We start from the raw sequence: 1,153,433 nt of genomic DNA, 5'->3' as shown, positions 1-1,153,433 counted from the left end.
ACAACAATTTTTTTGTAAAAAAAACTTTGTTAATTAATACGGCCCGAATTACGGATACGGACTATTTGTCAACTATAGTAGAAATTCTTAAAAGTATAGTACATTGTAGGAGAGGACGGAAAACCGCTAAAAGATGGACGAGTCGTTTGAGGGCCGACACGTTAGTGGAGGCCCTCAAATAATACGAGTCCATCTTTAGCGTTTCCGGCCGAGGCATTACATAGTGCTTTTCACGACTACTGCGAGGAAATAAGAAAACATTTGCATAGAGTCAGACCACGAATAGTCTGCAGCGGATTTGATAGCCCACGCAGTGAAAGTGTTATTTTAAACGTCAAACTTCTGTGAAATCATGACGTATAAATTTAATGACACTTGCACTGCGTGGGCTATCAAATCCGCTGCAGACTATTTTTGGTCCGACTCTAACTATAAGTACTAGCCCGCGATTTCTCTGGTAGCAAATTACTAGCCACTGCCTGTGCTGTCTCTAGAATTTCGGTAGGCGTCAGCGTAAGAATATCATTTTTATAGCGAGCGTAGATACGTGTTTCTTGTATTTTTTAGTCAAACACAATTACACTATCCAATTCAGTAAGTATTTTCAGATCCCGCCTTTTTTACTTTTTTTATCACTTTTAAGAGGCGTTTTTCTGTTATTTGCTTCAAACCAACTCTAAACTTAGAAGCGTTTTTGCTTAAAAAAAAACACAAACAGCTACAAAAGTAAAAAACGCCTTAACACATTCAATACCACTAAGTGCTACGGGTTACGCTCGTAGCGCGTAGCCACGGTTTCGTCGTATGTAGCGCGTAGTCGCTACGAACAGTGTACCCGACAGTCGGGTTCTTGGTGTTGAATGTGTTAAGCGTGAACTGAATGGATAATTGTTAAAAAAAATTAACTGAATGGTTTTGTCATTTCTTTTTTTTAAACAAGAAATTGGTCCTATAAATAACCTAACTTTATTTTTGAAGGAAAAAGTTGCGCCAAAAAAGACCTTTTATCATAAATAAAAGGTCATTTCCTTTTATTGATTTTTATATTTTATATGATACTCATTGCTGGCTGTAGCGAACCGTCACCAATGACAGATGATGATAACAATGAAACATTGTAGTAGTGGTGGTTCAGGTGCTACAGCTATTGCCTACTTTCCAGCTTGGTTTTAGACCATCTATTGTCACATTTCCGAACAGTGGCGTGAAAAAATAATTAATTTTGCGTGATAAATTGATAATCTGTGTATTTTTTGAGTTCATTGTTTTAATTGAACAATAAAAATAATACCTAAAATATAGTGTTTTTATCAGTTTTCATCAATTCTTAAACTTTATTTTTATGAATTAACTACTAAGAATTCATACTCGTACGTGGTTTGGAACGATGCGTTCTGTAGTTTTTCGGTGGTCTATTATAAACCGTCAATATACCGTTGAATGTCGTTTGAACTTTTTTTATGTGTTTCTCGGTGATCACGTGGTTCTTTCCATAGAAAACGAAGCGCCGGAAGCTCCGGCCCGGCCCCCGCCCGGTCTAGCGTGAATCATCCTTAATGCAACCGTATGCCTGTCCGGCTCATCTCCTCTAAAGAGTAGCCGCATAAGTCGGACTTCCCAATCGATTCTCGATTCTCGCGAAATTTGGTACTTAAAGCAAATTCCTGAATAACTTATCCGTCGATTTCGTTTTTCATATTTTTGCAATACCCTACTTAGTAGGTAGTCCTACTTACAACTCATAACCACTAGAGTTGGACCATGTTAACTTTGCATGGCATTTGTAATGACAAAGTGTGGTAATGTCATGTCAAATTTCTATGAAAACATGATGTTTGTAAATGACACTCCCTCAATTTGTTCCGTTCAAGTAGGTGCAAAGTTAGCTTAGATAGAAGTGAATGTACTAGGACAACATAGCAACACAGCGTCCTCATAAACAGCGCTTATCGCCGTCCCGCTTACACCTCAGCGTGAAGATAACAGTTTTTATCGCCGTCCCGCTTACATCCCGGCGTGCGGATAACTTTGTCGGCACGAGGTTACGCTCATTGCGCGTCGAGCGTACGCCGAGCGTGACGGAGCCGTGACGCGAACCACGATTAATGACATAAGGCTTTGGGGTCTTCCAGAAATCATGTGATCATATTTTGCCTATTTTTGACCCCCCCCCTCCTCCTTGGTGATTTTAACGCAACCCCCTCCCCGCCCCTGCCACAAGATCACGTGATAATTATGATGTTTTTATTGGGTAAATACGCATATAAATAAAATAGAGCGGATTACTTGATCTAATTAAATTTTTGAGTAATATTGTTGTTTTGTCTTTCTAGCTTTAAAAAAAAATACACGTAATCATCTCTGACCCCCCCTCCCCCATCGTGATCGTTCGTGATATTTTTCTTACCCCCACCCCCCCTCTAAACTTTCACACGATTTCTGGACGACCCCTTTGAGGTTTTAACACTGCACTGAGAATAATAATTAGCCTACTATACAAGTGCGAAAAGTTGGTACATAATAGATTGAGTGGCGATAAATTATAACACAACTAAAAGGAGTGTTATGTACATAACACTGTGGCTGCCACATGCAGTCCATTCCAGTGCATGAGCAGTGGTGCATCCATCCTACCTGCCAACAAATATTGCGCCGACTTGAATATACAACAAAGTGTGGTGTGTCATTATACAAGTACATTTTCATAGAAATTTGACTTTTATGTGACATTCCCACACTTGTTCATTACAAATGTCATGCAGAGTTGGCTTGGTCGACTCTAGGTACCTATGCTGGCAATTAAAACTCTTATATTTAATATACTTTAACTCATCCTTTTTAAAACAGAATGTTACCAAGTAATTTGAGCCTTATGTTAACGCCATAAAGTTCAGAATGAGTCGATTAGTGCTGCGGGATGATTTAAGCAGCTGATGGGAGATAGGTTCGAACCCGAGTGAGACGTCCGTGTGGTCCAGCTATCGCGATCCAACAGGGTTGCCTGTTTCTAAATACATTATTGAAAAATTCACGATTCCTTAAGCACCTATTACAGAAGTAACTAGGTACCTACTTAGACGAAGAGGAAACATTTTTAGGGCTCCGTACCCAAAGGGTAAAAACGAGACCCTATTACTAATACTCCACTGTCCGTCTGCCTACTCTGCCTTCTGTCCGTCCGTCTGTCTGTCACCAGGCTGTATCTCATGAACCGTGATAACCAAGACAGTTGAAATTTTCACAGATGATGTATTTCTGATGCCGCTATAACACTAAAAAATACGATACCCTCGGTGGGCGAGTTCGCACTTGTCCAATTTTTTAAATAAAAAGGCGGAGGGAAGAAGGGAAGGAAGGAGGAGGGTTGCTGACGTAGGTAGGCGAAAAAACCGCAAGGCTCAAATGGGACTGGGCTGGCCACGTCTACCGCATACCGCATGCACCCGGAGAGGTGGGCTAGCTTAGCCACCAAGTGGATGCCGGTAGAGGGACGTGGACGCGTCAGGCCCAAACGGCGATGGCGGGATGACCTGGACAGCTTCCTGGACAACTGACCGGAGGAAACACTAGCTCGGGAGTCGTGGAACTCAAGGGGAGAGGCCGTTGCCCAGCAGTGGTATACTCATAGGAAAATGGGGTAGAATCTTGACGTTAAGGGAAAAGTTTTACTAGTCTCTGTTTAATGCCATATATGAAGAAAAAGTGACCAAGGCCTCCAGTGGCCAGGGCTGGAATCGAACCAGGTATCGCGGTATCGTAGGTATCGCGGCAGGACAGGTACCGAAGCCCCGCGTCCACCCGGGTCACGGCGGCATGGCTCGAAGTTTTCCAACTATAAAGGTACTTGAAATAATCTTTAACAGAAAAAAAACCGACTTCTCAAAATAGTTTTATTGGATGGTATTGAACTGATCACCAGATATAGTAATCCACTTTCTGTAAGGGTCGCAGTTCTAACCTAACCTTACCCACCTTTCTAGTAGCATTTCGTTTCTCTAAGGGTCGCAGTTCTATCCTAACCTAACCCACAAAATGGAAATCGCCAAACTATGCGTCGTTGAAGAGTTCTGTTCTGATCATCATCAGCAGTTTCACTTCATCAAATGCGACAGTTTTTAATGAAGCTTGATTTTCTGATGAAAACACAAAAATCTCTATACGCATGCCTTTAATATGTGAGTCAATTACCGCACTAGGGAGGTAAAATAGCACCATATGTACTGTCCTGTCTAAGGTCCATCGTGCTGTTACAATTAGGCAGGCTTTCTCTTATAAACACAAAACTAAAACATATATTTTGCAAATACTCCACAGGGGCACTTTTACACGTAAAGTTTTTTTAGAATAGAAGTAGAAAAACATTTATATTAATTAATATAAATTACTAAAAGACATAAATAGGAATATAAAACTAAAACTAACTACAATTAAAATAACTAAAACTAAAAATTAAAAATACCTATTAAAATTTGGATATTAATATTAGAATTTGGAGGGTGTCCAACACGGAGGCATTGCAAACATTTATAGGTATTATAAAAAACCTTCTACATACAGCGCCATGTCAGTTACATAAAAGAGCTTAATCACTAAATACTTCTGGAAATTTTCTTGGAGTATATGAGCAATACAAATAAATCATGAACATCTATAAAAAACCGGCCAAGTGCGAGTCGGACTCGCACACGAAGGGTTCCGTACCATTATCTATAAAAACGGTCACCCATCCAAGTACTGACCCCGCCCGACGTTGCTTAACTTCGGTCAAAAATCACGTTTGTTGTATGGGAGCCCCACTTAAATCTTTATGTTATTCTGTTTTTAGTATTAGTTGTTGCGGACGGACGGACGGACGGACAGCGGAGTCTTAGTAATAGGGTCCCGTTTTACCCTTTGGGTACGGAACCCTAAAAATCATGTTTCGAAAATTTTCACGACTTAAATTCATTGCAACAACGACACACGAATTTCAACCCAACGTCACGATGAAAAAACAAATGACAAATTAAAAAGTAATTAATATACTGCCAGAGAGTTCCTTTTTCAAACCCCATAATTGTTTTTTTTTCGTTTTCTAAGTGGCCAGTTCCAGGAATTATCAGTATACATAAAGTTGGTCAAGCAGATCAGTAGAAAAAGGCGGCAAATTTGAAAAACCGGACAAGTGCAAGTCGGACTCGCCCACCGAGGGTTTTAATTATCCGTAATTTATGGACAGCCCCATAGCAAGTAGCATAAAAATTATATTCTACGAATACCTACACAAAAAATATAGCTCTAAGTTTTCTAAATTATATTCCACCAATACCTACACAAAAAATATAGCTCTAAATTTTCATAATTATATTCTACGAATACCTACACAAAAAATATAGCTCTAAGTTTTCAAAATTATATTCTACGAATACCTACACAAAAAATATAGCTCTAAGTTTTCATCGTACCATTATATTTTTTAGTGCGTACAAAAAGAAAGTGAATAGATATATTTATAGAGCTGTCAGCCCTGTTAACTAAGTAGTAGGTAATGTAAGAATTTGGTGAGTTTCCTATAAATGACAGTGTCGGAATGTGGGCTACCGGTTCCCGGGACCCCGCCGCCGCCGCCGCTCCGCTCCGCCAGATGCGTATCGTTATTAATTATCCGAACCTCATATTTGTACACAGGTGGGTATGCGAGTTATCGGAGTCAGATATACCTAATATTAGTGACGGCCTAAAAATTAAATGTAGGCAATGAAAAATGTTATTACAGGCAACAAGTTGATCATAGAAAAATACCTTAACTAGCATATTAGAAATAGGTACTTACGTATTATAAAAATATATTTCAAAACAAAAACTTCAAAACACAGGCTGCGATGATTTACGTAAGTTCTTCAGAGGGAGGGAGGGAGAAGGGATTTATGAAAAAAAATTTTGTTTTACGTCTAAGTATGCCCCCAAAATTTATTGTTTTTTTTTCTATTTTTGTGTGAAAATCTTAATGCGGTTCACAGAATACATCTACTTACCAAGCTTCAACAGTATGTAGTTCTTATAGTTTCGGAAAAAAGTGGTTGTTACTTACGGATGGACAGACAGACAGACATGACGAATCCAAAAAGGTTCCGTTTTTTTGCCATTTGGCTACGGAACCCTAAAAAACGCATTCAAATTATCATAAACCTTGTCTCAACGTTTCTCACACTTGCTAGTAATAAATATAATACAGAGTTGTAAAAACGCCCGAAAGATTTGAAATTTACTTTTTTAATGGCTGTCATTTGATTTCGGACTCTTTTTTATGGGTCTTACAGTTGTATTCAAACTTTATAGCTTTGAACTGGACGTGAATTTAGCGGATATTATGTGTCTATTAGCAATTTAGGTATGTAATATGGGGGTCAATGACATTGGAGGAGAACTGGTTTATTGTATAGTAAACACAACTTACACATTGGGCCAACATATACCGCTACCGGAACCAACACACGGTCTACCTAGCTAGGTGTCTCCTGTAACGCGAGAGAGAGCTAGAATTGACGCCGCTTGTCACACTTTAAACATAATAAAATACGCAATATATTGCGTCCGAATAAACTTTAAAGTGTATTAAAAATCTAAACACAAGTTATTTTTAAAAGTCGCTGAAATAAATGTTGGTTGAGTTTGAGGAGTAGGTACAGCCTACGGATTTAGTTTGTTGTTCCCAGTGTTGGGCGTCAAGAATAAAATCATTATTTGAATAAGAATTTGTCGGAATAAAATCATCTCGATTTTATTCCCGTCAAAAATATTCAAATAATTTTGGTCGGGAATAATTCGTATGAGAAAAAATTGAATGAGAATAACATATTCTTAATCAAATAAATATAATCATGATTTTTATTCGAAATAATATTCCACGAATAAAAATGTGGTCTGGGTACCGTATAGAGGTACTAATTACGTATAGTTAGGTAGATGTAATAGTAGTTACTTTCTTGTCTAATTCATACCCATTTTATGGAATAAAATCTTACAAATTGACTGTCGCATAGTTTCAGTAACCGTATTATTTTTAATTTACTAACCAAATCATTATGTTAAATTTAGCTGGTCTAGGGGCCTAGCCAAGATGCCAATCGCTTGCGCTCCGACAACGAAGCGCTTTCTGTCTCTATCACTCTTACATATTAGTGCGATAGAGAGCCAGAGATAGGGTTTTGTTGTCGTAGCGCAAACCATTGGCATGTTGGCTACGCACTCAAGGTGCCTAGCCAAGATGCCAATTTTTGTTTTTAATTTAATAACCAAATCATTAGGTAAATTTAGCTGTTCTGGGGGCCTAGCCAACATGCCAATCGCTTGCGCTCCGACAACGAAGCGCTCTCTGTCTCTATCACTCTTACATATTAGTGCGAGAGAGACAGAGATAGCGTTTTGTTGTCGTAGCGCAAACCATTGGCATGTTGGCTACGAACCCAAGGTGCCTAGCCAAGATGACAATTATTGTTTTTGATTTAATAACCAAATCATTAGGTAAATTTAGCAGTTCTGGAGGCCTAGCCAACATACCAATCGCTTGTGCTCCAACAACGAAGCGCTTTGTCTCTATCACTCTTACATATTAGTGGGATAGAGAGACAGAGATAGTGTTTCGTTGTCGTAGCGCAAACGTTTGGCATGTTGGCTACGCACCCAAGGTGGCTAGCCAAGATGCCAATTCTTGTTTTTAATTTAATAACCAAATCATTAGGTAAATTTAGCTGTTCTGGGGGCCTAGCTAACATGCCAATCGCTTGCGCTCCGACAACGAAGCGCTTTCCCTCTCTATCACTCTTACATATTAGTGCGATAGAGAGACAGAGATAGCGTTTCATTGTCGTAGCGCAAACGATTGGCATGTTGGCTACGCACCCAAGGTGCCTAGCAAGAATGACAATTTTTGTTTTTAATTTATCAACCAAATCTTTGGGTACAATTTAGCTGTTCTAGCCAATATGCCAATCGTTTGCGCTCCGACAACGAAGCGCTTTCTGCCTCTATTACTCTTAGATATTAGTGCGATAGAGAGACAGATACCGTTTCGTTGTAGTAGCGCAAACGATTGGCAGGTTGGCTAGGCCCCCAGAACAGCTACATTGTGCCTAATGATTTGGTTATGAAATTAAAAACAAAAAAATATCATCTTGGCTAGGCACCTTAGGTGCGTAGCCAACATGCCAATCGTTTGCGCTACGAGAACGAAACGCTATCTCTGTCTTTCTATCGCACTAATATGTAAGAGTGATAGAGACAGGAAGTGCTTCGTTGTCGGAGCACAAGCGATTGGCATCTTGGCTAGGCCCCCAGAACAGCTAAATTTTACCTAATGATTTGGTTATTAAATTAAAAAGAAAAATTGTCATCTTGGCTAGGCACCTTGAGTGCGTAGCCAACATGCCGATCGTTTGCGCTGCGATAACGAAACGCTATCTGTCTCTCTATCGCACTGATATGTAAGAGTGATATAGAGAGACTATACCTACGCAACTCCACGGAGCGTTAACGTTTGGCATATTGGCTAAGCATCCTGATCGGAGGATAGAACTAGATAGTGTATAGCGGAACTCTTCAATGTGTATTGTACCTAAAGTAAAGTAACAAATATCAATTCAATCCGACTTTTAAATAGAAGGGTGAAAATCAACTTACAAAAATAAATATAACCGATTGTACTACAAACATTAACTTAATTCTAAATAACATTTTAATTGAATAAAACCTTATTTAGAATAGTCCTACTTCTAGAATAATTATTCTGTTTTTTATTCCGCATTTAAAATAAAAGTCACATGATTTATTCACCTTAATTTTATTCTAAAATAACTAGTGCAAGAATTATTCTAATTCAACTCGATTTGAATAAGAATAAAATTTCTGTTTTTATTCTTATTCTTATTCAAGTTAATTTTTGCCCAACTCTGGACTTGTTCCCACCACTATACGAGTAACACCTGTATAACCGGTATAACACAGTTGATACTCGTACACAAACGCAAACGTATGTATGTTGAAGTTATCAATAATTTAAGCTACAGAAAATAAATAGTCAGTCAACGTTTTTTGACCCACCCTGTAAACTAGAGTCAGACGAAGATAACTGCAAGTAATTAATTTTTATTTTTTTATTTTTTTTATTTATCGCAAAAAAAACTTACAGGGTATTTACATATTTATATTCCGCCAAACTGAGGACAGTTTGTTGGCGGATAAAGCGCTCTCAATCCTTTTGTGTTCTACCTACTTAACTTACATACTTATACCTAATACATTACTTAACTAGAGTTATGCTATGCGTTAGTTATGCTATGCGTAGAGTTATGTTATGTTATGTTACCTAAACGTCATAATTTCATAGAAGTTTGACGCCTAAAATAACACTAGCACAGTCTGTGCTATGAAAACTATCAAAACAATAGTTGCACAGCGTGTGCTATCAAAACTATCAAAACAATAGTTGTACAGCGTGTGCTATCAAAATAACACTAGCACAGTCTGTGCTATTAGAATTATCAAAACAACAGTTGCACAGCGTGTGCTATTAAAATAACACTAGCACAGTCTGTGCTATCAAAACTATCAAAACAACAGTTGCACAGCGTGTGCAATCAAAATAACACTAGCACAGTCTGTGCTATCAAAACTATCAAAACAACAGTTGCACAGCGTGTGCAATGAAAATAACAGTTGCACAGTCTGTGCTATCAAAATCGCTACAAAGCTATCTTGGTTTGACTTATAATATATTATGTATAACTAGATAGTTAATTATATTTAATTATAATGAATTTTAAAAGAAAGACTCGTCATGTAAAATTCCCTCTATCCCCAGATTATACGGTTCTAAACGCTGCGCCCGCTGCAACACGCCCATCTCGGCGTCGGAGCTGGTCATGAGGGCCCGGGACCTGGTGTTCCACGTGCCCTGCTTCTCCTGCGCGCTCTGCAGTACACTCCTCACCAAAGGAGACACCTTCGGCATCAGGGACTCGGCGGTCTACTGCAGGTGAGCTCGGAGCTGGTCTTCCACTCGCCTGCTTCTGTCTGCAGTACACTCTTCACCCAGCCAAGGTTATTACAATAAAAGCTTGCCTTGATGGTTCGTGAGCGCCAATGACTCGCACAGCGCGTCTTTAAATCTTGTCAAAGAAATCTACATAGGTCCTCCTGTTCAGAGAGACATCCATACAAATCTTTTGACATAGCATACTCAATGAGCAAAATACTTACATATTAAGGCTTCAAAGACGGACAACATCTTGAGGAAACTTGCATTCTGCTTCGATAGCTCAAATTGTTGATGTGATGTAGGTAACCAACCAAAGAGAATATTTAATCTCTGTTTTGTAACCAACTTGTTCATGCGGTTGGGTAGTGTGTAGTGTATCCTGAGTACAATCAAGGTGGCGAATCTTTCCATCTTCCTATAACTTAAAATTGGATACTTGCTTACATCGAAGAAAATCACAAGTCCTTCAGTCCGCATGAGGACTAAAGCCAAACGCTTACACCACTATTTATTTCTGTTCTTTGTAAGACTCTCCGTCCTCAGGTTACACTACGAGACGATGCCGGAGTACGGACCCCACCTGGCGGTGCCCGGGCCCCCGCAGCTCTGCCCGGGGCCCTACGTGCCCCCCGCCCACTACCCCCCGTACCCCTCCCCCGAGTTCCGAGGAGGGGAGGATAAGGGGTTTTTCAACGGTGCCGCCGCGCCGCCGCCGAGACAGAAAGGACGGCCGCGGAAGAAAAAGCCAAAGGACCAGGAGATTATGACCGCGAATCTTGGTGAGTGGGGGAAGTTCGTTGATGCTGGCTCTACACGCTCGTCGAGAACCTCTCGCCGAGAGTCTCGGCACAACTCCGACCTAATCGGAGAAGGGATCAGTATGTAACACACTCGTTCTCGGCATGTCTCGGGTTCTCTCGACCAGTGTATATAGCCGGCATGATAGAATAGTCTTGGGAATTTCAGCGATTGGTGACAAGGTTTAAAATCCTCAAAGGTATACAATTCAATTCAATTCGTTTAATACAGTATACTACTATATAATACGTAGGTAATACGTAGGTACATGTCGAAAACATACGAGATTACAAAATACATACACACACCTAAAACTAATTAATTAATTAAACACGTCAATTAATTAAAAGAAATAAAAAAGATTACACAATATTAAGAATAACAAATTGAACTTTAAAAATAGTTAAATTAATTAATGTGAAAAAAATCATTAACACTATAAAAGGCTTTATCAATCAGGTATTTTTCAAGTTGACAAACAAATACGCGCACACGACGCGCGCTCGATGGTACACGTCGCGCGCTCGATGGTACACGTCGCGCGCTCGATGGTACACGTCGCGCGCTCGATGGTACACGTCGCGCGCTCGATAGGTACACGTCGCGCGCTCGATGGTACACGTCGCGCGCTCGATGGTACACGTCGCGCGCTCGATGGTACACGTCGCGCGCTCGATAGGTACAGGTCGCGCGCTCGATGGTACACGTCGCGCGCTCGATAGGTACACGTCGCGCGCTTGATTGGTAGAAACGGTGCAGTAGGTGCTCACAGTCGATGGTCCTCAAACACGGATCACAGCACGTCGAGCGTTTATTCGACGTTGTTTAAAATAATTTCATTATGTTCACAATCCTCTTAGAAAGCCTTCTTGGTCTTAAGTATTAGTGAACCAACCCATCCACAATTCCACACCCACCCATTTATAATTAATATTAATTTACCTAGCTAAGGTCTCTATTGTTGCCGAGTGTGCATGTGCACCTCGCGTCAAAATATTAGGTAGGTATGTATTTTAGATAATCTCAGCATTTTTTCAAGCGCTGTTTTTGAAATTGTTCCATAATCAATCAAAATTTACTTATATCGTTTGGGCCCCTCCCTTCCGACGTCTCGGAAGCCGGTGTTGCTCGAAGAAATTTTATAATAAACGAAGCAAAAACACGATAACTTTTTAAATATCGGTAGCACTTGGAACGTCCATAATATCGTTAAGATAAAATAATACTTTTCGAAGTTGTTCAGCGCGTTACAATAAGTACGCACCCATTTTTTGAGGTTAAAAAACTTGAACCCACCGAGGGTTCCGTACAAAATTTCCTTATTTATTTTAATACTTGTTAGGAAAACTTACAGCTAAAGTAACAAGTTAGGTAATAACATAGAAACAGTAAGCCAATTACATACAAGTTTCCACAGGTAGACAGGTAGGGTTATTTGTTATTTATATCTTTAACAAATTTATAGATTTCAGATTTTTGCCTGTACTTGCAGTGTAAGACGATTATTATTTGCATAATTTTATAGTTCTGGGTCAACTAGAAGTAGGTACCATATGATTCCTTTGAGTGTCCACATATAGGTACGTTTTAACAGCGATATACTCATACTCATACTCATTTAGGTATTTGTAAAATCATTTTACACGTCAGGGAAGAAAAACATAATAGTAACATTAAGAATAATCAGTAAATAATATTAGTATGGTTAAAACAAATTAGGTAATTATTACGGTTAAAAGTCAACATTACAGTGGGTAAATAGTAATTAATACTCATAATTTATTCAATAAGAATTTTTCGTGATTGTAGAACGGGCGCTCAGCTAGCCAGTTTTTAGGCGGTATTTAAAGCTGGACGACCCAGGCGCAACTATTATATTTAGGGGTAATTTATTATAGATCGCGGGGCCCATCTCGTGAGTTACTCGTAGTTTGTTGGATTTCACTAATTTACGATCGATTTTTTCACAGCTTCAAGGAACGGTAGATCTGATGAGTAAATGGTTATAATTTCAACGGGATACCTTCACGTATGTATTATATTTTCAACAACATATACAAATCGTCAGTTAACGCCGTGGACGGTACAAAAAGTAGTTAGCGTCCAATAAGTCCATTACGCGGGTAACTCATGCTTATCTCCTCCGATAAATCCGTCATGCGCACGTCAGAAAGAGACAGACGGTTTATCTGCGGCGAGGAAGGGCCCGTTACACTGCAGGTGCTTGAGATATAAAATCGTAGTAGGTGGCGTAGGTGCCTATACTTTCATGTACAAAAAAATGTTCATATCATAATTTTATCATCATCTACAAAATTAACGTTTAAATTTTTTTTGTCCACAAATAAAATTATTAAAAGCAACAATGTAAAACATAATCTACTTCATAACAAAAAGTAAACTATAAATAAATTCCTACTTAGACAACACTCTCAACGGGGTGAACGCCATATTGCCGAAATAATACAAACTATTAATGGTGTTTTTAGTCTTACATTAATTCTAATTCAAAGTAAAACTCGGTATGTATAGACAATAAAATAAAGCTACTATAATTTGTATATGTATAGTCACTTGGAATAGTAAATATAACACAGCAATTCAATCAATAATTGTTCGATAAATCAATCTCCCCACAGTAAGTAGTGTTTGTTGTATGAGACTAGACTAACTACAATATATACATATTTAATACTTAACTCAAGAGCACATATTTATGATGAACAAACAAATAATTACCCTTCCCAGGATTTGAACCCGGGACCTCCTGCATCGTAAGTAGGGTGGGCTTAGAGGTGCAAAGTTTATATACAGACGCTCACGCGCTTTTATGAATTTGCAATACTTGTCTTAAATTTTTGTGTTTATTATTGCTGCTAACTGTACCGACGTAGGCCCTCTGGTAGGTAGGTAGACTCAAACATCAATTTTTAAATATTTCGCCAACAAAACGCTTACAGTTTTATTAACACATTACACTTACAGACAAAACCGCGCAGACGCCCCGATAACACTCCGGCTTTTAGGGGCCAGTGGCAGTGGCGGGGCGCCAAACCCTCCTGTAGCTAGCACGAGTACGCAACATCTCGCGCGACATACTACCCAACTCTCTCTAACAAAGGCTAGTAACTATCGCGGAGCAATGTGCAATCCTTGCCGCTTCTTCCCGCCATCGCTCCACGCGACCACACTGCCATCTTCACCACTTAGATGGCTGGCAGTCAAGAAACTTCCTGCCTCTAAACTGCAGCTCCAGCCCGGTACGAGCTGCAAACTTTCAGTATGTTCAGTTTCAGTAAAACCGTTCTTACTAAAAGGCCGTAATAGGTGCGCAAATGTTCATGTCATATCATATTTATTTATTACAACCATGGTATTTCTATAGATATTACAATGTCTGGGTAGTTCCACATGGACCCTGTGAGGGCATAGCAATATTACATGCTTAGGATCTAATCTTAAATCTATGTGTATAATATGAAACTAAGTCAAGTTTTTATATGAAAGTCGAATTGAACCAGTTAATTGTCAGTGTTGGTATTCAATACAAATAGGCAACGAATTAATTATTAAGTGATGTCAAGTTAATGAGTATAAAAATAATGAGAATGTGGATTTAATGTTGTAAAAGTGGATTAATATTTAGATGCAATATGTCAACAAATTGATTCAATTTAACCTTACTTGCAGATAATGTCCGAATTTAAAATTAGTGGTATTGCAAAAGAGGCTGGTCAGTAAAAAAATCTTCTAAATTGTAAGCATTTGTCAATCAAATAAGTTTTAAGTCTAGTCAAAAAGGTTTTGTTACATTTTTCTGCTGTCATCTATTCTGTGTGTTTCCGTTAAGTAGGTAGGTATTTTCTTTTAAGAAGTTAGGGTACGGAATCCTCCACGCGTGGCCCGACACGCACCCGACCGATACAGAACCTGTCCGATATCGGTAGAATTCGCTCCTTTTTTCAAGTCGGAATTGGTAAGGCGCGTGTATAACTTATAAGATAACGGGGAAAAACGTTTCAATTCAATTCGACTTTTGGATAACGTTTATTGGATTGTTATTTTTAATTTCGGTTCCACAGACCAAATTACTTACAGTGCACCTTGCATGGGGTATCTTCGAAGGCGGGGAAATTTTGAAATTAGCACATACTTATCCATACAACCTCCGTTTTTGAAGTCGGTTAAAAACTAGAAGCACTTCATACTTCAGCAACACGCTACTGCTTGCAACTGCAGCGGTGAAAACCAGTTACGGGGCCGTGTAGGTAGATGGTGCAATATTACGCGGGCAATCAATCGTACTAAACAGGGTTTGCTGAACCAGGGAGCCTCACGGAGCCCCATGGCTAGGAGCATGAGAAAAAATAAATGTATGATTATTAATATGTAATAGTAGCGACTCGCCCCTGACCGATTTAGACGAAATTTGGTATGGGGGTAGTTTGAGGCCCGAGGAAGGACTTAGGGTAGTTTGAGGCCCGAGGAAGGATATAGGGTAGTTTTTATCAATCATCATCATCATCATCATTCGACGTCGACGACCTTGCGGGAAGAACTTATAAGTTACCGTAAAATGAGGTGAGTTGGGTGAAATTTGACTTTCAAACCTCGATAAAACAAAAATTTACATGTGAAAACTGAATGGTGTATATAATAAGTGGTTCGGACGTTTGTATTTTATTTTGGGTAGTTCCATTTCATAACTTTGACGATAAACCCACCTCACCCCGTAGTGCCTCGTATTTGGGGTGAGAGGGTTTTTCATTCAAAGGTGATTTTGGAAGATTGTTGGATCGATTTTTTTTTATTATGCGTATTGCTATAGCCCCATTTTAAATTAGAATACATTATTTTTGTAGCAGTAGCCTTAAAATTCCTTCTCACCCCCCTCTCAAACCTTCTCTCCCCATTCATAACCCAACTCTCCCCGCGAAACCTACTCACCCCGTTTTACGGTAATTAGACTAAAGTCTTCCAACATAATTTTCAAGTAGTGATAATGAGTTATATCTTATATCTGACCCCCCTTTAAAACAACCGGTAAGTAAGTGAGGTAAGTATAGTAGTATACCCTATAATGGACGTGGAACCAGTAATGGGACAAAAAACCACAATTCCTCTAAAATAAGTATCTAAAAGTAGTTTATAAACAATGGATATATTTTTATCATAAATAAGAGTCCTAGAGCTGTTTATGTTTGAATTTTTATTAAATTCGGTTATTTTTTAAGAAATGTGCGTCAACCCAAAAGTTGTCGTGCCACTGAAAAAAAATATCACTATGAATTCTTAACAACTTCGCTAAGAGAGGTGAGTTAATTTATTAAATTTTAATTAATTAATACTTGATGAAAACTAGAATGTGTTTTGTTAATTGCATTTACCATGAGATAAGGTATACAACACACTACGTTGTGACTCTACAGATGTAAAAAAAATAGTGGTATTTGGCCCAATCCCATTATAGGAGCTGTAAAACTGCATACCTCCTATGATGGGACAATTGACATAATAATGCTTGCCATGCCATAATTTCACGTTTAAACAATACAGAAGCAAAATGTAGTTACGAAATATGTCAACCAGGAGGTATTCTCGGACAACGGATAAATTAATATCGTTTTTTAAACTTTTATATAACTTGCCCTGTTAGTTAGTGTGGGTCAAATCTTGGTAGCTGAATTTGAGCCACTTTTCGATTTCCGATTCAGTTGAAATTTTGTGTAAGTACGTAATTAAGTATGCAAAGCGGATGATAATGCAGTATTATGATAACATTGACCTGATCTGATGATGGAGACAGGAGGTGGCCATGGGAACTTTATCGCAATAAACCCTAACTAATTGTGTTTGGGTATATAAGGATTGTCTCGATGGATCTAATACAATAATAATTGGCTGTGGAAAAAAAAATACATTCAGCGATAAAAGCTTATACCAAAAATTGATTTTTTTGCCATAACTTATACCCCATTTCAATATTTTATACTGATAGAGCAATGTCCATTATAGGGGGCCCATTACTGGATCCACGTCCATTACAGGGGGCCCATTACTGGAGCTTTGGTGTCCATGACTGGAGAAAAAAAACATAGTTTTAATTCGTTAAGTATGTGGAAACTCATTGCAGTATCTTTGATACAACACGCCTAAAACATGAAAGACGGATAGGACTTTCATCTTTTAACACGCTAAGCGGTAGACTATTTACATGTTTAATTGAAATATCATAAATACTCCAAATTTCCTCTTAAATGTCCCATGACTGGTGCTGTTACTATAACACTTTATTGTACGGAAGAGAGGAATACAGGTACATCAGATATAATAGAACATAAATATAGTACCTGTATAGTATCATAGAAAGTTAGGGGAGAGTTGGAACCGTTCGTACGGATCCCAGTGCCTAATGCTTCTTTGTCAGGTGCTCATATTTCGCGTTTTTGCGCTTTTTCCCGCTGTCGACACGACCATTGTTCCAGCCCGTGCAACTATGAATTAATAGACCGCGAGCCACGAACAGATTTCCATGACCAATCGCCTCCGATAACTCGTATAGTGATTAACGGCAATGTATGATGATCCCTCATGGACGTCAGCTGCCGCTCCGTCGGTGGGTTGTGGAACGGCAGCCACCAAAACATGTTTAAAATAAAGTAAATTTAGTCATCGCCTCCCGTTCGATATTTTATCAGATGATAATTAGTAGTAGTAATAGTAGTAAAATACTTTATTGTACAAAAAGAAACATAAAACATGAAAGAACACACATCATTAGTACAAAGGCGAACTTATCCGTTATATTTATCCTTAGTTTAAATGTTATTGTAAAATAATCTTTAATAGACAAAAACCCGTCTTCTCAACCGAACTGGGCCAAGGTCTGGGTCCGACTCCGGGTTTGAGTCTAGGTCCGGGTCCGAGTCCAAGTCCGGGTCCGAGTCAGGGCCCGAGTTTGGGTCCGGGTCCGGGTCCCAGCCCCAGTCCGAGTCCAAGTCGAAATCGAAATCGCCAAAACTATGCGTCGTTGAAGAGTTCCGTTCTGATCATCAGCAGCAGTTTCACTTCATCAAATGTCACTTTTTTTAATGTATTTATGCTTGATTTGTAAATATAAAGACAAACATCACTATATACCTAGTCGGCCCATAAGTCCTGTCACAAAGGTATTGGCTGATAAAATGTAATACGAAGGTTTTAATAAAATAATATACCCATGATTTGAAAGCTTGTTTATTATATTACTGATCAAAATGTATTATAATTAATGTAAAACATCGTGACTTTAATTTATTCCTGGTTACATTGTGCTTGTCGTTAGACGCGAACACGCGGCAGGATTGTGAAAAATTATACGTCACAAAAGAGAGTAGAAATTCATTAAATATTTTTAATTCTTTATTTGTATGAATCTACTTTATTAGAACTTTATTTTGTCACCAGCATTTAGTTATTTATTTTTTGTTGCCACCAGTCTGCAATTCTACTAAATACCCTTTCAACTTTCTAGGACACTTTCCAGTAACACGCTTATTTTTGATTGCCATACAACGAGTAGATTTGGTAAAACGTGTACAATAGTAATTTTAGCAGTCCAATACACTTGTATTATATATCTAAATAAATTTTAAAGACCTAACTTTTATTTTATGTAAGATTCAACCATTAAAAAAATATAAATGAATAAATATGGATCAAAATACCTTGAACAGAACGCGTATTTTTGGGGGTGTTTATGATTTTTTTCAAATGTTATATAAAATTATGCAAAACTGAGACAATAAATTACGTTGAATTATATAGTAAGTAATGTATCATAAAATAAGCTTTTAAACCATGTATATATGTATGTATATGTGAATAATAAGGGAAATGTATCTATAACATTTTTAGTAAAAACCTTTGTGACAGAATTTATGGACCGACTCGGTATATAAGATTTGAGGAGTTCCCTCGATTCCTCATGGATCAGAATTGGGTTTAAATACAATCAAAAAATAGTTTTCAAAATCGGTCCAGTAATGACGGAGATATGGAGTAACAAACATAAAAAAAATAAAAAGAAATTGATAACCTCCTCCTTTTGAGATTTGGAAGTCGGTTAATAAAAAAAATCATCAGCCGGTTGTAGCTCGGTGGGAAGACCATCAGGTCGCATATAAAGAAGTAAAAACTGAGCGCTTTACCTTTTTATTTTATAAGGTGCTAACAAATTAGTCACGGATATTTTAAGGGATAATACATTACATTAAAACAATTAACTTTTAACTGTAATTAAGGAACCTTTGTATATCAGTTTTTTGTTTTCATTTACCGAACAAAAAAAATATTATAATTGATTTTTAAAATAATCACCCCTATTATGTACCTGTCAAGATGTTTAACACTTTCTGACATGTCACGTCACGTCAAGTTTAAAAAGGTTCTAGAATGTCTGAAGAGGTCTCATTAAATTATCTTATTAACAGGGTGTTTTAACGTAGCTTTGTTTCCTAGTTTTCTCCATAAAAACATAACAAAACCAGTGATGTTTCATACTTAAATGTACTCCGAGAACCGAGTACTATCAGCTGTAAAAATATCCGTGACTAATTTGTTAGCACCTTATATAGGTATTTATCAAAATTTGCATGTAGCATTTCATCAGGCATTTCAATAAACGCCTTACGGATATGCGGATATCAATGGTAAGGTGCGTTTTTATTACATGTTTATGCAAGTAGCTGACGGTTTTTCCACCGCTATACAACCGACTGACGGTTTTTTTGTTTATAATACCTAACATCTAAATTATCATCTGACAAAGTATCAATCGGAACGCGATAACTTAAAAAAATGTTTTTGTTATACATGTTTATGTCATCAACTGACGGTCTTTCCACCGTGATATAACCGGCTGACAATTTTATTAATTCACGATAGCATCTAAACTATCATCTTACAATTAAAGCAGGGACCGTTACCGGTATTCTGACTACAGGTTATTATTGAGGTATAACCGGTGTAATTTGAATTTGGGTATTTATATCACTTAAGCTCCGAATAGAGGTATTCGAATACCGGTATTCAATAGTGTTATCGGTTTAGCCAATTGACAACAAATACCACTATTTGATAGTTTACTCCTAAAGCTATTACCGGTAATAAGTAAGTGCCAATACCGGTTGTAGTAGTACCACGATTCGTTCCTTCGCTACTCGTCAAGGACGTTGTCCGGCCCGCTTGTAAAGTTGTAAATACTTAAGATCCGGATCTTAGAATGCCCGTTTTCATGTTGGCTGGTAAAATTAGCTGTTAGGTGATGATTTTGAATGATAAATATTTAATAGCGTTCATTTGATTCATTAAATTGTTTTTTTTTGTTGATTTAATTGTATTTTATTACGTATGTAGTTTATAATCTATGAGCGCCGATTAGACGTGCGCGCCGCCGCCATAAGGAGTCCGCGCGCCGCCGCCGCCGCCGGTAGATTAAAATGCGCGCCGAATATTTTTTATAAGACAGTATTATGCAGCGTTAAAATATGTAATAGGTTATAGTCCGATAAGAAATAGTTGAAATAGGCGCCACTTCCTACGTAACTCTCACATTTTTGACGTAAAATACTTACTTAAACATGGCAATAATTACGTACTTACGGAAATTTTTTGGTCATATAATTTAATTTCTACTATTTTATGTCGCACCAACACAATACTAACTATTTATTATGTGGCAGTACGATTTACATAAAAATGTGTTGTATGTACCATGTACCTATGGGTAAAACACATTTACAAAGTATAATGTCCAGTGTTTTAACCGTTGTCGATTACAGGGCACTTGTGCCAAGTATGCGAAGAGTAAAATTATCACGTTTTCTGGTAGTTTTTATGAATATGAATATGAATTAAACAGAGGGATTTTAGGTGTTTCAAAACCTTTTAAAAAGTCATTACTTGTCGTATTGCAACGTAATGAACCAAATAGATAAAAAAATATTATTACGGTTTTTTTTTCCTGTGCGTTCATCAAGACATCAAGAGACAGACCCGATTTCATTAGAGAAATTTCTTACGAAAATATTGATAAAATTGCATGCATTGTTGTATATCATTGCTCAGATGTTGCTGCATCCTACGATACCCCGCTAAGTTTGATTTAATGTTAATAAAATGACGCCAATGACTGGTAAAATTTTACCACCTACGAGCTATAAAGCTTTTGGAAAAATATAAAAATAATAGGTTTTACTTTAGTTCATAACATAAGTTAACATTATCAGTAAGTGTATTTGTAATTAAAAATGCAATTATTCTATATTTATTAAAAAAAAACATGAATTTGACAAAAAAAACCTTATGCATATAAAGTACTGTATACTAACTAGGCAACGTCCAAAATACTAGACGTCTTTTCATTATGCGGCGTATCTTTTTATTTACACCGACTGGCAACATCCAACATATTTGACATACCTATGTTTTTTTCGAAACTATTATAAATATATTTTTTTCATGATTTTTCTACAATAAACAACCACATAATAAGATAATAACACCAAAAAAATGATACTAACACAGTTTTTTGAGATTTTTTCCCTTGTCGATTTAAGGGTTAAGCATGGCTTTTCATTATACGTCTTAATATTGAAAAGTTGAAAAATTCCACGCCGCCGCCGTGGATTTTTTTCTGGCGCGCCGCCACCCAATTTTTTTCGACCGGCGCGCACGTCTAGCGCCGCCCAATAGGCATTTAGCCGGCGGCGGTTCGCCGGTCAAAATTGGTTGGCGGTGGCGGCGAATCGGCGGCGTAGCCTTGAAAACTTGGTTTATGCGAAGAGAATTCAAACCTTAATTCATTTAATTTAATTTCATTTAATTTATTGAATTATGGTAGGAAAAAAGTTTTTCATGGCATTAACTGTAGATAAGCAGCATAATGAACATCTCTTTATATTGTGAGGTTACTGTTAATTGAATCTATCACTAATTCACTACACTTTATAAAACAAAGTCCCCCGCCGCGTCTGTCTGTAACTATATGAATGTATGTTCACGATGAACTCAAATCAAAACCTACTCAACTGATTTTCATGCGGATTTCAGCTATCAATAGAAAGATTTTTGAGGAAGCTTTAGTTTAGGTGTACAATTTGTTAAGGTTTTGTGTAATCCGTGCGAAGTCAGTGCGGGTAGCTATAGTCAAATATAATAGTTATTATATGTACGTATCGCCAGGAGAGGTGAATGATTACACACACTGCTCGCACAGACCGCCTACTAATCGCAAAAATAGTATGAATGAATCAATGAGTGAATGTGACTTAAATGTACGATATTAAAAGCCTATAAAAACCCCTTCAAGAAACTTTTTTGCAGTTGATATCAACTTGATATTGGTACGAAATACGGAACCCTAAAAAAAATATTAATTTCAAAAATGTCTCAAAAATTGTATTGAACAACTATTTACAACTAATATTGCTCAAAGGTTAACTGGAAGAGATCCCTTAAAGGCATAAGTTCGCCTTTGTACTAATGACGAATGTTATTTTTCCTGTTTTGTTTTGATTTTTGTACAATAAAGTGTTTTACTACTACTAATATATTAAAGCAGAAGGAGTTGACAATAAAGTTCCAGTTAATCCTTGTTTAATATTCGCTGAAAGTTGTTGAGCATTAGACTTTTCTGAGTGAGCACTCTATGAATTTTTTTCTTTATGTGGTTAAATGCACGTAATAATTATTTTTAGATATAATTGTAATTTATATTTTTGTTCGGTAAATAAAACAAAAATATGATATGAAAAGTTTTCTTGATTTCTATTTAAAGTTAATTGTTTTTATATAAAGTACCATCTCTTAAAATATCGGTACCTAATTTGTTAGCACGTTATATAAAAGCAATAAATTCCCGATCAAACTAATCTGCATAGCATTTGCAACGACAACGTGTGTAAATATCATCGTTAATGTCAAAGTTCTATGAAAATATGACGTTTATATTATAATAACACTCCCTCACTTTGTTCTGTTCAAATCGGTGCAAAGTTAGCTTAGACAGACTCTAGTATCTAACAAGGTCACGCCGATGCCACACCGATAGCGCAGAATTTTGGCGGCGGCGGCGGCGCGTAAATTTTGGCGGCGCGGCGCTCATATTTCATATGGAAATGTTTTCTGGGATTAATTATTTTCATTAATTCATTCATTAACCTCGTGCCTTGAAACGGTCGCAACGCTTAATTTTACAGATTTCGAACCACTTGCTACGCTCGTGGTTAAATCATGAAATCTTTCGCTTGTACAGCGATCAATATAAGCATGAGCAAAAAGAATAGATAGTAAGTTACATATGTCTTTGGCATGAGGACTTAACAACAACTTTAACCTCTTGTCGCAAAGTTTTTGGTTACTCTTTGATCAAGTGCAATGAATACCGGTATTAAATACGAAAACCATTACCGGTATACTGAATACCTGTTATTATTGAGGTATTAATGAATACCGGTATTTCATTACGTCAATTAGTGTACAAATAGCGATAAAGACAAAAACGGAATGACAGCAATACCTCTAATGCGAATATAGGTATAACATTTTAACCGGTATTCGTTTGACAGTTTTTATACAGGTATTTAATAAAACCGGTTATACGGTCCCTGAATTAAAGTATCAAGCGGGAGGCGATGACTGACGATATTTGCTCCTGGCCCGCGGTCTATAACCGCTAAAACTACAGCTGACTTATAGCTGCGTGTTAGCTAAGTTGACTTTAACAAGATAATGTGGTCATGAATGTCATGATGCTACAGCGCCATGGTTGATGGATTCCAACCGTAGGTACCTACTCTATCAGTGAAGGCTGAATTGTATTTTGTATATTAAAATTTTAAATGGTTTAATCAAGGGCACATACCACGAAAAAAAACACTGAAACTAGATTATATTTGCCAGAGCAGACTTTAACCACCAAAACCTTAAAAGGTTAGAGTAGGCTCGATAGAAAATAATATGGAACACAAACATGCTAGTTTTGCGCGGCGTGCCATATCATTTTTGTAGGCAATAAAGTTCTATTTTATTTTAAACGTGTAGTTAAGTTTGTCAGTTGATTCGAGCTCACCGTGTACCGTAAAATGGGGTGAGTAGGGATTTCTTTCTTCTTTCTCCTCCTCTTTATATCAAAAGAAAATTCGTAACTTGATACTCAGAAACCTAGCAGTCATTGCAAAAATATACTTTGTGTAAAGCTAAGTAGATAATTGAGTGTACCTATTGGTATAGCAACTTCCTACCTGACATTAAATTTTGCTCCCTAAAATCCGAAGTCTGTGATAAGTAGGTAAGTACTTAGCGTTCGGATAGACGCGCCATATTTGAAGATTGTATGGCGACCAAAAGTTTCAAGACCAATATCTTCAAGAAATTTAATTAACCTGTACATTTATATTCATGAAAATTCAACATGAATAGGTTGTCAATGTGATATTGAATGCGTATTTGTAAGCTGTACTCGTATCGTAATATAATTTGAAAAGGAGGAATAATGTCAAAGTAAATTATGTAGTCAGTACCAGTGATCGTACATTTTTCAGCATTTTTGGTGCAGCAGAGTGGTGTTAACGGAATTGGTATAGATAATTTCAACTGAAATGGTAAATTAAGGTTAATATTAACTTAATTAACGCTAATTAATCATTAGGGTTGAAATTATTTAACACCACTCCGCTGTACCAAAAATGCTGGAAAATGTACGATCATTGGTCAGTACATTTACTGCCATCTTTCGACACCATAGGCCAAGGATATTATGGTACCGTAAAATGGGGTGAGTAGGGTTCGCGGGGAGAGTTGGGTTATGAATGGGGAGAGAAGGGCTGAAAGGGTGGTGAGATGGATTTTTAAGGCTATAGGTACTACTACAAAAAAAATCTATTCCAATTTAAATTGGAGCTGTAGTAATACTCATAATAAAAAAAAAATCGATCCAACAATCTTCCAAAATCACCTTTGTATGAAAACTCAAATCACCCCAAATACGAGGGACTACGGGGTGAGGTGGGTTAAAAAACCCACTGTTTATCGTCAAAGTTATGAAATGGGACTACGCAAAATAAAATACAAACGTCCGGAACACTTATTATAGTTATTATATACACCATTCAGTTTTCATATGTAAAAATAAAATGTTACCGAGGTTTGAATGTCAGTTTTGCGCCTACTCACCCCATTTTACGGTACCGCAATGTAATGAAAGTCGCATGCGAGTTCTCGCACCGTGTAAATGAATTATGGACATCGTTAAGATAATGGTTTTACCTAGTAACAAGATATAATTATAAAATACACATACAATAAAAATAAATTAACTAGTAGTTCGCCCCGAACTGAGAACTCGCGGTTAACCAAAAATTATATAGCGATTGACTTTGTTGCACCTACTTAGGTACTCGTATAGTGCGACATAAAATAATAGAAAATAAATGAGGGCGCCACTTTCTACGTAACTGTCACAATTTGACGTAAAATGCTTACACATGGCAACAATTTAGTATGGACATTTTTGAGTTCCATTTTATTTAATTTGTACTATTTTATGTCGCTCTATAGGCGGCAATGAATCAAAGATCGTGTGGATTTATTGCAAGGTCTGTGGAGCCCTTAACTGATAGATTTAAGCAAAGAGTAGTATGTATAATATAGATGGCCAAGCCGATCTTGTCAGTAGAAAAAGGCGCGAAACTCAAATTTTCTATGAGACCATATCCCTTCGCGCCTACAGATTTGCTTTTTTGCATCAATTTTGAAGCGCCATTTACAAGTTTAGCGTTAAGTAATATAGATGTCGCTATTTTTTCGAATAAAGGGCTTCGTATACGGCTGTCCCTCCCCTGGATTTAAGTCACCACCATAGAGATTAAAATAAAGTGTATCTGTGCTAAGCCGAAATATTTCCTGTCAAATGTCAAATACAGATATTATGTTTATTCTATTTTATTTTTATCTTGCTAATTATTTCAAAATGGTAAATTTAAAAACGATATTATAAAAGTGTAAGTCGTGCACTTTCATTTGATACTAAACTCGACTATGTTTCTTGCAAAAAAATGACCAGAATAGCAAGACCTCTCGCAAACAGCTTTTTGGCCTTCTAAGCTCTTCTAGCTCAATAACCCCTCGATCGGGACTGCTCATAATTTAATGACTAAAATATAATGCCCTCGACTACACGTTTACCCAATATCATTTAAATTAGAACAAATTTACTTAAGTTATTGAGTATCAAACTATCTTCTGACAGTTCAGCTTAAAAACATCGAAATGCCGGGACGTGCCGCTAGCCAGCCGCGTGTTCAAAGTCGAATGTAAGAACTTCGCTTCAATTATTCTGTTTATTACTCACACAATTCAAGTAAATTTTCAGAACTAATGTTATTTGGTTTACTTAAATTACAGTTTGTGAGTAAATAAATAGAATTCTTATTTTAGCCATTTTAATATAATGTGTCCAGTTATTGGAAGGTTTGGAAGGTGGCCAGTAATAGACGATTTACCCTATCTACATAAAATATATCCTCTACTTATACCTCAATATTTAACAAAACTTGGTTATCATGGAATTGTGAATTTAACTTTAAATGAATAACCGTAATATTATCGTCATAAAAGCACCGACCAATGATCACACGTAGGTAGCTGCTACCCTCTACAACCCTAAGGCTCTACCACACAACTATCTATAGAGTCAAGAGCCTCATTAAAGGGCGAACCCTCGAAACGGACGAAATTCGACCCCCCCGTACCTACATTACCCCACAGTATAACCCGCGAAGACGATACGAAACGAAAGTAGGCGTAGTTACATCACGAAACTGAATCCACGTACGCTTTTTTAGAACGAAACTGAACAAGGGTGGCACAATGCTGAACAGGACGCATACTTTTTTAATTAGGACGTTTATAGTACAGTCGTGGTTTATATTTGAAGTTTTATATTTCTCTGCACTTCACCCTTTAAACGTTACGGTAAGCCTACTAATTAATCTGTATTAATCCCGTGGGTATGTACCCGCCAACATTAAAGAAAATGATGTGTAATACATACCTACTGGTATCTTGTAAGCAATACAATGTACTGTACGAAGGTTGAACATTGATCTACAGTGCTATTATCTGATTCTATAACTAAGTACCTACTTATTAAAGTCTAAATTTAAACAAGATACATTGAGTAAGACGCGTAAACGCTAAGACAATTTCGTGCTTCGAATTTGACAGCTAAACGAGATGGCGCTGTTCAGCTCCATACATTTTGCGGTAACTCTGATTGTCAAAATTTGACGTTTGAAAATTCAGTGAGCGCAAAACATATGGCGCAGTACAGCGCCATCTGTTTTGGAAGTCAAACTAAGGGGTACTCTTTTTCTTAGACTTTACCTCTCTATTAGTATAAATTCTCTTTGATTTAAATTAAGAAATTTGTTCAAAAAATTAAAGAGTGTGTACATGGGTATACATAAATTGTAGCAAATAAATTGGTACATTAATAATGCTGGTGCTCTATTGATATAAAGGAAAAGATTCTCAGCTTGTGTAAGGTATTCACGAGAAATCACTGAAATAGGTACCGACCTATTACACGACCAGACCTTTCCAAACAAGAGCCTACAATGTGCACCTCACCTTGTTTCAATAATAAACACATACATAAGCTGAAACTGCTATATTCCGCTACATGCGCTGGCGTTGTGTTGCGCGTACTGCATTTAGTCGTGAGACTAATCATTCATTTAAATTAAAGTGTCTAGACAAATATACATAATAGTACCAGCAATAACTATTTAATTTATCTTTCACTGTTCGCCGCATACCAGAATATTTAGTTCACTCCACAAAACGGTCACCGTAACCCTTAAAATAATAACTTTAAAGTATAATTTCGCTTAAACTACTAGCTACCTTAATATGTAACGTCTATAATCGATATGGTCCGCAAAAACTCGAAGGCGTCCGAGCAGCGGCGAAAATGACCGATCGCAAAAAGCCGAATGACCAAAAACAGTTCACCCTGTATAGAATACTTACTAACTATCGCTGTACAAGCAAAACTCTACTGTATGTAAAGACTTAAGGTTTAGTATTGAATGGAGGTAGGCGATTTTTTTTAATAACTTTAATCACTTAATAAAGTGCAGGTGGTCATTAGAATGACCAATAAAGGCCGGTTTACATTAAAAGAAATTAATGTCATTATTTCATACGTGTTACAATGTACTTATTGACCATCAATTACTGAAATTAGCAGTTAATTACTAATTGCAAGTATTTTACTACGTTAAGTTAATGTAACGGTATTTTGACGATAATTTTGTGCAGTTAAATATTGTCGGTGTTTAAACTTTATTAGCATTTTTAATCTGTAGCCAATTTTACGAAACGTCGCTTTGCTTTCATTTCGTTTGCGGCTCTCGCTATAAAACTATTAGGTACCTAATTCACCTAAGAGAGGGCCTATTCGAAAAGCCAAAGGGGCAGTTCGTGACTCGGTCAATACAATAAACAATGTAATGATAGGCAGGTAGATATAAGCAGCCTACAGATAATCACAGTATTCAAATTCTTCATTTCATAAGCCAAAGGAATTAGAAATTCGATATTTTTTCAATACAGACATATTTACAAGTGTACGCATAGTAACTTTGCCGGCTCGCAAGAAAACCCTCCTCTCAATAACTCACTTTATTGTCCAAGCCAAAAGATTCAAAATACACTGACATTTTCTCATATAAACGTCCTAGTTTTCAAGCGTCGCGTAGCTCGGAAGGCGTGGGGCCGGGCGGGCGTACGCCCACGGCATTCACTTACTTCAAAAACGTCCTAAGTGCTGCTATAATCCTTACTAGATTCGACCTCTTGAATTAGCTAGGTTAGAGTTTAGCTTGACAATGTATTGTCTGCTTCTATAGTTCTTTCGTGATACGACGTTTTGCTTATTAAGATGACGTTGGGCTTATTTGTTGACAACGCACCGCAGACGACGCACGCATAGAATCGCCAACGAGCGCGAGTTCACCACCATATTGGTTCTATTTTACGTGTGAGTTACAAACTAAACTATTTTATACTACTTATATCAATGATAGGTTACCTAGTTGGACGGGTGCAGTTTGATTTGTCGTTTCAAATTTGCGAGGCCAAGTGAAACTTATTGGCTGTTGCCTCCAGAAACTCGCGAATTAAATTGACAGGTCAATGTGCACAAATGATACCACAGTTTGGCCAGTGCTGTTCATATCGACATAATAATATTCAAAAAAGTTTGAATTAGAGAATATCGCAAGAATTCACCGCTAGGGGCGCTACTGTTGCGCGGTCGGTTAAAATGTATCTTTAAGTAATTTTGTAATTATGTCAGTTATTTTACAAATGTTACTTGGTATTTCGAAAATTGTGCAATTTTATAGTACTAGTAGGGACATGGATATTGGATAAACATAATATTATATTGTAATTAAATAATCATCAACCACTTTTTTCGTCACATTCATATAAATCTAAATCGTTTATGACCCGTAAACAATTATCACATGGGTAGTAAGTGCAATATCTTACTTATCGATATCATTTTATCGACATATACGCGTGACTATTTTTTCTTTGCTATTCCTATTTGTCAAACTCATGTCAATTTAGTTCGCGAGATTCTGGAGGCGACTCTTACTATTCGATGACGATAAAATTATGACGTATGATGTCAATAATGTCACTATGCCATTATTTTATTTTTAAATATTGGCGCGTGAGAGTGTCCAGCCGAAGGTTTAGTTTCGGCAGTTTTTGGCATAAAGATCAAGTTTCGGCCGAAGGTTCGGCAAAAATCCGTAAATACCTAAGTCTAGTTAAACCTGACTCAGTAGATTCAGTAGGTACAAATATGACGAGTTAATAGCTTTTTGTCTAACTGTTCTTAATCTATAAAACGCCAAAGAAAAAATGCCCGACGTCACTTCCCGTAGTGACGTCACGAGAATAAAAACGTTATTAATAGATTGAGACACAAAATCACAGATAAACTGCATACTCATAAATCCTTGGTCCATTCACGTTAAAAAAAAGAAAAAAAAAACGCGTCCGGTCTAAAGCGCGCCAATATACCTGCCAGTGCCAGGTAAGACTGGACATTAAAAAGTTAGTTAAGAGGGCATTCACATTCGATCAGCTGTGCGCTAAACGCATAATAAATTAAAGCGACTCGTCAAAACTAACTGATGGGTCAAAAACATTCAGAAAAACAGTAAAAGTTAACGACCGGGGTAGGTATACCGGGTGTGGCCTGTAACATGAGCAAAAAATTAAACTGTAGGCTGTACTCCTCATACTGACCAACATTTGTTCAGCGACTTTTAAAAATAACTTGTGGTTTGATTTTTAATACACTTTAAAGTTTATTCTAAGACACAATGTATTGCTAATTTTGTTATGTTTAAGGCGTGAAAAGCAACGTCAGTCACAATGATATGGCGTGGCGATGGCGTCCATTGAAGATAATATTTATTTTGTATGAAAAATAGGGAGTCTAAATACTTCATAATTTTTAAAAGTTGTTGAACAAAAGTGTCACGGTTTGAGGAGTACAATCTGTTTTAATTCTTTGCTCGTGTTACAGGCCACACCCGGTATATACCTACCTATCACGTTTTTCTTATTTGAGTCTCAGGTACTGGAAAAAGTATATCGCCCGGTAAAGGTGCAGCTAAAAAAATTCTACACAAAAGACGCGAACTATTAACACATTTTCTGTTTTATAAAGATAAGATAATTTGGCTTCGGAAACTATAAAAAATTCTGTCGGTGATAAAACTATACGTAGTACATTTTAACTTCAATAGCTCCCATGCCGTTTAATAGTCGTGATAAGCGATGCCGAATATCTGGAGATGGTTAGGATTGTCGAGTTGTCGACTCGCGTCCAGGGCTCCCATTCGACGGTTGGAAACGTCAACTGGATTTGTTGATGTGACACGACCGACGAGACGTGTAGTTTACTTACATTTGAAAAGCGGCGAAATTGTCATTGGTCAAGCGCGTATCAAGTGCCGAAAGGGGCAAAAGGTCAGTGATGCCACTTGAGACTAGACTTGTAACATTAGATCACATTTCCATCAATGCTCAACGCAACCTTCCTTTTCTGTTTCCTGACCGCTATGACCTTACATCACAGCCTCTGGTGTTGCAGACGTCCACGTGCGTCGGTAATTGCTTAACATCAGGCGATTCGTTTGCTCGTCGTTTGTCTGCTATATCTATCGTAAACAAATACTACTGCATCTCACTCGTGCCACCAGAGAAGCTATCCTGATGTCAAATCTAATTTTTAGAAGTTGGAACAGGGCTGGTTGCGACAAAAATTATAAATGTGAACGCGGATGTTGCGCCGCATGTCTGCCCGCAGCGCAGGGGGCGCCACCGGCCGCCAGCTAGGGGTGTTGCGCCGCATGTCTGCCCGCAGCGCAGGGGGCGCCACCGGCCGCCAGCTAGGGGTGTTGCGCCGCATGTCTGCCCGCAGCGCAGGGGGCGCCACCGGCCGCCAGCTAGGGGTGTTGCGCCGCATGTCTGCCCGCAGCGCAGGGGGCGCCACCGGCCGCCAGCTAGGGGTGTTGCGCCGCATGTCTGCCCGCAGCGCAGGGGGCGCCACCGGCCGTCAGCTAGGGGTGTTGCGCCGCATGTCTGCCCGCAGCGCAGGGGGCGCCACCGGCCGCCAGCTAGGGGTGTTGCGCCGCATGTCTGCCCGCAGCGCAGGGGGCGCCACCGGCCGCCAGCAACTGACTGTACTATGGATAGTACAAGCTTTGCTTAGTTTGGGACTAGATCTAAGCGTGTAGGTAAATGGTAAATGTGAGAATTACGTTCTACCAAAACCTGTCTTAAAAATAAACTTGTTGATACAAAACTTGTTGAAAAAAAATACGTACTTATTACAGTTATTAGGTTATTACTAATACAGTGAAACCTGGATAAGTGAGACTTCAAGGGACGAGCAGATTTGTCTCACTTAAAGAGGCCCACTTACCCAGGCTCTCAGTTAGCCAGGTACAAATAAAATTCTGTCTCATTTACAGAGGGTTCCATTAATAGAGGTGAGAATAGAGTATATTTCAGTTATAGAGGTGGTTAATAAGGTATTTTGTAATTATCTTTAAAAATAAATAAGGTAAAATAATCCTTGTCCCTAAATATTTTTTAAGTCTGTTTAAATATTTCTTTGAATTTATTTTGAATGATTCTCCAAAGGATAGATATATTAAAATAAAATTAAATTTGATACGGACTTCATTGCGTCTTAGAAATTTATTAAATGAAAATTTGTTTATTCGTGTTACTTATCAAGATTTCAGCTTTCGTTTCGATAGTCTTAACTACATAAAGTAACTAAATCAAACTTGAAGTCATTTACACACAATTAAGCAAATGCGGAATTTATGGATAGACTAAGAGTTAGTAAGAATACGGAAATTGATCAATAAAGTCCAAGTTAGAGAGGTCATAGATTGACCTTATTTCAGATATAGAGGTCAATTCCTATAAAATTCTTAAAAACAATTAGGAAAATGTAAATTTATAAATATAGTCTCAGTAAAAGAGGTAAAATACACTCTCTGTCTCAATTATAGAGGTAAACGTGACTATAAAATCACAACAACGAATCCCAGTTATAGAGGTTCGTTTTATCTCACTAACAGAGGTAATTCAGTGCTAAAGTGTCGGGACCGCACCATGAGTCCCAGCTATAGAGGTTTCTCACTTATCCAGGTCCCACTTAACCAGGTTTCACTGTACATACTAATAAAACAAAACAGTCCCCATTTTTTAAATTCTATAGATACAACTTATTTCTCCCAAAGGAAGTCAAATAAGTCGTCAGCTTTTTTACAGGGTTTTATCTAAATAGCGGTGACAGCCCTCGGGACGAGTGACCCAACATATTTCATTCACTCCCATTACTACTTAAAACGGTAGAGTTATTCCTTGATACTATCACACGACACACAAAAAAATGACCACCGAATAGAGGCTGGTGATAAATCGATAGCCACCGCACTACCATTAATCTATATTCTATACCTTGTTTATGAATCAGTCTCAATGCTCTCAATGAAATGTTTTTTTAATCGCCTCACCGCGCCGAACTTTATCGACTATGCATAATACCAATCATAATTACGCGTTATAAATGGTTAACATTTTCAAATAAACCTTCGTTCTTTTATTATTTTATTAATATCCGCTGTAAAACAGAAAAAACAACGATTTCTCATAGCTTGTAAATTTAGTTTTAAAACCTCGTGTGATTCGGAAATGGAAGGAGGTAAGTAATAAATAAAGAGTACCTATAGAGCGGTCCTTCTGCCACCGACCGGCCGGGCCGACCGACACAGATGTCTCGGCCGCGATAGCGGCGCTCACCAAACGGAATAACATGGATATCACATTAGCCCTGACGGCTCCCAGACCACTTATCTAACCACCGGGTAAAGTACTTCGATTAAACCACTCGCTCGCTCCTTACATTAAGCCTTCAAAACTTATATAAACATCGAAAGAATGCTACAGCGAAATCTGCACTCGAAAAACTAAATAAACGGGCACATAAGCCGTTGTCGTGACACTTATCTTATATCGACTAAAAGAACAAAGCGGGGCCTTTTTGTCTCTGCCCGAAAAGTGAAATTTCTCCTTTTTTTCATTACCAACTACCGTCGACGCCTATCTGCGATCGACTACTCGAACTGTTCGATAAAAAAAGGAATTGAAAAAATACGGGGCACATATTTTGGCGGGGGATAAATCACTGGACGGTAAACGAGGTTATACAAAATTTATGGAGGCGCGGCTACGAAACCGAACACTAAAAACTAAAGAAAAACTCGCGCTCCCAATTCGAACGCGTATGTACATAATACCCACCATGCTGCGACTATCTCATTTTGGTCTTTAAACTTTAGTCATAAAGTTAAATTTTCTTTGTATTTAAGTTTGATTTGTGCCATTTCGCGACAAAGCGTCGGTAAAAGGTGATACTACGCGAGGTTAGAAGCAGATGTGACAACTTCATTACGTATAAATTACTACTGTTGCTGGCTTTTTATAGTTAGGTTAGATTTACGGCCTTGCCTGACGAACGTATCAAATATAATTCCTTTAATTGTACCATTTACGGCGCCGGGTAATCTTCTAGAAACTTTTTATATTGTCAGCTGGTTTGGTTAATTTAGTTTTTTAATTGATATTTTATTATTGTTTTGAGGTAGCTTTTAATGCTCGCATACTCGCTTATTTATAAATATTTGTACAACTTCGACAGTATATATTACAGCCGGCCTCTATATTGCATAGCTATTGCTATTCATGCTACTTCAATAAAAAAACAAATACCTACATATCAAGTTTATAATCATATTTTGAACCAAAACTAAAAAGGTATCGTCAACTATCAATTTCAAAAGCATCTACTATCAATGGCATCATTTCCGAATGTAGTTTTGGAGTCCATTTTGATAAATTTTAGTATGATAAATATGGATTATTTCTTATAAAACCTTTTTCTGTTTGTAAAAATGTTGCTTACGTCATATATTATGTTACTTGTTGAACGTAACTGTACCTACCTTGTAAAATGTTACTTGTTACGTCATAATTACGTTACAGCTAACAAACGCTTTGACGGAATTGCCTAAAATCGTTTTGAAGCTACAGCGGTAAAATCAATTTTGGCTTTACTCGTAAGTACCTAAACCTCATTTTGACATTTCCGAACAACTGACAGGCCGATACCGTCCGGCGGACTGTTAATCAGTGGGCCCTTTAATACTGTAAAAAACCCAGTAAAGTATTAAAACAACAATTTGAAACACTACCTAACTAACCTACTGAACTAAAGGTTTTATTTCAATACCTAATTAATTCTGCAATGTCAAGTACGTACCTACAATATGAAAATAGCATTCTGGGCACACTCTTAAATGACCGTCGGTGGACCTTCCGTGTATGCATATAAGGTGTTGTGTTGGACGGCGAACAGTCTCGACGATGGTGTACGGAGCGACCGTATCTTGGCACGAACGCCCAGAGCGACGTCCACTACACCCTGACCCCTTCCCAAAAACACGTAACATAAAAACATAGACCGACGTATATTAGTTATGGATTCACTCCAAATCCATTATAATCTGATTCACCAACTCTGTAGAATCCGAGGCCAGAATAAATTAAGAAATCCAGGCTCAAGAGAACGTTGAAACTTCGGTCGTAATATTAAAGCAACGGTCAGCATATATTTGCTATTATATCACAATATACGAACTTGAAATGTAAGTATAAAGGTATAAAGTATGAAAGGCCAGTATTTCTTGACCTATTTTGTTACAAGCTTTTTATAGCAGCTACAGTTCATTTTATAATGGAAAATAAAAAGCGTAAACATTATTTTCTTTGCGCCAGCAATATTAGATCTCTTCGTTTAGACCTGCTGTATAAAGCTCTAGCTCTTTTTAGACTGGGTGAAAGTACCATTATAGGCTGAGCTATGGGTATATCTATAGGGTGTATGATTGAAGGATCATTTTCTGTTGGTTAATGTTATCGTTGAGTTAAAGTCTACTAAATCAAGGCAAACAAACACGAGACGAACCGTCAACGCGGATCGCGATCAGAAAAGCCTTTATTCTGGTACAACGTGGAAAAATGCCGTAAGGGACATAAGATTAAGTTGGACATACGACATTTGAATTTTCACTGAGCGGGGTAAGAAAAGTAAATGTAGAATAAATTGTGGCTATTCAACTATCCACTACTACTTAGTTCCAGAGCTAGGTTAAGGCGTAAGTTAAGCTAAAACATTCTGACGGCCGTATTCCGACTATGCTTAATATAAGATGTCACAGCGATACAATACCGATCTGTCAGTGTTAAAAGTTACATTTCTTCGACCAAAATCGTCACTTTTACGAGTAACACTGGCACATCGGTATCGTATCGGTGGGAGATCTTACGAGTATAAGCATTGTGCGAAGCATCGGCCGTATGTACTTACAGTCGCCATCGGATATTTAGAAGCGGCCAAGCTGCTCAAAAATATTAGAACACGCTCTTTAACGGCTTGGTATAAGAGGCTTTGTTCAGATATTTGTAAACTCATTGGCTGCTGTACCTTATATCATTTACTGACATTATTAAATTACATATATTATATGTAGTATTATAATTGCTACAAAAAACTATTTTTGAAGTGAAAACTTCTTTAGCTGCGCTGTGCACTTTTTGTGATGGGGAAAAAATGTTAAACTCGCGACAGGTAAGATTCGTAAGACGTGACGTCCCGTGTGACGGACACTGTTACAATATCATTGAGTTTTTCTTTATTGATTTAAATGACATCTAGTGAGTACTCTGACTGATACTAATATAACTCGAGTACCTACTAACAGTGATGTGCTTAGGGGTTTCAAGTAATGCGACGAAATAACGCCAGATGGCGTTAACCTCAATTATACATAGTGCTACAGACATTTTGCACTAGATGGTGCTGTTATTAATATTTTGAGTTACAATGTCACTGAGTTTTCATTTCTGACGGCACTCCCGGAGTGCAACCCGTTGTTTTTTTTAACACGTTTAAAGACGTAATAATTTAACATGAAATAGATTATAAGTTGTCATTTCATTTCATATCTGGTATAGGTACATTTATTCATACATTATTGCAGAATTAGGGAATTATCATAAATCTAATCCTAAATTAGCCTGGGGCATTGTTCCCATTTCATATCTTATTGACAAACTATTTCCAAAACTCCAAATTCCAAAAGCAAACAGATTCAATCTGTAATAAGTTCCAATAGGTACTTACGTCGGCTGCAATTAGCTCGCAATAATGCGTCCACCGGAGCGTTTTACGCCGATAATAACGCCGTATCGCAATGCCATATGCACCGTCACTAATTTGTCCGTTACGCCCTTTTCCATCGCCGTCGTGTAATGTGAAATGCATTTTTAGCGTACGCATTGTTTACAGTGCATTTATAACTTTGGCGGAATGGGTTTGTTTTGATTATTGCGCGAACGCGAGGCGTGGAGGCCTAGTATAACTTTAATATTTTAATTTATTTTGATATTCATTTGACATTGTTCGCGGTGGATGTACACTAGCATGCAAATGTATTTTTGATGATATAAGAGGCCATCATGCGATTCGTCTGATGATATCTATGATGAGATAATCAAGAGGGAGGGGGAAAAGCCAGAGGGGTTGCAAGTAAAGGCACAAGATAATGAAGAGTAGCACAAAATGAAGTAGGTACATATGATTATACATTTATATTTTCGCAAGTACTTACCTATACACTTTGAAATCAGTAGGATTCGTTGAGTCCTATCTGAAGCCGACCACTGACTAACAGTCCGCCAGACGATCCGGCCGGCCGACGGCCGGTCAGTTGTTCGGAACTGTCAAATTTCTGTTCTAACTGACAGGCCGATATCGTCTGGCGTCCGGCTTAAAGAGAATAGGATTTGAATTTCTAAATATAACCCAAATTTCTAACAAGTATTAAAATAACTCAGTCCAAACATAAGATTTCTAGCACTCGAGCGAGCCTTTTGTAACTCCTCGCTTGCGCTCGGTATGCAATCGCAATAAAAGCTCTGGTATTATAAAGCCTCGTGGTTAACATGATACGACGTATGCCACTGTTGAATTAATATGGAGATAGGGCGTTTTGACTTAGCACGGCAGTATAACACAGTTTACGATAGAATGCTTATACGACCTTACGATAAACTGCGCGTATAATCGTAGATGATTTTAGGTTGTAAATACTTTAATGATATACCTTTAGATTAGACAATTGGCGTAATGGATATAAACTTTCAGTGGTATTTCGATTGACTGTTCTAAATTTATTTATATTTTAATAAAACAATTTAAGTTGATTCTGGACTGGACACTAAATATTATGTAGATACCTAAATACCTTTAATCAATTATACTCCTGATCTTGGGAGAAAAATCGATATAAAAAACTGCAGAAAAGCCTAGTAAATAAGAAATAGTTTTATTAAAATGAGTAAGTAGATAATAAGTACTAAGTACTTATACTTTATGAGCCGTCTTTAACTGCTATAAATCATAGAAATCCAATAAATGTTAAATTCATTGATTCTATGAGCCAGTTCTTATTTTTATGTTACTTCAAGAAAATTTCATATTTTTAATAGAAAAAGCAACTTTAAATAACCACAGAGAAGAACCACAAAGGGCCGCCTTTTCTATTGTACTCAAAGCTTTTCCTTGAGAAATAATAATGCAATTTTCTTTGAACGTTCGTTCTCCAATGTTAGATTAATTTTTCTTCCGTCTTGCGCTATAATTTGTCCTTTGCGTCGTTTTGTAAGGTAGGTATAATATTTCCTTAAGAAAATTGACGAGTTGGGAACTCGATATTCTTTTACGTGGCTACTGGCTCTGATGCAGCGAGAACTTATTGATTTATTTATTAGCATCCACGTGTATCGGTTTCTTTTCAATTATTTTTATTTTCTTACTGAATAAAATTATGGTTTATATTCTAAAAGATTGCGAATAGAAACGGCTGCCATTTTCAAACTGATAACTCGCATCAAGTTTCAATATCTGGGAGACCGAGCATTGCTCGGAAAACAAAAAACTCAAAAATGCGCGTTTTCCCAGAGATAAGACCTAGCTAGATCGAATTTTCGCCCCCGAAAACCCTCATATAGTAAATTTCATCGAAACCGTTAGAGCCGTTACCGTGTTCGCCGAAATATATATATATATATATATATATATATATGTACATAGGAATTTCTCGTCTATAAGTCGTCGTCGTCTCGGTATAAGATAAGGTCGGATGTGCAAAAAGTCAACTTTTTAGAAGAGCCAAGACAAAATTGACACTTTTGTTTGTCAATGCAATATCATAAACTGTGTGAGCTAACTAGACCATTCTTTTTTTATTTAGACAAGGTATTTGTGCCTTTTATTCTGGATAAGTGAAAACGTTTTAGTTTTTTTTATACTATCTAAAAAGACGGTTTTCATGCAAATATAATCTGATCGGACTTTTTCATTTCTTCTAATTGAACAGTGTTTAGGTATACATACTTAATGTCTACTCTTCAAACATTTTATCCAATACGTAGTTATCTTACTAAAATTATTGACAAAAAGTCGTATATGCTTACCGATACACACCTCACAACATATAGGCATTTTAGATGCATAAGGTCTCAAGTCCCTTACCGCCAACGCCATCTACAAAAACGAAACATTTGAGAGGCAAACTATAGAAAAAGTCGAATGTGTAATTATTTAATGAATAAAAGGTTTTAAAAGTTTTATTAAATTTTTTATTGCCTGAAAATTATCTTATGACTGACTGACTTATTGACCTCATGTACTTTATGTATCTCGTAAACTTAAAATAACAGAAATACCAGTATCACTATAAAAGTTTTGTACGGTGCTCTAAAAATGAATGTGTTGAATATTATAAAGCATTTTGGTCCTGACATTCACATCCGACGTTATGGAATTCAAGGCGAGGTAAGAGATTATTAAACAATTTCCACATCTCTCCTGATTGTACGTTTGTTCTTTTTTTTTTTGTTGTAAGTGATCAAAAATAGTACTTCCGAGCTTCCGACCAAATGTTGTGGTCTAAGTACAAATGCTAGTGTGGTCGTTGATCAGGTTTTGTCAACACGTTCAAGTGGTGCCGTGGTGAGGTGTTGCGCCGGTTTACTAGTTTTTGTTGGCAACAGGGTTTATTGGTCGTTAAACCGCGGCGTTCTTTAGCCCGCAGGCGGGCGTGAGCCACGAGCGGAGGCGGGAGCGGACCCTTGAGTGGGCGCGGGTGGTACATTAATTAAATAGTTCCTCACAATTACAGTGCTTAAATATGTAATTAAAATATTTCGCTTTGGGGCTGTGATATTTACGTCAGATCAGTGTATGTGGCTTTCCAATATAGATTCCAGAAATGGGTCCTTATACTTCATGGGCATAAGGAACGTTTTCATTAGAAAAAAGTCCTTATGTACATGGAGTATTATATTAGTATAATATATATCAATTGACAGCCAACTCACAGTCAAAAATATATGGACGCCAGTTATTTCAAACTCCAGTAGTAATTGCGTTAGGATCATAATATTTTAAGGTAGCTTCAAAAATATGTTTATGAACAATGGCTCAAAAGTAATAATAGTATAACTTTTTTTAAGTAATGCCGGAAACGTCACATTTCGTTTTCGCTAATACCTTGCAACCCCCACCCCGAGTCGCCAGGCACAGTTGATAAAACGCAACTGAAAACAATGGCTAGTGCCCATACCCGTGTTACGATCACTTTACGACGCAGTTGTAAACTTCCCCGCGAGCCTTCCTGCCTCTCCTCTCCTCCCTCTCTCGCCGCCCCGCTGAGAACGGGACAAAAGGTAAAGCCGACTCACACGGGCCCTCGTGGTGAAGATTTCAAGCGCCACGGCAACCGTTTTATTAAGGAAACTGGCCAGCAATAAAAACGCGCGCCCGTTTTGTTAAAAAATGCGCTTTTCCAAATACGTGTAATTAAAACGACTTTTAAAGAACTTGTAAACTTTTGATTTTAACGTTTGAGAGATTAAATCTGTATTAAAATAAAATTATTGCCCACATAAAACGAGGGAGTTTGTTTCCATTTAAACTTACGATCTTTTTATACTCATCGCTAATACATTTTAACGTCATTCGATTCGAAATGTAATTTGCATTTAAATATGAAATCAAATGTTATGACACCGTCGGCTTTTTGGCGTCAACGGTATCGATTTTGTTTTTTCTTTAGCCGTCTGACTTGAGACGCGATAACCAGAATGCGACGAGGTGACAACGTTTGAAAACAAATACAAATTGAAATTAATTACGGTAGGTATAAGGTAGTCTTATAAAACCGCAAGGATGGACTTACACCGGGTCATTTTGGCGTAAGTGACTTAAAAACGTTATAAACCTAACGAAATTTTTTTTTAATGTGAGATTTATTGTAATTTTTGCTAGCGAATTGGCACAGCGACTGTTCTGGTATGCGTTGGTAATTCTTCGTACACTTTACTTAATTGTGTGAATTGGTGTATGATCCAATTAAAATTATTATAATGATAATGCATTTTGCGCTCGCTTTTACGGTTAATAAATTAAATTTTTAACGTATTGTTTTATGTGGTTATAAATTAATTGTATAAGAAGCTTTTTAGATACAATAATGATGAATTACAATACGGCATCTGGTATTCAGTACAATTACGACATGATAAAATTTCATTTAATGTTAAGGTCTACTACATTTTAATATTTAATTTTGTTTTATGAATGTAGCTGATTGGCGCTTACGTCTCTTTAAAGTTATAAACATATATTTTAGACAAATATAGAGATGCGTTCGGTTTATATTATGGAGTATCATCATCATTATCACCACGAGTTACAAATCAGTTGCTGGACACAGTTCTTCAATTATATATGATCGCCCATGCTCACGCGGTACCAAATTCAGATTAGTTCCAGTTATTAGATAATTCAAATTTATTTCATCCTTGTAACTAGATAAAGGTTATATACATATATGCAAGCTGTGAAAAGTTTCGAAAAAGCTGGAACACTCCTGGAAAATTCACACAGTTCACAGGAAACGTTTATTTTGGAAATTGAAAATTTCGATTGATATTTCCGAGAATTTTTTCTAAGTGGAAAATTTTCAATTTCGGGAACTTTCCCACGGCATATCAGTAATAAAGATGTTTCACTAAAATTCAAAGGTATATCTTTGACTCAACTTTGAATGATTTCGTCATGCTGCTGTGACGGCAGTTAAGTAAGTCTGGGACTCCTCATTTCAATGGCAGGAGATTTTTTCAGCTAAATTAATAACGATGATGATAATTCGCTACTTGTGACCCGAAAGACGTAATCGCCAACAGCGTACACAGGAATTTACCGATCGTTTTTGCATCGCCTAATGTTTTGCCCGACCCAGATCTGAACCCCGAATACTTGGAGATGGGCTTCCGCGGCGGCGGCAGCTTGGGCTCCACGTCGCGCACCAAGCGTATGCGCACCAGCTTCAAGCACCACCAGCTGCGCACCATGAAGTCCTACTTCGCGATCAACCACAACCCGGACGCGAAGGACCTCAAGCAGCTCAGCCAGAAGACGGGGCTGCCGAAGAGGGTGCTACAGGTAAATATCACACGCAAATAGCGTAACGAACACATTGGGTAATGTGTTCCTTACGCCATTTGTATTTATGTAGGTTTATTTAGGCTGAAGTGAAATGAACTGTCTGAATACAGTATAGAAAGAGACATTAGGAAAATATGAGGTGAATTTTTATTTGTTTCGTTTAGTATTACACGACTGACATGTAAGCCTCCATAATTAACCATTCAAATAATTAGCAGTTTAAGGATCTACTTTGGTACAAATAACACATTGTCTCTTGTTTTTTTGTACAGACTCCATATACATAATTGCGGGTTAATTTGCAACATTCAAAGAAGTATTTTACGCCAAGGGCTCAAATTATCCATTGATATTGGCCTAATTACACAAACAAAGTTAAAAATAAGCTACTTATGTAAATTAACGCATTTTTTGCTTTAATACCTGTTCTAATCGAAAAATTCCTGTTTTATAACGCGCTTATCACTTCCTTTATGTGTTGTATTCATTTTAAAGTAGGTATTCATGCGAAGTATACGGCCAGTTCATTTGATTTCAGTCTATAAATTAATCTTACAAAATGGAAGTAAATTCAAATAGAAACCTTTTATGTGAGTTTACTTCCTAATAAATAATATTTAAGCCTTTTTTTATAATTGCTCTGGAGTACCAAATAATTAATCAAAGAATGTTCATTGCCGTTTAATTTATGTACTTAAATTTCTACTCGATTGTAGTGGAATTCTCCTTACAAGATTATCGGGAGTATTAAATAGACAATTAAATAACATTTGCTTATTCCGGTATGCAATAGTTCAGAGAATTTAGTCTCTGATTTATAAATGTAATAACTAGAATTACGACGTATATTAATTTAATCCCTTGTTGCATAATCTAGTTTTTTATAATATAAAGGAACAAGTGATTAAAATGTAGGTACATCTACATCTGTCAGCACTTAAAACAGGGCGAGGAGATAAGGTGATTCGAAATTTACATTTTTAATTCAACTTCCATTTTATCATATATCGGTATTTAAACCGAAAGAGTTGTAAACAACCATCGGCATTTACAAGCATCATTTCAACTCCCAAAACTTATCACGACTCATAGAAAAAGGTTTTAACATCCACGGCGGTTCGTTTACGACTTTTTTCACACGCTAAATGTATGCAATGCTTTTACGTACTTATTTTTTTATCATAAACTGGTACAGGCTAATGCGAAATGAATGTACAGGCGATATCTTGCACGTATCAGAATCTTTACGCACCGCGAATTGCGTGTTACAAAGTATTTGTGTAATTCAACAAAGCGACTCATGTATTTACGGTTCAAAAGACAGGGTGTAAAATGGTGTAAGTGCAAAGGAAGGATTTCAAATGGATGTTCTTCGGAATTAGAAGCCTTCGGAGTAGCCTGCGGTGTGAACTAATGTCTTCGGGCATCTTGTGGGCTGCTCATATGTTATTCGTGGGTACAGACGTCGTGAAAAAGCAAGAATTTCTGCAGAACATTCAGACTTCATCATTTCACCATATAGTTGCGAAGTAGGTAAGCATCATTTCGGCCGTCGAGACTGAAAAAGCAACCGCATAAAATAAATAACATAATTATTGTCCGTTACGCCTTTTTGGCAGTTGGGATCATTAAACAAATTTAACGTAAAAGACAATTTGTGTCGACTAAATATACCGCTTTGTTTTTTGTCAATAAGGTCGATTTCTTACGGAATCTTAATACTAGTAGCACCTTATTAACAGCCGACAAAGTGGTATCACTCGACTGAAAATCTGTTTCATACTTGACGGTTCGCAGATTAAGATGTATTAATCTTTCAAATTGATAATCCTTATTATAGCTGGAAATTGAACTTTATCGTTGAAGAGCTAAGGTCGGTTTTGCAGTGTGCTTTAAAATATACGACCACTGTGTGGTATAAGGGCGTAAGAGCTGCTAGTTAAGTGTCCCTTACGCCCTTACGATTTCACACTAGCCGCGCTGTCATTATGTTTTCCCAGAACGCCGCAAGTAAATGATGTTCCTAAACATAAAAATACGTTAAAGTAAAAGAGGCTTTCTGCTTCTTGCGTTAGGGTTGTATATTAAATGCACTTGAGAATCTCAATTTGAGTTTAGCCTTAAAATGCGCGAAATCGCCCCTGTTTTTATAAAATAATCTTTAAATTATAAATATAGTACTCACTTACTGCCCGCGTCTTAGTTTGCGTGGAATGATGATGGTGATTGATAAATACCCGGGCACCGCCTCAAACATCTCCATACCAAATTTCATCTAAACCCGTTCAGCGGTTAAGCGTATAGAGGTAACAGACAGGCAGAGTTACATTCGCTTTTATAAGATTATATCTAAATATGATCAAATGCTTATTACTTAGGTACTATAGTTAACTAATATCGAATCTATATTTTTGAGTTTTGACCATGTAGGTAGAGTCAGACCATGATAAGTTGGCAGCGATTCTGATAGCCCAGACGGTGCACGTGTTTTATAAACGTCAAACTTATATGAAATTATGACGTTTACATAACACTTGCACCGTCTGGCCTATCAAAATGGCTGCCAACTTATCATGGTCTGACTCTATAGATATATCTAAGCCAGCCCGCTCCTCTAAAACACGTGTCATTAGGTACCAAAGACAAACACAACAGAAAACCGACTAAAACAAAAGACGCTCCAAATTCGAAAATTAAAAAACTCGATAATTGTTCACTCAAACTCTGTTTGAAGACGCGCGCATAGAACATTTTAAAGTGCCGAAAAACTTCCCAACCCTTTATATTTTATACTCTATTCTTACAGATATAAAGTTTCTTTTGGTTTGATATATTTTTGACACAATTTGTCGATAAAGTGTACACAGAAAATAAGTCCGGTACAGTTCTAAATCGTACAAGCGCCGCGGTGTATCCAATCCATTAGAGACAGACTATAATGGAGCACAGATGCGCAAGGTTTTTTTAGGGTTCCGTACCCAAAGGGTAAAACGGGACCCTATTACTAAGACTCCGCTGTCCGTCCGTCCGTCCGTCCGTCCGTCCGTCTGTCACCAGGCTGTATCTCAAAAACCGTGATAGTTAGACAGTTGAAATTTTCACAGATGATGTATTTCTATTGCCGCTATAACAACAAATATTAAAAATAGAATAAAATAAAGATTTAAGTGGGGCTCCCATACAACAAACGTGATTTTTGACCGAAATTAAGCAACGTCGGGCGGGGTCAGTACTTGGATGCATGGGTGACCGTTTTTTTTTTTACCGTTTTTTGACGGAACCCTTCGTGCGCGAGTCCGACTCGCACTTGCCCGGTTTTTTTTTCACAACACGCTGGTCATACATAGAGAGTAGTCTGTATGTCTTGTCTGGGAAATTAAGATTTGCGACGGAAATTGTACGGGCAAGCAATTTGATTTCTGTGACACTTCAGAGGAGGCTAACGGAATATTGTATTTATAACATTGAATGTATACACGTTTTAATACAATAGCAAAAATCAATACAATACAATAGCAGGACTATACTTGCAAGGATAGACTCCAACAAAAAACCTTTTATTAGAAATTAAAAGGTAAAAGTTGGCTCATATCACGAAAACATGTACCTACAGTCAAGTACAGTGGTTTTGCTGCCAGTTTTTTTAATAATATGATGCTTAAATTTTTAGGCTAATATAAATTTATTGGCGCTAAAATATTAATGCACAGCCAAATTATATTATTATATGCCCAGTGAAAGTTCCTGTTTAATATTTTAGTTACCCGGTTAATAATAAGCCATTAAGAGCTATGGGACATATTTTTGAGATGATTAGTGCACCCATATTTTTGAGATGATTAGTGCACCCATATTTTTACACTTGACTGTGCAATAATATTCGTTTATTTTCAGTTGTATGACGTCTGCAACCTGCATACTATAGCGGTTTAATTTTAGTATAAAATAACCAGTTATATAACCGAGGCTTCTGACAAGTACAATTTTAAACAGATGAATATTTTCAGAGTAATTGAGACATATAATCAGGTCGAAACTCGAGTTCTTTTCAACTTGTGAGAGACCCGAGACTTTTTTAGACTCGAGTCTTTTCAGATAACTCTCAATTACTCTCAAACAATGTCTTGTTATTACTTTTGCTTGTATGTAAATTCAATGTTTTGATATTTACTTACTAACGATTTGGAAACGCATTTTGTGTTTTACCCATATATTCATGGGTTACGTTAAGTACTGTCCCGCTCCGTAATTGTTGAGCCATTTAGGGTTCTAGCTAAATTGGACATTTCACAGTATAGGTACTTAAGTATTGAACAACCAATTTAGCTATGACCCTTAATGGCTTAACAATCACGGAGCGTGACTGTACATTAAATAACATCTAAAATCTATTTTCTTTACTGCTACTAGTATTTAGATAAAAAATACAAAATTGTTGACGGAGTTTTAATTGGGAGACTCGATTCTTATAGAGTTGCGCTTAGAATAGGCTCAATAAAGGACTTGATTATGAACTTAAAAGATTCCGGAGTTCGTTAAGCGCAGAGCCTAGTTCAAATATAACGAGTCTAGTTCAAATATAACGAGTCTAGTTCGAATATAAAGTCTCTAGTTCAAATATAACATGTCTTGGTTAAATATAACGAGTCTAGTTCAAATACAACGAGTATATAGTTCAAATACAATGAGTCTAGTTTAAATATATGTAGACTCAAATGAGTCGAGTTCCCACCAACACTAGTCGAATCCGCCATTTCACCTCGAACACAGAAATATCTCCACAATTTGATAAATCAAAGCGTAATTTATCCGCGCGCTTAAAATATGTGGCGCCCACTAATTGTTCTGCCGGGCGGTTCTGAACCTTATCACTGAGATAATAAAGTTGTGATTACAGAAGTTTTCGTAACGGTAAGTGTTGGGGCGGTGAACACGCGGCCACGTGTACCTACTAATTAGGAGAATAATAGTGATGTGTGGAAAGTCTAAAGAGTAGGTACCTATTTTAATAAGAAGGGATGCTTTATATGTAGAGTCTGTTCGGAAAGAGAAGAGTCGCGGAATGTAATTGGGCCCCATACATTCCACGACTCTTCTCTTTCCGCACAGACTCTAGCAATAATTTTCTATATTTTATAGCAAATTCGGTGATATCTTTGCGTATATATAGATAGTGCAAATTTCGTTTACATAAACTACCTATTTCTTTTTATAAAAATGTACAGAGTAATACCAACCTACATGCAACGGATAAATAAATAAATATTTTAGCACAATTTTACACAGATCGAGCTAGTCCCACAGGAGCTCAATAGGGCTTTTTTCTACTCGTCGACTGTAATTCTTGAATTAGGATTTCGTATACCAAACTGCATTCGGGTACTTTTAATGTATAGGCTCCCAACTCAACTATAATATTCATTTCGATACAGCTTAGTCAACTATAATGAAATTGACCAATCACAGCTCGCCGCGGTCAAGAGGACAAAACAAAACCATATATCAAATTAATTATTTATTTTAGGTTGTATTGTAGGAACAATTGCTTCATAAGTCAGAAACGCGCATGTGACACCCATAATATAGGAACATCCATAGACTACGAAAACCGCTTAGCGTTACTTGTTAGTCTCCATAGGCTACGGTGGCTAAATCGGGAAACAAACTGTATAAAAATATTTAAAAATTGAGTTTAGCGTGGAGCAAGTACCAGGGCCTCATGAGTTACGAGAAGGTGTCGTTGACCAACCCGCCGGGCCGCGGCTGGGGAGCTACGAGTATGAAGGTATCACGGCTGCTCGCGTATCTTAGCTGTATACTTTTGGTTTGTTTACCTATATGATTCTACTAGTTTAAAGTATTATTTTTGTTGACTCGTAGAAAAAGTATTGTATACAATAGTGATATAATCAAGCTTTTTAATCTCGTACCTTACTTAGGCAACTCAGCAAGCTTCATTGCCTAAACACGATACTCGACTGAAAAGCTCTCTATTATATCACGATTGTATAAAATACTATTTGTGTGTACTAGACAACGATGTAATATAATACCTACGAGTATATACCTACTTATGGTTATATACAAATACTCATAAATAGCATCCAGAACATATATATAAACACACAAATAAATGCCATTACCAGGATTCGAACCGAGGACCTCGTAATTCGAACTCTAAAATCTCTGTCGGTGAAATACCTGCAGGTCGTAAATCTAATATTTATAAGTTGCAAGCTAAAAATAAATGGAATAGTTGACAAATAGTTCGGGCGTAGAGCACAATTCATCTGGCCGTCACTGTCACACACGAGTAAGACTAATTATACCTAGCTCTACTAATGACTAATCCATCTATTAAATACCTACAGGTAACACGGTACTTCCAAAAAAGGACGGAGATCAGATTTATTTATTATTAGGCTATTACTTGTTTTATGACGTCACGTTTCGCGAGTTCTTCCTACGTTAAGGGGCCCACTGATTAACAGTCCGCCGGACGGAATCGGCCTGTCAGTTAGAACAAAAAGTTGACAGTTCCGAACAACTGACAGGCAGATACCATCCGGCGGACTGTTAATCAGTGGGCCCCTTAAGACGCAGCGTAATCCGAGTGTGCTCCATAGCAGGAGGTGTGCATATATTTTGTGAGCCTCGGGAGACAATATCACTACCACCAAGGTTTGGAGGATCAGACACTGGTAAAAAGGCGTTATCGGATTTTTAACATGATTGTACAAAAAAGAAGAAATTAAGAAATATTCTTATTTTTAAGCAAGAGATAAAACAAAAAGTTACTGCATAAAGGAGTGTAAAGTAAAGTTTAGGCTAGATTTTCAAATATACATAGTACAATGCTTGTTTCCTTGTGGCATTATTTATATAAGTAACAGTTATGTACATAGGTAAGGTAAGTACCTAACGCTGCGTCTTATGTAAGCGAAAAAATCGCGAACGCGACGCGGCGCGGCGCGGCGGGCCCAAGGCGTTCTCGTTCGCAACGAGATCGCGCACGTAGGACACTTCTATAGGTACCAAGGATTGATTGACCCCGCGCCGCATTGCATCGCTTCGCGTTCGCGTGTTGTTCGCCTACGTAGTACGCTGCGTACTCAATATACGCATTTTGTTATTTCTGACCAAGGTCCGAGGGGTGAATATGTAAGTAATACTAACAATTTTCTTCTAGGCAGTCCTTGATAGTTACATCCTTTTTATTATTTAAGAGGTCCAAGTACCAAGGTAATGAGAGTGCCTATGTTCTCATTATATCGCCATCGCTCACGACTACCGGGCTTTAATCGGACATTTTCAATCGTTAATCACTTCAATCGATTACTTTTAATCGGTTAATCAATTTGATCGCGGCAATTAAAATAAAGGTCAATATATTAAGTATATTAACGACCCCATTTAATTTACTAATTGTGTTATTTAACTTGAAATTTCTTTTAATTGAACGTTTAAAATAAATAGCAAGTGTTATTACTTTTAAAGACACTACGAGTATTTAAAGGAAAAATCAATTTTTAAAAATAAATCGACTTAGGTCATTCTATAAGTACATACTTACCTATAATTGTTTAATTCGAGTCCTATTGTTTGTTTTGTTTTATTTTTCTTTGTTGTACCAAGTAAGAAGTACCTACCTACATACAACTTATAATTTTATAAAATACATATTACAATTATAATTAATGTAATAATTTCAACACATTTTTAAGTTACTAAAAAAAAAACAATCAAATTGATGTATCAATTTGAATGTTTTTATTATTTTTTTCCACCAATTTCAACATCCACTTGGCAAATTTCAGAAAAACTTTGTAACAAACCTTACAGAAACAGATACAAGTCAAATAAATGTATATATATATATTATAAACACAAGAAATACTCTCAAACCTCTTCCCGCGCAATTTAAATGAAATAAAACCTAAAAAGGTGCCATTTTGATTCTATTTCGGGACCGTTTTCACGCACCGATCTCCACAAATATTCCCTACAATTAGTATCGGGCGGTCACACCTCGCTCCCGCTCTGATATCATTTTACTTTTAAGTACATTTCGTGACAATAATAACCTAAAACCTCCATTCCAAACCCTACTCTAACACCTTTAGGTAGCATTCAAATTACTTCAATCACAACTTGAAAGATTTGTTAAAACTTGTCAAACTAAAAGCGACTCTATATCTTAGTTTTAAAGTACAAATTAAGTTGTTAGTGAGCGTGATCACAATCAAATGTCTAGTAATTAGTCGCGAGCATGACGTTGTGCGCGGGATGATTTCCGTTGCAAGCGCTCAAAAGGTACCATTTGTCATTCCGTGGCGCGAACTTGCGCCATCACCGCAGAACCGGAACGACCTAACCACCAACAACTTTCATACAAAAGTTACTTTTTGGCGTTCAGGGGTTTCGCGAGAGCGGACGCGACCACCTAATTTATCCGCGTTATTTATTTTCAGTGTTATTTATTTAGGGAAAAGTCGTCATTAATCAGAAATGAGGAGGTTTTATTTACACATTCGGCTTTGATCGCGGAGCCGGAATGTTTTACATTTAATTAACGAGTAGAGGGGAGCTCGAGCTCGACATTGTACAACACATCATTTTACAATTTAACTATCTAATCATTATTTCAAGTGATTGGGAAAAGGGCGTTTTACAATATATAAAATACATGTGTTCTGTGTTCTTAGATTTCCAAGAAATTTTAGGATATTCCTTCTGAAAATAGCACTATTGTTTCTATTAGGAGAAAGTGTCTGAATTTGTTCCTGATACTTTCAGAATGGCCTTCCAACCTTGAGGAAGAGAGCCTACTCCCATGTTAAATTCCGGCAACTTGCTTACCATCAGGTTGCGTGTGCTCGTGCGCCTCCTATAACATAAAAAAGGGCACGTATTTAACCGGTCAACTAATTAATCGAATTTGAGTAGGTACTTTAAAGATATAGAAATGGGTAAAAATTAATAGATTGGCAACAAAAACAGAGCCTTAGAATATATCAACAATAGACAACATGTTAATGCCGTTACAGCTATTGTTTATTTTTAGGCAGGTACCAATTATTTATTTGGCAACTGAATTATTATATTGGAGATCATTTAAAAAACACATTTTAAAAAGAAAACGGCTATCTATTAATTCAAAAATGAAGATCTTTTCAAATATTTTGTTTGGTCATTACACGGTCAACCTAACACGCTCCTCCTCGCTTCGCTCGTCCTCGCACCTATCTTTTGACTCTTGCAGAACACCGTGATAACTATTGAAATTAGTACCTAATAAAAAATTTAGAGACCTAACGGTATCATGGCCATTAGGTGTTTCATGATTAGGAATTTCGCCTAAAAGTATAGGTGCACATCCAAATTATATTATTATATGCCCAGTGAAAGTTCTTGTTTAATATTTTAGTTGCCCGGTTAATAATAAGATTAATAAGCATAAAAAGGTGTCCAACTTATCCTTACTTTGTTAGTAATGGCATGATTATATGGACCCCATTTTACTCTATTTGGATAAATATCGCATTCTTGCTCAACTAGGGAGTAGGTTATAAGGAGCAACACCTAAAATGATTCTAGTAATATTGCGCTAACATGTCCACTAGCGCACTAGTTGCCCAGTCAGTCATTCAAGTTCACCGTCTGCTGGCTGGAGCTGGATTCGACCGCTGGAAGCCGGAAGGCCATGTCGCCGCTCCGGGCAATATGCCCTGACAATTACTTACTTACTTCACTGTCATATGTCAAGTTTGGGGCTTAGAGCATTTAATAACTGGAGTAGCCTTTAAGAGCTTACCCCTCTGCTGAAAAATTTGCAATTGTGCAGACTTTTGTATGGACTGACATGGCTATTTGTATAATTACGTAACGTACAAATCATGTAGAGATATCAATACATTTGACCCCCCCCCCCCCCCCCCCCGCAGAAATCGGCAGACTGTTACGTACAGAAAATGACAGCCATGACGTCTCCAGTTTACTAAATGTTCTAAGCCTTGGGGTAGTTAATGCGGCAAATTCTAAAGTTAGACCAAAAAAAGTCTGTAGAGATTTTGACAGCACACGCAGTGCAGGTGTTATTTTAAACGTCAAACTTTTATGAATTTATGACATATACATGGCACTGTCAAAATCTGTGCAGAGTTTTTTTGGTCTAACTCTATCACGCATAGTTATTGTCACAGTCGGCGATTATAGTTATGAAGTTTCTGTTAACCGTTAACAATATTATAGTTTCACACTTTTTGATCGAGCGTTAGCGAAGGTCTCCGTTTCAGCTAGCGTAAAAATGCTGTCGTATGTCCGGATGTTCTCTGCATGTCGCATTTCTCAACCGATACTCTGATTTTTGTGAGCAGTTCGATAGTCAAATAAGTTTTTTTTTGTCGTTTCGTTTTTTCAAATGGCGGAAATTTACATAAAATAATAAGGCACCAGTAGAGTCTAATGACAGAACAAAGTATTATTTGTTATGTTTAAGCTTATCGTTAGGTCTATAGCTCACAGTGTCACTAGCACTAGTTTCAATGCAGCTAATAGAGTGTTATGATTATTGCAGCTTGAGTATGCAGTGTTGTTACAGTGTTTCTCTTTAGGTTGTCATATTATTGCGCCTATTTTGCGTGATGGGTTGGCGGCACTATTCTTGCCAACCCAACTCTACCAAGAAGCCTAGCAGACCCTTGACGTTGCCGACGACTTCTGGAAGAGACCTCGGTGAGCCGAGGTGTTGTGCCCGGTACTCCGCCACCTCTGGGCATTCGAGAATGATGTGGGCGGCTGTCTCATCTGCCTCCATGCATGCTCTGCAGAGGGGGCTATCGGTAACACGTAGGGTTAATAGGTGCTTGTTTAATGAGGCGTGGCCATAGCGCCAGCTATAAGCCAGAGCTGTGGCCTCTTCAGCGTTCGCAGCCTCCGTGACAGATTGGGGTTGAGTGTCGGGAGGGCTTCCTTCGCCTGCCTGCAAGTGCCTAGGTTAGACCAGTATTGTTGGTGTTTTACCTGGGTGTTGTGTCGCAGCATGTTCCGCAGCCAGGCATATGGTAGAAAATATTTATTTGGCGTATAAACATACATTAGTAGAATTGGCTGAGGTCTTCTTTTCATTTAGCCAATCCACTTCACATCGTACTTTCGTCCACTAGACTCGCCGAGGCGAATCGAATCGAATCGCAATAATTCGCCTCCTATATTTTTACCCAAGAATCGGCGCTGCGGCTATTCGTCAATGGACGCAGTTGCATAGTAAATATAGGAGGCGAATTACTACGATTCGATTTGATTCGCCTCGGCGAGTCTAGTGAACGCCAGCCTTACAGAATACAAAGCAATCGTTAGATTTACCGCAAAACACGGCAATGACCACGTGGTTAAAAGTCGTCACCGTCTTGAAGGTCCAACGGATTATCGACTCTATATCTATGAACAATAGATTACTAAGTCAAATAACATTTTTCTCGTCACATCTCTCGTCTATATCAAACTATTTAGGCGGTATGCAGGGTAACGATAATAACTGAAAATTAGACATGTTTTGGTTTTTTTTTTTATGGAGCAAACATTGACCTGCTAAGATTTCGGTTAGAGTTTACCTTTTTAAATATAGTTTAGTTTATTTTTTTTTAAGGCATTAGCCCTTAATTAAAACGTGTAAATATTCAATAGGTAAGTATATAACTAAGTAGGTACCGATAAAAACTACAATTTTGCGTGAGCCCGTCTCAAGACTAGCACTATACGACTTTGCTTGTATGGCCTAGAGTTGAATATTAGTCACACAGATAACATCACCGTATCGGACATCGGACTTTGACGGATGAACCGACTTCGTCACGTGAAAATAGTTTCCTCGTATGATAAGGTCAAATTGTGTTTTTTAAAAAACAAATTTTAGCCAGCATTCAATGAATGTAGTATGATACCTTTGGGTATGGTGCTTTACGCACACTAGTGTCCCATCCCCTCCCCCTGACGCAACCCCCTTTTAGCATGAAATATGTCCCGGTTGACAGTGACAGGACCCGGGTCCGGGTCCAGAACCAGGTCCAGGTCTAGGTTCTGGTCCAAGTCCAGGTCCAGGACCAGGTCTGGGTTCAGGTCCAGATCCGACTCCGGGTTTGAGAGTTCAAGTCCGGGTCCGAGTCCGGGTCCGAGTCTGGGTCCGAGTCCGGGCCCGAGTCTGGGTCCGGGTCCGGGTCCGGGTCCCAGTCTCAGTCCCAGTCCAAGTCGAAATCGAAATCGCCAAACGTGTACTATGCGTCGTTGAAGAGTTATGTTCTGATCATCATCAGCAGTTCCACTTCATCAAATGCGACAGTTTTAATGAAAAGGCTTGATTTTCTAATGAAAATACAAAAATCTCTATACGCATGCCTTTAAGATTTGAGGAGTTCCCTCGATTCTGCATGCATCCCATCATCAGAACTCGAGCTTGACAAAAATGTGACTTAAAAACTTAACTTGCTTAACAAACATACCGAAGACGACAAATCGCCAAACGTGAACTATGCGTCGTTGAAGAGTTCCGTTCTGATCATCTGATCATCAACAACAGTTCTCAAGTGATTGGGAACTGATCCCTCGATTCCTCATTCCTCATGGATCCTATCATCAGAACTGAGTTTTGTCAAAAACGTTACCAATCTGTATGCATATACATACAATCAAAAAAATAATGTTAAAAGTCGGTCCAGTAATGACGGAGATATGGAGTAACAAACATTTAAAAAAAACATACAACCGAATTGATAACCTCCTCCTTTTGAGATTTGGTAGAATTTGGTAAAATTCGTATTAGGTAGTTACCGATTCAACTCATTAAACGTAAAATTTATATTTATATTTAATAAAACCCTCATGACAACAGGGTTCCAACACAAATACGTACTAGGTACATTAATATTTATATTTAAACATACATCAGCTGGTGACACGCGCAAAAACTGGGCACAACATCCGTTCTTAAATGAAAAAGCCTTAAAGCGCAAAATTGCAGTATGTTCCGTCCGAGGCCTTGACACATCACGCCATGACACGACAACACGCCATGCAGTCGCGTGCAATAATATCTGTACAACGGAGCGTGCACAAATATTTGACAGTCTTATTAGCGAGCGCGAAGTGACTCCGATTCACCTTGTGCAAAAGTGCTTTCGAATAAAACGAAAATTGCATTTATGTACAAAACTAAGTTACATTACAAGAATTCATGGTGTATGTAGGAAGAAGCAAAGATAATTTAGTATAGAGGCGGATTGTCAAAGTAATTTTTGTAGCCACAGTAAATTTACTACCATCTTTCGCCCGCCTGCCAAAACTTTTAGAACGCCATTTGACTTTGAGCCTTGTTCTTTCACTGATATATATGTGTTAAATTTGTTAAATGTCAAAATGTGTCGCCATCTACTCGAGTATAGGCCAAAGGTATGGCGCCATCGCTCGAAAAGATGGCCTCTACTCGTATATCAAATTCTCTTTGGAAGTAGAGACGAGAAATAGAGAGTACTCCCTACGCCGATATCACTGCTACATCTGCCTTTCTTTCATTACGAATACTTATATGAGTTATATGTCAAATGGACGCTGTCCAATACGTTGGTCTGACCAGATCCGCCCCGCTCTTGACTCCACAATGAATTAACATGGCTCTCCACACTGCCAGGGACAGGAACAGATGGAAAAGCTCGTGAGAGAGAGAAAGTGATTCAAAAAGGAGGTCACGGCCCTCAATATAGAGGATTACGACGCAAGGAGGAGCATATGTCAAATATATGTGTTTCTTTAGCTTTTCTTTCTTTCGAGCAGACAAATCGCGTGATGGTAAGGAGGTGTCGTCGCCCATGGACACCTGTAAGGTTTGCGAGTGCGGTGCCGGCCTTTAAACTGGCAGTAGGCTCTTTTCTTGAAGGTTTGAACTTTGAAGTTCGTTATCGGTTCGGAAACGCCGCGGGCGACAGTTCATTCCACAGTTTACCTGTGCGAGGTAAGAGGAGGTTTCTGGAGAAACGCAACAGTTGTGGAGTGCGAGCAGTGCCAGCCGTCAGGCGGTGTTGTGTCAAACGTATTGTCAACATTAACCACCCACAACTAAGCATGACAATAAAATCTGTTATTTTATCAGACAATTAGATGAAACCGAACTAAATTGTTGCGCACTATATTATCACTATGTTATTTGACTCGGCGAAATGATTCAAATAGTGATGGGCGCTGACGCCCGTTTCGTTTTCGGTTTTGGTATCGGTTCGGTTCGCTTTTGTTTCCCTACACGCGAACGTTGACATGTTTAACGTGTTAATTACTTATGGCATTCATAAACGCGTTACATGCCTGAATTAGCTATGAATCGTTTGTCTTTTCCTGTCATTTTGACATATGTGTTTACAAGAATTACAAGAAACGGATAAACATAATTTATCTAAATCAGGCCTGTAAAGTTTTATGAATAAGGGGGTCTTTTAACAAGCTATTATTTTATAATTAAAGGAAATATGGAAAAATTTACACCTCCGGCAGGACTCGAACCTGCGACTGAGCCGCGAGGCCTACCAGATGTGTGTGAACCTTTCCATTCCCCCATGCTTAAACGCCTTAGGGTGAGGTAAAATTTGTAGTAGTTATCACTATAACGTACCTATAAAAAACTAAGCTAGTATTTTTTTTGCATCCATTAGGTATTATATTTTAGAAAATAACAAGTGCCTAAAATTAATAGAATTTAAAAATGATGGTGTAAAATAGTTTTCACTCTGATACAATGTAATAAATGTAATGGAAATGGATTTTGTATTGATATTCTAAGGCACTAAAGAAGTTTCATCTTATTTTTGTTATGCTTAATATGAACTTACAGTTTTGTCTATGGTACCTACTAACGGACATGGATGCAAAATTTGAACCCATTCACACTTATAAAAGTACGAAATTTTGAAAGGATTAGACAAGATTAAAGGGGCCCACTGATTAACAGTCCGCCGGATGGTATCTGCCTGTCAGTTGTTCGGAACTGTCAACTTTTTGTTCTAACTGACAGTTTTGTTCGTCCGGCGGACTGTTAATCAGTGGGCCCCTTAAGAACCGGGCCTTTTTTATTTCCAAAAATATTCACCAAATCTAAAAACCAAAACATTTTCGGCCAAACGTCCCATCCCTAGGACAGCGCCGTCAAACGAAATTGATTCGTAACATATGAAGTCATAGGATCTATTTTAAGTCGTAATTTGTCGCGCCGCCGGGACTAATGGGGTGTCTCGTTTGGACGACTTTAGACACACGATCTTTAGTGAAGTCCTAAGTTTGTATGTTTGTTCGTTCTACGGTGATTAATATAAATTGTACAGTCAAGTGTAAAAATATGCACCCACACATCTTACTCAAAAATATATCCCATAAGTAGCTCTTATCTTATGTCGGCGTCGGCGAATTAATAAGAACTATGGGACATATTTTTGAGTACCTAACTTGTATGTTTTTACACCATATTTTTACACTTGACAAAGTTGTTTGACGTCTTGTGCTAATGATTCGACTGAGCAGGCGAAAGATTCCAAGATCCTTGAGCGTTGCTAGGGTTTCAAGGCATGAGGGTTAGAAACTTTGATACGGAGCGACACAAAATTTATACACAAACACAAATCTATACACCAACGCGAGGAAAACAGAAAATACTAACTGTAAATCGTTAAAAATCTAAATCCAGTTGAACACTAATAAATATTTATCATTTAAAAGTAAATTCTATTTTACAAGCCAAGATGAGGAATCAACTCTAAATTTGCATGAATTCTTGTGTATATAATTCAATTTTATCATTAAGGGGCCCACTGATTACCTGTCCGCCGGACGATATCGGCCTGTCAGTTAAATGCAAAATTGGACAGCTACGAACAACTGACAGGCTGATATCGTCCGGCGAACTGGCAATCTTTGGGCCCCTTTAGTATTTATTTGAAAGATAAAGTCACAATTTTTGAATCTTTCGCTTACTCGGATAGCAATAGTAGCACGAGGGGTAAAACAACAACTTTGCCCCATTGTAAACAGATAGCTATCTAACTATGAATTACTTACGAGTTGTACCCCAAGTAACAATTTGTGGTACTATAGTGGTCAATAGAACGTTTCCTAAATACCACCTAAGGTCCTATAAAAGACCTAAGAAGGTTGTATAAAGCCGAAATGGCGTATTTTTAGTGCCATTCAGTGATATAGTAGACCTGTAGCAGTGTCAGCCGTGACGTTTTAGGTCTATAAAAGTGATGTAATGCATGACTCTTGTGCTAATTTGTTGTCAGAAACGCCATTATAGTGTTAATTTATACTATAGTAGCATTTGAGATTCCATTATAGTGCTTGTTTTATACTATAGTAGTATTTGAAATTCTATTATAGTGCTTTTTTATACTATTGTAGAATTCATAGTTCCTTTACTACTTGTTGTGTGTTTACTTCACAAAAACGGTACTAAGTAAAATGGTGATAAATAAAGACGTTATATTAATATGCGCCATTTAGATGTCGAATAATTCGGTCTTTAGTGCAAAAAGTATATGGGACGGAAGTTTTACCGTTAGAATAGTATTAGGTTAATGAGGAATTTTAAATGCCCCCTCGATTTATTTATGTTTTTAATAAAATAATTTAATAAAATATTATGATATTCACCATAGTTACTACTATACAGCCAAGAAGTAAATCCGACGCTTTTATAGGCTAACTATAGAACTTAGGAGGAAATATTCACCGCCATCATGATTAAAATTAGGGTTCCAAAAGAATTTTGCTGTGACCCAGTTGCACCTACAAACTCTTTAGAAAGATATAGGATTTTTTTTTTAATTTAGATGTAGTCATTACTGTTGTTTCCTTTTTCAATGAGATTGGTAAAAAAAATGTGCTAATAATGGATGTCGATAAATATCTAAACCGTCACGATTTTATGCTTGTATTAAATCATTGATGATAAATCTCACCTACAATCACTAATATCACTGGGGTCTTTTTTATCAATTCATTAAAATATAAAAATATTTTGTACGGAACCACATTATGTGGCTTAGGCCTGAACTTATATAAGCAAGATATAAGTAGCCATTACAGATCAAATTGATCATTTACAAGTAGTCGTTTTCTACCTTTATGTATCTAACTCGGTTTATAAAAGACATAAAAACTCAGCTATAACGCTGTTGTCTTTTAAAAGAAAAAACAAAACCACTATACAACAGTTTTGTGATATAAAAGAGTCATTGTGACGTTTACAGCGATGAGATATAATAGGGATTTTAAAACTACTAAAGCGCTTTTTAACGCTATAAATATGTCCCAAAAACGCTACTATAGAGCAAAACAGTTCTATAATAGTGTTCATATGACTACTAAAGTATTATGTACTATAGCAGTGATCTCTAAAGCCACTATATCCTATAATCGTTGTATAGTTGGGTTTTTGTCACTGTTTAAACACAAAACTATAGCGGCTTGCAGGGAACCTTAATAGCGCAAACTACTAAAGTATTATGTACTATAGCAGTGATCTCTAAAGCCACTATATCCTAAAATCGTTGTATAGTTGGGTTTTTCTCACTGTTAAAACACAAAACTATAGCGGCTTGCAGGGAACCTTAATAGCGCAAACTACTAAAGTATTATGTACTATAGCAGTCATCTCTAAAGCCACTATATCCTAAAATCGTTGTATAGTTGGGTTTTTGTCACTATTAAAACACAAAACTATAGCGGCTTGGCAGGGAACCTTAATAGCGCAAATTAGTTGCATAAAAGTGATTCCAAATACTATTATACAGTAATATTGCTCTATAGTGATTATATTTGAACCTGTTATAGTACACGCCTGTAACGGCTCTATAAAATGATGATGTAAACCTTTACATCAATTGCTTATAGAATATATTAGCTGTATAAGCCTATAGAGCAAAAAGGTGTTGCCAAGCGCTTTTATACGACAGGTGGTCATCTCTGAAACCTTAATACGACGTCTATACAAGCTTTTAGCGATAAAAACTAAAATTATAGGACTAAAATGTTACTTGGGACCTATACCATTTCCTATCTATATACACGGTGTCCCTAGCCATTGGACAAAGCCGAAATGTACATATGCATTAGGGTATTTAGAACCAGTATACAAAGTATCATAACAATCGGTGTAGCGGTTACGAAGAAATTAACAAATTACGATTTTTTTACTTTGGAGCAACCTGTATGTGTTAGTAGCTCCTGAGGTAATAAATAGTATGAAACCTTCTTCGACCGTTTTGATTATCTTTTTTATTTATGACATTAATAAGATTCTGACTTTTGACAAATATCACCATTGCCGCACATTTTCAAAACAAATTGTCAAAAGCACTGCCAATGATAATACATTAATACAGTATGTTTCTTTTTTTTGTCGATTATTGGAAATAACTTTTGTTTGATAATTTATTTTTTTATCTTTTGTACTAATCAAAAAAATATTACCGTTAGAGAATTTGTAAGGAGTAACCCTACGTGGGATTTCAGGGTTTGTCCAATGGCTAAGGTCACCCTGTATATATAAAAATGAAAAACCAGAACGGGATAAAAAACGAGGTAAGAAGCGAGATGGCGCCTTACAAATTTCTAAAAAAGTTTATGACACGTTTCTCGAATACGACCTCGTTAATTACTCCGAGAATACGACACACGTATGATAAGAAAAAACTGTTCCAATCTATTATCTAAACATGAGAATAGACTAGAGCATAAAAACTATCGCTTTCGATGCCTATTCAATTTACAATAAGCAAAAGAAATTTTCATTACAATCTTCATTTTACGATGATCGGCAATTTTCGGCAACTCTCGGTTGATTTCGTTTCGGTGGTGCAACAGACCAAATTATTTAGGTAACTTAAATTATGTTGAAAAAAGTTTATTTAACGTAAATAATATAAACTTAATACTTAAGTACCTACCTTATAAAATGGAATTATGTTTGTTATGTTCGTATGCAGTTATTTCGGCGTTTTTTTACTCGTAGTAAAATAAAAAGTGCTGTCAATGTCAACCTTAGTCTATATAATATGTATTAACCATAATTATGACTTATATATTAGTATTAACATTACTAATTAGCATTTTGTTGTTTAAAATTTCTTTCGAGTTATATTATTCAGATTGACTTTTACGGCTTCGGCAACCATTGCCATTTGTTTGGGTATTGGAGAGACCAAAGTGGCTAAGCTTCAGTGGCTCGTACACTTAGAGAGACCCATTCTCTCTAAGTGCCGAGGATTGTGCCGTGAAGAGAGCGTACTTGGGACAACAAAATGGGACACGCCCGAGTGGACGTCCTAGGTACCACTGAAACGACGTAGTTGGTCAAGACCTGCTCAACCTCGGCGACCATGGCGACTGGCGAGAGCTATCGCAAGTCCGAGAAACGGCGTGATCTGGTGTCGGAGGCCAGGACTCTTTTTAGTTCGTTGCGTCAACAAATAAATACCTACGTGGATGAAAAATACAATCTTGCATTTTATCAAATCACATCATTTATTGAGAAATTTGCGAATTAAGTTATCCAAATAACGGTTTCAAATAAGAAGTCCCTATCACAGTTATGAACCCTGGCAGGGTTGAATACATAATAATGTCGGTATTTAACTAAACATAAGACAAACTCTTTATTTCATTTACACGAGCGGAACCGCGGGCCCGTCTAGTTATCAATTGAAACTGACACAACAGCTGTCGCCATTTATAATTATCTAGTGTTGAATTAAGACACAATGGACACATACAAATCGCCAGTGCCATAGATCAAAACTTCAAAATGTTATCTCGGTTTTGGCGGCCGCCATACCGCGTGGGAGGGGCCAGCGGCGCGTCCCGCGCCCTGATTGGTCCGCTGCCGTGAGAACGCGTTCTACGTTTAAATGTTTAAAATCCGCGCTCCGGGACCCTATTATTGAAACTGTGACAGCAGAATAGACTACGCTTTTTTACTTTTTTGTTTTTTAGTCCGAAGACCGCGGTTCGTTTTGATTTCGCGAAGGATACTCTGGCTGCTATATGTGGGTTTAGAAATTCAAATGGTTTTTGTATTCAGGACGAACTAAATGTCAATGACGAATGTTTGCAGAGCTGTAGGTTATACAGGATGGCGCAAAAATACGCTGATATTTTTTTACTGGGGCGTATTGTTGACAATTTCAAGAAACGTTTGCGTTTTTGGATTCAAGCTCAAGGAGAATAATATAAAGATGATTGTAGTTTTAATTTTATTGACATTTTGTAAAGGGGCCCACAGATTACCAATTTGCCGGAACGCCGGAAGATATCTGCCTTTCAGCTAAACTTAAAAGGTTGATATCGTCCGGCGAATTGGTAATCAGTGGGTCCCTTAATAAAGATATGCGTCAACTAAACGATTAATGGTCCTAAAAATTCTTTGCTAACGTATTTTTAGGCCGATCTGTATAGGTACCCATGGTTCTGCAAAAATTCATCGTACACTGATTTAGGTTATTTTTTGTCTACACCCAAAAGTTCGGACTATTGCTGAAAATGATAAAAAAATGTCTGCTTAAACTATATAAGTAACTAAGTACTTAGGTTCAATCATCTCACCTCCGCTCCGCACAAGACAGCGTAAAATCTAAAGCGGTTCGATCCAGTTTGCATTTTTTACTGAATAATGTTTTATGTGTTAGTTAGAGAGAACTGTAATGTGCATGTATCAACGCAATTATGTGTGTCAGTGTGCGTGCGCGCGCGGAATGCAGAACCGAAACCAAGGAAATACTCCGAGCAAATTAAAAAGTGAACAAGCTCCTTATAAATTCAAATGAGGTATTAATTACAAATTAAGATAATTACGTCTAAGTTAACATGTTTAATACGCGAGCCGTATTTTAAATGACGCTCCGATTGCGTTGCGCACGCGTCTCTAATTGGATCGAGATGATAGTCCGGTGTTAAGAGCGTTTTCACATCGTCCGATCCGACATCAGATGTAACTATGTATTAAGATCCTACATCCACAACGTCGGGCCGCGGCGTGTAGGCACTTGGGGCGCACCAGCCTACCGCGAACCACGTTCCACGTGTTGCCTCCCTGTCACACTTTCACGTACCAATTTACAAGTGCGACAGAGAGGCAGGCCCTCTGCTTCAGCGGCCACGCGCACTACAGCAAACATTATGAATACATATATCTACGTACACAAACAAAAGTCATCGGTCCCACATGCTTCTGACGGCCCCGACATGTCTGTAATTATCGGAAGCCAATCCGATATCGGATTTCGGATGGCATGAATTCCACCTTTTTTAGGTTAACATTTTATTGACCATGCTGATTATTTAATGATGAGGTAAATAAATGCGAAATAAACAAATGTAGGTAATATTTGCAAGGGCAGAATATATAATTTATAACCTATGTCAAATATATGATATTCTCGGTAGCATTCCCACACTATTCTCCTCATAATATGTTCTTGTTCTCCTGCAGAACAGGATGACATCCGACATCTTCAATTTCGTTCTTTTAAAACTTGACTACGTCTGGTCTTGACTACGTTTAAAACGTGACTTTTAAAACATTGACTTTTACCAATAAATATCTTGTTCTGATCTGTACTGAATGGAAAGGAAAAGTGTCCCCACTTTTTAATACAATCTTTGGGTGTCTGTTTTATATCCATACAAAATGTATGTGAATATGCGTCACAAAACTAAAAAATTTTGGGGATCAATTATTTTCCTTTTTAAATCGATAGTCCTCTTGATTCTGAATAGAAATAACCCAAAAGTTAATGGAATTTTGAAAAATAATCTCATCTGCAATTGTAATAGTTACGATATCGTAATAAAATCTTCATTAAATTATTCAATTAAGTACATACGTTAAAGCAGTAAATATTAGTAAAATGCAATCGTAACGTACCGAGTGTCGGTACTTGCGTTCAACTGTGATTTTATAACAAACGTACCGAGTGTCGGTACGTTCAACAGTGATTTTATAACAAACGTACCGAGTGTCGGTATGTTCAACTGTGATTTTATAACAAACGTACCTCGGTACGTTCAACAGTGATTTTATAACAAACGTACCTCGGTACGTTCAACAGTGATTTTATAACGAACGTACCGAGTGTCGGTACGTTCAACAGTGATTATATAACAAACGTACCGAGTGTCGGTACCTGCGTTCAACAGTGATTTTATAACAAACGTACCGAGTGTCGGTACTTTCAACAGTGATTTTTATAACAAACGTACCGAGTGTCGGTACGTTCAACAGAGATTTTTATAACAAACGTACCGAGTGTCGGTACCTGCGTTCAACAGTGATTTTATAACGGACGTACCGAGTGTCGGTACGTTCAACAGTGATTTTATAACAAACGTACCGAGTGTCGGTACCTGCGTTCAACAGTGATTTTATAACAAACGTACCGAGTGTCGGTACGTTCAATAGTGATTTTTATAACAAACGTACCGAGTGTCGGTACCTGCGTTCAACAGTGATTTTATAACAAACGTACCGAGTGTCGGTACGTTCAATAGTGATTTTTATAACAAACGTACCGAGTGTCGGTACGTTCAACAGTGATTTTTATAACAAACGTACCGAGTGTCGGTACCTGCGTTCAACGACAGTCATTTTATAACAAACGTACCGAGTGTCCGACCTGAGCTCAACAGTGATTTTATATTATTATAGCGGACTAGTTTATTTTTTATTTACATCCATAATAAAATTATTACACTTAATTGTTACGTCCACGGAGCAGATCATCACCAATAAATTACTTATTTAATAATAATTACAAGTATTACGACGCATTTATACCTACATGTAATTTATCAATGACGATTGGCGTATGTCCGTACATTCTTATCTGGACTTACGCCATTTGGAAAACGCAAGCGAATGGGGTTTACGTTACGGCTCGATTGAAAAAGTAATAAAACGCATATAACTTTCATATAATTTTCGATCGTAAATAATCTCTTCGGTAAAAAATACACAGAGCCGAGAAATTATGAGTTCAAGCGATTTCTAAATTTTTGGTCCTAAAGTTTTATTTTAAATCATCGTTCTTACTTTTTGGATCTGTAGGTATGTTTCCGTAGTCGCCATACAAGTCCGTCTGTCTGTACGTCTGTAACTTGGTTCAGATACTTTAAATAACAATGAAATTAAAAACTTACACAATCACTTACGCTATATGCCAAAAAAACATTTTATGCCAAAATGCCTCACAATCCTTACATCATTTTGGAAAAGAGCTGATACCTACTCTTCAAACTGCTGGATGGGTTTCTATCAAACATAGCTAAGAATCATCACACGGAAACTCGCTTTCACGTAAAACAAAATCACATCGATATCGGTTCATCCGTTTGAGAGCTACGATGCCACAGACAGACATTCACGTCAAACATTATAACACCGCTCTTTCTGTTAAAAACGGCGTGTACTAATCAGAAAATAGATATCCCACTTACCTATTGACTTTTTTAAGGTGCTCCAACATTGGCTGTTATATCATCATCATCATTATTCTTAAGAGCCTAGCTCTTGTCGGTGGAGTAATCGTCATTCCGTTCTTCTCTCTGCTACTGTTTTGAGCTCCTGATACGTCACTACGTTAACTTTCTCTTTGGCCTGGTCAATATATGCACGTCTCGGTCTTCCTCTGCCTCTCTGTTTTTCTATTCTGCCTTCACGTGCCTTAATGTGTTAGTAGCTCCTGAGGTAATAAATGGTATGAAACCTTCTTCGACCGTTTTGATTATCTTTTTTATTTATGACATTAATAAGGTTCTGACTTTTGATAAATGTCATCATTGCCGCACATTTTCAAACAAATTGTCAAAATTACTGCCAATGATTAATACAGTAAGTATGTTTCTTTTTGTTGTCGATTATTGGAAATAACTTTTGTTTGATAATTATTTTTTTTTATCTTTTGTTCTAATTAAAAAAATATTACCGTTAGAGCATTTCTGAGAAGTAACCGTACGTAGGATTTTAGGGTTTGTCCAATGGCTAAGGTCATCCTGTATATATGATAAAACACAATAAATACACATTATATGATTACAATGGTAGTTTTATTTCTTTTTAACCCTTTAGCTTATAAGGCCTCGCTACATAATTATAGTCTTTACCGTTCCTAATGTATAATTATTTTATAAGTAGGTACTGCACATCTGATAAAGCGATATTAATTCACTCGGTACTTCGCCAACCAGGCACTCATAAAACGAAAGCGATTACTGCCAAGCGAGTTCCCTTATAAGGCTGTTGACACGACTCAAGACGTTTTTGTCCGCAGGTCTGGTTCCAAAACGCGCGGGCGAAATGGCGGCGGATGGTCACCAAGCAGGAGAGCAAGATGGCCGACAAGTGCTCGCCGGACGCCTCGCTCGAGATGGACATGTACCACGGGCCCATGGGCTCCATCCAGTCCCTGCCGCCCCACAGCCCCCCCTACAGCGTCATGGGCGGCCCCCCCAGCCCAAACTCTATGGATTGTCCATAGCCACAGTTTTGCGCTTTGTGAGCGCACTAGTGAATGTGAGACACTGCCTGTGAGTGACCTAGGAACTTTTAACGAGAGAAACGCATTAGCAATTATTACGTTCTTTTTTTTTAAACTTATTATCAGGTTATTATTTCCCTTATTTTTTTGTTAAGTGTACTTACAATAAAAGTTTGGCGAAGATAACATGGTACATATACTCATAAAACTATAAAAACTAAATTGACGTAAAGGATATTTTTGATTTAATTAGCCATCTCACCCATCCCATGCCCATCTGTAGTCATCTAGGCAAAAAGTCATACAAGTATATAGTATGAAATTTATACAGAAATACGATCTTATGTTTCTGTACCGCAGTTTATATATCGTGTACTTTACATCTCATCGTATTTTTTGATCATAATGAAATAAGTATTACAGTATTATGATTTATGAAATAATTCTTGAGTTTTTTTAGAAAATCCAATGCTGATCCGAAAAAGCTGTAGTTTGTCAATTGCCGTAAGCACCAGGCGGCTTAGCACGGTCACGTTTTTATCCCTTGTCACCATGCCTGTCACGTTCTAACAAGTATGTAAGTGCGAAAGAGACGCGCATAGTGATAGTCAATAAAAATGGAACCGTGCTGAGCCCGCAGGGAACTACATATAATTAGTAACATTACAGGAATATTATTATTATTTTTTGTTATTCATTGTATTATGTTTTTTTTTTAAGTTGCTTATTTCCATATTCTCTGCACCATGCTGGCAATTTTTTTATACATCGCAACTGATAAAAACATACCTATGTTGTGAAAAAGTCAATAACGGTTTCCATTAAAATGCAGCATGATGCTTTTTCACGTGAATAAAAATAATACAGATCTCCCTAAGGTGCTAAGACTTTTATGAGATTATCAGCTGAATAATGCATAATAATGAATAAATATTCATAATTCCTAAATGCCACTTACGCCTTTTGGGTCATGTACATACAATACTTCAAATATTATTCTGACTCCATTTGTAGTAGCCTATTTATTTATTTATTTTACGATAATAATGATGTCTGGCGTACGAGTAGGTAGGTAGGTACCTGCTCCGGAAACTTTTGTTGGACTTAGAACTGATTGTTTTTCTTCACATTGTTATTTTGTATTTTGGCGCAGTACTTTTAGTAGACGACGGTTGGTACGAATCTCAAAAGGTTGTAAAATGTTAGATTTAAACAGAAATAACAACATGACGTATCATTGAATTGTCAATGTCATGTTTAGGTTAAGATCAAATATTGTCAAGTACTGATGATGTAAAGTACATAAAATAAAATTATAAATAGGCTAATTTGTTTTCTAAAAATATTGGGGTTTAAAATAACCCTAAGTATTGCTTATTATTAATGCTAATTATGTAATTGATTCGGTCAAGTTGTGTTCTAATGTACTTATGAAGAAGACAAACAAATTATAGCCAGCATTCAATGAATGAATTACGATACCTTTGGATATTGTGCTTTACCCATCCTAGTGTCCCATCCCCTCCCCCTGACGAACCCCCACGTTTAGCATGAAATATGTCCCGGTTGACGGTTTTTCATTATTTTTAAGAAAAGTATTACAGTTAGGAATAAAGTGTCAAGTTACGAAATAATCTTAAAAATGATAAGACTCACCATATTCATGTATTAACTTGTTGAAGTTCAATATAACATAGTACGTAATAGTACTGAAAGAAATCTTATACGGAGAATACGCTTGTAAGGATTAGATTTCTTTCAGTAGGTACTATCACGTACTATGTTATATTGAACTGCAACAAGTTTTTCAACGGTTAAATTTTGTTGAAGTTCATCTAGCCATAACATGAATGGTGTGTCATATCATAAAATGAATATAACCTTTTTATTAATAATTTGATTGGGATTATTTCTATCATTGACATTTTTTTCCTATATTGTATACTTACCCCAAAAAAAAATACTGTCAACCGGGACATATTTCATGCAAAAAGGGGGGGTTGGGATACTAGTGTGCGTAAAGCGCCATACCCAAAGGTATCATACTACATTCATTGAATGCTGGGTATAATTTGTTTTTCAAAAAACACAATTTGACCGAATCAAATGCTGAAAATACACAAAAGACTTATGTCATGTCCTATAAACTAAAACAAGCCAATAGTGATCAAAATGAAAAGCCATAATGTACAAAATGAACTAGTAGCTGGTTTCTTATTGCACACCGTTGTATGGGGAACTTGCACTTTGTGTCTATGCCCTAAAACTTGGCACAGTTGATTCTTAACTGGTCTTGAGCAGATACAGACAGGGAGCCGTAGAGAGCCACCTCTAATTTAGTGGAGGGGAGGGGTGGAAGTTCAACGCTGCCGCGCCTCACTTGGAGAAATATTTCTCTAGAACTATACCTATTTGGGCATGTGATATTTCATTTTCGGATAAATTAAGGATGAGGAATCTATTTTTAAGAACAAAAACAATGCACTTTCTATAAAAAAATGAAAGAATAAAGTAGAATAGACTAAAAACGTATTTATAATTTTATTATAATTACCGATTAAAAAAAAATGTAGCAGAATTCTGAATATAAATAAATATAGTCGTAAAGCTACACTTATAAGGTTTAAAAAAATATATAGTTTATTATACAAATGGGAGATAAAAAATAATATTAAGCGTGGGTCAGAGTGATCTCATATTAAGGTGGGAAAGTTACTTATAATTTGTTTTCCAATCGTTTTTTTTTTAGTTTTTCGTAAATAACTCGTAAACGGTAGCCCACAGCAATAAAATATCTATTACGTAAATAATCTGTTTCAGAATTATTATAAATTAAATGCTACTTTTTTTCGCTAGGATCATTATTAAAAAAGATATTGAAGGGAGAAAATAAATTCTAAGGTTCTAGGTTAGGTTTAGGATTCTTTTTTAGTCATTCGTAAATAACTCGTAGCAATAGCAAAAAATGTTTTATTACATGAATAATTTACATAAAATTTCCTACAAAAAAGCTTATTAAAACTTTTTCGCTAGGATCAATATTAAAAATGATATTAAAGAGAGAAAATAAATTCTAAGGTCCCCTTTTTAAATATTGATCCTAGCGAAAAAGTTTGAATAATCTTTTTTGTAGGAAATTTTGTGTAAATTATTCATGTAATAAAAATATTTTTTGCTATTGGCCATCGTTTACGAGTTATTTACGAATGACTACAAAGGGGACCTTAGAATTTATTTTCTCCCTTAAATATATTTTTTAATTTTGATCCTAGCGAAAAAAAGTAGCATTTATTTTATGACAAATCTGAAATAGATTATTTACGTAACAGATATTTTTTTGCTGTGGGCTACCGTTTACGAGTTAAGGCCCATTTACACGATACAAGATTCTTGAACATTCAATACAATAAAATTGAGGCAACAAAAAACTTGCACTATCTAAACATACATGACATTTTTGTATTCAAGTAGCAACTTGAATTCAATACTGGCATACGTGTAAACGAAGCCTAGTGCAATTAATTGAATTCAAGAATTGCCAATCCATATTTTATTGTCGACATGGATTCCGTACGCGAAGGTGTGTTCCTTGTCGCTGCTATAGTAGCTGTGATACGAGAAAAACTGTTAGAAAAACGTCACAAAAGTAGAAGAAAAAGATGTTGGACAAAAAATGGATAGACAGAAGAAGTTTGCTCGGAGCTTCGAACACTTTGTGCCGGAAGCTACGAGCAGAGGATGAAGCCGAGTTCAAGAACATGTTTCGTGTAAACAAAGCTCAGTTTTCTTACTTGCTCGATAAAATAAGTTCTACAATTCAAAGACAGAACACAGTGATGCGTAATGCAATTCCGGCTCACGTTAAGCTAGAAGTAACATACATACTTGGCAACTGGAGATTCATTCGGCACTTTGTCTTAGTTATTTAGAGTACCTAAGTGCACCATAAGTACGTTTTTGGTTGAAGTACTTAACGCGATTTATTTGGCATTAAATGATTTTATACAGGTAAGGTTCATTAAAAACAATCGAGTTTTGGCTTATAAACATCAGCACTGCTAGATCCAGTTCCCATTGAATCCTTCACTTTCTTCTTTTCAGCTTTATATTGCGTTCTTATGCTCTTAAGTTTCTTCATTATTTCTTTGGGACCAAAACCTTCTACCCCAAATTCTATAGAAAAAGCTGCAAGGGCAGCCTCGCGAGGCTCACGGTTTTTATAATTTTTATCCTCTGTGTCCCACACACATTGATGACTTCTATAAATTTCTATGAATTTAATTATCTCCGAACTAACTACATAATTTCAAATAATTTTTGCTCATTTTATCAGTTTTACTACCCACAAAAAACGTTCAATATTGAATGAAAATCTGCCAATGCAAATCGCTTCAATTCTTGCTTCAATATGGCTTCAATGCGTCATACTTGATTCAACTTGAAGTTTAGACCTGTCAAGACTTGCATGCAATTATTGCCGTTCAATAAATGTCTTTGGTGTAAACGAAATACGGTCAAGAATATTGCCTATCAAGAATTGAATGCAATAATTGTATTCAAGATTTTGGTTATTGCTCATGTATAAACACTTTGATTCAATTCTTGAATTCAATTATTGCACGGCAAAACTTGCATACAATTGTTGCCAATTCTTGTTCAAGAATCTTGTATCGTGTAAATGGGCCTTTATTTACGAAAAACTAAAAAGAAAACCTATTGTAGAACAAATTATAAGTAACTTTCTCACCTTAATATATTTTGAAATATTGATCCTAGCGAAAAAGTGTACTGAATCTTTTTTGTAGAACATTTTATGTAGATTACTTATGTAATAGAACCGTTTTTGCTACGGGCCACCGTTTAAGAGTTATTTACGACAAACTATAAAAAGGGACCTTAAACCACCCCGTTATCTACTTCACGCACGATCATGCATTGAGATCACTCTTACCCACGCTTAATATTATTTTTTATCTCCCATTTATCAACAGATTTGTATAATAAACTAAATATTTTTTTAAGCGTAATAAGTGTATCTCTACGACTATAATTATGTATTGTTTTCAAATTCCTGCTACACTTTAAAAAAAAAATTGTATGAAATTAAAAAAAAAAACGTTTTTTAGTCTTTTCTAGTTTATTCTTTTTTTTGTAAGAAAGTGCATTGTTTTTGTTCTAAAAATAGATTCCTCATCCTTAATTTATCCCTATATAAAATTATATATTACATGCCCTAATAGGTATAGTTTTAGAGAAATGTTGCTCCAAGTGAAGCGCCGCAGCGTCGAACTTCCCCCTCCCCACTAAATGAGAGGTGGCTCTCGACGGCTCCCGGTCTGTATCTGCTCATGACCAGCTAACAATCAACTGTGCCAAGTTTCAGCGCATAGTCACAATATGCAAGGTGTCGTGCACTAACAAACCAGCTATAGCCCACCCCCTTATTCATAAACGCGCTACAAGCATCAATGAGCTAATAATCGTTTGTCTGTCATTTTGACTTATTTACCTATACGTAAGAGAGGGATAAAACATAAATTAACTAATTGAGGCTTAGAAAGTTATATGAATAAAATAAAGGGGTAAGTACATACAATAACTTAGATGTATAACCTGTCGATGTGTTGTAGGACGTGAACGTAATGTTTGATCGATGAGTCTCGGAACATTTTGATATCCGTCCACATCGGGTCAGTTAAAATATAACATGTCTATGACCTAAATGAATCTGTTTTTTGTAAGGACAAGTAGGTGTCTGTTTACTTATCATACTTGTATCTTACTTTCTGTAAGAAAAATATGGCTACCTGAATTGGCTTAATCGAAATTATGATCTTTAAATGAACATCTACTTAGTAGTAGTACACAGTGGTTCGACATTGTATCCGTTTTGGGGTAGTTTTTGTTAAAATTGAATAAAATATCTACTAAAGTCTAGTTACTAGACAGATGCTCGGTGAATTCTGATGACAAGGAATTTTGGACTTTAATTATCTATGACCCTACATAAAGTAACTTAACACATGTGTTTCAAAAATGTCTACTTAGTTGTGTAACCGGCACTAATATAAGAAATTAAGTTGTATGTTCTAGTATTAGGCAATTTGAGTCCAAAATTATCCGTGCGAAGCAATATTTGAAACAACGTATTATACCTACTTTAAATAACTTTTTCAGTGAACTGAACGAAATGTTTTTTTATTAATATATACTATTTATTCATTGAAAATTAATATTTAACGTAAGATAGGCTAAGCGGTAGATAAATGTGAATTTCCATAGCGTAAAAATAAGTGGTAAAGCGTCGCTGCCTCGTGTTGCTTGATAAGTGAAAAATCATAAATACATATTTGGACGTTTTGTTGTATTTAAGTGGCTAAGTTGTGTGTCGACTTTTGACGGCTCAGGGGGCCTAGCTATAATGTCACTTGTTGATAGAAAACGCCAATCGAAACTTAAATAATCTATGGAAATAGTCAGGTGACTTTTCGTAGCATGACAATGTGTCATCCCGTTAATGTTTCCTATTCATTTGGCGTTTGCCATCTTGGCATGTACAAATTGTCATCTTGGCTAGGTTCCCAGTTTCAATATATTAGCAGGCATGTACGAGGTAGTCGGCTCTTATTTGTGTAAGCATTAGATCAGCGCTAGAATCCGGAACATCTGATATTCAGGAAATGTCTCATTCGATGGATCTTTTTGTAGGTTAGGTTAAGCCAAGTATGACCGGCGTGTACCTAACTACACGATATTAGTTCCTTTTTTGTATAGTTTGTATAGTTTTAAAATTAGTCTACATTACGACGAGCTTATCTAGAATGACGTAAAGGATAAATAATAAATATTTATGTTTACAAATGCAAACACATTGGACTTTAAAACACTTCATAAATCAATATCCGGATGAAACGCATTGAAGATCACCTTCTTGTTGTATAATGTAGGTAATTTGTCCCTTACGCCATTTTGCATGAGCCGTGTATTTAATAATACGCATCGATATTTATGGTAGGACTCGAAATAACCAGTAAACAGTAATTGATTAGTGAAATAAGTATCGGCATCACACACGACACAACCCGGTAAGCGATAAAGGAAATTTAAGAGTGTCCGTTATTTTTTAGATTTTGAAAACTCAGGGATATTAAGGGCCTATACACACCGAATGCACTTACCGCGTGTACGTAGACGTGCACATACCCGGTGTAATATACAGATCCTTATGAGGGACGGCACACCGCTCCCACGTGCCAGCATTGTTTGCACGTATACATGCGCACACGCAGACGGTGTGCACTTGGCTTCTAATCAGAATTTAGTCATGTATACTATTGACTTGTAATAAAAAACTGAAAATGTGACAGCTATATCCATAGCTATTGCGTACGTTTTGTTAATTTAAAATGCATATTATCATTATGTTACTTACATTGGGAACTGTATTTCATTGTATGTATGTCGTATTTTAGAGCTATAAGTACAAGTTTGAACAAATTGTCTTGTGACATAGATTGGATTCTAGAACATAGAGTAAACCAAATTTTTCAATCACCAAAAAAAAATAACGACATTCAAATTTCCTATATACATTTTCAAGAGCAGTAATTTATTCACTGTAAAGAATATAACGTCTGTTAATAAAAATATTCCAATTACAATATGGCATTTATTATTTTGGTAACGTTTTATTTTATAGACATCATCAAAAGTAATAAATATTCGTCAAACGTATCTGAATCCCCTAATAGCTTCACAAAACGAGATATGTCTCTATGTGTAGGTAGAGCAATTTCAGATGCATTTGAACGCAAAATTATCACAATTTGGAAAAGTAGGTATTATTCAAGAGTATCAAGATTCTTTTGCGCGTGGTTTCATCAGATAATTTTGATGCTATCTGTACACTACGTACTTTGTAAGTGTCGGTTAGGCTAATCTATATGAGGAACTTATTCTGTGCCCAAAATGATTAATATTCTAAAATTGTAAGCTGTATGTTTCCCAAAAAAAAGCTTACAACCAAATAAATATCCGTAAAACCACCCACCTATAGACCAGTACCTACTACAACTGTGGTATTGTCCACAAGTGCAATACGTAAATCAATGCTCTTTTTGGATTAGTCAGGATCACGTGTAAATAAACTAGAACGTTTAATGGGAAATCTAGATGTAGCACTACGATTTAACAGCGATACAATATCCGACTCTCCCCCAATGTCCACCGATGGCCAGCTAAATGTCGCTGTTAGTATGTAGGTATTCTATTTTTTAAATTCACGAATAAAAATAAAAAAGATTTTCCAAAATGGCGGCAATCGCGACAAATCTCGTTCGGAATCGCGTTCCGAGAACTGATAACGTTCGGTATTTCGGAAAAATCCCCGGACCACCCAGCGGAGTCACAGCGGCACCCAAGTCACCACCTTAAGACCTTATTATTTTTACAATAAGGTTGAATTATAGTCGGTGGATTGTGGTACATTTAATTTATTGTTTTAATTAATACAGCATAAGTCGGCGGCCGCGGGCCGCGTCGCGCTGACAGATCGTTATTTTGGAGTTTAGCTACTGGTTTCTTTGGGGTATTTGGGCGCTGCCTATGTTACGGTCACTTTTTGGATGAAATATTTGTTTACTGTAGCGTAGATGCCGTAGATAAAGCAATAACCAAGAGTCATTAATACTGGAAGAGATTTAACATCATAGAAACAATTTTACCTTCCACTGGCTTGAGCTGAGGTAGATGTCACTTGTATGGCCTCATCACATTATGCGGTAAATTTGGATGTTACAAGTTACAAAGCATGTTAAAAGCGTTATTTCAGAATTTCTACAATTATTATTTCTTCGGTAATATGTATTACAGAAATTAAGACGCATAAGTGCCCAATGCAGGCATTTGTTTCATGGTAACTGAAGTCGAAGAGCGACATCTACTTTAGCCGTCTTTGCAATATTTTGAGCTACTTCATGCGTATTGGTATTTAATTTTTGAGATTGCTGCTTCAATAAACAAGCTTCCCTATCTACTAGCACGCCTATTACTGCTAGTAGTTACCTATTACTATTCATATTATTTGTATCTCTTATAAAGTCACGGGTATATACATCCCGGTCATTTGATACGCGTGCGTGGGGATACAGATCCAAGACGTAGAGGCCCTTTGGAGAAGTTTGCTGTTATGTAATACACCTGCTAGAACACATTACTATTAGAAACATAATTGGCCTAAGTTCAGAAATTATTAATGCAATAGCTAGTCAACTATAGCAAATCTTAAAAACGTTGACAAATTGTCACTTTTAGGGCGTTAAATAGGTCTGTGCTTATTTAGTAAGTCCAGTACCTGTACCTACTACAGCTATGTACAGTCCAGTACCTGTACCTACTACAGCTATGTACAGTCCAGTACCTGTACCTACTACAGCTATGGTCCGAAGGTTAAATAAATAAATAAGTATTTTGGGACAATCTGAACACAGATCGTCCCAGCCCCAAACTAAGCAGAGCCTATACTATGGGCACTAGGCGACGATATACTTACTTAATTATACTCGGAAAACATATAAAACACAAAAATGCGCGTTTTCCCAGAGATAAGACCTAGCTAGATCGAATTTTCGGCCCCAAAAAACCCCATATACCAAACTTCATCGAAATCGTTAGGGCCGTTTGCGAGATCCCCGAAATATATATATATATATATATATATATATATATATATATAAATAAATAAATATACAAGAATTGCTCGTTTATGGGTATTAGATGAGATAGATAACATCCACAACTCGGAAACGAATACTCGTGCTTCGTAGACAGATCCCTATGACTAGGCTAGGAAGCCGTTAACCTGCCTATATATGAAGCAGGAGGTCCAGGGTTCGAATCCCGGCCAGGGCTTTTATTTGTGTGTTTATCACGAATATTTGTTCCTGAGTTATGGGTGTTTTGTATGTATCTAAGTATGCATTTATCTACATAAATATGTGTTTTGTCTCCTAATAGGGTATAGTAGGTACAAGCTTTGCTTAGTTTGGGGCTTGCCTAGGTCGATCTGTATAAGATTGTCCCCTAATATTTGTTTATTTATTTACTTTTTTTTTCTAAGTATTTCCGTCCAATTATGAAAGTATTTTGCCGTAGAACTGCGTCAATAAATAATAGTTCCACTAAAACAAAGATATTTGAATTAATTCTTGACATATGGCTATTTCGAACTATAGTTTTTTTATAGACTTTTAAAATAATGTCAATCAATATTCAAGCCGTCGTCGAGTTTGGAAGCACTGCAAAACATCCGATAATCAGCAGGAAGTATCAACAAACAAAGCTACTTTATTCGTGCAAACAAACCTTTTTGTCGTAAAGGACAAAACGGACGACGTAAGTGCCAGTCCCGTGTACTTACGCCCTTATTCGACGAAGGGTGGAATAAATCATAAGGGCTCGGCTTATAGAGTCAATCTGAAGTACAAATAGGGGTTGTTTGCTTAAAATCGTTATTTATTTGGTTGGGGTGCTGATGTTAGTGTTTGTTTTTTTTTATGCTAATATTAGGTAATAGGCCAATCAAATTAGATTTTTTTCGGAACCTTAATTCCCAGTAAGCTGGAAGTCGTTTTCATACCTTAATTTATCCTAAATGCGTGAAATCCGTTTTGCTCTGTCCCAGGAGGTGTGCAACTGTGCGTGTGCATGATAGTTGCTTGTGGAAAGAGAAGTACAGTCAGCGATAATAGCTTCCTTTCAACGGTTTTGACAAAAAAAATCGTTTCTGACAGTACCTAAGTAGATATTCGTAATATTCGTATGCTGTAGCTTTGAAAATATTTTTGATTAATATAGGTACATCAAATGTGAAAAAATATTATATAATGAAACCATCTACTATCCTTATGAATATTCTTTTTATCTCTTGTTATTGCTTGTGTCACAGGGCATGTAAGTTGTGGTTGATAAGAGATTTTATCTATCTATCTATTATCCTATTATTCTTTTTTTAGTTATCCAACTGTATCGCCGGCCCAATACACAACACATATCATATATTTATATAGGTACTTAATTATTATCGAATCGATTTCGAAATTCGCTGACAGACAAAAACCTACCAATCCGGTAGTCCCATTGAAGAGCAAGCGAGACGCCCGTACATGTCTTTAACCCATTAGAAAGAGACATCACAAGAAACGGGTCGGCTTTTGTCTTTTGTTTTGATATAAAGGTTGATTCTCGGAATTGCGCCGCTGCTGTTTTTCTCCAACTGAATTTCGAATTTCGTTTACTCCCCTTCCTTTAAAAACCAACCCTAAGACATACGAAATAAGATTCATTTTCGAGTGCGTGCGCGTGAGCAAGCAAGTGAAGTAAGAAGTAGGTATAGGAGAGATTGTCCGTTACGGAGCCCATAATTGGTGACATTCGTATTTCGAGCGGTCGCTGAACTTGGATGCGTATACTTGCATCATGCAATCCATATTTATATCTTTAAAAAAAAATCTTAACCCAATTTCACAAAGCTCATCACCAAAAATGGGTAGCAATTTAATCTCCTAAGGCCCACTTGCGGCACTTGCCCCATCCTACTAACTCGGGGTTAATCAGTTAAACCGTTAACCCAGTCAGAGAATAAATAATAGTACTAGGTACAGAAGCCTCACTCTCTCAAAACGCGTCTGTTACGAGGACAGATATGGCCGCTAGGTGGCGACAGCGCCACGCGTGACTTATGGCTAACCACCAAAATTGGTGTGGAACGGATGTACTTTTAGCTACCTGTAGCAAAGCGACGAAATCGCGGAGTGAGCCACGCCTGACCCAGTCTCAAATTGTACTGGTAACCATGGTAACTCCAGGCTTAACCGGTTAATCCCGGTTTGGTGAGTGGTGCAAGTGGCTCTAACCTCTACGTACCTACGTAGATACCTACAAATCCTACAATACATATTCTACAATATATTTTGATATTTTATTGTGTAACTAAGGATTTCAACCACTTGCTACATAACGGTAGTATGTTATGTAGCAAGCGGTGGTGGCCGAGTGGATATGACGTCAGACTTTCAATCTGGAGGTCGCAGGTTGAAATCCTGGCTCGTACCAATGAGCTTTTCGGACCTTATGTACGAAATATCATTTGATATTTACCACTAGCTTTTAGGTGAAGGAAAACATCGTGAGGGAACCTGCATACATTCTGCGAAGAAATTCAAAGGTGTATGTGAAGTCCCCAATCCGCATTGGGCTAGCGTGGGGACTATAGCCCAAGCCCTCTCGTGCATGAGAGGAGGCCTGTGCCCAGCAGTGGGGCGTATAAAACAAAATTGTTACTGATGGGTCTCAGGCGGTGAGTCGCACGAACGCGCTGCCAAACGCCGCGCCGCTCCCATACAATCGAGGTTACGCCCTCTTTTATAGCCACATGCTTACATTACATGAGTCTTAGGGTCGGTTGCACCAAACCGTCTGTCACCGTTAAAGCGTTCGCTAAATTTTATTGTATGGGAAGTTTCATACTAATACTAAATACACTGCTGACTGACGTTAGTCAGTCCTTAAATGTGGTTGGTGCAACTGGCCCTTAGCATGAACATTTACGTAACATATACATAATTATGTAAATACAAAATACAAATACAAAATTATTTATTTGTCCAACATAGGTTACAGGGTGTTACAGTTCAGTCAGTTTCACTATGTGGCGCCTTACGGCATACAAATGTTGAGAGCATGCATGTCAAAATATAATACATAGGTATGTAGGTACATATATGTATGTCTGGTCATAGAGAAATAAATAAGTACTTACCTAGAGATATATAGATAGATATGCGAAAAGTTATTTGTAATAAGATTTTAAGCGAGTTTCTAACTTAGTACCTAAACCTACGTTTTACCATAACTCCCGTACCACTTTATATTTAATTACTAAGGAAACTAATGTATTGAGTTAGCACTCTAAGCTTACTCGTACCTAATACTTGAGTATTTCTCTGTGGTTACTAGCTTTCAGGAAAAACATTAGAGTGAGATATTTTAAATTTTTATCTGGATAAAATAAAATCAAAATTCGAACACTATTCGAATAGGTACCTAGGTCTCGCTAGTCACAAATATCTGAACGAAGCGTCTATATTATCAAAACCTTGAAATGCATGTTTAGATATTTTTGAGCACTTCGGCCGGTCCGATACATCCGATCCCTAACCTCCCTAACCTCAAGCTCGATAAAACTCGTGACAAAAAATAAGTAGGCCAGGAATAGGTCGCTCCCCCCACTTCCGCGTGTAAATGGGGCGGAACGCGCTGCAAAAACTAGCTTCCTGGCCAACACCAGAAAGTAACAACTTTCTGGCCCAGTACGTGTATTTTGTCTTTTCTGGTAACAATGTGTTTTATGCAGATACTTATAGGGTGAGGTAGGAATGTGTTCTTGTGGTGCGGTGTGCGGTGGGTGGTTGGCCACTGAACCGTGGTGGGTTCTAGTCTATGACTTAATCGTGTACCTACGGGAAGTGTCAATGATATAATTATGGTGCACTCACACAAATGCATAAGGAACAAACCCTTGATGCGATTCATTGCAGTAAAATATAAAAACCGGCCAAGTGCGAGTCGGACTCGCGCACGAAGGGTTCCGTACCATTACGCAAAAAACAGTAAAAAAGTGACGTCTATTGTTTGGGAGCCCCGCTTAAATATTTATTTTATTTTGTTTTTAGTATATTTGTTATTAAGTAATAGAGGCAACAGACATACATCATCTGTGAAAATTTCAACTGTCGTTATCACGATTCATGAGATACAGCCTGGTGACAGACAGACGGACAGACGGACAGCGGAGTCTTAGTAATAGGGCCCGTTTTTAATACCCTTTGGGCACCGAACCCTAAAAATAATTATTGTACCAAGAATTGGATATCCAACGGATATAAAAATAAAAAGATCAAAACGACCTACCCTATCTCCACCACCCCCGTGCCCAACTAGAGCATGTGAGCAATGAGAAGAGTCGTCGAATATAAGAGAATTATGTACCTAATTTAATACATTCTTATGAAGTTTTTAGTATGAAAACTATACTAAAACTCATTGCAAATCCTACACAGTGGAATTACCTATACTCAGGGGCCGTGCGCGTTGGAGGAACTGCCATCATGTGGCCTGAATTGGAAACATATGTGCACATGTACATTGCCAAAGCAAATGCTACCATCTACCGTTCTCGTCAGCACGTTTCCTTGTGCATAGTAGGTTCTGCCATCTTGTGGGCTACACCATCGGGCTTGTGGAAAAAGTTTGAATAACCTTTTTTGTAGGAAATTTTATGTAAATTATTCATGTACCTAATAAAACATTTTTTGCTATTCGCCATCGTTTACGAGTTATTACGAATGAAAAAAAGTATTAGTATTACGTGTTTAATAAGAAATCTTGAATAGATTATTTACGTAAGTACTTAATAAATATTTTCTTGCTGTGGGGTACCGTTTACTAGTTATTTACGAAAAATAAAAAAAACTATCTTAGAAAAAATATAAGTGACTTTCGGGGACCTTAATATATTTTGAAATATTGAATCCTAGCGAAAAAGAGTACTGAATCTTTTTCGTAGATAACTTATGTAATAGAACATTTTTTGCTACGGGCCACCGTTTAAGAGTTATTTACGAAAAACTATAAAAAGGGACCTTAAACCTCCCCTACCCGTTATCTTCACCCCCACCCCCCGATACTTTTAGTGTCTTGTTTAATACACCATTCCCTACAACCATGCCAAAATTGGCTTATACACGAGTTATTTCCCCCGATTGGCAATGTTTGGTGTTTGTTAGGTGTACTATAATCTGACCATACGTGTTTGTCAGTTAAATAATCGTCTACTCTATATTAGGGTCAAACAGATCACTGTGTTATGTCTTTCCTGTAGATATACACAAGAGTTAAGGGCTATAAAGGTTAATTTTCTTATTTAACCCTTATCCACGTGAAAAGGTCCTCCTTTTATTTAGAGAACTATGATAAAATCATTACTTACATGCCCACAAGCTGTTAACTATTGCCCACAGGAGAGAAAACTAGTGTGTTATCGCGAACAGCACATTTTTCTCTCCTGTGGGCAATAGTTAACAGCTTGTGGGCATGTAGGTAATGATTTTATCAGAGTTCTCTAAATAAAAGGAGGACCTTTTCACGTGGATAAGGGTTAAATAAGAAAATTAACCTTTATAGCCCTTAACTCTTGTGTATGTCTACAGGAAAGACATAACACAGTGATCTGTTTGACCCATTAGCCTTTCTTCATTAAAGTATTTTTCTGTCATATTCACAGTAAGGCCGAGTACCTATCTTACTATTAGCAAATTAGTAACGCGTGCAGAGACACTTCTTAAGTAAATATATCTAATTACTACCTGTGAGTTCCTGTGATTGGCTTCCTCTAAGTATCTACTATAATTTCTATGTCAATGTCATAGCTGTTGGATCTCCAAATGAATAAAATAATGTATTAGAATTGTGTACATCACTATTTTTCTAAACAGTATTAAATTTAACCAGTCTTAAATATCTCGCCGATGCACGAAGACACTTCGTCAGTCACAAATGTGACGCCCCGCACATTAAGACGAAACGCTACATTTACTGCGACCGAGCGAGCGTCCCTTACCACGAGACTAGACTCGAGAGGTAATCCAGTAACTTTGTCGAATTTTGTAACCTGGCTCTTTTGCGTGAAATCCGGTAGTTCTCATTTTTTGCAGACTTATTTATGATTTTCTTTTAGATTTGGGCGAATAAAACCCTAAAAGACTCATTTTTGATAGTACCTTTTCAAGGCGTTTTAAAAGTGTACTAAACTGGCTATAGTACGACACTAGAATTGTCTCTGTACATCTAATAGTTTCCGAGATAAAGCCTTTCAAAGTTTATAATTTTTTTCGAATTGTCTCAGGCGATGCCGCTTGGCACAATTGTTTCTAAGGTCAAACAATGCTGATTTGACCGATTCATACTTTTAAAACGCCAAGTGAACTGTTTTTTTTTTACATTTTTAACCTTTGACTTTGGCCATAATTACATTTCTATGGAAATCGTCACTCAATCCGCTACATATTTTTCCAAAGAAATGTATGACAGCCTGCTTTGAAGTGAAACTTTATAGAATAAGGAAGCCCTAAATTACATGAAAATTATATATAACTTGCCCTAGTTGTTAAGAGCAGGAAGAAATATAGCATAGATTGGACCTGGTGATCCGACCCTTGCCCCTCCCTTTTTGAGGGGTAGGCACGGTACGATCTCGAGCTACCTGGCCAAATCAGCTTTGTTTGACCTTAGGAACAATCGTGCCAAGCTGCATCGCCTGAGACAAAAGTGCATAATCACCGCACTTACTTACCCTACGAATACAATTTCAAAAAATTATAAATATTGAAAGGTTTTATTTCGGAAACTACTAGATCTAAGACAGAGAAAATTCTAGTCTCGTATTGTAGCAAATTTAGTCCATTTTAAAAATGTCCTGATAAGGTACAATCAAAAACTAGTCCTTTAAACGCCCAAATCTTAAAAATCTCCGAAAATTTAGCGATTTTTTTGATTTTTGACAAAGTTGCGTTAGGAGCTCGAGGTCTCAAACTTGGATTATTCATTGGGCCAACATCACAAACAAGTCTGCAAAAAATCAGACTACCGGATTTAACGCAAACGCTAAATGTATAAAGTTACTGTATTAAGGTACCTACACTAATCTTTCTCTCGCGTCGAACTGTACAATTTTCTGGGTGCATCTTATAATATATACCAACATTTGATATAATCTAATTTTAATATCATTCACAACATATAACACACGTTAGCCACCAACAAAAAATACATGTTTATAACATATATGGTAGAGATTCTCGTATATAGGTACCTAAAGTTTGTATTGGATAATTATTTTTTATAAAACATTCATAACTTAATAATTACATGAGAGAAATACCTTCCAAAATATTGATCATACATGTAACAAAGTAATTAGTATCTTCTGCCGGTTGTTCTTTACTAAAGCAGGTCTCCGTTAGGTACGACGACGAGTGAAGCGAGGAGTGTTATTTAGGTTGAACTGCGAACAAACAGCCGGCGAAACGCCAGAACGAAATTGGTCCATGGTTTAATAACTCAACGGAATTCATTATTCATTTATGTTCTTAGGTCTAGTAACTGATATAGTTTTTAAGGTTCCGTAGCCAAATGGCAAAAAACGGAACCCTTATGGATTCGTCATGTCTGTCTGTCCGTCCGTATGTCACAGCCACTTTTTTCCGAAACTATAAGAACTATACTGTTGAAACTTGGTATATAGATGTATTCTGTGAACCGCATTAAGACTTTCACACGAAAATAGAAAAAAAATAATACATTTTGGGGGTTTCCCATACTTAGAACTGAAACTAAAAAATTTTTTTCATCAAACCCATACGTGTGGGGTATCTGGATAGGTCTTCAAAAATGATATTGAGGTTTCTAATATATTTTTTTTCTACACCGAATAGTTTGCGCGAGAGACACTTCCAAAGTGGTAAAATGTGTGCCCCCCCCCCACCCCTGTAACTTCTAAAATAAGAGAATGATAAAACTAAAAAAAATATATTATGATGTACATTACCATGCAAACTTCCACCGAAAATTGGTTTGAACGAGATCTAGTAAGTAGTTTTTTTTAATACGTCATAACCGCTTTTTTATCGTTCGAGGATATAATTTTTATGAAATTTAAGTTGAATACAACATGAAATTATCTACATTCAATGTTATTTAAAAACAAATTATCCATTTTTACATTATACAATGCAAATATTATATTATTCAAAATTATACAAAGTGAGCGTACATCTTGTGAATTTTATATTAATAATTGGTATATATTATATTATATTATTACTTACCCACAATAGTTAACAGCTTGTGGGCTTGTAGGTAATGATTGTATCATGTTTATCCAAATAAAAGGAGTATAGGTACTAGTGGTACTACCGCTTAGTACCGAATAGTTTGCGCGAGAGACACTTCCAAAGTGGTAAAATGTGTGCCCCCCCCCCCACCCCTGTAACTTCTAAAATAAGAGAATGATAAAACTAAAAAAAATATATTATGATGTACATTACCATGCAAACTTCCACCGAAAATTGGTTTGAACGAGATCTAGTAAGTAGTTTTTTTTAATACGTCATAACCGCTTTTTTATCGTTCGAGGATATAATTTTTATGAAATTTAAGTTGAATACAACATGAAATTATCTACATTCAATGTTATTTAAAAACAAATTATCCATTTTTACATTATACAATGCAAATATTATATTATTCAAAATTATACAAAGTGAGCGTACATCTTGTGAATTTTATATTAATAATTGGTATATATTATATTATATTATTACTTACCCACAATAGTTAACAGCTTGTGGGCTTGTAGGTAATGATTGTATCATGTTTATCCAAATAAAAGGAGTATAGGTACTAGTGGTACTACCGCTTCATGTGGATAAGGGTTAAATAAGAAAATTAACCTTTATAGCGCTTAACTTTTGGGTATTGGGTTGGGGTCTACAGGAAAGACGTGAACACAGTTTTGTGTTTGACCCATAAGCTTCTCAAAAATGCAGGGACAGGCAGTAGCCATTGCTAACTTTACCTGAAGGTATCTATTAAGGTACCATCACGCTCCTTGATTGTTGTGCAATTTAGGGTCCTAGCTAAATTGGTTGTTCAATACTTACGGTATAGAATTTCCAATTTAGCTAGAACCCTAAATGGCATCACAATCCCGTGTGGTGACTGTACTTATCTACCTATTGTCATGTTCTCATTGTTTACTAAATTGTGTACCAAAGAGAACTTTTACTAGGTCAATGTAGAGAAGATCATTCACATGTCAAGCTCGATTTGTTCTGTTTTGAAAAAAAAAATCATCAAGATTATAAAAACATTCTGTTATCAGAAAGGTTCTTAACTTAGAAAAAATTGTTGCTTGGTCTCTGTCCAATTGTAAATATGGACAGCCATGTGGTTGCATTTATTATAAATCGACAACTTCGGAACCTGCTCCTTGGTACGATGGTAAGCCCTCTAGAGACGAGGCGAGCAAACCGCGGCGATAACGATCGACAGCAACGGGACACAAACCCGTGTTTTTGCTAAAACTATTTCCTCCAAAAAAACATAAACTACTTCACCTCTATCGGAAATCAAGCATAACTTTCTGATCGATCAGTTTTTCGGCGCCGGTTGTATAGATATCTTATGGCCTGTCGGGTGGAAAAAAAGATTCATTGAGCATCGGCTGTCATTCCGTGAGGTCAGTGTTGTCGCTGTGGACGATAGCTCGGGACAGGGCAATTCGAACGCACCTACACTGACATCAGAATGATATTGGAGGTTCACTCGCTTTGGCCCCGCCGAAGGAGCAGCGTTAGCCGAGCCAGGCTAGCAACATGCCGTGGCGTGTCGGGACCCTTTCGTGGCTAATAATGAGTTTTGTTAATGTTATAATGGGTTTTTAGTTTGCTTTTCCTTTTTTGCCTGTTTCGTTATTCTTCTTCTTTTCGTGTCGAGGTTCCTTTCCTTATACGATGAATGCCCAGTAGGCAGCGGTGTTGACAGCCGTGTTTCGTTATTACGTAGGTACTACTGTTAAACGTTTTCTTTTCTATTATATTCTATTGAATCATGTCATTTAGTAAGGTATCGTACTTTTCCCTCGTAGGTACTTGTCCGTACCTACACGTATTGGCGATTTTGAGATTTTGGTTAGAAAAAAAAAACAAAAGCGTGTATTTACGTATTTACGTTATAAGTCGTAAAGGGCATCTTCTCCCGTACGTCATAAAAAGGCTAAAAAGCTTATAAAGAACCTATCGAGCTATCCTCAACTTTAAATCCATCGATAAAATCAGCATCAAAATATTTGGTGCCGACGCCGATCTCTTGTGTCAGGTGTAGTCAACGGATCAAAAATAATTGATCACGCCATAGTGGCCAACACCAACTTATCTGTGCCGCCATTTTACCTTTACTACATTCGAATAAAAGGTTCACTTTTGTAAGAGTAAGTGTACAATACATCTGCGGGTTGTAGTGACATCGGGTTTTTCACGTGTTTTATTTTCGTATAGTTTGTTAATGTGAACTTTGTTTCTAAGTGTTAAGAATATGTTTCAAGTGGTAGTTGAGTTGGATTTGAGTTGTTTTAGTTATATCAATGTCTGACTGCTCTGACGGATGTAATATATGAATGAAGATTTGTTTGTGTTTGACTCCCATACAAATTGATATATTTTTCAACTAGATACCAGATACCTACTAAGGGTAACATTCCATTTCTGACCGCAGCTGCACTACTAGTACAAACGCGTCGGTGTTATTGTCAATTTCCATAGTGCTGCTGTCGTTGGAAATGGACTGTCACCTTAATATTTTACGCAATCACTACCAGTGCGAGCCGTGCCACGCGTGTAGCCGTTTAAGGGTTTATCCGCTTTGTAGCGAAAAACGCAAGAAACTAGCAGGTCGCGGGCAGTTAATGCGGTTGTTTTAACTATGCGATAAACGCAGCGCTGAACGCATGCGAACCTCTTACCTTACTTACATTGGATTATTGTATTCCCGGGAATTCCCGGGAATTTTATAGTGTCAAAAGAACCGGTACTGAAGATCCGGTACCGGTACTTCCCGGTTCTCATCATATGACTATTTATTCCCATTTCAATAGTAGTAATGTTTTAATACTTTAGCTCGGGACATTAAATAACATTTAATAATGGTGCTATTTCATAATAGCACCCCACCGGGACCCAAATAACCCGACAAACTAACCTGGTAAAGTAGGCATTTCAATATTTCCAATCGATATTACGGATAATGGTAAATTGTAAAATTTCACCTAATTTATCTATTTCAATTTTATCTGAAACATTGCTCAGTACTTTTATGCCGGTTACATAGACGGACTATGTTATTAGCAATCTATCCGTTCTCCGGTCGAAATTTTAATTTCTGTATGCCGTGCCGTCATTGTGCTGAGTGCATCGACTACGCTACGGCCGTGTGGCTCGGCCCAGGCGGAGGCAGGTGGGAGGCAGTGTGCCGGTTAATTTAGTAAAATAGGTTGCAACGCCAATTAAAATGTTTTTTTTTTTAACAAAATAAGTCATTTATTAATAGTTATGCAATTATTTATATGAAAATAAGTCTATCATGAAGATTGTACGCTAACACAAACAATTTCTTAAAAATAATCATATGATGCCTTGAGAACCGGGAAGAACCGGGAATCCCGGTTTCGGCCATGCCCAGAACCGGGAAATGAAATTCTTGGTACCGGGACCGGTACTGCATGCTCTAGATTATTGTACATTATTAAAAAAACACCAACTTTCTACAGTACAATCTATAAGTAACAAATACATATACATAATATTAGGTACTCGTACCGTACATGGCTTAAAAATACAACAAATAAAAAAGTGTGTAAGTAATAAGGAATTTCGATTAACCACCGATATCGTAATTATATAACTAATAGTAATAATAACAACAAAAATCATATCAGCGGCAACCCTAATATTCAGACGCACAATGCAAAATCAACTTTAAACGTTATTTTAAAGTTCACATTCGAACAACAATAAATTAAAAAGGTGAGTCAATCGTGGTGGAATATCTAAAATAAAAATTCAATCTTATTTGAATAACTAGCGACCTGCACCAGCTTCGCACGGTTTACACAAAACCTTAACAACTTATACATCTAAACCTTCCTCAAGTATCACTCTATTGATAGGTGAAAACCGCATGAAAATCCATCCAGTAGTTTCTGAGTTTATCGCGAACATACAGACAGCCAGACGCGGCGGGGGACTTTGTTTTATAATATGTACCTAAATGAAGACAAGGTTCAGTTTAGAACGTACGGAGTCGCCACGTGGCGATTCCCAGTGGTCCTCCAAGCGGCTTTGTTAAAATACCCGAAATGCCCCGTGCAATGTTCGAAACAATAAGTGAAAGATTTGTATGGTATTATTAAAAAAATCCCTTTGTTAGGCGTCGTGGGTGCGTTAAGGGGCTGGGAAAAATTATGCGGTTTGTGTTTCTGTATTATTTTTCGTGTGACCTTTGACATATGAGAGGGAAAGGAATATTTTTTACTATTAGCCTAAAACTTCGATATATTTATGCATCTATGATCAAACATATACATTAGGTGCCGTAAACTCAGGTAACTTTAGTCCACAACTTACAACTCTACTTACTACGCTCAAGATTCTATTTTCGAATCTGTCGCTTATTATAGCGTCTTTCGATTGCACGGGACTCAAAATAAGCACTCAAAGAAATATCAAACTTTGCTCTCTTGTTGTACAAATAACTATTTAAATTTACCTCCGACGCTTCGAGGACGGCGTTGTCCCCGTGGTCTCGGAGAAGACTGGCCAAAGAAAATGAAAATTACACCTGTCTATATAGCTATCACGGCTCTTGAGATACAGCCTGGTGACAGACAGACAGAAAGATAGTGGAGTCTTAGTAACAGGATCCCGTTTTTTTTTACCCTTTGGATAAGGAGCCCTAACTAGGTACCTAGTTAGGGCTCCTACATACTTAATTACAGATGTCGGCATACATACTTAATTACAGATGTCGCTCTTGCAATACATTGTTTATCCGAATTTAACACTGAATTGTATGAACCCAACGTTTATATACCTACATACGGATGTATCATTTTTTAATGAAATTCCTTTTAATTAAAAATAATACAGTATGTAGGAGGTAAATAGAAAAATTCATGGTAAGTACCTAGGTATTAGTATTGGGCAAGACACGAAGATTTTTTTTTAATCGAAAGTTTGTAGTGTAGTTTGTAGGTACCTAGTAAGGACCCTAAGGTACCTACATACTTACTTACATGTATCTGATTGTTACTACTTAGTTTAGTTAATAGTTACTGTATCATATTTATGAAATAAATTATAAATAGGGAAATCTCTGATATTTCTATCACGTGTTGTAGGTACTTAATACCTTCCAAGTACTGAGAACTTAAAAAAAATGGTCTGTATTAGTGTATGATAACTGATAAGGATCCTGACCGAATTTTTGGTCAACTTTTTGCAATTATTACCAGAACGATTTTTCTGCTCTTTTCATCATCCGCCACCGCACCACACATATTACATATGACAGGATGCACTTTATACGTTTTAAAATTGTACCTTTGATTCAGTAGCCATCTAGATCGTTCACCATACCAATATAAGTACAGGAGCTACCCTTTTTATTCGCGAAGTCGTTAATCCCATCCACCTGCGAATTTATTCCAAATTAACCCCCGATTTAGAGTACCTAATCCGTTTTGGATGCGACGCTCGAGAGGACGCACTGTATATGAGGTCGCAGGTGGCTTGTTTCTAATATAAAGGTCCACTGAGCACGAATATATTATGAGCATAGTTTAGAAGGTTAATCAATTCATAAGTCTACTACTCTTCACTGCGCTCCTAAACTCGAATCTACCTAACGGACGTAGCCGGGACGTGGCCGCTTCTAATATCAAATGGGATTGGGCAGGACACGTGTGCCGTATGCCGGCCGGGTGACCTGTGGCTGTGGGCTGCCGTATCATGCAAAACTCCGTTAGCTCGAGTTACGGATAACCAGTCTAAAAAAAGAAAATTTTGAAAATCTTCATTATTTACTGAGAAAAGCATATGACTAACTCATGTAACTTAATTTTTTGCCGATGGCGTCAGACACAACTCAGTGAACTTGAGTTGCATTGCATAAGTTACCGGAGTTAGGCATGACTGGCCGAGCGCTTGGTTTATACGACAACAATATTATTTCACTTGATTATGAAAAAATTACACATTTTATTTAGTAAATACGGTATGGTTTATGCGCAAGCGGAATTATCCTTTCTGCTTAATGCAATCCTAATAAGAAGTAAGTGTTAGTAGGGGATAGATTTCTATAAATTTACATACCTATTTGCTATTTGTTAGCAATTTAAGTGATTCCGTTTTTTAACAAAACCCATAAATTGTGACGTTTTTGGTTAAAGGGACGACTTTGTCGGTTGTCGATAAGGCGCTAATGCCATAAAGATTCATTTGGAACCTTATCAACAATCGACAAAGTGGTACCTTTTACTAAACTCAAGCACAATTCATGACTTTTTATGCGTAACACAAAAGGATCAATTAAATTGTTGACAAATTTGAGTTCGACGAAGACTTGAATCAGGTTGGTAAAGTAATACGTGTCACGTCTGATCACGCGTATGTCATGTAACTTGACTCACTTACATGACTTCGTGTCACCTCTATAGAAGAGTCTGGAAGAGTTGATCATGCGGAACCATTTAATTCGAATAAAATGAAAACTATTCAAATATGCGAAAAAAAATTAAAGGGCCTATTCTGTGACCATATTTCCTACATGTAGATTATAAAAAAATAAAAAAAATTACGACGAACAGTGGGCCAGAACTCCCACCAAAGTGTTATACAAACAAAATAGAGCGAGTAGAAGTTATGCACTCGGTCTATTAGGGTTCCGTACCTAACAGTGGCGGCGCGTCCATAAAACCCGACTCCCACCGGCTTGCCTGTTTATGGAAGTTTGAGAGTTGTAAAGGAAATATGTGAGCCAATTTAGCCCCGGCTTGCCTAATATGGATATGTTGACGCGCCGCCACTGGTACCCAAAGGGTATCCTATCGGGACCCTATCACTAAGACTTCGCTGTTCGTCCGTCCGTCCTTCTGTCTATCTGTCTGTCACCATGCTGTATCTCATGAACCGTGATAGCTAGGCATAGCAGTTGAAATTTTCACATATAATGTATTCCTGTTGCCGCTATAACAGCAAATACTAAAAACAGAATATAATAAATATATTATTTAAGTGGAGCTCCCATAAAACGAACGTGATCTTTTTGCCGTTTTTGCGTAATGGTACGGAACCCTTCGTGCGCGAGTCCGACTCGCACTAGGCCGGTTTTTAGGGTTCCGTAGCCAAATGGCAAAAAACGGAACCCTTATGGATTCGTCATGTCTGTCTGTCTGTCTGTCCGTGTATGTCACAGCCACTTTTTTCCGAAACTATAAGAACTATATACTGTTCAAACTTGGTAAGTACCTAGATGTATTCTGTGAACCGCATTAAGATTTTCACTAGTGTTGTACCGACTATTGATTTGGCCGACTAGCCGACTAGCTTACTAATCGGCGCTCGAATGGCCGATTAGTCGGCCGACTAGTCGGCTAGTCGGCCAGATCATTAGTTTCGAATAAGTTTAGTCATTCAGTAATTTATTCAATATTGCATTGTCATGTACGTAATAAGGTGTTACAATTTAAAAGGCCAGTTCATGACACCCTGTAAGGGCACACAATAGTAGGTACATACTTATTTACAGTTTTATATGATTTAAACAAGTCTAATACGGTGATTCAGGTGAAAAACAATAGTTTTGCTCCTTTGGTTGCGCTATTCATCATATTAGCTTGGCTAAAAGGTGTTCTCTACAGGTTCAAAGACCTATCACAAGAATCCTCGTTCAATTTCTGTCTTTCTTTTATTTGTGATCCTGAGCAGACCGTCAGTACAGCTTGTAGGAGGTATTTCCAAGGCTCTATTTCCTGTACGTAGTCGCCAGTTAAGAACCTATCCCCTGTGGTCAGCGTCTTTAAGAACAACGTGCCCTGTCTAAGGGCCAGTTGCACCAACCACATTTGACAGACTGATCAGCGTCAGTCGGCGCGCCCCGGCGCTTTACTATGAAACTTTCCATACATAAAAATTTAGCGAACTCTTTAACGATACGAACAGTTTCGTGCAACCGACCCTTAGTCTCTAAATTTTGCAATAACTTTAATAGTTCCCCATGGCTCCACCATTAAAAAAAAAAACAAAAACGGAATAAGAACAAAATCATTTAACTATCGAACTTGGCCATGAAATTACACGAGAATCAGTTGAGGTCGACCTGTAGAGGAAAACACCAGCCCACCAACATACGATAACGATCAAACGGTCAATTATATGAACAAAAGTTTTTGTATGCACCCTGAATAGGTATTTTAGGAAAATAGTAATAAAACATATGGTAAATATTGACTGTCGATTTCTTTTTTTCTGTTTTTATTTCACTAATAAATTGCCGACTAATCGGCCATTTTTCCCGACTAGTCGCCGACTAATCGCCGACTACAAATGTGGCCGGATAGTCTGCTTTCCCGACTAGTCGGTACATCCCTAATTTTCACACAAAAATAGAAAAAAAAAACAATAAATTTTGGGAGTGCCTCATACTTAGTACTAAAACTCAATTTTTTTTTTCATCAAGCCCATACGTGAGGGATATCTATGGATAGGTCTTCAAAAATGATATTGACGTTTTTAATATCATTTTTTTCTAAACTGAATAGTTTGCGCGAGAGACACTTCCAAAGTGGTAAAATGTATCCCCCCCCGCCCCTGTAACTTCTAAAATAAGAGAATGATAAAACTAAAAAAAATATATTATGTACATTACCATGCAAACTTCCACCGAAAATTGGTTTGAACGAGATCTAGTATGTAGTTTTTTTTAATACGTCATAAATCGTAAACCGCAATTTTATTATGTATGCTGCTACGGAACCCTTCATGGGCGAGTCCGACTCGCACTTGACCGCTTTTTTTTATTTGTATGATCACAATTTTTAACAACTAAAATACCAACATAATTTTATTTAATTGTTAATTCCAAGTTTCATATTATTTCAGCTGATTGTTTTAAAATGAGAGGTATGCTATGTATGTATGGTATAACCTCCATTGTTTGTATGGGATGGGAGCAACATTTTCATGGAGGATTCGTGAGACTCAAGAATCATGAAGCAAGTTGAGTAATATCCTTACATTAATTTTACCATTATCATTCAATAGAAAATCATTCAATAAAGCCGAGGTTTTTTATCCTTACACTTTGCGCAGTGAGGCAGCGTTGGAATAACATTGTTTGTGGGACGATTAATTCCTTATTACTATAAAAAAAAGCTATCAAAGCACACATTTCGTGAGAAAACTAACATTAAAAGGGTCATCAGGCGAAATCCGCAATTTTCCGGAATCAAACGCTCCTCATACCAAACGAAGCGTTAAACGCGACACTAATACCACCATTACATCTCGAATAAACATGTTAAATTATAATAAAAACAAATAACCTAACATTTTTGACAACCCTAACTTCGAACAATTTCTTACTCAAATCTCCACCTAAAACTAAACGTTTTAAGTTTCATTTCTAAACCACGCAAACTCTAGGGTTGCGTCATTTTGATACAGATTTTATTCAATAGGAGTTGGCACGCGCGTGGCACGTGCCGTGCACGGTTGCTAATGAGCACGCGGCCCGTGTGCGCTGTTGCTAAGTGCCGTGCAAATAGGCCGGAGTCCATTGTTTATGAATCGGAAGCGAAGTTTTTTTTATTGAGTCCGATGTCAATGGTGTTTTGAAGTGGTCGAGTGGACGTCGCGTCGTGCGACTTTGACGAGATTTTAATTTAAATTTCATTTCATTTCATTTCATTTCATAAATAGGGAGTTTTCAGGAAAACATAAACTAATTTTAATTTTTAACAAGCAGAAACGTTTGCGAACGATGCTATTAAGCTTCTTAGAATAAATTTAAAAGTGGAAAAATTACTGTCTTGGGTGAGACTTGAACTCACGGCCTCTGGATTGAGATTCAGATTAAGATGGTGGAGTATCAATCCAGAGGCCGTGAGTTCAAGTCTCACCGAAGACAGTAATTTTTCCCCTTTAAATTTATTCTAAGCTTAAACATGAACTAATTAAGTAGTTACTTCTATGCCGAAAAGACTGCCGCTTTTGTCTTGCCGACCCGTACCACGAGTCACTGACAGTGCCAACACTGACATATAGGTGCGCTAACGTCTACGTCATTTGTTTTCTATACATCTCGCTCGCACTAATACGCGAGTACTAGCAAGATGCATAGGAAGTAAGTAACGTTCTCGACAGGGTTTACGTCAGTGTCACACGGGTGGTAGCCGCGTAGGATAAGGAATGCAATCAAAATCGTTCAGGTAGACCCTGCATGTTCGCTTGCTCTTGAAAAGGCGTGTATTAAGGAAAATAATAACAATTAAATTTAATCACTAGGCAATTTCTTTCCTTTAGGTATAAAATATACCAAACACCATTAAACAATAACTTTAAAATTATAGTTTAACTTTGACTAGGTAACTACTCTAGGAAGACCGCTCCCTGCCGTTCCCGTGCGAAGGTGCCCATGATACTTTACTTATACTCACTTATATATATACATATATAAAATAGTTTTTATTGAATGTTTTTTACTCTAGATTCCTAATTTATCCGATTTCTTCCTAAGCATCATTAGAGTCCCTATCGGGTGACCGGCCGCGTGCACGCAGCTCTAATGACGGGGGCGCGTGCGCGCCGCGTGCGGAGGTCGCGCAAAACGGATTTAATTACGTTACGCATTCATTTGTGGAGGGCTTTGTCGAGGCCCTCTCTGTTAAAGATAAAGGGCTTAAAACATGATGAACCTCTCGTGTGTTTTGCTAAAAAATCTTTATTATATTATCTTTAATTTGAAACCGCCCTGGAGAGAAAAATGGTCGGGTATATACTCGTAAGTCAAATATAAATAATATAAATCTAGACAATATAAGAAACGTTTTTGTCACTGCTGTTGGTTACTTGAATGACCCGTTTTAATTAGTTTAAATTTTTTGACATATATTTAAATCTCATGGCAGCTCTTTTGTTATCAATTATCATTAGATATACATATGTATAATAAGTACATTTTTATTTAAGAATGGCCTCATACAGTCCCATCTTTTAAAGGTTTGAAGGTCGTATGGGTCTGGAAGTTACCGCAGGCGACAGTTCGTTCCACAGTTCAGCCGTGAGAGGCTGGAAGTTTCTGGAGAAACGCACAGTCGAGGACTGCCAGCCTTCGAAGTGGTGACGATGGTAATGTTGTCGCGCAAGTAGAGTGGATGCTGCGGCAGGGATTCATCCGAATAATTTTTGGGAACACTCCCTGTTATAGGTACATGCGATACAAAATGCACAGCGTGGTGGTTACATAGGTACATCATGCAGACGCAGCGTTGTCAGCTAGGTAGGTAGGTACGTGGGTACATCATGCAGACGCAGCGTTGTCAGCTAGGTAGGTAGGTACGTGGGTACATCATGCAGACGCAGCGTTGTCAGCTAGGTAGGTAGGTACGTGGGTACATCATGCAGACGCAGCGTTGTCAGCTAGGTAGGTAGGTACGTGGGTACATCATGCAGACGCAGCGTTGTCAGCTAGGTAGGTAGGTACGTGGGTACATCATGCAGACGCAGCGTTGTCAGCTAGGTAGGTAGGTACGTGGGTACATCATGCAGACGCAGCGTTGTCAGCTAGGTACGTAGGTACGTGGGTACATCATGCAGACGCAGCGTTGTCAGCTAGGTAGGTAGGTACGTGGGTACATCATGCAGACGCAGCGTTGTCAGCTAGGTAGGTAGGTACGTGGGTACATCATGCAGACGCAGCGTTGTCAGCTAGGTAGGTAGGTACGTGGGTACATCATGCAGACGCAGCGTTGTCAGCTAGGTAGGTAGGTACGTGGGTACATCATGCAGACGCAGCGTTGTCAGCTAGGTAGGTAGGTACGTGGGTACATCATGCAGACGCAGCGTTGTCAGCTAGGTAGGTAGGTACGTGGGTACATCATGCAGACGCAGCGTTGTCAGCTAGGTAGGTAGGTACGTGGTAGCCTGGAGCATTCCAACGATACGTAACCGACATTTGCACTCATGTTTTTAGTTAGTTTACAAAGTCTGGTATAGTACCCAGTCTTTTAGCTTGTTTTTGTATCGTGTATTATTTAGTAAAATTAAAGTACTTAAAGCTTCTTAGAAATATTATAACCTAGTTTTACTATAAATATCTGGGAGACCGAGCTTTGCTCGAAAACATATAAAAACACATAAATGTGCGTTTTCCCAGAGATAATTAAGACCTACCTACATTGATTTTTCGGCCCCGAAAACCCCCATGTAGCACATCGAAATCGGTAGAGCCGTTTCCGAGTTCCCCAATATATATATATATGTATATATATATACATATAAAAATACATAGGTAGATATACAAGAATTGCTCATTTAAATATATAAGATATTATGTTAGTTAGCAAATAAATTCGGCATTAAAGCAAACGTTACGTAAGCGACTGCTAATACATAGTTTGAGCTACAATTAGGCATGCTTAATAACGGATTTTGTTAAATAAGACTAGATAAAAAAACCGGGCAAGTGCGAGTCGGACTCGCGCACGAAGGGTTCCGTACCATAATGCAAAAAAAAACGAAAAAAAGCAAAATAAAAACGGTCACCCATCCAAGTACTGACCACTCCCGACGTTGCTTAACTTTGGTCAAAAATCACGTTTGCTGTATGGGAGCCCCACTTAAATCTTTATTTTATTCTGTTTTTAGTATTTGTTGTTATAGCGGCAACAGAAATACATCATCTGTGAAAATTTCAACTGTCTAGCTATCACGGTTCGTGAGATACAGCCTGGTGACAGACGGACGGACGGACGGACAGCGAAGTCTTAGTAATAGGGTCCCGTTTTACCCTTTGGGTACGGAACCCTAAAAACTTACAGTTTTCAAGGAAATCATGGAATGCTCCTTTATATAATCGTTGTAATAGTTGTACAGTTTCGCATATAATAAATAAGCATGTTCTTATGTATATAAAGTATCTCTTAAAAACCAAATCGGATAAATCCAAACATTGACTTATCAATTATCAATAGAAACCAGTCTGTTAACCCTCACACCTCTAGATGTCGTGTACGAGGAGTTTCAATCGAACGCCCGATATCGGACTCCGCGTCATACATCAACTTCGGTCACTATACATTAACTCGGCCTGTCTATTGACGACAAGTCACCCCCACTAGATAATGCATATGATACCTGAAAGGCCTACCGCAGACAATGCCTACATATATGGAAATATCAAGAATCGTTATCTACCCGCCCTATCATTTGAATATGCTAGAGCGATAGAGAAGCAGATAATTTTCGATTTATCCATGTTGCCGGTAGGCCCTCTGTAGTTGCGTCTCGTAACTACCTACAGTGAAATTATTCTAACATCACATATTTGACAGTTGTGAATTCACCCTTATAGATATGATGCTAAGATCTACCATTTAACTGATAGCCTTAAAGTCATATATATAAGGGTAAATTTGTAACTGTCAAATATGTGATGTTAGAATAATTTCACTGTAACACACTAAGGAGCTCTTATGTACAGTCGCCATCTGATATATCGGAGCGGCCAAGGTGCTCACAAATATCGGAACACGCCTCTATTGTCAGGACGTTAGAGCGCGTGTTCAGATATTGTGAACACCTTGGCCGCTCCTATATATCTGATGGCGACTGTACTACTTAATTTATTACGAGGAGGTACAAATTCATCATACCATCCGACAATGTCCGACATGTCATTCTCTCCCTTAGTTACTATTATCTGACAGGTCTAACTAAACAAGGAAGTCTTGCAAAGGGTTACCGGTATCAAGAATCATCATCGTCAGTAAGATACATATTAAACATAAACATGATTTATTATAAGCACGTATTGTATGGTTACATTCATATAAAATCAATACTTAACAAATAGTGATAGTTTACAATGTGCCTGAACTTTCCTGTGTTTCAGGCGAGAAATACGGCAAACATTGTTCATTAAAATATTTTTTTACTAACCAAAAACCACAGCATAATTTAGCAACTTAATACTATAATACATTTATCGAATAATTATCCTAATATTTATCGTATTGTAAATCCAGTCATTTTACTTATTATCCGAAAGATGACTGCAACTGAAGAATGTACATATCCCAAACACCATTTCTGATTTCAACAACTTGACAATTTAATATCTAACACTGAAAATGGCTGGTTCATGTCTGGGTCGGTAAGTAACGAGGTACCAAGCGTCAGAGGGCCTACCGCGAACACCGAAGTTTCCAAATTTCGGGCATCTTTTTCTTTTACCCCAATTAAGGCCAATTAGAGCGCTACAGATAGTTCCTCGCTACCTTTGGTGTTACACTCGCCTGTAATTATAATATGTTGTTGACAAATAAAATGAGTTCAGTATGTAAACATATTTACAACTATTCCTTCTCTGTCTCCTCTCCCCTCCCCTCCTCCTCCTGGCCTCTGAGTATTTACTAATTAATTAAAAAGTATAAGATAAGTATGTAATTATGTGGTGATCAACGGAAAACCTTGTTTGGGATTGCCCTAGTTTTTGTCTTACACAAGAATAAATTACGTTTCCCTTACATCACTTGAGCTTACATGCCTCATATACGGCCTCTACTGATGGTAGTCTATGAGTGACAGTCGCCGTCAGATCTGACCTCTATGTCGCAGGGATAGGGTACATTATTGTAGTTTTTTTGGTTTCTCCGTTGTGATAAGTGGAGCCATGAGAAAAGCGGGAACTACGAGAAGTTATTATTGTATTATGGCCTTCGTTAGTTATAATTTTATTGTTATATAAAAGACGGTACAGTTAGCATCAAAAGTACCGTATCAGGGTATGAGTCAAAAGGGTACCATTCTCTGATAGCTTATTAACAAATAGACATATGCCTCTTTGTATACAACGATTAACTGTTGCAAATAGGTACCTACTTTTGAACTCGAACTGTTGAGATAGGTACCTATATCTCTCTTTGGAGAAGTACCTAAGTATTCAAGGATATAAACAGATAGGTACCTTCTGTTTCATATGCTAATTGATGATGACTGTACCAAAGATTCGAGTCTTTGGAGTCTAATTTTATTAGAGACACAAAAAAAAACATTTATTTCAGGCTTTTAGCCCATAATACACTGATACAAATTACACATATTAGGTATTTACAAGTTATACACTTAAACAGTGAGTGAGTGAGTGAGGTGTATGAGTTTCAATAGTGACAAGTATTTATTCAGAATAATGTTAGTCATTCTGAATAAACTTTTATTATAGGACTTGAATCTCTTTGAGTCGGGGATGAGCGTAGATGAGAGGACGCGTGCTGTCGCGGGTATCAACTAAGGTAATATGTAGTATTGGCTGTAATCCAGCGGAGCGGAGAAGAGTTGTGCTATTGGTTAATCACCGCACGCGGCGCACGTCTGCTTTCATCTCCGCCAGTGGAAAGGCAACCTAATGTGAGGTTTAGACTAGCAATTACTTGCATGCAATTTTCATTACATTGCGGTATCTGATTAAACTTTTAAATGCAGTTTACCTTAGTACCTAGTCGGCAGTGTAGCGAAAATTGCATGCAAGCTCTTGCTAGTAGGTAATGGGTATACGCCCCGCTTAAGTTCCTATGTTCAGTTAACTTCATCTGGGCGAACATGTTAAGAGGAAAGGGGACGGTGGCTTCTCCACACAAAACGTAGTCCCCATTTCCCTCTTTGGATATTGACATTATGGAAAATAGTTTTACATAATTTGATGAATATTAACCATAGCCAATATGACTCTACGTGTGACTTATTTAGATTTTTTGATTATTGTAAAAATTAGGAGCGAAATAACATTTTCATACAATTCTGTGGTTGATATACAACAAACTGTCAAAATATTTGCAATAATGTTTGTATGAAAGGGCGATTTCGCGCGGGTCCTGCCCTGCCTCCCGCTCGCCGCATGGCCACCTCCCGCCTCCCGCTCGCCGCGTGGCCACCCCCTGCCTCCCGCTCGCCGCGTGGCCACCCCGGTGACACCTTTAGTTTTTTCAATACTAACCGACAGTTTGTCGCGGCTATCGCGCGGGCCATCGGGCAACCCTTTTTTGCCGCCGAATATAAGTGATGATGACAGTCGGCCCGTTCACACGACCGATAGCGATAGCGGATAGGCCGTTATGTTCGATTCACTTCACTGCTTAAACAATACAAAAAAGACATATTTGAAACAAGCTTATGTCGAACTGTATTTGGACGTAGTTTAGCGAAAAGGATCCACACTGAAAAAAATAAATTAGCAGAACTCGTTGGGTAATTAAAAAAGTTACTGAACATAATTAAAGTAACAAATTCCTACAACCCATTCGGTAACAGGTACCACCTAATTAACACATAAATAGTTTGCAAGTCCCATTTTTAGGGTTCCGTACCCAAAGGGTAAAACGGGACCCTATTACTAAGACTTCGCTGTCCGTCCGTCCGTCCGTCCATCTGTCACCACAGGCTGTATCTCATGAACCGTGATAGCTAGACAGTTGAAATTTTCACAGATAATGTATTTCTGTTGCCACTATAACAACAAATACTAAAAACAGAATAAAATAAAGATTTAAATGGGGCTCCCATACAACAAACGTGATTTTTGACCAAAGTTAAGTAACGTCCGGAGTGGTCAGTACTTGGATGGGTGACCGTTCTTTTTTGCTTTTTTTTTTTGCATTATGGTACGGAACCCTTCGTGCGCGAGTCCGACTCGCACTTGCCCGGTTTTTTTTATGTATGTAGTACTTATCAAAAATGTTGCTACTGTTATGCACACATTTCTTTCAGTACATCCTCCAAAATTTGACATTTATATCTAAGTGACTTTTCAGCAAACTCGGCAGCGAAAATTTCACTTTATTTAAGAGTATTATCAATATAGCGCTTTACAGGGCACAATAAGAAAAAAATACCACCTGGAATTGATACCTACATAAGATTTTTTAGTTTATATAGTAGTGAAAAAAAATCCTTTTTAGGGTTCCGTACCCAAAGGGTAAAAACGGGACCCTATTACTAAGACTCCGCTGTCCGTCCGTCCGTCCGTCCGTCTGTCACCACAGGCTGTATCTCATGAACCGTGATAGCTAGGCAGTTGAAATTTTCACAGATAATGTATTTCTGTTGCCACTATAACAACAAATACTAAAAAGTACGGAACCCTCGGTTGGCGAGTCCGTCTCGCAATTGTCCGGCTTTTATATTACTTACTAACTTATTTATTTTGTCGTTGCTCTGTGTCGAGGTGAGAGCTTCTGTGGCTTGTGAATGAAAGCAGTTTCAGGGATGTAATGAATCTTTATTTTTTTTTTTTTTTTTTTTTTTTAACATAGAAATCTGAGTCGGCCGGAAAAATCCGGCCCTATTTCTCATTACCCTAAAGGCAAAAGTTTTTATAGCTAGTACAACCTAATACTAACTATTTATACAATACAATATTTACAATAACCTAACACTAAGCTAATACCTAACTTTTAGCTTTCAAATTATATTAACAATTCCCATGAGCTATATTTTACAAGACCATATTTACATACATTTATTTAATTATTTACAACATAAGAATCTTTATTTAGAAAATCGTCTTCCTTTTATACAAGTTTGCAGGCATGAGACGAACATAGTAGACACATAAGAAAGAAAGAGATAGAATGTTACTGCGCTGGAAAAGGGTAGTTTAAATTATCGCTATTTAGGTTTACCTTACGCTAAAAATAACAAACAGTTACATGAGAGAGACAGAGACAAAATATTGGTATAACTATAAAACAAGTGCGTCAAGCAAATCTTGTCAGTAGCAATGTAAAGCAAACTAAAGTAGGGCAACACTCAAAGAGCAGTATTGCGCTAAGAAAAGCAGCAATGTACGTCGAACCAAAACGAATATGATTTTTTTTCCGCTGAGCGCGCCCTACGTACGTCAATTCAAATTGTCACTTGCGGCTTATTGAAAATTTCAGAAATTGTTATTTTATATGGACGGACAATTTAAAAGCCATGTTAGTCAAAATGATTAACAAATTTGAAGATATCAAATTACAATTAGAAGCGGACTATGCCATTAAACCATTCTGAGAGAACTCTAAATCACCAAACGACTCTCAACAATCTGCCAGGAGAGGGCTCTTAGATTCTTTGGGCACATAATGCGGTCGCCACACCACAGCCTCGAACGTGACATCATACTGGGGCAAGTTGAAGGCAAGCGCGCTAGAGGAAGAGCCCCTGCAAGATGGTCGGATTCCATAAAACAAGCATGTGGTTCCATGCAGAGGGCAGCCCACATAGCCCTTGTTCGCGATAAATGGAGGGACATAGTTATTGGTCACGATCCTCAATCACAAAGAAGAGATGCCATTAAACTAGAATGTATGAATAAAATCATTGCTTCCGCAGGTAGATGTCCTACTGGATTTTAATATTTTATTAGATTTCTCAGTTGGAATTCAATTTTAATCATAGCAAAATGGAAATTGTGGAATATTTGATACTTACAATATAATATGCCACTTGTTAATGTAAATTAGTGTACTTTTCTGGATCAATATCACATACCTACCTGTGTAATATTTTGATTGGTATATATTGTACAATATACATAATAAAAATAAAACAAATGATATTTGGGTGCTTATTTAATTTAAATGTAAGAGAAGATAAGGGTCACTTTTAACTTACCCACACTTTAATTCAGGGCATTCATTGAAAAAATATGAAGTTACCAAGGTTACCTGGTCACTTCAACCAAGCATCATAATACTCTGTAGTCATCTATTGCATCTTAAGCATAAAACAGATTTGTTACAAAATGTGTAATTTAAGTTTCCAAACATAAGGAGTTAACTCCTTTTATCTTCCCTATATAACTTTAATTAACTTACAATAAACATTTCTTGGGTAAACTCAATATTTTTAGTTTAGTTTAACAATAATTTGTCTAATTTAACCCTTGGTACCTATTTTATTTCATGGTCTAAGAAATACTATTCTTCTATTCAATTTATAATTTGTAGGGTTCTGTGGCAGGCATAAAATAGCATCTTTATGTAGTTTGGCCCAGGACTGACTGTCTAAAGACAGAGGGAATCATACTCTTTGTCTTATGCTAAAGCTATGAGTATAATTTTCTTGGATCTGACTATTATTATTATTATTGTGGTGTTGTGGGCCTTTGAGTGTCGCATCGACCAGCATTGATCTATTGTGACGGCCCTTTAAAGTTCATTACTAATGCCCGTTGCATCCAGAAAGTTCCAGATTCTTTGGGCCGTAATGTTCTGTACCTCATAGGGTTGCACTACGTGTCGCCCTAGGTAGGTACTTCTTTTTGACATTAGTGGTCCACAAGAGCAGAGAATGTGCATTGCAGTCTCCTCTGACTCCTGACAGAACCTGCATGTCGCATCTTGTTTCTTCCCAATTTGAAACATATGTTTATTCAACTTACAGTGTCCAGTCAGTATTCTGGTCACCGCGCAGGTTTTGTGCCTTTTGAGTCCTAAAAGCTCCTTAGCAGTTCTGCTGTTGAACCCTTTGATTAGAGCTTTCGAGTGTTCTTGTCCTTTAACGAACTTCCACCACTCGGTTGCCCTCCGTTTTTCTAACTTGCTGAGCAGAGAATATGCATCCCGTTTTGTGATTCCACAGAACGGTTCTGGGCCGACCAGGGGTGTGTCTGCGCCCTTTCTAGCAAGTTCGTCCGCTTCTTCGTTTCCGTTAATGTCGGAGTGCCCTGGTACCCATCTAAGTGTGACCTTGTTGGAGTTAGCCAGTGCATTTAGGTTTGTTTTACAGTTCTGGACTAGTTTTGAGTTTGACTCAAGGGATTCTAGTGCCAGCAGAGCAGCCTGGCTGTCTGAGTTGATGTAGATATGCTGGTGTCTTAGGTTTCTATCCAGGTTGATCTCCGCGCATTTGTTGATGGCGAAGACTTCTGCCTGGAAGATTGAGGCCTGTGTGCCCATGCTGACGCTAGCTCTGAGCTTAGGTCTCTCACCATAGATCCCACATCCTACATCATTGCCTTTTTTGGAACCATCTGTATACCAAACGTGGCTTCCCTCTTCGACGTACATTTGGTTGTTGGTCCATTTGTCTCTAGGAGGTATTTCTACTGTGTACAGTTTGGTGAGATGACATTCGGTGTGCGTGTCATCAGTGGGCATGCTAAGGGTTCTATTTGCAAAGACCCAGGCCTTTAGATTGGCTAATGCCTGAGAGCGCCATTTTGGCCTGTTTAGCGTGCATATTCTGTAGACGCACTGCTTGGCCTCCTTTTGCACCTGCAGGTGGAGTGGTATGATGTCTAGCAGTGCATCTAGGGCCGCTCCCGGTGTCGAGGAGAAGGCGCCTGTTGCTGTTAAACAAGCCGTGCGTTGCAGGCTGTTTAGAGTGTCTATTGCTGTCTTTTGGTTGGTTTTGTTACACCAGACTGCGGAGGCGTAGGTGACAATTGGCCTCACTACCGCTGTGTATAACCACATAGCAATTTTGGGTCTTAAGCCCCATCTTGCTCCTGCCATTCGACAGCATGACCACATGGCCATTTTCGCTTTTTGCATAATGTTTCTCAGGTGAGGGTTCCAAGTTAACTTTTGGTCAAAAGTGACCCCTAGATACTTGACCTCTTCCGAGAACGGTATTATTTGTCCATTAAGTCTTGGTTTTATTAGTTTATCGAGCTTCCGTTTCCTTGTGAATGGTACTATTACAGTCTTGCTCGGATTAATGGACAAGTCATTTTCTCTACACCATTTGAATATTGTGTTTAGAGCTCCTTGCATTAGGTTGGATATGGTGCTGAGGCAAGGGCCTTTGACGATAACTACAAGGTCGTCGGCATATCCTTGTGTGTCAAAGTCTTGGCCTGACATGATTGCAAGAAGTTGGTCCACTGCTAGGGTCCATAATAGTGGGGATAGAACGCCTCCTTGTGGGCACCCTCTAGTGGTATAAAATGCATGCTCTATATTATTCATGGTCAAAGTGGCTACTCTGTTCGAGAGCATGCTATGTACCCATCTGGTGGTGATTTCGTCTACCCCCTTTGATGTCATACCATTGAGTATGGTCTCTGTGGGCGTGTTGTCGAAAGCACCTTCAACATCAAGGAACGCACATAGAGCGGTTTGCTTTTCCTCTAGGGTTTTTTGCACCTTGTCAACCAGGTCGAGTAGGGCAGTCTCCGTAGATTTTCCCTTTTGGTAAGCATGTTGGTTTACGCTTAGTGGTCTCTCCACCAGGTATTTCGCTCTAATGTGCTGATCAATGATTCTTTCCATCGTTTTGAGTAAGAACGATGTTAGACTAATGGGTCTGAAGGATTTAGGCTGTGAATAGTCCTTTTTCCCTGCTTTTGGTATAAATCGTACCTTGACCCTAGTCCATTGATCTGGTATAATTCCCCACGCAAAACTTGCTCGGAATATTCTGACCAGATGCGGGAGGAGGAGGTCCTGTCCTTGCTGTAAAAGCGCTGGAAACACTCCGTCTTCTCCCGCCGATTTAAATGGTTTAAATTTTCCCAAAGCCCATTTAATTTTGTTTGGTCTAAAGATGTTAGTTGCCAAATTCCAGTCTATATTGCGTGCCCTGTGGATTTGATTATTCCTTTGGGTGCATAACTGTGTGTTACTGGTTGTGTACGAACCGGGGAAGTGGGTGCCTCTGAGCAGGTCTAGAGTTTCCTCTTCTGTGTTCGTAAAAGTGCCATCTGGTCTTTTAAGAAGACCGAGGTAGTTGGTTGGTGTCTTGGAGAGTATTTTGTGAATTCGTGCTCCTTTGTGAGTTTGGGCAATCTCTTCACAAAACCTTCTCCAGGACTTCCTTTTTGCCTTCCTGATTTGTTTATTATATTCAGTCAGCGCTCTACCATACCTTTCCCACTCATTCGGTGTGGTAGAGTGATTGAATATGCGACGTGTGGACCTGCGGAGGTTTTCTAGCCTTTTGTTCCACCACGTCGTTGAGTTAGTAGTTTTTGACTCCTTCAAAGGACAATTTTGTTCGTAGGCCTTAAGTATGCCTTCGGATAATAAGTCGACTGTTAGGTTGAGAGAGTCTGGTGTTTTAACATATTTTGGTAAATCCTTTAGACGGTTTTCGAGGTCAGCCTTATAGGCTTCCCATGACGTTTCTTTTGGATTTCTACGCATTAGTGATTCCCTAGCTAGAGAGTCTTTAACACTGAACAAAATATGTCTGTGGTCCGACATTGAGTTTTCGCTACTGACTCGCCAGTCGACTAGGCAGCTTGCCGCCTTTTCAGTAGCAAAGGTTATATCTAATACTTCTTGCCTAGCTCTAGTTACGAAGGTGGGCGTGTTGCCCTTATTCAACAAGTGCAGACAATTGGTAAAGATAAATTGGGATAGTAACTCACCCCTTTTGTTGATTCCAGTGCTCCCCCAGATGGTGTGGTGGGCGTTGGCATCACACCCCACAATAAGTTCCGCCTTTTGTGCCTGAGCGTACTCTAGCACTTTAGTCAGTTCTTCTGTGGGGTCTTGCTTCTCTCCGGGCAGGTAGGCGGAGCAAACTATTACCTTCAGTGCTCCTCTCCCTTTGAGATTGACATAGGCAGCTACGGTGTCTTCACTGCATAGTTCTGCAACAGGCAAGAAGTTAATGTTTTTGTTAAATACGATGCAGGCTCTCGGTTTAGCACCTTTTTCGTCGATTAGTACCTTTCCTGCTCTGTTGAGTCCTGTTACCATGGATTTGTTGTTTATCCATGGTTCTTGTATGAGGGCGATGTCCAGGCCATTTTCGCCGAAGAGTTTCTCTACGACCGCAGTGGCCGCTATGGCGTGGTGTAGATTGGCCTGTAGGAACATCACCCCCCTACCCCTGGTTGCGTCGTTATTTACCACGGCGGTGGGCACTGTTGTGCCCTTGGTGGCCTCCTCCGTTCCCTCTACCCCTTGGACGGTTTTTGCCCCTGTGGCCTCCCCTGTTGGCGAGAAACCGCTGCATCCCCGAGGATCCTGGAGTAGGATTGGAGGTGGAAGGAGCCGCCCGCTTTGGGCCGGAAGGCACCTTTGGGGCGGGTGTTTGGGTTAGGGTGGTGGGTGGGACAGGGATTGCAGGCTGCGGTGTAGGGTTTTGGGTGGGTTGCGTTTCTGGCTGTTGGGTCTTAGGTTGGCCCTTTAGCCGAAACTGGACCTCCCGGAAACCTAGGTTTGCCTTTAGGCCCTTTTTTTGAAGGTTCTCCACCGACACGTCGTCTAGAGACAGGGTTACCATAACCCCGCCCTTTTCGACTTTGGTGTGGAGAATCTTCCATAACTCTGTGTGCAGCCCCTGGTTCTGCGCATAGAGTAGAGATAGCGACTGCTTGACCTTGGAGTCGTCTATCTCAGGAATGAACACCATCCCTATATTAGGCTTAGGAAGCTCATTTTCAGGGATGACCCCGAGGTTGGCTTCCGGCCATGGTTTTAGGGTTGGTGTTATTTCCTCAAGCCAGGCTTTAGATCTTTGGTCACTGCATGTAATGAGTAACGAGCCTGGCTTGTAAGCGTAACCCTTAAACTTTGGTCCCTTGTCCATTTCCAGGGTCGCAATCTTTTGCAGGATGGTATTGCATAGGGACCCCAATTGCGCGACATTCATCGGCTTGGAGTCCTTGATTCCGACCCGGACTTGGCTAAGGACCTCGTTATAGGGTTGTGGAGGTTGGGGTTGGGTTGTAGGGCTCTCACTCACCTTTGGGAACTTGCTAGCGTTACCCTGTGGCGATTTCTCCTCCGAGCGCGGCCGTTTGGTCGATTTCGGCTCGGGTTTGGAGTGTGAGGACCCGAACTTGTACCCCATCTTTTTAAGTTCCGCAAAGCTCTTTGCGGACAGTTGTAGCGCTTCCTCGTGCGCCACTCCTAGTCCTCTAAGAGCTTTGTAGCGGCCCTTCACAGAGCCCGTCAATTTCTTGACGGACTTGCGCATGTCAGGGTTGGGAGCCTCCGTTGGGTTGCTTGGGCAATGAGTATCGCTCCTTTCAACCGTGTCGGCGCTCTCCACTCCCTCCATGGCTTGCTCCGATGTTTGGGCAGAATCTTCCGCACCTACCATCAGGGGCATTAGTTCCTGGCATAGGTCTTCCAGGGTAGGTACCTTCAGTTTTTTTATTAGCTTCTTCCATACAAATCCCACGAGAAGCTAGGGAAAAATGTGGTCAGTTGCCAGCAGAGCCCCGCTTGCTGGAACAAGGCAAAATACACCTCGAGGTTGCCCGGTATCGAGGGTCATCGTTAGCGACTGAGCTCCCCCTCAGCCACGCATCTCTCGGCACGATTGGTCCACCTTAGATTGGGGTTTTTTAAAGAGGTTGTCTCCTCTTGGAGTGGAGTAGGAGTTGTGGAGTGAAAGGGAAGTCTAGGGTTTGCATTCCGGGTCCCAAATGTGCGGAAGGGTTATTCCGCACATTCAGGCTCCGGACTGCAAACCCTAGAAGAAGGAAAGTTGAGACGGGAATAAAGAAAGGAAGTGACATTTTGGATCATGGGATTGAAAGATGGAATTCTAGGGTAAGGAAAGGAACACCTGGCGGGTTGGAATGCCACAACATTTGGCGTGGCCCACACAAGGCGGGGCCCTCATACTTCGCTACTAGTGGTCCGGGGTAAGTTGGTAAATATAGCGACGCCCGATCCGACCACTAGCATTGCCCAGGAGGGACGACCCACCTACCAATGAGACCCTGGGTGGGTTCGGCCCTGATCCGCGGCGGCAGATACAGGGACGACGGGGACGTGTATGATGGACTTGAGGTGTTGGCCAATAGCCCAGCGTCGCATACCTGAGCGTACCTACTCCCTCCTCCCCCCCTGGATCTGACTAACTGGCTAGTTGTGTTTGCCAGGCTAAAGTTTAGGAAATATGTTTGAGAAATATAACACAATTATAATATTGTTATGTTGTGTATGGTATGTATAATTATAGTTCAGGGATACTCTTTACATGCTAGTTTGGTAGCATTTTGCTCATGCTGCTGTTTTGTGTATGGGCTAAAAATGTTACACATATTGGCTAAATTATATTTGGTATGCTGATAATTAAACAAGGCATTTATATATCAGGAGAATACTGTTAGGAAATTTGATTAACTTGCACATTAAGCTATTCAAGACTTGTCATTTTGGAAATGTGAAAATACCTTTCTAAAATTATACCTACACTGCGTCTAGTGCTCCATATGAATGCTGACTACATTATTTTCTTTTATTGAACAAACAGGTATGTAAAGCGACATAAAACTTCTTTTAAAAAGATACATAGGTACAGTCAGCAGCAAAAGTTGCTAAGCGGGGCAGGTATTCAAAATTACCTTGACACACTCTTATTCTCTTAATAATAAAGTCGCATCAAGATCATTTTGAACACCTGGCCCGCTTAGTAACTTTTGCTGCTGACTGTACCTGTTTCAGCAAGTATAAACTAGGATTTCCCATAGGTATATATGTGCAGTAGCCGAGAGCATGAAACAAATTAGCCTAAATAATATATTTTCTTGATGACTAACATGATGACAACTTATACAAGAATAAGTAATCTATTTCATCAATATTTAAGCTCTCAATATTTTTGTTACATTTTTAAATAATAAATTTATTTTTCGTCTTGGTGGCGCTGTACACGTATATAAACCGCCGTAGGTAAGTATTGTCTGACTGAACTTCTGAAGAGAAACTACCTACTACGAACGCCTCATATTGGGCGAGATTTAATCTTGCAACAAACATATGTAAGGATTAGGTAATGTTGCGAAAGAACGGCGATATAATCAAAGTTCTTAATACTGTTTTAAAAGTTTACCTTTGTAAATTATGTAGTCGAATCAGTCGCTGAAAATATTAAGATATGTGGGCCTATGGACGGTTTCCAGGACACAATGTGTGGTCTTATTGGATAGATTTAGGCATGCGTTTTAATTTTATTTATGCCTTTTAACCCTAAAACAAAAAAAACCGTACATAATCTTAAAAGTTCCCAAGTTCTTCCCATGTTCTTCCAGTACTTATCATAACCTAAAATTTTAGTAATGTTTACTATCAACGAGTATGATTATACATTGCAAGCTTAGCTTTGCTTAAGGTAATGCACAATCTTATTAAATATCAGAAAATATCACAGGTCACAGCAGAAATATCTCTTGAAATAAAAACGATTCAGAATGTCAACAAACAAGTTGGCCACAGATAAAACACAGATGACACGCGATTTTGGAATTATTCGAACACAGTGTTGCTAGCCCGCGATTTTTCAAATTTGCCGCCTTGTTCTACTGACAAGATTTGCTTGACGCAGTATAAATGGGTAGTTAGGAATTATGCAATTTAGGTTTACCCTATACTAAAATTATGATTATTGTAGAAAGAGACAAAACATAAATAAATGCAAAAATATATGAAAAGGGTATTTGGGAACGAGCAGATTTCGGTTTACCCAAAACTTAAAACGTCACTCGCGTGTAGATGTTTATGCGGCCACAGTGCTCCCCCTCAAGCGAAGCGTACCACGGGTTTCCTTATCCTTCTTGAGCGAGTAGTCTTCGGTTTACCCAAAACTTAAAACGTCACTCGCGTGTAGATGTTTATGCGGCCACACTCTGGCTATATTTATAAGTCTAAAGTTGCTATATTTATAAGTCTAAAAAGTCACTAATTTATAATATCATACTTAGTTATATATTTATTACTTGCATGAAATTAAGCTTGTTAATTCAAACTTTAAATGATTGCTACTTATTATGTTTTAAATTTGTACTTAAATTGCTCAATAATCAACAAAAAATGTCATACAATCTACAAAACATTCTAACTCATATACTCACTCTATTCATCTACACATTAACACACAAACAACCACACACAACGAATTACTTAATTAATAATAATGTATTACCTCGGTCTCTAAATTGCAAACATAAAAACTACCGAATAAATGAAATTAAAACCTTGCGACACTATGTTATGCTACTTCTCATTTATATCTGCGAATGCGTGTTACTAGCCTTGCCTATACCTAAATCTCAATTATTAAAACATACAGAAACATCTAGATTACACTTTGAAGTGATGCATTTAGATTATGGATAGTCAGCTCCAAACAATAAACGATATAGACTGTACTGTGATTGCTCAGTCTACTAGTTGTGACCCTGAAGATCTACCAAATTATATACCTTTTTCACACACGTACCTATCTCTTGCTACTCAAAATATCCGAAGTATATATAGTAATATGATTGACTTTCAAATAACCATGTCACAATTGCCATTTGATCTCGATATATTAATTCTGACAGAGTGCCGACTAAACCCAAATAAACCCATTCCTTACATAGATAAATATAGCTTTCTAGGCACCGAAAACAACCTAAACCAAAACGACGGAGTAGTGGTATATGTCAAAACCTGCCTTAGTGCTAGTATTACTGAAGTCAAGCTCATCCACGCGTCGTGCTTACAAATTAAAATAGGCAACACTATTATACTCGGCATTTATCGCTCTCCATCAAACAGCAATGCCCTTGAATTTATCAATTCGCTTAGCCTTTACTTAGAATCTATTAAGTCAAACAATAACATCATCTTAAGTGGAGATATAAACATTAACCTAATCTCTAGAGTACAAGAATCTAACTATGAATGCGAAAACAGACTGAACTATCTTAACATGCTATCCACTCATGGCATATTGCCTGGCCACTCATTACCAACTAGAGGAGGTAGTTGCCTTGACCATGTAATGCTAAAAATAAACAATAATAAATATAGTGCCTTTGTTGCTGTCTTGAATACCTCCGTTTCTGATCATAACACAGTTATCCTATTACTATCTAGCTTCAGAAAGGAGAAACTGACTGAAAAAAAAAAAACCGTAACTATTAATTATGAGCTGGCTGTCACTAAGCTTCTAGAGAAAAACATAAGTACCCTTTTAACTTGTGATGACCCTAACACTGTAATCAAACAAATGATTATAAAAGTTAAAGAATCCCTAAATGATAGCAAAACTGCAATAAAATTACCAAAAAGCCGACGTACAATCAAACCCTGGATAACACCTGGGATACTTCGCTGTATAAAAAACAGAAATAAAATGCAGCTTAGACTTCGCGCGGATTCCCAAAATCAGGTTTTGAAAATTACCTTTAAACGATATCGAAATTACTTAAATAAACTTATCAAAAAGCTTAAAAGAAGGTACGAAAGTCAAGAGCTTGCAAAAGTGGTAAAAAATCCCAAGGCACTATGGCAAACGATTAAATCCATAACGCACTATAAGACTAATAAAACACCAAACCAGGACTTGTTAAAATGTAAAGAAACCCCACTGTACTCTGTCAACCACGTAAATTTTTACTTTGCAAACGTTGGTAGGAACCTAGCAGAGGACATTATAAACACATATCCTATGATACCTGGCAATCACACTCAAGGTACGAGTAACATCATACACCCGTCTTCATTTGTACTACTAGATACAGACGTTCAAGAAGTAGAAAATGTCCTAATGTCACTTAAATCTAATAGTGCGCCTGGGTGTGATGAAATTCCTACGCAATTCCTCAAACTGGCTAAAGTAGCAGTAGTCCCAGTAATTTCCCACCTGGTCAACTTGTGTTTTCATAAAGGTATATTTCCCGAAGTGCTTAAACACTCGATCGTAACCCCGGTGCACAAGAGTGGGAAAAGAGAGGAACCAAATAACTACAGACCAATTTCTGTTCTAACTGCTTTGTCCAAGGTCGTAGAAAAACTAATTAACAAACGTATAATAAGTTACCTTAATAAATTTAACATACTTTCAGACTGCCAATACGGCTTTAGACAAGGCAAATCAACTGAGGACGCAGCGATAGCACTTACTTCTTTAATTACGGACATCGTGGATAAAGGTGAAAAATGCCTCGCAGTTTTTCTGGACCTCAAAAAGGCTTTTGACACGGTGTCCCACCCCATTCTTGTCAACAAGCTGGAAAGGATAGGTTTTAGAGATAAAAGTTTAAAATTGCTTGAGGATTATCTAAAGAATCGCTCGCAAAAAGTGAAAATTGGAGATCAAGTGAGCGATGACACACAAGTGCACTTTGGCGTCCCGCAAGGCAGTGTTCTTGGCCCCACTCTGTTCCTTATATACATCAACGATTTAACAACCCTCTCTGTAAGAAATGGTCGGATTTTCTCCTATGCTGACGATACCGTGGTTGTGTTTAGGGGCAAAGGCTGGGATAATGTTTATAGGGATGCGGAAATAGGACTAGGTAAAGTCTCCAAGTGGCTTGCGTCTAATCTCCTAACTCTTAACACGTCTAAAACTAATTTTATATGCTTTTCCAAGTACGATAGAAACCAGCCAGCTGATAATATTGACCTCAAAATACATCACTGCGGCCCCAACCCAGCACTCTGTGAATGTCCTATAATTAAAAAACAAAATTCTATCAAATACCTTGGAATTCACATAGACCAGAGATTGTCCTGGCACCATCATATCGAAAACATAAATAATAGAATACGTAAACTTATATGGGTATTTAAAATTTTGCGATATGTTACCTCAAAAAAATTATTAAACCAACTTTATATTTCATTGGCTCAATCAATCATGTCCTATTGCATAACAGTCTGGGGAGGCGCAACAAAAACTAAATTTCTAGAAGTTGAGAGAGGGCAGAGGTGTTTGTTAAAGGTAATGTACTTTAAACACTTCAGATACTCTACAAAGGAACTCTATGGTATCTGCGACTTACTAACCATGAGAAAACTTTATATTTTGCATATACTACTGAAGCTACACAAGACACTTAATTATATACCCCTTACCCAAAATCGTAGAAGGAATACTACTGTAGTGCCCTTACCTGGCTGCAAGTCCGTTTTTGCAAAAAGACAGTTCTCATACCAATCCGCTTATCTGTACAACAAAGTTAACACGAAAACAAACATATACCCGATGACAGTTTTTGAGTGTAGACAAAACCTTATGCAGTGGTTAAAAAATCTAAACTACGATGAAACAGAGGCTTTACTACAAGGACACGATATATGTTTTTTCAAAATAAAATAATAAATATCCAACAATATCACACATACACACACACACATACTCACACACGCACACATACACACACACACATACTCACACACACACGCACGCTCTGAATTAATGAATTTATGCATGTATTTAATGTTGAAATTGTAGTTTTATTCCATTTCGCTATGCAAAAAAAAGCATAAAAAAAAAAAAAAAAAAAAATGTAAATATAAAATTTGCAAATATGTAGTTAAGTTTATTTTGGAAACAGCTATTGTAAACCTCAAATGGAAGAGCGGGGTTTCCTGACACAGATGTATGTAATTCATCTACTAGGAAATTCCAACCATATTTTGTAATTGTAATTTGTTTGTTACCCAAATAAACATTTTCATTTTCATTTTCATTTCATTTCTGGCTCAATACGGTTTGGTGATTTGGCAATTTTGGCACTCACATTTCTATTTCACACGATGTCTTCCTTCACCAAAGTACATCTTGTGAATACGAGTATGTATCAAATATGTAGTTTCCAAGTGAGTTTACTCAAATGCCGGCTGTACACGCTCGGCGAGAGCCTCTCGCCGAGTCTCGGGCGAGAAGCTGTCGACGAGAGCACATCCTGTACACACTCGTTGAATCATTTAAACCGCGGATGCCCGTCACGATGGACATAGAAACTGTTGCTGCGATTTGCCTCATACTACAATGATTTAAGCGTAAATCATAAAAAAAATTACTAAGCCATGGAGAAGAAGGATGGTTACTATGCACCGCAAAAGAACCCAAATCAATTAGCTCACTTATTCGGACCCAAGCATCCTAGATATATTGCTTATCTTTATGTTTCACATCTTTGGGGACTGGTTCCATTTGGTAAAAATCTAAAAACTGCAATTCAGTCTCGTTGGGCCACATTTTAACGGCTGATCACCAAAACGCGTCTTTACAGAAACACACCGGGTAATTATTGATAATAATATTTAACATACGTGTGGTGGTAATTTGCATTTGTGATGTCTACCCCTAATTTGTTCATAGATTTTTGTCGGATAGTTACACAAATCTCTGTTTTAACAATGAGTGTGTACATGCTCTGCCTCGCTGCCCTCGCGAGAGCAGCGAGACCCTTTGACTCGGCCGCAAAAAACCGACCGCAATCGGGGAACGGCGAGACGAGACAAGGAAGACCGAGACAAGAGGATAGCAGTCTGTATACACTCGCTCTCGGCCTGTCTCGGTTTGTCTCGCCGAGAGTGTACAGCCGGCATAAGGTTTTAGTCGGATTTGAACCTTAGTTTGTAATGTTGAATTACGAGTAGGTATTACCATTTTGCTTTTTTACCAGTAATCCTTTGTATGTACCTCGTCACTCTGACACAAACAGTTGGTGCGTATCATAATTCCAAATTGCTATGAAATCATGAACAAACACATGATAATAAACTCATCACTAATATTTACGACCAACTGTTGACGACCGGCGCGAATCGCAACGCAAGGGTCGGCAACATTTCACCAAACATTACAAATAAAAATTATACGCCTATAAAATCAGGAGTCGACAATACGGCACCAGTGGCGTATAATTGGTAACAATTATAATATTGGCTGAGCACCCCTGCTTTTGCTGAATGTTTACTTTTTTCTGAACGGTATCTGGTATTTGCGATGGAGTTTGGTAGAAGTTAAAATATAAGAGCGAGTTTTGGCTTGATATTCTTATTTAGATATGCACTTTGCATTCTAGTTGGCCCCATGATAGTGCCATTGTCATCAAGTCAGGATCCCATATTGGAGAATTCGATGGAATCTCTTTATAGGAATGATATGACAAAATGGCCATGGCATTCTAAACTGTTTAGTAAAGTAGGTTATTTTGTTAAAGGTTATTTGTGATTTGAACCCAGCACGCTAGCTTTGAAGGTAAGATACGTATGACTACACGAATTGACTACGCCCCACAGGAAGCTCAATGACGATTGTGTTGTAGGTAAGTATTTAGACACCGATATATACAAATACTTAAATATATAGAAAATACCCATGACTCAGGAACTAATATCCGTGCTTATGCGTACACAAATAAATGCCCTTACTAGCATTTGAACCCGGGACCTTCGGCAGGTCCGTCGGTAGCCGCTTCCGCCCGTGCCTCGCGCCCTTGTTGACTCACGCACCCTTTGACGGTGAAATATGACAGAAAGCCCGTCATTGTAAGAGCCAACTTTGTTTGCTTTCAACTGTTCAACACATTTTTCAGATTAGCTATTGCGTAGCTGTTTAGCAAGGCTATGGAGTTTAGGTACCTACTAAACAAAACTGGCGGGGAGCATGTCAGCCATGCTCAGTGTAAAGTGTCACGGTTACCCGTCCGTCACACTCACAATCATACTCTGGTTTGACGGGAGCAATTTGGTTTGGAGTTAAAAAGTACAAGTGAAACTTAGGTACAAGTAGGTACTAGGTAGGTAATATATTTATTGTGACTATAGGTACTTATACATAAAAGGTGTTACATTTCATAGGTACTAAAACCATAGCCTACCATCTTAATGGTGTACAATATTTGTGAATATGTAAATGTGTAAAATTATTTTTTATTTTCTTTCTACATATTATAGATTTTGTTATAGAATTGAACACAAACATGTCATCATTGTTTTTTATTCAAATTTCCAATCCCCCTCAAAAATTTAATCCAAATCCTCGAACCGTCGGTGAAGAGCCCAGTAATTGGCGGAGGGTCCAACCCCCCCCCCCCACGCACTCATTATCGGCAATCAAGTGCTGCTCGTGCACTTTGGACAACTTCATGTTATTGTTTTAATGACGTTTTTCGATGACATGCTGATTCTTTCATGGGCATGTTAATAATAGTCGATGATATAAAAATCCGGCAAAAACGGCGTTTGTTGTATAAGCCGTATAAGCCCCACTTAAAAACTCCAGGATTTTCCAGTTTCGGAAAATCATGTGTATCATATTTGATACAATGCCAATCCCTCGACACACTAGTTAGTAGTTACCTACTTTTTAGAAGAAAAATGAGGATTTTAATAAAAATAAAACTAGCAAGACAGAGGAGTCCGGGCCGTGTCCGGGCCGGAGCTTCCGGCGCTTACTTTTCTATGACATGACAGGTGATCACGATCACAGGCCCGGACACGGCCCGGTCTAACGTGAGTCATCCTTTACCCTTCGGGTACGGAACTAAAAGAGGTTGTTTCATATACTACCTACCGTGAACCCGCCACCAAAAGGCCCTCTTATACAATCGAGCTTATACGCTCTCATTTTATAACGACATGCTTAAATTACATGAAACTTGGCATGGACATATATATTATGTTACATATATATTATGTTACATATATCTATGTCAGGTACTATGTTGTTTTCGTTCCTAAAAATTGTTACACAAAGAAAATAGAGCGAGTAGAAGTTTTGTGACTTGTATGTTATTTCAGAATGTCGTTTTAAAATGTGAGCGTTACTTCAATTGTATGGCGGCGGCTAGGATAACTGTTGATAACTCCTAATCCTAGAGCATGTAATAACTGGAGTCTCCTTTAATAGCCTACCCCTCTGCCGAAAAACTTGCACAATTGTGCAAACTTTTGTATGGACTGACATGACTATTTGTACGCTACGTACAAATTGTGTTCAACGTCCCCTCCCCCACAAATTCGGCAGTCTGTTTCGTACAGAAAATGACAGCAATGACGTCTCCAGATTACTAAATGCTCTTAGCTCCTAATGGCTTGTCACACACATACATACTGTACGTACCTACCTACCTACTGGTAATCACTTCCTCATATCCGCTCTCTGCTCTGTTGACTTTACAAATAACACGTTGCACAAATTGCCAGCCATAAAAAACCACAAATTATTTCACAACACCCCTTTACCATTTCAAACTCCATTATAAACCTTAACACCAATGAAATACGGAAGACGCGTTCGCAAATGTTACCATGGTTACACATAAAGAGGTACAAAGACATATTGACGATGGTCAATCTAAAGTGAACCTTAGTTTGATGTTATAAGGGTTAGGCGTCGGCACATGTTATAGTGGTATTAGAGATGATATGTCATAGGGGTGTCACCTCGCCTAATGAAGTCATCAGGAGGCAATTGTTCCGTTCAGTGGGTACAACCCTAGCTGATTGTATCGGATCCATGGTTTTTGCTTATTAAATTAATGCGTTTGTCAAAATAATATAAAAATTGTCGCGTCAAGCTTTGAGGGAGGTCGGAGAGTAGCCGAGGTGTTAATAATTATGAGAGTTTATTAAATATTTCTATGTAGTTATTAATAGAAAACTAAATTAACGCTGCAAATTAGTTAGGCACAGTCACCTGTAATTATATATTACACAACGAAGGCCGCAAAAATATCTGACACGATCTTATTCGTGAAGCCATAAGAGCCCGTCACATATTTTTGCGGCCTTCGAAGAGTTACATATTATTGCAGGTGACTGTACCACAATAGGTAAACAATATTTTTTTTGTTGCCAATAAATATTGTTGGTAAAACTTAAACACTATTTATTCAAAGTTATTTAATATTTATTTCGATACTTAATTTTATATGTATAATAATCAATAAAAAATATTAATGGTTTAGGTACTTTTTCCACATATTATAATCAAGGTTTAGATAAAAAATATATTTAAATATCGACAATTTTATTTTTATACTAGCAACCCGCCCTGGCTTCGCACGGGTTCACAAATTTTACACCTAAACCTTCCACAAGAATCACTCTAGTCATAGTATAGATAGGTGAAAACCGCATGAAAATCCGTTCAAAAAAAGCCCGACTGAAGAATGAATAACTGAGTTTTGTGTAACCGAGTCCTTCAGTTTTAGACTAAATTTTGTCCTCGAGTAACAAAGTTATAAAGTCAATATCATACATTTTCCTAAATCTGCAACTTTTCAAAAAGGTACCACCGGACACAAGTTATGGCCGGTCCCAGCCCTCTCGGGCCTGTGCCCAGCAGTGGGACGTATCGTATGTAGGCTCAATTATTATTACAACTTTTCGTTGTCATCATTACTGTCTCGTTAAGGAATGGTCTCATTTACCACAGGCCGTAAAGTAGTCGGTTTGCTCACCGTCTCGGTTAGTTAGAGTCAGGTTAAAGTCAGCTGGAGTAAAGCGGTCACGCTGCGGCGGGCTTCAGGTACCTACCTAATGTTATCATTTTATTGTTGATATATTTGAGTTAATTTAATGGGATTGTTTGATGACTTCAGTATTTCGACCGGAGGGAGGGTAAATACTTGTAGAGCATCTATGTATGTACATTTGTTTGCTCACAGGCTACAAGGCAGCAGATTGTGATGTTTTTAGGTCAAAAACGTTTGGTAAAACCGACGTCATTTCTGATGAGTATGCCAAAAAAAATCCTCTTATATGCCAAAAAAAAGCTTACGTTAAATTTAAATAATCACAATTATTTAGCAGTGGCGCTAGTGCTGTGCACGTTTTTGGGCTCTTAACTATTCCTTGGCTTTCTGTATTTTTTTAATTGTTCTTTTTCTCTTGATATATTCTAGGGTAAGCAAACCCCGTTATCAATGTTGGAAATGTTGGAATTTATTGAAAAATCAGGATTGGCAAAAAGGTGTAACCCTAACTACACCGTTAGTGTCCGACTTCGCCCAAGTAAAATATTTAAAAAATAATTTGGCCAAGAAATGGAATATCCGTTGTATTCACAATAAAAAGAGCTGCGTAAAAATAGTTTAAAAGTATAAAAAATAAGATTCTGAAATAACCCACCTATATTCGCCACACGCCTTCAACTTCGCCTTATAATGTTTTTATTACGAAATTTAAACTTATTCCAAATCCTATAATGTTCAATACGCCCTTGAATATGAATATTACAAGAAGTTATAGTGGAATTATGATTTGTGTCGTTTAACTTCAAACTAGGGTATATCCATCTGATGACCTTTTCTTAATACCAAATTCGCATAATCTGACACATGGATTTACCCGAGTTAGAAGTTAAGCGACTCACTTAATGCTATTTATGGAGAAGCTAAGTACTAGTATTATTGCCAACCCCGATTTTCAATGAACTGCAACATTGATAAGGGGGTTTGATAAGAATCCTCGCCCTGTCAATTAAAATGACCAGCATCACCGCAACCCTAAGTACCTACAGTCGAGCGCATATGTCACATCATCAGAACCCTCTATTACGCACTTGATTTACTAAATTTGTTAGCGTAAAATCGTTGGCATATGGTAACATGGTAACCCACCTAAAACACGGAGTTTATACGCCTATATGATAGGCGTTATAAGCCGTTTTCGAGTTGAGTACGCAACCCTCACCCCATAGCGTCGCCATGGGAGCAGAGATGTGAGATCATGAGATGTCGATGCAATGTAGATAAGTGTACGTGGAGATTAGTAGGTATATCGTGATAAGGATGTATTAACGATGTGGAAATTTAAATTATCGGTGCTAATGTTGAGATATTCCTGTACTTAACTGATTTATCTTTACAGGGTATCCCGAATATACCTTACGTAGCCAATATTTTATATCGGGCCATATTGATAATAATAATAATTAACATTTGTATTAAAGATAAAGCAAAAACATTTTGAACCTAATACGTTTTGTTTCAGTTAAATGATTGTATGTGGTTTCAAATTGTTAATGACATTCTGTAAGTATGAAAAATATTCCTAAATATTATTCGTTACAAGGACGTATAAAAACTGAATTTAACCATCCTAATTTAGCGTTTTGAAGAATTATTTTCTTGATTGAAAGTATACTTACAGATTGATCACATTTTTGGTAAAATCTACTTCTGACGAGAGATCCAGGAGGAATCGAGGAAACTCATCAAATCTTATAAGCATATTTAGGTAGGTAGGTTTAGTAATATTTTATTAAATCTAAAAACCAAACATTTGCAATTGAAAAACAAACAGTGCTATTTAGTGTAATGGTAATGGTACAAGCGTGCTCCGCGACAAGGACCTATTTTACCTCTTGCTAATTTTAATTGTTATGAGATGCACTATGCTCGTAAATAATTTTAATGACATTTTAAACTGCTTTGGAAAGTCTTTACCGAAGAACTCCTGGTATATAAGTCCCAGAAACTTAAGCGCTAAGCTTCCAACCCCAAAATGAGACAATCTGTTAAGCTCCCCAAAAAACATATCGCACCCCGGCGTATCAATTATTTGGTCATTTTGTATCAGGTGGCGGGGTAATCCTGCCTCGAGTGACGCTTGACTCGCATTAGCTTCGTCCATGCGGGGGATTTGGAGATCGGCTTTAAAAGGACGTATTTTAACACGGAGTGTACCGGTGATAGGACTTATTCGAATTAGTGTGGGACTTGCGACGTATGTTTGGGATTTAGGGAGGTTTTCGTGTGCTTATTCTTTGATGTTTGGTATTTTATGTAGGTATCCTTTTAATTAGCGAAACATGTAATTTGTGTTTGTAATATATTTTTAATGCAATAATTTTGTACATAATGAAGATAATTTTCAATATAATAGAGGGTTAGGGTCTGGTTCTGACTTGTAAAATAAACCGTACCCCGGTTAACCTAAGCCGGAACATGACGGATCCACGGTAGATACAAGCAGGTATTGAGCTCTAATCAAAAAATAATTAGGATACATACTGGTGCACGGATCCACGGTCCAGCATACGAAAAGTTAACAACGGACCGAGACTGATTAAAATGTCAACTTTGTGTTTAAGATATGTGCAGCTACCACCAGTTTGACACGGACATATTCGCTAACGTGTGCGTAACTTACATTCTATGCATCTAGCTCATACTCGAATATAAGTGCGAGCGAGATGTAAGTATAGAAAGTGACTTGTACGTAACTTGCAGACTTTAGTGTATACAGCAGATGGGAACTGTACCTATAGCTAACTCTACTCTTTCTGTCTTAGAGCATTTAGAAACTGGAGACGTCATGGCTGACATTTTCTGTACGAAACAGTCTGCCGATTTTTTGCCGAGTTATTAAATGCTCTAAGCTTTCTGTGAATGCAGAGCGCCTCTACCTACATTTCAACTAACTAATACTTACACTGAATTTCGTTACAAAACCTCAAACATAAAAACATTTTTTAACACAATGACATTTGATTTTCGAACCGCCAGAAGTCCTATTGAACTAGTGATTTCACACTGAAAGAAAACACATAATTATATTATTCGTGGGTTTTTTGTGGTGGAATTAGTGAGGAATTGGGAGCCATGATTGTAGGCTGCGAGGTGACGCGGCATTTCTGCGTAAGGCGGGTATTATGTACACGCGGCAGATATCGACGAGTATTTTATAGTATACGGCTGGTAGACTAAATATCGAACGTTCTTCGGTTTTTATCAATGTTCGGTGGTTTTTATGCCTATTGTATGTGTAAGTATCTTGCGACCGATTTACACTAAATTTGGTATGCAAATAGTTTTGAGGCTCGGGACAGGAAATATGATGGTTTTCTTCTTAGAAATCATCCCTCAAGGGGATGAAAAAGGGGGTGGAAGTGGTACCTACTTGCTAATTCTCCATGTATGCACATAATGTACAAATTATTAAACTTTTCAGTAGGTAAACATGGACATTTTAGTTAAAACTCACTTTTTAAATCATAATTGCGTTTTATATATTTAGGAATCGCAAACAAATATTTTGATCTTGTGGTTTACACAAAAGGAAAACTATTGAAACCGTTAACAATTATAAATAAATATAAATCTATTTACAATTGTCCTTATTTACTATTAATATGTTTATTAGTTGTATTTCCGCAAATTTCGACATGCCGCTAATGAATTGAACTAACCCTCGCGTTATCAATTAGGTACTTTACTTGACACATGCTTCACAATGTACATATTGCGGCCGTGGCTCAATCACACTTCCTTAAGGATAAGAGGATGTTAATATGTTATATTGACCAATATACACCTAACTGACATTTTTTGCTAACGTTTTATTATACGCGATACACTTATTTCATATATAGGTAATTTCATTATGACGCCTAGCCATTTTACCTAAAAACCTAAACTATTATTAAATTAGTACTTCTTTGAGTTTTCTCAGACATCGAGGACACTTTGCATTTCGAAATTTAATGTACCTATTTTAACCTTGGTATTGTATATTTTTCTATTATATTGTAGTACCTAATTATTTATTTTGAGATTATTATAATATAATGTTTACCCAGGTATTGGCATGTTTCATAAATGTTGCTGTGTATTTTTCATGTCACTATGGTCACTGTAAATGTTGTATTGACTGTAAAAGAGCCATTGAGGCCTACTTCCAGAATATGTACGGTATAGGTACATTTAGTAGGTACCTTGTCACATTGACAATATATAATGAGGCCCCTAATAGCGACTTTCATTGATTGTCACTGGAACAAGGTACGAAATGCCACGACATTAATAACTGTGACTGTACCCACATTATTTTAATTGTCCAAAGTTAGAAATGCGAGAATAGCCCCCCAGCGGTGCATGAAAGTCGTCGACGGACGGAAGACGTGAAACAAAACGTCCACATTCAATTATTTAGGGGCCTGCAGGTATTTCTCTAACGGTAGGCCTCTGTCAGTTCGGCCTCATAGATAATATTCTGACTTGACATGTACAGTCGCCATCAGATATATATATATATATGTTGGCGGCCGATCGTAAGATCAGGCATATCGTGAAATTCCTAGGCATATCGTGAAACGTGAAAATCTTTGACTCGTTCCCTGAGTCGACGGACCTTTCTGGGAAGTTTGTCCTTCGGGCATCTGAAGCAGCCTAACGAACCTATCCTACCTATATATTGGTTTGATGTGACTATCGTCAAAACATTACACAATAACATTACGATCTGCCTGATCTTACGATCGGCCTACGACATCTATATATATATAATATATATATCCCCATAGACACCTACCTACAACACCAGAGGGTTAGCAAGTGCGTTGCCAGCCTTACAGATGGGAGTACGCTCTTTTGATGAAGGGTCGAACCGGTCCGGATATACCGCAGGCAACAGTTCATGAAGGTTTGATGGTCGAACCGGTCCGGATATACCGCAGGCGACAGTTCATGAAGGTTTGATGGTCGAACCGGTCCGGATATACCGCGGGCGACAGTTCATGAAGGTTTGATGGTCCAACCGGTCCGGATATACCGCGGGCGACACTTCATGAAGGTTTGATGGTCGAACCGGTCCGGATATACCGCGGGCGACACTTCATGAAGGTTTGATGGTCGAACCGGTCCGGATATACCGCGGGCGACACTTCATGAAGGTTTGATGGTCGAACCGGTCCGGATATACCGCAGGCGACACTTCATGAAGGTATGATGGTCGAACCGGTCCGGATATACCGCTAGCGATAGATCATTCCACAGTTGAGCTGTGCGAGGCAGGAGTTACCGGAGAACCAAACAGTTGGGGACTGTCAACCATCTTAGAGCTGTTTCCCACTGACGTACAGTTTTTTGCGGGTACGGTTTTTTGCAGGATCCAGTTTTCTGTACATAGTATGCATGCAGGATCCCGCAAACGGAATCCTCGTGTGAAAGTTACTATATTAGCACCTATACTCTATACTACTAAAACGGGATCCTGGAAAAAACGGTACCCGCAAAAAACTGGACGTCAGCGGGAAACAGCTCTTAGTGGTGAAGATGGAGATGTTGGCGCATAGAGCGATGGCGGAAAGAGACTGCAGGGACTCACGCTAGACCGGCCCGTTCCCGGGCCGAGGAGTACGACATGTCATTTTCAATGACGGCCGATCGATGATCACGTGGTGATATCCATAGAAAACGAAGCGCCGGAAGCTCCGGCCCGGCCCTGCCCGGTCTAGCGTGAGTCATCCTTAAACCGAACAACCCCTCGTAGCACTACCCGTAATACCTACATGCGAATCATGCGATATAAAATGCAGAGCGAGGCTACATCTCTAAGCAGCACCAAGGGGTTTTTACATGTTGGAAACATAACTAAACTAGTAGGTACTGGAACTTATATAGGTATTAAGGTATGTGGCGACCGTGAGCTGTCTTATAATAATGCTCCGTCTGTAGTTTAAGGTGATCTATGTGACCCAGAGCTAACAGTGTTATTTTTTCAATGATATAGGAGCCAAACGAGCAAACAGGTCGCCTGATGGTAAACAAATACCGTCGTCCATGGACATCTGCAACACCAGTGCATGGGGTAGCAAGTGAGTTGCCGGCCTTTAACATGGGAATACGCTCTTTTCTTGAAGTTTTGAAAGTCGTGTTGTTTAAAACATGTCAAATATTTTTTGTGACCCGTTCGAGGAAATACGACATTATTAAATCTGTTCCCGGTAGCCGGTTCGAGTCCGGACAGGCACTAATTTTGACGTGATTATGTGCCAAAAATTATGTTCATTATGTCCCGCACGCGATACTGTCACGATATAGCAATTGATTTCACAATGTCAATTGGGTCAAACGCAAAATGCCCCAAAAAAGTGTTCATACGTTCTGTATAATGTTTTTGGTGTCATAATATGTAATAAAATAACATTTTTTTTTCTATTTAGACAAATAATGCCAAAAACTAAGTCCCTTTGTTAACAAGAAGAATATATTTATTACTGTTTCTTTAATAATGAATATAATTATAAACCTGTGAAAGTTCCCTTCTGTAGACTGTTCAGACCGAGGCCCTTTGACTTCCATCAAAGTAAGAAAATACTATTCTCAGAGTATGCACAAGTTTAGGAATACTATTTGTTAAATACCTAGTATGGTAAAGATTCATATCATCACAATATTCATCAAAATTAATAACTTGTGTTTTCGATTTAAGTCGAATATTTATAGATGTATACTGTCCGGACGGTATTTATAGCGTCCGGAACATCCGGAACACCAAACACCACGCTGCGCTCCAAAACTCGCATTGCTGACGTTGGCAATAAAACCGCAGGGCTCAAATAGGGCTGGACTGGCCACGTCTATCGCATGCATCCGGATAGGTGGGCTAACATAGCCACCAAGTGGATGCCGACGAAGAAGCGTGGGCGGGGCAGGCCCAGGCGGAGATGGCGGGACGACTTTGACGCCTTCCTTGACAACTGGCCGGAGGAAGCGCTAAATCGGGAGTTATGGAGAATCAGGGGAGAGGCCTTTGCCCAGCAGTGGGACACACAAATAGGCTAAGGAAAACCGTTATAAGTCTTTATGTCCCTTCTGTAGTCTTATAAAACAGGCACAAAAATCGACGTAACTTGTCGCATTTAAACTTGTCGTCGAATACTGATAGCAGAGCATTCTACCACTCCGCCATTTGTCGTGTATGTGAGAAGCGTAGGTATACGTGGGTTCCGATAATTGTGCATTTAAGGATGACTCACGTTACGTTAGACCGCGCCGTCTCCGGGCCGGAGATTCCGGCGCATCGTTTTCTATGGAAAGCATCACGTGATCGCCTGTCACGTCATAGATAAGTAAGCGCCGAAAGCTCCGGCCCGGACACGGCCCGGTCTAACGTGAGTCATCCTTTATCCAATTGTTTTGATTTTCGGTTCACGTCGGTTAGTCTTTCCTGTGTAAGGTGAACCTCGGTAGGTAAGTGGAATGTTAAAAATAATACCTTTGTGTAAAAAGTTTGAAAACCGTACGCAAATATTTTATTTTATTTTATTAAATTTTCAAATTGAAGTTTTTTTTTTGAACCAATTAGGTCATCGATAACATCAAAGTGACAAAAAAAATATTTACGTATAGGTATTTAATATATTACAAGTATAAATTTAATATATTTTTATGTAATAATTTAATATAATAAATTTATCTATCTATCTTTAGGCTGCCTTTCCACAGAGGCGGAGATGACCGGAGACGAAAGCATGTGCGGGAATCAACCAATAGCATTAGTTGTAATTCATTGGTTGGTTCCCACGCGTCTTCTTTCATCTCAGCTCATATCTGCCTCAGTGGAAAGGCAGCCTTATACATTTCACTATACATTTTTTTTGCCTTGACGAAGCCAAGCATTGCAAAATTTGATTTAATGGTTGTTCACTACAGTTAAATTTATCGCGTTATAATATCTAGTTTTACAATCTATTTGTTTAGACTCTTGTTTTTTAGGTTCACTTTGAACTTTAGGCAAGCTTCCGTTTGTTTGCTTTACGATTACCTACCTTATTTACATGTGGCTCCTACATCTAACTGTCTAGATTCACGGCCCATTTTTACTGGGTACCTACCTAGCAATTTCCACGTTGTAACCGGCTAGCTAGTTAGAGCGGTAAATGAAAACCAGGCGGCTTAGCACGGTCGCGTTTTTATCCCTTGTCACCATGCCTGTCACGTTCTAACAAGTATGTAAGTGCGAAAGGGACGCGCATAGTGATAGTCGATAAAAATGGAACCGTGCTGCGCCCGCAGGTCCTTTACAGTAAACAATATAATATGAAAATATGTACAATAAAATAAACTAATTTCTGTCAGTACCTGAACCTAAACCAAATAAATATCGTCACTGGCCTTAACGTTCTTGAATCCCATTCTTTGTCGAATCGTACGATCAACTTAGGCCGCGGGTGCGGAAATCAGCTTTGGCAACCCAGGCTCAGCGAGGTCCGTGGGTAAAGAAAAGCTTCAGCAGCAAACGTCCAAATAATAAGCAGCAACAGTAATAAGTAGCTCTTCAATTTAAAGGTAGAAGGAAGGGCTGGAACAATCGTACTTTCTTAGACTTGTAGTCGAAACCTAACCCAAGCCTTATTTCGTTACGAGAACCAGTGACGTACAGTCACCTGCAATAATATGTTACACAACGAAGGCAGCAAAAATATCTGACACGATCATATTCGTAGAGCCATAAGAGTGTGTCACATATTTTTGCGGCCATGGAAGAGTAACATATTATTGCAGGTGACTGTACATTACGTACAAATAAGACTTGGATTAGGTTTAATTTCAACATAAACCTAAACTTAATGCTATATATACAATTATACAAACTTTACCTGCATTAGTGGCAGCCCTAGTATTAAACTTTATCACTAATTATAACCATACAGTCGCATTAAAATAATAATTACAGAATTGTGCTATTCCGACAACATTTCCAAAGGAAAATTTTACGAAGAAAAAACAAAAGACGGCCGATTCCCTCATATTTTTGTTTACAACCGGCCAGTGCGCGCGGTGGCTGTACATGCAGGTTTGCCATGTTACAACCAGGGACAGGAACTGGTTACCTTAACCGGGGTTTTTCATAGGGTTATTTTAGAGGTGTTTATAAAAACCCCTACCATAACGGTAACCGCTTAATAAGGTAACACTTTGATTCGGTAACCGTATCAGATCGAGTTAACCTCTGTTACCGGTAACCGAAATAAAAACCCAGTCTATTCAGTTACCTCATTATGAGGTTTTTGACCAGATCAAACGATTGTAATCTTTACGCACACTTAAATTCAACTTATTATTGAATAACCGAGGTTGGCATGGGCGGTCTATGAAGCCTCCAGCACAAACAAGTTTTTTGCCTTTCCTTTGTTTATCTTTATACCTACTTGTGTGGTGTGTTCTTATTATAACTAAATAAATATTATTATATTATAACTAAAATAATTAAAATAAATAAATAAAATAAATAAAATAAATAAAATAAATAGAATAAATAGAATAAATAGAATAAATAGAATAAATAGAATAAATAGAATAAATAGAATAAATAGAATAAATAGAATAAATAGAATAAATAGAATAAATAGAATAAATAGAATAAATAGAATAAATAGAATAAATAGAATAAATAGAATAAATAGAATAAATAGAATAAATAGAATAAATAGAATAAATAGAATAAATAGAATAAATAGAATAAATAGAATAAATAGAATAAATAGAATAAATAGAATAAATAGAATAAATAGAATAAATAGAATAAATAGAATAAATAGAATAAATAGAATAAATAGAATAAATAGAATAAATAGAATAAATAGAATAAATAGAATAAATAGAATAAATAGAATAAATAGAATAAATAGAATAAATAGAATAAATAAAATAAATAAAATAAATAAAATAAATAAAATAAATAAAATAAATAAAATAAATAAAATAAATAAAATAAATAAAATAAATAAAATAAATAAAATAAATAAAATAAATAAAATAAATAAAATAAATAAAATAAATAAAATAAATAAAATAAATAAAATAAATAAAATAAATAAAATAAATAAAATAAATAAAATAAATAAAATAAATAAAATAAATAAAATAAATAAAATAAATAAAATAAATAAAATAAATAAAATAAATAAAATAAATAAAATAAATAAAATAAATAAAATAAATAAAATAAATAAAATAAATAAAATAAATAAAATAAATAAAATAAATAAAATAAATAAAATAAATAAAATAAATAAAATAAATAAAATAAATAAAATAAATAAAATAAATAAAATAAATAAAATAAATAAAATAAATAAAATAAATAAAATAAATAAAATAAATAAAATAAATAAAATAAATAAAATAAATAAAATAAATAAAATAAATAAAATAAATAAAATAAATAAAATAAATAAAATAAATAAAATAAATAAAATAAATAAAATAAATAAAATAAATAAAATAAATAAAATAAATAAAATAAATAAAATAAATAAAATAAATAAAATAAATAAAATAAATAAAATAAATAAAATAAATAAAATAAATAAAATAAATAAAATAAATAAAATAAATAAAATAAATAAAATAAATAAAATAAATAAAATAAATAAAATAAATAAAATAAATAAAATAAATAAAATAAAATAATTAAATTAAATTAATTAAATTTATAAGCAAATATAACAAATTAAACTAATTAAATAAATGAAATAAATTAAATAAATTAATTAAATTAAATAAATTAAATAAATTCAAAAAAATAAATAAATTCAACAAATTCAATAAATTAAATCAATTAAATAAATAAATTAAATTAGTTAAATTTAATAAGTAAAATCAATAAAATCAACAAAATATAAATAAAGTAAATAAAATAAACAATTTTTTTAGTATTTTTTTTAGTTCTGACGGCACATCACTAAAACTACTTTAATGTAGCAAACCAGTAAGCAACCGATAATAAAGGTTACCATAACTGAATGAAAACCTGTTAAAAACCCTTAACAAAAACCCTATCGCGATGGGGTTTTGAGATTAACTCGGTTAAAGGTTAGGGTTACCGTTTCAATAAGGTTACCATTACAATCAGGTAACAGTATGATAGGGTTACCGAATGATACGGTAACCGAATCGATTGGGTTACCGAATTGATAGGATTAAGCGTAAAGAGGGGTTTTCCGGTCCTTGGTTACAACGTTTTAGGGAAAACATCATGACATTAGCATTTCTTGGCCTAAAAACTTCGTTGCTTAACCCAAATAGGTTTAATGTATTTTAGCAGTGTCGTGTTTCACTACTTAAACTTAATACTTATAGTATTATTATACTTCAGACATACATCAGCTCTGTGGATTGCTTGAAGAATTGGTCCTGAGACTGTTCCTTGCTCTACTCCAGCTGTAATAGGGCACAGAAGAGACAGGTGTTTCCCAGGTTTCTACACGGAAGACACGTTCTGTTAGTTATAATTTTGAATGTGTAAAATGTATGCAGCAAGATGATAGATGTAGATTTCGATGTTATACCTCGTCAACAATACGTGCCAGATTTATCAAAGGCTTGTTCTAAATCTAGGAATATATAGCTAAACGACTTCCTTTCATTTCTGACGTTGTTATGTTATGTACTTGTTCGATAGTGAAATGTTGGGAATTTTATTTAATCGTATGGCGTAGTATACATAGACATTCTCAAACAATATGTAAGTAGCTAAATAAAATAATTATAAATCCACATTCAGGGTCCCGAGCCACGAGATTACGTCAGGTGTTAATCTATACAGATCTTCCGGGGGGCCTAGAAAAGAGTGCAGAGGGCAGCGCTGTATAATATCCTCAACAGTTTGAGCCTCTTCACCGCAGTCGCAGAGCGCAGAGTCCCGCCAGCCCCATGTTGGGAATTTAATCCAAAGTATTGGTGAGGTATCTTAATATCTCTATTTATATTTTAATGCAGGGATACAGTTTATTTCAACAGAAATATAATATAGTTAAAGATAATATCAAGCTAAAAGATCCCTCGCAAAGCTTAGTAACTATTCGAACCGAACTATCACCATAAATATGCTTTAATTCCACGACACGCCATATTGATAACAAGACGTAAGATGATCACAAAAAACAATACCTACCAAAAAATGATACGGCCCGAAATATAAAGAAATTAATCCGAACATGACTGACGTTCAGCTGCTTGCAACTCACTGTGACCTAACATTATAATAACAACAACTTTATCAACGCCATACAAACCAAATTAAACTTTAACTTCATTAACAATAAGTTTAATTCTAAGATCTGTACGACGTCATACGAGATTCTTTAAGTTCAAATTTTTATTCACCAAAAAACTTCAGTCATAACGTTTCATAACCAGGTGATTTATTTAAAACTGGACTTTTATATAAAGCAATAAAGCTCAATGTTCTAATTTTGTAGGGGTTGAAATACGAGGATCTCACAGTTACATACTAACTTTATATCACTCAAATGTATTTCAATAACGTTACATCTTGATGAAATCGCTAATAGAAGTGAACTCTAGTACTGGTGAATAAAACTCAAAATATCCCGACCAAATATATTTAGATGCCAGGTCTGAAAGGTAACTTTTTAATTTCTATTCGAATTTTAAACAATTAACGCTACAAATTTAAACTAACTGACGTACAATATCGGAACTAAAATTATTCAATAGAAATTTCGACGATTAACATAGACAGTGGCGCCACTGTGAGTGTTTTTTGTGAGTTGGTGAGGTACAACAGACATACAGTCATTGTAAGGTTGTTGCAAGTCGGGGGACTACTAGTATTACAGTGGGGTCGGTGATTGGTTATTGTCAGGTATTAAGATAGATTTCTATTGTGGGTTCGTGTGGGACCGATTGAGGCGAAAAGCGTTAAATTTGTAATATTCTGTATCCAGGCATTCTGTTTTTAATTTCAATTGGGAGGAAATTTTTGCCAATGGGAACTTGTGGTCCACCTAATCCATAGAATTAGCACAGAGTGGTAACTAAACCTTAATCGTGACTAGTCCAGTTTCCCCAATAATGTCTTCCTCCGCCGATATGCGATTAATAATATCAAAGATTCACAGTAAAGGACTGATGTATTTACCACTGGAAATTTCATATCGGCTTGACTCCTTGGCACCGCGTAGAGATGTAGATTCACTCCGTATTTTTTATACCATATGTATACCTACCTAACGGGGCGTTCTCCGAGGAATTGTGTCCCCCCCCCCCCCTTTAGTATATCCAGAAAACAGCTAAACTGTTGCAGCACGATTTCCGGACCGAACCGATCACCAAAGTCTTCACACCTTCAAGATATCTACCCCTATCTCAAAGGCCGACAACTCACTTATAACACTTCTGGTGTTGCAGGCGTCCATGGGAAATTGTAATCAGTCGATTCGTCTGCTCGTTTTCGACCTAAAAAAGACATGAGATCGCAATAACCCGTCGCTTGGCCACGGTCTAACATTTGAGATGTAAACGCGATTGAATAACACAAATGAAGACGCGGCGTAAGTAGCCGCCGAATCATTTATCAGACTGACAGCCCGTGGATATACGCGCAGTGGAGATGACATGCTGAATCATTTATTACTATATTATAAACGCGATAGTAACTCTGTCTGTCTGTTACATCTCGGCACAGAATCACACGAACCACCACCGCCGAATATGTATATGTCCAGTATGTAGTAGTTTTCCTAGCTAGAAGTTGTAATACAAAGATAAAAGAGGGGGTATAAATGTTGTGTGTAAAATAGAGCGGAAAAGTCGTTCGTGAAACAAAATGAAAAAGATGTCTTAAATTTCGGCCATGATCCTGTCATACACCGACATGAACTTTAAACTTGTCATTATTCGTTCCTTGATTTATTTTTCTTCAGTTATGTTAAGGTATTTTATAATATGAATATAAAAGTAAAATACAAAAGCACAAAAGAATAACAAAAATACATAAACACATAAAAAAACCTGACCTAGGGTGCCGCCAGCAGCGGGGCAAGGCCCGAGCTACCGGCGGTCAGGGCCGCAGAGAGAGGAACCGGCGGACGATCCGCGCCGTGTACAAGATCACCGTCTTCTGCATCTAGCCCTTGATCCAACCACCTAGCGAGAGTTGAGACTGAGCTATTAGTATTATTAAGTACATAAATTGACTAAGCCTCACAGTAAGCTCAATAAGGTTTGTACTGTGAATTTAAGTATGTACATATTCATAAATATGAACCTGATGCGCCATTGTAAAGACGGCCAGGCGCAACACCGGCGTGAGTGGTTCAGGGGTGTTGAGGGGTGTGCTGCGCTTTCTCCGAAGTTACTCGCGGCGTTATGCCCTTTAACACTTCCACCCCTGGAGCATATAGCTCTGACAAATCCCCTCTGGACGGCCAATTAAGGAAAGCCAGAGGTGAGAGTCCTGCGTGTCTCCTTGGGGTTCCACTCCGACTGACGAAGACACGCCGGAGACGAAGACGGAGATAATTTTCGGCAATGATAGAAACAGGATCAGTTCGTTTTTGCAAGTCGATTAAATGCACAGAGGCCGTATGACGTATACCTATACCTGCAACCTATAATTTGGAACAGTACCTAATAGCAATTACCACCACTAAAACTGTAAATAAGTCAAAACCGCTTAATTCTTATTTTTGAACTAGGATCGAAACGATCTCCAGCCTAACAGTTCAATAATAAAAAGGTGTATGAATACATACGTCATTTCTTAACTGACGATAACTGTCAGTAAGACATCACCTGTCCCGTATTGTGGATGGTGATGATTGAATCATCGCCAGTGCTGAATCATGCGCACGGACATAGCGAGCTGGAAGCGTTATATTTATTTTTATTCGACAGCGCCACGCAAAGGAGTTTATTTAAGACCATTTTTAGATCATCTTGATCCACACAGAAAAAAAATTGAAACACGATCCAAACATTATGTCCAAACTATTATAATATATCTTGATCCAACAACCTTTGACTAAGATATTCACTATAAACGGTTCAAGAATATTAAATTCTCAAAATTAAAGATTGAAAAGTCTTGTGGTGAGAATTTTATTACTTGGCTCAAGATCATATTGAATTTAAACTGGTATTTGCTAATTTGTTATTTTATACAAGAAAGTAGTTTTTGGCCCAAGGTCTATAAAACAAGAAATATTATTTATTTCCAGGATATTCTTATACCGAAATTCGAAAAAATCTTGAAAATAAATAGTATTCCTTAGTTCAAGACCTTTTTTTCTCTCTGTGATTTTACCAAAACTTGGCATACCTACAGAAGGTATGCCAAGTTTTGGTAAAATCTTGCTGTATTTGATTCATTTACAAAAACACTATCATGCCGACATCTCTTCCGCCACTTATACGTTTTCTACGGTAGGCTGTAGGTATTCCGCAAACCTATGATGGTTAATCCTAAATGATGCGACAGTTACCATTCCCAGCGCGCGCTTCGTAACCGCGGCGGTAGTGTCCAGTGAATTCCGGTCCGGTGCGGAATCGGAATACAAAATTAATAAATAAATATTTTATTTTTCTAAGAAGTCTTTGCACATCTCCAAATCTAAGGTATAATTTACCATAGAGACAGCATCTCTGTTATAATTATTGTAGTTATGTATTTTAATATTATTATAATGTAATAATTAGGTAGGTACCCAGGTACATATTGGCTGTTTTATTTACTAAATGTTGCCATCTATTTTTTTATGTCACCACACGATGTCACTGTAAATGTTGCATAGACTAATAAGAGCCTTTGAGGGGGAGGAGTAAGTATGCTTGCAGAATACATTTTTGACCTAGACCCAAAGTACTAGATTATGTATGTACATCAATAATTATATATCGCTGCTCCAATATTACAGGGTTCTATGTTACAATTTCGAGATAGTTGAAATTCGACTTATTGTCACTATGACAATGTTCAAATTTCAGTTCGATAAAAGTGAAACATAGAACACTGTAATATTGCGGCAGCGATATGTAGGTACATAGAAAATATCCATAACTCAGGAACAAATATTTGTAATGAAGACACAAATAAATGTCCTTACCAGGATTTGAACCCGGGACATCCTGCTTAGTAGATAGGTTGAATACCGACTAGCCAGGAGGCCGTAAAACTTACGAGACGGTTCGGGAGCGCACCGGCGCCCGCACAGCTCACGCACAACTCGACAAATCTTGGAACACTGAGCACAGCGACTGACTCTAATCAACCATCTACTGCCTATATGTGGGTGCTTATAAGAAGTCACCAAGTATCACTAGTCGCTCTGAGAACAGTAGACAACGAATCCCCTTGGCATCGCCCTTTAAAAAATCCATACTTAATCCGATAGATACTACCTGAAGAGGAGAACAGTAGAACATTTGGAAAGACACAAATAATATATGAAAGCATTTTTACCAAGCTGAAACTTAGATGCTTTGTGCTCGCTCGGTCAATAAATGTGTCACCAAATCTGTTTCAATACTTGCATAATTAGTGGCCCGGCCAACGAAAGAAAAGTCTTCTAGAAATCGATTTTCGCTCATGTCGTCTCGGATATGGATGAATATGGTATCGACGCATTCAGTGTAATGCCCTGAATACAAATACATGAGAAGACAAGCGCGAAAGTGGTGGGGGTAGTTGCTGTGACGTCATAAAGTCGGCAGTACAAACTTATCTTTAATTTTCTTTTAAACAAACCATGTGGGGTACCCAATGAAAGGGCTTTATGAGTAGATTACAAATATATAACATACTATAATATTAACAATACTTGGTTTAACTAATTATTAGAAAACGTTCAAAAATTTCACAATCCACAGTTGACTTCTAACTGCTCTAAATTGAAAATGGCTGAGTGGATTCGTCTAAAATACATACCAAGTGACTGTGAATATCTTCTATATAATGTTAAAAAATAATTAACCAGATATATCAAAAAATAAGAAAAGTACATCAAGTTGAAAAAAGTATAATTTTCTGTTACATTAAACTGCAACTATTATTAAAACAAACAAAAGACCCGACAGTTTGACATATATTTTTGAAATGGTATTTTTACTAGCTTTCATTTGGTACCCATATTGCTATAGTAAGGAAAAAAACAAGCCCCCCCTCCATTTTTATATTAGCGGGCGCCATTCTCAAAATGTATGTAGCCTGTGTCACTACCACAATTCTGACGAATTCAACCACACCTCATATGTCAAAAATGGCGCCGGCTAAATAAAAAAATGGAGGGGGGGTATTGTGTTATTTTTTTACTATAGCAATATGGGTACCAAATGAAAGCTAGTGAAAATACCATTTCAAAAATATATGTAAACAGTCGGGTTTTTTGTTTGTTTTAATAATAGTTGCAGTTTAATGTAACAGATAAATTATACTTTTTCAACTTGATGTACTTTTCTTATTTTTTGATATATCTGGTTAATTATTTTTTAACATTATATAGAGAATATTCACAGTCATTTGGTATATATTTTAGACTAATCCATTCAGCCATTTTCAATTTAGAGCACTTGAAAGTCAACAGTGGATTGTGAAATTTTTGAACGTTTTCTAATAATTTGTTAGACCAAGTATTGAAAATGTTACAGTACTTATGTTATATATTTGTGATCTACTCACAAAGCCCTTTCATTTGGTACCCGGTACCCCACATGGTATGTTTAAAAGAAACTAAAAAAAGTTTGTACTGCCGACTTTATGACGTCACAGCAACTACCCCCGCCACTTTCGCGCTTGTCATCTCATATATTTGTGTTCAGGGCATTACACTGAATGCATCGATACCATATTCACCCATATCCGAAACGACATGAACGAAACCTAACCTAAAACCTGAAATTACGGCCCGCTAAATAGGACTCGCCGGAGTAATAAGCCTACGACCTTAGAGCATTTAATAACCGGAGTCGCCTTTAAGAGCTTACCCCTCTGCCGAAAAACTTGCACAATTGTGCAAACTTTTGTATGGACTGACATGGCTATTTGTACGTAACGTACAAATCATGTAGAAATAGCAATACATTTGACGTCCCGGCCCTCCCCCGCAAAAATCGGCAGACTGTTTTGTACAGAAAATGACAGCCATGACGTCTCCAGTTACTAAATGCTCTAAGCCTACGACAGACAAAGAAACGGACATGTCCAAATTTTATAAAACTTTGCCATTTGGCCACAGAACCCTAAAAACAGGTACCTATTGACCTGTCAAAATTATCACATTAACTACCTGTCCGCCGAACGAGGGGTTACGAATACAAACAACTAACGAGTAGATTTTTTCAACCCTTCAAACGCGCGGCATATGTCGCCATTACATCGACTCGATTGACAGGACTCAGTGCACAGGTGTGGCGTAATCATTAGATCATTTGGAATTTTAGAGGGTTGGCGTACGAATGGACCTCATTGACAACTGTAGCGTAAGTGAAGAACACCTGCATACCAGGGGGCTTAGACAAAATTACAATCGTACTACACCTACATCGACGAACGCCGATCAAGTTAAATGTATCGGGATGACAGAGGCAATGAAAAGTGACGTGATTAAAGTCTGGCTACTGAAATATTACATAAATGTTTGGCGGGAAAATCAAAAAATCTTGGGCTGCGGGCGCAGCACGGTTCCATTTTTATCGCCTATCACTATGCGCGTCCCTTTCGTACTTACATACTTGTTAGAACGTGACAGGCATGGTGACAAGGGATAAAAACGCGACCGTGCTACGCCGCCTGGTCACACTTTGTGTGGTAGGAACTATAGTTTTGATACTAGAAAATATTTTTGATTTTCTGTACACACGTAAGGTACCTAAGGAAATAAGTTAAATATAGATACGTTGACGTGCACTCAAAGTCAGCTCACATAATTTCTACCACTATGTAAAGTACAGTCAACGACAAAACTTATTATGTTTACACTTTCTCACCATATACCTATGTTTTGATTTTATTGATATTTTCCAGCTGCTACTTTATTCGTTTCTTTAAACACTTGTCCTATTTATAAGATTCAGGTAATAAGAACTTTATCAAAATTATAGGCAAATGTTATACATATTATAACTAGTGCTTAAAGTATCAAAATATTAATAGAGCACCAACGTACTAAATTGTTTACGACTTGTAAACATTGCAGTTTTTCGTTATGACAACGCTTCACGTCGACTTCGCATACTTATAGTGGTAATTATGTATTTACGAGCTTAAATAATGGTTTGCGGACCTCACTCGGTATAGTCATTATTAATATTATTTAAAATAAACCCCTTACAACCCGCGAACAATTTGAATGAATGACATAACGTCGGGTGAGAATACGTTTGTGGCATACGCCACTTACATGGTTTGCAGGAGAGCGAAAAGAAGCAAAAATAGTTATTTGTACAACAAGAGATCAAAGTTTGATATTTCTTCGAGTGCTTATTTTGAGTCCCGTGCAAGCGAAAGATTCTATAATAGATTCACGAGCGTAGCGAGTGAATCTAATTTAGAATCTTGAGCGTAGTAAGGGATTCAAAAGCGCACGAGATGTAAATAAATTTGATCTCGTGTAGTACACAAAATTTTTCACCCTAAGCAGTGAGAACATACCTAGAGGGACAGAGATAATAGAACCCAAGTATATCGAACTTGTATTAGACCCCGCATGTTGAAATGACATTTGACTATAAAGGTCACTTGAATGTCATTTTGTCCCACTCAGTGAGCAAAATCGCATTTTGCTCACTGCGTGAGACACACTCAGTGAGCAAAATGCGATTTTGCTCACTGAGTGAGACAAAATGACTCAGTGAGCAAAATCGCATTTTGCTCACTGTTTTTAAGAAGCAAAGTACCCTTGTTCGAGCTGCTGAGGTGAAAAAATATTTTTCGGAAAGTTTTAAATTTAGGAAATATTGACCGTACCTATATATCATTTAGGCATATATGTTTACTATTTATATTACCAAACAAATATTGTGAATACAGTGGTAATCATGAAATAAAAGCATTTTTATTTTTGCCATATCCGTTTTTGCTGACTAAATGTTAAACGTATAATGTATGATATGACACAAAAGTTGTGGATATGTCACACTTTTGTGATAATTTTCTGTTGACAGAGTGTAAATTATCCTATAGTAAATTGCGGACAGGCACAAAGTTTTTCAAAAATGTTTTTTTTTCAAAAACCGATTAGCGTCAATTATAGCATATTTTTTGTTATTTTAGGGATCATTAAAAAACAATTTTCTCAAAAATGGATATGGCACAAACGTATTCTCAGCCGACGATAAATTGACAAGAGACTTTTAGCTTTTTTTTAATCATAGACAATTGGTGATACAACAAGGAAATATTTGTCAACAATATTTGGCTAGCCAGACTCTATTTCCATTAATTATTTCACTTATAGGCATTTTAGGTGTGAAGAGGACTGATCGTATCCGGAACACCACGCTGCGCGCAAAAACCCGTATTGCTGACGCCGGCGAGAAGACAGCTAGGCTCAAATGGGACTGGGCCGGTCACGTCTGCCGCATGCATCCAGACAGATGGGCTTGTGTATATAGGTACCAACCCTACCAAGTGGATGCCAGTATAAATATTAAGGACATTAAGGACAATAAATAAATATAATAGGCGCTATGTCGGGTGTCGTGGAAGACAAGGGGAGAGGCCTTTGCCCAGCAGTGGGACACCTTTAATAGGCTAGCAAAAAAACATCACTTTCGATTGGCGTGTTCTATCAACGATTGTCGCTAGGCTGAGTAGGCTAGGCCCCCTGTAGTAGTAGTATATGTACTTATTACAAAAAACAAAGTGTCATCATACAAGTTAAAGAGTATGATATTTTGCCATTTGGATGATATGTGGGTTAGTTATGAAGTTTTGATTCTATGGCATTACATTTTTCTTTAGATTTATTGTTTCTCAGTCGTGGTCGGCTTTAAAAACCTTTTTATTTAAAGAGTATTACGCGTAAAATACGGTACCTTTCTAAATGTTGATAGATACGCTAGCGAGTGCGTGCAGTGCGTTTGATTTGACGCAGTCGTTCGCGTTTAAGGCCGCGTAAAACTCATGGTGAGACTACAGTTATAAATAATTTGACGTTTCATATTAAAATAACTGTTCTGACTCGTCAGTAAAGTGAGCAATTATTCACTGTTTGTGTTAATGTAACGAATGTTTACCTTAATCAATAAATATGATCAATAAAGTAAGGTTGATAAAGGTCGTTTAGTGGAGCCCCGCAGAGAGGTTCAATCAATTCCCTTTTTACCACTACAGGTGAGACACCTTATTGTTTTCACCTGTTAACAGTTATTTTATTTATTTTTATATAACAGTGTAAACGCTTTAACTTTATATTTGCGCTTTGTATGGAGTAGCTGTCAAGTACAATGTTTACAGTTATGCATATCTTTGGCGCTACATTACCGCACTAGTGCGGAATAAGCACATTCCGTGCCTATGTCAAAAATTTAAAGGGCCATAATGTATTTACTGTAAAACGTTGTAGGATGCATGTGCGAATAGGTACTCCGCAACTCGTGTCCATTTAACATTTAACACTCCATTCGGTCGTAGGTACTCTACGAGTACATTTTTAATTATTGACCACTCGTTGCGAATTTCCTACTTTCGTTTGTATTAAAGATCGTGCCAATAGGCAACGGCACTACTCCTCATTCAGCCAATGATACCTACTGTTTATAGAGATATTAAATATTAAATAGAAAATTGAATGCGTAAATTAAGCAATTTTTATCTTGCAGTTTATTTCATTTACATGAATAATGCCAAATAACTTTAAAAAACCCATTTAATGTCGTAATAACGTTTTCCTGTGGCTGTCGTACGACCTTTTACTATGAAGGGGAGAATTATGGAGATAACTCAAAAACGGCTAAATTGATCATGTTCATGTCTTTCTTGTGCTCTACCACCACGGAGCCATAACAAAAGATGTTACTCCTGTTTCAAGTCGGTTCAAACTGTGTTACCGTAGTAAAACAACTCGAACCCATCTCCCTTCTGGAACCATTAGTAACCCAACCCAATATCACACTCGCGAGGGTGTCATACTTCATAATTTATTATCATACACGCTAAAAAAAGAACATTAGTAACCTAAACGGTAACCGAAGATTTAGCCTCTACGTTTACCAACATAAAAATACATGGTAAAAACTAAAACTCATTTAAAATTGTACCATATTTCGTATGCCATACGAGTCATTTATTGACTTGGACAGCGTTCTAGGTTGATTTGGTCGCAATTCATTAGGTGTTTTTTTTTTTGATGAATGGTAAAGGGAAGTTGTGGGTCATATTTGGTTTTATACAGATTTTGGTTTTTACTTACCGATGTAGTTCCGTTTAAAATGTATCTGAAAACGTATTATTGTACCGTTATTGTAATAATAATAAAATAGATAGGTACCTAATATGGCACCGTTTTCGTCCCTTAAAAAAGCGGCACTAATTTATTGTAGAATCCCTCTAAGGTAACTTTTCATCGATTTGAATAGAACAAAGTATTACTACTAGTAAGTGAGTGTCTTTCTTTAAACGACGTATATTCATAGAAACTTGGTAATTATTTTAACATCGTCACATTAGCATGGTCCTACTTTAGATATTTTTTTAATAGTTTTATAAGTTATTTATGAAAGTAAGTAGGTATGTATAGAACTTGAATTTGCAGTACCTAGTACATATTGATATCTTTATAGTGGTATGATTTAGGTAATTGGTTAGTAAATTTTTGAAAGAAAAAACAATAAAAGCTTTGAGCTATAAATCGTATCAGGCTTTACTTTACATATCTTATTAATACGTTTATTTTGTTTTAGTACTTACTTAACATTAAATTGTAATGCGGTAATCCTTCGTAAAGGACAAATCCAGTACGGACCCGCGCGATACATCACCCGAGTAAAAACGCCCATTCTAGCCCTCGGCCCCTTTGTAACGCGAGATGGCGCCGTCGCTGCGCGGACAAAAACTTACATCCTTGTCGTAATACCATTTTTTTCTTTTTTTTATGTGAACTATGAATGATGGTTAGCGGGGTTGACAGCGTTTTTTTGGTCTTGTTGTCGACGTTGAGTGTTGTGGTTAAGTATACATTTGTTTTGATTATGACACTGCAGATTAAAGCACGGTCAAGTAATTTCATTTCAGTACTATTTTCTACCTTGTCGCAGTGACCATAGTGTGAGGTCCCTGGCTACTTTCATATTGAATGTCACTGAGACAAGGTACTGAAATTAAATTCTTCGAATGTACGGAGTACAGTTTCTTCCAACATCGTAATAAGGGAGATTTGGCTAAAACGGTGAATGAGGATCAAGTATGGGAGAAAGTCAGAGATCTCTATACAAACGTACTGGACTCTTTCCTCCGCGGTTTTGACCCTAGAGCATTGATTTTTTTCAACACAGATTAATATTATCAATATCTGTGTCGGCCAGTTTTTCTTTTTAGATATTTGTTTTTTAAGCGTAGAGCACTTCAAACATCACAAAAACGGCCTAATTGACTATAAGCCGCACAAAAGATTGTATTTAGCCCAAAATGCAAAACCCCAAAATGCAAAACAGTCCGACACAGACAATTTCATTAACTTTATGATTTCAAAATTTCGTTAGGATTCGTTAAGTTTTGGAGGAGGAAATAGTCTAGTACGAAACCTCGATTTTTGAGACTTTTACGCAGGATGTTTCGCCTAATAGCAATAATCAATAAATTCGATCAATATCAAGTTATCGCACTAATTTAAGGAGCCACCTAGCTATGGATATATAGTCACCTAAAATTCTTAGTGGCTCAGCTTCCTTCAGTCTTAATATTCACGTAACTCTACTAGAATTACAAGCGCCCATAGGCTGCGGTGGCTACTTAATATCATGCGCCATCGTCGTGGTATAAAGAAACCTTATTTGCACTTGTTCTTTGGATTATAACAGGAAAAGGTGGCTTAAGTTGTTTTCATCGCGTTACATTTTTAAAACTAGTAAGTACAGTCAGCTGCAGTGAGAGGTGATTCCACCTGCATGTCTATGCAGGGGGGTCACCTAGCTAAGGAGAAATTCTGAAAACTTCGTGTTTAGGGTTCCGTCCGTACCCGAAGGGTAAAAACGGGACCCTATTACTAAGACCGCTGTCCGTCTGTCTAGGCTGTATCTCATGAACCGTGACAGCTAGGCTGTTGAAATTTTCACAGGTGATGTATTTCTGTTGCCGTTATAATAATAAATACTAAAAACTGAATATAATAAATATTTAAGTGGAGATCGCATACAATAAACTTCAATTTTTGCCGTTTTTTTTGCGTAATGGTACGGAACCCTTCGTGCACGAGTCCGACTCGCACTTGGCCGGTTTTTTTAGTTAAATTATTGTTATAAGGATACCGGAATGTAGGGTATGAATAAACACAAAGGTACACTTTTTCATAATACAACTGAAATTACTGAATACTTGTGATTCCATTCCATATCGAAATCACATAAAATTTAGTAAATTAAAAAATGTAGTGTTGGCAATTTTTCCTAAAATGGCCCAGTTTAGAATTACAAAACGCTATTTAACTCCGTCACCCTCCATAAAAACTAACCTAAACTACGCACAACAAGTAAAAAACCATGACTTTTAAGCGCACTTGAAACGTAGTAACCATAAAAATCGCCAGGAATTCTGAATCTCAAACGTACCGACCGTGCGTCCTGCTGTCAATCCTAAAAGTCCTTTACGAAGGACATTTGGTGGGACATACGGCTTTTTGTTGAGACGAGCGGCTGTTCTCCTGTTGCGAACACCATTCGTCAACGTTCGTTAATTTTGTGAAATCTGACTTTTTAACCGGGTTCGGGATAAAAACAGACGGACGCGGTGAAAGCTGGTGCAGTTTAATGCCTTTATTATATATGCCAATACTATACCTCTCGCTTCAAATGATGGTTGCTTTCACAGTTTCTTTAAGGTTATGCTTTGGTTGAGCGTAATTTTAAAATACATTGTTATTGTTCATTATTATTCACATGTACCTAGAGCATAATAGTAAGTAAAACTACACTACCTTGCATCCCCACATAAGTAATATGTGCATAGTGATAAAATCGTAAAAATATTAGGTTAATACAAAGTTTAAGAAAATTGGTGTATTACACCAAATTATTTTTTTTTTTTTCATGTACCTGCTCATACGTAAATACACTTATTCGGGCTATTAATTCGTGCAAATCATTAAAAAAAGTTAAAGGTATAACAAGCGTTTTTACGCAGTCATCGTACTGCCAACGGTATATTCGTTGTGACATCCCTGTTGCGTGAGTGTGCCAGTTTTGCCACCGAGTGCAGGCGACGTGCACGGTGCACTCTCATAACCAAACCCCGTTATCAATGTTGCATTGAAAATAAGGATTTTAGCAAAACTATCTGTCCTTCTTCTTTCTCGCATTATTCCGGCATTTTGCCACGGCTTATGGGTGCCTGGGGTCCGCTTGACAACTAATCCCAAGAATTGACGTAGGCACTAGTTTTTATGGAAGTGATTGCCATCTGACCTTCCAACCCAGTCCTCCCTGGAGAAAACTAAACTAGACCTTATTAGTCCGGTTTCCTCACGATGTTTTTCCTTCACCGAAAAGCTCCTGGTAAATATCAAATGATATTTCTTACATAAGTTCCGAAAAACTCATTGGTACGAGCCGGGGTTTGAACCCGCGACCTCCGGATTAAAAGTCGCACGCTCTTACCGCTAGGCCACCAGCGCTTATCTACAGCAAAACTATCTGCCCTGACGAAACCTAATTCCATTGAGGGTCTTCGGTGTCCAACTTCGCCCGAATAAAATACTGATACTGATACTGATAGTTGGGGTAACTCTAGCGTCAGCGTCAGCGTCAGCGTCAGCGTCAGCGTCAGCGTCAGCGTCAGCGTCACCTCACACCGGCTTAGCCTCAAACGTGAAATCAAACAAACGTTCCTTTATTATCTATTTGCAACCTCTTTGATTTAATCTTATTGCAACTCCTGACTAGTCACATAACTATTGTATTAGTCATTCTCACAAAGCGATTTATACGGTTTTAACACCCCCTGGCACTGACTAAAGTCATGGTATAATAATATACTCCGCCTGGTACTCCATTCCGAGATTCGCGTATGACCTAACTGACACGCGCCTACGTCATCATGCTGTTTACAGGTTCTCAAACTTTGAAATGTGGGAGAACTTTAACCAACGGTGAAAATTATTTTAACGGCATTAATTTTAAGTTATTCATGTAGAAACATAGTAAAATAAAACAAATCTAATGTATTAAATTAAACTTTATTTATTTATACAAGACAAACGTTTAAAAAACTAATTCACAGTTACACATTAATTACCAAGCTTACGACGTGAAAAGTTTGGAAAACACTGCGACTGCTGACACTGAGCGAGAAGGAAATAACAATTAACACGCGTTCGACAAGGATGACGGTCAGGGCATGAAGTTATCTAGATCCGAATTGTCAAATGTGCACAGCGCTATCCTGTGTTGCCAGTAGTATAAACAGAATTACCCGAAAGTCTGAAATTTCTTTCGTGAATCGGAAGATATAGCTAACGAGTAATTAAAAATGACGTGTTATTGTAAAATTTAAGCTAAAATACATATAAATGAAAATTATAAAATTATAAAGAAATATTTCAACTTATTAACCATAGGGTCATTCCACAGTTTCGGGTGTTACACTTGAACTCTTAAAATAAGGTTTTATTCGATATTGTAACAGGAACTAGGAGGTTATAACTATTGATTCATCTACTACTTTGATAATATTTTCTTTTCCTGTACACACATAATTAAAGTATAAGAGCAATAACGAGAGAATCACTAAAAAGTAGCTGTTTCGGGCGTTACAGGAATTGGCCTATACCTTCTGACCATCAGTACCAAAATGCATAATTTAGCGAATTTTGTCAAGTAACCTCCAGTTTTATTTATGTCAAGTAATAATAGTTAGTATAGCCTACTGAAACACTGAAGTAACACTTAGTATCACTTTTCAATTAATTTTAATAAAATAAATTACCTGTTTCGGGTGTTACTCATGGTTCGTTTCGGGTGTTACGAGTACGAAATTAAGACAGATTTATACGAAATTATGGCTCATTTTATTGAAATTATTGTCTTTTTAATAAATTCGATTAAAAACATAAGTAATAAATGCTGAATTATTATAAAATACATTAATCTTAACAATAAAAACTGTTTCTCGAAGATATCATAATTATTTTTCTTTCGATGCGAATATTACCGAAAATATTCACTTAATCAAAAAATGGTTGATGATGACACCTATTCATTTTGAAAGATCTATCCAACGACACCCCACATCACAGGATTAAAGTCGCAAAAAAATTAAAAATATTTTGTACAGGAGCAAACCTATAAAAAAAAATCTTTTTGTAGTTTTTGTGTTACTACTTTGTCGCCATGATTGATTTATGTATCCATGCCAAATTGCAGCTTTCTATCACTGACCATCACGGAGAAAAGCCGGGGAATGACAGGCGGACGATCAACACGTTTCGGGTGTTACACAACTTCAAACTTTAAAACATACGACTAAAGCAGACGCTAAAACAACAACTATTACACATTTGCATAGGTTCACATCATAGCCTTTCTTTGGCAAAACATGTTTGGCTATAGTTAATTACGGGAAAAGTTACACATACTTTTATCTCTTTTTCGTTTCGGGTGTTACTTTGAGACCACAGTCTAGAATACTCTTCTAAAAACCGATTAATCCATGCTTTTTAATATTTTTAAAGACAAATTATAAAATTACGATATTTTACCTGAAATAACTGCGGGAAATTTGTAACAGTTTACAGTTACTTTCTTTTTAATTAGTCTTGCCAATATCGCTGTATAAAATTAGTTTTACGCCTATCATTTAAACGTTGCGATCAAGTACATGAAAAACATGTAAAAATTGATTTTTTTCCGGTTTTTTTTTTCTGACATGAAGGTTTGGTATGTTTTCTATGGAAATAGGTTAGTGTTGACTTCTTAAACTATTTTTCATTTTTGAACCCTTGGTAGCGTTTATTATGGAATGACCCCATAGGTATAATGTACCCATGTAACATGTTATGTTGAAATAAAGTGGCAATGTTATTGTGACGTAGGCCCGTGTCACTCTGGGAATGGAAGACCATGTTTTATTAGACCATGACTAAAGTCACCGACTTGGTTTAACATCCCCTGGCACTGACTAAAGTCATCGATTTGGTTTAACATCCCCTGGCACTGACTAAAGTCACCGACTTGGTTTAACATCCCCTGGCACTGACTAAAGTCACCGACTTGGTTTAACATCCCCTGGCACTGACTAAAGTCACCGACTTGGTTTAACATCCCCTGGCACTGACTATAGTCACTGACTTGGTTTAACATCCCCTGGCACTGACTATAGTCACTGACTTGGTATAACATCGCCTGGCACTGACTAAAGTCACCGACTTGGTTTAACATCCCCTGGCACTGACTAAAGTCATCGATTTGGTTTAACATCCCCTGGCACTGACTAAAGTCACCGACTTGGTTTAACATCCCCTGGCACTGACTAAAGTCACCGACTTGGTTTAACATCCCCTGGCACTGACTAAAGTCACCGACTTGGTTTAACATCCCCTGGCACTGACTATAGTCACTGACTTGGTTTAACATCCCCTGGCACTGACTATAGTCACTGACTTGGTATAACATCCCCTGGCACTGACTAAAGTCACCGACTTGGTTTAACATCCCCTGGCACTGACTAAAGTCACCGACTTGGTTTAACATCCCCTGGCACTGACTATAGTCACTGACTTGGTTTAACATCCCCTGGCACTGACTAAAGTCACCGACTTGGTTTAACATCCCCTGGCACTGACTAAAGTCACCGACTTGGTTTAACATCCCCTGGCACTGACTATAGTCACTGACTTGGTTTAACATCCCCTGGCACTGACTATAGTCACTGACTTGGTTTAACATCCCCTGGCACTGACTATAGTCACTGACTTGGTTTAACATCCCCTGGCACTGACTATAGTCACTGACTTGGTTTAACATCCCCTGGCACTGACTATAGTCACTGACTTGGTATAACATCCCCTGGCACTGACTATAGTCACCGACTTGGTTTAACATCCCCTGGCACTGACTATAGTCACTGACTTGGTATAACATCCCCTGGCACTGACTATAGTCACCGACTTGGTTTAACATCCCCTGGCACTGACTATAGTCACTGACTTGGTTTAACATCCCCTGGCACTGACTATAGTCACTGACTTGGTTTAACATCCCCTGGCACTGACTATAGTCACTGACTTGGTTTAACATCCCCTGGCACTGACTATAGTCACTGACTTGGTTTAACATCCCCTGGCACTGACTATAGTCACTGACTTGGTTTAACATCCCCTGGCACTGACTATAGTCACTGACTTGGTTTAACATCCCCTGGCACTGACTATAGTCACTGACTTGGTTTAACATCCCCTGGCACTGACTATAGTCACTGACTTGGTATAACATCCCCTGGCACTGACTATAGTCACCGACTTGGTTTAACATCCCCTGGCACTGACTATAGTCACTGACTTGGTATAACATCCCCTGGCACTGACTATAGTCACCGACTTGGTTTAACATCCCCTGGCACTGACTATAGTCACTGACTTGGTTTAACATCCCCTGGCACTGACTATAGTCACTGACTTGGTTTAACATCCCCTGGCACTGACTATAGTCACTGACTTGGTTTAACATCCCCTGGCACTGACTATAGTCACTGACTTGGTTTAACATCCCCTGGCACTGACTATAGTCACTGACTTGGTTTAACATCCCCTGGCACTGACTATAGTCACTGACTTGGTATAACATCCCCTGGCACTGACTAAAGTCACCGACTTGGTTTAACATCCCCTGGCACTGACTATAGTCACCGACTTGGTTTAACATCCCCTGGCACTGACTATAGTCACTGACTTGGTTTAACATCCCCTGGCACTGACTATAGTCACTGACTTGGTTTAACATCCCCTGGCACTGACTATAGTCACCGACTTGGTTTAACATCCCCTGGCACTGACTATAGTCACCGACTTGGTTTAACATCCCCTGGCACTGACTATAGTCACCGACTTGGTTTAACATCCCCTGGCACTGACTAAAGTCACCGACTTGGTTTAACATCCCCTGGCACTGACTATAGTCACCGACTTGGTTTAACATCCCCTGGCACTGACTATAGTCACCGACTTGGTTTAACATCCCCTGGCACTGACTATAGTCACTGACTTGGTTTAACATCCCCTGGCACTGACTATAGTCACTGACTTGGTTTAACATCCCCTGGCACTGACTATAGTCACTGACTTGGTTTAACATCCCCTGGCACTGACTATAGTCACTGACTTGGTATAACATCCCCTGGCACTGACTAAAGTCACCGACTTGGTTTAACATCCCCTGGCACTGACTATAGTCACCGACTTGGTTTAACATCCCCTGGCACTGACTATAGTCACTGACTTGGTTTAACATCCCCTGGCACTGACTATAGTCACTGACTTGGTTTAACATCCCCTGGCACTGACTATAGTCACCGACTTGGTTTAACATCCCCTGGCACTGACTATAGTCACCGACTTGGTATAACATCGCCTGGCACTGACTAAAGTCACCGACTTGGTTTTTTACGTGTAAGTACCCGGACAGATGGGCCAAAATAGCGACCGAATGGGCACTACAGATCACCCGAGGCAGAGGCAGACCAAAAATGAGATGGCGAAACGACCTGGACTCATGTTGTGACGACTGGCGGGAGCATGCACAAAGCCGTGCGTGACGAGTGGCGGATGACAGGGGAGGCCTACGCCCAGCAGTGGGAGTGGAACACAATATAGGCTACTAAAAAAAGTACCTAATGTTTTTGATAGTTATTGTAAAGAATATAAAAATAAAGATAGTCCATCAAAACGCCACGTTCAGAACGGTTTTACTGTTGTAATTTGCATGACCACTAGTTACCGCCCTCATACAAACACTCATACATTCAGCCTGGGAGGCCTTTTCCAACTCTCATAACCTCATCATAATTTGAATGAAAATAAAAAGGAAACTAGACTTTATTTGCAAGGGCGCTTCAACCAAAATCTTGAAGGACAGCGCACTTGCAACCCCTCTGGTATTGTAGGTTTCCATGGGCGACAGTAATTTAATTGCGTACCATTAGGCGATTCGTCTCTTCATTTGCCTCGAGGTGCACATAATATAGTCATACTGAGTACGTTTTAGTATTAGACCAACCGCGAAAACGTGAATATTTTTACAAGCTTTTATTTAGTTTCACTTTCCCTCTTCGCCGTTTTTTACAAAAAGCTGAAAATTTGGATACATTTGTAAGTTGAGTGACAATGCAATATCTAATCAATATATTATCGAGCTGATCTGATGAGGGAGATCTGAGACAAGAAAGAGGTGGCCATAGGAACTCTGTGATAAAACAGGGCAACCTATAATTGTGTTTGGAGTGGTTTGAATTGTCTCGATGAGTATTAGACTACCTATTAGTTGCCTGTGGAAAGAAAAGTATCATATTTTGATTAAGTTAAGATTTGTAAAATAAGCATCTGCCTCGTGCATGGAACGGGTGTATGATGATTTGATGAAACAATCAGAGTTTACAGCGAGCCGTCTCGTAAATCATGGCGTTATTGTCTTACGGGACCGCTGCGAGATGGCCGGCTGTTACACCGATTTTAAAAAGATATAAAAGAGAAAAGGTATTTATTCGTGGCAATTACAAAACATGTACGAACATGTACAGACAACATAAGCAGAGAAATAAAACATTAAGTGCGCATCACAAAATGGATCCAACTCAGCATAAAGACATGAAATATACGCCAATGAGTAACGTAAATGTTAAATGAAACAGTCGTCAGCAGTTTTGAGTAATAATCCCTAATAGGCCAGTCATATTAGATTTTTTCCAGGAATTAATTCCCAGCAAGCTGGAAATCATCTTAATACCTTCATTTGGTTCTAAATTAGTGTAAACTGTAATCTGAGTTTGCTCCATTCCAGGAGTTGTGGATTTTTATTGGGTATCTTTCAGAATTTTCCTTGTAGTTCAAAAACGGTACATCCAATGGAAAATTTGCTCTAATCGTGATAAAAACTTGACATCTGAGGATCTGAAAGGTACCTTAATATGAATTCGTAGTCAAAGATTGTAAAAAATGGCCAATGTATAATCGTGTTAAAATTCGAAAACTTTTTTCAACTTTGACTGATCTACAACAACCTTGCTGGTAGTGACATTTTAGTTGATGGTGGGTTCCTTAAACATCTAGTGGTTTTGTCAATCCAAGGTAAAATCTCCCAAGGCTCCCAACATTTATCGACACCTCCTGGGATGGAGCAATCTCGGATTAGACGCATTTAGGACCAAATGAAGGTATTAACATAATTTCCAGCTTTCTGGGAATTAATTCCTCAAACGCTTTTTTGGATCTAACTTGAACGGGAACTTTCTAAGTGGAACCTTGCATGAGAATTTTCTCAGCTTGAGAATGTTTTTTAAGTTCTACAACTTGCACAATGCTATCTTCAATAGTAATTAAGTCAAATTCGCAGTACGGTGTGACTGGCACCCACGTTAATATCGTTAACTACTTATACCGTCTGCCTACATTCCTGATTCCACCCGCAGTAAACCTAACTGACGGCTCCGAGCAAATAACACGAGCCAGCCGTCTGTTCATATTCCATTATTGTTTTCAATTACCTACTTTTTAATCATGTTTGTGTTGCGTGCTTAAAAAATGGTAAATAAAATTGATGTAGTACTAAGCTAACCTTACGGGTCCAGCGTTAAAAATTTCAAGATTCTGCCCAATGTTCTGAAATAAGGACACCATTTTCTGGTTGCGGTGGTCTCTGTATCTTGATAATCTTTGCCTCCAGTGTAAAAGGGATAAAGTCGAGCTTGTCCAAATTACACATTTTGCCAGTATAATGTTTATTTCATGATATATGTATATATATATAATATACTTCTTTTGTGTTGACACTCACATCCCTACGACTTCTAGTTGTTGAGATATCAATTGTGCAAAAGGGTTAAAGTTTGCCAACAATCTTAACTGTTATGTTCAAAAAGATTTATTTTTATATTATCTCCTTTAAAAAATTGGTACTTTTGAATCACGTTACAAACAATGGCTTAAGTACAGTTTAATCTTAGTGAATAAACTAACATTTCGGTTTAAAGATCTTTATTTTCTCAAAAGAATAACAATAATTCACTTACTTGAGAAAAGAAAACAACATGCATAATTTAGCTATGATACTTAATCTATGCTTAATCTAAGCTAGTGAGCGTAAACATTAATGCAATCACAAAACCATAAAAGTTACAATTTGCCGGTAGGATTATAAAAGCATACAAAACAAGTATAAAGGTAAACACGATCGCTGCAATGTGTGATGCGTGGAACATTTCGAGTAACATTCGGTGTAAAGAAACCAAAATTAATTTAAACCTATTTCAACTACCGGGTCTAGTTCGTGAAACACGATAAAACTTAAGTTTCTTTTATTATTCACAACAAACAGTTTTCACATAGATTCCTTTTAAATACAAATGTTTAATTGACAGTCATACCTAGATACAAAGACAAAAAGTCATACATAACGTAGTGATGTAGTTACTGGTGATTGTGATTCCTTTTTATATTCAAATTTTAGTGGATATGATGGTCGTTCTTGTCACTTTCTATCCCGCGAGACAGTTATTGTATCACGTGGATAAAACCATCCATGTTACTGCTGCATTTAAATGACAAGTTATATTATAATTCATCACTTAAATGTAAGCTAAAAACAATAAACCTATTTTCTTTAAAAATGCAGAGAAAACCTGGTTTGAAACGTTTTTAGGCCGCATTAAAAAATATATATATAACCCTTTTACACTGGAGGCACAAAATTGATGTCTGACACTGAATATTTCCTGTACATTTCTGGGTCGGTGAGTAATAACACAGCGTCAAAGTTTACTTGTTGGACCAGCAATTCACGGTGAATTGTCACTGTCAGGTGACAATAAAATCGTCAGCGTGGTGAAACAGGTGTAGGTACCTATGTATGCCTAATATAAACCATATTCTATATTTAAGCCGGTGTTTATTATGTTGTCTTTTTTTGTTTCGTCAAATATGTATCAATATAATTTGGTGGATAGATATAGTTTCCTATTATGTACCTAATAAGCGCATTTTCATCGTATGTCCTATAAAATCTTCATGTGAGTTACGCAAACCTATATAACTATGGAAATTTCGTTATTTACTCAACGGAAAAATACATTATTTTTTGCTGCCCCACATTGGGATACAATATTTATTGCATTCGGTTATAGCAGCTCGTCCAAAGCTAATGAAAAAATAAAATCTGAGAAGAGAAAAAAAATCGACCCATTTAACAGTTAACAGAATGTAAACAATTGCGTCCACAAAATTACATATACGAGTAAATGCAAAGTCGAAACGATATTTATGTTGCTATACATATTTCACATTTCTATAGACAAAATAAATACTGCCTAAGAAAAGGAAAAAAATAGAACACTCACAACTCACTCGAAACTGCAGTCTAAGTATATCTGTAGACATTTATTGACCAATGGCAAGATTTAAATTGGATAAGAGAATTGCGCTTAGTGTACACTTGAAAACATCGTTAAAACTGGTTCTCGCAGATGTTTAGCGGTTTTATAAAATACGAGTGGGTTGTGAAGGAATAATATCTTCTTTTCATAGTTTATTTCATAAGGTGTACCTATATACAACCTTAAGGCGAAAGTGGACGACCACGAGGAAACCGTCCTTCCATACAAACGTCTTCATACTCCACTCTGGAACTGGATATTAACGTTACTTATTGAAAATATTTTGTCAAAATTTGATTTATATCACCACCGCTATGCCCCTTCGCTTGAACAATGTGGTACCTTTTGATGAGAACGTCACAAATGATGTTTGAGTTTGATTTACCTAGTGTAGGTACCTTCCCTCTGGAACGGTAGATCCATAGCGCCTTGATATCTATTATACGGGCCGAGTTATCGACCTGACATTCTTCGTCTCAATCTGAGCTCATAAACTACAAACGAAACCGAATTTTACACATGTTAAGGGCCCGGCTATTAACATTTAACGTTATGATAGTGTTTAGGGTTCCGCGGGTCATTTGTTCACTACTGAGGCACAGTATAATAAAGAGTACTATCGTACAGTATGGACACTCCCTGCCTCCCGTTGAAAGTGCCGCCCACCCGCTCTCGGTTACCTCACAGTTACCGGCTGGCAAGGACGCGACGACGCGGTGCGCAGAGCGGAGGCCACGTAAAATATTCAAATATTAAACAAATATTTACAAAACCTATCAGATCACACTGAAAACAACACAATATCTATATGAAATAAAAAATAATGTTTTCAACTTATTATTTTGGTGGCCTGAATTTCCTTACTAAAATTTTGTTACTTCGTTTATTCTGATTCAAAATAGGAAACTGTATAAATCGAACTTAGATTACCCACCTTACAGCATAATACGTTTCTTATTTCTTCCTAATTCACGCAATGAGTTTTGAGTAATTGAGGTCATCGAACTTGACAACAAAATGGCGGGAACCCTAGCACGTCTTATCTCACTCACACAAGCATGGTACGCGTTCACTACACGAGCTTAGACTGTGTGCGTAGGAACGCGTTTGTTTCATACATTTGATCGCCAGTGTCCGAGGTGTGACTAAGGCTTCACAGTCAATAACTATTAAATTATAGTAGATTGTACAACAAGGGCATAAAGTGACCCATTTTTACCCCAGGCAATTTTTTGGTCTGAGCGAAGCGAAAATGGTAAAAATGGAAGTAAAAATGGATATTTATGCCCTTGTTGTACACTCTGCTTTTCACTTCGATTGCGAGGAAAATAAAACACATTTTTCACGGCAATTTACACCACGAAATTGTCGTAAAGCGAAAGAACATAATACATAACCAATTCCCGCCAACTAACTTTTTAATTTTTATTTTTTTCAACATGTGATCAGAGTTTCACACGCTTAGTTTTCTGCCAAGTCATACATTTCGGAGCATTTTTGAACGATAATCGTGTGACTCTCTCTCCTATTTTATGTGATTTACTAAATTTAATGACAGAAAATACGGATTTCTAATAAATTGTAGCAAAAATAAAATAATATAACAAGTTTTGTCATCTACACAATTTTATTGCTCAGTAAAATTGTGCAATATGTTTTAACTGTTTGGCTGTTGAGACCGATTACCTTAGTCTTAGAAGAAAATTTTACTTTTATGCTCTAGAGCATAAAATGCGATTTTATGTCGTCTACGCACGACATAAAGGTGCACTTTTTGAGCATGAGAAGTGAAAAATAAATTAAAAACCCCTACACTTTATGCCAAAAAAATCCATTAAGTACCAAAAATGCCTTAAGTACATTATTTTGCTAAAGAGCCGATACTCGTCAAAGGATGGATCGAGTTCTATTAAACATAGCTAAAAACCACCGCTAGAAAACTCGCGTTCACGTAAAAAAAAAACCATCGAAATCAGTCCATCAGTTGGAAAGCTACGATGCCACAGATAGACATAAATAACACCCCTCTTTTTGCGTCGGGGGTTAAAAAAATATAAATAACTCGACACATAAGTGATCTTTTGCTTGTAAACCACGTTTAAAATCAGTATTGGTAGGAACCTGGATTCTGTAAACCGACTTCCAAATCTCAAAAGGAGGAGGTTATCAATTCGGTTGTGTTTTTTTTAATGTTTATTACTCCATATCTCCGTCATTACTGGACTGATGTTGAAAATAATTTTTTTGATTGTAAGTATGTATTTGTACTTATACAGATTGGTCCCGTTTTTGTCAAAACCCAGTTCTGTGATGGGATCCATGAGTTTTAATCATATGAGTCAGAAAAAGTCGTGTCAGTCGAGTCTTAAAGCGGAGAACTCAAAATACTCAAATCTTAACCTTACCTTAACAATACGGAACCCCCAATTCGAACTTCCATCATGATATTTTTTAATTCTCGTTTCTCGCAGCAATCAAAGTAAACAATCAACATTTATAGCATACCTACCTAACAGACTCCTATCTCGGCCACTGCCAATAAACGCTTTTGAGAGACCATATAATTGTGGGGCCATAAACCCTAAGGTTCGGGTTTTCATGTGAACTAACCATAGGAAAAAAGGGTTAAAACTGGCGTGAACTCGTTAATGTTTTGCAAAAAAAAACTACGAGAAAAAATAGGATCACTTTGCGTTGATTGACGGAACTACTATATTTTTGGGTCACACTTTTTTTCAAATAGTTTTTTATGTTATTTATGTCTACTCAAAATCAGCAGATCTTTCGAGTCTTATACGAGGAAAATAGTGTCCCAAGGTTTTTATTTCCATACTTTTCCATGTTTCATACACTTTAATGTTAGCATGTCTCACACAGAATCTTTTTTTAGTATAAGGTGTTTACAGTTATTGAAAGGTAGAAACTGTCAGTGACTCGTGGTACGTGGACAATAACTCTAAATTACATTAACAGTTTTCGTCTATAAAACCTAATGTTGCCCGGGGCATCGTCCGCAGGACGCTTGCTGCGTTTCCCCATAAAACAATTTTAATTTGTAGTTCCCTAAGTTGTAATCCCTTAACAACGTCTTACCAACCGCCTCGGTTAAACGGTATGACAATAGTCATAATTTAAGTCCGTTGTATGCTGACTGTACATTTCGCCCGAGGGTAGAGCCGGGATAAATGGCTCAGATTTATCAACTCGAAATATCCACTCACCCAGGGGCACAACGACCGGGCACTGTCAATCTATGACGGATTTTGGGGCATAAGTATTTAGGTACCCTAAGGCAAGTCTGCTTTGGGTCATTCTACTAATTTTTCTTGTTAAAATACCTCTCGTGTCGAATGATGGTCCCTATGACAGTTCATTTTTTATGGAGTATCTGTCACGAACAATGTAACTAGGCATTATTTGTAAGTTTAGCGCATTCATTTATTTAGAAATGTAAGAAATAGTAATAAAATAAAATACCGTTAAAATAATAACTTTCATATTTTTTTTTTAATTAAAATGGAGTCACCTAGTCACGGCCCAACCTTTAAGTATGTACCTTCTTATTAAGCTCGATGAAATTAAAATCATTTTCAATTGGAATAGATAAAATGTTTGTTTCGTTCAATTTGCACCCAAAACAAAATTAACTCTTTCTCCACTATAATACGTTCTAACACTGGATATTTTAGATTTATTTATTGCACGGCTGTGCGTTAAGAGGATAGCTCTTCGCTATCGCTAGCTAGGTTTAAAATATGTACTAACTTTGCATTATTTCAAGGCACATCTAAAAGCATGGACGTCCAAACTTGAAATTAACGGATGCCCCCTGCGGCACCGCTCAATGCAGAGCCGATAAACTCCTGTAAGACAAATATCAAATCCAACCGTAACTCCTAACCCGATTCGCGCGAACAATTTATCGTCCACAAACAAAAACAACAGCATTTAACACAGAAATGAAGTGTTAATTGCTTGGAAACATTGAAAAATGATCAACATATGTTATATAAATAGTAATAAATAACGCCCGGGCAGTTTAAATAATAATAAGTGTATGAAGAACAAAAATTAAAAATCAACATGTTATTAATTTTGTGTTCGGCGGAGGTGTGAGATTAGCTCACAGCGGGATGAGTGGAGCAGCTCTTTTGTATGTCATACTTGTCACTTACAAACATACCTTATACAGTTAGCTATACCACTAGCTAATAGCTATACAACTAGCTATACATCCAGCTATACATCTAGCTACACAACTAGCTAGCAACGTGCAAATTGCAGAACATTCTCTAAAATGCAGGAACATTCTCGAAAGTTTCTGGAAACTTACACGAGAATTAAATGCAGGTCTCCACTCGGAAAGGATCTTGTGGGAATTTGGAAAAAAAAGTATTGGGTATTAAATAATTATATATCACATAGCGGTAAAATATACAACATTCCTGCTGTGTCGTATCCACTGTGTCGCTAATTAGAACATTTGCTCATTTTCGAAATGGCGGCACAAACTCGAGCTCGATCGCCGATGTCTGGATATTTTCGCGTTAAAGCGTCGGCGTGTCGGGCAGATTATCTGATGAAGCAATTATTACCGTTAACACCGAAAACCGATAACCGCGCAAATCGACGTTCGTAAATTTCTAGCAACTATCTCTCGGCCCAATTCGAACTTTAAAATACGTCAGTTAATAGATCTAGAAACGATATGGATTAGATATGTCAGTGTCAAATGTGACGTTTCTTCAAAAAAAATGTCACTTTTGACACTGACGTATCTAATCCATATCGTTTCTAGATCTATTAATTGACGTATCTTAAAGTTCGAATAGGGCAGCCTGTCACTCTAATTACGCCTTAAATTAGAATGAAAGAGAAATATGCCCGAAATTGCGAACTTCTATTTTCGCGGTTATATACCTGATTTTCGGAATAAATAGCTTAGGAGTTTTTTTGCTGTAGACGTTATATAAGTCTATATTACTTTTATAAAATTTGGTTTGTTGGTAAAAACCAGGTTTAGGTTTTCTACACAGCACAGAACTCAAGGTGGGATCAGACGGTTCATTTTTTGTTCATTTTCTACTTTCATTATTCATCTTTCACTCAAAGTGACACATCTGAACAGAAAATGAACCAAAAATGAAAAATGAATTCATTAGTGAAAGAATCCAACAATGTTGGATATTTTCATTCGGCATCTTGAACGAACGAAATAAAATGAACAGTGTGAACACAGAAATGAACGTTCATTCGGATTTTGCATATTTTTCTCGAATCCTGTGGGTATACTACCTACTATCTAGCTAGACAAAGATAATGTTAAAGCAATAAAATGGTGTTCAAGTGGAACGAACAAAGTAGGATATATGGTATTTCTAGGTACTCTGTATAAATATCGCCAGTAGTAAGGTATCCTCGTACAATTTGGAGTTTTATTCGGCTAGGTATACTGTCTCTCATTAAAGTGTTTTCTTTCGCTATTTACGGACCTATTACTAATAATAGAAGTTCTACAAAATTACTTTAAGTCATCCGCAAATTATTGCAATACGATTTCGGATCTTCATCGGCTAGTTCTCCCAGCAATGTATTCGAGGCTCCAAATAAATTTCTTCTTGCGATCCAAGGTCGCAGCCACTACCGACGACGCTTTCTTTGCATCTTGTTTGTTAAAATCTTTATTAAATGATCACAAATAATTAAACTTATACCAAGACGCACAACTTAATTCGACGCCATAGTGAAAGAAAAGAAAAAATGAATAATCTTTCCAGCAGCCGTGTGTGAACGTGAAATGAAAGGAAAATGAAACATTCACTCGAGTGAACATTCATCCGAGTGAACCGTCTGATCCCACCTTTAGCATCAATAATGCAGATCTCAATTATTTGGTCGGCGAGTCAACAACGACACATTCTTAATATTTAAATTGGCTCTCATTTCACGTTGTCTTTGTTGGGATAAATATTACATTGTAATAATCTTAAAATAAATAATTAAGTAGGTACTACAATATAGAAGTGATCAATCTAGGGTTACTTAATAATACATTCAATTTGGGGATTTATAAGACCCCAATTTCAGAATATTTAAATACTAAGGTACAGGCTCACCAAGCGTCAAAAACATTTTTTATTTAATTATTGTTTTGCGTGTGAGGAGTGTCAGTGAGTGCCACAGGACCGTCACTCGACACGAGAAGTATAGTTTAGTTATGTATATTCTTAGTCGTATATTTAGGATTGACGGTTGAACTTCAAAATGGCGAATTTGTCTTAAGAATATTTTTTTTGGATTATAAGTAGGTACTCAATTTTGTTTCCATTATAAGTATAATCTACTTTTACTTTTTTGAGGAAATTGAAAATCGTTAAGCCGTTATATATATATTTTGTATAGGTACAATAAATTTGCTTGTCTCCACGCCTCCCCTGTCCCGAGTCCAATTTCTCTTAGCTCGTGAGTTACGGCGCGCGCTGACTAACGGCCGGCTTCATTATGCGCACGAGCATTTGCATAACTATTGGATCCAGTGTGTTTAGCCGAGTGACGTCACATCACACGCTGACGTCACATTCGCGCCCTTAGTACATACATAGTTCAAGTCCTGGAGACTATACATAGTACCTATCTAAGGATAATTTGATAACACAGTGGAACCCCGATAGCTCGAATCTGAAGAGAAACGCCAAAAAGTTCGTGTTAACGAGTTTTAGATTTATATCGACTTACACAGTGGCGGATTTGCAGCCTTTGCCGCCCTAGGCCCCAGGGCCTGTAGCCGTCCCTTGTAAGGCACCCATAATATTGACTACATTTTGAGTTATTTCTTGTTACCATCAGCGAATTTTTTGTCACAATTTGCCGCCCCTAAATATCTTGCCGCCCTAGGCCCGGGCCTTCTGTGCCTTAGAGCAAATCCGCCACTGGACTTACAGAAGTTCTTATATATAGGTTTTTATTGTCTTAGGTCCACTTGCACCATCCCACTAACCCGGGGTTAACCGGTTAAACCAGGCTCCAATTTCACCACGGTGACAGGTGCGACAATTGTAAAACATCACTGTTGCTGACGTCACAGGCATCCATGGGCTACGGTTACCGCTTAGCATCGGGCGGGCCGTATTCCTGTTTGCCACCATCATTGTTTTATTAAAAAAAACTTTATTATATCGGAAATAAACAGATATTTCTCTTGCTAAGTTTATGACAATTGTCACAAGAAACACTACAATTGTCACGAAATTCCGACATATACCTCATTACCTGTCAAGAATTACCTACAATTCTTCTAAATCTCGACAATTGTCAGAAACTTCGCAAAAGAAATATCTGTTTTTTTCTGATATAATAAAGTTTTTTTAAATAATACAATGATGGTGGCAAACAGGAATACGGCCCGCCCGATGGTAAGTGGTAACCGTAGCCCATGGATGCCTGTGACGTCAGCAACAGTGATTTTACAATTGTCGCACCTGTCACCGTGGTGAAATTGGGGCCAGGAGTTACCATGGTTACCAGTACAATTTGACACTGGGTTAACGGTTTAACGGGTTAATGGGATGGTGCAGGTAGCCCTTAAAGAGGTTTCGAATTTTCGATTAAGGTAAAATGAATGAAATATTCGTATTAGAGAGGTAATTTAAACATGCTCTTTAAGTACGGTTTTATTATTTTCTTCTAGTTGCAGACGTTTGTTCTTCATAATTTTGAGATATTGAGGTGACAAAATAACACGTGTACTATTTCAAGTCAAATTTCAGTTTTCGAGTAAAATATGTAGGTACTGGATAGCCGTGAAAGGAATCATTAATAGTTACCTACTTTGTCTTAATGAGGTTAAATATTTAGAGTAATGGAGGTTCGTGTTAGCGAGGTTCCACTTAAGTCTATTGGAGACCCTATTCATCTCTAAAGATGATTTTATAATAGTTTAATGGTTTGTATTAGGTTTTTTCGTTTAGCTCTGGCAGTTAGAGACTTTAACACTTGTAAAAGTTATTTGTTATTTTGCTGCTAGTTTTTTTTTAATAATATGATGCTTATATTTGAGGCTAATAATAATTTTATTGGCGCTAAAATATTAATGCACAGCCAATCTATATTATTATATGCCCAATGAAAGTTCCTGATTAATATTTTAGTTGCCCGAATAATAGTAAGCCTTTTGTCATATAAATATGTACCCAAGTGTATTTTTTGGAGATTCATTTTTATTGCTTGTAATTAACCTTGACGTGTAAAAGTGGCCGTGCGGTGATTAACTGTAGATCTCGCGAACAACCATGGCTTTACAATGATGAAAAAGAAAACCGAAAACTAAATCAATAGAAGAAATCCATAATTTTATTAATACCCTACACAACCTACTCGAAAATTTCACAAGAATCGTAAGACTAAAAAGAAGACCTACTCGTATTTATTGATTTACCAAGGTTTTACCTCTAATCATAATAGCGATTTTTGCAATTGATACATAAAGGGTGCAGGTTGGTTTAATAAAATCACGCGTTACTTTCGTGAACGCAAAATTGCCTGTCAGTTTTGTCCTCTATATAGTACAGGTGTGCGTCCTTTATAAAGAACCGGGTCCTATAATAGGCCAATCAGAGAATAAAGTGAATCGCGAACATAAATTATAGGATTTACGTCGCGGGCCTAGGACGCTGATCTAAAACCTAGGGCCGGTTGTTTAGGGTTGTCATAAAACTTAGAACGGTAGGGTTGGCAGGTAGAGAAAATATAGTTTTATGTTTTATTTTAGTTTGGTATTATATTTGATTTACAAAAATCTGTGTCCTCGTATTTGTCAAGAGTGAAACTGTCAGCTTAATACCTTACGCGAAATTCTTTATTTCATACATATAATTTCATTTAAATGCTTGGTGAACGTTTACACCTCCAGATCTTATTAGTACTAGTCTTTTCTCTGACTTTGGGGACCTTTTACGTCTCCAAATTTAATGTACCTACTTATTATTTACCCTAGAGACTTATCTACTTCTGTCATATTGTAGTAGTTATTAGGGTTCCGTACCTCAAAAGGAAAAAACGGAACCCTTATAGGATCACTCATGCGTCTGTCTGTCTGTCTGTCACAGCCTATTTTCTCGGAAACTACTGGACCAATTAAGTTGAAATTTGGTACACATATGTAAATTAGTGACCCAAAGTTGAACAAGTAACGTAAACAAATGAATTTTAAACATGGGGGCACTTTTGGGGGGTAAATGAGAAAGTTAAAATTTAAAGTTTTTCAAACTATATCGTGATATATATTATATTACATATCAAATGAAAGAGCTCATTTTTAGAATTTTTAAATATATATTTTTTTTAATTTTAAAATACATAGGTTAGAAGTTATTTAAGAAAATAGCCAAAAAATTACCATTCTCCCCCCTTTATCCCCGAAACTACTGGGTCTAAAATTTTGAAAAAAATACACAAAATAGTTCACACCTATAGATGACAGGAAAAGATATTAGAAATGTGCAGTCAAGCGTGAGTCGGACTTAATGTACGGAACCTTTGGAACGCGAGTTCTACTCGCACTTTAATTGGCCGGTTTTATATTTGAAGATTACTGTAAGTAATGTAATGTTTACCCAGGTATTGGCTATTGCATTTATAAATGTTGCTAAACTCCGGGTTAGTGAATGGTGCAAGTGGCGCTAAGTATAATATGATTAGAATTTGATCAGTTGATTCCACTATTCAATTGTTTTTGCTATCTGTACCGCGACGTAATACAATCCGTACAAAAAGGGTCGCCAAGACGTTCCGCAGTAAAAGGAACGTCCGATTTCAACGACTCCGTTTACATAAGTAATAAAACAATACGTCTGTACGTCTTACGTGTAGTGTCGTAACTTACTGGGGGCCGATTCGACTTAGACTTCACACATAAAACCGAAATACACATGTAATAGCCGTTGTTATGACCTGTCGTGATGTGGAGTGAAATAGGACCCCCAGCTTGTCATGATCGTTAATATCATGACTAAGGTAGCCATAATGTTGTCTGTTACCTTTTCACGCTTAAACCACTAAACCGATTAAGATGAAATTTGGTATGGAGATAGTTTGAGGCTCGGGGAAGGTCTCAGGGTAGTTTTTAGCAATGATCATCACCCATTCCAAGCAGACGAAATCGCGGGCAGAAGCTAGCGTAACATAAACATCAACCACATAACATAAACATAAACTAAACATACCTAACACTATTATTGTAAACCAATTTCGAAGCGAATTAAAAAAATACTTTATGCCATTGTAAAACATATTATATGATTTTACAATGCTAACCTGCAATCAAGCATTTACAACCCACGGGCGGAACATAAAAACGTATTATGTGACTGTTATATAAACTCTTTTATACTACATTACGCTTCTGCGACGTCAAAAATTGAGTGTTAGTTTGAAAATGTCGTATCCGCCCAAAGGTTTTATATGTACTTAATATGTTTATATTTTATATGTTAGATTTGAGTCTATCGAAACGAAAGGCGGCCGTGAGAATCGTTCCGAGAAGTCGGACTTGGAGTTTATTGGTCTATTGAGATTGGACCTTTTTTTAGGGTACCGCTGTCCTTAGAGTTCCCCAAGGGTCTACTTTTATAAGGTTTTCTATTTTAGAATTTGATAAAATTTGGTTTGTGTTGTAGAGCTCCTTATTCTGGCATCTGGGCATAATAAACACCAAATCCCCGGTAGGGTATTTGACTGGGTACTAGTTTAATCAGTTTCTTTTTTTCGAACTGTCAAAAGTGTCAAAACGAGTCTGCTACTACGGAATTTATGGGGTCGGGGGTGGTTCCCATAAAGTTTTAAGTCATAATGTATTGTTTGTCATATTATCATTAGTCATAAAACTGAAACCGTTAACTTTTCAGGATTTTCGTAAGGTTATCCTATAGATATTTAGGTTAGGTTAGGTTAGGTTTGTTTTATGGAAGTCCTGAAAAGTGGCGTGTTTCTGACTTAAAGCTTTTTGGGAAACAATAGAGACCCTAAAACTACAATTATATTGTACATAATAGGGAAGTACCTACATAATAGTCACCAAAGTTCATTAAAATCAGTCCAAAAAAAAGTTTTCCTACAAAATTAAGTTACCGCTAAATTTAATTCGGCCCATTTTTATGACTTGTTATATACCTAATTTGAAATAGAGCCGGATTGTCAAGGTAATATGTGAGAGGTATGGTGCAATATTCTCGAGCGATGGCGCCTTAACCTTTGGCCTACATAACAGTCGAGTAGATGGCGTTAATTTCAATATTTAATAAATTAACACATATCAGTGAAAGAATAAGGATCAAAGTCAAATTGCGTTCTAACAGTTTTAATCTTCTGTCGAAAGATGACAGTAAATGTACTGTGGTTACATAATTTACCATGACAATAACTCTCTATTATACTCTCTCTTTACATGTAAATAAAGTGTTTCCATGCAGCCGTTGCTAGGCAATGCGCACCAAACACACCTAAGGTAACGTATATAACGTTTCAATTTATACTCCTCATAAATGATCATACCTCGGGCTTATATACGAAAATCGATTCTTAAGGAGTAAACTCCAATAAACTATCAGCCGTATTCGAACAATGAGATACGTCAAATACTAGATATTGAAACGATATGGATTGGATATATCAGTTTCAAACAAGTGTCAAAAGTGACATTTTTGTTTGAAGAAACGTAAATTTTGACACTTGTTTGACACTGACGTATCTAATCCATATCGTTTCTAGATCTATATTAATTGACGTATCTTAAAGTTAGAATCGGGCCGTATAAAGTTTTAGAGCCCCAAGTACAGAAAGAACCCACCAATAACGTTGCGCTCGCGCACGACAGACTCCGGTCGCAAGTGCCGCCTTTGACTTCCGAAGCGACTGTTATTTTAGGCCCCATCTTACATTCGCAGCACCCTTTTGTTCAACCTCACACAACGAAAATCAACCGTATTCATTTACATTACGGCTTTAATTCTAATGACCCACAATGTATAGCATGTTCGATTTTGCAAATCATTCCTTTGTTTTGTGAGCAAATATACTTACTACTGACATATTTAGCTAAATCCACTTGTCTGTTTGAGAAGTGATATATAATTATGTAAATGCAATTGTTAGGAGGTATAATTGTATATTTATTAAATATACAGAGTGGGCAATATACGAATATCATTAATTTTTTAACAAATCTCAGATTTTTTTACGATATTTTTCGTCAAGAAAGAGTTTCCTAAGTATTTTCTACTTAATTGGAATGCAGGTTCCCTTTTTGGCATTTTGTCTGACATTGTTTATTCATATAAATAGGGTAAATGCAATACAAATGACTTGGCTTCTTCACAAGTGCTGTCCACCGTGGTGTCGGGGAACAACGCCGCGCCGCGCGCCGTCCTCGAAACGTCGGAGGTAAATTTAAAAGTTAATTTTACGCAATTACGTCCCGTCGTTGTGAATAATAATGAGTAAAAATCGTGAAAGTTTAAACCAGTGTTCTTTAGAAGTGTTAAATAATTGCGTCACGTAGGTACCCGATACTTTTCTGTCCCAATGAGGGCTATCGTTTTTATGCTCACCAGTTGGCGCCACTGTGTTATTATGGGCCGGACAAAGTTTTTAATTTCAAATTATATTTAACACATATATCGAAAAAAACTCGTATTAAGTATCTCCTTCGACCCTCTTAGTTTTGCATCTCTCTTTCTTATTGACTTCGCTTTTAAAGTACCTACTGACCCTCATTGAGGCGTAACTCATGTTATCTATAATATGCGTTACAGGGCTATAACCGCGAAAATCGAAAGGTCGCAAATTGCGGGCATCTTTCTCTGTCACTTTAATTACGCCTTTATTGGAGTAAAAGAGAAAGACCCCCGCAAGTTGCGAATTTCGGTTTTCGCGGTAGTAGCCCCCCGTGTGTGACACTTTTTTGTTTTTTTTTTTTTTTTTTTTATTAATTCACAAATAAGCTTTCAATCTAATAAACCAAGGCGCTTTATAAGTAATATTTAATATTATACATGCTGTGTGCTATACTATAGTTGCCACCTCGGAGACCTCGCGCTACACTAGCGCCTCTAGCGCCCAGTACCAGCGACCAGTTTATATGCGGGAGGGCTCCCGCATATAAACTGGTCATTGCACAACAATCAAAAACAGGAAGGGAATAGGGGCCCGATTCGGATTTTGAAATAGACATCTATTAGACATCTTTTAGACACCACCAAGATACGATAACGATATGTTTAAGATCTAACCTGTCAAATTTGACATTTGCGCGATTCTGGAGATACTGTTGAACGATTTCCCCAGAGCCTCTACCATCAGTTTTAACATTGACATAACGCTCACGTCTACGTAATTTACTTTCTGTACATCTCGCTTCCACTATTGCTCGCATATGCGAGTACGAGCGAGATGCATAGAAAGTAAGTTACGTAAACGTGAGCGTTATGTCAATGTCAAAACTGGTGGTAGCCGTACAGGATATGACTTAGAGATCCAATTCACATCTCTAGGTCCATGGGATCCCAGCGCGCATAAGTTGTTCGCAGAAATCGCGAAGCGTCTGGTTGACGTAACTGGTGACCGAAGAGCTGGCGGCTACCTCGCACAACGTATCAGCATTGCGATACAGCGAGGAAATGCCGCCAGCATCCTTGGTACAATGCCTCAAGGGCCTATTTTAGATTTAAGCTAGTTATTAATTTCGTTTAGTAGTACCACTGTATATAATATTGTATGTAAATAAATGATTAAATAATTCACATCTAATAGATATCTTACTCTATCTAACCTAAAAGTGACATTGGTTGCCCGAATTGCGCTGCAAAAGACAACTAGTTGATATCTAAACTATAACGTATCTAGAATGGATCTAGTACGTGTCGTCTCTTGTGAATATCTTGAAGTTCGAATACGGCAGTATGTTTTCAAAAACCCAAATATGTGTTTAAGAACTCAGCTAAAACTTGTTTACACGATAACCCTACATCTTCAAGATAAGCCGCGGCATGTGACCAACAAAAAACTGGCCAAGTGCGAGTCGGACTCGCGCATAAAGGGGTCCATTACGCAAAAAACGGCAAAAAAGTCACGTTTGTTGTATGGCCCCACTTAAATGTTTATTATATTCTGATTTTAGTATTTGTATCATCTGTGAAAATTACAACTGTCTGGCTATCACGGTTCATGAGATACAGCCTGGTGACAGACAGACGGACAGCGGAGTCTTAGGGTCGGTTGCACCAAACTGTTCGTATCGTTAAAGAGTTCGCTAAATTTTTATGTATGGAAAGTTAAGTAAAGCGCCGGGGCGCGCCGACTGACGTTGATCAGTCTGTGAAATGTGGTTGGTGCAACTGGCCCTTAGTAATAGGGTCCCGTTTTTACCCTTTGGGTACGGATCCCAAAAAAGGTGTGAACACTTCATTTTGAGCCTGTCTTTGCCCGGCATAATGCCGGCTGTACACACTCGTCAAGAGACCCCGAGACAAACTAGAACGAGTGTATACATAGGTAGGGGAGACCTAGGTAAGTTAAAACAGGGGTAGGTTGAAACAACGTAAATTTTGAGACATCTATAACTGTTATCGTGGTGAAAAAAAACGATGTTTAGCCTCGTCCCACTCCCGCCCGTGTCCCGTACGCTGATCCCTCGATATGCGTCTTTGCCTCAAGACGATTAAAACTACCACGAGGTTGAGGTTGTTTCAACTTGCCTCTGTTTTAACTCACTTCAGTCTCTCCTATCACCCTCCTCATCTCGCTCTTATTCGTGACTCCTCCGATTGGGTTGGATTTTTGCTGAGATTCTCTGCGAGAGGCTCTCGATAAATGTGTACAGCCGGCATTACATCTGTAACAGCCATTGAGAACGTCTGATTTTGAACTTTATCTCGTAAGAATAGGGTTGATTATTCAATAGGTTTGCCAATCTAAATCTAAGGTATATTTCTTTACCACTTTGTACTTAATAGTCAGACGGTAAACTTTGAATATAAGATTACAAAATTGTAAAAACGAGATGACTAAGCTCTTTTTAAAGTCTCAAAATAAAATTGTATCCCCTAATATACATAGTAGTAGCCAATTTTTTTTTTTTTTTTTTTATTTTTTTTTTTTTTTTTATTCGTAAACACACAGACAACAGACATACATTGAAAAAACATAGTGAAAAATAAAGTGTCACGAAATGGCAATGGAAATTTCCGTCAGCAAATCAAAGCAAAGCCAGCAAAGGCGGTATGTTTTCTATTGACAAAGTTGGTTTGCCAGACTATTTTACAATAGATTTATTGGGTAGGTGACGCGACGCGTATGGCAGCTACCATAACCTACAGAAATCTGTAGGTACCTACTATATATTATACCTACCGTTGAATATAAAGCTACCTATAGCTTTATATTACATGGCTTTTAATAGCCTACACACGGTTCAAAAACGTTCCGGGGAACCGGACTCACTTCTGTGGAAAGTACCCAAGTAACACAAAAGTAGCTGAATATTGTTTGAATAATAGAGCATTCCGTACTGTATGCTAAATAAGGTAGCTGTATAACGTCTGTATAAGCGCTTATACAGACGTTATACAGAAGGTTTGGGCGCAAAGTGGGCTAGCCCACGCCGCTTATTACTGAATAACAGTAATGTAATAGCTGTATACTGTATAAGTGTGTGCCCACACATTGAATCGCTGAATAACACTTGTATAGAGGCTATCAAAAGCTTCTTTACCGCTTTTAAACCAAAGTTATACAGCTTTGTATAGAATGACTCAGTTAGTCACACGTTATGCAGCTTTTGGTTCAAAAGTGCATTGTTACAGAAAATATATTTAGCTATTTGTGTATGACTTGTCTTCCATTTTAATTTGTGAACTCGTGTCAAAGTGTAGTGTCTGAAGTGAATACAAAATAAGGAGGACATTACCCATATATTGATTTGATGTTTACATAACATCAATTTCATTGCGCATGCGACTTTACTGTTAATATATATATATATACATTTTATTTAAAATTTTAAAGCGCCGCGTAAATAATGCACTGTTTAGAAAGTAAATATAGAAAATCTAGTACTCCACTTTTAAATTTGTAATTTTTTTGCGGTGTTTAGATGTTTTAGTGATAGAAAATGTACTTTAACAAGTTATGCTACGATAAAACTAGTTTTTAAATGAATATAAATGGGTTTTTAAGTTCATTTTAAATTCCTATTTAATTTTAGAGGTTAGAATATGAGCAACCGTAATGGCGTCCGACTGTGCTGAATATAAGCTGCTGCCACAGCTATTATGTGCTAAATTTCTGAATAGGCATTCACATTATTCGCGTTACTAAGCTACATGTTAGATAATAATGGTTTTAGAACAACAAGTTTTGAATAACATCAGTATAATAGTAATTGTTTTCGCAATGTTAAAGCATATTAGGGTTCTATACACAAATGGTAAAAACCACATAGATCCTCACTAGTTTGATGAGAAACATTATAGGTATGTAACACGGGCAATATTCAATCCTACTTCCTACTAATATTATAAACGCGATATAATATTTAAAGTGATAAGATATAAGATATAATATTATGAAGTGTACGTGTAACTCATACGAAATAACAGTTTTATTATACCAAATATCGGTTTCTTAGTTTTATCTGGCGGTCTAGCGTGAGTTGCGTTCTCGCGCGCGAGTCCATAGGTAAGTACTTGAAGTCGCGCAAGATGTATGGAGTCGCGCGCGAGAACGCAACTCATGCTAGACCGCCAGAAGTGTTAAAAATAGCGTCACGTGCCTGACTTTTTTCTGGAATGACCCTTTTGAACAGTAGGTAAATAATGTGTGTGTGTGTGTATGTGTTATGCACCTGCGCTCCACAAAGAGTGTTCTGTTCTGTAATTGTCTGTAGCCCGCGTGGTGCTAACCCGGGATAATTGGTAAGTGTGGTAAATTGATGTGTTTTTACGTATTTTAGCGGTGGGCAGTAAAGTTTGTTCTATTGTCTGAGGTTGTTATCAGAGGTAACATCTGTGTTATAATTATTTTTATATTTAAAGGATGACTCACGTTAGATCGGGCCGTGTCTGACCCGGAGCTTCCGGCGCATCGTTTTCTATGGAAAGCATCACGTGATCGCCTGTCATGTCATAAAAAAGTAAGCGCCGGAAGCTCCGGCCCGGACACGGCCCGGTCTAACGTGAGTCATCCTTAAAACTACTTTTCTGCAACTTCATCTTGACACTGTGAAATTCTACGGGAACTCTATCTATCCAGCACATCAAATTCTGACGAATAAAATCGATACTAATCGGCACAAACATAAAGTTAATTAGTAAAAATCCCTAAACTAGGATACGTCGAGTTTCTAACTTGATACCAAAAGTCCTTGACGTTATTAATAGATAGTGTATCATTATTATATCCACCCTTTTACCAAAATAGGACACCAAATGGGCCTCGTCGGGGTTCGAACCCGAGTCCTTTGATCCACCGCCCTTTGTAATCTGACCGGAGGGTGGATACATGTTATTTTTTACTGACACCAGAGAGGACTAAATTAAGTAAGAGTTTTATTTAACCTTCATGCAAAGTTGTCGGCCTCGTCATGTTAGCATGTTTGTGGGACTCCTAGCCTAGTCGGTAGTGGCCCTGCCCACAGAACAGGAGGTCCCGCGTTCGAATCATGGTAACGGCATTTAATTGTGTGTTACGACTATGCTTTTTCCACGCAAATATATTCCGTATTAGTTATAAATGATAGGTTTATGTTATAAATGGCTTGGATATTACCAGGTTTTAACAGACGTATTCGAATTTTAATTACTAGATTTGTTTCCGATAGGATACTGACTGCCAGTGTCAGAAAATGACCTTTTTGATTGAAGATGTGTCATTTTTGACTGACAGATCAGTATCATATAGGAAACAGATCGAATGACTAAAACTCGAATTGGCCTTTAAGGGTTTAAAATGAGCGTTGGCCAACATTATAAGAACTCACTTCTCAAATGGACGAAACTGCAATTTTGGTAACTGTTAATGAAATAACTAGTAATCAATATTTAAGTATATAAATATACACCTATAGGTATCTATTTGGAAAAGTAATCGAGGGTGGCAGATAGGCACTCTAGGCGCATTGTTTTATACACAATTAGGTACTTATTATTGATGATGACCGTACTAGCTACTCGTAATAGTAGTAATAGTTATTTTTTGAGAGGTTCCATTGCGTCATAAGTATGATATTAAGTATACAATTTTTAAACACTCCTGAAAACTTAATCTAACATATTTTATAGAAAATTGTATGGGTAATATCCCTATATTCCCTACCTATTTACTACTATGTCTAAAGTCCAATACGTGTACATACATAATTATGTAGGTACATACTATAAGTATGACATAAAAACGGAATTCATTTAAAACCGCCAGAAATGCGCAGCCCATGCATACCAGATGACACATGCGTTTTTCTGACCCGTACAAGGCGCGCCCGCAATTGATATTAATTTCATGATGTGGTAATGGTACCTGCGCAAAAACGAGCACGCCCTTATATGAGATGGCTGCTTTTTGCTGCAATCCTGTTCGATACAATATATTATTCTGTACACATACAGGTTGGGTTAAGAGATAAACGGGTTGGACTGGAAAGAGTAGAAAACCGCGGCGTTTTAAAAAACGTTGCTGGGTCATATACATTTTTAGTATGAGTTACCTAAGGTTAGGTATGCGACTTTCCTGTGAACATCATACATTAATGCATTAAATTTTCTTGCCGGTAGATACCTATAAGATTATAGGCTCGTTCTAAATTCTAACTTTCTATTCTTAAAAAAAGGTGTATGATTTAAACCCTGCTGTAAGGTTAGGAGTTTATAGATTTATAAGACTACCATTTATTTAACTAAGGCGGTAAGAATTAATATTATGGTTATTAGCAATATTAGCTACTGACTGGTTGAAGGCTTGGCTGCATACAGATTTGTATTATGCACGCGCACGAGCGCTGGAGAGCCTACCACACCACAAACCTGACGTATCGGGATCGGGGTGTCCCGAGACGCAGGTCCTTATTTGATATATTTTATATTAATTTTTGTGTTTCTGTACGTCATAATATGTAAATTAGTTTTAGTCCTAAAACTCGAAAAGTTTCTACTATTCGTACCTATAGTGAAAAATGTATAGTAGGTCTGTTTGGTAGTTTAAATACCTACGGCGATTATTTCCTTTTGAAGCGGTTGCTCTCTCTGACAAGACGAATAAATGTATGCGGAAGATAAAATAACAGGATGGAACCGGGAGCTCGGGCTAAGGGCCTGGGGCGGGGTGAGGGGAGGGGGAATACATAATATTGTAAGCTATACAAAGTTGCCAATATGTTTACGTTTGTGTTTGAAGCGCTTACGCTTTGTCCCAACTGAAACCGTCTATAGGTATGTTAGCCGTATAACTGAGGCGTTTGATAAGACGTTAATATGATCAGCTACGGACTGGTTGTAGGCTTGGTAATATGGTCAGCTACGGACTGGTTGTAGGCTTGGTAATATGGTCAGCTACGGACTGGTTGTAGGCTTGGTAATATGATCAGCTACGGACTGGTTGTAGGCTTGGTAATATGATCAGCTACGGACTGGTTGTAGGCTTGGTAATATGGTCAGCTACGGACTGGTTGTAGGCTTGGTAATATGATCAGCTACGGACTGGTTGTAGGCTTGGTAATATGGTCAGCTACGGACTGGTTGTAGGCTTGGTAATATGGTCAGCTACGGACTGGTTGTAGGCTTGGTAATATGGTCAGCTACGGACTGGTTGTAGGCTTGGTAATATGATCAGCTACGGACTGGTTGTAGGCTTGGTAATATGATCAGCTACGGACTGGTTGTAGGCTTGGTAATATGATCAGCTACGGACTGGTTGTAGGCTTGGTAATATGATCAGCTACGGACTGGTTGTAGGATTGGTAATATGATCAGCTACGGACTGGTTGTAGGATTGGTAATATGATCAGCTACGGACTGGTTGTAGGATTGGTAATATGATCAGCTACCGACTGGTTGTAGGCTTGGTAATATGGTCAGCTACGGACTGGTTGTAGGCTTGGTAATATGGTCAGCTACGGACTGGTTGTAGGCTTGGTAATATGATCAGCTACGGACTGGTTGTAGGCTTGGTAATATGGTCAGCTACGGACTGGTTGTAGGCTTGGTAATATGATCAGCTACGGACTGGTTGTAGGCTTGGTAATATGATCAGCTACGGACTGGTTGTAGGCTTGGTAATATGGTCAGCTACGGACTGGTTGTAGGCTTGGTAATATGATCAGCTACGGACTGGTTGTAGGCTTGGTAATATGGTCAGCTACGGACTGGTTGTAGGCTTGGTAATATGATCAGCTACGGACTGGTTGTAGGCTTGGTAATATGATCAGCTACGGACTGGTTGTAGGCTTGGTAATATGATCAGCTACGGACTGGTTGTAGGATTGGTAATATGATCAGCTACGGACTGGTTGTAGGCTTGGTAATATGGTCAGCTACGGACTGGTTGTAGGCTTGGTAATATGGTCAGCTACGGACTGGTTGTAGGCTTGGTAATATGATCAGCTACGGACTGGTTGTAGGCTTGGTAATATGATCAGCTACGGACTGGTTGTAGGCTTGGTAATATGATCAGCTACGGACTGGTTGTAGGCTTGGTAATATGATCAGCTACGGACTGGTTGTAGGCTTGGTAATATGATCAGCTACGGACTGGTTGTAGGCTTGGTAATATGGTCAGCTACGGACTGGTTGTAGGCTTGGTAATATGGTCAGCTACGGACTGGTTGTAGGCTTGGTAATATGGTCAGCTACGGACTGGTTGTAGGCTTGGTAATCAAGGGCACCTGCCATCAAACAATGGCTCGAAACCTAGGTAAAGTTGGCTCGATAGAATAAATCACGAAAACATGTCTGATTTTCATTAATTTTCAGTTGTAATATTTCCATTTTAGTATAAAATAGCTAGTGACATAGCCTTGGAATCAGACGAGCCACATTTTCTAGACAAGTATATTTTAAGTTATTGAGATATAAGGTCAGTACCAGCGCGATGACGTTGCAGTTGGCGTGCAGCCGGCGTGCAGTGCCCTACTAACTGCAGTCGGGTTGCAGTCCGTCTGTGTCGGCCCTTATACTTTCCTTTTAATTTTTCTCTTTACGCCCAACTCTTAAACTTATTTCATTGTCTCATTGTCAATAGAAGTGACAGCAGAGTGTCATTTATTGGGCATTAGCGTGTCGAGCATTGGGACGCTTAACTTATGTATCCTATACCTATATAAAATGAGAAACATTACAGAGCATCCTTACACAAATTGACTAAGCCTCACATTAAGCTCAAGAAGGCTTGTATTGCGGGACTTGTGGGTACTCAGACAACGATATATATAACAAGTATACAAATAGAAAACACCCAATGACTCAGGGACAACTCTTTGTTCACTACACAAATAAATGCCCTTACCGGGATTCGAACCAAGGACCATTGGTAGGGTCACTGACCGACTGGGCCGGATCGGTTGCTGAAATAAACCTACAGGCCAATTCGAACGTGCACTGACATCAGACCGACATAAGAATGATATTGGAATCATTGAATAATTTTACGGTTTAGACTCACATGTATTACCTAAGTCACTCGCGCGACATGTTTCGGAGAGCCTAGGTCTCCTATCTCAAGCACTAACAGTGCGAGCAGCGTTCACGACGGCCGTGTATCGCGTACCGCGCGTACATGTGTGTATTCAATGTTATATGTAGTATATCTCACAACAGTTGAAATTCGAATATTGGAATCATATCACACCTCTGGAGTTGCAGGCGTCCATAGGCTACGGTGACTGCTTACCATCAGGCGGGCCGTAAGCTTGTTTGCCACCGATGTAGTATGAAAAAAAAAAGATATATCTATCAGTGCTGCCATTCGCACGTTCGTTTCACTTATACTTGTCCGCTTAAGTATTATTTAAATAGTGCGAGCGCTTAGAACATTTAATAACTGGAGTCGCCTTTAAGAGCTTACCCCTCTGCCGAAAACCTTGCACAATTGTGTAAACTTTTGTATGGAGACATGGCTATTTGTAAGTTACGTAGAAATCATGTAAGGATAGCAATACATTTGACGTCCCCTCCCCCGCAAAAATCGGCAGACTGTTTTGTACAGAAAATGATAGCCATGACGTCTCCAGTTACTAAATGCTCTAAGTGGGAGCGAGACGCCCGCGCGAATGACAGGTGATATGATTCCAATATCATTCTTGTATCGGTTTGATGTTAGTGCCCGTATGTTTGACTGGACTCTGAATAAGGTTTCAACAACCGATCCGGCCCAGTCGGTTAGTCAGCCTTTTATTTTGCTTTGCAACAACTAATCCGTCATTAAATTTGATGATCGTCTGCAACAGACATCATTATGTAACAGAATTATAGATGTAATTCAATATGGTGCGTCGCTGACGAAATCTTATACAGGCTGTTATTGTGAACGCTCACTACGACGGGCAGTAAGAGTAGACCCATACAGTTTGGCGGGGAGGAATCTGAAGGATTTTAAGGGGGTAAAGCCAGAAAATTAGAAGGGAACAAAAGATATAACGCACCGCGCGAAAGGTTTGACGGAAGGTTTAGTCATCGTGCGGGTTTTTAACTTTTATCTCAATTACTGAAAAGGTAGGTATACTTCTGTTAAAAATGTTGCCCATTAGATAACTTGGCCATATCAAATAGGTGGCTATTTCACTAATTCATATTAAATTTACACTGCTAGACCTACCATAGCAGAGTAACTATACAAAAGAAAATAAATGAAAATTATACGTGTTTTCGTGATTTTAATTTTATTTATCAAGTCTACTAGACCAGAGAGAATAACTAGACCAGAGAGAATAATCCACCCTCTCTCTTCACATAAAAGGAATGGTGGTTAATGGACCACCACCTTTGTAAAAGAAATGTATAGATACATACAATCTGATTATGGCTAAGAAAGCCGATGGCAGATGAAAGTAGAGAAAAAAAAAAAAAAAAAAAAATTATCAAGTCCACTTTAATTTTTTTATGTTTTGGCTAGAGTATACCCTTGTAAATATTGTCTAGTTTTCCTTTGAAATTTTTCACGATATTTACCCTTCAATAAATCGTGTCAAAAGTCAATATAAAAACTAGGTACAACTTTGCGTTAGTTCTAAAGCGGTCCACAGATTACCAGTTCGCCGGACGATATCAGCGAACTGGTAATCTGTGGGCCCCTTTAAGGTGGTTGCCTCAAACGCTCGCCTCGCCTCCACTCTACAGTATAAACCCATCTCTTTGAAGTATATTTTTAGTCGGTCTCGCGATTGTCGACCTTAAGTCGTAGCGCTAAAGGATGCAGCACCCCTGTCAATCAGCAAATGTATATTGTATAGGGATAATGAGACGAAAGGTAGAGTATTTCTGGATGATTGTACACACGGGCTGGAAATTCGGCAATATTTTATTGGATTAGGAGGCAAACGACCAGGGGGGCGATTTTTGAATTACGACCGCTCGATTTCGTGTATTTCGTTCAATAATATCTCCACTACTAGGCATTTAAATTGTATTAATAGAATTGAAAACGAGTGGTCAATACCACTAGATTCCAAATTTCTATCGCTCGTATTTACAAAATTAGCATATCTCCGTTTTTCACCAATTTTCGAGTGATAAATCGAGCGATTGAAATTCAAAAATCGGCCCCCTGGTCGTTTGCCTCCTAATCCAATAAAATAATTTAAATGCCTAGTAGTGGAGATATTATTACGGCTCCCAGATGAATGGCTTTATGGTAAGAACTTGGACATCAGCAACACCAGAGTGTTACGGAAGTGCGTAGAAGACAAGTGTAAGTGCGTTTACGGAATTTAAGATGGGAGTAGACTCTTTCTTCAAGGTTTCAAGGTGTTTAGTATCAGTGAGAAAATACCAGTTCTTACTTGATTCCACTGTAGCTGTGTGAGGCACGAAGCTTCTGGAAAAACGCAGTCGAAACTTACCTAAGTACCTAATTCGTGGAATTTGAGACGTGACTTTTAGCAGCATCTGTCATCCCGATACATGTTTACCTACTTTTCGTTTGACATCACCTTGGCTCGGCTCCCAGGTCGTCACACTCTCCGTCCGTATGTCACAATCTAATTATTATAAATCCGTCGCCGCGCGTCGGTCGGCGGCGTCACTCCACGGACCCATGTATGACGTCACACGGGATGGCACTTACACCCCCAATAAGTAAGTAAATATTGTTTAATATTATGCACCATACAGTTAAAAAAACCGAAAATTAAATAGAGCTAAAACCAGGTAGCAACTGGCGGTCGCATCGAACCTTTATATTTTATAACATTAAACGGGTAGTGCTGATGTAGGTACATATAATTTAAAACCGGGCAAGTGCGAGTCGGACTCGCGCACGAAGGGTTCCGTACCATAATGCAAAAAAAAAAACGAAAAAAAAAGCAAAAAATAAAAACGGTCACCCATCCAAGTACTGACCACTCCCGACGTTGCTTAACTTTGGTCAAAAATCACGTTTGTTGTATGGGAGCCCCATTTAAATCTTTATTTTATTCTGTTTTTAGTATTTGTTGTTATAGCGGCTACAGAAATACATCATCTGTGAAAATTTCAACTGTCTAGCTATCACGGTTCGTGAGATACAGCCTGGTAACAGACAGACGGACGGACGGACGGACGGACGGACGGACGGATGGACAGCGAAGTCTTAGTAATAGGGTCCCGTTTTACCCTTTGGGTACGGAACCCTAACAAACTAACGGTGCAAACAATTATATAGTTTAACATATAAATACAGACAGATATTCATACATAATTACATACATACATCTATTATACAATCATAGATAAAGGCAAGTTAAGTCAGAGATATTAAGGATTTAGGTACATAATGAGATTTCAAAAGATTTTTGAAAACGGGAAGGGATTTAGCACATCTGATATCTAATGGCCAAGTATTCCACAACCGAACACCACGAAATGTAAAAGAAGTGTTATGGATATTGGTTTATTTTATTATATTATTTATTTAATTTAGTTGTTATAAGGTAGTGCACTGAACAATAAGTAGGTAAAATAAAATGATGGCATTTTTAAGTGTTTTTTGAAGAAGCTCTCACAAGTTCTTTTCTTGTGAGAGCAATTTATGAATGCTGACCATAAAACATACTGAATTATTATGCATATTAAAATTTGCATCGTAACTTTGTTAATAGGTGCCAATCGTTTTACATACCTATATTATTATAGGTACCTAAAGCCTTTGATAATGATAATGATACACAATGTAAAATGTTGCCAAGACGAAACCATAAAGCTCGCACTGACATAAAGTTATCAGATCTCTTGTAGAGCCAAGCTTCTAACTCTACAAGCCCTAACTTCACAAACTCTACACCTTAGTCAAAATATGTGGCTTGACCGTTTCGCTACTGTCACATGGACGTAAGGTGAAAAATGTATTCACTATTCATATTTTTTTATAATACAATAGTTCTTAGAGTAACGAAACGGCCAAGCCACATATTTTGACTAAGGTGTAGAGTTTGTGAAGTTAGGGCTTGTAGAGTTAGAAGCTTGGCTCTACAAGAGATCTGATAACTTTTTGTCAGTGCGAGCCTTATGATTTCGTCTTGGCAACATTTTACATTAAAAAATGTTTGGTGGGATTTCACTTCTTTTTATAAGTTGCTTATGACAACCTTCCATCCCCTAATTTAAAGGGTTGCGTGTGATTTAAGTACTATTAAAAATCCTGAAATACGTACCTAGGGGCATCTTTCATACAATCTGCTTTTTACTGGTTCCCCATACAAACTTCAACCCCCTTTTGCCCTTAACGCCCTTTACACCGTTAGGGGGTGATTTTGGGGATGAAAACTATTCTATATCCTTCCCCATAACAAAAACTATCTACATACCAAATTTCAACTAAATCGGTTCAGCGGTTATTCCCATACAAAATTCCACCCCCCTTTTCACCCCCATAAAGACCAAAAATGTGTACTTTGTGTACTAATACTATCTAACATGCCAAATTTCAGCTTCCTAGGGCTCCAGGAAGTCCCCTAGAGGTTTTGATGATCAACAGTGAGTGAGTCAGTGACGAAACTGGGTTGTTTTAGATATGAATAAAATCTAAAGTATAAGAGCTATGCAATTGATTTTTTTATGCTTAATAAGTTTACTATTGACATTAAATCCCGAGAGTTTTGTTTATCTGATATAATCCAAACTCAAGTTATGAGAGTTCAAAACAACGACGAAGCGCTTCGAGAAAAGGTAGGTAGTGCCCTTGCGCTTCGCTTTGCTCGTCTTGGCGGGGGCACTACCGTGCCCCCAGATACACAATACTACAAATTATAATCGCACCAATATCCAAAAGATATCATGTGATCGCTGATAAGCCTAATTAAGAGCACTGTTGTATAAAAACATTTTGTTCAACTTATTAATGTCATATCCATACGGAGCAGGTGAACCCCCCGCCGCGTTACACTATATTAACGATAAATTCGTCATAAAACATACCTACTTGTTCCTTGTGTCCATAAATTTCTTAAAAAGTTTCGAATACTTTGTTGGCTTACGTTTGTAATTTATTGATTTTTTACTACCTTCTTATTTTAATATTATATGGCATTGGCTAAAAGCGACGACAAGAATATCCATTTTATTTCTGCTGTGGATTTTATAATTTAATTAATGCTACACCATAACAATCATATTATTTGCAATTTTTCATGTTAGTAGTTTTATACACAACAAACATTATAGGTACATAATTATGGTGACTTAGGTCCTAAAGCAATTTAGTTCAGCAGTGTGTCATCAACATTGTCTTAAGTCGCGCCAGTGCAATAAAAACTATTTATTCATTGTCACCTAACGGAGCATTTTATGAAAGGTATATGCTGGAAAATACAGGGGTCTCGGCACCGAGTATGATTTTATTCCATTCGGCGTCCATACCCTTGGTCCATAGGACCCTGGTGCTCTGAGTCTATTCGTATTCAATTCAGAGACCTGTCGAAGAGACTCAGAGTCACTAGGTACAGCCTACAGGAGATCGAAAAGTTGGCAGCTTCCTCGCTCAACGTATCAGCCTAACAATCCAGCGAGGAAATGCTGCCGGCGTCTTCGGTACTAATACCGCAGGGACCATTTTTCGATATATTTTGTAATATTTTAGTTTTCATCATTCGTTTTAATCTGAATTAGAATGAATATAATATCTTATTTGAATGTATATGTCCCACTGGTAGGCAAAGTCTCGCATGCATTGAGAGGGATTGGCCTTTATATGGTCTTGGGGACTTCACATGTACCCATTTGAATTTATTCACAGATGTAGGTCTTCTCACGGAAAATTTACCGAAAAGAGACGTCATGTTAAATATACGTACCTGCAATAAATACGCCCACGTCATGGGCACAAAAAGCTCTATCTCAATTTCATAAATTTCGAGATGTAGAGGTAGATGTGGCTATATTGCAGGCACCATACGACGTTTACGTCCCGAAACTGGCAGAACTAAACGTTAAGTTTATTTTAAACAAATGCGGTATTATCAACTCTACAAATTCCAACGGGGGCCTAGCCTGATATCGTCCTTAAGCTCGTAAATATGCTTAACGGCATCCTGTGTGCCGCCTGTAGTGTCGCTAGTATTATTAACGTGCTTTTATAATTGTTAATAGTATTATTAATAGACTTCTATATAATAGTAGTTAATAGTGTTATTATTGTATGTCCATTTTTAGGCCTATAAATCCCGGTCTTTTGATAGGCTTGCGTGGGGATATAGATCCAACACGTAGAGGCCCTTTGGAGAGCTTTAATGTCATGTAAAACATAGTGTTATTAACTGACTTGTTTAGTGGTCAGCAGTATTATTAACTTCTATAGCGGTCAATAGTATTATAATCGAACTTCTGGTAAATAGTATTAATTAGACCTTCTACAGTGATGACCTGTATTATTTGAGGACTCTTATTGTAGGAGTCCGTTAATAATACTATAGCAATTCCACAGTGGTCAAAAGTATTATTAACGAAATATCTATAGGTGGTGATCAATGGTATGTGTGTATCGCCACACTGCCAGCTAGCAACCCTATTTACATGTACATACGACTGCTATATTATATTATCCAGATTAAAGGCGTACTTATCGCATCACTGTCCGTAACGCCCAACATCACATGGCGACCCTGCCGGTGCGGCCTTGGGCTGCAGGCGGCGCGGCGCGCTACGCCAGCCAGAACAATTCAGTGACCTTGGGGAAAACGGTCAGTATTCCCCATTGTATTAATTGTACAAAATCTTCAAAAACAGTGATTTTAATTTAGCCGAAAGTTTAGAAAAAAAATCATAAATTAAATAAATTACTTATGAACAAAACAGATAATAGTAAAATAATAAAATCCCCACTTGCCGGAGTAAGCTTAGGCTTAGGTGTCGAAATAGATTTTATAGCATTGTGCTTCACTCGTTCATGTCTTTCCTGTAGACATCGCACGGTTAAGAGAATCCAAACGCGGGATACATTTATACACATACTCATATACATTAAGTACTTGAAAGTTCATTGAGAAAAACATGATATGACCTAAACATGAACGGGTTTGAGTAATTGCTTTTCGTTCAGATACATACTGTAGTTGTACCCTGAGTCGTCAATTAAGTTTCTAAAATTACGTTTGGCCAAAATGAGGACACCAAAACTCTAATCTAATATTCTGAATTTTGCTAAGTCAGTTCCCATAAAATTTTAACTATTATCGTTATCGCAGCACAACTTTTTTAATGTGTTTATATCGAGATTACAGACCAGGAAAAACAATATACAAATACATTACCGATACCTACCGCGTTATCGGCTTCCGTTGATAGAATGGCCTATTTAAATATAACTAATATAACTTTATTATTGCGTTAATTAGTTTGTGACTCATGATCTTGTGATAAGAATTATCAGAGCGCCTTTAAAGGTCCAGATTTAATAAAATACCTCCACGGATCAAGCCTCATCGCCTCTTCAAAGTCCTAAAAATTCTGCATAACTAATAAAAAATACAAAAAGATGATTTTATAGGTGTGTAGATGACTTATGCCGTATAATATCTAAATGTGCCCTAAAATAATAAGGGGTAATAAGGGGTTAAAGCAGGGTTTAAGAAATAACGTGTCTTGGATTTGACAGCTGAAGTAAATGCGCACGAATCTAACCTGTTTTCAGACAGTCTGTAGCAGTAGTCATTATGACGCTAGAGGTGACACCCCTAACGATATATTAATAGGTGGAAATATCTACTGTACGCTATTTGTCGCCGCGTCTGTATAGGGGTGCGCTTAGGGTTGGCGATTCGACGAAATTAAATATCTCCTAAAAATAATGCAAACTATTTAGGTACCTACATAGGTAGTATTTTTCTGGGGTCTAAGTTTTAATTAAAATTTGGTCAGTTTTAATTCAGTAATTTAAGTATGAATTAAGTTTTAGGAATTTATATGTTAGACTAACAATAATTCCGGCTTAACAGAAATTATAAACGCAGGCATAATTTTTTAATTTATTTTCAGAAAATTATGGTACATTAAACTAATATTAGGTTCGCCATACTTACGTTTAACGGCGACATGATGCACTCATTTTCAACGTTGGTACCTTAATCTAACTTCCATTACTAAGGTTAATACATAATGATATCATATGAACGCAGTAAGCTGTATTTATATAATATTTACCTATCCTTTTTATTCAATTGTAATTATTACTTTTAATTTCTAATGCCACAGTTTATAAACTCAAATCTGGATATGTGAGAGAGAAAGAGAGAAGACAGGTTTCTCACTAGCCAGGTTGCAAGCTTACAGTGACAGAAGAGTTCTGTCTCACATATAGAGGTTTAATTAATATACAGCAGATAGGTATGTACATAACTATATGAATTACTTACTTACAGACGACACACAGCCTGAGTTTTTGATGAAAACTGTGACATACGAGGTATATTTTTCAAAATATGGTCGAGGTCTACTAAAAATAGTTATTTGTTTTACAAGGGGGCAAAGTTGTTGTTTAACTGCTCGTGCTAATATTGATACCCGAGCAAGCGAAAGATTCCAAAATTGAACCACGAGCATAGCGAGTGGTTCGAAAAATGGAATCTTGAGCGTTGCGAGGGTTTCAAAGCACGAGGGTTAAACAAAATTTGCCCCCGAGTGAAATACAAAATTTTTCACCACACCAACCTGAAGCAAATATTAAATGTAAAATATCAAACAAAATCAAACCAAATCAAATCCAAATGAATGTAATTAAAAATTTATCATCCAAAATCATCATTTAAAAGTCATTTCTACCAGCAAACATAAGAAACCAACTCAAAATTTGCATTTGATTACTTTGTCTCACATGTGAATAAAATGCAACTTTGCTATCAGTTTTTAAAGTGCAAAGTAAGCCTTTCCGAGCTGGTGTGGTGAAAAATATTTTATTAAGTTAAATCACATCAAAGCGAATGAAGTCGTTAGTCGAGGCTAACGTTATCTTGTAGTACCTTCATAAACTGTAAGTAAGTAAACTAAGAGTACACACATAATTATGTGACAACCCTAGCAAAAAACTAATGGTTAGAAATATCAAAGAGTAGGCGGCTACACTGTCTAACGTAAGAGTGAGCTCTCTCTACTCACACTTGGTATGGCCCTACTGGTCACTCTTATTGGCTATGCGCAGGAAAAATACCGGCGCTTGCCGTGGCTAAAATTTCTAACGAATGCGTCTAGGATCAAATGTCATTTTTAGGGTTCCGTAGCCAAATGGCAAAAAACGGAACCCTAATAATTTATTGTTTTTTTTTTTCAATTTTTGTGTGAAAATCTTAATGCGGTTCACAGTAAATACATCTTACTTACCAAGTTTCAACAGTATCATAGTCCTTATAGTTTCGGAAAAAAGTGGCTGTGACATACGGACGGACAGACCAGACAGACAGACAGACAGACATGACGAATCCATAAGGGTTCCGTTTTTTGCCATTTGGCTACGGAACCCTAAAAATCGGTTAAACAAGGGAGTAGCTTAACATTTTTTTTTGTTTTTTTTTATTATTATTTTAACAGTTAGGGTTAGTGGTTAACTAACTAGGAGTTAACCGTTAACCCAGAGTTACATTGCAATTCCGGGCTTAACCGGTTAAGGGATGACTCACGTTAGACCGGGCCGTGTCCGGGCCGAAGCTTCCGGCGCTTACTTTTCTATGACAGATGACAGGTGATCACGTGATACTTTCCATAGAAAACGAAGTTCCGGAAGCTCCGGCCCGGACACGGCTCAATCTAACGTGAGTCATCCTTAACCCCGAGTTAATGACTAACCCTAGAACTAGAACTACATTTGAAAAGTTCGACTCGTTTCTACGAGACTCACTCAGTGCTTGCAAAATGTTCGAGTCTTTTAAATTCCCGAGTTAAATCTTTTATTGAGTATGCCATGAATCAATGATTCTTGATTCCTGAGTAATTTAAGCGTAACTCAAAAAGTCAACAATTTTGTAGGCTTTATCTAAATAGCAGTAAATACATGAATTTAACATGGAAATATGTAATAGAATTTTTATTTTTTTGCATATTACATTTTTTTATATGAGCCTAGAGTGTCCCACTGCTCGGCAAAGGCCTCCCTCCTCCCTTTCCACGTATCCCGGTCTTGACCCGTCTCCCACCAGTTCCTATTTATCTAAAAAGGACTGAACTCTCTACGGGCAGCTCGAGTTAATTTGTTAGAGAAATTAAATAGCGAGTTTCAACTTAATTATATGAGTCTGAAATATGAGTCGAAACTTAAAGCAGAGGACTCGAGTCTATAAAACTAACACTAATAAGAATAACGTGAGTAATCTTAAGTAAGTAAAATATAGTTTGTCAAAGGACTGTCTCATTTCAATCATAGACAGAGAGAATCATACTATCTTTGTCACTAGTACTAGCACCCAAAAAAAGGATGAGTATAGTTTTCCTGGTTCTTACTGACTGCCAAATTGGTTTGACCAACTATAGTGTTCTATAATGTTAGTCTTTTTGACGTCAAACCCAGTTTCCCTAGTCACAATACAACATTTTTTCAGCAATCGATTAGACATGATGGTTTAGAAACATCCTGGGTATTGCCTGTATTATAGGTGTAGAGTAGGTACCTAAATATAACTAGGATTTGTGTTTATAGGTAATACAAACCACAACCACGACTGTCTGTATCTTAATTAGTATTAGGCATTTAAGGCCAATTTCATAGAATGTAGTTATTTTTACCCGACTTAATAAACTCAAAGTAGGTTTTTACAAAGGATGACTCACGTTAGACCGGCCGTGTCCTTACTTTTCTATGACATGACAGGCGATCACGTCTTTCCATAGAAAACGATGCGCCGGAAGCTCCGGGTTGGACACGGCCCGGTCTGACGTGAGTCATCCTTAAGGCTTGATTCTCAGTATTTTGAGTCAACAGGACTCAAAATACTGAGAAACAAGCCTTTCTTTTGTGTTGAGTCTTTTTGAAGCGTCATTGTCGAATGACTCATTCATTAAGACTCAAATCTTGTAATATAGACGGATTTGAAGGTCCTATCTACTTACATTGAAATAAACATAATTAATAGTAGTCGGTATTGAATGATTTTGTTTATCTATTCTAAATAGTGAAGATAAACCATCTTATTACTATTATTTAATTACACAAAGGGGCCTACCGCGATATAATTCATTGTTTTTACCTTTATTTCCGACGTTTCAGTTGAGTTGCACCAGCTGTGGTCACGGAAAGACTGACGTCCCAACAAATGTCAACAGAGATATTAATAAAACACCACTAAACTACCCGAAATTAGTTTATAAAAATGTTTGGGGTAGACAAAGAAATTGCAGCTACCCGTTAAAGTTTAATGTTTATTGTCCACGGCACGACACGCAACACTCACAGTATCCGTACACTGGTCCGAAGATATATCCGCTGATTTCAACATTTGAATCACTGGTCCCCAAGTAGACGATAATTTGTACCCATCCTCTCGGTTGAAATTTTTAGGGTGTTTTTTAATTTCAATCGCCTCTCTCACGATCCGCGGATAATAGTGTCGCTCGTTGGAGAGGACTTTGGGTTTACGTAGCTCAATCCAGTGATTCGTTACTGTTGTCAGCAAGTGCTCAGCTATTGCGGATTTGTTTACATGGCGATTTTTAACAGCTGCTATGTGTTCCTTCACCCTCTCTTGAACGCTGCGCTTAGTTTGGCCAATGTACGCACTTCCACAACTGCATTATATCTTGTAGACACCCGGACTCTGGTACGGAATGACATCCTTTGGGCTGCGTAAAAGACTTGCTACTTTAGATAACGGCGTGTATACAGTCTTAATGGTCGCGGACCGTGAGAGAGGCGATTGAAATTAAAAGAACACCCTAAAAATTTCAACCTAGAGGACGGGTACAAATTATCGTCTACTTGGGGACCAGTGATTCAAATGTTGAAACCAGCGGATATATCTTCGGACCAGTGTACGGATACTGTGAGTGTTGCGTGTCGTGCCGTGGACAATAAACATTAAACTTTAACGGGTAGCTGCAATTTCTATGTCTACCCCAAACATTTTTATAAACTAATTTCGGGTAGTTTAGTGGTGTTTTGACATTTGTTGGGACGTCAGTCTTTCCGTGACCACAGCTGGTGCAACTCAGCTGAAACGTCGGAATTAAAGGTAAAAACAATGAAATTATATCGCGGTAGACCCGTTTGTGTAATTAAATATGTGTACAAAACGCGAGAGTTTAAAGTGTTACATCTTATTACTGATGGTAAAAATAACGATTCCCCACCTTATAAAGCAAAGTCCCCCGCCGCGTCTGTCTGTTTGTATGTTTGTTCGTGATAAACTCAAAATCTAGGTACTGAACGGATTCATGCGGTTTTCACCTATCAATAGAGAGGTTCTTGAGGAAGGTTTAGGTGTATAATTTGTTAACCCGTGCGAAGCCGCTAGTCTTCTATAAGAAAGACTCGAGTTTCCACAGCAGACTCAAGTCTTGAAACTTTCATGAAATTATGCTTCGATTTTAAGGTCAATAACTGGATTAATCTTTTGAAGGTTGATTGGAAACTGGGAGAAGAACTCATCTCGTACCTACACATTTTTTTTTACAGTAAATTATCTGGTGTTCGTGGAAACGTGAGTCTTTTGAGTCTAAATTTAAATAGGTAACTTACGAGACTCTTGAAGTCTCAAGTCGAATCCTTTATTGAGTCTCAAGTTGAAAAGAACTCGAGTTTAGAATTCATTATAAGAGTCTGAAAAACCGAGTTGAGTCTTAAAGCAGATGAGTCAAAGGACTCGAGTCTTATTAACTAACACTAATGTTGAACTTGAGAGGCCAGTTAACTCTTAAAACCTAACGAATGCCGGCAAAATACTGTATCGATATCGGTAACAACGAACATTTAAATTAAACAAACAATAAGTACTAGCAAGGAACGTACCCAATTTGTTTGAGCACATCGATTTGCCCATCAAAACTGCAATGTATTCACTTAAGTTTGTATTGAAAATCCCTTCAAATTATATTTAAATCAATCACTCACACTTACAAAGTAAAAACAACCATAATACAACCAATTAAAGTTAAAAATCGATTAAAAGCAGATTATAAATACGCCGTTATAGCTCAGATTGTCATGTTTGAATTTCGAGCGCAGTCGTATTCGAATACCGGTTTCATCTCGCTTCGTGCAACGATTTTTTTGGTATCGAAAGAGACGTCTGCCTTCTCGCAGTCATGGATTCGATTTTCAAGCGTCGCGTCGATCGTCCTGATTGGTCAGCGCGCAGCGTGGGTGTGGCCTACGTCTGGTCTTGGCCCCTTCAGTTTCAAAATCCGAACAGTGCCGCGCTCCTAACAGCTGAATGCGTATTGTATCGCGCGACGTTGCCAGTTCTGCAGGTAAATTTAAATTTACGAATTTGTGAAGTTTACTTTTGCTCGGCATTTGAAAGTATGACTTAGGTAAGTGTTAGTTTCATGTCATGAGAATAAAAATATGTTAGACGATATTTCCTATTGGAATCTTATTTGATATTAATCTTATAAGTATCGATAATACATCTAACTTAGTTAGATATCGCTTATGACTCCAAGGCTCTTCTCACTGAAAAGTGGTTTTTGATTCGTATCGTAAGTGAAGCCTATCTTACTTGACCTCTTGTCTGTGCTTCATAAGAACCTGACAGAATGTTTAGTCTTTTATTGCATAAAAATTAAAACCAAAATATTACTTTGCTAATCAGCGAAAAGATAAAGTGCTAGTCAATCAGTGCTAACCCGTTATACTTGCGTATTTTTTACATGCAATTAATGTTCCCATCCTAAAAATAAACAATAAAAAAAATAATAAAAATTTCATTACTTATAGCATTTATTTTAAGAACGATTATTTTGCATAAAGCTCGACCGAGGTTTGACCCACACTGTTTCTGACCACTATCACCATACACATAAATGACCTTTTACAAAGTCAATAAAACTCGAGTCTTGTGAGGTGTCATTATCAAGGGTTTATTAAATAAACCCTTCAACATTGATAAGAGTATAAATACATAAATTTTATATGAAAACAATGCATTTTTGATTTTATTCCTTATAAAACAAGAGTTCTCTGGAAAGGATTCAGATCTTTATGAAAGACTCAGGTCTAAAAGAGGCTAAAAGGTCTCGACTCTTATTATGTATGCAAACAATGCCAACATGAGAATAACCAGAAAATAGCATATATTAAACAAAAGACATTAACGTAAAACACTGAAAATAGAAAGACTAGAAATAGGATTAAATAGATCATCTCTCGAAGCTACAAGGGCTAAGGTTCGTATGACGCTATCGATCTAGGGCTCCAGTCACACAGGCTAGGACTTATTTATAAATCTACAATTCTAGACTAACGAGAGACACCTACTCGTACGGACTACCTGCTAATACGTAATACTTGTTTAAGACTCGAGTTCTTTGAGTAATCTGTTTTAAAACTCGACTGTATTTTTCAGACTCCTTACTCCTATAATTACCTAAGTCGAAACTCTAGTAAAGTTCTTTTCAACTTGTTAGTGACCCAAGTTTTTGTACAGACTTGAGGCCTCTTCATACAAATCTTTTTAATAAAAGAAATATGTCTTCATGTAAATGACTTTCATGAGTTAGGTATCACAATGACGCTTATTTACTGATAATTTAGATAACACCTACCTAATTGATGATCTCTATTCGGAGGCTCTAGTACTTTTGAGTAGAGCTTAAAAAAGACTGATCGATTCAACTTGAGACTTAAAAGACTCGAAAGTTTCTTAAACTCAATTTAGACTCAAACTCTCGAGTTTTCTACCGCCACTATGTGGAACTTAGTTTTAAATCTAGAAATAACGTGAGTCACCCACGATCACAGAATACGTAGTACTATAAATATCGATTCTCTCGTAAATAATGGCGTGGGTACAGTCGCCATCAAAAATATCGGAGCGGCCAAGGTGTTCACAAATATCTGAACAAAGCCTCCATGTCATTAAAGTGTATGTTCAGATATTTTTGAGTGCCTTGTTAGCTATATTTGAGATAGATATTTTAGAGAAGCGGCCAGTTCCGATATATAGCGACTAGCGACTGTACACAGTGTGCATGACGTCAAAGTTATAACTTAAAATTCATTGAAAATATGTTGACAAAACTATGTACCGTATGAAACTTTCTTCACCATATAAAATCCCAACTCACAAGTAAAATAAGTTTTTGGCAAAAAAATATTCTTGGTATTTTAAGCTTTTGCATATCTCTGACTGTTTTGACGAGAAAATTAATCGTTTTTGCGTTGTTTTATCACAGGGTTCCTATGGCCACCCCATCCCGTCTCCATCATCAGATCAGCTCCAGCCTCCATGTCATCATAATATTGCATTGTCATCCGATTTAGGTACATACCTACATACCTACTTAAGCAAAATTTCAGCTCATTCGGAAATCGTTAAGTGTGTCAAATTTAGCTTCCAGGATTTGACCCACACTAACAGGGCATCAAGTTCAATAAAAGCTCGTAATATTAAAATAATACAATACCTACTTAGTTTTAAAGTAAAAACCGGCAAAGTGCGAGTCGGACTCGCGTATTAAGGGTTTCGTACATTAAGTTCGACTCACGCTTGACTGCACATTTCTAATAGGTTTTCCTGGCATCCATAGGTAAAGAACTATTTTGTGTATTTTATCCAAATTTTTGATCGGTTGTTTCGGAAATAAAGGGGGGAGGAAGCCATTTTTGGATATTTTCTTAAATAAATACTAATCTATTTATTTTAAAATGATAAAAATAATATATTTGAAAGTAAATATGATCTATACTTAAAGTTTTAAAAATATTATTTTTTAACTTTCTCATGTAAGGCCCCCATGTTTAAAATTCATTTGTCTACGCTACATGTCCGTTTTTTGGTCACTAATTTACATATGTGTACCAAATTACAACTTAATTGGTCCAGTAGTTTTTGAGAAAATAGGCTGCGACAGACGGACAGACAGACAGAGGCACGAGTGATTCTATAAGGGTTCCGTTTTTTTCCTTTTGAGGTACGGAACCCTAAAAATCACGTAATGGTAAGTAATTACCGTAGCACACGGGCACCCGCAACACCAGAGGGGTTGCGCATGCGTTGCCGGCCTTTGTATGCGAGTAGGTACGCCAGGTACGCTCTTTTCCTCGTAAAGGTACCTGTAATATATAGTGCGTCATTTTAGTACCTATGCACGGACTGTTATTGCCTGCCAATCATAAACTTTATTCCAACCCAATAAGGTGCATCGATGTTCAATTAGTGCTATACTGCCTCTTGCCTTAGAGCGTTGCCACATGGTCCGATCCGTTATCGGATGTTGGATCCTACATCCACGTAGTAAGGCCGCGGGGGCTCCGTCTTTAGCGGTCACATTAGCAAACATTATACGTATCGCCTACACGGCCTACACATACGCACACTAAACAAATATTAAGTATCGGTCCGACACCTGACGGTGGGCTCCAACATGGCTGAAATTATCGAAAGCGCCGCATTGATATCGGATGTCGGAAGTCGGAAGGCGCCTATGCAAAAACCAGCTGCAGGGGAGTGCCATATGTACGAGTAGGTATATCGTTTTTCATTTATAATGATTTTATTAAATCAATAAATATAAAAAAAACATTAGTCTTACATTTTACTTCCATCTGACATCTGATATCGGATCGGGCAACGTGAAAACGCTGTTACGATTGTTACAAATCCAGTCTGATTCGGATTATTTCGCTAATCCGTTTCCGACAAACGCTCGGTTTGAGCACAATTCAAATGGAATTCCACTTGAATTTGCGTTTTAGGCAATTTTAGTACAATTCATGAAATCATGGATAAAAGCACGCTTTAACGGTAACTTATGAACTTAGGATTGACTAGAAGAGTACAGACAGATATAAAATACATTCGTCCTGATTTGAACTTGAAGATACTTCAAATTAGGTCTAATTCGGATATGTCAGTGTCAGAAGTAACGTATTTGTTTGAAGAAACGTCACTTTTGACACTGACATATCCCATGTTGCCGCCCGATTGATTGAGTGTAAAAAAATCTAAGACAATGGCTTGTCCTCTCAAAGAAAATTGGAATTGCGCGCCTTTTTCTCCTGAGAAAGTGGGTTTGCCAGAACGCACCATGAACACAACCCGTCCCACGCGTGGACACACGATCTTGGGACATACGGCCTTTTCGTCGCCCCGCGGTCAGCTCTTATAACATACGGCCTTTTCGTCGCCACGCGGTCAGCTCTTATAACATACGGCCTTTTCGTCGCCACGCGGTCAGCTCTTATAACATACGGCCTTTTCGTCGCCACGCGGTCAGCTCTTATAACATACGGCCTTTACGTCGCCACGCGGTCAGCTCTTATAACATACGGCCTTTTTGTGCGTGCGCACAGTAATTAGCCGCGTGTCTGCTAATTGCTCTCATTAAGCTAAACGACCGATCGTGGGCGAGTTGATGGAATCGTTTAGCGACTTTTGATTTCTGTGTCGTCTATTGTTCTGATTTTTAATAAAAATATAACTTTTGGAGCGTTTCGTAGGTAGTCGGAACCGGAACCGATATCGGATATGTATATAAAATGTAATAAAAGTGCCTGTTTGTGTTTATTTATTCGTTCGTTATTTAATTTTTTTGTTCAAAAGAAATAAACATGCCTACCCAAAACGTAGGAGTTGATGCTAGAGTATGCCGCCTGCTAGAGGCATTCTCTAATAGCACGCATGCATAGCATGCTCGACGCGGTCCCATGCAGTACATGTTATCTTGAAACTAAAGTCATTGTGACAGCAAGGTGTCGTCTATTGGGCATTAGCATGTCGAGCACTGGTATGTTTACCTTATTCGATATGGAATCGGAACCGACAATATGGAAACGCTTAAGGTTCAACTTGTTATCGGTACGAATAAAGAATACTACCTAATTTTAGAATCTCGCTGTGAGTACCAGGTTTTTTGTTTTGCGTTCAACTCTCGTGCCCATCCTATAGTACCCTTAACCCTACTATTGAATCGAGGGTGCATAGAGTCACGTACGGCCCCGGTCCCCTAGCAACGAGGGAGGGGCCAAAGCCGGAGGCTGCGAGTCCTGCGACCCCGGCGCGACGGCGGCGGCGGCGGCGGGACAAACGTACCGCGATAGTCGGGGAAAAAGCAAGAAAATATTGGTTATAGGGCTGTTTTGGCTGAGTGACGTGAACAGTTGTTAAAGCATTGTGGATGTAGGTACAAATTGCAATAAAAACCAGGGAAGTTTTTAAACATTATTACTACATATTTCACATATACCTATAGGCGTGTAGAGGTGGTGAAAAAAATCGCGAAAATATTGTTTATAGGGCTGTTTTAGCTGCGTGATGTGAGCAATTAATAAACGTTGTGTGGTTACAATATAAAAGTGCGAAAAATCCAACCACCACCAGTATTTCTACAATTAGGAAAATGTTAAAATACTGTAGCTACAGGCGCGAGAACATTAGGTAGGTACCTATAGAAATGTATTGGTTGTGTGACGTGAACAGTTGAAAGAAGCTGTGTGGAATTGGGGATGTACCTACGTAGAAAGTGCTATTAAAGAATTCAAACTTCGAACTTCAACTTCATTTATGCAGCAAATAAATAAATAAACGGTACAAAGGCCAACGCGGCCTCAATATTCACTGCGTTCGCGCTCACAGCCCCCGAATCGACCCGAAACTGCCCCCAACAACTACTAACAACGTGGCAACCAACAGCAACGCTAATACTGACCCGGCTACTAGCTCAATTATATCCCTAGCTCAATTACTAGCCACCCTTAAGAACGAAACAAAATTGACTAAACGTATACCTAAAGGTGCTCGTTCTCCTGTAGCACGAAGTCTGGCGGAGTGGTAGCAGATAACAGCAATGCTTCTTGGGAACGTCTTTTAACATTTGCAAATAGGCCACAACCGCCACAAGGGCACTTTTACACGTCAACATTTAATTTAGGTAGGTACAAGCAAAAATAATAACAATACATCATTGACATATTGGCTTTGCGAACAATGTACAGACAACTTCACAAACAGGCGTGTTGATACTTGGTGGGAAAAGGGAGAAAATATTGTATAAAATTTCGCGAAAAGTTGTTAAGATATTTCCACCTCGAAAAGTTGAAAAGTCGACTGGCACGAAGTAACATGTTGTGAACATTTGAAATAAATAACTAAATACAACTAAGACGACTGGTGGAAAAAGCGCGAAAAAAAAACCAAAGGTAGGTAAGTAGGTATGTTTAATATGCGCGAAATGAGTTTTTGTTGTCTTTTCATTTCCGTCAGATTTTGATGACATTTTTTTAAGTTACTAAGTACCTACCTACTTAAGTAAATCATTTACTCGTATTCTGCCTAAAATGTGGTGTATTAATTTGGTGAATAGATGTAGTTTCCTATTGTGTATATCTCTATCTATCTACACCGCATGTCCTAAAAAATCATCCACTGAGTTACAAAAACGTTTAGTAATCCAATGGAAAATTACATACCTACCTACTCTTACATTTTTTGTTCCAAATAGGAATTTCGCCCAGAACGCAGAGTTCATCATACTTACTTATCTCTATAATAATTTGAAAAAATCGTCAACACAATAAAATCAACCATCAAAATTAATGTTGTCCATGCATAATGTAATTTGGAAAAAAACAACATTTTTTTAGGGCGCAAGTGACCTAAACTCAACATATTTTCCTTCTTTTGGCCTCAGAAATGCGTGGTTAAAATTTCTCGGGTTCCTCGCGGGCACCACCTGCCTTGTATAAAAGCTTCCTAATCATAAAAACGTAAAAAGGTTCAACAATTTGTTATTACTTAAAACATTACAAGTTAAAATTAAGTAATTAAATGCAGGTCATGAGATAAACTTGTGTTTAGGTAGTATTAATGTTATTAAGTAACGACCCAATTCGAACAATGCTTATAAGATATCACACCGATACGATACTGAACTGTCAGTGTTAAAAGTGACATTTACTTCAACGTCAAAAACGTCACTTTCGACACTGACGGATCTTTCATTTTGTCGTATGCAGGTACATATAGGTACAGTCAACGGTAAAAATATGGGTGTACAAATCATCTCAAAAATATGTCCCATAACTCTTATGTCAGTGAATTAAGAACTATACACAGACAGACATATTTTTGAGTAAGTTGTCTACACCCATATTTTTACCGTTGACTGTACCTACTATATTCGATTTGAATTTCAACATTATTTATTCTGAATTGAAAATATGTATGACCTAGGCTAGGCCCAACTCACCTGACAGTGTTAAACATTTTCAATATTATTAGTTTTAATTTAACATACAAACGTTTGTGATAAGTATTCTTACTGCTGCGAGTTTGGTTTGATAAAATGTCAGTACCTATTTCATATTAGTAGTTTATGTGACTGCTACATAATGAAACACTCGTGTGATTCTATTATGAAACTCACTGCGTTCGTTTCGTAAACCCACACTCGAGTTTTAATGCCAAATTATGTACCTACAGTTACATACACTGCTTTATCTAGACAAATATTATAAATTTTCTATGATATATTCACTAACCTCATATTACAGCCGACATTGGGGCACTTTGCTCTCTGGCGGAACTCGCGGATACGAGGTGGCGTCTCCTTTAAAATCAAGTCTAGTTACTTTAAAAACAACAAAACAAATCATTTTTTTACAAACTAATTAAAATACAAGGTGTTCATGAGGAATGCGAAAGATTTTAACAACGCATTTCTGAGATCAAAAGAAGGAAAAAATGTAATATGAGTTTAGGTCCGTTTCGCCAAAAAAAAATTTTTTATAATTTTTTTTTTCAATTTGTTGAATGTGTTTGTACATAAAAAGTAAATGTTATTGGTAAACATGTCACCTAAAAAGGATTTTTACTTTTTTTATTCGTAAAAACTTTGTTTTTGCAAAGTGTTACTTGTCACTTTTTGACATCTATATCAATAAGGATATTTAGACTACGTCCCATAGTAGCAATATTGTCATCAAAAAGACGTTTGCAGTAGGTATGTAACAATAAAAACTTGTTTTTTTTTAATTGGTTTAACTTTGAAACTAGGCGAATATTAAAAATACATTTTTATACATTATAATTATTATAATACATTTTTGTCTCTAAATATGATCAGGAATACGCTGTTAAAATTATTTGGTTTCCTCATGTTACACCGTGTATAAACTGTACGTCAAATGGCGGCAAATGATAACTTTTTCACGCACGTCACGCATCCGTAGTTTTTTATAATTCAGAGACAAACTAGAGTTGCGGTCGATTGCCATATCGTTCGATACCAACTAACATGCGAGATTTGTCAAGATTGTATGCAACTGACATTTCATTTCGAATAAAACGTCATCTCGATTGATATTAGCATAGCATATTTTTCAAAGATGTTCGGAATAAAATAATATTATAGAAATTGATGCTATTTTATTATTTAGCAATAATAACATTTTTACAGAATAGATAATTTATTTACCTAGCGGTAAAAGCGTGCGACTTTCAATCCGGAGGTCGCGGGTTCATATCCCGGCTCGTACCAATGAGTTTTTCGGAACTTATATGTACGAAATATCATTTGATATTTACCAGTCGCTTTTCGGTGAAGGAAAACATCGTGAGGAAACCGGACTAATCCCAATAAGGTCTAGTTTACCCTCTGGGTTGAAAGGTCAGATGGCAGTCGCTTCCGTCAAAACTAGTGCCTACGCCAATTCTCGGGATTAGTTGCGAAGCGGACCCCAGGGTCCCATGAGCCGTGGCAGAATGCCGGGATAACGCGAGAAAGATGATGAACATTTTTACAGGTAAGAAATTTGTTCTAACGTAACAGTATATTTTTATGATGGTCATAATGTGCGGTTCTTGAACGCATCATGGAGGGTTCATGATATTTGGGTAGATAAACATTATTTATTTGAACTATACGTAAAACTTTTGTTTATGTTTGGTTTGCTATCGAAATGTCATTATTTCTACTCCAAATATTAAAACTCACAACAACATTCTAATAGGTATTATGTTAACACCACATAGTGTTAAAATACAATAAAAATAAGTTTTTAAAGTTATTTTCTGCGTAGGTACCCGATAAGAAGTTGAAAAATAAACAGCTCGTTACCACCTTAAGTTAAAATGACGTAAGTGTCAATTAAATTTAAATGGAGATACTACATTTTTACGTCGTTCAAAATAATAATAAACCTTATCGGGCTGAAGTTAAATTTAATAACCGCACTTTCCTAGTACCTCGGTATGTGTTCCGAATCGGTATTCGTAATAATAAAAACCCCGTCGAGGTAATGGTTAATGCGTATTTTGTATTTTAACACTATGACCAATAATAGGTAGGCTAATTATAATAAACATGAGTCAAGGCTGAAAAGCTAATTTTTACCAAATAGAATAGAGTGTATAGAGACGGATTGTGAAAATAAATTATATAGCCACTGTAAATTTACTGCCATCTTTCGACAGAACATAAAACTTTACTGTTATATAACAGAACATAACTTTTTTTTTCTTCTTTTTCAACCCTTACGTACGACCCCCATCATGGAAACAATCAGATTAACATACGTACATTTTTTTAAATACTTAGGACATGGATGATATCAATATCTACGCGCCCGAGTATGTCCATGCAACAGTTTTTTTTTACATTTTTGAAAATCTATAGTCGCTCCCCCCACCGATGAAAAGGTATATATTATATGTCATTTTTTCTTTTTATCATCTAAGCTTTGCACAAATAGGTCTCTATGACGCTCGAGTAAATCCCGATTTAGTATTGTGGGCTCCTCTACCATTAGAACGCCATTTGACTTTGATCCTTATTCTTTCACTGATATAGTGATATACGAATATTCGGCATGACATGCAAACATTTTGAGTCACAATTACTGTGAAAACTGTTCACCAACAAAGCACAACATTTGCTAAAATATATTTTTTGTTGAACAGAATTAATGAATGTAGTTAAAGTCAATCAATCAGACCCATGATAAAAATAAAATATTTTGTAATTAACAAATGCTCAAAAAAGGGTCTTCGTATTTAACAACTTTCCAAGAATACATACAAGGATTAACAACCTAACAAAGAGCGTCATGGGTGGAGTCTCGCAGCTAGCCGTTCAATACCAGTCGGCCAAGATGAATTATTTACTGTGTCATGCTAAAGTGAAGAACTTAACCCAGCAAAGAGACTATAGCACCCAACTTCATGAACTTAAGCAGTACCTACAAGCAGCACCCAAAACTACCGAAGTAAACCAATCCTTCGCCGATATGGTCAGAATCGGAAAAACGTCCACTGTTGTGCCCACCAAAACCAGTAGCATCGCAATCTACCCCGCCGATAAGGAGAAATCCAGTGAGGATACTAAAAAACTGGTCCAAAACCTAATCAAGCCCGAAGCCCTTAAACTACATGTTCGCGGTATGAGGAAGACGAAAAATGGTGGTGTCATAATTAGCACAGATAGAAAGGACGACCTCGAAAAGCTCAAAGCGTCCCAACAGCTCCAACAATCAGGACTTAAACTAGAAGACACTGCCAAACGGAGACCCAAGATAATCCTGCTGGGGATACCGACAAACATGCCCGAAAAAGATGTGTTTGACTGTATATTCGAACAGAACATATTAGACCTGCAACCTAATTTCTCCAGAGAGGTATTTATGAACTCAGTCAAACTCAGTCACAAATCAGGCAAGAAGGACAGGACCTGCAACTATATTTTGGAATGTACGGCCGAACTCAGAAGAATGCTTATACAACAACAGCGTGTATATATAAATTGGTCTTCCTGCCCTGTACGAGACTTTACTCTTCTGACCTTATGCTATTTCTGCCAGCAATATGGATATTCGGCTAAGTTCTGAAGAGATACAGAGCCCACATGTGGACATTGCGGATCATCAGGGCACAGCATCAAGGAGTGTACAAGGAGTGAGCCTTCCAGATGTGCTACATGTCAGCGCTTTAAGAAACCGTCCAACCATAAAACCGGAGACGAGCAGTGCCCAGCGAGGAAAAATGCGCAAACTAATGGGTGCCTATAGAGCGCTATGTATAGCAAGAGTTATCAAAAATACTCGTAGTATAATTAAGTCACTCTTTCCATAAAAATAGTTATGTCACCAGTTGCCATTTGTATTAACATAGTCCACTCACTTTACCTACCTATTGTTTGTTATAAATAATCATTCTGCTATTATACTTAGGTTAGCATTTAGTTGTCTTGCTCATTGCTTGACCTACAAAGTTATTTAAGTACCTACCTACATACGTTTTTGTCACGTACTAATATAATCTTTATTGTTTTTGCCCAATAAGTTACACTAAATTGGCCTACTAACACGAAATACCTAAGATACAAGTATTATATACTTAGTTTAGGTATTGATGTAAAATATGTTCGATCCAGATACAAAAATTGCTTGCATAGAAGATTTTATATTTAATGTTAAGTAAACATCACTGTTTACTTTTTAAAAAACATATTTGTATATTTACATTAGGTAAGTTCTATTTAAGTGTATTATGAATGTTATAATTTTGGATAATGTTAAAGAAATAAATATTATTCTTATTCTTATTCTTACATTTTAAATATTAAATATATCTAGTTTTTGGTTATTTTTATTGTGTAAATTTTCTTTTTAGGTAGGTGCAACAGATATTCGGTATTCGGCCGAATAGTAGGCAGCATTCGGCTGAATACCGAATATTCGGCAAAGTGGCCGAATAGGCCGAATACCGAATAGTTGCCGAATATTCGTGGCATCTCTACTCTTAAGGGGCCCACCGATTACTCTGCTGTTCGGAACTGTCACCTTTTGCGATTAACTGATTAGAGGCAATTCTTTTTATTCAGTAGGTACATAAGACTAAAATAAACTGCGTGAGTGTCGTGGAACACTCGGTCGGAACGAAGTATATTATTATTGACAAACATAGTTGGTACATTATTGATTAACAAATACAAAAAAAATAGTAATTATCGAAACTGCTCACAAAATTTCACAAATCAGTTCATAAACGCAACATACAAGCAGGGAGGACAATTGAAGATGAGAACACGTTTCTGTACAAGCTGAAACTGCGCATAGTTCGAGCTTCACACTCGCTTACTCAACCAAACATATGAAATTCATGTGCAAAAAATACAAAAAGTTATATCTGCATCATATCCGTGGTGGTGAGTACCCGGCTCGTCTAGTTAAATATTCTCATTTTTTTAGCTTTGATATGCGTAAGCAAACGTTTGTAAAAATGTTTCACAGAAAAAAAAATTGGCCAACAATTATTAACTTTTTATCGATAGGGTGTTTAAAAAAAGTTATTATTTATATAACATTATCCGCCCTCATCTTATTTATTGAAGTAAGTAATTTATTATTAATAATAAAAACACATTAAAACTAACTATGAACTAAACATTTAAGTCCATGTTTTTATAAACATGATGGAACCTTGTATGAAAAAATATACAGGGTGGCTAAAAAATAACTGCATTCCCGTTGCCAGGGAGGTTTTGGATTTACACTGAGCATCTTTTACTATGGGACTAATGGGACCAACCCCGAAATCTAACCGAATACGGAAAAAAAATCGAATTGGAATTCGGAAAATCGAGCCGAATTCGGAAAGGCTGTTTCATACATTTTGGATGGTCCATTTTCTATGGGAGGGTAAATGTTTTTTCGCGATTTCGGGGCTAGTAAAAGGTTTAATAACAAAACTTCCGTGAGACACAGACATATTAAAAATGGGTCACTCATCGGTCCGTGACCGTCAACGCAAACTCCTGATTATATTTCTCGGTACGGAGTGAAATATGTCGACCGTTTTTCTACTTAAAATACGTGAGTGACCCGTTTTTAATATATTTAGTAAAAGTTACTCAGAATAATCCCAAAACCTCCCCGGCAACAGGAATGCAGTTATTTGTTAGCCACCTTTTTAGGTAAACTAAACGAGGGTTAAAACTAGTGGTGTACCGACATCTTAATTGTTTTTACTTTTAATTAGATCTTGATGAAATTTGGTACCTGAGGACCTGAGAGGCCCCTTAACACGAACCTGAAGTCAAAATTGAACGAAACGGTCGCCATCTTGAATTTCTTTACTTTTGACCCGATCTTGATGAAAATCAATATCTGTGAGGACTCAGGAGGCCCCTTAACACGAATTCAAACGATATTAATAATGCAGTTCAGTAAAAAAGTGACTTTATAGTGATCAAGTTTCTGAAAGTGTAATAAAATGAACAAAAAATGTATCAATGGTTGTCAAGCTTAACAGTTAATTCAATAATAAATGAGCAATTTATTTAATTATTTTAAGAGATATACTTACTATACTTAGGCACCTACTTAGAAGTCTTACAACTAATGCAAAAATGACTCCACATCAAATCTTATTTTGCGATTTCCCAAAAAGTCGAGAATTTGCATTTTTGAGACAGTTTCGTTCTAAAGTTGCAACAATAAAGTTTTCCATGCACTTGCACAGTACTATTAGTTATTCTGTGCTTGCACCCTACATAGATTTTGGGTGAAATAGATATAAGTACCTAATGGTGATAGTAACTAGACATGCCGCGCCGACCCCAGATGAATGGGATAAGGACAAGCGAATGATGACAAGGCATAAGTATTGCTGATTAATTCCTTTATGCCTTGTTTTTCTGTCACTAATAAAGTGCGACCATTTTTGCTGACTAGTCGCCGACTAATCGCCGACCACAAATGAGGCCGGATAGTCGGCTTTCCCGACTCGTCGGCGACTACATCTCTAGTAAAAACTAAAAGCTTTAGTAGTTATCGATTAATTAGTGAGTTTGGTTGTTTTTACTGGCCCAGCCTCGTAAAACTATCGATTGTGCTAAAACGTCGTAAAACGTTATCAAATATTTATACAATTAGAGTCCGATAGCGGTTTTGTAAAAGTTTTTTTCCGTTTTTACGGCCTTTTGATTGGCAGTCGATATTGTGAAATTATATTCGATATACGTGTTGTTATCGTTACTCACTTATAACAGAGTTACATAGAAAAGTTTATAAAATACTGCTACTTAAACGGCAAAATACTTGTGACTTAAATCGCATATTAGAGGTCAGGCAACTACAAAATTGCGCCCTTCTGTATAAAAAGGTGTGATTCAAGACGTTGACGCTTACGATGCTAGGAATTGCATTAGGTAACTATGTAGTATTAAAACATTGTTGACATAGTTGTAAGACCATTAAAATCAGTTAAATTAATATAGCATAGAAAATCGACCAATATTTTAAGCAAAGTTTTTGAAGTAGTACCACAAAATGTTTGTCTATAAGGTTTTAAAATACCACTAAGACCACACCCTCAAGACAGTAAGTAAATTATATCTATAATGATCCCCGGTAACAATAGTAAATTAAGTTTCGTGTCAGTCGTCCAATTACTGTGGAAGCCAACTTTTTTGTTGTTTTTTTCGGCAGAGCCAAGAAGCGTGTCCAACGGACTAGTGATATAATTAATTATTTTCCTATGAATGTTTCGAGCAATGTTCATAGCTACCTTTCTAAAAACAGGGCGTATCTGTATAAAGTTCCAAATGTCACTTACGTCCGTATTCATAATAGTGCGTTTTGCGTGGGGTCACCAATAAGCACATTATTTATAATTAGGGTTTTTAGAGTCCGGAAAACAATGACATATGTGAGTAGTTTTTGTGTTATGTGGTATACCTACTTACTTTGAGCACGTAGGTACTTTCAACTATAAAATACGGTCATAGTTATTTTATTTACATTTATATTTATATGTTATATTTTAGTTTAATTTATCCAGAAACGAAACTGTTAATTAATTAAAAACGCTTAGTTCGAGCAGGAGTCACATTTGTTATTACTCGTATAATTCAGAAATTGCTTCATATAGATATGGAATGGTGGTCACGCTCGAGTCGATATTTAATTGACCACTACTACTTGTACGTTTTTGCCCCCGGCATATTATACTCGTGCATGCACATATATTCACAGCGACAAACTTTGGCTAAGGAAAAAACATCCCACAGTGGCTTCTGCTAGCACCGTCTACATGAGCTTTTAATGACTTTGGCTAGTTTTCAGTTTAAACTCATACAATACAATATCGTAGTCTCAAGGTTTATAATATTAGAATGTGCTCAAGATTTAAGTTTCTGTCCCATTTCGCCGCACGGCACAACTTGTTTTTCGGCGTGTTTCTCTTATAATATATTATAATAAAGTACACGATTAAACTTAAGAGTCCGCAGCAACCTCGCTCTCCATACAAACGTAGTTACTGTGTCATTTTGCAACGACTAGCTAGATTACTCTGAAAGTTTGTACTTATAATAGGATAAGGTGTATCTAGTACCTACTGTAAGTAATTAGTTTAAGTAGCTTCAGATACCATAGTAAAAAAAAATGAAGCCATTATATTATTCATACAAAACTTGTTGTTGCTCTATTCCGTTTGTTTTATAAACTAATTACATGCATAGATATGTACCTCATGTCTAACACGTAGTTTTAAAATAGGCGAGGGAAGAAAAAAAAATCCTTGCAGGAACTGTAGGAATTGATGCATCAATTCCTACAGTTCCGAAAGCTTTTTGTAATAAATATTTAGAGTTTACATATGCCCACGGTACGATAATCCCCAGTGCCGTAATTGAGCTCTTCAGGAAATTAATAACCAATATCAGTTAGGGTCAATATCTAGGACGCTATACTGACCAAGTCCTACAATCAGGAGGATGTATAAATTATATTTCATAAGTCAGTTCATGATTAAGAACAAAGAAATCCCGAATTTACTGTGAGATCTGTCTGTCTGTCTGTCTGTCTGTCTGTCTGTCTGTCCGTCCGTCCGTCCGTCCGTCCGTCCGTCCTAAAATGTGTGTCCCCCCAACCCCTGTAACTTTTAAAATAAGAGAATGATATAACTAAAAAAAATATATGATGTACATTACCATGCAAACTTCCACCAAAAATTAGTTTGAACGAGATCTAGTAAGTTGTTTTTGTTTAATACGTCATAAATCGTAAACCGCAATTTTATTATGTTACTTGCTGCTACGGAACGGCTATTTTAAAAACGCCGCCACTTTTGCGCTAACATGCGTAGAACAGATAACGTAAGTAAACTTCGAGGGCGATTTTCAATAAGAATTCGAATGATCCCAGTAATAATTTTGACATCAGGGGTCATCCATTAATAACGTCACACGAATTTCTAGGTTTTTTTAACCCTCCCCCCTCCTTGTCACACTTGATCACATTTGGCAAACCCCTCCCCCCTGGTGTAACGTCACATTTTCTCAACGAAATCGGCAAGTCGAATTAAGTATTATTAATATTTTAGTAAATATTTTTGGCAAAAGAAATATTAGTAGGTAATTTTATAACGCAAAACTGATTAGGATAGAAAAAAACGAATAAAAACGATTATCGTTCCGAAAACTTGTTATTTAAAACTGTACAGCGAATAAAATAATTTAAATATTTTTTTTCTTGACGGTCCCGGCCCCTAAACGTGTGATGTAATTAATGGATGACCCCTCATTATCGATTTTCATCAAGATCGGGTCGAAAAAAAAGAATAACAAGATGGCGGCCGTTTTGTTAAATTTCGACATCACATTCGTGTTAAGGGGCCTCTCGAACCCTCACATATAGATTTTCATCAAGATCGGGTCGATACTAAATAAAATAAATATGGCGGCTGTTTCGTGAAATTTCGACTTCAGAATCGTGTTAAGGGGCGTCTCGGACCCTCAGATATCGATTTTTATTAAGATCGGGTCTAAAATAAAGAAAATCAAGATGGCGGATTTCGTGAAATTTCAACTTCAGATTCATGTTAAGGGGCTTCTCGGACCCTCAGATATCGATTTTTATCAAGATCGGGTCGAAAATAAAGAAAATCTAGATGGCGTCCGTTTCGTGAAATTTCGACTTAAGATTCGTATTAAGGGGCCTCTCGGACCCTCAGATATCGATTTTTATCAAAATCGGGTCGAAAATAAAGAAAATCTAGATGGCGGCCGTTTTGTTAATTTTCGACATCAGATTCGTGTTAAGGGGGTCTCTCGGACCCTCAGATATTACTTTTCATCAAGATCGGGTCAAAAATAAAGAAAATAAAGATGGCGGCCGTTTCGTGAAATTTCGACTTCAGATTCGTGTAAAGGGGTCTCTCGGACCCTCAGATATCGATTTTCAACAAGATCGGGTCATTTCTGTACTTAGGTCGCCCTCGCAAAAGTAATATAAAGTGACTTCAAATAGTAACGAAATCATGGCCGACCCCAAAATTAATTAAATAAAAACCGGCCAAGTGCGGGTCGGACTCGCACACGAAGGGATTCGTAGCATTATCTATAAAAACGGTCACCCATCCAAGTACTGACCCCGCCCGACGTTGCTTAACTTCGGTCAAAAATCACGTTTGTTGTATGGGAGCCCCACTTAAATCTTTATTTTATTCTGTTTTTAGTATTTGTTGTTATAGTGGCAACAGAAATACATCATCTGTAAAAAATTCAGCTGTCTAGCCATCACAAATCACGAGATACAGCCTGGTGACAGACGGACGGACAGCGGAGTCTTAGTAATAGGGTCCCGTTTTACCCTTTGGGTACGGAACCCTAAAAAATAAGTTCAAAAACGAAAACCCGACTACTGCCAATCGCGTTCTAGCCGTGGTCGTATGCCACTGTATCATAAAGTTTATAATCGTGGCATACGACCACGGCAATCCTCTGAATCTCTGTAAATATATTAGAAAAATGTAAATTATACTGAATTTATTATTTAAAAAGTTATAACATTTATAATATTTCCTGCATGATAATTTCAGTTACAGCGGTTTCGCATTACGTCCGATCCGAACCCGTGAAAATAAGGACCGTAGTAGCCGTAGAACTATTTCTATGGTAAGTTACGCACCGCACACGTTGAATGACGGAAAGAAATCGGATGACGGAGATCGCATCTAGTGCGTAACTTATCATAGAAATAGTTCTACGGCTACTACTGCGGACCATATTTTCACGCGTTCGGATCGGATTCGGATCGGACGTAGTGCAAAACCGCTATTAGAAATTCTATCTTGTTTCATACTTTTTAGAGCGCGATTTGCAGTAGTCGGGTTTTAGTTTTTGATCTTATTTTTTATTTTAAGGATAACCATTTTTACAATTGTGTCAAACACTCAGTGTATTAATAGGAGATTATTTGACGCTGATAACATTCCGTACAGTCATTATGGTGCATTAAAAAAATACTGTAGAATTATTGCGCGTGGGCTAAAATTCGTTATGATTGTTTAAAAAATAGTTAAAATAAAATCCCCATGATTTTCTTTTTTCTTAGATTGAGTAGAATAATTAGATGTAATGTAATCTATGAAAAGGGACCTTATTGTCGATGGCGCTTACGCTGTTATTAACGATGCTCCGATATAAATACAATGCCGCGCAACGCTGTGCGGCGTAAGCGCCATCGACAATTAGGTCCCTTTTCATAGATAATGCCCCATATAGTGAAAAATCACCTAGTGTTTAGTTGATGTTGTATTGTAATTATTTATTTTAAGCATTTTTATTACTCTTGACGTATGCATGGTGAATATTTTAGTTACAGTGTAATATATATTTAGTTATGCCCTTTGAATAAAAAATCACTACTGTAGAATTTGATGCTTACTTATATCTTATTAAAAACTAAATTTTTTTTTTTTTTTAATATCTCAATATATTTTTTAGAGATAATTTTACACATACGTTCACAAAATAGTGTTCTATTATATTCCAAATATATCGTAGGACACAATGTGATGTTCTCGAACAACTCAAAGTTGCTCACAAAGCTTCTTAAGAACGAGTCTTGTGAAGAGCAATATGAATGCTTACGCGCACCAAGTTAGGTTCTGTCCTAGACTCGAGGTTGCTGCGCATTCCGTTGCTCATCAAGCCATAACCCTTTATAACAGATTGCCTACTGAACTAAAAATCATTACGGATCACTCGCTGTTTCATAGGGAATTGAAAAGATTTTTATTGAGAAGTTGCTTTTACACAGTGGATGAAATTTATGATTATGTTTAAGATTTAGGATTATCTTTACATTTTATTAAGTGTTTAATAATTTTAGTTTTAAGCCATGTATTTCAAACACAATACCTGTATTGTTTTTTTGAATAAATATATGACTATGAGTTTCTTCCCTCGCCTAAAATGAGAACGAAACTCCGTTTGTATTCGATGGGAAGGTGAAGTTGGGCCGAGCTTGCTGCGGACGTTTAGGTCGAGTACATGCGTCGTAAATGTTCACAGAATGTACTCGTATTTTTGTTGCCGATATAACAACAGGGTTCCGTATTCCGGTGGGCCAGTCCCGCACTTGTCTGGTATTTTTATTATAACAGCATAGTTTTCAATGATTTTATTTTAAGTAGGTAGTTATTTCTTATTGTCATAATCGTAAGAAGATTATTATTCAGCCATCTAAAAAAATCTAACTAAAGTAAGTAGATAACTTTACAAGATGGCGTTTATACGAATAAATATGTTTAATATTCCATAAACCTCTACATACATACCTACAATAACGTATTTAGCATATCGTTATTCCGTCCTTCTGTATACAATAGCAATAATACATATGTATAATTCATATGTACTGAAGCGGACCTAAAAATAAACAAACATATTTCGTTAAAAACCGTAGCCCAGTTGGCGTTTACGTTCTTTTTATGTAGAATTTAACAGACAGATGCGACGTTTTGCAGCTTAAGTGCCAATCGTATGAAGGTCCCTTTTCCCAGTAAAGGACACATATCTTTTAAGTCCATAGTTTATGCCGTCTCCCGAGGTCTCAAAGACAATGGAATGTTTTTTGTTTTTCTTTTTGTTTGAAGCGGGCCTATGGTAATATCGAGACAATTTCAAGTTATAATGTTGGGTTGGTTTTCTATATATATTATATACATAGGTATATATATTATTTGTTAATTATAATTATCTATTTACTGACGTTTAGATTGCTCTGAAACTTGGTACTTACAATGGATATGGTATATGTCTGTAATTAGTTTATAATGTAGCTTCAGGTACCATGGTTAAGAAAATACAGCGAATTTAAGTTTTTCATACATAACTTGTTTTTTCTTTATTTCGTTTGTTTTTTAAGCTGGAGCTATACATATAAACTAATTAAAGGCATAAAATATACTTCATGTCATTGTATGTGCACAGTTTCATTACAATCTAACACGTAGTTTTAAAATGAGAGCGAAACTCAGTTTGTAATGGGGAAGGTGAAATTCGGCCGAGCTTGCTGCGGACTCTTATGGCTCCTCTACACGATGGGCCAACGCCGGCCACTCCAAGGGACGCATTTATGCATTAGAGGGAGCAAGTGATATTGCTATCTCATTCTACCGCATGGCTGCGTCCCTTGGAGTGGCCGGCGTTGGCCCATCGTGTAGAGGAGCCATTAAATCGAGTACGTGCGTCGTGCGCAGATCACGCAGATGGTTCTAGTGATCCAAAGGGTCGCAGAGGTACCTACTACGAAATCGTTGTATAGTATGTAGTATGTAACTGCTACATACGCTGTTTTATTACACACATAATATATATGTTATTACAAGCTCTCTAATGATGTGTTCAGGAACCTCATAATACCTCGGCTCGACTGATACCTACCTACTAGTAATAAGGACAAAGGGTCTGCCCGCAATCCTGTAGTGAAACTGCCCCTGGTGAAGTGTATACCTTACTTAGGTGCGTTTATTTGTCTTATTATAAGATATCGTTTTACTAAATACCAAGCCTAGAATCCCCTTGGACTGGCCAAAAAAATCGTTATTGTTTTTTTGTAGCTAAACTAGTGGTTCAACTTCAGCCAGGGGCAGTTTCACTATAGGATTGCGGGCAGACCCTTAGTTTCCTTTGTTTTTTCGGAGATACTTGACATTTGAATGTCATTATTAAAAATATTTCGATATCGACTTAATTTGACGCAAAAAAAATCACAGATAAAAAATTTGTTGTTTTTTTTATAAGCTCGTTATAGTGTCCGTTTGATGGGCAAAGACAGCTCTCCCCTTGACTTCCACAACACCCATTGTTATGCTATATCAGGCCAGTTACTGATGAAGGTGTCCAAGTCGTCCCGCCATCTCGGTTTCATCATAGAGGAGTGTTTATGATATTATGTGTGTAGATAAAAGCTTTTTTGAAACAATTTTCTTGAAAATCTTTCCTTAATGCAGGACCCAAAACAACATGGCCGACTCGACCGCATCTCCGCCAGGCCTGGACCTTGTTATTTGAGACATAGAGGCCAAACTCCAACGGCCCAAGCAAGAAGCGATGTTGAAAGACAGAGACGCGGTGGGGTCGCCGGGGGTGCCGGACGAGTGCGCGGGGTGCGGGGGGCGGATACAGGACAGGTGAGGAAAAGCTTAAGTGACATGCGAATTTGCGAATGTATATGTTCGCCCAAATAAAATATTAAAATAATAATTTTAACAAGAAATAGATATCAACAACAGAGTGCGTCAAAATAGCTTGTAAATAAACATCACTGCAGTATATTGTATCCGTGCCCCGAGCTAGCACACGTATTTACGTACCTGTTATACCCCCCTGCCCTTGCCCCTCGACTGACCAACCTGTCCTGTCCACACTTCCACAGATACTACCTGCTGGTGGCAGACCGCCAATGGCACGGCTCCTGCCCCCTGCCGCTGCCCCTCGACTGACCAACCTGTCCTGTCCACAGAGACTACCTGCTGGCGGTAGACCGCCAATGGCACGGCTCCTGCCGCCTGCCCCTGCCCCTCGACTGAGCAACCTGTCCCGTCCACAGACACTACCTGCTGGCGGTAGACCGCCAATGGCACGGCTCCTGCCCCCTGCCCCTGCCCCTCGACTGACCAACCTGTCCTGTCCACACTTCCACAGATACTACCTGCTGGTGGCAGACCGCCAATGGCACGGCTCCTGCCCCCTGCCGCTGCCCCTCGACTGACCATTCTGACCAACCTGTTCTGTCCACACTTCCACAGATACTACTTGCTGGCGGCAGACCGCCAATGGCACGGCTCCTGCCCCCTGCCCCTGCCCCTCGACTGACCAACCTGTCCTGTCCACACTTCCACAGATACTACTTGCTGACGGCAGACCGCCAATGGCACGGCTCCTGCCCCCTGCCCCTGCCCTTCGACTGACCAACCTGTCCTGTCCACACTTCCACAGATATTACTACCTGCTGGCGGCAGACCGCCAGTGGCACGGCTCCTGCGCCCTGCCGCTGCCCCTCGACTGACCAACCTGTCCTGTCCACAGATACTACCTGCTGGCGGTAGACCGCCAATGGCACGGCTCCTGCCGCCTGCCCCTGCCCCTCGACTGACCAACCTGTCCTGTCCACAGATACTACCTGCTGGCGGTAGACCGCCAATGGCACGGCTCCTGCCGCCTGCCCCTGCCCCTCGACTGACCAACCTGTCCTGTCCACAGATACTACCTGCTGGCGGTAGACCGCCAATGGCACGGCTCCTGCCGCCTGCCCCTGCCCCTCGACTGACCAACCTGTCCTGTCCACAGATACTACCTGCTGGCGGTAGACCGCCAATGGCACGGCTCCTGCCCCCTGCCCCTGGCCCTCGACTGACCAACCTGTCCTGTCCACAGATACTACCTGCTGGCGGTAGACCGCCAATGGCACGGCTCCTGCCCTCTGCCCCTGCCCCTCGACTGACCAACCTGTCCTGTCCACAGATACTACCTGCTGGCGGTAGACCGCCAATGGCACGGCTCCTGCCGCCTGCCCCTGCCCCTCGACTGACCAACCTGTCCTGTCCACAGATACTACCTGCTGGCGGTAGACCGCCAATGGCACGGCTCCTGCCCCCTGCCCCTTCCCCTCGACTGACCAACCTGTCCTGTCCACAGATACTACCTGCTGGCGGTAGACCGCCAATGGCACGGCTCCTGCCCCCTGCCCCTGCCTCTCGACTGACCAACCTGTCCTGTCCACAGATACTACCTGCTGGCGGTAGACCGCCAATGGCACGGCTCCTGCCCCCTGCCCCTGCCCCTCGACTGACCAACCTGTCCTGTCCACAGATACTACCTGCTGGCGGTAGACCGCCAATAGCACGGCTCCTGATCCCTGCCGCTGCCCCTCGACTGACCAACCTGTCCTGTCCACACTTCCACAGATACTACTACCTGCTGGCGGCAGACCGCCAATGGCACGGCTCCCGCCCCCTGCCCCTGTCCCTCGACTGACCAACCTGTCCTGTCCACAGATACTACCTGCTGGCGGTAGACCGCCAATGGCACGGCTCCTGTCTCCGCTGCTGCGAGTGCCGGCTGCCCCTCGACTCGGAGTTAACGTGCTTCTCGAGGGACGGCAACATATATTGCAAGGAGGACTATTATAGGTAAACTGCTTACACAACTATAATTCTAAGTCTGCCTTTCCACTGAGCCGATGAAAGAGAAATCAACCGATAGCAATGGCTGTAATCCAGCGAAGCGGAGAAGACATGCGGATTACAACCAATGCTATTGATTTTTGCACGCCTCCTCTGATCACCGCTCATTTCCTCCTCAATGAAAAGGCAGCCTTAGTCCGGCGACAAGTTGATGTCAATTACATAATTATCACAACGTTTGTGGCCTACGTCGGCAGGTAAATTGTGATGAACGATTGATTACATTGTGTAAAAGTTACATAAAGGTACCTAGTGAATGAAAGAATGAGTGAATGTCATTTGAATATTTATAATTATTTAAGCTGTAGTCTGTCAAAATAATTTATCAGCAGAAAAAGGCGGATTATTCAAAATCTGTAGGTATATGAGATATATGATACATACATACTACATATATGAGGTAGGTATATGATACATGTATATCTAAGATCGATCAAAAATCGCCTACCATGCACCTTTTTAAAAATTGCCACGTTTCTCTGCTGTCAAAATTGTTTACCCAGACGATTAATACTTACCTTAGATTATTCTAACTACATAAAAACAGTTACCGGAAGAATTTATTCGAGGTCTTATAGATGTTTTATTCTTTTGCAATGCGAAATATAAGCTTAAAAGCGAAAAAATGCGAATAGCTAAAAAGCAGTGCGATTTGTAACTTTAATTAGTTAATTTACTGAAATATAATGTTACCATTGTTTTATTTTGTACTAGCGACCCGCCCCGACATCGCACGAGAAACCTTCCTCAAGAATCACTCTATTGATAGGTGAAAACTACATGAAAATCCGTTCAGTCGTTTTTGAGTTTAACGCGAACATACAAACACACAAACAGACAGACGCGGCGGAGAACTATGTTTTATAAGGTGTGATGATTTCCATATGTAAAATACCTACTCCAGTATTTCTTCCGCCATATTTAAGTTTTCCTTAATTACTGGTTCGCGATGAGATAATACATACTTATACTATATCTGAAACAAAAAGACTTGTTATGTATCTAACTATGTGGAACTCTAGGCTACGAGCGCCGGCGACAAACAAGCGTATCTACCCACATCGCAGTTAACTTTTGTGGAGCAACTGTTGCCCACAGTGTTGCTCCACAGTCGCTCCACAGTTGCTTCACAAAAGACAAAGTTACTTAACTGTGTGGGGTGTGGGTGCACCTTGTGATCCGCCCGATGGAAAGCTAACACCTGTTTATTTATTTTTTAATTGTTATCTGACAGTTTTGAATCCTATTTTAAGGGGATAAGGTTTAGCGATGTTCAGTGAAGGGTGTTGGTGTTCGCCGACCCTACCTGTCAGCCAACATGACGTTATGACACGCGCGCCGTAAGATAACATTGCAATTATACCGTATGTCGTGCCGATGCTTCAAATATTGATTAAATATTATCCTTACTTCAAAAGCTTTTATTAGGGCGAGCGAAGCGAGCCCTATCACTAATCGACGAACTATGCATTCTTGTGGTACACTTTACGGAAAAACTACTGCACTGTTAGATTTGAAATTTAACATAGTAATTTAAATTCATGTCTAGATGTGTTATCAAACATAAAAATATCATTTTATAAACCTAAAAAAATAAAATAAAGTAATAACACTTTGTATTACTACTAGCGCCATCTGTTGGCAAAATGATGAATTAACATTCGTGCTAATGTTAATTATTTCTTTCTCTAACAGATGGCGTTAGTAATAAATAAATAAATAAATAAATATTGGACATTCTTATACAAATTGACTACTTAAGAAGGCTTGTGTTGTGGGTATTCAGACAATACGATACCTATGTGGTGTTTTCAAGTTCAATAATGTCGATGGCGCTTACGCCATTAACAACGATGAATACCAAAGTGGGTACAATTTTGGATTCAACCCACCTCGCTTCACTTGGTTTGATTCCCATTTTAGCAATTAAGTTTTTGTGAATACCTACTAGAACAATCAATCTTGCTGTATATTTACTCGTATGTTTTGTGACGCTGACGATGTGATGATCAGTCATGTTGTGTTAGCAAACTTAAATCGGGTATTTTCAGTTCGAGATACAGTTTTGGCGCCATTCATTTATTACGTAAGACGATTTTGGGGTGGAGGGGGGTCGAACACATCTTATTTATTCTTACAGGGGGGTTGGAGGGGGTTTTCATAGTTCTTAAGTAAGATCACAAAGATGCGATATTTTTTGTAATTTCTATGAAATTATGACGTTTAAAATAATACTTCCACACTCTATGCTATCAAACACGGTGCAGAGTTAGCTAAAACGAGCTCAAGTACCTTTGGACAGGTACAAATAAACATTCATAAAAATATTTTTTTGAAAATAAATTATATCGGTGGCTGGACAGGGTCAGCCTATTCTTATTATTTCTTACATAGGGTAGGGAGGGGGTCAAAACCTAGTCTAGGGTCAGTACCTAGTGGAACTGTGTGTGTTAGTTTATGTGCGGAGCAGCGTGATTACCGCCAGTAGGTGTCCAGACGGGATAGTTTTTCGATCAATTGTGTGGAGTGGACGCAAAAATAAATTCAAGAACATTGGCTCGCTGACCCAATATTATGTAGGAAAGCCAGTTGGGTTCCTTACAAAAAGTACTGGGCGACCGTGTAGGATGTAATGCACTTATGAAATTGTATATTACGTGTGGATGATATTGGCAATTTGATTTTGTCGTCTGGACACGTTTTTAAAGGACAAAGTAAAAGCTGTAACAGACAGGCGTACCGGACAGCAACCGGTTCGGTACGTTAAGGTAGAAAACCTCCGCGAGCCCTTACAAAGCTCTGCTTTTTGCTAGTGATATATACGTTTCGTTCACCACAACTTTTTCATAAACCACTGGTTGCAGGTTTTGCCAGGGGTGCGAAACTCCTCCCTTCGGGCAAACTCGGCTCCGCTCGGCTCAGCATTGCTATTGCTCCGAGTAATTATTAGGGTTGACACAACTCGACGTCCCTTTGCGTTCACGACCACGGATAAGATAATGACCTGAATTTTGACAACCCTAAATAGATGAAAGGGATATTGCCATATATATTAGAAAGGGCCAGCATGATTCGACCCTGAACCGCTGTCAAACTTCTGTTTTGTAGGAAGTTTCCTTTCTGTACGGTAGTACTATTATTTTCAACTGACTGTGCTAACGTTAAGTTAGTACCTACACACATTGATATAGTCAAAACTTGCCGTACGATACCTATTATAGCATGTCCGGTAGGGTTAACCTTAGGTGAGAATTTCCCGATTGTTCCAGAATGTTCTGCGTGAAGCGCTGCGCGCGCTGCGGCGCCGGCATCACGGCCAACGAGCTGGTCATGCGAGCGAGGGACGCAGTCTACCACCTGACGTGCTTCTCGTGCGCGGCCTGTGGGAGTCTGCTGTCTAAGGGGGATGTGTTCGGGATGAGGGATAATTTGGTGTACTGCCGGCCGCATTATGAGCAGGACTATGATGATGATAGCGTCTATAGGTAAGTAAAGCGCATAACGGCCATCGAGCTGGTCTTGCGTTACCTGGCGTGCTTGTCTTGAGCGGCTCGTGGGAGTCTGCTGTCTCAGGGGGCGTGTCCACTGTTCGGCATGACAGATAGCCTGGCCTACTGCCGGCCGCGTTACGAACAATACTATGATGACGCAATGTTTATAGGTAAGTAAAGCGCAGCGGCGCCTGCAAATTGGCTTATCACCTCACTTGCTTCTCTTGTGCGGCCTGTCAGGCCTGTGGAAGTTTGCAATCTAACTAAAGTGGAACCTGCTGTTTGGAATGAGAGATAATTTGGTTTACTGCCGGCCGCATTATGAGCAGGATTAGGCACTATGATTACAGTGTTTCCACGTGCATGTTGTTTTTATTATTTTTCCAACACGAATATCTAATAAAATTCATCTAGTAAGGTTATCAAAATTATCCAAAGTTATGTAAGATTGAAATATGCGGGCGATATAGTTCGTTCGGAAATGACCAAGTAAAGGTTATTTATATGATTCATTTCCATAAGTAGGTACTTATAGGTTAAGCTGAAATTATATACGTACCGTAGACCGGGATGACTTTGGAAGATTTGGGGTTACTTTGATAGATTTAAAACGGCCATAGAATTACCATTATTCATTACTTTCTGAAAATGTTCCTCTAACTAGTTAGATTACTATACATACACACCTAAAATCTCGCATAAATATATATTATGGCTTATAGGCTACAATTTTAAAGTCGCCCCTACATTTGAAAGTCACCCCGGTCAATGGTACGTCCCTAGTAGGGTCTATGTCTTCCCTGAGTTCCCTGACGATCTGCACTTCCAGTCGGTCTATCTAGTTAAGGGCTTCTTTTAATGCGAACTTTTTATACGTTTACAGTAATAGGTACCTAATCTGTTGTTTAATATCATAATAGTGTTATTGTACAATGTCCCCAGATGCCAAGAAATGGACAGCGAAGGCTCTCCCTCCCAATTCTACGGCGGCCCGAGCCAAAAGGGGAGACCTAGGAAGAGAAAACTCGCCCAATCACCAGACGACATGCAAGTTCAGACCATGAGGATGGCCAGTACGGCGCTAGGTTAGTCCAGTGGAGAGGGGGAGGGGGAACGGGGGTTAGAAAGGGAGACCTGGGGGCTTAGCCAAGATAAATAAATAAATAACATCATAATCGATTCAGCGGTTTAAATGTGAAGAGATAACAGACAGGCAGAAAAACGTACATACATTCGAATTTCTGATATCACACTGAGAGAAAAATCATTAGTAAACTCAACCAGGAATTAAAAAACAGTTCTGTACTGGGGGAAAAAATGAAGTTTAGTAATATAGACGGTCAAGCAAAACTTGTCAGTAGAAAAAGGCGCGAAATTCAAATTTTCTATGAGACGATATCCCTTCGCGCCTACATTTTTCAAATTTGCCGCTTTTTTCTACTGACAAGATCTGCTTGACCAAGTATAATTATAGACGTTTCACTATTTCTGTAAAGTTTATTTATTTCTACAAACAGCTCAGTAATCCTAAATCTAATTTCAACAAACAGATAACAGAAATTGCAAAAGTCAATTTGTTCCTATTAGTTGACTCTCCTTGTCCCCGGATTAAGTTTATTTTTGTAATTCTAAGTGTGTTTTTGTTATCCTTTTCTCTCAGTGCAGTTAGGGTTTATTTTAACTGTATAGATCTATACAGTTAAATTAAACCCTAACTGATACCTATCAGAAAAGATACATTATTGTAATTTCATTTTCTCTATTTCTAATTCCCATTTGTTCAAATTTTGAGACAGTGTACCAAAAGTTTCCTTCGTAGCTTTTTGAGCTAGAACCTTCCAAAATAAGTTCAAATATGTAGAACCCGTTTAATACGATTTAATATAATCAAAAGTTCGGTTTCTGCCTCTCTATCACTCGTGCCTATTCGATCGATAGAGAGGTAGATATATAACGAAATTTTGATTTTCGCGTTTCGCGGTAGGCCACCTGTAGTAAACAAACCACCTTTACGGCTACCACCAGTTTTGACATTGACATAACGCTCACGTTTAAGTAACTTACTTTCTATGCATCTCGCTCGTACTCGCATATGCGAGCAATAGTGGAAGCGAGATGTACAGAAAGTAAATTACGTAGACGTGAGCGTTATGTCAATGTTAAAACTGATGGTAGAGGCTCTTGATGCATCAATGTCATAGTGAAAACTTGTCAAAAACTGTTTAAGGCCTAGTATGTATAAGTTACTCTATGGTTTACTATGTGCACTAGTGCAAACATTACAGTAATGCTCCCTATTATTTTCGTACATTTCATCACGGTTAATCCCTGTGGACCGGGCCGTGTCCGGACCGGAGCTTCCGGCGCATCGTTAATACGTTTTCCCGCTTAATACCTAGTTTCTCTAGAATGTAATCGGGTTCTACGGTATCTTCAACTCCATTATACCTACAAACTGTGATGAACTAAATAATATCGACGCCACCAACGCCACACAACCGGGGCTTCGTCTAGATGCCGCTTAACATTTAGCTGAAAACCTCAAAAAGGAAAATCGCGCCCCACGTCCCAAATGTCAATTCATCCCGTCTGAACCTACTAATGAATAGACGACACACCCCCAAATATATACCCATCCCCTTCTAACACTCAGCCGCCCAGTTTGGGTGAGGAGTACGGGTATAGTTTGCGTCGTTCTGGGCTACGTCGGGGGTATTCTTCATAGCTCGCCATTGAGAGCGACCTGATTAAGCCTTGGGACAGTTATTTACCGTTATACCGTTTGATTGTGGGGATTTTTTGTGAAATATAATTGTTTGTGAAAATCTATGCTGTTTTTGGATTTTCGGACTGATTTAAATAGTAAAAGCAGTAACATATTTATTTATCATCAGACATAGAAGTTTTTGTGGCAACTTAAAGTGATTGACAAAATGAAATATCGACATGTCTGTTATCGATGTTATCTTAACTTTATACATAGATATATTATTTATTACATTTTATAAGAAGATAGCAACCGTGAAATACACAACACGTTCGATATTTTCTTCTCTTTTGATAGGTACCTACCTATATTGGTAGTTTTCTATTATTTTGGCACTGTATTCTACAGTTTAGGTTTAAATTTGTAAGTACTAAATATATGTAATGAAAAAAACCGGCCAAGTGCGAGTCGGACTCGCCCACCGAGGGTTCCGTACTTTTTAGTATTTGTTGTTATAGCGGCAACAGAAATACACGGTTCGTGAGATACAGCCTGGTGACAGACGGATGGACGGACGGACGGACAGCGGAGTCTTAGTAATAGGGTCCCATTTTACCCTTTGGGAACGGAACCCTAAAAAATTATGTACCGCTTTGTAATTGATTTGCATTATTGAAATTTCTCGGTAACGGTAAGTTACAGAAATTAGAAGTTACATGTTTTAAGTACGAATCTATGACTTATCGATAACAGATTTATCGATGTTTCATTTTCTCAAACACACGTTTTTGCCACAAAAACTTCTATGTCTGTTTATCATAGCAAATTTTATAAAGGGAGACCAAGCTTTGCTCGGAAAACATATAAAAGCTCATAAATGCGCGTTTTCCCGTAGATAAGACCTAGCTAGATCGATTTTTCGCCCTTAAAAACCCCCATATAGCTAATTTCATCGAAATCGTTAGAGCCGTTTCCGAGAAGCCCGAAATATATAAATGAATATACAGCGTGACCTTAGCCATTAGACAAACCCTGAAATCCCACGTAGGGTTACTTCTCAGAAATGCTCTAACGGTAATATTTTTTTTAATTAGAACAAAAGAAAAAAAAAATTATCAAACAAAAGTTATTTCCAATAATCGACAGCAAAAAGAAACATACTGTATTAATCATTGGCAGTGCTTTTAACAATTTGTTTGAAAATGTGCGGCAAAAGTCAGAATCTTATTAATCTCATAAATAAAAAAGATAATCAAAACGGTCAAAGAAGGTTTCATGCTACTTCAGGAGCTACTAACACATACAGGTTGCTCCAAAGTAAAAAAATCGTAATTTGTTAATTTCTTCGTAACCGCTACACCGATTGTTATGATACTTTGTATACTGGTTCTAAATACCCTAATGCATATGTACATTTCGGCTTTGTCCAATGGCTAGGGACACCCTGTATACACGGTGTAACATGAGGAAACCGAATAATTTTAACAGCGTATTCCTGATCATATTTAGAGACAAAAATGTCCTATAGACTTTTTTGAAATTCGCCTATTATCAGAGATAATATTAATTTAAAAAAAAAAAGTTTTTATTGTTACATAGTGTAAAAGGCCTTTTTGATGGTGAAGTTGCTGCTATGGGACGTAGTCTAAATATCCTTATTGCTAGATGTCAAAAAGTGACAAGTAACACTTTGCAAAAAGTAGGTTATACGAAAAAAAAAGTAAAAATCAATTTAAAGTGAGAAGTTTCATCATCATCATCATCATCATCTCAGCCATAAGACGTCCACTGCTGAACATAGGCCTCCCCCTTGGACCTCCATACGTGCCGGTTGGAAGCGACCCGCATCCAGCGTCTTCAGAAGTTTACCAATAACATTTATTTTTTTATGTAGAAATACATTCAAAAAATTTAAAAAACAAAACAAAAAAAAAATTTTTTTTGGTGAAATTGACCTAAACTCAGATAACATTTTTACCTTCTTTTGACCTCAGAAATGCGTGGTTAAAATTATTCGGTTTCCTCATGTTACACCGTGTATATATATATATATATATATATATATATATATATATATATATATATATAAAAGAATTGCTTAAAGAAGACGCAGCTTCAGCGCAGAGTCACACTAACCTAGCCGGCGCCATAGTATCGCTCTCATTTTAAAATGACATCCTGATAAGTATATCATTAAATTTGACATGAACATTCAAGTAAAATATAGTAGGTTTGGGTGGCAGTGGTCGCTGCCTACTAGATTTTCTAATAAAATACCTACAATACAAGACCTTTTATTGCGCACATCCCTTAGTTTACAATAAATGAACAGTAACATAAACAAAGAAGTCGCTTAAGAGCAACATAGGTACTATTAACTATAAAATTAATATAATTATACATTATTCAAGGAAGTTATAAGGTTTTAGAGTTCAAGTTCAGATATTTATGAGCGCCTCGGCCGCCAATATAATCTGATAGCGACTGTAATGTAGTTGTTTGCATACACTGCTAAAATCGAACCCTTCTCTGCGGTTTAGAATTTTTCAAGAGAACTTTGACTAGTAAATCTTTAAAAAGTCTAATAACCCGTATCAAACTATTGACTTTACTACATTATTCTTCTAAAACCTTATTAGCTTTATTGATGCTCCGGTACACCGATGTAGATACGACACGACTGACACGACCTTCTTATTTAAGAACGTCGTAACCGCCATTATTTATGTATGAGATTACGGCGTTTTTAAACAGTTGTTTATTACAAGAGTGTGTTGTGACAACAGGGCTCTTGAGTTCTTGCCTTTTTAAACCCACAATGTTTTAGATTGATAATGAAAATGGTGTTATGACACGTTTTTTGTCTGCCCTTTCTATAAGGCCCCGTGTACAAGAACAAAATCAATTACCTAGGGCCATTTGCACCATCCCACTAACCCGGGGTAAGCCCGTTAACCCAATGTCTAATTGTACTGGTAACCATGGTAACTCCAGGTTTAACCGGATAACCCCGGGTAAGTGGAATGGTGCAAGAGGCGCTTAGAATTAAAACTCTGATAGAAATAAAAGAAAGTTCCAAATCCAAAAGCTCGAAATTGACGAGACGCGAGCGATATATTTAGGCACTTTGACCGCCATCAAATACCATCTGACCATTACTGACATACCTGATCTGACATACCTGACCATTGTAATGAATTCCTAGGTTTTACTTGACTGCTATTTTATGTTTGACTGTGTAATTACTTACTTAGTAATTAGTTTTAGAATATCTGTTGCTATGCCCTGATAGGGTCATTATGCAAGCACTTAATACATGTTAAAACCTTAATGTAATAAATGAAATTAAAAAAAAACGTAAATAAATCTTATTGATGATGATACGTAAAATACACCGCTGCTCAGTTAAAATAAATTAGTTATTTTTAACTTGGCTGAACCTAATCTAGTCGATTCCCATGGAATAATATCTCGCACAATCCTTATTTATTAACTTCTTTTAGAAGTGTATTTTTAAGAGGGTAACTCCAGAAGCATTTGGATCATACCTACTAATTTTAAGTAAGTAAGTACCTACTAGTACTAGTATGGTGTTTATATTTTTTTATGTGATTAATATATAATAACTCACATAAACAAAGCCAATATTAACAGAACAAATCACTTGAAGTCCAAACCCGCCAGGTGGCGACACTCATAACAAAATGATTAATATACTCCTAATAGTACATTCTTTGATCAAAAGATAACTGACGGCCCCACAACGGCATCAAACTAAATTTATACATATTTTGTGACTTTTACATTAAACGGGGCACAACGCAACAAACGTCACACGGTTTTAAAATCTAATTTATCAATATTAGAGATTATAGTCGCGTGAATAGAAATAGAGTCGAGTCGTTTTAGTTATTCGAATGAAGATTCATACATCGCTGGCGTTTTTGAGCAGCGAAGTGGATCGACCTAATTATTAAGTTTATAATTAAATATATTGGACAGCCAGAGTGATTTAAGTTGGTGTTGTGTAATTAGTTTTTATTGTCGGTTTCTCACAATTGGTTTGGATAACGGATATTAACGTTATTTTCATAGGATTTTTTGAGTGGTGTTATATCATTACCAAGTGCATTACTGTATTAGTGCATTTCATTAAACAGTGCACAAATAAGACAAACTTAAAATTTTCGATAATGTTCTTTTGTTAAGTAATTGATTTTGTGCATATTTTAGAACTTCTAATTGCTTTTTCTATAGTTCTAAGCAAAGATGTATGAAAATATAATTAGTATATAAAACCTTTCCCATTTACCCTTGATTGAAACGTTTAAAAATTCAATATCATAAAGTGTAATAAATTGTGGTACTTAATATATAAATATGTAATTATTAAAATATATAGAAGGTGCTACCTTATTAGTTGCAGATATTAATACAGCTGATAGTAGGTACTCGGTTCCTGGAGTATATTCAAGTATGAAACATTATAGCTTTTACGACGTTTTTTTGGAGAAAACTGAAAAACTAATTTGTTAAAATGTGATTATTAAATCTGAACTCATTGAACAGATTCTAGTACCTCTTTTACCTAACACCTAACTGTCTGGCCACTTCGTCCTGATAATCTTTTGCAGTTTTCCTTATTATTATTTTTTTGTTCGGTACATTAAAACAAAAAAAAATATTGAATATTCTTAATTTCTATTAAAAGTTAATTGTTTTAAAGTAAAGTATCACCTGTTAAAATATCTGCAACTAATAAGGTAGCACCTTATATATATAATTAATTGATTGAAGTACTTATTTTTAATAAGCGGGCAACGTAGCACAATACCTATAGAGACATACACCTTCTTAGGTGTCACATTAAGCGTTGACGCTCCTCAGTTTCAACGTATACCTATAGCAATAACAGCACTGCAGCTGTTATGCAGTGCCAATGCATATTACCATTTTATTCAAAACCTTTTTAACTAATCGCGGCTTTTAATTTTAACACACCTAGCACAATTGTATATTATTATCATTAATATCTAACACACTATAAATATAAAGTATAAACCCTCTTCAAATGATATCAAGATTATCCATATTTTTCAATTTCTCGGCCGAGGCGCTTCGTAGCTAATTAGCTTAAAAATAGACAGCTGATTTGCCTTTAGATGTTATCTTTCAACGTTCTAACAAAAGCTACATTACATAAGTATTTAATTAACTATAAGCCCTTTTATTAAGTTAACTGTAATAGATCAAGTTTTTGTTGACGACTACTGGCCACCCTAAACGTTTTAAGTTTTCGGTGTTTCGGGGCTATTAGAAACGTTTGTCTTTCAATTATGTTTATTAATACAAATGATTAATGACGTTTGGTTTTTTGTGAGTTTACGTTGGTTTTTGATGTAAACAACGTATAAATATTCAAAACATAGCCATATTTTTTTAAATGTATATTTAATAGGTCATACTCGTACATACTGAGTAACTTTACTAATACTGAGTATGCAGTATGGGACCAAATTTCCGTTCACTGGGGATCAACCCTAAAATTTGGCTCTCCCGTAGAAGAATAGCTTAAGGGTTGAAAAACACCCTGTACGACGCACTCATATGTAAGAACATAATAAAATATGCAAAATAAGTTAAAAGATTTCGGGGTCGTGTTAAAATGGTAGATTGATCATCTTAATACATTTTTGACATTCGGTATCACAGTCCTGAGTATCTTGGACACAACACCGTACAAACGTCTCCATACTTGAAGAACTCAAGGTGAAAGAGAGGCTCTCAGGTCAGGTCAGAGCGCGTATCCTCAGATACTTCGAACATGTGACGCGACGTGGAGAGCAGGCCATGGAGAGACTTGTTGTCCAGGGACTGTTCAATGGATGTAGGTCAAGAGGACGTTCCCCAATGCGTTGGACGGATCAGATAAAAGCCCTTACCAACACCCCACTTAACACATATGCCAGAGAAGCATCTGCCACAGGGAGAACTGGCGTAGAATCGTTCGTCGTGCAACGTGAGCACGACTGCTCTGCCAAGAGTAATTCAATGGAGAAGAATCACGATCCTAAAACCACCCAGAAGTAGACAGCGAGTTTATTTTAACACTGGGAATCGCCTACAGATGATTTCTTATTCAAATTCATTCAATTATTGACACAGTCAACTCATAGGCCAATCAAATTAGATTTTTTCTAGGATTTAATTCCCAGCAAGCTGGAAATCATCTTAATACCTTCATTTGGTTCTAAATTAGCGTAATCCGAGTTTGCTCCATTCCAGGAGTTGTGGAAACAATTTTGCTCTTTTTCAGTTTTTTACTTGTAGTTCAAAAACGATACGTCCGACGGAAAATTTGCTCTAATCATGATAAAAAATTACATCTTTGGATCCGAAAGATACCTTAATATGAGTTCGTAGTCGATGTTCGAAAGATTGTAAAAAAAGGCCGCCACTTTGTTTTTTTTTTTATAAAATCATGTCAAAATCTGAATTTTGTTTTTACCTGTGTCTGATCCACAACAACCTTGCTGATAGTAACATTTATTTTGACGGTGGGTTCCTTCTACATCGAGTGGTTCTGTCAATCCATGATAAAATGTATCTCCCAAGGCCCCCAAAATTTATCCACACCTGGGATGGAGCAAACTCGGATTATACGAAACCTAATGAAGGTACTAAAATGATTTCTAGCTTGCTGGGAATTAATTCCTCAAAACGCTTTTTGGATCTAATTTGATTGGCCTATCAGCCGAGTCGTAAACCTTGTTGCTAAGATCAGTTTAGGTAGGTGGTGTGCTAGTACACCATGCAACCACATCCCAGGCGCGGGAAGTCGCAATGCGGTTTGGTTCGCTTTTTGCTGTAATCTTTGGTTCCGGCGGATGCTAGGACAATGGCATAGGCGCATAAGACTGTTTCAAGAAGGCAGAGAGGCCAATTCGAACGTACATTTTAACATCATCATGATATGTATTCGCGCGCGCATTTCACTCGTACTTATCTCGTACATGTGTTTTCGCAGCGAGACGCACTGGCGAATGATGGCAAAATGATATCGTCTATATATATAAAAATGAAATGCTGTTCGTTAGTCTGGCTAAAACTCGAAAACGGCTGAACCGATTTGGTTAATTTGGTATTGAATTATTTGTAGAAGTCCAGGGAAGGTTTAAACGGAGAAAAATTTTGAAAAATTCAGAGAAAGATAGTAAAATCAAACAATTTTGTAGATAGGTGATACGAAACTGATTGTTTGAACGTTCAAACTGATAAACAAGACCAAGTGCGGGTAGTTCGAACAACTCGCGCGGCTAGAAGATGTTGATGTCAACTTGAGCCAGTCTTCTCCGAGACCACGGGGACAACTCCGTCCTCGAAACGTCGGAGGTAAATCTTAAAACTTAAATACGCGATTAAGTCCCGTTGTGTTGATTTCATTTTTAATAATCGTGAAAGTTTAAATCAGTGTCAAGATGTAAGTTGGAATTGGCCTTAGGGTATATGTGTAGGTACAAACAGCAACACTCCGAACTGTACAGCGGTAGACCTTATTACAAAAGGCATGTGGTTCACCGATGTACAGTTAACAGTGTGGGCGATGGTACTTATAAGTTCACCACTTATCTCAGGCTGTTGGTGAAAAAGTTGTGCGATTATTTTCTTGCAATAGAAAGAGTATACAACGTACATTAAAAGTTTAAGGTTATTATTGGTTCGAAGGTCGTTATTCAAAAGATTAGGTCGTTATTCGAAAGAAAGGTTAGGTATTGGTTCGTAGGTCATTAATCAAGCATTGTTTGAAAAATCACCGCACAGGAATAGACATTAACTCATAGTTTTAAGTCACGTCCGTCCCCTCTGAAAGAAAACCAGGGCCGCGGCTTGCTGCGTAATTATGCTAAATAGCATCTGATGTTTTTTATGTCTGCATGTTTTTCTTTATTATTTTGTATCGTCAAATAATACTTTTTTTTCGTTCTTTCTAAAATTTTGGAAAGATAGAAGATGTATGTATAAATTTGTAAATGTTCAAACTATCGTCTCCTTCCAGAGATCCTCCACCGCGGCGAACTATCCTCCTCCATGGAGTCCCTGGCGTACGACTCCGGCGCAGCGTCCCCGGGCTCGGTGAGCAGCGCGCGCACCAAGCGCATGCGCACCAGCTTCAAGCACCACCAGCTGCGCACCATGAAGTCCTACTTCGCCGTCAACCAGAATCCTGATGCGAAGGATTTGAAGCAGCTGGCGCAGAAGACAGGGCTTTCCAAGAGGGTGCTACAGGTATACTCACTATAGTATAGTATACCGAGTATAGTAGTAATGTAATGTAACGTTTATTTCTGACAAATATACCATTTACATAACAAATTACAAACAGAATTAAAAATAAATAATTAATCACAAAATCGTTAACACAACAACACACCAAATCAAATAAATTAGTCGTAATAAAATAAAATCAGATTATTAAAATTAAAAATTCACATTTTTGGACGTTACAAATTAAAATTTATTTAAAGTAGGTATGTCAAGATTATAATATACCTAAGCATGTCCAGGTTTTGTAATTTTGAAATTTTGAAAATTGAAATAGTACCTATAAAATATTAAATCCGAGAGTTCCGGGGTCCGAACATGCAGGGCGATAAGTACTTTAGTGAGTGGACAGTCTAAACTAAACGATTTGCTAATGCGTTGTGGAGGATGCTATTGGAGCTGGACCGCGCCCTGCGTGCCATCGAGGCGACCCGTTTGCGCATAATGGCGTGAAAACCATCCGTGCGCGCCTCTGCGAACATGGCTGACGCACTACAGTAGCGCGGCAATCCCAACAGCATCCTGAACGCATATTTATATTGAACTCGGAGGGCATTGATGGTCCGCTGCGTATAGCTGACCCACAGGCTACAGGTATAAAATGGCTGACAAAAAGCTCGTAAAGAGCGTGGTTTTTACTTCTGTGGTACACCTCGCAAACCTGCGCCAACATGTTGCTCCGGACCGCCAATGCCCGACGCTCCCTTTCCACGTCAATGTTGTCCGAAAGATCATCGGTGACCCAGTGACCCTGCAGGTATTTGAACTTTGACACTCGCGGTAGCTGCGTTCCGCATAGTGTAACGGGGGCGGCATGTATCAACTTTGCTACCGCGCGGATTAAACACTAGCAGCTCGCTCTTTCGCGCTTCGAGTTGTGCCAGAGGCCACGTGGCCGCGTGCCGTGTTGTCCTCGCACACACACTGATTAGCTTCCTGAGAGCGCCAATCGATGGACTCAGCAGCACCATATCTTATCTTAACGCAATCACGATTTTACGACTCTTTACCACTCAAAACTATTTTTTAGCGTGGCCCTTCAGAATCTTTTTAAGCGGGTTTAGAAACTACTAAGCGGGTTAAAATCTTCGCAAGCGGGTCTAGACTCTTCTTGAGTGGTTTATTTTTTTCTTATGAGTGAAATACTTCACAACTATTAGGTAATTAATATCTACCTCTACTTAAGGTTCATATTATGTGAATAAGAAGATGACAACTTTCAGTGCGACCCTCATAAAGGTTCGTCAATCGTTCAAACTTAATTCAAAATTTTATTTAATTGCTTTCCTCTAAATTTGTATATATGAAAATTTATATCTGATGATCCGAAAGGTACTTAATATAAATTCGTAGGTGGGTGATTCTTAAATTGTCTCCAAAAAAATTTTTTTTTCATAAATGTTTTTAATTTTCACATATTATTACATATATCAAAAGTACATACAAAAAGCATTTTTTGGGTTCATATGGTCAAGCTTAATACCCTCAGGAAAGGTAAATAAAATGAGTACATAAACACGGTTGTGACAAAGTGTCCCTCAGTCGTGACATTTCGGCATTTTGGTGGCCAACTCGCCTATTTTGATTTATATAGTTATTTTAACATAGCCTAAGTCACTCCTATGACTACGACAAACCTAATGACAGCTCAGACGTTGAAATCGGTCAAACTATAAAGGCTGTAGAGCGTGACAAATAATTCGATACACATCATACATACATACAAGCGAAAAACATTTTTTTGCTTTGGCAGTCGGGCAATAATAGCAAATGATCTGTAGCTAATAAACGTATCATCATTGCGATACAGCGAGGAAATGCCGCCAGCATCCTTGGTACAATGCCTCAAGGGCCTATTTTAGATTTAAGCTAGTTATTAATTTCGTTTAGTAGTACCACTGTATATATATTGTATGTAAATAAATGATTAAAAATATAAAAATGCATTTCTGAAGAGTTGCATGTACCTCTAAAATTATCAAACGAATTAAGAATAACACGACCACGTGTCTATATGTCACGAACGTGGACTCAAAACTCCGTGGCGGTGACAGATTTTTGAGGCCACGGTCGTGATAATTTGGAACATGTTCGATATTACATAAACATTTCCTTTGATTTTGCAAATGTTCAATAATTAGCTTAATCTGCAATGTATGAGGTATATCTTATGTTACAAACAATAACGTGAAACTACAACTTACTTTCAAAACTCTAACACGGCGGAGATGCGTTAAGGTTCACCGTTTTTTACAAATGAACACAAATAGACAATTTTCGACAAAACTTCTCCCTTCAGCCATTTGTAAACCTGACAACAATACAGTGTTGCTGTTCTAAAAAAACTTTAATAAGGCTGCCAGTAGTAAAGATAATTTTCTACCGAGTACCGCATGTTTATATTACCACGCGCGGTGGTGACGCGAAAACTAATCACAAAATGTATGTTGTTTAAAATTATATAAAATCGTTATAAATCCATACAATTTTTAAACAGTCTTGTAGAACAAGGATTAGTGTTTTATATTTGATATAAATTATTGCAAAATCACTCCACATTTAAAAAAAAAAAAACAAATATCACAAAATCTGGGGAAGTCACACTACACGGTCCGTGACATTTCGCACTTGTATTTTTTTTTTATATGTTTCTAATACTCTTAGGACAATACATTTAGGTTGACCTAAAACTAGAGGTAAATTGCTAAGTATATCTGATATACAGTTTACTTATTTTCACAAAAATACTTGCTATTCTTACGTGTTACACAAAAAATGCATAAGAATAAGAATTACCCAGGTAGTCAAAGTTTTGTGAAAAATGGCCGCCACTTAGAATTTCTTTTTTTTTGGTATAATCATGTTAAAAATCCCAAAATGCCTTTTTACCAGTGTCACCCAGTGTCTGATCCACCAAAGCTTGCTGGTAGTGTCATTGTAATTGATGGTGGGTTCCTTCTACAAGTTCTACATCGAGTGGTTTATTGGCAATCCAAAGATAAAAATCTCTCCTAACGCTCCCAAAATTTATACACACTTCCTGGGATGGAGCAAACTCGGATTACACGCATTTAGGACCAAATGAAAGAATTAAAAAGATTTCCAGCTTGCTAAAAATATTAGGGGACATCTTACACAGATCAACCTAGCCCCAATGTAAGCAAAGCGTGTACAATGGGTGCTAGGCGACGATATACATACTCGTACGTAAAGCCTGACCAGGAATATATGATCACGCGCAATGTTGAGGAATTTCACTGGAACGAATTTTTTCAAACTATACTGAACTGTCACCCTATACAATAAGAATAACAGCGCCCTCTTGACAATGATCCTACATTACTGGTCAGTCTTTATATATGTAGATAAATAACGGATGTCCCACAAAGGACGCAAGATTTCAATTTGCCGCCATTTTTGTATTTTAGTGCTGGCAACCCTAAAAAAAACTATTTGACAGCTGAATGTTTAGGGTTTGTAAAAATGGGGGGTTATACGAAAGATCAACGCGTTTTTATTATTGAACAATATTTCAAAAGTAATTAAAGTTTGGCGGGTACGGTTCGAAAATTCCGTGCAAAATATGGTCGGAATATTGACTTGACTTCATCAACTGTGAGCAGAGTGGTTGCAAAATTCAGGGAGAGTGGATCAATTCATTATGTTCATTCCACTGGGCGTCCAAAAACAAGCCGTTCAAATGGCAATATCGAATCAGTGCGTCAGAATGTCCGTGAACATCCAGGAACATCCATTAGGCATCGTGGACAAAAATTGCAAATTTCAAGAAGCTCTCTCCAGCGTGTACTCACTAAAGATCTGCATCTCCATGCTTACAAAGTTCAAATAGTTAACACAAGAATTGAAGCCTCATGATCATGGACAGCGAAGAGAGTTCGTTATTGAATGGATTATCGACCGCCAAAACAGGGATGCAGATTTTTCAGACAAAATCATCTTTAGCGACGAAGCACATTTTCATCTCGATGGCTTTGTTAATCGTCAGAATTGCCGCATTTGGGGCTCAGAGAACCCACATGTGATTGTTCAAAAACAAATGCATCCACAACGGGTCACTGTTTGGTGCGGATTTTGGGCTGGAGGCATTATTGTCAATCGTGTCCAATGCGCGCAGCGACATAGACGCATTGATGATTAATAAATTTAATTAATTGCTAAAATTAGCGCGGCTCGGCCGCAGCTAGCGAAGTGACGCGATGAGTGCCTCCGGACAGAGTGCACCCATTGTGAACGAGCTCCTCGCCTTTCTGCAACAGAAGCTGCTGCTGGAAGGAGTGATGGACACGGTGTCTGCTGTCCAGATCTGTTCGTCGAGTTTTTCCGTCGAAGATATCTGTGCAGCAAAGAAGGTGCTGCACGAGTCCCTCGGGATCGCCGGCACGTATGTACCTCACCGGAGAGGAGATGAAACCGGGAAGAAGACCCTAGAGGACATCATCAGAGTTCTAAGGGAGAATGAAGACCGGATTCCGGAGTTTGCGACGACGGGTGCCTCCAGCCTGCCGTCCTATATTCCGGATCATGTCGACATTAGCTGCTTGTTGAAGGAAATCGTGGCCCTTAAAAAAAGTTTAGCGGATGTCATTTCGAAGTTTGATGCGGCCCAGGTCACTATAACCGAGTTACGCAACGAAGTCCTCAGTTTGCGAAACAGTGCCCTTACTCGGTCGGCGGCGTCAAATTTCAAGTGCGATGACCGGCAAGCCACAAGCGCCGAGTCGGTCAGTTTGCGAGTTGCTGACACTATAACATGTGTCGCATCAGCCGTGTCTCCCGCGCGCGCGCCCTCCCCCCGCCTCCTCCAAATCACGTCATCGTGTTTACGCGGATGTCGTCGCCGGTCCGAAAGTCGCATCGAACCGGGTAGTGTACCTGTAAAGGGTACTTAAGAGCGAGCGGCTCCCAAGGAGAAGCTCCCTGTTGCCGGTGTGGATGAGGAGGATTTCACACTGGTATCAAGAAAGAAGAAGGCGCGCACGGCGCCTCTTAAGACTCAGTGTGGTACCGCCGAACCGGCTAACTCTGGCTTGCGGGTTGCTACACCGAGTAAGGGCTGAAATAGACGGCGCGCGAACTCGCATGCGATTTTAGTTACATTGCGGACTATTTGGTTACATCCAATTCAGCCGACCAATCTAATACCGCAATGTAATGAAACTCGCATACGAGTTCTCGCATCATGTAAATAGGCCTTAAGGCGCTATATGTGTCGCGCCTGCACTACACCGCCACGGCTGCTGAAGTGGTGGAGTAGGTACGTACACCAGAAGACCGGTTACTCGCTGAGGGTGTTCCAGCTTCGATCGCGCCACTACGTGCACTTCAACTCTTTTGTGGTGCGCGACCATCGAGCGCGACTGCAGGAGACCATCGAGTGCGCCGACTTCTGGCCAGAAGGTGTCGTGTTTCGGAGGTTCCGGGGCAAACTGCCGAATCCGACACAAGAACAGCCGATTCAACGGAGCCACGCCGTTTTGTCGCATAAATAGTGTTTAGTTTTTAAGTTTATAATATATATATATGTATGTTAGTCTGTAAGGTATTTGTAATATGGGCCTTGTTGCCTGATTTATATTTTAAATAAATAAAATAAATAAATTATTGGACCATATTTTTTTCAAAATGAGGCCGGTCAAGCAGTTACTGTTAATGGAGCTCGATATCGCGACATGATAACAAGGTTTTTTCTAGCCGAATTAGAGGATATCGATGTGGAAGCAATGTGGTTTCAAAAAGACGGGGCCACTTGCCACACAGCCAGAGAAACGATGCAATGGACAAATATTTGTGTTCATCACCCAAATAGATGCCCTTACCGGGATTCGAACCCAGGACCATCGACTTCACAGAGGACGGTCGTAGTAGTGATGTTCAATCATCATAGATAATGTGTCCATATTTATAATCATTATATAAAGAATGGACGTTTAGCACAAATAATTTCAGACATAGGCCCTCCTGTTCCTATCTCTATCGTATTATATTACTGTCCCCCTCGCACAGTGTTGCTGACCTCCGGCATCAGCAATATAAATACACGCGAGCGATAGAGATAGACACAAGCGGGTCGCGTGTACGACATCCCTCGTGCTGCGCGTCCTCTCTTTAACCCTAGCTGGTGTTCGCGTGGCGTTAACGGAGTTTATAAATTATGTAGTTCTTAGTATAATTATTTTTCCAGGTATGGTTCCAGAACGCCCGCGCTAAATGGCGCCGCAACATAATGCGGCAAGAGACGAACCCCACCCCCCACTCCATCCAGCCCCCCACCCTCATGCTGGAACTGCAGACCCTCGACGAGAACCACCATCCTGTGCCCTTCACCGACATGTACTAACGAATGTGGGCAAAGACCATGATGGGGCTAAGTTGAATGTGTAACCGAGCATGAGTAAAACGTGTGCTTAAAAATATAAAAATATCGGCAATATTGTGGGCAAAGATACAATTTTTGGGGACAAGTTATGGGTGTGTCTGTCTGAATGTCATGTTCAAGCTTACGAGCTGTGTGAGGCAATGAAAGCCTTTATTACAAAACGTTATGTTTTAAGTTGTTCTAAAGACGGAATCTTTTGCCACACATTTTCGTTCAATTCAGCCGAGGTTTTGTAACATTTTTTGAAAAGTTACTGTATTCCAAGTCACGTTAGACCGGGCCGTGTCCGGGCCGGAGCTTCCGGCGCTTACTTTGCTATGACATGACAGGCGATCACGTGGTTTTTTTCGTAGAAAACGATGCGCCGGAAGCTTCGGCCCGGACACGGCCCGGTCTAACATGAGTCATCCTTTACACATAATATGTACCAGTGCGAAATAAAAAAAAATGTTATCCCAATCCAATCCTCTCGGAACAGTTGGTTTGATAAAAGATGGCCACTAAAGATGGCCACTCATGTAAATTATTGTGCTAAATATGTATTTACTTATATAATTTATTGTAATGTAATTTATAGGTAGATATTGGCACTCCCGTATTTATATGCAAAATAAACAGTTAAATATTAGTAGTTTATGTGACTGCTACATAATGCCTAATTATGCACAGTTACATACACTGCTTTATCTACACACATATTATAAACCATCCATGATATATTCACTAACCTCATATTACAGCCGACATTGGGGCACTTTGCTCTCTGGCGGAACTCGCGGATACGAGGTGGCGTCTCCGAAATATCTTTATCGCACATTTTACCCGAAACTCTTGCTATAGTTACTTTAAAAAGAATAAAACAAATATTTTTTCACCTCAGCAGCTCGAACAAGGGCACTTTGCTTGTTAAAAACAGTGAGCAAAATGCGATTTTGCTCACTGAGTCATTTTGTCTCACTCAGTGAGCAAAATCGCATTATGCTCACTGAAGGTCTCACTCAGTGAGCAAAATGCGATTTTGCTCGCTGAGTGAGACAAAATGACATTCAAGTGACCTTTATAGTCATTTCAACATGCGGGGTCTAATACAAGTTCGATATACTTGGGTTCTATTATCTCTGTCCCTCTAGGTATGTTCTCACTGCTTAGGGTGAAAAATTTTGTGTACTACACGAGATAAAAGTTATTTACATCTCGTGCGCTTTTGAATCCCTTACTACGCTCAAGATTCTAAATTAGTATTATAGAATCTTTCGCTTGCACGGGACTCAAAATAAGCACTCGAAGAAATATCAAACTTTGATCTCTTGTTGTACAAATAACTATTTACTCACAAACTAATTAAAAAATAAACTGTACGTCAAATGGCGGCAAATGAAAACTTTTTTCACGCACGTCACGCATCCGTAGTTTTTTTTTAATTCAGAGACAAACTAGAATTGGGGTCGATTGCCATATCGTTCGATACTAACTAACATGCGAGATTTGTCAAAATTGTATGCAACTGACATTTCATTTCGAGTAAAACGTCATTTCGATTGATATTAGAATAGGGGCCAAACCAAATTACTTTCAGACCTATTCGGATTTCGAGATAATCACAAGATCTTGAGACGATTTAGAGATCAACTAGATCTACATTAGATATCGACTAGATGTGACTTGGATATCTAAGTCATAACTTGTCGAAATCGTTCAAGAGGACCTCCAGAATCGCGGAAACGTCAAATTTGACATATCTATCTTACAACTATCTTTAAATTATCCGCATCGTAACTTGTTGAAGTCTAGTAGAAATCTAATTCATTTTCCGAATCGAGCCGTTTGTTTTTCAAAGAGGTTCTAAATTTTAATGAAATAACATTATCGAAATCGATGTTATTATTTAGCAATAATAACATTTTTACAGAGAAGATATTTGTTCTAACAAAACAGTCTATTTTATGGTGGTCATAATGTTCGGTTCTTGAACGCATCATGAAAGGGTTTATGTTATTTGGGTAGATAAAATAATTAACAAGATGGAATTATGTACCTAATAATTTTACAACTTAAAAATAGTAAAACAGTACCAAAACTAGAGACTTTATAGTTTTCCTAAATGTAATCAATAATCATTGTATTCCTAATAAGCTCAAACTTTGACAGAATTTATGTACTTACCTGTATTTTTTCTAGAATACCTTGTATTTTATTAAGTTCCTGTAAAAATAATACTGTCATAGGTCAAGTTGGCATAGAAAGCCTAATAATAGTAATAATACTTAGGGCATACTAAAAATTCCTGGAAGTGGCCACTTGGAAAAAATAAGACGTCTCATATAAAATATCAGAATCCAGAAACTTTCAGTATGCACGTATAGTGTTTGTTTCCTTATAGTTATGATTATTATGTATATAAGTGATACTAGTCATGTTATTAATACACATACTAGCTAATTAGTACTTAGTAACCCCTTTTACGAGTAGATATAAGTTAATAAGCCGAAAGCGAAACTATAAAGAGTAACTTATGCTGGAACGGATGAGGTCCGGGGGGTCTGGTCCGGGCCGGGGCTTCTGACCTTGGAGCCGCCATTAACAGGCGTTCCCCTCTGTCGAAAATAGGCAGCCAATGGTCAACCACATGTCAACCTTATGTATGGACTGACGTTTATCTGACATGACGTACCTATACATTTGATGTGCCCCTCCCCCGCAAAAAACGGCAGACTATTTTGTACCGAAAATTTTAGACATGGCGTCTCCGGTGGTTATATCCTCTAAGCTTCTGACACTTCGTTTTCTATGACGGGTGATCGGTGATCTTCTATAGAAAACGGAAGTGTTAGATGCCTCGGCGCGGACCCGGACCGTTCTAAAGTGAGTCGATTAAACAAAAGGCTGTAAGGAGGTATGTTGTAGGTAGGTACTGACAGCATAGGTACTTACACATATGTCATAGCTTAGACGGTGTGGTGTAAGCCCGGTGCATTTACTAGACAAATTACTTCTTATCAATAACAAAGATATCCTTCTAAGGCCCAGCCATACAAATTAAAAATCCAAAATTTGCCACTGATATTTAAACTTATTGGGAAGGAAATAGAGTTGAAATTGCGTTGTTGGAAAATTGAACGAAACAAAGCAAAAGCGACTCTGTTCCAATTGAATAGGATTTAAATTTCGTGTAACTGAAGAGGTACTATAGGTACAGTCAACGGTAAAAATATGGGTGTAGACAACTTACTCAAAAATATGTCCCATAGTTCTTACTTCACTGACATAAGAGTTATGGGACATATTTTTGAGATGATTTGTACACCCATACTTTTACCGTTGACTGTACGACCTTGGGCCTTAGGAGGATATAGTAGACATCGGATTGAGAGTTAAGGAGATTATTTTTGGATAATATTCGTATTAAGGAACAATGTAACTCCAACGTAGGTACCCATAGTCGAAAATCGAAAGGATTAAGCGCAAAGGTTATAAAATACTGCCATTTACTTACGTTTATACAACCTGAAACTGCATCTACATTTTCCCGGATTACTTTAGCCTCACGGGGTAACATTGCCCATCCATAAAAGATTACTTATCCCCCTTATGGTTTTTTAGTAATAATGATTTATTAAATGAATAAATAAATACAGAGAAACACATATTTCTTACATTTTACTTCCTTCCGACATCCAATATCGGATCGGACAATGTGAAAACGCTCTAACTATGCAAATAAAAGTTTTAGGGCAAGCGCCAAAACCACAATTATGAGTAATGATCAACTGATTTATTTCACACATTAATATTGGTATGTACAGTCAGCGTCAGTGCTTAGTAGGGTATCTAGAGCTCACACATATGTATTAAAGTGTTTGCCACAGTTTTATTCGTACCTATAGAAACACTAGCTTCTTCCGCTGAATTGGTCTGCGTGGGATGACGTTTATTATTATTGATAAAAACAATCCTATGTCGTTCCTGCCGCCTGATATGATTTCCATATCAAATAGGAGTAACATACCAACAGGTAGAGGCAATTATGATAACAGTAAAATAAAATTAATTATTTGGTGTAGACATTCGGAATACATATTAACTCACATTTATAGACGGGTCTAACGCGAATTTTATTCAATTACCTTTATTTACCGACATTTCGACACAGGTTTCACTGGTCGTGGTCGTGGCCGTCTATAAATGTGAGTTAATATGTATTGTGTTCAAAGCGCGAAAGTTTTAAATATTATACATTAGGAATAGTTATCTAGATTCTCATAATGTAATTGAACATGTAAATATAGGAGTAATGTACCGAGTAAAACGATGTAGTACGAACACGAGTAACTAGTAGGTAACTTAATTACGTCATGTACCTATATACCTATTTAATTGTGGGAAGTTGTCCTGCCTTTGATGTGGGTGTTTTTTTGCAAGGCTTATTTATTATAATATAATTTCAAATTTTTTTTTTACTTTTGGAAATGATGCTAATGTTTTGAATGTTCGGTATAATATGTATATAGAAAGTAAATAAAATATCACATTACATTTGGGCAAAGTCGAGACTATAAAAATTGGTACAATGGGCAAAGTCGGATTACGTATTAAGTATTAAGTTTTTACTTACTTTTAAATGTTTTAATTTATATAAATTGATAATTATTAAAGCTAACAAAATGCATTCATATCAAAGTTTGGATAACTGTTTAGATCGTAGCTTTAGAATTACGGAACCCTATTTATACATGAAAGTTTAATATATTATATTGATGCAAAACAAGAAATCGTTTTAATTAAATTCCGAAAAGAAAAATATTACTAGTCTCTAATCAAGATCGACACTGTCGGTTGAACGTAGTGTACGACCCTTCGTCGTGGAGATCCTAAAGGGAGGCCTACGCCCAGGAACAAGTCGGCTGATAATGATATTGATTTTTTACACCAAATTCACTATACGGCAACGGCGCGGCGTCGCTACTGTTGCTAGGGGACAGCAGGGGGGGAAGGGGGGGAGGGGTGGAGGGGCAGCCGCCTTCCCTGGAGATCTAATATTACATACTTAGGTAAGTATATAAGTATATACTTACCTAAGTATGTAATATATACCTACAATAATGTTATGCCCCTCCTACACTTTGGTAGGTAGGCCTTCGACGAAATCAGATATTGTGTATTATCGGAGCGATAAAAGGAGTTCACAAATATCTGAACAAAGACAATAATGGACATTCGCTTCGGGTTGGTGTGGTGAATAATGTTGTGTTTCTATCGGGGACACATTTTGTTTAACCCTCGTGCTTTGAAACCCTCGCAACGTTCAAGATTCCATTTTTCAAACCACACGCTACGCTCGTGGTTCAGTTTTGGAATCTTTCGCTTGCTCGGCTATCAATATTAGCACGAGCGGTTAAACAACAACTTTGCCCCCTTGTAAAACAAATAATTATTATGCTATTCGTGCACTCTGTAAATAATGTAGGCATAATAATGTATGTTTGTATTTCTCTATGTAAGTCAATTGTAATATTCTTTTGGAGAAATAAATTCTTAAACCATAAATTATAAATGCAAGTTCAGATATTTTTGAGCAACTTGGCCGCTCCGATTTATCTGAAGGCGACTGCACACTGTCCTGCTCTAAGTAGTGGTCACCCGTGTTGGACCCTTAACAAATATATTGACATCCTGCCGTATTCGAACTTCAAGATATTCACAAGAGACGACACGTACTAGATCCATTCTAGATACGTTATAGTTTAGATATCAACTAGTTCTCTTTTGCAGCTCAATTCGGGCAACCAATGTCACTTTTACATTAGATAGAGTAAGATATCTATTAGATGTGAATTGGATCTCTAAGTCATATCCTGCGGAAATCGTTGAACAGTACTGTATCTCCAGAATCGCGCAAATGTCAAATTTGACAGGTTAGATCTTAAAGATATCGTTATCGTATCTTGGTGATGTCTAAAAGATGTCTAATAGATGTCTATTTCAAAATCCGAATCGGGCCCTTAGTTATTCTAAATATTTATTATCTTTCGCCACATCAAATTACTGTTTCCCGTGAACTGAGAGGGATCCAGTAGTATAGGTAGCTTATTAAAATGTCCACGTTGAAGATAAATATGGATCGGTATGCTAACGAGATGACTCGGTGATGAACTGATGAATCTACATATTTCGACCACAGACCAGGGAATAACTAATAGAGTTAGACCAAGAAAAGTCTGCAGCGATTATGATAGCCCACGCAGTACAAGTGTTATTTTAAACGTCAAACTTCTATGAAATTATGACGTATAAATAACACTTGCACTGCGTGGGTTATCAAAATCGCTGCAGACTTTTCTTGGTCTAACTCTATAAAATATATACTTAACATCTGGGAGACCGAGCTTTGCTCGGAAAACAAATAAATTGAAAGAATTGCTCATATAAAGGCATAAGATATACAAGAATATAATATGTTTCCCCATTAAATAACATAATAGGTGAAACCTTTGGATCTCTACAGTCATGTTGATAGTTCGATAAAATAAAATTGTCCTTATACTTCTCGCTAAGGGTCCAATAAATCGGACGAGTCTTGGGATATTGACATTATTCCAAAACAAAGAGCCAAAGGCGGACGCGCAGAGGGTTCAGAAGCCCAATTAGCGAATAACTGACCCTCATAATGTATTTGACAGCGATCTTTACGGAATTTTAATCAAGAACTATATCTCTGTTTTGCCCCATTCATTTAATAATGATGTCGATTTTTTGTCAAATCGAACGTCCAGACATATAAGTAAAATATTTATTTACTTACAATAATATCTCACGGATGAATACACATATGTATTATTTAGGTCAGCATAGCATACACTATATATGGTCTATGGTTGTCTATGGTAAAGAAATCACTTACTTACTTTTAATTAATGTTAACTGATTTAATTCTGGTAAATAAACGAAACCGACCAACTGCGAGTCGGACTCGCGCACGTAGGGTTCCGTACCATTAGGCAAAAAACGTCAAAAAATCACGTTTGTTGTACCTACGGGAGCCCCACTTAAATATTTATTTTATTCTATTTTTAGTATTTGTTGTTATAGCGGCAACAGAAATACCTACATCATCTGTGAAAACTTTTAGCTATCACGGATCATGAGATACAGCCTGGTGACAGACAGACGGACACAGACATAACAGACGGACAGCGGAGTCTTAGTAATATGGTCCCGTTTTTACCCTTTGGGTACGGAACCATAAAAATGTGAAATTTGCAGTTATTTTGTAATTGATAAAAGTGTCATCTAGTGGCCAGTATTGCAAACATAACGTGTGAACGTTCGTTACGTGAACTTTTTTCATGGTTTGTGATAGTTACTCACGCTTTGTATAGATGTCAGCAGTTACAGATTCTTACCTACTCTCCACTTTTGAGTTACTACTCGTATTGTTATGATAAAAATGATAAAATACTATAACTTATTCTGAGCTATTGTTTATTAATATTTTTTAAATTGTTGTAATCTAAGCCGCCCTTAAATAATTGATATTGTTTCAGTCATATTATATTATGGAACACTACATAAGTAAGTACAGTACATAATATCTGGGAGACCGAGCTTTGCTCGGAATACAATACATATATAAAAACTCAAAATTGCGCGTTTTCCCAGATATAAGACCTAGCTAGATCGATATATCGTCCCCGAAAATCCCCATAATTATACCAAATTTCATCGAAATCGTTAGAGCCGTTTCCGAGATCTCCGAAATAATATATCTATCTATTTATATATATATATATATATATATATATATATATATATATATATATATATATATATATAAACAAACAAGAATTGCTCGTTTTTTAAAGGTATTAGATTAGATAGATAGATTATATAAATGTTCAAACAAATTTCAAATAGGGAATATTATTATAAACTCTGCGTAGAGGGCGTCAATCACTAGCTCAATCACAGGGCCTACCGTGAAACACGATAAACGAAATTTCGCTTTCTTACTCACTCTTGTCGATTCGATCGATAGAGAGGCAGATAATGAAATTTTGATTTTCCCGTTTCGCGGTAGGCCACCTGTAAACAAACCGCCTTGGTGCATTAATGTCATAGTAAAAACTTGTCAAAAAACTGTTTAAGTCATTGTTTGTATAAGTTACTCTATGGGTTATTGTAGTATGTGCACTAGTACTATAGTGCTGCACTCTGGCGGCAGAACATTGCAGTAATACTCCCTATTCTCTTTGGTTCAAATATGAGACTACTTTCGCTGCTTGCCATAACGGTTTTGCTGTGTCACAACAGATGGCACTGTTATAAAAATCAAAAGCAGTCCATGATTTAATTATTTTATTGAATCTCAAATTATAGTACAAATGGAGTTATACATATGTACCATTTATAAAACATTATTGGTACAAGGCTGCTGTATGTAGTTGAGACAGAAGCCGCGATTGGCGATATCTAACGGTGCTTCTATGTTGTCCGTGTGGAACCAGAGGCGGAACGGCTTCACTGTACCTGCAAATGTACACATTATTAGGTACATGGAGTTGTACTAGATTTATACCCGATTCACACATTGATTAGTGTTAAGTGTGAGTCAATATATTTGCTACTAAACACAAGTAGCAGATGTATGAACTCGCACTTAACACTAATCAATGTGTAAATCATAGGCCTTACCAGAAGGAGGAATATAGGGAGTTGCATAGACTATAGGGGGCAGCACAGCAGCTGTCAGATTTTTGGCGTGAGTCGTAAATAAATGTGAAGTTTATGCTTCCGATGTAGCCCTCAAGAAGGCAGAACGTAATATCAGCTATGCACAAGAAAACGTACGAGAACGGTAGATGGCAGCACTTGCTTTGGCAATGTACCTACATGTTTATCTTTCGGTTACTGTTAGTTCCCGGTTCGCCGGATTCTTGTTTCGTCGGATTCTCGTAAGTATATATCTATATTCGGATTGTGACGTAAGTAGGTACTGAAGTAAATCCGAAAAACCGGCGAATCGGGAACTAACCTATGTTTCCGATTCAGGCCACAAGATGGCAGACCCACCAACGCGCACGGCCCCTATAATACCAAGATATTTCAAGCAGAATGAAATATGCTTTGTTATTAATTAGAATTGTATTATTTCAGCCCTTGCAATTCTAGGGATGTCACATAAATTTGCGTTGCTATGTGTTTAGGCACTGTCGAGAGACTCGAGTGTGTCGACACTGTTTTACTCGTATATTTCTCTGAATTTATCACGAAATATCATCAAATATCGTGAGGAAACCTATCTGCGAATAAATTCAATGATGTGTTTGTGAACTTCCTTATCAGGAGCGTGGAGATAGAGTATACCTAGCCCTGCCCGTCTTATACAATGTGAGATGGCTTGTATATAAGACGTGTAAGGAAGGTGATTTACATATAATATATGTAGGTAGGTGTATATCTTACTCATGACAGTGGAAGCCTGCATGGACAGCTCGGCGGAGAAAGTGCCCCCACATATGCGGTCTGTACAGAGCGCTTGAGCCGGCTGGAAGTACAACAAAAAGTTATGAGACATTAGTATGGTCATATTTCCATACAATACAACATACCTTACATAAAAACTCATTATAATACGTTTTAAGCGAGCTTTGTGAAAATAAATATTAAGTAAGGGAACTCATTCTCTAAGCTTACCTACCTATTTACTTATTTCTGTATGGTAATGGTATGCAGTAGGTACTGCTGCTTTCAGGCGGGAGCACTTGGATACCAGCTTCCCCTTTAGCTCGATCTTAACGCTGTCTGAATGATAGACGACTCACAGAGGATTTGCTTCCTTGTATACAGATGTAGTGCATCATTATTTTCCATCGTATTTTCACGGAAACGTACGAACGTGTCTTGCTATTTCAGTCAGTATCGGTACAACAAGTACTGAGGTTGACTGAAGTAGCATGACAAATACGAACGTTTCCGAGAAAATACGATGGAAAACAATTATGCACTACTGCTGCACAGCTTCTACCGCTTGTACAAGGGTTGTGCTTTATAGAATTGTTTGATATGATATGTGTTGACAGTGGTGTTGACCCCGGTTTGACGGGTGTCATTTGATTGACGTTTAAAAAGTGCGAGGAGGAGAGCTTATAGGTACTGTAAGTCGATGTCGATAAAATTACAACATAATAAAAAGACATATATATGTTGCAGTCAAAAGTGTGAACTGGTCAAAAGAACTTTTAACCGACAAAAACAGGCAAAACTGCTTTTGACTGAGCATGTTGGTCAAAAGTAGTTTTACCTGAAAATCATACCTATTTCTGGCAGCAGTTTCGTTTTTAGGGCGTAGCAAAAAAAAATAACCCTAACCTACCTATCTCTGGGAACAGTTTCGTTTTTTGGGCGTAGCAAAAAAAATATAACCCTAACCTACCTATCTCTGCGAGTACTTTTGACTGATAGTAACAGTCACAATTAATATTAACCAATGATTTTCAGGTAAAACTACTTTTGACCAACATGCGACTGAGCATATGAAAAGCAGTTTTGCCTGTTTTTGTCGGTTAAAAGTTCTTTTGACCAGTTCACACTTTTGACTGCGACATATACATACCCACGCTCGAAAAACATTACCTATCCTCCTTCTGATGTAATCGGGTAAAAATACTATTTTATACTATTTTGTTACTGGAAACGTATTTTTACGCGACTGCGTCAGAAGGAGGGTAACGTTTTACTAGCGTGGGTATGTATACATATATGTCCATTTATTTGGCACGCTCTACAGCCTAAATGGCTAGACGGTTTTTGACATGTGAGGTGTGGTTGAATTCGTCAGAATTGTGGTAGTGACACAGGCTACACAAATTTTGAAAATGACACCCGCAAATGAAAAATGGAGGGGGGGGTTTGTTTTTTTTCTTACTGCAACAATATGGGTACCAAATCTACCAACTGAAAGCTAATGCAAAGACCACTACAAAAATATATGTCAACAGTCTAGTTTTTTTGTTTCTTAATAATAGTTGTAGTTTAATGTAACAAAAAATTATGCTTTTTTAAACTTAATGTACTTTTCTTATTTTTTGATATATCTGGTTAATTATTTTTTTTAATTATATAGAGGATATTCACAGTCACGTGGTATGTATTAATCCATTCAGCCATTTTCAATTTATAGCAGTCAACTCTGGATTGTGAAATTTTTGAACGTTTTCTAATAATTTGTTAGACCAAGTATTGAAAATGTTACAGTATGTTATATATTTGTGATCTACTCACAAAGCCCTTTCATTTGGTACCCCACATGGTATAAACGAAAATAAATAAAAGTTTGTACTGCCGACTTTATGACGTCACAGCAACTACCCCCACCACTTTCGCGCTTGTCATCTCATATATTTGGGTTCATTACACTGAATGCATCGATACCATATTCACCCATATCCGAGACGACATGAGCGAAAATCGATTTCTAGAAGACTTTTCTTTTGTAGGCCGGGCCACTATATGGAAGTTTGAACTGTTTGAACTAGTAATTATAATCGTACTCTCTCTTCTCTTCTCTCTTCTTCGTCGAAACCTCATGACTGAGGGTCGTGACCACCATAAGTCGCTTTAACTTGGATTGGTCTCCAACCTGGCCGATCTTCTGCCTTCCGCACAGAGCCCTGGAACTTGACACGTGTGACTTCCTCAATGGCATCAAACCAGCGTGTGGGTATTCTGCCTCTGCCTCTTCTGCCCTCAACCTGGCCACCGATCATCAACTTCTCTAGACTGTCGGGTTCCCGCCGGGCCAAGTGCCCAAAGAAGCCGAGGATTTTTCCGAGACAGATAGTAGAGACGGGTTTTTATGTTGAGCTCGTTCAGAATAGACACGTTGGTGCGATGCGCTGTCCATGAGATGCCCAACATTTTGCGCCAGCACCACATTTCGAACGCGTTTATTCTTGCCCTTGTGCGAGCTTTTAGGGTCCAAGTTTCCGCTTCATAGAGAAATATGGAGAAAACGAGAGTGCACATGAGGCGTATCTTTGTGTTTCGCTTGATGTTTCTGTTTTTCCATATTTTCCCCAGCCGATTAATAGCTGATTTGGCCATTTGCCCACGCCTTATCACTTCCTTATCGCAGTCTCCGTTATTACAAACTACTGACCCCAGGTAAACAAATTCCTGTACCGTATCCAGGTCACGTAGTTCGTAAGTCCTCTGCATCTGGTCCGCTCGGTCCACAAACATAAGTTTGGTCTTGCTCCGATTGATGAGAAGTCCATATTCTGCGCTGACATTCTCAATCCTGCGCAATAACTCCGAGAGTTCGGCTTCATTGGTGCCAATAATGGTGGTGTCATCGGCAAACCGAAGGTTGCTTATTAATTGGCCGCAAATCCTTACACCTCTCTTTCAGCCGTCCAGTACACGGCGCATAATATGTTCCCCGACCAGATTAAAAAGCTGAGGGGAGAGTATGCAGCCTTGCCTGACACCTCTTTCTGTTTTGAAGGGATGGGAAATGTCGTCGTCTAACCGCACTCTAGTGCTACCGTCCAAATAGAGGTTCTGCACAAGGAATACTAGGTGTTCTGGTATACCCATTTCCTTCATTACTCCGAACATTTTGTGCCAGCTGATGCAGTCGAAGGCTTTTGCGTAGTCGATGAAGCACAGCACCATCGGTACATTAAATTCTCTGCATTTCTCTATGAGCTGCCTAATGTTCAAGATTTGCTCACGCGTCCCTTTGCACTTAACAAACCCGGCCTGTTCTTTCGCGATTTGTTTTTGAATGAAGTGCTCCAGTCGTTTGTTGATAATGCTGAGCAAAACCTTGCCTGCATTCGAAATGAGCGAAATGGTCCTGTAGTTTTCACATTTAAGGGTGGAACCTTTCTTGTGCAGAGGAATTATGATCGATTCCGTCCAATCGTCTGGCCAGCTACCTGTCCTCCAGACTTTAAGGCAAACGTTGTGGAGAAGTTTTATGCCATCAGTACCTAAATGCTTGATCATTTGTGCGGTAAGACCATCACCACCACAAGCTTTCAGCTTTAGCTTCGCAATTGCAGCTTCCACTTCGCACATTAGGATATCTGGTTCCTTAACTGTATAATCAAGCCTGTTAATGTGTGCCTCTTCCACATTTGAACTGTAAAGCTTTTGGCAGTAGTTCCTCCATCTTTCCAGAACACGCTCCTTAATTTTTAACGACGGGTTTGCCACTCTCATCTCCGATGGACCATGTCTTCGGTTTGTATTCCTTGGCGAGTAATTTGACTTTCTGGAACAAGTCCTTAGCGTGAGCTGCATTCGAATGCTTTTCAATATCGTCACATATTGAGTCGATATACTTGCTTCTGTCTTGTCTACATAAACGCTGAACGGAGGCGTTGAGCTGAGCATATTCCACTCGTTCTTCCTCTGTGGACAGACCTTGCAACTTCAATGCTTTCCTTTCTTCGACAGCGTTCCAGGTACTGTCAGTCATCCACTCTGCCTTGGCACCAGTACTTGCAGGAAATTGTTTGGCTGCATCAAGAGCAACGGCTTGCAATGACTCCCAGGTAGCGTTTGCGGATTCAAAAGGGTCAATATCCATTGTGCACAAACGAGATTTGACCAGATCTTCGTAGGGTTCCTCAGCTCCAGTCGGTAACTTTATGACCCTCGTGGCTTTTTGATACCTTATCACTTTTAATCTGATCCTGAAGGCACCAACAGCTGATGGTCGCCGCCGCAGTCAGCCCCAGGACGTGTTTTTGTGGATAGAATAGACGATCTCCACCTTCTACCTACCAAAACATAATCTATTTGGTTACGATGCCCTGTAGGAGATTGCCAGGTATAGATACGTCGCGGATGTTGCTCAAACCACGAGTTCATGATGGTTAGCCCATATTCGGCACAGAAGTCGAGCAATCTCTCGCCCCGCTCGGTCCGTGAACCTAGGCCATTCCTCCCTACAACTTCTCTGAGGTGTTCATCGTGACGAGTGCTTCCGATTTTTGCGTTAAAATCACCAAGGATGATGGTTATCTCCTTACTCGGGACGTCCTGGTATAGCCTTTCTAGGTCACTATAAAACTGGCTTATGCTCTCCTCTGACGAAGTTGAAGTAGGCGCATATACCTGTATCAGCACAATCAGGTTAGGGTGCGCCGCAAGTTTCAGGGTAGCAATTCTGTCACTGAAGGCATTGTACCCTAGCACCTTATTACGCAACTGCCTAGAAATTAGGAAACCCACGCCGCTGAAACTGTTGTCCTGACTACCGGCATTGATCCTGAGCACGCCACTCTGTGATATGCAATGGCCACTCTCCTTTATATGCGTCTCACTCAGGCCCAACACGTCCAATCCATATCTAGCCATTTCCTGTTCTATTATCTCTATCTTTCCAGTCATCTGCATGCCGCGCACATTCCAGGTCCCTATCTTGAGAGCATTTTCTTTGGTAGTGAGTCGACTTGTGTGTGGTGGTATCAGTCCAGCAGTAGCCCCATTTCTGCAAGGAGCCTGCGGACGAACTCGCTTGCAGCCGGTAGCCAATTTCACACCAGGAGACCCGGAACCGCCCTGGCGCCGGGCGTCAGCCGGGTCGCATGACCAGTCGTTACTTATCACATTAGCTCTTCTCATGGTGGTTTTCTTGGGATTTTAGATGCGGTCGTTTCCCGTTCCGTTCCGCCCCAGACATTTTAGAGGGTATTTGAAACTCAAGGTCGCTGAAGCCTCTTCTGGCCAGTTGCCTGGCGAGGTGAATGGTTATACCGCCATTTGATCGGTCGCCAGACCCTCGTCTGTTATCTAGCAGGGGGCCCCGCGATGGCTGGGAACCATCGCCATCGGCTATTCTTAACGAACCACCGATGCGAGCAGGAGAGGTTGACAGTAGGGTCGGTTACATGTTATTACCGTTCACCCCTTACCCCCCTCCCCCCTCTTATAATCGTACTCAGGTATTTATAAATAATGAACGGATTTATTATTCTATGTAATTTTAATTATTGTCAAAATGACTTTTCATTGATACTTAGGTACCTCATGTTTACTCAATGATGAGTCACATCTCTTCGACCGAGCGTTAGCGAAGGTCTCCGCTTCAGCTTATTAGGCAAAATGCTTTTGTATGTCCGGATGTTCAGCTCTACAGGTCGCAACTCTCAACCGATTATCGTAAAATTTTGTGAGCAGGTTCAATGATTTAATAGGTACCTATATTTTTCTCTATTCATATTTTGGAAAATTATCAATATGGCGGAACCATACATTTATGCAGTTTAAAGTAATGCTCGCGAGGTCTACAGCCCCAGGTAGGTACCTATTAAGATTTATAAATTGCTTGCTGTCGATATTGATAACACTTGCATCGATGTTTATTAATATTAAAATATAATAAAAAAGAAACCGAGGCTATGATAATATGGCTACCAGTACACATTTGGGCGTCACTAGCACACTCTGGAGCCTAAATGGTTTCCGTGCGGAGTGTGCGGTCTCAGAGAAAGAACCGTGTCCCGGATAGTATGCGTTCTGGGCCATCACGAGTCCCGAAGTAACTTATACATCATTCGATAGTGCATGTGCCTATATCGATAGAATATAATATATCATTCTTATGAGCGTATTTGGGGGGCATGCCTTGTTAGCAAATAAGTCTACTGTCTTATAATAGGGTGGCAGAAACCCATTTCATTTGTAAAAATATCGCCTATAATTTATCTGTAAAATAATTAAAACATTGTATTCATACTTTTCAAATGCCAGATTCAGTTATTTTTTTACATTTTTAATGTTTGACTTTGGTCATAATTCAAATTAAATGAACATCGTCACCGCCACGCGCTACAAATTATTAAAAAATATATGAGTGCCTATTTTAAAGTGATAGTTTTTAGAATGAGGAATAAATAAGCTAAATTGTCCAATTTTTTATTTAGAACAAATCGCCACACTATGATTGTAATGGCCAAAACTGTCCTAAAAAAATACATAATATTTTCATTTATTGTGCAAAAATCAGTTTATTTGTATAAAAAGGTATAACGATTATTTCAAATTCCTCGTCCTTAAAATATACAAAAATGATATTTAACTTGCCCTAGTTGCTAAGAGCATGAAGAAATATAGCATAGATTGGACCTGGGGAGCCGACCTTTTCCCCTCTCCCCTCCTTTTTGGTACACGGTACGATTTTGTTGCTAGCGGGCCAAATCAGCACATTATTTGGTAATAAGGGTATGCAAGGCATCTAACACAACCAATAAAACCTCCATGAACAGAAATGGGAGACATATTTTATAAGATTTGACAGTATCCATGAAGAATCTTCAGATATATAAACGTCAATTAAGCCACCAGTGTTGGGTTGCCTACAATCATATGCCCACTTCGATTAACAATGAAACTATTTTTCCGTGAATGTACTCGTAAACCCCTATCCGTTAGTATGCGATTCATTAATGGACGCACCATGGCCCAAATCGGGACACGGTTCTTTTATCCTGCGAGCGCTCCGGTTGTGGAATGAGCTCACTGTCGCGGTTTTCTCTGGGTTTTACAGCACGGGGTTCTTCAAAAAATAAGTGTACATACATACCTGTACTCGCCCAACATTGGACGCACAAGGCACCAGTAGCCAATCATTGGCACACGCGTTTGGTCCAACTCCCGCACCGACCATGGCGTTGACTGGTCCATTACTGTTGCCGGAGATGGTGAAAGCGCGGGAACGGTTGTTCACTAAACATTTTATTATTTATTTGAGAATGAGATCAAAAAATGTAATAAAGTTTTTATCCGGCTGGCTTCTGAACCGGTCGGAGCTTGGGTATATACAGCTAGGATCACTAAAATAATTGTCTAAGCTCTCCCTGCACATCGATCGATCAGTTATCCTTTTTAATTAGTCTCGGATGGAAAGAGCTGGCCTCAAGTGCTTAATGAGGATTAACAGCCCACATCATTAGAGTAACATACCTGTGTCAGGACACGCGGAGTACTGGATCCCACAGAAGTTCCTCTCCATCCTGATACAGATGCCATAATCCTGGTTGCTGAGTTGCAAGCCTGCCGCCGGGTCGTAGTTGAAGGATTTGAGCTGCCCCGAGACACCCGTGTAGTACTGCAGGCAACCCTCGTCAGCTGCAACGTTGTATTTTGTTACTTTCATAGTTTAGAGAAATCGAGCAGTAGATTGTGGCACTTTAGAGTCATTACCAAAAAAAATCTTCAGGTATTTTATTTATATTTAAATAATTAATGCACTTATTACTATTAAAACTACCAAATCGGTGGTTTAAGCCAATGAGTTCGCCAAAATCATCGCGAGAGAACCATATGACCGACTGAAAAAGTACTTAATAAATAGGTACCTACTTTTAATTTTCCTGACGACGTTTTTCTGTACTAATAAAATCTGGTGAATATCAAATTGTATTTTAGGTTTATACTTAAGGTCCAAAAACTAATTAATGTTAAGGTCCATAAAACTAGAGAGTATTCCTGGCTTCAAAATACGAACGGTTTGAAAGCAAAACCCTTTCTGGCACGGCGTCTTAAATGAATAATCTTCTACAAGTATATAAGTATATTTAATTACACAAACGGGTCTACCGCGATATAAGTTCATTGAGTCTTTCCGTGGCCACAGCTGGTGCAACTCAGCTGAAACGTCGGAATTAAAGGTAAAAACAATGAAATTATATCGCTGTAGACCCGTTTGTGTAATTAAATATGTGTACAAAACGCGAGGGTTTAAAGTGTTATAAGTATATAGGTACCTCTATAGATAGTGCTGCATGGGATCTGCGTGACCTTGACCTTCCACATCCTGGCGAACGCCGCCCCGCTGGTCACGAAGGTCAGTTTCACAGGATTCGTGGATCCGATCCCCGCATCGATGTACACTGGAAAAATATTCACAATCAGACAAAGGGTTTGTTTCATCTTAGCGCTTAAGACGGCATCTGCTGATTTTGGTAGCTTAAGTTTCTGAGTATTTCACCTGCACTTCGCATTTATCGCCAGCGTACACAGGTGAGTGGTGAGTATGGTTGACATATATGATAGCTCCCACAAACAACGAATGCCTTGTTTGTTTTATTTATTTACATTTTATTGCACATGAAATTATAAGTACAAAAAGTGCGGACTTAATGCCATAAGGCATTCTCTACCAGTCAACCACTGGGCCAAAAAGATTTATTGTTTATATTTGTTGGAGATATTAATTTAAATTTCTAAATAAAAAATAACTAGTTATAACAAATAAGAGGAAAAAATCGGACCTAAGATACGGCCTTGTGGCACACCAAAAGAAACGAATCTCGGATCGCTATATACCGGGTGTGGCCTGTAACATGAGCAAAAATTAAACTGTAGGCTGTACTCCTCATACTGACCAACATGTGTTCAGCGACTTTTAAAAATAACTTGTGGTTTGATTTTTATTACACTTTAAAGTTTATTCTAAGACGCAATGTATTGCCAATTTTGTTATGTTTAAGGCGTGACAAGCAACGTCAATCACAATAATATGGCGTGGCGATGGCGTCCATTGAAGATAATATTTATTTTGTATGAAAAATAGGGAGACTAAATACTTCATAATTTTTAAAAGTTGTTGAACAAAAGTGTCACCGTTTGAGGAGTACAATCTATGTTTTAATTCTTTGCTCGTGTTACAGGCCACACCCGGTATGATATTCACTGATTTCAACATATTGAATTTATTATATGAAACAACATGCAAATGACTTTTTGAGTGTGTAGTCTTTCGAAATCCGCAAACTTCTAGTTACTCAGTGGGACGGGAACTGAATTATGTCAAAGGCTTTTGCTGATTCATCATCGATGAGTATAAACATTTTCCAAGTAAGGGGTTTTATTTGTGTGTTTATCGAAAATTAATTATCCCTGTTAACTATTTATATTTTATATAGTATCCACAACACAAGCCTTATGTGGGACTAGGTCAATTTGTGTGAGATGTCCTATAGTATAACATTTAATTTTTAATTAAATCATTTATTTACAAACAAGATATAAACAGTGGTATTACTAAAAGAAATTAATAACTAGGTTAAATCTAAAATAGGCCCTTGAGCCTATGTACCAAGGATGCTTACGGCATTTCCTCGCTGTATCTCAATGCTGATACGATGTGCGAGGTAGCCGCCAGCTCTTCGGTCGCCAGTTACGTCAACCAGACGCTTCGCGTTTTCTGCGAACAATTTATGCGCGCTGGGACCCCATGGACCTAGAGTTTTAACTCCAAATGGTACTCTCTACCTCTCTTCGACGCCCGCTTTTACATTAGTCCGTTGGAGGTGGGACGGTGCCAGTGTGTCTACGCAGGTAGCATCCCACACTTAACATCCATCCATTTTTTATTTATTTTAATTCCGATGAGAAGAATAACGGCATTTTTACTCAACTGTGACTGCCTTGGTTGACGCCGCATATTGCCGGTACGGGGTTGCCACCGGATACTATGAACTGATCTTGATTGCAAACATTGTTGACTGGCTCGGGTCCGGCTATAGTGAACCGATTGAAGTCTAACCTGAAAAACGATTTTAAATCCATAATGTCATTTAGATAGGTATCTAAATTAATTCGCGCACACCTAAGAGCCAGAACTCTCTCATTAAAACAAAAAAAACGGGTTGCACTCCGGGAGTGCCAGCAGAAATGAAAACTCAATGATATTGTAACAGTTTTCCGATCAGGTCATGTGTCCGTTTTACGAAGCGTCTTACGTCTTACCTACGTCTTACGCTCTCGCGAGTTTAACATTTTTTCCCTATCACAAAAAGTGCATAGCGCCGCTAAAGAAGTTTTCACTTCAAAAAAAACTTGAGAAAAAGTGCCCTTTGATAATGTAAACCTTAATATCATTTCTGCTCACTAGATTTGAATGTACCTACACGAAAAAATACGTCACATTATTGTCACTACCATTCCTTATTCGAAATACACCCGGACGTGACTTGATGACAATGAGAACCGGTAAGTAGGGACGAAAGATTCTCCCTGATTAAAACGTAAGCGTAAGTCGCATTACTGTCACAACCGTACCTTATTTGACATACATCCGGATGTGATTTAATCACGGTGAGCTCGCAAGAACCCGTGTCATCGTAGGATGAAGGATATCCGCTGTTCACAAAGTAGGTCCCGTTCTCTGAAGTACTGCTACCACATGATGTCATAACTGTGACATAAAGATTAAATAATATTATTCATTTAGCTGAGTGCGCAATAGTAGCATCCGTATGGCGGCTATACCATCAAAATGTTACAAGGGCATTTACATTCTGCCGACGATAAGGAGAAGGACAGGTGACATCTCCCAAATCACTGCGGCAGTAATGCTGTAATAGCAACGCTGCTGCGCTCAGCTTTGGTCTGCCTGAGTGTGTCTACAGAACAGATAATATTACCTACTTCGTATGGACTTACTTCTTTTCTAAGTAAGTCACAAGCTAAACTTACAAATGCAGCACAGCCCAAAGCCGTTAGCGCAGTAGCCGTTAGCGGAGCCGCCGCGGGCGCTGCACTCCCGGGCCGCGAGACACGTGCCGTTGTCGCCCGAGGCGCCCGCGCAGCCGCCGTTCGGGAACGTCACCACCGTGAACACTGATAGGACTGCACATATGTTTATATTAATGCTCTGACTATGTTTATATTATGTAAGACCTTGAGCAATCGAGTTCATTACGTTGCAAAATATACAATATATGTTCACGACCTTATTGTCTTAGAGGCGTGGGAACTATTTTTGGAATGTTTGCTTGTAAAATAATATGTTTGAACTCGTACGTATATCTACGTACCCTTGCAAACAAACGTTTCTTTTCTTTTCTAAATACTTTACGTCTATCACAATAACATTTTAGCTTATGTTATCATCAGATATGGGAAGCAGCTTTTTCAAATCAAGCACCTTGTGATATGGGGAAAATAAAAATATGTATCACTAAAATGGGGAAAAACAACTAGGTAGGTACATCTGACGCAAAAACACTAGTAATGTGAGATATCGAGGAATTTAATCCAAATTTTCCAAATGGCAAAAATTATAAAACTACCACGCACGCTAACAGAACTAGCATTAGTATGTTCACCTGCACATTCCCCAGAACGATAAAATTGCGGAGAATAAAACATTTACAATACAGTATAAGTCTCTTTCTTGAGAGTCAGATCATAGAATTAGGTTCATATCAAATTAAGCAAACAGTTTCATCTACTATATAATAACCAAGCATTTTATGCCATCATAGAAATTAGGTACCTACGTTCGCTGAGCGTGAAGAAACCATAAGGCTAAATTATCTACTAGTCAATTTAATCGCCTAATAAAAACTAAAGTTCATTTGTAGCATGTCCAAAATTAAAAATAAAACTAATTTTACTTATACTTACATCGATTATCTCTCTGTGGCCAGAACCTCGCCTTTTGCTCAACACCTTTCATGTTCCCGAGTCGCCATTTGGGGAATCCATGTTGTTTTATCCCGAACCTATCATTACTGTCACAGTTACCGAACACAAATACAAGAACTAATAAAGCTATCATTGTCTCTATCGGAGAAATGGCAAATAACGAAATACTTAGGTTACTTAAGTACCTAAGTATATTAGTTTGGTTTTTGGTGCCAAAATTAATAAAAAATGGGTCAATGTCAGTTTTTAAATATGTCACAGCCGCATTTCGGTTCACCAAATTCGGTAAAACCCGCCACGGTAGTTACTCGATGTCAATTTATAATTTTAAAAGAAACATCCGTTTCGTAATTCTACTAGTAAATGGACGTTGGAAAGTGCGAATAGGGCATTTATGACGTGCGTTCGGAGGGGGGACAATGTGTTTTCTCTATTGTTGTTGTACAAAGGGTAATTTGGTGTTAATTTTGTCACGCCGCGTAAACGCCGGTTAATGTACAATCGGCCACGGTTTGTGACTTGCTATCTCTTCCTACATATAGCTACGGATATAAAACATATGTGGCAGACATTGAGTTATTAAATTACTACGCAGTAATCAATGTAGTAATTCAATGGTGTCAGAACTTAAATTGCAGATGATTGTGGTGAAGCGATCCTCGGCACCCACATCTGTGCATCGGTCTACTGATTGTGGTGAACCGATCCTCGGCACCCACATCTGTGCATCGGTCTACTGATTGTGGTGAACCGATCCTCGGCACCCACATCTGTGCATCGGTCTACTGATTGTGGTGAACCGATCCTCGGCACCCACATCTGTGCATCGGTCTTCTGATTGTGGTGAACCGATCCTCGGCACCCACATCTGTGCATCGGTCTACTGATTCTGGTGAACCGATCTTCGACTTATGATTATGATGATCACCACACACATATCAAAAGTTAATAGACCTGACTGTACCAAAGGCATAGTTAGTTACACGTTAATATTTCACTTGTCAAAGGAAACGATCCAATATTGTTAGCTCTCACAATAAACACGCATGAAATAGCCATTATATGAATACTATGATTGACATACCTACTCTCACCACATCCGCATTCAAGAACCCAGCGTTTTAGGATAAATCGTTCATTACTCTTTGTGCCAGTTATAGATGATTTACCCTACAGATCAACTATAAAAACGAGGGTTCCGTACTTTTTAGTATTTGTTGTTATAGCGGCAACAGAAATAATACATCATCTGTGAAAATTTCAACTGTCTAGCTATCACGGTTCGTGAGATACATCCTGGTGACAGACGGACGGACGGACGGACAGCGGAGTCTTAGTAATAGGGTTTTACCCTTTGGGTACGGAACCCTAAAAAAGTAATAAGTTTCTTAACCCTTAATGCATAATTTTTTCTTTTTGCCCGAGATTTATATATGTATCACATAATTGTTTGCCGATTCTAGGAAAAATAGTAAAAAATATTTTCACTGCGAAATCAGTGTTAGAAGTTGAATTGGCTAAATCATATTTATGTAAATATGTAATTTTCAGTAATATATAAATGTTTTTTTTACTACCATTAGAAAGGTACACTATTTGTGATATACCTATGATAAAGTTTTTAAATAGAGACTGTTCGGAAAGAGAAGAGTCGTGGTATTTATTGGGCCCCATACATTTCACGACTCTTCTCTTTCCGCACAGACTCTATAAAATAATTACATACCCTGAAAAAACCGTTCAAAATCACATACTAAAAATTATCAACTTGTGGATTTTCCAAGTTTGCCGACTTTTCGTCTTAAAACGAATGTAATTTTTATAAATTAAAAATATTGCGTAAATTTAACAGTTAAATCATCACCTTATTACTTGACGTTTGGTATAAAGGTGCGTTCAAGAACGTAAACCTTTTTATTTTAAAACAGTGAGCTGTCTAATGGTTTGTAGACATTTGGCAACACTATGCAATTAAGGGTTAAAGGGATAAGTTCGCTTTTGTACTGCCGATCCTGTGCTTTATTTGTCTTCTGCGTTTTGTACACTAAAGAGATTATACATACATACATAATACGCATACATACATTTTACACACACACACGCGTTCGCGTGATGCGAACTCATCAACCAATCGCGTTGTAGCAGTGTCACACCGCTGTACTGGCCCCATTCATGCCCCATTATTATTGCCCGTAAGGCCCTCCGAGGTAAGGCCAGTCCATAGATAAACGTCAATAATAAGTAAGAAAATACTTATTATAGATTTGCCTAAAAAAGAAATGATTTATTTACATTTTGTAAAAATTAAACACAGGCTTGCTGCTATATTTATTACTTTAGTATACACAAAATATTCCGTATTTCTATTGATATTGACTCCTGTTAAATACATTTAACGATGTAAGTCCCTACTTGTATAAAACTATCATATATAATTAAATGACTAATGTAAATCCTTGTATATGTCTTTGACATGTAATTTGACACTTACTTATAATTGCTTATAATATAAGTAATTTAACTATTTATAAACATATTTATTATTTATTATGACATGTCTTTTAATTGAAAAACGCTTTTTATATATCAGTAACTATTACTTGAAAGCAGAATAATATAAAAGATCGTATTAGATTCATAATTGTTGCATATTTGTAGTAAATTATTTTTAAAATGTGTTTTTGAATTAAAAGACACATCAAGATTTTTTACCTTATTTCTAATGCTAAAAAAAAAAAACTAAGTATAATTATTGAACGAAAAAAAGAGACACTACCTTTTTTCAGAAGGTGAAATTATACACCAGATTTAAAATTTAGTGTTTAAATAAAACAGAACTTCATGTTTTCGGAAAAAACCTTTTAGGTTTTTGTTAGTTATTAAATGACTTTTTTTCGGTTTTGGACCTATCCTATGTACCTAACATAATTGTACCTATTTATAATGTTTCGGAACATGCTCATAATTAGATATTTTAGAGTTACTTAGGTATTTTCCGTAACATACAATACAGGTAGGTATACGACATAACATTAGAATTAAAAAATAACAAATGTTATTTAGCAATTGTTTGAATTAATGATAACATTTTGGAGCTCTTAAAATTTCACACATTTTATGTTTATACTTATCATAGGTACTTATATTATATTTATTTTATCTAATACGATACGACAAAACACTGGCAGAATACGAACTAACAACTTTACATCAGGCCTTCTCCTGCGCGGGAGGGTTTGGGCTATAGTCACCACGCTGGCCCAATGCGGGCTGGGGACTTCACACACGCCTTTGAATTTATTCGCAGATGTACAAATATAGGTTTCATCACGATGTTTTCCTTCCCCGAGAAACTAGATATTATATAAATACATTAATTTAATTAAAATTACAAATTAAATACGTACCGTCAGTTTCATCATTTTAACCGACTTCAACATTTTCAATAGTCTTGTTTTGTCAAAAAAAAAACATTTATATTTCAGATTTGTCGCAAGCGACTTCACCAATTTAGGTGATCCTTTTTTTGTTTGAAAGGACTTGGTCCCATTGTCACCAGGCAAGGATTTGATGGGATTCTGTATTTATTAAGGGAATTCTTTGAATATTCCAGTACAGGTAAGTCTACACAAATACCCGTAGCCGTAACTTGTGTATTTGCTGCCGGAAAGCGATATTGGATAAAGTTAATCTGCTGATGAAGACCATTATAACTATTTTAAATTATTTTGTGAAATTCAACATGTGTGGTATCCATGCAATTTAGCAGAGCAATTAGAGAGAAGGAAACTGCGAAGGTTTTATAATATCCTTACACTTTACAAATGTCATGCCATAATAATAAATTCAATATTCTAAAAACTGCACTCCAAAAATACATCTCGTAAAGGCACTACCAACCTAGAAGACAAAGTTATTTTAGTATAAATTGGCAACTACTTTTAGAAGTCCCTAGGTGGCGCTACCTTGCCTTCATTAGCATTTTACTTACATCCGTAACAACATAAATTTGTCCGATTTGGTCCTTTTTTTCCGCGAGAATAATTTTTTGACAGTAATACTATACCTATAAGAAATGTGGCATATTGCGTAAGCGAAGTTCACCCATGTGGCATACCGCGTAAGCGAATTTGACCGATGTGGCATATCGCGTATGTGGAATATGGAGTTTATGGCATTTCACCAAAGTGTCATTTCGCGTATGTGTCAATCTGCGGAGATATGTCATTATGCGTGTAAACAATTTTATAAATAACAAGGTTTTTTCCAAACTAGTTTGACTGATAGACGGTTTTAGTCCGTTTGATTTTATACTTTAGAACAAAAAGATTACCAAAGTCAATATTTACAACACGCCGCGTCAACGCGACTTAACCTATCACAGCTGTATTCGAACAATGAGATACGTCAAATACTAGATATTGAAACGATATGGATTGGATATGTCAGTGTTAAACAAGTGTCAAATTGCCGTTTCTTCAAACGAAAACGTCACTTTTGACACTTGTTTGATACTGACATATCCAATACATATCGTTTCAATATCTAGTATTTGACGTATCTCATTGTTCGAATACGGCTGTCAGTTATTTATCGATTTATGAGAACTTCAAATATAAACTACATAATATTACTTAAGTAAAGTACTCAAGATATTTTATAAACGACAACCGACTTATCGCTGACTGTACTTTTCTTTCCACGGGCAACCAATACTCATCGAGGCAATTCTAACAACCCCAAGCACAATTAGTTTGCGTTGGGTTATCACAATGTCCCCATGTTCACCTCCTGCGGATTTTGCGGAAAGCGGGAAGTGGGTCAAATTTAGCTTCCAAGATTTGACCCATACTAACTGACATACCTACATAGACATATGTTTATGTACTAATAGGGCAAGTAAATTAAAAGCTTGTTAAACAACACATGAGGGTTCCGTGCTTATATACGATACGATAAAAAACAAAAGGTGTTTCGAGGCTTACGTACTTTTACAAAGGGGCCCACAGATTACCAGTTCGCCGGACGATATCAGCCTGTCAGTTAAAAGCAAAAGGTGACAGTCTTAGTAATAAGGTGACAGACAGGTCCGAACAACTAACATACTGATATCGTCCGGCGAACTGGTAATCTGTGGGCCCCTTAAGGACGATTAGTACCTATTTAACAAATAAATTTCGTGAAATGTGTTTGTTTGGTCATACGGTCTTAAAGTTGGAGACAGACACATTTTTATTGACTTTCAAAGCGATTACTTATTCCTGATATTTAATAAAAAATCTGTGTAAAACTACTTATTACTAATAAAAAAATTGCCATAGGTCTCATGGTCGACGCTAAAGTATTTTTTTATTTGATTCAAAACCGGTTGCCGTATATATATATAGGTATATTTATGAAATCAAAATATAGGTACATAGTTATTAATTAACGAAATAAATTTAAACAATAAGTATACAGAGTTATTAATAATAAACAGCAGCTAATATACAGTCAATATTTAACAAATATAATTTAAATAATAGATTAAGTGATAACTTGTGCTTATAATACGTGACATAAACGAGTTTGGCTCTTAAATAAAATAAAATTCTTATATTTTATAAAACTGGTTGTAAATATAATTAAATGACTAAAAACATTAATATTTGTCGTATTCTAGATTAACATCGTCTTAGTTTTACATAAGTTCCTAAACATTAAACAATCTAAGGGTCTCATAAAACAAATATACCTACATTAAACTTAATTAATTAAGTAGGTATAGGTTAATTATAAATTGATCCGGTTTTTTATTCAACAGTCCAATGTTTAGTCCTTATTTTTCTGTTCCTCTTTTTTATCTGTTATTTCTTTATTTATTTGCCACGAATAAACTATTTCTATTTCTTATACCCAAATTTCCACACACAAGCTGGATTTATGAAGGGTTTCTCCACAACAGACCACCTTCAGACCCTATGCCAAATAATTGAGAAACACACAGAGTTCCAAATACCACTTTATATAGGATTTGTCGACTTTAAAAAAGCTTTCGACTCGATCACTCATACATCGATATGGCAGGCACTAGAGAATCAGGACATACCAGAAGTCTACATACATGTCATAAAAAAGATCTATGAAAAAAGTACAGCCAGAGTAAAAACAGACAAATTAGGAAGACAGATCCAGATCAACAGAGGGGTAAGACAGGGAGACCCAATGTCACCAAAGCTGTTCATAGCGGTCTTAGAAGAAATATTCAAAAATCTAAACTGGGAAGAAAGACAAAAAGGCATCAAGATAAACAACAAATATTTATCAAATCTTCGATTCGCAGATGACCTGGTAATATTAGCATACAGTGCAACTGAACTCAGTATATTACTGCAAGAACTAAATGCACAAAGTCAAAAAGTATGTCTAGAAATGAATGAAGAAAAAACAAAAGTCATGACCAACTCAAAAAAGTGACTATACAAATAGAGAATACATCACTGGAATATGTTGACGAGTATATATACCTTGGAAAACAGGTATCATTCACAGACTGCACAAACAAAGAAATAACAAGAATCGGACAGACATGGAAGAAGTACTGGGCCATGAAGGATATATTTAAGAAGAAACTACCAATAAAACTAAAAAAACTAGCCTTCGACTCATGCATTCTGCCCTGTCTTACATATGGTAGTCAAACATGGTCACTCACAGGAGATATCATCAAACGAATTCAAGTATGTCAACGGTCAATAGAAAGAAGTGTCCTTAACATAAAGTTATCAAACAGAGTTAGAAACACAGAGATAAGAAGAACAAGATTTATAGATGCAGCAATACATATATTGAAACAAAAATACAATTGGGCCGGGCACATAGCCAGGATGAAAAACAACAGATGGACAAAAATAGCAACAAATTGGAATCCAAAAATTGGTAAAAGAAAAAAGGGCAAACCAAAAACAAGATGGGAAAAAGACCTAATAGAAACAATAGGAAAAGACTGGAAAGAAATGGCAATAGATAGACAAGAATGGAAGAAAATGTTGGACAAATACTTAAATATATTAGAAAAAGGCGATTCGGAAGAGGCCTAGGTCAAAAAGACCTTACGAACATGCATATAGAAATATACATACATAAAATTATAATTGTTAAATGAAATGTTAACAGTTCGTATAAGAAAGGCTTTAATAATAATAATAATACCCAAATTTCCAAGAGATACCTACGCAAATTTCTTAAGCCAGAAACCTCGCGTTTTGACACTCTTATATTTCAGACTTTCTCATCAGTTTTTGAAGAATAAAATAAGAAAATAACCCTTTACAATGTGGTGTGGTCTAATATAATAAAACCCGACTGATTAGGTATTATAGACAGTCCTACCAATTAACTCTGCAGACGGTTGGTGACTTAAGTATTCACACGGTGGTCCTGTGTTATATGTAAAGTAACGGGTAGTCTATTTTTAGACTAATTTAGTGTAAGAATTTAATTTTAAAGTTAAAGTATTTAATAGTTCACAAACATAAATTTAACTTAGAAATAAATAACTACTTTGATGTATTGGGAAATTATGAAGAAGATAACGTTGATAGTCAGTATAACCATATAATTAATAGTATCAGATGTGCCAGCAACAAAATAAAAGCAACGAAAAATAAACATAAAAAACTGACCGAAAAAACATTAAAACTTATAGATGAGAGACAGTCTTTACACCTCAAAACAAATAGCCCAGAATACAGAGCAAAAGATAAATTGGTAAAACGTAGCATACGTGCAGACATCAGACACCATAATACAAAACTGGTAGAAATAGCTCTAACAAAAAACAAGTCCCTCAAGGCCGCAAAAAAAGGTGCATCACAGGAGCAACGCTGGATAACTAGCTTGAGGGACAGCAGAGGAACAAAGCAGGGAGACAGGAACACAATTTTAAATATTGCTACAGAATATTATAAGGCTCTCTACTCTGATCCCCTCCGAACTCAAGATCCACCAATCGAAGGCGATAGTTTCAGCGCCATCCCACCAGTTACAGAGCACGATGTGTACCTGGCACTTCGAAAAATGAAGTACAGCAGAAGTGCGGGTGAGGATGGCGTCACAACCGAAACATTGCGAGTTGGGGAGCCATCATTAATTCCACACATTTGCAGATTGTTTAATAAAATTATAGAAACCCAATTTTTCCCAAAAACTATGTGCCACTCGAACATAATTCTGTTGCATAAGAAGGGCGACAAGGCTGATATAGGAAATTATCGCCCTATTAGCCTTGTATCCCATCTTTATAAAATACTTATAAAAATTTTAGAAAACCGAATTTCAGGCCAACTTGATCTGCACCAACCACCCGAACAAGCGGGATTCCGCCCCGGACTGTCTACCACCGACCACCTGCACACGTTAAACCAAATTATCGAAAAATGCAACGAACATAACCTCCCCCTCTACTTAGCCTTCGTAGATTATTCCAAAGCGTTTGACAGCATATCGCACCATGCCATCTTCACAGCTTTACATAATCAAGAAATAGCCCCTAATTACATCCAACTTCTAAGCACTATATATAAACATAGTACAGCCGCCATAAAATTACAGTCTTCTGGCCCGTCCTTTGAAGTACAAAGGGGAGTTAAACAAGGAGATCCGCTATCGCCGAAACTTTTCACCAGCACATTGGAACATGTCTTCCGGAAGCTTGCGCCGCGTTGGGGAGACAAGGGCCTGGTTGTCGGCGAAAAAAGGTTAACTAACCTTCGCTTCGCCGATGATATAGTCCTTTTTTCCTCAACGGCATCCGAGCTACATCTTATGCTAGAAGACCTTAGCAACGCAAGCCTCGAGGTCGGACTGAAGATGAATATGTCAAAGACCAAAGTCATGTCCAACAGCACAAAACGTAAGATTGAGGTAAACGGAGAACACATTGCATATGTCCATGAATACCTTTATTTGGGCCAAATAGTCTCTTTCCAGGCGCGACAAGACAAAGAGGTCAATAGACGGACCGAGAACGCCTGGAAGAGCTATTGGTCCATGAAACACCTCATGAAGGGAGACCTACCTCTGTCTCTCAAACGTAGGCTCATGGACATGTGCATACTTCCAGTCCTCACTTACGGTGCTCAGACTTGGTCTTTGACGGAAGCTCAGAAGTCCAAACTCGGGGTTTGCCAGAGAGCTATGGAGCGCAGCATATTAGGTGTGAAACTAAGGGATCGCATCCGGAACACCACGCTGCGCTCAAAAACTCAGATAATAGATGTAGCTCAAAAAGCGGCCAAGCTAAAGTGGGACTGGGCTGGTCATGTCTGCCGCATGCCGAACGACTTGTGGGCCAAGTTAACCACAGAGTGGGTGCCCCACGAGTCACACCGGGGATCCGGCAGACCTCGTCGGCGATGGCGGGATAACTTGGACTCCTTTTTGAGAGACTGGCCAGATGTAGCTCAAAACCGGGACGAGTGGAAGAAGAGGGGGGAGGCGTTTGCCCAGCAGTGGGACACAACAGGCTCATAATATAATATACTGATTATAATATATAAATCAGTCTCAAGTTAAACTCAAGACCGTAGTATCCACAACTTGTCGCTAACCACCCGAGTTAACCTATTAGATATCCTACATCTCTAGTGAGACGAAATTAGTAAAATTATAAGGTTTTAAGGTTAGGGTACATCTGAAGTACTTTAATTCTGCCAACCTGCATTATCATTTATCTTCCAAATCAAAGAGATATAATATAGGTAATACAGACACCATCAGATATATCGGAACGTCAAAGTTATCAAAAATATCTGAACATGTACTTCATATTGATGTCGACTGTACATGCATAATATAAATAACATACAGTCGACTCTCGTTAATTCGAAACTCAAGGGACCTTTAAAATATTACGAATTATCGAGAGTTTGAAATATCAAATGGTTCGAAATTATTGAGAGAAAAAAATATGAATGTTCGAATTATTGAGTAATAATCAATTATGGTTTATTAACTGCTAATTTTTTTACAATATGTAAAGGTTAGGGTACATATTTACATGCACATACATAATGTGAATTAAATATTAGTCTTTCGGAAGAAGTCTGTAAGTAATATTAGTTTGCTTCAATAACTTTTTTTTATCAGACATACCTAGTGCCTGAAATGCTTTTACAATAATAAATGGTCGTGCAACGATGAACTTGAACTTGTCTCAAACTGTAGGGGTACGTAGGTACGTAAAGTTATTTAGATTGCAGAGGTAGGCACCTCTGCAATCTGATAACTTTGAATTGTCGAGTGTTTGACGCCTATGAGTTCGAATTAACGCGTCGTTTTGTTATGTAGCGGTGACTTTTTTGTTCGAATTACCAAGTGCTTAAAAATGTTTTCGAAATATAAGGAGATTTTCTAGGGAACTCGTGATAACTTCGAATTATAGAGAGGTTCGAATTATCGCGGGTTTGAATTAACGAGAGTCGACTGTACATACATACAATCTAAAAACATTAGGTAAGTAAGTACCCTTCCTGTTTCATCACCATCAGTCGGATAGCGAAAATTGATCACAAGTCCTGATTTCAAAGAAAGACAGGTCTTTCTTATCTGTTCCGTTAATACAAACTCCCGTCGATAGATGGCATTGTGTGTCAAACACTTTGACTGAGAGGCGTTTTTAAGTGTTTAGTTTTTGTTGAAAGAGGGCGCTGTCCGCAGTTTCTTGCGGATGCGAGGGGAGCTCCAGCGCGGGACCACGCGGGTGTCGCCCGGGGACACGCCCTCGTCCACGTCGTCGGCTTCCGTTTTTATTTCCATTTTCTGAAAAGAAGTATCGGTACAGGTACATATAAAAATATTAAAACCATTTATCCATTATTATATATACATTTTTTTGATAATTTTATACGTTTTCATTTTGAGTTTTAGTCGCGTGTCGAAAGATGGCAGTAAATTTACTGTGACTACAAAATTTACTATGACAGGACCCCTCTATACTATCTATTCTCTTTGCCTGTATTACTAACAATGGTTTGCCTGTATTATACTTACTAACATACTCGTAGCTCGTAGCTACTAAAATTATGACTCTGTCTTCATGGAATAATCGTGTTATTTCTCATTTTTTAAGAATAACTTTCCAATATGTACTCGTATATTTGTAAAGTTCAAACCCCGGCTCGTACCAATCAGTTTTCGGAACTTAAGTACGAAATATCATTTGATATACCAGTCGCTTTTTGGTGAAGGAAAACATCGTGAGGAGACCGCTATAATGTGATATAACCTAGCTAGCTCTTAACGATGGCTACAGATTTTGACACATCTCAAGGCAAAAGTCGAGGTAATAAATAGTATCACACAATACATACAGAGCGTGCGTAACTCGTAGAGGGCAGCACAGGAGCCTAAGTGTCAATCTAATGTGTATGTATAAAATTTAGGTCACAAAGTTTGTTTTGTTTTGCGTTTACTGCAGGAGGCAGTATCCTACTTATTGTTTTGAAGAATCAATGTTAAGTTAAATTTTTCTATGTATTAAGGAAATCAGACGTCGGAAATAGATGCCTCAACCTCACTGTCCAAGGCCCTAGATCACGCGGCCGCGGTGAGCCTAAGAAGCGCTGACTGGACGTCGTGACAGCGGACATGGAGGTTGGACATATGGGGTCATATGGACATGAGGGCCAGAATCGCCAGAAGAAGATTTGTCTTACCTGTACCACAAGCCGTATCAGCGTGTGCTGTTGTTCTAGAAGTTGAGACATCTCCCGTAATCTTCTCTTCTGCTTGTCTAGTTCTGCGCTGATGTAGTCTTCACTGCTCTCTAGCACGAGGTCGAGGCTGGCTGGAATATCAAAAACCACAGTATATATAGAGTTTGTGAAAAAATTACAACAATTTTATCATCTATTAACTCTCCTCATTGATTTATCATTCTGACATCGGCCATTGTATCTAGTCATTTTGACAATAAATAATATTGCATACACTAATAATTGTGACGACGCGCGACGATAACTATATTAAATTATTTAAAAATTACATACTATTACTGTCTTATCGTTACCAAGGTTAACGACTTGTAGAAAATAAATTTCGATTGTCTTAAACGTATTGCATGCATATTGCATGTTTTAAACGTAAAACCTAATTTTAGCACCCATCAAACCAGGGTATATTGATAATATAACACATTAAATTAATGCAAAAAAAACTGAGAAATGTGTAAGTCGGTTAAAAAAGGCTTGTTATAAAGAGTATCAATGATTAAATACAAACCGTCATCAGTGAAGGGATTGCAGAACCACTTCCTCAGTATGAGGTCCAGGAAGCCTAGCTTGCAGTTCTTGTTGTTCGGGTACTCGATCAGCTCGTTCTTGTCCACCTTCTCCAGGAGGATGGTGGGCAGCTTCCGCTCCAGCTCCGTGTGTAACACCACCTGGAGATTACAGCCAACACCATTCAAACTAAATGACCTGTTCAGGAACAGCTTGTTACGACCAATATTGCGACATTGAATCACACACTCAATAAAACGTAAATTCGTATGTGTTTCAGAGATGTTCGGTTTTGATTTTCATATTTAATTCGATATCGACCGCGATATTAATATAATATATTATTACAGTAATTACGCAATTATAACATTTGCACAGATATACACCGTGTTTTTATTGAATTCCGTTAACATCGGGGTATGGTTAAGTACGTTTAAGAGAACTAAATGGCATAGTTCTTTTGCTTTTTTGTAATAAAAAAAATTAGTTTAAAAAGTAATTAAATGTAGCATATAGCGTTGTTGTAACACGGGCATTATATTTAACTCAACCAAACAATTGAAATCTGTGACATATCAATATCATTTCGAACAACGATCGACCGAGATTGTACTTAAGTTTAATAACAAATGTATGCTATGCAGACGACAGTACTGGGGATGCCTATTACACAGGCCGTGCCAATATCCCTCGTTCTGTGGTGCTGGAGAGTCGTGAAAAGCTTGTGTCGGACACTGAGAGCACTCTATCCAGAGTTTCGGTGTAGGGTCGGGACAATTTAGTGCGAATCAACCCCACCAAGACACAAGTTTGCGCGTTCACCGCTAAGAAAACCCCATTTACTGTGGTCCCACAGTTCCAGGGCACAGCCCTTACCATGTCAGGGCGTATTGGGATCCTAGGTGTCGACATCTCCAGTGACGTCCAATTCCGTAGCCACCTGGAAGGTAAGGCTGCGCTGGCATCCAAAAAACTCGGTGTGCTCAATAAAGCGAGGCGATACTTTACTCCGGGGCAAAGACTGCTGCTTTATAAATCGCAAGTCAACCCCATATGGAGTACTGCTGTCACCTTTGGGCAGGAGCACCTGGATGCCAGCTTGGACCCTTCGACTCAGGCCAAAGGCGCGCTGTACGAATCGTCGATGATCCCAAACTCACAAGCGGTATTGAACCTAAAACTCTAAGGAGAGACTTTGCCTCCTTGTGTGTGTTCTACCGCTTGTACAATGGGCTGTGCTCTGAGGAATTATTTGACATGATGCCAACGGCCGCTTTCTATCACCGCACCGCTCGCCGTCGGCAGGGTGTTCATCCTCACACCCTAGAACCTAAATGGTCGCGTACTGTGCGATTTAAGAGGAATTTCCTCCCGCGGACGCTCCGGCTGTGGAATGAGCTCCCTTCCGAGGTTTTCCCGAGGGTCTACAATATGGAGTTCTTCAAAAAAGGAGTGTACAGGTTTTTAAAAGGTCGGCAACGCGCTTGTAACACCTCTGGAGTTGCAGGCGTCCATAGGCTACGGTGACTGCTTACCATCAGGCGGGCCGTAAGCTTGTTTGCCACCGATGTGGTATAAAAAAAATGAACTCATTCTAAACACTAATCAATATGTAAACCGGCCCTAAGGCAAGTGTACACGCTTGTAGAGGCCTTATAGGAAAAAAATAAATTATTGATTATCTCCGAAATGGAGTTAATTAGAATACCGGTGTCTTTGAGAAAGTTACTTGATTTAAGCTCAGGAATGTACCCCTGAAATTAACGGAAATCAAAAAAAAACACGGTGTATAAGAACTTTGTTGTAACAAAACAGTTTATGTTTATGCTCATAATACAGTAAAATTATACATTTTGCGTTTGCGTCAAATCCGGTAGTTCTGATTTTTTGCAGGCTTGTTTATGATGTTGGCCCAATGAATAATCCAAGTTTGCGACCTCGAGCGCCGAACGCAACTTTGTTAAAAATCGAATAAACCGCTTTTTTTTTATTTGGGCAATTATAACCCTAAAGTACTAGTTTTTGATAGTAACTTCCTAGGGCGTTTTTAAAGTAGACCAAATTTGCTACAATAAGTCACTAGAATTGTCTCTGTGCATCTAATATTTTCCGAGATAAAGCCTTTCCAAATTTTAAAATTTTACATCAGTTCTTAGCTATAATATAAGGGTTAGGTAGGTAATTTATATGGAATTCATCATCGCCACGTTCTACAAAATATTTATATTCCAAATATTTATTTCTCGGAAAATATTAGATGTTCTAGTGTCTTATTGTAGCAAATTTAGTCTACTTTAAAAACGCCCTAGAAAGTTACTACCAAAAACTAGTACTTTAGGGTAATAATCGTCCAAATCTAAAAAAAATTGCGGTTTATTCGATTTTTGACAAAGTTGCGTTCGGCGCTCGAAGTCACAAACTTGGATTATTCATTGGGCTAACATCATAAACAAGTCTGCAAAAAATCAGAACTACCGGATTTGACGCAAAAGAGCCAGGTTACAAAATTCGACAAAGTTACTGGATTATCAATGTAATTTGCGGTATTGAATACATCATAGAGGGTTTACGATATGTGTGTAGATTATCAATTTTAGATCACCTCAAAAACTCTCTCAACTTTACTCACCTGCATAGCCAGCCTCTTCAACTGCGCGTTCCTCCTAACACTCTCGATGTCGCCAACAGCCAAACCGATCAGCAAATTCATCAGAAGGATCGGCATTAATACCATAAAGGTCCCCAGAATCACAAACGTAGGCATAGGGAATGGTAGGACCCTATCCGTCTCTGATTCATAGTACGGCTGCACGTAAGTCCCGACGAAGTCTATCTCGCCCAGCATCATTGCGAAAGTCCGCATCAGAGACATGGGTATGCTGTTGAAAGACAAGTGGTGACCCTGAAAAGATTTAGATGTGACAGTTGTAATTCGCAATGCAGTTCGCTTGGCAGGTATAAAATGGGTTTTTCACGAATTATAGACGGGTTTTTATGAAGGGCTAATAACTAAGTAGAATAGTATAGCAAAGTAAAGAGTAGTAGTGTACTTTATTAAGTATTCGTTGTAGGTAATTTGCTAAAAGCTTGTTATGTCATACTTAAGTCTATCACATTAGTATAAAAGCTTTTTGAGTATGTATCTATATATAATATACATATGCCTATGTACCGTTCAAAGAGTTAGGTAAGTTAGGTTATGTATACATTGTCTTTTGATATAGTCTATTCATACACACGAATTAACCTTTACACGTATTTACGTAACATAACTAAATACAAAAATAAAATGTGCCTATTTTGCTCCCCACTGGGTAATTGTGCTCAAACAGTTTTAGGGTTCCGTACCCAAAGTCTGTCTGTCTGTATGTATGTCCGTCACCAGGCTGTATCTCAAGAACCGTGATAGCTAGACAGTTGAAATTTTTACAGATGATGTATTTCTATTGTCGCTATAACAACAAAAACTAAAAACAAAATAAAATAAATATTTAAGTAGGGCTCCCATCCCATACAACAAATGTATTTTTTTGAACAATCAAGAGACCCTTTAAAGTTAGATTTTGTTGTTAGAGTTGTATTTTCAATTTTTTCTAATGATTGTTTTTTTTCTTCTATGTAATTTTTGTATTTGAATATTCTGTGTGTATTGTGGCAAAAAAATAAACAGATTATCTATCTATCTATCTTAGACTAAGAAGAGTCTGCAGAGATTTTCACGATTTTGATAGCCCACGCAGTGTTATTTATACCTACGTTATAATTTCATAGAATTTTGACGTTTAAAATAACACTTGCACTGCGTGGGCTATCAAACTCGCTGCATACTCTTCTTGGTCTAACTCTACCAGCTGGTGTGGTGAAAAATATTTTTACAATAACACTTGCACTGCGTGGGCTATCAAACTCGCTGCATACTCTTCTTGGTCTAACTCTACCAGCTGGTGTGGTGAAAAATATTTTTACAATTTAAATTAAATTTTAAAATTTTGGAGCAAACTTAGCAGCAAAATAGGCCATTTTACAGTGGATACAATACATTAGTCAAACTCAAAGGATTTGATTTCAAATGTTATGTTCAGTGACTGAAACTTATCAATAAAAGTGAATTCTATTTACCTATTAGAGAATGAAAAGGAACTTGTATTAAATAGCAACGAATGTTCTGATGTCATTCATACATTCTTGTTTTTCTACGTTTGTTTTATCGTGTTAGAATTTTTTCATTTAAACACACGAAGATTGTAGGAAACCAATTCTAATCAAACCAACATATAACTTTCTTATTACATTATGTAGTACCTAGGTAAATCCATACTAATATTCTAAAGGCGAAAGTGTGTCTGTCTGTCTGTCTGTCTGTTACCTCTTCACGCTTAATCCGCTGAACCGATTTAGTTGAAATTTGGTATAGAGATAGTTTGAGTCCCGGGGAAGGATATAGGATAGTTTTTATGTCGGAAATCATCCCTGAAGAGAGTGCAAAGGGGGTGGAATCGAAAGAGTTAATGAATTGCCTAATAATTGAAGTAAGCAATGCGCGAATTGAATGATTGCTATTAGCATTATTCAGGCGCTATACCTACTTTAGTTGCTGTCACTAATTCCACGCAGACGAAGTCGCGGGCAAAAGCTAGTATTATTATTAGCACAAGAAGAGATTAATATCTAATACTCTTTACTTTGAATCTGCTGCATAATATCTTGCACAAAATTACGAAATAGTCGTAACAGTTTGTAATGTTTGTGTACGCTTCCTTATGGATGGTTTTTTTGTATGCCAGCGGCAAAAGTAGCTATAAAAGGTTGTTGTAACCATAAGTTTGGTATTTCATATAGAGATATTAAAAAGTTAATTTTACTACATTTCAAATACATCCAAAATAAAGGGTTAAAAACATTTGATTTCAGCTACATTTGCTCTTCTGCATATCCGTTCATTACAAAAGTAATATCGAATAGCCGGTTGCATTTCATGATCACAATATTTTATATAACATACATACTTAATATATTATTTACTGTTAGCTCAAGCTTATCATGACGTCATGATCGCAAGCAAGCAAGGAATATATTACACAAGCGAGTCTCTTATCATGACGTCATGATCGCAAGCAAGCAAGGAATATATTACACAAGCGAGTCTCTTATCATGACGTCATGATCGCAAGCAAGCAAGGAATATATTACACAAGCGAGTCTGTAGAATTGACGCCTAAATCTCGTACATGCGTCCTTGTTGGTGTATGTAGGTATTTAAAAGCCCATCAACGTGCCCACTAGCGCCACTGCTAAACCATGTGTGACCATGTCACTATAATTGTCAAATTGATTAGATTCAATAATAGTAGTAGTAGTAGTAGTAGTAGTAGTAAACTCTTTATTGTACAAAAAGACATATTAAAAATAACATACAATTAGTAAGAAGTACAAAGGCGAACTTTTCCCTTTGAGGGATCTCTTCCAGTTAACCTTTGAGTAGATGAGAGGAGAAAGTGAAAAGAGGGTGACAAATGCAGCAAAATGTACAACAAGGTACCAGAAAGATAAAGGATATAAATACATACAAAATTTATAGGATAAACATACATATATTACACAAAAAGGAATGGGGAAAATACACTAAAAATTGGAAAGAATTAGAACGATATAGCAACTATACAATAGAAATATAGACAAATTAATCAGTCAGATCATCAGATAACCATAGTTTCTTTAACCTCTCCTTGAACGACGCAACCGATTGTGCCTGCCTGAGCGAAACAGGCAGCTCATTCCACAGCTTCACTGGACGCACTGCGAAGGACTTGTTGTATCCTCGAGATTTGTGAGGAGGGATGGCAAGTGATAAATTCGCGCTCGAACGCAGACGGTGGCCACTGCCTTCAGCCAGAAATTGAAATTTTTGAGAGAGGTATAAAGGAGAAGAAGGTGTAAAAAGAACATTAAAGAGAAGAGAAAGAGTGTGAAGATCTCTACGGCGGCGGATTGGAAGCCAATTGAGTTTTTGACGGTAGTAAGACACATGATCGTACTTCCGTAGGCCGAAAATGAATCTTATACAGACATTCTGTAAGCGCTCTAACTTGTTCAGGAGTTCTTCTGTCATGTCCAGATTCACAGCGTCGCCGTAGTCGAGTAAAGGCAGTAACAGGGACCGAGCCAGCATGGCTTTGGTATCAAGTGGAAGAAAGTTCTGAAGGCGCCTTAAAGAATGGAGAGATCCAAACAGCTTTTTGCTCAATTCAGTGACATGAGGCGCCCAGGAAAGTGTCTGATCCATGGTGACCCCTAGATTTTTAACAGTGGGTGAGAAAGGAATTGGTTAAAGGAATAATTTATGTAATACTATATCATTATAATAATTAAGTCACAAAGAATTGCTTTTATATTATAATATATTTTGATATAATTTACTTGTAATTAAAAATATGCAAACGATAAATATTGTTTATTCCAATTTCAAAAAACCGGATTTGTTCAGAATCATAAATAATATATCTCCAATTTTCCTTTCTAGCGTAATACTTAAAAAAATATGTCTCCGGTCTAATTTCCGCGACCCATACAAAATGAAAACATCGTGGCAATGGGGTTGGCCGGTCGAAGTATCTACCAGATGGCGTCAGCATAGCTTGCCCTGTCAATCCCTAGAATTGTATCATTTTTTTTATGAAATTTTATACCCTGGATACTTACCGTATGTCCTTTAAGCCAAATCTCATAGAAAAACGGGCAAGCTATGATGGCGCCATCTATGCAAACCTTTGACAGTTGCCAACCCCATTAGACGCAACCGCAGACACGTTCTCAGAGAATGACCCTCAAACAGTTAAGTAAACAAATCTTACCTTAGACAGCAGTATGAAGAAGGCGAGTCCAAAGGCGATGATCAGTATGGAGAAGACCATAAGCACCTTGAGCAGCGTCTGCAAGATCTCCAGGAACATGACCACGTAGATGCCGACCGTGTCGAACCGCTGCAGCAGCAGCAGCAGCTCGAACCAGGACAGGAACACGGTGATCGACGCCGCCGAGAACTTCAAACATATTACACTATTTGATCGGTAGGCTCAACAGTTGGATGTAACCAATAGTCGTCAATGTAACTAGAATCGTATTACGAGTTCGCGCGCCGTCTAAATCAGCCCTATCACAGAGTTCCTATGGTACCATAATATTCACATGTACAAATGTAAAAAGACGTACAAAGTGCTACGAGGGTAAGTACCCTTATGCTTGTAATGTACATGATTAACATGTTACTTACTAATAGCCCCCGTTTGGCCTATTTTGACAGAATGGTAACTACGAAACCCTACACTGAGTATGGCCTGATATGCTCTTGGCCGATTATTCTACAGACAAATTGCTTTGCCAGAATACACATAGGTACGCACCTGTATCTCAGTGTAAACCCCAAGCACCGTCGGTAGAACCATGATCGTGGAACATATGTACAGCACCCATGACACCAGGTTAGACGGGTCGACCATGTAGTGCCATTTCTGCTCTTTCATCTTATACGCGCCTAGTACCAGGCAGAGGGCGTTGTGAATCAAAATGGCTACCGTACTCGTGTACATGGTTACTAGCACCTCGAAATCTGGGGAGAAGTACATTTTAGAGCACATAGATATCAATGTAAGTAAACTTCGGGTATCTGAATTATAAATAGGTCTATTAGGACTGAAGTTACGTAGTTATTTGCTATGCGGGCTATGTGTCCATTTATTCATATATTACTATAAGTATACAATTTACACAGCATTACAATTCGCACCAAAGCACTGGCAAATTTAAACATGCAAATATTAAAAATAGTAAAGCAATTAATAATAACTTAGTCATGAAAATAATACAATAAAAAATAATACAATTTTATGTCAAACGATACGGTAAACAATAACAAATACACTATCATTCATCCATCATCTGATTTCACCGTATGTCAAACATTCACGACACATATTCACCCATCTGCTAGCAAACACATCGCAGTCAGGAGCTGAGAGCCTATCGCAAACCACGTTCGACGTATTGCCTCCCTGTCACACTTTTACGTGCGAATTTACAAATGCGACAGGGAGCCAACACGTCGAGTGTAGTTCGCGGTAGGCTCTCTGATGTCAAGAACGTGGTAATCGTCCTGAGGGCTCGGAGAACTGGGGGGTAACAGTTAACAGCTAAAAGACTAGCACTGCACTACACTGGTGTTCAGTTCAGATAGTTATTGACCATCTCGCCTGCTAAACTACATGGACATCTGTAACACCAGAGGGTCGGCCTTTAAGATCGACCGGTCCGGAAATACTGCGGACGACAAGTTCATTCACAGCTTAGCTGTGCGAGGCTGGAAGTTGCTGGAGAAACGCACAGTCCAGGACTGCCAACCATCTAAGTGATGAAGATGATGTTGTCGCCTAGAGAGATGGCGGAAAAAAGGCGCCAGGGGGCAGAGATTAATCCGAACACTTCCTTAGAGCACTCCCCGTTATACACATGAGATGGAAAGAAATTAAAAGCAACTTAGACATATTATTATACAATCAATGATTTAAAATAAATACTGCACTTACTTGCATGAAAATCTCCTCTGTTCCTGCAGTACACCTCCGTGCTATTCTGTCCTGTGTCATTACCGGTCTTATTTGAGCTCTTCGTCTCACACTTAGCATCATCAAAGCTGGAGTCTGTATTGATCATTAGCAAGTACGAATACACCGTCACAAACGTTAGGAATATACTGTAGAACAATAAGTTGGCTAGATGGAAGTATTTCCCGTAGGAGTGCCACTTCATTTGAAGATATTTCTGGCTAAGGGGGTGCGCGAGGAGTTCTACTCGTCCGTGGGCTACCATCGCCTGAAATGTCATAATTTAGTAAGTCAACTGTGAAGTACGTCAGGAGGCACCTCATGATGTACCTCGAGAGCCTCGGGAAGCATTGCCTTTATATACAAAGAGTGAAGACATATGTTTTATGGCTCATTTTGTAATGTAAGGACAATTAGTCTTATTTTGTTCATATTTTTTTAAAGTAAAGGCACTTATCCCTTGATTACCCACCCGACATTGTTTGGTTGTATGTAAAACATAGTGAGTTGTATTTTACAAGTGCTTAAAATAGTATGTGTGTGTTTCATACAAGTCATATAAGTGTGAGTATTTGTAACATGTAATCCCACAACCCGTGCTTATAGCTTTGACATGAGGTTTGCCATGAACTGAGGGGGGGTAGGGGGGAATAATGTGATACTTATAGGTGATTATGTTAGGTACATTTCGATGAGGTTAGGTTAGTAAAAAATAATTTTCTATACAGCAATGGCGGTCGCAAGATGCGATTATTGTGGTTCCTAGACACATCATAGAGAGCTTATTATATGTGTGTAGATAATAAGGCCATAATAAAGCAGTGTGTGTACAGTATATACATAATAATTATGATTGGATCCAGGTTAAATGATAGGTATCAGGTCAAAGTAACGCAAAGGAAAACCAAAACCACTACATGATATTATATTTCCCAGTTCATGGCATTAGTGACATACACGCACATGAATATTGAATAGTGGCAACACTAAAATACATTTCATATCTCGACATTTTTACTAAAATAACTGACGAGAATACTAAACCAAGAACGACCAATGGATTTCTTGTCGTCGTGACGCGAAATATTGACCTTGAATGACGTCACAATCGTTTTGCATCTCTTCTGCAGAGTGAATCCCATGAAAGCTAATAAGAGCCCGTTCTGACTCGTTGTGACGTTCCACGGGTAAAGGTACCTTATGGCGGTCGGCACTTACGTCGCGTAGCACCGCATTAGTAGTGGAGCGTCTTTAATAATAGCCTAAGCGCCAACCGCCATAAGGTACCTTTACCAGTGGAACGTCATATTTAAATTCATGGCTAGATGTGTTATTAAACAAAAATATATAATTATTTTATAAACCTAAAAAAATTAAATAAAGGAATAACACTGTATTACGACTAACGCCATCAGTTAGAAAAATAATGAATTAACATTCGGGCTAATGTTAATTATTTATTTTTCTAACAGATGACGTTAGTAGTAAAAGAAAATTGGACATTCTTACACAAATTGACTAAGCCCCACAGTAAGCTCAAGAAGGCTTGTGTTGTGGGTACTCAGACAACGATACCTATGTGGTATTTTCAATTTCAATATTGTCGATAGCGCTTACGCCATCAACAACGATGAATACAAAAGTGGGTTAAAATTTTGGATTCTGACCCACCTCGCTTCGCTCGGTTTGATTCCCAATTTAGCATATTAAAGTTTCTTTTCTGTGAATACTGGAACATTCAATCTTGCTGTATATATTCACTGCGGAGGTCAATTTACTCGCATGTTCTGTGACGCTGATAAACTGATTGTTTATCAGCGTCACAGAACTTAAATCGGGTATTTTCAGTTTGAAAAACAGTTTTAGTGTTACTTTTGCTTCGAACTGCTAAAATTATAGCAACAAACGCACATGCTGTTTTGGCCATCTAACTCATCTTGATGAGCACTTAGGAGAGTAGTACCCAAGATAGAGCTGATGCTGAACCCTGGCAGTACCTAGTGGAGCTCGAGTATAATACAACATAAGCACACGCTGTTTTGGTCATCGGATTCGTCTTGATGAGTACTTAGGAGAGTAGTACCCAAGATAGAGCTGATGCTGAACCCTGGCTGTACCTAGTGGAACTCAGGTTTGTTGCAACATAGGCACACGCTGTTTTGGTTATCCGACTCGTCTTGATGAGAACTTAGGAGAGTAGTACCCAAGATAGAGCTGATGCTGAACCCTGGTTGTACCTAGTGGAACTCAGGTTTGGTGCAACATAGGCACACGCTGTTTTGGTCAACCGACACGTTTTAATGAGCATTTGGAAGAGCAGTACCCAAGATAGAGTTGATGCTGAACCCTGGCTGTACCTAGTGGAACCCAGGTTTGGTGCAACATAGACACACGCTGTTTTGGACATCCGATTCGTCATGATGATCACTTGGTAGAGCATTACCCAAGATACATAGCTAATGCTGAACCCTGGTAGTACCTATTGGAACTCAGGTTTGGTGCAACATAGGCAAACGCTGTTTTGGTCATCCGACGCTGATGAACTGATTGTGTTAGCAAACTTAAATCGGGTATTTTCAGTTTGAGAAACAGTTTGTGTTACTTTTGCTTGGAACTGCTAAAATTATAGCAACAAAGGCATATGCTGTTTTGGTCATCCGACTCATCTTGTTGAGCACTTGGGAGAGACCCAAGATAGATCTGTAGCTGAACACTGGCAGTATTTAGTGGAACTCAGGTTTGTTGCAACATAGGCACACGCTGTTTTGGTCACGTCCAGGGTTTGCAATCCGGGTCAGAAATGCATGAATGTATCCGGATCCGGATCCGCGGATATTTCCATACATTTCGGATCCGTCGTGCAAACCCTCACGTCTCGTCGCGTCAAACACTTGTCAAGAAAAATTTCATATCTTGCAGAAAATGGGCCGCTGCCGATCAAGACTCGAGTGACGATGACGGCGATGTGGCTACCACTTCTCAATTTGACTACGGATTTGTGGTGTAATAATTTTCTTGTACTTTGAAAATTACTATACACGGTGTGGCCTGTAACACGAGCAAATAATTAAAACATAGATTGTACTCCTCAAACGGTGACACTTTTGTTGTACAACTTTTAAAAATTATGAAGTTATTAGACTCCCTATTTTTCATACAAAATAAATATGATTTTCAATGGACGCCATCGCCACGCCATATCATTGTGATTGACGTTGCTTGTCACGCCTTAAACATAACAAAATTCGCAATACATTGCGTCTTAGAATAAACTTTAAAGTGTATTAAAAATCAAACCACAAGTACACAAAAAGTCGCTGAACAAATGTTGGTCAGTATGAGGAGTACAGCCTACAGTTTAATTTTTTGCTCATGTTACAGGCCACACCCTGTATATCCTGCTCATTAATCGAAAAATTAAATATGCATACTTATGCGCCACGGCGACAATTATTCAAACTTCGATACGCGTGTGGAAATTTTGCAATTTGTTTGTTCACAGGCATTATGTCCAGGATACTTGTGTTAATCTAAGAATAAAATATGTAATTATCATTCAACGTTGTAGTTTTATTTTGTAACCTTTTCCTTATCCCGACTTTCTCGTCGCTCAACGACAATATATTTTAGAATTCCGTAGATTCATTTCCAATGTGCTCCATAGTCGTATGAGGCACGAAATCTGTGAATTTTTTACACTTGTTATGCTGACACAATACCCCAAGTTTTTTTTATCTTATCTCCACTACAAGGGGGTGCTCAAACACTTTGAAATTGTTCAATGTTGTATGAAAAAAATCAAGTTATTATTTAAGTAGTACTTTCACATTATTTGAAAGTGTGATTTAAAACTTATTAAGTAAAAAAAAAACATTTTTATATCTATTTTTTATGATTTTTTAGGAGAAATTAAAAAAACCTTAATTTTGAAAAAAATAGTAATAAAAATGTTTTTCTACTTCAAAACTTATAAATCACATGTGCAAATAGTGCGAAACCAGATACTTAAATAAAATTTTTATTTTTTGGAATGCATACAACATTGAAAAATTTCATAGTGGTTGAGCACCCCCTTGTAGTTGAGATAAAATTACGAAACTTGGTGTATTTTATTAGCATAATAAGTGTAACAAAATATGGGGGTGCCCCGATGTGCCAGTGGAATGAAACTGCCATATGAAACTACTCTTGCCGGACACCGATTTGCCTGCAACTGGGACATCCGATTAAAATCCGGGCCCGACATCCGACAAGGGAACACGGGCTCTTACTCTACAGCCACTTTCAAGAGAATCACTTTACAGATAGAAACTGCAATTCTAACGTGACGTCATTGAATATGTATTTCGCGCCTCAAAACGAGTCGATATGACGAGACAAAGCAGACCATCTTATCATGTTTTTCCAATGGTTTTTAATGTCTATAACTATAGTCGACTCGGAATAATAATTAGCTATTGCTTAAATAAATAAGCTTGTTTCTCCATGAAATGAGTAAACTTATTTCTTTGTGGTTATAGGTATCAATTATCATACTTACTAATTGCGATGGAATTTCAGTGCAGCGTTGCAGCAAAACGCATTGCTGTAAGAAATGTCAAATATCTAGGATCGCATTTAATTCACATTTCCTGCAGTATTGCAGACTGCAAGACTTTATTTGTTATCCGATTACGTGTCAATAAATGACACATTACCTACACATGATGTATTTTAGTGTCCCACGATCCCACGGCCAAAGCTCCAAGGTGAAGCATCAGACTCACGTTGACCACTGACAACGGTTCAGGTCTATACTTGGGATCGTTCAGCGCGACCCTCAGCGCCTCCATCTCCTCCTTTGAGTGTTGGTAGTTGCCAAAAGAATACTTAATCTGTGACAAGAATATACTATTAATAAAGCTTACTCTACTTACGTTCAACGCGGGGAGCGGTACGGCCTGTGATTTGGGGACGGCGTCCTGTTTCTTCGTTTCGTCGTCCGTTAGGACAGGACAAAGGGCTTCGAAGTTGTATTTGATCTAAAGTGGAAAAGCCGCTTAGTGATTGCATTGGTTCAAGCGTTAGCGTTCGATATAATGCAATTATACTTATAGTTGAAAAGCCTGAATTACCTTTCCAAATTTTAAAACAGCGCTGGATCCAGGTTTTGAAATTACTTACCTATTGGTGCAATAAAGAATATTTATTTTGACTTAGGTACTTCTTTCTTAATCTATTTGTTAAAAAAATGGTACTTTACGTAGCTGTCAAGCATCCGCAAAGTTCGGTTTCGCAAACTAGAATTTTGACTTCAATAGAGACGTATTTTTAATCACTACCCTATTTATTATATCTCAATCCGAGGTCCCCTTTTTTCGGTTTAAGCCAGGCTGAAACCCCCGGACCCCTCACAGCGTTACCTGTTATTGTACTTACGTAGAAGCTCTTAGAGTCCTTCTTACAATTAGCCTTGGTGATGCACTTGTCCTGCACGGCCTCGAACACGCGGGGCATGTACGCGATCAGGGCGAGAGTGACGCACGGGTGCCGGTCGGACCTTAGCGCCATTACTTCGTGGGCCCTGGATCAAAACGTGCACGGTTACACTCACAAGAACTGTGCACGCCATCGGGTACACGCCAAAACAAATACACATCCTAAATACGCTAAAGGCCAGTTCAATTAAATTGTGTCATCAAAAAAGATGTCATCGCGCGTGCATTTCGCTCTCGGAGTAAATATCTATGGAGTAGAGACGCGCACTAATTTCTATCTGAAAAATTCTGTCGTTTTTGGCGCGGGGGACGAGGTAACGCACACAAATAATGTTAACACTATTGCATTTTTAGCATGCGTCGCTACACACGCACACGACAAAATTATCAAACACTAGCAAAAACTATATTCACACAAGTACAAGAACAAACACAGACAACCCTGTCCGTGAACGAGATGACGTCAGTTCTAAGTAAACCTAGATAGTGCGAGGGACGCGCCGATAATATTGTCGATAAAATTGACAATGACTTTTAATTTCTGATTTTATCAATTATAATAATAATACAATATCAAGTCTTTGTACCAGCATTTTACTAACTTTGAATATTTGTATTGTTTAGATGTTATTTCTAATAGTTTGTCAATTTGTTTAGGGCGAATCTTGCAAGCTGATATAGAATGATTTTTTATTATGAGTTCATTAGTTAATATTTTACATGTTGGTTTACTTCTGAAAGCAATGCAATATACTATCGAGCATGCAGATCTGATGACAGAGATGGAACGCGGCCATAGGATGTCATTTAAGGGATATTGAGTAGGGGATAATTAGTATATATATCGGCGGTAGATCGTAAAATCGGGCATATCGAGATATTCCTAGGCATATCATGAAACGCCGCCATTTAATAATCTGCCTTTTGCATTTTTTGCCACGGCTAGTGCTGCATTCTATGTGGCATTTGGAGCAGAATGCGTAGGTACTAGGTAGGTACTAAAATCATACGCTACCCAAACACGTACTATAAGTAGGCTGTCAAGCCATTTCAATGGTTATCATTTGCTAGGAAAATTAGGACATCCTACTTATTCGATATGCCTAAATGTTGAGGTTTGAACGGTATGGCTGGTGGTCACTAGTCAGATCATGACATGCCGGCGTTTCATGATCTGCTTAGGAATATCACACCTTGAAGTTAGCACGATATGGCTGGTGGTCACTAGGCAGATCATCATCTGCCTAGGAATATCACTCCTTGAGGTTTGTACGATATGGCTGGTGTTCGCTAGGCATCATGACCATCTGTATATTATTCATTATGTGTATATCGATTTTACCGATATTGGTTTTTATGGTCTCCCATCACTAATATTGGTACGGTGATACCAGAGTAATAAATTAAAAGTGCCTATTTATGGAAAGTGACAGCCGCAAATACCTTAAATTAATAAAATATTTGACATGTTAAATAAAAATATATAGCTGGTCAAGCAAATCTTGTCAGTAAAAAAGGCGCGAAATTCAAATTTTCTATGGGACGATATCCCTTCCCGCCTACATTTTTCAAATTTGCCGCCTTTTTCTACTGACAAGATCTGCTTGACCAGCTATATGTAGAAACTAAAGGAAAAAATAATTAAAAAAAAAAGAGTCTATCGGTAATTTTACGTTATTTAGGGGTTGTGCACAAATCACGCGAGATGTTTTCGACTACTTTTTGATCCCCCGTCCCCCTTTTCTTTATTCTTATAGATCTATTTATTTGATTAAATAGATTAGGTTGATATGAGCTTAGTTTCACGTGTTATATAAAAATAATGTGTTACATAAATTATATGTGACGTCCCACGGGTAAAGGTACCTTATGGGGGTTGGCGCTTACGCTATTATTAACGCCGCTCCAATATTATTGCGGCGCCATGCGACGTAAGCGCCGGCCGCCATAAGGTACCTTTTTCCATGGAACGTCACATATAACAAAAAGCAACGCAAATAGGGCATATTACTGCAATGTTCTGCCGCCAGAGTGTAGCACTAAGCTAGCTAGTAAATTTTCTCTTTTCTCTTTATCGCTCAAATATGCAATAGTGATAGAGAGGTTAGGTAACGAAATTTAAATTTTCTTGTTCCGCGGCGGACCCCCAGATTGTGATGGATTGTGGTAGTCGCGCCCCCTACGCAGAGTTTCGCATAATATTTCCTATTAGAAATTCTACTCGTACCTAATTAATATTTAGAAAGTCTTCTTTAGAATTACCCTAAATTAGATCTAATATCATATCACTGGTATCACTGTCAGATTGACAATGTTTTTTAGTTATTTGCAAAGTTAATGCACTATTTGATAATATTTAGATGTAATAGTACTTACATATGATAAGAAACGTGTTCTTTTTGTAGACTAGACGTTTCCGATCTCATTTTGCACGAGAAAACGCTGCAATTCGGCATTTTCGGCTCCTATCATTCCGCTAAGACTGACGTTTGCTGAATGGCGTATGACGTGTGGCAACTAGTTTTATATAACCTCCTTGACCGGCGGCCGCGATCTTTTTGCAGAGGGGAACGCCTGTTAATGGCCGCTCCATATATATTTACTCCGAGATTTCGCTGGTACTTGTCGAGGCGAGGCGAGCGAGACGCCCGGGCATTAATAAACAACTTCGAAAACATGTATACCTCTGTTCGTGAGTGACCATAGCCAACGCGGCTTCAGGGAACTTGTAATAGATGGCGTAGTCGATGGCGCTCATGTCCATGTTGTTGTAGCTGAGGCGGCAGCCCATCGACAGCAACAATGCAATGGAGTTGGGCTTGTTCTCCATCGTGGCCAGGTGGAGGGGCGTGTTCTAAAACAACGAAAGAAACGTTCTCGGATTATTGACAAACCGGACATGTGCGCGATACAGCCTGGTGACAGACGGACGGACGGACGGACAGCGGAGTCTTAGTAATATGGTCCCGTTTTTACCCTTTGGGTACGGAACCCTAAAAACCACCTCGGCCGAAATGAGTGCCTTCCATCCCTAGGTTAACAAACCTAGGGATGGAAGGCACTCATTTCTGCTAGATTGTTATCTACTATTGTAGTACCTACTAACACTTTATGGATTTCCTGATTCGAAATAAATAAATTATTGATTGATACATTAAAGGAAATATTGCCCTGAAAAAAATATGATCTATCCAGCACACAATAAAGTGATTTTATTAAGATTAACAACAATTAGCGTGATTGCTATTACAATATCAACTAAAGTACATTCGTTCGTACGTAACGTAAACTTTACTGCTTGGTTCGATAGGCTCATATTTAAAGTATTAAACGTGAATGCTATTTCAATTGTAATAAACGATTTTTTTCTCAGTGATGAATAGTTCTAGGTAGGTATTTTGTTAAAAATCGTATTTGTTTACTACTTATAACTACGTAAACGAATTATAATTTGATGTCCAGAGAATCCCTTAACGTTTTATCTTATCACGTCTTTATCCACTTGGTCCAGCAAATGCGAATGTACTCAGCAGCTCGATGGCCGCTAAGTCGAGCGGGTTTCTGTTTTGAAGTTAATAGACACTCCACACTATCTCCTGAGCGTCGGCGTCCAGTCAACTGATCGCCACTTTGGCGCAACTGCACAGCGAAACCATTTTCCATAGCCCTGACTAGACACCGATGCTCAAAAGACGCTAGTGTGGGATCTCTCTAGAGTGTGCGTAGTGCTTACTCCATCTTTATCCACCTGGTCCAGCAAATGCGAGTGCACAGAGCGCAGCAGCTCGATGGTCTGCGTGTAACCGCTCATGGCCGCCAAGTGGAGAGGGTTCCTGCCGTTGTGATCCCTGTTTTGACAATTATAACATTAGCACTAATAATAGGATATTGGTCAGATTCATTCAGATTACGACTGAGGCATTGCTGAAGTAGCGTAATTGGTGTAGCTTGTAGTAGCGGAAAACGGGTTACTTTTAATGTCATTGAGAAATTATTAATTACATGCATGAATATTTTAGCAGATGTCAATTGATTCAAGTTCCCGTAAGATTTTAATGTTTCTAATAAACTTGCTACAGGTACAGATGTAGTTCATAATTATTTTCCTTCGGTTGGTTCACGGAACCGCACGAACGTGTCTTGCTATTTCAGTCTGTCTCGGTACAAAACGTACTGACGTTGATTCAAGTAGCGTGACCAGACATACATAGAGCTAGACCAAAGAGACTTTGCAGCGCAATAATTTGACTCTAATACCTTTACAAAACTATTTTAAATATTGCGGGTTTCTCATTTTAGTATAATTTTTGCGTTGTTGAACGTGTTTATTGAACAAACATTATAAAATATTTTTTAATCCGTTAGGCCGCGATCCCACTATGTCGGGACGATAGGATAGTCGTGAGTTGTGGCCTGTACATTTAAATGGAGATGTCACATACAGAACGGTGATCGTCCTGTCGTGGCTTGTATATTTACTTACTGACGACTAAATATCTGTCGTTACGGCATACCTAGTGGGAACGCGGCCTTACTGGTTGCTGTAGAGATTAAGTTCAATTCCTCGACGCATTTTATCAATTTAAAATTGTAAATGATATCGGCCGTGTCCCAATGCTGCAACATTGCAGCTGTAATAGCACGCAGTCGTAATCGAAATGTAATCTTTAAAAGACGTCTTTTGTAAAACACGTTGACGCCCCGTGTATTTATGCAAAATTGTATTTAAACTTTTAAAGGTTGCGAGACGCTGTGTTTAGTCATACCTTGCATTATATATTTAGGTAACAATGAGCAATGCTTGCTCTGGAATCAACTACAAAAACATTTCGGCTAAGGAACCCTAAAAAGTTTCATAAATTTCGCCAGATCAGTCAATGTTTTATACATAGTTATTAGACAGCCCTCGGTCTTAAGATTGATTCCAATGTTAAAGTTGTTCAGTAAGACCTGACGCAGTTTGGCAAAACTCTGACAAACCACTCGGTATTCATATTAATATTCATATTCTTTATTTGTATTGATCATACATTGTCACAGATGCGTAATTTACATTATTATTATACAATAGGTATGTCAGAAATATATACAATTAAAAGTAAACATTCGAAAAATAATAATAATTAAATTGACAATAAAATAGTTATACCCCGTTCCAATACGTTGGGAATAATAATAATGGCTTTCCATTTAATATTCGTTAGCCTTCTAGGAATTCCTTGACCGAATAAAACGCCTTTTGGATCAGGAAACACTTGAGTTTTTTTATAAAAATGAGATCTGAAGCAACATCCTTTATATCGGTCGGTAACCTGTTATAGATTCGTCGACCTATAATTCGGAAGAAGTTACCTGTTTTTGCAAGTCTGTTCCTAGGTATTACTAGTACCTGCGTTCGTCTTGACGACTCACGCGTAGTAGAGGTGGAAAAGTGTTTCCTGCTCCGCCGGATTAGTTTTCCCACCTCGAATATAAAGAGCGAGGGAACCGTTAGGATGCGTAATTTAATAAAAAGTTCTCTTGCCGGTTCGTCGGGCGGTACTCGGCACATAGACCGGACGACTTTTTTTTGGATTATAAAAGGGCGATCACGGTCTGCAGCTAAACCCCAAAGATCGATTCCATAGGAAAGATGGGAGTGGAAATAAGCGTAGTAGGCGGCTAGCAGATTATTTTGGGACAAGGAGCCTTTGAGTCTGGTTACGGCATAATAGCCAGAGTTTAGCCTAGCACAGAGGGAATCAATATGCTCCTGCCACTGCAGTCTACCGTCTAGAGTGAAGCCTACGAATTTTGCGGAGCTTACAGCCCCAATTTTAGTGTTTTGTATTGCTACAGGGATTAAGTTTGTGGTCTTATTTGTTGCCAATGAGAAGTCCAGAATATTCGTTTTTCGAGGTTGAGCTGCATACCGTTCGCAGTAAACCAGTGCAAGAGCTTCATTATTACCGTTTCAACATTGATACGGAGCTCATCTTCACACTGTACTGGAACACTGACTTTTACTTTTTTGATTTAAAAATAAATAATATATATAAGACATTTAATATGTGACGATAAAGGCGACAGTCCATTTCCAACGACAGCAGCACTACCATTAATTTTGCTATGGAAATTGACAATTACACCTACGCTTTCAGTACCGTAGACCGGGGTGACTTTGGGAAATTTGGGGTTAGTTTGATAGATTTAAAACGGCCATAGAATTACCATTATTCATTATTTACTGAGAATGTTCCTGTAACTAGTTAGATTACTATATATTCATATTCACCTACTGTAAAAAATCTCGTATAAATATATATTATGGCTTAAAAACTAGAATTTTAAAGTCGCCCCAGCATTTGAAAGTCACCCCGGTCAGTGGTACTAGTAGTGCAGCTGCGATCAGAAATGGAATGTTACCCTAAGAAAACATGAACGAACATGTATAGACAACAAAAGCAGAAAAAACAGAACATTCAGTGTGCACCACGAAATGGACCCAACTCAGCATACTGGTAATAGGTATACAAGCAGTGCTGGCCTTCCGTAGGGCCCATTCGGTGATTCAGAAATAGGACAGAACTTTCTCAAACATGCCTGGAAACATTGCCTTTACATTCGTAAAAAGGAGGCTGCGAAATACAGTGTTGCTCGTACATACAGGCTTTACACATTCAAGCAACTACTTGCAATTACTATACATACCTCGGCTGGGATAGAATTCACCCTCAAGCCCCTATTTTTCAGCCTTTGTAGTAAAGAACATAAGGTACCTACCATTTAAGTAAGAATATGCCTAATAGATTAGGGTCCCGATTGGGTCCCTTCGGGGCCTTCGGGTAAGCAAAACTAACAAATTGTTAAATTGAATCCTCTAACTATCAGAAACTCTTTCATTTTCTTATCTTCCAACTGTTTCCCTTTGGTTAAACAAGCCTAATAAACTGCTACATCTAATCTTCTATCGAGCTCTTACACTCTCAAGTCTTCCATCCAATCGCTATCACACTCCCATACCTATGCAGCACCGCGCCAAGGTTCAGCACCGCACCGCCCTGGTGTCAGGTGTGCCCCTTTGAGATACAGCTTATTGGCAGAGAGACGAATAGACAAACGGATAAAGTAACGTAAACGAAAATTGTTAAATTTAATTTTCTAGTGATGTACATAGTGTAACACACTACTAACATACTAATAACGTAAACGCAGGAGTGGTCGACCTAAGAGGAGATGGCAGATACCTAAACCTAGAAACATGTTTTAACAGCCAGAAATTGCACTAAATAGAGTGAAAGTATACAGCCCAAGCGGCGGGATACTATATAGGCTTAAAAATACATCAGCAACTCTTTCATTCTCTTTTCTTTCGTTCATGCCCAAACAATTTTAACTGACTTCAGAATCCCAGACCTATGCAGTAGTGCCCCTCGGTTCAGCAACAACTGCACGACCCTAGTGTGGCCCTCGCGTGACGCTATGTGCAGCGGCGTCAGGCCCTCGCCGTCGCTCTCGTTGATGATGAACGTGCCCTTGTCAGAGTCAAGCAGCTGGCAGGCTGTGTGGTAACGCCCGTATCTGAATAATTCACAAAACAGTTTAAAATTCGATCGTTTTATGGTCCTCAGTAGTAGTTCCACTTTCCCAAGTGATTCTCGAGAGCAAATGCACGAGGTACTGTAAAGATACCGAGATTAGGTACCAAAGGTGAGCCCAAAATATTTGAGGAGTTTCTTTGATTTCTCTAGGATCCAATGATCAGAGTCTGACTTGATGACAATGATGACAATGCGACTAATTATGAAGTATAAGGGAGGTAGCACACGATGACTTTTTGTAGCGACTCATTAGCGATGCAGCCGCATAAAGGCCACGATACAGTCGCGATGCTGTCGCTGGTGATACACTCTCGCACACGTAAACCCGATTATGCATCGCTACTATCGCGATACAGCATCAATACAGCCGTGATCATCGGTACAGCCGCGATACAATATCGATACAGTCTCGATGTAATCCGCGGCAAACGCTTTCAAACATTTTTTCAAATTGGTACCTACAGCCTTCTTCGAAAAATTGGTTCAATAAACACAATAAAATTAATTGAAAAACACAATAAAATTAATTGAAAAACACAAGAAAATGAATAAACTTCTCCTTCGATTTGTTTAAGTAATGCTTAAGAAGCAAGTCATACCTGGCAGCAAAATGCAAAGGGCTCTCATTATTGTTGTTTTTCAGATTGATGCAGGCTCCTAATCTGATGAGGTTCTCTAGGGATCTGATGTGGCCCTCGCGGCTCGCGTAGTGGAGGGGAGAGCAGCCGGCCATGTCTTTTTCGTTGAGGAGCTGGGCTAGGCTCTTCTCGCAGCGGTCCTGGTGGGGAGATTGTCCAGTGACGGTTTTAGCGGTGCTTATGTAAGATTGTTCTCATAGGTCTGATATAGGCATTAAAGTAGGAAGCAATATTTTGATCCAAAGATTGCGATTGTTACCTATTAATGGCCATAACTTATGCATACGCAAGACGCCCTGCGTAGATACGCGTTAATAGGAGGGTTATGATATATGGCGGTTCTAACCTATATAAATAAATACTTGACGCACGTTACACAAGCAATGTATGTCTGTCAAATCTGATAATCATTCAACTAGAAATACTTTTCGGATAGTCACTACTGTTTGTACCCTCGCCCATACTGTCAACTGTACATCGGTAGATCGGTATTTTGTAATGAGGTCCACCGATGTATGTACAGTTAAGAGCGTTGCTGTTTGTTATACTAACCTTTCAGTCGGCTGCGAATTATTCCAGCCTGCCACGAACGTCACAACCAGGTGCAGTACATTGCGAGAGTTGAGGTACAGCCTTATGTCCGCGGATCTGGCGTATCTCTATCGATGGTAAAGTGTAAGGCCTGAGTGGACGCTCGAAGCGGAGCGTTCGGCGGGGCGTGCAGCGTGGCGTCGGGCTCACAAGTGATTTGAGTAGCGCGCACTAAGGCCGCTCCTATACGTTTGCATTTCTTTAACATGCACGCCACACGCCCCGCCCCGCTGCACGCTCAACTCGAGCGTCCACTCAGGCCTTACACTAAGAGTTCTGGCAGTTCTGCTATTAGCCTATTACCTTGCAGTTGGCAGCGAACTCTTCCAGCCTACCACCGTTCATGACGACAAGGTGCAGCACGTTACGGGAGTTGATGTCCTTCAGCCGGATGTCGGCGCCCAGGCGGATCTGACAAGTTGAACGTGGTAAGAACTATAATTCTCATGAGATATAATCTAAATATTTAAGAAAACTTTATTTAATTTGTATTTTGAGAGGTAGTGTTAATTAAATCAATTAGTCAATAATGGCTGTAGGAAAACATAATTTACGTATTAATATTATCTACTCAGATCGTTTTGGAGCGCGACTTAAAAACTCCGTCAAAAGTTTGATGATTCTATCTAGATTACAGTAGTGAAAATTGTCTTCCTTGAAATATTGTCCATCTAAATATTTTAGTGTTCCCACAAAATACGTTTTCACGCCACTGTTCGGAAATGTGGCAATAGATGGTCTAAAAGTAGACAATAGCTGTAGCACCTGAACCACCACTACTACAATGTTTCATTGTTATCATCATCTGTCATTGGTGACTGTTCGCTACAACAATGAGTATCATTTAAAACATAAAAATCAATAAAAGGTATTTTTTGGCGCAACTTTTTCCTTCAAAAATAAAATTAGGTTATTTATAGGACCAATTTCTTGTTTAAAAAAAAAGAAATGACAATACCATTCAGTTCATTTTTTTTAACAATTATCCATTCAGTTCACGCTTAAGGCGTTTTTTACTTTTGTAGCTGTTTGTGTTTTTTTTTTAGCAAAAACGCTTCTAAGTTTAGAGTCGGTTTGAAACAAATAACAGAAAAACGCCTCTTAAAAGTGATAAAAAAGTAAAAAAGGCGGGATCTGAAAATACTTACTGAATTGGATAGTGTAAATTGTGTTTGACTAAAAAATACAAGAAACACGTATCTACGCTCGCTATAAAAATGAGTTCTTCTAGTGAAGAAAATGATATTCTTACGCTGACGCCTACCGAAATTCAAGAGACAGCACAGGCAGTGGCTAGTAATTTGCTACCAGAGAAATCGCGGGGTAGTACTTATAGTTATACAAATGTTTTCTTATTTCCTCGCAGTAGTTGTGAAAAGCACTATGTAATGCCTTGGCCGGAAACGCTAAAGATGGACTCGTATTATTTGAGGGCCTCCACTAACGTGTCGGCCCTCAAACGCACTCGTCCATCTTTTAGCGGCTTCCGTCCTCTCCTACAATGTACTATAGTTTTCGGGAAGTTTCTCTTCATAGGTAAACTTCCCAGCATATGTACCTTCCGCCGACCGCCCTAAAGGCAGCGAGACTATAGGATGAACTTATTTTTCGAACTCTCTCGCACCAAATATCACGAGCAGATCTGAAATATCTCTGCTTAATACCAGAGTATGAACTGTTCTCCATCCAGCTCTAGAGGCAGCCAGAAGAAGGGGTGATCTTCTCTCCTTATCCAGGGGGTTGATGTCCGAGCCCTCCTTCACCAGGTAGTCCACGATGTCAGGGTGGTCAAACATGGCGGCACAATGGAGGGGCGTCATGCGCTGGACGTCACAGGAGGTCAGGCAGGCTAGCTTCTCTTTAGGCTGCATTGTGAACATTAGTTTGACGATTTCTAGGGCGCCCTGTGGAAAACAGAGGATTACGGACATTGTACTTACAATTTGTAGCAGTATAGATACGGTAAGTACAGTTGCCATCAGATATATCGAAGCGGCCAAGGTGTAGGACTTCCCAAAAAAATTTCATTCCTTCTATACCGTTACCGTCATACAAAGGGTTATGTAGCATAATTTCTAAAATCAAATTTTCCTAAGTACAAAATTTCTAAAGACAACATCGAAAATCAAAATGTCTAATGTACGAAATTCCTAACGATGCATGTCCTAATACACTTTTAATCGAACGATCTCATTTTCGAAAATCAAGATTCCTTTGTACAAAATGCCTAAGGACAATACTTTGAAAGGCAATATGTCTAGTGCTCAAAATAGCTACATTCAAAGAGCCTAGTGACAATATATTGAAAATCAATATTTCCGAGAAAATTTCCTTCTTACCCTGAGTTGACGAAGCTCCGCTACGCGGAGCTACCATTTCTGGGTGGTTTGACCTTCGGGCATCTGAAGCTACCTAATGAACCTAACCTACCTATTGATTTAGTTTAGTGTGACGTCCGTGAAAACAGTACACGTTGGGGAAAAAGCGTAGGTAGAGAGGTTAGGTTCGTTAGGTAGCTTCAGATGCCCGAAGGGCAAACCGCCCCTGAAATAGGAGCCTCGTAGCGGGGCTCCGTCTAGTTAAGTTGTAAAGAAATGTTTTTTGAAAAGAAAGTTTCATACGTTAGACTCTTAATTTAAGCTAAGCTCAACTGAACGTAGGAAATAGGTCGTTAGTATTTTCGTGCACTAGCAGTATTGTACTTTAGAAATTTAATAATAGGTTGATTAACCGTAGGACATGCATCTTTAGGAATTTCGTACATTAGACATTTTGATTTTAGAAATTATGCTACGAGTACATAACCATACAAAGTCTATGAAAAATTGTAAAGGAATGAAAAAAACCTTGGTATACTTTTTCTGAGTAGATATCATTATCAACTGCAACAAAAATGGGGTAGAGCTAGGAGATATATAACCATAACAATAAATAAAAAGTGTTGTGGAAAACTTTAACACATTCACTGCCCCCAACGCACATGTGCGTTCACCGTCATATAAGTTTGTTCCTAGGCCACGCCCCCTGGCAGTGAATGCGTTAAATAAAATAGCCCACCAATTCTGTAAGCATGCTATAGGTTAACCGACCTGGGCGCGAATTTACAAAAGCTATACTATTTCAGTCACGACTCAGATTCTAATTAGGTGAGCTTTTGTTTATGCATATTACTTAACAATATCTATACCGTTTCGGTAAAAAGTAGTCACTGAAATGGATTAGCTTTTTGCTTACATATTTTCAAATATTATTCACGACAAAACCTAGTCGAGTTTAGTAAGGTCAGTCACGTTTGAATGTGATATCTAAATTTTAATAATACTCATTTAATCAACTGGATTAGCTATTGTCGCGATATATTTAAACATTAATGCTCTCACAATACCTAGTCGAGCGGAGTCTCGCCGTCATATTTGTTTACCGTGAACTATGTAAGTTCTTACACCCTTATTCATAAACGCGATTCAATCCTCAATTAGCTAATAATCGTTTGTCTTTTTCTGTCATTTTGACTTATGTATTTGTAAGAAAGCTGCCACTTCCAAGAAAACGAAATGTTGTTGGAAAAGTGAGTTAGGTTCGGTTAGAACTGCGACTCCCAAGAAAACGAACTGTTACCAGAAAAGTGGGTTAGATTAGGCTAGAAATGCGACCCCCGAGAAAATGAACTGTTGCCAGAAAAGTTGGTCATTCGATGTAAAAAAAGTAGGTTCGCTGTTTGGTCCCAGTTCACCTAACACGCTCCTCCTCGCTTCGCTCATCGTCGCACCTATCTTGACTCTGTTAACTCTGTGAAATGTATCGAACTAGACGTTATATATCGTATTAATAAATAGCCAACCGAATAATTTGACCAAAGAAATGTACCTACTTATTCCAAACGTTGTACCTACACATAAAAATAATCTACTTAACAATAATTCTCTCAAGTAAAACGTTGTCATGATGAAAATTTGGCAAATGTTGGTTGCCAAAGTCATCTGCGAAAAGTTGGTTGGCAAGTGAAATTCGGACAATAAAACTTCGGAGAAAAAGCAGAACACCGTAGTAAATCTTGGTCCTTAAATAAATCATCTACTTCGTTTCAGTCGACTTATGATTGTATTGCGATTTCATACTAAATATGTCCTAATAAGAAGTCTCAACTGATATGTTATAAGTTCTTAAGTAAAAAAAAAATTAGGTATTGTTAAGACAAGTAATTAGCACTAACGGTAATTAATACAATACAATCGGAGTCATTACTAAAATATTATTCAAGTGTTAAATCGCAACAAACTAGCATTTGTAGCAACAATATCCGTATTAATTTAGTCAATAAAGTCTATACGATTTCAGTAAATTTCTGTACTATAATGGATTAGGGTTTTGTCAAGTTTTGTCCAAATAAAAGCTAATCCAGTTCAGTTCGCATCTGAACCTTATCAGTATAGGCTTTGTAAATTCGCGACCTGGGCACACGCCAGATGCACCGGTGTAGACAAGTCATGTTGCTGTGTAGATATTTTCGCGCCGGAGCGAAGGCACAGCTCCACGGCCTTGATGTCGCCGCCGTGCACCGCCGAGTGCAGCGGCACGTTCCCCTCGTTATCGTATAGCGAGATCATCTGGACAATACAAACATAATAAACTCTAAATTCCACATAAAAGAGAATGAAAATTATTTGTAGGTGTAGCCGCCGTGCAGGTCAGGATCTCGACGACTCAAATAAAAAGCTTCGATTTGAAGTAAACTATTATAATTTTCCAAAGGTATCTGATTTACAAGGGTTCCTTGACTAAACGGTTAGATGTAGAAGTGGTGTGGTGATTGTATGGAGGCTGATGAAAGAGTGATTTGCATAATTTGAAAGTACAAAATGGTGGTTTAGATTTAGGTGCCTCTAATTGGCCGCGATACAGAGTATGTGGAGCGCTCCTATTGGCGCTTTAGAAAAAGCTTCCAAATACTAGCCGAGCCCGACGGCTGCGTTTAGCTACTGCATTAGGTTTATACAAATAAAGGTTGCGTTCGCAACAGTAGGGGAAATTGTATCTTCTTAGAAGTTTCAATGGTGATTATCTCCTTTATTGTTACCTACTTACCTATCTACCTACCATGTTATATTTTATTTGCGCTATGAATGTCATTTATAAGAAGCAAGTAATTAGGACTCTCAAAGTAACTAAAAGGTGCATGGTGCAGCCCTTCTGCAGGCGTATTATGGATGACTTTATCCACGTGACAAAATAACTGTCACTCTTTAACACCGCGGGATAGAAAGTGACGGACACCGTTTTATCACGCTGTCACGTAGACAAGAACGACCATCATATCCGTACCTACAGGTGTTGTATTTGTCTTATGTCTTAACTATTGGCTATATGCAAAGTTGGTGGTGGGAGTAATACAAGCGATGCCAACGCGTGACGTGGTGAAAATATAAACTTTCGTGTCGTTTCTTACTATTTGGCAGCTGCCAACTGTCAAATTAAAGCAACATGTCCCACACCCACTAGGTTGGCGCCACAGTCGTGCATGGAACGAATAGGAGTATTAGGCGACGATGACCGCTTCTCCTCAAGTATTTCATAGAAAATTGTCAATTAAAACTATTCGTATGAGCAGCCTAGGAACTTCCTCCTCGTTCTTGAAAGGGCGGGGGGGGGGGGGGGGAGGCTACATTCGTTCAGTATTAAGTGTACCTGCTCCCGAGTGCAGCCTAAAGACTCCCCCCACTGCAGGAACACCTCCATGGTACGCGACGAGGCGTTCTTGGCGGCCTCGTGGATGGGGTAGTAACCGTTGTTGCACGGACGCTTGCAGATGGCGCCCAGGTCGGTAATCTGTGAACGTTTTCAATGTGTTAGGTGTTTTAATAAAGTTCTAAAATGCACCAGAAGCTAAATTAAAGCAAATCGCTGGCCCAATATTACAGGGTTCTATTAAAATTCGACTTAATGTCACTATGACAATGTTCAAATTTCAGTTCGATAAAAGTGAAACATAGAACCCTGTAATATTGGGCCAGCGAAATGTAATGAAATAAATATTGAAAAAAAAACTTAGGAGTTCGAAACTTTCCTTCGTTCATTCCGAACCAGTGTAACACCTGGTCAAGTTTTAGATACTATTACCATAACTATGGGCACTGTGGCACACCGACCATGGTCATCTAAGGCATCAGTTGTTGAATTGGATCTTGTAATTTAACACCTGCATTACACCTGGATAACATTACCAGAACTCTTGCGCATAAGTGGTGGCCATGAATGACCAGAGCTGTTTAACAGGTTCTTGTAATTCAACACCTGGATCACCTGGGTTATGATGGCCTTACCAGAACTCTGGCGCACAGGTCGTGGTCGTGTATGGCCGCGAAGTGGAGCGCGGTGCGGCCGTGCTCGCCGCCTAGATCCACGTTGAACTGGCTCTTGTACTTGGCGAAGGTCTGGAGCACCGTCACCTATACAAGTAGGTGTTTTATTTGTAAATATAGGTATACAGGGATGAACAATGTAGTTTTTATAGAGTTGGTCAATATAGTTTTACTATAGTTAGCCAATCGGGGTACATAAACAAAAACATTGAATTGAATTGCTCAGATGACAGAGCGCTGGAGTATCGATCCCACGATCCAGAGTGCTTGTGCTTGCTAAAAAAAACATTGAACGTACATAATATTAAAAACTTAACTATTATCCTTACCGAGTACGATTAAAATTGTATTTTTATAGATTGTAATCCTACAGCTACGACAATTCAATAATGATTAATTATCACATAAGTATAAAGTTTAGACTTAATGTGAATGTAAATATAAAATAATATATTATTAATTATTAATTAGTGTATTATCAGTACATAGTTATATTTAATAGATGTGTTAATGGCAAGCATATAAGAAAAAGGACTGTAAATTTCGCTTCACCGCGCCATTGATTTTTTTGGTAAAAGTCAAACTTGGAGGAAGGTATCGTTCGGCGACAGATAATTATTGGAATTAAGTAAAAGTCAAACGTTGGAGGAAGGTATCGTTTGGCGACAGATAATTATTGGAATTAAGTAAAAGTTAAACGTTGGAGGAAGGTATCGATCGGCGATAGATAATTATTGGAATTAAGTAAAAGTCAAACGTCGGAGGAAGGTATCGTTCGTCGATAGATAATTATTGGAATTAAGTAAAAGTCAAACGTTGGAGGAAGGTATCGATCGGCGATAGATAATTATTGGAATTAAGTAAAAGTCAAACGTTGGAGGAAGGTATCGGTCGGCGATAGATAATTATTGGAATGAAGTACGGCGATAGATAATTATTGGAATTAAGTAAAAGTCAAACGTTGGAGGAAGGTATCGATCGGCGATAGATAATTATTGGAATTAAGTAAAAGTCAAACGTTGGAGGAAGGTATCGATCGGCGATAGATAATTATTGGAATTAAGTAAAAGTCAAACGTTGGAGGAAGGTATCGTTCGGCGATAGATAATTATTGGAATTAAGTAAAAGTCAAACGTTGGAGGAAGGTATCGATCGGCGATAGATAATTATTGGAATTAAGTAAAAGTCAAACGTTGGAGGAAGGTATCGATCGGCGATAGATAATTATTGGAATTAAGATGTCGCATGAAACTTCTTTTTGTGTTAGTAGGTACCATCGCCCACGATGTTAACTGACTGTTCGTTAGGGCGTTTCATTTTTCCGAATTTTCGATTTTCATCTGACTTTGCTCGAATTCCTGTTCTAACTGATAAAAAAATATTATACGTTAAAAAATATTAAAATCGGTCAACATTTAGAGGTTGCACAACATCAACAAAGATTTTTCAAATAACCAACGACTCTACAGCGGAGGGTAGAAAATGGTTTAAGCGGGTACCATAAAGGCGGAGAGTAGGATGACACCGAACCTTCTACGTATAAATAAATTTTAAAATTAGTAGTAAACTTGGATTTTGGTTACTCGATAAATGTTCTAGTTAAGATTTTTCAGTTTTTCCACCTGTTTCCAAAGGAAAAGTGCTTTTATCGTGTTTTAGACACACAAAAAATTTGTAATACCTACTATACCTAGTACCTAAGCAAATCCGTAATATTTTCTTTTGTATCTGTTAGGGAGACCTGTTATTGGCTTTATGATTGTATCCTAGTTATAAGTTTATATTGTTTGTTAACGCTGTTGGTCTTCTAATAAAATAAAATAAAAATAAAATAAAATAGACGCAAAATTTAGTTTTCTCATTCGATTTTAGTATCAGTTCATTATATTTTGTCATTTTAGAACATAGTTCATTTTCACGCAATGTATGGGGTTCTCACTCTACCTTTTCAACTTGTGCAACCTCTAAACGTTATTCAATTCTTTTGAAAATTGAAATAGATAGTTTTTAGGGTAGGGAGACTTCATTGGTGAGCAACGTCAGGAAAAATATTACAACTTTTTTTTCTCCATACAAAAGTAAAACACCCTACAGTTCGTAAACCTTATTACAAAAGGCATAAAGTCCACCGATGTACAGTTAGCAAGGTTGCTGTTTGTACAGTCGCCATCAGATATATCGGAGCGGCCAAGGTGTTCACAATATCTGAACACGCACTCTAACGCCTTAACAATAGAGCCGTGTTCAGATATTTGTGAGCGCCTTGGCCGCTCCGATATATCCGATGGCGACCGTACCTACTCCGCAAATTAATAAACCCATGGCTTTCTCATTGTCCTTGTGTTGAGTTGCGAAAATGTTACTACCTACCTAAAATGAAGTAGATAAGTATTTGTACTGTTGTGTAAGTAGGTACAGTCGCCATCAGATATATAGGAGCGGCCAAGGTGTTCACAATATCTGAACACGCGCTCTAACGCCCTGACAATAGAGGCGTGTTCCGATATTTTGAGCACCTTGGCCGCTCCGATATATCTGATGGCGACTGTACCTACTGAAGTAATGCTTTTTAAGGCCGTTCCTTAATATTAACACCCGTTTTGCATCTCGTTCTACAGCTAATTCTTTCGAAAGTAGCTCAACCGCCGCTTTCAAGCAAATACGACTGCTATTTTTATTTTAAGGCTATCGCCCTGCACAAAAAGACAGCAATATTGCCTATTAGGTGGTGATCCTGCCTACGAAACAGGAGGTCCCGAGTTCGAATAGGGCGAGTTACGGATGTTTCAAATTTATTTAATTATTTATCTAAGTATATCTCTATTTATTAAAACCATAAATATAATTAATAACAAACTTACAATAAAAAGTATATCTACCTTATTAAGTTTACTGTGGGACAAGTCGATATGTGTAAGATTGTTCCATAATATAACATCATCTGCAGTAATCTGTTAATCCGTTGAGCTACAATGTCACATCAGACACACTGTGTAATTTATAACATCTACTTTTCTTCTCATTTCAAAATGCACTATAATGTTCACAATAGTAGTTAAGTATCAATATAAAAACTCTCTACGAACGTCCGAACTTCCCGACAATTGGCTCTATACTAACCGGCTCTTTAACTTAGCTTTAGCATGTATTGAACTTGAATAGCTAATATGTTGACAACGAGAAATACACCTGTGCGCTGAAGAAACGTATCCCCAAATGAGGACATAAGTACCTCCACAATGAGGCCCACGTATGCAGCTGGGGATTGGACTGTAATATTTTTAATAAGGCCTTAGGGCTAGTTCACATACGAGCTCTAGAGTTAGACCAAATTAACGTTGTAGGGTCAAAAACTTATGATATGAGTTAAAGTTATGCGACTTTCCTGTAGACATCAAAATCTGAGGGTCACCAATACTATTTTATATTCCCTTTTTAAGGCGGCCAAGAGTTGGGCCCCAAAAATGGCAATTTTTGTTAGGCGGGTCGGAGCCCAGTCAATTGCGAAACCCTGGACTAGGACAATAGTCCCTGTGGCCAAATGAGTTAATTTGGTCTGATCGGTAGGACGAAGCGGAATTACAATTCCTTGTAGTCCGATTAATCGGAATAAGCGGGGAAAAAACTTCATATGGTCCGACCGGTAGGACAGGCAGTAGGACCGCGTGGCCAGAGCGTCTAATTTAAGATGATGGATATCGTCAATGTCAAAAGAGTGCTCGTAAACCATGACGTTGTTTGGTATTTGCTTTTAGTAATGAAAGTAACGAAACCATTAATATATACATACTTAATAGAAGACCAGCTTCTGGCCGCGACTTTGTCTGCATGGGATAATGATGATTGATAAAAACTATCCTATTTCCTTCCACACCCCTCACTCATCTCCGTACCAAATATCATCTTATACTTTTCAGCGGTTTAAGCGTGAAGGGAAAAGACAGACAGACACACAGAGTTACTTTGTCATTTATAGTATTTAATAGAAGGCATAGATAAAGGGTATTACACCCGTCTTTAATCAACCATCTAGATCTAAGCTAATTCCAGTCCCACAACCAAATAACGTGTGCCCGCGCCCTAATATCCCTTGACCTTCGTCTAGCATCGTAATCCCCGCCTTATCTGTATAAGATCCTATCTCCATACAAACTCCTTTTACACACGACATTTGCACATTCGATTATCAATAAAGGGTGTCAAACACATATATCTGTCTAAATATATTAACAGTCACGTTGTACAAATGCTGACAGAGAACCAGCGACCATTAGGTATATAGGCGAAAGGCGAAACTAGTGACCCGCCCGCCTTAAATTATACACCTAACCTCTCCACAAGAATCACTTTATTGATAGGTGATAACCGTATGAAAATCCGTTCTGTAGTTTTTGTGTTTATCGCGAACATACATAAACGGTTCATATATGACTGACACTTATATTATATCTGACATGTCATGTATCACTAATCCTTTTTACCCGACTACGGCAACGCAAAAGAAGGGTTATGATGTTGACCGGTATGTACGAGTATGTGGGTATGTATGTATGTTCATTTGTTCCCTCATAACTTCTAAAGTACTCATTATAATTTGACAAATGATATGTCATTCGAATTATCTTAATCGTCCGCCGGTTATAGGCTATATGACGTCACAAAAAAATGAACACGGCGCCCGCTAGAGGTCATAAAGTCACGAACCAAAAAAATAATAATAAGTAGGTATAACGATAACGTGTTGAATATCATTTGAAAGGGCTCAATTAGTACATTTCAAATATATACATTGTTAGCGCTCTGGCAACCTTGCCAGCTTCGAACCAACCAATGATGTGTGGAGATGCAGCCCAAGATGCCAACATGTACGGCGAGATCAGCGGCCAATCAGAAAGTGCGATGCTAGCGCCAATGTTTCGCCTATAAGACTCATCCCCAGGCAGCGGACCACTCTCATCTCTCTCTTGCTATCTAACCACCGAACGAAACGCGCGTGTCCTAGACAATTATAAAAGAACCTTTTGTATTGCACATCACCATTACAAGAATGGTATATTTTTAATTATTTGTTTTATTTAAATAGCCCAAAAGGCTCATACATATTGTTAGCTTTTGCACCCGGCTTTGCTTGCAAGCACCCGATAAAACAATGAGTAATTTATCGGGTAGGTAATTCGAACTACGAATCTACAAGTGCTCTGGATTCTATCCGCGTGTTACGCGACTACGGCGATACAAGAAGGTTTTTGCAAAAGAAATTTGTTTGGCCACTCTATGAAAACAGCCAATTTTTTTACGAGATCGGGTTTAGAACCAAATCAAAGTTGCTCAGTATAAAATTCTCCTCCTAAAATATTGCAGGACACAAAAAACGCCTGGCAGTGGCCAGGCAAAGCATACTGAAACGTCCAGCAGGCGCCCCCACACTAAAAGGGTCAGGAGTAGTCCGATGTACAGTCACCACACGGAATTGTTATGCTATTTTAAGGGTTCTTGCTAAATCGGAAATTCTATAGCGTATGTATTGAACAACCAATTTAGCTAGAACCACAAATAGCGCAACAATCGCGACGCGTGATGGTACGTGGCGCGCCGCTCGCGGTCCTAAGCCTTCGGCGCCTACATACTAAAAAACCGGACAAGTGCGAGTCGGACTCGCCCACCGAGGGTTCCGTACTTTTTAGTATTTGTTGTTATAGCGGCAACAGAAATACATCATCTGTGAAAATTTCAACTGTCTAGCTATCACGGTTCGTGAGATACAGCCTGGTGACAGACGGACGGACGGACGGACGGACGGATGGACGGACGGATGGACGGACGGACGGACGGACGGACGGACGGACGGACGGACGGACAGCGGAGTCTTAGTAATAGGGTCCCGTTTTACCCTTTGGGTACGGAACCCTAAAAAGTCGGGCATAGCCCGACGTACGTGGCGCGCTGTACGCGTTCTAAGGCCGGGCGCCTCCGGTGCCCTCATACTAAAAGAGTCGGGCGTAGCCCGACGTGCGTGGCGCACCGTACGCGTTCTAAAGTCGGGCGCCCTCATACTAAAAGAGTCGGGCGTAGCCCGACGTGCGTGGAGCGCCGTACGCGTTCTAAAGTCGGGCGCCCTCATACTAAAAGAGTCGTGCGTAGCCCGACGTACGAGGCTCGCTGTAGGCGTTCCATAGCCGGACGCTGAAGGCGCCTCCATGCCAAAGGAGTCAGGCGTAGCCCGATATTTGCGGCATTCTGCGTGCATTTCTGTACTGAGCTACTGAGGACGCCTACGCAAATGTAATATAAAGTGACTTCAAATAGTTAGTAACGAAATCATGACCCCAAAATTAATTAAATAAAAAAGCGGCCAAGTGCGAGTTGGACTCGCCCATGAAGGGTTCCGTAGCAGCAAGTAACATAATAAAATTGCGGTTTACGATTTATGATGTATTAAAATAACTACTTACTAGATCTCGTTCAAACCAATTTTCGGTGGAAGTTTGGATGGATAAAGTGGCATACGACCACGGCTATCCTCTGAATCTCTGTAAATGGGTAAATTTTTGAAGAGGGTGTTTTTTCGACATTTTTTAATTTTGGAAAATCTGATTACTTATCATCGTTTTAGGAAGGGTTCTTAACATCAAAAAATATACTGTAGGAGGCACCATTCTACTTTTTATAGTTACCAAGATATGGACATTTAAATATCGACATTTTCATGGCACTATTTAGCCATTTGTAAGGTGCTTTTAACATGTACATGACATTTTTTCGACATTATATGGCAGTATCAAAAATTTTATAGCACTATTTATTATTTTTGTGGCATTATTAAGACCCTGACGACACTTGTATGGCACCTTGTCGACATTTGTATGGCGCTATGTAGACATTTATACGCCACAATCGACATTTGTACGGTTAAAATAGCCGTATAACTGTCGTCAACTCGTCATACAAATGTCGCCAATCATATTTAATAGCAAAATTTCCTACACAATACAAACGATTCACTCATTTATTCTACTATATATTTTAACAATATATTTGCAACTATTATTATAAAATACACATTTTTATTTCGACTGTGTACCAACATATTGAGCGTCCATACAAATGTCATTGTGGTCGTACCAAAATATATCGAAAGAGATTATTACCTGTTTTTATATAAATTAAACTGTTTCCGCATCCACACTCGGTGGTAATCGACGCCCAACTAACCGCACTATTGCGTCGTAAATTTGATCTAACCGTTATTCAATAGACTAAAAAGATTTTGGGGGGTATCTTTAAGTCATGACAAAACAAGTGCCACGCGGGACAACGATAAAAAGGCTTCCCTTGTTTTATTAAATAACGCATTCATTTATCTAAATGATTAAATCAATTCTCTAGAAAATGCTCTTTATGAAAATACAAAGTTATTAATAATACGTTACCTACATCCAAAGTTATGATTTTTTTTTATTGGCCTATACTGCCACTGGGACACGCGAAAAAGCGGATGATTTCGCCGTTTTTGGAACTTCAAATGCGATTATTTCAGAAACAAATATTATTTAAGGTACATTCTTCATTCTTGGTCGCATCCATCATGACCTTAGAGGATATAACCAACGGAGACGCCATGTCTAAAATTTTCGGTACAAAATAGTCTGCCGTTTTTTGCGGGGGAGGGGCACATCAAATGTATAGGTACGTCATGTCAGATAAACGTCAGTCCATACATATGGTTGACATGTGGTTGACCATTGGCCGCCTATTTTCGACAGAGGGGAACGCCTGTTAATGGCGGCTCCATTGTTAATTACTCCGTGATCATGACTGATGATCGTGGTTGGTGGGTTTTGTTCGGGCACGAACACACTCTCGCCATCGATTCCGGTCCATCGCTTTCCTCACCACGTCATAGAATTTCTGAGATGGTTCCTCGCCTTTGAGTTGGTCAGTCCATCGTGCTGGTGAACGGCCCCGTGACCTTTTGCCATCAGTATTACCAACAACGATTAACCTTTCCAAACTTTCGTCTCCCCTTCTCATTATATGGCCAAAGTAACTTAGGAAGCGTTGTTCACAGATTGTGGACAATCGCACTTTCACGTCGAGTTCCAACAGTATGGAGTGATTCGTGCGCTTAGCTGTCCATGGTATTCTCAGCATACGCCTCCAACACCACATCTCAAAGGCATCGATCCGTTGTTTCTCTCTGCTTTTGATTGTCCACGTTTCGGCTCCATACATAAATATTGGAAATACAAGGGCTCGTACAAGTCTCATTTTAGTGTTTCTGGATATTCCCCGATTACGCCATATTTTCTGAAGCCGCGTCATGGCATCTTTAAAGTCCATTTCAATAGAACTTGCAAACTATGTAAACAAAGGACGTAACTTTGTTATGTCACTGTTTCTCCTTGAATTTTCACATCATCTCATCAAACACCATTGAAACACATACACTATACACTATTAAAGCGGTCGTTACCGTAAAATACAACAATATATAACGGTATCTTGGATATTTCAATAAAAGTTTAAAATGGTTTCATAAGTTAGGTTATTAGGCCCTGATGTAATGACGTTTTTGTTTCTTTTACATTCTACAATTGTCTATGATGGGTAGTGTTGTGACTAAAGTTGGTGATATACTCGTAAAGCCGCTACACACTACCCGACTCACAGTATAGTCATACTTTGAATGGGCGTTTCTCAGAGATGACCTTCGGTGCCTGACTTCGGTGCCAAATATTTTTTTTAACTTATTTGATATGCGACTTTAATTCCTAAAATCTAGCCTTAGAATAAAAAATATTGGTAGTGGAGGCCTCCATTAGAACCTTATAGTTTTTAAGATATTTGAGATTGAAAAAACACCGAAATCATGTGCAGGCACTGAAATCAATTGGCGTCACCGAATTCAATAATGCATACACAAAAATCACATTTCAATTTTATATCTCAATCGTATTACATTTTAATCATATTTTTCATTCTTATTTGATTATAAGCGATGTAATAAGGCTAATGATCTCGAAAGCTTACATAAATTTAATAGATTTTAAAATAACCTAATTACGGCTTGTAAAACAACATCTCTAGAAGATATCCCACACTATTTGACTGTCCTCTCATATAATAGGGTGGTGGGCGATGTATGGTCCTGGAACGAGTTTCAGACATGTCGACCACAAATTCGCACATTAGTGCCATAAAGGAGAAGACGTTTGTTTCACACAATCCGACCGCACACGCATCAAAAAGAAACTTATGTTACCTACACTCGATAAACAAGAAACTTTTGAGTGGTGTTCAATGCTCAAAAAATATTTAATGCACTTATAAAGCAATGTGATGCAATACGGAAAACAAGTATTTTTGAATAACAGAGTTTTAAAGCGTGAACTCCATCAATTTAAAACTATTTGAAGTGGTCGACTAATGCTTGAAGATCTAATAACCTGTTAATTATTTGAGGGTGCTGGAGATCTCCAGCATTCTGAAACACTTGAGCTAATTTGTAACTCCTATATTTAGACATAAAGACGTAAGACATTGAGGATTGTTAAAACATTTGCTATGTTCAATTTGTGTCTATGGCTATCCTTTAGAAATATCGATCAGTAAGGTACGCTCAGTGCCTTTGAAGCGATCTCGACATTAGAAGGCCACTTTATTTTTAATCCCTTGTTCTGAACATCCCGTCCCTTGGGTGCATAATACTTACATACACAAGTTATTGTAAAAGAAGTGGGATCTGCATTCATTTAACATGGCTGACACGTTTAAAGTTATCGAGGTGTAGGGCCTCAGGTGATACAGAGGACAATTAACATAATTTACTTCATTGGTTTGAAGAGAACATCAAGACAGAGAAAGAAACATTGGGTCTACAAGTTTCAACACACGTCTGGTTTAAAAAACTACTCATAGTAAACTAGTGATTTTTTGTACCTATTATGACTTAATTTACTTACAAACATAATTTTACGTTTATACAACGTATCTTGCACTTTTTAGGTGTGATAAATTAGTACAACAAGCTAGTATACAAAGCAGGATTTGAATTCAGTGATCACTTTTTTGATATCGGTGGTCAAAAAATCCACCGAATCCAAGGAAATCAACACCAGTGATGTCAAAATTAATCGCTTTTTAGCAATTACAGAAATAGCATGAGTGATACAGAGGAGATGTAATAATGATGGATTTACGTACTTTCGAGGATTTCTTAAGCACTTGCATAACGATAAATGCACTGAAACTTTCGGAGTAAATTGCACCACCGATCTCAAAAAAACATAGAACCAAACCCACCGAAGGACGGTGAAACCTTTAAAAAATCACTTTAATATACTGTGACTGTACCTCTACTCTATTCAACGGTTAAGGCACAACTAAAGCATACTATGTTTGAGACACTGAGTTCCTGGTTTACAACTTTGAAGGAGTACCGACATGTTTTGCAAATTACACCGAAATCAGGCACTAGCCCGGGACACATCGTAAATTTGGTTTTATTCAATGAGTTGAGCAAACACATTATTGTGATATAAAGAATATGATAAGTTAACTAATACCTTATGCGTGAATACCCATAATAACTGCGATCTAATGCCCCATCTTGAGTAATAATTTTTTGTTTCATAAAATCTGGGTGCGGGACACTCCCACCGAACATCATTTTTGGCATTTGAATTTTTTTTCCTTGTATTATATAAATAATAAATAAATAATTTGATAGTGTCCCAGACAGAACATAGGCTGAAGATCATGCCTAAATTAATTCAGATTTATTGAACAGTAAATTCAATCATTTATTGCCCCGGACACGTAAAAATGGCCCTCCTGAGAAATGCCCGAATGCAGTTTTGTTTCTTTAAAAAAATAAAGGATGGTCTCCTTTAAGTAAAATGAGCCAGCTTAAGGATTTAAGATAGTTTCCCTCCAGGGCCCGACTTATCTTTCCACCCTGTATAGTTCGTTTTATTTTAGCATTAAAAATAAGGTAAACAATCTTTATGTCTTTGTTTTTCATTGAAAAACACATTTTAAAAATAAGTTACGGCAAATATGTAACAATAATGAATCCAATACGATCATTTATATTCTTCTGCTTTCATAAGTAATAGTTACTGATTTTTAATAAGCGTAATTAAAAGACATGTCAAGATGGCTTACCTTCTTTCAAGTTCTTTCTAATGCAAAAAAAAACGACTTATGGGTGCCGTCGCACCAAGGTCGTGATGCACTGCGATAGTGTGTTACGGCCTTAAGTAAAGGACTAAGTGAGACTCTTGCCCATCACTAGTAAATTCATCATTCAGAGACAATTTCAATATGGCGGTTTGTTTACATAGTTCCCAAGTTCTATTGAAATGGACTTTAGCCATTCCTATGCGCCTTTTGATCTCCGGAACACAGCTGCCATCATTAAATATCTTTGACCCCAGATATACGAACTCATCAACAGTGTCTATACCCTGGATTGTAGGAGCTGCAGACAGGCGGCATTTAAGGTACAGTTGTACATTATTCTTAAAGCTTATAATACACTGAATGAAAATATATCCATATCCAGTCTTTTAGTCCCATGGACTTCGAGTTTTAGCCGTGGGACAGTAACAAATGCATATTAGAAAATTGACCCAAATATATAAAACATTTAATAAATTATATTATGTTGTACCTAATAAAAAAAATGATAACATTTATAATATTTCCTGTATAATAATTACAGATAAGAATTCTATCTTGTTTCATACTTTTAGAGCGCGATTTGCAGTAGTCGTGTTTTAGTTTTTGAACTTATTTTTTATTTAATTAATTTTGGGGTCATGATTTCGTTACTATTTGAATTCACTTTATATTACATCTGCGAAGACGTCCTCAGTAGCTCAGTACAGAAATGCACGCAGAATGCCGCAAAACTCGGGCTACGCCCGACTCCTTTGGCATGGCGGCGCCTTCAGCGTCCGGCTTTGGAACGCGTACAGCGAGCCTCGTACGTCGGGCTACGCACGACTCTTTTAGTATGAGGGCGCCCGACTTTAGAACGCGTACGGAGCGCCACGTACGTCAGGCTACGCACGACTCGTTTCGAATTTCCTCTTTTCCGCACTTGTATCGTAAATAACTATTACGATTACCTATTCGCACGTGTATCGTACAACGTTTTACAGTAAATATGGCCCTTTAAACTTTTGATATGCGAAAAGTGCTATTTTATGCACTAGTGCGGGAAAATAGGACCACATGTACTGTAAAAAATATTATAATTAAATATAGTTACAGAACTAAGACATAAATAATACACATTTAGTTTACAGCTATTCAACAACGAACACTTGACCCTTACCTTATTCAACTCGGTAGCCAGATGTATGGGCGCCTGGCACTTCACGTTCCTGATGCCAGTATCCACGTGTCTGTACACAAACACAAGATTAGGGTAAGAGTGCGCAGTGGAGTTGGAAGGGTTAAGTTACAGTGGGTCAAGAAAACTGGCGTTCAAGATGCCGATCTACATAATGCCACGTAATTAAAAAAGTAAGGAAAGTCCTTTTTATGTGTGCTTGTCTCGTGCTTGTATATTCATATTCTTTATTTGTATTGATCATACATTGTCACAGATGCGTAATTTACATTATTATTATACAATAGGTATGTCAGAAATATATACAAATAAAAGTAGGTATCATTGTAAACATTGGAAAAATAATAATAATTAAATTGACAATAAAATAGTTATACCCCGTTCCAATACGTTGGGAATAATAATAATGGCTTTCCATTTAATATTCGTTAGCCTTCTAGGAATTCCTTGACCGAATAAAACGCCTTTTGGATCAGGAAACACTTGAGTTTTTTTATAAAAATGAGATCTGAAGCAACATCCTTTATATCGGTCGGTAACCTGTTATAGATTCGTGGACCTATAATTCGGAAGAAGTTACCTGTTTTTGCAAGTCTGTGCCTAGGTATTACTAGTACCTGCGTTCGTCTTGACGACTCACGCGTAGTAGAGGTGGAAAAGTGTTTCCTGCTCCGCCGGATTAGTTTTCCCACCTCGAATATAAAGAGCGAGGGAACCGATAGGATGCGTAATTTAATAAAAAGTTCTCTTGCCGGTTCGTCGGGCGGTACTCGGCACATAGACCGGACGACTTTTTTTTGGATTATAAAAGGGCGATCACGGTCTGCAGCTAAACCCCAAAGATCGATTCCATAGGAAAGATGGGAGTGAAAATAAGCGTAGTAGGCGGCTAGCAGATTATTTTGGGACAAGGAGCCTTTGAGTCTGGTTACGGCATAATAGCCAGAGTTTAGTCTAGCACAGAGGGAATCAATATGCTCCTGCCACTGCAGTCTACTGTCTAGAGTGAAGCCTACGAATTTTGCGGAGCTTACAGCCCCAATTTTAGTGTTTTGTATTACTACAGGGATTAAGTTTGTGGTCTTATTTGTTGCCAATGAGAAGTCCAGAATATTCGTTTTTTCGAGGTTGAGACTTGAGCTGCATACCGTTCGCAGTAAACCAGTGCAAGAGCTTCATTATTACCGTTTCAACATTGATACGGAGCTCATCTTCACAGTCCCCGCTCACTACGGCGCAGATATCGTCTGCGTACATAATGAGCTGGGTGTGAGAAGATAAAAATGGCAAGTCATTCATCAGTACCAGAAATATGGTGTTACCAACGTTGGACCCCTGAGGAACTGACCGGTCACCAATATCACCTGGTACCGAAGCATCACCAGCCACTTCCGTTCTTTGGGAGCGCTTGCTGAGGAAGGAAATAATGAGATCCAGGGTCACCCCACGTACGCCATAGTGTTCAAGCTTAGCTGCTATCAGTTTGTGATCAACAAGGTCGAAAGCGCGAGATAGGTCGAAAAGTATAGCGGCAACACGTTTTTTTGATTCTAGCCTATCTAGTACGCTCTTTACCACCTCGCGTGCTGCCTCCACCGTCGATCGACCAGCCTGATAAGCATACTGCTGAGAGCATAACGACTCATTCGAGCTAAAGAATCTCATCAGTCTGTCACAAATTCCCATCTCAAATATTTTAGAGATTGCGGGCACCAACGATATCGGACGATAGTTTTTTAATTCCTTCTTGCTACCCTTACCTTTATACACAGGTGTTACTTTTATACTCTTTAAAGTGTCAGGATAAGAACCGTTTGACATTGAGGTATTAAGATGGTTGCATAGCAGGTTTAGGAAAATGTAAGGTAGTTTACGCAGTGCAGAGGTTGGGAACCCATAGACGTCTTTGGTGGCCTTCAATTTAATATGTTTAATAATTTTGACCAGCTCCGGTGCCGTAAATGGAGTCATAAACATAGTGTTCGGTACGGGTGGTCTGGAGGCGCGCAACAGTTTCAGAGCCTCGGGTATGTTGGGCCTGGTTGGAGTGTCGCGCACCACCGCCAGGTAGTGCTGATTAAGCGCGTCCGCCAGCTCGCGACTGGAGCCCTGCGATCCACACACAGCATGCCTAAGCACACGAAAGTCATCTCCTGACAACTTACCTTTATTTATTTCTAGTTTAATCGAGTTCCATAAGGCGCTACTTTTATTCTCACTGGATTCTATATTTTTATTTATAAACGACCGTCTAGTTTTAGTAAGTAAACTATAATGTTTGCATTTATGAGCGTTAATTAATCGAGCTAGGTCAGCATTTAAGGGATATAATCGCGTGAGCATTCCGAGAAACAAAAGAAGTTGTTTACTTTTTATAGTTTCGTCATTATTCCAGACTGAATCCTTAGATCGCACCAAAACAGACCTAAAAGGGCAGTGAAGATTAAAGTTCGTTATAAAGACATTATAAATATCATCAAAGTTAAATTTATTATAGTCAGAAAATTTGGACCAATCATATAATTCCAAAAACTCGAAAAATTTTAGCATATGACGGCCGTTTATTATTCGTTTTTTTACGCGGCGCGTGGTACACATATTTTTGGGTGTGGATATTACAACACAGACCGCACAGTGATCACTTATATTAAATTCCAATGGGTATGCTTTGGTGCGGTCTAAGGGCAGGTCCGTATACGCGTGGTCCAAACTGGTTCTGGATTCACCCTGTATACTTGGAAAGTTTACCCTAGAAGATATATTATACCTAGCCAATAGCTCATGGAGTAACCTGATCTCTTTCGATCGTTTCAAGGAATCCACATTAATATCTCCCATTATTAAAATGTCCGCGCTGTCTTGACTAATATCGTTCAGTAGTAGTTCCAACTGATCAATAAATATATTAAAGTCACCCTCCGTATTGGAACGGTATACACACAAAACAATAACATTAAAGTTTACAAGTTGCACTGCCGCTATCTCAATGTGCATTTCAATTGAGTATTTTATGCCTAAATCACCCCTATCCAACACGGAAATACTGTTATGCGCGTATATACAAACACCACCGTGAAGGCGATTTTTACGGCAGTAGTCAGAGATTAAAGTGTAATTCATTAAACTTGTAACCGCAATCTCGTTAGATGTTAACCAGTGCTCAGTTATTAACAGTAGATCGTATTTAGTAACTCCTTGGAGTATGCTTTCGATAGAAGTAGTCTTACTGCGTAAACATCTAACGTTTTGGAGTAATATATGCAGTTTATCACATTCACTATTCATGCGCTGCACCTGGCTGTTGCCCGTTGGCTGATGAACCGTCGACTGGGGTCGGGCCACAGTGGTCGCGGTGCGCGGGCGAGCCGCTCCGGGCGGGGCGGCGGGGGCGCACGCGAAACCAGTTCGCAAACTTCACTCCGTGTGGCCACACCGTCGGCGAAGTAAACCGCTCAAGTAGACTTTCTGGCATACCGATGATAAATGAGGCGTGCCTGTTGGTATTAATTTTCCTCTTTTCGACGAAGTACTCTGCAGAATTATCAACTTTTTTAAGGAAATTCACTATATTTTCTTCTGTTGTCTCAGGCCTGAAAGCCCACGCTTGAATATACTTCATCGATTCTACAGTTTGAATGTCCTCATCAGATTGTCCGGTCCCAACAACGACTTTATTTATTTTTCTTTTTTTCTTGTTAGAATGTTTCGTCCATGAGCCGTCATCTTCATCGTGCACACTGGAGTGCTGGTTTTCCTGAATTGGCACAGTGGGCGTACTAGGGGTGGAAGTGTCAGTATCAACTTCCGCGGTCGGTCGCTGTTTTCGTGGCCCCAACACTCGTGACAGATTGTCGTAGGCTATCGGGAGTATTCGGTAAACGATTCATACCTCGTACAGCCGTTCCGCTGGCCCCACCAGAGTTCTTCCTCCTTGTTGCACTTGCAATGTCGCTAATGGCCACCGCCGCTATCTGTCTCGCTTCTCGAACTGGGCGCTGAGGTGGCGGTACTTTGGCGGTAGTGACAGGTGGTGCTGGTAGCGATTTGCGGGTGGATTTTGAATAGTTGTCACCTTTGTCTACGTTATCTTCATGACCGTTATGTGGAATCGGGTTTGAGAGTGTTAGTATTAGGTCATTTTGCTCACCTATCTTTGCTTCTAGAGTGCTGACTTTATTTACCAGAGTGGATAGTGTCTTCTGGAGTTCGCGTACTAAGTTTTCAAGCACTTTGTTCGCCATTATACTTAGAATTATAATTAAATACGCTGCACACGATCTGTCACCTCGTGACCCCAAGCTGCTGAGTCGATTTCTATCAAACATAAAGAACTAAGAACCACCGCAAGGAACACGCTTTCACGTAAAAAGACCGCATTGAAATCGGTCCATCCGTTGGAGAGCTACGATGCCACAGACAGACAGGCAGACATTGGCGTCAAACATATACCTGCTCGTATAAGTAATGCAGCGAATGAACAGATTTTGATAAAACATGCCTTTATAACCAGCGCAAGAAAACTTGTGATAATAAAATCCGTTTTTAAATCGGTTTACCCGTACAGGAGCTACGATGTCACATACAAACACACACACAGCGGTTTTTGCGTTTATGGGTTAAAAATGCGTATAATAAATTACTTGATATTACCTATTTAAACTCATTTGTTCAATCTTCATGCCAATTAAATTATAAGAGGACAGAATTAATATATATTATAGCAAAATAAATAATGTTAATACCTTTAAACCCCCGTTTTTAATAAAAATAAAGGATGACTCACGCTAGACGTAAGGCTCTGGCGGAAGATCAGCGCTGCGCTCTCCGCGCGCAGTATTTATGCTGAGTCACGCCTGTTCTCTACCACAACACATGACATGACCCTCTTATACTTATGTAAAATATGTCAAATAACGAAATTGCTATTACTGCTATTAGTGTCAAATTGTATGTTGCCTTTATCTTTTTAGGGTTCCGTAGCCAAATGGCAAGAAACGGAACCCTTATGGATTCGTCATGTCTGTCTGTCCGTCCGTATGTCACAGCCACTTTTTTCCGAAACTATAAGAACTATACTGTTGAAACTTGGTAAGTAGATGTATTCTGTGAACCGCATTAAGATTTTCACACAAAAATAGAAAAAAAAACAATTAATTTTGGGGATTCCCCATACTTAGAACTGAAACTCAAAAATTATTTTTTCATCAAACCCATACGTGTGGGGTTATGTATGGATAGGTCTTCAAAAATGATATTGAGTTTTCTAATATAATTTTTTTCTAAACTGAATAGTTTGCGCGAGAGACACTTCCTTGGTAAAATGTGTCCCGTCCGCGAATTTACAAAGCCTATACTGATAAGGTCCAGATGCGAACTGAACTGGATTAGCTTTTGTTTGGACAAAACTTGACCAAACCCTAATCCATTACAGTACAGAAATTTACTGAAATCGTATAGACTTTGTTGGCTAAATTAATATGGATATTGTTGCTACAAATGCTAGTTTGTTGCGATCTAAACTTGAATAATATTTTAGTAATGACTCCGATTGTATTGTATTAATTAATTACCGTTCGTGCTAATTACTTAAAAATGCCTACTTTTTTTTTCATTTAAGAACTATATCAGGTGAGATTTCTTATTAGGACATGTTTAATGTGAAATCGTAATACAATTATAAGTCGACTGTATTTTATAATACATTGGTACATAACGAAGTAGATGATTTATTTAAGGACCAAGATTTACTACGGTGTTCTGCCTTTTCTCCGAAGTTTTATTGTCCGAATTTCACTTGCCAGACAACTTTTTGCAGATGATTTACTTTGGCAACCAACATTCGCCAAATTTTCGTCATGACAACGTTCTACATTATAGAATTATTGTTAAGTAGATTATTACTACATAGTACAACGTTTGGAGTACATTTCTTTGGTCAAATCATTCAACTTGCTAGATATTTATTAATACGATATCGTCTAGTCATTTGACAGAGTTCAAGATAGGTGCGACGACGAGCGAAGCGAGGAAGAGCGTGTTAGGTGAACTGCGACCAAACAGCGACCCGACTTTTTTTTTACATAGAACGACTTTTCTGGCAACAGTTCATTTTCCTGGGGGTTGCAATTCTAACCTAACCTAAGCCACTTTTCTGGCAACAGTTCATTTTCTTGAGGGTCGCAGTTCTAACTTAACCTAACCCACATTTTTGGTAACAGTTCGTTTTCTTGGGGGTCGCAGTTCTAACCTAACCTAACCCACTTTTCCAGCAACATTTCGTTTTCTTGGAGGTTGCAGATCAAACTAACCTAAACTACTTTTGTGGCAATTTACATGAATACTAGGTGAACAGTAATTTAGTAAAAAAATTATTGTTGAAATCAATATTCAGTGAACTTTATTAGTGTCGTACAAATAATACTCGATGAATAATATTGAATAATGACGGCGAGACTCCGCTCGACTAGGTATTGTGAGAGCATTAATGTTTAAATATATCGCGACAAAATCTAAACCATTTGAGTAAATGAGTATTATTAAAATTTAGATATCACATTCAAACGTGCCTGAACTTACTAAACTCGACTAGGTTTTGGCGTGAATAATATTTGAAAATATGTATGCAAAAAGCTAATCCATTTCAGTGACTACTTTTTACCGAAACGGTATAGATATTGTCTAGTAATATGCTTAAACAAAAGCTCACCTATTAAAATCTGCGTCGTGACTGAAATAGTATAGCTTTTGTAAATTCGCGTCCCGTCCCCCCCCCCCTGTAACTTAAAATAAGAGAATGATAACACTAAAAAAAATATCAAACTTCCACCGAAAATTGGTTTGGACGAGATCTAGTAAATAGTTTTTTTTAATACGTCATAAATCGTAAACCGCAATTTTATTACGTTACTTGCTGCTACGGAACCCTTCATGGGCGAGTCCGACTCGCACTTGGCCGCTTTTTTGTCTCTTGTCAACTTTCTTTTTGTCTCTTGTTATTATTCATTGTGTCACAAAGCATGTAAGATTTTATCTATCTATCTAGGGCCGGGGCCGGGGCCGAAGCTTCCGACGCTTCGTTTTCTATGGAAAGCACCACGTGATCACCGATCAGCCGTCATAGAAAATGACATGTCGGACGGCTCGGCCCGGGCACGGCCCGGTCTAGCGTGAGTCATCCTTTATAGTCCCATCCGGCAACTTGGAATGTTAGTAGCTTATTCAAATACAAAGAAATAAATTTACGTCGTCAATTTTTGGCAATGATAATAATGATATGATGAATAACAAAACCAAGTTGGCGATAACAATGACATTTATGAATACAATAAAGATGTTGACGATAATAACGTTGACAATACTGGCGGTGATGATAATGATAATGACAATAATGATGTTCATTATGTAAACGGTATTAACGATGGCGATAAAATAAATGTTGACAACGATGCCGGTGATGGTATTAATGATGAGCTTACTGTTGCAGCAAGAAGTCGATGGCGTCCAGCGCCTCGTTCTCCACGGCCGTGTGCAGCGGCGTGTTGCCATTATTGTCTTGTGCGTTTAAGTCTGAAACATTAATTATGCTTAACTTAAGCAATGAAATTATAACTCCAGAGAGGTTATAGACATTCGAAAATTGAAGAGCTCACATTGTACAAATTGTACAGTATCTCCCAAGTAGCGCCTACGCAAGCTATAAACCACGTCTCTAAAGTGACGTCCTCAGAACATGACCTAACTCGAATATAAGAAAGTGATATACTCCGCCTAAACCGTGACTTCGATAAACTAATAATATCTCCAACCACATAAGCAATGAAGCTGTTTGTAATTACGGTGTCCCCCAGGGCAGCACATTAGGTCCATCTTTGTTTCTGGCCTATATAAATGACCTTTGTAAAACTAAGATCAAGGGCGCTAAACTTTTAATGTTTGCTGATGATACAGTGTTGGTATTCCACGGAAAAACTTGGGAAGATGTCAGAGTACTAGTAGAGGCAGGATTAAGTAGTGTCACATGCTGGCTCGAGAACAGTCTCCTTAATTTAAATATTAGTAAAACCAAATATCTATGCTTTAGCAAAACGTCTGCAGCAGCACCTGACTCAGCACTTGACACTATGAAAATTCATACCTACCCCTGCAATAGACAGACAAGTAACGGTGAAATTACCACGAACTGTAACTGCGGTATCTTATCTAGAGTGGGTACAATTAAATATCTTGGCGTTGTCATCGACGATAAGTTGCAATGGGGTCCCCACATATCTGCCACTGCTAATAGAATCCGTAAACTAATATTTATATTTAAAAGCTTGCGAACGGTGGCGGATCATAATCTTTTATTACAGACATATGACGCCCTATGCCAAAGTGTCCTGACCTACTGCATATGCTCATGGGGAGGCGCTATCAAAACACATCTTATCGAGCTCGAACGGGCACAACGAGCAGTTTTAAAAGTGATGTTCTATCTTCCATTTCGATACCCTACTGAGATGCTTTTCAATATAGCAAAAGTTTTAAGTGTACGCAAACTTTTTATTTATCAAACATTACGCAGATACCACAGACTAATAGCCCCTACAATCACATTTGGCAACAAACGCATAGCTCACTACCCCGTACCTCGCTGTAATAGTGCATGGTCTAAAAGGCATTTTTCATTTTTGGCACCATACTTATATAACAAAGCACACAAAACCCTTAATATAAACAACATTAGTAATTTTCAATTAAAAATCAAAATTAAGATTTGGTTAAAATCATTAAGTTATACTGAAGCAGAAGAGCTATTACGAAGCGTGTTCTAGTACATACAATCTAAAATAACCAGACACACACGCGCGTAAACACACAGAAACACACACATATTCTAAAAATCAGACACACAGAATACTCACACACGCGCGCGTACACACACATCACAGTTTCATCTTTCTTTAAAATTAATTTTAATATTGTTAAATATGTAATATAAAATGTCTAACATTGTAACATTACCTACGCTTGTAATTGGGAAGGAACTGGCTCTTGAGACACAGGGAAACCTACTTTGAGAGCCAGGAACCAATGTTATGTAACAACTCAAAGTTGCAATAAAGATTATTTTATTTATTTTTATTTTATTTTTAATAAACTGTCAAACAATTACAATATGGCGGACGATTATTTGGACTTTCACCGTAGGTATTTAAGATTTTTTTCGCTTAAAATTTAGTTTCTTCTTCACAAGTGTGACGAAAAACATTGTGCGTAACTCCGGGGGTAACAATTTCTCTCGTGACCAATAGTTCACTTACCCCCCTCGTTGCGCAATGTACCTATACTATTGCTGTCACCTCGTGATGTGTCAGGTATGTTTATTTCCTACCTCCGCCATAGTTGGTGATGATGTGCAATATGTTGGTGGTGTTCCTGGCGGCGGCCTGGTGCGCGACGGTGCGCCCCCTGACGTCCCGGACGGCCAAACGCGAAGGCTCGCTTAGGTATAGGCGCATGAAGTCCTCGGCGTTACCGCTTTCCGCCGCCTGCGGGACAACATTGACGTAAAGTTTAATACCTACCTTGTGTTGTAACTATTATGCCATTGTTAGTGATCTATCGCTATCTGGCGCGGGTGCACGGAGCGGATGAGCGGGTTAACAAAAAAATAAATGTAAATGAGCAACGCACTGACGCGGACGCGTGCGACGGATTATTCCTACAATGTGGCCTGCGCGCGCGTGCGCCCGCTGGCGTCCAATGATGGTCCCTATTCCCTATAACAGTTCCTTCAAGTATCTTTTTGTTGGGTATAATAAAAAAAAATAATTAATAAAAATTCGTTTTTACAATTTTTATTTAAAAAATGTTACATTTCTAAATAAATGAATGTGCCAAACTTCCAAATAATGTCTACAAACAATCATTGGACGCGCGAGGTTCCGATATATTGTAAATTTCAAATGAAAATAACTAGTCCTAATAAAAAAGAGCAGCATAAAGATAAATCGCAACATAATCCTGTTTAGAAACCTTCACGCGAATAGGTACAATACAACTTAAACGGAGTTAGTTTTCCTTTGAACCGAAGATGCCTTTAACTCTAAACGGGGAAATGAGATTTCCAGCACCGTGCGATCCTATTAGAATACAAGACGGGTTATTTACTAAAGCACCCTGTTTACTTAAAAATGCAGTCGGAAATGTATCCAATATACAGGGCGTCCCACAGCTTGCCGCATGGAGGGAAAGTACCCTGAATATTGTAGATGGAACATTTTACTGAAAGAAGACATTATATTAATTTAAAAAACAATTTAAACTGCATTCATAGATTTTTAATTAATTACGTGGTTGAAATAATGATCCCTTTCTTAAAACATTCTTTCATTTCGGCAAAATATCTGTTTGTAACATACTTCAAAAACAAGTCCTCAATTAGTCGGGATATTTGTTATTTCTGCCTTCTTCGGTATTTGTTTATGGTGTGCAATAATGAGTATTTGGGCGTTTTCTAAAATAAATATTGAAAACCTGATTCTTTCAAATCTGGACGTTCTTGGGCTCATTCTACTCAGAATCGACAGCATTCTCCATCGCACCATTAAAAAAAGATGTCCCAAAATGTCCATTCTATTACGTCACGTTTTAGTATGTAAATAAATTCACTTGTATGTGCGTGACGTAGTGGAACGTACAATTTTCATACAAATTTTTGGGACATTTTATTTTATCATCAGAATTGAATTTTTGAAATTGAAAGAACCCAAAAACACCAGAATCTGTGAGAATCAGGTTTTCGATATTTATTTTAGAAAACGCCCATATTTGTATTGTTTGTATTGTATGTAAAAGTTTGAAAAATTATAAAATTTTGCTCCATTGTTTGTTTGTGTGAGTGATCCTTATAGTATCCGTGTGAAAAGAAATGTCATAACATAACTATGACATAACAATGAATGTTGGCATTTTAAACTCTGTGCTGTGCAGTGAAGTCAAAAAAACTTTAAAATTCCTTACATGCTATTTTTACATTACAACTCAGTAGAAGCGAACAATAGTACATTGTGTATTAAGGGCGGGAAATAAGAAATTACGAACGAGTGTCAATTTTAAGCCCGACGCGAAGCGAGGGCTTAAAATGTTCACGAGTTCGGAATTTCTTTACCGCCCGTGGCACACACAATGTTTTTCATCACACTTGTAAGGAAAAAAAGGAGAATTAATAAAAACAAACTTCTGTATAAAACACTTTTCCGCCCTAGGGCGAAAATTTCAATTTCCCGCCCGCAAGCCCTACGTGTAAATAAGTGTTTTTCATCACACTTGCTCGGAAAAGATTTTTTCCGCCCTAGGGCGAAAAATTCAATTTCCCGCCCGCAAGCCCTACGTGTAAATACATCTTTTCCGAGCAAGTGTGATGAAAAATACTTTTAGGTACCCTTTTACCTATTCAGCATGGTCAAACGGTACCCAGTAGGTATAACATAATCAACTAGAACGTTTACAAGTTACGAGGCAGTCTATACAGGGTGTGTCTCACCATGGGGCTTTAAATCCAGGGCTCGATTCTACTCGCTAAACTGAGCTACATTTATTATGGCACCAACCCCGAAACCCCCAAAAGAAATTTTTACTTTTTCATACATTTTGGCTGATCAGATGTCGACGTTTTCTATGGAAAAGCCAAAAAATTTTCCCCGATTTTAGGGTTGGTCCCATAGTAAAAGTAGCTCAGTTTAGCGAGTAAAATCAAGCCCTGGATTTAAAGCCCCATGGTCAGAAACATACTGTATAGTCTCCAGTCCAACCATCCACTGGTGACCGTATGAATGCGTTGAAGAGGCCATTATTTTGGCAATCTGAGTTGGCAACGAGCTATTTTGGCAACATGCGCGGTGGGTGAGCCCGCGCGTTTTGCGATCGCCTTTTTGTTTAGGACTGGATGTTTCAGGGATACACACAATCTTTTAGTTCAGGGTGTGGTTCTGTCCCTTCGTTCGTTCAACACTGTCATTGAAGATGGCCTGTGGAATATCAAACGTGCGTTTAAAATTTTATGTGCCGTTGGAAGTATTGATTCAGATTTATTTATTACATGATACAGATTAAATTATAAATTGCAGGTATGTCTGTCTACAAGAATTCGTAATTATTATGATCGTCAAAGTACAAGAATATAATTAATAAAATAATTGAATTCAGATATAATAATAATATGTGATTGCGTTAATTGTTTGCTTTTGTATTATCCAAGACATACTTAATCACCCACCATATGTGAAAGAATGATAGGATTCATTGATAGTGTTGTGTGTGTATCTGTATTCGACGGATCAGCGCAAAGAGGTATCATCGCACCTAAATTTGAAATTGAATTCAATTTATTTTCTATCATTATAATAATATTTTGTTTATCTTTACAAGTTCGCTTCGTGAGCTTTGTCCCACACCACAAGCCTACACTACACAACAGATCTACAATGTACCAAGATTGCTTGTTAAATATCATATGTAAGTGCGACCAAAATCAGAAAGCAATCAAGTGCCATTAGAAGTACCTATATTGAATTCAGAAATAATAATTAAAAGAATGCATAATTTTTTTGATTCCGTACCCAAGGGGTAAAAATGAGACCCTATTATATACTAAGACTTCACTGTTCTGTCTGTCTGTCTGTCTCTCACCTGTCACCAGGCTGTATCTCATGAAGCCATGAACCATGATAGCTAGACTGTTGAAATTTTCATAGATGATGTAAATAATTCTGTTGCCGCAATAACAACAAATACTAAAAACAGAATAAAATAAATATTTAAGTGGAGCTCCCATACAACAAACTTAATTTTTTGCCGATTTTTACGTAATGGTCGAAACCCTTCGTGCGCGAGTCTGACTGACCATGATATAATTAACCACCGTGTCTCCTGAATACAGCTTTTTGTATTTTCCAGTCCGCTAATCTTACGTTTTGGTACATTCAAGCGCACCAAACATTCTTTCAAGCACATTCTTCAAGGGCATTCTTGTACATTCAAGCGGTCGGCCACGTTTTTTTTTATTCGTACCCTGTCTCTTTCGCACTCATGTAATGTACATTGAATGTGATGGCTTCTATTTTGCACATTTCAACTTTAAAACAAAACCCTAAACGGCAAAGAAGAAAGAATCTTCTGATCCTCTCTACTTCTTATTATTTTGTGATAACACACTTGTTACGCCGGTTTTGCAGCCATAATAACATTACGGTTGTTTTCATAACTTGCGTAAGACTAGGTCAAAGAAAAGGTCCCAAGTCCAGTCTGTGTTTGGACAACAAACCTGCTTATCCTATAGTAGTAAGGGTCAAAACAGTGTACACATCGTCGACTTGCCTCATTTCGCGTCTCAAATACACAAAGTTTTGTTTGACTTTTAATAAGGCAAATGTAAACTGTGTTAAAATTCATAATTAAACAACGTTATTTTCACTATCAAAAGGGTAAAGTGCGAATTGTTATTATCGACATATTTAAGAGAATTTGAGCTGTAACGACAGTCGCTTTAAAGCTTCTTTCACGATATAACCACTTCTCAAATACTATCTAAAAATATAGGGTAGTAAGTAAGTATGAAGTATGTATACATTTAATCCGTTTTTGGTTTTAGCGATATTTTAACGAGAAAATGGAAGGTTTCTTCAATTTGTAGTAATTGCTTTGAGGACAAAATTGCGTAATTCTGTTGATATTTGGTGATATCTGTCAAATTGACACGAATGTTCTGGAACACGTGTTCGATGCGGGTAATTTAGGGGTATATGCTTGTATTTTATTTTGGGGATGAAATGTAAAATCGTTCTCTCTAATGTGTTACAAGTTATAAGTGTAATATTAGAAAGAACTGTACGTCATTCTAAATTATAGATTAGGTAAGAGTTATAGGTTAAATCATCAATTTAAATCTTCTCGTCGAGACAGAGGTGTAGGGTTGGAACCGGTGTAGCTTTATTTGACGTTCATAAGCATACATCGGATTCTAGGTAAATTTGCCCCCTAGAATCCGATGTATGTAATCATAAGCCCATTGTAATATGCCTACTTGAATAATAAACTATCTTTATCTTATCTTAACTTAATACCTTTAAACGAGCAATGCTTATGAAATATATATTATTTCGGGGATCTCGGAAACGGCTCTAATGTTTTCGATGAAATTTGCTATATTTGGGGTTTTCGGGGTCGAAAAATCGATCTAGCAAGGTCTTATCTCTGGGAAAATGAGCATTTTTTAGTTTGTATATGTTTTCCGAGCAAAGCTCGGTCTCCCAGATATTTAACAATTACCTAAGCAACGAAAACTAGCACCAGACGTATGTAGATAGATACATTTTAAGGAAATTATCATGCCAAGTTTATCTTATGCCTAGATCGATTTTCCGACATCCCCGAAATATATATTATACATATAAATAAATAAATATACGTTTTAAACGAGCAATTCTTGTATTAAGCAGGCCACTGACGAGCCTTCCAAATGGATGCCGTTACAATGGATTCATCCAAATGGACGGCATCCTAATATTAAACATTGTACGTTTTTCACATTCACGGACCGATTTTGGATTGCAGCCACGCTATTTGGACTGTTGGAAGGCTCGTCAGTGGCCACCTTAACACGTTCGCGGACGCGGATTGCATAGCATCCATTTTTGTACTCCTCCTGGTGAAGCGCCTGCTATTGCATCCGTTATTCTTTTTAAATTTCTTCGTGCTTATCAATCCGCTTAACCACAGTATAATATTATTCACCAACTTTTCCTCTACCAGTCACCAGAGTCAAATAATGCGTACTGCCATATTACATAGTTTTATCGAAGTTAAAAATTATCCTGTGACGTCTCCAAATTGGCCCCCCTTTCTGTGACGCAGATGCTATAGCATTCGTCTTTGTATGGCAGTTCCCTTAGTAGCCCGGCAGGTGCGTCTGGGATTGAACACATGTAATTTGGGTGAATTTCGTGCGCGATAGCGATTTTGACGCATTTTTATAAAATCGTAATTAATGTTTTTCTTACAATTTCTTTAAGTTTTTCATTGTGCTTTAATAAATAAACGTGTTTACTTGCTGTTAATTACACTACAGTAAAATTTTGATAACGGTTAATGTGAAAAAGTGAGGCATGAATGTGTATACCTATTATTGAAATAATTACGTTACTAGTCATAGTTTTGGTCATATAATTGTGAATTATAGCCTGTTGGCACTCGAAGATCACCTCCCACAAGGTAAGCACCTTATGACACGCATTTGTGGTATCATTCTGTGTATATTTCACGCCTTGTATTTGGTGCAGATGCATCCGAAAAAGAATATAAAGTTGGGTGAATCATCGCTTGGCAGGAAAAGTGGTGGACGCTTTACGTTCAGAACTTAACGCGGCGGTGCGTTACAGGGAACTCAAAAAGTGTAATGCGGTACATATTGTCAATTTTGAGAAGTAGTGTTGGCGTAAAATGCTGCGTATACCTTGGACAGCTAGAAGAACAAACCTCTCATTTTAAGAGAGCTCAACATTGCCACTCGGCTCTCTACAACATGCGATGAGACCCATGACTGGGCCTTTAGATTAGAGCCGGTCTCCAACGCATAATTTGTAGGTAGTATCACATAATTTGAGGTCGAATGAACAGCGAACTTAATATTACAATGATAAGCAAAGAGGGAAGAAAACAGAAGAAGAAAATTGTTTGAAGAGGTCAGCAGATGAGTCTTTAGAGCAAAAATCGCGCCTTTAGGAAGTCAGAAGTCTCAACCATCAAGTCCATCGAGCACGATGTATGAATGCTATAACATGCGATGTCATATAAGATCCCATCTTGACTACGTCATGTGACAGACATGCTTATGCATCCGAATTGTATAGCATTTGTTGTCACATAGCGTATAAAAAATATACTTCATATTGACGCGGATTGCATAGCATTCGCCTTGCATAGCATTACGCGTCATATACAAACCTAAAAGATATATTTGTAGTGACAGGAATGCTATAACAGTCCCAATATTTCCATACAAAATTTAGGTGTCCAACTGGTGTGACTGAGCATCCGCGAACGTGTTAAGATTGAGAGAGGAGAACGAGGTTTGCTCTCAAAACTCAAAAATGCGCGTTTTCCCAGAGATAAGAACGAGCTAGATCCATTTTTCGCTCCCCCCGCCCCCGAAATGTAGTAGGTATAGTTCCTCCGGCCGAATATTCAGCCAATAGTCAGGCCGAATATCCGGTATCCGGTATCCGCCTAAACAACTATCCGTTGCATCTCCAATAATAATACATAGGCAAATATACATTGTATTTTAGTATTTGTATACCCACAACACAAGCCTTCTTGAGCCTCCTGACGGGCGAAGTCAATTTGTGTAAGAATGTCCTATTTATTTATTTATTTATAGTGATAGGAAAAAAGCTCCTATACTTAACTACAAATCTCCAGAGAATTCTCATTTTTACGGAACAGCGGCAAATATTTTCGTAGAATACTCCGAGAGCTGTTAGCACTAAACCAAATATAAGTTATCTATAAAGAGCTTATGATGTCAGAGACGTGTCACTCAGAATTATCTGAAAATACTGACACTGGAGGTGTGGAAGTAAATTTTTAATGGACAAGTGGTAAATGGGGACCTATTCGACTTAGCTGTGACATAGAAAGAATATTTTTGTCCATTGTCCTTATATTTCTTAACATGTGATTGCTGCTAGGCACTTTCGAATAAAGAATATTTTGAGATTGACCGTTAGTTTGTAACACCTTCCCCTTAAGGTTAAGAAAAATGGTTAAGAGGAGGCTTAGGCAACATTGTAGTTTATACATATATAATTACATATTACATTTTTATGGTTTTAATATAGTGCAATTGCCCATAAAAAAAATCTCACGGAAACTGAATATATTTTCAAGGGAAGACTCCAACCTGAAAACTAACCTAACCCTACCTACCTTTAACACATTCAATACCACTAAGTGCTACGGGTTACGCTCGTAGCGCGTAGCCACGGTTTTGTCGTATGTAGCGCGTAGTCGCTACGAACAGTGTACCCGACAGTCGGGTTCTTGGTGTTGAATGTGTTAAAAGAGGGCTCATTTAGACGATGCGAGAACTCGCATGCGAGTTTCATTACATTGCGGGTTTTGATCGGTCGGTTGAATTGGACGTAACCAACAGTCCGCAATGTAACTAAAATCACACGCGAGTTCGCGCGCCGTCTTAATCAGCAGGTTTGCTCGATAGAATAAAAGATAACTCACGTTAGACCGGGCCGTGTCCGGGCCAGAGCTTCCGGCGCATCGTTTTCTACGGATAGCATCACGGGATCGCCTGTCATGTCATAGAAAAGTAAGCCCTGGAAGCTCCGGCCCGGACACGGCCTGGTTAACGTGAGTCATCCTTAACTATTCAATTTTAAAACCCCCCTACGCTATAATATATACGAAAAAAATATTTTTTGCCAAAAATGCCTTACATTATTTGGTAAAGAGCTGATACATTCCAAACTGCCAGATCGAAGACTGATAGAAACTGCTGCTATCGGTTGGAAAGGTACGATGCCACAGACAGACAGACACACATTGGCGTCAAACATATAACACCTCTCGTTTTGCGGTGGGTGGTAAAAATCACGAGACATATCTAATTCTCATTATTTTGAGTTGTATATCGTTACCTCGTATAACATGTCAGTATGAAATATCAAGTGATACCTACTCCCCAGGGAGGCGAGGGATCTGACGAACAAAATTATAAACGAGTATATTTTCAGAGTATATAATTGAGCTAAAAGGTACCACCCGCGCGATAGCCGTTTCTTGATATTTTGTCCCCATTTTCCTTTTCATACGAATACTACTTATATAATAGAGTTAGACCAAGAAAAGTCTGCAACGATTATGAAAGAACACGCAGTGCAAGTGTTAATTATTTAAACGTCATAATTTCATAGAAGTTTGACGTTTAAAATAACACTTGCACTGCGTGTGCTTTCATAATCGTTGCAGACTTTTCTTGGTCTAACTCTAGTGTTTTTCAAGGTTTTTCATGACGCGACCTCGTTGGCATAAAATTTTCCTTTCGACCCCACTTATTATGTAATCCCACTGCCCACAACAGATATTTTGTTTACATGTAACCTGATATTTTGTTTTTAATTGAAGCTTGGCGAACAACAGGTTGAAAAACACTGAAATAGAATATTGTAGGTAGGATTTTACATAAGGAGCAACAAACAATACACAGATGTAGTGTATAATTGGCGAAAATGTACAGAGCGCAGTACATTTTCGCCAAATGAAAACCTCCTGCGTTGTATAACCAAGGCCAAGTTAGTATTAATAAGACGTCATGCAGTTATTCGGCTGGAACCGTAGAACGGTACGTCCATAGCGGTATATCAGCGACCCCCTTTTCAAGTAAATTTCTATTGGAGCACGCACTGGCCAATACAATAGACAATAGAGCCTTGGCAATAGACTCAATAGAGGCGTGTTCAGATATTTTTGAGCACCACGGCCGCTCCAGTATGGTATCGTCTTGGGTCGTCCCATTCGTTTTTCGTCACGTTCTTAAATTAGTCCTATTCTGCTTTCGCCACTCATTCTACATTCGTCACAATCGTCGGTGGCTTCCAATGTAGAATGCGTGACGAAAGCAGAATAAGACTAATTTAAGAACTTGACGTAAAACGAATGGGACGACCCAAGACGATACCCAATCATGGAGACCCTACAACATTTAATTAATAAAGATAAAACCTTTTTAACAGTTATGACAGCACTTTTAATATGAAGAAAATAAAATGTCACACTTGAGCGAGATACCTACGATTTTTCAAAAGTAACTAGACTCTAATAATATTCAATTAGGCACTTGTAATGGATAAAACACGAAGGATGACCATAAATGTCGCAAATAAATTAAAACTTTTTTTTAAACAGTATATAATAAATTAAAGTTAATCTCACAAATACTGGTACGAAACAGTTGCTTATATATAACTTACTGTTTGCGTAGGCTTTATCCTGCTCACGTCTCATGAATCATCCTGTATATAATGGTGACGGTGACTGTACTGAAGCAGGCACTGGGCGGTGAACTGATGCAATGACCCTATATTATTATATTGATGATTCTTAAAGTAAACTTTGTTGTAAGTACTTAAATTGACACAATGTTAAGCACTGTATCTACCATGGCATGGCTTACCTAATTTACCTATGGCCGGGTCGAGTATTCCGTTTCACGAAATGTCACACCGTTATTCGCAATCACACGCCAATTCGAGTTCTCATTATTCGATTTGTTTCCGATATGATACTGATCTGTCGATATCTTCAACCAAAAATGGTTGTCTGTAAAGTCGGTTTACGGACGATAATTTTGCGTGATAACGTCATAAGAAAACATTACCATTACATTACGTAACGTTACCATGGAGATCTGTTCACAACGTGACACTTTTTCGTGCATGCTACCGGTGTTCATCGATTTATAAGACGTTATCACGTCAAAAACGTCACTTTTCACACTGACTGTCAGTATATCATGTCGGAAACAGATCGAATAACTAACACTCGAATTAGCGTATCAGAGACCCTGTGGGATCCAGCCGACTGCGCCAAGTAATGTTAGAATTTAAAATAAACGACAACCATATCTAATTAGATCTTACCTTGCGCGGCATTACAATAATTAACATTTAGGCCCATTCGAACGCACACTCAAATCAGATTGATATAATATTGAATCATGCTATTCAATAAAGTTATGTCATCAATCAGATGTTATTCTGATATCAGTGAACGTAGAGTACAGTGCGCGCTGTACAGTTGCGTCACTCGCGTCGCGGCACAATAGCCTCCTAAGGCCCAGCCAGGCAGCCATACATATGAAAATCCAAAAACTGCCATTGAAATTAGAACCTATAGTGTAGGAAATAGAGTTGATTGTGGCTAGTTGGAAAATTGAACGAAACAAAGCAAAAGCGACTTTGTTTCTGTTCCAATTGAATAGGATTTAAAATTCATCGAACTGAAGAGGTACAGTCGACGTCAAAGATATGTTTACACTTTTTGCCTTATTACAAAGGAGTAAGGTGCAAAAGTGTAAACATATTTTTAACGTTGACTGTACTATAGGTAGGACCTTGGGCCTTAGGAGGATATGTATCAAGGGGTCATTCTTCAGCTCTAGTCAGACTTCTATTAGTTATCTAGATCGTTGTTTCATAAAGTACAACCGTAAATTGTTACACGCAAAGCAAACATCGTAAATCTTGGAACTTAACACATTAATTGCCACTAAGTGCTACGGGTTACGCTCGTAGCGCGTAGCCACATTTTCGCCGTATGGAGCGCGTAGTCGCTACGAACAGTGTACCCGACTGTCGGGTTCTAGACCTGAATGTGTTAAGTTTATTGAACTAAAGGAATTTCTAATAACAATCTGGAACGATGAAACTTTTGAGTCATGATCAATTAAGGTTTATGTTACAGCTATTATTTCTGATTAATAATTAAGATATCTCACACATACAATGGAACTACGAACCTTCTTTGGCAAGGTCAATAAGACAGTAAGTCCGACAATCATAAGTACTCAATCTTATGTTAAATTAAAGTTAAGTAAGTTATTTAGTTCCAAAACTCAAGTACATTTTACTAGAAAATCATCACATAACTTTTTACCAGCTTGAGACAAGTGCTTTGCACAAAAAATGCATTGCAAATTTTGAAGATCACTTAGATCTTAGATAGTTATGTAGGTACTTACAAACATTGTATGTTAAAATTAATCTTCATCTTGTTTTTAAACCATAAATGCCTCTCTCAAAGAATAGACATTTTTCTTCAAAAAAGAACATTTTCTGTAAATGTTCTTTTTTGAATACAGGATACATTTATACAAAAAAATACAGGATGATTCAGGAGACGTGAGCAAGACTAACACTGCGCATTTCGAAAATTATAAGCAACTGATGCTTCGTATCAGTATTAGTGAGATTAACGTTAATTTTCTAGTCGTGTTGAAAAAAAAATATTAATTTATTTACCACATGCATGGTCATCCTAAAATTAGAATACTAAACTAGGTACCGATATTCTGTGTCAAATTGGATGTCATCACTGTCATCACGTTCTGGTTATTTATGAAAACTCGTATCTCACTCAAGTTTGACAGTTTATTTTCTTCGTAATCAAAATGCCATTACGGTTAAAGAGGTTTTATGTTGATTAATTAGGTCCTGTAGGGTGACCTCACTAAAACTGATACGAAACAGTTGCTTATAATTAACGATATGCGCAGTGTTAGTCCTGCTCACGTCTCCTGAATCACTCTGTATATCTAAATCACGCCTTCAGCTACAGTTGAATGACCGCGACCAGGACGCGTTGCTCTCTGACCTTGACATTGGCCACGTTCCTGAGGCGAAGGGAGAAAACGTTGTCCACACGGTCACCGTCCTCGCGGCCAGGTTGGGTGTCGCCTTGGAGCAGCGCGACGTGGTGTTCGCCGAGCGAGTCGGGGCGGTGGGCCGGACCGGGGAAGGGGCCGACAGTGAGGCCGGAGGCCGGCCGCGTCGCGTCGTCGTTAGGCTGGCGCGGCGGCAGCTGCGGGACGAACTGCTGCAGGCCGCCCGCGTTCGGCGAAATTTCACCTTCTCTGTTGACAACCTGCCAGGCCCCCCGCGTCGCGTTTTCGTCAACGAGCGCCTCACACGCACGAACCGCCTCTTGTTCCACAAAGTTCGAGAGCTGTGCAGGGAACATCAGTGGAGGTTCTCGTGGACAAGGCGAGGCCGAATCTATGCCCGACAAGGCGAGGGAAAGCCAGCTTTCTCCATTCGCTCTGACGCAGACCTGCATCGTGTTTTTGGAGTCAGCACCGTCTGAGGTCTGGGCGGGCGTATGTAGCATATATTGTTTTGTCATTGCACTATGGGACGGCAATGTCTATTTGTTTATTTCACTAATTTTTAGCATTTATATAATTATAAAGTTGTTTATAATCTGCAGGCTCTGGTATCTATGCGACACTGGTTCTGTTACTGTTATACATTTTGTTAAAGTTACGTCATCTGTCTGGTGGTCTGTCTGGTCTGAGGTATATCTATATAACTATAATAGTAAATAAAACACTTAAAATAGGTTTGTACAATGCAGGTTCTCTTGGCACAAATCATGACAATTTCATAGCGGCTGCTACTCGGCAGGATGTTGATGTGTTGGCGATCAACGAATCATGGTTAAGGGCGGGTGAAGAAGGGCGGGCGCCGACACTTTCTGGATATAGTTTCCGGCATATTCCTAGACCGCAGGGCGACCGGTCGCGCGGTGGAGGCGTAGGCTTTTATATTAAGCGTAATCTCAAAGCTCGGACCTGGCCTCATCCCGTTGACCCGTTGCATAAGCTGGTGGAGCAGATGTGGATCACATTTACTCTCAACGGAAAGAAGCTGGTAATCGGAACGGCATACCGACCACCTTGGATGGATCTGCAATTATTTTTTGATGCCTTAACTGACTCAGTTAGTGCAATCCGTGGCTACGATAATCTAATTATACTTGGTGACTTCAATGTTAACTTATTGAATGGCACCGACACAAAAACCACTCAGTTCAATAACTTCATAACAAGTACTGGATTAACTCAATTGGTGTCACAGCCTACGCATTTCACTGACACCAGCCAGACGCTGATCGACGTTGTCTGCTCTGACTTGCGGGCTGCTAGCACTCACATGGATCATGTGGGTTCACTGTATGGTCATTGTCTTGTTGTCTGTAATTTTAATATTAAGCGCGAGAAACTAAAACCTTACCACATTACCTACAGGCCTTTTAAAAATATCTGCGACAAAGATTTAGATGTGGACTTGCAGTGCGTGAGATGGGACTTAATATCAAATCTTGAAAATGTAAATGACATGATTAATGTTTTTAATCAACAAGTACTTAGTCTATTTAATGTACATGCCCCTGTAAAGACGTCCTTAGTTACAACACAATCCTACCCCTGGATTACTGACACCATCAAACATATGATGAGGCTGCGTGACAGTGCTGCGGCAGACTTCCACAAAAACCAGAGTGATGTTAAAAAGAAATACTACAAAGATCTTAAATCTGTTGTAAATAAAGCTTTATATTTTGAAAAAGTTGCATATTTCAAACAAAATATAAATAATAAAATAAAAGAACCTAAAACTTTATGGAAAAACTTAAAATCAGCAGTCTTGCCTAAAAAGGATAAAGAATTACCTACTTTTTTCAATAACCCCGATATCTTAAATAAACATTTTCTAGAGCTGCCGGGAACTACAGGTGTCACTATATCACAGCTAACTTATTTTGAGTTCCATAAGCACAGTGACTCTGTTTTCCACTTAGACACTATTAATTCTAGCCAGATTATCAAAATAATTAAATGTCTAAAATCTAACGCCGAGGGTTTTGATGGGATAAATTTGAATATGCTTATCTTAACTTTCCCATACACAATTGACATCATTACAAGCCTAATTAATACCTCTATTGTTACATCCACCTTTCCAGATATCTGGAAGTTAGCATTAGTAAACCCCTTGCCTAAAGTATCAAACCCAACCATGCCTAAAGATCTTAGGCCCATAAGCATACTACCCTGCCTATCTAAAATATTGGAAAAAGTTGTCTGCTCACAGTTAACCACCTACCTAGAAAAAAACAATATTTTACCAGATGTCCAATCAGGTTTCCGCAAAGGACGTAGTACAATGACTGCTCTATTGGATGTCACTGATAACATTTTGGATGCTCAAGACAAGGGAATGTGCACACTTTTAGTACTCCTCGACTTTTCGAGGGCATTCGATTGTTTGAATATTAACCTGCTATTATCGAAGTTGAGCTACTATGGTTTTGACCATAAAACTGTAATGTGGTTTGCAAGCTATCTGTCTAACCGATCGCAAATTGTAAAAGTGCATCTCAGTGATGGTTCTTCACTTTTTTCTGAGAAAGCCGAGTTAACTAGAGGAGTTCCGCAAGGATCCGTGATTGGCCCGCTCCTGTTTATATTATATTCTGCAGATATTACATCTCACATCACGCATTGCAAATACCACATCTACGCAGATGACATACAAGTATATATATCATGTAAGCCCGCCGATATCAACAGTACCATAGGGAAACTAAATGAAGATCTCACCAGAATTGCTGGATGGGCTACACAAAACTGCCTACTGCTTAACCCTAGCAAAACAAAATACCTTGTGTTTGGCAGCAAGCAGCAACTGGCCGGTGCCAGCATTTCAGTGGATGTTCTGCTAATGAACAAACCAGTTGAGAGGGTGTATGAGGCGCGTAACTTAGGTCTCATAATGGACTGCGGACTACGATATGAGAAACATACCGCTGAGGCCATTAGGAGTTGCTTTTATAAACTTAAGGTACTATATAAAATTCGGCCATATTTAAGTGAAAACCTGCGCATTCAATTAATTGAATCACTCGTCCTATCAAAGCTGAACTACGTGGATGTTGTGTTTGGGCCAAGACTTCTTGCAAAAACTAAACGACTCATACAGCGTGTTCAAAATGCCTGTGCTCGCTTCTGTTTCGATATTCCGTTGAGAGCTCACGTGACCCCATATCTGAATAGCCATAGCATCCTCAAAATGCAACACCGCCGTAAACTACACTTGGCTTGTTTGCTCTTTGGCGTACTGAACTATAAAACTCCTTCATATCTCTTCAACAAGCTATCTTGCATCAAGCTCCGCGAACGCCGTGATTGTGGGATTCATCTGTTGACGCCGCGTCATGCCTCAGCCGCTTTCCGAGGAAGCTTTAAATATTCTGCGTCCCGCTGTTGGAACAACATTCCGCCCCCAGTGAGAAACCTGCAAAGTATATATAGTTTTAAAACAAAGCTCAAACAGTATATGCTCAATCACCAGCTTAACCAGGAAACCTGCAGATTGGAAACCAGCTGCCTGTAGTCAAGACTCTTGCTATTGTTGTATTATATTGTAAATTTTGTTACTTACCACAATGTTCTTGTTCCTTCCGCATAGGAGTCGACACCACTCCCGACACGCCATCCTTTTTATCTGTGTAATTTCATTATGTTTCTATTTGTTTAACTTTGGTGTTGTTTTTGTTTATGTATTTTAGCCAACTTTGTAACATTGTTTTCATGACTAAAAAGTTAAAACTGATTGAGATTTTACATAATATTATATTAGATTCACTCACTTTATTGTTTGTCAAATCTGTCATCGAATTTAATTTCGTGTAGCTACCGCTGGCGCTAGTTTTGCGCGCCTAATGCCGCGCCACGATGTAACCCGACCGGATGGTACAAGTTCGATCGGTTAATCCGTGTACTTAATGCATCTCTTTTTTGTATTAGCTGTGTAAAATGTGTGTAATCAATTGTTCGGTTTATTTTATGTTTCTTTACTTATTTTTTTGTCTGTTACCTTCCGTGATTATTTCTCACTTGATGGTCAGCGCTGGAAGTCGCCAGCAACATGCTGAGATGGGACCATTTCGTGACACTTTATTTTTCACTATGTTTTTTCAATGTATGTCTGTTGTCTGTGTGTTTACGAATAAAAAACTATTCTATTCTATTCTATTCTATTCTAAATAATACGATAGGTAGCCAGCCAACGTTCAATCGTCTCAAAAGGTACGCAAATTAAATGTATTAAAATGTTCGGTTCAACGGTTTATATATTGGATTTCTGTTCCAAGTTTGAATCGCCATAGATTTGTGTAGATATTAGACGGTGTTATCTTGGATTTGCATATTTAAATATTATGATTCGAAGGATTAGTTCGGGGAGGTTCGGAAGGAAGTACTCGTAATTTGGAAAAAGCAAATTTTCGAGAATAGATAATATATTATATATATTTGACGACCGGTTTGGTCTAGTGGGTAGTGACCCTGCCTGTGAAGCCAACGGTCCTGGGTTCGAATCCCGATAAGGGCATTTATTTGTGTAATGAACACAAATATTCGTTCCTGAGTCATGGGTGTTTTCTATGTATATAAGTATGTATTTATCTATATAAGTATGTATATCGTCGCCTAGCACCCATAGTACAAGCTTTGCTTAGTTTGGGGCTAGGTTGATCTTTGTAAGATGTCCCCAGTTTTTTTTTTCATTTCAACTCAACTTTGTTGTTAGGTAACAAGCTCGGTTCTCCATACACACGTAGTTACGCTCTCATTTTAAAACGACTAGCTAGATTGGTCTGAACTTTTGTAGGTACTTACAATATATAGGATATAGTATATATATGCCTGTAATTAGTTTATGTAACTTCAGATAGGTACCACAGTTAAAAAAATACAGCGAATTTAAGTTTTTCTTACAAAATTAGTTTTTGCTCTATGCTATATATTATTTATGTATGTATATACTTTATTGTGCATAAAAATAAAAACACGAGAAACACAGTTACAGAGTGAATTAAATAAAACAAAGGCGAACGTATCCCTGTATGGGATCTCTTCCAGTTAACCTTTGAGGAAATGAGTAGGACAGAAGTAACGATGAATGACAAACAAAAGCAAAAGTGTACAATCATTAAAATTAATGAAATACAAGTTTTGAATACACATTACTGCAAATAGTATTTTTCAAACTCTATGGGTAAGATGACAGATGTCATCTCCATATAATTTATAACCCAAAAACGTCAAATCTCGCAAAAGTTTATTTAAATGACAGCTGTCATCATACCCGTCGAGTTTGAAAATGCAATAAAAAATTTAAATATTGCAAACTGCAAGCAGTATATTTTAGGAGAAGAGATGGGATAACTTTCAGCAAAGAGAATAGAGTGCATACAGACGGATTGTCAAAGTAAATTATGTGGCCACTGTAAATTTACTGCCATCTTTCGATAGAGGAGAAAACTGTTAGAAAGCCATTTGACTTTGATCATTATTCTTTCACTGATTCGTGTTAACTTCATAAATGTCAATATTAACGCCATCTACTCGACTATAGGCCAAAGGTATGGTGCAATCTTTTCGAGCGATGGCGCCATAAACTTCAGCCTAATCTCGAGTAGATGGCGTTAATATTAATATTTAACAAGTTAACACAAATCAGTGAAAGAATAATGATCAAAGTTTTAATCGTCTGTCGAAAGATGGCAGACTTTCAGGGTTAACAGAAATCGATTCGTATTAATTAAGAGAAAGACAGAAACACAACTCCTGCGGCTTTTCTAATGCAGTCCACTAAGGAGCACGTTCAATCTTGCGCTTTTTCATGTCTATGCCATGTGCCATGAAAGTAAGAACTTCCGATGACTCATTCAACTCACGAGTTGAATGGGTCATCGGAAGTTCTTATTCTATGCTAAACTCATTCTATGCTAGTAAAACAATTTTCGAAAAAAATAGCGCTTCCGACAATATTGAAGAGTCAGAATTCGATTATATACAGCCAGGAATGCTGGAGCAGCAAAAAGCAGCAGTAGAAAGTTGAATGGGGACCTACTTGGGTCTGTTGGCGAGCAAAAAGCACTTACGACACTATAATATCTGTAACCATTCATAAGTTTACGAAGTTGATTGTCGTTTCATTAAAATAAAGCCTATTAAGTATAGTAATTATTACTAGAATTCGTATATTTCCCCGGTAACATGATGCACGCCAGCGTGGCGGCGCCACGCCGACTCATTTCAGTTGGCGCGCCGCCGCTTCCAATTTTTATCGTCGGCGCCCACCTCTAGACTAGGCACGTACTGTACGTCATATGGACCGTTTTTAAGCACAAAAATGTATTGAGAGATTCGTCTATATGTAAGTACTCCGTCCCTGACTTTATACTATGTATATATGTATTTATATTTTATACTATTTGTATCTCTATATCTCATTATTTAGATATTTTACACGAGTGCCATTCATTGATTCCCGCATGTCTCCTCTCATCTCCGCCTCAGTGGAAAGGCACCCTTTGCGTGCGATTCTAATAATATTTTCACTTACTTATTATAAATTGGCCAATTCGACCAGACAATTGGATGATGATTGACGGACCGTTATCAGTTCGTCAGAACTCACTTTAATTTGACACGAACACGGACCGATTAACCGATTACGAGGCGATAGTCGCAGCGTCGATACCAAATGTGGAACGTCCTTGTGGTTCAGAGAATTTGAAAGAATAGGCTAGTTGCCTAATAGCTAACTAAGTAGTCAAAACAAAGGGGCCCACTGATTAACAGTCCGCCGGACGGTATCGGCCGGTCAGTTAGAACAAAATTTTGACAGTTCCGAACAACTAGCAGGCCACCACCGTCCGGCGGACTGTTAATCAGTGGCTCCCTTACCTTTTTATGAAACGTCAATAAATTGTTCTCGAAAAAATGCAAAAAGATAACTAAAATAAATATTCGGTCCTTAACATACCATCAAGAGATTAAACGTAAAATAAAAGAAAATACTTAAAAGCATTTAGACATGATTGTAAACAAAATACAACAATACAAGACGTTAGACGACCACGTGCCCAGTTCCGCGGCCGTCGCCCGCACTCGAGCCCGCACTATAGCATGCGATCTACTTACATTAAGTGCATTTGGTACATTCTAATAAATTACTACTAGAATCAATTATTTTTATATAGCCCCTTCGGAAAATGAATTGGTTTAGTTTAATGTCACCATTCGTTGTTTAGGTCCTACACAGCAATACGTTCACTGGACAACCCCAAAGTTAACACATTCACTGCTAGCAACCCGCTAGGCGGGTTCAATGTTAATAAGCGCTTTTCGCTACAAACAGGAAAAACGGTCTCATCGGCTACGCTCGTAGCCTGTAGCTCGCGCTGGCAAAATTTAATTTCTATTCTGAATGTCAAATAAAAAAAAAAGTATATATTTAAGCATATGCCGTAACATGTAGGCAATATATGTATGCTAATAGTATAACTTATTACGAGTATAAGGCGATATCCACTAATATATACGTATTTAATTGAATATCTCACAACACAAATAAGAATTAGCATTTATTAACATATTATTGACACTATAATAATGTTACGGTCTTGCTCACGTATCAATTCCGCGCGACATGTTTCGAAGACCCTAGGTCTCCTTTTTCAAGCACTTAAGAGTAGGTACCGAGAGTAAAGTGGAATGATAATGAACGTGATGACGATTGATAAAAATATCTTGAGTCCTTTCTCGGGCCTCAAACTTATCAAATTTCATCTAAATCGGTTCAGCACCGTCGAGAGCGCGCTGGTAACTGCCGCTCAGCGCTGCGCAGCGTCTTTACAGAATAAATCGTGGGTGGGACAAAAAAGACAAGACAAAAAAGAACTAAAATAAATATAAAAGTTTGTCTAGAGCTCAAAAATGACCGCTCGGGAATTTGTACCGCAAGCGACTGAACCGTAGAATATTATTGCCAAGAGGTTCGACAATAGAATTTTATTGTAGCCAATCATAACATATTTCTAATAGGTTTTCCTATTATCTATAGGTAGAGAGCTACATATTTTGTATAGCTTTTTCATAATTTTAGACCCAGTAGTTTCGGAGATAAAGGAGGGAGATTGGTAATTTTTTGGCTATTATCTTAAATAACTTCTAAACTATTTATTTTAAAATTACAAATATAATATTTTTGAGATTCTCAAAATGAGTTCTTTCGTTTGATATGTGACGCACTATAGTTTAAAAAACATTATTCTTTAATTATCTCATTTACCGCCTAAAACTGGCCTCCATGTTTAAAATTCATTTGTTTACGTAAAATGTCCTTCTTTGGGTCACAAATTTACATATGTGTACCAAATTTCAACTTAATTAATCCAGTACTTTTGGAGAAAATGGGCGGTGACAGACGGACAGACAGACAGACACAGAGACAGACAGACGCACGAGTGATCCTATAAGGGTTCCGTTTTTTACTTTTGAGGTACGGAACCCTAAAAAGGCGGACTTGATGCCATAGATAGGGCACTCTAGCAGTTGTTTTTCTCATAGACACCATCCGCCATCCGATATCGGAGAGGCACTTCCGATGATTTCAGTCATGTGGCCACAATGACCAACTTGCCTGCTTAGAGCGTTTAAGTTGCCGAAAATTTACAAAAAGTTGTGAAAAGCTCATGGAAATTTCAGAAAACACTCACAGGAAACAAGGAAAACTTTTATTGGCAATGGAAAATATCGATTTCTTTACAAAAACTAATTAAAGTTTGCTTGTTTTTACTTTACCTACACTTTTCTTTTTTGTTTATTCTGATGTTAATGCTATGTACGAGTATGTTGTAAGTGGTAAAGAATTGAAAAAAAATGTGCTCTTGTTTATTATGTATTAAAAAACCGCCGGCCTAATAAAACCAGTTAGGAACTTAATTTCCGGCCGACGCTGATTCGCCCTCACGAGAGGGGCCCTCGCAACAAGCGACATCTAAGATTGCTCAAGAGTAACCTCAGTGTTGATTCAGGGTAGAAAGATTTCACTGGCTTTAAATACGCCAGCCAGGAAATTAGGACACAAGAGATACTCGTATGGCGCGCCGCGCGAAGCTTATGACCAAAGAAATGACCATCGCGCGGGATTTTCACTTTTATCTCAATGATTTATTCTGAAAATATACTTTTTGTTCAAATTTTGTTTGTAAAATCCCTCGGCTATAGAGATACTAACACTAGCTATTTTATACTAAAATGTCTAGAAAATGGTACTGCTATGGTGTGCAGGGTAACGATATAGAGGCACAACCGAAAATAAATGATAATTAGACATATTTTCGTGATTTTTTTTCTATCAAGCTATCTTTAACCTTTTAAGGTTGGAGTCTGCCCTTGCAAATATATATAGTCTAGTTTAATCGTCATCATCAGTCTTAGTAATTTAGTCATGGCATTTGCCCATGATTAAAACGTGTAAAAATTCAATATAAAAACTACAATTTTGCGTTAACGCTTAAAGTATAACTCATTATTATAATTTTGGCGCGAGAAGGCTGCAATTGCAAATGAGAGTGCTTTGCCTGAAAAATCTTAAAATAAGTATGTAAGTTTCGAATTCCTTACTTGTTGTTTTTCTTATTTTTTCGCAACTGTATTAAAAAACGTCGTTCGATACACGTGCGGAAATGTCATTACTTCACGAGTACCGAGATATCTTGCCATTCGCCTATTCCGCACTAGCATCGAAATGTACTATTCTATATTCGTTTGGCCAAAAGCCCGCGGATATGGAAACAAAACTTCCTCCAATTGGAGAGAACAATAAAGAAATACGAAGAATAATAATAATAATTCAGCCTATATACGTCCCACTGCTGGGCACAGGCCTCCTCTCACTCGCAAGAGGGCTTGGGCTATAGTCCCCACGCTGGCCCAATGCGGATTGGAGACTTCACATACACCTTTGAATTTCTTCGCGGATGTATACAGGTTCTCTCACGATGTTTTCCTTCACCGAAAAGCAAGTGGTAAATATCAAATGATATTTCTTACATAAGTTCCGAAAAACTCATTGGTACGAGCCAGGATTTGAAACCGCGACCTCCGGATTGAAAATCGGACGTCATATCCACTCGGCCACCACCGCTTCTTTTACCATTCTGCCATTTTTCTTTAATTAATTATTTTATATTTAACCAGATTTTATTATAAAATTTAACATGACGTGTCACTATCCCTATTACATCAAATGCCAACCGTCGGGCTGCTCCGATAATCCCATCGTAACAACGTGCCCGGACACGCCCCTCCCCTTCACCCCTCAGTTTGACGAACGGGTTAACGGTAGCATTCGAATGGCGACTGCATCAGGATCAACGCGAGGAAGATGGTGATTGGTAGGTACAGTCGCCATCAGATATATCGGAGCGGCCAAGGTGTTCACAATATCTGAACACGCGCTCTAACGCCCTGACAATAGAGGCGTGTTCCGATATTTGTGAGCACCTTGGCCGCTCCGATATATCTGATGGCGACTGTACAATTGTGGAGACAATTATATATTTGTAGTGGACTAACGTGGAAGTGTGCAGCTTAAGAAGATTAATCTTGAAACGCGTTCAATCAATATTTAGTCAACATCCGGCAGTCTATCATGGCTATTGTAAAGTCCAGCTCAACTACCGAATAACGTCTCCAACTCTGCGAGCACACTTTTGACATTGGCTAAATCATCATACATTTTATGGAAGCCATCTTTTTAAAGAAGATGAGAATGTAGGGAACACCGTCACTTATATGAAAGAGATTAACATTGCCATCGCCCGAGTCAACAGTGCATCAGAAACGCCGCAACAGATTACTGCCGCGGTCGCCATAATAAAGTTACCTTTAAAAGCACATATATAAATACGTCAACTGCAGCTGCGATATTGCTCTACTCACTGTCAATTTCCTTGATAAATTGAGTGACGGATTGAACGTTCCAAGTGCGGCAGTAATGCGGCTACTAACGTCAGGAGTGTCAGGACAGTGACAGTGACAGCGACCGCATCAAAGTTGCAGCAGCAAAAGTAATACAGCTGCAGTGGCCACCCGAAGTAACCATTACCCGCCACCCACAGATTCGTGCAATTAAAAATCTGTGATTACTTTTAAAAATATAGCGTTGTTCGACAATTTAAAAGTTTTTCGTTCATCCTGTTTGTCAAAGACCGGGCGTGACTCGACAAATTAATAAAATTAAACCGTTAAATGTACGTAATCTTAATAAGGCCTCGTCTCCCTTCCGGTTCAATGGTCATCTGATGTCTACCGTCTGGCAGTTTTTGTAAACCCTAATGCAAACAAAATTCGTTTAATATTTGTTTATTGATTGTCCTATGTATAATAATGAAAGATTAACCTTCCTAAATGTTTAAACGGGCCGACTGATTAACAGTCCGCCGGACGGTATCGGCCTGTCAGTTAGAACAAAATTATGGCAGTTTCGAACAACTGACAGGCCGATACCGTCCGGCGGACTGTTAATCAGTGGGCCCCTTAAAAGATCGCTTGAATGACTCAGAATGTACTGTAAAATTCCTTAAACAAGTTAAGTATTATGATTTGATTTGACATTGTATACTGTGGTCGCTAATGACCTTAGCTGTTTAAGCGACCTGTACTGGTAACCATGGTTACTCCAGGTTAAACCGGTTAACCCCGGTTTAGTGGAGTGGTGCAAGTGGCGTTTAGTCTCCATGTATTACTAGAAAATGTGATGTAAGTCTTGGAAAAATGTCTCTCAATTAATGGTTAACTTATGTACCTACTTAATAATCTCCGCAAAAAAAGACGCCAGATTTCCCGAACATTTTTGACTCCCGACGCTCTCTATGACATCGTAACTCTCTAACGGATGGACCGATATCGATGCGGTTTTCTCTACGTGAAAGCGAGTTTCCTTGCGGTGGATCTTAGCTTATGATTAATCGATCCAGCAGTTTTAAGAATATCAGCTCTTCTCCAAAATGATATCAGGCATTTTTTGGCATAATTGTGTAGGAGGCAAGGGTTTTTTTATTTTATTTAATAGTTATAGACCCACAACGCACAGACGCAAGCGGAGGGTAGTACACTTATAAAATAAGAGCAAGGCATAAATCTAGCATAAACTATGAGATTCATAGCGCAGTCAAGGCTTCATCTTATTATTCTAACAGCGTTTTGTAGTAACGGCCCGATGCAGATAAAGAAACTTGTTGCGGTTAAGATGTTATTTCGATACAACCTTGAAGAGCACACGCTGGTTGGTGCATGCGTAGTGAAGTGAGAGTCGCGCGTGTGTGCGTGTGCGCACCCATCACAACAACGATCCTCGAGATCATATCACAACCGTAACAGAATGTTAAAGATGAAACGACCTCTAGGTTACAGAGATTGTTAAAGTTGAAACCACCTTTAGGTTATAGAGATTGTTAAAGTTGAAACGACCTCTAGGTTACAGAGATTGTTACAGTTGAAACGACCTCTAGGTTACAGAGATTGTTACAGTTGAAACGACCTCTAGGTTACAGAGATTGTTAAAGTTGAAACGACCTCTAGGTTACAGAGATTGTTACAGTTGAAACGACCTCTAGGTTACAGAGATTGTTACAGTTGAAACGACCTCTAGGTTACAGAGATTGTTAAAGTTGAAACGATCTCTAGGATACAGAGATTGTTAAAGTTGAAACGACCTCTAGGTTACAGAGATTGTTAAAGTTGAAACCACCTTTAGGTTATAGAGATTGTTAAAGTTGAAACGACCTCTAGGTTACAGAGATTGTTACAGTTGAAACGACCTCTAGGTTACAGAGATTGTTACAGTTGAAACGACCTCTAGGTTACAGAGATTGTTAAAGTTGAAACGACCTCTAGGTTACAGAGATTGTTACAGTTGAAACGACCTCTAGGTTACAGAGATTGTTACAGTTGAAACGACCTCTAGGTTACAGAGATTGTTAAAGTTGAAACGATCTCTAGGATACAGAGATTGTTAAAGTTGAAACGACCTCTAATTTACAGAGATTGTTAAAGTTGAAACCACCTTTAGGTTATAGAGATTGTTAAAGTTGAAACGACCTCTAGGTTACAGAGATTGTTACAGTTGAAACGACCTCTAGGTTACAGAGATTGTTACAGTTGAAACGACCTCTAGGTTACAGAGATTTTCAGATTTCTACTTTAGCTTCTAGCTTTCAATGTGAACTTTGGATTAGAGTAAATAAGGTTTAGAATTGAATGGCCATGTTTTATACTCATTAATGCATTGTTAAGGCTCTTAAATTGAACGCGATTTCTAAATAGGAGTTAATTTTAAATAGAAATATACAAAATAGCGATTAAAGTGAGAAATGAGCAATAAAATTACAACCGACTTTAAAATAAAATAATTGTCATTGGTAGCATAGCGGCTAGGCCGTGCGACTTTAAATCCGGAGGTCGGGGGTTCAAATCCTGGCTCGTACAAATGTGTTTTTCGGAACGTATGTGTATGTGTACGATATTTTCCAGTCACTTTTCAGTGAAGGAAAACATCGTGAGGAAAGCGGCATAATTCCAACGTGGCCTAGTTTCGTAAAATAAAAATATTGTCTTTACTGACTTTCTATTTAAACATGAACATTTACTAAACAAACACTTTAAACAAAAATCACGTCAAAATAATTGACTTAGGCAAGCGATTACATAATTATGAGAAAAATCCAATTAACACTGGCATTGTTCAGAAATTGCCAGACATTTAGGTCGTATATTTTAGTTTTAGAGACGTGTTTGATTATTAGGGCTTCCTTATTCTATAAAGTTTCACTTCAAAGCAGGCAGTCATACATTTCTTTGGAAAAATATGTAGCGGATTGAGTGACGATTTCCATAGAAATGTAATTATGGCCTAAAGTCAAAGGATAAAACTGTAAAACAAAACACTTAACTTGGCGTTTTAAAAGTAAGAATGTAATATTTTAGTCCCTAAATTATATGAAAATGATATATAACTTGCCCTAGTTCCTAAGAGGAGGAAGAAGAAGAAATATAGCATAGATTGGACCTAGGAGGCCTACCCATTCCGCCCCTTTTTGGGGGGTAGGTACGGTACGATCTCATGCCTACCGGGCCAGATCAGTTTTGTTTGACCTTAGAAACAATTGTGCCAAGCGGCATCGCCTGAGACAAAAGTCCATACTCACTGCACTTAGCCTACACATACAAGTTCGAAAAAAAGGATTTATCTCGGAAACTATCAGATAATACAGAGACAATTCTAGTGTCGTACTGTAGTAAATTTAGTCTACTTTAAAATCGACTTGAGAAGGTACCATCAAAAACTGTGTCGCTTAGCTTCAAACTCAGGTAAATCCATTCGACCCTCTCAGCAAATATCTACCCTATTATCGTTTCTTAATACCAAAATCGCATAATCTGACAGATGGATTTACCCGAGTTCGAAGTCTAAATCTAAAAGAAAACCAAAATTTTCGCGGTTTTTCCGATATTTGACAAAGTTGCGTTCGGCGCTCGAGGTCACAGACTTGGATTATTCATTGGGCCAACATCATACATAAGTCTGCAAGAACTACCGGATTTGACGCAAAAGAGCCATTACAAAATTCGACAAAGTTACTGGATTATATATGAAGTTTGACAATAGGGAGCATGACTGCAATGTCCTGCCGCCAGAGTGCAGCACTAATTTGTTTAGTAAACCATAGAGAAACTTAAACATACTAAATTAAACAGTTTTCTGACAAGGTTTCACTATGACATTGATGCATCAAGGCGGTTTGTTTACAAGTGGCTGACGCCCTCTACGCAGAATTTTGCGTAATAATCGCTATAGAAACAAAATTAATAAAATACATTTCGATGACGGGTGGCTGGGCTTGTTCACTGTATTTACATTAATAAAATACATTTCGATGACGGGTGGCTGGGCTTGTTCACTGTATTTACATTAATAAAATACATTTCGATGACGGGTGGCTGGGCTTGCTCACTGTATTTACATTAATAAAATACATTTCGATGACGTGTGGCTGGGCTTGTTCACTATATTTACATTAATAAAATACATTTCGATGACGGGTGGCTGGGCTTGCTCACTGTATTTACATTAATAAAATACATTTCGATGACGGGTGGCTGGGCTTGTTCACTATATTTACATTAATAAAATACATTTCGATGACGGGTGGCTGGGCTTGCTCACTGTATTTACATTAATAAAATACATTTCGATGACGGGTGGCTGGGCTTGCTCACTGTATTTACATTAATAAAATACATTTCGGTCTCAACAGCCAAACAGTTAAAACATATTGCACAATTTTACTGAGCAATAAAATTGTGTAGATGACAAAATTTGTTCTATTATTTTATTTTTGTTACAATTTATTAGAAATCCGTATTTTCTGTCATTAAATATAGTAAATCACATAAAATAGGAGTCGATTATCGTTCAAAAATGCTCCGAAATGTTTGACTTGGCAGAAAACCAAGCGTCTGAAACTCTGATAACATGTTGAAAATTTAAAAAAAAAATTAAAAAGTTAGTTTGCGGGAATTGGTTATGTATTATGTTCTTTCGCTTTACGACAATTTCGTGGTGTAAATTGCCGTGAAAAAAATAATTTTATTTTCCTAGCAATCGAAGTGAAAAGCAGAGTTTACAACAAGGGCATAAATGTCCATTTTTACCCTCGTCTACTATTTTGGTCTTCGCTTCGCTCAGACCAAAAAATTGCCTCGTGTTAAAATGGGTCACTTTATGCCCTTGTTGTACAATCTACTATTGTCAAGGGACTTTCTTATTTCAAACATAGAGCATAGCACCCGAAAGAAAAGGATGAATATATTTTTTTTGTTCTTATTTACTGACAAACTTGGTTTGACCAACTATACATGTTTATTTTATTATAATACATTTTATTTAGAATCATCATCATCTGTGCAGGAAAGATATTCAATGTCATAAAACGGTGATTTTAGTAACCAATGTTTTAGTCTCATTTTAAAATTATGGAAGTAAGGTGCATCCCTGATACTTTTAGGTAGGAGGTTTTATATTGTACATATATTATGAACAACCCTGCGATAATTAGTACGGGAAGTAGTGTCATAGGGTGCAAATTTTGGTATCGGATGAATTCACTTAGCACAGATGTAATATACGTAAAGCTAAGCTAATTGAGCCCGGTAGACGCGCGTAGTGGCGCATGGCTACCGGGCTGGATTGGCTTAGCTTTACGTATACTACATCTGTGCCAAGTGAATTCATCCGATACCAAAATTTGCACGTCCCATACATTGGGTGACACTACTTCCCTCACTAAATGTAAGATATTGTATTTTCGTAGCTCAGCAAAATACGGCGTACATTTTTTGTAACAAATTGGCATTTCGTATTAGTTCTGTCCAGAATGAGGAGGTCTTCGAACCAAATTTTATAGAAATCTAACGTCCCTTCGACATCAGCCCTTTTTTTTATTTTACCCTGTATTTATTTTTTGATCTATTAGTTATTAGTAGACGCAAGCAAAACTTAATATCAGTTTTTTTATTTTATTTGCCACGAAAGGGATAAAAAATATCGCGTAACAATTTGGGCATTATTAGAACAAAGCAATTTGGGCGTTATTAGAACAACAAGCAATTTGGGCGTTATTAGAACAAAGCAATTTGGGCGTTATTAGAACAAAACAATTTGGGCGTTATTAGAACAAAGCAATTTGGGCGTTATTAGAACAAAACAATTTGGGCGTTATTAGAACAAAGCAATTTGGGCGTTATTAGAACAATAAGCAATTTGGGCGTTATTAAAACAAAGCAATTTGGGCGTTATTAGAACAAAGCAATTTGGGCGTTATTAGAACAAAACAATTTGGGCGTTAATAGAACAAAGCAATTTGGGCGTTATTAGAATAAAGTGCGTTAGAGTTACACCAAGAAAAATCTTCAACAATTTTGATAGCACACGCAGTGCAAGTGTTATTTTAAACGTCAAACTTCTATGAAATGATAACGTATAAATAACACTTGCACTGCGTATGCTATCAAAATCGCTGCAGACTTTTCTTGGTCTAACTCTATTAGAACAAAGCAATTTGGTCATTATTTAGAACAAAGCAATTTTTGTTCATAGCATTTTTTGGCGTGTTTTATTATCTTTGTGTTTTAATTCATCCCATTTTCAGTAAAGATTCAAAATCTGTTGTGATTTTTTATGAAAAAATATTTAGCCCGTATAAAAATTCAGCCTGTATAGTATACGTCCCACTGCTAAAAGTAAAGGGTACCTACGTTTTTGTGACAACATCTCCTACATGTTTATTTTTGCTATTTTTAGTCTCCAAATCACCGTTTTAAGGAGCCCACTGATGAACAGTCCGCCGGACGGTATCGGCCTGTCAGTTAGAACAAAATTTTGACAGTTCCGAACAACTGACTGGCCGATATCGTCCGGCTGACTGGTAATCAGTGGGCCCCTTTATAGTACATTTTAATTTATAAAGAAGTTAATTTTAAAACTCGTAAGTCATTATTCACTCACGGACAAATTTAGAGTAACGCACAAAAAAAGGTTGAATTACAAATTTTGAAATTAGTTTCGGTGCTGTACCTAATCAAGTAAATTAAACCTTTTCTTGCATTCGTCTAAACTTTTCTATTAGTGTATTTCATTATGTAGATAGAATAATTAGCTACCACCAATTACGGAAAAACTACTTTTCTCTAAATTTCGTAATAAAAACCATCAAAATTTTTCACGTATATCAATTTGTTCTATTAATGACACTAAGGCCACTTGCACCATCCCACTAACCCGGGTTTAAGCCGTTAAACCGTTAACCCAGTGTCAAATCGTACTGGTAACCATGGTAACTTCAGGTTTAAACGGTTAACTCGGCGGGGTAGTGGAATGGTGCAAGTGGTGCTAAATGTTTGTGGCCTATTTTATTATTAAGTATTTACCCTATACATACATATGTTTTTTGAACACTTACTTGTAATATTTCTTCAGCAGACACTCTATCCATATTCCCAAGCCCCAACATTTTCGACCAATGGCGAGGCAGCTTTATGGCGCCACTTTTCAAATTGTGCAAATTCCTCAACCGCTTGGTCTGATTAAACGAACCCATCGCAATTAAATAACCAAATTAAAACTCTAATTCAACTATAACAACAACAATAAAGTTAATTTTCACGTGGGAACGCGCGCGGTGGAAACGCGTAGCGGACTCGGCTACATGACGTCTACTAGCGCTACGAAATTCGCTACGACGCTGGGTGCGTGCTACGCTTCCGCGGATCTCGTCCTTGCTATACCCTTGGAATGTCTACTTTAACTTCAACGTACAGAGTCTATTTGTCATCTACATAACGTGTAGAACATAACGTTAAACGAAAATTGTATTTATGTTCTATTTCATACACGATATGGTTTATTTTAGAAATGTAGAACGTTTTTTTTGTGTTTACAGAAGTAATTCTAAGTTTAACGGTAACGGAATGGAAAAAGTGACGGGTAAATATGTTGTTCTTAATGTGAATAAATTTGAATAGAGAATATGAACAAATAACAAATAGTGGGGTAGAATGTGATGTATTGTGGTTCTCGTGCAAGCATGAGGTGAATTACCTTTAGGTCTCCGTTAGGGAATGCAATCTCGCACCAAGATTGGCGATTCGAGATCTCGCACGAAAAATCTAAATCGAGATAGGGTGTTTCGAGATCTCGACTGTCACACTTTCGAGATCGAGATTAATCTCGACGAGATCGAGATTTGACAAAGTAATTAAAAATGTGTTATTTTGAGCAAAAATCTATAAGAATTCCGTATATACTACTTATTTAGAGTACATTATGTTTTATTCTGAAGATAAAAACAAAAAAATAACCAACATTTATTAAAAAAACTACTTTTATTCAAAAAAAAAAAACAAATATGTTTGTAGCTCTAATTTGCATATAATTATGAAAAAGTGGTAATAATTATTTATAGATTGTAAGCAGAGGCAGTAACATCCCAACTAGCAAAAAAGTCTCAGATTGCGCACTTTATAAGAGTAGTGAGCTTATAGCGCTCTTATTTTTGTTTTGAACTTATCATCGCTCTTATATTAGTCTTAGACAAGCTAATACGCACTTTAGTAAGTTTAGTCTTATTACCTAGTCTTATATATGTATATAAGAGCATTTTATAATACCATTATAAGCATCTCGCTCTTACAATAACATTTACTAAGTCTCATTGAACTTGAGAGTACCTGGTCTTATATCCACATTCTCTAAGTTCATTTGATCTTATAATAGACTTTCTAAATGCTATTATAAGAATGTAAGACTAATATCAACATGGCATAATACTATTATGAGCCTCTCGCTCTTACAATAACATTTACTAAGTCTCATTGAACTTGAGAGTACTTGGTCTTATATCCACATTCTCTAAGTTCATTTGATCTTATATTAGACTTTCTAAATGCTATTATAAGAATGTAAGGCTAATATCAACATAGCATAATACTATTATAAGCCTCTTGCTCTTACAACAACATTTACGAAGTCTCATTGAACTTGAGAGTACGTGGTCTTATATCCACATTCTCTAAGTTCATTTGATCTTATATTAGACTTTATAAATGCTATTATAAGATTGTAAGACTAATATCAACATAGTATAATACTATTATAAGCCTCTTGCTCTTACAACAACATTTACGAAGTCTCATTGAACTTGAGAGTACCTGGTCTTATATCCACATTCTCTTAGTTCATTTGATCTTATATTAGACTTTCTAAATGCTATTATAAGAATGTAAGACTAATATCAACGTAGCATAATACTATTATAAGCCTCTTGCTCTTACAACAACATTTACGAAGTCTCATTGAACTTGAGACTACCTGGTCTTATATCCTCATTCTCTTAGTTCATTTGATTTTATATTAGATTTCTAAATGCTATTGTAAGAATGTAAGACAAATATCAACATAGCATAAGAACACTGTAAGTACGTACTTTTCTGATCTTATTTAAAGCTATAATAAGATCAACAGCAGCACTTTAGTAAGATATTAGAGTGATATAAGATCAAGACACTTATATCACAAAAGAGAAGATCAATATAAGATGGTTTGATCTTAAATCGTTTTTGGGAACACTATTGTTAGTATAAGTAAAGCAAGGAACCGTAATTTATTCAACATGGCCACATCATTTGTATTCAGTATGCTTAAAATACTCTAATAGTGCGCTTGAAAAATACACCTACATCAATGGCTGACTATCAATACAAAATAAAGAAATAAAATAATTATAAAAATATTCAAATACCATATTTGAGTAGGTGCATGAAGTTTGAAGTGTAAAACAGGGTCTACTTTACAATAAATAATTTTTTCCCATGTGAATTCTTACCCTGAAACATAAACAGACGATGATAAACAGCACGTTAGTATATTTAAACATAATTCATAAAAAGTTTGATAAACACTTACACTAATATGTTTTTGTCACGTTGCAGTTAATTTCACCCGTATAATTATACTTCACAAATAGAATGTTTCAAACCAAAATAAGCTTATTTAGGCTTACAAGATTCTAACGTTCGACCAATATAAGCCTATGTAGGCTTACAAGATACTTACGTTCGACCAATATAAGCCTATGTAGGCTTACAAGATACTTACGTTCGACCAATATAAGCCTATGTAGGCTTACAAGATACTTACGTAAAAGCGATATTAGCCTAAAACAGCTTAATATAGTTTTGAAAAAGATTACTGTGAATGCAAACAACATTCAATTAGACTGATATTAGAACGATATTAAAATAAATACGCTTATGCTTTGTGCCCAAACCCGGGCTTATACGATGATATAAAATTAATATAAGAGCGAAAAAATTGTAGTCTAGAGACTGTTGTTAGCGTGATTTTGCTAGTTGGGATGCTTAGTTGATATTTTTGACAAGCACTCAGCGACTTACAAAGAAATGTAGGGTAAGCGAGCAAACATCATAAATAATTGGGACCGGGTACGTTAAGTTCGTCCAATTTTTCCCCACAGAGCGCGCCACAGTGCTTTTATCGTCAGTTAAAGCCGGCCGCACACCATAGCACTGCCTGAACAATATGAACCTAAGGTCAAAAAGATTACTCAAAACAAAGTAATTCACACGGATGAATCTTTCAATCTCGTTCGAGATCTCGAAAATATTAATCGAGATCTCGACCGAGATTGCTTAAATCGAGATTTCCTGTCAACGAGATTGAATCTCGAAAATTCGTGCGAGATCTCGCGAGATCTCGAAATTGCGAGATCGAGATTGCATTCCCTAGTCTCCGTGTAGTGTAGTATAATAGTGTCGTTTTAATTTTCTTCTAAGAGTACTTTATTTATTTTTATAGTAGTTTCTGTGCCAAAATTAAACGATTATGTAGCATAATTTCTAAAATCAAATATCCAAAGTACCATAATATGTACTGCAGGGGTCACCAATTAGTTTCTTCAGGGGTCCGATTTTTAAAATAATGTGACCATCGCGGTCCGTTTCTACTTGAGTTTATTAAATATGTATTAAAATTATATAGGTCGGCGGTCCGCATCCGGACCGCGGTCCGCCATTTGGTGACCCCTGATGTACTGCATTGTCGCCTGAGTTACATATGTATGTGTGCAAATTTTCAGCTTCATCAGAAACCGGGAAGTGGTCAAACTTAACTTTTAAGATTTGATTACAGACTCACACACAGACAACGGGAGAGATGAAACTCAATACAGACGTAGTGCATAATTGTTTTCCATCGTATTTTCTCGGAAACGTTCGTATTTGTCATGCTAGTTCAGTCAACCGCAGTACTTTTTGTACCGAGACTGACTGAAATAGCAAGACACGTTCGTACGTTTCCGAGAACAAACGATGGATAAATATTATGCACTACATCTGTTAAAGCTTGTAATGTGTACTTTATCAATTTTTACACTTAATAAAATATTTATAACATTCAAAATATCAAGAATCTGTTTCACGGACAATCTTTATCATAAGTCAACCAATCACAACTCAACCAATACAAATAAAACTTAATTTTCAACAGCCCAGAATTATTTTAGTTCATGCCTGTACGTTACGTCATTTCGAAATTTGAAATTTTGCTTAAATGGACCAAAGGGCCTACCGCGAACACCGAACTTCGCAAACAGCGGGCATCTTTATCTGTCACTCTAATTACAGCTTAATTAGAGTAAAAGAGAAAGATGGACCAGAACGCAGAAATTTCGGTCATCCAGTAAGCTATAATCACATACTTAAAATCCAAAATTTCAAGTCTGTAGGTCATTAAGTTCCGAAGTTAAGCGAAAGCAAAGTTTCGCATTTATGACACTCACTCACTCACTCACTCACTCATGATCATCTTCGTAAATACTATTTTATACTATTTAGTTACTGGAAACGTATTTTTACGCGACTGCATCAGAAGGGAGGTAACGTTTTACTCTACTATTTATAGCGTGGGTATGTAGGTATATATGTATATGTCTATTTATAAAAAAAAACAAATGTTTCCTATGGAATTTAAGGTTTATGACTTAAAATCATTAGATAAATCTAAATTTGGTATTTTTTATTAAATTCTCAAACTATTTATTTAATGATAATATCGAACGAACCATTATTATGAGCGCTTTACGTTTTGTTATCCGTCAAGCAAAAGCTACTTAATCACGCTCCAAGGTCAAATTACTTTCCCCACTAGTGGATAAAATGCGTTTTTACCCGCTCGTTTTAATGGATAAAAGACGGTTTTCCGAGCTAGTGAGGGGAAAAGTAATTTATATTCGTGGAAATACATATATAACTTTTCAACTCGCGAAAATAAATGTCATACATTTTGGCTGGTCCGTTTTCTATAGGAGAGCAATTTTATTTCGCGATTTCGAAGGTTGGTATAGTAAAAATTGTTCAGTATAATCCCAATACCTCCCTGGCAACGGAAATGCAGTTATTTTTAGCCAGCGTGTATATCACAATATATGTAGAAAAGTAATCAAGGGTGTAGGTCAAAGAAAATAACTAAATCGAGTTATAATTAAGCATTCAAACGTTTTCCTTTTAAAATTCACTTTACGGCAGTGTTTTAATATCCACGCTGTATTCGTGCTTAATTTAAAAACTATTAAAAACTAACCAATACAAACGCTGTAAAGTCGAAAACTAATTAAAAGTCACTCCGGGACTTAAAGGCGTGAACTTCATAATAAATCCCTCAAACAAGGTTAACACAAGCATATTCAGATACCGGGGAATATTATACTAATCTGATATCAATAGCGGAACGTCGCCGTCGAATCGAAATTTCTCCGATGTCTTAGGTCAGATTCGGTTCTCTTATTTTTCTGTTTCTTTTCTCGTAATGAATGTGTTAATTGTACAGGATTTTGACTCTTGGAGACCCTATACATCTCTAAGGATAATTTGATAAACTATATAATCTTATGGTTCTGACACCTAGAGACATTTACACCTCTAAATATATTTGTTTTTTTTTTTTTGTGTTTTTGTATCTGTTTTTTTTTTATATTATTATTATAGTTTTTTTTATGTAATTCGACATTAAGGGACCATATACATCTCTAAGTAGTTGTAATACGTTAGTTAGTTTGAATTGGTAGTTGCAGTTACTTAGTTGTATTTTATAATTGTTAATGTATTATTATTATTATTGCTTGTATGTAAATTCAATGCTGACGTGTAAAAGTACCCTTGTGGCCTATTTGTTGAATAAACGTTGAAGTTGAAGATGTGTGACCTTTCTTAAAAACAAGACGATTTTGAATAAAACTGCCAGTTTTTTGATCGAAACCAAACCTTATCAAACTGCACAACGGGAATTAATCGCGTATTTACGTTTTAAGATTTACCTCCGACGTTCAAACTGATAAACAAGACCAAGTGCGGGTAGTTCGAAAAAGTCGCGCGGCTAGAAGATGTTGATGTCAACTTGAGCCAGTCTTCTCCGAGACCACGGGAACAACGCCGTCCTCGAAACGTCGGAGGTAAATCTTAAAACGTAAATAGGCGATTAAGTACCGTTGTGCAGTTTGATAATGTTTAATAATCGTGAAAGTTTAAATCAGTGTTTTGCGAAACCAAACCTTAGGCGTAAAAATTATGTTTTGGCCGATGTTTCGGTTTCCATCAAAAAACTGGCAAACCGAAAATTCAGTGGGGCACTAAATATAAGGTATGTTTAGTTCGTTTTTGATTGAACAGCTCGCCCGACTAACTACGTAGGTATACTACAGACCTGATAGTGTAAACAGTAATCTATTTAATTAATCTATTAAACAGTAATATATTCATGAACCATAATAAACCTGTATGAAATTAAAGCTCGACCATTAGCTAGTTCAGAATGCCTGTACCTCGTCCACGCTTTGAGTGGCGCCATCTCGTTTATTAGTGCTAAACTAAGTTACGGTCAGTTAACGGCGGCTCTCGTTTCACTACTAAGTTGATAGATGGCGGTGAGTTTCAGTAGTTTCAGAGCCCTTACTATGTATTTACCGTGGACGCATGTTAGCTTGTGGTTCCAAATAGGGCACTTTTTGCGGTAAAATGTTGAAGTGCATAAATTATATATAGTAGGTTTTGACCATGCTACATAAGATGATGCCATTATTGTATGTGTTTCCCATCACGGAACAATGTTGCCCCGGACCGGACCGTTGGGAGGCGTGCGCGGAGCCTAATAAAAATCACGCTTACTTCTAATCTGCGGAGCTTTCAAATGAAAAAAAAAAACGAAGTATAGATAGGCACTACATCTGTAGTCTATATAAGTGTTGAAAAATAGATACGTGACGGTATTTTTCAACACTTATATAGTCTCTAATGATAACATTTGATTCAAACAAAGGAGCATAGCTGTGGGTTAAATATACATCAAATTGCTTAAACATGTTTTCTATATTCAGGGAGGAAAATGGGGCAACGTTTGTACGGAGAAGCGGTCGTCCCTTTTCCTCTTAAACTGGGTAACACAAAACAACTCGGATAGCAAGATGCAGAGATCACGGTTATTTACGATCCACTTTAACACTGGTGGGTCGTGTTCGTCTCCTCCTCCTCCTCGGAGGGGCCCTTCGAATCTACTAGTAGGTAGGTACGGTAGATACGGGGGTACACGCTGCCTGGACGTCTACAGTTACCTTTCAGTGTTGAGTACCTGCATACTGCTATATGATGTGTATTTAAGGAATGCCGGCAGTTTGAAAATTGTATTAAGGCGTTTTTATAAATTTTAAGATTTTAACAATGGAAATGATAGATATGACTGATAATAATGTGAATGTTAAATTATAAGAAACTGATAAAGTATGTAACAGTTGGTACCTCGGTCCACCGGCACTGCGGCACCGGCAACGCCGGCAACGTCTGCGCTCTCCTGAATATCCACATCTCCACATCGCTGTGCGTCTTCTAGTTAAATGGTCACATTCCACCACAAATATATGCGTTATGTACTCAAATTAGCTTAAACTACACTAGATTTTAAAGCTGCGTTTTTATAAACGTCTAGCAACTCCCAAGTGAAACTTTATATAGAGCATGCATACTGTAGGCAGTAAGTAGGCACCTATACCTATACTTTCACTATGGAACTTCTATCACTACCTAATTAAATTTACTATATAAAATATTATAATATACATATTACCTACAAGGCGTAAGTATAAAACAAGTAAAGCCCGAATTTAAAACGACTATTAATTGAACTTTATCTACATCCATATCATAACCACCCTATAAATAATATATTCAAACACGATAAGCTAACGGTCTGTATTAATTAACAAACATGTATCTGTGGTAGCATCGTAATTTTGACTTTCTATCGATAACCGATACAACCGATACCTTTAGTACATTCAAATTTAGAACATCTCTGAGAAACAAAAATAAATATTTGGTATCTACTTGTCTTATTCTAATCAGTGAATATCCGTATATTCTAATATCAGTCGATATGACGTTTTATTCGAAATGAAGTGCCTGTTGCAAACAATTTAGACAAATCTGGCATGTTAGTTGATATCGAACGATATGGCAGTCGGCCCCCGAATCTAGTATGTCTCTGAATTAAAAAAATAACGGATGCGTGACATGCGCGAAAAAGTTTGCATTACCGCCATTTGAAGTTTATTTGTTTTGTATGTATAAAAGTAAAAAATTCAAAATCAAAATCAAAATTTATTTATTTGTAAACATAGGTTAAATAAAGATCTTATACAATAATTTATGTTTCACTATGTTTTGCCATTTGGCATACAAATATAAAATCAGAAGAGATGGAGCATGCACTAATTATAATATAATGTCAAGCGAAAATAATATGTAAAATGTCAAGCAAAATAAGAGTGTAAAAACGAAATTAAAATGTGTCCAGTAAATATTCCATTATCGAATAGTATGCTTTTTGTACCAAAAATCCATACAGGCATTTCTTAAATTCAATTAAATTATCTATTGTAATAATATGTCTTGGCAGCTTATTGTATACAAGTGTTTTAGGTAAGTACTTTGTTTTATTGGAGCTTATGATATTGATGTAGATAAAGCAGTGTATATATGTAACTGTACATAATTATTAATTAGGCATTATAATACTCGCATGATCCTTTTATGAAACTCATTTAAAATTCGTTTCATAAACCCACACTCGTATTTTAATGCCTCACATTATGTAGTCACAAAAACTACTATTGTCTAACCTTCACGAAAATTATACATATTTTATGTGGACAAAATTAATTATATTACTTAGCTTATTAAGCAAATATAAGAACCCAAACTCCCGTATTCATAAAACTTTACGGGCCTGATTTCGTTAAATTATGTTAAATCCCTTTCTTACAAATACATAAGTTTAAATGACAGATAAGGACAAACGATTTATAACTAATTGAAGTTTGTAGCGCGTTTATTATATGAATAAGGGGGTTAGACCTAATAATATTACAAATTAGAGTGGCTAAGATCCGAACGCTTCACTACAGGTCCGCCGTTTAGCATGCCTTGGGCAGTTGACAACTAACAAGTTATTATCTTATTATGTCCGACTGGAATAATTGAAGGCTTGGCTGCATTAATTGAAGCTGAATTGTAAATTATGTTAAAAAATAAATAGTCAGACCAAGAAAAGTCTGCAGCGGATTTGATAGCCCACGCAGTGCAAGTATTATTTTAAACGTCAAACTTATATGACGTATAAATAACACTGGCACTGCGAGGGCTACCAAAATCGCTGCAGACTTTTCGTAGTTTAACTCTATAACACTTAGGTACTAGAATAGGGTATTTTCCTACTAGTCAAATCAGTTACTTTTTTAGAACTGTCAAAACGATTTGCTAATATGGAATTTATATGAAACATTACATCGTGACGTCACGGTCAACTCACCTACTTTTTATATTTCTATCCGATTTATTAAATAGAACTTGTGTTTAAAAATAACTTCTATCTGTGTTTTTCTAATAATTATCTGGTGCTTTATTTCATGCATGGTGTAAAATAATTTATTTTAAATACAGTATAATACCCTATTAACTAAGTACCTACACCGCGCAACAACTTTACCAACAGCCTTATATATGTGTGAGAGGCTTTAGCAAGTCAATATATAATGTAAAAATATAATATGTCAATCACAAACTAGACGTAAACACAGTAAAAAACCCGTGAAATAACCGTCACTTAGTGAAGTTGTAATAACACTGCCATTGGCAATGAAAGGATTATCTACTCTACTGGACAAGGCAAGGGTGGTTGATTGGGTATCGGAACACTGTCGATAATGTGTTCGTGTTGTTTACATAGCGGAGTGAGCCGCGTGATATTTGCGTTAGTGACCTACTAGGGTGACTGCTATAGTTATTGGCCACTTCTTAGTATCTCAAATAGCATCCTGAGAATGATAGCACAGAGGTGGGACTCGGATATTATCCGCCGATATACCGACCTTCATGTCTTACGACCTAGAAAATAAGTATTTTTATTATGTTTTAAGTTTACTAATGTAGTTTTATAAGTGTCTTGTAACTAACAATCTATGGATCTCAGGGATCTGAAAATAAATAATTTTTATTTTTATTTCTATTTTTTTTTAGTAATTGGCCACTCTTAACAATAAGGTTTCTATTGCCTTGTTTCTTTCTGATTTGTTAGGAGCAGTGATCGTTATGAACGTGCTGTATTGGCAGGTAGGTATGGTTGACAAAAAAAAACAAATACGCAATTATTTTAAACATTATATTGTGGCCCTAGTGAAAAAGGGTACAAGTCACGCGCAGCTTAGGTGTAAAAGGGCATAAGTGTTACGTGGAACTTACGCCCTTTTACAACTGCGCTGCCTGAGACTTGTACCTTTATTCACTAGGGCCACTTATTTTTCACAAATTATGAGATCTTCAAGATAAAATCAAAACCGTACCAAGTGGCTAAATATGATTCGAGCTCCGTCTATCCGATCACTTCACACAAATGAGGCTTGAGCTAAGTTTTTTATCTACCTACAATAGGCTATTTTCCTACTAGTCACATCAGGCGGCCTAGCCAAGGTGACAATCGCTTGCCCTTCGCCATCGAATCGCTTTGTGTCTCTCTATCACTCTTCCGTATTAGTGTGACAGTGACAGTTGCGTTTTGTTCGCTACGGAGCGGTAGCGATTGACATGTTGTCTACGGAGCCAGTTTCTTTTTTAGAAGTGTCAAAACCGATTGATGATGATTCTAACCGATTTATTAAATATAAATTTTGTTTAAAAATAACTGCTATCTATGATTTTCTAATAATTAAGTATCCCACAAAACATAAATGTGAAATGAGAGCCAAGTTCAATAGGTAGTTGAAATTTTTAGTTCTTTATGTGACCGGTAGAGGCACTGTATTACTCCATACATTTTCCTTAACTTTCTTATTATCGAGTGTCATATCCGGATCTCATGGTAGAGCTTCTGGTGGTTTATTTCGTGCACGGTGTGAAATAATTTATTTTAAATACAGTAAACATCCGTATATTCTATCTGTTTATGGATGCGGAGTATCATCATTCTTTCAACGTATGAAAACAGCCAATACGGAGTCTTTTGAGACGTCGCATGGATACGAATACTTACACATGTTTTAATAATTTAAAATGTTTCTCTTGTATAACTCCGTAAAACGTGACTTCGCGTTCTTCATAAACGCTTAATAATGCGGTATCTATTAAGTTAATTTTAGTCCGTGTTTATCGTATATCCCTTCATACATACCTAACCGGCCAAAGCTATACAGGTTGGCCCATTTAGATCGGTCAGTATGGGAAAATCTGAAACTATAAGACATACGACGATCCCTTCTTAGGAACCATGTCATCGATTTTAGTAACAAGAATACTCGTAACTGCATTGATACATTATAAAAAATGTGTACACAACTCGGGAATCGAACCCGTACTTTTTGATAACTAAACTAACACTAGGTATTTCTATTTAGATATCGATTGTGTCATCATCATCATTGGCCTTTGAGTCTATTACAGACTATACAAGCAGTGTCAAGTAGGGAGGCAATGTTTTTCGTGGCTGTGTAAGCCAATACGGGAGCGGCCAACACGACCACAGTACGGTTACCATCAGTTTGTCACTGACATAAACGCCGTCGAGAACGTAATTTACTTTCTATTCATCTCGCTCGCACTCGCATATTAGTGCAAACGGGATGTATAGAAAATAAATTACGTTCTCGACGGCGTTTATGTCAGTGACAAACTGATGGTAACCGTACAGGCCTGGCAGGTGTAATGTGCCCGTGGCGAGCTGGTGTCGGGCTGATGACGATTGTGTATGATGTCTGAAATTAATATAAGTTTATGGCAAAAATTTCATTTTTGGTACAAGCTTTTATCGCTGACTGTCCTTTTCTTACGACAGACAACTAATACTCATCGAGACAATTCTAAAAACCCCTAACACAATTAGGTTGCGTTGTTTCATCACAGAGTTCCTATCGCCACCTCCTGTCTCCATCATCAGATCAGTTCGACAGTACCATATTATTGTATTGTCATCAGAACTACATACAGCTGCCAATTTTCATGACGCTAAGATCCTTGGAAGATGGTTAAATTAGTTACCTTAGATTCCATTACATGTTAGTTACATATAACTAAAGCTTGTTAAAAATGCATTGTTTTCATATCCTTAAATTTATTTTAGTAAGTTTTCGAAATGACCACCATTTTACGAGTTGAATATATATTGTATTGAAAAAAAGGTGGTAATTTCGAAAAACTTACTAAAATAAATTAAAGGATATGAAAACAATGCATTTTATTCATTTCAGACATCATGTTTCATAGTAAAATTTACTGCTTAAGTCCTACTCGTACACAATCGATATCTAAATAGAAATAGTGTTAGTTTTATTTTTCAAACCGTCCGGGTTCGATTCCCGAGCTATGTACACATTTTTTTAAATGTATGAATGCAGTTTTTCTTGTTAATAAAATCGATGACATGGTTCTTAGGAAGAGATCGTCGTATGTCTTACAGTTTCAGATTTTCCCATACTGACCGATCTAAATGGGCCACCCTGCATACAGGGTACACAGGATCAGGGTGCATATTTAGGTACATATACCTAAATATGTTCCTACAAAACCTTTTCAGCTTTGTCAAAGCCTTTTATCATTGGATTAAGTGTAATTTAGCGAATCATGCGATAAGCTCTTTATCTCGAGTGCTAGCACATTAACCAATACAGGCAAGCTTTTTACGTGAACAATAATGACGACACGACACGGTTTTTAGACTTAGACCAAGAAAAGTCTGCAGCGATTTTGATAGCCCACGCAGTGCAAGTGTTATTTATACGTCATGACTCATGATGTCATAGTTTAGTTTAGTTTATTTATTTCATAATGATAAATTACAGTATAAATTATTCTTACGCTAATCTATATGAATTTACATTATGATCGTCAATAATATATTAAGTTTGACGTTTAAAATAACACTTGCATTGCGTGGATTTTATCAAAATATATGCAGACTTTTCTTGGTCTAACTCTATTAAGAGTCATTATTTTCGTCATTGTCTAAGTCTAATCCAATGAAGTGTAAAAATATAATATACAGTACATATGGTCCTATTTTCCCGCACTAGTGCGTAATATAGCACTTTTCGTGCGATGTCAAAAGTTTAAAGGGCCATATGCATAGCTGGGCATTAACTCGTTAATCCGTTAATCGTTAATTAACGAAGTTAAGTTTTCGAGTAACGGATTAACTTTTAAGAACCTGTAACGGACTTGTTAACTTCCGTTAACTTTTCTTAAGTCCGTTAATCGTTAATACCTAAGTACCTACTCACACCAAGGCCGCGCGCTGCCTCAAATATAACACTAGTATACCTTCGAGTGCTGCTGTGGAACGCCTGTTTTCGGCGGGAAAAGATATTTTTTCTCCAAAACGGGCGTCGCTATCAGACGACAATTTTAATATGCTCATGCATGTTCATGAAGGGGAACATGCACCTTAGGGTCCTTAGGGCTTGTGCACAAATCACGATAGATCACGTTGGGGGAGGGGTGGTATAAGGAAACCTCACGTGTATTTTTCTACAGTGAACGAAACTAAGAAAAAAAAAACCTACCACATGAATAGGTACTTTTCTTCGGTTTCGTTAAACATTAATCTTCACTCAGCACTTCAAACTAGCGAGTCTATCAATGAAAATAGAAAAATAAACAAGATTTTCTATATACAATACTACTTATCTTAAAATTAGGCCGAATACAAAAATTTCAAAAAAATACACGTGAGATTGTGTGGGGGGGAGGGAGGTAGCCAAACATCACCAAGGGGGAGGGGGGGTCAAAAAGTAGCCAAAACACCTCGCGTGATTTGTGCACAACCCCTTATGGCAGATGCTAGCGAATGATATTTTTATTGGCTATGCTATTATTAATTAGTAATGATTACCATGTTAATTAGTAGATTAGTTTTTAATGTATTTATGATTATTTCTCCTAGTTTTATTTCTTATTGCGTATATTTACGATTTTGAGTTAACGATTAACGATTAACTTTAACTTCCGTTAAAACTTCTGAAAAGTAACGTTTTAACGTTTAACGAAGTTAACTTTTTATTTAACGGTTTAACGATTAGCGAAGTTAACTTTTTGATTAACGGTGCCCAGCTCTGGCCATATGTACAGTCGCCATCAGATATATCGGAGCGGCCAAGGTGTTCACAATATCTGAACACGCGCTCTAACGCCCTGACAATAGAGGCGTGTTCCGATATTTGTGAGCACCTTGGCCGCTCCGATATATCTGATGGCGACTGTACTATAAAACGTTGTACGATACACGTGCGAATAGGTAATTCGCAACTCGTGTCGATTTAAAACACTCCCTTCGGTCGTGTTTAAATTTATCGCGTAACTCGTTTCAATTTCCACTTTTCCGTAGGTACTTGTATAGTAAATAACTATTGTTGTGCTACACTGCGGTGGCGGTTTACTGTAGTATTTTTCAATAACCTCATCCTCAACCCCTGCTGGCTTCCATCGATAAACAGGTGCCAAGGGTCCGAATCTAGTTTTAAGCATAATATAGCTAGTAAAACCTGAAGACTGCGACTAGCGAGCAATCAGAACGGACGTGTCGCAAAAACATATTTTAAATCATTACCTATTATAGAACTGTAATCAGAATCACTTGTTATAATAAGTGTTAAATTTGAGTGAACAACGTGAGAGTTCTTACGCCAATTACTTTCGAAGCGGTTTTTTCGGTGCTGCGGTAACGGCTCTTCACCCCCTCGGGTAAACGAGACGGATACATAATTTTGGACTCGCTCATTGCAATTACTTCCATTGCATAGAAACAATTACGCACGCACGCGAGCAATTTACAAAGATCAACAATGTCTAATGAGCACTCGCCACTCGCCTACTGGAAGTGGCCTCGGTGGCTCGCAACTAGGGTTGCCATACGTCCGGACATGTCCGGATTTTTGACCCTTTGTCCGGATTGCGGCCGGACTTGGCATGTGTGCGGATTTTTAGGAATGATCTTATAAAAATAAAATGCGCGCCCGGGGAGGGGGCTACGGGATCGGGCGAAGGGAAAGGGAAAAGTAGATCCACGATACAGTACACCGCAGAGAGCAGCGCGCCGCCGGGGCGTCGTTCAAGTTACGCCAAATCTCTGCTACAAGAAATGTCCGGATATTTAGGGTTATGTCCGGATTTTTATCAGGACATTTAATTCTTCCATATGGCAACCCTACTCGCAACCGAACCTTACTATCGCATCGGACCTATCTCCAGAGACTGAAAACCAAAGGATAACATTTCGCAACAATAAAAGAAAATATTGTGACAATAACAATGAAATATTTACTGAAATGTCTGAGCTCCGGAAACAGATGTCTGAAATGATGGTGCTTACGAAGAATTCAAAAACGATGGGCGAAAGACAAGGAGAATCTATCAACAAAATTTCCGATGACATAACCACTATTAAAGAGGAGCGTACATCTGAAAGCATTCCTAGATACGTACTCGGAGCAGCTAAGCAAATCAAGAAGACTCATCATATTCGGAGATTTTGATATTAACATCCTGAGCAGTGATCAACCAACTGGCGACTACAAGCAGATTATCAGTGAAAATGGCAACAAAATACTAAATCGAGTAGACGAAGAGTAATCCACGCGAGAAACTGCTAATACAAAAACAATTATAGACCACGTATGTACAAATCTAACAGAAAACTTCTTTCATCTTGCGCTAGTAGACTCGGCAATGGCAGATCACAAGCAAATTTATCTGGAAATAAACAAATATCAACCCCCGCTAATTGGAAAAACCAAATATGAGGCAATAAATTATGAAACACTCTATCAATTAGCACAAACCATCATTTTCGACGCAAACTCAGAATATCGACTCCTAGAAGAAAAGCTGATATCATGCATCAACAGCAGTAAAGTCACTAAATTCAAATACCAAAATCCACCAAAGCAAGACTGGATAAACAAAGAGATAATTGATATAATAAACAAACGTAACATCGTATGGCACGACCTCAAGAAACATCCAGGCAACGAAGAAAAAAAAAGAATTGTTTATAAAACATCGAAAACAAGTTACCGAACATGTACAAAGAACAAAAAGCAGCTACTACCAGAAAGCATTTGCCGACTGCAGCACAAATCCTAATAAAATGTGGAAACTTATAAACGCCCTGGCCAGGAATAAAACTGAATGCGAACACCTCCTAATTAGTAACTGAGACTGGAACTATAACTTTTTATTTTATATTATTATTTTTTTATTGGAAAAAGGTAAACATTTGACCACAATCTCACCTGATGGTAAGTGCCGATGCAGTCCCAAAAAAGACCCAAAAACGATCTGCGAATGCTTTAACGAATACTTTTCTAATATTGGTGCCACATTAGCCAGCAAAATCCCTTCTACATCACACCTTAAAAATGCCACAATAGCGTCACATGCCAAGTTTACAGAATTCATGCCTGCCACAGGTCAAGAAATCACAACTATCATAAACAATTTAGACTCAAATACCAGCTCCGGCTTAGATGGAATAACAGTGAAATCTATAAAATGTGCAAAGTCCCTTATATTTAGTTGGAAAATTAACTGAGTGTTTAAATGATTGTTTGAAACAAGGTTACTTCCCTGATAGTCTAAAAGTCAATTTACAAATCTTCGACAAAATCACAAACAAACAAACAAACAAACAAACAAAATTTACTTTATTCATGTAGGCCTAGCAACAAGCTCTTATGAATCGTAATTAATCTTAATCTAATTATCAGAGCAATTTATTGATGTTAGTATTATTCCATAATAAAATTGGATTATTATACATATCAAATTTAACACTAAAAATTTCACAAAAGGATCGTCAAACATTAAAAAGATTGTATAAAAAAATACTAGTCTAGAATTTCTAGAATAAAATCTAAATGTCAAAAAAAAAAAAGCATAAGTAACAAAAGAAGTAGATAGTATTACATCGGAATATCCATTTCCTCATCAATAATCAAATATACCTAATAAATAAATAATCATTTCGAATAACAATTAATCCCACGTTGTAATATCATTCATGTAGTCTTGTGTGGTATAATAAGCTTTAGAAATAAGTTTACGCTTTACATAATTCTTAAATGTATTAATAGATAATTCAGTAATATGGTTTGGAAGTTTATTATAAAATCTTACACAATTACCCATGAATGATTTTTTAATTTTATGGAGCCGAGTGAAGGGCACTGCGAGCTTATGTTTATTTCTAGTATTAATATTATGAATTTCACAGTTTTTCCTAAAATTTACAATATTTTTATGTACATACAGAATATTCTCATAAATGTATTGACAGTGCACTCTCATTATTTCAATTTCCTTAAATTTATCTCTAAGTGAGTCTCTATGGTTCATTTTGTATATTGCTCGAATAGCCCTCTTCTGCAGAACAAAAATGGTATTTATCTCTGAAGCACCGCCCCACAGTAAAATACCATATGCCATAATGCTATGGAAGTAACTAAAATATACTAATCGAGCTGTTTTCACATCAGTTAACTGACGGATTTTGCTCACTGCAAAAGCTGCAGAGCTCAGTCTATTCGAAAGAGTAGCAATATGGGGACCCCACTGGAGTTTAGAATCTAAAGTTATACCAAGAAAAACTGTACTATCAACTAATTCCAATTCCTCATCCTTCACAATGACACTTGTTTGTACATGCCTTACGTTACTACTAGTGACAAACTTAATACATTTAGTCTTTTTCTCATTTAACAGTAAATTATTAACATTGAACCAATTTACTACTTTTGAAATAGCATTGTTTACATCATTGTAAGCTTGTTGCTGACGTTTGACTTTGAAAATAAGTGAGGTGTCGTCTGCAAACAATACTATATCATGGTGGGTCTTAACAAGGAATGGCAAGTCATTTATGTAGATAAGGAACAGGAAAGGCCCCAATATTGACCCCTGTGGTACACCCATAGAGACCAATGACCCAGGTGATCGCTGTCCATTCACATCGACCCTTTGTATTCTACCATTTAAGTAGGACTTAAGTAAATTCAGTGCCGATCCTCTAACTCCGTAATAATGAAGTTTCCTGATTAATGTTTCATGACAAACACAGTCGAAGGCCTTAGATAAATCACAGAAGACACCTAAAGCATCTCGTGACTCCTCCCAGGCATCGAAAATATGCTTAATTAGCTCAACACCAGCATCGGTTGTTGAGCGACCCCGTGTAAAACCAAACTGCTTATTATGCATCAAATTATTAACGTTAAAATGTCGTACTAATTGACAAAGAACTAATTTTTCAAAAATCTTGCTAAATGTTGGTAGCACAGATATCGGTCTAAAGTTAGTGGGGTCAGAGCTGCTACCAGATTTAAATAAAGGAATTACTTTACTATGTTTCATTAGATCAGGAAACTCGCCGCAATCAACACTGTTGTTAAATATAACTACCAAGTCAGGCGCTACAATTTCTACTAAGGATTTGACAGCATGGACAGAGACTCCCCAGAGGTCATTACATCCGGGAAACTACCGGCCAATATCAGTTCTACCGTTACTCTCAAAGATCCTTGAAACATTGTTACACAAACGTCTCGAAGGTCATCTTGGGTCGATAAACTTCCTTTACCCAAAGCAATATGGTTTTAGGGCCAATTAAACACCTTAACCGCCACCATAGATCTTGTGACCAAAGTAAAAGTCAGTATTGACCAAAAAAAGATTGCGGTGGGGGTGTTTATCGACCTCAAGAAGGCTTTCGACACTATCAGCCATCAGGTCCTTCAGGATAAGTTGAGGGAGGCTGGCTTGGGCGGTAAGGTCCTTAGAATGTTCGAGTCTTACATTGAAAACCGCAAGCAAATAGTCAAAATAGGTGAACATAAAAGTAGTCCGCGCAATGTCACGTTTGGTGTCCCTCAAGGCTCTATTTTGGGTCCTTTGCTCTTCTCAGTACATATATATTAATAACATCAGCAAAATAGGTCTAAAAAGCGACACTACCCTGTATGCAGACGACACTAGCCTATTTTACTACGGCCACTCTATCCATGACATAATAGCTTATGCTCAAAGTGACCTAAATCTACTCAATAAATTGTTTCAAAATAATCTCTTAACCATGAATATTAGCAAAACGATTTACATAATATTTGCGACAAAAAACAAAAACTTCCGAGTAACCAGTCCCTAATAGTAAACAATCAGCCTATTAATAAAGTTGACTAGGAAAAGTATCTGGGTCTCAAAATTGGACAAAAAATTTACGTAGCAACCACAAATTGACAAAATAAAAAATAAAATAACTTCCTTAAAACTGGTTCACTCAAGGGTAGTACGATGCCTTCCAAAACGTGTCCGATACACAATATGTAACACACTCGTGAAGCCACATATTGAATATCTAATTAAGATATGGGGCACCGCCCCTCCCACTAACTTGAACTGTCTTCAGCGAGCTCAAAATAAACTGATCAAAGTCTTATTTAACTACAACTTCCGTACGCCAACAGTGAAAATTTACAAAGACACCAAAATAATTACCATTATATAACCATGCCTACGTATATTAGACTTGCATTCTTATAAGAAAAATACTATCAAATGACCTTCATATACAAATCTCTTTTACGAAAAAGCAACAAATTCAAATAATTAAACTCCGGAACGCTAATAACCTTATTTTACGCCCCCCGCGTACCTATACACGCGTAACAATATCTCTCAAGCCGTCCATGAATATACTTTCACTTATATATATATATATATATATACCTATACACTTAAGTACGTATAAAAATAAAAACACTATATTATCATAAATAAATAAATAATAATTAACCATTCATTAACTGTTCAATAAAATACACATATAATATAAAACTACTCAACTTACTAGTTAATTTAACTCGGCAAATGCAATGTACGTGCGCACTTATTATTAAGACACTTCCAAACTCCTTAGCCTCTACCATCAGTTTTAACATTGACATAACGCTCACGTCTACGTAATTTACTTTCTGTACATCTCGCTTCCACTATTGCTCGCATATGCGAGTACGAGCGAGATGCATAGAAAGTAAGTTACGTAAACGTGAGCGTTATGTCAATGTCAAAACTGGTGGTAGCCGTACTTATATCCGTGTAAAACTTCTCTAACTACGCTCGCATGACGCATCACACAGTGCAGAGCGCTGCGCGTTCCAAGTAGACAGCGATCGTGTTTACCTTTAAACTTGTTTTGTATGCTATTATAATCCTACCGGCAAATTGTTACTTTTATGGTTTTGTGATTGCATTAATGTTTACGCATGCATGTTGTTTTCTTTTCTCAAGTACCTATGTGAATTATTGTTATTCTTTTGAGAAAAATAAAGATCTTTAAACCGAAAATCGGTGTAAGTTAAGAAGTTAATTTTGACAGATATGAATTGAAGCTTATATTTACTATGCTTAAAAGTAGGTTTTAGCATAGTAAATATAAGCTTCATCGTTTAATTAATAACAAAGAGGATTCCAAATAGAGAATTACTTTCATAGTAAATTAAGTAGCTACAGTACATTTGCTGCCATCTTTCGACAGAAGATTAAACCTGTTAGAACGCCATTTGACTTCGATCATTATGTGTTAACTTGTTAAATATTAATGTATTGCCATCTACTAGAGAGCAGGCCAAAGGTATGGTGCAATCTTTTCGAGCGATGGCGCCATAACCTTTGGCCTACAGTCGAGTAGATGGCGTTAATTTCAATATTTAACAAGTTAACACATAATGATAAAGTCGAATGGCGTTCTAACAGGTTTAATCTTCTGTCGAAAGATGGCAGTAAATTTACAGTGGCTACATAATTTACTCTGACAATCCGCCTCTATACACTCTAATATCTTCTTTGATTAATAATAAATAAATTTATAAATGTACATATTATATAAGGGTCAATTCATAATTCGCAAAATGTAGTTTTTGTCTTCCTCCGTTAATAAATTTTATACCTTTTCCTAGGACCACGCTAACTCTGCATGTCATTTACAATGACAAAGAGCTGCAAATATCATCATCAATATCAACTTTTTATAAAAATGCGACGTTTATAATGAGACTCCCTCACTTGGTTCTGCTGCATTCGGTGTAAAGTTAGCCTAGACGGAGTCTTTGTCATTTCCAGGCCAAAAGACCATGAGGGACTCTGACCATATCAAACCAGGGAAACTGCAGTGTACATTTCGCAACACAGCCTAACATTCCGATGGCTTCATTGCCCTTACTCTGACTTGGTAATCACAGTAATCCATAGATAGAAGGTTGTAGCGCTCTGACCCCATCAAATCTGGAAAAATCTTAACAGCGCGATGTACAATTCGCTACGCAACTTGACAGCGCCATCTATGACATAATCTCTAAACTACTTACCCGAAGTATCCTGAATGGGCTCTCGGCGAGCAGGCAGACGTCGCCAACATTTTTGTCTAATGGAGACAGCATGATTTGCAGCTCGCCTCCGGGGTCGACAATCTTCGGTTGGCGCTCACGACGAGTCAAGGTCATCACCCATTCCTGTAACAATCACTGATATTAATTAATCATCAACAACGTACATATGTATGTTATGACAAATTTATATTTTGGAAACCACTGCAAGGAAACTCGCTTTCACGTAGAAAACCGCATCGAAATCGGTCCATCCGTTTGAGAGCTGAGCTACGATGCCACACTAACAGACATTGGCGTCAAACGTATAACACCTATCTTTTTGCGTTTATTTAACGCCAACAATTCCCCTAAAGAGAAATAATAATAGTAGTTATAATGTAGACAAAAGACCATGTTGGCTTAAAATTGTGTACGTACGTGTAATCCGAGCGTGTAATAGCTTTCGTAAATTAGTGCCTGCGCTAATTCTTGGGGTAAGGTTACCGAGCGGACTATTAGGCTCCCGAAGGGGTAAAAAAGGATGATGACATATAAAATTGACAAAAATCTTATAATAAAACGTATATAGGTACCTACACTATTAACGTATGATATACTTGTTGCTAAGGCACTTTAATGTCCATTAAATATAACGAATTGAATAAAACCCCTCACAGAGCTCAGCGTTTACTATAAAATCTCCACTTACTCAATTACCCCGTAATATACGAAATCGGAGAAAACTTAATAAAAACAGCTTTTACTGAAAATGATTTAACGAGGTTAATATACTGGGTGGAACATTTCTAGAGACTGAGCTGAAAGGATAATGTTATTCAAGTGATCTACAATCGAGTTATTATAATCGTAAAGGTGGATTTAAAAGTAAAACAAAATCATTAAATTGTAATAATTTTATATCAGTGACAACCTTACAAAGTTATTTATATTTGATAATTGACACATGTCATGTCATTCAATAGGATTTACTTGCTAGGTTTGAAACATACAGATTTTCGCACTAATGTTTAACAAACTGTATCTCAAAAACTGTTAGAAATATTAACGTGATTAATAAGTGAAAAATAAAGTAATACGTAGCCTGAACAATTCCCCGTTTGCGTAAAAGTCCTTCGTTTTGTTCCACCCGATATAATAAATAGTTTAGGATTTTTGCATGTAAATACGTACTCGTACCTATACTTACAACTCATCATCATATATATAAAATTGAAAAACCAGAACGGGATAAAAAACGAGGGAAGAAGCGAGTTGGCGCCTTACAAATTTCTAAAAAAGTGTTTGACACGTTTCTCGAATACCACGCATGTATATATGATAAGAAAAAACTGTTCCAATCTATTATCTAAATATGAGAATAGAACTAGAGCATAAAAACTATCGCTTTCGATACGTATTTAATTTACAATAAGCAAAAGAAATTTTCATAACAATCTTCATTTTACGATAATCGGCCATTTTCGGCAACTCTCGGTTGGTTTCGTTTCGGTAGTTCAAGTAACCTAAATTATGTTTGTTATGTTGGTATGCAGTTATTTCGGCGTTTTTACTCGAAGTAAAATAAAAATGTCAACCTTAGTCTATGCCCAGGATACGAGTGACTTATGTCATATTTATCGAAGGCCTTCGATCTGGTTTCGTATGATATACTTTGGCAAAAGCTGACAAATGAGACCAGTGTCCCCGAGGATTTGATTGAGATCCTAAAGTTTTGGTACGGGAACCAGATCAACTCGGTCAGGTGGGCGGGCGTTCACTCGGGTGAATACCGTCTAGAATGTGGAGTAAAGCAGGGCGGGCTGTCCTCCCCTAGGTTGTTTAACCTATATGTGAACCAGCTTATGGATGAGCTCAACAATGCCTATGTCGGATGCTCCGTGGATGGCAAATCCATAAATAACATCAGTTATGCTGATGATATGGTGTTGTTGAGCCCATCCATGAGTGCACTTCAAGAGTTGCTGGATATCTGTGAGAGGTACTCGGTGAGACATGGGCTAAGGTACAATGGGAAAAAGAGTGAGGTACTTGTTTTCAAAGCAGGAAGAAAATTCTATAAAACAGTACCTCCTGTGACCTTGGGCGGGGAACCACTCAGGGTCACTAAAAAGTTCAAATACCTTGGTCACTGGGTCACCGAGGACCTAAAAGATGACCTCGACATAGAGAGGGAGCGTAGAGCGTTGGCCGTTCGCGGAAATGTGCTGGCGCGCAGGTTTGCCAGGTGTAACAAAGACGTGAAAAGGACGCTTTTCAAAGCTTTTTGCCAATCTTTTTACACCTGCAGCCTGTGGGCCAGCTATACTCAGCGAGCGTACAATGCTCTACGAATACAATATAACAACGTTTTCAGGATGCTAATGGGGCTGCCACGTCACTGTATTGCGTCCGGAATGTTCGCGGAGGCGCACACAGATGACTTTTATGCAATTATACGCAACAGATCGGCGTCACTTATGCAGAGACTGTGTGGCAGTACCAATAGCATCCTGAAAACGTTGGCAGGTAAGATGGATGCACCACTGCTCATGCACTGGAATGGACTGCATGTGGCAGCCACAGATGCTGAGAAGTGGTGCATTTAGGTTGCCTAGTTATATTTATTTTTTAGTATGTAGATAGGTTTATTATTAATATTTTGTAATTAATGTAACTAACCTTAATTAATTTTAAGATTTGTTGTACCTACTAACAATATTATGGATCTCTGGATTTGAAATAAATAATTGAATTGAATTGAATTGAATTGAATTATGACTTTTCATATTACTAATTTGCATTTTATTGTTTTAAATTTCTTTTCGAGTTATATTATTCAGATTGACTTTTACGGCTTCGGCAACCATTGCCATTCGTCCGGGAACGGGCTGCAGAGAAGGGCCAAAAATACAAAGTTGCTAGCAAGTTAATATGGGCTTCACCATCAGTTCAAGGGATGACGTTAGAGATATAATCAATTCGGGAACTGTTTTCTCGCGTAATACGATACTACTCGATCAGGTAAGATTTTTCTTCTTGCTGAACAGTCACCGTCAGATATATCGGAGCGGCTGAGGTATTCACAAATATCTGAACAATGTAAATTATAATGTAGTTAAAGTGCATGTTCAGATACTTTTGAGCGAACCTTGGTGGCTCCGATATGTATCTAATGGCGACTACACATTCATGAAGCAAATGTACAGTTAGTGGGTTGGCATTTTGAATCACGCATTTTATAGGGGTTGGTCACCTCTTTCAAATGACACCCGATTTGTGTCTAGGAGACCCGTAGTTTTTTTTATACGTGTTTGAAGTTACGAAATACAGTGGTCAAAAACGAAATACAGTGCCAGAGTCACCGTTAGGTACGACGACGAGATGAGAGACGCCCGATTGGACGTCCTAGGTACCGCTGAAACGACGTACTTAGTTGCTCAAGACCTGCTCAACCTCGGCCATGGCGACTGGCGAGAGCCATCGCAAGACCGAGAAACATGGCGTGATCTGGTGTCGGAAGCAAGGACTCTTTTTGGGTCGCTGCGTCACCGTAGTAAGTAATGTTAAAAATATCCAGAATGGAAAAAGGGGACTACCTACGTTTGTATGAAAAGGCGATTTATGGGCGGTGGTCGTCCACATTCGTCTTAAGGCGGAAATTAATCTTATGAACGTTTTTGCTGACTGGACTGGGCTTATAAAAATAAATAATATTATTGAAACAAGTTTTAAATAAATACCTACGTAGATGAAACAATACAATCTTGCCTTTTATCAAATCACATCATTTATTGTGAAATTTGCGAATTAATTTATCCAAATAATGGTTACAAATAAGAAGTCCCTATCACAGTTATGAATCCTGGCAGTGTTGAATACATAATAATGTCGTTATTTAACTAAACTTAAGACAAACTCTTTATTTAATTTACGCGAGCGGAGCCGCGGGCCCGTCTAGTTATTTATAAGAGAGCAAAGTATCATCTCAATATGTAAGAAGAATATTTAATAAATTGGGGTCGAGATACCTTAACATACATAACATCGAAGTGTCGATGTCTGCCTCTGTATCGCTCTTGCTTACATAACATACATTACATCGAAATGTATAACATACATAACATCGAAATGTCGCTATCTTCCTCAGTATCGCTCTTGCATATATAACATACATAACATCGAAATGTATAACATACATAACATCGAAATGTCGCTATCTGCCTCAGTATCGCTCTTGCATATATAACATACATAACATCGAAATGTATAACATACATAACATCGAAATGTATAACATACATAACATCGAAATGTAGCTATCTGTCTCTGTATCGCTCTTGCATAGGTATTCTAGTGATAGAGAGGCAGATAAATAACTACGCTTTTCGTTTTTCGCGCGAACCCTCAGATGTCTACTAAAATTACCGTATTTTACAAGCTTTTTATTAACTTGCAATGTACCTATACCTATGTATGTACCTATGTTTGTACCTGTCAAATCTTGCAAGGTAAATTTGACCCACTTCCCGGTTTTCGATGGAGATGAAAATTTGCATACATGTGTAAGTCGGGTGACAATGCAATATTATGGTACCATCGAGCAGGGCCGCTGCAGGGGGCCGATTTTTGAATTTCAATCGCTCGATTTCGTCACTTGAAAATCGGTGGAAAACGGAGAAATGCTAATTTTTTAAATATGAGCGATCGAAATTTGGAATCTAGTGGTATTGACCACTCGATTTCAATTCTATTAGTAGAATTTAAACGCCTAGTAGTGGAGATATCATTTAACGAAATACACGATATCGAGTGGTCGAATTTCAAAAATCGGCCCCTAGATCTGATGATGGAGACAGGAGGTGGCCATAGGAACTCTGTGATAAAACAACGCCACCTAACTGGGTTTGGGTTTTTTAGAATTATCTAGATGAGTATTAGTTGCCTGTGGAAAGAAAAGTACAGTCAGCGACAAAAGCTTGTACCAAAAATGTTTTGTTTGTCAAAAACTTATTTTATTTGTTTTGACTTAATTACTATAATATGTTATACAAAACCTTAACAAATTATATACCTTAGCCTTCTTCAATAATCACTCTATTGATAGGTGAAAACCGCATGAAAATCAGTAGTTATGGAGTTTACCGCGAACATACATACACACAGACATACGCGGCGGGGGACTTTGTTAAAAGTGTAGTGATAGTGTTTTAGTATCAGTCGAGATGACGTTTAATTAACTGTGTCAAATTGTCAATCAAATTCCGTAATGGCGTGGCGGGCATAGGGAACGTGCATTAACTTTACTATAGGGGGCAGCACTAGAGCCGACTAAAGCGACACTGTGCGGATTAAATGGAACGTTAACGCTATTCTGTCAAACTATCGCAACAGATGTTTCAAACGGAAAAATACGAGAAAATATGTTAAAATAATAAAATACGGCTTTCTTCCGATACAAAGCGACCTCCAGCGTTACCAGAATAGCATGAAAGGCCTCAAATTATTTCAGGCGGGCCATGTTTTGGATGTGACCGAAAAGGTAAACACAGATAAAACTGCAAAAATTAGTGGCAAAATCGTCGCCCAAACAAGAATCGAATATGTGTATGATGCCCAAATTTCAGTAACTATACTTTTAATGAAGTAATTGTTAATATGTTAAAAATTAGAGGTTATATGTTTATTGTAAACAAAACAATAGTACTTATTGCATTGAAAATGTATTTAATACATTATTATTATCAGAAGTAAGATGTTAATACTTTTTGATTTAGGTAAAATTATCATACTTACGTATATTTCTTTACTGCATTTATTCATAAATTACGTTAAAAAAGTGCTTCGCTAAATAATGAATCTCAAGCAGTTTTATTTCTTACGACACCGACATTCTTTGAGGGGTGAGTCGTCATACTAAATGTATGGGAGGGTTTGAAGTTAATGTTTGGGATATTTCTGCTTTTATTTAAAAAAAGTTATTAATGTAATTTTACGCATTGGGTAACGCACTTTCGATATTAATTTGAAGTTTTCTGATATCTGTTATATTTACGGAATTATCGCCTGGCTTAACGATTACACTCTGTATAATTTATCAAAGGACTGTCTCATTTCAAACATGACAGACAGAATCATACTATCTTTGTCTTACATTAGTACTTTAGTACTAACACCCAAAAGAAAAGGATGAGTATAGTTTTGTGTTCTTCTTTACTGACAAATTTGGTTTGACCAACCTATATATTATTATACTCTTTGTTGTCAATGACAAATAGCGCGAGGTTTTGATTATGGCCACCAGATGGCAGACTCTCCAACGCGTACACGTTCCCTATACCATGTGGTTCCTGTTCCACAGAACTGGATGACAATAAAGACCGACTGTCAAACTTCAAAAGTGCTACCATAAATGAAATGCAAGTGTGTGCGTAAATTGTATATATGTGAGATCAAAAATAGTGATGTCATACATGACTTAAACTTTCACAATATTTATTCATTGATGGTTTTGTCAAGCCCTAGCGTAACGTAACGTAGCGTTGTAACAATTTAGGTTTTCACACAATATAATATTGATAATTGACTGAAATTTTAGCACACAACGGAAAAACAACCTATAAATGACTGTGTAAGCCGGCGGCGAAATATCGTTTGGCAAAATTTCGCCCGGAATATCATATTAAATAACATAATTGTTCTGGATCCATGCCATTCGTCCAATGGCAGTCCCTAAAGGATAAAGTTAAGAGGTCAATCGTCATCTATTATATTGGTTCACCATGGCTCAAGCAAACTAGAACTTGGCACCCATATAGATCTCAATTATTTTTCCGGCGAAGTCAACAACGACGAATATTCTTAATATTGAACTTGGCTCTCATTTCACATTTAAGTATGTTTTTGATGGGATTGCACTTACGTTTAGCATCTGTCATCCCGGTTTACTTTTTAACAAGCTTTTATTAGGTCGACCTGTATGTAACTAACATGTAATGGAATCTAAGGTAACTAATTTAACCATCTTCCAAGGATCGTAGCGTACTGTCGAACTGATCTGATGATGGAGACAGGAGGTGACCATAGGAACTCTGTGATGAAACAACGCAACCTAATTGTGTTAGGGGTTTTTAGAATTGTCTCGATGAGTATTAGTTGTCTGTCGTAAGAAAAGTACAGTCAGCGATAAAAGCTTGTACCAAAAATTAAATTTTTGCCAAAAACTTATTGCTCGGTGTTTGTCTGAATGATTGTCATCTTGCTGGTTAGGGTTTGCCCCATGCACTTTGTGTGTAGGTTTCATGTTTGTTAAAGGACGCCTTGAGCAGGTACCTACCTGTTTACTCGTAATAGAGTGAGCGCGAAGCGTGGCGGAGCCATATCTACATTTTTAGGGTTCCGTACCTCATAAGGAAAAAACGAAACCCTTCTAGGATCACTCGTGCGTCTGTCTGTCTGTCTGTCTGTCCGACCATTCCCCCCCACCCCTTTTATCTCCGAAACTACTGGGTCTAATATTGTAAAAGAAATACACAATATTGTTCATTACCTAGAGATGACAGGAAAACCTATTAGAAATGTGCAGTCAAGCGTGAGTCGGACTTAATTACTTAGTTTTTGATTCACGTTCCACATAAAAAATACATTGTTAAAAATTGACTAATGTACGGAACCCTTAGAACGCGAGTCTAGCTCGCACTTGGCCGGTTTTTTTAGTTTTAAAGTGTACCAAAGACAGGTTCGCGGGGTCTACTAGTATTCGTTAGCCACGTGTCGGTGTCTTCAAGTCAAGTGGAGTAAACTCCCATAAGTTAGGAAGTGGGCAATTTCTCAAACAGTCCCCGCAACAAGTATTGTACGTGCCTCAATACGGCAGGACCAGCATGACTTCATATTTCTACTTCAACATTATTGTAGCTGTGGCTAGTGGATTCGAGATCATATATTATCATGTAACAACTTAACCAGAGCGCGATTTTGAAATTAACAGCCATGTCAATGTGTGCACACGCAATCAACAGCCATGTCAATGTGTGCACACGCAACCAACAGCCATGTCAATGTGTGCACACGCAATCAACAGCCATGTCAACGTGTGCACACGCAATCAACTGTCATGTCAATGTGTGCACACGCAATCAACAGCCATGTCAACGTGTGCACACGCAATCAACAGCCATGTCAACGTGTGCACACGCAATCAACAGCCATGTCAATGTGTGCACACGCAATCAACAGGCATGTCAATGTGTGCACACGCAATCAACTGCCATGTCAACATGTGCACACGCAGTCAACAGCCATGTCAACGTGTGCACAGGCAATCAACAGCCATGTCAACGTGTGCACACGCAATCAACAGCCATGTCAACGTGTGCACACGCAATCAACAGCCATGTCAATGTGTGCACACGCAATCAACAGCCATGTCAACGTGTGCACACGCAATCAACAGCCATGTCAACGTGTGCACTCGCAATCAACAGCCATGTCAATGTGTGCACACGCAAATCTTCATTAGGGCAGTCAGCTAAAAGCCGTATCAGAATAACGTTTGCAGTGCCAAGTTTAGTTGAAAATTCATGAAGATTCCGCAGAAAAAAAAATCTATAAAATCCAGAAGATTCTCAAAACTATTAAAATTACTGTGTAACCATTTATCCCTTTTTATAAGCATAGTAAAATAGGTATGTATTAGGTAATATGTTAATAAAATTTAACCCAATTATTTATTTAATTTTGACACAGTTGCTTTCCGGTTTTATCCATCAAACTGATATGTCTGACAGAACATTATGTAAGGCTTATTTAGAAATTAGATTAAGTGAAAGTTAAAAAAGACACTCTATTTTCTCTTAGATCTTAGAACGTACCTATATTTGATTAAGCTTAACATAATGATAAAATAATAATATATTAAAGTTTTAGAGAAAAGTCATATTTAATTAATTCGGTTATTTTTCTGCGGAACCACCAAGTTTGTAATACTTAAACGTTCTATCATCAGCTTGGCCAGTATAAGAAAGCCTCACATCACATGTTGAGACATTTCTTATAATATATTATGTAATATACAAGGTATTTACCTACTCAATTTGTCACAATTCGTGTTATCTGTAGTAAAGACATATGTAACTTCGTATAAGATGAATAAAGTCTAAGGAATAAACGTGCCTCGGAAATCAAGAAAAAGTCATTCTCGGATAGATGGCGCACACACCTTTGGCCTATGCTCGGCTAGATGGCGTGACGACACCATTCCATATTTAACAATTTTAACACATAGATATAAGTGAATGAACATGGGTCAAAATGATATAAAAATAATAAAATCAATTATCCATATATATATGTCGTAGTCAGATCGTATAATCCGCCGTATTACATTACGGCTAGCCGTTATCAAAAACAGGGGCGTTTTGAAATGCGGCGGTTCGACGATTAGCCGGATTGTCATTGCGATACGTTCTTCAATAAGGCGGCCAACGTTTAGCCGCATCGTACTACTATTTTAGGTTGTAGAGTGACCAGTTCTTTCGGTCGCCTACGTAACCGGAGTTTGACAATGTTTGCAATTTAATTTATTTTTACCATGGTCCCACCGCACTACATGTGTTTCTTTTCCAAAACATTTCCTTCACAACTTAAATAGACGGAGCCCCGCAAGCGGGGCTCCTATTTCTGGGCGGTTTGCCCTTCGGGCATCTGAAGCTACCTAACGAACCTAACCTACTTACCTACCTACGCTTTTTTCCCCAAAGTGTAATGTTTTCACGGACGTCTCACTAAATCAATAGGTAGGTAGGTTAGGTTCGTTAGGTAGCTTCAGATGCCCGAAGGGCAAACCGCTCAGAAATAGGAGCCCCGCGAAGCGGGGCTCCGTCTAGTTAAGTTGCGAAAGAAATGTTTTTTGAAAAGAAACAGTCCGACGAACTCCAGATTTGATGGACACCCCAGCGTTTGTCAGGCAGCGCCACGGGTGTTAAAAATGGGAACTAAAAACTGTCAAAGCGGCGGCTAATGACTCGCTGTATAACATTACGGCTAGCCGTGTTGAAGAACGTATGGCGCCGAATACATTCCGGCGGATTCTCATTCAGCCGCATTCAATCCGGCTAATCGTTAAACCGCCGCATTTCAAAACGCCCCTGTTTTTGAAAACGGCTAGCCGTAATGTAATACGGCGGATTATACGATCCGACTGCGACATATACATTGCTTTTATTATTTTATACGTTTTTATTTTGAGTTTTAGTCGTGTGTCGAGAGATGGCAGTAAATTTACTGTGACTACAAAATTTACTATGACAGGACCCCTCTATAGGTACTATCTATTCTCTTTGTCTGTAGGTATTCTTACTATTTCGAGTGTCATGCTAGCACGGCCGCCATATGCACGACAAGTAAAAGTAACGATGTTGAGTTATTACCCTCTCACTCTTACGTTCCACCCCGAGACGTGCCCCGAACACTAACATTATACAGGGTGGCTTTGTTTCGTCTGACCTTACTCCAAGGGATAAATATCACACTGTACCTACATCTTTTACTATGAAGCTTATTCTTCTTCCTCGCGTTATCCCGGCATTTTGCCACGGCTCCTGGGAGCCTGGGGTCCGCTTGGCAACTAATCCCAATAATTGACGTAGGCACTAGTTTTTACGAAAACGACTGCCATCTGACCTTCCAACCCGGAGGGGAAACTAGGCCATATTGGGATTAGTCCGGTTTCCTCACGATATTTTACCGAAATATTAAATGAAACTTCGTACATAAGTTTCGAAAAACTCATTGGTACGAGCCGGGATATGAACGCGCGACCTCTGGATTGAAAGTCGCACGCTCTTACCGCTAGGCCACCAGCGCTATCTTTTACAATGAGGCTATAACCCCGAAAAATTACTTGTTTCAGAGCAGACTAACGCAAAATCGTAGTTTTTATATCGAATACCTTTAAACGAGCAAATCTTGTATATTGATTTATTTATATATATTTTGGGGATCTCGGAAACGGCTCCAACGATTTCGATGAAATTTGGTATACGGAGTTTTTCGGGGGCTAAAAATCAATCTAGCTAGGTCTTATCTCTGGGAAAACGCGCATTTTTAAGTATTTATATGTTTTCCGAGCAAAGCTCGGTCTCCCAGATATTTTATAGGTACACGTAATCATAGCATTTATGCTATGAAAATAAAACGCTCGGAAACTTTACTAAATCGGGGGGACAAATATTTGCTTGCTCTTGCAAGCTACACTAAGCAAAAAAGAAACTAAATAAAAAGCTAAAAGGTTAAAGTCGCAACCACATCGCAGGCACAAAGCGAATACAAATGATACCTACCATTAGCTACCAATAAGGGTCTGTGCCCATATATGTATACATACTGACCGTGAGTTTATGTTTGTTGGGTGCCGGCGCGTCGGCTGCCGGCGCGGTGAGATGCAACCGCCTCGCCCACTGCCACATGCTCAGCTCAGGCTACCCTGAACATAAAAACAATACGCAACTTTACAGGCTGCCTTTCTACTGATGATGTGAGTGATGTGATGGTGATGAGAGACGGGCGGGGCGGGGCGGGGCGGGAGTCAACGACTAGCATTGGCTGTCTACAGCGGAGTGGAGAAGAGATGTGGATTGCCAACTAATGCTATATCGGTTGATTCCGTCTCGTCTCTTCTGCCCTCATCTCCGCCTCAGAAGCAAGGCAGCCTTAAAGTGAAGGTGTGGCGTCTCCTCTAGCTGCCACTGCCAACGTCGCACCATAATAATCTAACAGATGGCGTTAGGGAGCTAGAACGCAATTAGTATGTGACCTACATCGCGCTTACGGCGTTATAACGTCAGTTGCTATAACTTCCGACCAACTCTCAGTGGACTTCGGTCCCCAGGCATAACACCCGCTTGGAGAGAGTACTCTCTATTGCCTCTCTACCTTCTACAAAGGTATAGAGACAGGCAAAATAGAAGTTAGAAATATTACCTAGTTAACTTCATTTCACAAAAAAATACAAACAATAAGGGTCGATACAGACACAGACGAAGCGTGTTTACGTATAGGCTATTATATTTGACTACGTTACTTTTCTTAAATTTGGTTTGTTGGTAAAAACTAGCCTAGACAAATCCTTTATGTTTCCAGGATTTTCTACGCAGCACAGAACTTGGCACCCATATAGATCTCAATTCTTTTGTCGGCGAGTCAACCACGACACATATTGTTAATATTGAACTTGGCTCTCATTTCACATTAATGTTTTTGTTGGGATTATTATTACTGAATTATTTTTGATTTTATAGGCTTTTATAGGCTTGGCTTTTGTTTACATTTATAAAATAATTAACTAAAATACATAAATCTACATAAAAACCACTCGCGTCGGGAGTCGGGAACAGTCCATACAAGTGGCTGGTGCAAAAAACCCGAATTCCAAAACCGATGTGATCGCATAAGTGCTACGTGGACATAGTTTTGTACGAAGCACTAAAAATGTTAGGTAATCTTAATCTAAGGTTAGAGCCTACAAATTAGTTCGCGTAAGTTGTTAAACATGTTGAACGCCATTGCCCATCTCCTTGGGGATTGAATTATAAAAAAAAAAAAACATTTCTTAATGCATCTCTTCAATTGAAGAACGTATTATAAGAAGATCTTACTATATTTATGGTTATGCAACAACAATATAACTTTTAATTAATTATACAATGAGATAATTGCGTGAGACCTAGCCTAATAAGTTTAATTTGGTCTAGATATTAATATTTTTCTATTCCTGATCACCGATTAATAATCATCGTGTATATCAACAGAACACAAAATCATTAGAAGTATAACTTAAAATGTGTTTAACATTTAGAGGTTATGCGTAACCTGTGCTAACTAAAATATTAGGTATATTTATTTGGAAAGGACATGGTTTTATTAAACCTTACGTCCACTGGGGAAAAGAACTTCTTTCTCAACTAGAGTAGTTATTACTTTGATAACTAGCACTCTAACCCTACTTGCTACATATATCAAATGTGACGCTAGTAAGGTCTGGATACTGAAATATTACACACATTTTTGGCGGGAAATTCAAACAATCTTGGGCTGGCCACACTTTGTGTAGTAGGAATTATAGTTTTGATAAGTACTAGAAAATATTTTTAATTTTCTGTGCACACGTAAGGTAGGTACCTAAGGAAATAAGTTAAATATACGATGACGTGCACTCAAAGTCAGCTCACATAATTTCTACCACTATTTAAAGTGCAGTCAACGACAAACACATATTATGTTTACGTTCCATTGTTTTTATTTTATTGATATTTTTAAGAACTTCTAGTTTATCCGTTTCTTTACACACTTGTCTTGTTTATGAGATTCAGGTATTAATTAATTCACGTACTTAATCAATGTTATAGGCAAATGTTAGAACTAGTACTTAAAGTATCAAAATATTCATAGAGCACCAACCTACTAAATTGCTTACGACTTGTAAACATTGCAGTTTTTCGTTATGCAACGCTTCCCGTCGACTTCGCACATTGTCGTAATTATTTACGAGCTTAAATAATAGTTTCCGGACCTCACTCGGTATAGTCATTATTCATATTATTTAAAATAACCGCCATATAAACCGCGAAAAATTTGAATGAATGACATAAATTGACAACAGACTTTTAACTTTTTTTTAAATCATAGACAATTGGTGATACAACAAGGAAATATTTGTCAACAAAATTTGGCTAGCCAGACTCTATCTTGTATCATCCTCGACATATAGTGTAGTAAATAAAGCAAGTTGTTGTATGGGAGAAATTAATGCATGGGTCTCCCCATGCATTAATTTCTCAGTCAATGAAATTTTGCTTGGTTATTGTATAGTATGAGCCGAAACTAACATATAAATATCCAAAAAAAAAACACTCCTAAGTTAGGTTTTTATACGTAAAAATACAAATCTGTTTATATATTGAACTGAGTAATTCCTCCGTCCAAAATTATTTTACCAAATAAGTTATTTGTATCAGTATGTAATACTAGAAAAAAATCTAAAACTTTTGTCAAATATGAGAATATTTTTTTATGATAATTCCTTTTTTTGTCGCTCATTTTCATCGGAAAATTGCTCTGTCATTTTTTTCTTCTTATATGATCTTAGAATATAATTTGGCTTAGTGTGTAAGAAAAAAAAAATGCATACCCAAATTTATGTATTTTAGAACTATTAAAAACTGAGAGTGGAAAATTTCTCAGCCTGATTTCTTTTTAAATATGTACTAAGTAGTCAAGTATACACTTAAATCCAAAATATCCAAAAGAAATATCATCCCTTGTACACCCCGCTCCCTACACACTGCTCCCGATATGTTTATTTTTTAATACGCTCGTTATTTTTTGGATGTTTTTATAGTTGAATAGAAAGACAACTGTGAACTTAATTCAGTAAATACAATGGATAGAGAAATTTTCCACAGCGAGTAAAAAGGCAATTTCTGAAAATAGTACATGGTATTTTTTTTAGATTTTCATTTTGTAGGTATATAACTGCAATAATATGGCATTCCAGTGAAAAAATTAGACGGAGCAATTTTCCGGTCCAAGACACGCCAAAAATTATATTTTATTAATATTGGTATTTCTGCTGGGATATTTTTTTTGATATTTCATATATTGTTGCAATACGTTACATGAATATGTCCGGTGAAGAAAGTTTGAACGGAGCATTTTTCCGTAAAAAGATTTAAGACTTTAGGTATTTACTTTAATTCTATTATTATTATTCTTTGGAAATTTATACAATACTTTTTATTTATTGATACTTTATCATACTGTAAAGTTTTTTCTGGCTGAGGAATTACTGCGGGGTCCACTACCTTTATTTACTACACTAATAGTATGTACTAGAAATGTTTTCAATAAGCAAATTCATAAGCGTCTGTTTGCGTTACTCGTAGTCTTGTAGAGTACCTACAAGCTAAATACAGACAGTAGAAAAATACATACTTACTGAGAAAATTTAAACTGTCTATATAACGGTTCTTGAGATAGACGTTGCTGGCAGATATACGGACAGCGTAAGCCTTTTCTAGGTACGCAACCTTAAAATCTATGTCCTAGCCATGTAACTAGGTACCTATACAGTGAGCGCCAGGGAACTAGATATACAGTCTCTACTCTAACTAATATATTATAGGTAAACTAGTGACCTCCCCGGCTTTGCACGGGTTAACAAATTATACACTTAAACCTTCCTCAAGAATCCCTTTATTGATAGGTGAAAACCGCATGAAAATCCTTTCAGTAGTTTTTAGGGTTCCGTACCCAAAGGGTAAAACGGGACCCTATTACTAAGACTCCGCTGTCCGTCCGTCCGTCTGTCACCAGGCTGTATCTCACGAACCGTGATAGCTAGACAGTTGATATTTTCACAGATGATGTATTTCTGTTGCCACTATAACAATAAATACTAAAAACAGAATAAAATAAAGATTTAAGTGGGGCTCCCATACAATAAACGTGATTTTTGACCGAGCAACGTCGGGCGGGGTCAGTACTTGGATGGGTGACCGTTTTTTTTTTGCCGTTTTTTGCATTATGGTACGGAACCCTTCGTGCGCGAGTCCGACTCGCACTTGCCCGGTTTTTATTGAGTTTATCGCGAACATACATACACAGAAAAAGACAGACGCGGCGGGGGCCTTTGTTTTAAATAAGCTGTAGTGTCCTTTATCCGCATCGATGTTGTATATGACAGTGACTGTATTATTTATGAGGAGGTCCTAAACTACATACAAGAATTGTAGGTATATTAACAATTAATAAACCTTAGAGAACCGAGTTAAATTCCACTAATTACTAGTTAAGTGTGTAGCTGCTAGTACGGTTAGCAGCAATAATTAAACGTATATAAATATAATGGCACAATTCACCATTTTCTACAGCATTTAATTACACAAACGGGTCTACAGAGGAAGAGGGGTGTCGGTGTTACGATGTGTCGTTCTCCCTGTCCTCTGCAGCCGAGTTGTGGTTTTGCGACAGAACCATAGACCTGATCTGAGTGATCTGTCGCCGGGCGCCGGAGAACTTTCTGGCGCCCGTCCGAGGCTTCCTTGTGGCGGGCTCGGGGAGGTCCGCTACAGTGCAGAACGGAGGCCTAGGAGGAAGGCGCGTCGAACCATCTGGCGCGCACAGCGTGAAGGGCCTTCGGGCACTCGTAAAGGAGCCGCTTGTAGGTGGCTGCCGCTGTTGGGGTCGCGGATGAGTACGCAAGCGTGCCTGTAACCACACCAATAGGGCGGCTAAGGCGGAATATGGGGGGTTTTTAGTGGGTATACCGTGGGCCTTATTAGTCTAGACGGGAGTCCCACATAATAACCACTCGGGTCACCCCTCGCACCCGGGTGATTTCCGGAACGCATTTTCCCCTCCTACAAAAAAAGGTAACCAAGGCTGCTGTATTTATAAATGTTGATGGTATCTGGTAAAAAATCTAGGCATGTATTTTCATGTCAATATATGACGTGAATGACGTCACTGTAAATGTTGTATTGAATGAATGAAAATCTTTATATTCAGGCAACTATTGGCCCAAAAATACCTTAAAACTAACATACATATTATATGTATTTACAATATATGTGAAAGAGTCCTTGAGGCCTACTTACAGAGTCACTACACCTAATAAAACAAATTCCTCCGCCGCGTCTGTCTGTCTGTCTGTATGTATGTATGTTCGCGATAGACTCAGAAACTACTGAATGGATTTTCATGCGGTTTTCACCTATCAATAGAGTGATTCTTAAGAGCCAACGGGAGTGGTCATTTCTCCATACAAACATACTCCTCGTTTTCCTCCGTGGTTTTTGAAGCTAGAGCAATGATTTTTTCAACACAGATTAATATTGTCAATATCTGTGTCGGACCGTTTTGCTTTTTTGATATTTTTGTTTTTTAAGGCGCTAGAGCCCTTCAAAAATGGCCAAAATGGCCTAATTGACTATGCCGCAATGAGAGGCGTGGCATTCAAAACTGATATCAATTAGCCAAAAAAGCAAAACGCTCCGACACAGATAATTTCATAATCATTTAGATTTCCAAATTTGGTTACGATTGGTTAAGTTTTGGAGGAGGAAACAGAGGAGTACGAAACCTCGATTTTTGAGATTTTTACGCAGGATTTTTCGCCTTGTCCTTATCGCACTACTTTTAGGTGCCGCTTCCGTTAGCGAGACGGGTATATTTACCTAAAATATTTAAAACTCAGCTCCTGTTTCGTCTTAAGCAAGGTTTAGGTGTAGTTTGTTAAGGTTTACCCGTGCGAAGCCGAGGCGGGTCTGTGGTAAATTTATGAATTTTGAATTTCGTTACTGCGGCTGAGTGTACTGTATCATTATCTATTCCACCTATCGGTACACAGGTACACATGTCCCGGCTGGGCGCGCCCCCATTAACCGATGAGCGATAGCGTCATACTAATTTGATTACTTTCAACTTGTTCACTGTGACCATGAACGTGCCAAAAGCTCTCGCCTTTTTAATTGACTTGAAAAATGAGTATTGCGCACCTCTGGAGTTGCAGGCGTCCATAGGCTACGGTGACTACTTACCATCAGGCGGGCCGTAAGCTTGTTTGCCACCGATGTGGTATAAAAAAACTTGAAAAATTAGGTTCCGTCCGTAAAGACGCCCGCTATGTTTTTTTTTTCAGAATGCTAGTTACAAACACAATGTCGCTGTGGGGGCACGATCTTTAATTGGCGTAATTACGCGAAGTGGTACAGATGAGGCTTCCTTGATGATTAAGTGGCACTCCCACGCGCTGCGAGCCAAGAAGGCCGGGATGCGGCATTACACACGTTTGTACGGTCAATGAATTTTTCAGGACCATTTGGTACCTTGTCACAGTGACAATAGTATGGGGTCCTTAGCGACTTTCATATTGACTATCACAGTGACAATAGTATGGGGTCCTTAGCGACTTTCATATTGACTATCACAGTGACAATAGTATGGGGTCCTTAGCGACTTTCATATTGACTGTCACAGTGACAATAGTATGGGGTCCTTAGCGACTTTCATATTCACTGTCACAGTGACAACGTACCTACGAGTACGAAAGGCTACTGATGAAAAGACATTCCTTGACCGAACTTAACTGTCTCAGTATTAAGGTTTTGGGGCTTAAATCAACCGTATGGCAAACTTCTGCATCAAGAATGCGAAATTAGATTGATTGACATAAAGTTAAAATTCTAACATCTCAAAAGTGATGTACATAGAGTAGGACCAAGCTAAAGGATGAGTCACGCTAGACCCGGCCGGGGCCGGGTCGGAGCTTCCGGCGCTTCATTTTCTATGGAAAGCACCTATCGACCAGCCTCGGTCCGGCCTCGGCATAAGCAATCACAAAGTGTGGAGATGTCATCATTAATTGTCATGTCATCATCATCATGATGCGTCTAGCAAGGCTAACTATAGACCGATATCATTGGCCACTATCGTGGCAAAAGTGTGCGATAGTTTGCTGAATGCGCAATTAGCGAAACATATAAAACTCCACGATAACCAGTTTGGGTTCCGCCCGCATTTATCTACGGAGTCGGCTATTTTGAGCCTTAAGCATACTATTAAATACTATACGAACAGAAACACGTCAGTTTATGCGTGTTTTTTAGATTTATCTAAAGCATTTGATCTTGTTTCTTATGATTTGTTATGGAATAAACTTAAAAATAACAATGTCCCTACAGATACAATAAACATCTTGTATTATTGGTATAAGCATCAAGAAAACAATGTAAGGTGGTCAAACTGCTTATCGGACGCATACAGGTTGGAGTGCGGGGTGAGGCAGGGGGGGGCTTATCCTCACCGTTGCTCTTTAACTTGTATGTAAACGAACTGATCGTTGCGCTTAGCAAGCAGCACGTTGGTTGTCACGTAGATGATGTATGTGTAAACAATTTATCTTACGCAGACGATATGGTGTTGTTGAGCGCATCGGTTTGTGGCCTTAGGACACTGTTGCAGACATGTGAAAAATATGTATCCGAACATGGCCTAATTTATAACTCTGCTAAGAGTGAAATCATGGTGTTCAAGGCGGGGCCCAGAGGCCCACAATACGTACCCTCTCTTGTTCTTAATGGAGTACCTCTTAGCAGGGTTCAACAGTTTAAGTACCTCGGACATGTGTTAACCGAGGACCTAAAAGATAACGCGGATATGGAGCGGGAGCGTAGGTCGTTGGCGGCACGAGCGAACATGATCGCCCACAGATTTGCACGTTGTTCATCTTTAGTGAAAATAACCCTTTTTAAGGCGTACTGTACTTCTTTCTACACTAGCAATCTGTGGGCTCATTTCACTCAAAGGTCGTTTAACTCCCTACGCGTCCAATATAATAACGCGTTCAGGGTGATGTTGCGGCTGCCGCGCCACTGTAGTGCGTCGAGCATGTTCGCAGAAGCGCGCACCGATTGCTTCTGCGCCACTCTGCGCAAGCGGTGCGCGGCGATGCTCAGCAGAGTGCGCGCCAGCCGCAACAGCGTCCTAGCCATGATCGCGGACCGGCTGGGCTGCCCCTACATCAATCACTGTATAAGTGTGCACGTACGGGGGCCGTGCCGTGCCGGTAGGTAAGTGACTAGCGGATTAATTTAATGTATTTTTATTTAATTTATAACTAATTTTAATTTAATTTTTAATGTAATGTATATTTTAATCTTATGTTAATATAATGTGTATTGTTGTGTAATATTATGTGTGGACCATTGTAGTCTGTGAATAAATAAATTGATTGATTGATTGATTAATGAAACATTTCAATGAAAATATGAAGTTTATAGTGACCCCTTCCCACATACACACACACTTTGTTCTATTCTAGTGGGCAAAGTTAACTTTGAATGACTCTTGGGATAGAAGTCAAGTGTTAAAATTACAGTGCCAATTGTGGTCCTTAAAAAGCTACTATACAGGGTGATTTCGGGGTCGTGATCCAGAACCACTTTTTCTGACTCTGTAAATGATCCACATTATCATATGGTAGTATTTGATTAAAAGATAATTACTTGAATTATTCTTATTTTTCAAGTAAAATTAATGTTATACTAAGTAATTATGGTCACCCTATGACTTTTGACATACGCTGTATGGAAAGCGACAAGACGTCACATTGAGTAGGGTCACCAAATTGAATGCAAAAATGTTTTTTCCTACTTGTCATCTGGAAAATAATCATCATTATTGGTGATAAACAATAATTAACAACATCATTAGGCTCATCTTTGGATTCTGTATGATGTCTGGCTCTCTTGCTCCACGACCCCGAAATCACCCTGTATAATTCCATCATATACAATTGCTCCGAAATTGATCGTTTTCTTAAATACCCTAAATATTGATATTATGAAAAATATTGTACATTACACAATCTATGTATTAATTTTATTGACCATGGTTATGAAACTTATGAATTATGATATAAGAGTTACACGCGAAACTAAAATTAAAAACATATTTTTGGAAGCTCTTAACTCGTTTAATATTTAATAAAAAATTACATTGTTTAAAAATATTTTATAGCACACTAGTTCGTAAAGGCTCTGGGTACTCTTCAAGAACTCATGAGTAAGTTGAATTTTATCCACCAGTGTGGCAAAGTAGGTAATTTGATGCTGGAGTTGTTTCCTCGCGTTGGCTGGTCCAGTTGATTCCATTTGTAATTGTGTTACTTATAATTTTCCACGCGCTGTTGTGGTAAAAAAAATTGGTTTCAGTCGGTGACAAAGTTTATTTAACCTTCGTGCCTTGAAACCCTCGCAAAGTGTAATATGTGTTTGTCTGGATCGAAAGAGCTTGACAATTGTTTAACAAGTGTTTTAGGAAATGGACGATGAAAGGGACAGTAAACCGCATCAAAATTTCTCAACTCCAAGTAAATAGACAACGTGTTCATCCCCGTGGCTTTTTCATCTCACACTACTATAGCCATTGAACCTTACTGCCTTCATAACAAGGTCTCCATTACCGCAGCAAGCAATCTTCGAGTCGTAGCAATGAACCTCCTATCTTTACAGCGTTTTCACATTGCCCGATCCGATATCAGATGTCGGATGGAAGTAAAATGTGTTTTTCTGTATTTATTTATTAATTTCATCATCATCATATCAGCCAGAGGACGTCCACTGCTGGACATAGGCCTCCCCCAAAGAGTGCCACAATGATCGGTCTTGCGACACCCGCCTCCAGCGGTCTCCCGCGACCTTTACATGGTCGTCAGTCCACCTTGTGGGGGGTCTACCCAGGCTGCGCCTTCCGGTACGTGGTCGCCACTCGAGAACCTTTCCGCCCCAACGGCCATCGGTTCTACGGGCAATGTGCCCCGCCCACTGCCACTTAAGTTTAGCGATTCGGAGGGCTACATCGGTTACTTTGGTTCTGCTGCGGATGGCCTCATTTCTGATGCGATCACGCAGAGAGACTCCAAGCATAGCCCTCTCCATTGCCCTTTGGGTGACTTTGAGCCTTCTTATGAGGCACACAGTAAGCGGCCACGTTTCAGTTCCATAATGTCATCACTAGCAACACACATTGGTCGAAGACTTTCGTCTTGAGACACTGCGGAATATTGGACAAAAAGATGTGCCGTAGCTTCCCAAATGCTGCCCAACCGAGTCGGATTCGCCGAGTAACCTCTTTCTCGAAGTTGGGCCTACCTACCTGGACAGTCTGTGCTAGGTATATATAATCGTCTACAACTTCAAGTGTAAAATCTCCGATTGTAACAGGAGTTGGTTCTACACGGGCATTTGACATGATGTTCGTCTTGTCCATGTTCATACTCAGACCAACTCGCTCGGAAGCTTTACTGAGGTCATCGAGCATCATACTCAAATCCTCCGTAGTCTCAGCCAAGATTACTATATCGTCCGCAAACCGAAGGTGAGTGATGTACTCTCCGTTTATGTTGATGCCCAGCCTTCTCCAGTCCAAAGTCTTGAAAACATCCTCCTCATCATCCTCCGATACAGCGGTAAACAGTTTAGGAGAGATAACATCCCCTTGCCTGACTCCCCGCTGCAACGGAATAGGTTTCGAGTTCTGGTCCTGGAGTCGGACTGACATAGTGGCGTTCTCGTACAAACACTTCAGCACTTCGATATAGCGGTAATCCACTTGGCACCTCTGGAGAGATTGTAGTACGGCCCAGGTTTCAATCGAATCGAATGCTTTCTCGTAGTCCACAAACGCTAAGCAGAGAGGCAGGTTATACTCCTCAGTATTCTGTATTACCTGACGGAGCGTATGGATGTGGTCTACGGTACTAAAGCCTCTTCGGAAACCGGCTTGTTCAGGAGGCTGGAAGTCATCTAGCCTGCGTGCGAGACGGTTCGTAATGACTCTTGAAAACAGTTTATAGACATGGCTCAGATGTGAGATGGGTCGGTAGTTCTTGAGTAGGGCATTGTCACCCTGGCATTTGAAGAACAACACCACCACACCTCTGTTCCATGCCTTAGGCGTTCTCCCTTCGAGTAAGACGGAGTCGAACAACTTCTGAAGAGCCATAAGGACCGGTTTACCCCCCGCCTTCAGAAGTTCGGCTGTGATTCCGTCTTCACCGGGTGCCTTGTTGTTTTTGAGCTGTTTGAGAGCCATTCTAATCTCGTACAGGCTGATGTCCGGGATGTCTTCGGTATAATGTCGGGTCAGTCTAGCTCTAGGGTCTTCCGCCAGACCAACTTCGGGACTTTTAGTCGATGTGTATAGCTGTCCATAAAAGCTCTCTATCTCACCCAGGAGCTCGGGTCTGGATGAAACGATTCTACCATCCTCAGTTTTTAATTTGGCGAGCTGGCTTTGCCCAATAGACAGACAGACAGACGAGTTAACTAAAATAACTAAAATAAGTAGTCAATAATACCATACTTTCTACTTCTACTACCTGACTTATTTTACTCAAGTTAACTGAAATAGTAAAACAGTGAATATGAAAAACTACTACGTACATTTTTAAGGTGCATTGGGGTAATTACGGGAAAAAATCAAAATATCAAAATATAGTGTTACCAAAATTAACCCAATGCAATAAGTACTTAGTTCTACTACTGAATAATGAATAACGCAACACTCAATGTAATCACGTTTCCTGAGTAGTGGGCAACATATTTTCATCGCTGTCACTCATTTTCATTTAGTATTTTTCACAGTTTCACTCATAAAACAAAAATTTAACACTTTTACAAGTTTTCAAATTTCAATGCAGAGAAAATCTCGTGGGCGTCCATTGTGAAAAAATGTTTGTGTTGGCCAACCAATCACAAAGCAGAGGCGATGCAGCAGCGTGTTTAAGTAGACGGAAGTATGACAGATGCCGCGATGGTATTAGTTCCGAAACGCCACCGTTGGCTAATTTGTATTGAGTCGAGTCTCCTTAAACAAGCAATATTTTATCGAAATGTATGAAGTTCTAATTTCAAAATTTTTATAATAGGCCTGATGACAAATTTTGAAATCCCTTTTATTATTGTCGGTACACTTGTATTGGTTCCGAAAAACACAATATTTCAGCTATACTCATAAGATTTAACATAGATAATTGCATTTTATTATAGCTAGTTTAAACTTCGCGCGAAAACGCCTCGCATGCCATTTGTGACGTCATTATTTAGTTGGTGGTAGGGTGGTAGACATTGTTTACATACTTACAGTTACGAATTTCCCTTGAATCCGAATGATATTGTTAATTCAGCACCATATATTACGATTAGGGATGATAAATACATTACAACAATTTATCACAATAACTCATTTTACACAAAAACTCTCACACGGTTGCAGTTTAAGATGAATTATTTAGATACATGTAAATTTTGAGTGAAAATCACCGAGCGCCGGTTTTACTTTTTAATTTTTCATTTTTTCTAATTACGACAGCCAACATGGCAATGATAGTTCCATTCAGCCAAATAATTAAAAAAGTTTGTTGTTGAAATATCGTATTATTTAGCATTTTATTTAAATAATAACAAATAGATATCTATTTTATATCGTGTAATAATATTTATTGGACGTAATAAATGTTTAGTGGCGAAATATTTTTTTTTTTGCACCTTTCGAACTCTTTGGTGAGGACGTATAGATTTCGGTCAATGAGGTTGTCTATGTTGCTCTAAGAAATATGTTATGGATTGATGACGTCACTGTTTGGAACGCTTCTGATTGGCGTTTCAGTAATAATGGCCGATTGGAGAATTTTGCACTTTTATTTTATTGAATATCTTAATAATCCTTCAGTTTATACTGAGATTGGGCCATTTTTTAGAATCATATTAACATATATGTTTCTTTGAAACCATTATTTCCATGATTCTTTGTTACTTGCAACAGGCCTATTGACTAAACCGTATCGATACAATAGGGGATATTACTGCAATGTTCTGCCGCCAGAGTGCAGCACTACCGACTCAGTAAATTCATAGACTAACTTATACATAGTGCCTTAAACTGTTTTTTAACAAGTTTTCACAGACAATAAAATATGACATTGATGCATCAAGGCGGTTTGTTAACAAGGTAACATCAACAAGGTCATGGTAGCATGAAGTTGTAATACACAGATTATAGTCGACGAGTAGAAAAAAACTATTTTTTATCTTATCTTATCTTGATATAGAAATTCTATGCAAATGTTCAAGCTCCTATAAAAACATTTATTCGGACAGTAACATCCGTAGCAATCACATAATAACTTATACTAACTTACATTAAAATTAAATTATATCCATTTAAAATAAAATTTATTTTATCCTATATTAATACCTATTCAATAACGAAAATATCTCCATTCCTCTTATACTTCCTCGGCTTGATTTTAATAACAAAAGTGTTGTGAGAGATTTAAAATATATTAAAATGCGTAAATCGCTATTTTTAACCGACTTCGAAATCTCAAAAGGAGGAGGTTACCAATTCGATTGCATGTTTTTTTTGTTGTTTTTTTTTATATTTGTTACTTCATATCTCCGTCATTACTGGACCGATTTTGAAATTTCTTTTTTTTATTCAATGTGTATGCATACAGATTGGTCCCGTTTTTGTCAAAACCCAGTTCCGATGATGGGATCCATGAGGAATCGAGGGAACTCCTCAAATCTTAAGGGCATTTTGTTAGAGAGTGAATCTTCTGTACCTAGTACTATTATTTATTCTGTGACGACGCATAGTTCACGTTTGGCGATTTGTCATCTTCGTTATGTTTGTTAAGCTGGTTTCTAAGGCACATTTTTGTCAAGTTCGAGTTCTGATGATGGGATCCACGAGGAGATTTTTGTATTTTCATCAGAAAATCAAGCATTTTCATTAAAAACTGCCGCATTTGATGAAGTGGAATTACTGATGATAATCAGAACAGAACTCTTCAACGACGCATAGTTTGGCGATTTCGATTTTGTTTAGGTTAGGTTAGAACTGCGACCCTTAGAGAAACGAAATGCTACTAGAAAAGTGGGTAAGGTTAGGTTAGGTTAGAACTGCCACCCTTACAGAAATTAAATATGCTACCAGAAAAAAGGTGACGTAGTGGATTTTACTATATCTGGTGATCAGTTAAATATTATTATTAAATTGCACAACGGGACTTAATCGTGTATTTAAGTGTTAAGATTTACCTCCGACGTATCGAGGACGGCGTTGTCCCCGTGGTCTCGGAGGAGTCCCGTTGTGCAATTGAATAATGTTTAAAAATCATGAAAGTTAAATATCAGTCAATAATTTATAAGTCATTTCAAACTATTTTGAGAAGTCTGTTTTTTTCTGTAAAAGATTATTAAGTTAAAGATGGCGCGACATATACTCGTATGGTTCACTCATAACGAGAGCGGACCCACGCAGACTTGATGTACAGGCTGGCTGGATTTTTACTGCGGCATTTTTTTGTTTCTGCTGGAACCACCGAATCGCCTTCGTAATCGCTTCATGATGCGGTGTCTGTGTAAAGTTGTCTGTGGCTTTATAGTCTTTACACAGAACTGACGATTTAATCTTTGTGTACAACTTGTTAAGTAATATTAAACAAGCACTATATTTAATTAGCTGGGACGACGGCCATTTAATGGTTGAACTAAATTGATCTGTTAGCATCAGGTAATTTTGTAGGCGTAGGGATATAATATGAGTAGGTAAGCAGTTTTCTTACTTAAAAGTTAATAAGAATACTTAGTAAAACTATTTAATAAGTTTAAAACGCGCTTAAAATTAGCTGAAAATTTTATTAAGCTTATATAAGTTTAGGCAAATTCGGCTAAAATTTATTGTAAATGGGTTTCTATCGATTTATGAAGTGTATGGGTTTCTATCAATGTATGGAGTGTATGGGTTTCTATCAATGTATGGAGTGAGCACTGTATACTTATTACTCTATGGTAGTGGTTGTAAATATGTACAGTCAAACCCGCTTAAAGAGATTCTGAAGCTACTAATTAGAAAAATAGAATTTCGTAAAAGTGCCCGATATTCAATAAATAGGTAACATTCTCTTATGTCTAACCTAAACATTAACGGGTTCGAGTAAATGGTTTTAGTTATTTAACATAATATTGTGTAGTACATACTATATACTCGTATGTATTTCATTTCCTCGCTTCATGCACGATTCTGAATGTATTCTTTGTTTAAGTTCTGACGTGGGTCGAAAGTAGATCATGGGAAAATGGAACATGTGGCCTAGATGAGATACCAGCACCTTTTATACACGTACCTACTAGTGCATATTAATTTAAAGAGAAACGAGTGATTAATCACCCGACAGGCTAGGAGGCCGTGAGGCGCCGCCACTAGCTCACTACCCCGCCTACAAGGCCTAGGTTTTGAATCCTTTTTCTATTTTATATTTAAATATGTATTTATTATATATATATATATATACCTACAGTGTGTAAATTCAATACGGGCAATAAATCACATATATAATTTATCCGTCCAATCAATAACTAAGATGTTTTTTTAAGTAACACTTACATAATTATGAACCCGTAATTTTTTTTTTTATTTACCGAGCATCAATGCTGTTTGCATTGATGATCGCTTTTAAGAGACATATTAATAAGATGACATGACATTACGGGATTGGTATGAGCTTTTAGTAACTGCCAACAAGCGTTGACAGTTACTTTAAAAAGCTCGTATCCAGTAGGCAACTTGGGTGTTGTATTACATTGCGGGCCGAATTATTTTGTATAGTTAACCGTTAAATGTATGATTTTTTCTTGTTGCCCGAAATTAATATATGTATCACATAATTGTTTGCTGATTCTAAGAAAAATAGTTAAAAAAAATATAACAATACAATACAATACAATACAAATACTCTTTATTGCACACCTCAATAAAATAAGACAATACAAAAGTAACTTCGATTTTCACAGCGAAATCAGTGTTAGAAGTTGAATTGGCTAAATCATATTTATGTAAATATGTAATTTTCAGTAATAGATATATGAAATTTTTTACTACCATTAGAAAGGTACACTATTTGTGATATACCTATAATAAAGTTTTTAAATATAAAATAATTACAAACCCCGAAAACACCGTTCAAAATCACATACTAAAAATTATCAACTACAGGATTTTTCCAAGCTTTCCGACTTTTCGTCTTAAAACGAATGTAATTTTTATAAATTAAAAATATTGCGTAAATTTAACCCTTAAATCATCACCCTACTACTTGAAGTTTGGTATAAAGGTGCGTTCAAGAACGTAAGCCTTTTTTTTTTAAATCTGTGAGCTGTCTAATGCTTTGTAGACATTTGGCAACACTATGCATTTAAGGGTTAAAATTTTCATTGTAGTAGTAGTAGTAATATTCTTTATTGTGCACAATTAAAACAACTGTATTTCTAAGCAAAATCTATCTCAATATAATTGTAAGTTATAAAATAATTACACTTACGCTAACCACCGTATATTCACCCGTATTGTATTTACACACTGTATATATACCGGGTGTCCCTAGCCATTGGACAAAGCCGAAATGTACATATGCATTAGGGTATTTAGAACCAGTATACAAAGTATCATAACAATCGGTGTAGCGGTTACGAAGAAATTAACAAATTACGATTTTTTTACTTTGGAGCAACCTGTATGTGTTAGTAGCTCCTAAGGTAATAAATAGTATGAAACCTTCTTCGACCGTTTTGATTATCTTTTTTATTTATGACATTAATGAGATTCTGACTTTTGACAAATGTCATCATTGCCGCACATTTTCAAACAAATTGTCAAAAGCACTGCCAATGATTAATACAGTATGTTTCTTTTTGTTGTCGATTATTGAAAATAACTTTTGTTTGATAATTTATTTTTTTATCTTTTGTTCTTATTAAAAAAATATTACCGTTAGAGTATTTCTGAGAAATAACCCTACGTGGGATTTCAGGGTTTGTCCAATGGCTAAGGTCACCCTGTATATCCTCGTCTAGGACCAACACTTAATTTTTTTTTTGACACGTGATGCTTCTATTGGAAACTGAAGCTTCAGACGCCTAGGCCCGGACCCGGACCGTTCTAGCGTGAGTCATTTTTACTGAGCTTACCGTAGGACTAGGTCGATTTGTGTAAAATTATATTAATTACGAATAATTGATTTATATCACCTAAGGCCCCGTTCGCACGGCAGCTTTTTCAACGCGCGTTAAAAAAGCGTTTGAATGACACAAATGGATAACCATGTATGTATTCACACGAAGGCGGTTTTTAAGCGCGGCGCTTTTTTATCGAGCACTGTTCGATTTTCGACGTTGAGCGTTGGCGTCAAATTGAATAGACCATACGGAAATCCGTGTATCTGTTCTCACAAGCGTTGAAAAAGCGCCGGCGTTGCTGTCAGTTGGATGTCAAGTGTCAATTTTTGGTGTCAATCGTCAAGATTATTATTAGTTTCACCTTAAAAATGTCAACTTATGCTTACAAATTCCTGAAATATTCAAGCTATATTCAAATAATACGTCGTAATAGCAAATAAAGTATGGCTTTGCTGAGATGCGTACGTGGCAGTACGACTCACAAGTGATTTTTAAGCGTTCATATGAACACAAATATTGGAAACGGTAAAAAAGCGCCAACGTCGGGTTTTAACGCAACGCTTTTTAAGCTGTCGTGCGAATGGGGCCTAAGCATACAATTAATACGGTCCAAAATATACAGTGAATATGGTCCAAAATATACAATGAATATGGTCCAAAATATACAATAAATATGGTCCAAAATATACAATGAATATTGTCCAAAATGTACATTGAGTATGGTCTAAAATATACAATGAATATGGTCCAAAACAGCCAAGGCAAGAAGCATGCAAATGCTCAGCCCAATTTATGTTTTTTTACTTGCAATATGTTTAGGTCTCTATTTAGCCCGATGGTTAACTGGTAGAGAATGCCATAAGGCATTAAGTCCGCCATTTGTACGTGCGTATTCTGTGCAATAACGTTAAAAAACTGTAAATAAACTTTATCCGCCTAGACGACTTTATTGAAGTTGGATTAAAAAAAAAAACCTTTATTTGTGGAGCTGGGTAAATTTTAAGTATATCAGCCGTATTATGATTTTAATAACAGGTTATGAATTAGTTTTAGATTAGTGAAGGATCTAAACTGACCTACCTATAGGTATATTAGAAATATCCAATCACCCAGAATTTCGCCAAACATAACACAGAACCGTAAAGAAATAAAAGCAACCGAGTGTACAGTCAGCATCGCCAGCTACTTATTACAGCCAAATAGTTACAATACAACAAAAACAATTTCACGCAAAATAGGCACAACGCGCAATGGTTGTCGATTTGCGGAAAATGCCCAGCAAAAGTAAACCCCAAACCAATGGACAGCCTTCTTTCCTTCATATCCAATCGTACCAGGGCCGGGTCGGCATGCGGTTCGACAGTGTGGTGACGCTTTTATGACTTGGCTTAAAATCGACTTCAAACATAACTTCATACAGGCTAGCGCATTTAAAAGGAATATTTTATTTTAGGTACCTATCCTTTTCAAAGCTGGTTTTTCTTTTCTTAAATCTATAGGGAGTAAGTAGTAGATGGGTATTTTATTTTTGGCACATTGTGTGTTGTGAGAGATATAGCCGATATAGGTATCTATCATGTACCTATCGGTTGATATCCGCGCGTCTCCTCTCGTCTCCACTCATCTCAGCCTCAGTGGAAAAGCAGAATGATACTTGTATACCTATGTGTATGTGGATATGTATTATAGTCATGTCATGTATGTCAACTCAAAACTACGACACCGATATCGGTGAAGATTCATTCGAAGCGTGAATACGCAATGAAAAATATTGACTTCATGTTATGTTTTACAAACTAATTTATAAATAAATCGTGTGCGTTAACATTTCAAATATTTCGCTTTTTCTATACATCGGAAGCAAACGAGCATTCGAATCGCCTGTTGGTAAGCAATTACCGTGGCCCATGGGTAACTGCAACACATCAGAGGGGATGCAAGTGCATTGCCGGCTCTTAGAGTATACTCTATAGAGTTTTTTTGCCAACAGTACGGTATAATGGCGGCCAGATTGACTGCCAGCGCGATCGCTGCGCTCATTCCTCACCCGAGCTTGCTTTGCATGCGAAAATAACTTCGTGATATCTACATTTTCTACATTCTGCAAGAAAAGAAATCATTATATACCACAGAAGAGCCTCATAACGTAATTTCTGAACCGATTTGGAAAATTATTTTTTGTTTGAATGTCCCAAGTTGGTCCCGTTTTTGTCAAAACCCATTCTGATGGTGGGGATTAGTACCGTCGCCCACTGTTAAACGTTATCATGACAAATGTCGGCTTGTTAGCTTTCTCAGAGGTGTTCATATAAAGGACGACTCACGCTAATAGACCGGGCCGAAGTCGAAGCATGCCATTTTCTATCACGTGTGGCCCCGGCCCGGTCTAGTGTGAGTCAACCTTAAAGATGTCACGTACCCGATACTTTTCCGGAATGCTTCATAACTATGCATTGTTTTCTCTTTGGTCTCAAATTATATTCATACCAAAGTTCATCTAACTTGGTTCAGCCGTTTAAGCGTGAAGAGGTAACAGACAGACATATTTTCGCAGTTTATACTAGGTATAATATCATTAAGTAGGGATTACATACCCAGCCCATTTGAGCGCTTACGATAAAAACTCATAAAACTTATCTGATGTAGTAATAAAAACTTGGAAAATATCGTAAAAACAACCGCCTACAATCATAATTAAATACGTAATTTCATAATACGTATTTGGTATGAAATTAAGAAAAAAATAGTAGGATGAGGAAGCATTAGCTTTTGAATCTTTATAGTTATTAGCTTCCTAGCCATGTGCTAAATATTATTTGAAATGACTGTACCTACATAGTAGGTAGGTACTTACTTTAAATCGAAAAAAGTGAGACCAAGATAACTCTGCACTTCATTTGCAATGACAAGGTATGGCAACGTCATCTACCTAAAGTTAGACCGAGAAAAGTCTGCATCGATTTTGATAGTCCACGTAGTCAAAGTGTTATTTTAAACGTCAAACTTCTATGAAAATATGGCGTATAAATAACACTTGCACTGCGTGGGTTGATATAGCTGGTCAAGCAAATCTTGTCAGTAAAAAAAGGCGCGAAATTCAAATTTTCTATGGAACGATATCCCTTCGCACCTACATTTTTCAAATTTGCCGCCTTTTTCTACTGACAAGATCTGCTTGACCAAGTATAGCTGCAGACTTTTCTTGGTCTAACTCTATCACATAAAAATAAAATAAAATAAAAATAAATATTATAGGACAGTTTTACACAGACCAATCTAGTCCCACGGTAAGCTCAATAAGGCTTGTGTTGTGGGTATTAGACGACGATATACATAATATATAATTATATATAAATACTTATATACTTACATAGAAAACATCCATAACTCAGGAACAAATATTTGTGATAAACACACAAATAAATGCCCTTACCAGGATTCGAACCCGGGACCTCTAAGAAAATATGACGTCTAATGACACCTCGTCACTTTGTTCTGTCCAAGTTGGTGCAAACTTAGCTTAGGTGGGCTCCAGTATAGTTACATACTTGCGATACAAGTAGGGTTGCCAGATCGAAAGGAGCTATTATCGGGAAAAAGGATAAATTTTTCGGTATTTTGGGACTTAAGGCGGGAAAAAAAACATTCAAATTAAAGTAATTGTATTAAAAATAACGATATTTTACATTATTGGTACTACGTCAGCTGCTCTGCCCATAGACGTTTTTATCGTACCGTATAACTTGAAATTATTGTTTTATAACGTGAAGTCGTTTTTCGGGACAGTTTTCACTTTGTCGGGAATCGGGAACACATGCTAAAAATCGGGAGAATCCCGCCAAATCCCGACCATCTGGCAACCCTAGATACAAGTGCGGAAAAGAGGAAATTCGAAACGAGTTGTGAATTACCTATTCGCACGTGTATCGTACAACGTTTTACAGTACATATGGCCCTTTAACTCTTTTCGTCCTGTGGTCATCTATACTAACCACCAGTAAACAACTACCAGCTTTTTTTCATGTTAATTTTGATTGGGATGTACCTATTTGTTAGGTGGTAAGTATAGATGACCACCAGGAGGAAAAGAGTTAAACTTTTGACATACACACGAAAAGTGCTATTTTACGCACTAGTGCGGGAAAATAGGAGCATATGTACTGTAATAGTATTTTATGCAACAGTTTTATAAGAGGGGTCAAAAAATGTGAGTGGTGTGGATAATAAATACGCCATGAACATTTTTGACTACTTATATACAACGTTGCATACAATGCTTTTTCTATGAGTAGGCAAAGGCAGACGAAAGGACAACATCTTCGTCCATTTTCAACACTTTTTATGAACGCAAAACAAATAGTAACGCAAAGTACTCAAAGAACAAGAAATTACCAAGAAAGGCGGGAAACGTAAAAACAAACGAGTAATGTCTATGGTTATGTTTTTTTAACGCCGTTACACACTACCGCACCGCACCAGGGTCGTGGTTGGTCGTGGTGCTGTAGGGTATAAGTGTGTTACGGGCCTTAGAAGTCCAACTTCCAATAGTGATGATACCAAAAAAAGTTCTTTTTATTATGTTGGTAGCAATGAACTTAGTACAAATTTGATTTTTTTTAATAAAAACCGTATGCATTCAATCGTTTGTCACGTTGGTAGCAATGTATCGGTATGTGGCACCTGCTACTCCGCACTAGTTTACCGTGTCGTAATGTCTCTAAAACGACACAAGTGCTTTTTTGGACAATAGACTATAGACTTTTATGGAGTATTAATAATGTATGCCCTAATATGTTCGTTCGTGACAATGTAAATGACAGATAAAAGTACACGAGTAGAAAAAATATTTTACCGTCCCAATTTTTAGGGTTTCGTAATAGTCATCTAGAAACACTTATAGTTTCGCCATGTCCGTCTGTCTGTCTGTCCGTAGGGTTACCAGATGACAAGAATTTTCCTGACATGTGAGGAATTTTGGCCTTAGAATAGAATATAATAGAATAGAATCGTATATCACAAACCAGTTATAAAGGTGGTACATATTATTGGGTTAGTTTAAGTTGGTTTAAGTGACGCCCTGTAAGGACACAGCAACATATACCTAGAATACAGTTACCTACGAGGGGTGTTCAAAATATTCTCGGTATGAGAATGAAAACAAACAAGTACGAAAAGTTTGATATTTTTATTTTTCAATATACTCCCCCCCTATGTTCATACACTTAAGAGATCGATCAATTATTTTTTTTAATCCCTCATAAAAATATTTTTTATCTTTGGTGTAAAAATGCTCCTCCACTGCCGCCTTCAATGCTTCATCGTCAGAAAATTTATTTCCACGCAGATCCTTTTTAAGATTGGGGAACAAAAAGAAGTCGCTGGGGGCTAAGTCCGGGCTATACGGTGGGTGAGTAACAGTTTCAAACCCACATTCAACAATAGCTGCCTTGGCAATATGAGCAGTATGGACGGGGGCGTTATCATGCAGAAGCAGAACACCTTTGGTTAACTTTCCTCGCCTCTTTTCTTTGATTGCATCCTTTAACTGACGTAGAATATTAGCGTAGTACTGTCCTGTGATACTGACACCTTTTTCTTTATAGTCGATTAGTAATACTCCTTCACAATCCCAAAATATCGTGGCCATGACCTTGCCAGCTGAAGGCATGACCTTGAATTTCTTGGGATGAGCTGAACCCTTAATGTGCCACTGCATGGACTCTTGTTTACTCTCTGGGTCATAATGATGAACCCAGGTTTCATCTCCAGTAACTATTCTTTGCAGCACCTCATCAGGATTTTCACCGCACAGGTCAATAAAATCGGAACAACAAGCAACACGCATGTCTTTTTGAAGCCGAGTCAGCATTCGCGGAACCCATCTTGCACTTACTTTTGACATATTAAGATGGTCATGGATAATATCATGTACGGTACCAATAGAGAGATTGGTTACTTGAGCTATAGATTTTACTTTCACTCGACCATCTTCTAATATAAGTTTTTCCACTTTATCTATATTTTCTTGTGAAGTAGCTACTACAGGCCGGCCAGGTCTAGGGTCATCTTCAATACTCTCCCTTCCACGTTTAAACTCGCTTGACCACTTTTGAATGGTAGATAAAGAAGGAGCAGACTCGCGGTAAACACAATCCATTTCCTCTTTTATGGTTTTTTGATTTTTACCCTGTTTTGTCAAGAATTTTATGACGCATCGATGTTCTAATTTTGTTAACATTGTCAATTCGCACATGATGTCCGTGTTTGTTCAGCAATTGCAGAAAAACAAAAGAACATCTCGGTTCGAATTATACTTTTTTTTAATGTCAACGAATAAACCTTAGCGGCCAGTAACGAAAGAAATTTTAGAAGAGGTTGTAAGATATCAATACCGAGAATATTTTGAACGCCCCTCGTAACTTAAAAACTTAAAACTAGCATAACAATTTTAAACATTTTCAATTATCGTTACATATTATGAGATCATTATAATCATATTTTTCGCTAAAGTATTCTTTCACACTATAAAAGCACTTATTAATAAGGAAGATTTTTAACTTGTTATGGAATAATTTGTGATTTTCTAAGTTTTTCAGAGAATTCGGAAGGTGATTATAAATTTGGATACACATAAAATGCGTGCTAGACGTGACAAGGTTTAATGAGGAAAAAGGCAATTCTAGTTTGTGTAAATTTCGGTTGTTTCTTCTATTGTCTATTAGTGGTGAATAAAGATTGATGTGTTTTCTGACAAATTTGCTTGTTTCAAAGATGTAAATCGAGGCAAGGGTGAGGACCTGGTGCTTATTAAAATGAGGTCTACAGGAATCTGGTTGATCAATATTTACCAGTATTCTAATGCATTTTTTTTGCAATATGAAAATTGTCTCAACATCACAACTATTTCCCCACAAAACGAGACCGTAAGATAACCTAGAATAGGCATATGCGTAGTATACTGTGAGTGCAGTCTCGAAGTCCGTAACGCGTTTAAGATGTTGAAGCGCGTAGATGAAAGAAGGCAACTTTTTTGATAGTTTTTGTGTGTGGGATTTCCAGGTCATATTACTGTCTAGATCTAATCCTAATAGAGTGGCGGTATTTACATGGTCTATTTGTGTGTTCTGGAAACTGATGTTTAATGGCAATATGGCTTTATGACAAGGTCTGAATTGGATAACTTTTGTTTTTTTGAGATTAAGTTGTAGATTGTGCGTTTGTAACCAATTTGTAATGGAATTTAATTTAGACTCTAATTTAGTTGTACCATCATGGCTATCACTACAGGAGACTAGTACGGAAACGTCATCGGCAAAGAGCGTAGGTACAATGGTCGTCTAATATGTCAGGTAGGTCGTTTATATATATTAGGAATAATAGGCAGCCTAAGACACTACCCTGGGGTATAGAGCCTGTCACCGGGACTCTATCAGATCTGAAATGTTGGATTTGTCCAGTCTCAAAGTTCACGTTTTGTATGTCTACATTGAAACACACTATATTGAAAGCGATTTGTAAAGTATGACTCACACCATTTTAGGGCTATCCCTCTAACTCCTGTATTGTAAAGTTTGTCTAACAAGATTTGGTGGCAGACTCTATCGTATGCTTTACTCATATCAAGTAAGAGGCCCACTGCATAGTTTTTATTATTTATTATACGTTTATAATTTGTTTGACATACTTGTAAACTGCGAGGGTTGTAGAGTGGTTTTTCCTAAAGCCGTTTTGATTTTCATTTAAAATATTTAATTTTTCATAGAAGGAGTAGAGACGTTTTATCATGGCGGTTTCATATATTTTAGCTGATGTAGGTAACAGAGCTATGGGTCGGTAGTTATTCACATCTGTACTGTCTCCTTTAGGGCTTCTGGAAAAGAGCCTTCTGAAAACGATTGATTTATTAATTGTCAGGAATGGGGACGGAACACTAAAATGTCAGGATTTTTTTTAAATTGATTGACTTTTATATAAAGTACCTTTTTATTTACTTAAATTAATCCAAAAACATTGTAAAAAAAAGAATTAATAAGATCCACTCAACTTATCAATAATTTCGTAATTATTAATTAACAAATCTTTACTTAATCATACATAATACATGGATTTGCAAAGATAACAATATAATAAGAAGTATCCTCTGCCTCTGTGATTTTGTTGACGCGGCTATCGCCTCAGTCGGGTGGCCCTCGCTAACGGCTAGACCCCTCCCCCCCAGCCCCCCACGAAAAATATTCGGAAATAAGGAATTTTGTCAGGAGAAATGTACCCCCCCCCCCCCCCACTAACTTTTGAACCACGGGTCCAAAAAATAGGAAAAAAATCGTGAAACTAAAGCTTCATAAATACTTACTTTCAATTAAAACTATAGCGAACATGACATGGCACGACATGCTCATGGCCGATTTTATTTAGTTTTAATGTAATACATACCTACTTAAAAAGTATAGACGTGAGTATATGGTTATAATTTAAACTCGATACCTCAACGTGTTCACGAGATAAAGGGTCTTGACAGACAAATGGACGGACGGACGGACAGCAAAGTGATCCTATAATGTTCTGTTTTTTTCTTTTTGAGGTACGGAACCCTAAAAATGTTAACAATGTAAAACATACCTACTTATTTAATTAAGTTTTACTAACCGAATTCTTATGCCGACTTACTTACACAAAATTAAATAAAAACTCACCTCAAACTGAATCATGAGAGCGGCAATAAAACAAAATGTCGGTGCGTTCGGAAACCGATGTAACACACACGAGCGCGAGACGCGGCGAAGGGGTGCCCACTGGCTGGACACGCGGCGGCCCAGATCACTAGCCCCGTGTGCTAGATGCAGCATCACACCCTTACAGATATTCTTCCTTGACAACCTGCCTGGCCTATGAAGCCGGGCCCTGGGTTCAATTCCTAGTAAGGGCATTTCTTCGTGTGATGAGCAATTAGCACGGATATTTATTCCTGAGTCATGGGTGTTTTCTATGCATTCAATATTTTATAAATTTTATATATATCGTTGTCTAATTGGGTCCACAACACAAGCCTCATTGAGCTTATTGTGGGACTTAGTTTGTGTAATAATTTATTAATACTAATAATGTCCTACATATTATTATAATATTTATTGTTTATTTATTCTATTTTTCTATTTCTTAACAGCGGTATGATATATGTATGTATTTATTTAACCTTGTCTGTATCAAAGTATCAACGTACGTGGCTACGTGCGAGGTGCATGGGTTTGGGTGGAGGTAAGTAAAGCGATCGCAGCACATACGGTGGTGAAAATTGGAACTAACAAAGGATTACATGATATGGCTCGAAATGGAACTTTAATTTACGATTACTCCTGCGATATTCATTTAAATTTTATGGTGTAAGGGACCATTGTAATCTGTATGAAATGCTTAATATAACTAACGTATTTAATTTGATAATTATTTATACTGTATCCGTGTAAATAGCTTTGCAAATGCCACATATTATGTGATCTTTATCTTGAAGTTAAGAATGGGTATATTAAGCTGTTATCCTTTAAAGATAGATATTAAAATACACCATCGCCGATTAAGGGTCGGTTGCACCAAACTGTTCGTAAAGAGTTAAAGTTAAAGAGTTTGCTAAATCTTTATGTATGGAAAGTTTCATAGTAAAGCGCCAGGGGGCGCCGGCTGACGTTGATCAGTCTGTCAAATGTGGTTGGTGGTTTTTCCGACATCATTAGCAAACACAAATATTTCAACTAATTTAAACAAAACCTTAACACGCTATATGCTTAAACCTTCCTCAACAATCACTCTACTCGTATTGATAGATAAACCTCGCGTGAAAATTCGTTTAGTAGTTTGAGTTTTTGAGTAGTTCTATAAGATGTAGTGAATTGACGTTTTTCCCTAAATTCGCGGATGCTAGGTTACGTGACAGTCGTGCACGTAGCGAATATGATACACTGCGTTTCCACCAGAGATGAGCGGAGGCGTAGCGAGGGATATGTTGGTTAGGAATTGGTTCTTAACAAACATATCCCTCGCTAGGGCACATCTCTGGTGGAGACGCAGCCTAGCGATTAGCTTTACAGACATATGAATGCATTTTTTCCCGAGCTGTACTTAGCTGAAGCGGTCAATTATTTATTTTGTGGTGCGACTTACATATTATAAAAACAAAATTGTACAATTTCACAATTACGAATACGAATTACGAATACGAAAACGTGCCGAAAAAATGGAACAAAAATGTTACCGTGAGTTCATTTCTTTCTCAGAAAACAATATAAAGAATAATCCTAAACACTTTTGGACATATATAAAATCAATTTTTTCAACTAACGGTCTACCGCAAACTATGGCTTATAAAGACATTGTCACCTCTAACGGCGAAGATATTTGTAATTTATTCAACAGCCACATCCATTCTGTGTTTGAAGTTTATGACAGGAGTTCTACTGATACGGATAATTTAGCTGCACCAACTAATCCCTTGATAGATATGAATTCGATAGAAATTAGTGAATATATTGTTAGACGATATCTCAAATCTATTAATATTAATAAGGGCGCAGGACCTGATGGAGTACATCCACTTTTTATTAAAAATTGTTCAGCTTCCCTAACAGCTCCAATTACGAAAATTTTCAAAAAATCTATCGAGGAAGGTTGTGTTCCAGCTATTTGGAAAAAAGCCTGGATAACTCCTGTGCCAAAGGGTCCAGTAAGCCGTAATATTGAAAAGTTTCGACCTAATATATCTAAATTATGTCAGTTTAGCAAGCTGTTAGAAAAAATTGTAACTGACCAATTAGCTGCTGTTGTGCGACACCATATAATACCCAATCAACATGGGTTCTACAGAGGCCGTTCAGTTGATACAAATTTGTTAACTTTCACCAATGATATATTACTAGCTATGGATGATGGATTCTCTGTGGACGTCGTGTATACCGATTTTTCCAAAGCATTTGACAAAATATGTCACTATTACTCCAGTAAAGATACGGTTACATTAAACATTAATTAGTAATAGGCAATTTTTTTTTTATTCCTGTTCTTTAGATCATTTTAAGATACTTTATTTTCGAATCCAACAAACTTTCTGTCCGGAAGTAGGTAAAAAAAAATAGTTAAAAAAAAGAGCCGTTCTTGTTTGTTAAAAATAGTAATAGTATTTTTAGTTCGTAAACGTGACGAAAATAATATTTATAATGAGTCGACAATGGAATCAGTCAAAATATTAACACGGAAAATAACTAATTCAATAAATGGCAGGGCCTCACGGATATACGTCGTAACTTGATATAAAAAAAAAGTAATAATTAGGTATTTGATTGAATTACCATAAAACTACCTCATTAAGCTATTTATCCGAGAATCCGACATCAATATTATTTGTATCACTTGTATATATATTTACGCCTTAAACATGCTAGAAAAAATGGTTATAGATATAATTTCTTGCAGACTTTGTTCTGATAACGTTCAAAGTGATATTCAATACATAATCACACAAAAATATGGTCAATGTAATAAATATGTGCATTTTAACAAATTTCTCTAAATTAAACTACCAAATTTGAACTCTTTGCGCTAATGCTAAGGATTACATTTCCTTGCGGCGCGCGGGGACAGTTTCAATGCGGGCGGTGGCGGGAGTTCGTGCCAAGGACGCGTGGATAGTATGTACTTACCTACAAGTTGCTACAAGTGACAGGCCAATTCGAACGTGCGCGGGCGTCTCGCTCGCACCAAATATTTGTGCGGCGAAGTCTGAGCAAAATGAACGCGTGCGTGAATGATAGCTGATTAAAAATAACTGATATCATTTCCAATATTATTGGTTGATGTTCAAATTATATTCGTAATTATATACGTCAATTATGACCCACTACAAAAATAAAAATTGCGCATGACTATCTATCGTTCTTATTTAATTTCAGAATGGCATAGTGTGGAGTGGCATTATAAAAGGAATACTTATTATCGTAGTCATTTGACAGTTTTGGTGACACTTTCACATTCTGTCACAGCGAAGTGTGTAGGCCCACTCTTTTATTTGATATTAACGTCTATCCAACAACTTTGTCAGTAGAAAAAGGCGCGAAATTCAAATTTTCGTGCTAAGCGTCTGTAGACTTTTTTTTTCAACAAACGTATTATATTGACTATTTCGTGCTCTTTCAATTCATAGTTTACGTTCCATAATAAGTATAACAGTAAGTTCCATTATAAGTATAACATAGTATAATAAGAGTCGACGTGAAATATATGTTTACACTTTTGCACCTTACTCCTTTGCAATAAGGCGAAAAGTACGGCTTTAAAATGACAGCGTTTTACACAAAAATAAAACGCTAATTAAATAACTTACCATATTCGGAACCTAAGAATAAATAATATTGAGAGTGGCAACACTGTCGTAGGGGCCTATTCATAAATTTAAGTCATTTCAAATTTGGGGGGGGGGGGTCTGGACATCGGATGATGGTAGCATAACGCAGGAGGAAACGGTGTCATTCGAAGCATGATTTTTGATGATTTTAGGGGGGGGGGGGGGACAAAAATCGTCAAAAATAGATGACGTCCTGTATGGACAGCCCCTAGGTCGTATTGTCTTTTTCTAGCATATACCTCCCTCTCTCCCCCACACCACACAGGCAGGTTGCTTTGTCAGTTATACAAGACAAATTTTCAAGTCATTGTCTCAAAATTATACATATTTGCACCATGCAGGATTAAAACTTTAGGTTCCGAATAGAGATGCACCGGATATTCGGTTACTATCCGGTATCCTATCTCGCCCTTATTTTAATATCCGGACGGATACCGGATACTAAAATAAGGGTACTAAATAACTATGCTGGATATCGGAATATATTCGTACTCGATTATTATTTTAAAACAATTTAAACGTTCCATTCACTAGCTCGCGCACTAATTTCGTACCTAGTGATAGACCTATATACCGCGCGAAAGTTCATTACGAAACAGGCCAAACCTTCCACAATGCGCACCTGAAAAACCTGAATATTTCCGCCGGCCGAATATTCGGCGGCTGAATACCGAATATTCGGCCTATGGTCAGGCCGTACATCCGGTATCCTGTATGCTGCCAAACAACTATCCGTTGCATCTGTAGTTCCGAATATGATAAGTTATTTAATTAGCGTTTTATTTTTGTGTAAATGCTGTCATTAAACAGCTGTACCGATATTCGGAACATAAGAATAATATTGAAACATGTTTGTTATCGCCTGGTGGTGGGAAGACGCCAAACCAATGTGATTATACATATCCTATGATATACTTATTATGTGTATGTAATATAATTATATTATGAGTGTTTAATTAATTATGTAGTACGTACACCCTTTATTGTAACACCTGTGAGGAGAGAGATATTTAGTAAAGTATACAACTTGACAGGTACATTTTGTAAAATTAACATTTATTGTATTTATTTATTTATTTCAAATAACAAATTGCACCTTACAGCTAATGCCAAAGCGGCACAATTTGGAACACATTAACAACATAAAGCATTTTTAACATTATTTATAACAATACAATATACAGCTAAGACACATGTATTCATTATGGTATGCTACTCTTAGGCATCTCTCTTTCTAATATCCTCTTGCACTTTCACATCACTATTCCGGATCGTTTTTATTTGCTAGATAATTTAATGGACAACTATAGTACATTGTAGGAGAGGACGGAAAACCGCTAAAAGATGGACGAGTAAGTTTGAGGGCCGACACGTTGGTGGAGGCCCTCGAATAATACGACTCCATCTTTAGCGTTTCCGGCCGAGGCATTACATAGTGCTTTTCACGACTACTGCGAGGAAATAAGGAAACATTTGGATAACTATAAGTACTAGCCCGCGATTCCTCTGGTAGCAAATTACTAGCCACTGCCTGTGCTGTCTCTTGAATTTCGGTAGGCGTCAGCGTAAGAATATCATTTTCTTCACTAGAAGAACTCATTTTTATAGCGAGCGTAGATACGTGTTTCTTATATTTTATAGTACTATCCAATTCAGTGAGAATTTTCCGATCCCGCCTTTTTTCTTCTTTATCACATTTAAGAGGCGTTTTTATGTTGTTTGCTTCAAACCGACTCTAAACTTAGAAGCGTTTTTGCTAAAAAACCACAAACAGCTACAAAAGTAAAAAAACGCCTTAAGCGTGAATCGAATGAACTGACTGAATGAATGAATAGTTTGACATTTCGTTTTTTTTTTAAACAAGAAATTGGCCCTATAAATAACCTAAATTTATTTTTGAAGGAAAAAGTTGCGCCAAAAAAGACCTTTTATTGATTTTTATGTTTTAAATTATACTCATTGCTGTAGCGAACTGTCACCAATGACAGATGATGATAATAATGAAACATTGTAGTAGTGGTGGTTCAGGTGCTACAGCTATTGCCTACTTTCCAGCTTGGTTTTAGACCATCTATTGCCACATTTCCGAACAGTGGCGTGAAAAATTTAATTATTTATTTCACACCAGCTCGGAAAGGCTTACTTTGCACTTAAAAAACTGAGAGCAAAGTTTCATTTTATTCACAAGTGAGGCAAAGGAATCAAATGCAAATTTTGAGTTGTTTTCTTATGTTTGCTGGTAGAATTGACTTTTAAATCATAAATATTTAATAAAATTCATTTGTATTTGATTTTGTATGATATTTTTACATTTAATATTTGCTTTGGGTTGGTGTGGTGAAACATTTTGTGTTTGACTTGGGGCAAATTTTGTTTAACCCTCGTGCTTTGAAACCCTCGCAACGCTCAAGATTCCATGTTTCGAATGTTTTACTTGCTCAAGTATCAATATTAGCAGGAGCGGTTAAACAACAACTTTGCCCCCTTGTAAAATAAATAACTATTTCAATATAGTCAGCTAAACTGAGGTACAAATTCAAAAACTCACTAGCAGTTTAGCTTCACGACCTTCCAGATGGAAAAACAGCAAGCCAATGACTTGAAAATTTGCCTTGTATAACTGACAAAGCAACCTGCCTGTGTGGTGGGAGTGTAGGAGCGAGGGACGTATATGCTAGAAAAGGGCAATACGACCTACGATAGTGTTGCCACTCTCAATTAGAAATGCAATGGATAGTTGTTTGGTCGGATACCGGATATTTGGCCTGACCGTCGGCCAAATATTCGGTATCCGACCGCCGAATCTTCGGCCGGCGACACATTAAAAAAAATAAAAAATCATTTATTTCAGACCTTGGTTCATACACTTACACCAAAAAACTAATTAACTACAAACTAAATTTAACAATACCTACATTTCGGTTTTTAGGTGCGCATTGTGCAGGTTTTAACCTGTTTCGTGGTGAACGTTGGCGCGGACTCATTTCTATGTTCGAAATGAGTAGGTACCTACGCGTGCAAGTGAGTGGATGTTTAAATTGTTTTGAAATAATAAACGAGTAATGTACAATATGACCGTGACTCTTTCTTAAGGTGGTTCGATTTTCATACAAAATTCAATCCCTGTTCATTAAGTAACTACACACTATTAGTACATAAATATTTCCGCATTTATCTACTTTCGATATTCGTTTGCGCGAAATTAATAGGAAAACAATGTTTCATACAGAAATCATGCAAGAATCATAGTTAACTTTTCATCAATTTTACGTATGTGTGTGTCACAAATGTCGTGTACAGATACATTTGCGACGTTGCCATACCATTTCCGACGTTGCCGGGCTGACCACGGCGCGAATTTGGAGTGCCGTCATGTTTAGTGCAATTTTGTTGACAGGTACTTAATTGACCGAAGCGAGAATAAGTACCCGAAGTTCGTCAGCTTAGCTAAGAACTATCATGGTGTGTTTTGTAAACAGTCGCTTTTTTGCTTATAAACGGAAGGTTCCCGGTTCGATCCCCAGCTGGGACATAACTTTTTGTATTTTTTTTACACCTAAATTTCGTATTGTTTTTTTATTTATTATGGGGATTAAGTATGGGCTAAGCGTATTCGTTTATTTTTTACAAAGATAATTAGAAATTATAGTCTACCTAATCTCTTGGATTTTTACAATCAGGACATCCTCACTGCAATAAAAAAGAAATGTATAAAATTTCCTGTGGTTGAAAATAATGGAATTATTACTAGTTACTACCCGGTAAGTAAATTATAACTTTATTAGAATCCATATTGTTGCATCATCTTTCTTCCTATTACCAACTATTACCTACCTACATTAGACATTTTTTTGACGTAGCGGAAACTAAAACTTCTATACAAATATTTGGGACATAGTTTTTAGGGTTCCGTACCCAAAAGGTAAAACGGGACCCTATTACTAAGACTTCGCTGTCCGTCCGTCCGTCCGTCTGTCTGTCACCAGGCTGTATCTCACGAACCGTGATAGCTAGACAGTTGAAATCTTCACAGATGATGTATTTCTGTTGCCGATATAACAACAAATACTAAAAACAGAATAAAATAAAGATTTAAATGGGGCTCCCATACAACAAACGTGATTTTTGACCAAAGTTAAGCAACGTCGGGCGTGGTCAGTACTTGGATGGGTGACCGTTTTTTTTTGTTTTTTTTTCCGTTTTTTTTTTCATTATGGTACGGAACCCTTCGTGCGCGAGTCCGACTCGCACTTGCCCGGTTTTTATATTAGCATCAGGATTCAACAAGAATATGCTAGTGATTCTGAGTTGGAAGAACCCAAAAAGATCATAATCTATGAAAATCAGGTATTGAATATATTTTTTGAAAACGTTGATAAAGTAATTTATTGATAATACCAAATACTGAATATCTGGGGGAAGCGCTGGTGGTCTAGCGGAAAGTGCGTGTGACTTGCAATCCGGAGGTCACGGGTTCTAACCCCGGCTCGTACCAATGATTTTTCGGAACTTTTGTACGAAATATCATTTGATACCTATTTACGGGAACCTATTTATATACCGATATCTATTTTTCGGTGAAAGAAAACAATGTGAGGAAACCGGACTAATCCCAATAAGTTTACTCTCTGGGTTGGAAGGTCAGGGCAGTCGCTTTCGTAAAAACTAGTGCCCATGCCTAATTCTGGGATTAGTTGCCAAGCGGACCCCACGCGACGAAGAAGAAATTGAATATCTGGGAGACCGACCAAAGCTTAGAAAACATATAAAAACTCAAAAATCCGCGTTTTCTCACAGATGAGACCTAGCTAAGAGATCCAACCCCTTATAACAAATTTCATTGAAATCGTTAGAGCCGTTTCTGATATCATCCAAATATATAAATAAAAATATATATATAATAATGGCTCGTTTAAAGGTAAGATAACACAAAAAGACAAAAAGAAATTACCTACTCGCACCAGTCTTGAACCCCAATCCTCTTGCACGTATTTCCACGAACATACCGCAACGCCATTGCAGCATACTTACGTTGTGTGAAATTGTCTACTACAAGGATCACGGAAACACTGTTCGCATGTGTGAGTAATAGTAGGAAAAAGCGTGACAGCAACACTCCGTCGACGTAAAAGGGTGGTTTTTGCACAATGAAGTATTCAATGTTTATTTTAATAGTTCAATATTTAGTTAAAGAGTGCGCTAAACATACTTTTAAGTATACAAATACCAAGACCATTCCACAAAAAAATAAAACGTGTAATTTTGCGAGAGTGGCGCCATCTAGCGAGAGTTAAGCTTTGAGTAACCTAGTCGAACCACCTTAAATCCAATTTGTTTACTCGGAAATCAAGCAAAGTTACTATCCGGTATCCGGCCGGGTATATTATTCTGAGGTTCCAAATATGGGTACAGTTGTTTAATTGTTGCTTAATTTGGAGATTGACCCCAATTTCATTTCTGATCAAATCGGTCGATTTGATCATCCCGTCTGGACTTCACTTAACAGCCGTAACACATTACCGCGCCGTTCAGGGTCACGGTGCGCCAAACCATAGCCTGATGTCATGTAGGTATGTATAATGTACTTAGTCCAAAATTATGTTATTTATATGCATTAAACGTTAAATCTGAACCAATTCGATTACTATTCTATAGTGAAACACATTCAGCTTGACTAGAAAAAGCGCGGCAAATTTAAAACATGTATAAGTAAAAAGCATTTAAAGTTTCAATAGCGCTCAGAGACCTGACTTTTATCTCGATATCGTAATTTTCTAGCGACAAATCCATTATCTATACAAAACTGTCGCAAAAATGTTATCGCTTCTATATCGTGGTACAGGATAGGATGGAGCCATATACTTTACTACTTGCTTGCAAGTATCGTAATTAAACAGTGCTAAGTAGTTAAATACGCGCAATGTATTTTTATGTCATAAATAATGTATTTATTTAATGTTAATTTAGTATTAATTATAGTATGTATATTGTTTTATCCACAAATATGAATAATTTTAGTTAATTTACCAATAAAACATAATTTATACGGCCACAAATAAAATATTAAATGCTTCTAAAGGCTGTTTGGTTATTTCTACATGGAAACGAAGTCATTTCAAATTATAAAAACATTAACTGAACACCTTATTGCCGCCTGCAGTCACCGCTCGCCGCTCAGCTATCCGCTGTCGTTAATACCACGGCCTTACGTTTTATGACACTGAGTCGCGTCAGGGGAGCGACACGGTTCGGTGCGCTTGCGTTCAGTCGAGTTTTGGAATATTACTGCAAATTTTTGTTGTTTGTTAATTTGTTGGTTATTGTTGTTTGTTAATTTGTTGGTTATGGTGTCGACTTTTATTGCCCTAGTCGCCAAATGATGTTACTAGTGAAATTTTAACCGACACCACACGGTAAAAATAAGTTTAACAATAATTACTTAATTAAAAATCGAAAAAAACGGTATTTCTAATACATAACTTATATTTTTTGCTATTCAATTAAAGAGTACTAACAAAATCCTAACTCAATTAATTAGTGCAAATATTTTAAGGTTTGCGATTCCTGCTCGGCCTTGCGTCGCAAGGTGCCCGGTACCACTGTATTGCAGCAATAACTAGAAATGCTTACTTTGGGGAACATTAGCAACTGTCGTTTTTGATAATTACATTTTAGTGGTGAGGGATGGTACTTAAATGACCGCTATTGAAATTCTAAATGGTTTAAACTTATACGCGCGAAGATTTGATTTCCCTAAGAAAATTTTAATTTCGCGTCTTTTTCTGCTATCAAATTGGGTGTGTGTCAGTATAATAGCCCTATATAATTGGCCTATTATTGTATTAAATTTAACGCGCACGCAAAGACGGAAAGCCTGCAGTTACGTAAAATTTACTTTCTTATTTACAGCACTCTTGCCCAGATTAAAGCTGATAATTAGTTCGAATCTAGTCTCCCATATTTTTTACGTTCACTGGTACATATGTTTTGACCGAGTAAATAGTAAATATACTAAATACTTTTTTAAATATTCGCGCTCGGGGCGATGGAAGTTTCATCGTTCCGTCGCCCCGCTCCATGCAACGACCAATCGCGTTAGCTCGCTGGCTCGTGCGCGGCAACTTTAAAGCAACGATAACGTTTTTGATGGTTTTTTGTGTTACGAATCATATTTCAAGCCGATTTTAACAGTATTCGACGAAAGAGAACTCATAATAAAAACCCCATATGATATTGATCTATTACCATTTTTAACCAGGCAATTAATGCACAACCCCATAAAACCTACCATACGGTATTATTTAGTGTACGATTAAATTGCAACGCTTGTACTTATTGTAATTTGGAAATAATGAGAGAAAAAATAGCCTATTACCATTTTTGAGGACGGAAATATACTGAATTTAATAATAACCGTAGGTTACTTACTTTAAATGTAGGATACAGAATTATTTTTTGTGTGATTCATGCTTAATGTCATAAAGCAAATATTTCTCTATGAGTATAAATTTAAAAAATGTTATTAATATTTTTTACAAACTTTCTGTGATTTTTTATATTTTTACTTTTTTTTTAAATACCTAAATGTAATATATTTATTTGGATTATGTGTCGACGTAATCACTAGATTTATTATCTGTCCCATACACCGAAAATTTCAGCTATTACTAATTATTTCCATTCCGCCATACTAGCCGAGCGTACCTTTCTTGGCCTATATACGTTATTATGCAAGCTTTGGGAACTCGGTATACATGGTGATTTGTTTCGCTGGATTAAGTCATATGTAGAAAATCGCACACAGTCAGTGGTAGTATCAGGGTTTATCTCTCAAAGTAAATATATCAGCTCAGGCGTTCCCCAAGGCTCCCATTTGGGGCCTTTGTTGTTTTCGTTATGTATAAACGATATCGTAAAATGTATCTCCCACTCTTGCGTTCTTCTTTATGCAGATGATGCAAAAATTTATAAAGTTATTCGTAACTCTTCTGATTGCGAACTGTTACAAAATGATCTGTGTAATTTTGAGAGCTTTTGTAGAGAAAATAATCTGTTTCTAAACATAGAAAAATGTAATACTATTAGTTTTTCTAGAAAAAAAACATTGTCTTACTTTAATTACAAATTATGTAACCAGGACCTGGTAAGAGTAAATGAGATTCGTGATCTTGGAGTAGTCATGGACGACAAATTATCATTTATACCTCATATCGATTCCATCTTAGCTAAGTCTTTTAAACAATTGGGTATGATTCTGCGAATTGGTAAACCTTTCAGGAATACTTTAACACTTAAAATTCTTTATAACAGTTATGTACGAAGTCGGCTTGAGTTTGCATGTGCGGTTTGGAAACCCCATTACAGCATTCATATTGACAGGATAGAGAGATTGCAAAAAAAGTTCCTAAAAGCCCTTGATTTTAAATGCGGTATTGAATACAAAGATTATGTGGAATCCTTAAACCGTCATAAAATGCAGTCGCTTGAGTGTCGAAGAGACTGCGTTGATTCTGTTCTATTATATAAAATAATAAATAGTCATATTGATGCCCCTAGCCTGTTAAAAGACATATGTATAAGAGTCCCAGGTAATAAAGAACGCCGAAGTCGTCATAGATTCAAACATTTATTCTCCATCCCACGTAGTAGAACTAACTATTCTAAAAATATGTTTATTAAGCGAGCATGTGCACTCTATAATGATAATAATATTGTAAAAAATTTAGACATATTTCACTGTACCATAAGCTCAATAAAAAAAAATTCAGGACTAGTAGTGTGTAAATTAAAGCTATTTGTCAAAATTTTAAGTATTAATATATGTCATGTCATGTATGTCGATACTTATTCAATAGTTGTTGAAAACGTAGAACAAGTACTTCATTGAGTTTTATGTATACTTACTTAATTTCTAACCTCGCAAACTCAGTGTAACCTCTTACTAATCAGCTGAACTTAAGCCAAGATAGGTACTTTTTCGTGCTTCTATATAAATATATGTTTAATAAAAATGGAAACTATAGGTTTAGATTATAATTATCAAAATCGAACATCTCTGTAAAAAGTTATGCGTGGTCATACATAAAAAAAAAAAAAAAAAATATATACGCGTCGACTTGAGAACCTCCTCCTTTTTTTTTTTCGTCGGTTGAAAAGAAGAAACTGTAACAATATTTTTTGTATGACCGTTTGTTTCATATTTAAATAAATAAATAAATAAACAAGCAAAGGAGCGCAATTTGTGTCCTTGCACTTTTTCGTAAACGCTTTATAAAGCGTGTTCAATATATTTAAAGGGGTCACTCGCGGTCACTGACGTATTTCATTCTTTTAAAATTATGGCTTCAGCCTATTGGGGCTATTTCGCCAGTGTCAAGGTCGTAGTAGCAGGGTAAAACGATTGAAATTGTACGGTTAGTACAAGACAGTGTACGGTGATTTAGCTCTTGTAAAGCGATAGCGGACTTTACAAGGAACACGTGGACAACCGGCCGTTGACTCCAAAATGATGGTTAAACGTGCTTCAAAATAAATTCTCCATTGACTGCACACTATCACATTAGTTTACTGTATAATAGGCTATCGATATTACACTTTAAGGTGGTTCGATTTTCATACAAAATTCAATCGCATTGCATTAAGTCACTACACACTATTAGTACATAAATATTTCCGCATTTATCTACTTTCGAATATTCGTTTGCGCGAAATTAATAGGAAAACAATGTTTCATACAGAAATCATGCAATAATCATAGTTAAATTTTCATCAATTTTACGTATGTGTGTGTCACAAATGTCGTGTACAGATACATTTGCGACGTTGCCATACTATTTCCGACGTTGCCGGGCTGACCACGGCGCGAATTTGGAGTGCCGTCATGTTTAGTGCAATTTTGTTGACAGGTACTTAATTGACTGAAGCGAGAATAAGTACCCGAAATTCGTCAGCTTAGCTAAGAACTATCATGGCGTGTTTTGCAAACAGTCGCTTCTTTGCTTTCAATCGGAAAGTTCCCGGTTCGATCCCCAGCATTGTATGCTGGGATATAACTTTTTGTAATTTTTTTACACCTAAATTTCGTATTGTTTTTTTTTATATGTTTATTTAATTTTTCTTATTTTCAAAAAGCGAATGACTACGCTTAGTTGTTTATTTTTTACAAAGATAATTAGAAATTGTACTCTACCTAATCTCTTTGATTTTTACAATCAGGACATCCTCACTGCAATAAAAAAGAAATGTATAATATTTCCTGTGGTTGAAAATAATGGATTTTTTGTCCATGAATGAAGAACACAATTACAGTTACTACCAGGTAAGTAAATTATAACTCGATTATAACATTATTAGAATCCATATTGTTGCATCATCTTTCTTCCTATTACATCAGAGATTTTTTCCTATCATGATTCATGATATTATATTTCTTTCAGGTACAGGGACTACTACGGATAACAAATATGAAAAAAATGTACTTGTAAGTACTTGAATTCAAAATAAAAAAAATACTTAAATAAATGTTTTCATTTTATTTTAGGTAAAACCGGCCAAGTGCGAGTCGGACTCGCAAACGAAGGGTTCCGTACCATTATCTATAAAAAAGGGTCACCCATCCAAGTACTGACCCCGCCCGACGTTGCTTAACTTCGGTCAAAAATCACGTTTGTTGTATGGGAGCCCCACTTAAATCTTTATTTTATTCTGTTTTTAGTATTTGTTGTTATAGCGGCAACAGAAATACATCATCTGTGAAAATTTCAACTGTCTAGCTATCACGGTTCGTGAGATACAGCCTGGTGACATACAGACGGACGGACGGACGGACGGACAGCGGAGTCTTAGTAATAGGGTCCCGTTTTACCCTTTGGGTACGGAACCCTAAAAGCTGTGAAAATCAGGTATTGAATATTTTTTTTGAAAACGTTGATAAAGTAATTTCTTGATAGAGTCTGTGCGGAAAGAGAAGAGTCTTGAAATGTAGGGGAGCCCATGCATTCTACGACTCTTCTCTTTCCGCACATACCCTAATACCAACTAATACTGAATATCTGGGGGAGCGGTGGTGGCCTAGCGGAAAGCGCGTGCGACTTGCAATCCGGAGGTCGCGGGTTCTAACCCCAGCTCGTACCAATGATATTTGGTACGTAATATCATTTGATACCTATTTACCGAAACCTATTTATATACCGATACCTATTTTTCGGTGAAAGAAAACAATGTGAGGAAACTGGACTAATCCCAATAAGTTAACTCTCTGGGTTGGAAGGTCAGGGCAGTCGCTTTCGTAAAAACTAGTGCCCATGCCAATTCTGGGATTAGATGCCAAGCGGACCCCACGCGAGGAAGAAGAGATTGAATATCTGGGAGACCGACCAAAGCTTAGAAAACATATAAAAACTCAAAAATGCGCGTTTTCTCACAGATCAGACCTAGCTAAGAGATCCAACCCCTTATAGCAAATTTCATTGAAATCGTTAGAGCCGTTTCTGATATCATCCAAATATATAAATAAAAATATATATATAATAATTGCTCGTTTAAAGGTAAGATAACACAAAAAGACTAAAATAAACAAAAAGAAATTACCTACTCGCATCAGTCTTGAACCCCAATCCTCTTGCACGTATTTCCACGAACATACCGTTACGCTATTGCAACATACTTACGTTGTGTGAAATTGTCTACTACAAGGATCACGGAAACACTGTTTGCATGTGTAAGTAATAGTAGGAAAAAGCGTGACAGCAACACTCCGTCGAATTAAAAAGGTGGTTTTTGCACAATGAAGTATTCAATGTTTATTTTAATAGTTCAATATTTATTTAAAGAGTGCGCGAAACATACTTTTAAGTATACAAATACCATGACCATTTCACAAAAAAATAAAACCTGAAATTTTGCAAAAGTGGTGCCATCTAGCGAGAGTTAAGTTTTGAGTAACCTAGGCGAACCACCTTAAACAATATTAGTGAGCAAAAAACAAAGCAATTGATCCCGACGCGTGCCATCAAGATAGCATACCATATAGATTGCCGACGACCGTGTTTCACTCCATACCCTGCAGTCTAATAGTGGTAGTCTAGATGTGCGTGTACAGTCACCTGCAATAATATGTTACTCTTCGAAGGCCGCAAAAATATGTGACACGCTCTTATGGCTCTACAAATAAGATCGTGTCAGACTTTTTTGCGGCCTTCGTTGTGTAACATATAATTGCAGGTGACTGTACACATACCTACCAAGCCAAAGTTTCAATTTTCGCTAAAATTTCCATCATAACGTCAGCAACCCTAGTGTAAATTTCATTCGATAGCGTTGTTTTTTTTGACAACTAGCATTTTTACAAGAGCGAGGAAAGATAAGTGATACTAGTTGCTGCGCCGTCAAAGAGAACATACAACGTTTGGGCCCTGACAGGCACAGATAATCTATAGAAGTATGTATTAGTAGTAAACATTTGTTGGGTGCGTTACTAAATAATATTAATCGGAAAACTTAAAAAAAAATTCTTTTCAAGTGGAGTAACAGGCTGTCAGGTGATAAAATATAAAAATAGTACGCAAATCGCCGGATGAGTACGCGAGTACGCAAGACCATAAGATAGTACACAATGCGTACTATTGCGTACCCATCTGGCAACTCTGGCCAGAGTGGGGACGGAGTGAGAGAGTAATAGATAGAGAAAGAGTGAGAGAGGAGTAGAAACGCGGAGAGGAGAATATAGGCATCACGCAGCTGCACGCATTCAACTTTAACGATGATTTTTAGTTACTTCGGCTTGTGGAAATCGTCAGATTATATATTTTTCGGATTCCTTGAATTATTCCCTTCAAAATAAATAAAAAATTAGCCACGCTAGAGAATGTCGAGTAGACGTTTTTTTTTACACCTTTGTAGCCCTCCCCCTTCTTTACGTCACTCTCAAATTGTCAGATTAGTGGAATATACACGTTTTAGCATGTAACTAACTCACCCTACCTTAATCTGACGCGCTCGAGAATTTCAGATGATCATTATTTTTTACTAATCTGATCCTTTATCCTTGATGGGCGGCCATATATATGGGGCTCATATTTGGTGGAAGTACTTAACCGGGTACAAGATATCCCCCTGTATATTAATCTGCCGCGCTTTAGTAAATCCCGAAAGCCCCTCTTGGGCTCCCCTACTAATATAAAATGACACTTAACGCTAACGCGTACGTGACGTCACGCCATCGAATGAATTTTACTCTAGGGGTACAGTGTAATATTAAGAAATAATAAATAAATAAATATTATAGGACATTTTTACACAAATTGACTAAGCCCCACGGTAAGCTCAAGAAGGCTTGTGTTGTGGGTACTCAGACAACGATATATATAATATAATTATAAATACTTAAATACTTACATAGAAAACAACCATGACTCAGGAACAAATATCTGTATCATCATACAAATAAATGCCCTTACCAGGATTCGAACCCGGGACCATCGGCTTCATAGGCAGGGTCACTACCCACTAGGCCAGACCGGTCGTCAAATTTAGCGTGATCGTTGTTTTTAGTACGCGGATATAATTTTACGTTGGTTTGCTTGTAATTTACAATGTAATAGTAGACCGGCCAGCGAAAGAAAAGTCTTTTAGAAACCAATTTTCGCTCATGTCGTCTCAGACATATGGGTGTATATGGTATCGATGCATTCAGTGTAATGCCCTGAACACAATTATATGAGATGACAAGCGAAAGTGGTGGGGGTAGTTGCTCTGACGTCATAAAGTTGGCAGTGTAAACTTTTTTTTTTAAACATGCCAATGTGGGATTTCAAATGAAAGGGCTTTATGAGTAGATCACAAATATATAACACACTATAACATTTTCAATACTTGGTCTAACAAATTATTAGAAAACGTTTAAAAATTTTACAATCCACAGTTGACTTTCAAGTGCTCTAAATTGAAAATGGCTGAATGGATTAGTCCAAAATATATACTTAGCGACTGTGAATATCCTCTATATAATGTTAAAAAATATATAAATAGATATCAACAAATAAGAAAAGTACATCAAGTTGAAAAAAATATAATTTTCTATTACATTAAACTACAATTATTATTATTAAAACAAACAAAAACACGACTGTTGACATATATTTTTGTAGTGGTCTTTTTACTAGCTTTCATTTGGTACCCATATTGCTACAGTAAGAAATAAAACAAAGCCCCCCCCCCCCTCCATTTATTCATTTGCGGGCGTCATTTTCAAAATTTATATAGCTTGTGTGACTACCGCAATTCTGACGAATAACATGTTAAAAACCGTCCAGGCGTTTGGGCTGTAGGGCGTGTCAAATAAATAGACATATATACATACCCACGCTAGTAAAACGTTACCCTCCTTCTATATACGTTATCCTTAACCCTTTATAAGGCAGAGACGATTTGGAAACCACTTAGTTAATAAACATTTACGGAGAAGAACATCCTCTTTATTATTTAACTATAATGGTATTATATAGCGAATATATCAGGCTTTCTTTCCTCGTTCATACTTTTTCGGTCAATATTTAATTTTTGTGTAATTAATTAATCTATAGTATGTGGTCAATTTATGCACTATGCCTGTCAAGGGAAGCAAGCTATCGTCATTGTTTCCATTATACTATTAAAAATATACACGTCGCTGTATCTAATAATTTGAATTATAGCTCTTGCAATTCACGATGGCGAGTAGCGAGACTCTTATTGGTATGATGACAAGGTCTAATTTTGATAAATCCACGCTCCATCGTGAATTGCAAGAGCTTATAATTTTTTCAGTGATATTCGTATATTAATCCTACCCACTACAAGATACACAATAATGTTCGATTTACCGTATGTAGGCAATTAAACGCCAGTCTGTACAGAGCACCTTATGTTTGTTATGTCAATGTCAATGAATAGGGGTATTGGAAACAGATCATCTGAAAACTCAAGTGCACTAACAGGCTGAGTGCATATATTGACCACATGTTTTTCTTAATGATTTCGTTTTTTTTTTGGCGTAGATGTGTTCCCCAGTGCATTAGAAACATGGTAGTGTATTTAACTTTCACGTAGCATATCTGTATAAATGGGGCCTTATAAAGGGTTAATACGTTTCCAGTAACAAAATAGTATAAAATAGTATTTTTACCCGACAGAAGGAGATATATCCGAGACAACATGAGCGAAAACTAACCTAACGCCTGTGCTACCGGTCTGCTAAAAGTAAGTACCTACTTACTTCATACGTGAATATTTTTTTATAATAAATTAAAAGCAAAAAAATTTACTACCATTCAGTTTCCATAGGCTCACTTGCACCATTCCACTAACCCGGGGTTAAGCGTTTAAATCGTTAACCTAGTGTCAAATTGTACGGGTAATCATGGCAACTCTAGGTTTAACCGGTTAACCCCGGGTTAGTGGAATGGTTCAAGTGGGCCTTAAACGAATATGGCTACTTAACCATACCCCGAAGTTAACGGAGTTTAAAAAAAACACCGTGTATAGATCTATAATCTATGATCAAGCCAAACTCCCAGGTGGGGGGGGTTGCTGACCGTGTTGTAGGGTAGGGCAGACGTTTATGACTGATGTGAGTGATGAGCCACTTTTACTGAAATTGTTGCGCAACTAAGCCCTAGGATTTATCCAGTCTAGATAAGATAGCCTTTTCCTAGATTACCTAGTATTCATCCACTACTAGATACTTTAATTCATACACAGACTTTGTTTTATATCTCATGTTTTTTTTTAAGTTTTGTGTTTTTAACGTGAGCAGGTGACCCTACTTACCAAGCTAGAGGCCCCGGGTTCGAATCCCGTGATCTATTTGTGTGCTGAGCACGGATACAGGGTGGCCCAATAAAATAAGTACGTTGACAAAGATTTACTACGGCATATAGGGTCATTGCGCCAGTTCACCGTCCAGTGCCTGTTTCCGTCCACTTGGCGTACTTGCCACAAAGAATTGTGTATATAATATATAATATACCTATACATTCAAATTATTACACAATTCCTGCACTGGACGGTAAACTGACGCAATGTCCCTAGTTGATAGTTTTAACAAAGTTTTGCGTTTGTGTATCAAAGTTAACGGATAATATTTTGAGGATAATTGACCGAGCTTTAGCGAAGGTCTCCGTATCAGCTTGGACAAAAATGCTCTCGTATGCTAATACAAAACCGTCTGTCCGGATGTTCTCCTCTACCGGTCTCATTTGTTAACCGATTCTCGTACAATTTTATGAAGCTGGTACGATAGTTAAATATATTTTTTCTGTCGTTTTAATTCTTGGAAAATGTTCAAAATGGCGAAAAATGGCCTATAGGACCTTAACCCTTCTCCAGGCCGCACCAACCTACAAGGTTTTCCCGAAAAATCCAAATATATTGCAATTAATCCAGCTTTGATGATTCATTTGAAGCCAAGTCATATTTCCCGAAAGTGCAATCTAATTTGAATCTTAAATCGGAATGCTAAAGTTGAAATTCTAGTGGCGCGTATGTGGTCGATAAATCGTACTATGCCTGGAAAAGGATTAAGATTACCGCGAGGTCTACTAGCTGGTTTGTTAGTGCACGACACCTTGCATTTTGTGACTATGCGCTGAAACTTGGCACAGTTGGTTCTTAGCTGGTCTTGAGCAGATACAGACCAGGAGCCGTCGAGAGCCATCTCTCATTTAGTGAGGGGAGGGGGGAAGTTCGACGCTGCGGCGCTTCACTTGGAGCAACATTTCTCTAAAACTGTAGCTTATAGGGCATGTAATATATTATTTTCGGATAAATTGAGGATGAGGAATCTATTTCTAGAACAAAAATAATGCACTTTCTAACAAAAAAAAAGAATAAAGGAGAAAAGACTAAAAAAACGTATTTTTGATATTTTTCTAATCACCAATTTTTTCTAAAGTGTAGCAGGAATCTGAAAACAAAAAATACAGTCGTAAAGCTACACTTATTACGTTTAAAACATATATTGTTTATGATACAAATCTGTTGATAAATGGGAGATAAAAAATAATATTAAGCGTGGGTCAGAGTGATCTCATATTAAGGTGGGAAAGTTACTTATAATTGGTTCTACAATCGTTTTTTTTTTGTTGTTCGTAAATAACTCGTAAACTTTCCCACCTTACTATGAGATCACTCTGACCCATGCTTAATATTATTTTTTTAACTCCCATTTATCAACAGATTTGTATAATTTGATTTCAGATTCCTGCTATACTTTAAAAAAAATTGGTAATTATAAAAAAATCTAAAATACGTTTTTTAGTCTTTTCTACTTTTTTTTTGTTAGAAAGTACATTATTTTTTGGTTCTAAACCTAGATTCCTCGTCCTCAATTTATCAGAAAATTATATATTACATGCCCTAACTGGTATAGTTTTAGAGAAATGTTGCTCCAAGTGAAGCGCCGCAGCGTAAAACTTCCCCCCTCCCCCCCACTAAATGAGAGGTGGCTCTCGACGGCTCCCGGTCTGTATCTGCTCAAGACCAGCTAGCAATCAATTGTGCCAAGTTTCAGCGCATAGTCTCAAAGTACAACGGTGTGCACTAACAAACCAGCTATACAGCTCGGAGCCACCACTAAGTTTTGTTTTAGTTCAATGATTGTAGTCTGAACTTCGAATAAGTTTTCTTAAAAGACGTGTAAGTTAGAAAAATGTTTAGTTTTTTTGTTTGTACTGTACTAAGGACAAATATAGGCATTTGTCCTTAGTACAGTACATAATTATATCGAAGCAGGTTTCTATCTATCTCGCTACTCAAATACACACACTTTATGTAGGTATACAGGGTGGAAAGGCACGACGATCCTTTCCGGAAATGGGAGATAGTTTAGCCTAAGCTCTATATTTTCTCCATAGAAACTATGTTAATATGGGCAACCGTTTCTAAATTATGACCTTTTAAACATCCACGCAAAAAACTACTTTGTTCTAACCCTAACAGGTGACAGGGTCAATGAACTTACTTGTAAACAATCAGTATTCGACAGGAAATTATGCTAATTTGTTGCCATCTAACCATTTTTAGGTCTGCTTACAGCACGGTAAGAATCATTGCAGGATTTTCGCTTTCTTAGTGGTTCCACTTGTTCAATACTTGAATGAAATAGTTATGTTATTCCTTAATATTAATAATACTAACCACAACATTGTTTACAACGACAGTTCAAATGGTGACATTGACAACCACTCAAAAGTACGCAATCGTCTTATAAATATCTCTGGTTTCCTTGACTGATAAAAAGGTTTTAGTTTCTTAACACGTTTCACAAAATTATTTTCGAATAATTGGAAACTATTTAAAATAATAAAAAATTACATGTAGGTTGTGTTAGTTGCACCAAATGAACTTGCAAAAATGAAATACTAAGAATAAATCAAGAATAAATACTTCTTCAATACCAAACTAACAAACCTTCTTGCGTGGTAGGAAATAGACAAGACGTCTGATGTTTGAAATTAAATTTTCATTGAACTATACTTATTGAATGTCATATTCTTCAAATAAAAATGTTAGATGCTCGTGGCTATTTAAATTTGTGGGGCTGTGTAAAAGATATGGTGTACCAAACCAAACGGAATGTGAAACTGCGGACGAAATGAGACAAAGGCTAATTGGTGCTTTCTGCGGAGGATAAATGACGAAGAGCATACACTATATCGCATGTGCATCGACATACTCGGGTACGGGCTGCGGCGGCGTTGTAATACACGGAGGTACATTTGAACACCGTATGTGAAAAGAAGATAGTATTAAATATTGGAAAAAAGTAATTATCTAAGAAAGTAATAAAATTGTTTGTAATATTTTTGCATGCATTTGATTTATTTGACATTTATGCGTCATTCATACATCATTGCGATACTGTCAACGATCGGAAAAAAGTGTAAAGTCCCGAGCTTTCCCGACGGAGATCCTTAATCTAGCCGTCATGTGCACATGCTATAGGGTTATCACCACAGTTAAAAAGTAGTATTTTTGCAATTTTTATTTTTTACTCAATTAACGATTCTTACCATTACCAATAGTCTCTGTATCACTTAAACGACCTAATACTTCCGGGAAGGATCGTCGTGCCTTTCCACCCTGTATAATAATGAAGGTGCGATCCAATATAGTTATCTGGGTAGTTTGGCCAAGGCCATCACTATTCGATGCTGACTGTACGCTTCGTTTAGCTCGAGGCTAGGTTGATCTGCGGACGGTTGTCCCCAAATATATACATACATACATACATACATATAATCTCGCCTATTTCCCGGAGGGGTAGGCAGAGACCACGGATTTCCACTTGCTACGATCCTGACATACCTCTTTCGCTTCCTTCACTTTCATAACATTCCTCATACACGCTCGTCGGTTTAGGGTGCTTTTGACCTGGCCTTTCTTCAGGATTTCCCCGACTCCCTTCCCCTTTCCCTTCCAACTCCCACTTCCACTTCTCCCTTATACATTCTCTTTGTTAGCCTTCTTTCACTCATTCTTTCCACATGTCCAAACCATCTCAACATACCTTTCTCAATTTTTGTCACTACATCTACATTCAGTCCACACTTTTCCCTTATCACACTGTTCCTAATTCTATCTTGTAATCTCACACCACACACACTTCTCAACGCTCTCATTTCCACTGCATTCACTTGGCTCTGATGCCTCTTCTGCCATACCCAACTTTCGCTACCATACATAAGTGTAGGCACCAACACCCCTCTATGAACAGCCAACCGTGCTTTTTGCGACACCTTCTGGCTGCTCATAAAAGCGTTAAGTGCCCCATTCACACGATTTCCAGCATTCACTCTCCTTTCAATGTCTTTATCATGCTTACCGTCCCTAGTGAACAAGGTACCCAGATACACAAACTCTTTCACTTCTTCCACTCTTTCTTGACCAATCGAAATTTCACAGTTTGTCATATTTTCTTCCTTTTCAAATACCATTACTTTCGTCTTGCTTACATTTATTTTCATTCCTTTCCTTTCAAAAGACCCATGCATTCCAGTAACCATCTCCTGCAACTCGTCACCCGATGACGCTAGCAATACCAGGTCATTAGCGTAAAGAAGACATTTGACGGATAACCCACTCATTCTCAGCCCACATTCATCATTTCTCAAATCATGCAAACTACTATCCATGAACAGATTAAACAGCCACGGTGACGCTACACATCCTTGCCTAACACCCTTCTCGATGCTAAACCACTCAGTGTACGATCCGTTTACTCTCACACAAGCACTGGAATCCTCATAGAGCGATTTCAGTGCCTGAATAAGATGGCCGCTCAATCCATACATCGACAGTACCGACCAAAGTTCATTCCTCACCACTCTGTCATAAGCCTTTTCCAGATCCACGAAAGCGCAATAGACCTTTTGACCTTTGGCCAAATACTTTTCGGCTATGCATCGCAAGGAAAAGACTTGATCCGTACATCTCATACCCTTTCGAAATCCCGCTTGTGCATCCCATACTTTCTCATCGGTCTCTTTCACTACTCTTTCAATAAATATCTTTGCATACAATTTGCCGACGACGCTGAGTAAGCTAATGCCTCTGTAGTTTTTGCAATCCAGTTGTGATCCCTTTCCTTTGTAAAGAGGTACAATGACAGCCTTGCACCAGTCCCTGGGCACTTGACCGGTTCTAAAGCGCTTCCGGTTCTTGAGCGGTTTTCAATATGTATTGAAAAGGCGATACAACTGACTTGCTACAATGCCTTGTCCAGCTTTCAGCATCTCGACAGAAACTTTATCATATCCCGCAGCCTTTCCTGATTTCATTCCTTTCAACGCTTTCACAATTTCATCCATGCTAATACTATCTTCATTCTCCGACACGTTTTCAATGCTTTCATTCAACTCCGAAATTGGCGTGTTTGTCTCCTCTCTATCAAACAAACTTTCAAAATACTCTTTCCATCTTTTTAAGATGCATTCTTCCTCATTCACTAATCTTCCATTCTTGTCTTTTATTGATTTTAGCTCAGAAGTCTGGATGTTACCCCTGGCCAAACGAACGGACTTCCAGAAAAACTTTATATTTGCCTGGAAATCTTGAGAGAGCCTTTCTTCCAGTTTATCTTTCTTTTCGACTTTCTTTCTGTCTACTAATTCCTTTACTAACACTTTCATTCTTCTATAATCCTTTTTCGCTTCACTGACTTCATCAAATGAAGCTGTGTGATTTCTTTGGTTAGCTCTTGTGGCTAGCCAATCCAACCACAACTTTTTCTTCTCACACACTGCTTCTTGCACTTCTTTATCCCACCAAACATTCTTCTCCTTTTTTCCTTTGTGCCTCTTACTTACTCCACATACTTCACTTGCCACACTTACTACCTTATTTTTACAAGTATTCCACAACTGTTCAGTCTCACTAATCTCATCCATAGCTTCGAATTCGGTTTTTAATCTACTCTTATACTCATCATTTACTCTTTCTTCTTGCAAATTCTCCACTTTTATTCTTTTTAAATCGGCAGTAACTGTACGGGGTCGTTGTCGCCATCCTTTAAACAAGCCACTTAATCGGCACATTACCAGGAAGTGGTTGGTATGGATACCCGACGTTCGATACACCCTGGAGTCAATAACATTCTTCCTAATTCTTTCATCCACTATCACAAAGGCAATCATACTTTTCCTTACATTCTCCGCCTCTCGAGTGTATAAATGTATCCACTTGTGGTCAAACATCGTGTTTGTTACACAAAGGTTCCAATCTTGGCAAATCTCTAACAAACTTCTCCGATTATCATTTACTCTCTCGTCACCGTGCATTCCAAGAACCTTTTCAAATCCGTCCCTTTTTATTCCTACCCAGCCATTGAAGTCACCTAATAAAATTAATCTTTCATTACTCTTACATACTTTCAAAACCTCTCTTAGTTCATCCCAAAATATCTGCCTGTCATCCCGAACGCGCTGTGATATACTCGCACCCCGGTCTACTGGAGCGTAAACACCTACCAAAAATATGCTTATCAGTCCCACTTTCAGTCTAATCCACATCAGTCTGGAATTCACACATTCAAATTCTCTCACACACTCAGCCATTCTTGCGGAAAGTACAACACCAACTCCCTGACAGGCGCGATCCGAACTAGGCACCCCAGACCAATACGCCGTGTAGGTTCCATGCAGGGTGGTATTGCACCCTTTCCGTTTCGTCTCATTTACACACAAAATATCAATTTTTCTCTCATCCATCATCTGCAAAACCTCATTTAATTTCTTTTCCATTCCTCCTCCAACATTCAGCGTAGCAAAGCGGCTCTCCGTAAGCCGCTTGTCGCCCCCGCGAGAAACGAGACGTGACGGGTGGCGTACCTCGTCGCCGCCATTCGGACGATTATTATATATTTTTTGAATCTCCATTGCGTTCCCACGAGTAATAGGGATTTAAATGTCCACAACAGCAGAGCCCTGTACTGAAGCAAGGCGGTTCACCACTGTGTCCTGTGACCGCCAACACAGACACCCTCCGTTCAACGCCAGTACTACCCTCTGGCTATGCATCCCTCGGCACGGGTCGGCTAACACCTTGGATTTGGGGGCTTTATGATTGGAGTTTTCCTTCTCCTAGACGGGTTACAGCACAATGCTAACGAGGCCCATCCCCTCGGTTTATATTTTGGAGTTTTCCTTCTCCTAGACGGGTTGCAGCACAATGCTAACGAGGCCCATCTCCCCGAGTTATATTTTGGAGTTTTCCTTCTCCTAGACGGGTTGCAGCACAATGCTAACGAGGCCCATCTCCCCCAAATATATATTTGTTCTAAATCGATATGTTGCGAATGGTTTAGGGGTCCCATTTCAACGGTCTTCTATTATCTATGTTAATGCTATTCTGATTGTTTTAACAATAGGTAATCACTAATCAGTTATAAAATTTCTGTTTTTGGATCATTCTACTAACCAGAATGTTGCTTACCTAACGGTGGTACCGAAGCCTAAAGGTAAAATACCGGATAATAATCATAATTTAAACAATAATTCTCTGAAAAAGTTATTTGAAATAAATGCTTTATTATTTCTTCTCCTCCTCTTCTTCCTCGCGTTATCCCGGCATTTTGCCACGGCTCATGGGAGCCTGGGGTCCGCTTGACAACTAATCCCATGATTGGAAGTAGGCACTAGTTTTACGAAAGCGACTGCCATCTGACCTTCCAACCCAGAGGGGAAACTAGGCCTTATTGGGATTAGTCCGGTTTGCTCACGATGTTTTCCTTCACCAAAAAGCGAAATGATTTATTTATTTATTATTTATTATTTGGCTTTAGGGGACGTAAAACGAGTTAATTATCTGAAAATAACACAAACTGATACGACACGATATTACCTACCTACTCTTAGAGGAAATAACCAAACGGAGACGCCATAATGTCTATAATTTTCGGTACAAAATAGTCTGCCGTTTTTTGCGGGGGAGGGGCACATCAAATGTATACGTAACGTCAAAATAGCCATTTCAGATAAACGTCAGTCCATACATGTGGTTGACATGTGGTTGACCATTGGCCGCCTATTTTCGACAGAGGGGAACGCCTGTTAATGACCACTCCGTTTGGCTATATTTTCTAAGTACCTACTTGATAAATCTGACAAGAAGAGGTCACATCGTTCCAGTCTGCCGAATAAATCCGCAGGCCATATCATAATACTAACGCAATCGAATTATGATTTATATCAGGGATCATTTATGGAGCTACGGTAATTTACTTCTCTTTAGTTGAAACAGGTCCTCTACCGGTCAGTGGCATTAAATAGTGAGGGCCGAAGTGGCCAAGTGTATATCGTAACACACCTTTTGTTACCATAGAAATAAGGATGTAAGTTTGTACCTACTCCGATATTTTGCCCACAAATTTCAAGTAAAAATTACAATCGTTTAACAAAACGTATTATTTTCAAAATATTCTGATTCGGCTTTGACACACAAAACAATAATTGAACAGTAAAACGAAATTTTGTCAAATTATTTTTGGGCCATCCTGTTATGTATTAGGGCTAAGATGGTCGGTTTTTTATCATCTGTCACCATGCCTGTCACGTTCTAACAAGAATGTAAGTGCGAAAGTGACGCATGATATGACAAGAGGCAAATGCGATTATGATACCGCCGCAGACCTGATAAATGAAAATAATAAGTTTACTATCAATTCATGAGATCATGAGAAAAACAAGTAAAAAATACCGCCCAAACTAGTCACAAACAAACGTAGGTACCACACAGAAAACAGGAAAATCACTAGCTTGATTGTTTTGAAAGAAACACTGCTTGCGGCGATTGGTAAACGAATCGGCTGGCTTTCCTAATTCAATCATTATGTAAGTACGAGTATATTTACCGATGCCATGGCTAGAGGGCACGGCGCCCAGCTACGCCAGCAATGTCTTAAATGGCGGGATCAACTACGCAGAATATTCTAGGTATAGCAGCTAAAATGGGTCAGTTTGCATACGCTGAAAACAACTAGTCGAACTCATTAAGTTATTCATAAAAGGACTGAACTTAACTCTTTTTAAGGCACAGTAAGATTTATCGACCACAATAAAATACAAAACTACTTGTCCCAAGGGAATCACCAAAACTTGTATTAATCCAAAAACAACATTGGAGCGGCCTGGAGGTTAATTAAGTAATCAAGAAATAAATTTTGATAAATATCCTAATAAGAACCGATTTTGCCGTTGTGTTGGCCGGTGCTGTGGAACACAAATTTAGTTCCCAAGTCCCAATTTTAACAAAACATAGGTATGTAACAAAATATTTCAAAGCAATCATTTCTTTCAGTGATTGAGAATAACAGAAGACAACCCACGGCAAGCAGTTAATTTCAATGATTTTATTATAAGACTCTTCAACCCTTTGTCAGGCACGCAGGTAAATATGAATAATAGTCGTACTATTTAAATTACGGATATCTGTAGGGTAAATTTAATTTAAAAAGGGGACCTTAGAAATTATTTTCTCTCTTTAATATCGTTTTTAATATTGATCCTAGCGAAAAAGTGTGAACAACCTTTTTTTCACCTCAGCAGCTCGAACAAGGGTACTTTGCTTCTTAAAAACAGTGAGCAAAATGCGATTTTGCTCACTAAGTCATTTTGCTCACTGAGTAAGACAAAATGAGTGAGCAAAATCGCATTTTGCTCACTGAGTGAGACAAAATGTCATTCAAGTGACCTTTATAGTCAAATGTCATTTCAACATGCGGGGTCTAATACAAGTTCGATATACTTGGGTTCTATTATCTCTGTCCCTCTAGGTATGTTCTCACTGCTTAGGGTGAAATTTTGTGTACTACACGAGATCAAAGTTATTTACATCTCGTGCGCTTTTGAATCCCTTACTACGCTCAAGATTCTAAATTAGATTCACTCGCTACGCTCGTGAATCTATTATAGAATCTTTCGCTTGCACGGGACTCAAAATAAGCACTCGAAGAAATATCAAACTTTGATCTCTTGTTGTACAAATAACTATTGTAGGAAATTTTATGTAAATTATTCATGTAATACAACATTTTTTGCTATTGGCCATCGTTTACGAGTTATTTACGAATGACTAAAAAAGGGGACCTTAGAATTTATTTTCTCCCTTCAATATTTTTTTAATATTGATCCTAGCGAAAACAAGTAGCACTTATTTTATAAGAAATCTGAAATAGATTATTTACGTAAACGATATTTTTTGCTGTGGGCTAACGTTTACGAGTTATTTACAAAAACTAAAAAAAAAAACGATTGTAGAACAAATTATAAGTAACTTTCCCACTTCTTTGCATGCAGTTTTGTTTCGTTTTAAAAATAAATGAATGTCTCCTTTAAGTAAAATGAGCCAGCTTAAGGATTTAAGGTAGTTTCCCTCCAGGGCCCGATTTATCTTTCCACCCTGTATATTATTTTAAACGTAATAAGTGTAGCTTTACGACTGTATTTTTTGTGTTCAGATACCTGCTACACTTAAAAAAAATTGTAATTATAAAAAAAAACAAAAATACGTTTTTTAGTCTTTTCTACTTTATTCTTATTTTTTTGTTAGAATGTGCATTGTTTTTGTTCTAAAAATAGATTCCTCATCTTCAATTTATCCGAAAATGATATATTACATGCCCTAATAGGTATAGTTTATAGAGAATATGAATAAATAAGAGAATGATAAAACTAAAAAAAATATATGATGTACATTACCATGCAAACTTCCACCGAAAATTGGTTTGAACGAGATCTAGTAATTAGTTTTTTTTTAATACGTCATAAATCGTAAACCGCAATTTTATTATGTTTTACCTACTTGCTGCTACGGAACCCTTCATGGGCGAGTCCGACTCGCACTTGGCCGCTTTTTTCATGTATGAGGCGTGAATGTACAAATGAATCTGAGTAAAATGAGCCCAAGAAGTCAATATTTTGAAGACATGAATGAATTGTTCATTTTTTTTGGAAAACACTCGTAAAAACCTTATTACAAAAGGCATAAGATCCACCGATGGACAGTTAAGAGTGTTACTACTGTTTGTACAGTCGCCATCAGATATATCGGAGCGGCCAAGGTGCTCACAAATATCGGAACACGCCTCTATTGTCAGGGCGTTAGAGCGCGTGTTCAGATATTGTGAACACCTTGGCCGCTCCGATATATCTGATGGCGACTGTACTTTAGGTTTTAGTTACGATTATAAAACAAACATGTAGGTATCTACATCACATTCGAAAGTATCTTTTTATTGTGTCACTATTTAATAATTGTCAACATTAATTACGTTTTCAGTTGGAAGTGATTACGAAATTTACGAGTGTTTACCTACTGTCGCAGCAAACGGGGGGTCAGGGCAACTCGCATAGAGACGAACCTGAGGAAAAATGTTAAATTGTAGAGGTTAAAAACTGTAGTAATTGTCATAATTTTATTAAATAGGAAAGAAAATTTGACCAAGGCGTCGCTATCTGACGCGGGCTCGTGTGGCGGATTTTACCTACGTGCGTGCACCCGAATTACGTGGCGGACGCCCTTAAACCTATTATAGACAGGTATTTTAATTAACCGTCCCACACCGTGACGGCATGCCTGGTGGTGGAGTACGGGTAGTACTGTCGTGTAGTGCCCGTCATGTTCTCCTCGTCTACTAACTAACTAACTAATCGTCCCACACCGTGACGGCCTGCCTGGTGGTGGAGTACGGGTAGTACTGGCGTGTAGTGCCCGTCACGTTCTCCTCGTCTACTAGGTAACTAACTAACCGTCCCACACCGTGACGGCCTGCCTGGTGGTGGAGTACGGGTAGTACTGGCGTGTAGTGCCCGTCATGTTCTCCTCGGCTACTAACTAACTAACTAACCGTCCCACACCGTGACGGCCTGCCTGGTGGTGGAGTACGGGTACTACTGGCGTGTAGTGCCCGTCATGTTCTCCTCGTCTACTAACTAACTAACTAACTAACCGTCCCACACCGTGACGGCCTGCCTGGTGGTGGAGTACGGGTAGTACTGGCGTATAGTGCCCGTCATGTTCTCCTCGGGAGGCAGGAGCCACCGGTTGTGGCAGTCCGACTGCCGCATACAGCACTTGATGAGGTTGCAGCACGGCACCTGGTCCGTCATGTAGTGGAGCCAGCCAAACCATTCTGGGGTCACCTTGGGAAAATTACGGGTTAGACCAATTTTTTTAGTAGAAAAGGCACACTTTAAAAATGCAATTTTATTTATACTTCTAAGTAGGTATTAAGTGCGGATTTTATATGTCCGTGTACGTGTTTTCTTGCCTATATGCCTATATTGTAGGTAATTCTTGACAGGCAATGAGTTATAAGTCGGAATTTCGTGACAATTGTCGTGTTTCTTGTGACAATTGTCATAAAGTTAGCAAGAGAAAAATCTGTTTATTTCCGATATAATAAAGTTTTTTTTAATAATACAATGATGGTGGCAAATAGGGATACGGCCCGCCCGATGGTAAGCGGTAACCGTAGCCCATGGATGCCTGTGACGTCAGCAACAGTGATGTTTTACAATTGTCGCACCTGTCACCGTGGTGAAATTGGGGCCAGATGACCTAGAAACTTGTAATTTGGCATCAAGGTAGACTATTTGGTGTATATAGAGGGACAAATCTAAAAACTGGAAATTATTGATATTTCGATGGAAAAAATAATAATTAATACTTATAGACCAAAAACCTAACGCACTTCTAGATCACTTAGAAACTTGATATTTGGCATGAAGGTAGACTATTAGGTGTATATAGGTAGACTATTAGGTGTATATAGAGGGAAAAATCTGAAAACTGGAAATTATTGATATTTCGATGGAAAAAAAAAATTAATCAATACTTATAGACCAACAACTTAACCCACTTCTAGATCACTTAGAAACTTGATATTTGGCATCAAGGTGCATATAGAGGGAAAAATCTGAAAACTGGAAATTATAGATATTTCGATGGAAAAAAATAATTAATACTTATAGACCAAAAACCTAACCCACTTCTAGATCACTTAGAAACTTGATATTTGCCATGAAGGTAGATTATTAGGCGTATACAAAACAAAAAATCGGAAAACTGAAACTTTTTCACAATTGACCGCGCGTTAGCGAGGGTCTCCTTTTCAGCTTAGGCAAACTGCTTTCATGATTAGTAATTAGTAGTTTAACCTACTATACTGCCCTCTTAAGCTAAAAAGCCGTATTTGCATTCAGTTTTCATACAAATTGACTGCAAATACGGCTTTTTAGCTTAGGAGGGCAGTATAGTAATTTCTATACAAAAGTTATGATATCCCAACAAAAACATAAATGTGAAATGAGAGCCAAGTTCAATATTAAGAATATGTGTCGTTGTTGACTCGCCGACAAAAGAATTGAGATCTATATATGGGTGCCAAGTTCTGTGTCGTGTAGAAAAGTTTTTACGTATAGGCTACTTTTCTAAAATTTGGTTTGTTGGTAAAAACTAGCCAAGTCAACTCGTTTATAATTTCAGGATTTTCTACACAACACAGAACTTGGCACCCATATATAGATCTCAATTCTTTTGTCGGCAAGTCAACAACGACACATATTCTTAATATTGAACTTGGCTCTCATTTCACATTTATGTTTTTGTTGGGATTTATTAATACCTGAGAGCCGTCATACTCCCATTTGTAGTGTTCCGCGTACTCCACCCAACGGCTGCGGCCGATCATGTACCGCTGGTTCTCGTAGTATTTGTTGCCGTTTACGTCCCAGCCCATCAGGCAGCCATGCTGTTAAATAGCGTTATAGTTATAACCCTAATAGCATTTTCTTGTAGGGATTTTGTTGGGCCTTTGTTTACGTATTAGTTGGGCAACCGTTATATTTGGCCGTACGATTTGCTGGAGGGCCCTCGACAAAGGCCCTCCCGAAGATTCCCAACAGAGGGCCATAAGAGTAATTTTTTCGTTGGGCCTATTTAAATAAATCATACAATTATTCAACGGTGGTGGTTTTGGTTGGGCCGTGGTTGGGCCTATACACATTTGTTTGATGGTTGGTTAATTGTTACATTTGGCCGTACGATTTGCTGGAGGGCCCTCGACAAAGGCCCTCCCGAAGATTCCCAACAGAGGGCCATTAGAGTAATTTTTTCGTTGGGCCTATTTAAATAAATCATACAATTATTCAACGGTGGTGGTTTTGGTTGGGCCGTGGTTGGGCCTATACACATTTGTTTGATGGTTGGTTAATTGTTACATTTGGCCGTATGGCTTGCTGTAGGGCCAACTGCAAAAAAATAAAAAAGGGCAATTTTTTCGTTGTGCTTCTGTTTGCAAATTCAACAATTACCCAACGGCAAGTCAGGTAGGTCGGTAGGTAGTCGTGCACCAGGTTGAAGGCCCAACACAGCTTGTCCCACAAAGGGCCAACATTGTAACTTTAACGTTGGGCCTTGTATAGGATTCTTACAATACTACCGTAGGTAAATAGTTGTGTAATTTATAGTGTGCCTACAGTCTAATTATGTAATGGGCTTTTGTTTACGAGTCCCACAGTTACCCTACGTTAAGTAAGTGGTTGTGTAATACGACGTTGGGCCTTTGCTGATAAATATTACTGTACTCGCGTGGATCTGGCTAGGTTCAGCTCGTAGCCTCTTGGAGCGGGTTCAGCAGCAATAATGTAGACGACGCCTTTAGTTTTAAATACTTTAATTACAAACTAGTACATTTTGTATAGAAATCAGAAGAAAGGTAAGTATATATAAAAAAAGGCACGTATGCGTGCATCTAGTAAGGTGGTGAATAGCGAATGCTTGAGTGGGGTTCGGCTCCTCCATAGCAACGTCCTGGACCAATCACAGGAGCTGTAGATGTCGTGATATCGGCGCTGATTGGCTGCCGATGATGCGATATGTGTACGGTAGGCTACGTAAGTTGCACTGGGTACGGTCTCCCACATAAGTTGCATTAACATACTCCCGGCCTTGGAAACTGGTAGTTTACAAAACGTGATGACGTAACTAACTGTCTGGCTGAAGAAGCGGACACAGCTTCGAGAAAGCGCGTCTCACAGTGCCTCCTGAAGGCATCCTTACGTCGGCCACTCTTGAGACGCCGTCCTTGCCTGGATACGTTTTGACGATGCGGCCTAAACTCCATTTAAGCGGGGGAGTATTGTCTTCCTTTATGACGACAAGCGTGTTTTCTTTAAGGTCGTCAGACTGGAACCTCCATTTCGATCGAGCTTGTAACTCCGTCACGTACTCTCGCGACCAACGACTCCAGAAATGCTGACGAAGCTGTTCGACTCTCTGGTAACGCGTTAACCGATGCTCAGGAACGTCGCTCAGGCTAGCGCACACAGGTGCAGTTAGCGGACGACCAATCAAGAAATGCCCTGGGGTAAGCGGTAAAAAATCGTTGGGGTCGGATGACATAGGAGTAAGTGGTCTAGAATTAAGCAAGGCCTCAATTTCGGTCAAGGTCGTGCTCAATTCTTCGAATGTCAAATGTGCGTTGCCTACAACGCGTCGCAAATGATATTTACAACTTTTAATACCTGCCTCGTACATCCCACCGAAATGACTGGCATACGGCGGGTTCATGCGAAATTTAATTTTCTGAGATAAGGCGTACTCTTGTATATCGCCAGATATACTTGAAAGAAATTTTTCAAAATCGTTCATTAGTCCAACAAAGTTTTTTCCATTATCGCTTATTATTTCAACGGGTTTACCCCTGCGCGATATAAAACGCTTTAATGCTAACAAGTAACCATCAGACGTGAGGTCACCGACCCCCTAATAGCATTTTCTTGTAGGGATTTTGTTGGGCCTTTGTTTACGTATTAGTTGGGCAACCGTTATATTTGGCCGTACGATTTGCTGGAGGGCCCTCGACAAAGGCCCTCCCGAAGATTCCCAACAGAGGGCCATAAGAGTAATTTTTTCGTTGGGCCTATTTAAATAAATCATACAATTATTCAACGGTGGTGGTTTTGGTTGGGCCGTGGTTGGGCCTATACACATTTGTTTGATGGTTGGTTAATTGTTACATTTGGCCGTACGATTTGCTGGAGGGCCCTCGACAAAGGCCCTCCCGAAGATTCCCAACAGAGGGCCATTAGAGTAATTTTTTCGTTGGGCCTATTTAAATAAATCATACAATTATTCAACGGTGGTGGTTTTGGTTGGGCCGTGGTTGGGCCTATACACATTTGTTTGATGGTTGGTTAATTGTTACATTTGGCCGTATGGCTTGCTGTAGGGCCAACTGCAAAAAAATAAAAAAGGGCAATTTTTTCGTTGTGCTTCTGTTTGCAAATTCAACAATTACCCAACGGCAAGTCAGGTAGGTCGGTAAGTAGTCGTGCACCAGGTTGAAGGCCCAACACAGCTTGTCCCACAAAGGGCCAACATTGTAACTTTAACGTTGGGCCTTGTGTAGGATTCTTACAATACTACCGTAGGTAAATAGTTGTGTAATTTATAGTGTGCCTACAGTCTAATTATGTAATGGGCTTTTGTTTACGAATCCTACAGTTACCCTACGTTAAGTAAGTGGTTGTGTAATACGACGTTGGGCCTTTGTTGATAAATATTACAATTACACTACGGTAGGCATTGGTTGTATCCACATGAAGGCCCTAGGCTAGGCAGCAGTTGTTGTTAATCTTCTCTGTATCGTTCCAATTTTAGTATATGTACTGCCGAAGCAAGTACACTTACTATACACTCTAATTTGTATATATACTAACCGCACTTCGAAACTTCGTAAGCGAGATTTATGCTTTTTGAGATTTAAATTGAGAAAATGTTGGTAATATACAATTTTTTAAATTTATGTATAAATTTTATAGTTATAGCTATTAGATTTATAAGTTACTTTAAAAAAATATTATGATTATATCCGGAATAATGGAGAAAATAACTATAACTTCGATGTTTGGAGACAGTAACGCCATCTAGTGACGCCACAAGCAAACTCAACTGGTATTGTTGGGCATCAGTACCACAGCCAATGTTGGTAAATGCGATATTTGTGCTCACTGGGCCAACGAATGTTATCGTTGTTTAGCCACCGGTACCAAAATACACAAAGGCCCATTGTTAGGGGTCAGGCCACAGCCAATGTTGGTAAATACGATATTTGTCATCATTGGGCCATCGGATGATATCTTTGACTAGCCAACGTTACCAAAATACACAAAGGCCCATTGTTGGGCATCCGTGCCACAACCAATGTTGGTAAATGCGGTATTCGTCACCATTGGGCCAACGAATGTTATCGTTGTTTAGCGAACGGTAGCAAAATACACAAAGGCCCATTGTTAGGCCTCAATGCTACAGCCAATGTTGGTAAATGCGATATTTGTCGTCATTGGGCCATCGTATGATATCGTTGATTAGCCAACGTTACCAAAATACACAAAGGCCCATTGTTGGGCATCAATGCTACAGTCAATGTTGGTAAATGCGATATTTGTCGTCATTGGGCCATCGGATGATATCGTTGATTAGCCAACGTTACCAAAATAAACAAAGGCCCGTTGTTGGGCATCAATGCTACAGCCAATGTTGGTTAATGTGATATTTGTCGTCATTGGGCCATCGGATGATATCGTTGATTAGCCAACGTTACCAAAATAAACAAAGGCCCATTGTTGGGCATCAGTGCCACAGCCAATGTTGGTAAGTGCGGTATTCGTCACCATTGGGCCAACGAATGTTATTGTTGTTTAGCGAACGGTAGCAAAATACACTAAGGCCCATTGTTAGGCCTCAATGCTACAGCCAATGTTGGTAAATGCGATATTTGTCGTCATTGGGCCATCGGATGATATCGTCGATTAGCCAACGTTACCAAAATAAACAAAGGCCCATTGTTGGGTATCAGTGCCACAGCCAATGTTGGTAAATGCGATATTTGTCATCATTGGGCCATCTGATGATTTCCTTGACTAGCCAACGTTACCAAAATACACAAAGGCCCATTGTTGGGCATCCGTGCCACAGCCAATGTTGGTAAATGCAGTATTCGTCACCATTGGGCCAACGAATGTTATCGTTGTTTAGCGAACGGTAGCAAAATACACAAAGGCCCATTGTTGGGCATCACTGCCACTGCCAATGTTGGTAAATGCGATATATGTCATCATTGGGCCAACGAATATTATCGTTGTTTAGCCAACGGTACCAAAATACACAAAGGCCCATTGTTGGGCATCTGTGCCACAGCGAATGTTGGTAAATGCGATGGTGGGCCAATACAAAATTAATGTTGGCTACGGAACGAACCTCATCCCAACGTTTTCCCTACCGTTGGCACCGTGGGCCCCAACGAAAATGCTACTAGGGCCAGTTCTAAATGTATAGCGCGCGTTACTAAACATACGAATAAACAAATATATGATTTTATTAATTTCGCACCCTTTCCTTTGCGATTCAAAATAAGCACTGGACCACCATAGTCTACGCCGCAGTATATGAACGGATACCCTGGTTCCAAGCGTTCGCGCGGCAGATTGCCCATGATAGGTGTCAGTGTTTGACCTTGCATCCGTTTGCACGTGACACAATCATGAACGATCTTCCGAGCTAAGTTTCTAGCTCCTACTGGCCACCAGGTTTCCTTTATAGTAAACAACAACAGCTGTGGCGCCGCGTGTAGCAGTCGCTTATGTTCGAAACGGAATAATAGTACGGCTAAATAATGTTTACACGAAATTAAAATAGGGTGTTTTTTCTCGTAACTAAACTGGCTAGCATTATCTAAACGGCCGCCTACTCTTAATACGTCGGCATTGTCTAAAAATAAATTTAATTTAGTAAGGCTAGAACCGTGTTTGTTTGTTAACAGCTGTTTACGCGATAAGCAATTATGCACATCTCGGTATGACTCATACTGCGCCAGCCTCGCTAGCAACAAAACGGATTCATTCAACTCGTCTACACTTAATGACCCAGTTTTTTTGCTAAGTTTATTGCGCGCATTATAAATAAATCGCAAAACATAGGCCGCGGTGCGCTGTAACCGATTGAATTGAGAAAATCTATGGAAAGGAAAACATCCCTCGTTGTCGCGATTAGATACACAAACAAGTGTAACATTCGCCTTTAGCTCGGGTAAATCGTCATTATTTTGATTATTTTGTAAGTCAGAGTTAGGCTCGAAGTTTATATCGTGAAGGAAATCTGGGCCTTGTCCCCAAAATGTAGAAGACCACAACGAATTTAACGACCGAGATCGCGAAATCAAGTCAGCGGGGTTGTTTTCACTTCTTACGTGATGCCAGGGATGATTTTGCGTTAAATCGTGTATTTCGGCAACCCTATTTTGTACAAACGTTTTAAGTAAGTTGGGTGGCGTGCGTAACCAACTTAGCACAATTGTGGAGTCGGACCAAAATACAACTTTGTTAAACTGACTGCGAAGTGAACTATCTATTTTTGCATACAGTCGTGCCGCTACTACAGCCGCACATAATTCTAATTTTGGCAGGGTCACTGGTTTTATTGGGGCCACCTTCCCCTTTGCGCATAATAACCTGACTGTGACACTGTTATCATTATCAATAGCGCGAACGTAAGCGCAGGCTCCATACGCGGTTATAGAACTATCACAAAAAATATGTAACTCTAACTGTTTAGGGTTGTCACCTAATACGTAACGCGGAATGCGAATTGATTTTAAATTCGAAAGATCAGCGACAAATCGTGTCCATGCCTTTGCGATGTCGTTTGGGACCGGAGTGTCCCAATCGGCCTTTAACATCCACAACCTCTGTAAAAGTACTTTCGCGATCATAATAGTTGGGCTAAGCAAGCCCAGAGGATCGTAGACTTGAGACGACACTGATAAGATAATGCGCTTTGTTATGGGCTTAGAATTTATTTCAAATCTAGTGTGATAAAACAATTCATCAGAGCGGTTATACCATCCTAACCCTAACGTTTTATTTTGTACGTTTTCACCTAATGATAACTCTTTGGACGAGTCCATCGATTCGGTAAATTCATCAAAATCGAAATTAAAAATCCATTTACGCAATGGAAAGCACCCGGACTGCAATACCTTGACGACCTTTGAGCAAATTTGTTTTAATTTATCTTGGCTAGGGTTGCCACAAATAAGGTCATCAACGTAAAAATCATCATTAATTACGCTGGCTATTTCAGGGTCATCACACTCTAGCGCTAACTGCTTAAGGCACCTACAACTTAAAAACGGGGCGGAATTCGTGCCATAAGTCACAGTTTTTAATTTGTATACTTGTAGGGGGTCAGACGGATTTTCCCGCCAAAGAATTAATTGCAAGTCGCGTTGTTTCTCGTCGACCAGTACCTGGCGGTACATCTTTTCGATATCCGCACACGCCACGTACTTGTTTTCCCTAAAGCGCAATAGTATGGATAGCAAATCACCCTGTATCGCGGGGCCTACGAATTGCAAATCATTAAGTGAATATCCCGACGTAGAAGCACAGCTACAGTCAAAAACGACTCTAAGGCGTGTAGTTTTGGCGTGTGCACGGAACACACCAAAATGTGGCGTAAAATAGTGTGGCGTACCATACGAATCTACTGGCGCCATGTGACCTAAGTCGCAATATTCCTTAATAAAGTCGCTATACATTTTTTTATAATTCGGATAACGTTCTAATCGTCTCTCTAGTGCGAGGAATTTATGTTCGGCTTGTTTGCGCGTATCGCCTAAAATCTCAGGTGACTGTTTGAACGGAATGCATACACAGAACCTACCGTCGTCAAGCCGTTTTGTGGTCTGCGTGAACAAATCCTCACAAATACGTTCATCCTCACTGCGCGATTCGTTAACCCGTTGACTTATCGGCGCGTCTTCGAGTTCCCAAAACTTACGTAACTGCTCGTCTATAGAAACTTGCATGTCTATAGTTTGCATAAAATTACACATAACGTTAGTGTTTTTTATATTTTTGCGCGTATTATATGAATTACATGTACGTCCAGATACGAACCAGCCAAAATGCGAATCTTGCATTACCGATCCATTACCTAGGCGAATCATACCTTCTTGAACCACGTCCCAATATCTATCTGCCCCTATTATTAGGTCTATCGGTTTTTTTTTATAAAAATTGGGATCCGCGAGTACGATTCCGTCCGGTATAACGAATTGTTCTTTGCGCATATTAAGGTATGGCCGCGGGAGGGTTACGCGTTCTAATACTAAACACTTAATGCGCGTAGAATAAGTGCTAATTAAGGATTTAACGCCAATTTCACAAAAATGCACGTCCTGTGAGACCGGCACCTCTCCGACGCCATATATGCTTCGTGTGGACTGTATAACGCGCGTATTTAATTTATCGCATAATGATTTACGTATAATGCACCGTTCGCTTCCATTGTCGAGAAGCGCGCATACCTTCGTAACATTACCTAAATCATCGACTATGTCAACCATAGCGGTTGTTAACAAAATCGGTTCATCGAATTCATCGATTTCATCGAATGATGCCTGTGCGCATTGGACATCTGTGTTTAAATTAGACACCTGACCGTTGTCAATGTGTGCGTGATTTGTTATAGAACAATTAGTTGATTTAGCAGTGGAAGTATGGGGCTCATTAGGTTTATTTTGGCTTGCATTCGACGTGCCGGGACAATTATTTGTACTGATAACAGTAGCTTCATCGCGATGAATAATTGAGTTATGTTTTTTGTCGCATTTCCTACAAGGCCCATACCTACACGAATCAGCTGTATGACCAGTTCGCAAACAATTTTCACAAAGGGTTTTATCGCGTACTAATTGCAATCGATCCTGCATATTCAAATCCAGAAACGCCTGGCATGAATATAAAGGATGTTTTTCACTACACATCGGACATAATTTAAATTGTTTTTTGAAAGGTGTTTTTACCTGCGGTTTTTCTGTCGCGACATTGCAATGCACCTTTGGTGTATAATTACTGTTACTATACTTTTTTGTGTCTTGCGAATTGGTCTTACTGTGCGTTACAATTAAAGTTTCAAGCATGTCTGCCCTGCCTCTTAAAAATGTTAGTAAATCGTCAATCGTTAGTTTTGACTCAGTTGAATCGTCCGACAAAGAACCTTTATGCTGCTCCCACTCTCGCTCAGTGGTGGAATCTAATTTAGAAACGATCATGTAAATAAGTAAAGTATCCCACGAGTCTACAGGCTCCTTTAGGGCTTTAAGAGCGCGTATATTTTTTAACACGTTATCTATAAGTTTCCTTAGCAACACAGGTGATTCTTTTTGCAGCGTTTGCATTGAAAATAAGGCCTTTACATGATTATGAACAAGTAAGCGGCTATTATTATATCTATTCAATAACAACTCCCATGCGATTTTGTAATTGTCGGTTGAAAATTCAAGTGAGTCTATAACTAATTGCGCGCTTCCCGTAAGTGACGATTTTAGATAGTGAAATTTTTGAATATCTGAAATTTCTCGCGAGTTGTGTACTAATGATGAGAATGTATCTCGAAAGGCTATCCAGTGCTCATGTGAACCGTCAAAGCTAGGCAAAGAAATGGTGGGTAATTTTACCGATTTTAATGCAATCGCGGATTTTTCGGGATCGATTTTAACCTCGTCCTTTACCAATTTTTCAGCTTGGGCCATTATACTATAATACTCGGCTTCAAACTCGTCTCGCGCGTCGAGTTGAGCGTCCAGTTCGGTCTCGGGAAGAACATCTTCAATTTTCGATTGAATACTATTAAATTCGGTATAAAGACCCGTAGCGCCTTGAGTACGAAGCCTAACTTCGGCCATTTGATTAATGGATAAACCTTGGTCGAACGTTTCGATATATTTAATGAATTTAGTGAGTCTACCTTTAACCGAACCTCTCTTTTTAATAAGATCTTTTAACACCTTTTCTTCCGCCATGTCGGTAGGATTTAAGAAGCGAGGTACTTACAGTTATCCGGATTAGGTACTTATAGCTCCCTGCAGCTGCCAACGATGCAGCTACCGGCCTGGCGACCTTTTGCGTGTAGGCAGATCACATAGACGTCACGTTACAACCACTGGAATTGAAATATGTACACGTGTATCACAACTGAAATGAGACAGGGCCGCTATTCTTGATTGGTTCGCCTTACCAAAGCACTGAGTAGCTGCCGATGGCTATCTTTGCCGATTGCGTTACTCTTGCCAAGTATCCTTTGTAGCCACGTTGCTGGTTGCATCCGAGGTCGAAGGTCCAAATTATGTACTCGCGTGGATCTGGCTAGGTTCAGCTCGTAGCCTCTTGGAGCGGGTTCAGCAGCAATAATGTAGACGACGCCTTTAGTTTTAAATACTTTAATTACAAACTAGTACATTTTGTATAGAAATCAGAAGAAAGGTAAGTATATATAAAAAAAGGCACGTATGCGTGCATCTAGTAAGGTGGTGAATAGCGAATGCTTGAGTGGGGTTCGGCTCCTCCATAGCAACGTCCTGGACCAATCACAGGAGCTGTAGATGTCGTGATATCGGCGCTGATTGGCTGCCGATGATGCGATATGTGTACGGTAGGCTGCGTAAGTTGCACTGGGTACGGTCTCCCACATAAGTTGCATTAACAATTACAATTACACTACGGTAGGCATTGGTTGTATGCACAATACATGAAGGCCCTAGGCTAGGCAGCAGTTGTTGTTAATCCTCTCTGTATCGTTCCAATTTTATTATATGTACTGCCGAAGCAAGTACACTTACTATACACTCTAATTTGTATATATACTAACCGCACTTCGAAACTTCGTAAGCGAGATTTATGTTTTTTGAGATTTAAATTGAGAAAATGTTGGTAAAATACAATTTTTTAAATTTATGTATAAATTTTATAGTTATAGCTATTAGATTTATAAGTTACTTTTAAAAAATATTATGATTATATCCGGAATAATCGAGAAAATAACTATAACTTCGATGTTTGGAGACAGTAACGCCATCTAGTGACGCCACAAGCAAACTCAACTGGTATTGTTGGGCATCAGTACCACAGCCAATGTTGGTAAATGCGATATTTGTGCTCACTGGGCCAACGAATGTTATTGTTGTTTAGCCACCGGTACCAAAATACACAAAGGCCCATTGTTAGGCATCTGTGCCACAGCCAATGTTGGTAAATACGATATTTGTCATCATTGGGCCATCGGATGATATCTTTGACTAGCCAACGTTACCAAAATACACAAAGGCCCATTGTTGGGCATCCGTGCCACAGCCAATGTTGGTAAATGCGGTATTCGTCACCATTGGGCCAACGAATGTTATCGTTGTTTAGCGAACGGTAGCAAAATACACAAAGGCCCATTGTTGGGCCTCAATGCTACAGCCAATGTTGGTAAATGCGATATTTGTCGTCATTGGGCCATCGTATGATATCGTTGATTAGCCAACGTTACCAAAATAAACAAAGGCCCATTGTTGGGCATCAGTGCCACAGTCAATGTTGGTAAATGCGATATTTGTCATCATTGGGCCATCGGATGATATCGTTGATTAGCCAATGTTACCAAAATACACAAAGGCCCATTGTTGGGCATCAATGCTACAGTCAATGTTGGTAAATGCGATTTTTGTCATCATTGGGCCATCGGATGATATCGTTGATTAGCCAACGTTACCAAAATACACAAAGGCCCATTGTTGGGCATCAATGCTACAGCCAATGTTGGTAAATGCGATATTGGTCGTCATTGGGCCATCGGATGATATCGTCGATTAGCCAACGTTACCAAAATAAACAAAGGCCCATTGTTGGGTATCAGTGCCACAGCCAATGTTGGTAAATGCGATATTTGTCATCATTGGGCCATCGGATGATATCCTTGACTAGCCAACGTTACCAAAATACACAAAGGCCCATTGTTGGGCATCCGTGCCACAGCCAATGTTGGTAAATGCGGTATTCGTCACCATTGGGCCAACGAATGTTATCGTTGTTTAGCGAACGGTAGCAAAATCCACAAAGGCCCATTGTTGGGCATCACTGCCACTGCCAATGTTGGTAAATGCGATATATGTCATCATTGGGCCAACGAATATTATCGTTGTTTAGCCAACGGTACCAAAATACACAAAGGCCCATTGTTGGGCATCTGTGCCACAGCGAATGTTGGTAAATGCGATGGTGGGCCAATACAAAATTAATGTTGGCTACGGAACGAACCTCATCCCAACGTTTTCCCTACCGTTGGCACCGTAGGCCCCAACGAAAATGCTACTAGGGAACTGCTGTAAACCGTATCACACACTTGTATATAGCACTTGGCATGAAAAAATTAGCAAGGTCGGACTCTAAGTATTTCCATGAAAACATTTCAAACTGTCAGATTTCTAAATTGTTCTGCCATAGGCATGTTGTATGGTTCAGTTCAGCCTTAGACCCAGAGTACACCAGGCGGTCTAGCATAAGTTGCGTTCTCTCGAGGGCGTCCATATTTGAAGTCGCGCTTGATGGATGAAGTCGCGCGCGAGAACGCAACTCATGCTAGACCGCCTGATGCGTGTACGTAGACGTACACGTGCGCGTGTGGTATAAAACAATGTATAAAATGTTGGAGCCGTACACGCACACGTCACGCAAGCGACGTGCCGTGTCTCATGATCTGTATATTACAACGCGCACGTACTCGTCTACGTACCCGGTTTCTTAGGGAGATAATTTATTTATAATCAGTTTTATAATATACTAACTTACCTTAAAAGTATCAAATCTCCATAACTTATACAGAGTGTTTTTAAACCCGCCATTCGCGCGGACGGTGGCGAAAGTGCTTCAATTTGCTGATCTGATGATATTCAGACAGTGACATCTTTTACTTTAAACGAATTGTTTGTAACAAGATTATATTCCTTTGGGTTTTGTTTTGAGATTTGTGAACGACACGACTTCAGTTTGACATTGATTGAAAAAAATATTCATGACAGGACTGTGACGTATTCTGCTGTTCTACTATTGTAAAGAGGTTTATTTAGGTTTTATATTTGAACATTATTACCAAAGAATATAATACTCACTAAGTTATTACTATGAGAGCCCGGAATTCTCGTAGCATTTTTGAGCTGTCATAGGGACTTCTCGTTTATCGACTTCTGATTATACATAATTATGTATATCGATAAATACAGAATACAATATGTACAATATGATTACGAGTAGAAGTAAACAACATGCATCAGTCTTATCGCGAATGAGCGATGTCTTCGAGATAACCTTCGGATACCAATTTTTAGGAAATTATAAATAATTTCTTAATATATATTGTTTCTTATAAATAATTTGTGGACTGCTTATACCTTTTAAACATTTTTCGAAAGGAATTGCAACGAGAATTGCTATCGAGCCTAATAATATCATGTTATGTACTCGTGGGTACTGGCCACAAATTATTTATAAGAAACAATAATATACAAATAATTTATTATTTCCGTTCAATATATTTATTAGTTCACTATATTTTATCTGTAAATATATATAGTGCTTTGTTTAACAATCGTTTCTGTGATTAGCGTGACCATCATAAGGAGTTCCGAAATGCCGCTATATGACGGCACCGCTATCTTATGATAGGTTCTGATACATTTTTCTAAACTATAGATACATTTTTACAGAAGTTTAATTTAAATAATTAAAGATTACATATTCTAAATAGAACTCCTTCACTATGAACATCCTTCCTATAACCCACGTCTAACCATCCAGGAATCAAAGGGTTTAATAAAACACACAGTTGTATAATAAACCCATACGTTTAATACCAACTTACTCAATATTCAGCTCACAGCCTTATCCCAAACCACGCCACAGGAGAGACAAACTATGCTGCTTTCAACTTTGGCACATAAATGATACATATATTGTTAATACTTATAAATTATATATGTATACAATTCTCCACCTTAACCTTTTCGACGCCGTGTCAAACACAAAAGCTGTCACGCGGACGCCACGTTACCGAAGTGTCAAAACTGAAATTGAACTTTATGCATATGCACGTAGTTCTATGTTGCTCTGTGGTCTGTGACCGATTAATCAGTCTTTGGCGTTGAACCTGCGGTGCGGATATACATCATTGGCGTCCAAAAGGTTAATCCAGTGCAATAGGGTGAAAAAGTGTATACCTACAAATTTTATAGAAAAGCTAATGAAACGTAGTGTACAACATAAACTTATGGTATACAAAATGTGTAGGAGGTACATTATGGAAATTTGATGAAACCTCCCTATACACAACACAATGTAATTTGATAAAACCTCCCTTTACACAACACAATGTAATTTGATGAAACCTCCCTTTACACAACACAATGTAATTTGATGAAACCTCCCTTTGCACAACACAATGTAATTTGATGAAACCTCCCTTTACACAACACAATGTAATTTCATGAAACCTCCCTTTGCACAACACAATGTAATTTGGTGAAACCTCCCTTTACACAATACAATGTAATTTGATGAAACCTCCCTTTACACAACACAATGTAATTTTTGTGCAAAACGTCACGATCGGATTTTATAAAATTCTGTAAAATTGGATTTGACTCTCCCTGTGACGACCATACTCTTTCACAGGGACTGAAAAGATACCTTTAAAAATGGTTTTGATCGGTCTTTTTAAAGATACCCGACCCTTAAAGTAGCATTTCGGTACCGATATCAATACTTAAAAGATAGGTATCCAAACAAGTTTTCGTCCAATCGGTAGGTACCTTTAAATAAACGTGTACATTTAAATACATTTTTGACCGGGTATCCGACCGATAAACTAGCATTCCGGTACCGATATCTATACTTTAGGTATCCTAACAAGCTCCGGCCAAACGGTACCTTTATATGAAAGTACCTTGCCGCGCGATCTGATAACCGCCACAGAATATTTCATCGAGCGTGCTCGTACCTACCGCCGGCGATACGAAGTTACACGAAGTTTCGTCTTATTTATCAGACCGCGGCGAAATGAACCCGATTTTGTTTGTCTCATATATCAGTCTAGGGCGGTTAAAAGGTTAAAGGTTACAGGTCTTTTGCGGTTTTCAGTCCCTGCAGTCTTTCACCGTCACAATACTTCTACAACCACTTCAAATAGAACGCAACCAAGGACTCGACTATAGTGAGACATAAAATAGTAGAAATAAAATAAAATGGAATTACAAGAATTCCATACTAAACTGTTGCCACGTTTAAGAATTTTAAGTAAAACTTGTGACAGTAACGTACTCGTAGGAAGTGGCGCCCTCATTTATTTTCTACAATTTCTTGTCGGACTATTAAATACATGGGCTCTTTCTATTTTACGATATTGCATTTTGTGCTCATATTCGTTTATATTTGTAATAAGTTATAATAAAATTGTACATAGTTCAGTAGTTTTTATTTTCGATGAATAGATTGTGTAACGAAATATATTCGCATGTACATAATTGAATCTCTAAATTTCGTTACACAAAGGAAATATTTAATTTAAGCTGTACCTACACGTATTTAGATTCATAAGACTAATTATGTACGAAAAAAAATCTCTATTCGTCACACAAAACGCTTCTATACTTTGCAGTCGAGTCCTCAGAGTGATTGAATATCTTAGGGCGTCCGCGTCGCGTGGCCGAGTGCACGGGGCGGGTGGCACGCGCCGCCGCCGCCGCCGCCTCCGCCGCCCCGGGCGCCAGTCAGCAACGCTCATAATATTCGCTCACCCGCTCCGTGCAACCCCGCCAGCTAGCGGACGACCTAAAATTGCTGGGGCGATGCAACATCTGGCCCCTATTTCACCACGGTGACAATTGTCGACATCACTGTTACTGACGTCACAGGCCTCCATAGGCTACGGTAACCGCTTACCATCGAAGGGGCAGCGTGCTTGTTTGCAACCAACATTTTAATTAAAAAAAACTCCATTACATCGCAAATAAGTATTTATTTTGCGAAGCTAGTGACAATTGTCACAAGGAACACGACAATTGTCACGAAATTCCGACACAGAACTCATTTCCTGTCAAGATTTACCGAAAGTTCTTTTAAATCTTGTGACAATTGTCATCATCATCATCATCATAAACTTCACAAGAGAAATACCTGGTTTTTGCCGATATAATAAAGTTTTTTTAAATAATATAATGATGGTGGCAAACAGGAATACGGCCCGCCCGATGGTAAGCAGTAACCGTAGCCAATGGATGCCTGTGACGTCAGCAACAGTGACATTTGTCGAATTGTCGCACCTGTCACCGTGGTGAAATAGGGGCCTGATCTTACAAACACGCTTCAAAATATAAATATGATAGTTAAGTATATAATTATGTGAATATAGTTTACCTATTAAGTACCAAAAACTTGAATTTTATCAAAATAATGATTTTTTCCTTACAGAGAGTTCCTTAATCTACTTTAAGTGTAGTTTAAATGTAAAACTTAAATTACAAATTGGCATGTAATAAAGGTTAACAAAAAAATAACATAAAATCAATCTTAAATGTATTCTAAAAGTAAAATATTTAATTAACAGACGAAGCTGAACCGTATAAAGACAAATCAACAACATTATCTGATTGGTATTAAGATTAAGTCACATTATTATTAACACATGAGTTAACTTTTAATTTATGTAATACGGCTAACCTAACTTCAAAAACCGCCTAGTGAAACTAAAGTTACAACTAAAGTTAAAACACTTCTATATAAATCAACAAGACCCGTTTGTGCTGACACGACAACACATAAATAATAATTGTATTACCGTGCAACTTACTGCAAAACCTAATGTAAGTATCCTAAATTAAGCGTAACATAAATATTTATTCTGTTAACTTTGGCCAAACAAGGTACTTCCTCGTTAACATTCTAACAACAAAATATTCTGTGCGACTCGTAATACTAATACCTAAGTTAGAACTGTTTTATTCCGCAGATTATGTCCGGTCACGGAATTTAATTTCAGTACAATTTCGTAGCTTGTCACATTAAAGTGATGAGACTGATGAGAGTTAAATATGAAAGTCGCTACGGAGTCCCTAGTAGGGACCTCATACTATTGTCACTGTGACAATAGGTACCTTGGTACCGAAATTGAATTCCTTGTCTGAAATTCGTTTACTCTTCGATGAACATTTTCCAAGTTAAAATAATCGCACGACAATAACATCTTAGTAACTGTTAGATCTGCTAGAACTATGTACTCGTATATGTATAGATCGTTGTTGTTGTGACTTTTGTTTTTGTACACTGATTGTACAATTTGTAATAGAAGTTAGTAACCTCAACTAATATTACTTTAAAATACATGTCCTATGTTTTTGACGCGTAGCTATGAGAAGTAGATGTACATACTTAATTGCAATGCCTCCTTGTGCATCTAAACTAAACTTATTCTGCATGTGAATCAGGTGCCATGTTTTACGATGTAACGACTAGGTATATACTAGGTATATTAATTACCTGATTAAGGACTAAAGCTAATACAGAAACGAACAGCTAGGGATCTTTAACAAAGAAAACTACATATACTTAAAGATACTTCGTCACCATACTGCGTTATTTTGGTTTATGATATATTGGAAGACAACAAAAAAGTAACTTTATACATATTTGTTCTTATTGCTTAATTTGAATACTGAATGTACAAATATGCTGTACCTATGTTTTTACACACTGAACTGTACAAAATATATTCTGGTAGAATTTACGAACGGATACACTGTACTCGTTACAAAATCTAATATGTTTGTCTAAAGATTTTTCAAAAACTAATCTTAGAATTAATATATTTAAATAGGATAAGGTAAACACAATTATATAACTGTAAAAAGGAAGTAGGAACTAACTGAATTACCGTCACACTCAACAGTCGATATTATATATACCTAGGTCTGTGGGCTGTGTGTGTGTGTGATAGTGTGTGTGTTAATTATTACTTATTAAGCTACGATCTGATCCTTATTAACCCCTGACGCAGAATGGCTACAGAATCACAATCTCCAAGTTAATACGCATAAAATAAAACTCATTCAGTTAAGACCCTATCAAAGCGAACCCATAAATTTAATCTAACTTTAATCATAATAATAAGTTTTTGGCAAAAAAATCATTTTTCTCAAACATACTCCGAAATGTATGCGTTAATGTCACGAAATGAAGACATGAAGTTGGTCATTTATGGCTCCTTACATTACTTCTTGACCTAGGCCAAGAAGTAATGTAGGGAGTTAGTATGAAACTTACATTATTGTCCGCTGCTCTAACTTTTTAAATTTGCTCACTAAGATTAGACTGACAAAGGAAATATTACATACAGCCAACGACCACTCTCTCTGTAAGCATACTTGCGACATTAAAATTTAAAAAAATAATCTATGGTACTATATTTATATATATATATAAGCGGTTAAACATAGTGCTCGAATAGCTTTTTCAAATGTCAAGTTTAAAAAATAAAAGCGGCCAAGTGCGAGTCGGACTCGCCCATGAAGGGTTCCGTTGCAGCAAGTAACATAATAAAATGGCGGTTTACGATTTATGATATATAAAAAAAAACTACTTACTAGATCTCGTTCAAAGGCATTTTCACTTAATTGAACACCTTTAACGGCCGGTTAGCAATCGTTACAAAACTGACGGTCAATGTCAAATCCCATACATTTTGTCAGGAATGTAATGGTTAGACGTTACTGAAACACGACTTAAGTCGCGCTTTAAAGTACAAGTTAAATGAAAATGCCCTCAAACCAATTTTCGGTGGAAGGTTGCATGGTAATGTACATCATATATTTTTTTAATTTTATCATTCTCTTATTTTAGAAGTTACAGGGGGGGGACACACATTTTACCACTTTGGAAGTGTCTCTCACGCAAACTATTCAGTTACTTTGAACAGTTAAACTCGCTTGCAGTGCATGAAATTATTTCTTTCACATTCCCCTATTGTGAGCAAATGTCAGAGGCAGAAAATACCACTAGACATAAGTTAAATATATCTCTATATAATCTTTGTACATATAGTAGTAAGTTTAGCATAATTGACACTAACAATTTTGTTAGTAAATACCATATGCCTATGGTGTTTTTGACTAAAGGCAAGTGTTGCCTTTCAAATTATTACAAAAGACAAATAGCTTTATCGCTATCATATTTACTTGACATTTACTGTTTTTTTTGTATTTATGTGTGAAAATCTTAAAGCGGTTTACAGAATACATCTACTTACCAAGTTTCAACAGTATAGTTCTTATAGTTTCGGAAAAAAGTGGCTGTGACATACGAACGGACGGACAGACAGACAGACAGACATGACGAATCCATAAGGGGTCCGTTATTTGCCATTTGGCTACGGAACCCTAAAAAGGCGGCAATTTTATAAGCGGTTAAACATTGTGCTCGAATAGCTATTTCAAATGTCAAGTTTAAAAAAGGCGGTAATTTAAACATTTTTATTACTTGATTACTTAGTAGTTATTTTAATTATAATATTTTCTTACGTTGTTTGGGAAAAGCACTATACAATCCTTGGCCGGAACAGGGATTGCAAAACTCGCCTTATCGACCTCGTCTACGACTCGGCCGTCTACCGCAATCTCGTCCTGCAATCCCTTACTTCACGGCCTCTGCAGTAAGTACTATTACTACTAGTCGACTGTAATCCTTGAATTAAGATTTCGTATACCAAACTGCAATTGGGTATTTTTAATGTATGGGCTCCCCACTTAACTATAATATTCATTACGATACGGTTTAGTCAACTATAATGAAATTGACCAATCACAGCTCGCCGCCGTCAAGAGGATGAAACAAAACTATAGCTCGAATTAATTATTTATTTTAGGTTGTATAGTAGAAACAACAATTGCTTCATAAGTCAGAAACGCGCATGTGACACCCTTAATATAGCAACATCCATGACTACGAAAACCACTTAGCGTTGCTTGTTAGTCCCCATAATCGAGAAAAAAACTGTCTAAAAATTGAATTTAACGCGGAGCAAGTACCAGGGCCTCATGAGTTACGAGAAGGTGTAGTCGATCAACGCGCCGTGGAGCGCGGGGCGCGGCGGCCGGGTCGCGTTCGAGTATTAACGCATCGCGGCTGTTCGCGTATCTTAGTTGTATACTTTTGGTTTGTATACCTATATGATTCTTTCTACATACTAGTATAAAGTATTATTTTTGTTGACGCGTAGAAAAAGTATTGTATACAATAGTGATATAATCAAGCTTTTCAATCTCGTACCTTACTTAGGCAACTCAGCAAGCTTCGTTGCCTAAACACGGTACTCGACTGAAAAGCTCTCCATTATATCACGATTGTATAAAATCATATATATAAAATTGAAAAACCAGAACGGGATAAAAAACGAGGGAAGAAGCGAGATGGCGCCTTACAAATTTCTATAAAAGTTTTTGACACGTTTCTCGAATACGACGCACGTATGATAAGAAAAACCTGTTCAAATCAATTATCTACATATGGGAATAGAACTAGAGCATAAAAACTATCGCTTCCGATGCGTATTTAATTTACAATAAGGAAAAGAAATTTTCATAACAATCTTCATTTTACGACATCGGCCATTTCTCGGCAACTCTCGGTTGCTTTCGTTTGGCGGTGCTACAGATTAGACCAAATAATCCGTAAGTTAAAGTAAACTAAATTATGTTTGTCATGTTGGTATACATGTATTTCTGAGTTTTTTTACACGAAGTAAAATAAAAAGTGCTGTCAACCTCAACCTTAGTCTATAGAGCCCATACGAGTGATTTATGTCATATATGACTTATCATTCTTATCAATCAAAGTAATTACTATATTATTATTATCAATTAATATTTTGTTGTTTTAAATTTATTTTTAAGTTATATTATTCAGATTGACTTTCACGGCTTCGGCAAACATTGCCATTCGTCCGGGGAACGGGCTAAGATTCTTAGCCCGTTCCCCATTCTTAGCCTAAGAATGCTGAGATGGGCCAAAAATACAAAGTTGATAGTAAGTTATGTAGGTAGATTAAAGTGCATGTTCAGATATTATTGAGCGACCTGATAAAAATAAGCAAATGTACAGTCAGCAGTCAGCCAAATATCGTAATATAATTTTGTTGCCATAGAAATAAGGATGTGGTCCGATATAGTGGCGAAATATTGAGAGACAAAAGCGGCTAAATTCAGTGGTGGCTCGGACACTTAGAGAGAATGGGAGAGGATCGTGCCGTGAAGAGAGTGCAGGTACTTGGGACAACAAAATGGGAGACCCGAGTGGACGTCCTAGGTACCTACCGCTGAAACGACGTAGTTGCTCAAGACCTGCTCAACCTCGGCCATGGCGACTGGCGAGAGCTATCGCAAGACCGAGAGGACTAGACTACCTATGTTTGTATGAAAAGGCGAATAAGGGCGGCGGTCGTCCATATTCGTCTTAAGGCGAAAATTAATCTAATGAAAGTTTTTGCAACTAGGCTTATAAGAACAAATAATAATTTTATCTTGAAACAAGTTTTAAATAAATACGTGTAGATGAAAAAATACAATCTTGCCTTTTATCAAATCACATCATTTTTTGACAAATTTGCGAATTGAGTTATCCAAATAACGGCTACAAATAATAAATCCCTATCACAGTTTTAAACCATGGCAGGGTTGAATACATAATAATGTCGGTATTTAACTAAACATAAGACGAACTCTTTATTTCATTTACGCGAGCGGAGCTGCGGGCCCGTCTATACTATCCGCAAACCAAACTGACGACTAGGGTCGTAAAACTTCTCTTTCACACTTGCATAGTTGAAGCAAGATTGAAAGAGATGGTAATATGATCTCGATCGTCAGTTAGGTTTGCGGATAGTATAGTAATATATACAGATGGAAAAGCAAATCTTGGCAGTAGAAAATGGCGCGAAATTCAAATTTTATATGAGACAATATCCCTTCGCGCCTACATTTTTCAAATTTGCTGCCTTTTTCTACTGACAAGATCTGCTTGACCAAGTATATTATAAAATAAGGCATGGGTCTAGACTTCTAGAGCAAGTATAAGGCATAAAGAGATTTGTTTAGAAATTTTAGACAAAAGTTAATGTTGAGTACCTACTTTAAAGAAGAAACAAAATAATATTGGATATCATTACTGATTGAAACAGGCACCATGCCTTTAAACTCGTAACCTAGTTAGATTCTAAATAACAATATTTTAAAAATATATGTATGTCGTTATTTACCCTTTATTTTATATACCTAACAGATACTTTAGCGCTCAATCTTCCATTTACATAGGTACGTAGGTACATAATATTTACTTCAATATCAGGGACACCGAGCTTTGCTCGGAAAACATATAAAAACTCAAAGATGTGCGTTTTCCAAGAGATAAGTACTACTTACCTAGATCGATATAGCAAAATTCATCGAAATCGTTAGAGCGATTTTTGAGATCCCCGAAAATGTATATAAATTTAAATATAAATAAATATATATATATACAAGAATTGCTCGTTTAAAGGTTATATTTATACGTACATAGTACATAATACCTCATTTATACATTTTACACACATGTAGGATTAATACTTATATTCTTGAACCCATTGATACAACATATTGTAACCACAGATGTGCTAGTTGCGGAAACTTAACAAAAAGTTGGAAATTTTAGGAAAATTTTACAGGAATAAAACATAAAAAGGATACTCATTTTGGGATTGGTAATTTCAATCTCCTTAGGAGATTTCGGAAGTTATCGACGTGCAGATTACGCACTTTCGGAAACTTTCAGACACAACATCAGCAATTGTAACTCAAATTAGATGAACACTTGTTGTACCTACTCGCTTACCTCGCGAGACCCCGTCTACAATTATTGTACGTATTCTACAGTATACTTTAATTTGAACTTTAATAGAGTAACTAATTGTTCCAAATTCAACAACAATACCGGGTGTGGCCTGTAACACGAGCAAATAATTAAAACATAGATTTTACTCTTTAAACGGTGACACTATTGTTCAATAACTTTTAAAAATTACGAAGTATTTAGATTCCTATTTTTCATACAGATAAAATATTATCTTCAATGTACCTACGCCATTATCATTGTGATCGACGTTGCTCGTCACGCCTTAGACATAACAAAATTCGCAATACATTGCGTTAGAATAAACTTTAAAGAGTATTTAAACACAAGTTATTTTTAAAAGTCGCTGAACAAATGTTAGTCTGTATGAGGAGTACAGCCTACAGTTTAATTTTTTGCTCGTAGTATACACCACCGTAGGCCACACTCGGTATAACTGCTTCTGGGTCTCAGGGGGTGAAGATTTCCCTATTACTTATCATATCTTCAATCCTAATGGGTCGGTACTACGATATAAAATATACCCTCTAGAAATACGATAGACTTCCTTTGTGTACGGAACCCTGAAGACAAAAACTCTAAGGCTAAGTGCTATCTATGTACATATCTGGAGCTATCTACATAATTTAGGTTTAGTAGTAGAATGCCTACAACAATTACTAATACCGAAAAATCTACACCAAATCTAAGGAACTCTAACCTCCCATGGTGTATTAAATGCGGAATTTTATTCCACAAGATTAATTCACCTATGTAGGCAAGAAACCAAGGCAACCAATAAGATAAGTACTATAAGTAGGAAGACTACATCATATTATACCTATTTATTTTGCATAACTGCTGTTACACGGTCTAAGTGAAGTAAATTACATCATGCTGAAAGGAAGAAACAAGCCAAATATATTTATTTTATAAGATTTTGGTATATCAAGGTAATCGAAGTAAAAAACATCTCGCGAGCACGCTTAATATAAATAAATAAGATTCTGGATGAGTTACAAATGTTTAGAGGTAGACCAAGCTAAGTTGGCAGCGATTTTGATAGCCCAGACGGTGTTAATGGTGTGTTACTTTAAACGTCAAACTGCTATGAACTTATGACGTATAGATAACACTTGCACTGCGTGTGCTATCAAATTCGTTGCAAACTTGTCTTGGTCTAACTCTAGTACAGTAAAGAAATTTAATTTCAGTAAGTACCATTTTGTACCTTGTAACAATGACAGCCAATATGAAAGTTACTATGGGACCTCATGCCATTGTCACTGTGACAACGTACGAAATGGTACTGAAGTGAAATTCCTTGACCGTCGTAAAGAAATAAATTCAAAATCCTTCATAAAACGAAATATGTGACGTCCTCAACCAAAAGGTACCACTTTGTCGGTTGTCGATAAGGTTGATTTCAAATTGAAGCTATGTGGAAATAGCGCATTATTGACAACCGCCAATAAGTACCCTTTTGGTTGAGAATGGCACATATAGTAACACCATATATGTATGGGCAATTTTCGTTACACACTGGATTCTGTTAAATTGGAGAACAGTAAAACTATAGTTGTTATAAATATATGAAAATAAGTTTTTGGAAAAAAAAATCATTTTTGGTACAAGCTTTTATCGCTGACTGTACTTTTCTTACGACAGACAACTAATACTCATCGAGACAATTCTAAAAACCCCTAACACAATTAGGTTGCGTTGTTTCATCACAGAGTTCCTATGGCCACCTCCTGTCTCCATCATCAGATCAGTTCGACAGTACCATATTATTGTATTGTCATCAGAACTACATACAGCTGCCAATTTTCATGACGCTACGATCCTTGGAAGATGGTTAAATTAGTTACTTTAGATTCCATTACATAGTTACATACAGGTCGACCTAATAAAAGCTTGTTAAAAAGGAGCGTTTTCTCGACATTAAGAAGGTATAACAGCATAGTGAAATGTTTGGTAAGATAAGACAATATAAGATTTATAAATGTCGGCGGCAGATCGCAAAATCGGGCATATCGAGATATTCCTAGGCATATCATGAAACGCCGCCATTTCATGATCTGACTAACGACTACCAGCCATATCGTTCAAACCTCAACGTTTGACGATTTGCCTGGCGACATTTAGGCATATCAAATAAGTAGGGTGTGATATTATTACTATTATTAGGCAGATCATGAAACGCCGGCATTTCATGATCTGCCTAGCGAACACCAGCCATATCGTGCAAACCTCAACATTCAATTTAGGCATATCGAATAAGTAGTAGTAGTAGTAAATTTTAGCAAATGAGAACCATTGAAATGGCTTGACAGACTACATGTAGTTATCGCATTCACTGCCAGGGGGCGTGGCCTAGGAACAAACTTATATGACGCTGAACGCACATGTGCAGTGAATGTGTTAAAGTACGTTTTTGGGCAACGTACGATTTTTACTAAAATAAAATATTTTAATAGCAGCATGCGTAGGTAGGAGTACCTACCTACGCATGCTGCTCAAAACGCCACATAGAATGCAGCGCCATCAGCGGCAAAAAATGCAATTATTTTACGATGCGCCCGGTATGAAGCTAGGAATATCAACGAATAGATTGCTCTGATCAATCTGCCGCCTTTTTTATAAGACAGATCGTGATATGCCTGGGCAAATCTTATCAGATCATGAAATGGCGGCATTTCATGATATGCCTAGGAATATCTCGATATGCCCGGTTTTACGATCTGCGCCGACATTAACACAAAGTAACAGTAATAATTAACATAACAGGATAATACTGTTCTAAGTTTTGGCACTAGTTTGGTTGTAACTAACATATTACATAACTGAATTGCACTTCCCACGTTTTCAGGAGCCCTAGGTGTATATACATAAATAGTATCTTATATTATATCTTACATTGCGCAATCTAGCGATCTACTCGTAAAGGCGCATTAACAATTTATATATAATGTGGTCGTATGGAGGTTACTTATTGTGACTATTCATCATCATCATCATCATTTAGTCTTCCCGTCGGCGTCGGCCACTGCTGAGCATGGGCCTCTCATCGTGTCGCCACTTACCTCGGTCTTGAGCTAGTCTCATCCAGACGTGCCCCGCGATACACCGAATGTTGTACAACAAAATTAAAAAAAATTAAGTGTAAAATTATCATCGTTACACAATGGAAACGAAAAAATCATTAAAAACGCTAACAACTCTATTTTAAACTAATGTGCAAGAAATTTGTAGATTTTGTTAGTCATTATCTAATTCTTACGCCGATAGAACCATAATAATTATTTGTTTTACAAGGGGGCAAAGTTGTTGTTGAGCCGCTCGTGCTAATACTGATACCCGAGCAAGCGAAAGATTCCAAAATTGAATCACGAGCGTAGCGAGTAATTTACGTTTAAAGTTGACATTATATTGCAAAATGGATGTGGAATGACTCATTTTTGCTAAACACCATCCTTTACTACTTTGAAGCGTCGTCAAAGTAACCTTCAACGTTTCCAGTCCGGTTTCAAATAATATGGTTAATCCAAAAATATTTGCAAAAGTTAATGAATGAGGGTACCGATTTATTAAACAACAACAGAGACTTGCGATGATATTTGACAGGCGTTTATAATGTACTGTCAAATTATTTAATTATAGTACCATTTCGTACCTTGTCACAGTGACAATCAATATGAAAGTCACAAGGGACCTCAAACTACAGGGAGCGCAGGAGCATGAACTGTCAACGGCAGCACAGAAGCCCCTATTCATTCGCGCGAAGGCCGCGAAGCATTATGTCAGTGTCCATTTTTACATTTAAACCACTAGACGGCAGACCCTTCTATATTTAGATGCGAAATAGAGCCAGCGTGAAGTGTAGGGGGCAGCACCTGCTTAGAAGCGTGAATAGTTTTTGCTTTCGATACAGGTGACGAGATGTGACCCACCAACACGCAACGCATGGCCTCTATTGTCCCTGTGACAAAATGGTACTGAAATTATATTCCTTCACCGTACACAGGTAATGAACAAAATACAACGTAAAGATAAGTTAAGTAAATTCTTATTTAAAATCAAATTACTTCAGTGAACACATATCAAGTATCATTATTATTCATTATAATTACTTACCTAAATAAATTTACCAAAGTTACATCAAAATTATATTATATGCTAATAGAAATAAACTTATTACCTAAAGAGGTTACTCATTCCTGGTCGCTCAATACTACAAGAAATATAAACTACTTGTAAGAATAATGTTTACTTACATACTATAATAACATATCTACACTTGCGATGTGAAGACAGTGTCAAAGTACTACAAAAAAAGAATAATTTATAAGACTGTCTATAAGGGAAAACCGTCTACAAGCTCTTTCGTCGCTTTTAAGTGGCCCTAGTGAAAAAGGGTACAAGTCTCGCGCAGCTTATAAAATGGCATCAGTGTCGCGTGGAACTTTAGCTCTTTTACAACTGCGCTGCCCGACACTTGTAGCCTTATCCACTAGGGCCACAGATTCTTATACACATACAGAATGGCGGTAGAGCAGGAGTGAAGCTCTACCTTTCCGACAGTGTGACAGTGTGACAGAAGCGGTGCTGGCGGCCGAGTGGATATGACGTTCGACCTTCAATCCGGAGGTCGCGGGTTCAAATCCTGACTCGTACCAATGAGTTTTTCGGAACTTATGTACGAAATATCATTTGATATTTAAGTACCACTAGCTTTTCGGTGAAGGAAAACATACATCTGCGAAGAAATTCAAAGGTGTATGTGAAGACCCCAATCCGCATTGGAATAGCGTGGGGACTATAGCCAAAGTCCTCTCGCGCATGAGAGGAGGCCTGTGCCCAGCAGTGGGACGTATATAGGCTGAAATTATATTTATATTATTTATATGGCGGTCTTCTCCACATTAACTATAGGTAAACATTGAATATTTTTACCAAAAAAATTTTATAATATGGTATTAGACATTGTCTTCAATTGTTACATTACAAAGACATAATTGACATATTATATATTATGCAGATTACCCGGAACAATATACATATATGTACACATCTTACGATATAGTAAATATATAACATCGTTATATACACGCATGTGCTTGGCATCTAAGATGGAAGAACTGTAGATTTTGATCGCAATGTACACTCTCGACTAAAACATAATGAACACGAGGTGGCGCTGCCGTCAGCTTGACAACAAGAACATGCCACGAGAGTTTAACACAAGTCTGCATGTTTACAGGGGAGACCCCACACCCACCGACGCGGAATCGACAAAAGACGATAGAAAAAAGCTTTAGGTCGAAAAAGACGTCGCTCGGCTCGGCCCCTAGTTGTTGACCCTAAGTTGATGTTTTGTGAATCCTGTTATAACTAGGGAGCAAATGAAATTATTTATATTTAATATTCTGATTCGTGTTTTTTAGGGAGTTAGCCGCGTAAGCTTGAGGCGCCGGTACAATTCTGGCCTCGGCCACTAGAGGGCTAAAGCCGACCACTGACTAACAGGCCGCCGGACGATATCGGCCTGTCAGTTAGAACAAAAATTTGACAGCTCCGAACAACTGACCGGCCGATATCGTCCGGCGGACTGGTAATCAGTGGGCCCCTTTAGACACTTTTATTTAGTATACAGCGTGTATTTTTAATATTACCTCAAACCGTAACCAAACGTAGGTTTTAGTACTATGAACCGATATTGCAAGGTAATTTTAAATTAGTCTTAACCACTAAAGCGTAATGCATTTTTGAAAATTTATCGAGCAGCAATGTTGACAGTGTAAGTATCTCTCGAACGCGTAATATGGCATTACGTATCACTCCGAAAAATCAACCACCACTACAAACATCGAGCGCGAACGATCGGCCGTAGCGCACGTAATAGATTCGATTTAATATAGATTGATGCGCCGATATGAATGGTCAGTTCAAGTATATACCTACACAGTGCGCGTAATGTATAATGCCACATGTGCTAGCGTCATGTTTGGTCGCCATGCCATCATTGCTATGTTATACCACTCGCACTCAGTGCTCGCTCGCTCTCGGTCTGTGATGCTTTCGGCTATAACGAGTACCGGCGTACCGAGTCTCAAAACGCAATACGTAATAGATAGACGCGCCGATATAAGACGCCATAGAGTGCTGTAGATGCGCTGCGTAATGTAGGTGATAGCTGTGATGGTGCCATTACGCGCGCGCCCTAGCACTGTTCGCGTTCCGGCGATGTACCGAGTGATGATTGATGTGATATCTCAGTGTAATATTACGTTTTCGAAAAAGTGATGTGATATTGATATATCATTACTTTTTGAAGCACTGTCACGCGCATGTCTACAGCAATGTATTGCGTACACTTATTTGACAGATGGAAGAAAAGGGTCTAGTATTGTTTAGTTATTATCGTTACGTATTTCCTAAATGAGAGAAACAACAACACTTTTTCCTATTTTTTAATTTTTTGGTGCGGGCAAATTTAATTCTCAACAATCATGGTCACCCTACAGGACCTAATTAATAAACATAAAACCTCTTTAAACGTAATGACATTTTGATTACGAAGAATATAAACTGTCAAACTTGAGTGAGATACGAGTTTTCAAAAGTAACCAGACCGTGATGACAGTAATGACATTCAATTTGACACAGAATATCGGTAGTTTAGTATTCTAATTTTAGGGTGACCACGCATGTCGTAAAAAAATTAATAACTTTTTTTTTCAACACGACTAGAAAATTAAAGTTAACCTCACTAATACTGATACGAAACAGTTGCTTATAATTAACGATATGCGCAGTATCAGTCCTGCTCACGTCTCCTGAATCACCCTGTATATTAGCATTATTTTAAATTACTAAGCACTGTAAGGAAGATAGTAAATAATCAGCAATCGGTTGACGAGATAACGTCAATGCCACACTTCAACCCGATACCTACCACAGAAATAGCTACCTACTTGAATAAAAAGTTTGTTCAAGGAATATTCACTTCATTCAAAATTAATTTTAAGGTATTAATACAAACTACCAACCTAATGATAAATAATTTCAGCAAACTCGGGCAGACTACGCGTTACTGTTTACTGGCTGGTAAGATATGATGCTAGAGTCGGACCAAGAAAAGTCTGCAGCGGATTTGATAGCCCACGCAGTGAAGTGTTATTTATACGTCATAATATCATAGAAGTTTGACGTTTAAAATAAGACGTGCGTGAGCTATCAAATACGCTGCAGACTTTTCTTGGTCTGACTCTATTAAGCTAAATTACAAAAAAGAAAATAATTAGTTTTGACGTAGATAGTCTCGTAAATCGGTGTCAAATAACTTCCAAACACAATGCCAAGACCATCAATATTTAGTTCTCAGAAACTAGCCGAAATGATTTTAATTTATGGCGAAACAGGACGAAGTGGGCGGCGAGCCATAGCTTTACTTATACAGGCAGCGATTTCCAGATCGTAGGGTACCTTTACAAACTTATACCAAACTCAATGTCGGCTATTATTGACAGCAGTTAAAAGTTATCACTTGTGACGTCACGCCAGTAAGGCAAAGAAGCGATACATTGCGTGCTGAATTACTTTATTAAGAAAATAATAATAATTGATAACGACTTTTTTTCTTGCAATAGCGGTTCATAGCATTAACGCCTACGTCTGGTTAAAATTTGAGGTAATATTAAAAATACACGCTTTATGAATTCTATTTCAGTATATAAAACTCCTGTTACGCGCGGAACCAAAGTAGCGGCGTGGCACCGCTACGTGGGTTCTGCGCCTTATACCTACTTACTCCGTAGAATCTGAAACAACTCTTCAAACCAATCACCACCAATGGCGTACTATGGCGGCAATATTGTGCTAAAGTGGTAATTATTTTTTGACTTTTATATATACAAATATGTAGATCTGCCGTTTCAGTACACCTACCAAATTTTCTAATGATAATCGCTTAAACTGCTTCGATAAAAAAAACTGCTCTTGAAACAAAAAGATAGTTTCACGTACCATCACGCTCCGCAATTGTTACGCCATTGAAGGTCCATTTCCAATTTAGCAAGAACACCAATTGGCATAAAACCCCGTGTGGTGACTGTACTTATCGCAGTCTAGAATTTAGGCGTAAAATGTACAGTCCCAAAATTATGGCACATGGATTTATTGTTTACAAATTTTAATTTAATACCAGAATATTTGGCACAAACGGCTTAAGCTTTTAAGTTTAAGTTTTGGTCATAGTTGGAAGAAAGACAGTTGTTTCTGTTCATTGTATACCGTCCACCGGGGTGATAGGAATGGCTGGGGTGAATAGGGACAAAACTTAAAATGTGCTTTTACCTGACAATTTCTTAAGAAATACTAACACAAATTGTATCATACAAAATCTGCTATTATTTTCAATCGAATGATGCAATTTGTGAGGGTATATCTTAAGAAATTGTCAGGTAAATTCACATTTTAAGTTATGTCCCATCGCCCACACTGTTAACTGTACATCGGTGGAACTTATGCCTTTTGTAATAAATAAGGTCCACCGATGTACAGTTGGGGGTGTGGCTGTATGTCCCTATTCACCCCAGCCCTCCCTATTCACTTTGGTTGGCGGTACGGTAATAACGGCTTTTTAATATTTCTCTCTTAGCAATACATCGGACCTAGGTAACTCAAATTAGTTAAGTACTAGTACCTACCTACTGCATTACCTACTTACAATCGATATGACAATAATGTGGAATGTTCTATATTACTAATGCGATATTACATCTTTATACATCCAATGTGGTTTGCCGGTCGAAGTAATTTACAGATGGCGCTGGCTTAGGTTTTACCTGTGATTGACATTGACAAATTCTTGTTTTTTTTTTAGTTTTATTACCTGGAACCTTATAAGCCAAATTTCATAGAACAAAACTAGAGACAGATAATACCTTTGCTGGCGCCATCTATAGAAACCTTTGAGAGTTGCCAACACCATTCCAATCCAAATAAAACTTAAATGACCGGTGGGTTCCGCTATATACAATCACATTTGACTACGATAAGGTATAATAAGTGTACATATTATACATACATATATGAGTACTCGTTATAAGTAGACACACGTGTACCCCTGACGAGACGAGGGTATTGACACAACCACCAGTGACGCATCATAATGTACACTTATTTCTATTATTTATACGGTATTATAGGAGGCGAGTGAATCCATGATATTTCATTAATAGGGATCGTACATTTTCCAGCATTTTTGGTGCACGCGGTGTTTTTAACGGAATTGGTATAAATAATTTCAACCCTAATGATTAATTAGCGTTTATTACGTTGATATTAACCTTAATTTACCATTTCAGTTGAAATTATCTATACCAATTCCGTTAACACCACTCTGCTGCACCAAAAATGCTGGAAAATGTACGATCACTGTTCATTAAATTACCGCGTTATCGTATAAAATCGGATACTTGTTATGATTTTTGCCACGTACCGCTCACCGACCTACCGAACTAATTAAGTTTGATGAAATTTAAATCCGTTTAATCGAAATACTCGTAGATTTTCATTTGTTTTTGGGTGAAAATTATTTTTGGGTGAAAATTACACGAATTTTCACCCAAACTAAACCCAATAATATTTCCTCCACTATAGATTCAAAATTCATTCTCAAAAATTGGGGATTGTTTTTTTCTATGGCTATGTCTTAGGGGGTTAGGTTATATTTTACGTGGCATATTATATTTACGAAACAATTGTTGTTAAATGAGATATTTGATCACACTGCTGTCAGATTAGTTTTCCCTCCTTAAATTAGCGATATCTGGAGATAATTGTGAGATTCACTTTAGACGTGAGTGGGTGTGTGTGTACTTGATTAATCGATGGTAAATTTTAAATATTTTAAACGTTTTTTCTATATTTCCATTCATAACCGTGTTCGGTATAAAAATAATATTTAATTTACCTTTAATAGGGGTATCACTGCAATGTTCTGCCGCCAGAGAGCAGCACTAAGCTAGCTAGTAAACCATAGAGTAACTTATACATACTGTGCCTTAAACTGTTTTTTGACAAGTTTTCACAGACAATAAAATATGACATTGATGCATCAAGGCGGTTTGTTAACAAGGACCTACCGGTAAACGCGAAAATCGACATTTAGTTATCTGCCTCTTTATCGCTCGAATATGCAAGAGTGATAGACGAGGTTAGAAACGAAATTTCGATTTTCTTGTTTCACGATAGACCACGATTCTTATGTTTCCTATTTATATGGAATATCCGGATACTCATTCTACCTTTTTGTAAGAAATTTGCTTAGCTTTAACCATTCACTCAATAAATCGGTACAGCAGTAGTAGTAGTAGTAGTAGTAGTAGTACGATCTAGATAATACTAAATGCACATAGCCTTATTTGTTACCAAGTAAAAATATATAAAACCTTGCGGTCTGCGAGGTTGATACCTACTTCATAAGACCTATTTAAATAAAACTATTGATCCCTATAGTATTAAAGGTACTACTTGACAAAGTACAGTCAGTCGTGCATTAAGTACGATTTACAGTAATTCTACACTGCTATTTAAATTACTAAAAAAGATGGTGACTGAGATTTAATATTAAAAACTCCAATACATTTTTGAAGTGGATATGAAAGTGTCGGTTTACTATAAAAGACACAGACACAAACGTGTCCCTCTATAAAAGGGCAACGCCCGTCCACACAGACGTGTCCCTCTATAAAAGGGCAACGCCCCTCCACACAGACGTGTCCCTCTATAAAAGGGCAACGCCCCTCCACACAAACGTGTCCCTCTATAAAAGGGCAACGCCCGTCCACACAGACGTGTCCCTCTATAAAAGGGCAACGCCCCTCCACACAGACGTGTCCCTCTATAAAAGGGCAACGCCCCTCCACATAGACGTGTCCCTCTATAAAAGGGCAACGGCCCTCCACACAGACGTGTCCCTCTATAAAAGGGCAACGCCCCTCCACACAGAGGTGTCCCTCTATAAAAGTGCAATGTTCTACCTTGCAGAGGTAGATTAAGGGGCAATATGCCTTAAAGGCAGTGAAGGGGCAAAGCCCTACAAAAGTGTACTCCCTCTTTGTCGGGGTGAATCTAAAAGAAAGCAATTAAGGGTGTAGCGGCCTTAAAAGAGAGTGAAGGAGTCAACGCGTGACACACAGAGGCAAGTACTCGCCTACCTTCAGGGATACCTATACTTGCGAGGGTACTCAGGGTAAAGTTTTTGACAAAAGTACTTAAGATTGCGAAGATTAAGGTGCCAGGGATAGCCCTATAGTCCTCGGGTGCCGCTCCTTGCTTCTCCGTGAACTAACTAAAAAGGGGGCTTGCGGCGCCCCTTATGAGGGGATGTTTCAGTCACGATCTAAGAGGTACTTAAGTTTGCGAAGAGCTGAAGGTGCCGGGGGGAGGCCTATAGTCCTCGGGCAGGGCTGCGACTTGTTTCTTCGTGAAAGCGTATTTCCTCACGCCGATGTTCTTGAACGTGTTCTCTCGGCGGCAGCCCTCGCTGAAATTGTAATGGGGCTTTGCTAAAAGCTGCACAAAACTAAGAAGGTATTGTCTATGGGTCAACCACAGATAACTTATAGATGGAGCATTTAAAACAACTCGCGATCACCGCACATGGGCGTTCCCATACTAATTTTGTGCCGTGTATATCAGTTGCGTCCACGATTACGACCAGGCGGCGTAGCACGGTCGCGTTTTTATCCCTTGTCACCATGCCTGTCACGTTCTAACAAGTATGTAAGTGCGAAAGGGACGCGCATAGTGATAGACGATAAAAATGGAACCGTGCTGCGCCCACTGTACTCATGAAAGTTCGAAATATCTACATAAATTGAGTTCCAGAATTCATGGGCTGCTGTAGTATAATATGATTGCAATTCACGAAGCATTTTACAAATAAACTGCACTTATGTTTGGTGATCACGTGCAGGAGCACGTGCAGGAGCACGTGGACGCGAGCGAGCACGAGGAGAGGACGTAAACGCTCCATAATACGATGTCTGTAAGTTCACAGCACTGTTAAGTCAAGTGCACACATCTTACTCAAAAATACCAGAAAATATGGGTTATTCCTACTAGTTACCACCAAGTTGTTACCAGTTGTAACTACTGGGAATTTTATTCTCACCTTTTACCACTGGGAAAAATAATTCCCAGTAGTTACCACCAACTCGATTTGGTGGTAACTAATTGTTCTGTTTTTATTAGTATAGAATTCTATCAAAATGTTGGTGGAAAGTACTGGGAAAAAAAATCCCACCTTCACGGGATTAGGGTAAAGGTGGGATACGTGGGAAAAATAATTCCTAGTAGTTACCAGCAAGTCGGTTTGGTGGTAACTATTGGGATTTTTTTTCCCAGCAGTTACCACAGTGGTAAACTGTGGGAAAAATTTCCCAGTAGTTACCACTGGTAACAACTTGGTAGTAACTAGTGGGAATTACCCGACGATATGTCACTTATGTTGCGAATGAAAAAAAATCGGGCAAGTGCGAGTCGGACTCGCGCACGAAGGGTTCCGTACCATAAAAAAAAAAAAAACAAAAAAAAGGAAAAAAAAAAACGGTCACCCATCCAAGTACTGACCACTCCCGACGTTGCTTAACTTTGGTCAAAAATCACGTTTGTTGTATGGGAGCCCCATTTAAATCTTTATTTTATTCTGTTTTTAGTATTTGGTGTTATAGCGGCAACAGAAATACATCATCTGTGAAAATTTCAACTGTCTAGCTATCACGGTTCGTGAGATACAGCCTGGTGACAGACGGACGGACGGACGGACGGACGGACGGACGGACGGACGGACAGCGAAGTCTTAGTAATAGGGTCCCGTTTTACCCTTTGGGTACGGAACCCTAATTATTTGAGATATATTTTAAAATTAAATGGTATGCACCGTACCATATTTTTGCGTTTGACTGTACCTACCTACCTTCTCATTATAGCGAGTGCTTTCCTCATCTCGGTGTCAGCGAGATGATATTCGGAGGCGAGGATGGAGCATTGCTCGAGGGTGACCGACATGCCTGTGCGGTCTTTGGCGCTCTTGCACGACGTGAATCTAATGCCTGGCAGTAAACGAAACAAAAGTTCTAGCATCTAGTTATAGCTTGTGTAGGTTAAAGTTAAGCAGCAGTTATTAGTTTTAAGTGTGATTTATTTTTTGTGACGTTTGTGACTTTTAATATGTTTATAGTATATGTGATTACTTTTTGTGGACAATAAAGATATTAAGTGGGGAAAATGTTGAATAGTAATAATATGGTACTTAGTACTTACCTAAAAAAAAAGTTAAATATTAATACTGTTCAGATAGTTACTATACGGATCATAGATAGGCCTGTATGGCTATCACTAAAGTTTATGAATATTCATTAGATAAAATGAATCACAATGGAGTAAAAATAATATATAAATAAATAATTTCACTCACCGTTCATGAGTCTTGTGGCAAGCGCAGCAAGATGTAGCACCTCGACGTTTTTCGGCACCTTCTTGTGCACCGCTATCCTCAGGTTCTCCATTACTTCTTCCAGCGGCTTTGTTCGCGATGACGCTAAAATATACAGATATTTTAGTTATAGGTAATATCAAATCGACCTTTTAATATCCATTGAATATATCTTATAGGTTTTTTCTCAGCTAGATATTTTTATAATTACTAGCGACCCGCCCCGGCTTCGCACGGGTTAACAAATTATACACCTAAACCTTCCTCAAGAATCACTCTATTGATAGGTGAAAACCGCATGGAAATCCGTTCAGTAGTTTTTGAGTTTATCACGAAAATACAAAAACACAGACAGACGCGGCGGGGGAGTTTGTTTTATAAGTAGTGATACGATATAATTGTATAAATATGTGCAGAAATTATTTATAGTCTGACAAACCAATTTGTCTGCCGCCGCCTTTTTCTTCGACAATAATATGGTTTTCCAGACTATAACAACAGATTAGAACATTCTGTCCAATACAATGTATCAGTATCTTGACCAAAAAGGTCCACGCACCTTTCATTTCAGTACCTATTGACTGTGATATTATCTTATGCAAAATAACATTCCGCCCACCAAAAAAACTAGTATGGTGAGTATGGTGCACATACTACAGATGTAGTGAGTATTTTCCATCGTATTTTCACGGAAACTTACGAACGTGTCTTGCTATTACTGTAACGGTGCGTGTAACGAAACGTTACACTATCAACCTTCATACTATTTCTGGCACCATAAAAATTCTAAATTCCCTTTTCAAATTCAAACCCTATTCCAAATTCCATTCAATGATTTTTATTTTCAGTTCGATCCAATACTTCAATCAATAAACATCACATACCGACTGTACTTCATAAGTTCGTAAAATACGGCCTAAAGCCTATCTAATATTATTTTATTAAGTGAAACGTATTATATAAGTGCTGTGCAGAACTATATTGCTCTTTTAGTGGCCCTGCGCAGTTTCCAGATATCTACATCATCATCAAGGCACATATTGTAAGTTATAGTAACTTTTAACCTTCTAAGTAAATTACGAAAGTGTTTTTATACATAGTTAACACGTAACCTGTATTGTGGTGCCTTTTTATTCAAATTAATAAATACCCACTCGTCCTGGATCCTGCCTTTTGATTTACCATCATCCCCGTGAGGCTCCAGCCAGCTGCCCCCTCACAATCACAGTCAGTCTCGGAACAAAAAGTACTAACATAGACTGAACTAGCACGGAAAATACGAACGTTTCCGAGAAAATACGATGGAAAACAATTATGCATTATATCTGTACTTATGCAGGCGATCATAGTTGTCGCAGTTGGAGTGGTACTGCGGCGTGGTCTCGCCCAGCGCCTCGGCCAGCGTGGCCTTCTCGTTCACTTGACGTCACTCAAAACTGAACATTCCGCCCACCAAAATGCGTATGTTTACCTCTAGCCGTGTGATCCTGCGGCACACCTTGCAGTACTTAAGATAGTACTTGTGCAGGCGATCATAGTTGTCGCAGTTGGAGTGGTACTGCGGCGTGGTCTCGCCCAGCGCCTCGGCCAGCGTGGCCTTCTCGTTCACTTGACGTCACTCAAAACTAAACATTCCGCCCACCAAAATGCGTAAGTTTACCTCTAGCCGTGTGATCCTGCGGGCACACCTTGCAGTACTTTAGATAGTACTTGTGCAGGCGATCATAGTTGTCGCAGTTGGAGTGGTACTGCGGCGTGGTCTCGCCCAGCGCCTCGGCCAGCGTGGCCTTCTCGTTCACGCCGATGTTAAAGAATACGGCGGTTATTGTGAAGGTTAGGTGCTGAAAAAAAAACAGTGTCATTATAATGAAATTTTAGGCATTCATTTAGCCAGCGCCACCTAGCAGTGGCGTGACTTCCATACAAGCCCAAAAGCCGGGCTTGCCCTAAGGCAACTAATTGCCTTACCGAAATTACGTAGTGATAAGATCAATACAGATTATTTTAAAATCGCGCGCCAAACGAACCCGTATTATTAAATTCAAGCTACAGCCTCGAACCGCGGCACGAGCGTGTTGCAAAATTTTGCCGCGGCGTGGCGCCTCGTCCGCGCGAAAGAAATCAGGCGTAGGATGTTCTAGCTATCCTGCTCGCGCTCGCACTCGTCGGCTTGCAACCGTGCTTGCTTTTTCGTCCCGCTCTGGGCACTATCAGCCTACAAACCGCCAAAGAACGATGTAACTATTTGTTGGTATGTATAGCCATTTTATAAGACGATTTAAGCCTGGCTTTTGTTTGGTGTGAAGTTAGCTGTATAAGTTCGCACGAGCGCGCGTTCGCGTTTACTTCAAGTGTATTATTATTTAGTTAGTCAAGTCGAGTCAGTGGTCGAGTCGAAAGTAACAAAAGTTTGTTTAAGTGAATTTGATTAAATAGTGAATGTGGATTTGTTCATTGTTGTGGCGTTTAGTTTATAAGTGTTAACAATGGATCAAGAAGTGGTTCCTTGTGACGGTTTGAAATGCGTCCACGTTTTAGTCAACCAAAACAAGGTAAAGTCTTTGACCTTTGTCCAAATCGGGACATAATTTCCGCGGCAAAACCAACACCCGACTTGTGTATTTCTCAGTCAAGTCAGCCGCGTAAGAGAAATTTCTGTAGGGCCGTCTACAAAACTCATTGGATTGTTGGTTGTTCCCATAAAAATAAGATGTATTGCTGGTGTTGCATATTTTTTTCGAACGATATTAACGTTTGGAATACTTCTGGCTATAACGATATAAATAATTTATCTGGAGGGATAAAGGGGCACATGAATTCCGGTAAACATAATAATATGTGTGCAGTGATTTCTTTTAGCAATTTTGGGAAACAAAGGATCGAGGCCTCTTTGTCGCGTCAATTATCAGAAGAAATATTAAAACATAACACGCGTATGCGTGTTGACAACAATCGTAGTGTTTTTCAGAGGTTAGTCGATATTGTGTGCCATTTAGCACAGCAAGAACTTCCTTTTAGAGGACACGATGAGTCAAACACTTCATTAAATAGGGGCATTTTTTTGGAACTTGTATCGTTGCTATCAAAATATGAAGGCGTTCTAGAAAAACATGTTCAAAGCGACAAACCAAGCTCGAGCTATTTGTCTAACAAAATACAAAATGACATTATTCATTCCGTAGCAGACGTGATTCAGCTCGCATTGAAAATGAAGTGAAAAAAAATTATATTTGTTTCTGTTATAATTGACGAAACTCCTGACGTCAGTCATAGCAGGGAACAATTATGTTTGATTTTGAGATATTTCGGGTAAAACGATATTCACGATCGCTTTATGTTTGTAATATTCTATCTAGTAATAGTATGCCCTCAGTGCGCTATGATTAGCTCGCCTCGACACGCTAGCAGATGCATTTGAGTCCGAAGAGTGAAGATTGGACAGTTATTACGAAAACATGATCTTTCGGCTTGCCCTACTCCAAAACCCTAGGCACGCCACTGCCACCTAGTTAGCTCTAAACTAAAAAAGGTTAAAGCTAGATGGCGCTACTAACTTTCATTATTCTCAATAAATTTAGTAAAGGAATTTCAAAAAGAGTTTTACCTCTTTATTAGTAAATTTGGCGTATAGGGAGTCTGAGATTGGTATGTGTACGACCAGGGAGCCGCGCGTCCCCGATACGCGAGGTAACACATTGCTGCAACAGAAAAATCAATGACAACATAAATAATTAAGTAGATGTTGTTTAGGAAAAAGGGTCCAATACACAAAAACCTGTTAATATAATTTGAATTTTCAATTTAAAAAAAAAACATTAACTTAAGTTACAAATTTTAGGGGGTGGATTTTTTTCGTTAAACTTCCTTATTCCTATGAGACAATATACTCGGTGTCTGATCAGTAGGGATCAAAAGAAGGCAAACGCTTGAGGACCTTAAGATCTAAAGCCTAACTAGGAATATAAGATCACAGGCCATGTTGCGGAATTTCACTGGAACTAATTGTTTCATACTATACTGAACTGGCACCCTATACATAAGAATAACGGCGCCCTCTTGACAATGATCATACATTACTGGTCAGGCTTTACTTAGGGCCAGTTGCACCAACCACATTTGACAGACTGATCAACGTCAGCCGGCGCGCCCCGGCGCTTTACTATGAAACTTTCCATACATAAAAATTTAGCGAACTCTTTAACGATACGAACAGTTTGGTGCAACCGACCCTTAAATATCATGCAAACCGAAACATTAGTCAAAACTTGTTTTTAAATTGAACAACGGGACTTAGGGCCAGTTGCACCAACCACATTTGACAGACGGATCAACGTCAGCCGGCGCGCCCCGGCGCTTTACTATGAAACTTTCCATACATAAAAATTTAGCGAACTCTTTAACGATACGAACAGTTTGGTGCAACCGACCCTTAAATATCATGCAAACCGAAACATTAGTCAAAACTTGTTTTTAAATTGAACAACGGGACTTAGGGCCAGTTGCACCAACCACATTTGACAGACGGATCAACGTCAGCCGGCGCGCCCTGGCGCTTTACTATGAAACTTTCCATACATAAAAATTTAGCGAACTCTTTAACGATACGAACAGTTTGGTGCAACCGACCCTTAATCGCGTATTTAAGTTTTAAGATTTACCTCCGAGGTTTCGAGGACGGCGTTGTCCCCGTGGTCTCGTCGTCGTGGTGGTCGTCTTCTCCGAGACCACCGGGACAACGCCGTCCTCGAAACGTCGGAGGTAAATATTAAAACTTAAATACGCGATTAAGTCCCGTTGTTCAATTTAAAAACTTGTTTTGCCAAAAAGGTGCAGAAGACGTAACCCAAAGGTACTTCGACAATGTACTCTACAATGGATGAGTGCAACTTACTTGTGATCGCTCTTAGTCAACGTAAACTGGACAGTGTGGAGGTCCTCGACCGCGACGGCCATGTCGCCCCACATGGCGCGCTCGGCCGCGTACAGACTGAGTAGCCCCTCGAACCCGCACAACGGGCCCAGCCCCGACGAGAGGAGCGAAACGATGTGCGCATTCGCCCCGCATAGCCAGGATACAAGGCCCGCTGTTACTGTTGTTAACTGTAATATGTACAGTCGAATGTTTTAATTTATGACCCATGTTGTACCTTGTCACAGTGACAATAGTATGAGGTCTCTAGTAGAGATGCCACGAATATTCGGCAACTATTCGGTATTCGGCCTATTCGGCCACTTTGCTGAATATTCGGTATTCGGCCGAATGTTGCCTACTATTCGGCCGAATACCGAATATCTGTTGCACCTACCTAAAATTAAAAATTACACAAAAAAAATTACCAAAAACTAGGTTTATTTATTATTTAAAATGTATTCTTGGAAAGTAGTTAAATACGAAGGCACGTTTTTGAGCATTTGTTGGTTACAAAATATTTTATTTTTATCATGGGTCTGATTTTATTGACTCTAACTAAATTCATTAATTCTGTTCAGCATAAAAATATAAAACGTTGTGCTTTGTTGGCGAACAGTTTTCATAATAATTGTGACTCAAAATGTTCGCATGTCTTGCCGAATATTCGGCCGCCGAATATTCGGTATTCGGCCGAGAGAGGGGCCGAATATTCGGTAGGTATTCGGTATTCGGCCAAATTCACTATTCGGGGCATCTCTAGTCTCTAGCGACTTTCATGTTGATTGTCACTGTGACATGGTACGAAATGGGTCATAAATTAATACTTCCGACCGTACACAGGGCGTCCCACGACTTCGCCACATGGAAGGAAAGTATTTTAAATACTGTAGAAGGGAAATTTTACTGAATTTTTATTTTTAAGACAATAATACGAACTGCATTCCAAGAATTTTAAATAATCGTATGTCTGAACGGGGAATCGAACCCGCTAAATGTGATACGTAGGCAACTCTGAAAGTTCTTAGAAAAGGCTACTTAGAGATCATATAACAAAAAGAGGCATATTATTTATGAAAATATAACTCTTTATACTTTTTTGAGGTATATGCAATTTGGTCGTTATCTGTGTTTCAGGATTGATGGCAATTTGGAGATTGTACGTCGAGCGTTATTCCAATTTCGACCTAAGAATTTTTCCGTATTACTATTTAATAACGATTTTCATTGTGGGCTCAGCCAACAACAGAGTTACAGTAGGCTTCAGCTATAGTTTCATAATGAAGCCTAGTTCTTGTACGTCTGTTTATTTTTTAAATTACACATTTAATCGCTTTTGTAGTTATTCAACGGATGATCATAGAGAAGCATGTCATTCAAGAGTGACGTCAAAAGTTTACATATTCCGCCCACCAAAATCAAAACAACTGCTAAAGTTACCTATTCAAGCAGTACTTTACTGATCGCCTGTAAAAACTAGTGCCTACATAAATCATGGGATTAGTCGTCAAGCGGACCCCAGGCTCCCATGAGCCGTGGAAAAATGCCGGGATAACGGGAGGAAGAAGGAGAGACTTTACTGACCGCCTGACTGAAGCACTTGTCTCTTCTAGCCTGCAGCTGCGCGTGATCCCGCGTCCACTGCGCGGGCTCGCAGCGTAAACGCAACGCCGCGTGCGCGACGCTCGCGCGGGACACCAACGCGCGCGCGCTTGTTAGGAGCCGCGCTGCGTGCGTTTCTAGAAGTTCGAGGGAGGCTGCAAACATACAATTATCAATTTAATGGCGAAATACTAAATAAATCTGAGAGAATGATAACTAACGTTTTATAATTAAAAAGACGAACATACTAACGGCTCGGCCACGACCCTGAGCGACTTGCGACGGCGCTAGCGATAACCATAGGTTGGAGCGAGACACAGCGATCGGAGCTTTCGTTCCCACCTATGGTTGTCGCTGCCGCCGTCGCCAGTCGTGTAATGTCGTGGCCGACCCGTAAGAAAATAAATAAACCCGTACCCGTAGTAAATTTTACCTTCCAATAAAATTGATATTATGTTTCCTGAGACGTCCGAGGTGAAAGTAATGTCTTCCTGGTAGCCCGTTTTATACCGACGGTACTTCTCCTCAACAATGTAATGGCGGCGAAGCGAGGCGCGCGTGCAGCTCTGTTTGCAGGTGGGGAAGCGGAATCTACGTCACGGCGTCAGGCGGAGCGACTACATAGACGCTAGCGGCATCTATCGGCCGACTGCGGCGTAACTCTCTCAATAAACACCTCGGACGTAGAACGGAACACATAATAGGCATTATTTCTTTCCATGACACTTTTTTCCTACATTGTATACTTTGCGCAAAAAATAAAAAAAACTGTCAACCGGGACATATTTCATGCTAAAAGGAGGGGTTGCGTCAGGGGGAGGGGATGGGACACTCGTGTGCGTAAAGCAGCATACCCAAAGGTATCATACTACATTGATTGAATGCTGGCTATAATATGTTTTCCAGTAGATCTCACCTTTACACTGCGCAGCGTCCACCGCAGTAGAGCTGTAGGCTTCTAAAGCTTCTTGCAGTTCGGTGGCCAAGTGTTTTAGACAAGACAGATTGCTTTCCTTCACGGCAGGGTCCGTTTCACCCATGTCTTGGCTATGGGAACTCTGAAACCACACAATTAAAATTTATAACGACAAACATCGCTTTGTGAAGGAGTGAAGGTCTATGCAACTCGGAAAATGCTGTATTATTTTGAGAAGTACAACTTTTTTGTAAACATTTTAAGTAAACTTTACCTATACAATAGTACGTTGTGCAACATGGGGCGTAAGTTAAATATTGCAAACGAGAGTAAGTTAAATCGCGACGGCTTGCTAGCGATTTATAGACTCGAGTTTGCAATATTATTACGCCCCGAGTTACACACAATGTTTTTCATCACACTTGCGATACAAAAATTAAGTATAAAGACAAAAAACTGTTAATTATGGCACTAGAAACTTCATAACTCCCTAGGGAAAGCGCTTTTTCTATAACTCCCGCTAAACCTGCGTGCAATTCCACATTTACTGAGCGAGTGTGATGAAAATATCTGTGTCTTCGGTTTGCTAATTTATATGTATCGGCACTACCCGTTCAAAGTTGTAAGTACTTAATTTTCCTGCTACCCAAAGGTTCTCTGGAAGAGGTCGCTTTTTAGCGATAAGACCGCCTGTTGTTACCTAGTCTTAAGCATATATTTCACTTTTTGTATTCTTTTATTTAACTTTATGGTGCAATAAAGGATCAGATCAGGTCGATATAGGACATACTATATTATTATTTATTACGCTGCGTACAACTTATAGTTCAGTGAAATTAGCTAAAATTACGGCATAATTAATAGAAGACTTTTTTTAATTGGGATATGTACGCTGTCGACCGAGGTTATTTTTCATCAACCCTAACCTCCCCTCCCCCCTCTGCGTCACCCCCCCCCACACCCCCGCAAAGGGTCCAAAACATAGTTTATCTCCATTTTTAAGAAAAGCGTTCAAGATACAGAAAAAGGGTGTAGGAACGAAGTGATCCTTATTAAATTTTCTATTTATCTCTTATACACACTATATTGCTATCACTTATAGTTTTTGCGCAATACGTCACGGAAGATGCTATTTTTAGCATTTTCAGTGTATTTTTCTTCTAATGACTTTTCTCAAATAACACTTACGATATCTTTCACGCTTTTAGGGTTCCGTACCTCAAAAGGAAAAACCGGAACCCTTATAAGATCACTCGTGCGTCTGTCTGTCTGTCCGACCATCCCCCCTCCCCTTTATCTCTGAAACTACTGGGCCAAAAATAATGAAAAAATACACAAAATAGTACTTTACCTATAGATAATAGGAAAACCTATTAGAAATGTGCAGTCAAGCGTGAGTCGGACTTATGTACGGAACCCTTGGAACGCGAGTTCGACTCGCACTTGACCGGTTTTTTTTTATTTAAGTAAAAAGTTAATATGTTATTTAAAATGGGTATTATTTATTGAAAGAGTTTGTGTATCTGGGAACCTTGTTCACTAGGGACGGTAAGCATGATAAAGACATTGAAAGGAGAGTGAATGCTGGAAAACGTGTGAATGGGGCACTTAACGCTTTTATGAGCAGCCAGAAGGTGTCGCAAAAAGCACGGTTGGCTGTTCATAGAGGGGTGTTGGTGCCTACAATTATGTATAGTAGCGAAAGTTGGGTATGGCAGAAGAGGCATCAGAGCCAAGTGAATGCAGTGGAAATGAGAGCGTTGAGAAGTGTGTGTGGTGTGAGATTGTAAGAGTTAGGAACAGTGTGATAAGGGAAAAGTGTGAACTGAATGTTGATGTAGTGACTAAAATTGAGAAAGGTATTTTGAGATGATATGGACATGTGGAAAGAATGAGTGGTAGAAGGCTAACAAAGACAGTGTATAAGGGAGAAGTGCAAGTTGGAAGGGGTCGACCTCGGCGGATTTTCTCTGATCAGATCGGGGAAATCCTGAAGAAAGGGTAGGTCAAGAGCACCCTAAACCGGCGAGCGTGTATGAGGAATGTAATGAAAATGAAGGAAGCGAAAGAGGTATGTCAGGATCGTAGCAAGTGGAAAACCGTGGTCTCTGCTTACTCCTCCGGGAAATAGGCGTGATTATATTTATGTATATGTTATTTATTATTAAACTACTTCATTTGACGATCCTATGCCATTTTTAAAATACATCTTTCAAATATTTTCAATGTCAGCTAATATCGTTATTAACCACTTGTCTGTATATGAAACGGATCCTGACTGAAATTTATAGGTACAGCACAACCGAGGGTGAACCCACGATTTTTGATCACCACACACTTTTTGTTTGTTCCCCACCATAAATTTAGTATGGGTTATGGTGGGCAACAAATAAAGATTTTCATTTCATTTCAATAACCCGACCGAATAACGTAGATTATTGTTTTTGGTATATTGTCAGGAATGTTAAAACGTGTTTTTAATATTGTCGCATTGCGTATATTTTGTCCCTCACGGAGGCACGCGCACACCACTTCTATAGGCTACCTTCTATGTGAGGCAAGCTATAAAAACGCGACCGTGCGATCTTGCGATTCACAGTCAAGTGGTGTTCAAGTTCGGTGAGCTTAAAAATGTTTGAAGACGATGTATGTTCAAAATGGCATAGCATCGTCAAATGAAAGAGTTTAATAATAAATAATACACCATTTTAAAGAACATATTAACTATTTATTTAAATTAAACAAAATTTGGCGATATCGTAAGTATATTTTGAGAAAAGTTATCTTACAAAAGAAAAACAACGTAAATTCTAAAAAAATTGCATACATGGTGACAGATTTCACAAAAACTATAAGTGATAGCACTATAGTGTGTATAAGAGATAAATAGCAAATTTACTAAGGATCACTTCGTTCCTACACACTTTTTCTATATCTTGAACGGTTTTCTTAAAAATTTAGAAAAACCGCATTCGGGCCCTTTGCGGGGGTGTGGGGGGGTGACGCAGAGGGGGGAGGGTTGATGAAAAATAAATTCGGTCCATAACGTACATATCCCAATTGAAAAAGTCTTCTATTAATTATGCCAAGTTTTCCATATATTTTTTTCCAGAAGCAACGTACTATTAGTTAATCAACATATTTTATTCGCAAAGCTCACTTAGTCAAATTTCGCCTCGCAAATAAACACAAAATACTTATCGCTTCCGCTTCGCATTTATTAATTGCATTGCCTTTTCACAGAACAAAGTTTACAATCATTGTCGTGTTAACTGTTCTGTCTGTGTAATTTTCCTGTATATAAACTATTTATCCCCTTATTCATAAAACTTTTCGGGCCTGATTTAGTTAAATTATGTTTTCTTTCTTACAAATACTTAAGTAATGACAGATAAAGACAAACGATTGTTAGCTAATTGAGGTTTATGAATAAGGGGGTTAGCGTCTAACCCTTAGGTTAGAGTTTAACCTAACACAAAAATAGTGGTGATATAAGATTAACATGCGTATCTGTGGAATTGTAGCTCCCAAACCGATGCATGTTGCCGTTTTGATAAAGGCTGCACCAGCGGTTCTTAGTTTTTGTAATCACTAGATGGCGCTGTTATAATGCCGTGGTTCATTCTTAATTTTAAAATAATTAGTATAAATAAGTCGTTTAAACAAATAAAAAATACTGAAAGCAAAAACAGGTATCTATTTAATTTCTATCAATATTTTGTTACGTCCGCATACGATATCTCGTGCGTTGAAATCTGTCAAACGGACAATCGGCACTTTTGGGTATTAATAAATAGTTAACTTGTTATTTAAAACCCACTCACCGTCTTCTTCCCCGTACTCAAATCCAAGCACTTATACGAAAGCTCCACACTCCCATACTCATTGTTCGCGTCCAGCGACCGACATTGTTCATTCAATTTCGGCGTTTGCGAACGAACTGAACGGAACGAATGGTTAAACAGTTTCCGTTCACTCTCGAAGTAATCGTTGTGGAACTCAAGGTTCTTGTTGATGTTAGGGGCGCTCGAGGAGAGGGGAGGGGGGTCAGTGGTGGGGGAGGGGTCTTTGGAGGAGGAACAGGAGGAGAGCGTGTCGCAGTCGGAGCTGTGCGTGTCGCTGGAGGTCAACTGCTCGATTAGGCGCTTTATTGTGCACATTGTCTGAAACAAGTTTGAGTTATTTTATTCACAATATTATAACTAAAACTAGAGGTATCTTTATTTATGTATTATGAAAATGCCTTATTTCATTAAATATTTATTACGTTATTACACCACTAGTATATTTTCACAATATTTCAGCCAATTAGACCGAACGGCTTTTACGGATCATTTTGTGACGGGTTCTTTAAAATGACATATATTCATGATGGCATTCCAAAGGTATGTATAATAAAAATTACTAAGCGTTAGCTTAGAACCCTGGCAATATACCTACTAATATAAGTGTCAATACTTTTTAACCTTTTCGACGCCGTGTCAAACACAAAAGCTGTTACGCTGACGCCACCTCACCGAAGTGTCAAAACTGAAATTGAACTTTATGCATATGCACGTAGGTATATGTTGTTCTGTGGTCTGTGACCGATTAATCGATCTTTGGCGTTGAACCTACGGTGCGGATATATCGGTCATTGGCGTCCAAAAGGTTAACGGTAAACACATTGTTTAATGTAATGTATCATCAACTTTGTATACTTAAATGCAAAATCATTTCATTTAATTCGCTGCACTTCAGTGTAGTCGGACCAAGCTAACTCTGCGTGGCATTTGCAATGACAAAGTGTGGCAATGTCATCGTTCACGTCGAATTTCTATGAAAATATTGAATCTTCTTATTTGTCACAAGCAGACATAGAGGTTTTTGTGGCAAAATAAAGTGACTGACAAAATGAAATATCGACATGTCTGTTATCGATGTTACCTTAAGAGCCAACGGGAGTGGTCATTTCTCCATACAAACGTACTCCTCGTTTTCCTCCGTGGTTTTTGAAGCTAGAGCAATGATTTTTTCAACACAGATTAATATTGTCAATATCTGTGTCGGACCGTTTTGCTTTTTTTGATATTTTTGTTTTTTAAGGCGCTAGAGCCTTCAAAAATGGCCAAAATGGCCTAATTGACTATGCCGCAATGAGAGGCGTGGCATTCAAAACTGATATCAATTAGCCAAAAAAGCAAAACGGTCCGACACAGATAATTTCATAATCATTTAGATTTCCAAATTTGGTAACGATTGGTTAAGTTTTGGAGGAGGAAACAGAGGAGTACGAAACCTCGATTTTTGAGATTTTTACGCAGGATTTTTCGCCTTGTGCTTATCGCACTACTTTTAGGTGCCGCTTCCGTTAGCGAGACGGGTATATTTACCTAAAATATTTAAAACTCAGCTCCTGTTTCGTCTTAACGTTATACTTAGATATTTATAATTATTACCTTTTTAAGAAGATACTGATATAAGAAGCTACCGTGAAATACACAACACGTTCGATATCTTCGTCTCTTTTGAAATATTGGTAGTTTTCTATTCTTTTGGCACTGTACCTATACTACAGTTTACGTTTTAATTTTTAAGTGTTAAATATATGTAATAAATAAATTATATACAGCCTTGTAATTGATTTGCATTATTGACATTTCTCAGTAACTTACCTACAGCCAGTAGAAATTACATATTAAAGTAAATATAATATCGATAACAGATTTATAGATGTTTCATTTTCTCAAACACTCGTTCTTGCCACAAAAACTTCTATGTCTGGTCACGAGTAATCTAACCATACTGCAATACCTGCAACGGATTAAACTGACGATTTTGTATACTTTAATCATTTTAACAATACCTACCTAGAAAAATGTTTTAAAAAAATTGGAAAACGTTGACCACTGGCATTTTATAAAAGTACTGACACTGTTCCAAAATACATACTACGCATTAATATTATATTTCACCTTTTGAATGTACCGATACCGATATACACATATAAAGTATAGACATGCGTAAGCAGGAATCCTGTACTGAAAATTATACCGAAGATCGGTCAAGATATATACGTATATATTATATTTTTAGGGTTTCGTAGTCACCTAGAAACCCTTATAGTTTCGCCATGTCCGTGTGTTCGTCCGCGACTTTGCTCCGTGATCGTAAGTGCTAGAAAGCATGGCATTGGCATGCATACATAAATCACGCATGGCGACAGAACTGTAAAATAAAAACTACAAAAAAAATTGTTTACGGTACCACCCATACAAAATGTGTTTTTTTTTTGTATTTATCAATAGTGTGGGGTATAGTTGGATACGAAACCCTACACTGAGCATGGCCCGACATGCTCTTGGCCAATTTTTTATAACTTTTACTGTCTCCTCCATGTCCTATTGTTTACGTCGAATTAAAATAATAACTAGACATGCGTAATCTTAACAATAAATACGCGTCAAAATAATGATTATGAATTGGTTCCTTCTTGGCTAGTAATATCCTTATAAGGTTTGACAACGCCAAAATATTGTAACGCCGCGCATGAGGTTTGACCCATAGAATGTTATTATAGCCAATCAAAACTTATATTGACCAATCACAACTTTTAATAGCGGGATATTGTTTATTGGATATAATTAACTTAAAAAATTAAAAGTTTTAAATTTTTTAATTTGAACCTTATTCTATAAGTAAATTAAAACGAATTTCGTTTGTTTTAAAGAGCAATGAAACAAAAGAAATGCTTCTTTATTTGGTTCATGATAGGTTCAAATTAGGTTGCAAGAATATGTACATTGTAATGTACATATGTACATTACATTTAGTCTCAGGAGGTTAAAAGCTGGATAGGATATAATAAAAAAAAATAGAGAAGGAATGCCTAGCTGTCAGTGTGGCTGGGGTCATTTTTGGGAGGCATTTTTCTATAAGCCGATTTACATTCGCGGCTCGGCTCGCGTGGCGCAGCGGTTTTTTGGGCACGATTCAAAGGGGCTCGCGCGGGACGCGTGCTTGCTGTTTACATTTGCATTCGGCTGTCATTCGGTTACAAACCTTATACCGTGCCGATTGTGTTTAAAATCGATTAGCTCGACGAGCCACGAGCCGCGATTGTAAATCGTCTATATGGAGAGCGATGTCTATATATATTCCGTCGCCGCGTGTACCTAAATCATATTCACTCATTCACTCCCCTTTTCTGCATTTAGTACTGTACCTCTACACCGTGTCCAAGAAGTCTGAATACAGTACAAATATTGAATAAAATACATGTACAGTCAACTGTAAAAATTATGAGGTTGTTCTAACACAAACAATTTATCGTCAGAAAAAACAAACTAGTCACCTGCGTGCCAAGAAAGTATTATGTTAGATCTTTGCACTCTTTTTTTCTTGGTCGCTTCGGAAATGCCATGTACTTTGCGTTTTTTATCAAGCATGGCATCAAATATAAAATAAAATTATAATTAAAATACGAATTTGATGGCCTGTAATCCGTATGTCTTTGGAGCTAAGGTAAAAAGATGTGTATCGGACTTATTGGACAAGGTGTATGTAGGAGGGTGTGTCGAAGCCTATAGTTCGTTGTATAAGTCCACGTAATATACCTAGGTATGTTGAAGATGCCAGTTTGTCTTCTTATGGTTATACCTGTATTTCCGACTCGTTGCTGATTTTCTGAGGCCACCCGATGACTGAGAGAGATTCCTCTATAGCGTTCGGGTCCCAAAGAGTGATCATTTTCTTTACTTTGCTCTTTATATCTGTTAACAATTACGTTTTTTTTATTTTATTTTTTTCGTTTGTGATAATAGAAGGCAAATCACCTAGTGGTAAGTGTAAAGTGGTCGATCCTAAAAATTTGAAGAGATATATTAATCTATGGCGTACCGTCAACAACCGCCGTAGCCTCCTCCCCCCGGCCGGCCTGGACATACATGCACACGCGCGCGGCACCGTCCGCTATTTCGTCCCGAAGCGTCCTAATGGCCACTACGGTGTCGTATTCCGCTTGTATCTTGTTGGCGGTGGCTGAATCTATGGCGGCTTTGGTGCTATTCACGTCTTTGGCTTGCTGGACTAATCTGGGGAACGATGAATTCAAATTAATATTATGTTATAGGACATATCGGCCCACAGTATGCTCAATATCTTAGATTACAGAGTTTTGACAGATTGACAGAGGTAACACTTAGGGCAAATGTGTCTTCATGATAACTTGATAAGACGATTCCACACGCATCATTTTTCACCAATCGGGTTTGAGTTTGAGCCATTCATAACCCAGCCTTCGAGTTGTAAACTCGTGTGGGTCGCGCGTAAACACAACAAAATAGACCTGTTGCAAAATCAGTTTTATTTAGCGAGCGTGCCTCTGTCTAAATTACAAATTTGTAATATAAATACTTAATAGTTATTTCAAAAATTATATACGAAATAACATTTGATATTTACCAATCACTTTTCGGTAAAGGAAAATATCGTGAGCGAACCGCACTAATCCCTATAGGTAAGGCCTAGTTTGGCCTGTGTTGGCAGTGTTGGAAGGTCACAAGACAGTCGCTGTTGTAACAACCAATGTCTGTTCCAATTATTGGGACTAGTTTGTTATAGCGGGCGCCGGACTCTCTTAGCATGCAACAACGAACACGCTAAGATGCATACATTGTAGAAAAATCACAGAAAAAATTGATCACCGCGGTGTACCTAAATAGTAACTTTATTTGTTGACATTAAACAATTTTATCTATCTAAAATTAAACAATTTTAGATAGCTCCGTAACATGTATCTGAACCGCGATAATGTCGTGAAAGAAATCAAACTAAAGAAAATATCTTAGAGTTTGCCCAAGATAAGTCTGCAACGTTTAGATAGCACACGCGGTGCAAGTGTTATTTATGGGGCTCTATTGTTTCCCATAAAGGTTTAAATCATATAATCACGTCATAGTCATAATGTATTGTTTGTCTGCATTTTCGTTAGTCATCATTTGGTTTTTCTCAGAAACGCGTAACTTTTCAGGATTGCCATAAAACAAACCTAACCTAACCTATCTAAAAGATAACCTTACGAAAATCCTGAAAAGTTAACGATTTCAGAATTGTGATTAATGATAACCTGACAATCATTACAATATGACTTTCAATAATTATGTCAAAAAAAGGAATCCGGTTATTTATACGTCATAATACTCATAATTTCATATAGGAGAGGCCTTTGCCCAGCAGTGGGACACAATATAGGCTATTTAAAAAAAATCATAGAAGTTTGACGTTTAAAATAACACTTGCACTGAGTGTGCTATCAAAATCGTTGCAGACTTATCTTGGTCTAACTTTACCTTATGGCCCCGTCGGTATTCTCATTCGTAGTGATGTACCGCGAATACCCCTTAATATAATAATGATATGAAACTTCATGACGACTTGTCTCACCGTACAATTAAGTGTCCCTGTGCGCTCATTAGGGTTCCGTACCCAAAGGGTAAAACGGGACCCTATTACTAAGACTCCGCTGTCCGTCCGTCCGTCCGTCCGTCTGTCTGTCCGTCCGCCCGTCTGTCACCAGGCTGTATCTCGTGATCTGTGATACATCACCTACAGACAGAAATACAGCTGTCTAGACAGCTGAAATTTTCACAGATGATGTATTTCTGTTGCCGCTATAACAACAAATACTAAAAACAGAATAAAATAAAGATTTAAGGGGGGCTCCCATACAACAAACGTGATTTTTGACCGAAGTGAAGCAACGTCGGGCGGGGTCAGTACTTGGATGGGTGACCGTTTTTATAGATAATGGTACGGAACCCTTCGTGTGCGAGTCCGACTCGCACTTGCCCGGTTTTTTTTATAGTATGCTCGGTGAGAAAGGGTGTCGTTGTGAACCCACATGCACTGCAGGTGGAGGTTGATCGACTTGACATGGCGACCCTACCAAATAAGAGCAAGCATCTCACCGTATAAGTCCTCCAGTACGTTCGTTCTTATTAGTATGCACGGCGAATGCACCGGCAGTAATAACGTCGTGGAAGCCGGATTTGTTGAGGGTGTCGTTGTGAACCCACATGCGCTGCAGGTGGAGGTTGATCGGCGCGAACTCGAGGCTCACGTGCTCTGTAAACAAGGATGAACGAATAACGACTCTATGTAAGGTTGCGGAAGACTCTCATTCATGTGAATTTAACTAAAAGGTAGCCAAGACCACGCCAGGAATGTATTTACTTTTTATAACGTAATAAAAATAAATAAAGTAGGTTAGATTTGAAGTGCGCTTCGACCCGTCAAAGCTAGCATATATATTGAATTAATGTTTTCTTATCCCTAAAAGATTTCCTCGGAATAGTACAAATAGGGAACAATAATATTTTAAGTTTTCTACGCTACCTATTTTAGCTAGTTTTTAGGGTTCCGTACCCAAAGGGTAAAACGGGACCCTATTACTAAGACTCCGCTGTCCGTCCGTCCGTCCGTCCGTCCGTCCGTCCGTCTGTCTGTCACCAGGCTGTATCTCACGAACCGTGATAGTTGAAATTTTGACAGATGATGTATTTCTGTTGCCGCTATAACAACAAATACTAAAAACAGAATAAAATAAAGATTTAAGTGGGGCTCCCATACAACAAACGTGATTTTTGATCGCAGTTAAGCAACGTCGGGCGGGGTCAGTACTTGGATGGGTGACCGTTTTTATAGATAATGGTACGGAAGCCTTCGTTTGCGAGTCCGACTCGCACTTGGCCGGTTTTTTTTTATTTGATAACGTTTATTTTAAATGATTCAACTTTACCTTTTTTGGCGCTCGGCTTGAAATGCGCCTCGGGACTGGCCAAACACCGTCGACATCGACAGTAATGCTTCAACAGGGCCACATGTGCCCCGACTAGTTCTAGCTGCTTGTGCTGCCAGTGCCCACAGATCTCGCCCACGGAGAGGAGCTGCTCTAGTAACTCTTTCTCGCGCTGGATGAACATGTTCCTGAGAAGAGCATCTTGTTGACACGGACTTAACAGACCGTATTATGAAAGGTTTACGTAAGCGGTCATTAAGAAGAAGAAGAAGAAGAAATACATTTATTTAACATCTGGGTAATATACGTAACACACAAAACAGGTTACACAAACTAATTAGATGCTAAACAGGATCCCCACTCAGCATTAGACATTGGTACACCTATACCTACAAAATACTTAGAGATGCAACGGATAGTTGTTTGGCCGGATTCGGCCCGTACATCGGCCGTATATCCGGTATCCGGCCGCCGAATATTCGGCCAGCGGAACTATACCTACATATCGGTTTTTCGGGTGCGCATTCTGCAGGTTTGACCTGTTTCCTAGTGAACGTTCGCGCGCACACATTTCTAGGTTCGAAATGAGTGCACGTGCAAGTCAGTGGAATGTTTAAATTATTTAAAATAATAAACAAGTACGATTATGACCGTGACTGTTTCTTGAACCCAATTTGTTTACTCCGAAATCAAGCAATGTTACTATCCGGTATCCGGCCGGATAGTATGTCACTATCCGGTATCCGGCCGGATATTAAAATAATGGCCGGATAGGCCGGATACCGGATAGTAACCGAATATCTGGTGCATCTCTAAATACTACAGGTTGATTCACGAAAGCTAGCGGCCTAGCCAAGGTGACGATCGCTTGCGCTTCGCCATCGAATTGCTTTGTGTCTCTCTATCACTCTTCCATATTAGTGTGACAGTGACAGTTGTGTTTCGTTCGCTACGTAGCGATAGCGGTTGGCATGTTGTCCACGGGGCCTGGCACGAATGGAATGAAAGAAACTTTAAATCTACTCATACGAGTGACACCTGCGGGCTCAGCATGGTTCCATTTTTATCGACTATCACTATGCCCGTCACTTTCGCACTTACATACTTGTTAGAACGTGACAGGCATGGTGACAAATGATAAAAATGCGACCGTGCTACTAGGGCTGTATCGGTATACAGTCAGAGACACCATTTTATTGATGGTGTGATTCACACATAGATATTTTGATTCGCTCATTCATTCCATTCGTGCCAGATTTTGTGAATCGACCTGTATGCCGCGAGAAGTAGGGTGTTATAATCCTACACCAATTTATACCTAGAACACAATTTTTATGTACAGTCAGCGCCAGAGATAATTAACCCCCCTGCAAACAAATTTCTATGCAGAGGGGGTCAATTATCTCTGCATCTCACTACCAACAGCTCTCGCCTCGCCGTCTGGCTAATCTGTGTTTTTAAATCCCAATTTGGACTAAAATAAGATCGGTTGGACAATCAAAATGTCATCTTAGCATCCGTCTTAGCTAACTCTACGCCTTTTTGGCGTCGAGAAAGTGTAGCAGTGCCCCTATAAACTGGATATGTTCATGTTCATAGGAACTTTGACGTTTCAAGTAGCGCTTGCTCGCGGTCTCAAGTCAGTGCAGAGTTACGAGGGCGGGATGATAAGTTTCCGAAACGGCACAGAAATAAGACAATATATATAAATGTTATATTTTATTTTTCAACGTAGGTCCCTTCTGAGTCCACGCACTTGGCCCAACGTTTCTCCAAGGCTATTATCCCATTTCTAAAAAACGATTCTTCGAGTCCCTCAAAATACCTATTAACAGCTTCTATGACTTCAGAGTTCGACGAAAATTTTTGTCCGCCTAGCCACTTTTTGAGATTTGGGAACAAATGGAAGTCGCAAGGGGCCAAATCTGGTGAATACGGGGGATGAGGTAACAATTCGTAGTGCAAATCTTCGATTTTAGCCATTGCAATTTTAGCCGTGTGAACAGGGGCGTTATCCTGCACCTCTAGCACATCTTGCATCCGCGACTTAGACCGCGACTCGAGTCGACATTCCCGCGCCTGTCAAATCTGTCGATTTCCGTAGCACAACTTGTACCCGCGACTGCAACAGCCGCGTAGAGAACTCAAAGTCGCGGCGCGACTCATCAGTGTTCCCCAATGGAATCAAAGTCTAAATATAAATGCTATTTACATGAGACAACACTGAATCGGAAACAGGGTTGCGCTATTTCATTCGTTCTTTGGTGGTAAAAAATCTAGTTTATTGTCGATGGTTAAGTTTTTCCTGTCAAAGTCAAGGAACGTTCAAATTTTGTCAACATTTAATTACGAGAAAAAATATGAAAAAATGTAAGTAATAGAGCCTTATATACTAAATTTTGATAATATTCCTTAAAATATATATTGTTTATTAATTTCTGTTTAATAAACCTTTTAAATAAAACATTTTGTAAATAACTATAATTAATGGAATTGCTATTATTGGTTTGATTCTCATATTCCTGTTGTAAATTGTGTTTTTTTTTTTCAGAATAAGTCCAGCATTATCCTAGACACGATTGATATCCCAGCACCCAAAGGAAAATATTGTTAACAGGAATGTGCCAACGGGACCCGAAGTGGAGAGTCAGGAAAAGAAACACACTAGGCAAGCTTGTAGGTTTCAGACGCGGATCTGTCCCCGTTTCTAAAGTCACTAAGATGTGAGAAGCGCTTTAGCTTTAAGAACACCACCGAGGAAGTGAACTATTATAATAACCATAATGGTTATGGCGTACCTATCTATAGTTCGTTTTTTTTAGCATTAGAAATAAGTTAAACAATCTTGATGTGTCTTTTAATTGAAAAACACATTTTAAAAATAAGTTTCGGCAAATATGTAACAATTATGAATCTAATACGATCATTTATATTTTTCTGCTTTCATAAGCAAATATTGTGCCAATAATGGATGGCATGTGTGTGTACTGTGTAACTGTTTATGATTTGACAAATTGATATGAAAAGCTTATTTCATAGTCCTCGATGAAGTCACGACCACATTTTATTTTTTTGTTTACAAACCAATTTTCTTTCCAGGATGATATTTAATTGTCCTACGCCGCATGTCGAAGAAAAAAGAAGAGAGAAAATACTTTTCAAGGGTAATAAAGATTCTTAAAATTTCTCTATTGTGGTTCTAGATGTTAATAATATATTAGGTTTAATAATAAGAAGTCGAATATTGCAAGAATATATAAGGCAAAGCAATATACTATTATTATTATATAATTTAAATATTGTTCTTTTTTCACTCCTGTATTTTTTACCTGAAATGAAACTAAAAAAAGTAGGTAGGTACCTACAACTCCTAGAAGCCATGATTAGCTCCCCAAGGCCCACTTCATACCTAATGCTGACAGCAACGTATCATAGCATCATCATGTCAGGCCCTGTCAAACATGACGTGAAACATCTAGAACGCGGGGGTATGATCTAGAATTCTAGAGGAGTTTCAATATGGTAGACCATATGATAACTGTACCTATGCTACGCAGACTATGACATGAGCATAACGACTCCTTCAAAATATTGTTGGTCGGGTCGGTCCAGTCACGTCACGGTATGGTGTTGGCAGGGGATGGAATGGTTTAGTGGGTGATGACTGATGATCCTGTTACAGCCACGTATTACATCATTCTGTTACAGTACGATGCAGCGGGCACAGGCCACATGTAGGTATGTTTTGTTGAAGTCGAGGAAGGTTCCAAACGGTACCTAAATAGTAAGAGATTGTTGAAATTAGACATCTAACCGTGATCCTAAATACTACTACTAAGACTATGGCTTATACTTAATAAGTTGGATACTTTGTTTTGAACATTTGTACCTACCCACCTCATATCGGCTTCGTTTATGTACAAGCAAGTGGGCTCCGTTGTTAGGTTGATGAAAGTTTTGTGTAAGGAAGTCTTAGGATTACTTTTACAAACTTACGAACCTGAATTGAAATTTAAAAATTCCTACATATGTACCTATTTACTTAATTGAGTACCTAAAAGCTAGCTGTTTGAAATTAAAGTTGTACACATGATGGGTGTGTTGTGGTACTTGTTGGTATCACCGTGCATAATCGATATAAGAGTGCGTAAAGCGCATTTAGTGGTTGTTCCATACTTCCTTATCCCTTAGGGCAATAAGTAATTATACAAATTATATTATTACATAATATATGAAACTTGTGTTTAAGTTATAATTATCAAGAGTTCAGTTAAAAAAGTACAAGCAAACCACCCGCGAGAGCGAGTCGCGTTATAAAGTCGCGTAGACTTCGACTCGCGGATTGACATAAAGCCGAGAGAATATTTTGTCTCAAAATAGGCAGTTGTGCTACGGATTTTAGTTCAAAGTCGCGATCATTGTCATTTTCTGACAGTGACACCTGATCGCGAGTTTGTCGCGGCTCTCGCGCGTGAGTTGTGCTGCCAACACGCGACAAGCCGCCAAGTCGCGCCGATCTGTCTCTTCTCGCGCCTGTCGCGGCCAGTTGTGCTAGAGGTGCTGATGGAGTAAAATTTTTTTCTTATTTAAATGAGGCCTTTTCTCTTTGATTGCGTTATCGAGGTTTTGTAGCAGATCAGCATAATATTGGGCGTTAATGGTTCTTCCCTTTTGAAGGTAATCCACGAAAACCAGTCCTTTGGAATCCCAAAATACGGTTGCCATTACTTTACCGGCTGACAAAACCACTTTTGCTTTCTTAGGGGCAGGTTCACCCCGATTTGTCCACTGCCTAGACTGTTCTTTTGTCTCAGGCGTGTAGTGGTGGATCCACGTCTCGTCAACCGTTATGTAGCGACGTAAAAACTCGTTAGGATTATGCCTGTACTTCTTCAAACACTCCGTCGAAACATCCTTGCGGGTTAGTTTTTGCTCGTCTGTTAAGAGACGCGGCACCCAACGAGCACAGAGCTTGTTCATTTCCAAGTGTTGGTGCAAAATGTTAAAAACACGTTCTTTTGAAATGTTTACCATCTCTGCTATTTCCACCAACTTCACACGGCGATCATCCAATACATTTTTTTTTTACTTTGTTGATAATTTCCGGAGTCGTTACCTCATTGGGCCGTCCGCTGCGGGGAGCATCTGTACAGCTCTGCCGACCACGTCTGAAGTCGACAACCCAAGTGTGAACTGTGCTTAAAGAAGGCGAAGAAGATCCTAAAACGCGATCCAGTTTGGTTTTAATTTGTGTTGCAGTTTTGCCTTTCAAAACATAAAACTTAATTACCGCACGCACTTCCGATTTTTCCATTTTCACGAAAATGAATACAGTTTTTCTTTAGGTCGCTTTAATATATTATTATTTATATTATAAAAACTTGATATTGCTTCCGCATTAACGTAAAAGCCAAGAGGTTAGAATGACATTATTACTTTTTTAATTATATTTTTTTTAATCTTTCATTTCGGAGACTTACCAGCCAGCCCTCGTAGTGTAGACGGCGGCCGGCTCAGAAGGGCTTCTTTTCTTAAAATATAAAGGTCCAAATGAGTTTAAATACTGCTTACAGTAGTTCAGCCGGCAGTTGGAAGCAGATCTTGGCTTCAGCCATAACCTCGTGCACCGTGATGTCCCCGCCCAGGCCCGAATGGAACCTGTACGTCACTTGGTGACTGTTGACGAAGTTCTGCTTCAACACGTTTCCGTACGAGGGGAACTTTAGCTTCAAGCCCAATCGAGGCGGTAGGGAGTGTGCGCGTCGGTGACACTGTATTCTGTGAATGTCTACAGTCTTGTCTGTGTGTATTGGGCTGCCGATGTAGGAGGGCTCCAGGCTCCAGCCGTTGACGGTCACGAAGCCGACGGTCTTGTTCTCGCGGGTTGATAAGGCTACTCGTACACGTTGAGAATCCTGTAGGGGGGAATATTGTGAGTGCGGAGATTATAACAAGAGTGAATTAAATAATTGTCCAGGGGAAAAATAACTCATATAATCCGGATTTTATGGTATATCTAAGTAATAATAAATATTTGGAGACAATCTTACACAGATCGAACTAGCCCCCAGTAAGCAAAGCTTGTACAGTACACCACACGGGGTTGTTATGCCATTTTGGGTTCTTGCTAAATTGGAAATTCTATAGCGTAAGTATTGAACAACCAATTTAGCCAGGACCCTCAATGGCGTAACAATTGCGGAGCGTGATGGTACTATGGGTACTTTGCGACGATATATATATAAAGTTATGTAGATAAGTACATACTTAGATACATAGATAACATCCATAACTCAGAAACAAATATTCCCGATAAACACACAAATAAATACTCTTGCCGGGATTCGAACCCGGACCTCCTGTTTCGTCATAGGCAGGGTCACTAGGTACCGACCAGGCTAGGAGGCTGTCGAATATCGATTTTTTATAGTATACCTACTATAAATTATGTATATCTAATAAGTTATGTTTCCATAATGACCCATCTACTAAACGTGTAATACATTATTTATTCTAATAAACGTACCCTATTGTCCCTCGGGTAACGGGATAGAACAACAACACAAAAAACGTCGATCCACCCTTGATACTCTTTGAAATACAGACTGCCATCTTTTTTTTAAGAGCTGCTCTTGTCTGTGCAGTTTGATCTAGTTGTCTCCACCTTGTCATCTACTCGAGCTGAAATTACGCGGCTATAACCAGGGTTGGGCAAAATACTGGCTTCCACGTATTTCAAATACAAATTACAAAATACATTTTTAAAAGTATTTGAAATACCAAATACAAACTACTTTGGTCACTGGTATTTGAAATACAAAATACAAATTACAGTGTTTAAAATAATGTATTTCAAATACAAAATACAAAATACTTTTAATTTTTTTTTGTTTAATCATTTAGTTTTTTAGGGTTCCGTACCCAAAGGGTAAAACGGGACCCTATTACTAAGATCCCGCTGTCCGTCCGTCCGTCCGTCCGTCCGTCTGTCACCGGGCTGTATCTCACGAACCGTGATAGCTAGACAGTTGAAATTTTCACAGATGATGTATTTCTGTTGGCGCTATAACAACAAATACTAAAAACAGAATAAAATAAAGATTTAAGTGGGGCTCCCATACAACAAACGTGATTTTTGACCGAAGTTAAGCAACGACCGTCTTTTTTTGCCGTTTTTTTGCATTATGGTACGGAACCCTTCGTGCGCGAGTCCGACTCGCACTTGGCCGGTTTTTAACGAATATCCTTTCCTAAAAACTTATAGGGTCATTGTGCTTGTTTTCGTCCAGCTCTAGTTTTCTTCCACTTGACGAAATTTGAATAGGAATAAACCTACATTGCTGCACAAATTTGGACTGATTTCAATCCTTAGCTAAACAATATATCTGTCTACATATAAAAATTATATTTGGCAAATAGTAAATTAAACATGAAATATATTATTTGCTAATCTGTCAAGTGGTCGAAAACTAGAGCATGGACGGAAACTACTGCAATGACCCTATCCCCTGGCTGTTGACGAAAAGTTCCGCGCAGAATAGCTCGCGCATTGTACCTACATATTTGTACCTCGTACAAGTCGTACATTATATTTAAAAAAACGTTCCATTTTAGGATCAAAGAATTTAATAAAAAAATGTATCTTGTAGAAATGTATTTTGAAGCTTAAAGTATTTGAAATACAAAATACAAAATACATGTGAGTGCAGTATTTGAAATACCAAATACAAAATACTTTTCCAGGTAGTATTTGAAATACAAATACAAAATACTAAAATGTATTTCAAATACGTATTTCAAATACATGTAATTGAAATACTGCCCAACCCTGGCTATAACTATTCTCACCAATTTCCGTTTCTAAGCATTCCTTCGTACGCTCAACTTACACGTACCTAAACGCGAGATATGTCTAGAAGCTCCACCATGAGTTCCGTGAATGACAGTCGATAGTGAGAAAGTTAAGGAAAATGTATGGAGTAATTGTACAGTGCCTCTACCGGTCACCTAAAGAACTAAAAATTTCAATTGGTACCATGAGTTACAAACGCTTTTACGTGAGTTTTCCATACGTGCTTAACTTCACACCTAAAACGCTCTCTTTCTAATTGTATAATGAAAACTGAGCCAGAATGATTCTACGTAAATACTTTACGCGAATAAACGTGACAGATGTCATCGAAAAATACGTGCGTAATTAAGACCTGTTTTATAATAAAATGTTGTTTCCAATACAAAACTTCGCCTGCTGGCTGCGTGGGCGTCTTTAAATGTCATTAAAAACTCTGCAAGAGTTAAAATCTATTCTTAGTATAGCCCTATGACATTTAAATAATACGTTGCCTAATGATATGAAGACGTTTAATATTATAAGCATTCAAATGACAATAGTTATTTACGATACAAGTGCGGAAAAGAGGAAATTCGAAACGAGTGGCGATAAATTAAAACACGACCGAAGGGAGTGTTTTAAATCGACACGAGTTGCGAATTACCTATTCGCACGTGTATCGTACAACGTTTTACAGTACATATGGCCCTTTAAACTTTTGACATCGCACGAAAAGTGCTATTTTACGCACTAGTGCGGGAAAATAGGACCATATGTACTGTAATAGTATTTTATACAATCGTGATATAATAGAGAGTTTTTCAGTCGAGTACCGTGTTTAATTAAGGTACGAGATTGAAAAGATTGATTATATCACTATTGTATACAATAGTTTTTCTACGAGTCAACAAAAATAATACTTTAATTTAAACTAGTAGAATCATACAAACAAACCAAACTAAAAGTATACAGCTAAGATACGCGAGAAGCCGCGATACCTTCATACTGGTACAGTCGCCATCAGATATATCGGAGCGGCCAAGGTGCTCACAAATATCGGAACACGCCTCTATTGTCAGGGCGTTAGAGCGCGTGTTCAGATATTGTGAACACCTTGGCCGCTCCGATATATCTGATGGCGACTGTACGCGTCCCGGCCGCCGCGCCCCGCGCCCTACGGCGGGCTGGTCAACGACACCTTCTCGTAACTCATGAGGCCCTGGTACTTGCTCCGCGCTAAATTCAATTTATAGACATTTATTTTCTCGATTTTGGCCACCGTCGCCTATGGGCAAGCAACACTAAGTGGTTTTCGTAGTCTATGGATGATGCTATATTAAGGGTGTCACATGCACGTTTCTGACTTATGAAGCAATTGTTTATACTATACAACCTAAAATAAATAATTAATTCGAGCTATGGTTTTGTTTCGTCCTCTTGATCGCGGCGAGCTGTGATTGGTCAATTTCATTATAGTTGACTAAACTGTATCGAAATGAATATTATAGTTGGGAGCCCATACATAAAAAATACCCAATTGCAGTTTGGTATAAGAAATATTAATTCAAGAATTACAGTCGACGAGTAGAAAAATATTTATATCAATACGTTTTGAATAAACATATTGATTTTTTTTTTCTTTTTTATTGTGTAACGTATCACATTACAATTTTTAAATTGTATACCTACTACAGATGACAATAAAAATTAAAAAAAATTGTGGTCAACTCTGGCTAACGTGGGACTCGAACCCACATCTTTGGATTGCTGACCTGGTCCAGAGCCCGACGATTGTTTTTATACAGGGTGATATTTAAGTCGTGATCAGTAATATGTTTTTCTAACTCTATAAACAACGAGTAATTTAATGCCCCTACTCTTATTAAAATCAGACAAGATGTTTTTTATTTTTTTGTTTATTTTTTGTCATTTATTTTACATCTGTATATTATATGTATATTTAAACGTATTGTTATTTTACCAAAATTGTTTCGTTTTTTGTATATGCATAAATTTTTTGTACATATTTGGCTCACCATTTATAGTTAAATATGAAACAAACCGCATGTACTTACCTTGTACAACACAATACAATACAAATATTTACTCTATATTGTACACCTCAATAAAAGAAAACAATACAGAAGAAAACAGAAATACAAGCAGAGGTGTTTATCAGACGGTCTTATCGCTAAAAAGCTGGTAATCGCTGGTAATGTTTGTAGCGAATACAAGAACCTTACCCCATAAGCACGCTGGTCTTAGATCCTTACACATCGTAGAACACTATGAGACCACACTTACCTGAATAGGGGCACGGTGGTCTCCGACACCCTCTCATTGACGTCGTAGACCACTATGCGTACCACCGTGTCTCCGGTGAGGCCGTCGCTCGCCCGGAACAGTATGGTCTTTTAGACGCAGGGATTGCTGCACGTCTGTCTAAGACCACTTCACGTTTTGGTCCAGTACAAGACTACAAGTACCTGTATAGTAGCGAGTGTCAGCGAGGTATATCCCATAGGCACGGTGGTCTCCGACACCCTCTCCTTGACGTCGTAGACCACTATGCGTACCACCGCGTCTCCGGTGAGGCCGTCGCTCGCCCGGAACAGTATGGTCTTTGAGACGCAGGGATTGCTGCACGTCTGTCTAAGACCACTTCACTTCTTGGTCCACTACAAGACTACAAGTATGTACCTGTATAGTAGCGAGTGTCAGCGAAGTATATCCCATAGGTACGGTGGTCTCCGACACCCTCTCCTTGATGTCGTAGGCCACTATGCGTACCACCGCGTCTCCGGTGAGGCCGTCGCTCGCCCGGAACAGTATGGTCTTTGAGACCCAGGGATTGCTGCACGTCTGTCTAAGACCACTTCACGTCTTGGTCCAGTACAAGACTACAGTACCTGTATAGTAGCGAGTGTCAGCGAAGTATATCCCATAGGCACGGTGGTCTCCGACACCCTCTCCTTGACGTCGTAGACCACTATGCGTACCACCGCGTCTCCGGTCAGGCCGTCGCTCGCCCGGAACAGTATGGTCTTTGAGAAGCAGGGATTGCTGCACGGCTGTAAAACAAAGTGCTTCTATTTACCTCCGACATTTTGAAAAAAAAAACAAAAACCGAATCGACAGAAAAGTTCAATATACATATACACCGCCCGCGGAGTACACATCTCAAATATGGAATCCTTGCTATTCTACATATACTGAAAGAATAGAACGTATTCAACGTAAATTCATTAAATTTCTGTGTTTCAAAATTAAATCTCCTTATAGCTCCTCTAACTATCTATCTATTTGTAAAAGACATCACTTTGTACCACTTCAAAAACGGCGGGAAATAGCTGACATAAGTTATTTACTTAGTATCACTACTGGTTTGGTGGATAGTCCTGAATTACTTTCCAATCTCTCTTTTAATACTCCCACTCGTTGTAAAAGGTATTATCCTCCTATTTCCATTAAATTTTCATCGTCCAAATACAGACAGAATAGTTTCTTGTCGCGTGCGAGTACAGCTTTAAACAACCTGGCAAACCAATTAGATATAGATATATTTAATTGTAAGATACCTTTGGTTAAACATTATTTGACGCTAAAATGTTTTGATTGAGCATGTGTAATCAATCTTTGTTTGCTACTTTTCCATTGTATTTCTGATTGTAGGTGTTTTTAAAATATTGTCATTTTTGGAGTGTACTTAATATGTAGGTACTGTAAAAAACTTTATGTTGTGTGTTGCTGTGTCCGAGCGTTGACACTTTTCATTTAAGTAAACTTGAATGTAATAATCTGTAGCTACATGTGTGATCCTGTAATTGGCTTTCCATCTCTTATTAATTGTGAATACTCTGTATAGATAGCTGTTGGATCTCCATAACATAAATAAATAAATAAATATAACCATTCCAGTCGCAGAATCATCAAAGTGGTAACTAAATGTCAGATGTGAGACTGTATGATACAGGATGTTTTTTTAATGACGGGGCCCGTTTCTCAAAAGCTTATAACTTCTAAATAATACAAGTGGAAGTCCCTTTCTAAGAAAAGCTGTCAAAAAGTGACATCCGCTTATATTACAAGTTACAAGCTTTTGAGAAACGGGCCCCTGTAATATTTTAATAACGTGAATAGGTACGTACTTATATAGGTCATACCACAGACAAAACATCCTCCAGACTTAGCATAGTCGCGCTACCTTTACTCCATGTTCGAGTCGAAAGTGTCTTTGTGTGACGTCCGTGTCTTTGAACGGACCAATCACGGCACGGGATTTCGCTCACGTCGTCCCGCGCACCCCCGCATTTTTGGCATCATTGGTTGCATGAAATAATTACTCTAAACTCGGTCTAGAGGATTCCTAGTCTATGGGTCATACTGAGCAACTTTTATTATGGGACCAACCACAAAATGACGAAAAAAAATTGCCCCTCATAGAAAATGTCAACATCAGACCAGCCAAAATGTATGAAACACACAATTTTTTTATGAGATCGGGCTTGGTACTATATAGTAAAAGTTGCTCATATATTTACTTCGTAAAATATTGCAGGACAAAAAAACGCCTTGGCAGTTGTCAGGCGAAGCATACTGAAACTTACCTACGCGACGCACCGCATTCAGCCGCAGTCCAAAGCCGGGTTTCCGGTTTTTTCGGTGATTTCGATTTTACGTATAATTTGTAAAATAAGGTATTTTTAGGATCAATGCTTTAATATTAATTCTTCCACAACATATACACAATACGTTGTCATAGGTCTGAAAATAGCGATGGTTGAGTCGTATCCTGCCTAACACCACCTCGCGGAAGTTTGCTTATGCTGATGACCTGGCCCTTGTATGTGACACAAGGAGACAGCTTGGAAATGGGACAAAATACCCTGGAAAAGGACCTGTGTCGCAGAGGTTGTCGCACTAGATCTTCTAACAAACTGGTTTGTAAGACTATAAGGCACTTACCTCGACAACCTCGGTGGTACCACACCGAACGCAGAGGCCTTTCGGGTAGCGAACGTAGAGGACCACAAGAGGGGAGGGCGGGCGGCCGTGCGTGTCGCAGAGGTTGTCGCACTAGATCTTCTAACAAACTGGTTTGTAAGACTATAAGGCACTTACCTCGACAACCTCGGTGGTACCATACCGAACGCAGAGGCCTTTCGGGTAGCGAACGTAGAGGACCACGAGAGGGGAGGGCGGGCGGCCGTGCGTGTCGCAGAGGAGATTGTCGCAGGACAGCGCTAGCTCACAGAGAGGCACTTCGTTCATGTCTGCCAACAAATAAGGTATTTAGAGACGTGGACACGTACTAAGTGTGAAACGTCAATATAAACGTCATTCATACTATTTTTATTAATATGACTTTGATGTTTTATAGGGGTGGGGTCCTTCACTCTGTACCTGGATAATTCATTATGCTAACTTTTATTAGCTAATGCTGTAAGGCTTACCTACTGATTTGGGAAGACTACGAAAAGCTATTGTCTTCATCGTACAAAGTCGTTCAGGCCCTGATGTTTTCCTACAGCCTATTGTGGAGTTCCGCAAGGAACACATCTAGGCCCAAATATTTTTTATGCTGAATTTATATAATATCAACTAAATGAATAATCTTACCCGTGACAATGCTTCCCTGCAGCCTATTGGTAGCTAGTATAACCACATGAGGTCGGATCTTGTTAAGCCAGTCCCCCAACGAGGCGATCTGTGCCTTAATGTCATATAGCTTAATGAGGAGTACCGCAGGGAACATATCTGATCCCAATGTTTTTCTACTAAATTTGAATGGCATAAAAGTACACTTACCAGTGCCAATGCCTCTCTGAAGCCTATAGGTAGCTATATCAACAAGAGGCCGGATCTTGTTAAGCCGGTCCCTCAACGAAGCGATAACTCTAATAATGTTGTCCTAGGGATCCCACAAGATAGCGTTCTGAAGCCTGATATTTTCCTATAGTTTATTGAGGAGTACCGGAGGGAATATATCTGGGTCCCCTGGGTACGTGTCTTTCTGCTAAATTTGCATGGCATACCTATAGTACATTGTAGGAGAGGACGGAAAACCGCTAAAAGATGGACGAGTGAGTTTGAGGGCCGACACGTTAGTGGAGGCCCTCAAATAATACGAGTCCATCTTTAGCGTTTCCGGCCGAGGCATTACATAGTGCTTTTCACGACTACTGCGAGGAAATAAGAAAACATTTGCATAACTATAAGTACTAGCCCGCGATTTCTTTGGTAGCAAATTACTGGCCACTGCCTGTGCTGTCTCTTGAATTTCGGTACGCGTCAGCGTAAGAATATCATTTTCTTCATTAGAAGAACTCATTTTTATAGCGAGCGTAGATACGTGTTTCTTGTATTTTTTAGTCAAACACAATTTACACTATCCAATTCAGTGAGTATTTTCCGATCCCGCCTTTTTACGTTTTTTTATCACTTTTAAGAGGCGTTTTTCTGTTGTTTGCTTCAAACCGACTCTAAACTTAGAAGCGATTTTGCTAAAAAAACCACAAACAGCTACAAAAGTAAAAAACGCCTTAATCGTGAATCGAATGAACTGAGTGAATGAATGATTGGTTTTGACATTTCTTTTTTTTTTAAACAAGAAATTGGTCCTATGAATAACCTAATTTTATTTTTGAAGGAAAAAGTTGCGCCAAAAAAGACCTTTAATTGATTTTTATGTTTTAAATTATACTCATTGCTGTAGCGAACCGTCACCAATGACAGATCATGATAACAATGAAACATTGTAGTAGTGGTGGTTCAGATGCTAAAGCTATTGCCTATTTTCCAGCTTGGTTTTAGACCATCTATTGCCACATTTCCGAACAGTGGCGTGAAAAAAGTATAGTTACCAGTGACAATGCCTCTCTGCAGCCTATAGGTGGCTATATCAACATGAGGTCGTATCTTGTTAAGCCGGTCCCTCAACGACGCGATCTGCGCCTTGATGTTGTCGTAGGGCGCCATTTGTATGGCTTCCAGCCACAGCGTGCGCTCCGACTCGTGGTGCGCCGCCATGCGGTAGCTCACCCCGTTGTCCCACACTGAAAGGGAAGAGATCATTAAAACTGGCAAATGGCAAGCCATCAGATATATCGGAGCAGCCGAGGTGCTCACAAACATCTCAACACGCCTCTATTGTCAAGGCGTTGCAGTGCGTGTTCAGATATTTTTGAGCAACTCGGCCGCTCCGATATAGTATCGGATGGCAGCTGTACCTACAGTGTACGAGTACATGCTTGCTAATAGTGTCGGGACACTAATTACTTTAATTAGTATTAGTTCATATAGAATTGGGACATAATTAGTTGTGGTTTCATTTTCTTTTATAAAAATAATAAAATACAATTACAGTTTAATAACCAACATCTAAAGTATTCATGGTGAAAATATTATTTTCACTTCTCATTCTCATGCTCAAAAAGTGCACCTTTATGTCGTGCGTAGACGACATAAAATCGCATTTTATGCTCTAGAGCATAAAAATAAATTTTTCTTCTAAGACTAAGGTAATCGGTCTCGACAGCCAAACAGTTAAAACATATTGTACAATTTTACTGAGCAATAAAATTGTGTAGATGACAAAACTTGTTATATTATTTTATTTTTGCTACAATTTATTAGAAATCCGTATTTTCTGTCATTAAATTTAGTAAATTACATAAAATAGGAGTCGATTATCGTTCAAGAATGCTGCGAAATGTTTGACTTGGCAGAAAGCCAAGCGTCTGAAACTCTGATCACATGATGAACATTAAAAAAAAATTAAAAAGTTAGTTGGCGGGAATTGGTTATGTATTATGTTCTTTCGCTTTACGACAATTTCGTGGTGTAAATTGCCGTGAAAAATATAATTATTTTCCTCGCAATCTAAGTGAAAAGCAGAGTGTACACCAAGGGCATAAATAAATGTCCATTTTTACCCTCGTCTACTATTAAAAATTGCCTCGGGTAAAAATGGGTCACTTTATGCCCTTGTTCTACAATCTACTATTACAGTACACAAGGTGCTACTTTACTTCACTAGTGCGATAATTAGGACATTACGCAACTATGTCGAAAACTTAAAGGGCCATATGTACTGTAAAATGTTGTACGATACATGTGCGAATAGGTAATTCGCATCAACTCGTGTCAATTTAAAACACTCCCTTCGGTCGTGTTTTATTTTACCGCCACTTGTTGCGAATTTCCTATTTTTCACACTTGTATCGTAATGTACTATTAGCTAGCTTTATGCATTTAACAAATATATTTTCGTTAACTTTAACCTGTCGATGACAGTTTTATGAGGATCACTCATATACCCTTGTAATTGATTCCTTAATAATCAACACGCCAAGAATGTCGACAAAAGTGTTGTGCAGAATATGGTGGGGGTCCACTACGAAGACGACCTTTCTCCCGACCTTTCGACCGAAAGACCTTTCTCATAATAAAACATATCATTTTACCCTTTGACATTAATAATAATAAAAATGAAATCGACTTCAAAAAGGATGAAATAAAATATTATCCTTTTTTATGTCTATGCGTTACCAACTGATATGTTTGAAGTCGGTGCCAAGCCAAATTTTGAAGCATACCATGACTTTGGTGCGTTTCGATAAGGATTTACCTACGTTGGATTGCCTTACACGACGACAATGAACGTACTTTCTGTAGGTACAGTCGACGTTAAAAATATGTTTACACTTTTCTTCTTATTGCAAAGGAGTAAGGTGCAAAAGTGTAAACATATCATTGACGTTGACTGGACCTAAGAACACACCTCAGAACACACGTTCAAACCTTCTTGGCGCAGTCCGTACCATATATGTTTGTCGGCACATTAGTGTAAATATAAATGCATTTTTTTGCCGTCATATTTTTTAAAGAGCACTTCTTACTAATGCTCGAACAGTCTATAGAACGCAAGTGTGGGATTGGAACTGAGTTATTTCCCGTCCCTTATCCAGAGGACTACATTTCAAAATATAAAACAATTCAAGGAATTTACCTTCTTGCCAAATTTCACCTAAAGCGGTTCAGTTGTTTAGCCATGAAAAGGCGACAAAGAGGCAGATAGAATTCTTTACACATTTTTTAATAGTTATTAGTACAGTTCTAATGGGATTTATAGCCATAAAGCTGATTATTCTTGACTGGTATTGTTACTACTTGACTTGGCACCGACTTCAAACATATCAGTTGGTAACGCATAGATATAAAAAAGGATAATATTTTATTTCATCCTTTTTGAAGTCGGTTTCATTTTTTTTGTAAAAAGTTTTTATTTTACCATTTTTAGTTTTAACGCATTGTTAAGAGCGCGACGCATGAATGAAAAACAAGATCATGTTTAACACTAAATTCGTGTACCTATTACTTTAGTAAATATGTAATCAGGAATTTTCTCGAGTCCGTCTGGGAAATTATAATTCCTGTCAACTAAATCCATCCGCCCGCCCCGCCACTGACCCAATCCCTCAGCCCCCCGATCACTCAACCTCTTAGCACATCAACCCCTGATCCAGGAACCCCTCGATCCTGAACCAGCAACCCTTCAACCGCCCTTCCCCGACCCCTTACATAATCCCTGGCCCCTTAACTCCTAACCCTAACCCCCGATCAGTAGCCTTACCAGCTTACCACGAGTTTGACATTGATATACAGTAGAGTCCGGTTATAACGACGCCCAAGGGACCGCTGATATTACGTCGTACTAACCGGACGTCGTACAAAACGAACTGCCAATTTTAATATATTTTTTTAATCAAAATAATTACATCATTTTGTATACTTATGCGATAATCAAAGAAAAAAAAACCTTTCTTTTAAAATATTTATATACGTTAGTATTACGACACCTTGTCTTAAATGGAGAGACTTGTGTGTTTAGAAGAAGCCACTTTTCAAGGTACCTACGCGTACTCACTCGTCATCCGCAAATTACTCGAATCCCGTAAAATATAAAATCGTAATTCTTGGGGATCTAATCAAAATGACGTGGTTTTATCACACAGTTCCTATGGCCACCTCCTGTGTCCATCATCAGATCAGCTCGAAGGTACTTACCTACCAAAATATGTATTGCATTGTCACCCAACTTACATAATTATGTATGTTAAGTTTAAGCTCAATTGAATAATGGGAATTGGGTTTTATTTAGTTTGCAAAATTACGAAAAGTGACATGACTATTTCATCTTGCTCCGTATAGGCAAAAGGGGGAGCGGAGTTGGGTGCGCGGGACGGAGTAAGCTTCTTACCAACAATTTATTTGTAAAAACTACGTCGCTCGTCGTTGTAACCGGACTTGACGGACGGATTTTGAGTCAATTTCCGTCGTTAAAAGCGATCGGTCGTTATAAGCGGAGTCGTAATAAACGGTTGTGCTTTCATAGTAGCTTGTACTAAAACCAAACAAGTGCCTATACTTTCGTCGCTATAAGCGGTTGGTTGTTATATGCGGAGTCGTACTAAACGGACTCTACTGTATTCGCTAGCATGTGTGTAACTTACTTCCTATGCATCTCGCTCGTACTAACCTTAGTGTGAGCGATATGCATAAAAAGTTACATTTAGATGCATAAGACGTTAGCGAATATGTCAATGTCAAACTCGTGGTAAGGCTACAGTTGCAGTACATCAAATTGGTGGTTTTCGGAAGCAAATGCTCGAGTTACTTTAGAAAACCCCGAAATCACTTAACACGTGCCTTTAAAAATTGAGGTGTTCTCTCAATTCCTCATGGATTCCATCATCAGACCAGAACCAAAAATAATACGGAAACACCTTGGAGGTAACTTCTTCCAAACAAAAAAAGAATTACTCAAATCGGATCACAGGTGCCGTAATCGCTGAACATACTTACATTTAAAGAAATCATCATCATTATCATCAAAATAATCATCATCATCAGGTCTACTTCATCAAATTGGTCGTTTTCGGGAGAAAATGCTCGAGTTGCTTAAGAAAACGCCCAAAACACCATGCATGTGCCTTTAAAAATTGAGGAGTTCCCTCAATTCCTCATGGATCCCATCATCAGAACAGAACCAAATTAAAATGGGACCAACTCGGAGGTAGCTCCATTCAAACAAAAAAAGAATTACTCAAATCGGACTACGGATGTCGGAGTAATCGGTGAACGTACATAGAAAAAAAAAAAAAAAAGATAGCCACAACCGAATACAGAACCTCCTCCTTCTATGAAATTGAAGTCGGTTAAAAATGAAGCACTGATGAAAGCCGTCGTCCCGCCGTCCTTTAATATAACATAATGGCTTGGTTTATAGAATTACTAGCTACTGCATGAGATCATGATAATTGTTTAATACTATCGTAAGTCCTTCCCCGGGCCTCGAACTAACTCCATACGAAATTTCATCTCTGTAAATCCCTTCAGCGGTTTAAGAGTGAAGTGGTAACAGACAGATACACAGAGTCACGTTCGCGTTTATTATATATTAGTTAGGGCGGCAGATTCCCTCGGAGCCGGTGAAAATCACACCCTTGGGCCAGAAGTCGGCCATCGCGATGGTTTCCAGCAGTGAGTATGAGTATAATGCCGCGATCGCAGCTGGAACATCCTCGTCTCGAAACGGGCCTTCTTGCGTATATATTCCACCTGCTGCCGTGGCGGAAACATGCAGGCGCGATAAAATAATAAACTTCTTCTCTTCTCTTCTTTTTAAATAGCCCTTTTCAATCCTTGAGATGTAGCTAGGCCTCCTTAAATTTTTGACAAACTTACCTATCTGAAAAGGCCAGTGGCCGTTCTCATCCGGCGGCTGGGTTTTGACCCGGTGGTGGCCCAGGACTATGACGCCCATGGGCTCGTACCACGGCTCGGGGCCCTTTAGGTAGAACAGCAAGTTGCCGCGCAGGCGGAACCAGCGCAGAGAGCACCCTGTAACAAAAACAAGCTGTATAATGTCATGCAGTTGGCGAGGAACAGAAGCCTATTAGTTCAGTCATTATAGATTTTGACCTGTGAATAATCAGTTCTTGGATTTTTTTTCGTAGGTCCCTCGGGGGGGTCACTGGGAGTGTAAATTCAAAAAAAGTAGACTGAATCAGGCTCCTGTGTATATTTGAAAAACGGTTTTTTCTTGAATAACTCGGCCATTTTTGATTTTACAGTAAAACCATGAGGACAAAAATTGTAGGAAATTTGATTCTCAACAAGTTTGGTCCTCACAATTTTTCTTCTAGAATCGATATTTTGGAAATTAAATTTGAAAAAGCGACAAATTCAAAATATTTTCATCATCTCGTTTATTTTCAACTTTACGGCATAAATGAAGAGGACTTGTAGAGAATCAAATTTCCTACAATTTTTGTCCTTACGGTTTTACTGTAAAATCAAAAATGGCCAAGTTATAAATCCAAGAACTGATTATTCACGTATAGGGTCGGTTTTTTGGATATAATGACTGGACTATATCTAACCTGGTTTTCAACAGAAGGACATGCTGCCACGATCCTCAACACTGAGGGAGCGACTGGACAAGAAGAATGTACTGTTCGCCAAGCCGTATATATACTGTTTGATCAAGATGTTAGCTTTATAGCGTTGGAGCTTGTATATGTATAAGTTAACACTTGCAGAGTAAAAGTCTTAGTACAGTCGACGTCAAAGACATATCATATGTTTACATTTTTCGCCTTATAACTTGGAGTAAGGTGCAAAAGTGTAAACATATCTTTGACGTCGACTGTACTACGACAGAGGTCAGAAAATGGTGGCTTGCGAGCCGCATGCGGCTCTTTGGAGGTACAATTTCGGCTTTTTAAGTCACTCATAAAATTGACACTTGAGCCTTTTTGCCTCCGTAAAACCGGGCTATGATATTTATTTTATGATTCAACGGATCTGCTTGACAACGTATAAAGGAGTTAACTTGGGGGCAAACGAGTACACGAATCACCTGATGGTAAGTGATTAGAGTTAACCCAGGGGGGTGTCACTACGCAGTTTAGGTACATTTGGCCGGCGCACCTCCCAGGCAGGGCAGGCGTATGGCAGTGCAGGCCGCTCGGCTCACACGATAGTCGTGTCACGTGGCGCTCGCGCAAAGAAGATTCAAGGTTCGTGCGCGGTTATAAGTTTCAATGTTGTTGCAGGCAGCGAGTATAGGTATAATTTTATACCTAAATCTGACTTTTGTGAAGGAGTGAATTTTCTGTACGGTAGTACTATTAGTTATTCTGTGGTTTAACCAAGAAAAGTCTTCAACGATATTGATAACACACGCAGTGCAAGTGTTTATTTTAAAGTCAAAATTCTATGAAATTATAACGTATAAATAACACTGACACTGCGTGTCTTAAAGACTAATCTACTATTATTATTATTTATTTCCAAATATGCAAGTTTACAGTTCTAGACCAAAGCACTTACATACTACAATAATTAACATTAAATTACATTATATTAATACATGCATGTCACAGAATAATTCAAACCTTATTTCTAAAATATATACAGCCATATTATTAAATTACATTATAAATAATTTGCGAGTTAACATTATAAGAAATCATTAATTTTATTTTATATAAGTAAGTCAAATATAATACCATCATAATAATATATAAATCATGTCAAGTTTTAATTAATTGCCTACCTATATAGCTCTGCAATTGCCAAGATACAGCCTAACACGTCTCACGAAAACACCCATACTGTCGTGGAATATATCTGCATCAGCAACCTGCATGTACAGATTGTTCAGCAGCAGAAGTGCTCTACGCGTGGGAGCATTATCACCCCGTCGAGTGCGCGCAACGCTCCGCGCGAACGGGTGCGGGCGTCGCCGCGGCTCCACCGCAGCGCCACCTCCGCGCTTTAGAATGGGGACGTGCAGTTCTATCTGCCCCAACACACTCGGATTGTCAACTCTATAATTTAGAAGCTGGTAGTAGTGTACTATGAGCAGCAACTTCCTTCTCAATTCCAGAGTGTCCAACCCTACCATAGCCGAAACAAATAGTGACGGATACATATAGGGGTAGTATCCATATTTACGTCTGTATATAAACCTAGCAAATTTGCGTTGTATTTTCTCTATATTTAGGATATATTTTGATTCATGGGGATCCCAAACTATAGCGCCAAATTCCAGTCTGCTGCGAACGTATGCATTGTAAAGCCTTATGGCAACATTAGGATTAGGAAACTGGTATGCCATCCTCATGATAAATCCGAGTGTTTTGCTCGACTTCAGACATATGGTAGTGATATGTTGCCGGAAGTTAAGTTCCCTGTCAAGCGTTAGTCCAAGGTCACAAATCTCTGTGACGCGCTCCAATCGGATACCATGCAGAGTGTACGATGCATTTATCGGCTTGCGGATTCTGTTAAAAGTGATAGTTTTACATTTGGAGACATTAAAATGTAATTTATTGACTTCACTCCATTTAGCCACCGCATCTATATCACGCTGCAGCGCCTCACAGTCGCTTGCTTCGCTAACACTCAGGAAGAGTTTGAGGTCGTCTGCAAACAATAAACACTTGGCAGTGGCTACAACGTCCGGCAGGTCATTTATCATGATCATGAATTGTGTCGGGCCTAAGGTGCTTCCTTGGCTCACTCCGGATCGGGTGAAGTACGGCTTTGACTCGCATCCAGCAACCTTGACCACCTGAGACCGATCCCTTAAGTAGCTTGCGAAGAATTTAAGAAGCTTTGGCGAGAAACCTAGGGAAGAACACTTCTGCAAGAGGATGTCATTATCAACAAGGTCAAACGCCTTCTTAAAATCAAAATACGCCGCGTCGACCTGGCGGCCCGAGTCCATCTCTGCAGCGGCATAGTCCACAAAAACTGTGTGGTTGGTGGAAGTCGAGCGTCCCCTACGGAACCCGTGCTGGCCGTTAGCAAGCTGGGTAGAAATCTGATGACTAATTTGACAGTCTATCATCGATTCAAAAAGCTTGCCAAAGACAGACAGGACCGCTATGGGTCTATACGTTTCTACTTCCGTACTTGAACCACTCTTAGGTACAGGAGTGACTCTAGATTTCTTCCATACCCCAGGATAGACTGCATATTTCAACGCTAAGTTGTAAATATGCAAGAGCGGATCCTCTAAAGCGGATATGCAGTCCTTTGCGAGATATGGGGGAATACCATCGAGACCTGCCGAACTGCGTGACTTAAGTCGTCTAACAGCCTTTCGCAATTCTACGGCGTCCACAACATCTACAGTGACCCGTGCCGCCTCAGACTCTGCATTACTCACTGCCTGCATTGCGTCTGCATCGTCAAGTTGCGGCTCGTCATCATGGAACACCGAGCTAAAGTAGTCAGCAAAAGCATTTGCGGCTGCTTGTCCCGACACCTTCTCACCCTCATAGGTAAATTCCGTCGTCTGACTCCTATTCTTTCGCTTGCTCTTTACATAATTCCAGAACCTCGATGGATCTTCAGTAATGTCCTTCTCAAGCTTTCGGAGGTATTGCTGGTAGGCATTGTCGATGAGGAATTTAACACGGCCTCTATAGTAGCGGTATAGTTCTCGATTGAAATCTATCCCCATCTCTTTAAACTTTCGAAAATGAAAATATTTTTTTTGGATGTTGTGGATTATTTCCGGTGTGTACCATGATGGGTATACATAGCGCTTTGGGGCAGCCTGCTTTTTCAACGGTACACAATTACTAATACATTCATTTAGCTTTGCGTAAAACAATTCAGTAGCAGTATCCACACATTGTGTACTGAGAACCTCACTCCAGTTTATACTTGCTATGCTCGAATATAGTGTCCTAAAATCAGCCTTACGAAAATTCCATGGTGGGTTATCGATAGCATTTACTGGTAGGGGAGGGCATGGCAGTTGCTCGTACTTGCCCCGACGCAGTGCTAATGTTGCCTCGAGTGGCGGATGATATGCGTCTGGGGGCACCAGGGCATCCACTTCCCCCGTTACACTCACATTTTGCAGCCCAGGCCCGCTCAGTATCAAGTCTAAAACTCCACCATGCTCGTTAGCTATGTTATTATGCTGATACAAGTTCCCAAATTCTAAAAAGGACTGAAACTGTGTCTTGGCAACTGCACTGCACGAGTTTAAATTAAAGTCACCTACAATTAGTATATCTAAATCAGAATATTTACACATTATATTTTCCAGGCAGTTTAAAACTTGCAAATATTGGTCATCTTTATAATTGGGCGGCAAATATACCACACAAAAAATGAATTTTAGATTTTTCCATTCTATTATGGCTGTTAACAATTCCATGTCGTCAGTTTGTCCGTTGACATTACTGACTAAGCGTACAGAGTAACAATTTCGCACAGCCAGCAGAACCCCTCCCCACCCGACATCGCCAGCGCGATCACGCCTGAGCACGACATATCCTGTGGGAAACAGTTCCGCGTCACTTACGGAGCTAGTCAGAAATGTCTCGGTCAAAGCAATTATTTCCGATGGGCATGTAAGTATGTTTTTATAAAAAGTGCTAGTTTTAGAGCGTAACCCTCGGACATTCTGATAAAAAACAGATACATTTTTAAACTTTACGCGTCTATTCAACTTTACTGTAGTCTCGAAATTTACGAAAGTTATTACGCCATGGCTTGATGCAGATATTTTTAGCCCAATTATCAGTCTCCATGACTTGTTCTTCTAAAGTCGATGGGACCCCTATCTTGAAAGAGGCATATTTGCCCCGTGCTTTCAGTTCTTCCACGGTGCAGTCATTACTTTCGCAGATATTGATCAAGTGCGTATGCACCTGCTCTTGAGTAGTACCCAGCTTAACATAGTACAAGTGCAGGTAAGTCCATCGTTCCGCCGCCTCTAGGGAGCATGTGGTTCCTGGAACAGCTGTTCCACGCCGGATACTTGGAAGCGATGTGCGACGTCTCTCACTCTTCGTGTCAGTCTTATTCGCCTGTGTGTCTAGTATTTGTGTTGCATCGTTGACTTGCACGGTCGCCTCAAGAAATTCGCCTGACTGCTGGGCTGGACGTCGTTGACCCGCTGTTTGCTGGTTTCTCGACGGTTTAGCTGGTTTAGCTGGCGCTCCTTTGGTGGCCTTGGTTACGTCAGCGTCTTTCCCTCTACCCCCTTTCTTTGAGGGGTTAGGCTGTGCAAACGAAGCCTGTGTTTTACCGCTAACAGCATCCATCGTGGAGGTCTTTTTGATAGCTGCTGTTGCCGGCCATGTTAGAGAAGAAGCTGAAGCTGCCGTATCTTTGGAATCTTCTGGATCACTACTACTGGTGGTATTTGTATTTGGGACTGTCTTCAATGCAGAAGTGCAAGGCTCGGCGTCTAGTGTCCTAGTGTTTTATGTCTTGGTCTAACTCTACCTAACGTCACCCATGGACACCTCCAGAGGGGTTGGGGATGGGAGTACGCACATTTATTGAAAGTGTGTAGGTCGTATCGGTCGGTATAGAGCAGTGGTGGGCAAAGTACGGCCCGCGGGCCAGCTCTGGATTTTATCCGGCCCGCCGCCGATCCTATGAAATAATTAATATATGTCATTGGCCCACGATTATCGCAAATCAAAATAAATTCTGGCCCTCCTCTTAAATTTCTTAAACTTTCTGGGCCCCCAATGAGAAATACGTTTCCAGTAACAAAATAGTATAGTTATTCAGTATGTTCAATTCACTCCTCAAGAGTATGGTCAGACAATAAAATCACCTGTATTTGTATTTATTTAACTTTTTCTATTTTTTTTATGTCGAAAACTTAATCGAAATCTGTGGGATGGATAGAATAGAATAGAATATGTTTTATTGACAAAGGAAAACGATCTTACAGACACATGATAGTACTAGAGGGCTTAAGGCGATATTTGTATCGAAAGCTGAATTTTATGCAGAAAGCAAGCCGCTTTAAGCGCGGAGTGATACTAGGGACCAATATGAATGATTTCATCCGAGGAAACACAAATTTCATCCACTAGAATTCAAGATGGCGGATAGCCACAAAACGGCTGCACCGATTTTAGTAATTGATATATCAATCAATTTGTATTTACACCTGTAATTGAAAAAAATATATATGACATATTTAAGAAATTAAAGATGTCGGCCGAATATTAAAAAAATTGTGATTTTTTTATTTTATTTTAAATGTTCTATGATATGGTCACATATTCTTAAATTTAAATGAAACTCTCTCTCTCTCTCTCTCTCTCTCTCTCTCTCTCTCTCTCTCTCTCTCTCTCTCTCTCTCTCTCTCTCTCTCTCTCTCTCTCTCTCTCTCTCTCTCTCTCTCTCTCTCTCTCTCTCTCTCTCTCTCTCCCTCCCTCCCTCCCTCCCTCCCTCCCTCCCTCCCTGCCTCCCTGCCTCCCTGCCTCCCTGCCTCCCTGCCTCCCTGCCTCCCTGCCTCCCTGCCTCCCTGCCTCCCTGCCTCCCTGCCTCTCTGCCTCCCTGCCTCCCTGCCTCCCTGCCTCCCTGCCTCCCTGCCTCCCTGCCTCCCTGCCTCCCTCCCTCCGTGCCTCCGTGCCTCCCTGCCTCCCTGCCTCCCTGCCTCCCTGCCTCCCTGCCTCCCTGCCTCCCTGCCTCCCTGCCTCCCTGCCTCCCTGCCTCCCTCCTTAAAAACCATCATCCTTTATTTTCAAACGTAAAGAAAGGGCAGAAATAGTACATTACTACAGAGGCCGGGACGAAAGGGGTTGCCGGCCGAAGACATATAGACGGATAGGTCTGAGCGCGGGCATCCCCATTTCCCGCCGAGGTATGTATAGTGCTTTTCTCAAACATGCAATGAAATAAATAAAATAAAAAATCCACGAAACCCAAATTTTATTTATAGAATAAACTAAAAGTAAAGTACACCCAAAATATAACCAACACGTACCTATATCATTATCACGCGTATGTTTTACATGAGTCGTGTATTTTTACTACCCGTATAATTTCATGTATCTTTGATTTTTTCGCCTTGTATCCGTCTGACTGTCGTTTTCGTCACATAAGTTTACATAGTCTTTCTTGTTGATATCATGTTTCACATACATCGTTGCTTTATGCACGGAGTAAATAAGTATAATTTCCAGTGTTGACGAATTTGTAGTTACATTCATTTAAAATATGCCACAAAACTGTTTCTAATAAACTGTAAGCCATTTTTCTTAGTTTCTCAAATAATAAAATTGCCATAAGCAACCATATACATACTTCGTCTTTGACTTGGCGGCAGAGGCAGCAAGTTATTAAAATCAATTCTGCTTACGCTGCCAATTCCAACGCCTACGATTACAATTAATATTAATTTCATTATTTCGTCGGAACTCATATTAAAGTCAAAAAATCAACAACGCACCATAAATCCAATAAAACAGAATGAATATTTTTCAACTTTACCTCCATAACAATTTAAAAAATATAACTACGCGTGTTTGAGTAGACCTTTTTACCGCTAACGTTTAGATGAAATGTTTTAAATGTTTTTATTTGTGTAGTTAAATTTATAATTTAAAATTATAAAATTATAGAATGTATTATTTATTAAGTTCATGTTGATTTTATACAAATAAAACTGCAAATTATAGCAAACATTGTTTTTTGTTTTTTTTTTATAGGCGTAGTGGCAGAGTGTCATTACGAACCATAAAGCAAATACTGCCTCTAGTTGTTTTTAATCGATGAATGCCACGATGCCGTGTCACAAATATCTGTGAAATGAAAATTAAAAAAGAGGACTTTGCCGGCCTAGGCCTGCAAGATGTGTATGAAATTCCATTAACGACCTTTTGTCCTAGCCCAGAGTGTTTTAGACTTATGTTCATTGTTGTTTTATTTGCTCAGATGTGTTTCAAGGTAGTTGTATTAATATTAGTTTAACATATATTTATTTATTATTTATTTAAGCCTTTATTTTTCCTTAAATAGTTTTTCGTAGTAAAGGTTTCTAATATATTGTTGTAATTTTTACTATATTAAGGACCCCTGTCGGGTATAGGCCTCCTCCATATCTTTCCACCTTTCTCTGTCTTTAGCCTTGATTAGCCAATTTTGTCCGGCTGTGGCTATGATATCCCTGGACCATCTTGTTATGGGTCTTCCCGCCTTCCTTTTGCCATGGGATCCTGGCCACTTTGTGACTTTGTTGGTCCATCTGTCATCTGTCAATGTTCCCATGTGGCCGGCCCATCTCCATTTCTGTTTCAGCACAGTTTAACATATCATATTTTATTTACCTTTGACAGGCTGCTCATCAAATTGTATGATGTAACATTAAATGTATTTATTCATTAACAAAGCAATATTAAACAAACATAATATAACTAAGTACAATAACCTAAAGGTAAAAGTTAGACCCTGTTTAAATTCCCTATATAGCACACACAGAATGTTACACCACAAGTTATGCTGTGTTGAGTTTTAATGGAAAGAGAAGCATAATATCTCACCTTCAGATCTCCGAAAGAAACCATCTTGTCTCTCTCTGAAGGTCAACACTCCTTCTTTATCGAAGTTCTGCGACGTCTGGGACGCCAGCGCCTGCAGCTCCTGCTTGTTGAACCTCATTCTGCCCCTCCCCCCCTACCCACCCACACTTCACTTCTAATACATCATTCTACAACCAAAATACTGATCAACAACCTAATGGGTGCCGAGCACACGCCCAACCGCATTTCGTATTATTCACAATAAACAACAAAATTTAGCACAATATTTTATAATACACTTGTAATTTGGCAATGAGAAGATTTAGAACTCAAAACATGTTGGAAGATGTTTAAATTCTTATAGCTAGGAAAATGTATGTTTTAATTTATTGTTTTATGAATACTCTAATTTAGATAAATGTCAGTTTTATCACAGATTTTTTTCCCGAATTAGGAATCGTGCACATCTCAAGGAAAGAAATACAGGAGAGAGTTAAAAAAATATCAAAATATTGTATCGGGATATTCGGGATATTTTCAAGATGAAAAATTTGACATTTAGTATCTATCTACTTTTTGTATTTTAAAATTCTTCACAAGTACAAGCACAAGCACTAACTTAATCAGCCACTGATAAAAAACAATGCTGGTTGTTCATTGTCCCACATTGGCCCCATACGCACGAGAGCTTAAAAAGCATCATTTTAAAATAAAACCCGACGTTGGCACTTTTTTAATGGTGATTTATTTGTGTTTGAACATGTATATTTTGAACATGTATAATAGTGATAAGGTGAGCCTTAAGATGGTCAAGCAAATCTTGTCAGTAGAAAAAGGCGCGAAATTCAAATTTTCTATGAGACGATATCCCGTCACGCCTACATTTTTCAAATTTGCCGCCTTTTTCTACTGACAAGATCTGCTTGACCAAATTATAGTTTATGTACGATTAAAATGTGAAACCACCTTGCTGTGACCTGTGGCCACGTCGATATAAGTCATGTCGATAATTTATTGACATTTCTTGCAATTTTAATTTTACTTGAAAAGTTTAACGATATCTAAAATGAACAAAAAACGCTTTTATTATTTATCGTGGTTACCAGATGACGATTTTTATCGTCACGCCCCAGCAGGGAACGAAGGGAAAGTTCAGATTTTTAATTACAATAATTCAAACGCTTTTTTAACACGAATTGAAAAAGCTCCCGTGCGAATGGGGGCTTAGGAGCATTTAAAACTTTGTATAAAATCGGTTATTCTCGATTAATTTATACAATAATCGAAAAAAGTCAAATGTAGGTGCATGGCTATGGTTAATTTACATCAAATTATTTTATTTTAAACGTCATACTTCTATGACATTATGACATATAAATAACACTAGCACTGCGTAGACGTGTGCGCCGATTAAAAAACGATCGGCGGCGGCGTTTGCCGAAAAATCGGCGGCGGCGGCGTGTTTTCGGCGTGAAATCGGCGTGACCTTGACTTTCAGGTTTCTAAAGAAAAATCATTAATCTGTCGTTTTTCTTGAAAATTTTGATTAATCCAGGTTTCTGGTAAGTGAACAACGTAATCTACGTATAGTTTTGAATAGGTTTTGAGTAAAATAGGGTTTGTAAATGAATATAGGAATTATAGGATAGGTATAATTACTTGATTTTCCTAGTAACTGGCTTGTATTAAGGGGTTACCTGGTCCCAAAGACTGTCGATCCGATCTGTATCTCTCTGTAACTCCCGTTTGTCATACTATACTGGCTTATCTTCAAATATCCTAGACATAGTGGACTGCTTCTCTTTAATGGTTTTCTTGTCGTACAAGCACCAGCCTCAGTGAGAATTATCTTCTTCTTTCTCGTTTTCTCATTGCTGACCACATGTAATTTGTGTCAAATTCGTGCGGTCATAAGCCGTGTAGACTGCCGCCAGCTATCGACCATCTCACACATGCTCCACTCTGAGCACGTTTGCCATTCATTGGGCCTAAATTCATAATATGTTTCGCCACATCATGCGTTGGAAATCGCATAATATGTCCGAAGAAAGATCTTGTGGAAACCAGAGTGGCGATATTAAGCTATTTTAGAATTAAGGGGTTTGTTCTTCTAGCTGTCCTAGGTATAAGCGTCATCTTTTTGAGGCTCAGCGTTTCGGCACCATACTGCAATATAGGAAAGACGAGAACTCGTGCCATCAAGATATACAAACTTGCTCGCTTTTTCGTAATCTCCGAGTGCGTCGGTAACTCGGGAGTACGTTTGCCCTGTCTACAACCATTACTTTGGTCTTACAATGGTTGATCTTAAGACCACTCTAGAACTTTCAACTTCAATTTTCTTCAGAAGAGCCGCCATTTCGATGTATTTCTTGTTGTTATTCCCGTAAGCCAGTCGAAAATAGTACAAGCAAGGTTGATGATCGCAACGCAACATTAGCTAGTTAGTTTTCCTTTTCTGTTGCTCCTTGAGGTTCCATGGTACATGAGCCCTGTGTTTTATTTTATTTGCCTAGTTAATTGCAATGTATAAGCATTTTCATGACATAGCATTCTTACTTCGTATGTAAGGTAAAGGCATAAATATTAATAGTTGAATGTGAATACACAATTTACAGGAAAAAATCCTACTTCATATAATGACGTCATCTTTCTTGACGCTGAACACTAAGGATTACTCAGTTACTTTAATTGGTGTGTCAAATAGTTTGTGTAACTGGCTATTCTGTTTCATTTAATAATAATTAATATATATTTGTGAACTGTAACATATACATATAATACACAAAAATCCAAATATCAAGTTAAAATAGCTGATTAACAACACTCAAGGTCACGCCGATTTCACGCCGATCATATATCGGCGGCGGCGGCGTGGCAAAAAAGCCCGGCGGCGGCGGCGCGCCGGCGCGGCGCACACGTCTAGCACTGCGTGGGCTATCAAAATCGCTGCAGACTTTTCTTGGTCTAACTTTAGTTATTTGTTTTACAAGTGGGCAACGTTGTTGTTTAACCTCGTGCTAATTGCTAGCCGAGCAAGCGAAAGATTCCAAAATTTAACGACGAGCGTTGCGAGTGATGCGAAAAATGGAATCTTGAGCGTTTAGGGTTGTGCTGATATTTCGAGCGTTTGAGCGAGAGTGTAGAGTCAATCTTGCAGATCTGCGAACTATATACAGAAAAGCCTACCGCGAACCACGTTTGACGTGTTGCCTTTCTGTCACACTTTCGTAGTATGGAGTGTAGAAGTAGTTAGTGTAGCTCTACCTTCCATATTAAGCCCCCTCCAGACCGCGAAGAGAACGCGAGTGTGGAGTCGATTTCGCTGTGTGCGAAAATCGACTCCACACTTGCGTTCGTGGCTTCGCCCGCGATTCACGCGCATAGTCTGCAGGGGGCTTTACGTAGGAATTTAATTTACCTCGGGCCCATACCCTACCAACCAGTCCCAACATTGCCAACAATGTTTGACGGTTGGATAATATTTTTCTCGTGAACAGCAATCATTAAGGATCGTTCAGATTTAACCCCAAGTGTACTGATTTTCACTAGACAGCTAACATTTGACTAACATAATCCCTCGAAATATCCTCGATATCAAACTGAACGTTAAATTAATTGGCATGATCGTTTTATTGTGAAATAATTATTTGGTATACTTTTGGTTTAATTGATCATGAATGAATTTTATCTTATGTTGTTTCACAGTTGCTAATATTCAATGGTATCCGAACGGTGTCTCATTAGTCACGTGACCAACAGACAATCGACAATCTGTCTTTTTTACTCCACGCCCCTGGCGGCAGTCCATGCCTCCAGTAGAGAAATATTATATTTGGGAAGTAATATAGTTTAAACCGCAAAATGGACACAAGGAAGCTGATCGAAATTTTGCGCGCCACCATTGACCCTAACCAGAGGGCGCAGGCGGAGGAGCAGTTATCCCAGGTACAGATTTATTGCATCCATCATGTCATCCATGTGGTTGAGAAATTTGCAAACCGACCAAATATCAAAGCCCCCCGTATTGGAACGAATCCTAATGTGCTGGGGGCTCTTCGATTGGAAGAGATGTTTCTAGACATGCCGCGCTGGGTCGCTTTTCAGAAGCATGTTTTCGCGTTTTACGCGAATTAATTGTTTTTATTCAGAAACCGGGTTCGGTTTTCGCGTATTCTTGGATGATTTTGCGAAATCATTTGTTTATTTTTGTATATTTAGGGATATCTTTGTTCGCAACCTGAAAGTGTCATGATTAGTTTTTTTATTGCTTTTATTGCATTCTACTTGGGCTATAAATAGATAAATATTCAATGTGCAGGTTGAGAATTGGTTAACAATACGCGGTAGCTCTGTGGAATGATTGTAGAGACCGTCTAAATACAGTTCTGGGGGACAGATTCACTATGAACCGAAATGTTTATTTATATTAGTTTAGTTTATTGATCTCTCAATACAATTTTCATAGTTAATGTAAAAGAATACAGAAGCAATTACTTATCGTTATCGTATAGCGATCGTCAGGATACAAAACAAAGCAAATAATTAAATCACAATTGATGATATAATACAATGGTATACAGGGTGTCTCATTTAAATCGGTCAGTATGGGAAAGTCTGAAACTATAAGACGTACGAAGATCTGTTCTTAGGAACCATGTCATCGATTTTAATAAGTAGAAAAACTGCATTCATACATTTAAAAAAAACCTGGACTCAGCTCGGGAATCAACCCGGTTTTTTTTGAAAAAAAAAATAAAATAAAATAGCCTTTTATTTCGACTTTAAATTTTTAAATGCTACAGTTTTGTCATTTTATTTTATTTTATTATTGTTTTTGGGATGTATTCAAGCGATTTGCTTAAATTTTTTAAATAGTGTTCTTTATTTAGGTATGCATTGATACTCAAAAAACGAATACCAGTTGTCATATAAAAAAAAAGGAAAAATAAATAAAACATTTTTTTTATGTTGTTGTGAAGTAGTGACACCTCTAATTTATTATTCTAGTTTTGGCATTTTACTCTTAAATACGACATCCTGATAAGAAATCGCAAACAGAATCGAAAAGTTTGTATACTACATTGAAAAACACAGATTGAGAACAGAACTTGACCACACACATAGCAAATTTTTGACAGGAAGTACCGTTTGGAAAAATTTGATATTTAGGCCAGTAGTAGGCCAATGTCTGGCCTAGAACTAGAAAAAAAAATTAGAGGTGTCACTACTTCACAACAACATAAAAAAATGTTTTATTTTTGTTTTATTTATTTTTCTTTTTTTTTATATGACAACTGGTATTCATTTTTTGAGTATCGATGCATATCTAAATAAAGACCACTATTTAAAAAATTGAAGCAAATCGCTTGAATACATCCCGAAAAACAATACATTAAAGAAAAATAATAATAAAATCATAGGTCAAAAACTGTCACTAGTAGGATGTTGATACTCAGCAAAAATATCCTTCACCAAAAGAGGTACTCACAAAAAAAACCTGAATCAAATTGACTTAAGGGCCAACTTACTATGGAAAACCGACTATGGCCTTTGATATGGAGTAGTAGACAATGATATATGCCTATATTGCCTATGCTCAATATATGTACAACATTAAACAAATGAAATGTTATGTATGAGTTTCATACAGAGTAACTGCCTCTCAACTATGTTAAATGTCTGTCTAAGCTAACATTGCGCCAACTTGTGAGGAGTGTCATTATAAACATAATATTTTCATAAAAAATTAACTAAAAAATAACATGATCCCATTCTGTCATTGAAAATGGCATGCAATGTTAGCCTGGTCTGACCTGAACATTCCTGTTAAATTATGTAAGGGCACTAACCACTGGCTGTAATGTAACCCGTAACGTAATGTAATGTAACAGTTTCACAATGGTTTTTTTTTGTCCCATGCTGTTTTCAATCACAAGCTACAGATTTTTTTATTGATTTCCATTTTCAACTTACATTATTAGACGACCGGTCTGGCTTAGTGACCCCGCCTGTGAAGCAGATGGTCCTGGGTTTGAATCCTGGTAAGGGCATTTACGTCACCCTAGGCCCGTAAGTGGGATTTTCTTCCCACGGGACGGGAAGAAAATCTCACTTCCTGGCCAAGGCAAGACGTAAAACTTTATACAAACCACGGGCGGTAAATGGAAAGCCCCAGATCGCATATTTATGGCCCTCACTTTCGGTTCGGGCCACAAACACCTGCGATCTGGAGCATTTACGAATTTACCTCCCTAGGTATGTAATGTACTATTATTTGTGTGATGAACACAGATATTTGTTCCTGAGTCATGGGTGTTTTCTATGTATTTAAGCATTTATAAATATGTATATATTATATATATCGTTGCTAAATACCCACAACACAAGCCTTATTGAGCATAGTAGTGGGACTTAGTTAATTTGTGTAATAATGTCCTATTAATTAATTTATTTATTATCTTGAACACAGGGGTACCAGATATTAGCAATTAAAAAAAACGATTTATTTGTCCGTGAACTATTCAGTACAAGTTACAGATTTCTTTCCTGGAATTACTTTTTGAGCGTTCTCAAGACAAAACTTACACTTCATTTTGTATTTTTAGAATTAGAAAGAACTCTGCAGAAATTTACATGAAGTTCTTAATACGGTACTTATATGGTAAAATTTTGTAGAGATTATTTAATTATAATAGTACATAAAGTGCCCGATAAAATTCCTTCTAATCTTCTTCCTCTTTCTTAATCTTAAAATAAGTAGGTATAGAATCTCGTTTTATGAGGGCCCAGTAAAATCGTGTCACATTTTCTGCTCAGATAATGATGATGATGTCCACGCCGTGTCCTTTGACCTCGCCGACGGCTAAGGACGAATTCGGGCTAAAAGATAGAGACGGTCGGACAAAACCCGATGGAACCGAGGTTCACCAGGTGAAGGTCGCGATACCATTTCAACATTACTGCTTATTATCAAGCATTCATAAGAAGATTCTTATTAAATCAAATATCATTTATTTCCAGGCAACTGAAGCCTTACAAAGTAACATACATACAATAATAAAAATCTTGAAAAAAATAACATATTGGCGACACAGGTTTCTGTTCCGTCACTCGTTCTGGTGTAGGATTCGTTCCCACTAGTGATCCAAAAGACTCGAGCCCTGTTAGCTCTTTTTTTAGGGCTCGCCTGATTTCTTGACACCTAAAAGCTTCGAGCAACACCGGCTTCCGACACATCGGAAGGGAGGGGCCCAAGCGATATCTCACCGTACAAATCTTTCTGCCATTTTTCGCGGGGGGAAAGGTGCACACAGTCGCACTTCTCACACACTTACATACAAAATCCAATCTGTAATGACGACACAAAACATAGAAAATGACACACGTCAAAGACAAATCTTGCAAACCTCGATCTCTTTGTGTACGGACGAGTGACAAGTGTCACAACACGCACACTAACACATTTTCGTTGAAGTATGTTATTGTATTCTGAGAGATGAGAAGTCGGATTTGTCGCTCGACCGATCCGCAATTTGTACTGAGCGAGCAAAATCGATAAATCCAACAATTACATGAGACTAAAATATAATAATTGTGTTTGAATGTAATTAAACGTATGATATGTAAAAAAAAATATTACATGTGAAATGTAACACTTTCTTTTTGTAAATTTGATGTCCCCGACTTCTTTTTATAACAAAAAACCGAGCAAACAGGCATTTTTGTGCAGCAGTGTTCACGCGCGCGTCTGGACTCGGTCTAGTGAAAAATCCAAGTGCAACTAGTTTTATTACCCGCGCTAGATTAGATTGACGCGCTAATCTTGTACCTCGGCAGAGGGGAAATAGTGCGAATGCCGCCTCCCTTCCGTGTTGCTCGAAGCCTAAAAGGCTAAAAGCCTATTTTACTAAAGAAATAAAAAAGGCTTTTAGCCTTTTAGGCGTCAAGAGATGAGACGAGCCCTAAAAAAAGGCTCACAGGGCTCGAGTCTTTTGGATCACTAGTTCCCACGGAATCAAAATACCACCAGAACTCCGCGCTCACGAAAGTTTTCAGCAGCGGCCGCCGCGCCGCCCGCGTAACACGAACTTATACTTATACTTATACTCTGGCCATAAATAAATTATACTCTGGCAAACAAAAAGGCGATAAATTTTATTAATGTGGACGTGAAGCCTACATTTTAATTTCGCACCTATTTCTAGTAGCACAGAATAAATAATAGTAATACTACCGTACAGAAAGGACACTTCCTACAAAACCGAAGTTTGACAGTGATTCAGGGACGAAATTATGCTATCTCTTTCTTATGTATGGCAGTATCCCTTTCGGCTATTTAGGGTTGTCATAATTCAAGTCATTATCTTATCTGTGGTCGTGCACGCAAAAGGACGTCAAGTGGTGCTAAGCCTAATAATTGCTCGGAGCAATGCTGAGCCGAGCGGAGCCGAGTTTGCCCGAAGTCAGGAGTGTCTCCCCACTGATATTGGTGTTCCACACTAGTTTCTTCGGTGGGGTAGCCTTTCCATGACCTCAAGGTTCGCATAGGTATGTGGACAACTTCATGTTATTGCTTTATCGCCTAAGACTACGCTACTTCATCGTCATCACCGTCATCGTCTCAGCCTATATACGTCCCACTGCTGGGCACAGGCCTCCTCTCATGCGCGAGAGGGCTTGGGCTACTACGCTACTTAATAGGTGTCAATGTTGACCAGATACACTAGAAAGTAGAAAGGCTTTTTATGTTGGACAAATAAATAATTTTGTATTTTTAAGGCGCGGTGTGTAGTAAAATGCGCTTTTTTGTCACCATATTTACAGACTTTTACAAGGATTTCATGCATTATTTTCTAGTATGTATAACTTCAGTCCTTGAACTACGTTATTGCTTGTCAGGAACACGACGGCTCATAATTTTCTCGATAAAATCTTAAGTTGAAAACATGCCTAACACTGTCTTTATTTCCTTATGTTAGAAGTACTACGACGAAAATGTTTATGAAACTTACTTCAGTCGATAGCTTTTAAGTAAATCTTCATTATTGCTTGTCCTTTTATCGAAACGTTAATGTTTTCATTCATCATTTGATGAATTCAACATTTTGCTTACTAAATTACACCCTACGCGGCAATACCTTGCGCCCATTCCTCACGCCAGTACGCTCGTGACCACTGTCGGCGTCGGACCTATGCTAGTTTAGCGGACGTTTCATAAAATGGGTAATCACAGTATAAATATGCAAATATGTTATACACACAATGTTTTTCAACATGCTTACGAAGAAAAGCAAAATAATTCTTAAATACGGTGACATTTCAGACATTCGTCCGTCATATTGTCATTTTATAACAAGTTGGGCAGCAAAGGCACACACCCATCTAACCAATCCGGAATTCAGTCACGATTGATAAATTGTGTAAACATATTTTAAAAGGCTATAAAATTAATCAAATTGAATGGCAACCGGGTTTTTTAACCTAATTAGACCCCGCTGAATCCGAATTTGCCGGTTGCTTGATCGAATTCTTGACCGGAAGTGAGATATTTGATATTAAAGGACCCTTTTTTTAGTTTTTCGTAAATAACTCTTAAACGGTGGCGCATAGCAAAACATATTCTATTACATAATCTGCATAAAATTGCCTACAAGAAAGATTTAGTACAATTTTTTGCTAGGATCAATATTCAAAGAGATATTAACGCGGGAAATTCAATTATAATCACTTCTAAGGTCCCTTTTTTTAGTTTTTCGTAAATAACTCGTAAACGGTGGCCAATATCAAAAAATGTTGTAAAACGTTAATAATCTACACAAAATTTTGTACAAAAAAGATTCAGTACACTTTTCGCAGGGATCAATATTTAAAAAGATAATAAAGAAGGAAAGTTAATTATAATAAATTCTAAGGTTCCTTGTTTGTATTTTTTCGTTAATAATTTGAAAAGTACGACTCACTGCAAAAAAAATCTTATACATAAATAACAACTTACCCGCTGCTTTGTCTTTTTAGGGTTCCGTACCCAAAGGGTAAAACGGGACCCTATTACTAAGACTTCGCTGTCCGTCCGTCCGTCCGTCCGTCCGTCCGTCTATCACCAGGCTGTATCTCACGAACCGTGATAGCTAGACAGTTGAAATTTTCACAGATGATGTATTTCTGTTGCCGCTATAACAACAAATACTAAAAACAGAATAAAATAAATATTTAAGTGGGGCTCCCATACAGCAAACGTGATTTTTGACCAAAGTTAAGCAACGTCGGGCGTGGTCAGTACTTGGATGGGTGACCGTTTTCTTTTTGCATTTTTTTTCGTTTTTTTTTGCATTATGGTACGGAACCCTTCGTGCGCGAGTCCGACTCGCACTTGTCCGGTTTTTTTTAATATTGATCCTAGCGAAAAGTGTCCTACATGTTTCTTGTAGGAAATTTTATGTTTATTATTTATGTATAAGATTTTTTTTGCTATGAGTCATACTTTTCAAATTATTAACGAAAAAATAAAAACAAGGAACCTTAGAATTTAATATAATTAACTTTCTCTCTTTATTATCTTTTTAAATATTGATCCCTGCTAAAAGTGTATATTAAGTATGGTTATCTGGACACCACAAGGTATAACTGTGCCAATTTTCAAAATTATACGAATTATTTCCGCAGATTTTTCTTATTTTCTTGTGCTATTAACTAACTCGAATGTCGAAGTAGAAGTGTTTTTTGTCATTACAATCTTTAAATGCTTGACTTTTACTCGTCAATTCAAAATTAGCAAAATAGTAAGTATTACAGTTAGAGTTATAAATTGTTATAATTCTTTCTTGTGAAGACAGCTAATTTTATGTACTTATTGGAGCTATGCATAACTCAATAGTCCCACAAATTATCAATTATCTTAGCTTTGCTAGTATTCTTCCTTATTTTCACTACCTACTTGCCCGAAATTGACTGCTAGAGTTAGACCAAGTCTGCAACGATTTTGATAGCATAGGCAGTGCAAGTATTATTCATAATTTCATAGAAGATTGACGTTTAAAATAACACGTGCACTGCGTGTGCAATCAAAATCGTTGCAGATTTTTCTGGGTCTATTACATTTTTAATGTCTATTAGTAAGTACTATTTTTTGTCTCATAATAATTTGGTATCATTTGATTAGATTCTCAGTTTGTCGCGGTATACACTTATTTTGCATATAATTAATAATTATTTACACTCACCGTCTTACCTACCATTTTTAATTTCATTAAGTACTCAAGAAATTCGAATTTGCTAATAAATCTTATTCAATATTAATTGCCGGAATAAATCCCGGACCTGACAATTCAGAATACCGATGTCGTCAGAATAAGGACGTAGACGTGCTGCGCGGGAATGGTGCGGTGCGCCGCGCGGGGCGCCCGCCTGCCCGTTCTACCACGCGTCTGCTTCACCCCCTTGAAAACGTAAAACTCGAGTATAAGAGCGCCTTAAATAGTTGTCATAAAAAAAATGTTTCGAATTTAGCCCCACCATTACAAATCGGCGTTGTTTTTACATTATAAAATTTATAAATATATGAAAATTAGAAAAAATAACCAATAAAAATCTTTTTATTGCTTCATGTACAGTCGCCATCAGATATATCGGAGCGGCCAAGGTAATCAAAACCACCTGAACACGCACTCTAACGCCTTGACAATAGAGGCGTGTTCAGATATTTGTGAACACCTCGGCCGCTCCGATATATCTGATGGCGACTGTACATTTGAAACGTTGTCAATCACAGTTTATGTTAATGTCATGTTAGACTGGTCTTGCGACAAATCCTTCAATTCTATTTTATCTTAGCAGCGGTTCCAAACCTGAGAATGTTTCTCATGCCCCTGAATCCAGAAGTGGGTAACCTAGGATCTAAATTCTGAAGACTTGTTGTAACGATTGAACAAAAAAACTGGCATAATAGTTGTTGAGCAAGCTGTAGAAAAAAGGTTGGGAACCTCTGCGTTGTAATTTGCTAAAGCTACACGGGCGATGAGTCTTTAGGTCTTTACGGACAACAGTAGGGTAAAATACCCTTTTATTGGGCTCACTCGTTGACCGTTTTTTGGCGTCTAAATCGTAGAGCTTGCTCATAGTAATTAGAAGTGCCAAATATAGGTAGTATGTTTAGGTGTATGTTTTAGTTATATCCCGGTTTATTTTATATATATTTATATGTGACGTCCCACGGTCAAAGGTACCTTATGGCGGGTATGGAGTTATGCATACCCCAGTAATCTACAATAAATAAGCTATCGATAACACAAAAGATCAACCTTCTAGGTTGCGTAGTTACAGAGATATGATTTTTTGAAAATAATGTTGTGAAATTAGCAACTTTACGATAGAGAAGTTTTAAGTTTAGCCGCCTAAAAAACTATGTTCCTGAAGTAAGTTACATAGTTGACTACAAATAATAATACCTTATATATGTGAGATTAAAAAAATATTGCGACTTGTTCTGTAATGCAAATAGAAACTTTTGATATCGACTGATTTATGTGTATACTAGCCAATCTCTTGAAAATAAAGTTTTATTTCATTTTCACGATTGATTGCAATGAGCTCTCAAGATTTAAATTCTATCTATTAGAAAACGACACTGACAGACAGTTTAAGCAAAAAACAATACCGATTTAGAGGTGAAAATGTATTTTCTGACTTTTTCATATAAAATCACAAAATTGAATATTTTTACTTTTAATGTGACACACAATCAATTTTTCTGAGCACATATGAAAGAAATTCTGTCATTCAAATGAAATAAATCCTAAAACCCCAACTAAATACTATATTTAACCCCTTATGCCACTTTAAACTTACATAACAATAACAGTATTTGCTCCATACATTTACGAAAAGGTACCTTATGGAAATAAATCTAATAATACATCACTACAAAATATCAATCATATTACAGTTTATCTTTTATGAATAGAAAATATTAATTTACATTAAACTGCCCCAAATTTAATTAGTTCTTCGTCATAATAATCTTAAAAAAGACCAATAATTTGTATGTAATGAAAAGGTACCTTGTGATTAAGTTACATGATGAGGCATGATGATAATGGAACAGTTAGGATAAACTAATAATATTTTGGGGTTAAGATGGTATAAATCGTCTATTTCTTATCAATAATATATTTCGGTTGCTATTGAAGATAAGCGGCATTGAGGTTCAATGACCTCAGATATTCCATAAGGCGTCGGGTATTGGCATTTTTCAGCAAACCAATGGCTGATTTACTGCATGCGACCAAACCAAATGAAGATTATTCTAGTTAAGAAAGACTTCACGAGAGTAACTTTGGTATAATAGCAGGCTACTTGGATTTGTGATGTCGGTCTATGTACGGTTATAATATTTGCGAGGCGCCCCAACCAGAACTGAAATTATCAAATTAGTTTTGCAGAATGCTAATACAGTTCTCTACCAAACTTCTTTTCCCGTATTGACTAGTTTTTTTGGGAATTTTCAATCTTTTTTCCATAAGGTACCTTTTCTACTAAACTCTGAGACGACATTACTAGGCTTATAACTAACTTATAACAAAAATAAAAACAGGTAAACAAACGTTACGCATTAAGGTTTCAGATCACACAATAAAAAAAAATTGAGTATTTTTTCACCTCTTTACAAAACATTTCATATCTCCGAAACTAGAAACCCTCATAAGGTACCTTTTCCCGTGGAACGTCACATATGTATGTCTATTTGTATTTCGTATATGTGTATGTTTATTCAATGTAATTGTGTGTGTGAACGTAGGCTCCATAATGTTTTTGCAACACCTACTTTTTCGATTATTTCTCTGTTTCCGCTACCCAAAGGTTGTCTGGAAGAGATCGCTCTTTAGCGATAAGACCGCCTGTTGTCTGCCTCTACATTTAGCCGATTGTTCTTTTCTTTTGTATCTTTTTACTGAGGTGTGCCAATAAAGAGTATTCTATCTATCTATCTATGTTTAGGCAGTATTTCACTAAATAAATATTGCCTGTGTAACTTGCCTTGAAGTTCATAGTCTGCTCGAGATACTGAAAACGGTGAAAAATAGAGATACTACTCCTAAAAATACGTGTGATACGTCATTAGATTCGTCATGATGCCTAGAAAAATGTATTCGAAGCGTGTATTAGCATACAAAAAATATCAAAAGTTATAAGCATAAAAAGGAGGAAAAAAGTAGATATTTTATTTCCCCAATATCTCAAAAAGTATTAATATTTAAGAAACGAAAATTAATATTATTAAAGAGGAGGATATTTTCAATAAAACATTCCAAACTTGCAGAACTGTATCTCCATTATTTATACTTCTTATTCAACGCTGAACACAGCCCTCCGCGCCTCATTTTCGGGGAACGCGCGCGGCGTGAAAAAGTGATTACGTAACATTAAATGTAATTTTAAAGGTATTAAATACTCATTGAAAAATTTCATGTAATTATGGTGTATTTATAATATAACAGCAAATGTACTACTTGTAGAAATTTATCTTAAAATTATTTTTTCAACAAGGTAGGCAATAGGGAATATTAGGCAAAGCTCTGCGTAAGTGCACCAATAGCACATACAGTAAACAAACCTCATTGACATCATCAATGACACATCATGCGTCACTAGGTCAATCACATGGCCTACCGTGAAACACGACAATCGAAAGTTCGGTTTCTGCCTCTCTTATCATTATCACTCTTGCTTATTCGATCGATAGAGACGCAGATAAAGAAAGGATGATGTTCCACTCCCGTGGGGAGATTTAAGACTATCATGACCGGACTGGACCAAACGCTGGAGTTTCATTACAAGTCATGTCAGATTCATGATAATGTCGGGGCCGTAATACAAGTTTGGCCCAACACTCGCTAAACATGGGTGGTATATTGTTAGGCTCCAAACATGAAATGAAAGTCCCGATAGTTATTAGAAATTCACGGACACTTCACAGAACATTATAAAAGCGGATTTTCTCTACGATTTTGAGGTTAGGAATTCTTCCTTGTATCGGGCCATGTTAAATATTATTATGCCTTATTACAAGGAAAAAAGGTGCCGTAAATAGTGTAAACATATCGATGATATTGAGCGTTTAAAGGCTGTCAAGGAACAAAAATCGAATGAGTTGGTATTAGGTTAATATATTTATTTAAATAAAATAATATATTTAATACGACTTCCGTAAATGAATAAGACATAGCATGCGAACCGGAATAGACTATAATAACATTTAATAACTAGAGCTGTTTTATAGTAAAAATTGTTATAGCATCAAATGTAAAACCAATCACTTAAGTAAACATATTTACTTCAATCCCAGATAGAGAAGAAATACAGTACCTAACAATCACAGGATTGTTATAATGAATTCGAAAAGTAACTCATTACAAAAAAGAATGTTTCAAAAACAAATGTTTGCCTAAAAGGCACTTAATAATAAACTTAATTTATTTGAAAGAAATTAGAATTCGTATTTTGTAGGTTTATCATATAGGTAATAAAAAAAAAGTTAGATATATATTTTTCCCTTTATTTTAATGTATTTTTAAGTTTTAACCTATTTTCGTGTTATTCATATTCATACCCTGATATCAAATAAGGTTTTATTAAAAAAGTTAATCAATTTTAAAGAAGTAAAAAACGACTTCAGTGGGGAAAGCCGGTGAAAGCTAAATCAAATAAATATGTAATAATTAATATGAAAACACAATCCATAGCGACTCTATTCGTTCCATATTCGTTCGCTATTCACTTTTGACGTAAGTCATTTGGGTATGTTACAATTAAAGTCATTGGAATAAAAAGTTTTTACTGTATCGCAGTTCTTTTTGCAATTTTGATACTTAGTGCTTATAACAGTATGTCGTTAGTGGTATGAATGTTTTTCTTTGAAGTGAGCGTTATTAGCAGTTATTAGCATCAACAGGATCATCGTAGAATAAGTATTTTGCTGCCATACTTTTTTGTTTGGCTCTGGACGTCCATTTATGAAATGTCATTGATTTCTATGTAATGGCGTGGAATGTGTTGATTTGGTTTAATTACTCTTTTACTTATTTTCTTTACTAAGAAGTGTCCGTTGGAATCTAATATATGTATGAGATTGTAAGAAATATGATTAAATTTATCGTATATAGCATGCTTATCGAATCGTAGGCCAAATTCGGCATGTTCCATTCGATTTTCGCGTTTCGCCGTAGGCCACCTGTAAACAAACCGCCTTGGTGCTTCAATGTCATAGTGAAAACTTGCCAAAAAGCGGCCAACAGCGAGTTGGACTCGCTCATGAAGGGTTCCGTAGCAGCAAGTAACATAATAAAATTGCGGTTTACGATTTATAATGTATTAAAAAAAACTACTTACAATAGTTCGTTTTTTTAGCATTAGAAAGAACTTGAAAGAAGGTAAGCGATCTTGACAAGTCTTTTAATTGAAAAACGCTTTTTAAAAATCAGTAACTATTACTTATGAAAGCAGAAGAATATAAATGATCGTATTAGATTCATAATTGTTACATATTTGCCGTAACTTATTTTAAAAATGTGTTTTTTAATTAAAAGACACATCAAGAATAAGAATATTATAAGAATAATTATATTATATTATTATATTTATTATTAGAAGAATTCTTCCTGTTATGTTCGTGTTATGAAATGTCACTATTAGTACTATGTTAGATTATAGCAAGATAGATTTAGGATACATACATATAGGTAAATTTATATGTTCTTAATGATAACTTAACTTGTCACTTAATAATTCGTGTACCTATTTAGCTTAAGATTAGTTTAGAGCGCACCGCCAACAAACTGTCTCACAGTTTGGCGAAACATTAGATTAAGGTACTAAATATTGTATTTTTTCTGTTAAATTTTCAATAAAAAAAAAAAAAAAAAAAGATTGTTTACCTTATTTATAATGCTAAAAAAACGAACTATAGATCTCGTTCAAACCAATTTTCGGTAGAAGTTTGCATGGTAATGTATAATGTACATCATATATTTTTTTTAGTTTTATCATTCTCTTATTTTAGAAGTTACAGGGGGGGGGGACACACATTTTACCACTTTGGAAGTGTCTCTCGCGCAAACTATTCAGCTTAGAAAAAAAATGATATTAGAAACCTCAATATCATTTTAGAAGACCTATCCATATATACACCACACGTATGGGTTTGATGAAAAAAAAGTTTCAGTTCTAAGTATGAGGAACCCTCAAAATTTACTGTTTTTTTTTTCTATTTTTGTGTGAAAATCTTAATGCGGTTCACAGAATACATCTACTTACCAAGCTTCAACAGTATAGTTCTTATAGTTTCGGAAAAAAATGGCTGTGACATACACGGACAGACAGACAGACATGACGAATCCAAAAGGGTTCCGTTTTTTGCCATTTGGCTACGGAACCCTAAAAACAATACATTTTGGGGGCTCCCCATACTTATTTGTAGAACTGAAACTCAAATTTTTTTTGAAATGAAACCTTCTGAAGCGGCGCTTTGCACTTTTTGAGGTGGGGAAAAAATGATAAACTCGAGACAGCGTAACGCGTAAGGCGTCTCTCCTCTCTTTCTACCGCGCGGCGAAAATGTATGCCTGAGCCTGCTGTTTCATTTAGGCGGCGCAGTGCGCTTGCGTGATGTGTGACGGACAATGTCATTGTTTTTTTATTTAAATGACATCTAGTGAGATTCCCTCAAACTGGTAGTATAGTGTAAATAACATTATTTGCGGTATTTGACACATTATGACTGACGTATATAGAGATGTAACTAACGCAAATCGATTGTCACAGCAAGCGATTACGATTGGATGGCACGTAGACTGAGGTATCGAATTGTGACGTATAATGAATTTTTATTTGAGATTTAAATAAAGCTAGAATTATATGGTTTTCCCGCAAGCTACCGGTCGGTCGGTGTATTTAATACACCGACCGAGTAGGTCGCACCCATTGTCAAAATTGAAACTAACTGGGGATCTATTTTAAAGTTTATTTATGTTATTTCTGTGTCAAATTTGTTGTCTGTTAAGTGACGATAAATATATCCATATTTGCAGTTAATTATCCACCTTTTCCTTATTTTTATTAAAAGAAAAATGAAAAATTCATATCGATTTACTTAGACGACTACCGATTCATAACGGTGGTGTCCGGCCAACCCTAAAATTAAAAAAAAAAGACGTAGAACGTAAACGTTCGCAGTGCAGTTGTTTTCCTTTGTGATTTCGATGTGCAAAACATTTTACGTAGTATTGCTGTTGTGAGTGACAGACGTCAAATACCGCAAATAATGTTATTTACACTATAATATACCTAACTGTAGTACCAGTAGTACTGACAGTGATGTGCTTAGGGGTTTCAAGTAATGCGACGATACAACGCTAGATGGCGTTAACACTATATGTTATTAATATTTTGAGTTACAATGTCGTTGAGTTTTCACTTCTGTCGGCACTCCCGGAGTGCAAGCCGTTGTTTTTTTTATCAAATCCATACGTGTGGGCTATCTATGGATAGGTCTTCAAAAATGATATTGAGGTTTCTACTATCATTTTTTTCTAAACTGAATAGTTTGCGCGAGAGACGATAGAGAGAGAGAGAGGTTATCAATTCGATCGTGTTTTTTTGTATGCTTGTTACCGCAGATCTCCGTCATTTCTGAATTGATAAGAAAATTATTATTGTTTATATAGTTCGAGATTGGTCCCATTTTTGATTCAATACAATTCTGATAATGGGATTCATGAGGAATTTAGGCAACTCCTCAAATCTTATAGGCATACACATTTTTGTTAAAGTCAAGTTTGATGATGCAATGCATGAGGAACAAGTCTTGATGGATTTAGACCTTGAAAGAAAACCGACTTAAAAAGGATAAAATAAGATATTATCCCTTTTATATGCGATAGAAACTGATGTTTGAAGCCAGTGCCGACCCAAAATTATCTTAAAATACATATTCAAAATTACATCTTGTCATATAAATGTAGTATGACATCAGCAGTGTTTTACCGAGGTTTTACCCCGTCTTTAAGTTCAAATATACGGTTCACTATTTTATTTTGTCATTTTTTGTATTGCCGTGTGTATTTAAAATCTAATCTCCAATTTAAATTTAATCCTAGTAAAAATACTCATGGTTATGCCATAAACTCTATATCATAAGATAGGGGTCAGATAGTGTTTTTCTACCTAAACATTAAAACCCCCCTGGAGGATGGCGAAGCTTATAAGCCTCAGTAAAAAAGTCTATTCAGTCCAATCAACAACGCCATTAATGATTTCAACATTAACCAAAACAATCCCTTTCAGATCCACAAAATAATCGGTTTCGCGCCGACCCTGCTCCAAGTGGTGATGATGAACGACGTGGCCATCCCAGTGCGGCAGGCGGGCGTCGTCTACCTCAAGAACCTCGTCACCTCCGGCTGGCAAGAGAAGGAGCCCGAGGACAACGAGCCCCTCCCCTTCTCCATCCACGAACAGGACCAGGCCATGATCAGAGACAGCATAGTAGACGCCATCGCCCAAGCGCCCGACATTATCCGAGTGCAACTATGCGTCTGCCTAAAAACTATAATCAAACACGACTTCCCAACTCGCTGGACTCAAGTCGTCGACAAGATTCATATATATTTACAAAACCCAGAACCTAATGGGTGGATGGGGGCGCTCCTATGTTTGTACCAGCTTATAAAGAACTATGAATACCAGTTGGCAGAGAAACGGGTGCCGTTGATCGAGGCGATGAATTTGTTGCTGCCGATGCTGTACAACTTGATAGTGACGCTGCAGCCCGACCAGTCGGCGGAGTCGGTGCTCATTCAGAAACAAATCCTCAAGTGCTTCTATGGACTGATTAAGGTGGGTTTGTTTTTAACTAAAAGAGTCGGGCGTAGCCCGACGTACGCTGTACGCGTTCCAAAGCCGGGCGCCTTCGGCGCCCTCATACTAAAAGAGTCGGGCGTAGCCCGACGTACGAGGCACTTTGTACGCGTTCCAAAGACGGGCGCCTTAGGCGCCCTCATACTAAAAGCGTCGGGCGTAGCCCGACGTACGACCTCGCTGTACGCGTTTCAAAGCCGGGCGCCGAAGGCGCCCTAATACATACTAAACGAGTCGGGCGTAGCCCGACGTACGAGGCGCGCTGTACGCTTTCCAAAGCTCCATGCCAAAGGAGTCGGGCGTAGCCCAATATATGCGGCGCTCTGCGTGCATTTCTGTACTGAGGAGTTGAGGATGCCCTCGCAAAAGTAATATAAAGTGACTTTAAATAGTAACGAAATCATGTCCCCAAAATTAATTAAATAAAAAATAAGTTCAAAAACTAAAACCCAGTACTGCAAATCGCGCTGGATAGGATAGCCGTGGTCGTAAATGCCACTTTACCTTAAAATTTATAATCGTGGCATACGATACGACCACGGCGATCCTTTGAATCTCTGTAAATATAATATAAAAAAAATAGTAAATTATATTACGTTGTATTTTTTTTATAAAAAAAATGATAACTTTTATTATATTTCCTGTTTGATAAATTCAGATAAGAATTCTATCTTGTTTCTTAGTTTTTAGAGCGCGATTTGCAGTAGTCTGGTTTTAGTTTTTGAACTTATTTTTTATTTTCGTAATGGAAATACCTACTATAGACCATAAACTGAAATAAATAGTGACCAAGCCCTCCAAGCAGTGGCCTAGGCCAGAAACGGTGGCGTATACAGCTTATTATGAGGTTAAGTGAGCCACTGCTCGAGCTGAACTGTTCACATAAAAACACAAATCAAAATTTTTACACCTTATAAAAAAAAGTCCCCCGCCGCATATGTCTGTTTGTGTGTGTGTGTGTTCGCGATAAACTCAAAAACTACTGAACCGATTTTCATGCGGTGGTCACCTATCAATAGAGTGATTCTTGAGGAAGGTTTATGTGTATACTTTTTTACGGTTTTGTGTAACTCGTGCGAAGCCGGGGCGGGTCGCTAGTGCACAATAAAATAATTTTATATGTTAGTCGGTAGTTGGTAGTTGAATGGAAACACTAGGATCACTTAAACTGTAAAAGCAAGGTATTTTTTCGCAGTCTTATCGATTTGTATAATAGTCCTTGTCAGGCCGTGACCCGTGGCCTCGTGATGCTAGGACTTATTTACCAATAAGGGCTCATTTAGACGGCGCGGCGCGGGGACGGGACGTCGGTACGTCTCGTCGGGAGTTTAGGTACGTGCGTTGAACTGATCAAATACCGCAATGCAATAAAAAAACTAGCATGTGAGTTCTCGCGTTTTGGTTTAATTATACCTACCTTAATTTCGTTATATACCCATTTAACCAAATTCCAAGAAACGGAATAGTGTCAAAATGCCTGAATCACAGCAGAATGCCTATTTCTTTCACAATACGCCACATTCTCAAAATGTCTAAACATCAAACTGACGTGGTGACGCAGTATCTACAGTCAAGTGTGAAAATATATGGGTGCACTCATCATACTCAAAAATATGTCCCATAGTTCTTATATCAGTGAATTAAGAACTATGGGACATATTTTTGAGTAAGTTGTAGGCACCCATATTTTTACAGTTGATTGTAGGTACCTAAGACTCAAATTACCTACATTCATTATTGCTGTGTTAGACTAATCCTATATTATCGTCTTTATTTCCAGCGGACCATTAAATATTTATAATATGACTTAAGTTTAAGAATCCACATAAGACATGTTTGGAGTTAGACCAAGATAAGTCTGCAACAATTTTGATAGCACACGCATTTATTTTTAACCGCCTTCAAAAAAAGGAGGAGGTTATCATTGATCAAAACGGAACTCTTTAACGATGCATAGTTCTTTGGTGATTTGTCCTCTTGGTTAAGTTTACTAAGCCAGTAAGATTTATAAAAAAAAACATTTTTATCAAGGTTTAGTCTGATGATGGATTCCATGAGGGATTGACGGAACTCCTTAAATCTTATAAGCATAAAAACGCTACTCTTTAACGATGCATAGTTCACTGCGGCGATTTGTCCTCTTCGTTAAGTTTACTAGACCAGTAAGATTTATAAAAAACATTTTTATCAAGGTTTAGTCTGAAGATGGATTCCATGAGGGATTGACGGAACTCCTTAAATCTTATAAGCATACAAACGCTACTCTTTAACGATGCATAGTTCACTGCGGCGATTTGTCCTCTTCGTTAAGTTTACTAGACCAGTAAGATTTATAAAAAACATTTTTATCAAGGTTTAGTCTGAAGATGGATTCCATGAGGGATTGACGGAACTCCTTAAATCTTATAAGCATACAAACGCTACTCTTTAACGATGCATAGTTCACTGCGGCGATTTGTCCTCTTCGTTAAGTTTACTAGACCAGTAAGATTTACTAAGAACATTTCTATCAAGGTTTAGTCTGATACATTCTGATACATTTTTGTATTTTCATCAACAAACTAACCATTTACAATTAAAAAGTGCCATTTGATAAAGCGGAACTGCTGATGAAGACCAGAACGGAACTCTTTAACGATGCATAGTTCATTGTGGCGATTTATCCTCCTTTTTGAAGTCAATTTTACTTTTTTTTTAAGATTACTTATAAACGTCAAAGTTCAAGTTCAACGCGGATGCGGATATTTAAAGACTCACATCCGCGGATGCGGATGTCGAGATTAGGTACTTATAAAACGTCAAATATTATATTTTAGTATTTTTTATTTAAAAAAAGGAAACATTTAGTATTTGAGCAAGAATATAGGTGGTGCGTTATAGTTAATAAACAGTAAATTGGCCGACTTTTCTGGATCTAGACGATTTCGTTATAGGTAATGACGAAATTACCTAGCACATACGCCGCCGCTAAGACGTTCCTGTACCGACTTGTTCGACATCCGCATCCGCATTAAGCTCCGCATCGATTTTATGCGGATGCGGATTTATTTTTAAATATGCGGAAGTTCCGCGGTCGCATATGCTTATATTCGCAACATCCCTGATTATGACGTACAAAAAAACACTTGCACTTGCCTGTGCTATCAAAATCGTTGTAGACTTGTCTTGGTTTAACTCTAAACTTAATATCTTTAAAAAAGCGGCCAAGTCCGAGCCGGACTCGTCCATGAAGGGTTCCGTAGCAGCAAGGGCCCTTACGCACTAGCGGTTGGCCGCTTAGGCGGTTCGTTAAGCGGCTGGACCGCTCGACGTCTTCGGTCCATTAACAAAATGGACGCCGTCGTACCTCGTGTTATATATTTGTACTACCTAAAACAACGAAAGAAAAATATAAATAAAATATACTGGATTCATCCTTTACTAGAAACGCAACGAATTTGGTCAGTTCGTAAGTTGTTTTCAAGAATTGAAGACACACGAAGATAAATTAGAAAAATAATCTAGGTACGTATTTTATTTTTAATTATCTATAAATGATTATATATCTACATGCTAAATAATATTTACTCATTGGCGGCTCGCCGCACCCTGAACCGCCAGTGCGTATAGACAAGTTGGCGGCCAGCCGCGAAGCGGGCCGCAGCTCTTCATTCAACCGCCGCGGTTTACATTTTGTGGCGGTTAAGTGCGTACGATCACAAGCGGTTGCATATTAAATTGTAAAAGCGCCTGGCCGCGCGGTTAGCCGCCCCCGCGGTTGACCGCTAGTGCGTAAGGGCCCCAAGCCCCCAAGTAACATAAAATTGCGGTTTACGATTTATGACGTATTAAAAAAAACTACTTACTAGATCTCGTTCAAACCAATTTTCGGTGGACGTCTGCATGGTAATGTACATCATATATTTTTTTTAGTTTTATCATTCTCTTATTTTAGAAGTTCGAGGGGGGACACGACACATTTTACCACTTTGGAAGTGTCTCTCGCGCAAACTATTCATTTTTGAAGACCTATCCATAGATAGCCCACACGTATGGGTTTGATGAAAAAAAAATTGAGTTTCTTTTCCCCTCCAGTATGGGGAACCCCCAAAATTTATTGTTTTTTTTTTCTATTTTTGTGTGAAAATCTTAATGCGGTTCACAGAATACATCTACTTAAATACCAAGTTTCAAACAGTATAGTTCTTATAGTTTCGGAAAAAAATGGCTGTGACATACGGACGGACAGACAGACATGATGAATCCATAAGGGTTCCGTTTTTTGCCATTTGGCTACGGAACCATGACAATACGATATCTGTAGAAACGTACTTTTTTAACATTTGTAGTTACGTCATTATGACATTCGGCCATTTTCAAAACATACAATTTGACATTTAGTCATTTTTGGGACTAAATTGTTTTAAGATTTAGGACGATATTTAGTTGGTGCCTTCGAGCAACACGGAAGGGAGGCGGCATTCGCACTATTTCCCCTCTGCCGAGGTACAAGATTAGCGCGTCAATCTAATCTAGCGCGGGTAATAAAACTAGTTGCACTTGGATTTTTTACTAGACCGAGTCCAGACGCGCGCGTGAACACTGCTGCACAAAAATGCCTGTTTGCTCGGTTTTTTGTTATAAAAAGAGGTCGAGGACATCAAATTTACAAAAAGAAAGTGTTACATTTCACATGTAATATTTTTTTTACATATCATACGTTTAATTACATTCAAACACAATTATTATATTTTAGTCTCATGTAATTGTTGGATTTATCGATTTTGCTCGCTCAGTACAAATTGCGGATCGGTCGAGCGACAAATCCGACTTCTCATCTCTCAGAATACAATAACATACTTCAAAGAAAATGTGTTAGTGTGCGTGTTGTGACACTTGTCACTCGTCCGTACACAAAAAGAGATCGAGGTTTGCAAGATTTGTCTTTAACGTGTGTCATTTTCTATGTATTTGTGTCGTCATTAATAGTCATTATAGATTGGATTTTGTATGGAAGTGTGTGAGAAGTGCGACTGTGTGCACCTTTCCCCCCGCGAAAAATGGCAGAAAGATTTGTACGGTGAGATATCGCTTGGGCCCCTCCCTTCCGATGTGTCGGAAGCCGGTGTTGCTCGAAGGTTGGTGCAATGAAACCGAAGCGTTCTCGCACCGTCTAAAAGTGCCCTAACTCCAATACCACGCTGTCAGTCGTTTTAATAATGAGTCACCGGGTGCCTAGCGACCGCTTGAGTCTAGAATAGGGAGTATTACGCAAAACTCTGAGTAGAGGGCGTCACTAGACTAATCACGTGGCCTACCGTGAAACACGACTCGTTGCCTATTCGATCAATAAAGAGGCAGATAAAGAAATTTTGCGTTTCGCGGTAGGCCTCCTGTAAACAAACTGCCTTGATGCATCAATGTCATGGTGAAAACTTGTCAAAAAACTGTTTAAGGCCTAGTATGTATAACTCTATGGTTTACTAAACAAATTAGTGCTGCACTCTGGCGGCAGAACATTGCAGTAATACTATTATTGGAAATGCGATTTTCAGCCTGACGTGTTTGTGAATGGCCTTACTCAAATGATTACAAATTGAATTCTATGTATGGCCTAAAAGGTTTTTTTTTTACGTGACTTAAGGTGCGTTTACCTATGCGTCTTTCCAGTAGACAATTTAAAATAAATGGACTCTAAAAAGCAGTGCTTTAAAGCCTTATTTTCGTAATTTAACCCATAAGGCATGTTTAAATGTACTCCTTAAAATTTGTGTGATGAACTCTTAGAAAAAATCCAAATCGTAAACTTTTGTAATGTGTACAGGATATACTCCGGTTACCCATACGTTTTAGTTAGACTCATATTATGCGAAAAAGTGCCCTATCGTTGAGCACAAATGAGGGAATTATTGAAATGGTACAAAAATATGAAAATTGATTTACCAACAGCATTTGCGAAATATTAAAATCCGTAATGTTTGTCACGTTTTTAATGGAACGAAATTTGCTATTTGCGAAACGAAACCTTCTTTTAGATCTTGTGAAATCGTTCAGCAATTGCCTAAAACTTTTTCAACTTTTGTACAGTTTCTCTTTCGAAACTCTTTCTATTTCAAGATATATTATTCCACATATTCAATCTATTTCAATAACCTTTATACAGTTTCCCTTTGCAAACAATCTATATTTAACTCTTAGCTAATGAATAATTATATAAGATTTAACTCACGAATTTTGATCACTCTAGGTCTCCCATTTTTAAGCACCAACGGCTCGGCCACGACATTGAGGGAGTTGCGACGGCGGCAGCGATAACCATAGGTTGGAGCGAGACACAGCGATCGGACCTTTTGTTCCCACCTATGGTTATCCCGCCGTCGCAAGTCGCTCAATGTCGTGGCCGACCTGTAACAGTGCATGAGTAGCATAGCCGAGCGCCGCGCCGCGTATTGTATAGTGTTCTTAGTATTACTCACGACAGTTTCATATTTAACTTTCAATTTTGTACTGTCCGAAATAAATGAATTTTATTTTATTTTATTTAAATTCCACATCTATTTCTGGGGACATAAAGTACCTATATGAGATTTCGGTAGCCGTAATGGGAATACACACGGTAATCCTGTCAGTAATACACACGGTAATCCTGTCAGTAATTAACAACATAAAAGCGTTTATAGTTAATTGAATACATATCTAAAGGTAAAGTGACATGTTGGTGAAGGTATTTCAATCAACCCGTAGAATAACTTTGTCATATAAATTACTTCCAACGTAATGAAACAGATGAACCGATTTTGATAAAACACATCTAAGGACCTGTACGGCTACCACCAGTTTTGACATTGACATAACGCTCACGTTTACGTAACTTACTTTCTATGCATCTCGCTCGTACTCGCATATGCGAGCAATAGTGGAAGCGAGATGTACAGAAAGTAAATTACGTAGACGTGAGCGTTATGTCAATGTTAAAACTGATGGTAGAGGCTCTGTGCTAGAAAACCTGCTTATAAATGGATGCTGATACGCAATAATGTGTCAACCCACATAAATTTTTCAATAAGATGTCAACTCAAATTATTGACGCTTAAAGTTGACATTTTATTGCAAAATGGATGTGGGATGACTCATTTTTGCTAAACACCATCCAAATAAAAAGAGGTGATACGCAAGAAATTCCGCGGGACTTATTTTTCAAAAACGAGGCCGGAATAGGGCACCCGATATTAAAGTAGTGTGACTACTTAAAAGCACAAATCCAAATTTTATAAAAAATATTTTTTTAATTTTATAATAAATAATATTATACAGCCAAAATACTGCGACGTTGCATACTAACATGACCAATTATTCCCCAGTACATACTCCCCTTGGATCTCATCACCAAAGAGGTGTTCACCAAGTGGATGGAGGTCCTCCGAAAGGTCATGGAGCAGCCGGTACCCGAACACACCCTCCAGGTCGACGAGGATGAACGGCTAGAGCTGCCGTGGTGGAAGTGCAAGAAGTGGGCCGTGCATACCCTCTACAGACTGTTTGAGAGGTGAGATCCTACTGCTGATGTCAAGAGGTCGGATAAGCTTGCTCCCAGGTCAAATCTGATGATGGTATCCTGGAGAAATCAAATGTTATAGAGCAAAGCAGCATTTGTGGAGGTGGATCTACTGAGGAAACCATTAAATGATAGCATGTTAAACTGCTTTTTCTACTCCAGCACTTAATTTGGCAATTGGCCTGATGATAGTAACAAAGAAACATGGAAATAATGGTTTCAAACAAAATATATATGTTAATATGATTCTAAAAAAGCGGCCAAGTGCAAGCAGCAAGTAACATAATAAAATTGCGGTTTACGATTTTCGCGCGAGGTTTAAAGTAGCTATACAAAATAATGCAATTATTTATGTTAAAACTTATGAGTTTAGCTGAACTGAAATATTATGTATTTCGGAACCAATACAAGTGTACCGACAATATTAATTTCAAAATGATTTCAAAATTTGTCATCAGACCAATTAAATGACTGACAGTGATGTCTAAATCAACTTCATTAGAAGCGCGGCGCGTGGAGCGAGTCAGCACTTGTGTAGGCCTTACGAGGCAGTGCAACACTCCTACAATGTATACCATTACCATCTCTTCTTCCTCGCGTTATCCCGGCATTTTGCCACGGCTCATGGGAGCCTGGGGTCCGCTTGACAACTAATCCCATGATTTGACGTAGGCACTAGTTTTTACGAAAGCGACTGCCATCTGACCTTCCAACCCAGAGGGGAAACTAGGCTTTATTGGGATTAGTCCGGTTTCCTCACGATGTTTTCCTTCACCGAAAAGCGACTGGCAAATATCAAATGACATTTCGTACATAAGTTCCGAAAAACTCATCGGTACGAGCCGGAGTTCGAACCCGGGACCTCCGGATTGAAAGTCGCACGCTCTTACCGCTAGGCCACCAGCGCTTTTTTATATCGTTAAATAAAAATGAATTTGCCCGCAGATACGGCAGCCCCGTGAACACCCGTAAAGAGTACGTGCAGTTCGCGGAGTGGTACCTGACGACCTTCACCGGCGGCATCCTCGATGTGCTGCTCCGCGTCCTGGACCAGTACCGCAACAAGATATACGTGTCCCCGAGGGTGCTGCAGCAGACCATCAGCTACATCGACCAGTGGTGGGTACTGCCTGCTGTACAAACTAGACATTTTAAAGTTTCCACTAAATTATAATCATAACAGGGCTATAGAGTGCGTTAACCTAACTATTTATTAAGTAACTCTACCATGAGTTGACAGTTGATACTGTTGATAGTGAGAATGTTAAGGAAAATGTATGGATTAATTGTACAGTGCCTCTACCGGTCACCTAAAGAACTAAAAATTTCAACTGGTACAGTCACGAGCTTTAATTTCCATTAAATATTGTTAGAACATCCATAATGCAATAAGGTTTAAACTTCAGTTCGATAGTGTTGAAATGTCAAATTAAGACATTTAAAAGTCATATCGAATTGACCCTTGAAATGATAACCTCTTTGCATAAAGTTATCGCTCCGGTTTTATAATCTGTTTAAAGTGACATTTTCAAAAATATTATTTCACAAATACGCCACTACCACTATCTGTCACAATCTGGGGGTCTACCGCGAAACAAGAAAATCGAAATTTCGTTATCTAACCTCTCTATCACTCTTGCGTATTCGAGCGATAAAGAGGCAGATAACTAAATTCGATTATAAATAAAAATAAAAATAAAAAATGTTTTATTGCCACAACTACCAAAAAAGAAGAATACATGAGAGAATCACAAAATACACTCCATTTCACAAAGACGTTAAATATAAAAACATGCACGAAAATTTGTGGTATAGGCAATGGGTACCAATCTCAGCTTTTTGCTAGATACATATGTATATACCCAGCGCTGATTTTCAGACGGGTCCCTTTTTTGACAGGTCGGTCTTTACATATACAAGATTCACAAAATCCAGCACTTACACTGGTTATAATAATATAATATACGCGAACGGCGCGGCTGTTTATGTGTGTGTGAGTCTGTGTGTGTGTGTGTGTGTGTGTGTGTGTGCGTGTGTGTGTGTGTACTATGTATATATATATATATATATATATATATGTTTTATCAGTTAGTTATATTGTTATTAGTTATATTATTATTAGTTAGTTATATTTTTATTAGTTAGTTAGTTAGGGGAACTCCTTTCTGTAATTTAAGTAAATGTGCTTTAACCAGCTTCTTAAACTTTAGCAACGGCATAGGACTCCTTAGTGGTGGTGGGAGATCGTTCCAAATTTTTGTTGCTGCGTACTTGAATCCCCCCCTAAATAACTTGGTTCTATGTTTAGGGATAAGCAAGGAATGCTTTCTATGACTTCTCACTGACTTGTTTCCATCATTTACCCACTTCAGTTTTTCATAAAGATAAGGTGGCTTCTCAAATTCTATAATTTTACGTAGTGTAAAAGACAAATGCAGGTTTCTTCTATTTTCCATATTTAGGGTGTTTTTGACATTAAGGTAGGGTGTTATATGTGCTCTTTTAGGGATATCGTAACAAAAACGTGTACAAGCATTCTGTACTCGTTGTATGGACTTTTTTGTTATCGCTAATAACCTCGGACCATAGACAATATCTGTGTAGTTAAATGGCGATAGTACTAAAGCTTCCACAAGAATTTCTCTTACTTTTTCGGACAAGTATTTCCTACAGCTGTATAAGGTCTTGAGACGATAGAAAGCATTCCGTATCTTAATATTTACGTGATGTTCATACCTTAGTTCTCCATCCATAATAAGTCCCAAATTCTTGGCAAAGGGTACCTGAGGTACAGACTCAAGTCCCACATATAATTCGGGTTTTTGGTTTATAATTTTTTCCCTTTGCCACTTACTACCCATTACCACAAACTGCGACTTAGACGGATTAAGCACTAGATTGTTTTTCAAAGACCAATCCGCTATTTCACTCAGATCGTTGTTTATCTTATTTAGGGCTACAGTCATTTCTTCAGGTTTAAAGGAGTGATAAATTTGTGTGTCATCTGCATACAGATGCACATGACAGTGTTTGAGTTTAAACACAAGGTCAGCAGTGTACAATATAAACAACAACGGACTGAAAACGGATCCCTGCGGTGTTCCTCTATTAATCTGACGTATCTGAGATGTAGCCATTTCACCTTGCTCTAGTTGTAGCTCAACGTACTGCTGTCTATCTGTAAGGAACGACTGAAACCACTTGCGCGATTGTTGAGCAATTCCATAGTATGCCATCTTTGAAAGCAGTAGGTACGGGTTAATACAATCGAATGCACGAGAAAAGTCTAATAAAACAATAATCGAGCCTTTTCCTTCGTCCGCTGCTGTTATTACATCGTCTGTGACTTTTGCTAAAGCTGTCGCTGTACCGTGCATGCTACGGAACCCAGATTGTTGTTTCGGTAAGAACTCATTTTCATCCAGGTACCTGCCCAACTGCTCACAGACTACCTTTTCTATTATTTTTGAAAGTACAGGAAGAATGCTGACTGGCCGTAGATCCTTATATTCGTCTATCTTGTTATTTTTAGGAATTTTCGCGTTTACCGGTAGGCCCCTGTAAACAAACCGCCTTCATGCATCAATGTCATATTTTATTGTCTGTGAAAACTTGTCAAAAAACAGTTTAAGGCACAGTATGTATAAGTTAGTCTATGAATTTACTAGAGTCGGTAGTGCTGCACTCTGGCGGCAGAACAGTGCAATAATATCCCCTATTCACGTAATTGAGTGGTTGCCCCTAGAATCGTAAACGTAAGTAAATGTCGATGGTAAACATTATGTCAATGAATTATGACACTGCGTTAAAATATTAGCTCTAAATAGCGTCAGTTTGCTACACGATATTCAACCTTAGGTGGGTCCCAAATAAAAGCTCGTGACTGTACCATGAGTTATAAAGGTTAGTTTTCGATACGTGCCTAACTTCACACCTAAAGCGCTCTCTTTCTAACTATACAAAGAAAACGGATGTCATCGAAAAATACGTGCGTTTCCGACGTGACATTTCTGTCAACTTGTGTACACAACAAATACACAGATTTATCACGATTATCCATGCAATTTTCAACGTAATATATATTAATTTATAACAGTACGTGAACTTCAAGCAAAACATTAAGGGATAAATGATTAATAGCTCGAAAAAAGGTTGATTTGATACGATGGTAATGAGTTATATCGGACGTCATATTTTCCTATTCGTACTGTTTAGTTTTGCTGTGATCTGTCGATAATAATTTTATTGTTAGGCTAATAGAGCTCGTCCTTAGCGTAACTTGATATCGAGATCTGTAACTTGGTGACTAGAATACCTATTAGTAATCGCAGATCTAATAAGTGAAATATATCACAAGGAATTAAGTGAAATATCAAAGCAAAGTTAAGTACATTTGCGATGATCACATTGCTTACGAGCAGTTTTTGCTTTTAGGCATTGATTGAAAACAATATTTCCATGCAAAACCGGATGGCATCCAGCGCTACATGCATGCAAGAAGATATATCGTTCATATACATGCGGAAGTTACTTCAGAATTAAGGCTCAATACAAGGAGCGGTATACTTAAGGGGCCCACTGATTAACAGTCCGCCGGACGGTATCGGCCTGTCAGTTAGAACAAAATTTTGACAGTTCCGAACAACTGACAGGCCGATACCGTCCGGCTGACTGTTAATCAGTGGGCCCCTTTAGGTCACTCGATAAGTTATGAGATGCTCGAAAATTAAAAATGGACCGCACCTGTATTATATGTCTATAAAAAGCAAATTTATTCGAAAATAGAAAACAAGTGACCAATTAGCTAAATTAAAAAATAAACAATCTTCGCGGTCTTATCGCTAAAAAGCGATCTCTTTCAGACAACCTTTGGGTAGCAGGAAAGTTAAGTACCTAGTACCTACATACAACTTTGAACGGGTAGTGCCGATAGGACATATAAATGAACAAACTGAAGACTATTGTTAAATAACGCCTACGACGTTGTTACGTATTCTAGCGCTAACTCTGGAGAGATTTGCAACTATTATTTCTAGCTCACAGCTGGACACTTGCTAATATTTTCCCATAAAAGAGTTTTCTCTTTACCTCTACTCTTCATAATGCTACGTTTAGATTTCGATAGGTAATTTACCGTTTCCTCATACTTTTGATATTTAGTTCTTTAGGTGACTCCTAGAAGCGCTGTACAGGTGTACAATCCTCCGATATAATTCTTGCTCTGTTTTTTAGTATATTTAGAAAGGGACAGCATCGTTTGGAGTGGAGTGAAGTTAGGCACATTAGACCGTGAAGAAACGTAAAACGTGACATACGGCACGTTTATTCACTGAAAGTAAGTGAAAAATACTCTGGCAGCTGATGGTAGAGGTACTGGCTGCGATTATAGACCGCAATACGATATGAGCTGTATGATAAAACAACGCCACATCTGTAACCTTTTCGACGCCGCGGTGTCAAACACAAAACCTGTCACTCGGACGCCACGTCACCGAAGTGTCAAAACTGAAATTGAACTTTATGCATATGCACGTAGGTCTATATTGCTCTGTGATCTGTGACCGATTAATCCGTCTTTGGCGTTGGACCTGCGGTGCGGATACATCGGTCATTGGCGTCCAAAAGGTTAAGCCAGGGGATACAGTAGGGCGAGGGGTCAGGGGATGCCTAATGGTCGCTACGCTCGTCTGTTCCAAGAAAAGTACAGTCAATGTCAAAAGTTCGCCATCGCATAAATATTTGTTTAACAAAATACTTGTTTGTCAGCGTGTCGCACTCGCACTCATGGAAGATCCTGAAGCCGAACATGTTCGAGATAATCAAGGACGTGCTGTTCCCGCTCATGTCCTACTCCGAGGCCGACGAGGACCTGTGGAACACGGACCCGCACGAGTACATACGAATCAAATTCGGTGAGTTGATAATATTCTCGAAAGTTTTCAAAATGCTGCCGATTCGCCGGATTTACCTTAATACGTCACAAATTCACAATCTGACTAAACGAGAATCCGAGGAAACAAGAATCTGGCGAATCAGGAACATATCGACCTTATTCACCAACAAAATAAAAAAGCCGCAATCAAGACGACGTTTATCTGTTTCTTTTCTTCTATATCTAAGAGCTTTGATGTAACTATTCCAATAAATTGTTTTAGACATATTCGAAGACTTCGTTTCGCCCATAATCGCCGCCCAAACCCTCCTCATATCCTGCTGCAAGAAGCGGAAAGAGATGCTCGAACGTACCATGCAGCTCTGCATGCAGGTCCTCACCAGCCAGAACGGAGAGTACAGCCCCAGGCAGCGGGATGGGGCCCTCCACATGGTTGGAACACTCAGCGACTTACTCATCAAAAAGAAATTCTACAAGGAAGAAATAGACTCTCTTCTCAGCCAATATGTGTTCCCTGAATACAGCAATCCTCTCGGTTACATGAGAGCCCGGGCCTGCTGGGTGCTACACTGCTTCGCCACCGTTCGGTTCAAGAGCGAACCACTCCTAGTTGAAGCCGTCCGCTTAACCGTCAACGCTTTACTCAACGACACTGACTTACCTGTCAAAGTAGAAGCTGCTATCGCATTACAAACTCTACTCGGATCACAAGAGAAAGTCCACAAGTTACTAGAGCCTCAAGTGAAAGCAGTCACAACAGAACTTCTAAAAGTTATCCGAGAAACTGAGAATGACAACATAGCCAGCGTCTTACAGAAGATTGTACCGCTGTATACCGAGCAACTGATGCCCATGGCCTACGAGATCACTGAGCATCTGGCGACAACCTTCCGGAAAGTCATAGGTAAGTTAACGGTACTCAATCACATCAGACTCAAACACTACATCGTTTACACACTAGCACACCATGATTTCCGGCTGTCACTTGTGATGGTCCATACTAGGGCTCGCGGTCGCCGGTCTCCGTCTCCGGGGCAACGTTCTCGTGTTACACGAAACCCGATTTGTGGCCAGTTCGGAACGGATAATTAGGGTCCGTGTAATTAAGGTCCGTGTACCCGTGTTACCCGTGTGCCCGGATCCACGGTTCCACAGATCTGGCCCGTTCTCGACGTATAGTGACGATCGGACGCGTTCTTTATAAGAGCGAAGAATGAAAAGTTTTTAGCGAACAATAACACGTTACCAATAACAAGCAAATCGAAAAAAAAAAACCGAACAGCAACTACTAGGTATAACCGCGGCTCCGGAGCCGATCGCAAGTCCGGAGCCGAACGCACTACACGGGCACGGACTTTGACGGGTTCGTGTAGTTCGGACGCTTAGCACCGCCGGGGCTAAGAACACGGACACACGGGTTGGCGTGTAGCACGGATATCGGGAGCCCTAGTCCATACTCCATATGTCAGTACATTTTTATTTGGAGCAGCTGTCACCATAGAGAAATATAATAAGAATAGAGTGCTCACTCCATACATCAGTTTTGGTACCAAAACGACTATTATTTTCCCAGTCGACATCTAGCATCGAGTAGCAGAATTATCAGTACCGCTACTTTATAGATACTAGAATTATCTAGTGTCGCGACGATGTCGACTACGAAACTAATAGTCGTTTCGGTACTAAAACTGATGTATGGAGTGAGCACTCTATATATTTTTTTCTCTATGGTGTCACTTAAAATGTTCTAAACATTTGTTTAGAAGTTTAGCACATTAATTTATTTAAGTAGGTAACAAAAATACGGTAAAGACATATATGTATTAGGGTGGTATTCCACCTGTTCTTTGTCCAATGTGTATTTGCGTCTCACATTTTGCTTAGTGAGAGAGTGAGACGCAATGTACATTGGACCAAGAAATGTGAAAGGTGGAATACCAACCTTAGGTATACGGTAAAAATAATTCAAGAATATATAATTCTTGTAATAATAATTCACGAATTCTTGAATTATTCTTGAATAATTCTTGTAAAAATAATTCAAGAATATATCATTCTTGAATTATTGAATAATTCTTGTAAAAATAATTCAAGAATATATCATTCTTGAATTATTGAATAATTCTTGTAAAAATAATTCAAGAATATATCATTCTTGAATTATTGAATAATTCTTGTAAAAATAATTCAAGAATGTATCATCCTTGAATTATTGAATAATTCTTGTAAAAATAATTCAAGAATATATCATTCTTGAATTATTTTTTAAATTGAATCCACCCAAAAGACACTTGAAGGAACTGTCGAAGTGACCATCATTCGGCGCAAGTATTCTGTAGAGCGGTCACCACGATACAGGTTGTTGGTCGCTAGCCTAGTGTGAAACCTAGTGTATGTTATTGTATCATTTGTATCTTTCTTTTAATAAACTTTGTATTATTATAGAGACAGACTCGGGAACGGATGAGAAGGCCATCACAGCGATGGGGCTGCTGAACACTATGGAGACGGTGCTGAACGTGATGGAGGAGAACCCGGAGATCATGGCGCAACTCGAGAAGACCGTGCTCACTGTGGTGGGGCACATCTTGCACAATAATATTATCGGTCAGTTTCAAAAATACAGCCTCCGTTAGTGAAGTGAGGCTAAGTATGTGCGATGGCGTCCATGGTATATTATAGGACTTTAATAACAAAACTTCCGTGAGACACAGACATATTAAATATATTAAGTGAGAGTCGAGCGTTTTTTTACTTAAAATATTTACGTGAGTGACCCGTTATTAATATATTTAATATGTATATAGGACTTTGCCATGACTCTAGGCTCAACTCTGCAATCTAAACCCAAGAGTTACGTAGTACAACTGATTTTTACGTAACGTAACGACTGCCATTTGACCTTCCAATTCAGAGCCCTAAGCTAGACTGTTTTGTGGTTATTCCGATTGTTTTTTTTTCCACCAATATGCGATGGGTAAAGTTTTATCCAAATTTACCTCAATTTCGAGGTTGCAGTACCACATATCACTTATTTATTTATTTTATTTTATTTATTTATTTATACAAGGAATTCCAACATCTATGAATGATACATTTGACTTTTTAGATAGCATTACAGAGCCAATTATAGGAACTCGCAAATAGAAACTGAATATATGATACGTTACACAGTACACGCTATACTAACAAAGCACAGTATGTGATAAAAGATATTTAAAGTATGGAATATATCAAGGTTACAATGTATATATAAACAGAAAAAATACAATGAGCAGCAAATACCAAAGTGAAACATCTTATATTCGTAATTTGGTGAACAACATGGACCGGACACCAATTTATTCAAGTGCCAGATCATGCTTCATAGCATATCGCTGCCTGCAACATGTTATTTAGAAGCACTTATAATTATAACAATAATATCCCTTCCAGAATACTACGAAGAGGCAATGACCCTTCTGTGCAACCTCACAGCGAAGCAGATCTCGGAAGACATGTGGAAGGTCCTGGAGCTGTTGTACCAAGTGTTTGAGAAGGACAGCTTCGACTACTTCACCGACATGATGCCCGTACTGCACAACTACATCACAGTCGACACCGAGGCCTTCGTCTCCAACGAGAACCATATACTGGCCATGTTTAATATGGCTAAAGCGGTGAGTTGATATTATTGATTTAGGATCACGTCAAACTACCTAAGTATACCTACTCCAAAATATCCAACTATGGTCCTAAACTAAATGACACAATTTTGAGGAGTAAATAATTTCTTATATATATAAGAAATAAATATCAGAAAACAAAAACAAATGAACACCAGATGGCGATGTTAGAGATTTATTGTTTTTTTAAAATATAATTTGATATTTATTCAAGGATAATTTGACAGCATTACAGCTAGGGGCGCCAATCCACTGTAGAATTAAACATGTTATAGTAAAGCTATAGTAATAAAGTTATATGATGAATGTTACAATAATTAATAGCTATAGTGATGATGACTATGTTGATGTGTTTTTCATGTATTTCTTATGCCTATGTATGCTCTGCCTTTGCGTATCAGCGTGTGTGGTAACTGCAGTGCGAATGTTTAATAGTAAGTAATTTAAATAGCATCTTTTAATAGTTTGAATAATAAAAATGCAATCTAACATGTACAAGCTACCAGTGCCTGTGATTGAACAGTATGATTTTGCAATTAATTTTTGCATACAATTGTATGAAGAAATTTATGGGTGCTTAAATACTTATGATGAGCAGTGCAGTAGTATATCCGAAATAGGTGTAGTTGTAGCTCCCATACTAAAGTAGTACGGGAGCGCCTATGTGTGCCGTGTGGTGACCACGAGTAGGTTTATATGCTCCATTGTATTTGAAGGGGTCTGAGCCACATTAGGTGTACGCTACAAGGTAGTAAAACGCAATAGGGCAATTAGGTTTGTTCTCAAGGTCGTTTTTAGATGTTTGATCAATATAAGAAATGCAATCAATAGCTCCTTAGTGACCATGTTTAGAAGATGGCTACGTACTTAAAGCCGGGCTAGTTATCATTATCATGCAGTGTATCCGTTAACAGTGTGTGCGACGACACACTGCATGATTTTAGTTGTGTTTTACACACTTTGATTTAGCTTCCAATTAGCGTTTTGTATCTCAAATTAGAACCACTTGAATGAGAAATCAGTGGGATTTAGTTGAAATTCGGAGTACTTACTTCTGTAATTCCGATGACAATGCAATAATATGCTAACAAGGAGCTGATCTGATGATGGAGTCGGAAGGTAACAAAAGGAACACTTTGGTGGAAAAATACAAACACATCGAGTTTAGGCTCATTAGAAATCACCGAGAAGCAGATGAGACATGCGAATGAGAAAACCGGCCAAGTGCGAGTCGGACTCGCGCACGAAGGGTTCCGTACCATTACGCAAAAATATCGCCTTTGTTGTATGGGAGCCCCATAACATTTAAATATATATTATACGTGGGCCATACTGAAAGTTTCTGGATTCTGATATACTCGTATAAGATGACTTATTTTTTCTAAGTGGCCAGTTCCAGGAATTTGCAGTATGACCTAAGTATTCTGTTTTTAGTATTTGTTGTTATAGCGGCAACAGAAATACATTATCTGTGAAAATTTCAACTACCTAGCTATCACGGTTCATGAGATACAACCAGGTGAGAGACAGACAGACGGACAGACAGACGGGCGGACAGCGGAGTCTTAGTAATAGGGTCCCGTTTTTACGCTTTGCATACGGAACCCTAAAAAGCACAGTTAGCAATAGTAGTGTGTGTCAAAAAAACCCGGACAAAGTGCGAGTCGGACTCGCCCACCGAGGGTTCCGTACTTTTTAGTATTTGTTGTTATAGCGGCAACAGAAATACATATCTGTGAAAATTTCAACTGTCTAGCTATCACGGTTCATGAGATACAGCCAGGTGACAGACAGACGAACAGTCGAGTCTTATAGTAATAGGGTCCCGGTTTTACCCTTTGGGTACGGAACCCTGAAAATATTGACAGTTTGCAAATTGTTTTAGAATGATGCAAATCAGTTTTCACATCACCTATTCGAAAAAGGTCTTATTCTTTTCCGCTAGGAGGGATCAAAGTGCTACTTTTCTTCCCTGCTAGGAGGGATCAAAGTGACACTTTTCTGTTATGGGACACGATTTTTTCTTTTTTGCTTACTATTTTTTTAGGTTATAATATTTTGGAACGAAACAATTTCGTAATGGGTGATGTGAAAAGCAGTATGTGTCACATTGTAGCAAAAATATTTTCCTGATAGTTGATGTGAAAAACAGTATGTGTCACACGGTATCAAAATTATTTTCGTCTTAGGCGTTAACACTTGAATCCCTCATTTGACTCATTTCGCTCAGGATTCAATGTACGCCCTTGACGGAAATATATCATTTTGATCCCTTGTAACAGAAACTACTATTGTATTCGTGGCCTGGGCGAAAACTGACAGCCTACATTTACAATCATTATGGTCGATTTAGATGAAGACTATTTTGAACCGCCTAAATTACGGCGCCATTGTCTACCTAAAGCACATCTTCAGACCGTTTAGACAATGACTATTTTCAGCCGCCTAAATCTCGCCGCCAGTGACCAGAAAACCGACACTAGTCGTTTACACGGTGCCTTTTCAGTACCAGTCATTAGCACGACGCCACAGCCGACGGTTCTAGTTTTTGCGCATCTCCTAGATATCCTAGGAGATCCAGGATCTCAGGATATCAGGAGATCTGTAGTCTATCACGGGATCTCCATCATTTAAAATGAATTCAGGAGCTCTGATGTTGAAAAAGCAAAGCAAAAGCAAGAAGCGTGCTAACGACTGGCACCGACGTGTTTACACGAGTCCGAAAAATAGACCCGTGTTCTATTCCGTGCCAGCTAAAAAATGGCACCGAAAGTGTTTATACGGTGCCATTTTTAGGCGCCTTAATTTAGGCGTCTCAAAATAGTCTCCATCTAAATCGACCTTTATGTTCTTAGCTTCGCTCGGCAACCTAATTCCAATATTTGGCGCAAGTCCTTTAGTTTAACAAAACCAACTGACGTTTGAGCTTCCAATCCAAAGCCGACACCAGGCGTTATCATTATCAGAATTAATCTATTTTCTTCACGATGTTTTCCATTACTGAAAAGCGACTGGTAAATGTGAAATTATATTCCGTACCTGAAAAACTGATTGGTACGGTTCGGAGGTATGAGGTTCTATACGACTATAAATATTTGACTTGTTTTTCTTATTAAATGTATCATGTACAGTTAAAACGCAAAGCGCCCAGCATGCACTACTAACTTTATTAACAGGCATTGCAATCTTCCGGGCGTTGTCTCGGCCTTCTGCCACGGCTTGTGCGAGCCTGGGGTCCTCTTGCCAACTAATGCCAACAATTGGAGTGTTACTAGGCACTAAAGTGTCATTCTATGGAACTTGCTAACTATGTAAACAAACCGCCATATTGAAATTGTCAAAGAATGATGAATTTACTAGTGACTTTTGTTTACAGTTAGCCAGTTCCATAGAATGACACTTTAGTTTTTACGAAACCGACTGCCATCTTACCTTCCAACCAAGGCGGCAAACTAGTCCTTATTGGGATAAGTCCGGTTTCCTCACGATATTATCCTTCACCGAAAGGTAAAAACTGGTAAAATATCAGTTGATATATCACACATATATGTAAGTTCCTAAAAACAAATTGCTACGAGCCGGTGTTTGTACCCGCAACGTCTAGATTGAAAGTCGTTAGAAATATAAATAAATAAATATGAGTATAAATAAATTGGTGCTGCACAAGATGTCGACCCCGACGGAAGACCAGCGCTAGCCCAGCCAGGCTAGCATCATGCTGAGTCGGGACCATTTAGAGCCTTATTTATGTTATGTTGTTGTTTTCTTCTTTTATTTTGCCCCAAATAAACGCTCTCTATTCTATTGTAAATATTTTGGTACGGAGATAGTTTAGGCCCGGGAAAGGACACAGGTTAGTTTTTATTAGTAATTATCAAATTATCATCATCCTTTCACGCAGAGAAAGTAGTAGCTGGGACAAGATAGTAGTAATCCCTACTTATTTTAAAAATGCATAAGTAACTCCTGTCTGTCTGTTATACCTATGCGCGCTAAACTGTTGAACCGATTTAGATGAAATTTGGTAAGTTGATAGTTTGAGGCCCAGCGACGGACATAGGATATTTTGTATAAATGATCATCATCACCATCATCATTCCACACAGACGAAGTCACAGTCAGAAGCTAGTCATATTACAAATGCGAAAGTCAATAAATCTTGTCTGTTGTGCGTGTCTGTCAGTCTGTTACCTCTTGACGCTTATACCACTGACCTGATTTAAAGGCAACTTGGTATGTTGATAGTTTGAGGCCCAGGGACGGACATAGGATATTTTTTTATCATCATCATCATTAGTTCACGCAGACAAAGTTGCGATCGTCGAGTTGTTCTACATGACATCAAATCTCTCCAAACGATCTCTACGTGTTGGATCTATATCCTGATAAATGTCCTTATAAATAACCGGGCTCAAAAGACCCGAGAGTTAAAACTGAAATACAAATAATAATTTCAACTTCAATTATTTATTTATTTCAAGATAACAGTGATCCCATTGTGTTAGTATTACATATTATAAGGCTTAAAAACTATATTAATACTTAAAAGTTATATTACACTTTTAATTAAGTCTAATAAAACTAAACTAACTTAATTATACTTATCATTATGGGACAACAAACGTGATCAGCAATCATCCTTAGAATGCTGTTTGTGGTATCCCTGGTTCTACGCAGTAATGAGGCCGCTTTCTTGCGCATGATTGCTGCAAAGGCATCAGTTCGAGCCTCCGCAAACTTGGCTGAAGCGCTACAGAACCTAGGCAGCCCAACCAGCACTCTGAAGGCGTTGGTACACCACTTGCAGAGCATTATATGATTTTTGGGTATAGCCAGGCGTGTCTCACTCCGCGATTTCGTCGCTTTGCTACAGGTAGCTAAAAGTACATCCGTACGGCCCCAATTTTGGAGTTTGCCATAAGCCGCGCGTGGCGCTGTCGCCACCTAGCGGCCATATCTGTGCTGATCGTGACAGACGCGTTTTGTTAGAGAGTGAGTCTTCTGTACCTAGTACTATTATTTATTCTGTGGTATAGCTGACCCAAGACTACCTGTGTAAAAGGATGAACAAAAGCCTTAAACTTTTATCCCGAAAAATCAACCCTCAAAGGCATGAAAAGCAGGGTGGAATATGGAAATGGCACCTATATGGATAATTTAATAATTTTAAGTTAAGTCGCAGGCACACGTTAAAATATTAGCATTTTTTATTATATTCTCTATTGATGATCTATGCTAACGCGACTTTTAACTGCCTGAATCTGATTATATTACATTGTTCTGCCATTTTTGAAATAATTGTATGCGATACATAGTGTAATTAATGAACACTTAATATAGTATCTATTCTCTCATTTTAGAAGCTATTGCCTTCGTATTAGGTTCCTAATTTTACATATTCATAGTGTGAAGCCTTTAGCGATTGCATTTGAGTTTTTGATTTCCTTGCAAACAGACGTCGAGACCAATGTGGTCATTTTTTTGTCTAGACTTTGCTCCATACGTTCATAGAAACCCTAAATTTTGTTTCTCTTTAACAAACAATTGCAAAAATGTCAGATAGAGACAAACAACTAGCAACGGCTCGTTAGATATTGATCGACAGACGTTATTGTATGACGCCAAAAAATAATGTTTCGTATTAAACGGTCTATTTGTTTCGACGTCTATTCAAAATTAAATGGCAAACAAAACTTCAGTAAGTTCTACATTCACCATCAGATATATCGGGGCGGCAAAGGTGCTCAAAAATATCTGAACACGCACTGTAACGCCTTGACAATAGAGGCATGTTCAGATATTTGTGAGCACCTTAGCCGCTCCGATATATCTGATGGCGACTGTACATTTGAAATAGATTATGAACGTGGCTTAATTTATTTTGTGAACGCATTAGGTTCTTGTATAGCTTGTAATATCAGTCAGTGACAATTTTATATTTGTATAGCCATAATTTAGCTGGCACATTTTAACTGTTTTTGACGTGCGCACATCTTTGTCCCTTAATCGATCAGTTTTTGCCATTGCCATTTCCAAGTCCGTGCAGAGTTAGTTAGACTCTAAACATGTTCGCAGCACTTGCAGTGCAGTGCAGCCTTATTGCACCATCCAGTGCACTCGTAACACAGCCGGCCGGCGCCATGACAGCTGACGAGTGTTGCCAGCGCATCTGGTCATTTATGAGGACACCACATCTCTTCCTTTTTAACAAATCCCTCCTCCCCCACAGGTGCTAAACTCTGATTCAGAAGACGAATCCGAAATGTACGCGGCGAAGCTCCTCGAGGTGATGGTGTTGCAGTGCAACGGCAAGATCGACAACTGCCTGCCGTCGTTCGTGGAGCTGGTGCTCAACCGGCTCACCAGGACCGTGAAGACCTCGGAGCTCAGGACCATGCTGCTGCAGGTACAGTTTCGCTTCATGCTGGGGGTAACGAGATCGACAACTGCCTGCCGTCGCTCGTGGAGCTGGTGCTCAACCGGCTCACCAGGACCGTGAAGACCTCGGAGCTCAGGACCATGCTGCTGCAGGTACAGTTTCGCTTCATGCTGGGGGTAACGAGATCGACAACTGCCTGCCGTCGCTCGTGGAGCTGGTGCTCAACCGGCTCACCAGGACCGTGAAGACCTCGGAGCTCAGGACCATGCTGCTGCAGGTACAGTTTCGCTTCATGCTGGGGGTAACGAGATCGACAACTGCCTGCCGTCGCTCATGGAGCTGGTGCTCAACCGGCTCACCAGGACCGTGAAGACCTCGGAGCTCAGGACCATGCTGCTGCAGGTACAGTTTCGCTTCATGCTGGGTAACAAGTTGGATTTTGGGTTCAATATATAAAGCTATGGGGCATCTACTCAATCAGATATATGTATGTAAAGGCCCGCATCAGGTCAATGAACATTTCAGGACTCACGTTTCTAAATAGCTGCCTACAAGCTGTTAAGACGTTTTCATCACACTTGCTCGAAAAATACCTTATTTCATGCAGGTGTACTGAAGGACAAAGCCTTATATTATACTCGCGGGAGTTATGGATTGTGAAAAAAAAAAAGCTATAACTCCCTAGGGAGTTATAGCATTTTTTATTATATTATGTCACTAATTCATACGAACCATTTAGGTTATAAGTAGAATACTTTGTTTAAAATCAAGGTATGAAGGAGTTTTACTTTTAACCCCTTACTGTATGTAATAAAAAATATTTGTTTAAATTTGAACTTTAATAGTTGGCAATAGAGTTGAATATCATATCCGCCATATATGGCATTGTATGCGGTAAGGGGTTAAAATACCGGCGTTTATTATTTAATATTTTTGTTTATGCTTAAAAATATTTAATTTGATGAATTTAATAGCCGTTTAAAATATTTTTACACAATTTTCAATTGTGGCTGAATGTCGATGGGTTTGTGCTGTGCCTTCGATGCCTACACTGCCATAAAGTTCAACATGGCGGACGAATGTTTGAATTGTCACCGTATTTAAGAATGATTTAGCTTAAAATTTAGTTTTTTCTTCGCAAGTTTGATGAAAAACATTGTGTTAAGAATATTGTTACTCGAGTCTTTAATTCCCTCCAGCCTACGCTCTCGTACAATATTCCACTTACCCCCCACGTTGCACAATGTACTGTTACGTTACAGATCGCTCTGACGGTGGTAGACAACAGTTTTGCTATAAGTGTGCGTTGCATGGCTTGAATTTCCCCAGAATAATACTGCTACTTGATTCATGTGTTTATCCCGAGCTAAAAACATTTATTCTTCCACAGGTCCTAATAGCGATACTGTACTGCAACCCCGTGCTCTTGTTCACCATACTGGACAAGCTGCAGCAGGCAGTCCCCAACGCGTCCATCACGCAGCACTTCATCAAGCAGTGGATACACGACACGGATTGCTTCATGGGGTAAACTAATACCACAGCTATACTGTACTGCGGCCCTGTGGGTTATACTCGATAACTTCCCGCCGTTTCTGCGGGATTTCATCATCAGATCGATCCAACTGTCTTTAAGGAATCTGGCAACATAAAAATGGTTCCCGATGAATTGATAACCAATTTGAATTTGAAGAATAATCCATTTTGAATTGTGTAGTTAGTCAAAAATACCTTCAAATATTCCTTTTTTCCACAGCCTCCACGATAGAAAGCTATGCGTTCTCGGCATTTGCACCCTCCTAGAAATGGGCCCCTGCCGGCCTCCGCTCGAGGCCGTGCTGCCGAACATCCTGCCCTCGTGCCTCGTGCTGTTCGACGGGCTCAAGCGCGCGTACGAGGCGCGCGCCGAGGCCGACGAGGACACGGAGTCCGAGGACGAGGACGATGACCAGGACGAGGGTGAGCCTTTCAATAATATCTAATATCATACAACTTAGGATAGGCCAAACAGATACCTATTCAAACAAGAGCTGACTTGGCAAAATCTGATGGTACTAAGATTTTTCATATATGTATCTCTTACTGAAAATGATATATTTACATAAATGTGATTTAGCCTATGCAACTTCTAACACTGATTTCGCAGTAGAAATCGATGTTATATATTTATTTTTTCCGGAATCAGCAAACAATTACGTGACACATATATTAATTTCGTGCAAAAAGAAAAAAATCATGCAAAGAAGGGTAGGTCTTGCGATCGAGCCCTGCGATCAAGATTTGCTTACGTTGATACGATGAGTTCACGCTCAATGACCTCACTACTGAGAATATATTTTTTGAAGTTCTTTAGCGGCGCTGAGCACTTTTTGTGATGGGGAAAAAATGTTAAACTCGCACAGGTAAGATTCGTAAGACGTGACGTCACGTGTCCGTCACACGTGACCTGATCGAAAAACTGTTACAGTGTCATTGAGTTTTTCTTTATTGATTTAAATGCCATCTAGTGACTTTTCCTCTAACTGGTACTAATATAACTCGAGTGCTAACAGTGACGTGCTTAGGGGTTTCAAGTAATGCGACGAAATAACGCTAGATGGCGTTAACCTCAATTATGCTGCAGACATTTTGCACTAGATGGCGCTGTTATTAATATTTTGACGTAAGACGCTTCGTAAGACGGGCACGTGACCTGATCGAAAAACTGTTACAATGTCATTTAGTTTTCACTTATGCCGGCACTCCCGGAGTGCAACCCGTTGTTTTTTTATACAATAAATCTATCAAAATTAAATTATTAAAGTACTCGTATCGTATGTTATTTATAGTGTCCGACCGATAAAGGTTCGGCTTTGGCCCCAGTTTCGGCCGAAACCGAAACCGAACCTTTTGTAGACTTGTTAAAATCGTTGAAAATATGTCATAAAACCGCTTTTTAGAGGAGAGACCAATTCGTAGAAACCGCCTGATATTTACGATTTTCGTAGGACCGAAAAGGTTTATGGTCTACTGATTATCAAAATGCACGGTTTCGCTTGTTTGGAATGAGTTTTTATGACTTTGTTTGTTTTTAACTTTTTTCTTTTAAACATACCATGCGGGGTACCAAATGAAAGGACTTTGTGAGTAGATTATAAAAATGTTACATACTATAACATTTTCACTCCACAAAAAGAAATGACACAATGACATTGTCCGTCACACGTGACGTCACGCAAGCGCCCTGCGCCGCCTAAACGAAACAGCAGGCTCAGGCATACATTTTCGCCGCGCGGTAGAAAGAGAGGGTTACGCCTTACGTCTTACGCTGTCTCGAGTTTTCCCCACCTCAAAAAGTGCACAGCGCCGCTAAAAAAGTTTTCACCTCAGCAGCTCGAACAAGGGTACTTTGCTTCTTAAAAACAGTGAGCAAAATGCGATTTTGCTCACTGAGTCATTTTGTCACACGCAGTGAGCAAAATCGCATTTTGCTCACTGAGTGTGTCTGTTTCAGTGAGCAAAATGCGATTTTGCTCACTGAGTGAGACAAAATGACATTCAAGTGACCTTTATAGTCAAATGTCATTTCAACATGCGGAGTCTAATACAAGTTCGATATACTTGGGTTCTATTATCTCTGTCCCTCTAGGTATGTTCTCACTGCTTAGGGTGAAAAATTTTGTGTACCTACTACACGAGATCAAAGTTATTTACATCTCGTGCGCTTTTGAATCCCTTACTACGCTCAAGATTCTAAATTAGATTCACTCGCTACGCTCGTGAATCTATTATAGAATCTTTCGCTTGCACGGGACTCAAAATAAGCACTCGAAGAAATATCAAACTTTGATCTCTTGTTGTACAAATAACTATTTCACTTCAAAAACATTAAAATTACCTATTTTAGAAAAAAGTTGATTGGGTCTCTTCTCGCGAAACTGCCCTAAATGTGTTTAAAAACCAATTGCGTAATGACCGTATTATGTTCCATCCAGAGGTGCTGTCGAGCGACGAGGACGACATAGACGACATGAACAACGAGTACCTGGAGAACCTGTCCCGCATGGCCGTCAAGAACGCCGCGCACCAGGGCGTCAACCTCACCGCCAACATCGAAGACTACGACAGCGATTCCGTCAGTTCACATCCCTTCATTATACATAGTACCTACTAGCGACCCGCCCCGGCTTCGCACGGGCTAACTAATTATACACCTTCCTCAAGAATCACTCTATTGATAGGTGAAAACCGCATGGAAATCCGTTCAGTGGTTTTTGAGTTTATCGCGAACATACAAACACAAACAGACAGACGCAGAGATAGGTCTAAAGTGTATCCTTACTAAACTTGTCCTATCATGTAAGTAATCAAACACTCGTCAAAGGCATTATCATACTTTACTGTGGAATTACACAGTAGTAATCACTTAAAATGTTGTTGTATACTTTAAGCAACTCGCAAAGTATTGATATCAACCAAATAACCACGGAAAAATATAATTTCTAATAAGATTTTAATCAATAATTACAGTAACTATCGGATCACCTCAATCACACAAAAACATCTGACATTACGATGTCAAAATTTTCTATCGATTTGACGTTTGTTTGTTTACATGATATGTAAGGATTAATAATTAGACTTTACTTGCTGATGTGCCGTAGGCGAGTTTTCAAACTTGTGAAATATCCACTTGGAAAAAATTCGGAATCTTTTCATAGGATTTGTATAGGACTCAAATTTGACCATTTTCAAAATTAATATCTGTAGGTATATTTCAGGCGGTTGGTAAATAAGTTTGACGGTGATTTTCTAATAGGTAGCTTAGTTTTGGAAATAAAACTAGAATATATATTATATTTTTTCTTAACATGATACAAATCAGTATAATGCAACCAAGCCTTTAGCCAGTCTGTAGCTAATGATAATAACTTCTGATCAGCCGCCTCAGTTAAATGATAGACCAATAGATGTGTAAAGCCTAATAGATCGTGCCCCCAGTTTGTGGTCAAACATGTACTAATAATAACTGTTTGGGTAACAGGACGACGAAGACTACGAGCCGGACGAGACCGCCATCGAGTGCTACACGACGCCCCTAGACGACAGGGATTGTCCCGTCGACGAATATGTCAAGTTCAAGGCGGCGCTCTCAGGTGAGTGACAAGTCCCAGGTGCACCATCCGCACTTGACAGACTGATCAACGTCACCCGGCGCGCCGCGGCGTTTTACTATGAAACTCTCCATACAATCAAATTTAGGGAACTCTTTAACGATGACAGTTTGGTGCAATCGACCCTAATACTTGTATATTTACCCTAGCGTAAAACCAGGCCTATGGAGCTCCGCGCGACCTCGGATTGATACGTACGCGTCGCGCGCCGCACACGGTGCAAAAGGCCGGTAGGCTGCCACGCGCGCTCACCGACGGACGCCGCCACGTTCGCTTTAATATTACCACAAAAATTACTTCGCCTCGTATAACGTATTTATATCGAATTTATCTATTAAATGGAATATAGCCTGTAACTAGCTTTTGTTTTGCGAAATGTATTGTGTGGTTTATTCCAAAGAGTATAGTAAGTATTAAGTATATTAGGAAAAGAAAGCCCTCTTGAAGCATTTTATTGAAACTCGTTTCAAAGCGCTATATCTAATTTGGGTCCGAAACTAACTATGTATGTGTGCGTGCACATTTACATGTGCATCCGCATTGTGTACTTTCGTCCTACATAATAATATTAGGTCTACTTGGGCGGTTTACAAATACATTTTTTGTTTGTTTTCTTGTAACTTGTAATAGTTTTTTGTTTACAAGATATCAAACAAAATATTGACTGTAGGACGAAAGTACACAATTCCGACGTACGAAAGCACACAAAGAGACCTAATATTGGTTTTAAAAGAATGAAATCAAAATAAATAAAAAATATACACTGTTATTTATAGTAAAACAAGTAAAGCCTGACAACAGTTTATTTGACCCTCGCCATTTTGCGGATTTTCAATGGTACTAATTTCTTTTACTGGCAACAAGTACTCTTTGACAACGAACGTTGGATGTCATTGAATGTCACCGATGTAAACAAACGGAAAATATCTACGAATATATTCAAATATAAACGGTTTTATTACAAAAATGGCAAAAAAAATTCCCAAAGATGCGAAAAAAATTGTAGTGAATGCAATCAAATACTTACAGCTTAAAAAAGACGAAGGATTACATAGCATTCCAATAAACAATGTTTTAAAGTTGGTTGTTGACATGACCGGTATTGACATTTTATAGTCCGGTTTTATTGAACTGGTTAGTTGTTTGGTTTAAACTTTAATATTTCATTTAAGGTTTATGTAGATCGACGTTAAAATCCTATAATCGAATTGGAGACTGAACGTTTTATAATCGAGGTTGGTGGTCCTGAAAGCGACACAACATCTGATGAAAATGAGACTTCGTCAGAGTCAGAAAACGAAGAATATATAAATATTGAATATTTAGAATCAGATTTTGACGAATAGGTTAATTGAAAGAACCGAATGTTTTGACATTATACATGAAGCCAATGCCCACTACCCCGACTATACATGACTTACGCACATTATTGCCATACGTAAGCTGTTTGCAGCGACACTATCTCAGGGTTAAATAAACTGTTGTCAGGCTTTATGTTATTTGTTTTTCCTATCCTTCCTTCCGAAAACGTAATTATGGACATAAAACTTAATTTCCGTTTGCAGGCATTTCAACGACGGAGCCGGCGTTATACCACGCACTCACCCAAGTGTTAGACGAAGAGCAACAGAAGCAGCTGAGCGCCGTGCTCGTGCTTGCCGACCAGAGGAAGGCGCAACAGGACAGTAAGCGCATCGAACAGAGCGGAGGTTAGTACTGTACCACCAGCCACACGAGACCAGAGGGAGGCGCGACAGGAATGCGGAAATCATTCGGTTCGTCGTCTGCGACCTACTATCTACATAGATGTAATATTGTTCTACCCTTGTAGGAAGAGCTGGATGCTAAGCGCCATCTCCTCAAGAGGCGACCGAAGCCCTCGTAGGTGTAGGCATACACCTACAACCCGGACATGTGAGCGCATTTTCAAAACAAGTTTTGCTTCGCAAGTCACAAGAGCGTTCCATGTTTCCAATTAAAAACAGTTAGGAGGCGCCGTCGTCGGACACGGCGAGGAGGACTAGGTTAGGTATATATAAGTCGCTTAACTTCAAACTCGGGTAAATCCATTTGTCAGATTATGCCTCAGATAAAAGGGTAGATATTTGCTGAGAGGCTCGAATGGATTTACCCGAGTTTGAAGTTAAGCGACACATATAGTCCTCCTTAGATTTCTCCACGAGCTCATCATCTGATCTTGACATGGCAAGATGTCCATGTCGGTATTTTTTTAAGAGGATACGGGAGCTGAGATTAAAATATTTTAGGTGAATATATCCGTCACGCTAACGGAGGCGGGTCCTAAAACTAGTGCGATAAGGACAGGGCGAAAAATCGTGCGTAGAAATCTTAAAAAAGCGAGGTCTTGTACTCGACAGTTTCCTCCACCAAAACTTAACCAAATGTAACGAAATTTTGAGATCTAAATGGTAATTAAATTATCTTTGTCGGACTGTTTTGCTTTTTAGGCTAATTGATGTCAGTTTTGAACACCATGCTTCTCTTTGCGGCCTAGTAAATTAGGCCGTTTTTGCAAATATGTGAAGTGCTCTAGCGCCTTAATAACAAAAAAATCAAAACGGTCAGACCCAGATGGTAATAATGAGGTTAGGCACCCTAGGTTAGGTTTTTTATAATGTGTTTATATGTACATAATTTTTAATGTTTTGTAAGTGTTTTTATATTTCACTTTTATATTCATATTATAAATCACCTAGCCTAAGAGTTGAAATAAATAAAGAAGTAACGTAATAATCTGTGTAGAAAAAATAATTGCTCTAGCGTCAAAAACAGAGGAAACAGTCGAGTACGTTTGTATGGAAAAATGACCACTCTTGTTGCCTCTTAAGGTTATATGTATTATAAAATAATCGTTTTGTACTTTCAGGTTACTCGTTCACAGTTCCCGCTCAAGTCCCGACCAAATTCAAGTTCGGATCGTAATCACACAACAGTGCTTTACAAACACGAACACAGACAATTATCGTACGTACGTTAAATTATGTTTATTTATTATAACAATCATGTTGCGTACGGAGCCGAGGAGCCAAGCGTTCAAAACGCATGTTATGTAGTGTTAGCATTTAAAATGGTATGTTTCGATAGATAACAGAATGTATTTATATATTCCTGTTACAAAAAACCCCGATTAAGATTATCCAATGAGTTGCGCTTGTATAAAGGAGTTTATAAGTTAGTTTGCTTGGTGAATCACAGTTTTCAAATTGGGTATTTTACTATTTGCGTGAAATGTCTGAAATATGACTTACTTTCAACCTTTGTGTTAATAATAGTCATTTTATCATTATCAATGTTTGTCAAAAAAGGCTTAAATTTCATTATTAATGTTTACACAAACATATTCTAGTAATTGCATGTACTACAGATAAAAAAAATATTTTTAATAAAATGTTAAAACCTGTAAATTCAACCTTATATTCTTACCGATGATACTATTTTGTTTTTCTCTACATATATGCTAAAATACCCTATTTGTTAAGCTAACTCAAAATATAACAAGTTTGCGGCTGACGCATATATACTTGTCAGATTTGGCGGTTTATGTATGTTAAACCCTTTACCAGGCTGTCATTTCAAAAATGACAATCGAATGTCAATATAAATATACATATGCCTTAGCCTGGTAAAGGGTTAAAGACGATATAATAAAACCTGTTCAACTAATTATGAGCAAAGATTCATTTATGGTATGAATGGATCAACTTTTTTTCGTTATTATGTCCCGTCAGCTGTTTTACTACGTTCTATTAATATGCTTAGTGTATGACCCATTATAGCAAGAGCTTATAACTGCCATAAAATATGTAAGTTTGGTTATTTTAAATACCATAAAATAAGGGTTTAATAAGGACCCAGGCGGGCGTGACCATGGCAACGAGTGTCAAGAAAAAGTTAACTCACCCAGTCAACTTAAGGGTTTCGCCTCGAAATTAGAGATAATAAACTGGAAACTCCTATACATCTTCGTTACGGCCCTCTAATGTTTCTCTTAAAAGTCGAGGAACTTAAGGCAATTTTTTTTGACTTAATTTGCCTGGTTTAAAGCGGCCAAGTTAAATGGTAGAATGATCATTGCTTTAGAGTTTTAGAGGTTGACAGTGTATTCATCTCGTGTGCTCGGGTCAGTAAGTCAGTGAGTAGTACGAAGTAAGGGCACACGTGTAATTGTCTGTGTTCCTTGTTGAACGTAATCGTTGGTATTCTCATTGGTTAATCGCTGAACGCGATATTACGTTTGTTACATAATACATAAGTGCGTGTGCAAGTTTACAAAATGTTGGGAAGCTCTCTGAAATTTCAGGAAAGGCAACATTTTGGAAATGGAAAAAATCGATTCCTATACAAAAATATGTGAAATTTCCGGAATTATGTCAAGTGGAAATTCCGCAATTTAGAAACTTTTCAATGTATAGCAATAGCAATGTTTGTAGTTTTTACAGTCTCCCATCAGGATGTATTGGAACGGCGAACGTGCTCACAAATATCTGAACCAGCATGTTAGGGTGCGTGTTCAGATATTTTTGGGCACCGAGGCCGCTCTGATAGGTATCTGATTCCACCTTGAGAGAGACACCTTGACACCTTGTAATACCATGGTTGGCATTCAATAAATGAAATGAAATGATTGCGAGTGTGTTGTCGACACAAAGCTAGGCGGAACAATCTCAATACACTTACAGCCGATTGTTTAATGGGCATTTTCACTTAATTGAACACCTTTAACGGCCGGTTAGCAATCGTTACAAAACTGACGGTTAATGTCAATACCCATACATTTTGTCAGGAATGTAACGGTTAGACGTTACTGAAACACGACTTAAGTCGCGCTTTTGAAGTATAAGTTGAATGAAAATGCCCTAATTTTGTCGGTTTTTCTCGTTGGTATCGATAAACGAGACGAAAATGACCACAATCGGCCCGCAAACCTTTTTGAATCGACACAAAATACATAATAAAACCGTTACATGTTTTATTTAATTGGCAAGCAATTTCTACCTTATCTTAATTGTTCTAGATTCTCATTTCATTCATGTACTCGTAGTCGGCTTTTGTTAAGTGCCCTATGTGTGTACTGAGTCTTGACAGTGTTTAAAAATCTGACTTTATACGAAGGAAATATATTCGTGTAAGTATTCGCGAATAACATACACGAGTCTAAGCTAACGTTGCAACCACTTTGAGGCATTATAAAGGTTATATTTTCATAGAAATGTGACATGAATGGCGCGCAGAGTTAGCTCGGTCCGACTCCACTTGCAGGAATTATATCTTGCACGAGAGAGATTAAGGGTCGGTTGCACCAAACTGTTCGTATCGTTAAAGAGTTCGCTGAATTTTTATGTATGGAAAGTTTCATAATAAAACGCCGGGGCGCACCGGCTGACGTTGATCAGTCCGTCAAATGTGGTTAGTGCAACTGGCCCTAACAAATGCATACAATTGTCCCCGTTCGTCCACTGAACGAAGAAATCTGATAACAAGTTTTTTTTTCACAGGTTTTAAACGCATTCCTATGGCGCCATTCATTTATTACGTAAGACGAACATATCTTATTTTTTCTTACAAGGGGGAGGGAGGGGGTTTTCATAGTTCTTACGTAAAGATGCGATTTTTTTTAATTTCTATGAAATTATTATATTACGTTTAAAATAATACTTTGAATTATATGCTATCAAACACGGCGCAGTACCTTTGTAGGTACAAATAAACTTTCCAAAAAGGTTTTTTTTAAGTAAAACTGAAACAAACCAAACGTGTACTCATTTTTTCCTTTAGATTCTTACGTACTATATGGTAATATAGGGAGGAGGTAGTCAGCCTATTCTTATTTTTTCTTACATAGGGGTGGGAGGGGATCAAAAACTGGCAAAAATCGTGTTACGTAATAAATGAACGGCGCCTACTTATGCTATTGTTGATCCCTAAACGTAGTTTTGTGTCGGTCACGTTCTATGGCGGCAATGGTTCCTAATTATATATCATTAAACCGGCCATATATGATGGGGCTTTAAACTAATTATTTAATATAAAAACAATTTGTCATCCGTCAATGGAAGGATATACTGAAATTGTTATAATAAAGTGAGATACCAAGATAAACGGTTAGAAAGGAATCTTCGTTAATTGGATTACGGTCGTCGACATTAATATTTTTATATACAAATCCATGTTGACTGTACTGTGCACACATTTGAAGCTAAACATCACATGTATTAAAAAACACGTTATATACTGACCATGCTAAAATTATGTACACTGGAACAATAAAAACGGGTGACTCTTCAAAGAGACCCGTTTTCTTTGTTCGTAGGTGTACAATGAGATGAGTTAAGTACATTTTTGTTTTTATACGTACATATATTTAAGTGTAAGTGTTTATATGACTGTTGTATTATTGTTTTGATGTACCACTTATAGTTTGCCCGCATTACTTTATATTTGATATCGGTTATTTTTTTGTTTTACGTCACTAAAAGTGTATACTTTTGAAAGTTTTTTGTGAATACATTATGTTATTATGAGCACAATATTCAATACCAGTATGAGTCAATGTACGGCCTAGTTGAGATCACAAACGTCTTGATAAGCCAACATACCAAACATATACACCGTGTTTTTTTTATTTCCGTTAATTTCAAGGGTGCATTCCTGAGCTTAAATCAAGTAACTTTCTCAAAGACACCGATATTCTAATTAACTCCATTTCGGAGATAATCAATAATTTATTTTTTCCTATAAGGCCTCTACAAGCGTGTACACTTGCCTTAGGGCCGGTTTACATATTGATTAGTGTTTAGAATGAGTTCATACATTTGCTAGTAAACTTAAGTACTTTCTCGGTCGATCTATGTTCGAAATGACATTGATATGTCACAGATTTCTATTATTTGGTTGAGTTAAATGTAATGCCCGTGTTACAACAACGCTAAATGCTACATTTAATTACTTTTTAAACTTAATTTATATTTAAATAAAACCAAAAAAAAAATTATTTTTAAATTTTAACCATGCCATTTAGTTCTCTTAAACGTATTTAACCATACCCCGAAGTTAACGGAATTCAATAAAAACACGGTGTATATATTTACACAACCTTATTTTCTGTGTCTTATTATAACTTATACTTGTGTAAATATATATTTGGATTGTAAAGATGTTTGTGAACTAGACTGTACATAAGCTAACTTTGCACCGACAAAGTGTGGCAGTGCCACTAAACACATAATATTTTAATAGGGTATCAACGTTGTTGTGGCATACTAAGTTGAAGCGTGCTGGGCCCATAACCTGTTAGATCTGGGCGTACAAGGAAACTATGAAAATATATATTGTCTAGAGAATAAGCACTGATAAATTTAGATTATTCAGCAGCAAGGTCGAAAAGAATGTGACGGCATCACGCACGCGAACAAACGCTGTATATTATTCAAACGTAAACACTTGTTCCACGCGCGTTTATGCAGTTACCTATAAAACAAGATTATTTCAGTTTACGAAGACGTATATTCTCTAACACTCGGTAGTTAAAATTAATAGACGGATTACTGTACCCTCACCATGAGTTTTACGCGGCCTTAAACGCTACCCACTGCGTCAACTCAAACGCAGTGTATCCTGCTTGCACCAATGTCATTACGAGAGAGATGCATTATGAGATTTACGACTTAGTTCACACAGTAGCGAATATGTTAATGACCGACTTATTACCTTCCACAAAATTCACATGGAGAAATTGGGTGTCCTTACAATTTGGCACCATGCAGACAATCCGGACATGTACTACTCTAATCCGGTTCATAGACATTCTAAGGTTTATGATAGTTAACCGATTCGGTGCTGATGACACGCCTGCCGTGTCATCAATGTTTTTTACGTGTGGCGTATGACACGGGAGAAGTGTCATCATATTCTATGTCGCATGGCATGGCTGCCGTATCATGAAATGATTGTTCCGCGCCACAGCCAAAAGTTTCCGAAAATGGAACACGCAACGAATCGGTTAATAGTTCTTTTCCATACTTGTACGGCCGAGGATATTAACTTTCAGTACCATTTGGTACCTTGTCACAGTGAGTGACAATGACTCCCTAGCGACTTTCATATTGATTGTCACTCACTGTGACGAGGTACCAAATGGTACTGAAATTAAGTAAATTGTTTTACTGTATGTCGACGTGAACAGCGCACGGAACGAGTGTCGACTATTATTGCAGTTAACTGTTGGGCGGAGATTATTTCTTTATTTTTCCTTTTATTTTATTTATTGTATTTTTTTCGATTGACATTCGCGATTATTCGCATTCATCTCGTGAATACAATTAAAATAGAGAAGGCATAGTAAAGTATTTTTCACCACACCAGCTCGGACAGGATTACTTTGCATTTCAAAAACTGATAGCAAAGTTGCATTTTATTCACATGTGAGGCAAAGTAATCAAATGCAAATTTTGAGTTTTCTTATGGTTGCTGGTAGAATTGACTTTTAAATGATGATTTTGCATGATAAATATTTAATAAAATTCATTTGGAATTGATGTTGTTTGATATTTTACATTTAATATTTGCTTCGGGTTGGTGTGTTGAAAAAAATTGTGTTTCACTCGGGGGCAAATTTTGTTAAACCCTCGTGCTTTGAAACCCTCGCAACTCGATACGCTCGTGGTTCAATTTTGGAATCTTTAGCTTGCTCGGGTATCAATATTAACACGAGCGGTTAAACAACAACTTTGCCCCCTTGTAAAACAAATAACTATAGTAGCGGTGTCAGCTATAGCAGATTATGATTGGGCGGTATTATTAGTTGTTTTTTTGTTTATTATTTATTATTATTTTTCGGCTGACACACGCCAACATGCTTACCTTAGAATGTCTTTAAGAACTCACGATGGATTAATAACAATTATTCGAAACCTCTGAATGTAGGTATGTATGCTTGGTGCCCCTAACCGCATAAAATGCGTGTCACTTTGAATTTGTATTTTGTTTGAAAAATTACAAAGAGAAGCCAATAACTTACTGTGTCAGTGTCAAATAAGTCTAATAAAAGGTCCCACTTTGTCCATTACCATAAGGACGAGATTTGCTGTATCATTATACGTATAGCCCGTCAAAGCGACATTTTGCTTGAAAACGACACAATTAAGAATCAATGCTCAAATATATATCCACAAAAGTTGAGCGCTATTATGTATTTGTAAATTTTTGGTCCAATTGCTTTGGAGATCAACTACGGTTCTACTTTTCAACACGCCGTGAATAGGTAACGCGACGGCCATGATTTCTCTTAACAACTTGTTAAAGCACTCAGTAATAAATAAGGACACTGACAGTAACCCCTCATTCCTAAAGACATGACTTTCTACACTAATAAATACAGCGATCACTAGAGATATGGATAGCGTTTGTAGAGGCAGTGTCGACTTTTGCAGATGACAGAAGGGAGCTATGTTATATATTTTGTTTTATTTATTTTTTGTTTTATTTATTACTAATTTTCGGTTGACACACGCCAGAACGCACTCGCTAGCAGCTATTTTATGGATATTTCTGTCTTAAATATCGTACACTGGTGGTAAGTTGTTTCCAGTTTTGACCAGTTAGATGAGATGTCCATTTTGACGACTCACTTTCCTATTATATGTCGAGGTGTATAACGAAAGTGATCTAACAATACTAGAATGTACAGAATCTGATATTTGCATGACAGTTAACTCTCTTTAACTTCTGAGACTGAGAGTGACTTTAGACAATCAATTAAAACTTTTTTTACGATGAATTTTAATGAATGGCCTTACTTGTATCAAACTAGGACTGTCAAAAGCAAAGCTAAAGTGAATTTGAAAAAATAAATACGTCGACTGTAGTGGTGTTATAAGGCCTGAGGCATTCAAGTACTTATAGGGTTGTTTCCTATATGTAGAGCGATTAAATTGTTTTGCACAGCGGTCACGATGATTTAAGAAACAAAATACGTCGAAGAAACAAGTATAAGCATGTTTTTTGCGTTTACAATGATTTTAAAATCAACACACAGCATCTTCAAACTATCTTTATAGTAAAAATTGTTATAAGGTTACAAAAATAATATCTGATTGCACAGTACCCTATTATTGACGTGTTTCACGCTCGATTATTCATTGTATATCACCACTATAGATGTGTGTGTTTGTCTATTTCTGTTTGGGATCATACCTTTGATTGTTGAGCTTTGCTATTGGCTATGTGCAATTAGACATGACATTATTTTGAGCCCACGAAAGTCATCACTTTTGGTATCCCCGCCGCGCATAAGCCAATAGCGAAAAACGTAATAAAAAATGCATTAGAAACGAAAGCACCATACTAATTATTTACTTAATTTAGTTCAGATGTCTTCCAAAGTCGTCTGGGTTATAAATACGCTTCAAAACATGTTACGCTTGTACATTTAATAGGACTAACGTCTAAAAACTAAATTTGTTTAACAAAAAGGTGCACTTTATCGATAATGCAAGTTAATTTTAAACTTTTAGATAAATATGTGATGCAGCTCAGTTGTTTACCGCCAGGCGCTATTTTGTTACTTCGAACTGCCATCTTGTACTCGTAATAATTCAAGATGGCGGCAGTTGATGCGATAACAGTACCTAAAGATTTGCCTAATATTTTGAACGCAGTTATATCAATTATTGTAATTATTGTGTAAATGTGAATGCTAGAGTTAGACCGAGGTAAGACTGCAACGATTTTGATAGCACACGCAGTGCACGTGTTATTTATACGTCATAATTTCATAGAAGTTGACGTTTAAAATAACACTTGCACTTAGTGATCCACAAGACTCGAGCCTTTTAGCTCTTTTTTTAGGGCTCGCCTCATCTCTTCACGCCTAAAAGACTATTTAGCTCTGTAGCCTCCGGCCTAGTTCTATTTAAGAGCAATTCTCAGATTGTTTGTACATTTCCAACACATCTTAGATTTCTATAAAAATTGGTATGCTAGTAAAGTACATGACTACATATGGTGGAAGTTGTTCAGCTTGAAGAGCCTAGGCTCTTGGAGCTAAGAACCTTATTAAAAGCTAAAAGTCTTTATATAAATATTAAGACTCAACATTTTTTTAGCCTCGAAGCCTTTTAGCCTCAAAGCCTAATGTCACAAAGGTTGTTTTTTTTCAATAAGTAAACTCGACGCGTTCTACACGTGGTGTATTGAATTTGTTTACTACGACTGATAATGAAATATTAATATTCCCGTATTAATAATTAATTATCAGCATAACACACAAAACACTAAACTTGCAGATACCTTGAATTACTTATTATTAGGTGTGTAAAGATTTACACATCTAATAATAAGTAATTAACTACTATTATCTAAGTACGAATGTATTCATAAAAGTTAAGAGTTTATATAAGGCTCAAGTTTTTTAAGGGTTTTTACCTTAAAAAAAGGCTTGAGCTCTTAATAGGCGATAATTCTAAAAAAAGTATAGCTTTTTTATTAAGACTCAAGCTTTATTAAAACTACTAGCTCTTTGAAACCTATTTCATTAAGCCCGCTCTAAAATGAACTCGAGAGCTTTAAACGGGCTAAAAGGCTCGAGTCCTTGGGAACACTACTTGCACTGCGTGTTCTATCAAAATCGTTGCAGGCCATAGATGGTAGGATCCTATAGATGCGCTATACGCGTGCCTCCGTGAGAGACAAAACATACGCAATGCGACACTATGATTGGTCGAATTTTTTTGTTGCCCACCATAATCCATACTAAATTTACGGTGGGCAATAAAAAAAAGTGAGACTGACAAGGACAAACAATAAAAGCGCTTTCGCTGCTACTCCTACTGAAGGATACATAAGACTATCCAGTTCGGTCATTTCCCCCCACCTCATGTCTGATCCAGTTAAATACTCGATTCATATTGCAGACTTATCTCGGTCCTACTCTATTGACATTGGGTCGGTACCATCTAGGTACAGTATTAACGACTGAGACTGTTAATATACCTAAGGCGCAGGCGGTCGAAGCGACACTGCCACACACAGCTTAAAAGGCCAACGTTGTGGGCAAGGCAGATTAGCTATAAGGTGCATGGATACGTGATAACACTTGTGAAATGCGGGCGAAGCTCTATATTTTTGTGATAACGATTACTATGGGCTACTCGCCCACGTCAATTTTTTATTGGTTAGGGAAAACTACCCAATGCGCACTAAGTAATTGTCATATTTTTGTAAGTCTCCACTGCTAGGGTAGTTGGCCCACTATCGACTTGTTTTTGACGTGCGTATTCAGCGTATTACATCGGTAAACACGCGAGTTTGTAACAATTATGTTTTGTATTTAGCTTTTTGTATTTTGAGTGTCGTCAGTGTATAGTTCACTTTCGAAAGTATAGGTATGTACATGAAATTTGAATGAATGAGCAAGTACCTATTAATATAGGTGTCACAGCTATGACATATAATTTATTTAAGCTCTTTTGAGCTAAAAACCCGTACTAATAAAAGTTTATAAAGCACCATATTAAAATGTAAAAAAAGGAACGGAAACTGAACTATGCACTTGACCAAGTTGAGTCCTAAGGGCGTGGACGTGGAGCCCCCTTGTCGTTTGCGCGCGCGGACGCTGCAACATTGTAAATATCACGCATAACGAACTATACAAATGTAAGGATGTTTCACTTCATGTAAATAAATGTGATTCATAAGAATTTGTGTTTATTTTCAATTGACTTGGTCCTCGGATTTTCATTCCCGCGGTTGCACGGAGTTGGTTAACCAAAAATAGTATGAGCGTTGCTAACTGACGCGGACGCGTGCGACGGGTTTTACCTATAATGGCACCCGCGTGGCGTGCATTGACGTATATCATATCTAAGGACTGGATTTACGGGCAATAAGAATGAGGCATGACCATGACACGAATGGGGGCCAGTACAGCGGTGTGCCACCGCGATTGGTTAATGAGTTTGCATCACGCGCGCGATTGGTCGCAAGTAGTTGCGTTAGACTGCACGATTGGCTCGAATTCGTGAGTGACACGTTAACGCTGAACTAGTACCGTTTTTAGTGCCCGTAAGGCCCGTCCTTAGATATACGTGAATGCGTGCGTGCGTGCGCCCGCACACGCTTCTTTGACTTCTGCAACTTCTTCATCTAAGTCAACTTCAACTTAAGCTTCTCCAACCGATTTAACTTCTTCAACTTCATTACCTTCTTTAACTTCTCCAACTTACAACTTCTTCAAATCTCCAACTTACAACTTCTTCAAATCTCCAACCTTTTCAACTTCTCCTACTTCTTCAACTTCTCCAACCTTTCCTACTTCTTCAACTTTAATTTCTCCAACCGTTTCAACGTCTACTTCTTCAACTTCAACTTCTCCAACCTTTCCAACATCTTGAACTTGAACTTCAACTTCTTCAACTTCAACTTCTCCAACCTTCTCATCTTCCTCAACTTCAGCTTCTTCTACTTCTGCAACTTTAACTTATCCAACCTTTACAACTTCTACTTCTCTAACTTAGACTACTCCTACTTCTTCAACTTTAACTTCTCCAACCTTTTCAACTTCAACTTCTCCTACTTATTCAACTTCTCCAACCTTTTCAATTTTTCAACTTTCACTTCTCTAACTTCTTCAACTTCAACTTCTCCTACTTCTTCAATTTCTCCAAACTTTCCAACTTCATCAACTTCAACTTCTCCTACTTCTTCAACTTTCACTTCTCCAACCTTTTCAACTTCTCCTACTTCTTCAACTTCTACAACCTTTTCAACTTCTTCAACTTCAACTTCTCTAACTTCAACTACTCCAACTTCTTTATCTTCCTTGTTCGACTTCTGCAACTTCTTCATCTTAGTCAACTTCAACTTAAATTTCTCCAACCTATTTAACTTCTTCAATTTCTCCAACTTCTTTATCCTCCTACTTCTTCAATTGATCCAACTTCTTCAAATTTAAATTCTCCAATTTTTTCAAGTTCTTCAACTTCGACTTCTCCAACCTTTTCAACTTCAACTTCTCCAACTTCTACAACATCTCCAACTTCTACAATTTCTCCAACTTCTTCAACTTCTTGGAGTGGAGGTGGAAGTGAAGTTAAGATAATAAAATTAATAAATAAATAAAAGAAAATACATAATATCTTAAATTAAAAAGGGCTCAAAAGACCTTTCGTTACAAATAACGAAAGTTCGCATTTTTGACTAATAGTCATCCATTTTGGGGGTGAAAAGAATGGTGTAATAAAAATCAGATTTGTTTAAAATATGGTACTTAAATTACTAATTCCACGCAGACGAAGTCGCGGGCAAAAGCTAGTATATATATATATATATATTTATAAGATATTATAAGACCTCTAGCTAGATCGACTCATCGCCCCCGAAAACCCCCATATAGCAAATTTCATCGAAATAGTTAGAGCCGTTTCCGAGATCCCCGAAATATATATATAAATAAACAAGAATTGCTCGTTTAAAGGTTTAGATAGATAACTATCAAATAAATAAAGTTAAAAGTAAAGACAGTAGTAAAGTTAAAATCTTTATTTCGAGTAAAACAACTAGTAAAATTTTGAAAATAAATAAAATCCTAACGTACAATATTTGAGGAAACCTGCATACATCTGCGAAGAAATTCAAAGGTGTATGTGAAGTCCCCAATCCGCATTGGGCTAGCGTGGGGACTATAGGCCCAAGCCCACTCGCGCATGAGATAGCGGCAGCCGTACGAGCCCAATTTCTTAGAAAAACCGCAAATCGATGTACAGGCGGCTTGGCTTGGCCAAGGTGATCGAATGCTGTCTCTAATGTCTCTATCACTCTTCCATATTAGCGCGACAGTGACAGTTGCGTTTCGATCGCTACGGAGCGTAAGCGATTGGCATCTTGGCTACGCGGCCAGGTTAGCCATTTGGCACACGTATTATATACTAGAGGTCAAAACAAAATTTTTGACCCGCAGTTCCTAAAAAATTTCCATTAGGAGGGGAGTGCAGTAATTTTTTATTGCCGTACCAGTAGCGAGGCATCAAGACAACCTCTGGCGGTAGTGTGGTTTCATGCTGCAACTTATTCCAGTGCGCATTATAGTCTACTAGATCAAATGCCTTTGACAAGTCCAAAAACAGGCAAAAACAGGTGTATTTTTATCAGTGTAGTACAGGAACAGCTTGCTTGAGACACAATATTGCACTCTCCTGGACAACCCCGGCCTAAAACCAAATTGTGAGTTGTGCAAGTTTAGGTGCTTAGCGAGTTGTTTATCAAGCAGACGTAGAGACTGTCCAGAACCTTGGACAGAATAGTAGCTAGCGAAATTGGCCTGTAATTGGACATGTCAGAGGCATCTCCAGTCCTATTCTTCACTACGAGGGGTGCCTTTTAAGTTCTGTCGTTTGTAAAATCTAAAGACAATTTAAACCTCAAGTACTATTTATTGTTTTTTTAAGTACTTGTGGTGATATTTAATACACTTTTTCATTTGGTCGATTCAGTTTTGAAACCACTTATTCCACTCCGAAGTTGGGACATCAAAATGGCCGTTTTGTATACGTCAACCGCCTCTTCTTGTATTCGGTACGATTAACCACGAAGACATTGCATGATTTTAGGGAAAGTAAAGAAATCATTAGGGCTCAAGTCAGGGCTGTACGGCGGGTGGTCCAGAATTTCGACGTTTTGCTCTAGTAAAATCGCAATTGTTTGCCGGGAGGAGTGTGAGCTTGCATTGTCATGGCTCAGTACCATAATACGATGTTTTCGGTTGATTTTTCGGAATTCACTTATAGCTTCTAGTAAGCAAACTGTAATATACTAGTCAGGGCTAACTGTTTTGTGATTTTATAACACGATGGTGGCAACGTGTCCACTTTTGGCGACAAACGAGGCGATTATTTTTTTAAGTACTACTTGAGCGTATGACTTATTTGGTCGGTTTCCGCTCGTTTTAGAACACTCGGACGGTGGATTGCTGTTTGGAATCAGGATCATAAGCATAAATCCAAGATTCATCACCACTCACAATGTCATAAATGAGTTTTGTATCTCCTCGATCGAATTGCTGTAGAGTTTTGCAGCACTAACTAGTGCGAGCCATTTGTCGGTCGGCAGCAAGCAAATGTGGTGTCCGGCGAGAATTTTTTTTTTTACACCTATCTCTTCATGTAAGGTTTTTTAAATGGTAGTCCCTGAAATGCGTATAGAAGCTGCTATCTTTCGGTATATCACATAGCGATCTTCGACGATCAGCTGCCGTACAGCCTCAATGCTTTCCTGGTTTTTCGCGGTGTTCGGACGACCTTCACCCAGTCTATCACCGAGACTAGAGCAATCGCGTTAAAATTCCAAATACCAGCGTTACACAATCAGAAGGCATGATGCTTTGTCAATGAAAACAGTAGTCAGCTCTGTAAAGCACTGAAGTCGCGTTAAACGTCATTTAAAGTTATAGAAAATTATCGCACGGAAATTTTCCTATGAAATTTCCATTTTCACAACTGACTTGTCAACTTTAACTCGATGCTATACTAAAACGGTTCGGTCAATCATGATTCGTTTAATTGTTTTTGAATACTTAATTCACATAGTTTGATACGATGGTAGTTTTTTTTTTATATAATTGTGAGAGATTTGCAAACGACAAGACTTAAAAGGCGGCCCTCGTATTGGTACGACTACCGTGTACATTAGTTCATTCGGAAGGTAAGAGTGGGCAATGCACAAATTAAAAAACAAAGCAAGTACTCTGGGTAGGTGAGGACCTGCATACTTTAGATGTTCGACGCTGAGGCCGTCGAACCCCGGAGATTTCCCTCTAACCATAAATAATAATTTATCACCGTGGCAACATCCTTTATTGAAAATTTTACAGTGAGACTCGTGGTGTTGACGGCCTGGGAATCACGCACCGCCGACCGCTCAGAGAGCGGCGGATGCACCCTTAAACTTTCTTTAAAAGCATTAGCTATATCCGCAGGATCATGCAGACCAGAAATGCTTGCAGGAAGGCTCGACTTAGGATTTAGGCTTTTTGTTCGCTTCCAAAATACACCAAAACGTTTTTTAGAGTGACTTCTAGCTATCATATCCATTTTTATTTGTTGCTGATTATTCAGACAATATTTCAATTTTAACTTAAACAATCGCCTTGATTCTCGCATGCTATTGTACACACGCCATGCAAAGGTTTTCCACACGTTAACCACATCTGGTAACGCAATCTCGCCCCCCTGTGCGCGTCGCTGACATGCCGGTTCCAACCTGGCATTGAGTGTTTTTTAAGCCAATTAATTGTACCTTTATGCGAAAACTCCGTGCCCTTTTTAAGAGTACTTACTATATTATTATGCAGTGTATCCAATAACAATAAGTGACCACCATTCGAACACAAATTATTTGAGCATTGGTATAACTCTTCTGGCATAACCACAAGTCTTTACCTATTATTACAAAAAATCGTTATATTTCTCAATCTGCTCACTGTCCCTCTCCCCCCAAATTACTTTATTACAGAGGTAGTTGGGCAGATCTCTAAAATGTCTAATTATATCTATGTCACATTGATACTTGTAAATTAAAATGACTAAATAGTCATTCCCTTAAAGTAACCATAGCGGCACCTCCTCTGATCCTGCAGCTGCCCGATCTTGGATGACATCTCGTCCTCCCGGCACACTCCGCAGAAGATGCTCGTGACCATGTGGAGCGGACTGCGGTAGTACAGGCTCGGGTCCTTCAGCGACTTGTTCTGTTTGTGGCAGCAGACGTGTATAAACACTTCAGCAATCATAAGTAACATGATCAGAACTGCTGGAAAAACTGCTGCCATCGGTATCAGAAGCAACCTCGGACTAAACACATTGGAACCTCTGATTATATTCTCTTTTAACGCTTGGAATTTTTTCGTTTTGCTCATGTATCCCTTAGGAAACTGTATGGTCTCGGTTGGAGCCGCGGACGCGCGCGGCCCGATCACGCCGGACGACGAAGATGGCGTCGGCTCGCCCGTCTCGTCGTTAACGAGGTACGTGATGATCTCGCCGGTCTCGTCGTCACAACAAAAATGCCTTTGCCTCGACATGTTGCTCTGAAAAAATAAAGAATTTTAGTTACCTACCTGTTTTATGAATACCAAAGTAATTATAGATCCGGGATCTTGAAAATTGGTGTTTTTGCTCTCGGTTAACGTTAATGTACCTAGTTAATTACATGTTATGCCGCTACGTCGAGAAAAAATACTTATAAGGAAAATTTTGATCAAACAATGTTTGTTTGGATTGCCTTTTTTGCTTTTAAACCGGTTTTAAAAACTTCACTTTAATCATTTGTTATTAAGTATGCTGGATCACAAAGATTTTGGCATTACCTACTAGACACTGATAAATTAATGTAATATTTATTATTTAATGTGAAATACATACCGTCACACATCTAACGTCAAAAATGAAAAATGCATGCAAAATACAAAACAAATCGTCACTGAGACATCAGGCTATAACGTATAACCGCGAAAATCGAAGTTCATCAACTGCGTGCATTTTTCTCCGTTACTCTATTTACGTTGTAATGAGATTAAAAGAGAAAGATCCCCGCAATTTACGAAATTCGGTTTTCACGGTAGACCCTATGCCAAATTGTCTATGGGCTACGAATGCAGCTTTATTTTAGTCTGTTCATTATCAAACATAAATACAATCCATGTAGGACTCACTTATATGCAAGATCTATGAACTGATAAAGTTGGTCAAGCAAATCTTGTCAGTAGAAATAGGCGGCAAAATTTAAAAAATGTAGGCGTGAAGGGTTATCATCCCATAGAAATTTTGAAATTCGCGCCTTTTTCTACTGACAAGATTTGCTTGACCAAGTATATATGAACTGACGAATCGGTCGATTTGATCATCCCGTCTGGATACCGCTTAAGTGATAAGCCCCCTCCAGACTATGCGCGTGAATCGCGTTCGCGGCTTCGCGCCGCGATTCGCGCACGAGTGAGGAGGGGGCTATAGAGTGATAGACGCCGCCGACGCTTAAAACCCCCCCACCCCCCACCTGCATCAAAAATCTGGGTAGCTCCATTTCTTAAATATATTTTAGGAACACAAAGATTAATTCTGCCAACGATTAATTCTTATTCAGTGAACGCCGTAGTTGACCTTTTTATGGCCTGAGCACACTCGACTATACATCGTATCTTGCAATTCGATTATTCGAATACGTCGAATATTCGACCTGTTTTGATATTCGAATATTCGGCCGCTCAGGTATCGAATATTCGAATATTTTTTATTACTAGAAAAATCTATTTTTATCCGCTATAATCTTATAGCCGATTTAGACTCTCGGCTCGCGGCTCGTCTCGCGGCGCGTCTCGTGGCTCGCCTCGAGTGGCCTTGAGCGCATGAGCCCGTCGAGCTAATGATTACACTCTCGCCTCGTGGCTCGGCTCGAGGCTCGTCTCATGGCGCGTAAGCTCGTCGAGCTAATATATTTTAAACACTAACGGCACGGCATAAAGTTTATAATCGAATGACAAGTCGAACGCGAGTGTGAACGCAAGCGCGCGTCCCGCGCGAGCCCCTTTGACTCGTGCCCAAAAAACCGCTCCTCCACGCGAGCCAGGCGAGCGCGAGCCGAGCCGCGAGACGAGTCACGAGCCTACCGTTCACACTCGCGTCTCGTGGCGCGCCTCGCGGCTCGTCTCGTGGCTCGCGCGAGAGTGTAAACCGAGTAATAGAGAGTCATAGAAGGTAAGATCCTATATAAGTGCTATACGCGTGGCTCCGTGTGGGACAAAACCATAGAGGTACAATAATCAATACTAATATTATAAATGCGAAAGTGTGTCTGTCTGTCTGTCTGTCTGTCTGTTACCTCTTCACGCTTAAGCCGCTGAACCGATTTGGTTGAAATTTGGTATAGGGATAGTTTGAGTCCCGGGGAAGGACATAGGATAGTTTTTATGTCGGAAATCATCCCTGAAGAGAGTGCAAAGGGGGGTGGAATTGAAAGAGTTAATGAATTGCCTAATAATTGAAGCAAGCAATGCGCGAATTGAATCATTGCTATTAGAATTATCCCTGGATACCTGCGCCATACCTACTTTAGCTGCTGTCACTAATTCCACGCAGACGAAGTCGCGGGCAAAAGCTAGTATAGAGATGAAACGGGGGAGGGGCCAAATGACCGAACGAGATACACTTATAGAACTTTCAGTAGGAGTGGCAGAGAAAGCGGTATTATTGCTTGTCCTTGTCACAATCTCACTTTTTTTTGTTCCCCACCATAAATTTAGTACGGTCTATGGTAGACAGCGCCTATCAACCACAGTGGAGTCACGCATTCTAGCATTTCGCTGCGCATTCTGACTTTCTTCGGCCATGTTTCTCGTCGTGGTAATGACTCCATAGAGCTTCTCGTAGTGCAGGGAAAGGTCGAAGGCACCAGGCCACGTGGTAGATCACCAATGAGATGGACAGACCAGATCAAGGCCGCAACTAAGTGCTCGGTTTACGAATGTACCCGGAAAGCTGCAGTCCGCGACGAATGGCGCCGTATTAGCAAGATCATCACTCATCGAGATTCACAATGATGACCACGACCACTCTGGCAAGAGTGTACCGACTAAGAAGAAATGGTAGGCAACAAATAACTCGACCGAATTACGTAGATTGTTTTTGGTATTTTGTCAGGAATGTTAAAACGTGTTTTTAGAATAACACGACAGCAAAAACTTTCGTAATATTTTTTTACTTTCCGTTGCGCGGTAGATCAAAATTTCATTAATTGCTATATTGCTAAAGATAAAACGGGAAAGCACTATACGAGCAAGCAGGAAAGAGCGTGCTGTCTCGTGCGATTCCGTGAGTCATTGCCGCGAATTCGTTCAGTTAGCAAATCGACGCGACGCAAAACTGGCAAACCGATCCAAGTAGGTATACCGCCAAATTGATCTCTTTAAGTCTATGCGAAATTTAACCTTACTAATTGAACAATAAGTTTCATTTTACTTTACCTGTAGATACCAAGTTTCGACTTGACTCAATAATGGCGGCAATGTGCATGGCAACATTTTTCTTCGTGATTTGAAGTCGATTCGTGTACATTTTATGTCTCAATATGTCAAACGAAATTGACGCAGCAACAAATCGGAAAGGGTGCGCTTAGAGCGGGTGAACGTATCTTAAGTCGATTTACGGAATACTCAAGTCGATTTAGTCGACTTCAGACCTATAAAATCGGTTTGAACCATAGACCTATATAATAGGGACAAGACATATTGTTCTATACGTACAATTGCTTATAGAAATAGCACCCATTTTGACGGCACACACATAAATATATATCTATCTCGTTTTTACTCAGCACTGTAACCCATAGCAAAAAAAGATGACAGTATTTCAGTACGGACATAAAGTGTTCCATGAAAATACGTAAATACCTAATGCGGCCGAAAATCCGCCATGTTTAGTCACGCAAATGTCATTGTCTGTCAGTTCAGCAGGTACTTGTCCTGTCAAAAAGTCGTGGTGAAAATTAAAATTATTAATTATCTTTCAATATTTTGCTTGTGATTGAAAATAATTGAAGCCAAATGTGAATAATTACGTCGCGAATATGCCAGTGTGTAGTGTATTAGGGTGCGGCATAAGAAAACCACCAAATCAGCCATCTTTAACCATACACAGGTACGCTATAATTTACATGAAAAATATTGGTTATTGTTAATGTTCCTGGGAAATTTAAGGATGTTTCACATTATAAATAGCAAGGTTCTTCTGTGCAGTTATAGATCATGAAGTGATTGGATTTATTTAACTATATTTTTACGCTTAAATAATGTAAACATTTCAGCTAGGGTTGTACTTTATTTATCGACTTTGATATCGATATATTATGATTGCCTATTTATATTTTCTTATTTTATCATGCTACCCCGCTTCAAACCAACTAAATTATCTTAATTTAATAATTAAATCATTTTTATAGCTTACCAAGAAATGAACATAAAAAGAAAGAGCTGGAGATGGAGACCCTGACCGACTCTCGGGAGCACTCGGGTCCGTGGGGTCGTTACTCCACAAGCTGCCCTGCGGGCTTTTTTATATCATTATTATAGTTTTTTTTATATAATTCGACATTAAGAGACCATATACATATAGTTGTAATTTATAAAATGGTTAATGTATTGTTATTATTTTGACGTATAAAAATGCCCTTGTGGCCTATTTGCTGAATAAATGTTGAAGAAGTTGAAGAGCGGAAGTCATTCCTTATTTTTGTAATAAAAAAATGTTCTGAAGGTGTTTTGTTTTTTTTCACCCGTCGCTTAATAAGCTTGAATTTTGTATCGCTCTCACTTATAGATACGGCGCACCAAGGTCGAGGTGCAGTGCGGTAGTGTGTTACAGACTTCAGGGTTAGCAACACAACAAAATTGATTGTAATACCACGAATACCACTGTAATAGAGAGGTAAAGTCCAAGAAAAACACGTACACTTATTCTGACATCCAAAACAGATGGCGCTGTACTGCGCCATGTGTTTTGCGGTCACTAAGTTGTCAAACGTCAACTTTTGAAAATCAGTGTTACCGCAAAAATCGCAATATGTATTGAGTAGTACAGCGTCATCTCGTTTACCTGTCAAATTTGAAGCCCGAAATTGTCCTAGACTCCACACATCTTACTAAATCAAAGTATCTTTTCACATAACAATATACTAATAAAGAATTTTTATTTATTTACTTACTTCCTATTAAAACATAAACTCCACAAATAATACATACTTAGTATTTTAAATAAAATGAGCCGAGAACGTTAAAAAGGTATCGATGTATCGATAAAACCTAGTAACAGTAAAAATCTTCTGGGCAGCACTAAAACCGCCATGTTTAGTTCTAAGATGACGTCACAGTGGCACGCATTATTCGTTGACGTTTCACTTCCATAGGTTTCATATTTCAGTGGTTTGAACCGATTTGTGAAGTCGAATCGTAACATCGCTAATATAAATGTGTATGTATAGGAGCGTATAAGTCAGCTGTCAAATTACTGTCATTTGTTTAGGTCAAAATTTAAAATAGGCGGAGGTATAAAACCTCGTATTTAAGTAGATATCTGTTCTTTGTCCTTGTAAATATAACTGGAAGACGTGTAAATTAGACGAACATTACAGAGTTCTATAATAAGTAACCCAATCGACGTGAATAAGGTAATTTTGTAATTATAAATACCATTAGAAATTGCGTTCTAAGCACTCCTTCAAAATAAAGAAGTAGGCAAATGAGACAATAGAGATATTTATGTAATTGTGTTTGTTTTGCGATTAGCTTAAAAATAGCTAATTGCTTTTTTATGGTATTTTAAGCTATTATGGACATTCTGTGCGTCCTAAATATTATTTTGACTAAGATGACCTTCACGGGCTGAAAGGTCATTATACTGTTTATATAATGTTTAGGTTGCTTTGTTTTCGCACTCGGCTGCAGCGTGATAGATGGAATATCACTTTAGTACAATGAGACTACAAACATTTTTTTTAAAGTTAATGGATTTTTCTCAAATATGCAATGAAATATTGATATTATGTTCCTTATAATAGGCTGCGAAGTATGACGTTTCAGGTGCGGCTAGGACAAAAGGTCGTTAATGGAATTTCATACACATCTTGCAGGCCTAGGCCGGCAAAGTCCTCTTTTTTAATTTTCATTTCACAGATATTTGTGACACAGCATCGTGGCATTCATCCATTAAAAAAAACTAGAGGCAGTATTTGCTTTATGGTTCGTAATGACACTCTGCCACTACGCCTATAAAAAAAAAACAAAAAACAATGTTTGCTATAATTTGCAGTTTTATTTGTATAAAATCAACATAAACTTAATAAATAATACATTCTATAATTTTATAATTTTAAATTATAAATTTAACTACACAAATAAAAACATTTAAAACATTTCATCTAAACGTTAGCGGTAAAAAGGTCTACTCAAACACGCGTAGTTATGTTTTTTAAATTGTTATGGAGGTAAAGATGAAAAATATTCATTCTGTTTTATTGGATTTATGGTGCGTTGTTGATTTTTTGACTTTAATATGAGTTCCGACGAAATAATGAAATTAATATTAATTGTAATCGTAGGCGTTGGAATTGGCAGCGTAAGCAGAATTGATTTTAATAACTTGCTGCCTCTGCCGCCAAGTCAAAGACGAAGTATGTATGTATATGGTTGCTTATGGCAATTTTATTATTTGAGAAACTAAGAAAAATGGCTTACAGTTTATTAGAAACAGTTTTGTGGCATATTTTAAATGAATGTAACTACAAATTCGTCAACACTGTGGAAATTATACTTATTTACTCCGTGCATAAAGCAACGATGTATGTGAAACATGATATCAACATGAAAGACTATGTAAACTTATGTGACGAAAACGACAGTCAGACGGATACAAGGCGAAAAAATCAAAGATACATGAAAATATACGGGTAGTAAAAATACACGACTCGTGTAAAACATACGCGTGATAGTGATATAGGTACGTGTTGGTTATATTTTGGGTGTACTTTACTTTTAGTTTTTTCTATAAATAAAATTTGGGTTTCGTGGATTTTTTATTTTATTCATTTCATTGCATGTTTGAGAAAAGCACTATACATACCTCGGCGGGAAATGGGTTTGCCCGCGCTCAGACCTATCCGTCTATATGTCTTCGGCCGGCAACCCCTTTCGTCCCGGCCTCTGTAGTAATGTACTATTAAAATTCTGACAAGAAAAATGGTTTTTCCAAAGAGCATATAATCACTACGTTCTAGGGTTATTCTAAATTTGAATTTATGATCATTTTCTTGGTTCAGCCATAGAGAAAATAATACATAGATTGCTCACTGCATACATCAGTTTTGGTACCAAAAAGACTAATATTTTCATACTTGACATCTAGCATCAAGTAGCGGAATTATCAGAACTGCTAATTAGCAGTAGTACTACTGTCAAATGACAATAGATGTAGCACCAACTGGAAAGTCTTATGTTGTTGAGCATACCAAAACTGATGTATGGAGTGAGCACTCTTGTTTACTATATTTCTCTATGGTTCAGCGGTGGTAGTGGCAGCAAGGTAGAGTGATAATATTGTTTATTATTGTATTTTTCTGCATTAACTGATTTGTATGTAGTTGGGCGCCCTCTAGCCGCCCTTGTTGGCACAGTAATAAATAGTGTGTGATGTGATAGTTGTTATAATAACTGTTTGTGGTGTCACTCTGTTATCACATGCTGAGTGACTATTTATAGTTATTAAACGGGGTAAGTGTTAACTTCAATATGCTTTAGTAATATTTGGTTACCTACCTAAGGTATACCAATTTATTTACTGGAGTTCATTCTCTCTTAGTTTTGTTGTTTAGTAATATTATGTGTAGTTAAAACATTTATTACTTTTTTAGGGTTCCGTACCTAAAGGGTAAAAACGGGACCCTATTACTAAGACTCCACTGTCCGTCCGTCCGTCCGTCTGTCACCAGGCTGTATCTCGTGATCTGTGATAGCTAGACAGCTGAAATTTTCACAGATGGTGTATTTTGTTGCCGCTATAACAACAAATACTAAAAACAGAATAAAATAAAGATTTAAGTGGGGCTACCATACAACAAATGTGATTTTTGACTGAAGTTAAGCAACGTCGGGCGGGGTCAGTACTTGGATGGGTGACCGTTTTTATAGATAATGGTACGGAACCCTTCATTTGCGAGTCTGACTCGCACTTGGCCGGTTTTTCTTTTTTATACTAAATTAGTGAATATATGTGCATCAAGGCCATCAAGTACTGCATACAATACAATACAATACTCTTTATTGCACACCTCACATACACGTAGTTAGTGCATAAGTTGTTAATGTAAAAAAAATGCTCATATCACTGTTATGTTAGAATACATCTAAGCTAACTACAAGTATACACCAACCTTTAAGGGGCAAATTGTGGAGTGCCATTATATGTACATTTTCATAGGAATTGTTTATGGTGGCACTCCCATACTCAAATTTTATAAATTAAAGGAATAATGGAAAATATCTCAGGGCAAGATTTAAACTTGTAACACTTTGGGCTCCAGCCTAATCTCTCTTAATGCATGATGATAAAAACAATACAAGCTTTTCCATTCCTTCCTTTTGTTTTCACACCTGAGGGGTATTTAATGCTTTAATTAATAGAGATAGTATTTCAGAGATAATAAAATAAAAAAGCCATTTATTTCTGGGTAACCATACACTATAAAGTGTTTGTACTTAGTCTAAGATAAATCTTAATTACTAAAAAAGTTACTCCAAAAACGGTCTTAAGAGGAATAGGCCTCTTCCAGTTGCATTTTTGTATTTCTTCTTCCCTTTCTGTTTCATTTTCCGCTCTTTATTAATCTTTTTGGTTAGAATTAGATAATTGCATTTATAGTTTTAATAAACTGGATTGCAGACATATCTGCTTGATAAAAACTACCTAAGTACCTACTCCCATACTTTGTCACCGAAAGTTAGTGCAGAGTTAGCTTTTCCGACTATTGGTAAGGGCAAAAACGCATGGAACAATAATTAAAACATTATATTTAAACTTTTATAATGCCAAATTCAGTGTTTTAGTAAACATTTTTAATCTTTGACTTTGGGCATAGTTCAATTTGTACGGAAATCGTTACCGCCACGCGCTATAAATTATTTTTTTATTTGTTTATTTGTTTGTTTATTTGTTGCATACAATTAACACTTACAGTTCAACCTTACGTGCTAATTGGAATTACATTACTTAATAGCTAGCAACATGCATTATTCGAATAAATAAGTGAGTGAATATATTATAAGTAACTACATTCGATTTAAAAAATATTACGAAATAATGTAGGAATGCCTACTATAAAGTGATATTTTTCTGAATAAAGAATACATGGGTTACATCGTCCAATTTTTTATTTAGTGCAAATCGCCACACTGTGATTGTAACATGATATGATATATAACTTGCCCTAGGGGCTGTCCATAAATTACGTCATCGATTTTTGACGATTTTAGACCCCCCCCCCCTATAATCATCCAAAAATCATGCTTCAAATGACCCCATTTCCTCCTACTTCACGCTACCGTCATCCGATGTCCAGACCCCCCCCCCCCCTAACTTGAAATGACGTAATTTATGAATAGCCCCCTAGTTGCTAAGACTAGGAAGGAATATAGCATAGATTGGACCTGGGGAGCAGACCCTTTCACCCCCTCTTTTTGGGGGGTCTGCATGGTACGATCTCCCGGCTACCGGGCCAGATCAACTTTGTTTGACCTAAGGAACAATCGTGCCAAGCGGCATCGCCTGAGACTAAAGTGCATGCTGTTCCTTACTAAACCTACTATATAGTTAGGGTCGTCGGCCTTACGATATTATTCCAATCAGAATAGGCACATTGATTTTAATTTTGTAAGCTGTCACTATAAACATCTAACATTATGTAATAAAAAAACCGGTCAAGTGCGAGTCGGACTCGCCCACCGAGGGTTCCGTACTTTTTAGTATTTGTTATAGCAGCAACAGAAATACATCATCTGTGTAAATTTCAACTGCCTAGATATCACGGTTCGTGAGATACAGCCTGGTGACAGACGGACGGACGGACGGACAGCGGAGTCTTAGTAATAGGGTCCCGTTTTTACCCTTTGGGTACGGAACCCTAAAAAACGACATACAGTGTAAGTTAGGGTGGTATTCCATATCCGCCTGTCCAATTTCTTGGTTCAATGTGTATTTGCGTCTCACATTTTGCGTAATGATAATTAGACCAGATATATATATATATACCTTATCCTATTGTAAGTACGTACAATGTTTCAGAGCAATCTAGCTAGGATTTTTAAAATGAGAGCGTAACTACCGACGTACGACGTACGACGACGTTTTGACGACCGGTCTGGCCTAGTGGGTAGTGACCCTGCCTATGAAGCCGATGGTCCCGGGTTCGAATCCTGGTAATGGCATTTATTTGTATGATGATACAGATATTTGTTCCTGAGTCATGGTTGTTTTCAATGTAAGTATTTAAGTATTTATATATTATATATATCGTTGTCTGAGTACCCACAACACAAGCCTTGAGCTTACCGTGGGGCTTAGTCAATTTGTGTAAAAATGTCCTATAATATTTATATTTATAAACTACGTTTGTATGGAGAAATGAGCTTGCTGGGGACTCTTAAATAGGTCTAGCACTTATAGGTATATTTTCTCACGTAATATTTATAGAATCCTCATTTGAAGTGCTAAATAGACCTAGATGACAAGAGTCAAAGTGCATTAAAGACGCTGATGGCCATTCGAAACTTTATTACGACGGCGTAAAGTTTATTATTGATCGAGTCTCGTCCGACGTGAACGACGTCCACACTCCACACGGTTAGGTTAACGGATACATTAGAAACTATGTCGGCCAAACTCATTTTAACAAATCTCAATGTCGTTTAACCTCTTCCAGTGTGTTTATATTTAGATGGTATGTTTTTGTCATAACAAATAGCTTGCAAATTCTACCCAATACCATCCTTTTCGAACTCGTTAGAGATCGAAAGGGACAACATGAACTTTGAATAATGCTTTATTAATTGTTTTTACCGCTACCTATTCCATGACGTCAACTACATATATTTAGGCACGATGTTACATCGAAAAGAAGTCTTATTCGATGTCAATAGTGTCGTAATTCCATTGCACAGTCACCGTCAGATATATCGGAGCGGCCAAGCACGCACTCTAACGCCTTGATAATGATAATAGATGTGCGTTTTCCAAAAAAAAAATGTACATTTCATAAATTTCATTCATCTCTTCCAAATATTGACTCCTTGGGCTCATTTTACTCAGAATCATTTGTACATTCACGCCTCATACACGAAAAAATGTGTCCCAAGATTTCCTTTCCAGATCGTCTCATTTGAATATTTTTTTTATTTGTATGAACGTGACGCACTGGTTTAGTATTTTTTCATACAAAACTTTGGGACACATTTTTTTATGTATGAGGCGTGAATGTACAAATGATTCTGAGTAAAATGAGCCCAAGAAGTCAATATTGTGAAATGTACTTTTTTTTTTTGGAAAACGCTCAGATACGTGTTCAGATATATTCGAGTACCACGGACGCTCCGATACATTAGATGGCGACTGTATGTTTAAACAGTTTGTTTATGAAGTCAAATGGGATGTTGCCACAGAGGCCGTTCATTTGTTTTAACTATTGTACAAACAGCAACACTCCTAACTGTACATCGGTGGACCTTATTACAAAAGGCATAAGGTCCACCGGTGTACAGTCAACAGTGTGGGCGATGGTATCTACTAAATGATTTGTTAATTGATTGTGCCACGGTTCTATATTGATCTGAATTCGGCAATCAACGGTTTTGTGCGTAGTTTTGTATAATTATTGTAACGTATTTGCAAACAAATGTGGAATTCGTGGAAGGCTTAATAGTAAACTAAAATACAGCTGTTTTTTTGCTTTAGTTGCGATTTTAACCGACCGAGTCAGGCCTAGTGATGTGCCGAGAGTAAAATACCATTACCGGTGTTTTACCATTTGGGAATATTACCAGTAAATTACCATTCTTCCCGGTAATATTCCCAAAAGCGGGTAATATACTCGTACTTGAACGCTTACGTTATAAATGAATTAATTTAATTTAAAACATGTAGAAATGGCTTAATTATCTTTACGTCTCTTCCACTCGTAGCTTCAGCTATCTCTTTCACTCAATCGTAGCGGAGTTGCGAAGCAATGTAGTATTACGCTGTATCCCGCACTGGGCTATAACCGCAAAAATCAAAGTTCGTCAATTACGGAGGTTTTTCTGTCACTAAATAAATAAAATAAATAAAATAAATAAAATATATAAAATATGAAATAAATCAAATAAATCAAAATAAATCAAATAAATCAAATAAATCAAATAAATCAAATAAATCAAATAAATCAAATAAATCAAATAACTCAAATAAATCAAATAAATCAAATAAATCAAATAACTCAAATAAATATACACGCTCAAAATAAGAATATTATTATATCAATCAAGCTATAAAAAATTACCACTTAACGTATAAAAACAATGTCATTGTACTACACCTTACCTACTCATAAAAATGTGATGATTATTATTAAATCAATGTGATTTTTACATTTTCGTTTTAGTTTTACTAAAATTCTAGTATTATTCATTGAGTGGTTTTGCTGGAACTGGTTTTGACTATGCCCACTTGCCCAGACAAGGGGAATACTTCCTAGTAATATTGGTAAAATACCGAGTAACATTGGGAAAATTACCAGTAGTATTGGGAATTTACTATAAAAGTAAACCTATGTTGATTTTTTGCACTTCGTATGATGCATTTGTTGACAAGTAATGATTTAATGTAAAACAACTTATGTTGACATTTACTTAATTTGAATATTACCATAAATTACGGATTCTGGGGAATCTTACCGGTAACATTACTGGGAATTTTCCCACCTTGGGTATTATACCGGTAACGGCACATCACTAGTCGGGCCGAAATGTTTTAGGTGTCAAAATAATTTACCTAAATATTCTATATACTTATAGTGTCATATTTAAAGTAATGAGTTTTTGGCAAAAATTGAATTTTTGGTACAGTCAGCCAAGAAAGTGGTCTACCACTTTTCGACTCTATCGTCTGATTGATAAGAGTCGAAAAGTGGTAGACCACTTTTTTGGCTGACCGTACAAGCTTTTATCACTGATGGTACTTTAATACTCATCGAGACAATTCTAAAAACCCCAAACACAATTAGATTGCGTTGTTTCATCACAGAATTCCTATGGCCACCTCCTGTTTCCAGCATCAGATCAGCTCGATGGTACTATAAAATTGCATTGTACAATAAATGTATGCAAATTTTGGACAATATCCTGCTTTAAAAATAAGTTGTAATTGATCACTAAAAATTTTGATTGGCTGAAACAAAATTCTATAGGTAGGAACGTCAAGCATCTTGCGCGGCACTACAGTGTGTGACGTGGTCGTATATTAGTGGAGGAGCGCTGTACAGTGGAGTCGCTCGCGGCGTCATTCTTGTGGGGACATTTCTGAGCTCTAATCAGACTTCTATACTTATTCTAATTCGTTGTCGAATACACACCATATAAGGCTTTTACTAGGTATGCGACTCATTCCGGTCGCTGCAATCTTGCATTATCTACAGCACCATTTCACATTATAATTATAGCAGCAGATAGCAAAGTTTATCGCTACGCGGAAAAGTTAGTAAACAGATAAATATCTCCCGTCCTGACAACCCTAGCTGTATCGTCAGTTACACCACACGTGACATGACAAGGTTGATAAATGATAACGTTTCACTTGACGATATTTGCAGAGATGGGCATCATTCGAATAAACTTTTATCGGAATAATCATACGAATAAACAATAATTCACGATTTTTTAATTCACGAATGATTTATTCGCGAATAATTTATTCGCGGATAAATCATTCGCGTATAAATCATTCGACCACTTTTCAAATGAATGATTTATTCGTTATTTCATTCGAATAAATCCACGTAAAATATTTAAATTTTTTGGCTTGTACCATTCAAACAACACGAATAATAATACGTTTAATATGATTTGTTATTTTGTTACTATATATTTGTTCTGACAAGTTAAAGATTGTTAAGGGTTAAAGGATAAGCCCAGGTCGTATCATAAACAAAGGATGCGGAAGCGTGAACAGTGAACACACAAAGTTAGTAACTTTCTAGCCTGACCTAGAATTGGTTTATGCGTCGTTGGACTAAAAGTAAATATGGCGATGTATAAAAATGTTCTTAGCAGTGCTTTAGAGCGAATCCCACAACTCACAACGAATAATTTATAGGTGTTTACAGTAACTATTTTGGTAGTTGCAGGTAGTTGTATTGCACATCAGTTGCCAAATCATTCTAAACCGTGAAAAGTTAAGAGCCCGTCAACGTGCACACTAGCGCCACTGCTAAATAATCGTGATTATGTAAATTTAACGACAGGTCAGGTTTATATAAAGGGGCCGCTACGTACTGTATTGTGTATTTAAGTACCTTTTGAATACACCAAACTAGTGTTTATGTTGCTGGATTCGTCAATCTATGCGTCCAAAGTTAAAACGGCCGTTTTTGTTTTGAGTTCCTAGATCGACGAATACAGCAACATAAAAACTAGTTTGATGTATTCAAAAGGTACTTAAATACACAATACAATACGTAGCGGCCCCATTTTTTAATTACCTGTCGTTAAATTTAAGTAATCACGATTATTTAGCAGTGGCGCTAGTGTGCACGTTGATGGGCTCTTAATGATATTCCAGTAAACAAATTATTCGTGGCAATTCATTCGACGAATAAATTATTTGCGGATAAATTATTCGACGAATAATTTATTCATATAAGAATAATCATCCGACATTTTTATTCGTTATTCGCGATAAATTTTGTTATTCTTATTCGTCATTTGAATTGCCCATCTCTGTTTGCAAATAGGCGTTCGTGACATTAGTTGATTGCCGGTGAGTTATTGTTATTGCGGTTATAAACTGTGTACAAACAGAAACATTTCCTGTATACCGGTGGATCTTAGGGCCTAGCTTTTTTACAAGCTTTTATTTAGTTTCACCTGACCGTTGTCTGTCTGTCTGTGTGTAACCAAATCTTGCAAGTTAAATTTGATCCACTTCCCGGTTTCCGATTGAGCTGAAATTTTGCATGCATGTATAAATCGGATGACAATGCAATATTATGGTACCATCGAGCTGATCTGATGATGGAGACAGGAGGTTGCCATAGGAACTCTGTGATGAAACAACGTAACCTAATTGTGTTAGGGGTTTTTAGAATTGTCTCGATGAGTATTAGTTGTCTGTCGTAAGAAAAGTACAGTCAGCGATAAAAGCTTGTACCAAAAATGAAATTTTTGCCAAAAACTTATTACAATCGTACATCTACAAACGCCAAACGAAAAGAAGAAATGTATCCGGATGACACAGATGATACGAATAGGCACGCGACTATTTACAATTACCATACTTTGTTTAGTTTTGATTGGCGTTTTCCATTAACATTACGGCGTAGCACAGGTCTGCATTCAATGTAAAGATCGCTTAAATTGACCTTTAATCCGCAGCGATCAAGATGAGCAAGCTGTGCCGTCAGGTGTCCATCGAGTCCCCCGGGGCCACGCTGAAAGAGTGCGTGTTCAGTTTCGACGTGCCCGTGCCTGAGGTGCCCATGTACGGCGCGCGGATCCGCGTCGCGTACGCCGGCGCCTGCTACAGGTAACAACTACCACCAGCGCTCAGGGTCCATCGTGTCTGGGCCTACGCTGGAATGTGTGTTCGACGTGCCCGTGTACGGTCCGCGGATCCGCGTCGCGTACGCCGGCGCCTGCTACAGGTAACAACTACCACCAGCGCTCAGGGTCCATCGTGTCTGGGTCCACGCTGGAATGTGTGTTCGACGTGCCCGTGTACGGTCCGCGGATCCGCGTCGCGTACGCCGATCCGCGATAAGGCAAAAGCTAATATCCGTACAACCTTGTCTATAAATTATAAAACATTATAGCCAGGATACAGACTCAGTATTGTCTTGAGTTTGCAAACATGATTAGTACACGTTAATGAACTATAATCGGTCCATGGCAACAGGGCGCCGCGCCGTAACCTTATACATACATGAACCGAATATAAATGATCGAAGAACGATTCGATTCTTGGGTATAGATGTTCGCTGAGAATCACCCCACAGGGCACAGAAAGTGACGACTAACACCCTTATTCATAAACGCGCTACAAACCTCAATTAGCTAATAATCTTTTGTCCTAATCGGTCATTTTGACTGACGCATTTGTAAGAAAGGGATAAAACATAAATTAATTAAATCAGTCTCGTAAAGTTGTATGAATAATAGGGTAATTTAAAAACTTATACGTACTTTATATTTTGACCGTGTCATAATATGCTCATATGTACAAGCTCTAGCTCTAAACTCTTGTATTTTTAGAGTTGGTGCATTTTTCCCATAGTTGCAATGCTCGTGATTCCTGTCGTTAAAACATATTTTTTGATATTTCTCATTTACCCCCCAAAAGTGGCCTCCATGTTTAAAATTCGTTTGATGTTCACGTTGCAGGGCGAACCGCACCCGTTCCGCCTCCGTGTGCTCGACATCTTCCGTCTCGTCCATCGGCAGCCTGTCGGGCGAGATGGAGAACTTCGGGATTCACACTTCAACGCCTGCACATATAGGTTTGTAAACAAAAGTTTCTAGATTTTAATATATTTTGCAGTTGTTTCCATGACATCAAGTTGATATGCTAGCTAGAGAAATCGAGTGAACTCTTCAAATATAGCCATACCTACTAATATTATAGTGTTTTCAATATTTGATCGTGAAATTCACTCACTCGGAAGTTATCATTTGATGAATCGTGAAAATTATGGCTCTATACTCTAGGCTTAGGCTTAATAGTTGCCTGAAAATAAAGATAATTCATTTCATTTAAATTTTGTGGTGAAGTTGGATGTTATTGTTAAAAATTATTTGTATTGTTTTGAAGAATCTAAATTTAAGTAATTTACATTATGTATGCATAATGTTCCTATTTTTTATTTGAACCGTGTTCTATAGTAAATCGCGATGACTATCATTTGTTTAAGAAAAGCAATGTTACTTTATTTGGCTTATGAAAGGTTTTAATAGATTGAAATTGAAACGGAGTGTACATTAGACCGCCATTGGATCCCCACAAAAACAGGAGCGTTTTAGACGCTTAAAAACGGACACCAACCTGATTGTCATTAACATTGTTATAGGACTACGCGACGGAGCCCTGTTTCCAGGCTACGAGGTGGCCGGAGTGGTTGACGCCATCGGCAAAAACGCCGACACTGAAGGCATAAAGGAAGGCGACAGGATCGTGCTGTACCCGTACGAAGGTCAGGGGGCATTCTCATCTTGCATACTAAACCTATGAATTTCCAATATCCAACTGATTTGCAGGCAGGTAACATAATTATAAAGGTGGAATGGTGGTGGATGTTATAGCGTAAACAAAAGTGCAACCCAAGAACTAGGATTCTAGGGCATATGCTCTAGAGATGTTTAGATCAGGCGAACGAGTGCCCGTCGCTCATTCAACGTTGCGAAGCGAGCCCGTCCGAACACGAGCAAATGCTCTAGGCGACGGATCACACGCTCGTCCGTCGTTTACATCAAGCGAGCGAGCATTAGGATTTCGCAAAAAAAGGAAGAACAACGAAAGAATGCTCTGTCTCTGTTTACACCAACATTTGGTAGAGTGGGGATAGAATGAGCATTCGCTTGTTTGGTCTAAATCCACCTTAAGGTGTAGGAGTAGGACACACCGATCGCCAGCTTATTCAAAACTTACTGTTCAGAATACCACAGTACCACGAGCTAACATAAAGGTACTAAGCATTCCTACCTACTACCTGGCACAGATTGGGATAAAAGTGGCGCTAAATCATCATCATCATCATCTCAGCCATAAGACGTCCACTGCTGAACATAGGCCTCCCCCTTGGACCTCCATACGTGCCGGTTGGAAGCGACCCGCATCCAGCGTCTTCCGGCGACCTTAACAAGATCGTCTATCCATCTTGTGGGTGGACGTCCTACGCTGCGCTTGCTAGTCCGTGGTCTCCATTCGAGCACTTTTCGACCCCATCGGCCATCTTCTCTGCGTGCAATGTGGCCTGCCAATTGCCACTTCAGCTTGCTAATCCGGTGGGCTATGTCGGTGACTTTAGTTCGTCTACGGATCTCCTCATTTCTGATTCGATCACGTAGAGAAACTCCGAGCATAGCCCTCTCCATAGTTCGTTGAGCGACTTTGAGTTTTGAGATGAGGCCGATAGTGAAAGACCACGTTTCGGAGCCGTAAGTCATCACTGGTAACACACATTGATTAAAGACTCGTCTTGAGGCACTGAGGTATGTCGGACGAAAAACATTACGTAGTTTCCCGAACGCTGCCCAACCGAGTTGGATTCGGCGGTTGACCTCTTTCTCGAAGTTGGACCTACCTAATTGGACTACTTGTCCTAGGTAGATGTACGAGTCAACAACTTCGAGTACCGAGTTCCCAACAGAGACTGGGATGGGCACAACATTGGCATTTGACATAAGTTTCGTCTTGTCCATGTTCATTTTCAAGCCCACCCGTTGTGAAACTCGGTTGAGGTCATCGAGCATCATGCTGAGTTCCTCCATCGACTTTGCCATGACTACGATATCGTCGGCAAACCGAAGGTGAGTGATGTATTCGCCGTTGATGTTGATGCCAAGTCCTTCCCATTCCAGGAGCTTGAAGGCGTCTTCCATTACGGCAGTAAACAGTTTCGGAGAGATAACGTCTCCCTGCCTTACGCCTCTTCGCAATGGAATCGCCCTCGTGCTCTGCTCCTGTACTCGGACCGACATGGTGGTGTTACTATACAAACACTTCAACACGATGTACCGATAGTCAATAAGGCATCGCTGAAGAGACTCAAGCACCGCACATGTTTCCACCGAATCGAAGGCTTTCTCATAGTCCACAAACGCTAAGCATAATGGCAAGTTATACTCTTCGGTCTTCTGTATAACTTGCCGCAGCGTATGGATGTGGTCTATGGTACTATAGCCTTTTCGGAAACCGGCTTGTTCGGGAGGCTGGAAGTCATCAAGTCTGTGTTCGAGACGGTTCGTGATGACCCTTGAAAACAGCTTATAGACATGGCTCAGAAGCGTGATGGGTCTGTAGTTCTTCAATAGGCGCTAAATAGCGTAATCAAAAATGAGTGCACAATAAGAAAAAAGCTTACTGATTACAGACACAGTTTGATTTCTGTGCCATTTCATGCCTTCCCATAGCGACAATCAATATGAAACTTGCTGGGGATTTTATATTGTCACTGGTAAGAAGTGGCACAGAAGTCAAATTCGTAGACCATACATAGAATGTCATGTCAGTCTAACCAACATAATTTGAGTTTTATAAGGTCATGATCTCATGATATTCATTATTTAATTTGTAATTGAAACATTCCAGGAGTCCCCCACGGCTACGCGGACTACATCGTCGTCCCGGACTTCAAGTGCCTGGTGCGCGTGCCGCCCGAGCTGCCGCTGAGCGTAGCCGCCATGCTGCCCACCGGCGCGCTGCTCGCCATGAACACCGTCAACACGGGCAGCGACTGCCTGCACAAGATCCTTGAAGGTCAGTTAACATTGTAAAGCGGGGGGCCTAATACACTTCCCTGCGGCACACCCTATGTTAGTACCTACTATTTCATAGTCCACATGATCAAAGGCTTTGGTCGTGTCAGTAATCTGAAGGTCAGTGCCATAGGGCTACGCCGATTGCTGGTTCCGGACTTTAACAGCTCGAGCTGCCGTTGAGCAATGCATTGTTCGTACTTGACACAAAAACGGTTGAACGGATTTTGATGTAATTTGGCATGCATAGTTTATAACCCAGACTTGTATACTTTTTGTTCCAGAATCAATCCGTAAACGGGGTTTGTAATTTAGTACGAGAGCGGGAGGCGGTAGTAGCATTTTATTAATGACATATTCTTGGGCAAAGTTGCTGGCAGAGGCAACTGTAGACTATAGTGTATCAGGTTTAAAAAAAAAGGTCCTGACAGAGGGGGGTATATTTTGACAAGCTTTTACTTAAATTACAATATGTGTGTATTTATGTTCTGGTCAAATCTTGCAAGCCAAATTAGACCCACTTCCCATTATTCAATTGAGTTGAAACTTCAAATATCCTTCCTTATACTATGAGAGTTATTCTTCTTTCTCGCGTTGTCCCGGCATTTTGCCACGGCTCATGGGAGCCTGGGGTCCGCTTGGCAAATAATCCCAAGAATTGGGCTAGGCACTAGTTTTTACGAAAGCGACTGCCATCTGACCTTCCAACCCAGAGGGTAAACTAGGCCTTATTGGGATTAGTCCGGTTTCCTCACCGAAAAGCGACTGGTCAATATCAAATGATATTTCGTACATAAGTTCCGAAAAACTCATTGGTACAGTCACCTGCAATAATATGTTATTCTTCGAAGGCCGCAAAAATATCTGACACGACCTTATTTGTAGAGCATTAAGATTGTGTCACATATTTTTGCGGCCTTCGAAGAGTAACATATTATTGCAGGTGACTGTACGAGTCGGGGTTTGAATCGGCGACCTCCGGATTGAAAGTCGTACGCTCTTACCGCTAGGCCACCAGCGTTTTTTCAAACTTCAAATATATAAGTAACTAATGTAAGTTGGGTGACAGTGCAACATTATGGTACCATTGAGTTGATCTGATGTTAACTTATTGACTGTTGAAAGAAATCAGCGATAAAAGCTTGTATTGAAATTAATTTTTTGTTATAAAAAGTTATTATAGAAGGACTGCGCAGATATTTTACAAGATTTCAAAGTTTAAATGTGAATATGAACATTTCAGGGCCCGACCACAAGGACATAGCCACCGTGCTCATAGTCGGCACCGGCGGCCTCGCGCTCTGGGCGCTGCGCATAGCCACCCACTACTTCCGCCAGTCTTGCTGGCATGATCGCGTCCGGATATCCGTCGCCACGCTCAAGGATGAAGGTTTTCTGTATGCCCAGGACAGTGAACAGTGAGTACTGAGCCTGTACCATCAGTTTTAACATTGACATAACGCTCACGTCTACGTAATTTACTTTCTGTACATCTCGCTTGCACTATTGCTCGCATATGCGAGTACGAGCGAGATGCATAGAAAGTAAGTTACGTAGACGTGAGCGTATATGTCAATGTCAAAACTGATGGTAGACGTACTGTTTAAAGTATAGTCAGCATTACCAATAGGTAGTTATTGCTAAAATATATTGGAACAAATGTGTATATATAACGAAGGTGTAATAGTTATTTGTTTTACAATTTAATCTCTCGTTAGCACGATAGCATTGATATCTGAGCAAGCAAAAGATTTCAAAATTGAGCAATAGCGTAACGGGTGGTTCGAAAAATGGAATCTTGAGCATTGTGAGGGTTTCAGGACATGAGGGTTAAATAAATTTTGTCATCGAGCGAACACATAAATAAATATTATAGGACATTCTTACACAGATTGACCAAGTCCCCCAGTAAGCTCAAGAAGGCTTGTGTTGAGGGTACTCAGACAACTATATATATTAGTACATTGTGCAACGAGGGGGGTAAGCGAGATTTTGTAAACGAGGTCTATAACGAGTTAAAGACTCGAGTTTACAATATGTTTACCCCCGGAGTTACATACAATGTTTTTCATCACACTTGCGAAGAAAAAAACTAAGTTTTAAGGGAAATCATTCTTAAATATGGTGATTTCAAACATTCGTCCGCCATGTTGTCTTGTTTTGGCAGGTTTGGATTCGAAGGCACAGACCCACTCGGATTCAGCCATAATCGAAAATTGTTTAAAAATTAATTTAAACGGCTATTGAATTAATCAAATTAAATATTTTTAAACATACACATAAAAAATAATTTATAAATGTCAGTATTTTCAATGTAAAACTCATTTAAAACTATTTTTTCGTATGAATTAGTGACATAATTAAAAAAAAGTCAAAAAAGTCACTCGTGAGTTATAGCTTTTTTTTTCAGAATCTATAACTTCCGCGGGAACAATATAGGCCTTTGTCCTTTAGTACAACTGCATGAAATAAGATCTTTTTCGAGCAAGTGTGATGAAAAATATATAAATACATAGAAAACAACCATGACTCAGGAACAAATATTTGTGTCATCATACAAATAAATGCCTTTATTGGGATTCGAACTCAGGACCATCGGCTTCACAGGCAGGGTCATTACCCACTAGGCCAACATATATTACATCAACTCAAGGAAAATATGAAACAAAATGAAAGCAATTCGATACAAAATTAATTATAAATTAAATGTGTAGTTTATTATTTAAAAGTTAATTCTATCAGACATAAGAAAATAAGTCTTGCATTTGATAACTTTGAGAGTTTTTATCGGCTGGTGTGGTGAAAATCAAATTAATTTGAATTAATAGTATTTTGATTTGTCCGGGTGGTCTCTAGAGGTCTGTTGGCTATGTAAGCTGGAAATGCTGGTTTGATTCTGGCCTTGGTCACTGGAGGACTTTTGTGTATTACATTTGTTTAGTTTACAATTGGAACATATCTTTATTTTTAACATACCATACGAGTAGGTATGTTACGATATATTTGATTACTTTGGTTATTATTGTTTGTTTGATGTTGATTGTAGAAAAAGTTGTATATGGGGCTATTCATAAATTACGTCATTTCAAATTAGGGGGGGGGGGGGGGGGTCTGGACATCGGATGACGGTAGCAAGACGTAGGAGGAAACGGGGTCATTCGAAGCATGATTTTAGGGGGGGGGGGGGGTCCAAAATTGTCAAAAATCGATGACGTAATTTATGGACAGCCCCTATGTGGTGAAGTAATAAAATCGGTCCGCGGGGCGCCCCCGCCCTCGCCCTCGCCGCCGGGGGCGGGAACCGGCCCAACGGCCGAACGAGAGACTCATTCACAATTCAAACGACTCCCCGGCGTCTCATCCTCCGCACGAGCCCCCGCCGCCGGGGGCGGGAACCGGCCCAACGGCCGAACGAGAGACTCATTCACAATTCAAACGACTCCCCGGCGTCTCATCCTCCGCACGAGCCCCCGCCGCCGGGGGCGGGAACCGGCCCAACGGCCGAACGAGAGACTCATTCACAATTCAAACGACTCCCCGGCGTCTCATCCTCCGCACGAGCCCCCGCCGCCGGGGGCGGGAACCGGCCCAACGGCCGAACGAGAGACTCATTCACAATTCAAACGACTCCCCGGCGTCTCATCCTCCGCACGAGCCCCCGCCGCCGGGGGCGGGAACCGGCCCAACGGCCGAACGAGAGACTCATTCACAATTCAAACGACTCCCCGGCGTCTCATCCTCCGCACGAGCCCCCGCCGCCGGGGGCGGGAACCGGCCCAACGGCCGAACGAGAGACTCATTCACAATTCAAACGACTCCCCGGCGTCTCATCCTCCGCACGAGCCCCCGCCGCCGGGGGCGGGAACCGGCCCAACGGCCGAACGAGAGACTCATTCACAATTCAAACGACTCCCCGGCGTCTCATCCTCCGCACGAGCCCCCGCCGCCGGGGGCGGGAACCGGCCCAACGGCCGAACGAGAGACTCATTCACAATTCAAACGACTCCCCGGCGTCTCATCCTCCGCACGAGCCCCCGCCGCCGGGGGCGGGAACCGGCCCAACGGCCGAACGAGAGACTCATTCACAATTCAAACGACTCCCCGGCGTCTCATCCTCCGCACGAGCCCCCGCCGCCGGGGGCGGGAACCGGCCCAACGGCCGAACGAGAGACTCATTCACAATTCAAACGACTCCCCGGCGTCTCATCCTCCGCACGAGCCCCCGCCGCCGGGGGCGGGAACCGGCCCAACGGCCGAACGAGAGACTCATTCACAATTCAAACGACTCCCCGGCGTCTCATCCTCCGCACGAGCCCCCGCCGCCGGGGGCGGGAACCGGCCCAACGGCCGAACGAGAGACTCATTCACAATTCAAACGACTCCCCGGCGTCTCATCCTCCGCACGAGCCCCCGCCGCCGGGGGCGGGAACCGGCCCAACGGCCGAACGAGAGACTCATTCACAATTCAAACGACTCCCCGGCGTCTCATCCTCCGCACGAGCCCCCGCCGCCGGGGGCGGGAACCGGCCCAACGGCCGAACGAGAGACTCATTCACAATTCAAACGACTCCCCGGCGTCTCATCCTCCGCACGAGCCCCCGCCGCCGGGGGCGGGAACCGGCCCAACGGCCGAACGAGAGACTCATTCACAATTCAAACGACTCCCCGGCGTCTCATCCTCCGCACGAGCCCCCGCCGCCGGGGGCGGGAACCGGCCCAACGGCCGAACGAGAGACTCATTCACAATTCAAACGACTCCCCGGCGTCTCATCCTCCGCACGAGCCCCCGCCGCCGGGGGCGGGAACCGGCCCAACGGCCGAACGAGAGACTCATTCACAATTCAAACGACTCCCCGGCGTCTCATCCTCCGCACGAGCCCCCGCCGCCGGGGGCGGGAACCGGCCCAACGGCCGAACGAGAGACTCATTCACAATTCAAACGACTCCCCGGCGTCTCATCCTCCGCACGAGCCCCCGCCGCCGGGGGCGGGAACCGGCCCAACGGCCGAACGAGAGACTCATTCACAATTCAAACGACTCCCCGGCGTCTCATCCTCCGCACGAGCCCCCGCCGCCGGGGGCGGGAACCGGCCCAACGGCCGAACGAGAGACTCATTCACAATTCAAACGACTCCCCGGCGTCTCATCCTCCGCACGAGCCCCCGCCGCCGGGGGCGGGAACCGGCCCAACGGCCGAACGAGAGACTCATTCACAATTCAAACGACTCCCCGGCGTCTCATCCTCCGCACGAGCCCCCGCCGCCGGGGGCGGGAACCGGCCCAACGGCCGAACGAGAGACTCATTCACAATTCAAACGACTCCCCGGCGTCTCATCCTCCGCACGAGCCCCCGCCGCCGGGGGCGGGAACCGGCCCAACGGCCGAACGAGAGACTCATTCACAATTCAAACGACTCCCCGGCGTCTCATCCTCCGCACGAGCCCCCGCCGCCGGGGGCGGGAACCGGCCCAACGGCCGAACGAGAGACTCATTCACAATTCAAACGACTCCCCGGCGTCTCATCCTCCGCACGAGCCCCCGCCGCCGGGGGCGGGAACCGGCCCAACGGCCGAACGAGAGACTCATTCACAATTCAAACGACTCCCCGGCGTCTCATCCTCCGCACGAGCCCCCGCCGCCGGGGGCGGGAACCGGCCCAACGGCCGAACGAGAGACTCATTCACAATTCAAACGACTCCCCGGCGTCTCATCCTCCGCACGAGCCCCCGCCGCCGGGGGCGGGAACCGGCCCAACGGCCGAACGAGAGACTCATTCACAATTCAAACGACTCCCCGGCGTCTCATCCTCCGCACGAGCCCCCGCCGCCGGGGGCGGGAACCGGCCCAACGGCCGAACGAGAGACTCATTCACAATTCAAACGACTCCCCGGCGTCTCATCCTCCGCACGAGCCCCCGCCGCCGGGGGCGGGAACCGGCCCAACGGCCGAACGAGAGACTCATTCACAATTCAAACGACTCCCCGGCGTCTCATCCTCCGCACGAGCCCCCGCCGCCGGGGGCGGGAACCGGCCCAACGGCCGAACGAGAGACTCATTCACAATTCAAACGACTCCCCGGCGTCTCATCCTCCGCACGAGCCCCCGCCGCCGGGGGCGGGAACCGGCCCAACGGCCGAACGAGAGACTCATTCACAATTCAAACGACTCCCCGGCGTCTCATCCTCCGCACGAGCCCCCGCCGCCGGGGGCGGGAACCGGCCCAACGGCCGAACGAGAGACTCATTCACAATTCAAACGACTCCCCGGCGTCTCATCCTCCGCACGAGCCCCCGCCGCCGGGGGCGGGAACCGGCCCAACGGCCGAACGAGAGACTCATTCACAATTCAAACGACTCCCCGGCGTCTCATCCTCCGCACGAGCCCCCGCCGCCGGGGGCGGGAACCGGCCCAACGGCCGAACGAGAGACTCATTCACAATTCAAACGACTCCCCGGCGTCTCATCCTCCGCACGAGCCCCCGCCGCCGGGGGCGGGAACCGGCCCAACGGCCGAACGAGAGACTCATTCACAATTCAAACGACTCCCCGGCGTCTCATCCTCCGCACGAGCCCCCGCCGCCGGGGGCGGGAACCGGCCCAACGGCCGAACGAGAGACTCATTCACAATTCAAACGACTCCCCGGCGTCTCATCCTCCGCACGAGCCCCCGCCGCCGGGGGCGGGAACCGGCCCAACGGCCGAACGAGAGACTCATTCACAATTCAAACGACTCCCCGGCGTCTCATCCTCCGCACGAGCCCCCGCCGCCGGGGGCGGGAACCGGCCCAACGGCCGAACGAGAGACTCATTCACAATTCAAACGACTCCCCGGCGTCTCATCCTCCGCACGAGCCCCCGCCGCCGGGGGCGGGAACCGGCCCAACGGCCGAACGAGAGACTCATTCACAATTCAAACGACTCCCCGGCGTCTCATCCTCCGCACGAGCCCCCGCCGCCGGGGGCGGGAACCGGCCCAACGGCCGAACGAGAGACTCATTCACAATTCAAACGACTCCCCGGCGTCTCATCCTCCGCACGAGCCCCCGCCGCCGGGGGCGGGAACCGGCCCAACGGCCGAACGAGAGACTCATTCACAATTCAAACGACTCCCCGGCGTCTCATCCTCCGCACGAGCCCCCGCCGCCGGGGGCGGGAACCGGCCCAACGGCCGAACGAGAGACTCATTCACAATTCAAACGACTCCCCGGCGTCTCATCCTCCGCACGAGCCCCCGCCGCCGGGGGCGGGAACCGGCCCAACGGCCGAACGAGAGACTCATTCACAATTCAAACGACTCCCCGGCGTCTCATCCTCCGCACGAGCCCCCGCCGCCGGGGGCGGGAACCGGCCCAACGGCCGAACGAGAGACTCATTCACAATTCAAACGACTCCCCGGCGTCTCATCCTCCGCACGAGCCCCCGCCGCCGGGGGCGGGAACCGGCCCAACGGCCGAACGAGAGACTCATTCACAATTCAAACGACTCCCCGGCGTCTCATCCTCCGCACGAGCCCCCGCCGCCGGGGGCGGGAACCGGCCCAACGGCCGAACGAGAGACTCATTCACAATTCAAACGACTCCCCGGCGTCTCATCCTCCGCACGAGCCCCCGCCGCCGGGGGCGGGAACCGGCCCAACGGCCGAACGAGAGACTCATTCACAATTCAAACGACTCCCCGGCGTCTCATCCTCCGCACGAGCCCCCGCCGCCGGGGGCGGGAACCGGCCCAACGGCCGAACGAGAGACTCATTCACAATTCAAACGACTCCCCGGCGTCTCATCCTCCGCACGAGCCCCCGCCGCCGGGGGCGGGAACCGGCCCAACGGCCGAACGAGAGACTCATTCACAATTCAAACGACTCCCCGGCGTCTCATCCTCCGCACGAGCCCCCGCCGCCGCCCGTACTTTTTTCCACAGACAACTAACACTCACCGAGACCGGGATTCTACACAATTAGGTCGCGTCGTTTCATCACAAAATTCCCATGGACACCGCCCGTCTCCATCATCAGACCAACTCTCGACAGAAAACTCCCGTAATATTACATTGTCACCCTACTTATTTATGTATGCAAATTTTCGTTTTCATCAAAAACCAAAAAGTACATGGGTCAAATTAAACTTGCAAAATTTGCAAATAAACTTTTGGCTAAACACAAGAACAAGAAATTAACTATTCAAGCAACCAAACAGAAAGGACTGCTAGGCAAACAAAACTCGACCGACCCAACACATAATTAACGCAACAATATCTCACAGCAAAGTAGACTACCCACCCCTCTTTCAATAACAAGGTTTAAAAAAAACATATAGTTTATCTCGCCGCGAGATACTATCGCGCCAATCATATACTAAACCTACAAAAAGACAAAAAAAAATAGGCTAATGACATCATAGAAATTACAAGAAAGACTAGAAGAAATAATGCTGCAAACAAAGAACAATAAAACAAAACAAGAAAGCTTTTTACCCTCAAAAAGTCACACAATAAAGCTTAAATAAATATAATAACTGAACTGAATGCCCTAGATCGGAGGGTCCGACTACTGCTCACCGCATGTTACACCCACACACCCGTCAGTTACGAAATTGTACATCTCACGGAGGTGTAGAGGGCAAAGCTTCCTAAACGCCAAAGATCTCCACAACCGCGAGGTGTACAATCTCAGAAATTATTTCCTTAACAGCGAGTATGAAATGCATCGTGATGTGGTGACAGTAGACAGGAACCTCACGCCGCTCTCCTTGGCAAACGAGAACTGGCACAAACCTGTGGTACTAAGTACTGCGGATCGCAAGGCGGCATGCATGGGATAGTAAACAAGTACTTACCTGCGCCTGTTCTCGAGAATGGTCGTGCCACGCTCCATTAGGATCGATCTATCACTGAAAGGACTATTGTCGTTATTATATATATATATATTCGAGTGCGGCAAATGGACGGTAATTAATGAATACGCATCATTACACTTCCAAACACTTGAATATATTTTATTTCCTTTAAACTATAGCTACTACATAGGTAAACCGATATGACAGAAGATAATGATTCAGAGAACTAACATGTTAACGCAGGCGCGAATATTTAAATAAATAATACTGAATATACTAGAGTCGTATACGCCGGGCCGTGGTGGTCGACATCACCGTCCCCCATGATGGGGACAAGTCCAGCTGGCACCTAGCTAGCTAGGTAGCTGGCTGGAGTGTCATCACTTAAGTAATAGATGCAAAGTTAGCTTAGACGGACTATATAAAAAAACTTCAAAAAATATAGCATATTCCTGCTTTTTTCCTCCTAAACATTGTAATCTTTCCCTTCTTCATAAAACATAGCATCACACACCTTTACAAACCTCTGTTTTTGTCTCTCTCTAACAAACAGAAATGTCAAAAAGATGGATAGAGTGGCAAACCATTATCAACCAATAATTTTGACAAACAATTATAAATAAGACCATACGTATATACTCGTATTACAAAAAAAAGAAAACACCAAATAAATTTAGTTTTATGTATTTATTTTCAGAATAAAAGTAGTACAATGGAACGAGGACCTATACGAGAAACAGCTGATCGAGCGCACCACGGACGCGTGCGGCGGCCCCGTCGACCTCGTCATGAACTTCGGCACCACCTCGCGTTCACTACACCGCTCACTGCAGTGCCTAGCGCCGGTAATGTCCTTTACACAGTACATGTTCACCTCGTCATGAACTTTGGCACCGCTTTCCGCTCCTTACAGTGCCTTAAACTCCTTTATGAATATCGTCATACACAAGGACGTCATGCCCTGAGGTGCTTTGGGGGGTAGAAAGTTGTGGATATTGTTGCTATATGTATATGATGTACTTACACAATGTATCCTTCCAGGGCGGCGTGGTCCTAGTAACGGAGGACGTGGGCGAGAAGCTCCTGCCCAAGTTCGCGAAGAAGGCCGAGGAGCTGCACGTGCACGTGGTGGTCGTGCCCAACGGCACGCTGGAGCAGCTGCGCGAGCTGGTGGGGCTGGTCGCCAAGGGGGAGGTAACTGTCAGGGGGGAGGTCACTCACGTGGGGCAACTCACAGAGGGCCGAGGAGCCCAACGGCACGCTGGAGCAGCTGCGCGAGCTGGTGGGGCTGGTCGCCATGGGGGAGGTAACTGTCAGGGGGGAGGACACTCACAGAGGGCCGAGGAGCCCAACGGCACGCTGGAGCAGCTGCGCGAGCTGGTGGGGCTGGTCGCCAAGGGGGAGCTAACTGTCAGGGGGGAGGTCACTCACAGAGGGCCGAGGAGCCCAACGGCACGCTGGAGCAGCTGCGCGAGCTGGTGGGGCTGGTCGCCAAGGGGGAGGTAACTGTCAGGGGGGAGGACACTCACAGAGGGCCGAGGAGCCCAACGGCACGCTGGAGCAGCTGCGCGAGCTGGTGGGGCTGGTCGCCAAGGGGGAGGTAACTGTCAGGGGGGAGGACACTCACAGAGGGCCGAGGAGCCCAACGGCACGCTGGAGCAGCTGCGCGAGCTGGTGGGGCTGGTCGCCAAGGGGGAGCTAACTGTCAGGGGGATGTCACTCACGTGGGGTCACTCACAGAGGGTCGAGGAGCCCAACGGCACGCTGGAGCAGCTGTGCAAGCTAATCTTAAAGGCATGCGTATAATTTTTTTTGTATTTTGATCAGAAAATCAAGCATTTTCATTAAAAACTGCCGCATTTGATGAAGTGGAACTGCTGATGATGATCAGATCAGAACTCTTCAACGACTCATAGTTTGGCGATTTCGATTTTGTGGGTAAGGTTAGGATAGAACTGCGACCCTTAGAGAAACGAAATGCTACTAGAAAAGTGGGTAACGTTAGGTTAGAACTCCGACCCTTACAGAAACGAAATATGCTACCAGAAAAACCAGTGCATTACTATATCTGGTGATCAGTTAAATACCAGCCAATAATTTATAAGGCAACTCAAACTATTTTGAGAAGTCGGTTTTTTCTATTAAAGATTATTTATCGCTTTTTCCCCTTTTTTCCTGGCTTTCTTCTTTAGATCTCTATAAAACAATGTGTTCCCTTTTCCAGATCGCCCCTCCCCCCCACTCGGTGTTCCCGGCCGAGGAGGCGCAGGAGGTGGTCCGCAAGCTGTGCAACTCGGAGATCAGGGGCCGCGCCATCCTGCGGTTCCACAACGTCTATTAAGTGACTGGCTCGCTGTACTGTACCTGGGGATATACAGATGCGATTGCCGGAAATCCAGTGGCGTAACTATACATACACAGTCTGTGGCCTGTAGTACGAGCAAAAAATTTAAGAGCGCTATTACATTTCGGCGTTGAGCGAGTTTAGGTATTTTACGCGCTGCGGCAGGCCGTGCGAGCTCAGTATGCCGATCCCTTCTACCACACTCGCACTACAATGATGGATTAAACATTCTTGATCCTTCGCGAAGCATATTGAAATCAACCATAACAACACTAACTGTACTTAACTTTTAAAGTTCTAAAACTGTTATTTGGTAAGTACGAAAATACTAAATGCAGTGCAAATGTACATAGGGGCTGTTCATAAATTACGTCATCTATTTTTGACGATTTTTGACCCCCCCCCCCAACCCTCAAATCATCCAAAAATCAAGCTTCGGATGAATCTGTTTCCTCCTACGTCATGTTACCATCATCCGATGTCCAGGCCCCCCCCCCCCCCCCCCCCCACTCTTCCCATTTGAAACGACGTAATTTAAGAATAGCCCCATACTCGTACTTATGAAGGTATATTACTCGAAAGAAATTATAGGTACCTACTCGCTTATTTACATGTTTCGTCATTGCATTTGGTACCTATAGGTTGTAAAGTTTGTATCAACGAGGGTTTAAAAACGAACTGGTACTGAGGATCTGATGATGATTAAGGTGGTCACGGATACCAATCAACCATGTAGTAACATGATTAGGCTCGTTTGATTCGTCTCAACAAGATCTTTGACACTGAAGATACACAGGGTCTGATGATGGAGCTGGAAGGTGGCCACGGGTACCAGTCTATCATGTAACTAAACAACTTCGTGTTTGGGCTCGTTTGATTCGTCTCTACAAGATCTTTGACACAAGACAGTACTCAGGGTCTGATGATGGAGCTGGAAGGTACCATTACCAATCAACCATGCAACTAAACCACATCGTGTTTAGGATCGTTTGATTCGTCTCAACAAGATCTTTGACACTAGGTGATACTCAGAGTCTGATGTTGGAGCCGGAAGGTGGTCACCGGTACCAATCAACCATGCAACTAAACCACTTCGTGTTTAGGCACGTTTTATTCATCTCAACAAGATCTTTGACACAAGGTAGTACTCAGGGTCTGATGATGGAGCGCGAAGGTGGCGACGGGTACCTGTCTATCATCATCAGCTCCATCATCAGACCCTGAGTAGTATCTTGTGTCATACATCTTATTGCGACGAATCAAACGAGCCCAAACACGAAGTGGTTCAGTTACATGGTAGACTGGTACCCGTGGCCACAGTCCAGCTCCATCATCAGACCCTGAGTACTAACTTGTGTCAAAGATCTTGTTGCGACGAATCGAACGAAGCCAAACACGAAGTGGTTTAGTTGCATGGTTGATTGGTACCGGTGACCACCTTCCGGATCCATCATCAGACCCTCATTACTACCTTGTGTCAAAGATCTTGTTGCGACAAATCAAACGAGCCCAAACACGAAGTGGTTCAGTTACATGGTAGACTGGTACCCGTGGCCACAGTCCAGCTCCATCATCAGACCCTGAGTACTAACTTGTGTCAAAGATCTTGTTGCGACGAATCGAACGAAGCCAAACACGAAGTGGTTTAGTTGCATGGTTGATTGGTACCGGTGACCACCTTCCAGCTCCATCATCAGACTCTGAGTATCACCTAGTGTCAAAGATCTTGTTGAGACGAATCAAACGATCCTAAACACGATGTGGTTTAGTTGCATGGTTGATTGGTAATGGTACCTTCCAGCTCTATCATCAGACCCTGAGTACTGTCTTGTGTCAAAGATCTTGTTGAGACGAATCAAACGAGCCCAAACACGAAGTTGTTTAGTTACATGGTAGACTGGTACCCGTGGCCACCTTCCAGCTCCATCATCAGATCCTGAGTACTATCTTGTGTCCAAGGTCTTGTTGAGACGAATCAAACGAGCCTAAACACGAAGTGGTTTAGTTGCATGGTTGATTGGTACCGGTGACCACCTTCCGCCTCCATCATCAGACCCTGAGTACTATCTTAAGTCAAAGATCTTGTTGAGACGAATAAAACGAGCCTAAACACGAAGTGGTTTAGTTGCATTGTTGATTGGTACTGGTGACCACCTTCCGGCTCCATCATCAGACCCTGAGTACTATCTTAAGTCAAAGATCTTGTTGAGCCGAATCAAACGAGCCCAAACACGAAGTGGTTTAGTTGCATGGTTGATTTTGGTACCGGTGACCACCTTCCGGCTCCATCATCAGACCCTGAGTACTATCTTGTGTCAAAGATCTTGTTGAGATGAATAAAACGAGCCTAAACACGAAGTGGTTTAGTTGCATGGTTGATTGGTACCGGTGACCACCTTCCGGCTCCATCATCAGACCCTGAGTACTATCTTGAGTCAAATAAATACATATAGAATGTCAGGTCGTTTCAAATATTTTTAATCCTGTCCGGTAGTTTATTAAACTGTACCATTATAAATTATAATACTATAAAAACAGTGCTAGGATCAAAGTCTCTCGTTGCGGTTTACACGCACACAGTATAGCGTTTTACACGGCGCCCGCCGCACACAATGATAAAAAACCTCGTCGTCGCCGTTGAAAATGTGCGGAGCCGACCGACACATGTCCTGCCTCTACAAGCTCTGCCGCGGCACTGAGCTGGCGCAGCGCGCGTCATCGGTAATATAGAGTAGTTTTCAAAAAATTGCCAAAAAATTATAGTAGAATTTCATAAACACTAATGTATACCAACAGTATAAGCAAACGTTGCAGATTGCTTGAGTATGAAAATGACTTCGATATTAAGTAGATTTTCGTAGGAATTGACACTTGTTTCGGAGAGAAAATCGAGTTCGTTTTACTTTGATTTTCTCTTTCTCAAAGGTATGTAGGAAAAATATAGTTTGATATGCCTAAAGTACAGGGTATTAGTAATACAAAATAGCCAGGTTTAGCAGAGGAAATTCTCAACATTTCCAAATAAGAGCTCGCCATTCAGTGCTTCACGGGGTTTTTCGGAAACGACCATCAGAAAAAAAATCATTACTAATTTAATAAGTCCTTTTTCTAATATTTACAACGATATTTATAAAGATAAGAAGACGCTTTTACTGGAACAAGTACTCATTGTTTCTAATAATGAGCGCAAAGTCCTGAATTTCGTCGACTAGTATCATCAATTTTGCATTATTTCGACTTTTCTTGTAAGAGCGCTCTTAACTGTAGGCTGTACTCCTCATAATGACCAACATTTGTTCAGCAACTTTTAAAAATAACTTGTGGTTTGATTTTTAATACACTTTAAAGTTTATTTTAAGACGCAATGTATTGCGAATATTGTTATGTTTAAGGCGTGACAAGCAACGTCAATCACAATGATATGGCGTCGCGATGGCGTCCATTGAAGATAATATTTATATTGTATGAAAAATAGGGACTCTAAATACTTTATAATTTTTAAAAGTTGTTGAACAAAAGTGTCACCGTTTGAGGAGTACAATCTATGTTTTAATTATTTGCTCGTGTTACAGGCCGCACCCGTCAGTCATGTACATAACACCCAGGACAATTTTTGTGCTTTTGAGTCTCGAACTCTCTTTTATTTCTTCAACATTCGAGTTTAATTAGTACTTGTACAAGTAGGTACGCGGGGACTTACGAGGGTATGCTGGCAAAGTGGGCAAAATGCCACAGTGCCCTGGCTCGAAAAGGACCCCATTTTACCAAGAGGCCGTGAGTACAGAGCTTGTCATATTCGATGAGCGCCACGGGCCTCGGTATAGTTACGTCACGGAGATCGACCCACGGACACCTCCGTGCCTAACGGTGGGCAAATACTGATATTTGATAGATTTGTCCATCAGAGAGATCTCACGTACACACACATCTGTCTTTATCCCTAGCTTAAGGGCAGTTTCGTGATGCCTTGTATATACGAAGCTTTTTTATCCTCCTAAAACGTAGAAGCCATTGTTTTATTATATGGTACCTGGGGCCCGTTCCTCAAGAGCTTGTAACTTGTTATACAAGTGGATGTCACTTTTTGACACTTCCACTTGTAATACAAGTTACAAGCTTTTGAAAAACGGGCCCTCTGTGCCGTTTATCAAAAGCTTGTAACTTGTAATAGTTGTGATACAAGTGGAAGTCCCTTTTTGACAGCTTTTGTTAGAAAGGGACTTCCACTTGTATTGCAAGTTACAAGCGTTTGATAAACAGGGCACTGGTCTTATAAAATAAATATGTTTATTTTGTTCCTTATTCTTATAAGGTCTTTGGGATTCAGGAGGTTACAACACAGTAGCTTGTATTACAAGTTTTCGTGAAATAAGGCCCTGGTGCCCTGGTATGTGTACTTGAGTATGATTTAATTTAATGTATTAATAATTGATATCATTATTGAGACAATCGTCCATTTTTTTTAAATCTTGACATTTCGACCACACCACAATCCGTCTGCCGGCCATTCGAATAAATAATAAATTAATTTTATTGATGGACTACACACTACACATGTTTAATTGCTTCTTTGACTAATACCTATTACAATCAGTTTTGTAATCATGTCGTTATGTAAGGGGCTATTCTTAACTTACGTCATTTTAAATTCTGGGGATCTGGACATCGGATGGTTGTGGCATGACATTAGGATTGTGTTTTATTGTACAATAGGGTATTATACTGTATTTAAAATAAATTATGTTCCACCATGCATGAAATAAAGCATCAGATAATTATTAGAAAAACACAGATAGGAGTTATTTTTAAACACAAGTTCTATTTAATAAATCGGATAGAAATATAAAAAGTAGGTGAGTTGACCGTGACGTCACGATGTAATGTTTCATATAAATTCCATATTAGCAAATCGTTTTGACAGTTCTAAAAAAGTAACTGATTTGACTAGTAGGAAAATACCCTATTAAGCTAAAAACGCATTTTTTGAATATGACTTAATTTTATTTGGTAGGGAGGGGTGGGGGGGTCATTCGAATTATTATGGTTGGATGATTTTAGGGGGGGTTACAAATAGATGACGTAATTTTTGAACAGCCCCTAAGTGATAAATTGTAAAACTACATTTACTGCATTCATACTTTTATCGTGCACTGCTACACATGCTAGGGTAATGAACAAAGTTTTACGTAAGTATACTTAGTGACACTAAACAAGATGCGATTATAGAAATATTGCCGAGATGAATGTAACCTTAATTGTAACTGAAGTCAATGTCCAATATATCAGGGAGATGATGATGTTCGGACACACACACACATTAAATAGTGACCAAACTTAAGTACCAGTCACGCTGTTAACGGACTGTGGTCCTTATTGCGAACACACAAGGGCTACTACCAAGGGGTCAGTTAACTTGCGTTTTGGTTCAAATGATTGTGTTACGAGTACAGTACGGCTACCACCAGTTTTCACGCTGACATAACGCTCACGTCTACGTAATTTACTTTCTGTACATCTCGCTTGCACTAATATGCCAGTACGTAAACGTGAGCGTTATGTCAATGTCAAAACTGGTGGTAGCCATACAGAATGTTTTTACAATCCTTAGACATACTCCGCTTACTGAATATGTAGGTGAACTGTTGAAACGGATTATATCGCGTATATTTAATTCATACTACATCCCGACGTTTCGAACCCTTTACAGCGTTCGTGGTCAACGGGTGACGGTACATACAGTTGATAATACCAGTCACATATTTCAATTCATATGGTAAAATTATACATTTTTATGTAAGAAATTAAATATTTACCTACTCGTTATTAACTTCTCTATATAGTTTAAGGCTGAAAAGACGACTGCACTCTTTGTATTGGGTCACTAAATCGGTAAGACACTTGTCATTTTCTATTTCGCGATTACGTCCGATTTTACCCGAAAAACGAAGGTCATTCTGAGAGTTAACGGACTGTACACGACAAATGACGTAAATGTCAGTGCCGGTCATGTCAAACACTAATCACTCAGAAAGTAGTTTATTGGAATGCTGCGCAATCCTTTCATTCATGTACGTATATGTTTTATTGTATTAAAAATAATTATTCTTGCAAGTTTGACAATATTATAATATTTGTTGCTATTCTTGTGCCTTTCATCGTTTATAATTGCGAAATATTTTCTTTTAGTTTACATCGGTGACATTCGATGACTGTTGTCAAAGAGTCTTATTGTCATTGTCAGTAATCAAAATAAATTCAACCCGCAACATGTCGAAGGTTAAATAAAATGTTGTCAGGGTATACGTTATACTGAACAACTTTTACTAAGTCACTATCCCGAAATCGTGAACTTTCAATTTTATTACCAATTTCGCGCTTGGTTTTGAAGTAAATGTTGTTCTATATTTATGACTTCGCACAGTATATCTAAGGGTTGAAGAAGCATATGTGATATAAAAATGTTTTAAAATGTCATGTATGATAAGATTGGTAAAAGTATTAAATTGGTGAAAAAATATTGCTTTATTTAACAATATAAGATATTGCGTTTACGTAAAAATAAAATAGGGGTTGGATCTTAAAATAAGTCGCCTTGTTTCAGGATAACTGACGCTGTGTGGATTTTTTTGGGTTGTTTTTATATGATTGAAAGCAATTTTCGCCGCCGGAGATAAGTTTTTATTTTTTTGATTTTATCCCTCCTTCCCACCTTTCTATGAAGGCAACTTATTTTAAGATTTTTACCTAAAATAGTTTTAGTACTTACAACGAATATAACATATAGCGTAATTAATGGTACCTACTAATGATTTCGTTATTAGAAATGCTAATCTGATTTGAATTATGCACAAAAAATATCCTTTATGAATCGTGGTAATGGTATGGATAATATTGTTATAAAATGTTGTTATAAAAAATATTTAATCAAGATTTAATGTTTATATTGATATTTAACCTAATCAAGTTTAGAAACAGCATTTCATTCTATTTTTAATACCTATTCTATTAAAATAATAATATAATAATAATTTAGCCTATATACGTCCCACTGCTGGGCACAGGCCTCCTCTCAAGCACGAGAGGGTTTGGGCTATAGTCCCCACGCTAGCCCAATGCGGATTGGGGACTTCACATAAGTACACCTTTGAATTTCTTCGCAGATGTATGCAGGTTTCCTCACGATGTTTACCTTCATCGAAAAGCTAGTGGTAAATATCAAATGATATTTCGTACATAAGTTCCGAAAAACTCATTGGTACGAGCCAGGATTTGAACCCGCGACGGAAAGCGCCGGCTTGATTGAAAGCTAGTCGGGCGTCATATCCACTCGGCCACCACCGCCTCGGTAATTAAAGAATTACCTACTTAAAATCACGTTGCCAAAAATCCAATATTTTTCGTAGTTACTTTTACGTATTTAACTTTTACAAAACACCCTAGAGTCAGAACGAGAAAATTCTGCGGCGATTTTGATAGCCCACGCAGTGCAAGTGTCATTTTAAACGTCAAACTTCTATGAAATTATGACGTGTAAATAACACTTGCACTGCGTGGGCTATCAAAATCGCTGCAGACTTTTCTTGGTCTAACTCTAAGAACTTGGTCATATCATATTTAAACACTAGCATAATCCCAACTCATATTTTAAGCAATTAACATTATTCTATACATACATTTTCCTTAAATTACACTAGATAATAGGAAATATATAGAAACGAAAAAGAAGTGTGTATTATTATTTTGGTGCTTCATGCCGCGCACAAACTTACGTTAACATAACATATATCAGCACATTAATGTTAAAATTGTTCATTGTTTTTTAATATCAGCGCTTTGTAAAATCGCCGTCCGTCTATATTTTTTTAATTTCTCATGCTCTGAAAGAGGGTCATTGTTGTTCTAAAAGGTGTGCGGAAAATTATACGTTTCTGCACTAGAGCATTTTAGGTTCCTAGGACGATTTTAAATTTTTTTACGATAAGCAATTGAAATTTGGGTATAAATGGATTTGTTATACAATTTCCATTCTGATATTTGACTCCCCATTCTATAAATTACGATACTTTTGCCTAAATTGTTACTTGAAAGTACCCTCAAAAATACTATAAAAATGTATACTTAGTCATGTTTAAAAAAAAACACATGCATTTTACTTACCTCGTATTCGCAATGAAAAGTACAGTGTTTAACTCGGGTGAAAGGCATATCACTTCATCCCTTGGTTATAAGGAGACCTCACGTGTATTTTTCTACAGTGAACGAAACTAAGAAAAAATACCTACCACATGAGTAGATACTTTTACTCGGTTTCGTTAAACATAAATCTTCACTCCGTACTTCAAAATAGCGAGCCTATTTTACGAAATTTTGGAGCGTGTGGCCTTGATCGGTCAGATAGAAAAAAACCAACGGGTTGCACTCAGGGAGTGCCGGCAGAAGTGAAAACTCAAAAGTGCAATAAAAGTGTAATATAAAGTGTATACTAGTGCAAAATGCACTATGTATAATTGAGGTTAAGTCGGACCAAAAAAGTCTGCAGCGGATTTGATAGCCTACGCAGTGCAAGTGTCATTTATACGTCATAATTTCATAGAAGTTTAATGTTTAAAATAACACTTTCACTGCGTGGGGCTATCAAATCCGCTGCAGACTATTCTTGGTCTGACTCTAACAATTTTTCCCCACCTCAAAAAGTGCACAGCGCCGCTAAAGAAGTTTTCACTTCAAAATTTCAAAAAAATACACGTGAGGTTATGTGGGGGAAGGGGGTAGCCAAAAATCTCACCAAATGACCAAATATCACCAAGGGGGAGGGGGGTACAAAACCCTCTGTAAGGGATAGCGGGCCGGTCCCTGGTCAAAAATAGTTCTAGGCCATATTTTAATCTCTAGTCAACGAATCACGGAAAATCTAAACTGAACTTCCTACTTGTAACTTAGTCGTAAGATCGAAAGTCATGCTGTCGTTAGTTGTAAGTTTAGTTACCAATTATCATGGATACGAATACATGTTTATTATTGTACTTTATTATGAATAAAGATATGAGATGTTGATTATTGTTTCATTTACTAAATATATATACCGGGTGTGGCCTGTAACATGAGCAAAAAATTAAACTGTAGGCTGTACTCCTCATACTGCCCAACATTTGTTCAGCGACTTTTAAAAATAACTTGTGGTTTGATTTTTATTACACTTTAAAGTTTATTCTAAGACGCAATGTATTGCGAATTTTGTTATGTTTAAGGCGTGACAAGCAACGTCAATCACACTAATATGGCGTGGCGATGGCGTCCATTGAAGATAATATTTATTTTGTATGAAAAATAGGGAGTCTAAATACTTCATAATTTTTAAAAGTTGTTGAACAAAAGTGTCACCGTTTGAGGAGTACAATCTATGTTTTAATTCTTTGCTCGTGTTACAGGCCTTTTTCATATTGTATTCTTATTACTGGTGAAGTGAAAAGTTGTATGTAGGTACCACACAAGACTAGTTTTTTATACCTCGCGCCTTTACGGCGCTCGCTATTCTCAATGTTTCTAAATTAGAATCTCTCGCTAACTCGTGATTCTACCATAAAATCATCCTTGCTCTTATAGGGACATTTGCCAAGTCAGCTCATATTCAAGTGCGCGTGTACCGCGATATGAGCTGACTAGGCAGTGCCCGCGGCTACAGTGCGGGCCCCCCCCCGCTATATGTAAGTCAGTCTCGCCTTAACCATCAGTCATGTAACACCTGACAATTGTAACAATTCTTCATGTACTTATAATATAATCAAGTTAGTAAATTCAGTGTTTCAGTTAACCTCGCTACCCCACCTTCAGGAACTATCTAATATAACTCTAAAGTGGTGACCCCGACTGAACATTGGTAGCGTAGGTTGTTATTCGGACTTTTGTGGTTTATTGTTACGTGAAAATGACCACTGAAGAGAAGACTCCGGCAGCCTTGCAACTACAGGACATCGTAGTGCCACGCTCCGCCGAGGTCATGGCGATCTCGGTGTCGAGCCGTATTCCAGACTTCTGGGTTGACCAGCCCAGAGTATGGTTTATACGCACGGAGGCCGTTTTAACGCCACAGAAGATAGGCGACGACGCAAAGTTCGACATGGTGGTGTCCAAGCTGCCGAAGGAAGTCATACTCCGACTTACGGACTTCCTAACGAACCCACCCTCCACCAACAAATACCAGGAGCTGAAAGCCAAGCTGTTGAAGATGCTAGAAGACTCTAAGAACAGGCAGGTGGAGAAGGTCCTAGGAGAAATGGATCTAGGAGATCAAAAGCCGTCGCAGCTATTAGCTAAGATGCGCAACTTAGCTAAGGATAGCTTTCCAGACGCGACATTGAGAATAATGTGGCAAAACCATCTGCCCACGGCGGTGCGTGCAGTTTTAGTAGCGTCCAGGGAGACGGACCTTGACACGTTGGCCAGCATTGCCGATGACGTGTCAGAGGCCACAAGAAACGCTCACGTGGCAGCAGTGGCGGTACCACAGGGCCAGGGGCACAGCGCGCCAGCGAGAACCTCAGGAGCTGCAGATACAGCGGTGATACTAGCGGAAATCGCCAAACTGAGTGTCCGTATGATGGATTTGGAGCGTTCGAGGCCAAGGACACGGAACTTCGGACGCAGAGTTAGAGGAGCTCGATCCACATCCAGGCACAGGAGTGGAACTCGCCCACAGAGTAGCAGCAACAGGGCAGGAAGAAACCCGGACTGGCTTTGCTTCTACCACTTCCGGTTTGGACCGGCCGCCGCGAAGTGCATCCAGCCTTGCGCATGGGACAAGAAGCAGGGAAACGAGTAACGATGGCACAGAGTTCGGCGGAGACCTGTGCTATCCACACCAGCCGTCGTTTGTGTATAACAGACTTAAATACCGGACTGCGTTTTTTAGTTGATACAGGTGCGGACATTTCTCTAATACCGGCGGACAGGAGACTACGCGCGGGTGAGTGCACTAATTTAAAACTTTTCGCAGCAAACGGTACGCAAATAAAAACATACGGTGTTAAAGTGTTGTCTTTAGATTTTAAGTTACGTAGGCCATTTCGATGGGAATTTGTGATGGCCGATGTCAGACAACCAATACTCGGGGCCGATTTTTTGAGTTATCATAGGCTTTTAGTTAACCTGAGCGAACAGAAATTACACGACCTTGTAACAGAGTTCAACGTATCTGCAACGGTTGTCAATAGCAGTCAGCCGTCCATTAGTACAGTTGATGGTAATCATCCATTCCACAGTTTGTTGTTACAATTCCCTAGCATCACGAAGCCGCCGACGTACAGGGAACCCCCTGCGCACGATGTTGTGCATCACATTGAGACAACCGGGCCACCTACGTTTGCGAGGGCAAGGCCATTACCACCGGACAGGCATAAACGGGTCAAGGAGGAATTTCGCCGAATGCAAGAGCTAGGCATTTGTAGGCCAAGCAAGAGCCAATGGGCTAGCCCGTTAACAGTGGTAACGAAAAAGAACGGCGAAATTCGCCCTTGTGGGGATTATCGTGCCTTGAACGCGCAAACGAAACCCGATAGATACCCGATACCTAGACTACACGATTTCACCTTCATATTGGCAGGTAAAAAAATATTTTCAAAGCTAGATATAAACAGAGCTTATCATTGTATACCGGTAGCCAAGGAAGATATCGAGAAAACAGCAATTATCACAACATTCGGGTTATGGGAATTCCCTGTCATGTCGTTCGGGCTTCGCTGTGCCGCACAAACCTTCCAGCGGTTTATGAATACTTCAGTACTGGAAGGCCTAGATTTCCTATTCAATTATCTGGATGATGTTCTTATCGCAAGCGACAACGAGGCGCAGCATAGGGACCATCTTAGACTGGTTTTTGAACGTTTTGCTAAATTCGGAATTACAATTAATTTAGCGAAGTGCAGTTTCGGACAAACGCAGTTAGAATTCCTGGGTCACCAGGTGGACGCATCGGGCATTAAACCGTTAGAGGAAAAGGTTCAGGCTGTAGCACAGTACCCGAAACCGGAGACAGTGGAGCAGTTGCGACGATTTCTAGGCATGCTCAACTTTTATCGGTCTCATATTCCCAAGGCAGCGGCCATACAATCAAAACTTGATCAATATTTAGTAAACACGAAAAAACGCGATAAAACGGCGATAGTTTGGACGAAGGAGACTGAGGAAGCGTTCGAACAGTGTAAAGAGGGCCTTAAAAAAGCCGTTACACTGTCGCATCCTCAGTCCGGCGCGGTTCTAGCCTTAATGTCCGACGCGTCATCTAACTGCGCGGGTTCTGCATTACATCAGTTGGTCAAGGGAAAATGGGAACCATTAGGGTTCTTTTCAAAAAAACTAACGAAGGCACAGAAAAGTTATTCCGCATATGACTTAGAACTGTTAGGTATTTATTTATCGATGAAACATTTTCGCAAGTCATTTGAGGGCAGACCACTGATAGTTTATACAGACCACAAACCTTTGTGTCATGCGTTCGAAAATATAGGGAAAAGTAGTAGTGAAACACCGCGACGTACGAGACATTTAATGTTCATCAGCGAGTTCACTACGGATATTCGTCACATAAGCGGGAAGGATAACGTTGTGGCTGATACGCTATCCCGTATAGAGACCATTGTTTGCCCAACCGCTATTAATTACACGGAACTCGCTGACGAGCAAGCGCGAGACGAGTACCTAGCGAGCATGACGCAATCAGACCGGCGCGACGGAAACGATACTGTAGACATAAAATTACTCGCAATACCGAATTGTCAAAAGGCTGTATATTGCGAAATATCGTTGAAGGAAGTAAGGCCGTATTTGCCCGAAAAGTTTAGGCGCGCCGCGTTTGAAAGCGTCCATTGTCTGAGTCACCCCGGAGTACGTACTACTCGCAAAATGGTATGTCAAAAGTTCTTTTGGCCAAGTATGAATAAAGACGTAAGTCATTGGGCCAGAGCGTGTATACCTTGTCAAAAGGCGAAAGTTACCCGACACACTGTTTCTGAGTTAGGTACATTTGAAAACGCTGATAGGCTGTCGCATATCCACGTGGACCTGGTCGGGCCGCTCCCGACATCTCCGCATGGAAATCGCTACCTAGTAACAATAATAGATAGGCGTACTAGCTGGCCGGAAGCTTTTCCAATAGCAGACATGACAGCAGAAGTAGTGGCTAAGACGGTGTTTAGCGGGTGGATCGCGCGTTACGGTTGTCCGTCGCAGCTCACAACAGATCAGGGACGTCAATTCGAAAGTAACCTATTTAGAGAGCTATCGGATTTGTTAGGCATAAACAAAATCAGAACCACACCCTTCCACCCTCAGAGCAATTCCAAGGTAGAACGTTTCCACAGGAGTTTGAAAGCAGCACTAATGGCCAGAATGAACAATACCTCGTGGGAGGACGAACTGCCGACCGTCATGCTGGGCCTGCGCGCGGCAGGACGAAGCGATAATGACGTAAGTGCCGCAGAGATGTTGTTCGGACGTACGCTACGTTTACCTGGGGATTTCTTTGACACACGCCCCACGGAACCCAGCGATCCGGGTAGTTTAATAGATAAAATTCGGGAAACAATATCTCAGTACAAACCGGTATCTGCGGGATCACGTAACAACCGCATTTTATTTGTGCATAAGGAATTAGCATCATGTCAATACGTTTTCGTCAGGGATGACACCGTGAGGAAATCATTACAGCCACCCTATATGGGACCTTTTAAAGTGTTAAGTAGAGACGAAAAAGTATTTTTAGTACAATTTCCAAATAGGCAAGCTCGTATCTCAATTGACCGATTGAAACCTGCTTACGTTTGGAACGACGACGTAGCTACCGATAGCAGCGAGAGTACTAAGGTAAGCGACTCCACTGCAGCGCGAGGCGAAAGCGAAGCTATGGCGAAACCGCGTACCACTAGAAGTGGTAGAGTTATAAATAAACCGGTTAGGTTTTTAATTGACGAATAGATTCGCGGCATATATAGTTTCGCACATAAAACACTAATTAAGGAATTAATATACTATTATGAATTTTTTATGTCGAAATTTTACATTGGTTTACATTCATATTTTACACATTCTATTTTTACACTTTTTTATCATACACTTATATACAAAACATACATATACATTTTTTTTATTAAACTGTTCAATTCATTTTAGCATTTATAAGATATTATCGCATATCGGTAAACGCAAGTAATGGTTGACTGACATTATACGGTTATTATGTTGAACTACTTAGTTGTAAATAGCAATAAGAATTGCTGAGAGCTGATGTTATACTTTGGACTTGGATTTATCTTATTGCTGGCACGAAATTTTGCAAAATGATGTGCTGTGACATTGCGTAATTGTTTTGTGTATGTATTTAAAGTAGAATATTGTAATTTTTGTTGAGACTACTTCACTTGCTTGTGCGCAACACGTACATCTTTCAGTGTTATACTGTAAACAAATTGTGAATTATTAATTAAAATGGGCTATAACCAAAGTAAAGAAGAAGTACCAAGCAACAACATAGCAATAGCTGAAGTCCACAGTGTCACTGGTCAAGTGGACACGAAACTGAATTATTTCGGAATGGTGCTCATAGTAATCGCTATCATATTGACGTTATTTCTTTTATACTTCGTACAAGCGAAGTGCAGGCAGTGTATGCGCACCTGGTTACAAAAAGCTGTAAACAAGGTTCAGCCGACAGCAGTGGTTGTACATAGGGAACAACCACAACCGAAACAACAACCGGTAATTTACTAGTGAAGTGAAGTGCAGTGAAACAAGTGTTGTGTAACTAAACTTTATTTCAGTCTTTAATCATAATGTCTGTATTACATATAGTACTTATGTTTAAAAAACCATTGGTACATTGTTCTAAAAATAGCTAACTGTAATGTGTTAATATTATACGTGTGACGGCTTGTGGACACGCATCGCGCTATGTCAGCGTAATACGTGCCTACATGCCATTCGAGTACATACACTGACTAGCCATAACAATGTAAGGCTAGAGTCACACGGGCGGAGTTAAGGAAGGATCCCACAAGAGAGATCATTGTATTTTTATTATATATTTTTTTTTTTTGTTTCAAAAAAAGGGGGAAGTAATATAGGGACATTTGCCAAGTCAGCTCATATTCAAGTGCGCGTGTACCGCGATATGAGCTGACTAGGCAGTGCCCGCGGCTACAGTGCGGGCCCCCCCCGCTATATGTAAGTCAGTCTCGCCTTAACCATCAGTCATGTAACACCTGACAATTGTAACAATTCTTCATGTACTTATAATATAATCAAGTTAGTAAATTCAGTGTTTCAGTTAACCTCGCTACCCCACCTTCAGGAACTATCTAATATAACTCTAAACTCTCAAAAACTAACTTTGCTCTCTTGTTACACAACTATTGAACGCACTATTCTCGTACTAATAGAAACGCAAAACGTTTCGTTGTAGCCCAACCGATTGTCAACTTGGCTAGACACCCTGGCAGACTGCCTGAGAGCCTTCTCGTTGGAAAGCCACAATATTTTGTTAGGGGCTTAGGCTTATCGGATGTCTGTAGGGATACATTCGCCTTTCAACCTAGAAACAGGGTAGGTATACTTGCGGGCAACCCCTTCAACGCCTAGGTCGACTACGTAAATGCGACGTGGGAGACAGGAGACACGTTGCTGGGGAAAGATCAGAACATCACGCGATACTGTAGGGGGGGTGTATAGCGAATCCGGCAAGGATGAGATCTGTATGTAGGTACTCCCGATATCGCTGGCGACAACTGCTGCGGAATGACCCTTCGGCTTCAACCCCTTTCCAGGCATAGTACGATTTACATATAGTATACCACTTTAAGTGTCAATGTGATTTCATCCGACTTAGGGTTCAAATCAAATTGGTCTTTCGGGAATGTGACCTTCAATTAGGGTTTCCGCGATCGGGAGCCACTAATGTACAACCAAATAATGCTCAACCCAAGAATGTACAGCCCAATAATTGGCGTCCATGGTGGACGCGCATTATTGGGCTGTACATTCCTGGGTTGAGCATTCTCGGTCCGCGCAAGATTGGTCCGGGGCGATAATACGAAGCCATTCTTTTCACAGGGCAATAATGTACGACCCCATAATTCGCGTCCACTAATTTGAGTCCCTTGGCTTTCAATTATTGGGCTGCGCATTATTGGTACAGGTCGAGAAAGCCCGACCCAATAATGTACGACCCAATAATTGGAAGCCAAAAACCAGAGACATTCTTTTTTTTAAGGGAGCTGTCAAAATTAGTAGGGACGTTCTGACATTAACTCTTGACAATTTAAAAATAATCGGTTTTTTCTAGTGCCATCTTTCAGTGACATTGACAGTATTGACACTTGTTGGTTTACAAATACAATAAATGAATTCTAATAAAAGAAACAGTAGACTCAGTAGAGGTACGAGGTACTGAAAAAATATTAATTAATGGAGAAGCCGAAGTTGGAGGTAAGTGCCGCAATTCAACAACTTAAGCTAAAAAAATCTTCGTGTCCGCATGGTATTCCCTCGTGCGTATGGACTGTACAGCATGGTGCTGGCGGAGCCGCTATGGCACATATTTAACCTCTGTCTCGAGCTAGAAGTATTCCCAGAAATTTGGAAAATTACTTGAGTGATGACCAGTACTGAAAGGTGGATCAGGAGATAAGGCAAGAGGGTTTCGACTTTCGAGCGACACAAAGTTTGTACCCCACACTTAATTTTTTTAGACTGCATGAGAGACAGACAGCAGTAAGTACGTAGATTATGAAGGGCACAGATTGAAACCAGCAGTGACATGGCAGTTTGTTCAAAAGAATATCTTGGTTATATTTGACAACCGGTCTGGCCTAGTGGGTGCCTAGCCTAGTGACCCTGCCTGTGAAGCTGATGGTTCAAATCCTGGTTAGGGAATTTATTTGTTTGATGAGACAGATATGTGTATATTGAATAATTATATTGTTGTCTGGGTGCCCACAACACAAGCCTTCTTGAGCTTACTGTGGGACTTAGTCAATTTGTGTAAAAATGTCTAAATATATTTATTTATATTGAGATTGACTGAGAAAACAAGGTGTATGCTACAAGGTGCAGGTTTCTGCAAAACATATCGGTGAGTCCATTAAGACAGCTGTTTATCAGAAAAACTGAGACTGGGTCACTGATCAATGGATCAAACACCATCAAAAACTACTACTTGAGAGCAAAAAAATTGTGTCTATAGGTTCAGCAAAACTACAAAAGGATACATACCTATGTTGGTGGATCCCCTTAGTTAGTTAGTTATACTGGGCATTTTCCGCAAGTCGACAACCATTGGCCTATTTTGCGTGAAAACGAGGTAGCACTACTCTATAGTTCGTTTTTTTTTAGCATTAGAAAATATAAGGTAAACAATCTTGATGTGTCTTTTAATTGAAAAACACAGTCTAAAAATAAGTTACGGCAAATATGTAACAATTATGAATCTAATATGTTCATTTATATTCTTCTGCTTTCTTACCGTTCGTCAACTGTTTCTGCATAAAATAGTTGTGATCACCCATATATCATCTAAACACTTGACTTGTTACAATTCGCTCCTTAAAAAGCGCATATTTAATCTACCGGTACCTAAAGTATCATCTGCATTTGCTAAACGTTTCGGGGACTACATAAAGGCAGCAACTTACAACGCCATTCTCAAGCACTGTGATTTAAAAAATGCAAATGAGGCCAAAAACACTACCTATAAGCTACTTCAATCACTGAGTTACACAGAGACAGAAGCTATTTTGCAAAGTGTCACTTCACTGTAATTTTTACCTTAGACTATGTTAATTGTTCATTTTTAGTTTTAAGTATTAAATGTAAGTTTTAATGTTATTATGTGATATTATATTAATAGTATGACCTGCACACGATAACGAAACTCTGTTATACAAGTGTAATTGGTTCCCCGCGATACAGGTGTAACCTAGTGCGGGGGCCCCTGGTAACTATGTTTGTAACAGTTTTTAGAAATAAATTATTCTTATTCTTATTCTTATAAGTAATAGTTATTGATTTTTAAAAAGCATTTTTCAACTAAAAGACATGTCAAGATTGCTTACCTTCTTCCAAGTTCTTTCTAATGCAAAAAAAAACGAACTATAGCCACCCCAGCTCCTCCATGACACCTAGCAGTGTCTTCAGGTTGCTAACTGCCTCCTTCAATGTGCACGGAGTCCCTAGGTATTGGTTCCTGTATACTTCTACCTTCTACCTACAGTGTAGGAGAATATGCTTTACTGTTTCTTCTTCTTCCATGCACACTCTGCACATGGGGCTGTCTGTTTTACCCATATTATGTAGGTGTTTGATTAGTGCAGCGGTCGGCAACAAGCGGCCCGCGAACCTTTCACTTGCGGCCCGCGAGCCTTTCACTAGCGGCCCGCAAACCTCTCACTTGCACCCCGCGAGTCTCCTAGGCTATTTTGTATGTAGTATTGACAAACGACAATGTCTGATAAAGTCATAAATATTAACAAAGTGCGGCCCGCATCAACTTCGGTAACTACTATTTGGTCCTTGGCTGCTAAAAGGTTGCCGACCGCTGGATTAGTCTGTTATGTCCTGTGATTAATCCTACTATTTTGCGTAGTTGGTGTCTGGGTGTTTTTAGTAATATTTTGGTGTAAGCTTGTAGTTTTGTTCTTTGGTCTGCCTACAGGTGTTCATTTTAGTCCAGTACTTATTGTGAAGCTGTTTGTGATGTTGGTCTAGCTGGTTTCTGAACCTTTCCTGGCCAGTTCATCCGCTGCATCGTTTCCTCTTGATCCACTATGCCCCTTTATCCATTATACTGTTACTTTGTTGCCTTCTTTGCTCACTTCAGTGAGGCCTCGATGACATTCAAGTATGAGTTCCGATGTAAGTTTGTAGCTACCTAGTGCTTGCAGTACTGATTTACTGTCTGACAGTATTAGTATATTTTCTTGTTTTACTTCTCGTCTTTTTATCGCATTGCAAGCTTCTATTATTCCTACACATTCAGCTTGGAATACCGTATTGTGTTCCCAGTGTAACCCAGGGGTTTTGAGATGTATATGTTCAGGTCCTCCGAGAAGACACCACATCCGGTCCCTTCATTTGTTTTTGAGCCATTTGTGGATATTCTTAAGTTTGTTTGGTATAGTCCTTATTAATAAAATATATATTAAAAACGGGTCACTCACGTATTTTAAGTCGAAAAACGCTCGACATGTTTCACTCCGTACCGAGGAGTGTCATCAGGAGCTTGCGTTTACGGTGACGGACCGGCGCAGACTGCGGGCCGCAGCTCTCCGCGCCCGATAACTCGGCGCAGGCGCCGGTGGCGGCAAGGGGGGCGAGAAACTACCCTCATTTATGGCATTATTGTCAAATACGAGAGTGACCCGTTTTTAATATATTTAATATGTCTGTGTCTCACGGAAGTTTTGTTATTAAAATTGGTATAGTCCTTGTACAAAAAGAAACATAAAACATGAAAGAACACACATCATTAGTACAAAGGCGAACTTATCATGTAATTCATGTATGCGGCACCGCGATATAATACATTCGGTAAAGACAAACTGAAAGAAAACGAACTTAAAGATGTTCTTCTGTTCTGCAGGAAAACAAGAAGATTCGAGGAGAATGGTGTGGCACTTAATGCCGCCGGGACAGTAACCTAGCTGCAGCTCCAACTCTAGGGAATTGGGCTGAATGAACGCAACACGTGATCGACAGCCCACCTGCTTCCTGCCGAGCGTCCCTACACTACCTCTACATGGATGCCTCGCTTATTCTGCTCTACAAAACTTCTGTAAGTAGAGAATGTACAAGTGCAAGAGTTGAAGGATTGAAAGAGCTTGTCGTCTTACCTGACAGTCTTCCACACATTTACCTTAATTAATTTAAATGATTTTAATAATTATAGTCCTTTTTAGGGTTCCGTACCTCAAAAGGAAAAAACGGAACCCTTATAGGATCACTCGTGCGTCTGTCTGTCCGTCTGTCACAGCCGATTTTCTCCGGAACTACTGGACCAATCAAGTTGAAATTTGGTACACATATGTAAGTTTGTGACCCAAATATGGACACGTAACGTAAACAAATTAATTTTAAACATGGGGACCACTTTTGGGGGGTAAATGAAAAAAATAAATTTTCAAACTATATCATCATATCACTTCATCATCATATCAAATGAAAGAGCTTATTGTAAGGATCTCAAATATATATTTTTTATAATTTTCTAATAAACAGTTTAGAAGTTATTCAAGAAAATAGGCAAAAAATGACCATCCCCCCCCCCCTTGATCTCCGAAACTACTAGGTCTAAAATTTTGAAAAAAATACATAAAATAGGTCTATACCTATAGATGTCAGGAAAACCTATTAGAAATGTACAGTCAAGCGTGAGTCGGACTTAATTACAGTTTTAGATCCAACCCCTACGGATTTTTTAAAGATATTTCACTCACATATTTAATTACACAAACGGGTCTACCGCGATATAATTTCATTGTTTTTTTACCTTTAATTCCGACGTTTCAGCTGAGTTGCACCAGCTGTGGTCACGGAAAGACTGACGTCCCAACAAACCCACAAACGGCAACCAAACGCGGTAGACCCGTTTGTGTAATTAAATATGTGTACAAAACGCGAGAGTTTAAAGTGTTAGATTTCACTCACGTTTCACATAAAAAATACATTGTTAACAGTGCCGGATTAACCAATAAGCAAAACAAGCACGTGCTTAGGGCACCACGTTCAGGGGGGGCACCAAAATGCCAGGTTGAAAAAGGTGAACAAATTTTAAAATTAGGGACAGACACATCGTTTTTACCACACGATTTTTTTTTAGCTGTCCAAAAGCTAGTTTGCAAAAATAATGGCGCGTATTTCTTTGGGAAACAATCGGTAGCAGTAGAAGAGGTGTGACTACATGCATAGATTCGATTTCAACCCACTCTTTTGCGGTTCGGCGTTAGGTCTTATGCGAGGCCTTCTGCCTTACGGCAAAGTTAATCTTCTGCCTTAAGTAATTACACTTGGGCGTGGATCCAAATCCAAGCTTTCCTCTTTCGCAGCTGGGCCTACTGCCTTGCTCACACTTCGCCAATTCAATTCACTTGGTCAATTCCAAGCTCTATACTTTCTTGCATATTTTATGCATGAAAACAACCTCGCTGAGAGCCTTAAATATCGAGCCCTATGCGAAGCTAGGCTGATAGAAAACTGTCCCATCCTTTCTCTGTATGAAATCCTGGATTCGGGCCTGGTTCGGACTAAAAGTAAAATTGCGTTTTTTATATCGAAAAATTTTCGCGCTCGCTTCGCTCGCCTTTTCAATAACTTTCTAAGGTATGACAAAGGTGACATTCGGATGACGACTGCAGCAACATTACTCTGTTGCAACGTTACTGCTGCAGTACTGTCAACTTCCGTGATAAAATGATGTGACTGATTTCCATACTAAAAGTAAAAATGTACAACTGTCTATCATATTGCGTTTTTATATCGAAAAATTTTCACGCTCGCTTCGCTCGCGTTTCAATCACTTTCTTAGATATGATAAAGGTGACATTCGGGTGGCGACTGCAGCAGTATTCGGTACTCTGTTGCAACATTACTGCTACGGCACTGTCAATTTTCGTGATAAAATGATGTGACTGATTTCCATTCTCAGCTATAATGCGGCATTGAACTTCTCTCAATTTACCAAAAAAATCAATGTAATCTTGATGACCCTAGGGAGAAGGGCACCATGGTCTAGAAATGCTTAAAGCATCAAAATATCTTAATCCGGCACTGATTGTTAAAAATTGTGTAATATACATATATATGGAACGCGAGCCCGACTCGCACTTGGCGGGTTTTTTTTTTTCAGATTACCTCACTTACCTCTAGTATACTACTTTTGAGGTTAGAACAACCCACCAAAACATTTAATGTAAAGTGTTGCCAAGACTAGTTGCATAAAGCTCTTACGGGTGGATTTCAAAATCCTGCGAAAACTTATGGTTCGGTCTTTATAAAAAAAAAATTGTAGGTTATGCGAGTTGCAACTTTTTTATATGTTTTTAAGAACTATTATCTTCATGTTCCTTCAATTACCATCTCCAATAACTTAATAGTTTTTTTTATATAAAATGTTTTATGTGTCTAAAATCATCACCGTCTACCGGAAAAATCTGAACCTTATTGTTTGCAGTGAAAATTATAGCATACCTATCGTACGACTGCGATTTTTCTTTTACTTATATCTTTTCCATGTTGTTGTTTAACACATGGGAAAATATGCAATAATTCCTTCACCGAGAAAGTACATTTAAAAATATTTAAAATTTTGTCACGAATATTCGTCAACACCGTCATGGTAATGTCAATGTGAGCTTATCTCCGTGTATGAACAACGAAATACCGCTAAAGGTCCTTGCCCTATTTTTCACTTTAATATAGAATGCCAAAAATGATTTCACTATAAAGTCACATCATTGAATCGTGAGAAATATTACGAACAAATTTGTAAAACGTAGTTTGTCACAACAGAGCATCATCACCGTTATGCTTTGGTTTAAAAAAAGTTACAAATGATATATTAGAAATAATTATTGAAATGAATGGCAAACTACATGAAGTTTATTGTGTAGCATAGACATTAACTACTATTATTCGTATTCTATGTAGAAATAAAAACAAGAAACTCTCAAATCGTCAACACCATACCCATCATCACCGGGAAAAAATTACGACCGGTGATGATTTCATGTGTATGGTGATGACGGTTCTCAGAAACTTTTCTAGTTATTTTGCTATAATTCATTATGAAATTAAGCTGTATGTTTGAAAAACGTTCTCTATGTCTTCTAACACTATATAATGTCTACCTTATAAATGTAGAATAAATGTAGAAGAAGATATGACTATTTCTTTCACACTAGAGGATGGTTAGTTTTAAATAACATTTTGACTGAAGTAGGCAAAATTTAGGTCACTTAGAACTTAGAACATACAAATGTTTATATTTATTATCTAATAATGTAAATCTTTCAACTTAGAGTCTGTAATTGCATGTTAGTCGTGTTAAAACAAAGTATTTAAACAAGCAACATATATTAAGTTTTAAGCGACCATAGGCTACGGTACTGGCTCACTATCGTAATGGCCTTATGTTTTTTGATAATATTATATTAATTGATGTATATAATTACAGCAATTAATAATGGCTACAAATATAATGACAACCAAAAAATACTTTGGTACCCTAAATAAAAAAATCATGCTTACCAAAAAAAATTACTGAACACCAAAAAAATAAGGCCTAAAAATACAAAAGTACCACCACTTTAATTACGACTGCACTTCAAATTGTATTCAAATACCAAATATATTGAATGATCACCAAAAATCATTAATGATCACCAAATCTTGAAGACCAAATTAATGCGATATTTTCACCTAAATAAACCACTATGATTACCAAAAAATTTATACATATTACCAAATAAAGTAAACTGATGCCAAAATTACTAGCCCCTCCCGCTCAACCCCCCGTAGCCCGCACCGCATACCTAGCTAACCTAATCTACTTTTCTAGTAGCATTTCGTTATGCTGCTGTCAGTTAAGTGGGTTAGGTTAGGTTAGCACTGCGACCCTTACAGAAACGAAATGGTACTAGAAAAGTAGGTTAGGTTAAGTTTCAACTGCTACCCATACACATACGAAACGCTACTAGAAAAGTGGGTTAGGTTAGGTTTGAACTGCGACCCTTACAGAAAAGAAATGCTACTAGAAAAGTGGGTTAGGTTAGGTTTGAACTGCGACCCATACAGAAACGAAATGCTACTAGAAAAGTGGGTTAGGTTAGGTTTGAACTGCGACCCTTGCAGAAAAGAAATGCTACTAGAAAAGTGGGTTAGGTTAGGTTTGAACTGCGACCCTTACAGAAACAAAATGCTACTAGAAAAGTGGGTTAGGTTAGGTTAGAACTGCGACTGTTACAAAAATAAAATGCTATTAGAAAAAGGCGACGAAGTGGATTAATTAATTTAATAGGATAACGATATATTAAATGTTTGCACATTTTTAATTAAAATGTGGTTACAATTTTTGTGATCATTTACTATTTTTGCGTTTACAATGATTATTTTGGAGCCATTTGCTTTAATAGGATAGCAAGATTTAAAAATTTGGTTATCATTTTACATTAAAATGGAGTTCTAATTTTGGTGGTCATTTACTATTTTTGGGTTTACAATGATTATTTTGGTGTCATTTTCTTTAATAGGATAGCAAGATGTAAAAATTTGGTTATCATTTCACATTAAAATGGGGTTTGAAATTTGGTAATCATTGACTGTTTTTGGGTTAATAATAATTAGTTTGGTGTCATTTCCTTTAAAAGGATAGTAAAATGTAATAAAATTGGTAATCATTTCACATTAAAATGGTGTTATAATTTTGGTGATCATTCATGATTTTAGGGTGGTAAAATAGATTTTTTTGGTATTAAATTTTACTAAATCTGGTGATCAGTTAAATAGCAGCCATTAATAATTATACCATTGGGTAGTGACCGGACCCAATACCTAACATTTTGTAACTTATGACATGCATTACAAGTAGGGGTCTTGCAACTTATAAAACACTAATTATATATTAATGTTTAGCTATTAAACAATATATATATGGATTTAAATCATTATAGCTATTTTTAAAGTTAATTTATAAAACAACAAAAATACAAACTTATGCAATGAATCAAATTATCAAAAAAAAAGTAATATGTATATCATAAAAATTAAGCTCACTGGTAAGCCAGCAATTTTATAATATGATATAAATACCAAGTTATGCAGTAGATAAAAGAAGATGCGGGTTTAAACTGATAATAAGAGTACAATATTGTTAATATGATTTAACATTAAAAAAACCCAAAAAAATAAATGAATACATAAATTGCCTATTTCGGAATATAAATTATTTAAAATTATACAATAAAAATACTTGTTATATATTTATTTATATGATCAAAATGTATTTTTTATAATTTTCTAAAAATTATTTATGTAGCTAGTCTTTTATGTTCAAAAACATGTTATTTGTAATGTTTATTAAAGTTCTAAAGCCTTACAATTAAAAAAAGTTTTTGTTTTTTTAATACGTTTTTAATACATATATAAATTAGTTCCCAAATCGTCATTACCGTACATGCAGTGTCATTACCGTCTATAAAACAGTCATTACCATACCATGATTGTCATCACCATCTTGCCTTTTTATTTTCCGAAAGCGATAACTTCAAATATAAGCCACAAATGATTGTATAAATACCATAAATATCCTCAATATACAGCCCCCTATTACTTTGCCCAGCTAGAATCGTGTTAAATTAAACATTTAAAAAAAATATTTTTTTGCATGGGAAAATTTTTGGTGATGAAATCCACCCTTACACTAAAAAGTTATCAGATCCCGTAGTAGGTACCAAGACTTTTACTCTGTCATTCCTAACTTTATAAGCTCTAACAGTATAAAGCCAACATCTTGGTCAAACAGTACGGCTTGGCCGTTTCGTTGGTGTCATACTCATATGGACAATCCCGTAATGACACTTTCAGAATTTGAAAGACCTTTGTTGCTACTTTGTACAACAAGTCCACTGAGGGAGTGTTTGTAAAAACGACATATCAGTTTATATAAACTACGATAATACAAGGTCATATAAGCAGGCATAATTTTAAAACATTTAACATTTAGGTTTTCATAAAAGTTACGTACCTATTTCTAGCGCCATCTATGTATGTAGGGCCTATATTAAAAAAGCCAGGAAAGTTATGATAGTGAATTAAAGTTTATGGTGCACTGATAAAATCATTTTAAACAAATATTCTAAATATAATTATTCTCAAATTTCAGGAGCTGATACAAGCAGCCAGAATGAGTCTCTGCTGAGTCGCCGGCGCCGGACGTGCGTCGCGCGCCTCGGGCGTCTGACGTCTTCGTGTCAGTCGCCAATTGCAGGAGAAGATACGAATAGTTAGATATAAAAGCTACTTTAGTCAACCTCGCCTCAGTACTGTTTGTATTGACTGAAATACAAGTAGCATATATGAGACGTTCGGACGTATCCGTGAAAATACGAAGGTAAAGGAAATTGCACTACATTTTTAGAACCTATTCACCTGTCAGTAAAATATTGAAAAGGAATGTTCATGAGTTTTATAATTTTCTTTCCTCCAACAGCTTCACATGGAGCAAATGTAAACCTTTTATGTTAATAATATCAGTAATGTCAAGGTACAACGCTCTTTAGAGCATATTGCCATTCCTTTTACTCGAGCGGCCTGTGGGTTAACTATACGAAGCGAGCCTACAATGCATTAAAAGTGCAGTATAACAATGCATTCAGAATGCTGTTGGGCTTACCTCGTAGATGTAGTGCATCTGGCATGTTTTGCGAAGCTAGAAGTTTTCTGGCAATCATGCGCAAGAAAATAGTATCTCTGCTAGGTCGAGTTACACATGTTCGAAAAGTAGAACTCCCTTAGATCTTGTTTCAATTTATCGCCTCTCGTTGGCAATTAAGGTGGTTCGCTTTCCATACAAAAAACAATTAAGTACCTAATAGTGTGTAATTACTTAATATAACGCAATTGTTTTTTGTATGGAAAGCGAACCACCTTAACTATTCGCACAACGTTTTGTAGTTGCAGTAAGTACTTACATATGGCCGGTAAAATTTTCGAAATAGGTATGTATTTACGTACAGTGCTAATTGCCGCACATAGAATAATTAAAGTTTGATCAATCGGAATATGTTCATAAGTCACTTATTACATTTCGATTTATAAGTCTGTATTTTCCAGCTTTAGATGTGCATGACTGCATATGCACATCTAAAGCTGAAAATGCTTTCATGAATACGTTTATAATTATGGCTAAATTATGTTAATAGGGACAAATGTATCATTTTCAACCAAAGGGGTACTTATTATCTGTTGTCAATAAGGCGCTATTTCCATAAAGCTTCAATTTGAAATCAGCCTCGTCGACAACCGACAATGTTAACCTTTTGGTTGAAAACGTCACAAATTATGGCGATAGAGAATACAATGTTCTGTTGCCAGAGTGTAGCACTAGTAAAACCCGTAAACGAGTGAATTGCAAAAAAGTGTAGGTAACACAATGGAATATTCACAAAAATATGCAAGAATGTAACACAAAATGAAGAAAATGTATGTTTTTTTTGTGTTACGTCACACAAAGGAAGCCAAAATCGACGCCGCAATATTTTTCACGACGTGTAGAATAAAAGTGGCGTCGAATTCAGGAATCCGCAAATACCATACCGATAGCCAAGTAATTTATCTATAGAACAATGTTAAAACAGTAGTAGAAACGGTTAGCTTTGCAAACTTTTAGTAGATGGGTTTGGTTTTGGTAGATCTCTCGGTTTGGCATGCTTGATGCTCTTCACATCACCACAGACGGAGGTCGACAGTTCGAATCTGTCTTGTTCAACCAATCGATGGAGACACATGCACGCATACGAACCACATATTACACTACCATCCTGGAGCTAATTGGATTATTTGCATTTACTATTATAGTATATACCTATGCCTTATTTTTACGCCTAAGACCCTATAAGCTTTTAACAAAAACCATTATTTATTTTATACCTACGGGCGGTTTAGCTCCCGTACCTACCTCTATTATACCTAGCCACGTGCTAAAGCAACAATGTCCTTTAAATTCGTATCCTGTATCGTGATAGTATTAAGATTCAACTCGTCTACATTGAGGTGGTCGATCGTCCTAAATACATTACCAAAACATGTTAACTCGTATGAGCTGTTACATAGATTTGAACCTTAATACTATCATGATAATTTTTGATTAATATTTTTAAATAATTTGTTAAGCATATTTACACTTGCAAATATAATTTGCAGCATTCTAATATTATGCTATGGTAAACATACAGGGTGGAAAGGCACGACGATCCTTCCCGGAAGTATTAGGTCGTTTAAGTGATACAGAGACTATTGGTAATGGTAAGAATCTTTAATTGAGTAAAAAATAAAAATTGCAAAAATACTACTTTTTAACTGTGGTGATAACCCTATAGCATGTGCACATGCCGGCTAGATTAAGGATCTCCGTCGGGAAAGCTCGGGACTTTACACTTTTTTCCGATCGTTGACAGTATCGCAATGATGTATGAATGACGCATAAATGTCAAATAAATCAAATGCATGCAAAAATATTACAAACAATTTTATTACTTTCTTAGATAATTACTTTTTTCCAATATTTAATACTATCTTCTTTTCACATACGGTGTTCAAATGTACCTCCGTGTATTACAACGCCGCCGCAGCCCGTACCCGAGTATGTCGATGCACATGCGATATAGTGTATGCTCTTCGTCATTTATCCTCCGCAGAAAGCACCAATTAGCCTTTGTCTCATTTCGTCCGCAGTTTCACATTCCGTTTGGTTTGGTACACCATATCTTTTACACAGCCCCACAAATTTAAATAGCCACGAGCATCTAACATTTTTATTTGAAGAATATGACATTCAATAAGTATAGTTCAATGAAAATTTAATTTCAAACATCAGACGTCTTGTCTATTTCCTACCACGCAAGAAGGTTTGTTAGTTTGGTATTGAAGAAGTATTTATTCTTGATTTATTCTTAGTATTTCATTTTTGCACTTCGAGCAACACCGGCTTCCGACACATCGGAAGGGAGGGGCCCAAGCGATATCTCACCGTACAAATCTTTCTGCCATTTTTCGCGGGGGGAAAGGTGCACACAGTCGCACTTCTCACACACTTACATACAAAATCCAATCTGTAATGACGACACAAATACATAGAAAATGACACACGTCAAAGACAAATCTTGCAAACCTCGATCTCTTTTTGTGTACGGACGAGTGACAAGTGTCACAACACGCACACTAACACATTTTCGTTGAAGTATGTTATTGTATTCTGAGAGATGAGAAGTCGGATTTGTCGCTCGACCGATCCGCAATTTGTACTGAGCGAGCAAAATCGATAAATCCAACAATTACATGAGACTAAAATATACTAATTGTGTTTGAATGTAATTAAACGTATGATATGTAAAAAAAATATTACATGTGAAATGTAACACTTGATGTAAATTTGATGTCCCCGACCTCTTTTTATAACAAAAAACCGAGCAAACAGGCATTTTTGTGCAGCAGTGTTCACGCGCGCGTCTGGACTCGGTCTAGTGAAAAATCCAAGTGCAACTAGTTTTATTACCCGCGCTAGATTCGATTGACGCGCTAATCTTGTACCTCGGCAGAGGGGAAATAGTTGCGAATGCCGCCTCCCTTCTGTGTTGCTCGAAGTTTTTGCAAGTTCATTTGGGGCAACTAACACAACCTACATGTAATTTTTTATTATTTTAAATAGTTTCCAATTATTCGAAAATAATTTTGTGAAACGTGTTAAGAAACTAAAACCTTTTTATCAGTCAAGGAAACCAGAGATATTTATAAGACGATTGCGTACTTTTGAGTGGTTGTCAATGTCACCATTTGAACTGTCGTTGTAAACAATGTTGTGGTTAGTATTATTAATATTAAGGAATAACATAACTACAGTGGAAACTGGATAAGTGGAACCTGGGTTAGTGGAAAACCTCTTTAAGTGGACCCAAGTTCTCGGTTCCAGTCCCTTGGCAACGAATTACCTCTATAAGTGGAATTTTGGGACCTCTATAAGCGGAATCCATTTTTTCGAAAATTTCTTATTTTTACCTCTGTAACTGGAAGCAGCCGTCTCCGAAACCTCTATGAGTGGAATAGCTCGGCGTTATAAAATTTGTATTTTTAATAAACCGTCACAAGGAGGGTAGTTTGTTTCGTTAACATTATGGTTCGTGTTTTAACTACGTATTTTGTATGAGATCACACATCGTTCAGTTTTTTTGCATTAAAGTACAATCGGTACATTGATTTATTTAATAACCATACTGGTTTCTCTTGCATAAATAAATATTAGGAGTGATTTTGTTTTTGTAATTTTGAAAATTGTATACGAGTAGGTACTGTGGATTATTTACAGTACTGCTTTTTTTAAAGTCAGGATTACATACCTATTTTTGTTAATACATACATATCTACATACATATTTAATAAAAGATGCTTATTTAAGTCTTGATCATACCATACGTGACCTCTATAAGCGACATTACTAGCATCCACAACCTCTGTTAGCGAGAGCCTCTGTAAGTGAGAAAACGTTTTATTTGAACCTGGTTAAGTGGAAAACTGGATAAATGGAAAACCTGGATAAGCGGAACTAAACAGCCGGTCCCTTGCGATTCCACTTATCCAGTTTCCACTGTATTTCATTCAAGTATTGAACAAGTGGAACCACTAAGAAAGCGAAAATCCTGCAATGATTCTTACCGTGCTGTAAGCAGACCTAAAAATGGTTAGATGGCAACAAATTAGCATAATTTCCTGTCGAATACTGATTGTTTACAAGTAAGTTCATTGACCCTGTCACCTGTTAGGGTTAGAACAAAGTAGTTTTTTTGCGTGGATGTTTAAAAGGTCATAATTTAGAAACGGTTGCCCATATTAACATAGTTTCTATGGAGAAAATATAGAGCTTAGGCTAAACTATCTCCCATTTCCGGAAAGGATCGTCGTGCCTTTCCACCCTGTATAACATGTTATATATTCGCGATTCATGTCAACAGCCCTATTGTCAGGCCCCCTCCAGCAGCTCGGCCCCCCGCGCCCGCCCCCGCCCCGCAGTAATAGTTATTTGTTTTACAAGGAGGCAAAGTTGTTGTTCAATCGCTCGTGCTAATATTGATACCCGAGCAAGCGAAAGATTCCAAAATTGAACCAATAGCGTAGCGAGTGGTTAAAAAAATGGAATCTTGAGCGTTGCGCCCTTTCAAAGCGCGAGGGTTAAACAAAATTTGCCCCCGAGTGAAACACAAAATTTTTCACCACACCAACCCGAAGCAAATATTAAATGTAAAATATCAAACAAAATCAAATCCAAATTAATGTTACCTATTAAATATTTATCATCCAAAATCATCATAAAAGTCAATTCTACCAGCAAACATAAGAAAACAACTCAAAATTTGCATTTGATTACTTTGCCTCACATGTGAATAAAATGCAACTTTGCTATCAGTTTTTGAAGTGCAAAGTAAGCCTTTCCAAGTAGGTGTGGTGAAATAGTTATTTGTTTTACAAGGGGGCAAAGTTGTTGTTTAACCGCTCGTGCTAATATTGACACCCGAGCAAGCGAAAGATTCCAAAATTGAACCACGAGCGTAGCGAGTGGTTCGAAAAATGGAATCTTGAGCGTTGCGAGGGTTTCAAAGCACGAGGGTTAAACAAAATTTGCCCCCGAGTGAAACACAAAATTTTTCACCACACCAACCCGAAGCAAATATTAAATGTAAAATATCAAAGAAAATCAAATCCAAATGAATGTTATTAAATATTTATCATCCAAAATCATCATTTAAAAGTCAATTCTACCAGCAAACATAAGAAAACAACTCAAAATTTACATTTGATTACTTTGCCTCACATGTGAATAAAATGCAACTTTGTTATCAGTTTTTGAAGTGCAAAGTAAGCCTTTCCGAGCTGGTGTGGTGAAAAATATAATGTTCTAGTGCTGAAACGTATCACTATCACTGTTTAGTTAGAACAACATGAACCTCATAGAACCCTCTTTCAAGTGCTATTGAAAGAGGCGGCTATACAGGGCCTGGGGCCTAGGGCGGCGAATAGTTACGATACAGGTGCGGAAAAGAGGAAATTCGAACGAGTGGCGATAAATTAAAACACGACCGAAGGGAGTGTTTTAAATCCACACGATTTGCAAATTACCTATTCGCACGTGTATCGTACAACGTTTTACAGTACATGGCCCTTTAAACTTTTGACATACGCACGAACATGCTATTTTACGCACTAGTGCGGGAAAATAGGACCATATGTACTTTAAATGATATTTTTATTATTAATTTGTATAAATATATGAATGTCATTAGTCATTGCCTACATTAAATGTACTTAATCTATGCTTCCATAAATATATTTACTATCATTATCAATATATTACAAGACGTTGCACATATGTCGTTGTTTCACTTATATGCACACCAATATAGCCTAATATAACTGGAAAGCCTGGCAGGCTAATCTTTTAACACGTTGGCTGCCATGAACATTGAACATCACCGTTGGGATCACGTAATCTTCTCTGTGTGCCCATGAGCATCACCAGTGGAATCGAAAGCTCGTTACCTCTTTATTGACCTCAGTAATATAGTGATGCTGGGATCACTAAATTTGTAAGGGGCGTGGGAGATACACTTTAGGTGAAGGATGGTGGGCAGCCAATGTGTTTAATACTTCGTTTATTTTTGGTAGGCTTAATTTTGCTGCCCTTTTTAGTAGTTTCGGTCGGACACTACACAAAACCCATTGCGGTCCGGTCCAGGCGCCATAGTGACGATGACGAGCTATTCATAAAAACTGAAATCTCTAAACTACTCGAAGACGGTATCATCGAACACAGTGTATTTCCCTGGCGGGCACAAGTTCTAATTGCCGGTGGAGGTCTACATAAGAAGAGGATGGTAATCGATTATTCTCAAACGATTATCAAATAGGGTATAGTTAGACCGTAAAAAGTCTGCAGCGATTTTGATAGCCCACGCAGTGCAAGTGTCATTTAAAACGTCAATCTTCTATGAAATTATGACTTATACATAACACTTACACTGCGTGGGCTATCAAATCCGCTGCAGACTTTTATTGGTGCGACTATAATTGCGTCAGTTTATCGTCCGGTGTCAGTTTCCGTCCACTTGACGGATTAGTAAATAATAAATTTCATTTATTTATAATTTGCTACTTGCGAAATATATTTTTATGTAGATAGATAAATTGTTTAGCTATTAAGGATCAAAGAATATAATACTCACTATTAAGGATGCAATAAGTCCAAATTTGTGCTGCAATGAAGGTTTATATTCAAATTTCGTCAAATGGACGGAAACTGACACCGGACGAAAACTATAGCACAATGACCCTATACTGAATTGGATGCATGCCAAAAATAGAAACAATTGTCGCAAAAGCAGCACAATACAATTATTTCAGTCAAATTGCTTATCACCATTCAAGTATACAGGGTGTCCAGTAATTAATGGACAACCTTCTAACCATCGGCCCTGTCGATTACATTACAAAAAATTACATTGTACTCTAACATTTTCAAGAAGTCTGGTCGCTTGTGGTGAAAAAAAAATGTATGGAGAACAGAGTGCCCAACTTTCTTAAAAATAGTTTATCTAATACTGATTCTAAAATGGTATCACACATGCTATTTACATTTCTACAAACAAAGATATGGCCTAGATGGTGATTAAAGTGAAGTATGGTGCTAACTAATAAAAAAGACATAAAAGTGTGATTATCTCGAAAACCACGAAACTTTTACTAGACCTATAAGTGCATTTTCTGGACCAGCCTAAGGTGCCCTGCCGATGGTTGGAAGGTTGTCCATTAATTACTGGACACCCTGTATAAGTACCTATGTATAAGTACCTATTCTACAAAAAGAACGAATATACACCGCGTTTGAAGCAAACGGTAAATTATATGGTACCATGTACCATGGTATATCAGTTCGGGGTCACCAACGGTGTAGCGGCTTTCCATTCCAGCGTACTCTGAACTACATCTATAGAGAACTTTTAGCCCCCATGGCAGAAAAGCTGCGAATAGAGAAGAGTTCCGGACTGTGGTAGCCGCCATCCATAGAGGATATGGCACCTAAAGAAGAAGAAGTAGTAAAAGTTAAAGATCCCCGCAATTTGCGAATTTCAGTTTTCGCGGTGGGCCCCCTGGAAACCAAACGCCAGCCTTAAGTGGTATCCAGACGGGACTGATAAAATCGGTCGATTTGATCAGAAATGAAATTGGCGTCTATCTCCAATTCAATCACCAATTTTAGATGGGACTCCCTCTGGTCGCATAACAACTTTTGTCATATTTGAAATTGTCATAACACTTTATGCATAAAATTGTAAGTCATAAAAATCTTCAGTCAGAATTATTCCTGAGCATAACTGGGTTTTTGTCATAAATGAGTTGTCATAATTTTTATAGTCATTAATTTAATTCGCATAAAATTTTAAGTCATATGCTTGATATCCATAATTATTTTTCGTTCGAAGTATTGCAGTGCATAGTATTAATATAGACATAAAAAAAATAAGTCATATATTTATAGTGGTCATAATGTTTTTTTCATAAAGTTTCAAAAGTTTCAAAATTTTTGTAACCAAAGCATGAATAATAAATATGTATGGTTGTGAGCAACCTATGAAGCAAATATTACTTTAGTCATAAATGTCATAATCGTAACCACACAAAGACCGTATAAAAGAGGAGATCGAAGGAGAGGAGCCCCCTCCAGTAGGAGAAACGGTTTTATAAAAGAAACTAATCATAATAGGTAGGTTAGGTTCGTTAGGTTTCTTCAGATGCCCGAAGGGCAAACTACGCAGAAATAGGAGCCCCGCGTGAGCGGGGCTCCGTCGAATTAAGTGTTTGGACGGATATTAGGGAAAAGGTTTTTTTCGAGGAGTTGTTGAGAGGCTAAAATTATGTAAACCATTATGGTTGAAAATTATTATGCTACAAAACGTTATACGTAGAAACATTATAAGTATCGATAACTATGCTTTTAGCTGGTATGACATTTGATTCATTATAATCAAAACCTATATGCACAAAAAATATATGACAACTGCTGAGTATGTCATCAAATATTATGGCTAAAAATGTATGACACATAATAATATGACTTTTAATTTGTATGCGCAATGATGATTATGACACAAGTTGTTATGCGCATCAAAGATATGACCTAAACTTGTATGCAACCCAATATGGACCCATTTTAGATTTATGGTGATATTAATTAAAGCCCCTGTATAGTTCGTAGTTTTGTAACAGAGCCCGAGCTAATCCTATTGTCTATTGTTAAGTAAAACCGCTCGTGCCACGTGCCACAACCACCTGCATAAAAACCTGCGTACTTCGGTTACTGAGTGCTGGCGAGTCGAACACTACAGAGCCAGTCTAAAATGTGTCATCGAGATGCGTAACAAAGGCGCGTTATCGGAGAGCGCACCTACACTGGTTTTTTGAGCGTTGGACTAGCCCGCGCTCAGGTGCCAAATAGAATAAGTATGACCCTTTTTTGCAGGTAAGTAGCACGTGCGGTTTTACTTAACAATAAACAATAGGATTAGCCGCCGGGCTCTGTTACAAAACTACGAACTATTATATACACAATGGGTCAGCGACGGCCACTCCAAGGGACGCATTTGTGCGTTAGAGGGAGCAAGTGTTATTGCTATCTCATTCTACCGCATGGCTGCGTCCCTTGGAGTAGCCGGCGCTGGTCCCTTGTGTAGTGTAAACTGTCCCGAAAAACAGCTTCACGTTATAAAACAATAATTTCAAGTTCCGAACTGTCGTCGAGCGAGCGAGCTGACGTAGTGCCAATAATGTAAAATATCGTTGTTTTTAATACAATTACTTTAATTTGAATGTATTTTTTTTAGAGATGCCCCGAATAGTGAATTTGGCCGAATACCGAATATTCGGCCCCTCTCTCGGCCGAATACCGAATATTCGGCGACCGAATATTCGGCATGACATGCGAACATTTTGAGTCACAATTATTATGCAAACTGTTCGCCATCAAATAAAGCACTACGTTTGCTAAGATATATTTTTATGTTGAACAGAATTAATGAATGTATATTAGAGTCAATCAAATCAGACCCATGATAAAAATAAAATATTTTGTAATCGATAAATGCTCAAAAACGTGCCTTCGTATTTAACTACTTTCCAAGAATACATTTTAAATATTAAATATACCTAGTTAACGGTATTTTTTTTTGTAATTTTTCTTATTAGGTAGTTGCAACAGATATTCGGTATTCGGCCGAATAGTAGGCAACATTCGGCCGAATACCGAATATTGGGCAAAGTGTCCGAATAGGCCGAATACCGAATAGTTGCCGAATCATGGCATCGTGGCAATCGTGGCATCTCTAATTTTTTTTCCCGACTAAGTCCCGAAATCCCGAAAAATTGATATTGTTTCCCGATAATAGCGCCTTTCGATCTGGCAACCCTAGCCTTTAGAGCCCTCTAAATTGAAAAAACCGGGCAAGTGCGAGTCGGACTCGCGCACGAAGGGTTCCGTACCATAATGCAAAAAAAAAACGAAAAAAAAGCAAAAAAAAAAACGGTCACCCATCCAAGTACTGACCACTCCCGACGTTGCTTAACTTTGGTCAAAAATCACGTTTGTTGTATGGGAGCCCCATTTAAATCTTTATTTTATTCTGTTTTTAGTATTTGTTGTTATAGCGGCAACAGAAATACATCATCTGTGAAAATTTCAACTGTCTAGCTATCACGGTTCGTGAGATACAGCCTGGTGACAGACGGACGGACGGACGGACGGACGGACGGACGGACGGACGGACGGACGGACAGCGAAGTCTTAGTAATAGGGTCCCGTTTTACCCTTTGGGTACGGAACCCTAAAAATGCCCCAGAACGAAAATACTGGCGCACTGTGGGCTGAAATTCGGCTCTCAATGACATAGAAACCGAAGTTGTTATTTTTATGTTTTCTTGATTGAAATAGGTTTTGCTAGGCATTGTTATGGTAACCTAGAGTCAGATCAAGAATAGTCTGCAGCGGATTTGATAGCCCACGCAGTGAAAGTGTTATTTTAAACGTCAAACTTCTATGAAATTATGACGTTAAATGACACTTGCACTGCGTGGGCTATCAAATCCGCTGCAGACTTTTTTTGGTCCGACTCTATGAATTTTACACGCTTTGGAATGAAAATTGTCGAGTTACGAATTTTTTTAAAAAAAATGTATGGAGCAGGAACAAGAAATCATTATTAAGTACTCAAGAACCGCAAAACAAACCGTAATATCCTCGCAGATGGTTATACTACGAATTATTTGTGATTTTTTGGCATATTACATATATCCGTCAGGCCCCGTTCGCACGGCAGCTTTTTCAACGCGCGTTAAAAAAGCGTTTGAATGACACAAATGGATAACCATGTATGTATTCACACGACAGCGGTGGCGCTTTTTATCAAACGTTGTTGGATTTTCGACTTTAAGCCTTGGTCGTTAAATCGAATTTAGAGTGCAGACAGATTCAAGCGCTTTTTTAACGCGCGTTGAAAAAGCTCCCGTGAGAATGGGGGCTCACGGGTGCGGCTTTTTAAAAAAAACATTAATTGGTACTATGGAAAAAGCACGAAAACCAAAGTCAACTGTTGAGATATTTTGATTTTTTGTACCGGCTCCATACATTTTGTTTGAAAAAAAAATCATAACTAGTATTTTCGACTCAAATCGTCTGAAACTTACAACTTAGCATAAACATACTGGGCAAAACCCATTTCAGTCAAAAAAAATCTTAATATGTTGACTTTGGTTTTTGTGCTTTTCCCATAGAAACAATTAATGATTTTAAAAAAAGCCGCACCCGTGACGGATAAATGTAGTATGCCAAAAAATCACAAATAATTCGTAGTATAACCTCCTGCGAAGATATTACGGTTTGTTTTGTGTTTCTTGAGTAAGTAATAATGATTTCTTGTTCCTGCTTCATACATTTTTTTGAAGTGAAAACTTCTTTAGCGGCGCTGAGCACTTTTTGAGGTGGGGAAAAAATGATAAACGTCATGTGTCACGCACAATGTTATTCACCAAAGAACTTTAGTCATAACGTATCATAATCAGGTGAATTATTTAAAACTGGAACTTTTATATTAAGCAATAAATCTTGTACGGGCTGAAATACGAGAATCTCACAGTTACATTCTAACTTTTTATCACTCCAATATAATTCAATAAAGCTACATCTTGATAAAATCGCTAATAAAAGTGAAAACTCAAAATATCATGACCAAATATATTTAGATGCGAGGTCTGCAAGGTAACTTTACAATTTATATTCGAATTTTAAACAATTAACGCTATAAATTTAAGCTCACTAGCCAGCAATTTCGGAACTAAAGTTTTTCAATAGAAAGGAGGATGGGTCAATTATACATAGTGCTGCAGACATATTGGACTAGTCATTGAGTTTTCACTTCTGTCGGCACTCCAGGAGTGCAACCCGATTTTTTTTTTTAATTCGTAACTCGACAACTTTCATTCCTAATCGTCTAAAATTCATAGGTTACTATAACAATGCCTAGCAAAACCTATTTCAATCAAGAAAACATAAACCTTTCACGTCGTAATATAAAACTATAATTTATTATACGTTACCTTACCCTGATCCTTGTCCAAAATTCCGAATTATCCATTATAATGTAAGGCCAAGCGCGCACCACGACTTTTTGTCGCGCGATAATTTAGTCGCAGAAATGTAACGTATGTGTTTATATGGCAGTGCGCGCATATGCGACAAAAAAATCGCAGCGATTTTAAAATTGTGATTTGTCACATTTTTCCGCGACTGCTCGCGACGCGATTGTCGCAAAGTGAATTGCGGCATACGGAGTTGTATGGCCCCGCGCGCACTGCGATAATAAAATCGCACCCGGACCTCAGTTCAGTCGGCATATCGCTCTCCAAGCGTCAACATGTCGGAACCTGCTGCTGAAGACGCTAGATGTTGACCATTTAATTATGGAAATAGAAGGAGATCACCTTTGTGGTATAAATACTCAAAGTCATACAGCGATCACATATTAAGCCCCCTCCAGACTATGTGCGTGAATCGCGGGCGAAGCCGCGAACGCGAGTGTGGAGTCGATTTTGCTGTCTGCGAAAATCGACGCCACGCTCGCGTTCGCGGCTTCGCGCCGCGATTCGCGCACGAGTGTGGAGGGGGCTTTAAAGACAACGTTTCATGACAAACGACTGGTACGAAATCCATGTTGAGAATGAACAAACCGCGACTTTTTCATCGCAGTGCGCGCAGTGAATTTTCTGCGATATATTACAGCGCGATTCTAAAATCGTGTCGCAAAAACTAAAATCGTGGTGCGCGCTTAGGCTAATCCTTTAATTCCGTTTCCCCGTTTTACTCGTTTGGCTGAATGCGCCAGGAGCGCGATGCCATAAAAAAAAAAAAGAAACAACTTCGGTTTCTATGTCAAAGAAAGCCTAATTTAAGCCCACAGTGTGGCGTCAGTCCTCACAAATTGGTATTCAACCGTCCGCACCTCATTTTATCGGTAATATCGGTCAATATCGGCGGTTGAATTCGGCGAGCCAAGTTGGTGTTTGCATCCGCACCTCGTGATTTGGTCGGGCAATTTAATCAGATTGGCGAAAAATTTACTAGTCAGGATACGCCTTTAGCCCCCATTCCCACGGGCGCTTTTACAATACGCGTTAAAAAAGCGTTTGAATGACACAAATAGATACATGTGTATTTATTCACACGACAGCGGTGGCGCTTTTTATCACGCGTTGTTAGATTTTCGACTTACCTAAGCCTTGGTCGTTAAATCGAATTTAGAGTGCGGACAGATTCAAACGCTTTTTTAACGCGCGTTGAAAAAGCTCTCGTGCGAATGGGGGCTTAGAGTCCGTCGTTGCGACCGGCTGTAACGACCGATTTGTAAAAATGCATCGTTACATTAGGTCCGTGTTCTATGTTTAAGCCGAGTATAAGCCCCTTTAGCAATCACCGCTACCTGATTGAATCAAATTCAAATTTTTCATAATGGGACCAACTTCGAAATCACTTAAGTTTTATTGGCCGTTTCATACATTTTGATCGAATAGATGTCGACGTTTTCTATGGGAAGGCCAATTTTTTTTTTGGGATTTCGGGGTTGGTCCGATAGAAAAAGTTGTTCAGTATGACCCAGTATGACGGGCGTAAGCCATAATGCTATGTTGGGGGCTGCAATAGTGTCCTGGCTGCTCCTTCGTCGGATGCTGCCATGGCGCTATTGCAGCTTGTACGAAAGGCTTTAGTATATAGAATAAGTTAGTTGTATGAATGTATAAATTTGTAGTTTTTTATGGAGCGACAAGTTCACCTCGGTGACAAGCTCTAAAAATAAATAGAAAAAAAAAGTATGACGGGCGGCTATACTAATCCGTAGACACATATTATTAATCTGTGAGCTAGTTCAGCTAATATTTCACGTGCATCTGTTATTTGTGCACGCTTTTTGGAAATAATTATATCTATGGCGTCAACAATCGGAATCTTTTTTTGAGTTGAGGGATTGCGATGTTGAGGCTTGATTTTTGATCTGAAAGAAATTCAATCAAGATTAATTTTATCATGAGCAATCCAAGCTATTCAATAGCAATACACAACAGTATAAGCAAGTTTATTTTTATTCCGTCGTATTTGTATGATATCCTTTAAACTCTTGTCAATTAAAGGCATATCCAGATTAGTCATGTTTTCGCCAATCTGATTCAATTGCCCGATCGAATCAGGAGGTGCGGACGCAAATACCAATTTGGCTCACCGAATTCAACCACCGATAATGACCGATATTACCGATAAAATGAGGTGCGGACGCAAGGAATACCAATTTGTGAGGTCAGTATTTTCGTTCTGGGGCATTTATTCAATTTCATCATCATCATCATCATCTCAGCCATAAGTCGTCCACTGCTGAACATAGGCCTCCCCCTTTTTTGGGGGGTGAATACCATAATCGCCACGCTTGGCAAGCGGGTTGGCGATCGCAGTCGAGTACACCGAATTTGAGGGACGCTGCTGCCCGTCCACCGATGGTCTTGGACGTGGTTTAAGGACATACCCGTTTATTCAATTTAGAGGGCTCTAATATCACCATAAATCTAAAATTGGAGATTGACGCCAATTTCATTACTGATCAAATCGACCGATTCGATCAGTCCCGAAGGAATAAGGAAGTCTTCGTTAAATAATACAAAAAGAGAGTGTGTAACTCAGAAACTTAGGTCAGCTCCAACGGTCTACTTCTGTTAAAAACTATTAATAAGAATTCTCTGTAAAGGCTTCGTCACACAGGCGCGTTTTCCGGGCGGCGCGTGAGCGGGGCGCTCCGCGTAGCTAAAGACCCTCATTCACACTCCTACCTTGTCGTCCGCCTCGCAGGACTACGGCGTAAGATATAGCTCACACACCATCCTACGTTGTAGTCCGCCTCGCAGGACTACGGAGCAAGAAATAGCTCACACACGGTACTAAGGGCCTACCGCGAACCACGTTGGACGTGCTGCCTCCCTGTCACACTTACGTACGAATTTACACGCGCGACAGAGGGGCAAAACGTAGAACGTGGTTCGCGGTAGGCCCTCTGTTTTACCGTCCATCACCAGTACTGATTCGTTTCTCACAAGTGTCGGTCTGTGGTCGGTCTACTTACTCTTGAAAATGTTACGTGCAATTTAAAAAAAGAAAATAGCTCTTCTGCCATGTATTTTCTTGTTATTGGATAAAAATAAAAAAGAGTGTGGGAAAAGAAACTGCTAAAAATTCGCCAGAGAACGTCATATTTCTTAAGTATTGGTAATAATTGTTGCAATGCCTATTCCTCCATTGTTTGTTGGAGTAATTGGGTGATTTCTGGTCCAAAAACAGCGATTCCTTTACAAATTTCAAAAAAATGGCGCGCAATGTTGTTATACCTACGTCAAACACGGTAGTCCTCAACGTAGGACGACAAGCCACACACAATCCTACGCGGCGGACTACAGAGGTGGGCGGGGCTTGTAGGATTTGTAGGACCCAAATGGCATCCTACTTGAGTTTGTAGGACGGCTCGTAGTCCGCAACCCCCATACACAATCCTACCCAACGAGGCGGATTACGAGGCGGACTATAAGGTAGGAGTGTGAATGGGGGGCTTAACAGACTATCGCACCGCACCGTGACCTTGGAGTGTCGCACCCATAAGTGAGAGCGAGAAACGTATATCTCTTTTCTTTGTCAGTAGAAAAAGGCGGCAAATTGGAAACATATAGGTGCGAAGGGATATCGTCCCATAGAAAATTTAAATTCGCGCCTTTTTTTACTGACAAGATTTGCTTGACCACCTATAGCTACTTTACATATAAAACGCTCACGCCCCGCTCGCGCGCCACCCGTAAAACGCTCCTGTGTGACGAAGACTTAATTATAGTTCGTCAAACCAATTTGACAGTCAGTAAGCCCCCATTCGCACGACAGCGTTTTCAACGCGCGTTAAAAAAGCGCTTGAATCTGTTCGCACTCTAAATTCGACTTATCGACCAAAGCTTAAAGTCTAAAATCCAACAACACTGGATAAAAAGCGCCACCGCTGTCGTGTGAATACATAAATGGTTATCCATTTGTGTCATTCAAACGCTTTTTTAACGCGCGTTGAAAAAGCTGTCGTGCGAACGGGGCCTTAGAACCAGGAAAACTATACTCATTTAAAACCCTGTAAAGTAGCTAACACACTATCGCACCGCACCGCGACCTTGGTGCGTCGCACTCATGAATGAGAGCGAGAAACAGATATCTTTTTCTCGCCCTCACTTACCGGTGCGAAAGGTCGCGGTGCGGTGCGATAGTGTGTTACTACTTTAAATTCGCAAATTGCAGGCACCTTTCTCTGTCATTTTATTCTAATTATAGCTGATCAAGCAAATCTTATCAATAAAAAAAGGCGCGAAATTCAAATTTTCTATTGGAAAGATCCCTTCGCGCCTAAATTTTTCAAATTTGCCGCCTTTTCTACTGACCAGATCTGCTTGACCAAGTATACATTTCATGGATCGGACAATTTGTTTCCGTCTGGAAAAAAAATATATCTCTTTCTCGCTCTTACTTATGCGTGCGACGCACCAAGGTCGCGGTGCGGTGCGATAATATGTTAGCTACTTAACCTTACCATTATCTGCTTATTTTTTGCGCATGGCAACATTATTGAATCGTAAACTTAAAAATCGTCGCCCATCCCTAGAATATCACTCTATGGCCCCGTTCGCACGGCAGCTTTTTCAACGCGCGTTAAAAAAGCGTTTGAATGACACAAATGGATAACCATGTATGTATTCACACGATAGCGGTGGCGCTTTTTATCAAGCGTTGTTGGATTTTCGACTTTAACCCTTGGTCATTAAGTCGAATTTAGAGCTTGGACAGATTCAAGCGCTTTTTTAACGCGCGTTGAAAAAGCTGTCGTGCGAATGGGGGCTATGTGTCAAATATTTATAGTCTGTGGTGTGGAGCGAAAAGTGGACGCCAATTATTGGGCTGTACATTCTTGGGTTGAGCAATCCCGGGTCGAGCATTCTCGGTACGGGCCAATAATATGCGACCAATATTCGGCGTCCACTAAATGGATTCGTATTATTGGGTCGTGTATTATTGGGTTGAGCGTTATCAGGGTGTACAAGCTCGGTCCGTGCCAATAATATGAAGCCACTCTTTTAACAGGGCAGTAGTGTACAACCCAATAATACGCATCCAAAAAAGTGGACGCCAATTATTGGGCTGTACATTATTTGGTCGTGTATTAACCGGACTCCCGCGATCGAGTTTTTCACTAGATGACAGCACCGTGCCGTCATAATCCACCAATCATATATGGATGTGGGTGGATTTTGACAGCAGCTGTCAAAAAGACATAGATATAATAATATACAGAGATACCTTCCAAGCGAGCTGTCACTGGGACCACTTTTGTTTAGTGTACGATTAACAATGTGGCCCACCTTGCTGTAGCCATGTCGATAAAGTCATATCGATAAACTATCGACATTTCTTGCAATTTTAATTTTACTTAAAAGGTTTAACGATACTTAAAATGAACAAAAACGCTTTTATTCTTTATTGTGGTTAGCAGATAACAATTTTATAGTTAGGCCCCAGCAGGGAAACAAGGGAAAGTTCAGATATTTAATTAAAATACATAAATACCTACTAAAATATGTGTTCCGCAATAATTTAATTATTTTATTATATTATAATATATTCATTATCCATTAGCATTTCAATTATGTTTATGTTTAAGGAAGATATTGAAGCTTCAATTAATCGCTATTTCGTTCCGCTGTGTAGCGTTTATCGATATATAACATTATTAAAATCGACTTTTCACATCCCTAAAAGAGCACACATATACGTTTTTACGCACACATACACAACCTGGGTCTACCTAAAAAGGGGACACCTGGATTTGAAGTCCATCTTGTCAACAGTATGGTTGTCCTTTTTTGACAAACGGCATTTTTAAAAGAGCAAGGAGAGAGAAATGATACTAATTGCTGCGCCGTCAAAAAGATCCATCTAGCGTTATTTCGTCGCATTACTTGAAACCCCTAAGCACATCACTGTGAGTACTACAGTTATATTAATACCAGTTTGAGGGAAACTCACTAGATGGCATTTAAATCAAAAAAGAAAAACACAATGACATTGTAAGTGTCCGTCACACGGGACGTCACGCAAGCGCCCTGAGGGGCTACCGCGAAAACCGAAATTCGCAAATTGCGGGGATCTTTCTCTTTTACTCCAATGAAGGCGTAATAAGACTGACAGAGAAAAATGCCCGCAATTTGCGAACTTCGATTTTCGCGGTTATAGCCCTGCGCCGCCTAAACGAAACGGCAGGCTCAGGCATAACATTTTCGCCGCGCGGTAGAAAGAGAGGGTTACGTTACGTCTTACGGTCACGTGACACCTGTTACGAGTTTAAAATGTTTTCCCCATCACAAAAAGTTCTCAGCGCCGCTAAAGAAGTTTTCACTTCAAAAAAGAAAATATAGATGGTCAAGCAAATCTTGTCAGTAGAAAAAGGCGCGAAATTCAAATTTTCTATGACGATATCCCTTCGCGCCTACATTTTTCAAATTTGCCGCCTTTTTCTACTGACACGATCTGGTTGACCAAGTTTAAAAATAAAGTTTGTACTGCCGACTTTATGATAGCAACTACCCCCACCACTTTCGCGCTTGGCACCTCATACTTATACCGTTGTATTTGTGTTCAGGGCATTACACTAATCTCGGAGGAATTAACCAGGGATATCAAATATCTCACTTCCGGTCAAGATTTCGATGGGACAACCGGCAAATTCGGATTCAGCGGGGTTTAATTAGATTAAAAAACCCGGTTGCTAAAAAGTAATATGATTTGCCAGTCGCATCAAAGAGAGCAATTTTGAATTTTTTTGTCTGACATGAGCGAAAATCGATTTCTAGAAGACTTAAAGCCCCTGCTACACGGCAGCCGACAAGCCCCCAAACCGCGTGGCCTTGGTCTGTCCCGGACCGTGTAGACAGTTGTTACCAACAAAATTTCGTTTGACCTCCGGACGCCCTTGGCATGCGAGCGCGCGCCAGCGACCGCGGTCTGAGCGGTCGGTCCGGAACCGTGTAGCCGCCCGACGCCGACCGCACTAGGCCATTTCGCTTGAAGGACGCGCCGTGTGCGCTCGTGTGGTTAATAGCCATGCCATGGGTACTCAGTAGCATTTCTAATAATTCATCAAATACTTTCCTCTTCATTCTCAGAAAGTTATGTATGTCCCCGTAGCGTAGTCCAGCGAATTCATTAAGTTGAAATGATTCAACAAATGCCGTTTTTTGAGCCAGCGTTTCATTCATATACCCTTTTCTTTTTTTACAAACTTTTTATTAACTTGCAATATACCTAATGTAAGTATGTAAATATGTTTTTATGGGTCAAATCTTGCAAGTTAAATTAGACCCACTTTCTAGTTTCCGATGGAGCTGAAAATTTGCATACATATATAAGTCGGGTGACAATGCATTATTATGGTACCATAGAGCTGATCTGATGATGGAGACAGGAGGTGGCCATAGGAACCCTGTGATAGAACAACGCGACCTAATTGTGTTTGGGGTTTTTAGAATTGTCTCGACGAGTATTAGATGCCTCTGGAAAGAAAAGTACAGTCAGCGATAAAAGCTTGTACCAAATATTATTTTTTTGCCAAAAACTTATTTTTTTGTCATTGCACTAGTATGAGTAGGTAGGTTATGAAATTTGGCGCCCCGGCCAATAAGTTTTGCCGCCCCAGAAGTGAAGGAAGAAAAACAAAATGCAATCCGCCAGGGGTGGCATACGCAGCCCTTAGGGCCATACGCCACTGAGTAGGTACTAATGCCACGCCAACTTTCTGAAAGGTTAGGGGCCATTTTATGCGCTTGCAATACGTGTTGTCCGTCCGCGAGTTCTGAACACACTGTGGTTTGCCACCGTCTAGCCAGACAACTCAGACGGACCCACACACCAAGGACAGACCTAGGTCAGACGGTTAGTAGGCTTGTCGACTGCCGTGTAGCAGGGGCTTTAACGTTCGCGCGCTGACCGGACCATGGACCATGACCTACCACGGGGTCATTCTCGCATTTCGTGCAAATCGGTATTATTTGCAATTTACCAAAAATGTGGTGTTTTCGAATATCTGTTAATGCAAGGTTGTAACATAGGACCTAAAGTATATTGGCCCGCCATGAACAATTCTAAAAAGGTGGTTATTTTCTTTATACTTACAATTAACCCCCACATTTCATTCCTCTCTGCATGTAACGCGTGAAGTTATAACTTTGACCTCCATTTGAACCTTAAGATACTTACTAAAAATAGAAAACTTGTTGTTGGTTCAGTAAACAAGTAATTTAGTTATGTTTTATGTCGTATAATATTATACGCTAAGAAATTAACAATAAAACTATACAGCCTTATAAGTGTATGGTCCAAGCAATTTCTTCATTACCGACGCGAGAAATGGATTAGCTATATTTTGCTATATAGCAAGGCAAGGGTATATAGCACTTCCCGCGAATACAACACATTGTTCGTCAGTCAGTTGGCCGCGTGCTACCGCAGTATGTTGCTTTTGATGAAAATACCTACGTTCTCTCGTGTCGGGAAGGAGTGTGGTTCAGATAAATCGTCATCACCATCTAGTGATTTATACAGTAAGTACCAATTGTACATTATTAAAATTATACCTAATTGATGTGTTTTAGGGTTGCCTTTCGGTTGGCTTATTCTGCGAAATCAAGGTCTGATATCAACCGACCTAGGCGACGAAAACTTCCAAAACTTCATTCACATCTGTTTCATTCATTTCTTTTCCTTCCAATTTTGCCAGGGAAGGTAATGAACGAATTTAGAAGGTAATGATAATGTATTTGAGGCAGTAATGTATTTAATGGAAAGAGGGTTAAGTTATTATAAATAGTATGTTGGTATAAGCATTTAAAACTGCATGTAATAATATATAGGGGAGCCCAACTGGTGATTTTTGGATTTAACTAGAGCGCAGTAGATTAACATTACCTGCCGCTCTACATATAATACCAGACGGCACTCAAGGACTGTGCTGAGAAATTTGATACGTTACTAAGTGAGTTGCAATCATCTGATACCTGTCGACGATAAGGTAGAGAACGCGGCAAATGTTTGGAATAAAAGGCAGAAACCACAGGAACACAAACACAGGCCGATAAGCAATAATAGTGCCTCCGCCATCAAAAGCGACAATTCCCAATCCGTGCGTGATAAATCTCAGAAAACTGATACCAGCAGTAAAAAGCGGTGTAAAAAACCTCTCAGAGCGGTGGAGCATCGCAAGTTCATCCATCTGTGGAATATAGCTTGAGGATCGGAGGACATACGGGCATATCTGCTGTTATTCATGGTGCACTGTCGACGAACTAGAGATGTGCGCCGATGGCAAAATCATCGGCGGCGGCGTCCGATGATTTTTTGATCGGCGGCGGCGGCGTGATCGGCGTGAAATCGGCGTGGCATAATTTTTGATACTGCATGAGAACGTGGTTGTAGAAACTCTACATTAAAGTTTTCTGAGTATTTACTAGGCTGTCCAAAACATATTATGTGTGTTTTCTAAATTATTGCCGAAAATTATATCCCATCATGTCACTTGCCAACCATTTATTACCAATACCAACCTAACGGTTACCAACGGTATGTTTAAATATGAAAATAAAAAGGATACATTAAAACGCTACATTTTAGGCAGTATTTTTACTAGTGTCCGACCGAAGGTTCGGTTTCGGTTTCGGTTTCGGCCAGTTTCGGCCAAAAATCATGTTTCGGCTGTAGTTTCGGTTTCGGCCAAAAAACGGTCGAACCTTTCGGCCAGGCCGAAACCTACGAAATGGTACTTCGGACAAAGACCAAAAGTTGGGGAATAAGTAGGACAACAATATTAATACATACCTACATATACTGATTCATATATAGGTACAGAAATTAATTGGTTTATTATAAAACACAATTCCACTAATGAGAGCGCCACTGGACGGTCGACGCAGTCTTAATAGGCTGTCAATACCTATAACGCGCACACTGTCTAATTGTATCGGAGTGAATGAGATAGCACTGTCGCACGTAGCCGTTGGCCGAGTATCAGCTCGGCCCGAATCGAACGATGTCTTTTTCGCTCTTATTCACTCACTTATTCAGTCATTTTTCTATCTACCTCTAATGGCAAATTTTAAGCGAGGCTAAAGGCTACGCTCAACTAGTGCTGCAAAGTTGATTTTCTCAATAGTTAATATTTTGCGAAGCTGAACAGCTGACTATTGATTAAAACGAAGAAAAAACCCTTAAAAGTGTCCCCAGTACAGTTTTTCATACGAATGCTCGACCCTAGCTTCACTTTTTACCTCAATTTACCATTGGTTTGTGTTCCACATGTCCTCTACTTCAGCTTAGCCTTTGGCCTCGCTGCGCTATGCTCGGCCTGCGGTCTCGCTTTTTAATACAATGGACATTGGAGCTGGAGTCTGTGCTTATTTGCTTAACTACTTATCCTGAAGCCTGAAGCACGGCTTTGACTTCGCATGAAAGTTGCGAAGTCAAAGCCGTGCGGCTTTGACTTCGCATGAAAGTTCGCCTCACTGGGGCACTTCGGACTTTTAGGTCCAGGTGAAGATCGGTACCCGGCCTTGCGATATTTGTTAACAAAAAATTTCGCGCTCGCTGCGCTCGCGTTTTTGGTTGACCCTGTATCTACATGTTAGCTTGACTGGTGAATGAATAGAGTTAGATCAAGAAAATTCTGCAATGATTTTGATAGCATACACAGTGCTACTAGTGCAATGTTATTTATACGTCATAATTACATAAAAGTATTGACGTTTAAAGTAACACTTGCAATGCGTGTGTTATCAAAATCGTTGCAGAATTATCTTGGTCTAACTCTAGTAACTTTCTTAAAAATTGCTTAAAGTAACATCAATTTCAAGGACATTGGGTGTTGACAGCCCCATAATATATGTGTAAAAGCGGTTTTATTACATTTTTTCAACGATTTTAACAAGTCTGCAAAAGTTTCGGTTTCGGTTTCGGTTTCGGCCGAAACTAGAGCCAAAGCCGAACATTCGGTTTCGGTTTCGGTTTCGGCAAAAAAACATGTTTCGGTCGGACACTAATTTTTACTTACTTTGTAAGCGGAATACAAATAAAACACAAAAAAAATCTTTATAAGTTAAGTCTTAAATCTATATTGACTTTTCCTAACCGCTGTCGCCTCACCTAGGATTTGTTACGAAGTAATGATGAACTACATCTACATCTACTACATGTCTGAACTGAAGTTTAACAGAAATGTATGTTAGAATAAAGATGTCATCGTTATCGAAAGTAAACGTCTGTGGCAGGTTGATTCCCTCAACAGAATGTCTTTGAAGTGTCCCGTTTTATGGAATATTAAGGTCTCCTTTCTTTTCTTTACTGCTAGCTTAGTGATGATACTTGGTGATTTAAGTTCCTATAAGTTCCTGACTTTTATAATTTTGATTGAAATATATTGTTAAGTAAAAGAAGCTGATAATCACCATAAAATTACTAAGAATTGATCGTGTGTAATTTTAAATGAAATTGCATATTATGTGATAAATAAATCAAATAATAGTATTTTATGCAACCGTTGTTTAAGAGAGGTCAAAAAAGGCGAGTGGCGTGAGTAACAATTTGAGGCGAAGCCGAAAATTGTTAATGAAGGCGCCACGAGTATTTTTTGACTCAGTTAAACAACGTTGCATACAATACTTTTGCTACGACCAAGCACTTACTTTGAAATAAAATTGTAAATTTAACAAATATTTTTAATTCAAGAAGTAGCAAAAATGGAGGGTACGGGCGGGAAAAGAATGAATGAACGAATGAAATTTAAATAAAATGTCTATGGTTCACTTATTTGTCAGAGATGACATTTAAAATACGGTTGGCAACACTGTATTTCATTCAATATTTTTTTAAGTGGTCATTATACGAAGTATCGTAAAATCGCCAAAAAGATACTGCGTGTATGCACAAATTCTTTTTTGGGGAATAGACTAAAGACTTGTCTTGACAACTATAAGGTAGGGTTTTAAAGGTGTGTGCATGACCCTTTAAATGACAAATAAAAGTACGGGAGTAGAAAAAGTATTCAAATAAATCAAATCATATCTATCATAAATGATGACCCTTATGCGTGTCACCAGCATCATACGAGAAATCATAAAATACGCAATTATAATCGTGGTGATAGCTTGCTGGAGATTCTAAGAAGAAAATAGCATGTATATGTCCTAGGATATGAACCTGCTATTTTCTTGACTTTAGTTCACTGATTAAATTGACAATCAAGAGACTATTGATGTAAAACAAAATGCGTTCTACAAAAAAGCTGTGCGATAAAATATCAAATAATAACCTGAGATCCAGAAACTAGATCTTGTTTAAATTAACGCTAAATCGTTATCACAGCTAACACCGCAACGACAAAAATGATGCTAATTTGGTTCACTGGAAAATAATAAGCGAAAAAGCATAAGGATCTTTAATCCCGATCCCGACTGAACTAAGGACCTGTGCGGACAACTATTGTCAAATTTATGGGCACAGAAAAGTTCTGGACAATCTCTATAGTGACATAATTAATGCTTTAAGAAATTCGGCGACTATAGGGAGGATTGAAAGAGGAAGTAGGACTAAAAAACAGGTAGTGGGCTGGAATAAGTTTGTCAGTGGCGCTCATAGGGTTGCCAGGCAACGGTTTCATGAATGGACATTAGGTGGGAGACCTAAAAGCGGATGTCTTTTTAAAGAGATGGTGGAGAGTCGTAAGATCTTTAAATCACGGTTAAAATGGTGTCAAAATCATCAAAACCAAATTAAACTGGACATAATCACCTCTCATCACTCTAAAAAAGATTTCCGTGGTTTCTGGAGATCCACAAGTAAAATGAAGCCTGTGGCTGGTCACCCGGTCAGTGTTGATGGCGTAAGCGAGCCTAAAAGTGTCGCGAACCTGTTTAAAGACCATTTCTTTTTGAAATCTCCCTTAGGTCCATCGCTGATGGGGGGGCTTGTGACTGAGACCTCCAATGAAAAACCAGGCCCGGGGTTTACGGTCAAGGATATTGACAAAGTAATTAAATCAATGTCCAGAGGCAAATCCCCGGGTCATGATGGTCTCAGTATCGAGCACCTCCAAAATGCTGGTCCTCACATATCTAGGATATTGGCAATGTTTTTTACAATATGTATGAGGCATTCATATCTGCCTAATGATATGATGCGTACTATCGTGGTTCCTGTAGTTAAAAACAAAACTGGGGACTTGGCAGACAAAAACAATTACAGACCGATATCACTGGCAACGATTATAGCCAAAGTATTTGACAGTGTGCTTAATTGCAGTGTGCCGCTGCAGGGAACCATCGAGTGCGTCGACTTCTGGCCGAAAGGTGTCGTGTTTCGGAGGTTCCGGGGCAAACTGCCGAATCCGACACAAGAGCAGCCGATGCTACGGAGCCACGCCGTTTTGTCGACTAAATAGTGTTTAGTTTTAAGTTTATAAAATACATATGTATGTTAGTCTGTAAGGTATTTGTAATATGGGCCTTGTTGCCTGAATTAAATTTCTAAATAAATAAATAAATTAATTCACAGCTAAGTGAGCATATAAAACTGCATGACAACCAATTTGGCTTTCGACCGCGTTTGTCTACAGAATCTGCAATACTGTGTCTGAAGCATACTGTCAAGTATTACACCAAGAGCAAGACCCCAGTGATTGCATGTTTCCTGGACCTTTCTAGGGCATTTGACCTGGTTTCCTATGACATACTATGGGAAAAATTAAGGAAAACCAGTATACCACCGGAAACAGTACGTATGTTTAGGTACTGGTATGGAAACCAGGTCAACTGCGTTAGATGGTCAAATGCGCTGTCGGACGAATACAGATTGGAATGCGGGGTGAGGCAGGGGGGTTTGAGCTCACCAACGCTCTTCAACCTGTATGTGAACGAACTCATCGAGGAGCTCAGCAGCATCCATGTCGGATGCCATATAGACGGAGTCTGTGTAAACAACATCAGTTACGCGGACGACATGGTGCTGCTGAGCGCCTCGGTCTGTGGCATGCGTAGGCTGCTCAAGATGTGACTATGCGGTGAGTCACGGTCTCAAATATAATGAGAAGAAGAGCCAATATGTAGTCTTTGAGAGCGGCCGCAACAGGTCTTCAGAGTTTCCCGCAATATATCTTAATGGCAGTCCAATGGACCGAGTAACCCAATTTAAATATCTAGGTCATGTTGTTGCGGCCGACCTCAAGGACGACATAGATATTGAAAGGGAACGAAGGGCCTTGTCGGTGCGGGCAAATATGATAGCACGAAGGTTTGCGGGTTGCTCCAGGGGGGTAAAGATCACTCTCTTTAGAGCGTTCTGTACTTCCCTGTATACCTGCAGCCTTTGGGTTCAGTATTCGCAACGGGCTTATAGGGCCCTTCGAGTCCAATATAATAACGCGTTCCGGGTGATGATGGGACTGCCTCGCTTCTGTAGCGCATCAGGGATGTTTGCTGAGGCGGGCGTCGATTGTTTTCAGGCGACCTTGCGTGTGCGCGCCGCATCCCTGGTGCGCCGGGTGCGGGACAGTCCCAACACCATCTTGAGAATGATAGCGGAAAAACCAGACTGTCCCATAATGCTCCACTGTGAGGGACTACATTCCCCTACAAGTGTGATACAGTGGTAGCAAAAATTGAGAGTTTGGCTAGCACTGTATATGTTGTGTCAATTTTAATGTGTATATGTTGTGTTTATGTGTAATTCTTGTAAGTTTATTGTTTATTGTTGTGTATTGCTATGTGTGTACCTAAATCACATGAAATAAATAATTTTGAATTTGAATTTGAATTTAAATTATATCTCTGACACTATCTACTCACTACGCAACATGGAATGAGACACGATAGGTATCAAAATTTCCCACGCCGATTATACGCCGGTCAAATTTATCGGCGGCGGCGGCGTGGCAAAATCGTCGGCAGCGGCGGCGCGGCGGCGCGGCGCACATGTCTACGACGAACTTAAGCTCAAAGGGGACTCCAAGACTTTCAAAATAGGAGTACCCTCGACAATGTATGAATCCTGTTTATTTCCATACTATGTGGCCCGATAATCGTGGTCATTTCGTAAATCCAACGTCAATGGGAGTCAGACAAAAACCAACCAGTAATACTTAGTTCGGAATCCTGATTCGAAACCTTCACTGGATCTAATTTACTAAAATGTAAGGGGTCTTACCACCAAAGTAAGTTTTCCAAACCAGTCTGGACCAACAGCATAGAAGCCCGAAAAACTTACTTTGGTGTTAAGAGCCCGTACATTTTAGTAAATTAGATCCAGTGAAGGTTTCGAATCAGGATTCCGAACTAAGTATTACTGGTTGGTTTTTGGTTTACTAATGTGTTGCAGAAAGTTTTTTGACATATTTTTGTATTGCATAATGTTACTTGGCAGAAATGTCGTTTGGCAGAATTACCTTTCCCATATATCATTTAGCATACAATAATTTCGCAGAGTTTTAAAATCCAGAACCATGTTTTGGCATACTGTTGATGTTCATAATAGTCTTTTAAACGAATATTGTTTTCGCAGATTGCATAATATTTAGGTGGCATAAAGTTATCAAGTTGAGTCTTCGTCTACGAGGAATGGTGACAATGGTGTTAAAGATTTAATAAAACTACCCTTTGTCCTTCCACGGGTCTCAAACTCTCTGCCTACCAAATTCCATCTACTCGTAAATCACTTTAGCGGTTTAAGCCTGAAGAGGTAACATACAGACGGATAGAGTTATGATGGAATTGCTGTTTGCTAGTTTTTAAAGTGTGTTTATACGGTAAAATAATCAGTAACTATAAAATCCGTCGGGTAAAAAGATTATGAAACAAATTTCATAACACAACAACACACAAAGGAAGGGCAAAGTTGTTGTTTAACCCCTCGTTCTGATATTGATACTAGTTGCCCGGGCACAGTGAATACTTGAAATGTGTGAATAAATAGAACAGGATGGAATTTTGAATGTAATGCAGACTGATACAATAGTTGTTTACGATACAAGTGCGGAAAAAAGGAAATTCGAAACCACTCGTTAAATTAAAACACGACCGAAGGGAGTGTTTAAAATCGACACGAGTTGCGAATTACCTATTCGCACGTGTATAGTACAAGTAGTACAACGTTTTACAGTACATAATGGCCCATTAAATTTTCGACATACGCACGGAAAGTGCTATTACCCGCACTAGTTCGGGAAAGTAGCACCATATCAGGCGTGGCTCACTCCGCGATTTCGTCGCTTTGCAACATGTAGCTAAAAGTACATCCGTTCCACACCAATTTTGGTGGCTAGCTATAAGCCGCGCGTGGCGGTGTCGCCACCTAGCGGCCATATCTGTCCTGATCGTAACAGACGCGTTTTGTTAAAGAGTGAGTCTTCTGTACCTAGTACTATTATTTATTCTGTGACCATATGTACTGTAAATAACTTTATTTTGCTATAAACTTCTTTATAGTTTTCAGGTAGTGACTAATATTGTCAATTATTTCTACAAATTCCTGTATGGGGATATGTTTAGGTAGTTTAAGTATGCAAGCTAATAAATAGTGTTGACTGTCCAAACATTTTAGTTGAAATATTTGAGATACCCTGTATAATGTCACTCTCGTTAATATAGTGATGTACAGTCGAGTGTAAATATATGGGTGCATATAACTTACTCAAAAATATGTCCCATAGTTCTTAATTCGCTGACATAAGATCTATGGGACATATTTTTGAGTATGATGTATGCACCCATATTTTTACACTTGACTGTACGTGTACCTAACTGTAATGTTAGTTTAGAAACACTTGTGAATATTGACGGTAACAATAAATAACATATCATATAATTGTTCGATATTTTAATATTGCTGAATCCCCACATCGTATAGGGTCAAGGAACAGGGGCTCGGTAGAAAACAGCCGAGTACAGTGGCTCAAGGCATGCGTAAGGGTCTCCCCAGATATAAAAGCCTGTAAAAATATTTGACTAATATAGGTATTTAAAATGGTTTACTAATGAATGGTAACGATTACACAAAAATCGGCTTGTTGAAGGCAATAGGTGCTAATTTAAAATTAGCTTAGTTATTATTATGAACGTTTTAATATACCTACCTACTTTGAGAAATTAATAATTTAAATTAATAATAATCGAACGAGCGAGCGAAGCGAACGAAGTTCTTACATTCGACTTGGGACACGCGGCTGGCTAGGGGCACGTCCCGACATTTCGATGTTTTTAAGCTGAACTATCAGAGGATAGTTTGATACTCAAGAACTTAAGTAAATTTGTTTTAATTTAAATGAAATTGGGTAAACGTATAGTTGAGGGCATTATATTTTAGTCATTAAATTATGAGCAGGCTCGATCAAGGGGTTATTGAGCTAGAAGAGCTTAGAAGGCTAAAAAGCTATTTGTGAGGGGTCTTGCTATTCTGGTCATCTTTTTGCAAGAAAGTATGGTCGAGTTTGGTATCAAATGAAAGTGCTCGGCTTGCACTTTTATAATATCGTTCTTAAATTTACCATTTTGAAATATTTAGCAAGATAAAAATAAACATGATATAGGTATTTGACATTTGACAGGAAATATTTCGGCTTACCACAGATACAGTATCAGTTAAGGGCTCCACAGACCTTGTAATATATGCACGCGATTTTTGATCCATTGCCGCCTATAGTGGGACATAAAATAGTAGAAATTAAATAAAATGGAACTCTAAAATTTTCATACTATAGTCGGTCAAACCAGTTTGTCAGTAGAAAAAGGCGCGATATTCAAATTTTCTATGAGATTATAGCCCTTCGCGCCTACATTTTTTAGCCGCTTTTTTCTACTGACGGAAATGGCTTGACAGACAATAAATTGTTGCCATGTGTAAGCATTTTACGTCAAAAATGTGACAGCTACGTAGAAAGTGGCGCCCTCATTTATAAACCGACTTCCAAATCTCAAAAGGAGGAGATCTCCGTCATTACTGGACCGATTTTGAAAATATTTTTTTTGATTGTATGTATATGAATATATGAATATGAATATGCATACAGATTGGTCCCGTATTTGTCAAAACCCAGTTCTGATGATGGGATCCATGAGGAATCGAGGGAACTCCTCAAATCTTAAAGGCATACATATAGTGATGTATGTGTTTTATCAGCAAATCAAGCATATACATTAAAAAAAGTGACATTTGATGAAGTGGAACTGCTGATGATGATCAGAACGGAACTCTTCAACAAAGCATAGTTCACGTTTGGCGATTTGTCCTCTTCGTTATGTTTGTTAAGCAAGTTAAGTTTTTAAGCCACATTTTTGTCAAGCTCGAGTTCTTATGATGGGATCCACGAGGAATCGAGGGAACTCCTCAAATCTTAAAGGCATGCGTATAGAGATTTTTGTATTTTCATCAGAAAATCAAGCATTTTCATTAAAAACTGTTGCATTTGATGAAGTGGAGCTGCTGATGATGATCAGAACGGAACTCTTCAACGACGCATAGTTCACGTTTGGCGATTTATCCTCTTCGTTATGTTTGTTAAGCAAGTTAAGTTTTTAAGCCACATTTTTGTCAAGCTCGAGGTCTGATGATGGTATCCATGAGGAATCGAGGGAACTCCTCAAATCTTAAAGGCATGCGTATAGAGATTTGTGTATTTTCATCAGAAAATCAAGAATTTACATTAAAAACTGTCGCATTTGATGAAGTGGAACTGCTGATGATGATCAGAACAGAACTCTTCAAAGACTACACGTTTGGCGATTTCGAATTTCGATTTTGACGGAGCTGGCCCTGGAGCCAGATCTGACCCGGATCCGGGCTCTTATCTGGACCTGAACCCGGACCTGGACCTGGACCTGGACTTGGACCTGGACCTGGACCAAGATCTAGACCTGGATCTCGACCTGGACCTGGTCCTGGACCCGGAACTGGACCCGGACCCGGACTCGGACCTTGACCCGGAAAACCACTGATACCTAAGCTAAATAAACCACTATGATTACCTACCATAAAATGTAGGTATAAAGTATGATGATGCCAAACTTACTAGCCCCTCCCGCTCAAACCCCCGTACACCGCACCGCACGCGCCGTTAAGTGGGTTAGGTTAGGTTTGATCTGCGATCTTCACAGAACCGAAAAAAAGTGGGTTAGGTTAGGTTAGAACTGCGAGCCTTACAGAAACGAAATGCTACTAGAAAAGTGGTTTTGGTTAGGTTCGAACTGCAATCCTCACAGAACCGAACTGCTATCACAGAAGTGGATTCGTGAGGCTAAAACTGCGACCCTTACAGAAACGAAATGCTACCTACTAGAAAAGTGGGTGGTTTTACCTCCTTTTCTACATAGTGCACCACCAAACGTGATGATTTTTTCAGCTCGTGGCACAGCAGTACCTTCGTGTATTACAAACGGCCCAATACCATTGTGTTCTGAGAGCAAATTCCTAGGCTTTACGGTTGACTCGAACCTTGGCTGGAAGTGTCATGTTGACCAATTATGCAATAGGTTGAGTAGTGCTGTCTTCGCCATCAAGAAACTACAGCCACTTATATCACGAAAAGCACTGAAGGCTGTGTATTTTTCCCATTTTCATTCATTAATATCTTACGGGACGTTAATATGGGGAAATTCCACAGATTCAAAGCGAGTCTTGATACTTCAAAAACGGGCGGTTCGATTGCTAGCTAGAGAGGGAGAGGGAGAGGGAGAGGGAGAGGGAGAGGGAGAGGGAGAGGGAGAGGGAGAGGGAGAGGGAGAGGGAGAGGGAGAGGGAGAGGGAGAGGGAGAGGGAGAGGGAGAGGGAGAGGGAGAGGGAGAGGGGAGAGGGAGAGGGAGAGGGAGAGGGAGAGGGAGAGGGAGAGGGAGAGGGAGAGGGAGAGGGAGAGGGAGAGGGAGAGGGAGAGGGAGAGGGAGAGGGAGAGGGAGAGGGAGAGGGAGAGGGAGAGGGAGAGGGAGAGGGAGAGGGAGAGGGAGAGGGAGAGGGAGAGGGAGAGGGAGAGGGAGAGGGAGAGGGAGAGGGAGAGGGAGAGGGAGAGGGAGAGGGAGAGGGAGAGGGAGAGGGAGAGGGAGAGGGAGAGGGAGAGGGAGAGGGAGAGGGAGAGGGAGAGGGAGAGGGAGAGGGAGAGGGAGAGGGAGAGGGAGAGGGAGAGGGAGAGGGAGAGGGAGAGGGAGAGGGAGAGGGAGAGGGAGAGGGAGAGGGAGAGGGAGAGGGAGAGGGAGAGGGAGAGGGAGAGGGAGAGGGAGAGGGAGAGGGAGAGGGAGAGGGAGAGGGAGAGGGAGAGGGAGAGGGAGAGGGAGAGGGAGAGGGAGAGGGAGAGGGAGAGGGAGAGGGAGAGGGAGAGGGAGAGGGAGAGGGAGAGGGAGAGGGAGAGGGAGAGGGAGAGGGAGAGGGAGAGGGAGAGGGAGAGGGAGAGGGAGAGGGAGAGGGAGAGGGAGAGGGAGAGGGAGAGGGAGAGGGAGAGGGAGAGGGAGAGGGAGAGGGAGAGGGAGAGGGAGAGGGAGAGGGAGAGGGAGAGGGAGAGGGAGAGGGAGAGGGAGAGGGAGAGGGAGAGGGAGAGGGAGAGGGAGAGGGAGAGGGAGAGGGAGAGGGAGAGGGAGAGGGAGAGGGAGAGGGAGAGGGAGAGGGAGAGGGAGAGGGAGAGGGAGAGGGAGAGGGAGAGGGAGAGGGAGAGGGAGAGGGAGAGGGAGAGGGAGAGGGAGAGGGAGAGGGAGAAAATAAAAACTTATACAGAGAAACATAAAAAAGAAAAAGTGCCACGAAATGGTCTCACCTCAGCATGTTGCTGGCGGCTGCTAGCAGATAGCTGATGCTGAACCCTGGCAGTACCTAGTGGAGCTCGGGTTTAATACAACATAAACACACGCTGTTTTGGTCATCGGACTCGTCTCGATGAGCACTTAGGAGAGTAGTACCCAAGATAGAGCTGATGCTGAACCCTGGCTGTACCTAAAGGAACTCAGGTTTGTTGCAACATAGGCACACGCTGGTTTGGTCATCCGACTCGTCTTGATAAGCACTTAGGAGAGTAGTACCCAAGATAGAGCTGATGCTGAACCCTGGTTGTACCTAGCGGAACTCAGGTTTGGTGCAACATAGGCACACGCTGTTTTGGACACCCGATTCGTCATGATGAGCATTACCCAAGATAGCTGATGCTGAACCCTGGTAGTACCTATTGGAACTCAGGTTTGGTGCAAAATAGACAAACGCTGTTATGGTCATCTCTCGTCGCGTCAAACTGCTGTCAAGAAAATTTCATATCTTGCAGCAAATGGGCCGCTGCCGATCACCACTTCTCGAGTTGACTACGGATTTGCCGTGTAATAATTTTCTTGTACTTTGAACATTAATATATCCTGCTTATTAATCGAAAAATGAAATATGTACCTATACTTATGCGCCACGGCGACAGTTATTCAAACTTGGATACGCGTGTGGAAATTTTGCAATTTGTTTGTTCACATGCGTTATGTCCAGGATACTTGTGTTAGTCTAAGAATAAAATAATTATCATTCAACGTTGTAGTTTTATTTTGTAACTTTTTCCTTATCCAGACTTTCTCGTCGCTCAGCGACAATATTTTTTCGAATTCCGTAGATTCATTTCCAATGTGCTCGATAGTCGTGTGAGGCACGAAATCTGTGAATTTTTTATTGGATAATCCATTATATTCTGTAAATGAATATATGGAAATGACATGTAACACAATAAACTGAATGTAATTAATTTTTCTTTGACCTATATTTCATTTTTATTTTAATTTGACGATCATTATGACATATCCATGCTTACTGTATTGACATTGTTTTTACATTTTATATTATTTGACATTGTTAAAAAATTTAGTTAATTAATTGATTGCTTATAATAGTTATAATGGTTTTTAAATTGTGTACTTATTGCTTGACATTTGTATAATTATAATCAATTCTTATTTTCCTACTTGACGATCATAATATAAATTCGTATAGATTAGTGTAAAATAATTTATATTGTAATTTCATATTATGAAATAAATAAATCATCTATGTACAATAATCTTTCACCGGCCCCCATAACTAGAAGTTGTTTTTTTTTTCTTGAAAATTATTTTCTACTATTTTATGTCGAACTATACGAGTAAGTAGATGCAACAAAGTCAATCGCTCTATATAATTTTTGGCAAATCGCGAGTTCTCAGTTCGGGGCGAACTACTAGTTTTGTACTTTGAGAAATTGTTTTTATGTAATTTGAGGACTTTCAATTTATTCTCTTTAGCGAAATGGTAACATAACGACGGACAGAGTTATGATAGAATTGCTGTTTACTAGTTTTTAAAGTGTTTATGGTGTATGTGTATATGGTAAAAGAATCAGTATAAAGTCTGTCGGGTAATAAAATAATATTATAAAAATTTTGCTCCATTTATTTATAATAGCCAGTACGTATATCAATATTATGCTCCAATCTAATCAATTCTTCTGGCAGTTGTTCGTTTTTGTAGGAGGTCACAGAGAACCTAACTTTTCTGAAGGCCGTTCGTTTTGTATGAGGTCGCAGTTCTAATCTAACCTAACCCACTTTTCTGGTGGCCGTTCGTTTTGTAAGAGGTCGCAGTTCTAACCTAACCTAACCCACTTTTCTGGGAGCCGTTCGTTTTATACATGAGGCCGCAGTTACAACCTAACATAATCTTCTTATCTGGCACAGGTTCAATTTTGTTTGGGGGTCACAGTTCTTAGTTAACGTAATCCACTTTTCTGCAAGTAGAAAAACATTATGCCATAATGAAAGTATGCTGCAGGATGATTATGGTACATAAAATTATGCTAAACCAAAGTCTGCAAAAGTAATCTTCTGCTAAATAATATGCTGCAATATGTATTGTATGCTTAGTAATAATAATGCAAAATAATATTTATGCCTAATTATCATTCTACTAAAAGTGTTTCTGCGATATATGTTATGCGAAGTGTATTTCTGACAAACAATATTATGCCAGAAGAGGGGAACCCCTGTGCAACACTCAGCATGGTTTCAGAGCGAAACGGTCTGTGGAAACTAACCTGACCTTGGTTAACACCATCTCAGAGCATCTGGATATGGGTATTCTGGTAGACGTCCTGTATTATGATTTCCGAAAAGCCTTCAATCGTGTGGGTAACGATGTATTCCTACACAAACTAGACGCTTTTGGGTTCAATCCACATTTGCTTAACATTTTTGCCAGTTATCTGCGTGATCAACCGCAGTACGCAACGACCAGCATGGCCACTTCGTACCAGATCCGTACTATACTCGTTCTGGTAACAGCCAAGATTCAATCATGGGGCCTTTCCTATTTGTATTTGGAATAATGGTCAATGACCTGCCCTCGGTTATCCATAACGCTCGTTGTCTACTCTACGCCGACGATCTTAAATTGGTATATTGAGTTGAGAAGAAGGAGCTAGGATTGTAAGTTGCTGCAGGAGGATGTTTCATCTCTGTTCCAATAGAGTCGGGATAACAAACTGACTTTCAATGCGGCTAAGTGTCAAGTGTGTAGTTTTGATCGAGCCCTATTTCCTACACATGCTCAATATTTTCTTGGACCTGAGCCAATAGACTCTTGTAATAACAAGAGTCGTCTCAGTAAAGGATTTTGCGGGTTATTCCCACTAGTTACCACCAAGTTCTTACCAGTGGTAACTACTGGGAATTTTATTCCCACCTTTTACCACTGGTAACTACTGGGAAAATAAATTCCCACTAGTTACCACCAACTTGGCTTGGTGGTAACTACTGGGAATTCTTATTCCCAGTAGTTACCACTGGTAAAAGGTGGGATTTTTTTCCCAGTAGTTACCACCAAAATATTATTAGACTTCAATACTAATAAAAACAGTATAAATAGTATAGTATAAATGTAGCGTGCTGTAATAAATAATTATGTGTCGGTTAGTGATTCAGTAAACTGCTTTAAAAGTGATCAAAAATATTAAAACAGTTTTACCGGTATAAGTGCAAAAACTAAAATAGAAGAGTCTCATTCTAGTTTTTAAGTAGAAATTAACTTATTATCCGGATTAAATTTATCTTATTAACTGTAAATTGAATTACATATTTATACAAACGAACAAACAATTCAGTCAAAAACCGACAGAACTGATTTCGTTTTATTATTTACAGCTACTTCATTTCGTTCTATTATAACACGACGACGCAGAGCTGGAATATGTATGTAGGTATTCATAATTCGTAGTTAGGCTAAATAAGTAAAGGGCATGGTTGTTATTAAAACCGCTTAGGGCGCGCTTCGGATGGGCTGACTGCTCGGACTAACCAGCATAAGCTCGCATTCCAATTACGCTCGGGTAGTACATCGCTCGGTCATGTTACGCTGGTTGGCTCGATTAATTAAACACCCACGCTAGCGGGATGGTAATAACACTCTACCAGAGGGGCGTCAGTACTATTCGTACACTTCGTATTAAGTTTTTTTTTGTATTTAACTTTTATTCTTTTGGAAAATATGGTTATTGGAAGAACGTGTTAGTATGTAATTAAAATCACATAAAACTACCTTAAATTGAGTACGACGAAGGGGCAAGAGGGCGTCAGCAAAAATAAGAAAAAGAGTAAAATAATAATTATGTACCAATAATTATGTAATAATAATTGTGTGTCTGATTCTGAGGGCGATGGCGTGCGAATGCGAACGTCTATAAAACCTGATAGAGTTGGGAATGTGAATGTGATCTTGCAATTAAATTTGGTTTAGATGTTATTAAGTTTTCTTAATATTTATCACGGTAAAGTAAGAAACAATGTAGGACCATCAACATTTATGAAATAAGAGTTATGGTAATAGGTACCTCATGCATATTTGATAGGTTACAACCTTGGTTTATTGCAATATAAGTATGAATAATAGCGGTACCTATGCATTGTAATTGCTAAACAATCGTTTAGTTTCTATATATCCTTTGTGTTGTTCTTATTAAATAACACGAGTACAAAAAGGCCGAACCGAGTGTGGCGCGCACCGCGCACCCTTTTGTTCTTAACCGCCGTGTCGCCCTTGTCTGACCCTTGCGAAATATTCTTTGTTCGGTATAACTGCCAGCCCTTATGGCCGATAAGAATGGTATTGGTTGACATAGTTTGATAACATACTGGAACAAATTTAGGCTAAGCTAAAAATAAACACGTGACTTCCCACCAAACTCTCATCTCTTTTTACCTGGCCCAAAGAATGAATACGACAATCTAATCAGTCTACTTTTAAGTATGTTGGAAGCAACTGTGTGGGCACGGGCGCGTTACATTATATTAAACGAGGGCAAGGGACAGTTTTACTTCATACAGGTTGTGAATATTATGCGAAACGAAAACATTCCCAACTCTACCAGGTTATATAGACGTTCGCATTCGCACGCCATCGCCATCTGAATCAGATAAAGTACATAATTATTATTTTACTCTTTACTGATTTTTGCTTTTAGCCTGACGCCCTCTTGCCCCTTCGTCGTACTCAATTTAAGGTTGTTTCATGTGATTTTATTCACTTACGAATAGTACTGATGCCCCTCTGGTAGAGTATTATTACCATCCCGCTAGCGTGGGTGTTTAAGTAATCGAGCCAACCAGCGTAACATGACCGAGCGATGTACTACCCGAGCGTAGTTGGAATGCGAGCCTATGCTGGTTAGTTCGAGCAGTAAGCCCATCCGAAGCGCGCTCTAAGCGGTTTTAATAACAACCATGCTCTTTACTTATTTAGCCTAACTGCGAATTATGAATACCTACATATTCCAGCTCTGCGTCGTGTTATAATAGAACGAAATGAAGTACATAGCTGTAAATAATAAAACGAAATTGGTTCTGTTGGTTTTTGACTGATTTGTTTGTTCGTTTGTATAAATAAATAAATAAATATTATAGAAAATAAATATAAAAATGTATGTAATGTATGTAATGTTTGTATGTATAAATATGTAATTCAGTTTACAGTTAATAAGATAAATTTAATCCGGATAATAAGTTAATTTCTACTTAACTAGAATGAGACTCTTCTATTTTAGTTTTTACACTTATACCGGTAAAACTGTTTTAATATTTTTGATCACTTTTAAAGCAGTTTACTGAATCACTAACTGACACATAATTATTTATTACAGCACGCTACATTTATACTATACTATTTATACTGTTTTTATTAGTATTGAATTCTAATAATATTTTGGTGGTAACTACTGGGAAAAAAAATTCCCACCTTTTACCAGTGGTAACTACTGGGAATAAAAATTCCCAGTAGTTACCACTGGTAAGAACTTGGTGGTAACTAGTGGGAATAACCCGATTTTGCGGTCATATTCGATACGCGGCTAACATTTCACGACCACATCAAAGCACTAGTAGATTAGGCTTTGTCACTCGCAACGTCAGAGAATTCCATGACAATGATCTGGTCAGAAGCAAGTTGGAGGGGTCAGCATTAGCCTGGATCCCTTACGAGTCAACGTACATTCTACTATTGGAAAAGGTCCAAAAGAATTTCCTTAAGATATATTACCAAAAAATATTTATTTTAGGAACCCTGGGCTTCATTTCTTTGGAGGTGAGGCGCAACTTAAGCCTGTTAGCTTGTTTGGCTTTTCGTGGAGACTCTGACTGCCTTGAACTAGTAGAGAGGCTTGTAAGACTTTTTGTACCGGACATTAGAATTATAACCCTTAGGCTTCTCCTGGTGCATCTCCTGTTGACTCATGAGTGCTTGAGATTTTGCGAGTTTATGGAGCTGCGGTGGATGGATTGGCAGTCGAGTGTATTTGGATGTTAATTTTAAATTAAAGTATGTAGTTTCTCAGTGTGTTGGTGATAAGACTGATGTAGTGCTGTGTAAACATTAAATAAATAAACAATACGAAATACGTCTTCAATCACGTAAATTGTGCTTGACAATCGCTACAAGCTAGGTGGTAAATTTTAAGTTGTTAAATTGGTAAATCATTGTCAAGCCGGAGTATTTGTTAAGTCGGCTTGATCGTCTATACAGCGCTTAAGACACGTGATTTTAATGTTGTTAATTATATTAATTGTGTTAATTTTCGTTAAATAAAGTTTTTTTATTGCGATTTCATAAGGTTGTTTCATTACCGTACATTGATTAAATTACCATCCAATGCCCATTTCATTACCAGCGCGTAGTTCATTACCACCAGTCTTATTAAATGAAAAGTAATAAGGTTACAAAGGTGACTTTAGCATAAAAGTGTCAATAAATGAATCCACAATGCATGAAAACCCAAAAAAGAAAATTTACAAATCGAGCGAACATCACCGATTTGCACGAAATGAGTGAACGACCCCTGATGACGAATTATGTTTTTGGAGAAAATTTTATGTAGATTATTTATTCATTAAAACCTATTTTGCTATGGGACACCGTTTACGAGTTATTTACAAAAAACTAAATAGGGACTTTAAAATTGATTATAATTAACATACCCGCTGCTTTGTCTTTTTAAATATTGATCCTAGCGAAAAGTGTTCTAAAAAAAGGGAGCTTTAATATCAAATATCTCACTTTTGGTCAAGATTTCGATCGGACACCCGGCAAATTCGGATTCAGCGGGCTTTAATTAGGTTAAAAAACCCGGTTGCCAAAAAGTAATATATATGATTTGCCAGTCACATCAAGGAGAGCGATTTTGAATTTTTTTGTCTGACATGAGCGAAAATCGATTTCTAGAAGACTTTTCGTTCGCGCGCTGGCCGGACCATGGACCATAACCTACCACGACGAATTATAGAGGTACCCCATGGGGATCCATGATTAATTTATAAGTATACTCTGTCAAGTTAGGTAAATAGAAGCCGATATGATTTTGAAGTGAAAACTTCTAGACCGCGACGAGCCACGAACAGATTTCCATGACCAATCGCCTCCCGGATGATAACTCGTATATTATGTGTATGATGTCCTTCATGGACGTCAGCTGGCGCTCCGTTGGTGGGTTGAGGAATGGCAGCCACCGAAACATGTAAAAAAATAAAATAAATTTTGTCATCGCCTCCCGTTTGATACTTTGTCAGCAGATAGTTTAGATGTTATTATAAATAAAAAAAACGTCAGCCGGTTGTATAGCGGTGGAAAGACCGTCAGCTACTTGCATAAACATGTATAAAATAAGCGCTGTATCTTTTAATTATAGTAATAACTAAATCATGAAACTTTGCATGTAGGATTTCATCAGGCATTTCAATAAACGCCTTATGGATTTGAGGACATGATCAACTGACGGTCTTTCCACAGCGATACAACCGGCTGACTATTTTTTTAATTCATGATAGCATCTAAACTATCATCTGACAAAGTATCAGGAGGCGACGACTGACGATATTTGCTCCTGGGGGCCGATTTTTGAAATTCGACCATTCGATTTCGTGTATTTCGTTAAATGATATCTCCACTACTAGGCGTTTAAATTCTACTAATAGTAGGGGGGTGTCACTACGCAGTTTAGGTACATTTGGCCGGCGCGCCAAACGGGCCGACGTATGGCAGTGGGTGGCAGTGGGCTGCCGGTCGGCTCGCACGATACTCGTGTCACGTGGCGCTCGCGCAAAATTGAAAATACACAATGGCTTCGAAACCTAAATCTAAGTCCTTACTTAATAATAGTCAAAATAAACATCCTTCATTGATTGAATATTGGTTGCCCAGAAACAATATTAGGCAGACCTACTTCCGTGAGAATCAGACATACTATCTCCGGATAATTTTTTTATGTTTACAGAATCAACGTTTGTAATTCCTACATATTTAAACTAAACTAAAACTTGTCAAGTGACAACCCCGTGCCGACACTCACAGCTCGGTCATAAAACTGCGGCGCGCAAAGAAGATTCACGGTTCGTGCGCGGTTATAAGTTTCAATTTTGTTGCAGGCGGCAAGTATAGGTATAATTTTATACCTAAACCTGACTTTTGTGAAGGAGTGAATTTTCTGTACGGTAGTACTATTAGTTATTCTGTGCTAATAGAATTGAAATCGAGTGGTCAATACCACTAGATTCTCAAATTCGATCGCTCGTATTTTAAATATTAGCATTTCGCCGTTAGTTTTCCACCGATTTTCGAGTGATAATGACGAAATAAAACGATTGAAATTCAAAAATCGGTCTGGCCCGCGGTCTATTCTTTAGCGGCGCTGTGCACTTTTTGTGATGGGGAAAAAATGTTAAACTCGTAACAGGTGTCACGTGACCGTAAGACGTAGACGTGACGTCACGTGTGACGGACACTGTTACATTGTCATTGTGTTTTTCTTTTTTGATTTAAATGCCATCTAGTGAGTTTCCCTCAAACTGGTACTAATATAACTGTAGTACTCACAGTGATGTGCTTAGGGGTTTCAAGTAATGCGACGAAATAACGCTAGATGGCGTTAACCTCAATTATACATAGTGCTGCAGACATTCATTGAGTTTTCACTTCTGCCGGCATTCCCGGAGTGCAACGCGTTGTTTTTTTGAAGTGAAAACTTCTTTAGCGGCGCTGTGTACTTTTTGAGGTGGGGAAAAAATGTTAAACTCGAGACAGCGTAAGACGCAAGGCGTAACCCGGCCTCTCTTTCTACCGCGCGGCGAAAATGTATGCCTGAACCAAGCCTGAACCTGCTGTTTCGTTTAGGCGGCGCAGGGCGCTTGCGTGACGTCACGTGTGACGGACAATGTCATTGTGTTTTTCATTTTTGATTTAACCCTTTAGTGGGTAACGGCAAGATATTTGCCGTCATACCACTCAGATATTTTTTTTTCTGTTGTTAGTTAATATAAATTTTTGTTCGCATAAGAGAATATACTCGTACCAATCTACGAAAAAAAGGAGAGCTGATAAACGTTATTCCATCCCTTGTTAAATGATGATTCTTAGGCCCGAACTTAGATTTTTAACTATTGCCTACATTTGAACAAAAATGTTTGTAAATAAAATTTTCTTTGCTGGATTTATCCGATAGTCACAATTCTCTAGTTTCAGAGACAATGGCGATATAAAGTTTAAAGAAAAAAATCTGTTATTTGATAATTTAAAAAAATGAAGACAGCAATATATTTGCCACTATCCGTTAAGTGTCTGGTGTTTATTAAAGGAAAGGGTAGGTTAGGCTACTATTGTTATTGATTTATATATGGAGAAATAGCTTAATTCAATACTTTTTAACTTAATTCAATACTTTACAAATTATTACATGCTAGGAACCTATCCACAGTTTTGCTGGGATTACAATACCTAAATACTTGGAAATAATATACAATACCTCCATATTATAATAGTATAAGTACCTATATAAAAAATATTATAAATAGAATAAACAAATCCTTTTAAGTTAAATAAAGGTTTTAATTATTTCTTATCATTCTATTGGTTTTTAATTTATTCATTTTAGATACCTACTTCATGCCACCCGTAGTTCCCCCGGCAACATGACGGTCTAACCAATTGTTAATTACTCCGAGGTCTTGTCACTTACTGCCCTTGGCTGATAGCGGCAAACATATCGCCGTCTTAAAATTCGGAAATCCCGAAATAATATATATATTTCTCTTTCTCAAAAATCATTAAAAAAATAATTCATGCTGTGCGTATCGTTAAAGTTCTCGATTCATTGCTATAAAAAAATAATGGTCAAAGGGTTAAACGCCATCTACTGAGTTTCCCTCAATCTGGTATTAATATAACTGTAGATGTAGTACTCACAGTGATGTGCTTTTTAGGGGTTTCAAGTAATGCGACGAAATAACGCTAGATGGCGTTAACCTCAATTATACATAGTGCTGCAGACATTTTGCACTAGATGGCGCTGTTATTAATATTTTGAGTTACAATGTCGTTGAGTTTTCACTCCTGCCGGCATTCCCGGAGTGCAACCCGTTGTTTTTTTTTACCTAAAGCGCGGTGGCGTGTAATTTTGGATGCCCCCCCCCTTGCCTACCCACCAGGGGGTGGCGTATGGCTACCGGGCTGTTTTGGCTTAGCTTTGCGTATATTACATCCCACCAAAAACATTCTGTAAAAAACTAGCCAATTCTCGATGGAGCTGCTTGTTTATCTCTAAAAAGTAATGAAATCTAGACAAAGTCGTGCCAAGTCTAAGGTTCCTTACTGCGATTGCTTTATTATTATAGTTAATGTTGTGTGACTTGGCCGTTGAAGGGTACACAAGGGTACAAAACCAGGTGCTCCATGACACCATTGCACCAATCTGTCGCCAGAACCGCTACCCATTGACGATGGAAAATTGCCACTTGGAAAACGTTGATTCAATAACCAGTCAATTGTAGGCTTGATAAAGCTGCGTATTTCAATAATACTTATGTATAGGCGAGCCTAAAACAAACACTTCTTTTTGAAGCGTCAAATCGACCATCGATGTAACATACAATAGACGTACAGACGGACTTCTATCAATGATTAGAAGTCCGTCTGTACTGGAAATTTTTTTTTATACTGTATGTTTGGTGTCATGGAGCACCTGGTTTTGTACCCTTGTGTACCCTTCACCGGCCAAGTGACACAACATTAACTATAATAAGAAAGCAATCGCAGTAAGGAACCTTAGACTTGGCACGTCTTTGTCTAGATTTCATTACTTTTTAGAGATAAACAAGCAGCTCCATCGAGACTTGGCTAGTTTTTTACAGAATGTTTTTGGTGGGATTTCACTTCTTTTTGTAGAAACGTGGGCATATTGATTTATTTTACTTATTAGATTTTCTTATTTGACACATTTTTTTTCTTTTTAGGAGTAGTTTTTTTATTACCATATCTCTAAAGGCTCCGTCACACATGAGCGTTTTCAAAGCGCGGCGTGAGCGGGGCACGATGCGAGCGTGACGCGAGCGCGTGGCGCTCGCGATCTGCGCTTGGACGCAACGGCCCGGCGGCGCGCTGCGCGCGCGACCCGCTTTGATCACGCCCGCGCAGTCACACACAACACAGCGCGTGTTGCGAGCGGTCACTTGATTACTGAACGTTAGACGTTGGAAAGCATGATCATGGACGTTGAATAGTTTCACGAGCGTTTTGTAGCCTGCAGCAGTATATTGCGACAATACTGCCGACTGCATTACTGCAGCAAATGTCAAATACGATGATGCTGACCGAATTTTTGATATTTACCTCAGTAATTCAGTCGGCAGTAGTGCATGCTGCAATCCTGCTGCAGTATAGCTGCCGACTGCATTCCCAAGTAGCATTGCAAGCTGTATATAAGCTGTATTAAAGTTTATTTGTATACTATAAGCTGTACAGTTAGGCTGTACAAAGGCTGTATAAGCGCTTATACAGCCCTTATAAGTAAAAAAAGGGCCCAAATTATACAGCCTTTAGCGTTATTAGAGCTGTAGTGTAGAGTAGCTGTATAAGCAATACATAAGCTGCATAATAGCTACATTACAGCTATATTTCGGTGTAACAGGAAACCTTAACACTACAGATAATCTCTTATAAGTACGATATAAGAATATAAGTTTTAAATGAGTTATAAGAAAGAATTACAAGAGAATAATAATCATTTAAGAAACTAAAATGTCTTAATCTTGTTCATTCGTAATATAGTAATGGCGACAATAAAGTGTTATAGTGGTAAAAGTAAAAGTATATATTATACAGGACTTAAATGGAATATTACATTATTGGTAAGTGCGGATTATTATTTATTGTGAACCTGTGTATCTTTTCTGGCAAAATATTTACACGCCTGCAAAATAACAAAGAGAAACCATAAGGAAAATATCAAAAATCGGTAAAGTTACTTTTTGTTTTTAAGGTTAGAGTATCAAAAATATTTATAAATATTAATTCTAAGGCTAAACAATTTATTTTAGCTGGTAATCATAACACGGCCTTAGTCTGCTAAATATTTGCAATTATATTTAATTATATTTACAAATACGTTTTTTTTTGGGTGCGTATCATAATGAATACGAACTTTTGGTATAATTTCATTTTACAAACGTTCAAAACGTATACTAATCTTATGTATAATGCACTAAATCTATATTTTCAATAAAAATAATATAACATACAATATATATACCGCTGTTTGGTATAACATACAAATAAACTAATTACATTTAATATAACATTCATTATGCATAAAAGTTAAAATAATGAATAACATCTCATATAAGTATCTGAACAAAACATCAGTAAAATTATTTGGATAGCTCAGTATTTCATAGGTCATCGAAGCTAATTACTGTCAGAAAAGTAGGTTAGCTTAGAACTGAGACTCCCCAGAAAAAAAAAATGCTACCAGAAAAGTACGTTAGGTTAGGTTAGAACTGTGACTCCCCAGAAAAAGAAACTGCTACCAGAAAAGTAGGTTAGGTTAGGTTAGGTTAGAACTGTGACCCCTCAGAGAAAGAAACTGCTACCAGAAAAGTAGGTTTCGTTAGGTTAGAACTGTGACTCCCCAGAAAAAGAAACTGCTACCAGAAAAGTAGGTTAGGTTAGGTTAGAACTGTGACTCACCAGAAAAAGAAACTGCTACCAGAAAAGTAGGTTAGGTTAGAACTGTGATCCCTCAGAGAAAGAAACTGCTACCAGAAAAGTAGGTTAGGTTAGGTTAGAACTGTGACTTCCCAGAAAAAGAAACTGCTATCAGAAAAGTAGGTTAGGTTAGAACTGTGACCCCTCAGAGAAAGAACCTGCTACCAGAAAAGTAGGTTAGGTTAGGTTAGAACTGTGACCCCTCAGGGAAAGAAACTGCTTCCAGAAAAGTAGGTTAGGTTAGGTTAGGTTAGGTTACAACTTTTGGGAGAATGGTCTCGGTCGTTTCCCGTGCCCCGCCTTATAGCCTTGAGGCAGCCAACAGAGGGGTTTTAATGGGGAAACCTTGGGTCTCATTAGCCCACAACAGGGAGTCCCACATAACCATCCCGGCCCGTCCCCGCGCCGGGTGTAGGGCTTGCAAATATTCGAAACTTTCAGGTATTCGAATATTCGACTTTTTCTGACGAGATATTCGAATATTCGAATAATTATTCGAATATTTAAAAAAAATAAGAAAAGGAACGAAAAATCGGTTTATTATCGTTTTATTCAAAAGCTTTTTCCACATATTGCTAAAATTAATGATATTTTGCAGAAATCCACTTATTGACTAGATTTTATCATCCTACTCTGAAATACCCACGTTTATAAAAGCAAGTAAGTACCTAAAACGCAAAAATTAGTCATTTTCAATATTTCTTGATAAAACTTTTTATTATAAATGCGTCGTTGCGTGAATTAATATAACTTTAACCATCCAAACACGTATGTAAGAGAGAAAACATTTTAGTAGGTAATCAACTAATCACTAATCATTTTCTGATTTAAATTAACTTCTTGTCGTTAAGAAGCCTGTAAAATGGCCTTTAATTCCATTGTATTTTGAATCTTTATTGACTTTATTAGTCTTGGCAAGTTTAGTTTTGATTCCTAATGGTCGGCTGTTATATAATAAGTTATACATATAATTGGTATTGGAATATTTAAGGGAAAAAGTTGGCTGACTACGGGGTGGATTATTCGTTAGCTAAAGGTGCATGGTTAGAACTAGTTCGGTAGGTTTGGTATGATCAAATTTGTGAATTGCGATAAAGGGCAAGGTTTAGACTTCGAATATTCGCTTAAGGTACGCTTTTACTCAATAAACAAAATTACCCTTTATCTTAAAACTTACGTAAAGTTACTTGTACCTAGAAAAAGCATTAGCCGCACCGTAATAAAACATACTTTTTGATTTCGTTTCCTTTGAAATTGAGTTAGGTTTAACTGTATTCACGAAGCCTATTGAGAGGAATACAGTAAAAACATTATTTCCTTCGCATTTGGGTACCTACGGTTCCTCATTCACTGTTAATACCCGGCAAAATACACAGAAACTGTAACTATAACGGATGAAAATAGATTTTACCTAGTAATAAAAAATATTCGAATATTCGAAACCTGAGCGGCCGAATATTCGAATATCAAAACAGGTCGAATATTCGACATATTCGAATATTCGAATTGCAAGCCCTAGCCGGGTGGTATGCGTAAAGCATTTCCCCTCTCAAAAAAAAAAAAGGTTAGGTTACAACTGTGACCCCTCAGAGAAAGAAACTGCTAACAGAAAAGTAGGTTAGGTTAGCTTAGAACTGTTACCCCACAGAAAAAAACTACTACCATAAAAATAGGTTAAGTTAGGTTAGAACTGTTACCCCACAGAAAAATAAACTACTACCATAAAAATAGGTTAGATTAGGTTAGAACTGTGACCCCCCACAGAAAAAACTGCTACCAGAAAAGTAGGTTAGGTTAGGTTAGGTTAGAACTGTGACCCCTCAGAGAAAGAAACTGCTACCAGAAAAGTATTAGGTTAGGTTAGAACTGTTACCCCCCAGAAAAATAAAAGGTTAGGTTTATTGCGTGGTATTTGTTTTGTATATTATATTATTTCAACGTTATACCTTTTTATACTTATCATAAACGATATTATATGTAAAGTTCTTTATACATTATACAATTATAGAATTCATTGTTATACGTATCGCACGTTATACTTATTGCACGTTATGCCATTCAAAATTATACTAATAGAATTTATATATTCTGAGCAATATATTATAGGTTTGTATACATTCTATTACTTACCCTTTTTTTATTATTGTAAAATGGCGACAATTTTTAAACAGCCTACAGGATAGTTGGAGAGCATTATAATCTTAGTAGCTGTGCTGTGTAATAAATTGAGTGTCTTTTACAGCTTTTGTAATTAAAACAGCTTTATAATAGAATATTTGTATTCGTTTGGCTGTATTTCGGTGTCCGTACATAAGTTATAATTCTCTTTAGAGATCCGTATAACAAATAAAAAACCTGTACTGTAACTGTCATATATTCCTTTAGTTTTATAATACACTTATTTTCAGAAATCATTACACTACTATACTTATACGAGTGTAAAATTACGCCAAAAGATTGTTATAAGCGACTCTATCAGTAATACAGAAAAAAGCTGTACTATAGCTGCCATTTATTCATTTGGTTTTATAATACCCTTACAGACAGAAGTTATACAACTACTATTCTTATAGGAGAGTAAGATTACGCCATAAGAAATAGCTTTAAAACGGGGTTGACAGATACATTTGTACAGCTACAAGTGTCAAGTGATACTACAATACAGCCTGTATACAGCTTTTACGATAAAATTAGCTTGTAGTGTTTCACAACACTTAATGTTTTAAAACGGAGTTGACAGATACTTTTGTACAGCTAAAAGTGCCAAGTGTTACTACAATACAGCCTGTATACAGCTTTTACGATAGAATTAGCTTGTAGTCTCTCACAACACTTTTAGTTTTATAGTAGATTTTTTATATTCTGATAAAGCACCCCATGCTTCCGCAGAATCCTTTATAATGATTTTATACAGCTTGAGCTGTATAATGTCTGTAAAGTACCTTTTATACAGCTTAAATCTTTTCTGACACTCTTATACGTCCCTTAAATCACTCTAAGTTCTTAATTGGCTGCTATATTGATGTTGCCGACACTTCCATGCTACTTGGGTTACTGCCAAAAATGTCAAAGTTGATGTATTTTTAACCGCCTTAAAATAAAGGTTCTCAGTTTGACCCGTATGTATGTTTGTTCGCGATTATCTCGCGTTTGGCTGAACCGATTTTGATGCGGTTTTCAGAAAAGTGTTTGTTACATTCTGGTAAAGGTTTTAGTATACATAGATCTGAGCTGATGCTGAAACCTGGTTGTACCTAGTGGAACTCAGGTTTGGTACAACATAAGCCCACGCTATTTAGGTCATCCGTCACATCTTGATGAGCACTTGGGAGAGCAGTACCCAAGATAGAGCTGATGCTGAACCCTGGCTGTACCTAGTGGAACTCAGGTTTGGTGCAACATAGGCACACTTTGTTTTGGTTAATAATAATAATAATAATACCCCGCGGGGGCAGCTTGTGGCGAGCTGACGGTGAGTGGCGACACCGCGGACCCCTATTCCAGAGGGCACTTTCATCTGGCCCTCGCCTCTGTGCTTGCCTTGATTGGCCGGCCAGAGTGGAGTCGCAAGAGCGGGACCTATGCTCCAGGTTGGAAGTGTAAAATGTCATAACGCCGGCGGCCTGCTGAACGGATTACCGGGATCTGGCTACCGCAGACTCACCTCTCGACAACCTCACAGCCACTCCAAAGTGTTGCCCTGTTGTCGCACTGTGCGTGCGGCCATTGCGGGGCCCACTCAATGAGTTGGCGAGTCACCACCTGTCTTATACAATTTTGAGACTGATTGTCACGGCAGGTGTCCGCTAGTCTCCTCCCATAGCCCTATATCCAGTCCATCCAACATTCAAATCAAATAGCCTATGACCTTAGTTTCCATCGCAGCACAAAAGTGCTGCACTGCAATAGTCTTTGCACCTGGCGGGGACCATCTCCGGATGTATCACATTGTGCGTTCGGGTATGGTATCCGCCACGTGTGTATCCCTTGCTTTTAGATTAAATGTCTTAAAGGGCCTCTGCGCTGTTGGCTTCGGCCCCACGTACGCCTCCCAAAGGTCCGGGACCCCATGGTCCCGAGATATGGAACAGACATACAAATAATAATAATAATAGGTTAGGTTTTTTATAATGTGTTTATATGTATTTTTTATCGTTTTGTAAGTGTTTTTATATTTTACTTTTATATTCATATTATAAATAACCTAACTTGAGATGAAAAATAAATAAAGAAAATAATAATAATAATAAGCCCGCAGGGCAGTTTGTGGCGAGCTGTTGGGGAGTAACGACCCCACGGACCCGAGTGCTCCCGAGAGTCGGTCAGGGTCTCCGTCTCCGGCGTGTCTTCGTCGGTCGGAGTGGACCCCAAGGGGACCCGCAGGACTCTCAGCTCTGGCTTGCCTTCATTGGCCGTCCAGAGAGGAGTCGCTAGAGCTATATGCTCCAGGGGTGGAAGTGTTAAAGGGCATAACGCCGCGAGTAACTTCGGAGAAAGCGCAGCACCACCTCTCGACACCCCTGAGCCGCTCACGCCGGTGTTGCGCCTGGCCGTCTTTACGATGGCGCATCAGGTGCCCATCTAACGAGTGGCGAGTCATCGCCTGCCTCGATAACTTGTGTAAGCAGTGTTATGGCAGGTGTCCGGACTTCTTTGCAATAGCCCAGCCTTTTTTCCACCCAAACTTAAACCATAGACCAGTACTCTATCCATATTCTTTACAATAGCTTCCAATGCCTGCTGAAACCGGTTCACGGGTATCTATTGATGTACCCGTGAATGGGTTCCAGCAGGCGTTCTACATGACATCAAATCTCTCCAAACGGCCTCTACGTGTTGGATCCATATCCCCACGCACGCCTTATAAATGACCGGGCTCGAAAGACCCCGAGAGTTTTAAAACGGAGATACAAATAATAATAATAAATACATATGCATAAAGTTTTCACACTTGGATGACGTGGCGTCCGAGTGACAGCTTGTGTTTAGACGATTTCGATGATGCTCGACCTGCGATCATATATAACCATGGATACCGCCTTTAGGAACATTACCGTTCAAATTCTCGGGCCAAATTAGCACACATACACAATTACGCCTACATTCAAATAAGACGACGCGTTTACAGAGCCTGTAATCAAAGCTCGTAAACAAAATAAGAGTCATCTTTATTACACTAATGGTACATAGCTAAGTGTAGATGAAATGCATATAATGTCAATAACTACCAATCAGCGACATTAATCCGCTAATAACCTTCTTGCTGTACGTACTGGCCGCTGAGAGTTCGCGGTTCATATTTGATTAGAATATGACTTGGACAGGGATAGGTTTATGCCATACAGTGAAGAACCAGTCAAATAATTCACGTATAATAATTTAATGCAGATTAAAAGATAACTAGTTAAAATGTTGTTATGACATGACAGACTAACTCAACATAAGTAAATATATCATTGTTGTATAAATGTATTCCGCTATAATAAGTATTTTGTATATTTTATTATCAATCTGCATGGCAGTGCGAAGTCACGTTCAGGTATAGTCTGTCCGTTTTTCTAAGATCAAGTACGCCATAGTAAATGTATGGCGAACTTGATCTTAGAAATCGGACTAGCTATACAGTCTGCAAAATTTACATGGGTACACGAATCGGGTCAAAAATATTTGAACAGGCGGAGTCACAATAAATCCCCACTTTCAGTTCAGAATATTTTATATGTATATAGCCGGTCAAGCAAGTTTGTCAGTAGAAAAAGGTGCAATATTAAAATTTTGTATAGGACCACAGCCGTTCGCGCGCTTACATTTTCTAAATTTGCCGCTCTTATAATATTTTAAACTTTCGCGTTTTGAACACATATTAACTCACATTATACGAAACGAAACTGATTTACGTCGGTAAATCAAGGTAATTGAATATAATTCGCGTTAGACCCGTCTATAATGTGAGTTAATATGTTTGCCGCTCTTTTCTACTGACGGAAATAGCTTGAGAGAGAACCTACATATATGTGACAGTACAGGGTGGATTCAAATGATCAATATTTTCAGATAATGTGTGTATTTGTTAAATTAATTCAGTGAAAGCATGATAGGAAAAATGTATCTACATATAGGAGACCGGGTATGATTATCTCACGGGTTATATCTCATGAATAGAACATATTCTAGATATCTTGCCAGGCATCCACTCAATTTCATGTCTCTCTAATTGGACAGCTTTTTTCCATAGTTCTCTGCGAATAGCATCTTGTGGGAATCTGAATGGAAAGTAATGTAAAATGACAATACCAAATTTGATTATTAATTTGAAATAACTAGGTAGTTTTTTTATAGCTTCATCTCATGAAATAAAAAAGGAAAATACAAATCTGTAAGAAGGAATTTATTATTACATTTATAATTATATAGAAAATACCTAAACCAAACACAAGTTAATAAAATAGTCTACTTCATTTAGCATAACACCATCCCTATTATCCTCGCAATTTAAAAAGTCGTATGTTGTTATGAAAGTCGTATGCAGTTGTTACGTTTTAGCTTAGCACAGTAGTATTGAAAACAAATCGTCATGTTTTTTCCAAATTCTACTGAAGTTATCTGTTTACTACAAGTGAAAAGTGATTCCACTGTCCTTGGTATGAACTAAAATAACTTCTGCACCACTTCACGACACATGAATATATCTTTATTTACAAAAAAACGTTGTTTTTATAAATCAATTTAGCCATTTGTCACTGACTGTCATCTCGGTGGTACTGAGATTGCCAATCGAGCAGTTTGTAAGTACCGCCTATCGCGGGGTAGTTTGCGTTGGGTCATAATTGAGCGGACAGAATACTTCCATGTATAGCATTTCGCTGTGCTCGACATGCTCATGCCCAATAGATGACACCTTGCGTCACCTCTATTGACAATGACTTAAGTTTCAAGATGACATGTAGGTACTGGGACCGCGTCGAGCACCAGTACGTTTACCTTAAATGATTATCAAAACAACAAAGTACGGGTAAAAGCAACGCCTAAATTTAATAAATATAGATCAAAAATTCAGTATGTGCACACATGAAAAGTAAAATCACATAGTTTTAGACCTAAGAGAACCAAAAATGTCCTAACATAAAATATATTCTTCCTAATATTCTTCGCCACCTTCGCCCTCGCCTTCGCCAGAGTCCATGCCGACTTCTTCATAATCCTTCTCGAGCGCCGCCAGGTCCTCGCGCGCCTCTGAGAACTCTCCCTCCTCCATACCCTCACCGACGTACCAATGAACGAACGCGCGCTTCGCGTACATGAGATCGAACTTGTGATTCAGGCGCGACCACGCTTCGGCGATTGCTGTCGTGTTAGACAACATGCAAACAGCTCTTTGCACTTTAGCCAGATCCCCACCCGGCACGACCGTCGGCGGTTGGTAGTTAATCCCAACTTTAAATCCGGTCGGACACCAATCTACAAATTGTATTGTGCGCTTGGTCTTTATCGTGCCGATCGCCGCATTCACATCCTTCGGCACCACGTCCCCGCGGTACAGCATGCAGCACGCCATGTACTTCCCGTGCCTCGGGTCGCACTTCACCATCTGGTTCGCCGGCTCGAAGCACGCGTTTGTGATCTCCGCGACAGATAGCTGCTCGTGGTACGCCTTCTCGGCGGAGATGACGGGCGCATACGTCACTAGCGGGAAGTGGATGCGAGGATACGGCACCAAGTTGGTCTGGAACTCTGTTAGGTCCACGTTTAGCGCGCCGTCGAATCGTAGCGAGGCAGTGATGGAGGATACGATCTGTCCGATCAAGCGGTTCAAGTTCGTGTAGGTCGGTCGTTCAATATCTAAGTTTCTTCTGCAGATGTCGTAGATAGCTTCGTTGTCAACCATGAAGGCAGCGTCGGAGTGCTCCAGCGTCGTGTGCGTAGTCAGGATAGAGTTGTAGGGCTCCACAACCGCGGTGGAGATCTGTGGCGCGGGGTAGATGGCGAACTCTAGCTTGGACTTTTTCCCGTAATCTACGGAGAGCCGCTCCATGAGGAGCGAGGCGAAGCCGGAGCCGGTGCCGCCGCCGAACGAGTGGAAGATGAGGAAGCCCTGCAGGCCCGTGCACTGGTCGGCCAGCTTGCGCACCCTGTCGAGCACCAGGTCCACGATCTCCTTGCCGATGGTGTAGTGTCCGCGCGCGTAGTTGTTGGCGGCGTCCTCCTTGCCGGTGATGAGCTGCTCGGGGTGGAACAGCTGGCGGTACGTGCCCGTGCGCACCTCGTCCACCACCGTCGGCTCCAGGTCGATGAACACGGCGCGCGGCACGTGCTTGCCTGCGCCCGTCTCGCTGAAGAACGTGTTGAACGAGTCATCGCCGCCGCCCACGGTCTTGTCCGACGGCATCTGCCCGTCCGGCTGGATGCCATGCTCCAGGCAGTACAACTCCCAGCAGGCGTTGCCGATTTGCACGCCGGCCTGTCCGCCGTGAATAGATATACACTCACGCATTATTGATTATATGTGATTACTAGTTATTAACTTAAACTAAAAAAAACTTATTCTTTTGCTATGGGGTTCCTTCTGGTTTTACTCCAAAATACGAACTAAACAAAATGGACGTTCATATGGAATCGAATTCAAATTAAACAGCTGAGATTTGAAAATTTATTAAAAAAAAAAACATTTTTTCTTGCCAGTATATTCCAACGGAGTGATTATATTCTCATTGGTATAGTTTGTTAAAGGACTGTCTCATTTCAATCATAGACAGACAGAATCATACTATTTTTGTCTTACTTACACTAGTACTTATCACCCAAAAGAAAAGGATGAGTATAATTTTTCTGGTTCTTACTGACTGACAAATTGGATTGAACAACTATATGTTCGCCGTGAAGACATGCGAGAGAGACAGACATATTGACTAAAAGAGAGGTTGACACCTTAGAGGATATAACCAAGTGGTTATATTCTCTAAGGTTGACACACAATGTCTGCATCAAGTTGGTACTGACAGGACAGTGAATAGTTTTTTTTCATTCTTTTTAGCCCCCATTCACACGACAGCTTTTTCAACGCGCGTTAAAAAAGCGTTTGAATGACACAAATGGATACGTGTGTATTTATTCACACGACAGCGGTGGCGCTTTTTATCAAGCGTTGTTGGATTTTCGACTTTAAGCCTTGGACGTTAAGTCGAAATTAGAGTGCGGACAGATTCAAGCGCTTTTTTAACGCGCGTTGAAAAAGCTGTCGTGCGAATGGGGGCTTAGTCCATCAGGACAGGCTAAAGCTCTAAGCCATACTGCCTAGTCATAAGTAGATTTTTTGTCTTTTCAGTAAGTTCAATCCGGTAAACGTCTTCAGTAAATACTATTCATATTAAGTCAATTCCGATAGTAATGTATTCAGTAGTCTTGGTCATATCCATTAAACATCCATTCTCATTGGTGATTTAGCTCTTGTAAAGCGATAGCGAACTTTACAAGGAACTCTTGGACAACCGGCCGTTGAGTCCAAAATGATGATGGTTAAACGTGCTTCAAGATTAATTCTCCATTCACTGCACACTACCACATTAGTTTACTGTATAATAAGCTATCGATATTACACTTTAAACAATATTAATGACAGGGGCGTATTTACCCTAGGGCCAAGGGGGCCATGGCCCGGGGCGGCAGGTCGCGGGGGGGTGGCGAAGCCGCCCCCTCGCTGCTTTTTCTGGGCGCCTTTTATAATCAAACTTAGCTATATTTTTTATTATATTTTAATTGATATTTAAATTAATAAACAAACGAACGCTTCAACAATAAACGCTTCAATATCTACCAACAAGTACCTAAATTAAGCAACATTTTCGTTCAAGAAGTATTAGTACGGCGCAGTGCCGGATTTACCACTGGGCTGAGTAGGCTGAAGCCTAGGGCGGCAAATTTGGGTCACAATTTTTTTTTATTTGCTGTTCAGATAGGGTCGACCAGAATTTTGTCGCTCTCCTATTTATTTGTAAAATTTAAATAACAAGCATTATTTGTCGAATTTGCCGCCCTCTGTCATGTCAAGACCCTTTATATTGAGTTGAGAAAGACAGACGGCCGGACGGACAACAAAGTGATCCTATATGGGTTCCGTTTTTTTTTTCTTTTTGAAGTACGGAACCCTAAAAATGTACCTACTATTTTCTCGAAAAAATTTCGCGCTCGCTACGCTCGCGTATTCACTTACGCACCTACATTATTTGTGACCCATCTGACTACATTGGGCGGTTCTTGTGTCTTCGTGGTATTGAATCTCACTAAATTGTTCCGATCCCATGCCGAAACTCACTATAGATAGAGTGCTCTCGATATCAGATACAAATACAATACTTTTCATGACTTTCCAGCACCACAGAATGAGGGATAATGGCACGGCCTGTGTAATACGCATCCCTACTACTGTCGTCTGCATAGCAATGATTATCATTGATATGCAGCAATGACAGCACAGAACCTAGTGCAACGCCAGCGGTAATGTCCACACAATCGGAGCAGCTTCCGTCTACTATACGGCTCATATGCGTCTACCGGAAAAAAGCTAGCGATCCTTTTGTATAACATAGTCCCTCGAGCATATGCGATGCGATGCCAGACCCGACCGAACTCCTTAGCTATATCCAGCCTGACTGCCAATGCCTCACCTTGATTCTCAATGGCTAAAACCCAGCAGTACCCACCGGTCACCGATCAGATCAGGCAAATATAACGAGGTCGCATCGTCATTGAGTGACAAAAACGGCCCATATAAATCTGTATCTAGAATAGTGACATTAGTGACGTCACCTTTCTGCACTCAAATGAATAAAAAAATATCTACGTTCCACTATCAGCGAAGAGCGCCTGAATAGCTTAGCTCTTCTTAATATAGAAGCTGAGCTGACAAACGTTTTAAATTACGACAGCGTCATTGATGATTTTGTCAACCAATTTGTACATAGGAAAACAATGTAAATGCCTATGTGAGTAAATGGTAAATGTTTAGTTTTTATTTATTTCACACCTCAAAGGTACTTGTTGCAGGTTTGTTTTCCTTAAATAAAATACTTTATCGTCACTGATGAAGGGGGCGGCAAATCAAAATGGCCCGGGCGCCAAATTTGTAAATACGCCTCTGATTAATGAGCAAAAAACAAAGTAATTGATCTCGACGCGTGCCATCAAGATGGCGCTCGAACCAGTAGGGCTACCGCCAATACCGAAAATCGTCAATTGCGGGCATTTTTCTCTGTCACTCTAATTACGCCTTCATTGGAGTAAAAGAGTATGATCCCCGCAATTTGCGAATTTCGGTTTTCGCGGTAGCCCCTCAGAAGTCCGGACATTGAATAGGCTGTCCATATGAACTTACTAAATCCTTTATAATGTGGCAGCACTGGAAATATCACAAAAAGACCTATATTGTCTATGTCTATATCGAAATGTCAATAATGTCATTAATGTCGTCATCCTTCAGTCACATGTCATCACAACAGTTCATACACTTATTTTTTGTAAAGGTAGAATTTAGGTTTGTGATAAAAACTAAAAGAACTTTAGTTCTCAGCAGAATGTCAGATGAAGATATCGAGAAATGGATGAAAGATGGCCGCAACAAAGGTAAGACAAAGCATACAATAATGTATCCACTGTAGAAACATTAATCAAGTGATTATTGTGGCCCCTTCGTCCTCTCCGGTGTTGCGAGAGAGCGTTTATTGGACTTTTGATGAATATTTGCCTCTAATAGCCCATCTGATGACTCCTTCCCGTGGTGACGTCACTTCCCCCGCAACAAGTTCCACAGCCGGCGCCAAATAACTGGTTCCTTTACCGCCATTCAACAGGGCTCGGTTCGATTCGAGCGATTATTCGTCATTGCGTTTTGGATTTTTGGTGAGGCAGGTTGTGGCTCAAAGCCCTCAAAGTAGATTGAGTGTTATATACGTTTGAAATTTAAGTAGTGATTACTTGATTATTAGTATTTGAAGATGGGCATCTGAATCTCAAGATGACAACTATCACAAAACACGGCGTAAGTCGTCTACATCCTCAGTGGAGGAGGGTCCTTCAACAAAGAGTCTCTAGATAGTTTTCAGGGTCTGATGATGGAGTTGGAAGGTGGCTATGGGAACTCAGTAATAAAACGACACAATCCCATCAAGTTTGGACCTACTTAGCATGGGTGTTCCCACCACCATCGTTGATACCTCGAGTACACCTGAACCAGTAGATACATAATAATAACTCCCAGGTGGGAAAAGACGTTCTGGATGAGCGACTTCTCTGATCAAAATTGAGAACCTATATCATCACCTAGTTGACGTGACCACATGATGTCCACCGCCGCACTTGGGGGAACTGGAACTGGAAGCATGGCTAGTTGGGGGTGGGAGTCCCTTCTAAATTCCTGTTTGGAACAGGAACAATCCTTACTGAAATCAAGCTGGTGTGATTCTACCTTTTCTTCATACTGCCCAGCATGGAATAGGTGGGTTAGGTGGTGTCAGAAAATAATGTTTCCATAAATACTCCAAAGGCTGTTTCTTTAGCAAAATTTTTATCTGGCTTGAGTACTAAGGAAGGTTTAGCATATAGTTATATTTCATGCAAAATAAAGTTATTTGTATTACTACTGCTTTTCATAAATCGGTCATCTCTACTTTTTGCGAACCCTACCTAAATAAAAAACTGAGTGAAGATATTACCACTCCGCAGGGAGCACTAGCTCAGCAGTCTCTTCATCCAACTGGATAAATAATTGATGAAATTCTTCCAAGAGGGAATTGGAAAAGTGAGAATACTTTTCATAATTTTTACAGATGGTAATTTACTGGTAATAATGATTCAGTAAGCGATACATCTGTAGCTCGCCTTTTTCAGCCAATTTAATGAATAAGTAGAGTTTTTTCGAGGCTTAAATAAATATTTTGATTGTTATGGCTATGAATTGGTGATGTAATTAAGTACCTATGCTTATATTAATAAAGGTAATCATATACCTAGATGTTAGTTTACATTCTTTATGGCCATTCACCAGGTGATAACAGACAGGTCTCACAACATCGGAGAGGACGAAGGGGCCACAATAGAAGCATTTTACCTGCCAATAAAATCCATATTGTGGTCCATATTCATCAAAAATTCAATAAGCGCTCTCTCACAATACCGGAGCGGACTTCTGGACCAGATTATTTATGAGCAGATACAATTCTTCTATTATACATTAGTTTGAACGAGTTTTGTACTTTTGTTTGATCAAGTGAGTATACATCCATCTTCTAAAAATAAATATCGAAGTCCCTCGTGTGCATCAGCGTAAATGTCGGAAAAAGGAATTATTCGCTGTCCCGTTTAGCAGAACTTGTTATGCACGAAATATGTTTATAAGGCGTGCCTGTAGACTTTATAACTAATGTTTAAATCTATGTAATATTGACGGTTTTCACTGTGATATAGTCTCCTTAAAAAAAAGCATTTGTTTGTGAAAGAAAATTGCTAGAGATATATTTTATAAAGTAAAATATATAACTAGATATTTTGTGTATGGCGTATATTTAGTGTAGTAACTTAATAACTTTGCAGGTAAATAAGTTTAGTATTTGTTAATAATTAGAGAAATGATATGCTTCGATTTTCTGTAGCAATAGAAATGTAAAAGAAAAACCATAGTGTATAAAATTTAGCACCATTATATTCAATTAAGGAAACTGTAGGTCTAACCTTAAGATGCAATGTTAAACCATTACGCATTAATATAAATGACCGTTTGTTTCATCATTCACAATAATAAAAAAAGAAATGTTATAATCAGTTTTTTAAGAAATACGCTTTTGTCTAGTTGCTTATTATATTATGCTTATGCTTATATGTATATAACACTACTGTAAAGTTGTATATATATCGTAAGGCATGTAATTTCTCAGATTTACAGGTGTCAACGAGTTGCTCGAGCTTCGAGGTGCTGGACCCGCACGACCCGGTGATCAGCCGCCACGCCACGCAGCTCTTCAAGCGCACCAATGACTACCTACAGGGAGAGATGTCTGCGGGCCAGGTTGCTAAAATAATACTGTAAACTTGCTGGATATACCACGCTACTCATCGGTTAAAAAAAACAGTGATTCACTGCCTAACAATTTTATTTACAGCTCTTCCATTATTAGGAATTGAGTCGATAAACTTCAAACTGGAGTAAATCCATCAGATTATGCGATTTTGGTATTAAGGTAGATTTTAGCTGAGAGAGTCGAATGGATTTACAGTCATAGTCAGTTACATTTTGTGGTACAGTCACCTGCAATAATATGTTACTATTCGAAGGTTGCAAAAATATATGGCACGCTTTTATATGGCTAGAGCCAGAAGATTGTGTCAGATATTTTTGCGGCCTTCGTCGTGTAACATATTATTGCAGGTGACTGTACCTGATATTCGATCTTGGTAGTGTTAAGCAAATGTTTGAAAATCTGCTACACTGCGATTATTTCATTGTGATCAATTGATCATGCTCATATTTAACAGGACTATCGTCTATTGGCTTCATAGACAGGGTCACTAGGTCACTATACTACCCAATAGGCCTCACTGGTCATCTGGATGTAAAATAAAATAATGTGTAACTTTTAAACTGTTGTTTATACTCATGCTTTGTGTGAAGTTTCTTGGGTTTTCTTTATTTGATATTGTATTATAACAGACATACTGAGGAGTGATAACATATGACCACTCCTGTTTAATTTTCCCCCCATTTTGTTATTGTAATAGTGCCAATATGGCAAGAGTACCAAAAGTTGGTACCTGGCATTATTGAACTATTGAAAAAATAATGTTTTTAAGTGATATTACAATAAAATGCTCGTGTTATCTATTTGAAAGTTGACTACATATTTGATTATATTTAAGGACCACTACAACCTGCTGGAGCAGATCAACCGACTCACAATAACCAAGTATGCTGATCTCCGGAGCCTGGCGGTGAACCTGAGCAAAACACTCAACGAGTATAATGAAATGTGTAAGTCTTTTTAAGATTCACATCACTAGTTTCTGCCCACGATTTTACCTATGTTCAATGAAGATTATTATCATAAAATATATTTTATGTGTTTTGGACACAAACTATCTCCGTACCAATTATAACAGACAGACAAACAAACTGACTTTACTTTTGTAACATTTTTATATTAGGCATTGGCCTACTGAGGAAAAGGAAAGGAATATCTTTAAAAGCTTGAGTTACGTAGTTACTTTGGGGTAGGCAGTGGTCCAATTGAATTCTACAAGGTGAATCATAAGTCGTGAATAGAAATATGTTTTTCTAACTCCATAAACAACGAGCAATTTAATGCCCCTACTCTTACTAAAATCAGACAAGATTTTTTTTATTATTTTTTGTTTATTTTTTGTTATTTATGTTACATTAAATATCGTATATTGTTAAATTATATCGGGTTATATTATTATTATGCGGGTGCAAATCCTGGCTCGTACCAATGAGTTTTTCGGAAATTATGTACGGAATATCATTTTTTTTTAGCTTTTCGGTGAAGGAAAACATCGTGAGGAAACCTGCATGCATAGGCATATACACCTACGAGGAAGTTCAAAAGGTGTATGTGAAGTCCCCAATCCGCATTGGGCTAGCGTGGGGACTATAGCCCAAGCCCTCTCGCGCATGAGAGGAGGCTAGTGCCCAGAATGGGACGTACATATATAGGCTGAACTATTATTATATTCTTTTATTTATTTTACTTCATTATTATTAATTTATACCCATGCAAATAATGTACAGTCGACATCAAAAATATGTTTGCAATTTTTCAATTTTGCACTCCCTTGCAATAAGGCGAAAATTGTAAACGTATCTGTGTCGTCGACTGTAGCATTGTTGAGGGTGCCATCTATAGTTACCTTGCTGCCTTTTGCTCCTTACTCCCTTGCAATAAGGCGAAAATTGTAAACATATCTGTGACGTCGACTGTACCATTGTTGAGGGTGCCATCTATAACTTGCATTGCTACCTTTTGCACCTTACTCCCCTGCAATGAGGCGAAAATTGTAAACATATCTGTGACGTCGACTGTACCATTGTTGAGGGTGCCATCTATAACTTGCATTGCTACCTTTTGCACCTTACTCCCCTGCAATGAGGCGAAAATTGTAAACATATCTGTGACGTCGACTGTACCATTGTTGAGGGTGCCATCTATAACTTGCATTGCTACCTTTTGCACCTTACTCCCCTGCAATAAGGCGAAAATTGTAAACATATCTGTGACGTCGACTGTACCATTGTTGAGGGTGCCATCTATAACTTGCATTGCTACCTTTTGCACCTTACTCCCCTGCAATAAGGCGAAAATTGTAAACATATCTGTGACGTCGACTGTACCATTGTTGAGGGTGCCATCTATAACTTGCATTGCTACCTTTTGCACCTTAGTCCCCTGCAATGAGGCGAAAATTGTAAACATATCTGTGACGTCGACTGTACCATTGTTGAGGGTGCCATCTATAACTTGCATTGCTACCTTTTGCACCTTACTCCCCTGCAATAAGGCGAAAATTGTAAACATATCTGTGACGTCGACTGTACCATTGTTGAGGGTGCCATCTATAACTTGCATTGCTACCTTTTGCACCTTACTCCCCTGCAATAAGGCGAAAATTGTAAACATATCTGTGACGTCGACTGTACCATTGTTGAGGGTGCCATCTATAACTTGCATTGCTACCTTTTGCACCTTAGTCCCCTGCAATGAGGCGAAAATTGTAAACATATCTGTGACGTCGACTGTACCATTGTTGAGGGTGCCATCTATAACTTGCATTGCTACCTTTTGCACCTTAGTCCCCTGCAATGAGGCGAAAATTGTAAACATATCTGTGACGTCGACTGTACCATTGTTGAGGGTGCCATCTATAACTTGCATTGCTACCTTTTGCACCTTACTCCCCTGCAATAAGGCGAAAATTGTAAACATATCTGTGACGTCGACTGTACCATTGTTGAGGGTGCCATCTATAACTTGCATTGCTACCTTTTGCACCTTACTCCCCTGCAATAAGGCGAAAATTGTAAACATATCTGTGACGTCGACTGTACCATTGTTGAGGGTGCCATCTATAACTTGCATTGCTACCTTTTGCACCTTACTCCCCTGCAATGAGGCGAATATTGTAAACATATCTGTGACGTCGACTGTACCATTGTTGAGGGTGCCATCTATAACTTGCCTTGCTACCTTTTGCACCTTACTACCTTGCAATAAGGCGAAAATTGTAAACATATCTGTGACGTCGACTGTACCATTGTTGAGGGTGCCATCTATATTTGCCTTGCTACCTTTTGACACCACATTTTTGTCTTAGGGACCCTTCCTCTGCCTAGCCTGCCTTTTAACTGTGATTTTAAAATTTTTCGTTAATTCACCTGTTCCCAGACAACACCCAGATCCGTCCACTGCTACAGCAGATAGACGCCATCGACGCGCAGGTATCTAGGTTCGAGGCCAGCGCGTACCGCCTCGACGCTTACACCAAACAGCTCAAACAGCGCTTCAAGGAACTCGAGGACAAGTAGCCAGAACAAGCCCTCCACTGATGAGCAGATGCCAGGCGGATGTAGCAAGCGAACTAGTCTAATTGCTGATGTGCCGTCGGAAAGTTTCCAAAAAGGCGAAATTTTCACATTGAAAAGTTTCGGAAACTTGTCATGTTTTCGTATCCTGGAAATGGAAATTTTTCGTTTCCAAAATGAAAGTTTCCTATGAAATTATCTAGATATTTCCGCGAACAATTCCAACTTTTTTGAAAGTTTTTGAAGTTTTCATCTTGCACATCCTATCCGTTGCTCTTGAAACAGTAGACTATTTCCAGCTCTCCGCCATTTATATATATATATATATACGTATGTATGTATGTATGTATATATATATAGATATATATGTATATATATATATATATATATATATATATATATATATATACATATATATCCCGGTAAAAGAAAGAGAGGTCACCCTTTAGAAAGATGGGCGGACGAACTTACAAAGTTTACAAACGACGACTGGATAAAAATAGCCCAAGATAGGAAAAAGTGGAGAGAAATGGAGGAGGCCTATACTCGTCGAGAGGTCTTTAATAATAATAAAAGTTAATAACGATTCGGGGACCTCTTCGGGGAAACCGAGGGTTTTGCCTGTGCAATTGCGGACGAAGTGATGATGACGAACAACTATCGGAAATATATCCTGAAGGACGGTACGGTCGACATTTGTCGGGCATGCCGCCGTCCCGGAGAGTCACTCAGGCATATCATTTCCGGTTGCTCTCATCTTGCTAACGGCGAGTACTTGCACAGACATAATCTCGTAGCCAGGATTATTCACCAGCAACTTGCTCTTCTATATGACCTTGTGGACCGCGAAGTACCGTGCCACGCTCTATTGGGATCGATCTATCATCACTGACAGGACTATTGTAGCCAATAAGCCTGATATTGTGATAATAGATCGATCGCAACGTCGGGCCGTGCTCGTTGACATCACCATCCCCCATGATGAGAATCTCGTGAAGGCCGAGAAGGACAAGTCCAGTAAGTACCTAGACTTGGCTCACGAGATAACCGCCATGTGGGATGTTGATTCTACGATCATTGTCCCGATAGTCGTTTCAGTAAACGGTCTAATAGCGAAGAGTCTCGACCAACACCTTGAGAGACTCTCGCTAGGTGGTTGGATCAAGGGTCAGATGCAGAAGGCGGTGATCGTGGACACGGCGCGGATAGTCCGCCGGTTCCTCTCTCTGCAGCCCTGACCACCGGTAGCTTGGGCCTTGCCCCGCTGCTGGCGGCACCCTAGGTTAGGTTTTTTATAATGTGTTTATATTAATTTTTATTGTTTTGTAAGTGTTTTTATATTTTACTTTTATATTCATATTATAAAATAACCTAACTTAAGATGAGAAATAAATAAAGAGAAAAATAAAGTTAATAAGTAAATAAATTATAAGTAAAAAAACTTATTTAAAAACAAGCTTTTATTTAAATGCGCTAAAAAGAATAAAATAATTTATCTTTAAAAAAATTACTATCAAGATTTAACGTCATTACACAATTTATATGATATAAAAGCTTGTCGCGAGATTTAAGTACTCGTATTTAATTCATATGAAAATTTTTCAAATTGTAATCCATCAGATCAAGTTATTTATTTTACTTGTTTATCTACAAATGTTAATCTCGCGACAAGCTTTTATATCATATAAATTGTGTAATGACGTTAAATCTTGATAGTAATTTTTTTAAAGATAAATTATTTTATTCTTTTTAGCGCATTTAAATAAAAGCTTGTTTTTAAATAAGTTTTTTTACTTATAATTTATTTTTTACTTTTTAGTTATCGCTGGAAAGATCTGTTAATCTCATTCAACGCATCATTGTTGTAAGGTTATTCAAATAGGAATATTACAATTATTAGAATTCAATAAATTTACTAAAAACTTCATCTTTCGTTTTAATAAAATCGTTTTACGCCATTATAAACTTTAAGGTAAAGTGGCATACCACCACGGGTATCCTCTGAATCTCTGTAAATGTATAAAAAATTTAGTAAATGATATATGGCCGTATTTTTTTTTTTAATTAAAAAAATGGTAACATTTATAATATTTCGTGCTTGATAATTTCAGATAAGAATTCTATCTTGTTTCATACTTTTTAGAGCGCGAATTGCAGTAGTCGGGTTTTAGTTTTTGAACTTATTTTTTATTCAATTAATTTTGGGGTCAGGATTTCGTTACAACCTATTTGAAGTCACTTTATATTACTTTTGTGAGGGCGTCCGCAGTACAGAAATGCACGCAGAGCGCCGCATATATCGGGCTACGCCCGACTCCTTTAGTATGAGGGCACCGATGGTGGCCGTTTTTGGAGCGCGTATACGTCGGACTATTACGCACGACACTTATAGTATGAGGGCTTTTGAACGCGTACGTCGGAGTACGCCCGACTGTTTTAGTATGAGGGCGCCTTCGGCGCCCGGCTTTGGAACGCGTTCGTCGGGCTACGCCCGCCACTTTTAGTATGAGGGCGCCGAAGGTACCCGGCTTTGGAACGCGTACGTCGGGCTACGCCCTACTCTTTTAGTATGAGGGCGCCGAAGGCACCCGGCTTTGGAACGCGCACGTTGGGCTATGCCCGACTCTTTTAGTATGAGGGCGCCGAAGGCGCTCGGCTTTGGAACGCGTACGTCGGGCTACGCCCGACTCTTTCAGCATGAGGGCGCCGAGGGCGCCCGGCTTTGGAGCGCGTACGTCGGGCTACGCCCGACTCTTTCAGCATGAGGGCGTCGGGGGCGCCCGGCTTTGAAACGCGTACGTTGGGCTATGCCCGACTCTTTTAGTATGAGGGCGCCGAAGGCGCTCGGCTTTGGAACGCGTACGTCGGGCTACGCCCGACTCTTTCAGCATGAGGGCGTCGGGGGCGCCCGGCTTTGAAACGCGTACGTCGGGCTACGCCCGACTATTTTAGCATGAGGGCGCCGAAGGCGCCTGGCTCTGGAACGCGTACGTCGGGCTACGCCCGACTCTTTTAGTATGAGGGCGCCTTCGGCGCCCGGCTTTGGAACGCGTTCGTCGGGCTACGCCCACTCTTTTAGTATAAGGGCGCCGAAGGCGCCCGGCTTTGGAACGCGCACGTCGGGCTACGCCCGACTCTTTTAGCATGAGGGCGCCTAGGCGCCCGGCTTTGGAACGCGTAGTTTGGGCTACGCCCGACTCTTTTAGTATGAGGGCGCCGAAGGCGCCCGGCTTTGGGACGCGCACGTCGGGCTACGCCCGACTCTTTTAGTATGAGGGCGCCGAAGGCGCCCGGCTTTGAAACGCGTACGTCGGGCTACGCCCGACTCTTTTAGCATGAGGGCGCCGAAGGCGCCTGGCTTTGCAACGCGTAGGTCGGGCTACGTCCGACTCTTTTAGTATGAAGGCGCCCGGCTTTGGAAAGCGTACGTCGGGTTACGCCCGACTCTTTTAGCATGAGGGCGCCGAAGGTGCCCGGCTCTGGAACGCGTACGTCGGGCTACGCCCGACTCTTTTAGTATGAAGGCGCCTTAGGCGCCCGGCTTTGGAACGCGTAGTTCGGGTTACGCCCGACTCTTTTAGCATGAGGGCGCCGAAGGCGCCCGGCTTTGGGACACGTACAGCGAGCCTCGTACGTAGTACGTTTTCGTCTATCAATCAGATGATAGAGTCGAAAAGTGGTGAACCACTTTCTTGGCTGACTGTACCATAATATTGCATTGTCATCCGACTTACATATGCATCACCTATGCAAATTTTCAGCTTTTGTGAAAATTCAATTATTATGATATTTATGATACTAGTTATTATCGTTGACTGTACTTTTCTTTCCACAGTCAACTAATACTCATCGAGGCAATTCTAACAACCCTAAACACAATTACGTTGTGTTATTTTATCACCGAGTTCCTATGGCCACCTCCTGTCTCCATCATCAGATCAGCTCGATGGTACCATAATATTGCATTGTTATCCGACTTACACAATTATGTACCTATGCAAATTTTCAGCTTTTGTAAAAATTAAATTATTATGATACCATATATATATGGTATGGGACTTTCTGTAAACAGATCCAAAACCAAGGTCATGGAGGTGGATAGAACTGTATATAGGTACATAACTTTTTGTATTTTTTTTACACTTAAATTTCGTATTGTTGATTGATAAAACCGCTGTGCGTCGCTGTCGTCGTGCACGGTCCCAATGCACAGTTAACAGTGTGGGCTATGGTACCTAATTGTATACACTATGTACATATGTATGTATGTTGTACTTTACAACATTCGATGTACATTACTCTAAATTATTATTATTATTTTAGCTTCATCATTTGGGAATCTAGAGCCGGCGCACTGCACTGAGGCTAAAAATGTATGGTCATTGTCTTGTCCGAACACCGACCTGCCTACCAACCTTTGCTCGCAGAGGCAGTGGGACGAGCCGCTCTGTCAACTAGTACGGAATAATCTTTTTGATACGTCAACTGGCTTGGCGGAGCGTGGCTCGTCTTCTTGCTGCTGCGGAATGGGAGTCTTACCTTCTCCGTCGATAGCGGCCGGCCTATCGACGGAGAAGGTAAGGCTATAGTAACCACTGACCAGACTCCCATTCCGCAGCAGCAAGAAGACGAGCCACGCTCCGCCAAGCCAGTTGACGTATCAAAAAGATTATTCCGTACTAGTTGACAGAGCGGCTCGTCCCACTGCCTCTGCGAGCAAAGGTTGGTAGGCAGGTCGGTGTTCGGACAAGACAATGACCATACATTTTTAGCCTCAGTGCAGTGCGCCGGCTCTAGATTCCCAAATGATGAAGCTAAAATAATAATAATAATTTAGAATAATGTACATCGAATGTTGTAAAGTACAACATACATACATATGTACATAGTGTATACAATTAGGTACCATAGCCCACACTGTTAACTGTGCATTGGGACCGTGCACGACGACAGCGACGCACAGCGGTTTTATCAATCAACAATACGAAATTTAAGTGTAAAAAAAATACAAAAAGTTATGTACCTATATACAGTTCTATCCACCTCCATGACCTTGGTTTTGGATCTGTTTACAGAAAGTCCCATACCATATATATATGGTATCATAAGTAGGCGGCATAGTATGGCATCAGTAGGCGGCCTCTGGTTTGGGACGCAACGTGTGTAGACACTTTTGCCGTGTCCCACTTATCGGGCACTAGCTCTGGTGCTGGTCATGCGGCCACGACGGCCGAGGACAGCAAACGGCGCAAGTACAGCACGCTCGGCAGTGGCTACATATTTGAGCCTTTTGGGGTCGAAACGTTAGGGTCGTGGTGGCCCAGCGTCTGGCGCTTATATAAGGATTTGGCGTCGCGTTTGGTCGATGCCATGGGTGACCAAAGGGCTGGCCAGTATTTTGCCCAGGGAATTAGCATCGCTATTCAACGGGGAAATTCGGCCAGTCTTTTGGGTACACTGTCTGCTTGCGGTGAGTTGGAGGGTGTATTTTATTAAATTTGTGTTTACCTGACGAAGCCTGCGTTGCGGATATAAAAGTATGGTCTCTGAATAAATATTGTATACATACTCTATACGTGGGTCCTGCATACTTTACAACATTCAATGTACATTACTTTATACGTGGCTCCTGCATACTTTACAACATTACATAAGAAATAAACGCCTATTATATTACGTGGCAATAATTTATTACGTTAAAATGATTACGATACAAGTGCGACAAGTTGGAAATTCGCAACGAGTGGCGATAAATTGAAACACGACCGAAGGGAGTGTTTTAAATCGACAAGAGTTGCAAATTACCTTTTCGCACGTGTATTGTACAACGTTTTACAGTAGGTACATATGGCCCTTTACATTTTCGACATATGCACGTATTGTGACAATTACCGCACTAGGGCTGTAAATTAGCACCATATGTACCTAGGGTAGACCGGGTGCAATAGTACCACGGGGCAATAGTACCATCGTTATTATCTTCACAATTACAACGAAATATGAATATGTGGGTATACACGATAAAGCCCAATACTTGTCTGGACCCGCTCACCAGTCGGCCGCTCGCTACGACGCGGAACGGAGGTGCTAAGAGACCATTTTTGGTTTCGAGTGATCAAAGTAAGTATTTACGAGAAATATTTTGTCATATTATTCAAAACTAAATAATCCTGATCTCAATTAGTGTTATTAAATATTCTCCTTCGTGACTGAAAATATTGATTACAGTTAAGCTCTAAAATAATAAACCTTTATATAATAAACATTATTTTTTATTTACGTTCCAATTTTTGTGGTACTATTGACCCGCACGAAGGGTCAATTGTACCACAAGGAATCATTGACGAAAAACGGGATTTTCTACCATACTCTTACCGTTTATTAACAATTACCCTCAAAAATACGTAAATCAATAACCTACTATTTCATATGTACGTACAGTTTTGGTTCAGCTCATATACATTCCGAACTAGGAACCATTATCCAAAAAATGGTACTATTGGCCCCGGTCTACCCTACTGTAAATATACAATCATAACTTGAAATAATGTGTTATTTAATTATTTCTAACACCTATCAGACGATTTAGCGATATGATTCGGTCAAGTTGTGTTCTAATGTATGGGGAAGACAAACAAATTATAGCCAGCATTCAAAGAACGTAGTACCTTTGGGTATGGTCTCCGAGGGTATGGTGCTTTACGCACACTAGTGTCCCATCCCCTACCCCTGACGCAACCCCCCCTTTTAGAATGAAATATGTCCCGGTTGACGGGTTTTTTAAATTTTTGAGAAAAGTATTAGAGTTCGAAATAAAGTGTCAAGGTAAGAAATAATCCTTAATAAATTTTAAACAAAAAAGGTACATGCATCTTTTTGGTAAGATTCACCATATTCATGTATTAACTTGTTGAAGTTCAATATAACATAATAGTACCTACGTGATAGTACTGAAAGAAATCTTTTACGGAGAATAAGCTTGCAGGGTTATTCATAGTACTATCACGTACTATGTTATATTGACTTCAACAGGTTTTTCAACGGTTAAATTTTGTCGAAGTTCATCTAGCCATAACATGAATATGGTGCCTCATATCAAAAAAACCGGTCAAGTGCAAGTCGAACTCGCGTCCCAAGGGTTCCGTACTGCACTCATCTTCGAACGAGCGAGCAAAGCGAAGTTCTTTACGACACACGGCTGGCTAGGGGCACGGCCAGGCATTTCCATGTTTTTACACGACTGCCCAAAAAAAAGAGTGTATTGTTTTCAGCGTTCATGTTTGTATGTATGTGAGTTTCTTTATTCCACCTTAACTTCTGATAGCCTTGACCGATTTAGACGTATGTTACATCATTAGAATCCTTACGTCATCCCGGGTGACATAGGCTATGTGACGTCATTATAAAAACAATATGGCGGACTTAATACGCCATATTACGCAACCTTTAGAAAAAAATATCGTGCAAACCTATCGAGTAGGGTATCAAAATGAAGGGCTGTGAAAGCCGATTAATAATATATACGCAACATATGGGTTTAAGTTTAAGTTTGAGAAAGTAAGAATTGACAAAATATGTTAAGAAAAGCTTATCTCATAAAACCAAATATTATTATTGAATGGGACATTAAAAAGAAGGGGTTTGACCGCTGATCATAAAAAAATATAATTTTATTATATTAGGTACAGTATACTACTCATAGTTTTTAATACACCTTCTAAATTGCGCTAATGGAATCGAAAAGTTTAAAATATAGCTTCTATTTATTAATCGATATGATGCAGTCTCTCTAAGCTAACTCTGCACCAACTTTGGTAGAACAAATTGTGAAAGTATCATAATAACCGTATGTTTTTATTTAATTTTAACATTTATGATGATGATATTTTCACACTTTGTCTTAGCGAATGCTATGCAAAGTCAGCTTGGTATTTTCTGGATAAATGATTTCTTCTAAAAAAAATTGTAGATTTTTTCCTAGGACGCCCGACGTACGTGGCGCGCTGTACGCGTTCCAAAACCGGGCGCCTTCGGTGTCCTCATACTAAAAGCGTCGGGCGTAGCCCGACGTACGTGACACGCTGTACGCTTACCAAAGCCGGGCGCCTTTCTGCGTCCTCATACTCAAAGCGTCGGGCGTAGCCCGACGTACGTGGCGCGCTGTACGCGTTCCAAAACCGGGCGCCCGCATACTAATAGAGTCGGGCGTAGGTAGCCCGACGTACGTGGCGCGCTGCGCGCGGTCCAAAGCCAGGCGCCTTCGACCTTCTCATACTAAAAGTGTCGGGCGTAGCCCGACGTACGTGACACGCTGTACGCTTGCCAAAGCCGGGCGCCTTCAGCGTTCTCATACTCAAAGCGTCGGGCATAGCCCGACGTACGTGGCGCGCTGCGCGCGGTCCAAAGCCAGGCGCCTTCGACCTTCTCATACTAAAAGTGTCGGGCGTAGCCCTACGTACGTGACACGTTGTACGCTTACTAAAGCTGGGCGCCTTCGGCGCCCTCATACTCAAAGCGTCGGGCATAGCCCGACGTACGTGGCGCGCTGCGCGCGGTCCAAAGCCAGGCGCCTTCGACCTTCTCATACTAAAAGTGTCGGGCGTAGCCCTACGTACGTGACACGTTGTACGCTTACTAAAGCTGGGCGCCTTTGGCGCCCTCATACTAAAGCGTCGGGCGTAGCGCGACGTACGTGGCGCGTTGTACGCTTACCGAACCCGGGCGCCTTTGGCGCCCTCACACTTAAAGCGACGTACGTGGCGCGCTGTACGCGTTCGAAAGCCAGGCGCCTTCGACCTTCTCATACTAAAAGAGTCGGGCGCAGCCCGACGTACGAGACACGCTGCACGCTTACCAAAACCAGGCGCCTTCGGCGTTCTCATACTAAAAGTGTCGGACGTAGCCCTACGTACGTGACGCGTTGTACGCTTACCAAAGCTGGGCGCCTTTGGCGCCCTCATACTAAAGCGTCGGGCGTAGTGCGACGTACGTGGCGCGCTGAACGCTTACCAAACCCGGGTGCCTTCGGCGCCCTCATACTTAAAGCGTTGGGTGTACCCCGACGTACGTGGCGCGCTGCACGCGTTCCAAAGCCAGGCGCCTTCGGCGCCCTCATACTAAAAGAGTCGACGTACGTGACACGTTGTACGCTTACCAAATCTGGGCGCTGGAGGCGCCCTCATACTAAAGGAGTCGGGCGTAGCCCGACGTATGTGACGCGCTGCACGCGGTCCAAAGCCAGGTGCAAATCATAAAACATATGGTTGGTTTAAAAAATCTAAAAAGTATAAAATAAAATAAATTAATTAAAAATTAAAAAACACGACTGCGAAAAAGCGAACTGAAAAGACAAAAATAATTTATAGTTGTGTTAGTTACCCAGTCACATGATTGATATTTTTCATTGACTGTACCTGTGTATTTTATTTCGATTGCAGTCGGGGACCTTTTAAATGGGAAAATGTCAATACATCAAGGTCCCCGACTGCAATTGAAATAAAATACACAGGTACAGTCAATGAAAAATATCAATCATGTGACTGGGTAACTAACACAACTATAAATTATTTTTGTCTTTTCAGTTCGCTTTTTCGCAGTCGTGTTTTTTAATTTTTAATTAATTTATTTAACTGAGCTGTCAGAGGATAGTTACGCAATAACTTTAGTATTTTTTTTCTAATTTAACCAAAATTTTGCTCAAATATTATGTTAAGCATAGTGCCTATATATTCTTTTTGCGTTGGTTAAGCGTATCTCTGTTATTTCAAGATAACAGATATACGTCTGACACGGCAGTTCGGTCTTCTCATTTAGCTACTTAAACCAATTATTTGTTCTATGTTTGAGCACTAACCTCCTACAGCTCATCCTTCGACCTTGCGTGGAGGCGCACCTCTCTCGGATGCTTCAGGCCTTTTGGCCCCACGCAGAGCTTGGCCTTCGACCTTCGCACTAGCTATCCACACCACGTTTCACGTAAACAATTGCGGTCATGGCCCTGATACAGCTTACCCGCTATTTTTAATCTTAAGTCCGACTCACCTGTTAACATGTTGTCTCAGATGAGTTTCAGACGCTTGAAGTAGGTACTAATTTTGTTCTGTGTTTGAGCTAACCTTCCGCAACTCGGGGAGTGCCGGCTTCGAAAAATTTTATGTCAAAGTGCACGGCAGACATGTTGGATTCCAAAACTGTCATTTTCGAATTCTGCACTCCCTGAAACCTATAAAACGACACCCATGACGACTTTTATGTCAAAGTGCACGGCAGACATGTTGGATTCCAAAACCGTCATCATTTTCGAAACCGGCACTCCCTGAAACCTATAAAACGATACCCATGACGACTTTTATGTCAAAGTGCACGGCAGACATGTTGGATTCCAAAATTGTCATCATTGTCGAATTCTGCACTCCCTGAAACCTATAAAACGACACCCATGACGACTTTTATGTCAAAGTGCACGGCAGACATGTTGGATTCCAAAACAGTCATCATTTTCGAAATCTGCTCACCTGATTCAAATAAGGTGCATCTATATCTAGTAAGCCAATATCTATACATATCTACTATCGAAATGTAGGTACTTTTGATAGTAGGAGTACGAAATGTAATCTGAAAGGAATCAAGTAATGCATTCCTTTAATGAGGAATCGAAATTGCTTCCAATTACTAGTAATTGTAATATTAGAAAAACGGATTCCTGATTCCTCAAATGGAATTGTACTTAGTAATTCGGTATTTGTAGATCACAAAGTAATCTGGGAATCGGTAATCAGATTACAAAGTAATTTCGAGTAATCGTGGAATCAGGAATCAATTACGAAATGCCCATCTCTGACGCAGTGCAAGTGTTATTTATACGTCATAATATCATAGAAGTTTGACGTTTAAAATAACACTTGCTCTGCGTCGGCTATCAAATCTGCTGCAAACTATTCTTGGCCTGACTCTACATTCATTGAATTTTTCAAAAAACACAATTTGATCGAATCAATAAAATTGTTGTAAACACAGACCAACACCTATAGACCGAGCTTATAGGACGACTCGCGGCCACCGCCCGTATGGTGTATAGGTCAAATATAAGATTGTTCGCGCGCCGCTCCGATCAGTTGCGCCCAAGGTTACGACCTGTTAGCAGTGTGTACGAGTCTAAGAAAATAAATCGTCAACTATTGAATTCATTGGGAAATCATGGGATATTGCAGCGTAAAATGGTGTGGCAAGTCATCTAAGACATCTACTTACGAAACAGATGGAATAACATCCCACAAGAAAGTCAAATTCGTTATTTCATTGAATAATGTTTCTTGTCCGCGGGGTTCATTTTATACTGGTCGTAAGCAGAGGCGAAGTATCAGGTGACCAAAAAAGTTCGTGCGGTTTTTATGGTAAAAATCAAAGTCTTGTAGATTTATTAATAAAACAATTTATTCATTTATATAAGCACCCTCGCATTCTAGAACTCTTTCCCAACGAGATACAAGTTTATATATCCCGTCCTTGTAAAAGCTTTTATTTTTTGAAGCGAAAAAATTGGCAACCTCCTCTTCGATCTCAACTTGATTTCGAAATTTTTTATCTATCACATGATTATCTAAAGCCAAGAAAAGGTGAAAATCCGTTGGAGACATATCCGGAGAATACGGAGGATGGGGTAGTAACTCCCATTTTAAATCATTAATTTTTTCCAGAGTGAGCTTGGCAACGTGTGGCCTAGCGTTATCTTGCAAAAATATTACTTTATTCCGGTTAACTAGTCCAGGCTGCTTCTGAAGTAACGATTTGTGTACTTTCTCAAGCTGCATCGAGTAGAGTTTAGCAGTAATAGTTTGACCCTCGGGAAGAAACTCGTAGTGTATTATACCAGCAGCAGTCCACCATACACAAAGCATGATCTTCCGGCAATGAATTGGCGTCTTCGATATATGTGGTACTGGTTGGTTTGGGGACAACCAATGATGGGTTCGTTTTGTATTATTGTACATAATCCATTTTTCATCAGCTGTAAGCAGACTGTCCAAAAACGGCTCAGTTTTATAGCGCGAAAGCATTGCTGAACAAACTGATACTCGATGACACCTGTGTTCGTCCGATAATTCATGAGGGACCCATTTACTTAACTTCCACGATTTACCTAACTGATGTAAGTGCAAACGAATTGTTTCATGACTAACACCAAACATTTGCGAAAGTTCCTGGCAAGTTAACTTAGTGTCGTTTTCAATGGCAGTCCGTAATTCTTGATTGTCAATAACAGAGGGTCTTCCCGAACGAGGTAAATCTTCAAGCGACTCGTCTCCAGACAAGAACTTTTTAAACCACTTTTGTGCAGTACGTTCTGATACTGCATCTTCACCGAATGCCGTACATATTTTACGAGATGCCTCTGCAGCCTTGGTGCCGAGTTTAAATTCGTAGAGCAAACAAGCCCGAATCACAATAGTATTAACTGACATTTTAGACAAAAATAATTTACTAATGAAAAGCGTGTTAACAAAATAGAGCGCATCAATATACTGACGAGTCTGTGCATGTTATATTGACACTAAATATTGGGCACTAGGAATCGCAACAAGTTCAAACATGTCTCTATAATGAGCGCCGCCTAAAACCGCACGAACTTTTTTGGTCACCTGATATGTCCGTCCCTTTTCGTCAACTTCAAAATGCAATGCGCTATCCCTTTCCCTTTCGACTAGTGATGTGACGATGATGGTTTTTCAGTTACGGAAACTTCGTGCTTCGTCATACCGTATTGTACCATTTTAGACATAATATATAGGTAATATGTTGTGTAAATTTTTTAGAATTCTCTAAGCCAGCGGAGCAGTTAGGCAGCATGTCACGAGATGGACCTGATGATGAACTTCAAAGAAGTGCGAGGGCACTCGGTGTTGGTTTGTGATAGACATATGTTGTATGGGTTTTTTAGAATCCTCTAGGTGAGCAGTTAGGTCTCATGTCACGAGATGGACCTGATGATGAACTCCAAAGAAGTGCGAGGGAACTCGGTGTTGGTTTGTGATAGACATATGTTGTATGGGTTTTTTAGAATCCTCTAGGTGAGCAGTTAGGTCTCATGTCACGAGATGGACCTGATGATGAACTCCAAAGAAGTGCGAGGGTACTCGGTGTTGGTTTGTGATAGACATATGTTGTATGGGTTTTTTAGAATCCTCTAGGTGAGCAGTTAGGCCGCATGTCACGAGATGGACCTGATGATGAACTTCAAAGAAGTGCGAGGGAACTCGGTGTTGGTTTGTGATAGACATATGTTGTATGGGTTTTTTAGAATCCTCTAGGTGAGCAGTTAGGTCTCATGTCACGAGATGGACCTGATGATGAACTCCAAAGAAGTGCGAGGGATCTCGGTGTTGGTATGTCTTAGACATATGTTGTATGGGTTTTTTAGAGTCCTCTAGGTGAGCAGTTAGGTCTCATGTCACGAAATGGACCTAATGATGAACTTCAAAGAAGTGCGAGAGAACTCGGAGTTGATTTGTAATAGGCATATGTTATTGGTCCATTTGAATATGTTTTCAATACAACCTTCTATGACCTTAATAAAACGGACAAAAGAAAATAATTGTATGAGATTTTGGCGACACTTTTTTCTCGTATCGAAAGAGATTGCGATTCTGAGTGGAAATAATATAAAAATTCTAAACTTTAAAATTCATGTTCTGGGTACTTTAAACAGAAATGCCCTAATATGTTAAGTAAACATTTCAGGTACATTGTTAAATTACTTAATGAAATATTAAATTAATCAATATAATTATTTATTAAGTAAGTTTACTCTAAGTATTCTAAATTGGTAACAATTTTACCACAATAAATTTCGGTATCACTGGTAGCAGTACCCACTACCTGTAATGAACATGTCCCATCCCTACGCTTACACGTGTCAGCGCGCCATGTTTGAAACGACCAATCGCAACGCCGTGAGCACCCCTCCCGCACCTCACAGTTTGGTGATTTGCGTCGGGAACAAAATGGCCAATATTAGGTTTCTAGAGGCGGTGTTCTGTGGTTGTAAATTATGGGCGCTGAGCACGAAGCATTTCGTACATTGACTGCATAATTATATTCCTATCTCGCACAGATAGGGAATGGTACGAAAGTCTTCGTGCTTCGCGTCCTTATTGTAATACACTTAGAATGTTGAAATAAAAGGTTCATTCGCGATTTGTTGGTTGGTCCCATTAGAGGGCCGTTTTTCAGGCTTTAGGTTAGTTCTCGTTCATGTCGTCTCGGATATGGGTGAATATGGTATCGATGAATTCAGTGTAATGCCCTGAACACAAATATATGAGATGACAAGCGCGAGAGTGGTAGGGGTAGTTGCTGTGACGTCATAAAGTCGCCAGTACAAACTTTATTTTTATTTTCGTTTAAACATACCATGTGGGGTACCAAATGAGGGCTTTGTGAGTAGATCACAAATATATAACATACAGTAACATTTTCAATACTTGGTCTAACAAATTATTAGAAAACATTTAAAAATTGTACAATCCACCGTTGACTTTCAAGTACTCTAAATTGAAAATAGGTGAATGAATTAGTCCAAACTACATACCATGTGACTATTGTGACTGTAAATATCCACTATATCATGATAAAAAATAATTAACCAGATATATCAATAAATAAGAAAAGTACATCAAGTTGAAAATAGTATAATTTTCTGTTACATTAAACTACAATTATTATTAAAACAAACAAAAAAACCCGACTGTTGACATATATTTTTGTGGTGTTCTTTTCACTAGCTTTCATTTGGTACCCATATTGCTATAGTAAGAAAAAAACAAACCCCCCCCCCCCCTCCATTTTTTCATTTGCGGGCGTGATTTTCAAAACTTATATAGCAGGCTATATACACAGGTGTCACTACCACAATTCTGACGAATTCAACCACACCTCACATGTCAAAAACCGAACTTATAGCCGTTTAGGGAGGGAGGTTTTTTTTTCTTACTGCAGCAATATGGGTACCAAATGAAAGCTAGTGAAAAGACCACCACAAAAATATATGCCAACAGTCGGGTTTTTTGTTTGTTTTAATAATAGTTGCAGTTTAATGTAACAGAAAATTATACTTTTTTTTCAACTTGATGTACTTATCCTATTTTTTGATATATCTGGTTAATTATTTTTTAACATTATGTAAAGGATATTCACAGTCACTTGGACTAATCCATTCAGCCATTTTCAATTTATAGCAGTTCGAAGTCAACTGTGGATTGTGAAATTTTTGAACGTTTTCTAATAATTTGTTAGACCACCCATACAACCATTTCCAGTCGCCGTTACGACGCGGTGTTGACACATCTTGTGTCGACACCGTCTGTTTCGGTCACAATTCCAGTCGCAGAGTCGTCGCCGTGTCGACACAGTTACCAGAAATGGGGAAGGGTCGACACATGACACAAAGTGACATAAAGTGTGGTCGCCGTGTGCACACATTGTTTCGGGTTTGCGACTACTTTATGCCAAAATCATTCGTTCATTCGTTCATTTTGTTCCTGTCAAATGGAAACTGTCAGATGGAAAAATACTTAAATAAAAATAAGTGACATTAATACGCCATCTCTAAAACGGATTACAAAACGTAATTATATATTGTTTGCATTTATATTACAATATGACTTAAATTATTATGGGGAATTAAACTGCTCGAGTGATTTGATAAACTAAGTGTAATATAATCAACGCGCCACCACATTGTTTTAGTTTAGCCGGAAATGAAATTGTTTACTTCTCAGTGCCTGTGTTCATAACTATATTATTTGAAGCATTTTTAGTACTTCGATGCGTATACTATACTTAAATAACAGAAATAACGCTTTACATACTACGAAACTTGTTAATTATGATGTATAAATATGGTTTAAGGCTGAGAAATATTGCAGTCACAAAGTAGTTGCAATGTTTCGACTTTGTGTCGACTCTGTGTTGACACATGACACGCGCTGTCAAAAGTAATAACAAAGTTACTGGTATGTTACTGTATTTGCAAAATGGCTCCTTGTGTTGATTTGTTTTCATATATTCTCAAAGTGTAAAAATGCCGTGGTCAGAGATGGGCATTAATCGATTAACTGTTTATTCGACTAATTAATGGAATAAAAAAAGTTAATTCTCAAATTTTAATCGCGATTAGTTTAGTCGACCTAACATAGATTGAAATTGAATTAATCTGAATATTAATCGAATAAATTATCGATTAAATCTCGATTGAAAGTTGACAGGGGGCCATTTTTGTACGTAAAAATAATAGAAATGTCTTGCATGCAGATGGTAGCAAAACACTTTGTCATAAAAGTCGAGATGGGTGTCGATATATAGGTTTTAGGGAGTGCCGATTTCGAAAATAATGACCATTTTGGAATCCGAAATGGCGGCCATGCACTGTGTCATTAAAGTCGTCATGGATGTCGTTTTATACGTTTTAGGGGGCCTCAATTTTGAAAATGATGACCATTTTGGAATCCAAAATGGCGGCCATGCACTATGCCATAAAAGTCGTCATGGGTGTCGTTTTATAGGTTTTAGGGGGCGCAGATTTCGAAAATGATAACCATTTTGGATTCCAAGATGGCGGCCATGCACTATGTCATAAAAGTCGTCATGGATGTCGTTTTATAGGTTTTAGGGGGCCCCGATTTAGAAAATGATGACCATTTTGAAATCCAAAATGGCGGCCATGCACTATGTCATAAAAGTCGTCATGGGTGTCGTTTTATAGGTTTTGGGGGGCGCAGATTTAGAAAATGATAACCATTTTGGATTCCAAAATGGCGGCCATGCACTATGTCATAAAAGTCGTCATGGGTGTTGTTTTATAGGTTTTAGGGGGCGCAGATTTCGAAAATGATGACCACTTTGGATTCCAAGATGGCGGCCATGCACTATGTCATAAAAGTCGTCATGTATGTCGTTTTATAGGTTTTAGGGGGCCCCGCTTTCGAAAATGATGACCATTTTGGAATCCAAAATGGTGGCCATGCACTATGTCATAAAAGTCGTCATGGGTGTCGTTTTATAGGTTTTGGGGGGCGCAGATTTCGAAAATGATAACATTTTCAATTTAAAAATGGCGGCAATGCACTATGTCATAAAAGTCGTCATGGATGTCGTTTTATAGGTTTTAGGGGGCGCAGATTTCGAAAATGATGACTATTTTGGATTACACTTTTATGACAAAATACGTAGCCGCCATCTTGGATTATAAAATGATCATCGTTTTCGAATTCTGCACTCTGCAGAGGAGGTAATGAAACAAGCAAAAATACAGATGATTCCTCGACGCAATTGGGTGATTCTTAAATTGTGTCCAGATTTTTTTTCTCATAAAAGTTTATATTTTTCACATATTACTCTCACAAGTTCCGTGACATTTCGACCTTGTAATTTTTTAAGTAAATGTTTTTGTTTATCTATGAGGATTTCACTAGAATAGTATAATCAAGGTATGTTTATATTTGATGAATGAAATAGTAACGCAAAAAAAAAAATATATTTGTGTCTTATATTCCTGCCGAAGACTTTTATTTTACCTTTTCCTTCTACACAAGTTTGGCCAAGTAATAAGAATTTAGGGCTCTCAATTTTATTTTGACTTCTACAACAGTAAAGCTACGGGGCCATGTTTGGTATCGTTTTCGTATAATTTCGCAGTACCAAATTTAGTTAAGGTATCACATTGACACCATTCCGAAGTAAAAACATATAAACTTATTAAAATACTTTCTTTTAAACTCCTCTTCACGCTTAAACTGCTGAACAGTTTTAATTTAAATTTGGTACACATATATTTTGAGTCCCGAGACAGGATATAATAAGTTATCTCAAAAATCATCCTTTAAAGGTGTGAAATGAGGTGTAGGGGGGAATTCAGAATTGACTTCTTGAAGTTAATACTGTTTAAGTTTAGGTTTGAAGTCATGTTTTTTCATCATTTTTAACTAAATCAAAGATGTAGACCATCCCAAATTTCATATAAATCGGTTCAGCGGTTATTGATTTCCCGTACAAATTTCCACGCCACTTTTCACACCTTCAAAAGATGATTTTGGTTATAAGATCTATCCTATGTCCTGTTCCGGGACGCAAACTATTTCTATACCAAATTTCAACGAAATCGGTTCAGCGGTTAAGCGTCAAGAAGAGTTTCAAAAAAACCGGCCAAGTGCGAGTCGGACTCGCTTATTAAGGGTTCCGTACATTAAGTCCGACTCGCGCTTGACTGCACATTTCTAATAGGTTTTCCTGTCATCTATAGGTAAAGAACTATTTTGTGTATTCAGACGGACATACATACAGACGCACGAGTGATCCTATAAGGGTTCCGTTTTTTCCTTTTGAGGTACGGAACCCTAAAAAGATTTATTTTTATTTTGTGGAATGGTGTCAATGTGATATCTTAAATGGATTCAGCACCCCAGATTTATACGAAAACGATACCAAACACGGCCTAGCACCTTCACTGATATAGATATATCAAGATAAAATTGAGAGCCCTAAATAAACTTTCAAGAGCGGATATCTCAAAAACTATTCAACATATCGAAAAAATTGACTGAATAAACTTGTAACAAATTAAATTAACTTTCATTTTGTATAAGTGGCCATGTCGCTGAGATGCATAGTTTCCGAGATATAATCGAAAAACGGGAAAATGGGACCTTCAAAGCCCCCTCTCTCCCCCCCGCTCAAGGGCTACGGCCGGGGACTTTTGATATGTTCACCTCCTATCTTGTCAAACCGAGTTACGGAGTCAAAATTTGTGTTCCGAGCATTTCCCTCTACAACTTTTGGAGCATTCGTTGCCTGACCTAAGTAGCTTATTGAATTTCTTTAAAAACTTTTCTGTAAAAGGTTGACGGGTGTTGGGTGTTTATATGGTTTCGGTCGATTATTATCATTTGGATTGCCCATGATGACTTACTAGAATTACGAGCACACGAGACACTAATAGTAGTTTGACAAACCTTGGTTTTCAAGAGGTATTTTATATTGACATTTGCTGTCACAAATTTGCTGTCAGATTTAGTCGCAAACCGCACGCAAAGTGCACACAAATGTGTCGACACCTTGTTACGGAAAAGTGTAGACACGGCGACGACACTTTGTTTCGAAACAATTCTAGACACATTGTGTGGACTCTGTTACGACACATCTGACATTTAGTTACCACTTTGTGATTCTGCGACTGGAATGGTTATATGGGCAAGTATTGAAAATGTTACAGTATGTTATATATTTGTGATCTACTCACAAAGCCCTTTCATTTGGTACCCCACATGGTATGTTTAATCGAAAATAAAAATATGTTTGTACTGCCGACTTTATGACGTCACAGCAACTACTCCCACCACTTTCGCGCTTGTCATCTCATATATTTGGGTTCAGGGCATTACACTGAATGCATCGATACCATATTCACCCATATCCGAGACGACATGAACGAAAATCGATTTCTAGAACTTTTCTTTCGCCGGCCGGTCTACTACATAGTAAAAGTTGCTCCGTATGGCCTATACCAGTGGTGGGCAAACTTTCTTCATGGGGGGCCAGAAAGTTTAGGAAATTTAAGTGGCGGCCCAGAATTGTAGCCAAAATTTATTTTCATTTGCGATAATCGTGGGCCAATGCCATATACTAATTATTTCATAGGACCGGCGGCGGGCCGGATAAAATCCATTCGCGGGCCGGATTTGGCCCGCGGGCCGTACTTTGCCCACCACTGACCTATACATTCACATCGCACAATTTACCTAAGCGTTCAAAAAATACCTCTTAAGGGGCCCACAGATTACCAGTTCGCCGGACGATATCAGCCTGTCAGTTGTTCGGAACTGTCAAACTTTGCGTTTAACTGACAGGCTGGCATCGTCTCCGGCGAAGTGGTAATCAGTGGGCCCCTTTATATATTTATAAAGTAGGTAGGTATAGAAAAAAATATGTTTAGGATGGGAATTAAAAAAGGCAGAGGGAGCTCCCAAATAAAAAGCCACTTTCACAAACTATTTTATTCAATCATGGCTACATTAACATCTTATTAAAGTCGGACATTGACTACGATACAAGTTAGTATTTCAATTACAGATGTAGGTAAGTATAGTGCATAATGTTTTCCATCGTATTTTCCGGAAACGTTCGACGTTCGTATTTGTCATGCTACTTCAGTCAATTTCTGTACTTTTTAGGGTTCTGTAGCCAAATGGCAAAAAACGGAACCCTTATGGATTCGTCATGTCTGTCTGTCTGTCGGTCCGTATGTCACAGCCACTTCCGAAACTATAAGAACTATACTGTTGAAACTTGGTAAGTAGATGTATTCTGTGAACCCAGTGTGAACCGCATTAAGATTTTCACACAAAAATAGAAAAAAAATACAAATAATTTTGGGGATTCCCCATACTTAGAACTAAAACTTAAAAAAATATTTTTCATCAAACCCATACGTGTGGGGTATATATGGATAGGTCTTCAAAAATGATATTGGGGTTTCTAATATCATTTTTTTCTAAATTGAATAGTTTGCGCGAGAGACACTTCCAAAGTGGTAAAATGTGTCCCCCCCCCCTGTAACTTCTAAAATAAGAGAATGATAAAACTATTTTTTTTAATACGGCCTAAATCATAAACCGCAATTGTGTTATGTTACTTGCTGCTACGGAACCCTTCATGGGCGAGTCCGACTCGCACTTGGCCGCTTTCTGTACCGAGATTTGACTGAAATAGCAAGACACACCCAACACTTGCACTTGTAACGTAAATAAATATATCATACCTAAGTTCCGAAAGCTCATCGGTACAAGCCGGGTTGAAAGTCGCACGCCCATAACCTAATTTCTAGTAATACATGGACACTAAGCAGAATTGACAGGCCATATTTAAAACTCCGGTTGCCGTTTAAGGAGTGTAACACTCTTACAGTAGATGTCGCTAGGGTCCCCTTGACCCATAATATGGTGGAAAGATTTGCTGGCTATGGATGAGGTCTTGGTGGCTCAGATGGCAGGGCGCTGGAGTATCGATCCGAGGCCGTGAGTCTCACCCAAGACAGTAATTTTACCACTTTTAAATTTATTCTAAGCATATTTAAAACATTTAGCACTGATTCCATACCGTCAGTCCTTACCTTTGTTATGATAAAAATACATGAATTATACAAATAAATACTTTGTACATAAGTTTATCTGAAAATAAAAAATAAAAATAACCTACAAATGTAGTGCGTAATAGGCTAGATGACAAATTTTCATTTATGGTATCAATCAATCAGGTTTATTTTTAGGATCTAATGTCTATAAATACGTAAATATAATAGGGATATTCTTACACAAATTGCCTAAGTCCCACGGTAAGCTCAAGAAGGCTTGTGTTGTGGGTACTCAGACGATATATATATATAATATACAAATACATACTTAAATACATAGTATACATCCATGACTCAGGAACAAATATCTGTGCTCATCACACAAATAAAAATGCCCTTACCGGGATTCGAACCCAGGACCATCGGCTTCACAGGCAGAGTCACTACCCACTAGGCCAGGCCGGTCGTCAAAGCAAACAAATCAATACAAAAGTCAGAAATGATAGTCAAAGTCCGACAGTCATATTTTACTCGCGAAACGCTCGTAACAAAACGATAACTGAACGTGACGTCAAGGTCACTGAGAGTCCCATCTTGAAGTATGAATAAAATAAGAAAATTACGTTTTTATCGGTGAAATATTGCGTGTATTTATATAGTTGCCATACAATCTTTTTTTGAATAAAATGTGAGGAATCGAATGGTATCCTTACTTATTTCGTTTTTAAAAGTTATAAAAAAAACTTAAATTATGAAACTTTCAGGTGCTGTATTTTTGTATTATTTCCATATATTTTTTTAATATCCACATTATTGTGATAAATTGCTCATTTGCTATCTATTTTACTAGATTTTGTTATAAAATTTAACATGTGTCATCATCCCTATTGTTTTCCATTGTATTTTCTCGGAAAAGTTCGTATTTGTCATGATACTTTATAGTCAACCTCAGTACTTTTTGTTCCGAGACCGACCGAAATAGCAAGACACGTTCGTACGTTTCCGTGAAAATACGATGGAAAGTACTTAATTATGCACTACATCTGTATACACACTGTACAAATATGATTTTGTTTTAAAAATTTTCGAAAATTATGTGAAGTTTCGGTCTATAGTGTTATTTTTATTACTAAAAACCTATTACAATATTAACTGTGTTACTCTTTCAATTAAAAAAAATATAGAACAATAGTGTTATTGTTATTGTATACTGTTCTAAGGTTGGTTACGTTCTTATAGGCCAATTTTCATACATATAACACCATTTAAGCATACTTAACAGTTTTAACATTATTTTCATTCAAATTTGATAGTGGTTTTTTTACTAAATATAATTATCACCCTTAAAATACAGGTTTTATTATTATGCCTAACTATATTTAAATTAAAATACAATTGTGTACATATAGAATAATTGCCGTAGAGCGCAAATAAATGGCTACTTACATATAATTTTTTTAAACCAAATCTTATTTAACAAAAAAACTATTTTCACCGCCATACCTAATAACAAGTAGTTGTGTTTATACTTATAATAATATGTACCAACCAAATATGGATATAAGTTTACAAATTAAATTAAAAATTAGCTAATATGTCGTCCCGAATGTCACCGATCCGATGCAGACCGAGACGCAGTGGACTTCATTCTCCTAAAACTTCATAAAATAGTCACCACCAAAGACACCACGCACAATATTATTGTCTATTGGCTATACGAATGCTTCGCGTCTCAGTGGTGACAAGCCTAATAAATAATAATACATATACTTATACAATAAATACATAATAAACTTACTATTATGTAATCAAAATTATTCAAATTTGATTCTACGGTTACGTTGAAAACAGCGAGCATCACAGATTTACTTTTAAATGTGACGCCACAAAAAAAGTATTCTTTTCTAAGTTAGATTCAGTTATTGTACACATACATACAAAATCATAATAATCTATTTACAATTTCATAACAATAATAGTAGAGCGTTAACACAGGCTTTAGGTTAGTTCTCGTTCATGTCGTCTCGGATACGGGTGAATATGGTATCGATGCATTCAGCGTTAGGCCCTGAACACAAATATATGAGATGACAAGCGCGAAAGTGGTGGGGGTAGTTGCTGTGACATCATAAAGTCGCCAGTACAAACTTTTTTTTTTAAACATACCATGTGGGGTACCAAATGAAAGGGCTTTGTGAGTAGATCACAAATATATAACATACTGTACCATTTTCAATACTTGGTCTAACTAATTATTAGAAAACGTTCAAAAATTTCACAATCCTCAGTTGACTTCGAACTGCTCTAAATTGAAACTGGCTGAATAGATTAGTCCAAAATACATACCAAATGACTGTGAATACCCTCTATACAATGTTAAGAAATAATTAATCAGATAAATCAACAAATAAGAAAAGTAGGGCAAACCTTGGCTATTCGGTGATACGTAGTTATTCGGTGATAGTCAGTTTTATTGTCTTTTAGCCGAGTTGCCCGGTAATTTTATTGCTTAAAACAATGTTTAAGAGATACCATGGATGTGACACGCCCTACAGCCCAAACGGCTGGACGGTTTTTGATATATGAGGTGTGGTTGAATTCGTCAAAATTATGGTAGTGACACAGGTAAATTTTGAAAAAAAAGCGCGCGCAAATGAAATTTTCTTACTGCAGCAATATGAGTACCAAATGAAAGCTAGTAAAAAGATCACTACAAAAATATATGTCAACAGTCGGGTTTTTTTTGTTTGTTTTAATAATAGCTTCAGTTTAATATAACAGAAAATTATACTTTTTTCAACATGATGTACTTTTCTTATTTTTTGATATATCTGGTTAATTATTTTTTAATATTATGTAAAGGATATTCACAGCCACTTGCTATGTATTTTGGACTAATCCATTCAGCCATTTTCAATTTATAGCAGTTCGAAGTCAACTGTGGATTGTGAAATTTTTGGACGTTTTCTAATTATTTTGTTAGACCAAGTATTGAAAATGTTACAGTATGTTATATATTTGTGATCTACTCACAAAGCCCTTTCATCTTGTATGCCACATGGTATGTTTAAACGAAAATAAATAAAAAGTGTGTACTGCCGACTTCATGACGTCACAGCAACTACTTTCGCGCTTGTCATCTCATATATTTGTGTTCAGGACATTACACTGAATGCATCGATACCATATTCACCAATATCCGAGACGAAATGAGCGAAAATCGATTTCTAAAAGAGTTTTCTTTCGTTAGACGCTTTACATAATGGAATACATCGTGGTTTAAATGCTCACACCCAAATCAGTAAAGAAATCCTAGTTTTATCAACTCTCATGAGTCATTGACACTAAATGAAAAGTGGACGAGTACTGGCTATTTTAATTCTTCATTCCTCGTGATATGGAAACGTAGAAAAAAATGTTGTCATATGGAGTTGTAAAGTAGTTTAACTAGTCTACAGGCGCCGTCATATATGTATTTCGCGAAACTAACAATGGAACATTAAAGTGCGCTATTAAATAATTAGGTATTTAACACGTTCACTGTCCGTACCCCGTATTGGGACAATGAACTTGTTAAATCATACACTGTGACAAAGTAACATACATAATAAATAAATATTATAATTTTTAAATCAGTTTTAGGTTGCTGAAAGATAAAGTTCATAAATTATTATGAAAATAATTTTAAAAGTCAACTGAAATATATTATTTTACAAAAAAAAATTCAAAACGTTTTAGCATGAACATAAATAATATAAAAATGTGATAACGTAAATAATGTCTTATCATAACATTACAATTACGAGAAAACGTATAATATACATTTATCGTTTAATAACTGCTATCTATAAACATCAACATTTGAAAGCATGCACCATAAACGAACGGAGAGATTTTTTTCTTTAGCAACATATAGTTTTCTATTAAATTTTCCACGATTATTTACCTAGTAAATCTAAAGTATTACGGGTATTCTCATGGCTCGATCCAGTACGGCATAGTGCTATGGGGTAATGGTGTGAAGGAATATACACTTACGGTTGCAGGTATACTATGGGCTATTACATATATACAGGGACCAAGCGGGGTGCAGTCATTGGCCATCTGGTTCCGTCGGTGTTTGTCATTCTGTGAAAAAATAGTTATTTGTACAACAAGAGATCAAAGTTTGATATTTCTTCGAGTGCTTATTATGAGTCCCGTGCAAACGAAAGATTCTATAATAGATTCACGAGCGTAGCGAGCGAATCTAATTTAGAATCTTGAGCGTAGTAAGGGATTCAAAAGCGCACGAGATGTAAATAACTTTGATCTCGTGTAGTACACAAAAATTTTCACCCTAAGCAGTGAGAACATACCTAGAGGGACAGAGATAATAGAACCCAAGTATATCGAACTTGTATTAGACCCCGCATGTTGAAATGACATTTGACTATAAAGGTCACTTGAATGTCATTTTGTGTCACTCAGTGAGCAAAATCGCATTTTGCTCACTGTTTTTAAGAAGCAAAGTACCCTTGTTCGAGTTGCTGAGGTGAAAATATACTTGTTATATATCTGTTGAATAAGTGTTAGAAATGCTTAGACATTGCATTTATTTTAAGCTAACTTAATATTCTTCACGAAGAAACAGTAATGGACGAGACAGATAAGTACCAATATCTTCTTCAATCAATGACCCCAACTAGCAGCGCGTGAGATAGCGAACCTGAAGGAGGCCTGGTGTGAGTCATGCCCGAGTGCGGACATCCCAGTTGCCCGTCATTGTCAGCGGGATTGGGACTCCCCACGTCTAAAGTTAGCCCATGCCTCACTCATCGAACAAAGCCCGGACAATACGGAGCGTGCGCGCATTCTGGCAGTATCGGCCCCCGAGTCGAGCCACTGGTTAAAAGCTCTCCCATCTAGATAAATTGGCACTGTTCTGGATCCAAGTAGCTTAAGGAGAGCAATATGCTTGAGGCTTGGATCCAGAATATGTGCTCCACATACGTGCGTGTGCGTCAGTTGGGCCGCCATTACCTCTCATGAAACGCCGGCCGAATATTCCGCCACAGCACTATTAAACGATTTGGTCCGTCGCGCGCTTGCCACCGTGTCCGTACCTGCGGTTTTAGAACCCGTGGGCATGGCGAAGGACGACGGCAAGCGTCGCGACGGAGCCACGTTGGGGCCCTGGTGTGGGCCGCAACATGTGTCGACACTTTTACAGTCTCACATTCAGGGGACCGCTGCAGGCCGGCGCTGCGGCTAACCATTAACCAGGCCCAAGTACTCAAGCGCCGCAAATACTCGGCGTTGCCCAACGACTATGAGTTTGCGGCGCTCGTGGTTGAGACTTTGGGTCCCTGCATGGTCAGCCGACATGAAAATATTCATGGAAGCACTGTCGGCGCGGCTGGTTGACACCGCATGGGGTCCATGCCGCAGTCCGACTTGTTAAAAGGGGTATTCTCTTTGTAATTGGGTTGGTTTTTGTAGGTAAGTATATTTTTCCCTAAAAATGGACCGCAAAGTCTAGTTTACCGTTTAAAAACTAGGTCGCCAAATGCGTAGTTTAAGGTCAGTCAAAAATTAAAAAGTTAAAAACATTGCAGTCTCGATTTTGGGACTACGATTTGCATACAAATTCCATTATTTGTCTAGTTCCAAACTTTTTAAAAGTTGAAATGGCCATATCACATGACGGCACCGGCCAATTAAACAGTCAAACAGATGATTAGTACTTATTATTAAATGTTGGTACCGCGACTATTTAGGTGTCTCAAATAGGTTGGCGTATTTACGGCAGAAAAATAAACTTCTATAGATGGTCAAGCAAATGTTGTCAGTAGAAAAAGGCGCGAAATTAAAATTTTCTATGAGACGATATCCCTTCGCGCCTACATTTTTCAAATTTGTCGCTTTTTTCTACTGACAAGATCTGCTTGACCAAGAATATTTATTAATTTAAAAAAATAAAAAGGCAGCAAACACATTGTTTCAATTGTTTCTACTTTTTGTAAGAACGTTACTTCTGTAAAATATTTCTATTATATTTATATTTCTTGCACCATTTTTGAGAAAAGCACTATATATGACTCGGCTGGAAGGCTACTTGCTGGCTTCGGATTCAATTAAACGGACTCCCAAGGTCGTCCGTTATAGTCTGTATTTCTATTTTATTTCTAACTTTAATATTGTATTATCTTAGTCAAGTAATAAATCTTAGAATCTTAAATAAAAATTCTTACATATATAAAATTAAAAAACCAGAACGGGATAAAAAACGAGGGAAGAGCGAGATGGCGCCTTACAAATTTCTAAAAAAGCCAAATATGGTAATATAACTTTGTTGCCATAGAAATGAGGATGTGTTCCGATATAGTGGCGAAATATTGAGACCAAATCAGCTAAGCTTTAGTGGCTCGGACACTTAGAGAGAATGGGAGAGGATCGTACCGTGAAGAGAGCGTACTTGGAACAACAAAATGGGAGACGCCTGAGTGGACGTCCTAGGTACCGCTGAAACGACGTAGTTGCTCAAGACCTGCTCAATCTCGGCCGTGGCGTTGGCGACTGGCGAGAGCTGTCGCAAGACCGAGAAACATGGCGTGATCTGGTGTCTGACTCACTTTGGGTCGTTGCGCCACCGTAGCCGTAGTAAGTACCTAATGTTAATATCCAGAAAGGGAAATGGGGACTACCTACGTTTGTATGAAAAGGCGATTTATGGGCGGTGGTTGTCCATATTCGTCTTAAGGCGGAAATTAATCTAATGAACGTTTTTGCAACTAGCCTTAAGTATAAAAATAAATAATAATTATATGTTGAAACAAGTTTTAAATAAATACCTACGTAGATGAAAAAATACAATCTTGCCTTTTATCAAATCACATCATTTTTTGAGAAATTTGCGAAAGTCATCCAAATAACGGCTACAAATAAGCAATCCCTATCACAGTTATAAACCCTGGCAGGGTTGAATACATAATAATGTCGGTATTTAACTAAACATAAGACAAACTCTTTATTTCATTTTCGCTAGCGGAGCTGCGGGCCCGTCTAGTAATATATAAAAACTTTCGCGTTTTGAACACATAATAACTCGCATTTATAGACGGGTCTATCGCGAATTTATTTTATTACCTTTATTTAACGATGTTTCGACACAGGTTTCACTGGTCGTGGTCGCGGCTAACTGATGTCCCAGCAAAATGTCCAAACAGAGATTTATGCAACTACCTGACGAAAAGTGTATGAAAAAGTTTGGGGTAGACATCACATTTTCAAACCACCCATAACACATAATGTTAATTATTGTCAATAGTCCGACACGCATTCTTACTGTAATAGTAGGGGAGCCCACGATGCTAAACCGGGATTTACTCGAGCGTCATACAGACCTATTGGAATCGAAATATTAGATGATAAGAGTCTGGCTACTGAAATATTACACAAATGATTGGCGGGAAATTCAAAAAATCTTGGACTGGTCACACTTTGAGTAGTAGGAATACTTGATACTAGAAAATATTTTTGATTTTCTGTGCACACGTAAGGTACCTAAGGATATAAGTTAAATATACGTTGACGTGCACTCAAAGTCAGCTCACATCATTTTTACCACTATGTAAAGTACAGTCAACGATAAACACATGTTAACACTTTCTCACCATAGTGACCATATACCTACCATTGTAACAAGGCGAAATATGAAATGTAGTAAATAAGACCTAGCCCAATAATACCGTAATATTAATCCATCAGCAAAAAAATACATAAGTACTATGCCAAATATGCTTTATGCTAAGTATCAAAATATCTATAGAGCACCAACCTCCTAATTTGTTTACATTTGTCTAGGAGTTGTAAACATTGCAGTTTTTCGTTATACAATGCTACACGTCGACTTCGCACATTGTCGTAATTAGTTACGAGCTTAAATAATAGTTTGCGAATCTCACTCAGTATAGACATTATTAATATTATTTAAAATAAACCCCTTATAAACCGCAAACAATTTGAATGAATGACACAAATTGACAACTGACTTTTAGCTTTTTTTTTAATCATAGACAATTGGTGATACAACAACGAAATATCTGTCAACAATTTTTGGCTAGCCAGACTCTAAGAAGAAATAAAAGTTATATAAGGTTTTTTTTCCAGAGAGCCGGAAAGAGTCTACAATTTTTTTCAAATTTCGGAAGGTTGGTGGAGGGTTAAAAAATCGTTAAGCAGTTTGTGGGTTTGGTCGTTTATGTCCACTTTAATGCTATATTTTTTCTATAACTTAATATAACAGTTATTTGTAGGCATTTTCTTAATCTGACGAACACAAGTTTGACGCCTAATTTTTACATTATAACCGTCCGATTAAGGAAATGCGTGCAAATAATTATCAGATTTAGTAATAGCACAATTATAGCGTTAATTTGGACTAATATGACCAAATCCACAATCTGCTTAACAATTTGTTGAACCTCCCACCAACCCCCCACCAACCAAGGGCTCAACAAAGATGGCGAAAAAGGGGTAAAGGTAGACTACATGGGGTAGCAAGATATCATTCATATCTTAATCTGACGCGCTCGAGTAAACACAAAAATCCCCTCTTGGGCTCCCCTACCATAAGGTTTAATATTGTTATTACAGGGACTTCACATATGGGTAAAATCTGTTTAGAAACGGTGTCACTTACGAAATCTGGCTAGAATTCGTAAGTGACACCGTAAGACTTGTCTTTATGTACACGCGGTGGTTAAAAATGAACTGCATTCCCGTTGCCAGGGAGGTTTTGGGATTATACTGAGAAACTTTTAATGGGATACACCCCAAAATCGTGAAAAAAGAAATTACCCTCCCATAGAAAACGGACTAGCCAAAATGTATGAAACAGCCAAATGTTTTTTAGCGATTTTCGGGTTGGTCCCATAGTAAAAGTTGCTCAGTATAATCCCAAAACCTACATGGCAACGAGAATGCACTAAGTTTTTAGTTACCATGTATAAAGCAAAGCTGTCATCCCGATGACAGGTGAGACTGTACTCACGTCAGATCTAGTTGTTGAGCCAGTCCCAGCTGTCCTCCTGCTTGCGTATCTTGAGGTCCTTGATGTCGGGGGGCGGGCTGGACACGCCCACTTGCGAGAGGTCACGGGTGTCCAGGTTGTTACGGGCCGCCACTGATGGCTGGACTTGCTCGTTCCTTAAAAAAAGGTGTGTTAATAACTTAAAAACTAATTTAGCGATCGTTTTGGTGACCGACGGTTTGGTGCACCGACCCGACCTTTAGGTTACATTACTTTAATTGGAAGCCACATGTCAACGATATATGTAATAGATTAAGGTCGGTACTGGTAAGTTTTATCAACTAAAGAGTACATTAAATAAAAGCACATTACGAGTAGTATATTACGCACTGGCCGACTCCCTAATTAGTTATGGTCTTATTGTTTATGGCCGAACATTTATAACTTACATTAACGATATTAAAAAACTACAAATCAGGTTAATTAAGTTCCTCGTTAGCAAAAAAGGTATGGAAGAATGCAACAAAGAGTATGATAAGTTATTCCCATTATGTAAGATCTTACCGGTACACAAAAAAGTTGAATATTTAATAGGTTTAAAGCATTACTACAGTGACGATCACAAAATAAAAATTAGCAATAAGTATAATACAAGAAGTGTAAGAGAACAAAAACAATTAAAAACTACAAACTATTATGGCAAAAGAATGTCGCAACATATAGTACCAAAAATATTGAACAACATTAGTATGCTACGGCAAACTCCCAAAGTAAGCAAAACTGTATTAAAGTCTAAGTTATAGGGTTTTCTGCTTGGTAATGACTTAATGAGACTAATGATAATGAGTCACCGTCAAATAGCTATAGGTAAGGTAAAATAAATGCTCATTTGTTTGTTGCTTAATTTAGAGATCATAATGTAAATCACAGAAACAACTGTAAAATTGTTAGAATTAAGTAAATGGGTCAAACACGTTTTTAGAAAAGGTCACTTCTGTGGACAATACGATAAAAGTTAACGACTCTGGTACATATAATATAACCCGTTTTTCATTATTATTATTATTTATGACTTGAGTCTCAAGTACTAGATACTATAAAACGGGTATGACCCAAATAGGTTAAGTTACTTGCATAAAAAAGAGCGTATCTCGCCATCAAACTTCGCAGTTTGGCGAGTTTTATGTTATTTATAAAATGTATTTTAGTGTATCATGAATAAATAAATTAAAAAAAAAATTAAAAAGATCGCAGACTCTTATAGCTAGCTGGCAAGCACAGCCTCTATTGATTTGGGATTAATGTGCTGGAAATCTTATTGACCGGAGCGTAGCGAAGGTCTACGTTTCGACTGGAGCATTTTGCTTTTGTATGTCCGGATGTTCTCCTCTACAGGTCGCAATTCTTAACCGAATCTCGTGAAATTTTGTGACTGGATTCTATGTCTAAATAAAATTTTATTGTCCGTCCGGTTTTTTCAATTTTTTTAAAATGGCGGAGTCGTGATAGCTCGCGCCTAAACAAATAGTGGTATCGGTACCATACGAGTGTTTTCTTTTTGAGATATGTTTATAGATTAAATGGCCAAAAATTCAGAAAATTTATTTCGCTGGTTTCGGAGGTATTGAGATATTTAATTTTAACTAATTTTAATTTTAGAAGGAGTAGCTAAATTTGGTCAACCCATCTGAGAACTATTTGGCTCAGTTTGTAAACGTTCGCTTTTTCTGTTTGCACAGAGGGTCTGGGTTCGATCCCCAGTTATAACTTTTTGTATTTTTTTACACATAAATTTCGTATTGTTTTTTTTTTAATTTACTATATTTAAAGCTCTTAGCACCATGTTATTTAAAGCTCTGCTCGCGAGGTCTACAGCTCACAGAGCCACTAGTTTAATCATTGTTAGCCGAAGGACTTGCATAAAAAAGAGCGTATCTCGCCATCAAACTTCACAGTTTGGCGAGTTTTATGTTATTTATAAAATGTATTTTAGTGTATCATGAATAAATAAATTAAAAAAAAATTAAAAAGATCGCAGACTCTTATAGCTAGCTGGCAAGCACAGCCTCTATTGATTTGGGATTAATGTGCTGGAAATCTTATTTAATCGTTGTTAGCCGAAGGGTGTCATGTGCAGCCTGCGACCTTCAAGGCCAAGGCAACGTTTTCTTGGAACTATACTTCGTTTTTTTAGCGTTAGAAAGAACTACGCAGAAGTAAGCGCGCAGTTTTTATCAGGCTCTTTAATTGATAATAATATTTAATGAAATTATCTAATGTAGCATGGTCAATACTATATTATTTACTTCAAAATTTTACCGCAAAAGGTGCCCGATTTGGAACCACAAGCTTACTTCTGCGAAGTTCTTTCTAATACTAAAAAAACGAAGTTTAATGTACGAAATAAATATCATTCGATATTTTAAAATCACATTATGGTAGAAAAACTTCATGGGAAACTAAAACTATCCCAATACCCCTGGCCCTAGTTCAGATGGCTAAAGTTTTCTTAAAAACTTGTGATTGGGTTTATTATTGAGGTTAATGTTGCGAAACGCGGACTCCGAGGTCCTTTAGGATACTCACTGCGAGTAGGGGTCGGAGCTGGTTGGAGCCGGTGGATGAGCCCCGCCGGGTGTCACCTGAGGGTCACTCACCACTGCGAGTAGGGCTCGGAGGTGGAGCACCGCATGGCCCCGTATGACTGGGACTGGTACAGCTGGTTGGAGCCGGTGGAGGAGCCCCGCCGGGTGTCACCTGAGAGTCACTCACCACTGCGAGTAGGGCTCGGAGGTGGAGCACCGCATGGCCCCGTATGACTGGGACTGGTACAGCTGGTTGGAGCCGGTGGAGGAGCCCCGCCGGGTGTCACCTGAGAGTCACTCACCACTGCGAGTAGGGCTCGGAGGTGGAGCTCCGCATGGCCCCGTATGACTGGGACTGGTACAGCTGGTTGGAGCCGGTGGAGGAGCCCCGCCGGGTGTCACCTGAGGGTCACTCGGTACAGCTGGTTGGAGCTGGCGGAGGAGCCCCGCCGGGTGTCACCTGTGGGTCACTCACCACTGCGAGTAGGGCTCGGAGGTGGAGCTCCGCATGGCCCCGTATGACTGGGACTGGTACAGCTGGTTGGAGCCGGTGGAGGAGCCCCGCCGGGTGTCACCTGTGGGTCGTCACTCACCACTGCGAGTAGGGCTCGGAGGTGGAGCTCCGCATGGCCCCGTATGACTGGGACTGGAACAGCTGGTTGGAGCCGGCGGAGGAGCCCCGCCGGGTGTCACCTGAGGGTCACTCACCACTGCCAGTAGGGCTCGGAGGTGGAGCACCGCATGGCCCCGTATGACTGGGACTGGTACAGCTGGTTGGAGCCGGTGGAGGAGCCCCGCCGGGTGTCACCTGAGGGTCACTCACCACTGCGAGTAGGGCTCGGAGGTGGAGCACCGCATGGCTCCGTATGACTGGGACTGGTACAGCTGGTTGGAGCCGGTGGATGAGCCCCGCCGGGTGTCACCTGAAGGGTCACTCATCACTGCGAGTAGTGCTCGGAGGTGGAGCTCCGCATGGCCCCGTATGACTGGGACTGGTACAGCTGGTTGGAGCCGGCGGAGGAGCCCCGCCGGGTGTCATGAGGGTCACTCACCACTGCGAGTAGGGCTCGGAGGTGGAGCACCGCATGGCCCCGTATGACTGGGACTGGTACAGCTGGTTGGAGCCGGTGGAGGAGCCCCGCCGGGTGTCACCTGAGGGTCACTCATCACTGCGAGTAGGGCTCGGAGGTGGAGCTCCGCATGGCCCCGTATGACTGGGACTGGTACAGCTGGTTGGAGCCGGCGGAGGAGCCCCGCCGGGTGTCACCTGAGGGTCACTCACCACTGCGAGTAGGGCTCGGAGGTGGAGCTCCGCATGGCCCCGTATGACTGGGACTGGTACAGCTGGTTGGAACCGTTGGAGGAGCCCCGCCGGGTGTCGGTTGTGCCGCCGAGCGAGCTCCAGCCACCGCGGTTGTTCACCTACATTCAAAATATAAATTAAATATAGGATTTTATAAAATCGTGACGTAAAATAGAGTTTTTCAAGTTAAGTTGGCCTTAATCGTACGCTATTTGAAAACATATTGTATTGTAAATTGAAGTCGCGCAGAATGAAATGCAGATTTGTTGTGCTAAAGGCGCGTTGATGTCTTTTATTTTATACAGTTGGTAAGTGTTATCATTATTCAGAGCCCACTGTGTCCCACTGCTGGGCAAAGGCCTCCCCCCTCTTCCTCCACTCGTCTCTATTTAGTGCAATATCTGGCCAGCCTCTCAAGAAGGAGTCCAAGTTATCCCGCCATCGCCGACGAGGCCTGCCGGCTCCCCGGTTAGACTCGTGGGGCTCCCACTCTGTGGTTAACTTGGCCCACAAGTCGTTCGGCATTCGGCAGGTATGACCAGTCCAGTCCCATTTTAACTTAGCCGCTTTCCAAGCTACGTCCATTATTCGAGTCTTAGAGCGCAGCGTGGTGTTACATAATGAATATTAAAGTTGACTAAATCGTTGTACATTTGAACATTTTAGTACAGTTTGAGTCATGTCGGTCTATTACCTTCTCAGTGACGGTGGTGGCCATCTCGGAGACCCGCTGCGAGGCCATGCCGCCATAGCGGACGGCGGATTCTGTTGCGGTGCGCGCGCATTTTGACACCGTCGACGCGAACAGCGACCACCCCTGTCACATAGACAACGATCATTAATAATTAAATAAGTTTCTAAAAACCGGACAAGTGCGAGTAGGACTCGCCCACCGAGGGTTCCGCACTACATAGTATTTGTTGTTATAGCGGCAACAGAAATACATCGTCTATGAAAATTCAACTGTCTTGACAAGTTTTCACAGACAATAAGATATGACATTGATGCATCAAGGCGGTTCATTAACAAGGACCTACCGGGAAACGCGAAAATCGAAATTTAGTTATGGATAGTGGTAGTGAATTTGATTGTGGTCGCAGAGTTTTGCGTAATATTCCCTATAGGATAAGGTCTCGTTTTTACCCTTTGGGTACGGAACACTAAAAATGAGGATAAACGCGTAAAGCTTGGCGCTGGAATAGAGAAATGCTGCTGGTTGCCAGAGTGAGAGTTACCGAAGCCAGGGCAGCAAGACTGTTGTCCACGACTTCGTTGCCGGTGTGCGTGGGCGACATGGGGGTTGACCGCGTCTGCTGCTGGTTGCCGAAGCCCGTGTAGCGACCGCTTCCGTACTCGCTGCTGTAAAACGAAGCAGAGTCAAGTGTACAATCAGCATCAGAAGTAGCGGATCAGACTACGAGTAAAAAGTATCTCATTGCATAATATAAAGAAAAAATATGTCTCTGAGTGGAACAATTAGATCGTGGTAAATACTTTTGAACGTGATGTAGAGAATATATTTGAAGAAGTAGTCCAGATACTTTTGGTGCGTTGTTTCATCCGCTACTTTTGGTGCTGACGTACTGTTTATTGACAATTTGTAAACCTTTACAGAGACCTATCAGTCCACCGAGGGTTAGAATAAGAACTCTTTGTACGCCGCGCCGCGCCTATTGCGCCATACTAAATCTCCTCAGAATGCACGAAGGTCGGTGTTGGGCGCGCGTCAGTCTTTGACGGTCAAAATACGAAAAAAAACGCGTTTTTTTTTTCAAAATGGCGGAACATACAGCTAGCGAATACTCACTGATAGCTGATGTTGTTGTCTGAGCCGCTGTTGTGGAACTCCTGGCCGTTGGAGTAGGAGTCCTTGGAGGCGGCGCAGCGCTGCGGCTTGGGCGCAGGCCGGGCCGGCTGGTAGTCCGAGGGGCTCCACTCGCGGCCCTCCGAGAGCGCGGTAATCTGAGGACAAATGTACTGGTTAAGAGCGTACCTCAATTTCTATGGATAGGTCTTCAAAAATTATATTGAGGTTTCTAATATCATTTTTTTCTAAACTGAATAGTTTGCCCGAGAGACACTTCCAAAGTGGTAAAATGTGTCCCCCCCCTGTAACTTCTAAAATAAGAGAATAATAAAAATAAAATAAATATATGATGTACATTACCATGCAAACTTCCACCGAAAATTGGATTGAACGAGATCTAGTAAGTAGTTTTTTTTTTAATACGTCATAAATTGTAAACCGCAATTTTATTATGTTACTTGCTGCTACGGAACCCTTCATGGGCGAGTCCGACTCGCACTTGGCCGCTTTTTTGTGTTCCATGTATATATTTAGCATAGCATATATTTTTAAGAAAATAAGTAAACTCTATATCAATATAGAAATAGAAATAATTTTATTCGTGAGCACAAACACAAAATAAAAACTTATACTGGCGGCCTAGCCAAGGTGACGATCGCCATCGCTTCGCCATCGAATCGGTTTGTGTCTCTCTATCACTCTTCCATATTAGTGTGACAGCGACAGTTGCGTTTCGTTCGCTACGGAGCGTTAGCGATCGGCATATTGTCTACGGGGCCTGAACAGAGAAACATAAAAAAGAGAAAGTGCCACGAAATGGTCTCACCTCAGCATGTTGCTGGCGACTTCCAGCGCTGAATATAATTTGTTATTTTCTTAGTTACTGCTATGTTTTACCTTTTCCTCTCTATGTGTTGTCTGTTTTTAATTTTATTATTGTCTGTATACCCTACTAGCTTTAAGTTAATTATAAGGTAGGTCCCCACTGAAAATCAGCGCTGCGGCTTGCTGTAGCATTAAGCTGAGTGGGTCCTTTTAACGTCCATCTGACCTATATCTTGTTTTAATTTAACTGGTTTTGTAACTATGATGACGTAAATAAATGTATTTTCTTTCTTTCTTTCTTTCTTTCATATACTTAGCAATTTACCTCTAGTTTTAGGTCAACCTAAATGTATTGTCCTAGGAGTATTAAAAACATATGAAAAAAAATTACAAGTGCGAAATGTCACGGACCGTGTAGTGTGACTTCCCGGGATTTTGTGATATTATTTTTAAAATATGAAGTGGTTTTGCAATCATTTATATCAAATATAAAACACTAATCCCTATTCTACAACACTGTTTAAAAATTGTATGGGGGTACCTAATGATTCTCCGAAAAACTTTTAGCAGATTATCGATCCGCCGACAACGATTCGCCGAACATCGTTTCGCAGAGTTATTTATTTGTATATGTAACTTTTGGTCAACTAACGTTACGTAGACTCTTGGTTCACATACCGTTCAGTTTGCTTCTGTGTAAATTCGCAGAACTATTATTGGACGATTTCCATTTGGCAGAGTAATCGTTTCGTTTAAGCAATGTTTAGCCGAATAACGTTTCACATTTTACATATGAGTCGTTGACTACCTAAGAATCACATACTTACATCCTGCTGCCGTTGTTAGTTTGTGTCATAAGCAAACTAGTAGGTACCGGTATAGAATACCGTGATTGCTTCTGGTTTGGGCTTTAATCAATTTTTTACCTAAATATGAACAAAAGCATAGGTAGGTATATTGTATCTATGCAACGTAGATTTTAATTCTATTGTCATTTGTATACCTACCTACGTGAAAATAAGTATATAATGAAATGTATCTAAAACCATGTTTATTATCAGGCTCAAACTAAAAGTTGTTGTGTAGGTTAGTCATATCCTAGTCTTGTGATAAATAAGAGAGTTCTGCTATAGTTCGTTTTTTTTAGCATTAGAAAGAAGGTAAGCGACGTTGAAAAAACGCTTTTTAAAAATCAGTAACTAAGTATTACTTATGAAAGCAGAAGAATATAAATGATCGTATTAGATTCGTGAATGTTACATATTTTGCCATGACTTATTTTTAAAAAGAGTTTTTCAATTCAAAGTCACGTCAAGATTGTTTACCTTTTTTCTAATGCTAAAAAAACGAACATTCAATATTAATGCCAAATGAACATTCGACCTATTGTGTTTCGACCAATGGTTTCTCGGGTAATTATGACAGTTACTAAATGATTATTCTACGAATAGTAAATATGCGTATCAATGTTCTGCTTATTGACTACTCTCGCAAACGACTATTATGCGTAACGAGATTCGGCGAATCGTTACTCTGCCAAACAACCCGTCTGCGAATCGTTGTCGGCGAAACAAAAATCGGCGTATTTTTTTTCGGAATATCAATAGGGCACCATTGTATGGATATATAACGATTTTATACAATTTTAAACAACATAAATTTTGTGATCAGTTTTCGTGTCACCGCCGCGCGTGGTAATATAAACATGCGGTACTCGGTAGAAAATTATCTTTACTACTGGCAGCCTTATTAAAGTTATTTTAGAACAGCAACACTGTGTTGTTGTCAGGTTTGCAAGGGAGAAGTTTTGTCAAAAATTATTTATTTGTGTTCATTTGAAAAAAAAAACCGGTCAAGTGCGAGGCGAACTCGCGTCTCAAGGGTTCCGTACTGCAGTCATTTTAGAACAAGCGAACAAAACAAAGTTCTTACATTCAACTTGGAACACAGGGCTGGCTAGGTGCACGGCCAGGCATTTCCATGTTTTTAACTGAGCTATCAGAGGATAGTTAGTTACGCATTAACTAAAGCAAAGTTCTAATTTAACCAAAACTTTGTTCAAGTATTATGTTAAGCATAACCTAGCGTCTATATTATTTTTGCGTTGGTTAAGCGTATCTCTGTTATTTCAACATAGCTGATATACGTCTGACTCGGTGTAGTTCTGCCTTCTCATTTAGCTACTTAAACCAATTATTTGTTCTATGTTTGAGCACTAACCTCCTACAGCTCAACCTTCGACCTTGCGTGGAGGGAGGCGCACCTCTCTCGGATGCTTCAGGCCTTCAGCCCCACGCAGAGCTTAGCCTTCGACCTTCGCACTAGCTGTCCACACCACGTTTCACGTAATAAACAATTGCGGCTGTGGCCCTGATACAGCCTACCCACAACTTATATTCTGAAGTCCGACTCACGCGTGACTGCAGACTTATAGGTTTTCCAGTAATCTATTGGTAAATAACTCTATTTTGTGTTTTTTTTTAAATTCACGCCTAGTAGTTTCAGATGATTGAACACTTAATACGACACGACCACTTCTTTAAAACTATCCCGGAGGGGCGGATATGATGTAAGCGGGGTAGAGGAAACCCCAGACGCAGCTTTTTAGAACAAGTGGAAGAAAAAGTAGGGGTCGTGTCGAATCAGAAAGTCCAAGAGCTGGCAAGATAGGGAAAGCTGGAAGATACTCCACCGACAAAATAAGATCTATTAAGTTAATGATGATGAGTTTCAGACACTTGTAGGTACTTATTTTGTTCTGTGTTTGAGCACTAACCTCCCACTACTCGGCCTTTGGCCGCGCGTTTCAAAAAGCCTCTGCCTCTTAAACATAAGATATACCTCATACATTCCAGATTAAGCTAATTATTTAACATTTGCAAAATCAAAGGAAATGTTTATGTAATATCGAAAATGTTCCAAATTATCACGACCGTGGCCTCAAAAATCTGTCACCGCCACGGACTTTCTAGTCCACGTTCGTGACATATAGACACGTGGTCGTGACATTCTTAATTCGATTGATTAATTTAGAGGCACATGCACTCTTCAGAAATGGATTTTTATTAGATACAGATCATTTGCTATTATTGCCCAACTGCCAAAACAAAAAAAAATGTTTATGCTTGTATGTATGTATGGGGTACCTAATGATTCTTCGAAAAACTTTTAGCAGTTTATCGATCCGCCGACAACGATTCGTCGAACATCGTTTCGCAGAGTTATTTATTTGTAAATGTAACTTTTGGTCAACTAACGTTACGTAGACTCTTGGTTCACATACCGTTCAGTTTGCTTCTGTGTAAATTCGCAGAACTATTATTGGACGATTTCCATTTGGCAGAGTAATCGTTTCGTTTAAGCAATGTTTAGTCGACTAACGTTTCACATTTTACATATGAGTCGTCGACTACCTAAGAATCACATACTTACATCCTGCTGCTGTTGTTAGTTTGTGTCATAAACAAACTAGTAGGTACCGGTATAGAATACCGTGATTGCTTCTGGTTTGGGTTTTAATCAATTTTTAACCTAAATATGAACAAAAGCATAGGTAGGTATATTGTATCTATGCAACGTAGATTTTAATTGTATGGTCATTTGTATACCTACCTACGTGAAAATAAGTATATAATTAAATGTATCTAAAACTATGTTTATCAGACTCAAACTAAAAGTTGTTGTGTAGGTTAGTCATATCCTAGTCTAGTCCTAAATAAGAGAGAAGTTCTGCTATAGTTCGTTTTTTTAGCATTAGAAAGAAGGTAAGCGACGTTGATATGTCTTTTAATTGAAAAACGCTTTTTAAAAATCAGTAACTAGATAAAAGCAGAAGAATATAAATGATGAATGTTACATATTTGCCATGACTTATTTTTAAAAAGAGTTTTTCAATTCAAAGACAGGTCAAGATTGTTTACCTTTTTTCTAATGCTAATAAAACGAACATTCAATATTAATGCCAAATGAACATTCGACCTTTTGTGTTTCGACCAATGGTTTCTCGGGTAATTATGACAGTTACTAAATGATTATTCTACGAATAGTAAATATGCGTATCAATGTTCTGCTTATTGACTACTCTCGCAAACGACTATTATGCCTAACGAGATTCGGCGAAGCGTTACTCTGCCAAACAACCCGTCTGCGAATCGTTTGTCGGCGAAACAAAAATCGGCGTATTTTTTTTCGGCATATCAATAGGGCACCGTATGTATGATGTTAATCGAATTCTTTGTCACGCTCTACAGCCTTTATAGTTTGACGGATTTCAACATATGAGCTGTCATTAGGTTTGTCGTAGTCATAGGAGTAACTTAGGCTATGTTTAGTATATAAATCAAAATAGTCGAGTTGGCCGCCAAAATGCCGAAATGTCACGACTACTCACGACTGAGGGACACTTTGTCACAACCGTGTTTATTTACTCATTTTATTTACCTTGCCTGAGGGTTTTAAGCTTCACCATATGCATGAAAAAATTGCTTTTTGTATGTACATTTGATATAATTATGTACTCGTAACAATATGTGAAAAATAAACATTTACTAAAAAAAAAACTTTCTGGCCACAATTTAAGAATCACCCATATACAGTTTCTCATGACTCTCAAGAGAGACAACACACCGGTTGCGCGATGAGTGCGTGTGCAGCTCCAACGGGTACCTAATGATTCTCTGAGAAACTTTTAGCAGATTATCGATTCGCCGACAACGATTCGCCGAACATCGTTTCGCAGAGTCATTTATTTGTTAATGTAACTTTTGGTCGACTAACGTTATGTAGACTCTTGGTTCACATACCGTTCAGTTCGCTTCTTTTAGCAGAACTATTATTGGATGATTTCCATTTGGCAGAGTAATCGTTTCCTTTAAGCAATGTTTAGTCGAATAACGTTTCACATTTTACATATAAGTCGTTATTTTCGAAACAAAAAAATTTGCAAAAATAAATAAAACCCACATCCAAAAGAATGAAATAAAATATTATCCTTTTTTAAGTAAATGATGATTTAAGTATAAAATAATTTAAAATTATTATATAATATTTATGTTTTCTTTTATGTATCCTCTTATTAGGTGACTACCTAAGAATCACATACTTATGATTCGGTCAAATTGTATTTTTTGAAAAACGAATTATAGCCAGCCATTTATGAATGTAGTATGATACCTTAGGGTATGGTGCTTTACGCACACTAGCGTCCCTTCCCCTCCCCCTGACGCAACCCCCCCTTTTTGCATGAAACATGTCCCGGTTCACAGTTTTTTAAATTTTTTGAGGAAAGTATACATTACAGGAAAAAAGTGTCAATTAAAGAAATAATTCTTAATAAATTCTTAATAAAAAAGGTTATATTCATTTTTTTTATATGATGCACCACATTCATGAATTAGCTTATCAAAATGCGAAATAACATAGTTTTTACTTAGGTTCGAAACTCATTTATTATACACGGTGTAACACGAGGAAACTGAATAATTTTAACAGCGTATCCCTGATCATATTTAGAGACAAAAATGTCCTAGAAACTTTTTTGAAATTCGCCTAGTTTCAGAGTTAATACCAATTTAAAAAAAAAAACTAGTTTTTGTTGTTACATAGTGCAAAACGCCTTTTTGATGGCGATGTTGCTACTATGGGATTTAGTCTAAATATCTAATTTAGTCTAAACTGTTATGAATGTAGTATGATACCTTAGGGTATGGTGCTTTACGCACACTAGCGTCCCTTCCCCTTCCCCTGACCCCCCCCCCCCCTTTTTGCATGAAATATGTCCCGGTTCATAGTTTTTTACATTTTTTGAGGAAAGTATACATTTTAAGAAAAAAGTATCAATGAAAGAAATAATCCTTAATAAAATCTTAATAAAAAATGCACCATATTCATGTATTAGCTTGTTAAAATTCGAAATAACATAGTTTTTACTTAGGATTCGAAACTCATTTATTATACACGGTGTAACACGAGGAATCCGAATAATTTTAACAGCGTATTCCTGATCATATTTAGAGACAAAAATGACCTATATTTTTTTTTGAAATTCGCCTAGTTTCAGAGTTAAATTGGTATACTTAATTTTTTAAAAAAAACTAGTTTTTATTGTTACATAGTGCAAAACGCCTTTTTGTTTTTGATGGCGATGTTGCTACTATGGGACGTAGTCTAAATATCCTTATTGATAGATGTCAAAAAGTGACAAGTAACACTTTGCAAAATCTAAGTTTTACGAAAAAAAAGTAAAAATCCATTTTAACTGACAAGTTTACCAATAACATTTACTTTTTATGTACAATGTATTCAAAAAATTGAAAAAAAAAACAAACAACAACATTGTGTTTTTTGCGAAATTGACCTAAATTCATATTACGTTTTTTTCCTTCTTTGACCTCAGAAATAAAATCTTTCGCATTTCTTGAGAACACCTTGTATAATAAGTTAATAAGTGTTATAAAATGAATATAACCTTTTTTATTAAGAATTTAATAAAGGATTATTTCTTTCATTGACACTTTTTTCCTAAAATGTATACATGAGGTCAAAAGAAGGAAAATATGTAATATGAGTTTAGGTCAATTTCACGAAAAATATTTTTTTTTTGTTTGTTTTTTTTTCAATTTTTTGAATCTATTTGCACATAAAAAGTAAATGCTATTGGTAAACTTGTCACCCAAAATGGATTTTTACTTTTTTTTCGTAAAACTTAGGTTTTGCAAAGTGTTACTTGTCACTTTTTGACATCTATCAATAAGGATATTTAGACTAAATCCCATAGTAGCAACATCGCCATCAAAAAGGCGTTTTGCACTATGTAACAACAAAAACTAGTTTTTTTTTTAAATTGGTATTAACTCTGAAACTAGGCGAATTTCAAAAAAGTTTCTAGGACAAAAATGTCCTAGAAACTTTTACTAAATATCCTTATTGATAGATGTCAAAAAGTGACAAGTAACACTTTGCAAAACCTAAGTTTTACGAAAAAAAAGTAAAAATCCATTTTGGGTGACAAGTTTACCAATAGCATTTACTTTTTATGTGCAAATAGATTCAAAAAATTGAAAAAAAAAACAAACAAAAAAAAATATTTTTCGTGAAATTGACCTAAACTCATATTACATATTTTCCTTCTTTTGACCTCATGTATACACTTTAGGAAAAAAGTGTCAATGAAAGAAATAATCCTTTATTAAATTCTTAATAAAAAAGGTTATATTCATTTTATAACACTTATTAACTTATTATACAAGGTGTTCTCAAGAAATGCGAAAGATTTTATTTCTGAGGTCAAAAGAAGGAAAAAAACGTAATATGAATTTAGGTCAATTTCGCAAAAAACACAATGTTGTTGTTTGTTTTTTTTTTCAATTTTTTGAATACATTGTACATAAAAAGTAAATGTTATTGGTAAACTTGTCAGTTAAAATGGATTTTTACTTTTTTTTTCGTAAAACTTAGATTTTGCAAAGTGTTACTTGTCACTTTTTGACATCTATCAATAAGGATATTTAGACTACGTCCCATAGTAGCAACATCGCCATCAAAAACAAAAAGGCGTTTTGCACTATGTAACAATAAAAACTAGTTTTTTTTTTTTAATTAAGTATACCAATTTAACTCTGAAACTAGGCGAATTTCAAAAAAAAATATAGGTAATTTTTGTCTCTAAATATGAGCAGGAATACGCTGTTAAAATTATTCGGATTCCTCGTGTTACACCGTGTATAATAAATGAGTTTCGAATCCTAAGTAAAAACTATGTTATTTCGAATTTTAACAAGCTAATACATGAATATGGTGCATTTTTTATTAAGATTTTATTAAGGATTATTTCTTTCATTGATACTTTTTTCTTAAAATGTATACTTTCCTCAAAAAATGTAAAAAACTATGAACCGGGACATATTTCATGCAAAAAGGGGAGGGGGGGTCAGGGGAAGGGGAAGGGACGCTAGTGTGCGTAAAGCACCATACCCTAAGGTATCATACTACATTCATAACAGGCTGGCTATAATTAGTTTGTCTTCCCCATACATTAGAACACAATTTAACCGAATCATTACATCCTGCTGCCGTTGTTAGTTTGTGTCACAAAAAAACTAGTAGGTACCGTACCGGTATAGAATACCGTGATTGCTTCTGGTTTGGGTTTTAAACAATTATTAACCTAAATATGAACAATAGCATAGGTAGGATATTGTATCTATGCAACATAGATTTTAATTTTATGGTCATTTGTGCACCTACGTGAAAATATGCAGATAATTAAATGTACCTATCTAAAACCATTTTTATCAGACTCAAAGTAAAAGTTGTTGTGTAGGTTAGTCATGTCCTAGTCTAGTCATAAAATAAACATTCTACCTATAGGGAATATTAGGCAAAGCTCTGCGTAGGTGGCACCTTTGTGGCACATACAGTAAACAAACCACATTGACACATGGCCTACCGCGAAACAAGAAAATCTAAATTTCGTTGTCTAATCTCTCTATCACTCTTGCATATTCGAGCGATAAAGAGGCAGATAACTAAATTTCGATTTTCGCGTTTACCGGTAGGCCCTTGTTAACAAACCCCCTTGATGCATCAATGTCATATTTTATTGTCTGTGAAAACTTGTCAAAAAACAGTTTAACGCACAGTATGTATAAGTTAGTCTATGAATTTACTGAATCGGTAGTGCTGCACTCTGGCGGCAGAACATTGCAGTAATATCCCCTATTGTGTTTCGACTAATGGTTTCTCGGGTAATTATGACAGTTACTAAATGATTATTCTACGAATAATAAATATGCGTATCAATGTTCTGCTTATTGACTACTTTCCCAAACGACTATTATGCGTAATGAGATTCGGCCAATCATTACTCTGCCAAACAACCCGTCTGCGAATCGTTGTCGGCGAATCAAAAATCGGCGTTATTTTTCTCGGAATATCAATAGGGCACCGGGTTGAAGACTATTCTATATCCTTCCCCATGACGAAAACTATCTATGTACATACCAAAGGGTATAGCAGGATAGCCTTTGAAAAATTGCCCCCAGCGTTTTTGGGTCGAAACTATAATCAAACGATGCCTTTTGAAGAGGTAATACCCTGCATAAAGTTTCATCCCTCTGTTACCCCCTGGGGGTGTAAAACACCCAATTACCCACAAAACTGTTTTATTTATTTTTTCCTAAACTATGAAAGTGACGAATTTCAAATTTTGTACAAATATGGTCATCCCTGGAGTCACGTCCTGCCGAACCACTTGAGACGGGCGTGTGACCTGAACTGACCTTCTGGCGGTACATGGCCGCGGCCTTCGTGTTGTATTTCTGCACTATCGTCATCCCGGGAGTGACGTCGGGCTGGCTGTCGAACCACTCCTTGAGACGGGCGTTGCCGCCGACCTGCCAACGGGACACCAGTTAACAAATAACAAAAAAAACTTCATAGAAAATGGAGGTGATGACAAATGTCGAATTTTATAAAAAAATCGCACGCATAAAAATATGGAAATAATAAAAAAATACAAGACCTCTAAGTATCAAAATTAAAGTTTTATTTAACTTTCAAAAATGATACCATATAGCGCCGATATATCGTTTTTCTTGTTGTCCATACTTCAAGACGGCTGCAACTAACGTGCCGTCGCGTACCGTGACAGTGGCGTTTCTCGAGTGAGTGGAGTGACTCGCTTCCTTTAATAATGGGTCCCATATACATTGGATCCTCAAAACAAATCTAATGGACTGATATCATTAATAAAAACTTGTTATCTACCACTATAGGTCGCCAGCTCACGATTATTTTCTTAAATTGTCAAATCCCTCGATTTATCATACGGTATTTTCTTCGTTTTTACACAATCAATCTTTGCTTGTAACCAATTAACATGTTTTCAAAGCTTAAACCAGAAATCAGAATATTGTGTGTCATAATTATTATTTCAGATCAGCTTCGTGTACTTCAGTAAATGAGTGCCAAGAAAGACTGGCAGATAGAACACATCCCACCGACCAAAGCTGCTTTAACATCAGCATTTTTAAGAGCCATACCTATATCAAGGGGTGCATGTTTGGGGTCAGTTAGCACAAGCTCAAAATCTACCCTGTCCGTCTACTTGGGGTTGCATGAAGGTCAACAACAACTGGGAGCCTACACGAACAAACTTGCTTGTTGCTGCAGAAACAGGTCTGGAAATTGTCAGGTGCAAATGCAAAAAATAACAGTGCGGCAGCTGGAGGAAAGGGGACGGTGGCTTCTCCATACTAACGTAGTCCCCATTGTCCTCTGTGGATATTGACAATACGGGAAATATTTTACATAATTTGATGTATATTGACCATAGATATGCCATTATGCCCCTATGTTAGACTTTTTTGGATTTATTGATTATAGTAAAAGTTAGGAGCGAAAGAGATTTCGTACAAATTTTAAATGCTCCTAACTATTATAATAATTAAACGTAGGGGCATAGTTGTGGTTGATATAGTACAAATTGTGTCAAAATATTTTCAATAATGTTAATATCGAGGGGGGAAAATGAGGACTACGTTTGTATGAAAAGGCGATTTCGCGCGGGTCCTACACTTTCGTCTTAAATGTTCAGACCTCAGTTTGTGCAGTGGGTCTTGTAATATATAAAATAAAGGTGCATTGCGTTGTTTCATTAAAAATACTAAGAGACCTAAAACAGTAAAATATATTCACCTTTCGTGTGTTTGAAACAGCACCTAAACCCTACTTCACGGACGATCATGCATTGAGATCACTCTGACCCACGCTTAATATTATTTTATATCTCCCATTTAGCAACAGATTTTACAGATTTGTATAAAAAACTTTATATTTTTTTAAACTAAATAAGTGTAGCCTTACGGCTATATTTTATGTTATGGGATTTCCGTTACACTTAAAAAAAAATGGTAATTATAAAAAAATCTAAAATACATTTTTTTATTTTCTACTTTATTCATTTTTATGTTAGAAAATGCACTGTTTTTGTTCTAAAAATACATTCCTCATCTTTAATTTATCCGAAAATGATATATCACATGCCTAGGTAATATAGTTTAAGGCTGATTTAGACGGCGTGCGAATTTATACGACTTTAAGTTGAGTTATCGCCGCTTAAAGGTCGTAAAAATAGCTTATTTCTTCAACGCGAGTTTCGCGTCGGCTTGTGTCTAAAATGACATCAATATTAACAGCAAGTGGTGTGAAATTGTTTCTTTGAAAGAAGGTATAAGTAGTCATTCTTTTAGTTGGTGGTTTATGCAATAGGCTAGATGACTAATTTTCATTTATGGTATCAATCAATCAGGTTTGTTTTTAGGATCAAATGTCTATAAGTATGGGATTAATGCAATGGATTAAAGCAATACAAAAGTCAGAAATGATAGTCAAAGTGCACAGTCGTACTTCACTCGCGAAACGCTCCGAACAAAACAATATGTGACCGTGACGTCAAAGTCAAAGAGAGTCCATCTTGAAGTATGAACAAAACAAGAAAATTGCGTTTTTGTCGGTGAAATTTTGCGTTTTTGCTGGTGAAATTTTGCGTTTATGTATATAGTTTCAATACAATCTTTTATTGGATAAAATGTGAGGAATCGAATAGTATCCTTATTTTTGTCGTTTTTGGAAGTTGCAAAAAAACTTAAATATGAAACTTTCAGATGCTGTACTGCCTGTACTTTTGTATTATTTCCATATTTTTTTTTAGTATCCACAATATTGCGATAAATTGCTCATTTGTGACGTCCCACGGGTAAAGGTACCTTATGGCGGTTGGCGCTTACGCTATTATTAACGCCGCTCCAATATTATTGCGGCGCTATGCGACGTAAGCGCCAGCCGCCATAAGGTACCTTTTGCCGTGGAACGTCACATTTGCTATGTTTTACTAGATTTTGTTGTAAAATTCAACATGTGTCATCATCCCTATAGGAGACAAAAGTGTATATTATATCTGTAAACTACTGCGCAGTTAAATTTACTGATGTTTGCTATATAAGTATATAACTAATTGTTGATGCGCTTTTGAAATTCTTACTTATTTAATTATTTTGATTAACAAATTATTAAGCAGATGCTTTATAGGACAGTTATACAACTTGAGGTTGTATAATCTGTTTGAATTGGAATGGTCGCCATAGCTTTTCAAAAGTTGTATAAAAGTTTATTTTACCACATCTATTCGACTGTTGATTAAATAGCGGCAGTATAATAGCACTTTTGCTACTTAAATACGGATAGCGGTCGCCATAGTAACAGTTAGTCGATTGTTCTATAAGGAACACTTTTACGACGTGTAAGCAACTACTAGTAGTTTAAGTCGCATAATGGATATTCATACCACAAAATTGTCGTGACTACGACATTATTACGACCATAATTATGAGGACCTGTATGCGACCAACTGTCGTGTAAGAAAGTTCTATAGGAGTCGTCGTGATACCTACTATACAACTGTCGTATAAAATGGTAGAATAAACGTTTATTCGCCCTTGCTATACGACAATAAGTTTATCCGACTATTTAGTTGCATTTTTTTTTATTATTATAGCCTCTTTATTTCCATAACTCTTTTTTAGTTTCTGTTAAGATATGTTTTTATGCTGTTGTTTCTGTTGTTTTTCCTCCTTTCGTGAGGTATGGATCCCGTTTGGGTAAAGGCCTCCTCCCATTTCTTCCATAAATGTCTGTGTTTGGCATTGTACATCCAGTCTTTTCCTGCAACCTCTACTATGTCATCAGTCCACCGTTTGACTGGTTTGCCAACTTTCCTCTTGGCTGGTAATGGTCCTTTCCATCTTGTTGTTAGTGTTGTCCATCTGTCATCTGTATATCTTGAAATATGTCCTGCCCATTGCCATTTGAGCTTAAGGGCTTGTGTGAGCGCATCTTTGACGTTTGTTTTTATTCTTATAGTGTCGTTTTTAATTTTGTGCATTTTGTTTATTCCCAGTATGCTTCTTTCCATGGCTCGTTGTGTGGTGTTTATTTTTTGTTTGATCTTGTTGGTGTAAGTCCACGTTTGACATCCGTATAATAAACTAGGCAGAAGGCATGTGTCCATTACTATTCTTTTTATCTTCATACTAAATTTTCCTTTCAGAATTTCTTTGAATGACCAAAACTTTCGCCATGTAATATTTTTCCTTCTATCTACCTCTTCCTCGTTATTTTTTAGTTGCATAAAATGGTAGAATAAACTTTTATTCGACCTTGGCGGTCATCCATTAATTACATCACACGTTTAGGGGGAGGGAGGGGGTCAAGAAAATGTGACATGTTGTGACAAGGGGGAGGAGGAGTCACAAACTTTGTGACGTCACTTTAACTTCATCAGTAACCGAAAATTTATTTATGTAAATAATACGCCAATATACATTTAAATAACAAGTTTTTGAAACGATAATCGTTTTTATTCGTTTAATTTTATTTCTTAATCAGTTTTGGGTTATAAAATTACTAATATTTCTTTTGTCAAAAATATTATGATAAAATATTAAATAAATATTTGCCGATTTCGTTGAAGAAATGTGACGTCACACCAGGGGGGAGGGGTTTGCCAAATGTGACCAAGTGTGACAAGGAGGGGGGAGGGGTAAAAAAACCTAGAAATTCGTGTGACGTAATTAATGGATGACCCCTTGCTACACGACAATAAGATTATCGGACTATTTAGTTGCATAAAATGGTACAAAATTTCGTGGGCTTGCCCACGGTTTGTATTAAAACGTGGGCCATGGATGTAGCGTGCGCAGCAGTGGGGCTCCGGCCTTATAGAAACAAACAGCATACGGGCTAATACATTTTTTGTATATATTCTGAAATGGTGATTATAGAATCTTGGTTGTAGTATAGATAGATACAAGATTCACTGTAATTTAGTATAATGTATTATTTCACAATGAATGCATTAAGACAACTACTAATTACCAAACCCCAAACTCTCTCTCAACATTGTAAGTTTAAAAAAACCTTGACAATTAATAATTTGTTTCTATTACATTTATTGCTACCATGCTAATTTCGCTTTGCAGGAGTTATCTCTTAAATATGTACTTGTTGTATGAAAACTAATCATCAATTTTTTTTTAATTTCGCAAGTTAGAGAATGGTTTTATTATCTTAAAAAACAAGCAGCCAGCGTAACAAAAATACCATGGTAAATTTTGCAGTGGTGTTGGAATAGGGTGCACTCACTTGCATTTTCTCAATCTCGTTTTCCTTCCACTTGTCCATGGTGACAGATCGTACGAAGGATATGTGCACGCCGAGGCTGCGGTGCACGCCCGAGCACTCCAGGCAAATCCATATCCCGTACGTCACCGACACCCATTGGGGGTTCGAAGTGTCGCACTCAAAACATTTCTGAAACCCAACAAAACATGCTAACTGTCGCGAATAACTACTCGTAACAGCACTTCAGGGTTTTTACTTACATGGTTGTTGTCTTGAGAGCGGATGAGGTTTAAACGACGTCGTGTTTGAGGCGACGCCATCTGGTCCGACGGATTGGATCCCTTCAGCTTGACGAGAAACTTTGAAACGGTCCCAAACCGGAGTCACGGTAGGCCCCAGCTGCAGTTGAAGTGATTGTGACTGTGACGTCTGTGATGTGATGTGACTGGCTGGCTGTCAAAATCTACGAAGTTTACGAATACGAAATCTCTTGTTGGCATCCATAGACTACACGCGTTATTTTTGTTAGAAGATAAGCCGAAGGCACTTTAAAGCAGCCGGTTTTTATTTTTACATTTATTTCAATAAAATTCGAATGTAACATGTTCATAGCTTTATGCTTATTCTATTACGGTTTGTATTGTAATTTTTACATATCTAGAGGCGACATCAAATATTTTTAGTTTGTCTCAAAGAGCAGTATTCTATAATGAAAGTTTAATATACATATAGCTGGTCAAACAAGTTTGTCAGTAGAAATAGGTGCGAAATTCAAATTTTGTATGAGACGATAACCCTTTGCGCCTAAATTTTTTAAATTTGCCGCTCTTTTCTACTGACGTAAATGGCTTGACAGAGTATATATAGGACCGTTTGTATCATGTTTGTGTCATGGTATGGCTGTCAGGCTGTCACAAAGACAAATAGAATGGCACTTGACTCTATATTCTTTATGGTAACTTATAATGTACAGCCAAAATAACGTTCACTCCAATAATGTCCGGCATGTTTATCAGAGTGTAATGGGGTTGGCCGGTGGAAGTTTTTAGCAGATGGCGCGATCATAGCTTGCCCCGTCAATCCCTAGAATTGTGTCAAATTTTTGTTTTTTTAATACCCTGGATGCCAGCTCTTTAAGCCAAATCTCATAGAAAAAGGGGCAAGCTATGATGGCGCCATCTAGGCAAACCTTTGACAGTTGCCAACCCCATTCTCAGAATAGGATAGACCCAGGAACCTAAATAGTGGAGTGTGCTCAAGCCATAAAAAGGTCAAATACGGCGTTCATTGAATAAGAGATTTCCTTTGATAGAGTCAATCTTTGTGTTCCTAAACTAAAATGTATTTAAGAAGTGGAGCCACCCAGATTTTTGGTGCAGGTGGGGGGTGGGGGGGTTTTAAGGGTCGGTGACGTCTGAGGTTAATATTGTTTTAAGTATAGGTTCTATGTCAAGTTAAGTATCATTTTCAACTATATCAAAGATGTAGACATATATTTCATCTAAATCGGTTCAGCCGTTATTGATTTCCCATACAATCTTACACCTTCCTTTTCACTTTTGAGAGATTTTTTTTTTAATAAAAAGAATCCTATGTTCTTTCCCGGGACTCAAAATATCTCAAAACAAATTTTATCTAAATCGGTTCAGCGGTTATTGGATCCCCATACAAATTTCCACCTCCCTTTTCACACCCTTAAGGGATGATTTTTGAGATTAAAAGTATGCTATGTTATTGTCTGGGACTAAAACTATCTCTGTACCAAATTTTAACTAAATTGGTTTAGCGGTTTAGGCGTGAAGTGGAATTAAAAAAAAGTATTTTTTTCATATTTTATGTGTTTTTACTTCGGAATGGTGTCATTATGATATCATAAATAAATTCGGCATCCCCGATTTATACGAAAACGATACCAAACTTGGCCTAGTAGCTTAAATAACATAGATATCAAGATCAAGTTGAGAGCCCCCACCCCCCTAAAAATTTACATCAAAAATCTCGGTGGCTCCAATTCTTAAATCCATCCTTGGGTCCTAAGGACCAATCCTGCCAAAGGAAATCTCTTGTTCACGCAACGCCGTATCCCACCCCCAGCACCTTCCGCTAGTACTCTGAATACAACACTTAAATAATATAAGTAGATATTGAATTACAGTAGTATATTGATATAACTACTAGAGTTAGACCAAGAATAGTGTGCAGCGGATATGATAGCCCACGCAGTGAAAGTGTTATTTTAAACGTCAAACTTCTATGAAATTATGAATTATAAATGACACTTGCACTGCGTGGGCTATCAAATCCGCTGCAGACTTTCTTTGGTCTGACTCTACCACAATGGTATATTTTTAATATTGGCAACATGTGCGAGTGAGACTCCGCGGCCCACTTTCGCTATCTCAAGTGGACCGTTTTCTCTATTCTGGTACGAACGTCTTTCTGGCTCGGTGATAAGGTTCAATTTAGTATGGCAAAAAAAGTGACAACTTACTCCACCTTAAAGCCATAACATACTATCGCACCACACCGCGACCTTGGTGCGGTGCGGAGCACGTATCGGTAGTGTGTAAGCTTTCCATCGCACATAATTATTATTAATAGTGGTGCGATGGGTGTGCACGTCGCATCAACTGACAAGTAATAAAAATACTGGTACGCATCGTACCAATTTTCCTAGTGTGTAAGCTGCGTCGCACCGTTTGACAGCGGGGCTACCGCGAACTACATTCGACGTGTTGCCTCTCTGTCGCACTTGTAAATTCGTACGTCAATGTGACAGGGAGACAACACGTCGAAAGACTCGAAAGTGGATCGCGGTAGACCCCCAGCTTTCATTTTCAGTGGAATGTCAAACGTGGAGTGTCCAAATGGCAGATAATTTTGCCCATTCCTTTTTCTTTTTAAATAAAGGTTGCGTGGTAGTGGCAACTGTAGCCACTACTAAGGCGATTTTACTTTGTTTTGATAACACCCGACGAATGTTTGAAGACTTTGAAGCATTCACAGAGTTGGTAGTCAGACCCAATATACATTCGTGGTCCCATAGCAACTGGACGGCAATGTAGCCAGTTGATGAAACAAAAATATGCAGGAACAATGTTTAAAAGAAACTGATTTGCAAAGAAAGGCCTTAAAATAGACAGTAAAAGAGTACTTAGAATATGCTTTTTATCGGTCAATGTCCCAAATTGTTTTTCTCTTTAATTTTATGTTATCCAAAATTGGACGCGTACAATCAAAACGTACATGACTTGGCTGAGCATTAACTCGGGACTCGTGAAAAGTTTGTCATTGGTCTTTGGTCATGTCAGCAAAAAGACTGGTGGTTCGTCTCGATCTCACTTATAAAGGGAAGGCCGTATGTAGTGCTCGCTCTGTTATTGTCCGCTGTTAACCGATAACTTCGTAGGTCTAATGCGACGCATATTTATGTTTATTTAGTTCGATCCGTACGGTAAATAAGTGGTAGATATCGCGCTCGGTTGTGAACTCGCCGGAGCAGCACCGCACGCGGCGTCCGGGTCTCACTTTGTTTCCGTACTATCCGTGTTTGAAATGATATAGTTCCACAATGAACGGGGATAGTATTACTGTTAGCGGTGTGGAGGCCGAATACACGGACATTGCGAACAGAAATGCGTGGGCTCTTGTGTATCAGGTAAGTTTGCGGCATCGGGAAATTGCCACGACGCTAGTGTTGTTTGTTAACCAATGGTGGTGTTTCGCAGAAAATCGGCCGGGAGTGTCACGCATACCCATACACATGCACCGAGGCGAAGAAGCTGGAGAATAAGCCGCTGAATCGGTATCGGGACGTGAATCCGTACGACCACAGCCGCGTCATCCTGAAGCGATGCGACAGGGACTACATCAACGCCAACTTAGTCAAGGTAGGTCGCAGAATTCTGTTCCAAATTCAAATTTGGTTTATGCGCTGTAGTTTTTGCGTGCGATTTTTGATTTTAATTAAGTTCATTGACAATGATTAATTAAATGCTCTGCTTTTATCAATTATTATATTTTTTAGGTAATGTAGGTTTATGTCCCTGTTACCAATTACAGAGTAACTTCAAGTCTTGAGCTCTGGCCCCAATTTCACATTGGTGACAGGTGCGACAATTGTAAAACATCACTGTTGCTGACGTCACAGGCATCCATGGGCTACGATTACCACTTACCATCGGGCGGGCCGTATTCCTGTTTGCCACCATCATTGTATTATTTAAAAAAACTTTATTATATCGGAAAAAAACAGATATTTATCTTGCAAAGTTTCTGACAATTGACAAATGACGATACTGATCACCAAATATAGTAAAATTTAACATCAAGAAAATCATTTTTACCACCAAAAATATTGTGAAATGATTACCATTTTTTTACATTTTGCTATCCGTTTAAAGCAAATGACACCAAACTAATAATTGCTAATCCAAAAATAGTAAATGATCACCAATATTAAAACTCCATTTTATTGTAAAATTATAACCAATATTTTTGTGCCTTGCTATCCTATTAAAGCAAATAACTCCAAATTAATCATTGTTAACCCAAAAATATTCAATAACCACCAAAATTTTTCCACATTTTAATTAAAAATGTCATGCAAACATTTCGTTATCCTATTAAATTAATTGATCCACTTTGTTACCTTTTTCTAGTAGCATTTCGTTTCTGTAAGGGTCGCAGTTCTAACATAACCTAACCTGTTCTGATAGCGCTTCGTTTCTGTGAGGATCGCAGTTCTTGTTATTATTATTTATTTATTTATAGCCTTATTTCAGAAAAGGTAATTTTTTTAATACTATATCTACAGTTTTTCTTAATCTACATTCTACGGTAACCGCTTCTGTGTGCCTTTGGGCAAGGGCCTCCCCCAATCTTCTCCACTCTTCCTTATTATGAACTAATCTGGTCCATGTTTTTGTGTTTGTCCTAAAGCCATGTCTTGGATTTCATCGGACCATCTTTTAAACTGCCTGCCTCTGTTTCTTTTGTGCCTTCTAGGCTGCCAGAGTGTTACAGTTTTACTCCATTTTTCGCCTCCTCTAATAGTATGTCCAGCCCACTTCCATTTCAGTTGTTTTGTTTTGTATGTAACATCAGTAAAGCCTGTTTTATCTCTTAAGTTCTTGCTACTTATTTTGTCTATTCTTCTTTTCTTTAAGATGCTTCTTTCCATGGCTCTCTGAGTTATGCTGAACCTTTTACATTGTGCTTTGGTGAGTGCCCACGTCTGGCAGCCATATGTGAAGATTGGTAGAATGCATGTGTTGAAGAGTTTTCTTTTGATGTGCATACTTATTTGGCTATTTTTCATGACTTCTTTCAGATACCAGTATCTCTTCCACGCGTTTCCAATTCTTCTGTCTATTTCCTTTGTTGTTGAGTCATGGTTGGATATTAATTGACCTAAATATATATATTCTGTTTCATACTCAATGGTGTTGTCATCTATTCTTATCTCTTTGGCATCCATACTATTAGTCATTGCTTTGGTTTTCTGGAGATTCATAGAGAGTCCGACTGCTTTACTAGCTGTGTTTAGTTGTGCGAGCATTTGCTGTAACCCTTCTGCTGTATTGGCGAAGACCACTATGTCGTGAAGGAACGCAGTTCTAACCTAACCTAACCCACTTTTCTAGTAGCATTTCTTTTCTGTGAGGGTCGCGCGTGACTGAATTGAGGATTAGGTCGGTCGAGCGCGGCGCGTGCGCGTGCGGTGCGAACATCGGAAAATAATCCATAGTAAAGGAAAATAAATAATCTCACAGAACATTTGTACCTATGTTTTATTTTATTTAAGATGTATGATAATACTTAGTAAAAAAATATCTGGGAGACCGAGCTTTGCTCGGAAAACATATAAAAACTCACAAATGCGCGTTTTCCTAGAGATAAGACCTACTAGATCAATTTATCGCCCTCGAAAACCCACATATAGCAAATTTCATCGAAACCGTTAGATAAACATATAAATAAATAAATAAACAAGAATTGCTCGTTTAAAGGTATTAGATTAGATACGTAGTAATTGTCTCTGTGTACATATAAACAATAGGTCTTGCGGTAAGTATGTGTTACTATGTGTTATGTTATGTGCATCCAGCAACAAAAACAGCAACATGTCGATGTACCGCTCTTTGTATTGAGCCTTAATTATAAAGTAACTTCCACATGCATATAAACGATGAACGATCTTCTTGCATGCATGTAGCACTGGATGCCATCCGGTTTGCATGGAAATGTTGTTTTCAACCATAGGCTGTTGCCTAAGGGCTCATTTAAACGATGCGAGAACTAGCATGCGAGTTTGATTACATTGCGGTATAGCGATAAGCGAGCGTAGTTCTGATAGTTTTGTCGCTCGGCTATAAAGCGAGTGTTCGAATGCGACGGGCGATTACTCGTCCTACTATGATAGTTTGACGTTTAAAATTACCGTATTTAAGGTTAATAAGGTCTACTGCCCTTAAAAATTTGTATGAAAATACAAGCAAATATCTGCCTTCATAAATTAAGTATTGTAACCTTAGACACAGATTAAAAGTAGGCACAGTGGAACCTCGATAGCACGAATCTGCTACCGAACCGGGTTCATGTCGAATTCGTTCACTGTGCAGGTGGCGCGTCTATGGAACGGACTTCCTTTCAACATAAAAAATGCGCCTAATAAGTTCGCTTTCAAAAAATCCGTACGTGCTTTCTTTGCTAGCAGAATGAAAAAATCTTAGTGTATTATTAGTTTCATAATATGTTTCGTCGTTATTTATATATATATATATATATAGGTATATAATATATATATGTACATATATATCATAGTATATTTGTATACGTAATTAATATGTTATTCGTAATTTATTGATTGTTTTTGCTGTTATAATTGTAGCACCGCTCACAATCTCTCTGCTTAGCCTTAAGGTTGACTGGTAGAGAATGCCTTATGGCATTAAGTCCGCCTTTTGTACTATAAGGTTTTCTTTTGTGCAATAAAGATTAAATAAATAAATAAATCTGAAGGGAAATGCCAAAAACTTCGTGTTAACGAAGTTTTTGTCGTGTAACGTCTTATAGAGGGCATAGACTTAGAGATGTTCTTTTAGGTTTTTGTTCGCCTTAAAGAGGTTTCGAGTTACAGTTACACGTGAAAAATTCGTGTTAGGGAGGTAGGTAATTAAGAAACGAAGAAAGTACAGTATTATTATTTTTTTCGAGTTACAGATGTTCGTTAGTAAATAACTTCGCGATATAGTGGTGGTAAAACAATACGACTACTTTTTCGAGTTGTAGAGCTTCAATTTCATTTTTCGAGTTATATAGGTAAAAAATGTAGGTACTGAATAGTCGTGAAGCCTTCACGACTATTCAGTACCTACATTTGTTGTGAATTTAAGCTTCGAGGCGTAAACTACAAGACTCGAGTCGCGACTTCTGAGTCTAGAAGCCTCGAACCTTAAAGCCTCGACCATATAAGCCTCAACTTAATAAGTTCGCGTTGCTGCTTACGAGCACAGAAACCTCGAGTCTTTAGGCCTCAAGCTTTAAAGCCTCCTAAGCTTTGAAGGTTTAAGTCTATAAGGTTTGTAGCATTTAAGTCTTAAAAGCTTTTAACAAATTAGATCTATGCCATATTTGATAGTTATACAGGATGCCCGTGAGGGACCCGAGAGATTTTAACAGCATAATCCTGAGGTCGTTAGAAGTAAAAAAACCGGCCAAGTGCGAGTCGGACTCGCCCACTGAGGGTTCCGTACTTTTTAGTATTTGTTGTTGTAGCGGCAACAAAAAGACATCATGTGATTCATGTGTAAAAATTTCAGCTATTAAAATATTAAATTTAAATTTATTTCGGTTCATGAGATACAGCCTGGTGACGTGACGGACGGACGGACGGACGGACAGCGGAGTCTTAGTAATAGAGTCCCGTTTTTACCTTTTGGGTACGGAACCCTAAAAGCTAGGTAGACCGGTACACCGGACACCGTCAAATTAAGGGTTAAAAATAAATACACAATAATACTTTCTGCCTATAACGCTCGTTGTTTGAGCTCTTAACGCTTGACTCAGGCCTTCGAGGTTCGGGGGCTTGAGCTTTCAATAGGCCCGAGTTTTTAAAGCTTGAGCTCTCTATGGAGCCCGAGTCTTAAAGACTTACTCTTAAGAGCTCATAAAAAGCTTGAGTCGTTAAGATTCTGAACCGTTTCTGAGCTCAAACCTTTAACGCTTGAGTCTTCAAAGCTTGAACCTTCAAGGTTTAAAAGTCTTCAAGACTAGTCTTTTAACAACACTAAATTTCCCTTCACGGTGAAGGGAATCGCTTGTTAGTTGTTACTTCGTCTTAGTGAGGTTCAATATTTCGAGTTATGGAGGTTTTTGGCTTTGAAGGGAAGGACATGGCATATTATTTCGTTTTAACGAGGATTTCGCCTTATTGAGGTTCGACTTATCTAGGTTCCACTGTAATGATACTCGCTTAGGCGGGGCGGTCGACGCAACTAGGAACGAACAAACTTTTGTATGGAGGACTTATAGCCGCCATCACACATCATCATCGTCGTCTGAGCTAGACAACAATGATAGGTAGTTCAAGAAAATGATTGTTTTAAATTCTTAACAAATACATGCACTCAAATCAACGCTGTACTGTAGAATGATTGCTAGTTGCATGGTCTCTCCGACCGCCAAGCGAGCATCGCTTAGCGAGTACCGCTGAGCGATTTTTTCGTTGATAGCTTTTATCGCTGCGAGTAAAGAGAGTCCTCGCCGGCAGTGTGAACAGCCAGGGATCAATTATTAATATATCTCTCTCTCTTTTACCGACACGGAATCTCTATTTTTTGTTTGTTTCTTGAGCGAGAAAATAGACGATAGCTTATCGCTTACTCGCCCTTGGTAGGACTAATGCCCAAAACTGCTCGAAAGCCACACTGCTTACGAGTAGTTTTTGCTTTTAGGCAACAACATCTTCGCAAACTTAGAGGACCAAACGGAGATGCCATGTCTGTAATTTTCGGTACAAAGTAGTCTGCCGATTTTTGCAGGGGAGGGGCACGTCAAATGTATACGTAACGTACAAATAGCCATGTCAGATAAACGTCAGTCCATACAATGTGTATGACCATTGGTCGAAAATAGTTTCGACAGAGGGGAACGCCTATGCAATGCCTATCGCAAATGTACTTAACTAGATAAACAGTAGAAATAGGAAATATGACGTCAAATATTTACCTTTCTATCATATCAGCCTTTTTTCGAGCTACTAATTGCCAGTAATTGCTTTATCCCTTAAAGTTTTGTTTGAAGTTCACGTACCGTTATCTTCTTAGTCGGATACTTGTCAGAGCAGTCGTGGTCATTGAGGTCGTTGTACGGCCTTTTTTGTAGTTTCCCACCACGCTTCTCTATTTATTGCATTCCGCACGCACAGATTTAAAGGTGTCGTCGGTGATATCTGTCCATCGCATTGAAGGCCGCAATCTGGATCTTGTGCCATCCACTCTGCCCTGAACAACAAGCCTCTCCATGGCGTCGTCTTCCCTGCGCGTATCGTGACCGTAGTAGCTAAGGATACGAGAGTGAACGATTGCCGAAAGTCTTTGTGTAACCTTGAGCTCCCGGAGAATGCTAATATATCCATTAGTGCGACGCTGACTCCATGATATCCGCAGCATCCCTCTCCAGCACCACATTTCCAAAGCATCAATGCCGTTCACTCTCCCTTACTGTCCACGTTTCAGCACCGTAAAGCAACACTGGGAAAACGAGAGATCTTACGAGGCGAGTCTTCGTTGCCTTTGTGATGTTACGGTCACTCCATATCTTGAAGAGTTTCTCCATTGCAGACCTAGTAACTAATGACTATGCTAACTATTTAAGGGTAGATTTTGTTTACTTTTATTTAAATACCTAAAGATACAGTGTATAACGTATTTAACGTTTGTAACTCTTGGGCCCAGTTGAAATTTTTAGTCTTTAGAATCACTCCATACATTTTCCTTGACGTTCTCACTATCAACTGTCATTTACGGAACTCATAGTAGAGTTACTGTAGTCAAAAGTAGTTTTACCTGAAAATCATTGCTTAATAGTAATTGTGACTGTTACTATCAGTCAAAAGTACTCGCAGAGATAGGTAGGTTAGGGTTATTTTTTTTTGCTACGCCCTAAAAACGAAACTGCTGCCAGAAATAGATGTGATTTTCAGGTAAGACTACTTTTGACCAACATGCTCAGTCAAAAGCAGTTTTGCCTGTTTTTGTCGGTTAAAAGTTCTTTTGACCAGTTCACACTTTTGACTGCAACATATCCATATCACTACATACAGCGGTCGGCAACCTTTTAGCAGCCAAGGGCCACATAGTAGTTAACAAAGTTGACGCGGGCCGCACTTCGTTAATATGTGTGACTTTATCAGACATTGTCGTTTGTCAATATTATATACAAAATAGCCAGGGGGGCTCGCGGGCTACGGCCCTACACACACGAGTACACACTTACACTTACGAGTGAGAGGTTCGCGGGCCGCATGCGGCCCGCGGGCCGCTTGTTGCCGACCGCTGCCTTATAAAATAAAGTCCCCCGCCCCGCCGCGTCTGTCTGTTTGTGTGTTTGTTCGCGATGAACTCAAAAACTACTGAACGGGTTTTCATGCGGTTTTCACCTATCAGTAGAGTGATTCTTGAGGAAGAAGGTTTAGGTGTATAATTTGTTAACCCGTGCGAAGGCGGGGCGGGTCGCTAGTAAGTCCTATATTATCGTGATCCTATTGAAGCCTTTTGTATCATATAAAATATAATATATTTCTATAATAAAATATTTTTCTATCCTTTTATATTTTTCTTTTCAAACAACAAGCGTATTGATACGCCTACGTCGTATTTAAGTTCTTGGAAACGTAATTTTCCAACATTTCCATGCTTTTGAGACGTATCGGAGCGGCCGAGGAGCTCACAAATATCTGAACAAGCACTTGCACCCTGCTAATAGAGGCTTTAATTATGGTCTTCGGTTACCGCGATAGTTATGGATTATATCGCGTACATTTAAAGGGGCCCACTGATTAACAGCCCGCTGGACGGTATCGGCCTGTCAGTTAGAACTAAATTTTGACAGTTCCGAACAACTGACAGGCCGATACCGCCCGGCGGACTGTTAATCAGTGGGCCCAGGCCCCTTAAAATACATCCCGACTTTTCGAACCTTTTACTTATAGCAGGGATGTTGCGGATGCAGAAATTTTGACATGCGCGTATGCGGATGCGGATATTTAAAGTCTCACATCCGCGGATGCGGATGTCAAGATTAGTTACTTAAAAAACGTCGAATATTAGATTTTAGTAATTTGTATTTAAAAAAAACGATACGTTTAGTATTTGAGCAAGAATATATGAGTCGCTGTCAGATTATGCGATTTTGGTATTAAGAAAAGGTAATAGGGTAGATATTTGCTGAGAGAGTCGAATGGATTTACCTGAGTTTGAAGTTAAGACGAAACAGGAACTGAGTTTTAAATATTTTAGGTAAATGTACCCGTCTCGCTAACGGAAGCGGCACCGAAAAGTAGTGCGATAAGGACAAGGCGAAAAATCCTGCGTAAAAATCTCAAAAATCGAGGTTTCGTACTCCTCTGTTTCCTCCTCCAAAACTTAACCAATCGTAACCAAATTTGGAAATCTAAATGATTATGAAATTATCTGTGTCGGACCGTTTTGCTTTTTTGGCTAATTGATATCAGTTTTGAATGCCACGCCTCTCATTGCGGCATAGTCAATTAGGCCATTTTGGCCATTTTTGAAGAGCTCTAGCGCCTTAAAAAACAAAAATATCAAAAAAAGCAAAACGGTCCGACATAGATATTGACAATATTAATCTGTGTTGAAAAAATCATTGCTCTAGCTTTAAAAACCACGGAGGAAAACGAGGAGTACGTTTGTATGGAGAAATGACCACTCCCGTTGGCTCTTAAGCGACACATATGTGCGTTGTATGTAATAAACAGTAATTTGACCGACTTTTCTTGATCTAGAGTTAGACGATTTCGTTATAGGTAATGACGAAATTACCTAGCATTTACGCCGCCGCTAAGACGTTCCTGTACCGACTTTATTGCGGTTTTATGCGGATGCGGATTTTGATAATAATGCGGAAGTTCCGCAGTTTACAGCGTTCGTGGTCAACGTGGTCACCTCTGTCACAGAATAAATAATAGTACCTACTACCGTACAGAAAGGACACTTCCTACAAAACCGAAGTTTGACAGCGAATCAGGGACCAATCATGCTATCTCTTTCTAATGTATGATCTACCGTGGCTTATGTAAAATCTTGTCAGATATTTTTGCGGCCTTTGTTGTGTAACATATTGCAGATGACTACTTTAAAGCCCCGTCTCCATATCGCGCGAGCCAATGTTCGATGGTTTGCCGCGCGATATGGAGACGAGGTTTAAGAAAAACTAATCAAAATATTTGATAAAAATAATTTGATTTTGTTATCAAAGTGAGCCTCCCGGGCGATAACTCGTTGGTTAACGGCTATGTATGATGATCCCTCATGGACGTTATGTCTGGCGCTCCGTTGGTGGGTTGAGGAATAGCAGCCACCGAAACATGTAAAAAAATAAAATAATTTTTGTTATCGCCTCCCGTTTGATACTTTGTCAGAAGATAGTTTAGATGTTATTATAAATAAAAATAACCGTCAGTCGGTTGTATAGCGGTGGAAAGACCGTCAGCTACTTGCATAAACATGTATAAAATAAGCGCTGTACCTTTTTATTATAGCAATAACTAAATCATGAAACTTTGCATGTAGGATTTCATCAGACATTTCAATAAGCGCCTTATGGATTTGCGGGCATGATCAACTGACGGTCTTTCCACCGCGATACAACCGGCTGACTATTTTTTTAATTCATGAGAGCATCTAAACTATCATCTGACAAAGTATCAAGCGGGAGGCGACGACTGACGATATTTGATCCTGGCCCGCGGTCTAAAAGTCGCGTCAAGATCATTTTGAACACCTGGCCCGCTTAGCAACTTCTGCTGCTGACTGTAAATATTTACTAGGAATTCACATTAGCCAACTTTCCTGTAGGTATGTGGTGTATTTTTAAATGAATTCAATTATCCTGGGAATCTTCCATTTTTTGACGCGAGGCTTATAAAGCAAACCTACGCAGCCATGATTAAAATTTAAAAACAACGGTTCTTTCATTTTTGTAATCATAAATGAGTAGGAATGTAGAGGTATAAGAGGCTTATTCTAATTGTAATAACACTAATTAAATATATTCAACAGGGGACACGGGTAAATGCGACACTAGAAGTAAATGCGTCTTTTAACACATTCAACACCAAGAACCCGACTGTCGGGTACACTGTTCGTAGCGACTACGCGCTACATACGACGAAACCGTGGCTACGCGCTACGAGCGTAACCCGTAGCACTTAGTGGTATTGAATGTGTTAAAGATTTCTTCTAAACGGAACATTTTAGAACTATTGCATTTGCAACCCTCTTTCGAAGTGTGGAAACTGAACTTTTAATGCGTCCGGCTATAGTAGTTATAAGACATCGGTTACACGCTAATTCTGGCGTCAGTTCAGTCCATCAGTCTGGTCAGACTGACGGGAGAATTATCGTGTAACACGCGGACTGATGGACTGATGGTCTGGACTGATGAAAATTAAAATTTTTAGATAGTATTCGTCAGTCGATTTTGAATGACAGAAAACTGATAGGAGACTGATCGTGTAACCTGTTTGTGTCATTCTCGCGTCAGTCACCATATTAGACAAGACTAAATGACTGTGTTGCGTTCTGTGTCCAAACGGCGACTGTGTCGTAATTTTATCAGTCTGTTGTCAGTCTGGACTGATCGTGTAACCGTGTCCATTTTCCATCATTCTGGCATCAGTCAAAACTCGAATGGACTGATGGACTGAACTGACGCCAGAATTAGCGTGTAACCGATGTCTAACATGTTGCGTTTCGAAGATATCTTAAAAAACGCATTCATCACAAGAGATGCATTTATCCCGGTTGACCTTAACATATTATGAGTTTTATGATTTTCATCTGGAATTGTTACTTAATGGTCTGCTACGGACTGTTTGAAAGATGGTTGTATTAAGTAGGTCTATCTAAAATTATTAAGTTTATAATGTTAGTATGGTGTATTTTGTAAGCAGTAGCTTTTGTCACAAAACTCAAATACCTTCTACAAACAAGGAACTTGCAAATTTTATTTTGTGACACACTTTTATTGCTAACCGTACTTATTCTTAATTTGTTATTTACAGTCCGTTAACTCTCAGAATAACCGTTCGTTTTTCGGGTAAAATCGGACGTAATGGCGAAATAGAAAATGACAGTATCTTACTGATTTAGTTGCAATCCAACAAAGAGTGCAGTCGTCTTTTCAGCCTTAAACTATATAGAGTAGTTAATATGTACCACCATAACTAGTAGGTAAATATTTAATTTATACATAAAAAATGAAAATGTATAATTTTACCATATGAATTGAAATATGTGACTGGTATTATCTTTATCAACTCCATACATATAATTTCCGCCAGAAGTAGTAAATGACGGTGTGACGTTGTGTTCTCAAATTACCTCGGGACAATTTCAAATTCTGATTCTATTTTATTTAGATTATGACAAAAAGTCATAACGCAATATAGTCATCCACCTAATATTAAGCATAATGTCATTAAATTTGGGCTTATTTTAGTTATTTTACATTGAGACAATAGGTATCCTTAACTTTTTGCGGTAAGTTTAAAACTTTTTGTGAGAATAAGAAAGCAGAACAGCAGTATCACCTTCGCGTGTTACCGCCGATACCTGATGTATCTTTCTAAAATCCGAAGTATTCCGAAGTTCATTTTGAAAGTTAACGGAGTGTACAGTCGACGTCAAAGATATGTTTACACTTTTTGCCTTATTACTTATTACAAAGAAGTAAGGTGCTAAAGTGTAGACATATTTTTGACGTCGACTGTACATGTCTATCAAGTGCCTTTCTGATAATGTGTTTGTTTTTCCATCGAAGAGTTGCTTTGGCCATCTTCCGACTGCATCATGAGATCAGCTTGCATTGTCATCGGAATTACGAAATTGAATATTTATTTTAAGATTAGTTTTTTTTTTATTTTACGTTTTAGTTTTATGTTTTATAGGTTAGATATTTAATTATGTTTTATTTGTAGTTATGATCAATTACATTATTATATTACGGAACTACATTATTAAATTGTACAACGGGAATTAATCGCGTATTTAAGTTTTAAGACTGATATGCGATTAAGTGCCATTGTACAATTTAATGATGTGTAAAAATCGTGAAAGTTTCAGTGTTTTACGGAAGTACAAAAAGCAACACTCGTAACTGTACACCGGTGGACCTTATTACAAAAGGTATAACGTCCACCGATGTACAGTTAACAGTGTGGGCGATGGTACTTAATCAGATACCAGATAGTGGTTCAAATTTAAGTTACAAGATTTGAAACACACACATAGGTAGTTATATAGAGAAATACACGGTGTTTTTACAGTCCGTTAATTTCAAGTGTGCATTCCTGAGATTACAGACTAATGATTATTCGCACAGAATAGGAATATTGCATGATGATGACACATGTTGAATTTTATAACAAAATCTAGCAAATGAGCAATTTATCACAGTAATGTGGATATTAAAATAATATATGGAAATAATACAAAAATACAGGACCAGAAACTTTCTAAATTTAAGTTTTTATACTTCCCAAAAGGAAATAAGTAAGGCTACCATTCGATTCCTTACATTTTATCCAAAAAAGTTTGTATAGCACCGACAATATTTCACCGACAAAAACACAATTTTCTTGTATTTGTCCATACTTCAAGATGGACTCTCAGTGACCTTGACGTCACGTTCACTTATCGTTTTGTTACGAGCGTTTCGCGAGTGAAGTACGACTGTCGGACTTTGACTATCATTTCTGAGTTTTGTATTGCTTTAATGTAATGGGTCCCATATAGACATTTGAACCTAAAAACAAACCCGATCTATCGATACCATAAATGAAAATTAGTCATGTAGCCTATTGGAAGTATTCGGAACCCATCATCAACGATCCGACATTCCAGATGGAGCGAGCCAACCGCAAGTACATCCTGACCCAGGGCCCGCTCGCGTTCACCGTCGGCCACTTCTGGCTGATGGTGTGGGAGCAGAACTCCCGCGCCATCCTCATGCTGAACAAGATCATCGAGAAGAACGAGACCAAGTGCCACTGGTACACATTGTTTTACTGTCTACTCGTGGATTATTAACAGTTCGTAAACCAAACTATAATCGCACACTTTTGACTATGGGCTCCCGACTCATATATAATGAGTTCATTACGAAACACTTTAGTAATCTATAATGAATTTATAAACTGAAATAGTTGAACTGAGATGATAATAGATAATGAATTTGACGCGTTTCGCCGCGGTCAAAGGACAAAACAAAGACATCAACGAGCCTCTTTTTCTGTAAATACTCACCTAATTCTGTTTAATTATTTAGGTTTTAAGTACATTAAAAAAATATTCTAAGAGAAGTTATGAAATGAACATTATAATTTTAGATATATTGAATTAACAAATTGATAACATGTACAAAGTTTACTCACAGAAAAATTATTGTGTAAAATGGTGATCAAGCTTTTCAATCTCAAACCTTACTTGGGCCCCTCAGCACGCTTCGTGGCCTAAACACTGTACTCGGCTGAAATCGTGCTTCATGTTGTCATCCATCTCCGTAATTTGTTTTGGTAAAGAGTTATATACTAAACAGGCTATGTAACACCAGTTCTTGCGGTAGGTACAGCTTTAGTCGCTTTAGAAGCTAGCATGGTTAATTCCGACTGAAATTGTCATTTTCATTATAGGTACTGGCCCCGGGCCCTCGGCGAGGACAGCAAGATGGTGCTCAAGGAGGTCCAGCTGACGGTGGAGCAGATACAGGAGGAGGATTTCAACTACTACTCCACCAGGGTGTTCAGGTGAAAAATACTTCTGAAATCTGAATATTTCATCTTTTTCACAGATTTTTGTTGACGTTATCTGGTCCTGGCAGAATATCAGTGCCTCTCAAGCGTAATACTGAGTCAGAACCCTCTTGTTTTGCTCCGACGCACACAGCATTAAAAAAAATGAATTCATATTTGGATGGTGTTTAGCAAAGGTGATTCGTCAATTTTTTGAGTTGACATCTTATTGAGAAATTAATGTGGGTTGACACATTGTTGCTTAACAGCATCCACTTATAGGGACCGTGAATTTTCGATGTCTGCCAGTTTGTGGCCTAAATAAAATATTCTACAGTTCATATGTGCTTCCTTGTTCCAACACTGGCAGATGGATTGTTGACACATCCCAAATAAGCATATGTCAAAGTTTTTACCGCTCGCAAAAATTATATATTCCCTATCGAAACATATTTTCGCTAGCTGGGACCGATGTGCGATCTTCATCAATTACAACGAACTCTTTTTGACAGGATCGTGGACCTCGAAACCAGCGAGTCCCGCGAAGTGATACAGTTCCACTACACAACCTGGCCCGACTTCGGCGTCCCGCAGTCCCCGCACGCGTTCCTCGAGTTCCTTCGGCGCGTGCGGGCTTCGGGCGCGCTGGAGGCGGACGCGGGGCCCGCGGTGGTGCACTGCAGTGCGGGGATCGGCCGTTCCGGGACCTTCTGTCTGGTGGACTCATGCCTTGTCATTGTAAGTATAGGGGCGAGGCCGAGAGGCCGACGTTAGTGAATTTAAGCGCGGAAATTGGGCGTTCCGGACCTTTTGTCTGGTGGACTCGTGTCTTGTAATTGTAAGTATAGCCTCCTAAGTCCGGGGTTCCTTGTATAAGGACTAAATAAAATCGAAGTAGAACTATAACGGGATTAAAGAAGGTTCCATATTCAAAAGTGAGGATAGCGGTGTCCGACGGTGGTGAATTTACTTTAGCTAGCCATACACGTACGGATTTGCCCGCCAGATCTGCCTGAAAGATGTGTCTGACGGGCACATCCGTCAATGTGTGGCTAGAAATAGACACAGATTTCTGTCCGCTGTCCGTGCTAAAAACCAACAGTCGGGATGTGCCCGTCAGACACATCTTTCAGGCAGATCCGGCGGGCAAATCCGTACGTGTATGGCTAGCTTTTCTGTCTTATGGACTCGTGTCCCGTTATTGAAATTACAGTTCCTGATCTCGAAAATTAGATCTTAAACAAGCTTTTGTCCAACGTTTCCTGCATTTTTCGTCCACTGAACTTACAGTTAATTTTTCTCCATCCTGACTTGATCTCATCCAGAGAACCCCAAAGATCTGCGTTGTCCATGACTCCAAGTATCTCAAAGTATTTGACTTGTAATGCTATCTCTTAACCCTTTGAACGCCACGTCATGCACCAAGTTATTGGCGGTTAAAGGGAAATTGTTTTAGCATGACATGAATATCTAACTGTATCCGTTGTTTACAGATTGAAAACGAGGGCATGGACAAGTTGAGCGTCCAGCAGGTCCTCCTGGAGATGCGGAAGGACCGCATGGGGCTCATTCAGACCCCAGACCAGCTGCGCTTCTCCTACCAGGCCATCATTGAGGGCGCCAAGCGACTCGACCCTGACTACGTTAGTTATAAACATAAACATAATGTATTTAAAAAAAACACGTATTTCATGGTTACATTCATATAAAACAAAGACTTAAATAAGTTTTTGGGAAAAATTTCATTTTTGGTACAAGCTTTTATCGCTGACTGTACTTTTCTTACGACAGACAACTAATACTCATCGAGACAATTCTAAAAACCCCTAACACAATTAGGTTGCGCTGTTTCATCACGGAGTTCCTATGGCCACCTCCTGTCTCCATCATCAGATCAGCTTGATGGTACCATAATATTGCATTGTCATCCGATTTATACATGCATGCAAAATTTCAGCTCAATCGGAAACCGGGAAGTGGATCAAATTTAACTTGCAAGATTTGATTACAGACAGACAACGGTCAGGTGAAACTAAGTAAAAGCTTGTAAAATAGTGATAGTTTACATGTGCTGAACTAGGATTCCCTGTGTTTCAGGCGTGCTACTGATACTTACTAACATTGTCTAACTAGCCACCCGCCCCGGCTTCGCACGGGTTGATAAATTATACACCTAACCCTTCCTCAAGAATCACTCTATATCAATCATCTATCTATTGATAGGTGAAGACCGTATGAAAATCCGTTCAGTATTGTTATTGAGCTTATTGCGAACATACAAACAGACGGACGCGGCGGGGGACTTTGTTTTATAATGTGTAGTGATATACGTAGTTAAATCTTAACCTTTTGACCGCCTTTGACAGCCGGGACTTACGCGGGACTCCGTAAAGTTCAATTTCGCTTAAATAATCGCGATTGCCTGACGTGGCGTGGTGGCATATTCCTTCGCCGTCTGGCGTTCAAAAGGTTAAGGATTACCCCTTACTGCGCTTTACACACACACACCATCATGAGTAGGTACTTATAATTTCAAAAAGTTACACTCACACTCACACCGTTGGCTCAGCGACTCAATATGAGACTTGGCCTCCGACACAAGACAGCGCCACTTTTCTCGGTCTTGTATGACCTCTCGCCAATTGTTCGCCCAATCCTAACCTACGGATGCGAAGCGTGGACACTGACACTCAAGGAAGAAAACATGCTGCTAGTGGCCGAAAGGAAGATCCTCTGTAAGATACTGGGCCCAAAAAAAACCAGACGGAAGCTAGTCAGTCCTTAGGAACCGTGAGATCGAAGACCTAGTGGCTGAACCTAACATCACGGGAGAGACTAAAGCTCACGGACTCCGTTGGTTGGGCCACCTTGAGAGAATGGATGAAGATCGGAACGTGAAAAGAGCATACCTGGGCCGCCCAGCAGGAAGACGTCCTATCGGACGCCCCAGATATCGCTGGTGCGACATGGTAGAGGCGGATCTACGCGAACTTCGAGCCAATTTCAAAAAGATAATTAATTTTATACAGAATGTATGAGTGTTGGGTCCTGTCTGTGTAAGATAAAAAAACTGGGACGTTTTAAAATTAATTCCATACTAATTTTTAACAAAATTATTTTTCAGAAGGAACCTCAAATGGAAGAGAGCATATACTCGTCAGTGCCCGACGAAGAGGAGCCCCCCCCGCCGCCCCCACCGCGCGGCGAGAGCCTCTCCAGGGCCCCTAAGAGGCCCTTACCCTCCATACCCGTCAGCGCTTCGCTTGGTAAGTACATGAGGGAGGGTCCGGAAGCAAATGCCTACGCAAAATGGATAGATATACTGTAGATAAACTACAACGCGAATTGTCTATGAGTCAAAAACCTACAATAGTTAACCTCAAATGGACAAGTTTGATCGCCGCGTCTGTCTGTATGTATGTTCGCGATTAAATTCAAAACTACTGAAAGAACTGAAAGCGGTTTTCATCTATCAACACACAGTGTTATCCAAAACAAACCAGTGGATTAGACCCTGGAACCGCCACATACGTCATCTTCGCCCGTTAGTTCTCATCGTTCCCTCCTAAAGATTGATGGACAGCATAACTTAAATTGTCTGCATTTCATTTGTTTTGACAGCGCACTCTAGGACTCCTTGACGGAACTGCGCCGAACGCGACTCAGGTGTACTGTAACACCCTAGTTTGCTCTATTTGTCAAAGGTTGCGTGATAAAACGCCTCTTGGAGGCAATAAGGTTTATAAAATAAAAAGGTAAATTCCAATAACGACGAAACATATTATGAAGCTAATAATACACTAAGAATTTTTCATTCATACACTTCATTCGTATCTTTCTATCATAAGACGAATGCCCGTTTTTATATCATTAATAAAAGTTGTAAGGCTCTTCAGGCCCCGACTACGACGACTAGATCTCCATATCGCCTATACCGGATGTGGCCTGTAACATGAGCAAATAATTAAAACATAGATTGTACTCCTCAAACGGTGACACTTTTGTTCAACAACTTTTAAAATTATGAAATATTTAGACTCCCTATTTTTCATACACAATAAATATTATTTTCAATGGACGCCATCGCCACGCCATATCATTGTGATTGACGTTGCTTGTCACGCCTTAAACATAACAAAATTTGCAATACATTGCGTCTTAGAATAAACTTTAAAGTGTATTAAAAATCAAACCCCAAGTTATTTTTAAAAGTCGCTGAACAAATGTTGGTCAGTATGAGGAGTACAGCCTACAGTTTAATTTTTTGCTCGTGTTACAGGCCACACCTGGTATATATATGTAATAATAATAATAGCACCGCTCACAATCTCTCTGGTTAGCCTTAAGGTTGACTGGTAGAGAATGCCTTTTCTTTTGTGCAATAAAGATTAAATAAATAAATAAATATATATATTTTTAAATATGCTTACAGGCGACATGCATCAGTTTACCGCGGAGGCGTCTTCGGACGACAGCCTGCCTGCCTCGCCCGCGCCGGACTCCTCGCCCGCCTCGTCCGCCGACGACGAGGAGGAGCCGCCTCCGCCCGAGAGGTGACTACACGAACTCTAAGGAGACTAATAATAATACATATAACCCAATTTGTTTCATAACCACACAAAGGAGAAATAAGCGTGCAAAAATATATAATTTCGATCACTGCAGAATGTCGGTTAGCTGCGAAAATCACTCGTTATTTTCTTATGTCAGAGACAATTTTCGGAATTATCCGACATTCGGTAGTGTTATGAATTCGCTCGAATACTTTTTTTATGCGTTTCTCTTAATAGGCGGGTCCACACATAAGGGGCTGTCCATAAATTACGTCATTGATTTTTGACGATTTTTGACCCCCCCCCCCCTATAATCATCCAAAACCCATGCTTAAATGACCCCATTTCTTCCTACTTCATGCTACCGTCATCCGATGTCCAGACCCCCCCCCCCCCCTAATTTGAAATGACGTAATTTATGAATAGCCCCTAACTTGAATACATTCTGTTATGATTTAACAAATAGTGACTGCGGTGAAAAGCTTAACGTTCCCATTATATTCCAGCGGCGGCGAGCCGGCGGCGGAGCTGCGCCGGCGCCGCACTCGCGAGCTCGCCGAGCGCGTCTCCGCCATCAAGCGGCGCGCGCGCGACGCCGAGCGCTGGCACGACCTCAAGAGGTCCTTGTACAAACCGCTTACCATCACCTTCGGCGTCATTCTGGCCGGCATTGTCATCTATGCTTACGTTAAACACTAGATATGTCCATTACTGGGCCCGGCATCTATGCATGTGCCGCGAACTAGGCTACGTGTTGACAATAACTAGGCCCACTGTCCTACGTCATAAACTAGACTTATACAGTACCTAAAACACTCCAGTAGTATCATACACATGTCAAATACTTGCTCTACGTCAGATTAAGACGCTGAGTGATGGCACGACCGCGTCGTTCTCGCCGGCATTGTGTCCGTAACTGGGCCCGAACACGGTGGCCAAAAAATAAGTGCATTCGTCCCGTTGCCAGGGAGGTTTTGGGATTATACTGAGCAACTTTTACTATGGCAAACCCAGCCATAGAAAATGGACCAGCCAAAATGTATGAAACTGCAAAATTTTTTTTTCGCGATTTCGGGGATGGTCCCATAGTAAAAGTTGCTCAGTATAATCCCGAAACCTCCCTAGTAACGAGAATGCAGTTATTTATTGGCCACCCTGTAGATAATATATGTGACACAAATTGTGTCCGGTGTTAACAATCATTAACCAACATCAAAGACTAGGCTATACACAGGCTCTGGGCCAGGTGACATCCTGACGTTAAAAACTCTGTTATTAACTCAAAACTGGGCCTGATGGCATGTATGCATATGTCAAACAGAGCCCATCAACGTAAGGATAGTATTCCACCTATACAATTTCTTTGTCTAATGTGTATTGCGTCTCACATTTTGCTTTAATGAGAGAGTGAGACGCACTGACATTGAACAAATAAATTGAACAGGTGTAATACCACACTAAAACACGTATCATGCATGTGTCATAAACTGGGTCCATTCTCATCGCCACGTCGATATAATTATTGTATCGTTATACAAGAAAGAATGCAGATAAATTAATAGATCAAACAAACTGGCAATTACAAGCACCACAGAATAAATAGTCTTTTATCATCAAAACGCACGCCATAACCGTCTGGATCCAAGTCATTTTACTGGCACAAGACTTTCATCTATGCACATGTCCAATACTGGGCCCGATGTCAATTGCTTATGTCCAATACTGGACTCGTTGTTATCTAATGTCAATAAGCGCCACTTGCACCATCCCACTAACCCAGAGTTAACCGGTTAAACCGTAAACCTAGTGTCAAATTGTATTGGTAATCATGGTAACTCCAGGTTTAACCGGTTAACCTCGGGTTAGTGAATGGTGCAATTGGCCCTAAGTCGGCCAATCGTCATGTAATGAACGTCGGTGTGCAACCGCTGTCGGCGGTCGGCGGCCAAGGTGTTCACAAATATCTAAACAAAGCCTCTGTCATCGAGATGTTAAGCCTTTGAACGCCAAGAACTAGAGATGCACCGGATATTCGGTTACTATCCGGCATCCGGCCTATCCGGCCATTATTTTAATATACGGCCGGATACCGTATAGTGGCCTATTATCCGGCCGGATACCGGATAGTAACATTGCTTGATTTCGGAGTAAACAAGATTGGAATAAGAAACAGTCACGGTCATAATCATGCTCGTTTATTATTTTAAAACAATTTAATCATTCCACTCACTTGAACGCGCACTCATTCCGAACCTAGAAATGAGTCCACGCAAACGTTCACTACGAAACAGGTCAAAACCTGCACAATGCGCACCTGAAAAACCGAAATGTAGGTATAGTTCCGCCGGTCGAATATTCGGCGGCCGGATACCGAATATTCGGCCGATGGTCAAGCCGAATATCCGGTATACGGTATCCGGCCTAACAACTATCCGTTGCATCTCTACCAAGAACCCTTAAAGGCGTCGTAATATATCGGGCCCGTGCCGGGGCGCCGCCAAGAACGATAAGAAGTGCTATGGTTGTCATAGTAACCTTCCAACCTTTCCATCCAGTACCTACGGTGTGTATTTGCCAGCTTATGCCAGAGATATTGCCGTGTGCATGTTCAGATATTTTTGAGCACCTTGGCCGCTCAGATCTGATGACGAGTGTACAGGAGAAGTTGCTAAACGGACGAGCCGGTCAAAATAATCTACACACGCGCAGATAAACGTGTGGTAAGATCATTTTAAACACCCTGCCCGTTCGTTCTACTGCATGTAGGTATGTAGATGAAATGAACAGAACTAAATACGGGATTATTACAATTTTCCTAATGTTTTTGTAAATCTAATTACAGTACGTTTTATGATTTTAATAGGGACATTTAGTCGATTACGCTTAATACTTTATTTTAATTTTACTGTGAACTCTACGAAATTAGGCCTTAATGAATTGAATCAATTTAATCATTGCATTTATGGACTGTAGAGTCTTACAACTTAGCTGTCTTGGAAGGGCGTTATGCGAAATATGTATAAGTAATTTAATTGTAGCCAAAATTTATAAATGTCAATTTACCCATATCAATTTATGGTCGGACCAAGCTAACTCTGCATTTACAACGATATGTGGCTGTGTCATAAGTCATAATAAATGTAAAATTTCTATAAAAATATCACGTTTACACTGCATTTACGGTTAAACTAAAAAATAGCGAAGTCGCCTCGAGAATATTGTTTTGTTTTTTGTTCATTAATGTTGTTTAAAGTACATTATTGATAGCTCATTATGCAGTAAACTAACGTGTACCCCCCCCCCCCCCCCCCTCTAATTCAAAACACTTTACGGGCCTGATTTATGTTTTAACCCTTTCTTACAATTGCATAAGTCAAAATGCCAGATAAAGACAAATTATTCTTAGCTAAAATTATGGTTTGTAGTCGTCGCGTCTATGAATAAGGGGCTAAGTGTGCAGCTAATAAAGAGTTAGTCTTGCAACGCGTCTCACCATTATTTAAACTGCAAAACGTAATTCAAGACCAAAAAAAGTAAGATAATGTTTCCATTGCAATAATTTGTTTGTAAAATAGTAAATTCCTTTTGATAAATAATTTATTTATTAGTAATTTTACTCCTACGATTGAAAAAAGTACTTTTCTTTACTTATTTTTACATAAATACAAGACGCGCTAGTAAAAAGTGCCAACATTTTCTTACTTTTTTTGGTGTTGAATTACGTTTTGCAGTATAGTGAACACTCGGCAATCCATTGCGGCTATTTGTAAAGTCCAGCTATCACTTTACTAAATCAACTTACGAATACGATATGAATATGATGCATTAATAACGAGCACACTTTTGGCATTAGCGAAATCATCATAAATTTGTTTAGCCGTTATTATTGTCTTCGGTTACCGCAATATTACACATGAAATAAAACTATTGAAACGGATCACATCGTTATCGCGGGAGCAAAAACAAGCCTGTCAAAGAACACATGTAACAGAACGTCTGTTTTGTAAAAGTGGAATATACTGTCTACACATTTAAACCTCTAAAAGGTTCTTCATATCTAGCACAAAATTTTCGCTGGAAAAGGTCAATCTCGTATTTCACTATGTAAACGTATACCTATAGGTCAGCGTGACAACTTGAAAAATAAGTCACCAATGTATTTAATTATTTATATCAGTATTTACCTACTTCTGAAAGTATTTTAATGTGATTTTAGTAATAAATAGATGACAATTTTTTTATCTAAATTCGATTAGTTCTGCTACGTTTTCAACCCATAGGTACATATAAACGTTACTCGATAGGAATGTCACTTCTGCTATTATTTGTTTGTCATAATCTTTCACTACTTAGTGGCCCGGCCAACGAAAGAAAAGTCTTCTAAAAATCGATTTTCGCTCATGTCGTCTCGGATATGGATGAATATGGTATCGACGCATTCAGTGTAATGCCCTGAATACAAATATATGAGATGACAAGCGCGAAAATGGTGGGGGTAGTTGCTGTGCCGTCATAAAGTCGGCAGTACAAACTTTTTTTTTTTTAAACATACCATGTGGGGTACCCAATGAAAGGGCTTTGTGAGTAGATTACAAATATATAACATACTATAATATTAACAATACTTGGTTTAACTAATTATTAGAAAATGATCAAAAATTTCACAATCCACTGTTGACTTCTAACTGCTCTAAATTGAAAATGGCTGAATGGATTCGTCCAAAATACATACCAAGTGACTGTGAATATCTTCTATATAATGTTAAAAAATAATTAACCAGATATATCAAAAAATAAGAAAAGTACATCAAGTTGAAAAAAGGATAATTTTCTGTTACATTAAACTGCAACTATTATTAAAACAAACAAAAGATCCGACAGTTTGACATATATTTTTGAAATGGTATTTTTACTAGCTTTCATTTGGTACCCATATTGCTATAGTAAGGAAAAAAAAACAATCCCCCCTCCCTCCATTTTTATATTAGCGGGCGCCATTCTCAAAATGTATGTAGCCTATGTCACTACCACAATTCTGACGAATTCAACCACACCTCATATGTCAAAAATGGCGCCGGCTAAATAAAAAAAATGGAGGGTGGGTATTGTGTTTTTTTTCTTACTATAGCAATATGGGTACCATTTCAAAAATGTATGTAAACAGTCGGGTTTTTTGTTTGTTTTAATAATAGTTGCAGTTTAATGTAACAGATAATTATACTTTTTCAACTTGATGTACTTTTCTTATTTTTTGATATATCTGGTTAATTATTTTTTAACATTATATAGAGAATATTCACAGTCATTTGGTATGTATTTTAGACTAATCCATTCAGCCATTTTCAATTTAGAGCACTTGAAAGTCAACAGTGGATTGTGACATTTTTGAACGTTTTCTAATAATTTGTTAGACCAAGTATTGAGAATGTTACAGTATGTTATATATTTATGATCTACTCACAAAGCCCTTTCATTTGGTACCCCACATGGTATGTTTAAAAGAAACTAAAAAAAAAGTTTGTACTGCAGACTTTATGACGCCACAGCAACTACCCCCACCACTTTCGCGCTTGTCATCTCATATATTATTAGGTCATTACCTATGAAATTGGCGTTTTGTTCGGAGAATTTCAACGAAACACGAATTTCCATACAATTAATTTTGCGGATATTTTTTTGATGGCTAATTCAAACCAAACAAAATTTTTCCAGTAATTTTTGACACCTTTAAGGTATGTTTTCAATATCTCCATTTCTTGAAAATTGGTACCATTAGAAAAATATAAGTAATTTTAATACTCGAACCGACAGCACATGAAAAGACCTATTTTCAAGGCTTAATTCTGAACACTTAACAATAAAAAATAACAATTAATTGTATGTAAAATCGTTGTTTATTGAGTGCACTGTAGTTTTATTGTAATTGTGTATGTACTTTTGTAAAAAAAAAAAACTAAGATCAGACTTATATCTATGAACAAAAACGCCAATTTCATAGGTAAGGACCCAATATTTGTGTTCAGGGCATTACACTGAATGCATCGATACCATATTCACCCATATCCGAGACGACACGAACGAAACCTAACCTAAAACCTGAAATTACGGCCCGCTAACTGTCAAATCGTTGTTGCTCCCATGATAACGACGCTTCGAGCAACACCGGCTTCCGACATAACGACGTATTATATCGCGTATATTGAATTCATACTACATTCCGACGTTTCGAACCCTTTACAGCGTTCGTGGTCAACGGGTGACCACAAACGCTGTAAAGGGTTCGAAACGTCGGGATGTAGTATGAATTAGACGTGCGCGCCGGTCGAAAAAAATCAGGCGGCGGCGCGCCACGAAAAAATCCACGGCGGCGGCGTAACGCCGGCGGCGTGGGATTTTTGAACTTTTCAATATTAAGACGTATAATGAAAAGTTACGCTTAACCCTTAAGGGGCTACCCCACGCCAATGACCTTCGATCTGTATCCCTTAGTTTTCTAATGTTTTTTGTACCTTATTATATTAACAGCAAGGCTTTAAACAATATAGTATCTCATATTTACTTCAAAGTTCATTGTCTACGAGATATTTGGCATCTAAGTTGAACAATTTTAGGCTAAAAACTGGTTTGCTGGCCATAACTTTTGTGAATAGAATCAGGCGTTACTTCGCGGAAATCCATACTAATTAAAACCAAAATATTACTTTGCTAATCCGCGAAAAGATAACGTGCTAGTCAATCAGTGCTAACCCGTTATACTTACTTGCGTATTTTTACATGCAATTAATATTCCCACCCTCCCACCGCAAAAATAAATATAACAAACCACCACCAAAAGAATAAACCTCGACACGTTCCGTTGCCGGGCGTCAGACCGTCAACAACTCCTGAGGATGCCTCGTAGAGAGGCGAAACACGTGTCGAGGTTTATTCTTTTGGTGGTGGTTTGTTATATTTATTTTTGCGGTGGGAGGGTGGGAATATTAATTGCATGTAAAAATACGCAAGTAAGTATAACGGGTTAGCACTGATTGACTAGCACGTTATCTTTTCGCGGATTAGCAAAGTAATATTTTGGTTTTAATTCATAACTTTTGTGTTAATTAGTTTAAAATTAAAACCCTGGACATCTTTTTCGAGACGTCAAAGACGTAGATGTAGATTTCGTACATGTAAGATCACCGCAAACTAGATACGAAAAAAGTGTTTTTTAGACAATGTTTAAAAATTTCATAAAAAAATAAGTACTTATTCATTTTTTTCAAAATACGGTGGATAAAACTGGAGATAAAAGATTGAAAAACCGATAACCGTTTGTCTTATAATTCTATCTGTAGTGCAAAAAAAGGAGATACGATTCAAAACTTGTCAAAAATCGATGAAAACCTCGGGTAGCCCCTCGACAAGGGAAAAAAATCTCAAAAAACTGTGTTAGTATAATTTTTTTGGTGTTATTATCTTATTATGTGGTTGTTTAGTGTAAAAAAATCATAAAAAAATATATATTTATAATAGTTTCGTAAAAAACATACGTATGTTAAATATGTTGGATGTTGCCAGGTTCGGTGTAAATAAAAAGATACGCCGCATAATGAAAAGACGTCCAGTATTTTGGATACATACAGTACTTTATGTGCATAAGGTTTTTTTTTGTCAAATTCATGTTTTTTTAATAAATGAAGAATAATTGCTTTTTTTAATTACAAATACACTTACTGATAATGTCAACTTATGTTATGAATTAATTTCAAACCTATTATTTTTATATTTTTCCAAAAACTTTATAGCTCGTAGGTGGTAAAATTTTACCGTCATTTATCAAACTTAGCGGGGTATCGTAGGAGGACTAGGAGGCAGCAACATCTGAGCAATGGTTTTTACAATAATGCATGCAATTTTATCAATATTTTCGTAAGAAATTTCTCAAATGAAATCGGGTCTGTCTCTTGATGTCTTGATGAACGCACAGGAAAAAAAATCCGCAAAAATATTTTTTTATCTATTTGGTTCATTCGTTCATTACGTTGTAAACCGACAAGTAATGAATTTTTCTCAAAAATGGACGGCAAAGTCGACTTTGCCGTTTAAAAAATAGGTCGCGAAGCGCGTAGTTTATGGTCAGTCAAAAATTAAAAAGTTAAAAACATTGCAGTCTCGATTTTGGGACTGCAATGTTGCATACAAATTCCATTATTTGTCGAGTTCCAAACTTTTTAAAAGTTGAAATGGCCATATCAAATGAAGGCACAGGCCCATTAAACAGCCAAACAGATGATTAGTACCGCGACTATTTAGCTGTCTCAAATAGGTTGACGTATTTTCGGCAGAAAAATACACTTCTATTTTTTTATTAAAAAAATAAAAAGGCGGCAAAGCTAATTTTTTCAATTGTTTCTACTTTTTTCTGTGAAAATATATACTTAAGAACGTTGCTTTTGTAAAATATTCCTATTATATTTATATTTCTTGCACCATTTTTGAGAAAAGCACTATATATGACTCGGCTGGAAGGCTACTTGCTGGCTTCGGATTCAATTAAACGGACTCCCAAGGTCGTCCGTTTAAAACGAATCCTCAGCCTGCAAGTAGCTACTTCCGAGCCTCGACAATAATGTACTATTTAAAACGTTTTGAAACACCTAACATACCTCTGTTTAATTTATTTACCATAAGAACTACGAGAAAATTTGATAATTTTACTCTTCGCATACTTGGCAATGTCCAATATACTGGACTTAGCAAAAGTGCCGTGTTATCGACAACGGTTAAAACACTGGACATTATACTTTGTAAATGTGTTTTACCCATACATACAACACATTTTTATGTAAATCATACTGCCACATAAGAAATAGTTAGTATTGTGTTGGTGCGACATAAAATTGTAGAAAATAAATTATACAATAACCAAAAAAATTCCGTACTAAATTATTGCCAAGTAAGTAAGTATTTTACATCAAAATGTGAGAGTTACGTAGGAAGTGGCGCCCGCAGCAATAATTTTCAACTATTTCTTATCGATCTTTAACCTATTACATATTTTAACGCTGCATAATACTGTCTTATAAAAAAATATTCGGCGCGAATTTTAGACTACCGGCGGCGGCGGCGGCGCGCTGACTCTCTATGGCGGCGGCGCGCCGCGGCGGCGCGCACGTCTAGTATGAATTCAATATACGCGATATAATCCGTTTCAATAGTTTTATTTCATAAAGTCATTATTATTTAAAGAAAAGGCGTATATAATGAATGACACTCCCACACTTTGTTCTAAGCCGGTGCAGAGTAAGCTTAGACGGAGTATGCAAAGCGAAAGTGTAGCCCCAACTTTACAATGCCATGTACAGACAGCGGCAAAAGTGTATTTGTTAATTATATTATAATATTATCTGACCGACACAATAAATATTTTATTTTGTAATCGAATTTTAGACTAGTTTTAATGCATTTCATTATTTTTACTACTGACCCCTGTATTTTAGCCAATTTTATGGTGTTAGCCAGTTAGGGGCACTTTAAATAGAAATAAATTTTGGAAATATTTAATTTTTGTTTTTTTTTTCTTTCACACTTTTGGTGCTGGCTGTCCCGGTTTCATTTTAACTTTATATTTTAATTTTTTATTTATTTGGTGTTTATGATAGACAACAAGAGTAAATCAGACAGTCAGGGTCAAAAATATTGAGTAAAAATTACTTTAATCTTTAATTTGCAGTTCAAAAGGACAGTTATAGGGTAATTCGCCAGTAACTGGCCGGTTTTAGTAACTGGCCGCCCAAAATTAAAAATGAATTCTAGTATAAGGAGGCCAGTTATTGAAAGCTGGCCAGTTATTGAAACCTTATACTAAAATGAATTCTGTTTATAGGTGAATATAGAATTCAATTTTAGTTTAGGGCGGCCAGTTACTAAAACCGGCCAGTTGCTGGCGAATTACCCTAGTTCATACGAATCGGGTGATTTTATTTAAATTTTATTTTGTCTGTCAAAAACACTTTCACCTTCCAGGGGTACTCAACTACTTTAAGGGCATGAGTGGGTAAAGATTAATATTCGTTGACTCTTTGTTTTCTACGAACGCAATTTAAAGGGAGCATGATTTTTTCAACACAGCAAAGGTTGGGAACCCCGTGATCTATAACTGTATAATCACAAAGTGTCATGGATATGGAACTTGCTAACTATGTAAACAAGTCACTAGTAAATTCATCATATCATCATTCAGAGACAATTTCAATATGGCGGTTTTTTACATAGAATGTCACTTTAGTCAGCAAGTTCCATAGAATGTCACTTTAGTCAGCTTTTTAAATTATATATTACTAGCGACCCGACCCGGCTTCGCACAGGTTACACAAAACCTTAACAAATCATACACCTAAACATTCCTCAAGAATCACTATTGATAGGTGAAAACCGCATGCAAATCCGTTCAGTAGTTTTCGAGTTTATCACGAACATAGGTACATACACACTTACAGACGCGGCGGGGGACTTTGTTTTATAACTAAAAAAAAGGTGCACTGATATTGAAAGCCAGCACAGTCAAAGCACAGAATAAGTAATCGTATTATCATACAGAACGGCCCCGCACCGCCCCGCCCCGACTCGATATACCTCGCCCCGCGACAGCAGATTGACGAGCTTTTGCCGAGCGCTCAGTTCGGTTGGCGACGCGATGACGGAACGTCCAATATGCCACTGTATTGTGTTATGTACGGGTAAATTATCTGTTTCTAGAAATAAATAATAAGTTTTCTGATACCCAGAAGACGAAAGCTGTTGAGTAAATAAGGCTACAATTTTGCATATAGGTACTTTATAACCAATATTATAATAGGCCGATTTATAGCTATTCCTTAATAAATACTATATAATTATATATGTACTTACTTACTTCATCATACGTCACATGTCATGAATATAATTCATCATAATATCGCAATTCTTAAGGCTACAAATATAATGACCACCAAAAAATACTTTGGTACCCTTAATAAAAAAATCATGCTTACCAAAAAAAATTACTGAACACCAAAAAAATAAGGCCTAAAAATACAAAAGTACCACCACTTTAATTACGACTGCACTTCAAATTGTATTCAAATACCAAATATAATGAATGATCACCAAAAATCATTAATGATCACCAAATCTTGAAGACCAAATTAATGCGATATTTTCACCTAAATAAACCACTATGATTACCAAAAAATGTATACATATTACCAAATAAAGTAAACTGATGCCAAAATTACTAGCCCCTCCCGCTCAACCCCCCGTAGCCCGCACCGCATACCTACCTAACCTAATCTACTTTTCTAGTAGCATTTCGTTATGCTACTAGAAAAGTAAGTTAAACTGCTATCAGTTAAGTGGGTTAGCTTAGGTTAGCACTGCGACCCTTACAGAAACGAAATGGTACTAGAAAAGTAGGTTAGGTTAAGTTTCAACTGCTACCCATACAGATACGAAACGCTACTAGAAAAGTGGGTTAGGTTAGGTTTGAACTGCGACCCTTACAGAAAAGAAATACTACTAGAAAAGTGGGTTAGGTTAGGTTTGAACTGCGACCCATACAGAAACGAAATGCTACTAGAAAAGTGGGTTAGATTAGGTTTGAACTGCGACCCTTGCAGAAAAGAAATGCTACTAGAAAAGTGGGTTAGGTTAGGTTTGAACTGCGACCCTTACAGAAACAAAATGCTACTAGAAAAGTGGGTTAGGTTAGGTTAGAACTGCGACTGTTACAGAAATAAAATGCTACTAGAAAAAGATGACGAAGTGGATTAATTAATTTAATAGGATAACGATATATTAAATGTTTGCACATTTTTAATTAAAATGTGGTTACAATTTTTGTGATCATTTACTATTTTTGCGTTTACAATGATTATTTTGGAGCCATTTGCTTTAATAGGATAGCAAGATTTAAAAATTTGGTTATCATTTTACATTAAAATGGAGTTCTAATTTTGGTGGTCATTTACTATTTTTGGGTTTACAATGATTATTTTGGTGTCATTTTCTTTAATAGGATAGCAAGATGTAAAAATTTGGTTATCATTTCACATTAAAATGGGGTTTGAAATTTGGTAATCATTGACTATTTTTGGGTTAATAATGATTAGTTTGGTGTCATTTCCTTTAAAAGGATAGTAAAATGTAATAAAATTGGTAATCATTTCACATTAAAATGGTGTTATAATTTTGGTGATCATTCATGATTTTAGGGTGGTAAAATAGATTTTTTTGGTATTAAATTTTACTAAATCTGGTGATCAGTTAAATAGCAGCCAATTCTTAATAGAATAGAGAGAGAAACGGCAAGTTTACATATGTACCAAATTTTTACGGCAAAGGTAATAAAAAAGATTTATTTTATTGAAACGACTATTTCTCGAAAAGACAAATCCACTACAGAACAACACAGCCAACATTCAACTAACTCATATATTCCACGTAAATGTTTCTTTACGGGTCGTCGTGTCACTTCGGCCGGCCTCGGCAAACTTCGGCCACAGAATAATTAATAGTACTACCGTACAGAAAGGAAACTTCCTACAAAAACGAAGTTTGACAGCGGTTCAGGGTCGAATCATGATGGCCCTTTCTAATATATGGCACTATCCCTTTCGGCTATTTAGGGTTGTCAAAAATCAAGTGAATATCTTATCTGTGGTCGTGCACGCAAAAGGAAGTCAAGTGGTGCCAACCCTAATAATTGCTCGGAGCAATGCTGAGCCGAGCGGAGCCGAGTTTGACCGAAGTCAGGAGTTTCGCACCCCTGCTTCGGCTTCGCCTTCCCGCGCGCCGCACGAGCGTGTCAGCCCTAAGCGACTTACTCACACAATGACGCGTGAGACGTGCCGTTCACACATAGATAGGTACGCAAACGATTTTTGATGTATGGCGTGTCCGGCCTGTGGTCAAAGTAATAACATTGTAGGCATACATACTTATAGGTATCTATACATATATATCTTTTACTTTAAAAATAATGTAATAGCACTTTTCTACATTCCTTTCTTTGTAAGTACCTACACTAAATATAATAAGTATTTATATTGTTTATCATACTTTACTCAAAATTATAGAGACGTTAAAATATACTATTGGTGATTTGGTGCGTTCACATCGAACATCAAAGACGTCGGTCCACTGTTACTTTTTACACTGTGACATATATAATTTGACGATGTTCGACTTCACTATTCATTATAATTCTCTTGCTGCTTATTTTTCTGTGTGATAATAATGAAGGTTCATAGTCATCATCATCAGTCATCACACTCTCATCACAAGTACCCTTAGCCATTTTATAAACTAGCGATCCGCCCCGTATTCACACGGGTTAACAAATTATACACCTTACTTACCTCAAGAATCACTCTATTGATAGGGAAAACTGAATGAAAATTCATGCAGTAATTTTTGAGTGTTAACTTAACCCTTTTCAAGCATAGTGCACCTAGCGACCACATACTCGCCAATAGAATTTCAACCTAAGGAATCCGATTTCAGGTTCATATTCGATTAGTCTTTCGGGATAAGTTACTTATCATTAAATGAATCACCAAAGCTGCATAAATTTTAATATGCATTTTTTGGAAAAACCTTGTAGTTTGGTGCGGCCTGCAAAAGGGTTAACAAACTCACAAACAGACAGACGCGGCGGGGGACATTGTTTTATAAGTTGTAGTGATACTAAAATATATATATACATATATTAAACCTCATGAGCTTTCACACGATACTCAATATAACCACAGACAGATGTCGTAGTCAGATCGTATAATCCGCCGTATTACATTACGGCTAGCCGTTTTCAAAAACAGGTGCGTTTTGAAATGCGGCGGTTCGACGATTAGCCGGATTGTCATTGCGATACGTTCTTCAATAAGGCGGCCTACGTTTAGCCGCATCGTACTACTATTTAGATTGTAGAGTGACCACTGACCAGTTCTTTTGGTCGCCTACGTAACCGGAGTTTGATAATGTTTGCAATTTAATTTATTTTTACAATGGTCCCACCGCACTACATGTGTTTCTTTTCCAAAACATTTCCTTCACAACTTAAATAGACGGAGCCCCGCAAAGCTATTTCTGGGCGGTTTGCCCTTCGGGCATCTGAAGCTACCTAACGAACCTAAAACCTACTTACCTACCTACGCTTTTTCCCCAAAGTGTAATTTTTTCACGGACATCTCACTAAATCAATAGGTAGGTAGGTTAGGTTCGTTAAGGTAGCTTCAGATGCCCGAAGGGCAAACCGCTCAGAAATAGGAGCCTATATCGATAGTTTGTTGCTGTTATGTCAGGCAGCCCCACGAGTATTAAAAATGGGAAGTAAAAACTGTCAAAGCGGCGGCTAATGACTCGCTGTATTACATTACGGCTAGCCGTGTTGAAGAACGTATGGCGCCGAATACATTCCGGCGGATTCTCATTCAGCCGCATTCAATCCGGCTAATCGTTGAACCGCCGCATTTCAAAACGCCCCTGTTTTTGAAATCGGCTAGCCGTAATGTAATACGGCGGATTATACGATCCGACTGCGACATAGACATTATAATATTCCCATGTATCTGTACAGAGGCCATCAGATATATCGGAGCAGCCATGTTGTTGGCAAATATCTGAACAAAGCCTTTGTTATCAATTATGAAGCGGGTATACTTAGTGCATTTAGACAAGACAAAACCCCAAAATTTACGAAACATTTTAATACGAGATCGGAATAGATCAATAGAGGGGCCAACCCAAAAAATTTGATGGAGCAGGTTATTTCTGAGATTGGATTATCTCATTAAAAAAATACGAGAAATACATAAAACGGAACTTTATATTTATGTTTCGTAATAGAAGACTCAATAGTAGTTTGTGTTACAAGGGATCAAAATGATATTTTTCCGTCAAGGGCGTACATTGAATACTGAATGAAGCGATGGATTCTAAAGTAGAATCCTGAGCGTAATGAGGGATTCAAGTGTTAACGCCCACGACGAAATAATTTTGATACCGTGTGACACATACTGCTTTTCACATCAACTATGAGGAAAATAAAAAAATCTTAGTGTTGACACTACAGTGTTGCCACTTTTAATTTCTACTCTTATTTTCCAGGCTGTACATACGATGTTCATAGTTAATTATATTAATATTTTATACTGGCAATGAAATGTCGTTGAACAGAAAAGTGCCACTTTGATCCCTCCTAGCAGGGAAGAAAAATCCATTTTCTGATTAGGTGATGTGAAAAGAATATGACAAAACCGAAGCAAAACAGCTTGTACACTGACATAGACACTAATGGCTTAGCGCCACTTGCACCACCCCACTTAACCACCAGGTTAACGCCTGGTTAGTGGGGTGGTGCAAGTAACCCATTGTCAAATTGTACCTACTGGTAACTATGGTTACACCAGGCCCCAATTTCACCACGGTGACAGGTGCGACAATTGTAAAATCACTGTTGCTGACGTCACAGGCATCCATGGGCTACGGTTACCACTTACCATCGGGCGGGCCGTATTCCTGTTTGCCACCATCATTGTTTTATTAAAAAAAACTTTATGATATCGGAAAAAAACAGATATTTCTTTTGCGAAGTTTCTGACAATTGTCAAGATTTAGAAGAATTGTAGGTAATTCTTGACAGGTAATGAGTTATATGTCGGAATTTCGTGACAATTGTAGTGTTTCTTGTGACAATTGTCATAAACTTAGCAAGAGAAATATCTGTTTTTTTCCGATATAATAAAGTTTTTTTTAATAAAACAATGATGGTGGCAAACAGGAATACGGCCCGCCCGATGGTAAGCGGTAACCGTAGCCCATGGATGCCTGTGACGTCAGCAACAGTGATGTTTTACAATTGTCGCACCTGTCACCGTGGTGAAATTGGAGCCAGGTTTAACCGGTTAACCCCGGTTTAGTGAAGGGTGCAAGTGGCGCTTAATGTAGTTTTTCTTAATTGCAATATAAATTTTATTGGTGGTATAATTTCTAAAATCAAATATCCTAAGTAGGTAAGGTAGAAGTAGGTACTAGTGCTCGACGCTGCACTAGTATTCGACATGGCCACTTTATGTCAAAGTGACGGATTAAATTTGAATACACAAAAATCTTCGCCGTTCAAATTTAATTCATTCGAATTTCTATCGAATTTCGCGGCACCGCCGTCTAAGATCGTTTTAAATTAAAAATGTAACCTGTAAAATTGTATGTACCTAATGAATGATTGTACCACGACTGCCAACATTCTAAAATAGACTAAGAAACTATGCTAATCAAGTCAATCATTGGGCATTACAAGTTCCTTTTATTTAAGACTTTTTCAAACAGTTATTAAATTTGTTGTAACAGAAATTAAGTCTGAGAAGAAAACGTGCCTGTTAGTTTGACAGCCAAAACAGATGGCGCTGTACTGCGCCATATGTTTTGTGGTTACCGAATTGTCAAACGTCAACTTATGACAACCATGTAGTTACCACATAATGTACGGAAATGAACAGCGACATCTGAGGGCCTACCGCGAACACTGAAGTTCGCTAATTGCAGCCATCTACCTCTTTCCTTCTAATTACTTCTTAATTGGAGTAAAAGAGAAAGATGCCCGCAATTTGCGAACTTCGGTGTTCGCGGAGGCCCTCTAGTTGAGCCGATAAATTAGATGCACGTAACTAGTTTTCACATGTTACACAAACAATAAATCTTTGCTTTCATTGAGACTGAAGCATCGGTTTACGTTGCAAAGTATGTAGGTATTTTATTTAGGGTAGGATAGGGGTAGTTTTCCCCCCTCCACCTCATTTCTCCAGTTCATGTTCAAGTATATTATACTTTGCCCACAAGTAGACTAAGAAAAATCTGTCTATATTTAGTGTTTAACTGAATTTGAATTTACAACTTACAACTACCTAAGTCTGGTTTATAAACTAATTTTAACAAAATTAGTTTATAATAAATGAAGAGGCGGGATCTTGACAGTCGGTTTGTTATTTCAGGTTTAAATCGGAGGAAACGCTAAAAAGGGACCGGAACACTGAGGCAGATTAGGTAAATTAATATTGTATTTCCAAACATTTTGTACAAAACATTTCATGTGTCAAAACATGCTTTTGGCTTTAACTACTCATAATCAGAAGCATTTCCCGTACAAACAAATTTTAGTTGGTGTATTAAAACTTTTTTTAAAGCCGATGGTTATTTATCTGGGTACATTTTGACCATTTGTTACAGAAAAAGAAACCCCCTATACACCTGCAAAATTATCAGAACATTCGCGTTCGTACTGGACCACGGTAGGCAACTTAGGGTAGTATTCTACCTGTCCAATTACTTTGTCCAATGTTCATTGCGTTCAAAGATATTGGACAGATCTTTTATTTTTGGGTAGGTACGTCACGTCACGACCACGCCCACCTCCTAAATAGTGACGATACGGAAATAAAAATTTGACACTTTTTTTGTCGACTACATTAGCTAATGATTTTGAGTAAAAGACCAAAGTTCTACAAAAAGTTTTTGTACTTTAAAAAATTGGAAATCACTCTTAATACTAATAATGAAAGTCTAGATGTATATATATGTTCGTCGTTCGATGTCACTTAGCATTACACCATTGAAATTAACTTTTTGAAACTGTTCTTTGTTGATCGAATCGACACTTAGACGGGGCATTATGAAATGAATATATCAGTATCATTTGATCTTATTTTGACTTTACTTCCGTTGCATGTCTCGTATATTGGCGCGGCGAAATAAACTGACTAAATAATGACCAGAATAAGATCAAATCTGGGCCAAAATTATATGTAATATGAAGTTAAAATCAGAATTAAATTCGACAATGAAGTCCAATAGTAGCTCTAGCTCGTACCTGGCCGCGTAGCCAAGATGCCAATCGCTTACGCTCCGTAGCGATCGAAACGCAACTGTCACTGTCACACTAATATGGAGGAGTGATAGAGAGACATAATGCTTTTCGTTGTCGAAGCGATAGCGATTGTAACTTTGGCTAGGCTGGCTGTAGCTCGTGAAATACGGCGTTGCGTGAGCATAATATGTTACTCTTCGAAAGCAGCAAAAATATGTGACACGCTCTTAAGATTGGTTCTACAAGGAAGACCCGCGTACAATAAAACAGAAAATGAACATTCAAAACGAATATTTATTTAAAAACTAGTCTTGTTTCTGGGTAAGCTTTATTTTATAAATATTGATTAGAATAGCAAAGCTGCTTAGACACTTAAGTCACTTAACCACTTGCTTATTAATGTAAGTATGTCGAGTACGTTTGAAATGATTTGACAATAATGAATACTGGGAACTAGTATCATTTGGCCGTACTTCAAGCTCGCGTTAATACATGTACGAACAAGTACGATGATATGGGTGATTCAGGAGACGTGAGCAGGACTAACACTGCGCATTTCGTAAGTTATAAGCAACTGTTTCGTATCAGTCCTATTAGTGAGGTTAACGTTAATTTTCTAGTCATGTTGAAAAAAAAGTTATTAATTTATTTACGTCATGCATGGTCACCCTACAATTAGAATACTAAACTTCCGATATTCTGTGTCAAATTGAATGTCATCACTTTTATCACGGTCTGGTTACTTTTGAAAACTCGTATCTCACTCAAGTTTGACAGCTTATTTTCTTCGTAATCAAAATTCTGTCATTACGGTTAAAGGTTTTATGTTTATTAATTAGGTCTTGTAGGGTGACCATGATTGTAGAGAACTAAAATTGCCCTCACCAAAAAGTTAAAAAATAGGAAAAAGTCTGGTTGTTTCACCTTAATACGTCGGTGATCGATCAATTATCAGTTACTGAGTGTGCAGGATTAGTCCTGCTCACGTCTCATGAATCAACCTGTATACGCAGGAATGATAACAAAAGAAAAGATATCATTTTGACATCAAAATGAGATCATCAAAAGATGCAATATTTTTTCACATTTACTTATATAATGTGAATAACTTGTGAATTTTATTTCTTTGTGGATTGAAAATGATAGCAACGTCTAAATCAAGTTACAAATATCATCGGTATTCTGGTCCACGAAAATCCAGTAAAAGAGTTCGCACTCAATTAAAGCGCAATCATGATGGTGTTGTAAGTTACAGTTTCACTCCTTCATTGTAATTTTCTAGTGAGTCCATCTTTGAGAATATTGTTCTCACTTATTCCGTAATCTTGTTTATAAATAAGAAAATACTCTTCTTTTGCCAGTCGTGTAGATGTAGCCCTGGGCCCCTATTCGACATGTACAACTGTCGGATTTCGCGTCAACTTCAATTCAACAGTTGAAGTTCATCAAGTGCGGATAGTTCATTTGGTACAACCAATAATTTAACAAAAAAACAACTTTGTTTTATTATTACTTTAAGGTTTATAATGGTTTGGTTTGGTTGTCACCTAACTGTGGATTGTTAATGTCAAATTTTTTACAAGTAATGATTCGATTCAACGGAAGTTCAACATGCGACGTCAAAAGTGGCATGTCGAATAAGGCCCCTGATGGTAGGATAATAAGCTGTGACAATACCTAATGTATAATATGTAAATATCTGGGAGACCGAGCAAAGCTCGGAAAACATATAAAAATCGAAAATGGGCGTTTTCCTAGAGATAAGACCTTGCTAGATCGATTTTTCGCCCCCAAAAACCTCCTTATAGCAAATCTCATCAAAATCGTTAGAACCGTTCCCGAGATCCCTGAAATATATATACATTGGGATAAATAAATAAATACCTAAATATATAAGAACAGCTCGTTTAAAGGTATACGATTATTACTACTGTTTTGGTTGCCGAATAGTCAATGTGTCACTTACTCTAAGGTTTTTTAGGTATTGTACAAAATGAAGAGGCAATCTTGGAAATAACATGTTATCCTTCATTAGCCAGGAACTATCAAGTACTATCAAGACATCCTCACTGCAATAAAAAATACTTTCCTGTGGTTGAAAATAATTGAATTTTGTCTATGAATGAAAAACACAATTATTCGTTGCAATTATTACTTTATTACCAGGTAAATAAGTAAATTATAACTTTATAGGTAGGTTAGGTTCGCTAGGTAGCTTTCAGATGCCCGAAGGGCAAACCGCCCAGAATTAGTTAAGTTGTGAAGGAAATGTCTTTTGAAAAGAAACAGTGCGATGGGACCATCCAAGAACTCCAGATTTGATGGACACCCCAGCATTTTTCATAGTTTTGATGATGTGCAGAAGTTTGAAATGTAAGTTTCTGTTAAATTAATTTATGGAATAAATGATTGAAAACGTTAAAGTTTTTTTTGGAAACCATGGTCACCCTAGCGAAACCCACACGTTTGACGTTTGACGTTGTCGCTATTGAGCGCAGTTTGTAAAATGCCGACGCCGTAATTTGTAAACGGCGGATTCTTACAAAATGCCTGCGACATACATATATAGCACTTTTGTACGGCGATTTAAGCCTGGCTTTTGGTGTGAAGTTAGGTGCATAAGTTTGCACGAGCGCCAGTTTCATGCGCGTTGACTTCAAGTGTATTATTGAAGTCAACGCAAAAAGTTAAATTAGTGAATGTGAATTTGTTCGTTTGTTGTGGCGTTTATAAGTGTCTAATTCGTTAACAATGGATGAAGTTGTTAATTGTGACGGTATGAAATTCGTCCACGTATTACTCAACTAAGGCAAGGTAAAGTCGTTAAATTAATTTCGTGGATAAATTCAGTCTATAGTAATAGTAAGCCTAAGGGCATACCTACCTTAGTGCGCTATGATTAGCTCGCCTCGATACGCTAGCAGAATGTATTTGAGTCCGAAGAGTGAAGATTGGACACTTATTACGAAAACATATTTTTCGGCTCCAAAACTCTAGGGACGCCACTGAAGTATATCGGTCCCTAGCTTAAGAGGAAAGGGAACGGCCGCTTCTCCATACAAACGTACACCCCATTTTCCTCTCTGGATATTGATATTACGGAAAATATTTTTACATAAATTGATATACACTAGTAGTTCGCCCCGAACTGAGAACTCGCGGTTTGCCAAAAATTATATAGAGCGATTGACTTTGTTGCACCTACTTACTCGTATAGTTCGACATAAAATAGTAGAAAATAATTTTCAAGAAAAAAATAACCGACTTCTATGGCGGCCGGTGAAAGATTATTGTACACAGATGGTGCACTATGTGAAAAGGAGGTAAAACCACCCACTTTTCTAGTAGGTAGCATTTCGTTTCTGTAAGGGTCGCAGTTTTAGCGTCTCGAACCCACTTCTCTGATAGCAGTTCGGTTCTGAGAGGGTTGCAGTTCGAACCTAACCAAAACCACTTTTCTAGTAGCATTTCGTTTCTGTAAGGCTCGCAGTTCTAACCTAACCTAACCCACTATTTTTCGGTTCTGTGAGGATCGCAGTTCAAACCTAACCTAACCCACTTAACCGCGCGTGCGGTTCGGTGTACTGAGGTTTGAGCGGGAGGGGCTAGTAAGTTTGGCATCAACTTTATACCTACATTTTATGGTAGGTAATCATAGTGGTTTATTTAGCTTAGGTATCAGTGGTTTTCCGGGTCAAGGGCCGAGTCTGGGTCTGAGTCCGGGTCCGGGTCCTGTTCCGGGTCCAGGACCAGGTCCAGGTCGAGGTCCAGGTCTAGGTCTTGGGCCAAGTCCAAGTCCAGGTCCAAGTCCGGGTCCAAGTCCGGGTCCAGGTCCGGGTTCAGGTCCAGATAAGAGCCCAGATCCGAGTCAGGTCTGGCTCCAGGGTCAGCTCCGTCAAAATCGAAATTCGAAATCGCCAAACGTGTTGTCATTGAAGAGTTCTGTTCTGATCATCATCAGCAGTTCCACTTCATCAAATGCGACAGTTTTTAATGTAAATTCTTGATTTTCTGCTGAAAATACAAAAATCTCTATACGCATGCCTTTAAGATTTGAGGAGTTCCCTCGATTCCTCGTGGATCCCATCATCAGAACTCGAGCTTCACAAAAATGTGGCTTAAAAACTTAACTTGCTTAACAAACATAACGAAGAGGACAAATCGCCAAACATGATCTATGCTTCGTTGAAGAGTTCCATTCTGATCATCATCAGCAGTTCCACTTCATCAAATGTCACTTTTTTGAATGTATATGCTTGAATTGTTGATAAAACACATAAATCACTATATGCATGCCTTTAAGATTTGAGGAGTTCCCTCGATTCCTCATGGATCCCATCATCAGAACTGGGTTTTGACAAAAACGGGACCTATCTGTATGCATATACATACAATCAAAAAAAGAATTTTCTAAACCGGTCTAGTAATGACGGAGATATGGAGTAACAAACATAAAAAAAAATCACATTCGAATCTCCTCCTTTTGAGATTTGGAAGTCGGTTGATAAATGAGGGCGCCATTTTCTACGTAGCTGTCACATTTTTGACGTAAATGCTTACACATGGCAACAATTTATAGTCTGTCAAGCCATTTCCGTCAGTAGAGAAAAGCGACTAAAAAATGTAGGCGCGAAGGGTTATCGTCCCTATAAGTAGTATGGAAATTTTAAAGTTCCATTTTATTTAATTTCTACTATTTTATGTCCCACTATAGGCGGCAATGGATCAAAAATCGCGTGGATATATTACAAGGTCTGTGGAGCCCTTAACTGATACTGTATCTGTGGTAAGCCGAAATATTTCCTGTCAAATACCTATAAGTATTATGTTTATTTTTATCTTGCTAATTATTTCAAAATGGTAAATTTAAAAACGATGTTATAAAAGTGCAAGCCGAGCACTTTCATTTGATACCAAACTCGACCATACTTTCTTGCAAAAAGATGACCAGAATAGCAAGCATTTATATAGCATTTATTTATTTATTATATATATATTTTTTTATATAAAAAATGAGTTTGTGGTGAAATGACAAAACACGTCCCCATTCTTTATTCATGTTCTCCAACATATAGCAGGAGATCTAAGGTCCCGTTTTCTAAGGGGACCTTGCATTTTGGAGACAAAGCAAACCGCTTGGAACAGGTGTTCCTGGGGGAGACCTGAGCTGATTAAGCCCGGTTGCCAAGAGGTTCCCCCCAGTAGGTGGGCAGGGGAGGGGGGGTAAAAGTGCCTCCGGCGCGCCTCACTCTAAGCTTTATAACTGCATACATCTCGCAACTATATCAAGTTTGGTGTCATTTTCGTATAATTCGAGGATGAAGAATTCATTTCTGTGACTAAATTTTCACTCACCCATACAAAAAATTCGAAAAATTCATAATTCAAAAAAAATCTTAAGATTTTTTTTTCGAAAATCCTCTACAGAATGTATACTATGAGGATTTGCTCTAGAAAAAAAATACCTGTGAATAGCCCAGTTCTTCTACTATACAGAATAGTAAACTTGTCAAACATTTTTTTTCATAACTCTGTTAAAAAAAATTTTTTGTGTCGCGCGGCGTACTTGCATTGAAAGAGTGGTATGCAACGTTTAGGATTTTTAAGTATGTTTAGATGATTTCTGATAAGTTGTTATTCTTCTGGTGGTAGATTACATTAATAAATTACTTCTGGACGTGATATATATACAAATATAAATTAAATATATAAATAAAGATGTTGGGAAAACTTTCGCTAATAGAGTTAAGTATTATAAATGTGATAAAAGGCATTAACTCTCGCTCTCAGGCATTAACCAATCTAAAGGCCTGGGTTTTTGCGAATAGAGCCCTTAGCATGCCCACTGATGACGCTCACACCGAATGTCATCTCACCAAACTCAGTAGAAATACCTCCTAGAGACAAATGGATCAACAACCAAATGTACGTCGAAGAGGGAAGCCACATCTGGTATACAGATGCTTCCAAGAAAGGCAATGATGTAGGATGTGGGATCTATGGTCAGAGATCTAAGCTCAGAGCTAGCGTCAGCATGGGCACATTGGCCTCAATCTTCCAGGCAGAAGTCTTCGCCGTCAACAAATGTGCGGAGATCAACCTGGATAGAAACCTAAGACACCAGCTTATCTACATCAACTCAGACAGCCAGGCTGCTCCGCTGGCACTAGAATCCCTTGAGTCAAACTCAAAACTAGTCCAGAACTGTAAAACAAACCTAAATGCACTGGTTTACTCCAACAAAGTTACACTTAGATGGGTACCAGGGCACTCCGACATTAACGGAAACGAAGAAGCGGACGAACTTGCTAGAAAGGGCGCAGACACACCCCTGGTCGGCCCAGAACCCTTCTGTGGAAGCACAAAACGAAATGCATATTCTCTGCTCAGCAACTTAGAAAAAACGAGAGCAATCGATTGGTGGAAGTTCGTTAAAGGACAAGAACACTCGAAAGCTCTGATCAAAGGGTTCAACAGCAAAACTGCTAAGGAGCTTTTAAGACTCAAAAGGCACAAAACCTGCGCGGTGACCAGAATACTGACTGGACACTGCAAGTTGAACAAACATATATGTTTCAAATTGGCAAGAAACAAGATGCGACATGCAGGTTCTGTCAGGAGTCAGAGGAGACTGCAATGCACATTCTCTGTTCTTGTGGACTACTAATGTCAAAAAGAAGTACCTACCTAGGGCGACACGTAGTGCAACCCTATGAGGTACAAAACATTACGGTCCAAATAATATGGAACTTTCTGGATGCAACGGGCATTAGTAATTAACTTAAAGGGCCGTCACAATAAATCAATGCTGGTCAATGCGACACTCAAAGGCCCACAACACCACAATAATAATAATAATGTCCCGCGGGGGCAGCTTGTGGCGAGCTGACGGTGAGTGACGACACCGCGGACCCCTATTCCAGAGGGCCCTGTCATCTGGCCCTCGCCTCTGTGCTTGCCTTGATTGGCCGGCCAGAATGGAGTCGCAAGAGCGGGACCTGTGCTCCAGGTTGGAAGTGTAAAATGTCATAACGCCGGCGGCCTGCCGAACGGATTACCGGGATCTGGCTACCGCAGACTCACCTCTCGACAACCTCACAGCCACTCCAAAGTGTTGCCCTGTTGTCGCACTGTGCGTGCGGCCATTGCGGAGCCCACTCAATGAGTTGGCGAGTCACCACCTGTCATTTACAATTTTGAGACTGATTGTCACGGCAGGTGTCCGCTAGTCTCTCCCATAGCCCATTATCCAGTCCATCCAACTTTCAAATCTATAGCCCATGACCTTAGTTCCCATCGCAGCACAAAAGTGATGCACTGTAATAGTCTTTGCACCTGGCGGGGACCATCTCCGGATGTATCACATTGTGCGTTCGGGGATAGTATCCACCACATGTATCCCTTGCTTTTAGATTAACGTGCCTTAAAGGGCCTCTGCGCTGTTGGCTTCGTCCCCACGTACGCCTCCCAAAGGTCCGGGACCCCATGGTCCCGAGATATGGAAAAGACATGCAAATAATAATGTTAATTTTATCACATTTATAATACTTAACTCTGTTGGCGAAAGTTTTCCCAACATCTTTATTTATATATTTTATTTATATTTGTATATATATCACGTCCAGAAGTAATTTATTAATGTAATCTACAACCAGAAGAATAACAACTTATCAGAAATCATCTAAACATACTTAAAAATCCTAAACGAGTTTTTTAACAGAGTTATGAAAAAAAATGTTTGACAAGTTTACTATTCTGTATAGTAGGATAACTGGGCTATTCACATGTATTTTTTTTTCTAGAGTAAATCCTCATAGTTAATTTTTTTAGAGGATCTACGAAAAAAAAAAAAAAAGATTTTTTTTGAATTTTGAATTTTTCGAATTTTTTGTATGGGTGAGTGAAAGTTTAGTCACAGAACTGAATTCTTCATCCTCGAATTACACGAAAAAGACACCAAACTTGATATAGTTGCGAGATGTATGCAGATATAAAGCTTAGAGTGAGGCGCGCCGGAGGCACTTTTACCCCCCCTCCCCTGCCCACCTGCTGGGGGGAACCTCTTGGCAACCGGGCTTAATCAGCTCAGATCACCCCCAGGAACACCTGTTCCAAGCGGTTTGCTTTGTCTCCAAAATGCAAGGTGGTGGACCTTAGATCTCCTGCTAATATAACGAAACCAGTAATTAATTATCAATTTTTTTGAACATGTCTCTTCTCAGAAATTAGAAGGTTTGGTCAATTTTCAGTACTTTGAAGGCCATTTTCTCCTAACAGGTTGAGTTTGGGCAGCTAAAAAAAAATACGTGTCCGTTATTTTAGACTACTCTATAACATATATCAAAATAAATCAAATCGGAGTCGGACAGTTGGGTACCCTTCCTTGTCAGTATGATCGGCATCTCGAAATGATCGGCAATTAAATGAGAAATGTTTCCTAGTTTTTATCCTACTACACAAAAAAATATTCAACTAAAAATACCTTTTTTTAAACATATATTTCACATTATCAACATGGGGTACCTAGTTTTGACGTCTAACAAAAATGGACCAAACATGACCGCACTGAAAATTCCCGCCGCCGTCGGCCCGGCAACGTCGGAAATTTAATGGCAACGTCGCAATGTATCTGTACACGACATTTGTGACACACACATACGTTAAATTGATGAAAAGTTAACTGTGATTTTTGCATGATTTTTGTATGAAACAAAGTATTTCTATTAATTTAGCGCAAACGAATACTCGAAAGTAGAGATAAATGCGAAAAAATTATGTACTAATAATGTGTAGTTACTTAATGAAACCAGATTGAATTTTGTATGAAAATCGAACCACCTTAAGTTTAAAAACTTTCAAAATCACCGCCTTTTCGAGGACTTTATTGTCCCCGTGGTCTCGAAGAAAGGCTATTTCGATTCGCGATTAACTGCAGTTAACAAACACTTAAACTACTTAAACAATATAATAATAAAAACCGGACAAGTGCGAATCGAACTCGCCCACCGAGGGTTCCGTACTTTTTAGGGTTCCGTACCCAACGGGTAAAACGGGACCCTATTACTAAGACTTCGCTGTCCGTCCGTCCGTCCGTCCGTCCGTCTGTCTGTCACCAGGCTGTATCTCACGAACCGTGATAGCTAGACAGTTGAAATTTTCACAGATGATGTATTTCTATTGCCGCTATAACAACAAATACTAAAAATAGAATAAAATAAAGATTTAAGTGGGGCTCCCATACAGCAAACGTGATTTTTGACCAAAGTTAAGCAACGTCGGGCGTGGTCAGTACTTGGATGGGTGACCGTTTTCTTTTTGCATTTTTTTTCGTTTTTGAAACGGGTTCGGTACGGAACCCTTCGTGCGCGAGTCCGACTCGCACATGCCCGGTTTTTGGTATTTGTTGTTATAGCGGCAACAGAAATACATCATCTGTGAAAATTTCAACTGCCTAGCTATCACGGTTCATGATATACAGCCTGGTGACAGACGGACGGACGGACGGACGGACAGCAGAGTCTTAGTAATAGGCTCCCGTTTATACCCTTTGGGTACGGAACCCTTAAAAAACGATTTCAGCGCCATCTGAGCTTCGCGCGTTTTATCCTTTAAAGCACATTTTCATAGGGTTAATATAGGTTACTTTCTTGCCTAACTATTACCTAACTTAGGACAATTATAAAAGTTAACGTTTAAGGCCTGTGTGCACAGGCAATAGTCTTGAAACGCGTTTAACCATTCTTTAGTGAACACCCGGTACCTAATCCATTGCGGCTTTTTCTAAAGTCACTTTACTCAAGCAACTATCGAGCACCCTTTTGACATATTTAATTGACGAAATAATGGAAAAAAAATATAGAAGGAATTTCTTAAAAGATGAGTTTTCAAATGTCACTTACAGAGCGTCCGCTAGCTGGCGCGGGTGCACGGAACGGGTGAGAGGGTTGACGAAAAATAGCATGAGCGTTGCTAACTGGCGCTGACACGTGCGACATATTTTATTACCTACGATGACACCCGCGTGCGTGCGCCCGCTCCGTTCAGCCGCCCGCGCGGCGCGAACGGCACTACGTGATAGGGTAGAATAGCAGGGTACTGCCCACATTTTAGTCCTAACTCTGTCCAATTTCCACCGACCGGGCCGGTTTAGGCCCATGTCTACACATTCCCAATTCTACAGATTCTCTTATCTACGGATTCCCAATTTAATAGATAACCAAATACAGATTCCCAATTATACAGGTTCCCAATTCTACATATTCTTAAATCCGCAGTTCTCATCTCTATAGTATCCCAATTCCACAAATTCCTAACTGCACAGATTCTGCACGATAACCAGCCAGTAAGTAATTAATAATTATATATTCATCTAAAGAAATAGTTTTTACCTAATTTCATAGAACATAGTCACATAACATATCATATTTTTATCTTCCCAGAGAAAGGTGCTATTATAATAATATATAAATATATTAGAGTAAAATTGAAAATCGTTTATTGTTTATTATTCAAAAAAATTGTAATTACAGCGTTCGCCAATATATTACAATCTTAAATGCTAACCAACATTACTTAACCTAATTTTTAAATTCACTACACTACACTACTTAATTAATACAGCGATTCAAATATTCGTTTACATTCTTTTACAAGCTGTGACCACTTGGATGCGAACACATCAATGTGTGGTGCCATATTAAGCACAGAGTTGAGCAGCCTGAGTGCGGTGTGTAGCGGCGCTTGGCGCAGCAGGCCGCTGCGCGCGGGCGGCGCTGCCAGTAGCCGCGCGCTGCGCAGTCGCCCGCGCGCATTAGGTGCATACAGTCTTATTACTACCTCACACACCAGCTCTACACAATCCACCCTATTATGGATGACGCCTAGGGCGAGCTTCGCTACTGCTAGGTGTCGTCTGGTTTCTAGTGATTCGTACCCTAGCATGCCTAGCAGAAAACGCGTCGGGTACATGTATGGATAATAAGTAAATTGTTTTTTGTATAAGTGACGTAAATACCTTTTCTGAACCCTTTCGAGCAAGAGTATATAAGAATTTTCGTGAGGTGTCCAAACTGTTGCACTCGTTTCTAATACACTACGAACGAGAGCCGAATATAGAGCGCGCAGAGCTATGGGCGAAAATGGCTGAGAGTTACGCAGTACGAATCCCAGTTTTTGAGGCGCCCTCTTAGCAACATTTATCGCATGTTCGCGGAACGTTAATTGTTGGTCAAACAATACCCCCAGTGGCCTATTTTATAAAGCTACAATTTACAATTTACAAGCGGAAGTCTCGTTCTAGCACATAGGGTTAGAAAGAGACTTCCGCTTGTAAATTGTAACTTGTAGCTTTATAAAATAGGCCACAGGTCTCTCACCGACCTTACGCGTGTAATAGCGCTGTCGCTTAAAGTATATTGGCATAATAATTGGCTGGGAAGAACGAGTGAATGACATCACTTCACATTTTTTTAAATTAAAAGTCAATTTATTTAGCACACTCCATGTATATATCGCGTTGATGTCGTTTTGTAACTCCTCACAGTCTGCTGCATTCTTTATTACCTTTACGATTTTAACATCATCTGCAAACATGAGAACTTTGCTATGACGCGCTACTGTTGGTAAATCATTTATTAGAATATTAATAAGCAACGGGCCCAAATTCGACCCTTGACTTATACCCGACAGCGTTACGTATGCATCTGATAGAAATGGTCCGTACTTCACAAATTGCGTTCTGTCACTGAGATAACTTGAGAAAAATCGTAGCAATCTAGGTACAAAACCCATAGAACCCAATTTGGTTAGCAAGACATCATTATCAACTCTGTCAAATGCCTTTTGAAAGTCCAAGTATATGTCGTCCACTTGGTTTCTTTTGTCAATTTCGAAAGACATTAAGTAAACTGACCAGATTGGTAGCAACTGACCGCCTAGGAAGGAATGCGTGCTGCGCGCTCGTGATGTGCGGTAAGCATTGAGGTAATATAAGCGCATGTAATGTCATCTCAAATACTTTAGCGAGTGAGCATAATATAGCTACCGGCCTATAATTTTCAACTTGGGTCTTGGGCCCCGATTTTGGGATAGGTGTGACTCGAGATTGTTTCCAGCACTTAGGATAAACTCCGGTCGATAGAATTATGTTAAATATAAACCTAATTGGTTCGCACAGATAGTCAGCACATCCCTTTATGACATAAGGCGGTATGGCATCCGGCCCTGGGGAAGTGTTAGACCTTAGTTTCTTTATAGCTTTTTGGACATCACTCGGATTGATCGTCGATACGTCGACGAGAGTCTGCTGCCCCAGTCGCGCTAACTACGGATGGATCTAGGAGAGGCTTGTTTGTTAGAAATACCGACCGAAAATGATCCGCGAAAGCCCCTGCAGCTTCAGTGCCTTGGTATTCCTCTTCACCACGAGTAACTTTAGGTTCGATGCCTCCTCGTGAGCGTAAGCTATTAACGTATTGCCAAAATTTTGCTGGATCACTGCAAAGTCGATTAGAGATATTTGTAACAAACAACTCATGTGCGGCTTTGATATCCCGTTTTATTTTGGACCGTAATAATTTAAACTCTGTTTCTAAAGACGCTTCGTTACGAATTTTCCATAAACGATGGACCCGTGCCTTACGTTCTATATCGCGAATTATCTGTTTTGTATAATAAACTGGATATACTCTACTATTTGAACTCTTCCTAATTTTCTTTGGAAAACACATATTGAAAAAGTTATAAGTACATAGACTCGTTGAAAAAGTTAACTGCTTCATTAGGGTCTCTAGTAGTAAACAAATTGTTCCAATCCGCGTTTTTTATAAGATGGTACAATGCATCGAACTCACCCTTTTTGTAGTCCCAGTCTAGATCGCCACTAATATTCGACGGAGGCATAAGCTTATATTTTTCAAGAAAAATATTATATTCGATGCTCACAAATAGCGGTGGGTGATGCCCGTCCACTGTAGACAGTTTCTCCCCCTCCTCTGCGCCGCGTACCCGCACTGCTCCGCTCAACTCTGGGCTCATTAATACCGCATCCAGTATTCTGTTATTCATATTAGTTACATAATTGTACTGAATTAAATCACAAACAGTTAGGAAGTAGTTATACATTAATAAAACATTATTACTGGCACTGTGGTAGTTGAGATCCCCGAATACAACTAGTTTCTTACTACTGTGTTTTTCACTAAACGCCTCTACTTTGTCAAACCAATCTGAATACACTTGGTCAGATACATTGGGCGGTATATACACGACACAGACGTAAATAGATTGGCCATGCACTTGAAATTTCGCCCACAAGTCTTCTCCGCTAGTCGTTTCGAAGTCCCTAATTCTTTCCAGCTGTATAGGTGGGCGTGCTGCTAGCAGGACCCCGCCGCCATTGCGGCCGTCGCTCCGTATATATGTTTTCAGATATGACCGTACTAATCGTGCTGTGTTACATTTATTATTTTCTGAAGTGCTGACAATTTGTAGAATTGGGAATCTGTAGGACTGAAAACCTGTTTGACTGGGAATCTGTAGAATTGGGAGTTTGTGGAAATGGGAGTCTGTATAATTAGTCTGTATATGTAGAATTGAGATTTTGTAGAATTCCAATTATGTAGAATTGGGAATCTGTAGAATTGTGAATATGTAGAATTAAGATTCTGTATAATTCAAATGATGTAGAATTGGGAATCTGTAAAATTGAAAATCTGTAGAGATAGAAATCTGTAATAGAAATCTGTAGAAATGGGTCTAAACCCTCCCTTTTAATGTACTTTTTTCTACTATTGGGTTTGAAAGAGCTCGTGATTCTGAGTAGCAATAATTTAAATACTTCCAGTAAAAGAAAGTGTAGTGCAGGTACAACTTTATAAAGTAGTTAAGTTTGAAATTTAAACGATCGCTCGATGGAAATCATGCTTTAACCCATATATATGTACCTATAGTTAATATTACATAATAATAGTATAACTATATATTTGATACATAAAACTTTTGTATGCGAACGTGTTTGGGTAAGAACAGTCAAGCTCGTTTACATCGAAGTTAAATTGTGCTGAAATCCGTTTAACTGTATTGGACATGACTGTAATTTCCTTACAATGTAAATGTATTTGACTGTATAGTTAGTAGTAACATGAAAAGTTGGAGAACTCATGTATTAGGTAAACTTGAAGAGTATTAACACGGTCGCTAATAAAACACTAAAAAGGCGCAAAAGAAAATAGACCGAGCAGAAGTTTTGTAGGTATATTCTCTAGGTGATTGCTGGTGGCCTAGCGATAAGAGCGTGCGACTTTCAATCCGGAGGTCGCGGTTTCAAACCACGGCTCGACCCAATGAGTTTTTCGGAACTTATGTACTTACGAAATATCATTTGATATTTACCAGTCGCTTTTCGGTGAAGGAAAACATCATGAGGAAACCGGACTAATCCCAATAAGGCCTAGTTTACCCTCTGGGTTGGAAGGTCAGATGGCAGTCGCTTTCGTAAAAACAAGTGCCTACGCCAGTTCTCGGGATTAGTTGTCATGCGGACCCCAGGCTCCCATGAACCGTGGTAAAATTCAGGAACAACGCGAGGAAGAAGAAGAAGTTTTGTATGTAAAACTAATATATACTCGCTATCATTGCTTTGTGGGTCAATTTTCAAATAGGCATTTTTTGCTGTCCCACGGCTAAAACTCGAAGTCCATAGTACTAATAGACTGGGTATGTATATATTTTCGTTCAGTGTACTATAAGCTTTAAAAATCATACACAACTGTACCTAAAATATTATTAGTTCCTGACAAAATCGCATTTGAAGTTCCAAAAACGGCGAAATTTGCCGTTTTTCGCGTGTCCCAGTGGCGGCATAGCGCAATAAAAAAAATCATAACTTTGGATGTAGGCAACGTATTATAAACAATTTTGTATTTTTATAAAGAGCTTTTTCTAGAGAATTTATTTAATCATATTGATAAATTAATGCATTGTTTAATAAAACAAGGGAAGCTTTTTTATCGCTGTCCCGCGCGGCACCTGTTTTGTTATGACTTAAATATACCCCCTATAATCTTCTTTGTCTATTGAATAACGGTTAGATTAAATTTACGACGCAATAGTGCGGTTAGTTGGGTATCGATTGACATCTAATGTAGACGCGGAAACAGTTTTATTTCTTTAAAAACAGGTAAGAATCTCTTTCGATATATTTTGGTACGACTACAATGACATTTGTATGGACGCTTAATACGTTGGTACATAGTTGAAATAAAAATCTTTATTTTATAATAATAGTTGTAAATATAGTGTAAAAATATATAGTAAAATAAATAAGTGAATCGGTTGTATTGTGTAGGAAATATCGCAAAAAAATAATATTGGCGACATGTCGCGACATTTGTATGGCGACATTTATACGGCTATTTTGACCATAAAAATGTCGATTGTGGCATACAAATGTCGACATAGTGTCATACAGATGTCGAGAAGTTGCCATACAAACGTCGTCAGGGTCTTATAAATGCAACAAAAATAATAAATAGTGGCATATACATGTTGATACTGCTATATAATGTCGAAAAAATGCATTATACATGTCAAAAGCGCTTTACAAATGGCTAAATAGTGGCATACAAATGTCGATCTTTAAACGTCCATATCTAGCTTACTATAAAAAGTACAGAGGTGCCTCATACAGTATATTTTTTGTTGTTAAGAACCCTTCCTAAAACGATGATTATAAATCAGATTTTTCAAAAATAAAAAATTGCCATACAAATGTCGAAAAAAGACCCTCTTCAAAAATTTACCCTTGTATTACATTTTCAAACAACGAAAACTAGTACCAGACATTTATATGTTAGTGAAATTTTAAACGTCAAACTATGACGTATAAATAACATTTGTGCAATCTGTGCTGTTAAAATCGTTGCAGAGTTATCTTGGTCTAACTTTACGAATATGTTCACGCCAAGTTTCATGTAATTTAAGCATGTTTTAAAACGACGAGAGAGTAACTTCGATTGTATGTGAGCGGATAGGTTCGTGTGAATCTTAAAGTCTACATCCAAGACAATTTTTTTTTTCACCACACCAGCTCGGAAAGGCTTACTTTGCACTTCAAAAACGAATAGCAATGTTGCACTTTGCTATCAGTAATTCACATGTGAGGCAAAGTAATCAAATGCAAATTTTGAGTTGTTTTCTTATGTTTGCTGGTAGAATTGACTTTTAAATGATGATTTTGGATGATAAATATTTAATAACATTCATGTGTTATTTATATATTTTTTGAATTTGGTCTGACTTTGTTTGATATTTTACATTTAATATTTGCTTCGGGTTGGTGTGGTGAAAAATTTTGTGTTTCACTCGGGTTTCGTTCGGGCGGGTTTAACCGCTCGTGCTAGTATTGATACCCGAGCTAGCAAAAGATTCCAAAATTGAACCACGAGCGTAGCGAGTGGTTCGAAAAATGGAATCTTGAGAGTTGCGAGGGTTTCAAAGCACGAGGGTTAAACAAAATGTGCCCCCGAGTGAAACAACATTTTTCACCACACCAACCCGAAGCAAATTTTAAATGTAAAATATCAAACCAAATCAAATCCAAATTAATGTTATTAAATATATATCATCCAAAATCATCAGTTTAATATCAATTCTACCAGCAAACATAAGAAAACATCTCAAAATTTGCATTTGATTACTTTGCCTCACATGTGAATAAAATGCAACTTTGCTATCAGTTTTTGAAGTGCAAAGTAAGCCTTTCAGAGCTGGTGTGGTGAAAATAACTATTAATTTTGTGTTCTACGATATTTACTGATATTTAAGTCTGATGGATTCACTATGAACGAATAGCGACTGTAGCCGTACCTAACTTATATAAGTACCTACATGTTAGTGATACTTAATATACCATAATGTTTTCACTGTTGGTTTCATTTTGATAAGCCTTTACCCCCGACTTCGTTCGTGGAGATGTTAAACTACTGCATGACGTGCCGTCGCTAACTTTTCAAAATTTCAAAATGTAGACGCCCACATGATTCGGTCAAGTTATGTTCTAACTAACGGAGACGGATATATTTAAGTACCTAAAATATTTAAATCTCAGCTCCCATATCCTCTTAATAGACGAATCAAAATGGACGAATTCCGTAATGATGAATCGCGAAATGGACGGACTCCGTAGTGACGAACCGCGAAATGGACGAAATACTGAGTGACAAATCGCCAAATGAACGAACTGCGTATTGACGAAGATTCTGGCCAGAATCGGATACCAAAGTTACTCACGATACCGTAGCCGGGTCGTTCTCTCATTTCGTGCAAATCGGTGGTGTTCTCTCGATTTGTAAATTTTCTTTGGTAAATTTTTGGGTTTTCATGCATTGTGGATTCATTTATAGACACTTTTATGCTAAAGGCACCTTCGTAACCTTATTACTTTTCATTTAATAAGACTGGTGGTAATGAACTACGCGCTGGTAATGAAATGGGCATTGGATGGTAATCTTATCAGTGGACGGTAATGAAACAGACTTATGAAATCGCAATAAAAAAAAACGAAAATTAACACCATTAATATAATTAACAACATTAAAATCACGTGTCTTAAGCGCTGTGCAGACGATCAAGCCGATTTAACAATTCACATAATTATTATTATGACGCGTATTTATTGTTAAGATTACGCATGTTTATACTTTATGTGTATATCGGTACATTCAAAAGTTTAAATATAATATTAATGCGTAGTATGTATTTTGGAACAGTGCCAGTACATACATAAAGACTTTTATAAAATGCCAGTGGTCAACGTTTCCCAATTTTATTTAAAAACACTTTTCGATAGGTACCTAGGTATCGTTAAAATGATATACAAAAAAACGTCACTTCAATTCGTGGCACCAGTACGTCTACCATCAGTTTTGACATTGACATATACGCTCACGTCTACGTAACTTACTTTCTATGCATCTCGCTCGTACTCGCATATGCGAGCAATAGTGCAAGCGAGATGTACAGAAAGTAAATTACGTAGACGTGAGCGTTATGTCAATGTTAAAACTGATGGTACAGGCTCAGGTACCTATTGCTGTGTGGTTAGATTACTTGTGATAAACAAGAGGATTCATTATAGTATCAATCAAATTGACACTATATGTATTACTAAATATACACGGTGACTAAAGAATAACTGCATTCCCGTTGCCAGGGAGGTTTTGGGATTATTCTGAGCAACTTTTACTGTGGGACCAACCACTTAATAACCGCGTTAAAAAAATTACCCTCCCATAGAAAATGGGCCAGCCAAAACGTATGAAACAGCCAAATTTTTTTTTCGTGATTTCGGGGTTGGTCCCCTAGTAAAAGTTGCTCAATATAATCCCAAAACCTCCCTGGCAACAGGAAAGCATTTATTTTTAGCCACCCTGCAATGTATATTTACGTTATTGACAGGGTTCTATTATTACTTAAAAAACTTAAAAAGAAATAATCGGAGTTGCTTGTTGCTTTAAAATAAAATTAATAGCAAACTTACTCATAGATATGTTGCATAACGGGGTGCATTACATTTGTTATAATTACTTTTCATATATTATAGTGTGCTATATCGTTATTTTGAATAACGTAATAAATGGCATACTACCGTAATACCTAATTAACGGTATCTATAATGTTATTATTGGTATAATGGTCATAAGGTATATTTACACTTCGTCTAATATACTTTGCCATAATTATTACATACTCTAAAGCATATTATTTGTTATAACAAGTGACATCACATAATTATTTGTGTGGCATAATAGTTGCATGACATAAATGGGTTAGGTTAGGTTGGAACTGCGACTCCGCACAAACGAATAAACTACCTAACAAAAGGAGGGTTACGTTAGGTTAGAACTTTGACCCTCCGTAGAAAAAAATACTCTAGCAAAAAAAGGGTTTAGGTTAGGTTTGAACTGCGGCCCCCGCAGAACGAAAACCGTGAAAAAATTGGTAAGGTTAGGTTAGAACTGCGACCTCCCTAGAATAAAATAGCTAGCAAAAGCAGTAGGCCTGCGTACTAGTTATAAAAAGTATGTAAAACTTTACGTTATCAGTAAATGAATATATGACAAAAAATGTTATACAAATATATGTATTTATATCAAGTATAAATTATAGTTTTTTTTTATAATTATATTAAGCATTACACACCCTGCATAACGCTTTCACCATTCTTCCACCCCGTATCAAAAAGGCATAAGTCATTATGAAACTCGTATAGAGTTACGACATTTGGTTTACCGTATATGTCTACAACAGTCTGTTAATTTCAATAATTATTTATTACGTTCAGGAATTACACTTACTCAAACCAATTAATCCCATCCTTTTTCTTGTGTTTTATTGTATTGTTGCGGCACCATTTTACCGCACAAGAAGGCATTTTATGTGGCTTTCTGAATTAATAATTTTATATGGGCTGACACATGGACCTAGAATACTACGGACGTAGTTTTGCTAAGACAAAAACTGTGATTCCATCATCCACCAATTTCCTAGTATTTACGCGTGACACACACACATTGACAGTTATCTCAATGCCCTCATCCACCAATTTGCCGTCAGACGGATCAAAACGTCAGTGAAGTAAATTTGTCCAAGAAAAAATATAAAATATGCCGGCATGCGTAGTTAAATCCTGCAAGAATTGTACCGATCGAAAGAAAAAAAGTGACGGAATAACTTTCCACAGCTAATTTTATCAATTATCACGGTATAGTACATGAAATCTCCATATTTCATTGTTTATAAATGCGAAACAGGAGTGTGACCAGTAAGTTGAATAGGGTAATTTCCCGAAAGTAGGGTAATTGATGCCCTTCTTATTAAATTATTATGTATATAAGAGATCATTTAGGACATTTAGGTAAATAGCTAAATTATTGATTTTGCATTTCAAACTAGGTCGGTATGGTAATTTCTCGATAATAAGGAAATTAAAGACGTTTACATGAATCATTTTTGATAGCTAACGTTTATTTGTTACGTAAGGTAAACATACTCATGGTGCTCGACGCGGTCCCAGTGCAGTACATGTCAACTTGAGACTTAAGTCATTGTCAATAGAGGTGACAGCAAGGTGTCATCTATTGGGCATTAACATGTCGAGCACTAGTACATTTACCTTATATTTATTTTTTGTTTAAAACCAGATATGTTACAAGTTAAATATCATTAGGTATTGAAAATAATATTTGCACAAAGTAATTGTGCAACAATGCGCATTTTCAAGACCTATAAAATCAGTTAGGTACACACTTTTTTTATTGTCTAACGTAAAACTGTCCTATTTTAATATTTGAAAACAAGGACGATATTGACAATAATTGTTTCACCATTAGGGAAGAATTTGTGTTACATGGTATCACTCGTCTACACGCACACTTTCAAACCGTCCGCCATTGCAGTGTCACAGTTTGTCTTAAGTGACATTCCCTCTGTCAAATATATAACTCTATGGGCTGACATGTTATAATAACACAGAAGGCCGCTGTCGTACTAAAGCTGTCAAATTCTGCCCGACACAGTCGATTCGTTTTCGATACAGTATAATACAGTAAAATTATACATTTTGCGTTTGCGTCAAATCCGGTAGTTCTGATTTTTTGCAGGTTTGTTTATGATGTTGGCCCAATGAATAATCCAAGTTTGTGCCCTCGAGCGCCGAACGCAACTTTGTCAAAAATCTAATAAACCGCATTTTTTTTAGATTTGGGCGATTATAACCCTGAAGTACTAGTTTTTGATAGTAACTTCCTAGGGTGTTTTTAAAGTAGACTAAATTTGCTACAATAAGACACTAGAATTGTCTCTGTACATCCATAGAGTTATATATTTGACAGAGGGAATGTCACTTAAGACAAACTGTGACACTGCAATGGCGGACGGTTTGAAAGTGTGCGTGTAGACGAGTGATACCATGTAACACAAATTCTTCCCTAATGGTGAAACAATTATTGTCAATATCGTCCTTGTTTTCAAATATTAAAATAGGACAGTTTTACGTTAGACAATAAAAAAAGTGTGTACCTAACTGATTTTATAGGTCTTGAAAATGCGCATTGTTGCACAATTACTTTGTGCAAATATTATTTTCAATACCTAATGATATTTAACTTGTAACATATCTGGTTTTAAACAAAAAATAAATATAAGGTAAATGTACTAGTGCTCGACATGTTAATGCCCAATAGATGACACCTTGCTGTCACCTCTATTGACAATGACTTAAGTCTCAAGTTGACATGTACTGCACTGGGACCGCGTCGAGCACCATGAGTATGTTTACCTTACGTAACAAATAAACGTTAGCTATCAAAAATGATTCATGTAAACGTCTTTAATTTCCTTATTATCGGGAAATTACCATACCGACCTAGTTTGAAATGCAAAATCAATAATTTAGCTATTTACCTAAATGTCCTAAATGATCTCTTATATACATAATAATTTAATAAGAAGGGCATCAATTACCCTACTTTCGGGAAATTACCCTATTCAACTTACTGGTCACACTCCTGTTTCGCATTTATAAACAATGAAATATGGAGATTTCATGTACTATACCGTGATAATTGATAAAATTAGCTGTGGAAAGTTATTCCGTCACTTTTTTTCTTTCGATCGGTACAATTCTTGCAGGATTTAACTACGCATGCCGGCATATTTTATATTTTTTCTTGGACAAATTTACTTCACTGACGTTTTGATCCGTCTGACGGCAAATTGGTGGATGAGGGCATTGAGATAACTGTCAATGTGTGTGTGTCACGCGTAAATACTAGGAAATTGGTGGATGATGGAATCACAGTTTTTGTCTTAGCAAAACTACGTCCGTAGTATTCTAGGTCCATGTGTACATCTAATATTTTCCGAGATAAAACTTTTCAAAATATTATAATTTTACGTCAGTTCTTAGCTATAATATAAGGGTTAGGTTGGTAATTTATATGGAATTCATCACCGCCACGTTCTACAAAATATTTATTTTCCATAAAAAAATGTATGAGTGCCTATTTTGAAAAAAATATTCTTTTTTAAGGAAAATAAATATTTTGTAGAACGTGGCGGTGATGAATTCCATATAAATTACCTGCCTAGCCCTTATATTACGCCTAAGAACTGATGTAAAATTATAAAATTTTGAAAAGCTTTATCTCGGAAAATATTAGATGTACAGAGACAATTCTAGTGTCTTATTGTAGCAAATTTAGTCTACTTTAAAAACGCCCTAGGAAGTTACTACCAAAAACTAGTACTTGAGGGTTATAATCGCCCAAATCTAAAAAAAAATGCGGTTTATTCAATTTTTGACAAAGTTGGGTTCGGCGCTCGAAGTCACAAACTTGGATTATTCATTGGGCCAACATCATAAACAAGTCTGCAAAAAATCAGAACTACCGGATTTGACGCAAAAGAGCCAGGTTACAAAATTCGACAAAGTTACTGGATTAGTAGCCGTGGGGTCATTTGAGTTGAGCTCAAGTCAGTCTTCTATAGTTATTCTACTTCGTTGGGGTAAGTGCGTCTTCAGATATTTTTAGCACCTCTCTTTTGCGATAGAGTCGCATTAATCGTTTCAGGGTGCTCTCATGACAAAAGTTGCTCACAGCATTAATAAGTACAGTCGCATATCTATATCTTGTATCACCTAAAACATTTTGCTTCGCTAATTTGATGTTGACTGTACAAGAAGATTTATCAACCTTGCATGAATCGAGGTCTGCCAACGTAAGGAACAATAGAAAAAAATCCAACTTACATAAAGTAAAAAAACATTCTTACCGAGCCATTGTTTATAACCAGGTGCAGTCCACCCATGTGTCCCAATGGCGTTAGTCGCGTACTTTCTTATACTTCAAGCCGTCACTATTATAGCCAAGAACTGTGGCAAAGCAAAGGCGCCTTTTGAGCTAGGAGCATGGAACGGACACCTCCAACACCTCGACGCGGCGACCATAGAAAACAACCCAGTTTCAATCGCAGAGGGACAGTTCTACGTCTACGAAAACACGTTCCCGAGACACATAATAAAATACATTCACGTCGACAATGTCGCCCAGAAAACGTGCGGAGCTGTGGCGACCTTAAAGAGGGGAGGCATTGACGCGTCATCAATTCTGATCATTCTGCATGCGGAGTCTAGCCAGGAAATACGTTCCGTCATAGACGTGTGGGGCGTGCCGGCGTCGGTCCCGCGTAAGAGAGGGATCAAGCCGTTGGAAAGAGAGGGAGACCTGAGGGATATGCAGTCGAAATACTTGTTCATGAAGGCGCGAGCGCTCAACCATAATACTTGGAGTGATTCGCCGTCTGACTCTGAGTAAAAGAAAACAATTAACACTTTTACTGTCCATGCATTACATGACATACACCGTCTAACTAGTTCTGTCACGTCCAAGTGACATCAGAAAAGGATGGCTCTTACATTTGTGCATTACCTGTAATGCACGGACGTGCACGGACGTATCGGTCCATCTCAGTAGTGAAGGCGAGGGACAGTTAAAGTGTTAAATACCTAGGTTTTAGTGTTTTTTTAACAGGTAGGTCTAGTTAACCTCTTAGGTACTTTGTGTCCCTTTGCAAAACTAACTTACTTTTGTTTCAGCTTAGTCTCATTTGCAAAATGCCCCGTTTGAAAACGTTACTAAAGGACAATACCTATCTATTTGTTTTACTCAAGGGGGCAAAGATGTTGTTTAACCTCTCGTGCTAATACCTATTGATACCAGAGTAAGCTAAATTTTCCAAAATTGAGCGTAGCGAGTGCTTCGAAAAGTGGCATTTTGAGCGAATCAAGGCACGAGGGTTAAACAAATTTTGCCACCGAGTGAAACACAAATTTTTTCACCACACCAACGCAAGGAAATTCTAACAGTAAAATATCAAACAAAATCAAGCCAAATCAATACAAAATTAATGTTATTAAATATTTATCATTTACAATCATCAATTTTCAGTGAAATCTAGGTACCAGTCAACATAAGGAAACAACTCAAAACTCCCTTCAATATTTTTTTTAATATTGATCCTGGCGAAAAAAAGTAGCACTTATTTTATAAGAAAACATATTTTTTTACTGTGGGCTACCGTTTACGAGTTATTTACGAAAAACTATAAAAAAAAACGTTTGTAGAACAAATTATAAGTAACTTTCCCACCTTAATAATATTTTGCATTGAGATCACTCTGACCCACGCTTAATATGATTTTTTATCTCCCACTTATTAACAGTTTGTATAATAAACTAAGTATATATTTTTTTAAACGTAATAAGTGTAGCTTTACGTTTTTTTTTTGTTTTCTGATTCCTGCTACACTTAAATAAATTTGGTGATTAAAAAAAAATAAAAAAAACTTAAATACGTTTTTAGTCTTTTATACTTTTCTTTTTTTTTGTTAGATGCATGTTGTTTTTATTCTAAAAATAGATTCCTCATCCTCAATTTATCCTAAAATGATATATCACATAATAGGTATAGCTTTAGAGAAATGTTCCTCCAAGTGAAGCGCCTCAGCGTCGAACTTTGCCCCCTCCCCCCCCACTAAATGAGAGGTGGCTCTCGACGGCTCCCGGTCTGTATCTGCTCATGACCAGCTAAGAATCAACTGTGCCAAGTTACAGCGCATAGTCACAAAATGCAAGGTGTCGTGCACTAACAAACCAGCTCTATAAGTTAAAAATGAATTCGGCACCGAATTCACGCACCGAACGTCATCTCTGAGAATCGCCCTAGAAAGCCTCTCCAGGGAAACATTCCAGCATTAGCCAGTTTCTGAGAGAGATCGATTAAAGAAAATGATGACCCGCTGAGTCACAAAATCTTACAGAGAGATCACGATAATATTCAAATGTGGCAGTAAAACTGTTTAAGAATGACTTGAAGATATGGGCATCGGCAAATGTTCAAGAAAAGTTATGCCACAGTACAAGAACAGTAGTGAATCTTCATAGAAATGTGCCGCTGCCGGCTTGAATGTGTGCGTGCGCGCCGGGCGCCGTGTACGCACGCGCTGCCACGCACACATTAGCATAATATACGGGGGAATACGGTGGCGGCAGTGTGGGCCGTACCGCGACTGTGATCGCGTGCATTCGAGTACGCTGCCCGCCCGCTCGCATTTGTCTGCTCTGACGGTAGGCCTTATTTTTTTTGACCATGACTTCGAACAGAGACAATAGTATTTTTTCTACTCGTCAACTGTAATTCTTGAATTAAGATTTCTTATACCATACTGCAATTGGGTATTTTTAATGTAAAAATAAAATAAAAAAATAAAAAAGCCTTTTATTTCCTGCTATTTGATAGGTACATGATTTGTTTGGTTAGTTAGATTTGGTTAGTACTTATTTGGTTTTTAGTTAAATTGATTTTTGTTAGTATTTTTACTCTTAGTCTAATAAGCAGGAACCCCTCCGGTGAAGGCCTCTTCCAAAGCTAGCCATTTTTCTCGGTCCTGAGCAGTTTTTTGCCAGTTCTGCCCGGCATTTTTTTTAATGTCGTCATCCCAGCGTGCAGTTGGTTTTCCTTTTCGGCGTTTGCCATCAGGCCCTTTCCATGACGTGACTGTTTTTGTCCATCTGCGGTCCTTCAGACGCGCGACATGTCCAGCCCATCTCCATTTTAATTTTTAATGTATGGGCTCCCAACTCAACTATAATATTCATATCGATACGGTTTACTCAACTATAATGAAATTGGCCAATTACAGCTCGCCGCGAGCAAGAGGACGAAACAAAACCATAGCTCAAATTAATTATTTATTTTAGGTTGTTTAGTAGAAACAATTGGTTCATAAGTCAGAAACGCGCATGTGACACCCTTAATATAGCAACATCCATAGACTACGAAAACCACTTAGTGTTGCTTGTTAGTCCCCATAGGCTACGGTGGCCAATATCGAGAAAACAACTGTCTAAAAATTGAATTTAGCGCGGAGCAAGTACCAGGGCCTCATGAGTTACGAGAAGGTGTCGTTGACCAACGCGCCGGGACGCGTACCAGTATGAAAGTATCGCGGCTGCTCGCGCTTTTAGCTGTAGGTATACTTTTGGTTTGGGTTGTTTGTATGATTCTACTAGTTTAAAGTATTATAATCGCTGACTCGTAGAAAAGTATTGTATACAATCGTGATATAATGAAGCTTATCGATCTCGTACCTGACTTAGGCAACATTATAATAAATAGAAACGTAGTGCTACTCATAATACGCAAATAATATTTAACTAAAAATAAAAGTGACAACCCTAAGCGCCAACGCAAGTGTAGGCAAATAACTTGCCGAGCGGCCTTAGATTCACTACTGTTCTTAGTGTACTGTGGTTATGCCCACCGCATATTATACTACTCTTTGGCCCACCGTCAACGAAAAAAAAGCCCTGAAAATGCGGCTACATCGTTTCAAAAATAATAAAATCAGCTGTTTTTGCATTATGGGATTTATGGGTAATCAATGTAATCTAATCATCTATAATATATGTTATACAATACTTAAAATTTTTATGGTCAGGTACTATAAAGGTTTTTATGGTAGATAAATAACTACATGTTGTATTCTTGTAACATAACTACCTAATTATAATTAGATAACAGGTTTGTCGATCCCTCGTTTTTGCTAATAAAAGTTCTAGGTCTAATATCAACGCTTCCGAAGTTATCTTGCACCATTCCACTATATCAGCGGTCGGCAACCTTTTAGCAGCCAAGGGCCATATAGTAGTTAACAAAGATGACGCGGGCCGCACTTTGTTAATATTTATGATTTTATCAGACATTGTCGTTTCTCAGTATACATACAAAATAGCCAGGGAGGCTCGCGGGTCGCTTGTTGCCGACCGCTGCACTATATAACCCGGGGTTAACCGGTTAAAGATGGTGTTACCATGGTTACCAGTACAATTTGACACTGGGTTAACGGTTTAACCGCTTAACCCCGGGTTAGTGGGATAGTGCAAGTGGCCCTTAATGGTGTGAGGTTAAGGAGGTCCTGTTCCGAGGGTTCCGGCAGAAATTCGGGGAGTCTTTTGGAGCTGGAGCCTGCTCTTGCCGGACGTGAGTGAGCATTTTCTTCTGCCTCGCTTTGTGCTGCGACCTGCGGGCAACGAGTTGTTGACGGGGCTTTCGAAAAAAAGGGTCCCTATACCATTTACCTTTTATCGAAGTAAGTAGTTACAACTTTTGTGTTATTCCGACTCTGAATCACTAGGACTATTGATTGAAGCAAACAAAGAACAAATAAAACTGGCCAAGTGCGTTTCGGACTCGCGCACGGAGGATTCCGTACCATTACGCAAAAAACGGCAAAAAATCACGTTTGTTGTACGGGAGCCCCACTTAAATATTTATTTTATTCTGTTTTTAGTATTTGGGGCTATTCATAAATTACGTCATTTCAAATTAGGGGGGGGGGGGTCTGGACATCGGATGATGGTAGCATGACGTAGGAGGAAACGGGGTCATTCGAAGCATGATTTTTGGATGATTTTAGGGGGGGGGGGGGTCGAAAATCGTTAGAAATCGATGACGTAATTTATGGACAGCCCCTTTGTTGTTATAGCGGCAACAGAAATACATCATCTGTGAAATTTTCTACTGCCTAGCCATCACGGTTCATGAGATACAGCCTGGTGACAGACAGACAGACGAACAGCGGAGTCTTAGTAATAGGGTCCCGTCCAAGACCAAGACCAGGTCCGGGTTCAGGTCCAGATAAGAGCCCGGATCCAGGTCCAGGTCTTGGTCCGGCTCCGGGTCCGAGTCCAGGTCCGGGTCCGGGTCTGAAACGGGTTCGGGTACGAGTCCGAGTCCGGGTCCCAGTCCCAGTCGAAATCGAAATCGCCAAACGTGTACTATGCATCTTTGAAGAGTTCTGGTCTGATCATCATCAGCAGTTCCACTTCATCATTATGCGACAGTTTCTAATGTAAATGCTTGATATCCTAATGAAAATACAAAAACCTCTATACCTACGCATGTCTTTAAGATTCGAGGAGTTCCCTCGATTCCTCATGGAACCCATCATCAGAACTCGAGCTTGATAGTTTCGACATGTCCGTCTGTCTATCCGTCTGTCTGTCCGTCTGTCTGTCCGAGGCTTTGCTCGGTGATCGTTAGTGCTAGAAAGCTGCAATTTGGCATGGATATATAAATCAATAAATGCGACAGAGTCGAATAACAAAATATTTTTTTTAGGGTACCTCCCTTACAGCTAAAGTGGGGGTGTAAGTTTATTTTCACTCCAATCCTATTAGTGTGGGATATCGTTGGATATGTCTTTCAAAACGGATAAGGGTCTTTAATATAGTCGCACCAATAAAAGTCTGCAGCGGAATTGATAGCCCACGCAGTGTAAGTGTTATTTATACGTCATAATTTCATAGAAGTTAGACGTTTAAAATGACACTTGCACTGCGTGGGTATCAAAATCGCTGCAGACTTTTTACGGTCTAACTATAAACATTTTTTTGATAAAGTCAATATTTTCGAAATAAATCGCTCCGAAAGTAAATAAATTGTGTCCTCCCCCTCTAACTTTTGATCCATGGGTCCAAAAAATATGAAAAAAAGAATCGTAGATATAGAGCTTAAGAAATACATTAAATGAAAACTATAGCGAACATGTTCAGTTTCATTCAGTTTAGCCGTTTTTGAGCCTATTGTGACGGAAGGGTAACTACGGAACCCTACACTGAGCATGGCCCGACATGCTCTTGGCCGGTTTTCTATATTAGATATATGTACTTAATCATTATAATTTTAAAAATATTAAAAAGTATACATATTTTCTGAAACTTGAACTTGGATCATATTACTCGTAGTTATAAATTGTGGCCTAAAGCAGGCGTGGCTCACTCCGCGATTTCGTCGCGTCTCAACAAGTAGCTACAAGTACATCCGTCCCACACCAATGAGGAGGAAAACTGACATTTTATCCCGCCAGACTGCTTCTTCATTATCGTCGGCTGTCACTGTCAAATCACATACATTTTTTTAAATTAATTGTAAACGTTCTCGTTTTTCTCCAAAATACTCCAATATTGTGCGACAAATTGTGGAAATATAGGATCTTTCTTTTTTCCCAAGGAGCCGATATGCATAAATCGGTGAGAAAAAGCTTTAGGTATCAAAAAGTAAGGCAAATGACAAAGACCGATTTTATAGGCTGCATTTTAGGGAGGTAAATATTTTGGAATGAGTAAATACACAGGTACGCTAAGTTTTAATGGCTCCTCTACACGAATGGCCAACGCCGGCCAATCCAATCCTTCGAAGCTCGGTTTGCAGGTCCTGTACAGTTATGTCATGAATGAATACATTGTTCTTGATAAATCGCAAGTACAGGGGATATTACTGCAATGTTCTGCCGCCAGAGTGCAGCACTACCGACTCAGTAAATTCAGACTAACTTATACATACTGTGCCTTAAACTGTTTTTTTGACACGTTTTCACAGACAATAAAATATGCCATTGATGCATCAAGGCGGTTTGTTAACAAGGGCCTACCGGTAAACGCGAAAATCTAAATTTAGTTATCTGCTTCTTTATCGCTCGAATATGCAAGAGAGATAGACAGATTAGATAACGAAATTTCGATTTTCTTGTTTCGCGGTAGGCCATGTGACGTGTGATGTGTCAATGTTGGTTTGTTTACTGTATGTGCCATCTACGCAGAGCTTTGCCTAATTTTCCCTATTAGCGGAGTCAGTTATGAAGTTGACCCAAAAATTTTTTATTAAGCTATGAGCTTCATCACATATGATCTTTGAGTAATTCTAAGCATTTCAAGCCTGGGAGGCAATAAGGGGTGGGGGGGTACAAAGATGGCCGCCACCCGTCATCATTCAAAAAAATCTGTTCTGGTCCTGGTGGCTACTAGGGCAAGTTTGGTATCATTTTCGTATAAACCGGAGACGTAGAATTCATTGCTGATATTTGTTTTTTTTCAGCTTCATAGTAATTTTACAAGAAAAACGTAAAAAGATGAAAATTTAGGATGGAGATATTTGCTTTGAGAGCTAATAACTTTTGTATAGTGGCCAAAAACACTATAATAAAGCGTAATTCATGCAGATTCTAAACATATACACGTTGAGTAATATCCTACTGCAAAAAGATGGTGAAAAAATTATTAAATGACCGCAGCGCGGGTAGTTGGACTTTCGTTTATCTTGCGGACCGTCGTTTATCTTACAAAATGATCGAGTACGAGTATCTACGTAGGTATGCTTACTTTGCTAGATTTTATGATGACGAATAAAATACTTTCATCCATACATAATTCATCATACAGACATAATTGTATGCACTTTAATTTTAATGCACTTGCAACGATTTGAGTGGGGCCTAGTGTTATTTGACCGGTGTTTTCTGTTAGGTGGAGGTAAGTACGTACTTCCCCAGTTGGCTCTCGGATAGATCTGGAATGACATCCGCTGTGCTGTGCCCTACCACACAAAGCGAGATGACATTTACAGTGCCCATACCTCTCTTTTGAACGTAGTTTAAGGATATACCCGGGTCCAAAATTGGGTCCGAGAAATAACTATTATAAATGAAATGATTCTAATAAAATAGCGCTCTTATTTTTGCTGATAATATTAAAACACTATTTATGAGAGAAATTGTACTACTTAGGAAGAGGCAAAATATTTATTTTCACGATAATTTTCATGCTATAACTCACTTTAAGTAATTTTATAGGTACTTACTTGTTGTTTTTAATAAATAACTTCAACCTGCACATAACATTCATTTGGATTTGATTTTGTTTGATATTTTACATTGAATATTTGCTTCAGGTTGGTGTGGTGAAAAATTCTGTGTTTCACTCGGCGGCAAATTTTGTTTAACCCTCGTTCTTTGAAACCCTCCCAACTAGCAAATCTATGTGCTATAAAAGTCGAGAGCACGTTTTTATTTTCGCTTTTTGGTGCTATAAACGGTGTAAAAACAGTCGAGTAAAAGTCCTGTAAGCGTTTACTCAACGCGAAAAGGCGCACTTGTACAGACTAAAAGTGTTATAAAAATCGAGTAAGCGCTGTATAAGAAGCAAATCGATGCTGTAAGAGTTGAGTAAAAGTGGATAAAAGCACTTCTAGTGTTTGAATAGTAACGATAGTGCTTTTACTCGACTATTTGTTCTGTAAACATTAACAATTTACTATTACTCAGTAAAAGTGTTCTATAAAAGCAGCCGCACTGCTTTTTCTCAGCAAAAATGTTTCGTAAAGGTAGCCGGATTGCTTTTACTCGGCATTTTAAATGTGTAAGAGTGCAGTAAATGCTTTTATTCAACTAATATGTGCTAAAAACGATCTCAGGTAAGTTATTATATGATTAAGTTTGAGGCCTAATCGTCTTCGCGTGTCTAATAAAACAAAAAGGTACTTAAGTATTTTTTACTGTGTCATCCATGACATTTATTTTTACCGTGATTGTGTACATAAGTTTTTACTGTCTGTAAGTACATGTAATACAGTAAAACCCAGCGCGAAAAATACTTTATTGATAAAACCAAAGGCACTGGTTCAAATATATTCATGGGCCGCCTATTTTCTTAAATTTCAATAAAAAAATATTAATAAAAATAAGTAAAAATTTGCTTACACGATCTAGTTTCTGTTATATCTCATTAATTCGACTATAAATCGAGTAACTGCGTTTACTGCTACACTGATAGCACATGATGTCGCCATGTTTATGGATTTATAGTCCGATGGCCGACTGCATGAAACCCTACCTGATAAAAAAATTGAAAAATCCTACTCTGTAGGGGTAGCTGACTTTTAGCAGCTTCAACTGCTCTTGGTCGGCCGTGGCTTAACTTGGCAAATTTTGCGCAAATGGCAAAAGAGTGGTACAAATATTCATCAAAAAAACAAAAGTGGTCAGCTACATCCTGTGTTGGCGGGTTCCTGTGTCCGACCGAATTTGTGGTACCAAGTGAGCTACAATTTACCTCATCGAAAAATAGAATGTCACTTGTATGGTAGGATAGCTGCCATTGACTTTTTTTTTAATGCGGACGGACTGAAAACGCTGTCAGGCTAAGGTGAGGCCGACCAAGACATATGTCAACAAATTTAATGTAGGTATTACAATCAGTTGTTTTGATTCTATTTTTCGATGAGGTAAATTGTAGCTGTCACGTGGTACCACAAATTCGGTCGGACACAAGAACCTGCCAACACAGGATGTAGCTGACCAGTTTTGTTTTGCTGTCCTCAAAGGCAGCTATCCTACCATGCAAGTTTCATTCTATTATACGATGGGTTTTTTTTTATGAATTTTTGTGCCACTATTTTGCCATTAGCGCAAAATTTTCCAAATTTAACCGCGGCCGACCAAGAACAGTTGATGCTACTAAAAGTCAGCTACCCTTACAGAGTAGGATTATTCTATTTTTTTGTCAGGTAGGGTTTCATGCAGTTGGCCACCGGACTATATTGAAACGTCGACATGGCTGACTTGTGCTGTTAATGTAGTTCAAAACTCTTTAAAAGTACTCTAAGCTGAATACATTTTGAATAAAACCTGTAAATACACTTCAGCTCCTATAACAGCGGTTTGAACCCCATTACCCGAATTATGATATAAGCGCGCTGTTACAGCAGCATTGTTGCCAAATGGTTATTTGATTGCTTTTAATAGGCTTTTATAGCAACAGAGAAGAGAGTTGAGTAACAGTTGTATTAAAGCGCCTTATTCAGACAATTAGCTAATCTATAGCTGTTATATGATTTTAATAGAACAATTATGCTGAATAAAAGTGATTTAGTAGCGCTGACTCAGCATTTATTAAAAGGTGGAATAAAAGTGCTAAAAGATAGTGCTATAAACGTTTATACGACATGATTATAGCACTAATTAGCGAAAATTGCTAAATAGTCGAGTTAACCGCTATTATACGATATATTGGTGCTTCAACAACCGTAACTCGGCTGTTATACGATTACAGGCTGAGTAAATCAATTCTTATACGACTATTTTGCTAGTTGGGCTTACAACGCTCAAGATTCCATTTTTCGAACCACTCACTACGCTCGTGGTTCAATTTTGAAATCTTTCGCTTGATCGGGTATCAATATTAGCACGAGCGGTTAAACAACAACTTTGCCCCCTTGTAAAACAAATAACTATTATGCGGAGAGCTTACATTTAGAAATGAATGAATGAATAATATTTATTTCAGGAGTAGTCCCATATTATGTTAGTAACAAGTTTATACTACTTAAATTTAGTGTTAGTGCAAAACAACATAAATAAAATTTAACAAATTAAACTTATAACCTACCTACGTGGAGCGCGATACATGGAGCTGTGTCCATCTCCGCATCAGCGCGGAATCCCAGCGGTCCGCGAACGCGCTCAGGATCCCGTTGGTGCTGCAGCGAACTCGGGCTAGCAGGGAGGCGCACCGCTTGCGCATTATGGCAGCAAAATCGTCGGTCCGCGCCTCCGCAAACATGCCCGACGCACTACAGTGCCGCGGCAACCCCAACAGAACCCTAAACGCGTTGTTATATTGGACTCGCAAGTCGGTATATGCCCGCTGCGTAAAGTTGACTCACAGACCGCATGTATAAAAAGATTGGCAATATGCCTTGAACAATGTAATTTTCACAGGCTGTGAGCATCTTGCGAACCTGCGAGCCAACATATTACAACGGACAGACAGCGACCTGCGCTCCCTCTCCACGTCACAATTATCTATCAAGTCCTCCGTGACCCATAACAGCTATGTATATTTGTCATACTAATATAGGTTATGCAAGTATGACTTGGTGACAAACCAACGAAGCCCCGCCTCGCGGGGCTTCTATTTTCTGCTCTGAGGGATAAAAGGTAACTAACGAACCTAACCTAACCCAACCTGAAATTGCGGTTGTACATGATCTTATTTGTTAAGCGAGCCGCCCTCCTCTTTAGACATGGGGATACCTGTGTGTATTTTTTTAACCTATACCAGAATTATGTCTGTGTACTGGAAACTGCGGGCATTAAATATACAGAAAGCATTTTATTCGTCATCATAAAATCTAGCAAAGTAAGCATAGTTACCTACGTAGATACTCGTACTCGACCATTTTGTAAGATAAACGCCGCCTAGCGAGAGTCCAACTACCCGCGCTGTGGTCATTTAATTATTTTTTCACCATCTTTTTGCAGTAGGATATTACTAAACGTGTATATGTTTAGAAGCTGCATGAATTGCGCATTATTATAGTATTTTTTGTATGATAATTTTGGCCACTATACAAAAGTTATTAGCTCTCAAAGCAAAAACCTCCATCACAATTTTTTTTTCTTTTTACGTTTTTCTTGCAAAATTACTATGAAACTGAAAAAAAAATATCAGCAATGAATTCCACGTCTTCGGTTTATACGAAAATGATACCAAACTTGCCCTAGTAGCCACCAAGACCAGAACAGATTTTTTTGTATGATGACGGGTGGCGGCCATCTTTGTAATCCGCCCTCCTCGACTAGACGCACGCTTCTTATCGCCTCCGAGGCTAGAAATGCTTAGAATTACTCAGAGATCATATGTGATGAAGCTCATAGCTTAATAAAAAATTTTTGGGTCATATATGGCAGCGATCCGTAACTGACTCCAGTATATTAGATACGGAGTTACATATGTCTTTGCTATTAGTAAAAAATTCGCAACCATACACTATTGTCACAAATAGTAAACAATGACGGGTTGCTGGGGCGACATCTGTCCTAACCTAACCTTTCAGTGTGCCTCCTCATTTTGATGGCTAGCCGTAGGCCGCGCGTGGCGCTTGCGCCGCCTAGCGGTCATAATATATCTGTCCTAATCGTAACAGACGCGTTTTGTTAGAGAGTGAATCTTCTGTACCTATAGTACTACGAGTATTATTTATTCGGTGCCTAAAGTTACCTATTTGGCAGTGGGGTTTGGTATTCGTACCAAGGTGTTGGGGTTGCTGTAAAAAAAAGGTTAGATGCCGGAAAAATAAGGCGCTCTTATACTCGAGTTTTACGTTTTCAAGGGGGTGAAGCAGACGAGTGGTAGAACGGGCAGGCGGGCGCCCCGCGCGGCGCACCGCACCATTCCCGCGCAGCACGTCTACATCCTTATTCTGACGACATCGGTATTCTGAATTGTCAGTTCCGGGATTTTTCCGGCAATTAATATTGAATAAGATTTATTAGCAAATTCGTATTTTGATGAATACTTAATGAAATTAAAAATGGTAGGTAAGACGGTGAGTGTAAATAATTATTAATTTTAATCAATATGAGTGTATACCGCGACAAACTGAGAATCTAATAAAATTTCAAAATGAATATGTATTTATCTCCCCGAATATGGAGTCTAAAAATAAATAAAAAAAATGACAATATCGGTTTTTGCTCCTCTATCGATTTCACCAATAATATTTTATTTATTACAAATGTGTCCTTAGAAAAAAAATTCTAAAGTGGTGATCAACTTTAAACTTAAACTGGGGTTACTTTGATACCCCCCTTTTTTCGACGGAATTCAATAGTAACCCCTATAGGGAGTAAAACTACAAAACATTACAAAAAAATCCGTTAGCAGGTTTAGGATTTATAAGGATTTTTTTGCATTTGGGGTTACTTTGACAAAGAGAAAAAAGATTAGTTTAGAAAAAATCATCTTTATTGCAAAAGAGTCTCATATTTTACTTATTTAAGGTAAGAAGCATAATTGAACAGTAAAAAACTATCAAAATTTATCAACAATATGTAATCAACAATACGATGATGTTCGGATGCTTGGCGTATCGACGTCTTGCCTTCGACCACTTCTGTCACAGCCCGGTTTAAAACTTTTTCAGAGTAGTTCCTATATGCTCAGGCATTATTCTAAAACAATAATACAAAACTCAGTTAAAAAACTCTCAATATATAAATAATCTAAAAAAACTATATATGTCGTCGGTTGTCATTGATCAGTGATCAAAGTAAACCCTTATAGGCGATCAATGACACCCCATGCCATAAAAACCGAGAAACTAAAATGGCCGCCATGATTATGATTTGCAACAAGAATCGATATTATAGGCCGATACATGCCTGATTCAATGGACTTCATCAAATTTATGTATTTGTTATATAGAACATTGTACATTAGAAGTTATACAGGCTATTAAAAGTAGACAAAACTGATAAGTACTTACATATTTTAATTTTTTTCCCATCGATCGATGTGCTTGATTCCACAGACACAAATCACAAACTGACAGTGACGTTCAATCTTGCCAACCGTAAAAAAAGACAATCCAAAGGGTGCGGCCAGAAAGCGTAATATTCGAGTTTGAACATGAAGTAAAGTTTTTATCAAAGTAAACCCAGGATTCAAAGTAACCCCATTCCACGGTACCAAAATATTATGAGACAAAAAATTGTATTTACTAATAAACCTTAAAAATGTAATAGAGTTAGACCAAGAAAAGTCTGCAACGATTTTGATTGCACACGCAGTGCAAGTGTTATTTTAAACGCCAAACTTCTATGAAATTATGAATAACACTTGCATTGCGTATGCTATCAAAATCGTTGCAGCCTTGGTCTAACTCTAGCAGTCAATTTCGGGCAAGTAGGTAGTGAAAATAAGGAAGAATACTAGCAAAGCTAAGATAGAGTCTGGCTAGCCAAAAATTGTTGACAGATATTTCGTTGTTGTATCACCAATTATCTATGATTTTAAAAAAAGCTAAAGGTCAGTTGTCAGTTTATGTCATTAATTCAAATTGTTTGCGGTTTATAAGGGATTTATTTTAAATAATATTAATAATGTCTATACTGAGTGAGGTTCGCAAACTGTTATTGAAGCTCGTAAATAATTACGATAATGTGCGAAGTCTACTTGCAGCATTGTATAGCGAAAAACTGCAATGTTTACAACTCCCAAACAAATGTAAACAAATTAGGAGGTTGGTGCTCTATAAATATTTTGATACTTAGCATTTAGCATATTTGGCATAGTACTTATGTATTTATTTTAATATTACGATATTATCGAGCTAGGTCTTACATTTCATTTTTTAGGACACTACATTTCATTTTTCGCCTTATTACAATGGTATATGGTGAGGAAGTGTTAACATATGTGTTTATCGTTGACTGTACTTTACATAGTGGTAGAAATTATGTGAGCTGACTTTGAGTGCACGTCAACGTATATTTAACTTATATCCTTAGGTACCTTTAGGCCAAGCGCGCACCACGATTTTAATGTTTGCGACACGATTTTAGAATCGCGCATATATCGCAGAAAATTCACTGCGCGCACTGCGATGAAAAAGTCGACGATTCGTTCATTCTCAACATGGATTTCGTACCAGTCGTTTGTCATGAAACGTGTCTTTAATATGCGATCGCCGTATAACTTTGAGTATTTATACCACAAAAGTGATCTCCTTCTATTTCCATAATTAAATGGTCAACATCTAGCGTCTCATCTTGAGACTCCATCGGAGAAGCAGGTTCCGACATGTTGAGGCTTGGAGAGCGAAGTGCCGACTGAGGTCCGGGGTGCGATTTTATTATCGAAGTGCGCGCAGGGCCATACAACTCCGTATGCTGCAATTCACTTAGCGACAATCGCGACGCGAGCAGTCGCGGAAAAATGTGACAAATCACAATTTTAAAATCGCTGCGATTTTTTTGTCGCATATGCGCGCACTGCCATATAAACACATACGTTACATTTCTGCGACTAAATTATCGCGCGACAAAAAGTCGTGGTGCGCGCTTGGCCTTACGTCTGCACAGAAAATCAAAAATATTTTCTAGTATCAAAACTATAATTCCTACTACACAAAGTGTGACCAGCCCAAGATTTTTTGAATTTCCCGCCAATCATTTGTGTAATATTTCAGTAGCCAGACTCTAATTTGTGGGACTATTGAGTTATGCATAGCTCCAATAAGTAGATAAAATTAGCTATCTTCACAAAAACACTTAAATTGTAGCTTTTCCCGTTATACGTAATGTGCATAGCATACATAACGGTAATTTTGTTTATCAAGGGGCCCACTGATTAGTACAGTCATTATAGATTTTGACCCGTGAATAATTAGTTCTTGGATTTTTTTTTCGTAGGTCCCTCGGGGGGGTCACTGGGAGTGTAAATTCAAAAAGTAGGCTGACTCAGGCTCCTGCGTATATTCGAAAAACGGTTTTTTTTTAAAAAGCGGTTTTTCTTCAACAACTCGGCCATTTTTGATTTTACAGTAAAACCGTAAGGACAAAAATTGTAGGAAATTTGATTCTCTACAAGTTAGTCCAGTCATTATATCCAAAAAACCGACCCTTCCCGTGAATAATCAGTTCTTGGATTTTTTTTTCGTACGTCCCTCGGGGGAATCACTGGGAGTGTAAATTCAAAAAGTAGACTGAATCAGGGTCCTGTGTATATTCGAAAAACGGTTTTTCTTGAATAACTCGGTCATTTTTGATTTTACAGTAAAACCGTGAGGACAAAAATTTTAGAAAATTTGATTCTCTACAAGTTTGTTCCTCACAATTTTTCTTCTAGGATCGATAGTTTGGAAATAAAATTTGAAAAAAGCGACAAATTCAAAATATTTTCAACATCTCGTTTATTTTCAACTTTACGACATAAATGAAGAGGACTAAACTTGTAAAGAATCAAATTCTGAACAATTTTGGTTCCCACCTTCTTTCCCCCAAAATCGATATTTTAGAAATTAAACCTGAAAAACGCGACAAATTCAAAATATTATCATTATCTCCTATGTTCTACGCTTTAAGGCATAAATGAAGGGAAACAAAGTTGTAGAGAATCAAATTCTGAACAATTTTTGTTCGAACTTTTTTTCCACCAAAACGATATTTTTTTGAATTGGACCTAAAAAAATGCGACAAATTCGAAATATCATTATCTCGTTTATTTTCAACTTTACGGCATAAATGAAGGGAAAAAAACTTGTAGAGAATCAAATTCTGAACAATTTTGGTTCCCACCTTTTTTCCCCCAAAATCGATATTTTGGAAATTAAACTTAATTAATTACCCATTAATTAATTACAACTTAATTATTACCCATTTCAGGTAGTGGGACTTGTTTCACCAGTGTGCCCCAGACGCTGGTCATAGCGTCTTTTATACCACGTGTCCCAAAATTTTACGATAAGCTGGCACCAGAAGATGACTACTCCAGTAAAAATAATAAAAAAAAAACTCAATTTATTAATGAATTACACAAAAATTAAAATCGACACCCCTAATGGTATTTTTAACGACCATGTCTACAATTTTTGAAATATATCTGTTTTTTTTGTATCGGCAACCTAAGTAGCACTGCTATTCACCACAACCCTTAAAAATACCAGAATACATGTAGTTACGATTTTAATTTTTTTTTGTAACTCCATAATAAATTGAAATATATTTTATTTATTTTTTTCCTCGAGTATTCATGAGCAGGTCCATCTTCTGGTGCCAGCTTATCGTTGAATTTTGGGACACGTTGTATACCTAACCTGAAACGCAGTTCAGTCAGTTCGTCGCAAGTGATGCTATTTGGAGTAGACGTATTTAAATAAAATGTTGATCTGTTTTGTGTGTGGAGAAGTTACTACGGACGATAATGTTGTGACAGTGAGGAAACGTGGTGTTCAGACGCTTTTATCGGCGAGCATTATTCGCGGTGATAAAGAACACGAGCAAATGCTTAGTATCGCTGACAGCGTCGTCATGCACCCAGCGTGCCGAATGAGTTATGCGGATAAAAGACAGGCCGAAGCACGTAGACGAAGCAATGATTCGTCAAAATTACCATCAACATCAGCATTGCCAGCATCAGAAATGGAGGTACCAACATTTGATTTTCAAAACTGTTGCTTTATTTGTAAAAAAGACGCAGATCCAGATAGACAGAAAAAGCTATCGAAGAGCGAGCGATGTTGGGTACATGTAGTTACACAAAGTGACTTTCGGAATAAGGTTTTCAACGCTTGTAATGAACGCGACGATGATTTGGCACGAGAAGTAATAGCGCGTATCGAAAATTCAGAAGGCTCCCATACTAGGTACCAGTTTGAAGCTCTTCAAGAAGCAGGACGTCGACGAGGAGGTCTTGGCTAAAGCTGGAGAACGTCTTCTGATTGCTGCGTACGGAGGTGACAAAGACGTCAAAACTCTGGACGAGCTTCGATTCAAGTGCTTCACGAAATCAGTAAGCAAAGCGAAGTTCAACCTCGCATCTCTTCCACCCACATCAGAAGCGGCAAAGCAACACATATACAGGACGTATCTGCAGGTGCAAATGTGGCTTGGAAATGAGCTGGATGCCACAAAGTGGGGTTGGACGAGAGGTGCGAGGGGTTTGGAACCACTAACAACAACCGCTGCACCCGCCCCGAAAGCGCTGCTGAACACAATTTCGTGCAAATGCACAAAGAATTGCGGAAAAATGTGTGGGTGTCGTAAGGCAGGACTGAAATGTTCTGTCTTATGCCACAACTGCGCTGGGCAGAGTTGCGATAACGTCACGCAATTGCGAGGTGTTGATGACGATGACAGTGATGATGACAGCGACATCGATGATCCCGGACCATCAACACTGAACCTTGATGAACGTGAAACCGGACATTATCAATTGACCGAAGAAGAAACCGAGGATATCGATTTGGCAGGACCATCAGCTAAGAAACCGAAAAACAAATAGTTGCGGAACCATATTTTCACACCGACAGCAACGGACTCTCACATTATATTTTGTTATTAGTATCGATACCTGGATTAGGCCTATAGGGGAAACCACGTCATAAAAAAAACGTGCCTGATACTCTACCTCTGTGGTGGGGCGGAAAAGAGTTTACGCTCTATCTCCAGGGTTGGAACCAAAATTGTTCAGAATTTGATTCTCTACAAGTTTGTTTCTCTTCATTTATGCCGTAAAGTTGAAAATAAACGAGATAATGATAATATTTCGAATTTGTCGCTTTTTTAGGTCCTATTCAAAAAATATCGTTTTGGTGCAAAAAAAGTTCGAACAAAAATTGTTCAGAATTTGATTCTCTACAACTTTGTTTCCCTTCATTTATGCCGTAAAGCGTGGAACATAGGAGATAGTGATAATATTTTGAATTTGTCGCGTTTTTCAGGTTTAATTTCTAAAATATCGATTTTGGGGGAAAAAATGTGAGAACCAAAATTGTTCAGAATTTGATTCTCTACAAGTTTAGTCCTCTTCATTTATGTCGTAAAGTTGAAAATAAACGAGATGTTGAAAATATTTTGAATTAGTTGCTTTTTTCAAATTTTATTTCCAAACTATCGATCCTAGAAGAAAAATTGTGAGGACCAAACTTGTAGAGAATCAAATTTTCTAAAATTTTTGTCCTCACGGTTTTACTGTAAAATCAAAAATGACCGAGTTATTCAAGAAAAACCGTTTTTCGAATATACACAGGACTCTGATTCAGTCTACTTTTTGAATTTACACTCCCAGTGATTCCCCCGAGGGACGTACGAAAAAAAAATCCAAGAACTGATTATTCACGGGAAGGGTCGGTTTTTTTGGATATAATGACTGGACTAAGTTGTAGAGAATCAAATTTCCTACAATTTTTGTCCTTACGGTTTTACTGTAAAATCAAAAATAGCCGAGTTATTGAAGAAAACCCGTTTTTTTGGAAAAAAATCATTTTTCGAATATACGCAGGAGCCTGATAAAGCCTACTTTTTGAATTTACACTCCCAGTGACCCCCCCGAGGGACCTACGAAAAAAAAATCCAAGAACTAATTATTCACGGGTAGGGTCGGTTTTTTGGATATAATGACTGTACTAGATTAACAGTCCGCCAGGCGGTATCGGCCTGTCAGTTAGAACAAAATTTTGACAGTTCCGAACAACTGACAGTCCGATACCGTCCGGAGAACTGTTAATCAGTGGGCCCCTTTACGGCCGTTAGGGATAGGCTCGTAAAAGTTTTGTAAAATGTATTTCCTTTTCTTTGCCGGCACTGACTCTTTGTTTGTCCATCTTTGTTTTATTTCTTTGTCGGTGTCCGAATACTCAACTCGACAAGTTATCTGGTACCTTTATCACGTCGGGGTCACCAATTTGGCAGTGGGGTTTGGTATTCGTACCAAGGTGTTGATATTAATTATTTTTCCGGCGTCTAAAGTTTTATTACAGTAATCCCAACACCTTGGTACGATTACTAAACCCCACTGCCAAACCCACCTACCTGATTTTACGGTACGTATCATAGTTGGTATATTTTGGACTAGGTATAATCTAATGGTTGTAAGGTATCTGATCTGTGGGTAGGGGTAGGGACGCCAAAATATGTTAACCTTTTGCCAATATAGTGTTTTTCAAACAGGAAGGGTGCTGACACATGTCATGTTGATATCATTTTGCGAGATTTGGCGTTTGAAGGTTATAAATTGTATGGAGTTGACATCTGTCATCGTACCCATTGAGATGGAAAAATACTATAGTCTTACGCAAAAATGTACTGAAAATAGCAACAATATGAGTTTGAGCAAATAATTTAATTCTTATCTGGACACGAGAAGGATAGTTTGATAACGTACGCCGTAAAACCTTTTGTTAGGTATAAGAACTTAATATCTGGGAGACCGAGCTTTGCTCGGGAAACATACAAAAACTCAAAAATGCGGGTTTTCCCAGAGACAAGACCTAGCTAGATCGATTTTTCGCCCCCAAAAACCCCCATATAGCAAATTTTAGCGAAATCGTTAGAGCCGTTTCCGAGATCCCCGAAATATATATATATGTCGCAGTCAAAAGTGTGAACTGGTCAAAAGAACTTTTAACCGACAAAAACGGGCAAAACTGCTTTTGACTGAGCATGTTGGTCAAAAGTAGTTTTACCTGAAAATCATTGGTTAATAGTAATTGTGACTGTTACTATCAGTCAAAAGTACTCGCAGAAATAGGTAGGTTAGGGTTATTTTTTTTTTGCTACGCCCTAAAAACGAAACTGCTACCAGAAATAGGTATGATTTTCAGGTAAAACTACTTTTGACCAACATGCTCAGTCAAAAGCAGTTTTGCCTGTTTTTGTCGGTTAAAAGTTCTTTTGACCAGTTCACACTTTTGACTGCAACATATATATATATATTACATATATTATATGTATATATATATATATATATATATATATATATATATATATATATATATATATATATATAAATATACAAGAATTGCTCGTTTAAAGGTATAAGATACTCGTATATATGTAAATGGAAAATTCCTGCGTTGTTAGATAACGCCAATATCGCAACTTAAATAATGTATGGTTCTTGCTAGGCATCTTGGCTCCTGGCCCCCCCACGGGCGCGGGGGGCCTAGCTAAGCTGAGATGACAATCGCAGGTATGTACCTGCGTGATAAACGTCAGTAGAAAAGGAAAAATGTATCGGAATGACATCAGATGCTACTAAAAGAGTATTTCCATAAGTAATGTATGACTTATGTACCTAATCATAATTCTTGGCTAAGCCCCCTGCTCTTTGTTTATCCTGTTCTTCTTGGCTAAGCCCCCTGCTCTTTATTTGTCCTGTTATTCTTGGCAATTAACATCACTCGAGTCTTCTCAGGTGAAATTTTTCACATTATCTATTATTAATGAAATTAATTTATTCGGAATATCTTGCTATTATTTAAGTTAATTTCTGACGATCACAATATAGATTCTTAATTGACATTAAGGCGCGGTGTGTAGTAAAATGCGCTTTTTTGTCACCATATTTACAGACTTTTACAAGGATTTCATGCATTATTTTCTAGTATGTATAACTTCAGTCCTTGAACTACGTTATTGCTTGTCAGAAACACGACGGCTCATAATTTTCTCGATAGAATCTTAAGTTGAAAACATGCCTAACACTGTCTTTATTTCCTTATGTTAGAAGTACTACGACGAAAATGTATATGAAACTTACTTCAGTCGATAGCTTTTAAGTAAATCTTCATTATTGCTTGTCCTTTAATCGAAACGTTAATGTTTTCATTCATCATTTGATGAATTCAACATTTTGCTTACTAAATTACACCCTACGCGGCAATACCTTGCGCCCATTCCTCACGCCAGTACGCCCGTGACCACTGTCGGCGTCGGACCTATGCTAGTTTAGCGGACGTTTCATAAAATGGGTAATCACAGTATAAATACGCAAATATGTTATACACACAATGTTTTTCAACATGCTTACGAAGAAAAGCAAAATAATTCTTAAATACGGTGACATTTCAGACATTCGTCCGTCATATTGTCATTTTATAACAAGTTGGGCAGCAAAGGCACACACCCATCTAACCAATCCGGAATTCAGTCACGATTGATAAATTGTGTAAACATATTTTAAAAAGCTATAAAATTAATCAAATTGAATAATTTTTAAACATAGATATACAAGATTCAAATATTTTAGACTGGTCATATTTTTCATAATATCGATTTCGACTGGCAAATCGTATTACTTTTTGGCAACCGGGTTTTTTAACCTAATTAGACCCCGCTGAATCAGAATTTGCCGGTTGCTTGATCGAATTCTTGACCGGAAGTGAGATATTTGATATTAAAGGACCCTTTTTTTAGTTTTTCGTAAATAACTCTTAAACGGTGGCGCATAGCAAAACATATTCTATTACATAAGTAATCTGCATAAAATTGCCTACAAGAAAGATTTAGTACAATTTTTTGCTAGGATCAATATTCAAAGAGATATTAACGCGGGAAATTCAATTATAATCACTTCTAAGGTCCCTTTTTTAGTTTTTCGTAAATAACTCGTAAACGGTGGCCAATATCAAAAAATGTTGTAAAACGTTAATAATTTACACAAAATTTTGTACAAAAAAGATTTAGTATACTTTTCGCAGGGATCAATATTTAAAAGGATAATAAAGAAGGAAAGTTAATTATAATAAATTCTAAGGTTCCTTGTTTGTATTTTTTCGTTAATAATTTGAAAAGTATGACTCATTGCAAAAAAAATCTTATACATAAATAACAACTTACCCGCTGCTTTGTCTTTTTAGGGTTCCGTACCCAAAGGGTAAAACGGGACCCTATTACTAAGACTTCGCTGTCCGTCCGTCCGTCCGTCCGTCCGTCTGTCACCAGGCTGTATCTCACGAACCGTGATAGCTAGACAGTTGAAATTTTCACAGATGATGTATTTCTGTTGCCGCTATAACAACAAATACTAAAAACAGAATAAAATAAAGATTTAAGTGGGGCTCCCATACAGCAAACGTGATTTTTGACCAAAGTTAAGCAACGTCGGGCGTGGTCAGTACTTGGATGGGTGACCGTTTTCTTTTTGCATTTTTTTCCGTTTTTTTTTTTGCATTATGGTACGGAACCCTTCGTGCGCGAGTCCGACTCGCACTTATTATTTATGTATAAGATTTTTTTTGCTATGAGTCATACTTTTCAAATTATTAACAAAAAAAATAAAAACAAGGAACCTTAGAATTTAATATAATTAACTTCCTCTCTTTATTATCTTTTTAAATATTGATCCCTGCTGAAAGTGTACTGAATCTTTTTTGTACAAAATTTTGTGTAGATTATTAACGTTTAACAAGATTTTTTAATATTCGAAATTAGAAAAATAGTAAGCTCTTAAATTGTTATAATTCTTTCTTGTGAAGACAGCTAATTTTATGTACTTATTGGAGCTATGCATAACTCAATAGTCCCACAAATTATCTTAGCTTTGCTAGTATTCTTCCTTATTTTCACTACCTACTTGCCCGAAATTGACTGCTAGAGTTAAACCAAGTCTGCAACGATTTTGATAGCATAGGCAGTGCAAGTGTTATTCATAATTTCATAGAAGATTGACGTTTAAAATAACACTTGCACTGCGTGTGCAATCAAAATCGTTGCAGATTTTTCTTGGTCTAGCTCTATTACATTTTTAATGTCTATTAGTATAAGTACTATTTTTTGTCTCATAATAATTTGGTATCGTTTGATTAGATTCTCAGTTTGTCGCGGTATACACTTATATTGTATATAATTAATAATTATTTACACTCACCGCCTTACCTACCATTTTTAATTTCATTAAGTACTCATCAAAATTCGAATTTGCTAATAAATCTTATTCAATATTAATTGCCGGAAAAAATCCCGGAACTGACAATTCAGAATACCGATGTCGTCAGAATAAGGACGTAGACGTGCTGCGCGGGAATGGTGCGGAGCGCCGCGCGGGGCGCCCGCCTGCCCGTTCTACCACGCGTCTGCTTCACCCCCTTGAAAACGTAAAACTCGAGTATAAGAGCGCCTTAATGTAATTTGTACTGTAATCATATGTTGTGAAATAAATAAATCTAATCTAATCTAATCTAATCTTCACAGATCATGAGATCACATTTTCGAATTTACAAGCGCAAAGACGTACAAACAGCAACACTCCTAACTGTACATCGGTGGACCTTATTACAAAAGGCATAAGGTCCACCGATGTACAGTTAACAGTGTGGGCGATGGTACTGTATTTTATTAAAAACTAGCAACCCGCCCCGGCTTCGCACGGGTTGACAAATTATACACCTAAACCTTCCTCAAGATCAGACTATTGATATTAAGTGAAAACCACACGATAATTCCATTCAGTAGTTTTGGAGTTTATCGCGAACATACAATTACAAACACACAAACAGACAGACGCGGCGGGGGACTTTGTTTTATAAATATAACGTGTAGTTCAGTGAAAATATGCTCAGCCTCTACAACAGTCTCGGGTCTCTAACAAGTTGAAAAGAACTCAAGTTTCGACCTAATTTTAAGAGTCTGAAAAGCTGAGTCTAGTCTTAGGCCATCCCCTAGCTGGCGATGGCGCACGGAGCACGGGTCGGCTTAATAAAAGATGAGCATCGTACCTATATCTACCACAGAATAAATAATACAACTAAATACAGAAGGTTCACTCTCTAGGTATCAAACGTCTATTACGAGAGATACAAGCGCAAGTTCCATAGCGGTGAGCGGCAACTGCTACTGCTAGACACCTAAACTGGTGTGGCCGCTTGTACCTAAGTACTTGTAGTGAAGCTACCAAAGCGCGTAGTGAGCCACGCCTGCATACTTACAATCAATGGCACCCACGTGCGTGCGCGGCGCCGTCCCACGCGTAGCGACGCGGACGCCCACAGCAGACGACTCAATGAACCAAGTGAAGAAGAAAAATAACTGTAGCCGGATAATGTTTCTCAACCATTTTAAGTTTTTACCTTATCATTTCTTTGGTCCATTCAAAAGCTCCCAAGCCAAGATCGCACAAATGCATAGCAATCCTGCTCAGTATTGTCAGGAACACGACGAAATTTGTCACGAAGAAACAGAACAGCAGCACAAAGTCTTTCACGATGGTCTGTAGGCAGGTGCGGTCGGTGATCGTGCGGTATGGGATATATCTGAACAATAAAGAAGAATGCTATTCTTATTTTACTGATAACATATCTGGGAGACCGAAAACTTAATAACTCAAAAATGCGCGTTTTACCAGAGATAAGACCTAGCTAGATTGATTTTTCGCTCCCGATATAGCAAATTTCACCGAAATCGTTAGAGCCGTTTCCGAGATCCCCGAAATGTAGTTATAATATACAGGTTGACCAAAAATAAGTGCATATCCGTTGCCAGGGAGGTTTTAGGATTATACTGAGCAACTTTTACTACGGGACCAACACCGAAATCGCGATTTTTTTTTTACCTTTTTCATACATTTTGGCTGGTCCATTTTGTATGGGAGGGTAAATTTTTGTTTGGCCTCTGACACAAGAGAACGCCACTTTGCCCTGTTCTGGGTCACTTCACGCCAGTTGTGTATGTGCTCTCTCTGTTGGGTTTGGGTTGTACTGGGTTGGGTATCTATATCTAGACGGATTTTACGACTTGGACAATTATGTATACGCCCCTGAAGTTCTTAGATCTGTGCATTACCTTAAGTTGTACGCGGCACAGTTGTCATATAAACTTTCTATAGCTCTGGTCAACAGCTTCTTCTTAGGAGACACCTTTTCCTCTTTCGGATCCTCTACACAACAGCGGCACGACTTCCCAGCCAGAGTTCCCATTTTACCTCTCCAATACCGAATAAACTATAAAATAAACTTATGCTAGAATCTAGATGATTATTAATTTGGAGTTTCTATTTCATTTTTGGTATACAGGGTAGAAATAAAAATATTTATTATCTCTTGGTTGACGTTTGACTTGTGGGAAAAAGGAATTTCCCATGAATTTCCCAAAGAGAATTCGAATTAAATTATCTTTGATCCTAGTTCTAGGAGGAAACATAGAATGAAAGAGTATAATAATATATGTATAGTAAAAGAGAGCCAACTCGCGAGTAAATGTCAAAAAACGTCGACACTAACGCTCCTAGCGGATTTTTGTTACAAACCTTTAAGTATGTGTGCGTGGCACACATGCATAGTAATAAAGACTATGGCGCCTTTTTCCTTGACCGTTTACAGTGAACTACAATGAGGGTTCCATTCTTTCACCTTCTTGCAAAGCAATCACGTGAAAAATGAATACACCTCATTGTAGTGCACTGTACACGGTCAAGGAAAAAGGCGCCAATATATTATGTACTATAATACCTATTCATTCAGTGACGATTTACTACCTAGACCTGTATTTTATAAATGTTCATACCAAAGAATATTTTAATCGCAAAAGTAAAAACACGATGTGTAAAAATATCATTTATTTTTCATTACTTACATGCGTAACAAACCAAAAAAATATTTTCTAAGGGTTCCACTTATTATAATAAATTAGTTCGAAATAATACAAATCCACTATTAAAACTTGGACTTAAATTTGACTAGCTAGCACGAGCCACGAAGCATTGATCCGTTTTGGAGTCATGTTGTTTTAATTCGCACAGCCGAAAAGGCAATAACGTTTCTTTCTCCCAGGCGCACTCATTTTCATCAATTTATAGTGATTATACTTTAAATTATTAATTAAAATTACAAAAAAATTAGAATCTTCTGTTTGACTTTTATAGTTTGACGGTTACTATGTTTTTTGTTTTAACGTTTCCTTTCACGAGGCATTTGGCGAAACTATTTAGTTAGTTGTTCTTAATAAAAACGATTATATTATTTTAATATAAATACAATTATATTAAAACGATTAAAAAATGTGAGGTACCTAAATTACTGAAAATTTTAAACGTTTCATACTTGAAACGGAATTTGTGATAAAAATGCAAAGACAAAGTTTTTTTTCTTTTTAACAATTATGGCCTGGATGCGTGTTTTTTAAGACACCACAGACAAAGCGGTGACACCATCTAGTTGATTTATAAGGAAGCATCAGGAGGAAATGTTGCTGTAAACATAACGCTGACTGTGCTAGTTTCCATGTATAATGTGTATTTTTTTATATCTCTTACATTCCAGTATTATACTACTCTTTGGCTAAGGCCCCATTAGCACGAGAGCTTAAAAAGCGTTGCGTTATAACCCGACGTTGGCGGTATGAGGAGGAAAACTAACATTTTATCCCGCCAGGCGGCACCTTCATTATCGTCGGCTGTCACTGTCAAATCACATACATTTATTAAATAAATTGTAAATATTCTCCTTTTTCTCCATAATACTCCAATATTGTGCGACAAATTGTTCCCAAGGACCCGATATGCATAAAGCTTTAGGTATCAAAAACTAAGGCAAATGACAAAGACCGATTTTATAGGCTGCATTTTAGGGAGGTAAATATTTTGGAAAGAGTAAATACACAGGTAAGCTAAGTTTTAATGAATAGTACATACATCATTCAGGGCATGGCTTCGTCACACATGGTACAGATGCATCACGACTTTGTGTAGGTACCTATCTGATAGTTTCGTAGGGCGGCGTACATGAAACGCCTCGCCTTCTTGTACATCCAGTGGCCTATTTTATAAAGCTACAAGTTACAATTTACAAGCGGAAGTCTCTTTCTAACCCTATGTGTTAGAACGAGACTTCCGCTTGTAAATTGTAACTTGTAGCTTTATAAAATAGGCCACAGGTATACACCAAAGCATTGTTTTCGATCGAACACTTGTAATATAAAAGGAAAAACTGCACGTGAGTTTCGAAAATTTGAATAAACGGTAAAATACACAAGATAACCTCAAATATATTAAGTGATTATCTTTGTATCAAATCAGCCTTTTTTCCACCAACTGTAGCAATTCTCCTTCGAAGCTCGTTTTGCAGTCCCCGTACAGTCATAAATGAATACATTTTTCTTGATAAATCGCAGTATTAGGAAAAAATTTGCAACCATAAACTTGTCACAAATCGTAAACAATGTCAGGTTGCTGAGGCGACATCTGTCCTAACCTTTCAGTGTGCCTCCTCATTTTACCGTTCCTAATATTTGTGTTCGCATGAAAATTAAAAATCGCTTGTGAATCGAACTTCCTGCGGATTACGCGGATAGTAAATTATGAATTTAAATCCAAAATATATGGCTATAATAGTATTGCGAGAAGGCGAAAAAGTATAAAAAATAATCATTATTTGTACATCCATTTCATGATCAACGATATTTAATTTTAAAAGAGCAGTTTGTGTCCTTTTTTCAAGATTGGAGGCTTTTTGATAACTCATTTAGCTATTTCTGCATGTCAATTAAGCATTTTTGATGAAATATTGGCAATAGTGAGCCCTCAAATACCAGCGCCGGCGCTTTTTTAACGCGTGACAGAACAGAATCACGAAGTTCCATATGCTCAATTCGATTAAATTCCAACGCTCAACGCCGAAAATACAACAGTGCTCGATAAAAAAGCGCCGCGCCTAAAAACCGCTTTCGTGTGAATATACATACATATGGTTATCCATTTGTGCTATTCAAACGCTTTTTTAACGCTCGTTCCAAAAGCTCTCGTTCGTATGGGGCCTAACCGCTTACTATACATCACATACATATACCTATTTGGTACTTATATACTGTTTTATACATTGCAAACCAGAGGATTGGGACAATCTTAAGCTTCCCATACAAAAATCAATTACGTTTTATTAAGTCATTACACACTATTAGGCCCCATACGCACGTGCGCTATTTCAACGTGCGTTAAAAAAGCGCTTGAATCTGTCCGCACGCTAAATTCGATTTAACGACCAAGGCTTAAATTCAAAAATCCAACAACGCTTAATAAAAAGCGCAACCGCCATCGTGCGAATAAATACACATGTATCCATTTGTGTCATTCAACCGCTTTTTTAACGCGCGTTGTAAAAGCGCTCGTGCGAATGAGGCCTTACTACATAAATATGTGCTACTTTCGAATATTCTATTGCTCTAAAATTGATAGTAAAACTTTGTTTTATACAGAAATCGCGCAAAAAACTTAATATTGGTGTTACATTGGTAAAAAATATAACTTTTTAAAACGAATATTCGAAACGAAAGTAGGTAGATAGATGCGCACATATTTGACCTACCTAGTAATAGTATGTAACGTAGATGTTTTTTATTTCGTACTTTGATTAAGATAATAAAGGTTGTATATTTTGTTTTTGATTTATCTTTTAAAATAAATAGTTCTATCAATTCTATCATTCATCGTCATTGTCAGTGATTATATGCTCTTTGGTAGCGCTCTTTTTTCATAACATCATTCATCATGTATTCGTGAAATAGCAAAAATGTGTCATCTAAATTATAAAAATGTCGTTAAATAGCAGAAATGTCCGATCGGCACCATTTGACGGGTTGGGCTGCTGCTGGCAGAGCACACCACCGTTAGTGGAAACTCCAAAATAAAGGCAACTGTATGGTATGTACCTATCTTATAAAATGAGTATAAAATAGCAAGTGATATAGCTGAGGGATTTGACGAGCAAAATTTTGAACAGTATAATATTGCCAAGATAAGATGTTTGCGACGGACATAAGTATATATCTATTACCGTTTCAACTTTTACGCGGCGCGCCGTATCTTAACTATCTTATGTATCCTTTAAATTTGTTGGCTTTACGTCCCCTCTCAAGAGTGATCCGCGTGTCCACTTACTGTCCTGGACAGTTCTGAGCAAGCAATCGTTACTTCGTTCGGTTAATGGAAACACTCGCTACAACAGATTAGGTAAATGGGAAGAGCAATCATTTGCTCAAAACAAAATGTTTGCTCAAAACATTCGGCTTTCCACCACTTCACACCTTAATACTTTTTCCAGTGAAGCGTAAACTGAAACCTAAAACAATGGCCGCACAACTGGAAAACGTCGGAGTGTACCTGGCCCGAAGCAGCCCCGTCCTGAGCGAGTACCGCTACGTCACCAGCGTCAACGAGTCCTCCATGCTCTGTATTGTGGAGTCTGATGTCAGCCACTCCATTAGCTGTCACACCTTGTTCCAGACTTGGCAACCTTGTAAGATCATTTTTAGGGTTCCGTACTTAAAGGGTAACAACGGGACCCCTATACTAAGACTCCATCACTCTCTGTCTTTCTGTCTGTCACCAGCCTGTATCTCAATAACCGTGATAGCTAGACAGTTGAAAATTTCACAGATGATGTGTTTCTGTCAGCGGAGTCTTAGTAATAGGGTCCCGTTTTTACCCTTTGGGTATGGAACCCTAAAAAGTACGGAACCCTCCTTTTTCACTTTTCATGCTCGTAATGTAGGTGTTTAAGATACGTGTAAGTTGCGCGTTAAGTTGCTTTTGCAGTAAAGTGCAATTGCAATCTTAGTAAACTACGGACAGTAGGTATCTTAGCCGAAATAACCTCATACCGTGACTGTTTTCACACAATGTATATAGTACTAATATTATATTAGTGTAGTAGGTTAGTAGTAAGTATATTGAAGTCAGTGGTGGATTTGCAGTGTTGGCCGCCCTAGGCCCGAGGCCTTGTAGTAACTACTAGCCGCCCCTTTCTCAGCACCCATCTATAGACAGCCGCCTTGCTGCCGCCCCTAATATCTTTTTCACCTCAGCAGCTCGAACAAGGGTACTTTGCTTCTTAAAAACAGTGAGCAAAATGCGATTTTGCTCACTGAGTGAGACAAAATGACGTTCAAGTGACCTTTATAGTCAAATGTCATATCAACATGCGGGGTCTAATACAAGTTCGAAATACTTGGGTTCTATTATTTCTGTCCCTTTCACACTGTTAGCAAAAAGAAACAGACAAAAAAAAGTTAAAACGACATTCAACGGTATATTGACGGTTTTTAATAGACCCCCGAAAACTTCAGACCGCATCGTTCCAAACCACGTACGAGTATGAATTCTTAATAATTAATTAATAAAAATAAAGTTTAAGATTTAGATAAAAACTGATAAAATACAATATTTAAGGTATTTTATTGTACAATTAAAATAATGAACTCAAAAAATACACAGATTATCACGCAAAATTAATTATTTTACTTTTAAGAATTTCTACCATAGTTGACAAATAGTACGTATCCGCAATTCGGACCGTATCTTACAAAGTTTTTTTTTTACAAAAAAAAAGTTGTCGATTGAAGTGTTAGTTGATGTTCGTTATTTTCATATTATTTTAAATTATTATTTTCCTTTATTCAATTAGGGTCTTAGGTTAGGGTTTTACAATGTGTGAGTATAAAAGTACAATATAAAAACACTTACAAAACATTACAAAAAATATATAAACACATTATAAAAAACCAAACCTAGGGTGCCGCCGGCAGCGGGGCAGGGCCTATGATCTTTTATACAAGAAGAAAAAGAAAAACTTACCTTGACTTACACAAACAAAAATAAAAGAAAAACTTACCTTGACTTACACAAACAAAAAAACCGGGCAAGTGCGAGTCGGACTCGCGCACGAAGGGTTCCGTACCATAATGCAAAAAAAAAAAAACAAAAAAAAAGCAAAAAAAAAAACGGTCACCCATCCAAATACTGACCACTCCCGACGTTGCTTAACTTTGGTCAAAAATCACGTTTGTTGTATGGGAGCCCCATTTAAATCTTTATTTTATTCTGTTTTTAGTATTTGTTGTTATAGCGGCAACAGAAATACATCATCTGTGAAAATTTCAACTGTCTAGCTATCACGGTTCGTGGGATACAGCCTGGTGACAGACGGACGGACGGACGGACAGCGAAGTCTTAGTAATAGGGTCCCGTTTTACCCTTTGGGTACGGAACCCTAAAAACAACCCTAATTTAAAAGAATACTATAAAATGTACAGAATTATAATGAAAAAAGTAATTAATAGATCTAAACGAAACAGCAATATTAAATATATACACCGCAGCGAAAACAAATGTAAAGCAACCTGGGCACTCATAAACAGTATTACTAATAATCAAACAGACCCCAAAAATATAGAGGAAATAAAATGCAACAACCTTAAAATTACTGATCCACCGGAAATCGCAAATGCCTTCAATGATATGTACGTTCAAATGAATTTCGATGCTGACTTTAATAGCAATAATTATAATCATTTAACAGAAAATGTAACTTCATCTATATTCTTGTCACCTGTAACCGAAGAAGAAGTAGGAACAATCATTAGTACTCTGAAAAACAAGAACAGCACGGGACATGATCAAATTACAATACAAATTATAAAACGTAGCGCTCCTTATATTCTGAAACCTTTAGTATATATAATTAACCTGTCTCTCGAGTATGGCATATTTCCCGATAGTCTAAAAAAAGCAGTAATAATTCCAGTCTTTAAACAGGGAGACGCAACAGATTCTAAAAATTACCGCCCTATCGCTCTACTACCAAACTTCTCCAAAATTTTTGAAAAAGTTATTTACACGAAGTTGATGTCTTTTTTCAACAAAAATAATATTATTGATGATGCTCAATGTGGATTTAGGAAGTATTTGTCAACTGCTCATGCTCTAATGAAAATAATGAAAGGCGTGGGAAACGAAATCGATGAAAAATCTCCTGCAGTAGTGCTCCTACTAGATATGTCTAAGGCATTTGATTGTGTAGACTACCAAACATTACTTAACATACTTGAGAAGGTGGGCATAAGAGGTATTGCGCACAAACTTATTAAGTCTTATTTGCTGAACCGTGTACAAGCTACCCAGATAACATATTATGATAAAAGAGAAAAATGTTTTCAGTCAAAATTATCCACGTTTTTGAACAATAAAATCGGAGTACCTCAAGGCAGCATCCTAGGACCACTGTTTTTTCTCATTTATATTAATCAATTCTCTAGAATAAATCCGCATCTCAGCACACTTTATGCAGATGACGCTTCTGTATTGATATTGGGAAAGGGACTAAGCAGATCTGAACACGAGGCAACGATAAATAAGACCCTAGAAATAATTATACATTGGCTTTCAACTCTTAATCTTAAAATAAATCTCTCTAAAACTAAATATATCCAATTCAGACCTCAACAAGCTAAACCAATTCAGCTGAATATTAATTACGAAGGTACCCAAATTGAAGAAGTTTCATCATACAAATTTCTGGGCGTCGTAATTGATAGTCATCTGAATTGGAAACAACACATTGAGATGGTTAATAGTAAAATAAGAAAATTCTGTTATGGACTGCAAGTACTTGTAAATGTATCAACCACAAAAACTGCGACTTTAGCATACTATGGTTATATCTATTGCATTCTAAACTATGGTATCATTTACTGGGGAAACTCTGTAAATGCCTCATCAACTTTCATCCTACAAAAGAGATGTGTTAGAATTATTTTTGGATTGAGAGACGACGATTCATGTCGGAATATATTCAAGACCCAAGGTTTACTAACCCTAACTAGTATTTACATTTGGCAATGCTGTATTTTTATCAAAAACAACGCCTCTGAATTTCATGTTAAACAAACAAACAGGCCTGTTAGAAATAAGTATTTACTCAACTTACAAGTTCCTGACTCAAAGTTGACAATGGTACGTAAAGGGATGTATTACACTAGTATTAAAATATACAATCATTTGCCAAACTACATTAAAATGATGTCAGGAACAACATTTAAAACTACATTAAAGAACATACTCATAAAAGCAAGTTTTTATAATCTAAATGAATATTTTGATTATAATTTTAATGATCTCATGTAATAATTAATGTTCCTCTAATCTAAATGTAAAAATGCTAGATATTATTATAGGTATTATTCAGTACTGAAGAGATGAAGGAGATGAACCTATTGCATGCTCTGACGGGTAGATTATGTGTTCTGATAAACATTGTAACATCTTTACTTTACTTTACTATTGTAAATGTACCATAATCTTGCAATAAAGACAGTACAGTAAGTACAACAAGAGATCAAAGTTTGATATTTCTTAGAGTGCTTATTTCGAGTCCCGTGCAAGCGAAAGATTCTATAATAGATTCACGAGCGTAGCGAGTGAATCTTATTTAGAATCTTGAGCGTAGTATGTAAGTAAGGGACTCAAAAGCGCACGAGATCTAAATAACTTTGATCTCGTGTAGTACACAAAATTTTTCATCGGAGCAGTGAGAACATACCTATGAAACAACTTGAGTAATGTAATCCTTCTTCATTACTTAATACCTGCACTCATGTTTTCTTAAGATACAAACAATTAAGATTAATTACCACAATCGAACACAAAAACAAAACGTAATAATAAATTTAAAATGGTTCCGATGCTCGCACTCCTACTTGGCAGCACAATTTCAACAAGCCCTCGAGCTTGGTTCTCTCCCACCTTCCTTAACAACTGGTGTCACCTTCCTGCTCTATAAGTCCGGTAGTACCACGGAAGCGAAGAACTACAGACCCATCACATGCTTGCCTACACTCTACAAGCTCCTTACATCCATTTTGAGAGCAAAAATCAACGCGCACATTGTCGCAAACAATATTTTGGCCTCTGCTCAAAATGGATGTAGGGTTGGGTCCCGTGGTACTAAAGAGCTCCTCCTCATAGACATGACCATCTGCCAACAAATCCGGCGGAACAGGGGGGCCCTCTCAGCAGCCTGGATTGACTACAAGAAGGCCTATGATTCGGTGCTCTCATGGCTGGAGAGGGTCTTAGAGCTGTATAAAGTTGATACAACTTTAAGAGCCTTTCTAAGCGCGTGTATGAGGCGATGGACCACAGTCCTTCGTCAACCGGGAGGCGGGGATGAACGCCCTGGCCCGCAGGATTTTATAAGGATTGAGCGAGGAATATTTCAGGGTGATAGTCTGAGTCCCCTGTGGTTCTGCCTAGCTCTGAATCCTCTCAGTACCTTGCTGAAGGATTTAGAACTAGGTTGCCGGCTTCGGAGAGGGGGTGAAGTCATTTCTCACCTTCTGTACATGGATGACCTCAAATTATTTGCACCAAATAGCCAAGACTTGCTGGAGCTACTGAAAACCACCGAAGTCTTCAGTAATGCCATCAACATGGAATTTGGTGTCGATAAATGTGCGGTTATGCATGTACAGCGGGGGAAAGTTGTAAATTCAACAAATTTACAACTTTCTGAGACAATGTCTTTCAGATCTATCTCTGAATCAGAAACCTACAAATACCTTGGTGTGTCACAGTCGTTGGGTATTGAGGACGGGGGTATTAGACGGTCGGTGAAGGAGCACTTTTTAAGTCGGCTCACAAAAGTACTTAACAGTCTTTTGTCAGGAGGCAACAAAGTGCGCGCCTTCAACGCCTGGGTAATGCCTCTACTCACATACTTCTTTGGCATACTAAGGTGGACTCAGACCGAGCTGGACGCCCTGGATCGGAGGGTCCGTCAGCTGCTCAACACACACCGTATGCTGCACCCCCGTTCGTCTGTTATGAGATTGTATATCACACGGAAATGTGGAGGTCGCGGCTTTCTAAACGCCAAAAATCTCCACAACCGTGAGGTATACAATCTCAGGAATTATTTCCTTAACAACGAGTGTGGGATGCATCGTGATGTGGTGGCAGTAGACAGGAACCTCACGCCGCTCTCCTTGGCAAACGAGAACTGGCGCAAACCTGTAGTACTAAGCACCGAGGAAGGCGGTATGGAAGGATAAGCAGTTACACGGGCGGTTCTACAAGGCCCTCATGGGACCCGATGTAGACCTACCCGCGTCGGTGAACTGGCTACGATTCGGGGACCTCTTCGGAGAAACCGAGGGTTTTGCCTGTGCAATTGCGGACGAAGTTATCATGACGAATAACTACCGGAGATATATCCTGAAGGACGGTACGGTCGACATTTGTTGGGCATGCCGCCGTCCCGGAGAGTCACTCAGGCATATTATCTCCGGTTGTTCTCATCTTGCTAACGGCGAGTACTTGCACAGACATAATCTTGTAGCCAGAATTATTCACCAGCAGCTTGCCCTTCTATACGGCCTTGTGGACTGCGAAGTGCCGTACTACAAGTACTCACCTGCACCAGTTCTCGAAAATGGTCGTGCCACGCTCTATTGGGATCGATCTATCATCACTGACAGGACTATTGTAGCCAATAAGCCTGACATCGTGCTGATAGATCGATCGCAGCGCCGGGCCGTGCTCGTCGACGTCACCATCCCCCATGATGAGAATCTCGTGAAGGCCGAGAAGGACAAGTCCAGCAAGTACCTAGACTTAGCTCACGAGATAACCGCCATGTGGGATGTTGACTCGACTATCATTGTTCCTATAGTCGTGTCAGTGAACAGTCTCATAGCGAAGAGTCTCGACCAACACCTAGAGAGACTCTCGCTGAGTGGTTGGATCAAGGGTCAGATGCAGAAGACGGTAATTTTGGACACGGCACGTATAGTACGTCGGTCGCACGTACAGATTTGTTTACAACTTCATACGCAAATGCGTAAAAGAGACGGCACAATCAAAAGAATACCTAAGTAAAAAAGAGACGGCTAGTGTTTGTCACTTGCGCGTGAATTTGGTAAATCAGTGATACCACCATAACACGACGGCAAACAGTGAAGATGGCGCGAAACGTAAAACTTATTAAGAAAAAAAAATATCAAAGAATAAGATGTTTGACAGAAGGTGCAAATCATTTTAGTGCAGTGCATTAAAGTTTACTACTAGTGTAATCAGTTACTTTTTTAGAACTGTCAAAACGATTTGTTCATATGGAATACCCTATTTAATTACTAGTTATAGTTCTTTCAATTACATATTATTTTTGATTGAACTCATGTTATTGCAATTTAATAAAAGTAAAAAAATCTTTGTATAAACAGCAAAACAGCAATATACCTATTTACTTAATTGACGCGACCCGGACAATAATATGGCCAATAATAATCTTTAATTTGCCAATTGTTGTACTTAATTACAAGAAAAAATGCGTTCAAGTAAAAAACTTTAATATTAAAGTTGAAATTTATATTTCTTTTATTTGTACGACAAGCTCCAAACAATGAATGCAACTTACCATGACGCGTCTGCTATGATAATCTATGTACGCAGTTGGTGCGTCCTTGTCATTCTCGCTGATGAGAACATAAACTTATCTCGTTCTGTCAGCCGGCGAAAATGGCGGCTGGGTTAATTTAATCCAAGATTAAACCGAAGAAAAACGGATTATTTCAGCTTTTACTTACCAATGATATGTGACGCCGTCAATTTTTTTGCGCTTCCGCGGATAATTTGAGCATTTCAACATAACGCAGGTCCGCATTTTGTTGCTTAATACACGTTATTTGTGGAAAAGTATTAGCCGGTGTACACCTTCGCGCTTGCGTCAGGCAGACTGAGACAAACTCGTACACATGACACGAGGTGAGTGCTTCAATTTTGGAACGTGTATAACACATCTTCAAATCAAATCAAATCAAATCAAAAATGTCTTTATTGCAAGATTATGGTACATTTACAATAGTAAAGTAAAGTAAAGATGTTACAATGTTTATCAGAACACATAATCTACCCGTCAGAGCATGCAATAGGTTCATCTCCTTCATCTCTTCAGTACTGAATAATACCTATAATAATATCTAGCATTTTTACATTTAGATTAGAGGAACATTAATTATTACATGAGATCATTAAAATTATAATTAAAATATTCATTTAGATTATAAAAACTTGCTTTTATGAGTATGTTCTTTAATGTAGTTTTAAATGTTGTTCCTGACATCATTTTAATGTAGTTTGGCAAATGATTGTATATTTTAATACTAGTGTAATACATCCCTTTACGTACCTTTGTCAACTTTGAGTCAGGAACTTGTAAGTTGAGTAAATACTTATTTCTAACAGGCCTGTTTGTTTGTTTAACATGAAATTCAGAGGCGTTGTTTTTGATAAAAATACAGCATTGCCAAATGTAAATACTAGTTAGGGTTAGTAAACCTTGGGTCTTGAATATATTCCGACATGAATCGTCGTCTCTCAATCCAAAAATAATTCTAACACATCTCTTTTGTAGGATGAAAGTTGATGAGGCATTTACAGAGTTTCCCCAGTAAATGATACCATAGTTTAGAATGCAATAGATATAACCATAGTATGCTAAAGTCGCAGTTTTTGTGGTTGATACATTTACAAGTACTTGCAGTCCATAACAGAATTTTCTTATTTTACTATTAACCATCTCAATGTGTTGTTTCCAATTCAGATGACTATCAATTACGACGCCCAGAAATTTGTATGATGAAACTTCTTCAATTTGGGTACCTTCGTAATTAATATTCAGCTGAATTTTATGATAAAAGAGAAAAATGTTTTCAGTCAAAATTATCCACGTTTTTGAACAATAAAATCGGAGTACCTCAAGGCAGCATCCTAGGACCACTGTTTTTTCTCATTTATATTAATCAATTCTCTAGAATAAATCCGCATCTCAGCACACTTTATGCAGATGACGCTTCTGTATTGATATTGGGAAAGGGACTAAGCAGATCTGAACACGAGGCAACGATAAATAAGACCCTAGAAATAATTATACATTGGCTTTCAACTCTTAATCTTAAAATAAATCTCTCTAAAACTAAATATATCCAATTCAGACCTCAACAAGCTAAACCGAGATTTTAAATACATATTATATTACGTTATTGTATTTTAATTGTGTTTACTGAATGGTATATTTTATGGCTGTTATATTCAGTGATAAGTGCAAGTTATGAAAGTATATACAAGTATTATAACTTTTAAGCGTATCACCTAGAAATTATTTAAAACATGAATTTTAAGCAAGGATTTAAAATGGGACATCGATTTTGTTTCTTTAATAGCTTTAGGAAGTTTGTTAAACAATTGAGCACCTTCGTATAAAATACTTTTACGCCCGTACTTTGTTCGCGATGGACGTAAAATTAAGTCATCACAATCTCAGAACTGACGAGCGTGGGAGTAGCATACGGTGAAGGGGTGAGCACGGACCCTCTGATCCAGGGCATCCAGCTCGGTCTGAGTCTAACAGAGTTGGGCGTAGTCAATTACTTTTGGAATTAAATTAAACATTATATTACAGTAATCGTGATTCCTTAGTAATCGATTCCTTTGGTAATCTAAATTACTGTAATCAATCCCTGATTACTTGCGTAATTGATTCCTTTGGAATTGAATATATCTAAGTACAAGTGTAATACGGATGTTGACATTTTTTTATAACTGTACTTATTCATTTTATAGATAGACACGTAATTATTACAAAAATATATTTAAAAACTTTATTCATTAATTTTAAATACAAACAAAATAGAGCTTAATTAGTTTAGTGTTTAAAGTTTGAGCCTAAACGCTCCAAGCTGTCACGTGACGTCACGAACACATAAATAAACAAACTGCAGCCAAAATGTCAGTCCTAGCGTAGATCAAAAGCTGTATTTAATTTATCGCTCTTTCTAAAGTTCTAAACGATAAGTATTACGTAAGTATATAAGCTAAAATAATGTAATGAACAACAAGTTTTACATGTCTTATGCAGTGCCTATGTGTAAAAGAACAACAATCAAGACCTTAGAGCAGGGGTCTCCAAACATTCTTACCTGAGGACCATATTGCGCCTCAGAAGCTTCCGCGAGGGCCACGCACCGTCGGTTTTTGCGCCACGGGAGGGTGTCTGGTTGCTGCTGTATGGCTCCTCTACACGATGGGCCAGCGCCGGCCACTCCAAGGGACGCATTTATGCGTTAGAGGGAGCAAGTGATATTGCTATCTCATTCTACCTCATGGCTGCGCTGGCCCATCGTGTGGAGCCATTAGAAACAGTTCCACTGTCGGCGGGCCGGATTGAAACGCGTCGCTTGCCGGATTTGGCCCGCAGGCCGGGGTTTGGAGACCCCTGCCCTAGAGTATAAAACAAATTTGTTACATGATACTTACGTTGCAGTTACGAATTTTGACTTGAATGATATTGTTAATTGCGCACTATATGTATACCTACATATTACGTTCAGCGATGATAAATACATTTAAAAAATGAATCACAATAACTGATTTCACACAAATCACTTATAGTTACAATTTAAGATGAATTATTTTGATACAACTAAAATTTTGAGTGCAAATAGTTATAGCGGGCGCAGATATAACTTTTTAAATTTTATTTTTTTTTGTTTCCTACAGCCAACGTGGCCATTCAGCCAAATTATTAAAAATATTTTAGTGAAATATCGTATACATATTACATTTTATTTGTCTAATAACAAATAAATATAGGTATACTTATATCATATGTAATAACATTTTTTGTGCGTAATAAATGTCTAATGTCGAAATAAAAAATACATAGGTACAGTTTTTGAACATCCAAACTCTTTGGTGGTGTTGTATGAATTACGGTCAGGTTTGACGACTTGTCTGTGGTGTTTCTTAGGTAATGACGTCACGCGCTCCGATTGGCGTTTACAGTCACGTGATACTAGCATTATTTTACACTTGCAAAATATGATTTTCAGCATTCTAATATTCCCTGCTATGGTAAAAACATAATATGTTATATATTCGCGATTCATGTCAACATCCCTATTGTGATTTCTTCGTAATCATTACTTGAGTAATCTGATTACGTAATATTATCAAGACTAAATTACATTTTACTAATTTTACTCAATGTCGGACGGACATGGCGAAACTATAAGGGTTCCTTACCTAGTTGCCTACGGAACCCTAAAAAGGGTCGTGTCCACATGTTGACATATTGGTTTGCCAAGCAATATTCATTAGTATTGTTATTATTTTCTTTTATTTTTAGTTTGACGATCATGCTAGAAATTCTTATATTTTTGACATCAATGCAAACTTATTTATTATGAATGTAATTGTCTTTCATGAACTAAATCATCTAATCTGTAGTAATTAAAATATACATAGGTAATCAATATGTATAATCATTTCAGATTTACCGGACAATTGCCTGAAACTCGGCGGCGCGAGTAAGTTGTCTCAGAGCTCCGAGACCACGTTGCCCCCCGTATGGACGCCAACCGACTTTATGCCCAGTAGAGGCTCCCTAGGGAGCCAGCAGCTGTTCAGCGTTAGCAAAACTGCTCAGGACCTTATCAATGACTACTTAGAACAAGGTATCGTATCCACTCTCGGGCCTGTGCCTGAGACTCCTCACACTGTCCGATCCCGCACCTATCGGATGTTAGATGTACAAATGTACTACTTGCGGAAAGTTTCCAAAAAGTTCGAAATGTTCTAGGAAATTTCGAGGAAAAATTACAGGACACAAAGGAAACTTTCATTTTGAAAATGAAAACTTTCAATTGCCATACAAAAATGTGAGAAGTTGCCAAATTTTTCCATGAGTAAATTTCGTAATATGGGAAGTTTATTACAAATTATACAAAAATAACAATGATGTCCGCGGTCCCAGACACCAATCTGAACGAACTCATGGCGCCTTGATTAGTCCGTCGGTATGCCCGGTTTGTAAATACAAGGTGCTCACGAGGAATGCGAAAGATTTTAACCACGCATTTCTGAGGTCAAAAGAAGGAAAAAAAATGAGTTTAGGTCAATTTCGCCAAAAAATCAATCTTTTTTGTTTTGTTTTTTCATATTTTCAAATGTATTTGTACATAAAAAGTAAATGTTATTGGTAAACTTGTCACTTGGATTTGGATGGATTTTTACTTTTTTAGTGTTTCGTACAAATTTTGTTCACGGAACACTTATGGGATCACTTCGGTCTTGCAAATCAGTTAAATGCGTTTTTTTCGTAAAACCTAGTTACTGGTCACTTTTTGAGATCTATCAATAAGGATATATTTTAGACTACGACGTCCCATAGTAGCAACATCGCCATTAAAAAGGCGTTTTGCACTATGTAACAATAAAAACTTTTTTTTTTTAAATTGGTAATAACTCTGAAACTAGGCGGATTTCAAAAAAGTTTATAGGACATTTTAGTCTCTATATATGACCAGGAATACGCTGTTAAAATTATTCGGTATCCTCATGTTACACCGTGTAGGTACCTAGGTATATCTTATCAACACGACGAGTCAAAGAGGCATCCTGTGATATGTTAATCTAGAACTATCTACATTCTACGCCTAGTATCAATAATTGATTGTTTCAGAAACAAACCCTAGTCGCCCAGTCACAGTATACCCTAAGAGAAAAATAAAGCTTAACCAAGAGTCACAATCTAATATCGATGTTACCCCCAGTTCAAATAAAAGCAGTACACATGCATTAGACCAGATTATTGACTCTACACCCATTGGTAATATTAGTGAAAGTACGGGAGTCGACGCCGTAACAATATCATCCACCGACCACTTCCGGGTCCAAGCGTGTACATCTCAAAACGAGGCTTCGAAAAATCGAGGACATGTCAAAGCCAAGGTCGCAGCCAGATCGGCCAAGTCCATCACTCACCGCCACCAGAGCAGGAGCTACATCCGCCGGTGCCACGCGCACACATGGGCCTCCAGGTCCCAGCCGGTCCTCGACCAATCTGACTCCACGGGCTGTTCATCCTTAGCGGCCGCAAAGTCACTGGGCGAAGCGTTGGCAGCAAAACTACAAGCACTATTATATTCAGGCGGAACAAAGTGCCAAAACCCTCTATGCAAAAATAAATCAATTAGTGATAAGCAAAACGAAAACAATAACTGTCCAGGAGGTGCATTGTGCTACAAATCGGTGTCACAAAAATCTTATTTTAACCAAGATGTGACTACTACTGTGAATAAAAACATTTCCAATGCTCAAGATCATCCACTTTGCAAGCCGCCATGCATAGGGTTACTTTGTGGCGAACGTTCTAAATGTAATGAGCAACTGAACAAAAACACTCCTACGGAAGTAAACATTTCCGAGCCTCCCAGTCCTGCAGAAACACAATCTCCGCCCCTTGTACCGCCACTATTAAAAGGGTACTGCACAGATTCTGAGAATTACAGAGTCAAGACACCCGAGTCACAAGCCCGAGTTGCGAGTTCAGCGACCATTGTATTGAAGTCCATAAACGAATCCCTTGCCCTACTAACCAGCTGCCCAGGTGCTTATAAAATCAAGGACACTTGTAAGACATTTGAGCAGCAATGCCCTTCGATTTCGCCAAGTGCTGTTTCGTTGTCTTCACGTTGTCCACCATCTCAAGTACCTCCAAGCGGAAGATTAAAAGGCTTAAAAACGCGGAACGTACGCACCGGGTCATGCTTGCCCAGCCCCGCTCTATCGTTCTCTTCTACAAGAATCCGGGGACGTGTACAATCTAGGCAAAAGCAAAATACTTCGAAAAACTTGCGAAACATTGACGTAGGAGCCAACCGGCCTCTCAGTGACACAAATAAATCTCAATGTTGCGGTCCATGTTGTCCGTTCTCGCGACCTGCGCAATCAATACTAGGCACAGGCACGCGACCCGAGATCATCCATACCACGCAGGCCTGTGGTGATGACTATATGCCAAAAAAAACCGAATGTTTAGCTGCTTGTGCACAAGCTGGCCGATCTGCAAAGTATATAATCTCTGGAATAAAACCAGGACAAGTTGAGAAATCCACATCAAGATGCAAAACCAATGCAACAAAGTCGGTTGATACTGTTGACTGCTGCGCATGTGTTACATCTGCGAAATCTCTTGGGGAACGACACACAAACACAGAGCAATTAAAGTCTAGTACCGCTACCGGGCTTGGACCGTGCTGTGGGGACCTAGGACTGAGCAGCGTCCAGCAACGCGGAAGTGATCCGGGACCCGAATTAGGATCCGGTGAAATTGATGAATCAGATTCATGCTATGTGATATTCAAGAGAACCAAGACTGACTTATTACGTCCTTCTTGTGCTCATAAAAGACTGAGAAAACCCGAAGAGAAAAAATGTTTATGTACAGGGAAATCTATTGACAATGTATCGAAGATACCCGCTATAAAAATATCTCGATCAGTTGCGTATAAAACAAGAACAGCAACCAAAAAATCCACTTTACGATCTTGCTGCAGCTGCACAGCAGAGGTGCAGGCAAAAGCCAACATTTCGAGTAGCAGCATTGGCGTCGGATCCGATATTTGCCTGGAGAGACCAACGCGTAGTGTCCCGACGAATACATCCAAGTGTGACATCGGTCCAGACCAAGTAAAACCTAAATGCTGCAAAACAGTAGAAACCCATATGAATACACCCCAGGGTGCCATCGATCCAGACCCAGTAAATACGGCTAAACGAAAAAAAACTACGAATACAATGCTCGATAAATGCAAAGCTTTTTACGCTAACTGTCGTAGTTGTTTTGATAAATGCAAAGCTTTTTACGCTAACTGTCGTAGTTGTATTGAACGCCGTTCAAGTAAGTTTTTAAAAATAATATACGTAAATTAATTATTATTGTGTCCATCGCGTGAAAGTACATCTACTTTTCATTTTATTACAGAAATGAGTCCCGACAAGATTCCATCAAATAATGAATCTAGCAATCAGAACCCAGCTACAAGTGACACGTGCCCGTTTGGTGACCAATCACAGGCAATTAAAAGCCAGCCTGCCACCCAACATGCGTCTGAAAACAAGTCACGTCGTGAGAAACCCTACTGCACCAAATTAGATAATGAGACAGAACCCAGAAGCCAAGCACAGAACATCGATACCCAAATGCAACGCTGCATCAATCCTTCTTGTCCATTCACATCCTCCCAGACAAACAACAGAACCCAGACGAGCAAAATTCAAACAAACAACCGTACCCAGACGAGCAAAAGTCAAACGACATCCGTAGAGACCTGTAAAAATCCATGTTGTCCTTTCAAATGTCCACAGTTATCTGATAATCGAATGTCAATAGAGAGCTATGGCGATCCTGAATTTCCGATCCGATCCGGAACCAATTATCCGTATGATCAAGTCTGCCAGGATGACAGTGCATCCAGCAGCAGCGCGTCAAGTTTGAATTCTTCAGAAAGCGTCAGCTCTTTAAAATCAGCTAATTCGGCAAAACAACCCAAAGTAAAGCCACCAAAAACGCCAAAAGCTTCTAAAGCTCCAAAAAAATCAAATCAAGCTGGATCGGTTCAAACCCCATGTCCTATTTGTCAGCAGAAACTAAAACCTGCAAAAGTAAAGTCACCTAAATCAGCAAAAGTTTCAAAACCAGCTAAATCGGCTGAATTCCCATGTGGTGTATATCAGCAGAATATAATGTCTTCCGACAGAATAGTACAAGGAACCGATTGTCCGTGTGCTCAAGTCTGCCAGAATGACAGGGCACCCAGCAGCAGCGCGTCAAGTTTGAATTCTTCAGAAAGCGTCAGCTCTTTAAAATCAGCTAATTCGGCAAAACAACCCAAAGTAAAGCCACCAAAAACGCCAAAAGCTTCTAAAGCTCCAAAAAAATCAAATCAAGCTGCATCGGTTCAAACCCCATGTCCTATTTGTCAGCAGAAACTAAAACCTGCAAAAGTAAAGTCACCTAAATCAGCAAAAGTTTCAAAACCAGCTAAATCGGCTGAATTCCCATGTGGTGTATATCAGCAGAATATAATGTCTCCCTACAGAATAGTACAAGGAAGCGATTATCCGTGTGCTCAAGTCTGCCAGGATGACAGGGCACCCAGCAGCAGCGCGTCAAGTTTGAATTCTTCAGAAAGCGTCAGCTCTTTAAAATCAGCTAATTCGGCAAAACAACCCAAAGTAAAGCCACCAAAAACGCCAAAAGCTTCTAAAGCTCCAAAAAAATCAAATCAAGCTGCATCGGTTCAAACCCCATGTCCTATTTGTCAGCAGAAACTAAAACCTGCAAAAGTAAAGTCACCTAAATCAGCAAAAGTTTCAAAACCAGCTAAATCGGCTGAATTCCCATGTGGTGTATATCAGCAGAATATAATGTCTTCCCACAGAATAGTACAAGGAACCAACTATCCGTGTGCTCAAGTCTGCCAGGATGACAGGGCACCCAGCAGCAGCGCGTCAAGTTTGAATTCTTCAGAAAGCGTCAGCTTTTTAAAATCAGCTAATTCGGCAAAACAACCCAAAGTAAAGCCACCAAAAACGCCAAAAGCTTCTAAAGCTCCAAAAAAATCAAATCAAGCTGCATCGGTTCAAACCCCATGTCCTATTTGTCAGCAGAAACTAAAACCTGCAAAAGTAAAGTCACCTAAATCAGCAAAAGTTTCAAAACCAGCTAAATCGGCTGAATTCCCATGTGGTATCTGTCAGCAGAAATTAATGTCTTCCAAAAGTTCAATTCATTCAATATCAGCTACGTCGGGGAATTCATCGAAAGTAAAGTATCCTCCAATTATTTCACCTGGAGAGTCACCTAAACCTATACGTAGAACCGTGGTTAAATTAAAAGATCCTGGCAGTTACAAGCCCGACCAAGAAGGAGTAATCAGCGTAGAGCAATACGAGAAAAATAAAAGAAAGAAGAAGAAAACTAAGCAACAGTCCACAGATATCTGTTTGCCGATCTGTCGCCAAGATAAGAAAAATAAGAAGGAACGATTTCAAGTGGTTGACTGTGTCAAAGGTACATTTTATCTTATACCTTTAAACAATCTTGTATATATATTTATATATTTCGGGGATCTTTTGGAAATTTGCTATGTAGGGGTTTTGGGGGGCGGAAAATCAATCAAGCTCGGTCTTATCTCTGGGAAAACGCGCATTCTTGAGTTTTTTAAGTTTTCTGAGCGAAGCTCGGTCTCCCGGGTACTATTGTGTAAATTAATGTTAATTAGATCCTACGAAATCAGAAGCCAATGAGAGATTTACATAAATGATCTCACAGATTTTCTTGGTAACGAGTAATAGTATTTTATGCAACCGTTGTTTAAGAGAGGTCAATAAAGGCGAGTGGCGTGAGGGTTACTTATCAGAATACCGAAAGTTGATTTACCTAATGTCGAATCACCTATGCTCGATTCATCTATTTTTTTAAACACCTAATGGTTTGTTAACCTAAGCTCATAACACCTAATGAACGAATTACCTAATGCACGTTTCACCTATAATTGTTTTACCTAAGCTCAGAATACCTATGGTCGATCTACCTAAACTTGATACACCTAATGCTTAAAATACCTAAAACCGATTTACCTAATACATGACATACCTAAAGTTAATATACCTAATACACGAAACACCTAATTTTGTTATACCTAATGCACGAATTACCTAAAGCTGACATACCGACTGCATGAATTACCTAAAGCTGTTAAACTTAACGAACCAAACACCTAAAGTCGATATACCTAATGCACGGAATACCTAAAGTCGATATACCTAATGTACGATATCCCTAAAGTTGATTTACCCATTGAACGAAATACTTAAAGTTAATATACCTAATGCACGTAACACATACAGTTGATATACCTATTAGGTACAGTCAACTGTAAAAATATGGGTGCACAAATCATCTCAAAAATATGTCCTATAGCTCTTATGTCAGCGAATTAAGAACTATGGGCCATATTTTTGAATTAGTTGGCTACACCCATATTTTTACAGTTGACTGTATCTAATCAACGAAATATCTAAAGTCATTATAAAAAATCATTTACTGCAGATAATATAATTTAATTTAATTTATTGATTTTACAATTTATGTACTCAACTAACATATTTTAAGCACCGTGTATACTAACAGAATATGGGTCGACAGACCTGAAATAAAGATTTTCCATTTCAATTTCAAAATATAAGTAAATCTAGCATTAATAATAAAAATGAAAATTATATTGTAATAATGTAATTAATAGATACCTATAATAAAATTATTAAATTAAAAATGATAAAATCTATACATTTATTGATTAAATTCAGATTAAAATTAAAAACTCTAAAACAAAAAGCAAAAAATAGTTTAAATCGTATAATGTTACGCGCATTCAAAAATAAATTAGAATGTCAAACTTAAATTAATTTATAATACAATCCTATTTTTTAGACTTCCGTAGTCAACTAGGAACCCTTATAGTTTCGCCATGTCCGTCTGTCTATCTGTCCGAGGCCTTGCTCCGTGATCGTAAGTGCTAGAAAGATGCAATTTGGGATAAATATATAAATCAATAAATCCAACAAACTCGGAGAATATAATCTTTAAAACACCACGTCTGTACGTAAAGTGGGGATGGAATTTTTTTTTTCGCTTCAACCCTATAGTGTGTGGTATCGTTGGATAGGTTTTTAAAACGAATAGGGATTTTCAACCAAAATTTTTTGACAAAGTAAATATTTTCGGCAATAACCGCTCCGAAAGAAAAAATAAATGTGTGCCCCTCTATCTTTTGAACAATGAATCCAAAAAATATAAAAAAAAAACCGTGGAACTAGAGCTTAAGAAAGACATTCAAAGCAAAACTATAGCAAACATGATAAATTTATCCGTGTTTAAGTTATCGCAAAAAGTCTCCCCTTCATAGTAAAAACTTAAAAAGACGTAATGCCACAGTTAGATAAGATAAGATAAGATAATAATTTATTTCATTTCAATCTTAGTTGGTAAATACATAGTGGTCGAGTCCTCCTATTAGGTATAAAGTACCTGTATCAGGAGACCTCGCTCTTCCAGATTACTTTTTTTTAAATCTATCCTAAGAAAAGTTAATGAAGTTAACATTATAAATTCTATAATTAATTAACAAATTGGTAAATTGTACAAAGTTGACAAATTTTACATTATTTGATTTTAATTATGTTTATTAATATTACATAATAGTCTTAAAGCTTATTATTCTTATTCTTACAATTATTTTACATATATCTATTTAGGCAGCATGTATATGAATATGTGTGTGTGTGTGTGTGTGTGTGTGTGTGTGTGTGTGTGTGTGTGTGTGTGTGTTTTTATTTACGAATTATATCCTGGGTGGCTTTATAGTCGAGCGCACTTATCCATTATTGTTTTTTTACATTCATAATTATTTAGCGGGTGTACATTAATTTCCTTATTTATCATGTTATATATAATTGCAGATTGTACCTCGTATTGCCTCCTTGCAAAGGCTGATTTACATCTGGGCTCAGGTACAACTCTGTGATTCCTTCTTTGGGTTACTAGATTAAGATTAAGCGGTATAGAGCTGTGAAGTTTTAAAGTTACAGAGGTTATGTACAGCTTACGCATACTAAGTGCCTTACAGTGTGCATACAGTTCTGAAGTGGGGTATCTTCGTGGCTTAAAATACATAGTTTTTAGTAGGTACCTTTGCCCTCTCTCTACTTCCAGGTATTTAGTTTTGTCTGCGGCTCCCCAGACTGGTATGCAGTATGACATTATCGATTGCGCTAGCGTTGTATATAGTTGTTGTAAAAGAGTTGTATTCGCTACATGTCTTAAGATTTTAAATAACCATACTAGTTTTCTTACGCGAGCAGTTATGTATTCTATATGTTCGTGCCAGGATAGTCGTTGGTCAATGATGATACCTAGGTATTTCGTAGATGCTACTTTAATTAGAGGTGTACAGTGGCAAGTTGTGTTATTTAAATAGTTACATCCGTGAATTCTTAGGTTAAGATTTTTATGAGGTTGAGTTCTAGAATTTATTGAGAAGCAGATATAGTTACATTTCTCTTTATTTAGCGTAAGTAGATTATCTTTGAGCCACAAGCTGATCCTGTAAAGGCCCCTCTCGGCAGCGTCAAAGGCCGATTCCCAGTTCGGTCCATCAAACAAAACTACAGTATCGTCCGCATACAAAATTATGTGTCCATCTTGGACTAACTTGTCAGCCAAGTCGTTTATGTAGACAAGAAACAGGGTCGGGCCCAGGACCCTGCCCTGAGGGACACCAAACGTCACTTCTGCGTCCGTGCTAGTGTAGTTTCCTATTTTGACGCTTTGGGTACGGTCCCGGAGGTAGTCATCCAGAACATCCAGCGGCTTGCCCCTGATGCCATAACGTTCAAGCTTGTTTACAAGAGTGGGAAGAGATACCGTATCAAATGCCTTTTTTAAATCTAGGAAAACAGCAAGACATTTTCTTCCATTTTCAGTTACTTTACAGACTGTGGATGTTAGGTTTAAAATGGCATCTTCAGTTGATTTTTCTTGACGGAACCCGAATTGAAATTTTGAAAGTAGGTTATATTTATTAAAGTAGTTAATGAGCCTTTATTTAGTATTTTTTCTATAATTTTTGACATTGCTGTAAGCACCGATATTGGCCTGTAGTTATTCGGCTCTGTTTTCTCCCCACTCTTGTAAACCGGCGTAACAAGTGATTTTTTTAATAGTTTGGGGAAGACACCTTGAGCGAAGCATAAATTTACTAGATGACTAACCACAGGGGATATTATAGTTTTACATGTCTTTAGGAATTTTGTGGGTATCCCATCAATGCCAGGTGCGCTATCAAATTTTAAGGTCATTAAGGTATTTTCAACTTCCAAGGGATCCGTTTCCATTAAGATAAACGAATTGGAGTTGTTGTTACAGTTAAACATTATTAAGGCATTAAGTGGTGGGCTCAGCTGGTATTTCCATTTCATAGGTCATGGTAACCGTGGTAACCGATATGTCACTGTAAACGAAGTCATTCGGCCATGTTACAAAACTTATAATAGGTATTTTCGTTCGTTAAAACATATACCAGCCTTAGGTATTTCGTGCATTAGGTATATCGACTTTAGGTGTTACGTGCATTATGTATATTAGCTCTAGGTATTTCGTTCAATAGGTAATTCAACTTTGGGCATATCGTCCATTCGGTATATCGACTTTCGGTATAACATGCATTAGGTATATCGATTTTAGGTATTCCGTCCTTTAGGTATATCGACTTTAGGTATTTCGTTCGTTAGGTATAACAGTTTTAGGTATGTTATCCATTAGGTAAATCAACTTTAGGTATATCGTTCATTAGGTATATCAGCTTTAGGTGGATCGTCCATTAGGTATGTCAGCTTTAGGTGTTTCATGCATTAGGTATAATAGCTTTAGGTAAAACGTGCGTTAGGTAAAATGTGCATTAGGGGCTGTCCATAAATTACGTCATCGATTTTTGACGATTTTGGAGCCCCCCCCCTATAATCATCCAAAAATCATGCTTCAAATGACCCCATTTCCTCCTACTTCATGCTACCGTCATCCGATGTCCAGACCCCTCCCCCCTAATTTGAAATGACGTAATTTATGAATAGCCCCTAATAGGTAAAACGTTCATTAGGTGTTTCATCCATTAGGTTAATTGAGATTAGGTAATATAACTTAGGTCATTCAATATTTAGGTAAAATGATCGTTAGGTAATTTAAAAATAGGTGAATCGAGCATAGGTGATTCGACATTAGGTAACTTAATTTTCGGTATTCTGATACGTAACCGGCGTGAGTAACAATTTGAGGCGAAGCCGAAAATTGTTAATAATGACGCTACGAGTAAGTATACTATATTCTCGCCTAGTACCCATAGTACTCCCAATATTTATTATAATTATATTTATTGACGCGTAGAAAAATTAACGCTTTGAAATATTGGGGGTCCCCCATACTTAGAACTGAACCACAAAAAATTTTTTTTCTTCAAACCCATACGTGTGGGGTATCTATATATGGATAGGTCTTCAAAAATGATATTGAGGTTTCTAATATCATTTTTTTCTAAACTGAATAGTTTGCGCGAGAGACACTTCCAAAGTGGTAAAATGTGTCCCCCCTGTAACTACTCAAATAAGAGAATGATAAAACTAAATAAAGTGGCATATCAATCAATCAATCAATCAATCAATTCATTTATTTGTCGAAAAGCAGGTAATGTTACAAACAGGTGTTACATACATATAATTAAGTGCTCCACTTTTGGCCATATGAGGCATACAAATATTTAACGTGAGTGGCGGTGTAGCTCGTGAGTTACAAATTAATTGTCATCATCCTTAAATAATAATAAAAGTCAACTATTTACATACTGTGTGCTCATCAAATATTGTCAAAATACTAATTGTTAAATGTCAAATTAAGGCCTATATTCTATACATAATAAATTACTTACATGCATCAAAAAAGTTCGCTGTCATTTAAATATTCGTTTATGTCATAGTAGCACTTGGTTTTCAATAAAGTTTTCAACGTATTGCGGAATCTGTTAATCGGTAAAGTTTGTACCGATTCTGGTAGTTTGTTAAAAAACTTTACAGCCATACTAAAAATGCTTTTTCTAAAAAGTGCGCAGTGTGCACGTGGATGTAAAAGTGTGTCTCTTTGTCGGAAGTTACGTGCTGGGTTATGCGGTTTTTTTGGAAAACGACTGTCATATTTTTTAACAAACATTAGGCATTCCAATATGTATAAAGAGGGAACAGTCAATATGCCAAGGTCTTTAAAAAAGGGTTCGCAGCTTTCCCAGGTCCGTATTCCGACAATGGCACGTATGCACCTCTTTTGCATAAGAAATACTTGGTGCCAATTTGTTGAGTTGCCCCAAAATACAATGCTGTAAGTACGTGATTATTGATTGGACATGACCGTAGTAAGCAGTAATTGCAGTCTCTCTGTTTACAAGTCTTACAAGTTGTCTAAGGGGATAAATGAATGCATTAATTTTGGAGCAAAGGATTTCCATGTTATATTTCCAGTTACAATTTTTATCCAGATAGACGCCTAAAAATTTTATTTCATTAACTAATTCTAATTGTTTATTTTGAAATGTAATGTCTAATGTGTGAGGTTTTGCTTGTGGTTGTTGAAATAGTACAATTTTTGTTTTTGACAAAATAATAATTAAATTGTTTTTCTCAAGCCATTGCGTTGCGTTTTCTAATGCAGTGGTCACTTCTTTTTCTAACGAATTTAGATCAGAACATTTAACTATTACTGTACAGTCGTCCGCAAATAATACCGCTGGATGATGGAGGTGTCTCGGAAGGTCGTTTATATAGGTAAGGAACAGCAACGGCCCAAGTATACTGCCCTGAGGTACCCCAAATTTTATCGTTTTTATTTGAGAATGATGTATGTACAGTTTTGGTCTTTGTTTGAGTGCAGATTTTGCTTATTTCAGATAGCTGTTTACGGTCTTTAAGATATGTTGTAAAGAGATCGAAGGCTTTCCCACGTATGCCATATGAGTATAGTTTGGACAAGAGGCGATTGTGATCTACGTAATCGAAAGCCTTCGTCATATCCATGAATATTGCTGCAACATGCTGTTTTTCGTTGATGCTGTTCATGACGTGTTTAAGGCAATCAAATATTGCTAGCTGAGTGGATTTGTTTTTCCTAAAACCGTTCTGTTCATTCACAAACACTTTACTCTTTTCTAGGAAACTGTAAAGTCGATCATACATCAGGCGTTCGGCTATTTTAGCAAAAATTGACAGTAAAGCAATAGGCCGGTAATTTGACATTTCATGCTTGTCTCCCTTTTTATGAATGGGTTTAATTAACGCTAATTTGAAGTGCTCAGGGAATATTGCTTGCTCAAACATAAGATTGAACACATGAACTAGTGGGTCGGCGATCAGGTTACTACAGGATTTTATAACCTTCGTACAGACACCATCATGTCCAGTGCTATTTGTATTTTTAAGCTTATTTATTGCCTTTAAGACCTCATATTTATCCGTCGGCATTATGAAGATAGTTTTCTGATTTATTTCAGTGTTGGTATTGCGTGAATTATGATTATTTGCTGGCACTTGATGAATAAAATGTTCATTAAAGTAGTTAGCTATGTCTTGTGGGTCATTTACAGTAGCATTATTTAGTTTTATTTGGCTGATTATATGTGCTGCTGCTTTATTTTTGAACTTATTTATAACGTCCCAGGTTGCCTTAGATTTATTTTGCTCATTTTTAATATAATAAGTATTTTGCGCTTTTTGGGTTTGGCTAATGATTCTTTTTAGTCGTTTAGCGAATAATGTGTAGGATTCTTTGTTTGGCTGTGTAGGTTTTAATTTAAATTTCCAGAGCAGCCGTCTCTTTTTCTTTGTACATAATTTGATACCCTTAGTTAGCCATAGAGGCTTTTTCTTATTTAAGTGTTTAATTTTGCGCCATGGGAAACAGAGATCAAAAAATAGTTTGAAAAGATGATAGAATTCACCAAAGGCATCGTTAACATCTAGACTTTCATATACAGCGGAGAAAGACAATGTACTGATTACTTCAATAAACTTTAACATATTTTCTTTACAGTAATTTCTGTTTACAGAAAACCAGTGCTTAAGAGGTTTCCTTGTTGTTAGATTTGAAGGAATAGCAGCAAAAATACCTTTATGATCAGACAGTCCCAGATCATATGTTAATGTGTTTACTTTTTTGCTTTTACAATTCGTCGCGAAATTGTCAATACATGTGGGATTAGCACCTTCTCTAGTTGGTACTGATATTTTTAATTCAAAGTTAAATGATGCAAGAAGGTTATCTAGATAAATACTCATATTTGTTTTTTTAAGTCTATTAATATTGAACGACACGACATACGACATACGACATACGACCACGCCTATCCTCTGAATCTCTGTAAATATATAAAAAAATGATAACTCTTATAATTTTCCTATATGATAATTTCAGATAAGAATTCTATCTTGTTTCATACTTTTTAGAGCGCGATTTGCAGTAGTCGGGTTTTAGTTTTTGAACTTATTTTTTATTTAATTAATTTTGGGGTCAGGATTTCGTTACTTACAATAATACACTCGGCGTCACGGAAATCGCACACCCACGGATTTTTGTTTCAAGCCGTTATAAACCTTATGTTGTTGAAGGTAAAGTATGAGTATGTGGGATCATTTTAAAGAGAATTTAACCCTTCATTTAAAAACAATGCAATAGTTACTAAAGAGTAAAAAAAAGGCACCTTTTTTAATAAGAAATAAAAATCGTATATTCATGCAAAAAAATCAACAAATTAAAACACAATAAAATCAACAAATATCGGAATACAAATGCCTAAAACTAAACTTAAAACCTAGTGTTGCCTCCTCTGGCCTTAATGACTGCCTCCATGCGAGCCTTCATGGACCTCACGAGAGACACGACGTATTCTTGAGGAATAGCATCCCACTCTTCAATGACGGCATCTCGAAGCTGTTCCAGGGTCGCAGGTGCAGGATTACGTGACCGCACCTTCCGTTTTAGCTGATCCCAAAGGTGCTCTATGGGATTCAGGTCCGGACTCCTTGCTGGCCACTGCATGACGGTGATCCCAACCTGATCAAGGTAGTCCCGAACAATCAACGCTGTGTGGGAGCGGGCGTTATCCTGCATGAATGTGAATCCAGGATCGACAAATTCGGCGTATGGAACCACATGGTCCTCCAGGATCTCTGTGATGTACCGATGAGCAGTCATGGATCCCTGGCCTCGACCACCACCAGTGCGGGAAACACAAACGAGCTCGGTTTTGCCGGCGAGGGAAATGCCACCCCAGAACATGCAGGATCCTCCTCCGTATCCGACGGTTTCTTCAAGACAGGCCTGTGAATAACGTTCCCCTTGCCTCCTGTACACTTTTCTGCACCTATCGTTGCAGAACAGGCACACCCTGGTCTCATCGGAGAAGAGGACAGCCTTCCATTGGTCGACCGTCCAATCCTTGTGTTCGCGAGCAAACTCACGTCTGACTCGCCGATACTCTGCCGTCAATTTGGGACCCGTAGCCGCTCTATGGGGCATGATCTTCTTCTCCCGCAACCTTCTTCTTACTGTAGAGACACTCACCACCGTTCTCCGAACTGCTTGCAGCTGCTGCTGCAGCTGGACAGCGTTGGAGAAACGGTTCCGCAAAGACGTCGACACAATAAAGCGGTCGTCTCTTTCGGAAGTGCAGCGTTGTCCTCCGGATCCAGGCTTCCTGGTGAAGCTTCTAGTCCTCTGGAATCGATGAACTGCTCGGAGAACTCGGAAACGGCTTATGTTGAGTTGCCGAGCAACCGCAGACTGCGTCATTCCTGATTCCACCAGGGCTACTGCTTGAGCTGCTTCTGCTTCCGTGGTATCCATTTTCTTGGGGTGTTTTCTTTCTCCAGCTGTTCCGGTGTGACCTCTGTGAACTCTGGATACCGAATGACCCATATTCCACTTTTACCCCCCCTTTTAAACCTATCCAAGGTAACGCAACTAGCGACCCTTACAACGCGTATTGTAGGTGTTCTTTCAGAACGCCGTAATTTCGTGATTATTATTATTTTTCCCAAAAATGCTTTACTCATGTTTTAATGCTTATTAATTGTGCTTTTAAATGATGTATATATTGTGGGTAAAAATCGGTGGGTGTGCGATTTCCGTGACGCCGAGTGTATTTGAAGTCACCTTCGGCGCCTGGCTTTGGAACGCGTACAGCGAGCCTCGTACGTCGGGCTACGCCCGACTCTTTTAGTATGAGGGCACCTTCGGCGCCCGGCTTTGGAAGGCGTACATCGTGCCTCGTACGTCGGGCTACGCCCGACTCTTTTAGTATGAGGGCGCCGAAGGCGCCCGGCTTTGGAACGCGTACATCGTGCTTCGTACGTCGGGCTACGCCCGACTCTTTTAGTATGAGGGCGCCGAAGGCGTCCGGCTTTGGAACGCGTACATCGTGCTTCGTAGGTCGAGCTACGCCCGACTCTTTTAGTATGAGGGCGCCGAAGGCGCCCGGTTTTGGAACGCGTACAGCGAGCCTCGTACGTCGGGCTACGCCCGACTCTTTTAGTATGAGGGCGCCGAAGGCGCCCGGCTTTGGAACGCCTACATCGTGCTTCGTACGTCGGGCTACGGCCGACTCTTTTAGTATGAGGGCGCCGAAGGCGCCCGGCTTTGGAACGCGTACATCGTGCCTCGTACGTCGGGCTACGCCCGACTCTTTTAGTATGAGGGCACCGAAGGCGCCCGGCTTTGGAACGCGTACATCGTGCTTCGTACGTCGGGCTACGCCCGACTCTTTTAGTATGAGGGCGCCGAAGGCGCCCGGCTTTGGAACGCGTACATCGTGCTTCGTAGGTCGAGCTACGCCCGACTCTTTTAGTATGAGGGCGCCAAAGGCGCCCGGTTTTGGAACGCGTACAGCGAGCCTCGTACGTCGGGCTACGCCCGAGTCTTTTAGTATGAGGGGGCCCAAGGCGCCGGGCTTTGGAACGCGTACATCGTGCTTCGAACGTCGGGCTACGCCCGACTCTTTTAGTATGAGGGCGCCGAAGGCGCCCGGTTTTGGAACGCGTACAGCGAGCCTCGTACGTCGGGCTACGCCCGACTCTTTTAGTATGAGGGCGCCGAAGGCGCCCGGCTTTGGAACGCCTACATCGTGCTTCGTACGTCGGGCTACGGCCGACTCTTTTAGTATGAGGGCGCCGAAGGCGCCCGGCTTTGGAACGCGTACATCGTGCCTCGTACGTCGGGCTACGCCCGACTCTTTTAGTATGAGGGCACCGAAGGCGCCCGGCTTTGGAACGCGTACATCGTGCTTCGTACGTCGGGCTACGCCCGACTCTTTTAGTATGAGGGCGCCGAAGGCGCCCGGCTTTGGAACGCGTACATCGTGCTTCGTACGTCGGGCTACGCCCGACTCTTTTAGTATGAGGGCGCCGAAGGCGCCCGGCTTTGGAACGCGTACATCGTGCTTCGTACGTCGGACTACGCCCGACTCTTTTAGTATGAGGGCGCCGAAGGCGCCCGGCTTTGGAACGCGTACATCGTGCCTCGTACGTCGGGCTACGCCCGACTCTTTTAGTATGAGGGCACCGAAGGCGCCCGGCTTTGGAACGCGTACATCGTGCTTCGTACGTCGGGCTACGCCCGACTCTTTTAGTATGAGGGCGCCGAAGGCGCCCGGCTTTGGAACGCGTACATCGTGCTTCGTACGTCGGGCTACGCCCGACTCTTTTAGTATGAGGGCGCCGAAGGCGCCCGGCTTTGGAACGCGTACATCGTGCTTCGTACGTCGGACTACGCCCGACTCTTTTAGTATGAGGGCGCCGAAGGCGCCCGGCTTTGGAACGCGTACATCGTGCTTCGTACGTTGGGCTACGCCCAACTCTTTTAGTATGAGGGCGCCGAAGGCGCCCGGCTTTGGAACGCGTACATCGTGCTTCGTACGTCGGGCTACGGCCGACTCTTTTAGTATGAGGGCGCCGAAGGCGCCCGGCTTTGGAACGCGTACAGCGAGCCTCGTACGTCGGGCTACGCCCGACTCTTTTAGTATGAGGGCGCCTTCGGCGCCCGGCTTTGGAACGCGTACATCGTGCCTCGTACGTCGGGCTACGCCCGACTCTTTTAGTATGAGGGCGCCGAAGGCGCCCGGCTTTGGAACGCGTACATCGTGCTTCGTACGTCGGGCTACGCCCGACTCTTTTAGTATGAGGGCGCCGAAGGCGCCCGGCTTTGGAACGCGTACAGCGAGCCTCGTACGTCGGGCTACGCCCGACTCTTTTAGTATGAGGGTGCCGAAGGCGCCCGGCTTTGGAACCGCGTACAACGTGCCACGTACATCGGGCTACGCCTGACCCTTTCAGTGTCGCCTTTTGGACCGAGTCCGGTGCGTCACATAGGTACGTTTCAGTATGCTTCGCCTGACCACTGCGAATTTTAACGAGGTGAATATACTAAGATTACTAAGCAACTTTTACCATGGGATCTAACCCGATCTCGTAAAAAAATTTGCTGATCTGGACTTCTATACCTATTCACGTTATAAAATATTGCAGGTCATTTTAAAAAACACCATGTATATAGCGGCCAAACAAATTTCTTTTGAATAATCCTTCTTGTATCGCCGTAGTCGCGTAACACGCGGATAGATAGAATCCAGAGCGATTGTAGATTCGTAGTTCGAATTAGGTACCTACCAGATAAATTAATGTTTTATCGGGTGCATGCAAGCAAAGCCGGGTGCAAAAGCTAACTATATGTATATATTTGAAATGTGCTAATTGAGCTCTTTCAAATGATATACAACACGTCATCATTACTTATTTTTATTTTTTTGGTTCGTGACTTTATGACCTCTAGAGGGCGCTGTGTTCATTTTTTTGTGACGTCATATAGCCTATAACCAGCGGACGATTAAGACGATTCGAATGACCCGTCGTTTGTCAAATTTCAATGAGTACTTTAGAAGTTATGAGGGAACAGATGAACATACATACATACATACTCGTACATACATACCCACAAACATACCGGTCAAAATCATAACCCTCCTTTTGCGTTGCCGTAGTCGAGTAAAAAAATATATGATGTACATTACCATGCAAACTGCCACCGAAAATTGGTTTCAACGAGATCTAGTAAGTACTTTTTTTTTAATAGGTACACATAGGGTGTTTCATTTTTCCGAACTTTCGATTTTCATCTGACTTTGCTCGAATTCTTGTTCTAACTGATATAAAAATATTATACGTTAAAAAAAATTAAAATCGGCCAACATTTAGAGGTTGCACAACATCAACAAAGATTTTTCAAATAACCAACGACTCTACATCGGAGGGTAGAAAATAGTTTGAGCGGCTACCATCAAAGCGGAGAGTAGTGTGATACTGAACCTTCTACATATAAATAAATTTTAAAATTAGTAGTAAACTTGGATTTTGGTTACTCGATAAATGTTCTAATTAAGATTTTTCGGTTTTTCCACCTGTTTCCAAAGAAAAAGTGCTTTTATCGTGTTTTAGACGCAAAATTCAGTTTTCTCATGCGATTTTAGTATCAGTTCATTATATTTTGCCATTTAAGAACATAGTTAATTCTCACGCAATGTATGGGGTTCTCACTCTACCTTTTCAACTTGTGCAACCTCTAAACGTTATTCGATTCTTTTGAAAATTGAAATAGATAGTTTTTAGTGTGGAGAGACTCCATCGGTGAGCAAAGTCTGGAAAAATATTACAACTTTTTTTTCTCCATACAAAAGTGAATCACCCTCTGGTACGTCATAAATCGTAAACCGCAATTTGCGTCTAATGGCATGGAAGCCATCAATGCGCGCCTCGGCCAACATGCCTGACTGCAATGACGAGGCAGCTTTAACAACATTCTGATGTTATTGTATTGTATACCGAGCGCGTTATCCCTTATCTTGGCAAGGCTCAAAATATTTTAAATTTTAATATTTTTTGAGTTATTTGTCACCTATTGACCATACTAGACTACTAAAAAATTATGAAAAAATCCAGGGTTTCCCAGTTTCGGAAAATCATGTGTGTTATATTTAATAATTTAATACAATGCCAATCCTTCGACATACTAGTTGCTAACTTTTTAGAAGAAAAATGTGGATTTTAATTAAAATAAAACTTGTAATACACCAGAAATCATCATTAATTGTTACTAAACCGCAATCTAAAGCATAAAATGACTATTATACCTATAAAAATAAATTATATCTACGAATACCCGATCACTGGGTGGAAAAATTTTGTCCCGTGGAGATTCAAAAAACACGTTAACAAAAAGTTGTGTAAAATAGGGAAACTATACAAATAATTATAATAGTAAAAATAATAGTATAGATTGTACAACAAGGGCATAAAGTGACCCATTTTTACCCGAGGCAATTTTTTGTAGTTCAAAATAGTAGACGAGGGTCAAAACGGACATTTATGCCCTTGTTGTACACTCTGGTTTTCACTTCGATTGCGAGGAAAATAAACGCAATTTACACCACGAAATTGTCGTAAAGCGAAAGAACATAATACATAACCAATTCCCGCCAACTAACTTTTTAATTTTCAACATGTGATCAGAGTTTCAGACGCTTAGTTTTCTGCCAAGTCAAACATTTCGGAGCATTTTTGAACGATAATCGACTCCTATTTTATGTGATTTACTAAATTTAATGACAGAAAATACGGATTTCTAATAAATTGTAGCAAAAATAAAATAATATAACAAGTTTTGTCATCTACACAATTTTATTGCTCAGTAAAATTGTGCAATATGTTTTAACTGTTTGGCTGTTGAGACCGATTACCTCAGTCTTAGAAGAAAATTTTACTTTTATGCTCTAGAGCATAAAATGCTATTTTATGTCGTCTACGCACGACATAAAGGTGCACTTTTTGAGCATGAGAAGTAAAAAGATATTTTTTACTTTGGGGGCATTTTTTTACCATAAATAAAATTTGCTGTGCTACGGTCTATGGCGTTGCAATAAGGCTACAGCGTCCTAATATACAGTTTAAATAATATCCATTACTTAAAAAAAAACAAAGTTCACTAACTAAATAGTATGATAACTAATATGACGTATTCAAAACATGTATTACTCAAATTGAACATATAAGGTCAAAATTATCATCAATCACTGGTTCTTTACGACGCATAACACGCTGTATTCCACATAAGCTACGCTATACATTATATAATTCACTAATTAAACCGCACTTACTCTACTTGATTGAGCTGTGGGGCAGCGCAGCGAAAACATAACTAACTTCCCTACAAATACTCCAAAATAAAATTATTAAAATTCTTTTTCACTATCACCGTCTAACACCTACCACACGTATATTTGCAGAAACTGGCCTAATGCACATTAAACAATTGTATATGTATAGTACCAGCATTCTTGTTAGGAAAATATTAAACAGTGCACTCCATACTAACTTAGCCTTTATGGCGAAGAAGCAAATATCCAAACGAACTACTCGTCGTGCGAGTTTCATTGTGTTACCAAAGATAAGAACACAATTAGGCAAAAAAATGTTTACGTATGAAGGTGCACAGCTTTATTAGTACATTACTACAGAGGCCGGGACAAAAGGGGTTGCCGGCCGAAGACATATAGACGGCCGAGCGAAGCGAGGCCGGATAGGTCTGAGGCGGGCAACCCCATATTCCCGCCGAGGTATGTATAGTGCTTTTCTCAAACATGCAATGAAATAATAATAAAAATGGATGATGATGATTGTTTCATGTCCTAATGTGATAGGTTGTTCAGTGCGTGGGATTCCTATGGGGAACGAAAATTTTATTATTTTTGCGCTACGACGCACGGTTTAGGAGATACAGCCCTATAAATATTTTTCTTTCTTTTTTTTCTTTTTTTTTTCTTTTTTGTGTTTTTTAAATATGACTTAAGGGTTTTATAAAGGGGAACGAAAATTTGATTATTTTTGCGCTACGACGTACGGTTTAGGAGATACAGCCTTATAAAGTTTTTTTTTGTATTTTTTTTTCTCTTTTTTGTGTTTTTTTTTAAATATTAATAAGGGGTTTCTTACAGAGGAATGAACATTTTATTATTTTTGCGCTACGATGTACGGTTTAGGAGATACAGCCTTATAAAGTTTCTTTTGTTATTTTTTTTCTTTTTTGTTTTTTTTTAAATATTAATTAGGGGTTTCTTACAGAGTAACGAACATTTTATTATTTTTGCGCTGCGACGCACGGTTTAGGAGATACAGCCCTATAAAAATTTTTCTTTCTCTTTTCTTTTTTTTTCTTTTTTTGTGTTTTTTTAAATATGACTTAAGGGTTTTACAAAGGGATACGAAAATTTGATTATTTTTGCGCTATGACGTACGGTTTAGGAGATACAGCCTTATAAAGATATTTTTGTAATTTTTTTCTCTTTTTTGTTTTTTTTTTAATATTAATTCGAACATTTTATTATTTTTGCGCTACGACGTACGGTTTAGGAGATACAGCCCTATAAAGATATAAAAAAAAGAAATCGTACCATAAACCAAATACTGCCTATATTTTTTTTAAGTGGTAACCATCGCACCGCACCGCGACCCTGGAGCGTCGCACCCATAAGTGAGAGCGAGAAAGCGAAACAAATATCTCTTTCTCGCTTTCACCCATGGGTGCGACGCTCCGAGGCCGCGGCGCGGTGCGACAGTGTGTTACAACTTTAATGGCTGAATGCCACGATGGTGTGTCACAAATATCTGTGAAATGGAAATTAAAAAAGAGGACTTTGCCGGCCTAGGCCTGCAAGATTTGTATGAAATTCCATTAACGACCTCTTGTCCTAGCCGCACCTGAAACGTCATACTTCGCAGCCTATTATAAGGAACATAACATCAATATTTCATTGCATGTTTGAGAACAATAAATTACCGTCTGATCTGAGAGGGACAGGCTCATTCAATGCGTTTAAAACTAAATGATCGCAATGTATTTTAAACCACTACCCACCTTAAAAAAAAATAGTTGCGTGAGCGTGTACCTCTCGAGCGACTGTTGTATGCTACCGTAGATAAGATTACTTTTACTTTGTAACTCTGTTCTCGTGTAAGTGACTTGTATGTCTTTTATGAGAATAAATATCTTTAAACCTAAACCTATTTCAACCCCTCACAAGTATAAAAAACCTAAATTAAAATAAATCATGTACACCTATTTTGACGACAACTTGGCACTGTATTAAATATAATACACATGTACTTTTATGAGTTCTTGGCAATGTATCAAATATGATACGTAACAATTTTATGTAAATATTGTACGTGTTAAATGTTTTTAAATACGCCCACTATTTAAATCCTAATACACTCATCATCATCATCATCATCATCAGGCTATAGTCGTCCACTGCTGGACATAGCCCTCCCCTAAAGAGCGCCATAGCGCCCTGTCTTCAGCTTGCCGCATCCAGCATCTGCCTGCAATCTTTCGCACATCGTCATCCCACCTGGTCGGGCTCCGTAGGTCATGACGGGTAGGACGCACTGATTGAAAACTTTTGTTTTCAAGCATTGCGGTATGGATGACGAGAAGACTCGGCGTAGTTTCCCAAACGCTGCCAGCTGGATCCTGGAAATTGTTTTTACCTAACTGCAGAATCTGCCCGAGATAAGTGTATACGGAAACGATTTCGAGAAGGTGACCATTTACGACTATCGGTATTGGATCAATGTGGCCATTGATCATGACTTTGGTTTTATCCAAATTCATGCCAAAACCGATGCGTCACGAAGCTGAAGCTAGGCCGTCCAGCATCTGGTTCAGCTCCTCTAGCGACTCCGCCATTAAGACTATATCATCTGCGAATCGTAGGTGTGAGATGTAGTTGCCATTTATGTTAATGCCCTTACCTTTCCAGTCCAACGTCTTAAACATATCTTCCAACGCGCTTGTGAACAGTTTCGGGGATATTTCATCCCCCTGTCTCACTCCTCTGCGCAATTGGATTTAGGGTTAGGACTATAGGGTTTAGACTGCTGACCCTGTACTTGGACACTCATGGTGGCGGCTTCGTAAAGACATCTCCACACCTCGATATAACGATAGTCTATTTGGCATCGCTATAAGGATTCCAGCAAAGCCCAGGTCTCGACAGAGTCAAAGGCCTTCTCATAGCCCACAAAGGCTAGACACAGGGGCTGATTATATTCTTCGGACTTCTGTATAATCTGCCTCACTGTGTGAATGTGGTCTATGGAGCCATATCCTCCGCGAAACCCTGCCTGCTCTGGCGGCTGGAACTCGTCGAGTCTCCTAGCGAGACGGTTCGTGACCACTCGTGAGAACAGGTTATAGACGTAGCTCAGGATCGAGATGGGTCTGTAATTTTTAAGGAGGGTTTTGTCCCCCTTCTTAAAAAAGAGCATCACCAAACTCCCGCTCCACGCCTTTGGAGTTCTCCCACAGTAAAGGACGGCGTTGAAGAGGTTCTGTAATTCCTGTATAACAGGGGCTCCTCGAGCTTTCAAAAGCTCTGAGGTTATTCCGTCCTCACCGGGGGCTTTTCCATTTTTTAGCTGCCTCAGAGCTAACACTATCTCATCTTGGCTGATGTCTGGCAGTTCGTCGGTGTAGTGGCGTGTCAGGGTGGCTCTGGAATCGTGATCGTCTCGTCAGAAATGAGGGACATGTGCAGCGTATAATCGGCCATAGAAATCCTCAATATCGGCAAAGATCTCCGGTTTCGACAATACGGGTCTACCGTCGCGCGTTTTAAGCTTCGTCAGGTGGCTCCAGCCAAGCTGCTGAGTGAATACTTTGGACCCTCGGTTTCGCTCTATCGCCTCTTCAATGAGGCGTGTGTGGGAGCTCCGAAGGTCACGCCGTACCATCTTCGCAATTCGCTTGTTCAGGGCTGACCTCTCAGACGAAGTCACTTGGGTAGTTTCCCGTCTTTTTGTCATCAAGTCGAGGGTCTCGGCCGAGAGTTTAGATTTCCTGCCAGTCCGCTGCGTTCTGCAGAATTTGATGCCCTCATCCCTCAGAGTTTCGATCAGATTATGTAGGGTCTCGTCAGCGTCATTGGTGGGTTCCAAGGCAACAAATCTATCCATGAGAAGCTGCTGGAACTTCTCGGTACCCGCCATGATTTGGGTTGGGTTAGGGCGGAGCGTGGACTTACTTCATCAGACGGTTTCTTTCAAGCTTTAAGTTGATATTCAGAGAGCCACGGAGGAGTCGGTGATCAGATCCGGTATTGAACCTGTTGATCACTGAGACATGCCATGCGCCATATAATATGATAACACGCCTACCGTGTCATCAGCCACATCATGTGTAAAAAACATTGATAATATGGCTGGCGTGTCATCAGCACCGAATCGGTTAATTAACCTACTGGTTGGATTATATGTTGGAGAACATGAAAAAATAATGGACACGCGTTTTTTTATTTCGAGTGAAGTGAGTGAAACGATGAGAAGTAAGAAACTTTCAAGTGTGTTTTTTATTTGTAAAATATGACTTTGAGGCGAAATAACAAAGCACGTGTCCATTATTTTTTCATGTTCTACAACATATAATCAAACCAGTAATTAACTAGCAACTCCGTAGAGAGTTATAGCTTTTTTAACAATCCATAATCCCCGCGGGAACTTTGTGCATTCGTGCTTTAGTACACCTGCATGAAATAAGATCTTTTTCGAGCAAGTGTGATTAAAAGATAATTATACGGTTTAACTCACCTAATATATGTAATATATATACCCCCTTATTCATAAACGCGCTACAAACCTCAATTAGCTAATAATCGTTTGTCCTTGTCTGTCATTTAAACTTATGTATTTGTAAGAAACTAAGAAAGGGATAAAATATAATTTAACTAAATCAGGCCCGTAAAGTTTTATGAATAAGGGGGTTAATAGTCAGTCGTATGGGTGACCGCATAGTAGTATAAATTTGATTTCTATGATAATAGGTATGACGCGGGTATGACTAGGTCTTCAGGTCTGTGACATAGAGTAATATAAGTAAAGAAAGAGTGGTAACTCCATACATCAGTTTTCGCGCGTTATTTCGTAGTCGACATCTAAAGTCAAGTAGTGGAATTAACAAGTACCCCTACTTGACACCAGAAAAATGTACAACTTAAACAATTTACAACTAGTATTATAAGCAGAAGGGGTTGAAAATAGACTTCCTGTTAATCCGCTTATAGCTGCAGAGAATTGTTGAGTATTCTAACAGTTCTGATAAATTGCGCCACTTGACGCTTGTTGGTAATAAAACTGATGTATGGAGTTAACATGAATTTTGTTTTTTTCAGTGTCCAGAGCAGTTAAAGGTGCTATCATTAGATGCCAGTGTGCGATACCAGGTAAGTACATTGTATTTATTAATTGTTCTATTAATTTCCTTGTCAATATTTAACTTGCGCATGAAATACAGAAATCAGGTTAGAATGGGCGACTGCTTCTCGCCACGTTAGAGGCCCGGCCTTACTTCTCGCCACGTTAGAGGTCCGGCCTTACTTCTCACCACGTTAGAGGCCCGGCCTTACTTCTCGCCACGTTAGAGGCCCGGCCTTACTTCTCACCACGTTAGAGGCTCGGCCTTACTTCTCGCCACGTTAGAGGCCCGGCCTGTTCACGAAAAGTCTTCTAGAACTCGACTTTCGGTCATGTCGTCTCAGATATGGGTAAATATGGTATCGATGCATTCAGTGTAATGCCCTGAACACTAATATATGAGATGACAAGCGCGAAAGTGGTGGGGGTAGTTGCTGTGACGTCATAAAGTCGGCTACAAATCTTATTTTTTATTTTCTATTAAACATACCATGTGGGGTACCAAATGAAAGGGCTTTGTGAGTAAATTACAAATATATAACATAATGTAACATTTTCAATACTTAGTCTAACAAATTATTAGAATACGTTAAAAAATTACAATCCACAGTTGACTTTCAAGTGCTCTAAATTGAAAATGGCTGAATGGATTAATCCAAAATACATACCAAGTGACTGTGAATATCCTCTATACTTATAATGTTAAATATAATTAACCAGATATATCAACAAATAAGAAAAGTACATCAAGTTGAAATAAGTATAATTTTCTGTTACATTAAACTACAACTATTAATAAAAAAAACAAAAAGCCGACTGTTGACATTTATTTTTGTAGTGGTCTTTTTACTAGTTTTCATTTGGTACCCATATTACTACAGTAAGAAAAAAAATCAAACCCCGTTTTTGCATTTGAAAAAATGGAGGAGAGGGGGTTTGTTATTTTTCTTACTGTAGCAATATGGGTACCAAATGAAAGCTGGTAAAAATAACACTACAAAAATATATGTCAACAGTCGGGTTTTAGTTCTAGTTTTATGTAACAGAAAACTAAGCACTTGAAAGTCAACAGGGGATTGTGAAATTTTTTAACGTTTTCTAATAATTTGTTAGACCAAGTATTGAAAATGAAATGTTACAGCATGTTATATTTATTTATATTTATTTATTAACATAAAAATATACAGCGTATACAGGTACAGTGTCCCACAAAACAGTTTACACGGTTTGACTGTGGGATCGTGCAGTCTCTACTCTCTTATATTACAAAACAGTTTACATCTATCCTTACTAATAAAAGCTCAACAGTTACTATACGCGATTTACGAGGTAACTACGCAGCTATTTACCAAATTTGACTTTATTGGCTTCCCGTCTGATGTCAGAGGGCAGGCTGTTGAGTATGTAGGGAAGGCGTTTATGAAGACATCTATCGCCGTAGTAATTAGTAACCCTCGGCACAACAAACGTGCCCGCCGACACCGACCTGGTTCCACAAACATCGTTACGGTGTAACTGGGTATGCTCTCGACTGCCATGATTGTTGTACAAAATTAAATATTTATGCTTAAGGCTCACCGTAAGAATATTACATATTTTAAACAAATTTCTATAGTCTTTTTTATTTTTATCTCTAGTTTTATTATTAACTAACAGTTTTAAGAATCTAACTTGCATACATTCTAACTTGTTTAAATTAGTTTTAGTTGTTAATCCGTAACAGTTAAGTGCATAACCAATTATCGATTCAACTAAAGATACATATAAATATTTTAGAATATGCAGAGGTACTTTGAAACTTAGATAATAAAATTTTCCTAGTAATACTTTAAGTTTGCTATAAATAAAATCGACATGGTGCGTCCAGGAAAAATGCGATCTAAATACGTTACACAGTTAACACGAGATATGGGGTTACATTGACAGTCTAATATATAATTATGCATACAAGAAAAATCATGGGTTATAATAGGAGTTGACAGGTTAGACACTTCTAAGTAGGGAGATCGAATGAATAATAGCTTAGTTTTATCAGCATTAAGCACAATGCCATTATCATGCGACCAGCGAACTACTGCATCGACATCTTGCTGCACCAAGCGGCAGGTGTCGGGCAGCTCGCTCGCACTGCCGGCGCACAATATACACAGGTCGTCGGCGAACATGTGCGCCGAGCAGTGCCGCAGCACGCCGCACAGGCTGTTCACGTGCATCAGATAACTCACGGGTCCAGTACAAGAGCCCTGCGGCACGCCACAAGACACTTGTCGCTCGTCGCTGAGCGATATATTTGTGATCTACTCACAAAGCCCTTTCATTGGGTACCCCACATGGTATGTTTAAAAGAAAATAAAAAAAAAGTTTGTACTGCCGACTTTATGCCGTTACAGCAACTACCCCCACCACTTTCACGCTTGTCATCTCATAAAAGATAAAAAATAGTTTATTCAAGTAGGCATATTACAGTGCGCTTATGAACGTCAAATAAAGCTATACCGGCTCCAACCCTACACCTCTGCCTCGAGAAGATTTAAATCCCCCCTCAATTGGAGGAGGGTATCATATTATATTTTGAAAATAAAAACAACAAATTAAATTGACTATTAACATAAAATCAATTTTTATTTTTATTTACTTTTATGAAATGCTATCAACATTAACCACTACTTAACTTCACTTTAGAAACTGCGTAACAATAATAGAGCGAAGAAGCAGAGGCACTAACATGCTCAGTTAATATTTCTGTCAAGTACTAAGCAAGTTACCAAAAAATTTAGAGTACCTAATCATATTATTATTCTAAACATGATAGCTAATAAGCTAGATTGTTCTCTGTTATGGGCTATAGCGGAAGTCACTTTTGTTTATAAATTATTGAATATTGTATTAGGTTACTGTTGTTACTAACATAAACGATAAGCAATAATTAACAAATTTATGGACTATATATTATGTTGTCTTTAATAAAGATATTTTAATTTTGAATTTATATAAATAATTATTCCTCACAGAGTGCGCCACAGTGTTTTTATCGTCAGCTAAAGCCGGCCACACATAATAGCACTGCCTGAATAACATGATCTAAGGTCAAAAATATTACTCAAAACAAAGTAATTCACTTTCAATCTCGTTCAAGATCTCGAGTAATATTTTCGAGATCTCGAACGAAATATTAATAATATAAAATATTAATCGAGATCTCGACCGAGATTGGATAAATCGAGATTTCCTGTCAACGAGATTAAATCTCGAAAGTACGTACGAGATGTCGAAACTGCGAGATCTAGATTGCATTCCCTAGCCTAGCTGAATTGGTTAAGAAAAATATCACGAATGATCACGATGGGGGAGGGGGGGAGAAACGCTTTTTAAATCAGTAACTATTACTTACGAAAGCTGATCAATATAAATAATCATATTAGATTCATAATAGGGTGCGCGCGGGCGCGAGTACGAGCGCACGCGTTAGGGCTTGCATTCCGGAATTTCGTAATTCCGGAATCTCGGACAAATATTCCGATATTACAATTCCGGAATTGAGACCACTGAATATCGAAAATTCCGGAATTGGATATAAGTACTTTTATTCGATTTTACTATTGAAAATTGCCAATAAACTACACTATGCTGGTGTTAAGCCGTCGCTGACAAAAGTCTGAAGTCTAGAACAGCATGCTGCATTAACATACCTCATTAACTTAACCATCGAATTATTTACTTTTGATACTTGCTACAGCAAAGCCATACTTTTACTTGCCCAGAATCCTACCTACACCTGACCTACATCGTCTTGGGTCGTCCAATTCGTTTTTTGCCAAGTTCTTAAATTAGTCCTATTCTGCTTTCGTCACCCATTCTACATTCGTCACTTTCGTCGGTGGGCTTTCTCATCTTTGGTCATATTTGTTGTTTGCCTTTTTCTTATTCCGACCCATTCCGGTATTCGTCATTATCTTGTTTGGGCATGTTCGATGTTAGTCTATCTCATTTTCAGTCTCATTCATTATTCGTCATTTTTTCTTCGACACGTTCGTTGTTGGTCCCATTCAGTTATTGACAAGTTCTTAATTTGTCTTATTCTGTATTCTGTCATAAACTTCATTCGTCACTTTCGCTGGTAGTCTTTGTCATCTTTGGCCATATTTGTTGATTGTCTTTTACCCAGTGTGGTTATCAATTTCATCATCTCTTCCCTCCCGTGGGTGTCATAGAAGTCGCCCTGAAGAAGGTTGACAGCAGTTACCAAAAATAGAAAAAAACAATAAATATTGGGGGTTCCCCATACTTAGAACTGAAACTCAAAAAAATTTTTTATCAAACCCATATGTGTGGGGTATCTATGGATAGGTCTTCAAAAATTATATTGAGGTTTCTAATATAATTTTATTCTAAACTAAATAGCTTGCGCGAGAGACACTTCCAAAGTGGTAAAATGTCCCCCCCCCCTGTAACTTCTAAACTAAGAGAATGATAAAACAAACAAAATATATGATGTACATTACCATGCAAACTGCCACCGAAAATTGGTTTGAACGAGATTTAGTAGGTAAGTAGTTTTTTTTTAATGCGTCATAAATCGTAAACCGCAATTTTATTATGTTATTTGCTGCTACGGAACCTTTCATGGACGAGTCCGACTCGCACTTGGCCGCTTTTTTTAACATTGGACAGTCAAGGCGTCCAGCCACCATCCTCAGGATGTTGTTATTACTGTCTCGCGCTCGTCTCAGCCACGAGGCTACCCTCTTGCGTCTGATGGCATGGAAGCCATCCATGCGCGCCTCGGCCAACATGGCTGACGCACTGCAATGACGAGGCAGCTTTAACAACATTCTGATGTTATTGTATTGTATACCGAGCGCGTTATCCCTTATCTTGGCAAGGCTCAAAATATTTTAAATTTTAATATTTGTTGTGCTACGGTCTACGGCGTAGCAATAAGGCTACAGCGTCCTAATATACAGTTTAAATAATATCCATTACTTAAAAAAAAACAAAGTTCACTAACTAAATAGTATGATAACTAATATGACGTATTCAAAACATGTATTTCAACTCCTCACAAGTATAAATAACCTAAATTTTTATTTTTTATTTTATTCATAAGGCACACTATACAGACGACATTCAATACATGATAACAATAAAAGTGGTAGGATTTATATACAAATGCCATCCAAAATAAGTGAGCACAGCAAGAACAATAAGTAACAACGAGCAAAAACTATCCTAAAATTATAAAAAAAATAACACAAAATATCTTAAAAACATACTTAAAATTACATAAATGATTGTAACATGGTAAATTGCTTAGTATTGTTGTTGTGTAGTATGGTGGCCAAGAACTCTAACGACTTGCCTCTTGAAAACTGCTAGCCGTGAGTTGAAAATATCGATGTCTCTATATTGTGAAACTAAATCATTGTACTGACGATACATTCTAACGATTGGGTTATAAAAAGATGTATTATTTTTGTAGACTTGAAGGGCGAAAGTCTTGGGAGCACGGGATCTGAATCGAGGGGTATTGAAAGTGACCAGGGATAATAAGCTAGGCGAGTCAACTTTATGATGAAGAAGTTTGTGTAGGAATAAGAAGTCATGTAGGAGACGGCGAGATTTAAGGGAGGATATGCTAAGTGTATGTCTTTGTTCATAACTACATATGACGTATGAGATCAGGTTTGTACCGATAGGACACGAGTTTAAGGCATTTTTTCTGTACTCGCTCAATGTTGTTAGAGTGCACATCGTAATGGGGCGACCAGACGATGCAACCATACTCGAGCACGCTGTGTACGAGATTCTGAGATAGGCATTAAAATAAATCATGTACACCTATTTTGACGACACCTTGGCACTGTATTAAATATAATACACATGTACTTTTATGAGTTGTTGGCAATGTATCAAATATGATACGTAACAATTTTATGTAAATATTGTACGTGTTAAATGTTTTTAAATACGGCCACTATTTAAATCCTAATATACTAACAGATAGTAAATGATAAAATATGAGTTTGAGCCGAAATAACAAAGCACGTGTCCATTATTTTTTCATGTTCTACAACATATAATCAAACCAGTAATTAACTAGCAACTCCGTAGAGAGTTATAGCTTTTTTAACAATCCATAATTCCCGCGGGAACTTTGTGCATTCGTCCTTTAGGGGTGTCCTTCTGAATCCCTAACAACGTTTGTCCTAAAGTCACTTGCCCTAACTGGTTTGTCCTAATGGGCACATGCCCTAACGATCAATTGTCATAACGATTATTTTCCATAATGTAATGGTTAGCCTAAGACTCATTTGTCCTAAGCATTTGTACCATAACTATCAAAATCCCTAATGTTTTTTACCATATTCTTCGAAATCCCTAACAATGTGTGTCATAAAATAATATGCTCTAACTGTTTTGACCTAATGGCTTTTGCCCTAAGTATCAATTGTCATAACAGTTACTTTTCCTATTGATCAATTATCATAACAATTACTTTCCATAATGAATGGTAACGAACTGTTGCCACAAAAGTGGGTTAGGTTAGGTTAGAACTGTGACCCTCGCAAAATCTAAGTGCTTCCACAAAAGTGGGTTAGGTTAGAACTGCGACCATTGTAAAAACGAACTGCTGTTAAAACTAGATTAGGTTAAAAATGCGATCCTTGCAAAAACGAACTGCCGCCACAAAAGTAGGTTAGGTTAGGTTAGAACTGCGATCCTTGCAAAAACGAACTGTTGGCACAAAAGTGGGTTAGGTTAGGTTAGACCTGTGATCCTCGCAAAAACACACTGCTGCCATAAAAGTGGGTTAGGTTAGGTTAGAACTGCGACCATTGTAAAAACGAAACGAAATAGGGAAATCAAAATTAGGGCATACGAGTGTTAGGTCAAGCAACGATAGGCTAAGTAAAATTAGGTAACATGATGGTTAGGATATATAATTTTTAGGCCTAACAATAATTAAGCAAAAAAAGAATTATGCTACATAACATTAGGATAAATACTCAATATGGAAAGTTCCATTAGGGAAAAACATATTAGGACAAAAAAAATCGACCATTCGATAATAGGGAAACCAAAATTAGGGTATACGAGTGTTAGGACAACTGATCATTATGACAAACAATATTAGGGAATGCAAACATAGGAGAAAAGACTTTAGGGATTCAGATATAGATCCGTCCTTTAGTACACCTGCATGAAATAAGATCTGTTTCGAGCAAGTGTGATTAAATAGTTATTTGTTTTACAAGGGGGCAAAGTTGTTGTTTAACCGCTCGTGCTAATATTGATACCCGAGCAAGCGAAAGATTCCAAAATTGAAAAAATTGGAATCTTGAGCGTTGCGAGGGTTTCAAAGCACGAGGGTTAAACAAAATTTGCCCCCGAGTTAAACACAAAATTTTTTACCACACCAACCCGAAGCAAATACTAAATGTAAAATATCAAACAAAATCAAACCAAATCAAACCCAAATGAATGTTATTAAATATTTATTATCCTAAATCATCATTTATAAGTCAAATCTACCAGCAAACATAAGAAAACAACCCAAAATTTGCATTTGATTACTTTGCCTCATATGTGAATAAAATGCAACTTTTCTATCAGTTTTTGAAGTGCAAAGTAAGCCTTTCCGAGCTGGTGTGGTGAAAAGATAATTATACGGTTTAACTCACTTAATATATGTAATATATATACCCCCTTATTCATAAACGCGCTAAAAACCTCAATTAGCTAATAATCGTTTGTCCTTATCTGTCATTTTGACTAATGTATTTGTAAGAAACTAACAAAGGGATAAAATATAAGGCTACAAATATAATGACCACCAAAAAATACTTTGGTACCCTAAATAAAAAAATCATGCTTACCAAAAAAAATATTGAACACCAAAAAAATAAGGCCTAAAATTACAAAAGTGCCACCGTTTTAATTACGACTACACTTCAAATTGTATTCGAATACCAAATATATTGAATGATCACCAAAAATCATTAATGATCACCTAATCTTGAAGACCAAATTAATGCGATATTTTCACCTAATTAAACCACTATGATTACCATTACTATGATTATGATTACATAAAGTAAAATGATGCCAAAATTACTAGCCCCTCCCGCTCAACCCCCCGTACCCCGCACCGCATACCTACCTAACCTAACCTACTTTTCTAGTAGCATACTGAAACGCTACTAGAAAAGTAGGTTAGGTTAGGTTTGAACTGCTATCAGTTAGGTTAGCACTACGACGCTTACAGAAACGAAATGCTACTAGAAAAGTGGGTTAGGTTAGGTTTGAACTGCGACCCTTACAAAAAAGAAATGCTACTAGAAAAGTGGGTTAGGTTAGGTTTGAACTGCGACCCTTACAGAAATGAAATGCTACTAGAAAAGTGGGTTAGGTTAGGTTTCAACTGCGACCCATACAGAAACGAAATTCTACTAGAAAAGTGGGTTAGGTTAGGTTTGAACTACGACCCATACAGAAACGAAATGCTACTAGAAAAGTGGGTTAGGTTAGGTTTGAACTGCGACCCTTACAGAAAAGAAATGCTACTAGAAAAGTGGGTTAGGTTAGGTTTGAACTGCGACCCTTACAGAAACGAAATGCTACTAGAAAAGTGGGTTAGGTTAGGTTTGAACTGCGACCCATACAGAAATTTGTAATTTTGGTGGTCATTTACTATTTTTGGGTTTACAATGATTATTTTGGTGTCATTTTATTTAATAGAATAGCAAGATGTAAAAATTTGGTTATCATTTCACATTAAAATGGGGTTTGAAATTTGGTAATGATTTAAAATTTTTGGGTTAATAATGATGAGTTTGGCATCATTTCCTTTAATAGGATAGTAAAATGTAATAAAATTGGTAATCATTTCACATTATAAAATGGTGTTTCAATTTTGGTGATCATTTATTATTTTAGGGTGGTAAAGTAGATTTTTTGGTATTAAATTTTACTAAATCTGGTGATTAGTTAAATAGCAGCCAAAATATAATATAACTAAATCAGGCCCGTAAAGTTTTATGAAAAAGGGGGTTAATAGTCAGTCGTATGGGTGACCTCTGCTTAATGTAAAGTATAAATTTGCTTTCTATGATAATAGGTATGACGCGGGTATGACTAGGTCTTCAGGTCTGTGACATAGAGTAATATAAGTAAAGAAAGAGTGGTAACTCCATACATCAGTTTTCGCGCGTTATTTCGTAGTCGACATCTAAAGTCAAGTAGTGGAACTAACAAGTACCCCTACTTGACACCAGATGTCACAAGTGTAGCTACTGACGAAAAATGTACTACTTAAACAATTTACAACTAATATTATAAGCAGAAGGGGTTGAAAATAGACTTCCTGTTAATCCGGTTATAGCTGAGAATTGTTGAGTATTAGGGTTTTCGTTCGCCGAGACATCTATTGTCAACTAACAGTTCTGATAAATTCCGCTACTTGACGCTAAATGTCGACTAAGAATGTCGTGTTGGTAAGAAAACTGATGTATGGAGTTAACATGATTTTTTTCAGGTTCCAGAGCAGTTAAAGGTGCTATCATTAGATGCAAGCGTCTGATACCAGGTAAGTACATTGTATTTTTTAATTGTTCTATTAATTTCCTTGTCAATATTTAACTTGCGCATGAAATACAGAAATCAGGTTAGAATGGGCGACTACTTCTCGCCACGTTAGAGGCCCGGCCTTACTTCTCGCCACGTTAGAGGCCCGGCCTTACTTCTCGCCACGTTAGAGGCCCGGCCTGTTCACGAAAAGTCTTCTAGAACTCGACTTTCGGTCATGTCGTCTCAGATTTGGGTGAATATGGTATCGATGCATTCAGTGTAATGCCCTGAACACTAATATATGAGATGACAAGCGCGAAAGTGGTGGGGGTAGTTGCTGTGATGTCATAAAGTCGGCTACAAATCTTATTTATTATATTCTTTTAAACATACCATGTGGGGTACCAAATGAAAGGGCTTTGTGAGTAAATTACAAATATATAACATAATGTAACATTTTCAATACTTAGTCTAACAAATTATTAGAATACGTTAAAAAATTACAATCCACAGTTGACTTTCAAGTGCTCTAAATTGAAAATGGCTGAATGGATTAATCCAAAATACATACCAAGTACAAGTACAAGTACCAAGACTGTGAATATCCTCTATACTTATAATGTTAAATATAATTAACCAGATATATCAACAAATAAGAAAAGTACATCAAGTTGAAATAAGTATAATTTTCTGTTACATTAAACTACAACTATCATGTTCTACAACATATAATTAAACCAGTAATGAACTAGCAACTCCGTAGAGAGTTATAGCTTTTTTAACAATCCATAATTCCCGCGGGAACTTTGTGCATTCGTCCTTTAGTACACCTGCATGAAATAAGATCTTTTTTGAGCAAGTGTGATTAAAAGATAATTAGTTATACGGTTTAACTCACTTAATATATGTAATATATATACCCCCTTATTCATAAACGCGCTACAAACCTCAATTAGCTAATAATCGTTGGTCCTTATCTGTCACTTTGACTTATGTAAGTATTTGTAAGAAACTAAGAAAGGGATAAAATATAATTTAACTAAATCAGGCCCGTAAAGTTTTATGAATAAGGGGGTTAATAGTCAGTCGTATGGGTGACCGCTGCTTAATGTAGTATAAATTTGCTTTCTATGATAATAGGTATGACGCGGGTATGACTAGGTCTTTAGGTCTGTGACATAGAGTAATATAAGTAAAGAAAGAGTGGTAACTCCATACATCAGTTTTCGCGCGTTATTTCGTAGTCGACATCTAAAGTCAAGTAGTGGAACTAACAAGTACCCCTACTTGACACCAGATGTCACAAGTGTGGCTACTGACGAAAAATGTACTACTTAAACAATTTATAACTAATATTATAAGCAGAAGGGGTTGAAAATAGACTTCCTGTTAATCCGGTTATAGCTGAGAATTGTTGAGTATTAGGGTTTTCGTTCGCCGAGACATCTATTGTCAACTAACAGTTCTGATAAATTCCGCTACTTGACGCTAAATGTCGACTAAGAAATAGCGCGCGTGTTGGTAAGAAAACTGATGTATGGAGTTAACATGAATTTTTTTTTCAGGTTCCAGAGCAGTTAAAGGTGCTATCATTAGATGCAAGCGTCTGATACCAGGTAAGTACATTGTATTTTTTAATTGTTCTATTAATTTCCTTGTCAATATTTAACTTGCGCATGAAATACAGAAATCAGGTTAGAATGGGCGACTACTTCTCGCCACGTTAGAGGCCCGGCCTTACTTCTCGCCACTTTAGAGGCCCGGCCTTACTTCTCGCCACGTTAGAGGCCCGGCCTGTTCACGAAAAGTCTTCTAGAACTCGACTTTCGGTCATGTCGTCTCAGATTTGGGTGAATATGATATCGATGCATTCAGTGTAATGCCCTGAACACTAATATATGAGATGACAAGCGCGAAAGTGGTGGGGGTAGTTGCTGTGACGTCATAAACTACAAATCTTATTTTTTATATTCTTTTAAACATACCATGTGGGGTACCAAATGAAAGGGCTTTGTGAGTAAATTACAAATATCTAACATAATGTAACATTTTCAATACTTAGTCTAACAAATTATTAGAATACGTTAAAAAAAATTACAATCCACAGCACTTGAAAGTCAACTGTTGACTTTCAAGTGCTCTAAATTGAAAATGGCTGAATGGATTAATCCAAAATACATACCAAGTACAAGTACAAGTACCAAGACTGTGAATATCCTCTATACTTATAATGTTAAATATAATGAACCAGATATATCAACAAATAAGAAAACTACATCAAGTTGAAATAAGTATAATTTTCTGTTAGACTCTGTACGGAAAGAGAAGAGTCGTGGCAAAAACGGGAACTAACATTTTAAATTTTATATGGCAATCAAACCTTTGACACCTGTCTTGTAAAAAGTAAACAAACTTCTGTCATTGTATATTTTTATTAACAAAAACCGCAAGTTTTATGTATAAAATATTTTCAAAACACGATAAAACCGTACATAAAACCACAAGGAAAATTATATTTAACATTGTTCAGTTTTGTCAGCGGGAAGAAAATAGCTAAAAGCCGACTATCGACTTACAAAAAGTCGCGGAACGTGTTTCGACTATTCACGGGTATGTTGTATTTAATATTAAATAATTACCTATTTAATAAGCCCCCTAAGTAACTTGTCTCCGGTACATAATCGGTAAGTATATTCATTCAATATATATTAATTTTCATAAATATGCAGGTAATTCATGATCTTTAAAATAACTGACAAATAGTCTTGAATTCTTGATACTTGCCATTTTATGCATATTTATATGTAATTTTTTTTCAGGATTGTGTAAAAGTACCTACGGTATCTCGAATAAAAGACCGCTAAGTAGGTGATATGCAAGAATTCGTAATCTACGTGCCGGATTCAAGCACATCCAGTTCAGATGATGATAGTTCTATGAGTGTCCCTGGTTGTCATGAAGCTAGCTCAAACATAATTGACATTGAATATTTTAATTCAGACTTCGATTTTAAAGAATAAAACTCTTCCTAATAAAATATTTCTTTATTTGTAAGTTTGTTTACTAGGTTCTGAATAAAACTTTTTCTAATAAAGTATTTCTTTATTCGTAAGTTCGTTTACTAGGTTCTGTTGGTTACGAAATTATATTTCATATTTAGCAGTGACTTTTCGGCGAAGTAAAATATTGTTAGATGAGAGAACCGGACATATCCCTATAAGGCCTACCTACTTATGCACTATTTTTATTCATATTCATATTTATTATTAATAATGTACACATACATTACAAGTCAAGTTTATAATGGATGAAATATATCCCAAATAGTAAAATTACAGTTCTATTGCCCAATTTCTACCCGATCTACCCGGTTTTGTATTAAAATAACTGTTGGACTGCACAGATTAGGCAGTACATAAATGAGACTCTATCTTGTTTGGTACTAAAATTACAGTTGTATTGGGCAGATTCTTAAGTAGTTTTAGCAGTTTTGTCAGCACGTTTGTTAGCACTTTTTAGTATCTGAGACATAAAAACAAGAGTGTTTTAAAAAGAAAACTAGTGCCTGCGCTAAATCAGAGGATTGAGTTGACAAGCCGACACCACCACCAGGCTCCGTTTAGTAAGCCGTGGTAAAAAACCGGAACAAAAGGGATTCAAGTATCATGACCTTTAGTGTCGTACTATAATCACGTGACCAGTGTTGTCAGCATAGCAAAAAGCATAAAATAGCACTGGCGCGCCCTCAAATCCCACGACTCTTCTCTTTCCGCACAGACTCTACATTAAACTACAACTATTAATAAAAAACACATCTAAAGTCAAGTAGTGGAACTAACAACTACCCCTACTTGACACCAGATGTCACAAGTGTAGCTACTGACGAAAAATGTACTACTTAAACAATTTACAACTAATATTATAAGCAGAAGGGGTTGAAAATAGACTTCCTGTTAATCCGGTTATAGCTGAGAATTGTTGAGTATTAGGGTTTTCGTTCGCCGAGACATCTATTGTCAACTAACAGTTCTGATAAATTCCGCTACTTGACGCTAAATGTCGACTAAGAAATAGCGCGCGTGTTGGTAAGAAAACTGATGTATGGAGTTAACATGAATTTTTTTTTTCAGGTTCCAGAGAAGTTAAAGGTGCTATCATTAGATGCAAGCGTCTGATACCAGGTAAGTACATTGTATTTTTTAATTGTTCTATTAATTTCCTTGTCAATATTTAACTTGCGCATGAAATACAGAAATCAGGTTAGAATGGGCGACTACTTCTCGCCACGTTAGAGGCCCGGCCTTACTTCTCGCCACGTTAGAGGCCGGGTCTTACTTCTCGCCACGTTAGAGACCCGGCCTTACTTCTCGCCACGTTAGAGGCCCGGCCTGTTCACGAAAAGTCTTCTAGAACTCGACTTTCGGTCATGTCGTCTCGGATATGGGTGAATATGGTATCGATGCATTCAGTGTAAATAAGCAACTACCCCCACCACTTTCACGCTTGTCATCTCATAAAAGATAAAAAATAGTTTATTCAAGTAGGCATACTCGTATTACAGTGCGCTTATGAACGTCAAATAAAGCTATACCGGCTCCAACCCTACACCTCTGCCTCGAGTAGATTTAAATCCCCCCTCAATTGGAGGAGGGTATCCCAATATGGGACCGGCAACAAACTCGGCGGGACACATCTTTTCAAAACATTATTACTTATAATTAACATGCATTACGGGTAAATAAGAAAAACATTTCTTTCTACTCATCGACTGTAATTCTTGAATTAAGATTTCGTATACCAAACTGCATTTGGGTACTTTTAATGTATGGGCTCCCAACTCAACTATAATAATTATTCATTTCGATACAGTTTAGTCAACTATAATGAAATTGACCAATCACAGCTCGCCGCGGTCAAGAGGACGAAACAAAACCATAGCTCAAATTAATTATTTATTTTAAGTTGTATTGTAGGAACAATTGCTTCATAAGTCAGAAACGCGCATGTGACACCCATTATATAGGAACATCTATAGACTGCAAAACCCGCTTAGAGTTACTTGTTAGTCTCCATAGGCTACGGTGGCTAAAACCGAGAAAAAAAACTGTTTATTTTTTAATTGAATTTAGCAAGGAGCAAGTACCAGGGCCTCATGAGTTACGAGAAGGTATCGTTGACCAACCCACCGGGCCGCGGCCGGGGAACTACGAGTATGAAGGTCTCACGGCTGCTCGCGTATCTTAGCTGTATACTTTTGGTTTGTTTACCTATATGGTTCTACTAGTTTAAAGTATTACATATTTTTGTAGACTCGTAGAAAAAATATTGTATACAATAGTGATATAATCAAGCTTTTCAAACTCGTACCTTACTTAGGCAACTCAGCAAGCTTCGTTACCTAAACACGGTACTCGACTGAAAAGCTCTCTATTATATCACGATTGATCACGATACTGCGATCGCCAACCCGCATGCCAAGCGTGGCGATTACGGCATTTACCCCCCATGGAAAAGTCACATAAACCACGGCCCCGAGGTTCCGGCGACCCCCGGTGCCCTGGTTATGGTAGCGGCCAGGGTATTAGCGGGGTCAGGGGTGCTAAGAATCTCCGGCAAAGGTCCGGCTACCACCACCGACGACTCCTGGCCCTGGCAACATACAATACGCGTACACTGCGGACCGACGATAAGATAGTGGAACTGGAGGAAGGATTGAGCAAGTTGCGCTGGGATATCATAGGGTTATCTGAAGTCCGAAGAGAGGGGGAGGATACGATAACGCTTAAGTCCGGCAACTTGCTTTATTTCCGGGAGGGCGACCAACAGTCCCAGGGAGGTGTCGGGTTCATCGTCCACAAGTCCCTCGTGAACAACGTAGTGAAGATCGCGAGTGTGTCGGCTAGGGTGGCGTACCTTATACTCAGAGTATCCAAGAGGTACTCGTTGAAGGTCATACAGGTGTATGCGCCGACTTCGACACGCTCCGACGACGAGGTGGAGGCTATGTATGAGGATATTTCGAAAGCCATGCATAGCTTCAAAACCTACTTCACCGTTGTCATGGGAGACTTCAACGCGAAACTGGGTAAGAGAGATGGTGAAGAGCTGAGAGTGGGGCAATTTGGAGTTGGAATTCGGAACCACCGGGGCCACCTACTGGCTGGCTTCTTGGAGAAGGAGGGACTCTACATGATGAACTCCTTCTTCAAGAACCGCGAGCACAGAAAGTGGACCTGGATGAGTCCCGACGGTGCAACTAAAAACGAGATTGACTTCATCATGTCGACAAAGAAGCATATATTCAATGATGTCTCTGTGATCAATATGGTCAAAACCGGAAGTGATCACCATCTGGTGAGAGGCACATTGAATATATCTGTTAAGTTAGAGCGCTCTCGACTGATGAGGTCTACGCTCCGTCCAGCAGCAGTCCAAATCCAAAACCCCGAGAGCTTCCAGCTGGAACTCCAAAACCGTTTCGATTGCCTAGGCGGCGATGTGGACGAATTCAACGACGGCTTTGTGGAAGCTGTCCATAGCACGGGCTCTAAGTTCTTTAAGGCCCAGCGGACAAACAGAACCAAAAGGCTTTCTGACTCTACTCGGGGACTCTTGGAGGAAAGGAGAAGAATGGTTCTACAATCTACAGAAGATGCGACATTATATCGGCGGCTCAATAGACGGATCTCTAAGTCCCTTACCCGTGATCTGCGCCAATTCAATACAAGTCGTATTGAAGAGGCCATCGAGCGGAATAAGGGCTCTAAAGTTTTCGCACGAGATCTGTCTATTGGGCAAAGCCAGCTCGCCAAATTAAAAACTGAGGATGGTAGAATCGTTTCATCCAGACCCGAGCTCCTGGGTGAGATAGAGAGCTTTTATGGACAGCTATACACATCGACTAAAAGTCCCGAAGTTGGTCTGGCGGAAGACTCTAGAGCTAGACTGACCCGACATTATACCGAAGACATCCCGGACATCAGCCTGTACGAGATTAGAATGGCTCTCAAACAGCTCAAAAACAACAAGGCACCCGGTGAAGACGGAATCACAGCCGAACTTCTGAAGGCGGGTGGTAAACCGGTCCTTATGGCCCTTCAGAAGTTGTTCGACTCCGTCTTACTCGAAGGGAGAACGCCTGAGGCATGGAACAGAGGTGTGGTGGTGTTGTTCTTCAAAAAGGGTGACAGTGCCCTACTCAAGAACTACCGACCCATCTCACTTCTGAGCCATGTCTATAAACTGTTTTCAAGAGTCATTACGAACCGTCTCGCACGCAGGCTAGATGACTTCCAGCCTCCTGAGCAAGCCGGTTTCCGAAGAGGCTTTAGTACCGTAGACCACATCCATACGCTCCGTCAGGTAATACAGAAGACTGAGGAGTATAACCTGCCTCTCTGCTTAGCGTTTGTGGACTACGAGAAAGCCTTCGATTCGATTGAAACCTGGGCTGTACTACAATCTCTCCAAAGGTGCCAAGTGGATTACCGCTATATCGAAGTGCTGAAGTGTTTGTACGAGAACGCCACTATGTCAGTCCGACTCCAGGACCGGAACTCGAAACCTATTCCGTTGCAGCGGGGAATCAGGCAAGGGGATGTTATTTCTCCTAAACTGTTTACCGCTGCATTGGAGGATGTTTTCAAGACTTTGGACTGGAGATTTGGACTTGGCATCAACATAAACGGCGAGTACATCACTCACCTTCGGTTTGCGGACGATATAGTAATCTTGGCTGAGACTACGGAGGATTTGAGTATGATGCTCGATGACCTCAGTAAAGCTTCCGAGCGAGTTGGTCTGAGGATGAACATGGACAAGACAAAGATCATGTCAAATGCCCGTGTAGAACCAACTCCTGTTACAATCGGATACTTTACACTTGAAGTTGTAGACGATTATATATACCTAGGACAGACTGTCCAGTTAGGTAGGTCCAACTTCGAGAAAGAGGTTAATCGACGAATCCGACTCGGTTGGGCAGCGTTTGGGAAGCTACGGCACATCTTTTTGTCCAATATTCCGCAGTGTCTCAAGACGTCTTCGACCAGTGTGTGTTGCCAGTGATGACATATGGAACTGAAACGTGGCCGCTTACTGTGTGCCTCATAAGAAGGCTCAAAGTCACCCAAAGGGCAATGGAGAGGGCTATGCTTGGAGTCTCTCTGCGTGATCGCATCAGAAATGAGGCCATCCGCAGCAGAACCAAAGTAACCGATATAGCCATCCGGATCGCTAAACTTAAGTGGCAGTGGGCGGGGCACATTGCCCGTAGAACCGATGGCCGTTGGGGCGGAAAGGTTCTCGAGTGGCGACCACGTACCGGAAGGCGCAACGTGGGTAGACCCCCCACAAGGTGGACTGACGACCTGGTAAAGGTCGCGGGAGTCCGCTGGATGCGGGTGGCGCAAGACCGGTCATTGTGGCACTCTTTGGGGGAGGCCTATGTCCAGCAGTGGACGTCCTCTGGCTGATATGATGATGATGATGATGATATCACGATTGTATAAAATACTATTAAATTACTATAGAATTCATGCATTATACACAGTAGGTATATTACTTTATGGAAATTTGATTAAAAAATATATATCTACATGAAATCATACAAATACTAGCTCTTTCAGAAAACATATCAAATTCAACAGAAAATGGGATAAAATATAAAAGGAAAAGGAAATAAAGTCAATAAAAGAAATGAGAATACATATTATATGAATCAGATTGTTATGAGATGCCTTCATAACATATATTTGTGTTCAGGGCATTACAAATGCATCGATACCATATTCACCCATATCCGAGACGACATGAACGAAATCTAATTTAAAACCTGTGCGATCGGCCTGCTAATGTGGGGTACCAAATGAAAGGGCTTTGTGAGTAGTTTTCAATACTTGGTCTAACAAACTATTATAAAACGTACAAAAATTCCACAATCCATAGTATTTATGCCACTTTATTGCACATAAACAGGTTAGGCATAGTTGACTTTGAACTGCTCTAAATTGAAAATGTCTGAATGGATTAGTCCAAAATATATACCAAGTGACTGTGAATATCCTCTATATAATGGTTAAGAATAATTAACCAGATATATCGAAAAATAAGGAAAGTACATCAAGTTGATAAATAGTTATTTGTTTTACAAGGGGGCAAAGTTGTTGTTTAACCGCTCCTGCTACTATTGATACCCGAGCAAGCATAAGATTCCAAAATTGAACCACGAGCGTACCGAGTGGTTCTAAAACGGAACCCTGAGCGTTGCGAGGGTTTCAAAGCACGAGGGTTAAACAAAATTTGCCCCCGAATGAAACCCAAAACCGTTCACCACACCAACCGGAGGAAATATTAAATGTAAAATAAGTATCAAACAAAATCAAACCAAATCAAGTCCAAATGAATGTTATTAAATATTTATCATCCAAAATCATCATTTAAAAGTCAATTCTACCAACAAACATAAGAAAACAACTCAAAATTTGCTGATTACTTTGCCTCACATGTGAATAAAATGCAACTTTGCTATCAGTTTTTGAAGTGCAAAGTAAGCTTTTCCGAGCTGGTGTGGTGAAAAAGTATATTTTTCTTGTTACATTAAACTGCAACTATGTATTACTAGTTGTTGCCCGCGACTTCGTACGCGTGGATTTGTATGTTGGTGGTTATACTCGTATATTCTACATGAGCATAAAACATTAACGGTTAATCATTTGTTAATTATTGTACAACGCATGAGATTTGTCTGTCACAACCTACGAAGTTTCAAGCCCCTAAATGAAAAATTCTCGTATAATCCCTCTCAACCCCTCAGTGGCGGATTTGCAGTCTTTGCCGCCCTAGGCCCTAGGCCCTGTAGCCACCCCTTTCTCAGCACCCATCATATTGACTACATTTTGAGTTATTTCTTGTTATCATCAGCCAATTTTTTGTCACAATTTGCCGCCCCTAAAAATCTTGCCGCCCTAGGCCCGGGCCTACTTGGCTATAGGGCAAATCCGCTACTGCAACCCTCTTAGAAGATTTTCAATTCCACTATATAATAAAAATGTTCGCTCCCGATACAAACTTTCAAACCATTTTAACTCCCTTAGGGAATACATTTCTAAACCCGCTGAAATCACTTACCTACTTGTTTTCTATTAAGTATTGTCTTTTTAGGACATTTCAAGTTCACTATTTACAAACATTTTCGTTCCCATTGCAAATTTTCACCCCTTTACTACCAACTTAAGGAATGAAGTATCAAAAACAGTGATATCAGTTTTCGTCTATTTTAATATAATGCCCTTTTACGCTATTAGTTCCTAGCTTAAAAAAATAACCACATAAAAACTTCTATCCCCCTTTTAAGAGCCAACAGGAGTGGTCAATTCTCCATTCAAACGTAGTCGACTGTTTCCTCCGTGGTTTTTGAAGCTAGAGCAATGATTTTTTCAACACAGATTAATATTGTCAATATCTGTGTCGGACCGTTTTGCTTTTTTTGATATTTTTGTTATTTAAGGCGCTAGAGCCCTTCAAAAATGGCCAAAATGGCCTAATTGACTATGCCGCAATGAGAGGCGTGGTATTCCAAACTGATATCAATTAGCCAAAAAAAACGAAACGGTCCGACACAGATAATTTCATATTCATTTAGATTTCCAAATTTGGTTACGATTGGTTAAGTTTTGGAGGAGAAAACAGTCGAGTACTAAACCTCGATTTATGAGATTTTTACGCAGGATTTTTCGCCTAAGCTGCAGTTGTCCCTATCGCACATATTTTAGGGGCGGAGTCAAGTTTCTAAATACGTACACAGACAGAAAAGTGATGGGCAATAGTCGACATTTAATGTCGATAATCTAGAGATAGTAAGAAGTTATCGATAAACCGTCTTGTGTGAAAATATCTAGATCCTCCTAAGACACAAGGGGTTGAGAGGGAACACATTTTTGTAGTTACATATACCTACAATCTATTTTGAACTTTTTGATTCTAATATTTCACGCTCCGTAATTGTTGATCAATTTAGGGTCCTAACTAGGGAATGCAATCTCGCACCAAGATTAGCGATTCGAGGTCTCGCACGAAAAATCCGAACCGAGATTGGGTGTTTCGAGATCACGACAGTCAGACTTTCGGGATCGAGATTAATCTCGACGAGATCGAGATTTGTCAAAGTAACTAAAAATGTGTTATTTTAATCAAAAATCTCTAAGAATTCCGTATATCACACCCTACTTATTTGATATGCCTAAACGTCGCCAGGCAAATCGTCAAACGTTAATGTTTGAACGATATAGCTGGTAGTCGCTAGTATTATCGCTTAGGATTATCTCGATATGCCCGATTACGATATGCCGCCGACATATATACTACTTATTTAAGGTACGTCATATTATATTTTGAAAATAAAAACAACAAATTAAATTGACTATTAACATAAAATCAATTTTTATTTTTATTTACTTTTATGAAATGCTATCAACATTAACCACTATTTAACTTCACTTTAGAAACTGCGTAACAATAATAGAGCGAAGAAGCAGAGGCCCTAACATGCTCAGTTAATATTTCTGTCAAGTACTAAGCAAGTTACCAAAAAATTTAGAGTACCTAATCATATTATTATTCTAAACATGATAGCTAATAAGCTAGATTGTTCTCTGTTATGGGCAATAGCGGAAGTCACTTTTGTTTATAAATTATTGAATATTGTATTAGGTTACTGTTGTTACTAACATAAACGATAAGCAATAATTAACAAATATTATGTTGTCTTTAATAAAGAAATTTTAATTTATATAAATAATTATTCCTCACAGAGTGCGCCACAGTGTTTTTATCGTCAGCTAAAGCCGGCCACACATAATAGCACTGCCTGAATAACATGATCTAAGGTCAAAAATATTACTCAAAACAAAGTAATTCACTTTCAATCTCGTTCGAGATCTCGAGTAATATTTGCGAGATCTCGAACGAAATATTAATAATATAAAATATGGTTAAGAAAAATATCACGAATAATCACGATGGGGGAGGGGGGGTCAGAGAGCCCTTATAGTTCGTTTTTTTGCATTAGAAAGAAGGTAAGCGATCTTGACAAGTCTATTCATTGAGAAACGCTTTTTAAATCAGTAACTATTACTTACGAAAGCAGAACAATATAAATAAATAATCATATTAGATTCATAATTGGGTGCGCGCGGGCGCGAGTACGAGCGCACGCGTTAGGGCTTGCATTCCGGAATTTCGAAATTCCGGAATCTCGGACAAATATTCCGATATTACAATTCCGGAATTGAGACCACTGAATATCGAAAATTCCGGAATTGGATTTAAGTACTTTTATTCGATTTTACTATTGAAAATTGCCAATAAACTACACTATGCTGGTGTTAAGCCGTCGCTGACAAAAGTCTGAAGTCTAGAACAGCATGCTGCATTAACATACCTCATTAACTTAACCATCGAATTATTTACTTTTGATACTTGCTACAGCAAAGACATACATTTACTTGCCCAGAATCCTACCTACACCTGACCTACATCGTCTTGGGTCGTCCAATTCGTTTTTTGCCAAGTTCTTAAATTAGTCCTATTCTGCTTTCGTCACCCATTCTACATTCGTCACTTTCGTCGGTGGGCTTTCTCATCTTTGGTCATATTTGTTGTTTGCCTTTTTCTTATTCCGTCCCATTCCGGTATTCGTCATTATCTTGTTTGGGCATGTTCGATGTTAGTCTATCTCATTTTCAGTCTCATTCATTATTCGTTATTTTTTCTTCGACACGTTCGTTGTTGGTCCCATTCGGTTAATGACAAGTTCTTAATTTGTCTTATTCTGTATTCTGTCATATTCTTCATTCGTCACTTTCGCTGGTAGTCTTTGTCATCTTTGGCCATATTTGTTGATTGTCTTTTACCCAGTGTGGTTATCAATTTCATCATCTCTTCCCTCCCGTGGGTGTCATAGAAGTCGCCCTGAAGAAGGTTGACAGCAGTTACCAAAGCTTTAATCAGTCTGAACCTATCTAAGTAGCCGTATGGCTAAGACCAGGCACGGCACGACGGAGTAAGCCGGGTGTCCCCGTTTTGGACTAATTTCCCCTACATGTGTATTGTTTAGGATACCTACATTTAATTAATATTTAAGTATAAGGATTATTGTTTATGGAATCAAAACAAAAAACAAGATAAATAGTGAATGGGACGAATATCGAATCCGTCCGTCCGTATGTCACAGCCACTTTTTTCCGAAACTATACTATTGAAACTTGGTAAGTAGATGTATTCTATGAACCGCATTAAGATTTTCACACAAAAATAGAAAAAAACAATAAATATTGGGGGTTCCCCATACTTAGAACTGAAACTCAAAAAAAAAAATTTTTCTTTAAACCCATATGTGTGGGGTATCTATGGATAGGTCTTCAAAAATTATATTGAGCTTTCTAATATAATTTTATTCTAAACTAAATAGTTTGCGCGAGAGACACTTCTAAAGTGGTAAAATGTCCCCCCCCCCCCCACCCCTGTAACTTCTAAACTAAGAGAATGATAAAACAAAAAAATATATATGATTACCATGCAAACTGCCACCGAAAATTGGTTTGAACGAGATTTAGTAGGTACTTAAGTAGTTTTTTTTTATGAGTCATAAATCGTAAACCGCAATTTTATTATGTTACTTGCTGCTACGGAACCTTTCATGGACGAGTCCGACTCGCACTTGGCTGCTTTTTTAACATTGGACAGTCAAGGCGTCCAGCCACCATCCTCAGGATGTTGTTATTACTGTCTCGCGCTCGTCTCAGCCACGAGGCTACCCTCTTGCGTCTGATGGCATGGAAGCCATCCATGCGCGCCTCGGCCAACATGGCTGACGCACTGCAATGACGAGGCAGCTTTAACAACATTCTGATGTTATTGTATTGTATACCGAGCGCGTTATCCCTTATCTTGGCAAGGCTCAAAATATTTTAAATTTTAATATTTTTTGAGTTTTTTGTCACCTATTGACCATACTAGACTATTAAAAAATTATGAAGATAATCCAGGGATTTCCAGTTTCGGGAAATCATTTGTATTATATTTAGAGTCTGGCTAGCCAAAAATTGTTGACAAATATTCCGTTGTTGTATCACCAATTGTCTATGATTAAAAAAAAAAGCTAAAAGTCAGTTGTCAATTTATGTCATTCATTCAAATTGTTTGCGGTTTATAATGGATTTATTTTAGATAATATTAATAATGTCTATACTGAGTGAGGGTCGCAAACTATTATTTAAGCTGGTAAATAATTACGACAATGTGCGAAGTCGAGGTGTAGCGTTGTATAACGAAAAACTGCAATGTTTACAACTCCTAAACAAATGTAAACAAATTCGGAGGTTGGTGCTCTATAAATATTTTGATACTTAGCATTTAGCATATTTGGCATAGTACTTATGTATTTTTTTGGTGATGGATTAATATTACGGTATTATCGAGCTAGGTCTTATTTATACTACATTTCATTTTTCGCCTTGTAACAATGGTATATGGTGAGAAAGTGTTAACATATGTGTTTATTGTTGACTGTACTTTTCATAGTGGTAGAAATTATGTGAGCTGACTTTGAGTGCACGTCAACGTATATTTAACTTATATCCTTAGGTACCTTACGTGTGCACAGAAAATTAAAAATATTTTCTAGTATCAAAACTATAATTCCTACTACACAAAGTGTGACCAGCCCAAGATTTTTTGAATTTCCCGCCAAACATTTGTGTCAAATTTCAGTAGCCAGACTCTAACACAATGCCAATCCCTCGACAAACTAGTTGCTAACTTTTTAGAAGAAAAATGTGGATTTTAATGAAAATATAACATGTAATACATCAGAAATCAACATTAATTGTTACTAAACCCTAATCTAAAGCATAGAATGATTATTATACCTATAAAAATAAATTATATCTACGAATACCCGATCACTGGGCGGAAATATTTTGTCCCGTGGAGATTCAAAAAACACGTTAACAAAAAGTTGTGTAAAATAGGGAAACTATACAAATAATTATAATAGTAAAAAAAAACATCTTTTTTACTTTGGGGGCATTTTTAACCATAAATAAAATTTGCTGTGCTACGGTCTACGGCGTAGCAATAAGGCTACAGCGGCCTAATATACAGTTTAAATAATATCCATTACATAAAAAAAACAAAGTTCACTAACTAAATAGTATGATAACTAATATGACGTATTCAAAACATGTATTTCAACACATATTAACTCACATTTATAGACGGGTCTAACGCGAATTTTATTCAATTACCTTGATTTACCGACGTTTCACTGGTCGTGGTCGCGGCTGACTGATGTCCCAGCAAAATGTCAAAACAGAGATTTGTGCAACTACCCCACGAAAAGTGTATGAAAAGGTTTGGGGTAGACATCACATTTTCAAACCACCCACTACACATAATGTTAATTATTGTCAATCGTCCGACACGCAACACTCACAATATCCACGCACACGTCCGAAGATAGATTCTTTGGCTTTAACTTCTGTATCACTGGTTCCCAAGTTTTCTATGAAATATTTTTATTTTTTAGTATAATGACGACCCTTTCACGGTGACCTTAATTTCTGTGACATAAGTGCACAATTTTGTTAACATATTTTACTTATAGCTTAATAACGACCCATTCCTGGTGAATTTATTTTTTAAATAATTTGATTTAATTTATTTATTGTGAAACTGCTGACATACGATTGTAATTTAATAATATTGAATGAAATTTTGATTGTCAGTGTTATTTTTCGTACTCCATTATTCATAATGTTAAAAAACTGACAATCACAATATAAATTCCTAAAAATTTACCATGTGTAATTTGAAGTGGCATTGTATATTGTGAGATAAATAAATCATATCATATCATATGATAATAGGTATGACGCGGGTATGACTAGGTCTTCAGGTCTGTGACATAGAGTAATAAAGTAAAGAAAGAGTGGTAACTCCATAGATCAGTTTTCGCGCGTTATTTCGTAGTCGACATCTAAAGTCAAGTAGTGGAACTAACAAGTACACCTACTTGACACCAGATGTCACAAGTGTAGCTACTGACGAAAAATGTACTACTTAAACAATTTACAACTAATATTATAAGCAGAAGCGGTTGAAAATAAACTTCCTGTTAATCCGGTTGTAGCTGAGAATTGTTGAGTATCAGCATAGAGCATCTCAAGTATGCGGGAGTACACTTGCCGCGGGTGCTGGCGATGTTTTACACGATGTGCTTAAGACACGCTTATCTCCCTAGGAAGCTCACTAGGACAGTGGTGGTGCCGCTGGTAAAGAACAGAACGGGGGATTTGTCAGATCTGGGAAATTACCGGCCCATCTCTTTAGCAACTGTTCTAGCTAAAGTGCTTGATAGCCTTCTTAATGAGCAACTTTGTAAGTACATTAAGCTGCACGTTGCACAATTTGGTTTCAGGCCAGGAGTGTCCACAGAGACTGCAATATTGTGTGTTAAGAGGGCTATCAGGTACTATAAAGACAGAAACACACCCATATATGCGTGTTTTCTGGACCTGTCGAAAGCATTTGACCTGGTTGTGTACGACGTACTGTGGGACAAGCTAGAGAAAACGGGTATACCGAGTGAGTGCGTCGATTTATTAAAGTACTGGTACAGCAGCCAGGTCAATTGCGTGAGATGGGCTGGTGAGGACTCGGAGGAGTATAGTTTAAAATGTGGGGTACGTCAGGGTGGACTAACATCTCCCGTGCTGTTCAACCTCTATGTGAATGAGTTGATTGAGGGGCTCAGCAATACACATGTCGGATGTCATATAGATAAAACGTGTTTTAACAACATCAGTTATGCAGACGACATGGTATTGCTGGGTCCGTCGAGCGACTCGTTAGGGCCAGAGTTGGGCAAAAATTAACTTGAATAAGAATAAGAATAAAAACAGAAATTTTATTCTTATTCAAATCGATTTGAATTAGAATAATTCTTACACTAGTTATTTTAGAATAAAATTAAGGTGAATAAATCATGCGACTTTTATTTTAAATGCGGAATAAAAAACAGAATAATTATTCTAGAAGTGGGACTATTCTAACTAAGGTTTTATTCAATTAAAATGTTATTTAGAATTAAGTTAATTTTTGTAGTACAATTGGTTATATTTTGTAAGTTGATTTTCAACCTTCTATTTAAAAGTCGGATTGATTTGATATTTGTTACTTATTATTTATTATTTATTTATTATTTATTATTTATTTATTGGAAAACCAACAGCACATGAAACATATTAGCACTATGTATAAAAATCGAAGGCCAATTATAGGTTTTCACAGATAGAAATTACATAGAAGATAACTTCGCTAAGTAAGTATATATAGTTTACAATTCTGCGTAGACTAAGCAAGTACATACATAAATTAAGAATAAAAACTATTGAGGACAAAAATCATTACAGACAAGATAGAAAGGTCAAGCTCACTCAAAGAATTTAAGCGTTAAAATACGTCGTATAGACTGCGTATTTATATTAAACACATCAATATCATGCTCTCTTGACATACTGTTAAGTGTTCTACCCGCACGAATAAGGAAACTGTTACGTCTGTAATTCGAGGATGCAAAGGGAACAGAAATAGGGGGATAATACCTTTTAACTCTATTAGGAGTGTTGAACACAATACTACCTAGAAGATCAGGACAGTCAATGGTGCCATTCGTAATTTTCAAGAAATATATAATGTCAGCAATTTCACGTCGCTGTGACAAAGGTAACAAATGGTGTTTTTTGCACACGCTAATATAATTAGATGAGTTATATGGGGTACGTAATTTATAGCAGAGAAACTTTATGAATTTTCGCTGAATCCGCTCGATCCTATCTATATAAACGTTGTAACAGGGGTTCCATATCTGGGAAGCATACTCGAGTTTGCTTCTTACAAATGAACAATATAGGATCTTGAAAGTTTTTGCCTGTGTAAAATCGGAACAACTGCGCATTATGAACCCAAGAGACTTAGTAGCGCTCTTCACAATGCTATCAATGTGAGCGTCAAATAGTAATTTGGAATCGTGTATTACGCCCAGATCTCTTAGAAAAGATACTCTTAATAAATATTGATTATGTATAGCATAAACAGAAGTGATCGGTGATTTCTGACGTGAGAAAGTAACTACATGACATTTAGATGGGTTAAGATCCAACTTATTTTCTCTACAGTACATACCAAGACGATCGAGATCGGCTTGTAATAGAGCAACATCTTGGACTGATTTAATCTGAGCAATAATTTTCATATCATCTGCGAAACAAAGCAACCTAGAAAACTTAAAGCATACAGAGATATCATCAATGAAAATATTGAAAAGCAAAGGACCGAGCAAAGATCCTTGTGGGACACCACTCGGGACATTAACCCAACTAGAAACATAATTACTTATAACAACAGCTTGAGATCGGTTATTAATATATGATGACAACCACCTCAACAGGTCACCATTTATCCCTAAGCGTTGGAGTTTCACAATAAGCAACTTATGATCAATACGATCGAAGGCTTTACTATAGTCTGTATAAATGACATCTACCTGATTACCTTTATCCATTGCCCCTGTAATAAAATCATTTAGTAGCACCAGGTTGGACACCGTAGATTTTCGCTGCATAAAACCATGCTGACTATGATTAAAAGAATGTTTAATAGCATCATAAACTTGAACATATACTAATTTTTCAAACACTTTAGCTAAAATACATAATTTAGACACAGGTCTGTAATTAACGATTTCTATCCGAGACCCTTTTTTGTAGACAGGAGTAATAAACGCAGATTTCCATACATTAGGAACAACACACTCACTAAGTGACCGTTTAAACAACAGTTCTATAGGCTTCAATAGACCTTTAGCACAATTCATTAAGAACTGAGCCGGAAGCTCATCAGGACCTGCAGATTTAGAAGGGTCAAGGGTAAGAAGCAAACGAAGGATGAAATCCGGATCAACTTCGATCTTAAATATATCGGTTGGTGAGTTCCAGTTACCATTGTAAGACAATACATCTGAGCTATTGGTAGGAGCAGAAAAAGTTGTATAAAAATAGTCAGAAAATGCATTACATATATCTGCACCATTCGAAATCACTCTATCACCATACTTTAAAGAACTTGGTATACCATGAGAATTACTACGCGATTTAATATAGGTCCAAAACTGCTTTGGATTCCGAGCAATATTGCTTTCAACACGACTAATATATGTCAAATAACATTCCCGTTCTATTCTTTTAACACGGTCTCTTAAAATACAATAAGAAATATAATCAGACTTGTTACCATAAATTTTGAATTTTTTCAAATACTTACTTTTTTCTTTGATAACTTTTTTTAAAGAAGCTGAAAACCATGGAGGAAAAGTACCCATGTTTAGGACCTTATAAGGAATATATTTATCTCTTAATTTTTTAAAAGTAGAATAAAAAAACTCAACGCATTGATCAAGTGATCGGCAAGAAAATTCATTTACCCAATTAATCAAGAATAACTCATTATTTATCGAGGTATAATCACCCTTGTTGTAATAATATTTATAGCGTGGTGCCGGTATAATAGACTTTAGCACAGAAAATTGCAAGGAAATAATTAAGGCTTCATGGTAAGGGTCAATTGGGACTAAGGGATCACAACAATTGTTAACGCACACGATATCGTTTGATAATATTAAATCTAATGTTTTGTTATAGCGATTACGGACCCCATTATATTGATGCAAGTTAAGCAAATTTAAATCATCAATAAAACCGCGCTCCTCTACTGTAGTATAATTAACGGGGGTTAAATATGAATCTTGGATCAACCATTCTATATTACTCATATTAAAATCCCCGGAAATTAGGAATTTATCATTGGGGTGATTAATTACAATATTTTCAAGTTGGTTGCAAAAGTTAGATAATTGTTGGGAAAACGTAAATCCTCCATTTTGCTTACATAGATATAAGACACATAGGTGAACGTTAAGTACTTTATTTGAGTCGTCAGATATAGACAGAGTGACCCACAAGTCCTCAGCTGAGGAGTGGTACTCCGGGTGCGGTACCACAGCCAGGTCCCTGCGGGCAGCGATGAGCACGCCTCCGCCACGACCTTGACCTGTCAGCGCCGCGTCACGGTCTCGCCTCCAAACCATATATCGGTCATCAAATAGCTCATTATCTAAGACCCCATCCAAAAGCCACGTTTCCGTCAACATAATAATATCGTAGCAAGCTAAACTTAAATTCCTATAAAATATCGATGTTTTAGTCCGTAAACCCCTCACATTCTGGTAGTAAATTGTTGGATATGTAAGTTTACTATTCACTGTGAAAAAATATTCTTAAAAACATTATATTAAAACATAATAATGAACAATCGAACAGAAAAAACACGTCAATGAAATATTTAGCACTCCAGAAAGTCCGATTTGTAAAATAATTTAAATAATCGCCTACAGACATAAACAGTTTCCCATTAGCGTGAGCGAGTAAGTCATAAACAAGCACGAAAATCAAATGAATTAGACAAGGATAGATATCTTTTAATGAGCTCAACAACAATAAGAACAGTAGCAACATGCAAAGAATGCAATCGGCGATAAGCGGCCGACCCAGACAATAACAACTCCCGCCCGGTTTAGGCCGGACAACGGTACTCAAAGTTTGCGTGATGTATAAAAATTTTAATATGAAAAATAGTAAGTTCACCACTAAAATTAACCGAGACAACAATAATGAGAAAACTAAGTACATTACGACCTTGATTAGACTAATTTGTTTAAATCATTATCACTATTAATTATAAATACTTTGGAAGAGTCATCCTTGCGTACGTGAATTTTCGCGTATTTGACCCATATGTACGCATATCCTTTCGACTTAAGAGTACTTTTCGTCTTCGTCAGCAGCTGCTTGTACATAGGAGTTAAGTGATCGTTGGCGAAGATCCTTTGTTTACTGCCCTGAAATCCGATTTCTTCAGCCGTGATGGTCTTCTTAAGTCGCGCTGAAGCCAAGAATTCTTCTTTTATGTATCTATTTATAAATCCTACAATGATACACTTCTCATTTGAGTTCTGAGCAGGGACCCTTGAAATATAATTGATACTATTCTTATCGATTGGGAATCCCACAACGCCGCAAATATTGTCAAGGATCAAGAACAGGTTCTCATTCTTCTTAAGTGGAACCCCTTTAATTTCTACATTGTTGAGCCGTTGCCACTGATCCCTACTAGCGAGTTCACTTTTGAGGGATGACACTTCTTGGCCTAAACTAAAGTTACTTTAGTTTAGGTATAGTACACATTGAAGAGTTCCGCTATACACTATCTAGTTCTATCATCCGATCAGGGTGCTTAGCCAATATGCCAAACGTTGATGCTACGTAGAGTTGCGCATAGTCTCTCTCTATCACTCTTACATATTAGTGCGATAGAGAGACAGATAGCGTGTCGTAGCGCAAACGATTGGGTGCCTAGCTAAGATGCCAATTTTTGTTTTTAATTTAATAACCAAATCATTAGGTTTAATTTAGCTGCTTTTAGCGCTTTCTGACTCTCACTCTTACATATTAGTGCGATAGTGACAGAAATAGCGTTTTGTTGTCGTGGGGCAAACGTTTGGCATGTTGGCGACACTCCCAATGTGCCTAGCCAATATGCAAATTTTAGTTTTTAATTTAATAAACAAATCATTAGGTAAATTATGCTGTTCTGGGGGCCTAGCCAACATGCCAATCGCTTGCGCTCTGACAACGAAGCATTTTCTGTCTCTATCACTCTTACATATTAGTGCGATAGAGAGACAGAAATAGCGTTTTGTTGTCGTGGTGCAAACGTTTGGCATGTTGGCTACGCTCCCAAGGTGCCTAGCCAAGATGCCAATATTTGTTTTTATTTTAATTAACCAAATCATTATGTAAATTCACCTGTTCTGGGAGCCTAGCCAACATGCCAATCGCTTGCGCTCCAACAACGAAGCGCTTTCTGTCTATATCACTCTTACATATTAGTGCTATAGAGAGAGAGAGATAGCGTTTCGTTGTCGTAGCGCAATCGATTGGCATGTTGGCTACGCACCCAAGGTGCCTAGCCAAGATGACAATTTTTGTTTTTAATTTAATAACCAAATCATTAGGTAAATTTAGCTGTTCTGGGGTCCTAGCCAAGATGCCAATCGCTTGTGCTCCGACAACAAAGCACTTTCTGTCTCTATCACTCCTACATATTAGTGCGATAGTGACAGAAATAGCGTTTTGTTGTCGTGGCGCAAACGTTTGGCATGTTGGCTACACTCCCAATGTGCCTAGCCAAGATGCAAATTATAGTTTTTAATTTAATAACCAAATCATTAGGTAAATTAAGCTGTTCTGGGGGCCTAGCCAACATGCCAATCAATTGCGCTCCCAACGAAGTGCTTTCTGTTTCTATCACTCTTACATATTAGTGCGATAGAGATACAGAAATAGCGTTTTGTTGTCGTGGTGCAAACGTTTGGCATGTTGGCTACGCTCCCAAGGTGCCTAGCCAAGATGCCAATTTTTTATTTATTTTAATAACCAAATCATTATGTAAATTTAGCTGTTCTGGGGGCCTAGCCAACATGCCAATCGCTTGCGCTCCAACAACGAAGCGCTTTCTGTCTCTATCACTCTAACATATTAGTGCGATAGAGAGACAGAGAGAGAGCTTCGTTGTCGGAGCGCAAACGATTGGCATAATGGCTAGGCCCCCAGAACAGCTAAATTGTACCCAAAGATTTCGTTATTAAATTAAAAATAAAAATTGACATCTTGGCTAGCCACATTGGGTGCATAGCCAACATGCCAATTGTTTGCGCTACGACAACGAAACGCTATCTTTGTCTCTCTATCGCACTAATATGTAAGAGTGATAGAGACAAGCGCTTCGTTGTCGGAGCGCAAATGATTGGCATCATGGCTAGGCTCTTAGACCAGCTAAATTGAACCTAATGATTTGGTTAGTAAATTAAAAATAATACGGTTACTGAAACTATGCGATATGCGACTGTCAATTTGTAAGATTTTATTCCATAAAATAGGTATAAATTAGGCAAGAGACTAACTACTTTTACATCTACCTAACTATACGTAATTAGTACCTATACCGTACCCGGACTACATTTTTATGCGTGGAATATTATTTCGAATAAAAATCATGATTATATTTATTTGATTAAGAATAAGTTATTCTCATTCAATTTTTTCATCTATTCAATTCATTCCCGACCAAAATTATTTGAATATTTTTGACGGGAATAAAATCGAGATGATTTTATTCCTACGAATTCTTATTCAAATAATGATTTTATTCTTGAATGCCCAACCCTGGTTACGGCAACTCATCTCTGTGTGTGAGGGGTATGCTGAGCAGCATGGTCTTAGATATAACACAAGCAAGAGCGAGTTTGTACTCTTCAAAGCCAGTAAATACAACCCTACAACAATACCTAGGATCATGCTGTGCGGCGTGCCCTTGAAGAGAGTTGAGAGGTTCAAATACCTGGGGCATATCCTTACAGAAGACCTAAAGGATGACCTGGATATAGAGAGGGAGAGAAGGGCGACGGCGGTGCGTGGTAATATGCTTGCCCGCAGATTTGCAAGGTGTAATGAACAAGTCAAATTGACGCTTTTCAAAGCCTACTGTCAGACGTTCTACACTTGCAGTCTGTGGGTAGGTTTTACACAGTGGGCATACAACGCACTAAGAGTCCAATATAACAATATTTTGAGGATGCTGTTGCGGCTGCCGAAGCTCTGTAGTGCGTCCAACATGTTTGCAGAAGTACGAACGGACGATTTTTACGCAATCAGACGCAAGCGTGTGGGATCACTACTCAGGCGAGTGCGTGGCAGCGGCAACGGCCTCCTCAAAATATTGTCGGAGAGCCTTGACTGCCCTATAACTAAATACTGGGTCGAAGTGGCCATCGGCAGGGCCAAATAGGATGAGGCCGCGACCAATCGCGTGTTTTGTATATTTTCTGTACCTATACTAACTTAGTTATTAAGTCAAAACTGTTACTAACATTATATGGATCTTTGATCTGCAATAAATGATTTTTATTTATTTATTAGGGTTTTCGTTCGCCGAGACATCTATTGTCAACTAACAGTTCTAATAAATTCCGCTACTTGACGCTAGATATCGACTAAGAAATATCGCGCGTGTTGGTAAGAAAACTGATGTATGGAGTTAACATGAATTTTGGTTTTTTCAGGGTCCAAGGCAGTTAAAGGTGCTATCATTAGATGCGAGTGTCCGATACCAGGTAAGTACATTGTATTTTTTAAATGTTCTATTAATTTCCTTGTCAATATTTAACTTGCGCATGAAATACAGAAATCAGGTTGGAATGGACGACTACTTCTCGCCACGTTAAAGGCCCGACCTTACTTCTCGCCACTTTAGAGGCCCGGCCTTACTTCTCGCCACGTTAGAGGCCCGGCCTGTTCACGAAAAGTCTTCTAGAACTCGACTTTAGGTCATGTCGTCTCAGATATGGGTAAATATGGTATCGATGGATTCAGTGTAATGCCCTGAACACTAATATATGAGATGACAACCGCGAAAGTGGTGGGGGTAGTTGCTGTGACGTCATAAAGTCGGCTACAATTCTTATTTTTTATTTTCTTTTAAACATACCATGTGGGGTACCAAATGAAAGGGCTTTGTGAGTAAATTACAAATATATAACATAATGTATCATTTTCAATACTTAGTCTAACAAATTCTTAGAATACGTAAAAAAAATTACAATCCACAGTTGATTTTCAAGTGCTCTAAATTGAAAATGGCTGAATGGATTAATCCAAAATACATACCAAGTGACTGTGAATATCCTCTATACTTATAATGTTAAAAATGTTAAAATATAACTAGCCAGATATATCAACAAATAAGAAAAGTACATCAAGTTGAAATAAGTATAATTTTCTGTTACATTAAACAACAACTATTAATAAAAAAAAAAACAAAAAACCCGACTGTTGACATATATTTTTGTAGTCGTCTTTTTACTAGTTTTCATTTGGTACCCATATTACTACAGTAAAAAAAAACCCGTTTTTGCATTTGTGGGCGTCATTTTCAAAATTTGTATAGCCTGTGTCACTATGTGTCTGTGCGGTGTTAGTGACACAGGCTATATAATTTTTTTTAATGACGCCCGAAAATGATAAAATGGAGGAGAGGGGGTTTGTTATTTTTCTTACTGTAGCAATTTGGTTACCAAATGAAAGCTGCGGGCTCAGCACGTTTCCATTTTTATCGACTATCACTATGCGCGTCCCTTTCGCACTTACATACTTGTTAGAACGTGACAGGCATGGTGACAAGGGATAAAAACGCGACCGTGCTAAGCCGCCTGGTAAAAAGACCACTACAAAAATGTATGTCAACAGTCGGGTTTTTTGTTTGTTTTAATAATAGTTGTAGTTTAATGTAACAGAAAATTATGCACTTGAAAGTCAACAGTGGATTGTGAATTTTTTTAACGTTTTCTAATAACTTGTTAGACCAAGTATTGAAAATGAAATGTTACAGCATGTTATATATTTGTGATCTACTCACAAAGCCCTTTCATTGGGTACCCTGTAACTAGTCATAGACCCTATCTATAAATATAAAACATTTAAAGATTTTATTATTAATATTAAATACCAAAATCAATAACAAGAATAATTCCTTTTTAGCGGATAATGTCGTTTAGTAACATAACTGGTTATTAACAAAACGTGAGGGGATTGCGCTCCAAATCTCATGAGCTTTTCTCACAAGTTGCGCAGTCACATTATGATTTTATTTATATATCCGAGACGTGGCTAACGGCCGAGTTTATTTGTTTATCCAAGACGTGGCTAACGGCCGATTTTATTTGTTTATCCAAGACGTGGCTAACGGCCGATTTTATTTGTTTATCAAAGACGTGCCTAACGGCCGATTTTATTTGTTTATCCGAGACGTGGCTAACGGCCGATTTTCATGCAAACGAATATTTTGACAACAGATACACTGTTTTTCGATGCGATCGTTTTCGACCGAAGCATTTGTTTGTGAAAGAAAACAGCTAGGGCTATATTTTATAAAGTAAAATATTTAACTAGATATATTGTGTATGGCGTATATTTAGTGGAGTAACTTAATAACTTTGCAGGTAAATAAGTTTAGTATTTGTTAATAATAATTTAATAATTAGAGAAATACTAATCTCCGATTTTATGTAGCAATAGAAATGTAAAAGAAAAACCATAGTGTATAAAATTTAGCACCATTATATTCAATTAAGGAAACTGTAGGTCTAACCTTAAGATGCAATGTTAAACCATTACGCATTAATATAAATGACCGTTTGTTCCTTGATTCTCAAAAAAAATGCGCCTAACAATATCCCATGTGGCTAAAGTCAGACCAAGAATAGTCTGCAGCGGATTTGATAGCCCACGCAGTGAAAGTGTTATTTTAAACGTTAAACTTCTATGAAATTATGACGTATAAATGACACTTGCACTGCGTGGGCTATCGAATCCGCTGCAGAGTTTTTTGGTCCGACTCTACCACCAGTTTGGCACTGACATAAACGCTATCGAGAATGTAACTTACTTTCTATGCATCTCGCTCATACTCGATTGCGAGCGAGATGTATAGAATGTAAATTACGTAGACGTTAGCGTATATGTCAGTTTTTAGTAGAAGAGCCGGCCGCAAATTTTCTAACCGACTTGATACCACGATGAAATGCACAATGGTTTCCCATAAAAGTGATGCTAAGACCGAATTCGATAGTCTGCCACGGCGGAACTTGCCGAAAGTACGAAAAAGAAGGCCACTTCCGGTGCGAAAAAAGGGGGCTGATTTAACCCATCTGATACCGAAATAATAGTAATGGCAGCAGTTAGAAATTTACATGTAGACACAGAAAAGCGAAGTCTGCTAGTATTTTTTTTGCCGGAAGTGCTTGGCAGACGCTCTCAAAGGTGGCCACCAGGACCCCTAATTTAACCCATCTGATACCACCATGAAACCAATTCCAGTCGGTAGGTATGAACCCTCATGTCAGGAATATATAAGTCTGCCAAGGCTTTTCCTGCCGAAACACCTTGGCAGACGAGATTATGTGAGCAAGGTAACCATCGGTTACCCTACACTAACCCATCTGATACCACCATGAAACCAATTCCAGTCGGTAGGTATGAACCCCCATTTTAGGAATATATAAGTCTGCCATGGTTTTTCCTGCCGAAACACCTTGGCAGACGAGATTAAAAGCAAGATGACCATCGGTTACCGTACACTAACCCATCTGATACCGCGATGAAACCAATTCCAGTCGGTAGGTATGAACCCTCATTTCAGGAATATATAAGTCTGCCAGGGCTTTTCCTGCCGAAACACCTTGGCAGACGAGATTATGTTAGCAAGGTGTACATCAGTTACCCTACATCAACCTATCTGATACCACCATGAAACCAATTCCTGTCGGTAGGTATGAACCCCCATTTCAGGAATATATAAGTCTTCCAAGGCTTTTCCTGCCGAAACACCTTGGCAGACGAGATTATAAGCAAGATGACTATCGGTTACCGTATACTAATAACCCATCTGATACCACCATGAAACCAATGCCAGTCGGTATGTATGAACCCTCATTTCAGGAATATATTAGTCTGCCAAGGCCTTTCCTGCCGAAACACCTTGGCAGACGAGATTATGTTAGCAAGATGTACATCAGTTTCATGGTGGTATCAGATGGGTTAAATTAGGGGTCCTGGTGGCCACCTTTGAGAGCGTCTGCCAAGCACTTCCGGCAAAAAAAATACTGGCAGACTTCGCTTTTCTGTGTCTACATGTAAATTTCTAACTGCTGCCATTACTATTATTTCGGTATCAGATGGGTTAAATCAGCCCCCTTTTTTCGCACTGGAAGTGGGCTTCTTTTTCGTACTTTCAACAAGTTCCGCCGTGGCAGACTATCGAATTCGGTCTTAGCATCACTTTTATGGGAAACCATTGTGCATTTCATCGTGGTATCAAGTCGGTTAGAAAATTTGCGGCCGGCTCTTCTACTATTTGACACTGTCAGTAACTCATGGTGGAACGGGTCAGTTCCTCATTATTTACATGAATATTTATAATTGACGTTAAGTAATATTCAGTAACCTTGTTTCAGTAACTAAAAGTTCAAAGGAACGTGTTGTACCATGCGTGATTAACACCACAGGTAAGCCTTGGAAGCATTAATGTGGTGGTACTAGTGCTCGACATGCTAATACCCAATAGATGACACCCTGCTGTCAGCTCTATTGACAATGACTTAAGTTTCAAGATTAAATGTACTGGGACCGCGTCGAGCACCAGTTCTACCACCTTACCTAAATAATAATAAAAACTGGCGAAACGGTAATCTTATAGATAAATCTATCTATCTAATCTATCTATCTATCTAATCTATTACCTATTAACGAGCAATTGTTGTATATTTATTATTTATATATATATTTCGGGGATATCGGAAACGGCTCTAACGATTTCGATGAAATTTGCTATATGGGGGTTTTTGAGGGCGATATTTCGATCAATCTAGGTCTTATTTTTTTTTAAACGCGCATTTAAAAACGCGCATTTTTGACTTTTTATATGTTTTTCGAGCAAAGCTCGGTCTGCCAGATACGCCAGCGACGCCAATAATAAGAAACATTTTAAATAGGTGTCAATAGATTCGCCGATTGAGCCGATTCGCGTTGTATTCCGATACTCCTCGTAGGAGAAGTCGGGGCATAGTGAACACCTTTACCTTTGACTTGACATAACAGAACAAATTAACAAGGAAGAAATGAAAAAATGTCTATAATTAGTCTTTATATATAATAAACTTTAAATTTATAACAACACTAGCCTCCAATGTTTAATAATTGCTGTAATTTTGAACAAAACGTAAAAGAATATATTTTATTCGCTTTGCCCAGGGTGCCGGTGCGGGTGATTATAAAATAAAATTTTACCTTATAAATTCAAAGTGAACACGCTATCCGCTTTGCCCGATCCACTTTGCCCAATTAGTCAGTTTAAGGGTGCCCTATTGATATTCCGAAAAAAAATACGCCGATTTTTGTTTCGCCGACAACGATTCGCAGACGGGTTGTTTGGCAGAGTAACGATTCGCCGAATCTCGTTACGCATAATAGTCGTTTGCGAGAGTAGTCAATAAGCAGAACATTGATACGCATATTTACTATTCGTAGAATAATCATTTAGTAACTGTCATAATTACCCGAGAAACCATTGGTCGAAACACAATAGGTCGAATGTTCATTTGGCATTAATATTGAATGTTCGTTTTTTTAGCATTAGAAAAAAGGTAAACATTAAACAATCTTGACGTGTCTTTTAATTGAAAAACTCTTTTTAAAAATAAGTCATGGCAAACATGTAACATTCACGAATCTAATACGATCATTTATATTCTTCTGCTTTCATAAGTAATACTTAGTTACTGATTTTTAAAAAGCGTTATTCAATTAAAAGACATGTCAACGTCGCTTAACCTTCTCTCTAATGCTAAAAAAAATTATAAAATAAGGTGAGATTTCAATTATTGATGAAGTGCACCTGATGATGATGATTGTTGATGATAATGATGATGATTTTTTTAAAGTAGTATGTTTAGCGATTACTCCAGCACCCATGGTCCGATTTGAGTTATTCTTTTTTTGTTTGAAAAAAGTTACCTGCGAGGTATTCCCATAATAATTTTGGTTCTGATCTGATGTTGTAATACATGAGGAATTGACGGAACCCCTAAATTTTTAAAGGCATTATTATGATTTCGGTATTTTCTAAAGTAACTCAAGCATTTCTTCCTGAAATCCACCAATTTCATGAAGTGCAACTGTAGCCTTACCACGAGTTTGACACTACATATTCGCTAACTTCTTCGTAACTTTATATACATATACTTAACGCATTTACTTAAAAAATGATAATATTTTATTTCATTCTTTTGTTTCGAAAATAACGACTTATATGTAAAATGTGAAACGTTATTCGACTAAACATTGCTTAAACGAAACGATTACTCTGCCAAATGGAAATCGTCCAATAATAGTTCTGCGAATTTACACAGAAGCAAACTGAACGGTATGTGAACCAAGAGTCTACGTAACGTTAGTTGACCAGAAGTTACATTGACAAATAAATGACTCTGCGAAACGATGTTCGGCGAATCGTTGTCGGCGAATCGATGATCTGCTAAAAGTTTATCGGAGAATCATTAGGTACCCCAGTTTAAGAAATTAAATATTTAAAAAAAATCACTGGATTGTTTGAATAAAAATTGCGTTATAAAAGGAAGATACTTTAATAAGCAATAGAAGCATCTAGAATTAAACTTAGAGATAATTACTATGACAAGATAACATAAAATGTACCTACTTGCCTTTCAAAATAGAATATTTTGTACTAAAAACAGCGGGCTCAGCACGGTTCCATTTTTATCGACTATCACTATGCGCGTCCCTTTCGCACTTACATACTTGTTAGAACGTGACAGGCATGGTGACAAGGGATAAAAACGCGACCGTGCTAAGCCGCCAGGTTTTGACTCGTCACCGACGACGCTCGCAGCGACCGCTCCCGATGACGCTTGCTGTTCATAAGAACAATAGATTCGGAACGGGTACCTAATGATTCTCCGAGGAACTTTTAGCAGATTATCGATTCGCCGACAACGATTCGCCGAACATCGTTTCGCAGAGTCATTTATTTGTAAATGTAACTTTTGGTCGACTAACGTTACGTAGAGTCTTGGTTCACATACCGTTCAGTTCGATTCTGTGTAAATTAGCAGAACTATTATTGGCAGATTTCCATTTGGCAGAGTAATCGTTTCGTTTAAGCAATGTTTAGTCGAATAACGTTTCACATTTTACATACACATAAGTTGTTATTTTCGAAACAAAAACTTTTTGCAAAAATAAAGAAATCCCACATCCAAAAGGACGAAATAAAATATTATCCATTTTTTAAGTAAACGATGACTTATAAAAATTATAAAGATTATTATATTTATATTTGTTTTTTTTTAATGTACTTATCCCATGTATCCTCTTCCTCTTGTTAGTTGACTACATAAGAATCACATACTTACATCCTGCTGCCGTTGTCAGTTTGCGTCACAAAAAAACTAGTACCTACTGGTATCTCTATACCGGTTAGAAGCAATCACGGTACTCTTACCGTGATTGCTTCTTGTTTGGGTTTTAATCAATTTTTAACCTAAATATGAACAAAAGTATAGGTAGGTAGGTATTGTATCTATGCAACATAGATTTTAATTTTCTGGTAATTTGTGTACCTACGTGAAAATAAGTATATACAGGTTGATTGATCCAACTGGGTCAGTAGGGAGAAGTCTGAAACTATGAGAGATAGCGATATCTGTTCTTAGGAACCATGGCTTCGATTTTAGATTTAATAATAATGACATTCACACTTTTTTTAACTCTCATACATAACCGGTAATCGAACCTGCTCAATATTCTTTATTTAATCGCGTGTAGTATTTGTTTGTATAATTGATCCTGAAAGTATAAGGACTAAATTTTGCTATGAAATCTTGTGTAAACATTAGACTGAAATGACCACAATTTAAATAATTTGCAAAATGTTGTCATTAGTATGCATCGGTCATCATTATGAATCATTTGATCTGAATAGACCACTTATGCATATCTTATCTGCATCGATGTTATGCATTACAAATTGCGTTTATTTAAAATCAGAACGCATTCGTTCAACGGGCGTGCCAATTTTAAATAAATTGGCACGCCTGCATTTGAAAATAGAACACTTATTAACTTTTACCCAAAATAATTAATCTTTGCATCCAGGAAAATTGCTACCATTTTGAACGTAGAATAAAATAATTATCTTATTGTTGGGTTTTTCTTTCAATTACTTAAACAATATTGAAAATGTGTTCCTTGTAACTTATGATTCGCACCATCAACAATAACAACGAAAAAACTTGCAGTTTTTATACCTAACATTGTTTACAGAGACTTTGACCAGGTTCGATTCCCGGTTATGTATGAGAGTAAAAAAAAGTGTGAATGTCATTATTATTAAATTTAAAATCGAAGCCATGGTTCGTAAGTACAGATATCGCTATCTCTCATAGTTTCTGACTTCTCCCTACTGACCCATTTGGATTGATCACCCTGTATATATATAATTAAATGTATCTAAAACCATGTTTATAAGACTCAAACTAACAGTTGTCGTGTTTTATTCAGATTATTTACGTATCAGACAATTTTTTGCTATGGGCTACCGTTCACGAATTATTTACGGAAAACTATAAAAAGGGACCTTTAAACCCCGCTGTACCCGTTAGCTTCAGCCCCACCCTCCGGTACTTTTAATATGTTGTTTAATACACCATTCCCTACAACTATGCCAAAATACGCGACTACGCATATTATTTCCCCAGTTTTTCCTTCGTTTGGTGGCCTAAGACTCAACCTAACTATTGGGAGAACGTGTCCTCCAAAGTACTGAAATTGACAAAACCCTCTAACTTCCGTAGAGAGTTTTGTTCTAGCATATTGCTAATTAACCGATTCGTTGCGTGTTCCATTTTGGAAAAATTTTGGCTGTGGCACGGAACAATCATTTCATGACACGGCAGCCATGCCATGCGCCATAGAATATGATAACAGGCCTACCGTGTCATCAGCCATGTGTAAAAAACATTGATACTACGGCAGGCGTGTCATCAGCGCCGAATCGGTTAAATAACCTACTGGTTGGATTATATGTTGGAGAACATGAAAAAATAATGGACACGTGTTTCTTTATTTCGAGTGAAGTGAGTGAAAGGATAAGAAGTAAGAAACTTTCAAGTGTGTTTTTTATTTGTAAAATATGAGTTTGAGCCGAAATAACGAAGCACGTGTCCATTATTTTTTCATGTTCTACAACATATAATCAAACCAGTAATTAACTAGCAACTCCGTAGAGAGTCATAGCTTTTTTTAACAATCTATAATTCCCGCGGGAACTTTGTGCATTCGTCCTTTAGTACACCTGCATGAAATAACATCTTTTTCGAGCAAGTGTGATTAAAAGATAATTATACGGCTTAACTCACTTAATATATGTAATATTTATGTCGTAGGCCGATCGTACGATCAGGCAGATCGTAATGTTCCTGTGTAATGTTTTGACGATAGTCACATCAAACTAATATATAGGTAGGATAGGTTCGTTAGGTTGCTTCAGATGCCCGAAGGGCAAACTGCCCAGATATAGGAGCCCCGCGTAGCGGGGCTCCGTCGACTCAGGGAACGAGTCAAAGATTTTCACGTTTCACGATATGCCTGATCTTACGATCGGCCGCCGACATATATACCCCCTTATTCATAAACGCGCTACAAACCTCAATTAGCTAATAATCGCTTGTCCTTATCTGTCCTTTTTGACTTATGTATTTCTAAGAAACCAAGAAAGGGATAAAATATAATTTAACTAAATCAGGCCCGTAAAGTTTTATGAATAAGGGGGTTAATAGTCAGTCGTATGGGTGACCGCTGCTTAATGTAGTATAAATTTGCTTTCTATGATAATAGGTATGACGCGGGTATGACTAGGTCTTCAGGTCTGTGACATAGAGTAATATAAGTAAAGAAAGAGTGGTAACTCCATACATCAGTTTTCGCGCGTTATTTCGTAGTCGACATCTAAAGTCAAGTAGTGGAACTAACAAGTACCCCTACTTGACACCAGATGTCACAAGTTTAGCTACTGACGAAAAATGTACTACTTTAACAATTTACAACTTATATTATAAGGAGAAGGGGTTGAAAATAAACTTCCTGTTAATCCGGTTATAGCTGAGAATTGTTGAGTATTAGGGTTTTCGTTCGCCGAGACATCTATTGTCAACTAACAGTTCTGATAAATTCCGGTACTTGACGCTAGATGTCGACTAAGAAATATCGCGCGTGTTGGTAAGAAAACTGATGTATGGAGTTAACATGAATTTTGTTTTTTTCAGGGTCCAGAGCAGTTAAAGGTGCTATCATTAGATGCGAGTGTCCGATACCAGGTAAGTACATTGTATTTTTTAAATGTTCTATTAATTTCCTTGTCAATATTTAACTTGCGCATGAAATACAGAAAACAGGTTAGAATGGGCGACTACTTCTCGCCACGTTAGAGGCCCGGCCTGTTCACGAAAAGTCTTCTAGAACTCGACTTTAGGTCATGTCGTCTCAGATATGGGTAAATATGGTATCGATGCATTCAGTGTAATGCCCTGAACACTAATATATGAGATGACAACCGCGAAAGTGGTGGGGGTAGTTGCTGTGACGTCATAAAGTCGGCTACAAATCTTATTTTTTATATTCTTTTTAACATACCATGTGGGGTACCAAATGAAAGGGCTTTGTGAGTAAATTACAAATATATAACATAATGTATCATTTTCAATACTTAGTCTAACAAATTCTTAGAATACGTTAAAAAAATTACAATCCACAGTTGACTTTCAAGTGCTCTAAATTGAAAATGGCTGAATGGATTAATCCAAAATACATACCAAGTGACTGTGAATATCATATATATGTCGCAGTCGGATCGTATAATCCGCCGTATTACATTACGGCTAGCCGTTTTCAAAAACAGGGGCGTTTTGAAATGCGGCGGTTTAACAATTAGCCGGATTGAATGCGGCTGAATGAGAATCCGCCGGAATGTATTCGGCGCCATACGTTCTTCAACACGACTAGCCGTAATGTAATACAGCGAGTCATTAGCCGCCGCTTTGACAGTTTTTAGTTCCCATTTTTAACACCTGTGGCGCTGCCTGACAAACGCTGGGGTGTCCATCAAATCTGGAGTTCGTCGGACTGTTTCTTTTCAAAAAACATTTCCTTCGCAACTTAACTAGACGGAGCCCCGCTTCGCGGAGCTCCTATTTCTGAGCGGTTTGCCCTTCGGGCATCTGAAGCTACCTAACGAACCTAACCTACCTACCTATTGATTTAGTGAGACGTCCGTGAAAACATTACACTTTGAGGAAAACAGCGTAGGTAGGTAATAAGTAGGTTAGGTTCGTTAGGTAGCTTCTGATGCCCGAAGGGCAAACCGCCCAGAAATAGGAGCCCCGCTTGCGGAGCTCCGTCTATTTAAGTTGTGAAGGAAATGTTTTGGAAAAGAAACACGTGTAGTGCGGTGGGACCATGGTAAAAATAAATTAAATTGCAAACATTGTCAAACTCCGGTTACGTAGGCGACCGAAAGAACTGGTCACTCTACAATCTAAAATAGTAGTACGATGCGGCTAAACGTAGGCCGCCTTATTGAAGAACGTATCGCAATGACAATCCGGCTAATCGTCGAACCGCCGCATTTCAAAACGCCCCTGTTTTTGAAAACGGCTAGCCGTAATGTAATACGGCGGATTATACGATCTGACTACGACATATATATTATAATGTTAAAATATAACTAACCAGATATATCAAAAAATAAGAAAAGTACATCAAGTTGAAATAAGTATAATTTTCTGTTACATTAAACTACAACTATTTAAAAAAAAAACATAAAACCTGACTGTTACATATATTTTTGTAGTCGTCTTTTTACTAGTTTTCATTTGGTACCCATATTACTACAGTATAAAAAAACAAACCCCGTTTTTGCATTTGTGGGCGTCATTTTCAAAATTTGTATAGCCTGTGTCACTATGTGTCTGTGCGATATTAGTGACACAGGCTATATATTTTTTTTAAATGACGCCCGCAAATGAAAAAATGGAGGAGAGGGGGTTTGTTATTTTTCTTACTGTAGCAATTTGGTTACCAAATGAAAGCTGGTAAAAAGACCACTACTAAAATATATGTCAACAGTCGGGTTTTTTTTTCTTTTAATAATAGTTGTAGTTTAATATAACAGAAAATTATGCACTTGAAAGTCAACAGTGGATTGGGGAATTTTTTAACGTTTTCTAATTATTTGTTAGACCAAGTATTGAAAATGAAATGTTACAGCATGTTATATATTTGTGATCTACTCACAAAGCCCTTTCATTGGGTACCCTGTAACTAGTCATAGACCCTATCTATAAATATAAAACATTTAAGTAGTAAAACGCCTTTATTATGAACTTGAATTAGTCTTTATTCATATTCCAATATAAATATCAAAGTTAAAACGTTCGAAAACAACGCCATCTGTAGACCGCGAAGGGAATTAAGTACATAACAAGTTACGTATTGACGTTGAAGCATTATCTACAAGTCACCTAACGTTCAAGTAGTTGCGACGAATGAATATTATAGTTGAGTTGGGAGCCCATACATTAAAAATACCCAATTGCAGTTTGGTATAGGAATTCTTAATTCAAGAATTACAGTCGACGAGTAGAAAAAAAGATTTTATTATTAATATTAAATACCAAAATCAATAACACGAATAATTCCTTTTTAGCGAATAATGTCGTTTAGTAACATAATTGGTTATTAACAAAACGTGAGGGGATTGCGCTCCAAATCTCATGAATTTTTCTCACAAGTTGCGCAGTCACATTATGATTTTATTTATTTATCCGAGACGTGGCTAACGGCCGAGTTTATTTGTTTATCCAAGACGTGGCTAACGGCCGATTTTATTTGTTTATCCAAGACGTGGCTAACGGCCGATTTTATTTGTTTATACAAGACGTGGCTAACGGCCGAATTTATTTGTTTATCCGAGACGTGGCTAACGGCCGATTTTCATGCAAACGAATATTTTGACAACAGATACACTGTTTTTCGATGCGATCGTTTTCGTTCGAAGCATTTGTTTGTGAAAGAAAACAGCTAGGGCTATATTTTATAAAGTAAAATATTTAACTAGATATATTGTTTATGGCGTATATTTAGTGTAGTAACTTAATAACTCTGCAGGTAAATAAGTTTAGTATTTGTTAATAATAATTTAATAATTGGAGAAATACTAAGCTCCGATTTTCTGTATAAAATTTAGCACCATTATATTCAATTAAGGAAACTGTAGGTCTAACCTAAAGATGCAATGTTAAACCATTACGCATTAATATAAATAACCGTTTGTTCCTTTATTCTCGAAAAAAATGCGCCTAACAATATCCCATGTGGCTTAAGTCTTAAATTTGATAGCCCACGCAGTGAAAGTGTTATTTTAAACGTCAAATTTCTATGAAATTATGACGTATAAATGACACTTGCACTGCGTGGGCTATCGATCCGCTGCAGAGTTTTTTGGTCCGACTCTGCCACCTTATCTTATCTTATCTTATTGTTTTCGGGGGCCCTTGCGGATACACTTCGACCCATAGGGATCTTTTGTGCAGTTACCCCCTAGAAGAGATCCGTCAACTACTCAAGAGCTTTTCCCACCATATCCATGTGTCGGATGATGGAGCTCATGGGTAGCGTTTTAAAGTCCTTTGGTTCCAGGTATCCTGCTCCAAAGTCCTTCATTATTTGTCTGGCGAGGGCGTGACATTCACACATTAAGTGTCTTACTGTCTCTTCCTCTTCGCCACACATACGACAATCGGTGTTGTCAGAGTGTCCCATCTTGGCCAGAAATCCTTTGACCCAGTAATGGCCAGTAAACACCGCCGTTATGATTTGGAGTTGTCTTTTGCTAAGTTTCCAAAGCTTTTTGCTCCAGCCGGAGTATATTCCTTGCATAAAGAGCTTTGCATGCTTTAGACCCGTCAGACTATCCCATTCTTCCTGGTGTTTGGTCTTGGTATGGTCTTTAATAGCCGTTGTGATGGTTCCCTGTGAGAACCCCACGAATGGTTCCGGACCTATAAGGTTACTTACAGATCCGGCTCAGGCGAGTTCATCTGCATTTTCATTGCCTATGAATCCCTCGTGCCCTGGGATCCATGCCAGTTGCACCCTGTTTTGCCTTCCAAGCTGGTTCAGAGCTTGGACGCCATTATATACCAGTCTAGAGTCCAGTCTGGGCGCTTCGAGCACTTTGAAAGCGGCCTGGCTGTCGCTGAGTATATTAGATATTCTTCCCTTGGATTCGCCTAACTATATTCTCATGCACGCAATTATAGCGAATGTCTCGGCTTGGAAGACAGTGGCGTAATTGCTCATGCTTAAACTACTACTAAAGTCATTTGCATAAATGCCTGCCCCCGTACCAGATTCTGTCTTAGACCCATCTGTGTACCATATGATGTCGTTTTCATCAGAGATTGGTGCTTCAAGACCTTCGGTCCACTCAGCCCTTGTTGGAATTTTAACGTTAAAATTCTTATGGAACACAAACTTGGGTTGCATCTTATCGCAGCCCATGTTCGTAATCCTTATCATGAAATTGTCACATTCCATGTTTGTGTGTTTGGTCTTTGGCTTGCTATCGTTCCAGAGGCCTGTTAGGGTCAACCTGTGTAGCGATTTCCGCGCCTCAGATTGTATCACTAGGTGTAGCGGCGAGAGGTCTAGCAGTACCTCCATCGCCGCTGTTGGCGTCGTTCTAAACGCGCCAGTAATAGCCATGCATGCCGTTCTTTGTATTTTGATAAGGGCATCCCTGCATGTGCTCTTTAGTGTCCTTGGCCACCATGCCAGGCATCCATACAAGATGATTGGTCTTACCATCATGGTATAGATCCATCTTAGTACCTTTGGGTTTAGACCCCACGTTTTGCCATAAGCCGATCTACACATTCCAAACACTCTAAGTGCCTTGGTGGTTGTTAGTTCGACATGCTTTCTCCAGTTCAGCTCTTTATCTAGTGTAACGCCTAGATATTTCATTTCATTGGACATTTCCAGTACCCTTCCATAAAGCTTCAGCTGCTTCATGTCTTTTTCCTGGTAAACGTATTACCACTGTTTTGCCTAGGTTTATGGAGAGTTGATGACAGTTGCACCATCTCTCCACTTGCTTCAGTGCTTTATTCATGATTTCCGATACTGTTCCCGGGAATTTCCCGTTTACAAGAATCACTAAATCATCTGCGTACCCTACCGTATGTATTGGGCCTTTGTTTAGTTCTTCCAACAGTGAGTTAACTACCAGACTCCAGAGAGTTGGTGAGAGAACCCCACCCTGTGTACAACCCTTCGTGGCCGTAGCTAATATTTCATCTCCCATAAGGGAGGATTTTATTAGTCGGCTATTTAGCATAGTACCAATCCATCTACAGATTGTTGGTTCTATGCCATGTTTAGATGCTGCAATATTGATTGCCTGATACGTGGTGCGGTCAAATGCCCCCTCCACGTCTATAAAAGGGGCCAGACATAGTTCTTTGTTCTCTATCGCCTGTTCCGCTCTGGTTGTCACCAGGTGTAGTGCCGTCTCAGTCGATTTACCCGGCTGATACGCACACTGCATTTGGTGCAGCGGATGCCTCTTAAAAGGACCATCCCTTATGTGTCTGTCTACCAGTTTCTCCAGTGTTTTGAGGAAAAACGATGACAGACTTATCGGCCTGTATGATTTGGCTTCTGTGTAATCTGCTTTGCCTGGTTTAGGCAAGTACGTTACCTTTACCATCCTCCACACACGCGGTACGTGTCCGAAGGCTATGCACGCTCTGTACAGTCTACCTAAGTGCGGTATTAGTACATTGGCGCCCTCTTGTAGTAGTATGGGGTAGATTCCATCTGGCCCCGGGGCTTTGTATGGTTGAAATGTGGATAGTGCCCATTGTATCTTATCGTGATCTACTACCTTTTTAGACGTGTCCCAGTTGTACCTGGTCGTGCTGATGGATTGTTCCATTGCACCGGTTGCTACATCGTCCGTTACGCTCTGATGTATTATCGAGCCTGGGAAGTGTGTGTCACACATAACTTTGAGAGTTTCTAGCCCCGTTTCAGTCATTCTTCCGTCACTTCTTCTAATGGAAGTAAGTGGAACTGACTTCGTTGCGGCTAGTGCCTTTGTTAGTCTCATGCCTTCCGGTATGGACCTGATTTGATCGCAATGGTTCATCCATGCTTTCCTTTTTGCTTTCCTCACAGCTTTGCTGTATTCCGTGAGTTTTCGCGCGTAATGCTCGAAGTCATTGGTCCTTTTAGCATCATTGAAGACAGCCCTGGTTTCCTTCCGGAGTTTTGCAATCTCCGGGTTCCACCAGGGCACCTTCTTCGCCAGGATTTTCTTTTTCGGGCAGTTGTTTGTCCAAGCTGTATAGACAGCTTGTGCTATTCTGTCTGTTTCAAGTTCTATGTCAATAATAGAGTTTAACTTGCCTTTAAAGGGTCTCCCAGTTCCACCTCCAGGTCGCTTTTGAACGCTAACCAGTTGGTGTTCCTGGGATTCCGTTTGCGTATAGTTTCTAATTGGATTTTAGTCTTATACCTGAAGCATATATATCTGTGGTCCGATAAAGAAATCACCCCAGAGACATGCCATGAGCTAATCTTATTACTCGCGTTGTTGGACGCTAGCGTTATATCAATAACCTCACCCCGCCTTGCATTGACGAATGTCGGTTCATTGCCTTTATTTAATAGTTGTAAAGAAGAGCTTACCAGAAAATCCAGTACCTTCTCCCCTCTTCTGTTGACATCCGAGCTCCCCCAGATGACGTGGTGAGCATTTGCATCGCAGCCGATGATCAGGTCGATGTTCGCCTGGCTGCCGTAAACAGCGAGATGCCTCAATTGCCCAGTGATTGGATCCGCTGCCTCGTAGGGAAGGTAGGCTGATGAGATGATTAGTGCCTTACCCCCCCCCCCCCCCCCCTTGTTTTGGATATGACCGTAGTCAGATCCCTAGAACAGAAAGCATGTAGAAGCAGAGCGTCAATGCCATTTTTAACATAGATACATGTCCTCATAGTACTCTCAGGACAAACATATAACAATGTCCCGCCAGTACCGTTTAAGCCTCTTATCTCGCCTTTGTAAATGTATGGTTCTTGAATAAGAGCAATATCGAATTTATCAGTTTATCAGTTTATTTATTGCATCCATGGTTACATTTGGTGTTACATGGTAAAAGTAAGTTTCACATGGGCCCTGGTAGGGCACAGCAATAGCAATTTATCGCTTTTTAACAGCTTAGCCAGAAGGGCAGTGGCTGCTTTATTGTGCTGGAGATTAATCTGTACGCACCTTAAGCCCTCCATTGCGGCGTTTATTGTTTGGTGGTGCTGAGATCAGCAGCCACCTCCTGGACCGTGTCGTCGAAGGACATGGGTGACATGGTACCCTCCAGGTAGAGTTCCGCCAGACCACGCAGATCCTCTGAGCCCGCCATCGATGAAATCGGTGACGATGCTCGAGACATGCGCGGTCCAGCATGGTCCTCTCCTAGCTGCACCATGCCCCCCGCCTCCTCCGACTGATCCTCCGCCACCTCCACAGGTGCGTCACCGGCTGGTGGCGCCTCCCGTTCCGGGCCCCCCCCTGTCGCCACAGCGACCGTAGTCTTCTGGGCTACCTCCCCCCCCTCTCCCCCCTCCCTACACGGCTCGACCTCAGCCCCCCCAGGCCCCTGCTCCCGCGCTTCCTCCAGAAGCTTGAAGTGGCTGGTGTCGAGCCCCGAATGCAGAACGTAGTCGGCCTCCTTGATGACGGCGGCCGACACCCGGTCCATCAGTACGATTCGCCTGGTGATCGGCCCCGACCCCACGGTGTCGACTACCTTCCACTCGCTCGTGCGCAGCCTAGGGTTCCTCCTCTGCAGCACCCTGAGGGCTCTCGCCATGTCCTGAGTGCCATCGACCACCGTTCTCCAGGCCATCTTGACCGGTTTCGGCAGATCTTTGGCACTCACGACCTTCAGGCGCAGCCCGGCAATCTCTCCACCTCCGATTACCGTGCCGAGCCATGCCGCGGATTCCTTCCCCTTGCAGGTGACGTTGAGCGCGCCCCCTACGAGGTTGCCGAGTGTGATGTCGGGCATAGGTTCTTCGGCCTCGTCAAGAGATAAAAGCAGAGCTCCTACGATGGCCGGCATATGCTCCTGCACCACTTTCTCGGCAGGAAAGGCCACTGGGACGATGGCCATCTTCTCGCTCGCCGTGACTTCTGCGAACGATCCCCCTACCTTCGCTCTCTTGGAGTCACCAGCGAGCAGAGATGAATCGCCACTGGCCCCCAGTGACTTCTTATTCTGTGGCCTTCCCGCTCCACTTGTGGAGGGTCCGGACACCGATTCCGCGTCCGTTCTTGCTCGCGCCTTCGCACGCCTCTTCTGCCTCCTGGACTTAGCGGCTCCTCCACCCGACTGCACGTCCACGCCCTTAGGCATGGCCGCGCTGTCGAGGGCGCCCGGAGCAACGCCAGCAGGATTTGGAAGCGGTGCTCCCGTTTGCCTCTTGCAGTAGGCCATCGTTCCGCTGCCTACTTACTCTTCTACTCTACTCTCGACTATACCACCAGTTTGGCACTGACATAAACGCTATCGAGAATGTAACTTAGTTTCTATGCATCTCGCTCATACTCGATTGCGAGCGAGATGTATAGAATGTAAATTACGTAGACGTTAGCGTATATGTCAGTTTTGACACTGTCAGTAACTCATGGTGGAACGGGTCAGTTCTTCATTATTTACATGAATATTTATAATTGACGTTAAGTAATATTCAGTAACCTTGTTTCAGTAACTAAAAGTTCAAAGGAACGTGTTGTACCATGCGTGATTAACACCACAGGTAAGTGTACTAGTGCTCGACATGCTAATGCCCAATAGATGACACCCTGCTGTCAGCTCTATTGACAATGACTTAAGTTTCAAGATTAAATGTACTGGGACCGCGTCGAGCACCAGTTCCACCACCTTACCTAAATAATAATAAAAACTGGCGAAACGGTAATCTTATAGATAAATCTATCTATCTAATCTATTACCTATTAACGAGCAACTGTTGTATATTTATTATTTATATATATATTTCGGGGATATCGGAAACGGCTCTAACGATTTCGATGAAATTTGCTATATGGGGGTTTTCGGGGGCGATATTTCGATCAATCTAGGTCTTATTTCTTTTAAAACGCGCATTTTTGATTTTTTATATGTTTTTCGAGCAAAGCTCGGTCTGCCAGATACGCCAGCGACTACTAATACTACGCACCACTAATAAGAAATATTTTAAATAGGTGTCAATAGATTTAGTCTGAGCCGATTCGCGTTGTATTCCGATACTCCTCGTAGGGGAAGTCGGGGCATAGTGAACTGTCTTTGTATATAATAAACTTTTAATTTAAAACAACACTAGCCTCCTAGGTTTAATAATTGCTGTAATTTTGAACAAAACGTAAAAAAATATATTATATTCGCTTTGCCCAGGGTGCCGGTGCGGGTGATTATGAACTGAAATTTTACCTTATAAATTCAAAGTGAACACGCTATCCGCTTTGCCCGATCCATTTTGCCCAATTAGTCAGTTTAAGAAATTAAATAGGTATTTAAAAAAAATCACTGGATTGTTTGAATAAAAATTGCGTTATAAAAGGAAGATACTTTAATAAGCAATAGAAGCATCTAGAATTAAACTTCGAGATAATTACTATGACAAGATAACATAAAATGTACTTACTTGCCTTTCAAAATAGAATATTTTGTACTAAAAACACGTTTTGACTCGTCACCGACGACGCTCGCAGCGACCGCTCCCGATGACGCTTGCTGTTCATAAGAACAATAGATTCGGAACGGGTACCTAATGATTGTCCGAGGAACTTTTAGCAGATAATCGATTCGCCGACAACGATTCGCCGAACATCGTTTCGCAGAGTCATTTATTTGTAAGTAAATGTAACTTTTGGTCGACTAACGTTACGTAGAGTCTTGGTTCACATACCGTTCAGTTCGTTTCTGTGTAAATTAGCAGAACTATTATTGGCATATTTCCATTTGGCAGAGTAATCGTTTCGTTTAAGCAATGTTTAGTCGAATAACGTTTCACATTTTACATACACATAAGTCGTTATTTTCGAAACAAAAACTTTTTGCAAAAATAAAGAAATCCCACATCCAAAAGGACGAAATAAAATATTATCCATTTTTTTAGTAAAGATGATTTATAAAAATTATAAAGATTATTATGTTTATATTTGTTTTTTTTTTTAATGTACTTATCCCATGTATCCTCTTCCTCTTGTTAGTTGACTACATAAGAATCACATACTTACATCCTGCTGCCGTTGTCAGTTTGCGTCACAAAAAAACTAGTACCTACTGGTATCTCTATACCGGTCAGAAGCAATCACGGTACTCTTAGTACCGTGGTTTGGGTTTTAATCATGTTTTAACCTAAATATGAACAAAAGTATAGGTAGGTAGGTATTGTATCTATGCAACATAGATTTTAATTTTATGGTCATTTGTGTACCTACGTGAAAATAAGTATATACAGGGTCGTTAATCCAACTGGGTCAGTAGGGAGGAGTCTGAAACTATGAGAGATAGCGATATCTGTTCTTAGGAACCATGGCTTCGATTTTAGATTTAATAATAATGACATTCACACTTTTTTTCACTCTCATACATAACCGTTAATCGAACCTGGTCAATATTCTTTATGTAATCGCGTGTAGTATTTGTTTGTATAATTGATCCTGAAAGTATAAGGACTAAATTTTGCTATGAAATCTTGTGTAAACATTACACTGAAATGACCACAATTTAAATAATTTGCAAAATGTTGTCATTAGTATGCATCGGTCATCATTATTAATCATTTTATCTGAATAGACCACTTATGCATATCTTATCTGCATCGATGTTATGCATTACAAAATTGCATTTATTTAAAATCAGAACGCATTCGTTCAACGGGCGTGCCAATTTTAAATAAATTGGCACGCCTGCATTTGAAAATAGAACACTTATTAACTTTTACCCAAAATAATTAATCTTTGCATCCAGGAAAATGGCTACTACCATTTTGAACATTTACGGAATAAAATAATTATCTCTTGTTGGGTTTTTCTTTCAATTGCTTAAACAATATTGAAAATGTGTTCCTTGTAACTTTTGATTCGCACCATCAACAATAACAACGAAAAAACTTGCAGTTTTTATACCTAACATTGTTTACAGAGACTTTGACCAGGTTCGATTCCCGGTTATGTAATATGAGAGTAAAAAAAGTGTGAATGTCATTATTATTTAATCTAAAATCAAAGCCATGGTTCGTAAGAACAGATATCGCTATCTCTCATAGTTTCTGACTTCTCCCTACTGACACATTTGGATTGATCACCCTGTATATATATAATTAAATGTATCTAAAACCATGTTTATAAGACGCAAACTAAAAGTTGTCGTGTTTTATTCAGATTATTTACGTATCAGACAATTTTTTGCTATGGGCTACCGTTCACGAATTATTTACGGAAAACTATAAAAAGGGACCTTTAAACCCCGCTGTACCCGTTAGCTTCAGCCCCACCCTCCGGTACTTTTAATATGTTGTTTAATACACCATTCCCTACAACTATGCCAAAATACGCGACTACGCATATTATTTCCCCCGTTTTTCCTTCGTTTGGTGGCCTAAGACTCAACCTAACTATTGGGAGAAATTGTCCTCCAAAGTACTGAAATTGACAAAAAACTCTAACTTCCGTAGAGAGTTTTGTTCAAGCATATTGCTAATTAACCGATTCGTTGCGTGTTCCATTTTCGAAAAATTTTGGCTGTGGCGCGGAACAATCATTTCATGACACGGCAGCCATGCCATGCGCCATAGAATATGATAACAGGCAGTACCGTGTCATCAGCCATGTGTAAAAAACATTGATAATACGGCAGGCGTGTCATCAGCACCGAATCGGTTAATTAACCTACTGGTTGGATTATATGTTGGAGAACATGAAAAAATAATGGACACGTGTTTTTTTATTTCGAGTGAAGTGAGTGAAACGATGAGAAGTAAGAAACTTTCAAGTGTGTTTTTATTTTGTAAAATATGAGTTTGAGCCGAAATAACGAGGCACGTGTCCATTATTTTTTCATGTTCTACAACATATAATCAAACCAGTAATTAACTAGCAACTCCGTAGAGAGTTATAGCTTTTTTAACAATCCATAATTCCCGCGGGAACTTTGTGTATTCGTCCTTTAGTACACCTGCATGAAATAACATATTTTTCGACAAGTGTGATTAAAAGATAATTATACGGTTTAACTCACTTAATATATGTACTTAATATATATGTCGTAGGCCGATCGTACGATCAGGCAGATCGTAATGTTCCTGTGTAATGTTTTGACGATAGTCACATCAAACCAATATATAGGTAGGATAGGTTCATTAGGTTGCTTCAGATGCCCGAAGGGCAAACTGCCCAGAAATAGGAGCCCCGCGTAGCGGGGCTCCGTCGACTCAGGGCTGTAACCGCGAAAATCGAAGTTCGCAAATTGCGGGCATTTTTCTCTGTCACTCTTATTACGCCTTCATTGGAGTAAAAGAGAAAGATCCCCGCAATTTGCGAATATCGGTTTTCGCGGTAGCCCCTCTGGGAACGAGTCAGAGATTTTCACGTTTCACGATATGCCTGATCTTACGATCGGCCGCCGACATATATACCCCCGCTACAAACGCGCTACAAACCTCAATTAGCTAATAATCGCTTGTCCTTATCTGTCCTTTTTGACTTATGTATTTCTAAGAAACCAAGAAAGGGATAAAATATAATTTAACTAAATCAGGCCCGTAAAGTTTTATGAATAAGGGGGTTAATAGTCAGTCGTATGGGTGAACGCTGCTTAATGTAGTATAAATTTGCTTTCTATGATAATAGGTATGACGCGGGTATGACTAGGTCTTCAGGTCTGTGACATAGAGTAATATAAGTAAAGAAAGAGTGGTAACTCCATACATCAGTTTTCGCGCGTTATTTCGTAGTCGACATCTAAAGTCAAGTAGTGGAACTAACAAGTACCCCTACTTGACACCAGATGCCACAAGTGTAGCTACTGACGAAAAATGTACTACTTAAACAATTTACAACTAATATTATAAGGAGAAGGGGTTGAAAATAAACTTCCTGTTAATCCGGTTATAGCTGAGAATTGTTGAGTATTATGGTTTTCGTTCGCCGAGACATCTATTGTCAACTAACAGTTCTGATAAATTCCGCTACTTGACGCTAGATATCGACTAAGAAAAATCGCGCGTGTTGGTAAGAAAACTGATGTATGGAGTTAACATGAATTTTGGTTTTTTCAGGGTCCAAGGCAGTTAAAGGTGCTATCATTAGATGCGAGTGTCCGATACCAGGTAAGTACATTGTATTTTTTAAATGTTCTATTAATTTCCTTGTCAATATTTAACTTGCGCAGGAAATACAGAAATCAGGTTAGAATGGGCGACTACTTCTCGCGACGTTAGAGGCCCGGCCTTACTTCTCGCCACTTTAGAGGCCCGGCCTTACTTCTCGCCACGTTAGAGGCCCGGCCTGTTTACGAAGTCTTCTAGAACTCGACTTTAGGTCATGTCGTCTCAGATATGGGTAAATATGGTATCGATGCATTCAGTGTAATGCCCTGAACACTAATATATGAGATGACAACCGCGAAAGTGGTGGGGGTAGTTGCTGTGACGTCATAAAGTCGGCTACAAATCTTATTTTTTATATTCTTTTTAACATACCATGTGGGGTACCAAATGAAAGGGCTTTGTGAGTAAATTACAAATATATAACATAATGTATCATATTCAATACTTAGTCTAACAAATTCTTAGAATACGTTAAAAAAATTACAATCCACAGTTGACTTTCAAGTGCTCTAAATTGAAAATGGCTGAATGGATTAATCCAAAATACATACCAAGTGACTGTGAATATCATATATATATTATAATGTTAAAATATAACTAACCAGATATATCAAAAAATAAGAAAAGTACATCAAGTTGAAATAAGTATAATTTTCTGTTACATTAAACAACAAGTATTAATAAAAGAAAAACAAAAAACCCGACTGTTGACATATATTTTTGTAGTCGTCTTTTTACTAGTTTTCATTTGGTACCCATATTACTACAGTAAAAAAAAAAGCCTGTTTTTGCATTTGTGGGCGTCATTTTCAAAATTTGTATAGCCTGTGTCACTATGTGTCTGTGCGGTATTAGTGACACAGGCTATATAATTTTTATAATGACGCCCGCAAATGAAAAAATGGAGGAGAGGGGGTTTGTTATTTTTCTTACTGTAGCAATTTGGTTACCAAATGAAAGCTGGTAAAAAGACCACTACTAAAATATATGTCAACAGTCGGGTTTTTTTTTCTTTTAATAATAGTTGTAGTTTAATGTAACAGAAAATTATGCACTTGAAAGGTCAACAGTGGATTGTGAATATTTTTAACGTTTTCTAATAATTTGTTAGACCAAGTATTGAAAATGAAATGTTACAGCATGTTATATATTTGTGATCTACTCACAAAGCCCTTTCATTGGGTACTTTGTAACTAGTCATAGACCCTATTTATAAATATAAAACATTTAAGTAGTTAAACGCCTTTATTATGAAATTGAATTAGTCTTTATTCATATTCCAATATAAATATCAAAGTTAAAACGTTCGAAAACAATGCCATCTGTAGACCGCAAAGGGAATTAAGTACATAACAAGTTACGTATTGACGTTGAAGCATTATCAACAAGTCACCTAACGTTCAAGTAGTTGCGACGAATGAATATTATCGTTGAGTTGGGAGCCCATATATTAAAAATACCCAATTGCATTTTGGTATAAGAATTCTTAATTCAAGAATTACAGTCGACGAGTAGAAAAAAAGATTTTATTATTAATACTAAATACCAAAATCAATAACACGAATAATTCCTTTTTAGCGAATAATGTCGTTTAGTAACATAACTGGTTATTAACAAAACGTGAGGGAATTGCGCTCCAAATCTCATGAGTTTTTCTCACAAGTTGCGCAGTCACATTATGATTTTATTTATTTATCCGTGACGTGGCTAACGGCCGAGTTTATTTGTTTATCCAAGACGTGGCTAACGGCCGATTCTATTAAATCTTCTCGGGGCAGAGGTGTACGGTTGGAGTCGGTAAAGGTTTATTTGACGTTCATAAGCGCATTGTAATATGCCTACTTGAATAAACTATTTTTTATCTTTTATCTTATCTTTATCAATACACTGTTTTTCGATGCGATCGTTTTCGACCGAAGCATTTGTTTGTGAAAGAAAACAGCTAGGGCTATATTTTATAAAGTAAAATATTTAACTAGATATATTGTGTATGGCGTATATTTAGTGCAGTAACTTAATACCTTTGCAGGTAAATAAGTTTAGTATTTGTTAATAATAATTTAATAATTAGAGAAATACTAAGCTCCGATTTTCTGTAGCAATAGAAATGTAAAAGAAAAACCATAGTGTATAAAATTTAGCACCATTATATTCAATTAAGGAAACTGTAGGTCTAACCTTAAGATGCAATGTTAAACCATTACGCATTAATATAAATGACCGTTTGTTCCTTGATTCTCAAAAAAACTAGTCTGCAGCGGATTTGATAGCCCACGCAGTGAAAGTGTTATTTTAAACGTCAAACTTCTATTAAATTATGACGTATAAATGACACTTGCACTGCGTGGGCTATTGAATCCGCTGCAGAGTTTTTTGGTCCGACTCTACCACCAGTTTGGCACTGACATAAACGCTATCGAGAATGTAACTTAGTTTCTATCTAATGTAACTTAGCATCTCGCTCATACTCGATTGCGAGCGAGATGTATAGAATGTAAATTACGTAGACGTTAGCGTATATGTCAGTTTTGACACTGTCAGTAACTCATGGTGGAACGGGTCAGTTCCTCATTATTTACATGAATATTTATAATTGACGTTAAGTAATATTCAGTAACCTTGTTTCAGTAACTAAAAGTTCAAAGGAACGTGTTGTACCATGCGTGATTAACACCACAGGTAAGCCTTGGAAGCATTAAGGTGGTGGTACTAGTGCTCGACATGCTAATGCCCAATAGATGACACCCTGCTGTCAGCTCTATTGACAATGACTTAAGTTTCAAGATTAAATGTACTGGGACCGCGTCGAGCACCAGTTCCACCACCTTACCTCTAAATAATAATAAAAACTGGCGAAACGGTAATCTTATAGATAAATCTATCTATCTAATCTATCTATATATCTAATATATGACCTATAAACGAGCAATTGTTGTATATTTATTATTTATATATATATTTCAGGGATATCGGAAACGGCTCTAACGATTTCGATGAAATTTGCTATATGGGGGTTTTAGGGGGCGATATTTCGATCAATCTAGGTCTTATTTCTTTAAAAACGCTTTTTGATTTTTTATATGATTTTCGAGCAAAGCTCGGTCTGCCAGATACGCCAGCGACGCCACTAATAAGAAATATTTTAAATAGGTATCAATAGATTTAGTCTGAGACGATTCGCGTTGTATTCCGATACTCCTCGTAGGGGAAGTCGGGACATAGTGAACACCTTTACCTTTGACTTGACATAACAGAAAAAATTAACAAGGAAGAAATGAAAAAATGTCTATAATTAGTCTTTGTATATAATAAACTTTAAATTTATAACAACACTAGCCTCCAATGTTTAATAATTGCTGTAATTTTGAACAAAACGTAAAAAAATATATTATATTCGCTTTGCCCAGGGTGCCGGTGCGGGTGATTATGAAATGAAATTTCACCTTATAAATTCAAAGTGAACACGCTATCCGCTTTGCCCGATCCACTTTGCCCAATTAGTCAGTTTAAGAAATTAAATAGGTATTTTAAAAAATCACTGGATTGTTTGAATAAAAATTGCATTATAAAAGGAAGATACTTTAATAAGCAATAGAAGCATCTAGAATTAAACTTCGAGATAATTACTATGACAAGATAACATAGGTACCCGTTGCGAATCTATTGTTCTTATGAACAGCAAGCGTCATCGGGAGCAGGCGCTGCGAGCGTCGTCGGTGACGAGTCAAAACGTGTTTTTAGTGCAAAATATTCTATTTTGAAAGGCAAGTAGGTACATTTTATGTTATCTTGTCATAGTAATTATCTCGAAGTTTAATTCTAGATGCTTCTATTGCTTATTAAAGTATCTTCCTTTTATAATGCAATTTTTATTCAAACAATCCAGTGATTTTTTTTGGGTACCTAATGATTCTCCGAGGAACTTTTAGCAGATAATCGATTCGCCGACAACGATTCGCCGAACATCGTTTCGCAGAGTCATTTATTTGTAAATGTAACTTTTGGTCGACTAACGTTGCGTAGAGTCTTGGTTCACATACCGTTCAGTTCGTTTCTGTGTAAATTAGCAGAACTATTATTGGCATATTTCCATTTGGCAGAGTAATCGTTTCGTTTAAGCAATGTTTAGTCGAATAACGTTTCACATTTTACATACACATAAGTCGTTATTTTCGAAACAAAAACTTTTTGCAAAAATAAAGAAATCCCACATCCAAAAGGACGAAATAAAATATTATCCATTTTTTTAGTAAAGATGATTTATAAAAATTATAAAGATTATTATATTTATATTAGTTTTTTTTTAATGTACTTATCCCATGTATCCTCTTCCTCTTGTTAGTTGACTACATAAGAATCACATACTTACATCCTGCTGCCGTTGTCAGTTTGCGTCACAAAAAAACTAGTACCTACTGGTATCTCTATACCGGTCAGAAGCAATCACGGTACTCTTAGTACCGTGATTGCTTCTGGTTTGGGTTTTAATCATGTTTTAACCTAAATATGAACAAAAGTATAGGTAGGTAGGTATTGTATCTATGCAACATAGATTTTAATTTTATGGTCATTTGTGTACCTACGTGAAAATAAGTATATACAGGGTCGTTAATCCAACTGGGTCAGTAGGGAGGAGTCTGAAACTATGAGAGATAGCGATATCTGTTCTTAGGAACCATGGCTTCGATTTTAGATTTAATAATAATGACATTCACACTTTTTTTCACTCTCATACATAACCGGTAATCGAACCTGGTCAATATTCTTTATGTAATCGCGTGTAGTATTTGTTTGTATAATTGATCCTGAATGTATAAGGACTAAATTTTGCTATGAAATCTTGTGTAAACATTACACTGAAATGACCACAATTTAAATAATTTGCAAAATGTTGTCATTAGTATGCATCGGTCATCATTATTAATCATTTTATCTGAATAGACCACTTATGCATATCTTATCTGCATCGATGTTATGCATTACAAAATTGCATTTATTTAAAATCAGAACGCATTCGTTCAACGGGCGTGCCAATTTTAAATAAATTGGCACGCCTGCATTTGAAAATAGAACACTTATTAACTTTTACCCAAAATAATTAATCTTTGCATCCAGGAAAATGGCTACTACCATTTTGAACATTTACGGAATAAAATAATTATCTCTTGTTGGGTTTTTCTTTCAATTGCTTAAACAATATTGAAAATGTGTTCCTTGTAACTTTTGATTCGCACCATCAACAATAACAACGAAAAAACTTGCAGTTTTTATACCTAACATTGTTTACAGAGACTTTGACCAGGTTCGATTCCCGGTTATGTAATATGAGAGTAAAAAAAGTGTGAATGTCATTATTATTTAATCTAAAATCAAAGCCATGGTTCGTAAGAACAGATATCGCTATCTCTCATAGTTTCTGACTTCTCCCTACTGACCCATTTGGATTGATCACCCTGTATATATATAATTAAATGTATCTAAAACCATGTTTATAAGACGCAAACTAAAAGTTGTCGTGTTTTATTCAGATTATTTACGTATCAGACAATTTTTTGCTATGGGCTACCGTTCACGAATTATTTACGGAAAACTATAAAAAGGGACCTTTAAACCCCGCTGTACCCGTTAGCTTCAGCCCCACCCTCCGGTACTTTTAATATGTTGTTTAATACACCATTCCCTACAACTATGCCAAAATACGCGACTACGCATATTATTTCCCCCGTTTTTCCTTCGTTTGGTGGCCTAAGACTCAACCTAACTATTGGGAGAAATTGTCCTCCAAAGTACTGAAATTGACAAAAAACTCTAACTTCCGTAGAGAGTTTTGTTCAAGCATATTGCTAATTAACCGATTCGTTGCGTGTTCCATTTTCGAAAAATTTTGGCTGTGGCGCGGAACAATCATTTCATGACACGGCAGCCATGCCATGCGCCATAGAATATGATAACAGGCAGTACCGTGTCATCAGCCATGTGTAAAAAACATTGATAATACGGCAGGCGTGTCATCAGCACCGAATCGGTTAATTAACCTACTGGTTGGATTATATGTTGGAGAACATGAAAAAATAATGGACACGTGTTTTTTTATTTCGAGTGAAGTGAGTGAAACGATGAGAAGTAAGAAACTTTCAAGTGTGTTTTTATTTTGTAAAATATGAGTTTGAGCCGAAATAACGAGGCACGTGTCCATTATTTTTTCATGTTCTACAACATATAATCAAACCAGTAATTAACTAGCAACTCCGTAGAGAGTTATAGCTTTTTTAACAATCCATAATTCCCGCGGGAACTTTGTGTATTCGTCCTTTAGTACACCTGCATGAAATAACATATTTTTCGAGCAAGTGTGATTAAAAGATAATTATACGGTTTAACTTACTTAATATATGTACTTAATATATATGTCGTAGGCCGATCGTACGATCAGGCAGATCGTAATGTTCCTGTGTAATGTTTTGACGATAGTCACATCAAACCAATATATAGGTAGGATAGGTTCATTAGGTTGCTTCAGATGCCCGAAGGGCAAACTGCCCAGAAATAGGAGCCCCGCGTAGCGGGGCTCCGTCGACTCAGGGCTGTAACCGCGAAAATCGAAGTTCGCAAATTGCGGGCATTTTTCTCTGTCACTCTTATTACGCCTTCATTGGAGTAAAAGAGAAAGATCCCCGCAATTTGCGAATATCGGTTTTCGCGGTAGCCCCTCTGGGAACGAGTCAGAGATTTTCACGTTTCACGATATGCCTGATCTTACGATCGGCCGCCGACATATATACCCCCGCTACAAACGCGCTACAAACCTCAATTAGCTAATAATCGCTTGTCCTTATCTGTCCTTTTTGACTTATGTATTTCTAAGAAACCAAGAAAGGGATAAAATATAATTTAACTAAATCAGGCCCGTAAAGTTTTATGAATAAGGGGGTTAATAGTCAGTCGTATGGGTGAACGCTGCTTAATGTAGTATAAATTTGCTTTCTATGATAATAGGTATGACGCGGGTATGACTAGGTCTTCAGGTCTGTGACATAGAGTAATATAAGTAAAGAAAGAGTGGTAACTCCATACATCAGTTTTCGCGCGTTATTTCGTAGTCGACATCTAAAGTCAAGTAGTGGAACTAACAAGTACCCCTACTTGACACCAGATGTCACAAGTGTAGCTACTGACGAAAAATGTACTACTTAAACAATTTACAACTAATATTATAAGGAGAAGGGGTTGAAAATAAACTTCCTGTTAATCCGGTTATAGCTGAGAATTGTTGAGTATTAGGGTTTTCGTTCGCCGAGACATCTATTGTCAACTAACAGTTCTGATAAATTCCGCTACTTGACGCTAGATATCGACTAAGAAAAATCGCGCGTGTTGGTAAGAAAACTGATGTATGGAGTTAACATGAATTTTGGTTTTTTCAGGGTCCAAGGCAGTTAAAGGTGCTATCATTAGATGCGAGTGTCCGATACCAGGTAAGTACATTGTATTTTTTAAATGTTCTATTAATTTCCTTGTCAATATTTAACTTGCGCAGGAAATACAGAAATCAGGTTAGAATGGGCGACTACTTCTCGCGACGTTAGAGGCCCGGCCTTACTTCTCGCCACTTTAGAGGCCCGGCCTTACTTCTCGCCACGTTAGAGGCCCGGCCTGTTTACGAAGTCTTCTAGAACTCGACTTTAGGTCATGTCGTCTCAGATATGGGTAAATATGGTATCGATGCATTCAGTGTAATGCCCTGAACACTAATATATGAGATGACAACCGCGAAAGTGGTGGGGGTAGTTGCTGTGACGTCATAAAGTCGGCTACAAATCTTATTTTTTATATTCTTTTTAACATACCATGTGGGGTACCAAATGAAAGGGCTTTGTGAGTAAATTACAAATATATAACATAATGTATCATTTTTAATACTTAGTCTAACAAATTCTTAGAATACGTTAAAAAAATTACAATCCACAGTTGACTTTCAAGTGCTCTAAATTGAAAATGGCTGAATGGATTAATCCAAAATACATACCAAGTGACTGTGAATATCATATATATATTATAATGTTAAAATATAACTAACCAGATATATCAACAAATAAGAAAAGTACATCAAGTTGAAATAAGTATAATTTTCTGTTACATTAAACAACAAGTATTAATAAAAGAAAAACAAAAAACCCGACTGTTGACATATATTTTTGTTAGTGTCCGACCGAAACATGTTTTTTTGCCGAAACCGAAACCGAAACCGAATGTTCGGCTTTGGCTCTAGTTTCGGCCGAAACCGAAACCGAAACCGAACCTTTTGTAGACTTGTTAAAATCGTTGAAAAAATGTCATAAAACCGCTTTTACACACATATTATGGGGCTGTCAACACCCAATGTCCTTGAAATTGATGTTACTTAAGCAGAAAATTACTAGAGTTTGACCAAGATAATTCTGCAACGATTTTGATAACACACGCAGTGCAAGTGTTATTTTAAACGTCAAAACTTCTGTGAAATTATGACGTATAAATAACATTTGCATTAGTTGCACTGCGTATGCTATCAAAATAATTGTAGAACTTTCTTGGTCTAACTCTATTCATTTACCAGTCAAGCCAACATGTTTGTAGATACAGGGTCAACCAAAAACGCGAGCGCAGCGAGCGCGAATTTTTTGTTGGCAATATCGCAAGGCCGGGTACCGATTTTCACCTGGGCCTAAACGCCCGAAGTGCCCCAGTGAGGCGAACATTCATGCGAAGTCAAAGCCGTGCTTCAGGCTTCAGGATAAGTAGTTGAGCAGACTCCAACCAATGTCCATTGTATTAAAAAGCGAGATATTTCCTTGAGCGCTGGTGGCCTAGCGGTAAGAGAGTGCGACTTTAAATCCGAATGTCGCAGGTACAAACTCCGGCTCGTACCAATGAGTTTTTCGGAACTTATATACGAAATATCATTTGATATTTACTATTTGCTTTTCGGTGAAGGAAAAACATCGTGAGGAAGCCGGACTAGTCCCGATAAGGCCTAGTTTACTCTCTGGGTTCGAAGGTCAGTCTGATGGCAGTCGCTTTCGTAAAAACTAGTGCCTACGCCAATTCTTGGGATTAGTTGTCAATTGGACCCCAGGCTCCCATGAGCCGTGGCAAAAATTCCGGGATTACGCGAGGAAGATGATGAGTTTTCTTATTATTCCTTTGCCCAGGCCCAGTAACATACGACAGTGCTATCTCATTTACTCCGATACAATTAGACAGTGTGCGCGTTATAGTTAGGTATTAACAGCCTCTTAAGACTTCATCGACCGTCTATATAGTGGCGCCCTCATTAGTGGAATTGTGTTTTATAATAAACCAATTAATTTCTGTATCTATACATGAATCAGTATATATTATATATTAATATTGTTGTCCTACTTATTCCCTAACTTTTGCTCTTTGTCACATAGTTTAGTTTCATAGTACGAAGTACCATTTCGTAAGTTTCGGCCCGGCCGAAAGGTTCGGCCGTTTTTTGGCCGAAACCGAAACTGCAGCCGAAACATGATTTTTTGGCCGAAACTGGCCGAAACCGAAACCGAAACCGAACCTTCGGTCGGACACTAATTTTTGTAGTCGTCTTTTTACTAGTTTTCATTTGGTACCCATATTACTACAGTAAAAAAAAAAGCCTGTTTTTGCATTTGTGGGCGTCATTTTCAAAATTTGTATAGCCTGTGTCACTATGTGTCTGTGCGGTATTAGTGACACAGGCTATATAATTTTTATAATGACGCCCGCAAATGAAAAAATGGAGGAGAGGGGGTTTGTTATTTTTCTTACTGTAGCAATTTGGTTACCAAATGAAAGCTGGTAAAAAGACCACTACTAAAATATATGTCAACAGTCGGGTTTTTTTTTCTTTTAATAATAGTTGTAGTTTAATGTAACAGAAAATTATGCACTTGAAAGGTCAACAGTGGATTGTGAATATTTTTAACGTTTTCTAATAATTTGTTAGACCAAGTATTGAAAATGAAATGTTACAGCATGTTATATATTTGTGATCTACTCACAAAGCCCTTTCATTGGGTACTTTGTAACTAGTCATAGACCCTATTTATAAATATAAAACATTTAAGTAGTTAAACGCCTTTATTATGAAATTGAATTAGTCTTTATTCATATTCCAATATAAATATCAAAGTTAAAACGTTCGAAAACAATGCCATCTGTAGACCGCAAAGGGAATTAAGTACATAACAAGTTACGTATTGACGTTGAAGCATTATCAACAAGTCACCTAACGTTCAAGTAGTTGCGACGAATGAATATTATCGTTGAGTTGGGAGCCCATATATTAAAAATACCCAATTGCATTTTGGTATAAGAATTCTTAATTCAAGAATTACAGTCGACGAGTAGAAAAAAAGATTTTATTATTAATATTAAATACCAAAATCAATAACACGGTTAATTCCTTTTTAGCGAATAATGTCGTTTAGTAACATAACTGGTTATTAACAAAACGTGAGGGAATTGCGCTCCAAATCTCATGAGTTTTTCTCACAAGTTGCGCAGTCACATTATGATTTTATTTATTTATCCGTGACGTGGCTAACGGCCGAGTTTATTTGTTTATCCAAGACGTGGCTAACGGCCGATTCTATTAAATCTTCTCGGGGCAGAGGTGTACGGTTGGAGTCGGTAAAGGTTTATTTGACGTTCATAAGCGCATTGTAATATGCCTACTTGAATAAACTATTTTTTATCTTTTATCTTATCTTTATCAATACACTGTTTTTCGATGCGATCGTTTTCGACCGAAGCATTTGTTTGTGAAAGAAAACAGCTAGGGCTATATTTTATAAAGTAAAATATTTAACTAGATATATTGTGTATGGCGTATATTTAGTGCAGTAACTTAATACCTTTGCAGGTAAATAAGTTTAGTATTTGTTAATAATAATTTAATAATTAGAGAAATACTAAGCTCCGATTTTCTGTAGCAATAGAAATGTAAAAGAAAAACCATAGTGTATAAAATTTAGCACCATTATATTCAATTAAGGAAACTGTAGGTCTAACCTTAAGATGCAATGTTAAACCACTACGCATTAATATAAATGACCGTTTGTTCCTTGATTCTCAAAAAAACTAGTCTGCAGCGGATTTGATAGCCCACGCAGTGAAAGTGTTATTTTAAACGTCAAACTTCTATTAAATTATGACGTATAAATGACACTTGCACTGCGTGGGCTATCGAATCCGCTGCAGAGTTTTTTGGTTCGACACTACCACCAGTTTGGCACTGACATAAACGCTATCGAGAATGTAACTTACTTTCTATGCATCTCGCTCATACTCGATTGCGAGCGAGATGTATAGAATGTAAATTACGTAGACGTTAGCGTATATGTCAGTTTTGACACTGTCAGTAACTCATGGTGGAACGGGTCAGTTCCTCATTATTTACATGAATATTTATAATTGACGTTAAGTAATATTCAGTAACCTTGTTTCAGTAACTAAAAGTTCAAAGGAACGTGTTGTACCATGCGTGATTAACACCACAGGTAAGCCTTGGAAGCATTAATGTGGTGGTACTAGTGCTCGACATGCTAATGCCCAATAGATGACACCCTGCTGTCAGCTCTATTGACAATGACTTAAGTTTCAAGATTAAATGTACTGGGACCGCGTCGAGCACCAGTTCCACCACCTTACCTCTAAATAATAATAAAAACTGGCGAAACGGTAATCTTATAGACAAATATATCTATCTAATCTATCTATATATCTAATCTATTACCTATAAACGAGCAATTGTTGTATATTTATTATTTATATATATATTTCGGGGATATCGGAAACGGCTCTAACGATTTCGATGAAATTTGCTATATGGGGGTTTTCGGGGGCGATATTTCGATCAATCTAGGTATTATTTCTTTAAAAACGCGCATTTTTGATTTTTTTTATGTTTTTCGAGCAAAGCTCGGTCTGCCAGATACGCCAGCGACGCCACTAATAAGAAATATTTTAAATAGGTATCAATAGATTTAGTCTGAGACGATTCGCGTTGTATTCCGATACTCCTCGTAGGGGAAGTCGGGACATAGTGAACACCTTTACCTTTGACTTGACATAACAGAAAAAATTAACAAGGAAGAAATGAAAAAATGTCTATAATTAGTCTTTGTATATAATAAACTTTAAATTTATAACAACACTAGCCTCCAATGTTTAATAAATGCTGTAATTTTGAACAAAACGTAAAAAAATATATTATATTCGCTTTGCCCAGGGTGCCGGTGCGGGTGATTATGAAATGAAATTTCACCTTATAAATTCAAAGTGAACACGCTATCCGCTTTGCCCGATCCACTTTGCCCAATTAGTCAGTTTAAGAAATTAAATAGGTATTTAAAAAAATCACTGGATTGTTTGAATAAAAATTGCATTATAAAAGGAAGATACTTTAATAAGCAATAGAAGCATCTAGAATTAAACTTCGAGATAATTACTATGACAAGATAACATAGGTACCCGTTGCGAATCTATTGTTCTTATGAACAGCAAGCGTCATCGGGAGCAGGCGCTGCGAGCGTCGTCGGTGACGAGTCAAAACGTGTTTTTAGTGCAAAATATTCTATTTTGAAAGGCAAGTAGGTACATTTTATGTTATCTTGTCATAGTAATTATCTCGAAGTTTAATTCTAGATGCTTCTATTGCTTATTAAAGTATCTTCCTTTTATAATGCAATTTTTATTCAAACAATCCAGTGATTTTTTTTGGGTACCTAATGATTCTCCGAGGAACTTTTAGCAGATAATCGATTCGCCGACAACGATTCGCCGAACATCGTTTCGCAGAGTCATTTATTTGTAAATGTAACTTTTGGTCGACTAACGTTGCGTAGAGTCTTGGTTCACATACCGTTCAGTTCGTTTCTGTGTAAATTAGCAGAACTATTATTGGCATATTTCCATTTGGCAGAGTAATCGTTTCGTTTAAGCAATGTTTAGTCGAATAACGTTTCACATTTTACATACACATAAGTCGTTATTTTCGAAACAAAAACTTTTTGCAAAAATAAAGAAATCCCACATCCAAAAGGACGAAATAAAATATTATCCATTTTTTTAGTAAAGATGATTTATAAAAATTATAAAGATTATTATATTTATATTAGTTTTTTTTTTAATGTACTTATCCCATGTATCCTCTTCCTCTTGTTAGTTGACTACATAAGAATCACATACTTACATCCTGCTGCCGTTGTCAGTTTGCGTCACAAAAAAACTAGTACCTACTGGTATCTCTATACCGGTCAGAAGCAATCACGGTACTCTTAGTACCGTGATTGCTTCTGGTTTGGGTTTTAATCATGTTTTAACCTAAATATGAACAAAAGTATAGGTAGGTAGGTATTGTATCTATGCAACATAGATTTTAATTTTATGGTCATTTGTGTACCTACGTGAAAATAAGTATATACAGGGTCGTTAATCCAACTGGGTCAGTAGGGAGGAGTCTGAAACTATGAGAGATAGCGATATCTGTTCTTAGGAACCATGGCTTCGATTTTAGATTTAATAATAATGACATTCACACTTTTATTTCACTCTCATACATAACCGGTAATCGAACCTGGTCAATATTCTTTATGTAATCGCGTGTAGTATTTGTTTGTATAATTGATCCTGAAAGTATAAGGACTAAATTTTGCTATGAAATCTTGTGTAAACATTACACTGAAATGACCACAATTTAAATAATTTGCAAAATGTTGTCATTAGTATGCATCGGTCATCATTATTAATCATTTTATCTGAATAGACCACTTATGCATATCTTATCTGCATCGATGTTATGCATTACAAATTGCATTAATTTAAAATCAGAACGCATTCGTTCAACGGGCGTGCCAATTTTAAATAAATTGGCACGCCTGCATTTGAAAATAGAACACTTATTAACTTTTACCCAAAATAATTAATCTTTGCATCCAGGAAAATGGCTACTACCATTTTGAACATTTACGGAATAAAATAATTATCTTTTGTTGGGTTTTTCTTTCAATTACTTAAACAATATTGAAAATGTGTTCCTTGTAACTTTTGATTCGCACCATCAACAATAACAACGAAAAAACTTGCAGTTTTTATACCTAACATTGTTTACAAAGACTTTGACCAGGTTCGATTCCCGGTTATGTAATATGAGAGTAAAAAAAGTGTGAATGTCATTATTATTTAATCTAAAATCAAAGCCATGGTTCGTAAGAACAGATATCGCTATCTCTCATAGTTTCTGACTTCTCCCTACTGACCCATTTGGATTGATCACCCTGTATATATATAATTAAATGTATCTAAAACCATGTTTATAAGACGCAAACTAAAAGTTGTCGTGTTTTATTCAGATTATTTACGTATCAGACAATTTTTTGCTATGGGCTACCGTTCACGAATTATTTACGGAAAACTATAAAAAGGGACCTTTAAACCCCGCTGTACCCGTTAGCTTCAGCCCCACCCTCCGGTACTTTTAATATGTTGTTTAATACACCATTCCCTACAACTATGCCAAAATACGCGACTACGCATATTATTTCCCCCGTTTTTCCTTCGTTTGGTGGCCTAAGACTCAACCTAACTATTGGGAGAAATTGTCCTCCAAAGTACTGAAATTGACAAAAAACTCTAACTTCCGTAGAGAGTTTTGTTCAAGCATATTGCTAATTAACCGATTCGTTGCGTGTTCCATTTTCGAAAAATTTTGGCTGTGGCGCGGAACAATCATTTCATGACACGGCAGCCATGCCATGCGCCATAGAATATGATAACAGGCAGTACCGTGTCATCAGCCATGTGTAAAAAACATTGATAATACGGCAGGCGTGTCATCAGCACCGAATCGGTTAATTAACCTACTGGTTGGATTATATGTTGGAGAACATGAAAAATAATGGACACGTGTTTTTTTATTTCGAGTGAAGTGAGTGAAACGATGAGAAGTAAAAAACATTCAAGTGTGTTTTTATTTTGTAAAATATGAGTTTGAGCCGAAATAACGAGGCACGTGTCCATTATTTTTTCATGTTCTACAACATATAATCAAACCAGTAATTAACTAGCAACTCCGTAGAGAGTTATAGCTTTTTAACAATCCATAATTCCCGCGGGAACTTTGTGTATTCGTCCTTTAGTACACCTGCATGAAATAACATATTTTTCGAGCAAGTGTGATTAAAAGATAATTATACGGTTTAACTTACTTAATATATGTACTTAATATATATGTCGTAGGCCGATCGTACGATCAGGCAGATCGTAATGTTCCTGTGTAATGTTTTGACGATAGTCACATCAAACCAATATATAGGTAGGATAGGTTCGTTAGGTTGCTTCAGATGCCCGAAGGGCAAACTGCCCAGAAATAGGAGCCCCGCGTAGCGGGGCTCCGTCGACTCAGGGAACGAGTCAGAGATTTTCACGTTTCACGATATGCCTGATCTTACGATCGGCCGCCGACATATATACCCCCTTATTCATAAACGCGCTACAAACCTCAATTAGCTAATAATCGCTTGTCCTTATCTGTCCTTTTTGACTTATGTATTTCTAAGAAACCAAGAAAGGGATAAAATATAATTTAACTAAATCAGGCCCGTAAAGTTTTATGAATAAGGGGGTTAATAGTCAGTCGTATGTGTGAACGCTGCTTAATGTAGTATAAATTTGCTTTCTATGATAATAGGTATGACGCGGGTATGACTAGGTCTTCAGGTCTGTGACATAGAGTAATATAAGTAAAGAAAGAGTGGTAACTCCATATATCAGTTTTCGCGCGTTATTTCGTAGTCGACATCTAAAGTCAAGTAGTGGATCTAACAAATACCCCTACTTGACACCAGATGTCACAAGTGTAGCTACTGACGAAAAATGTACTACTTAAACAATTTACAACTAATATTATAAGGGGAAGGGGTTGAAAATAAACTTTCTGTTAATCCGGTTATAGCTGAGAATTGTTGAGTATTAGGGGTTTCGTTCACCGAGACATCTATTGTCAACTAACAGTTCTGATAAATTCCGCTACTTGACGCTAGATATCGACTAAGAAAAATCGCGCGTGTTGGTAAGAAAACTGATGTATGGAGTTAACATGAATTTTGGTTTTTTCAGGGTCCAAGGCAGTTAAAGGTGCTATCATTAGATGCGAGTGTCCGATACCAGGTAAGTACATTGTATTTATTAAATGTTCTATTAATTTCCTTGTCAATATTTAACTTGCGCAGGAAATACAGAAATCAGGTTAGAATGGGCGACTACTTCTCGCCACGTTAGAGGCCCGGCCTTACTTCTCGCCACTTTAGAGGCCCGGCCTTACTTCTCGCCACGTCAGAGGCCCGGCCTGTTCACGAAAAGTCTTCTAGAACTCGACTTTAGGTCATGTCGTCTCAGATATGGGTAAATATGGTATCGATGCATTCAGTGTAATGCCCTGAACACTAATATATGAGATGACAACCGCGAAAGTGGTGGGGGTAGTTGCTGTGACGTCATAAAGTCGGCTACAAATCTTATTTTTTATATTCTTTTTAACATACCATGTGGGGTACCAAATGAAAGGGCTTTGTGAGTAAATTACAAATATATAACATAATGTATCATTTTCAATACTTAGTCTAACAAATTCTTAGAATACGTTAAAAAAATTACAATCCACAGTTGACTTTCAAGTGCTCTAAATTGAAAATGGCTGAATGGATTAATTCAAAATACATACCAAGTGACTGTGAATATCATATATATATTATAATGTTAAAATATAACTAACCAGATATATCAACAAATAAGAAAAGTACATCAAGTTGAAATAAGTATAATTTTCTGTTACATTAAACAACAACTATTAATAAAAGAAAAACAAAAAACCCGACTGTTGACATATATTTTTGTAGTCGTCTTTTTACTAGTTTTCATTTGGTACCCATATTACTACAGTAAAAAAAAAACCCTGTTTTTGCATTTGTGGGCGTCATTTTCAAAATTTGTATAGCCTGTGTCACTATGTGTCTGTGCGGTATTAGTGACACAGGCTATATAATTTTTATAATGACGCCCGCAAATGAAAAAATGGAGGAGAGGGGGTTTGTCATTTTTCTTACTGTAGCAATTTGGTTACCAAATGAAAGCTGGTAAAAAGACCACTACTAAAATATATGTCAACAGTCGGGTTTTTTTTTCTTTTAATAATAGTTGTAGTTTAATGTAACAGAAAATTATGCACTTGAAAGGTCAACAGTGGATTGTGAATATTTTTAACGTTTTCTAATAATTTGTTAGACCAAGTATTGAAAATGAAATGTTACAGCATGTTATATATTTGTGATCTACTCACAAAGCCCTTTCATTGGGTACCCTGTAACTAGTCATAGACTCTATCTATAAATATAAAACATTTAAGTAGTAAAACGCCTTTATTATGAAATTGAATTAGTCTTTATTCATTTTCCAATATAAATATCAAAGTTAAAACGTTCGAAAACAACGCCATCTGTAGACCGCGAAGGGAATTAAGTACATAACAAGTTACGTATTGACGTTGAAGCATTATCAACAAGTCACCTAACGTTCAAGTAGTTGCGAATGAATGAATGAATATTATAGTTGAGTTGGGAGCCCATATATTAAAAATACCCAATTGCAGTTTGGTATAAGAATTCTTAATTCAAGAATTACAGTCGACAAGTAGAAAAAATGATTTTATTATTAATATTAAATACCAAAATCAATAACACGGTTAATTCCTTTTTAGCGAATAATGTCGTTTAGTAACATAACTGGTTATTAACAAAACGTGAGGGGATTGCGCTCCAAATCTCATGAGTTTTTCTCACAAGTTGCGCAGTCACATTATGATTTTACTTATTTATCCGACACGTGGCTAACGGCCGAGTTTATTTGTTTATCCAAGACGTGGCTAACGGCCGATTCTATTAAATCTTCTCGGGGCAGAGGTGTACGGTTGGAGCCGGTAAAGGTTTATTTGACGTTCATAAGCGCATTGTAATATGCCTACTTGAATAAACTATTTTTTATCTTTTATCTTATCTTTATCAATACACTGTTCTTTGATGCGATCGTTTTCGACCGAAGCATTTGTTTGTGAAAGAAAACAGCTAGGGCTATATTTTATAAAGTAAAATATTTAACTAGATATATTGTGTATGGCGTATATTTAGTGCAGTAACTTAATACCTTTGCAGGTAAATAAGTTTAGTATTTATTAATAATAATTTAATAATTAGAGAAATACTAAGCTCCGATTTTCTGTAGCAATAGAAATGTAAAAGAAAAACCATAGTGTATACAATTTAGCACCATTATATTCAATTAAGGAAACTGTAGGTCTAACCTTAAGATGCAATGTTAAACCATTACGCAAAATACAAAAATACAAATACAAAATACAAAATTCTTTATTTCATTAAAAACCATTATATATTTTTACCAATGGCTGGTGTCTCCCTGTAAGTTATTTACAAAATAACCTGTGCTGGGAGGCACCGCTCTTCCATATCTAATTTACAATTTATTTAGTATTATACTATCATATACTTAATTATTATGTGTGTGTGTGTGTGTATGTGTGTGTGTGTGTGTATGTGTGTGAGTGTGTGTACTTGTGCGGCTTGGCTAGGCTACATAACCTAGCAAGTCTTCCACCTGATCGTAATTTTTATCTACTAACCAATTTACTACCTTATTTTTTACATACGCTCCTTGTTTTGTTCCTTGATTCTCAAAAAAACTAGTCTGCAGCGGATTTGATAGCCCACGCAGTGAAAGTGTTATTTTAAACGTCAAACTTCTATAAAATTATGACGTATAAATGACACTTGCACTGCGTGGGCTATCGAATCCGCTGCAGAGTTTTTTGGTTCGACACTACCACCAGTTTGGCACTGACATAAACGCTATCGAGAATGTAACTTACTTTCTATGCATCTCGCTCATACTCGATTGCGAGCGAGATGTATAGAATGTAAATTACGTAGACGTTAGCGTATGTCAGTTTTGACACTGTCAGTAACTCATGGTGGAACGGGTCAGTTCCTCATTATTTACATGAATATTTATAATTGACGTTAAGTAATATTCAGTAACCTTGTTTCAGTAACTAAAAGTTCAAAGGAACGCGTTGTACCATGCGTGATTAACACCACAGGTAAGCCTTGGAAGCATTAATGTGGTGGTACTAGTGCTCGACATGGTAATGCCCAATAGATGACACCCTGCTGTCAGCTCTATTGACAATGACTTAAGTTTCAAGATTAAATGTACTGGGACCGCGTCGAGCACCGTTCCACCACCTTACCTCTAAATAATAATAAAAACTGGCGAAACGGTAATCTTATAGACAAATATATCTATCTAATCTATCTATATATCTAATCTATTACCTATAAACGAGCAATTGTTGTATATTTATTATTTATATATATATTTCGGGGATATCGGAAACGGCTCTAACGATTTCGATGAAATTTGCTATATGGGGGTTTTCGGGGGCGATATTTCGATCAATCTAGGTCTTGTTTCTTTAAAAACGCGCATTTTTGATTTTTTATATGTTTTTCGAGCAAAGCTCGGTCTGCCAGATACGCCAGCGACGCCACTAATAAGATAAGAAATATTTTAAATAGGTATCAATAGATTTAGTCTGAGCCGATTCGCGTTGTATTCCGATACTCCTCGTAGGGGAAGTCGGGGCATAGTGAACACCTTTACCTTTGACTTGACATAACAGAAAAAATTAACAAGGAAGAAATGAAAAAATGTCTATAATTAGTCTTTGTATATAATAAACTTTAAATTTATAACAACACTAGCCTCCAATGTTTAATAATTGCTGTAATTTTGAACAAAACGTAAAAAAATATATTATATTCGCTTTGCCCAGGGTGCCGGTGCGGTTGATTATGAAATAAAATTTTACCTTATAAATTCAAAGTGAACACGCTATCCGCTTTGCCCGATCCACTTTGCCCAATTAGTCTGTTTAAGAAATTAAATATTTAAAAAAAAACATTGGATTGTTTGAATAAAAATTGCGTTATAAAAGGAAGATACTTTAATAAGCAATAGAAGCATCTAGAATTAAACTTCGAGATAATTACTATGACAAGATAACATAAAATGTACCTACTTGCCTTTCAAAATAGAATATTTTGTACTAAAAACACGTTTTGACTCGTCACCGACGACGCTCGCAGCGACCGCTCCCGATGACGCTTGCTGTTCATAAGAACAATAGATTCGGAACGGGTACCTAATGATTCTCCGAGGAACTTTTAGCAGATAATCGATTCGCCGACAACGATTCGCCGAACATCGTTTCGCAGGGTCATTTATTTGTAAATGTAACTTTTGGTCGACTAACGTTACGTTGAGTCTTGGTTCACATACCGTTCAGTTCGTTTCTGTGTAAATTAGCAGAACTTTTATTGGCAGATTTCCATTTGGCAGAGTGATCGTTTCGTTTAAGCAATGTTTAGTCGAATAACGTTTCACATTTTACATACACATAAGTCGTTATTTTCGAAACAAAAACTTTTTGCAAAAATAAAGAAATCCCACATCCAAAAGGACGAAATAAAATATTATCCATTTTTTAAGAAAAGATGATTTATAAAAATTATAAAGGTTATTATATTTATATTTCTTTTTTTTTAATGTACTTATCCCATGTATCCTCTTCCTCTTGTTAGTTGACTACATAAGAATCACATACTTACATCCTGCTGCCGTTGTCAGTTTGCGTCACAAAAAAACTAGTACCTACTGGTATCTCTGGTGCCCTATTGATATTCCGAAAAAAAATACGCCGATTTTTGTTTCGCCGACAACGATTCGCAGACGGGTTGTTTGGCAGAGTAACGATTCGCCGAATCTCGTTACGCATAATAGTCGTTTGCGAGAGTAGTCAATAAGCAGAACATTGATACGCATATTTACTATTCGTAGAATAATCATTTTACAACAACAATTTACAACTAATATTATAAGGAGAAGGGGTTGAAAATAAACTTCCTGTTAATCCGGTTATAGCTGAGAATTGTTGAGTATTATGGTTTTCGTTCGCCGAGACATCTATTGTCAACTAACAGTTCTGATAAATTCCGCTACTTGACGCTAGATATCGACTAAGAAATATCGCGCGTGTTGGTAAGAAAACTGATGTATGGAGTTAACATGAATTTTGGTTTTTTCAGGGTCCAAGGCAGTTAAAGGTGCTATCATTAGATGCGAGTGTCCGATACCAGGTAAGTACATTGTATTTTTTAAATGTTCTATTAATTTCCTTGTCAATATTTAACTTGCGCAGGAAATACAGAAATCAGGTTAGAATGGGCGACTACTTCTCGCCACGTTAGAGGCCCGGCCTTACTTCTCGCCACTTTAGAGGCCCGGCCTTACTTCTCGCCACGTTAGAGGCCCGGCCTGTTCACGAAGTCTTCTAGAACTCGACTTTAGGTCATGTCGTCTCAGATATGGGTAAATATGGTATCGATGCATTCAGTGTAATGCCCTGAACACTAATATATGAGATGACAACCGCGAAAGTGGTGGGGGTAGTTGCTGTGACGTCATAAAGTCGGCTACAAATCTTATTTTTTATATTCTTTTTAACATACCATGTGGGGTACCAAATGAAAGGGCTTCGTGAGTAAATTACAAATATATAACATAATGTATCATTTTCAATACTTAGTCTAACAAATTCTTAGAATACGTTAAAAAAAGTACAATCCACAGTTGACTTTCAAGTGCTCTAAATTGAAAATGGCTGAATGGATTAATCCAAAATACATACCAAGTGACTGTGAATATCATATATATATTATAATGTTAAAATATAACTAACCAGATATATCAACAAATAAGAAAAGTACATCAAGTTGAAATAAGTATCATTTTCTGTTACATTAAACAACAACTATTAATAAAAAAAAAACAAATATACCCGACTGTTGACATATATTTTTGTAGTCGTCTTTTTACTAGTTTTCATTTGGTACCCATATTACTACAGTAAAAAAAAACCCCGTTTTTGCATTTCTGGGCGTCATTTTCAAAATTTGTATAGCCTGTGTCACTATGTGTCTGTGCGGTATTAGTGACACAGGCTATATAATTTTTTTAAATGACGCCCGCAAATGAAAAAATGGAGGAGAGGGGGTTTGTTATTTTTCTTACTGTAGCAATTTGGTTACCAAATGAAAGCTGGTAAAAAGACCACTACTAAAATATATGTCAACAGTCGGGTTTTTTTTTTCTTTTAATAATAGTTGTAGTTTAATGTAACAGAAAATTATGCACTTGAAAGGTCAACAGTGGATTGTGAATATTTTTAACGTTTTCTAATAATTTGTTAGACCAAGTATTGAAAATGAAATGTTACAGCATGTTATATATTTGTGATCTACTCACAAAGCCCTTTCATTGGGTACTTTGTAACTAGTCATAGACCCTATTTATAAATATAAAACATTTAAGTAGTTAAACGCCTTTATTATGAAATTGAATTAGTCTTTATTCATATTCCAATATAAATATCAAAGTTAAAACGTTCGAAAACAACGCCATCTGTAGACCGCAAAGGGAATTAAGTACATAACAAGTTACGTATTGACGTTGAAGCATTATCAACAAGTCACCTAACGTTCAATTAGTTGCGACGAATGAATATTATCGTTGAGTTGGGAGCCCATATATTAAAAATACCCAATTGCATTTTGGTATAAGAATTCTTAATTCAAGAATTACAGTCGACGAGTAGAAAAAAAGATTTTATTATTAATACTAAATACCAAAATCAATAACACGAATAATTCCTTTTTAGCGAATAATGTCGTTTAGTAACATAACTGGTTATTAACAAAACGTGAGGGAATTGCGCTCCAAATCTCATGAGTTTTTCTCACAAGTTGCGCAGTCACATTATGATTTTATTTATTTATCCGTGACGTGGCTAACGGCCGAGTTTATTTGTTTATCCAAGACGTGGCTAACGGCCGATTCTATTAAATCTTCTCGGGGCAGAGGTGTACGGTTGGAGTCGGTAAAGGTTTATTTGACGTTCATAACCGCATTGTAATATGCCTACTTGAATAAACTATTTTTTATCTTTTATCTTATCTTTATCAATACACTGTTTTTCGATGCGATCGTTTTCGACCGAAGCATTTGTTTGTGAAAGAAAACAGCTAGGGCTATATTTTATAAAGTAAAATATTTAACTAGATATATTGTGTATGGCGTATATTTAGTGCAGTAACTTAATACCTTTGCAGGTAAATAAGTTTAGTATTTGTTAATAATAATTTAATAATTAGAGAAATACTAAGCTCCGATTTTCTGTAGCAATAGAAATGTAAAAGAAAAACCATAGTGTATAAAATTTAGCACCATTATATTCAATTAAGGAAACTGTAGGTCTAACCTTAAGATGCAATGTTAAACCATTACGCATTAATATAAATGACCGTTTGTTCCTTGATTCTCAAAAAAACTAGTCTGCAGCGGATTTGATAGCCCACGCAGTGAAAGTGTTATTTTAAACGTCAAACTTCTATTAAATTATGACGTATAAATGACACTTGCACTGCGTGGGCTATTGAATCCGCTGCAGAGTTTTTTGGTCCGACTCTACCACCAGTTTGGCACTGACATAAACGCTATCGAGAATGTAACTTACTTTCTATGCATCTCGCTCATACTCGATTGCGAGCGAGATGTATAGAATGTAAATTACGTAGACGTTAGCGTATATGTCAGTTTTGACACTGTCAGTAACTCATGGTGGAACGGGTCAGTTCCTCATTATTTACATGAATATTTATAATTGACGTTAAGTAATATTCAGTAACCTTGTTTCAGTAACTAAAAGTTCAAAGGAACGTGTTGTACCATGCGTGATTAACACCACAGGTAAGCCTTGGAAGCATTAAGGTGGTGGTACTAGTACTCGACATGCTAATGCCCAATAGATGACACCCTGCTGTCAGCTCTATTGACAATGACTTAAGTTTCAAGATTAAATGTACTGGGACCGCGTCGAGCACCAGTTCCACCACCTTACCTCTAAATAATAATAAAAACTGGCGAAACGGTAATCTTATAGATAAATCTATCTATCTAATCTATCTATATATCTAATATATGACCTATAAACGAGCAATTGTTGTATATTTATTATTTATATATATATTTCAGGGATATCGGAAACGGCTCTAACGATTTCGATGAAATTTGCTATATGGGGGTTTTAGGGGGCGATATTTCGATCAATCTAGGTCTTATTTCTTTAAAAACGCTTTTTGATTTTTTATATGATTTTCGAGCAAAGCTCGGTCTGCCAGATACGCCAGCGACGCCACTAATAAGAAATATTTTAAATAGGTATCAATAGATTTAGTTTGAGACGATTCGCGTTGTATTCCGATACTCCTCGTAAGGGAAGTCGGGGCATAGTGAACACCTTTACCTTTGACTTGACATAACAGAAAAAATGAACAAGGAAGAAATGAAAAAATGTCTATAATTAGTCTTTGTATATAATAAACTTTAAATTTATAACAACACTAGCCTCCAATGTTTAATAATTGCTGTAATTTTGAACAAAACGTAAAAAAATATATTATATTCGCTTTGCCCAGGGTGCCGGTGCGGGTGATTATGAAATGAAATTTTACCTTATAAATTCAAAGTGAACACGCTATCCGCTTTGCCCGATCCACTTTGCCCAATTAGTCAGTTTAAGAAATTAAATAGGTATTTAAAAAAATCACTGGATTGTTTGAATAAAAATTGCATTATAAAAGGAAGATACTTTAATAAGCAATAGAAGCATCTAGAATTAAACTTCGAGATAATTACTATTACAAGATAACATAGGTACCCGTTGCGAATCTATTGTTCTTATGAACAGCAAGCGTCATCGGGAGCAGGCGCTGCGAGCGTCGTAGGTGACGAGTCAAAACGTGTTTTTAGTGCAAAATATTCTATTTTGAAAGGCAAGTAGGTACATTTTATGTTATCTTGTCATAGTAATTATCTCGAAGTTTAATTCTAGATGCTTCTATTGCTTATTAAAGTATCTTCCTTTTATAATGCAATTTTTATTCAAACAATCCAGTGATTTTTTTTGGGTACCTAATGATTCTCCGAGGAACTTTTAGCAGATAATCGATTCGCCGACAACGATTCGCCGAACATCGTTTCGCAGTCATTTATTTGTAAATGTAACTTTTGGTCGACTAACGTTGCGTAGAGTCTTGGTTCACATACCGTTCAGTTCGTTTCTGTGTAAATTAGCAGAACTATTATTGGCATATTTCCATTTGGCAGAGTAATCGTTTCGTTTAAGCAATGTTTAGTCGAATAACTTTTCACATTTTACATACACATAAGTCGTTATTTTCGAAACAAAAACTTTTTGCAAAAATAAAGAAATCCCACATCCAAAAGGACGAAATAAAATATTATCCATTTTTTTAGTAAAGATGATTTATAAAAATTATAAAGATTATTATATTTATATTTGTTTTATTTTAATGTACTTATCCCATGTATCCTCTTACTCTTGTTAGTTGACTACATAAGAATCACATACTTACATCCTGCTGCCGTTGTCAGTTTGCGTCACAAAAAAACTAGTACCTACTGGTATCTCTATACCGGTCAGAAGCAATCACGGTACTCTTACAGTGATTGCTTCTGGTTTGTGTTTTAATCATTTTTTAACCTAAATATGAACAAAAGTATAGGTAGGTAGGTATTGTATCTATGCAACATAGATTTTAATTTTATGGTCATTTGTGTACCTACGTGAAAATAAGTATATACAGGGTCGTTAATCCAACTGGGTCAGTAGGGAGGAGTCTGAAACTATGAGAGATAGCGATATCTGTTCTTAGGAACCATGGCTTCGATTTTAGATTTAATAATAATGACATTCACACTTTTTTTCACTCTCATACATAACCGGTAATCGAACCTGGTCAATATTCTTTATGTAATCGCGTGTAGTATTTGTTTGTATAATTGATCCTGAAAGTATAAGGACTAAATTTTGCTATGAAATCTTGTGTAAACATTACACTGAAATGACCACAATTTAAATAATTTGCAAAATGTTGTCATTAGTATGCATCGGTCATCATTATTAATCATTTTATCTGAATAGACCACTTATGCATATCTTATCTGCATCGATGTTATGCATTACAAAATTGCATTTATTTAAAATCAGAACGCATTCGTTCAACGGGCGTGCCAATTTTAAATAAATTGGCACGCCTGCATTTGAAAATAGAACACTTATTAACTTTTACCCAAAATAATTAATCTTTGCATCCAGGAAAATGGCTACTACCATTTTGAACATTTACGGAATAAAATAATTATCTTTTGTTGGGTTTTTCTTTCAATTACTTAAACAATATTGAAAATGTGTTCCTTGTAACTTTTGATTCGCACCATCAACAATAACAACGAAAAAACTTGCAGTTTTTATACCTAACATTGTTTACAGAGACTTTGACCAGGTTCGATTCCCGGTTATGTAATATGAGAGTAAAAAAAGTGTGAATGTCATTATTATTAAATCTAAAATCGAAGCCATGGTTCGTAAGAACAGATATCGCTATCTCTCATAGTTTCTGACTTCTCCCTACTGACCCATTAGGATTGATCACCCTGTATATATATAATTAAATGTATCTAAAACCATGTTTATAAGACGCAAACTAAAAGTTGTCGTGTTTTATTCAGATTATTTACGTATCAGACAAATTTTTGCTATGGGCTACCGTTCACGAATTATTTACGGAAAACTATAAAAAGGGACCTTTAAACCCCGCTGTACCCGTTAGCTTCAGCCCCACCCTCCGGTACTTTTAATATGTTGTTTAATACACCATTCCCTACAACTATGCCAAAATACGCGACTACGCATATTATTTCCCCCGTTTTTCCTTCGTTTGGTGGCCTAAGACTCAACCTAACTATTGGGAGAAATTGTCCTCCAAAGTACTGAAATTGACAAAAAACTCTAACTTCCGTAGAGAGTTTTGTTCAAGCATATTGCTAATTAACCGATTCGTTGCGTGTTCCATTTTCGAAAAATTTTGGCTGTGGCGCGGAACAATCATTTCATGACACGGCAGCCATGCCATGCGCCATAGAATATGATAACAGGCAGTACCGTGTCATCAGCCATGTGTAAAAAACATTGATAATACGGCAGGCGTGTCATCAGCACCGAATCGGTTAATTAACCTACTGGTTGGATTATATGTTGGAGAACATGAAAAAATAATGGACACGTGTTTTTTTTATTTCGAGTGAAGTGAGTGAAACGATGAGAAGTAAGAAACTTTCAAGTGTGTTTTTTATTTGTAAAAAATGAATTTGAGCCGAAATAACGAGGCACGTGTCCATTATTTTTTCATGTTCTACAACATATAATCAAACCAGTAATTAACTAGCAACTCCGTAGAGAGTTATAGCTTTTTTAACAATCCATAATTCCCGCGGGAAATTTGTGTATTCGTCCTTTAGTACACCTGCATGAAATAACATATTTTTCGAGCAAGTGTGATTAAAAGATAATTATACGGTTTAACTCACTTAATATATGTACTTAATATATATGTCGTAGGCCGATCGTACGATCAGGCAGATCGTAATGTTCCTGTGTAATGTTTTGACGATAGTCACATCAAACCAATATATAGGTAGGATAGGTTCGTTAGGTTGCTTCAGATGCCCGAAGGGCAAACTGCCCAGAAATAGGAGCCCCGCGTAGCGGGGCTCCGTCGACTCAGGGAACGAGTCAGAGATTTTCACGTTTCACGATATGCCTGATCTTACGATCGGCCGCCGACATATATACCCCCTTATTCATAAACGCGCTACAAACATCAATTAGCTAATAATCGCTTGTCCTTATCTGTCCTTTTTGACTTATGTATTTCTAAGAAACCAAGAAAGGGATAAAATATAATTTAACTAAATCAGGCCCGTAAAGTTTTATGAATAAGGGGGTTAATAGTCAGTCGTATGGGTGAACGCTGCTTAATGTAGTATAAATTTGCTTTCTATGATAATAGGTATGACGCGGGTATGACTAGGTCTTCAGGTCTGTGACATAGAGTAATATAAGTAAAGAAAGAGTGGTAACTCCATACATCAGTTTTCGCGCGTTATTTCGTAGTCGACATCTAAAGTCAAGTAGTGGAACTAACAAGTACCCCTACTTGACACCAGATGTCACAAGTGTAGCTACTGACGAAAAATGTACTACTTAAACAATTTTTAACTAATATTATAAGGAGAAGGGGTTGAAAATAAACTTTCTGTTAATCCGGTTATAGCTGAGAATTGTTGAGTATTAGGGTTTTCGTTCACCGAGACATCTATTGTCAACTAACAGTTCTGAAAAATTCCGCTACTTGACGCTAGATATCGACTAAGAAAAATCGCGCGTGTTGGTAAGAAAACTGATGTATGGAGTTAACATGAATTTTGGTTTTTTCAGGGTCCAAGGCAGTTAAAGGTGCTATCATTAGATGCGAGTGTCCGATACCAGGTAAGTACATTGTATTTATTAAATGTTCTATTAATTTCCTTGTCAATATTTAACTTGCGCAGGAAATACAGAAATCAGGTTAGAATGGGCGACTACTTCTCGCCACGTTAGAGGCCCGGCCTTACTTCTCGCCACGTCAGAGGCCCGGCCTGTTCACGAAAAGTCTTCTAGAACTCGACTTTAGGTCATGTCGTCTCAGATATGGGTAAATATGGTATCGATGCATTCAGTGTAATGCCCTGAACACTAATATATGAGATGACAACCGCGAAAGTGGTGGGGGTAGTTGCTGTGACGTCATAAAGTCGGCTACAAATCTTATTTTTTATATTCTTTTTAACATACCATGTGGGGTACCAAATGAAAGGGCTTTGTGAGTAAATTACAAATATATAACATAATGTATCATTTTCAATACTTAGTCTAACAAATTCTTAGAATACGTTAAAAAAATTACAATCCACAGTTGACTTTCAAGTGCTCTAAATTGAAAATGGCTGAATGGATTAATCCAAAATACATACCAAGTGACTGTGAATATCATATATATATTATAATGTTAAAATATAACTAACCAGATATATCAACAAATAAGAAAAGTACATCAAGTTGAAATAAGTATAATTTTCTGTTACATTAAACAACAAGTATTAATAAAAGAAAAACAAAAAACCCGACTGTTGACATATATTTTTGTAGTCGTCTTTTTACTAGTTTTCATTTGGTACCCATATTACTACAGTAAAAAAAAAAAGCCTGTTTTTGCATTTGTGGGCGTCATTTTCAAAATTTGTATAGCCTGTGTCACTATGTGTCTGTGCGGTATTAGTGACACAGGCTATATAATTTTTATAATGACGCCCGCAAATGAAAAAATGGAGGAGAGGGGGTTTGTTATTTTTCTTACTGTAGCAATTTGGTTACCAAATGAAAGCTGGTAAAAAGACCACTTCTAAAATATATGTCAACAGTCGGGTTTTTTTTTTCTTTTAATAATAGTTGTAGTTTAATGTAACAGAAAATTATGCACTTGAAAGGTCAACAGTGGATTGTGAATTTTTTTAACGTTTTCTAATAATTTGTTAGACCAAGTATTGAAAATGAAATGTTACAGCATGTTATATATTTGTGATCTACTCACAAAGCCCTTTCATTGGGTACCCTGTAACTAGTCATAGACCCTATCTATAAATATAAAACATTTAAGTAGTAAAACGCCTTTATTATGAAATTGAATTAGTCTTTATTCATTTTCCAATATAAATATCAAAGTTAAAACGTTCGAAAACAACGCCATCTGTAGACCGCGAAGGGAATTAAGTATATAACAAGTTACGTATTGACGTTGAAGCATTATCAACAAGTCACCTAACGTTCAAGTAGTTGCGAATGAATGAATGAATATTATAGTTGAGTTGGGAGCCCATATATTAAAAATACCCAATTGCAGTTTGGTATAAGAATTCTTAATTCAAGAATTACAGTCGACAAGTAAAAAAAATGATTTTATTATTAATATTAAATACCAAAATCAATAACACGGTTAATTCCTTTTTAGCGAATAATGTCGTTTAGTAACATAACTGGTTATTAACAAAACGTGAGGGGATTGCGCTCCAAATCTCATGAGTTTTTCTCACAAGTTGCGCAGTCACATTATGATTTTATTTATTTATCCGACACGTGGCTAACGGCCGAGTTTATTTGTTTATCCAAGACGTGGCTAACGGCCGATTCTATTAAATCTTCTCGGGGCAGAGGTGTACGGTTGGAGCCGGTAAAGGTTTATTTGACGTTCATAAGCGCATTGTAATATGCCTACTTGAATAAACTATTTTTTATCTTTTATCTTATCTTTATCAATACACTGTTTTTCGATGCGATCGTTTTCGACCGAAGCATTTGTTTGTGAAAGAAAACAGCTAGGGCTATATTTTATAAAGTAAAATATTTAACTAGATATATTGTGTATGGCGTATATTTAGTGCAGTAACTTAATACCTTTGCAGGTAAATAAGTTTAGTATTTGTTAATAATAATTTAATAATTAGAGAAATACTAAGCTCCGATTTTCTGTAGCAATAGAAATGTAAAAGAAAAACCATAGTGTATAAAATTTAGCACCATTATATTCAATTAAGGAAACTGTAGGTCTAACCTTAAGATGCAATGTTAAACCACTACGCATTAATATAAATGACCGTTTGTTCCTTGATTCTCAAAAAAACTAGTCTGCAGCGGATTTGATAGCCCACGCAGTGAAAGTGTTATTTTAAACGTCAAACTTCTATTAAATTATGACGTATAAATGACACTTGCACTGCGTGGGCTATCGAATCCGCTGCAGAGTTTTTTGGTTCGACACTACCACCAGTTTGGCACTGACATAAACGCTATCGAGAATGTAACTTACTTTCTATGCATCTCGCTCATACTCGATTGCGAGCGAGATGTATAGAATGTAAATTACGTAGACGTTAGCGTATATGTCAGTTTTGACACTGTCAGTAACTCATGGTGGAACGGGTCAGTTCCTCATTATTTACATGAATATTTATAATTGACGTTAAGTAATATTCAGTAACCTTGTTTCAGTAACTAAAAGTTCAAAGGAACGTGTTGTACCATGCGTGATTAACACCACAGGTAAGCCTTGGAAGCATTAATGTGGTGGTACTAGTGCTCGACATGCTAATGCCCAATAGATGACACCCTGCTGTCAGCTCTATTGACAATGACTTAAGTTTCAAGATTAAATGTACTGGGACCGCGTCGAGCACCAGTTCCACCACCTTACCTCTAAATAATAATAAAAACTGGCGAAACGGTAATCTTATAGACAAATATATCTATCTAATCTATCTATATATCTAATCTATTACCTATAAACGAGCAATTGTTGTATATTTATTATTTATATATATATTTCGGGGATATCGGAAACGGCTCTAACGATTTCGATGAAATTTGCTATATGGGGGTTTTCGGGGGCGATATTTCGATCAATCTAGGTATTATTTCTTTAAAAACGCGCATTTTTGATTTTTTTTATGTTTTTCGAGCAAAGCTCGGTCTGCCAGATACGCCAGCGACGCCACTAATAAGAAATATTTTAAATAGGTATCAATAGATTTAGTCTGAGCCGATTCGCGTTGTATTCCGATACTCCTCGTAGGGGAAGTCGGGGCATAGTGAACACCTTTACCTTTGACTTGACATAACAGAAAAAATTAACAAGGAAGAAATGAAAAAATGTCTATAATTAGTCTTTGTATATAATAAACTTTTAATTTAAAACAACACTAGCCTCCAATGTTTAATAATTGCTGTAATTTTGAACAAAACGTAAAAAAATATATTATATTCGCTTTGCCCAGGGTGCCGGTGCGGTTGATTATGAAATAAAATTTTACCTTATAAATTCAAAGTGAACACGCTATCCGCTTTGCCCGATCCACTTTGCCCAATTAGTCTGTTTAAGAAATTAAATATTTCAAAAAATCATTGGATTGTTTGAATAAAAATTGCGTTATAAAAGGAAGATACTTTAATAAGCAATAGAAGCATCTAGAATTAAACTTCGAGATGATTACTATGACAAGATAACATAAAATGTACCTACTTGCCTTTCAAAATAGAATATTTTGTACTAAAAACACGTTTTGACTCGTCACCGACGACGCTCGCAGCGACCGCTCCCGATGACGCTTGCTGTTCATAAGAACAATAGATTCGGAACGGGTACCTAATGATTCTCCGAGGAACTTTTAGCAGATAATCGATTCGCCGACAACGATTCGCCGAACATCGTTTCGCAGGGTCATTTATTTGTAAATGTAACTTTTGGTCGACTAACGTTACGTAGAGTCTTGGTTCACATACCGTTCAGTTCGTTTCTGTGTAAATTAGCAGAACTATTATTGGCAGATTTCCATTTGGCAGAGTAATCGTTTCGTTTAAGCAATGTTTAGTCGAATAACGTTTCACATTTTACATACACATAAGTCGTTATTTTCGAAACAAAAACTTTTTGCAAAAATAAAGAAATCCCACATCCAAAAGGACGAAATAAAATATTATCCATTTTTTAAGTAAAGATGATTTATAAAAATTATAAAGGTTATTATATTTATATTTCTTTTTTTTTAATGTACTTATCCCATGTATCCTCTTCCTCTTGTTAGTTGACTACATAAGAATCACATACTTACATCCTGCTGCCGTTGTCAGTTTGCGTCACAAAAAAACTAGTACCTACTGGTATCTCTATACCGGTCAGAAGGAATCACGGTACTCTTACCGTGATTGCTTCTGGTTTGGGTTTTAATCAATTTTTAACCTAAATATGAACAAAAGTATAGGTAGGTAGGTATTGTATCTATGCAACATAGATTTTAATTTTATGGTCATTTGTGTACCTACGTGAAAATAAGTATATACAGGGTCGTTAATCCAACTGGGTGAGTAGGGAGGAGTCAGAAACTATGAGAGATAGCGATATCTGTTCTTAGGAACCATGGCTTCGATTTTAGATTTAATAATAATGACATTCACACTTTTTTTTACTCTCATACATAACCGGGAATCGAACCTGGTCAATATTCTTTATGTAATCGCGTGTAGTATTTGTTTGTATAATTGATCCTGAAAGTATAAGGACTAAATTTTGCTATGAAATCTTGTGTAAACATTACACTGAAATGACCACAATTTAAATAATTTGCAAAATGTTGTCATTAGTATGCATCGGTCATCATTATTAATCATTTTATCTGAATAGACCACTTATGCATATCTTATCCGCATCGATGTTATGCATTACAAATTGCATTTATTTAAAATCAGAACGCATTCGTTCAACGGGCGTGCCAATTTTAAATAAATTGGCACGCCTGCATTTGAAAATAGAACACTTATTAACTTTTACCCAAAATAATTAATCTTTGCATCCAGGAAAATGGCTACCATTTTGAACATTTACGGAATAAAATAATTATCTTATTGTTGGGTTTTTCTTTCAATTACTTAAACAATATTGAAAATGTGTTCCTTGTAACTTTTGATTCGCACCATCAACAATAACAACGAAAAAACTTGCAGTTTTTATACCTAACATTGTTTACAGAGACTTTGACCAGGTTCGATTCCCGGTTATGTAATATGAGAGTAAAAAAAGTGTGAATGTCATTATTATTAAATCTAAAATCGAAGCCATGGTTCGTAAGAACAGATATCGCTATCTCTCATAGTTTCTGACTTCTCCCTACTGACCCATTTGGATTGATCACCCTGTATATATATAATTAAATGTATCTAAAACCATGTTTATAAGACTCAAACTAAAAGTTGTCGTGTTTTATTCAGATTATTTACGTATCAGACAATTTTTTGCTATGGGCTACCGTTCACGAATTAGTTACGGAAAACTATAAAAAGGGACCTTTAAACCCTGCTGTACCCGTTAGCTTCAGCCCCACCCTCCGGTACTTTTAATATGTTGTTTAATACACCATTCCCTACAACTATGCCAAAATACGCGACTACGCATATTATTTCCCCCGTTTTTCCTTCGTTTGGTGGCCTAAGACTCAACCTAACTATTGATAGAAATTGTCCTCCAAAGTACTGAAATTGACAAAACCCTCTAACTTCCGTAGAGAGTTTTGTTCAAGCATATTGCTAATTAACCGATTCGTTGCGTGTTCCATTTTCGAAAAATTTTGGCTGTGGCGCGGAACAATCATTTCATGACACGGCAGCCATGCCATGCGCCATATAGACTGGTTTTATTTTTCATAAAATCGATTTTGACTGGCAAATCATATTACTTTTTGGCAACCGGGTTTTTTAACCTAATTAGATCCAGCTGAATCCGAATTTGCCGGTTGCTTAATCGAAATCTTGACCGGAAGTGAGATATTTGACATTAAAGTTCCCTTTTTTTAGTTTTTCGTAAATAACTCTTAAACGGTGGCGCATAGCAAAAAATGTTCTATTACATAAGTAATCTGCATAAAATTGCCTACAAGAAAGATTGTACATTTTTTCGCTAGGATCAATATTCAAAGAGATATTAACGCGGGAAATTTAACAATAATCACTTCTAAGGTCCCTTTTTTAAGTTTTTCGTAAATAACTCATAAACGGTGGCCAATATCTAAAAATATTGTTAAACGATAATAATCTACACAAAATTTTGAACAAAACACATTCAGTACACTTTTCGCAGGGATCAATATTTAAAAAGATAATAAAGAGGGAAATTTCTAGTATAATAAATTCTAAGTTTCCTTGTTTTTATTTATTCGTTAATAATTTGAAAAGTATGATACAGAGCAAAAAAAAATCTGATACATAAATAATAAACATAAAATTTCCTACAAGAAACATGTAGAACACTTTTCGCTAGGATCAATATTTAAAAAGACAAAGCAGCGGGTAAGTTATAAATAATCAATTTTAAAGTCCCTCTTTAGTTTTTTGTAAATAACTCGTAAACGGTGTCCCATAGCAAAATAAGTTTTTAAGAATAAATTATCTACATAAAATTTTCTCCAAAAAATATCTGGAACACTTTTCTCTAGGATCAATATTTAAAGCGATATTAAAGGAAGAAAGTTAATTACAATCAGTTCACAGGTCACTTTTTTTTAGTTTTTCGTAAATAACTCGTAAACGGTGGCCCGTTGCAAAACAATATTATACATAAACATTAAACATAAAATTGTCCACAAAAAAGGTTCTGTACACTTTTTCGCTACGATCAATATTTAAAGAGGTAATCAAGGGGGTAAATCAATTGTAATCAATTTCCAGGTCCCTATTTTTAGGTTTTCTTAAATGACTCATAGCAAAATAAGTTCTTAATGTTCTTGTATATAAATAATCGGCATAAAATTTTCTACGAAAAATATATTGAACACTTTTCTCTGGGATCAATATTTGAAACGATATTAAAGAAAGAAAGTTTATTACAATCAATTCACATGTCACTTCTATTTATTATGCAGTTATTTAATTTATTTTACTTTACTTTATTTACGAAAAAATAAAAAGAAAGGGACCTGTGAACTGATTGTAATTAACTTTCTTCCTTTAATATCGCTTTAAATATTGATCCTAGAGGAAAGTGTTCCAGATATTTTTTGGAGGAAATTTTATGTAAATAATTTATTCTTAAAAACCTATTTTGCTATTGGACACCGTTTACGAGTTATTTACAAAAAACTAAACAGGGACTTTAAAATTAATTATTTATAACTTACCCGCTGCTTTGTTTTTAAAAATATTGATCCTAGCGAAAAGTGTTCTACATGTTTCTTGTAGGAAATTTTATGTTTATTATTTATGTATCCGATTTTTTTTTTTGCTATGAGTCATACTTTTCAAATTATTAACGAATAAATAAAAACAAGGAAACTTAGAATTTATTATACTAGAACTTTCCCTTTTTATTATCTTTTGAAATATTGATCCCTGCGAAAAGTGTACTAAATCTTTTTTGTTCAAAAATTTGTGTAGATTATTATCGCTTAACAAAATTTTTTGATATTGGCCACCGTTTATGAGTTATTTACGAAAAACTAAAAAAAGGGACCTTAGAAGTGATTATAATTAAATTTCCCGCGTTAATATCTCTTTGAATATTGATCCAAGCGAAAAATTGTACTGAATCTTTCTTGTAGGCAATTTTATGCAGAATAATTATGTAATAGAACATTTTGTGCTATGCGCCACCGTTTAAGAGGTATTTACGAAAAACTAAAAAAAGGTACCTTTAATGTCAAATATCTCACTTCCGGTCAAGATTTCGATCGAGCAACTGGATTCGGATTCAGCGGGGTCTAATTAGGTTAAAAAACCCGGTTGCCAAAAAGTAATATGATTTGCCAGTCGAATCAAGAAGGAGAGCGAATTTTTATGTCTAGTCTAATAGAATATGATAACAGGCCTACCGTGTCATCAGCCATGTGTAAAAAACATTGATAATACGGCAGGCGTGTCATCAGCACCGAATCGGTTAATTAACCTACTGGTTGGATTATATGTTGGAGAACATGAAAAAATAATGGACACGTGTTTTTTATTTCGAGTGAAGTGAGTGAAACGATGAGAAGTAAGAAACTTTCAAGTGTGTTTTTTATTTGTAAAATATGAGTTTGAGCCAAAATAACGAAGCACGTGTCCATTATTTTTTCATGTTCTACAACATATAATCAAACCAGTCATTAACTAGCAACTCCGTAGAGAGTTATAGCTTTTTTAACAATCCATAATTCCCGCGGGAACTTTGTGTATTCGTCCTTTAGTACACCTGCATGAAATAACATCTTTTTCGAGCAAGTGTGATTAAAAGATAATTATACGGTTTAACTCACTTAATATATGTGACGGAGGCACGGGCGACGGCAGTGGGCATAGTACCTCAATGTATTACTTCACAGCTAAATTAGTATGCGATGCTAACTGATTTGTTGTAAAATAAAAGATCACATCCTTTCAAAACAACACATCCTTTCTTTATTTCACAAAAGTAAGCTTCTAATGAAACATAAGAAATCAAAATAACACTTGGAATAAAACTCTTAGCTAAATGGATAAAGAACGTTGAATTCTATAAGCTTTCAGAATAATCCTTCAGGTATAAGCCTTCAGGAACGTGGCGAGTTAGGCAAGAGGTTGGCTAACGAGTACGTCCGATCTCTAGCGCGGTCCGATCAAAACTGCCCACCAGCGGCGGAGCCTCGCTGCTCCAGTCCTCCCGCCTCAACGTCAAGTTGGTCAACCTGATTGACCAGTCTACCAACATAACGACAAAAATGCCAACTCGTGCCTACCTTCACCCAAGAGAAACCTCTTGACGTTCCAAAGCCTTCTACCTGTCATCTTAGTTCAACAATACGCCAATAGACGGCGTTACTCTCTACGTTATGAATTTCATTACAACTTCCAAACAGCAAACATTGCTAGTAGCCAAACATTGCTAATCAATTGTATACAGGCGTCTAAAACTATGAACTGTAACGCTGCAATAGGTCCTTCTGGAGTCACGCCCCGACATATGTAATATATATGTCGTAGGCCGATCGTACGATCAGGCAGATCGTAATGTTCCTGTGTAATGTTTTGACGATAGTCATATCAAACCAATATATAGGTAGGATGGGTTCGTTAGTTTGCTTCAGATGCCCGAAGGGCAAACTGCCCAGAAATAGGAGCCCAGCGTAGCGGGGCTCCGTCGACTCAGGGAACGAGTCAAAGATTTTCACGTTTCACGATATGCCTGACGATATCTTACGATCGGCCGCCGACATATATACCCCCTTATTTATAAACGCGCTACAAACCTCAATTAGCTAATAATCGCTTGTCCTTATCTGTCATTTTGACTTATGTATTTCTAAGAAACCAAGAAAGGGATAAAATATAATTTAACTAAATCAGGCCCGTAAAGTTTTATGAATAAGGGGGTTAATAGTCAGTCGTATGAGTGACCGCTGCTTAATGTAGTATAAATTTGCTTTCTATGATAATAGGTATGACGCGGGTATGACTAAGTCTTCAGGTCTGTGACATAGAGTAATATAAGTAAAGAAAGAGTGGTAACTCCATACATCAGTTTTCGCGCGTTATTTCGGAGTCGACATCTAAAGTAAAGTAGTGGAACTAACAAGTACCCCTACTTGAAACCAGATGTCACAAGTGTAGCTACTGACGAAAAATGTACTACTTAAACAATTTACAACTAATATTATAAGGAGAAGGGGTTGAAAATAAACTTCCTGTTAATCCGGTTATAGCTGAGAATTGTTGAGTATTAGGGTTTTCGTTCGCCGAGACATCTATTGTCAACTAACAGTTCTGATAAATTCCGCTACTTGACGGTAGATATCGACTAAGAAATATCGCGCGTGTTGGTAAGAAAACTGATGTATGGAGTTAACATGAATTTTGGTTTTTTCAGGGTCCAAGGCAGTTAAAGGTGCTATCATTAGATGCGAGTGTCCGATACCAGGTAAGTACATTGTATTTTTTAAATGTTCTATTAATTTCCTTGTCAATATTTAACTTGCGCATGAAATACAGAAATCAGGTTAGAATGGGCGACTACTTCTCGCCACGTTAGAGGCCCGGCCTTACTTCTCGCCACTTTAGAGGCCCGGCCTTACTTCTCGCCACGTTAGAGGCCCGGCCTGTTCACGAAAAGTCTTCTAGAACTCGACTTTAGGTCATGTCGTCTCAGATATGGGTAAATATGGTATCGATGCATTCAGTGTGATGCCCTGAACACTAATATATGAGATGACAACCGCGAAAGTGGTGGGGGTAGTTGCTGTGACGTCATAAAGTCGGCTACAAATCTTATTTTTTATTTCCTTTTAAACATACCATGTGGGATACCAAATGAAAGGGCTTTGTGAGTAAATTACAAATATATACATAATGTATCATTTTCAATACTTAGTCTAACAAATTCTTAGAATACGTTAAAAAAATTACAATCCACAGTTAACTTTCAAGTGCTCTAAATTGAAAATGGCTGAATGGATTAATCCAAAATACATACCAAGTGACTGTGAATATCCTCTATACTTATAATGTTAAAATATAACTAACCAGCAGTCAGCAGGGTGACCCTCTCGGGCCAGCAATTTTTAGTTTGGCTATAAATCCAATTATCAAAAATTTAAAATCAAAATTCAATGTGTGGTACTTAGATGACGGAACCCTAGGAGGTGACGTGAATACTGTACTCTCTGATTTGTCTTTTATTAAGAGTAGTTTCGAAAATATTGGTTTAGAGCTGAATTTCAGCAAATGCGAACTCTTTATTCAAAAATCTTCTTGTACTTTGACCAACTTACAACCCAAATTTGACGATCTGACTCCCAATATCAAATCAGTAGACAAGTATTCTCTTTGCCTCCTGGGTTCTCCTATATTCGAAGAATCTTTTCCCGATTATATTTCTAACTCCATAACTAAATTCAAAAGTCACACGGATCGCTTACTCGAAATTAGCCCTCATTATGCTCTTGTGATTCTTAAATTCTGCCTTTTTGTCCCTAAATTTACGTATGTGCTCCGCTGTTGTCCTTTCTGGAAACATCAAAATTTATTGTCGCCCATAGATGATTTGATCAAAATTAGTTTAGAGACGATTCTAAACATTCAGCTAAGTGAGCCTTCCTGGTCTCAAGCGTCCCTCCCCATTCGGTTTGGAGGTTTAGGAATTCGCAAAATTTCCAGTGTGGCTTCCCCAGCCTTTTTGGCGTCCACTCATAGCACGTCTGGTCTCATAGGAAATATCTTAAGGGCTTTGCCCACAAACTGTGAGATTGCGGGCTTTGAGGACGCCAAAAATGCTTTTAAAATTGCTTGCCCAGGCAAACAATTTCCAGACAACCCAAATTCACAAAGGAGTTGGGATAATGTTTACTGTGTTTTAACTTACAATACTCTCCTAAACAACTGTACAGGTCCAGACCGCGCGAGGCTTTTGGCGGTCGGAGCCCGGGAAGCCGGTTACTGGCTACATGCCCATCCTTCGCCCAATACTGGTACTTTCTTGGATCCGGCCTCCCTTAGACTGGCGACTGGTTTGCGACTCGGGGTTTCGGTGTGTACGCCACACATATGCTCTTGTGGCACGGACGTGGACCGACTGGGACACCACGGATTATCTTGTCAAAAAAGTGCAGGCCGTTTTTCGAGACATGCGTCGCTTAATGACATAGTCCGTCGGTCTCTTGCCACCATCAATGTGCCTGCTCTTCTTGAGCCGACTGGCATTATCAGAGATGATGGCAAGAGGCCCGATGGAGTGTCCTTAGTTCCTTGGAGCTTGGGACGGATGTTGGTGTGGGATGCTACCTGCGTAGAACGTAACAAATATAAGAGCCTCGGTAGAGAGTACCATTTTGTACCATTTGGTGTTGAAACTCTAGGTCCATGGGGTCCCAGCGCGCATAAGTTGTTCGCAGAAATCGCGAAGCGTCTGGTTGACGTAACTGGTGACCGAAGAGCTGGCGGCTACCTCGCACAACGTATCAGCATTGCGATACAGCGAGGAAATGTCGCCAGCATCCTTGGTACAATGCCTCAAGGGCCTATTTTAGATTTAAGCTAGTTATTAATTTCGTTTAGTAGTACCACTATATATATATTGTATGTAAATAAATGTTTTATATTACTAACCAGATATATCAACAAATAAGAAAAGTACAACATGTTGAAATAAGTATAATTTTCTGTTACATTAAACTACAACTATTAATAAAAAAAAAACACGACTGTTGATGTATATTTTTGTAGTCGTCTTTTTACTAGTTTTCATTTGGTACCCATATTACTACAGTAAAAAAAACAAACCCCGTTTTTGCATTTGTGGGCGTCATTTTCAAAATTTGTATAGCCTGTGTCACTATGTGTCTGTGCGATATTAGTGACACAGGCCATATATTTTTTTTTAATGACGCCCGCAAATGAAAAAATGGAGGAGGTTTGTTATTTTTCTTACTGTAGCAATTTGGTTACCAAATGAAAGCTGGTAAAAAGACCACTACTAAAATATATGTCAACAGTCGGGTTTTTTGTTTGTTGTAATAATAGTTGTAGTTTAATGTAACAGAAAATTATGCACTTGAAAGTCAACAGTGGATTGGGGAATTTTTTAACGTTTTTTAATAATTTGTTAGACCAAGTATTGAAAATGAAATGTTACAGCATGTTATATATTTGTGATCTACTCACAAAGCCCTTTCATTGGGTGCCCTGTAACTAGTCATAGACCCTATCTATAAATATAAAACATTTAAGTAGTAAAACGCCTTTATTATGAAATTGAATTAGTCTTTATTCATATTCCAATATAAATATCAAAGTTAAAACGTTCGAAAACAACGCCATCTGTAGACCGCGAAGCGAATTAAGTACATAACAAGTTACGTATTGACGTTGAAGCATTATCAACAAGTCACCTAACGTTCAAGTAGTTGCGACGAATGAATATTATAGTTGAGTTGGGAGCCCATACATTAAAAATACCCAATTGCAGTTTGGTATAGGAATTCTTAATTCAAGAATTACAGTCGACGAGTAGAAAAAAAGATTTTATTATTAATATTAAATACCAAAATCAATAACACGAATAATTCCTTTTTAGCGAATAATATCGTTTAGTAACATAACTGGTTATTAACAAAACGTGAGGGGATTGCGCTCCAAATCTCATGAGTTTTTCTCACAAGTTGCGCAGTCACATTATGATTTTATTTATTTATCCGAGACGTGGCTAACGGCCGAGTTTATTTGTTTATCCAAGACGTGGCTAACGGCCGATTTTATTTGTTTATCCAAGACGTGGCTAACGGCCGATTTTATTTGTTTATCCAAGACGTGGCTAACGGCCGATTTTATTTGTTTATCCGAGACGTGGCTAACGGCCGATTTTCATGTAAACGAATATTTTGACAACAGATACACTATTTTTCGATGCGATCGTTGTCGACCGAAGCATTTGTTTGTGAAGGAAAACAGCTAGGGCTATATTTTATAAAGTAAAACATTTAACTAGGTATCGCATATATTTAGTGTATTAACTTAATAACTTTGCAGGTAAATAAGTTTAGTATTTGTTAATAATAATTTAATAATTAGAGAAATACTAAGCTCCGATTTTCTGTAGCAATAGAAATGTAAAAGAAAAACCATAGTGTATAAAATTTAGCACCATTATATTCAATTAAGGAAACTGTAGGTCTAACCTTAAGATGCAATGTTAATCCATTACGCATTAATATAAATGAACGTTTGTTCCTTGATTCTCAAAAAAAATGCGCCAAACAATATCCCATGTGGCTAAAGTCAGACCAAGAATAGTCTGCAGCGGATTTGATAGCCCACGCAGTGAAAGTGTTATTTTAAACGTCAAACTTCTATGAAATTATGACGTATAAATGACACTTGCACTGCGTGGGCTATCGAATCCGCTGCAGAGTTTTTTGGTCCGACTCTACCACCAGTTTGGCACTGACATAAACGCTATCGAGAATGTAACTTACTTTTTATGCATCTCGCTCATACTCGATTGCGAGCGAGATGTATAGAATGTAAATTACGTAGACGTTAGCGTATATGTCAGTTTTGACACTGTCAGTAACTCATGGTGGAACGGGTCAGTTCCTCATTATTTACATGAATATTTATAATTGACGTTAAGTAATATTCAGTAACCTTGTTTCAGTAACTAAAAGTTCAAAGGAACGTGTTGTACCATGCGTGATTAACACCACAGGTAAGCCTTGGAAGCATTAATGTGGTGGTACTAGTGCTCGACATGCTAATGCCCAATAGATGACACCCTGCTGTCAGCTCTATTGACAATGACTTAAGTTTCAAGATTAAATGTACTGGGACCGCGTCGAGCACCAGTTCCACCACCTTACCTAAATAATAATAAAAACTGGCGAAACGGTAATCTTATAGATAAATCTATCTATCTAATCTATCTATATATCTAATCTATTACCTTTAAACGAGCAATTGTTGTATATTTATTATTTATATATATATTTCGGGGATATCGGAAACGGCTCTAACGATTTCGATGAAATTTGCTATATGGGGGTTTTCGGGGGCGATATTTCGATCAATCTAGGTCTTATTTCTTTAAAACCGCGCATTTTTGATTTTTTATATGTTTTTCGAGCAAAGCTCGGTCTGCCAGATACGCCAGCGACGCCACTAATAAGAAATATTTTAAATAGGTATCAACCCAAGTAACACAAAAGTAGCTGAATATTGTTTGAATAATAGAGCATTCCGTACTGTATGTTGAATAAGGTAACTGTATAACGTCTGTATAAGCGCTTATACAGACGTTATACAGAAGGTTTGGGCGCAAAGTGGGCTAGCCCACGCCGCTTATTACTGAATAACAGTAATGTAATAGCTGTATAAGTGTGTGCCCACACATTGAATCGCTGAATAACACTTGTATAGAGGCTGTCAAAAGCTTCTATACCGCCTTTAAACCAAAGTTATCCAGCTTTGTATAGAATGACTCAGTTAGTCACACGTTATGCAGCTTTTGGTTCAAAAGTGCATTGTTACAGAAAATATATTCAGCTATTTGTGTATGATTTGTCTTCCATTTTAATTTGTGAACTCGTGTCAAAGTGTAGTGTCTGAAGTGAATACAAAATAAGGAGGACATTACCCATATATTGATTTGATGTTTACATAACATCAATTTCATTGCGCATGCGACTTTACTGTTAATATATATATACATTTTATTTAAAATTTTAAAGCGCCGCGTAAATAATGCACTGTTTAAAAAGTAAATATAGAAAATTTACTACTCCACTTTTAAATTTGTACTTTTTTTGCGGTGTTTAGATGTTTTAGTGATAGAAAATGTACTTTAACAAGTTATGATATGATAAAACTAGTTTTATAAATGATAAAAAATGGGATTTTCAGTTCATTTTCAATTCCTATATAATTGTAGAGGTTAGAATATGAGCAACCGTAATGGCGTCCGACTGTGCTGAATATAAGCTGCTGCCACAGGTATTTTGTGCTAAATTTCTGAATAAGCATTCACATTATTCGCGTTACTAAGCTACATGTTAGATAATAATGGTTTTAGAACAACAAGTTTTGAATAACATCAGTATAATAGTAATTGTTTTCTCAATCTTAAAGCCTATTAGGGTTCTGTACAGACTGTACACAAATAGTAAAAACCACATAGATCCTCACTAGTTTGATGAGAAACATTATAGGTATGTAACACGGGCAATATTCAATCCTACTTCCTACTAATATTATAAACGCGATATAATATTTAAGTTATATGATAAATCTGGGGGCACGGCAGACTACAGTTATTTTTTCCGTTATCACTTCCGACAAATATGTAGTAGGTAAAGGTATACGCAAAGATGTACGAAATGAGTACGAAGATGTGTATAGTATGAGTATGGTGTGGTTACGAGTATGGTATGAATATGAATATGGTATAGGTGCGAAGGTGCGGGTATATTAGTAGCGGGTATCACGGGTATGAGTACAAGTATAGTTTGGTATGGGCAGTATTGTTTAGGTATGAGTACGAGTATAGTGTGGGATGGGTATGAGTAGACCCACTTTAAACCTAAAAACAGTCCGTTCAAAATCGATTGATCGATTGTGGAGAATCGATTTCGCTATATTTTAATGGGGGTGATTATTTAATTTTTCTCATACCCAGTCCAGTCTACAAGTTTTTAATGCAACAATATCAATAACTAGCATTTGCCACCTTGTTTGCCAACTAGCAACAACCTTAAATGGCCATTGGTAAACTTTATCTCGTTGCAGTAAGGTATGCAAATGGTCAGTTAACAGTGTTTACGATGGTAGCTAGCAATTGTTTTACGTCATTAAAACGACAATGCATCTTGTGTAAAATAACCAATCGAAGAGAATTGTTAAGAAAACTAAACCTCGATTTTTTAAATAATGGTTGGATTAAAGAATAAATACGCAAGATGCGTTCAAAATAAAATAAAAACACGCTCAAGCTCAAAGCAAACAGGCTCAAGTAGCACTGTTGACCGTGTATAAACTTATAAAGCTATGAAACCCTCTCCACCGCGCATTTGTTGATACTAAGCAGTAGTTTCAAACTATAAACGCTGCTCATTGCGTTCATTTTGCAGCTTTTAGCAAGAAAAGATAGTATATGTGTACTAAAATCGCTATAACTTAAGTATAAGTGTTGTTTTAGTATTTATTATTCAGACGTTATGTCTATAAAAGCCATAACTAACCCATATATGTAGCTACTGAATAACAAATAATATGTGGATTTCATTACAGCTTCCAGTAATAGCGTCCACCTTTATTCAAAAACTAGCATTAAAACAGAAACTTCAACCGCTTTTATACAGTTGAAAGTCTTCACCGACGCTTCTTTTCAGCATTTAGTAGCCACTATCACATTTTTCTTAATATTGTCTGCTTAATATCTCACGACACAAAATATATACAGCTAATTGCTGCTAATGCTGCTATTATGCAGCTTTTAGTAACCACAAATGCTTTAAGCTGAATAATGTCTGACTAACTGTGTAAGAAATAAGTATTATTCAGCTTTAATATGCAAAACCGATACTATGCAAAATTTATTCAGCATTTATTGGTATATAGGCCCCACTAGGCCCACATATTTTGTTATTCCGAATTTAGTAATTTCCACCGCTTATACACAAAATTTATGCAATCTTAATTTGAATAAGATGATAATTTTACTCTATTATCCTGCTTGTGTGTTACTTGGGAATAGATTTAGTCTGAGCCGATTCGCGTTGTATTCCGATACTCCTCGTAGGGGAAGTCGGGGCATAGTGAACACCTTTACTTTTGACTTGACATAACAGAAAAAAATAACAAGGAAGAAGTGAAAAAATGTCTATAATTAGTTTTTATATATAATAAACTTTTAATTTAAAACAACACTAGCCTCCAATGTTTAATAATTGCTGTAATTTTGAACAAAACGTAAAAAAAAATATTTTATTCGCTTTGCCCAGGGTGCCGGTGCGGGTGATTATGAAATAAAATTTTACCTTATAAATTCAAACTGAACACGCTATCCGCTTTGCCCGATCCACTTTGCCCAATTAGTCAGTTTAAGAAATTAAATATTTCAAAAAAATCACTGGATTGTTTGAATAAAAATTGCGTTATAAAAGGAAGATACTTTAATAAGCAATAGAAGCATCTAGAATTAAAATTCGAGATAATTACTATGACAAGAGAACATAAAATGTACCTACTTGCCTTTCAAAATAAAATATTTTGCACTAAAAACACGTTTTGACTCGTCACCGACGACGCTCGCAGCGACCGCTCGCTATGATGCTTGCTGTTCATAAGAACAATAAATTCGGAACGGGTACCTATTGATTCTCCGAGGAACATCGTTTCGCAGAGTCATTTATTTGTAAATGTAACTTTTGGTCGACTAACGTTACGTAGAGTCTTGGTTCACATACCGTTCATTTCGTTTCTGTGTAAATTAGCAGAACTATTAATGGCAGATTTCCATTTGGCAGAGTAATCGTTTCGTTTAAGCAATGTTTAGTCGAATAACGTTTCACATTTTACATACACATAAGTCGTTATTTTCGAAACAAAAACTTTTTGCAAAAATAAAGAAATCCCACATCCAAAAGGACGAAATAAAATATTATCCATTTTTTAAGTAAACGATGATTTATAAAAATTATACAGATTTTTATATTTATATTTGTTTCCTTTTTTAATGTACTTATCCCATGTATCCTCTTCCTCTTGTTAGTTGACTACATAAGAATCACATGCTTACATCCTGCTGCCGTTGTCAGTTTGCGTCACAAAAAAACAAGTACCTACTGGTATCTCTATACCGGTCAGAAGCAATCACGGTACTCTTACCGTGATTGCTTCTGGTTTTGGTTTTAATCAATTTTTAACCTAAATATGAACAAAAGTATAGATAGGTAGGTATTGTATCTATGCAACATAGATTTTAATTTTATGGTCATTTGTGTACCTACGTGAAAATAAGTATATACAGGGTGATTAATCCAACTGGGTCAGTAGGGAGAAGTCTGAAACTATGAGAGATAGCGATATCTGTTCTTAGGAACCATGGCTTCGATTTTAGATTTAATAATAATGACATTCACACTTTTTTTTTACTCTCATATAGTAAAAGCACCAATGATCGACGCTGCACCAATGTTCGACATGGCACTTAGGGGTCATCCATTAATTACATCACACGTTTAGGGGGAGGGAGGAGGTCAAGAAAATGTGACATGTTGTGACAAGAGGGAGGGGGGAGTCATAAACTTTGTGACGTCACTTTAAATTCATCAGTAACCGAAAATGTAATTAAATTATTTTATACGCTAATTATCATTTAAATAACAAGTTTTTGAAACGATAATCGTTTTTATTCGTTTAATTTTATTTTTTATCAGTTTTGGGTTATAAAATTACTAATATTTCTTTTGTCAAAAATATTTTGATAAAATATTAAATAAATATTTGCCGATTTCGTTGAAGAAATGTGACGTCACACCAGGGGGGAGGGGTTTGCCAAATGTGACCAAGTGTGACAAGGAGGGGGGGGGGGGTAAAAAAACCTAGAAATTCGTGTGACGTAATTAATGGACGACCCCTTATGTCAAAGTAATAATATAGTTTAAGTTTGAACAACGATTTTTTTTCTTTATTCAAAATTAATTCCTGTCACTTTGACCTAAAGTACTTATGTCGAACACTGGCTAAAAGTGTCGATCATTGGTAGTTTTCCCTTACATAACCGGTAATCGAACCTGGTCAATATTCTTTATGTAATCGCGTGTAGTATTTATTTGTATAATTGATCCTGAAAGTATAAGGACTAAATTTTGCTATGAAATCTTGTGTAAACATTAGACTGAAATGACCACAATTTAAATAATTTGCAAAATGTTGTCATTAGTATGCATCGGTCATCATTATTAATCATTTTATCTGAATAGACCACTTATGCATATCTTATCTGCATCAATGTTATGCATTACAAATTGCGTTTATTTAAAATCAGAACGCATTCGCTCAGCGAGCGTGCCAATTTAAAAAAAATTGGCACGCCTGCATTTGAAAATAGAACACATATTAACTTTTACCCAAAATCATTAATCTTTGCGTCCAGGAAAATGGCTACCATTTTGAACATTTACTGAAGTAAAATAATTATCTTATTGTTGGGTTTTTCTTTCAATTACTTAAACAATATTGGAAATGAGTTCCTTGTAACTTATGATTCGCACCATCAACAATAACAACGAAAAAACTTGCAGTTTTTATACCTAGCATTGTTTACTTTAGAGACTTTGACCAGGTTCGATTCCCGGTTATGTATGAGAGTAAAAAAAGTGTGAATGTCATTATTATTAAATCTAAAATCGAAGCCATGGTTCGTAAGAACAGATATCGCTATCTCTCATAGTTTCTGACTTCTCCCGACTGACCCATTTGGATTGATCACCCTGTATATATATATAATTAAATGTATCTAAAACCATGTTTATAAGACTCAAACTAAAAGTTGTCGTGTTTTATACAGATTATTTACGTATCAGACAATTTTTTGCTATGGGCTACCGTTTACGAATTATTTACGGAAAACTATAAAAAGGGACCTTTAAACCCCGCTGCACCCGTTAGCTTCAGCCCCACCCTCCGGTACTTTGAATATGTTGTTTAATACACCATTCCCTACAACTATGCCAAAATACGCGACTACACATATTATATCCCCAGTTTTTCCTTTGTTTGGTGGCCTAAGACTCAACCTTACTATTGGGAGAAATTGTCCTCCAAAGTACTGAAATTGACAAAACCCTCTTACTTCCGTAGAGAGTTTTGTTCAAGCATATTGCTAATTAACCGATTTGTTGCGTGTTCCATTTTCGAAAAATTTTGGCTGTGGCGCGGAACAATCATTTCATGACACGGCAGCCATGTCATGCGCCATAGAATATGATAACAGGCCTACCGTGTCATCAGCCATGTGTAAAAAACATTGATAATACGGCAGGCGTGTCATCAGCACCGAATCGGTTAATTAAGCTACTGGTTGGATTATATGTTGGAGAACATGAAAAAATAATGGACACGTGTTTTTTTATTTCGAGTGAAGTGAGTGAAACGATGAGAAGTAAGAAACTTTCAAGTGTGTTTTTTATTTTTTTAAATATGAGTTTGTGCCGAAATAACGAAGCACGTGTACCGACATATATACCCCCTTATTCATAAACGCGCCACAAACCTCAATTAGCTAATAATCGGTTGTCCTTATCTGTCATTTTGACTTATGTACCTATTTCTAAGAAACTAAAGAAAGGGATAAAATTATAATTTAGCTAAATCAGGCCCGTAAAGTTTTATGAATAATGGGGTTAATAGTCAGTCGTATGGGTGACCGCTTATATTACAAGGAGAAGGGGTTGAAAATAAACTTCCTGTTAATTCGGTTATAGCTGAGAATTGTTGAGTATTAGGGTTTTCGTTCGCCGAGACATCTATTGTCAACTAACAGTTCTGATAAATTCCGCTACTTGACGCCAGATGTCGACTAAAAAATATCGCGCGTGTTGGTAAGAAAACTGATGTATGGAGTTAACATGAATTTTGGTTTTTTCAGGGTCCAAGGCAGTTAAAGGTGCTATCATTAGATGCGAGTGTCCGATACCAGGTAAGTACATTGTATTTTTTAAATGTTCTATTAATTTCCTTGTCAATATTTAACTTGCGCATGAAATACAGAAATCAGGTTAGAATGGACGACTACTTCTCGCCACATTAGAGGCCCGGCCTTACTTCTCGCCACTTTAGAGGCCCGGCCTTACTTCTCGCCACGTTAGAGGCCCGGCCTGTTCACGAAAAGTCTTCTAGAACTCGACTTTAGGTCATGTCGTCTCAGATATGGTTAAATATGGTATCGATGCATTCAGTGTGATGCCCTGAACACTAATATATGAGATGACAACCGCGAAAGTGGTGGGGGTAGTTGCTGTGACGTCATAAATTCGGCTACAAATCTTATTTTATATTTTCTTTTAAACATACCATGTGGGGTACCAAATGAAAGGGCTTTGTGAGTAAATTACAAATATATAACATAATGTATCATTTTCAATACTTAGTCTAACAAATTCTTAGAATACGTTAAAAAAATTACAATCCACAGTTGACTTTCAAGTGCTCTAAATTGAAAATCGCTGAATGGATTAATCCAAAATACATACCAAGTGACTGTGAATATCCTATAAACTTATAATGTTAAAATATAACTAACCAGATATATCAACCAGTAAGAAAAGTACATCAAGTTGAAATAAGTATAATTTTCTGTCACATTAAACTACAACTATTAATAAAAATAAACAAAAAACCCGACTGTTGACATATATTTTTGTAGTCGTCTTTTTACTTGTTTTCATTTGGTACCCATATTACTACAGTAAAAAAAAACCCCGTTTTTGCAATTGTGGGCGTCATTTTCAAAATTTGTATAGCCTGTGCCACTATGTGTCTGTGCGGTATAAGTGACACAGGCTATATATTTTTTTTAAATGACGCCCGCAAATGAAAAAATGGAGGAGAGGGGGTTTGTTATTTTTCTTACTGTAGCAATTTGGTTACCAAATGAAAGCTGGTAAAAAGACCACTACAAAAATATATGTCAACAGTCGGGTTTTTTGTTTGTTTTAATAATAGTTGTAGTTTAATGTAACAGAAAATTATGCACTTGAAAGTCAACAGTGGATTGTGGATTTTTTTAACGTTTTCTAATAATTTGTTAGACCAAGTATTGAAAATGAAATGTTACAGCATGTTATATATTTGTGATCTACTCACAAAGCCCTTTCATTGGGTACCCTGTAACTAGTCATAGACCCTATCTATAAATATAAAACATTTAAGTAGTAAAACGCCTTTATTATGAAATTGAATTAGTCTTTATTCATATTCCAATATAAATATCAAAGTTAAAACGTTCGAAAACAACGCCATCTATAGACCACGAAGGGAATTAAGTACATAACAAGTTACATGATCATGATCATGAAGCAGGATCAACAAGTCACCTAACGTTCAAGAAGTTGCGACGAATGAATATTATAGTTGAGTTGGGAGCCCATACATTAAAAATACCCCATTGCAGTTTGGTATAAGAATTCTTAATTCAAGAATTACAGTCGACGAGTAGAAAAAAAGATTTTACTATTAATATTAAATACCAAAATCAATAACACGAATAATTCCTTTTTAGCGAATAATGTCGTTTAGTAACATAACTGGTTTTATTAACAAAACGTGAGGGGATTGCGCTCCAAAGCTCATGAGTTTTTCTCACAAGTTGCGCAGTCACATTATGATTTTATTTATTTATCCGAGACGTGGCTAACGGCCGAGTTTATTTGTTTATCCAAGACGTGGCTAACGGCCGATTTTATTAAATCCTCTCGGGGCAGAGGTGTACGGTTGGAGCCGGTAAAGGTTTATTCGACGTTCATAAGCGCATTGTAATATGCCTACTTGAATAAACTATTTTTTATCTTTTATCTTATCTTTATCAATACACTGTTTTTCGATGCGATCGTTTTCGACCGAAGCATTTGTTTGTGAAAGAAAACAGCTAGGGCTATATTTTATAAAGTAAAATATTTAACTAGATATATTGTGTATGGCGTATATTTAGTGTAGTAACTTAATACCTTTGCAGGTAAATAAGTTTAGTATTTGTTAATAATAATTTAATAATTAGAGAAATACTAAGCTCCGATTTTCTGTAGCAATAGAAATGTAAAAGAAAAACCATAGTGTATAAAATTTAGCACCATTATATTCAATTAAGGAAACTGTAAGCCTAACCTTAAGATCCATGACGCAAACATGCAAATGACCGTTTGTTCCTTGATTCTCAAAAAAAATGTGCCTAACAATATCCCATGTGGCTAAAGTCAGACCAAGAATAGTCTGCAGCGGATTTGATAGCCCACGCAGTGAAAGTGTTATTTTAAACGTCAAACTTCTATGAAATTATGACGTATAAATGACACTTGCACTGCGTGGGCTATCGAATCCGCTGCAGAGTTTTTTGGTCCGACTCTACCACCAGTTTGGCACTGACATAAACGCTATCGAGAATGTAACTTACTTTCTATGCATCTCGCTCATACTCGATTGCGAGCGAGATGTATAGAATGTAAATTACGTAGACGTTAGCGTATATGTCAGTTTTGACACTGTCAGTAACTCATGGTGGAACGGGTCAGTTCCTCATTATTTACATGAATATTTATAATTGACGTTAAGTAATATTCAGTAACCTTGTTTCAGTAACTAAAAGTTCAAAGGAACGTGTTGTACCACGCGTGATTAACACCACAGGTAAGCCTTGGAAGCATTAATGTGGTGGTACTAGTGCTCGACATGCTAATGCCCAATAGATGACACCCTGCTGTCAGCTCTATTGACAATGACTTAAGTTTCAAGATTAAATGTACTGGGACCGCGTCGAGCACCAGTTCCACCTTACCTAAATGATAATAATAACTGGCGAAACGGTAATCTTATAGATAAATATATCTATCTAATCTATCTATATATCTAATCTTTTACCTATAAACGAGCAATTGTTGTATATTTATTATTTATATATATATTTCGGGGATATCGGAAACGGCTCTAACGATTTCGATGAAATTTGCTATATGGGGGTTGTCGAGGGCGATATTTCGATCAATCTAGGTCTTACTTCTTTAAAAACGCGCATTTTTGAGTTTTTATATGTTTTTCGAGCAAAGCTCGGTCTGCCAGATACGCCAGCGACGCCACTAATAAGAAATATTTTAAATAGGTGTCAATAGATTTAGTCTGAGCCGATTCGCGTTGTATTCCGATACTCCTCGTAGGGGAAGTCGGGGGATAGTGAACACCTTTACCTTTGACTTGACATAACAGAAAAAATTAAGAAGGAAGAAATGAAAAAATGTCTATAATTAGTCTTTATATATAATAAACTTTTAATTTAAAACAACACTAGCCTCCAATGTTTAATAATTGCTGTTCTTTGAACAAAACGTAAAAAAAAAATATTTTATTCGCTTTGACCAGGGTGCCGGTGCGGGTGATTATGAAATAAAATTTTACCTTATAAATTCAAAGTGAACACGCTATCCGCTTTGCCCGATCCACTTTGCCCAATTAGTCAGTTTAAGAAATTAAATATTTAATAAAAAACACTGGATTGTTTGAATAAAAATTGCGTTGTAAAAGGAAGATACTTTAATAAGCAATAGAAGCATCTAGAATTAAAATTCGAGATAATTACTATGACAAGATAACATAAAATGTACCTAAGTAGTTGCCTTTCAAAATAGAATATATTGTACTAAAAACACGTTTTGACTCGTCACCGACGACGCTCGCAGCGACCGCTCCCTATGACGCTTGCTGTTCATAAGAACAATAGATTCGGAACGGGTACCTAATGATTCTCCGAGGAACTTTTAGCAGATTATCGATTCGCCGACAACGATTCGCCGAACATCGTTTCGCAGAGTCATTTATTTGTAAATGTAACTTTTGGTCGACTAACGTTACGTAGAGTCTTGGTTCACATACCGTTCAGTACGGTTACCATCAGTTTGTCACTGACATAAACGCCTTCGAGAACGTAATTTACTTTCTATACATCTCGCTCGCACTCGCATATTAGTGCAAACGGGATGTATAGAAAGTAAATTACGTTCTCGACGGCGTTTATGTCAGTGACAAACTGATGGTAACCGTACAGTTCGTTTCTGTGTAAATTAGCTGAACTATTATTGGCAGATTTCCATTTGGCAGAGTAATCGTTTCGTTTAAGCAATGTTTAGTCGAATAACGTTTCACATTTTACATACACATAAGTCGTTATTTTCGAAACAAAAACTTTTTGCAAAAATAAAGAAATCCCACATCCAAAAGGATGAAATAAAATATTATCAATTTTTTAAGTAAACGATGATTTATAAAAATTATAAAGATTATTATATTTATATTTGTTTTTTTTTTTTAATGTACTTATCCCATGTATCCTCTTCCTCTTGTTAGTTGACTACATAAGAATCACATACTTACATCCTGCTGCCGTTGTCAGTTTGCGTCACAAAAAACTAGTACCTACTGGTATCTCTATACCGGTCAGAAGCAATCACGGTACTCTTACCGTGATTGCTTCTGGTTTGGGTTTTAATCAATTTTTAACCTAAATATGAACAAAAGTATAGGTAGGTAGGTATTGTATCTATCCAACATAGATTTTAATTTTATGGTCATTTGATCTACGTGAAAATAAGTACATATGTATATACTGGGTGATCAATCCAAATGGGTCAGTAGGGAGAAGTCAGAAACTATGAGAGATAGCGATATCTGTTCTTAGGAACCATGGCTTCGATTTTAGATTTAATAATAATGACATTCACACTTTTTTTATACTTTCATACATAACCGGTAATCGAACCTGGTCAATATTCTTTATGTAATCGCGTGTAGTATTTGTTTGTATAATTGATCCTGAAAGTATAAGGACTAAATTTTGCTATGAAATCTTGTGTAAACATTAGACTGAAATGACCACAATTTAAATAATTTGCAAAATGTTGTAATAAACCCGCGCTGAACGGATTACCTAGATCTGGCTACCGCAGACTCAACTCTCGACAACCTCACAGCCACTCCAAAGTGTTGCCCAGTTGTCGCACTGTGCGTGCGGCCATTGCGGGACCCACTCAATTGTCATTTACAATTTTGAGACTGATTGTCACGGCAGGTGTCCGCTAGTCTCTCCCATAGCCCATTATCCAGTTCATCCAACTTTCAAATCTATAGCCCATGACCTTAGTTCCCATCGCAGCACAAAAATGCTGCACTGCAATAGTCTTCGCACATGGCGGGGACCATCTCCGGGTGTATCACATTTTGCGTTCGGGGATGGTATCCGCCACGTGTATCCCTTGCTTTTAGATTAAAGTGTCTTAAAGGGCCTCTGCGCTGTTGGCTTCGGCCCCACGTACGCCTCCCGAAGGTCCGGAACCCCATGGTCCCGAGATATGGAAAAGACATACAAATAATAATAATATTAGAACCATAATAGAACTAACTATTTTGACCCACCTATTATTCCAATGAAGAAACACTACCTTTTAATTATAAGGTAAATGAACCATTTAAGGCCAACCTCATTTATTTTAGATCCAAAAACTATGAATTTTAAGGAAAGAAAACCAACAAAATCTATTAAATCATTTATTGAATCATTGACCAACTAATATGTAGGCCCTCAGTTGCCTCCAGAATCTCGCGTGCTTTGAAGCAGAACGAAGAAGCGGTGGTAGCCGAGTGGATTTGACCTCCGACTTCCAATCCGGAGGTTGTTGTGGGTTCAAATCCTGGCTCGTACTAATGAGTTTTTCGGAACTTATGTACGAAATATTATTTCATACCTATTTACCACTAGCTTTTCGGTGAAGGAAAACATCGTGAGGAAACCTGCATACATCTGCGAAGAAAGTCAAAGGTGTATGTGAAGTCCCCAATCCGTATTGGGCTAGCGTGGGGACTATAGCCTAAACCCTCTCGTGCTTGAGAGGAAGCCTGTGCCCAGCAGTTCATCATCATCATTTCATCATTTCAGCAGTGGGACGTATGTAGGCAAAATTATTAATTAAGTATTTTTTAAAGTTATTTCACAAATGTTCTTTGGTATTTCGAAAAATTTACAATTTTATAGTAATATACGAGTAGAGACAAGGATATTGGATAAATATTATATTGTAATTAAATAAATACTTTGGCTTAAAATACAAATAAGGCCAGCCCAGTCGGGGCAATTTCGTATAATCTGATTAACTTCCCTTTGACATTTTGTACTGTGGATGCCAAAATTAAAAGGTCTCGGTGATCCTTATCGTTTTGATTGTAAAGACCAGTCCCCGATTAGGCCAGAATTTAAATCAGGGACCGAATGTCTGTGTTTCATACAAATTAACCGGTATTCAATTTCGGTATTACGGTTGTTTATATACATTTTTGCATTTAATTTAGCTAATCTGATCAATCATTATCCTTACCTAAATACTATTCATCAAAGAAATATTGTTAATGCTAAGTACGAGATATTGTGATTTTTAGTTACTATACCAGTATCGGTCCCTGATTCAAATATGCATCAATTACATCTACCGGCCACATGTACAAAATAAATCACGTATTTTAGATTTATAGCGACAACCGAGCTCTCGAAATAAACAACTTGCCCCAAACCTGCATACTAACATCGAAATTTGGCATTTTTGCATCCGCACCTGATTTGATCGGTAACGTCACAATCTTACAATCGAATCAACCACTTTTCTAGTCACATTCAGTAATCGAAATCGTTTGTGACCCCTTTATTATAATAATCAATGGGTAGTAAGTATAGTATAGTATCGTATAATATAGTAAGTGTAAGTGCAATATCTTAATTATCGATATCATTTTATCGACATATACTCGTCTCGTGACTATTTTTTCTTTGCTATTCGGTATCATTATGGTACCCTATTGATTTTCCGAGAAAAAATACGCCGATATTCGTTTCGCCGACAACGATGGGTCACCTGACCAAAAGTTATATCTACAAATAAATCACTCTGCGAAACGATGTTCGGCGAATCGTTGTCTGCGAATCGATAATCTGCAAAAAAATTCGCGGAGAATCATCACTCCACCATTGAGTTTTGACACCTAACTATTATGCGTAATGAGATTCTGCCAATCGTTACTCTGCCAAAGAACACGCCTGCGAATCGTTGTCGGCGAAACGAAAATCGGTGTATGTTTTGTCGGAAAATCAATAGGGCACCCGAAAAAATACCTGACAGGATCTTATTTGTGCATTACTAATATGTTGCATAAAATTTATTCTCATATTTTAGTTTCGCATAGCAACCCTTGGCAGAATCATCATTCCACAGAATTACTTTTTGCATAAGTTTCATGGCATACTGTTGTTTCGCACAATTTTGTAAAGCTGAATAATGCAATGGCATAATGTCAATTTGAAGAATCCTAAGATAATGAATAATTTGCTTTGCCAAAAATTGCGTCGCATAATATTTACTTGGCATACTGTCTTTTCGCACAATTTCCTTAGGCAGAATAATTCATTGGCATAGTGTTGAGAAGAATAATATTTTTTAATACAGTTGCTCAAAAAATGCTACTTTACGTAGCTGTTTAGCGTTCGCAAAGTTGGTTTTTGCGAACTAGTGCTTTTTACTTTTCCATCAGCTTTTTGAAATTTAATTCTGACCGTAATCGATACGTCCACAGCAAAGAGTCTGGATGTTAAAAAACTTTATATAATTTTTATTTTGCCATTAAACATTTATTACGTACAAAAAGTATTGTTACAAGATATAAAGTAAATAGTAATTATATAATTAAAAGGTTATATATAATACGATGTTTCAGTAAACAACTTTTTATTATTTGGCCGCTGAATGGAACTATCATTGCCACGTTGGCTGTCGTTAACAAAAAAAATTAAAAATTAAAAAGTAAAACCGGCGCCCGCCATTTTCACTTAAAATTTAGTTGTATCAAAATAATTAACTTAAATTGCAACTGTAAGAGTGTTTTTGTATGAAATGAGTTGATGTGATTATTTTTTGCAAAGTTGAATGTAGTTTATAGTGCTGTATAATATAATATACTATAGAGTTAGACCAAGAAAAGTCTGCAGCAATTTTGATAGCCCACGCAGTGCAAGTGTTATTTATACATCATAATTTCATAGAAGCTTGACGTTTAAAATAACATTGTCACTGCGTGGGCTATCAAAATCGCTGCAGACTTTTCTTGGTCTAACTCTATCATTCAAGTTCAAGGGAAAATTCTTAACTGTAAGTAACTGTAATATTCATGACACCAACATTTGTTTTATTTTGTTTTTTCGCAAATGTATTAAAAAACGTCGTTCAATGTACGTGTGGAAGCGTTTTTATTTACTTGTATAATAACACACTTTCCACACTTGCATTGAAATGTACTATTCCGTACCCCAACTCATTCCAACAGTTCCTATTGAGCAGGGGTCGCAATTCTAACCTAACCTAACCTACACTTCTGGAAGCAGTTCCTTTTGTGTAGGGGTCACAGTTCTAACCTAACCTAACATGTAGTTCTGGCAGCAATTATTTTTATGTAGGGGTCGCATTTCTAACCTAACCTAACCTACACTGCTGGAAGCAGTTCCTTTTGTGTAGGGGTCGCAGTTCTAACCTAACCTAACCTATAGTTCTGGCAGCAATTCCTTTTATGTAGGGGTCGCAGTTCTAACCTAACCTAACCTGTAGTTCTGGCAGCAATTCCTTTTGTGTAGGTTCAGTCAGCGACATGAGTATTATGCGGTAACAATAGAGAATATAAACTGAAATAAATGTCATATACTAAGAAAAAGTGACCAAGGCCTCCAGTGCCCCAGGCTGGAATCGAACCAGCGTCCTCTGCTATCGCGGCAGGTGCCTGAACCACTCGGCCACCGGGCCACAGCGACATTAGTCAAATTTTCCAAGTATATGCACTTCCTACTGAAGGCTTGTGGCGCCCCCTAGCCATCTCTAAGGTAGAACAGTATGGTTCGAACCTTCTATCTGGATCATTCTCATGATGATACCGAGCTAGCGAGAGAGATGGCGCTGCCAATCAATACTATGAAGTATTTGAACAAATTAAATTATTTGGAGTGGTTCAGGCACCTGCCGCGATAGCAGAGGACGCTGGTTCGATTCCAGCCTGGGGCACTGGAGGCCTTGGTCACTTTTTCTTAGTATATGACATTTATTTCAGTTTATAATTTATATAGTAGTGTTTCTACTTGATAAAAACAAATTAAAATATTTTCTGAAAAATAATTTAATTTGTTCAAATACTTCATAGTATTGATTGGCAGCGCCATCTCTCTCGCTAGCTCGGTATCATCATGAGAATGATCCAGATAGAAGGTTCGAACCATACTGTTCTACCTTAGAGATGGCTAGGGGGCGCCACAAGCCTTCAGTAGGAAGTGCATATACTTGGAAAATTTGACTAATGTCGCTGTGGCCCGGTGGCCGAGTGGTTCAGGCACCTGCCGCGATAGCAGAGGACGCTGGTTCGTTTCCAGCCTGGGGCACTGGAGGCCTTGGTCACTTTTTCTTAGTATATGACATTTATTTCAGTTTATAATTTATATAGTAGTGTTTCTACTTGATAAAAACAAATTAAAATATTTTCTGAAAAATAATTTAATTTGTTCAAATACTTCATAGTATTTATTGGCAGCGCCATCTCTCTCGCTAGCTCGGTATCATCATGAGAATGATCCAGATAGAAGGTTCGAACCATACTGTTCTACCTTAGAGATGGCTAGGGGGCGCCACAAGCCTTCAGTAGGAAGTGCATATACTTGGAAAATTTGACTAATGTCGCTGTGGCCCGGTGGCCGAGTGGTTCAGGCACCTGCCGCGATAGCAGAGGACGCTGGTTCGATTCCAGCCTGGGGCACTGGAGGCCTTGGTCACTTTTTCTTAGTATATGACATTTATTTCAGTTTATAATTTATATAGTAGTGTTTCTACTTGATAAAAACAAATTAAAATATTTTTCTGAAAAATAATTTAATTTGTTCAAATACTTCATAGTATTGATTGGCAGCGCCATCTCTCTCGCTAGCTCGGTATCATCATGAGAATGATCCAGATAGAAGGTTCGAACCATACTGTTCTACCTTAGAGATGGCTAGGGGGCGCCACAAGCCTTCAGTAGGAAGTGCATATACTTGGAAAATTTGACTAATGTCGCTGTGGCCCGGTGGCCGAGTGGTTCAGGCACCTGCCGCGATAGCAGAGGACGCTGGTTCGATTCCAGCCTGGGGCACTGGAGGCCTTGGTCACTTTTTCTTAGTATATGACATTTATTTCAGTTTATAATTTATATAGTAGTGTTTCTACTTGATAAAAACAAATTAAAATATTTTCTGAAAAATAATTTAATTTGTTCAAATACTTCATAGTATTGATTGGCAGCGCCATCTCTCTCGCTAGCTCGGTATCATCATGAGAATGATCCAGATAGAAGGTTCGAACCATACTGTTCTACCTTAGAGATGGCTAGGGGGCGCCACAAGCCTTCAGTAGGAAGTGCATATACTTGGAAAATTTGACTAATGTCGCTGTGGCCCGGTGGCCGAGTGGTTCAGGCACCTGCCGCGATAGCAGAGGACGCTGGTTCGATTCCAGCCTGGGGCACTGGAGGCCTTGGTCACTTTTTCTTAGTATATGACATTTATTTCAGTTTATAATTTATATAGTAGTGTTTCTACTTGATAAAAACAAATTAAAATATTTTCTGAAAAATAATTTAATTTGTTCAAATACTTCATAGTATTGATTGGCAGCGCCATCTCTCTCGCTAGCTCGGTATCATCATGAGAATGATCCAGATAGAAGGTTCGAACCATACTGTTCTACCTTAGAGATGGCTAGGGGGCGCCACAAGCCTTCAGTAGGAAGTGCATATACTTGGAAAATTTGACTAATGTCGCTGTGGCCCGGTGGCCGAGTGGTTCAGGCACCTGCCGCGATAGCAGAGGACGCTGGTTCGATTCCAGCCTGGGGCACTGGAGGCCTTGGTCACTTTTTCTTAGTATATGACATTTATTTCAGTTTATAATTTATATAGTAGTGTTTCTACTTGATAAAAACAAATTAAAATATTTTCTGAAAAATAATTTAATTTGTTCAAATACTTCATAGAATAGAGAATATTACTGCACCTGCTGCTGTTCTGTCGCCAGCGTGCAACACTAATTTGTTTAGTAAATCATAGAGTAACTTATACATAACTACTAGGCCTTAAACAGTTTTTTTACAAGTTTTCACTATGACATTGATGCACCAAGGCGGTTTGTTTATATGTGGCCTACCGCGAAACGCGAAAATCGAAATTTCTTTAAATCGATCGAATTAGCAAGAGTGATAGAGAGGCAGAAACCGAACTTTCGACTGTCGTGTTTCACGGTATTCCATGTGATTGGCCTAGTGACGCATGATGTGTCAATCAATGGTTGTTTACTGTATGTTCTAGTGGTACTGCCTACGCAGAGCTTTGCCTAATATTCTCTATTCGGCAGAACTTTTATTCTGCTGCATAACATTCTGCGAAATTCAAGTCTGCAATAAGAGCAATATGCCATAAGAAATTCGGTGGAATGTAATTTATGCTACATACAATTCTGCGTATGTAAAATCGACGATATTAGTATCCTGCTATTCAAAATTCTGCCAAATGAATTTATGCGACATGACAGTTATGCTAATTATATAATTATGCAAATGAAACATTCGGTTAATAATGTTTGTGCGAAACACGACAATCGATATTATGCAAGATAAATGGAAGCCCTTATTTGTTGAGCCATCCGAGCGAGTCAATTATTTTTGCGGTCTTCGAAGAGTAACCACTTATAACAGGGTGCGTATGCGTAGACAACGTGCCAGAGCGTTGACGATCGCTCCGTAGCGAACGAAAGGTAACTGCCACTGTCGCACTAATATGGAAGAGTGATAGAGAGAGATCACTACGGTAGCGTAGCGTAGGCTACGGAGCGTTAACGATTGGCACGTTATCTCATCTTATCTTATCGTTTTCGGAGGCCCTAGCACACTTCGACCCATAGGGATCTTTAGTGCAATTACCCCCTAAGAAAGATCCGTCAACTACTCAAGAGTTTATTCGACCATCGCCATGTGCCGGATGATGGAGCTCATTTGTAGCGTTTTAAAGTCCTTTGACTCCAGTACGGCTACCACCAGTTTTGACATTGACATAACGCTCACGTTTACGTAACTTACTTTCTATGCATCTCGCTCGTACTCGCATATGCGAGCAATAGTGGAAGCGAGATGTACAGAAAGTAAATTACGTAGACGTGAGCGTTATGTCAATGTTAAAACTGATGGTAGAGGCTCAGATAACCACCAGATACCAAGTTTTTTTATGTTACGCCTAGATATTTGACTTCATCGGACATTTCCAGCACGTTAGCTAAGCACCCTATCTATAGTTCATTTTTTCAGCATTAGAAAAAAAATAACCAATCTTGACGTGTCTTTTTATTGAAAAACACTTTTGAAAAATAAATCACGGCAAATATGTAACAATTATTCATATACGATTATTTACATGTTTTTGCTTTCATAAGTAATACTTAGTAACTGATTTTAAAAAGCGTTCTTAAATTAAAAGACACGTTAAGATCGCGTAGTCTTATTCTAATGCTAAAAAAACTCGGAGTAATTAACAATGGAGCCGCCATTAACAGGCGTTCCCCTCTGTCGAAAATAGGCGGCCAATGGTCAACAACTTGTCAACCATATGTATGGACTGACGTTTATCTGACATGACGTACCTATACATTTGATGTGCCCCTCCCCCGCAAAAAACGGCAGACTATTTTGTACCGAAAATTTTAGACATGGCGTCTCCGTTGGTTATATCCTCTAAGTAAAAAAACGAACTATAGTGACTGTACTACTAGCAACTTTCTTCGTTTCAGAGTCTTCCGAGTGTCCGAAGAAATCTGGCGTGACGTGCCAATGTCTAGCTCCAGATTCAGGTTAATAACATTCTATATCATACCAATTACGGAGAGCCCTCAAGACTTGTAACCTCGTAAGTCTTGAAGACTCGACTATATTTGAGAAATGTATTTATTTATTTGACGCGTATGGATGTAAGAAATCGTCTTTGCCGCCTTTGAGGCGTTACGGCCTGGCCACGACATTGGTCTAATAGTCTGTTCGAGATCCTGAAAACGGTGAAAAATAGAGAGACTACTCCTAAAAATACGTGTGATACATCATTAGATTCGTCATGATGTCTAGAAAAATGTATTCGAAGCGTGTATTAGCACACCAAAAATATCACAAGTTATAAACAAAAAAAGGGGAAAAAAGTAGATATTTTTTATTTCCCCAATATCTCAAAAAGTATTAATATTTAAGAAACCAAAATTAATATTATAAAAGAGGAGGATATTTCCAATCAAACATTCCATACTTGCAGAACTGTATCTCCATTATTTATGCTTATTATTCAACGCTGAACACAGCCCTCCGCGCCTCATTTTCGGGAAACACACGCGGCGTGAAAAGGCGATTACGTAACATTAAATATAGGGATGTACCGACTAGTCGCCGACTAGTCGGGAAAGCCGACTATCCGGCCACATTTGTAGTCGGCGACTAGTCGGCGACTAGTCGGCAAAAATGGCCGATTAGTCGGCACTTTATTAGTGAAAGAAAAATAGAAAATATAGAAATCAACAGTCAATATTTACCATACGTTTTATGTTTATTTTACTAAAATACCTATTCAGGGTTGCATACGAAAACTTTTGTTCATATAATTGACCGTTTGATCGTTATCGTATGTTGGAGGGCTGGTTTTTTCCTCTACAGGTCGATCTCAACTGATTCTCGTGTAATTTCATGTGCAAGTTCTATAGTTATTTTTTATTGTCATTATTTTAATGGTGGAGCCACGAGGAACTATCAATTTTATTGTTAAATTTAGAGACTTAGACAGGGCACGTTGCTCGTAATAAGGTTGACCACAGGGCATAGGTTCTTAACTGGCGATTACGTACGGGAAATAGATCCTTAGAAATACCTCCTACAAGCTGTACCTACTGACGGTCTGCTCAGGATCGCAAAATAAAAGAACTAAAGACAGAAATTGAACGAGGATTCTTGTGATAGGTCTTTAAACCTGTAGAGAACACCTTTTAGCCAAGCTAATATGATGAATAGCGCAACCAAAGGAGCAAAAATATTGTTTTTCACCTAAACTTATACGAAACTAATGATCTGGCCGACTAGCCGACTAGTCGGCCGACTAATCGGCCATTCGAGCGCCAATTAGTCGGCTAGTCGGCTAGTCGGCCAAATCAATAGTCGGTACATCACTAATTAAATATAATTTTAAAGGTATTAAATATTCATTCAAAAATTAAAAAAATTAATATCGTGTATTTAAAACATGTCAAGAAATGTAATACTTGTAGAAATTAATCTTAAAATTATTTTTTCAACAAGTTAGGCAATTGTTAATGAACTAAATTTTATCTGAAAACGAAAAAAAATTATAAATTATTGTAAAATTTTTATTGAAAATTTAAATGTACTTTCGCGTATTTAAGTATGTTGTAACGTCTCCTCACTCATTCTTATGTACTCGTTTTTTATGGGTGCTTTCTATACACAATATATAAACTAGATGTAAATAAATTTGTCGTCTCTTCTATACAAGATGCTATTGACAAACAATTAAATATATTCTAGGCACTGAAATGCCACTTTAGGAAAAAAAACATGTTTTTAAATACGTCTACGTCCCAGCCGCTCCTAGTCGCTGCCCCCGCTACTGAAAGTACGTGGCATGCCTGGCGGTCGCTCGCGTTTGTGGCGCCGCCAGCCGCCCCGCCAGCCGCCCCGCCAGTCGCCCCGCCAGTCGCCGTAGACCAATGTCGTGGCCAGGCCGTTAAGCCTCGAAATGAGCGTTATTGACAACACTATTTCACGTGTGACATGTGTTCTATCTACACGCTTAAGATCTTTAATTCTTAATAGAGAATAAGATAGGTAGCAAAATTACACTGGAGATACCTTGGTTGGTACACACGCCTGGGTAGAATAGATAATATGTACATGATATTTCCTACGTGCTATCGTGGTGCTGTTGGAAAACCGCGGCTTTGTAGTGCGATGTTTCGAGTTCGATCCAATAACATGTATTTTTTTTTTATTAAAATTTGTACCAGTTCTGATTGACCAAGCAAGTGCGAAACATATTTTCTTGTCTCCGGCTGTTCTTCTGTACAAGTCGTACCCATTACCATAGAGAAAGTAAAGAAAGAGTGGTAACTCCATACATCCGTTTTCTTACCAAAACGCGAGTTATTTCGTAGTCGACATCTAACGTCAAGTACTAGGGTTTATCAATACCCCTACTTGTCACCAGATGTCGCAAGTATCGCTACTGACGAAAAATATACTGCTGTAATGCAACGTAAAAGAAACCACCGCGCGTAGTAATAATATGAGTCATACGCGCTACTTGCTGCGCCCGGTATCGTAGGAACCCGCCTTACCCCGCGCGCGCACAGCCCGCACGGTCGCCCGCGCCAGGCCTTTATAAGCCGCAGCGCGGCCCCGGCTCGCTCAGTTTGTCTCGCGCAGCGATCCGATCACATTGAGATGGGACGGAGTAGCTGACTTGACGAGCAAAGCATCGCGACCGCCCGGTATTGCTTCCGTAGCACGGTTCAGTGCCGGTCAGCCGCGACGTACTTTTCTAAGTGCTAGGACGTACACTCTGTACTTAGGAGTAGTTGCGCTAAGCGATACTTCCGTAATACGGTTTATCTGTTTGGCATTGCACTACGTCTCGTTTGCATGTTAAGTTAAGTAAACCGTAAGTTGTAATATTTTGTTAGTCTCTTTTGTTATGTTGTGCCTTTAAATATTTTATACGCTAATTATTATAGCTTGCCGCTTAATTGTTAAAGTTTGAATCTTTTAGCTTATACTCTGTTGCCTTGTTTTGCATATGTTTGATTTTCTAAACGCTTAGCATTATTTTAGTTTAACTTGCTTTGCAATATTATTATTCCCCTTGTAAACTTTCACTGATATTTTCTTATACGCTAGCCTTGTTTAATGTTAATGTTTGCACAATAACAATTTACGCTTGTTGCTTATTGTTTAATTTTTCATTTCTTACTTTTAGAACTAGCTTGCCGTACTGTTTTGCTAAAGTTTACTGTGATTCATTCATATCATTGCTTTTAGTTTTCGTATTTTCTTAGTTTTAGCTAACGCTTGTCATACTGTTCCTATAATATTTACTGTGGTGCGATTTTCTTGACAATAAACGTCTTTAACTCTGCCGTGGTGGTTTCTATATTCGAACCTGCATTACAATCTGGCGCCCAACGTGGGGCCAAACGGTATAACTTAAGACCTAGAACTGTCGAGAAATCCATCAAGACGAAGGTCATCAAACCAGAGATGTCGACTGAATCTTCTCCGAAGGAGCCTTCCCAGCTCATGAGTTTATCGACGGAACAGTTCAGGGAACTGCTACAAGCGGTTGGTAGTAGTAAAAAGAAAACATTACTTAGCAAATGTCCTGCAAGATTCAATGGCACTCGAAGTCATACAGCAGTAGAAGCATTTATATCAGGCGTTTCAACCTTTAAGCAAGTGGAAGATTTAGAAGATAGTGCAATCCTAGAGGGGCTGCCCTTGATATTACAAGACGATGCTGCAGTTTGGTGGCAAGGCGTTAAGCATGAAATAGATACTTGGAAGGAATTTGAAAATCGTTTACGACACGCTTACGCACCAAAGAAACCTACTTATGCAATCCTACAGGATATTATCGAGATTAAGCAAGACAAGAGTACACCAACAGAGATTTTTATACAGAAGAAGCGAGCACTCATTGCACAATTACCACCACCTCGGTTTACAGAACAATTCGAGATAGATATGATTTTTGGACAATTACGTTTTGAGATCAGGGATAAAATTAACAGAGACACAGTAACTACTTTTAAAGAGTTATCTGAAAAGGCCAGACACGTCGAACGCAGTTTAAGTGAAAGAGCGGCGAAGATGGAAAAACCAGTAACCAGTCACAACACAAAATTGAAGTCACGCTGTAATTATTGTAGAATACCAGGTCACACGGCTGACGTTTGCAGGAAGTTGTTACGAAGAAACGAGCAAGCTACTGAGAAACCAGAAGCGGTCCCAAAGCCTAGTCAGTCAGCGACAGCGTCAGTCACTCCTTTGGATCCTGCAAAGCCAAAATTTAAGTGTTATGGTTGTGGTGAGCCAGGCGTTGTTCGTAGTCGGTGTCCGAAGTGCAATATTGAGAAAGTCAAGTTAGAAGAAATCTGCTCAATTAACTTATCTGGACCACACCGAAGGCCTACAGTTCCCATGAAAATTGATAATATAGAATCAATTGGCCATGTTGACACATGCGCGAAATCCAGTGTCTGTTCATACCAATTGTACCGAAGACTTTCAGACGAGGGATACAAGTTTAAACAGGAACGGAGATATATAACCCTCGCAGATGGTTTAACGAAGATGCAAGACGTCCTCACCATCACCGTGCCTATCTATGTGTATGGTAAAATTGTACCTACATTACTCGTTGTGCTACCAGGGACCAGTAATACGAAGACTTTATTAGGAGTAGACTATATAACCGACTCTCTGATGGTCCTCAATGTTCCTCAGCTTACATGCCGATTTTTAGATGAGCCCTCCAAAGTTTTCGATTTGATCCTGGAAGACATAGGAGAAACTCTTATTAGCCAAATAGTATCTGAAGTTTCGTTGCCAGAACTACTCTCTCCAACTTTGTCAACTCCAGAGAAATGTGTGACTCCAAAGCAATCTACATCAATGACTGAAATGAGTCTTGAGCGTCCATATGGACCTTCCTTCAGTATTGGGTTAACCGTGTCCCCAAAGATGGCCGTTAAGCGACAGCTTGAGCCGCAGCTAGCTGATGAAGCCCCTTCTACCTCTACACAGAGCATGAGTACTAGCCAGCTACCACCTGAAGAAATTCTTAAGAGTTATGGACCTCTAATACCGATTGACCTGCGCACTCCACCGAAACGTCAATGTAACGATCTGCTCGATGGCTACTCGCCCATTATAGATGCCCTGAAGCATGATGCGATGAAAGCTTTTGAAGATGACATAGAGTTATCACCCGTTTCCAGAAATCTTTTTGGAACTCCGAGCACAGATATTGCTTCTATTGACATAGCTGAACGAGTTCTCAGCTCTGAGGAAGATAAGCAGTTGAACGAATTGATAAGTCGACACGAAGACATTTTTATTCCAAACGGAAAACCAACAACGCAGACAGAGCATGTGATCGACACTGGAAGTCATCGACCCATCTCTGTACCACCGTATCGTTTACCGCCAGCAAAAACTGAAATACTGAAAGCAGAAATCAGTAAAATGCTCGATGAAGGGATAATCAAACCATGTCAGTCACCATGGTCCGCACCTGTTGTTATGGTTCCTAAGAAGGATGGAGGAACAAGAGTTTGCGTTGATTATAGACAACTGAACGCTATTACAACACCTGACGTGTATCCCTTACCTCGCATTGATGATCTGCTGCACAATGCTAAACGAACGCCTTTCATGTCTACCATAGACCTGCGTGCTGGCTACTGGCAAATCAAAGTCAAAGACGAGGATCAACCTAAAACTAGCTTCGTCACGCCATTTGGCATGTATATGTTTCTCCGTATGCCATTCGGACTCCGTAACGCGCCAGCCACATTCCAGAGACTCATGGATGGTTTCCGCATATCTTTGAGTCATATAAAACTTTTGGTTTATCTCGACGATCTCATCATTATGTCCATATCGTTTGAGCAACATTTAAAAGATCTGCAAGATGTATTCGCTCGTTTGAGGGAGTACAACCTAACAGCGAATAGAGAGAAGTGTAACTTTTGCGTCGCAAAGATTAAGTATCTTGGCCATTACATCACAGCGGATGGACTCGAACTCGATCCAGATAAGATCAGTTCAATCTTGAAGATGCCCGCGCCTTCTAATCTTAAACACTTATTGTCATTTATACAAACGTGCTCATGGTACCGAAGATTCGTGCCAAACTTCGCTACAGTTGCTGAGCCTCTCACACGCTTGACAAAGAAGAACACAGAGTGGACTTGGAAAAGCGAGCAGCAGACTGCGTTTGAGACTTTACGAAAACTCCTCGTTTCAGCTCCCGTTTTAGCACAGGCTGATGATTCTAAGCCTTACATAATTAAATCAGATGCTAGTAGCTATGCCATCGGTGCAGTTTTAGTGCAGGGGGAGGGGGATCAAGAACATCCCGTTGAATACGCTAGTCGGTTGTTAAATCAGGCAGAGCGCAACTACTCGACTACTGAACGAGAAGCTTTGAGCGTCGTGTGGGCAGTTAATAAATTTCGAGGCTACATAGAAGGTTCACCGATTACGATCATGACTGATCACCAAGCTTTAAGATGGCTTATGACGTTAAAGTCTCCAACAGGTAGATTAGCCAGATGGGCTCTACAATTGCAGCCATTCGACTTGACCATAAAATATATACCCGGTCGAACAAATGTCGTTGCCGATATGTTGTCACGCCCTAACTGTGATTTGGACAACAAGGAAAGTTGTGGAATCTGTAGCGTTGTAGTGGATACACCTACAAAGAGTCCAAAAGAAATAAGAGAGAAACAGTTGAAAGATGAAAACATAAAGAAGATTATCACAGCTTTAGAAGGAAGCTCAGTAGAAGATGCAAGATACTGGAGTCATAAAGGATATATCATGAACAACGGCATATTGTACAGATATAACCCTGACAGTGATGCTGAAAACAGTCAGCTTGTTGTTCCAGTAGACGAGCAAAAAGATGTTATCTCTGTTTACCATGACGAGCCTACCGCAGGACACTACGGCGCAGAGAAAACCTTTAATCGTATCAGTATGCGATACTTTTGGAAAGGCATGAGAAAGGACATCGAGAATTACGTCCGAAATTGTATACCATGCCAAAGATACAAGCCTTCCAACATGAAGCCAGCTGGATTACTCCAAACGACAGCAATGAATAAGAGGTTTGAAGTCATTGCTTTTGATTTATTTGGCCCTCTACCGACATCATCAGATGGAAAGTCATGGATTCTAATGATCGAAGACTTGTGCACTCGTTGGGTCGAATTATTCGCACTGGAGAGTGCAACCGCTGAAGTTTGCGCAATGACACTTATCAACGAGATCTTCTTGCGATATGGAATGCCGAGAAGGATGATTAGTGACAATGGCACACAATTTGTCAGCGCTGTTATGCAACAAGTAACGTATGTCCTCAAGATCAAACATGCGTTTACACCCGTGTATCATCCAGAAACGAATCCCGTTGAACGTAAAAACAGAGATCTCAAGACGCAACTAGCCATACTAGTAGGTGACAATCATCGTGTCTGGTCTGAGCAGCTACCAAGTATACGTTTCGCAATGAACACAGCAACAGGTTCAACCACTGGCCATTCACCTGCTTATCTGACATTTGGCCGCGAATTGAGAACCCCTGATGACAATGAGCATGATCTAAGGGAGATAATTCTGTCAGAAAATTTCATTCCGGAAATAACGCCAAAGTTATTAACCATAGCGGAAACGCTGAATAGAGTAAGAGAAGTTCAGGAAATGAAGGAGGAGAAGAGGAAAGAATACGTCGACAAGAGTAGAAGAAATTGTCCAAATTATAAGCCTGGAGATCGAGTGATGGTAGAAAGCCATGCTGTTAGTAAAACCGCTCAAGGATTTAGTGCAAAGTTCGCCCCTCGGAGAGATGGTCCATACACGATCCTCAGCAGCCATGGACCAAGTTCCTTCCATATTGCCGACCCTAGCCATCCGAACTGTAGTATTGGACTGTATCACGCCTCAGCACTGCGCCCATACCAATGCGAGAAAGATAGCCCATTGCCATCGCCTGCTATACCAATCCGCAAAAGAGGTCGTCCTCCAAAGAAGCCTGTAACCCAAGACACATCCCAACGCACTTCACGCCCGCGTGGTCGTCAACCCCGTCAACAAGATAATCTGGCTTCCTCGCCGAGACGTCTTCGGAGCCAGAGGGGGAGATTGTAATGCAACGTAAAAGAAACCACCGCGCGTAGTAATAATATGAGTCATACGCGCTACTTGCTGCGCCCGGTATCGTAGGAACCCGCCTTACCCCGCGCGCGCACAGCCCGCACGGTCGCCCGCGCCAGGCCTTTATAAGCCGCAGCGCGGCCCCGGCTCGCTCAGTTTGTCTCGCGCAGCGATCCGATCACATTGAGATGGGACGGAGTAGCTGACTTGACGAGCAAAGCATCGCGACCGCCCGGTATTGCTTCCGTAGCACGGTTCAGTGCCGGTCAGCCGCGACGTACTTTTCTAAGTGCTAGGACGTACACTCTGTACTTAGGAGTAGTTGCGCTAAGCGATACTTCCGTAATACGGTTTATCTGTTTGGCATTGCACTACGTCTCGTTTGCATGTTAAGTTAAGTAAACCGTAAGTTGTAATATTTTGTTAGTCTCTTTTGTTATGTTGTGCCTTTAAATATTTTATACGCTAATTATTATAGCTTGCCGCTTAATTGTTAAAGTTTGAATCTTTTAGCTTATACTCTGTTGCCTTGTTTTGCATATGTTTGATTTTCTAAACGCTTAGCATTATTTTAGTTTAACTTGCTTTGCAATATTATTATTCCCCTTGTAAACTTTCACTGATATTTTCTTATACGCTAGCCTTGTTTAATGTTAATGTTTGCACAATAACAATTTACGCTTGTTGCTTATTGTTTAATTTTTCATTTCTTACTTTTAGAACTAGCTTGCCGTACTGTTTTGCTAAAGTTTACTGTGATTCATTCATATCATTGCTTTTAGTTTTCGTATTTTCTTAGTTTTAGCTAACGCTTGTCATACTGTTCCTATAATATTTACTGTGGTGCGATTTTCTTGACAATAAACGTCTTTAACTCTGCCGTGGTGGTTTCTATATTCGAACCTGCATTACACTGCTAAAATAATTTACAACTAATATTGAAAGCAGAAGTAGTTGAAAATAGAGTTCCGGTTATAATATTAGCTGAAAATTGTTGAGCATTAGACTTTTCGGTCATCGCGACATCTATCTATTGTCAACTACAGTACTGATAAATTCCCCTACTTGACGCTAAATGTCGACTACGAAATAATTTGCGTTTTGGTAAGAAAACTGTACCTCTACCAATTCTACCATGAGCTGCCAGAGTATTTTTCACTGACTTTAAGTGAATAAACGCGCCGTATGTCACGTTTTACTTTTCTTATGGTCTAATGTGCCAACTTCACTCCTCTCCAAACGATGCTGTCCCTTTCTAAGTATACTAAAAAACAGAGCAAGAATTACATCGGAGAATTATACAGCGCCTCTAGGAGTCACCAAAAGAACAAAATATTGGTATGAGTAAATGGTAAATTACCTATCGATACCTACCTATCTGAACTTAGCAATATGGAGGGTAGAGGTGAGGAGAAAACTCCTTTATGGGAGAATATTTGCTAAAGTGTCCAGCCGTCAGCTATAAATAATAGTTCCAAATCTCTCCAGGGTAGCGCAAGGGTACTTCGTAGCTAAGAACGTAGGCGTTATTGACGGCGTGAAGTGCGCTGTCAATTATTTGAATGTTTTTATCAAATATTTTAGGTGTTGTGGCGCCACCTATTTAAGAGGGAAGAATAGCTACTTACTGACACTGACAATACTTACTTAGTAGGTACTTTTTCATACAATATCCATTTCCGGAGAAAACGGTTTCCACTAACAAAATCTTAAAAAATCACTGATTATGATGTCGTTCGCTTCACCCGATCACGCCGATTTCCGTTTCGCCGACAACGATGTAATTATCATCGAACCACTGGGCTAACTTTTGCTATTAGGAGCTGTCATTTTTGTTTGTGTGTGTGTGTGTGTGTGTGTGTGTGTGTGTGTGTGTGTGCGCGTGCGTGCGTGCGTGCGTGCGTACGTGCGTGAGTGCGTGCGTGCGTGCGTGCGTGCGTGCGCGCGTGTGTGTGTGTGTGTGTCACAAAACACTAGCATAGAATACCATGATTGGTTCTAGTTTAGGTTGTAATCAATTTTTTATCGAAACATGAACAAAAGCATAAGTTTGTAGTATCTATGCAACATAGATTTTATTTTATGGTCATTTGAAATGAAATGAAATATATTTAATAACAATTGTTACATGTCGAGTTTGTGTACCTACGTGAAATTAAGTAGATAATTAAATGTATAAAACCATGTTTATCAGACTCTAACTAAAAGTTTTTGTGTAGGTTAGCCTACTCATGTATTGTCCTAGTCTAGCCATTAATAAGAGAGAAGTTCTGCTAATCAATATTAATACCAAATGATCACTCGACCCATTGTGTTTCCAATGGTTTTTCGGGTAATTGTGACAGTTACTTAATGATTAATCTGCGAAGAGTAAATATGCGTATCAATGTTCTGCTTACTGACTACTCTTGCAAACGACTATTATGCGTAATGAGATTCTGCCAGTCGTTACTCTGCCAAACAACCCGTCTGCGGATCGTTGTCGGTGAATCGAAAATTTTTCGTACGTAACGGCGTAATTTTTATTTTTATTTATTTTATTTATTTATTGTTCAGAACACATACAGTCATACATAAAAATATAGATATAACTTACAAAAATATATAAAAACAGACCTGGGGGCCGATTTTTGAATTTCGACCACTCGATTTCGTGTATTTCGTTAAATAATATCTCCACTACTAGGCATTTAAATTCTACTAATAGAATTGAAATCGAGTGGTCAATACCAATAGATTCCAAATTTCTATCGCTAGTATTTCAAAAATTAGCATTTCGCCGTTTTCCACCGATTTTCGAGTGAGAAATCGAGCGATCGAAATTCAATAATCGGCCCCCTGGAGGTTCATAATGTAAACATGTAAACATCAAAAGATACAAAAGCGTTTTGCGAAGAGAAAATAAGTAAAACATTAACTGATAATACTACTACTAAATATGGTGATAATTTATTTTATCAACAGCAGTTTGGATCTCGTATGTACGTATGTATGTATGTATGTCTCGTATTTTTCTCAGAATATCAATAGGGCACCGTTCAAATTTGCTCTTCGAAAACTTTTTTGAAGTGAATACTTCTTTAGCGGGACTGAGCACTTTTTGTGATGGGGAAAAAAATTTAAACTCGCGAGAGCGTAAGACGTAAGACGTGACGTCACGTGTGACGGACACTGTTACAAAGTCATTGAGTTTTTCTTTTTTTTATTTAAATGCCATCTTGTGAGTTTCCCTCAAACTGGTACTAATATAACTTTAGTACTCACAGTGATGTGCTTAGGGGTTTCAAGTAATGCGACGAAATAACGCTAGATGGCGTTAACCTCAATTATACATAGTGCTGCAGACATTTTGCACTAGTCATTGAGTTTTCACTTCTGCCGGCACTCCCGGAGTGCAACCCGTTGTTTTTTTTTTCATATATATTTTTTTGCACTCCAATCACTGCTGTGCTACCCCTCAAAATTTCACGATTCTAGACTTCAGGTACCAATGTTTTCAGGTTTATAGGTATTTTTAGGTACCCCTATTTTCAGGGGTTGCAGGGCGAAAGTTACAGATTCCTGGTCACCAGATGTATTTCCATACAGACCCATCTCTACATGCCTAATTTCAGCCTACTAAGGCTTCAGGTAGTAGTCTGTATTTTCTATGATACGAATTTCATATGGTTCGGACAGTGAAAAATAAGGTATCTATAAAATTTTAAGTAGAAGGCAGCCTAATAAAACTTGGTGTTTTTGATAAATCTAACTACATGGTACCTATACAAAAAAAAACAGTTCTCTAGCATTATCCAAGCCGAAACTATGAGGGTTCGAAAATACGACGCACCGTGCCGAGAAAAGATATGCACTGCCTTTTGCCCTTCGTTTCGTCTCGGCGAGGACACGGCCGTGCCCCCAGATAATGATGTTACTTGAAAGTTCACGCCAAACTTCATATTATTTTAGAATGCCGTTTTAAATTAAAAGTGTAAGTTCGATTGTATTATAGCGATGGCGGTGGCCAGGCTCCTGTGACTCGAAAGTTCGTGCCTACCTTTACTAATAATATAGAGAGAGACCTAAGCTTAGATAATCATCTTAAACTTACGCAAAGAGAATAGAGCGTATAGAGACGGATTGTCAAAGTAAATTATGTAGCCACTGTAAATTTACTGCCATCTTTCGACAGAACATAAAACTGTTGGAACGCCATTTGACTTTAATCCTTATTCTTTCACTGATATGTGTTGGCTTATTAAATATTAATATTAACGCCATCTACTCGACTATAGGCCAAAGGTATGGTGCAATCTTTTTGAGTGATGGCGCCATAACTTTCAGCCTACTCTCGAGTAGATGGCGTTAATATTACTAGTAGTTCGCCCCGAACTGAGAACTCGCGGTTCGCCAAAAAGATCAATTGAATGCAGTGCTACTTAGTCCGAGATGGGCATTTCGTAATTGATTCCTGATTCCACGATTACTTGAAATTACTTTTTAATCTGATTACCGATTCCCAGATTACTTTTTAATCTAACAATGCCGAATTACTAAGTACAATTCCATTTGAGGAATCAGGAATCAATTTCTCGAATATTACAATTACTAGTAATTGGAATCAATGTCGATTCCTCATCACAGGAATGCATTACTTGATTCCTTTCAGATTACATTTCGTGCTACTACTATCAAAAGTACATTTCGATAGTAGATATCAGATGTTGTTGACTTACTAGGATGCATCTATATCTTATTTGAAACAAGTGCGCAGATTTCGAAAATGTCCATGACCTATAAAACGACATCCATGACGACTTTTATGACATACTGCATGGCCGCCATCTTGGAATCCAAAATGGTCAACATTTTCGAAATCTGCGCCCAATAAAATCTATAAAACGACATCCATGCCGACTTTTACGACATAGTGCATGGCCGCCATCTTGGATTTCAAAATAGTCATCATTTTCGAAACCTGCGCCCCCTAAAACCTATAAAACGACATCCATGACGACTTTTATGATAGTGCATGGCCGCCATCTTGGTTTCCAAAATTGTCATAATTTTCGAAAAAAATCTTAAATTAAAAAAACAATATTATAAATGTGTAAACCGAGCACTTTCATTTGATACCAAACTCGACCATACTTTCATGCAATTAAAATGACCAGAATAGCAAGACCCCTCACAAATGGCTTTTTAGTATTTTAAGCTCTTCTAGCTCAATAACCTCTTGTTCGAGCCAGCTCAAAATTTAATGACTAAAATATAATGCCCTCGACTATACGTTCACCCAATTTCATTTAAATTAGAACAAAGGGTCTAGCAGGCTAAGGAAGGAGAAGTGGCCCCTGTGACGGATATCGGATTTTTATAATGTCATTTGTTGGCTATCGTATAATATAGAAACACCTTAACTTTCAGCCCCCTATCGTGAACCGTCACCGAGATAATGTGAAAAACGTCATTTTATGGACACATTTTTCAAAGTCGTTTTTCTCCTGAACTATATAAGGTAGAGCAATCAGACCAAATCATAGCTACAAAGTATGAGTAGGAGTATAACTCAGATTTTTTTAAATATTTTATTCCCTGAAAAAATAATGATTAATATGTCAGAGATTTTTTGACAGCTCTTTTCAACAAGTATACGTAAAGGTACACCTATGGAAAAAAATCACATAAACTGCAAATAGTATTTATTAGCTACTACCATGCGAAAAATCAATTCAATATAATTGGTGCAACATACTTAAAAAAAAAATAATGTCAACGAAAGCAATAACTATCAAATGAGTTGAGTAACCTTTTTTGACAGCCATGCGTCAAGTTCAAAATAAACACTCTCTCTTGCTAGGCAACGAAATTAAACCTCATTTAAACAGAAAATCTCCTTCAGAATGAAAGACGCCTTTGATAGCTAAACGCTTTCGTTGACATTTAATTTTTTTTAAGTATGTTGCACCAATTATATTGAATTGATTTTTCGCATGGTAGTAGCTAATACTATTTGCAGTTTATGTGATTTTTTCCATAGGTGTACCTTTACAAATACTTGTTGAAAAGAGCTGTCAAAAAATCTCTGGCATTATAATCATTATTTTTTCAGGGAATTAAATATTTGAAAAAATCTGAGTTATACTCCTACTCATTCTTTGTAGCTATGATTTGGTTTGATTGCTCTACCTTATATAGTTCAGGAGAAAAACGACTTTGAAAAATGTGTCCATAAAATGAATTTTTGACATTATCTCGGTGACGGTTCAAGATAGGGGGCTGAAAGTTAAGGTGTTTCTATATTATAAGATAGCCAACAAATGACATTATAAAAATCCGATATTCGTCACAGGGGCCCCTTCTCCTTCCTTAGCCTGCTAGACCCTTTACTTAAGTAATTGAGTATCAAACTATCCTCTGATAGTTCAGCTTAAAAACATCGAAATGCCGGGACGTGCCCCTAGCCAAACGTGTGTTCAAAGTTGAATGTAAGAACTTCACTTCGCTTCGCTCGCTCGTTCGAATATTAATATTTAACAAGTTAACACATATTATCAGTGAAAGAATAATGATATAAGTCAAATGGCGTCCTAACAGTATTAATCGTCTGTCGAAAGATGGCAGTAAATGTACTGTGGTTATTAGCTACATAATTTACCATGTCAGTAACTCTCTATTTCAAATTCTCTTTGACCTAAGTAAGTAGGTAGATGAAACGTTTTTGCCTTTTTCAGTGTCTACAACGGCGATAGAAAGCCCCAGACCGACTGGTGCCGCCCCAGGTTAGATCTTTTTGTATTATTTAAGGTGTTGTTATTCCTTACATCATGATCTCTCGAGAACGGGGCGGGCGCACGCACGCGGGTGCCATCGTAGGTAAAATCCGTCGCACGCGCCCTTGCCAGGGGACCTCCCGCGTAAACCGAAATTCGCAAATTGCAGGGATGTTTCAAATTTACTCCAATGAAGGCGTAACAAGAGTGACAGAGAAGGATGCCCGCATTTTCGCTCCGTGTCCGCGCCAGTGCACAGACGTAGATTTGACCGATTTAGGCGGCCAATATTATTTTAGGGTTTATATTAGTTCAAAATGGGATAAAACATTATAATACGTGATTTTATATTAAAGATAATTATATTTTATCAATTAAAAAAAAAATTAAAATCAGGTAAACTTTGCTCTTGTATTTACTCTAAAATATATTTTCGAGTGAGAACTTTTCTCCCCGAAGCACTAGGTTTACCTACCTGTAAAAATAATATGTTTTTTTAATCAATTTAAACGAAAAGGAATTTTCTTGGAATGCGTCTAAGTCCGGAAGTTGCGGTTAGTTGTGGCTAATTTTGTAAACACCATAAAGAGGAATAAGCATTCTATTCAAATATATACAATACACTACAGGGACGCACCCTGAAGTACAACAAAAAGACGTTTGAAAAACCAAATCTATGAAAAAAACAACATTTTGTGAAAGGTCATATTTAACTGGCTCAAAATATATGATAAACGTCAAAAATATAATATCAAATGATTTAAATATATAAATTCTTCCCTGAATAACTGGATTCCATCAATAAAACTTTATAAAAATACCAGAAAAAAAATATATACACTTTGGAAAACATGTAACTTTTAGGAGCGTCGAGAACAGAAACGTGCGCTCTGAGCGATAGTCAAAGTTCGACTGCCTGTTGTGCGGCTCAGGTTTGACGATAAGGAGTGGGGAGGGTACCACAATATACCTGGGTCTATAGGCTACCCCCACGTGATATTTTTTTATCAATAGGTTGATTTTTGCAAAATCGACTTTTGGCCGCCTAAATCCGTTAAATCTACGTCTGTGCAGTGGGGGAAACTGCAGCGTTCGGCTCAGCGTCGGTAATACGACATAGATGGTAGGATCCTATAGATGTGCTATACGCGTGCCTCCGTGAGGGACAAAACATACGCAATGCGACACTATTATTGGTCAAATTTATTTGTTGCCTTAGAGCATTTAGTAACTGGAGACGTCATGGCTGTCATGTTCTGTACGAAACAGTCTGCCGATTTTTGCGGGGGCGGGGACGTCAAATGCATGGAGTTAATATTAAATTTGACAGAGGGGATGCCACTTAAGACAAACTGTGACACTGCAATGTGACACGGACGATTTGAAAGAGTGCGTGTAGACGAGTGATACCACGTAACAAAAATTCTCCCCCAATGGTGAAATAGTACATTGTAGGAGAGGACGGAAAACCGCCAAAAGATGGAGGAGTGATTTTGAGGGCCGACACGTTAGTGGAGGCCCTCAAATAATACGAGTCCATCTTTAGCGTTTCCGGCCGAGGCATTACATAGTGCTTTTCACGACTACTGCGAGGAAATAAGAAAACATTTGCATAACTATAAGTACTAGCCCGCGATTTCTCTGGTAGCAAATTACTAGCCACTGCCTGTGCTGTCTCTTGAATTTCGGTAGGCGTCAGCGTAAGAATATCATTTTCACCTCAGCAGCTCGAACAAGGGTACTTTGCTTCTTAAAAATAGTGAGCAAAATGCGATTTTGCTCACTGAGTGAGACAAAATGACATTCAAGTGACCTTTATAGTCAAATGTCATTTCAACATGCGGGGTCTAATACAAGTTCGAAATACTTGGGTTCTATTATCTCTGTCCCTTTCACACTGTTAGCAAAAAGAAACAGACGAAAAAAAGTTCAAACGACATTCAACGGTATATTGACTGTTTATAATAGACCCCCGAAAAACTTCAGAACGCATCGTTCCAAACCACGTACGAGCTCCGTACGAGTATGAATTCTAAATAATTATTTAATTAATATAAAGTTTAAGATTTGATAAAAATACTATATTTTAGGTATTTTATTGTACAAATAAAATAATGAACTCAAAAAATACACAGATTATCACGCAAAATTAATTATTTTACTTTTAAGAATTTCTACTATAGTTGACAAATAGTACGTATCCGCAATTCGGACCGTATCTTACAAAGTACTTTTTTACAAAAAAAAGTTGTTGGTTGAAGTGTCAGTTGATGTTTCTTTATTTCCATATTATTTTACTGAAATTTATTATTACGTTTTGTTTTTGTGTTAGATTGCGGTAATTAAACTTAATTGTTTGTATATCTTAAGAAAACATGAGTGCATAGGTATTAAGAAACGAAGAAGGATTACATTTTTCAAGTTGTTTAATAGGTATGTTCTCACTGCTAAGGTGTGAAAAATTTTGTGTACTACACGAGATCAAAGTTATTTACATCTCGTGCGCTTTTGAGTCCCTTACTACGCTCAAGATTCTAAATTAGATTCACTCGCTACGCTCGTGAATCTATTATAGAATCTTTCGCTTGCACGGGACTCAAAATAAGCACTCGCAGAAATATCAAACTTTGATCTCTTGTTGTACAAATAACTATTTCTTCACTAGAAGAACTCATTTTTATAGCGAGCGTAGATACGTGTTTCTTGTATTTTTTAGTCAAACACAATTTACACTATCCAATTCAGTGAGTATTTTCCGATCCCGCCTTTTTATCCTTTTTTATTTTTTATCACTTTTAAGAGGCGTTTTTCTGTTGTTTGCTTCAAACCGACTCTAAACTTAGAAGCGTTTTTGCTAAAAAACAGCTACAAAAGTAAAAAACGACTTAAGCGTAAATTGAACGAACTGACTGTTTTTTAAACAAGAAATTGGTCCTATAAATAACCTAATTTTATTTTTGAAGGAAAAAGTTGCGCCAAAAAAGACCTTTTATTGATTTTTATGTTTTAAATGATACTCATTGCTGTAGCGAACCGTCACCAATGACAGTTGATGATAACAATGAAACATTGTAGTAGTGGTGGTTCAGGTGCTACAGCTATTGCCTACTTTCCAGCTTGGTTTTAGACCATCTATTGCCACATTTCCGAACAGTGGCGTGAAATAATTATTTTCAATATGGTCCTTGTTTTCAAATAAAAAAATTAGGACTGCTTTACGTTAGACAATATGTATCTGGTTTTATAGATCTTAAAAATGCGAAATGTTGCATAATTAAGTACTTTGTGCAAACATTATTTTTAATAATTAATGATATTTAGCATCGGAATGAAATCCGTTCGTTTTTTTTTAATTAATACATTTAACTTGAAACATATCTGGTTTTAAACAAAAAATAAATATACATAACAAACAAACGTAAACTATCAAATATATCATATGAATAATGTTCGCTCTAAAAGCAACACTTACCAAAGAATGGGACAAAATATTCTTGGAGGAGCTGCGGCATTTCGTTAAAAATTTTAGCAAACGTTTGCGTTTGTGTATTAAAGCGAAAGGAGGCTATTTTGAAGACAATTAATTTATGTTGCATAAAAAGACTGCAGTTTTAATTTTTAACTCACTTTGTACTTGTTACGTAAGTACTTAATAAAATAATTAGAATAAAAACTTTTTACAAAAAAAATGAAACCGACTTCAAAAAGGATGAAATAAAATATTATCCTTTTTTATATCCATGCGTTACCAAGTGATATGTTTGAAGTCGGTGCCAAGCCAAATTTTGAAGCATACCATGATTTTGGTGCGATTCGATAAGGATTTACCTACGTTGGATTGCCTTACACGACGACAATGAACGTACTTTCTGTAGCTACAGTCGACGTTAAAAATATGTTTACACTTTTCGCCTTATTACAAAGAAGTAAAGTGCAAAAGTGTAAACATATCATTGACGTCGACTGGACCTAAGAACACACCTCAGAACACACGATCAAACCTTCTTGGCGCAGTCCGTACCATATTTGTCGGCACATTAGTCGTGTAAATATAAATGCATTTTTTTGCCGTCGTATTTATTAAAGAGCATTTCTTACTAATGCTCGAACAGTCTATAGCAGGCAAGTGTGGGATTGGGACTGAGTTATTTCCCGTCCCTTATCCAGAGGACTACATTTCAAAATATAAAACAATTCAAGGAATTTACCTTCTTGCTAATTTTCACCTAAAGCGGTTCAGTTGTTTAGCCATGAAAAGGCGACAAAGAGGCAGACAGAATTCTTTACTCATTTATAATAGTTATTAGTACAGTTCTAATGGAATTTACAGCCATATAGCTGATTATTTTTGACTGGTATTGTTACTACTTGGCTTGGCACCGACTTCAAACATATCAGTTGGTAACGCATAGACATAAAAAAGGATAATATTTTATTTCATCCTTTTTGAAGTCGGTTTAATTTTTTTTGTAAAAAGTTTTTATTTTACCATTTTTAGTTTTAACGCATTGTTAAGAGCGCGACGCATGAATGAAAAACAAGATCATGTTTAACACTAAATTCGTGTAACACCTATTACTTTAGTAAATATGTAATCAGGAATTTTCTCGAGTCCGTCTGGGAAATTATAATTCCTGTCAACTAAATCCATCCGCCCGCCCCGCCACTGACCCAATCCCTCAGCCCCCCGATCACTCAACCTCACAGCAGATCAACCCCTGATCCAGGAACCCCTCGATCCGGAACCAGCAACCCTTCAACCGCCATTCCCCGACCCCTTAACTCCTAACCCTAACCCACGATCAGTAGCCTTACCAGCTTACCACGAGTTTGACATTGATATATTCGCTAGCATGTGTGTAACTTACTTCCTATGCATCTCGCTCGTACTAACCTTAGTGTGAGCGAGATGCATAAAAAGTTATATTTAGATGCATAAGACGTTAGCGAATATGTCAATGTCAAGCTCGTGGTAAGGCTACAGTTGCAGTACATCAAATTGGTGGTTTTCGGAAGCAAATGCTCGAGTTACTTTAGAAAACCCCGAAATCACTTAACACGTGCCTTTAAAAATTGAGGAGTTCCCTCAATTCCTCATGGATTCCATCATCAGACCAGAACCAAAAATAATACGGAAACACCTTGGAGGTAACTTCTTCCCTTCCACACAAAAAAAGAATTACTCAAATCGGATCACAGGTGCCGGAGTAATCGCTGAACATACTTACATATAAAGAAATCATCATCATTATCATCAAAATAATCGTCATCATCAGGTCTACTTCATCAAATTGGTGGTTTTCGGGAGAAAATGCTCGAGTTGCTTAAGAAAACGCCCAAAACACCATGCATGTGCCTTTAAAAATTGAGGAGTTCCCTCAATTCCTCATGAATCCCATCATCAGAACAGAACCAAATTAATATGGGACCAACTTGGAGGTAGCTCCTTTCAAACAAAAAAAGAATTACTCAAATCGGACTACGGATGTCGGAGTAATCGGTGAACGTACATAGAAAAAAGAAAAAAAATAGCCACAACCGAATACAGAACCTCCTCCTTCTATGAAATTGAAGTCGGTTAAAAAACCGTTGACAACGTACCTATTTTTGGGCCAACCTGTAAGTACGAGCAATTATTAGGGTTGGCAAAACTTGACGTTACTTTGCGTGCACAACCACAGATAATGACTTGAATTTTGATTAGAAAGGAACAGCATGATTTGTCCCTGAATCGCTGTCAATTTTGGGGATTGTATTAAAATTTATTCATTTATGTATGTGTGACAGGTAGTGACCCGTCGTACAAGCAGAGCCCAGATGTCTTCGAGGCCCCGGCCAAGAAGTGCCCAGAGCTCTGCGAGGCCCCGGCCAACCGGGGCTTGAAGGTGCAGGTCCACAGGAAGGTCCCCGCGGAGCCCGCGGCGTGGAGCCCCCTGTTCAATAAACGCTGAATTGTGCAAATTGTAGCTGCGTACTGTCATTTATAATAAACAGTCAGTCAACTTTCGTTTTTACATTTATTTAGCTTGCCCTGTAGGCATATTTATTTGAGTCATTATGAATATGAACCACTTCCTCGGTTCAGCTGAAACTTTGAGTAAGTACTACCTTAATTCCGATGACAATGCAATAATATGCTAACATGGGGAGCTGACCTGAAAAATATTGATTTTATTCGAAAAAAAAGTCCTTCGTAACTAGAGCCAGGCAAGAAGTTTTAGATAATAGTACTACTACGTACGTCCTATAGTAAAAGTTGCTCATATATTCACTTCGTAAAAATTGCAGGACAAAAAACGCCTTGGCAGTTGTCAGGCTTAGCATACTGAAACTTACCTACATGACGCACCGCACTCAGTCTAAACTCGGGCGCCGAAGGCGCCCCCACACTACAAGAGTCAGGCGTTGCCCGATGTACGTGGCACGCTTACGCGTTCCAAATCCTAAGCGCCCTAATACGTAGGTCACGGCATTAGTCTTGTCGTACTGCACTTAAACATAACGCGGCGTCGATTTGTTTACTTTATTATAAAGTACCCTCTTTGTATTGTCTAAGTACAAAATATAAACAATTAGTTATTTACGCAATTTAATCGGTGATTTTTTAAATACGTCGCTATGACGTCATTTCCAACTATCGATTATCGTGCTATTATTTTCTACAATTTTCGTCGCGGACTATCTGCTAAACAGTGTGAAGAGGAAATGAAGCAGGTATTTAGTGAGGATTGTCCGTCCTTAAGAACCATTGAGAGATGGTTCTTAAATTTTAAGCGTGGGTTATTTAATTTAGAAGACGATCCTCGTTCAGGCCGGCCGACAGAAGTCATAACTGAAAAAAACATTGAACGTGTGAGAGAAGCTATAACTAAAGATAGACGAATCACTTATAAGCAATTAGCAAAAACTCTGACGATTTCCGAACGAAGTATTGGAAGAATTATATCGAACCATTTAAATGTTAGAAAACTTTGTACCCTGTAAATACCCCACGAGTTGACCGACGCACAACGGGTGGCACGAGTAATTTGGTGCAAAAAAATGTTGAAAGATTTTGAATTGGGACAACACAGTGCTGTAAATTCAATTATTACAGGTGACGAAAGCTGGTTGTATTTTTTTGATATACCAACTAAATCACAGAACAAAGTGTGGGTCTTCGAAGATGAAGATCAGTCTACACAAGTGAAGAAATCACGTTCAGTTGGAAAAAGAATGATCGTGTCTTTTTTTCGTTTAACGGGCTTAGTGGCCAATGTTGTGCTAGATAAACAGAAAACAGTCACAGCTCGTTGGTATACTGAAGTTTGTTTGCCACTATTATTTACAGCGTTGAAAAATCTCAGACCAAGATCCCCTATGCGCTCGTGGTATCTTCATATCGACAACGCTCCAGCGCATCGTGCTGTTAACTCAACAGACTTTTGAAGAATCTGGAATTCGAGTATTGGACCATCCACCTTATAGTCCGGACTTGGCACCATGCGACTTTGGTTTTTTTCCGTTTGCAAAATCACAACTAAAGGGACGTAAATTCACTTCGGAGGAGGAATTAATCGCAGCCTGGGAAACATTTTGTGATTCCATTGATAAAGATATGGTCGGACCGGACCGGATCGATACAGCGATTTAGAGCACGATGCTTGTTTTTGTATTAATTAATCTTAATTGTAAATAGTCGTTATGTTGTATCTTCTTGCTGTGTAACTTTTTTCTTATGTAACTAACTGTTTACTGTATGTTATTTCTGTCTTTTTTCTTCTTGTCTGTTACCTTCCGTGATTCTTCTCACTTGATGGTCTCATCGGAAGATCAGCGCTGGAAGCCACCAGCAACATGCTGAGATGGAGCCATTTCGTGGCACTTTAATCTTATTTTGTGTTTTCTTTTATACTATGTACTGTTCCGATTGTTTGTGCTTACGAATAAATCTATTCTATTCTAAAGAAAAATGGGAGCATTGGTTTGATGACTGGTTCTTGCGTATGGGAAAGTGTATTGAGTGCGGTGGAAATTATTTAGAAAAACAATAAATACTTTTGTCATACGACAAGACTTATGCCGTGACCTACGTACTAAAGGAGTCGGGCTCGTAGGTACGTGGCGCGCTGTATGCGTTTCAAAGCCCGGCGCCTTCGGCGTCCAAATACTAAAAGAGTCTGGCGTAGCCCGACGTACGAGGCGCGCTGCACGTTGTCCAAAGCCGGGCGCCTTCGGCGCCCTAATACTAAATGAGTCGGGCGTAGCCCGACGTACGTGGCGCACCGTACGAGTTTCAAAGCCGAAGGCGCCCCGATGCCAAAGAAGTCAGGTGTTACGCGGCGCGCTGTACGGGTACCTAATCCGAAGCGTACTCATACTAAAAGAGTCGGGCGTGGCGTAGCCCGACGTATGTGGCGCGTTGTATGCGTTCCAAAGCCGGGCGCCTTCGGCGTCCTAATACTAAAAGAGTCGGGCGTAGCCCGACGTACGAAGCTCGCTTCACATGGTCCAAAGCCGGGCGCCTTCGGCGCCCCAATACTAAATGAGTCGGGCGTAGCCCGACGTACGTGGCGCGCTGTACGCGTTCCAAAGCCGGGCGCCGAAGGACCATGAAAAATTGTAAATTATTGGCACCGTGTGAAGTGCATGGTGGGGGTAAGTAAAGCGATCGCAGCGCATAAGGTGGTATAAATAGGCACTAACGGGAGTCTTTGACATTTCATACAAGTTATGTGGATGAGCTACACTCCTGAGGTGTCTGCGGTCTATACTCAGGATCAAGTGGCAGGACCATGTTCCCAACTCCGAGGTCCTGCGTCGTTCCGGAATGTATGGCATGGAGGCCATATTAATGCAGCAGCAGCTCAGATGGTGTGGGCACGTCCTTCGAATGGATGACCACCGCTTGCCTAAAGCTGTCCTCTACACTGAGTTGGCAGTGGGTAAGCGGAAGCACGATGGTCAGCACCTGCGCTACAAGGACGTGCTCAAACGGCATCTGAGCGCTTGCGCCATCGATCGCTTGCGCCTGAGCGTTGGGAGGAGCTTGCTGGAAGAAGGTTATCTTGGCGTTCTACCATCCATAACGGTGTCAAAATGTTTGAGGATAACCGCCTCACAAGCTTAGACACAAAACGCCAATTACGGAAAGAGAGATACCTAAGCCCTCCTACGTGTACACGCTCAACGCAGCTGGCCAACTTTATTGTCACACGTGCAATAGAGTATTTAAGACCAAGTTCGGCCTGGCCAGCCACATAAGGGCTCACGCTAGACAACGTCCATGATGTTTATTTGGGGTCGCCGTCATCGAAAACGATGAGGAGGACTATATATATAAAACACGAATTAAAAATTACCTACTCCAGAGCCCATAAAAATAAATACTATGCCTTATGGGAAACGGTCGAAGAGATAGTTCAGATCCGGAAACCGCTACCAACTTTTAGTATGTTGTTGGCATGGTATTGGGTCTCCAAAACTGCCGGGAGACAGCGGCGCCGGACATCTACTTCAGCGGAATGACGTCATCAAAACGACTCCCGCCTCGTTGCGAATATTGCATATTGTACCCAAACTATGCATGGTACATAATCGTGTGGGGTAATGAATGAAAGCCAATTGAATATGCTATATTTCATTTATACAGTGTGTACAAAAATATACAGTAGTTTAAGAGCCATTTACAAAAAAATCTAAATTATGTAAAAAAATATTCGATTATTTGGGTTTTACAACCAAACCAAAAGTCAGACGTTAAAGCAATGTACTACAACATGAAAGATGACATCTCAAGCCATACACTGATATCAATAAAATCTAATTATAACAAAATATGTGGAACTTATGCATCTAAATATAGGTATTTGCCAGTACAAATGCATTAAAGTAAAAAAAAATCCTAATTGGTCATTTTCAGGATAATCCGCATGAGCTACTAGTATGTTATTAGCATTATGACCTGGATTCTAAAACTGCTGGGAGACCATCTCTATTGTCCCTAAGTAACAAATAATGACGTCATACAAATAAACACTGCCGAAATTCGCAAAATGTAATTTATAGCTATACCACGTGTATGTGTGACTATATGAGTCACACATACACGTGTGTTACATGTAATGAAAGGTTATTAAATGTATTATGATTCACCTAAACATTGTTTGTAAAAAAAAAAAATATGGTTTAAGAGCTAGAAACAAAGAAATACCACTTTTTATGAAAAAAGTAGGTGTATATCTGGGGGCACGGCCGTGCCCTCGCCAAGACGAGACAAAGGGCAAAAGGCAGTGCATATATTTTCTCGGCACGTTTCGTCGTATTTTCGAACCCTGGTAGTTTCGGCTTGGATGAAGCTATAGGGCTGAAATTTTTAGTATACCATGGCGTTAGTAAACTTATCAAAAACACCAAGTTTTATTAGGCTACCTATTATACTTAAAATTTTATAGATTCTTTAATTTTCACTGTCCGAACCATATGAAATTCGTGTCATAGAAAATACAGACTACTTCCTGAAGACCTAAAAGGCTGAAATTTGGCATGTAAAAATAGGTCTGTATGCTAACACATATGGTGATGAGAAATCTGTAACTTTCGCCCCTTGAAATGGGGGTACCTAAAATTTGCTGTAAACCTGAAAACATTGGTTCCTGAAGTACTAGAAACGTGAAATTTTGTGTGGTAGCAGTGATTGGAGTGCTAATAAAGAAACGACAATAAAAAAAAACAAAAAGTTTTCGAAGTGCAAATTTGAACCAGCTTCACGTAAACCAGCCAAGTAGCGCCCTCTATAATGGCACTGCTTCTTGTCGTAAACTTTTCAAAACCTTACTTCCTACAAAGCGAATTTGAAATAGAGGCGGATTGTCATAGTGGATTTACTGCCATCTTTCGACAGATGTTTAAAACTTTGATCCTTATTCTTTCACTGATAGGTATGTGTTAAATTTGTTAAATATCAAAAAGTGTCACCAGGATGATGATCACTCGAAAAGATGGAACCATACCTTGTACAGGAGAACAGCCGGAGACAAGAAAATATTTTTGCCGAACTGAAACGGATACGCTTAGCTCGCACTTCGCACTCGCTTGGTCAATACAAAATAGTACAAATTTTAATTTAAAAAATAACAGGCCAAGTGCGAGTTGGACTCGCCGCGCTCGAAGGGTTCCGTACAAAGAATATAATACTCACTAGGAGAAGAACGATAACTCCATACAAAAAAATGTCCCTTTCAAAAGTTCGTTTATACTACTAGCGCTCTGGTAGGATACCATTGTAATTAGAATTGACAACTCGTTTAGCCTAGCGGGTATTGGCAGTAATCCAGTTCAGGAAGCTAATGGTCCTGGGTTCGAATCCCGGAGAGGGAATTTTTTTTTGTATTTTTTTCTTTTTTGTTGGGGTCAGGTTTTTAAGAGCCCATCAACATGCACACTAGCGCCACTACTGAATACATTAAACTAGTTTTTATGTTACTGGATTCGTCAATCTACCCGTCCAAAGTTAAAACGGCCGTTTTTGTTTTGAGCACATAGATCGACGAATCCAGCAACTTAAATACTAGTTTGATGTATTCAAAAGGTACTTAAATACACAATACAGTCCGTAGCGGCCCCTTTTTTAAATTTAAATAATCACGATTATTTAGCAGTGGCGCTAGTGTGCACGTTGTTGGGCTCTTAAATTAGCATATCACAAATAAATAAAAAAATACGTTAAAAGATAATGATTAGGTACTATATTTAGAAATTCGTCAAATATAAAAGGTAACAAAAAGTTACGTATTAAGATATAAATATTTTCATTCCTATTAGCATTACTGTATATATGTTAGGAGTAATACATATGAATACATACATTGATATGGCAAATGGTTACAAGTTGTTATTACATCTATCCGGTTATCGGACATTTTCTGCTTCACAGCTCCGCGCGGCGTTCTTGATCACCGGGAAACTAGTCTGGATATGCGGCAGATACGTGCCCTTTGAGCTTTTTCCAAGAAATCATATGACGGCCCAGGATTATAATATATTATTATCTCACGCTCAAGCCATCAATTTGATTGATTCAATTTCTAAAACAAAATAGTCACAAATTAAACAATATAATCTAACTTCCTAATTACTAACGTCGCTAATTCCTAGGGTCTAAATTTACCAGCTCAAACAATGTGAAGTTTTACATCTATGATGAATTTTGATTATAATTTCGGACGCGATATAACGTCCGCGGGTTTACGGGGATAGTAAGATTAAATTATTATATTTGAATTTGGTAATTTAGTACGCTCATTTTTATTGAAATATTAATATATTTCTTACCTTGAAATTATCGCTGTTTCTGGTTTCCACACACACATTAGGGCTTTTCATAATCCGGATAAGAATTGTTGATAAAGTCGCCATTGCCGGATACAGCAAGGAAGGAAGAGAGACAACGGTTTAATTTTAACTAAGCCTGTCTGTGCGAAGACGCATTTAGATATGTTGCTCGTACATATGAATAGTTTTTATTTTAAAAATTAATAGGAACCTAAATAAATATATTTCAAGTGAATAAATCGTTTTATATGAAAACTGATATGATATTTTTGCGTTAAATTACTTTACTGACAGCATTGACATTACAGACTTTTGTAATGACCTATGTTCTTACCGGCCAGACCCAAATCAAGGTCTATCAAAGAGGCCTATTGACAAAGTTTTTTTTAATTTTATTAAGGAGGGTAGAGGCACGTCTACCCTTCGTAGATTTTATGAACATAGACAAAGACAAACTGAAATATAATAGATAACAATTTACATATATCAAAATATAAATAATAATTTACATATGACTACTTCATAAAATACAAATCAAAATATATTTGATAAAATAATTTCATTTGTTCCTAGAAATCGTATAGACAAAGCCAGTTCTAGCAATGTTGCTGTAGTAAAATATTTTTATGTTAATTACTGGCAATTTCGTCTGGGAACGGACAACACATATACAATTTTGAAGGGTCACGTCGTTTCAAGGAAGTCAATAGGCCTTGGTTCCGTACCATTACGCAAAAAATTACACGAGAACACAAAGTTCACAATAATCTGTTGAGTAAGCTGAATCAGAGACCTTAGTTAACGCTTGGGTCATTAAAAACAATCCCGATTAGGTATGTAAATATTTTTGTTTAATTTCTAGAAACATACAATTTGTAATACATACAATAGGGAGTATTACTGCAATGTTCGGCCGCCAGAGTGCAGCACTAGTGCACCTACTAAACCATAGAGTAACTTATACATACTAGGCCTTAAACAGTTTTTTACAAGTTTTCACTATGACATTGATGCATCAATGCGGTTTGTTTACAGATGGCCTACCGCGAAACGCGAAAATCGAAATTTCGTTATATATACTTCTCTATCGATTGAATAGGCAAGAGTGATAGAGAGGCAGAAACCGGACTTTCGACTGTCGTGTTTCATGGTAGACCATGTGATTGAGCTAGTGACGCCCTCTACGCAGAGTTTTGCGTAATATTCCCTATTGTCGTTTCGGGGACGGGGGTAAAAAACTGAGACAACTATCACAAAATTATCGTCGTCCTTATCATGGTCTAATAAAACATGGTCTTCTATTCCCAGAGTGACACGGGCCTACGTCACAATAACATTGCCACTTTATTTCAACATAACATGTTACATGGGTACATTATAGCTATGGTTAATAAGTTAAAATATTTCTTTATAATTTTATAACTTTCATTTATAATGTATTTTATCTTAAATTTTACAATAACACGTCATTTTTAATTATTCGTTAGCAATATCTTCCGATTCACGAAAGAAATTTCAGACGTTCGGGTAATTCTGTTTACATTACTGGCAACACAGGATAGCGCTGTCACATTTGACAATTCGGATCTAGATAACTTCATGCCCTGACCGTCATCCTTGTCGAACGCGTGTTGATTGTTATTTCCTTCTCGCTCAGTGTCAGCAGTCGCAGTGTTTTCCAAACTTTTCACGTCGTGAGCTTGGTAATTAATGTGTAACTGTGAATTAGTTTTTTAAACGTTTGTCTTGTATAGATAAATAAAGTTTAATTTAATACATTAGATTTGTTTTATTTTACTATGTTTTTACATGAATAACTTAAAATTAATGCCGTTAAAATAATTTTCACCGTTGGTTAAAATTCTCCCACATTTTAAAGTTTGAGAACCTGTAAACAGCATGATGACGTAGGCCCGTGTCAGTTAGGTCATACGCGAATCTCGGAATAGAGTACCAGGCGGAGTATATTATTATACTTAGAGGATATAACCAACGGAGACGCCATGTCTAAAATTTTCGGTACAAAATAGTCTGCCGTTTTTTGCGGGGGAGGGGCACATCAAATGTATAGGTACGTCATGTCAGATAAACGTCAGTCCATACATATGGTTGACATGTGGTTGACCATTGGCCGCCTATTTTCGACAGAGGGGAACGCCTGTTAATGGCGGCTCCATTGTTAATTACTCCGAGTTATTATACCATGGTCCTTATCAAGGCCTATTGACTTCCTTGAAACGACGTGACCCTTCAAAATTGTATATGTGTTGTCCGTTCCCAGACGAAATTGCCAGTAATTAACATAAAAATATTTTACTACAGCAACATTGCTAGAACTGGCTTTGTCTATACGATTTCTAGGAACAAATGAAATTATTTTATCAAATATATTTTGATTTGTATTTTATGAAGTAGTCATATGTAAATTATTATTTATATTTTGATATATGTAAATTGTTATCTATTATATTTCAGTTTGTCTTTGTCTATGTTCATAAAATCTACGAAGGGTAGACGTGCCTCTACCCTCCTTAATAAAATTAAAAAAAACTTTGTCAATAGGCCTCTTTGATAGACCTTGATTTGGGTCTGGCCGGTAAGAACATAGGTCATTACAAAAGTCTGTAATGTCAATGCTGTCAGTAAAGTAATTTAACATCTCATTATAATTTCTAAATTTTCGATTTAATACATATCGACATGACACTGGCTACTGTAATAAACGCCATAAAAAAAAAAAAAAAAAAAAAAAAAAAAAGTAATTTAACGCAAAAATATCATATCAGTTTTCATATAAAACGATTTATTCACTTGAAATATATTTATTTAGGTTCCTATTAATTTTTAAAATAAAAACTATTCATATGTACGAGCAACATATCTAAATGCGTCTTCGCACAGACAGGCTTAGTTAAAATTAAACCGTTGTCTCTCTTCCTTCCTTGCTGTATCCGGCAATGGCGACTTTATCAACAATTCTTATCCGGATTATGAAAAGCCCTAATGTGTGTGTGGAAACCAGAAACAGCGATAATTTCAAGGTAAGAAATATATTAATATTTCAATAAAAATGAGCGTACTAAATTACCAAATTCAAATATAATAATTTAATCTTACTATCCCCGTAAACCCGCGGACGTTATATCGCGTCCGAAATTATAATCAAAATTCATCATAGATGTAAAACTTCACATTGTTTGAGCTGGTAAATTTAGACCCTAGGAATTAGCGACGTTAGTAATTAGGAAGTTAGATTATATTGTTTAATTTGTGACTATTTTGTTTTAGAAATTGAATCAATCAAATTGATGGCTTGAGCGTGAGATAATAATATATTATAATCCTGGGCCGTCATATGATTTCTTGGAAAAAGCTCAAAGGGCACGTATCTGCCGCATATCCAGACTAGTTTCCCGGTGATCAAGAACGCCGCGCGGAGCTGTGAAGCAGAAAATGTCCGATAACCGGATAGATGTAATAACAACTTGTAACCATTTGCCATATCAATGTATGTATTCATATGTATTACTCCTAACATATATACAGTAATGCTAATAGGAATGAAAATATTTATATCTTAATACCGAACTTTTTGTTACCTTTTATATTTGACGAATTTCTAAATATAGTACCTAATCATTATCTTTTAACGTATTTTTTTATTTATTTGTGATATGCTAATTTAAGAGCCCAACAACGTGCACACTAGCGCCACTGCTAAATAATCGTGATTATTTAAATTTAAAAAAGGGGCCGCTACGGACTGTATTGTGTATTTAAGTACCTTTTGAATACATCAAACTAGTATTTAAGTTGCTGGATTCGTCGATCTATGTGCTCAAAACAAAAACGGCCGTTTTAACTTTGGACGGGTAGATTGACGAATCCAGTAACATAAAAACTAGTTTAATGTATTCAGTAGTGGCGCTAGTGTGCATGTTGATGGGCTCTTAAAAACCTGACCCCAACAAAAAAGAAAAAAATACAAAAAAAAATTCCCTCTCCGGGATTCGAACCCAGGACCATTAGCTTCCTGAACTGGATTACTGCCAATACCCGCTAGGCTAAACGAGTTGTCAATTCTAATTACAATGGTATCCTACCAGAGCGCTAGTAGTATAAACGAACTTTTGAAAGGGACATTTTTTTGTATGGAGTTATCGTTCTTCTCCTAGTGAGTATTATATTCTTTGGTCCTTATCATTGCGTTCATGTATGGAGGTTCTAATACAGTAAATATAAAGAGTTTTTTGTAAACTGTGACATGACAATTTCAAAAGTCATCAACACGTCGGGTTGTCAAAACAAATCAAAAAATCTGCAAAACTGATGTTAGATTTTCTTTAAAATGGGTTACGATGTTCGAGAGTTGTTAATACACGTGGAACTGCAGCTCAAGGCTTAAGGCTTTATCGGAAACACTTCCCAAATTGACGACATCCACACAATGCTCTATTGATAACAGCGGCTTTTCAGCGAGTTCGTGTGAATAGGCCAATCGCTCCTGGTCAGCCTGAAAGGGCCATGCACGATTGCACGGGATCGTGCCAGTGCAAGTTGAGGAAAGGATTCTCGAGCACTTCAGACAGGTACCAAACCAACGTCAAGTATTCGTATTATGTGGAGTTAATTAATGTATTATTTTATTAAAAGGTGGGGTTTGTATTTAAGTTTAGTTTGGTTGGTAACAAAGTCGAATTTAAACTGTTGTGAGACATACTAACAGTGAATAATTTTATGGTTTAGACTCACTTCTTTTAAGTCACTCGCGCGACATGTTTCGCGATGTGTCGCGCGAGTGACTTAAAACAAGTGAGTCTAAACTGTAAAATTATTCAATGTTGCTAATAAAGGGTTCATCAATGAGACCAGGGCCTTTAATTTGGTGTAGGTAGTTATCAAGTGCTGTTCGTATCGCTAACTCTTGAAATAAACGGCGTAATAAAATAATAAACAAAGTATGAAGAGCTGTCATTAGCACTTACCAAGGTACTTGTCAATTTACTGTGATTAAAATTTAATTAGAAAGTTAATAAAGTCTGAAATTTAGTTTATTAATTAAATTAAGGTCATGGTTAAGTTAAAGAAGTATGTTACTTTACCCTGTTTAAAGAAAAGCCCACTTGCCGGTAACAGACTGTATAATGTATATAGGGCCTACTTAGAGGGCGCTAGCAATAAGTACGTAACTTATATGAAAACCTGAATGTTAAAATGTTTTTAAATTATTCCCGTTTATATGACCCTGTCCGTAGGTTCTATAAACGAATATGTCATTTCTATAGTGTAAATAACATTATTTGCGGTATTTGACGTCTGTTCACTCACAACAGCAATACTACGTAAAATGTTTTGCACATCGAAATCACAAAGGAAAACAACTGCACTGCGAACGTTTACGTTCTACGTCTTTTTTTTTTTAATTTTAGGGTTGGCCGGACACCACCGTTATGAATCGGTAGTCGTCTAAGTAAATCGATATGAATTTTTCATTTTTCTTTTAATAAAAATACGGAAAAGGTGGATAATTAACTGTAAATATGGATATATTTATCGTCACTTAACAGACAACAAATTTGACACAGAAATAACATAAATAAACTTTAAAATAGATCCCCAGTTAGTTTCAATTTTGACAATGGGTGCGACCTACTCGGTCGGTGTATTTAATACCGGTAGCTTGCGGGAAAACCATATAATTCTAGCTTTATTTAAATCTCAAATAAAAATTCATTATACGTCACAATTCGATACCTCAGTCTACGTGCCATCCAATCGTAATCGCTTGCTGTGACAATCGATTTGCGTTAGTTACATCTCTATATACGTCAGTCATAATGTGTCAAATACCGCAAATAATGTTATTTACACTATAACTGGTATATCAACTCTTACAAAAATGAATGAGATCCCACCAAAAACATTTCATGTAAAGTGTTGCCAAGACTAGGCGCATAAAGCTTTTACACTAAAAAGTTTTCAGATCCCGTAGTAGGTACCAAGACTTTTACTCTGTAAGTCCTAACTTTATAAGCTCTAACTGTATAAAGCCAACATCTTGGTCAAACAGTACGACTTGGCCGTTTCGTTGCAATCACATAAACACTCCCTGGGATGGACTTTTTGCACAAAGTAGTAACACATGTCTTACAAATTCTGAAAGTGTTCATAAATATGGCAGCAACCTACACAACCTACGCAAAATATTTTCGAAAATACTCTTTGTTTCAGCTGGAGAAAAATTATGCGAAAAGAATTTTATGCGTAACATTACATTAGGACAATCAATTATTATGCGACGAGATCGGCACCCACTCTCGGTTACCTCACAGTTACCGGCTGGCAAGGACGCGACGACGCGGTGCGCAGAGCGGAGGCCACGTAAAATATTCAAATATTAAACAAATATTTACTAAACCTATCAGATCACACTTAAAACAACACAATATCTATATGAACAAAAAAACATGTTTTCAACTTACGTAAGTAATATTTTGGTGGCCTGAATTTCCTTACAAAAATTTTGTTACTTCGTTTATACTGATTCAAAATAGGAAACTATTGTATAAATCGAGCTTAGATACCCACCTTACAGCATAATACGATTCTTATTTCTTCCTAATTCGAGCAATGAGTTTTGAGCCATTGAGGTCATCGAAATTTACAACAAAATGGCGGGAACCCTAGCACGTCTTATCTCACTCACACAAGCATGGTACGCGTTCACCTACACGAGCTTAGACTGTGTGCGTAGGAACGCGTTTGTTTCATACATTTGATCGCCAGTGTCCGAGGTGTGCCCATAGTAAAAGTTGCTTAGTATATTCACCTCGTACAGCTATTGGATGTCAAATTGAATCTTTTATATTTTATGAATAATACCTATACTAGTATCTTATACAATTCTATATTTTAAATACAACAAAATGGAATAATATATGCAACTAAAAAATGTAATTATGCATGCAAAGGAAATGTAATAAATGTAATTATGGTGGAATAAATGCTATTTTTATTTAATTTTATTTTTTATATTCACCTCGTAAAATATTGCAGGACAAAAAAAACGCCTTTGCAGTGGTCAGGCGAAGCATACTGAAACGTACGCATACCTATGTGACGCACTGGCACGAGGCATGCTGTACGCGTTCCAAAGCCGGGCGCCTTCGGTGCCCTCATAATAAAAGAGTCGGGCGTAGCCCGACGTACGCGTTCCAAAGCCGGGCCCCTTCGGCGCCCTCGTACTAAAAGAGTCGGGCGTAGCCCGACGTACGAGGCACGTTGTACGCGTTCCAAAGCCGGGAGCCTTCAGCGCCCTCATACTAAAAGCGTCGGGCGTACCCCGACGTACGAGGCTCGCTGTACGCATTCCAAAGCCGAGCGCCTGCCCTCATACTAAAAGAATCGGGCGTAGCCCGACGTACGAGGCACGCTGTAGACGTTCCAAAGCCGGGCGCCTACCCTCATACTAAAAGAGTCGGGCGTAGCCCGACGTACGAGGCAAGCTGTACGCGTTCCAAAGCCGGGCGCCTTCGGCGCCCTCATACTAAAAGAGTCGGGCGTAGCCCGACGTATGAGGCACGCCGTACGCATTCCAAAGCTGGGCGCCTTCGGCGCCCCCATACTAAGAGGGTCGGGCGTAGCCCGACGTACGAGGCACGCTGTACGTGTTCCAAAGCCGGGCGCCTTCGGTGCCCTCATACTAAAAGAGTCGGGCGTAGGCCGATGTACGAGGCACGCTGTACGCGTTCCAAAGCCGGGCGCCTGCCCTTTTACTAAAAGAATCGGGCGTAGCCCGACGTACGAGGCACGCTGTAGGCGTTCCAAAGCCGGGCGCCTACCCTCATACTAAAAGGACGTACGAGGCAAGCCGTACGCGTTCCAAAGCCGGGCGCCTTCGGCGCCCTCATACTAAAAGAGTCGGGCGTAGCCCGACGTACGAGGCACGCCGTACGCATGCCAAAGCCGGGCGCCTTCGGCGCCCCCATACTAAGAGTGTCGGGCGTAGCCCGACGTACGCGTTCCAAAGCCGGGCGCCTTCGGCGCCCTCATACTAAAAGAGTCGGGCGTAGCCCGACGTACGAGGCTCGCTGTACGCGTTCCAAAGCAGGGCGCCTACTCTCATACTAAAAGAGTCGGGCGTAGCTCGATGTACGAGGCACGCTGTACGCGTTCCAAAGCCGGGCGCCTTCGGCGCCTTCACACTAAAAGAGTCGGGCTTAGCCCGATGTACGAGGCACGCTGCACGCGTTCCAAAGGCGGGCGCCTTCGGTGCCCTCAACTAAGAGTCCGTGCCAGGCACGCGTTCCAAAGGCTGGCGCCGAAGGCGCCTCCATGCCAAAGGAGTCGGGCGTAGCCCGATATATGCGGCGCTCTGCGTGCATTTCTGTACTGAAGACGCCCTCGCAAAAGTATTTAATATAAAGTGACTTTAAATAGTTAGAAAAAAATCACTTGTATTTTTTATTTAAAAAATTATAACTCTTATAATATTTCCTGAATGATAATTTCAAATAAGAATTATATCTTGTTTCATAGTTTTTAGAGCGCGATTTGCAGTAGAGTCTGTGCGGAAAGAGAAGAGTCGTGAAATGTATTGGGCCCCATACATTCCACGACTCTTCTCTTTCCGCACAGACTCTAGTCGGGTTTTAGTTTTTGAACTTATTTTTTATTTTCGAACGAGCGAGCGAAGCGAACGAAGTTCTTACATTCGACTTGGGACACGCGGCTGGCTAGGGGCGCGTCCCGGCATTTCGATGTTTTTAAGCTGAACTATCAGAGGATAGTTTGATATTCAAGAACTTAAGTAAATTTGTTCTAATTAAAATGAAATTGGGTAAACGTGTAGTTGAGGGCATTATATTTTAGTCATTAAATTATGAGCAGGCTCGATCAAGGGGTTATTGAGCTAGAAGAGCTTAGAAGGCTAAAAAGCTATTTGTGAGGGGTCTTGCTATTCTGGTCATCTTTTTGCAAGAAAGTATGGTCGAGTTTGGTATCAAATTAAAGTGCTCGGCTTGCACTTTTATAACATCGTTTTTAAATTTACCATTTTGAAATAATTAGCAAGATAAAAATAAACATAATATAGGTATATGACATTTGACAGGAAATATTTCGGCTTACCACAGATACAGTATCAGTTAAGGGCTCCACAGACCTTGTAATATATCCACGCGATTTTTGAACCATTGCCACCTATAGTGGGACATAAAATAGTAGAAATTAAATAAAATGGAACTTTACAATTTCCATACTATAGGGACGATAACCCTTCGCGCCTACATTTTTAGTCGCTTTTTTCTACTGACGGAAATGGCTTGACAGACTATAAATTGTTGCCATGTGTAAGCATTTTACATCAAAAATGTGACAGCTACGTAGAAAGTGGCGCCCTCATTTATCACCCGACTTCCAAATCCTTCGAGCGCCGGCCACTCCAAGGGACGCGGCCATGCGGTAGAATGAGATAGCAATATCACTCGCTCCCTCTAACGCATAAATGCGTCCCTTGGAGTGGCCGACGCTGGCCCATCGTGTAATAGAGGAGCCATAAGTAAAATGAGCCAGCTTAAGGATTTAAGGTAGTTTCCCTCCAGGGCCCGATTTATTTTTCCACACTGTATATGTAGATTTATACAAAGATGGGGTCAAGCTAAATAAAACCGTTTAAAAATTGAAGAAATATGTTTTACTGTATTTTTATTACTTACATTTTACACTTCTAAATAAATTAGTGTGCTGTAATCTCATAAAATGTCTACAATCATTCTATGTGAGCGCTACTCCATATAAAAACGAACTGTCATAGGGGCCAACATTCAACGCGTGGGGTATTTACTTACTACTGCTTACACAAATGTTATTAATTTTATTTAAAATATTTCACAATACATTTATATCTAATCCTATGAAATGGCCGAATGTTACCTTATATCTACTTGTTTTTTAATTCAGTCTTTGACCATTTTCAGAGAAACATAACTTAACCAACAGTTGAGCAGCGTTTGCAACAACAACAACAACTTGAAACAACTTTTACAGTACATAATTATGGTCCTATTTTCCCGCACTAGTGCGTAAAATAGCACTTTTCGTGCGTATGTCAAAAGTTTAAAGGGCAATATGTACTTTAAATCGTTGTACGATACACGTGCGAATATTCCTCTTTTCCGCACTTGTAAATAACTAAATAACTATTACAGTACATATGGTGCTACTTTACCGCACTAGTGCGATAATTAGCACATTACGTAAATACTCTTGTGTCGAAAATTTAAAGAGCCATATGTATTGTAAAACGTTGTACGATAGGTACATGTCGTCGGGTGAGAATACGTTCGTGCCATACGCCTCTTACATGGTTTACAGGAGAGCAAAAACAAGCACAAAAATTTATTTTTCGGAAAGTTTGACACTTAGGAAATATTGAACGTATTTATCATTTAGGCACATATGTTTACTATTAAATAGTACTATAAATTTTATAGTAGTATTAATTAGGGGTTTCCTACAGAGGAACGAACATTTTATTCTTTTTGCGCTACGACGCACGGTTTAGGAGATACAGCCCTATAAAGATTTAAAAAAAAAGAAATCGTACCATAAACCATAAAGCAAATACTGCCTATGTGCCTAGGTGCGATAGTGTGTTACCACTTTAATGGCTGAATGCCACGATGGTGTGTCACAAATATCTGTGAAATGGAAATTAAAAAAAAACTACTTCCCGGCCTAGGCCTTCAATTTTGTATGAAATTCCTTTACAGTTCTCTGGAGTTGCTCCGCCGCTCCAACGTGATACTTCGAAGCCTGATATAACGCCCGGAGCGACGACATTTCATTGCATGTTTGAGAAAATGAGATTAACACATTCATAGCCAGCAACTCGCTAGGGGGGTTCGCTGTTCATACGCGGTTTTCGCTACATACGGTTTTTCACGTGTTATCGGCTACGCTCGGCTCGCTCGTAGCGCGTAGCTAGCGCTGGCACTGAGTGTATTAATATCAGTTCAATAAAGACGACTAATTATCGTCGTTCGGCTAATTTTTTGTCCGTTGCTACGTACCTATACCGCACGTGCCACTACCTGCAAAAGAAGGGTCGTATAATTCTAATTGGCACCTAAGCGCGGGCTAGTCCAACGCTCAAAAAACCAGTGTAGGTGCACTCTCCGATAGCGCACCTTTGTTACGCATCTCTATGACACATTTTAGACTGGTTCTGTAGCCTTCGACTCGCCGGCACTCAGTAGCCGTAGAGGGACCATACATAGGCTCGCAAACTATCCATTAGTTCATTTTGAATCTTATTCCAATTACCATAGAGTCGTAATTCAATAACCGGTTAAAGCGACCCAAACCTCTTTTATGCAGGTAAGTAGCACGTGCGGTTTTACTTATCAATAGACAAATGATTAGCCGTTCTGGACCAGCTACAAATCGAACGACTATACTCTATGGTTCATGTCTTCCGGTATCTTACATGCTACAAATTTGCAACAGCCACAAAAAATGATAATTTGCGGAATAGGGAATCTTACGCAAAACTCTGCGTAGGGTGCGCACCCTACCCGCACTAGCAGAAACGGTAAACAAACCACCTTGATGCATCAATGTCATATTTATTCGTAACAATTTGTGAAAATATGTCATAAAACTGTGCATATAAGTCTCTATGGTTTACGGTTTGTGCTAGTGCTGCCTCTGGCGGCAGAACATTGCAGTATTACTACTCCCTATTCCTTTTAAAGCTTTATACGTAAAGCATTATTTCCCCATGGACCCCCCGAGATTTATTTTATGAACCCTTCATCTTCGTGAACGGTTTGACTCATTCTTTCTTGTTGATGGAGTGAAGTGTCCCGCCCGCCGTCGTGCTGTGCGCGTGAGTTGACGAGGAACAAAGCTTGGCTGGTTATTTTGGGCAGTTGACGATATAGTCCCGCAAACAGCGGGATCATCCAGCAAGCGCGACTGATTGAGCGGGACAACGTCGGTTGAAGGGCCATCGGCCGTTTGGGACCAGTAGCGGCGGCGGTCTGCCCCCAGAGGCGTTTGGGACCAGTTGCGCCGGCGGTCTGCCCCTGAAGCGTTTGGGACCAGTTGTGGCGGCGGTCAACCCCTGAGGCGTTTGAGTCGACGCGCGCACTGATGCGTCTGTAAGGTAATATTTATGATTGCAGCATTTTCAAAAACGAACTATATCACTTAGAACTTTTTCTAGCAATAATGAGGTATTGTCATCACATCATAACTGTTATCGATATGTAAGGTGCCGCAAATCTATAGAAAATACTAACATTTTTAAAAATAAAAGCCTATTTTCTTTATTATATTAACCATTTTTATGTCAGTTACGAAAAATTGCATGACCCATCTTGGATTCCTAAACGGACATTATTTTTTAAATCTGCGTGCCTAACAAATTCGAAAACGAAATTTTTACGAAAATTTATTTTTACGAAAAAGTGCGATCCGCCACCCTGGATTCCAAAACGGGTATTATTTTTGAAATCTGCACCCGAAAACATTTACAAAAATGGTTCGAATTTTAAAAATTTGGATATGGACCACCCAGGATATGACTATCGTGACAACTGTTTTGTTAAAGGTCTTTGCCTCCATCTAGGATTCTAAAAGTCAAAAAGGTTTATCCAGCTTGCATTACGGTCGAAACCAGTATCGAGTAGAGTAGGTTAAATGAAATACTAATTCTACTAAATAAACGGAGCCCATGTTTTTTTCCAGCCTGTATATTACAAGCGTTTGCTAACTCCTAAGATACGCAAAAGGAGGGTTATGATTTTGACCGGTATGTATGTATGTATGTTCATCTGTTCCCTCATAACTTCTAAAGTACTCATTATAATTTGACAAACGAAGTGTCATTCGAATCGTCTTAATCGTCCGCTGGTTATAGGCTATATGACGTCACAAAAAATGAACACGGCGCCCTCTAGAGGTCATAAAGTCACGAACCAAAAAAATTAAAATTAGTAATGATGACGTGTTGTATATCATTTGGAAGAGTTCAATTAGTACATTTCAAATATATTCATATTGTTAGCTTTTTCACCCGGCCTTGCTTGCATGCACCCGATAAAACATAAATTTATCGATTAGGTAATTCGAACTACGAATCTACAAGCGCTCTGGATTTTATCTATCCGCGTGTTACGCGACTACGGCGATACAAGAAGGTTTTTACAAAAGAAATTTGTTTGGCCGCTATACATGATGTTTTTTTAATGACCTGCAATATTTTATAACGCGAATAGGTATAGAAGTCCAGATCAGCCAAAATGTATGAAACAGCCAATTTTTTTACGAGATCGGGTTTGGTCCCATAGTAAAAGTTGCTTAGTATACTCACCGCGTAAAATATTGCACGGCAAAAAAAAACGCCTTCGCAGTGGCGAAGCATACTGAAACGTACGCATACCTGTGTGACGCACTGGCACGAGGCACGCTGTACGCGTTCCAAAGCCGGGCGCCTTCGGTGCCCTCATAATAAAAGAGTCGGGCGTAACCCGACGTATGCGTTCCAAAGCCGGGCCCCTTCGGCGCCCTCGTACTAAAAGAGTGTAGCCCGACTTACGCGTTCCAAAGCCGGGCCCCTTCGGCGCCCTCGTACTAAAAGAGTCGGGCGTAGCCCGACGTACGAGGCACGCTGTACGCATTCCAAAGCCGGGCGCCTTCGGAGCCCTCATACTAAAAGAGTCGGGCGTAGCCCGACGTACGAGGCACGCTGTACGCGTTCCAAAGCCGGGCGCCCTCATACTAAAAGAGTCGGGCGTAACCCGACGTACGAGGCACGCTGTACGCGTTCCAAAGCCGGGCGCCTTCGGTGCCCTCATACTAAAAGAGTCGGGCGTAGCCCGACGTGCGCGTTCCAAAGCCGGGCGCCTCAGGCGCCCTCATACTAAAAGAGTCGGGCGTAGCCCGACGTACGAGGCTCGCTGTACGCGTTCCAAAGCCGGGCGCCTGCCCTCATACTAAAAGAATCGGGCGTAGCCCGACGTATACGAGGCACGCTGTACGCGTTCCAAAGCCGGGCGCCTGCCCTCATACTAAAAGTCGGGCGTAGCCCGACGTACGAGGCACGCTGCACAGACGTAGATTTAACGGATTTAGGCGGCCAAAAGTCGATTTTGCAAAAATCAACCTATTGATAAAAAAATATCACGTGGGGGTAGCCTATAGACCCAGGTATATTGTGGTACCCTCCCCACTCCTTATCGTCAAACCTGAGCCGCACAACAGGCAGTCGAACTTTGACTATCGCTCAGAGCGCACGTTTCTGTTCTCGACGCTCCTAAAAGTTACATGTTTTCCAAAGTGTATATATTTTTTTTCTGGTATTTTTATAAAGTTTTATTGATGGAATCCAGTTATTCAGGGAAGAATTTATATATTTAAATCATTTGATATTATATTTTTGACGTTTATCATATATTTTGAGCCAGTTAAATATGACCTTTCACAAAATGTTGTTTTTTTCATAGATTTGGTTTTTCAAACGTCTTTTTGTTGTACTTCAGGGTGCGTCCCTGTAGTGTATTGTATATATTTGAATAGAATGCTTATTCCTCTTTATGTTGTTTACAAAATTAGCCACAACTAACCGCAACTTCCGGACTTAGACGCTTTCCAAGAAAATTCCTTTTCGTTTAAATTGATTAAAAAAACATATTATTTTTACAGGTTGGTAAACCTAGTGCTTCGGGGAGAAAAGTTCTCACTCGAAAATATATTTTAGAGTAAATACAAGAGCAAAATTTACCTGATTTTAATTTTTTTTTTTATTTTTTTTTTTTTTTTTTAATTGATAAAATATAATTATCTTTAATATAAAATCACGTATTATAATGTTTTATCCCATTTTGAACTAATATAAACCCTAAAATAATATTGGCCGCCTAAATCGGTCAAATCTACGTCTGTGCGCTGTACGCGTTCCAAAGCCGGGCGCCTTCGGCGCCCTCATACTAAAAGAGTCTGGCGTAGCCCGTCGTACGAGGCACGCTGTACGTGTTCCAAAGCCGGGCGCCGAATGCGCCTCCATGCCAAAGGAATCGGGCGTAGCCCGATATATGCGGCGCTCTGCGTGCATTTCTGTACTGAAGACGCCCTCGCAAAAGTATTTAATATAGAGTGACTTTAAATAGTTAGTAATAGTTAGGGAGGCGAATAGGGGAATTTTCGGCAATACTCGAGCGTGGCAGTTTAAGATATGAGAGATACCTTAGACCTAATAGAACAACCTTGTAAAGTATTTAGCTCTATATGTAGTGACGCGCGCCTAGGATAGACGATCAGATTAGTAAAAAAAAATGGATAGTCTGAAATACTCGAGCGCCTCAGATTAAGATATTGGGGGTTGATTTTAGTGTTTAAAGACTAAATTTAACTAATCTGACGATAAGTCCTTGACGCCGCCGAGTTATAGGGGCGCGAACTTGTAAAAAAAAAACGTTAATCCGGCATTCTCGAGCGCGATTTTTTTATTTTTTATTTTGAAGAATATAATCTAAAACTTACTAAAAATACAAAATCTGCCGGTTTTCGCATGACCGGAAGTGTGGAGGAGCCATTTCGTCTTCCTAAGAACGCGTTGCGGCATATAAGTCGCGAACGATACATTTTACAAAAAAAAAGTTTAAATAAACAAAAAAGGTAATTTTATTTTACACAAAAAAGGTCTCTTTACATTTTTGTCCAAAGTTAAAACTTTTTGACTTGAAGCATCATAAAAACTCAACCAAAAAACCTTTTTCGGCCAGATTAAGAGAACCCACCAACATTTTTGTCAGATTAAAAAAATATGCTTTCAGGATACCGAGATAAACCTCCCCTATGAAAATCTGACGCGCTCGAGTATTTAAAAAAAACTTTATTTTTTTGCATTTTCAAAAATTCATCGTAACTTATCGTCACGCCGAAATCGTCAGTTTTTTTATAGGAAGCTTCCTTGGGGCCTACTTAACACCCCTTCCGAAAATCTGACGCGCTCGAGTAAATTTTTTTTTTTTGCATTTTTGACTACTTTATATGCCTACCCCCACCACGCAAACCGGCAGATTAGTATACCGTTGCTATCAGAGGCACTCGGGGCATACGTAGTATGAATATCTGACGCGCTCGAGAATGCCCAAGTAACTGTTTTTTTTAACATTTTTGAAAAACCGTACACGCCAAACCCACCGCTAAAATGGTTTTTGCCATACGAGCTTTTCTTTTCGAAATTATTTTATCTTTCGATTTTGATAGGTCTCGACGGCGCCGTTGAATTACGCCATTTAGCTACCTCGCCTCCCTAACTATAACGAAATCCTGACTCCAAAATTAATTAAATAAAAAATAAGTTCAAAAACTAAAATCTGACTACTGCAAATCGCGCTCTAAAAAGTATGAAACAAGATTCAGAGGATAGCCGTGGTCGTATGCCACTTTACCTTAAAGTTTATAATCGTGGCATACGACCACGGCGATCCTTTGAATATCTCTGAAAATATATTTAAAAAAAATAGTAAATTATATTACGTTGTATTTTTTATTTTAAAAATTATAACTCTTATAATATTTCCTGAATGATAATTTCAGATAAGAATTATATCTTGTTTCATACTTTTTAGAGCGCGATTTGCAGTAGTCGGGTTTTAGTTTTTGAACTTATTTTTTATTTAATTACTTTTGGGGTCATGCATGATTTTTACAATTGCGTCAATCGCTCAGTGTATTAATAGGAGATTCTTTGACGAAGTGATAATATTAATTACAGGCTTTATGGTGTACTTACTTATTTAAAAAAATACTGTAGTCTTAATGCGCGTGCGCTAAAATCCGTTATAATTGTTTAATAAATAATAAAAAAAGGGTCCCCTGGATTTTTTTTTAGATTGGGTGTAACAATATAGTGGAAAATCGCCAAATTTAATTGTTGTTGTATTGTAATTATTTATTTTAAACATTTTTATTATTCTTGACGATGCACCACTAAAAAAGTGGTGCAGTATTATTTTACTTACAGTGTAAAATATTTAGGTATGCCCCTTGAATAAAAAATCACGGCTGGTATTTAACTGATCACCAGATAGTAAAATTTAACTTCAAAACAATCTTATTTAACAAACAAAAATAATAAATGATCAGCAAAATTAGAACTCCATTTTAATGTGAAATGATTACCAAATTTTTTTACATTTTACTATCCTTTTAAAGAAAATGACAGTAAACTAATAATTGTTAACACAAAAATAGGCAATAACCACCAAACTTTTACCACATTTTAATTAAAAATGTCAAGCAAACATTTAACTCCGTCCGACTCAGCATTGCTCCGACTCAGCATTGCTCCGACTCAGCATTGCTCCGACCAATTATTAGGGTTGACACAATTTGACGTCCCTTTGCGTGCACAACCACAGATAAGATCATCATCATATCAGCTAGAGGACGTCAACTGCTGGACATTGGCCTCCCCCAAAGAGTGCCACAATGACCGGTCTTGCGCCACCCGCATCCAGAGGACTCCCGCGACCTTTACCATGTTATCAGTCCACCTTATGGGGGGTCTCTACCCACGCTGCGGCTTCCAGTACGTGATCGCCACTCGAGAACCTTTCCGCCCCAATGGCCATCGGTTCTACGTGCAATGTGTCCCGCCCAGCGCCCACTTGACTGCCTCTTAACACATTCAATACCACTAAGTGCTACGGGTTACGCTCGTAGCGCGTAGCCACGGTTTCGTCGTATGTAGCGCGTAGTCGCTACGAACAGTGTACCCGACAGTCGGGTTCTTGGTGTTGAATGTGTTAAGTTTAGCGATTCGGAGGGCTAGATCGGTTACTTTGGTTCTGCTGCGGATGGCCTCATTTCTGATGCGATCACGCAGAGACTCCCAGCATAGCCCTCTCCATTGCCCTTTGGGTGACTTTGAGCCTTCTTATGAGGCACCAGGAAGCGGCCACGTTTCTGTTCCATATGTCATCACTGGCAACACACACTGGTCGAAGACTTTCGTCTTGAGACACTGCGGAATATTGGACAAAAAGGTGTGCCGTAGCTTCCCAACCGAGTCGCATTCGTCGATTAACCTCTTTCTCGAAGTTGGACCTACGTAACTGGACAGTCTGTCCTAGGTATATCATCTACAGATAAGATAATGGCTTGAATTTTGACAACCCTAAATAGCCGAAAGGGATAGTGCCATATATGTATTCGAAAGGGACAGCGTGATTCGACCCTGAACCGCTGTCAAGCTTCTGTTTTGTAGGAAGTTTCCTTTCTGTACGGTAGCACTATTATTTATTCTGTGTGTATTGTGTACTTATTTATCTATGATAAAAGTTAAAAATAAATGTTAGTATTTGTCCTTCATACCTAAGGCTTCTGGGATTGAAGAGGTTGACCTAGTAGTCGGGGTCCGGTTGATCGCTTAGCTCTGCTCGCCGGCGGTGCGCGACTCGAGTCGCTCGAGCATCTCCTCGAGCGCGTGCGTCGTGAACGACGAGAGGAACTCGAGCGCGTGCAGATCGACGTTCTTGTGCTTTTTGGTCTCGAGCAGGCGGAGCGCGTGCTCGGGGCACACGGCCGACTTGCGCCCTGTAAGCCCGGTCACCTGCCAAATAATAAGTTCATAATCAATATAGGTACCTATATTATATACACGTATAATAACGATGAATTTAATTCAAATTCGCCAAACACCACTGCACTTATTTAATGTACAATCAGCATCAAATATATTATAGCTGCAAAAGTGGTGAAATAGTTCTTTACACCATAGGTATATTTAGTATGGTGTGACGAACTATTTGGCCACTTTGGCTGCTACACTATAATGGATTCATTCTAGATTTCAATGTATGGGCAACACGGCAAAATTTGTAATTAAGGTTTATTGCTGCTGTGTTATATCTTTAGGTGAGTACATTATAAAACACTACTCATACGCCCCCCCTCCCCCCACCTTCGGCGTCACCCCCTCCCCCCTTGAAAAATGTCACATTTTACAGATTTTCTCAATTTTCAGAAAAACGATACAAGCTAAGATAAAATGGTCACAGACTAAATTATTTATTCATAAATTTCCTACAAATAAGTAATTACATTTATTTTGATACGAGTTATAGTTTTCAAGCTATGGTGCGTCAAAGTTTACTAAAAATCTGCCATTGACAAAAATGTAACATTTTATACTCGGGAAACAAACTCGTATCAAAATGAATGTAAGTACTTATTTGTATAAATAATACCAATGAGTTTTTTGGAACTTAAGTACGATATTATATTTACCAGTCGCTTTTGGTGAAGGAAAACATCGTTAGGAAACCGGACTAATCCTAATAATGCCTAGTTTCCCCTTTGGGTTGGAAGGTAAGATGGCAGTCACTTTCGCGAAAATTAGTGCCTACGCCAATTCTTGGTATTAGTTGCCAAGCAGAACCCAGGTTCCCATGAGCCGTGGTTAAAAATGCCGGAATAACGCGAGGAAAATGGTTAATATATTGTTCCCCGAGTATAAAAGGCTTTTGACACCGTCTCTATCCCTATCCTTATTCAAAAACTTGAAAAGACTAGAGGGGGTTAGGGGAACTGCTTTGTCCTTATTTAAAAGTTACCTATCGGACAGGAAGCAACGAGTTAAGCTAGGTGTGCATGTTAGCAACGATGAGCATGTATCGTATGGAGTTCCGCAGGGTAGCGTCTTAGGACCAACACTGTTCTTGGCCTACATAAACGATCTTTGTGACATGGCAATAACTAATGCTAAAGTATTCTCATACGCTGACGATACAGCCATAGTCTTCTCCGGTAAAACCTGGATGGAAGCAAAAACAAGTGCTGAAAAGGGTCTAGCTCAGATTTCTAGATGGTTAAAACTAAATCTGTTAACGCTTAACACAGATAAAACAAAATACATGTGTTTCAGCATCACGAATTTCACACAACCCAACTTTGATGTAAATCTCAAAATCCACACTTGTGACAGTACGAATCTCAAAAATTGTAGCTGCCCAATCATTGAAAAAGTATCAACAATTAAATACCTAGGAGTCACCTTAGACGAGCACCTAAATTGGTACACTCACATTGACCAGCTAATCAATAGGGTCCGTAAGCTGCACTGGATTTTCAGGACACTAAGGCATATTGTACCAGGTAGATCACAAACAACCCCGTCAAAACAACGGAATATACTAACAGAGATTTACACATCCCTGGTACAGTCTGTCTTGGTTTACTGTATACCTGTCTGGGGTGGGGCGGCTAAAACGCGATTCATTAGTCTGGAAAGAGCTCAGCGTGCACTCTTAAAAACAATGTATTTTAAAAAAATCCGTTACCCTACAGAATCATTATACCAACTAAGCGACGTATTATCAATAAGAAAACTATATATTTTACAAATTACTTTAAAAAAACATAAAACCCTTTCCTACAGTGCCGACTATTTCTCTAGAAGGACAATAAAAAACGTTGCTAATATAACTAAAACTAAAACCAAGTTTGCACGCTCACAATACAATTTGAAGTCTAGTCACATTTACAACAAAGTAAATAGGTGCCTAAATATTTACCCAAAACTTTACTACGATTGCAAATCAACAATTACAAAATGGTTAAAATCAAAAAGCTACAATGAAATAGAAGACTTACAAAACTAACCAGATACTATAACTTACTAGAGATTCACACATCAACTTTATAAACTAAGTAAATACATACAATCCATACATACATATACAGCCACAAACACACACACACACACGCGCACGCACGCACACACACACACGCGCACGCGTGCGCGCACACACACGCGCACACACACACACACACACTTACTGGCTCCTTTATTCCTTTATTTATTACTGCATGTCTGACAACCCAGATATTTACCTAGTTCTATAAACAATTGTTATATATGATCTTAATTGTATCCATATGTTATACTATTAGACTTACTTAAACTAATACTTGAAATTTTCGTGTAACAATCTGTTAATTAAGGAAGAGCGGTGTTGCCCAACACAGGCAAATTTTGCTTACCGGGCAGCACTATCCCCTACTTTATAAACACGTGTATATTTTACGAAAATAAATAATTTTAAATTTAATTTTTTTTTATTTTTTAATAAAATGTTACATTTTTGTCAATGGCAGATTTTTAGTAAATAGCGGCAGCCATAAGGCCCCAATTTCATATAAAAACCGCAAATCGATGTACAGGTTAGCCATTTGGCACACGTATACTAGAGGTCAAAACAACATTTTTGACCCGCAGTTCCTAAAAAAATTTCCCTTAGGAGGGGAGTGCCGATTCATTGCTTTTTTGTATGGGAAAAAACGAAATTTTTTTTAGAAAACTATCGTGTGTGGTATTATATGAAAGGGCTTTTTGAGGCGATTCTAAAAATATACCACATCATTACATTTCAGCCATTTTTTTTAAATTAAAACAATAATAATTTTCAAAACATACCTAGTTTGGGCTCCTCCAGATACGATATGGCCGTTTTTTTTTTGTACAATATACCACAAATGATACGTGATATCCTCATATCTAACCCTAAAAAACCAATTTCATTTAGTTTTTTTTTTTAATTTTTCAATTTTACTAAGTGATAAAGTCCTACTTCAGTACCTATTTTACGAGACTTAAGGTGGTTCGACTAGGTTACTCAAAGCTTCCCTCCCTCGCTAGATAGCGCCACTTTCGCAAAATTTTGAGATAATATTTTTTTATGGAATGGTCTTGGTATTTGTATACTTAAAAGTACGAATAGCGCACTCTTTAAGGAAATATTGAACTATTAAAATAAACATTGAATACTTCATTGTGCAAAAACCACCCTTTAAGGTCGACGGAGTGTTGCTGTCACGCTTTTTCTTACTATTACTCACATATGCAAACAGTGTTTCCGTGATCCTTGTAGTAGACAATTTCACACAACGTAAGTATGCTGCAATGGCGTTGCGGTATGTTCGTGGAAATACGTGCAAGAGGATTGGGGTTCAAGACTGGTGCGTGTAGTAGTATAATTTCTTTTTGTTTATTTTTGTCCTTTTTGTGTTATCTTACCTTTAAACGAGCAATTATTATATATATATATATATATATATATATATATATATATATATATATATATATATATATATATTTGTTTATATATTTGGGTGATATCGGAAACGGCTCTAACGTTTTCTATGAAATTTGCTATAAGGGGTTTGATCTCTTAGCTAGGTCTGATCTGTGAGAAAACGCGCATTTTTGAGTTTTTATATGTTTTCTGAGCTTTGGTCGGTCTCTAGATATTCAATCTCTTCTTCCTCGCGTGGGGTCCGCTTGGCAACTAATCCCAGAATTGGCGTGGGCACTAGTTTTTACGAAAGCGACTGCCCTGAGAGTAAACAAGGCCTTTTTGGGATTAGTCCGGTTTCCTCACATTGTTTTACTTCACCGAGAAGCGACTGGTAAATAGGTATCAAATTATATTTCGTACAAAAGTTTAAATTATATTTGGTACGAGCCGGGGTTAGAACCCACGACCTCCACATTGCAAGTCGCACGCTCTTTCCGCTAGGCCACCAGCGCCTCCCCCAGATATTCAGTAATATTATGTATTATCTAAATTACTTTATCAACGTTTTCTAAAAAAATATTCAATACCTGATTTTCACAGATTATGATCTTTTTGGGTTCTTCCAACTCAGAATCAGTAGCTTATTCTTGTTGAATCCTGATGCTAATATAAAAACTATATCCCAAATATTTGTATAGAAGTTGTAGTTTCCGCTACGTCACGCAGGCTGGGAAACATTTTCGATACTAAAACCTGACGTGATGGAACCGACGTTTTAGGATATCTTTTTATGCTAGGATGGAGAATACTGACGATTCTTGGTAGAATGAGCTCAAGGAAGTCCAGGTTTGTAAGTGTCATGTATCAGTTTTTTTTTAAGCGCTAATAGTTAGTTCTACAAGTAAAGCAATTCCTTACTCCCCAGCCTCTAATAAAGTAAGTAGTAGGTAATTGTAAAATAAAATGAATACAGTTTTTTTTTTAATTCAAGTACAGATCATTTTTCCATATTTGTTATCCGTAGTAGTCCCTGTACCTGAAAGAAATATAATATCATGAATTTTGATAGGAAAAAATCTCTGATGTAATAGGAAGAAAGATGATGCAACAACATGGATTCTAATAAAGTTATAGCAGCGCTTTTGATAGAGTGGACCACAGTATTCTCATGCATAAGCTTCTCGACCAGTTTAACGTCACAGGCGAGATGTGGAGATGGTTTGGTTCGTATCTGTCTGGTAGACGGCTAAGAGTAGTGAAAGATGGATACTTTTCAAACACGTACGTGGCGACATCGGGGGTTCCTCAAGGCTCACATCTTGGCCCTGTTCTATTTATTTGTTTTATAAACGACTTAGTTTCGTCTGTCAAGCATAGCAAATGCCTGTTATATGCTGATGATATGAAGCTTTACAAAGTGGTAACATCAGTAACTGACTCGTTGTTATTACAAGATGATTTGAATAGCGTAAAGACCTGGTGTCTGGAGAATAATATGACTCTAACGCTGCCTCTTTATTAAATTCACGCGAAAAAAACTTCCTACCGACTCAAAATATTGTCTCAACGACGTTGTGCTTCGTGAGGTTTCCAATGTTAAGGATCTTGGAGTATGCCTGGATTCTAAATTAAACTTTATAAATCATATTGATTCAGTTATTAGTGAAAGCAATAAAATGCTTGGGTTTATAAAGCGTATAGGCAAAAAATTCAAACGATCTGACACATTTCAAACTCTTTTCAATGCTCTAGTACGTTCTCGTCTTGAATACTGTTGTCAAGTTTGGAATCCAGGCTACGCAATTCACATCAATCGGTTGGAAAAAGTCCAACGTTCTTTTACTCGATTCTTAGTGTTTAAGACAAAGACCGAGGGAGTTCGTAAAAACCTAACATATGAAGAGAGACTCCAACGGTTTAAAATGTCTTCTTTACAGCTCAGGCGGTCTTTCCTTGACATGGCTTTGTTACACAAGTTGTTAAACGGTAAAATCGTGGAACCTTACCTGCTGGGCGGTTTAAACTTTACAGTACCAAAAGCTAGCACACTACGGTCTTGTCGTCGCACTATTTTTCGCCCCAGTTCTACCAGGACTAAACTGAGCAGGTCACTTCCGGTCCATAGAATGTAAGTAACATGGAACAATCTGTCTCTCGAACAAAACTTTGAAATAGACATATTTAGTGATTCTGTACAAAATTTAAAGCGCAGAATGCTAACAAACTTTTAACAAGTAATGTTTATAGTAGTTAATAGTCTTTCATGCATGTCTTAATTACTTAGCCTATTAATGTATACTTATAGTTTGTAAAGTAGTGTAAAAGCCTCGAACTGTTTGAATGTTGTTGCACACCTGTTATTGGTGCATAAATATTATACGTGTCTACTGTACTTATGTAACTTAACTTGCTTTGTTTATGTACTGTTGGTGTGTCTTATAAAATAAAAATAAAAAATAAATAGTAATAATTGTGTTTTTCATTCATAGACAAAATTCTATTATTTTCAACCACAGGAAATTTATACATTAATTTTTTATTGCAGTGAGGATGTCCTGATTGTAAAAATCAAAGAGATTAGGTAGAGTATAATTTCTAATTATCTTTGTAAAAATTAAACGAATACGCTTACCTAATCAATCGATTTGTGAAAATAAGAAATATTAAATAAAAATAAAACAATACGAAATATAGGTGTAAAAAAATACAAAAAGTTATGTCCCAGCGTACAATGACTGGGGATCGAACCGGGAACCTTCCGTTTGTAAGCATAAAAGCGAGTGTTTGCAACGCGCCATAATAGTTCTTAGCTAAGCTGACGAACTTTGGGTACTTATTCTCGCTTCGGTCAATTAAGTAGCTGTCAATGTCAAGTATCACTGTCAACAAAAATGGACCAAACATGACGGCACTGAAAATACGCGCTGTAGTCAGCCTGGCAACATCGGAAATGGAATGGCAACGTCGCAATGTATCTATCTGTACACGACATTTGTGACACACACATACGTAAAATGATCAAAAATTAACTATGATTTTTGCATGATTTCTGTATGACACAAAGTTTTTTTATTAAATTAGCGCAAACGAATACTAGAAAGTAGATAATTGCGAAATAAAATATGTAGTAATAATGTGTAGTTACTTAATGATCACTAATTGAATTTTGTATCAAAATCGAACCACCTTAATGCAAAAAGAATAGATAGATTAGAGGGGTCCTGTCATAGTAAATTTTGTAGTTACAGTAAATTTACTGCCATCTATCGACACACGACTGAAAAACTCAAAATGAAAACGTACAAAATTATCAAAAAAATGTATATATATGGATATATGATTTTATTGTTTTTATATCATTTTGACCCATGTTCATTCACTGATATCTGTGTTAAAATTGTTAAATACGAAACGGTGTCGTCACGCCATCTAGCCGAGCATAGGCTAAAGGTGTGTGCGCCATCTATCCGAGAATGACTTTTTCTTGATTTCCGAGGCACGTTTTTTCCTTAGACTTTATTCATCTTATACGAAGTTACATATGTCTTTGCTTAATGGAAGTGTACTGCAGATACGGTGCATATTAATCATAAAATGATACGTAATATCCATATATCTAACGGGAAATACCCTTTTAACCCTTTTACTGCGCCTTTTCATTAGTTGGTATAGTTTGTTTAGATTTTCATACAAAACTTAAAATTTGTCTTTGACCATTTTATCTTAGCCAGTATCGTTTTCCTGAAAATTGAGAAAATCTGTAAAATGGGACCCTTTTCAAGGGGGAGGGGATGACGCCGAACTGCCGTAGTGTTTTATAATGTACTCACCTAAAGATATAACACAGCAGCAATAAACCTTAATTACAAAATTTTGCCGCAAAAATTCTAGAATGAATATATTACTATATTTGACGCTGACTAAGTGTTATTTATACGTCATACTCGTAATTTCATAGAAGTATGAATTTTAAAATAACCGCTCGTGCTAATATTGATACACGAGCAATTTTCAATTGATTAGAGCCTTGCAAAAAAGAGTAGAAATTAAAAAGTGGCAACATTGTAGTGTCGTCCCTTTTTACATAAGAGAACGGTACGACACTACAGTGTTGCCACTTTTTAATTTCTACTCTTTTTTGCCAGGCTGTACTTTGCCTCACATGTGAATAAAATGTAACTTTGCTATCAGTTTTTGAAGTGCAAAGTAAGCCTTTCCGAGCTGGTGTGGTGAAAAATAATATGAATGTCTGACCTTGGAGAGGAACAGGGTGGAGCGGCAGTACTCGCACTCGTCCTGGTCGCTGGTGTTCCACGCGCGGAAGTAGGACGTGTTGAGGGGCGCTGACGACTGGGGGCGCTCTTGCACCTGTACAATTGTCAAAAAAATAAACCTCCAGCTGCCCAAGGTCCTAATACCTACTATACCCCCTTTGTTTTAGCATTAGAAGAGAAAAGACTATACGATTCCACCAAAAACATTTCATGTAAAGTGTTGCCAAGACTAGGCACATAAAGCATTTACACTAAAAAGTTATCAGATCCCGTAATAAGTACCAAAACTTTAACTTTCTCTCTTCTACCTAAGCCTTTTCCCATTATCTGGGGTCGGCTCTCCTTGTCCTCTTTCTCCACACAGGACGATTTTGTGCAGTTCCGGCGTCAATATCTGTGTTTTTCAGGTCATTTTGGACCGTTGTCAGTCAAGTAGCAGGGCGTCTTCCACGGCCCCGTTTCGTCATTGATAGATCCAATGCCACTCGCACCATGTGATCAGAAGGCCGTCTGAGTAACTTTAACTATCTCTCTAACTGTACTAAGCCAACATCTTGGTTAAACAGTACGGCTTGGCCGTTTCGTTGCTGTCAGCCTGTCATATAGACAATCCCGTAATTACACTTTCAGAATTTGAATGACCTGTGTTACTACTTTGTGCAATAATTCCACTGAGGGAGTGTTTATGTGACTGCAACGACACGGCCAAGCCGTACTGTTTTACCAAGATGTTGGCTTTAAAAGCTTATAAAGTAAGGACTTACAGAGTAAAAGTCTTGGTACCTATTATGGTATCTGATAAACAGTGATAACTTTTTTGTGTAAAAGCTTTATGTGCCTAGTCTTGGCAACACTTTACTCGTACATGAAATGTTTTTGGTGGATTTTCATTCATTTTTGTAGAGTTGATATACCAGCTAGAAATTACCTACATGTCACTACACCATGTAAAACAAAGTCCCCCGCGTCTGTCTGTTTGCATTGTTTGCAACTTTGCATATGTGTGTTCGCGATAAACTCAAAAACTAATACTGAATGATTTTCATGCAGTTTTCAGCTATCGATAGAGTGATTCTTGAGAAAAGTTTAAGTGTATAATTTGTTAACCCGAGCCGGAACGTTAATAGAACCTACGATAACACAGGGTCATATGACTGTTGTTTAGTTTTAACATTTAGGTTTTTATAGTAGTTACTTATTGCTAGCGCCATCTATGTAGGGTCTATATAAATTATAAGTCAGGCATTTTATGTACAAACTATAAATTGTAAGTTTCTAGAAATTTTAAAGCATTGGTAACATAATCGGGATTGTTTTTAATGACCCAAGCGTTTACGAAGGTCTCCAACTCTAATCCAGCTTCAGTTTTTGGAAAATTTACATGAATAAATTAAACAACTGATCTTAGTCTGCTCACAAACATATGTTACACACATATGTAGGTTCCAAAATGACTGTCATATATGGACAGACAGACAGACGACCGGACGGACAGACAGACAGAACAAAACTGTAAGGTTTCCCTTTTTGCCATTTTGGCTACTGAAGGTCGAACTAATGCCCCGAGCGTATGACAGGTGCGCGCTACCCGCAACGTCTCCAAGTAGTCCAAGTATCTTCATTGCGGACGGTTTGGCCGGCCGCAGCGTTGGTCGAGCTCCGCGAAGATATTAAAGTTAGAAGCGACTAAGACTTAAGCACGGAGCACACCTGGTAGGGGGCCGAGGAGCCGTGAGGGACTGTAGGGGGAACATGACCGTGTTACCTTGAGCCCCTTCTGCTCGAGTGCGCGCCGGTGCTCCAGCTCGGCGTTGAGCAGCGTGGTCAGCACGGAGCACACCTGGTAGGGGGCCGAGGAGCCGTGAGGGACTGTAGGGGGAACATGACCGTGTTACCTTGAGCCCCTTCTGCTCGACGGCGCGCCGGTGCTCCAGCTCGGCGTTGAGCAGCGTGGTCAGCACGGAGCACACCTGGTAGGGGGCCGAGGAGCCGTGAGGGACTGTAGGGGGAACATGACCGTGTTACCTTGAGCCCCTTCTGCTCGACGGCGCGCCGGTGCTCCAGCTCGGCGTTGAGCAGCGTGGTCAGCACGGAGCACACCTGGTAGGGGGCCGAGGAGCCGTGAGGGACTGTAGGGGGAACATGACCGTGTTACCTTGAGCCCCTTCTGCTCGACGGCGCGCCGGTGCTCCAGCTCGGCGTTGAGCAGTGTGGTCGGCACGGAGCACACCTGGTAGGGGGCCGAGGAGCCGTGAGGGACTGTAGGGGGAACATGACCGTGTTACCTTGAGCCCCTTCTGCTCGAGGGCGCGCCGGTGCTCCAGCTCGGCGTTGAGCAGTGTGGTCAGCACGGAGCACACCTGGTAGGGGGCCGAGGAGCCGTGAGGGACTGTAGGGGGAACATGACCGTGTTACCTTGAGCCCCTTCTGCTCGACGGCGCGCCGGTGCTCCAGCTCGGCGTTGAGCAGCGTGGTCAGCACGGAGCACACCTGGTAGGGGGCCGAGGAGCCGTGAGGGACTGTAGGGGGAACATGACCGTGTTACCTTGAGCCCCTTCTGCTCGACGGCGCGCCGGTGCTCCAGCTCGGCGTTGAGCAGTGTGGTCGGCACGGAGCACACCTGGTAGGGGGCCGAGGAGCCGTGAGGGACTGTAGGGGGAACATGACCGTGTTACCTTGAGCCCCTTCTGCTCGAGGGCGCGCCGGTGCTCCAGCTCGGCGTTGAGCAGTGTGGTCAGCACGGAGCACACCTGGTAGGGGGCCGAGGAATCGGCGCTGCCGTTGAGGAGGAGCTGCTCCAGTGAAAACATGGTCGGTTCGCAGCTATTACGCAGCTCCTGTTGGCATAATGCATTATTTATTTGAGTTTATTATATTTTTTTTTTATTGGACTCTTGGAGAACCTTTATATCTTCTAATCTTAAATATTAAGGTTAGTATACAAATACAAAATACAAATGTTTATTTCTTAGAATATGGTAGTACAATAAATAATAAATAAATAATAAATAAATAATAAATAAATATTGGGGACATCTTACACAGATCAAACCTAGCCCCAAACAAAGCAAGGCTTGTACTATGGGCACTAGGCGACGATATACATACTTGTATAGATAAATACATACTTATATACATAGAAAACAACCATGACTCAGGAACAAATATTAGTGTTCATCACACAAATAAATGCCCTTACTGGGATTCGAACCCAGGACCATCGGCTTAGCAGACAGGGTCACTATCCACTAGACCAGACCGGTCGACAATGATGGTCAAATTACAATAAGTGCGTCATATTCTGCCTCTATCGGCGTAGAAATATTACAATTAAGTTGCTATACCTATGTGATTATTGCTAACATGCATATATATATATATTATAGTATTTACATGTCCAATTTTTATAAATCTTATAATTACCTAAGAACATATTGGCACAATAGCAGTTAAGTCAGGTTTCATTTACAATACATTTAATTTATATTACAATAATAATTAGTACAATAAAATAATTAGCTTATTAATAATTAAGGAAATCATTAATTGAATAGAAACACATGTCAAGTAACCAGTCAAACATTTTTTCCTGAAATTTATGTATATCTAGTGATTTTATGTCATTTGGAATCTTATTATTATACAATTTAATTGCCATGATATATACATTTTTACTAAATATTTTATTTTATTTTATTCGGGATGCTTACTGCCTAATATACATAGGTTAATAGACTTATCTACTATATACAAATTACAAGCTTCCACATATATAATGCTACATAACATAAATATAAAGGTCTCAAATGAGCAGAATATTACACTATATAGGAATATTCCTGATAAACTATGAACGCAAACTTAAGTCGGGTAACGTTAACTATCTATTGACAATAATATTTTTAACATTATTAATCTTGCTGTGAAACAAATCTACATCGGGCATATCATTAAGTTCATTAAATAACCTAATTGTGCGAGGGAAGAAACATTTTTTTACGAATGTTATTGCGAGAAAGAGGGATGCGAAGCAAGGGTCTTCTGCGCAGTTGCGAGACAGGTATATATAATTGTACTTTGCTCACAAAATCCGGAGAATCGACTATACCTTGGGCAATTTTCATTAATAAACTTACGTCATTTGCCGATCGTCTCTTAAATAAAGGGACAAGATGGATTTTTTTGCATGACATAGAATAGTTGTCCATAGATAGCTTAAATTTAAAGGAGAGGAATCTAACAAACTTCTTCTGAATTTATTCAATATTTTCTGCATACACCTTATAGAACGGGTTCCATATTTGAGAAGCATATTCGAGTTGAGATCTTACATAGGCACAGTATATGATTTTTTATTGTTTTCATATCTTTAAAGTCACCAACAGAACGAATCATGTTATTATATATTAATATGTTGTCTAGGAACATATAGTTTGTTAGGATACCTTCCATTCGTTTTATTATGAACGGCATCATGTAAAGGAAATAGATCCGGGTGTTTTCTGACAAATTTAGCAATCTCATATATATACAAGCAAGGCAGGGGAAGAATTTTTAGCTCCTTAAATATTGTATGTAATATATTCTCTGACACAGGGGAGTTTTCTCCAAATTTAATGTATTATTAACAGAGATCGGACAAATTGGCGTCGTTGCTCGCAATAATGTGGACATGAGGACATGACTCCAAAATTGATTAAATAATTTATCATTTAATTAATTTCCTACTACCTGAGGTTTAATTTTGATTAATCATCACTAATCAATAAATAACTCTATTTATGAAAATAGAGTCGGACTAAGAAAAGTCTGCAGCGGATTCGATAGCCCACGCAGTGCAAGTGTCATTTATACGATACGTCATAATTTCATAGAAGTTTGACGTTTAAAATAACACGTGCACTGCGTGGGCTATCAAATCCGCTGCAGACTTTTCATGGACTGACTCTAATCAGTATGTTTTCCAAATTTTCTGTAGCTCTCATTTTTTTATATCAAAAATATATTTAAGTGCTATTTATTGACTAGAGAACAAAATTAAATCTCAGGTAAAAACTTAATTAAAATAATTAAATGATTAATTATTTAATCAAATTTGGAGTCATGTTCCACATTATTGCGAGCAATGACGCCAATTACGTCCGATCTCTGATTATTAACCATGTACGAGTATACTATAAATATTGGTTATATTGTAGTCGTTTTATTTTTAAGATTATTATAGTGTAATATTTAGGCAGGTACCTACTGAATGTTGTTCATTTTTAACCGACTTCAATTTCGTAGAAGGAGGAGGTTCTGTATTCGGTTGTGGCTTTTTTTTTCTGTGTACGTTCACCGATTACTCCGACATCCGTAGTCCGATTTGAGTAATTCTTTTTTTGTTTGAAAGGAGGTGCCTCCCAGTTGGTCCCATATTAATTTGGTTCTGTTCTGATGATGGGATCCATGAGGAGTTGACGGAACTCCTCAATTTTTAAAGGCACATGCATGGTGATTTGGGTGTTTTCTTAAGCAACTCGAGCATTTTCTCCTGATGACCACCAATTTGATGAAGTAGACCTGATGATGATGATTGTTTTGATGATAATTATGATGATTTTTAACCCTTATCTTGGCATTGTAACACCCATGATACATGGAACTTAAAAAAACTAGCAGGTTCACTTTATTACCTAACAAAATTATCCTGCCATCATATGTCGAACTACCCTCCTTTCTTATAGAAAAAAATAATGGACAAAAGTGTCATTGTAAATTAATTAGTAATAATCAACATGGCGCCACGGAAACAACAGATTTCGGTTCGCAGTGGAAGTTTTGCATTTATTTCTCAGATTAGTATATATTTTTCCATAATCTACATTTTGATGCATTTGCTATCTGTTAGTGCATAAATATTTACAATGCATTCGAATTTAAAAACATTTAATACACAGAACCTCACATGAAACTGTTATGTATTATATTTGATACATTGCAAAGAACTCAGAAATGTACATATCGAAAGGATTGTATTACATTTAATACATTGCCAAGTTGTCGTAAAAATAGTTTAACATGTTTTTTTATTTTTTTTTATATTTGTGGGGTTACAAAACATGTTTCAAGTATTTAATATTAGTTGTCGTATTATTTTGTTATTGAACTTTGATTTTTTTTAAAGTACTCATCATCATCATCATCTCAGCCATAAGACGTCCACTGCTGAACATAGGCCTCCCCCTTGGACCTCCAATCGTACCGGTTGGAAGCGACCCGCATCCAGCGTCCTCCGGCGGCCTTAACAAGGTCGTCTGTCCATCTTGTGGGTGGACGCCCCACGCTGCGCTTGCCAGTCCGTGGTCTCCACTCGAGCACTTTTCGACCCCATCGGCCATCTTCTCTGCGTGCAATGTGGCCTGCCCATTGCCACTTCAGCTTGCTAATCCGGTGGGCTATGTCGGTGACTTGAGTTCGTCTACGGATCTCCTCATTTCTGATTCGATCACGCAGAGAAACTCCGAGCATAGCCTTCTCCATAGCTCGTTGAGCGACTTCGAGTTTTGAGATGAGGCCGATAGTGAAAGACCGCATTTCGGAGCCGTAAGTCATCCCTGGTAACACACATTGATTAAAGACTTTCGTCTTGAGGCACTGAGGTATGTCGGACGAAAAGAGATTACGTAGTTTCCCGAACGCTGCCCAACCGAGTTGGATTCGGCGGTTGACCTCTTTCTCGAAGTTGGACCTACCTAATTGGACTACTTGTCCTAGGTAGATGTACGAGTCAACAACTTCGAGTACCGAGTTCCCAACAGAGACTGGGATGGGTACAACATTGGCATTTGACATAAGTTCCGTCTTGTCCATGTTCATTTTCAAGCCCACCCGTTGTGAAACTCGGTTGAGGTCATCGAGCATCATGCTGAGTTCCTCCATCGACTTTGCCATGACTACGATATCGTTGGCAAACCGAAGGTGAGTGATGTATTCGCCGTTGATGTTGATGCCAAGTCCTTGCCATTCCAGGAGCTTGAAGGCGTCTTCCATTACGGCAGTAAACAGTTTCGGAGAGATAACGTCTCCTTGCCTTACGCCTCTTTGCAATGGAATCGCCTTCGTGCTCTGCTCCTGTACTCGGACCGACATGGTGGCGTTACTATACAAACACTTCAACACATCGATGTACCGATAGTCAATATGGCATCGCTGAAGAGACTCAAGCACCGCCCATGTTTCCACCGAATCGAAGGCTTTCTCATAGTCCACAAACGCAAAGCATAATGGCAAGAGTATACTCATCGGTCTTCTGTATAACTTGCCGCAGCGTATGGATGTGGCATTTTATTCACATGTGAGGCAAAGTAATCAAATGCAAATTTTGAGTTGTTTTCTTATGTTTGCTGGTAGAATTGACTTTTAAATGATGATTTTGGATGATAAATATTTAATAACATTCATTTGGATTTGATTTGGTTTGATTTTGTTTGATATTTTTCATTTAATATTTGCTTTCGGTTGGTGTGGTGAAAAATTTTGTGTTTCACTCGGGGGCAAATTTCGTTTAACCCTCGTGCTTTGAAACCCTCCCAGCGCTCAAGATTCCATTTTTTGAACCAAGGTTCAATTTTGGAATCTTTCGCTTGCTCGGGTATCAATATTAGCACGAGCGGTTAAACAACAACTTTGCCCCCTTGTAAAACAAATAGCTATTTACAGGTGTAATAGTCATCTGATGCTTTAGATGGCGTTTAATTAGCAATAAATGATAATTTCTGTTGCATTACATGTTTTATTTTTATTAAAATCCACAATTTTCTTCTAAATAGTAGGTAACTATTTTGTCAAGGGATTGGCATTGTATCAAATATGATACATGTGATTTTCCGAAACTGGAAAATCCTGGATTTTTTCCCTTATTTTTTAATAGTCTAGTATGCTCAATAGGTGACGAAAAACTAAAAAAATGTTTATATTTAAGATATTTTGAGCCTTGCCAAGATAAGGGTTAACAAGTTTTTATTAGGTCGACCTGTATGTAACTATGTAATGGAATCTAAGGTAACTAATTTAACCATCTTCCAAGGATCTTAGCGTCATGAAAATTGGCAGCTGTATGTAGTTCTGATAACAATACAATAATATGGTACTGTCGAACTGATCTGATGATGGAGACAGGAGGTGGCCATAGGAACTCTGTGATGAAACAACGCAACCTAATTGTGTTAGGGGTTTTTAGAATTGTCTCGATGAGTATTAGTTGTCTTTCGTAAGAAAAGTACAGTCAGCGATAAAAGCTTGTACCAAAAATGAAATTTTTGCCAAAAACTTATTTGAATGTAGTATATTCAGCGACTCCGGCACCTGTGATCCGATTTCAGTAATTATTTTTTTGTTTGGAAGAAGTTACTCCAAGGTGTTTCCTTATTATTTTTGGTTCTGGTCTGATGATGGAATCCATGAGGAATTGAGGGAACTCCTCAATTTTAAGGGCACGTGTAAATTGATGTCGGTGATTTCTAAAGTAACTCGAGCATTTGCTTCCAAAAACCACCAATTTGATGTAGTGCAACTGTAGCCTTACCATGAGTTTGACACTACCCCCGATCAATAACCTTACCACGAGTTTGACATTGACATATTCGCTAACGTCTTTGTAACTTACTTTTTATGCATCTCGCTCGCACTAATATGTTAGTACGAGCGAGATGCATAGAAAGTAAGTTACACACACGCTAGCGAATATATCAATGTCAAACTCGTGGTAAGCTGGTAAGGCTACTATCGGTGGTTAGGGTTAGGAGTTAAAGGGTCGGGGATTAAGGGGTCGGGGAATGGCGGTTGAAGGGTTGCTGATTCAGGGTCGAGGGGTTCTTGGATCAGGGGTTGATGCGTTGTGAGGTTGAGTGATCGGGGGGTTGAGGAATTGGGTCAGTGGCGGGGCGGAGGATGGATTTAGTGTAGTGACAGCCCCTGACAGGAATTATAATTTCCCAGACGGACTCGAGAAAATTCCTAATTACATATTTATTAAAGTAATAGGTACACGAATTTAGTGTTAAACATGATCTTGTTTTTCATTCAATTCATGCGTCGCGCTCTTAACAATGCGAGAAACTAAAAATGGAAAAATAAAAGTATGAAATAAAATATTATCCTTTTTTAAGTCTATGCGTTACCAACTGATATCTTTGAAGTCGGCGCCAAGCCAAGTAGTAACAATACCAGTCAAAAATAATCAGCTTTATGGCTATAAATCCCATTAGAACTGTACTAATAACTATTATAAATGTGTAAGTAATTCTGTCTGCCTCTTTGTCGCCTTTTCATGGCTAAACAACTGAACCGCTTTAGGTGAAATTTGGCAAGAAGGTAAATTCCTTGAATTGTTTTATATTTTGCAATGTAGTTCTCTGGATAAGGGACGGGAAATAACTCAGTCCCAATCCCACACTTGCGTGCTATAGACTATTCGAGCATTAGTAAGAAATGCTCTTTAAAAAATACGACGGCAATAAAATGCATTGGATTTACACTAATGTGCCGACAAACATTGTACGGACTACGCCAAAAAGGTTTGGTTTGGTTTGGGTTGAGATTTGGTTTGGGTTGAAGGTGTGTTCTTAGGTACAGTCGACGTCAATGATTATGTTTACACTTTTGCACCTTACTCCTTTGTGATAAGGCGAAAAGTGTAAACATATTTTTAACGTCGACTGTACCTAAAGAAAGTACGTTCATTGTCGTCGTGTAAGGCAATCCAACGTAGGTACATCCTTATCGAATCGCACCAAAATCATGATATGCTTCAAAATTTGGCTTGGCACCGACTTCAAACATATCAGTTGGTAACGCATAGACTTAAAAAAGGATAATATTTTATTTCATCCTTTTTGAAGTCGGTTTTCTTTTTTTTTTGTAATAAGTTTTTATGCTATGTATTTTTCATGTCACTGTAAATGTTGTATCGTAAATGATTAATTGAGAACAATTTACAAAATATGGTTGTGATAAACACACAACAGACATATTCCCCAGGCTACTGCAGCAGTCTTGACAGCTTGAGTCCGAGTTCCCTGATGTTGGGACCATGGTCATTGGCTCAATAACAGTACCTAAATTAGCAACGAATAAAAAAGACTCACCTGAAATAGTTTGTACACATCCGTCAGCCAAGCGTTTGAAGCAAAGTAGACACTCTCTGATATCCCAAATCCAGTTGTAATTGAGCATGAATGGGCCTCCGGGAACACCAGGACATATTCCCCGGGCCGCTGCAGCAGCCTTGACAGCTTCACACCGTGCTCGCTGAGGATGTTGGGTGGGACCATGGTGATCTCGGAGGCGAGCCAGATGGATTTGTTTTGGCAGTAGGCGGGGCACAGGGTTTCGACTGCTCGTCTAAAATTAGCGCTTTCGTCGCGAGGGATGCCGTACCTGGAATAAGGGCATATATTATTATTGAATTATGGGCCTTTATGTGTGTCATATCGACCTCTGCAGTGATCTGTTGTGGCGGCCCTTTTACTGTAGTCCATTTTTTAGCATTAAGAACATAAGCGATTTTGACGTGTCTTTTTATTGAAAAACACTTTTGAAAAATAAGTCACGGCAAATATGTAATAATTATAAACCACATACAATCATTTAAGTAGGTACATTATTTTGCTTTCATAAGTAATTTTTGAGATTGTATTTAGTATTGCTCTGACATTCTCTGACATTTTATTTTACTGTATTTCATTTTACTTTTAATTTTATGTTTGACGATCTTTTTGTGAAATTCTTAGTATTTGATCTGTATAATAATATTAATAATCCAATATTACTACGGAAATATATTAACATCAATAAATTGCTCTGATAATTAGCTTAAGATAATATATGGGTACTTATGTAATTTATCATTTCATAACATAAGTGCTTGTTGTTGTTGCTACTTGCTAGTGCTAGGCCTACATGAATAAAGTATTATTTCAATTATTTGACTTTACTTGACTAAATTTTATTATGATTATTTGATTGTGTTATATTTATACTTCATGCTTACCTAATTATTTTAATGTAGTATTATTATCATTTTCTTTATTTATTTTTCTTCATATGTTAGGTTCTTTATAACATGAATATAAAAGTAAAATACAAAAACACATAAAAAACAATAAAAAATACATATAAACACATTATAAAAAACCTAACCTAGGGTGCCGCCAGCAGCGGGGCAGGGCCCAAGCTACCGGTGGTCAGGGCCGCAGAGAGAGGAACCAGCGGGCTATCCGCGCCGTGTCCACGATCACCGCCTTCTGCATCTGACCCTTGATCCAACCATCTAGCGAGAGTCTCTCAAGATGTTGGTCGAGACTCTTCGCTATTAGACCGTTTACTGAAACGACTATCGGGACAATGATCGTCGAATCAACATCCCACATGGCGGTTATCTCGTGAGCCAAGTCTAGGTACTTACTGGACTTGTCCTTCTCGGCTTCCACGAGATTCTCATCATGGGGGATGGTGATGTCAACGAGCACGGCCCGACGTTGCTGTCGATCTATTATCACGATGTCAGGCTTATTGGCTACAATGTGGCTACAATAGTCCTGTCAGTGATGATCTGATGATAGATCGATCCCAATACAGCGAGGCACGACCATTCTCGAGAACAGGCGGCAGGCAAGTACTTGTCATTTATTATTAGGTATTATTGTTTACAATCTGACGATCTTTTTGTGAGTTCATGTTATTTGGAAACATTGTGACATTGTAATTTTCAATAAGAAATAAATTAATCGATCTATTATATAAAGGGTGTTTGGTACATCGTTTGTCAAATTAAAACGGCAGATAGGTTGAGTCATTTGCTATCTTCTCATGCCTAGAAATTTATAATTTTGCGCAATTTTTTTTTCAGCACTTTTTTCGTAAATTTCAAATTTTTACTTGTGCAGTAGGTAGTAAAAAAAACCATGGCCAATTTTTTTTTAATGTTTTCCGAGCTAAGCTCGGTCTCCCAGATATTATTATAATATTTTTCAAACTGGAAGAGTAGGATGACAGGTGTCATTTCCATATAATTATAAGTTATAAAAATAGTCCAGTTTGAAAAATATTATAATAATATCTGGGAGACCGAGCTTAGCTCGGAAAACATTAAATAAAATCAGAAAAATGCTCGTTTTCCCAAAGATAAAACCAAGCTAGATCGATTTTTCCCGAAAACCCCCATATAGCAAATTTAATTGAAATCGTTAGAGCCGTTTCCGAGATCCCCGAAATATATACAGGGTGGAAAGGCACGACGATCCTTCCCGGAAGTATTAGGTCGTTTAAGTGATACAGAGACTATTGGTAATGGTAAGAATCGTTAATTGAGTAAAAAATAAAAATTTCAAAAATACTACTTTTTAACTGTGGTGATAACCCTATAGCATGTGCACATGACGGCTAGATTAAGGATCTCCGTCGGGAAAGCTCGGGACTTTACACTTTTTTCCGATCGTTGACAGTATCGCAATGATGTATTAATGACGCATAAATGTCAAATAAATCAAATGCATGCAAAAATATTACAAACAATTTTATTACTTTCTTAGATAATTACTTTTTTCCAATATTTAATACTATCTTCTTTTCACATACGGTGTTCAAATGTACCTCCGTGTATTACAACGCCGCCGCAGCCCGTACCCGAGTATGTCGATGCACATGCGATATAGTGTATGCTCTTCGTCATTTATCCTCCGCAGAAAGCACCAATTAGCCTTTGTCTCATTTCGTCCGCAGTTTCACATTCCGTTTGGTTTGGTACACCATATCTTTTACACAGCCCCACAAATTTAAATAGCCACGAGCATCTAACATTTTTATTAATGACATCTAATATGACATTCAATAAGTATAGTTCAATGAAAATTTAATTTCAAACATCAGACGTCTTGTCTATTTCCTACCACGCATCAAGAAGGTTTGTTAGTTTGGTATTGAAGAAGTATTTATTCTTGATTTATTCTTAGTATTTCATTTTTGCAAGTTCATTTGGTGCAACTAACACAACCTACATGTAATTTTTTATTATTTTAAATAGTTTCCAATTATTCGAAAATAATTTTGTGAAACGTGTTAAGAAACTAAAACCTTTTTATCAGTCAAGGAAACCAGAGATATTTATAAGACGATTGCGTACTTTTGAGTGGTTGTCAATGTCACCATTTGAACTGTCGTTGTAAACAATGTTGTGGTTAGTATTATTAATATTAAGGAATAACATAACTATTTCATTCAAGTATTGAACAAGTGGAACCACTAAGAAAGCGAAAATCCTGCAATGATTCTTACCGTGCTGTAAGCAGACCTAAAAATGGTTAGATGGCAACAAATTAGCATAATTTCCTGTCGAATACTGATTGTTTACAAGTAAGTTCATTGACCCTGTCACCTGTTAGGGTTAGAACAAAGTAGTTTTTTGCGTGGATGTTTAAAAGGTCATAATTTAGAAACGGTTGCCCATATTAACATAGTTTCTATGGAGAAAATATAGAGCTTAGGCTAAACTATCTCCCATTTTCGGAAAGGATCGTCGTGCCTTTCCACCCTGTATATGTATAAGAATTGCTCGTTTAAAGGTATTAGATTCTTATACCTACCTTTAAACGAGCAATTCTTGTATATATATATTTAAATATTTCATCTCGGAAACGGCTCTAACGATTTTGATGAAATTTGCTGTAAGTATGGGGGTTTTCGGGGGCGGAAAATCGATCTAGCTAGGTCTTATCTCTGGGAAGTGTTTATGAGTTTTTATGTTTTCCGAACAAAGCTCGGTCTCCCAGATATAGTGTTGTGTTGGGATACCCTGACTTGGTGCATCGTAATTACATAGTACTACTTTATACATATAAATGAAGAATCTAAACTCAATATGACAGAGTTATTTTATTGCAGAGTTCATATGGCCATCTACGGCTCCCATCATCAGATCAGCTCAATGTTATTACATTGTCATCGATCTCTTATAATGTATGCCAAATTTTAGCTCAATCTGAGACCATTAAGTAGCAAGTTTCATAGTTACCTACATACGAACATCGAGAGTTAAGGCGCGGTGTGTAGTAAAATGCGCTTTTTTGTCACCATATTTACAGACTTTTACAAGGATTTCATGCATTATTTTCTAGTATGTATAACTTCAGTCCTTGAACTACGTTATTGCTTGTCAGGAACACGACGGCTCATTATTTTCTCGATAGAATCTTAAGTTGAAAACATGCCTAACACTGTCTTTATTTCCTTATGTTAGAAGTACTACGACGAAAATGTATATGAAACTTACTTCAGTCGATAGCTTTTAAGTAAATCTTCATTATTGCTTGTCCTTTTATCGATACGTTAATTCTTTCATTTATCATTTTATGAATTCAACATTTTGCCTACTAAATTACACCCTACGCGGCAATACCTTGCGCCCATTCCTCACGCCAGTACGCCCGTGACCACTGTCAGCGTCGGACCTTTGCTAGTTTAGCGGACGGTTCATAAAAAGGGTAATCACAGTATAAATATGCAAATATGTTATACACACATTGTTTTTCAACATACTTACGAAGAAAAGCAAAATAATTCTTAAATACGGTGACATTTCAGACATTCGTCCGTCATATTGTCATTTTATAACAAGTTGAGCAGCAAAGGCACACACCCATCTAACCAATCCGGAATTCAGTCACGATTGATAAATTGTGTAAACATATTTTAAAAGGCTATTAAATTAATCAATTAATTTAATAATTTTTAAACATAGATATACAGGATTCAAATAGTAGGAGATCCCACATATATGGTCGACCTTCACCAATCTGTCTGACGGATGAGACTATGAAAATATGAAAGAAAATATGTTCCAGAACATAAATAAATAGGGTTGCCTAAAGAAATACGGTCAAGGCTATTTTTAATAAAAAAAAAATAAAAAAAAATTTTCGGCAAATTTCACCGATTTGTCTGACGAACGAAATAAGTTTCAATGGAAAGTATACAACTTGTACAACATAAATCAACTAGGTTGCCTATCTTTTTCCGGTCACTATTATGTGGTTGCCGCGTGTTTAAAGAGGTGATTTTATATCGATAATTGCACTCATCTGTCTGACGCTTGAATTATACATCAAAATGATGGTAATTGTATTACAAGTACAAAGGTATAGGGTTGCCTGCGAAAATCCGGTCACAAATAAGGGTTGCCAGGCTTTTAAATAAAATAAGAAGGGAAGACTTTTAGCGATAACTCATAAACAGCTTAACTGATCAAGTTTGTTTTAATTTTATTTGATTGAGTTTTTTAAGCACTATTTTCATGATTTTTTTCATATTTTTTGGTTCTTTCTAGACGATTATTTCCGAAATGATTCACTTTATCAAGAAATGTTGTTTAAAGACCCCTATTTCTTTTGAAAGGCCTATCCAACGACACCCCACACTATAAGGTTGAAACGATAAAAAAATTGTCACACACATTTTGTTTCTTTCAAAGCGATTATTTCCGAAAATATTCACTTTATCAAAAAAAGTTCTTCTAAAACCCCTATTCATTTGGAAAGACCTTTCCAACCACACCACACACCATAGGGTTGACACGAAAAAAAAACCTCACGTACATTTTGTTTTTCCTAAAATATTGACTTTATCAAAAAATGTTTACTAAAAAAACCGTATTTATTTTAAAAGACCTATCCAACGACATGTCACACTATAGTGTTGAAGCGAAAAAAAAATTCATGCCCACTTTTCATATAAGGGAGCCAGTGCCACCCTATTAAATATTTTTTCTAGTTTTTATTTTACGACTTTGTCAGCGTAACTGATTTATATATTCTTGCTTATTCTAAACTAAAAATTTGATTTATGATGAACAATTACGAAAAAACGACGTTTTCTTAAATCGACTTTTATGTTAAAACTTTTGTTATTGTTTTGTATGCTATTCGTACAGATATTCGAGATATGAGCAAAAATATGAAAAAGGTACCTTCACCCCCTTCCCCCCTACACCCTCAGCACACCCGCTAAGCTCGAGGACTTTAAGTATGGTTATCTGGACACTACAAGGTATAACTGTGCCAATTTTCAAAATTATACGAATTATTTCCCCAGTTTTTTTTTTATTTTCTTGAAGTATTAACTAACTCGAATGTCGTAGTAGAAGTGTTTTTTGCCATTACAATCTTTAAATGCTTGACTCGTCAATTCAAAATTAGAGAAATGGTAAGTAATTACAGTTAGAGTTATAATTCTTTTTTGTGAAGATAGCTAATTTTATCTACTTATTGGAGCTATGCATAACTCAATAGTCCCACAAATTATCTTAGCTTTGCTACTATTTTTCCTTATTTTCACTACCTACTTGCCCGAAATTGACTGCTAGAGTTAGACCAAGTCTGCAACGATTTTGATAGCATAGGCAGTGCAAGTGTTATTCATAATTTCATAGAAGTTTGACGTTTAAAATAACACTTGCACTGCGTGTGCAATCAAAATCGTTGCAGACTTTTCTTGGTCTAACTCTATTACATTTTTAAGGTCTATTAGTAAGTACTAGTTTTTGTCTCATAGTAATTTGGCATCATTTGACTTGATTCTCAGTTTGTCGCGGTATACACTCATATTGTTTATAATTAATAATTATTTAGACTCCCCGTCTTACCTACCATTTTTAATTTCATTAAGTACTCATCAAAATACGAATTTGCTAATAAATCTTATTCAATATTAATTCAGAATACCGATGTCGTCAGAATAAGGACGTAGACGTGCTGCGCGGGAATGGTGCGGAGCGCCGCGCGGGGCGCCCGCCTGCCCGTTCTACCACGCGTCTGCTTCACCCCCTTGAAAACGTAAAACTCGAGTATAAGAGCGCCTTAAATAAAAGCATGTGAACATTTTCTTGTATTATTACTATTATTAGTACTTAAAATCTACCTCTTTCCTGTAGAAATAACTAAAGTTAAAGGCTATAAAGCTTAATTTCCTGATTCAATCTCAATAAAGGGGCCCCCTTTTTGTATTAAACTATGTCATAAAATCATTACATACATACACACAAGCTGTTAACTAATGTCCACAGGAGGGGCCACTTTTGTTTTAAAATCTATGTATGACCATAAGTGTCATTTTAACGATTAAAAATCTTTATAGAACGTATTATTCACACAGATTACCAGGTCGCCTTGCGTCATAGTGCGTTATCCGTGCCGCTGCGCCTACTATGCCGTATATCTTGAAAACGGCTAATCGCATGAAAAAATGTTTCATACCTTACTCGTCGCAAATTTTATGCCCTACAATTCTTACCTACATGTAAACAACATTAGAGCTATAGAAAATTTGATATCCGCGAAAAACCGATTTTTATGACCTTTGACCTGGAATAATCGTCGCAAAATAATAGTCGTAGGCGAACCATGGCATATCGGACCATAACAGCGTCTTGTATAAGGTCCAGAGTCAAACCGCACGGAAAGTACAACACCAAAACGTATGCTTCACAACAAAAAGAATATTTAATGAAAAAAATATGTCGTCGTTTAAACAGGCATTAGCCAGTATAAATTGGAATGAGATAATTTCTGATAAGAATGATACAAACATTAATTTTAATTTATTTAGTACCAAATTGCAACAGCTTTTAAATAAACATATACCAAAGAAACGCTTAAAATTAATAATGCCTAACCGCGTAAAATCTTGGCTTACAAAAGGCTTACGCTTGTCGTGCCGACATAAAAGGCAACTTAAAGTCATAGTTAACAAAAGTAATAACGAAATAATCCGAAAGCATTACAAAATATATGAAAACATCCTTAAAAAATCTATTAAAGTGTCAAGGAAAATTGGTTATATAAATAAAATGAAAAAGTCCAAAAATAAAATGAAAACAATGTGGGCCGTCATAAATAGTATGACAGGGAGGCAAAAGGATCGCGCGTATAAAAATATGTCATTAAAATTAGCCGATACGATCGTAACAGCGCCAGAACAAGTAGCTCACATATTTAATGAACACTTCGCGTCGGTAGGTGAGACGGACTTTAGAGCCGGAGCGATAACGGCGCGCGCGCGCCGTGTGCATACCCCCGCCACTAACTCAATATTCATACAACCGGTGACCGAAACCGAAACCATAAAAATTATAAGGCAGCTCAAAAATAAAAATAGTTTTGGTGTCGATGAAATACCGCCCGTACTTATAAAACTGTGTGCATTAGAGTTAGCACAGCCACTGAGAAAACTGATAAACCAGTCATTTAATCAAGGAATATTCCCGGACTTACTTAAAATATCCATTATTAAACCTATATTTAAAAACGGTGACGTAACCAATCCAAACCAATATCGACCTATCGCACTCTTACCAACCGTGTCAAAAATATTCGAAAAATGTATGATAAATCGAGTCTACAAGTTTTTCGAAAAGTTCAACATCTTAGATAAAAATCAATACGGATTTAGGAAAAACCACTCAACAACACTAGCGGTTTATCAATATATACAGAGCATCTTAGGTCATATAGACAATAGAACATATAGTATAGGACTTTTACTGGATATGACAAAAGCGTATGAAAAAGTATCACACGAAATCTTACTCTGTAAATTGTACGGGATGGGTATACGCGGCACTACATATAATTGGTTCAAATCGTACCTCGGAAACCGTAAGCAATGCGTACAAGTAGACCACTTCGATGAGGACCGCGAGGAATTAAAGACCGTGACGTCAAATTTGCGTCATACTACTTGTTCAATACCCCAAGGAAGCGTTTGTGGATGCCTACTATTTCTGGCATATATCAATGACCTGCCAAAAATACTCAACACAGACACAACCTGCGTTATGTTTGCTGACGACGTCTCTCTATTGTTTAATTGCAATAACAGCTCCGAATGTACATCACAACTTCAGAACATTTTTAGTTCCGTACAGAAATGGCTCGGTGAACATAACTTGGAAATTAACTTGGAAAAGACCAAAATCATACAATTTAAGCCCACACAAAAAAAGCCATTGGAACTAGGTTTAGACACTGCCACATGTAATATAGAAGAGGTCGCGGAATTCAATTTGTTAGGTATAACCATAGATTCCGGTATGAATTGGAAGACCCACATACAAAACATAAAAACGAAAATGTCAAAATTTGTATATGCCCTAAGCATACTAAAAAAGAACACAAATTACGAGTGTGCATTATCCGCATATTACGCATACGCGTACGCATGGCTTCGGTATGCTGTAGTCCTTTGGGGTGATAGTGTCGAGGCCGAACAGCTTTTTATAATGCAGAAAAAGTGTATTCGAATTTTGGCGAATGTGCGTATACCAGATAGCTGCCGTCCGTACTTTGTTCGTTACAAACTTTTAACACTGCCCTGCATCTATATATTGCAAGCTGCTCTTTTTGTTCGCGAAAACCCTCATTTATTTGAACCAAAACAGGATAAGCAAACAACTAGAGCACAGTACAGGAACAAATTGCAGTTACCCAAAACGAACTTACAAATGTGTAAAAATGGTCCACATTACAAATGTATCCAAATAACTAATAAAATTCCTGACTCGATTAAGCAAGAACCACAAAATGCGATCTTTAAAAATAAATTAAAAAAATTATTACTAGATAAATGTTATTATTGTGTTAGTGACTTTTTTAATGATAATTTATAATTCTTATTTTATTATTATTTATTGTGACATTGAATTTTAAATTATTGCATGAAATGTTTTTATATTACTTTGACTATTGCTAAAAACTTCATGTATGGAATGTTATTTAATTTATCTTTTGTTGACTTTTACAATGTTACTATTATTAGACTTTTGTTTTTCTTATACACGCTAATTATACGGTAAATATATTATAATGAAATGTTTAATAGGTATTAGCTAGTAAGTTAAATGTTGTGTGCCCTAACAGGGTGTCATGAATTGGCCAACTTAACTGTAACATCTTATTATGTAATTTATGTTCATGACTATGCAATAAATGAAATATGAAAATAACTTCCGACGCGCACACGATATATGCGATGACATTTAAGAGAACCTTTAATACGTTATAACGAAGGTGTATACGAGTTTCCAGCTTATTATCTCTCATTCCGAGGTGAAACCCTAAATTATTAACAAATGGCTGCTATCTTTTGCTGCATAATATTCTATGCTCATGTAGAATATATTACTACTAACATACAAATCCACGCGAACGAAATCGCGGGCAACAGCTTGTCAATAAATAAACGAAAGAATGAATGAATGTTACGAAATATTAAGGCGCTTAGGCAGTCACAACACATTTGATGGTGACTGTAGTGCCCTCACCATATCTTCTCGGCGCCGCTGTGCATGTACTCGGTCCAGGGCAGGCCGTGGGGGTCACGGTGCCAGCACGAGGTGCTGAACAGCATGCTGAGGTGGAGGGTGGGCACGGTGACGCCCAGCACTGGGCCGAGGTAGCGGAGCACGTTGTTAGGGTTCCTCGCTAGCACCTGAGGAACGGAGGTAGGGAATCCGAATGCTGACTCGTATAAATGGGTGCGCGGAGTTTATAGATGAAATATTATGTTAAATAAATCCTGAATAGATTATATTTCATCTTCGTCATAGTTAGGGCCACTTGGACCATTAACTAACCCGGGGTTAACCGGTTAGACCTGGAGTTACCATGGTTACGAGTACAATTTGACACTGGGTTACCGGTTTAACCAGTTAACCCCGGGTTAGTGGAATGGTGCAAGTAGTGCCTAGGGAGTAACTTTTCAGGGCTGCTAATAAATTTTACTGGCAAGGAGAACAGGCATTAGAGATCATTGAATGTTACCGATCGATGTAACTTGTACATAAACAAGAAGAAGATTTCGCAATTATAATTATAAGAAATTTGAATTTTAATATAATATTTTAATTAAAAAAGGACGAAGTATTGCGTAGGTAGAATATAATATAATATATATAATTGTAATATTTTTCTAATGATTTTTGATTTGATAGATATTTGTGATTTTCAAAACTACGCGTTTTCGAAGTTAACCCAATATAGGTCAGGCAACGAATGCTCAAAAAAAGATTTAGAGGGAAATGCTAGGAACACAATTAGGCTTGGGTCGGTCATGAACGGAGAACTGTTAAGAATGAAATCCCATAAAGGACCGAAAGGAACTAAGGGTGGGTTGCACCAAACCGCCTGTCACCGTTAAAACGTTCGTTAAATTTTATTTTATTATTATATATATATATTTTCATAGTTCTCTGCTGAGTGATGTTGATCAGTCTGTCAAATGTGGTTGGTGCAACTGGCCTTAAATCTTATTGCACGCTCTTAATCGGTCTTTAGGTCCTTTAGTTCAGTGGGATTGGTGAGCGCTTGACATGAGTGAAACAGAAAATAGACTGAACGAAATGGTTCACAATGACGCTGGCAGCTGACACAAACAAACAGTCCTAAACCTGAAAAGTATTAAGGAAAATCAAATAAGTGTTTTTATTGTGTATGACATGAGTCTAATACGATTATTTATATTCTTCTGCTTTCATAAGTAATAGTTACTGATTTTTAAAAAGCGTTTTTCAATTAAAAGACATGTCAAGATCGCTCACCTTCTTTCTAATGCTAAAAAAAAAACAACTATAGCTGTGTACATTAGTGTTATAAAGATGACTATTATTTCGTTTACCAGCTTTGATTACAGGCTCTGTAAACGTATCGTTTTATTTCAGTGTAGGCGTAATTGTGTACGTGTGCTAATTGTCCCGAGAATTTGAACGGTGTAATGTTCTCAAACGCGGCTTCCATGTTTTATTTCCGTTCACTGGTTTAATGTGACTCTCGTCAACACACTACACAGGAACATTACGATTGGCCTGATTTTACGATAGGCCGCCGACATTAACCAACCTTGAGATTCCAGGGATGCGCGCCGTACTCGGCCTGCGGGTCCTTCGGGAACCCATAACCCTCCTCTCCTGTGTCTATGGACGCCGTGTTGGCCACTGAACAAACAAACACATATTTTACATTAACTATTTACTTATCAAACTTCTGCAATCTAACAAGCATCAGAATTAACCGCGTCGGGCATCATTTGAACTTGCGGGCGTTTTAGAAAACCGCTCCAAGCGCTCGTAACCAACTGAGCTACCGGAGCTCAACAGAAGCGAGCGAATATTTCCATTCTTTCCTTTTGTTTACACGCATTCGGGAGGCGCACACCGTCATCTATGGCAGTCTATACAGTCATTCGATGAGGGCAGACCCGAGCTGCATACATCACTGTCATCGTTAGTAGCTCGGTACACGTCAAAGGCCGTCGGGCCACTGTTACTGTTTACACTGTGTCTATGTTAAGAATGTATTATAGATGTTAAGATGAGATACCGATATGCTCGGTGCCCAACAGCACGGCGCGCCAGTACGCCTTCTCGACGTCGACGGCGCCCGGCGGCTGCTTCGACGGCTCGAAGTGTGCGTCCATGAGGGACGTCGCGATCTGAAATACAATACAATAATTCTCATATCCTTTTTGCCTAAATACAGTCACCATCAGAGCCAAAAATATCTGAACAAAGTCAATGACAACAAAGTCTATTAATACAGTGTGTAATTTCAATACGGGCAAACCTTTAACCGGTGGTTAGCAAAGCATATGACATAAGAAGACATTATTAAAGAGGAGGATATTTCCAATAAAACATTGCATACTGAACTGTATCTCCATTATGTAGCGCGCGGGCTGTGTTGCCATCTTCCCCTTCGTCGTCAGATTCCGACTTATACCTTCTTGAATATGACGATGTTTATGGTCCGCCCTTGCACTATACAGTCCTCAGCCTCATGTAGCGCGCCGGCTTTGTTGCCATCTTCCCCTTCATCGTCAGATTCTGGCTTACCTTCTTGAACGTGACGAGGTTCATGGTCCGCCCTTGCACTATACACTCCTCGGCCTCGTGTAGCGCGCGAGCTGTGTTGCCATCTTCCCCTTCATCGTCAGATTCTGGCTTACCTTCTTGAATGTGACGAGTTTCATGGTCCGCCCCTGCACTACACAGTCCTCAGACTCATGTAGCGCGCCGGCTTTGTTACCATCTTCCCCTTCATCGGCAGATTCTGGCTTACCTTCTTGAATGTGACGAGGTTCATGGTCCGCCCTTGCACTATACAGTCCTCGGCCTCGTGTAGCGCGCCGGCTGTGTTGCCATCTGCCCCTGCGTCGTCAGATTCCGACTTATACCTTCTTGAATGTGACGAGGTTTATGGTCCGCCCCTGCACTATTCAGTCCTCGGCCTCGTGTAGCGCGCCGGCTGTGTTGCCATCTGCCCCTGCGTCGTCAGATTCTGACTTACCTTCTTAAATGTGACGAGGTTCATGGTCCGCTTTTGCACTATACAGTCCTCGGCCTCATGTAGCGCGCCGGCTGTGTTGCCATCTGCCCCTGCGTCGGTAGATTCTGGCTTACCTTCTTGAATGTGACGAGGTTCATGGTCCGCTCTTGCACTATACAGTCCTCGGCCTCGTGTAGCGCGCCGGCTGTGTTGCCATCTGCCCCTGCGTCATCAGATTCTGGCTTACCTTCTTGAATGTGACAAGGTTCATGGTCCGCCCTTGCACTATACAGTCCTCAGCCTCATGTAGCGCGCCGGCTGTGTTGCCATCTTCCCCTTCGTCGTCAGATTCGGACTCGCACTCGGTGCCCAGCATGCGGTACTGACGCTGGAAGGGATTGCGGGCCCGTTCCAGCATCTTCTGGTACTTGGTAGTCCAGCATTTTTCCACCTCCGCCATTATACTTTGGCGTTCCTCTGTAAATGGAAAATGAGATAAAAAATGGTAATACAGTGAAACCTGGTTAAGTGGGACCTGGATAAGTGAGAAACCTCTATAGCTGGGACTCATGGTGCGGTCCCGACACTTTAGCACTGAATTACCTCTGTTAGTGAGATAAAACCAACCTCTATAACTGGGATTAGTTGTTGTGATTTTATAGTCACATTTACCTCTATAATTGAGACAGAGAGTGTATTTTACCTCTTTTACTGAGACTATATTTATAAGATTACATTTTCCTAATTGTTTTTTAGAATTTTATACGAATTAAATTTAATACGTATCTGAGATAAAGTCAATCTATGACCTCTCTAACTTGGACTTTATTGATCTATTTCCGTATTCTTACTAGGTAACTCTTAGTCTATCCACAAATTCCGCATTTGCTTAATTGTGTCTAAACGACTTCAAGTTTCATTTAGTTACTTTATGTAGTTAGAACTATCGAAACGAAAGCTGAAATCTTGATAAGTAACAAGAACAACAAATTTTCATTTAATAAATTTCTAAGACGCAAATTTAATTGAAAAAATCTATCCTTTGAAAAAACATTCAAAATAAATTCAAAGATATATTTAAACGGACTTAAAAAATATTTAGGGACAAGGATTATTTTTCAAAAAAATCGTCAAATCATGGGATTCGTTGTCAAGCGGACCCCAGGCTCCCATGAGCCGTGGCAAAGTGCCGGGATAACGCGAGGAAGAAGAAGAAGGATTATTTTACCTAAACATTTAAAGATAATTACAAAATACCTTATTAACCACCTCTATAACTGAGATATATCCTCTATTCTCACCTCTATTAATGGGACCCTCTGTAAATGAGACAGAAATTTATTTGTACCTGGCTAACTGAGAGCCTGGGTAAGTGGAATACCTCTTTAAGTGAGACAAATCTGCTCGTCCCTTGAAGTCTCACTTATCCAGGTTTCACTGTAGTTGAAAAATTTAAAATAGTTGCTTTAAAAATAGATTATTTATTCCTATAAGAATTTCACTTGTAATAAAAACCATACTAAAATTAAGTGATAACAGCTATATATGAGTAGGTAGGTACTTAGGTTAGGTTACGTAACATTTAAGGTGGCATCCGCTCAGACTGTATTCTAACGGGGATTTGAAAGAAATATGATTTGTTAAGATGAGTCAATTTCTCAGTTAAGTACAGTTGGCAATAAATGTGCCTTAAAAAATTAGTTTCTTGCCTAAAATATCACTTTTAATACTAAGCTTTTATCGCTGTGTACTCCTCTTTCAACCGTCAACAAATTACGACAATTCTAGCAAGCCCAAACAGCGAAATGCTATACATGGAAGTATTCTGTCCGCTCAATTATGACCCAACGCAAACTACCCCGCGATAGGCGGTACTTACAAACTGCTCGATTGGCAATCTCAGTACCACCGAGATGACAGTCAGTGACAAATGGCTAAATTGATTTATAAAAACAACGTTTTTTTGTAATTTAAAATATATTAATGTGTCGTGAAGTGGTGCAGAAGTTATTTTAGTTCATACCAAGGACAGTGGAATCACTTTTCACTTGTAGTAAACAGATAACTTCAGTAGAATTTGGAAAAAACATGACGATTTGTTTTCAATACTACCGTGCTAAGCTAAAATGTAACAACTGCATACAACTTTCATAACAACATACGACTTTTTAAATTGCGAGGATAATAGGGATGGTGTTATGCTAAATGAAGTAGACTATTTTATTAACTTGTGTTTGGATTAGGTATTTTCTATATAATTATAAATGTAGTAATAAATTCCTTCTTACAGATTTGTATTTTCCTTTTTTATTTCATGAGATGGAGCTATAAAAAAACTACCTAGTTATTTCAAATTAATAATCAAATTTGGTATTGTCATTTTACATTACTTTCCATTCAGATTCCCACAAGATGCTATTTGCAGAGAACTATGGAAAAAAGCTGTCCAATTAGAGAGACATGAAATTGAGTGGATTGCCTGGCAAGATATCTAGAATATGTTCTATTCATGAGATATAACCCGTGAGATAATCATACCCGGTCTCCTATATGTAGATACATTTTTCCTATCATGCTTTCACTGAATTAATTTAACAAATACACACATTATCTGAAAATGTTGATCATTTGAATCCACCCTCTACTGTCACATATATGTAGGTTCTCTCTCAAGCCATTTCCGTCAGTAGAAAAGAGCGGCAAACATATTAACTCACATTATAGACGGGTCTAACGCGAATTATATTCAATTACCTTGATTTACCGACGTAAATCAGTTTCGTTTCGTATAATGTGAGTTAATATGTGTTCAAAACGCGAAAGTTTAAAATATTATAAGAGCGGCAAATTTAGAAAATGTAAGCGCGTGAACGGCTGTGGTCCTATACAAAATTTTAATTTTGCACCTTTTTCTACTGACCAACTTGCTTGACCGGCTATATGCATATAAAATATTCTGAACTGAGGGGCTACCGCGAAAACCGAAATTCGCAAATTGCGGGGATCTTACTCTTTTACTCCAATGAAGGCGTAATTAGAGTGACAGAGAAAAATGCCCGCAATTGACGATTTTCGGTATTGGCGGTAGCCCTACTGAAAGCGGGGATTTATTGTGACTCCGCCTGTTCAAATATTTTTGACCCGATTCGTGTACCCATGTAAATTTTGCAGACTGTATAGCCAGTCCGATTTCTAAGATCAAGTTCGCCATACATTTACTATGGCGTACTTGATCTTAGAAAAACGAACAGACGAGCAGATTGATAATAAAATATACAAAATACTTATTATAGCGGAATACATTTATACAACAATGATATATTTAATTATGTTGAGTTAGTCTGTCATGTCATAACAACATTTTAACTAGTTATCTTTTAATCTGCATTAAATTATTATACGTGAATTATTTGACTGGTTCTTCACTGTATGGCATAAACCTATCCCTGTCCAAGTCATATTCTAATCAAATATGAACCGCGAAATCTCAGCGGCCAGTACGTACAGCAAGAAGGTTATTAGCGGATTAATGTCGCTGATTGGTAGTTATTGACATTATATGCATTTCATCTACACTTAGCTATGTACCATTAGTGTAATAAAGATGAGTCTTATTTTGTTTACCAGCTTTGATTACAGGCTCTGTAAACGCGTCGTCTTATTTGAATGTAGGCGTAATTGTGTATGTGTGCTAATTTGGCCCGAGAATTTGAACGGTAATGTTCCTAAAGGCGGTATCCATGGTTATATATGATCGCAGAGCCCAAACACCATGGTGTTGCGTAGTTTTATCACAGAGGTCTCAGCTCGACGGTACAGATAATATCGCGTAGTCACTCAACTTTCATAAATATGTGTAGTTTCAGCTCAATCAAATAATGAGAAGTGGGTCTAATTTACCTGGCTGGATTTGGTTACAGACGTAGGGGCAAACGGGACAGATGAAACAAAATAAAAGCTTGTAATGGCTCCTCTACACTATCGGCGATTATAGACGATGACTGGCGTGGACGATAGTGTAGAGGGCATACTCGGCAGGGGGTCCCTTTGGTTTCCATAAAGTTTTAAGTCATAATGTATTGTTTGTCATATTATCATTAGTCATAAAACTGAAAACGTTAAGTTTTTAGGATTTCCGTAAAGTTATCTTAGGTTAGGTTAGGTTTGTTTTATGGCAATCCTGAAAAGTGACGCGTTTCTGAACCATATAAATTTTAGCAAACGAAAATGCGGGCAAACAATACATTATGACAAAACTATTTGGGAAACTATAGAGGCCCCCCCTCTACACTGTCGACGGTGATCGTAGATAGTGTGTATCATCGGCAAGATCATCGTGTAAGCATCCACACTATCGGCTGAAGTAGCAAGCACACTGCGATTCCCTTTAATGCGTGCCCAAAAAACCGACAACTCACGGGTCGCAGGCGATGATAGACGATGACTTGCTTCTGCAGGCGATATTGTGGATGCTTGCACGATGATCTTGCCGATGATACTATCAACGATCATCGCCGATAGTGTAGAGGAGGCATAAGATGGAATGTTGGGCAACACCCACGGTCGGACAGCGTGGCGTAGGGCAGCAGGTATCGCATGTATATGGGGTCCAGCTTGCGCTCGGGATGCTGCAGCTTGGTCAGCTTCATCTCGTCGGCGACGCGACCCCAGCGCTTGCGTTGTATCACGTTGCTGAGGCCGCCGTTACGCTCGACGGCGTGGTATAGCTTGGGGAGGTTCACTTCGCTTCCGTCCAACTAAAAGAACACAGAGATTTATGCATCAAATAATATAGGGCCAAATACACAAACTACAATAACGTTATATAACGTTATATATTGAACTTCTCCATCAAAAACGAGGGACCGACATAATAGACCGCGGGTCAGGAGCATATATCATCGCCTGCCGGCTGATACTTTGTCAGATGAAAGTTTAGATGATATCATGAATTAAAAAAATAGTCAGCGTATCGCGGTCGGTAGGAAGACCGTCAGTTGATGACATGAATAGAGGGTGTACTCACGAGGGGAGACCGCGCGAACACGACGCTCTGGGTGCGCAGGTGCGCCTTGATAGCAGCCAGCTCCCTGGACACGGGCCCCCAGCGGCTGTACATCTTGGAGATGTACTGGTATATGACGGCGAAGCGGATCGTGTCGCTCATGGTGCATGTAGGTTTGAAGTTTTCAGGGGGAACTATTTTGCAGAGGCCGTATTTTGAGGCCTCGGGGGCGATTTTGTCATAGTACTTTATCGGGTCCTGTAAATAATAGATATAAGCAGTGTTGGGCATTCAAGAATAAAATCATTATTTGAATAAGAATTCGTAGGAATAAAATCATCTCGATTTTATTCCCGTCAAAAATATTCAAATAATTTTGGTCGGGAATAATTCGTATGAGAAAAAATTGAATGAGAACAACTTATTCTTAATCAAATAAATATAATCATGATTTTTATTCGAAATAATATTCCACGCATAAAAATGTAGTCCGGGTACGGTATAGGTACTACCCAACTAGCAAATCTATGTGCTATAAAAGTTGAGAGCACGTTTTTATTTTCGCTTTTTGGTGCTATAAACGGTGTAAAAACAGTCGAGTAAAAGTCCTGTAAGCGTTTACTCAACGCGAAAAGGCGCACTTATACAGACTAAAAGTGTTATAAAAATCGAGTAAGCGTTGTATAAGAAGCAAATCGATGCTGTAAGAGTTGAGTAAAAGTGGATAAAAGCACTTCTAGTGTTTTAATAGCAACGATAGTGCTTTTACTCGACTATTTGTTCTATAAACATTAGCAATTTACTATTACTCAGTAAAAGTGTTCTATAAAAGCAGCCGCACTGCTTTTTCTCAGCAAAAATGTTTCGTAAAGGTAGCCGGATTGCTTTTACTCGGCATTTTAAATGTGTAAGAGTGCAGTAAATGATTTTATTCAACTAATATGTGCTAAAAACGATCTCAGGTAAGCGATTATATTTCAATTATTTGATTAAGTTTGAGGCCTAATCGTCTTCACGTGTCTAATAAAACAAAAAGGTACTTAAGTATTTTTTACTGCTGTCATCCATGATATTTATTTTTACCGTGATTGTGTACATAAGTTTTTACTGTCTGTAAGTACACGTAATACAGTAAAACCCAGCGCGAAAAATACTTTATTGATAAAACCAAAGGCACTGGTTCATATATATTCATGGGCCGCCTATTTTCTTAAATTTCAATAAAAAAATATTAATAAAAATAAGTAAAAATTTGCTTACACGATCTAGTTTCTGTTATATCTCATTAATTCGACTATAAGTCGAGTAACTGCGTTTACTGCTACACTTATAGCACATGATGTCGCCATGTTTATGGATTTATAGTCCGATGGCCGACTGCATGAAACCCTACCTGATAAAAAAATTGAAAAATCCTACTCTGTAGGGGTAGCTGACTTTTAGCAGCTTCAACTGCTCTTGGTCGGCCGTGGCTTGACTTGGCAAATTTTGCGCAAATGGCAAAAAAGTGGTACAAATATTCATCAAAAAACAAAAGTGGTCAGCTACATCCTGTGTTGGCAGGTTCCTGTGTCCGACCGAATTTGTGGTACCAAGTGAGCTACAATTTACCTCATCGAAAAATAGAATGTCACTTGTATGGTAGGATAGCTGCCATTGACTTTTTTTTTAATGCGGACGGACTGAAAACGCTGTCAGGCTAAGGTGAGGCCGACCAAGACATATGTCAACAAATTTAATGTAGGTATTACAATCAGTTGTTTTGATTCTATTCGATGAGGTAAATTGTAGCTGTCACGTGGTACCACAAATTCGGTCGGACAGAAGAACCTGCCAACACAGGATGTAGCTGACCAGTTTTGTTTTGCTGTCCTCAAAGGCAGCTATCCTACCATGCAAGTTTCATTCTATTATACGATGGGTTTTTTTTTATGAATTTTTGTGCCACTATTTTGCCATTAGCGCAAAATTTTCCAAATTAAGCCGCGGGCGACCAAGAACAGTTGATGCTACTAAAAGTCAGCTTCCCCTACAAATAGGATTATTCTATTTTTTTGTCAGGTAGGGTTTCATGCAGTTGGCCACCGGACTATATTGAAACGTCAACATGGCTGACTTGTGCTGTTAATGTAGTTCAAAACTCTTTAAAAGTACTCTAAGCTGAATACATTTTGAATAAAACCTGTAAATACACTTCAGCTCCTATAACAGCGGTTTGAACCCCATTACCCGAATTATGATATAAGCGCGCTGTTACAGCAGCATTGTTGCCAAATGGTTATTTGATTGCTTTTAATAGGCTTTTATAGCAACAGAGAAGAGAGTTAAGTAACAGTTGTATTAAAGCGCCTTATTCAGACAATTAGCTAATCTATAGCTGTTATATGATTTTAATAGAACAATTATGGTGAATAAAAGTGATTTAGTAGCGCTAACTCAGCATTTATTAAAAGGTGGAATAAAAGTGCTAAAAGATAGTGCTATAAACGTTTATACGACATGATTATAGCACTAATTAGCGAAAATTGCTAAATAGACGAGTTAACCGCTATTATACGATATATTGGTGCTTCAACAACCGTAACTCGGCTGTTATACGATTACAGGCTGAGTAAATCAATTCTTATACGACTATTTTGCTAGTTGGGTAATTACGTATAAATAGGTAGATGTAAAAGTAGTTAGCCTCTTGCCTAATTTATACCTATTTTATGGAATAAAATCTTACAAATTGACAGTCGCATATCGCATAGTTTCAGTAACCGTATTATTTTTAATTTACTAACCAAATCATTAGGTTCAATTTAGCTGGTCTAAGGGCCTAGCCATGATGCCAATCATTTGCGCTCCGACAACGAAGCGCTTGTCTCTATCACTCTTACATATTAGTGCGATAGAGAGACAAAGATAGCGTTTCGTTGTCGTAGCGCAAACAATTGGCATGTTGGCTATGCACCCAATGTGGCTAGCCAAGATGTCAATTTTTATTTTTTATTTAATAACGAAATCTTTGGGTACAATTTAGCTGTTCTGGGGGCCTAGCCATTATGCCAATCGTTTGCGCTCCGACAACGAAGCTCTCTCTCTGTCTCTCTGTCGCACTAATATGTAAGAGTGATAGAGACAGAAAGCGCTTCGTTGTTGGAGCGCAAGCGATTGGCATGTTGGCTAGGCCCCCAGAACAGCTAAATTTACATAATGATTTGGTTATTAAAATAAATAAAAAATTGGCATCTTGGCTAGGCACCTTGGGAGCGTAGCCAACATGCCAAACGTTTGCACCACGACAACGAAACGCTATTTCTGTATCTCTATCGCACTAATATGTAAAAGTGATAGAAACAGAAAGCACTTCGTTGGGAGCGCAAGCGATTGGCATGTTGGCTAGGCCCCCAGAACAGCTTAATTTACCTAATGATTTGGTTATTAAATTAAAAACTAAAATTTGCATCTTGGCTAGGCACATTGGGAGTGTAGCCAACATGCCAAACGTTTGCGCCACGACAACAAAACGCTATTTCTGTCACTATCGCACTAATATGTAGGAGTGATAGAGACAGAAAGTGCTTTGTTGTCGGAGCACAAGCGATTGGCATCTTGGCTAGGACCCCAGAACAGCTAAATTTACCTAATGATTTGGTTATTAAATTAAAAACAAAAATTGTCATCTTGGCTAGGCACCTTGGGTGCGTAGCCAACATGCCAATCGATTGCGCTACGACAACGAAACGCTATCTCTGTCTCTCTATAGCACTAATATGTAAGAGTGATATAGACAGAAAGCGCTTCGTTGTCGGAGCGCAAGCGATTGGCATGTTGGCTAGGCCCCCAGAACAGCTTAATTTACCTAATGATTTGGTTATTAAATTAAAAACTAAAATTTGCATATTGGCTAGGCACATTGGGAGTGTAGCCAACATGCCAAACGTTTGCCCTACGACAACAAAACGCTATTTCTGTCACTATCGCACTAATATGTAAGAGTGATAGTCAGAAAGCGCTAAAAGCAGCTAAATTAAACCTAATGATTTGGTTATTAAATTAAAAACAAAAATTGGCATCTTAGCTAGGGACCCAATCGTTTGCGCTACGACACGCTATCTGTCTCTCTATCGCACTAATATGTAAGAGTGATAGAGAGAGACTATGCGCAACTCTACGGAGCATCAACGTTTGGCATATTGGCTAAGCACCCTGATCGGATGATAGAACTAGATAGTGTATAGCGGAACTCTTCAATGTGTACTATACCTAAACTAAAGTAACAAATATCAAATCAATCCGACTTTTAAATAGAAGGTTGAAAATCAACTTACAAAATATAACCAATTGTACTACAAAAATTAACTTAATTCTAAATAACATTTTAATTGAATAAAACCTTAGTTAGAATAGTCCCACTTCTAGAATAATTATTCTGTTTTTTATTCCGCATTTAAAATAAAAGTCGCATGATTTATTCACCTTAATTTTATTCTAAAATAACTAGTGTAAGAATTATTCTAATTCAAATCGATTTGAATAAGAATAAAATTTCTGTTTTTATTCTTATTCTTATTCAAGTTAATTTTTGCCCAACTCTGGATATAAGTAAGCACAAAAATATGATTTCATAATAATAAACATTAAGGGTATGTGGGGCAAGAGAAACATGGATTTTAAAGAGTGCCTCAGAAGGACGTTAATATGACAGCGAGTGACAAGAAAAATTTGAATAACACAATCAATACCTCAAACTCTTCAGCCGTAGGATAATACGTGGGTGCCTCTAAGACCGTCCTCGCCTTTTCTTCCAAATAAGCTTCTTCCCGCCCATTTCCCTCCGTGGCCAAGCTCCCAAGCTCATTCTGTAGTTCCGTCGGCAAGCAGTTAAAAAACTTATTCAGCAGCGCTGGACTATTAGTCAGATTATCTATTAAATTCTTCTGCTTCTTATATATATCGTCCTTAGGCACTAAACTAACACTAAGTACGTTCCCAACTTCTTCTTTTTTAGTATTAATTTTGACTAGTTGTGAGCTTGTAGGGCATATGTCCATGTATTGTATGCTTTCGGGGCTCTGCGCGGGGGGCTCGGGGGTGGCCTGGTTGCGGCGGCGGAGGCCAGAGGGAGGCCGAGTGGCTTCGAGTTCGTCGAACTCGTAGACGTCCGGGTTTGCTGGCGGCGGTTCGCGGGAGCTGGAAAAAAAGTATTAGTAAGTTTTTGAACACTACGGTATTCACATTTAACTCGGTAGTTTGGCGAAAATATTGTAAACCAAGTCCTAAGTATTGGAATAAATGAAAAAATCGTCAAAAATCGATGACGTAATTTATGAACAGCCCCTTAGAACTAAAACTCAATTTTTTTTTTCATCAAAGCCATACGGCCATAGGTCTTCAAAAATGATATTGAGGTTTCTAATATCATTTTTTTCTAAACTGAATAGTTTGCACGAGAGACACTTCCAAAGTGGTAAAATGTGTCCCCCCCCCCCCCCCTGTAACTTCTAAAATGAGAGAATGATAAAACTAAAAAAAATATATGATGTTCATTATCATGCAAACTTCCACCGAAAATTGGTTTGAACGAGATCTAGTAAGTAGTTTTTTTTAATAAGTCATAAATCGTAAACCGCAATTTTATTATGTTACTTGCTGCTACGGAATCCTTCATGGGTGAGTCCGACTCGCACTTGGCCGCTTTTTCTCTGATACGTGTTAAATTTATTACATGTCAAAAAGTATCGCCATTTACTCGAGAGTAGGCTAAAGGTATGGCGCCGTCATCGTTCGAAAAGATGGCAGAAGAGGTACTATAGGTACCATAGGTAGGTACAGTCACGAACTTTTATTTGGGACCCACCTAAGGTTGAATATCGTGTAGCAAACTGACGCTATTTAGAGCTAATATTTTAACGCAGTGTCATAATTCATTGACATAATGTTCACCATCGACATTTACTTACGTGTACGTTTCTAGGGGCAACCACTCAATTACGTCAATTTGTGAAATACTTAATATTTTGGAAAATGTCACTTTAAAAAGATTATAAAACCGGAGTCATAGACTAGGAATCCTCTAGACGGAATTTAGAGCAATTATTTCATGAAATCGATGCTGCCAAAAATACTGGGGCGCGGGGGACGAAGTGAGCGAGTCCCGTGCCGTGATTGGTCCGTTCAAAGACAAGGACGTCACACAAAGATACTTTGACTCGAAAATTGAGAAAACCACCGTATATTTGTGGCAGAGGGGGTAGCGCTACTATGCTCAGTCTGGAGGATGTCTTGTCTGTGACCGGAGTGATAACTTTTTGCAAAGAGGTTATCATTTCAAGGGTCAATTCGATATGACTTTTAAATGTCTTAATTTGACATTTCAAGACTATCGAACTGAAGTTTCAACCTTATTGCACATTGCATTATGAATGTTCTAACAACATTTAATGGAAATGGGTCCCAAATTAAAGCTCGTGACTGTACTATAGATACTATAGGTAAGAAGCTGAAGTGGTACTATAGGTAGGACATTGGGCCTTAGGAGGTTAAATATAGCCGCCATATTATACTTACTTCCTTAGAAGTCTTGTGTTGGTGGCCATCTCTCCTTGTGGAGGGGCGGCCTTGGTCGCTCGCTTCGGTAATATTTTCTTCTCTTTGACAGGAGCGGCTTTCGGTTTCCTAAATTAAACAAAATATACATCCGTAATCTTTAACAAACATCTTTAAGCTCTAGCCGGCGGCTAGTAGCCGCACAGAGACCTATAAAAAGGTGTGCCATTCCATTTGATTTCGAATTTTAATTTTGACACAATAAATTTAATCATAATTGCATTTTTTGGCAAGTTTTGACGTGTGGGCTATAGCTGGTTTGATAGTGTACGCCGTTGTATGCGAACCTTGCACTTGGCACAGTTGATTCTTAGCTGGCCTTGAGCAGATTCAGACCGGGAGCCATCGAGAGCCACCGCTCATTTAGTGGGGGGGGGGGGGGGGGGGGAGTTCGACGCTGCCGCGCTTCACTTAGAGCAACATTTCTCTAAAACTATACCTATTAGGGCATGTGATATATCATTTTCGGATAAATTAAGGATGAGGAATCTATTTTTAGAACAAAAACAATACGCTTTCTGACAAAAAAAAAGAATAAAGTAGAAAAGACTAAAAAAAGTATTATTGATTCTTTTATAATTACGAATTTTTTTCGAAGTGTAGTAGAAATCTGAAAACTAAAAATATAGTCGTAAAGCTACACTTATAAAGTTTAAAAAATATATAGTTTATTATACAAATCTGTTGATAAATGGGAGATAAAAAATAATATTAAGCGTGGGTCAGAGTGATTTCAATGCATGATCGTGCGTGAAGTAGGGGAGGTTTTAACGAATAATTTACATAAAATTTCGTACAAAAAGGTTATTCAAACTTTTTCGCTAGGATCAATATTTAAAAAGGGGACCTTAAAATTTATTGTCTCTCATTAATATTGTTTTTAATAAAAAGGGATTTTTATAGTTTTTCGTAAATAACTCGTAAACGGTAGCCCACAGCAAAAAAATATCTTTTACGTAAATAATCTATTTAAGACTTCTTATAGAATAAGGGTTTTTATAAGAAATCTATAAATTTTAGTAGTCATTCGCAAAAGTCTGAATAACCTGCCTTTACGACTATATTTTTTGTTTTCAGATTTCTGTTACACTATTAGAAAAAAATCGTAAATATAAAAAAAAAACTAAAATACGTTTTTTAGTAAGCTATATTCTTTTTTTTTGTTAGAAAGTGCATTGTTTTTGTTCTAAAAGTCCTCATCCTTAATTTATCCGAAAATGATATATCACATGCCCTAAAAGGTATAGTTTTAGAGAAATGTTGCTCCAAGTGAAGCGCGGCAGCGTCGAACTTCCCCCCTCACCACCACTAAATGAGCGGTGGTTCTCGATGGCTCCCTGTCTGAATCTGCTCAACACCAGCTAAAAATCAACTGTGCCAAGTTTCAGCGCATAGTCACAAAATGCAAGGTGTCGTGCACTATCAAACCAGCTTGGGGCCCGGCCTCATGTCCACGGTGCGGCGCAGGCCACCGTGTAACGGCGCGGTGCAGATCCGTGTACGGCATTATGCCGCGGCACGTTGCCGTGTACGGTGCGACGGCACGGCGCCGTGCCGCGGCACACCGGCAGACGGCGCACCGCTCGGTAGTTATTGTTTTGCTGTTGCATAGTTCTCACGTGCTAATGAATGCACAAAAATGGCTGACAATTTAGATGTCGACTTTTTAATTTCACGAGTGGAAGCTAACAATAACTACGGGGCACCGCCGTCCGCCGGTGTGGCGGCACCGTGCCGCGGCACGACGCCATGCCGCCGCGCCGTGCACGGCACCGTGCCACGGCACGGTGGCGGCGCCGCGCCGTTACACGGCGTGTAAGGGCCCGGCCTCATGTCCGCGGTGCCGTGTACCGTGAGACGGCACGGCGCCGTGCGGTGGCACGGTGCTGTGCACGGTGCCGTGTACGGTGCCGTGCACGGTGCGACGGCACGGTGGCGGCACACCGGTGGACGGCGGTGCCCCGTAGTTATTGTTAGCTTCCACTAGTGAAATTAAAAAGTCGACATGTAAATTGTCAGCCATTTTTGTGCATTAATGCTAATTATGATAATAATGTGATAAATATAATATATTGTGATAATAAGTACCGAGCGGTGCGCCGTCCGCCGGTGTGACGGTGCCGTCGTACCGTGCACGGCATCGTACACGGCACCGTGCCACGGCACCGTGCCGCGGCACAACGCCGTACACGGCACGACGCCGTCGTACAAGTAACGAACCACGTTTTTTTTTATACAGTTGCGAAAAACAACAAGTAAGGAATTCTAAACTTACTTATATTTAGATTTTTTAGGCAAAGCACTCTCATTTGCAATTGCAGCCTTCTCACAAATGTCTGGCGGTGTTAAAAATCAATTTCAAACTCTGATTCACTCATTTTATAAGAACTTAACTTTTTGAAAACTTAAGATTGGAAAACAAAGTCGTAAGTTCGATCTTTAGCAGTGAAAATTTTTGACATTATGAAGAGGTGTTTTTTTTAGCTTTTATTCGACTATTACGAACCCACTTCAATGAAAGTTTTTTTTTCCAAATGCATGTTCTATAAGACATAAACAATTGGCGGCGTGGACATGAGGCCGGGCCCTATAAGTATATACAAGTAACAGACGCTAATTACGATGAAACTTGGAAGACTTTAAAGAATTTTTACGGAAACAAAAGAATAATTGTTAATGCTATTATGAAAAGATCGCAAACTTCTAACCAAATCAAGCCACTTTAGACACAACTACGGAGTGTTTGAACAGTCCTTAGACGGATACTTTAAGGATGCTTACATCCTTAAAGTATACGTTGAATTCTGAGATCCTATGATAGTGCATTTGATTGTATGGAAACTGGATACAGACTCAAGGACTGGGAAGAATATTCCTTGAAGAGTACACCGGATGTCTTACCGAAGTGGTCGGAAATGAGGACTTTTCTTAAAACCAAATTCCGTACTTTGGAATTTATTCACCATACTACTTCGGCCGCTCTTTCAGTTTCTCGACCGGCTACGCAGAAAACCTTTCATTTAACTTCGCCAGCTCCTTTTCAAATAACAAAGGAGCTTGAATACAACACAACCAGCGACTTCAAGTAGAGCATGCATCAAGTCTCATGGTAATGATAATCACACGCTGAGTCACTGTAAGCATTTTGCAAATATGGACGTAACTAAAAGAACTGACTACGTGAAAACAAACAATTTATGTTATAACTGCCTACTCAGCGTCAGTCCGTGTTCAAGTGTCGTTTACCAACATCCTGCCAAATCTGTCACAAACGTCATCATTATCTACTAACCACCACACAAAGAACGAAAATATAAAGGCACATCTTAGTCAGATGGAAGAAAATATTGAGGATGACGTACCAAAAGAGGTAGAAGATGATATCACCGTAGCGACGTACTTTATTACTAAAAAGTCAGATGCTTTATTAGCTACAGCGCTTGTCCTAGTAAAGGGTGAGAAGGGACAAGTGCTCACACTTCGGGCTTCGATTGATCAAGGTTCAGAAGCGAACTTCATCACGGAGAGAGCCGTGCAGATAATGAAACTATACAAGAGATCTGTCAGGGGTTCAGCCAAAGGACTGCAATCAATGAAGACTTCGGTCAACAGTATGCGCTTCAGTCAAGATTTGACACTGATTTCAACCTAAACATCAATGCATTTGTCTTGTCTACTCGAGTAACCACTGAACTCCCATCAAAAACCAAGACTCACCACACTTGGCAGCACCTTCATGGACTCGATCTGGCAGACCCGCACTACCATCAACCAGGTCGAGTAGACATGCTGCTAGGCGTTAAGGTTTATGCACAAATTATAATGAATGGCTTATTCAAGGGTCCTCCAGACTCCCCATGTACAGTCAGCAGCAGAAGTCGCTATACACTCCAGGTGCTCAAAGAGAGGTAAACGTTTAAACTGTCAAAAAGTTGTTGACTGTCATGGTAGTATTTACTTGTGAGCGCTCAACGTGTCACAAATATCTTAACAGTCGCTATTCATTAATTTCTACACTTACAACAAGTCGTTGATACCTTAGCTGTCAAAAAACCACTGGTATCTAAGCGGTCAACATGTCAAATATATCTGAACAATATGGAAAAATAGACGTTTAAAGCATACAAGTATGGTCGAATATTGAATGAAAAATAGCCATGCTAATTTCAGGTTGTTATACAGGGTGATCAATCCAAATGGGTCAGTATGGAGAAGTCAGAAACTATAAGAGATAGCGAAATCTGTTCTTAGGAACCATGGCTTCGATTTTAGATTTAATAATAATGGCATTCAATTTTTTTTTTTTAATCTATCATACATAACCGGGATTCGAACCTGGTCAATATTCTTGTTGTTTGTTTGTATGGCAACTTTTAAACGATGCGTGATAGGTGGGGGGTGCTCGACCAAATATCATAGAGGGCCCCGAGACAAAACAAACTACATTAAAACAAATTCAAAATGGCCGACTTTTTTTTAATTTTTTCAAGTTGGTCCGAGCGCGCTGAGATTTGGCATGCGGCGAGCCTGGGGGCCCAAGATTACCATGTCAAAAAATTTTTTTGGATAAATCCAATATGGCGGCGGACACGGGCAAAGTCAAATTTCCAAGTAGGTTAAGCGAACCCGAAGGGCGAGTTTCAGGCCGGGAGGCCGAAGACCGACCCCGGCGGAGGGCCGAAGGCCCAGAGCCTCCACCCCGACTCCCAAAACGCGACTCCCAATAGGAAAAGTGTTGGGTCGTGTTTAAGCTCCAACTTCCCCCTTTCGTGTGACGCTTCGGGCCTTCGGCCCTACGCGGAGCTCGGCCTTCGTTTACTCGGCTTCGGCCTCGCGTTTTGGGAGTCGGGGTGGAGGCTCCGGGCCTTCGGCCCTCCGCTGGGGTCGGCCTTCGGCCTCCCGGCCTGAAGTTCGCCCTTCGGGCTCGCTTAACCTACTTGGAAATTTGACTCTGCCCGTGTCCGCCACCATTTTGGATTTTTCCAAAAATTTTTTTTTGCCATGGTAATCTTGGGCCCCCAGGCTCGCCACATGCCAAATCTCAGCGCGCTCGGACCAACTTGAAAAAATTAAAAAAAAATCGGCCATTTTGATTTTTTTTTATGTAGTTTGTTTTGTCTCGGGGCCCTCTATGATATTTGGTCGAGCATCCCCCACCTATCATGCATCGTTTAAAAGTTGCCATACAAACAAACAACAAGAATATTGACCAGGTTCGAATCCCGGTTATGTATGATAGATTAAAAAAAAAATTGAATGCCATTATTATTAAATCTAAAATCGAAGCCATGGTTCCTAAGAACAGATTTCGCTATCTCTCATAGTTTCCGACTTCTCCATACTGACCCATTTGGATTGATCACCCTGTATAACAACCTGAAATTAGCATGGCTATTTTTCATTCAATATTCGACCATACTTGTATGCTTTAAACGTCTATTTTTCCATATTGTTCAGATATATTTGACATGTTGACCGCTTAGATACCAGTGGTTTTTTGACAGCTAAGGTATCAACGACTTGTTGTAAGTGTAGAAATTAATGAATAGCGACTGTTAAGATATTTGTGACCCATTTGGATTGATCACCCTGTATATTGACATGTGGGTAGATGAGAAGATCTGCGGGTACCCCCAGTTCGGTTCCAGCTAGCAAGCCAGCACACGTACGTAACATTGTGGCGACGGGATTTAATTCGGGAATACGATAAAAGTGCTTTAAACATAGTGTTTGAATGTTTAAAAGTGTGATTTAAGTGTGATGAATAATATGTCGGTAAAATTTAGTGAATTTCATATGGACAAAGACAATTGGAAAAATTACGTGAATAGGTTCGAATATTGTTTGCTCGCGAATAGTATTCAAACGGACGAGTTAAAAAAAGCGAATTTCTTTGCAGTTTGTGGTCGTGATTTATATGATCTAGTTGAGTCGTTAATTTCACCGAAAAAGATCGCAGACATAACCTATACAACTGTAAAGATCCGCGTTAGGCGATCATTTTAATCCAAAACAAAATGAAATAGTGCAATCGTATAAGTTTCATATGAGGTGTCAATCGAGCAGTGAAAATATAAAAGAGTACGTGGCTAGTTTGCGTAAATTGGCTATAGAGTGCAATTTTACCGATTTGGATCGCACGTTGCGCGACCGGTTAGTATGTGGCATTCGTGATAAAAAGATGCAAAAACAATTGTTGCAGCAGACAACATTAACTTTTGATCAAGCGGTAAAATTGGCGTTAACGGCTGAAACGGCGGACGCCGGAGTGATAGTCATGACGACGCCAGCGACGGTAGCGACCTCTAGCGTGGCGCCTTCTGGTACAGGCGGTGACGAGCCAATGGAGGTTAATAAAATTAAAGACCGTTGGAACCGAGCAAGGATTGTTGGCGGTGTGGCAAAAGGCACGGAAATTTCTGTAGGTTCAGATATAGTCGGTGCTATGTGTGTAAAAAACAGGGCCATATTGCAGAGGTATGTTCGGATACACGGGACAAAAGTAAGTCAAAAGAATCAAGTCGGTTGAATGGATTGTATGAGGATGTTTTGTGTAATTTAGTGTCGAACAAAGTGGATCCTTTTTATGCAAACGTGGAATTAAATGGTCGACTAGTAAAGTTGGAAGTCGATTGTGGAGTGGCATTTACTATGTTGAGAGAAAGTACAGCGAGGAAAATTTGGAATGGGAACTTGCCAAGGTTGGATGCGTCAAGAGTTAGGTTAACAACCTGGACTAAGAGCCAGGTAGAGTTGTTAGGAGAAGCGGCAGTTGATGTAAGGTTTAAAAATATACATAAAAAATTAAACTTGCTGATCGCGAGAGGTAACGGGCCAGATTTGTTGGGCCGTGATTGGTTTCCAGAGTTAAATATAGATATTCAGGGAATATATAACATGAAATTGGAGGATGAAGATATAGATACTTTATTGGAAAAATATAAAGAAGTTTATCAGTCTGGTTTAGGAAAGTACACCGGCCCAGTAGTAACCATACCTTTGAAACCCGAGGCGAAACCAAAGTTTTAGAAGTGTAGGCCTGTGGCATTTGCAATTAAAGAGAGAGTGTTACAAGAGATTGACAGATTAGTTGCAGAGTTGGGTATGTTTTGGAACCTGTCAGTCATTCTGAGTTTGCCAGTCCTATAGTACCTATCATTAAGAAGAATGGGAAAGTCAGGCTTTGTGGGGATTACAGGGCCACAGTGAATATGGCTACTGAGACTGATACTTACCCTCTGCCAACTTTAAATGAAGCTTTTGCGGTTTTGCATGGAGGAGTTATTTTCAGTAAGATAGATTTAGAGCAAGCTTACACCCAGGTCGTAGTTGATGAACCAACTTCAAAATTACTTACTTTAAATACTCCTAAAGGATTATTTCGGTGTAAAAGATTAGCATTTGGGGTTAAAGCCTGTCCTGGAATTTTTCAGCGCATGATGAGCAACTTATTGGCAGGCGTATCAGGAGCAGCGGTACTGCTGGGTGATATTGTGGTCACCGGATGCACAATACAAGAACACAGTGACAGACTTCAACGCATCTTACAGATCCTTAAGGAAGCCGGGCTGAGAGTCAACAAGGAGAAGTGCAAGTTTGGGAAGGCAAGTGTGGAGTTTCTAGGCCATGTGATTGATGCCAATGGGCTGCATCCTTGTGGAGACAAGATCAAGGCTATAATGGAGACGCCAGCACCAAAAAATGTAAAGGAGTTGCAGGCTTTTCTTGGTTTATTGAATTTTTATGACAGATTTATAGCACAGAAAGCAACTGTAGCAGAACCACTGTGCAAGTTATTGTTGAAAGGAGCCAAATGGGTATGGACACCAAATTGCCAACAAGCTTTTAGTCTCTTAAAAAGAATGTTGACTACCGGGAACACATTAGTACATTATGATTTAAAGAAACCAGTGGTTATTACATGTGATGCTTCGCAGTACGGTCTTGGTGCGGTTCTGGAACACAGGATGGAGGACGGTTCTTTGAGACCAATCATGTTTGCTTCCAGGACAATGAGCTCTCATGAACGAAATTATTCGCAGATTGATAAAGAGGCTGCTGCCATTATTTTTGCAGTACAGAAATTTTACTCATATATTTTTGGCCGTAAGATAGTCATTCAGACGGACCATAAACCACTTTTGGGTATATTTGACCCAAAGAAGCCAATACCTAATGTGATATCACCCAGGATGTTAAGATGGGCTTTATTGTTAAACTCGTACGATTACGAGTTACAATATGTTGAAGGGAAAAAAATTGGGAATGCTGATGCCCTAAGTAGATGGCCCGGTCCTGAAAGCAGTGGAATAGAAGAAGCGCTGCAAGAGGTGAATGTTTTGTTGCTCAATGAGACACCAGTTGAGTTACAGATGACGGCTAAGGATGTGGCTAAATTGAGTAAGACCGATGGTATATTAGCAAAGGTGATGTTCTGGATTAGGAATGGTTGGCCAAGTACAGTAGAAGATAAATATAGAGATTATTATGTAAGACGGGATGAATTAACAGAATATAATGACTGTATATTGTGGGGAGGTAGAGTAATTGTGCCTCTGAAGCTACGTGAAAGCGTTCTTAAAGAGCTCCATAGCAATCATGATGGTATAGTCATCACTAAAGCAATAGCAAGGAGTTACTTTTGGTGGCCTGGTCTCGACAGAGATATAGAGAGCTTGATACATAATTGCCAAACTTGTAGAGAAGTAAGGAATATGCCAGCCAAAGTGACTCACAGATGGATTACCCCACCAAAGGCTTGGTCCCGGCTGCATATTGATTTTGCAGGGCCTTTCATGGGCAAAGTTTTCTTAATATTAATTGACTCATACTCAAAATGGCCGGAGGTCAAAATAGTTAATGAGCAAAGTTCAAGTATGGTAATTAATAAGTTAGATGAGATATTTGCTGAACAAGGGCTGCCAGACACCATAGTGAGCGATAACGGAAAAGCGTTTGCGTCAGAAGAGATAAGTCAATATTTTAAACAGAATGGTATTAGACATATACTGGTACCCCCATATCATCCTGCGTCCAATGGACAGGCGGAGAGAACGGTACAGACAATAAAATTGAAGTTAAAAAAGATGTCACATCTCCCATGGTCAACCAGACTGCAAAAGATATTGTATGGGTTGCGGACAACACCTAGTTCTGTCACCGGTAAGACACCCGCGGAACTCCTGAACAATAGACGTTTCCGAACTAAATTTGATAGGCTTCACCCCCTTTCAATTCAAGAAAAGGAGGCAGAAGATATCCAGGAAAATGAAACAAAACGTGTGAGAGAATTTAGAGTGGGAGAGACAGTTTGTTTCAGGAACTATAGAACTGGGCCTAGATGGTTAGAAGGAACAATAGTCAAAAGGATTGGAGTGTTAAGATATAAAATTAAACAAGGAAATAAATTATTTATTAGACATGTAAATCAGATGCTTGGTTTTAGTAGAAGTGGCACAGAAGAAGAAACACAAGTTGAAATCAAGGCAAGACCATCAAGTAATAGTAAAGAAGTTCAACAAGGGGAAGAAGAAATAGAAGATGAGGGTTTTGGCACAATAAGAATCCCTCCACCGAGTCAGTGGGCAGAGATGATTGGTGTGAAAGGCCCAGAAGAGTGTTTAGTACGGGATTCGGATGATACAGTGCCTAGAAATGAACCGAACAGTAACAAGCGATCCCGGTCGAGTGAAAGCCCACCATCCAACAGACCATCCTTGAAAAAGATAGCTCTCCAAGAATATGGTAGTTCAGACATTGAGTCTGATAGTGGAGATGATGAACATTATAGTGCAGATAGCCAATAGTTAAATATAAAGCATGTTAGGGTATAAGTGAACAATATAGTTTAAGTGCATAAACAGTGTAGTTCAAATCTGACTTTAAATATTGAATTCTAAAATGTAGTGAAGTGTCATCTATCCAGAGGGAAAGGCATGTTATATATTGACATGTGGGTAGATGAGAAGATCTGCGGGTACCCCCAGTTCGGTTCCAGCTAGCAAGCCAGCACACGTACGTAACACAGGTAAAGCGTTTTGACAATCATCGAAAGCAATACAGTCTTGTCATCACATACATCTATCTCACGTTTTGCTCTTCAACCATTTGACAGGGGCCTCTCGGTCAACTTACTGCAAACTATTTCTTTTAGCAGAATCGTCAAAACGAATGACACAATAGCGAAAGCTAACTGAAGCCGAATTTAGAGCCAATTGTCGAGGTGGTCTCAGTAACAGGCGCTTGCTTTTCAAAGCAGAGACCGCGGGTTCAAATCTCACTCGCACGCACCTAGAGATTACAGCTTTTTTTTTGGTTTCATTTCTATTATTAATTTGTGTCTTCTGGTATTAGTTTTATAATTTCGCATTAGTTTATATAATTTTTAGGGTTCCGTACCCAAAGGGTAAAAACGGGACCCTATTACTAAGACTCCGCTGTCCGTCCGTCCTTCCGTCTGTCACCAGGCTGTATCTCATGAACCGTGATAGCTAGGCAGTTGAAATTTTCACAGATGATGTATTTCTGTTGCCGCTATAACAACAAATACTAAAAAGTACGGAACCCTCGGTGGGCGAGTCCGACTCGCACTTGTCCGGTTTTTGAAGATATGTCACATGTAGCGTATGTACGACTTTCTAACAGGACGTTGTAGGTTTGAACCCGCAGTGGGCGTCCCTTAGATTACTCCTGTGCGGAATGCCATTTGATGTTTACTGGTAGGTTATACTAACAATAAGTTCAAAGATATATATGACTCCGTATACTCTGTCCTCTCTGCTAAGTTGTAAAAACAAAATTGGTCATTCCTATGGTCAACAGTTAGGATATTACGTATATGCATGGCAGTGATGTTTTTATCGCATACATCTATAGAAGAGGAGGCACCGTTCTTGCGGATCATGAGTCCCACCAACAACATAAAGAGAGGAGTCATAGTTGGATATGTTTAACACCTTTACTGCCCGTGCTCCTCACGTGGGGCCACGGCTAGCCTCTATTACAAAGCCATAAGGTTTACATGTCAGATTGGGACAGTGAACGTGTTACGTTTCAATTCAATTATTTTCTCCTTCTTTGATCGATTTGGATCGATTCGATTCGATCGATTCGTATTTTAGTACTATATAGTATATTTTAGTACAATAAGCGGGCTAAATAAATATATTAACATATATATGCTCTACGGTTTGGAAGAAGGCCGCCTATGACAGAAAATAAAAAACCGATCATTCTCGTATAACCTACTTATATGCAGGACACGTCGACCTCGCACTACTTCAAGAACCTTGGGTGCGGAACTCAACCATACTAGGACTGAACTCGGTTGGTAAAGTTTTATACAATACTAACGGAATTAAGCCTAGGGCTTGCATTGCTTTTGGCAAGAACATTGACTTTTTACCTGTTCCAGAGTTATGCACAGACGACCTGGTAGCAGCGTATGTAAATTTCAAGGGATGGAGCGGGCAGAGAGTTATACTCTGTTCGGCATACCTCCCTGGAGATAGGAACGACCCCTCTGCGGAACTCACAACCGTGGCCGACTATGCCCGCAAACACAACGCAGAAATACTGGTGGGATGTGATGCCAACGCCCACCACACCAACTGGGGGAGCACCGACATCAATGATAGGGGTGAGTTACTACATGACTTTCTTCTATGCAATAACTTCCAAATTCTAAACATAGGATGTTCACCCACCTTTGTCACTAGGGTTAGGAAGGAGGTTTTGGACTTGACTTTTGCATCTTCAAATCTAGCCAGGCATATTCAGAACTGGAGGGTAAGTGATGTAGAATCGCTGTCAGATCATAAGCACATCTGTTTTAATATATCTTTTTCTCTCAGCGTTCAAACGGTCATCTTCAGGGATCCCCGGAGGACTGACTGGGAAGGCTACAGGAGCTGCCTAGAACGTAATCTGGAATCCGCAGGGAAGGTAATCAAAACGCGGGAGAGTTTAGAACTTGCGGTAGAGGTGGTCTCAAATGGCATTGTAAGTGCCTTTGAAGAAAACTGTGCTCCCAAGGTCAAATCTACTAAACGTGTGGTCCCGTGGTGGAACTCCAACCTTAGGAGGCTCAGGGACAAAACACGCAAGTTATTCAATAGGGCTAAGAGGACAGGGGAGTGGGAGGTCTATCGGAAAGCCCTAAATGAATACAGTAAAGAGATTAGGAAAGCTAAGAGAGCGTCATGGAGGAGGTTCTGCGAGGAAATTGAAAATACGCCTCAAGGAGCGAGACTCCACAGGATACTCTCCAAAGCTAGAAGCAATCAAGTAGGCCTTCTCAGGAGGCATGATGGCTCCTTCACTGCTAGTGAGACGGAGACTTTGGAGCTCTTAGCTGAAACTCACTTCCCAGGGGCAGGACAGTCGCACCAGTCCCAGGTGGTCAGAGGCCTGCACAGGCCTCGCCCGGAGGACTGGAGGCAGGCTGCCCTCGTCATAAGGCCCGGGATAGTGAAGTGGGCTATAAACTCCTTTAAACCTTACAAGACGTGCGGCCTGGACGGAGTAAGCCCTGTGCTAATGCAGCGAGGAGCTGAAGTCCTAATCCCGCATTTGGTTAGAATCTTCAGAGCTAGTTATGCCTGGGGACACTTACCAGAACAGTGGAACAAGGTCAAGGTATTATTTATACCGAAGGCTGGGAGGAAGGATTATGCTTTAGCCAAGTCCTTCAGACCGATCAGTCTCTCCTCGTTCCTCCTTAAAACCTTGGAAAAGGTAATCGATAAGTATATCAGGGAGAGCTGTCTTCTGAGAAAACCCATACACGACAGTCAACATGCTTACCGCAGGGGCAGATCTACAGAGACTGCCTTGCTGGAGCTAGTTGACAGAGTGGAAAGGGCCTTGGAAGACAAGGACATAGCCATGTCGGCCTTCCTAGATATTGAGGGCGCTTTTGATAATACACCCATTCGGACACTGGTGGAAGGGCTTAGGGCCAAGGAGGTGGATTCCACCACTATCCGCTGGGTGCAAAGCATGCTCTCAAGCAGAGTGGTTAGGCTAGACTTGCTTAACACTACTCTCGAAGTGGCCACTGTGAGAGGCTGCCCGCAGGGAGGTGTCCTATCTCCCTTGCTCTGGACTCTCGCGGTGGATGGACTTCTGCACAAGATGGCGGAACTCCGAATCGACACTCAGGGGTACGCAGACGACCTTGTTGTGACGGTGAGGGGCAACTGCCAAAGTACTTTATCAGACCTTATGCAGAGGGCTCTCAACACCATAAATACATGGTGCGGAGAGAATGAATTGTCTATCAATGCAGATAAGACAATTATAGTACCATTCACGAACAAGAGGAAACTGGACAAACTTAAACCACTTGTCATGAATGGTAAAACTATTCCGTTCTCAACAGAGGTCAAATATCTGGGGGTAACACTGGACCAGAAACTGACCTGGAACAAGCATGTGGACGGAACCATACAAAAGGCTAAATCAGCCTTGGCAATATGCTGTCGTTTGGCAGGCAACAGATGAGGTCTAAAACCCAAAATTGCCTTATGGCTGTACACATCCATAGTGAGGCCGATAGTGTCTTACGCCTCTGTAGCATGGTACAGGAAAACGACGCAGAAGGTAACAGTGATGAAGCTTGGCAGCCTTCAAAGAACTGCCTGTGTCATCGTCACTGGGGCCATGTCATCCTCCCCGACGGCAGCCCTAGAAGCCATACTAAATCTACCACCCCTCCACTTGCATCTAGAATTGGAGGCGAGATCTAGTATGTTTAGAATAGCGGGCGTGAGGAGAGGTAATTGGTTATCGCAAACTCTGAGACTGTTTAATGAATCAGTGTACGATATTCCTGTTCTTGGGATGCCAACCGACACTATGTCACCCAAATTTTGTCCACTCAAACTTTACTCAGTGGAAATCCCCAAACGGGAGGACTGGTCAAACAGTCAAATTAAGTGGAAAGAAGGAAGCCTGAGGTGGTACACTGATGGCTCCAAATCCGGATCTGAAGTAGGTTGCGGAGTATACGGTGAAGCGCCTAGGAAAAGCATCAACTTAAACCTAGGACGTTTTTGCTCTATATTCCAGGCAGAGGTATACGCCATTCTAGAATGTGCGTCAATCAATCTGCAAAGCAACTACGGCAACCATACTATCTATATCCATTCGGATAGCCAGGCGGCACTCTTAGCTCTAACCTCCGATGTCACCACATCGAGGCTGGTTGAGAACTGCAGGCAACTATTGAACAACCTTGGAGCCAGGAACAAGGTTGTTCTACGTTGGGTCCCGGGGCATGCGGGTATCGTAGGAAACGAGAAGGCCGACGAACTCGCGCGAGCAGGGGCTAAGGGGAAGAACTACAGTCCTGAGCCCTTTTGTGGTATCCCCAAAAGCCTAACGCGGCTCACCCTAAAGACCTACTGTCACTACAAAACCATTCAACTCTGGAGAGAAACAACAGGTTTGAACCATTCCAAAGCGCTTATCAAGGCCTTCAGCAAAAAGGCGTCCTCGAACGCCTTAGCGCTGTCTAGGAACCAACTGCGCAACTTGGTAAGGGTGCTTACCGGGCATTGCGGCCTAAATAAGCACATGCGCACCATGGGGAAACGTGACATAGGGCGGTGCAGACTCTGCATGGAGGCGGAGGAGACGCCCTTGCACATCCTCACAGAGTGCCCTTGCCTAATGCGTACTCGTGACCTAATCTTGGGCGGACACATATTACGCCCGGAGGAGGTAAAGTCTCTCGAGACCAAAAGGATCCTGCAGCTATTCGAAGTTGCAGGGTTGGATCGAGAGTTGTAATAGGTGGCGATCACAATAGATCAGGAATGGTCGCAGTGATACATAGGCTTTGGAGCCTTATATAGCCCCTAATAAAGAAGAAGAAGAAGAAGAAGAAGAAGAACCTACTTATTTATTGTCTAAGTTTGACACTTGACGATAAAATATTTCTTAAGAAAGGAGGTGTCAATTCGTAGCTGCTGCAGTATTTTTTTAAAAGTTAATCATACATAAAAGATTGATGCTTAGTTACCATTAAAATAACAGCTGCTTAGCAACTGGTGACACCCTGGCTGCTGACGTACGTGATTGGCAGTGCGTGTAGGTATTAATGACAGCAGCTTGAATTTGAGTGCTTAGTTACCACTGACTTTCTAACCGTTATTGTCATTGTGACTAAATAAGGGTGCATGTGTTAAAGAAAAACTCAGAAGTTAAGATATATGTGACGAACTGAAAGACTACGTGAAAATGACAACTTAGATGTCCTTATTTTTGTGACGATTGAAGTGTAAATGTTTTCTTGGACACCTTGCCCGCTCAGGTATATCTGCTGCTGACTGTACACAAAATACAAGCCTTGGATGGATTGTGTTCGGAGACGCTGAAGGCAATTCTTCAAAAAATATTATTGTCAAGTAAATACAACTACCAGAACAAAAGAAGGAACATGTGTAGTGAAACTCCCCACAAGAACAGAGAAAAAAAGTCAACAGCAGGACAAACAAAGGACATAGCACTGAGAAGATTCAAACAACTAGAACGAAAATTTGAAAAGGACGAAGAATTCAAAAAAGGAATACACCAAAGTCATGGAAGAATATTCAACATTGAAGCACATGGAAGAAGTTCCAGACACTGAAATAGAAGCCCCATCTACATCTCCTACAATTCCTACATAATGCCGTGATGAGAAACGACAAGGACACATCTAAAGTGAGAGCTATGTTTGATGCTTCATCTAAAGGCATAAACAATATTTCACTTAAGGCGCTCTTATACTCGAGTTTTACGTTTTCAAGGGGGTGAAGCAGACGCGTGGTAGAACGGGCAGGCGGGCGCCCCGCGCGGCGCACCGCACCATTCCCGCGCAGCACGTCTACGTCCTTATTCTGACGACATCGGTATTCTGAATTGTCAGTTCCGGGATTTTTAGTTCGGCAATTAATATTGAATAAGATTTATTAGTAAATTTGAATTATGATGAGTACTTAATGAAATTAAAAACCGGACAAGTGCGAGTCGGACTCGCCCACCGAGCCCACCAAGGGTTCCGTACTTTTTAGTATTTGTTGTTATAGCGGCAACAGAAATACATCATCTGTGAAAATTTCAACTGTCTAGCTATCACGGTTCGTGAGATACAGCCTGGTGACAGACGGACGGACGAACGGACGGACAGCGGAGTCTTACTAATAGGGTTCCGTTTTACCCTTTGGGTGGGGAACCCTAAAAATGGTAGGTAAGACGGTGAGTGTACCTAAATAATTATTAATTATATACAATATGAGTGTATACTTGACCGATCATGTTTTTGTAAAAATCGATTTCGACTGGCAAAACATATTATTTTTTCTGGAACCGGGTTTTTTAACCTAATTAGACCCCGCTGAATCCGAAATTGCCGGTTGCTTGATCGAATTCTTGACTGGAAGTGAGATAGTTGATATTAAAGGTCCCTTTTTTTAGTTTTTCGTAAATAACTCTTAAACTTAATAATCTGCATAAAATTGCCTACAAGAAAGATTTCGCACAATTTTTCGCTAGGATCAATATTCAAAGAGATAGTAAGGCGGGAAAGTTAATTATAATCACTTTTTGAAGGTCTCTTTTTTTAGTTTTTCGTAAATAACTCGTAAACGGTGGCCAATATAAAAAAAAAATTGTTAAACGTTAATAATCGACACAACATTTTTAATAAAAAAAGATTTAGTAAGTACATTTTTAGCAGGGATCAATATTTAAAAAGATAATAAAGAGGGAAAGTTAATTATAATACATTCTAAGGTTCCTTGTTTTTATTTTTTCGTTAATAATTTGAAAAGTATGACTCATAGCAAAAACAAATTTTACACAAATAATAAACATAACATTTCCTACAAGAAACATGTAGAACACTTTTCGCTAGGATCAATATTTAAAAAGACAAAGCATCCGGTAAGTCAATTATAATCAATTTTAAAGTCCCTTTTTAGTTTTTTGTAAATAACTCGTAAACGGTGTCCCATAGCAAAATAGGTTTTTATGAATAAATAATCTCCATAAAATTTTCTGCAAAAAACATCTGAACACTTTTCTCTAGGATCAATATTTAAAACGATATTAAAGGAAGAAAGTTAATCACAATCAGTTCACAGGTCGCTTTTTTTTCGTAAATAACTCGTAAACGGTGCCCCCGTTGCAAAAAAATATTATACATAAATATTGAGCATAAAATTGTCCACAAAAAAGGTTTTGTACACTTTTTCGCTACGATCAATATTTAATGAGGTATTAAAGGGGGTAAGTTAATTATAATCAATTTCCAGGTCCCTATTTTAAGTTTTTCGTAAATGACTCGTAAACGGTGGCCCATAGCAAAATAGGTTCTTAATGTTAATTAACCCCCCTTGGCTAAAAAGTGGCCTCCATGTTTAAAATTCATTTGTTTACGTAAGATGTCCGTCTTTGGGTCACGAATTTACATGTATGTAGCAAATTTCAACTTAATTGGTCCAATACTTTTGAAGAAAATGGGCTGTGACAGACGGACAGACAGACAGACAGTCGCACGAGTGATCCTATAAGGGTTCCGTTTTTTCCTTTTGAGGTACGGGACCCTAAAAACTAAAAAAAGTGACATGTGAATTGATTGTAATTAGAGATGGGTAACTACCCGGGTAAATAGCCGAGAGCGGGTATTTTCGTTTTTCTTCTAAATTTGAATTGTTAAATGGTATGTGAGTATAAATAAGATTAATTTAAGTACTTTTTTATAATGTTACATAAAATGTATGTTCAAACTAAGTATGAAAAGGTTGCTATGAGATGAAGTTCGATTTTAACATATCAGTACAATTATGAAAATCGTGTAAAATCATTCCCTGGCTTCCGGAAATGTTTTAAAACGCTTTTAATATACATTAAAAAGATGAAAATAAAGACTACTTATAAATGATAATAAAAAAAAATTGTGCCGTATCACAACTTGGGAAGCTCATAAGTCAAATACAGTTAGTTTTAGGACAAAAATGTATATAACCTTTTTTGTAGAAAATTATGTCTACTTTAGTTTGTACATACAACACTTTTCGATATTAATGACAGATTCCAAGAAATATGAAAAAGTTCACTTCTACCCCCCTCCCCCCAACCACACCCCCCGCCGACCGCAGTTGGAATGTGTATTATCAACGTATAAGTACGATAATTTACTCGAATCTAAAAAAATACTCTTATGACGGCCTTTTTTTAATATTTATCAAAATTGTACTAAAAATTCCTTAGTTACAACTGCAAGTTTCACTAAACCATTTCATTTTAAATAACACACAATAATTACAACCATTAACTCGGTTTATATCTCCACTTTAACACAAATCGACATGTGCAACAAGAAATGAATCTACCCGTCCATTTGGGTAGATACGGGTAAATACCGGGTAGATGGGTATTTACCGGGTATTTACCTGGGTGGGTAAATTGGGTAAATACCCGCGACCCATCTCTAATTGTAATGAACTTTCTTCCTTTAATATCGTTTTAAATATTGATGCTAGAGAAAAGTGTTCAGATGTTTTTTGCAGGAAATTTTATGTAGATTATTTATTCATAAAAACCTATTTTGCTATGGGACACCGTTTACGAGTTATTTACAAAAAACTAAAAAGAGACTTTAAAATTGATTGTAATTAACTTACCGGCTGCTTTGTCTTTTTAAATATTGATACTAGCGAAAAGTGTTCTACATGTTTCTTGTAAAATTTTATGTTTATTATTTATGTGTAAAATTTGTTTTCGCTATGAGTCATACTTTTCAAATTATTAACGAAAAAATAAAAACAAGGAACCTTAGAATTTATTATAATTAACTTTCCCTCTTTATTATCTTTTTAAATATTGATCCCTGCTAAAAATGTACTCAATCTTTTTTATTGAAAATTTTGTGTAGATTATTAATGCTTACAACATTTTTTTTATATTGGCCACCGTTTACGAGTTATTTACGAAAAACTAAAAAAAGGGACCTTAAATATCAAATATCTCACTTCCAGTCAAGAATTCGATCAAGCAACCGGCAAATTCGGATTCAGCGGGGTCTAATTAGGTTAAAAAACCCGGTTGCAAAAAAGTAATATGTTTTGCCAGTAGAAATCGATTTTTACAAAAATGTGACCAGTCTAAATTATTCAATTTGATTAATTTTATAGCCTTTTAAAATATGTTTACACAATTTATCAATCGTGACTGAATTCAGGATTGGTTAGATAGTGTAGTAAATAAAGGTAGCAGTAATTCCTCAGCCAGAAAAAACTTTACAGTATGATAAAGTATCAATAAATAAAAAGTATTGTATAAATTTCCAAAGAATAATAATAATAGAATTAAAGTAAATACGTAAAGTCTTAAATCGTTAATATCTTTTTACGGATGTAACGTATTGCAACAATATATGAAATATCAAAAAAATATCCCAGCAGAAATACCAGTATTAATAAAATATTTTTTTTTGGCGTGTCTTGGACCGGAAAATTGCTGTCTAATTTTTTCACTGGAATGCCATTTTATTGCCGTTTTATACCTACAAAATGAAAATCTAAAATTTTTCCACTCTCAGTTTTATATATAGTTCTATAATACATACATTTCGATACGCATTTTTTTTTTTTTTTTTACCCACTGCGCCAAATTATATTCTAAGATCATATAAGAAGAAAATAATGACAGCAATTTTCCGATGAAAATGAACGTCAAAAAAGGAAGTATCATAAAAAAATATTCTCATGTTTGACAAAACTTTTAGATTTTTTTCTAGTATCACATACTGATACAAATAACTTATTTTGTAAAATAATTTTGGACTGAGGAATTACTCGGTTCAATATATAATCAGATTTGTGTTTTTACCTAACTTAGGAGTGTTTTTTTTTTTGATATTTATAATGTTAGTCTCGGCTCATAATATACAATAACCAAGCTAAATTTCATCGACTGAGAAATTAATGCATGTGTCTCCATGCAAGAACTTGCTTCATTTACTACACTAAGATGGGTGTGTGCCTTTGCTGCCCAACTTGTTATAAAATGACAATATGACGGACGAATGTCTGAAATGTCACCGTATTTAAGAATTATTTTGCTTTTCTTCGTAAGTATGTTGAAAAACATTGTGTGTATAACATATTTGCATATTTATACTGTGATTACCCATTTTATGAAACGTCCGCTAAACTAGCACAGGTCCGACGCTGACAGTGGTCACGGGCGTACTGGCGTGAGGAATAGGCGCAAGATATTGCCGCGTAGGGTGTAATTTAGTAGGCAAAATGTTGAATTCATCAAATGATGAATGAAAAAATTAACGTATCGATAAAAGGACAAGCAATAATGAAGATTTACTTAAAAGCTATCGACTGAAGTAAGTTTCATATACATTTTCGTCCTAGTACTTCTAACATAAGAAAATAAAGACAGTGTTAGGCATGTTTTCAACTTAAGATTCTATCGAGAAAATAATGAGCCGTCGTGTTTCTGACAAGCAATAACGTAGTTCAAGGGACTGAAGTTATACATACTAGAAAATAATGCATGATATCCTTGTAAAAGTCTGTAAATATGGTGTCAAAAAAGTGCATTTTACTACACACCGCGCCTTAAAGAGTTACTAGTGGGTCCATAGCTTAAAGAAGATTTAAGGAACATAATCATGGCGTATGAAGAAAATCTGCTTCGTTACAGACGTACCGAAAAAGTATCGTCAAATTTTGGTTACATAACAAGATTCAGATCTGCAGCGTATACTTAGGCGCAAATGTGCAGCAGACCCTATTAAAGAATCCGCCTGCTTCGTGTCACGTTTGGTACAGCATCTGCATCAGCATCATACAAGGGTCGCAGAAGATGAAGGAAAACATCATCCAGTAGCCGCAAAACGATTAAAGAAGATTAAATGGATGACCTCATGTCGGGCCAAGATAACACAGAAGACGCTGTAGATGTAGCGAAAACTATTGCAATTATTCTGAAAAACGGAGGATTTGATCTGCAGTCCTGGTACCGACCGCCTAACGCGAGTGTACAGTGTCAAGAGCGGTGAAAATATTGTTAAACGTTCTATCAGTAAACTTTAAAGTAAAAGTAAAAAATATTTTTATTGCACAGAAATAATACAGTGGTAACAACACGAGTTTCTGGTAAGAGTTGTGCATAACCAACTTGACATTGAGAGATTCCAGGAGTCCCCGCACTAGGCTAGGCCTGTATCGCGGGAGACCAGATGTACATTGTATGTCATGCAAGTTAACTTAAGAGAAGAAAACTTTATTTCCAGTCGATGTCTCAGAATAGGTAGACTGTTAAATTATATGTACATTAAAAATTAACTACTGTTATACCTCCTTGTTTATAACGTCCAAAATATTATACTTGTTCTGATAAAGAACATATTTATTTTTATGCTTATGCAAACCTGGTTAAGAATTCTTACACTTAATGAATGTATGAATGATGAATTGTATTTTAATTTTGTTGTAAATTTGGCATGATTATATGATTTTGAAACATGATAATCAATATCATTTTGGTGGGCGGTATGTTAAAGCTGTTTAAAAATCTTATGTGTGCAACTGTGCATGGCCCACGCACACATGTATATCGTATTTAATAAGTATTTTCCTAAACGCACTTCAGTCTTCAATAAATCGTTGAACAAGCAACACTCATTCATTTGAAATCATTTGTATTATTTCAAAATACAGCAAGTTCCAAAATCAACCTTATTACAATCATCAATAACGTTTTTAACTGATCATAATAATCTTCTTATCATCGCTCAGTCACACGGTAAATCTATACATACCTTCCCCTCGTCTCTTTCTGCACAGTTTTCTTGCCTACTCCCTTTCCTTTAATCCTCTTTGTTTTATCGTCTAGTTTACTGATGTCTTCTTTTTCCTTCTCAATTTTCTCTCCCGCTTTCTTGTCTATCTTGTCTCTCTCATCTTTCTGCTCCACTTTCTTGTCTTCTTTGCCTCTCTCATCTTTCTGTCGCGCTTTCTTGTCTTCTTTGCCTCTCTCATCTTTGCGCCCCGCTTTCTTGGCTTCTTTATCCCTTTCATGTTTCTGTTCCCCTTTTTCACTGTCTTCATCTTTCTTAGCTTTGTTTTTAATTTGGTTCTTTTTCGCTTGGACCCCAATACCTGGAACCTCAGTATCAGAAACATTTAATTCTTCTTTTGGTTTTTTAGAATTCATTTCTAATTTTTCTGAAGATTTTCTCCTAATTTCTCCAAGTTCTTTGTAATTTTTTTCGTGAATTATTTTCCTTTCTAGAAGTAAGTCTGTTTCAGACTGTGGGTCTTGGACCTCTGGGGTCGCTGTGGGCTCCGGTGGAGGTTCAAGCCGGATTATGTCGCTGCTGAAGTCAGACAGGGACATAGGAGAATGCGGATCCTTAATAGCTGGGGGTACACACCAGTCTTCCACTCTGTGTAACAAAAATACAAAATACAAATCAATTAGTGTTAGAAAGTGAGTAACATAACGATAAACGATAGGGATATTGAAAAATTATTAATTTTATTGCATATCTTAGGTAACCTTTGAACTTTACGCCTATCGTGTCCGGCGCGTTATCGTGAACCTTGTTGCTATGCACGAACATTGATATTGGGTTGCAGCTGCGCGTGTCGGTTGACGGCTTTGGCGGTCAAAGGGTTAACAACGCAACAAAATGGAGATTTGAAAATAAAATAAGAAGAACGACAAAGTCTATATCCTCCTAAGGCCCACCGTACTACTCGTATCATAGTCAGAGTATTTATTCATGAACAATACAGGATTGTGTTTGAAAAATTGAAAATACATTTTCACCACACCAAAAGGTAAATGCTCTCTTGATTGTTCAAAAACCGATAGCAAATTTGTATTTTATTCACATATGTGGTAAAGTAATCAAATGCAAATATTGAGTTATTTTCTTATGTTTGCTAGTTGAATTGACGTTTAAATGATGATTTGGAATGATAAATATTTAATAAAATTCATTTGGTTTGATTTGGTTTGTTTTTGTTCTTATCTTACTGTTAATATTTTCTTCGGGTTGGTGCGGTGAAAAATTTTGTGTTTCACTTGGGGGAAAATTTTCGGGCGGGAGCTCGCCTGCGGCTCGTGGCAAGACTCAGGATGAGTGAAGAATGACATTTCCGCACGTGTATCGAACGACGTTTTTTAATACAGTTGCGAAAAAATAAGAAAAACAACAAGTAAGGAACTCTAAACTTACTTATTTTTAGATTTTTTAGGCAAAGCACTCTCATTTGCAATTGCAGCCTTCTCACAAATGTCTGGCGGTGTTAAAAATCAATTTCAAACTCTGATTCACTCATTTTATAAGAACTTAACTTTTTGTTCGATCTTTCGCAGTGAAAATTTTTGACATCATGAAGAGGTGTTTTATTTTTAGCTTTTATTCGACTATTGAACCCACTTCAATGCATGTTTTTTTTTCAAATGCATGTTCTATAAGACATAAACAATTGTAAATATAAAACATTGTATTATTATTACCTAAGTATCGTTATTTACGATTATTTGTGTATCGTATATTTATAAAAACAATATCGAATGTTGCCTTCTCTTAAGGCGACGGTAGCGGTGGGTAAAATATCAGATTCTGTCAATTTACCCCATTTCACACACAAGCGCACTTCACGCACACTACCTCACTTTACTGGGACAGGTCAGTGACCCATCATGTTTTTTTAAGATTGGACTTTTAGTTTAGTATTGACCACTAGCCTCCTTTTAGGGTAAAAGCATTCCATTTAAAGATGAAAGAGAAACAATGCATTTAATCTTGCTTTCCTTGTCTGTTCATGTCACACGTGACGTACCTATTTAATTCATTTGATTGTTGACTGTTTTACTACCTACTATTGCTTTGTCGAGATACGCGTTTTGTACAATTAAAGCGAATAAAACAAGATGTCATTAAGTCAGATGTAAAATGTTATTTACTACTCTATACGGTTTTTCATAAGGTGCAAAATCCATTCAATAGGAATTTAAATAAATAAAGTTTCAGCAGGGTGGCAATTCCATTTTGGCGGATAAAGCGAAACAGAATAGTTCTATCGAACCTGCTTACAAATTTTCACGAGAATCAGTTGAGAAATGTTGAGAAACGCTCGGCCAATGATGGTTTAGGTACACCTATAAAAAATGATTGTCCCTGCTGTAATTTTAATATCTTTATATTTCAACCGGTATAGTTTTACCTTCAAAAATAATCGGTATCGCTAAACAATAGCGGTACCTTACTACTTATACGTTCACGAAATCGGTATCTGCATAACTTGATTGTTAGTAAACTAACCTGGAAAATAATCTCAAAATCACCGAAACATTTATGTACAGTCACCTGCAATAATATGTTACGTCATTAGCGCCAACTTTGCCTCCAGGGAAACTTTGCCCAAAACGACAATTTTAAAGAAATTCGTTAATGTAGAAAAATTGATAATAGTTATGGCCACCCTGCTGTTTTTAGTAGAAAATTGGTTATATTTCTGACAAAGTATATGCCAAACTTGTGCATAACTTGACTTGGGAATTTTGAGTTTGAGCGAGTTCTCTAATATAGGGTATATTTCGGCGGGCAAAAAATTGATAAATAATGAATGCAAGTAGAAAAAATTGAGAACCCTTTGACAAATATTTCCGGCTTTCAGTTATAACACATGAAGCATAGATTATGTCTATTGAGATTTAAACTAATAAGGCCTAAATACACAAAAGTTTTAGCGGTGGGCAAAGTAATCCGGTAATTTGGCATCCATACCAACATTGCCCACCACCAAAAACGGTTGTCACTTTCATCTAATTTACCCAACTTCGCAAGTAAAAGAAGGTTATGTTTGTACACTAAAATAAGTTTATAAATATATACTGTATTTAATTTGTCTTATTATCCTTTATTTAGATGTTTTATCCCGTTAACGAATGAAAACACAACAAAAATCATATTTTTGGTCATTAAACTATTGTAACAGATTTTCTCAAAAGTGACAACCCTAGCCTTTGTAAAATGCTTAGGCGAGCCTTATTTGGAAATGGGCAAAAACGGGTAGGCAACATTGCCCAGCAAATTTATTTAAAAGTTTTTACACTTATCGCTAAGTTATTAACAGGGAATGGTAGGATTGCCCAAAACCTTTAAGTGATCCTTAGACATCATCATCATATATACGAGCTGTATTTGAATACCAAATTGACTTGGGCAATGTTGGCGAAAACCCCGGATATTTTTTTATTTGCCCGCCCTCTAAAACGCAAAAAAATGGGTAAAAACACGATAAAAAAATGTTTTCTTCACATAAACTGATGCGTTTGATCACAATGGACGTGCTGAGCAAAAAAAAGTCATATGATGTGATTTTTTTTGAGAAATTCGTGTTTAAAAAAAAAGCGGGCAAAGTTGATGATAATGAGTAATGACGGTACCTCTACTCTTCGAAGGTCGCAAAAATATGTGACATGCTCTTATGGTTCTACAAATAAGATCGTGTCAGATATTTTTGCGGCCTTCGTTGTGTAACATAAATTGCAGGTGACTGTACATTTGGAATAATTATTTTATTTAGTTTCAACGGAAGTTTCAAGTTTAGTACGAAAATACTTCAGATATGCAATATGCACAAAATGTAGACCTAATCGAAATAAAACATTGCTTTTTATAGTAAATTTATAAAACATTCGATACATAGGTATTATACATAACAATAACCAGGGAACAACGCTATTGGCCTGTAAGCTTCATCTCAGTCTCCAAAGCCGCAAAAACTTGCTAGTACTTAGTGCTGGTCTAGCCTTTATTTTTTCTTGAAGATTTTCAGAGAACAGCACGTACACGCATTATACATATAGACGGAACGAACGGCATAATCATAATAATTTATTCGTCGCAATCCATGGTATTACAGATCTAGTTACAAGACTTTCAGGTATTACTTATACGAATTACATAACTCTTCCTGTTAATAGGCAATATTTTAATATAAAAGTTCTATAATATAATACAAGATTACAGTTGTCATCAAAATTCATTGACATACAGAAGTCAAATACGTTTTTAAAATGACGCAAAATGATACCAGCATAATAAAAATTGATCCCAATCAGTAAAGATGAGTCTTTAAACTTTTTTCATTTTAAGCGAGTTTTGAAGGAAGATAATACTTAAATTCGACTGTAATCGTATTTTTTAAGATAGTTTACTGCGGTTTTCAACAATAATGACCCGTAAATAACAGCAAATGAAATTTAAATGAGACGCGAGCTGATATTTATGTACTTACCCTATTTTTTGAAATACATTTTATCTACTGGTATGCTTTCTCGTGTGCGTATATGATTTAATGTCAATATAATTGTCAAAAGCAAGAAAATCAAGCTGTCATTTTCATTTGAAGAAGTACACGTGTGCTCCGGTGTAGCCCCAACGGGCATCTGACTTGAAGAAGAATTTTGAGTGATGTCGTCAATGTATGGAAATTGTTCGAAAGTTTACATTTGAGATTTAATTTCTGTGTTGTCTTTGTGAGTAAAAATATAAATCGATAATAAATTGGTAGCTGAATTATCTAGCTTCCAAAATCATACAATAATTCAATTACTGTCAAAGACAAAATTGTTTTGCTTCTGTCTCAAACGGAACTCCATATTTTGATTTTTTGATACTTTTAGTGTCGATTTGTAGAGAATAACAGCAAATTAAAAATATAATGGCATAAAGAGTCGGTACACGGTTTCTTCGTGAATAAATTTACGTGTAATTTAATGCAATTATCAAACATTTATTGAACAAATTATGGTTACAAAGTGAGGTCTAAATCGAAAACGTCATATACCGGCCCCTTAAGAAAAACGCCTCTTCTTTGACAGGCGTTTGACAGCTATTCTGTTCCATTCCAGCTATTTCGTTCCATTCCAGCTATTCCGTTCCATTCAGACAACTTATTATGAACGGAACTTTCAATATTAAAAAATAAACGTGTTATAATGATGAAGAGGCTTACCTCTTCCCTCACCCTACACGTAAAGTGGGGGTGTCATTTTTTTTCACTTCAACCCCACAGTGTGGTGTATCGTTGGATAGGTCTTTCAAAACAAATAGGGATCTACAACAAACATTTTTTTTATAAAGTGAATATTTTCAGAAATAATCGCTCTTAAAGAAAAAAAAATATCTAACTTTCTAACTTTTGAGAATTTAAGAATGACATTAAATGAAAACTATAGCGAATATGATCCGTTAAGCCGTTTTTGAGTTATCGCAGAAAGTCTCCCCTTTATAGTAAAAAGACGTACAACCGGCCGCAGTTAAACGTTATTACGATATTAAATGGGTTTTTAAAAGTTATTTGGTATTATTCATGTAAATAAAGTAAAAATTAAGATAAAAATTGCTTATTTTACAAGAGTATTTTATATTTAATTTATCTAAAACAGTTTCATTGGCTTAATGAGTGATGCCGTTGACTATTGTTTACAGTTTTAGAACGAAAAAGTAAAAAAATAATAAGTAAGAGGCAATCCCGCTGATGACGATACTTTATTAACAAATAATTTAGAAAGTGCTGCAGTTTCCTAAAATATATGTTTGTCATAAATATTGCAATTTAATGTTTTTCGCTATGAATTATTATGACTAGACTAGTGTAGTCGAGAAACTGAAAACGGTGAAAAATAGAGATACTACTCCAAAAATACCTGTGATACCTCATTGGATTCGTCATGATTCCTAGAAAAATGTATTCGAAGCTTGTATTAAATAGCACGCAAAAAATTTCAAAAGTTATAACAAAAAAAGGGGGAAAAAAGTATATAATTATTATTTCCCCTATATCTCAAAAAGTATTAATATTTAAGAAACCAAAATTAATATTATAAAAGAGGAGGATATTTCCAATAAAACATTCCCTACTTGCAGAACTGTATCTCCATTATTTATATGCAACAAATCTCCTTTTTATTCAACGCTGAACACAGCCCTCCGCGCCTCATTTTCGGGAAACGCGCGCGGCGTGAAAAAGCGAGTACGTAACATTAAATATAATTTTAAAGGTATTAAATGTTCATTGAAAATTAAAAAAAAAATGGTGTAAGTATTTAAAACATGTCAACAAATGTACTAGAAATTTATCTTCAAGTATTTTTTCAACAAGTTATGTGTATGTGAAGGGCTCTAGAAAGCGACAAAATTTTACGATAGTTATTTATACATTTTTTATCGTTTTCAATAAAGAAGGTAGTTCAAGAAAATTTTGTTAATTAAACATTGCCTAACTTGTTGAAAACCTAAATTTAAAATAAATTTTACAAGCAGTACATTTGTAGACATGTTTGAAATACACCATAAAATTTAAAATTTTAAATGAATATTTAATTGTACCTTTAAATAGTTATTTGTTTTACAAGGGGGCAAAGTTGTTGTATAACCGCTCGTGCTAATATTGATACCCGAGCAAGCGAAAGATTGCAAAATAGAACCACGAGGGTAGCGAGTGGTTCGAAAAATGGAATCTTGAGCGTTGTTAGGGTTTCAAAGCACGAGGGTTAAACAAAATTTGCCCCCGAGTGAAACACAAAATTTTTTACCACACCAACCCGAAGCAAATATTATAATTGGACGCATGCGGCCCGCGAACCTCTCACTAGCGGCCCGCGAGTCTCCCTGGCTATTTTGTATGTAATATTGACAATCGACAATGTCTGATAAAGTCAAAAATATTAACAAAGTGCGGCCCGCGTCTACTTCGTTAACTACTATGTGGCCCTTGGCTGCTAAAAAGGTTGCCGACGGTGTTCTATACTCATAGCTCCAGTTTAGCCTATTGTGACGGAAAGGTAACTATGGAACTTACTGAGCATAGCTCGACATGCTCTTGGCCGGCTTTATTTCATTTGTATGTCTGAGCTGAGCATAGGAATGTAGTGATGATAATGTCCTCCCAGACGTATCCGTCGACGGCGACATCCTGACGAGCTAATTTAAAAACAAATGTGACAATTAAACCGACAACACGAAACACAATAGAGCCACCCAGATGAACTGTATGTGTAAGTTGTAGGAGGGCTTGATCTTCAAGCCGGGCGCGTTCAAAGTTACAGGTCGAATCACAAGAGCTGGCACGAATGGAATGAGTGGATGAAAATATCTATTCTAATTGATACACATTAACCAATAAAATTGGTGGCTCTGACTGTATACAGGTGTCACTCGTACAATGAAAGTTTCATTCATTCCATTCGTGCCTGCTTTCGTGAATCCACCTGAAGGCCCGTATTGACAACAGTTGGCTAGTCTGATCTCCGAGCTGCGAGAAGGGTAGTATGAACATACCCGTTGGTGGAGAGAGCAACGCTGAGAACTGGCGATGGCGCGTATATGGTGGGGGCTACCACCTCGGCCATACTGCTAGGTCTGCTAGAGTTCCCCAGTTCCTCTGTGGAGTGGAATGGAATGTAGTTAGGCTGCCTTTCGCCGAGGCGGAGGTGAGGGGAATCAACCAATTGCAGTGGTTGTAATCAAAATATCTTCTCCGCTCCGCTGGGTTACAACCAAGCTTTACAAGCTTTACTTAGATAGTTTATTGGTCCACGGATATATGTATGATCACGATCTATGTAACTGTCTCAGAATAATTATTTTATTATTATGTCTGTCCTTCGGCTTGAACCCGTGAACTTTCGGCCCGCTTCGCTAAACGAAGTTGCCGCTTTACGGCTCCGTCGAACAGAAAATAATATATAATATTGTCTTCGGTTACCGCGATAGTTACTCATGAAATAAAACTATTGAAAATAATAAAATAATGAAAATCAATATACAATATATACGCGATATAATCCGTTTCAGTGCAATTCTCAAAAAGTTTGTACATTTCGATCATATCTTAGATTTATATAAAAAATGGTATGCTGGTAAAGTACATGAAGCTGAACAACTTCCACCATATTTCCCAAAATGTCCCAGAAAGTTATTATAAAACTTTCCTGTTTAGTTACCAGATTTCCTTACACATTTGGTAACAAAAAAGGAATGTTTCTTAGAAACTTTCTGGGACATTTTGGGAAATGTGGTGGAAGTTATTCAGCTTCGTATACTCTACCGGCATACCAGTTTTTATAAAAATCTAAGATGTAATCGAAAAGTACAAACTTTTTGAAGATTGCTCTTCAATAGTTTTATTTCATGAGAACATATATAAATAATATACACAATTACACACCTCGGCCAGTTAATAAGAAAGTCTCAGATCACAATCACATGTCATGTTCGGCTGAGGTGAGGTAACTTTACTGCCCTAGGTCATGTGGTCAAAAACGAACCATACGATGTTCTTATTTAGCAAAAAATAACTACTTATATTTAAAGAAATAATCTTGACATGACAATACCTTTGGCAGCGAGAAATGAAGCGATGGATTCTAGTGATGCGCGACGCGAATCCGGTTGCGCTGCGTCTAATCAAAAAGCACATAAAGATTTAAGGATCCAAACTTCATTTTTAAACGCTGACGCTAATGAAAACATCGAAAACGGTCAAACGAAGGTGCAAGCTATGGTAAATTACAACAATGTTAAGGGGAGGAAAATGGGGACTACGTTTGAATGAAGAAGCGGTTCAATTTAAGAAGGATTTTAATCTTCTCGGGCAGAGATGTAGGGTGAGAGCCGGTGTAGCTACTTATATAAGTGCATTGTAATATGCCTACTTGAAAAATACCAATAGCAGTGGTGACAGAGACGGGACGCCTAAGCATGCGTTAGAACGAGATAGCACGGGCGTCGTCCGAATAGAGCCAATCTAAGTAGACCCCGGCTCGCGTATTAACAGATTAAGCCGGGGGTCAACTTGTAATGGGCTCGTGCGCGGCCGTGTTTTGTATCGCGTGGAGGCTAACAGCGCTGTGCGCGAGTTCAATTCGGTAGCCGGTTTCTTATGGTATAAACGTGTGCGCGTATCCGACCCTACGACCGATCATAACTTTGTTGTTTGTAATAGTTTTAGTTGTTCTATCTACACACATATCATAAGCCATCTATGATGCCTTCAACATCCAAGATAAACTGTTTTGTTACCATACATTTCTTATCTGTGAAAATGTCGTAATAGCTTCATTGCTATATCAAAATCGATTTGGTAATGACATTCCAATTTCGAACATCTCTGAAAAAAAAAGCTATTTGATAATGTATTCCAATATCAGTCGAGATGACGTTTTATTCGAAATGAAATGTCAATTGCATACAATTTAGACAAATTTCGCATATTAGTTGGTATCGAACGATGGGAATCGACCCCAACTCTAGTTTGTCTCTGAATTAAAAAAAACAACGGGTTGCGCTCCGGGAGTGCCGGCAGAAGTGAAAACTTAGTGACATTGTAACAGTTACTCGATCAGGTCACGTGTCCGTCTTACGTCTTACGAATCTTACGGTCACGTGACCTCTCGCGAGTTCGCGATTTTTTCCCCATCCCAAAAAGTGCACAGCGCCGCTAAAGAAGTTTTCACTTCAAAAAACTATTGATGCGTAACGTGCCTGAAAAAAATTTCATTTGCCGCCATTTCACGTAGTTTATCTTTTAATTAGTTTATAAGTAAAAAAATAATTATTTTGTTTTGTTGTTGTTAAGGTAAGTATAGCAAATAATACAGTAATTTTATACATTGAGCGTTTGCGTCAAATCCGATAGTTCTTATTTTTTGCAGACTTGTTTATGATGACTAGACAAGTTTGAGACCTCGAGCGCCGAACGCAACTTTGTCAAAAATCGAATCAACCGCGAAAATTTTGGATTTCTTTTAGATTTGGACAATTATAACCCTACGAGGGGTACACCGAAATTGACGGGAATTGTTTAGTTTAGGCTGAGTTTGAATAAAACCTTTATTGATACATGCATACTGGCTACTTACGATCACGATGACATTTCCTTAATTTAATAAAAATATATGAATATATTTATTTTAGACATTGATATAGAATAAGAAGCGCTTTAAAACAGAACGGGGCTCACGCGTGATAATTTCCGTGCCCGTATTTTTCACAACTTTCGCCGAGGGTTATTTCGTGATGGATGTCTCATTGAGCTTATTTCTATATATGATGTTGAAGCACCTAGTCAAATGACAATATATCGCTGGTCTGCGGAGTTTTGACGGGGTCGTGCCTCTCTCAGTACTCTACCTTCTATAAGTCGACCAAAAACAGCGGTAACACTTGAAAACGACACGGCTGTACAAAAAATAATTGAAGGTGACAGACGTATGACATACGAGTAAATCCGGACAACTATAGGCATGACTGTAATCCAAACTATTATGCATAGTGAATTGGGTGTCGGAAATTTGTTTTCCCGATGGGTACTACATAATTTGTCAGTACCGATCTACTCTGAAACGCTCCAAACGGAGGGAAATCAAAAGCCGTGTATAATATCGTCTCAGGTTATCAATCGAGGGTTTATTCCTATGAACCTTAAAGGAAGCATCAATCGGCAGTTTGGGTCTTCGAAGCCAATGAAAATCGTGCGTTCTCGTAGCGTTTCCCAAAAAATGGGAGCATCATTTGTTTAAAAAAAGGGCTTGTGGCCACTTTATTTCCTTACAAGAACGAAGAACGGTTACCGCTGATTGGTACACCTCGGTTTTTTTACCAGAAATGATGACCGATCTTCGCAGAGGCAACCCGACACGTCTCGTCATCTTACATCACGATAGTACGAGCTCCCAGGGCGACTTTAAAACAATAGTACATTTCAATGCAAGTGTGGAAAGTTTATTATTTACGAGTCCCGAGATGTCTTTTATGAGCCGTAGGTGAATAAAAGACACGGGACAAGTAAATAATAACACTTCCACACCTACATTGAACGACGTTTTTTAATACATTTGCGAAAAAATCAAAATAAAACAAATATTGGTTACATGAGTTACATGCACTTACAGTTACGAATTTTCCCTTGGACTTGAATGATATTGTATATTATACAGCACTATAAATTACGTTCAGCGTTGACTTGATTAACATGGCAAAAATTTATCACATGAACTCATTTCATACAAAAACACTCTTACAGTTGCAATTTAAGTTAATTATTTTGATACACTACATTTTAAGTGAAAATGATAGGCGCCGGTATTATTTTTTAATTTTTCATTTTTTCTGTTAATGACAGCCAACGTGGCAATGATAATTCCATTCAGCCAAATAATAAAAAAGTTTTTTAGTGAATCATCGTATTATATAACGTTTTATTTGTATAATAACATTAATAACTAATCAATATTTACTTTATATCTTGTAACAATACTTTTTGTACGTAATAAATGTTTAATGGCAAAATAAAATTTATATAAAGTTTTTGAAAATCCAAACTCTTTGGTGTGGACGTATCGATTACGGTCAGAATTAAATTTAAAAAAGCTGGAAAAGTAAAAAGCACTAGTTCGCAAAAACCAACTTTGCGAACGCTAAACAGCTACGAAAAGTAGCACTTTTTGAGCAACTGTATTAAAAAAGAGTTGTTGAAGTAGAAACACATTGATTTGATAACCCATCCCCCTTACAGTGCTGATCTGAGTCCAAATGATTTTTTACATTCCCTAGAATTAAAGTTTATTGCGTGGCCACAGATTTGAAGACCCAGAAGCTGCCGTGGAAGCCTACAAATCGGCCATTTTGGTAATGTCTACTTCAGAGTACAAAAACTGCTTTAATTAATGGTTCGAAAGAATGCAGAAATGCATTGATTGCAAAAGAATATACTTTTCACCTCAGCAGCTCGAACAAGGGTACTTTGCTTCTTAAAAACAGTGAGCAAAATGCGATTTTGCTCACTGAGTCATTTTGCTCACTGAGTGAGACAAAATGACATTCAAGTGACCTTTATAGTCAAATGTCATTTCAACATGCGGGGTCTAATACAAGTTCGATATACTTGGGTTCTATTATCTCTGTCCCTCTAGGTATGTTCTCACTGCTTAGGGTGAAAATTTTTGTGTACTACACGAGATCAAAGTTATTTACATCTCGTGCGCTTTTGAATCCCTTACTACGCTCAAGATTCTAAATTAGATTCACTCGCTACGCTCGTGAATCTATTATAGAATCTTTCGCTTGCACGGGACTCAAAATAAGCACTCGAAGAAATATCAAACTTTGATCTCTTGTTGTACAAATAACTATTATAAAACAATAAATCATAATTTATGTATAACCTGCAGCTAGTCTTTTTTATTACCGATTGTTCGGTGTGCCCCTCGTAAAGGACTAGTTTTTGTTAGTATCGTCTCAAGACGTTTTTAAAGTACCTAGTCTAAATTTGCTACAATACGAGACCTTTTTTGGAGGGTAGGCACGGTACAATCTCGTGGCTATCGGGCCAGATCAGCTTTGTTTGACCTTAGAAACAATTGTGCCAGGCAGCATCGCCCTTAGACAAAACTACATACTCACTGCACTTACTTAGCCTACGAATACAAGTTATAACACTTTAAACTCTCGCGTTTTGTACACATATTTAATTACACAAACGGGTCTACCGCGATATAATTTCATTGTTTTTACCTTTAATTCCGACGTTTCAGCTGAGTTGCACCAGCTGTGGTCACGGAAAGACCCGTAGACCCGTATATCGCGGTAGACCCGTTTGTTTAATTAAATATGAATACAAGTTAGAAAAAAATATGAATTTTGAAATGCTATCTCGGAAACTGATAGATGTACAGAGACAATTCTAGTGTCACATTGTAGCAAATTTAGTCTACTTTAAAAACGCTCTGAGAAGGTACCATCAAAAACTAGTCTTTTAGGGTTATAATCGCCCAACCACCACCATCAGGTGATCCGTCTGCTCGTTTGCCTCCTATATCATTAAAAAAAAAAAAAAAAAAAACAAAAAGAAAACCGAAAATTTCGCGGTATTTACGATTTTTGACAAAGTTGCGTTTGGCGCTCGAAGTCACAAACTTGGATTATTCATTGGGCCAACATCATAAAAAGTCTGCAAAAAATCAGAACTACCGGATTTGACGCAAAAGAGCCAAGTTACTAAATTCGTCAAAGTTAGGTACTGGATTAAAAAGTTTCGTGTAAAATGTGCGATAAAGATATTTCGGAGACGCTACCTATCCGCGAGTTCCGCCAGCCAGAGAGCAAAGTGCCACAATGTCGGCTGTAGTATGAGGTTAGTGATTATTGTGACGATCTTGTCACTATGTGTAAGGTGGCGGGTAGATTACTTGTTTTATAATAAATCAGTTGGTTGCTAGCCCACGCCTTTCATTGACGTCTCACTGGCGACGAGGATGGGATAACGGTTTATTTTTCTATATTCGCGTGTGCAATAGTGCAAAAAAAGTGTTAAAATGCCTATCGGCAAGATTGAACCTTTTAATTTAGCATCAAAACAGTGGCCCGCGTACATCCGTCGCGTAAATCAGTATATTTTGTTAAACGAAATTACCGACGACCTTAAAGTGCCAATGTTAATAACGGTGGTTGGAGAGGCGACGTATTCGCTCATGTGTGATTTGTGTTCACCCAATTTCCCGGAGGACAAAACATACGATCAACTAGTGAAACTGTTAACGGATCATCTTGAGCCACAAAGGTCGGAGATCGCCGAGCGACACATATTTCGGCAACGAAGGCAGCGCGCGGGCGAGTCGCTCACGGAATACCTACAGGATCTTAAGCACCTGGCGGCGACGTGCAATTTCGGAAGTACAACCCTCGAAGAGAATCTCCGCGATCAGTTCGTTTCCGGCTTAGCCAGCGATGTGATGCGATCGAGAATCTTCGCGGAGAAAGACATAAAGTATAAAGAGGCGATAGAACTGGCATTGGCTCTGGAGGCCGCCGAAAAACATGCGGAAGTAAGCGGCACTACGAGAGCAGGGCTGACGGCGACAGGTAGCTCGGCGGGCGAGGGCCTGCATTACACTCGGGGCGCTCCGGGAGCGTCGCGGGCACGGGCGGGGCGCGGAGCCGGCGCGGGCGGCGCGCGCGGGCCGGGCGCGGGCGGCGCGCCGGCAGCCGCGGCCGCGGCCGAGCCCGGCACGAGGGCTTGCTGGCGCTGCGGCAGGGCGCACACCGCGGACAGGTGCCGTTTCAGAAACTATAATTGTGACGAGTGCGGCCAGCGGGGCCACCTCAAAGGTATGTGTAAACAAGTGCGTGGAGGTGGCGGTCGGCACCATTTCGTCGGTAATGACTCGGACGACGACGGTATATTTAACATTGATGTGGCGGTTCAAGGCAGTAAACCGTATTTTGTTACGTTGACGGTCGATCGGCATAAGATTGTTCATGAGATAGATACCGGTAGTCGGATCTCGGCAATAAATGAAACAATGTACCGGCAGTTGTTTAGCGATAAAAAAATTATGACTGATAATACAATGTTTCACGGTTATTCGGGTTCACCTTTGGAGACACTTGGTTACATTGAGGTGGATGTAAAGTTAAATGATGCTCAACAAAAAGCATTACATTTGTATATAATTCCTGGAGGCGCGCGACCGCTGTTAGGTCGTGACTGGTTACGCGCCCTTAACGTAAAACAGATAAGCCTCCATGCAATCACAGATGACCAATTCGTGATTCAACTTTGTAACGAATATCCCGAGGTATTTAGTGATACGCTAGGTACTTGTAAGCAATCTATTCAACTACAGTTGACGGACAAGGAACCGGTTTATGTGCGAGCCCGGCCAGTCCCACTGGCACTGCGCGCTCGCGTGGAGCAGGAGTTAATGCGACTCGAAGCCGATGGGTCTATTTACCGCGTGGACCACTCGGACTATGGCACCCCCATAGTCCCAGTGGTCAAGGCTAATGGAGAAATACGGATATGCGGCGATTATAAAATTACGATCAATCCGAAATTAAAACGTAACTACTATCCTTTGCCGCGCATAGACGAATTATTTGCCAACCTTAGCGGAGGTGAACGATTTACAAAAATAGACCTTCGGCACGCGTACGAACAGTGCTTAGTGGCGGAAGAGTCGCAACCTTACACGGCCATAACTACGCACATGGGTACTTATGTTTATCGGCGTACGCCTTATGGTTTGTCTTGCGTGCCCGAAAAGTTTCAAAAACTTATGGAAGAAGTATTACGCGGGGTACCCGGGTGCGTGGTCTTTTTGGATGACATTTGTGTCACGGGTTCAAATAATGTTGAACATATTAAAAATTTAAAAACAGTACTCGTAAGGCTACGAGATATGGGCTTGACAGTTAAATTAAGTAAATGTAGTTTTCTACAAGACAGTGTGAAATACTTGGGATTTATAATTAATAAAGAGGGGTTGCGTCCGGACCCAAGTAAACTGGATGCCATTTCCAGTGCGCCACGACCGGAAAACGTGTCACAATTAAAAAGTTTTTTGGGATTATTAAACTATTATGGACGTTTTATTCCAAATCTTAGTAGCTTGTTAGCTCCCTTGCATAGCCTTTTAAAAAAAGAAAGTGACTGGAAATGGGACCCGGAGTGTGAACGTGCGTTCACTGAAGCAAAGAGGGCTCTCCTGAGCGAGCGGGTGCTGGCGCATTATGAGGAGGGGCGCGATCTGGTGCTATCGGTTGACAGCAGCGCGTACGGTCTTGGCGCAATTTTGGCGCATCGGTACGCGGGCGGCGCTGAGCGTCCCGTCAGCTGTGTGTCGCGCACGCTCAGCGCGGCCGAACGAAACTACAGTCAGCTCGACAAAGAGGCCCTCGCCATTTTATTCGGTGTCACCAAGCATCATCAATATTTGTTCGGTCGACGGTTCACGCTGCGCACCGATCATCAGCCACTAACGCATATTTTTGGCGAGAAGGGGGGCATTCCACAGACTGCGGCGAGCCGTCTACAGCGGTGGGCGGCACGTCTGGCGGCTTACGATTTCACGATCGAATTCGTACGCTCGGCCGATAACGGACCGGCCGACGCGCTTTCCCGGCTTCCCCTACCTCAGGAGGGCTCCCATTCGGACGCGTTAGATTATCTAAATTTAGTAGAAGACTGCTTGCCTATTTCATTTAAAGAGGTAGCAAAGGAGACTGAGAGGGACGCAATATTATGTAAAATTAAAGGTTATGTACTTTTCGGTTGGCCGCTTTCGGGAGCAAGTTGCGATGAGTTGAAAGCCTATTTTGCTAGGAAAGATGAATTAATGGCAGATCGCGGTTGCTTAATTTACAAGTATAGAATAGTAATTCCGGTAACTTTAAGAAAGCGTATTTTAGAAGAAATTCATGAAGGCCATTTGGGAATGAATAAGATGAAAAATTTGTCTCGAAACTATGTTTATTGGCCAAGTTTAGATCGCGATATCGAAGAGGTCTGTCGCGCATGCTCGGCGTGCAGCGCGGTGCGCGACGCGCCTCCGCGCGCGCCCCTCCACCCGTGGGAGTTCCCCCTAGAGCCGTGGGGGCGCGTGCACGTGGACTTTGCCGATTGCGCAGGAGTACGTTATCTAGTGTTAGTGGACGCGCATTCCAAATGGATCGAGGTAGTGTCAATGCGCGGTACCGACGCGATCGCGACTATAAGAGTGTTAAGCACTATTTTTGCGCAATTCGGCCTACCGTCGCAACTTGTGACAGATAACGGACCTCCTTTTTCATCGCAGCAGTTTAAGTTATATTGTAAAAACAATTTCATTAGGCATGTAACTTCGGCTCCTTACAGGCCCCAAGGGAACGGTTTAGCGGAGAACGCTGTAAGAACAATAAAAAAATGTATTAAACGAGCGTTACATGAGAGCGAGAACGTGAATACTGCTTTGAGTAAATTTCTTCTTCAGTATCGCAATTGCGATCACGCGACTACCGGGGTATCACCAGCGGTGGCGTTACAGAGGCGCCGCCTGCGCACCCGGCTGGACGCGCTGCGGCCCGATACCGCGGCCGTCGTGCGCGACGCACAGGAACGCAAGGCAGCGTATTTTCCGGGTACTGACCGCCGTTTCCAAATAGGGGACGTGGTACTAGCTCGCGACTATACCGCCAAGGGGGATAAGTGGACAAAAGGTAAAGTAGTCAAGGAAACGGGACCGGTTTCATATAGAGTAGATATAGGGAACGGAGTAGAATGGCGCAGGCACGCCGACCAGTTGCTACCGGCAAACGGCGTAAACAAAGGTCGGTATTCACTATCTCGCATGAGTATGAGCACACTGCCTGAGGAACCGGAGGGGCCCAGTAGGGATGCCGAGGGGGACATGTTCGAGGACGCTACCGATGGCGCGGAGGAGGCGCACGGGTTCCCGGCAGCCCGGCCGGAGCGCTCGCGCCGGTCGGCGGAGTCCTCCCCGGCCACGGCCACGCCGACCTCGCCGGCCTCACCGACCTCGCCGACCGCGCCATCGAATGCGTCCGCTCGGGCACTGCGTGCGTATAACCGAGCGAAGCGTACTTTAATAAATTTCCTAGAATATAAGTACTTATAATTAACATTGTTGTTTTAGACTTAGAGGGGAGAAAGTGTGACGATCTTGTCACTATGTGTAAGGTGGCGGGTAGATTACTTGTTTTATAATAAATCAGTTGGTTGCTAGCCCACGCCTTTCATTGACGTCTCACTAGAAAGTTTATAATATGTGTGTAGATAAAGCAGTGTATGTAACTGTACATAATTAGGCATTAAAACACTCGAGTGATGCTATTATGAAACTCACTGCGTTCGTTTCATAAACCCACACTCGAGTTTTAATGCCTTTTATTATGTAGCAGTCACATAAACTACTATTAAAGTATAGTGGACTGTTGTGTATAGTAAAACGTGTACTTTAAGTTTAATAGACTATTTTAACTTCAGTGCCGATTATTATTATACCTACACCCGCTACAACTGTCTTTATCTTTAGTAGTAGCAGTAGTATTAGTAGTACGAGTAATAGTAATCAGTAAACACTTTGTTGTGCAGAAATAGGTTCACATGAAATTTACATAAATTTAGGTACAAAGGCGAACTTATATAAGTAATCTTTATCTCTTTATATTTATTGGTCTTGTTTCTACTGTGTTTTTTCACGGCAAATTAATTTGTATTTCTACTTTAGGGTGGTATTCCATCTGTCCAATTTCTTGGTCCAATGTCATTGAGTCTCATTCTCTCATTAAGCAAACTGTGAGACAAAATAAACATCAGACAAGGAAATTGGACAGGTGGAATTCAGTGGTGGTTTCTCGGTCCTTTGAACCCGGACGGACCCGCCTTAGACGTTGACTCATCAATTAACAAATAATAAGCACAGGATAATTTACGTCTACAAAAAAGTTTAGAATGGAAAGAAAATTAAAATGAATCAAAAGATATATAGCGCGCCGCGGGAAACTTGATGATATCGCGGTCGCGCGGGTTTTTACCTTTTATCTAAATTACTCTAAAACAGTGGTTCCTAACCTTTTCAGTCCGGTCACCCCTATGACTAACTAGGGAACCTGATTTTACCCCTCCTCCCAATGGTAATAAAAAATAAAACGTGTACGTTTGTTGTATTGTTATGTTAGGTTAGTTTATTACCCCCTCAAAATACCAGTTTTACCCCCGCGGGGGTAATCACCCCCAGGTTAGGAACCACTGCTCTAAAACATATATCTGTACAAAATTATATAACTGCTGTGGTATGCAAGGCAACGTTATAAGAACAATAAAAAAAATCAACGATTATGTTTAGACATGTTTGTGTTTTTTATTCAAGCAAATTTTAACATTTTAACGTTTTGTTGTATCTCACGAACCGTGATAGCTAGACAGTTGAAATTTTCACAGATGATGTATTTATGTTGCCGCTATAACAACAAATACTAAAAAGTACGGAACCCTTCATGGGCGAGTCCGACTCGCACTTGGCAGCTTATTTAAACTGCGCGCCCCTCTCCAGGACTTATACGTCATCACATAAACGCAATATACACAATTACACACGGACATGACATAAAGCTACTTTTGTTATTAATTTATATTCATAAATTATTAATTTTGTTAAGTGATGAAGCCAGGGAATGATAATAGGGTATTATACTGTATTTAAAATAAATTATTTTACACCATGCATGAAATAAAGCACCACATAATTATTAGGAAAACACAGATAGTAGTTATTTCTAAACACAAGTTCTATTTAATAAATCGGATAGAAATGTAAAAAGTAGGTGAGTTTGACCGTGACGTCACGATGTAATGTTTCATATAAATTTATTCCTATTAGCAAATCGTTTTGACAGTTCTAAAAAAGTAACTGATTTGACAAGTAAGATTATTGACCTCCAAAAATGACTGAAAGAAAAGTAAAAATTGCCGTGACTAGAACATGCTTGGACTGGATCTATCACGAGACTGAACGTTTCCTAAGCAGTGAACGGAAATAGAGTCAGACCAAGAAAAGTCTGCAACGGATTTGATAGCCCACGCAGTGCAAGTGTTATTTTAACCGTCAATCTTCTATGAAATTATGACGTATAAAGAACACTTACACTGCGTGGGCTATCAAATCCGCTGCATACTTTTCTTGGTCCGACTCTAACATGGACTCTATTTCATGGGATGGAGCTATAAAAACTACCTAATTATTCAATCAATCAATCAATCAATTCATTTATTTGTCGAAAAGCAGGTAATGTTACAAACAGGTGTTACATACATATAATTAAGTGCTCCACTTTTGGCCGTATGAGGCATACAAATATTTAACGTGAGTGGCGGTGTAGCTCGTGAGCTGCGATCATATATAACCATGGATACCGCCTTTAGGAACATTACCGTTCAAATTCTCGGGCCAAATTAGCACACATACACAATTACGCCTACATTTAAATAAGACGACGCGTTTACAGAGCCTGTAATCAAAGCTGGTAAACAAAATAAGAGTCATCTTTATTACACTAATGGTACATAGCTAAGTGTAGATGAAATGCATATAATGTCAATAACTACCAATCAGCGACATTAATCCGCTAATAACCTTCTTGCTGTACGTACTGGCCGCTGAGAGTTCGCGGTTCATATTTGATTAGAATATGACTTGAACAGGGATAGGTTTATGCCATACAGTGAAGAACCAGTCAAATAATTCACGTATAATAATTTAATGCAGATTAAAAGATAACTAGTTAAAATGTTGTTATGACATGACAGACTAACTCAACATAAGTAAATATATCATTGTTGTATAAATGTATTCCGCTATAATAAGTATTTTGTATATTTTATTATCAATCTGCATGGCAGTGCGAAGTCACGTTCAGGTATAGTCTGTCCGTTTTTCTAAGATCAAGTACGCCATAGTAAATGTATGGCGAACTTGATCTTAGAAATCGGACTGGCTATACAGTCTGCAAAATTTACATGGGTACACGAATCGGGTCAAAAATATTTGAACAGGCGGAGTCACAATAAATCCCCACTTTCAGTTCAGAATATTTTATATGTATGTCGAATACCGATGGTCCTAAAAGCGGTGGGCGCGTGGGGTAGTACGATAATGTATTACTTCACAGCTAAACCAGTATGCTACCATGCTACCAGTGCATGAAATAAACATTCGAACTCGTTAACCATACTAGCGCCTACCATATATTTCAGTACTAAACGATAAAAATAACTAAGTGCTAATTTTATTTCAAAGGATTGATTTGAAAATGAAAAGATGCTATAAACCGTTCAAATCTTTATTCAAGTCAAACTAGGCCGGCTCCAACCCTACGCCTCTGACATGAGAAGATTTAGCCCTATATGGGACCGGCAACAAACTCAGAGGGACAAATCTTTTCAAAACAAGTTAAAACAACACATAACACATCATTTCTTTATTTCACAAAAGTAAGCTCCTAATGAAACATAAGAAATCAAAATAACACTTGAAATAAAACACTTAGCTAAATGGTTAAAGAACGCGGGATTCTATAAGCTATCAGAATAATCCTTCAGGTAAAGCCTGACAACAGTTTATTTGACCCTCGGCATTTTGCGGATTTTCAATGGTACTAATTTCTTTTACTGGCAACAAGTACTCTTTGACAACGAACGTTGGCTGTCATCGAGTGTCACCGATGTAAACAAACGGAAAATATCTACGAATATATTCAAATATAAACGGTTTTATTACAAAAATGCCAAAAAAAAAAATACCAAAGATGCGAAAAAATTGTAGTGAATGCAATCAAATACTTACAGCTTAAAAAAGACGAAGGATTACATGGCATTCCAATAAACAATGTTTTGAAGTTGGTTGTTGACATGACCGGTATTGACATTTTATAGTGCGGTTTTATTGAACTGGTTAGTTGTTTGGTTTAAATTTTAATATGGGGCATTACCTATGAAAAGGGACCTTATTGTCGATGGCGCTTACGCCGCACAGCGTCGCGCGGCATTGAATTTATATCGGAGCATCGTTCATAATGGCGTAAGCGCCATCGACAATAAAGTCCCTTTTCATAGATAACGTCACATATTTCATTTAAGGTTTATGTAGATCGACGATAAAAATCCTAATAATCGAATTGGAGACTGAACGCTTTATAATCGAGGTTGGTGGTCCTGAAAGCGACACAACATCTGATGAAAATCAGACTTCGTCGGGTCAGAAAACGAAGAATATATTAATATTGAATATTTAGAATCAGATTTTGAGGAATAGGTAAATTGAAAGAACCGAATTCTCTGTAAGCAATGTTTCTGACATTATACGAGTATCAACATGAAGCCAATGCTCACTACCCCGACTATACATGACGTACGCACATTATTGCCATACGTAAGCTGTTTGCAGCGACACTATCTCAGGGTTAAATAAACTGTTGTCAGGCTTTATAAGCCTTCAGGAACGTAGCGAGTTAGGCACGAGGTTGGCTAACGAGTATGTCCGATCTCTAGCGCGGTCCGATCAAGAAGAACTACCAGCGGCGGAGCCTCTCCGCTCCCGCCTCAGTCAAGTTGGCAAACCTGCTCGACCAGTCTACCAACATACCGACAAAAACGCCAACTCGTGCCTACGCTCACTCGAGAGAAACCTCTCGACGTTCCAAAGCCTTCTACCTGTCATCTCAGTTCAATAACACGCCAATAGATGGCGTTACTCTCTACGCAACTTTATTTCAACAATGCGCCAATAGACGGAGTTACTCTCTACACAACTTTATTTATTTTGTTACAACCAAATAATACGTAGCTCAACATTGCTAATCGATTTTATACAGGCGTCTAAAATAATGAACTATAACGCTGCAATACGTCTTTCTGATGTCAGGGTCCGACATGTATATAGCCGGTCAAGCAAGTTTGTCAGTAGAAAAAGGTGCAACATTAAAATTTTGTATAGGACCACAGCCGTTCGCGCCCTTTGGTCCGTTTTCATAACTATGGTTTTCGTAACTGGCTGCCAAAGAAGATTTATTTTTCCTGTTGCATAATTAATTATCAAACAAGAATTCACTTTCTGCTTTCGTACTCGAGTATTTTTTCTTCGTTCGAAATTAATTATCAAAACTTATTACTTTTTCTTTTTTCATAATTGGACATTTTCGTGTGATACACTTAGTACCTTTTTCGTGTAAAACGACACAAAATAACTACCGGGCACTGCGTTGAGATTATTGCTCCATTTATGTATTAGATTAGACTAAGAAGAATTATTACGAAGTGAAAATTATATTTTTTGTTAAAGGAAGTTAGGTCATATTTTTCTTTTATTTTACTGTTACTAAGCCTACTAAGGGTACTCAACAAGCTTTTGTATCTATACAAATCTAGAAAATTAAAGTAGATGATTTACAATATTCGTATTTTTATTTCATCTAATTTACTGTAGGGATATCTATGTAGGTACTTTTATTGTATCTAAGTTTTTTTCTAATCAAAATTGGTACAGAAAGAGCCTGGATGTTGCTCTCTTCTCTTTTGTAGTCAATTTACCCAGTCAGTCACTCACAGGGTAAATTGGCAACAAAAGGGGAACTTAACTTCCAAAAAATATATCCAAGTTAATAACGAAACTCGATTACTAAAAGAGTAATAAATTCTTGTTTGATAACTAATTACGAAGCAGCGAAAAATAATTCATATTTCGTAGCCAATCCAGGCGAAAACAGAAAAAAAAAATCTTATTTCATAACCAGTTACGAAACTTGATTACGAAACCAGAAAGTAAATTCTTGTTTGATAATTAATTATGAAATAGGAAAAAATTAATCTTCTTTGGCAGCCAGTTACGAAAACCATAGTTATGAAAACGGACGCGCTTTCATTTTCTAAATTTGCCGCTCTTATAATATTTTAAACTTTCGCGTTTTGAACACATATTAACTCACATTATACGAAACGAAACTGATTTACGTCGGTAAATCAAGGTAATTGAATATAATTCGCGTTAGACCCGTCTATAATGTGAGTTAATATGTTTGCCGCTCTTTTCTACTGACGGAAATGGCTTGAGAGAGAACCTACATATATGTGACAGTAGAGGGTGGATTCAAATGATCAACATTTTCAGATAATGTGTGTATTTGTTAAATTCATTCAGTGAAAGCATGATAGGAAAAATGTATCTAAGTACATATAGGAGACCGGGTATGATTATCTCACGGGTTATATCTCATGAATAGAACATATTCTAGATATCTTGCCAGGCATCCACTCAATTTCATGTCTCTCTAATTGGACAGCTTTTTTCCATAGTTCTCTGCGAATAGCATCTTGTGGGAATCTGAATGGAAAGTAATGTAAAATGACAATACCAAATTTGATTATTAATTTTAAATAACTAGGTAGTTTTTTTATAGCTCCATCTCATAAAATAAAAAAGGAAAATACAAATCTGTAAGAAGAATTTATTACTACATTTATAATTATATAGAAAATACCTAAACCAAACACAAGTTGATAAAATAGTCTACTTCATTTAGCATAACACCATCCCTATTATCCTCGCAATTTAAAAAGTCGTATGTTGTTATGAAAGTCGTATGCATCTGTTACGTTTTAGCTTAGCACGGTAGTATTGAAAACAAATCGTCATGTTTTTTCCAAATTCTACTGAAGTTATCTGTTTACTACAAGTGAAAAGTGATTCCACTGTCCTTGGTATGAACTAAAATAACTTCTGCACCACTTCACGACACATGAATATATTTTTAATTACAAAAAAACGTTGTTTTTATAAATCAATTTAGCCATTTGTCACTGACTGTCATCTCCATGGTACTGAGATTGCCAATCGAGCAGTTTGTAAGTACCGCCTATCGCGGGGTAGTTTGCGTTGGGTCATAATTGAGCGGACAGAATACTTCCATGTATAGCATTTCGCTGCTCGTGAGTTACAAATTAATTGTCATCATCCTTAAATAATAATAAAAGTCAACTATTTACATACTGCGTGCTCATCAAATATTGTCAAAATACTAATTGTTAAATGTCAAATTAAGGCCTATATTCTATACATAATAAATTACTTACATGCATCAAAAAAGTTCGATGTCATTTAAATATTCGTTTATGTCATAGTAGCACTTGGTTTTCAATAAAGTTTTCAACGTATTGCGGAATCTGTTAATCGGTAAAGTTTGTACCGATTCTGGTAGTTTGTTAAAAAACTTTACAGCCATACTAAAAATGCTTTTTCTAAAAAGTGCGCAGTGTGCACGTGGATGTAAAAGTGTGTCTCTTTGGCGGAAGTTACGTGCTGGGTTATGCGGTTTTTTTGGAAAACGACTGTCATATTTTTTAACAAACATTAGGCATTCCAATATGTATAAAGAGGGAACAGTCAATATGCCAAGGTCTTTAAAAAAGGGTTCGCAGCTTTCCCAGGTCCGTATTCCGACAATGGCACGTATGCACCTCTTTTGCATAAGAAATACTTGGTGCCAATTTGTTGAGTTGCCCCAAAATACAATGCTGTACGTGATTATTGATTGGACATGACCGTAGTAAGCAGTAATTGCAGTCTCTCTGTTTACAAGTCTTACAAGTTGTCTAAGGGGATAAATGAATGCATTAATTTTGGAGCAAAGGATTTCCATGTTATATTTCCAGTTACAATTTTTATCCAGATAGACGCCTAAAAATTTTATTTCATTAACTAATTCTAATTGTTTATTTTGAAATGTAATGTCTAATGTGTGAGGTTTTGCTTGTGGTTGTTGAAATAGTACAATTTTTGTTTTTGACAAATTAATAATTAAATTGTTTTTCTCAAGCCATTGCGTTGCGTTTTCTAATGCAGTGGTCACTTCTTTTTCTAACGAATTTAGATCAGAACATTTAACGATTACTGTACAGTCGTCCGCAAATAATACCGCTGGATGATGGAGGTGTCTCGGAAGGTCGTTTATATAGGTAAGGAACAGCAACGGCCCAAGTATACTGCCCTGAGGTACCCCAAATTTTATCGTTTTTATTTGAGAATGATGTACAGTTTTGGTCTTTGTTTGAGTGCAGATTTTGCTTATTTCAGATAGCTGTTTACGGTCTTTAAGATATGTTGTAAAGAGATCGAAGGCTTTCCCACGTATGCCATATGAGTATAGTTTGGACAAGAGGCGATTGTGATCTACGTAATCGAAAGCCTTCGTCATATCCATGAATATTGCTGCAACATGCTGTTTTTCGTTGATGCTGTTCATGACGTGTTTAAGGCAATCAAATATTGCTAGCTGAGTGGATTTGTTTTTCCTAAAACCGTTCTGTTCATTCACAAACACTTTACTCTTTTCTAGGAAACTGTAAAGTCGATCATACATCAGGCGTTCGGCTATTTTAGCAAAAATTGACAGTAAAGCAATAGGCCGGTAATTTGACATTTCATGCTTGTCTCCCTTTTTATGAATGGGTTTAATTAACGCTAATTTGAAGTGCTCAGGGAATATTGCTTGCTCAAACATAATATTGAACACATGAACTAGTGGGTCGGCGATCAGGTTACTACAGGATTTTATAACCTTCGTACAGACACCATCATGTCCAGTGCTATTTGTATTTTTAAGCTTATTTATTGCCTTTAAGACCTCATATTTATCCGTCGGCATTATGAAGATAGTTTTCTGATTTATTTCAGTGTTGGTATTGGGTGAATTATGATTATTTGCTGGCACTTGATGAATAAAATGTTCATTAAAGTAGTTAGCTATGTCTTGTGGGTCATTTACAGTAGCATTATTTAGTTTTATTTGGCTGATTATATGTGCTGCTGCTTTATTTTTGAACTTATTTATAACGTCCCAGGTTGCCTTAGATTTATTTTGCTCATTTTTAATATAATAAGTATTTTGCGCTTTTTGGGTTTGGCTAATGATTCTTTTTAGTCGTTTAGCGAATAATGTGTAGGATTCTTTGTTTTGCTGTGTAGGTTTTAATTTAAATTTCCAGAGCAGCCGTCTCTTTTTCTTTGTACATAATTTGATACCCTTAGTTAGCCATAGAGGCTTTTTCTTATTTAAGTGTTTAATTTTGCGCCATGGGAAACAGAGATCAAAAAATAGTTTGAAAAGATGATAGAATTCACCAAAGGCATCGTTAACATCTAGACTTTCATATACAGCGGAGAAAGACAATGTACTGATTACTTCAATAAACTTTAACATATTTTCTTTACAGTAATTTCTGTTTACAGAAAACCAGTGCTTAAGAGGTTTCCTTGTTGTTAGATTTGAAGGAATAGCAGCAAAAATACCTTTATGATCAGACAGTCCCAGATCATATGTTAATGTGTTTACTTTTTTGCTTTTACAATTCGTCGCGAAATTGTCAATACATGTGGGATTAGCACCTTCTCTAGTTGGTACTGATATTTTTAATTCAAAGTTAAATGATGCAAGAAGGTTATCTAGATAAATACTCATATTTGTTTTTTTAAGTCTATCAATATTGAAATCGCCACATACGACGATTCTTTGTATTGAGGAATTTACTTAAGATAAGATCTAGATTTTGAAAAAATATTTCATAACAGTTATTAGGAATTCTGTAAATACATATCACAATAATATTAAAGTCAGGTATTTCCACGGCACAGCATTCAAAAGAATAGTTCTTTGCTAGTTCATTAACAGAGGTCACTGGTTTGTAATCAATGTCTTCCTTTACCAATATACATACTCCGCCTCGATTTTCTTTTTTCCCTTTTTCTTTTTTCCTGCAGAAGCATTGAGCCATTTTATATCCCGGTAGATTTAATAAATTTTGTTCCTGTTCACGCATGAAGTGTTCCGATAAACAGATGACGCGGACCTCTCCATTTTGTTCTTGTATTTCATCAAGTTCTAAGATTAGACTTTCCGCTTTGTTTAGTGCACCAGCTATGTTTTGATGGTAAACAATTAAGTGTTGGTTATTAGTTTCGAAAAAACGTTTGTAGTAATTCTAATTCCCAGTGTTGGCCGAACGTTAATGCAATTGACCATTAAAAATTAACCATTGAAAAGGTTAATTGCCATTAACCATTAACCATTGAAGGGAAATTAATTATCAATTGCATTGATCATCAATTTGCATTAACATTAATTTATTTCGAACCACTAACAATTAAAAATAATTAATAGTTATTGCTTTACAAACCATTAAAAATTAAATCAATTTTGAATGAAAATTAAAAATGTGATTGATAATTAACAATTAACAAGAATAAACATCGCAATTTTTGTCTCTGTATTTTTATGCAGGGTTTTCCCATATGTTCCCCGCGAAGACAAATGGGAATTCACCCATTATTGGTAATAATGGGTGCTTATTGGTGTATTCCCATTTGTCCCCGATTCGCGTGACCTACTCCATGCATGAAGCTATGACAAATGGGAATGTTTTATGTGAATGAATATGAACGGCGGGGAACAAAAGGGATACACCCGATATTAGTGTTCCCATTTGCCTCCGCTCCAATGAGATGGGGAAAAATGGAAATATTTCTGTGCAGCTTCTTTTCCCATATGTTTCTATACACTCATTATAGGTGTATTCCTATTTGTCCCTGCCATATGTGAGTTAGAGACAAATGGGAAACGGGGACAAATGGGATTTATATGCAGAGGCTATGCCATCTGTTCCAGGTGGGAACAAATGAGAAAACATCGGAAAATGAAGTGTTCCCATTTGTCCCCACCTTATTGGTGTGGAGACAAATGGGAAACGGGGACAAATGGGATTTATATGCAGAGCCTATTCCATCTGTTCCAGGTGGGAACAAATGGGAAAATATCAGAAAATGATGTGTTCCTATTTGTTCCCACCTTATTGGTGTGGAGACAAATGGGAAACGGGGTAAATGGGATTTATATGCAGCGTCTATTCCATCTGTTCCAGGTGGGAAAAAATGGGAAAACATGGGAAAATGATGTGTTCACATTTGTCTCCACACCAATAAGGTGGGGATAAATGGGAATGTTTTATATGAATGAATATGAACGGCGGGGAACAAAAGGGATACACCCGATATTAGTGTTCCCATTTGGCTCCGCTCCAATGAGATGGGGAAAAATGAAAATATTTCTATGCAGCGTCTTTTCCCATATGTTTATATACACTCATTATAGGTGTATTCCTATTTGACCCTGCCATATGTGAGTTGGAGACAAATGGGAAACGGGGACAAATGGGATTTATATGCAGAGCCTATTCCATCTGTTCCAGTTGGGAACAAATGGGAAAACATCAAAAAATGATGTGTTCCCATTTGTCCCCACCTTATTGGTGTAGAGACAAATGGGAAACGGGGACAAATGGGATTTATATGCAGCGTCTATTCCATCTGTTCCAGGTGGGAACAAATGGGAAAACATCGGAAAATGATGTGTTCCCATTTGTCTCCACACCAATAAGGTGGGGACAAACGGGAAATATTTATATGCAGTCTTTTCCTATATGTTCCCCGAGGGGACAAATGGGAATACACTCATTATTGGTTATAATGGGTGCATTATTGGCGTATTCCCACTTATCCCCTATCCACGTGTCCTAGGCCATACATGAGAGAAGGGACAAATGGGAACACATAATTTTCCCATTTTTTCCCACCTGGAACAGATGGAATAGACGCTGCATATAAATCCCATTGTCCCCGTTTCCCATTTGTCTCCACACTAATAAGGTGGGGACAAATGGGAACACTTCATTTTGCGATGTTTTCTCATTTGTTCCCACCTGGAACAGATGGAATAGGCTCTGCATATAAATCCCATTTGTCCCCGTTTCCCATTTATCTCCAACTCTCATATGGCAGGGACAAATAGGAATACACCTATAATGAGTGTATCGAAACATATGGGAAAAGAAGCTGCACAGAAATATTTCCATTTTTCCCCATCTCATTGGAGCGGATACAAATGGGAACACTAATATCGGGTGTATCCCTTTTGTTCCCCGCCGTTCATATTCATTCATATAAAACATTCCCATTTGTCCCAGCTTCATGCATGGCCTAGGTCACGCGAATCGGGAACAAATGGGAAAACATCGGAAAATGATGTATTCCCATTTGTCCCTTCTCATGTATGGCGTAGGACACATGCATAGGGGACAAGTGGGAATACACCAATAATGCACCCATTATAACCAATAATGGGTGTATTCCCATTTGTCCCCGCGGGGAACATGTAGGAAAAGACTGCATATAAATAATTCCCATTTGTCCCCACCTTATTGGTGTGGAGACAAATGGGAACACATCATTTTCCGATGTTTTCCCATTTGTTCCCACCTAGAACAGATGGAATAGACGCTGCATATTAATCCTATTTGTTCCCGTTTACCATTTGTCTCCACACCAATAGGGGGGGGGGACAAATGGGAACACATAATTTTCTGATGTATGTCCATTTGTTCCCACCTGGAACAGATGGAATAGGCTCTGCATATAAATCCCATTTGTCCCCGTTTCCCATTTGTCTCCCACTCACATATGGCAGGGACAAATAGGAATACACCTATAATGAGTGTATAGAAACATGGGAAAAGACGCTGCATTGAAATATTTTCATTTTTCCCCATCTCATTGGAGCGGAGACAAATGGGAACACTAATATCGGGTGTATCCCTTTTGTTTCCCGCCGTTCATATTCATTCGTATAAAACATTCCCATTTGTCCCCACCTTATTGGTGTGGAGACAAATGTGAACACATCATTTTCCCATGTTTTCCCATTTTTTCCCACCTGGAACAGATGGAATAGACGCTGCATATAAATCCCATTTGTCCCCGTTTCCCATTTGTCTCCACACCAATAAGGTGGGGACAAATGGGAACACATCATTTTCTGATGTTTTCCCATTTGTTCCCACCTGGAACAGATGGAATAGGTTCTGCATATAAATCCCATTTGTCCCCGTTTCCCATTTGTCTCCAACTCACATATGGCAGCGACAAATAGGAATACACCTATAATGAGTGTATAGAAACATATAGTGTAGAGTCTCATGTTAAAATATGTATCACGATCTGATAATTCACTGAAGCTTGTATTAATGGTTATTTTTATTTATAATTTTATAATAGTTCCAAGCAAAAGTAACATTAATTATTAGTTTATGAAATAAATTATTTAATTCCATTAAACGTTAATGCAGATTGACAATCAATGTAATTAAACGTCTCAAACTTCAATTCTAACTAATTTTAATTATATTGATGCGTAATGCAATTGATTAATTGCGGAATTAATGGTTAATGCAATTGATTAATTGTTAATTAGAATTAACCATTACGGCCAACACTGCTAATTCCCGTGAAGTGCTCTCCGTGATGTTGTTTGGTTCTATGTCTTGAGTTACATTGGGTGGTGACATTCTTATGTTTTGTACATAATTAGGTTCTTGCATGGTTTTATCTGTAACAGTAGCCTCCGATTCGTTATTAAGTGTTACTTGTTTCCCGTCCACTATTAACCTATTATTACGTATCACCGCATGTTTCCCTTCTCTACGAGCCTTCATCATAGCCTCTCTTTGTCGTTTTCGGTCATTAAGAGAGTTATTATCTAGGTAAGCTGAGACTGTTATGCCTGTATTTTTGAACTGTCGCGAATTTTGTAAAATGTACTTGGTTACCCTTGTACTTATCAGTTGTATTAGTAGCGGGCGCCGTCGGCCATATTTACCAATCCATCTTAGGTTTTCAATATAGGGATCAATATTTACTCCAAGAATTTCCTTAAAGATGCAGGAAATACGGTCGTATAAGTCATGCTGGGTTTCGCGGTGGTATTCTTCGACACCATACAGTACTAGCTTCTTATTGTGTTGTTCGTCGTTATGGGTATTCTTTTGCATAAGATTTTCTAAGCGATTATTTAAGTCGCGAAGTTCTGTTTGAATCTGTGTATATTTATTTTGCAAGGTTTCAATCTTTAAGTCATGGGTAGTTATGCCATTTTTGAGTTCATTTTGTTGCATAGTTATATTGTTAATATTTTGGGACATTTCTTGTTTGAGTTGCGATATGGCAATTCCAATTTCAGTTTTTATAGTTTGTTTGATCGTGTTCTGTATTGTATCTCTAATTTTTGTGTCAAGAAGATTGCTGATGGCTTCTAGGGTAATGGTTTCATTGGCCTTAGTTGCTTCAGTTGGCATAGAATTATGTGGTTTTTCCAGGTCTATTGTATTGCCATTTGTATTGGAGTCATTCTCATGCTCATTGTCCATTGTATCATCAACTGACATAGTGGTGTCATTTAGTGTAAGTAATTTTCCGTTTGGCGTTTTATCATTCCCTTGTTGAGTGACATTCAAGCAATTTGGACAGGACCACTGAATTCTTAATGTGTGTAAATGCTCCCTGTAATAGGTTTGTGGAATTTTCATACATGCATAATGATAATCTCCATCGCAAGTATTGCACTTTAAGTGCTGTGTCCTATTTATTCTATTGCCACACTCAAGACAGTTCATGTTTGATATTGTATTAAGCTGTCTCCTTAAACGCATCTAGTTTTCTAGAACGCAACTCAAGTTAGTTTGTTATGTTGTCGCACTGCCTATGTGTCACTGTCAACTACAATTGTGACTTAATCTGTGGCACACCACAAGTATCTGTCAAAATCAGGTGGTGGTTACCGTGTTTATTTTAATATTTTTTTTGTTTATAAAGCTGTTATTTTAAATGTATCTATGTGTGTGTGGCTTTTTAAGTAGTCTCCATGTTTTCAACAATGTTATTTAGTTCAAAATATCAGCAAATAATCTCACCAAAGTGACGGCTTCAACTTTACTGTGTTTGTTCTAACCTCTTCTGTGTTTTCTTCGGGTGTAACGAAGTGTTAAAGGATATTTGATGCAGTAATTTAATAAAATCGTTTGCGGACTTCTCACAAGCAGTTGTAAGTTCAACGCACACACGCACACTCAAACACATTTCAAATTAATAATCAAATTTCGTATTGTCATTGTACATTATAGTATTAGTTATGTTACTTTCCATTCAGATTCCCTCAAGATCCTATTCGCAGAGAACTATGGACAAAAGCTGTCCAATTATAAAGACATGAAATTGATTGGATGCCTGGCAAGAGATCTAGAATATGTTCTATTCATTTCAAAGATGAAGATTTCCACTTGTCAAAAACGGGTTCACGCAGCTTTATAAAATTTGTACCCGTGAGATAACCATACCCGGTCTCCTATATGTAGGTAGATATGTTTTTCAGTCACTCTTCAATGAATTAGTTTAACAAATACACACATCACTTGAATCCACCTTCTACTGTCACATATATGTACTCAGTCAATAGAAAAGTACTGTCAGTAGAAAAGAGCGGCAAATTTAGAAAATGTAAGCGCGCGAACGGTTATGGTCCCATACAAACTTTGAATTTCGCGCCTTTTTACAAGCTTTTATTTAGTTTCACCTGACCGTTGTCTGTCTGTCTGTCTGTCTGTGTGTAATCAAATCTTGCAAGTTAAATTTGATCCACTTCCCGGTTTCCGATTGAGCTGAAATTTTGCATGCATGTATAAATCGCATGACAATGCAATATTATGGTACCATCGAACTGATCTGATGATGGAGACAGGAGGTGGCCATAGGAACTCTTGCGAAGAAACAACGCAACCTAATTATGTTAAGGGTTTTTAGAATTGTCCCAAAAATGAACTTTTTGCCAAAAACTTATTCTACTGACAAACTTGCTTGACCAGCTATATATAAAATATTTCCGTTGGAACTGAAAGTGGGGATGAGCCTTTATTGTGACTCCACCTGTTCCAATATTTTTGACCCGATTCGTGTACCCATGTAAATTTTTCTGGCTGTATAGGGGCTGTCCATAAATTACGTCATCGATTTTTGACGATTTTTGACCCCCCCCTCCCCTATAATCATCCAAAAATCATGCTTCAAATGACCCCATTTCCTCCTACTTCATGCTACCGTCATCCGATGTCCAGACCCCCCCCCCCCCCCCCCAATTTGAAATGACGTAATTTATAAATAGCCCCATAGCCTGTCCTGTCCGATTTCTAAGATCAAGTTCGCCATACATTTACTATGGCGTACATGATCTTAGAAAAATGGACAGACTATACCTGAACGTGACTGCGCACTGCCATAGATTGATAATAAAATATAGCTATAAAAATACTTATTATAGCGGAGTACGTTTACACAACAATGAATATTTACCTACTAATGTTGGGTTAGTCTGTTATTTCATAACAACATTTTAACCGGTTATGTTTTAATCTGCATAAAATTGTATACGTGGATTATTGTATACGTAGAAATATGTACTTAGTAAAATATTTTTTTCGATTAATTCGGGCACAAGTAACAAACCCACAATTATAACTACAAATAAGCCTGCGGGTTCCCCGTCTCTCCGCGAAACAGCTACGGCCCCGTAGCCGTGGTCTCTTTGCTGTACCTCCAGGCCGGACGCTTCTGCTTGCTACGTCCGTCGTCCCCACTCCACCAGGCTTTAACGTTGCTTAACAACATCTTGGACAGCGACAATGAACAGGATATTTTTTTCACGACGGAGTCTAAATTCCTAGCCGCATCAAATCGCTACATTGAATCAATCGTTACCACTAGCTCCATTACCTAATATACTATAATAATTATTCGCTTGAAATATTTGACATTGCTTATGTACGACTCACTTAATTTTGATAAATTGCCTATATTGTACCTACTCTTATCTGCTTGACTTTACCCGAAATTGTTTTCTTTATGACTTTATACAATTATTGAAATTCCTCGTTTTATTTATATCCATGACATTTAATTAATTATTGCAATCCCACGATTTAATTATCCTCCGATGACATTTAATCAATTATTTTACTCTCTTGATCTCTTTTATGTCATAACTTCATATTTCCAATGTAATATGTTATAGATTTAAATCGAATGTACTTATAATAATCACTACACTTGTTTATTCGAATAATGCATGTTGTTAGCTATTAAGAAACTCCAATTAGCACGTAAGGTTCACTGTAAGTGTTATTGTGTTATTGTATGCAACAAATAAACAAATTATTTGACTGGTTCTTCAATGTATGGCATAAATCTCTCCCTGTCCAGGTCATATTCTAATCAAATATGAACCGCGAACTCTCAGCAGCCAGTACGTAGAGCAAAAAGGTTATTAGCGGATTAATGTCGCTGATTGGTAGTTATTGACATTATATGTATTTCATCTACACTTGTAACAGTAACACTGTAAATTTAGTGTAATAGAGATGACTATTATTTCGTTTACCGCTTTGATTACAGTCTCTGTAAACGTATCATCTTATTTAAATGTAGGCGTGTATGTGTGCTAATTGTCCCGAGAATTTAAACAGTAATGTTCTCAAAGGCGGTTTCCATGTTATTCTGTTCACTGTTCTTAAGAAACATTTATCTTTAATTGAATCTGCCATCTCTCCCTCTCTCTCTCACGCCCACATTTACAAACACACACACACGCTCACTCACACATCCTCACTCACT

At 38.4% G+C, this 1,153,433-nt stretch overlaps 17 protein-coding genes and 7 long non-coding RNA genes across 31 annotated transcripts in view; 13 read left to right on the top strand and 11 right to left on the bottom strand.

The window, feature by feature from the left end:
• LOC134804097 (protein apterous-like) overlaps positions 1–69,517 on the top strand; it is a 178,515-nt gene extending 108,998 nt beyond the window's left edge. The window contains exons 3-6 of one of the 2 annotated variants that reach the window (XM_063777025.1): positions 9,839–10,012; positions 10,559–10,794; positions 41,893–42,095; positions 66,455–67,019. In XM_063777025.1, the coding sequence (XP_063633095.1) occupies positions 9,839–10,012; positions 10,559–10,794; positions 41,893–42,095; positions 66,455–66,661 (820 nt within the window). In that variant the 3' untranslated portion in view covers positions 66,662–67,019. Of the gene's footprint in view, positions 1–9,838; positions 10,013–10,558; positions 10,795–41,892; positions 42,096–66,454 lie in introns of both variants that reach the window. The other variant, XM_063777027.1, reaches the window with a different exon arrangement.
• LOC134804170 (uncharacterized) overlaps positions 1–91,886 on the top strand; it is a 442,923-nt gene extending 351,037 nt beyond the window's left edge. Inside the window, exon 2 of the long non-coding RNA XR_010146091.1 lies at positions 91,712–91,886. This is a non-coding gene — a long non-coding RNA (uncharacterized LOC134804170). The remainder of the gene's footprint in view (positions 1–91,711) is intronic.
• Positions 91,887–180,009: 88,123 nt separating this feature from the next.
• LOC134804591 (uncharacterized) lies at positions 180,010–180,688 on the bottom strand. Of its 2 annotated transcripts, none has more exons than XR_010146151.1 (2): positions 180,526–180,688; positions 180,010–180,122 (listed from the first exon to the last, which is right to left on the bottom strand). It is a non-coding gene; the product is annotated as an uncharacterized LOC134804591 (long non-coding RNA). The 2 variants fall into 2 exon arrangements; XR_010146150.1 differs by lacking the exon at positions 180,526–180,688 and adding an exon at positions 180,158–180,496.
• An 8,819-nt stretch (positions 180,689–189,507) lies between these two features.
• LOC134804113 (LIM/homeobox protein Lhx9-like) lies at positions 189,508–234,124 on the top strand. Of its 2 annotated transcripts, none has more exons than XM_063777054.1 (7): positions 189,508–189,721; positions 210,712–210,891; positions 212,758–212,892; positions 216,216–216,431; positions 217,380–217,522; positions 227,201–227,430; positions 233,669–234,124. In XM_063777054.1, exons 2-7 carry the CDS (start codon positions 210,812–210,814, stop codon positions 233,822–233,824), a joined length of 960 nt encoding a protein of 319 aa, XP_063633124.1. In that variant the 5' UTR covers positions 189,508–189,721; positions 210,712–210,811; the 3' UTR covers positions 233,825–234,124. The 2 variants fall into 2 exon arrangements, with proteins under 2 accessions (XP_063633124.1, XP_063633125.1); XM_063777055.1 differs by lacking the exon at positions 189,508–189,721 and adding an exon at positions 203,281–203,617.
• An 8,121-nt stretch (positions 234,125–242,245) lies between these two features.
• Positions 242,246–255,341, bottom strand: LOC134804022 (uncharacterized). Its single transcript, XM_063776878.1, has 9 exons — positions 255,290–255,341; positions 254,357–254,509; positions 253,940–254,075; positions 253,297–253,424; positions 251,641–251,766; positions 250,838–251,002; positions 250,458–250,600; positions 243,323–243,404; positions 242,246–242,386 (listed from the first exon to the last, which is right to left on the bottom strand). The coding sequence occupies exons 1-9, from the start codon at positions 255,339–255,341 to the stop codon at positions 242,265–242,267; spliced, it is 1,107 nt and encodes a 368-aa protein (XP_063632948.1). The 3' UTR covers positions 242,246–242,264.
• Positions 255,342–265,936: 10,595 nt separating this feature from the next.
• On the bottom strand, positions 265,937–318,724 carry LOC134804146 (transient receptor potential cation channel subfamily A member 1). Its single transcript, XM_063777091.1, has 21 exons — positions 318,547–318,724; positions 316,649–316,739; positions 309,156–309,225; positions 296,774–296,899; positions 296,139–296,279; positions 294,905–295,060; positions 292,118–292,357; positions 290,757–290,864; positions 289,824–290,002; positions 289,040–289,204; positions 285,378–285,492; positions 284,329–284,498; positions 281,586–281,730; positions 280,934–281,188; positions 276,150–276,435; positions 274,971–275,176; positions 274,422–274,610; positions 270,200–270,472; positions 267,572–267,731; positions 267,007–267,137; positions 265,937–266,110 (listed from the first exon to the last, which is right to left on the bottom strand). The coding sequence occupies exons 1-21, from the start codon at positions 318,671–318,673 to the stop codon at positions 265,976–265,978; spliced, it is 3,468 nt and encodes a 1,155-aa protein (XP_063633161.1). The 5' UTR covers positions 318,674–318,724; the 3' UTR covers positions 265,937–265,975.
• LOC134804155 (uncharacterized) lies at positions 314,125–745,322 on the top strand. Its single transcript, XR_010146077.1, has 2 exons — positions 314,125–314,391; positions 745,089–745,322. It is a non-coding gene; the product is annotated as an uncharacterized LOC134804155 (long non-coding RNA).
• Positions 437,377–729,690, top strand: LOC134804161 (uncharacterized). Its single transcript, XR_010146083.1, has 2 exons — positions 437,377–437,481; positions 729,497–729,690. It is a non-coding gene; the product is annotated as an uncharacterized LOC134804161 (long non-coding RNA).
• On the bottom strand, positions 438,044–452,410 carry LOC134804139 (NADH dehydrogenase [ubiquinone] 1 alpha subcomplex subunit 12-like). Its single transcript, XM_063777084.1, has 4 exons — positions 452,396–452,410; positions 440,347–440,472; positions 438,670–438,862; positions 438,044–438,081 (listed from the first exon to the last, which is right to left on the bottom strand). The coding sequence occupies exons 2-4, from the start codon at positions 440,458–440,460 to the stop codon at positions 438,056–438,058; spliced, it is 333 nt and encodes a 110-aa protein (XP_063633154.1). The 5' UTR covers positions 440,461–440,472; positions 452,396–452,410; the 3' UTR covers positions 438,044–438,055.
• Positions 473,643–522,557, bottom strand: LOC134804145 (type II inositol 3,4-bisphosphate 4-phosphatase). The gene is made up of 19 exons (XM_063777090.1): positions 522,438–522,557; positions 513,802–513,957; positions 508,917–509,108; positions 507,175–507,326; positions 504,963–505,124; positions 499,794–500,137; positions 494,223–494,410; positions 493,393–493,549; positions 491,324–491,517; positions 491,084–491,196; positions 487,270–487,608; positions 483,446–483,587; positions 482,512–482,684; positions 480,910–481,118; positions 479,623–479,716; positions 477,679–477,859; positions 476,001–476,123; positions 475,500–475,635; positions 473,643–474,065 (listed from the first exon to the last, which is right to left on the bottom strand). The coding sequence occupies exons 1-19, from the start codon at positions 522,553–522,555 to the stop codon at positions 473,933–473,935; spliced, it is 3,306 nt and encodes a 1,101-aa protein (XP_063633160.1). The 5' UTR covers positions 522,556–522,557; the 3' UTR covers positions 473,643–473,932.
• Positions 526,161–574,408, top strand: LOC134804044 (importin-7). The gene is made up of 15 exons (XM_063776922.1): positions 526,161–526,364; positions 541,755–542,306; positions 549,668–549,852; positions 550,807–550,980; positions 555,628–555,773; positions 556,017–556,658; positions 558,200–558,361; positions 559,190–559,413; positions 565,649–565,825; positions 567,189–567,325; positions 567,555–567,757; positions 569,773–569,912; positions 570,822–570,933; positions 572,517–572,660; positions 573,839–574,408. The coding sequence occupies exons 1-15, from the start codon at positions 526,281–526,283 to the stop codon at positions 573,892–573,894; spliced, it is 3,138 nt and encodes a 1,045-aa protein (XP_063632992.1). The 5' UTR covers positions 526,161–526,280; the 3' UTR covers positions 573,895–574,408.
• LOC134804168 (uncharacterized) lies at positions 539,425–546,602 on the bottom strand. The gene is made up of 2 exons (XR_010146089.1): positions 546,142–546,602; positions 539,425–539,636 (listed from the first exon to the last, which is right to left on the bottom strand). It is a non-coding gene; the product is annotated as an uncharacterized LOC134804168 (long non-coding RNA).
• Positions 585,493–589,407, bottom strand: LOC134804494 (uncharacterized). 3 transcript variants are annotated; one of them, XR_010146131.1, is made up of 3 exons: positions 589,159–589,270; positions 587,638–589,048; positions 585,493–586,341 (listed from the first exon to the last, which is right to left on the bottom strand). XR_010146131.1 is itself a non-coding variant. In XM_063777542.1 (2 exons), exon 2 carries the CDS (start codon positions 589,040–589,042, stop codon positions 588,545–588,547), a length of 498 nt encoding a protein of 165 aa, XP_063633612.1. In that variant the 5' UTR covers positions 589,043–589,048; positions 589,383–589,407; the 3' UTR covers positions 587,632–588,544. The 3 variants fall into 3 exon arrangements, 2 of the variants coding, with proteins under 2 accessions (XP_063633612.1, XP_063633611.1); XM_063777542.1 differs by lacking the exons at positions 585,493–586,341; positions 589,159–589,270 and adding an exon at positions 589,383–589,407 and having other exon boundaries at positions 587,632–589,048; XM_063777541.1 differs by lacking the exon at positions 585,493–586,341 and having other exon boundaries at positions 587,632–589,048.
• On the top strand, positions 593,988–619,812 carry LOC134804099 (uncharacterized). Its single transcript, XM_063777036.1, has 9 exons — positions 593,988–594,174; positions 604,175–604,325; positions 605,180–605,295; positions 605,863–605,985; positions 608,103–608,270; positions 609,513–609,687; positions 617,797–617,944; positions 618,141–618,293; positions 619,324–619,812. Exons 2-9 carry the CDS (start codon positions 604,183–604,185, stop codon positions 619,438–619,440), a joined length of 1,143 nt encoding a protein of 380 aa, XP_063633106.1. The 5' UTR covers positions 593,988–594,174; positions 604,175–604,182; the 3' UTR covers positions 619,441–619,812.
• On the top strand, positions 635,750–645,952 carry LOC134804156 (uncharacterized). Its single transcript, XR_010146078.1, has 3 exons — positions 635,750–635,916; positions 639,068–639,259; positions 645,362–645,952. It is a non-coding gene; the product is annotated as an uncharacterized LOC134804156 (long non-coding RNA).
• On the bottom strand, positions 698,485–700,070 carry LOC134804083 (tubulin alpha-1 chain-like). The gene has a single exon (XM_063776992.1). The coding sequence runs from the start codon at positions 699,966–699,968 to the stop codon at positions 698,616–698,618; it is 1,353 nt and encodes a 450-aa protein (XP_063633062.1). The 5' UTR covers positions 699,969–700,070; the 3' UTR covers positions 698,485–698,615.
• LOC134804137 (biogenesis of lysosome-related organelles complex 1 subunit 2) lies at positions 702,963–709,298 on the top strand. The gene is made up of 4 exons (XM_063777082.1): positions 702,963–703,093; positions 705,400–705,530; positions 706,379–706,490; positions 708,919–709,298. The coding sequence occupies exons 1-4, from the start codon at positions 703,045–703,047 to the stop codon at positions 709,056–709,058; spliced, it is 432 nt and encodes a 143-aa protein (XP_063633152.1). The 5' UTR covers positions 702,963–703,044; the 3' UTR covers positions 709,059–709,298.
• On the bottom strand, positions 733,885–760,323 carry LOC134804107 (ADP-ribosylation factor GTPase-activating protein 1). The gene is made up of 9 exons (XM_063777048.1): positions 760,148–760,323; positions 759,909–760,076; positions 754,988–755,101; positions 744,885–745,039; positions 744,313–744,436; positions 743,772–743,894; positions 743,057–743,196; positions 739,211–739,365; positions 733,885–734,304 (listed from the first exon to the last, which is right to left on the bottom strand). Exons 1-8 carry the CDS (start codon positions 760,205–760,207, stop codon positions 739,218–739,220), a joined length of 1,032 nt encoding a protein of 343 aa, XP_063633118.1. The 5' UTR covers positions 760,208–760,323; the 3' UTR covers positions 733,885–734,304; positions 739,211–739,217.
• A 2,908-nt stretch (positions 760,324–763,231) lies between these two features.
• LOC134804084 (tyrosine-protein phosphatase non-receptor type 61F-like) lies at positions 763,232–799,332 on the top strand. Of its 3 annotated transcripts, XM_063776994.1 has the most exons (11): positions 763,232–763,545; positions 763,616–763,777; positions 776,036–776,184; positions 776,824–776,937; positions 777,435–777,660; positions 778,416–778,565; positions 780,047–780,188; positions 781,355–781,475; positions 781,982–782,095; positions 798,482–798,533; positions 798,717–799,332. In XM_063776994.1, the coding sequence occupies exons 1-10, from the start codon at positions 763,459–763,461 to the stop codon at positions 798,531–798,533; spliced, it is 1,317 nt and encodes a 438-aa protein (XP_063633064.1). In that variant the 5' UTR covers positions 763,232–763,458; the 3' UTR covers positions 798,717–799,332. The 3 variants fall into 3 exon arrangements, with proteins under 3 accessions (XP_063633064.1, XP_063633065.1, XP_063633063.1); XM_063776995.1 differs by lacking the exon at positions 798,717–799,332 and having other exon boundaries at positions 798,482–798,548; XM_063776993.1 differs by lacking the exons at positions 798,482–798,533; positions 798,717–799,332 and having other exon boundaries at positions 781,982–782,389.
• Positions 799,333–851,026: 51,694 nt separating this feature from the next.
• LOC134805171 (uncharacterized) lies at positions 851,027–932,346 on the top strand. Its single transcript, XM_063778469.1, has 12 exons — positions 851,027–851,221; positions 851,622–851,816; positions 862,684–862,866; positions 863,874–866,093; positions 866,178–868,268; positions 888,121–888,171; positions 897,678–897,728; positions 899,275–899,325; positions 922,005–922,055; positions 925,953–926,003; positions 931,839–931,889; positions 932,327–932,346. Exons 2-12 carry the CDS (start codon positions 851,648–851,650, stop codon positions 932,344–932,346), a joined length of 4,989 nt encoding a protein of 1,662 aa, XP_063634539.1. The 5' UTR covers positions 851,027–851,221; positions 851,622–851,647.
• LOC134805172 (uncharacterized) lies at positions 918,378–921,558 on the bottom strand. The gene is made up of 2 exons (XM_063778470.1): positions 921,489–921,558; positions 918,378–919,030 (listed from the first exon to the last, which is right to left on the bottom strand). The coding sequence occupies exons 1-2, from the start codon at positions 921,556–921,558 to the stop codon at positions 918,525–918,527; spliced, it is 576 nt and encodes a 191-aa protein (XP_063634540.1). The 3' UTR covers positions 918,378–918,524.
• An 8,054-nt stretch (positions 932,347–940,400) lies between the features above and the next one.
• On the top strand, positions 940,401–947,712 carry LOC134805156 (uncharacterized). The gene is made up of 3 exons (XR_010146248.1): positions 940,401–940,454; positions 944,982–945,032; positions 947,661–947,712. It is a non-coding gene; the product is annotated as an uncharacterized LOC134805156 (long non-coding RNA).
• Positions 947,713–972,438: 24,726 nt separating this feature from the next.
• LOC134805168 (uncharacterized) lies at positions 972,439–1,028,852 on the top strand. Its single transcript, XM_063778467.1, has 9 exons — positions 972,439–972,445; positions 973,618–973,668; positions 983,633–983,683; positions 987,914–987,964; positions 994,901–994,951; positions 997,603–997,653; positions 1,007,894–1,007,953; positions 1,022,807–1,022,854; positions 1,028,633–1,028,852. The coding sequence occupies exons 1-9, from the start codon at positions 972,439–972,441 to the stop codon at positions 1,028,794–1,028,796; spliced, it is 534 nt and encodes a 177-aa protein (XP_063634537.1). The 3' UTR covers positions 1,028,797–1,028,852.
• A 32,119-nt stretch (positions 1,028,853–1,060,971) lies between these two features.
• Positions 1,060,972–1,125,946, bottom strand: LOC134805166 (protein Jumonji). The gene is made up of 21 exons (XM_063778465.1): positions 1,125,844–1,125,946; positions 1,118,299–1,118,925; positions 1,096,431–1,096,538; positions 1,094,606–1,095,053; positions 1,089,897–1,090,133; positions 1,089,432–1,089,627; positions 1,085,049–1,085,347; positions 1,084,664–1,084,771; positions 1,083,926–1,084,037; positions 1,083,446–1,083,540; positions 1,081,873–1,082,039; positions 1,071,650–1,071,941; positions 1,064,143–1,064,359; positions 1,063,938–1,064,041; positions 1,063,808–1,063,882; positions 1,063,678–1,063,752; positions 1,063,548–1,063,622; positions 1,063,418–1,063,492; positions 1,063,288–1,063,362; positions 1,061,503–1,061,616; positions 1,060,972–1,060,989 (listed from the first exon to the last, which is right to left on the bottom strand). The coding sequence occupies exons 1-21, from the start codon at positions 1,125,912–1,125,914 to the stop codon at positions 1,060,972–1,060,974; spliced, it is 3,588 nt and encodes a 1,195-aa protein (XP_063634535.1). The 5' UTR covers positions 1,125,915–1,125,946.
• Between the last annotated feature and the right edge of the window lie 27,487 nt (positions 1,125,947–1,153,433).

Source organism: Cydia splendana, chromosome Z (assembly GCF_910591565.1).
Source record: "Cydia splendana chromosome Z, ilCydSple1.2, whole genome shotgun sequence".
NCBI classification, from domain to species: domain Eukaryota; kingdom Metazoa; phylum Arthropoda; class Insecta; order Lepidoptera; family Tortricidae; genus Cydia; species Cydia splendana.
The sequence above is the reverse complement of the archived record's forward strand: the minus strand, read 5'-3'. Positions and strand labels throughout refer to the sequence as shown.

Excerpts from the sequence above, each read along its gene's own strand:
- LOC134804113 (XM_063777054.1), top strand. The coding sequence starts at position 210,812 with ATGTTGAAAGACAGAGACGCGGTGGGGTCGCCGGGGGTGCCGGACGAG. Across the intron at positions 216,432-217,379 it reads GATGATGATAGCGTCTATAG|ATGCCAAGAAATGGACAGCG; the intron begins GTAAGTAAAGCG and ends CAATGTCCCCAG. Across the intron at positions 227,431-233,668 it reads TTTCCAAGAGGGTGCTACAG|GTATGGTTCCAGAACGCCCG; the intron begins GTATACTCACTA and ends TTATTTTTCCAG.
- LOC134804022 (XM_063776878.1), bottom strand. The coding sequence starts at position 255,341 with ATGAAAGGTGTTGAGCAAAAGGCGAGGTTCTGGCCACAGAGAGATAAT. Across the intron at positions 254,510-255,289 it reads GCCACAGAGAGATAATCGAT|TCCTATCAGTGTTCACGGTG; the intron begins GTAAGTATAAGT and ends ACATATGTGCAG. Across the intron at positions 242,387-243,322 it reads GCAGGCTTCCACTGTCATGA|GTACAGTGAAGCCGTTCCGC; the intron begins GTAAGATATACA and ends GTACATTTGCAG.
- LOC134804146 (XM_063777091.1), bottom strand. The coding sequence starts at position 318,673 with ATGCGCCTATACCTAAGCGAGCCTTCGCGTTTGGCCGTCCGGGACGTC. Across the intron at positions 290,865-292,117 it reads GGAGAACAGTTCATACTCTG|ATCCGCCTGGGCGCCGACAT; the intron begins GTATTAAGCAGA and ends TCAACTTGTCAG. Across the intron at positions 275,177-276,149 it reads CAGAGGAGATTTTCATGCAA|ATTTCGAGGTGCTAGTAACC; the intron begins GTAAGTGCAGTA and ends ACTTCTCCCCAG.
- LOC134804139 (XM_063777084.1), bottom strand. The coding sequence starts at position 440,460 with ATGGGCTGGGACGTAAACGGCAACAAATACTACGAGAACCAGCGGTAC. Across the intron at positions 438,863-440,346 it reads GGGAGTATGACGGCTCTCAG|GTGACCCCAGAATGGTTTGG; the intron begins GTATTAATAAAT and ends AATTTTCCCAAG. Across the intron at positions 438,082-438,669 it reads GGCCGTCACGGTGTGGGACG|GTTCGTCTCTATGCGAGTTG; the intron begins GTTAGTTAGTTA and ends ATTTTTCCTCAG.
- LOC134804145 (XM_063777090.1), bottom strand. The coding sequence starts at position 522,555 with ATGAGGTTCAACAAGCAGGAGCTGCAGGCGCTGGCGTCCCAGACGTCG. Across the intron at positions 481,119-482,511 it reads ACAAGTGCTTCAGTCAGGCG|TTAACAACAGTAACAGCGGG; the intron begins GTCAGTAAAGTC and ends TACATATTACAG. Across the intron at positions 475,636-476,000 it reads TGCCACAAGACTCATGAACG|GCATTAGATTCACGTCGTGC; the intron begins GTGAGTGAAATT and ends GTTTACTGCCAG.
- LOC134804044 (XM_063776922.1), top strand. The coding sequence starts at position 526,281 with ATGGACACAAGGAAGCTGATCGAAATTTTGCGCGCCACCATTGACCCT. Across the intron at positions 555,774-556,016 it reads GTACATACGAATCAAATTCG|ACATATTCGAAGACTTCGTT; the intron begins GTGAGTTGATAA and ends AAATTGTTTTAG. Across the intron at positions 567,326-567,554 it reads GACACGGATTGCTTCATGGG|CCTCCACGATAGAAAGCTAT; the intron begins GTAAACTAATAC and ends TTTTTTCCACAG.
- LOC134804494 (XM_063777542.1), bottom strand. The coding sequence starts at position 589,042 with ATGTCGAGGCAAAGGCATTTTTGTTGTGACGACGAGACCGGCGAGATC.
- LOC134804099 (XM_063777036.1), top strand. The coding sequence starts at position 604,183 with ATGAGCAAGCTGTGCCGTCAGGTGTCCATCGAGTCCCCCGGGGCCACG. Across the intron at positions 605,986-608,102 it reads CGTGCTGTACCCGTACGAAG|GAGTCCCCCACGGCTACGCG; the intron begins GTCAGGGGGCAT and ends GAAACATTCCAG. Across the intron at positions 609,688-617,796 it reads TATGCCCAGGACAGTGAACA|AATAAAAGTAGTACAATGGA; the intron begins GTGAGTACTGAG and ends ATTTATTTTCAG.
- LOC134804083 (XM_063776992.1), bottom strand. The coding sequence starts at position 699,968 with ATGCGTGAGTGTATATCTATTCACGGCGGACAGGCCGGCGTGCAAATC.
- LOC134804137 (XM_063777082.1), top strand. The coding sequence starts at position 703,045 with ATGTCAGATGAAGATATCGAGAAATGGATGAAAGATGGCCGCAACAAA. Across the intron at positions 703,094-705,399 it reads GAAAGATGGCCGCAACAAAG|ATTTACAGGTGTCAACGAGT; the intron begins GTAAGACAAAGC and ends GTAATTTCTCAG. Across the intron at positions 705,531-706,378 it reads GAGAGATGTCTGCGGGCCAG|GACCACTACAACCTGCTGGA; the intron begins GTTGCTAAAATA and ends ATTATATTTAAG.
- LOC134804107 (XM_063777048.1), bottom strand. The coding sequence starts at position 760,207 with ATGGCGTCGCCTCAAACACGACGTCGTTTAAACCTCATCCGCTCTCAA. Across the intron at positions 755,102-759,908 it reads ACGAGATTGAGAAAATGCAA|GTCGGCGGCAACGCCCGTCT; the intron begins GTGAGTGCACCC and ends TCCCGTTGGCAG. Across the intron at positions 744,437-744,884 it reads GACAACAACATCAGCTATCA|CAGCGAGTACGGAAGCGGTC; the intron begins GTGAGTATTCGC and ends TTCGTTTTACAG.
- LOC134804084 (XM_063776993.1), top strand. The coding sequence starts at position 763,459 with ATGAACGGGGATAGTATTACTGTTAGCGGTGTGGAGGCCGAATACACG. Across the intron at positions 780,189-781,354 it reads ACCCGTCAGCGCTTCGCTTG|GCGACATGCATCAGTTTACC; the intron begins GTAAGTACATGA and ends ATATGCTTACAG. Across the intron at positions 781,476-781,981 it reads GAGCCGCCTCCGCCCGAGAG|CGGCGGCGAGCCGGCGGCGG; the intron begins GTGACTACACGA and ends ATTATATTCCAG.
- LOC134805171 (XM_063778469.1), top strand. The coding sequence starts at position 851,648 with ATGGCCGCACAACTGGAAAACGTCGGAGTGTACCTGGCCCGAAGCAGC. Across the intron at positions 868,269-888,120 it reads AGTGGTTGACTGTGTCAAAG|TGTCCAGAGCAGTTAAAGGT; the intron begins GTACATTTTATC and ends TGTTTTTTTCAG. Across the intron at positions 897,729-899,274 it reads ATGCAAGCGTCTGATACCAG|GTTCCAGAGCAGTTAAAGGT; the intron begins GTAAGTACATTG and ends TTTTTTTTTCAG.
- LOC134805172 (XM_063778470.1), bottom strand. The coding sequence starts at position 921,558 with ATGTTGGACGCACTACAGAGCTTCGGCAGCCGCAACAGCATCCTCAAA. Across the intron at positions 919,031-921,488 it reads ATTGTTATATTGGACTCTTA|GCCAAGAAGTGTCATCCCTC; the intron begins GTGCGTTGTATG and ends ACTTTAGTTTAG.
- LOC134805168 (XM_063778467.1), top strand. Across the intron at positions 994,952-997,602 it reads ATGCGAGTGTCCGATACCAG|TAACTAAAAGTTCAAAGGAA; the intron begins GTAAGTACATTG and ends ACCTTGTTTCAG. Across the intron at positions 1,022,855-1,028,632 it reads ACCGACTGGTGCCGCCCCAG|GTAGTGACCCGTCGTACAAG; the intron begins GTTAGATCTTTT and ends TATGTGTGACAG.
- LOC134805166 (XM_063778465.1), bottom strand. The coding sequence starts at position 1,125,914 with ATGGCCGAGGTGGTAGCCCCCACCATATACGCGCCATCGCCAGTTCTC. Across the intron at positions 1,118,926-1,125,843 it reads GTTGCTCTCTCCACCAACGG|AGTGGAAGACTGGTGTGTAC; the intron begins GTATGTTCATAC and ends TTTGTTACACAG. Across the intron at positions 1,061,617-1,063,287 it reads TCGAGCAGAAGGGGCTCAAG|GTGCAAGAGCGCCCCCAGTC; the intron begins GTAACACGGTCA and ends ACAATTGTACAG.